The sequence below is a fragment of the Ambystoma mexicanum genome, chromosome 11 (assembly GCF_040938575.1).
Source record: "Ambystoma mexicanum isolate Mex_15411 chromosome 11, UKY_AmexF1_1, whole genome shotgun sequence".
NCBI classification, from domain to species: Eukaryota; Metazoa; Chordata; class Amphibia; order Caudata; family Ambystomatidae; genus Ambystoma; species Ambystoma mexicanum.
Window position 1 is genome coordinate 1,050,750,469 of NC_090934.1, and position 1,153,433 is coordinate 1,051,903,901.

General features: G+C 45.1%; 1 protein-coding gene and 1 long non-coding RNA gene across 7 annotated transcripts; one reads left to right on the forward strand and one right to left on the reverse strand.

Moving 5' to 3' along the window:
- Nucleotides 1-325,148: 325,148 nt before the first annotated feature.
- DET1 (DET1 partner of COP1 E3 ubiquitin ligase) lies at nt 325,149-780,762 on the reverse strand. Of its 2 annotated transcripts, XM_069624292.1 has the most exons (6): nt 780,644-780,688; nt 654,167-654,245; nt 648,709-649,816; nt 489,790-489,980; nt 421,253-421,444; nt 325,149-325,752 (listed from the first exon to the last, which is right to left on the reverse strand). In XM_069624292.1, exons 3-6 carry the CDS (start codon nt 649,792-649,794, stop codon nt 325,563-325,565), a joined length of 1,659 nt encoding a protein of 552 aa, XP_069480393.1. In that variant the 5' UTR covers nt 649,795-649,816; nt 654,167-654,245; nt 780,644-780,688; the 3' UTR covers nt 325,149-325,562. The 2 variants fall into 2 exon arrangements, with proteins under 2 accessions (XP_069480393.1, XP_069480392.1); XM_069624291.1 differs by lacking the exon at nt 654,167-654,245 and having other exon boundaries at nt 780,644-780,762.
- A 61-nt stretch (nt 780,763-780,823) lies between these two features.
- Nucleotides 780,824-802,999, forward strand: LOC138504082 (uncharacterized). 5 transcript variants are annotated; one of them, XR_011279768.1, is made up of 6 exons: nt 780,824-780,892; nt 783,693-783,791; nt 784,100-784,191; nt 790,381-790,553; nt 791,012-791,691; nt 802,577-802,999. It is a non-coding gene; the product is annotated as an uncharacterized lncRNA (long non-coding RNA). The 5 variants fall into 5 exon arrangements; XR_011279767.1 differs by lacking the exon at nt 791,012-791,691; XR_011279771.1 differs by lacking the exon at nt 791,012-791,691 and having other exon boundaries at nt 780,840-780,935; nt 784,103-784,191.
- Nucleotides 803,000-1,153,433: the final 350,434 nt, after the last annotated feature.

Here is a 1,153,433-nt window from a genome sequence, read left to right on the forward strand (position 1 = left end):
GACATGTGTGGGGGCCTTCTGGCAGATGCCCTGCACTGCTGGGGGTGGGGGTGCAAGGGGACATGAGTGGGACATGAGTGGGGGCCTTCTGGCATATGCCCTGCACTGCTGGGGGGTGGGGGTGGAGGGGGTCATGTGTTGGTGATCAGTAGTGCAAGCTGACATGTGGCTTGCCTGGGGGGCATGCCCATGGTGGATGGGCTGCCTGCGGGACATGACCAGGGGTGCGCAGTAGTTCCCTGTGGTGTGGGCTGCCTGCAGGGGCTGTGGAGGGTGTAAAGGGAACACCTGGGAGGACCCACACTGCCAATTCATGTGTAGGACTCCCCTGCACCCCAGATATACACGTACCCCACTCGCACAGGGCCTGTCGCATGTGAAACTTCCCGCGCACCCCCGAAATACACGTACCACGCTCGCCCAAGGCCAATCGCGTGTGAGACTTCCCGCGAACCCGAGATTTACACATACCCAGGCCAATCGTTTGTGCAACTTCACGCGAAGCCTAGGAATATACGCACCCCACTCGCACAGGGCCTATCGCGTGTGAAACTTCCCGCGAATCCCAGATTTACATGCACCCCGCTCGCCCAAGGACAATCGCGTGTGAAACTTCCTGCGCACCCCCGAAATACACGCACATGCTATTTTTGACACAGCAGGTGTTCGTGTTTGTCGCGTACCCCTTTGCATGTCATTTGTCCTAGAGGGCCACAGTATGGGACAACCATCAGAGCTGTATATACGTGCTTTTTGTTAGCGCACATTTTGGCACACATTTTTTTTCATGCGCAGGGACGCTACCGCCTGCCTTCCTGTGGCGGACGTGTTTAGGCCTGTGCGCGTCTTCGCCCGTGCGCTGGTTTGCCCTATTCCATTCCATGAATACGTGTTGTAGGCGAGCGTGTGGGCATTCCGCGCACTTGCCTCCTGTACTTCCCCCGTGACGCCCACATTTTCACGCGTTGTTCCCCATTCCGTGTGTCATGCCCCTTGTTACGCCTACTTTTGTTATGTGCGCAGCGCTATGTGCCCTTTCGCTGTGGCCATAGCGCATGCCGTTAGATGACCTGGGCGCCGGCGTGCGCCACACAGATTTTCAGCGCACATCCCAGATTTTACTTGCGTACAGACTTCCATGAATCGATGTGCACGGGTTTTGCAGCGATTTTCACACTTGCACTGCGATTTACGCACTTGCACTGCGATTCGCACGGTTTTGCACGCTTGCGCGGGAATTTTCAGCGCACATTAATTCCATGAATCGGCCTCATAGTTTTGAAAAGGTCATTTCACTGCTTTGCAAAAGCAGGTTTAAACAGGTTCCTTTGTTTTCTTCATGTTCATTTACCAACATGCGGTTTTCCTCGGATTTGCTTTCTGAAAGCTTTTTATAGCCCTAATCAGTTTCTATACACAGGGATGTGCTTGGAAAATGAGATCTTGGTAATTCACATATAGCAAGAGAGAGAGAGCTTCTTTTTAAGTACTTTGCCTGGGTTAATTTGTTTCCAAAAGTAAAATAAAGCTGTGTTTTAGTAGAAATGTGAATTCTTTGCCTTTCAAGTGATTTCCCAGTACATCAGCTGCTATGGGAATGTTTTTGCCTCACTTCTTGCTACTCAGCAGAAATAAAGCATGCCAGGATGGGTATGATGGAGGGCATAACTTTGTGAAAAATGAAATCAAGACTAAATTGCAAAGCTGTCTTAGGTGCCATGTGTGCAGCTTTAGTATTCAGCATGACAGAACGGAAAAGGTGATGCCATTCTTAGCATAGGTCATTTTCTGTTTGATTCAGATGAAAGAAGCTAAATTCAGCCATTCTTTGTGGTGGCAGTGTTTAAAGCTTGCCACCCCTGTGCCAGGGAAAGAAAGCACAGTCGCTTTTGGGTGACATGTGGAAATGTAGTTTTTGTTTAAGGGGGAGATTCTGTTGGGGCTGGCAAACGTACCCCACAAGATATAAAATAGTTCCACTCATTTGCCTTTGGCAATTCAGGATGGCTCAAGCAACTTTGGTGATTGGCAGCAACAGGGCAGTAAAATAACTCTGGTTCTGCCACATTGAGTCTGCTATACTAGAATCTTTTCTGCACTGGTTGGCTGATGAGACAATGTATCTTCCTGACAAATACAGTGTTATGGAACAGAGGGAGAGACAGTGCAAGAAAGACACAACCTGAAGGGCGACAGATAGTAGAGCACACAAATTGTTTCCGTAAAACCATTAAATGTGCTACATGTTTGCAATTAATTCACAGTGATATTTAATCATTTGCCCCAGATCACACACTTTGGTTAAGTAATAAAGCCACAATTGTAACCCATGCTGCCATTTTGGCACTTGACAACATACTTTCCAAGATTAGCTTGGTACAAATATTTAAGTTTTGTCATTCAAGGACAGCAAAAATACTGTTTTATAGGCATTACTTGCAAAATGCACAAATTATTTAAGCCTTCTGAAAATATGGTAATCCTTATTTATTATGTTATGTTATATTGATTTATACCATCACAAGGGCAGTCTCCAGGCACTCACGTGGCTCTGCAGGAGAGGAGGGCTGGTCGTGTTAGTGGGGATAGTGTGATAGGATAGGTTCAGAACCAGGATGAACTGGCATCTGTGAGTGTTGTCTTGGATGTGGGAGTTGGTTTGGGAGGACTGTGTGTTGTAACCGTATGGGAACGAGTCAGTTTCTTTGATGTGTTATGTGACGTTATGGTGGGGTTGGGGGTCTTATGCACTGGTTAGTTGTATTCTTAATGGGTCCAGAGTAGCAGATGGCTGTTAGGTCTATGAATAAATTGTGTTGGTGTGCATGTGTATAGTGTTGATGGATTTATGGACTATATGCAGGGGTGTTCCCTCTAGCGTTGTTTCCAGAATCTCAGAGAGTTGGTAGGGTGCGAGCATTAGATTAATTCTCAGTGTTTATGTCTAGTGTGGCTAGCCCCTAGTCATGTGTAGTGGGGTTGGTTATGTTGGAAAAGCAGAAAGGGGGGAAATGTGTTAGTAATTTGGTCGGTTTGGCGATGCGTCTATCGTGGGTCTTTGGTTGCTGCTCAATGGTATCTACCAACGTTCTTGGTTGTGGTTCGTCCGCCAATCTTGCCTCCTCTCCAGGTTTGGAGACTGACGTTAGAAAAAAGTTAAGCCAAAACAATACAAGTAAAAAAATATCCTATTTTACACAACTGTACCTTTTGCAATTTAAGACACACACTAAAAGAAACTGTGTAGTAGGTTCACCTGGGTATAAAAATGGTTTGTCAAAAGCTCCCAGCTTGCTGTTATGCATGATGTTAAGAACATTTGCCTATCCACATAAAAGCAATCACTTTTTTTTGTATAACAAGGAGATTTTGAATTATTCACTTTCATTTTGTTGGTAGCACACACTGATCTTGTTAATGATTGGAGGAGAGGAGGTGGTCTTTTTCATGTGGATATGTCCCACCACTTTGCCCGTAAAGTAAACACTCATATCTAAAAAAAAGGTCCTGCTAACTAAAAACAAGTTTGACATCTGTAATTGAGAAGCTGTTAAGGTGGCTTTTGTCTTCTGAATTTTCTCCTGCTCATGGTGCTCCTGAAGGTGAGCAGGTTCCTTCAACAAAGGCACACAATGGGAGGGAGTGGCTGCAGCCTTTGAGTTACAATGTTGTCATTTAACAGTGTGCTGCAAGACACAAGGAAGAGTAAAAACTGTGCTGACCAGGGTGGCAGTGAGTGCCCAGTCGGCACTCCTGACGAGGCAGCAGTTGGGGAGAAAGTCATGGTGCGCACTTCAATGTCCAGGGTTTTCTGCTCTTTGGAGCCACCTGTGGGTGGGGGGTGAACTGTCTCCTCTGTCCCGACAGTCGATAATCTTGTGATCCATGCATAATCACATGCATGTTTGGAACCCTTCGGATGGGTGTAAAAGGTGTCAACAGACTGGGAAGGCCATGGTATTGCAGCGCCAGGGAGATTGCTCAGGGGCAACGCACTTGTCTTGGACAAGGACATGCCATGGTATTGCAGTGCCAGGAGGATAGCTCAGGGGCAACGCACTTGTCTTGGACCAGGCCAGTCCATGGTATTGCAGTGCCAGGAGGATAGCTCAGGGGCAACACACTTGTCTTGGAGCAGGACAATGCCGAGCAGCACGGGTTTGATACCAAGTATGCACTTGCAGGATGGACTCTAGCAATTTTTTTTTACCTTTTCTTATTGAAATAGCAAACATTTAAAAAAATGTAATATACCTTTACAGAAAGAACGAGGCACTTACTGAACAAGGTGAATGCATTAACACAGTGCAAGACCTTGATTTAGCAATTGAGAGGAAATAACTCTGTGCTTTCAGTTGGCACTGCCATTCAAATGAGCTCGTGGTTTAGGAACAAGTGAGATGCTGGGAAAAATATAACGAAGTCAGATTGATGGCTCTGTGAACCCTGGTTCAGGGTTAACATAGAAAAAAACCAGACGCTTGCACAGAACTGCGAGAGTATCAACAAGTTCCTCTTTGATTTTTTGTGTGAAAGATTCGACTGGCAGTTATTTTTTTTTTAACCAGAGAGTGCAGTGACCCAGTGAAGGGCAGAGCAATCATATTTCGTTGCTTATTGACAGCCATTCAGAACCTCACATACACTCACGTTGTCATAGATACAGCGATTAACGAGAGCGAAAACACCAATACAGAAGCAAGAAGGGAGGGAAACAGCCTGTGTCACACCACATTGTATTCGAGGTCAGCGGGTACACATAATCCTTCATGTCTCCGGTCCACTATCGGAAACCAGGACAGAAGTCTAGATTCTCAGTCCAGCAGATGGTTGACATTGAGAACTACACCATTGTATAGTTCAGGTTACTCTACATCAACAGCGCATTCAACTCATTGTAAACAGAACAAATATATATTGGCCGTTCTCACTCTATAATGCTCACAATGTGCATTGCCGTACACTGTGGGGCCAAGATACGTGCATTGTCTCACAAGGAATGCAGGGGACACAAGTTTCGAGTTCAAGTATTCTGTATTTGGATGTTATGTGCCCTTTCTTCTCCTTTTCACCTTCTGTGCCTCCCATTTTCTGCTTTCTTTCATTTTTGTCACTTCCGAGATCCTGATGTCACTTCCTGTCCTTAATGACACAGATAGGACTTGACTGCTCCTTTAAACTTTAGAGCATGCATCTTTTTGATATTGATACTTTATTTGTATTGCGCTCATTCAAAGGTGTTTCAGAGCGGGACGAGGCAAGGGAGGGGAACAAGGGAGGACAAAACAACGATCTTGCTAGGCCCAGGGTCATTTAGAACGCGCAAGTGCAGGGGTGAGGAAAGTGGGAAAGTGCAGGAGGGAGGGAAGAATTGGAAAGTGCTAAGGAAGGCATAATACAGCAACAACTGGTAGCGCAGCCAGCAGGGTGCCAAGTGCAGGGTTTAACGCCAGACAAGCGGTGTCTGATAAGTGCATATAAGGGGATTGTAGGGTTATAGATACAGACCCAAGTGCCAGGGTTGCCAGGAGGCAGTGTGGGTGAGTGGATGGGTCGGCAGGGACCTAGGCCCGAAGTTAGAGGGTAACCAGGTGCAGTGTATCAAAGCAGACAGATCAGCAGGGGAGAGAAAGAGCTAAAACAGAAGCAAAGTGAAAGGTCTTGAGGTGCTCCCAGAACCGGAGATGGTTCGCCTCAAGTTTTAGAGTGGCAGTGAGGCTGTTCCAGAGCGAGGCCCCAGCCGAGGAAAGAGATCTTCCCCCAACTCATTGCTTGGGGAAGCGACAGTCCCTGAGGGAGTTGGAGGTGGAGGAGCAAATTGCTTGAGTGGGAAGGTATTTAAAGAGGGAGAGTTGAAGGTATTTTAGACCTAGGCCCCAGAAAACCTTGTGAACAAAGCAAAGGGTCTTGAATTTAATCCTTACAGCTACTGGGAGCCAATGAAGAGATTTCAGGGCTGGAGAGATAGGATCCCAAGTCTTGAGGCCAAGGACAATTCTCGCAGTCCTGTTCTGGATGATTTGCAGAGGGCAGACAGTAGAAGCAGGTAGATTTAGAAAGAGACTGTTGCAATAGTCAAGCCTAGAGACAACCAGAGCTTGAGAGACAGTAAGCTTCTGGGGTAAGGAGAGGAATGGAAGAATACCTCTGAGGAGGTGCAGTTGGTAGTTTAGCTTCTTGGAGATGTCAGAGATGTGAGGCACAAAGGAGAGTGTGGAGTCGAAGATGACCCAGAGGTTCTTAGCCTCACAGGTGGGAGCAGGAAGAGGGCCAAGGGGGGCCAGCCCAAGAGTGACAGAAAAGGAGGGTGCAGGTGTGCCGATGAAGATAATCTCTGTCTTGCTGGCACCTCTCTGCGATAGCGGAAAGACAGTTATTAATGAGAGAAAGAGAAGGGGAGGCAGAAGGAAGCCTGAAGATGAGCTTAGTGTCATCCACATAGCACTGACAGTTGGAGCAGAGAGCAGCAATGTGGTGGGCAAGGTGTGCCCGGTATTGGTTGAAAAGCCATGGAGAGAGGTTAGACCCCAGGGGAACACCACAGGCAGAGAGTAAGACAGAGGAAAGGAAGGACCTGAGTTGGACCTAGGAGGTTCAATCAGAGAGGAAAGAGGTCAGCCAGGCCAGGGCCTGATCACTCATGCCCAGGTTGTCACTGAGACAGTTGCCATGGTTGACTGTATCAAAGGCAGAAGAGAGATCGAGTAGGATGAGTACAGAAGGGATGTTAGAGTCAAGGTTGGAGAGCAGGTCTTCATTTATGTTCAGGAGAGCAGTGTCCATGCTTCTGGCAGCTTTAAAGCCAGACTGATAGTCATGGAGACAACCAACAGAATCGGTGTGAAGATTAAGCTGGGAGATTGCCATTTTTTCCAGGAGTTTGTGCAGGAAAGGAGTGATGGAGTTCAGGCGATAGTTAGCTGGGCATGAGGGGTCGGCTGTGGGTTTCTTGAGGAGAGGGTGGACAAGATAGTGCTTCAGTGGGGTGGGGAAGGCTCCAGATGTGAAGGAGAGGTTACAGAAGTCAGCCAGGGCAGGAGCAAGGGTGTCAATCTGGTCCTTGATGGCTTTAGACAAACGGACAAAACTGTTTTGACAAGACCTTCATAGATCAGACTTGTCTAGAAACTTCATCTGGGGAGAAAAGAGGAAAGGAAGAGAAAGTGGGAGGTGGGCCAGCTGGAGCGGAGGCAGAGGTAGAGGAGAGAGAAGGGGGAAGAGGAGGAGAGAACTGGAGGGTCCTGTTTTTTTAGGTGAAATGAGAGGCAAGGGCTGTGCAAAGGGCCTGGGAGGTGACAGAAGAGGTAGAGACAGCAGCAGGGTTGTCCAGCTTCTTGAAGATTTTAAAGAGTTGTTGGAGGTCGTACAGATGTAGGCTTGGATGTGGGCTCTCTTCTTCATTCGGACTAGGAGCCGGTAATGCCTTTGGAGCAGGCAGCAGGCCAGTTTGTCAGATGATGTACAAGAAGCCCACCATTTCCTCTCAGCCACCTTACACTCGTGTTTGAAGGTAGCTAGGTCAGAGTCGTACCAAGAGTTGCACTTGGATTTGGATTTCAAGCTGATTCTCATGACAGGGGCAAGAACATTCAGAGTATCAGAGAAATAAGAGTACAGCATGTAAAGGGCTGTGTCAGGATGTGCGTCAGCCAGAGGAGGAGGAGAGAAAGTGGAGGCGAGCCCCTCAACTGACTCATGTTTCATGGGTTGGATGACCGAGAAGGTAGGTGGCAGTGTTCTAGTTAGCTTGGCCTGAGGGGTAGAGAGGGAGAGATGGGAGGAATGGAGGGAGTGATCACTCCAGGACCAGGAGAGGGGAGTGGTGAAAGGGATGGAGAGGGGGAGGTCAGAGAAGATCAGAGCATCCAGAGTGTGCCCTGTGGAGTGAGTAGGGTCACAGGGGAGAATAGAAAGAGAGAGAGAATCGCAGAGGTTACGAAAGAGTACAGAGGAGGAACAGGGAGAATCCAGATGTATATTCACCAAGATGGAGGAGTTCAATGGTTGAGGCCAGGAGGGAGAGGGAGAGGCCCGCCCTCTCTGAGAGGAAGGACGTGATCTGACCAGGTGGCCGATAGATGGTTGCCACGGTAAGAGAGTGGCCAGGAGAGAGAGAAAGCCTGCAGATAAGGCATTTGAAAGAGGAGTGGGTCTTCATAGGAATGACAGAGGCAGGAATACACTCAGGGAAGATTAGGGCTCCACCCCCTCCGGACCGGGTGGATCTGGGTGCGTAGAGGATCGTGTAGCTGTCCGGGAGGTGAGTGTCAAAACTTGTGACAGAGCTGGCAGTGAACCATGTCTTGGTGAGACGGAGGACAACGAGGTCAAGTTCTTCCAGGAGGCGACAGATGTCAGAGGAGTGTTTGACTGCAGAACGAGAGCTGAGAGTGGCATTATGGAGAAGTTTGCCATCCTTGAAGGACTCCCGGGGAGGGGTACAGATCAGAGGTATGTCCTGCAGAGGAGTAGAAGGAGCTGTAGAAGGAGCCTGAGGGGGGCAGGAGAGGAAGGAGAGGGCAAGGTATCCAGGAGAAGGCAGACTGGGGAGGCAGGGAGGCAGAGGAATGGAGAGAGGGGACAGCAGGAGAAGAAAGGAAATTGCAGAGGCTTGGGAAGTATCTATCAAAGAGAAGGTGGTTGGCATGGGGGCCTTGAACCAAGAAGGTTCCATTCAGGTAGACATTAATGATAACCTTAGAGGCGTCAAAAGGGGTCATGAGGGCCTCCCAGCAGGTGCCACCATTAATGGGAGAAGAAGGGAAAAGAGAGAGCACAGAGATCAAATGAAGAGTCCATAGGTCTAGTGAGGGAACGACAAAGAGGATGTCAGTGAGGGTTTGTTTGGAGGAAGCTCTAGTATAAGTGTCAGAGATAGGGAGACCAGGGTAAGAGACCAAGATATACCTTTTGAAATTCTTCCTGACAGACTTAGTAAGAAGGGAAGGATAGACAATGGAGAAACAGGTGGAGAAGATTGGAGAAACATAGAGTGCCATGGGTGATGTAGAGAGGGGGGGGCAGAGCCGAGGATGAGGGTCAGGATAGGTCCAACGTAGCAGAGTAGCACAATGTAGTCACTGGCCCAACTAAGTAGAAGAGAGAAAGCATGCAATACAACCAAGAGTGCAAAACTAAATTCAAATTGGAACAGTCTGTCAAAACACAACTAAATTGAAATTGGAACAGTGGGAAGAAACACAACTAAATTGAAATTGGAACAGTGGGTGGAAACACAGTGACATCACAGGTTGTGAGCGTGGGGACAAGGTGAGGTGGAGAGTAGGATGGAGAGTCAAAGGGGTAGGAATGTGTCCAGATTGAAGGTGACTAACCCATTGCTATGGAGGTGAAACAATCATGGTAGTCCAGGTTCCACTGAGGAGTGTGGGAGCGCATCCGGAATGATCCAAGTAAAGGGGTGCAAGTAGTCCCCAGGCAGCGTACCAGCAAAGGACAAGGTGCAGACAGGGGCCTTAGCAGTGGGCCTTGGGTGGAGGGCAGGGCCAAGCCTGCCTGCTCTCCAATAGGCCAAGATGACCAAAGCCCCAGCCAATCGGGGGCCGCAGCAAAACCAAGGCTCCCAGCACTCAGGTGCACGCGGTGCAGGCAGCCATCATGGAGTTATCCTTCAATCCATTTCCTCAATCCACCTATGGGACACTAGAGGTTTGCTGTGATCTCTACTATGGGTGTACAGCGATTCGGCTTTGAGTAATTATTTGGCCAAATGCCAGCTGAAAATGAGATATTCGGCTTTGGCTGAATACTTAATTAATTATCACTCAAAGCCGAATAGTTTCCCATACAAAATACATTTAGTACTGCTTTGTCTGCATGCTTGGAATCATTCAGGCATGCCATTTATATCATTCAAAAGGATCATTAAATAAATTCTGCTTTCACTTTTTTGATTTGGTACAGGCAGAGAGGAGGTGTGAAAGTGCAAACAAAGTCCATGCCCTTCATGTCCTGGACAGACAAGATTTCATCTGGTGGTTTGCTTGAGGTGGTGAGCCGAAGCAAACTCTCAAAATGTTTAATGTATCTCTGGCCTCCAACTTGTCCATGTTGCCAAAATGATTCCCTTTGAGAGAGAGAGATGTTACTGAAGAACGTGGCTATATTTTGTTAACCAAAATGCCCCAGTCTGTGGCGGCAGAAATATTTGCCCCACCATTAGAGTGTTAACAATCAAGTCTGCCTTAACTATACATCTCCTGTTGTGCAGTGTATGATGTGAGGGGTTAGTAAGGTGAGGTGGACAACTGCTTGTGGTTTTTTCACAATTCAACATTTTATTAAAGAAAAGGGGTTGAAACCATTCCTCGCTAACCCTACTCTCTCAGGGAATTCCCTACCTAGTCTAAAGGCTAAGGGAATAACTCCTAAGGTATAAAGACTGGCCCTCACACTAAACAACAAAACATAGTAATTCATAAATAACATTAAAGAGTACTCAACAATTAACCAATATTTGAATGAACATCACCTGACCTGGGAAAATCCCTTCCGCAAGATTGTCCAACGTCAACCTCCCCAAATGTTCAAAGGAAAGAGTAAAGTCTTGAACCAGTTTTTATAAATTCCAAATAAAACAAAATTTCATCAAACAAAAATCCACTGGTAACCATTCTTCAGCTTTCATGCAAAAGGCTCCCCTGCCAATTCCAGCCAAGAAAATAGATCCAATGGTAATCCTGAATATGCTGTTTCCAAGATTGTTTTTCCACAGTTCAAAAAATAGATTAAAAATGTCTCCTTCTGCAACTTCATAAGTGGTTATTGCCTCTGCAATGTATTTGTCTACTACTGTTACCTGATAGACTCCTTTGTTTGACAGTATGCCACTGCTTCAACCAACTTCAATTTAACATCCACTAACAATATTATACAGATCCACAGTTCTGTTTTTTTTGTGTTTCTACTTTGTACTTCATGATTATTAGCCATGTAAAGACAAGACTCTTTGACCTCTACAGGTAAGCAAGGCACTCTTCTTTCCTATACTCCAAGAAAAAGGAAGCCTCTTTGCCTGTTTCTCTTTCTGCCACAAGTATAACCTGCTCCTGCTTCAAGACTAATTCTCTCTCAACTTCAGCAGTCTCAGCATTACAGATTAGTTGGTCAATCTTCTTAGAAGCACCCAGCTCCTTTCCACAGCTTTATTCACACCTTCTTGGTTCCATTAGATACTCTGAAGCTGTATTGCCTCCCTTCCAAGTTCGGGTAACAATGTCATACTTGTATCAGAGGACCATGGGCTTTTAACAACCTTGCAAATCAGGTGGATAGATTTAAACAGGGTTTGCTTCACTATAGAAAGGGTTCCCCTCTTGGCTTTGGTTATGCTTGTTCTTCCTGTTAGTAGAACAACTTCTAGATTTAAAGAATACTTGTTCTTAATGTTACAATGTTCAGTCTTCAAATTAGAAATAGATTTAGGCATACACAACCACTCTTTAAGGTAGATCTTTAACCTTAAATAAACACCAGTGCTCGTGTTCCACCATACTATCATGGAGTTGCTTTGTAACTCCTGTTGGGAATCATAATTGGCCACACACAACTTTCCTTTGATGCTGTAAGTACTTGTAACAATTGTGAAAGTCAATGTTAGAGTTTTTAAATGTTTTAGCAAGCATTCCCTCTTTAATTAGGCACCTTTGACCACTCTGGCAACGTTAATAGTTCAACAATGGGAAATTAGATGCTTTTCTTCTTATTCGAGCATTATGACTTTTACTAGAAGTGTGTGTGATACATTTCCAGTGTAGCATTATTTTTCACAATTATGAACAGTTTATACTCACTTCTACTCTCACATGAGCCATTTTAGATCTGGTAAGTTAGCAGCAAAGTTTTTGGAGTGAACCTGAATGCCAAGCTTCACTCACCGGCTAGAGGAACACTGCCTTTGCAGGGTTCTTCACCTTCCCAAATTCTTCCACATCTTCATACGGCTTTGGGCACACATAGGACTGGCCCCCTTCTGCAGCACGGGTGTCTCAGGCCAACTGGGAGTCTCCTTCACTCCTCTGTCCCTTAGCACGCTGTCTGCTACTGGCCTCAGTCTTCAGCACAGTCACAGCTCTGCAATTGCAGACACTGTATTTCATACTCTCTAAACAAGATATTATGTAACTGTATTTCCTTGATTTCTTGATTTGTATATATGCTATGTGTAACCTAAGCTGAGAGCCTTCTTGTAACCACTGCGCCCTGATACCTGTGGGTCTGGCACACAATATGAATAAATAAACAAACAAACAAACTAGGCGCACGTCTTTCTCAGTGCAGTCATGGCAAAGTAGGGGTTGTGAAAACAGGACCCTCTCAAAACTCGCAGGTGAAATCTGCTGTCTCCATGTGCCGGCATCCTTTAGGTGATCACACTTCCTCGTGAACTGCCAGCCTTGTGTTCTTTTACTTCTGCTACTATTTCCAGCTTTCCAGCTCCTGCTCCTTCCTTCTTCCTTCTCCTGCTGCCGCTTTTTATGCCTCAAAGGTGGGGCAATTGGTTTCAGGTGCAAAAGATGAATGTCAATTGCCTGACCCTTGCAAAGGCTAGTAGGACTAATTGCCTGTCTTCTACATCTATGCCCCTCTTCAACCCTCTTGTTCATCTCAGTCCCTATGGGATTCTGGGACATGTAGTTGACTTTCTCAAAGTCAAGTTTTTCCTTCTTGTGTATTTATAAGGGTAGATTTAATTATCTTAGTAATTTTAGCAGAGGGGCTGTAGGTTTTAACTACATTAGAGGAAGGTGGTGTAGAGAAGGTAAGACTGTCTCTATTCCTTGCAGTGTACCCCTGGTATTGAGGAAGACATTTGCTTTTGTGGGACCAAAATAATTCTTTCTTTTAGTATTATAGATTTGGGTGTTACAACCTTAGATTTAACAAGAGGTTGAGGGATATTAAAATGGCAATAAGCCATAACCTCTTCTGACATAGGGGTAAGAATCTCTCTGTCAGAGGAAAAATACTGTGTCTCATCTCACGGAATCGTTTCACTACCCTGGGTCCTGTCTCCACCCAGGTGATCCTCCCACAGAACACTCCCCGCCCCATGGTTGGGATCAGGAAGCATCTGCCCTGCACATGCCACCTGGGAGGGGACTTTAGGCAGGGTTTCAGTGTGCAATCCGTAGGATTCTTCACAATTACCATAATTATGACATCACATATGACAACACTGGTGACATCACTAATTACATCATACATGACATCATCGATGGTGTCAGTAATGACATCAACCATGAAATCACTGATGAGATCAATAATTACATCATATATGTATTGATTATAAAAGTTAGAATATCTTTGTTCACCTCTTTTGATACATATTATTCATTACACATAACAATAATAGAAATATGACATGAAACATGGAACAATACACTGATACACACGAATCATATGATTACATGTAGAGCATTAATTTGTAGTACTAATCAACATATACAGATACAAATATGTAACGTTATACAAATGGTTTGAATTTCAAGTATTAGTAAGCAATTATTCAGTGCAAAAACATTAGTGGATGTGACATTAAGGGGCCACTTCAGTGTCATAAAACCCCTGAAATTTGACAGGTGCTGGAGGCTACTCCAACTTAAATATGAAGCCCCCATTGCGTAGCCCTTAAGCACACTGATGACATCACAAATGGTATACCACATGTATGGGTATACTGCATGAGTAGCTTAGTATACTGGATAGAACTTCATAATAGAATGCTATTTATATCAATGCATTGCTTAATGCACTAATTAGCTCATGATACGTATTCCAATGATCCTTCAAACTTTTTTGTGAACATTATAATAAGAATCCCTTGTACAGACTTTTCATGAAAAGTAAATGCACATGTGATGTCATCAGTGATGTCATCAATGACATTTGTGATGTCATCTTTGATGTCCTGGGTGTTAGTCTTAGCAGTGCACAGTGGTGGCACGAGTTATGGTTGCTTAACTTACCATAACTGGCAAATTTCATGGGTTTTTCGGTTTTACTTGGAACCATAACGTCCCTTTAACAAAGTTGTTTTACCGAATTTCATAGGTTTTTAGTAGCGCAACTTAACCAAAACATCCCTTTAACAAAGTTTTTTACTGAATACACATATAAATAGTGTGAATTTGATAGATGTTTACTAGGAATCCCTTACTTGCTTTAATATACATGTAACATAGAACATACTGAATCACCTGCTAATGATTCATATGTCTGTGGACTGTGCGTATGTCTGGGAACGGACACGGACAACTTCAACACTACCCAAAAACTCAGGGGGTATCTTAAATTGTTCTATCATGCCATATAAACACTGCACAAGTTCAAAAAGCAGCACATAAGCACATTATATGTAATAATAAATAAGAAGTGGAACCTATATATGAAACACATCAACCATCCATTTAAATACCATATGTAATAAAATGGAATATACCAAAACAAAAAAGATATGCCTCCAACATAATTACCTCACAGAAACTGCACGGCTAGGAGCAACAGTAGACCTACACAACAGTAAGAATACAATTTACCACAAAATAGTAAGTAAACTTCATTTTTCTTATATATTTCTAAACATTTTGTATTGGGTACACTACAATTAATATATTTGTGTTTTTTACACAGAAATGTGCAGTACTTTGGAATTGGCTTGAGGAAAATTTTCCATGTGAGGAAATGTCTGAAGACAGTGATACTAATGGTAGACAGTTCTCTATATAAGTAAATTAATAATCATTACTTTATGTGTACTTAACATATATATATATATTTTTTAACAGACCATACAAAAATTGAAAATAATACACCAAAAGACACATTGGAAAATACTCTGCAGCACATGGAACAAAAAATGGACATGCTCATGGAAAATGTCAATCTTTTGAAACATTTTGTGGAGGACCAATGTTTGTGCCCTCCCCGACTTATATGTGCAAGAAAATAAAACAGACACACCCCGGGCGGGGAATAAGGCAAGGAGAGCAGGCTGCGAGAGTCCAAGGAAAAGTTTATCTAGGTCTCTGAGAGCGTTCTGCCAAAATTAATGTTACATTCCATTATATAGGTACAATGACACGTCTAACATATGATGGTACGTTGAACCCAGATTGGTCAGCCAGGGTGGTGTCTTAGGTGTGGGCATCATCGCGTCCTCCCGGTTGGTTGCTTGGTTGGCGGGAGGATAGATGTCAGACATCTGTGCTCTGGATGGGTGAAGGTCAGGTCGTTGTGAAACAGGGTGGTCACTATCTAAGCTAACATAACACATTCTCTACAATGCATGCACTAAATAAAAGTTGTTTCAAAGACTCTCAGTAGTTTATCATGTTTCTATGCAAATCACTCAAGTATCTATATCATCAATAACATTTGGATTATACAAGTAATAGGTTAGGGGTCTGGACCACTATACTACAATGACCAGAGTGTAGGTTTATGCTTAAAAGAATCTCAGGTATGTGGCATTTGTTAGTACTGGGCACGATATACTGCAGCAGGGGTCTAGTGTTAGTTGGGGGTCTGCTGGGTGGGCATCATGGCATGGTCAGTGGTCTGGCGCATGAAAGGAATATCTTACGGGGACACACGGTCAGAATGGCAGTAAGTTTCCACTGGCGAGCATGCAGCGGCAAGGACACGTTTGTGGAGATGGATGAGCTATGGGCTTAGTTTATGCCGGTTCACAAGCAGGACAGTGATCTCAGAGGAAGAGTGATGTGTTACATTTATTAGTTGTTTCCAATACCTCCGGCTTCAGCATGAGAATGGAGCCGCAGAGTTTTCCAGTCAGAGTGGGAACGAAGGTGGGGGCCATGTGCTCTGTGTGTCTATCCGCAGTGAGGAGAGGGAGAGAAGTGTTTCGCACTATCGCAGTGAGGCCTGGTCACCAAGATGGAGTCGAAAGGGGGTACACAAAATGGATGCCCTGTGTCCTGCTCAGTGGTCCCATCTACACGAAAGTCAATGAAAGTTAACATCGCATAAGGGCAAGGGGCAAACCCACTACTGGAGGCACTTGGTCCAAGTTTTGTAATGAAAAGTGAAGGCATAGAGGGGCCTGCTGGCCCCTCGCTCCCACACATTCCCCCCTTTCGTTACATCTAAAGTAACAAATATTTATTTTTTATCCTTTTCATTCTCCCTTCGGTAGTACTCAGCTTCCGCAACTGCTTCGTCCCACGCTGGGGTGCCCTTTATTGGCATCCATGCCCTGCATACACTTCTTAAGCTATTCCCTCTTCTTGCATATTCATCTGGTGTACACATCAAGTAGATCCCACCATCTCCATATAAGTCCACCCATACCTCTCTGTACCATTGTAGCTCCCTTGGTTCCTTTATTGTTTTGTGGTGCAAATTATCAACCCTGTCCCCTTATTGTCTGTAAATGGCCATCATCCTGTATTGTGGTGTGGTATATTCCCCTGTTTGTATTTGTGCATCTATCATAGTAGCTACCGTTGTCGGTCGGCCCATTGTTACCATCATCATAGTTGAGGTAGGCTTGCTCTTTTCACAACACCGGAGTCCCAGTTGGCACACACAGAAGAATAGGAGCACAAAGACGATGATGGGGACGCGTATTTTCATTGCCACATTTACCCATGATGGTATCCAGCTGAACAGATTGTCAAACCACGTGCTTTCCTCTGAGCCTCCTTCTGTTCTCTTCCTCTCTCCTAAATTATGTACTGCTGTTATCACATGTGAGAGTGTCCCGTTATCAGCATCTTCAGTTGGCACGAATGTGCAACAAGCCCCCCCTATTTTTTGGCAAACACCACCGTACATTGCCGTGAGGAGACCTAGGACATATCTGTTTTGCGTTGTCATTAGGCGCAGTGCATGGAGCTCTATTTTTATAACGTTGAACCCTTCTTCAGTGTCGTTAGCCAGTTGGATGAGCTCCCACCGCACTATCTGCAACCATTTGGCGTTTGCTCGTGCTTGGAGTCCCGGAGCAAGGAGTGATGCAAAAAATGTCTCTGCTGATGAAAAGAGCTTGTACTTCTATGGGACCTCAGCAAGGAGTTTTGATGATTCTGATGAGATGTAATTGGAGGACCTCTTACTTCGTGATAGTTTTTTCTTTAGTTCATATTCTGACAATAGTTCATAAACTGGGGCTTCTGTTATCATAAGTTGGGGCGCTGTCGATGGTTCAGCCGACTGCCCTGCTGCCGATATGCCAGCCTATTCTCCCGTTGCTCCTTGGATATGGCTTTCTGGTATTACTATCAGGGCCGTATGGAGTGTGGCTAGGGCACAAGTACCCTTCCAGGATGCAAGGAGGTGCAGGTAAGGTTTCTTGCCGCAATTCCAATACATGTCCATGATTGCTGCAACACCTTTCTTCAGGTCAGGTATGATCACTGTTTAGTTGCACCTTTTTACCTCCCCCATGTTAACTTTTCCTTCCCCATGGAAACATAGTTCGTGCAGTACTTCCTTTTGTATTTTTATAGGCTTTTCCAATGCTGTGACCCACGTTAGCTTTGTGACATGTTGCGACCAGATAGGGGCACATACTTCCTTTATCCATTGGAAGGTGTCATCTGATAGCCCTCGGAATGCTTCTGCTTTGCATTCGATAGTTTCCTCGTGCCATTTATTTTCTGCATACCTCGTCCCTTTGACAATAAGAAATGGCTCTTTAAGGCAAATTACTCCTTAACGTCTGCTTGTGCATGTTCTCTCGTTTTCCAGTTTTTCCATTGTGACAGTGTGTGCTTCTAAGGTGCTTTTTATCCTGCACAAAACCAAATGAATCAAACATTGGGCCTCCGACAAGGGTACTTCCTGTGGCACTAACATTTTTGGTGTTCCCGATGCGTGCGAGATGAGTGAACAGACGTAGCAGCTTTCATTCGTTGCTTGCTTCGCCGTGGCACTCATGTCCGAATACCATTTATTTGATTTATCACGGTGGCGAGGGTCTTCTATCTCATCTAACCCCAGGTCATGATAAATATCATATCTTCTCCCCTCCGCCCTCCTTTTCCTTCTCTTTTTCCCTCCCTCCTTATTGTTTCTCACTTTTTGGTAATGTATTGGAAACATTCCAGCCCAGGCAGTATCATTGCTGTTCAATATGGCATGTGTATACTCATCAGTAGCAGCAGCGTAATATGAGGTAGGGTCTATGGATGTTTGTGCACGCATACTTGTGTTGGCTACATCACTTGGCCAATAATAGTCACCCTCGTATACATTCAATTCATAATCATTACTCATATTTATACTCAGATGTAACAAGGAGACACCTGTTGGATCTGCAGTGGCATGTTCTGAGGGTTGCATTACACTTGTGCCATTAGCATCAATATCATATGTTTCTTTCCACATTGTCTTTACTCCAGTCCATATTAAGTGTTATCCTTCTCGTATCATGTTATCCCCGCTCCCCCCCTGTGCATGTCATTAACCAAAGATAAAAGTATATAGTACCATGCCATGAAAAATAACATCACTGAAAACAAAACTGCAGCACATTTTAAAATACATTCAACATTGCTAAACCTATTAGCCCTAATGGCCTCCCTATTGCTATCTATCATTAATTGGTTCTCTGCGATTATTGTTCGTTTGGCCATTTGTCACCTGGAGGGGCGATACAAATTTGTTAGTCATCACAATATATGTACATATAGTCACATTTAAATGTCATACTTAATCATTATTTTCATTCGCTTTTGCTTGTTTTATTACACATTCATTTTAGTTAAGTCCTTTGTGTACGAAAGAAAGAGGTAGAAAGGAAGGAAGGAAGAGAGAAGGAGAACGAGCGAAAGAAAGAGAAAGGAAGAACGAAACAAAGACGGTGTATTGCTCTCCCAGAGTGCACAGACAGTCATAAATCACCAGTGCAACCACACACTCTTAGAAAATAATGAGCACTTATACAGCTACTTATTCAAAGCTTAGAAGCAACCAGTGATAACATCGAAATAACATAGAAATAAATCTCAGCAAAATCAGTGCAGCTTTTCACTGCGGCATGAAGTAAATATCCATCATGGCTCAGAGTGCTCCCAGAATGCACTGCGCACCAGCGCCATGTTTTAGCTCAAGCATAACAATTCCACCCTTGGATATTTATCTTCCATAGCCCAGTGGCAGAGGAGCCAGTCTCTGAAACCGACGAAATATTAAAACTAAATTAGGAATGCATTGAACACAACAACAAGAAGCTATTATGATAGCTAATATAATGCAAATGCAAGCAAAACCATAACGTAGTGTACCCCCAACATCAGGAATCCATGAAAATAACCAATCCCACCAATTCCCAGTATGATCTTGGGACACTTGAGAAATTAGATTCCTCAAACCTCGAATATGACTTTCAATGGATCGTGAATGGTCACTTAAATTGAAACAACACATACCTTCAACTGCGTTACAACCTAAATTATGCTTTAGCAATAGATAATCAACAGCAGCTCTGTTTTGCAAAGTTGCTTTTCTAATGACTTTACTATCAAGGAGTAACTCTTCTAATGCCTTAGAAGTATTTTTAAGTCCTTTGACTACTAAACATGCTCATTTGATCAAAGATTTGTAACCCCCAGCAGCTAAACCCCAAACTCCCCCTAATGAAAGGGTTAATGCAAGAACCTCAGCTTCTGATAGCAAATGCACATGTGAATCACAATCGGGGGATAGACCCACAGACTATAAAGTGGACCTTTTGCCTCGAGTTATCGCTGGGTGTAAAGGAAACATCATTAGTCCTAATCGAGTTAAGGCACATGGACCTCCGGAAATGTTAGCTGGAATATAAGTGTATGTGATGTTGCCACATGAAAAGAGCCATCCTGTTGGAAGTTTCACATGATTGAAATGACTGGCAGCTATCACTGTATGATTACAAGACATAGTGTTATTCATGGTGGTACATGTGCGTGGCACTCGCGAACATAATCGTTGCTCAAATACCGTGTGATTTTGCTGTTTGGTTCAATCGAGCTGTTGGCATTTGCCAATTTCTTTTGCATTGCATGTCATAAGGTAGCACACATCGCCTTGGGTTATATTATAGGTTATAACATGTGTCAAATTTCTCCATTTGCAATCTGTTTCCTGGCAAAATCTGCAGTACTCATAGACGGAAAAAGATTGCCTAATATCGGAATCTTGAACCAAAGAATCATTATGTGTGATGCCGAAAATATGCTTTAAAACCGGAACTGGCATTGGCACTGCCACTAAGCACGTAGTCAATAAGGCTTCAGCATTGGGCACATCAGTAAGGCAAAAGTGCGTAATGTTGAGCACCTGTTGTGCCAGATATATCCACATATTCTCCGTTTGGGTAATCATGGGAGAATGTTTTCGCCGTCCTGAAGATGCCTCTCGCATCACTGGCATCAAGGTTGTTTTCACTTGCGCCTGACGTGTTTGCCGCATTTCACGAATCCATGTCTTCGGTCTGGCTGGCTTTTCGGCATCGGCATAAGGCTGCTTTTGGACATCATTACTCATCATTATCAGTTTCCCCTTGATCGCTGGCACAGATGTGACATTTTTCGTTGGTAGCAGCATGCTGTTTAACTCTCCCAAATGGAGTCCATTTAGTCCCACAATTACACCAGCCAGACAAAGGATCTATAAGGCAAACCCAGAAAAGAGATATCAGTGTTGTACATCATTCTCTCAGGTAACATTTGTCTGTGGGCACATATTGCCATTTCTTTCTACCGGGCTCCATTACTAAAAGTACTTGGTCTTTGCCTGATGCAATGACATCTGCGGGCACTGGTGTGCCACTTGGCCTTTCCACCCACACCTTCGCACCCAGTACCATACTGTCTGAAGAGCCAAAACCACGATCCCCACGGGTAGTTAACACTGTACGAGGCTCCCCCTTCTTAATCATGGACAACTTAACGGGAATGATAATCAATTGGGCCACCCGATCACTCTTGTGGATCGGTAACAATTGGTCCCCACTATTCATCAGGATGACTTTGATCTCCCCTTGGTAATCGGCATCAATTACCCCTCCCAACACTTGAACTCCCTTCAATGCTAGGCCAGATCTAGGGGCAATCCATCCCATATGCTCTGGGGGAATTTGTACTCCAATCCCTGTTTCAATTACAACAATCCCTCCTGGGTCTAATCTGATTTCTTCATGGGAATGCAAGTCTACCCCTGCTGACTCTGGAGTCGCCCGATAGGGAGCTAAAGAGCCTGGAGTCATTTCCCAGTACAATAGGATTTCTCTGACTGAATTGGGTTAAATCTGTAAAGTAGGAGTCATTAGCCACATCAAAGGAGTTTCATGCTCATTCACAGGCCTATTGTTTAGTACTTGCACCGCATCAAACACACGATCACGCCAGCCTGCCAAATTGCCATCTCCAGATTTGCGCAGCTGTTCTTTCAACAACCCATTCATTCGTTCAATCAGCCCTGAAGCAGCAGGGTAATAAGGCACATGGTAAAGCCACTCAATGCTCTTTTCCTGACAATACTCCTGTATTAGTTTGCCTTTGAAATGTGACCCAATGTCACTTTAAATCTTAAAGGCACTCTGTAATGTAATATGATCTGATCTAACAACCTGCTGGTGTTCAGTTGTGTTGCATGCTTGCAGGGCAAAACCATCATATATCCTGAGTATGTATCCACTATAGTGCATGCATACTGACAACCTTTACTGATTGGCAGGGGACCGATATAATCAATCTGCCAAATTTGACCTGGTAGTTTTCCTCTTCGCAATGTACCCCGAACAATCTGAGGGATAGGTCTATGCTGTTGGTGTTGGCACACTGGACATTGCAAAATGATCTTTTTCACTACCTCTAAAGGAATACTGATTTCTCAAGCTTGTGCCCACCTGATAGTAGCCTTTTATCAAGGTGCCCACATTTCTGGTGAGCCCACTTGGCCAAACCCTCAAAATATCGTCTTCCTGAGCCTCCGCATCCACAGATGAAATCTTGGTGTGTTTGTCTGCAACAGAATTAAACCAACGTTCTAATCAGTCTGTGGCACAATGCGCGTTCACATGATACACAGTGACTTCACTTTGTGATAACATTTCTGCAATATCTTTCCCCACAACTCTTTTGAATGAATCTTCCACCCATTCTTTTGCAAGGTTGGCAACCACACCGCCAATCCATTCACCACTGACCATGAATCCGTGTACACATGACATCGACAAGGGGTGTCTTGTTTCAATGCCTGGTAAATTGCGTAAAGCTCTGCAAACTGATTGCTCTTCCCTTTCCCTGACGTTGTCAAAATCTTTTTTGTCTTGGGATTGTACGACACTGCTTTCCAGTATCGCTCAGTTCCCACATATCGGGCTGAGCCATCTGTGAACCAGGCATGCTCTGTTTGCTCCACGGTCAAATCGCTGTAAGGTACTCCCCATTTCACAGGAGACTCACGTTTTTCAGGCACTTCGGGTGGTATATAATCTGAGGGCGGTATGTTGGCTACTTGCTCATGTAATTTCGCAACTCCACCCTTCCCTGATTTAGCTCTGTCTTGAATGTACCATTTCCATTTAATTATGCTGGCTTCTTGAGCATGTCCTATTCTATGTGTTTTAGGAGAGCTCAGAACCCATTGCACGATTGATATTTTTCTGGCCTCATCAATACATCATGGCCCACCGTCATTTGCTCGGTATCAACAAGGGCCCAATAACATGCCAGCAACTGCTTCCCAAATGGAGTGTATGAGTTACCAGCATCGGGCAACTAATGACTCCAGAACGCCAATGGCACACGTTTCCTGTCCTGTTTCTGCCACACACTCCAGTTAGCATAATTGTCTTGTACAGACACATTCAATTCCACTTTGCCTTCCTTCAATGGCCATAAATCAAGCACCTGCTGCACGGTGTCTTTCGCCAAATCAAATGCTTTCTGCTGCTCATCTCCCCACTGAAAGTCATATTTCTTGCATGTCACTTTGTAGAGGAGGGCCAATATCTGCCCTAAATGGGGAATGTGCTGTCTCCAAAACCCAAACAGCCTTATAAACTGCTGAGCTTGCTTTTTGTTCATTGGAGTGGTGAATTCAAGTATTTTCTGTCAGGCTTTTGGCACCATTTCTCGATGCCCATTATGCCATTGAATCCCTAGGAATATCACTGTTTCAGCTGGGCCTTGAATTTTATTTGGGTTAATCTCCCACCCTTCCTTCTTCAATCCTTCCATTATGACATTTAACTGGCTTTGCACACTGTGCTATCCTTGCCCTGAATCAAAATATCATCAATGTAGTGAGAGATTTGTATGTCAGGTTTACACAGTATCTTGTCTAAGTGCTCTTCCACCAGCCGGTGACAGATAGTCGGGCTCTGTATGTACCCCATAGGTAACCTTGTAAAGGTGTACTGACACCCGCTCCAAGAAAATGCAAACTGCTCTTGACACTCTTCAGCAATTGGCACAGAGAAAAATGCATTGGCTAAATCTACCACTGCATACCAAGTCCCCTCAAACTTTTGGACATTCCCAATCAAGGTAATGGCACCTGGGACCGCGGGCACTAAGGGAGGAGTGTTTTTTCAACTCACGGTAATCCACCGTCATCCTCCACGACCCATCCCCCTTTTTAATAGGCCAGAGAGGATTGTTCCATGCGGTGGTGATAGGGCGTAACACACCTGCCTCCACATACTCCTTGATGGCGTCTGAAATTTCCTTGTGCCCCCAGGAATGCAGTATTGCTTCATTGCTACCCGCTTGGTTGCCACAGGCACTTACACTGGGGGCATCTTCAATTTGCCTACGGTAATGGGTGTGCAGGTCAATGCACTCACCCCAAACTGGTACGTTTTACCTCCAAGTCCCAAAGTCAACCCTTCCAGAATGTCAAAGCCGATTATATATTCAGGTATCGGGACAATCAACACTTGGTATTTCTGCCTATTCAAATTGCCTATTTTCATCTCCACTTTCGTACTGCGGGGGTCTCCTTTCCCCCGAGACCTGTAATAGTAAATTAGCTGCCTTTGAATCGTGCTGGATTGCCATGAATCAGAGAGGCCTCCGCCCCGGTGTCTATCAATGCTCGTACCCCTTGCGTATTTCCTGGCCCCCAAAAAATCTTAACATCAACATGGGGCCGCCTATCAACTTTTATGCGAGCAGACACTGCCGGAGCTTGGCCGTAGCCCTAGTCAAATTTCAAATGAGTGTGACTTGACTCCGCCTCTATCATTGCACTCACCACCTTCCTCAAATCAGCGTATGTTGGCTGGTACGTGGAAGGTGTCCCCATAGACCCTTCTTCTTGTTCTTCCTCAGGAGGAGCGGAAGGTGAGGTGTCCCCCTGTGGCTTGGTTACTACCTGTTTCTTAACCTGTTTATAGCGCTCTTTGGCTGCAAGTCCTCTTTTTTTTGTATAATTCATACATTACTCTGGTTTCAATGCCATCAATTTCTTCTCGTGGCACACCATCTTTTAACAAAGCCAGAAACATGTCCTTTTGGGACACTCGGGAGTCTCTACTATCTTGCCACCTGCCTTCGGTTCTTCTCTCACTACGCCCCTCTCTCTCCCGTGGCTTGTCATCACTCTTGTCCCACTCCCCTAAATCTGCCAGTTGCCGAATGGCATCCACTACCTCATCAGTGGGTTTGCCCATCATACCTACGAGCAAAGTCATAATGACACTTTTGTATGCGGGTGGCACAGTTCTAATCACATGTTTCAAGTTGAAACTGAAAGCGGCACAGCCCCCATGTGTCCTGGAGCATCTACGTGAATTTCCTCTTTCATAGCATGCTCTCTGACCTTTTGAATTGCCTCTTTCAAAGTATACTACTTTGTTTCCTCACTAGGCCAATCTGTGGTAATGGGGTATTTACGGTTACATGCTTGGGCTGCTAGGTGCAACAAAGACACCTGTGAATCGTGACCATTCTCATCAGGGTGCGGCCCTGCCCTTAAGTCCTCCTGTACATTGGTGTCAGTTGACAAGGGTAGAAAACGCAGTGAGTCTGTGGAATCTACCAACAACCCTGCAGCGCCCCCATCTAGCAACCTCACCATCCATGTTAATAAAGGTTCCCTTGATTTTTGCCTCAAACGGGTAATGATTTCCCCAACCTCCTGCTGGGTGTAATCCTCCAGCGTGGTTAAATCAACCACTCCGCCCGCAGGATTCTGCGGGTGGGGTCCGGCTCGCCGTCTTCTAACGGGCTTAGCCGCCACTGTTTTCTGCTTAATTTCCATTTTGGGATTTGACTCATTTGCGGAACTACTCTCTGGACTGGTTGAGTCAAAAATATCACCATCCCACTTATCTGGGTCCGAGTCCACACCAGCAGTAGCGATTACAGCTGCCACCTTTCTTTTGTTGACCCCTCCCCGTCTTTTCCTATACTTATACCGGGCTACTGTGACTGCTGCCCTCTCGGCCACCTCCTGATATGTGTCAGCCTTTATCTTTAAAAAGTTTCATTTGAATCTGCTGCATTAACGCAGTCTGCCTTTCTGCAGCCAGCTCTCTTTCTAATCGCAAAACCTCATTTTTCATTTCCAAATTCTTTTGATGTATTTTCCTATAAGCATGCAAAAGAACCCAACCTCGCCTACCTAATGCAGCGCATTCTCTGCCATGTTCCACTGGAACATGTTGCAAGCACACCATCACATCAGACGGATCAGCATCTCCCAATCCCTGTTCCCATGTTTCACTTAGCCCTGCGCCGCATACCCACGCCTGGGTCAATTTATCATACGGACTCTTGGTCCAGCATGGAATGATAACATCAGAACATTCACCGCCAGTGGGAACGCCCTTTTTCCTGAACAAACTTCTCATTACTGCAAACGGTACAAAACCTCTTTATATCTATATTTTTTTTTCCTTCCACACTGCAATCACTCCCACAAGCACGCACACACCGGCAAAAGGAGAAGAAAAAAAAACAGCTTAACACAGTTCAACACTCACTGCCAAATTACTTTCGCTTGTAAGGCAACCAAAGCCTGTCTACGTTCAAACAGATTCTTGAATATTTGGAACAATTCATCACAAATATCCTGTTCATGATGCCAAAATGTATTGCTCTCCCAGAGTGCACGGACAGTCATAAATCACCAGTGCAATTACAGAGCCAATACTTTGAACGCAGGAAGACGCAATAACTTGCAACCACACACTCTTAGAAAATAATGAACACTTATACAGCTATTTATTCAAAGCTTAGAAGCAACCAGTGATAACATAGAAATAAATCACAGAAGAAACAGAAAATTCAAAAGAAAATACATCACCGTGAGCGTAACTGGATTCCTCATCTCGCCAGAAGCGGCTGGAAGACCCCGATAACAGCCAGGCGGAGAGCACAACAGCCCAGAGGTATGGCGGACGGAAGCGTCCCTCCTTCGGCTGAAGTCTCAACTGACCACTCAGGGGTTCCGCATATATGCACACTTCAAAAAGGGGTGGCAATTTCTCGAACCTTCTGGCAACCCACTTGCGCATTAATGAGCAGCAGTTGGTTGCCAGCTGGGTAAACTGACAGTAACCTAAAGGAGCAAAGTGCCTCCCTCCTCTAAAAACAAGCACCACGGAAAACAGTCCCATAGCTCATAACAAGACATAACAAAGTTAGCTTTCCCAGCAGAAATGTCCTTGACTGCATACAAGGTTTGGAAAGCATGTTTTCTTCAGCATCGTGAATCTAGCTCTCAGCAAAATGAGTGCAGCTTTTCACTGCGGCATGAAGTAAATATCCATCATGGCTCAGAGCGCTCCCAGAATGCACTGTGCACCAGCGCCATGTTTTAGCTCAAGCATAACAGACGGGAAGAAAGAAAGGAATGGGAAAAAAAAGAGAAAGAGAGAGAGAGAGAGAGAAATAAGTCATGAGAAAACAAGATGCACGTCATAACTTTTTTTTTTGTTTTTGCAGATTCTTTTTCATCAAATAATTTTGTCATTGTTTCTTATTCTCATTTGTAGTGTTACTGGCATGTTCCTGTTCGCTCTGGGGGATTGCACTATCGCGCACCCTCCTAACATCTGAGAGGTGCACCCAATATTTCAATCCCTTAACTTTCACTGTTACGTATGCTGAATCTGAATATATGGTCACTGTGCATCCTTTGGCCGTACGTAATGCTTCAATCAATGCAGTTAATTCCACCGCCTATGCGGAGTAATGCGATGGTAGGCGCTTTTGAACAATTATTTCATAGTTATCTTCTTCTATTCGTACTACTGCCATTCCCACCTGCTTCTCCCCTGTCTCTGGGTTTATCGATGCTGACCCATCTATTTCTCCCTCCTTCAGGCCATTTTCACTTGCTTTGGGAATGGCATCACCCTCTCCCTCATAGGTGGCACAGTCGTGTTCCTGTATGTCTACTGTTGTACATGGCTCTGCAATGAATGTTGCTGGGTTCACTGTTTTACATCTGACTACGTGTACATTGGGGCTTGAAATTATTATCTCATATGCAGTTTCTCTCTTGGTTGTCAATGTTGATTTTGATCGCTCAAGAATCGCATATAGCAAATGCTATGCGTATAATGTTACTGAACATCCCATCACAATTGTGGCACTTTTCTCAATTGCGAAGGCTGCAGCTGCGACGGCCTGTTCGCACGTGAAGTGACCTTGCATTACTGGATCTAATGTTCCACTATAATAGGCCAATGGTTTGTGGCCTAGTGATGTTTTCTGTGTCAGAGTTCCATTACAGTGTGAGAACAAGAAAAATTCCTTCTCATAATCTGGGTTCGCGAGAACTGGGGCATCGGCAATAAGGTCTTTTAGTTTGAAATACTGAGTCATCATATCATGTGTCCATTTTATTGCGGCTCTGCTCTTCTGTGCTACTTTTAATGCTTGTAGTAAAGGAACTGTGTATGCCGCGTAATCAAAGATCCATGCTCGGCAATAGTTACATATGCCAAGAAACTTTTGCATGTCCTTCACGGTTTTTGGTATGATTATGTTGCGTATGGCAGCTGCTCTGTCTGAGAGTATTCGTTTTCCATCTTTTGATATTAGCTGTCCGAGGTATACAACCTCGGCAAGACAGTATTGTAGTTTTCCTTTGTCCACCTTGTACCCTTTGGTGGCCAACACATTTAACAGTGTTATGGAGTCTTTTCTGCACTTTTCTTCTGTATGGCTGCAGACGAGTAAATCGTCTACGTATTGTATAATGGTGCTCTCAACATCTATGTTTCCAATGTCTTCATGTAGTGCTCTGTTGAAAATACTAGGGCTCTCGCAATACCCCTGTGGAGTCTGCGATGCTCATACCTGTTGTTTCCTAATGTGAATGCTGTCAGGTACTGTGATCCTGGGTCAAGTGGTATAGAGAAGAAAACATTCTTCAAATCAATCACAATAAAACATGTTGATTCTTTGGGTATGCTGCATAGTATTGATGCCGGGTTGGCACTAACGGGAACTCTTTTTGATTGACGTCATTGAGTGGGCGAAGATCTTGGATCATCCTCCACGCCCCTCCTTTTGCTTTTATGATCGGAAAGATAGCTGTATTACACGGAGAGTTTGATGGCACTATGATACCTTGTTTTAGGAGTGCATTTATTGTTACCCTAATCCCTTCCTCTGCTTCTCTGGATATGGGATATTGCTTCAATCATGGTGGTAAGGCTCTTGGTTTGAGCTTTATCTTTATCTTGTTACCTCATGGAGTAACCCTACATCGTGGGTGCCTTTAGTCCAAATTTCAGGCGCCACCTTTGCCAGGTCTTCCTCGAATATTGTCGGTGGGGCATTAACACTAGCCATGAGCGGGTTGTGTACCTCTCTGTACTGGATCATAATGTCACATGGTTTACTTATTTCCATTATTATTTCTCCATCATCTTCGTTGTCAGTGAATAATTCTTCGTCCGTTATGTCTCTGAGCATTATGTTTGTGTCTATGCATAACACAGTTCTCCACTCGCACCTATGCGCATCCAATTCTATGACCATCATACGTTTGCTTGATACCTGAACTGCCTCAATGTCTATGGGCATTATCATGCCTGGCACGACGTCTGTGTGTGCAATTGGGCGGAATATAAAATCTGATGGTGTTCTCCATTCCTTTCTCGTTATCTCTGGTACTACTCGGGCTAACACTTTGATGTCATAGATAAAGATGTCTATGTCAATGGGTATTCCTCGCACTACAACTTCATTCATCATTGTGCTAATCATCAACATTGCTCGTACTGGGCATACTCCTGGGGTGGAACACACTATTCCCCGCTCAGTAAACAAAATGGTCATGATCAATTTACTTAGTAAATCTCTGCCCAGTAAATTGATTGGTGCGTCTTTGTGGTACAGTAAGGGTGCACGCATGGTTTTTCCCCCCCACCTTTATATCAAGATTTTTAGTGTAAGGAACTTTTAACCCTTGCGTTTCCAAATTCCTGCCTGAGAGCGGAAACCGCCCTTCCATAAGACATGATTTTTCTGCTCCTGAGTCTACCATGAAGATAAACTCCTTGTTTCCTATCTCTGCCCCCACTAGTGGTTCCTCTTCTGCACGTAGGGTGGTGGATAGGACTGGACATGCAAGTGTTCCCTGTGGGCTGTCCTAATCTGCATACCTTTCTTGCCCCGGTACTGAAAAGACATTGGGCCTCATTACAACCCAGGCGGTCCGGAAATAACGGTGGCGGTAAACCCGCCGCCACCGTTGTTTCCGGACCGCCTGAGTCCGACCCCTGCAGGTGGGAGGTGATGTTCCCGCCAGGTCTGACCTGGCGGGTTTAACACCTCCAGTATGCAGGCGGACGAGGAAACACCGGCAGCATTACGAGATGCTGTCGGTGTTTCCATGATCCCCATTTCCATCGAGTCCTATAGGACTCAATGGGAATGGGGATTACACCATTCCGCCTCCGTGATTCCCGGAAAACAGGGGTTGTAATGCCCAGGTAATTCCGGGAATCATGGAGGCAGAATAGTAATACGAGTCCGGCGTTAACCAGGCGGTTTTACCGCCTCGGTTAACGCCGGACTCGTAATGAGGTCCATTATCTCCAACCACTGTTACGCCACAGAATGGTGTAGGTGTGCCATTTGCAGCTGTTGTGAAACAGTTATTGTTTGTGTTTCCTACAGCATTTTGTCTTGCCATGGGTTGTGATGCACTGTGATGCGGTTGTGGGGGTGGTTGTCTTTGCTGCATTTGGGGTTCGTTATAGCACTGGGCTTGTTGTCTTCCCCCTCCCATTGGTAATCCATAGGGGCTACCTGGGTGTGGGCATCCCCAATCTTGTTTGTTTTCCATGGGCTGCTGCCCTTGGAAATACCCTGAAGACTGCATTCTACAATCTCTTGAATAGTGTCCCCATCTTCCACAGTTCCAACAAGACCCTTGCAGTCCTCCTCTCATCCCTTGCCCACCAAATCCTCTATTCCCCATACCTCTGAACCCCCCTCTCTGGCCACGGTAACCACCTCTTCCTCTTGCCGGTCTTTCTTGCTACTGTGGTCCTCTGTATGGCTCCTCTCCATTCCATGGTCCTTGTTCTCCTGCTGCTCGCAGCACTGCTATTGTAACTGAGCGGTTTCCCTCTCCTTCATCCCCCTCATTTTCTCTATCTGCGGCTATGCTGGCGTTTATGGCGGCAACCTTCCCTAATTTGTTCTGCACCAGCTTTGCCTCGTCTGCCAACCTTTTTTGGGCTATCTCCTTTTCCCTCTCTTGGATCCTCCTGCAGTGATGCACAATTATGACCTGAACATATCGTCACAAACTTGTCAAATTCACTGTACATTGCAATCAGGCACAGCGCTCCACACCACCGCCACTCTTTTAACATCGAAATTGTTTGCCACATGCCTGCATTGAGCATACTGCTGTAAAGCATGCACAAACATATCTCCGAGCACCAAAACCCTGACCTTCTCAACCTCTGCCATCTTCACTACACACAGTCTCTTTCTACACAAATCCACCATGTCAACATCTGATTGGCTGATCCCTACAGTCCCCTTTCCATGCTGGATTTGCTGTAAAACCCCAGATGTGGCATGCCCTATCCGTGGACAGCCGCGGTGTCGGCGCGGTGTGTAACTCTTAGCCAGCCCTTCTACCCTTTCCACATCACTCTCGGTGCCATTCCCTCATTGGATACAGCTAAGCAGTCACACAACCATCCACCAATCACATCCAAGACCTATGCATCTAACTCCATCATCAGAGTTCCACACTTCAAATGTACTGTTGATCACTCTGAGTACACCTACTACAAAAACTACTCTACAAGTCTCCAAGATTTCTACTTACAGCTGCATGCATATCAACATGCATGAATACAAACTAAAGGTATGCATATTTTATTCACAGTACCGGTACAACTCTTATGAATCCATATAAACAGAGTAATGCCACTAAACCTGCATAACCTATACATACATGCCAACCCTCCCGATTTAGGTGCGAGACTCCCGATTTTTCATTGAAAAAACTCGCCATTTTTTACTGTCTCCCATCTAAATTAATGCTAATCCCAATGCAATCCTATCGGAAAAATAAATGTTCCCGATTGCTGTGGTGAAATCGCCTTCTTAGGGGCTCCCGATTGTTGGCATGTCTGCCTATAAAATGAACTTATTGAAATTTTTCCCATCTACTATAATCAACTGTCACTTCCAAACCTGTCTGCTATCTACAACACAGCTTTAAAAAATCAAGGAAATTTCATACACTTAAAATTGTACTCATTTGCAAAGCATGTTGAACTCACATATTGTAAGCTCACATATTTGCACATAGTCAAATGAAATGCATGCGTACACTATGTTCACATATCAAACAAGAATACTACTACAAAAACTTAAAAATCAACGTCTAAATTAACATCAGTGCTATAAGCTCACAAAATTACTAACTTCTTTCTTTTACAATTGCAGTGAAGACCACTCTCCTGAAAATCAGCAGCATCTGAACTACAAACATCATATCCGAAGAAACCTGCTCATTCCACAAAAACAAAAAAAGAGTAAGTACAATACTACCTTAATATTATTACTGTTACTCAAACACACTGTGTGGTTCATTCATGTAATTTGCGCACAAAAAAACCCTGGAGATTTCTGAACCGTTCTGCCCGCAAATCCTCATTTATTAAACAGGGATTAGCAGGCAGAATGGCACACAAATCTCCATTTTTTTTTAACACAAATAACATACTCAACCCCTAGAATGTTAGTATTACAAAACAAAGAGCTGTTTTAATTTTATACCATTAGGTTTACTATTAATGCTTCTCCTCACCACTAGCTCACTTTCTACTCTCATCTGAACCTCAGTTTAGTAACACACAAATAGAAGAATAGCCTTCCCAACTAATTGCAGCTGCCCAATGCACAATCACACACCACCACATACATCTTTCCCATCATACTCAGACACTCATGCACACGGCACACATACATTGCAAAATGGCCCAACCCATACCTTCTTTTTTTTCAACAGACCCAAAGAATGCCTACCAAAAAGCAAGTCCGTAGAAAGCAACGCAGAAATAGAGCAAATGAAAATAAAAGTGCCCAAAATAAGCATCCATTTCTACCAGAGTTTGTACAAAAAGTTCAAACAAAACAGCTAATACAGTCATTTTGTGAAACAAAACAAGCTTCCAGTACAGAAACTTTGCCTCCTCTATCAAAATGTAAAACGAAACAGAAAATGATCAACAAGAATTCGGCTACCACTACTGCTAAAACTGCTCCTATAAATCTTTATATACTAGCAAGTAACCTACCAAAAAAGGTATTTGGGCAAAAATGTTCCACCACAGAGTACTTCAGAATCTTATAAAAACAGGAGACAAGTCATGCACAACCCTTCAAACCTACTGTAGAAAATTAATCTTAGAAGCTTTGATAGACAAGCAATCTTTCTCAAAAGACAGTTATTCATTTTAGTGTTAAACAGAATGAAAGCACTAACAAAACTAACTACTAAGTTACAAATAAAACTTCTCAATAAACGTAATTTCAACAAAAATAACTTCTTAAATATCTGTGGAGGTGAATGGAGTCACACCACGAGCACACAACCATATTTTAATGAAGAAGCATACAAACAAAACCAAAAAAACACAATTGCCATACATAGCAGTGGACGAGGTTATGAAAAAATTAATAATACCATAATGGAACAAGAAATACAGCTTACAAAAATATCCCCAGAAAACTCAGAATTACCTCTCCATTCGACTGAACTAGAACGTCCAGTATACAAATGGCCATGTAAGTCAATGTGTAACATTACCAAAAAATCTTTCAAATCTTTACGCCAGTTCCTCAATCATATGTGAAAGGCAAAGACAAAATCAAAATGAAAGTGCTGCAAAATATGGATACCTGTCCAGTGCGCAAATACACAGGACTACAAGGACATTCATTAGCCTGCATTTCAGGACCTATTTGCAAAAGCACCTTCCATCATATCAAAATGATATCAAAACATCATTCAACTATAAGAAATCTAGTCTATAAACTGTACTATGCTAAAAGTCCTGCTTTAGCACTAGCCAATTTAAATACCAATCTTCTACATGGTACACCCAAAGACCTACTCGAAGAAATCGACCGTATCCAGGGAACATATTTTGGAAGTGAAAGCCACTTACAAAATGCAATAGCTTTACAACAGACTAGCAACAATTATACACATGGCAACCTTCTACTACAAACATACAAAAATGAAATATTAAAATTTAAAAGTACATCCGCTGAAGTACAAAACCATGGGTGTGTGTGTGTTGCCGCAGAACTTTTTATAAAAGTAACACAAAAACTATAGAGTTAACATACAAAATAGAAGACAATGAAGATTCAAAATAGTTTGAATTAGCTTGCTACCTTATAGCAGAAAACAAATACAAAATAACTGACCGCTTAATACTTTGCAGTTACTGCACTACAAAACTTGACAACAACCAAACTCCTTCACATGCTATCACAAATAACTTGGAATTATTCCCACTACGAAAACCCCTGCAACAACTCAATTTATATGAGAGCATCATAATTCAAACAGTGCACCTATTTCAAGCAATAATACGCCTTCAACCAAAAACAGCAAAATGACCTCCCTCTGAATTGGTGAAAGGCATTCGTGGCAAAGTAGTTTATTTACCATTAGATCTGAAAGAAAGTTAACACACACTCTGGGAGTGCAACGTCCAATAGAGCAATCTTTAATTGCCTTAGTAAAGGGTGTACCTACAAAAGACAAAAATATTTGGCAACAACTCGTAGACGTACATAAAGTTAGACAAGCCTTGCAATATCTAAAAGACAATAATGAATGCTACAAAGAAATAAATATTGAAGAAAACTTAAGGAAAACAACTGAAATAATTCAAGAGTCACCAGAAACAGGTCAATTCGAACTTTTAGATCCTGCTACAGTATCCAATCTTTTAGACCATTATACAATTCATCCATTACACTCTAAAGACACCAGAGATGATGCATTAGAAACGTACCAAATGCGACAAACCAAAGGATCACCAATCATCATATGGGAAAAAAGTATAGAAGCATGTGCTTTTCCTCTACTCTTTGCTACTGGCAAAGGAGGAAGGTACAATGATAGACCCACTCAGATAACAGCATCATAATACCGCTCATAACGAATGTATTCTGAAGATCTCAGATTAAGACAAAATGTGGAATATATATTCCACCTACTCTTTGAAAGTGAACTAGCAACTCTAGGTTACGGAGTTGCACACACATTAAAATCAGGAACCCACTTTCAAAATATGTCAGCTACGCAATTAATACAAAAAGTGCAAGAAAAAGATGAGGTTTTACAATCAAGCATTACAAATCTGTTAGCAAACATGCGTGGCACGAAAGAGTACTGGTTCCAACGTCAAGGAGATGTACATTGCATGATAAGAAACCTTGGCTCACCCACTTGGTTTGTTACATTAATTTGTGCAGAATATGCATGGGAAGATTTACATGATTTCCTATGCATATCAAACAAAAACAAAACAAACATAGATATACTAGCACCTGGACAACTTTGCTCTCTAGATCCTGTTAATGTTTCAAGATATTTCCATCATCATTTCATTGCTATGCTACACTTTATTTGTAATAAAACTTTTCCTCCCCTCTGAGAAGTGAAACACTTCTTTTGAAGAAAAGAATACCAAGCCAGAGGAGCACCATATATCCACATGCTTTTATGGATTATAGATGCTCCTAAATTTGGTCAAGACAGTGATGCCACTGTTTTACAGTTTATCGAAAAATATGTCACTTGCGAAATTCCATCGGAAGCAACAAATAGTGATCTTCATGCTCAAATTGTACAATTTCAAAGACACAAATGTGGCAAATATTGTGGTCACAAATATAAAAACAAAGGGAAATACTACACCAAATGCTGCGCTAGTTTCCCTAGACCAGTTACAGAAACAGGTGAAGTGAACAACTTCATGTATTCAGTTAGACATAGTGTTAAAGGTAAATCACCTAAGAACACGTATTATATAAAAAGAACAGAAGCAAAATATATCAATGATTACAATGCAATCATTGCCCTCTGGAATGCAAACATAGATGTGCAGTACATTGCAGACAATTCCACTGCAGTTGCACGATATGTTACAGCCTACTTAACAAAAGCAGAAAAAACTGAGCTTCAAGACCTCTGGAATGACCTATCATCGGACAAAACATTAGCTCAGAAATTATACAGTTTAGTCATAAAAATGCTCTCTCATAGAGAATGTGGCTCCTATAAAGCTGCAGATCGTTTAACCGGTATTGCTTTGTATGGAAAATCTGAAAATATAGTATGGCTAAGTCTTGGTCCTGCTAAATCTAGAAAAAGAGTTCTCAAATCATATGACGACATAGAAACAATAGCCAAAAATTATCCCAACAGCCAAGACATTTTGAAAAACAATTTACTGGACACATACTACCCAAACAGGAGTACCACTTTGCAAACCATGTGTCTATACCACATAGCCCTAAACTTCACATACAAAAATAATATAAAACCCGATGAAAAAAAAGGTAGATATAGAGTGACAGATTGTGAGGGCAGCTTAGTGAATCTTACCAAACAAAGCTTAATTAATCATATCAAATTGTCATTAAAAACTCCTCAACGTAAAGAACTATATTACATGTCAATGCTACAACTTTTTAAACCATGGAGAAAAGAAGAAGAGATAATAGAAAACTGTGACTCCTATGAAGATGCTTTCAAAGCAAATGAAAGCACAATCACCGATATGAACTTTACGCAGTACAAAACAATGTTGCACTATGAACAGCAACACGAAGAAGAACTCCAGGCCCAACTAGATAAAGACACTCCCGACAGTATCAACCTTCTGTAACAGGAAGTCAAGAACCACTGGGACAGCCACTAATAGCAAATGAGGCAGAATTAGCTATGACAGAAGTAGAGAACACCATGTGACACTATGAAGAAGATGCAGAAGACTTAACTGTACTACAATCAAAACTGAACAAAGAGCAGCGTACCATGTATCAAGAAGTAACAAAAGAAATTGCACATGGTGTACAACATGAAAATAAAGAATACAGAGAATTAACAGAAAACATGCGCCAATCTGCAGACCTCACTTACGCCAACATTTTAAAAAGTATTAGAGTTGGTGTACTATCTCAAGAAGCACAAGCAATATTAAAAACCCGGCACATCCATGCACTTTATGGCCATAACTCATGTGCTACTGATGTTATGGAACAATTAGCACACAAAAATGTCAATTGTATGTCCTTAATGCCAACTCTTGCAAGCTGTTCCAAATTCAATGAAACAATGTTGAAAGAGGAAATGCAACCAATAATTGAAATTTTCTCCACAGACTAAATGGTCGTACATGGTATGACACTACCCATGTGTCAACAAGCCACAACAAGACTAAATACCTTAGAAAATTCTATCTCCAACACAGCTGGTTTGGAGAAAATATTAAAATTATCCTTAAACTGCAGAGTAATGCTTAAACGTAACCTTGACGTGGCGCAAGGACTAGGTAATGGGGCACTGGGTACAGTTGTAGGCTTTCACACATACCCACGTGACAACAACATTCGGTTTGTCAATATTCTCTTTGACAAACTTTCAGAAGTAAAAAGGATAGGGCGCTCAACAGCTTGATTCCTTCTCTTCAAAGACATGTATGTACGTAGAGAGCAATTTTCTCTAACTCATGCATATGCAGTTACCATTCATAAATCCCAAGGTCTTACCCTAGACAAAGCATTGATAGCTATTGGGAACACAGTCTTTAAAGAAGGCATGAGCTACGTAGCACTATCAAGGTTACGTACACTTGACGGTCTATTTCGAATCAACTTTGATGCAAGTAACGTAAACGCTGATATTCCCTGCATTTTAGAATACAATAGACTACGTTCACTATACAACCCCCATCTAAAAACATATCCTGTTCCACAAAAAGGAAAACGTTGTAAAAGAAAACTAATTCAAACAGTAATACAACAGGATCTCACTGCAAATCCTCCAAAGAGAGTAAAAGAAGCTAATACTTCATCAATTACCACAACCAAAGAAGAACCTATTACTCAAAGTAACTCAGGTACCTCTTCAAAGAAGCAACACACACTCTGAAAAAATGACTTGGACACAGAACTAGCTGGTCCATTCAAATTTGAAAATATAACTGGTGTAAATTGCTATGCAAATCTAGCAATGAGTATTCTATTTCAATACCACCAATTGTTGACAACATTTACTTACACAGTACAGACCAATTGTGTTTTCAAATGTTAGTCCTTCATAGAAAGGCAACAAACAATCCTGACAACACATATAGTGTTCATGGAATAAGACAAGAATAGGACTACTGTGCTGCAATGGTGAAATTCACTATAAACTCACAAGAAGATACACAAGAATCTCTAATGTACTTACTACAAGTTTTGGAAAACAAAAACATACCTATAAATGAAATCTTCCAGATTTCATACATGTGGAAACATACATACACTCTCTGCAACAATGTGCACAGGAACAAATCCCTAATGAGCGCTTCGTGTATGTATCCATTCCTAATTGTGAATCTGTTCCATTTCAGCAACTTGTACAAAATGCAAACCATGGTAGATTATGTACTACCTGCAAATCAGATAATCGTTCCACCTTACTAATACAAACACATATTAAATACGTAATACTAATGCTTCTACGTTACAATGCAGATGGTACTGTTGGGTATTTTGTGTAGATTTGGGGCCTAGCGGTATTTTCTTACTGCCAAAAATAAAAATAATTTAGCAATAATCACTCCTTGCATTCAGATTGGGTTTGGTATTATAGTGGTATCGTGGCTATGCATTATTTCAGTACACAGATTTATTTGGTTGGTATACATTTCGTTGTGGTGTAGTGATGAGCATAATTTCTTTGTTTTATTTGTGGCCCCAACATACAAAACCCCTTTCTTTTGTTTAGACTGTTCTTGTGATCTCTAGAGGCCTCAGGCTTCTACATTATTCAATAACACCACATTTTCATATGGAGTGCCACTTATGGCTGTTATCACTGATTTATCTACACCAGTGAGCTATGCTTCCATAAAGTATTCAAAATAACATGTGGTATTATCACTAATTTATTTACATTAGTGAAACTACTTCCAGAGGCCTCTCTCTCTCTGCTGACTCATGTACGTCCAGCAGACTATCAGATTGTGTTCCACTCAGAAGTCACAAACACATATACACTGAGTTGAACCACGCACACAACTATTTATAATTACTCATAACATAACTTTTTCCACATGGGATGCTTGGCATATATTACCTAATAACCTCCCCTTTTATCATGTGATATGGGCTAACTGCACCAGAGAAAAACAGAAGCAAATAGAAGCCTTTACACAGATTGTGATTTACATCAGTTTCATTTAAAAAATCATACATTACCAGTTTTGCGAGGCAGTCTTTTCTAGAATAAACATAAGAGAAACAATTGCAAAATACATGGCATTTCATTAGATTCTTTGTAACAATAAAAAAACAGTGCATCAGTTGGCTTGCATTTCTGAATGGCAACATTATAATGCAGCTATCACTACGCTGCCTGACTGAAATAGATTTCATTCACACACCGCACTCTCACTTTGTGTAAGATAATTACCAGCAAATTGTAGCTGTTCAGCATGCAAACTCTCTGGGCTGGTCACTTTCTTTAAATGGCTCAGGGCTTCCTTTTAGAGCACCCGGCGAGAACATGCAGTTCCAATCTGCAATCTTTTGTCCTCCAGCTGGTGCTAATTGACTGGAATCTCCAGCCTGTGAAGGTCAGCAGTGCACTGCACGACACCTCTCAATCAGGCAACCCCACAGCAACTCCCGCCAAGTCCTCACCGAAGCTGTGCAAAATGTCCACTAACTTTCTGTCTCCCCGGGCTGCTTCAAGAGACCTCTGTTACAGCCCCTAACGTGATGCCTGCCCAATAACAATCCACTATGTCATACCCTCCTTCTTCAAACAATAGCTCACTTTTCAGTAAGAAACTGTATCCACTAATTTCCTGCTTATTCGAGTTTTGTTTCCTGAGCAAGGACCGTGAAAAGCACAGAGAAAGAGAAAGAAAAAAAAATTCTGAATGCCCATTTAAAATGAGTTTCAGCCTGCCTCATTTTGCACATGGAGAACACATTGTAATATTAAGAAGTTAGAATCATGTTAGTACTGTTAATTATATTAGTTCATTAATCCTCTAATGTGTCTCCTGCAACAGAGGCATTTCAGTTGAGAAAAAAATGGTGTTTTTTTTAAATGGGAAAAAAATGATGTGTCTTTGACTGAGTAGCCTGTCTTCATTTACATGTCCATATGTTACACTGGCAACACATGGCTTGCTGTACCGCATTATAGCAATACATTGATCCCATGCAGTGGCTCTGCACTCCAAAAACACGCTATACATTGATCCCGTGCAGTGGCGCTGCACTCCAAAACACACTGAATAATCCTACAGTACCAAAAACAACTGCAAGCTGACTGGATTCATACATGGTCAAGTATCACTTGGTAAGAAAACCATCACAACACTAGGTATAATCTACCAAGCAGGAGCCACAACCAATGCAGGTCACTACACTGCATATATAAAAAACAAATGTGGATGGTTCGAATGTAATGATAGTACAGTTACTCTAAAGCAGAGATTGCCAGCAAATCTTACAAACATTTATTTAATCTTCTTGAAACCAAAATGTAATAACTAATATGTACTTAAACATTAACAAAACTTCAATTAAAAAACTATAAACTGTTAGAAACGCCAACAGGTATCTAACTGCCCCAAGATTTTGCAACAACCAAACAGATAAATCAATACCACTAAATTATAACAAGAAATAAACAGTTAGAATACGCCAACAGGTATCTAACTGCCCCATGATTTTGGAATAACCAAACAGATAAATCAATACCACTAAATTATAACAAAAAATAGACAGTTACAATATGCCAACAGGTATCTAACTGCTCCAAAAAAAAGTTTCCCCACAGACCCAATGATTTGAAAAACAAACACAGAAACTGAGCAAATTGCACAGTACACTGGTTTGTAAACTACTAAATATGAGGGTAGAAAAAAAGCTGAAATGTCTATTATGCAATGTAATAAGTCTTTATAAAATACATACACTAACATGCTCTTTTCTTTTATCACAGAAATAGAAAAAGAATATGGGCTCCAGTTACCCAACTCATCAAAAAATATATCCAATCTCAAAAAATCAAACAGTAAGTATTTTCTAATAGAACACATAAATATTGCTCTACAATCTTAATGACATGATGTAGCCAAAACTTCACATACAAACTATACAAATCAAACAGTACACAAACTGTAGATTTGAAAATATTTGGTAGATATTCGATTCTATGGGTGTGATATATGGGTGTGATATGCTGCGGTGATTGTGGCCAGGGCCTAGAGTCTTGGGCGTATGGCCTACAGCCTACAGCCTGCAGCCATGCACCCAAGACTCTTTTTTGAACTCTCTTCTTTTTAAAACCTTTTTTCAATGGACTACAAATAACCCTGATAAAATGTCATCCTTTCTCCTCCTTCAAAGGGCATTTTTTTCAACTTTTCATTTCCGCATAACCCTGAATATTACCCAGAATATGTGCAAATATCTCTCACATCAAACAAAAGAAATTGCAGGTTTTTCATTTTAAAAAAGTCTCTCTGCTGCAAAGCACCATGGGAGATATCCTTATAATTTTGGAAGATGGTGCACCCCCTTCTCCTTCAAAGATTTAAAAAAACTACTGGATGCAATAACCCCACACCTGGTCCTTGGCTGCGTCACAAGCTGGGTCTAACGTCCTTGACTGCTGAATATCATTGGAGGCTGTGTGCTTTGTTTCGTAAATGCTTGACCTATACGAACACTGACAATATATTAGCAATGCTATCAGTTTATATGCTGACCTCCTGTCATGTATTTTTTAAATCATGGTCTTCTTGCATACTTAAGATTTTGGCATGGGCGGATATAAGTTTGGATATTCTCATCTTGAACCCGAACAGAGCAAAAGTTAAAATATTCAACCTGGACTGGATTGATTCTAGAACTGGTTGCCTCTTATACAAAGACTTTCAAGTTATAGCGTATGAGCATAAAAAACTCAAAGGACTAACTCCCTATTTAAATCAAGCGCTGTCGCCGCAACTGAGAACATCAATACTACGCTTGCGATTCAATCTAGTCCCAACATGAGATATATTGGCAAGAAGAAGGTAGATTGACGCAAAAGAGAATTATTGCAGATTCTGTGAGACCACTTCTATCAAAGAGACTCTTAAACACATTATAGTTGAATGTCCAGCGCTAATTGATTTAAGAACCAAGTATTTTTGGAAACATATGCCATATTTTAGCGCAATGCTCCCAGAAAATCGATGGCCAGTTATTCTGTCAACTAAATCCATAAGTATTCACATTGCCACTTATAATCTTTTAACTGCTTTGAAGTTAGGTGTTGCTCCTGTTCTAGCTGTTCTATAGGACACTATTGATAATATCCATGTACAGAGTTATTAATTGTATGATTGTATTAGTACTGTGTCAGGATGTTCTATTTGTTTGAACCATGCATAATCATGTGGCATAACAGTTGGTGATGATGCACCATGCACCGCGAATTTTTAGAAACTTACATTTATCAATTTTATTATGAATGAAATGACTATTGATTATGATTTATTGTCATAGTTGGAATTATAATATGTGTGTAAAACTTCAATTTATTCTAAGTTTAAGTTTATTTAATTTTGTTTTACATGTTTATAGCGGTGCTCCGAAATCATTGTGTTATTATTATTGATTTACAGTGTTTTAGCAATTTATAATTGAAATTGTTCATTTTTGAAAAAAGTTGAGTTTTCTCAGCTATATTGAATAAAAAAAAATAACCCCACACCACCCTGGGAAATCGAGTCAACGCTTCATGACAATGTTGTTTCATACATGATCCAATTCCATCCATTTGTTTGAGCTATGTGCTTGAGCAAAAACTTGACTTTTTCTTCTATCGGAAAATGAATGGGAACCAGGCCGAAACTGCATTTTTTTGTTTTTTTAATTACTTCTTTATTTTTTAATGATCTTTCCCAAAATGTCCATTCTGGGGGTTCCTGAAAGTATGATTTTATTTGCAAAATGTCAACAAAATCCATTGTATGAGTCAAAAGTTATTATCAAATCATTTTTCAGGTTTCCTATGGGACTTGATTCTCAACTACTATGCAGCGATCTCCGCACTATATTGTAAAAGAAAATAGCCCTAAAAGTTGAAAATGTTATTAATGTAATCAGTGCTTTTATGAGTCAAGTCATATATGGTGTTATGTCTGATGTTATCAGTGTTGTCATACAGGATGTAACTAGTGATGTCATCAGTGATGTCATTTCTGATGTTATCATTGTAGTCGTACACTATAAAGCACTCCATTGTTACTTGAAGCTATGTCAGCGTTTAATAATAATAATAACAATAACAATAACAGGGGGCGAGTAGTTAAGGTCGATTTGCCTGAATTGTCTGCTGAATCTCAAGGGTTTTGTTTCATTACATTTTCACCTTAACATCTCTTTAACTAAAGATGCCACCCCACAGTTAAGGTGATAGCCTTGAGTCATAGGAAATTAGAAAATTCTTTTGGATTTAGATGACATTTTCCAAACAAAAAGTTTGTCATGGGACGCCCCAAAATCGCAATTTGGGGAACATTTAAAAAAAGTTATTAAAAAGCAAAGAAACGCTGCTATCAGCCTAGTCCTATTAGTTTTCTCATAGAGAAAAAGTCAAAATTTGGTAAAGCCAAATAGCAAAAAATGCTGGGTGGATTTGACCCAAATAATAAACAACTTGGGCATGAAGCATTGACTTAATTTCTGCGACAAGTTTGGGGTAAATCCATCTAGTAGTTTTTGAAATATTTGACAGGGTAGGAGTGACCTCCTGCTCCCCCAAAACAGCCATATCTCCCATGGTGCTTTGCAGCAGAGCGGCTTTTCAGAAATGAAATCCGTCATTTTAGTTTTACTCAATGCAAGCGAGCAATTACATGGGTAACACCGGGGGAATTTGAAAAATTTGAAAACAAACATAGCTCAAAAATCAATTTGGAGGTGGAAAAAGGATGCAATTGCATCATGCTAGTGGTGGAGAGGGGGGTGGAAATTAAATTGGAGCGCTGGAGGTGGTGTGGGGAGCCAGTTACAGTTTGAACATTTTCAGATTATTGGGGGACTTCCTTGTAAATCTTGTTTTGGAAGACGCGCTCGGAATACAAAATGTGTCACTCAAAAAGGGGGTAATGGGAGAGAGCCAGGGAGGGAAAAAACAGCTATAAGGAGTTGGTGAACATTGAAAGAGGAGGGGGGCAATTGGTGAGTTTGACAGAGGAATTAAAAGCATTTTTGATTTTCAAGCAGGGAGAAAGTGAAATAAAAATTGTATTTTACACCTGCAGAGATTATGTATCCTAGGCCGAAGGTCATGGCTGGCAGGCCCCTAATAAATAGTATAACAAAACCCTTTAAATTTCATGAGAAACTTTAGTTAGGACAGTTAAGGTTATCACATTTAATGTGAAAAATACACAGCAACAAATCCTTTGAAATAAAGTGAAAAACCTTTGTTAAGGGGGAGATAAGGTGATGAGATTTAACTAAGCAAAACATCTGAAATTCAGTAATCACATTTCGAGTCTATCTTAAATATGCACCCATTGGTGCACAGCATATGTCCACAATGATGAAATCACAAATGACATCACTGGTGACATCACTAATTAAATCATACATGACATCACTGATAGCGTCACTAATTTCAACATGCATGACTTCACTGATGTGACTGGTATGATTACATTTTGAAATATGACAACTCTGTCTTTTAACATGTCATATGTGTACATATTTCATACTTATACAGTACAATGTTTTCTGCCCTTGTTTCTTTAAATGTAATGTGTGGTATACAAGTATGTATCATAAGTAACTGTTTTTTTTTCATATTAGCCAAACTTCAAATTCTTAGATTATATATTATAACAATGCACACAGGCACATGCTTTCTTTAGTATGTGATTATTATTTATACAACTTGTCATTTAGAAAGAATGTGCTCATGTAATGTTATTACAGGGAGGAGAATTGTAAATTTAAAGTGAACATTGACTATTTTCATAGCACTTACTTTTAAACATGTTTCTGCTTCTATCTATTCTTATTTTATTTACTACCACATATTCTTATTACATTATGTTTGAAATACCTGAAATACATTTACCAGAATCAGGTACTTTCAATGCAATGAAGTATTGTCACTTTTTACTAATATATGAAATTAAAACCATTTGTATAAAGTTACATATTTTTATTTTAAAGTTTATAAGTTGATATTTATTACAAATAAATGTGCCACACGTAAGCATACTTTTCCATGTCATGTTGTTATTATTGTTTTATGTAATAAAATTAAGTATGTCTCATGGGAGGTCAACAAAAATACTTATTTATCAATAATATCACAATTGATGCCATTATTGATCGTATCACTGAAGTCATGTATAATGTAATTAGTGATGTCATCATGTCATACGCTGTGCAAAAATTGGCACATAGTTAAGGTGGACTTGCTCGAAATGTGATTGCTAAATTTCGGAGGTTTTGTTGCATTAAATCTGTTCACCTTAACCTTCCATTAACCAAGGTTATTTTCAGTGAATATATTTATTACCATTGCACTAGCGCAATTGCACAGTTAAGGTTAAGAGAATTGTTTATAGAGCTTCCGAAAATAACTTTTCTTAATAACTTTTGAACCCTGAACTCTTCAATGGATAAATCCGAAATAATTTCACAGTGCAATTTCGAAGTAGCCGCCTCCGAATTGGACATTCCAGATTTTTTAATGGAAAGCTTCATATTTTAAAAGAAATATTACTTTTAAAATGTTTTGAACAGCTTTTAGCAAAGGGTTTTCCGACAGGGAAAGAAAGTATGTTTTCAGCCCAAATAGTTCAGAATTGTCCACTCAGATTTTTGGCATGCTCCAGATCTCATCAGGAATAGGTGCAGTTCAAAAATGATTTGTAAATATAGTTGGCCAATTTTAAGATACTAACCATCTAAGATTGATCTATATATGATACATGCATAATGAAAAACATTTTCTGTTAAATAAAATGTCATTACAACGATACCATACTTCAAAAGCATGAAAGCTGTATGCAAAAACATACACTATGTATTACTTATAAACAGAACACATACAGAAACACATGCTAGAACAACAACTGCATACTGTGTGGAACATAGAGAACATGCATGCTAAACCATAGTAACTGTGTACTTTTTGGAACACCCATGAAATTTTGCTAATTCACACACAACCAAGTTGCTGATTTTAAACAGAAACTTGTTTTACATTAAATAACATGGCATTACAATGATAACATAGGTAACAAACATACAAACAGTACACAGATACACATGAAACATACAGTCATACATGTTAGAACACCAACTACCTACCACATGCCACACCCAGCAATTGCCCATTTTACTGATTCAAACACAAAATATGCAATGATAGCAACCATGTACTGTTTGGAACAGACATAAAAACAGACACAAATGAATCCGTTAGTAACCCTGCCGCTGCTTCTTGCAGGTTGCCGCCGGACTCATAACATTTTACTGGCACCTATCTTCCTGCTGCCATCGGAACATTACAAATCCTGGCGGACTGGGAAGCTAGATGCTGGAAAATGTTGATCCCCTTTCCATGGAAATGAGTTCACAGATGCACCAGAACCATTGCTAATGGTTCCGGTGCTTCTGTGACAGTTCTGCCTACCATAGCCGCTGCGCCCGGCAGGTTCAGACCTGTCAAACGCAGCAGCCCCGGCAGGCAGACTCATAGTGTGGTGGTCTGGAAACAAGGATGTCGGTGTGCTCTACGGCACCCTTGTTTCCAGACCACCACACTTCTAATTAGGCCCAGAGTCCTTGCTTGTTGAACCGTCCATCTTACCACTGCATATGCTTGTAAAATACATATACACCAGTATGCAATGAAAACAAAAACATAAGTTGAAAGCACATGAAAACCTGGCTAATTGCATATTTGCATGTACATCATATTAAGAAACAATACTATCTGCGTACTGTGTTGGAGTCATGCCAATCACATTTTACAATGCCCAATACAGCACATAAGGTGAATTACAGTTGTACACTATATGTGGCATCATACCAACTGATTACTGCATTCACCACATAAAGTGCATTTACTAAGAAAATGAACTTTGTAAGTTAATCAGTCATAAATATTTCATATTGCATAAACGTGAATGTAAAACATTATGTATGAATTCCATTATATTAGATGAAAATAACCTCTGGCCTGCATCAGAGCTATATATCCCATCCTTGTTACTTCTTATGTTGTAATGAAATTGCAATGTGGAACATGTTGAAACAAAAATTGTGAGATACATTGATTAACAGTAATTTGAGCACAAATAACTTTATGATGATTTGCAGTTCCTTGTATCCAATGTTTTCATGCAGATAGGTATGACAATACAATTTTACTTCTTGCGAACAAATTGACTTAATGTACTAGGTCACTTTTGATACTTTTACACAGCTCGCTTCCTTAGTTGTAGCCCGGATTGCTGCCACTTGCATGCAACAATATTTCATCTGGTATTACACCACTTTCATGATAATAAAAAATATGTGCCATCCGTTCTTCCCATTTGCCACCAGGATTTCCATTCCACTGAACAGCCATCTTTTCCAAACGTATCGCTGTAAAACCTGGTCTCCAATAATAATCACTTTCTTTTGCTGATTTAAAAAATAAAAATACACGTTACTAATTACACAATATATGTTAACCCGTTTCATTACATGCGAAATGAACAAAAAAAAAATAATATTAAAAAATGGTATATGCTATAACGGAAAATATGCAGTGTTACATACAACCGTTTTACAACACTTACCTGTAGTTCTATTTTTCATTAACTGCAATGGTAACGTTTACAACTTCACTGCGCACCACACTCAATCTGTGTTTCTAAGTTCGTATCCAATTTCCTCTTCTTTTTAAATTATTAGGCTGTTATTTTCATCACAAGGTGTACTAGCACGTCATTAGATTTATTAAAATGTGTATGACGGTGAAAATAAACGCATGCACATGCAACAGTAATATGCCCACTTTCTTTTACAACACTCCCACTCACTGTTATTAATGACTACTTATTCACCAGTAAGCAGCACACCCATGCTGTGGTGCTCACGCCCAAGCTCGTGTCTTATGCCCTAATTTACATATATATATACTGTATGAAAAACACACTTGTACAAGAACAACAATTATTTTGTCTTGTTGCTTTATATACTAAAATGAAACTAAACAAAACCTTTCACCATCTTAAACAAATAATTACTCTGATGCACACACGCACACGCAAACAAAGGATAACTAAATGTGTGTATTGAAAACCATGCCTTATCTACTTAAGTGAAACTATGAAAGCATTGTCCATGTCAAACAAAAAATGACTCCCCTGCACTTCTTTTAAACATTTGCACATATACACAAGGGATAATTAAGCTTGCGTCCTGTAAACCACACCTATATTGTTAATTTAGTATCCATATACTTAGTTGATGTTACAGAAAAAATTACCCTGCAGCACTTGATTTTATGCATGCACATGAGAAAATGAGGGGCAACTGTTCCTGCGTCTACTACACCCATTCTGCTGGATCAACACATATATACTTTAGCCCAGTGCTTACACTGTTTAATCATAAAAAATAAGAAAAGCCCCTGCTGAAAATGCTTACCCAGGGCCGGTCTTTGGGTCAGGCAGTGCAGGTGGCTACCTGATGGGGCGCCACACCAGCAGTCCGAGAGTCCGTCCAGTATGTAATACTGTTTGTCACTTCTGTACCTGTTCATTTTAATTCATCTGACACACTGCGGCAGACCCAGTGACCCTTTGTCAGTTGGCGCGCTGAAATTGCTGGAGGAGGAATCGGCATCAAGGTAAGTGATTTATTTGCTGCACCTGTTGGCAGGTCCAGCAGTTGCTTTTCAAAGTTGCCAATTAAAGCTCTTAACTATATATATGCCCAGGAAAGCACAATTTCACACAGCCAAATTTGGGGCATTTTTTCTAGTGTAATTCTGCAACTGGTGTGGCCCCGTAGCATTGTACGCACTGTTATTTTTTAATGTTTTCCTGCTAATCATTTTGAACTGGAACCATGTGTCTGCTTGTGTTGAGGAAGGTGCCCCCTGTGGTATGGTAGGGCTTTTGCCCTGTGCTTCTCAAGCCAAATCTTTGGTTTCACTAAATGGAGCTTTCATTTTCTGAAGCTACAGCTAAAGTAAAGTATGAAAATGCGATAGTGTCAATGTGTTTACAAATACCATAGCAAATGTAAACAATATACATCATGCTACTTGCCTGATAGGCGGAAAACACGATTTCCCCCAAATCTCGTTGACATTTAAACGGTTTCTGAACATGAATTGGTGGTTTGCAGTAGTGTGATATAAATGTTGAGGGTAAGAGAAATCCTCAGTATTGGGATGATGAGGGTGGGTGGCTTGCCAGTGGAGAACCGTAGGTCTATCAGGTCTTGATCTAGGTTATAGGAGCATAGAGAATGAATGCCAAAAATTGGCATTGGAGTGTTCCCTCTGCATATTTGGAGAACCATATATCGCTCACTGTTCGAAGTACAGGCAAATAAGCCTTGTGCAAGAACATTCACAATCTGTATGAAAAGCTGCAAGGATATTTGAAGGACTGTATGTTCTGTATGGGTCAGAGTATCAGATGTTTTGTGTACATCATACTAATATGTATCAGTTAGTCTGAGGAGTAAAAGAGGAGAGTTCAGACTCCAAGCTCATCACTTTTTTTACCTCTATGCCTCGGGAGGATAGCTCAGGGGCAACGTGCTCGCCTTGGTAGCACGGCGACACGGAGCACCACAGGTTCGATCCCCGGGTCCGCACTTAGAAACTTCTGGGTATTAAGCGTGTTATAAATAACCTATCATATCATATCATATGCTCAGACTTCTAATAGCAAGACGGTGCTGTCTAATCAAAAGTATAGTAGTTCAGTTTATAAGGGTTGGCTCGGTCCCATCTTTGAAAAATGTTAATACCCGTCCCATAAAATGTAAAAATAGACCTCCAGCGAAGTGCTGGTTATGACTTATTAAATATATTGTAGCAGAAATACTGCGTTCATGTCATGAGAGCATTCTCGATTAATGGAAGACTCACCAACAGTTAGTTCTGCTCTAATTAAAAGATGCTATGCTTGTAAGTAGCAATAGGAAGAATGGATTTCGAAAAGTGCTCTAAATGGTTTCTGAATGTCACTTGTTTTTATTGTATGATATCTGTCTGCGCCATTAAGCCTCTGGTTCCCTGGTGCACATTGTACATGGATTAAAGTAAAGTAAAGGCAGCAGTGCAGGATGTAGACAGCAGGTGCCCAGCCAGGAGAAGCCCAGCCCCAGAGCCCAGAAGCCACCCTTGTGCCGGGGCGGCTGCCACTGCCAAGATTGGCATAATGTTGTCCGTCGGTGTCAAGTTGACCATTATAATTGGTAAATTACACGAATTGAGGATTTATACAGAATTATTTGCTCTCTGGAAAGGATGCACCCCTGTGTCATTCATGCCGGATAACACAATTCTCAGTCATTAATAAACACAACCCTGGGGAGCCACTTTAACCCTTTGGACAACGTGCTTCTCACTCACCGCAGGATGTGTGGCCTGTGGTATTTCGTGGGGGGGGGAAAGTTGAAGACGTGTGGTGTGTATTGCATGGATCCATGGCTGGTGGCTTTATTTCTGAGCTCTAACCACAGCTGGGCTGTCTTAATGGCTCATTCATTATAAGTGCTTTAACAGTTTTCTCATTCGACTTGCAGCCTGCAGCTTGAAGAGCTGTGTCTGCCATCTTGATTTTGGAGTCAGAGGGCACCTGCGCTGGATGTCTGTTTCCATGAGTGGAGCCGCGGTGGCTTTTCTCATGAGTGTATGTTTCTGAGCCACATTGAGTAAGTGAGAGCGATAAAGCAATGGCTCATTTTTGTGTGCGTGCATGTGCATGTGCGTGGGTGTGTAGGGGGACATCTGGCCTATGTCTAATGGAAAAGGCAACTTGAGCCTCTTTACCGCATTCATAAGCCCATTAGGGCAAAAAAGCCTTTTCTGTTTAAAATGACTATCCCCACCTTGCTAGAGGAAGCTAAGTATGGGAGACCTTTCCCATACTGCCACCAGTTCCATCATCCACTGCCTCAGGCAGGCCCCCTGAATCACTCTTTCCCCAAACAAGTCAGGGGACTCCACCACAAATGAATAGGAGGGTGGTACGCTACTAATGGAAGAACATCAAACATTATTTTCAGAAGGGCAAATATGTACACAAGCACGCGTCCAATGTAAAACGCAAATGAACCTGAGCAACGATTTTGAAAATGGCATTCAAATAATTGAGGATAGGTGGTGGCCAGTGTACCAGATGTCATTTAATGGACCTTTTGAAAAATCAATATGGTACATCGTATTTAGAATGGCTTGTTCAAAGATGATCTATTGATAATTGCAATTGTGCTGTGTACTTTGAAGTGGTTGCTGCTTTCAATGGAGCTGGGGATCCATTTTGTAATGAACTCAGAAAGATTGGCTTATCTATCGTACATTCCCATTGGTGTAATTTTAAGGGGGGGCAAAGGTGTTCATCCCCCCAACCTTCATGGCACATCATTGTGTCCCCCTCATTTGGCAAGGGCCCTTTCCATTGTACAGTGCCTTATTTTGACTGGCCCGCAAATCTTCCAGAGGGAAGGTCCATAATTTTGTTAGCCCCACAACTCTCCATACAAAATTATCAGGGGATTCCAAACGTGGACCATTCTGTGCCAAGAGAGACAGCCCCATCTGTCGTTCAGCACGGATGATGGGCAAGATGAGAGAACACTATTTATGATTCTCTGAGAATTTTAGCTGCTCTAGCACCTCCTGACAGGTATCCAGGCACTTGTTGGAAGCCATCATGGATTTGTTTACCATATTCTTGTAGAAATTATGGTCTTTAAAGTTTCTTTGTGTGTCCTCAAACCAAACCATAGCCATTTTGTATTTATTATCACCACAAAACTACCCCTTCTTCCAGTCATATTACTTAAAGGCAATTTCGGTGCACCGTTTGTGGCAGAGAACATGCAGTCAGACCTTTTTATTAACTTAGGCCTAGTACAATGTGCTAACCGTCATCACCTGCTCTTTCACCCAGGTTTGCGTTGCACCTTTAGTTTCAAGTCGCCTTGTCTGAACTCACTCATCCCCCTTACTTGACTCGCATATGGCCTAACTCAACAATTCAGACTTCAGGGGTCAATAGCAAGCCTAGCTAAATGTGTTATTCCACTGCTTGGCAGTCAGGAATCTGGCATGAAGCACTATACATGCATGGCTATTTATGTATAATTAAAATGAATAAAACAAAACAAAAGGGCTTATTGGGTATATCAATTCTCTCTAACACATCAGTCTTGCAATATATTAATTTCTCCATTTTCTTTCTGGGGCTTAAAATGTGCGCTTTGCAGTGCTTGCATTACGATCTGCATTCTCCCTTCCCACTGGATATAAAGAAGTGCCTTCTAACTCCTTGCCTTCTAACAATGGTTCCTCCACAACAGTCATTTGCTGACAAAGAAGGGCTTAGAGCTCTTCAGTGGGCATTTCGTGTTTAGGCTTCCCGGTGGCTGTCCGTCTTGTGATAATCAGTGGCTATTTACCTTATCTTTTTCACCACTGTCATGTATGTATTATGCATCCCACGTGTGCTTCAGACTGTTTTCACTTTAAGGAGGGAGCCGCCACACATCATGTTGAAATGGGCCCCCCACACATCTTCTGCCGGGCCTGCTTGATTAGAGCGATCACCAACAATCTACGTTGTGGATGCCTCTATTCTACAGTGGGGTGACTCAGCCTTGCACGAGAGCACAGTGTTTTGTATGGAAATTTTGCAAATGCAGTAATGATATGTTGTTTATATAGAGCAAATCCTTTATTGAGTGCCCTATTTACAACATTTGTAACATACAATTTTTGTTGTAATTTTTGTGGGCCGGGGAGCGCCAACGGTGCTTCCTGCCTAGGGTGCAATCTGGTGTAAGACCGGCCCTGTGCTTACCAATCTACATACAGAAACGCACCGCTGCCCTTCACGAACAAATACCACATACGTGTTGCGACGATCACAGGGTGCAGACATCAAATAAGTACACATTTTAAAAAGTGTTTTCAAATCTTTTAAAAATATATTAGAAACACATATTCACATGAACATACAACTATTTTTTTTACAAAAAGCAGTATTTTCATTTTTGATATTTAATAGCAGCATATGAAAAAATTTACCAACAAATGTTAGGGATTACAAATGGTGCAGGTACGTAAATGTATTGTTTTAATACTATATATTTACAAGTGAATGTGCTGCATATTTATGTGTACATTGTACTTTTTTGAAAAGTCTTTAACTTTAAAATGGTGTTAATTTTTTACTGCAATTTCAAAACACTTATAATTTAATGAAAAGTGAATACTTCCAGTATGGTTGTAACTGTCTATACGTATTTATTAAATGTCATACAAATACTCATACCATGTATGAATGCATAACTTACAATGCATACAAACTGAATGCGCAACATATTTAGGTGTAGCTTACACTGAAAGTAAAGCACTTTCCCCTTACAAGTGTATACATTTTTTACTGCAAGCACAGAATGCTTGATATTTAATAAAAAGTGCAGACTTGCAGAGTGCTTTTAAATGTATACAGGCAAAATGTAAAAATCGGACAAATACACCACAGTATGTACGCATAACTAAAAATGCATGCATACACAATATGCTTGTAATAGTATGCACCCATTGGGTAAAATACACAGTATTACTTATAGATAGCACATGTTAAACCTTGTTTTTAAACAGTAATAAATACACTTGTAACATATGCATTTAAACACAATATATTAAAAGTACTATAGCACAGAAACATTTCATAATGCCCATGACCAACCATGTAATATTTGACAGCATTCATTATGCTAATGATTGAAATAAACAGTTTGTGACCCTACCATTTTATGCTGGTAAACAATTTCATAAGTATGTAACAAAACAATTATCACAATTGCATACATTATGCATGCATTGTTAAATGCATATATTGTATAAACACTTTTGGCCTGATTCATGGATTGTTGTGTACAGTAAATAGGGACATTACGGGCCATTTTGCGTGCAAACCCTCCTCTGTCGACTCATGGAATCAACTTTGCAGGACTTTTCCAGGCCTTGCTGGGACTTCGCGCAGGTCTGGTATGCCTCGGCAAGCAGTCGAGTGCCTTGCGTAAGACTGCATGCAGAGTGTGGGTGGTGTTGTGGTGATCTCCCGGGGGCCGGCAGAGCCATCCGCGGACCTCCGGGGCTGGGGAGGCCCCAAGTCCTCCCGCGTCCCAAAAGGAGTATGAGACACACACAAGGAGCAAGGTCACTACTGCTGTTTATTAGAGTAACGGCAAGGATACGCTCAGACTGTATGCATCCGGAGAGGCTCTCGTCGTTAGTGGGGCTCGCAGGCCCTTTTTACAGCAGTATGACGCACTACTTGCATCACCTGGGAAAATCATCACAAAACCTATCGCCACTTCGGGTTGGTTCCCGGAATGGTAGAGTTAGTATGGATACCCTATGGGAAGAAATGTTAGTGGATGAGGACGGGTCAGGTGGTACACTTGGGCTGTCCCTAACAATTGTTACATTGGAATTGTTACAAGGGGACCTTTGGTGATTGGCTAAGAGTAATAGCGTCAGTGATGAGCCCCCGTGTATTCTGATTGGTTCTCCCGCGAGCCCCCAAGCCTGGGACATCGTCGTTCCCAGCTCGCGGTGTACCTGACATTAGCAACAATGTGCAACTATGTGTTTGTGCGGACAATGGACAGGTCTGCTTATGGGCTGGTGAGCAGGTCTTTCCCATCGTTGTAGGTGTCCAACTTGTCGCTTCGTTGTTGCTGATTGTGTCCCAGACGGTTCTCTGTCTCGTACGCTTGGCACCTTGTCAGTTCTCCTTAGTCACGTGTCGGGAGACCGTAGCTGTAGTAGAATTATGAGCATTAGATTTTGTATTTTGTCTCTGAGGTCTTGGCACCTGTAGGTATAACCTTGGCGCTGGGCACGCGGCATGCGGGTTGCAACATTGTGGCCTTGGCTGTGGGCTCTCGTTGGGGCTCGTTCTGCATGGTCAGCACTTCCATTTCGTTCTGGGAGGATTTTCGTTTGCGAGGCTCCTGCCTGGGGACTCTTGCTTGCGGCCTACTTGGGCCTAGTTCGTGGGTGGCAGTACATAATCCATACTATGGGGGTCGCAGGATGACAGAGTGTCCTACGCAGCATTAGATATACATGGTGGCATCTTGATAGTGATAGGTAGCAAGAAAGCATCGGCAAGCATATACACGAGCTCTTCAGGCATCTTGCGTTTCTGCGGTCCTGTAGAAGGCCTATGTGAAAAATAACAATGATGCATGTCTGTGGGTATGTCAGTCTGCTACGTCATAGCACTGAGTATATTCTTTGTGTTGGTTGGTGTGTGAGGGACCAGTGTGCATGGTGGCACGTGTGTTCTTGTCTGTTGGCTATGTCGTCATGGCATCTCTAACGATGTGAATACTTGCGGCTGTTGTTCTAGTCGAGATGATCCATGCCACAGGCGTCGGCTTGACCCGGGCGTACTAATGGTCATACTCTTCATATATGCATGTTTTTGAAGCAGGATACTTTGTAATCTGGTAAATAAGCAAACACCTCTCGTGGGGGGGTGCCTGAGCCGTGATCCCCTAGGCCATGGTCTGGATGAGATTGGGGCAGGGTGTTATCCCATTCTCCCACTTCAGTCCCCCCTCTGGTTGACTTGTCGACCACAAAATTATCCTTTTCCTTATCTCCGTTTACTCTCCATACTTTCGTTATTCCAGCCAGGTGTCCATAGTGGTTGAAATGATCTTCAAAAGACCAGTACATATAAACGCATCCACCGTCGGGTTTACAGTATACCTATCTTCCAACATAGCTCCTCGGGTTTCTTGGGTTCTCCACCTTCACAGATGCTGGGTCTAAGTGATTTTCAAGTATCTGTTTGCGTGACCTTTCTCTTTCTTGTATAATCATGTCTGTGTGCTTGTCATCTTCGGCTGGTAGCAGGGTGTGCATGCTAACCATTTCCATCATCTCATCCGTTGTACGTGCTTTTCTTTCTTTCCAAACCCTCATTCCAATTAACACGGCCATTCCCACAAATAAACAGCCAACTATCAATTTTAGTCCATATGACAGCCATGAGGGCATCCATGATCATAAAAAGGAGAACCAGCTACCATCTTTCTTTACTCCTTTACGTTCTTCAACCATTTTTGAGTGCATCAGGGCAAGTTGTGATACTGCTTCAGTAAGTGTTCCATTGTCTGCGTCATTAGCAGGGCTAAATGTGCAACATGATTGTCCAATTTTTGCACAGTCTCCTCCTTCCATTGCCGTGAGGAGGTCCAGCACATATCTGTTTTGTAGTGCTACCATACGTACCGCCCTCAGTTCTTCTTTTATTGCATTAAATCCATTGACGGTGGAACTAATTGTCATCATTAGCTCCCATTGGTTATCTGGAGCCATTTTGCATTTGCATATGCCTGCAATCCTGGGTGTATTATTGATGAGAAGAACATTGCTGCTCTGCTAAATAGTCTGTGTTCTGGTGGAATGGCAGTGAGAGCTGTTTCCGATCTTCCCCACAGGTAGTTTCCCGTCAGTGGTTCTCCTTGTCTTTTCACTCTCGACAGAATGTTTGCATCATTTTTCTCGTCACCTTCTTTAAACGTCACAGATCTTTTCCTCTTTTTGTTACCTTCATCCATCTTGGGGAAGTTGGTCATGTTGACATGTTTCTGAGGCACAACCAGAGATGGTACATTGATGTGTACCATAGTGCATATTCCATTCCATGATGGATGTAATGTGTGGTATCCCCTATTGCTGCAGGCCCAATAATGAACCATTAGAACTGCTGTGCCGGCACCCACTCTGGTATCAATATTGTACTTTTACAGTTGTTGTTATTTCCAACATCAACATCGCTGTTGTGTTGATAGCACATGGGGTGCAGTTAGCGGTAGTATAGTTATTGGGTCTTCATCTTTCTCCAGCCATGTTAACAGTGGTACACTTTTTACCCACTCCATCCAACACTTGTGGTTTGTTTCGTTTATTGAGTTCGCATTTTCGTTTGTTACCATTTTGCTCCCCACCACTCCCCTCTGTTCATCATTCATTTGTGTATATCTTCCCATATATTACAATGAGAGCTCTTTCCCAACAACCTTGTTCACCAGCAATTTCACTTGCATACCAATCACACGGCAGGTATTGTAACGTTACTTTCTTCATCTCTCCTTTTTCAGGGCCATCCGTTACGTATCTGAACCCTTGAGTGTGTAGGTGGTAGCTGTTGTACATCTTAAATGTTTTGATGAAGTTATTTCATATGGGTATGAGTCTTTTGTCTTCCATTGCAATGATACCACTGTCCCTTTAAATTGTCCTTTTGTTTTGAAAAGTGCCATATATGTCAGGCATTCTACTGTCCTTGCTGGTACTTCAGTAGCTACAAACGTCCTTGACGCACTCATGGTGTATGGGATCAACGAGCACACATAGCAGTTGTCCTTAGTTGTCTGCTTACCAATTTTGGACATGTGCTGATACCACATGTTGTTCGTGACGTGTGCTGAATCTGTGAGATATGTGTCAATTCCATTATTATCTCCATATGTTCTATGTTTAACCCTATTCCCTTTACCTCTTGTGTTACTTCTACCACCTGACACCGTACCTGTTGCAGCTGTGGGAGGGGGTGCATTAGTTTTAGGTGCAGCCACAATTCGAGAAGCATAGAGTGTCTGCCAGACAGAGGCAGCAAGTAGACCAGTGATTACCAACACTCAATTTTTATTACAATAGCTAATATCACTGGCATTTTGCTCTTACCTTTGCTGCGGTCCTGCAGCTTATTCTTTGTGATGTTAGAGACGCCCGCCTAAAAATGTCTAAAAAATATGCATTAAGGTGTTAGTTGTCAAGCTCTCCCTATCAGGTAGTCGTTTAATGCCCAGGCGAAAGCTTTTCTCACGCTAATCTCAGTGACCTATCTCTCAGACGTGGTAAGTGCTTGTGGAGATGTGGGAATGATTGTTCTATGGCCAAAATAAACGTGTTGTAATATTCACGTATCCTTCTCTTCTTTAGATATTTTGGTCTTTTTATAGCCTGTACAAATTGGTGTGACAAAGCTTCAGGGGTGTTATCGTCTGTGGGTAGCATTTACCCCTGGGCAAAATGCAATGTTAGTTTCTTCACTTTTCCTTATACAGAAACAGTTGTGCGCAGTACCTGCATGTGCGAAACAAAAAAGAGAAAGAGAACATGCACGTGTCTACAAGTGTGGTGCAACGTAACAATTTGTTAGGCAATGTCCTTTATTTGGATAGTGGCAGGGGCGGGCTGGCTGGGGCAGGGTTTTGTTTGACCTGGGATCTCTTGACCATGGGGTGGGCTGTGAGCGAATGTCCAAAGTTGTTATAGACTGTGGTTGGGGAGGGGTCAAGGGCAGTGTCGCAATTATCTTTTGTTGCAGCTGCTGCTGTGTTGTCCTTTGTTATTGTTGTTGCTGTGTTGGCCATGTCGTATATGCAAGGGCGGGTCTGGTCTTTGTAGGGCTTGATGTCATGTAAGTGGTTCCACACTTTTTTATCACGGAGCTTTACAGCTCGAGGAGCTACTTCTTCCACCTGGTGGGGCCCAGTGAACCTAGGGCTGTTCCACCAGTGGTTGAAGTTGCAGAGGAGAACGTGGTCTCCTTCCGCAATAGTCCAGTTAGCTTGTTGTCCTTGCTCCTCATTTGTTTCTTCTTGTCCAGTGGTTTTCGACCCGCCCCGCGTGCGCTCGAGCTGTTGAGAGATAAAGGCGACACTAGTAATCAAAGAAGACACATATTGATACATTTCATCACCAAAAACATTTGCAGAGCTGTCATAGTCGGTCAAGGCCCTTGATGGTGGCGTTAGTGGAAGGCGCATCTGACGTCCAGTCACCACCTTGTGGGGTGTGAGGTGGTGATCTGACCGTGGCCTATTCCTTAACTCAAATAGAGCCAAGGGGAGGCAGTACAACCAGCTTTTCTTAGTTGTCTGTTGGATCTTTGCAATTTATGTGTGTTTCTATTTTGTGTTGCGGTATGTGAAGCTTGTCAGGTCCTATGAGTTTGGGTGCAGAGGTTCGAGAAAAAAGCATTTTTGAGGTCAATCATGGTAAACCGCGATGCCTCTGCTGGTATCCCACATAGTATGGTAGCCGGGTTAGCTGTTATGGGGTACTCTGCCTCTACAATGTGGTTCAAGGGCCTTAGGTCCTGGATAAAATGCCAAGACCCTCCTTTCGCTTTGCATACAGGGTACACAGCAGTGTTGCAAGGAGATTCTGATGGTACTAGTATTCCATTGTTTATTAGGGCGGTTATTGTTTCATATATGCCCTCATCTGCCTCTTTTGATAGTGGGTATTGTTTCACTCTTGGTAGCATTGCTCCTTTTTTCAATTTTATTTTTACGCCACCAATGCTCTTGATGCAGCCAACATCATATGGACTGGTGGTCCACAGTGATGTTGGTACAGCTGCCATGTCTTCCTCGTAACGTGGCACTGGTGTAGGAGCAGGTGCTTCTAGTGTCATTGCCATTTTCTGTGCCACCTGCTTGTATGTTACCTTCAACCAAATGTTAATGCTCATCCCAAACACCATCTCTCCCTCTCCATTGTCGTCTGAGAAGAGCTCCTCATCAGACACATGTGTAAGCCTGCATCCCTCTGCCAGTGCTATTACAGCTCTCCAGGCTCTCCCCTCCCTGTCTTGGGCATGTACTGCGATGTAATCTGCAGTTGCCATAATGCTCTTGATGCTCACTGAAATCATTTTCCCCTCAATTTCACTTGCTGGTGTCTCTGGTCTGAATAAGTATGCTGCTGGCCTCCTCCAAATATTGCCCTCAATTCCAGGCAACCATGCAATTGGCATGTCTGTCCCATATTGGAAGATCTCTGCATCTACAGGCTCATCCCGGGCCACTGTTTGGCCACAGTATTTTTCGTGCTGTGAGCATGTTAATTCCTGGTGTAGATCAAATTATGCCCTTCTCCGTGAATGAGATGGTCATATTCAATCTGCTCATTATGTCCCTCCCAAGTATGTTTACTGGTGACTGCTTCGAGTACAGAAGTGGGTGAGACATGTCGTGATCTCCTATAGATAAAGGGATGTTATCAGTGAAGGGAACTGTAAGGATATTTGGCATGTTACAGCACAGAGTACAGCACTACTGCACATATTTGAAGGGAGGTATATGTAATGCTACTTGTGCAGTAGTGCTGTACTCTGTGCTGTAACATGCCAAATATCCTTACAGAACCAACCCTCGAGCCCCAGAAAATCCTTGAGTGTGCATGGCTTCGCCTCACATTTTAAATGTACCCTCCCTTATGAAGGACCTAGTGACCCGGTGGCCCGGTGGCAACTAGGAAGGAACATTTTTTGTCACCTATCGCTACCTGTATGCGTGGTTCCTCCGCAGTATTAGGTGTTACTGATAGGATGGGACACATCAAAGACATCTGTGGGCTGTCCTATTGTGGATATAGTGACTGACCGTTTCCTGTGTAAGGGTTGTGACCCAATATTGTCACCTTCCCCAGCTGTGTCTGCTGTAGCGGTTCATCAGTTGTTGATAATGCATTGTCCTGTATTTGTGTAAGCTGCTGTACTTGTTGTACTTGATGTTGTTGTGTTGCTATCGCCTGTTGCTGTGGTGCTGTGTATGTTTGTACCTGCTGCTGTGTTTGTTGCGGTGGCGCTTGTTGTTGTGGTAGGCATTGTTGTATTCCTTGTTGTCGTTGGTAAGCTTGTTGTTCTCCCATAGGCCCTTGCTGCCCTTGTTCCCCCCAGGCTGTAAAGGTGTGCCTCATCCTGCAAGTGCGTGACATGTGTCTCACCATCCCCGAAACCCAACATATTTGTGGTTCTCTGGCTTGCCATGGGAAACTCCCTGTGTTGTCCTGGTACCCTTGCTGTTTATTTGGGTAGTAGCCCCAGAACCCTCCCCCTTGCTGTTGTGCTGGTTTGCCATAGCCCCTCCCTCTTCTCATGCCACCGCTCCCCCTGTAGTTGTTATAGTATTCATTTCCCATTGGCATATATCCTCCTCCTGCGTGTGCTGTGTATGGTGGGGGCGGGGGCATCTGCTGTATTATAATTTGGGCTGGATGCTGTAATTGTGCTACCTGTTGTTGTGTTGTGTCTTGTGCAACAGTTACTTGTGTGGGGGTTGGTGTTGCTACCATGGGCGTTGTTATTAGTGCTCCTTCCATGGCATATTTAGATAGGTTTTTCTGCACCAATTTTGCCTCCTCTGCCTTCTATCTTCCTCTTTTTGTTTCATCTTTTCCTGCCACATCCTGCAGTGGTGTACTATAGTTAGTTGTATTTCCGGCCAGGCCTTAGCTTCCATCCCCACTGTTTTCTTCAGCTGTCTTTGTACTTGCTCCGGGAGCCCTTGTACTAATATATGGTAGAAAATTGCTAGTGTTTTATCCCACTGCTCCCGGGTTTCCATGCGCCACTTCTCCTGAATCTCCTGGATGTAATCAACAGGATCTTCATTCTCACGCATCTTGCGTGCCGTTATAGCTCCTATGTCTGATGTGTCTGGGTACTGGACCCTTAGAGCCTGCCACAGCGCATGTCTGCAGTTGGCAAATGGCGCTCCATCATGTGATGTGTCAGTTATAGTGACCCCTGGGAAGCCCGCCCTTTTCCAAATGTCATCTGCAGCATCCCCCAATATTGATATTAGGAGTTCCTTCATGTCCCCCACCGCTAATTTTTGCCCCGCAGTGTGTTTTTCCATCTCATATATCCACTTTCCTGCTCCTCCACTTAGTGATGGGAGTCTGCATTTAATATTCTCTTTATCGGCATGCTTCCAGGGGACATATTGTGGTCTGGCCCCTCCCCTTTCCAGAAGCGGCATTAAATTGTTCCCCCTCATTTCCCCCAGTGCCCGTGGGGTTATGTCGGTGTTTTCATCCTCTTGCTCTGTGTCGGGTAATTCTTCAATCATATCAATATTACAGTTAATTGCTCTATCGTCCCCTTCATTCTTCCTCCCTCTCCTTTTATCCTCTTCTCTCACTGTGGGTGTGCTTTCCCGTTCTTCCTGTCTGCGTCCTGGGAGGTCCCTAAGTCTGTCGACATATGGGGTGTGCGCAAGGGTTGGTGTCAGTGGGCGTGGTGCTAGAGGTCGTGTTGTTAGAGGGCATGGTGTTTGTACTGGTGTCGGTGTTAATGGTTGTGACGTTCTCCTTGCTACCTCCTCTACCTGCTCTTCACCTTTCTTATCTTCCTCCCTCCTTCCGCACGACCATGGTGACTCGCAGTTGGTGCGTGTAATGTACAGTTTGTCTAAACTTTCCCCAATGCCATCTCCTCCATTTTTTTCTAAACTTTCTTCCTCCTCGCTGCAAAATCCATCAAGAAAAGACAATCCCCACTTTGTGCGTTTTCCACCCACTGTCACTGTCCTTAAATCTATTAAGTCCACTTCCTTGTACTCTCCTCCTTTAACAGCTGCCCCTTGTGTTGACGTTGTAGCCACCTCTGAATCCTGGCATGCGTATGTTCTTACTCCGTGCTCCAACCTCCTATCTCCACTCTCCTCATCCTTTCTCCCTATTATTTCACCACCTATTTCCGCTCTCTTCCTTTTTAGTTCTTCCAACACCTCCGCACTTACCTTCACTAATATCCTCTCTTCCTCTTCTTTCCTTTCCCATTTGGCCCTTTCCCTTTTCAATATGCTCTCTATTACTTTACCTTCTTCATATTTCCGGGCGCTTTCAGATAGTATTTTCTTTTTCCACAGTTTCATTTCCCTTTCTTTCTCTTCCTCCCTCCGTTTCATTTCTCGTTGCTCCGCTTGTTACACCATCTCTGCTATTGACTTCATCCGCTCTGCTTCCTTCTTCCTCTCTTCCATCCGTTCCTTCATCCTCTCCTGCTCATCCCTATTCTCCTTTCTCTCCTTCTTCCTTCCTCGTGTTTCTTGCTTGAACTGTCTGATCAGTGCACTTTGTGCGTCTCTTAATTCAGCCAACCTTTCCTCCGGCATTTCTTCCTCTACCTGTGACAGTTGACCTTCTCTTGTCTTACTCACCTCGGTCCCTGTCTGTGTGATACCCATTTCATCCTTTGCCAGCCTCCTCACTGCGTCCTCTTCTTCCCCTGTTAGTGTCTGTCTGAGCTTTAGGAGCACCTGTGCTGCTACCCATTTGTCTGGTCCTATGGTTGCGATGTGTTTCCCACTTTTCTTCCCTCCCTTCGTGCCTGCCTGTGTGGAGTTTAAGTCTATCGTGCCTGTCACCTCCTCCCCCCCTCTGGTAGCTATCTGTAGGGGCATATGGTGGAGGGCTGTATGCGGGGTGCGAGTACCCCTCAGAGGCTGTCAGTTGTTGTCTGGCGGCTTCTCTTAATTCCGTTACTGGGTACAACCCTCCTTCTTCCTTCTTCACTACCTTCGCCAGGGGCATATCTTCTGCCCCTTCCTTTTCACCTTCTCTTCTGATACTGTACCCGATCCTTCTTTCTCCTTCTTGCTCTCTTCTGCGCATAGTGCATTGCTGCTCGCCGTGCCCATGACCCCTCCGTTCTCCTTCTCCTCTTTGCCTCCCTTCGTTTCTTTGCTCCCTTTCTCCTCTGCTGCCCCTTCCATAGTAAACATCCCCATTGCCCCTGGCCTGGCTCCCTGAAACATCTTCCATAAGTTAAACATCTCTATATGGTGAGCTAATTTCTTTCCCTTGTTGTTTATGTATGTCAATAGCGAGTGTTGGGTGAATGATTCAAAGCTGCCGTTAGGCGGCCATGGTGTCCGTATTTTGTTGTCTGTTCCTTTTGTCCAGTCAATACTGTACTTGATAGTTTTCTCCTTGTATGGTGATAGTGACGTGCTAATGTGTTGGAGGGGTGTAGTTAAAGCGTTTCGCTTCACTCCAGACCCCGACCCGTAGTATGTGGCCATGTTACAGTTTTGTTTTTCCCAATATCAACCTTCTTTTCCCGGCCCCATAAACTGGGGACTTCCGACCATCTGCTGAAAAGTAATACAATTGCAAATATACAGTTATTTTCGCTTTATTATTTGTCCCCTTTGATGTCACCAGTATGGCCCCCTACGGCCGTGGCGCATGAAGCCCCCTGTGGCTGCGTGCCCTGTGTGGTGTGCTTTTACAGCCGCCCCACCTTTCCTTCTTCTTCAAACCTCTCCCTCCCCTTTTCCAACCCCCTTGCTGAGCTTGACTGGCGTTCTCCGTGCTCAGCCACCGCTCCCCTTTTCGTCCCTCCCTTATCGAGAGTTGCTGGCGTTCTCTGTCCGCGGCCCCCCTCACCTCTTCTATCCCCCCCCTTTCCCATTATCTATCCCCCGGCCACCCCTTGATCAACCCGAGATGGTCGCAGTGTCCCATACAAGCCCTGCGGGTGACGTTACCACCTTCTGCAAACTATTACCGGTAAGAAATCTTTATAAGATAAAAAGAGCGTAATATGTTTTAACCCTTTTGTCCCCCGTAAACTCCACAGCTGTCCTCCTGCTTCAACCGGACCAAGGTAACCCACAATAAACTCTTACAATCGGACCGCACACTCTGCGTCACCTCGCGTGTGATCCGCCCCCTCTCTCGGGAGCTTAACCAGACAATCGTCTACCGCACTTGGGAACAAACTAGTTACCTCCTGCGGGGAAACTTCATCTACCTAACGAGCTTCAACACTCAATTAGTAGGGATCCTCATCTACTCATTGATCTCTAACGCCAATTCATAGGAAAGCCACACCCCTTCCCTACAGGTGCCCGCGATCTGAACACATCAGTGCCTTCTGACAACCACACGTGGTACCTTTCATCTCCACCCAATTCGCTCTGTGACGCAGTAGAAGACGGCCCTCGTGCCTGTCCAGCCACCGCTCACTCGTCTATCGTCACTTAAATCTTTTGCAGCACACTGTAAACACCTCCCGCCTCCCTTTTCACAATTCCCCCCCACCGCACATCATTACGTTGCTTGTTGGGTGTGTCATACTCACCAAGTCCCCTTGAGGCGGGGCCGCCCGACTCCGTGCACCCCTCCAAAGCAGCTCGACACCTCCCCTCATCTGGACCATGCCTGGACACTCGCCAACCGCAGGCGGGATACTTCTCAAGTCGGCTCCCGAGGGCCAATATCTGGTTTGCGCTGTCCGGTCTTCTCGCAGTTCTGCGATGGTCCTGTAGTCCTCAAAAGGGGGGCAACGGCAGAGGGGGCTGCGCTGCCGGGTCTCCCTGTTGCAAGAGGCCTTGGAATGGTGCTCTCAGGGTAATAGACCTCAAACAGATCTCAGCAGTGCCTCCAACTTGTCGGGGTGATCTCCCGGGGGCCGGCAGAGCTGTCTGCGGACCTCCAGGGCTGGGGAGGCCCCAACTCCTCCCGAGTCCCAAAAGGAGTATGAGACACACACAAGGAGCAAGGTAACTACTGCTGTTTATTAGAGTAACGGCAGGGATACGCTCAGACCGTATGCATCCGGAGAGGCTCTCGTCATTTGTGGGGCTCGCAGGCCCTTTTTACAGCAGAATGACGTGCTACTTGCATCTCCTGGGAAAATCATCACAAAACCTATCGCCACTTCGGGTTGGTTCCCCGAGTGGTAGGGTTAGTATGGATACCCTATGGGAAGTAATGTTAGTGGATGAGGACGGGTCAGGTGGTACACTTGGGCTGTCCCTAACAGTTGTTACATTGGAATTGTTACAAGGGGACCTTTGGTGATTGGCTAAGAGTAATAGCGTCAGTGATGAGCCCACCTGTATTCTGATTGGTTCTCCCGCGAGCCCCCAAGCCTGGGACCATCGTCGTTACCAGCTCGTGGTGTACCTGACATTAGCAACAATATGCAACTATGTGTTTGTGCGGGCAATGGACAGGTCTGCTTATGAGCTGGTGAGCAGGTCTTTCCCATCGCTGTAGGCGTCCAACTTGTCGCTTCGTTGTTGCAGATTGTGTCCCAGACGTGGGACCCTGGCGGTTCTCTGTCTCGTACGCTTGGCACCTTGTCAGTTCGGCTTAGTCACGTGTGGGGAGACCGTAGCTGGAGTACAATTATGAGCATTAGATTTTGTATTTTGTCTCTGAGGGCTTGACACCTGTAGGTATAACCTTGGCGCTGGGCGCGCGTCATGCGGGTTGCAACATCATGCCCTTGGCTGTGGGCTCTCGTTGGGGCTCGTTCTGCATGGTCAGCACTTGCATTTCGTTCTGGGAGGATTTTCGTTTGCGAGGCTCCTGCCTGGGGACTCTTGCTTGCGGCCTATTTGGGCCTAGTTCATGGGTGGCAGTACATAATCCATACTATATGGGTCGCAGGGTAACAGAGTGTCATATGCAGCATTAGATATACATGGTGGCATCTTCATAGTGATAGGTAGCAAGAAAGCATCGGCAAGCATATACACAAGCTCTTCAGGCGTCTTGCGTTTCAGCGGTGCTGTAGAAGGCCTATGTGAAAAATAACAATGATGCATGTCCGTGGGTATGTCAGTCCGCTACGTCATAGCACTGAGTATATTCTTCATGTTGGTTGGTATGTGAGTGACCAGTGTGCATGGTGGCACATGTGTTCTTGTCTGTTGGCTATGTCGTCATGGCATCTTTAACGATGTGAATACTTGCGGCTGTTGTTCTAGTCGAGCTGACCCACGTCGCAGGAGTCGGCTTGACCCGGGCGCACTAGTGGGCATACTCTTCGTATATGCATGTTTTTGAAGCAGGATACTTTGTCATCTGGTAAATAAGCGAACTCCCCACGTGGGGGTGCCTAGGCCGTGATCCCCTAGATCATGGTCTGGATGAGATTGGGAGGAGGGTGTTATCCCATTCTCCCACTTCAGTGGGCCCTGCAAAGAGATGTAAATAGGGCGCAGAACATGCATATTCCCCATTCTCCATGCAGAATGAGGAAGAACTAGGCATTACGTGTGCGTGTTGAGAGACGGCCTTCGTGAGGAAACGCACTCCCAGCACCACACAAGAACAAACGTATTCATGGATCTCACCATGCAACATCACATCAGGGGATACAGCACGCAAAGCTCCGGATCACACTGCCAGTTGAAAGCAGGCGTAAGGCCCCAATTGCATAGGAATCACAGTACAAAGGTAACGTCCAATCAGGAATTAACTGGTCTGTGCATGCAGTTGGGGTGCCATTCGCAGTTAGTGGTGCGTGTATGCAGAGTAGCATAGTGCAGCTGTGGTTTACGGGGGTTTATATGCAGACTGACCGGAGAATTACCTGAGTTATGAAAAATGGTATGCATGATGTCGGGGTGCTGTTAACAGTTACAGAGGACCACACAGGGTGTCACCGGGGTGCTGGCTTGATTGTGAGGGACCCAAAGATGCACGCTGATTGGATGGTCAAAAAAGTGAGATGTGTCATAATGTTTTTAATGTTCACCATATTGGATCCGAGGACCACCAACTTTGGTGCAGCTGAGTCCACTGTGAATTTTACTGTCCACAATCATCATTTGGATTGGGGAGGGGGTTCTGGGTGAGTCTTGTTATTTGAAGGTGCATTGTACGTACTTGTTACATAGTTTAATTCTATTGTGGGGGTTGTGGCCCCCAAGAATCTGGCCACTGGCCAAACACATTATAGTAATATGTGTATAGTAATTAAAGGTACTCTAGGGGGAGTATACAATATTTGTAAAGTGGTGGAACGATATAATTGAAGAGTATATGGTATTTATTATACTACAATTGAGGATAGTTCTTATGGAATATGTATTTGTTTCCTTTTGAAGTAAAACAATAGGATAATACTTGGTATGGTTACTTAGTTGCATATGTAATAAAGATGGTTTCTCTTGTTCGTTTTCTGTGAAAGAAAACAGTGTAATGTGTTAAACAGATAGTTAAACAACCTTTAATTGCATACAATTGTACATATAGATTTACTTTTTGACCTTCATAAAGACTACATTCTATGCACTATGTTTGGTACAACATTAGTTTGTGTGGTACACTGTTGTTGTATTAACATGAAATGCTCATTGGGAAAATAGTCCATAGTGGCTTAAAAAAGCCTACTGTATTTACATACAGATTTTGGCATTTACATAGATTTAAGGAATATACATGTTACAGAATACATGTGTGTAGTAGAATCAATATATTATGTAAGTGCAGGTGTGATAGGATGTTTGTTTGAAATGTGTTGTAATTAAGGGTATGTTTAAAGTAGGTGGATACCTGTTGGCGTATTCTAACTATATTGGACTTTACAGGACGTTTTGTAGTAATAATAACTGTGATCACATATTTGAAGTCTATTACAATTTAGGGTATTTTTTATGTAGTTGGATACCCGTTGTCATAGTCTAACTGTCTTAGATTTTAAAAGTATGATTGAAGTATTATGAATTTAGTTAGATACTCGGCATATTGTCTTTAATGTACTATTCTTTAGTGAGTACATTTAGGTTGAAGGAATATTAAGTAGGCATATTTTAGATTTGACTGGTAACCTATGTTTTAGAGTAACGGCAGTGTTGTTACTTTCAAACCAACCACTTCTTTTTTTGACAGATGCAGTATAGTGACCTGAAGTGGTTCTGGCACCAGTGTTTAAGATTATGCCCACTATTGTGAAGGTTTTCTTGCCAAGAGATACTTGACATATGTAAAGCTAGTAAGCTTACAGTTCTTTTTGGTACCATCTGCATTGTTCCTCAGAAGAATTAGTATCACATAGTGGCAATGTGAGTTTAATTGTTTGCTGGAACGATTGTCTGAATTGCAAAAATGGCATAATATGCCATGATTTGCATTTTGCAGAAGCTGGTGAAATGGAATTTGGTATGGATACATACACAAATCGTTCATTAGGGATGTGCTCTTGTGAAACATGGTTGCATGTATGTTTCCACATGTATGAAATCAGGAAGATTTAATTATTAGGGATGTTTTTGGTTTCTAGTATTTGAAGTAAGTACATTAGGAATTCTTGTGGATCTTCTTGTGTGTTTATGGTGAATTCGACCATTCGTGTACAGTAGCCCAATTCTTCCCTTATACCTGAGACACTGTAAGTGTTGTCAGGATTATTTGTGTCATTTCTATGAAGGATCAGAATTAGCAAACACAACTAGTCTGAGCCATTTAAGTAATGTGAACAATTGGTGGCAATTGTAAGAGAAGATTGATTGCTATATTTGTATAGCAATTTGCTCCAGTTGTGTTGCTGAATTTAAATGGACCAGAGAGTTGTGCCTCTGTATCCTTTAATGGGCCTGCAGTTGTTTTTGGAGAAGAGACATTTGTCTCTTTGTCTTCTGATGGTAGTGCAGTTGTTTTTTGACTAGAGACTTTTGTGGTTGTATTATTTGATCTAACAGCAGTTGTTTTTTGTTTTTTTAGAGGCTGCCCTTCCTTGCCATACACGAGAGAAGAGTGCTTTGCCAACCAACCTCTAGAGGTCTAAAGGTCAAAAAGTCTTGATGAAGTTGCCTAAAATACAAAGTCGCAGTAGCAGCAGTAGATTTGTGGTTGTCAATACTTTTGTCGGAACATTTAGCAGAAGCAGGAGCAGAAGCAGAAGCAAACTGTGCGGCAAGGGAACTTCTCTCACAGTATCAGTGGCAAGTAGGAGTTGCTAGAGAGAAAGCAAGCCCTAAGAAGAAGCATCCTGACAAACTGTATCCAAAGACACTGCAGAAGGTACAAGAAGAAGAGTTGTTGCTAAGTTGAAGTGATAACTTGGTTCTTCAACATTACCCCTTTGTTTCTGGAAGGAGGTTAACAAGGAATACCATGGGTGCTGTTGTTTTCTTTGTGGAACTTTCAAAGGAAGTTTTTACGTCAAGCGAAGAAGGAACTGTTTCCAGTGGATTTTTGTTTGTGTGAACTTTTGTTTCTTTGGAACTATTGAAGACATGATTTAAGACTTTCTTTTCCTTGGAGAAAATTGACTTTGGGACATTCTTGGGAGAGACATAACTGCCCAGGACAAGTAGAAGTCATCCAAAGCACTGGCCATTTAGTAAACTTGGATTTATGTTGTTTATATGTTACTTTGAATGTTTCTGTTGTTTAGACTGAGGGTTATTTTTGTGTATGCTAAGATGTTTTCCCTTAAATCCTACACTAGATAGGGAATCCCCTGGTAGAGTAGGTTTAGTTAGGGTTTATTTTCAATTTTTATGTAAAATAAAATGGCAAACCTTGAGAAACCTAAACATGGTCGTGCGTGTCAATCTATGACCCCTGACATGGCCCAATCTCATGTATCTGCGTGTGCAATGTGTACCTATGAGTCGTACCATTCAGTGTCAACTGACCTTAATAAGTGGCCTGCAGCATACATTGTCCACTGGTGTGGATGCAGGACCTGATTGCCTTCGCATCCACTCAGGGGGCTGACTGTTATTAGTCACTAGGTGTTTGGGCTCTGGCTCTGCTAATGTCATTTACATGATTCCCATTAGACACAGGCAGGATAATGAATGTTTGGAATCATAACATTTCCATTGAGAGACATGAAGTGTAAAAGGTTTTGCTGTGGCATGGACCGCTGGATGGCTCTGAGTCTAGTCTGCACACCTGCTGTCTTTGGCTTAGTCTTTTTGTCCTTCTGACACATGGCTGTGTGGACTTTGATGCTAAATGTGTTCCTTGTGTGTGATTTCTATATGGTAGGATTTGCATTTCCATGGATGCACACGTGTCATGGACCAGACACGTTTGAGTGGGTCACATGTGGAATGTGTTTGACGATTGCATGTTGTAGTACCTTGCATGTGGCATCATCCCCTGAAGTGAACATTCAACACTGTTTTGTCACTCCTGCTGTACATGGGGATTGGACTAGAATATTGTACAGCATTGTATGTCACACGATTAATGCGTGGGTGTGCAGAATGGATGCATGCCAACAGCAAAAACAACATGTATGTGCATGGCCCGTTGCGTTGGTGCAGGTCAATGTGTGTAGTGATGTTTAGTGAGAAATGAACGTGTGTCAATGTGGCAACTTGTTCACATGTTCACAATGTGTCTCGCTCCAGGACACGCCATCCCGCTTTTACAACTTCCCTTCACACACAGCTATTGCATGCCTTTGCAGAATGAAAGGCATGGCTGACAAGTAGTAGTGTAGTACAAAATAATGATTTGGAAAAGTGTGTGTCGTACTGTAGAAGAGGTATGTGCCGGAATGTGTGGGTTTCAGGATGTGGTGCTAGGTGGTGTAGGGGAGGGTGGCATGAGGAGGAGTGTGTATATGAGGAGAGGAATGAGGTAATTCTGAGGTGGGAGTCGGGGGCTGGTTTCTGGGCCACCCACATCACTGATCTGCCTGTGGCTCAGCCTGGGTGCCTGGGCTGCTGGAGTCCTCCCCAATGGCTTGGTTACCTCCAGGCTGAGTGGCACTGGTGAGTGGTTGGCCTGCAGGTAGGTTGTGGAACACGAGGCGGGGTATCAGTTGCCTGCACTGTCATGTCCACCTCCTCGGGTCTCCTCTCTGCAGCGTACCTCGCAATCAGAACATTAAGTCTGGTTGTCACTCCTTGATGTGCCTCAGTTGCGATCTTCCTGGTGGTGTTCAGCCTGAATGAGTCTTGGTGCTTGCCATTGTTAATTATGGAATCAGATGGGTGGACACACCAGCAAGTTCCTGCTGTATGGAGCGTCCTACCACGGCTACTGTCTGGACAAGCAGTCGCTGTTGCTCCAGAAAAATGGCAAGCAATTCTGACTGCTCCTTGATGGTCCCACAGGCTGCAGTGGTGGTTGTGAAAACTGAGCGGTGAAGCCAGCAGAAGCATCATCTCTGCTTGAGATCCTCATGCGCTCCATGAGTGAGGAACCCTGTTAGGGGTGCTGGTGCATGGACGTAAGGTGAGTGGGCTCTCCACTACTGGTAAAATCATAACATTTCTCTCCCTGTGCAAGGGACATGCTGTCCTCTGCAAGCACCTCTGGGCTTGCCTCCTCTGTAGGTGGGGCAATGCACAGGCCCACGCACCTGTGTCCCAACTATGAATCAGCACAGCGGTCCTCCTGTGTTGGGGAGATATGTTCTGTCCAGTCCTCTTCCTCCTGGGGCTCCTCTGTGGGTATTCTTCTCTGGACAGGCAGTTGCGGCAGGTGTTGTTGTCCATCATGATTGCTGTTGAAGAATTCTACAGGGGTCCCTTCCTCCATAGTCATGACTGGGAAGTGAAAAGAAAAGGAGACATGTCAGTCTGTCACATACTAACAATGTGTGCACATGAGTTACATTGCTGTTGAAAAATGTTGCAACATATTGGCATGCATCTTTCCCTCGCACATCTTCCCATCGCACTGTCAACCCACTGTTGACACACATTTATGATTAACTCCATAGATATGATATGATATGGCATTTGTAACGCGGCTATACACAAGTGTTTCAAGGCCCGACGAAGCAAGGAAGGGGGACAGAGGGAGGACAGAGAGAACGATCTTACTAGGCCAAGTGACATTGAGATCACGCAAGTGCAGGGGAGGGGGGAGGGAAAAAGTGCCAGGGGAAAGGGGAGGGTGCAGTGCTGTACATGGGATCAAAACAATAACAAGAAGTGTGGCCAGCAGGTGGCAGGTGCAAGGGCAAGTGCAGACAGCATGTGTCCAAAGGTGCGGGTAGGGGCACCATAGGTTTACAGATACAGACCCAGGTGCAAGGGATAGTAGGAGGCAATTCAGGTGTGCAACTGGGAGGGCAGGGACCTGGGCCCGAAATCAGAGAGTAGCCAGGTCACCAGTGCAGTATCAGACAGGAAATCAGCAGGGGAGAGGAAGAGAGAAGGCAAATGCAAAGAGGAAGGTCTTGAGGTGCTTCCGGAACCGGAGATGGTTCTCAAGTTTCAAAGAGGCAGGCAGGCTGTTCTGGAGGGTGGCCCCAGCCGAAGAAAGAGATCTACCACCAACTCGTTGCTTGGAGAAACGACTGACCGTGAGGGAGTTGGAGGTGGTGAAGTGAAGAGCTCGAGTAGGAAGGTATTTATGAAGAGAGAGTTGGAGGTATTGAGGACCCAGCACCCAGAAGGCCTTGTGGACAGTGCAGAGGGTTTTTTAATTTAATCCCTGCAGCCACTAGGAGCCAATGCAGAGATTTCAGTGCTGGAGAAATACGATCCCTGTTGCTTGAGGCCAAGGACAAGTCTTGCAGTCCTGTTCTGGATGAGTTGCAGAGGGCGGAGAATAGAAGCAGGCAGTTTTAGAAAGAGGCTGTTACAGTAGTCCAGCCTAGTGAGAACCAGAGCTCAAGAGACAGTGAGCTTCTGGAGGAAGGAGAGGAAATAATACCTCTGAGGAAGTGCACTTGGTAGTTTGACTTCTTAGAGACGTCAGAGATGATAGGAGAAAAGGAGAGTGTGGAGTCGAAGCCGAAGGGCCTGGGAGGGGACAGGCGAGGTAGAGACTGCAGCAGTATTGGCCAGCTCCTTGCTGATTTTAAAGTGATTAGCTGTGTTGTTAGATGCTGTAGAGATGCGAGATTGGATGTGGGCTCTCTTCTTAGTGCGGACAGAAAGCCGGTATTGCCTTTGGACCAGGCAGCAGGCCAGATTGTCAGAGGATGCACAAGAAGCTAGCCATTTCCTCTCAGCCACCCTGCACTTGCGTTTAAGTGTATGGAGGTCAGAATCATACCAGGAGTTGCACTTAGCTTTGGCCTTCAAGCGGACCCTCATGACAGGGGCAAGAACTTCAAGAGTATCAGAGACTGAAGAGTGGAGCATGGAAAGGGCTGTGCCAGGATATGAGTCAGCCAGAGGAGGAAGAGGGAGAGAGAAAGTGGCAGTGAAAGCCTCAACTGACACACACTTCATGGGTCGGATGACAGAGAAGGTAGCTGGTAGTGCGGGAGTTGGCTTGGCCTGAGGGGTAGAGAGGGAGAGATAGGAGGAAAGGAGGAAGTGATCACTCCAGGAGAGAGGAGTGGTAAGGGGGATACAGAGGGGGAGGTCTGAGGAGAACAGAATATCCAGAGTGTGCTTTGCAGAGTGAGTCAGGCCAAAGGGGAGAATAGAAAGAGAGAGAGAGAGTCGCAGAGGTCGCAAAAGGATGAGGGACAGGAAGCATCCAGGTGGATGTTAAAGTCTCGAAGAAGGAAGAGTTGAGTGGTCAAGGCCAGGAGGGAGGAGGAGAGGTCCGCCCACTCATAGAGGAAGGAGGGGATCTGATCAGGTGGCCAATAGATAGTAGCCACGGTAAGAGAGTTGCCGAGAGAGAGAGCCTGCAGACAAGGCATTCGAAAGAGGAGTAGATTGCATAGGAATGACAGAGGTAGGAATCCACTCCGCGAAGAACAAGGCTACATCCTCTCCGGAACGGTAAGATCTGGGTGCAGAGAGGATCTTTTAGCCATCAGGGAGGAGAGTGTCAAAGCTCATGACAGAACTGGCCATGAACCATATATCGGTGAGACCGAGGACATCGGGATCAAGTTCTTCCAGGAGTTGGCAGATGTCAGACAAGTATTTGACAGCTGAGCGAGAGTTGAGAGTGGCAATATGGAGAAGGTTGCCAACCTTGAAAGACTTCTGGGGAGGGGTACAAATCAGAGGTACACCTTCTTCAGAGGTATGGAAGGAACCTGAGGGGGCAGAAGAGGAAGGAGGAGAGGACAAGGTAGCCAAGGTTGAGGCAGAGGGGGGAGTCAAGGAAGCTGAAGAAGGGAGAGAAGGAACAGCAGGAGAAGAAAGGAAATTGTGCACGGAAGATGTTTTGGTGCTGTGATTGTATTTGTATTTGTATTTTATTAGGTTTATATAGCGCTTTACACCAAAGCGCTTTACCTTAAACAACAAGAATACAATAGAATAAAATGGAAGCTTAATTGTAAAATATGAAACAACCCATCAAAAACAGTACAAACAACAATTTGCATAGGAATGTGTGAGAGAAGTTAAACAGAGGAAGAGGAAGTGAGAAACAAGGTTAACAGGACGGGGAGTACAGAAGACTAGCTTTTAGGGAGGAACAGAATGAGGCGTAAGAGGAGATGGAGAGGATAGAGAGAGGTAAAGTGTTCCAGTGTAGAGGGGCAAGGAGCTGAAAGGAATGGAAACGAGAACAGGCACATGGGGAAGGAGGAACAGTGAGTAGGAAGAGATCTGCAGATCTGAGGGGGCGAAAGGGAGCGTAGAATGAAGGGAGAGAGGAGAGTTAGGGGGTAAGATCATGAAGAGATTTAAAGACAAGACAGAGGAAATTGAATTTAAGTTGATAATTAAAGGGAAGCCAGCCTAGGTAAGAAAGCAAAGAGGAAATGGAATCATGAGGAAAGAGAAGACAAAGGGTGCAGATAGCAGATTGATAGAGGGATTTGAGAGGCAGGGAGGCAAAAGAGGAGAGTGGAGCAATAGAAAAGACGAGAGAAAATGAGGGAAGAGATTAAGAGCTTAGTGGCATGAAAGGTGAGGGAGGAACAGATTTTACAAACATTGAAGAGGTGGAAGCGACAGGCGTGGGAGGTAAGCGAAAACTGGTGGGAAAAGGACAGGGAGGAGTCAAAGTGAAGGCCAAGATTGCGAGCAGAGATGGGGAGATTAGAAGGAGGAAAGAGAATGAATGGAGGGGGAGAGGGAAGGGGAAGGGGCAGAGTGTTGGAGAGAAAGAATAAAACTTCAGTCTTATCAGTGCTGAGGGAGAGAAATTGAGATGACATCCAGTTTCTGATAGCAGGGAGAAAGGAAGAAAGATTAAGGTGGATGTCGGGAGTGAAAGAAGAGAAAGAGAGAAAGAGCTGGGTGTCATCAGCATAAAAATGGTAAGTGATGCTGAAGGAAGAGATGATAGGGGCAAGAAGGGAAGTGTAGAGTGAGAAAAGGAAACGGCCAAGTATAGAGCCTTGGGGAACACCAAAGTCGAGGGGTAGAGTAGAGGAGGTATGACCACCCCAAGAGACAACAAAAGAATGGTTGGAGAGATAGCAGGAGAACCAGTTGAGAACAGGGCCTTTGAGACCAAAAGAGGAAAGAGTATTAAGGAGTAAGGGGTGATCAACGGTATCAAAGGCTACAGAGAGATCAAGGAGGACGAGGACAGAGGATTGCTTAGAATAGCGAGCAGTAAGGAGGGAATTGAGAACTGAGGTGAGGGCAGTTTCCGTGTTAGGGCAGAATCCATATTGAGAAGGGGGGAGAAGAGAGAGATTAGATACAAAAGCAGAAAGTTGAGTGTAGACTAAGCGTTCCAAAAGCTTAGAAAGAAATGGTAGAAGAGAGATTGGATGAAAGTTGGAAGTAGGGAGAGGGTTAGCAGTGGGTTTTTTTCAGGATAGGGATGATAGTAGCGTGTTTGAAGGAGGAAGGGAAGGTGGCAGTGGAGAGACACATGTTGAAGAATGAGGTGAGGTAAGAGATGAGGAGATGGTAGATTTTGGAAATAAGGGCGTTAGGGAGGGGATCAGAGGGGGCAGCAGTAGGGTGAGTTTTGAACAGGTGGAGGGAAACATCAAATGGAGTAATAGGGGAGAAGTTAGACAAGTAAGAGGAAGGGGCAGTAAGAGAGGGGGGAGGAGGAGAGTAGGAAGGGAAGCGTAGAATGTTTTGATGCAGAGTGAGTATTTTAGAAGAGAAAAAATCAGTGAAATCGGAGGGAGAGAGGGGAGAGGTAGTGGAAAGGTCAGGATTAGGTGGAGAGAGAAGACGAGAGAGGGTCTGAAATATACGACATAGATGGGAGTATTGTGATTGAGGAGGTTAGAGTAGTTAGAACGTTTAGCTGAGTGAAGACAGGAATCGTAAAGAGAGTGGTTTGAGAAATAGGAGGCTTGATTAGCAGGGGAACGGAGCTTGAGCCAACGTCGCTCAAGACGACAGAGGAGGCGGCGCATGGACAGAAGGTGAGGGGAAATCCAGGGTTGGGAGGATTTACGGGTAGGGCGGAAAGAGGAGAGGGGATGAAGTTGATCAAGGCTAGAGGAAATAGAAGAGTCAGAGAGGATAAAGCTTCATTAGCTGAAAGAGAGGAGAAATCGGAGAGAGGGGGGAGGGAGGCAGAGCAGGTATCGAGGAAAAGAGAAGGTCTAAAGTTACAGAGATCCTGTCAAAAGAAGGAAATAGGGGAAGAAGAGGGAGGAGAAGGATGGAGGGGGGAGTGAGGGCAAAGGAGAGTAAGGCATGGTCAGAAAGGAAGGTGGGAAGGGTAGGTACTGGGGAGGAGGAGAAGGTGGAGATAAAGATAATATCTAGAGTGGAACCCGAGGAGTGAGTAGGAGAAGTAGAGAGGGGAGTGAGGAAGTAGGAGTCGAGAATGGAAAGAAGAGGGGATGGTTGATGAGAAGAGGGGAGATGAAGGTTGAAGACCCCGAGTACAGTAAGGGGGAGAGGGGGAGGGTAAGGGGGTGGGGGAGATGAGGGGAAAGAAGGTGATCAAGGTCATCATAGAAGGAAGAAAGAGGGCCAGGCGGTCTGTAGATTATAAGAAAAGAGATAGCTTGAGGGGAAGTAAAGGATTTGTAATTATTCAGAGGTGGGGAAAATAGGAAGAGGAGTTAGAGAGGGGGTAACAGTTAGGATGGTAGTGGAGACCAAGGTCACTGCTGCGACCAGAGGGGCGGGAGACATGAGAGAAAGAGGAGGAGGAGGAGGTGGAAAGAGAGGCAGGTACAGTAGAGTTGTGAAGGGGGATTCAAGTTTCTGTTATGCAAAGTAATTGAAGGTTAAGTCGCATAAACATGTCCATAACAGCTGCAGTCTTATTGCAGAGGGATCTTGCGTTCCAGAGGGAAATGTTGATGAAACTGGAGGGTGCAAAGATAGGGGGATGGATGAGGTTGGGGTGTCGAGGAGGGGTAGAAGGGGGATGGAGGGATTTGGGGGAGGGGTTAAGCGAGGGGAAGGGCATGAAGATAAGGGAAAGGGATAGTAGAAGAGTGAGAAAATAGGGGTGAGGGAAGGGGGAAGGGAGTGAGAAATAAGGAGGAAGAGGAGAGTGGAGAAAGGGAACACGCATGCCAGGGGGGAGGAGGACGTGGATTGAGAAGAGTGGGGGAGTAACAAGTGAAAAGGAGGCAGAAGAGTGGGCAAGTTGGGAGAAGGAGCTCAGGGGGGAAGAGGGGAGAAGGGAATGGGGAAAGAGGGGTTAGGGGGTCTCAGGAGAAGGATACGCTGAGGAGCAGTAGAGTATGGGTGAAGAGGAGCTGCCTTTGTGGGGTAAGGAGTTGATAAAGATAGAAGGGGTAAGGAGGGCAAGCAAAGCAGTACTGGTAAGGACGTAGAAAGGGAGGAGAAATACAGCAGGTAGGGAGGGTAACTGGGTGTTGCACAGGTAGAGAAGGTCAAGGCAGATAATAAAAGTACCAGAAGTGACCAGCCAGGGGGATAAAGGGGAGGGGCCAGGGGTAGAGGGTCCAGAGTGAGCTGGGGAGAGTCACTGGGTGCTGGGAGAGGTTTAGGAGGCAGGCAAGGTGAGGGTATAAGGGTAGGCAGAGCAGAGAAAAGAGTCACAGGGTAGGGAAAGGTCTCAGGGGGGAGGCTGAGTTGTGGTGGGAGTAGAGCAGGGAGTGGGCTCTGGGTGGGGGGCACAAAGAAGGCAGGTCAAGGTTGAGGCGGCCACAGGATAGAGAGGGGTTGGTGGTTATTAGCCGCCAAAGGAGGCAGAGGCATGCCCAGAAACAGTGAAGGCAAGCAGTCAGGAGAACACAGATGGTAGTCCAGTAAGACCAGGTAGGTGTAGAGACAGGCCCTCGGAGACGGGCAGGTACAGGGTGGAGAGGGGCCAACAGTGATCTAGAGGCTGCAGGAGAAGTGAGCATGCCAATGGGGAGGGTGCTAGGGCCAGAGGGATGGCGGCACAACACAGGCCAACACAAGCACCGCACCTGCAGTAACCACGACAACAAGGCAGTTTGCAGTAGGCAGGTAGTCCGGTGATGGAGAGGGAGAGGGTTCGCAGAAAACAGTCCCAGCTGTAGGCAGGTAGTCCTGTGATAGTGAGGGAGAGAGTTTGCAGAAAACAGCACCAGCTAGATGAGCTAAAGAGTCAGAGTAGAGGAAGTCAGGAGCAGTAGCAGCGGCTCAGTAGTCTAGGCAGGTAAGCACCCGGCAGAAAAGGCTCACACTGGAGAGAGGCGGTGAGTAGGAGGTGAGGAGTTCCCAGGCAGCAGGAAAAACCAATGGAGGGAGTTAGAAGTAGCAGGAGAGGTGAAGCAGTCCCGGCGGGAAGCACCCAGTAGAGAAGTCTCACACCGGAGAGAAGGGTAAGTAGGACGGTGGTGATCCAAGGCAGGAGGAGCCAGCGGGTCACGGAGATTGAAGGCAGAAGCAGGAGGAGCAGCGTCGTAGTCCAGGCAGGCAAGCCCAGCCGCAGAAACCAGCCAAGGAGAGAGGCAGACTGTAGGAGGTGAAAGATCCAAGCAGAGAGGGCACTCAGGAGATCAATGCAGCAGGATAAGCCAGTGGGCCATGGTAGTGGAAGGCAGGAGCAGGAAAAGCAGCGCAGGAGACTGCAGGAGGTGGAAGATGCAAGCAGAGAGGGCACTCAGGAGATCCAAGGCAGCAGGATGAGCCAGTGGGCCACGGTGGTGGAAGGCAGGAGCAGGAAGAGCAGCGCAGGAGACTGCAGGAGGTGGAAGATGCAAGCAGAGAGGGCACTCAGGAGATACAAGGCAGCAGGATGAGCCAGTGGGCCACGGTGGTGGAAGGCAGGAGCAGGAAGAGCAGCGCAGGAGACTGCAGGAGGTGGAAGATCCAAGCAGAGAGGGCACTCAGGAGATCCAAGGCAGCAGGATGAGCCAGCGGGCCACGGTGGTGGAAGGTAGGAGCAGGAAGAGCAACGCAGGAGACTGCAGGAGGTGGAAGATGCATGCAGAGAGGGCACTCGGGAGATCCAAGGCAGCAGGATGAGCCAGCGGGCCACGGTGGTGGAAGGTAGGAGCAGGAAGAGCTGCACCGTATTCCAGGCAGGCAAGTGCCCAGCTGAGGATACCCGCCAAGGAGAGAGGCAAACTGCAGGAGGAGGAAGATCCCAGGAGAGGCCAGGAGCAAGAAGGAAGAGGCTCAGCACAGGTGATTACAGCGCCGCTCTGCCGGTGCAGAGGGGGCGCAGAGGCAGGCCACGAGAGGCGAGGTGGAGTGGGGCTGCACCGCGAGAGGGCCGAGACAGGGCCAAGCAGAGTCACCACGCAGGCCGACAGTAGCAGAGGCAGACTTCAGAGGAGGGGACCAGCAAAAGCCACCGCGCACTCACCAGAGAAGATAGGAGAAGCACGGCAACACAGAAAACAGGCCGTGCAGCTTCCCGCCAAGAGGATCAAGCGGGCAGGTAAAGGAGCAGATTCCGGGGGGAGAGGCAATCCACAGCCACCGCACATCCAAGGAGGCTGTAATAGAGGGAACAATGCAGCGCAGGCCCGGGAAGAGCTCCGAAGGTGGCAGGGAGTCTGCAGTCAGGACCAAGCAGGTTGGAAGAAGAGTTCCAGGCTGTAGGACGAGGTCCGGTGCACTCGTACCAGAGCTTGATCAGGTAAGAGGCTTAACTGGCACTGATGTAGCGAATAATTCCAGTCTGGGATCAGGCAAAAGGTGGATGCGAATTCCAGGAAAACTTGAGCCGGAGGTGCTCTAGGAGTATAGAAGCAGGACCAGGTGTGGGCTCAGCAAACAATTGTAGTTTATATTGATTTTGAAAGTTTCGTAACCTCCTGATGAAGGAAGACGCAGGATCAGGCAACCAAGCTTCAGCGCCCCCTGGTGTTCATTGGTGAAGAGTGGTGCATTAGAAGGCAACATGGGGATTTGTTAGGTGTTTTGGTGTGTTGGTATTGTGGCAGCACTATGACTCATTACTCATTGCATGGCTATGCGTGTGGGGCAAGGTGCATTGCATGTGTTTGTTGTGTGCCCTGTATCCAGGTAACTTGTTGTCAGGTGGCTATTGAGCATGTGAGGGCGTGGATCGCGTGTGTGTATTGCATTAACGGGTGTAGTATTGATGGGAATAATGTACGGGTGATGTGGGATATATCCATTGTGGCAGTGTACATACTTAGTGGTGCAATGTTCCCTTTTGGTGTGTCTGAGATGTCCATGTGACTGAGTTGTGTGTGGATTCGTGAAGTCAGTGTTGCCTGTGCTGGTGTTGTCTTCTGTGCGGAATGGCAACTTGTGTGTGGAATAGGAATGGGTGTGCTCTGGGCATCTGTATCTAGGTCTGTATGTGTTGTTTGTGGTGTAGCGTGTCCTTCACGCCATCAGACAATGTATTGGACTTGGAATGGGTATGGGCGGTGGCCTGTGTGTGTTTGTGCTGTGTTCCCTTTAAGACAGTTTTAATCATTGTTCAGGTGTTGAGTGGGCGCAGAGCCATGGATGTTAGTAGTTGCTTAAAGGTGATGTGCTTACCACAGATGTCTGTGCCTATTGCAGTGTCTAGTATGCCAGTTCAGGCCTACTTTGGCATCAGGCTCAGGGTTGTCTCTTCCCTGGGCATCAGTCACTCCCTGTGTCCTTGTGGGTTTCCTCCGAGAGCTTGGGTATTGGTGAATTTAGTTTCCTTGAGCTTCTTCTTGAGGTTCCCCAGTGTGCGTTGCTCGATGCCCAGGACATTGGTCTCCTTCATGAGTTTGACCCAGTGTGCCTACCACTGGCTCTGTGTGGTGCAGTGTCCAGGGCTCCGGATCATGGGTATGCAGTTGTGGCTGATTAACTCCACCATCATATCTACCTCTCCTTTAGTGAAGTACATTTTCCACTGGCCCTCCTTAGCATCTTCCAGCTTGCTGGAAACCATGATGTCCGCAGTGATTCTAGCCATTAAGGTGGTGGTTTATGATGATCATCAGTGGTGGAGGTGGAGGGGTTTGAGACTAATTCCTATAGGTACCTCATTCTGTCTGGTAGTTGCAATTAAATGTTCTGCGTTGCTTGATTGGCTACGCCGGTGTTGGGGCTACCATGTGGTCAAAGCACTTGCTTTTTTCCTAGTGTGTACATCATTTGCTCATTGGGCAGCCACAGACTATTGATGTGGATGCATGTGTGGTCAGGTCGTTTGGTGTACTCCATGTATTTGTGGCTTTGTATGTGTTGGATTATGTCTGTCTTACTGTGTGATGTGTATGTATTGTCAGTGCCGTGACTGTCTTGGCTTATGTTGTCCATCTTTCCATTTTTGGAGTAATCCTGGCATCTATGGGACATTTGGAGGATATTCCGCTATTCCATTGCATAATGTCCAAGTTGGAAAGTTCAAAATGTAAGATGCATGTGTCGGTGGCATGCTTTGCATGGCGTATCTGCATCTCTGCGCCATGTGATATGGGCGTTCCTGTCGGTGTGTCCTATGATTTGTGAGTGTGTGGCTGTTTTTGGTGTGCGTTTGTTGGTGGGTGTGTCTGTTGTTTTAAGGTGTGTCCATGGGTAGGTTCCGGTTTTGAAGGACGTGCCGGTGATATTGTGTGTCTCAGGGAGTGTGATGCACCCAGAGTGTAGGTTTGAGGGCATTTACTAAGCAAACCTGGATCTTAGCGGTGTGTGTGGAGTGTTGTGACCTAGTCCATGAAGTTGATGGTGTAAATGTTGGGCATGATGCATCACAGTTTGTGGATGTGTGGGTTGATGGCAAGGATGGAAGGTGAAAGTGTGTGGGTGTAGAAAAAAAACTGTTTCTCATTTTTGGCTGATTGTTTGCTTTACTTGCGCATGTTTTTCACCAACAGAAGTTGAAGCATTTATTGAGTGGTCGTTTTTCTTACTGAATCAGGTTTGATTACGTTGACATTTGTGCTGACATTAGTGCAAAGTATAACGTGTAACCAAGTGCAAAGTGTAACTTCTGCAAGTTTGCTGTATCTTACCTCATGTCTATTTATTTATTGGGTTTTTATAATGTGCCTATACGCAAGGTGTTTCAACATCTTGATGGAACTTACATTGTGTGTACGCCAAAATGGCTTTTAACGTAATCTACCCCCAAATTAAAAACACCTAGTTAGTAAATCAGAGCCATATATGTATTGGGTTATGTCGGCTGGGGCTATGTATTGCCACCCTATAGTTAAGGTGGAAGCCTTGAGTCATGGGAAATCCCAAAATTCTATTGCTGATAACATCTGACTTGCATGACAGATCTGGATGATATTTTCGAAACAAAATATTTGTCAGCCGCCCCCCCCGCCCCCCAGCATAGAAACATTGGAGAGATTTGTTAGAAAATTAAAACTTATTAAGAAAGCAACAAAAGGCTGTTTTGGGCCTACTCCCATTAATTTTGTCCAATTTGGTAAAGCCGAAGCGCAAAAACTGCAGATCAGATTTGGACCAAAAACAACTTGCGCACGATACGTTGACTTAATTTTGAGGAAAGGTTTGGGTAAAATCCACCCAGCAGTTTTTCAAATATTTGACTGGGAAGGGGTGCCCCTCTTTTCCCTAAAAAATAGCTATATCTCCCACCAGAGAGGCTGAGAGGTTTTTCAGAAATGAAAAGCTGTCATTTAGCCAACATTATATGGCTAATAACTTTTTACTTGCTGGATGAAAGTGGATTAAATTTACCAAAGGTTTGTCAAGGCCCTCCAAAATGAAAATTGTGGGAACAATACAATACAAATTGAAAAGGTTATTAAGAAAACAAATAAACCCATTTTGTTTTCATTTTCCCATAGAGAACAAGTGACATTTCTGAACAGCCGAGCACGAAATCCGTTAGGCAGATTCAGAACAAATGAGAAACAACTTGGGAACAAAGCATCGACTTAATTCCCTTGACTGGTTTGGGGTAAATACATTCAGTAGTCCCTCTTCTATAAACCTTTATATCGGCCTTCGTGCTGAGAGATGCTTCTAACTTTCGACTTGCTGGATGTATTTGGATGACATTTTCCTAACAAAATGTATCCCAAAGCCCCCCAAACTGGACATTTTGGGAGCAATTCTTTAAAAAATAAAAATGTTACTATGAACACATAAAAACACAGTTTTCAGACTACTAAAATTAATTTTCTCATGGAGAAAAGGTGCAGTATTTGAACAGCCATTGCATGTAAACCACTCGGCAGATTTGGACGAAATAAGAAACAACTTGGGCACAAAGTGTTGACTTAATTTCCTTGACTGGTTTGGGGTAAATCCGTCCAGTAGTTTTGTCAAGTTTGCGAAGATCCCAGCAATAGCCCGAACATCTGAGATGTTGGCAGACTTCTTAGAAGAAAATACTCAAGATTTGTGGTGTTTTATGGCCATATCACATCCCATCCTCATCACCACTCACCTTCTAAGTATTGTTTCATTCGTTTGACAAGTGTAATGCTGTGGTTTTACATATGTTTTTACTGCATTGTTCATGGACTATGGGTGCAGTTTGCAAATCCAAAATGGCATCCGTTTCAAAAGGTTTGACACACCTCACGTTTTTAATTGACCAATCAGTGTGTGTGTATACGATGACTACAAACTTTACACGATTTCCTGTTTGGCCCAGAGGAATCCGCAGATACCAAATCAGGAAGTGAGTCTGCAGACTGGACGCAGTCACTATTTTTTTACACCAAATTTGTAAAAGCAGGCCAATCCAGACCAATCTGCCGCTCCTCGTGCATATTTGGTGCAAATACGTCCGAGATTTGGGCTGCAGGTGAGAGCACATTTTTTCCCATTATGTCTATGAGGATTTCAAATGTTTTGGGACCCCCTATAACCTTGCCCCATTGATGAAACTGCACCAAGCTTCGCACAATCATTTGGAGGTGGCCATAGACCTTGTATGCAAAGTTTGGTGAGGATGCATCAAACTGTGCAAAGGTATAAACTGCCTGAAAACTGCTCTTCCTATGGGTTGAGCCACTTAACCATAACTACAGGGCTGCTACCACAGGCCCTCTAATGTAATTATGTAGCATTCATATTTTTTTAGAATGCCTATACTTAGAATTCTCATTCTAAATAACAATACATCATTGCAGGTATGTTGTTTAACGTGTTTTTTAACACCGTTCTTATTTATAAACCAATATATGTATTTACTATTTTTATAATAAGCACAATAGAAAATGTTAATCTCTATAGTGAGCATTTTCCTAACAATCAGGATTCAACATGTTCCTATTTCTATCTGTTCCTACTATAATTTTCATACTTCTGTTTATGCATATTATATTATCTTAAAAATATATATAGTATATTGGCACAATCAGGTACATTATTTGCAATTGACTATTGCAATTGGTTGCTAATAAACAAAATTAAAGATATTTCCAAAATAGTAAATATCTACATTTTAATGAGGTAATTCATAGAATTTAGTGCAGAAGTAGCACACGCAGGCAGCTCAGAGAGGGAGCGTGCGCCAGCGTGCGCCAACGGTGTGCGCCAAACAGCATTCTGGCACACCGCGTATTCATGGATTTACCAAGCCATTTCCAGCCATGGCGGAGCGAACATCCCACAGTGCCAGTTACGCCCCCAAGAACGCCCCTTACACAAAGAAAAGCCATAGAAAACCCCAATACGGCACGAAGGGCTGTGCTAACCCTGGACCACCTTACAGGTCCCCTGCACTGTAATCGTGTGAAAAACTAAACGTACCCCGCTCACGGCAGACAAAACGCGTGAAAATGTACTTGCACACCCCGTTGAATTCGCGTACCCCGCTCATGGCAGCCAAAACGCGTGAACATTTCCCTGTGCACCCCCTTCAATATGCATATCTTGCTTGCGGCAGCCAAAATGTGTGAAAAATCAACTTGCGCACCCCCTAGAATATGCGTACTATGCCTGCGCCAGGCAAATTGCGTGGAAAAAGACCCCCCTGTGGTGTGGGCTGCCTGTGGGTCATGGTCAGGGGTGATGGGCTCCCTGCAGTTCATGGTCAGGGTGGAGGGGCTGCCTGTGGGGCATGCCCAGGGGTGTAGGGTGCTCCTCTGTGGTGTGGGCTGCCTGCAGGGCATGGTCTGGGGTTATGGGCTGGCTGCAGGGGTGTAGGGGAGACCCTGTTGTGTGGGATGCCTGCAGGGCATAGCCGGGGTGTATGGTGCTCCCCTGTGGTGTGGGCTGCCTGCAGGGCATGGTCAGGGGTGTAGTGAGGGGGGCTTTGGTGTGGGATTCCTGCAGGGCATGGTCAGGGATGATGGCCTGGCTGCAGGGCATGGTCAGGGGTGTAGAGGGGACACCTGTGGTGTGGGCTGCCTGCGGGGCATGCCCAGGGGTGTAGGGTGGTCCCCTGTGGTGTGGGCTAGCTGCAGGGCATGGTTAGGGTGGATGAGCTGCCTGCGGGCATTGTCAGGGGCATAGTGGGGTGTCCTTTTGTGTGGGCTGCCTGCAGGGGGTGAATGTGGCTCCTCACCACACTGGTGCGTGAATCTGGGGGAACGCGAGAGAGCTGTCCATGCGATTTCACTGGCGCGAGCAGGGTATGTGTATTCCGGGGTACGCGAGTGAGCTGTCCACGCGATTTCACTGGCGGGAGTGGGGTACATATTTACCGGGGTACGTGAATGAGTTGTCCACGCGATTTCGCTGGCGGGAGTAGGGTACGTGTACTCCGGGGTGGTGAGTGAGCTGTACATGCGATTTCACAGGCGTGAGCAGGGTATGTGTATTCTGGGGTATGCGAGTGAGCTGTCCATGTGATTTTGCTAGCGGGAGTGGGGTACATGTATTACGAGGTATGCAAGTGAGCTGTCCACGTGATTTCACTGGCGGGAGCGGGGTACATGTATTCCGGGGTACGAGAGTGAGCTTTACACATGATTTCACTGGCGCGAGCGGGGTACGTGTATTCCGGGGTACGCAAGTGAGCTTTCAACATGATATCGCTGGCGCGAGCGGCATACATGTATTCCGGGGTACGCGAGTGAGAATTACACGCGATTTCGCTGGCGCGAGCGGAGTATGTGTATTCCGGGCTACACGAGTGTGCTTTACATGTGATTTCTCTGGCAGGAGCGGGGTACGTGTATTCCGGGGTACGTGAGTGCGCTTTATACGTGATTTCGCTGGCAGGAGCAGGGTATGTGCATTTCGGGGTACGCAAGTGCACATTACATACGATTTGGCAGTGTGTGCCCTCCTGGGTCTGCCCTCTACCCCTCCCCATGCCCCACAAGCAGCTCACACCACAGGGGACCACCCTGCACCCCTGACCATGCCCCGCAGGCAGCCCACACCACACAGGACCACCCTACACCCCTGACCATGACCCACAGGCAGCCCACACCACAGGGGAACACCCTACACCCCTGGGCATGCCCCGCAGGCAGCCCACACCACAGGGGACCACCCTACACCCCTGACCATGCCCCGCAGGCAGCGCACATGGCACCATTCACTTGTGAGCCCCAACTCGTGTCCCCCCCACCAGTGACAGGCACCTGCCAGCAGGCCCCGACTCATGTTCCCCCCACCAATGACAGGCACCTGCCAGCAGGCCCCGACTCATGTTCCCCCACCAATGACAGGCACCTGCCAGCAGGCCCTGACTCGTGTCCCCCCAACCCACCCACAATGACGGCAACCTGCCAGCAGGCCCCAACTCATGTCCCCCCCCACCAGTGACAGGCACCTACCAGCAGGCCCTGACTCACGTCCCCCAACCCCACCCCCAATGATGGCAACCTGCCAGCAGGACCCGACTCATGTCCCCCCACCCAACGTGCTGTCAGAATAGAGGCCCATGTCAGCAATGCAAACCCTAATCCCACCCCACCCTGCAGCACTCCAGTCCAAACACACAACCATATATTGTACCCACTCCCCACTATGAGTACCACACCTTGACATTCAAATAAGCACACACATGCACCCAAATACATGTCCAACAGAGCCACACAGTGGTGACAAATGACAGAGGCAATGGACAGTGACACATGCACAAAACTAATGAGAGTAGATCTCACCAATAATGAATATTTGTGAAATGTATCAATAAGAAAACAAAATGACAAAATAAAAAAACACACATGCAAATGAAGAAATTATGAATGCAATACCAAAAAGAAAGTCAAATCCAAGGAAAAATAAAAATCCAGGACATGAAAATTGAGAAGTGGTCCATCGCCACAGTCCATAATTGAAAAGCATAAAAAACCATTACTCCATGGGAGGACATAAAAAAAAGTATGTACATGTCCAGAACTATTAACAATGAAAGTCTGAAGGGTCCATGATCCCAAAGAAAAAGAAACCTACAAAAAACCCTATGTAAAACACAACTATATACAAAAAATGGAGCAAAGTCCATATACTCCAAATCATAAAAAAACAAAATGAAACCAAAACCTAAATAACTATATTCAAAGGCGGCGGGCTAGTCCAACGTCTCACCTTTTGATGTCCCGGGCCAGGGCATCACCGAACTCCATGTCTTTGTTCCAGAGGAGGGCCTGTTCCCTGACCTCAAGGTCTTGCAGCCATGGCATCCTCCAACTCCCTGCAAGTTGTCTCAAGGCACTCAGCCAGCCTCAAAGCCCGGTGCATGGAGTTCTCCACCCTGACCATTGTGAGCCGTGCCCTCTCTGCCCGCCGCCACTCTGCATCTATTTGTTGGCCCAACTGCTGCCACATGTGGTAGACACTCCCAATCCTGGGTCCTCCTGCCCGCCGGCCAATGCCTGCCCCCAGGATGTTGATGGCCCAAGCCATGATGACTTCCATGCTGAGCCTGCTGCCGCCCCCAATGCAACTGCCTCTGGCACCACAACGACATCCAGGCTGATGGAATCCCCTGGTGCCGTCATGCACGTACCCTGCTTGTTGATGCCTGCACGTCCTCCATTTGCTGGGGTCCAATTGGTGGGGTGGCTACCCCTGCTGGGCCTCCGACTCTCGACTGTGGCAGGGATGTGTCCTCTACCTGCCTGGCTGCTGGCTATGGGGCAACTTCACAGAGGGCCCAGGTGATACTTGGGGGGGAAGATGGCACGGAGGACGACTGGCGCATAGTGGGTCTATTTGAGGAGGGGGTCACAAGAAGATCCAGCACACGGAGGAACCCAATGTCAATGACCTGTCCTAGTAGTTCGACGTGCCCGAACAGGTATTCGAAATGATGTGCATTGTCCTGACGAGAACCCTGCATGTCATCCCGAATACCAAGTGCGTGCAGCGCCAAACCAGCTAGGACAGGCTCAATCCGGTCACAGATTGCCACGTCCGCAGGGAGGGGAAGGCCAGGTTTTTTTTGCGCATCCCCCCCCGAAAACGGGTCTGGACGAAGGCATCCCTGCTGGTGCCGGATGATGCAGTCACAGGATCGGGGACACGATTACACACAGGCACCACCCGGCGGCCTGTGCTGCCTCCTGTCCCTGCCCCTGGACGGCACCACTAGCACCAGTGGAATCTCCACTTCTAGGCCCCGTGCATGGGGCTGTCACAGCCTCCTTCTCAACCAAACCCCCCACCAACCTGCCAACCTGGACAAATTGGATGACTCTGTGCCGTCTTCCTCAATGGGGCCCTGTGGGGGCTCAGCTGCCCCTTCTGCTGACAAGGAGTCCACCTCTAACCTCTACCTCTTGGACCTTCCCTTGGCAGCTGCGGCTATGGATGCAGCACCAGACTCCTCACTCCCGGAAGATATCAGTACTTGGGAGGGGAGCTGGATCTTGCGTTTCCGGCTGACGGTGGTATCCCAGCCGCTGTGCTCCACAGCACCGTCTCCGCCTTCTTCATCAGTCGACGCTGTAGACAGGGAGAGCTAGAACACAGGCATCAGGGCACTGTACAATGGTCTGATACACACATGACAGTTGCACTTGAGTGGCAGTGTCAAGCTTCACAGATGCCATCACACCCCCCAACACTCATATCATTTGAACCCACACACATGCACAAATAAGCTGGAATCGTGCAACAGACATCAGCATCCATACACACTTGACTGCATAAATAACCAAAGGTTGGCATGACATCACAAACAACATGGGGAGTGCCCATCACATGCAAACAGGCCACCAGACAGACATGCATCTGTACATATGCACCGCCTATCACAGTGCAATCATCAGCAACTAAGTCACATCTGCTAATCAGGTACCCACATGTCCGGGTCACGTGCATCCATGATATGATATGGCATTTGTAACGCGCCTATACACAAGTGTTTCAAGGTGCGACGAGGCAGGGAGGGGGTAACACGGGGAGACAGACAACGATCCTACTAGGCCAGGTGTCATTCAGATCGCACAAGTGCAAAGGAGGAGGGGAAGGGAAAAGTGCAAGGGGGAAAGGAGGGGGGAAAGTGCATTACAGGGTTTGTAGAATACAAGAAAAATAATAAGGGCCCACTGGTGGCAAGTGCAAGGTAAGTGCATCCATGGCGTCTCACAGTCACACTCATGTAAAATACACACATGCACATGTACACCGTGCATGTACATGAAGGTGGAACCAGCATCCATTTGTCACACCCCAACCATGGCATAGTACATACACAGAAATGCAAAGATGTGTGCATCTCCACATGCAGTTGGGCATCATGCATTGGAACACATACACCATTGATATGCATCACACATGCCTGGACTCACATGCAGCACAGGCATGTCCCTGCACACACACACATCCATACATGGGCCATGTTAGACATATGTCCAAGCTGCACACTCCTGCCACATCTCAACATGCACTGTATGGAATGGGATAGCCCAGACACTCGCTGCTCGACTCCAGACGGGTCTGCCTCTCTAGGACCTGCTGGTGAAGCACTGGGTCGATGTGTTCCAGGACCCTCATCTGGTCGATGGAAAGTTGGACCTGGGGCCCCCCTGCATCCGCTGCACGTAAGAGGCGCCCTGCCATCATGAGGGTCCTGGATCTGAAGTCCTCACAGCGCTGCTGGACGTGTTTCAAGTCACGGGTTGCCACCCCCTGCGCGTTGATGGCAACCATGTTGTCCAACCAGGTCCTCTTCCGTCTATTCTTGTTGGGGCACGGTCATCTGAAGAGGGCATCATAATGCCCCAGGACTTGCTCCACCAGGATGCCAACTTCTGTGGCTGAGAAGCTGACAGCCCTCTGCCTCTCTGGTTGGGGGTTACCAGTTGTCTCAGATGGTGTTTGACCTGACATGGCAACCCCCGAGGCAGGTGTGGGTGCGCAACTGGGTCCTAGGGCTGGGCTGTGGAGCGATGGAACAGCAGTCGGTAGTCTTCTGTTCCAGCAGGGATGGCCGCAGCAACGGGACCCCTGCAGATGGCTGATGTGCAGGTACCAAATAGCAGGGCACGTGGCCAGAAGGCAGGCAGGCAGCAGCAGATGGCTCGTGGGAGGCTGCTCAGGGCTCCGGGGGGCAGGGAAATGGCCTTCTGGGCAGGAGTGTGGTCTTCCGTGTGTTGTCGCGTGGCCAGCTTGATGCAGAGTGAATCAGCACGTGAAAATCAGCACGTTTACGTGAAAATCGAGGAAAGACCCTTAGCACGTAAGCGTGTAAGTGACGTGGCACGTGTAGGCATTGCTGTGCACAGGGGTCCACATAGGACGCCATTTTCTTGTACGTGCTTTTTGCGAGAGCGAGCGTGTGATTCTTTTACTTCTTGTCGGTTCACACGCGATTACTACACAACGGTTGCAGTACGTACTTTGTTTACTGACGCAGAGCTCAATTCTTCATTTGGCGGGGGTGTTGCCAACACACACACACGCATCTTTTTTCCGTACATTTTCCAGGTAGACGGTGAGTCGCGCATGTATTTTTCCACTGTAGTTGCCCCCGTGTGCCGCGTACCCATTCAGAGGTCATTGTAGCCTGCGTGTACCGCGCGAATGCATTTTTTGTGTTTATGGGTACCACAGTGTACTGTGGGTCCTTCATTCCATGCACGTGGGCTACCGAGGGGTTGCGTGCACCTTTGTTTTTGTTTTTGGGGTGCCTGAGCATTGTGTGACCCGTCATTTTTCCCCAGGGGTCGCAGACAGCCGTGCAAGAGCACAGAGGTACGTATTCCATCTAGTACCCTGCCCCCTTCACCCCAATTGCCCAGAACAATTGTTTTCTGCACCTCCCATTCGCACAAGTACATCAGTGCCATGGTTAGGAGGCAACCAAGTAGTAAGGGAGGCAAAGGTGGTCGACCTCCAAGCGGTGGCCGCGGTAGGGGACATGGCCAGGATGAGCGTGGTGGCAGTGGTGGGCAATGTGGGCAGGGTGGCCCAAGAGGGCAGTGTGTCCAGGACCATTTAGGGACACCTATGCCCACCCCAGTGGGCCAGGGAGATGCAGCTGACACCATCCCAGCTCAGGCCCTGTTGCCCGGCCCGGATTGGTCACCGAAATGGCACGGGATGACTCACAGGCCGACTTCCGTGTCACTAAGTCCAAGTCACGTGTGGCGGTAAAAGTTGCTGTAACCAGGCCACATGGATCTGGTGCAGCAATGTCATCTGCTGCCCCGAGTAGCCTGGATGAGGAGGCTGCAAGGGCAGCTGCAGCTCACTCCACCCCACTCTGAGTCACCCAGCCGGGACAATGTTGGTCCTGGACCCTCACACCAAGGCAGTTGTGCCGCTTGGTCCTGGCAACAGCACCCAGCAGCCAATGCCTGCAGTGAGACCTTTGGCCAGTCCACCTGCGCATCAGCCCCTACAGACCAGAGTGGTGTAAGCCACTCAGGGTCCACACCACCTCTCAAGACGAAGAAGCGTGCTCTTGCGGAACAAGCTGGGACCCCAGACACGGCTCGTCCATGTGGCACGTCAAGGAAGCAGAGTTTCAATGATGTAGAACTAGACGCACTTGTGGGCTACGTGTCGGCACATGGCAGCGACATGCCGGTGATGGCAGGGTGTGAGACTATGACTGCTCAGCGTAGGGCCCATTGGCAGTGCATAGCAGACCAGATTAGTTCCCTTGTATTTGTGAAGCGCACAGCTGATGATTGCTCAAAGCGTTGGAATAACCTCAAACGCAGAGCAAAAAACAAGCTGGCTTCCAATTATGCCTCTACTCTGGTGATTGGCAGTGGGTCACCACCAGAGGAGGATGAACTCACAGAACATGAGGCAATTGCTGGAGGGTTCATCGCAGAGGATCAGATCCAAGGCGTGGGAGACCTACCAGATCTTGAGACAATGTCCGGTGAGTGCCCATGCGTGTGTATCCAGACCATGTGTATGTTGCTTGGGTGATGTGTTGTGATTGAGTGCTAGGTCAGGCTTTGTAGTCATAACTGCTATTTGTGACCCGTGGAGTGCCTCCAAGCCACCACCCGCCCTTGGGTTTGGGGTTAACTGTATCCCTACTGACCGCTGCAAACACTTTCCACATGATGACTGCACTTGACCTTAAACTGCCATTATGCCACAACATTGTTAATACAGTTTTTTCTCTTTATTCTGCCTGATTGATGGAGCATTTGCATGATAAACACAGATTTGTGTGCCATTCTGCCCCAAAATCACCATACTTCATACAGGGATTTTCCCCCATAAAGGCCCTCAAATGTGCAGTTTTTACGCAAATGATTTAATCAATCAAGCTGATTGACTGCTGTGCACCTACACATGCAATGCACCTGATCAGTTCCGAGCCCTGTTTGAATGTTCAACATGACAATTGACTTGTGTCATGTCCAAGTGACGTTCCATTGATGTATCCATGTGTCTCCCATCACTGTATTTCAACACACTGGTGTTGTTGCAGAGTGTGACACGTGTGTTTTGTCCCACTTTTTTGCATGTTCTGTTTGATGATATGCGTTTGACATGGATGGGGATAGTAGTGATGAACTCCCATCTGGGTGTCCTTGTCAGTTCTGGCATGGCTATGCTACATGCCATATCTGTGTTGGCATGTGTCATGGTTGTGGATGGTCCATGCTACTCACAGGCTAAAGTTTGATGATGGTGCTATGCACCATGCAGCACATGTGTTGCTTTTTCATTTTGGAGTCATCAGTGTCTGCTTTCAGGGTCCCCTTCCACTTCATTGCCACTGCATGCATGTCTGAGTTTGTGTCATGTGTGACATGTCTGATTAATGTATTGGATGTGTACATTGTAATGCCTATGTGTGTCAGCTATGCTGTTCATGCATGTCTTCATGACTTTTCTTATCATTTTGTGCAGGTGATGATGGCGCAGGGGCAGGAGTACTCAGAGCCACAACCAAGCACCACTGGAGGATGTGAGGTGGTGGCCCACGCAAATCCATTGGTCCTATAGACCATCCTTTCCACAGGTGTCTCTGGGTACACATCCAATGATCTCTATGGATCTGGTGCTGAATCAGAGACAAATGACAAATGTCCCGTCCAGGTGGATGTTTCTGGCAGGGATGCTGTTCGTCCAACGCACCTGCACTGGGGGTAGACCCCTCAATGACCCATTCAGTGTTAGAATGTCTGCCTGTGGCGGTTACGGATGCAGGGTCACACTCCCCAATATTTGCTCCTGTTCCTGGGGCAGCAGATCAAAGGAGGAATGCAGTCCTGCAGCCTCAGGCAGTGCCAGCACAGCAAGGTGCACATCACCTTGGGGCCAACAGGTGTCGTGTCCGGCAACGCAGTGGCCATGTGCCACTGGGCAATATTGTGTGGGAGAACTCCATTTATGCAATTGCAGCACACCAGGGGGCATCATGTGAGATGATGGCTCAGGCCGTGCATAGGGTGGCCACTTCCATTCTCCCCCCTGAAAGGCAGGTGGAGCTCCAGCAGCAGGCAACATGGTCCACATGCCACTCACACAGGCAGGACATGTTGGCTGCCAACAGGGGCCGAGGTGCTGAACTGGAGGCTCTGCGCACAGCCATATTTGCAGAGGCACGGACCCACAGGGATGCCCTGAGGGAAGAAAACAGCTCCCTCAGAGCTACTCTGGGTATACTTGAGGTGTTCCAGAGTACACAGTCAGAACAGCAGGTGGAGCAGCTAACACTCACAATCTCAGCTGAGCACCAGGCAACCCATGAGGAGATCAGTGCATCACATGAGGCCTTGCAGGCAGAACTCTGTGCTACCCGTGAGGTGCTGCATGGGGGCCTCCGGACCATCATCCTGCAGAACCAAACCTTTAAAACCTGCATGCTTGCTGCCATGGAGGAGCATGGCAGGGATTTGCTTGGTCTGCCCCCCATACCACGCACACCTTCTCATGTAGCACCAGAGGGTGACGACAGCAACAACAGTTCTCCCACAATCGGGTAACCGTGCGGGCCATGAGTCCATGGAGGGTATTTTTTTTTCTCAACATCCACGCGCCGTGAACCTCCTCACTCCTGGTTGCCCCCCCAACCCCGGTCAACCCATGGTCATTTTTGATTTTTTTTGTTTGATTTTTTAATTTTTTTTTCCTCTTTTCTTTGTCTGTTGTGCATTCATGTTAGAGTGTGTTGCTTTGTGTGGCACCCGTAGTCACCCACTGTGTGTACCAGCTGGGCCCATGCAGGCTTGTCTTGTGTTTGTGTTTGAAGCTTGGGGTGCAGACACATATGGCACTCCTGCTTCCCCTTTCCATGGGCTCACAAGGGTGGCACCGTGTGACAGTAACTTACACAGAGGCATTGGGCTTCCATCAGTTGTGTGGCCATTCTGTAGTCCAAACTGTGCATACACCCCTAGTGGGGATTACTGATGATTTCTCCACTGCATGGTTAATTTGTATATTGTATTCGATATTGCTCATTATCCATATTTGCATGTAGCTTCTTCATGTCTTACCTTCCAGCAACACACTGGAGATGATGTGCTGCCTTTGTCAGGTTGTCACACTTGCACTATTGTGATTGGTTACTATCAGACGTTGCCACTGTTGGGTCCTGTATTCATGGTTTGTCATGCTGGTAAGTATATGTTCATGTGTGCTGTTTCTTTTACATAGATGAGAGGGAATTTTCTGTGGCCTGTTTCTATTTGAGACTGTGCACTTTGTGACAGTTGTGTAATGTGTTGTGCATTCATTTGTGTTGCTTTCACATTGCATGCCATGCATTGGTGTCTCCGGCGGGTGAGATGGGGTTTGGGAGGGGTTGGGTGACATACCAGTATTTGGGTGTGCTGTTTTGCAAGGGGGTAGTCCTTCATGCAGCATGAATGTGTGCCTTTTACTGACACAGCATTGGGTCTGTTTAAGTAGCTTTGGATGCACACAATGAAGCACTTCCAGGGTGACAATCTCTTGGTGGTATGGTTGTGACAGGTGACTGTTCCTTTGTTATCATCAATTGTCAGCTCGTATGTGCCAGGCCTGTGTGCACTCCGCAGGGGTGGGATTTTAGGTGAAAAATGTTGCCACAAGCTGGGTACAGGCTGCCTCACCACATGCCCTAACCCCTCCCATGCGCAGCAGCCGTACATGTGGTTGGGGATGTGGGGGCACCACCATGTCCACCGGCATGTCCCGCCGGTTTGTAACGCTGTGCAAGACACATGCTGCCACTATAATCCTGCACACTACTGGGGCGCATATAGCAGCTGGCCGCCAGAGCAGTCAAGGGAGCGGAAACGTGACTTCAGCACTCCGAGTATGCACTCCATTATGCCCTGGATTGCAATATGGGCTAGGTTGTAACTTACCTTGGGTGGTGTGGTGGGGTTCCGTATTGGCGTCATCATATAGGTGCTCAGAGGGTAGGCACTGTCCCCTGGGGAGGTGATAATGGATGTCATTAGTTGGGTTTTGCGATTTCTCTGTGTGTGACATGCATGCATGTGCAGAGGCACTTGTACTCACCAATGAGCCATGTATCACCATGCTTCCCAGCTTCCAGGTCCCGGTTTAGGGGTGACATTCTGAATATGAAACTATCATGGCTGGACCCCAGATAGTTGGCATATACAGAGGTGATGATTCCCATGGCATCACGTACAACCTGCACGTTGATGGAATGCCAGTGCTTGCGGTTGCGATAGATGTGCTCAGTGGCCCTAGGAGGACGCAGAGCCACATGGGTGCAATCAATTGCACCTAGCACTTTGGGGAAGTGTGCCATCCTGTAAAAGTCCTGAACCACAGCCTGCCTTTCTGTGGGTGTTCTGGGCACGTATATGTGCCTGTGGACTGAGGGGCGTGCAGTCATGATCGGCAACACCTGGTGTAGGCAGCGTGACTGCATGGCCTGTGAGACGCCCCCAGAGGCCAAGAAATGCAGTATATTGAGCACCTTTTCCAAGGGGCTCAGTGCTTGGGAGCACAGGGAGGGTGATGTGAGGTCATCCTCCCACTCAGCAACCAGATCTAGGATGATATGGGGTGGAAACCTGTACCTGCCATAGATCTGGTCATCAGGCATCCCAAAAAGGCTGGTCCTGGGTAGAAAATGTGGGGCCTGGCTATCCTCCTCCTCCTGCAGTGTCCCAGGACCACTGCTGCTAGAAACGGTATATTCGTCGTACCGGTATGAGCTTGTTTGTTGTTTGCGTGCACTTTTATGCTGCGCGGGGGTGCTTACGCCAGCTTCTGCCTGGCGTACGTGTGTCTGGTCAGGGTTTCCCCTGTTCGATTCCATGAATACGTGTTGTTAGCACGCGTGTGGGCGTTGCAAGGATTCAGCAGCGATACTTCCCCCGTACCGCCCATATTTTCATGTGTAGTTCCCCATTCCGCATGTTCCGCCCCCTTTTTACGTGTGTGTGCTGCCCTGTGTGCACCTTCACTGGCCGTCTGATGCACAGCCTTCGGGATGTCGCAATGACGTGTGCACCACACGCGGATTCAGCGCAGATCTCAGGTAAGCCACGCACAGCGTCTTCCATGAATCGACAAATGGCTGCTTGCGATTTTCACGCTTGCGCCCCCATTTTCAGCACACAATAATTCCATGAATTACCCTGTAAATTTCATCCTTTAATACGTACTAAAAATGAATGTTCCACAAGTACTCATATCATACATGTGTACCCATCTATTGTTCTATGTTATGTTCCTATTGGTATTAAGTATACTGAAATAACATATGTACGAAGAGAGTGGCCTTAAAATATGTTAACATACATAATGAGTGATCTCATGTCTGATGTCATCAGTGATGCCATCAGTAATTGTAATTGTCATTGTTTATTTATACAGCGCTTATACACAGGTGGAGTGCTTCAAAGCACTTCAAGGTGGGAAGGGAACAAGTGAATACAGTAATCATTCTTAAGCCTTGAAGTTTCCGATTGATATGAACAGAAAAACTAGCATACTAGGCCAGAAGACATTTTTCCTAAGGCAAGTGCATGAAGTGTTACAGTTTTGATTCAGCTAGGGAGGGGGATAGACAAAGGTGGGGGGACAGCACAGAAAAACGTACTAGTCCTAGTACCTTTAGGTAATGCATATGTACAGGCAGAGGTGCGAGGAAGAGGAGGAGGGGGAACAAACACATCCAGTCCAACAGAGCCCTGGGTTAAGTGTAGAGAGTGTGCCTCGCTTATGGAGCGTAAGCTGAAAGTGCAGTAATGTTAAACATAGTGCAGTGACCTGGTGGCAAGTGCAAAGACTGGCGGAGGGGCGTGGGACCTCTAAGACTCTGGAGGTGAACCAGGCAACCAGCCACAAAAACTGAGCCGAGTTAGGAAGGGGAAAGGAGGGTGAAGAACAAGAACAGAGGTTAGAAGGGTAAAGGGAGAGAGAAGGAGGAAGAGAAGAGGAAGATCTTGGGGAGTTTCCGGAACTTAAGGTGCTCTGGCTGAAGACGAAGAGAGGCAGGGAGGCTGTTCCAGAGGGAGGCACCTAAAAAGGGTAAAGAGCTATCCCCAAATCTGTGTTTGAGAAAGCGGCTCACTCGCAGAGATTTGGAGGAGGACGACCAGAGGACTCTAGAGGTAGAGTAGGAAGAGAGCATTGTAGATAGTGTGGGCCCTGGCCCCAGAAAACCTTGTGTATTATGCTGAGGGTCTTGAACTTGATCCTTGCAGCCAGAGGGAGCAAGTGGAGGGATTTCAGCACTGGAAAGATGTGGTCCCTGGGCCTGAGGACAATGATAAGTCTTGCAGTTCTGTTGTGGATGAGTTGTAGAGGATGGAGAGTAGAAGTAGGAAGGTTGAGAAAGAGGCTATTTCAATAGCCCAGCCTAGAGAGAACTAGGGCTCTTGAGGTGGTGAGCCTCTGGGGGAAAGTGAGAAAAGGTAGAAAACCTATGAGGAGGTGCAGTTGCTAGTGGGACTTTTGGGGGATGTCTGAGATGTGTGAAGAGAAGGAGAGAGTGGAGTCGAAGATGACCCCAGGATTTTTTGACTCATTGGTAGGTGAGGGTGCAGGGCCAAGGGATGCCAGCCAGTGTGAAAGTAGGAAAGTGGGAGCAGGGGTCCCAATCAGGACAATCTCTGTCTTAATGGCATTCAGGCAGAGATCATAGGCAGCACACCACGACTGGATTGCAGATAGACAGTCAAGGATGATAAAGGAGGAGGAGCAGACTGAGGATAGCCTGAAAGAGTGCCGTGTGTTATCTGCATAACACTGAAAGTTAAAGGTAAAAGAAGAGATCCTGTGGGTCAAGGGGGCCATGTAGATATTGAAGAACCAGAGGGACAGGTTAGATCCCTGGGAGACACCACAAGTAGAGAGAGTGATAGAGGAGAGAAAGGACCCAAGTTCCACCTGGGAGGGCCGGTCAGAGGGAAAGGAGACGAGCAACCCCAAGCCCTGATCTGCGATGCCCAGTGTATTACAGAGATGGGTGATCAGGATGTTGTGGTTTACCATATCGAAAGCAGATGGGAGGTGAAGAAGAATGATGTCAAATATTATGTAATTAGTGATGTTATCAGAAATCTCATCAGTGATGTAATCTCTGATGTCATCATTGTGGTCATATACTGCACAGTAGGGGGCAAGAAGTAATGGTGGCTTTGCCTGAGTTGTCTGCCAAATTGCAAGGGTTTTGTTGTGTTACATTTTCACCTTAACGTCTCTTCAACTAAGGTTTTTTCACAGAATATATATATATATATATAATTATTATAAATGTATATGTATTTTATAAAACTTTAAAATATATATTAAAGTTGCAAAATGTTTTCATATCCTATTTTCTAACAGCAAAATTAAATTTTACATAACCACATATACATTTTTGTATGCATTTTAAAGCCAGAACATATTCAACCTTACTAATCCCACATATTTGCAATTGTCTTTAAAGCATACATTTTAAAACAAGTTCCTACTAAACATGGAAAATAGGCATTACATGTATGTTAATTCCAAAATGATCACCTTTAAATGATGATTATCCAAAAATGTGAAGCATGTGTAATAGGCAAGGTTTTGTTTTACACCTTTTCATCAACGCCAAAAAAAGACCCTACAAAGTTAAAATTCTATACACGCAATTCATATGTAAAAACAACCAAGACCATTCAATGTGACTTTTTTTTACAAAATATATAAAAACATGTAACACATATTAAAATGAAGCCTTCTCCTAAAATTAATTCAAATAGATTCATAATTACCTACAAAAAAAATAGTTTCCCAGTAGGTTCTGAAATAAACACCTAACGTGTACAATAGAAAAAAACAACACAGCAAAACTTGTTTAAATATAGTAACCATGTAGATTAAAAAACAACATTACAAACAACTGTGAATTAAAAATGCGTACATTTCAAAACATTTTAAAAAATAGAAATACAATTACAGACATATTGAAACACTACACATTAATATGTACAAATCACTTTGTTAGTGATTCGTTATGTGGGAAGGTAATAAACATACTACTTGTAAATACTAAAGTAAAGTATATATTATGTAATGCTGCTTTGTCAGTTGAAAGAACGTACACAAACATTCAAAAGTACCCTTTAAAATTTACAACAAACTTTTTACATTAAAATATGCAAATTTAAAAATATATACTTCACAAAACAGAAATTCAAACTTTGCTTACAGAAAAAGTTGATATTGAATGATGCAACAGTTTAACAGCATGGCCAAATATTATATTACATAAAAATAAATGCTTTAAACAACACAACAGGGAACTTGGGATTGGTCACCCTAAGTTACATGGGAGAACCTAGACTTGGACCCCTTGCTCACTGTGCTCAGAGAGGCACAGCTCCAACTCACTGATGAGGCCCAACAAGGCTGAAACACGTGTCTGGGGTTGCAGTTGGTACTCTTGTTCAAAAGAGTTTTGCCTGGCATTTCAGTGCTGGACTGCCTTTATAGGCGGGACAAAGACTGATATGTAAATAGATATTCCTCCTTTGTGAAAAGTACAGTGAGCAAAAGCGATGGCTGTGGACTCTCAAAGTGAAAAAAACACGGAACAGTTCATCATGCCATGTTCTTTCTAGAGAGGGGTGCCTGCGACCTTTTTTGTATTTTTGCAAGGAACTTGGGATTGGTCACCCTATGTTACCTGGGGGAACCTAGTCTTGGACCCCTTGCTCACTGTGCTCAGAGAGGCACAGCTCAAACTCACTGATGAGGCCCAACAAGGCTGAAACACGTGTCTGGGGTTGCAGTTGGTACTCTTGTTCAAAAGAGTTTTGCCTGGCATTTCAGTGCTGGACTGCCCTTATGGGCGGGACAAAGACTGATATGTAAATGGATATTCCTCCTTTGTAAAAAGTACAGTGAGCAAAAAGCGATGGCTGCGGACTCTCAAAGTGGATAAAAACACAGAACAGGTTATCATGTCATGTTCTTTCTAGAGAGGGGTGCCTGCTGCCTTTTTTGTATTAAAAAATACATAATGCCACTCATGTGTATGTGCTGTCCAGTAATTTAGTAACAAAATGAATGCATATTAACTGTTATATGTGCATATTGCGTACTGTATATCACAAAAATGGTACACAAAAACATTTGCACATCACTTCCGCCCACACACAATATAGCGGTAGCGGCCATATAGTTATGGTTAAGTTACTAAACCCATAGGAAGAACACTTTTTCGCCGTTTGCAAAGTTTGGTGATGTTTGGTCCAGGGCGGGGCAAAGTTATGGGGGGTCCCAAAATTTCTTTTTTCCCATAGACTGAATGGAGAAAATGTTTTCGTCATGCTTACATCCCAAACCGCTGGATGTATTTTCACCAAATTTGCAGCAAGAGTGGTGGCTTGGTCCCGAAAGCGTGGTTTTGTAAAGATGTTGGTTTTGGGTCGTTAGTAGAGCATTGGATGAGGAGGGTATGTATTGAAGAGGTTGTGCATTGGTTGTAATTATTTTTTGGAATGTTAATTGAAGTGAATAGGTTTTGAGGTGGATGTGTTATGTTTTTAGGTTGTGGTCATTTGGTAGGTGTTTGCTTCTATGGGTGTTATGAACAAACATTTTAAATGTGGTATTTGGGCTTCTTAGGGGATATGTTTTCAAAAATGTGTGTACTGATTGGCAGTAATGTAATAGTGTTTATAGGATAGTGAGATGATGTGTGTTAGTTTGTTTGTTGGATTGTGTTCAGAATGTTCGTATTGAAGACTCTAGGCATTTTGGGTTGTATTTATAGTTGAGGTGTTCGTTTGCATGGCTGTGTTATGTTGCGGTGTTTGTGAGTCTAATTATTATATACTTACTGTTTTCTTTGTTGAGGCTGTATGTAGAGTTTTGGCCAGGCCATGCAGTCAAGATTGTAGGGTTTGGCAATAAGCACTGCAGCATAAGATACCCATGTGTTTGCTTGAATGGGTGTGTTATGCTCCGGTGTTTGTGTGTCCAATCATTATATACTTACTGTTTGACTTTTTGTGGTTGTATGCAGTTGTTTCATGACATGGGTAATTGGAGCAGACATTCTTTTTCAATCTCTGTGATAAAAGAAAAGATCATATGTTAGTGTAGGTAGTTGATAATGAGTTATTGCATTGCTGTCATGATTCCTGCCCCTCATGTCCCCAGCCCTCCAAGATGTCAGGCTGGAGCCAGGCCACGATCACCTACATGGCCCCCAAGGGCCTCTCCATCCCTCCAAAGACCCACTTGGAGTCAGACTTGGCACTTGTGGCACCAGACTCACTTGCTCCCATAGGATAACATTGGGGATTGGACTTGTAGTGCTTTGATGGGGACAAGATGGATGCCCCCACATATTTCGGTTCCCAGAACTGCATGTGCGGTCTAGTCTTTTGGGTGTGGTTCAGCTCAGAGACACCTGGGATACCCAGAGACTATTTAAGCCACACCCAGGCTGAGAAACATGCTTTGCGTTTTCTGCACCTGCAGCGTGACACTCACCGTTTTCGGATCGGTCTCCAGTAGGCCTGCATCTTTCTTCTGCGCTCAGCTCCTGCAAGAACAAGAACACCATTAGGAACAGCCTTACCTTGCGGCGCTTCTGCCCATCATTCATCGCTCCTTCAGTTCTGCGGGCATCTTCGGCGGTGTCATCCCCATCCCGGCACGCTGCTTTCTAAGGAAAAGGGAAAAGAACAGAAAAAAGGCATTAGTAAGCATTCTGCAATTCTTCGCTTATTTTTTAAATACTGTACGAGCTTCAAAAGCTTACCTGAATCCCAGCCGCTCTGGGGAACTCTGTCTCCGGAAACTTCTCATCCATCTGCAAGAGGGAAAAGACACTCCAGGTTAGCGTGGAAACATCTAGAGGCACCGCATACCGCGCTTACCCACCGCATTTGTTCTTCATAACCGGCATCCACGCTGAAAACGTTGCGGCCCCTAAAAGACACAGTAAAAGAACTCAGTTCAATGCAAATACGAAAGGGGTGCATCGCGCTCTCACTCACCTTCAGCGCTACTCATCTCAGCAGCACACCGCCATATCCAGATGCTAGCCATCATCTAAGGAAGGAAAGGAACGAAGTTAGAGAACTGTTCAAAAGACTCAATATACTTACCTGTCGGACTCTTGCCAGTGAAGTAACTAGGCAGCAACGAGCCCGCATCAATCAACACGCCCCTGCGCTGAAAGCAGGACGGAGCGCACACTATCCAAGAAAACAAGGTGAGCTCTGGATCAAAGGGAAGGGTTGGACCCCGGGGAAGAAGGGGTTCAAGGACACAGAGACAATAGGGAGTTAAACTCTACCAATCCTGTGTTTCAGGCAAAGTCTCCAGTCGAATAGCCTCCAGGGAAGGGTTTGAGTTCGTAAGAGGTCAGAACAGGCTGAGTGACGTCCCCGTGGATACCAGGTGAGTGTTACAATTGCATAGTAGACATTTCTGTATTTTGTCGACCCTCATGTTAGTCCTTTAAAAGTACTATAGTTCAAACCAGTGTACTGTGCAATGTGCTCAGTTCCTGTGTTTGTTTATTAAATCATTGGGTCTGTGGGAAAGAAAATCCATGCTGGATTAAAAACAAACATTTCTATGTTGTGGTACAATATATTTCTTTCATTGTTTTCAGTAGGAGGAATTGAATAGGGCGTATAGTTTTTGATTTGGAAGTGGTGGTAGTATTGTTACAATTAGATAGCAGTTGATGTATTCTATTTGTTTATTTCTTTTTCCATTTTAGTGGTATTCATCTATCTGTTGGCTGGTTGCAGATTTTTGGGGCAGTTAGGTACTTGTTGGCATATTCTAACTGTGTATTTCTTGTTTCATTTTAGTGGTATTCATTTATCTGTTTGCTTGTTGCAGAATCTTGGGGCAGTTAGATACCTGTTAGCATATTCTCACTGTTCATAGTTTTGAAGTTGAAGTTTTGTTTATGTTCATACACAGATTAGTTATAACATTTTGATTTTAAAAATATTACTTAAGCGTTTACAAGATTTGCTGGTAATCTCTGTTTTAGAGTAGTGGTAGTATCATTACATTCGAACCATCCACAATTCTTTTTTATATATGCAGTGTAGAGAACTGCATTTGTTGTGGCTCCTGCATGGTAGATTATACCTATTATTGTCAAGGTCTTCTTACCAAGTGATACTTGACCATGTGTGAATCCAGTCAGCTTGCAGTTGTTTTTGGTACCATCTGCATTGTAACTTAAAAGAATTACTATTACGTATTTACTATGTGTCTGTATTTGTAAGGTAGAATAGTTATCGGAATTGCAGGTAATACATAATCTGCCATGGTTTGCATTTTGTACTTAAATTGCTGAAATGGAATGGATTCACAGTTGGGTATGGATACATACACGAAGCGTTCATTAGGAACTTCTTCTTGTGCGACATGGCTGCAAAGAGTGCATGTGTGTTTCCACATGTATGAGATCTGGAAGATTTCATTTATAGGTAAGTTTTTATTTTGTAGTACTTGTAGCAAATACATTAGAAATTCTTTTGGATCTTCTTGTGTGTTTATAGTGAATTTGACCATTCCAGCACAGTAGTCCAATTCCTGCCTTATTCCAGAAACACTGTAAGTGTTGTCAGGATATTTGGTTGCATTTCTGTGAAGGACTAACATTTTCAAACACAATTGGTCTGCCCCGTGTAAGTAAATGTTGTCAATAATTGGTGGCATTTGGAATATAATATTGATTGCTAAAGTTCTGTGTCCGAGTCATTTGTTCGGAGAGTGTGTTGTTTCTTTGAGAGGTAGTTGAGTTAGTTTGAGCAGTAGATTTTTCTTTGGTTGTGGTCCTTGATGAGGACTACGTTCTACGTTCTTTGGAGGAATTGCTGTGAGATCCTGCATAGTTTGAGTTTGAAGTAGTTTTCTTTTACAACGTTTTGCTTTTTGTGGAACATGATAGGCTTTTAGATGGGGGTGTAGAGTGAACGCAGTCTATTGTAGAATGCAAGGAATATCAGCATTTACTTTACTTGCATCAAAGTTGATTAGAAATCGTAAAGCAAGTGTACGTAAGCGTGATAGTGCTACATAGCTCATGCCTTCTTTAAAGACTGTGCTACCAATATCTATCAATGCTTTATCTAGGGTAAGACCATGTGATTTGTGAATGGTGACTGCGTATGCTAGAGTTAGAGAAAGATGTTCTCTGCGTACATACATGTCTTTGAAAGAAATTAAGCAGGCTGTTGAGCGTCCTATCCTTTTAACTTCTGATGGTTTGTCAAAGAGAATATTGACAAACTGAATGTTGTTGTCACGTGGGTATGTTTGAAAGCCAACAACTGTAACAAGTGCTCCATTAACTAGTACCTGGTTCACATCAAGGTTTAAAGATAATTTTAATATTTTCTCACCAGCTGTGATAGAGATAGAATTTTCCAAGGTGTTTAGCCTTGTTGTGGCTTGTTGACACATGGGTAGTGTCATACCATATATGTCCAGTTTGTCTGTGGAGCAAATTTGAACTATTGGTTGCATTTTTTTTAAACATTGTTTCATTAAATTTTGAACAGCTTGCAAGAGTTGGCATCAAGGACATACAATTGACATTTTGGTGTGATAATTGTTCTGTGACATCAGTAGCACATGAGTTATGGCCATAGAGTGCATGGATGTGCTGGTTTATAATATAGATTGTGCTTCTTGAGATAGTACACCAACCCTAATATTGTTAGGTGTATGTGAGGTCTGCACAGTTAATTCTTTGTATTGGAAATGTTGCCAAAGGTTGACATTTCCTATGCTGCCAGAGGTTTACGGCATAGTTTGTGCGCTAAGCTTTTAAAAATAGGTTCACCTTTAACTGGTGTTAATTGAAGAAGATCTCTGAAAACTATAATGTGTTTTCCTCCAAAGAGTTCTTCATAGTCTGTTTTCAGTACCTCTTGTAATCTGAGGTGAATAAAGGATAACATTAGATTGGAAACCATGATTACCTCATCTATTACCAGAATTGTGATTTGTTTGAAAACTCTGCGTAGTTCCATTGCAGCTTCTGGAGAAAGTTTGTAATAGTCTAATTTGTTTTGGTGTTCTACTGGAAGGAGTAGTAATCAGTGTAAAGTGACACCGCCTATGTTGTAGGCAGCTGAACCTGGAGGGTCAGTTACAACAGCTGACAGTTTGATGTTTGTTGATGATTTTGATTAAGAACGTTTTGCCTGAACCAGCTTGACCACTCACATATAGCAGTATAGGTTTATAGTCTTGGCACATTCAATTTTTACTTTCATGTTGCACACCATGTTCAATTTGTTTTGTTACTTCTTGGAAAATGGTATGCTGCTCACTGTTTAGTTGTGATTTTAGTACAGCAAAGTCTTCTGTAGATTGCTCATACTGACACATGGTGTTTTCGATTTCTGTCATGGCTAATTCTGCCTCATTTGCTATTAGTGGCTGTCCAAGCGGTTCTTGGCTTCCTGTTGCAGAAGGTTGACTACTGTCAGGAGTGTCCACATCTACAGGCCGATTCATGGAATTAATGTGCGCTGAAATTTTTGGCGCAAGTGTTCAAAAGCGTGCGGATCGCAGCGCAAGTGCGAAAATCGCAGCGAAACCCGCGCACATCGATTCATGGAAGTCGGTGCGTGTGTAAATCCCTGGATGTGCGCTAAAATTCTGCGTGGCGCACGCTGGCGCACACGTCTCCAAACAGCGTGCGCTAAGCGCACAGCGAAAGCGCACATAGCGCAGCGCACACAACAAAAGTAGGCGGAACAGGGGGCGTAACACGCGGAATGGGGAACAACGTGTGAAAATGTGGGCGTCACTGGGGAAGTACAGGAGGCAAATGCGCGGAACGCCCACATGCGCGTCTACAACACATATTCATGGAATCGAACAGGGCTAATGCGTGCACCAAAAAAGACGCGCTAATCCGGAAACACGTACGCCAGCAGGAAGCAGGCGTACGTGGACCCGCGCAGTATAAAAGTGCATGCAAACAACAAACAAGCTCAGATGCCAAGATGAATATACCGTTCCTAGCAGCAGTTGTCATGGGATACCACAGGAGGAGGAGGATAGTCGGGCCCAGAATTTTTACACCCAGAACCAGCCTTTTTGGGATGCCTGATGACTAGGTGTATGGGAGGTACAGGTTTCCACCTCACATAATACTCGACCTGGTGAGTGAGTGGGAGGATGACCTCACATCACCCACCCTGTGCTCCCAAGCACTCAGCCCCCTGGCGAAGGTCCTCAATGTACTGCACTTCTTGGCCACTGCATAATTTCAGCGGACAAGTGCTATAGTGGGGGGGGGTGTCACAGGCCACGCAGTCACGCTGCCTACACCAGGTGTTGGCCATCATGACTGCACGCCCATCAGTCCGCAGGCACATATACCTGCCCAGAACACCTGCAGAAAGGCAGGCTGCCGTCCAGGATTTCTACAGGGTGGCACAATTCCCCAAAGTGCTAGGTGCCATTGATTGCACCCATGTGGCTCTACGTCCCCCCAGGGCATCAGAGCACATCTATAGAAACCGCAAGCACTGGCATTCCATCAACGTGCAGGTAGTATGTGATGCCAAGGGAATCATCACCTCAGTATATGCCAACTATCCAGGGTCCACCCACAACAGTTTTATTTACAGGATGTCAACCCTAAACCGGGACCTAGAAGCTGGGCGGCATGGCGATACATGGCTGCTTGGTGAGTATAAATGCCACTGCACATGCATGCATGTCAGATACTGAGTAATGTCACAACCCCACTAATGATACCCATCACCACCTCCCCAGGGGACAGTGCCTACCCTCTGAGCACCCACATGATGATGCCAATTCGGAACCCCACCACGCCACCCGAGGTAAGATACAACACAGCCCATATCGCAACCCGGGGTATAGTGGAGTGCACATTCGGCTTGCTCAAGTCACACTTTCGCTCCCTTGGCCATTCTGGTGGGCAGCTGTTATACGCTCCCCCAGTAGTGTGCAGGATCATAGTGGCAGCATGTGTCCTGCACAATGTTGCAACACGCCGGGGCCTGCCGGTGGACATGGTGGTGCCCCCACATCCCCAACCACATGCACGCCCACTGCACATGGGAGGGGAAAGGGCACGTGGTGAGGCAGCCCGTACGCAGCTGGTGGCTAATTACTTCACATAAAATCACACCCCTGTGGAGTGCACACAGCCCTGGCACATACCAGCTGACAATCAATGATGATGACATAAGGGACAGTCAACTGCCACAACCATACCAGACTGAGATTGGTCACCTGGAAGTGTTACATTGTGTGCATCCCTACCTACCCAAACACCACCAATGCTGTGTCATAAAAAGACATACATCTATGCTGCTAAATTCATTACCCCCTTGCTAAATACAACATGAGAACAGTGCCATGTCACCCAACCCCTCCCCAGCTCCACCACAAAACACACCATGGCATGTCATGCAATGTGAAAGCAAACAAAGCACTGCACAAGAACTGACACAAGTGTCACAAAGTACACTGTCCCTAATGGAAACTGCCCACACACAATATGCTCCCAGTAATGTATAACTAACAGCACACATTACCAAATACTTACCACCAACACAATGCTGCAACACACCATGGAAAAATGCAAACACATGACAGTACTAAGTTCAAGTAGTGGTAGTCTTACAACCTGAATATCCCAGCACATCGACCCCTTCCAACTGTAGAGTGTTGCTGCCACGCAAATGTCTCAGTGTACTGCATACAACATGAACTGCATCTGCAAAGTAGACGGCCTTGTGAAGACATGAGAAAGGAACCTGCAAAGGAAAGACATGGATGCACAAGCACATATCAATACACCATGCAGTGTACAATACAACAACAATATCCACTAGGGATGTCTACACAGTATTGACTACAGACTGCCCACACAGCTCATGGGAGCCCAACGTCACTGTGTAATTCACTGTCACTTGTTCACACCCTTCGCAAGCCCATGGAAACATGAAGCAGGAGGGGTGTGTGTCTCACGAACCCAAGCATCTAACCCAAACTCAGGTCAAGCCTGCATGTGCCCAGCCGGAATACAGTGGATGCCCACGGGAGCCACACAAGGCAACACACTGTAAAAAAAAATCAAAAATCAAAAATGGCCATGTGGGGGCCTGGGTGGTTTGGGGGAGGCCACCCAGGAGGTTCGAGGACAGGGTGCATACCAACACCCACCTGCGTGGATGTTGCGAGAAAAAAAAACTCTGCGGGCTCATGGCCTGCACGGCTATGCCATTGTGGGAGAACTGCTGTCGCTCTGCTCATACTCTGCTGCTGCATCAGGAGGTGGTGGCACTATGGGAGGCAGCCCATGCAAAGTCCTGGTATGGTCCTCCATGGCAGCAAGCATGCGGGTCTGGAAGGTTTGATTCTGGAGAATTAAAGTGCGGAGATCCCCATGCAGCACATCACGGGTTGCCTGCATTTCTGCACGCATGGCCTCGCGTGATGCCTGGATCTCCTCACGTGTTGCATGCAGCTCAGCTGAGAGCGAACGTGTGAGCTGCTCCAGCTGTTGTTCTGCCCTTAAATTACTGGAAGCCTCAAGTTCAACCAGAGTCTGCCTGAGGTTATGTAGTTCAACCCTCAGGGCTTCCCTGTGGCCCTGGGACTCTATTGATATGGATTCGCGCAGAGTATCCAGTTCCGCCCATCGGTCCCTGTTGGACGCCAACATGTCTTCCCTTTGTGATTGGCAAATGGAGTCTGTTGCCTGCTGTTGTTGCTCATCTGCCTTTCAGGGGGGATAATGGAAGTGGCCACCCTCTCCATTGCCTGAGCCATAATTTCTACTGATGCTGCCTGTTGCCATACCGTACATGGAGTTTTCCCAAACAGTATTGCCTGGTGGCGCACGGCCACCGTGTCGACGGGCACCACACCTGTTTGGGGCCAGGGGATCTGCACCTTGCTGTGCTGGCACTGCCTGAGGCTGCAAGACTGCATTCCCCCTCTGATCTGCTGGCCCAGGAACAGGATCAGATGCTTCGGAGTGTGACCCTGCATCCGTAACCGCCAAAGGCGGACCTACCAACACTGACATCCCCATAGAGGGTTCTACCCCTGGTGCAGGTGGGTTGGACAGAACAGAATTCCTGGCAGAAACACTTACCTGCGACGGCACATAAGTCTCATCATCCGATTCAGCACCTGAATAAAGGTCTGGGGAGTTTCACCCAGAGACACCCCTGGACAGTATGGTCTGCAGTGACATTGGGTTTTCACCCACCACCACACCACGTCCCCCACTGGTGCCCGGTCGTGCCTGAGATTCCTCTTGGATCTGCACTCCATCTCCTCAACCTCAACAGCATCAAGTGCGTCATCACCTACAAAAACATGAAAGACAACAAATGGAAACAGGCATTAGCACCATAGCACACACATAGGCCGTGACAAGCCAGAGATCCAGTACATGATTTACACATGTCCCACGTGACTATAACCCTGCCATGCATGGACTGTCAAAGAGTTGGAAGTGGAGTCAAAAAGGCAGACATTGGGGAGAGCAAGATGGAAAAGCAACACATTTGCAGCATGTTGGGTAGCACTGGCATCACACATCAGGCTGTGAGTGGCATGTCCAACACACATACATGACACATGCCACCACACAGATGTCATGTAGCATAGCCACGGTAAATTACAAAACTACAGCAATATGTCAGTGAATGAGTACTGTCACACATCCATGTCACATCGACATGATGCGAAGATTAATGCTGAATAGTGTTGCTAAATATGCATGTGCCACACACTGAAACACATCCAGTGTCCAATAATACAGTCATTGTGGGCTGATCAATGGTTGGTCACTTTAACATTACAGGAAACATCTGTCATCTTCCACATGCAAACAGGCCCTAATAAAAAATATCTGCAGCCCAATACTCCATCGGCCTGAATGGTGTAATCATTAACATAACCAGGTAAAAATAGTGGCCCAGTTTGGGCTGTAAACAATGACCGAAGCATATCACATATGTTGCAATAGGGCAGAAAAATGCGTAGTAAAAATGGGAGAGTGGAAACAATCAGCCTGAATGAACACTTATAAAATGTGAACAATGTAGTTGCAAGATGACAGTTCAAGGTAAAGTGCACTAATGTGGGCCTAATTGGCAACTGTGGGCAGAAGGGATACAGTCATACCCAAATCCAAGGCACGTGAATGTATGGGAGGAAGCAAATGGGTGACCCATAACACTCAGGAGTACACACCCTCACCTGGCACTCAATCAGAGCCCATTACCCAAACAACATACACATGGATTACACACACACGCATGGGCACTCACCGGACAATGCGTCATAATCAGGTAGATCTCCCACACCTTGGATCTGTTCCTCTGTGACGAAGGTCCCAGCAACAGACTCATGTTCAGTGAGTTTGTTGTCCTCTTGTGGAGACCCACCACCAGTCACCAGAGTAGCGGCATGATTTGAGGCCAGCTTGTTCTTTGCTCTGTGTTTCAGGTCATTTCACCGCTTGTAGCAATCATCAGCTGTGCGCCTCACAAATCCAAGGGCACTTATGCGGTCCACGATGGTCTGCCAGTGTGCCCTACGTTGACCAGGTGTGGTCTTGCACCCTGCAGTCACCAACATGTTGCGGCTATGTGCCGACACATAGCTCACAAGTGCATCAAGTTCGGGGTCATTAAAGCTAGGCTTCCTTGATGTGCCGGACTCTGTAGCCGTGTCTGGGGTCTCAGCCTGTAGTGCCAGAGCACCCTTCTTCCTCTTCTTCAAAGGTGGAGCAGAGCCTGAGTGGCTTGCGCCGCTCTGGTCAGTAGGGGCAGAAGCGCAGGTGGACTGGGTACTGGGAGTGTGCGAATGCCATAGGTCTTGGTGCAGGCATTGGCGGAAGTGTGATGTTGGCAGGGGCAACATCAGTTTGATGGACCAGGACCGACACTGTCCCGGCTGGGAGACTCAGATTTGGGGTGGATAGAGCTGCAGCTGCCCCTGCAGCCTCCTCACCCTGCCTACTTGGGGCAGCAGATGACATCACTGCCCCAGATCCACGTGGCCTGGTGACACCAACTTGCACCGGCACACGTGGCTTAGACTTGCTGACCTGGTTGTAAGCCTGGGAGTCATCCTGTGCTGGCTCAGGTGCCACAATGGGCTGGTCCAACAAGGGCTGAGCTGGGATGGTGTCAGTCACGTTTCCCTCAACCATGGGGGGGGGGCATGGGTGTCCCTGATTGGTCCTCCACACATGGGGGTCTAGGGGCACCCTGCAAATCATGGCCACATCCCCTACCGCGCCCACCACGCCCACCTTTTGGAGGTCAGCCACCTTTGCCTCCCTTACCGCTTGGTCGCCTCCCAACCATGGCACTGATGTTGTTGTGCGTATGGGAGTTGCAGTAAACAATTGTCCTGGGCAATTGGGGGTGAAAGGGGTAGGTACTAGATGAAATTCGTAACTTAGTGCTCTAGCAAGGCTGTCTGTGACTCCTGGGGGAAGATGACGGGTCACGCAATGCACAGGCACCCCAAAAACAAAAAGTATCGTGCATGCAACCCCTTGTAGACCACGTGTGTGGAAAAATGAACCCGCACTATGCTGTGGCACCCAGAAACACAAAAACAAGCGTACGTGTGTTACACGCAGCCTACAATGAACTCTGAAGGGGTACGCGACACACGGGGCAAGCACAGTTGGTAAATGCATGCGCAACCCACCGTCTGCCTGGAGAAAGAACGTTAAAAAAACACGCGTGTGCGCGTAGGCAACACCCCCGCCAAAAGAAGAACTGTACGCTGTGTGAGGAGACAGGACAAAAGAAGAAGTGAATGTTGTTTGAGGAAACAGGCCCAAAAAAAATAAAGAACGCTGTCAGAGGTAACAGTGAGTACGAACTTGAAACGCTGTGAAGTAATCGCGTGTGAACCGACAAGAAGTACAGAATTCACCCACTCGCTCTCCACGAAAAGCACGTACAAGGGAATCGGGTCCTACATGTACATTTTAAAGCGGCCCACACGTACAGCGTCACTTACGCAAGTACGCGCTAAGGTCCTTTCCTCCAATTACACGAGCTGACACTCGGACGTGCAGTTTTTGGACGTGTACGATGAACATGCACCCATGTTGATGGAAACGCCCGCGCGCGTCACATCACTTACGCGCATATGCCCTTTCCTCAGATTACACGCATCCACACGCAGACGTTCAGTTTTTTCACGCGTGCTGAACCACTATGCCCATGTCACAAGGGAAACGCCTGCGCGAGTCACGTCACAGAAGTGCTTACGCGCTAAGGGCCTTGGGTCCAATGAAACCGCGTACCTGAGCTGAAGCGCTTACGCGCGAAGGGCCTTTCCTCAAATTACACGCTGACGTGCAAGATTTTCACGTGCCAAAGCACTCCGTATCAAGCTGGCCACGCAACAACACACGGAAGACCACGCTCCTGCCCAGAAGGCCGAATTACTGCCTCCCAGAGCCCCGAGCACGCTCCCACCTGCCATCTGCTGCTGCCTGACTGCCTACTGCCCACGTGCCCTGCTATTTGCTGCCTGCACGTCAGCCAGGGGTGCAGTTGTTGTGACCACCCCTGCTGGAACCAAAGACTCCCGACTGAGATACCATCGCTCCACACCCCAGCCCCAGGACCCAGTTGCCCACCCACTCCTGCCTCTGGGGTTGCCATATCGGGCACAACACCATCTGGCACCACTGGCAACCCCCAGCCAGAGAGGCAGAGGGCCACCAGCTTCAGTGCCAGGGAGGTTGGTGTCCTGGTAGAGCAAGTCCTGGGGCAGTATGATGCCCTCTTTGGAAGTTTGCGCGCCGACAATGAAGGACGGACCAGGATCTGGATGGACATCGTGACTGCCATCAACGCGGAGGGGGTGGCAGTCCGCGACTTACACATGTCAAGAAGCGCTGGGAGGACTTCAGGTCCAGGACCCTGAACAAGGCCTGCCGCCTCTTGAAGGCAGAGGATGCCAAGGGGCGCCGGGGCCACCTGTCCGACCACTAAATGAGGGTCCTGGAACACATATGCCCAGCGCTCCACGTCCAGGTCCTTGAGAGGCAGACCCATCTGGAGTCGAACGGTAAGTGTACATGCATACTGATTGGATGCTGTACGTGTGGTGGTGTGCCAGTAGTGTGCAGGTTGCACATGTGTTTTCACAGGGCCATGTAGGGATGTGTATGAACAGGGGCGTGGGGCTGCCACATGTGAGTCCTCTTATGTGTGAGACACATCGATGGTGTATGTGTTGGTAAGCATGCTGTGCAAATGCAGGTGTGGGAGCACACATGTTTGAACTTCTTTGTATGTACCTTGGCATGTTTGTGGTGTCACACATGGATGGTGGTTCCTGTGTACATGTGCATGTGTGTGTATTTGACAAGTGTGCAACTGTGATGCAACATGGATGCATGTGACACTGATATGTAGAAGGCTGAATGCCAGATGTGACATGTATGGCGATCGCATCACTGCAACAGTTGGAGGAGATGTAGACATGCATGTAAGTGTGGTGGTGTGTGTTCATGTCTAGTGCACGCCCTGTGTTTCATGTAATGTCAGGCTCACCTTCGGCTGTTCATGCTGTTGTATGTGTATGGATGTTGCTGCCTGGTGCAATATTGCTGTGGAAATGCTCATGTGTGTGAGTTGAAATGACATGTGTGTCGTGGAGTGTGATGCCATGTCTGAAGTTTGACACTGCCACTCATGTGTAACTGTCATGTGTGTATCAGTCCATTGTACAGTGCCCTGATGTCTGTGTTTTATCTCTCCCTGTCTGCAGCGTCAACTGATGAAGAGGGCGGAGAGAGTGCTGTGGAGCACAGCGGCAGGGATCGCACCACCAGCCGGAGACGCAAGGCCCGGCTCCCCTCCCAGATTGTCATCTCGTCAGGGAGTGAGGAATCTGGTTACGCGTCCCAAGCCGCAGCTGCCGAGGGTAGGTCCAAGAGGCAGAGGTCAGAGGTGGACTCCTCGGGGCAGCTGAGACCCCACAGGGTCCAACGGAGGAAGATGGCATGGAGTCATCCAGGTTGGTGGGGGGTTTGGTGGAGGAGGAGGCTGTGCAAGGGACAGACACGGGGTCTGGAGGTGGGGATTCCACTGGTGCTAGTGGTGCAGTGCAGGGGCAGGGACAGGAGGCAGCACAGGCAGCCGCGGAGGTGCCTGTGTGTAATCCTGTCCCTGATCCTGTCATTGCATCATCTGGCACCAGCAAGGATGCCTACGTCCAGACCCGTTTTCAGGGAGGGGATGAGCGCACAACAACTGGCCTTCCTGTCCCTGCGGACGTGGGTATCCGGGACCGTGTTGAGCCTGTCCTGAGTGGGATTGCGTTGCGTCAACGGGGCATGCAAGGTGACCTGCAGTCTTTTCGTGGAGAGACTGCACATCATCTCACATGCCTCTTTGACCACGTTGACCTACTGGGATGGGTCACCGGTGCTGGATTCCTCTGTGTGCTGGACCTTCTTGCGACCCCCTCCTCACCTGAACCCCCTATGCGCCAGTCGTCCTCCATGCCATCTTCCCACCCATGTATCACCTGGGTAACCTGTGGAGCTGCCCCTGACCCAGCGGCCAGGCTGGTGGAGGACACATCCCTGCCACAGTCGGGAGTCGGACGTCCAGCAGGGGTGGCCACCACGACAACTGCACCCCAGCCGGAGGAGGACGTGCAGGCAGCAAGAGCCAGGGCGCAGGCACAGGCACAGCAGCAGCAACATGGTGGGAGCAATGATGGCTCGGGGCCTTCAACATCAGAGGGGCAGGCATCGGCCATAGGGCAGGAGGACCCCGGATTTCAAGTGTCTTCTGTGTGGCAGCGGTTGGGCCACACAATAGATGCGGAGCGGCAGCGGGCGGAAGAGGCACGGCTCACAATGGTCAGGGCAAAGAACTCCATGCGGAGGGCCCTGAGGCGGGCCGAGTGTCTCGAGGCAATTCGCAGGGAGTTGGAGGTGAACATGTCATCGTCCCTGCGAACCCTCAGGGCCATGGAAGAGGACCGCCTCCAGGACATTGAGCGGGAGTTCGATGATGCCCTGGCCCGGACATCAAAAAGTGAGCCGTCGGACTAGCCCGCTGCCATTGTAAATAGTTAGATAGTGTTAGGTTTCCTTTCTGTTTTTGTTTATTTTTTATTTCTTTATTAGGTAGTGTTTTTTGTAGGTTTTATTTCATTTGTTGGGCTCTTGGACCCTGGATTGGTGATTTGTATATAGTTGAACAGTGGATGTTTCTCGTTTTTATTTTAATTTCACCATGGCGCAATGGATTTCATATATTTTTTTTCCCTTGGATTTGCTTTGTTGGACTGAGACTTTGGACACATTTTCATTTGGATTTCTTTGGATTCTGATTTCATATTTTTTATTCTTTTCTGGACATGCTGCATTTTATTTCTTATTCCTGTTATTGAGTGTTTTTTTTCATTACATTCATGTTGTGTTCAATACTTTTTTGTTTCATAATTCAATGTGTGGTATTCTCTCATTGGTTTCATGCATGTCATGATATGGGTTTTCACATTCACTTGCACCCATTGTGTGTGTGTGACGGACAAATGTTCATGTACATACTTGCCATTCAGGTTGTATCATGTAATGGCCATTTCTCTGTGGGTGGATGCACTACTTGGTTGTGTCTTTGGGCTGGGGTGGCATGGGGTGTGATGTGGGTGGCCATGAGGCCCATGATTGAGGATCGTCATGACGTGGGTGCTGGGGGACATGTGTGGGACATGAGTGGGGGCCTGCTGGCAGGTGCCCCTGACTGCTGGGGGCTGGGGCCCTGGGGGACATGTGTGGGACATGAGTGGGGGCCTGCTGGCAGGTGCCCCTGACTGCCTGGGGGGTGGGGGTGCTGGGGGACATGAGTGGGGGCCTGCTTGCAGGTGCCCCTCACTGCTGGGGGTGGGGATCCTGGGGGACATGAGTGGGGGCCTGCTGGCAGGTGCCCCTGACTGCTGAGGGGTGGGGGTCCTGGGGGACATGTGTGGGATATGAGTGAAGGCCTGCTGGCAGGTGCCCCTCACTGCTGGGGAGTGGGGGTGCTGGGGGACATGGGTTGGTGATCACTAGTGCAAGGTGACATGTGGCTTGGCTGGGGGGCATGCCCATGGTGGATGGGCTGCCTGCGGGACATGACCAGAGGTGCAGGGTAGTCCCCTGTGGTGTGGGCTGCCTGCAGGGGCCGTGGAGGGTGTAGAGGGAACACCTGGGAGGACCCACACTGCCAATTCACGTGTAGGACTCCCCGCGCACCCACGAAATTCACGTACCCCGCTCTGACAGCAAAATCACATGTGAAACTTCCCGCGAACCCCAGTTATACACGTACCCCACTCGCACAGGGCCAATCGCGTGTGAAACTTCCCGCGAAGCCCAGTTATTCACGTACCCCACTCGCACAGGGCGTATCGCATGTGAAACTTCCCGCGCACCCCAGTCATACACGTACCCCACTCGCACAGGGCCAATCGCATATGAAACTTCCCACGAAGCCCAGTTATTCACTTACCCCACTCGCACAGGGCATATCGCGTGTGAAACTTCCCGCACACCCCAGGAATACACGTACCCCACTCCCACAGGGCATTTCGTGTGTGAAACTTCCCGCGCACCCCAAGAATACACGTACCCCACTTGCAAAGGGCATTTCGCGTGTGAAACTTCCTGCGCACCTCCGAAATACACGTTCCCCTCTCCAATCGCGTGTGAAACTTCCCACGCACCCCAAGAATACACGTACCCCACATGCACAGGGCCTATCGCATGTGAAACTTCCCACACACCCCAGGAATACACATACCCCACTCGCACAGGGCTTTTCGCGTGTGAAACTTACTGCGCACCCCCGAAATACACGTTCCCCTCTCCAATAGCGTGTGAAACTTCCCGTGCACCCAGGGAATACACATACCCCACTCGCACAGGGCCTATCACGTGTGAAACTTCCAACGCACCCCAGGAATACACGTACCCCACTTGCACAGGGCATTTTGCATGTGAAACTTCCCGCGCACCCCCAAAATACACGTTCCCCTCTCCAATCACGTGTGAAACTTCCCGCGCACCCCAGGAATACATGTACCCCACTCGCACAGGGCATTTCGCGTGTGAAACTTCCCACAAACCCCTGTTGTACACGTATCCCGCTTCAATCGCGTGTTATATTCCCCAAGCAGCGGGGTACATGTATTCGGAGGGGTGCACAGTGAGTTTTACAGGCGTTTTCTTGGTTGGGGGCCTGTGCGCCATGTACGGGATTTGTGCGCTGTGCATGGCGCACAGGGAGGGGTTGGGGGCGTAACTGGCACTGCTGCAGGGTCGCTGCGCCACTCTGCACCACCACTGGTTTTGGAAGCTAAAATCCATGAATAAGCTGTGCGCGGAAATGGATTTTAGCGCACGCGGCAGGTGAAGAAATTCACACGCGCACAATGTGAGCCAGCCGCGTGTGCCACTTGTGCACTGAATTCTATGAATTACCCCCCTAGTTGGGCCTGGAGTTCTTCCTTGTGTTGCTGTTCATTGTGCAACATTGTTTTGTACTGTGTAAAGTTTATGTCTTTTATAGTGTTTTCATTTGCTTTGAAAGCATCTTCATAGGAGTAATAGGCATCTAGTAAATCTTCTTTTCTCCATGGTTTAAGAAGTTGTAGCTGGGACATGTAATACAGTTCTTTATGTTGAGGAGATTTTAATGACAATTTGGTATGATTAATTAAGCTTCGTTTGGTAAGTTTCACTAAGCTGCCTTCACAATTTTCCACTCTGTATATACCTTTCTTTTCATCTGGTTTAATATTATTTAAGGATGTGAAGTTTTGGGCTACATGGTATAGACACATGGTTTCCAAAGTGGTACTTCTGTTTGGGTAGTATGTGTCTAGTAAATTGTTTTTCAAAATGTCTTGACTGTTGGGATCAATTTGGCTATTGTCTCTATGTCTTCATATGCTTTGAAAACGCTTTTTCTAGATTTAGCTGGACCAAGACTTAGCCATACTATATTTTCAGATTTTCCATACAAGGCAGTACTGATTAAACGGTCTGCAGCTTCATAGCAGCCACATGCTCTATGGGAGAGCATTTTTATGTCTAAGCTATACAATTTCTGTGATAGTGTTTTGTCAGATGATATGTCATCCCAGAGGTCTTGAAGCTGTGTTTTTTCTGCTTTGGTTAAGTAGGCTGTGACATATCGTACAACTGCAGTGGAATTGTCTGCAATTTACTGCACATCTATATTTGTATTCCATAGGAGGGCAATGATTGCATTGTAATCATTGATGTATTTTGATTCTTCTGTTCTTTTTATGTAATATGTGTTCTTAGGTGATTTACTTTTGACACTATGTCTAACTGAAGACATGAAGTTGTTTACTTGACCTGTTGTTGAAACTGGTCTAGGGACACCAAAGCTGCATTTGGTGTAGTATTTCCCTTTGTTTTTATATTTGCGACAACAATACTTCCCACATTTGTGTCTTTGAAATTGTAAAATATGTGCATGAAGGTCACTATGTCTTGTTTTTGAAGGGATTTCACAAGTGACATATTTTTGGATGTACTGTAAAACAGTGGAATCACTGTCTTGACCAAATTTAGGAGCATCTTTAATCCACAAAAGCATGTGGATGTGTGGTGCTCCTCTGGCTTGGTATTCTTTTTTCCAAAAGAAGTGTTGCACTTCTCCGAGGGGAGGAACAGTTTTATTACAAATGACGTGTAGCATACCAATGAAGCGATGATGGAAATATCTTGATATATTTCACACAGATCCACTTTCGATCAAAAATCTGAAGCACCTCATCCTTAAATGCCCGACACTGGTGTCTAACATAAAGACTCATCTAGCTCTCCTATACTCACATTTCTGCACTGTGGATGAGGACTACTTGTGGGCTTATTTGATGGACGGTCCTAATCGAAAGCTGTTAATTGCCGTCGGAAACCTTTTGGAGAGCCTTGATTTGTAGACACTCTACTTGGAAATAAAATGCCATTAAATCAAGGGTTGGACATTCGGAACTAATCTAAAGAAAAAAAGAAATAAATATTTTAAGGAAACAAAAGGGAGCATTACGGAGCACAAACTTTGTAAAAACTGGTAAAACACATTTAAATAAAAAATAAAAAAATAAAATACATATATATATATATTAACAGGATCTAGAGAGAAGAGTTCTTCTGGTGTTTTTATATCTATGTTTGTTTTGGTTTTGTTTGCTATGCGTAGGAATTCATGTAAATAATCCCATGCATATCCTGCACAACTTAATGTCACAAACCAAGTGGGTGGGCCAAGGTTTCTTATCATACAGCGTACATCTCCATGACATCGGAACAAGTATTCTTTTGTACCATGCATGTTTGCTAAAAGATTTGTAATGCTTGACTGTAAAACCTCATCTTTTTATTGCACTTTTTGTAGTAATTGTGTAGCTGACATATTTTGAAAATGGGTACCTGATTTCAATGTATGTGCAACTCCGTAGCATAGAGTTGCAAGTTCACTATCAAAGAGAATGTGGAATATGTATTCCATGTTTTGTCTGAATCTGGGGTCTTCAGAATACATTTGTAAAGAGCAGTATTCTGATGCTGTTATTTGTGTTGGTCTATCATCGTACCTTCCTCCTTTTCCAGTAGGAAAGAATAGAGGAAAGGCACGTGCTTCTATACTTTTTTCCCATATTCTGATTGGAGATCCTTTGGCTTGTCGCATTTGGTACATTTCCAGTGCATCATCTATGGTGTCTTTAGAGTGTAATGGGTGAATTTTATAATGGTCTAAAATATTGGATTCTGTAGCGGGATCTAAAAGTTGAAATTGACCAATTTCTGATGAGTCTTGAATTATTTCAGTGGATTCCCTGAGGTTTTCTTCAATATAAATATCTTTGTAGTATTCATTGTTGTCTTTTAGATATTGCAGGGCTTGTCTAACTTTATCTAAGTCCACAAGTTATTGCCAAATTGTTTTGTCTTTCGTAGGTATGCCATTTACTAAGATAATTAAAGATTGGTCTGTTGGACGTTGCACACCCAAAGTGTGTACATTTTCTTTGAGATCTAATGGCAAAGGAACTACTTTGCCACAAATGCCTTTCATTACTTCAGAGGGTCGTCATTTTGCTGTTTTTTGGTTGTTGTCAAGTTTTGCAGCGCAGTAACTGCAAGGTATTAAGGGGTCAGTAATTTTGTATTTGTTTTCTGAAATGATTACAATAGTAAGTGCACAGAGCAGACTTGGCTTCTTGAAGCAATGTTATTGGATGTTAGGAGATAGAAGATGTATTTGCTTCAATACAACAAGATAACAAACAGATACTTTAGAAGAACTATTTGCTTAATTAAATATGCAACAAAAAGTGCTTCATGATTTTGTTGGTTGCATTGACCACAAGCTTTTACATGAAATTCATCTTTGCTATTGGGTAAACTTTAAACTGACACTCTTGCATATTAGTATGTAAGTCATATCCAAATGTGTGTGTGACACATTTAATAAACCTTTCATGCATACTCTGTCACCACCTTACTTCAGCAGCCAACGTCTCGCCAGAAGTAGTTGGAAGAACAATGAGAGTATTCTCAGACACAGCTAGCGCAGACCCTATCCCATCCCCATCCCCCGCGGGGTCCCCCAGGGTTCCTGCATCTCCCCTTCATTATACAATATTTTTACAAAATCACTATTTGACCTCCTGGATGAACTAGGCATCTCCTAGTGAGTTTCTCTGCAGTGGCGGCCAGCCACTGGAACACCCTCCCTACAGAATAGAGAGCACAGGAATCCTACTGGGCCTTCGGCAAAGCCCTAAAAACCTGGCTCTTCATCTAACCATGTCACAAACTCCCCATTGACTTCTTTCTGTCTGTACTGTCAAGCTATATAAGAATGTACCTGGTCTGCAACAGAGCCCTGATGTCTGAGGGCTTAGGCACCTTGCAAATGAATAAATAAATGTGTGCTTATAATATTGTTAGTATATCACATCATAGACTATTTGTTTTACCAGTAGGACGCAATACAAAAACTACATGCAAGACATTTTAAAATGTAATGAAATTGAAACATTGGTGGTAAACTTATATTTGGTGATATGTAAAGGTTAACACCAGTGAATGGAGAACCTGTGTTTTTTAAATTGTATTTATTAAGATTTTCATTGTTACTAGCATGTCATCTGGCTGCAAAAGCTAGGAATGTGTGTTCCTCTCCCCCAAAATCGCTTTAATAGCTATGGAAGTCTGGTTCTTACTTAAAAAAGGTTCCAAATACAAAGCAAAAAGTAAGGGAGAAAGTGGCCAGCCTTGCTTCGTGCCACGCATGAGACAAATTCAGCTAGACAACTTGCCCATTAATTAATAATCTCATGGAGGGAGACCTATAGTTTGGCCAAATCAAATGAAGAAATTTATAGCGAGATCCCATATGTTCAAGCGTTCTAAATAGAAAAGACCACTCTGCCCAGTCAAACGCTTTTTCAGCATTCAATGAAAACTAGATGGCCGATGTCTTGTCTTTGACACTTTTTTCTATTAAATTAAATACATTCATAATATTATCAAATGTTCACCTATCGGGGATAAACCTAGACTGATCTGTCACTATCAGTGTTGAGAGTAGCGAAGATAAGCAATTCACCAAAATGTTTGCATACAACTTGGCATCAGTATTAATTACGGCTATGGGTTTAAAAGACCCATGGCTTGTCAAATCTTTCAGAGGTTTCAGAAAAATAACTACCTTCGCCTCCTCTATTGATGAAGTAGTACCCCCTTCTTCCTTAAATAAGTTAAATAATGAAATAAGCCATGGGGTTAATCTAGTTTGTAATTTTATAAAATAGCCATCAGGACCAGGTGCCTTATTGAGTGGAAGTGAATCTATTGCCCTCTGTAATCTCTGTCTCAAGTTTCTATCTTTCTGCCACTGCTAATTTTGGCAAAGGAAGGCCACAAAGGTATTATGTCTGTAAAGGAGACGTCTGAACTTCTGATGAGTAAAGGGTTCTGTATAGTTCACGAAATAATTCGCTATGGGCTTGTCATCACTGACCAAAACCCGGCCCCTTTGTCTATTTTAAGTATTATATGGGCTTTCGTCTGCTCTCACAGCTGCCTTGCTAACAATCGATCTGCTTTGTTTGCACTAATGTGGAATCTTGGCTTCACGATCATCAAAGAGGTCCATGAACGGCATGTACAAACTAAATGCAATTGACTTTGTATCAACATAAGTGATTTTATTAGCGATTTCGAGTTTTTTTATTCAAGGCAATCATTATATCCTTGATTTGTTCTTTCAATTCATTTTTGATTGTACCCCACTGCTTATCCCTCCTTGCTTTACATGCAATTCTCCCTGAATGACCACCTTAAAAGAGTCCCATAATGTGTCCCTCCTAATCTCTAATGTATCATTGTCTCTAAAATATGTGTCTATCTTTTCACCAACATCCTTCATCAGTCACTGTGTCTCTCATTAACTCAAGGGAGAATTTCCATCTCCACCTCCTCCCCGGTGTCGCAATCCTTGCCCTAATAGGGGCATGGTCTGATAGGGAGAACAATTCTAGTTCTATGCTACCCACTCTGCCTATCAAGGTGGCCGAAAAGTAGATGTAATCTATTCTTGACATGGACTTGTGAACTTGCGAGAAATATGTATATCCACTATTGCTGCCCCTGAGGGCCCTCCACGTGTCCCAATGGGTTAAAAGATAACATTTCTGTTGCAAGCTGGCCTACGGACCAAACACCCCTGTCTGTGTCCCTGTGCTCCTATCTTCATGGGGGACCCAAGCTAAATTGGAATCCCCTGCCAACACAATTTCCCCCTTGGGAAAAAGTTCTAAATTAGTCAATAACTGCTGCATAAAACTACAATGTGGTATATAGGGAATGATATATGTGAACAATTACCATCACATACGGACCATGCAAAACAATGTACGGTTTCCCAATTTGGACCTGCAATGTGTTCTTGTGTTATCAAGTGCATTAGCCTGTACCATCTGAGAATATGATTTCAGCTTAATCAAATGTTTATCCTTCTTCTGATATGTGTTTCCTGTAAAAACAACATGTCAATGCTTTCCCGTTTCAAATATGCTCCAACTTCTTCCTTTTAATGGTGTAGTTCATCCCCCTTACATTATATGTTATACACTTGAATGATAAGTACATGTAGTGTCTATTGCAATTCAAACCCCCCCGCTTGAGCCCAAATGTCCTCTGAATGAATACACCCCCTAGAACAATCCCCAAATAGCCCCCTCTTGCCCAAGTCCCCCAAATGACCAAGTCGGATCATAGTTCCTAGTGATCGTCTGCAGCCATGACCCCGTTCTAACCCCGAACCTGTATAACCAAAGGGTGATCTACCACCCTCCCTTGCGATCCCACATGGCCAAATACAACAACCCCCGACCACAGCATCGGCTAACCAGGCCTTGTACCCAATAGACAACACCTACAACAATTTGAAATACCCCTTCCAACTGTCTCCTTTATTCCGAGGCGATATCATTGCAACTCAACCCCCTTTAACTTACAGCAACCATGACCCGATAGAACACCCCATAATTTGGAGATGTCCACCTTGACCCAGCAAAATCCTGAAGTATCATCTGTGTTTTTTTTTCTTCTGTGCGTATTTGGCTCTACTCCCAAGTCTTTTTGGTCCGACCCAAGGGATGTCGAACAAGGACTGATGTGTCCTCCTCCTCCTCTATCAGTAGCAAAGTTAGGCCCTCGTCCACTGAGTATTAAATAAAAAATGTCACCAATAAAAAATTGTATAAACATTATAATGAAACTTGTAATTATGTACATTTCAACTTACCTTTTTTTCTCCCCAGCGCTCCTTCTTCATTTATTCCTCATTTTTTGTTTACTTGCCCTCTTGAGTGCCCTTTGTTCATGGATTCTTCTTTTACATCCTTACGCATGCACCGTCTTCATGTCTTTTCCGTTAACACTGTATACTGCCAAATACTGACTGTTTATATTCTTGCACCTTCATTCACAATTGCACAGTTTAAATCAGTTTTATTTCTAAAATCCATTTCTTTTTCAATTTCCTAAATCTTTAATAACCATTTGTTTCAATTTATTTATATACTTGAACTTTTGAGAGCAGGCTGCTCTTTTTACCGATCTCGATTTGCAAAAAGTTTGTTTTCGTATATGTCAAAGATTCCAAAGATTTCAGTCTGGTAACGTTCGCTTTCTCTCACACACAGGAGTCTGCGCATTGCTGTGTACTACTTCCCGGTTTGTGTCATTTTAGCATTTCGTTAATATGATCTTGCGGGATTTTGCGTGTGATTGTTTTGTGCTTTTCCATCAAGGGAACGGTAAGTGTTTACACTCTATTTAATGGCAAGTTTCATGTTTTCCTAGTTTCACATAGAGAGAAAAATTGGCTGTCGAACAAAGGGCCTCAAAAATGTCGTCACACATGATTTTGCGAGGAACAGCATTCCACAACCTCTTTGATCAGAATGAAGCTGAGGAGGACAACCGCAAAATCAAAATGAGGGAAAACTATCAGGAGGGAGCAGTTATGATCTCAGACTCAGAGGTAATCTCCAAGAGGGAGATTGAAACTAAAAGTTTATTGAGCCCCGTAGGACTAAAAAGAAGGTCTATCCAGGGCTCAATACACGAATATGAGGATGGTCTTAATCACTTGTCAAAGGCCATGTAGCATAAGAAGAACATAGGAAGAGTAGCAAGGAAACCAAAGCTTAGGAATCAGGGGCACAGAGAAATGTTTGAAATCTTCAAACAACAGACTGATGCTCCCCATTCTGACGTACTGTCACCAGAAAGACACTGTCCCCAGAAGCAGAGAGCAACTGAGAGGATTGTGTCAGTCAAACTCTGATTTGGAGGGTTGTCTTTTCTACAATAAGGCCTCAGAAAGAGTTAATGGTCCATTCCCCTCAAACACATTGGAGGTTCATCTATGGAAACAAGCTCTATGGAAACCTCAAGTAAGGCTCCTAGTTTTTTCCAGGAACATGCCCCTCATATTCACAATAATAATGTTTTGTCTAGCCAAACGTCTGATACTCAGACTCTTGCACCCACACAACTTACTATAACTTTACTGAATACACGTTCTGCGGTGAAGCATGTATTGGATATACATGATTACATACAGGAACATAACTTAGACGTCATGTGTCTCACCGAGACATGGCTTACTGACTCACATGGGCCCACTATAGAACAGATGACACCACCAGGCTATGTCTTCCTTGGAAAACATTGAGAAAGGACTGTAGGGTATTTTGTGTAGATTTGGGGCCTAGCGGTATTTTCTTACCACCAAGAATAAAAGTAATTTAGCAACAATCACTCCTTGCATTCAGATTGGGTTTGGTATTATAGTGGTAGCGTGGCTATGCATTATTTCAGTACACAGATACATTTAGATGGTATGCATTTCGTTGTGGTATAGTGATGAGCATAATTTCTTTGTTTTATTTGTGGCCCCAACATACAAAACCCCTTTCTTTTGTTTAGACTGTTCTTGTGATCTCTAGAGGCCTCAGGCTTCTACATTATTCAAGAACACCACATTTTCATATGGAGTGCCACATATGGCTGTTATCACTGATTTATCTACACCAGTGAGCTATGCTTCCATAAAGTATTCACAATAACATGTGGTATAATCACTAATTTATTTACATTAGTGAAACTATTTCCTTAGGCCTCTTTCTCTGCTGACTCATGTACGTCCAACAGACTATCAGATTGTGTTCCACTCAGAAGTCACACACACATACACTGAGTGGAACCATGCACACAGCTATTTATAATTACTCATAACATAACTTTTTCCACATGGGATGCTTGACATATATTACCTAATAACCTCCCCTTTTATCAGGTGATATGGGCTAACTGTACCAGAGAAAAACAGAAGCAAATAGAAGCCTTTACACGGATTGTGATTTACATCAGTTTCATTTAAAAAATCATACATTACCAGTTTTGCGAGGCAGTCTTTTCTAAAATAAACATAAGAGAAGCAATTGCAAAATACATTGCATTTCATTAGATTCTTTGCAACAATAAAAAGAACAGTGCATCAGTTGACTTGCATTTCTGAATAGCAACATTAGAATGCAGCTATCGCTACGCTGCCTGACTGAAATAGCTTTCATTCACACACCGCATTCTCGCTTTGTGTAAGATAATTACCAGCAACATTGTAGCAGATCAGCACGCAAACTCTCTGGACAGGTCGCTTTCTTTAAATGGCTCGGGGCTTCCCTTTGGAGCACCCAGCGAGGACATGCAGTTCCAATCTGTACTCTTTGGTCCTCAAACCGGTGCCAATTGACTTGAATCTCCTGCCTGTGCAGGTCAGCAGTACACTGGAACGACGCCCCTCAATCAGGCAGCCCCACATCAACTCCCCTCAGGCTTCTCACCCAAGCTGTGTAAAAATGTCCACTGCCTTTCTCTCTCCCCGAGATTCTTCAGGAAACCTCAGTTACAGCCCCTAAAGTGACGTGTCACCAATCAAAATACACAATAATCTATCCTCCTCTTTCAACAATGTCTTGGCTCATATGGTTTAGAAACTGTACCTACTCATTTCCTGGCATGCAGATTTCGCATCCAGCTAACACAGTGAACATAGAAAAAAAATGAATCCAAGTGCATGTTTAAAATGACTTTCAGAGCCTGTCTTTTCCACCTCATTTTGCACTGGAGAACACATTATGATGTTATTTGATTAGAATCATGTTAGTACTGTTAATTTTATTAGTTCATTAATCCTCTAATGTGTCTCCTGCAACAGAGGCATTTCAGGTGAGAGAAAAAAAAATTGGTGCGTTTCTAACAGTGAAAAAATGTGTTTTTTGACTGAGTAGCCTGTCTTCATTTACATATCCACCGGCAACACATGGCTTGCTGTACCACATTATAGCAATACATTGATCTCATGCAGTGGTGCTGCACCCAAAAACACGCTATATATTGATCCCATGTAGTGGCGCTGCACTCCAAAAACACGCTAAATAATCTGTGGTGCTGCACTCCAAAAACACGCTATATATTGATCCCATGTAGTGGCGCTGCACTCCAAAAACACGCTAAATAATCCTGTAGGGGGAGGAGTTGCCATTGTATGTCAAAAGTCATTAGGTTTTTATGAGGTCAATATTGAATGCATTGGGAGTGATATTATTCACGTCAAGATGACTTCAAATCCGAACTTTACCTGAAATTTAGTTCTCCTCTTTAGACTTCCTGAAGTTTCCGACAGTTTTAATGAAGAAATTGTTAATATCATTACACCTATGATGACCACTAATACGGGATTGGTCATTTTGGGAGATTTTAACCGTTGGAAAGGTGACAAAAGCGATAAAAAAGCACTGGCCTTAGAAAAAATGCTAAGCAATCACCAAGTTATAATTAACAATGTGGACCCTACACATAATAAGGGCCACATACTGGATTGGATTGGTAGTAATAACACACAAGTTGGAGACATTGTGACTAGACCATGTATTTGGTCTGATCACTTCTTTGTCTCGTGTACATTGAGGCTTCCCGCCCTAGCACGCAGAGTACTTGTACCTACACACACAGTCAAAGCCCGAAATTTTAAAAACATCACCTCGTCTATCTTGGCCAAGTGCATGCAAACCTTAATTACTAAAACAATTGACTCCGACGATCCGGAGATGCTCATAAATAACTATAATCAGGAGATTACTGAAATGCTTGATAAATTTGCACCAATGAAAGATAAACTGGTTAGAGATTTACCAAATCGCCACAAATGGTTCTCCCCTTCCCTAGCAGAACTCAGAGCGAGCAAAAGGCAGGCCGAACACACCTGGCATAAAGATAGATCCACTACTAATTTGTTAGATTGGAAACAAAAAGAGAAACAGTATAAAGCAGAAATTGTTGAGGCTAAGAAAACCTTTTATAACAACCAAATTAGCTTAGCTGGAGATGAGACAAAGGAACTTTTTCGCCATTTTAGATCCTGGGAGAAACCCACTGCTTGTTGTCTTCCTATAAAACTGACAGATGATGACTGCGAACGGGTACAGAAGGCTTTCGTAGATAAACTTTTAAAAGCCCAAGATAAAATTAAACTAGAAGCACTAGCAGCCCCGTCGCCTACACTAATGCCTACTCCAGTACTTACCGAGACACATCATACTTGTATAAAATTGCCACAAACTCCTCCAGCTTCTATATCAAGCAGGGATACTCTATTAGGTTCTGCTGCAGGTTTTACCTTTAGAGAGTCTACTGCTGCTGATATTTTGAAAATCCTTAAGACTATGCACCCCACTAATTGTCCTGGTGAACTGCTTCCATCCTAACTCATATTTGAACATAAGGAACTTTTCGCGCCTTTTCTTTGTAGATTCGCAAATGCTTCCTTTCAAACAGGTGTCATTCCTCAATCTATAAAGAATGTAGCAGTTTCACCGCTGCTAAAAAAAGCGGGCCTTGATCCCACTGATGCAGCAAACTTAAGGCCAATCACCAACACCCTGTTCTTCCTTAAGCTTATAGATAAGATAGCAACTATCCAGCTACAGGCCCACGTCCAGATGGCTGGCATCTTACATGTTAAGCAGTCAGGGTTCAGAAGCCATCATGGCACAGAGAGTGCCCTTCTGGACCTACAGACATATATGCTCTCTAGACTGGAAGATAGCAAGTCAGGGCTGCTGATGTTGTTGGATTTATCAGCAGCCTTCAACTTGCTAGATCACAAAATCTTACTTGGAAGAATGCAGACTGTTGGTGGCCTTTCCGATAATGCCATAGCCTGGTAGAGAGCATTCCTCGAGGGTCGTCGGTCACAGGTGCATTAGGGGGTCAGTTCCTCCGGGTCAAAAATTATAACGTGTGGAGTACCCCAGGGGGCATGTCTTTCCCCACTGTTATTTAACATCTACATTTTTCCTCTCTGTTACGAATTTGATCTTTTCCAGACCTTTTTTTGTAACTATGCCGATGACTTCCAGCTGGTCCTCAACATTACTGGCGATTATGACACGGATCAACTTACAGTATGGCTGTGTCTGAACGCTCCAAAGACAGAGCTCATGATCTTTGGCCCACGTCAGGCACAAAACAAGTTGGGCCAGGAGTATACTGGTTTTAGGATAGATGGTAGTTTCATCAACATTGTGCAGAAAGTTAAAACCTTGGGCACATTCATGGAAAACAGTTTAGACTGTGAAGCCTATGTTGCAGCCATTACCACTAGCACTAACTATCATCTTAAAGTGCTCAGGCAAGTTGCACCACTAGTCTAGGTTGAAAACCATTTTAAACTTGTGTGGGCTGTCATCTTGCCACGTGTAGATTACTGCAATGCACTTCTAGGCGGTGCAGGTAAAGCAGAAATCCAGGAGCTACAAAAAATACAAAACAAAGTCATTCGCATCATTTTCCAAATGAAGCGCTCAGAACCCACTACTGCAGCCAGAAAATAATTGCATTGGCTTCCTGTGGAAAGCAGAATTAAATTTAAATTGATAACCATATGCCATAAATGCATCTTTGGTAGTGCTCCTGCTTACCTTAAGGATGTCATTAGCATTTACCAGCCTAAAAGAAACCTCAGGTCGGCTGAAGGCTATCTTTTGGTACAGCACCGGGTGAAACGCTCTCGAGGCTCTGGAAGGGCCTTTCACACCCAGGGAGCCAAGGCATGGAATGCATTGCCTGCATCCCTGCGCAAGACAACAGATCTTCTTACCTTCCGAAAACAATTAAAAACGTATCTTTTCAATTAGAGTAAACTTCTGCGGTAGTCTTTTTATTCACTGTACTCTGTTCTCTCGGCGCCTGGATGCCTATGAGCTTTGGCGCGGTACAAGCACAATAACAATAACAATCGGTGGTCCGCAAGTGATGGTGTTGGTTATATACCTCAGGGGGTGTCCTCCAGAGTGATGACAGAGGGTCCACTCTCTTCGCAATAAACATGGGTTTCTTCTGTCATCCATAAGGGATGGGGGCATCTTTCCAACCCTGATGGGGGTCTACCAAAGTGATGACAGAGCAAGAGGTGTGGTTGCTAGTGAACAATATACTTCTTCATGAAAAAGAATATTACCTCCCCGGACCCCTTGATGGATGATCCAAGTGGGAAAGAGGGTAACATAGCAAACCTGAATGTACACAGAAATAATCATGTATCTCCTAGATATGAGAAAACCTAAGGCAAAATCTTGGAGAAGCAGAGTGAGAGGTTTCAGGGATATACCAAGAGGTCTGAGGTGTGGGCTCAAGACGACTCAGATATAAGACTTTGTGATCCAGTTTTTCCGGAAGAACCCAGCCTTATCCTAAAATACCTATTCGAGGAAGGTGGCCACCTGTCCTTAAACAGAGCCTGTATATTTTCAATTTTTCAAAGATATCCCGGAATTAAGGTTGATCACTTCAGCAGATGTCAAGTTAATTTCATACATTCTTACAGATATGATTAGGTTAGACTCATTATACCCTCCCCATTGGTCCGCTCTACTCTACTTAAGGAGGTGGGAAGTTTGAAAAAGTGGGGTTATGACAGCACCAGTTTTAAAGAACCAACTTCGGAATACAAGGAGCAGTGAAATAATACCAATGCTCCCAAAGGCGGGACGTCAAATAAGGCGGGAGAAGGAAGACAGATGAATGATGTAGATGGTCCAACTGTGGAGGGCCCGAAATGGCAATGGTTGGGGCTCTCTTTAAGAGACTACATAGCTCAATTGAAAATGCTGAGGCAGCCACTTTTTTTTATCCTGGGGGATTTAGTGTGGTGTCCTGGAATTCAAGAGGCCATTCACACCTAATGTCCAATGAGAATCTGATAAGAGAATTGCAGTTCTTTAGATCTGATACTTTTGCAGGAGACTTGGGTGCAGGGTAATCTATGCTGGGATGGGTTTGAGGTTACCTGCCTTTTTGCTAAGCAGGGGGTGAAGGGACACCCGAAAGGTGATCTAGCCATTGCTTACAGGCAGGGCCTCAACATAACCAAATTGGGCAACGACTGGAGTATCATGGACGCTTTCCTGCTTATTTCAATTCATGTAGCGGATTCTGGGGGCATTAATGACATGTTGATCATTAATGTATCCTGGAATGGACTCAAGAAACATGAAGCTCAATTAGAAAGTGCCATAAACAACTTGAGCACTATGATTGACGGTTGGCTATATATGGCAGAGGGCGGTGTTATCATCCTGGCAGGAGATCTGAATGCAAATTGTAATGAGGTTGCCTCGGATATAGAGGAGTTCTTATCTTATATGGGAAATCTAACTCTTCCTATATGAGGAAATGAATTTGGGGGGCCCAATGGCTCAATTGTGCAGAGGAATGGGGATTGGAACTGGTTGAGAATGATACACCAATCTGGCAGGACAGGGGGGGCCTGTTCCTTAATAAACTACATATTTCTTTCAAAACAATTGTTTGGCTGGTTAGATCACTTTGGGATATGTCCTTCATTGCATAGTGATCTCCAGTGAAGTGAGCGGGAGCGGTCGGGAGCGGTGCTCCTCTACTTTCTAAATTACCTTCTACAGCTCCTATACTTTTTTTTAAAAAAAGAAACCGTTTCGGAAACTTGCACTTTCAGTGTACTGCATTGAACGTTCCCTTAAACAGCAGGTGCAAGTGTTTGGGTGTGTGTATTGTGTGTGGGAGGGGACATAGTGATGGGGTTTGTGGGGAATGGGTGCAGACCAGCAGGGAACATGGTTCCACTACTTCTTTTCGTACACTTTTACCACTGGTGATCTCTCAATGCTATGCATACATCTGAATTGGCTCCCAAGGGTTTTCCATTCTCGAGATGTATGCATGATTTTGGAAGTCAATGTAAGAGGAAATCGATTAAAATGGTCCATGACGAAGACCCTCAAATTGAATGCGACTATGCTGCATAACTTTAATTCTTATACTCTGGAAAAAGAAATAATGAATTACTCGATCTGCAATTTTCCTGCATAATTAGAGAATAAGATGACAAGGCTCTCTAGCTTCGGTCCGTCTATTGGGGCAGCAGCAGTGAAATATAAGCATGTTCCTGACCTGCTGGTGAAAGAACGTAAAGCACTTCTTCAAAAAGAAGTAAGACAAATCCAAAAAAAAGGGCTTGAAGTCCACTCTTAAATTACAAATAAGGAAAATCAGGCAAACATATAAGAAATGATTGAAATATTACACGTCGGTGCTATATCAAAGAGACAGTGAACAGATGCTGACTTCCCTTAGGGGCAATAATACCCATCATTTCTGGACATTACTAAATAGCACAGAGGTTCAACAAGTACAGTTAGTTATTAATCCCATTGCAGAGGATATATGGATAAAACATTTTGAGGGCTCTGCACTGGCGGTTGAAACCCCAAAGGTGGGGAGCTATGAATGGTCCTTGGATATTTCTTTTGAACATATCTGAAGAATTATTGTTAAATCTAAAGTCTCTAAAGAAGCAGGCCCCAACAACCTAACTTATGTGATTCTGAAGCAAGATGTAAACCTTTGGTCAAAATTACTAAATGTCTATTTTAGGGACATGATTTTGAGGAGGTCTGTTCGCCTTTCGTAGCAGGTATCATATGTTATACCGATCCTTAAAAAAGGGAGCAGGCTATGGCCTATGAATTATAGACCAATTGCTCTAATGGATGTGGAATCAAAGATTTGGCATCCATTTTATTTGAGCATATACAGAGTTGGAGTGACCACAATAACATATTAGATAGGAGACAAATGGGTTTCAGAAGAAACGTGGGAACGGATTACGGGGTCTCCTGCTAACAGGCTTACAGAGGAAGGCTTGGCGCCGTAATACGCCATCTGTTTTTGTTGCATCCATGGATTTATCCATGGCTTTTATCCTCATACCTCCTGTAGTGCACGCTCAGTGGTGTAAATTCGCTCCTCCAGTTTTCCAAGTTCCGAGTTCTCTCGTTGATTGTTTGATCTCTTCCTTGAGTTCCACAAATTAGCTTAAAAAGGAAGACTTTAAGCTCTCCTGCATGTCTTGCAAAGGCTGGATCAGATTTGTTTGTTTAATGCCATAGCATAGTTTGGCAAAATCTGGGTATCCTACTCCGTAGATTGGAAATGGTGGCCCCTCTCTTTTCCTCATGGGCCCTTGCCCCAGCATCCAGGCAGGTCTGCTTTGCTGGCCGATTTAATCAGGGAATGGATGAGCCGCCTATGAGCCCCTTCGTCACCTCAGTGTTATATATCACAGGGTTTTCAGGCTAATAATTGGGGCCCAACTTGCTGATCGGCCAGCTGATGTCCGCACCCTCAGAGTCACCGTCTTGGAATATGAGAACTTGTGTTTAAAACAATTAAAACAAATATTACTGTCAAAACCAAAGGAGATAAGGAGATATAGGGCCTCATTACACGGACGGCGGTAAGGGTTAACGGTCACCGTTAATGGCAACGGTGACCGTTAACCCTTACCGCCGTACTACGAGGTCCCTTTGCGGGTTGGAGGATTTAACGCCTGCTTCTTGCAGGCGTTAAAATCCAACCCGCTAAGGGACCTCGGAGCTAATTACGGCACCGCAAAATTGCGGTGCCGTAATTAGCGCCTTCCCCAGTCCCATAGAGCCCTATGGGGCAGAAATGGGAATGGGGAAGGGCAATGGCGGAAAGGGGATTTACCGCCCCTCCAACCTTGGAATGGGGCGGTAAATCCCCTTTCCGCCAAGGCGTTGCCGGTATTTTACCGGCATGAGCCATGGCGCTAATAGCGCCATGGCTCACCGCCTACCGTGTAATGAGGCCCATAGACAATGTAAATGTCTGGTATTATTTTGAATTAACTGAAAATATGAGACAAAGTGAAAATATAGACTATGGTACTATCCTAAAAGAAATAAGATTAGGAAATTGAACTTTCAAGTCTGTAAGTATGTTACAAGAATGACAAATTGAACATCTATTTGATTTATTTGAAAATAAAGTGATCACAGAGAAAATATATAGGGTATTAGCAAAAGAAGGGAAAACAGTATGTCTTAGGTCAATTTTAGGAGATTTTGATATATTTAATTGTGAAATGATTTGTAAAGAAATCATTAGACAACGATGAACAGTCTTTGTTAACCAAAAAGATACTAGAATATGCTAATCAAAGATTACAAGATTTACAATATTCTATTTCGAGACTAGTTTAAATATTTGTGTAAATGCAAGAGTAATTTTAAAAAGAAATGTTAGTGTAGAAGAAGGCTTAGTAAATGGAGCTATGGGCTACATAGTGGATTTTTATAAACTATGCCTGCAACCTATTTAATGAATATCTTGCAATAAAATGTGATAACATTAAACACGTTTAAAAGACATTTATGCAATAAATAATTTCTGATAACTCCAGCATATGCAGTAACAAAACATACATTTCAAGGGTTACGTGTAAATGCAGCATAGACGTTTCTACAGATGGAACGAGTTATGTAGCTTTGCCAAGAGTACAAACACATAATGGCGGAATTTTAATAAACATGGATGTAGCAAAAATCACTGCTCATATTCCATGCATAAAAGAATGTACCTGGCTATGTTTAATGTATGCAAGCCATTTACCAGAAATTGATATAGCAACAGAACTTAAAACAGTTACAACAAAAGGTAAAAGCACATTTTTAAAAGTAGAACACATTGGCACTAAAGTTACAACTAAAAGTAAAAACAGCTATGAAGTTCCAAATGCAAATATTTCAGTAAGTCTAGCCCTTATGAAAATAGCCCTCCACGGTTATGTTTTGTTGTGTTATTGAGATGTATACTGCGCACCGCTGCCATTTTCATGGGGACTCATTACAAGTTTGGTGTTAGCCTTGTCAGTAAAACCAGCAGGCTTCCGCCAAACTTGCACATTTTTACGGCTCCTGGCAATGGAGAAATACAGGGCCATTACCACCCTGGCGCACCCTGTATTTCCCCATTGTCAGGGGCCGGAAACTTGTACTCCTCATTCCCATTTGAGCCCCCTAGGACTCAATGGGAATGGGGAGGTCCGATGCACCGGCACCATTCAGAATGATGCCGGTTCATCCGACATGCTCTGCTCGCCGGTGCCGTTCCGCCTACCAGGTCCTACTTTACCGGTAGCATAGCTACCGGACCGTCAAACTTGTAATGAGGCCCATGGTCTCCAGGCACTAAAGTACCTGGAAAGAAAGGAGATTTGGGGAAGGTTAGCTAGTGGGACAGAGAGGGGGAGCACAGGAGACCTTTATGTATGCTGTTGGTAGTGTGCATTTGGAAAAATGTTGTCACTGTGTGTTGGGTGTGCTTCTGGATGGTGTGGTATTGGTGTTGTTTCGGTGTGTGTATATTGTGTTTGGAAGTTAAGAGGGGAGTTTGTAGAAAAACCGAACGTTTCTAGTGAGATTTAGTGGTGTGGTTTGTGGTGGATGGCACTGTTATAATGATAATGTGTCATTTATATGGCGCCTTAATCCAAAGCGTTTTATGACTCATTGGCTCTTTAATTCACAGAACTCGACCTTGTAAATAAGGTTTCCCTGTAGACTCAGTGTGTGTGTGACAGGCAGCTGTATTGTGATTTCACTGTGTCAGTTCTATACCTGGAACTCCAATGATGTCACAATAGCTTCGGTTTCACTTTCACCACGCTCTGAATGTAAGATTACTACTCGATCTTTAACTCTATTCTCAGCTCACTTTGGACTCACAGCGCTGGGTCCTTTACTTTACTACTTTGGGGTCCCACGGATCTCTTCAAGCGGCCCTTTCCATAGTTGATCCTCGCTAGTCTGTGCCCATCGCTTGTCTAAACCCTTGTTTTTGTTCAGGGGTGTCGGCGTTATTGTTCTGGGGTCTTGCGCATGCGCTGGTAAATTGTCAGACGATTCCTGCCTTCTTCATTTCGTTGAAAGCAGTCATGAGATGTCATTCCTGCTTCTCCCCCCAAAGTCTTCTCTTGTATGCACCCATACTTGCCAAATTTCTGTCACCAAAAATATGTAGCATTTTTCAAGTTTCAAAAATAATATTTCGCATAACAATTACATCACAGGAAAATACAAAACATACATTGTTGGCACCACTGGAGCATTCTAAAATACACAACCCATCAAGCAGCACAACATGGAAAGATGTTCAAATGTTTAAAATGTATAATTCTGAATGGTAAGTTAACATCGAACTCAATTACCTAACTTCAGAGAAGGTAATCACACAAAGCTGGTAGGCTACGGTTGCCACTGCTCTGTTGCAGCAGCCTGGGCAGTACATATGTATTCCTGCAGTGGGAGATGAATAACTGAACAACATGAAGACTGAGACCCTCCTCAGTCTGATAGGCAGATGCTGTGAGATGGGGTACGCTCTGCCACTCACCTTCACTGGTGGTTCACCTAAGGCCTGTCCAAGGCCAGAGTGCAGGGCAGGGTCGTTTAGCTGTCAGGTCACTGGATTGGTCTGAGGCATCACTCAAAGCAATCACTTACCCACCCACCGCGCAGAAAGACTAATGTGTTGCATGCTTTGTCCTCGACCGGTCTCGAGCAGCCTGCCTTAGAGTTACATAAATTACCTGCCCCTGTAAAAAGCAGTAGGATCTGTCACCCAAATCTGTAGGCAGGAGGACTGCTTAAAAAGCAGTAGCCCACTGCTAAAATCAGTAGGGTTGGCAAGTATGTGCACCTGTTTGTACGTTCCTGAATTCCTTGCACGTCACGGAGGAGCTCGGCAATGTTTGATGGTATTTTCTTTTGGAACACAATGCAGTCTAGTAGGGTCCTACAACGCAAGTTTGGTCATCACTATTTTGTGAAGTAATCACATCAAAATGGTAAGTGATTAATGTAATTATTGCTAGGTGCAAAATTTGCACATGCCGCTATGCTTCGCTAGTGATAATTGACCCTTTGTGAGTAAGAAATGGTGTGATGTGTGTATGTGTAGAATTGAGGTGGTGAGTGACTTTTAATCAAGTAGCTTACAGCTTGATATATTTACCAATATTTATTATAAGGACCCCACTGATGTGGTGTCTCTGAAGCAACTAACAAAACAACTGAAGTTACTTGCAATTAATAATATTTGGCCACCTCACGGATGTTGCTTCCAGAACTCCACACACAACTAGATACACATTTAAATGGGAATCTCGTAAGATATGCCAGCAGAAGCCAAACAAGAAGGATCATTATCTGCAAAAGGACAATAAAGTGATAAGAAAAGCATGAGTCAATTTGTACCTAAAAATCCACCACTCCAAGAGTTTTGCTTTTCTGTTGCGTCAAAAGTTTTGAAAGTACATTCACGGTGGGGGAAACAAAGGTACAAGTATACTCTTTGTTTGGCAAAATGATAAATGAGATTTGTGCATTTACCAAGTCATCGCTATGATATTGAACATTATTTTAACCTGTTAAAACAATACACTAAGAGACTCAAGATGGCCGCCGGAGTGATGAGTCGCAGCTAAACTGCGCTCCGCCCGGGCCGCCAAAAAATGAGCACGACCGAAGCCGTGACGGACCGTCACTCTACCCCTCCTGACTCCTCAGTTCCCCCGCGCATCCCTCCACCCTGAGAGGAAAGCGGCGCCGCTAAAAAGCGAACTACGGACGAGAAGCGAGGAGAAAGGAAGACCTGCCCCTCCCCCATCGGGGCCGAGCGAGACTCTCCCGCGCCTAAGAGGAGCACACAACGCGGCACAAGAAGACAAAGAGGCGGCGGCCAGCGTGGGAGCTGGACCGGAGGCTCCGCGGAACACCAAGGTGAAGGACCCCCCCCTGCAATGCACCGACGAGCACAGTCCAAGGTGGAGACGCTGCAGCAGCAGCTACGGCCAGGGAGAAGAGCGGCGCCGGGAGAAGGCGGTGAGTTCAGGGCGGACCGCTGGAGAGGAGAAGCGGGGGCCGCCCTGAAGCAAAGCGCTTGAAGTGGAAAAGGTGAGCCAACCCAGGGGGGGAGTAAATTAAGCACTTGCCAGCGCACATAAGGACAGATATATCCCCCGAGGGGGGACCTAAAAGGATGCGGTCAAGACAAATACAAAAACTATCATAACAAAATCCCCGCAAGGCGCAAATACTCCGGCATCAACTTGATCAGGGATCCCCCCAGTCCCAAAGGATACACTACACAAGACCCTCCCCACGTAGGCCCGACCCAAGGAGAGGCCTCTTCCCCCACGGGCCAGAGGGTGAAGAGCGGAGGGGAAAACTTTAAAGGAGAAACGAAACTGCCATTAACATTTAGGCACTGCGAGACGACGGGGGAGGGAGCGGAATCGTGGGCAACTCGCCCAGCTAAAGCAAGAACCCCCGCTCGCAAGCACATAACTGAGGAACGGAACTGGTGAAGGACCTACCGGAGGGCTACACCAGGGCGCAGAAGCGCTATAGACGCACTAACGAGACACTCTACCATGTCAAGAGCAAAAGGGAAGGGGAACCCCATCCAACAGACACCTCAATCAGCGAAACAAGGCGCAGACATACTACAAATGTGGCCAACAGAGGGGACATCACAATCGAGAGGGAGAACCCAGGGAGAGCCCATGGGAGAGGCAGAATCACTATCCCAGCAACAACAACCATTGACTAGAGAAGACATGCAAACCTGGTTCATGGACTTGCAAGAAAAATTCATGTCCACAGTTCAAGAACAATTTGCAACCATGAAGAATGAAATGAAACAAGCGGTACAAGACATGAGAATCGATCTAAACAATCTAGAAGAGAGAACTGACATAGTGGAAAAAACTGTGCAAAGCCTTGAAGAAGACACAAGACAAACAAGCGAAACGCAAGAACATTTGGTGACACTCACACACAACTTGTAAATACAATGTGAGGACTTGGAGAACCGCTCTAGACGCTCCAACATTCGAATCAAGAACATGGCGGAATCTGTGCTAGACAAAGATCTGAAAGAGGCGGTAAAGGAGGTGTTCAGAGACATACTGGGGACGCAAGACACTGATGATATCGGAGTTGGCAGAGTCCACAGGGTAGGACCAAAAAGATCTGGGGCCCCAGGGGAGAGACCATGCGATGTCCCAGTGGCTCTCTCCTCTTACCCGCAGAAAGAACAGATCCTCAGAAGAGCCAGGGAAATGGAGCATATTAAAATGAATGGGCAAGACATCCAATTGTATCAGGACCTAGCTCTAGTAACCCTTCAAAAAAGAAGAGCAATGGCCCCACTGGTGAAAGTGTTAATAGAAAAACAAATCCGCTACACATGGACCTTCCCATTTGGACTGCTATTTGCATGGGAAGAAAAACAGAGAAGAGTGACCACGGTGGAAGAAGGCCTCAGCACTATGGGACTTCAAGATGAAGAAATGGAACAGGGGGAGACCCCAAACAGGAGAGACCGAACGAGAAGACCAATGGGCTGGGAAACAAACACGCAAAAGAAGGCAAACGCAGGGAGGGAAACCTGGAGAAAAGTACCATGAAGAATCCAGGGAATCCACAGCTTGGGGAACTGACATGGAACGGCTGATTTTGAAACCCAGTCGGGGGGAGGGAGGAGAGCGGAGCTGAACGGACAACACACAGTTGGCGGTCGGATTAAGAACCCATGGTTTGGGACTCGGCGAAGACCAATGGGTCAATGGGGTTTAGGATTCCCCATAACATTACCCCCGAGGGTATGGAGGGCAGGGAGCGAAGGGCGCAACGCCGTAGCGTCAATAGGAACCCTCGCCCTACTCGGGGGACAGTTTGGTTTGTTTAAAGTTCAAAGTTGGGGGGGAAGGGAAGTTCAAGGGAGGGGACAGGATCGGAAGAATCTAAGAAATGAAACAAGTACAGAAGGGGACCCGATGCAACGGCATACGAACATAACAGAATGGGGATGATACGCATATTGACCTACAATATTAGGGCCATGAATCACCCAAAAAAAAGAGCGAAACTGGAGAAACAGTTAAAAAGGGGGAAGGCAGATATACTACTTCTCCAGGAAACCCATATTAGAACAAGGGATAAGCAGAAAATACAGATAAAAGGATACAAAATATGGGCACTGGCAATGGCAACTGAAAAAAAAGCTGGGGTGCTGATAGCGCTGAAAGAAGGAAAGGACACTAAACTCCTGGATACAACCATAGATAAAGAAGGGAGATATGCCTTCGCCAATGTGGAAATTGAGGGATATCGCATAACACTCACCTCAATATATGCACCCAATCAGGGACAGGATGGCTTTCTCAGAGACGTTTTATCGAAGTTGGAAGACTACGCTAAAGGGGAAGTGATTATGGGGAGGGATCTTAATATGGCGTGGAACCCACATCTAGATAGGAGTACGGGGAACACACATGGCCAGGTGGCGCCATCAAAGCGTCTAAGACAACAAATGGTCCATATGGCCCTGAATGATGTTTGGAGGGAGCTGAAGGGTGAGCAGACGGGGGAAAACACATCTCTCACATGTTCACAATTCTATGTCTAGGATAGACTATCTCTGGGTGTCGGTGGGACTTCTGGGAAAGATTCAAGGGCTAGATAAGGGCGCAATAGCCCTCTCGGACCATGTCCCACAGGGAGGAAGAATGGGCTCTGGAGATGGAAGCTACCACAGGAGTTGATCCAGGACCCAGTTACAGGGGAATCCATAAGGGAAATTATAGAGGAATACTTCCTACAAAACGACACCGGGGAGGTCGCAATGAGCGCAGTCTGGGATGCGTTTAAAGAAGGTCTGAGGGGAAAGATGATAGCGTTGAAAATCACGAGAGATAAACAAAGGTTTTTGTGGGAAAAAGAACTGGAAAAAACAATTGAAGATATTCAAGAGAAAATGCTGACACACCCCACTAAGATATTAAAAAAATCACTGAAACACACACAGGGCCAACAAGAGATGCTACGCACGAAGGGCGCAGAAAGGAACCTACTATATCTGAAACAGAGATATTATATAAGAGCGAACAAAGCAGACAGACTCCTGGCGAGACAACTTGGGGCAAAACAGAAAGAAACAACGATTAAGGCCATATGCGATGCGAAGGGTGACATCCAAACAAACACACACGACATGGGGGAAGCTCTGAGGCAATACTATCAAACTCTCTACTCCACAGAACACCCCAATACAAACGTCCAAGTTTCATACTTAGAAGCCCTAAAGATACCGAAAATTTCAGAAGAGGACAAACAGTCACTAGAGACCCCTATCAGTGAAGAGGAAGTCAGTAAAGCCATAAAAGGACTCCCAAGTAACAAAGCTCCAGGCCCAGATGGGTTCACGGCCCCATTTTATAAAAAATATGCAGACATATTGACCCAGATCCTAACAAGGATCTTGAACTCATTTAAGGATAGCGGTAATGTGACCCCCACAATGAATGAAGCGAAGGTGCTGGTGTTTCACAAACCGGGTAAAGATCCTATAAACCCCGCATCATATAGACCAATCTCCCTAATTAATCTAGATGCGAAAATATACACGAAGATTCTGGCAACAAGGCTGTCCCCGCTTCTCCCCAAACTGATTAGTGAAGATCAATCAGGCTTTATTCCCGGCAGGCAAACCCACGACAACACAAGGAGGCTCGCCCATCTAGTGGAAAAAATAGGTATAACTGACACCCCAGCGATACTACTGTCGATAGGCGCCGAGAAGGCTTTTGATCGGGTGGAGTGGTCAATATTATTTAAAGTTCTGGAGTGCATGGGGTTTGGGGAACAGTATATTGCGAGCATTAGAGCGAACTATAATTCCCCATCCAGTAGAATAGTCATTAATGGCGAGGTGACGGATAAGGTAATAATTTCGAGAGGAACGAAACAGGGATGTCCCCTTTCACCTTTGCTGTACGCTCTGTTCTTAGAACCCCTCCTAATAAAAATACGGGAATCATTACACATTAAAGGGATAGGAATGGCAGGTCAGCAACATAAAGTGACTGCGTATGCGGATGATATGTTAATAACCCTAGAAGACCCTGAATCTACACTGTCAACGGCGGTAAGAGAATTAGAAAACTATGGGGCCATCTCAGGCCTAAAGATTAATAGAAAAAAATCAGAGATCCTAATTCTGGCAGGGGACAGAGCAAACATAGAAAGGGAAGCAAAACTACTGGACCTTAAGATGGTAGAGAAAGGTATAAAATATCTGGGAATAATTGTACCTCCAAAAATCGAACTATTCTATGGGGAAAACTACCCGCCGCTAATTGCAAACATCCGTAGGGAACTAGGCAGATGGAACCCACTACAGATATCCTGGTGGGGTAGAATTCAATCAGTCAAGATGACCATCCTCCCAAGGGTACTATATTATATTCAGGCTCTCCCGGTGGGTGTCCCAGACACGTTCTTCAAAACCTTAAAAAAAATGGTATTGTCATTTGTATGGAAGGGGAAAACCCCTAGAATAGCGAGGATGGTCCTCACAGCCCCAACCAGAGAAGGGGGGATGACGCTCCCCCATTTTAAAAAATTCTATCAGGCAGCACAGCTTAAAGTCCTGAGGGAGTGGGTGGGGGAGAATCCGCAGCAAATATGGGCCAAACAAGACAGAGCAGTAGCGAGGACCCCACTGGTAGAACTTCTCTGGAAACAGAGGCAGCACAGACATGAAAATTTAGGGATAAGCGTGATAATGAAGACCACGTTGGATGCATGGGATTGCCAAACACGAAAAGGTATAATGACCACAGCAATGGGACCCTTTACACCCATCTGCAGAAATCCACAATTTCCACCGGGGATGGAACAAGGGGCGTACGAAAGCTGGGAGAAGGCAGGCATTACTAAAATAGGCGAGATGTTCGCAGACAAGGAAATAATATCACTAGAATCCTGCTTTGTAGGCAAGCATATCTCCAAAAGTGATAGATACAGATACGAACAGCTAAAACATTGGCTAAACTCCCCACAATCACTGAGGCAGCAACCAGGGACTTTACAGGGTTCGAGACATACATCATCTCCAACACGGGGGAAAAATTGGGTTTCAACTCTGTACAAATACATAAACACACAAGGGGAAGACATTAAATGGTCATACAGAGTAAAGTGGGGCAGAACGTTGGGGGAGGAACCAACGGATAAACAGTGCGAAGACCTATGGAAGCAGATCCCCAGGATGACCCGCTCGGCACAAACTAGGGAGATGTGGCTCAAAATTATGACACAGTGGCATTATACTCCAGAGAAGCTCCATTCGATGTACCCAAACACGCCAAACCACTGCTGGAGAGGATGTGACGAAGTGGGAACATATGGTGGGACTGTAAAGGCATTCAACCCTTTTGGGAAGAAGTTAAAAGGGAAATGGGCAACATATTCCCGAATGTGGGGTTGATCGGGGAGGTAAATCACAATGGAGAAGCTTTATGGGACTACTCATAGCGGCATGGACCGCCATAGCACAAAATTGGAAGAACAAGAATACCCCATTGACCTATACCTGGCTACAGAAAGTATGGGCCCATATAACAATGGAGAAAATCACCCACAAAATTCAAGGAACTGGAGACAAATTCGTAAAAAAATGGGAAGGGACCTTACAATACCTTCAGTCAGACTTTATGGAACAATGGTGCCCCCATAATATCAAAGTTTCAGACATTTTCAACGCATAATAGGAACCCGGGACAATATGATTCTATTTGATCCGAGGGGAGGGAGGAGGGAGGGTGAGGGGAATGTTATAAGATTTGATGTTATTTCTCTTGTTTTATTTATGTAAAACTAATAAATACAAGTTTTTAAAAAAAAAAACAATACACTAACAAATGGCTTAAAAAGATCTGTGATCTAGTCTCAAAAGCACAGACTGGACTCAAATTTCAGCTGATCATGGGTAAATCGTTTATGTCTCTCTAGTGTTATGTGCCAACATTCTAGTATGGGATTTGTCTTATGGAAGTGGAGCGGCAGGAGATCAACTATTGGTTGTGTGGGGTGAGGAGGCAAGATGGCAGGTATTTATTTCATGCCCGAGGTGTGGGAAGGTGCTACTTAAGGGTTTTTTCAAATTGGGAAGGCAGGGCGACAAGTATGGGTCTTTAGATGTTTCAATAATTTGAGCTCTTAGACCAAATCCATTGTCTCATGATTCGACCCTACCAATTTATTCTCTGCCTCCCCGACCTCTACTATGGTAGTTGATAATGGAACATGCAGAGATCTCACGTTTTCCCAATTCAATGTGTGTGAGAAAGGCACTAAGTTCTCCTTCTACGGGAATTCAGGGACCTGTAGTCTTGAATGACGCGCATGGACTGGACACAACAGAGAGAGAGACACACCAACTCAAGAATGGAGTGCCTTACTGTAAAGCGACTCTGCCAGTGGTGACAATTGTATCCATTTAATGTCATGTTCATTCATGAAACATGTCCTCTCTCTCTCTTTGACCATCTAGAATGAAATGGTGGTGACAAAGGCAGCTTCATTGTCATTACTAACTTACTGCCTTTTAGAATATTGATGCAAATTATGTGTCCGTAATCACTCCTCAAGATTGACAGCAAACCACATGATGCCAGCAGCTCCTCAATTCTCCATTGTAAACATATGAGAATATCTTGATCTTGACATTCAGACGTCTACAAAAATGTGCAGACTGCTAGAATTTGATAAGACCATAGATTGTAGGTCAACTGACAGATTTGGCAGAACCAGACAACACATGATTTTGCATGTGTGTTTTAGTGCAAGCTACAGTGCTGCTGAAAACAGTTTACACTATCATTTTGTCCATGGAGCTGAGCCACAGCCACCCTATTAGATCAGGAAGCAGAAAAGGCTTTGCTGAACTCTGTCTATGCTATGTTAATCAGATGGCTGATGCATGCCCTCACAGCTGTGTACTTTACCTGGGTATTATGCAGGGTCATAAATATCTTTGCACTCCGTCCTGACATCTCAGGACAGGAGGCCGACTGGGTCCTCCACAAGTTCAATACATTAGCCTCATGTTAGACTACGGAAACTTGCAATGGTTCTTTTCTGAGCATCTAATATCTGTTATTGGGTGTATAAAAATGCATCTCACTGTGACAAGGATTATTACATTATGAACATGTAAAAACTAACAACACCTGTAAATTAGTATGCTGGAATTGAGAACATTGTGTGATGTACCCTGTGGCGTCATCACTGATTCTCCATCAAGGATCTCATCCCACATGGCAAGTGGACAGCAGCCCCTACCTGATCCTGACCCTGGGAGTGGTACTATGAGGGAGGATCATGTGGTAGGAGAAGCTGCCGGGGGAAGGTGGTGACTCCATCAGGAGAGACAAAGTATTATTCCCTTCCAGAGAAGAAAACCTCATAATTCCTAGGTTCGTGATGGCTTGTTCTCACTATACAAACCCCTCGCATTGTAAAACCGGGAAACCCCTTACTAAACATCACTCTAGGCAAAATACCATTCATGCAACACCTACACATATAACATCCTCTGGCTCTAATGTTTTTTTCAAACAAAAACCCTAACCAATATCACTTTGGGAATCCTAGAAATCCTATGGACTCCAATTCCCATAAAGCCTCAAGTACTGAGATGACGAGGAGGAAGAAGGAGTCAATGAAGACTGAAAAAAACACAAAGTTAAGCATGCAAACTAGTTGTTATGATTCAGCATGAGTGTGCAGGACATTTTAAAACGGTGTCCACACTTGGGAAAGCCAGAGAGCCAACGAGGAAGGCAGAACCAGAGAAGGAAGCAGTGCGGAAAAGGACTGTGCTAGAGACCAGAAGCAATTCCAGGCAAACGTTTGCAACCACTTACCCATGTGTTGCAAGGTCAAGAGTGATGCAGTGGGTACCTTTGCCAGTTCGAGGACTGGCAGCAGAGCAACCAAAGCCACGGTCATGCCGAGAAGCAGCAGGCTTGCCGCCGGGTGAGTGCGGAGCAGTCAGAAGCACTGGAGGAAGGTTTGCAGTGCGAGGGAGGTCTTCTCAGAGAGGAAGCTTCATCGTAGCAAAGTGCCACAGGAACACTGCAAGACATTGTTAGTCTGTCCAGAACCATTGGTGGCCCGGGGCATTCCGACAGGCAGGTAAGCAATTAAGAACTTTAATGCAAATAAGAAAATTTCAATATCGACCAAGTAAAATAAAAAGGCAGAACTTGCATAAGCCCTCATCTATGCAATGTCAATGTGGGGAAAGTCGGAGCAAGTATTACGACAAGTAAATAAATACTAATGGACATATTCAAAGGCAGAATTTGAACAGGTACCCATGTATGAGATGTCAATGTGGGGAAAGTTGGAACAAGTATGACCTCAAGCCATTGAAGAAGCACAGTGAATTTATGCAACTGTGCTTTATTGAAGGACAGTAAAACCAAGAAGAAGACCTGATGAAAGAAGCACACCAGGCAGTGAGCATTTTGGGAAGAGATACCTGAAAGAGAAGTATGCTAGGGGGTTCTATATGATCCCAGAAAGGGATTCCTGGCAGGGGAGTATACCAGGCAATCCACTCAAAGCATACAGAAGAATAAGATATTGTGGCTAGATACCTGGCAGGGGGATTATATAAGGGGATCTAAGATGCTGATGAAAGAAAGCCCTGGCAAGCACAACAACAAAAACTTTGAAGATAATTAATAATGTTAAAACTGTCGGAAGACTGCCAGGGGATCTAAGATGCTGATGAAAAGAAGCCCTGGGAAGCAGAACACCAGGCACTTTGAATATAAATAAGAACTTTATAATAGTAGGAAGATACCTGGCAGGAGAGTAAACCAGGGGATCTAAAGAACCCATTAAGGGTTCCTGGCAGGGGACTATACCAGATGGTCTAATAAAGTTACAGAAAGAAGTTTACCTTGCAGAACAAATGGTAGAAAGGTATACCTGAGACTCCACAAATGCAAGCATTTGAAGTTGTGAAGTTGAAAAAAGACCTTTCTTTTATGTTTAGACCTGAACACCTGGCAATGGGTTATACTCTGAAACTCAATGAGCTCATAGGAGGATTTCTGATGGACAATTGAAAATGTAACTATGTTGGATTTCTCGGTGTTGACTTTAAAGCCACTGATCTGGGCATATGATTCCAGCATAGTGAGCTGTCTCTGTACACCCACAGGAGTCTGGTCCAAAAGGACCAGATCATCTGTATAAAGAAGCCATTGGATCAAAGACTAACCACGTCTTGGGGGAAAGAGCATGCGCTAGTCAGATGTGCCCCCAAATCCATGATAAACAAGTCAAACAAAGCAGGGGCCAAAATGCACCCACTTTAATCCTCGAAAGGTAGGGATTGCCTGTGACAGCTGGCCAGAGTATTTCAACTGAACCTTCATGGATGCCTCACAGTATACATCTTTAATTATTGATAATAAGAACAGCGGGCAACCCCATTGGTACAGTTTACTTCATAAAAGGTTATGATTGATACAATCAAATGCAAGTCAGAAGTCAATAAAAGCAAGATAAATCGGTTGCCCAGTAAGTAAAGCTCTTTTTTTGATGGGGTCCAAAGAGAATGTATTCAGAGTGGTACCCAATCCCATTATAAACCATGCTTAGGAATAATCAAAGCAACCCCCTTATCGGACCCAAACCAACAACCGTTCCAAAACACGGCTGACAAAGATTTTCCCCGGGGCATCAAGAAGGGTGATTAAACAGAGTCCCCAGTACTCAGTTCAAGCCATCAGATGGACCTTGGACATCATATTTGAGAGGCCATCTGGGCCAGGAGTTTGGGAATTACTTGATTTAGCGATAGAAAATGTGATGTCTTCCAGATCAAAATGAAGAGACCATTTGCTATCCAGAGTTACTAGGGGCCCATGTGTGCTATCAGAGGACTCCTTGAACACATCTCTGAAATACTTCACCCAAACCTCTCCAGATTTTGGATTAACATGCCATGCTGTTTGCTGCATGATGCCTTCTTTTAACAGAGACAAGACCTCTGAGGACTTTTTAGAGGCCAGAGCATCCAGCATCTGCTCTGCATCATTATGAGCCAGTATGCATCTATGGCCCCTGAATCAATTCTTGAACCTCTGTTTTAGATGTTTTTTGTTTTTGGATCTTATTAGGGGATTCTGAGCAAGCACAAATCTAATATCTGCGCATAATTATCTTTTCTTAGACTGAAAAGCTGGATCAAATACATGTTTATGGATAAAGCAAGGTTTCCTAGAGGTGCATTTTAGAATAAAGGAGCATCACTCAAATATTCATAATCAGATTCCGAAAGCACTGCTGGTATCTCATTTCTTAGAACTAGGACATGAGGCATCCAAGCTCAGGTGGTTTTGTATTGAGAAAGTTCAAAATGCAACAAATGCAAAAACTGAAAGCAATCTGAGTTATAAAGAACACATGTGGATTGTTCTGCTGAAGACGCTTGAAAGTGGGCTCAATTCTGCTGATGAATGGAATTGGGGAGGCAATTAGGTTCTGGTCTACAATAGCCTTCAATTTCTTCCTCCTCTTCTGTTCTCCCCCTTTTTCTTCAATTGAAAATAATCTGTATTATTTCTGGTACATTTTTATTTATTTTTTAAGTTTTTTATTGTGCACTCAGTAGGTACATAGAATTTGTATTTATCTTTTTCAATGGCAATTTTATCAAAATAGCCCTTCACATAATTTAAATGCAGTAATGCTTACTGCTGGTATATACTTCCGAGGGTAGGTTTCCACCCTCAATGCATCTCAGCAATATAGAATTATTAGTTTTACAAGCAGCTGTTTAGTGGCAAACTTCGGCAGGCACTTGCATGTGGGGCATACATTTACTGGCTGTATTTAGGTGGCACAGCACTCCTTCCTGACATCTCCAACTGATTATATCTGCTGGCTATTAACTTAAGAAAAACATCCGTTCTGCACTGCAGCAAGAATTTAGAATGGAGTCTGTCAGTTCCAACATGAATATCTGGGTATCAGAGTAGATCTTTTTCTATGTCCATGATTATTTGTGCGTCACGCTTATACCACTTGTGAATCCTCCATGCTTGCTTTCATTGAACTACGATGGATTCCAGTTTGTGTCATCTGTTTGTGGTTGGGACTAGGAGTATATCCTGTGGAAATAGTCAGTAAGCAGAGAGTGAGCATCGCCAGTCAGTTACGTGGACTCATGTACATTTGTTTTTGTTGTTGTTCTCCCTCTATGCAGTGTCCTGCTGCCCGTATCATCTCCAGCGCTAATGTGCTTTGGGGTTGAATAATTTACTGCCGATACGGTATGTGCTTGCCCGTGATTATAGTTCATTGGTCTCTTTCTTCTCCCTTGTGTGCAGTAAGCATGTTCGTTTTTTAGCTGGTTCTGGACGGATACGGCTGATATAAATTGGATTCAGTATTTTGGACAACTTACATGCACTAACTTTCTTTTTCAGTGAAGTCTAGATTTTTTTAGCCATAGGCCTTTGGACATACTGCTTTACTTATTTGGTTACAATTTCAACAGGTGCTTGATGTTCTGGAATGCCATTGGGTGGTCTGGCTTAGGTGTGTACAATCATTTCTGGGTTCCTTTTCTTTATGGATTTGACACTCCGCATGGTTGTTTGATGGTGTTCTGACCTCTGTGTCTCTTGGGTGACAGGTGTTCATGTGGAGGGTGTACTTGAAGTGAATGACCCAGTTCTTTCTGTGCAGGTTTCCAAATATATAGGTGCCATGTTCTGTTTTTTGGCCGTTTGTGAATTATATGGTCTGAATTGTAAGTAAAGTTTGAAATTTGGTTTTTCTGGTACTTCACATAGTTGGCTGTACATATTGTGAGTTAAAATATATTATATATATTCCTTTAGGTTTTCTGTTTTCCCTGATGAAGACATTTTCAAACAACTTATCAACGTCAAAACCGGTCTGTTGAACTATTCAGTCCTTCCCCGGGTACACATTAATTTACATTTCAATTTATAGTTGTTTTGGTTTTGTTGTTGTGAATTTCACAAAATTCCTTTTTCTGTTTTGTAATTGTCCATGTATACAGTAGCTTCTGTATGTGATGGTTGTGTATATTGTATGATTGAGCGTGTTGTATGAGTTGATTGATTTGGTTTTAAGTATGAGTAATTCTATTGTCCATTCTGTTGTTGAATGTACTACTGATGAGGTTTTTAACTGTCTGAATTGTAATAAATGTGCCTTAACATTTGAGTACACATTTCAATTGATTGTGAATTTATTGTTCAAGAGTTCAATTTTCTGGATTTTCCCCTAAAGTTAGGTTTGGCCAAGTTAGATTGTTTCACAACAAAAAGATTCAGAATGCTGATATGCACATCTGGTGAGCTAATGAAAAATGAATTGCTGATAATAAGGATCTCTCTGAGGTGTTCATAAACAATGGGGGCATAAATATCTATCTGATGTGAGGTTAACAGGATCTCCGAAGCTTTTCAAACCAAATCACGATCACTTTTTTTCAAATGTACAACTCTTAATTTGACTATAAGTGTAGACACATTGCTCATAACATAGAAATAATCAATAGTTACGGCTTGGGGAGCCCAGCTCCAGGTACAGCGAGGTGGAATGTCACCTATAAAACGACCATGAACCATTAAGCAGCCTCTTTCCTGCATAAGAGAGAGCCACTTTCTTGAGCTTGCATGAGATTTTAGGGAGGAGGGTAGTCTATATGAGGCTAACTCATGGGTGTTAAGAAGTGAGATATTCAAATCTCCTGCAATTTTTACAGCAGTGATGTTCGCATCCAGTGAGCAGGCATCTAATAACTCTGCAACTGAGTACAAAAAACATACCTGTGGCAATACCCATTGGATTCCAATAAAAATGTATTAACGCAAATACTCCCAGCCTCCTAGCACCCTACAGTCACATATTCATTTTGTTACTTGCACAAAAGGGTTCGGGAATGCCCAAGCCTGCAGGGAAAAAACACAGCCAATACGAACAGTGGTCGTTAGCCATCCTTAATTAGGGCGGCCCCTGAGACCCTTAAGTGCACAGGATAAGATGAGAGAAAATCCATCCATAAATGGGACGAGGGGTGGTAAAATACATTTCTTGTTACCAAATTATGTCCAGAGAACCCAATGGATTGCCCTGTTGCTACAAAAGATGTGTACGTCCTCGGGTACTCCAGGAGCCTATTTCTAGATGCCTGGTGTTAATCTAGTTAGTCATGTTTTGGCTTATTAATGAAGGTCTGCTGGGAGCCAATACCAATCTCCCTCTCTTTGCTCTCCATTGGCCCTTAAATGAATTCTATAGCTCTACACTGAACTTGGTCCACTTGGGAGCAGGTAGCTCTCAAAGGGAAAATTCGTAAAGCAGAAGAGCAGCTCTTTAAGCACTTTGGACAAACTTTGATATACTGGAGAATAGCCATTCTGTCTACTTCAAATATATCATACGCCAAGGGCCGAAGCAAGGGACCCGTGTCTAATATGGCCTTACGAACCAGCCTAGACACAAAATGTAGGATTACTCGATCAAAATACTTATCGTTAATGAACTCAATCTCGGTTATATCCCTAGACTGAATAGCACATATGCAAGGAATGGTGTAGAATAGGCCTAACACATTTGTGCAATGAAGCACTACAAAGTCAGTTGACCAAGCGCTCCAGCAGCAGACATCGTTCCCAGTAAATCCCGTCCAAACATCGAGGTATGGTCACCTAAATATGACCCGTGCTTTGCAGTCATTTCAGGAGATCCTTATCTTCCTAGTGAAACTTCTCCATGATGATTAGTGGGTTTAAATCCAATTGCTTGCAATCTCTCCGCCTGCTAGATACTGATATTACCCTTGGTAGGCTGTTGTTTTTGCGCCTGTAACAGTCTCTTCTGTTCCATTGTCAGAAAAACCACGGGTTGGTGGGCAATCTTAAGCGTCTATGAATAAAACATTTGCGTAGGTTTCTGGCCTTGATTCATTAGTCCTGATATATCATGTGGGGCTGTAGCAGATATTTCTTTTACTTTGCTGAAGTAGCTGTGGCTCACATGCCACTCCCAATACAGACTCTTCAGTCTCAAATGAGTGGGTAGTGATATCAAGTAGCTCTCTTGGCATGGATGATGCTGGGTCATCCTCAACCTGAGAGGACTCATCGATCAGGCTCAAGCTGACTTCAAGGGTTCCGGATCTGTGTTGGACTAGGGTGAGCTATCTTCTTCTTCGTCGGATCTGCGTTGGATTAGGGCAAGCCATCTTCTTCGTCGGATCTGCGTTGGATTAGGGGGAGCTTTCTTCTTCTTGGTCGGATCTCTGTTGGATTAGGGCGAGCTATCTTCTTCTTCGTTGGATCTGCGTTGGATTAGGAGGAGCTATCTTCTTCGTCGGATCTCTGTTGGATTAGAGCGAGCTATCTTCTTCGTCGGATCTCCGTTGGATTAGGGCGCGCTATTTTCTTCTTCGCCGTCTGCCTTCTTGTCTCTGTCAGAGGTTGTACGTAAAGTTAATTGTAAGCTGAAGAGGGTGGGAAAGAGGCTGCTTTGCATGTTAGATGGCATTTTGTAGCAGAGACTGTTGACAAGGCTGAACAGAATGTCGCAATTCTAAAGCAAAACACGTTACAACAATGTTTAACGTAACCCTACATGCTTATTCTTGTTTTCCATGATTCAATATGTCTGTCACAGTATGTTTTGTGGGATGTATTTACCCATGCATCCGAGCCGTACCTCAAAACTGTGCAGTACTGACATGGAAAACATCATGATGGCCAGAGCTTCCCAGAAAATGCACAGGGAAATGCATGAAGAATAGGCTGCCACCCATTTTTGCCGATGTTATGGGCACAGAAGGACACTGCCTAAAACCACCATTGGACTACCCGCACAGTAGTCTGAAACCATTGGGAATGGCAATGCTGATTGCCAAATGCAACCTAGAATTGGGGGGAATTCATTTTCTTAAATCCCAAAAATGGGTGCAGTACCAGTACTCACCACTATCCAAAAGCCGGCAGTTTAAAACCACCCTGTGTTTCTCTGAAGGCAAGCCAAAGTGCCTATTTCAAACATTGCAATATGTGCAAAATATTCACTGAACACCAGCAGACATTTGGTAGAGTGGAGTTTTGTGTGCCTACAAAATCTGGGAAATGAAGAGCCCAGAACAATGCTTATAACAAAACTGGCTGAGCTATGGAGTCAGCAGTTTAAGTTGCACTGGATTTAAGACACTAAAATCGAAAATGTTTAGATTAAATGAGTGACCTATGTTTGGTGTCACATGCCTTTGTAACTGTTGAAATGTCATAGTTTTGCACTTAGAATCAGCATTCTAGCTGCATATGTAAAAATGTTTAGTTTTATTTGAATGCAGAAACTGGGGAACAGAAATGACAGCTTAAAGAGATTCCAATTTGCCTGGCAACTACTCCCATCAGGAGTGAAACTTGAGTCACAGCTGTGTTCCCAGGCCTAGCTGCCCTTTTGCTGCTCACACTAAGGATATGCCATCTATCGGATAATTGAATTACCTGTGCTCTGCAGGAAAGTGAACAAAGCCCTGTCCTGGCTCAGGCAAAGGTTTTATTGGCAGGAGTCGTAAATGGTCGTAAAAAGTGGCTTCCTCCTGAGGAAAGGGGAGGGGCACTGCTTGTGAGAGCAAGCTGGCTTGGCAGAACTGGAACAACCAGAAATTCAACCTTGTGCTGGAGGAAAACCACACCCCTTTGGGGCCAGAACATAACTCTAAAAAGATGAATAACTCATAGAGCGGACATGTGAAAATTTTATAAATGATACCATAATTCTTGTGATTTTTCTGCCCACATTTTAAGAGGTTTTTCGACCCGGTGGCGTGTTCAGGGGGGTTTTAGCGGAAAAGAGGATATTACTCTAAATGTATGCATGTTAAAAATCTGAAACTTCATCAGTTAATGTCCATACTTCCTACGCACATGTATGTAAAGTTGGGTCAATGTCAGAAATTGAAAAATCAGTTAAAAAGTCAATTATCTGCCATTTCTGAATGCAAGCTCTTAGAAACAGCAGATTTGGACAGAGACATGGCTAAATTCAGCCACACCATGTATATGTAATTTCAAGCAACTGTGTAACTGTGAAATATGTCTTTTATTATCAAATATAGAATGTGTGCAATCTGACAGAGGAGTGTCCTATCTGCAAGCCATAAAATGACATCCCTCTGACTCACAGTTCATTCCCCAATCAAATGATAAATGGAAGTTTGACCAATTAGAAGCTGAGAGAGAGGTAGGGTCAGTGATGCTAGAACACACCCACATTCTAAACACATAAAAGCAGACAGACAGGACAGATAGGGACCTTCAATTCCATCTGCAGCGGGACGCTCTGCCGGAAAAATCCATACTTTACCTCCATCAAACCTCCAGAGAGCCAAACTAGAGATTTCAATCTATCCAGAACTAGAGACCCAGACCAGAGAACCAGAGAGAGCTGACCCAGATCACTGTGAAGTGCAGAGACCAGAGGCGAGTTTAAAACCTGACCAGATCCATGGCGAGGCCCATTTTACTCAAGAATATAGTGTGAGTACATAGTAAAACTGTGTAGAACCCATCTCTTAGTTAAAATAATATAATTCAATCCATTTTAACCTAAGTAGAACTGCAGCTTAGCAATTGTGTTATCCTGCCATCATTTTTAAAGCTGAAAAAGTGTGCGTTTAAAATTTCAAATCTGAAAAACGACCTTTATTCAATCGTTCATATCTCCGCAACCGTTTGTGCTAGAGACTTGCAGTAACTTTCATTTTGAAGCTGAGATCCTAGGCTTTCCTAGGACCCCAAAACGATAGAGATAGTCCTTGTGGTTCCTCTGTAATAGCGCTCGGCGCATCCGCGAATTTTACCGCGATTTGCAAATTTCTTCACATGTAAAAACTGCTGCTGCTTGCCTTCCATTTGCCAGAATTTCGTTTAACCTGCTAACTATCCCTGCATCATTGCTAGTGTGAGCCTGGACTAATATTAACTAGATACCACTCACCCTGAACCTCTGAAAGGGAATTAAAAGCAATTTAGCATATTTTTTAATTCATTGCCAGCACATATCAAAGCAATTTGGGCCTGTGTTTTTAAACTTCTGTTGTCTAAGCTTGCCGGGGTGAACTGAATCACATTTGATTGCATTTCTGAGAACTGTGTGTTTCCTTCCATTTCCTTGCCTTGCATCAAGGGGGAGAGGGGATTGCCAGAGAAAAGTGATTACATTGTTTTGTTGAAATCATATTGAGTATTTCTATACTGCATTTCATTCATTCAACCTTGCATCCATTTGAACTCTATAAAGCATTTTGTACCACCTTCTTCTTTTGTTCCTATTTACCAGTGTGCTACCTTATCCATTTCATGTCAACTCATTAGTGATTATAAGAAGTGTGCTAGTGCCAGATTCTCCGTTGTTGATCTTTATCATATCAGATTAAGTGTGCTATTCAATTATTAATTTATTATAAAGTGTGATATATATATATTTTAAATTATCAAATAAACCTTTTAAACTTGCAAAACAGAACTACTTCTTGGCTCAGTGGGGTCAGGGGGAGTCCAAGAGAGGGGTGTTATATAGGGGTAGTCATCCAGAATGCATGAACTGGACATAAAGATATATCAATAAGGGTTTCCATTCAGTATCCCAGACTAGGCATTGACTTAGCTGTAGTGTTGAATTGAATCCTCTTACAAATTGGGGGCTCGAGCCGAGACGTTGGGTTAGAATACCACTTGTGCAGCTTAATACAGTGTGCTAACTGACGGGATACATACATCCGGTCGGATCACCACGCTGCATTACGCTGTGAAGCATTCCTCAAAAGGGACACTCCAAGAAAAGTTCTGTTCTGCAAAAATAAAATACTAACTTCTGTAAGTCAGGACAGAGATCAATCTCTAGAATGACGACCTTAGTAGACATGAAAATAGCCAGAGAGCACCTCTTGCATACGCTATTTGTGAGAGGTGAATGGACTGAACAGGGCCAGGATGCGTGGTTGCAGGCCATCACACAACAGGTCACTGAAACAGGGTCAGATATATATAGAGATCAGGGTCCCTTACATGTGGCCCTGAGTGAACTATATATGGCTCCTAAAGCCAAAGAGGAACACAATAAGATTGCCAGGATAGCAGCATACCTGTACCTATATATGGGAGACATGCAGGATAGATGTGCTGAAAGCCAAAATCTGGCAAATAGGCAACAGATGGTGTTAGAGAAGGCCCAATCTGACCTGGTCTCTTCTGAGCAGAGGCTGCAGAGGAGCCAGGAGTCAGAAGATGATAGTAGGCAGCACATCATTAAAATAAAGAAGGATTTGGATGTGCTGCAACAGGAAAAGGTAGAACAGGATACTAGATTTCTGGCCCTGCAGAAGGAGCACCAAGACAGTTTGGACTCCTTACTGCAGAGCCAGAAAAAGCTGGAGCAACAATTAGACTTTAACAGGGCATGCACGGAGCAGGTAGCCACCCTGCAAAGTCATCTAGATAGAGTGAAGGTAGAGAGCAACAAGCTGATCTTGAAAGACCTGGATACCCAGGCAGAGTTTGATGAAGAACGCCAGAAAGCTGGTGCCTTTCAAAGGCAAAGGGACGACCTGGCGGCACAAATGCAGGCTCTTAGTCAGGAAAGAGACGCCTTAGGCCAGGAAGTCTGCCATTTAAAAAGGAAAACGGAAGAAAATCACCTGGCCCACCAGGGACTGGGTGACCTCCAAAAAGAACACCAGAACTTGTTAGAGCACACCAGGAGGGTGGAGGATGCTCTAGCAAGAAAGGAGCAGGCCAATAGGGACACAGCTCAGGAGGTAACCCTCCTGCAGCAAAGACTGGCCCAGTTCTCCAGGACCAACCAGGAAGCACAGAGGGAAAATGAGGCTCTCTGCCAGCACAATGAGAGGCTCCAGCAACAGGTAGCGATGCAGGAGAAACTGATAGAGTCGAGTAAGGCCTTAACAGAGGAACTGAAGGCACAAATGCAGGCTCTTGCATTGCAACAGGGAGCAGGGGCGGATAGAGATGAGGTTCGCTGGGAAATGGAAACTCCGGAGCATAACCTCAGGAGCCCTAGTACCAGAGGCCCTCATACCTCTCAGTCCCTGGACTCTGCCACCCCCATGTCCCCTGGTGCACATGAGCACAGGGCCACAGGGATGGCAGATTACTATCCAGCTAAAAGTATGGGGCTCATAGGACAGTACCACTCAGGAATGGAGGGGTGGGCATCCGGGTATGGGCACCCAAGTACAGTACAGTTCAGTGGGGAACCCCAGGAGAGTAGGCCCATTAAGGGCATCCTGAAAACCTCTGCCCAGTTAGGTCAGTGGAGGGGGTACCCATCAAATCCTGGCAGCAAGGAGGAATCTGAAGACTCCTCTGAACTGCGCAGGACACAGGAGACCAGGTCCCCACATTCTGCCAGCCATTCCCAGGCTCGCAGAATCCGGGAAAACCTGGAAGATCAGACGGGAACCTCTGGGAGCAGTGCCTCTGAGTCCGAGGATGAATGGACAAGGGTTACCCGAACCAAAAAGGCCAATAAGGCAAAAAGGGCCTTGCTTAAGGACCCCTTAAAGCAGATTAAGGCGATCAGGAGCGTCACCACGCCTTACCATAAGAACGCTAAGTATTCTGTTTGGGAGCACTTAGAATTGTTTGAACAAATGATGGAGACTTTCCATTTGAAGGACAGCCAAAGCTGTATTCAATATGTAAAGTGGACATTCTCCCCGGAATACTCCAGTTTCTTTGCGGGGCTGGAGGATCAAAATCATTTAAGATGGTCCACATATAAGGCGGCCATCCTGAAACATTTTTCTGTTCACAGAAATCCTCAAGAGGCTCGCAAGGCAGCCTACAATTTGCAATGTGGGGAGGATCAGGCCCCACAAGAATTTGTGCAGGAGTTAAAGCGTGCTTTTGCGCAGACCACCAGAAGGGTGCGCACAGACAGTCGAGAATTCGTTAATACATTTTTTCATGCCTTGCCCAAATACATCATGACCCAACTTGTGAGGGATTTTCACGAGAAAAGATCCTTAGACTGGGTCATTGAACAGGCTACCCGGATCTATGAGGTGCAGAAACCGGTAGATAGCAAAAGTAATGCCCAGAAAAACCCCAAAGCCAACAGCACTCTGCTGCTGCCAAGGTGGCAGAGGTAAAGGTCACCCCCGTTTTGGATTTGGAGATGGGGGGGCCTAAAAACCTACCTGCACCTAATAATGCTAGGCCCAGAAGGTCTTCGGGCCAGTCACAGACAGGGAGCCAAGGAGGCAGCCCCACAAATGGGGTCCCTCGCTCTCCTGATTATGTAAGTCCCCGTTACAAGGGAAATCGACCCATCCTGGGTTATGTGTGGACTCCTCCAGCCCAAGGGGGGGGATCCAGCCAAGCACCTAACCCAGGGAACTTCCCTCCAAACTTCCCACAGGAGGGCAGAAATTTACCAAACCCTGGGCAGAACTTTTTCCCCAGATATCCACCCGACTTTCAGCCCCAAAACCATCCATCCTTCTTTCCCCAATTCCCTGAGACCAGACCACTGAATCCGGGAGAGGGGAGGCCAAGGGTGGAGGGGTACCCAAATCTTCCCAACCCGGGGTATTACCAGAGGAGGGACAGCTACCCTTCCCGGGATCAGCCCAGGGGAGAAAACAGGGCCCCGTATCAGCCTGAGCGGGTTTCCCAGTTAGAGCGCCAGGTTCAAAACATGGCGCGGGACCTGGGTCACATACTGAGGGCTCAGCAGAACCCTCAGATGGGCGTGCCAGCGCAGAACGCACCCAACTCTGGACCTGGTGCTCCAGAACAATGACGGGGGCAGCACCCCGATAACTCACCGGTTCCCAGGGAGGAGGCACAAAGGGAAGGGGGGTGTAAAGCCTTGGAGGAAGCTTCCTTCCTCACTTGTAAACAGCCCCTGGAAACCCAGGAACCGGAAACAAAATCTCTTGCCCCTGAAAGTCTGCCTCCTAAGGAGCAGAGGGGGGGTAGGAGAAACAAAAGACCCAAACAGACTCAGTTTGAGGAGGAGGTACAGATCTTCCAATTTGAGGGAGAGGGATCCTCAGAGGATCCTGGGAAAAGGATCTTCTCCTTCAGAGAGGGGGGAACTCCTCCCAAAGAAAAATGGGTTCCTAGGGATGCAAATACAGACTGGGGAGATGTGGAGACTGAGCTACCGCCGCCCGCCATCTCATCCCAGAACCAACAGCAAGAAAACCCCCTGGTTCAAACCCATCCTGGTGACTGCCTCCAAAAAGGGGGGTGCGGCCCAGAACCGGAACCAGGGGAACCCACAATGGCTCTGATCTCCAGTTGCCAACTTTTTCTTTCAGATTCCCAAGGCTCTCCACAGAATTCTGCCCAAATCTCTTCTCTCGCCATGTCCAAAACCAGAAAATTAGCCCACCAGTTGTCCAAAAATGTACATTATCTGTGCCCCCTTGAGGAGAAGGAGGGAAGATATTATGCCCCGGTACAAGTACAGGGGCAGGGTACAATCTCGGCACTGGTGGACACTGGATCTCAAGCTACCCTTCTGTCCAGAAGGGCCTTTGACGAACTGAATGCAGGAAGGGGAGAGAATTACCAAATTCCTCTCACCTCTCTTCCGGGACAACTACAGAACTTTGACGGGAAGGAAATTCCCGTTGAGGGGACTGCAGACTTGGACATTAAAATTGGGCGACATAAGTTGAAACACCCGGTCATAGTTGTGACCCCGGAGGGCACCCCTTGTTTACTAGGGAATGACCTCCTGAGAAGGTTGTCACCCCTAATAGATTGTGTAAACAAGGTCCTCTGGACCCAGACTAGCCGACCAATAAAATTAAAACAGAGTGTCAACCATGTTAGTTTAAACGGCACATGCCACATGGTTGAACAAAAATCTGACCAAGTAGAATTTCACTTCCAGAACAACCAGATTCCAGACGTGACAGTAATAGCAGTAGGACAACAGACTAGTGATGGGGGGTCCTCTCTATTTCTGAAAATCAACCTTCCTTCCAGTTTAAGGTGGTATTCCACGCTGGAAGGAAACACTCTGAAATTCTATACCAATCCACAATCTGAAACTCCCACTCCTATAGTCCAGAAAGATGTGAAATCAGCTCAGAGCCTGGCTGATATTCAGCAAATTGGAGAGCAGTTGTTCATCCCTGTTCAGTTAAATGATGGGAAGGACTCTGTTCTCGCTCGAGTGTGTGTGAACAACGGTAAGAGCTTCATCAGCGAAGCCATGTTTCGCCAACTTCCAAAAGATCCAGCCATTCCCACCTTCAAACTGATAGACAAATGGGAAATGGACCTGGAAGCACCCAATTCAAAACATCTCCTGCCAAGCAGGTGTATGCTCAAAATCTCCATTGGCAACAAGAGCATAGTCCATAATTGTTGGGTCGTGCGAGACGTCACTGCCGCCTTTTACTTAGGCAGTGACATTCTCAATCGCTTTGCCATTAGTTTGGACCTAATAAACTTCAAAGCTTGGTCCCGTTTAGCGGATAATCCCATGGGCTTTGATGATCCAGAAAAAGCATTTAGGTCAGCTCAATTGCTACCTTATGCAGTTGAAATTCAGGTTAAAGAGGAAGTCACCATCCCAGAAAGGACCCGACAATTCTCCCTGGAAGTGAAAGTTAAAAGGGGACAAGAGTTGAAAAACCCTGATGCTTACATACATCTAAATGCTTCTCTCCAACAGCAAGGGTTGGGGGTAAACCCAACACCATTAGTCAACATAGAACATGACACCATTCCAATAGAGGTGGATAACAGCGACGTAAAGAGTATTACTCTAGCCGCAGGCACCATTATTGGAATGGCGGTTGATGACCGACATTTCTCCATTGATCTTAGAAATGAACTGTTAGGACCAATTCCCAAGGACTGTTTTGACAGTGACAGTGAGGACAATACAACACCAGACAGGATTTTTACCCGGCATGGGGGGAACTTCCTGGTGTACACTTCCTGCCCTTATGGTAAGGAAGATGTGACTTGTGAATTCAGGAGGGATGAGGTGATTTTCCAGGTTCATGAAGGCTGCCTTGCCCACCTGAAGCCTCCGGTCCAAATCAGCACTCTGACCAGGGACTTCTCCACCCAGCTGGAGGAGGCCGCGGAGATAGCCAAACCAGAAGTCTTTCCAGGCTTCAGGCAGATGGTGGAAGAGAGAGTCAACCTAGCTGATGCCTGTGTGACTCTGGAACAAAAGCAAAAGTTGAAACAAGTTTTCTTGGATTTCCAAGATCTCTTTGCGGTAGACTCATATGACTGTGGTCGCACCGACATCCACACCACAACAATCCCCACGGACCCTGGCATGACTCCTGTGTTTGTGAAGCAATATCGCTTGCCTCTCGCATCAATGGAGTCCCTTACTGAAATAATTAAGAACCTTGAGTCCCGGGGAATAATCCGTCCAGTCCACAGCACCTTCAATAATCCGGTGCTGGGAATATTGAAGCCAAACGGCCAGTGGAGACTCTGCGCCGACCTTAGGGAGCTCAACAAACGGGTCCATACTTCCCGATGGCCTCTGCCCTACATTGACCAAGGGCTGGCCCAGATCCAGGGGTCACAGGTATTCACTGCAATAGACCTGACCAATGGATACTGGACTGTGCCTGTCAGTAGGGAGGACCAATACAAGCTGGCTTTTACCTTTGGGGGCCAGCAGTACACATGGACCCGGACTCCCTTCGGATACCTCAACTCCGGCAATGAATTCAACATTTTTCTACACAAGGCCATGCCCGACTTGGGTGCAAGGGGTAACCTGGCTTATGTAGATGATGTCCTCATCAAAAGCTCAACTGTTGAGGAACACATAGCGGAGATCCGTTATGTTCTGACACAGTTGAGGGCCGCCGGAGCAAAACTTTCCTTTCAGAAAGCACAGTGGTGTAAAACCCGTGTTAACTTCTTGGGGCATGAGATTACTCCTCAGGGTCTTTGTCCCCAGGAAAAGAAAGTGGAAGCACTTCAGAAACTGAAAGACCCCACAACGCTGCGGGAACTAAGGAGCCTCCTTGGACTGACTAATTACAGCAGAAAGTTCATTGAGGGCTACGCAGAGATCACCAGACCCCTGATTCATCTCCTGAAGGGGGGGGTCAAGTGGGAATGGGGTCCAGAACAAGCCGAGGCAGTAAAACAACTCAAAAGAAGCCTCTCACAAGCGCCTTGCCTAGCTTACCCGGTCAGAAACAAGGAGTTCTTCCTGGAGACGGGGTTCTCTGATACGTGCTTGACGGCAGTATTATACCAAAAGCATGACAAGGTCAATAAAGTAATCTCCTATGCGAGCAAAACTTTATCCTCTGTGGAGGAAAAATTCAACGATTGTGAGAAGGCACTCCTGGCAACGGTGTGGGCATTGAAGAATTACCGCCCGTTTATCCAGGGGGAACACATCATAGTGGAGACTCCACACCAGCCTCTGCAATATCTCCAAAGTGACAGAATCCGGGCCGGAAATGTGAGTAATTCCCGAATTACTTCCTGGATTCTGTCAATGCAAGGCTTTCCTGTGGAGGTCAGATATGGCCAAAACAAGAAGAGTCCCCTCGCGCAAGGTCTGGCTGACTTGCATGATTGTGCCAGAGAAAACTGTCTCGAGGACGAAAGTCTGAAAATCAAGGACAACATGCAGGCATACCTTAATTCCCCACACAAAGTCTTTGAAGAGGACAAGTGTGAGGGAATGCCCACTGTCTATGTGGATGGATGCTCTTACCATGTTGACAACGACAGGGAGAAAGAACTGGTGGCTGGCGTAGGGAATGCATGGGTGAATGAGTCCCCAGAACCCTCCGCTGGATACAAAATTGGTCCCCGAAGTAGTCAGGTGGCAGAATTGATGGCTGTGCATCAGGCCATCCTCACTGCTGTCCAGCATCAACTCCACGAACTGGTCATAATCACAGATTCGGATTATGTACGGAACGGGTTCGTGGAGCACCTGGTTAATTGGAAAACCAGAGGCATGTTATGTGCTAACAACAAACCCTTGAAACATGGGAAGTTGATCCAAAACATTGATGATCTGGTCACATCGAATGGGATGACCATCTACTGGAAAAAGATCAAGGGTCATTCCAAAGTAGAGGGACCAGACAAAACTGGAAATGACTTAGCTGATCAGCTGGCCAAAACCGGGGCCATCCAAGGGGATCTAATTGAGATTGAGTCCCTGTTGGGGGAAATCCAGGTCACTGCCATCACTAGGTCCCAGACAAATGCTCACAACGACCTTTCAATTGCACAATGGAGTAAGGAGACCCCTGATGCTGATTTGATTACTGCTCAGAAGGGGGATCCAATTATTGGTAAATTTTACCAGCACCTTGAGGACCCTGAGAACTTTCCCCTGACGGATACCGATTACATTGGGAAAGAGGACCTAAGAGTGTTGATGAAATGTCCAAAAATGTTCCGAATCCAAGACGGTTTGTTGGTAAGGAAATCCAAAGCTGGCCACGATCAGTGGGTGGTTCCTACCTCATTCCGAAGCCTGATGTTAAGTCACGCCCATGATGCGGCCACCGCCGGTCATAGGGGGTTTCACACAACACTGGAAATCTTAAGAGAGGTTGCATACTGGCCACACATGGGCCAGGACCTCAACCAATATTTGAAGGGTTGTCTTGTGTGTGCACAATTTCAGCCATCATCCCTCACGCACCGGGCGCCTTTACAAAAGAGGGGGATGACACTGCCATGGTCAGATTTACAAATCGACTTTGTAGGCCCTGTGATTCGCTCGGCTAGGGGGAATAAGTACATGTTGACTGTGACATGCTTGTTTACCAAGTGGGTGGAATGTCTCCCAGCCCCAAATTGCAAGGCAGAAACTGCAGCTGCCTTGATGATTAACCACATCTTTTCCCGTTTTGGTCTACCTCAAAGGATTGAGTCAGACAGAGGTAGCCACTTCACCAGTGAAGTAATGACAAAGATGTGGGAGATACTGGGGGTCAAGAGAAAGCTGCATATTGCTTATAGACCAGCTTCTTCTGGGGCAGTAGAGAGATATAACCGGACAATTGTGAGCATATTAAAGAAGTTTGTGGCAGATTCTGGGCCAAGTTGGGATATCCGATTACCTCTGGTCCTAATGGCTATCAGATCTACCCCTTCATCTGCAACCAAAATGTCACCATTTGAGTTGATGACGGGGCGCAAGATGGTGCTTCCTCAGCATTTGCTCTATAGGACCCAAGAGCAGACACTGATAAATGCCTCCACTACTCATGAGTATGTAGAGAATTTAAGGAAACACCTCCAACATGCTTTTGCTTACGCTCAGCGGAATCTAGAAAGATCGGCTGATAGCATGAAGACCCATTATGACCTGAAAACTTCCAGGAAGGAATATCAGGTGGGAGACCGGGTCTATCTATACAACTTCCAAAGGAACCAGGCCAAGCAGCACAAATTTTTGCCTACATGGAAGGGACCCTTTGAGATCATCGACAAGATCTCCCCTGTGGCCTACAAGATCCGCATCCCCAAAGGCAGTTCGGCAGAGGGGGAAGACAAGTGGGTCCACATAAACCAGTTGAAATGTTGCCATCCCAGGCACGCTCTGCAACAACTGGAGGAATCCTCTGGAATCCTAGCGGGTACTGTCTCAGACTAATTCAGTTCCAATCATAAAACATACCACATCTAGTCTCTAAAATATTGTGATTTGCATGAAACTGTCTCTTAGTTATACTGTTTTTTTTTCAAAATAAGAATGTAATGTTTCGTTATGATGAAATGCATATGCTGCCCCACTATCTCAACAGTGGTGGAAAAACGTCTATGAGTAGGTATTGCTGCTCTTCCTTTGTCGTCCTAGGAGAAAGAAAACCTGGAGACAGGCCAAGGAGGGCGATCCGGAGACCGGGAACGAAGATCCAATGGGCCCAGTGGACCGCCCAATATTCCCATCAGGACCGGCGAGGAGAACCGATCGATCAGTACCGGATGGAGGAAAAGATGCTGAACTGTGCCATCTATTGGAAGAAGATGAGGAAACATCCCAGGTCTTGCGAGTCCCATTCGTGAAATAGAATGGCCATCGCAAGAGGGGGGCTTGTGGGATGTATTTACCCATGCATCCGAGCCGTACCTCAAAACTGTGCAGTACTGACATGGAAAACATCATGATGGCCAGAGCTTCCCAGAAAATGCACAGGGAAATGCATGAAGAATAGGCTGCCACCCATTTTTGCCGATGTTATGGGCACAGAAGGACACTGCCTAAAACCACCATTGGACTACCCGCACAGTAGTCTGAAACCATTGGGAATGGCAATGCTGATTGCCAAATGCAACCTAGAATTGGGGGGAATTCATTTTCTTAAATCCCAAAAATGGGTGCAGTACCAGTACTCACCACTATCCAAAAGCCGGCAGTTTAAAACCACCCTGTGTTTCTCTGAAGGCAAGCCAAAGTGCCTATTTCAAACATTGCAATATGTGCAAAATATTCACTGAACACCAGCAGACATTTGGTAGAATGGAGTTTTGTGTGCCTACAAAATCTGGGAAATGAAGAGCCCAGAACAATGCTTATAACAAAACTGGCTGAGCTATGGAGTCAGCAGTTTAAGTTGCACTGGATTTAAAGACACTAAAATCGAAAATGTTTAGATTAAATGAGTGACCTATGTTTGGTGTCACATGCCTTTGTAACTGTTGAAATGTCATAGTTTTGCACTTAGAATCAGCATTCTAGCTGCATATGTAAAAATGTTTAGTTTTATTTGAATGCAGAAACTGGGGAACAGAAATGACAGCTTAAAGAGATTCCAATTTGCCTGGCAACTACCCCCATCAGGAGTGAAACTTGAGTCACAGCTGTGTTCCCAGGCCTAGCTGCCCTTTTGCTGCTCACACTAAGGATATGCCATCTATCTGATAATTGAATTACCTGTGCTCTGCAGGAAAGTGAACAAAGCCCTGTCCTGGCTCAGGCAAAGGTTTTATTGGCAGGAGTCGTAAATGGTCGTAAAAAGTGGCTTACCGCGATTTGCAAATTTCTTCACATGTAAAAACTGCTGCTGCTTGCCTTCCATTTGCCAGAATTTCGTTTAACCTGCTAACTATCCCTGCATCATTGCTAGTGTGAGCCTGGACTAATATTAACTAGATACCACTCACCCTGAACCTCTGAAAGGGAATTAAAAGCAATTTAGCATATTTTCTAATTCATTGCCAGCACATATCAAAGCAATTTGGGCCTGTGTTTTTAAACTTCTGTTGTCTAAGCTTGCCGGGGTGAACTGAATCACATTTGATTGCATTTCTGAGAACTGTGTGTTTCCTTCCATTTCCTTGCCTTGCATCAAGGGGGGGAGGGGATTGCCAGAGAAAAGTGATTACATTGTTTTGTTGAAATCATATTGAGTATTTCTATACTGCATTTCATTCATTCAACCTTGCATCCATTTGAACTCTATAAAGCATTTTGTACCACCTTCTTCTTTTGTTCCTATTTACCAGTGTGCTACCTTATCCATTTCATGTCAACTCATTAGTGAATATAAGAAGTGTGCTAGTGCCAGATTCTCCGTTGTTGATCTTTATCATATCAGATTAAGTGTGCTATTCAATTATTAATTTATTATAAAGTGTGATATATATATATTTTAAATGATCAAATAAACCTTTTAAACTTGCAAAACAGAACTACTTCTTGGCTCAGTGGGGTCAGGGGGAGTCCAAGAGAGGGGTGTTATATAGGGGTAGTCATCCAGAACGCATGAACTGGACATAAAGATATATCAATAAGGGTTTCCATTCAGTATCCCAGACTAGGCATTGACTTAGCTGTAGTGTTGAATTGAATCCTCTTACAGTTTACTAGATCTATGCTGCACCTCCTTTGCCCTCCCTCCAAAAGGGAACTTGTAACTTTGGTATTTGGAGTATGTGAGAGTGTACAACATGTCAGTCACTGAGAAACATCTGTTCTGGATCCAAAGATGGCGAGGAAATTATTAGAATGTCTAAAGAATCGGGTATATTACCCCAACATGGTCATTGGCTTCTTGTAACCCTTCCTCAGTGTAAGTGGCATCCTTCTCTTAGGATTAATAAGTGTGCCATCTGCCTTCATTGCACACTTTACACTGCTGTCCTGTGCTCCAGCACCAAAACACTCCCACCGGTCTCCTTTCCCACTGAACCGGTCTGCCAAGAAAATAATTCTCAGGAGATATTTTTCACTGGCCTGGGCATTGAGCTTTACAATTTTAGAATGGTATGTCGTCTACAGTGCAAATGCCTCTCCTGTGCCCACACAATGCCCACAAACACATGAGTGTTCCTCATGTGTTTGTGGGCATTGAGTGTCACTCCTAGTGCTGCAGGTAGTGAATGACCTTCTCATATCTACCATTTAGTTTCGGTCCCATGTGATAATAACGAATCCAAAAATAACGGAACCCTTTTTAGTGAATTAAAAATAATGAACAAATATTGATTTTTGTTTTTTTCAATTTGTGGAGTTCCCCCCAAGCCTCCCATTTCCCTAGTGTTATTACCCCACCCCAACCCTATTTTTAACCCCTTACCCCACCCCATATATACTTTTACTCAAAAATTCGATATTTTGTCGCTATTAAAAATTTGTTCAAAAAGTGATTCGGTTTTCTGAGTTTGTTAATATAACTGTATACCTTAGTTTCCGTGTTCCACACCTTGGCGTAGTCTCCAGCCTATCTGCATGCCGAACATTGCCCGGTGAATGGAGAAGGGAGTGGGGGTTTACTGCTTCAGAGGTGATCCAAAAAGCATTGGGCTGGTCTATAATAATAATAATAATAATAATAATAATAATCATAATAATAATGTATTTCTTATATACCACTACACATCCATAGGTCTCAGAGAGCTGCAATAACAGAAGACATGACTTATCCTACAGAATTAATCGAACTCAGAAGGATGAAAGACTGAGTTGACCCTGCCAGGATTCGAACCTGCCAGGGAACTATACCATATGCTTGATATTTATACCATTTTTGGTACAGGTGTTAGAGCCAGTTCCTCTGTGTTATTATTCACCTCTTTGGCATGATAACCACTGCTACATTTTGATTGGTGATGGTATGATAGTGAATGATGATGGGCCTCTCTATTTATTTGCCATATTCTGTAGTATGGATTGAGATTGTACTTTTTGTTCTGCTACACTAAGACTTGACCTGCTAGCTATCACTATGAGATGGTTAGTAGAGATACACATCAATAAAATCACCATCTGATGTTAATAGTTTTCATGATACTGCTCCCTTGCTGGGATAGGTTGAAGTGGACAGGCCCATTCCTCTTATCTGGAGGATAAATCGGTATCCGTAGAATAGTTCAAAAATAAAAAAAACGAATGGTAGAAAGGTTCAATTTTCGGTTGTATGAAAATTACAAACAGCCGAAAATGATGAACACATCTACCATTCGGTGCATTACAGTGAACAAGGTGAGCAGAGGTTGCAGGGGGGTGCCCCGCAACATTGTTCACTGTAATCGCATCAGGGGGTGCGTGGATGTCCTCGCGACCCACATAATAATGTTTTTAAAAAGACCCTGCAGCGTCCGTTCCCTGCACGTAAGTGAAGGAAACTGGCGTCACAGAGGGATGGTGGAGGCAGCAGCGCACAGCGAAGCGTGCCGCCCAAAGGTAAGTAAGGGGTGGGGGCAGTGGGTTGTCAGAAATGTCCGCGGGAGAGAAAACCGAAAAGTATTTTCGTTCTAATAACTTTTGTTTGATTTTTCCTTCGGACATTTCGTGTTCAATCAATTCATGGACATCCAAACCAGTGGTTAACATCATGCCCGAATATGCAGATGGTCCAGCACAGGAGCATGGCAATGGCAGTAGAGTACTCTGGTTGTACAAGTCACACTTCCTCTTCCCCTTACTCCACACTAGTATTTCTTTTAGAGTCCCAGAAGCTTTGCTGCCTGTTCTCCACCTTTTGGTGGCATCAGCAGTCCCCATGACCCCCATGTATTCCCCTTGTCCCCTACTCCCTCCCCGCACCCATTTCCTGATTCCCGGCCCTCCCGCCTCCATTGATATATCCCCCCACCCACACGCCTCCCCCCTGTGATTGGTCCTGGCAAGGAGATTCCCCTCATTCCCAGTCCTCCCAAGGCAGCCGACAGATGCGCGGTGAGTAAGTTTGTAATTTAGGCCACTCCGGGCCTTCTCCATTTTGTTGGTTCCCCCCCACAGGCCCCTTGCAGCCCCTGCTAGCGTACTCTCCCTCCCCACACCCCCTTCTTGGTTGCATCCCTTCCCACCTCCCGACCCGCCTTCCCCCGCTCTGATTGGTCCCCTCGACCTTCATCACCAGTCTTCCCAGGGCAGCCCTCTGCCCGTGCAGCCCCTTGGCTAAGGGCCCCAAGGCCAAGGACAGAACCAACAGAGGCGGCTCCAGGAAGTGTCAGCAGGTGTCTGCAGGGGAAGCCAAGGAAGCCAGCAGACACCAACAAAACTGTGAGTGTGGCATGGGTGGGGTGTAGAGCAATTACTCTACTCCAGAAATCCCCTGTCACTCTACCTTACCTTCCATAGTGTAGACTGCCATAGACTTAAACAATACATACTTAGGAAGACTTATGACCACTGTAAATGGATTGTAAATGTTGCCTTGTGATGCATATGAACTCACTTGCCAATTTTAGCTAGTGCCACACATGTAGGGAACTGAACTTTAGCTTGCGCCGCATCCTGATAGAAATGTGACTGTCAGCATGTGCCACACTATTATGGAATTTTGAACTTTAGCTTGCGTCACATCTAGATAAAAATGTGACTGTTAGCATGTGCCACACTAGTATGTAATTCTGAACTTTAGCTTGTGTCGCATCTAGATAGAAATGTGACTGTCAGCATGGCCCACACTAGTATGGAATTCTGAACGTTAGCTTGTGTCGCATCTAGATAGAAATGTGACTGTTAGCATGTGCCTCACTCAGGATTCTTAACTTTAGCTTGCGCCGCATCTCGATAGAAATGTGACTGTTAGGATGTGCCTCACTCAGGATTCTTAACTTTAGCCTGCGCCGCATCCTGATAGAAATGTGACTGTCAGCATGTGCCACACTAGTATGGAATTCTGGACTTTGGCTTGTGTCGCATCTAGATAGAAATGTGACTGTCAGCATGTGCCACACTAGTATGGAATTCTGGACTTTGGCTTGTGTCGCATCTGGATAGAAATGTGACTGTCAGCATGTGCCACACTGGTATGGAATTCTGCACTTTGGCTCGCGTCGCATCTAGATAGAGATGTGACTGTTAGCATGTGCCACACTGGTATGTAATTCTGAACTTTAGCTTGTGTCGCATCTAGATAGAAATGTGACTGTCAGCATGTGCCTCACTCAGGATTCTTAACTTTAGCCTGCACCGCATCTAGATAGATATGTGACTGTTAGCATGTGCCACACTAGTATGGAATCCTGAACTTTAGCTTGCGTCGCATCTAGATCGAAATATTATTCTTAACATGCACCACACTTAGAATTCTGAACCCTAGCCGGCGCCGCATCTTAATAGAAATGTGACTGTTAGCATGTGTCACACTCGTATATAATTCTGAACTTTAGCTTGCACCGCTTCTAGATAAAAACGTGACTGATAGCATGTGCCACACTAGTATGGAATTCTGAACTTTAGCTTGCACCGCATCTAGATAGAAATTTCCCAGAATCCTCTTGTCCCCTACTCCCTCCCAGGACCCATTTCCCCGGTTGACTTTAGAAGTGTGCCTATTAACATGCTCTGGTTGACTTTAGGAGTGTGCCTAATAGCGTGCCCCGGTTGACTTCAGAATGTGTGCCTAATACCCTCTCTGTGCAAAGTGGAATTTAGAAATGTGCCTATTAACATGCCCTGGTTGACTTTAGAAGTGTGCCTATTAACATGCCCTGGTTGACTTTAGAAGTGCACCTAATATCCTCTCTGTGCAAAGTGGAAGTTAGAAGTGTGCCTATTAACATGCCTTGGTTGAATTTAGAAGTATGCATAATATCCTCTCTGTACAAAGTTGAATTAAGAAGTGTGCCTAATAACGTGCCTTGCCTGATTTTAGAAGTGTGCCAGATAACGCGCCCTGGTTGAATTTAGAAGTGTACCTGATATCTTCTCTGTGCAGAGTTGAATTGGGTTGCCTATTACCCTCTCTGTGCAAAGTCGAACTTAAGAGTGTACCTATTAGCACGCCTTGGTTGAATTTAGAAGTGCGCCTATTTCCTCTCTGTGCAAAGCTGAATTTTAGAAGGGTGCCTAATAGCGTGCCCTGGTTGAATTTAGAAGTGTGCCTGATAGCGTGCCCTGGTTGAATTTAGAAGTGTGCCTGATAGCGTGCCCTGGAACTAATGAAGTGGATGGAACGAGTGAAATGGGTGGAATTAGTTAAGTGAATGGAACGTGTGAAGATGACGTATGTGGATGGATGATGCATGGAGTAAGGATAACATGGGTAGAACGAATGAAAGGAGCAGTGTGAAGATGACGGATGTGTATGGATGAGGCATGGATAAAGGATAATGTGGGTAGAATGAATGAAAGGAGTAGTGCATAAAATGGTTGAAGTACATGGAATGGATGGGAGTGCGCGGAACAGATGGGAGTGCGCGGAACGGATGGGAGTGCGCGGAACGGATGGGAGTGCGCGGAACGGATGGGAGTGCACGGAATGGATGGGAGTGCACGGAACGGATGGGAGTGCACGGAACGGATGGGAGTGCACGGAACGGGTTGGAGTGCACAGAATGGGGGGATGTACATGCAATGGTTTGGAAGGCATGGAACGTCTGAAAGAGCATTGCAAGGAATGGTGTGAGCGCTTGAAACGGCTGTAATGCACGGAACAGTCAGAATAAATGGAACGGATGAAGTTCATGGAACTATTGGAATGGGCGTGATCTCAAGCACCTAAAGTAACCCACCATATTCACATTTCCACCCTTACTCTCTTCTTTACACCACCAATAAATAGAACACTGCGATACTATGACACCATACGATATAGCTGTTCTCATACCAACATCTGCCTCATACTCCCCATCACTCTAACTAAACACTGCTGGTTACACACCCCCCAGCCAGGCGTTCTCCTCAGGCCTAACGCAGCCACAATCGGTCTGGATAAATCCTGCCAGAACACATACTCTTGACCTCTCAACCACCACACCTACCGCTAAGAAGCAGCTATTACACGAATGCCACACCAGCTGCACACATATCCAGTGCTCACACGAACCTTTGACTCTCTCTACTGACTTGAACTTCGGTTCCCAAGGGCGTTCAAACTACCAGCGCTTTCAGACCATACCAATGGTACATAAGGTGCTATATAAATGCAAAGTAACATAACATAACATAACTTCTAGGATGCATGGAGTACATTCGCCTTTGCAATCCCAGAATATCTCCCTGTTCGGTAGATCGGGGATGCTAAAGCACATCCAATTATAATAATTTTGCATTTATATAGGTAACGAACCCTCAGGCATCTGAGCGCTGCTTATTATGACCCATGGTGTGTGGTGCTCATTTATCGACCTCGGAAGGAAGAAAGGCTTTGTTGGTCCCCGCCAGGATTCGAACCTGCGTCAAACGGATGTGAAAGCGAGCACACTGACCGGCCAATCCAACTGGGTTCCAAATTAAATTAGGCAGCTTGAGCACCTCTTGAGCCCATCACGCAAACATGTTAATTACCACAAAGTACATCTAAGTAGTAGTACCAGATCAGCCATTGAGATTACGACTCCAAACTTAATACCCTCTCAGCCCTGCACCACTGATTCATCTGCACTTCCTCTCTGAACATGCATGCAGGCTTAAACTCCTCCACCCCACCTCTCTGCCATGTTTGCCTACCTTAGACTGTGTGATTTCTGCCCTAAATACCTTTAATTGCCTCTCAAGCCACCCCCTCATCTTTCCACCACAGACCAAGGTCTTGAAAGCCAGTCCTTGGGAGGATACGTAACATCCATTTGGATATCCATTTGGACAAGCCTCTGCGCCAGTAGAACACTGCAGTGTTACAATACAGTATACATACCAATTGCATTACATTATGTCAGGGACATCCATTCTAGTGCTCACCTCGGTGTGAAGTGTACTCAGGCAGTGAAGGTCTTCCATTATTCCTTGCTTACTAAAGTGCTGTTTTGTCTACATAAACATAGTTTACTGGCTGCAGGGAAACGCCGTCAGGTTCTTGGAATTGCAGCGTATTGCTGTCTGCAAAATCAAATGCTGTTAATGGTTGTTCTTCAAAGCTCATCTGCTGTGAAAGGAGAAGGAGAAGTCCCTGAAAAATGGCGCCCAATCATTTGACACAAAGACAGAACATCATGGAGAACAATGTTACTCAGCTGAAGTCAAGTGATCCTTTTAAGAGATGTGTGGCTTCCGCAGGAGATTGTTACAAATAGCCAATAGGTGATGGAAACAAGTTATCCAAGCCTTGTACTATTGAAGCGTTTCATTCATACTAATTAAAACACTGTGAAATAGCCTAAAAAAACACTCTTAGTCTTTGAGACGGTTCAAGGGTTTTTATTATATTTGTGTGAGCCCTAGGGCCCGTCTCTCTCTCTCTCATCTCCTGGGGAATCTCCTGCTCCCTATCCCTGGCAATTATAACAATGGGTAGTGATATGGCTGGGTGATCCCCACTGTCTGTCTGTACGCGCCGTAGTCAGCAGACCTTCTCCCTAAAGTGATTCCTTCTGCCTCCATGCTTTGACGTTACCTCTCTTCCTTCTCTTCTCACTATATTACTCCTCCTCCTCTCACTACTACTCTCCTCCTCCCACTACTAACACGCCTCTTCACACTGTTACTCTCCTCCTCCCACTACTACCAGTCCTCTTCCCATGACCACACTCTATACGACTTCTCCCACTAACATCACTCCTCGCTTTACTACTATACGCCTCTTCCCAATACTACCACTTCCTACTACTACACTCCTCCTCCCTCTACTAACACTCCTTTTCACGCTGTTACTCTCCTCCTCCCAATACTATCAGTCCTCTTCCCATGACCACACTTTATACTCCTTCTCCCACTAATACCACTCCTCGCTTTACTATAACACACCCCTTCCCAATACTACCTTTCCTACTACTAAATTCCTCTTCCCAATACTAACTCTGCTCTTCCTACTACTCAAAGCACCCCTCATGTTTTTGGTACCATTTGCTTCACATTCATTCCCTACACTAATTTACTTTACTCAAATACTACACACACACCTACTCACGCTCAAACTGTGGAACCACGGTCACCCCTCCACCAAGATGTCCTCCAAACACCTATGCCACAATCGCTTGCACCTTCCTTCCTCCCACTGGTCTTTTGGTACTCCTCCAACTCCCTGTTCCATCTCACCCGACAAACCCACACTTGCTTCTTCTTGTTTCTAGCTTAAATATTCCTCCACCTGGCATGATTGGATTGCTGTTTGTGGCCAATCCAGATGTCTGACTCATCCCCGCAAAGTGTATGTGTAATCTCAAGATTTTAAAATGGGGCTAAACTGTGCCCACTCCCTCCGGTGGGGATCCCCATGTTAGCCCTAGGAGCGGCCACTACTTCTCTTGCCCAAGTTTAAAGGTATGGTCAGGTCTGGGTGATTGGATCTCTACTTGCACTCCTGATGATTTTGTTGTTATCGAAGCCATGTTTCCGCCAGAATTAATTAATGCTATGCAGTGGCTTGAACTGCGCAAAGCATCTATTTTGCCGGTTCGTTCCATTCTCCTTTTCTCCGGCCTAGGCTTCTGGTTGATGCGGTCCTGGGTATGTGGCTAGCTTGGACTCTCCTCAATGAAGGAGGGAGACATGTGAGTCTTCTGACCGCCAAAGTGTTATAGGTGACTGGTTCTAAAGACCGGAGGGGCGGTCTGCACTTCCACTCTCTATATGGTAGAGAGGAGGCACAGAGACCCCAGCCAAGATTCTCTATTATTGGTAGACATAGTCGAGCAACCAATGCCTAGCTTCTCAGGAGGTGATGCGAGCTGGTTCTTAAGTACAGTGTAGTCCCCAAGCACCCACGAAGGAATGTCCACACACTGTATCGGTTAAAACACAGTCTTTATATAATTAATATTCAAGGTTATATACACAATCACGATAACTCACTTTGTACTCCGAAAATCAACAATGGTAAATATATACAATTCTAAAGTGGTACCACTAATGTTATTAGATCTCCTTAAAGTGCATACGGTCAGAATGTCACACAGATCAAAATAAAGAGGAAACCAGCAGTAGAGAGAGGAAGGAAAGCAAGATGGTTGAGCAATAGACAGAATACTGGTAACTACCGTTAAACACAGCTCTGTGTGGAGATCCCCCCACCTGGGCAAACTGTAGAAGAAAGATACAAGCCCATTCCATATATTGTTCCCACTAGACTTTCCAATAGTTCTTTCAACCCCAAAGTACCTGGCGTTGTAGCGTTCCTCGTTGGGGAAATCGACAACCCTTCTTGAGTGTCCTCCCCTTCAGGCAGGAGTCATGGGTCGTCGAACGTCCGACGGAGAACAGGTCGAGCTACGACATTGAAGTGGCCGCGTCATTCTTAGCAGTGCTGCTGATGGGGAAGCATAAACGTCCTGCAAGGAAGAGGCGTGCGGGGCACCTCGGTGTCGATAGTTCTTGACCGCAAAGAGTTGAAGAACTGTGGCCCAGCAAGGGCGTCAATTCGTTGGCGTCTCTGTGGTCTTTGGGTGGTGGGAAACCCACAAGTGGATGCTCCTCGGCGTGTCAAGGGTCAGGCCTTCTCCAGCAGGATACGGCGGCGATTTGACCAAAGCAGTACACTTGGCGGCCCCTATCCTCCCAAGAAAGTCCAAACCAACATGCTACCTCAACCCTTATAATTGTAATTGTTTATTTGTACAGCGCTTATACACAAGTGGGGTGCTTCAAAGTGCTTCAAGGTGGGCAGGGAACAAGGGAATAGAGTAGTCATTCTTAGGCTTTGAAGTTTCTGAATGTTCTAACAAAAAACTAGAATACTAGGCCTGACAACATTTCTCAAGTGCATGAGGTGTTTCCGTTAGGACCAAGCTTGGGAGAGGAGACAAAAAGGGGAGGGGGAGGCAGGACAAATGGACTTACTAATCAGCATGCAAGCGTACGGACGGAAGTGCGAGGAAGGGGGCACAAGGAACAAGGGCGCCCAGTCCAGCAGGGCTCTGGGTTAGGTGCAGACAGGTAACCCCTATTCTGGGGCTTAGCTCAAGTGCTGTAATGCTGAACATAGTGCAGAGGTCTCGAGGCAAGTGTAAGACTGGCAGGGGAGCCTAGGACCTGTGAGTCTGAGGTGAACCAGGCAAACAGTTAGCAAGCAGATGAAAAGAGGTAGGGAAAAAGAGGAGGGAGGCAGGGGAGAAAAGGAAAGGAGGTCAGCAAGGGAGAGGTAGAAAGAAGGAGGAAGAGAAGAGGAAGGTCTTGAGGAATTTTTGAAACTTAAGGTGCTCCGGGTCAAGATGGAGAGAGGCAGGGAGGCTGTTCCAGAAGGAGTCCCTGACTCTGATAAAGATCTACCCCAAATCTCTGTTTTGATAAACGGTTCACCTGCAAGGAGTTGGAGGAAGATTGTTTGATTGATTGATATTTTATTTCTATCGCGCTAGTACACAAGTGTTTCAGAGCGCGACAAGGCAAGGGAGGGGAACAGGGGAGAACAAAACAGCGATCTTACTAGGCCCAGTGACATTGAGAACGCGCAAGTGCATGGGAGAGGGGGAGGGGAAAAGTGCATGGAAGGAGGGAGAAGTGGAAAGTGCGAAGCAGAGGAGAAACAGATAAATAAAAATAAATAAATAATAAAGGCAACAAACAGTGATAATGCAGCCAGTAATTTGCAAGTGCTCGGTTTAAGGCAGCAGACAGGGTAGGTCTGATAAGTGCAGGAAGAAAAAGCTGTATGGGTACAGATACAGACCCCAGTGCAAGGGGTGGCCCGGAGGCAGTGCGGGAGGGTGGCAGGGTGAGCAGGTACCTGTGCCCGGAGATGAGCAGAGTGCCCTAGAAGGAGAATATTTAGGAAGAGAGCATTGAAGATAGTGCGGCCCCGGTCCCAGAAAGCCTTGTGGATTATGCAGAGGGTCTTGCACTTCATCCTTGCAGCCATGGGGAGCCAGTGGAGGGATTTCAGAGCCGGAGAGATGCAGTCCCTGGGCTTGAGGCCAATGATTAGTCTTGCGGTTCTGTTCTGGATGAGTGTAGAGGATGGAGAGTAGCAGTAGGAAGATTGAGAAAGAAGCTGTTGCAGTAGTCCAGCCTAGATATAACCAGGGCACTGTAGATGGTGAACCTCTTGGGGAAGGTGAGAAAAGGTAGAGTACCTCTGAGGAGGTGCAGCTGGTAATAAGACTTGTTTGAGATGTCAGAGATGTGAAAGGAGAAGGAGAGAGTAGAGTCCAAGATGACCCCCCGATTTTTGTCGTCTTTAGAAGTGAGGGCACATGGCCAAGGGAGGCCGGCCAGAGTGAAAGGGGGAAGGCAGGTGCAGGGATCCCAATGAGGATGATCTTTGTCTTACTGGTATTAAAGCAGACATTATTTGCTGCACACCAAGACTCAATTGCAGACAGACAGTCGGGGATGAGCAAGGTTGAGGAGGAGACCAAGGGTAGCCTGAAGGAAAGCTGCATGTCATCTACATAACACTGAAAGGTAGGGGTAAAGGTAGAGATCCTGTGTGCCAAGGGGGCTAGTAGACATTGAAGAACCAGGGGGATAGGTTAGATGCCTGGGGAACACCACAAGTAGAGACACTGATAGAGGAGAGAAAGGACCCGAGTTCCAATTGGGAAGGATGGTCGGAGAGAAAGGAGGGGAGCCACGCCAGTGCCTGATCTGTGATGCCCAGGGTATCGCAGCGACGGGATATCAGGATGTTGTGCTTTACCATATCGAAAGCAGAAGACAGGTCAAGAAGAATGAGGACAGAGGGAGAGTTAGAGTCAAGGTTTGAGAGCAGGTCTTCATGGGTATTCCGAAGAGCAGTTTCTATGCCTCTGGATTCTCTGAAGCCAGACTTATGGTCATAGAGACAACCAACAGATTCAGTGTGGAGAGTAAGCTCAGAGATAGCCAACTTCTCCAGGAGTTTGCCCAGGAAAGGAGTGATGGAGATCAGGTGGTAGTTTGCCAGAATAGAAGGCTCGGCAAAGGTTTTATTTTAGTAGAGAGTGCTTGAAAGAAGTGGGGAAGACTCCAGTGGTGAAGGAGAGGTTGTAGAGGTCAGCCAAGGCTGGAGCGAAAGTGTCAATATTGTCATTGATGGTTTTTGAGGGGCAAGGGTCCACCTTTTTCGAAGAGGCTTTCATAGAATCGACTTGTTTAGAGACTTCATCTGGACTGACAGTGGAGAGGGAGGTGAAAGGGGAAGAGGTGGGAGTGGCCAAGTGGTTCCAAGAGATGTTAGTGAAGGAGGAAGTGCAGAAGAAAGAGAGCACAGGATGTCCTTTGTTTTGGCGGTGAAGTGTACCATGTGGGCCGAGCAAAAGGCCTGGGTGGGTGCAGTAGGAGATGCAGCTGCAGTGGGGTTGGACAGTTTCTTGCAGACTTTGAAAAGTTTGGCAGTGTTGTTAGATGCTGCAGTGATGCAGGCTTCAATATAGGCTCTTTTCTTGGAGCAGATGCAGGGTCTATATTGCCTTTGAAGAAGGCGCCAGGCCAGTTTGGTACCCTTGGTTCACTACAGACCTACAAGCCCTACATTCTAAGAGACAGGCAGAAGCCACCCGGAAAAAAGACCCCATTGATCTCCCTAAATGCCTTTTAATAAGATTGTGAAGGAATATAAACAGGCCATTTGGCAGCCAAAGCGGAAGTCTACAACTCTAGAATAGCAAATGTCAGCACCAACTCGCAATAATTATTTAGAATCCTGAGAGAGCTAGAGACCCCTGTCACAGCCCCAACCACCATCAACAAAGACGAAACATGGTGTACTAATATTCAGAATGCCATGCGTGTTAAAATATGCATGCTACAGCAACAAACTGCAAAAACACAAATCAAGATCAGCCCCCCAACACTCCGCCCAACGCTAAAATACACCCCACACCATCCTTCCACTTCAGAGAAATCTCACAACTAGAAACAGCCAAACTCCTCAGAAACCTCAAACTATCTAGATGCAAAGGAGACATCTGCACAGCAACCATCATTAAAGATTGCTCTGAAGCCCTAGTTCCCCTCATCACTAAATTAATTAACGCCTCTTTCTCAGCAAATCTGGTCCCAGCGAGCCTTAAAGAATCCTGCTCCCCCCCACCACTGAAAAAAACCCTCACTCGACCCTTTGGCACCAAGCAACTACAGCCTGATCACAACAGTACCCTTCCTGCTAAAGATCCTGGATAGAGCAGCCTACAACCATATCCAACTATATCTGGAATCGAATCACATTTTAGGCATGTGGCAATCAGGTTTCTGCCCATGACATAGCACCAAATTGGTAGTACTAACAAACTGCTCCCATGAAGCCACCTCATGGATAGCCTCTTTCCCTGAAGGCAGATCAATTAGAGTTTTCACAAACACTGTGAGTGCCCCGCCTATCCGGTTCCATGTGGCGTCCCCCAAGATTCATGTGTCTCTCCTTCCCCTTGCAACATATTCATCAAACCCTTATTCGACCTCCTGGATGACATTGGTATATTTTATACCATCTATGCCGATGACACCCAAATCCTCCTTCAATTGTCAGGCTACTATAATGAAGGCTCCCTCATGCTCAACAAAATTTACACTACAATCCACGCCTGGGTGGCTGTCAACTGTTTGTGGCTGAACAACGACAAGACAGAGATCTTATAGGTAAGCTCTTCCACTACACTGCAGTAACTCAGCCCCCTATTCACTTCCTTCCTTCACTTCCTTCATGATGGTATGGTATCCAGATCCCCGTCTCAGCTGCGGTAAAAACACTGGGCATCCATTTGGATGCCTCCCTATCACTCACCAAACAAGTTTGCACAGTGGCCTCCTTGGCAGCCAACACTGCCAAGCTCATCAACTCAGCAAGACAGTTCCTGACGCCAGAGAGTTGCCCGACTATTGCTAGAGCAATCGTAGGTGCGAGACTGGATTATTTGAATGTCCACTTTGCCGCGACATCCAAATGGAACATTAACAAATTACATATAATCCAAAAGAATTCCCTTAGAGCAGCTCTAAACATACCCAAAAGAGACCACATCTCAGCTGCAGGAAAAAGGCTCACCATTTCCCTATTTGGGAAAGGATTATCTTCAAAGCATTGTCTATTACACACAGATGCTTGAGCAACACTGCCCCGCAATACCTTTCCAAGAAAATTGAAAGGTCGAAGTGTTTCAGGGCGATAAGGTCTTTCCATGCACATAGTTTGGCCCTTCCAAAAGTGAAAAGAGCTAAAGGAGGTGGGGTAAGCTTCCCTAGGGTAGTGGTGAATCACTGGAATACCCTCCCCCTGAACTAAGAGCAGAGAGGATTCCTACTGGTCCTTTCGCAAGACCCTGAAAATGTGGCTCTTTGCCTTGTGATCCACCCCTGGAAACGTTTTGAAAAAAATATCTATTGCCGTAATAATCTGCATTTATGTCTTTTGCCTGTATTTCTATGGCAGGATAACACACTGCTGTTGGAAGCATATGTATCATGTAACTGGTTCACAACAGCGCCTTGGTGCCTCAGGGTTTAGGCGCTTTGCCAATGAAAAAAATTAATAAATAAATAAATAAAGGTGAAACAGGCACAGCCCTGCAGGTATACCACCTTCAACTCTTTTGGAAACGTGGGCCGAGGGCAGGTTATACCTTTCAAAAGGGTGTTAGTTGGTACAGATGCTGAGCAAATAAAAATAGTATAGAGGTACAAAAACAAAAAAATGTCCAACCAGAAAAAAATGGTATCTTTTATAAAAACTAGTAATGTACAAAACATGTTGTAAAAAAACAAAGACCCACCATATAAAGGAAACACAGAGGATGCAAACTTTGGAATAAAGGGGCACTCTAGGTGAAAAAAGGGGCGGAGGCAAATTATAAAGATGCCTTTGAAAAAAGGCAGTGAAGGGGGCTTAAAAGACATTAGGCTACTTTAAAGTGGATCATGGGGATAGAGCCTTCTCAACAGCATTGAGCCAGACTTTTCAGTGCCGGATCATGGTCAAGTTGAGGAGTGTCACTGATGGGTTCCAACGATGCAGTGCTTTTCGACAGTGGTGATGACTTACAGGTTGAAAATAATGAGCACAGCAGGAGATGTCACGTCGGCAGCGCTGGATGACTCAGTAACTTTGGGCACGGTGAAACCGAGACTGTCCTTCGGCAGCAAGGGGGTGTTGGCTGCCTCAACACAGCATGAGGGTACTGCAGTAATTGAAGCTCGAAGAAGCTGGTGATCAGGCAGTTGTGTCGAGGTGTGGATGTTAAAAGACTTGGTGGGTTTCAGATGTAGAGACTGTGGATCCTTGGCATCAGTGCTGATGAATTTCAGAGATGCATAGGTGGTCAAGCGTCGAGGTCAGGACTCTGGTAGGTGCGTTGGAGCAGCTTTCATAGTGTTGAAGGTTGCCAACCCAACATCAAAGCTGTTCAGAGATGCAGGATGTCACTTCCTTGATTCTGTGTTTGCTGGGAGACCACATCCAGTGTCTCAGGGGCAAGGTGAGTCCATTCTTCTGCCCTTCCCAACAAGAAGGTTTTTAGAGAGCATTTATTGGATTCTGTCACCTCAAGAGAGCAGGATCCTGGTACCAGTGTCATCATTGCAATAGACCTTATACAGCCAACTGATAATCCTACATAGGTCCTGGGGATGGTTAGGGACAAGAACCTGCCTATTTCTTGGTAGTATCTATCTTCATCTCTATGGCAGAGGACTTTGGAAAAGACTGCATCTCCAACAGAGACCCAGGAGAATCCTTCTTGTCGTGAAGGTCAAAGATGTATCAACTAAGGGAAGGGTTTCCCAAGATTATGAAGGCATAATGCCACAGGAGATTGGTCTGAAGCAAGCCTGTTGTCAGGGATCCAATCCAGGATGCTGTAACAAGTGTCCTTCGCCAGATGTCATACCCAGACTGCTCTGTATTGGGGGTTCTGGGGACAGAGGTTTAGTGAGCTATAACAAAATCCAAGATGGTGGAACCCCTCTCTTGGGATAAACCTCTGCTCTGGGCTAACTCTAACTGTCTGCCTATTTTTAAATGACTCCAGTTATCAGCAGAGTGGTATGAGATAACCATTCCTGTGTCAGGACTGACTTGGAATCTATGGTTCCAAGGGGACCTGCTGAAGGGAGTTCCTGTGTACTACCGGAAGGCATCAGACTTCTTCAGGGGGATCAAAGGGCCAGCCTCCAAGACAGGGGCTCACATGGTTATTGTTGGTACAGCCAGGCTAGACTCATACACACCCTAACATACTCTGTTTGAATTGCTTCAACAACCTGACAGTACTATGACCTCAAAATGCTGTGGCTGTGCAATTGTGTAATCTCAGAAGACACCATGCCATAACTAGACATGGCTTATATTTACATTTTCTTGTGCCACCAGGTGGCTGGAGTACACAATGATTATGTTTAGAACCGGATTTGCAGATGATTAAAGAGCCACCTGTTAGAGGTTTGTGTCCCAACAGCTGACGGGAATGCCTTGTTGCCACTGCGTCCCAGATGGTGTCGATGTCATGAGATGGTCACAGTAAATGCACATGATTTCATTGTGATTTTGGCATTTATCATTATTAAGGAGGGGCTGATTATCAGGCCTCCATTTTAGAAACAGAATTTCCTGCATCTTTGTATTGCTAAAAATCAAAACAGCTAGGGCTATTTAACCCTCGTAGATTTCATTCCATCACAAAACAGTGCTACTGCATATCCTAGGGGTGCCAGGGTAGTGGTCATCCTGGAGCATCTACATCAGAAATTGAGGCAGAGGCAGGACAAATGCCCTGAAAGGTATACTGCATAGCGTAAATCGAATTGAAAATAGCAAAGGTAACCTGTATAGATTAGAAAGAATGGCATTATTTTTTAGTCATGTAACAAAACAAAAAAAAAGCACTTGTGTGAACCAACTGTCAGCCAACCTCTATTTTTAGGTACATATGCAGGATTTATTTAGCATAATCCTAACTATCAAACCATAAAACAACATTGGAAATAAGTGGTTTTACTACACCTGATGAAACTGGACCCCAAATGTACATTTACACAACCAAATAGGTGGAAGCAGATTTTGGACAAAGAGATACAAGGAGAAGCCTGAAAAACATAGCTGTTTACCACTTGTCATTAAAACTAGGAAATTATTGAATTCCTTGCTGTTTTCTTGAATAATTTACATTTGTATTTATTTATTTTGTATTTATTTTATTTGTATCGCGCACCTGGCCCACAGGCTTCTGGGCGCATGCTTGCTCTTTGTCACTAAAAATGCTTTGACATTGCACTGCATGACATTTTAACAAAATTCTCCTACATGACCTCTGAAGACCTATATCGCCCTGTCACATGCCGTGGCCCACACTTGGGAGTTGGCTAGCCGTGTCCTCCCTCTTACCCAGTGCTATACCACAAGGAAAAGTCTAATGACTGTAGCTCCAGCCGCTGACCAGAAATAGCCAGAATTAGCTCTGCTTCACAGAGGCCGCTGGATAGCATCAGCAGGGAACTCATTAATGGGAAAAAACAGCTGTAAGTTCCAGGTTCTTCCCGTAAACATGCTGTACGTGCGCACATACAGACAGAATACAGGCAGACAGGAGATTCCAGTCCACCGTGGGAAGTCACCATACCAATAGTGCCCTGAGTTGTTTACCACCAGTCCCTCCTACAATAACAGATTAGCAAGGGAAGGCATTGATGCAGTGGAGTGAAGGCCTAAAGTCTCCTGACACACAGGGTCTCATCAGGCAGCGTATGTATTTAGAGTAGCAGTTGGCAGCAAGCGTTTGGAGGAGGTTGGAGGGTGAGGAAGTAATTTGGAGGAAGTTTGAGATTAAGGAACGAGTTTGAGGGAACTTGGAGAAAGGCAGAGAGTTATTTAAGTCATCTGGACGAGGTTGAGTTGAGACAGGAGGAGGTTGGATAAGACATTTGGAGGAGAGTAGGTTGAGACAGGAGGAGGCTGGATTTCATTCACTGGAGGACGTTGGGTTCAGACATCTGGATACGGCTGGTTGAGATGGGGAGGCAGAATTAAGTCTCCAGAAGGAAGATGGATTATGTCATCTGGAGGATGTTTGGTTAAGACAGGAGGAGGCTTTATTAAGTCACCTGTATGAAGTTGGTTTAAAAAGGAAGATGATGGATTCAAGTATCGAGAGAAGGTTGGATTAAGTCATTTGGAGAAGGTTCAGTTGAAACAGAAATAGGTTGTAAGAGGGCAAGATGTGGCAGCCCAAGAGGCTATCAGGGCTGCAGCTCCCAGGAAACCTTCTTTGCCTCATTTTCCACATATTGCACCACTCACAGTAAATGAGTTTCTTCGCACTCATGGACAGAATGGAAAATGGCAAGCAATGTGTGCAGTGCTTTTCCCAAATACCATAAAACCACAATACCTAGAAACCTCTGCTACTAACGCTTGATGCTCGCGCTACCCTTTAAAAGGCAGTTGGTATTGGCAGCGTTGCTCCTCAACAAACTTCTATTTGGAGATGTCACCAGCCCATCATTGCATTCTTTTTCTATTGCCTTACTGGTCATCAGCTTTGGTATTCATCTTCTTGTGGTTCGCTTGAGTTACTCCCGTGTATTTGTGCCTCCCTACCCTCCTTCTCATCCTGAATGGGGAAAGGCCATGGTGTGTTGAGGAATGAGCATATGTGTTGCCAGCAAAGCAGAGGACCAGGGTAGGAGTAAAGAGGTAGTGAAAATATAGGAGTCACGACCCTAAGGAACAGAGTTGACAGATTGCTTCTTGCAGCCTACCTCGGTGAAAACCCAAGCAGAGGAATACCCTATTGTCAAAAACAAAGGACCTGAATGTAAACCCCAGTGAGGGCTGCACTCTACCGTCTAGTAATTCTGCTACGTACATTTCATACAATGCAGAGTACAGTTTTGCAGAATAAATCCGTTTAACAAGTTGCTACTTCCATTTACAGATCATCATTTGATGGTAATTTATTAGAGTGCACAGGCAGATGCCAATTGCCAATGCATTTCGGACCTATGAGAGGTCCTCCTTCAGGGCGAAATCTAGCCTGTAAGAGATGAAAACAAAAGTACTATTAAAAACAACATATGACCTAAAGAATCGCAGAAACAATATGTACATCCAACACTCAGCAATCGAGTTGTAAAGATCACTGTTTCAGGCTGTCATTCTAAAACAAAATCATCCTACATAACACCTCTTGTTGCCAGCAGATACTCTGAAGGTGTATGTTAGTGCCATCCCGACTTAATACTGGTAAGTAGATCCGTACCCAATGCACTATTGTCTCCGTGGTGAATTGAGGGACCAAGGAGAATAGGCAGTGAGATGACCAGAGAAGAAGGCTGTGGTAGGCTTTAAACCGGAGACTGAGAAACAAGGCAGGAGAGGATCCACAAAGAAGGATGGTGAGGGGAAATCATGAAGCCTGAGTTGAGGCCACGGGGAGATCCCCCTTGAGAAGAAAGCAAATGAAGGGTGGAGGAACCCATTTAAGACTTGACTTGTCTTGCCTCGCAGGTGAACCCAGAAGTCCCTCAGGACATGAGAAAACACATTCAGTTTCTTTGTGTGCTTCAATAGTTTCCCATTCATTGTTTTGGCCACCTGGTAATATTTATTTATTTGTTTTTATTTTGCTTCTATAGTGCCTTTTACAAAGGCGCTTTACAGAAATTAATGAATTGGTACCATAATCAAAATGTTGATAGAAAATAACAGACAAAATAGAAAGAAACAGAGACAAACAAGAACAAAGAACACCAGTAAGAAAGACAATTTGATTTATGGGCCATAAATACAGAGACAGTGCAAATCAAGCAACAAAATGAAAATTGCAAGACACACAACAAGCCACACCCGACAAGAATAGTAACACTGGGAGGAAGCCAATATTAAAACTGGTAAAAACATACCAAAAATAGGAACATGCAGTGGCAGTCTGTAGAATCCAGATGGCAAATCATGATTACTAAAACAGGTTTATAGGCGCCCACAAACTAAGACTGCCTGGCAGGTCAGCCATATCTAGACTATTATACACAAGGAGCAGATTATTCCCAATCACAAACACGGGCAGCCAAACCCCATGATCCCCCACCCCCCTCGAACAATGCATCGAGCACTGTAATGAATCCTGTGGTGTCATCACTGAACCCCATCCTAAAGTCTCCTCCCAGGTGGCCAGGGAAAGGCAGATGCTTCCTCATCCTGACCCTGTGGGTGGTATTACCCGGGAGGATTACTTGGGCGGAGAAAGGGCACAGGGAAACAAGAGGACTGCGTTGGGTGCCATGTGGTACTTGTCTTCTTTAATGAAGGAAGTGTCAGGGATACCAGAGCTTCTATTTTCCCAAGCTAACTGTTTCAATGTGGGTGAGAACCATTATAACCAGTTATGTAGTGAGAGTAAGCAAACTCATTGTAATATCACTGACATTCATAAGGAGGAAAGCTTCTTTGATCCCCTGGCGAATATTAAAAATGAGTCTTTAAAAATTGCCAACTTAAACTCTGCAAAACATAATTCCCCTGTAAAAATGAAATACTTAATTAAATCCTTATAATACTCCTTTAGGGGATGTAAATAAGGAAAGAAATAAACGTGGTGTTGATCTTTCATTAGAAAAGCTAATTGTTGCATTGTGGACTCCAAGTCCTACAATTCGCAAAGTACTGGAACGAATAAGAGGGCTGCAGAGGTACGAGACTGCAAGTTGCAGCCTATTAGGGATAATGGGCCTCATCACGAGTTTGGGTGGTAACCCTTTAATGTGGCAGTAATGCTATTACCGCCACATTTAAGGGCTGGCCCTATTATGGCTTGGATCGGAAAGTTTGGAGTTTTACCTCTAGATTTTTTCCTGTAGGTAAAAATCCTGCTTTCCGCCCACTGTGGGCGGAATTAGCACGTTGCTAATAGTGCTATGAAACCCCCTATGGTCCCAATGGGGAATGGGCACTAATCACCCAACCGCTACTCATGACCCGGCGCAAATAGCGCCAGGCTGAGTAGCAGTAACGCTATTTGCCCTGGCGGTATTACAGTTGGGATATAGCCAGACTTATGACGAGGCCAATGACCCACACCTGGGGAGACTGGGAGGCATACATGGCCCCCTCAGGTTAAAGCCATAGAGAAGAGTAACAGCAGGAGGCGGAACATTTGTGGTCTCTCCATGCTGCAGCAGAAGCAGAGAAAGAATCTGTAGGGAAATAGAGACGTCGGTACCACAGTCGAATGTGGAGCAATTGCCGGGTCGGAGAGGGTCTCTTCATCCCTAAAACTTAATTGCAGAGATTGTGCAGCGGGTAGCATTGAAGTTGAAAGCTTTGCCCCTAGAGACCTGAATTGCAGAGGGTGCACGGCAGGAAGCGTAAGCTTTGTAAGCTTTACCCAAAGTGAGGCAGGCTCTGGTGGCAGGTCAGTACTGTAGAGCCTCTGTAGGCGGGAAGCTCCTTTTCCGAGTGGATGCAGGTGACCGAAGGAAGCAGGTTGCTGGGCCGTGCTAAGAAGCAGAAGACCTGAGGCAGCGGAACAAACAGACTTGAACACCAGACCCAATGAGTTCACTGTTTAGTTGTGGCCCCCCTGGAGCGCTCCGTAATCGCCTGCTGGCCAAGCCAGGGAATTCTAAGCAAAGAACCATTATAAAGAAACTGAACGAGACAATTAACCCTCATTTTGAATACCATAGTAATGTGAAACCAACTAACAATTCATGTGAAAACCGAGCTGATATAAAAAGGAGGTGGTGGCAAGCTAAGAACTTGACCAACAGCCCAAAGAGGTGTGGGTGTGGTTGTATGGGCCAGAATGAAGGCCAACAACAGGAAAGGGCAATAACCAGAGAAACCATCACAAACAACTATTGCCATAGCCAAAACAGAATGATACCAAGGCAAGTTAGAAAAAAAACATTGCCATAGTCAAAAGAGGGCAATTAAAAATGAAAGTGTTTGTAAAACATATTGCCCATATATAAAGAAGGTCATAAAGGAACTGACAATTAAACACACATTGCCAAAGCCAAAGAAGTGTGAGAGTGAAAGAGAATCATTGTCAGCAATTGGTTGACATTGAAATAGGAAACCAAGAGTGGTAGGAGGGTTATTCTCCCTATAAGAGGAATTCAGGAGGAGTGGAGCATAAGCTGCATTGTGTGTGGCAATCACAAGAGTGTAACAGCACCAACGTGTTTCTTGTTTTCCCCGAAGAAATACTTAAACTGAAGTTGTGAAGCAAAAGACGTTACTGACTTGTTGGAAGCTAATCCATATCAAATAAGTACTTATAATTAGTAGTTTTATTCTGTCCTGGCAGGGGAGTACACCATGTGGAAGTCATTGAAGTACTGTGGTGGGGTTACAAATCTTGAAATGGAAGTTGAAGAACCACAAACGTGTTTTTATGAACTGTTAAAGAATCATCCTGACAAAGTAATATTGCTGAAGCAAACGTGTATGGACTGCTGCAGGAGTTTCAATTATTACTAAAACAAGTGTTGTTAACTATAGCAGAATTATCAATAAGACCAATATATTTTTGCGAATCCTAATGATATAAGGAAGTATTCTTGGTTGATGAGAAGAAGTTACTTTGAAGTAGAAAGGGAAAAAACTTGGTTGAACAATTCGGAAATATTGGAACTTTTATTGTCTAGTTGGAATCAAAAGAACTCATTGCAACTTAGTTACAAAACAAGATTTCCTAATCTTTTTGGAACTCTTGAACAGATTCCTGCTTGAATCTGGAGAAGGGGAATTCACGCAGATTATAAGGAGTGACAGTTATCATGTTGTGAACTTAACTGTTTTATTAGATGCTTTTGAACTGCCATATATTACCTTGTGGAGTTGTTGTATGTACAAGTGTGAGGGACAGAAACCTTTTGTTAGAGTGTTTCCTTTCATTTATTTCAGGCAGGGAAATCCTCATCAGGGTAGGGATAGTGAAGAGTTTATCCAATCTTTTGAGTTAATAAAATTGCATCTTTTGAAAAATCTTCACAAAGTTGTCCACCTCACATTTCTGACAACCTCACACCATCCAGCTGTAACTTCCCAAGGAATGGCAGCAACCTTAGGGCACCATGAGTTATGCAATCCACAGCATCCAAGAGGGGCACAACGACCCTGCCAAGTGCCTTGTGCCATTCAGTACACAACTAGCGAGACTGCTGCTAGAACCCTCCTCCAGTCCCTCTATCCGCTGCTCTAGGGCGGCCGCACAACACCAGGCTGTGCCGCATACCGACACGTTCGCCCTCGCCTGGACCACAACCTCAATTTCAACTGAACCTAACACTACTTGTGCCATGGCTCGATGCCCAACGGGCCCCTGCAGGAGCTTGGACATGACCCGGCACTCTACCTGAAGGCAGCCTGCCATCTGCCGTCCAGGGGAGATCGCAGCAGTGCAGCAGCACAATGTTGGCATATTCTCAAAATTAAAACCGCATTTTCTTCACTGCTTGGACATTGATCTCTGCACCCTTTGTGACTGCATTTTAGGCAATATATGCCATACTGCAGCTACTTGTGTTCTATTTTGACTTTTAGCCTTGGTAAAGGGTAGGGCTCACCAGCAATTGGCGGGGCAGGTCTTTGTGTGTTTGCCACATTCAATAATTATGTGACATTTTATTTTTCTTGGCTTTTTTGGACTTAGTGTCGTGGCAAATGTGGCAGCTGAAGGGTTAATTGAGTGCGCCCTGTGAAGTCAAGTGTTGTATGTTTAATTAAATATTTTAGTGAGTGTTGCACATGTGGATGAGGAAACAAGATGCACCTGGGCTGTGGGGATTGCCTCTTTCAAAATGAATCAGGCATATGGAGCAAATGACTGATGTGGCTGTGTTTACATCCTCTGTGTATGGGACCTCAATATATGGCCATGCCCAAGAGTGCAAACTACCCATAGGTATGGCCTAGCTGTTACACTGCATTCATGTAGGCATATGTGTTGTGGTGATGGTGGAAGTATGTCTAATCTGAGTGTGTGTTAGGTGGCGGTCAGTGGGGCTGGTAAATTCCTGTGATGGAGGGGTAGAATTTAGTTTGGGCTATTTTCTCAGTCAGAGTCTGCTTGGGTGCACAGTATTAGATGTAGTGTTGGTAGTTGTACTCTATTTAATGTCAGAAGTCATAGTGTGTATAGTGTCAATACATGTATGCAGCATGGAGTCTGTGTTTTCTATGGACGTGGGTTTGGAGTGTGATTGAGAGGTTCCCCTTGGCCAAGTTCACTTGTGGGTATAGTTAAATCTGGAAGACATACGTTGGAGGAATGTTTTTTAGAGCGTTGTATATGTTATTGTTAGGGGTGCATTAATTAGCATGTACTTAATGTATTGGATTTAAAAAAGGCAATAATGTGGCAGCCACTGGAGTACACTGGCTGGCTGCAGTTTCCTCGATTTGCCTTTCTTGAGTGGTGCCAGAAATCTGAGGGACATCTAAAGGTGGATCTGGAACACAATGTGTACAGTTTTCTTTAACCTACGAAGTTTGCACAGTTTTAGGTAGTTATTTTTAGTTGTGTATGGCAACTATTGGTAACCATTAGATAGGACTTTCCATTCTGCATGATATATCCTCCTTGTGTGACATAAATGCAGACAGGTGTGTAATTCATAATCAACTGTTATGACATGGCTGCAAGGGTATACAGCCTTATCTCAGACAGTCATTTTTGGGTTGCTGTAGGGGAGGAGACACATACATAGTCATATTTTCCTTAAGGCCGACTAGGTCCAGGCCTAGGGCGGCAGATTGCCAGAACAGCAACATTTTATTGCAGTTTATTTTTTCATTTACTGGTTGTCATTTTTTAAATATAAAGTTTGGCTGATCCAAAACACTGCGAGGAATTGTGAGCTCTTAGTAGTCATTCCATTCTGACAGCTACGATTTTTGATGGTCAAACTTGTATATATGCCTGATATTTACAAAAGCTTTGTTAGGGCGACTATTTTAAAAAATAAAAATAAGGAAACACGTACCAATGCAGCGGGCTACATGAGAGCTATAAAGCTCTTTCATCATTCTTATCCTCCCAAAATACTCTTTAATATATGAAACTGCCAAAATCTCATTGGTTTAATTGGTGACAATGCACATTATATTTGGAGTTCTTTCTAATCAATACACACATACACTGTGTTAAGCAATCACTTTTATATTCAAATAAATTACATGCATTTTTTAAACCAATGCAAAAATAGGGTTTTCCCTTCAGAAAAGTAAAGTTTAAAAATTATGCATCATTTCACAGTATTAAACGCATGCTTATGCTTAACTCAAGCAAAGAGTTCCCAGAGGTGGCATTAAAATGATGTTCAGAAGCAAGCACTAATTTCCCGCCCTGGCCTCATATTTCCGAGTTCTGTGGCCGCCCAAAAGGTGAACGCATTAAATAGATCATAGAGAAGTTAATATGGTGAAGAGTAAATCAAGTACATCAAAAAACCTATGAAAGGATACCCAAAGCCATAGAAGGGTGAGAACAAAAACTGTGTGCCAAAGGTACACACTGTTTCACAGCTGTAAACGTGTCCTGTAAAGATATCCATTCAGCCATCTTTACAGAAGCTGCTCAGTGCTAAGCAGGCAAATGGCATCCCTGCTGGGTTTATCATGTGTCTTTGTCAGTACTACTAGGGGAACCAACTGAAAAGTATGTCACACAATGCATAACTGTGATGTGTATAAGTATTCTTTACATCAATTATATTTTAAATGCAAGGTAGGACGGTTTCTGTTAAACAATAATTCAAACAAAATCAGGATAGCTATATCTATACCCACAAGTCTCAAAATGTGCCTATGTATTGTACAGTCCAACTCTACAGAGTTAACAAACATTTTAAATTACTTTGAACGCAAGCTGGCAAGACCCATAGCCTAAACCACACCCACAAAGATCATTTTGTGCTGGAACGCCCGCTGCATTGCTCAATTTTACTCTTAGAGTGTTGGCTATTTTGAACAATTGCACAAAAAGCAATGATGTAAACAGTATGTACCGCTTCATTTGTTATAAAAGGTCCCTGCATTGTGCAGCTACGAGGAATGCTGTTCCTTCCCACACATGACTGTTCAGGGTCTCCCTTATCCATTACTCCACAGTGAGAATGCACAGCCAACGTTTCCAAGAACCTTCTCCCACTGTCTTTATTCTACTAGGTGTTTATGCCCAGGCAGACTTAACAAACTTCACTTATGATTTTGCCATATTTGAATGGTGTTTCAGCCCAAGGGATTGGAGGTACATCGGCTGCAGCAGGAAACTTGCCTTAATTCCATTTTGCCGCTGCTAACACAAGAGCTGTAACCATGAGAAAAGGGGTGAGTTTTTTAATGTAACCTTTTTATTAGATGTGCATGTACCACTTGGAAATATTTCATATGTATTTCATTTTGACAAGACAGTATGTAGAAATTGTTATGTTATATTAATATTACAGACCAGTCTAGGTGCTTCTCACAGAGGGACAACAGGCAATTTGTGAGACAAACCAGATATTGGCAATGAAACCAAAATTCCTTGTTCCAACTTTCTCTTTCTTGTGCATTTGGCAGACAGCTTATGTTCTAATCACTTCCTCTAAAAGATTTTTTTCAGACTCAACCAAAAGTTGACAATTAGCCGTAAAAATGACCTCTCGTGCGCTCAACTGTAGAACACACCACCTTCTCCAAATCCTGGGCAGCAGAGATCTGAAAACACACTTTCAACTCCCATAGACAATGGCTTGAATTAATAGAGAGGAAGCCGTATGTTTCTAATGCCTACAACCTTAAAAACGTCCGTATAATGTTGTGGAGCCAGAATGGGGGTCAGGGGGTGTAGGTTGGACAATGCAGACAGAGTTTGTTGAAGGGGCAGAATCTGGTGAGGGTGGAGTAAAGTTGTGGGAGTTGCATGCAGTTATTTGGGCGTAGGGCAGCAGAAAGCCTAACTACATCACTGAGGACATAGTCATATTTTATGTTTGAAATTGTTATTTTATGCTTCCCCTTTTTACCCCCTGCAATGATGGTCCATGATTATTCAGGGGTACCAAGCATAGGATGCTAAAAAACGGAGGAGGCCCATAAGACCATGAAAATTGGTAGCTCTCAACAAAAGTGTTTATTGCAACCTTAGAGTTCGGATCGACAACATAAACAAGTAAAGATTCTCTTTCATTGGTTTTGGTGCTTTTCGGTGGCATTAGCCGCCAAATATCGCCAAGACATTGGTACTGTAAAAGAGAAAGGAAAACGGGGAGCTCAGGAGCAGTGTATGGCATTGGCATGGCAACTTGCAGACACTTGGCGATGAAATGGCAGAAGCACCAGCTGGGTCTTGTTTTTTCATGTGCTTCCGCCATTCTACGTGCTTTAATGAAATCCTTTCAGTTCCAGTATGCTTGGCTCTGCCCATGCTTCATAATACGTGCCTGTTCATTCTTCCCTTCTGACAAGTGTTTGTTTATGCTGCCACTCTTGCTGATTTCATCCACTGTCTCTTTAAGCCTGTCACCTGAATGTAGCCGGAGGGGAAATGGCAGAGTCTGGCGACGGGGGCTTCGGCTTGGAGTAGTAGAGCCAGTAAGAGCTACCTGAGGGGAGGCTGCAGGATTGGGAAACTGTAGCGTTGCGTGTAAGCATGGACCAGGTAGGCATCACAGGTCCTAAGAACTGGATCCCGCAATCCCATGACTGCTATTCATAGGCTTAACACAGCACTGAAACACACATTATCTGTTTGGGCGGGGTGGAGTCTAGCCCAGGCTGGTAATCAGGAAACAACCAAGGTTTTGAGGGTAGAGGGGCCTCTGATGCAAAGCATTACAAATGCTTAGTGGCAGAGCACACTGCCGCATGGCCTCCTCTCCAGGGACTCTTGTCCCAACATCTTTAAATCTGATTCTCTGTACATATATGATATGATATGATAGGTTATTTATAACACGCTTAATACCCAGAGGTTTCAAAGCGCGGACCCGGGCATCGAACCTCTGTGCTCCGTGTCGTCTTGCTTCCAAGGCGAGCACGTTGCCGCTGAGCTATCCTCCCGAAACCAAATATCTGTCCACTTTTTATGCCAGGCACTATCTCAATCTTATGTGGTTACTTATGGTAACACTTTACAAATACGCCAGCTAGAGGCTATTAGATGTTTGTTGACAAGTACCAGTTAATGTATAAAGTTTGCAATTAATTCTTACTCTGCTTTGGGGTTACACGCCACAAAACATGCCTATTGTCTGAGGGAGAGGATAACTGTGGGGGCGTGATTTTTGGATAGGGCTCTAAATTGTTGAATTGTGGTGCTATGATGTCTCAAGTGTGTTTATTTGGTATTTCGAAGGCAACAACGCAGAGTCTGTGGGATCAAATGTTTTGGCTCGGCAAGTATCATGTTTCTGTCAGCAGTGCCTATAAATAACTACCTCCCCATATTGTGGGATGTTACAGGTTCAATGAAAGCCGGGTTTTGCCCTAAAGAGCCAATGGACTGGGCGTGTTATATTTGGATTGAGGTGGGGGCTCAGAGCTCCATTGTATTTTGGAATGTTAAGGTATGATGCTGCAAGTGTGAGTTTTTTGGTGCTTCGGTAAAGTGGCTAAAAACTGCTGATCTGATGTAATGTTAAGGATGTTAACTATAATTGCATGGTGTATTCTGATCCAATATATTAAGCTGCTATAATGTAATTCAGACAGTGGTGGTATGCAGGGATGTCATTTCGGGACGCAGCCGCGACTTCTCTAGTCTCCCTTGCTACCACCTGCTGTCTTCCTTGCTACCCCTGTATTTTAAAAAAAATGAAGGTCTTGGGCAAGGAGTAGTGGTGCCCGCCACAGCCCCTGCGTTGCAGAAGGCTCCACCACACCAGATCCCATCAGTGTAAAGGCTAGGCCGGGGCTTGCAGCGCGAGAAGGACGCGCTCAGTAGGGGTTGGAGCAGACAGTGACATGTGGCACTTGTCACATGCCATGTTCAATCTCAACCCATTCTCTTCTGGCTTCCTCGTGGCTCATACACTGCAACCCGGATGCTCTTCCTGGTTCCTGTTTGTGAGCAGCACGAAGGCGCTGAGGGTGGCCTGAAATGACAGACCGAAGCTGGAAAAACAACAGGCTTTTAAAAAAAAATGTGATGTGTATTTTGCATGTGTGAAGTGCGTGTCAGATGTATGTATGTGCTATGGGTCAGTGAGTAGTGGGTGAATGAGAAGAAATGTCATAGTGTGTGTTTGAATTTGCTGGGTTTGTGCGTGCCTGTGTGGAGAATGCAGTGAGAGTGGATGTAAGAGAAAGTGTATGAGTGAGTGACTGGTGGGTGAATGAGTAGGAATGTGATATTGTGTTTTTGAATGTTCTAGGTGGGCGGGTGTGAGCCTGTGTGGAGAATGCAGTAAGAGTAGATATAAGAGAAGGTGTATGAGTGAGTGACTGGCGGGTGAATGAGTAGGACTGTGATAATGTGTTTTGAAATGTTCTAGGTGGGTGGGTGGGTGTGAGCCTGTGTGGAGAATGCAGTGAGAGTGGATGTAAGAGAAGGTATATGGGTCAGTGACCAGTGGGTGAATGGGTATGAATGTGAAGACAAGTTAATGTGTGTCATTACCTGGCTAGATACAGCCAGTCTAGCCATTGCTTACTGTGGCATGACATTTATTACTCGGCATCTTTGATGAAGCAAGCATGATGAGTAGAATGACCTTGCTAATCTGAGGTTTTGATGTAATGGCCTGTATATATCATAGTGTAGCATGAACTTTTATCAACTGAGCATCTATGATGAAGCTTGGAACCAGTTTGGACATGTTTTCGTATTGTGACATGTCACTTTTAATGGCAAAAACTAAAGGGAGTATTTTCTTACATAGGAGTACTGGCACATATTGGCAAAGCCAGCATTGTGCCTAGTGCCAGTAATGATACTATAAAAAAAATCTTAACGCGAACATGAGTATGTTCTTGTATGGGAATACTGGGGGAATGTTGGTAGAGCCAGCATGGAAATGCAATGGTGCAGCCTGCATGAATATGTTTTTTATGCTGGCATTTATGGAAGGGACCGGCATGACAATGCATTTGTATCCTTATGCACTTTTGGTGACGTGCATCTATAGTACTTTTTTTCATGCGTAACCCTACACCCTACAAAACCGATTGCAAACTGCCTGGCCCTTTACCCAAGTTTTCACAAAAAGTGTGCTGTGTAATGCACTATTTTAACCCATTATTCAAAACATTTTGGGCCTAATTCACAGAATTGTTTTGTAATGACAAAACCCCATTGGAAAACGTTCCATGAATTAGGCCCTTTATATTTGGGAGCAGGGCACCTCCCCCTTCTTTCTACACTAGTTGAAACATTTAAGTTTTGATTAAAAAACATATTTACTTCTTTCACTTGGAGTAGTGCATGGCCCTGCAACGGCTTAATCTTCATGGACATTGCCCACATATGGTGGTCTGCACAGGCCTGGGTTGTGGCGTGCCATGTGCTTTGTTAAGGTGTTTGGGGGGTTGGGTGCTTCAGCATGGCTTGCAGGTTGTGCTATGTTGCTGATTGGGCTCTGCTCACCTTGAACGCATTCAAGTGTGATGTGAATGTTTGAGAGGAGCCGCAAACTCTACCAGTAGCCTGCTCTGGTGGAACACTGTTTAAGAAAATAAGCGCTGGACACAGAGTCTCAGAAAGTGAGAGAGCCACGGAGTGACCCACCCCTCCCCACTGAAGCTCCTTCTTGGAAAGGGCTTTGTGTCATTGAATAATTCACCTCGCACATAGATGTCTGAAAATCGTAGATGACTTGAGCCCACTCTTAAGGGACGTGCAGCCTCCCATACCACACCCCATTAAAAATATTGAAGAAGAGTCATGTCTCAAAGCCTAGGACATTAAGGTGTTATGTTCGGCTCTGGGTAGTGGAGGACAATGTGGTTGCTTGTCACATAACTTAAAGATAAATACACAAGGAGACAATAGGTTTCTTCTATCATAGTGGTAGCTGACTCATAGATACATTTATAACCAGGGAATGTTGTTGATACTAAATCCTGCGCAATGATTTAATCCCCTCTCATCCCTCCTCTCACCCTTAGCTTTATTTGTTACCCTCTCACTCTAGCCCCTCGCTCATAGTTCCTCTTACTCATTATCAACAGCAACCTCAATCAATGGCTTCCTCCCTTGCTCTATTCCCCTTTGCCATTCTATTTCACACCTAAACCCCTTATCACATTATCATTTGAAACTTGCACTCAGATGTCTCTAAATGGAAAATGCAACTGACAGCAGTAAACGCCAAAACTATTGGTGTTGCCAATGCTTGTTTTTCAGATGTCACTCAGAACTCCTTGGTGAAGTATATGTGCTAGTTCATAGCCATCTATCTATAATTATATTTTTAGTTCTTACCACTAACCCTACTTGACTAACCAATAATTTAGTTTTCATTTACTAAAGTGGTTGGCTTACTAACATTTGTACGTTTGTTAAAATGTTGTTTTGGGATATCAAATCCCATAGATGTACCTATAAAATGTAAAACATAAAATCCAGTAGCTAAAACAATATATTAATGCTACTATATTACTGCATTGAAGGGCAACTGATTAGTATGGTTGTAAAAAATTAGACCTGATGGACTTGCTTGCTAGACCATTAATCTCTTAACATCTTCTGTGTCAAGCTTGCTTTCTCATTGGACCAAACTATTTGTTTAATTGCAAGGGTTCCTACTTTTTCACTAGAGTCTCTTCGTTTGCGAAATGTACCTAAGAGCTTTATTTGTTACTGATCCCAGTTACCGGACCGTTGTTTTCATCCCTGAGTGGCCTTTCTTTCTTGGTGGTTTTGGTGCCTTGTCGAGTAGTACTTTGGCTGTGCAAACAATGTGAAGCTGTTCCTCTAAATGGCTGTAGATATATAGTTTATAATGAGTGTTCTAGAGAGTAGACCAACAAATGCCTGAAGCTAATTGGTATAATTAAACAAGGATTTAGAGAACAAAAATGAACTCAGAGAAGCAGAGTAAGATTGTAAGGAAGACAACATCCAAGGACTGTAGTTCCAAGTCTATCCTCTCCCTACTGAGTCCTCCCAGCAGTGGTGAAACATTTACCCACAGTGCAATTATTTGGAGTGCCCCTACACTTTTTTCTTGAAGCTTGTCCTTCCATTGCCATGAGGAATCTCGTCAAAGTCTTGACCTCAGTATTCCTCCATTTCTTATCCTTGATTAACTAGCCCTTCTTCAGCTTGGCGTCTTTACCAACAAAAAATTCCCAAGCGGTAGGAGATTATTCACAATACATCAGTGTTTACTACGGCAGGTCTATTAAACATATTTTACCTTATTACGAGTTGGACGGTAATTCAGCAGTAAATCCATAGATTTATTATCAAAACCATTTACCATTAATGCCACTCAATGGTGGCAAGACAGTGTAAATCATTAAAAAAAATGCCAGTCGCTGCCAACTGGTAATCCTGGAGCACTGTATTCAGGGATAACCCCTTACTTTACACTTATACTGAGATACTAAAGTCAGAAAAAAGTCTAAGAATTTCTTTAAAAAGTATTTAATGCTCAAATAAAATTCATACATCAGTAAATTTCAACATAAATAGGAGTTCAAATCTCAATTATTAGTCTAAAAGCACAGTTCCTTCTGGTTTTCAATTACATACATATAACTTTCTTTTATATATTCCACAACAGAAATTCAAAACAGCATAGTCTTTAATTCTTGACTCAATGTTTTTGCTGACGGGTTTCGAATATCGCCATGTATCCTTATTCAAAGGCTAAATTGCTGTAGTTTTCTATTCCATATTCGCTGTTGCTTACAAAACAAAACAATTACCTTTAGACCACAGTATTTATTCCAAATTGGCCCGTGTGTGAGCAGCGGCTGAAAAACCCTTTGCACTCACACCAGCTTTCACATTTTTACTCACTTGACCTGGGAGAGCTTCTGGCACGGACAGGGGGGCATCGGACCGGTGAAACCGGTGGGGTGCCACACATCCATTATTTTTTGCTACCGTTACCATGGCAACAGTCCGATCGAGGCAACACTGCAGCATACTCAGAGTGGCAACCATCTTAACACGGTATTGGCAGTGTTACTCTGCAATCAAAAAACACTTTGATTCCATTATTTAATTAAGCAGTAAGCCCCAACGAGGGGGGCATTACCACTTCAGGTAATGCCCCAGGGGCCCTTAGTTACAGGCATGAGCGAAACGAGGGGCTTATTGCTATTAGTACCCCGGCCCGTAAAACTGGGGTACTAAAATAATTATTTTTTCTGTTCTGAAATGCTCTGGGGTTTCGGAACAGAAAAAACAAAAAGTGTTGGGGAGGGGAAAACGAAGTCTGTTTTCCCTTTCCATGGTGGCCATTGAAAATAAGTGCAAAAAGTGAACAAACAAAATGGCCACCATGGAAAAGGAGAAGGGACTACACGTCGTCCCTTCTCCCTTTCCATGGTGGCCATTCAAAAAATAGGAAAAAAGTAAACAAACAAAATGGCCGCCATGGACAGGAGAGAATTCTTCCTTTCCATGATGTCCTGTTGCAGATCATGAGTAGGCGCGCCAGGGACAGAAGTGTTCCCACCATGTCTGCTCCCGAAATGGACAGAAAAGAAGGTAAGTAGGGGTCGGAGGATGGGGAGGGAATTCTGTGGATGGGGGAGGTGGGAGGGAAAGACTTACCTGATTCCCCAGCAAGGGGGTGGGTGGCCACCAACACTGAGGATGCTCAGGGTGGTGGTTTTACCATCTAGTAACGCTCATGCCCTGAGCCTCCCCATTGGCTGCGAGGCCGTCACACCCCCCTCGCCTGGTACTAATGCCTATTCAGGCCCTTCCTATCCTGGAGTGTATAATAACACATAAGTCAACCTCTCCTCCTGACATTTAACAAATGTTGAGCCACCGTAAAAAGTGTAATTCAATACCCATTTAAACACCATCAGCTCATAATAACTCCCAATAACATTTCTCGTTCACAATCTCTGCCCTATTCTTCACAATCTGCTCCTCCTTTGAGACTTGTGTTCCAATTGAACCATGTTGACTGTTGTTAGTATTTTATTTGGAGACACTTTTGCACACATATTAGCAAATATGTCACAACGTTCCAGCAGCTACAATCTTTTACAATCAACATATGACAGCATCTTCTACAAGTCCCTGCAACATTGTAGGTGATAAATCTCCTCTGACTTGCGACATTGTATTACACATTATGTAACTCATTCCTCGCAGAGCTCTATTCCATTCACAATCTAGTTAGATGATTTGTTCTACATGAACAATAACATCACATATCATGAACCACATGGAAAGTGTTTGACCAATTCACTTGCCAGTCTATCCAGAGTACCATACTATTTATAAAAAGCATGATGGGTCCAGCTCAGAATTGATAGCCCGAGGAGTCAGAGACACTAGAATGTCAATCCATGCTATTTCGCTCTGCAGAAGCTTTTTCTGTAGGTCACGGCTCTTTTGGATATGCTCACCCTCTCCAAAATGACACATTGTAATTGTGCAATATTATGCTTGGCTTCCATAAAATGAGTTGCCACCGGAGACTTCTGCTTTTTAAGCCTGATGTTAGACTTGTGCTCTGTCCACCATATCTTGCCTTTATGTTATGTTATCCCTATGTTTTAAAAGCCGCAACGGCATTTTAAGCCATAGACCACATTGGAGGAGTCACAAGTGCTTGAATGCCGTAAGAAGATATTTCTTGCTGTTTGTACTTCGCTTGCACCAGCATATTTTTCAATGCTGTGGTTTTCTTGTAAGCAAAGACTAGTGTAGTCGGTATTAACTTCTCTAAAGTGTGATCTAACTTCATAATCCCGCAGTATTTTTCACAATCTGCTTTATTTTGCATATCTGTACTGAATAGGTCGTACATAGACCTATGATGGATTCTCCTTGGTGGATTTGAACTTCAATAAATCCTTTCTATGAATCTACTCAACTTTCCTTGCTACATCTTCAATTAGTTCAGGATCATATTGTCTCTGTATACATTTATCTTTCAGATTGGTTGCCTGGATCTTGTACTCTTCCATTGATGATATGTTCCTGTGATACCTCATAAACTGACTTAATGGTGCACTATGTAGTGCCCATTTGGGGTAAAAGCGAGTAGAAAGCAATACACTATTTCCTTTATTCATGTTAATGAAGAAATGGAGATACACTGATGACAACAAGAGGTCTGTTATGGGGAGTCCAATTAATTTAAATATTAATCCTAATATGGGGCTCAATTTGGAATACATAGTGTGGTGTAAAGGTAATTGTTCTGTTTTATTGGCAACAGCCAATATTGATATGAAATAGAAAACAACAGCAATTTCACTTTTGAATAAGGATGCATGGTGATATCTGAAACACGTGGGCAACAACATTAAGTCAAGAACTACAGACAATGCTGTTTTGAATTTCTGTTTTGGGATATATAAAAGAGATTTATATGTATGTAATTGAAAACCAGAAGAAATTGTGGCAACAACAGGCGTTTGTGTGAATAGTCTTGATTTATGGCCCTTGGTAGGGGCTTCATCCTGGTGCAGCCAAAGTGGTGCATAATCATTTATTTAAATAAATAGAGTAGCATAGTGAGATTGTTGTGCACCTCCCTTTGTTTCTTCATTTAAGCCATTTTCTGGGTCCATAAGACTCCATGGGTATTTTGGTAGGATTACAGTGAATGGTGGTGTAGAAACTATGCACCAGTATTCTGTAGGCTAACATGAGTTAGTATTAATCCTCATGATAAGTGTGAACAGAAAGTAAATACAAACCAATATATTGCTGCTATGAAGCGAATAAGCCCAGTTGATGTATTGAAAACAGACGTGCTTAGTGAAAGCATTACCATGTATTCTGCACTGTTCCTGGCTTCATATGTGTTCCCTGTTTGTTTCAGTAAGCAAGGATTCATTTGTTCATTTTAATCACGCATAGTTGTGTCAAAATAATTAGTCTGAATTTATAACGCTATATCAGTATGTTTGTGACTTGAAGGTTTCTTATATGTAGTCAGAATTAGTTAAGGGTACTGCAATGATAGTTTCTAGCAAATGGGACACTGGGGGAATCCTTCTCACCCGAGAATTGACACCTTTATGAATGCCTCTTTGAAGTTATAACCAGACAGGCAGGGGGGGAACTGTGAACATCTCTCTAATGTGATAAGTTGAGAGCCCGCCCTCTCAATGGTAGCTAATGGGAAAAGTTCATGTATTGATTAGAGTGGGCGGCGGTGTACATTTGGATTTTTCCTGAAGTCCTGTCCTGTGATGTTGCTTTGCTGTATCTGCTGTTCACCATTCATTAAGCAATATGCCCCGAGCGGCGGGTGCATTACCGAGTCAGGTAATGCCCCGCTGCAAGGGGCATATTGCTATTAGTACCGCGGCCTGCAAGACCGATCTTTTAATGAGCCCTAACTCCAAATAAAAGGTGTATATTATTATTTTGTTTATAGTATTACAGTGACTTTGCGCAGGTGTATACATACGACAAAGTCCATTATTGATTATCACAGGAAACAAAGCTTTTACATATAAAAAAGAAAAAATGACACAGGAAGAACTCTAATTATGTCGTGACCTAATAAATATCACTTTTTCTCACATTTGTACAACTTCCCAGACTGCAAACATACATTTCAGCTGTTTTTTCAAATGTTATGCTAATTATTATTCAATGCATTTACATTCATTTTGGCCACATATTTATGTTTGTTTTCATTTCTAACCCATTATCTAGTCAATGTTTTTTAACAAAACCAAAATAGTTTCAAACATAGGGTCTTATATTGTCAGTCTTCCTCAGGGGGAAGTAACGATAAATGGGAGGAAAACAACTTTAGGGCAGGTGTTGTTGCTACTGCTACTAGGTTTCCGCACTTGATTAAAATATCAGAAAGTGAGACAATGAAGCATTATACCAAATGTGAGTGTGTCTTGTCGTGGTGTCATGAACTTGGCTAGACGCTCATATAAATGCAACGTAAGGTCAGATGTGAATCATTAAGAGACAATGATGGAAAAGTGCGATAGTATTCAGCTGATTGTCCTAGCAATCCCAACATCATTCCATACGTTTGTTTGGATGTTGCATTATACTGCCATCGTTTCAATGGAAAGGTTTGCAGTGAGGCCCTCTTCCACTGGAGCCTTACCGATCATTGTCTGGATACCTGGACCCTTCCTATGAACTGCTACGGCCTAGTATTATAGAGCTCTAATATTGGCTCACTCTGGTGGAGGTCTGACACAACTTTTCTCTACCAGCTCAGGAACCTCACTGGTAACATAGGCTTCAGGAGACTGTAATCCATATCTTCTCCTGGATGCTTACTCTTTTTTAATTAACTTACTTTTCTGATATTCTCCCTCCTCCTCAATTTCTCACTATGTTGTTCTCTCTTTTCTCATCTCTTTCCCCTCCTCAATGTTTTGCCACATTCTTCTTACTACTTCTCACACCAATGTTCCTTCCACCTGATCTCCTTCCTCTATGTCTCTCCTTACCTCCTAAGCCTTTCTCCTTCTCTTCACCGACTCTCCTCTTCTGTTTTGTCACTGTTTTCCTTCTTCCTATAATTTGTATATGCTACCCTCTCAACACCTCCTCCTCATCTCATCCTTTCTTTCCCACCTCCTGACTTCTAACTCATGGTCACAGTCCCCCCTCCCCTCTAAAGGCTCATCCTGTCGCCCTTCTTTATCTCCTACTCTCCGCTCCTTCAACTTTCTCTGTTTTTTTTTATAACTCCTCCTCTCCATCTCCAAGGCCTCCTAAGCACTGCTCCTCCACTCCTCCAACTTCTTTTTCCTTTTTATCCTCTCCTCTTTTACCTCCCACTCTACACTCCTCTTCTAATCTAAATCCATCTTTTAAATCTTACTCTCCTAGTCCCCCCTCATCCATTTTCTCTCTCTGCACTTGCACATTCTGGATGCCCACAAGACCTATTAGGACTGCCTTTATCTTTCAGTGTTATATTTGCATTTCATTCCCTTGTTCCCTCCCTTTTGCCCTGTAGCAGCGCTTTGAAACACAGTTTACTTGCTATATAATCACCTTACAAATGCACAATAAATAAATAGTCAATGTTCTTCTTTCCACCTCCAATTCCTTCTCTATGCTACTCATCTCCTCTGCACTCCTTAGTCTCTCCACCAATTGCTCTCTCGTCTCGACGTGGCTCTGCCGTGCATTGCCTATCACCACTCTCCTAGGCTGCCTAACTCTCATGCCTGCCAATGAATGGAGAGCCTTGTTATAGTTAGTCAGCCCAGACCTGAAGATTCCCACTGCTGAATCATGCTCAGTTATCTCTACTTCAAAAGTCTTTGTTGCTGCTCGTTCTCATGGTTTCGGCCAAAATGACTGCACCTAAAGTTCTGACCCTTAGAAAAAGCCCGAAAGTTCGAACCTTTTGTGGTAGGCATTTTAGGTAGGTAAAAAAAAAAGACTGCGGGGGATCCGGGGAAAACCCCCGCAGCTGCCCGGCAAAAATAAAAGAAAAAAGGGTGCAGGGGTGTCCCCCGTAACACCCCACTCACCATACTATTCAGTATAGTGAATGGGGGCTTGTGGGGGACACCACTGTAGCTGCCCGACAACAAAAAAAAAAGAAAAAAGGCTGTGGGTGCAGGAGGGGTATCCCCCACAACACCCCGCTCACATACTATACAGTATAATGAGTGGGGGTTCAGGGGATACCCCTGCAGCTCACCGGCCAAAAGTAAAAAAAATAAAAAACATTTTTTAAAAAGGACCCTGCAGCACCGGTTTCCGATCACGCAAGCGTTGCAGGGACACAGCTGGTCAGAAAGAAAGATAAGTAGGGGGGATGGGGATGTGTTGGGGTTTGAGTGGGGTTGTGTTGGGGGTGAGGGAGTGTGTTTGTATGTATGTGTTGTTTTTTTAATGGATGTCCGCATGGGAAATGTACGAATAATTTTGTAGTGCGTACATTTCCCATGCTGACCTTTTGCATGCAGTGATTTCCGTTGCGGGAAAATCACATAGATCCATTCTCATTATGTTCCATGGTAATCTGCAAATGCACAGACTGATCTCTGAAAAGTAATGTTCTTCATTTTGGATTTCGTTTGTACTTGGTATCAGTCATGTATAGGCTCTGTGGTCCTATGCTCAGTTGGCCTCATTATATGTTTGTTGGTTTCCCATCAGTAAATCCGGTCGGATACCACCAAACGGTATACTGTTTCTGGCACCTGGACTTCCGGAATTACCGGCACATGACAGGTGCCGGCAAGGGTAGGTTAATCCCCATTCCATAGAGTCCCATTGGACTTCATGGGGGGATTGTCGATATTACCGGCACCAGTATTACTGGTGCCATTAATGCAGGCTGTTTTATGCCAGTGCTGTGGCTGACTTACCTCCAGCTCTTGGCTGTAGTTTGCCGGTCCAGAAATGTGCCGGTATATGTTATTACCGGCTCATTAATTCTGGACCGGCAATCTCGTAATGAGACCCAGTGTTTGGTTGCTCCATGAAGTGCAAAGTTAAGCATCTGTGAGCAATGCAATTCCCAGCTCACAGACAAGGGTTAGTGAGGGTGCGTGAATCCAGCAGCTTACTACGGCAGCTTTTTTCCATTTACGAAGTTTTGACAGCGCTACTACCCAAAAAGGTTTTGCAGTGCGCAGATTAGGTTCTTGGAATCAATGCTGATTCCAAGGCTTCCTGACTCTTGTGTATTAAATGTGCAAGATGGACTAAAGTGTATTTTAAAATGTTCTATACAGCATGTATATATATGAATTAAGTGAAGTTACACAAAGAACACATAACCAGAAGCAGATGGGGTGCTTAGAGCACATGATGGATCTTATAAATATAGCAAATACAAAGAAATATGCCTAGTTTGCATTAAAAAAAACTCACTTTTGCAGTGTTTGACAGTTTTGTGACAAAGTCAGGTCGGAAGAAAGGGATGGATCTGTTTCTGGGAATGTGGCAGGTTAGAAGGAATCAGACACTTGAGGGACATTTCCACTGATTTTTATTAAAATAATAAGGACAAGGCCTTTCTTTCAATATTGCTAGAGGGGTATCTCTGCCTATCTAACTAAACTAAAGGTGCTTGTCAGCCGCCAGGAAGTCCCAAATGAATATGTCCATGGTCCAAAATAGTTCTAACTAACCCTACCGCTATTTTAACTGACTTAAAGTAGATCAGGAGAATGTCTCCTTTCTCCTGGTTGTCTTATTGTAATGTCTCTTCTTTACTGGAAAGTTCCCTTTAGTATGATATGGTTAGATATGCTCTTGCCACCTTCTCTCACCTTCTTGCAACTCTTTCACAATACACTTGGGTTTTATCTCTTCTTAAGGGCCTGACTTTCGACAGTCCTCCTTGACACCCTTTCTTATAGTCTGTTCCAATCCTGTGTGCCTTTCTGACTCTTGTATCCCAGACCGCCTTGGTTTGGGTGTAGTCTCTTGTAATTTGACTTTCCCCCCATCTCCTGGGGCTTCTTCCTTTTATGATATTGCCTCTTATCTGGTTCACTTCATTTCACTTCCCATTCACACTTATAGGATTCTCCCTTGGTTTGTTCCACTCTTTACATTTAAATCATGGGGTACTTTCCCCTCTTCGTAGGGCATTGTTGCACAGTCCTTAACGACTCCTCTTTCAGATGTATTCATTATTCTCTTTATCATTTTATCACAATTCCATTGAAATGGTTTTATATTCAGTATCTCATCAATTTTAATGAGATGAGTTTTTCCCACTTCATAACCATGCTCCAGTGGCCTCCCGGTTCTCCCTGTTACCTCCTTGTCTGAAGGGGAATGTTGTCAGGCTCTGCGTTTGGTCAGGATTCTCTTCCTCTGCTCTGGATCGCCTGTTTCTTTATAGTGATGGCTTCCCTTCCTTGATCTTCTTTCTCAATGCGACCTGCTATGATTGCGAGCGCCAGTGAGTCTTGTCCACTCCCCACCTGGATGGTTTATTCGTAGTTTGACAGGCACATGGCCCACACAAAGTCATCGTGGAAACGCCACCAGCTGGGTTATGATTCTCTTCTCTGCTGTTTCTCCGTCCACATACATGCAGGACCACAAGCGTTTTCTTCTGGCATTCAGGACTTCTCTGAAAGTCGTGGGCTTCATGGCTCTCTTTACCTCCACCTCTTCAAGGCATCATAATGTTAGGAGGCTTCCCCAGTTTACGATTCTCTCTCTCTTTCTCAGTCTACTCATCTCAGTTAAATGTGTGCCTCTCCTTAAGGAGACAGGTTCTTTTCCTTTTGCCTAGCATTGTATTTTGTTTTTATTTTCATCAAACATCAAGGTATAAACAGATATTCCCATTGTGTGGGAGGAGAGGGTCCTGGAACCCCCCCCCCCATTCTGAGAGAGCTCACTTCCTGGATAGGCCCTGGTGCGGCTGCTTTGGGTTCAGGGCCCCGGCCCTGGAGCACCCGGGTGGGAATACCCTAGGAACTGTAACCTCCCTTGCAGAAAGACTAAACTAGCATTGAACCAGACTCCTTTTTGTGTGCTACAGAATCAATTTTGTCTCCTCATAATGGCAGGCCAGCCATGAAATTAGGACACAGGCCTGCAGCTCTCCCTGCCAAGTGTGCACAGTGAACAAGCTACTCCCCCCACTTCCTCCCCCTTTGTCACTTCTGCGGCAATCCGGTTCTCATGGAACACTAGCCGCGTGAATGCAACAAATTTCACACTGCATCTTCTGCTTTCCGTCTTACCTCATTGACCCTGCCACAGCCCAGCTCAGGGCCGGCAACAGAAGTTGTTCATCTCCACAAACTTGCCCACACCTAACAGACCCAGGCCATAAAAATGCCAGCCCCATATCTTTTGAACATGGTCAAATAACTAAGAATGACCCCGAAGTATATGTTGTTCACTCGCGTCTTAATATGAGAAAAGTGAAGTTGCTTTCTGCACGCAATCAGAATGGGTTGCTCATGAACTGTTTCCATTGCATGCGGAATAACAAAATAACTGCAGTAGTACGTTGTATAATATATGTGTAACCAGAAGTACTAATATTAGATTCCAGTTATATAAGTGTGACGTGAATTAACGAATAGTATGAAGTTTTTATAGATATGGATTTGCATAACAGAACATAACACTGTACATGCCAGCACGAAACTACCTCGTTTCCGAGCCCAATGTAAATATACGCATGATATCATATAGAAGCAAATTAGCAATCAAAAGCCATAATCAGTCTGATTGTATTCTGATAATATGCATTAGGGCCTGCATGAATAGAATCTCATAATGAATTATTTAATGGAAGATAACTTGGGCACACACGAATTATCATTATGAGTTTTGTAACAATAAGAATATTCAGCTAAGTAGAAATGATGACATGCTTTAGACTATTATAATTAGAATGCAACAAGCTACATGTAAAAAGCTTTTATGTAAAAATCCACTTCAGGAGATCCTGTTTCCTCGTGCAATACAGAACTACACCACAAAGGTGTTTCGATTCGCCTCCACCCTTCATAGTGCAAAAGCAGATCAGCAGAGATGTAATGATGTTTAAACAACTGGTCTTGAACCCCCGCAATAAGACTTATGACCATTGTGGTATGTGCCTTTGTGAACCATTCGTTTAGTGCGTAATCTAAGGCTTAAATTTATAGCCCTCTTTATTGTACCAGATGAACATTCCAGACCACACAGTGACCTCAAAAATCTCACCCCCAGCATATCTTGTATTGTATTGTATTGACACATGGTTAAGCCTGCTTATCGATGGATCAAACACTGGATTTAATAGATGCATTTTGACCTATGCCCAATGATAATTAACCTGCATTTGAGAAATGTCTTTCCTTTGGTGTCCAGCTCACAGGTCTCAGAGTATGCTGAACAAGATAGATTATAGTATTGGATGAGTCGGAATGTGTGGCCACAAGGGCAAATGTCACTTGGTTTTTTAATATGTAACACTACAACAGTTGCCAACACCGCAAGCTAATTTGATGAGCCCAGCTGACCAAGTGACCCGAGAGGCATCATCGCAACACCACGTGCTCCTGAACCAACCACAGCCTTCTGACCCTATGGTACCTATAGGTGCTCACCTCCAGTGACCAATCCCACTTGTTCATGTGCCTCTTAGGCCTCCCCTCTGTCCGATGATGCTAAAGCTGTATAAAATGATTTGTAACATGTTTTCTGCAGAGCTCTCTCGGCTTGAGCAGAGTAGGTTTCCCTATTTTAGATAAATACTTTTTTAATATCACAAGCACTTGGTGTTGGTCTCATTCCCGCCTGGGAAGTGTCCTGTTTGATTTTTATTGGGAGAATTAAGTGCATTTTTGGGGACTTCTCACTTTCATTGGTGACCCCTATGCGATAGCGTCCTTTTTCGTCCTTTTGGCATGAGACGTCTCCCCGTCACGACCCAGAGCTCGCTCCCTCAAGAGCTACCCGCCAACGGCAACCGGTACACCTAGACGTGCGCATGCAATAGGGCAAAAGGTTACGGGATCCCCCTTTGTAAAACCCATCGTACCACTCGCCAGAGCCGGGAGTGGTCTTTGAGTGAGGGGCGGCGCCCAGACCGATCAGGCCCAGAGGGTCTCGGATCAGGACAGACACGTGAGTATCAAGTGCAGGTGATATTAAAAGGAGGGTGGGAGTCAGATTAGAAGGTTCGGGACTTAGAACACCAGCAAGCGCAAATACGAGGGGAGGTTATTAGCAGTAAGGGGGGAAACTGGGGCTTGTTCTATAATCCATTCTATTCTCCTTCTATCACATATGGCCATTAGAACTGTGAAGGACGACAAAGGTGAAAAGAGGATAAGGGGATCCTATCTCCTTGGGGGGGTAGAAGGCGGCGCCGCATAGTGCTATCCCAACTAGTACAGGATATATATATGGAGAAATAAGGTGAAAACGTATGGTTCTCAGAGGACTCGCAGTAGTATTTTAGAAACGCTTTTTTCCTACTTTTTCTTTCTCTTGCATCTTTGGGGAACCTGGGCAAGGATACGGTGTAGGAGGAGGACTCTTTAAGGTTTTCGGGAATGAATATGGGAGAGAAATAGACAGTGGATACGGGTGTCAGGGAGTACAAGGGAAAAAGGGGACGGGGAGTTTATGTCGTTTGTGCTGTCTGTTATATATGTTATGTATTATGTGTCAAGGTGTTGTTCATGTTTGTGAGTACTAACTAAAATGTGTAACCTGCTTTAAGAAACAAAGAAAAAGACAAAGGATTTGCACATTGATACAAGTTGCAAGAATTGTGGTTTGAAACAAAATTTTCCTTTTTAAGATTGCAGGCATTGATATAGCGGTGTGGTTTTCAAGGAGGTGTGAAGTTGGCACGGTTTTTATTTGGTTGAAAGAACTTGTGAATAAATACAATGGGTGTGAAGACACCCTTAGCTCATATTTGTAGGACGCTGCCAGGGTACGCAAAGAAAATTGTCAAATACCATGATCAGTGGGTAACAGAGTTGAAAGGAGAAGGTTTACCCCAGGTTTGGCCACAAGGGGGGTCATTCGATAAAGCTGTGTTAGACATGGTAGCGACGTGTCTGTTTATTAAATATAAGGGAAAGCAATTGCAGAACCGGAGGGAAATATTGGATTTGTGGAAGCTCTTTAAAGAAGTACCCCCAGGCAAAGGTAGCAAGTGTACTGTATCTCCCCTCGCAACAATTGGCAGTGAAGGACCAATAGAGCAAAATGAGAGCAAGACAGAGACTACATGTATATACCCTTTATAAACAAAGCCAGTACCCGCAGAGGGATATAGTACCCCTGTATACGTAGCCCAATCCACACTACAATCCACACATAAGCCATCTGCCACAGCACCACCCCCGTATGAGAGCCAAGGAGTAACAGGACAGGTGAGTACCCCCACGATAGATTTTGAGAAACTCACACAGGATCTAGATTCACGATTGACGATGGCTCGAACAGAACTGTCCCGCCTGAGGGCCCTGGGAGAACAAGGGGGGTCACTTACTCCCAGGGCAGAACGAGACACAACGCCTCATCCGAGCGAAGGGGCGGCGGAAGATGGATGGAAAAAAGGAGTGATACTATTTCGAATAAATGACACCCCCACACGAATAATAGAAATAAATACAGCTGGCAGTGAACGCGAGCTAGAAGAAGAAGGGATGGCATTGGACAAGGAGGAAGAATATTGGTGTGACATAGAGGAGCAGGAAGAAGAGGAAAGGAGGTTGGGACCTACTTCTGGTGGGGCCTTGCTTGGGGAGGGACTGTCCCCCTTGGAAGAGTGGAAGGCGAGGTTAAGGAATAGAACAGGACGGATGGCAGTGGTGGGGAAGAAAGGAAAAAAGGTGAGTACAGGAAAAGGAAGGAAAAACCTACAGCTGCCGTTAATCCACAGAGGGGCGGGAAGGCCAAACTATATACCATGGGCCCAAATGAACAAAGCTAACTTACTCAAGCAATTACCACCACTGTCCGAAGGTGCAAGCAAGTGGCTTTATGCTTTTGAAAAACACACGGCTGGAGTGCCCTTGGCAGTGGGGGATGTCAAAAGTTTGCTGTTATCTGCAGTGGGAGACCAGGCTAAAAGGGTCTGGACGAAGGCAGGGTTCCCCGGAATAACATTAGATTGGGACTGCCATGATGGGGCCTCATTCAACACAGTACGAGTGAGAGAGTGGGATGCCCTGAGGGAACCATTTCCAGACACACCAGATTTACAGTCAGTAATGCAGTGTACAATGGGAGATGAGGAAGATGCAATGTCCTTCATTCTCCGGGTGCAGGATATGTGGAGAGCAGAAACGGGCACGGCCTGGTACCAATCAACCTCCCTATTTTATTTCATTATAAAAAGAGGGCTCCCAAAGGAAGTACAGAAGGCCCTTGATAAAATAGCTCGGATAGAAGCCAAGGGATGGCCAGAAATTCAAAGCATAATAGTACACCACAGTAAAAGGATCAAAGAGAAAGAAAGGGAGATAGCTCAGTGGTGGTTGGCAGACGAGCGTTAGTACAAAGCAAATTATTGAAGCTCAGTGCAGTAGCAGCAACTAACACAGCAGGAAGAGAGCGAGAGGAGGATGAAGGACAGATGGGAATACCGGTGCAGATGGCAGAAAACTGGGCAGGTACTAGTCAAGACCCATGGCCAGGGGAAAATCAATATGAGGAATCACAATGGCCAGTAAGGGGTGGCCGGGGCAATAGAGGAGGATTCAGGGGACCAAGGGGAGGAGGTGTCGGGTATGGAGGACCCCGAGGAGGGCAAGGACAATGTTGGAATTGCAGGAGGTGGGGGCATTTCATGAAAGAGTGTCGGAGCAGGTCCTCTAATTCGTACCCAAATGAACAGCAGTATGGACACCCCCACCCGGGGAGCCCCTTTGGATTACCAATGGGTGGGAACAGAAGGGAGGGCAAGCCCAACACCAGGTACATGAACGAGTGCCGGATGCCCCCACAAAACACACCTCAACAGCCCCAGTGTCATGAGCGCACTGCCCCGCCTGCGAAGCGCCTATGCTACTATGGCAAATGGGGCACCTGCACTATGTAGAGGGACAGCAGTGGTAACAGGAAATGTTTTCAATACTGATGAGCACCCAAGGTATTCAGCATAGGACAGCCCACAGGGAACACTTGCGTGTCGAGTACTGTCGATGACCCTTAAGGCAGCAGAGGAACCAATGGTAGGGGCGGCGATAGGACACAAACAGTTCATCTTCATGGTGGATTCGTGAGTGGAAATATCCTGCCTCAAGGAAGGCAGGTTTCCGCTTTCTAATCAGACTTTGGAAATGCAAGGATTCTGGGGCAGTGGTCGAGGTTCCATATACTGAAGAGCTAGACATAACAGTGGGGGGAAAAACTGTACGGGCACCCCTGTTGTACTATGAAGAGTCGCCTATTAATTTGCTGGGAAGGGACCTTCTCAGCAAGCTTTACATGACCATATCCTTCACTGATAGAGGAATAGTGTGTTCCTCACCAGGAATTTGTGTGATCCGTGACATTTTAGTGATACACACACAAGTGAACTTCCCACAAACACATGACATACCAGTAGATCCAGATATGTTCATACAAGGGCTGAAGATACTGGCAAGAGTGGGGCCAGAATTTGAAAGTGAGAAATGGAGAGTGCCCTCAGAGTTTGTTTTTCACACAATCACAGACGCAGAGATAGTGCCAGGTTCAATAGTGTCTTTAGACATACATGCAGTACAGGTGTCATCACAAAGAATAGCAGTAATTGCAATGGACATGCAGGGATGCCAGTGGAGAACAGTGTTGTGCATCAACGCCAATATGGCCCTACGGGATTTAACAGATGAGGAACTTGTTAGTGACTCAGAGGATGATGGGGAAATCGTGATGGAGATTGCAATCCCTTGTGATGTGATTATTCAAAAAAGAGAAGTGCCATTACCCCTCGTAGCAGCCTTTTAAGCCCCAACAACATACTTTGAGGAAGACATGTCCCACCTACCACAACAGTTATGGACCACTAGCCCACATGATGTAGGGCTACTACATGAAGTAACACCTGTAAAGATAAAACTCAAACCCACAGCCATTCTACCCCAGGTAAAACAATGTCCCCATTTTAAAGAAGCGGAGGAAGGAATAAAGGACACAATATATGCATTGATGATACAGGGAATAGTAGTGCCGTCCAACTCGCACTGCAAAACTTGCATTTATGTGATTAAGAAAGCAAAGGGAGGGGCGTGGAGGATGATCTAGGACCTACGCCCCTAAATAATGTAGTACAGAAAGAGTTTCCGCTCGTTACAAATCCTGCTTCAATATTATGTCGCATCCCAACACAAGCCACATATTTTACGGTGGTGGATTTGAAAAATGCATTCTTTTCAATCCTGCTCGACCCAGGTTCTTGGTACCCAACAGCGTTCATACTGGGAGGGAAAAGGTATGAACATTTCAGATTGCCCCAATGGTACTGCGAGAGTCCCAGTATTTTTAATAGAATATTGCACGAAGATCTTGGAAACATACACACAACCAGTCCAATAATTCAGTACGTAGACGATTTGTTGGTCTGCAGTAAAGACAAAAAGGAGCGTAGTGAAGATTGCATCACCCTGTTAACACATTTAGCACAGAAAGGGTACACAATGGACAGACGAAAATTGCAATATTTCTCAACAGAAGGTCAGAAGATATCCAAAGATCTTAAGATAATAGTACCCAATAGAGCAGCAGCGATAAAATCGGTAAAAGAGCCTAAAACAGTTAAGGAGATGCAGAAGTTCCTTGGCTTGTGTATTTACTGCTGAGCCTAGATATTAGACTATGCAGCATACACAAAACCCCTATTACAGGCACTCAGGAAGCCCAACGAGAAAATATGCAATTACAGTGGACACCAGAAATGCACACAGCTTTTGACAGACTCAAAGAATTGATATCCACTGCTCCAGTTTTGGCAATCCCTAACTATGATCCTGAATTCTACCTGTTCTCACACTGCAATGGCACACTCATGACAGCTGTGTTCACACAGAAAACATCTCTAGAGCACAAGCCCCTTGCCTTCTACAGTGGAACACTGGACACGGTAATGCAAGGACATTTCGCTTGCGAACAGGCTCTTGCAGCCACCACGTTCGCGATCGAAAAGAGTTCCACAATTGTAATGGGGTGCTCCATCATGTTGTATGTAGAACACTCTCTTTTTGCTATCCTTGAAAGGTTAAAACGTACACTTACTACCCAAAGAGCAACAGCATTCTAGATAATAATATTGAGTGCAAACATACACATTGTGCGATGTAAAAGTGTAAACCCTGCCACATTTCTCACAGAAGCATGTACAGAAGAGGACATGCAGAAGCATGATTGTGCCACTTACAGAGGTGACGATGGTCACTCGCCTACAGCACATGAAAATGCGCTAGCAGAAGGAGAAATTTATTTTGTCGATGGGTCAGTTTCCATAAATTGTGAAACAGGAGAAAAGCACGTGGGAGCAGCAGTAGTCCGGGTGGAGGATGGGGAATTTGAAGTAATTGTACAAAACAATTACCGCCTCACTTCTCAGCACAAGCAGCAGAACTAGTAGCGCTCATAGAAGCATTGCATACGGCAAAAGGGTGCACAGTCACAATCTACACAGACTCTGCCTGCATCGCAACGACAGTACATGGAGGGTTGGCAAGATGAGGTAGGAGGGGATGTCGGAGGGCAGATGGGTCCCCAGTCCAGCACGCAGCACTATTAGGAGAATTGAGTGACGCGTTGAAAGAGCCCACACATTTTAGCAGTCGTGAAATGTCAGGCCCACACACAAGGTGATGACGTAATCTCATTGGGGAATGCGGCAGCAGACGCCGCCGCCAAGGAAACATCCTATTTAGCTAAGAGCTCAACAGGTGAGTACATACTACAGAAGGTAGGAGAGGAAGAGCACCCAGAAGGATTCAACGCATTGCCAATTTCTCAAATTATTGAGTTCAGCATGATGCATTAAGTGAAGAAAAGGAGATGTGGGTGAAAAGAGGGTGTAGCCAGTCATCCACTGACCTTTTATGGAGACAAAATAACACTGGAAAGGTAGTAATGCCTGCAAAATTACTGGAGGCAGCATTCCAGCAACTACACTTCCCTGGCCACAATGCAAAGCAACACATTATCGCAGACATACAGGAAGATTGCTTTGCTCTGGAACTACAGGAGCAAGTCACAAAGCTAATAACAGAAAGTATCACATGCCAAACATATAACTCTGGCATGACATTACGAACACTAAGAGGAACGTCCCCAAGCCTATGGGAGAACGGTGTAAAGGGTCCCAATATTTGATTGTTGTAGTCTGTCAGTTTTCCCGGTGGGTGGAAGCAAGCCCCTGCACTCATCCAGATGCACGGTGTGCTGCCAAATTCTTGGTCAGGGAAGTATTCCCCTGCTGGGGCATCTGTGGTGTCACACGTTCCGACAATGGGACACACTTTGTAAATGACATGGTCAGGCACATATCAGCGATGCTTGGCATAACTCACAAGCTTTGTACAATTTATCATCCGCAATCGAATGGACTTGTAGAAAAAATTAACGGATTGCTTAAAAGCAGGTTGTCAAAATTGTGTCACACACTAAAAAAGAACTGGGTATATTGTTTACCCTTAGCCCTCTTTGAAATGAGGAATCAACCCAGTAAGGATCACCACCTGTCACCCCATGAGATCGTGACAGGTAGAAGAATGCATACAGCCCACTCACCCTTGCGCAGACAGTCAGATGCACAGCAGAGTGCCACAGTACTAGGAGAAGAGTTCCATGAGTATCTTAGAAATCTCACAAGAGCAGCACGTGCCATAACAAAACAAATAGCACCCCCATTTACACAGAAATAGCTACAGACATGACCACTCCAGCCACAGATAGCCCAGACTGCCAGTTGATGACAGGTGACATGGTATACGTGAGAAGTTTTGTGTGTAGGTGGAATGGACCTAGGTTCCACGGTCCCTAGTAATATACTGCACACCCACGGCAGTCAAAGTGCAGAGTTTAAGGTATTGGGGCACTTGACATATGTCCACAAGGCTCATGGAAGCACGGACTGCACAGACTATGAGGATGGCAGAAATGAATGTAGTGCAGAAACGTAATAAATGAAAAAGCTGAAATGCAGAAATAAGTTGCAAGCCTAGAACAGAAATAAGCAAATGGTAGAAGAGCTTGTTGACAAAGATGCATGACCTTTATGGATAAAGATATTAGGTATAATATGCAAAATGAAAAGTCACTGTTAAAATGTGAACACATGTGCAAAAATGATGATGATGCTCTCTCTCTCTCTCTCTCTCTCTGTCTCTCTCTCTCTCTCTTTTGTTTCCCACTTCTCTCTCCCTGTTGGTTTTAGATTATTAGTAAATAGCCTCCCTCGATTCCACCACCTCATACTCAAGGTATGAGGAGGAAGAAAGGAAGGATGCACAATAAACATATGTATTAAGATATTGAAGTAAACACAAAAAGTGAAAGTGTTTATAATTAAGATGTGTAAATAACCAAACATAATGCGTATGCTTAACACATGCTTACATCTCATTTACTAGGAGCTACAATAGGCATGGAAGAGGCCCCAACGACAAACGACAATAGTGTAGATAGAAGTAGAAGAAGAACGAGTAGTTATGCTAGCTATTCGTATGAATGTGTGTGCAGTGATATTCTTTTCAACCTTGTTTGGCCTGGTATTGTATTGGGCCATAGAGTTTATTTCGATTGATATGAGCAAGGGGGTGGAGGAATAAAATCAATTAAACAAGGAACTCATTTAATTTGGGATGGCATTAAGTTGATATGGGCGCACGGGAATCACAGGAATGAAACCAATGATACTAATGCCAATGATACATTTGTGCAGGATACTCAAGAGCCCCGACATTTTAATGAATCAGATTTTAGTGTTTATTCAATGAATGACAGGACACCTTCAGAGCTCACGTGGGTACAAAATCACCCATACCCAACCACGATGTCTGTTGCAGAAATCACATTGTCAGGTAGCATAGTCACCAGAGAAGAGAACAGCGATAACAAACACATGGCCATCAGTTACTCCAATTTATACACAGAGAGGGAGGACAAATGGAATGACAAGGCCCCCCCGGGAAATGTGGGTGGTAGACACAGGAGGAAAAAGAGGGGAACACAACAAGAAAAATGGGAAGAGCATTATAAATTCGGCCTTGACACAGTTAATGATCCTCAGCACCCGCACCAAACAAACAAATGGTACGCTGACATGAGCAAGACAGCAAAACGGACAACAAATGAAAGTTGTTACATTTTCTCACTTATACCCCATGCCTCAGGCACCCCTAAGGTATTGCTGCCACAAGAAATTCCATTTGCAGAGGCACTGAGTCTCCTACATCTCGCGCTGTGTATAATCAAAAATACTTTTCAAGCACACAAGGTTTCATTCAAACTATTATAGAATGAGCGGACTTGTTACGCACGGCCGCAAGGAGTAATTTGTGTGAAGGAACCTTTTCTGGTGATAAAGGGAATATTATATGTAGACAATAAATGGCAGAATGAAGAAATATTATGCAAAGCGTATGCACTGAGGGGGCTGTCTGAAGAAAAACTCTCGTGGGTACAGAGAACATGCAATCCCACATGGACTGAACATATAATGAAACTCACTTGGATTACTGCCATCGGAAAACCCTTCAAACTGCAAAAGGATATTTCATACGAACTGTGCTTCCGTGGGGAAGGTAAAAAGAACATGGGGGGGAAACAAAAACTGCAGCAAAACTCTCATAATACCTGACATGAAGAAAGGAACAGCTGCAATGATGGATACATACTGGGTTTGCGGCAACATGGCGTACCTGCACCTCCCGCAATCATGGAGGGGCATGTGCTCCCTGGCAACGCTGCATTCTGCATGAATAGTGATCCCAGAAAACCATATCCAGGGGGAAAAGACACAAGTGGTAGCACCACACAAACTGTCCCCAACACCGCCCGATGAAGTTCCCATGTATGCCATAGCTGAGGAAGGATTACAGAGCACAATGCGGAGAAGGAAAAGATCATCACACTATATCTCCGCCAAATCAACAGAACTCCTGGCACAGATCCCCGACTGTTTCCGGTTGTTTAGTTCCATTGAGACTTTCTTCGTGTCTCTCATTCCCAGCATCCAGGCAAGAGCGAATGCAAAATTACTTCAGATCACCAGGTGGGAACTCATTCAGCTGGCCAACAACACTGAAGAAGGATTCAACGTGATCAAAGTGTAACTCAGGGCTTTACGATTATTGACTATGCAGAACAGGTATGTACTAGACCTGTTAACAGCAATTAATGGAGGTGTTTGCCGAAAAATCGGGGGCGTGTGTTGCACTTTTGTACATTCCGCAGACGCAGACAACAGCTCCCTTTTCCCATGTCATAGCAGCAGTGCACAACCTTGGAGAACACCTTGGAGCCCAGTACTTGGTTCGACAATCTTTTTTCTTGGGTACCATCGTGGCTCGGAATGACAGTGAAACTCCTCATACCACCCATTGTCTTTTTGCTCCTCATTTTTTGTGTGTGCCAATTAGGGCTCAGATGTTGTGCTAATGCAGTACCTGATGGTGGGCTAATGATGGTGACAATGGGCCGTGCAAATGGAGTGGCACAGATAAAGCACGAGGCAGAAGTCCCAACAGGAGAAAGCTTAGACACAAAATATAGAATGACCACAAAATACAGAACAGGGCACATAGTAGATAACTTATATCACACAACCATGAAGGAACCAAGAGAATTACAATGGTACAAGCAAGTATGGGTAGACCTGGAGGGCGAGGGAGAGTGTATTTATATGACCTGCACCCAGATGAATATGCTAGAAAGGGGGAAAGCCTCAAGGCAGTGTGTAGGGCCTAGATGTCAATAAAGTGAATACCTGCATAGGATGAAGAAGTAGCTGAGGAAGAAGAGCGCAAGAGACTGGGACAATTACAATATTCGTTACTTAAGTAACGAAAGGGGGGAATGTGTGGGAGGAGGGGGTCCTGGAACCCCCCCTCCATTCTGAGAGCGCACACTTCCTGGATAGGACCTGGTGCAGCTGCTTTGGGTTCAGGGCCCCGGAGCACCCGCGCGGGAATACCCTAGGAACTGTAACCCTCTCCCCTTGCAGACAGCCTAAACTAGCATTGAACTAGACTCCGTTTTGTGTGCTACTGACTCCATTTTGTCTCCTCATAATGGCAGGCCAGCAATGAAATTATAACACAGGCCTGCAGCTCTCCCTGCAAGGCACGCACAGCGAACAAGCTACTCCCCCCACCTGCTCCCCCTTTGTCACTTCTGCGGTAGTCCGGTTCTCATGGGAGACTAGCCGCGTGAATGCAACAAATTTGGCACTGTATCTTCCGTCTTCCCTCATTGACCCTGCCACAGCCCACCTCAGGGCCTGGCAACAGAAGTCGTTCATCTCCACAAACTTGACCACACCTAAGAGAGCCATGCCATAAAAATGCCAGCCCCATATCCTTTGAACATGGTCAAATAACTAAGAATGACCCAAGTATGTGTTGTTCGCTCGCGTCTTGATATGAGAAAAGTGAAGTGTCTTTCTGCACGCAATCAGAATGGGTTGCTCATTGCATGCAGAATCAGGAAATAACTGCAGTAGTACGTTGTACAATATATGTGTAACCAGAAGCACTAATGTTAGATTCCAGTAATATAAGTGTGACGTGAATTAACGAATAGTATGAAGTTTTTATAGATATGGATTTGCATAACACTGTACATGCCAGTACAAAGCTACCTCGTTTCCGTTTGTTCATTCTCACTATTATATTGTTATATATCTCCTTGTAGGCTCATGCGCAAGATTCCTAATGGAGCCTCGCTGCCTTGAGCCTCGCGCAGATGTAGCAACAGCTCACTGTGGATAACATTGAGCCCATGTAACCAACAAAGGGGCACAACCCTTGCTCACCGCGTCCCTGAAAGAAGACGAAAAAACAATATAATAGTGAGAATGAACAACCCATTGAGGTGGGATGTGGGGCCCCGCCACTACATGCGGATAGAAGATCAAATCAAACTATATAAGAAATTGGTCCTGAAGAAAATGATCCAAACTAGATATCATCGAAACTGGTCGACCTGACAATTGACGGATGTCCTCAGTAAAAAAGACACCTTACAATTACAATTCCTCTCACACCGTCCTGTGTCTACATGATACCAAGGAGGGCTTTTTTATATCCAAAAAGGTCTAAACTAACTTTGTAGTAGGTGCTAGATATACCATTTTAAGATGTTTTGTAATTGCAAGTAATTTATGCTTGATGCATGATTACAGACGGGTAGGGGAAGCACACACTACGCAGGGTGAATAAAGTCTGGAAAATCCCCCGCCGTGTGTCCTTTGTCCCACATTAACCTCTTTTTAACATTATTGGTGTGTTACGATGTTTAGGATATCCCATTTTTGATCTGGGCCTAATTGACCGACCACTCATTGTAGGGTATGGGTCAGTTTCCCTCTTTTACCTATCCTCTTTTAGATAGGCGATCCACCACAGGCACCCTAGGGACAGCCTTCCTGCAGGGTCAGTGTGTCCTTCCAGCCAGGGTCATATTAGGTAACACAATTCAAGTACCCCTTGCTTTAAGAACTTTTGGCAAATGTATATTTTTCTAGTCTTTACTCTGTCTTGTGTGATACCGTGATTGATAGTGACAGAAAGGTTCTTATATGCCTGGAGGATTAGCCACAAACTTTGTTTTCACGTCACCCGTATGTGTTTTGCTTAAAAATGATTTGTAACATGTTTTCTGCAGAGTGCTGTCGGCGAGAGCAGAGTAGATTCTGCTTACCCTATTTTAGATAAATACTTTTTTAATATCACAAGCACTTGGTCTTGGCCTCATTCCCGCCTGGGATGTGTCCTGTTTGATTTTTATTGGGAGAATTAAGTGCATTTTTGGGGACTTCTCACTTTCACAATATATGCTGCTATGGTGGATGGTCTAGGGAGTTCCTCACAGGAACGGGAGTCCATGGCCCCTACCAGGGTGAGTCTCTCCCAGTGAGGTCCTACTTGCCCAGACCTCTGGTTAAAGGTCTTGCAGAGTGGACTCACCTCCCTAGCCTCAAAGGGGGAAGCTGCCCCTTTGGGAGAAGTGACACATTTTGCTGACCCTACTGCTTATATAAGGGATCCTCACTGAGAGTTTAGTGCAGCAGACCAATATATGCATTTTGTGAAATTATATTTCACTATGAGATTTATTTTTCATTTAATTTCATTCCTCTAACCCTACTACTCATGACTAAGTAGGAGTGTGCATGTGTGTTGGGGGCTGAAGATGTGTGTTTTGTGGAATATTCTTCACTTTGCTGAAAATGTTTAATTTAATTTTGTCGATCTGATCTTAATCAACAAAACTCAATGGTGTATGTGTCTGAATACGTTTAATTTCTTTTTGTTCCTCTGAACTTACTGTGCATGACCGGTGGCACCACTGCATGGTCTGTGTGGAAGCTCGTCTTGTGAATTTTGCAGAATATATTTAATTTTGCTATATCTTTGTAATTTGGTTTTTACCCACTGACCCAACTGCACATGACTGATGATGTTGTGTTTGATTGTGTTGCTGCAGACGAATTTGGATGTTTTCCAGTATATTTGTCATTCTTTTTATGATCTACTGTGCATGTAAAGAAATATCAATACTAGGGGTGCGTGTGTGTGTGTGTGTGTGTGTGTCTGTGTGTACATATTGGGGCAGCAGTTGTTTTTGTGTGTTTTCTAGAATACTTTTCATTTCATTGAATAATTACATTGGAGCAGAATTATTTATTGCATTCATTCGAAGGACATGATTCACAGAGCGTTTTCAAATGAGATTGCGCCATTATAAATCTCTCTGAGAATAAGGCCCTACATTTTTAACAAGTCCCACCTGTGAAATGATAAAATGAATGCAAACCTTCCCCCTCAAACCATTCACTTAAAATGTGCTATCCATACTCTCTCTGCCTCTGAACCAGGCAACAGAAGAGGCATGGCTTCTGCCAGGGTTGAAGGCTCAACAAATTACTTGAAGCCAGGTTCTCAGTTTCAAGGGTTATCATTACAAAAACCGGAAGCTAAGGGAAGGGATTAAGGGTCACTTCAGTTATCTAATCACAATTCAACAGAACAAATTAAATTAGGCTTCTCTTGAGGACCATGGTCCTTATTCCTTCCATCTGTCACGTAGACCCTGCCTTCTTGGTGGGAAACAAAAATAAAAATCACTCAGTCTTTGGTGTTTTAGTACTTTTTTTATAGTTGTAGCTGCCCTCTTTTCTTTCTTAGCTGTCCTGATGTTACACTAAACAACTAACTGGAACCGCCATGGGAGCCACCATGGCACCCTCCTACGCTAACACATTCATGTTTGACTTCGAAACCAGATACATCATCAATAACCCCGATTGGAGCACATATCTGAAAAAATGGAACAGATATATTGATGACATATTTGGAATATGGTGAGGGAATCGAGAAGAATTGAACAACTTTCTTCTATATTTGAATAACATCGATAACAGGCTACAATTCACAATGGAAATTGGCAATCCGAACATTCACTATCTAGACGTTCAAACGTCTATTGAGGATACAAGAATCTTGACAAATCTTTACTCGAAGCCTACTGATAGAAACAACCTCCTTCATAGAATGAGTTTTCATCCACACAACATTTTACGCAACTTACCTTTCGGCAAATGCTAAGAATCAAAAGAATCGTAAGTGATCAAGCAGAATGTGACCTGGAACTCAACAAATTGCACATGAAATTAAAAGAAAGAGGATATCCAGATGAAGATCTTACAGAAGCCAGGATTAAAACAGATGCACAAGATCACACCCAACTGTTGACAAAAAAACAAGAATGACCAAAGCCAGAACTGGTCTTTGTCACTAAATATTCGATCTAAAGTCGACAAATTAGGGACAGTGTTCTAAAAAGATGGACCATCCTACAGAACGATAAAAGAACTAAAGAGCTCTTTGCACAACCACCGGTCTTCGCGTATCAGAAAAGCAACAATTTACGCAATTTATTGGTTGACACACAGAACAGAAAATTGAAACAAAAAACAGCTGACAAATTCCGTGGTACACATCCATGTATGAGTTGTGGCAATTGTAACAACATCATGAAGAGACCTTGTATATCACACCCAACACCAGGAGAAAAAATACAACTCAAACAACATGCAACGTGTTTATCAAAGAATGTTATCTACGCAATCAAATGCCCATGTGCCAAGTATTACGTGGGGGAAACCACGCGCAAGATACGCACATGCATTAACGAACACAAATCTTGCTTCAGAACAAACAATCAGACGTCAGCAGTAGCGAGGCATTTCCATCAGAACGGTCATACAGTGGCACAACTTCGGTTCACAGTACTTGAAGTGATACCTACTAAAGGACAAAATGTAAGCATGAAGAAGTTGAGAGCCCAAAGAGAAGCATCATGGATTGAGAGGATTGGTTCTCTAACACCCGAAGGGATGAATGAAGAACTAGATTTGAGTTGTTTTTTGTATGAATGATGCTCTTTCTTTTATATTTTGTGTTCTTTCCTTGATATTGTTTTTTGTATGAACAATTCATCTTGTTGCATTTTTATAACATAAGCATATTCTATCTCCACAAATGCATATCATAATGTAGTTTGCTTATTTTTGCTGTTTTACATTACATATATATAGCACATCCACTTACAAAAGTCACCATCTTTAAATAAACATGGACTACATCACACGTCTTACATTACACTAACAATTATGGGTTATCATTTCGAACCACATCCAAGTCCGTTTTATACCTTTCTCTCTTTCGATTTTTGTTATTACTTTTCTTTTTATTCCATACGTCTTTCATTGCTTTTATCATCTTCCTCCCGCATTTTATTTTTCATTATTCACCATTCCTTCTCTATGATAACGTAATACGTATTGGGATTACCATGTTAATCCACAACATTTCACCGTTCCTTACCTTGAAACGGGCTGGTAACATCTTTCCAAGATGTCAGCCCTATTCAACACATACGCTTCGCAGCGTATGCTGCCTCACATTGATATGTATGTCTCCATGGCAACCTGCTAACAACAGAGCCGACCCTAGTTGAGATGCGAGTCGCGCAGCGCTCGCACATTTCCATAGCGCACTAAGATTTGCCTTCACAGGTAATCGTAGCGATATGCAACTCTTATACTTTTCACTCAAGGACACAAGAGTTCATCCCTAATGCAACTATATTTCCCATTCAGCATAACAATCGTACGAAGGCGGCATCGCCCTTTAGACTTCTCCACCTCACGGATTTCACACGCACGCCATCAGAGCGTTCGATTTGGCAGTCCTGACAGAGACTTCACGCTGCAACGCTCCTATTTCAGGTAACAATGCGAACTGTGTCACACAGAATCTTTAAACACTTACATTTAGAGTTACATACAATTTAGTTTTATTGTTTCAGAGCTACAATCAAGCACCATTTTGGATTACTTTCTCTCTGTGACATTGCTTTGTGGATTTTCGTGCATGAGAGTAGCAGGTCAGTCTCTTGGCCGGTTTTCCAAGCACAGTTACATATATAACGAGTATCAATTGTGGCAATATGCTTATTTTTTCCTTTATTATTATTTATCTTTTCGGAAAACTTTCTGGCAACGTTATAACCCTTCACTAATGATAGACACCCTGGATGATGACAACTAATTACTCATTTTTTAACACAACATGGGTAATGTATGTGAATCTCACTATTGCAACCTGAATCTCCAATCATGCTTTTGCTCATTCTGATAATGATTATGCTGTCACTTGATGTATGATTTCTTGATACTCCAATTTTGGACATTGTGGTTGACTTGTTTATTGTTATAATCACCTAAGAGATTTAACCAGAAGGCAGATATTAAAATATATATATATATATATATATATATATATATATATATATATATATATATATATATATATATATATATATATATATATATGTTCACAGGCCCTGAAAAAGGGTTTTACACTCGAAATGCATAGGCCTTAATGTGACATTTCAGCCTCATAATTCTAATTCCCCCAAAGGAATTACAGCTTATGAAAACAATAAGCAAACTAAGACTTAATAAACCTATATTTTTTTTCAAAGTATACTTTTGTTGAACTTTAAATTACCGCATGAAACCACACTCAAGTGGTACATAGGAGTGCAGCCCGCACCGCTGGTTTCACAGCCAAGGTCTTTCTTTTGCTGATGTCACACTATGCCTTCAGGAAATACTTGCACAACCACTCCTGTTGGTTTGGGTCATGTAAGCAGGGACCAGGCGTCAATCTAAGATTCTTTTCAGGATTGTAGTAGGCCCTGGCTTGTTAAACCTAACCGCTTGACAGGCCTCCTTGGGTACTACTCCACCACCAAGCTTGGAGGCTCCTTAGGCACTTGGGCCTCAACCAGTCCATTCTTGCCAGTTCCCTCCCTTTGGTCACTCCCACCAACTGATCACTATCTCTGTTCTCCTGTCTGTCTTACTGCCCCTCCTCTAGCTCTCCATTTACATATTTTCTCATTGATGATCGGCATTGCAATGTTCTTCACCAACTCCCCTCTCCCGCCTCTTGAGCTGGTCTTTTGTTCCTCTTCTGTAGTGGTCTGTAGCTTCTCGAATCTTCACACATGGATGCTAATCCAGTTTCTCTTTCAACTTTTCTCCTCCTTCTTTTTCACCTATGTGTCGTTTGCTCCTCTTTCACATTCTACCGTTTCTCCCCCTCTAGCTCTTTAACCTCATCTCAGCCTCTTACCTCTAGTGTTCCCTTCACCTCTTAATGACTGCTCACCCTCACTTCTATCAATTCTTTTTTGTGATTTTTGGCTAATACTGGTCAACTTTACACAAATATTTAAAACCAGCACTACAATTAGCAATCGTTTAAAAACAGCAAAAAAATGCAATTTCACTAATCGACCAAACCATTTATACACAAATTTACATTAAACAATCAATTAATATACCCTTTTAAGACCAACAATAAAAAATTATTCCTTTTACATTCAAAGAACAAAAATTAATTCATAAGCAACACTTCCAATTAATCAGCACACTTCTTTCAGTAAAATAATACAAATAACGGCCATACTCCATAAAACATAGTCCCTGAGATCAGTGCACATATCCTAAATCACTTAATAAAATGGATCATACATTGCCAATTACTTCTATCACCAACTCTCCTCATCTTACTGATGCTCTCCGCTCCCCCTCCCGAATGTTCCTCTTCAACTCCTGGGCTCCTTTTTCTGATAGTTTTCCTTCATCCTCCCCTAACGTCTGCATCCCTCTGTCCTCTCCGATGGTCTCCCCTCCTCTTCCTTCTGACTGCTCCTCTTTACCTCTTTCACCTGCTGGCGTACTTCTCCTTGTGACTGTTCCCCATAGCTACTGTCACTTCCCCATATCCATTCTGCTCTTCTCCTTCCCATTCGTCTCTGCTTCCTCCATTCAACATCTTTCTTCCACCCAACGCTCCACATGCACTGTCCATCACCTTTAGCCTCCAACCCATGTCTCCCACATACCTCCTTTCTTTCTACACCCTTTGATCCACCCACATTATGCTTGGACGAGTCAGGACTGGATTTCAGATGTTTGACGCTTGTGGGTGGGTATTTGTATTTTATATTTGTTTAATATTTATATCGCGCACCAAACCCTGAGGTAACTGGGCGCTTTGTATTGTGATAGAGTCCCGCCTATAGGGACTAGAGTACTTTTTTGTTTTGGAAGCCTGCGATCAGAGCCTGTCATGGGTCCACTTGCTGAGGTTCCATTAAGGATGGGCATTGTCTTGGACTCGGCTTGCCAGAACCCAGCACGGATTAAATCATTGTTGCTTCACAGTTTGGTATACATGTCTGTCTCTTCTCCACGTGGTAGGTTTGCAAGCTCTGCTTGACAGAGCCCGCACAAGCAGTCAAGCAATGCCAACTGTTGATTTCTGGTGCTGTTTGAACCATGCTCTACATCAAAGTCCTGTGCTCTGCAAATGCCTCCAGGAGCTGCTCCATGGCTCACTGATGCAAAACTCACAATGTTATTGAACATTACAATGGCTGCCCTAAATACTATTCATGCAAATTAATTATCTTTGAAACCATAGTATTTCCTCTTATGAACTCTCTGGCATCCCTGATTTGAGGGGAACACTTAAACATTGATAGCATTATAAGGGCCACTTTCTTTAATCAACAAGTGCTTCTTCCAGGCCAGTTAAAGGGTGATTTTGAGTTCAGCCTTATCGTTGCCAAACAGGGTTTAGTTAACTAAGTTTAACCTTTCTGGGGTAACAAGGAGGATTATTTGAGGTTCTTTTAGCTCATGATAGGAATGTGCTGCATTGTCTTCTTTTTTTTCCAAGAGTCCCAGCTTTTCGGATAAATCTCCTATCGGGGAACCGCTCTTTACCTTCTGATGCATGGCATTATAGATCGACCCGGAGTTGTCAAGGTACTTGAAGGGAGTGATGGACATGAGTCTTGTTATGGACTGGGGGGGTTTGTGGATACTCTATGTGCCCCTGCGGTCATCCAAATCCCGTCACCAGCCTCTGGCATTGGACTTCATCACAATTCCCATTTGCCAGAGATTGCTATTCAGATCGCTGCCTCACACGATAGGACATTAGTCCATGAACCAGAAGTCTTGGGTGTGCATCTAGCAGCTCTTCTCCCTGAGTTTCCTCCAGTCTATCAGGCCTTGCACTTAAAGATCGTAGTGCACAGCATCCCAGGCAAGCCACAAGCTTGGCTACAAAAGAGGGAAAAGATTAATTTCAAATTCTAAGATCCTCATTTTATTAAATATACTGTTAAGCATTTTAAGTCATTGCTCATGCTTTTGTATCATTGTATGTTGTAGCTTCTGTTCCACAATGATAGTCATTGCTCTTAGTGCCTGATTTAGGCTTATTTTTATCCATCCAATGACACATGCATTGTGTCTTCTCTATCTTGCATTGTTCCAGACATTGTCCACGATTTTCTTTTCTTTTCTTTATCTGTGCTATTTAATAATTGTGGTCATCAAGCCGACTTTGGAGTTTTCTTTACTTTTTTAGTATGTTATTCCACGCCTTTCTTATGCTACATTTCCTAAGCTCTTTAAAGTGAACTGTTTTTTTCGGTTTGTTATTTAATTTGTGGGTCTGCTGTATTGCTTTACATGACTTAAATATTCCTATGTTTCTGGCTTTGCTAATTTGAGAGCTAACATGTGTTTCCCATCATTAGATGTTTTTCAGTGTGCCATTGGTACTGCTTGTTATTATTTTAATATTACTCTACGCATTCTCCTAGCCTTACTTTCATTCAAGCAAAATAGTTGTTATATCATTTACTGTTCTGATTCTGTCCTCAACCATATTTGAAATTATGTTAATTTGGTTTACTTCTAGTTTGTTGAGAAATTTTTAAAATAATAAAAATGATGGCATGAATGTTTCAGGCGAAATATCGGTGTTACGGATCTTGTGAGATAACAGATCATTAAGTTCCAGAGAACCAACTTCCCTTTCCAAGAATAGTGCGTAAACAGACTATTTATTTTATTCGGTTTTATGCAAACTTACATTGAAAGCTAAAAAAAGTTAACAATTTCATTCTCCAAATTACATCATAAGAGCTTCATCAATTTTCATCCTCACTAAAAACCCCAAAAATTTCCAAAGAATAATCAGTAAAAAGGGAAAAAGGAAGAAGAAAAAGAAAGAAAAAAAGAAAGAAATAAACAGAAAAAGAGAGGGGTCTCAGCATGTAATGCAGGAACAAAACACAAAAAGGAAAAAACACTACTCATTCCTGTTAGCCTTCAAGACGGATAACATCCACCTAGGTTTGGCATTCCAAGGGACTATGGTTTATCTCGAACTTCTAAGCCAATATGTTTATACTACATTTATAATCTGACAAAACACATATTGCAGAAAGTGAAAGGCAGCATAGCTCAGTTAGCTTTTGCGCAGGGTTTCAGACAAGCTCCTGTAGTACATTAGCATAGCAGTCCTATCTTTAGATGCTGCAAAAGGGTCTGTCATATTGTAAGGGTTTTTTTGCCAAACTTTACAGAGATCTGCCTAAAAGTAACATAATGATGGTAAGAAGATAAGTGCTAAAAAGGTATACACCTTGTTGATGTGCCCCGGTTTCTCATGTTCAACCATGTTTCTCCATGTTGTGATCGGAGAAGCGCAAAACATCACGTCTTGGTACACATGACAATCCTCCTATGTCAGCTAGCGTATAGGGGAGTATACATGTTTTGTGCATTAATAATAGTATCTGAAAGGAAATGTTAATGAATCCTTGACTTCTAGATAGATGTAAGAAACATATACATTCCCTAGGCCTGAATGTAAACTTTCTTGGGTGTAAGACTTAAGATTCTGTCATAGTTCTTAATGTTTATAAGGTAGTCTCAAGTAATGTCCTGTATTTAATCAGAGTGCCAATTGGCGTGGATGATGATTGTGTATCAGATGATTCAAAAAGGGGACGGGGGAATAACAGTACTACATTCTAGTAAAGTACCTAATAATGAGGCACTATGACACAATCATTAGAGGAGGGGGGTCAAAACAACCTTCCTATTACTTTGTATGCCCATTAAAGAGATGGGATGAACAACAGGACTTTACCATCAGAATGGATCCCTATGGCAGAGTTTACAGATATGAACAATCTTTGGCATGGCCAATGAATAATGCCTTGCCCACTTTATAAATGTCTTACCATCTTTGGCATAGGCCACTCACACCATGGAGTAGCGAGCAATGACAGAAAGTCCAACCCAAAAGTGGCTAGCTGAAATTAGGGACTCAATAGTCACTGCCCATTCAGCAGCTCATACATCTTTGTATATCAACCTTTCTGGATTACAGGTACCTGCCTCTAGAATGCACACACACATTGACACAAGCACAAAGACGCACACACATACCTGGTCGTGAAATTATTCTGATGTTTCAAAGTTGCCCCCCTTCACAGACTACTCAAAAGGGAATCCTGAAATGGCCTTTAACTTGTCTCTTGCTCACTGATCATCACTGTTAGCAACTGGTAAGGGTCCACACCACCAACCTGCTCACTCAATCACCACCACCTACACATTGTCTGTGGCCACAACCATCACTGCAACTCTCCATGACTGCTGACTCCTATTTTGTTCCGCTGAAGACACCAGGTGACCTTTAAGTTTAGGGACAAGAAGCATTACAAATCCAAGCATAACCAAAACATAAACAAGCAAATCATAAAAAAAGCAATCTTAAAAAAGTAAACGTTATGAATTTAAGATACAAACAACAGCTTATAAAATGCTAGAAAGCACATCAACTAAACCATGGTACTTATTCCACAAAAGATATACCAGGGTCTTTAAGCAACCATCAAATTCTATTTTTTTTTCCACATTCTTTCCCGATTTCTCCCCAATTCCTTTTTTCTCCAAGTATGGATTAGTCCTGATTCACAAACACTCAACATAAAACACAATCAGGCAATGTGAGTAGCTTATCTTTCCCAAATCCCCCATTGAGATGCGGGAGATTTGAACTGGGTCACAAGAGCTCTCAATCAAAATCCTGACTCAACGGAGGAGATCTGGGCAATGGTTCTCTTGATGCATGGATGAAATCCTGAGGGGATGTGTGGACACCCACAAATCAATGTTCTTCAGGTTAATTCAGGCATACATCCAACCAATGGCCAGTTGTTTGCTTTTTGCTGTGTGGTCCACAAGTACCACATCATTAGACAGGGAAAAATCTAGCAAGCTTTATGGACTTCAAAACCACCTTTAAAAAGTACTGCATACATTACCTCTGAAAAGCAATTCATGCGGTGTGTTGGCACAAGTTCCCTTTTAAGAACTTTCATAAATATGAGGCAAAGCTCAAGTGTCAATAGATAAAACCAATGCGTAAAGGTTCACCGATTGTGTATTAATACCATGAAAAGAAAAGAGGTCAATGCCGCGTTAGTCCAGTTGTCATAAAATCACATGAGAGGCAGGCTGGTATGCCTTTTATTGGACTGCACTGTGGCTTTCTCTCTACAAATCCGTTCACACTGCACCACCAGACAGAGAAGTCTCTTGGACTTTGTAAGCCAATGCATTGTTCCATTTTTTGATCGTATTTTAAGTTAGTCCAATAGAAAGTATCAAAACCTGCCTCTCAAATAAATACTGAAATGACAAGAGTTTGCACAGGTGCAGGTCAGTGAACATCTAGTATAGACGCTGATGCAAGCAGATTGTAGGTTGATGAATATTTGAGGTAATCAATCGCCTTCACATTATATTGGGCATACAATCTAGGGATCCACTACCTGCTTTCCACTTTCTGCATTCCTGGATTGGACAGGTTCAAATGAAACTGCTACTGGCTTTCAATAAAGCATTAATTAAAGAGTTATGACTGAAAGGTGATTAGTCAAATGTAAGGGTCCAGGTGTGAGATAGGGTGGGTTGAAAACATGGCAGTTCAGAGACATATGCAATTCAGTAATGTATTGTCTTGTATTGTACTGTATGCTAACTTATAAAGCACGGAAAAGACCCAAAGGCATCAAGGCGCTGAAGCAGAAAACAGCCAGAGAGGGAGGCACGAGAGCAGACTCTGAACAAACAAGATTTCAATTGCCTCCGAAAGGCAGATAGTGCCTGAGTGCTCCTGATATGCAACAGAAGTGCAGTCCACAACATGGGTGCCGGCACTGAAAAGGATCTGCCACCCATCCGGCTAAGCTGAAAATGGGGAACGGTCAGCAAGAACTGATCAGCCGAGCAAAGGTTTCTCTTAGGCTGGTAAAGAGTAAGCCTAAAAGTAATGGTAATCAGTGCTAGGTATAGCGCCAACTATCTCAACACCAGCTAAGCTAAATGCAGGACTTCACTGAACAATGATCGGGGGGGAAAAAAAACCTTTATAATATTTGGTTTAACCCTATGCAAAAAAAAAAGTAATAATACATTACCGAATTTTCATCCATTTCAAAGGACGTGAAAGAGTATTTGGAGAAGGGGGTGTTGTGAAGACTTTTGATGCAAGTTAATTTCCAGGTTTTAAGACCTAGTATGACAGGGTTTGATGAGGAAGCTTTGTTGGTTGCAAAGCAGGTGGATGTACTAATAGGATGTGTTTTGATAATTCAACAAGAGCATCAGTGTAACATTACATATTGAACTGTTGAAGCCTTGCTGCTAGAAGGGACTACCTAATGAACCGTTTCCTCAAATTTCCCATGTTATAAGTCTCAAGTGAAAGGTTAGAGGATGCAAAATTATTCACGAATATGCCCTCATGGAATGAACTCAGTCTGCACCTTAATAAACATTGACTAAATAATTATATTTTGTTAGGCGCATTACTGCAGAACTAACTGTCTTGAGACCCCAGAACAAATACTAGCATTGCCTTCCTAAACTGGGGCACGTGCCAGCCAGGAGCATGGACTCAATGAAGACATGTGCATCATTACAAGTTGCTAACGATGCCGGTGCTTCCGTGAAAACCCTGCAGTGAGTGCCATTACCTAATTGCATATGTCTCTAAACTGCAAAGTTTTCAACCCACCCTATCTCACAGCTGGACCCTTGTGACATTTGAATAATCACATTTCAGTCATAACTCTGTAATTAATGCTTTATTCAAAGCCAGTAGCAGTTTCATTTGAACTTGTGCAATGCAGACCTGCCGGGCGTAACGGCCCCTGCCTGCAGAGTCGGAGTGTGGCAGTCTGAAATTGGTGCTCGTAAGTTGCTACCGGCACCCTTATTTCCAGATTACCACACTCATAATGCGGCCATATCCTGCAATGACCCTTTCAAAAGGAGGACAGAGTGGAATCCAGACAAAAGGCAGGAGAGATACTGGGTGAGAGCGCAGAATACGCAGCCATTTAGGGTCCAACATGGCAATATAAAAACTAGACAGCCGTGTCGGAAGAGAGCATAGAGGAGTAGTGATGTTGTCTACCTTAATTTGACTAGGCACATCTTCATAAAGGCACCTATGAACCAGGAACCGAAATGTGATGTTTATCTAAGCTTTGACAGGGCCCCCAATGCAAAGAACTTCTGAAGGAGGAAACATGATCACATGTATCCACACCATCCTAGACTTGGCATTGTTCATGATCTACAATTATGGTAAAAGTCGACCAAACACTCCCACAAGGTGGGTATTAGAATACTATGCATGACAATGAATTGAAGTGCCCACAAAGAATGCTTTTGAGTTCCAGAAATAAAATGTAGAGTTGTAGGTGGCATGGTTATTAGACTTCTTTAACGATGGCTTGGACCGAAGAAGCCATTGTAATTTCCAATTTGAGGAAAAACACCCTGGTTCAACACTTTCTCTGTCATTTAGGTAGATGAGATGCAATCAAAAGAAAGAGAAAGAATCATTATTCTAAAAGATAGGTTCAATGACTAAAAGGTCCTGGACTATTTGTTTAGAATATTTAATCTGAAAATGGGGATTGTTGTATCTTGCTCCCCAGCAAGATGTGCCCAGATCAGAGATGACATGGAGCAGGAACCAGATTGACCCAGGTAAATACAAACAGAAGATGCTTTATTGTCTTAGTTACATAAATGCAGTTCATAAAGGAAGGAGAAAATGTGGTAAGCATCTGCTCTGGTTCCCTGCCATACTCCAAGTCACAACCCTCACTTTTCAGAACCCCCGGGCCTCCAGCACTCCAGGTTCCAGCCAGCATTCCATGAGGCCCAGCATCCACACACACACTCACTCTGGATCATCCACGTTACCACAGCGATCCCATAAACCGAGTGGGATTAAGGTCAGTATCTTTGGGTATTACTGAAAATAAAGTAGCTAAGTAAGTTACAGCCTGCCAAACCGAGTCTTAATAAGCCGGGGAGAAGCAAGACTTTGAGAGTTCAGCGCTGTTTCCACCAAAGATGGTCTGTCAAACAGGTACTTAAAACTATTAGAATACCGAGCCATTGTCTCGATTGTTAATAGTGTGTTTTTTTTTTTAATTGGGTTTACATGTAACATGTGTGCCCCAATTTACTTTTAAAAAAACCCTCTGAACTAAGGTGACAAACGGAGTAAAGATACCATTTTACATTTCCATCGGTAAGCCATGGGCAGGCCACCGGAGGCAGAGCGAACAGGTCACGCCACACAGTGCTGCCCTGCCGGCAGGTAGGTGGGGGAATTGAGGGGGAAGTAAAAGTTCTTGGAGGTAGGAGCTAGGAAATGTGGACCAGGGACTTGGCAGAACACAAGGGGGCTCAGAGGAGTGGCACAGGAGGCAGAAATGGAATATGGTGTTGTCGCGCTCTGAAACACCTGTGTATGGGCGCGATATAAATAAAATATCATATCATACCAGCAGCCCAAGGCTGGGTTCCTGTCCTCCTGATTTGCTGGTGCCAATCCCACAACTGGCAATACAAAATCAAGACTATGGAGATTGTATTACTGAACACCCTGCTTTTATGGAAGCATATTTGTTCACTAGAGAGAGTGGAATCTGTAAACTGAGCATATGCGCTGTGATAGCTCACATGTTAAGTGATTGCTTCTTACACTGGGCCAGCAAGTCTCTCGTATTGGCAGTTAGTCCCAGCACCTCTTCACTGCCCATTATCTATTGTATTACAACGGCACTTGCTGTAGGCTTTTGATTTATTTTTCACATAGGGCTCACCCCGGAACACAAATCGTATAACTCTATTTTTCATGGCCAAACTCCTCCACCTCCTGCTTACCACCATCATTTATTTTATTTATTTATTTTTTCATTTGTAAAGCGCCTAAGCACGGAGGCATCAAGGCGCTATTTCCAGACCAGTTACTCAGAAAGGAAGCTTCATAAGATGAGGGTGGAGGGAAAGGCACTGCAGACATTTGAGAGGTTTCACAATGTCACTTGCTGAGGCATGCAAGGGGCATGCCTTATCATGTCCACAGGTCCACAAGCATCCTCCTTTGTTCTTGGCCACTCTGGATTGAAGCGTGGCAGCGGCAGATTTAGGATTCTGGAATTTGACTTTGTCATGACATGGGGATATACCCAGGCAATTAAGCCACCACTAGCAGGATCTCTCACGCCCCCCAATCATCCAAGACCACACAGTGTACTAACCGCCAATGCATCCTCATTTGCCCCGGATACACATTCCAATGAATACAACTCATGACTTCATATCTCTCTCTCCGCCTCTCTCTTCCTGGTCCAACTACAGCAGATTTTCCTGCACTCATTCTGCCACAAAACACTTCCCTTCTGTACCCACCCGCTTTGTTTTATGTATTTATGTATTTAAATTTGTATAAAGCGTCACACACCTGTGGGCCTCAGAGCGCACAATAATTTTGTAATATCGCTTCCCCTTCCTTCCCATCCTCTAATCCTCCCCTGAATAGTCTATCACCCCCAGACCATGGTTTCGATACCCACGCATGGCGCAACAGGCCTAGGTGCTCGCACTAGTACTGCAGTAGTGCTTATGGGCAGTATGGACAGCATGGTGATATAATATTAGTCAGAAGGAGGGGCTAGAACGTGCACATAAATTGTGTGATTCCAAAAATATGCTTTTCATAACCTGTCCCTTGTGTAATTGTATGGCTTTGATGAACCAAAGACAATAAGGGCATTGGATGGATGGACTTCAGACTTTCAGACCTGAAGTCGCATTAGGTGGTAAAGTACAGACAAGAACAGATTTTTCCGCACTTAAAAACAGCAAATGAGAGGTTAACCTAAAACTCTTCTTTAGGAAAATTGATGTTTACAGCGAAGTACGCCCACACATCCATCCGGAAGAAAAAGCAAGTCAAGGACAAATGCGGATTACAGACCACATGCGCTCGCAAAAAAATGCGGCATTAAATCCAAGGACAGGTGAAGATTTTCCGTGCAAGCGAGTGTTGGAGCCATTCAAATGTCCTTTCCTTTGAAGATTGCCCTCTTTATATTGTGAGCATATTCCCTTGCACGTGACACACAACAGAAAAAGGGTACAAAGGTGAAAGGTAAATGTAATACTGCTTGCACTGCTCGACAGACCCATTACCAAGATGGTCTACTTTGGCCTGCATTATGAGGCTGCCGCGGCCTACCGGCAAACATGGCTTACTGTTTCTGCCGCCCGTTATGCCGGTGGTACCGGAATATTATGTGTGGCGGAGGAACGGCAAGTTTACATTCCCGTGGAGTCCGGGAATGGGAACACTGAAGCACCGGCACTGTTATTAACGGTGCCAGGGCGGCAGTGAAAAATCTGCTGGTAGGGGCTTGAACTATCGGCAGGTCAGGCCTGCCAGTAGTTCACTGTTCCTACCGGCAGACTTGTAGTTTGCCAGTCTGGAAAAGGTACCGGTAACGCTGGCACTGGCACCTTATTTCCAGACCGGCAAATTTATGAGGGCCATAGTCTTAACAATAATTCCGGTTAGATTATTCATTTATTTATGTATATACAGGGAGGAACAATGCTCTTTTAATCCCAAAGAAATCACATTTTCATTCATTTTCGATTTTCCCATTTAGAAAATGGCACATTTTTGCTCAAGTGCACAGTCCAAGCAACTGCACGGATTTGCGCCAAACAAGAAACACATTGTGCACAAACAACTCGAAGGAAATCCTTTGTTGGTTTGGCGTAAATCCGCCCATTATTTTTTTTTATTTGGGGTAGATTGGGGTGCCCCTGACCCAAAAAGTGAATTACATCTCCCATTATGCCAATGTTTATCATTTAAAAAATCTGCCATTACGCGAAAACGAGAATTGCGTTCTCCAATCGATTTTGGAAAGTGCCCTAAAATTATCTAAGGGGTGTCAGTAGTGCAGTTTTGAGTCCAGGGAGAATGTGGGCAGCCTAAGAAAGGATGATTTGGGAAGGGCTGGGCTTTAGGAATAGCATAGTTTTATTTTATTTTTTCAAGCGAGAGGCGACGCAAATGGCAAAAAAGAGTCAATAATTAAAAACTATTATATATTGACATGTGACAATCACTGCTAGTTAGGAGAAGAGGAGTTTTTCAATTTAATTTAGGAAGAAATCTGATTTTTAATATAAAATAAATTGCAGGGTTTGCTTCCTAAATTTAAAGTGTGTGGAAGGTTCTTAGGGGGCATTAGTCTCATGGAGTGTTAAATGTGTTAAATAGGTTTATATTTGCCTAATTTTTTTAAATAAAAGTGCACAACAACTGTGGAAAGCTAATGGTTGTTTACTATAGCCTTTGTTTTGATTGGACAAGCTTTTCATGTGATGTATGTGAGAGGTCAGCACTGCAAGGCGGATAACCATTTGATGATTGGTTAAAACATGCCATTTTTATTTAAATAGTACATTAAATAAAATGCCTCACTATCCCTACTCTGCTGTGGATTTCCCTGCCTAACCACAGCTCATCGGAAACACTAACATCGATGTCTGGCCCTCACACCAAACAACAAATACACACAAAAAAATATAGCAATCAAAATAACATGAACAACATTCACAATTTCTTGATAACCTCTTAATAGCTTGGGCAGATTCCCTTCCCCGGGTTAAAGTGAATTCTGCTTCAATGTTCAACCAAAGAAAGAAATAAGTAAATCATGGTAAGTAAGAGTCTCAAATCAGTCCTTGATGTTTCAATGTCAAAGTAAATTCTTGTTAACCAAAGTTCCGACAATAGCAGATATTTTCTCCTTGGTGAAATATGGACTTGCCACTTCCTCAGAACAGCACCAATGGTAATCCTAGCCAAAATGCTTTGTCACCACTTCTAGTATTCCAAGAAGACTTGCCACAGCTCACAAGAAATTCAACTTTTACCACTGTCAGTGAAACATAGTTCTTTGTAAGAGCTATAAAGTCATTTGTTACAGGATTGATATTCACAATAGGTATATTTGTCAGATTTACTTCACAGTACTGCTGCTTCCACCTCAACAACTTCACCTCTACTTGAATTTACCATGAGAATGGTCTTCTTTGCCTCATAGTACTCTACTTCATTTAGACTACTGCAATGTTGTATCTACTGACAACCAGATATACCACCATAGCTCCATTGCTTTGGAACACTACCACAGCTTCAGTGATTTGTAATTCAAGACAGATTTTGACAATATTCACTTTAGAGTACTTCAAGTAGGAAAGCCACTCTTCATTTGAATATCGCTCTTCAAAAGGGGCAGCCTCTTTGCCTTTCTTGTCTGTCTGACACAATAACAACCTACCACTTCTCTCTGTCTTCCACAGTCTTTGGTATTGTAGGTTGTGTCAACTTCAAATATTCTTTACAAGCAGCATGTTTCCCTTCCCCAACTTTGCCTTCAACTCTCTGCCAATTGTTAGCCCAAACAATTTTCCAGAAGCCTTGGTGCCACTATCGTGGCTTCATGTAATGCTTGCAGACTTGTATCTTAGGCAAGGTTGAACTGTTTTGGGGTTCACAATAATAGATGGCTTTTTGGCTCTGAGAAAGGTTTTCACTCTTAATATGGGGAGACTCTTGGAGTGAGCAATGCTTGCTCTTCTCTTCAATTGTAGATACACTGTTTAACTGCTTAACTACTTGTATAGGAAATGTACACTCGTGTGAAAAATAAAGCATTGAATTGAGTGTCTTTGGAAAGCACAATTAGACACACTCGACCACTTCCTGATGGGGTTTTGAAAGGTTAAAGGTTTAACAATAATCTTTGTATCGTTAAATGTTCAGGAATGGCCTTTGCAGCATTAACTCTTCATAATTAGGGAGACACGAGCACTTCTTCCTAAGATTCACAGTCTTCAAGGTTTTACCAATGGGCTTTACCAGCATTTGCTCTTCAAACGAGTAAAGGGGAATTACCGGATACAAGCGAGTGATACATTTCCATTGTTCCCTTGTTAATACTTTAGCCAACAACTTCAGCTCGCTTCTGACTATACGCAAGTGAAAAGGAGAGTGGATAATGTTGCTAGCAGTGCTCGTGCAAGGCGTTAGAATGCCAGGTTTCACTCGCCGGCTTCTGCATTCCTTGTTCTGTGGGTCGCACAGCTTCCATGACTTCTGCCACAACTTCTACTGCTTCTGGAGTCACAGGTACCCACACCCGTTCCTGCTGAAGGTGTCTCCGGTCCAGCTACTCATTAAAGGAACCGCTCTTGCTGCTGAGACCCACGGCTTGACAACAGCTCCTCGTTTCGGTCTCCAACAGGTTCTCTGCACAGCAGCTACCGCAATCAGGCTCACATGGGGGAAAGACAGCCTCTCTGCAGGCCTTCCGCTGTGCAGCCTCTGCACTTCAGAGTTTGAGGGAACAGGGTCCTGTCAGAACAGGCATGTGAAATCTGCTGTATCCACATTCCAGTATCCCCCTGGTTTACCCACTCCTGCTTGGTTTGCCAGCTTTGCGCCTTCTTCTTTCTGCTTCTGCTACTACAGCACCCGCTCCAGTCACAGTTCCAGCTCCTTCTGATTGGTTGCACATGAGGGGGCCTTTTATGCCCCTCAGGTTCCTTCACGTGTGGGCTGTTAGGCTTTATTGACGGACTACTGCTACTGCATGTTTCTTCAGCCCCCTTCCTCAAAGTTAGCTCTTTTAACTTCTGCTGTTTGGCAAACAGCCATCAAAAGAGTAGGATTTTGGGGGATGTTAAACAGGGGGGTTTCCCAGTCTTCCTGGACTGTCCGCCCCCACCACCCCATGTTATCCTCCCACAGTACACCACCCCCAGGGTCAGGAAGCCTCTGCCTTTCCTTGGCCACATGAGAAGGGTCCCAGATCAAGTTTCTGGGAGGAATCATCACGGATTCATCACACTCAACAGTGTAGTTCTCGATTCACTGCTGACATCAGCATGGAAGATATCACTATTATCGCACATCCCTCCTTTTCATCACAGTACATATTTGGGAAACCTACCTGAACCCCTACATCGCTCTTCCTCTTTCCCATACTGAATAGTTATCTTACGTATGTACCTGCAGCCCACTCTTCTCTGTCACAGTACCCCACTAAGCCAACCTCACCCTTCTTCATCACAGTACCTCACTATGACTACATCACTCTTCCTTGTCACAGTACATCACTACCACCACCTCACTCTTCCTCATCACAGTACCACATACAACCACCTCACTTTTTCCTCATCAGTACCCCACAACCACCACATAACTCTTCCTCTTCACAGTACCCCACTACTGCCACCTCACTCTTCCTCATCACAGTGCCCTACTACCACAACATAACTCTTCAGCATCACAGAACCCCACCACCAACTTACTGTTCCTCTTCACAGTTCTCACTACCACATCTCACTCTTCCACATCACAGCCCCCCACTGCCACCAACACACTCTTCCACATCACTGTCCCGCAATCTTACCACCTCACTCTTCCTCATCAGAATCCACTATGACCATCTCACTATTCCTTGTCACCGTCTCCCACTACCTCACTTTTCTTTGTCCCAGACTCCCACTACCACATCTCACTCTTCCTCATCACAGAACCCCACAACCACCAGGTCACTCTCCCTTATCACAGTACTCCAATACCACCATCTTGCACTTAGTCTTCACAGCACTGCACTACCACCACCTACTCATCCACATCACAGTCCCCTGCTAAACCCATCTCACTCTTCCTTCTCACCATTCTGCATTGCCACTGCCTCACTCTTTCTCCTCACAGTACCAACTACCACCAAATCACACTTCCTCATCACAGTACCACACTAGTGCCTGCTCAATCTTCCCTGTCATAGTACCACACTACTAACAAGTCACTCTTCCTCTTTAGAGCCCTCCAATACTACCACATCACTATTCCTCATCACAGTCTGGTACTACCACCAACTCAGTCTTCCTCATCACAGTTCCCCACTATCACCATCTCACTCTTCCCCAGCACAGTATCCCACTACCACTACACTATTCTATCTCATCACAGTACCCCAATACCACCACTTTACTCTTCCTAGTCACAGTACACCACTGCCACCAAGTCAATTTTCCTCATCACAGTACGACACTAATGTCAACTCAATCTTCCCCGTCATAGTACCCCACTACTACCAATTCACTCATGCTCTTCACATTCCTCCAATACAACCAAATCCCTATTCCTTGTTACAGTCCAGTACTACCACCAGCTTACTCCTCCTTATCACAGTCCTCCATGACCACCATCTCACTCTTCCTCATCACAGTACCCCACTAACATCAACTCACTCTGCCTCATCACAGTACCCCACTAACACCAACTCACTCTTCCTCTTGCCAGACGCCCACTATCACCATCTCTCTCTTGCTTGTCACAGGCCCTCACTACCACTAACTCATGCTTCCTCATCATAGTACCACACTACTACCAACTCACTCTTCCTCTTAACTGTCCTCCAATACTACCACATCACTATTCCTCATCACAGTCGGGTACTACCACCAACTCAGTCTTCCTCATCACTGTCCCCATACTACCACAATCTCACCCTTCCTCATCACAGTCCCGCATGATTGCCATGTCACACTTCCTCAACCCACTACCACCAATGCACTCCTCTTCTTTACAGTGCCCCACTACTACCACATCATTCTTCCTCATCACCAGTACTCAACTACCACTACGTCACTCTTCCTTATCACCATCCCACACTACCACTGTCTCTTTCTTACTTCTCACTGTACCCCACTACCACCAACTCACTCTCACTTGTCAAAGAACCCCACTACCACCACCTCACTCTTCCTCATCACAGTCCACGACTATCACCACATCACTCTTCATCATTACAGAACCACACCACCACCAACTAACTCTACCTCCCTCACTACCACCATATCACTCTTCCTCATCACAGTCCAACGCTGCCACAGCTCACTTTTCCACAGCAGAGTTCTTCACTACCAGCATCTCACTCTTCCTAGTCAGTGTCCCCCACTACCACCAACTCACCCTTCCTTGTCACAGTCCTGCAATCTCACCATCTCACTCTTCCTTGTCACTGTCCTGCAGTACCACCACCTTACTCTTGCTCGTCACAGTCACACAATACCACCACCTCACTCTTCCTCATCACAGTACCATACTACCACCAGGTCACTCTTTCTCATCACAGTATAGCACTGCCGCCTGCTCAATGATCCCTGTGATAGTTCCACACTACTACCAACTCACTCTTCCTCTTTAGAGCCCTCCAATACTACCACATCACTATTCCTCATCACAGTCTGGTTCTACCATCAACTAAGTATTCCTTGTCAATGTCCCCCACTACCACCAGCTCAATAGTCCTCATCACAGTACCCCCACTACCACCATCTCACACTTCCTCATCACAGTACCCCACTACCACTACACCATACTTCCTCATCACCATACCCCAATACCACCACTTCATTCTTCCAAGTCACAGTGCACCACTATCACCAAGCCACTTTTCCTCATCAAAGTAACACACTAATGTCAATTCAATCTCCCGTCATAGTACCCCACTACTACCAGTTCACTCATGCTCGTCACAGCCCTCCAATACAACAAAATCCCTATTCCTCATTACAGTCCAGTACTACCACCAGCTTACTCTTCCCATCACAGTCCTCCACTACCACCATCTCACTCTTCCTCATCACAGTACCCCACTAAAACCAACTCACTCTTCCGCATCACAGTACCCCACTAACACCAACTCACTATTCCTCTTGACAGACCACCCACTATCACCATCTAACTCTTTCCCTTCACAGCCCTCCAATACTACCACATCACTATTCTTCATCACAGTCTGGTACTACCACCAACTCAGTCTTCCTCATCACTGTCCCCCACTACCACCAATTCACCTTTCCTCATCACATACCCCACTAACACATGTCACATTTCGTCAACACAGTAACCCACTACCACCAATTCACACTTCTTCTTCACAGCTCCACACTACTACCACATCATTCTTCATCATCACAGTACCCAACTACCACTGCGTCACTGTTCCTCATCACCGTGCCACACTACCACTGTCTCTCTTACTTGTCACAGTACCCCAGCACCACCAACTCACTTATCCATGTCACAGTACCCCAATACCACTACCTCACTCTTACTCATCACAGTCCCCAACTACCACCACATCACTCTTCAGCATCACAGAACCCCAGTACCACCAACTAACTCTACCTCTTCAAAATCCTCACTACCCACATCACTCTTCCTCATCAGAGTCCCCCACTACCACAGCTCACTCTTCCTTGTCACAGTCCTGCAATCTCACCACCTCACTATTCCTCATCACAGTCCTACCACCACCTCACTTTTCTTCAGTACACCAATAACTCCCTCTTCATCAAAACAGTACCTTACTACCACCAACTCACCCTTCCTCATCACAGTACACCAATAACACCAATGCACTTTTACTTGTCACAAGGCCCCACTGCCACCACTTCACTGCTCCACATCCCAGTCCCCCGCTAAACCCCATCTCAATCTTCTGTCATCACTGTCCCACACTGCCACCACCTCAACTCTTCCTCGTCACAATACCCCACTGCCACCAAATGACTTTTCCTCAACACAGTACCACACTACGACCAGCTCAATCTTCCCTGTCATAGTACCCAACTACTACCAACTCACTCTTCCTCTTCACAGCCCTCCAATACTACCACATCACTATTCCTTATCACAGTCTGTTACTACCACCAACTCAGTCTTCCTCATCACTGTCCCCCACTACCACCAGCTCTCTCTTGCTGATCACTGAACCCCCACTACCACCATCTAACTCTTCCTCGTCACAGTACACCACCATCATAAACTCAGACTTCCTCTTATCAGCCCCCCTAGTGCCACGTCAATCTTGCTTGTCACAGTACCCCCACTACCACTATGTCACTCTTCCTTGACACAGTGCCCCACTACCACCAACTCACTCTTCCTTGTCACAGTACCCCACTAACACCATATCATATTTCCTCAACACAGTACCCCACTACCACCACATCATTCTTCCTCATCACAATACCCCATTACTACCAACTCACTGTTCCTCATCACAGTATCCAAGTACCACCACCTCACTCTTCCTCGTTGTAGACCCCCACCACCAACAACTCACTCTGCCTTATTAGAGCCTCGCTTATCCTTGGCACAGTGCCCCACAACCATCACCTCACTGTTACTCGTCACAGTACCCCACTACCGCCACCTCACTCTTCCTCATCAAAGTGCCATACTTTCACCATCTCAGTCGTCAATGTCACAGGAGCCCCACTACCACCACCCTACTCTTTCTCATCCAAGTCCCCCACTACCACCATCTCACTCATTCCCATCGCAGTGCCTACTACCACCAACTCACTCTTCAATGTTAGAGTACCCCCCACTACTTCCACCTTACTCTTCCTCATCAAAACACTATTATAAAGGGACTGTTGAAGTGAATATGTTCAGTGCAACAAAACCCTTGAACAACTTTAGTTGAAGTGACTTTAAGGTGCCACTATAATGCCACAAAACTCCTGAAATGTGGCAGGTGATGGAAGCTACACCGCCTTAACTATGAAGCCCTCATTGCGCAGCCCCAAGTACACAGATGACATAACATATCACATCACTTAAGGCATCATCAATGAGATCATCAATGAAATCTGTAAATATTCCAGAGTAATATTTTGAGGCAGATGCCTGTGCATCCAAATATTCATATTTGTACATTAACAGCTTTATAGTTTAATAATTGTTTTCTTTGATCGTGTTTTGAACAGCTTTTGGCATGGAGTTTTCCTAAAGGAAAAAAAGAAAATCACCCCAAATGTCTCAAAATAGGATGTTTCGATTTACCCAACTTTTTGCATGCACCTAGATTTTATCTGGAATTGGTGCAATGAAAAAACAATAAAAAAATCAACTAAGCCAATTTGGAGATATTAACAGTTGAAATGTAGCTATATATGCTGTATGCAGAGAATGCATGCACAGATTTCATTTGGACTGTACAAATGGTGCATATGAAACAACACACATACATCAGATGCACGCACCTACACTGCATACACAGTCCAGCATACACTCAATCAAGAAATATAGAATTCCCACACCACACACACAACATATGCACCCCCCCGCACCATGTTCACGTCCGAGCATGAGCAGAATGAATGTGCATATTTATAGTTTTTATATTACACAATTAACAGTTCATACATTACACAATTACTATTTCCTAAAAACCTGCATCCAAGGGACGTCTCAGTTGACCTCGATGTCAGTTTCAAGGTGATGTAACACATGTACACTTTTCATATGAACTGTACACAGAGCGTATGAGCGTATGAGTTTTACATTTCATTCATTACAGAATTAGCATCGAAAAACTCACATCAAAGGCAATTGACAGCTGACTTTGATGTCAGTTTTAAAATGGAGTAAATGTGCGCTTTTCATACCAAAATGTACACTTTAGGATGTATACAATCCATGAGCATAATAAAGGAAAGCCCGGCTGCCTCACTTGACCCAATCCTGCGTGTGTTGTGTGCTGGAGCCCCTCCTCCACTTTGAAATTGGGTACTGAGCCCCAAATTGGCAAAAGCCCGGCTGTTGAAAAGGGGGGCTATTTGCTGCTGTGGCTGTTTGCAGTAAGTGGCAGGCTCTCATCCTCTTCCTCTTCCTCTTTAGGCTGGTTTTGATCTGGGGATTGAATCTAGTGGCCCTGCATGGCTAATCCCACATCAACGAAGAGGGTTCACTGAGCCTAGCACTCTGCTTGTGAAATAATCAACACCACTGGAAACGGGTAGATCAACGTTTAAACGGCATACTCTGGAACTGCATAAGGGAAGCGGCAGAGAGGAGGGGGAGACAGACTAAGGTGGCCCCTTCAGCTGTTGGGCATGCCTTACTCCGCTACTCCCAGGGCGAAGCTTGGCTTACGATGCATTTGTCATACAGACTTGCTAACTGGGCATGGACATCCAACAAAGTGATTAGTATTAGTGGGGGAGCATGCATGGGCCATTGTAAAGGAGAGCCCTGACATCATTAGCAACAAGCTCTGAGCATCCACTGCAGCACTGTACACCACCATGTCAAAGAAGAAGGCCACCACTGAAATGTTCCCCGGTGAAGGGTCGAAAAGACTTTGAGGATTTGCTGTACGACATTGAGGATGGTCCTGTGGGTTTAAAGGTTAAATCTAACTGCTTAATTGGGGAGCAGGATAATTGTATCACAGAGATCGGCCAGATTCCTCTGTTTTGTGGTGTAACCAATCCGTATTGAGAACTGGTGTAAGGAAGATTCCCTCCCACCTGACAGAAACGCTTGATGAGTATGCAATAGAGAAGAAAAGGGGGGCAATAGGAGGGCAAAACATACAGGCTTGGGGGGGGGGGTTGGATGCTAGAAGTAGGGCTGCGCCATGTGTTATCAAGCCACCAATATCTACACTTTCTAAGGGGTACTGGAAGACAAAGTGGTAGTTGATTTGTCCACCCCCCCGGATGATGACCCCCCCATAGGACTAACCCCAAGAGATGGAGCTGGGGTGGTGACAGGGTGGCTGATAAGAGGCAGGGCCCAGAGGAGGAGCTGGTGGAAGTGTGTCCATCTGTATCCACTTCAAAAAAATTCCTGCCTTTAGTGGGGGAGGACAAAACTGTAGATTTGGGGCTGGAGTTAGGAGGGGCGAAGGGGACACTCAGACCTTGCGGAAAGGGAAGGCAGCACCAAAAACTCCCCCCCAGTCCCTCCCCAAAAAAAGAAAACCTGGACAAAGGAAAAATGCTATCTTCCCAGGCTAGGGCCACTAGGCCCGCAGTGTGCAAGGTGGGGGACACAGACATAAACTCCTCAAGGATTGCTGGGGTGGTTGATTTACTTAGGGAAGTGGTACCAGCCATGCAAACTGCTATGGCCGAAATGTCATCCGAAGTAATTAGACTTGCAAAACTCCTTGGCCTGGGGGCTGCGTATAGTTCTGACCCAATGTATTTATTTATTTGGATTTGTAGAGCGTGCAACAGCCCAGGGGCATCGTGGCACTTGTTACAGACAATTCTTAGCTACATATAAATGAACATTTGCAATTTACAATATGGTGGCTATTATTAGACAATTTATAGCTACAGTTAAAAATGAACAGTTGCAATTTAAAGTACAGATAGTGAGATTTTTAGTTTTCTTTGGAAGGCAAGGAGAACATTTTCTGCTCTTATATCTGTGGGTAGTGCCTTCCAGGATTTCGTGGCAATGTAGGGCAAGCCTAGCCCGCCAGCTTTGGCCCTATTGATTCTTGGGATGTGGAGTAGGTTGGTGTATTGTGTCCTGCTGCGTCGTGTAGAACAGCATTTGGTAAGTGTCTCTGATAGGTATGATGGTACAGAGAGGGAGAGGCATTTATGCATGAAGGTGAGGATTTTGAAAGTGATTCGCTCTTTGACCGGGAGCCATTGAGCTGATTGTCTGGCCTGGGAAATATGCTCCCTTTTTGGGATGCTTAAAGCTGCACGAAGAGCATTGTTTTGCATGACTTGTAACCTGTTTAGATTTTTTTCAGATATACCTGCTGGCAGGGCATTGCAATAATCGAGTTTAGCACCAATAGTTGCTCTGGCTATTGACAGACAATTAGATTTGGATAGGTAAGGTTTTATGGCGCTTATGAGCTTGGTGGTGTGTGCAGATGAGGATGTGATAGCGCTGATCTGTCTAGTCATGGAGAGTGTGGAGTCTATGTAGACCCCTAGGGTCTTATTAGATGTTGACACCGGGATGATAGTATTATCAATGGTGCAGTTGGAGTACAATTTATCAAGTTTGGCTAGAGTATTTTTTTGACCTAGTATAATTATTTCGGTCTTATCCCCATTGAGGCAAAGGTTGTTGACCGCCATCCAGACCTGGATGGTGGTGTATATTGTGTGAAGTGCCTCGGCGTCTTTAAGGTATGATCCAGAGAGAGGTAAGAGTACCTGAGTATCGTCAGCATAGTTCGTGTGTGCGATACCAAGAGCGTTGAGCTTGTCGAAGAGAGGCTTTGTGAAGAAGTTGTATAGTGTGGGTGCTGTGCAAGAGCCCTGTGGGACTCCGCAGTGGATGGTGGTGGGGGTAGCGTTAGCTATGTTAGAGAATACCTTCATTGCTCTGCCTTCAAGGAAGGAGGTCACCCAAAGAGCTGCTTCTTTAGCGAAGTTAGCTGAGTGTGTAAGGTGTGATGTGAGGGTCTTGTGGTCCAACAGATCGAAAGCGACAGAGGTCTATAACAATAGGACTGGCTTGCCTCTGTCCATGATTTGGGTGATCTGATTCTTTAAGTCCACCAGGGCTGTTTCCATGCTGTGCCCTTTTCGGAAACCAGATTGCCTAGTCCTGAGGATAGAGTGGGTTTCAAGGAAGTGTTGGATCTGGCTATGGGTGGCTTTGTCCAATATCTTAAAGAGGAAGGGCACAGTGGTTATGGGTCGGTAGTTATTTGGTTGTAGAGGGTCAAGTGTAGGCTTTTTTAGAAGGGGTCAGACCCAGGCCTCCTTGAGGCTGTCAGGGATAATGCCTGTTCCAAAGGAAAATTAATGAAGGCCGTCAGGAGCGGTGCAAGACTGTCTGCGCAGTCCTTGATGAGCTTGGGAGGACATATGACCCCTTTACACATAGAGGGTTTGAGGTTTTTGTGGAGGTTCATTACGTCTAATTCAGTGATGTCATTGAAGGTGAAGACGGGTTTCGTGGAGTTAGTTGGAACGGGAGTAGACTAGGTTTGTTTAGACCCAAGATGAAGAGGTAGTGCTTTACAGTGATTTTTTTTTTTTATGAGATTGATTTTGTTTAGCATGGCAGATTGAATAGTGGCACACCAGGCTTCATCTTTGATGATTTCGTCTGCGGTGTTGGGTGGCGAGATGAGCTCCTTGAAGATAGTAAAGATTTCCTTTGAGTGCGATTTGGCATTAGAAATGTGTGCATTAAATGCGTTGGCCTTGACTTTGGTGATGGCTGCTTTGTATTGGCAGGAGATTAAGTTAAAGCTGTTTTTGGCGCTGTCACTTGGGTTTGTTTGCCAGTTTTTTTGTGCCTCTCTTTTACTGGAGCGCAGGGCCTGTAGTTCTTGAGTGAACCAGGAATTGGAGTGTAAGGATTTTTTTCCTTTTTTGCATTCAAGTGGTGCTATTGCATTAATGGCTTTGGTGAGAGTATCCTTGTAGATGTCTGCTAGCGTATCAGGATCATTGGAGAAGGGGGGGGCTAGCTCAGGGATATTAAGGTATGGGCGCAGGTTATCTGTATTGAGTTTCTTAGTGCTTCTCATTTGAGCTGCAGGGGCATGGGTGAGAATTTTGTGGCTTTTGGTGATGGTTAGAGTGAATTCAATACAGTTGTGATCAGTCCATGGCAAGGCTGTATTGGAGGCAATCGTGGTGAGGCAATTATGGTCTGCGACCCAGTCTAGGGTGCAGCCTTTGGAATGCGTGGGATTCAAGACTTTTTGTATGAATCCTAAGTCAGTAAGTTCCTTTGTGAGGGTATCAGCAGCTTTATCTTTGGGATCATTGAATCCTAGGTTTAGGTCTCCAAGTAGAAGAGTCTTGGTGGAGCGTTTGATGTTATTGCTGAGTAGATGGATAAGGTGTCCTTTGAGGTCTAGAGGGAGACCTGGGGGGCGGTATAGCACTTGAATGTTGATGGTGCTATTGGGGGACATTGCATGCTTTGCAGACAGATGTCCGAGTTGCTAGTCGATGGGTGACTGATAAGTCAAAGATGGAGGCTCTCTTTGAAAATGAGGGCGACTCTGCCTCCCAAGTGGGCTGGTCTGTCTTGTTTGAAGATGGTAAAGCCTGGTGGGAGTGCTAGAGCAACGGCGGGGCCAGATGCTTCACGTAACCAAGTTCTGTGATGGCAAGTAGGTCAATGTTGTTGTTAGTTAAGTGATCATGAATTTCTAATGCATGAGCTGGGAGAGAGCGAACATTTAAGAGGGCACATTTGAAATGTGGTGTGGCTATGTTTTTGGTATTTGTGGGGGTGGGGGTGGGTGCTGGGTCTAGCATGGCAGGAGTGGTAGAGGGGAGGGGCCTACTGTGATTAGCGTGTGAATGTTTGAGTGTGATGGAAGGTTTGATGTGGTGGGTGTACTTCTAGATAGAGCGGAAGCCTAATCTAATATTTCTAGATGCCGTGGGAGTGGGATGAAGGCTGCATGCAAGCTCTGAGTCTGTCCACTGTGCTGAGGCATGGTGGTAGAGATGATGTGGCTGTGTGAGAGTGGTGGGATCGTTGCGATGTACTATAAGTGTGCATGGCAGTCAAAGGAAGGGGAGCCGAGAAGATTTTTAATGGGAGTTAGTTGCAATGAACAAAGTACAGGTGGACAACTCCCCAGACCCTGTAATTCCAGTACACCCCCTTTCAAATAATATGAGAACAAATAATCGGAATTGATTTTTACCATCAGAGGGTGATAGGGGACAAGCACCCATTCAGGGGAGAGCTCTAGCGGGTAGTTAAGCGAACCTCCTGTTAGAGGTCATTCGGACCCAAGAACATAAAAGGGGGTCTGTGCCCGGTGCCAGTTTGGTCTCCCAAAGAGCCTTCCTGCCTAGCCATTTAGCCATTCAGGGGAGAGCTCTAGCGGGTAGTTAAGCGAACCTCCTATTAGAGGTCATTCGGACCCAAGGACATAAAAGGGGGTCTGTGCCCGGTGCCAGTTTGGTCTCCCAAAGAGCCTTCCTGCCTAGCCATTTAGCGGTGGTGCAGCGTGTAGATAAGGGGGAAGATGCAGAAATGGGTCACCAGAGGGGCATCTAACCCAAAACGTGATGACTCACCTAAAAACAACTGCAGTGTGACTTTAGTCAATGTGCCAATAGTAAGAGAGGGAAAGTGAGTCGCAGGATGCACTTGCCAATATGTTAATCCATTGGATATTCCTTAAGAGGGTAATATGGGATGACATTACACACTGCAGAAGACTCAGTCCACCCTCCCAAGAAAATGATTGCATCCGGGTATTTCTGAAAGAGTACTGGTTAGTCCAGGGGTTACTAGCCCTCGAAACCCGAACTTATCTGCCACTGGGTTGTAGCATCGCAATAAAAGCATTGCTCCCCGTGGCCCAGTTACCGGCCAACCGTGGGAATGTTCAACCCGGGGTTGGTCATGCACCCAAAAGAGATATTTCCTGGGGGAATAGGGGATAAGGTACTGGCAGGGCCCATGGGCAATGAGGGGGGGCATCTGTATAAGGTTGTCAATCTGGAAGGTTTAGATTGACTGGCTCAGGGGGACACCCCACCCAATCCGCCAAGGATGGACTTTGTTAGGTTAATGTCTTGGAATATAGCAGGCCTAACTAAGAACCGTGTAGATGGGGAATGGGTGGGTTCTTTACAGTCTTATGACATCATTGCCTTCCAGGAAACTTGGGTCATGGAGGAAGTAGTGATTCAGGGCTATGAGGTCTTTCAGGTTAAGCCCATCCAGGGCCCAAGATGGAGACCTTCTGGGGTGCTAGCTGTTGGCATTAAGACATCATTAAACTGGGAAGCCAGGCAGCTAAGTGAAGGGACCCAAGACTTGCTTATACTGGAGCTTACACTACCTAACCGGGGAAGGGCACTGTTGTTTAATGTATACAACAGGTTGAGAGATAAATCAAGTAACAACAATGCACTCTACATGAATTTAACAGTCCATTGGAACTGCCCAGATCACTGCTAGGCCTATGGGACGGTCAGGACGAGGCCTGGGCAATTCCAAAGTTATGGCAACCTCAAGGGGAAAGCCCACACAGAGGCCTTGGAGCTGGTGAGGAGAATTCATAATGCTAGCATGAGGTGTTGCAATGGACGGTTTGCTAGTGACCAGCCGGCAAATCATAAATATTATGGCCCTAATGGTTCCTCCAGAATGGATTACACATTAGTCTTGGGATCAGACTGGCATGTAGCTGAGAGGTTTGAGGTCCTGGAGCATCTAGAAAGTGACCATATACTGATCACGCTTACCCTTAAGATCTTGGAACAATCGCCCTCCGTAAAATCAGATAGAGCAGTCGGCATGACAGCCCATGGCCATGCAAGATGGTCTGTCAAATGGGTGAATGTCAACCTAAAGCACCAAGGTCCACCCCTGGATGGTAAATTCTGTGTAGAATTGAGACAATTTATGATGCAATCACCCCATTGGAATGTATATGTAGGAACTTTGTCAACATGGAGAATGCTGTTGGGCACTTGTTATCAGTCCCAGTAAAGTGTAACAGAAAAGGGTCCCGAAAAATAAGCAGCTAATTTGACAAACATTGTAGAGCAGCCAAGTGGGCTTTGATTGCTTTTCTGAGATGGGGAAGCCTGATAGACAAGCTAAACCTCCAGTTTTTTAGGGGATCATGTAAGAATATATTGGCCACTAAAAAGGCCTTGTATATACAGGGTAGATGGGCAGCCATCCAGAACTGTGCCCAATTCAAGGATCATGTAGGCTTTTGGAGGCCAATCACTGATTCCAATTTAAGAGGGGAGGTAAGTGCCCCTGAAAGTATAACTTTGGCTAGGTGGCATAATTACTTTGAGACCTTATATAGTCTTTCACCCAGTGACATAGAGGTACCATCGATGGCAGAAACTGGACCCAGCACAATTGAGGTGTCTGGGGTATAAATCACTTAGTCCTAACGTTAGAAGAAGTGGCCAGTGCCATAATAGTACAGAAGGGGGAGAAGGCTGCAGGCCCGGATGAGGTCCTGCTTGATCTTCATATAAGAGAACTGTCAGTCTGGGCACCGGCCCTAACAAGGGCATTTAATTCCATCCTGCAACAGGAATGGTTACCAGAATCCTGGACATCGGCATTGATTATCCCTATATACAAGAAGAGAGATAGAGCAGACCCCGGCAAATACCGGCCCATCTCATTGTTGGACGCAACAGGCAAAACCTTTGCAAAGGTACTTCTACAGTGCCGAATGGCTTGGGTTGAGGAAACCAATCAATTAAGTAATCTACAGGTCAGCATTCAAGTGGGGAAAAAACACAGTTCACCAGGGTTTTAGGTTCCACCTAGTCATTCAAAAACATCTAAGGATTACTAAAACCAACTTGTATGGGGTCTTTGTGGCCAGAAAAGCCGCTTTTGATAGTGTTCCAAGAGACATTCTCTGGCCCGTTATACAGGCCAAAAAGATCCCAGAGGAATTGCTAGCCCCGATCCAACTGTTGTATGGAAACAATAGGGCAGTCGTTTGATGGGGATAGGGGGGGGAGAATCTACGGGTTAGTTTCTTGTGGCTAAGGGTGTGCGACAGGGTTGTGTTCTTGCCCCATTCTATTCTGCCCCTATATTAATTAAACAACAGTGAGGCTATTGGAGGCGAAAATAGACCCTCCAAAGATGAGGAGGTAGGCATCCTGGTTCTTTTTTCCACAGGTGATGCAGTCCTTTTGTCAGCATCAGCGATGTGTCTGCGGCAGGCCCTGGCTGTTTTTCAGAATGAATGTGCTGAGTTGGGTCTAGAAATATACGCTTCCAAAACAAAGTCCATTTTTGTTGCTCAAATAAGGCAAGGACAAAACCACTAAACTTGCAAGTGAAAGGTTGCACTATAGAGCATGTGGATTGGTACGATTACCTGGGGATCCGGTTTTCAAAAGGGGGTCTCTGGGTGATCCAGGTAAGCAAAGCCGACACAGTGCTATAGAAAGCAAGCAGCGCGTCAAAAGCTTTTCACGCAAGGCTGGAAGGGGGGCCGTAGTCCCTGCACTTAACCTCTATCGGGCTCAAGCAAAGGCATCAGCTATGTATGGGGCCGAAATATGGGCCTATGCAGACAAGTTACTACTGTGGACGTCTGAAAATACATTTTTGAAAGCACTTCTCCTGCTCCCCCAAAGTACACCAAGCAGTCCCACTCTTCCAGTTGATGAGGAGTTAGCAATAAGGCCTGTTTTTTTACTGGGTTGTGGGGAAACCAGGAGTTAAAGAAGTACCGCGAGGCCCTGCACCATGTCCTAGCTTTGGGGGGCTGGCAAAAGATTGTGTGACCGGTTCACTTAAAAGAATGGCTAGCCCAGTTGGGTCTCTCGGTATATTGCCAAACTCCTCGCCAAATTGAATGTCACGCTAAATCTATGATGAAAGAAGCCTTCTCTAGGTACAAGTTGTTCAGGCCATCGAGAGTCACTATGGCCTTGGTGAGGGGACCTAGTTATTTGGCCCTTAAATATTCACAGGGCTTTGAAAGCTAGTTGGATACACTAAGCCCAGCATATGCTTGTGCTTTGTATATGCATCTACAGTTTGATTCCCTTCCAGTGCGAAGTCACACAAAAAGCAGGGCTGGGACCGAAAACACAATGGGCCTCATTACAAGTATGGAGGCAGCCATGCCCTTAAATAAGGGTATGGCTGCCTCCATACCAGGTTCTAGTACCGGGTTCTGTGAATGAGGAATTACCAGATCATTCCCACCTTGGAGGACCCAGTAATTCCTCATGCACAAAACCATTCCCCATTCCCATTTGAGCCCCCATGGGGCTCCATAGGAATGGGGATGGAGCTAATAACGGGCTTGTTAATAACGGGCCCGTTATTAGCTCCTTGGTCCACTCGCGGGACCCGGAAAGGACGTCTGGTTTTACCAGACGTCTGCTCCGGGTCCCGCTAGGGGACCTCGTAATCAGGCATCCCGTAATCAATGGTGCTGGTCCCGTACCGGCACCCTTCATTACGGGAGCGCCTGCCTCGTAATGAGACCCAATGTGTCCCTTGTGTGACAAGGGAGTGGAAACAATGGCACATTTTCTATTCATGTGCGAAAAATTGAAAGATTTTAGAGCAACTTATTTGATACCCCTGTTACGTTTGCATGGTGTTTTAAGAGCCGGGGAAGCTATGCTGCTGTGCAAGCAGTCTACGAACTTGAATGTGGCATATTTTGTATGCAAATACACCCATAGAGCATGGCTAAGGAGAAATAAGGCTCTCTCTCAATAAATGGCTCAAGGCACCGATTAATTGGTAATATCCACCCGATGAATTGATTGACCTTTTAGAACAGTTCCTTAAAAAAAAAAAGGAAAAATGTTTACATTGATTTTAATATTTGAATGCAAATCCATGTAACCTATCTGCGTGGCTTTGTGATGTAGAAAATGTGTTTGCAATTTTACCTGAAATGGCTTACGCTGAATAAAGGTTAACAACAATAATGAAGGTACATTTTATAATAAAACCCTACTCGTATGTTTGTGATATTAACATTGTGTATATGATCGCTAATAACATGCTCCTACGACAAGCTCACCCAATACACACATGCTTATTATACATAACATGTAGACGTACAACAAGTATGCACCTAGGAGACGTGCTCCTACAACACATGCTCCTACAAAACATGCTCCTATCACACACGCCCCTACCACACATACTCCTACCAAGCACACTCTTGCAACACACCGTTACCGCATACTCTTATGACACTCACTCCTACAGAATGTGCTGCTTTAACATGTGCTTCTACAAATCACACTCCTATCATTTTGTTCCGATGACAAGCACACCTACTACATGCACACCTACATTGGTAAACAAATTATTGGCTCGTAACAATGGATGTTTCAGTGGTATATACTAGCATCCTCCATACTAAAGGACTTCGAACAATGGATTATTTCTTAAAGACAAGATCTACATCTTATCACAACCAGAACCGGATGATCTTGGAGATGTTATATTTCACTTTGAGCACCAACATATTTACGTACAATAAACAACTGTATAAACAAATCCAAGGAACCGCCATGGGTGCCAAGTATGCCCCCACATATGCTAACTTATATATGGGGCATTACGAACTAGAGCATGCATGGCGGCACCCATCATTCACGCACAACAATAATGTTATTTTTTGGGGACGTTATATTGACAACATTATTATGATTTGGAACGGCGTTCTATTGCAACTTCAGGCTTATTTGATCATCTCAGTGTTAACTCTTATAATTTGAAACTCGCCACACAGTACAGCCAATCACAGATCAACTTTCTGGACATCACCCTGTACATTCAAGACAACATGATCCATACTATTTTATACATTAAACCTACTGCTGCCAACAGCACACTCCATGCGACCAGCAACCATCCCATACATGTTGGTAACAATATTCCTTATGGAGAAATGCTAAGGGTCAAGAGAAATTGCACCTCCAATGAGGAATTTACAAAACATGTATCTCAGACAATGGACAACTTTAAGGCAAGAGGATAGTCAGAATCTCATCACTAGGAGTTATCAAACAACTCACAATAGGACCAAAGCACATCTTCTACAAGACAAAAGAGAGTCATCTGCAACTGACAGCTCACAACATAAAATATGTTTCATCACAAAGTATAGCACAAATAAACAAATTATCAAAAAAATTCTTGCTAAAAATTGGAACATTCTGAAAGCAGACCCAGACCTTCATACAATACTGGATGATCATCCCACTATTACTTTCCGTAAAGCCAAAAATGTAAAAGACAAACTCAGCCCATCTCATTTACAGATAAAAAAATCCAAAGAAAAAATACGAGCAACAATGTAGCTGCAACCACAATTAAGTGGAAACTACAAATGTGGCCAAAGCACAATCACCATCTCTAAACCCAACGGCACACAAGAAAACATCCAGCAACTGATCAACTGCAACAGCAGAAATGTAATTTATGGAATAAGATGCCCATGCAATCTCATTTACGTAAGAAGCACAATTAGATCACTCAAAACAAGAATTGGAGAACATTTTAAAGTGATTCAAAATCAAGACTTTAGAACACCTATAGCCATGCACTTTCAGAAAGTTCACACCAAAGAACATCTCAGCGAATTATAGTTCTTTGGTATTGAAAAGTTATGCCCCTGCCCCCAGAGCAGGCAACTCACAACAATCGTTAAGAAAGCGAGAAGCTAAATGGATTTGTGATCTGGATACTTGCCACTCAGGTCTTAATTCCGATTTGGAGCGGTTTCATTTTTTATGATGGTCAGCAAACAGCAGTACAATTATTTATATTTTGACCTGACTGTCCAATTCCAAAATGCAAAATTGCTTATGATATTGTTTGATTTTACTAACATTAATGCATATTGTTTTTGTGCCAATGATTTATGATTTAACATTTTAGAAGTTCAGAAGTTACACTGTTCAACTTAAATAAGTTTGGCAATTATGACCATTTGGGTGAACATTTAGGTAAATCTAACAACACAGAATCAGATCCACCTGGAACAAAGACAGAACAGATTTGAGGATCCTTATATACACATTATTTGAGTTGTAAATCCTGTAGAAATTCTTAGATTTAACAGAAAATATCTTAAACCCAAGTAGGGAAATTCCATTGGGGCAAATTTTCCCCAAATAAAATTGCTGCCGCACGTATGCGCATTACGTCATCACACATTACTTAAAGCAGCCATTTTTTCAAAAATCATGGCAATCAGACCAGGAGATAAGCGCTAGACAATAGAATCCTGCACAAGACCAGGTGAGCATTAAAAAGCTGGTAATTATGGACATATCCAGTAGATTCTTAGCAATTTATGCCCTATAGGGACACATGAAATTCAAGCATAACACTAATCCCACATGAACATATGTGCGTAATTTCTGGAATACCATATGCAACCTTCATTAAGGTTTACAGCATTCCACTATTGAATCCAAAAACACGACAAACAAACGCCAAGAGGCTCCCACTAGTAAGTACAATTTTGAATTTGGAAATTAAATTTAATTGCACAAATACATGGCCCACACTTCTGTTCTGCCTTTGCCTTTAGGGTGAAAGCCACACATGCTGCAACAAAGAAATCTATTATTTGAAATCGCATGCATGCAATTCACACATGCTGTAACAAGGGAATTTATCATTTGCAATTGAACGTACAAGTGTCACAACACCTCCTGAGGAACCGCTGATATTAAAAAGCGGAGAAACACGTGTCGAGGTTAGACACAACATTTCAAATACAATCAGTGAATTTAAACTGAACCTTAATTTTTCTATTTTTTCAATATATAATCGTTTACGAAGAGAACCTGTAAGATTCAAAAGTCCATTATAGCGAAACTAATCACAATAAACTACTTAATTGTGTTCACAATACGGAGTACATTGGGCCTCATTACGACCCTGGCGGAAAGTGACTGACCGGACCGCAACAGCGTAAATAGCGTTTCCGCCATTGCACGAAGGAGCAAAGTGCGGCCAATCACGGCCCATCGGGCACGAGCATTACGCCATGGCGGAATCCGAAAGGCTGCGATGGCGGAAATGACCCCAAAACGGCCCTTACCGCCGCCGTACGCTGCACCAGGTGCAATACCGCCACCCATCTTAGCGGTCACCGTAATGAGCGGTCACCGTAACGAGCGTGCACCGCAAATTACGGCCACCGTAAATATACGGAAACGGAAGTAAAAGCATGTGGCCGGAACGGGAAACAGCACGCCGCACAACTATAAAATCCGAATCCCAACACAACCATAAAAAATCCGACCCTGACACACATCCCAACCCGTTAGCAACCCCAGTTAAAAAAATAAATATGGGAAAGGTAGCCAAGAAAGCGTGTGACCGCAAGCGGCAGGTACACTTCTCCCGAGAGGAACTGACCGTGCTCACCGAGACCCTCCAGGAAAATTCCGGCGTCGTCTTCTCCAGTCAAATGACCAGGACGGCCCTTGCCAACAAGAAGGCCATATGGGCCCTGGTGGCACAGCGCGTAAGTGCGGTGGGGACAACACCCCGCACGCCACAGCAATGTCGCAAGCGGTGGGACGACCTGCGGATCCGCGTACGCAGCATACTTTCTGCGAACAGGAACATCGCCACAGCTACCGGGGGGGGTTCAGAGTCGCCCATCAAGTTGACCCCCTGGGAGGAAATCTGCGCCTCCACCATAGGAATGGAGAGCATAGAGGGAGTCGGAGGGATGGAGAAAGGAGTGCCGACATCCGGAGAATCAGGTAGGTTGGCCAAGAGAAACAATGCGAAATCCACAAACCACGAACATGTGCAGTACCATGTGACCCCATAGTGCAATACATACTTTGCCCTGACAGCGGCCTCTAAAAGTCAGAATGAACAAACAAATCAATCAAGAAGCCATAAACAACCCCTACATGTGCAGCATGCACCCCCTAACTGCAGGCAGCCAAATGAATGCATCCTCAATCCACACGAAAATGAGACCACCTCCAAGGCCCAGTCCCAAATCAGCCTCATGTACCACCCCAATGCATTTGATACGTTGCCATTCCAAATCCGACAGACCCATAACTAACGCTCGCCCCTCTTTACTCCACCACAGGGTCCGATACCAACGACGAGCTGCAGGACACCCCTACCAGCACGCCTGCAAAGAGGGCCAGGACCAACGTCCCAAGAGCCTCCACCTCAGGTGCAAGGATCAAGACACGGCAGCAGCAGGAATCAAGTGGCAGCACACTGGAGGGGACTGCAACAGGCACCCCAGCAGCCAGCAAGTCCACAACCCCAGCACCACAGGTCCCCCCAAAGAACGTATCTGATGGCACTGCCTCTGGTGGTAGCAGCACCATAGGTGACACAGCTGTCATGCCAGCATGCTCCGACACGGAAAACAGTGCTGGCGACGTAGGTACCATCCATGACCTTTCCCAATCCCCCTGCATGTTCCATCCCCTACACCATGACGAAACCACGCAGGGGCACCCTGAAGACGACGACTGGCCAACCCCCACAAGTCCTGTGCCAAGGCAACATGTGTTGAGCAGCCCCCCTGTCACACCACCGCAAATGTCCATGGCCCAGCAGAGGCAACAGTCCCTCGACCTGCTGATCGAGCAACAGCAGGAAGCGTCCACGCTACTCAAGGACCATGCAAATGAATGCGGGGGTTCCAGGGCAGCCATGGAAACATCCACCGAGACACTCAGGGCACAAATAGAGAAAAGTAGTGAGAGCCTCAGGGGAGAAATGGAGAGAAGCACCGAGAGCCTGAGAGCACAAATGGAGAAAAGCACCGAGAGCCTGAGGGGGGAACTGCATGCGACGTCCAAAGACGTTTGTGCTGAACTTGCTGCTGTGCGCCGTGTGCTCTCGGAGCTCTCACAAACCCTCAGAGACATGCATGGACGCGAGCAGGCAGAGACATCATCCGTGGCAAGTTCCGTCCAGGGCAGCCCCCAACGCAGATCTGGCAGGAACCTGCGCTCCACGGGCAGGGGTGCCCCTGATACCCGTAGAGGGGGCTTGCAATAGCGTCTACCCACGGACAGCATGCATATTTGGACACTGGTGTTGGGGGGGGAGGTAGTAGGGTGGAGGGGGTGTGTTGGGCTTCACTGGGTGGCGGGTCCATAGGGTGTATAAATCAAATCACATTAACAATACAGCACCTCATTATCATCCAATGACATGTGTGGACATTGATATTTGCGTACGAGGCCTTCATAGGCGTACAGTCCACAATGTGCCTGTACTACACACACACAGTGCCACAGGTCCCCTTTCCGTGTAATAGGCACCATGCGTGGTTGCTAGAAGCATGCATCTATGATGCTCTGTCGGATTGCACGTACATCCTGTGCCTCATGGACTCCTTGAGGTGCCTCCACATCCCCACCCTCATCATCCTCATCATCCTCAGGTGCATGCAGTACAGCGTCAGGGGGCATGGGCACATTCCTACGTATGCACATGTTGTGCAGCATGACACATGCCATGACCATCTTAGAAACCTTCTCATGGCTGTACATGAGTGCCCCGCCAGACCTGCTGAGGCTGCGGAAACGAGCCTTCAGTAGGCCGAATGCCTGTTCAATGACCACACGGGTACGTGAGTGGGCATGGTTGTAGTCCTCCTCATGCTCGTTCTGTGGGTTCCGGATTGGTGTAAGGAGCCATCTCTTCAGTGGATACCCGGCATCACCTGTATGAGACGAATAAAGGGTGTCAGTGGAATGATAGTGCTAAGTAGCCCCCCCCCCCCCTGCAAGGTCATTGACGCATCAAATGGGCCACGATGTCATGCATGGAATGAGACTCACCGAGTAGCCAGGATCTGTGCCCTGCGTGTCGCTCCATGTAGCGTGGTATTCTTGTGTTCCTCAGGACCATAGAATCATGGGTAGATCCTGGAAATCTGGCACAACAATGCGTAAATATCTTGTTGGAGTCACACACCATTTGCACATTGATTGAATGAAATTGTTTCCGGTTGCGGTACTGGACCTCCATGGCATGTGGGACAACCAATTCAACATGGGTGCAGTCGATGGCACCAATGCAACCCGGGATGCCGCCAAGTGCATGGAATCCCACTTTAGCGTTGGTAATCTCCTGGTACGTGCGTGGTAGTGTGATGTGGTCGTCGGCGTGCTCCAGGAGGGCATCGTGCACTTGGAAGAGTGTCCGTGAGAACAGTGGCTGTGAAATGCCATGCAACTGTCCCACTGTGTGCTGGTAGGTGCCTGTGGCCAGGAAGTGGAGTGCAGACACCACCTTCAGTAGGGGTGGGATGGCGGTTGGGCTATCTATCATGCTCACGAGGTCAGCATGTGTCATGTCCACAATGGCGATTATGGTGTCCCGGTCCAAACGGTAGAGGGTGTGGATCTGCTCAGCAGTGAGGTTGAACGGATCGGCTCGGAGGCGTGGGATTGCGGGCCGCCTGCGTGGTGGTAGTGGCAGTGCTTGTGGGCCTTGCTGACCCTGCCTTGCCCTCCTCCTCCTCCTTCTCCTCCGTCTCCCCTGTGCGCCCGGTTGTTGTACCTGTTGTTGTTCGTCGTCTTCTTGTAGTTGTAGCACTTGCAGTGCTATCTGGTACCCCAGGCCCAACATCGCTAGTCCTGCCGGTAGCATTTTGGAGTGGGAGTGGTTGTGGGAGGGGTTTGGGTCTGCAATATATGTGCTGTCGGCCTGTATGGCCTCCACCTGTGCTGATTGAATGAATCTGTGGCAGATGCAATCCCTTCTGGCCGAGCACGTCCCGCACGTAAGGCTGCATTTGGCCGCATGGCATCTTGGGATTTGAATCATGTATCAAATCCCGATGGCAGTGTGATGTACTTTGACTGATCTTCATGCTATGCTCCCATTGTTACACATGCTATGATTGCAGCCGCTTACATACCTGTGAAGAGTCAGTGGTATGTAGGGCTCGATCGATGGCCGACCCTCATGCAGCACAGTAACGTACTTCACCGACGGGCGTGGCGTGCCATTTGTGATTGCAGCCAGTTAGCATCATGACACACAGCCGCACTACATTGATGTAATTGTGAATGCAAGCGTTCACAGAAGCCTTTTCGACGTAATGTTGCAAGTGAGGAATTCGAAGGCCAGCATTTTGGGTTTTGAAGTAGCGGCGAGGATACGCCCACAGGTCTGGCTGGAAATGTAACGTTCTATTGTAGAATGTCCTTGGGACATGGCCCATAACGAGCAGGCAATGAATGATATGAATTGAATGGGATGCGCAACAGCGTAGTGGACGATAAGGCAGGACGTTCCCAAATCCATCTTGCTTCACAACACTACAGATCCGGCCAGGGGCACAGTGGTTTTTGCGGACTGCATTACGCACAGACGCGATGGAAGTTTCACATATTATGTGAGTGAATATTCATGCGTTTTCATTGCGGGATGAGGGAATGATGTGTGGATGCATGGACTGATGATTCCGTTTAGGGTCTGCCATGTACATGGGTTTTTTGATTCACTCCCCTTCCCCTGCGTTATGTGATGCAAGGCTGCCATAGTGGGACATACGTCTATCTGCCCTTGTCGGATCCTCCCTGTCTCGACGCGCCTTCATACACTTGTGTCTAGGCACGTTACTAATCCCATGTCATGGGTTCTATCTTGACGGACGCATGCACAGTAACCGACGTTGACAATGGTGTATTTAGCTCGATTGGTTTCGTTATGATTCGATACTGATTTAGGGGTGTGTATATTCCTTTGGAGTGGGCTAGCATGCATATGGGTGTGGATTTGGTGTGTTGAATGAAGATTGTAATGCATCATGAGTCCCGTAATGCAATCGGTTGATTTGTGTTTCTTTTGGGTGACAGGTATCTCCTGCCCTATTGCAGATGCCATCTCTACGCCACTCCTCCAGATGGTTTTTACTCTCGACTCCTGCAGCTTCGGGTGAATCAGTGGAGCACCATTTCGATCATATGGGACGATCGCCAATGGGCCACATGCCCTTACGCTGTACTGGTGGCTAGGTGCAACATTTCGGCCTTTCAGCTCGACTAGTGCCTGCCTCATGGGACGGACCTGCGGTTCTTGCCGCTTCCATGTTGCCTTTTGGAACGTTGATGTAGGCCCTGTGTGCCATGATGGTACAGGGCGTCACACAAGTGGAAGCCGGTCAATTATTGCAGATGCAGCCCTCGGTGATGATGGTTGTTTTGGTGGTATTTTGCAAATTGCTGTGGGGCCTTTGTCATTTGGATGTGCATTTAAATTGTATTCCGATATTTGTCGTGTTGCGTTGTTCTTTGCAGGTGATGTGGCGATTTTCGCTTTGTGGCGGTATGTATTGCGTGATGATCTGCATTGTGTTCCGCCTTCTGAGTTGAGTTGTGTGGTACAGTACTGGCCGCGTTTGCCTACGTAGCACAGTATGGTCACGGATAGGGGCTGCCATTGTGACTGTTTACATGATGTGCTGTTCAGGGGCGGGGGATTGGCTTTTGGCCGACTGGTGCCTGTCAGCCAGGTCGATTGGTGGAATGATGGGTTGTTCAGAATGTGGCTGGTCACAGGTGACTGTGTTTGCGTGCGTTTGTTGGAGGGGGACTGGGGTCATGTCCATTGGAATAGCTTCTGTATTGATGCCATCTGTGCCCTGCAGCTCCCATCGGCCCCTCTTGGGATGAGCCTGGCTGCTCAGTCACTCTGCCGACTTGTGTGGTACATGCTTCTGCTGATGGTTGGTTTGTTTACTGGCATGAGTACAGGGCTGGTGCAATCCCCCTCAGGATGCTGTTTTGGATGTTGCCTTGCGCTGGTGGCAAGCGATGGGGGACTACTGTTGTTTTGTGTCATGTGTTCTTGATTTTCATTTTGATGTATTGTACCTTCACATGCCTGTGCTGCGTCAGTACGGCTATGGTGACATGCCGTACATGGATGCCCACTCACGGGGCGCTTTGGCCCCTGCATGCTTTTCTACGTTGGCATGCATGGGTGAATTGTGGATTTCACTGGTTGCATAGTGTGAGTACATTGCGCCTGCCAGGAGTTGTGCAATGAGGCCAGGGAGTGGAGTACAGGCACTCAGTGGGCCATTTACGGTTGGTTCGCGTTGCCGTATTTCTCGCCATGGCGGAATGGTACTTTACGACGTGCTTGATGGCGTTCAGTACATGTCCGCTAGGGTCAGAATTCGCGTACCGTTGCGCCATGGCGGTGATTCCGGTTTTGCAAGGCGCGCGTGCGCGTACTTGGTGCAGTTAGCGTTGCCGTTCACTGCGGTGTCGCTAATGGCATCGTACTTTACGGTGACGGGTCATGATCGCAACGAGCGGTGTTCGATGGCGGTATTGCATTTCCGCCATCATTTTTCCATTTCCGCAAGGGTCGTAATGAGGCCCATTGTATTATTTAAGGAAAAGCGCAACTCAGGACCAACATCTATCAAGACACACCTACTACACAACATGCTGCTACAACATGCGCTCCTACGACATGCATTCCTACAACACATGGTCCTACTACACACATTGTTACAACACATAGGGCCTCATTACGAGGTTGGAGGTAGCCTTTTCGGTTTTACCAGCAAGGCTACCACCATAATGGCATGAAAATCCGGCACCCGCTAATGGCCAATTACTGCAGTATTTCTACCCCGCCGGACCTGGTAATTGCCCTTTCACGGGTGCCAGTGCCGGTATATCCCCATTCCCATTTCAGCCCCATAGGGCTCAATGGGAATGGGGATACCTGTAGCACTGGCACCGTTCATAACAGTGCCAGTGCTACAGGCTTGCTGTGCTCACGGGTGCTTTTCATTCCTCCAGGGCAGACCTGGTGGAATGAAAGGCACTCGCGAGCACAACTCGGTGTTTGCCGGTCCGGTAACAACGGTACCGGAAGCATACCGGTACCGTTGTTACCGGACCTGCAACCTCGTAAAGAGGCCCACAGTCCTACTGCAAAGGCGCCTACAACCTGCACTGCAATCACATACACAGAGTGTATAAGTCTTACAGTTGATACATTACAAGTGTACCATCTCCTGAAAAATCACATTAAAGACAAGTCATAGAATTGCACACAGAGCGTATGACTTTTACTGTTCATATATTACAAAATAAACATCTATAAACTCACATGAAAGGCAAGTTGCAGATGACGTCAGTTTTAAAGTGATGGAATAGAGGCATATAATGTATGAGCAGAATGGAGGTACATTATATTAAAATCCTAGATGTACATTTGTGATATTAACATTGCATATATGAATGCTAATAATGTGCTCCTATGACATTCGCATCTATTACACACGTTTACTATACATAACGTGTAGATGTATGACAAGTGCTCTTACATGCACTTAGGATACATGCACCTATGACACATGCATCTACAACACATACAACACATACTCCTTCCGCACACTAATACAACACACAATTACCGCACACTATAAAATGTGCTCCTACAAAACACACTCTTATAATACATGTTCCAATGGCAAGCACACCTACTACACACATGATCCTGCAATGTGCGATCCTCCAAAATGCGCACCAATGACATGCACTCCTACAACAGTAAGTCATATGACACACATTCTTACAATACATACTCCTACCACACAGGTGCCTACAACATGCCCTGCTATCACGTTTGCAGATCTTGGGAGATTTACAGTTGGTGAATTACAAAATTCGGATCTCCTGAAAACTCATATCAAAGGCAAGTCATACGAACTGTGCAAAGAGTGTATGAGTTTTACTGTCCGTACATTACACAATTACACAATTAACGTCTCCTAAAAACTCACATCAAAGGAAGATCACAGCTGACTTAGATGTCAGTTTTAAAGTGATGGCATAAATGTACACTTTTCATACAAACAGTACACAGAGCGCATGATGCAGCTTTTCATGTTCTTATACTCTTCTTAGCCATGGGTGGGCTCTGAGTGGTTCTGGCCTGGTTGGCTTTTTGATTTTGGCCACCCTGTCTTGGGTAATGTTCTCCCGTTGTCCCTTGTGGGTTATGGGCTTCACCAGCCCTCCTGCTGCTACTTATTTGTTCACCCCTTTCCTTGGGTAGGCGTAGGGTTTGTCTCTTTCAGAATATACACTACTCCAGCCCCTTTATTTGTTCTGTTTTAGTTGCCCAATGCTAGGGTATGCTCTCGGTAGGACCTTCTCGGGATACAAGCTCCACTGGCCCCTTTGTGTGTTGGGTTTCAGTCATCCCTTCCTGGGTTATGCTCTACATTGCCCTTCTCGGCCTCCAATGGCTCCTTCAGTGTCAAAGATCAAAGCAGTCTCATCCTGCTGGGGGTGCTGCAGTCCTCCCACAAGCACGCCCATACTTCTCACCTTTGTACCACTGTGTCTGCAGAGTACTCGCTCCTCAGCGAGGCTCCACAAGCCCACATTACTTACTCTCCTGCGACTGCTCTACCCATCACAGCTTCAACGTCAGTCTTTAGGTTCCTCCTTGGAATAGAAGAAGAAACTTGGTTGGTTCTGGTTCCCACAAGATGGTGATGGAAAATGCAGGTCAGAAAACAAGCCTTCCACATGAAAGGGCCCCTGCCTATAATTGCCCTGTTCACTTCCAATGTAACAAAGAAACATGTCAGACTTATGGGTAAGGGAAGGTTGGGTGCTATTCTTCTTTGGGCATTCCTTATCCCTAAACGGGGGTCAACCCCAGTGGCACCCTGTTTGCCCTGTCCCCCTCAGGAGGGTTTATGTAGCAGGATCATCTCAGTCCCAAAGGGGGTGGCTCCCCTTTGTGGAGAAGGGAGGAATTTTTTGGATTTGTCACAACATACACACTAAATAAAGTCTTTTATGTACACACCCTGGTGTCTGTGTCATTATTTGTAGGTTTCCCTTAGGGGACAAGCGTGTTATCCTCTCTAGATGGGCCTCATTTGTGCCACGGGCTACATATGGTGATAATCATCAGTTTTGGCAGTACAAAATCGGGAGTCCTTACTTTGAGCACCTCCACAAAAAATAGGGTATAGACTTCAGAGAAATAATCAAGAAGGAGTCGTCCCTGATTTAAATATGATATACATTTAATAAACCCCTCTGATATGCATTGTGGCAGTTTTCTAATAGCAGATGAATATTTAACAATGTTGTACTGCTGTAGGTTAGCATTAAGCAAATGGCCTTTCTTAACATTACCACACAGGTTGTTAATTTTATCAACACAAAGCGAGTACCATGATATTATACAAAATAGAATGTCTATTCAGAAAAAGTATATTAAAAGTAAAACATATATGTTGGAGTGAACCAAAGTTGTGTGTGTAATCAAATAGGTACACAGGATCCTATTTATATGTGCCACATCTTACTCCACCAATAGGAACATAGATTATATTATAAAAGAAGGATAAGATGGTAAACTTTCTCTACTTCCACCCCTCCTTCTCCCCCAACGATTAGACACCTCTGACAGATTCTCTGGCACTACAGGTCTTGACAACATAGACTGCGTGCAACATTCCAAATTTCAAAAAACATTTTTGTTTAATACAGAATATTGAAATTAAAACATAAGATACTACCGACACCTAACACAGTGTACAAAACTACCACTAAAACCTACAAAATCTAAAAAGCTAAATTTCAAATAAACCACTTTACAAATGGACACAGACGGAATCACATATCACAGTACATAGAAAAAACCTAAATGTGTCTCTAAAACAACATATAATCCCAACATGTTTCTGTTCTTTAAAGCCCCTTTCGGGCGAACATTCTTCAGGGGAACCTTTAAAACATCCACTATTCTTCTCAACACCGTGTTGAATGGGTAGTTTCAGGCAACCAGCCTGCAAAGAAGAGAAACAGAGGAAACTAATCAGATCCCCAGGGGAGGGGGTATCACCAAATGTAAAAGTGGAGTTGACTCAGTCAAGAGAACAATTCCACAAAAAGGTTTAGAAATTAAACCAATTAGATTTACCTTAATGTGGTGAATCTTCAACGCACGTCTGTAAATGACAGATAGGCTAATTTTTCTTCATTGAAAAACCAAGATACTTCAAAAGGCGTCTCAATCCGCTCAAAATATCGTCACACCTAGAAAGGACACATCACACTACCAATGAGCCACAGATCACTACAGGACAACAGTCATGAATTGTTCAGTATATATTAAATAAAAATTACCTTCACGCAAGTGAAGCCACCCACAACGTGGGGCAAGGGGAGGAAATCCCTTGTAATGACAACCAAGTCTGCAGATGATTACAAAAGAAGACGCAGAACCAATCTGTAATATAAGAAGGGCGGTCACCAACCATCTCAAAGAGCATTAAAATGCACCGATACACCACGGCTCCCAAATGTGTAAAAAAAGGGAAGAAAAGAAAACATTTCAAGCCCAGCCTAGGTCGTGCATTAGAGCTCATTCTTCCAAACAGTAGTGTCATACACCAGCGGTCTTCACAGCCATTAAATGTGTATAAACATGCTGAACGTGACCAAGTAGTGCGAGATAGTACACAACACCTCAACGTTCAGTAAGTAACAAACTGCGGAAAAGGGATAATAGCCACCAACATCACTAAAAGTAATGTAGCTACTAAAGTTCAAGAACAACATGCTCACCTCTAGATTAGGAGAAACAAACTCCTCGCTAATGACTCGCGGGGTTTGAAAGAAGACCGTGCAGCACCAGCATGTGTTTTCACCAAGTGCAGCAAAACACTCACCACTTCCTAGTAAACACTAAGAAAGGGTCAAAAGGTTGAAAAAAGACCTCACCAATTTTACACATGAAAAGGCCTTCCCTTATGTTGTAGAGGGCCATAACTTTGGTAACACATTTCAGATTCCTAAAAACAATAGACGTGTAAATTTTAGGGATACTTCATATAGCTCAGGTGAAGATAGCACAGGAGACAATGAACCTGTAGCTCAATCGAACCCGGGCAGAGGCAGAGGAAGGGGCCAGAGAGGGGGCAACAAAGACAAAGGATGCCTTTTTTTAGGGCAGGGTCCCAACCGAGGGGATTGGGACAACCAGGTCAGGACACAGAGCCGAACAAGGAATCAGTGGTGATTAACTTGTCCAACAATGTACTTTCAAGTGAAGAAGAGAATACTCTCAACAGGGGCCTCAGCTTTGTTATGACCAAAACCCATGATCCTTTTCAATTTCGTATTGAGTTTTTTGCATTTATGCGTAAAGTACGCCTTAATGAATATTTCAGTGAACACGAGGGTTACAACAGTAACAACTGCAGTGGTCTGCGTAATGCGTCGACCTTCTGTGCACCCAGCTACTCTCACACCGCCGAATCCACGGTATTTGAAAGACAAGTGTTGGCTGAAGTTCTAAAGTTAGAATCCTGTGAGAAATCTCATAATTCGAACTTTAGTAAACCCCAGAGAGATTCTGTTCTAAAACTTGCAAAAGATAAGAATCTCATTATCAGACAAGCAGATAAAGGGGGAGCTATTGTTTTGATGAATCGCAGTGATTATGTTAAAGAATGTGAGAGACTTCTTTCTGACAGTGTGAGCTATTTGAAACTTACTTGTGACCCTACTGCTCGGCTGATGAAGATCATAAAAGAAAAAGTTACTTTGGCATATGACTCAGAAATGATTAGCAAACAAGAATTTGAATTTCTAATAAGGGAACAAGGCAGGGTACCTGTGTTCTATATTTTGCCTATGGTGCTTAAGAGATTGGTAGACCCTCCCGGACGTCCCATAGTCTCTGGGGTCAACTCCATTTTAGAACCATTGTCTAAGTTCGCAGATTTTTATCTGCGTCCATTTGTGATGAAAATGCAGAGTTATTTGAGGGATACTACCGATACTATCAATAAAATAGAGAACATAGATTTTGTTCAAGGCAATTCTTTATTGATAGGTTTGGATATTCAATCCCTCTATACTATGATACCACAAAGGGCGACATTAGAGGTTGTTGAAGAAATTTTGCTGGGCAGAGAGGATGGACACCCTGTGAGCAGTGCCTTTATTTTGTGGTGTACTGAGTTTGCCCTTACCCAAAACTTTTTCCAGTTCCAAGGAACTTTTTTCCAACAGATAGAAGGCACTGCCATGGGTGCGGCCATGGCCCCTAATTTAGCCAACCTCTATGTTGAATATTTTGAAAAAATTGTGATATACCCAGCCACTAATCCTTATATCCATCAGTTGAGGAAGTGGCTGAGGTATATAGACGATATATTTATTGTATGGGATGGTACGAGAGAAGAAGCTGAGTGCTTTATGACCTGGTTGAACCAACAGAATCTTTTTCTGAAATTTACGGGATCCATATGTGACTTTGAGACTCATTTTCTGGATATTACCATCTTTCATGAGAATGGAGTGTTAAAAGTGAAGCCCTACACAAAGACTACTGACAAGAATTCTCTTTTGCACTTTAACAGCCATCATGCTAAGCATTTGAAAAACAACTTACATTTTGGGCAGTTTTTAAGGTTAAAAAGGAATAGTAGTAGAAAAGAGGATTTCCGTCTAAGTGCGGACGCACTTACTCAGAAACTGCGAAACAAAGGCTATCCACCTAGAGTGATTAAAACTGCTTCAAAAAGAGCATACAATAATAATCGGGACGCTCTTTTGGAGAAAAATGTGAAAATAAAGAGAAAGATTGGTACTGTTTTTGTTAATACTTTTTCAAATTTATCGTACAAAATTAAATCTATTGTGATGAAAACTTGGAAAAAGGTATACAGAGGAAAAGAAGCCTTGCCCCCTTTGGTGGCCTTTAGAAAAAGTCAAAACCTAAGGAACATTTTGATCAGGAATGATGTAACTGAAAAAAGTACACCACTGGTGAGACAAACCAGGTTATGGGGTTTACCGGAAATAAAAGGGCATTTTCCTTGTGGTAAATGTAGTATGTGTGCCCAAACTAAAGAGAATAGATATATACAAATTTTACCTAATCTGAAATGGGTGTGTAATGAAATGACCAACTATAACACATCCAATGTTGTGTATTTAATCACGTGCCCCTGTAGCCTATATTATGTAGGCAAGACTAACAGACAATGTAAAGTCTGTATGGTGGAACATCGGAGCTGCATCAGAAATCAAGTGATTGCATCTCCTTTAGTGAAACATTTTCTTGATATGAAACATGGCTGCAATGACTTTACGTGGTTTATTTTGAAAAAGGTGCATGGCCATAGGAAAGCCGAGACAGACCAGAAATTATTGAACCTGGAACAAAAAATTATTTTTAAATTGCAAAGTAATGTTCTGGGGCTCAATGAGAGTATTGATTGGCATCTGGTCAGCCAAACATAAATGTTTTCTGCTATCTAACTATTGCTTGCAATTTTGGTTGTGTTTTGAATTTTTTTGAATTTTCCTTATTTTGTGCCATCTATATTTGCAAAAATTTGACTATGTCTGTAGCTTGATTTTTGCAATGCTGTGTCGATTTCTTTTGAATGGTTTTGTGCCCCCCAGTGCACTTTCTTCTCAACACTTCTTCCCCTTGTTGTTGGGTGGTTTGATGCAAAGATGGCCGCTAGTTTTTTCTTACCGGCTAGTACCTAACTGAAGAGTGTAGTCCTTCCTTTGTGTTCACTAGGAAGATTGCATGTAAAAGATGGCCGCTGTATTTTCTTGCCGGGAAGTATTTAATCGAAAAGTATAGTCCTTTCTTAGTGTTTACTAGGAAGTGGTGAGTGTTTTTCTGCACTTGGTGAAAACACATGCTGGTGCTGCACGGTCTTCTTTCAAACCCTGCGAGTCATTAGCGAGGAGTTTGTTTCTCCTAATCTAGAGGTGAGCATGTTGTTCTTGAACTTTAGTAGCTACATTACTTTTAGTGATGTTGGTGGCCATTATCCCTTTTCCGCAGTTTTTTACTTACTGAACGTTGAGGTGTTGTGTACTATCTCGCACTACTTGGTCACGTTCAGCATGTTTTTACACATTTAATGGCTGTGAAGACCGCTGGTGTATGACACTACTGTGTTTGGAAGCATGAGCTCTAATGCACGACCTAGGCTGGGCTTGAAATGTTTTCTTTTCTTCCCTTTTTTTACACATTTGGGAGCCGTGGTGTATCGGTGCATTTTAATGCTCTTTGAGATGGTTGGTGACCGCCCTTCTTATATTACAGATTGGTTCTGCGTCCTCTTTTGTAATCATCTGCAGACTTGGTTGTCATTACAAGGGATTTCCTCCCCTTGCCCCACGTTGTGGGTGGCTTCACTTGCGTGAAGGTAATTTTTATTTAATATATCCTGAACAATTCATGACTGTTGTCCTGTAGTGATCTGTGGCTCATTGGTAGTGTGATGTGTCCTTTCTAGGTGTGACGATATTTTCGGCGGATTGAGACGCCTTTTGAAGTATCTTGGTTTTTCAATGAAGAAAAATTAGCCTGTCATTTACAGACGTGCGTTGAAGATTCACCACATTAAGGTAAATCTAATTGGTTTAATTTCTAAACCTTTTTGTGGAATTGTTCTCTTGACTGAGTCAACTCCACTTTTACATTTGGTAATACCCCCTCCCCTGGGGATCTGATTAGTTTCCTCTGTTTCTCTTCTTTGCAGGCTGGTTGCCTGAAACTACCCATTCAACACGGTGTTGAGAAGAATAGTGGATGTTTTAAAGGTTCCCCTGAAGAATGTTCGCCCGAAAGGGGCTTTAAAGAACAGAAACATGTTGGGATTATATGTTGTTTTAGAGACACATTTAGGTTTTTTCTATGTACTGTGATATGTGATTCCGTCTGTGTCCATTTGTAAAGTGGTTTATTTGAAATTTAGCTTTTTAGATTTTGTAGGTTTTAGTGGTAGTTTTGTACACTGTGTTAGGTGTGGGTAGTATCTTATGTTTTCATTTAAATATTCTGTATTAAACAAAAATGTTTTTTGAAATTTGGAATGTTGCACGCAGTCTATGTTATCAAGACCTGTTGTGCCGGAGAATCTGTCAGAGGTGTCTAATCGTTGGGGGAGAAGGAGGGGTGGAAGTAGAGAAAGTTTACCATCTTATCCTTCTTTTATAATATATATGGAGTGAACCAAAGTGACATGTGCACACCAATGAACTGACTTGTGCATTATTGGCATACTCAGTTGTACAGAAATGATAACAGATTTTACATGTATCACAATTTTATTCCTTTCTTGATACAGTTTATATTGTATAAAAACCACTACAATGTCATTTATATATGGTCTTAGGCCATTGATGTCAAGTGGTTATCCCAGTTTCGGGAGGATAGCTCAGCATGCAACATGCTCGCCTTGGAATCAAGACACCACAGAGAAACACAGATTCAATCCCTTGGGTCTGCACTTAGAAACCTCTGGGTATTAAGCGTGTAATAAATAACCTATCATATCATATGGCTTGTAGCGCATTACCAACATGTTTCGTTCCCGCTTGATTAGTTGGTTTTAATGTGGTAACTTCTTCAAGTGATTTTTATCATCTCAATAACGTTAATAATTTTAAAGAATTTTTTAACCACGGTTTTAGTAATAAACTTGTTCAGCAAGTACAAGTTATTGGTCAATAATCGCAATCAGTCCTAGGATTTTCCATCAATCTCTTATTACTAAAGTACTCGTGTGTCAAGATCCTGTCGATTAGGCCCACACTGGTTTTGCATCCAATTGTGCAAGATGTTATTATCCAGTAGTGGCCATTGAGTGTTTTTAATATTAAAGCTTTTTTTCTATTTTGGCCTGCTCATGGTGCCCCACATTGTAAATCTGGTAGTCTAATAGTCTAATCTCAAGTGTAACCCCAAGTGTGTCTCCAGACCTTCTCTTGTTAGTGATCTTGACAGGGTTCCGTGATTTGGTTTTGATGTTACGGTGGATGACTAGTTGCCCACCTCCCTCATGAGAACTGAAAAGGAGTTTGGCAAATTTTCACTTTGTGTAACCTTGCAAGCATGGGTTTTATGAGGCACAAACCTAATTGCAAAGTAACAGAGCACTATACATAATGGACACACCCATATGGTTACAAGAGGTGTGCGTGGGGGGGTAGAAAATGTGCTGTTTTGGGAATTAGGAGCAGGTGGGAGGTCCAGAGAGAAGTAGGGTTAAGTGGCACAACAAGGGATTATCAAGTTGCTCTGCGAAGATGGTTCTATGTAGTTTATTGACAAAGTGTGAAATTTTACTGTCAACAAAAAAAAAAGACTACTGCTGGTTACTTAACTTTCCTACTGTTAAACATTTACATTACAATTAGAATGTCCCGTAAACAATGTTTGATGGCTTTAGTTGTAATCTGTTAATTTAAAAAAAAAAACTACAACCCTTAGCTAAGTGGGTCTCGGAATGACAAATGGTTCATTAATACATTGAACATAAGTGGTTATGGTTTTAACAATAACTATCCTTAGTGTTTTAAATTGGACCCCACAAGACCCTCTCTCTCCCATCCACTATTCTCTCCTACCATGTACCCCTTTAACCTCTCAGTTATTCTGCCCACACAACTCCTCTAACTGCATGCAAGTGTCTACTAAATTAGCGTCTCTTTTTCCCCCACCAGAGGTAGATAACACAAAACACTCCTCTGTCACGCATCCTCTTGCATCATGCTTTCAACCAACACACTCTTTCTGTCATTCGGTACATCTACTTGTCCTCAGGCAGCCTCCCTGAGCCACCCACTTGTCCACGCCGATCTACTCCTTTTCAGGCTCTCACTTATCTCCGATCCACCCCTAATCCTCACCCACCCCACAGATAATCTCCCTGTCCATTCTCCTCTCATCCCCAATACAGAGCACTGTTCTCGCACTGCCCTTGCAACCCTGTCACCATTTTAGTTTCGGTGCAGCCCAGTCTTACAAGTAGGCTGGCATCATCCTTCCTCTCACCCGTGACTGTGCCCACTTGAATAAGCTACCCGGTAATGTCCTTGGCACCTTCAGTGACTGGGCTCACTCATGCTTGGATACTTGGGGAGTTTCCTCCCTGAAGTCGGAGTAGAGCTGAGTCGATGAGTCTACAGGTCACAGTGAACTATGCGCACAATATCGCAGTGAAAGGCACCCACAAGGAAGTTATGAGGATGATTCCTATCAATGTAATATTGGTCACAGTGTAACTACAGCAACCCTTTGAAGAGTATCATTTTCAGGTCCTTACTGAAGTGTAAATGGAAGGGACCAGCCTTATCAAGATAGCAGGGACCTGGAGAGCTGAAACTGGAGCCATAGAACCAGATCCCACACCATTCTCTGGACGAAAACTCTTGCAAGATTTTCATCAGATGAAGAGCTGCATTCCATTCGCCTATTTGTGTAATTTAGAGTAGTATTTTTGTTAAAGTAGTATTTTCTAACTAGTTCTAATTTGATCTTATTTGCTTATGTAATGTATCTCATTCGTCTCCTGACTCTGTAAACTTTCTGTTCACATCCATGTGCATGTCCGTTTTTGAGCAAGCGTTAAGTTGTTGATTTTAGCCTCTTTTGTTCAGCTTGGAATGTTTTGCTGAATATCAATGGATCATCAAACGGACCACTTTTTAATAGTTTAACAAACAATTGTCTGGGCCTCATTACAAGGGTGGCGCTCTCGTAATGACGGGTGCCGGTACGGGACCGGCACCCTTCATTACGGGAGCACCGATTAAAAGGTTCCCTTTGCAGGACCCGGACCAGACATCTGGTAAAACGAGACGTCTTTTCCGGGTCCCGCATGGGGAAGAGGGAGGTAATAACGGGCCACTTGTGAAGTGCCTGTTATTACCTCCCTCCCTATTCCCATTGAGCCCTATGGGGGCTCAAATGGGAATGGTTCCTGCAAGGAGGAATTACTGGGTCCTCATATGTCGGAATGACCCGGTAAGTCCCCATTGCAGGAACCCGGTAATGGAGCCCGGTTTGGAGGCAGCCATGGTGCCAATAGCACCATGGCTGCCTCCAAACTCATAATGAGGCCCTCTGTTTTAGGAATTGTGTTGTAAGCCTCTATGGGTTCGCAAATATATAATGTCTTTGTATTTTTCTAGCCATAATTCTTTCATATCTTTCAATGCTCCAAAACCTGTACATGCTTTCTGAACCTTGTAGACCAACTAATTAAACTCTGATGTTCAGTACATTCCATAATTCACTTTGCAAATAGACAATTTGAGTTGGTGCTCTTTCAGCACAGTTTATAATTGTTTGCTCTGAGTGATTTCTCGTTCAAAATAAATATGCATGATTGCAACCAATTCATTTCATGCATGTTTTATGACCACACGTTCATGTATTATACAACTTCGCAAAATATACCTACTATACAGATTTTAGATTCCATAAATCTGCCTGTCTTCATAAATTGCTTTGTCCCAAATAATCTATACCTACACATTCTGCAAGTGATCTTGCTCTCTACTTTGCATCTAAAATTTCGACCTTTCAATATAGTCTCACAATAGTCTCCTCCTGCTCACTTTTCTCCACCACTCCCACGCCCCCTCATGCTACTATGTCTTCTTTTGCTCCAACAAACCCTGATGAGATTACCCTACTCCTAAAGGCTAACCCTTCCTATGCCCCACTGACCCACTTTCCCTGCACATTATGAAGCACATAGCTTCCAGTGTTGCTCCACATTTTACTTCCCTTTTCAACTCCTCTCTTGACAATGTCCCTTTTCCCTCATTCTATAAAACAGCTACTGTCATCCCTCGCCTTAAGAAACCTGGTCTAGATCCTAACTGTCAGTGGAGCAACTTTGCTGAAAATGTTGGGGGGGGGGCAGGACTTCTGAAGAAAAGGTGCCCTAGTCAAATGAATGGGGACAACATGGTGTGCCATGAAAGTTGGGGGACAAACACCCCTGTCCCCCCCTAAAATTACACCCATGCTAAGTGTTCTATCAATATTCACCCAGTCTCTCCTCTACCACACTATTCCTAAATCCTGGAGTGAGTAGTATTCAATCGACTGAGTTCCTTGATACTCACAACCTCCGGGACCTCTCTTCAACTCAACATGCAAACCTTGCATCTATTCTTATTCTTCTCAACCTCTCTGCTGCCTTCGATACCGTCGACCATTCTAACCTTCTCTGTACATTTTCTCTCCTTGGCATCAGAGATAAGGCTCTCGCTTGAGTTGCTTCTTACCTTGCCCGTAGACACTTTAAGGTGTCCTGGAACAGCCTTACCTCCCATCTCACCCCGCTTGCTGTGGAGTTCCCCAAGGTTCTGTCGTGGGTCCACTTCTATTCACTCCTTATACTTCAGATCTTGGCACCCTGATCTCCTCTTATGGCTTCTCCTATGAACTCTTCCTGACACTAGGACAACAAAGGGATCTCCTACTCCTTATCCAACGAGCTGTTGTCAAAATGTTAAACTGTCTCTCAAATATTGTATGGCGTCTCACTCGCTCATGCTCAACTCCACCAAGACTGAAGTTCTCTAGTTCCCAGCCAAACAGGCCATCGCTTCCTCACCTCCTCTTCTCTCCTGATTACCGTCCTTACTCTGCTTCCGCTCGTAACGTTGGAGTCATTTTCGACCACTCGCACAACGTCTCACCCAACATCTCCAAATCTGCCACTGCAGCAGACTAAACCCACTCGATATCAGAAGAATCCATAAACATCTTCTGTGCCAGTCTCTTCTATGGCATGCCCAACTAGGCTTTTTCACCTCTGGACAAAGTCCTTGCATTACCTCTCCATCCTCTGCCAGCCGCCAGATTTGCTGGCTATCTATTAAACAAGAGGCTAAGTATAAACATCTTCTCATCATCTTTAAAACTATCCATGGATTCACCTCCACCCTACCTATCAAATCATCTCACTCCCTACTCGCCTTGTCGCTCATTAAGATCATCATCTGCTGACCTCTGTCAGAAACCCCAGGGTATTCTCACTCCCACTCCCCTTGGATCCTCTGCGCCGGTACCCAGAGAAAGGCCATCACTCTTGGATCCTGAAGTCTTCAACAACAGAATGGAAGTACTGAAAGCAAAGTATAGTGAATATCGAACTAGTGCACATTGAACACTGAATTAAAAGGAAGTGTAAAGGAAGGAAGTGCACATTGAATACAAAACTCAAAGAGAAGTTTGACATTAAAACATATCAGTAAAACGTTGAATGCTGAATGCATGCTGCACACCAAATGAACTCAGAAAAGAGTGTATATTAAATACCGAATGAGATGGCAAATTCAACAGTGAAACAAACCAGTAAAAAGCTGAATATTAACTGCATGCAGTACAATGAATGCACTCAAACATTGATGATAAACACAATTAAGCTACATAATACTGTATTGAACTTTGAACTACAATTAACCATCACTGAATGATTGTTGCACCATAAGGAACGTATAAACAGTGAACCACAAGAAGTGATGAAGTGTGAGAAGGCTGACATTGGAAAAGGGGTGTGTGAGGCATGGCGGCATAGTCACGAGCTAGCCAAGGAGACATCAGAGGAGCCCAAAGAGCAAACCCTACATCCGGAGAAGAATAAAGGGAAGACAGTGAAAGTAACTTGATGCACAGTAGCAAGTTCCAAGGTGCCTCTGTGAGACTTTGAAGTCTTGGGGAAGGGAACCCTGAGGTTTGGCAAGTGTCTTGGGAATGGCATCTGAAGACCCCCTTTTGTTGTTTAAATTGTTATATTTGAAACATGTGGACGGGATCCCCAGGACTGACTTTGAAGGAGAGACTTTGAAGTCATAGGGAAGGGACCCTGAGGCTTAGCAAGTGTCTTAGGATTGCGATCCCAAGATCCCCACTTTTGTTTGGATTGTTGTGTTAGAACCTTGAGCAAGGGAACCCCATGAGTGACTCTGAATTATATTGCTTTTGAACCGGAGAAAGGTAAACTTCAAGAGTTTTGTTCATGGAACTTTCTTGTGAATGGGGAGGGGGAGCGGAGAGGAAGCTGCGAGCTGGAAGAAGCTCAAAACTTTAAGTTGAACACTGTTTATTTTGACATCCCTACATTGACACAACTAGAACATTGGTTTGTTCTAGTTGTGAGGGCAAGAAAAGGTTTTGGACACAGATGGACTATTAAGTTTTTCTCTTTGACTCAGACTTTCCATAGTTTTGTTCAGGTAGGGAATCCCACCTTAGTATATGGCAAGTTAGGCCTTCGGCCATCCTGACATTTATGATAATAAATATCTTTTGTTTGAACTTTAAATCTGTTGTCTGTGTCTTGCTTCATGATGCCTTCACACCTCCTTGCCACCACTCGAGACCCTGTGCTCCCTCTCATTCCCTCTCCTCTCTCCCCTACTCTGCAATGCTCTACCTCGCCCTCTACGTACTACTCCAACTCTACCACCATTTAATTCCAACATCAAAACTCTCATTCCTTCTGGAGAAACTGTGCATCACCCGGTTTTCCTCTCGCCCTACCCTTCAGCGACAACCCTGCAGCATTTCCTTAAATCAGCACATACTCCACCATCCTGTACCTATGTCATTCTGCCCAGTCCTCGTCCCTGGTTTATGTTTTCACCTTCACCTGCCACATATCGTCTTCAAGTCACATTCTCTCACCCCATAGTAAAGGACCCATTTCCTCTGCTCGGTTATTAATTGTAAATTCCGTACACGTTTTTGTGCCAAAAAAGGCATTGCTTTGCCTGTGGTTATTAATAAATAAAAACATTCTATTGTTTAAATTCCCCTTCTCTAAAGTTACTATGGATAAATAACTTTGCATTCAATACCCTTTTCTCAGAGTTAGTTATTCCCCCATTCCAAGCCCGGTCCCCTCCAAGTTGGACTACAGCAATGTGCTCCTTACTGGAGTACCCTGCAGCACTGCCCCCCTGAAGGTCATACAAAGTGTAGCAGACAGACTCATCGTCCACCTAACAAATATCACCCCAGCATTGAACCAGCTCCCCTTGCTCCCAAAAGAATTGCCTCCAAAGGACTTTGCATTGTTTTTAAAGCCATCCTCCACAATCCCCCTTCTTACCTTCACGGCAAACTCAAACCAATCACCCATAGAAACACCAAACAAGCAAGCCAGAATCTCCCGGGCACCTGGCATGGAGCACTCTACCGCACTGCAACCTCCATCACAACTTTCAGAAAGACTTAAAACATATCTGTTTCCCCACACATACCTCTGACCCTCCATCTCCCTTGCTACCACTTGTCTATCGTAATCTTTATATCCATTTGTGAATACAGTTTCTAACATCTATTTCACCTCCAACTTTTTTAAACTTTGACCTTGTAAGGCGCTGCGAGACACTCTGGGTAGGGTCAGCACCGAACACAAATTTGAATAGAATAAATTTGAATAACTGTCCTCCTATACAGTAACATTTTCCTAAACATAAAAATCTATATTTCACAATTGAAATCAAAACACTACAGAGACCCGGGATGACTGCCCCATGAAGAATAAAGAGGGTTAGAGAGAAAGCATTATGCAGACAGAATTTCCACAGCCTTAATCAAAAAGGTTCTTAAACAATTGTAACTTGTGTTTTTCTAATAATTCCCTAACTAGGCAACCCCATTTTAAAATGGGGGGTCTCTCTGCTAATGAATCATCACACACAAACCCTGCTTACTGAACAAATGAAATGCCACACAATCCGGTTAATTGTAGGAGGGATTATTGGACTAAGATATTGATAAAAACCGGAATGCAAACATTCTACACATTGTTTATTTTGCACACATGTATTTATCTAAGCAATGAATAAAATGCACACTTATTACTCCAGAAAAACAATGCACAAACACTAAACATTTAAGCACAATACATCACCAGAATAGCATACTTAAAAGCTTACTGTTGTTACCTTGATTACCTGAGCAAATTACTTACCATGGGGCATTACCAAGCCACAAGTATAGTATTTATTGACTTATGAGTCTAATTAGTCAAAGAGCCTAAGTCTTCTGATAACTCTACCAAATTGACAACCTTACAGATTCACATCGACTGACTTCCAACAAGTGGTTTTTAATTTAAGAGGAAAAGATAGCCATAAGAATTTGGACCTTGTATTTTAAAAACCTCTTTAAGTATTTAAAATTCAAAGGAAGATGGAACCAGTATATTTGGGGTAAATTCTATTGTACAAATCATCCTTTAGAACAACTTAGTTCATATAGCCTTGAAATGTTCTTCTTCAAACAAACACCAGGCCCAGGTGGAGTCCCAGTAGATGTATATCAATTATGTCCTGCTCCAGGGGTTCCACTTATGGTAAATGTTTTTAATGTAGTATTAAAGACAGGCCCTTTCCCCCTACAAAGATGTCTGCAATCGTGCTTGCAAATGTTCAAAAGGAGAGATAGGGTGATAGTATATAGGGTCCATTCTCTCTCCCAGCGTGACTCTTCAGCTAAACAATGTCCAGTATTTCACAGCACAGGCTGTTACTATGGGCTAAAGATAACCATTTCCTCTCTGAGGCCCATTATGGATTTATGGAAGGAAATAGTACGGTTACGGAATGCATGAGCTAATCTTTTAGCTGTCAAATATGCCACAGGCAGGGATGGTCAGTTTGTATTACTTTTATGGAACTGCAGGCTGCCTTGAACTTTCAAGTGTTTGGCACTTCTTTAACCCATTGCCTTCTCTAAAGGCAAAAGACAGTGGTTGTCCCACATTTGTTTTATATATATATTGTAAGGGTGCAGAAGAACGAGTCTTGACACAGTACTGGTATGTTTGTTGGCAAAGACTTTTATTTATGAAGGAAAAGAAAAGGAAAACCCTATGTGCCCTATTTCTATGAGGGGTCGCCCGACCTCAACAAAACTAAGGACTCTGTCAGGATGTCTAGTAAAGTAAAATGTCCACTGTTCTGTGTCCAAACCTATTTCCGTCCCTTACACTCTAGACTAAGGAAAAACTGTGTGTCTTCATGACCCAGAAGAAGGCTACGCTTGGTCAGGTTATAGATGTTCAGTTCTTGATGAAAAAAACTAGGATTCTTTAACTTAAAAGTTCTTGGATGTTCCTCCACAAGTATACACAACACAACAGATTTAACGTGAAATTGTCTTACCTCTTCTTTCAGCAATGTAACATGAAGTCTGGTTTAGTGTCCTGCCAGACTTGACTGTAGGTCTTATGACAAAACACACACTCTATCTAACAAGCTCTTTGGTACATTCTGAACAGCAACAGAGCATCAACTTTTCCCATCCTTTTCTATGGCAGATCAAAGCGAATACGGAGTTAGACAAACTTAATGAACCTCAGTGTAACATAAGAAGAGCATTTACAGAGTGCTCGTTCACCTAAAGTAGCCTCTTGGCATTGACAACAGATGCTCAATTTAACCCAACTCAATTGTACTTATTTCATCAACCTCTGAAGTATGAAGGAATGGGTGGATTTGCTTGAGTTCGAAGCTTTGACCAAGAGATCAAACCCAGGTCCCTGCACTAGAGTCAAAAGTTTATGATTCACAGACCAAGTGTACACGGCCTTAGGTTCTGTACATTGTTAGAAATGTACCAAAAAAGTAGTGGAAATGGGACCGCGACAGGGGATAGAGTAGACTGGAAGGGCGTCAAGTGCAACATATTTTTCAAGTGTTGCAGCCATGCTGGTTGACGGCCAATTGAGTTGAAACTATTTCAATTTAGCTGTAACTGATATAATATGGTAAAATGGAGAAGTGTGCTTTAACTTCATAAAGAACAGTTCCGGAACGGTGGGAATGGTTGCAAAACGTAGTGGAACTGCTAACAGTAAAAAATAAAAGTAGTGGAAGGCAGCTGCCGACAGTTCCCGCCCACTTCACCCACTGGCTCTGTAAAAGAAAAATAAGTCACTGAGAGAGCAAAGTTGGCAGCCGTGGCATTTTGAAAGGCAAATGCATTTTAAATGGTTATCTGCTAGAGTCATCAATACTCCCAAGTAAATCTGGACTCAACCTCTCAATGAGTGAGTGTCTCCAGCAGTATAATATCTTTTAAGACTAACCACGTTGACATGTATGCTTTTGAATAATGACTCCCATCTAACTCAGGGTCTCCAAGGCAGCGACTAGCCCTGCATGCATAGAATATGTATCCCATTTCACATCCGCGAACAAGAGGATGAAGATAATGACTAAAGATAAATCAGAGAGATTTCATATAGCGCCAAGTGATGCACTGGTAACCGACGCTGGGGGCCAGCACGAGTTGGGTGGTATCCCGGTGGTAAATCTGCCGGTATACCACCCAATGCAAATAGCATTACCACAACTCAGTCCAGCGCTAATAGCGCAGGATCCAGGGGGCTTGCCAGGCTATATGTCCCAATGGGGCATTTTCAGAGCTAATTGCTCTGAAAAAAAAAAAGGCGCAAAGTGGGCAGATTTACCTCCAGCTAAAAGCTGGAGGTAAATCTGATGAGTTTCTGTCCAAACTCAGGATTTGGGGGGAGCGGTAATAGCATTACCGCCACATTTTTACCACTCCGACCAACAGGTACTCATTTTAATCTCGAAAGGTTGAAAGTCTGAGTCGGCCAAGCAGGAACTTGGTTCTCTGGCCCGTAGTTCGCATACAAACCTCTGGAGTAAACCCAGTGAGTCAAGGGCGAGTATTCGTAAAAACGCAACATATGAAATTAATGGTTTTTAACTCTGAACGACCACTGGACCCAAAAATGCACTTATAGCTGTGAAAATGGCCACACATAATCAGTCAAACGTATAGGCTAACAGCGTTATAGACATGTGGGTCAATCATTATAACGCGGAAAGCAGAACCTTAAGCTGTATCCTGCACAGTTCTGTTGGCTAACCACCAAGAACTGTCAACATTCGAGTCTCATGACATGGGGCCGTTTTTGCAGCGAGGAGCAGCTTGGACTATCCTTAAAAAAATCGACAATGCTTGCTGTTCGACAGGGTCAAACAGCGAAAAAAATCCAAGTAGCATTCAACTGCCTGCAGCAGCAGGGATTCTGGTGGGAAAATGGATTGCGGCGCCTGGATTTAGGTAGCCATTTGTGCGATACTTCAAGATATTTACAGCTAATGACATGGAGGAGCTACTTGCTATACAAATCAAGGTCTTTTCAAACCTGGCTCAGGTGGGGAGGCAAGGCAGTTCCTTGGAGCACTTGAAAGGTTGCCCAGCAACTGAAGCATGAAAAGCAGTCAAATGGGATTCGAGAAATGCTACGCTGACAGAATGAGCATCCAATCAAGGCTCGAGATAATGGATAATGAAAGTGCAGTATTTATCATGTTCATAGAGATTAGATTAAAAAACGTTCATATTTAGAAATAGGTACATTTTGATCATTCATATTGCATGTAAATATAAATAATAAACCTTGCTATAATATTATTTCAGTATTTGTTTCCTTTCATTCGTTCCTAAACATGTCACGTCTTTTACTCCCAACTGTATTCTTTCTGTCCGTGGCAATCATTGACCAATGTGCCTTTCCGCAGCTTTGAGCGAAGTCCTTACTTTAAATGCATGGGGTGAATGTCTGACCATGTGCACTTTCCCCATCTGTCTGGCTTTTGCCTTATGATGTTTGCCTCTTTCATAATGAAGTAAGCTCGCACCTCTGAGATGTTGTGAAATCCCCCAAACCTCCTTAGCTCCATGTGTCTGCCTTCTTTAGTTGCTTGGTGCTCTGTGCACTCTCTCTCATTGGTCAAGTCCTGTGCTTCTTCATGTCCGCTTGGCTTCTCATGTTCTGTGCTCAGTCATTAATTCCTCAATCGCAGCCCATGTGCTCATCCTCTCAAATATCCAATCATGTTCTTGCTTTTAGCACAGACTTTCCACTACAATGTACATTCGCTGTCCCGGATCGCTCGTCCTCCATTCTAACCATGATCCCGTGTTTAGCAGCCTTCTCACTCAATGATTTCTGCAATCAGGCACTCATCTTCATGTTCTCATTCTGTGCCATCCCAACCATCGTCTATACCTGTATCACTCTCTCTCGATCTACATGCTCATCCTTGGATCTCCCTTTCTTATCCTGTGTGCTCATTGTTGTGTTTGTTATGCCTCATTCTGTCTGCTCATTCCCTCATTTTACCCGCTCCATTCTTTGTAAACAATGGGCCTCATTATAAGTGTGCCGGTCCAGAATAAATGCTGTTAATTTCCGGGTCTGGCATTTTTTCTGGACCGGCACACTTCAAGTTTGCCGGTGGGGTCCAAGGGTCTCCCAGGAAGGTCAGGCCTCTAGCAGCAAACAAATGCCTGAATCACTAGCACCGTCCATGGGAATGGGAACTTACCAGCTCTCTGCTGCCCGTAACATACCAGTGATAACGGGTGGCGAAGACAGTAAGGCAGGTTTGCCGGTATCCCGCTAGAATTACCAGCTGGACACCGGCAAACCTATAATGATGGCCAATGTCTGTGTTTTGTCACTCCCTCAATCTCATGGACAATGCAAAAGAGGAAGATTGGCCCTCTGCATGACTGAGGGTGAGAGAGACTAAACTCATTGAATTAGGAGGATCAAGAACAGTATCTATTTCAAATGTGTTCGTATAAAAAAATACAAACACATCTCCCAGATTAGGAAGGATGCTCATTGGCTACCTATGAAAGCCAAAATCATCTTTAAAACCCTGCATTATGCACAAATGTCTCACCAAAAATGCCCTCATCTACCTTAATAGCGCAATACAGAAAAAAGAAGCCACCAGATCACTTAGATCCAACAACAATCAAGTCATAGTTATCCCCAGTTACAAAAACACCAGAGCAGAAAGCAGCAGCTTCCATGTCCTCGCCCCTGGACACTGGAACTCCCTCCCCATCAGCATAAAAAAAAAAGAGTCTTCCTTCAAAGGATTGAAAAAACGACTAAAAACCTGGCTATTTAACCAATACTAGCAAACATGTTCTTCGACGGAACCTGTCTGCACACAACTATAATGTATAATCCCTGCCTGTAAATAACCTTTGTATTTTGTTGATCTATGTACAATGTAAGACGAATTACTAAGCTGTCTGTAACCACGCCATGGTACCCAAGGGTCTGGGTGTGTAACAAATGAAAAGAAAAAGAAAAAAAAAACTCTGATCAAGCTCACTCATCTCCTCTGCAAACACGTCTCTCTGCATTTGTGCTCAGTACTTCTCTTTTCCAGTCCCAATCTCATTGACTGTTCACAGCCTCTTTTGCAGCATCAGTATTTATAGTCTCTGACCATTTGCACCCACTGTCTTTATTGGTCCTCAGTCTCCAATCAATATTCAAAGTGCAAACAATCCCGGTTTAATTATTTCAATCACAACAATCCCACCCCCACATACGGGGCGGGGCAGGGAAGTGGGGGGTAACTATTTTGTAACAATATTTATATTTAAAAACAGAAATGTTGTATCTAATATAGATTATGTAGATCTAACAACAAAAGGTTGGTTCATAAGTTTCCCTTTCGGCAAATCCAGGATTTGAATAGAAACACAAGTTGTAATGCAGTCTGTTTAACACTCTGAGGAAAAAAACAATCAGCCACATTTGATGAAAGCAAAACCAATTTTTAAAACAGATACATGCATTAAAATCAGCAAATATGAATAATTATGATAAATTATACTTTAGTCCAACATGCTTACAGCATTTAAATAAATTGTTGCAACATGCACAAAGGCATACAAAGGGTGTTTTTGTTTGGCACATTGACAAGCATGGACAATTCCTCCTGGCAAATCACTGAAATTATGTACTCTGATCAGAAAAGGTCACCATATAAAGTGCATGCATGTTTATAAACGTGCAGTTGGAGTTATTATTACATGTTGTTTAAAATGGCCTTAATTTAAAAGGTCAGTCCACTCTGAGAGGAAGAGGGCGACCTGGCCAGGTGGACTGTAGATGGTGGCCACAGTCAGAGAGAGGCCAGGAGAGATAGACAGCCTGCAGACCAGGCATTCAAAGGAGGAGTAGGCCTGTGTAGGAACTACAGAGGCAGGGACCGACTCGAAAAAAAGACCAGAGCTACTCCACCTCCAGGACAGTTGGTTCTAGGTTCGGAGAGGATCTTGTAGCCGTCAGGGAGGAGAGTGTCAAAACTCATGACAGAGCTAGCCGGGAAACTTGTCTCGGTGAGAGCAAGGACATCCAGCTCAAGTTCTTCAAGGAGGTGGCAAATGTCAGAGGAGTGTGACAGCAGAGCGAGAGTTGAGAGTAGCAAGGTTAAACAGGTTGCCACATTTGAAAGACTTCCCTGGAGGGGTACAGGCTTGAGGTATGCCCTGAGGAAGTGGTAGAGGGGCCTTGAGTTGGAAGAGGAGGTAGAAGGAGATGGCAAGGTAGCCGGAGAGGGTGAGGAGGGTGCCAGAGAGGTGGCAGAAGGAGGTGGGAAAGGAGTAGCAGTAGAAGTGAGGAAGGTTATGAGAAGCGGGAGATGCCCATCAGGAAGGAGGTGATTGGAATGAGTTTTAAGATGGATTTCTGAACTCTGACCTTGTGGGCAGAGGTTCAGAAGGCCAGCCAGGTTCTTGGAACAGGGTAACCTTTTGGACAAGCCAGACCAATCAAGGTAGCATTGGCGGCGGACAATACTAGGTCTCAGGAGGGGAGATGGTGACTGAAAGACCTCAATGAGCACACATAGTAAAGGACACTTCAAATCACTCCCAGTCAGGTGTAGCTATATTAAAAATACAAATACATTTATTCAAGGCCTTTGAGTTTCAACACACCATAATTATCAACAGTAATACTTTTAAACCAATACAATCCTACTAAAATACATGTATACAAGACCAAGTGGCCTAAAGGGTTACACACAAAGAATGGGTCCACAACCTGAAAGGAAGCAAATAGTGCAACTACACTTTAGGCAGTTCTGCAATGTTCAAATCCCAACTGAGAGGTAGTCCAGTCCCTACAAAGTGTGGAGCCTAGTGCTCAAATGTAATTTCAAATGCTGGTGCAAGCGATAGTGCAGAAGGGTCTTTTGTAGTTGCTGTAGCAGCTCAGGAAGGTGGGTGAGGTGATGCAGAATAAGTTCCCACTATTCGTGCAGGGTCTCCCCACGAGGGCAGAACAGGTTCCAGGAGTTGGGAATGGGACGGTAGGACAGGCTACCTGTGGAAAGGTGAGTGGCCCTCAGGGGACACTCATGCGTAAAAGTGGGTGGGTGCTCTAGAGGCCACCAGTAAGGGTTTAAAGTACTCAATGACCCCTGGCGCACTCCGGACCAAACTTCGGCAGTCGAGTCCACTTCGGTTCCAGGTTCAAATGCTGCAGTTGTGCGGCTCTGTGGCTTTTAGCAGCAAAGTTACAGCATTGATTCCCAAACGTGACAGTGGTGAATTCTCCGCTCCTGGTGGATCGGGCAGTTTCACTGTAGCAGGCTTCAGGGCACAGAGGGGCACAGAAGCAAGGCACCTGTGAAGTTCGTCACCACAGCTGGGCGACACCGTAACCACGTGTACTCCAGTTTGGGCGCTGTCTCTTTACTGCAGACCTCGGAATGTCAAGTGTACAAAATTAGGTGCGAGAGTGGCGTGAATACAGAGCTTGTGATCTACCAGGTTTCAAGGGTCTCCTCGATACAGCAGCGGTGTCAGAGGAAAGGTCTTGCACAAGCTGGTCAGCCCACTGGTTGGCCCAGGGACACTTCCGAGAAGGCTTACTTGCAGGGTTTGATGAAGGTGCCGAGAATAGTTGGTCCCACTATTCTAATAGGTCGAAGCGTCTTCGCAGACCTTGTAGTTCGATCAGATGCAGAGTAGGTCCAGCTGGACGACAGCGGTCTCAGGGTGCCAAACCTTCCAAGGGGTCACCAGCGGTTCCTCGACTCATCTACATAGTTTCAGGATACTTGGATCCTATCCTAGGTTCTGTGAGAACTCTGAGATCGACCTGGTGTGGGTGGCCTTCTCTTATCCAGAATCTCCTTTTTGCCAAAACGAAGAGGACCCAATGAGAGATCTACTTGCATAAAGGCACACCAGACATGGACCAATCACGGATCATGGTGGTCCCAGTCATTCACAGCACACCAGTCTCCCTGGCACACAGGATGCATATTGGAACTAGACAGTCCAGTCCACATCCTGGAAGCACACACACAAGGCATGCAGAAGCCTGCGAAAGCTTGGTATTTCGTGGGAGAATGCATGCCCAAATAAGGACTGCACCAATTCGGCTCGACCTCCCTTTTGGGGAAGGCAAAGGAGCAAGATGACCAAAGGCCAGGCCACCTTCCTGTGACAACCACAGTAAACACGGTTTGCATGGCAAGAACACAGAACAGTCAGACAGGTACACCCAACAGTACAAATGGTACCCCCAGTGGGGTGGGGTCCTAGAGAGAGGGAGAGAGCCTAAAAAGACACAGATCACAGTCAACAGTAACCACAATTAGGGAGGGTTCCCTAGAGAGTGGGGGAGCACGAAAAGATAGAACACAAAGTGCAGCTAAGCGCTTCAAGGGGAGAGCCTAGAATTGTGCAGGGAAAGAGTATGTTCCGTTAGAGGGTGAAGTGGAACTAGGTGCAAAGGCCGGGAAGTTTAGTAGATAGCATTAGTGGCTGCTCCCCCTCCCCGCACCTTTCGGATGCTGAAGATGGACGGCTGCACCTCGCGATCGCCATCTGCACCGCAGCCCCCTCGCGGGAACTCACCTGCGTCGCACAAAACCCTGGTCTTGTCCTGCCACGGCTTTTCCGCAGAGGGTCCAATCCTCGGTTCTTAAAGGCTTGGATGCGTGTATGTATGCGCAACTTATTTAGGTGTCGATGGGCAGCGTCTTCTGTGCAACTGCATTGGACAAGCCTGCGGCCTTGTCTTGAGAGGGCTTTGCCGCAGAGGGTCCGATCCTCGGTTCTTAAAGGTTTGGATGCATTTACGTAGGCACAAAGTATTAAGTGTCGATGGGCAGCATCTCCTGCACACCTGCACAACACTGCAGCCTTGTCCTGTGAGGGCTTGTCCCATCAGGTCCCATTCATGATAGCAACGCACAGGACCAATACAGATAACGTGCAAATTGCAAATCCGATCACAGGTCATGTTTCTAACAACTGGTTTGCGCCCGCTGTGTTTGTGGTGTATCTCAAGGGACAATGCATATATACCCTTGCACTACATAATGCTTCATTCAATTGCTGGGATGGAAAACCATGCTGTACAGAAATGCATCATTACTGCTTCAAGAGAGTGTCAACCAACATGCCATGTATGTAAAGATAAAGGAGGAAACCCAGTAGACACCGTATGTGCACCTGCTAATATTGTCTGTTCTATCTGTCTGGGATTAATTAAGTTTTCGATATAGGGAAATAGAACTTAAAAGGACAGGTCAGTGAAAAGTATTTTAACAATCAGTATTTTAATTATTCAAAACATTCATAAAACAAGTATTAAATCAAATGTCATCAAAATAAATGTATCTGACAAATAGCTGTCACCCAGCTTGCCACAAAGGTTGATGTTTTATCGTGAAATATTAGGTCTTCAACATTCGTGTGAGTCGTCTGCGGCGAGGTCTTGGAATTGCCAAAAAGGTAGAGCTAGAGGGGTCGCAGACTGACACTTGAGAGGGGAGTAGCAGGGGAGACATAGGATCTACTCGAGGGGGACCTCTATTAAGAAGTCCCGCACTGCGAGCCCTCTACCTCTACCTTTTTGGCAATTCCAAGACATCGACGCAGACGACTGTAGTACTAAACAGTACCGACACAGATGAATGTTGAAAACCTACTGCTTCAAGATAGAACATCGACCATTGTGGCAAGCTGGGTGATTTTTCACCTTCAACCACAACAAGGCCTGCTAGTTCCCACCACAGCCACAAAGTAGGGAAACTACTGTTTCCTACTACAATTCAACTGAAGGATTGTACGCCCCCACAAGAACCTCGCAGAGGTCATGTATTGTTCGCTTTACCTTCACTGATGCTGGATGCAGAATAGGAATTTGATGCACATTATTTCCTCCTGATGAAAGTTCTGTACACATGACATTCTGGAACTGAAACATGTCGAGAGACTAGATGTCTCTGTATAACAGAGCAATCATTTTTTACATCAATTGTTATGATACAAACAATCGCAAAATATGATTTATCATCTGTTGTCTTTTTTCTATGCTTCATTTTCAAGGTTAGCCTGTGAATGGCTATTTGTCAGAAAAATGTATTTTGATGAGATTTGATTTAATACTTGTTTTATGAATGTTTGGAATAATTAAAATACTGAATGTAACATGCCATGCCATCTCAATGCACTGTAAGTGACACCGGTGACCTTTGCACTAGCAGGTGACCCCGTTTACCCTCTTCTCCCATGGCTGATGGCACCTGTGCGCAATCCATGTACGTCACATGAGGTGGCCTATACGTCAGGACCAGGCTGTGCATTGAGCGGACCTTTGACCTGCTAAAGGAATATTTCTGGTGTCTCTACCAGACTGGAGAGGCCCTGATGTACTGGCCAGAAAAGGTTGTAAAAATATTTGTTGCCTGTTCCATTCTGCACAACAATTGCCTCAAGTAAAATGTCCCCCTGATGAAGACATGCCTCCCTCAGCGGACAATGAAGGACTATCTGTAGATGAAGCGCTGCCACACAGTGAGGAAGGCATGCACGGACATCTGGTGCAGCAAGAACTAATTGACAATTATTTCCGGACACATTTCTTTTGACCTGCTTCTACTTTTCCATATAGCCACGTTTCGAATACATCATCTTCACACAAAGAAAATTGGCCTTGCATTTGTTCAAGTGAACTTGTATTTTATTGTGAACTGTGAAAAACATGCATCCACAACACCCATACCCACTCACCTCCCCATCCCCAAAACCTAACACCCAAATACACCAACTTCCCCCGTCACCCATATTCCACCCACCTACCTTATGCCCAGTGAAATAGTGTCAAGATTATTTAAGGCATTTTTGCTTGGGCAGTGTATGGGTCACTTTGTGTAAGATGCAGCGCCATGGGCTCCCATCCAATGTGACCCCTCTGCGGGGGTGACGGAAGTGGAAGGGCCTGCATCTGTTGCACGGTACGGAGCATGTTGCAGTGCATAGATTCACTGTGACCACAAAAGTGATGGGTGGAAGGTCTTGAATGAATCTGTACCACTGGCATTGCTCTGGGCAACCTTCCACACCACCGTTTTTTAGCCCGTCTGCGCCATTGCAAAAGGGGTCCAGCCATATGCAAATCAGTCAGGTACTGCCACCAATGGTCGCAGCCCAGCCCAAACTGCTAGGCCAGGTCCCCTCTGCACGGAAACACAAGCAACCCCAGGCATGTTTCAGCCTTGTTGGGCCTCCTCAGTGAGGTGTAGCTTGGTTCCCTATTGCGCAGCGAGCAAGGGACCCACGTCTGGGCATACCCTCTCTCACATAGTGAGACAAACTGTGACCAGTGGTTAAGATTCATTCTAAACCATCCAGCCATCACCTCTTTGTTTTTGCTTTGTCACCCCGATTGGGACGGGTATGCCCAGACGTGGGTCCCGTGCCTGCTGGGCCTAGACACCCAAGCTACTCCTCAATGATGAGCCCCAACAAGGGCGAAACATGTTTGGGGATGCTTGTGGTCTCGTGCAGAACGGATGTGACCTAGCAGACTGGACTGCCCCTTTTGGGGTGGGGCCAAGCCTGATTTGCATATGGTCTTTCCCCTTCTGTAATGGCTTGGCAGGTGAAGAACAGTGGTCTGGAGGGTTGCCCAGAGCAATGCCAGTGGTTAAGATTCATTCTAAACCTTCCAGCCATCACCTCTTTGTTTTTGCTTAGTGCATAGATTCAGCAAATGCCAAAATGACCTCTGTGAGCTCCCTCAACAACTGGGCCACAGCTGTTTTTGCAGCAGTTAACATTGACAATTGGCAGCACCAGAGGTCCAATGGTCTAGCTATTCTCTGTGAGGAGCCCTGCAGATTGTGCACCTGCATCGCCACCATATTTAAATGTTTATCTGATGACACACTATGGCATCCAGCCTCCCCGAGATAGCATCTAGTGAATGATGCAGTACACATTGTGCGATATGGAGAGGGCCAGGGCTGAAGCAGTAGGTCCTAAAGCCAGTCTCATCTTCATCAGGTGGTCCACTGCCATCACTCCCTGTAGCAGGATCACCCTGGCGATGAGAATGGCAGACAGCCTCGGATGACGAGGGGGAATAACGGGGCAGACGGGTGGGTGAAGGCGTTGAGCCATGTATACCAGAGGTTGGTTGTTGCTCCTGAGGGAGCAACAAAGGAACCGGCTGTTGAGTGGCTGTTAGAGCTGCTGTGCGTCATGCACCTGTATTTGGTGTGCCTCCATCAGGTGCTGTGCCATCTGCACTACTGGTGGAGAGGCCACTAGGCACACTTATGGGGGACTGTGGCTCTCTCAACACTTGGATGCCATGGAACTGCTATGCTCTGGCCCTGGAGCATCGTTCTTGGTCTACCTCCAGCTTTTCCCATGGCTGGCCTGTGCAGTGGTGCAGTGTAATGTGCTTCCAGCAGTGGAGGTCCCCTGGGAAGTAGACAGCCTGACTCATTAGCCGGAGTTGACTGTAAACCTGTTGGGTGGACAATGACAAGCCGTCGGTCATCATGCATACTTACATATGGGCTAGCAACACACTAATGCAACATGATGCATGGTCATGCTATACACATTGTTTGATGGGCAGGGTCAGCTGTAGGCCAATGAGAATGGCTCATGCAAGGTGGGAGGAGAGCCTACTGAGGGTGTAAAAGGAACATGCATGGGCTGCCAATATGAATTGTACATGTGGCTGCAGTGGGTGTACACTTTGCCACTTGGCCATTCACAGCACGCATGGGTGCATTTCATGGTTGCATGTTCTTACAGTGCATGTGTATTTGTGCAGTATTCCACCTTCCCTTGCACACACATGTGGTTGCAGTGCATTTGTACACATGACCATGTGGTTAGCCATTCATCTGTCCATTGAGCCCATCTATGCAGGTTGGACACATGCATGGGATGAGCATATGGCCAGTGCATTCTCATGGGATAGGGAACATTAATACTCACCAGCATCTCCTTGGCTGCTTGCTTCCACTCCTACACTCCCAACACCCTATATCCTTTCCATGTGGAGGATGCTGCTGGTATTCTCATCCCATGGGGTCAGGACAAGGGGCTAAGTCTCAAACCTGTGTTTTTCAAGGAGACTGCGGTCCCTGGCCATCATGTCATTTGAGCCCTTGCAGCTGTTCTCATTGTCCTGTGGGACCCTTCCCAATGCTGCAACCTTGTCCCCAAAGCTGGCCAAGATGGCAGCTTTCCTCTGGCCAGAGGACTTCTAGTGTCTGGTGTCATGAAGCGCAAAAGCATGAGCCACCACCTCATATGCAAGCACCTGAAGCTCACCATCACTGAAGTTCAGCTTGTGCAGCCTGTTGTCCGGAGTCATACATTTGCCCTTTTGCAGTGTCATTTTCCCAGGTACTCAAAGATGGCTGACGCCAGATTTCCTATTTCCGCAATGTCGCCATTTCTGCCGAGGGTAATTCCGTCTTCGGAATTCAGGCCAAGTTGACCGGCAGGAACGGTAATTCTGCCCACCATCGGCAAACTTGATTTACAGTGGAAATTCTGCCAGCCAGACAGAATTACCGTTGACAATTTGTGCATGCTCCGAATCATACTGTAATGCAGCAGTTATTCCACCGGTCATCATGGTGGTTACACAGTAATTGGGTCTGGCAAAATTACCACGGTCATTACTGCCCAACTCATAATGGGGGTCAGTATTTTTTTAAAAAACAATTCAACAGCAAAATCTACAGATTGTCCCAAATCAAAACCAGCATTTGAAGTCTCCATGTCATAGGCTAAGGCTGCGGCCCTTTATGGTTCCGAAATCTAGGGGCACATCTCTATGACGCCCTAGACTACTGCTGAAAATACATTTTTGAAGGACACTTTGATGCTTCGCAAAGCGCTCCAAATGCGCCTCTACGTATGGAATGTGGTCTGATGCCAATTGGTGAGGTTGCAGTGTTTAGGCCGGTGTTCTATTGGCTACAAAACTGGAGGAACTCGCTGCTGACAAAATATAGTGATGCCATGGTCCACGTGATTTCATTAGAAAGCGGTCACTGTTTTCTTTGACTCGCCCACGTGAAGCAGTATTTAATTGTTTTGGGCTTGAGCCATTACTGGGAAGACCCATAGATGATTACAAGGGAAGCTAACACCAGGGTAAAAGTGCATATTAGCCATCTCAATAGAGCCAATTTGCTAAATTCTTGTCAGTCCTTAGCCCATTGCACTGACTATTTAGCACACAAGGATAATTTTGGGTATGAGGGATAGCTTAACTCCATCGTACGCGCGCGTTCTGTATTTAGAGTTCCGCTTGGGTTGCTTAAAACTTTGGAAATTCACGCAGCATTGGGCAGACAAACCGGGCAGCAAATGCCCCATTTGAGGCTTGAGGTGCCTGAGGGTTAGGTATCTCAAGCCATTGTTCATATCACATGGAATCTGCACACGGAATGAGGCTATGACCTTTTGCAAGTCAACACATAACTGGGATGTGGTATTACTGAAATCTAAAAAGTCGTTAACCTTTTTTTTTAGACTTTTTACTGGTTATCATAGACAGTACCTGCTTATATAAGTACAGGCTCCAAGCTGTAGAGTATTTTTTAGAACAGATTTGCCAGCTCTATTAAATCATAATGATTTAAGCCATGATAAACTCATTCTTGACAATAACTTGCTTCTGTTAATCAAGCAACTATTCAGAAAATCATGTGGTACAGCAATAGGTGTAAAATGCACCCCATCAATGCCAATCTCTTCATGGGCCATACGTAATTAAAACCCATCCAACAAAACAATCCACACAGGCCAAACATGCTGTTGTGGAAACACAATTGATATGGTGTGTTACTAAGGAATGGCAACTTTCTCTTTTTTAAACTAGCCAAATCGGAACCCCTTTGATATAAAATTCACTGTAAAGGTTAATTGACATGAGATACACTTTCTAGATATCTCCCAATTACAAATCACATGATATGTTGCATACTAAACTTTTCCCCGTAAAGAAAGAGCTGTGAACACTACCCTTCTTTACAAAAAACTGTCACCTTAGGGGATGTAATTTAGATAATTTAATTATAAGAATAATTAAGAGTAAGAAGAGATTTCTCCAACAATAACATTTTTGGAAAATGATGACAATGGCACTTGTTGAAATTAGACAAAGAAGTTACTAAATACATAAGCAACAACCCCAACATAAATTACTCCAAAAGGAAGAACCTGGGGCATAAGGCTTTGTTCCTACTTTTACTCGTCCAAATCTACTGACTTTGCCTTCAGGTTTGGATACATTTGGTACTTGTCCAGGCTACAACAGTGCGTTAGAGTGAGCATTTGAGTATGCATTTAATTTAAAAAATTCAAGAGAAAATCTCCATTAACTGTTTGCCAACTTTTTAAGACTACAAAACAGTTTGTACACTTAGAATTATATTGGACATGGTGGAAACTCAAGTTACTAATCTATGCACATCAAGTGGCATTATGCACAAAGCCCAGAATTCACCCGTGGTCTACATTGGTCAGAAAAACACCCGGAAGGACGTGTGAATTACTATTTTTTTGGCATTGATCAAATCTCACTATGATCAGAGAGAGGTGGTCGTATTGCTAAACCGAGACAACATGAAAGATGCAGCGATTAAGGCCTGCTGTTTTTGCTTACAACATCAGTAAGGGTATTTTCTATTTTCTTTGATCCATTCATGAATATCTCCAATTACAGAGTCATGTACCCAATTAGATTAACTGTTTTATGTACACAGTCTTGTTTACGCCACCTTTTCTTAAACATTTAAAAGTCATTTTCTGAGATTTGAAATTCGGTGCAATGATACTTTTGAGATCTGACACTTAAAAATTGAGCAAGAGCAGCATGATATGTTTATATACATAAAACAGGGATAACGGTTTCAAGTGGCACGTAAATTGCCAGGCATAAAAAGTCACTTGTTCCTCAATTCTCCACATACGCACTGCACTCCATTTCTTACTCGCAAAGAGTCAATTATCACTGGCCAATGGATAGTGACAAGTGGAAATTTTGAAGCCAATAGACTATATTATGACATTTGAACACTGGGCACCAATTACTCTTAATAATGCTTTTAAGTCATCTATATGTAAAGCAAGAATTGGATGAAATAATTAACCAAATGATCAGGTTTTATAATCTTACATTAGGTGCGCAGTAAGATGCTTGGGAAAGTATTCTTAGTCATGCCATGTGTTACTCAGCAAGCCTTGCAAATTCTATTAAAAAAATTTAAAAAACATTAGACCGAGTTCCTTAGTTTACATGTTGGACCCAAGAGAAATGCACTTGCCCCAAGATGACTGGTGACAAAGTATTTACCAGTACTGTTTGTGCATGTCGCTATTAGCAAACTTCATATGTGCAGTAATGCTGTCAAGCATGAACAGTGAAACTTGTCTTTGCCATTTACTGCAAACAAAGTGTGTTTGCAGTAAATGAAAAATACGTTTCTAAAATCCCCATACTCGCAAACTCTACTCGCCCCTTCAAAAAAACAACTCGCCAATGCTAGTGGGCTAGTAGATTTTGCGAAGCCTGCTCAGGTTTAATTTGTTGTCATTTATTTGAAATGGCAGCAATTGTACATTGCAATGCATTGTAAGGTGCACTGTACCTAATATGAATGGCCTTGAGGGAGATCACACTCTCACAACTAGGACACACTTACCTGAAATGGAAGCTAGGATGCACCAAGCACCTATGTGACATTCTGTTAGAGTGGAGTATTCCCTTTATTGTTAAATGTAGTCCAACATAATTGTAATTGTTTATTTGTAAAGCGCTTATACTAGTTATGCATCATATGCTGGGAATGACAACAACTTAACCATAGGTTGATGGAGGCGTGGCTTGCAGCGCTGTCGATGCAGATGCTCTGCTGATGGCCTCCACATGAAGCCCATGCCATAAGCAAAATCCTGACACGTTCTGCCTCCCGCCTCTATCCTTTTGGCCAGTACAATGCAGGGGAAGCTCGGAGGGACAGCTGCTGTGATGCTGAGACCGGGACTGCGGCAGTACTAGGAGATACGCTGGAGCTGCGGCGACACCCTGACTGCCGCAGAAAACACCCAAAATGGTACTGATGCGCACCTAACAGTCGCATTGGCCCTTAAACACTAATGAATACATTGGAGAAGATTTGGGTGTGCACTTCGCGGGTGGCATGGCTCGCGGAGAGCCCACTCCTCTTTTAATCTTCACGCTCCTCCTCTGGAGGGCACCGAGGCCCGTCAGACTCCCCGGGAGATAAGCCTTTGGATCTGAAGCATGGAATCTCTGGGGTAAGCACTGACTTCCCTTCAACTCACTCAACCACTACTGGAGTGGCTGGACCAGAGAGTCGTGGAGGTGGAGCAATGAGTGGGGAAAACGGAGGACCACGTCCTAGAGAATTCAACCACACTGACGACATGAAGCAAAAAAGGAGAATTTTTATAAAGGAGTGATATGCTAGAGTACAAGCAAGAAGACATGGAGAACCAGGCGTGAAGGAATAATCTGTGCATTAGAGGAGTGCCCACGTCGGTCCAGGATCAGGCTCTGGGTGACTTTTTTCATACTCTCCTGCTACATCTCGACAAATTGATGCTTCTACTTGACCGGACCCATAGATTGTGCACTCGCAGAGATGCAATTCCAGATTTTGTTCCTGAGGTCATCACCTGGATCCATTTCTATACTACTAAGCAAGAAATGTTGGCAGTGGGTCATGCCCGGGATGAACTAATGTTCCAGGGTTCTCCGCTAGAGATTTTTCAAGACCTAGCAACTGTCGCAATCCAAAAACAAAGAGCTCTGCGGCCACTGACTTTATTTCTGCGGAATCAGAACATCAAATACTGATGGTTATTTCCCACCTCTTTACAGTTTACGTTCAAGGGAACTCTCCACACCATCTCTAGCCTGGAAGGCACAGAGGGGATTTTGAGTTCCTCTTCACCAAAAAGAGGTGAGTGTTCCTTAATTGGGCCACTGAGGAGGTTGACGGCAATACGCCAAAAATGCAGTGGTCCACCTGGTCGAGGGTCCATAAAGGCCATAACCAAGGAAAACCCCTGCTACAGACCTGAACCATGGCTTTGATCCACAGGAATCTTCTGGGCACAAGATCAAATCCGCAAAGAATACTCAAGAAGCGTCAAGCACTTTTGAGTTAACATTGGGCAACATGCGGCACATGCCCAACCTCAACTGATAGGTCACCTAACGGTCGTAGGGACGATTCACCCTTTGTTTTTTAGTTCCTTTTTTGTGGTTCTATTTTTGTTTGAGTTGGTTTATTCAGTTAAAACATCAGTTGGAACATGTCTCGGATATTCTCTAACTCAGGATGGCAACTGAATTCATATAACCCTCATCCCCTCCCCCGCTATGGAGGATGACATTACAAGAGGTTCTTCATTATCTCATCAAAACATGGGCTTTGTGTCACTAAATGTGAAAGGTTTGAACTCAGAGAAACTAAAGTCTTTGTTGAGTTAGCTGAAACACTTGGAAGGATGAATGATCTTTTTTCAGGAGACACCTCATGCTTCCAGATTACATTCGCTTACGGAGCAGATACTTCCCTAAACAATTCCTGACTTCTAATAGCACTAAGGCGGTGGGACTGTGATCCTATTAGCGAAAGGCACCCAATTTCTAGGAACTGGACACCATACGAGACCCAGGGGGTCGATATGTTGGAGTAAAAGTATGTTCTTTGGGAAGTTGTACTCTTTAATCTCGATTTATGCCCCCAATGAAGGACAGGACTGATTCTTTGGAGAGCTACAGGTGACTCTCCTTCCCTTTTTGGAGGGCCAGGTCGCTATCGGGGGAGACCTGGACCCCATCAAAGATAAAACGCATGACCCCCATCTAAAGATTAAAAGATCGCTTTGAGTATCCTCCACTTTTTGAAATTGTTGGGGGAGGTGGACTCTTGGAGAGTGTTACATGCAGAAAAGCGAGACTATGTTTTTCTTTCATGTCCACAGCTCCTCTTGACGTATAGATCTAATCTTCGAGTCCCCCCAATTTATGCCATTTATTGACAGGGTCTCTATTGCTCCCAGGATTCTTTCCGACCATGCCGCGGTCCTCCTGCGGGTTAGAATTTGGCATCCAGCCCCCCCCAGACCTCTAAGGCGCCTGTATGACCCAATTTTAAATGATCTTGCCTTGAGGGATGGGATAGCGAAAGCAATACAGGAGTATTTCCGTGGGAACCCCACTGAGCTCACGTCCACGGCTACAACATGGATGCCATGAAGGCAGTAATTAGGGGAGTCCTAATAGCCCATACAGCAGCCTATCATAAGCGCAAAAAGCATACCTGAATCCAATTAGAACAAGAAATCTCTGAAATCTCTGAACAAGAAATCTCTGAAATGGAGTGAAAATATAAGAAAGGTTGGACCCCTAAACTTCATCTAGCCCTTTGTAAAGCCTGAAATAAACTAGAGGCGCTTTACGCTGAGGAGACAGCCTATTCCCTGTTAATGACAAAACAAGGTTATTATACCAAAGATAATAAGGTCAACCAATTCTTGGCCAGGAAATAAGCCCAGACTAAAAAATGCAACACTATCGTAGGTCTTCGGGATTAGCAAGGGGTAATGGAATATGGGGATCAGGCTAAACCCCAGCTAGCAAAGGCTCATTTAACGGAAACAATGACTGCACCGGCCCAGTCACCTCAGGTCCAAAAAAGGTATATTGAAGGAGCCGCTCTGCCACACCTTCCCTGGGAGAATATAGAAGCTCCAGAGGAAGTGGACGTGGCCATCAAACCCTTGAAGGCAAGTGCCCCGGGTCCCGATGGGTTCTCAACTAAATTTAATAAACTCTTTGGAGGCCAGCTGTTGTCCCCTCTGATGGCCCTCTTTAACTCCTTTAGAGAAGTGGGTGCTATAACCCCCTCTATGCAAACCTCCACCACTATCCTGCTATGAAGGCATGGGAAATATCCTAAGGATTGTGCATCTTATAGGCTAATCTCACTGTTAAAAATTGATGCAAATATCTATTCAAAAGTATTGGCTAATTGCTTGGCTCCACTTCTTTCAACTTTAATCGATGCGAACCAAACAGGCTGAATTTGATAGAGACAACTATAATGAACCAAGGAAAACTGGCCCTTTTGGCATTGGATGCCACTAAGGCATTTGATAAGGTGGAGTGGACCTTTATGCAATCAACCTTGGAGGCTTTTCATTTTGGGCCCTATTTCCGAAGAATGATTTCGGCCAACTACATTTCCTCGAATACATTACTCCGGGGAAATCTGGATCAAACATCCCCGGTCCGTCTCACGCGTGGGACGCGACAAGGATGTCCCCTTTCCCCTCTTTTATTTGCTGTGATTATGGAGCCTTTGGCTCAACGCATACGTAGTAATCTAGCGATTCAGGGGGTTATGATTCGGGCCTCTCAACACAAGGTATCGCTCTATGATGATATGTCACTCTCAATAACAAATATTCGGCCCTACCGCCAAGCGGCCATACAGGAGCTCCGGTCTTTTGGCCAAGTGGCGGGATTTGAAATAAACTACAGGAAATCAGTGGCATTGGGGGCGGGACAATCTCTGCAGGATATTAGCTCCTTCTAATCTCTGTCCAATCCGGTGGGAGACCAAATTCATTGAATACCTGGGGGTTCAGATCATGGCCTCATCTAAAGACCCATTTGCGGCTATTCCACCACCCCACCCCCACCTCCCTCGAAGACAATGGAAACAGATTTGGAAAAATCTGTGAAATCAGGAGATTTCCTTGATGGGCCATATTAAGGCAGTTAAAATTAATGTACTCCCTCACCTTCTTTATCTCTGTTCGTCCCTTCTGGTGTTCCAAATCTACATAAATATTCAGAGGCTGCTCAAATTTCACAACTCCTGACTTGGATGTCCCTTTCCCCTCTACCCAAATGGGTTGAGATTGAATTGTCCAAACTTTCATTTCCCATTAATTTCCTGCCCTTCGTCCCTCACACATTATGAAAACAATAGCAACATTTGCTCTCCTCTTCAAAAGTTACCTTGAAGTCATGGGATGAGGCTCCGAAACGAAAGAAGATTCCTAGAGGCATGGGCCTCTATGCCCGATTTTTCACAACCATGCCATTAGCCCAGCAATTTGAGGGGGATCAACCATGTACATTTGAAGACTGAAAAGTGACATTCCAACTCTGAGTCAGATTTTCATATGCTCAGCTTCGGCATTGGATCACACACCTAGAGACAAGACAGAATGCAACATGATCCTCGAGTCCAATTGAGCTGTTATGAGGGGACCAGGGCTTGGAGGGGTCACTAAACTCTATAAACTTCTGAGGGACGACATGCTAGCTGACCGCCCATCTTACATGAGCCGATGGGAGACCGACTTTGGCCACCATCTGGTGGACCAAGTGTTGCTAGATATTAGGGCTAGAAATCACTCTTCTTCCAGATGTGTGACCAACAACGAATGTGCCTTAAAACTTCGATTCCATTGGTATTATTCCCCAGTACAACTTCACCACTGCCAGTCATCAAAGGCTCCCGCTTGCTGGTGAATTTGCGGGGCTGAAGGCTCATACTTTTATATGTGGTGGGATTGTCCGCTTATTCACTCCTTTTGGGAAACCAGTCTCACTGTTATTGAATCCATCACCGGCACCAAGCTTCTGATGTGTTCTGCCCCGAGTGAAGGGGTATATCCTAAATCTGGGGAGCGGGTAAAACTAATTACTCAATTATTGCTGGCTGCACACATTACAGTTGCTCACTGCTGGAAATCCCCAGACAGGCCAGATTTCTCTTTGTGGTGGATTAAAGTATGGGATGTGTTGGTGGAGGAAAAGGTTACGGCTGCAAAGGAGGGTCAACTTCACCAATGTATGAACATGTGGGCTCCTTTATTGGACTATGATCAGAGCAACCCGGCTTTAAGATTCAAACCCAACTTGGCTGGACTATCTGCGGTCAGGGGTCACAAAATATGATTTCACTTTCTGGAGAGTGAGATTCATGCAGGGCTTGGTGGGGTGGGGATGTTGTCCATCCTGAATTATGCAGGTGATATTATTTATGCTGTATAATTTACCAGTAGCTGCCTTACTTACTGCAATCTTTACATGTTACCAAACGATTAATAAAAACAATTTTGAGAACCCATGGGATTATTCAGTAAATTGAGTGCTTTTTTTTTAATTCTGCGATATCCTGGTACAATGTAAATGTTTTCAATGTTAACATTGCATCATGCCCCAACTACATTGACTGTAAATATCAGTAAGGACGCCCAGCTGCAGTTACATGCTGACGTGTCACTTATCAAATAGTAAATAATTTCTAAATGCTAATGGTGGACACCACAAGGAAGAAACCATCAGAAGATGCATTTTAGGATTCCTAATATTTCCAAACATTGTGAGGCTGCCCAACTACGGGTGATAAGAGAATGGCTGTCGGGTGATCTGACTAAACCATGGGATATGATGGATAGGGCAGTGACAGGGTCTCCTCTTGAGGGTCCACTATCGCTGAATAAAAAGGGTAGACCCTGAAGTGCCAATATGAGTGGGGTATTATGGGGTTTTATCGGTAACCTGTGACTTTTGGGATAGTCTACTGAGGCAAGGACATCGATCTACACGGCCGTCCTCAATCACCCCTCTATTTAGGAATCCACAGTTTTTACCCGGGATGGCACTTCTCCCCTCCGTGCTCCCCTGCACTTGCGTGATCTGAATATCACCAGGCCTAGTAAGATTGTTGTTTTTGTCCTCCCTCATTTCCTCCCTTGCCTTGTCGCACCTTGAAATACTTATGTATAGGCACATTACAAATGACATATCATATCTTCTTCTGCCCACTTTTGATTTATTGTTCAATCTAGCCCATACGTGGAGTTTTTAAATGACTATGGGCATAATGAAAAGATTTGTGTTAAAAAATTCTGGTTTGCTGCGACATTTTGAATGCACTTTGCTACACTGGAAACATTCGGGTTTATGTTGCTTTTAGGTGCATTACGCTGGTGCATCCTCACACCCAAACACACAGCACTAAGTTCGGAAATGACAAAAGAAATGACCTCACAAGAGGAATGGAAATCCTATTTCTAATTTAAATGTTTACGTTAACATACCAAATACCCCATACCCTCACTTGCTTCATCATGTTGTAGAGGTAGCTCTGCCCAGTGTTTTCTGTTGTACAGGCATAGGGCCACATACAAAATGCTAAAAAAACATTCTCTGTTAAGCAGATTCTTAAATGCATGCTGCATGTTTTGACATTTAATATCAGTTCAAAGCTTCAAATTGTTTAGTTTATGAAATTTATAGAGTGCAGGGCACCTCCGCACAGAAATAACCAGAGAGATGGGTTCCATGTGTTAATATCCCTGTAAAAATATCGCCATACAGAACTATCGCCTTATTTTTGCAATGATATTAAGGCATGGAACCTGCAGGGACACCCCCAAAACCCTTGCATTATTTTTAAAGGAGCGGAGGACACCCCCCGCAACTCCCGCTCCCAAAACCCCCAAAAATGACCCCCCCCAAAAAATCACCTATGGCCATTCCAGACCAAATTTACAGTGATATTTTTGGTGGGGATACTATGTAGTGCTACCGAGAGACCACAAAAGTGATGGGTGGAAGGTTTTGAATGAATCTGTACCACTGGCGTTGCTCTGGGCAACCTTCCACACCACCGTTTTTTAGCCTGACTGTGCCATTGCAAAAGGGGTCCAGCCATATGCAAATCAGTCTGGTACTGCCACCAATGGTAGCAGCCCAGCCCGAACTGCTAGGCCAGGTCCACTCGGCACGGAAACACAAGCAACCCCAGACATGTTTCGGCCTTGTTGGGCCTCCTCAGTGAGGTGCAGATTGGTTCCCTATGACGCAGCGAGCAAGAGACCCACGTCTGGGCATACCCTCTCTCACACAGTGAGACAAAATGGGACCACAAAAGTGATGGGTGGAAGACCAACCTGCACGAGACCAACGCCAGTGGTACAGATTCATTCAAAACCTAGCAGTTCGGGCTGGACTAGCCCTTTGAGGGTGGGGCTAAGCCTAATTTGCATATGTCTTTACCCTTCTGTAATGGCATGGCAGGTGAAGAACGATGGTCTGGAGGGTTGCCCAGAGCAATGCCAGAGGTTAAGATTCATTCTAAACCATTCAGCCATCACCTCTTTTGTTTTGCTATTGTTACCCGAGTGGGACGGGTATGCCCAGACGTGGGTCCCTTGCCTGCTGTGCCTAGAGACCCAAGATACGCCTCACTGATGATGCCCAACAAGGCTGAAACATGTCTCGGGATGCTTGTGGTCTCGTGCAGAAGGGATGTGACCTAGCAGTTCGGGCTGGACTACCCCTGTGAGGGTGGGGCTAAGCCTGATTTGCATATGGTCTTTCCCCTTCTGTAATGGCTTGGCAGGTGAAGAACGATGGACTGGAGGGTTGCCCAGAGCAATGCCAGAGGTTAAGATTAATTCTAAACCTTCCAGCCATCACCTCTTGTTTTGCTAGCGATACCGAGAGATGCATGTTGCGTTTAGACTATTACTGGGAAGGAACATGTGTATTGTTTTGATATGCTGGTGGAGCGAATGCTGGGTTCAGCTAGAATTCTTCTGTTGACTGACCGGGTAAACCTGCTCTGTACATGTGTGATCAAAGTATCTCTTAATAACGTTGACCTGGGTCCTTGGCTTGCTCCATGCACCGGTTACAGTGCATACAACTTGATCATTTTGCTAACTAGGAGTTAATGAAATACATATCTCATAAAAGCTGGCTTTAGGATAGACCGACATACACCCAGTTACAAAAATCAATGTTAGACTATGTAGGCCTTTACTGTAGTAATGTTAAGCTGAAGTGGGAAGGTTAGCAATGGTTTACAAAATAAAACTGGTGACAGACAAGTATGAGAGGCAAGAGCCTGTGGTCTTTCAAAGAAAGTCTCTCACAATTCTACATCTGTTGTTGTTGGATTTAATTTTAGTTGGATTACATTCATCCAGTCCATGGTATTACTAATGGCACAAGTTAAATTTGGAGCAACTTTTAGGGGGACACCAGAGTGTTGGTAACATATGAAAAAAGGCTCATCTTGAAAGACAAGGGGGAATGCACAGATTTCAGATGACACTAAAAGGGGAAGTGGGACCAGATCAGATTCAATTAGTTTGCAAATTGTCGTCAAGAAAGGATACTATATATTCTAGCAAACTACTACACTACTGCATTATACTGAAGACTAACTAGCACAGCATGGATACCATTGCAGAACAATGCTACAGAGTCTAAAATATTCCAGCCACCAAACCCACTGAATATTCTATTGTACAAACATCCATCACAAGTCTAGCACTGAAGATTCTGGCTGGACACCCGCCCGATATACCTCCCTTCGATCATTTCACTAAGCTGGCAATATTAGCTCTTTTTAGTAAATAACTTCAGACAGGAAGTTGGAAGATCCAGATGGGAGCTGTAAACCAAACCTTTCAGAGAGCCAAAGATTGAGGACCCCTGCGTTATGTCATGAGAGAAGCACATTGAAATTCACAGGTTGAAGGCAATCTGTGTTCACATACAGCTTGAAAGGAGTATTAAAGTTTTCCAGCACGTCAGTGAGTGGCTTCATGGAACAGTTAAAGAGCAGAGTAGTGGTGCAAGAACTATGTCCTGGCGGGACACTGGTGGGAGTGCTTAATCCTTTCACAATAGACAGAGCCCAATTTTAAGCATGAAACTGTAGGAAAGGGAGGCTCCAAAGAGGGCCTACCTTTCCCACAAAACTATCTGTTGACCCCGGGATGGGGGATGTGTAGACGATCTAGACATTTGAGGGGTTGATAGAACATCATATGGAATAATATTGCCACCCCAATGACATTTCATGATGCAGAGACCTGGATCATCTCAATGTTTATTTACTTCGTGTGTGGTGCAGCTTTTTGAGCACCTACATCACAACAAAATGAGGATATATTGCTTAAGGAAAAGATGTTTTAAAATACCTTACCAGAATGTGTGATTCCTAAGCTCATACAGAGTCAATACATCATTAAAAAAAATATCATGGCAGATAAATCCTTGTCGATACATCCCATTTTAATTTATTTTTGTAGTAGATGACCTGGCCTCAAGACAAAAGGGCATCTCTGCTTTTCAGTGTCCTTAGGGATTCTCAAACATAGGCATACTGGATAGAGACTGCATCATCACCTGAATGGTATTATGGAATGTAGGAAATGTGTGAACCAAGGGAACTATTGGTAGGGATGAGTAGGTGTACATGAGGTAATCAGGTCAAAGACAAGTCATTCAATTGCAGAACTCATGCCGATTAGTAGCTTTCGAAAGGAAACGTAACGTAGAAAGATAATAGAGGAAAACAAATGGTTGAAATGCAGAACAATGTCTCAGACAGTTTCCTAGCCTACTGTGAGGGGTCAGCAATGTGAGGTGGACAACTTTTGTAGGATTGTTCAAAATGTTCCATTCTATTAAATCCTAAAAGTTATTAAATGCCTCACTATCCCCACTTGGATGAGGATTTCCCTGCATAACAAAACTAGGTATACACCCCAACATAGGATGCCTGGCCCTCACACTTAAACATCAAATTTACAACAAAAACATATGGCAATTCAAATGACATCACCAATGAAGATTACCCAAGCTTACAACTCAGCAAGTCTTGATTCTACTAAAGACATGGAGACAAACCTATTTAAACTCCTTTAATTACTGCTTCCAACAGCATTTTAAAACTTCTAAAATCTCTTATTTATTTTGTTTTAACATCCGCCACTGGCTGTATAACAAAAACATTCATTTTAAACAAAAAGAGAGAAGAAACTACAAATCCCCATGATCCTCTTTGGTAGTCCTGAGGCTCTGTCTGGGTCTCCTCCAATCAGGATACCATTCCTAGTACATATGTGTCCCACTAGGTCCTTTCCTCTTCTTTGGGATGCTCATAGGAGGGCTCTTGATGAACAGTCTATTGAATCAGACTGAACACTTCTTTTGGCGTCTTCTGAGATAGGTCATTCAATGAACTAACTTCTCATCTTCTGGTTAGTTATCCTCCCTGAGCCCACTGTACATTGGGTTCCATGTTATAATGTGCCCGCAAAAATGTCCCTTGACAAAAAAGTCGTTTTGTGGAGACATTATTACATTGAACATGCGGCGGAACCCCCCGCAACCCGTTTTTAAATTTCTTTCTTTTTTTTTTTTTAAATGGGAGCAGGGGACATCCCCGCAACCAGTCCCCATACATAGTCACCATATATAATGTTGCCAATGGCTTTTCCTGGCGACATTATTACCTGATACCATCTATAGTCACTCACAAGTGTTCTTCTGGTCATCTCATGCATTATTAGAGATACACACTGTTAGGGAGGGGAATACGCTATCCATTAATCAATTAAATACTGCATAACTACTGACATTGCGTATTCGCTGGGTGGGATAATACTTGCCTCAGTGTCTTTAGTAGAATCAAGACTTCCTGAGCTGTAAGCTTGGGCAATCTTTATTCTATGTCAAGACCGGAGGCGAGCATTATGTTTGTGCAAAGCGCTCTACCAGGGCAAAAGCAATATCTGAAATCGGCTTAAAGTAGAAAGTTCTGAACACCGAGTCACTAGACTAGTACGCTGCTTTAATGATCTCCTGCAGTGGGACGCCCGCTGCAAAAGCCCTGGAAGCCATAGCGCCTCTTGCGGAATGAGCTCCGAACAATGATATAGCAATCACTGCTCAGGTCATAATCTAACTCACCCATCTTCCTATGGTAGCTGTTGCTACGGTGTGATATGGATTTCTGCACGCTATTAATAATTGGACTACGCTCTGCGGTCACACTCCAGCTATTGTGGCTTTGTAATTTTTATTGCACTGGGCTACGCATAACTTGCTCTTATTTTGAAAATAGGGGTACGAGATGACTGATGAGCCTGTCTTTGTGCGCTGCGCAATGCTAACGCCACTCCCTCTGGATAAAAAAAGATTCTGTTGATCTCTAATGCTTTTACATCCGACACACGTCTACAGGATACTAGAGTAAGTAGGGTCGCTAGCTTCCCTGATAACTGTTTTGCTGACAGGAGGTCATTATCTGCGCAGTTTGCGTTTCCTAACATACATGCTGAACGTTAAGCCCAGCTCGCTAGAACTTGGGTGTCCACTGGTTCATCTGTGTCTTTTGCCCTCTCTGCGAGGCCCATAATTTTTGCTATGGGTCCAGCCAGGTCTAATATTTTGTCCTGGCATGATTTCCATGCTCAATCCATGCCTTTTCTGGTGTCTTTTCCTGTCTTCGTTCCGAAGGTGAGCATCTTTGGATCGAGCTCTGGCTGTTCCTGCCAGTTCTGGTCTAGGACACTCTGCTCTTAGGCATAATCTGGTCTCTTTTACTAATGGTTTGCACATCTTTTGTGCCATGTAAAGGGCTACCCTTGTTGAAGCGGCCAGTCTGTAGATCAGGGGTGCCTAAGCTTGTCTGGTTTGAACATGTCCGACATGTCTTCTTCATTGTGCGGTACCTCCACATTGCTGGCTTTAGGTTTGCAGGTACCTGCCTGTAGATGCTTACGCCATCATCTTGATCGTAATGATAGTCCTAATCTGTGAATGTGTGTTTCCCCTGTATTTTTTGCCCTGGGGGGGTTGGGGGGGGGTACGAGGCTGGGCATGGCTGATTTCAACAGAAAAGCATTTTTAAGTCTATTGAATGCGTCATCCGCATCCTGCGGCTTCTCTTTTATCCCCATGCCGGACTGTTTTGCTCCCCTCATCACCATCTTTTATGAGTCATTTTGTCACTTCTGTTGCCCAATAAATCTTCCAGGACCTGTAGCCCGTCCTGAATGCCTTTAACTCCTTGCGCGATTGCTTTTACTAAGGAGTCCCCAAGTACTCTTGAAACTTTGGGTGAGGTCTGCCTCCTCTTCTTCTAGGCTATGCTCACTGTCTTCTACCCATATGTAGTCCCCTCTGTTACTGGCCATGGCTGCTTTGGCAGGCAAAGGTGGGGTGGTTAAAGGTGTCCCACCTTTTCTGTGAGGGGCAGAGCTTTGGGACCTTCTTTTCCAGGCAAAACGTATACGATGTTATAAATATATTCTCCCCCTTTTTTTTAATGATGCTTGAGGGGGCGTGTGGCGAGTGTTTGAAGTTATGGATGTGTGGAACTGCAGAAAACGCTAGAGAAAGCTAACATTGCACGCGGAGCTCTTCTCCGGCTGCTTCGTCTGAAATATTGTTAATGCACATGCGGATTACAAACTGAGTTTGTCGCGCCGGCCTTCCACCCAGGTCGCTGAGCGCGCTATGTCGACCTGTGATGAGGCAAAGAGGTATGCGCACTAGAGAAGAGTGAGCCGACCGGAGCCCTGAGGAGAGCAAGTACGCTCGCGGGCCCAGTCTGCTGCACTGTAATGTTACGAGGTCCTTCGCGCACCATGAATGTGAGGGACATAATCACACACGAGTATTGAAATGAAAAGGAACCTATTACAGTGTGCAACAACTGATATCACTGATATTCATGCATCACGAAGTTAATGAACGGCAAATCATTATTAAACAGTGTACGTCATAGGTAATGAAGGAAAAAGTATTTAACTGTCAGAGAGCAGCCAAAAACAAGAGGAAAGGATCTAGTGGGGACAAGTTATGTACTAGGAAAGGTGTCCTGATTGGAGGATTGCAAGCCAGAGCCTCAGGACTACCAAAGAGAAGAGGATCATGGGGATTAGTAGTTTCTTCTCTCTTTTTGTTTAACATGAATGTTTTTGTTATACAGCCAGTTTTAAAAAGCTGTTGGAAGCAGTAATTAAAAGGAGTTTAAGCATAATGGTTGCCTGCGGTCTTGACAGCAAATTACATTTACAATTCCTTGATAAACTTTTTGTAGCCTGGGTGAACTCCGTGCCCCATGATTCCAGGAAATCTCAGTTTAGCTGTTCAACAAAAAGAAGGAACAAGTTACTTACCTGTAACTGTTGTTCTCCAGCATGGGTCTGGCATGGATTCACATGCTCATGAATATTCCCCGTCGTCAGGCTGGGAATCCTCGGTAAAGAAAAAACCAGTATCAGTTTCGTTTCTGATCTGTCTTTCGTAGTAGTAACCAATCACTGATCTCTGCGTCATACTGACCACAGCCAATGACTGCCCTCTACCTAAGCCCCGCCTCTGGCAGCCATCTTCAGATTTGGTAGCACTTGAAGTGGCAGTATGACCAAGTGAAGAGCCGCAGAGGGGTAGGCGGGAGGGTTTGCATGTGAATCCATGCCAGACCCATGCTGGAGAACAACAGTTACAGGTAAGTAACTTGTTCCTTCTCCAGCATGGGGTCTGGCATGGATTCACATGCTCATGAATAAAGAATACATAGCAGTACACACATGCACAACCACGGGAGGTGGCAAAGGCTCAACATTAAGCATTACATCAAACTCAACTTTAAGCAAATCTTACCTCCTCACCAGGCCATCCCGATCGACGCAGTAGAATCTCGTGAAGGTGTGCGTCGACCTCCACGTAGCAGCCCTGCAGATGTCCAGCAAGGGCACACCAGATAGGAACGCCGTGGTAGCTGCGATCGCTCTGGTGGAATGGGCTCTCGGACGGCCAGGCAGCGGTCGGTTTGCCAACCGATGACAGTACATGATACAGCCGGAGAGCCATCTGGAAATGGAAGTCTTCGAGAGAGCCTTCCCCTGATTGACAGGTCTAAAGTTCACAAAGAGTTGTGACGTCTTCCGAAAACACTTTGTGCGGTCCACGTAGAACTTCAGCGCTCTAGCCACATCCAGCGAGTGCAAAGTCCTTTCAGCCGGCGACGGGAAGAAAACAGGCAACACCAAGGGTTCGTTGAGGTGGAAGTCCGACGGCACCTTGGGCATGAAGGAGGGGTGCGTCCTGAGCACTACCCTCGTGTCGTGAAAAGTCAAGTACGGGGCCTTGCAGGAAAGGGCCTGGATCTCTCCCACCCGTCGTGCGGAGGTGATGGCCACAAGAAACGCTGTTTTCCACGTCAAGAACTTCAACGGAGCCGAGTGCAGAGGCTCGAACGGAGGTCCCATGAGCTTGGTCAGCACCACGTTGAGCTCCCACGCCGGGGCCGGAGCCTTCACCGGCGGCAACGATCTGAACAGTCCCTTCATGAACTCTTTCACCAGACGATGAGACCACAAAGACGTCCGCCCCGTGGTTCTGGTGTATCGGGAGATCGCAGCAAGATGAATCTTGATGGACGCGTGCGCCAGTCCATCCTTGGCCAGCGTCAGTAGGTACGGCAGTACTTGGGGAGCCGTAATCCGTAGAGGGTTAATCTTCTGTGCGTGGCACCAGACAGAGAACCTCTTCCATTTGTGTCCGTAGCATTTAAGAGTTGAGGACGCCCAGGCCTTTGCAAGAACCTCTCTGCAGTCGGCCGGTATGTCGTATCCTCCAAACTCTAACGCTGCAGGAGCCAGGCCTGCAAGTTCAGCGACTTCGGGTCGTGATGGAGGATGGCGCCTCCTTCCCTGGAGAGAAGATCCGCGTCCACTGGCAGCTTGATTGACGGGGACGCTGACAAGTCCAGAAGGTCCGGGAACCATATCTGCCTTGGCCACGCAGGTGCGACGAGGATCATCCTGCACCGTGACCTCTTGAGCTGGTTGATGAGCCAGATCAGCAATGGCAATGGAGGGAACGCATATAGAAACAGGCCCTCCCAGGGGAACGAGAAAGCATCGCCCATGCTCCTCGGCTGGGGAAACCTGCTGGCGAACCTCCGGCACTTGGAGTTCGTCGCCGTCGTGAACAGATCGATCTGGGGTGTGCCCCACCGTCCGAAGAGGCGGTCCACTAGATCCTGTCGTAGTTCCCACTCGTGGCACGAGCGCAGCTCCCTGCTGAGTGAGTCGGCGATAGTGTTTTTTATCCCTGCCAGATGAAACGGCACCAGAAACATCCCTTGGGCGACGGCCCAAAGCCACAGATCCTGCGCCTCCCTGGACAGGGCTGGGGACCTGGTTCCGCCCCGTTTCCTGATGTAGAACATGGTGGTGGTGTTGTCGGTGAAGATCCACACCACCTTGCCCTTGAGGGACGGAAGGAAGGACCTGAGGGCCCAAAACACTGCACGGAGCTCCAGGACGTTGATATGGAGGGACTTCTCCGTTGGGAGCCAAAGGCCTCTCGCGTGCAGATTTTCGGTGTGCGCTCCCCACCCTTCCAGGGAGGCATCTGTGGTCACTGTCTCCTGGTGGCCGGGGGTCTGGAAGTCCATGCCCGCCATCAGATGCGCGCGGGCGCCCCACCACCGGATCGCTCGTCGGAAACTCTCGTCGAGTGTGATCCTCTCCTCGAAGCTGCCCGTCGTCTGGATCCAGCGCGTGTCCAGGAACTCCTGCAATGGGCGCATCCGGAGCCTGCACAGGGGGATGAGGTAAATGCAAGAAGACATCATTCCGAGGAGGGACTTGATGGACCTCACTCTGGCCGCGTCCGCAACCAGCATCCGCTGCACCTTGCCCAAAATGGCCCTCGTCCTTTCCTCCGACGGATAGGCCAGAAGCGACACTGTGTCGAGCTTCGCTCCCAGAAACAGTGCGTCTTGCGCGGGCACCAGGTGGGACTTGGCGTAGTTTATGGAGAATCCCAGGTCCGTGAGAAGTTGGACGGTTCTTGCCGTGTGATCCACGGCGAGCTCCTTCGTCTTCGCTCGGATGAGCCAGTCGTCCAGGTAGGGGTAGACGTGGATCCCCTCTCGGCGCAGCTGCGATGCCACCGGCGCGAGGCACTTGGTGAACACCCTGGGTGCCGACCTCAGTCCGAAGGGAAGGGCTCTGAACTGATAGTGACGCCCTTGGACCACGAACCTGAGAAACTTTTGGTGTCCCTTTAGGATGGGAATATGGAAGTAGGCATCCTCCAAATCCAACGACGACAGGAAATCGCCCTCCTCCAGCTGACCCAGGACGTGTTGGAGGGTGACCATCCGGAACTTCTGTGCCTTGATGAATTTGTTCAGTCGTCGTAGGTCCAGGATGGGACGCCATCCTCCCGTCTTCTTCTTCACGAGGAAGTATCTTGAGTAAACTCCGGAGCCCCGAAGCCTCTTTGGGACGAGCTTGATGGCGCCCTTCTTGAGCATCGCCTTTACCTCCAAGAGAAGTTGAGGGACGTGATGTTCTTTCCTGGCCACATGGGGGACGCGCGGGCACCTCTTTAGAAACTCGAGCGCGTGACCCTGGGCTAAGGCGTCCAGCACCCAACGGTCGGTGGAGATGGACTCCCACACGCTGACGAAGCTCGCCAGCCGGCCTCCCACCGGGGTGCTTCGGTGGGGGCCCGACCCAACGGCCGGTTCAGTCCTGCTTCGACGAGGCTTTGCCGCCTTGACGACGACGGCAGGGTCCGCCCGACTTGCCTCGTCCCCTGTAAGCTTCCTGCGACGACAAACGGGCCGCTTGACGGTAGGTGAAAAATCTGCTGCCGGAACCTTTGGAGGCACCCTGTTTGCCTCCGCCGCTACGAAAGGGCGGCCGCCGTTGCTGGAGAACCCCAAGAGCCCGGGCCGTCTCCGTATCTGCCTTGATGGCTTGAAGGGAATCGTCCACTGTTTTCCCAAACAGGTTGTTTCCGTCGAACGCATGTCCAAGACTCTGGTCTGCACGTCCCGACGGAAGTCAGTAGCCTTGAGCCATCCACGCCGCCTAAGGCACACGCCGTTGCCCAACTCGCGAAATCCAGTGTCAGCGATGTCCCTCGCAATCGTAATGGCATGGTCCGACGCCACCTCTCCTTCCTGCAAGATCTCTAGGGCATCCGCCCGCTTGTCGTCCGGTAGGAAGTCCAGCAGGGGGGCCAGTTTGTACCACAACTCCCTGTCGTAGCGGGCTACGATAGCCAAGGCGTTGGCCGCCTTCATCGTCGTCGCTGCAGACGAGATGACCCTGCGTCCCATCGTATCCAATTTCTTTCCCTCGCCGTCCGGCGGGGAGGTCGACGTAGAGGCCGCACCCCCCCCCCGCTTTCTTCCTGGCCGCCGCGGAGACGACCGAGTCTGGGGTCGGCTATGCCCGAAGGCACAAGGGGGCCGCATCCGGGACCCGGTACTTCTTCTCGTACCGATCTCTTCTAGCCGGCGTCGTGGATGGGTTCTTGAGGAGGGCGAGGCCCTCTTGGCCTCGCGCCGTTGATAAAGGAAACCTTCCTTCTTCTCTTCCGGGCAGAGCTGGAAAAGCGTGGATGCCTTGGCGGTCATGGAGTGAAACGATCCAATCTCGTCGGGCGGGGAAGCCCGGGTGGGAGGTGACGACGGCAGATCCTCGTCGTAAACCTCGTCGTCCGTACCCGTCGCGGCCGTGTCAGTCCCCGTATCATCCCCACGAGTCGTGGACGGGGAGGAGGGCTGAACAGGGCCCAATGGCTGAAAAGGAGGTGAAGGATGAATCCTCCTTCTGTTAGGGGGAGGGCTCCCAGAAGGGCCTGGCTCCGGGTCCCCCGTCGGGAGCGGTTCCTCCGCTGGTGGTAACGGCAGTCTCGTCCTTATCTCCGAGCATAAGGACTGTATAGCCAACAAAATGGCCGCCGAGTTGTCTTGCGGCACTGGTTGAGGGGATTCCGACGGGCGGTCAGGGGCCCCGTCGGCACCCTCGACGTTATCGTCGTCTCCCACGTCGGGGTCCCTCCCGACGGGCTGGTCTTCTTCCACGCCAACGCCATGGCTTAAGACTTCGATCAGCTCTTCCTCAGAGGTTGAGGCCGAATCCACGACGACCTCCTGCCCCCCCCTTTTTCTTCTCCGTCGGAGGTTTCACGGGGGTCCTGTTGATGGGCATAAAAGAGGACTCCCTCCGCGGTGGCAGGGAGACTGAGCCCCGAGGTCGCCACCACTGGTGTAGCCTCCACAGGCTGAGCCAGGGCCGCAGCGACTGTCTCGATAGAGGCCTTGGCCGGATGGATTAAGGCTTTCACCACCTTAGGTGCGCTCACCGTCTTCTCCTTGGGGGGAGGGTCACTGCCTCGCTCTCTCTCCGATGGGGCCTTCGAGCTCGACCGGGGCCTTCGAGCTCGACCGGGGCCTCTCCAGGAGCTTTGCCGGGTGCTCGGCCTTCCTCTTACCCGAACCAGAGTGTTGGCTCGTGGTTGATGGTGCCGGGGAGGATGCGCCCTGCCTGGCGCCCGTAGAGCCCGACTGTTCGGTGCTCCCGGTGCCAGCGGACTCGCGGTGCTTGGCCTTGTGTTGGACCCCCGTCGCCGGGGCGTCCTCAAAGGTCTTAGAAGACCGCTCGGATTTCTTCTTCTTCTTCTCGCCTGACGGGCTCTTCCCTTCCAGCCAGTTGGCGAGACGTTGATGGCGGTCCTTCATGGTCCGCTCCGCCATATTGCCGCAAAACGCACAGTCCTTCTCCACGTGAGTCTTGTCCTCATGTAGGCAGTACAGACAAAAGGAGTGTTCGTCCTCCTTAAAGACATTCTGAAGCTGGCATCCAAGGCAGACCCTGAACAGCTTTCCGGGCGTCGAGCTTCCCTTCTCCTGGGCCATGTCCGAGATGGGCCTGAGAAACTTCTGGAGTCCTCCAAAAGCGTGGCTCGACGAAATCTTCATCCTTGAGGGGCGTAGACGAATCCGACACGGGTCCCCGTTGATCGGATGAAGAAACGGTGGAGCTTGAGGCTCTTTTGACCGAAAAATCGAAGTTTTTGAGAAAAAAAACGTGAAAAAATAGCACTAACGCTCGAGAGCAATAGCACGAGGATCCCAACACTTGAACGTGCGGTAAAAATCTGAAGATGGCTGCCAGAGGCGGGGCTTAGGTAGAGGGCAGTCATTGGCTGTGGTCAGTATGGCGCAGAGATCAGTGATTGGTTACTACTACGAAAGACAGATCAGAAACGAAACTGATACTGGTTTTTTCTTTACCGAGGATTCCCAGCCTGACGACGGGGAATATTCATGAGCATGTGAATCCATGCCAGACCCCACGCTGGAGAAATAAGGAAATCCATGTAAATAGCACAGTCTCAATTCAGTTCCTGATGGTTCAATGTCAAAGTAAAGTTGTGTTAACCCAATTGCCAACAACAGCAAGGCTTCTCCTCTAGGTGACAAGACTTTACAATTCAGCTCAATAGCTTCCAGGTTATTCCTAGAAACAATGTTTTTCCGCAACTTCCAGTTGTCCAAGAAGAATTATCACAATTCAAAGGAAAGATACCTCTGCAAATGTTAGTGAAACACAGTTCTTGATTTAACAGTTATGTCTCTCTTTACAGTAGGTATCTTTGTCAGGATGACTTCACAGCACTTCTACTTCAACAACTTCAAGTTCTACAATAGTTTACCATGACGGCATATTCCTTTGACTCATAGTATTGATTAGATATAATAGGTTATTTATAACCCGCTTAATACCCAGAGGTTTCTAAGCGTGGACCCGGGGATCAAACCTGTGGTGCTCCGTGTCGTCTTGCTTCCAAGGCGAGCAAGTTGCGCCTGAGGTATCCTCTCGAGACTATTCCACTTAATTTGTGCTACAGAAGTCTTGCACTTACTGAAAGCCAAAGACACCACCGCAGCTTCAGTACTTTGTGACACTACTACAGCTTCATGATTTTAAACAGGTTTTTGGTTCAGACAAGATTCAGTTTCAGGTACTTCAACACCTTCAAACGGGCAAGGCACTCTTCCACTGAATATACTTTCCCAAAGGGGAAGCCTCTTTGACTCTCTTGTCTATCTGCAACCAAAAGCAACATATAATTGCCTTTAGGAAACACATCTTTCTTTTCTTCTACAGTCTCTGGCAATGTAGGTTTAAACAACTTAAAAAAAATAAATAGCAAGTTTACCTTCCTCAACCTTGCCTTCATATCTCTGACAAATGTAGGCCAGAACAATTACCCAGAATGTTTGGTGCAACTCTTCTAGCTTCAGGTAATGGTTGCACACTTGTATCTTGAATAGTGCTAAAGTTCTTTGGCTTACAACAATGTTTAAAATGTTCTGTGGCTTTGGGAAAGGCTGCTTTCAGTCTCAATAGGGGAACGATATTGGCTTGGGCAATGCTTGGTCTCTCCAACTTCCAAATACAATGGTTTAAACACTTGACATCTCTTCAGATACAATTGTCTGCGTGAATAATAATTCAAAGTTCACTCTTCTGCTGAGAAACTTAATTAAGCACACACATCCATTTCTTCATAGATTTTACAAGCTTTAAAGTGAACAATTGCTTTTCCGTAGCTTTTTCTCTTCACGCGAGTTAAATGGAAATACTTCGGGTCACATGCAAGTGCAATATTTCAGGTGTTCCATGGTTACAGAATGAACTACCAACTTCGCCTTGATTCTACACTTACGCAAGTGAGTTTTAAGCTGGATACTGTTGCCAGCAGTGTTCGCACAAGGAATCAGAATGCCAGGTTTCATTCACTGGCTTCTGTTTTTCTTTCTCCACGTGTTGCAGCACTTCTGCTGCTTCTGGATTCACTTGGGAAACACACCCTTCCTCCATTAAGGGGTCTCCGATGCGGCCACTCAAATAAGGAGCCCCTCTCGCTCCCGAGAACCACAGCTTCATGACAGCTGTTCACCACGATCTCCGACACACTTCTTGCTGCACAATCTCTGCAATTAGGTTCACATGGGCAAAGGCAGTCTTCCTGCACACCCTCTGATGTGCAACCTCTGCACTTCAGAGTTTGGGGGAACAGGACCCTCACAGAATAAGCAGGTGAAATCTGCTTTATCAGAATCCCGGCATCCCTTTGATTCTCCCACTTCTGCCAGGATTGCCAACACTGTCCCTTCTTCCTTCTGCCTTTGCTACGACTGCACAAACTCCAGCCACAATTGACTGTACCTGAGTGGGCCTTTTATACCGTTGGGTTCCTTCAGGTGTGGGCTTCTAGGCTTAATTGCCCGACTACTACCACAGCATACATCTTCAGCCCTCTTCCTCGTCCCAGTACTTACATGATTAAGGGACTTGTCCTCAACAGCAAAGTTGGTTCTTTTAAATAACTTCTGTGTTTTAAGGCAATATTTCCTTTTCATAATACCTTTGGGAGTAGGGAGGATTTTTATCCTGAATTACCTTACATGGTGTTTCTGTTATTTAGGTCTGTTCAGGTTTAAAGGCATTTGCATTCAGAGTCCCAGATCTTAAATGTGGATCAGATTCATCATAATGACAATAGGCCATTACCTGTTCTGGCAACTTTAAAAAGCTTTCCATTTTAAAGCAAAAATACTGTGTCTCATCCCACGGGATCTCCTCACCACTCTGGGCCTCGTCTCCTCCCAGGCGATCCTCCCACAGTACACCACACCCCCAAGATCAGGATCAGGAAGCATCTGCCTTTTTTTTACGGGCCACCCGGGAGGAGTCTGTAGGCAGGGATTTAGTGAACGATCCATAGGATGATGCTTCACACTACCAATTAAAAGCCAGGTTGTCTATCTGTGTTGTTTCACAGCTTTGATATTTTGCGGCAAGCAGGTTTCTGATTTCAAATGTTCATAATTTTGTATTGGGGCAGAACCAAGACAATGCATCTGTTGATTTCTTTTGCCTTTTTCACAGTCATTTGTCCCCCGCCCCAACAGTGCTCTTTGTCTGATCACCAACATTCTAAAATATATGCACATTGCACCTCCCTTCCTGCCTGCTCCACATATTCTGTTATCTACCCTTGGGTGAATAGAGTGGGAGAAACCACCCCTGTAATATCCAAGCCTTCCCATACATTCTGTCTCTATAGCGGCACAATTTATTTTTACCTCCCGGGGCATGCAGCTCCCCTTTTCTACATTTGCTGTGCTCTACTTAATTTCTTTTTCCCCTTAAACTCCCTCATGGCCCACGCCTCATGTGGATTTAGGATTATATACCCAACATAATTTATTTTTATCCTGGCATGTTTCAGACATCTTTCCATTGTGTAGCCGGACAACAGTGTTTTTTTGCTTCTCTGATATATAGAATTAAGGTTTTCAGTAAGGCAAGATAACACGGGTTTGTGTTTTTCTTTTCAAATTCGTTTTTTTTATATATGTTAATGTGCGTCTCCTGATTTTATCCTTAATCATGTCTGTCATGGCTTTGATGTATGTAATCCAGTGTAAGGTATAAGCATCAACTTGCCTAATCACGAAATACTAGGAATTGACAGTCACGTGATAACCCCAGAGTAAAGCACTGTAGCAATAAAAGATACAATGGACACTGTTCATTCTTAAAAAGCCCGACTTTCAAGAGAACACACAATTTACCTCAAACTGATTTGCTTATCGTCCCTGCCATTTGACCATCTCCTCTTTCCACTGTATTCACATAATAAACTGTTGATGAGTTGTATGACATGATACGATAGGTTATTTATAATGCACTTAATACCCAGAGGTTTCTAAGCGCGGACCCGGGGAACAAACCTGTGCTTCTCTGTGTTGTCTTGCTTCCAAGGCGAGCACGTTGCCGCTGAGCTATCCTCCCGAGATGATTGTATACAAGTAAAGTTGTCGGTCTGAGCAGACCCAATGCATGTTCTCAATAGAACCAGCCCCATTCATCATCTGTATGCTTACCTGCTCAAGCATCACTTTGATCTTTTGTGAAGTACCCTAAAAGGGATTGCGCTGCTCTGTTTTTGTCTTTGTATACCGTATACCCCACTTCTTGTTTAATAGAATTGCACTACAAATGACATACTGACTAGCTTCAGGATGCATTATTCAATTACATTCGTTTGCACCCTTCAGGGAGGATTCCTTCCCAGTTAAGGCAATTACACTCCCTTGGCAGGATAAAGGCAGCAGATCACGTAGTCGATAACTAATGTAGACACCATCTAGATTAAAGGAATGGCCATTGGACCGGGGCATGCAAATTGGCTGTTGTCCACACAATTGGGAGACCCATGACAGCTCCCCATTGACTATATTGGCCTGGGCTGATGGGTGATGTATGAGAAAACATTGGCTGATCCAAAGGTTGCAGACCCCTGGAAAGAGGAACAAGATACAAATGATCTTTGTGGTTGATGCTTTACAAATGGGGTATGGTTAGGTTATCTGTTCTCGACATTTTGCCTTGATAAACATCTTTCGACACTTCAGGCAATGGCGCATTGCTATAGCACCTGAGAAGCCTCACTAAAGTGACAATATTATTTTACAATATTTGGGGACTATGAGTCAAAGCACAGACTGTGGTCTAGCGAGTACTTTGCTGAAAGTGAAATCTGCACTCAATAGTCGCAAGATTTGCTGCCATCATTTCCTTGAGCCCTAATCTAAAGGAATATTCCAGGCACTAACTCCTAACCACTAATAATTAGATTCTCATCAGAACGTCCCTGTATTTAGATTATGTTCCATATGGGTTTGATTTATTAGCGCACCCTTAAAATATGACTGGTACTTTCCAGGAGGAGGAAAACAGACGTCAAAGGCGTCCTTCAGACACGGACCACATTTCTTTATCTTGCTTACACCGGCAGGTTGGGTGGGGTCAAGCTACACCACATGATCTCCCTTTCATTGGTCACGCTATGCTACGTTTACTTAACAGTTGGGTAGGTGCTTTGTGTTAGTACCTGTGCTGCAACAGGAGACATCACATCAATAATACAATGAGCAATGAGAAGACTGCAGATATTAGGTGAATACAAACTGATACACACAGTGAACACACTGTGCTCTAAGGCGATGGGTGAAATCACTGCCAGTCTACTAAACACAAAGAGAAGTTAAGGTTGGCAACCCAGTTATTGAGACAAGTGGGCGAGTCCGCTGCCTTAAGGAGAAGGAGAAAGTGGAGCAGTTGTAACAGGAAACAAGCAAACCAGATGAACCAAAACAAAACGTAATCTTGGTTGTTTTTTCTGGTCACGTCTCTGGATATAAAAGTGTGCATTTCAAAAACATATACGTATAAACCAAAATCGATTAAGTATTACACCACAATCAGTCAAATGTTTTAGGCTTTCAGCTTTTGCATTCACACTTTAGTGCAAGGGTTGGATCATTTGGCAGATTTAACACACTTTCTTCACATCCCACACTTCTTTTTCGGGTCGTTTCAGGTGCAGGTCAAGTTCTCTCCTCTTCATTTATAGGTGAGCCATGTGCAAAAACATGGAACTTTTGCGACAGACCTATAGACCATCTAGTTCAATCAGACTTACCCACCGTGCATCGGATACAGAAAAGTACACCTTTTCAAGTCAAGGTCTGAAATGCTGCCGATATCCCCAGTGTCATGTTGGCCTCATTCACACTACGATGCCAATCGTAATGCTATTCTTCAATATTGGGCTTCATCTTCATATTGATGCATATCGATTTCATCTTCAAATTACTGATGCTCATGCAGAAATTCATGTTCTGTTAATCATCAGGCACTCAAAAAACTTCTGACAATAAGACAACAGCAAATTCATAAAGACAATGGAATGCAATCAGTGTGAAAAGAGCATATTACCCATATCTTTTTATTTTTAATTTCCAGATAATATGCATATGGAAACTTTCTGGTCGATATATAATTTCACCTATTAAAAAAATATTTATTTGAAAATACATGATCTTATTCTTTAATCTGGTCAGCAAAGCTGATGTTCCATATCTGAGGCTAATTTGTTCAGTCACTGTAAGGACAGCACATGTATTAGTATATCAGGACCTGCTAAAAAAGGAGCAGTATAAAAAGATTTAAAAATGCCAGGTCTAATAAATTGCGAGAATTCCTTGCAAAAAAGTCCATTCGGGAATACAAACACACGGTTTCCAATGCCTTCTCAAATCATGATTATTGTCTTTGAACATTTGAAAGCTTATATGTGCTTAACTAATGTAGTTGTTTTCCATTTTCTTTTCCTATGTACAGCTGTGCCTCATGTGAAAATTTACCACATACTCTGCATTAGTCCGTTGTACTGATATGGCAAATGGCTCAAACGGGTGGAATGTAAATGCCACTAGCCTCCGCACAGCATGGTTGATTGGTCGGCCCAAAAGACCTGCTTGGATCTTAAATTTGAGTAAACCAGCATCTCGGGCATAAAATCTATTAAAAAAAAGAGAACAATATTAAAAGTTGTTAACAGTGGGTTTATAAGTGTATGGAGCAGAGATCTGCCCATATGTTACATGATATATAATGCAATAAAGTCACTTCTTACATTTTTTACAGGATTTAACATAGAATATCTTTAAAGAAACTGATGATCTGTATGGTTTCAGTCTTTCTCAAGCCCCACTTCAGCCTACAACACCACCAGCACACATTTGCTGATTTGCTTTCTCCTTGCATGTCCCCGGTCTGTGTTTGTTTGCCTTTGCAATCAAAACAGCAAATCACCTTCCAAGGCATTGGCATCACCAATTCCCCACCCCAGAATAAGCCCATAACTGGCTCTGTCACAGCATTGCAGCCTTTAATTATTCAAGCTCAAAACATACTTTTATCTGTTTTTTTTTACCTTTCAAGTTCTAAAAATACAGTTCATACATAAAAGGTACATGTGTAAAAATATTAGCAGTAAACACTGGGATCCAGATTCGCACCATGCAGGGGGGTGCAGCAAAACATTGTGATTGACGGGAGGGTAAACGCTAAGCTTTGTCGTGGAATCCCTGCAGGAGAGATTCGGTATAGGGCTGTATTGCGAACAGAATATTGGTACAGTAATCGCTGGGCAGAGCAACGCTAGCAGCCACCGGCTCTTACTCAACTGTTTCCATGTTATCGGGCCATACTTGATGGTCCTGCCAACAGCCCTGCGTATAAAGCGTATAGTGCCAGATACCACACAAGAGAGCAGGCATTCTCTTAATAATCTTTAGGCAGGCATCAGATGGCGGATACCCGCATTATTCAATGTAGGTTGCAGAAATCTACGTTTTAGACGGTAAGTTTTTTTACACAACAATACAAAGTGCAACAAACTTTCTGTTCCAGACCCACATATTGGGCACAGGTCAGATTGAATCCCCTGCCATCTCTTAGTTAGACAGGCTACCGGTAGGAATCCAAACCTGAAACAGATATAAAAGGGATTTCTCAAAGGGCGAGAGAGAGTGGAATCTAGATAGGCCTTAAACCCTAGTTCTACTGTGGTCTCAAGGTATTCTACTCAATTTTGTGGCATCGGATCTGAGTTCATCGTACATGTGGTTTTTGACCTTGGTTCTTAGGGTATTCAAGTTCATACCAAAAAAGGTACCTGCGGTTTATTCCATTGCTCAGGCATACCCAGTTCAAAGAGACAGTCCTTCACATGTTCTATCCATTTTAGGCTTTCCCTCCCCTTTGAGGCTCATTACATGTGGCAAAGCCTTCCTGTATACCTCAAAGCCATCCCCATTCCAAATCCTGGCCCAGAACATTACAGGTCTATACGAGATCTGATCTGGCCCTATTGTTATCAAGTTCTAAATTGATTGGGGCTGACACAGGTAAAATTATTAATTTCTTCAGGAATTTATTTTCGCATTCACACAAATCATGGGTGTTGGCATATCCCCATAATTACGAGCCATACATGGCTGCTGGAACTGCTCGTTCCAGGTCAGGGGAAATAGCCCCTCTGGCATGTTTCATAAAGAAAGATGAGATTCCACAACAGTATTTATTAAGTTATAATAGTGATTTTTTTACCGCTGGCTCCCAGCTACCAGATTCCTCAAACCGCACTGCAAGGTAGTGATCTCCCTTTTCCATGCAGCGGTTTGAAGACCATCACTTTACATTTTGCCGTTTTTAATCATGGGTGTAGGTCAGAGCATTTATTTTCAATGATGGTCAAAGCACAATTCAGGCCCTGGGGTGTTGTAGCCAGAAGGACAGCGCCATCCACGTAACAGAGGGCAGGATATTTATCTGTATCCATCCTAGGGCTGTTCTCATACCCACTCATTAATTCGTCAATTATTTCTTGAATGTAACCATTGAATAGGATGAGGGCCAGGGTATCTATTTTGTGACAGACTCGAGGAAGAAATAGATGACCGACTCAAATTAAACCAGATTTATTCAGGAAAGCATGGCCAGAATTAGAGTATTTTGTTTTCCCATTGTCACTATTCTTCGATATTCAACAGTTCTTTGATGTATAGTTTTCTCAGCATGCTAGGAAATGGACGCTCTTTCCAAACAAGCAACACTTTCTTGATGGAAAAATTCTTTGATTCACTACCAGGCTGGTGCCTTAGTTTCCATCATGCAGTGTTTTAAAAAGCAGGGTTTAGTTCACTAAGGGACTTCTGACTCAGTTGCATAGCACGTAGTGCGTCTTAATATGGCTATAAGAGCCGATTCGGCCAGCCGTAGAGGCTCTTAAGGCTATTAGCACCCCGGGTTATCCAAGCAGTAATTCGGGGGTGCTAAATAAAAAAAAATAAAAAAGTATTTCATTCATTGAACGGGACTCCATGCGCGTCCCGTTCAATAAATGAAAATACGGTCTAAAGATGGCCAACATGGACATGGAAGGCAGGCTGAATACAGAGCCCCTCTTCGATGTCCACAGTGGCCACGGGCAACAGCAGAAGCACAGTTGCAGTGGTAGGGGGGCCGCGGCCGCCATTGAAAACATGCAAGTATGGCAGGGAATGGAGGGAAACATTAAAAAGAAATATGAACAGGTGGGGTTAAGATGGTGCTCTGGACAGGGGAAAGCAGCCAGTAGGCTTCTCGGAAGGCAGGCTGAGATTAGCAGTGTCAGCCCTCGTTTCGATCAACCTGATTGGTGGGTTCCCTAGCCCCGGGTGCCAATTAATACGATTCCCAAAAAGTCACCTGCCAAAGTGTTTCGGACAAGTCTTCCCTAGACGAAATGGTTAACTATACTCTTATTGTTTAATGTGCTCATGTGGACTACTGAAGGGCTGCTTTCTCTCAACAGATGAAAGTCACGTCGTTATTGCCTATAACACCTAATTAAAAAAGAAAATGAAGGAAACATCTTGTTAACCTGATTGTGTCACCTTGATCGATTAATCTCAACACAATTAATATTTTTTGACTTTTATCAAAGAAACAGAAAGGTATTTTCCCAGATAAGGGGTGTTCCATACTGCTTACCTCGACCTCCAACTGGACTCCCATGTCCACAGACCAGGTTTCCCTATTCCCCACAATGATTCTCCAATATCGGTAGACTATCACCCGGTGACCTCTAATGTCTGTATCTAGCCCTAACCCCATGGGGGCCTAGAGGCCATAGACCTATGTAACTCTCTTCCTCAGATACTTCCTAAAGAACCTTACATGTTTCCTGTTTATTTTACCCCTTTTCTTTCGATGGTTGATTCCTCAAATTCTTCTACCTTCCCTATCTCTCTCGCTCCACACTCCTAACAGTGATCTTACTGGTCGTCCTTCTCCAATGTCCACCATCCCAACTAGCGTTTCCCCCTATTCCGATGTTCGGCTTCTTGGTTTCACATGTCTCCCTCTATCTCTCTATACCATGTCCCCTGTTTGTAACACTAGTCTCTCTCACCACTCATCCGCCGTCAACTGGATCATGGTCTTCCCTCTCCCCTACCTTCCTCACTCCCACCACTACACCTGCCTGAATTCACCCTTACCCTCCTGACTCACCTTTATGCACCCCCGACACTGCCACCCTGTCTCACATCTACTCTTAACTATTCCCCTTTACTCTATCCTTCCTTCAGTCACACTCACTAACAACTCAGTTGTTACCATTCTCTTGACCAGATACCTTACATTGACTCTCTCACAGCACTCAAACAGTCTCCTTGCAGTCCTTGTCTACTTGTTATACCCTCTATGCTGGCCTCTTGGTTCACCTCCCCTGCTGCCACCTTAACCAAACACCCGTCACCCTCTTTTGCATCTGCTGGCTTTTGATATCCGAGACTACCCTCTTGTCGAGTCCCTCCCCGATCCCATTGGCCCTTTACAATAGCTGTTCTCCTTGGCCAATCATTATCTGAGCTAATCTGCTGGGGGCCGAGCCTTCACCAGGAAGTCTTTAGGTCCTTATGTGTTCTGAAAAGGAAGAAAGAGACCTGGCATTGAGGCAGGGAGAGTGGTACCAATATCCCTGCAAATATTTAAGCACTCAGGAAAGCCACGTACTGGGGTTCCTATCAAATCCTCCAAGCCACTCCTGGAGCACGACTGGCTCTGGCTGTACCGTTATTGGCCAACTACCACAGGATGAAAGGGGCCCCTGCAAGCCCCCGACAGGGTCATACATAACTGGCCTGTCAAACTACATGCAACTCTGCTTGGGAGATGATGTGGCCTAGTCCTTATTGGTTTCTTTGACCTTTGGCCTCCCTCTTAGGACCAGGTTTTGTGAGCCGGAGCAATCTCTTTCGCATCCTACTCACTAACTTGTCATGAGTGGAAAACATGGGCCAATTGAAAAAATGTATGGATTAAAATATATGATTGAAAGCAGCTGCCAGAACTAGGGCTGCTTCAAGTATGAATGTATTCATCTTTTATAACGTGCATAATACCGGAGACCTGTCTCTAAGCATGGGTGCCGGGGCTTAAACCTGTGTTGCACTGCATCATTTGGCTTCCAAGACAAACGGATTGCCCCTAGTCTATACTCCCAGCCCAGTATTCCATCAAGAGGTACACTTTGTTACCAAAGTTCATGTTCATCATTCTATATCTGTACGAAGAAGCCTGGTGCTAAGACTCAAGGAACATTCTTCCCACACACTGGCAGCGTAACAATGAATTTAGCAATTGTTGTCTTGAGTGGCCAGGGTTTGAATCCTAATTTCAACACATTACCTTTACCAGATCTATCAAAACTATGAGGGCTTAGAAACTGGATAACTTCGAGATGATGAATACAAGAAATAAATGAGCTGTAGTCAACAAAACCGCTGCTTATTTCCAAGTTAGATCAAGAGCAGTTTCATCTTCCAACACAACCTTTCAACACAACATAGGTTGTTCAAATGTTTGCAGTGATCCTGTCTCTCTGTCCCACTGCGTTCATGTGCCCGGAGTTCAAGAATTTGCTGTGTAGACAGCAGAGAGAGTGTTTGTGTCAGCTGGTGTAGGCCAGCGGACGAAGCAGCTCACCGGGGTCCCTGTTCCTCAATAAACATACCTGTCCCCAAAAAGTCTCCTTGTGCTCTCTTTACATGCATTATACTGGCAACATGGGGCCTCCTATGCACTCGCTTTCCCACCTTGGCAGGGGCACACGAGCTGCTCTGGATCCACATGATGGGTCACTGGTAACTCACCCCTGCTACTCTCCTCTGTGGTGTGTTACCTCCTCCTCCTGCTGCTCTTGCTGTTTCAGGCCCTGCCCAGGCTCACCAGTCCCAGAGGCTCTCGCACTACCTCTCAGGTCAGGGAGTGTAGAGTAAATTACTCTACAGCACATGCATGACGATGCCACTTCCATGATGTCACCATGCAGTGTGCTAATGCTTACCTACCAACAGATTGCACCATCATCTCAAACCCTGCACACCCATTGAACCGTCCCTGACAAAAGGACTATGGCACGGGAGGCAGAGGGTCCAAGGCAGCAGTCCTTATCGGAGGTCAGCCATCAAACAAGAATGAAGCTGGGAGGGGGCGTGGCCAACAGCCGAGCAATGAGGACGTGAGATCGCTTCGCTCCCGGGCCGCTAGCCGTATCCTGAAACAATCCTGCTTCCTGCACAACCAAAAAGCGTCTATTCGACGTGGGAACCTCTGCTGAATGTCCCGACTGGTTCCTGGAGGAAATCGGTGCCGCGGAACCCACTTAGTAAGATATTTCTGAAAGCGAGCGGACGCGTCGCGGAGCTCGCAAGATGGCCGCCGCGAACCGCGGATGAACAAAGGGTGCCGTGGTCACCAACAAGCACTACTGAATTCTGCCTGAACACCGGTGGCCGTCGGGGTCGAGGCCGGGCCGGACCGCACGGCAAACGAAGGATCCTAACTTCGAGGATAAATCGTGAAACGGAAGGGATACGCCCCTGGACACGTCGTCGACAGTCAGTGATAGTAGGCACACGGCCTTGCACCAATATTCCCGCACATGCGGCCGCGGCCTGCAGATGCCACCGGAGCGACCACTGAACTCCTGAGGGGACCCCTGCCCGTCACCGGACGACTACCACCTCTATCCTGCGGTACGGAGAAGGGGATAAAGGGAAAGCGGGAACCCGCCATTTTGGGGCACAGGGACCCCGTGGGACCGATCTACATCCTCGCCCATTCCCGCTGCCCGAGAACCGTCGACAACGGAATACGAGGTGAAACTACCTCACGGCACACCTACTCACGGCGAGACACCGATGAGTGGTGGCCGCGGCTTTGGACACCGTACAGACCCAACTGCGTATTGAACCCTACCACAGTGTCCAGCGGACCGCACCCGAACGACGCTGCCCAACGAAACATCTGCCCCGGACGGTACCGTTTAAACGCCACAAACCATGCCGGCCACTACGGGGAAGGACAAAACAAAAAGAGGGACCAGCCAAAGTAGGATAGATCAATTCACCACGGCCGCAGCAAACGCACAAACGGACCACGAACAGTCGAACCCCATGCTAGAAACAGAACAAGCCATATCCGTAAAGGAGATCATGACGGCGATAACTATCTCCAGAACCTCTATGGAACCAAAGATGGACAGCATCAGTACAGATGTCTCGCTTCTCCGTCATGGTCTCCAGAAATTGTCCTCCCGCACGGGAGAAGCGGAACAGCGGATCTCTGGAAATGAAGATGGGCTGCGCACCATGGAACAGAGGATGGCCGGAGTGGTGGCGCGTTTGAAAACACTGGAGGAGAAGGCCGAGGACAGTGAAGGCCGATCGAGACGAAACAACGTGCGCATCCTGGGCGTACCGGAGAAAACGGAGGGCCCTTCCATGGAACTGTTCCTAGAACAATGGATCACCGACATGTTTGAGCCCCAGACATTCTCGAAGTTCTTTTCAATCGAACGAGCGCATCGTGTCCCCTCTGGAAAACCGATACCCGGCGCCCCGCCGCGCACCATAGTCGCAAGACTGCTGAACTACAGAGATAGAGATGCGCTACTCCAGACGGCGCGAGCCAAAGGCACACTGACCTTCAATGGATCCAGAGTGACATTCTTCCCTGACTACACAAGGGAGATCCAGAGAGCCAGGCAATCTTTTGATCAGCTCAAAAGGCAACTCCAATCCTTACACGTTAAATACGGCCTGCTCTATCCGGCCCAGCTCAAAATTTACCACGGTGGGACAACAATACATTTCTCAGACCCGAAAGAAGCATGGAATTGGGCAAAGCAGCACATTGCAGGCGACTGGACACTCGCAAACAACAGAGGCAGAAACAGAAACCGCCGCCCACCACCGGACAGAGGACGCCCAGCTCCACAACCCCCGGTGCAGGAACCACCACAACAAGAGGAAATGGACTGAAACATTGATACTGATGAGGCATTTTGTTCGACCACGACACACCTAACGAACTATTAGATCACACCGTGCTATGTAAGGCACGCGGCCTGGGAAGCACGGGGACACTCACTGCATCGGCCAAAGCCACGCCCTCAGATCGAGACTTGTGACCTGGAACACCAGACTTGCACAAGAACAGTAAGTCGGGAGAAAGGTGTAAACAGCTCACATTAAGTTGAATCTGGCGATATAGTTGTTTGTAGCCAGTAGAGTTAGGGCGACAGATACTTCATGTTGGGGAGGAGTATAGGGAGGGGGGATGGGGATTTGTTTCAAGTTAGTTATGTTCCGAGATACCACGCCACCTGTATTGCCAAAGACTACATCACCCTTGACGTACCAATTGTCAATCCGTACTTGCTAGCACTCTACACATCACAAATGGAATCACGCCCGATAAAGCACCAGCCTGGTTTCAACCCTGACTGTTCTCATTATAACATGAAACGCCACAGTGCCATCGGGGGACTAGTGCACCCTATTATCGCTGAAACACATGACGAATAGCTGGAATCACTAACGTGACCAGAAACAGAACAATCCGAGTGTTGACTTGGAACGTCAATGGGCTCGGCAATTGCATTAAAAGACGCCTAGTGCTGCAAATGCTGAATAGACACTCCCCGGACGTAGTATTCCTGACGGAAACACACTTAGCCGGTACCAACTGCTTATTCTTTAGACGCACTAACTACAGGCTAGCATTCCACGCCGGTTTCACCATGGGGTCACGAGGGGTACTGATCCTCATACATAAAAGACTTCCCTTTGTCCCCAAATCCACCACGCAAGACACGGGAGGGAGGTTTGTACTCACGACAGGCACGATTGGAGAGCGTTCAGTGACCATGATGGCGGTGTATGCACCTCCTAACCTATTGACCCCCCTGACTAACGATATTACGCCTCTAATTATGAACAACCTTGCAGACCTTACGTTGATCGGGGGAGACTTTAATGAAGTAATGGACGTGGACCTTGACAGAACACACAGAAGATCTAGAAATCCGAATGCACGCACAAAACTCGCCACATTTGTGGGCGCAATGGGACTACAGGATGTGTGGAGAACGCTACACCCCGCCACAAGGGAATACTCATACCATTCCGGTGCACATGCCTCGCTCTCTAGGTTAGACTACCTCCTATTGCCACTGAACAACATGCACGAGGTCCGTGAGGCATACTTTCTCCCCAGAGGCATATCAGACCATTCCCCGCTTGTGACAACACTTAATACCAACAATTCGATCCCACCACCCAACTGGCGACTAAACAGTTACTATTTAGGATTCCCAGAGCTGGTTGAACACATCCAAAAGACCACTGAAGAATACTTTGAAAGGAACACCAACTCAGTGGATAGCCCGGTAATCTTGTGGGAGGCGTTCAAGACAGTACTTAGAGGGGAAATAATAGCCTGGATCACAGCCCATAAAAAGAAACAAACAGAGGCAATACACCATGCCGAAGCAAATGTGCAGAAAGCAGAGACCGAACACCTAGCCCATGACAACTTGGAAACGCACCGTGCACTACAACTGGCGCAGGCGCAACTCCAACACATAGCGTTAGATAACGCAAAGCAGGCGCATACCGCAATGCGTGCAAAGATATACGAAACGGGGGATAAAGCCGGGAAGATGCTGGCATGGCTAGAACGCAAAGACCTGGGATCCAGCCAGGTCAGGCAACTAGCAACAGGAGAATCAGACCCATTGGTGAAGGACGCAGACATAGCGGAGGGTTTCGCAAAATACTATGCTGAGCTATATAGGGCACCAGCCTCACCACCCGTGATGAATGTCCTAGAGGAGATTGCCCTCCCCACCTTAAGTGCAGAACAGTCTACCCTGTTAGAACAGACAATCACTGAAGGCGAACTGACCCAAGCCATGTCAGAAATCCAATCAGGTAAAACCCCGGGCCCGAACGGCTTCCCCATTGAAACATGGAAAAAAATAGGTGCACACATAATTTCCCCACACTTACTTCGCGCACTACAGCACTCTCACTCACAGGGCTGTCTCCCCCCTGATCTAAGGAAAGCCACAATTGTGGTCCTGCCCAAAGCAGACAAGCCACCCGACAAGTGCAGCTCCTACAGGCCCATCTCTCTCATAAACTGCGAAGCCAAGGTGCTGGCCAAGGTGCTAGCCAACCGCCTCCAACAGGTCATACACACACTCATACATCCCGACCAGTGTGGATTCATGCCACAGCGGTCTACTAGACAAAACATATACAGGCTGCATACTGCACTGGAGAGAACACCTGAGATTCAGGATCCTTTGGCTTTACTCGCTGTAGACTTCGAGAAGGCATTCGACTCAGTCTATTGGGAGGCAATATGGGCGATCATGCAACGCATGGGCTTTGGACCATACTTCATGAGCTGGGTCAAATTACTTTACAACCGCCCCGAAGCAGCCACGAAAGTGAATGGACACGTCTCCAACCCCTTCTGTTTAGGCAGAGGCACGAGACAAGGGTGTCCCCTGTCTTCCCTAATCTTTGCAATAGCAATTGAGCCCCTAGCAATTCTACTGCGATCTACGCAAACATGGAGTGGCTTTAGGTGGGCAGACAACTGGGAGGACAAGGTATCCCTCTACGCAGATGATCTGTTAGTATACCTGAAAGACCCACGTACATCCTGTCCCATAGTGACACGATTATTAATTAAATACGGCGCATTCAGCGGTCTTCGCGTCAACTGGAATAAATCCAGATTGTTTCCACTGCAACACATAGACAATGCGGTACCGGATGACTGTCCATATTATGTGGAGAAGGAGAAGTTCAGATACCTAGGCATACAAGTCACGAACAACCTGACAGACTATGTGCCCAATAACCTGTACCCAATAATGACGAAATTCAAAGAAGACGTCCAGCACTGGATGTCCCTACCACTGACACTACTAGGCAGAGCCGCACTGTTTAAGATGCTGGCACTCCCTCGCTTCCTTTACATACTTCAAAATGCACCGCTACCCATAGCTCCTAACGAATTTCGGAAAATAGACCAGTCGCTACGCAAACTGTTATGGAAGGGAGGTCGTCCGCGCTTAGCACTAACCACGCTACAAAGATCCGTATGGGAAGGTGGGATTGGATTGCCCCGAGTGCAAACTTATTACTGGGCCAGTCAAATGGCAATAGTGAACGACAAACTCCACGCAGACATGACACTACCACACAACAGAGAACCAGACCCTACCCAAAAAGAACGACCCATACTTCGATACCTCTATCGACGAAAAGATCGAGCCACTACCCCATCCATGCTTTCACACCTATCTCTAACATGGTCGAACGTCCACAGATACCTAGGTTGGGATAATAAGCTGACCCCAGCTCAACCTTTATGGAATAATAAACTGCTTCCGGAAGTGAACAAACTTCCAAAATGGCACTCCTGGACCCAAGCGGGTATCACCAAAATTGGCGATGTAATACAAGGTAACGAAATGGTACCTTTTGCGAATCTAATCGCCAACTCCGGTCTGACAACTAAAGAGCAGTATCGTTACACACAACTCAAACACGCCATACAAACTCATCTTCCTGAAATGTTTGACATGCCGGAATACACCCCTTTGGAACGTAACCTATTCCCAGACATGATTAAAAGTAAAGTCACATCTACCATGTATGGTGTCATAACGTCATTTGCCACCGAAGAACTGACGAACCTGAAAACGAAATGGGAGGGGGACATAGGTAGTGTGCTCCCTGAGGATTGGGTAACTGCCCTGATGTTCCCTAGAGAAATAGCGATCTCCTCCAGATTGAGATTGGTACAACTAAAGATACTGCATAGAATATATTATCCGAGGGTTGCCCTTTTCAAATGGGGTAGGGCTTCCTCTTCCACGTGTTTGAGATGCAAACGAGATGAGGGCACCTTCTTTCACATTCTATGGGACTGCACCATAATTCGACACTATTGGCAACAGTGCTGCGACGATCTCTCAAGGGTTTTGGGCAAAAAGGTTCACAGAAATGCAAAACTGCTATTATTGGGGATAGATGATGAGATTGAACTGTCACGGTACGAAAAAGTGCTATTGTTCACGGCCAGTGCATTAATCAAAAGAAACATAGCGCAACTCTGGGGCTCTGAATCAGCACCAAAATATGAACAATGGACCACGGACGTGAGCATTTGTGTCGCAATGGAGAAAAGAATCTACACGGCCAGGGGATGCCCTGAAAAAGGCCCGAAAATTTGGCAAAAGTGGGAAGACTTACACTGAAAGATGCCCCCTGCTCGGCAGGGAGGTAGCACCCAAGGACATGAACGGATACTACAGAGTTACACGTTACAGGCACGATAAAGACAGTTGACAACGCCTAGGAGCATTACAATAATGGATAGGTGAAAAGTGTTTGTTGGTGGGTGGGGGAGGAACGTAACTGTTTTCTCGCTGTGCGAGACGTGTGTTTTCTTTGTGTGAAAAAACAATAAAAATTGTTGTATTAAAAAAAAAAAAGAATGAAGCTGGGACGTCCCCTCAAGGAGAAGGAAAAAAGAATAGAAAACGGTATGTTGTGCACACTAAGGACACCAAATAAATGTGCTTGGGGTGCTAGCAGAAAAATGTTTAAAAATAAGACATTCATGGACCACAGGCCCTTCCAGAAAAACAAAAACAGCATAAAGGAAGTCATTAAGTTGTGCATAGTGACATTGCCTACTGGATTAATTGCAATAGTGCCACCGCGAGCAGGTCCGCATGACAAACATCATGCCAAAGACAACAGAATTACAGGACAGCTCAGCCTGAGCACTCAGAGGGTGCTTAAATCCGTGCTACAGCCACTTCTCAGAAAACACGGTCTATGCCCCTATAATGTCCACTAGACCAGAGTCCCAGGAAAGGGCCCACAGACTACTAGATCCAGGAAGGCAAGCAGATGGGTATAAACTCAATGCACCTAAAGTTCCCTCATGTTACAACAGGTGGTGCCGCCTCCAAAGTTTTTACAAGGCATGGCACTACATCCATCCTCTGGCAGCGGTGGAAGCAATAGTTTTTAGTTTACCTAGAAGCATCAGATAGCCACTTGATCGCTCTAATGAACGTCCAACTCTGAGGCCAGATAGTTTGCAGGCACTAACCCCCTATTGTGGTGGTACCAGGCATAGCTCTGTTGGTCTGATTCAAAGAGATTTTGGCAAATCTTAATACATGCAAATTAAACAAGGGTTGGGAGCCCCTCAGCGAAAATTGCTCAAATAACCTGTTCTATGGAATTCTCCAACTCAGGATGGTCTACAACCACGTTTTAGTTCCCAAGAGGGAACCTGCCTATAGAAGAACAAGTTACTTACCCGTGGTAACGTTCTTTCGATTGGATGTTCCTTCCATGTATTCCTCACCTTATGATAAATATCTTTCCAGCTTCAGCTGCTTCAGAATTTATTTTTGACAGGAGGCACTGTGTGCCGCCTCGTCGAGTCGATGTCCCTCGAGGGCCTCCGTTCAACGTCATCATTAGTATAAATAGCAGACGCAGCGCCCGTTGGCTTCAGTTCTGTTTTTCCCTGCCTGTAAAGGAATTAGCAGGCGTACCATAGACGTAGGCTCCAAGAGTGCAAAGTGTAAAGACATGTAAATTCTACGGTGGGTAGGCTGAAAGGGGCGATGAGGAATACGTGGGAGGAACATCGAATAGAAAGAATGTTGACATGGGTAAGTAACTTGTTCTTCAAATGGATTGTGACCACCGACCCACCTATTCCTAACCCTTTAATAGGCTCTCAACGCAGTAATAATTTGGCAGTGGGAGAATGAATTTTATTTCGTCCTTGACTGTTATCGTGGACTGAATGTAGCACCGCTTCCCAAATTGTCCTTCTTGATTGGAAGATGAATCCAAGCAGTAATGTTTTACAAATGTGTGAACAGACGACGAATGGCCACTGCACATAAGTCTTTTACTGGAACACCTCTCTAAAGAGCAGCAGAGGATGACAAGCCCCTTGTGGAATGTGCTCTCAAGCCTTCCGGTGGGTCTTTGCCCGCTAACCTGTAACATTCTCCTATAGCCAGGATGATCCATGTGGATAGGGTCTATTTTGTCACAGTTAAACACAATTTAGGACCTATATAGCCAATAAATAATTGGTCATTTTGATGAATGTTGGACATTCTTGATATTTAAAAGCCGATAGCTCTTTTTGGGTCCAGCCTCCTTTCCAGAATGATATGATATATTTTATTTGTATCGCGCTCGTACACACGTGTTTCAGAGCGCGACAAGGCAAGGGAGGGAAGGGGAAACAGGGAAGAAAAACAACAACAATCTTACAAGGCCCAGTGAAATTGAGAACATGCAAGTGCATGGGAAAGGGGAAAAAGTGCATGGAAAGGGGGAGAGTAGAAAGTGCTGAGCAGAGGAGAACAGAAATAAATAATAATAAATAAAAGAAAAATAAATAAATAAATAGATGGATAATGGAGGCAATAAACTGTCACGCCACTTACCTGGAGACCGGGGTCCTCTGCTCCGACTCGCTCTCCTCCCTCTTGGCGGATCTACCCGCGCTTCCGCTTGCGGGGATCCGCCCTGGGGAGAGCTTCTGGGGTTCCCGTCGGGAGTCCTCTGCGCATGCGCGGGAGACCACGGTCTCGATTCCGCGCATGCGCAGTTGATTGGGCTCTCTCCTCAGCAAGGGCTCGCGTTCCGAGCCTCGCTTTGGATGTGCCGGCACCCAGTAACGAGGCGGCTTGCGTTTCAAGCCTCTCTTGGGTGCCGGCCATCCTATAAAGCGAGCCTCGATCAGGAGCAAGTCGCGTCTCAACGCGGTTTGCCCTGATCGTGGTTACGCTCGTTACGCTACTTACCTATTCTGGCTCTGCTCAGTCTCCAGCTTCAGCCTGTATCCTTCCCTGGGTTCCTGCCCCTGCAGCTTTTCTGGTCCTTCTCCCTTTGGGGCCTTGGGGATCCTGTTGGGCTTCTGAGTTCTCCCTGGGGTTCTGTTTAGTTTTCCCTGGGTTCCCCTGCTCAGTCCTTTCCAGTCCTGTTCCTGGGGTTGTCTTCCAGTCCTGTTCTGTTCTTGGGTTGGTTTTCCAGTCCTGTTCTTGGGTTGGTTTTCCAGTCCTATTCTTGGGTTGGCTTTCCAGTCCTGTTCCTGGTTTGGTTTTCCAGTTCAGTTCCTGGGTTGGGTTCCCAGTCCTGTTCTGGGGGTCAGGTTCCCACACTCTGCCTGAGTCATCGCCTGTTTCCTTTGAAGCATTGAGTCTCCCAGCTGCTTTCAGTCGGATCTATCATCTGCCTGCGATCCCTGTTCCTCCAGTGTTTGCGGAAGTTCGACTCTACCACCAACTTCGGACTTCGCAGTCTTTGGACTTACTACATCTGCCTCTCCTGTCAGTGCTTGCACTGTCCTGACGCCACGCAAATCAGGAGAGTGCGTCCCGTGGCGTTGGGAGTCGGTCCATCTTCCACCCTGTTTAAACCTTGGGTGGCGGAGAGGCCGGTTCCTCGCGTCATACGCTCATCGTCAGTCTGGCTGCCATGTCAAGATCTTCTTCCAAGTCTTCAGGTACGCTTCACTCACGAGATACCCAGCTTAACATAAACAGTGGTAGAGAAGCCAGCAAGTGGCAAGTGCTGTGTTTACGGCAGCAGACTGGGTATGTCTGATAAGTGCAGAAAAAGAAGAAAATGTGGGTGGGTGACTTTAATGGTACTGATGCAGTCCCACGTGCAAGGGGTGGCCAGGAGGCAGTGCAGGAGGGTGGCAGGGTGAGCAGATACCTGGGCCCAAGGGACCGAGGGTGGCCAGGTGCACAGTGCCAAGAGAGAGATCAGCAGGGGAGAGGGGGAGTGAAGTCAGAAGAAAAGAGGAAGATCTTGAGGTGCTTCCGGAACCGTAGATGGTTCTCCTCAATTTTTAGAGTGGCAGGGAGGCTGTTCCAGGATCCAGCCGAAGACAGAGATCTACCCCCAGCTAGTTTCTTTGAAAAGCGACTGACCCTGAGGGAGTTAGAGGTAGAGTAGCGAAGAGCTTGAGAGGGGAGGTATTTGCGGAGGGATAGCTGAAGGTATTTTGGGCCCAGGCCACAGAAAGCCTTGGACAATGAAGAGGGTTTTGAATTCAATCCTTGCATCCACTGGGAGCCAATGAAGAGATTTTAGGGCTGGAGAGATACAATCCCAGGACTTGAGGCCAAGGACAAGTCTTGCAGTCCTGTTCTGGATTAGTTGCAGCAAGCAACAAGACAACAGGTCACCTGCACACATGATGCAGAATTGGTAATTAACAGGGCAAATTATCGAGCAAACAGACGAGCCATTATAAAGACACAACCAACACAAATGCAGCAAAGGCTAACGAGATTAAAGAATACATATAAAAACTGGGTGTGAGGTAGAAGGGCCAAATTATATCAGACTCAGAGTTTATGTTACGGGTCTTGAATTCTGGACTTGTATGGGGCCTACTAAATCAAGTACAAGGCGCTCACCTGATAAATATGCCGATTAATGCTGTACCTGAGGAAGTTTGGGTGACGGTCACTCTATGCAGAAATGAACATTGCCCTGGTGTGGGAGCAAGCTGAATTCAGTGGGCCAAATGATATCAACATTGATTTTTATGTTGTTTCACATAAGTAAGTTGAGCTTGTCGCGTGCCTCAGGCCCGGGCAGCCTGTCCAACCTCATGATGAAGACGCACCCAAATGCTTGGGCGTGGATTTTGATGCATATATTCAGACAAGCGTTACATTGCGGCAAAGTGCCGACCTCGTGGCAAAAGTCTATCATAGTCCCACTGTATAAAAAGGGAAATCGTCAAGCGCCAGAAAATTACAGACCTGTGACTCTTCTTGACGTTCCTGGGAAGCTATTTGCTAGGATAATTTAAAAAAAATCTTAGCATGGGTAAATACCTCAGCAACTCTAGACCTGTTTCAATTTGTTGCATCTGGGGACATCTGTAAATACAATGGTCTTGAATGCAATTAAACATCAAGGAAGCGAAAAGAAGCAGGCAGTATATATAGCCTTCATAGATTGCAAGGTTGCCTTTGATTCAATCTCAAGGATAAAGGGATAAACTGCGACAGGCCTTGTTTGCATCAGCGTTAAGGTATTGGATTGAACAACTACAAAACAATACATCAACACAAATTCGATTGACAATGATTGGTACCCTATCTGCCCCTGTTTCAACCCACAGGGGTTTGAAGCAGGACTGCATATTGGCTTCAGCCCTTTTTTTAATTTTTTCACTTCAGAAATGAGATATACCGTCACTGAAGTGGGGTCTAATCGTCCTAGGTTTGGCGGGCAGAGAATCCCCAGGTTGTTTTATGCCGATGACCTGGTGTTGTTGGCTAAAACACCCAGGGTATTGCAAGCCTTAAAGGAATGGTTCGGTCAACATTTTTTATTGCCCCTACGGGTCGGCCATGTGTTTTTAAGCCTAAGTCACTCGATTTTAGAAAAATTTCCTATGGACCTTACCCGAGTTTTCGTCCATTAAACACACGCGAAAACAGGCATCAGGGAGCTGCCAATTTGTGATAATCCCATCATTTCCCCCAACGCCCTAGCTGACCTGCTTTTGCGGCACTAAATCCTACCCCCCGCCCCTGAGCCTTACATTAGCAAAACATTCATATTCCCCGCCTCTCTCCGTGACATTTCTGTGCTGCGTAGGCAAACGCGCCCAGTCGTCTTCTACGCGACTTCACACAGAACCCGGAAACCAACACAGATCAACTCACAACACAGCGCGCCACAATTCGGAATATGAAACTGTACTTTAAAATCAAACAGCAACACGGTACATTTGGTAAAGTACATTTATTTGACATTAAATGTTAATAGAATATTCAGCAATTGCCATATGAACTCCGAATGCAATTTATTTTCTTTTATCTCTATCCGCAAATCCGTAAAAGTTTATCGTGAGTCACGCGCTGTTCCTTTATGGTACACAGGGTGTTGGTTTTTGTTAAAAGAAGCACTTTGGTCGCACATTGAACCGCAAGGTTGATATGTTGCTTCTAGCCACTAGTTCCGCGTAAGGGCATATGGGCCCTTGGCGATCGACCCATAAAATCATCAAAATGGTGCAGTGGTTTACATTAAGCTGCAGAAGGCGGTTGAAAAAACCATCTGCCTGTGTCTGAAACTGGTGGCAGTAGCAATAGGGAAGGATATACCTGTTTTGAAAACATAAAATTTATAATTAGTCTCGCCAGCCGATCTTTATTAATATTATTCATTTTATTTATTACGGCCGGCTTTCAAGGATAGAGCAATGGAGTATGTTCGGCTCTAAAATCAATGCGAAAAGTAACTAAATAAATCGAGGTTAGTACACAATGAGAAACGACTTTTTGTCTACATGCGTTTGGAATGTGGACCCGCATGCCCATGTGCCCGCTACAAGGACGATCCCACAAACGTTTTCCAAGCTCCTCATTCATTCATTTATTCATGCATCCATTCATGAATTCATCATTCCGGTATAAAAGCGTCTAAAGAGTTACTTACATTATATTTGCAATTTCCATTGTGTCTCTGCTTAATGCAGTCCGTAAATCCCACTGTGCTCTTGACAACGATTTTTCGTATACTGAACTAACATGAAACTCGATCTAGTTTCAGAATTTTCTGCCTTATCGTCTCTTACGTTATTGCACCCCCCCTTCCAATGAATTTCTTTTGGCATGGTCCCTGTCTCTCAAGGTCAAAAAAACAATAGAACCTTATACTGCCAGTGCGAGTTGTGGGCCTCTTCAGGGCTCGAGCTGAAAATCAAAGCCGCTGACCTTCACTAGAAATGAGCATACATTCTTTCTTTGCAACATCCCGAAGTAAAGCCATCTTTGAGAACTTGAAGTTTCGAATCCATCTATGTACTGCGCCTCAATGTGCAAATGCAAACTGGTTTCTCTCCCATCTGCAACGGCTCGCTTGGCGCGTTCTAAGGGCCCCAATTTTGTCCTCGTTGTCTGCGAGCTTTGAAGCCCCAAAGAACCCTAACTATTGAGACTTAATTTTTTGGGGAAGGTCAGGGAAAGTATAAAGTACCCGAGGAGTTGAGTTGAAAGTGAGATTTATTGTTTGTTTGTTTTATTATTTGCAATACGCAAGCCAACCCTCGGTTAACAGTGCGCAGCATTTACATGAGATTGCGAAAATTACTTACATCAACAAAAATATATACATACACATATAGACAAGGTCAGCAATATGAGGTGAATAGAGAGAGAATTCAAAGATGACACCCAGGATGGTGAAGGTAGGGGTTAGGGTTAGCGTACTTTGTATGCACACTGTACAATAACATTTATTTACAAAAAGACAATCGTATTACAATTATTTAAACCGGTGTTTGTACTTCACAACCGGCTCTCCTTTGGGTGGACATGGCACAGTGGCAATGTTGGGTGGCAATGGATCAGTGCTCTGCACAGAAACATTCAAAATTCCATATCTGTGCTTCTCTAATACAGCAACAATAAGGCTTTTGACAAAGTCGAACTCCATTTCCTCATAGACTGGTTTGATCACCCATTGCTTACTTCTTTTTTAAAAGGCCTTAGTGTAGCGAGGCATCCTTACATTACCCGTAGTCCTAGATTGTTCACGGCCGAGATTCTCTTAATGGGCCAAGACGGCAAGTAGAGTCCTATGTGTCATGCACTGTATGCTGAAATGAAAGCGCTTTGGCCTGTACTTTAGGCACATATTGTGGAACAACTTCAAACCTCCTGTGTGACAGAATTCTGTCAGTCCCCTCAAATCTCTTGATAGAGTTTTATCGAAAACAATCTTCTCAATGGCTTTGTGTGTCAGTGAAGATGGATTCAACCACTTCTTCTTCCGTGCCTCCACTGGGGAAAAAGGGCGATGTTCACATTGGTGGAAATGTAGGTTTTCTGACCAGCGGTGCACGTTGGTACAGTGGTGCATCAGTGACCGCCATTTTTCAAGTAGTATTTCCACTGACCTGAAGTTTTGGAGCTCCACCAAAGATGGTTGCTGATAGACTGGGACCACTCTGAAATACTTTCCAAACTTTTTCCCTGCAGCTGAGATTTTCTTATTGATTGATTTAGCAAGATGCCATACGTCAAATTGATGTTTAATATGTGGGAACTGCTCTCTCATTGTCTTGGCAATTGAAACGTGTCCGTTTCACTGAGGTCGATGTGCATTGCCCTCGATTGTAGATATTCCACTGATTTTATAAATCCTAGTTTCTCCATGGCCACTGAAGATGTACATTTTGTTACCTGCACGACCACCAAACTCACAATTTTCTTACTATCCATGTCCTGAAAGTCGTAGGTGCAGTACTTGGCAGGAAATCCAGGGCTGTCACACTGTCCATCGCCAGCTAGCCTGAATCGTTTGCCTTCGAATGTACTTGCTAGAGACAATTGTTCAATTTTCCAAGCATCACTAATGGCCGGAAACAGATAATCATGTTGGTATTTGCAGTACTGCGTTTTTTAAATGAAATGGAGTCCTACAAACTGAAAGAAAGACTCTAACTTTCTAAAACTGGAGCCACTAAAAAGTGATGCAGCTGCAAACAGTAGATTGCCTGCTGGCAGTTTCCCCAGCATCGGTTGTGCAGACCATGAGAACGTATGATGTAATCTACAGGCGGCATGTATTGTGACGTTACTGACTTGTTTTTGACGAGTCACATGAATCAATGGCTTCTCACATACTTTCCCTCTGACGGAATGCCCACATTTCAGCATACTTATAATATCCATCAAACAACTGTCGAATACTATGTATTTGCCCTCTTTCATTAGACTGTCATCCTGCGTCAAAGTTGTTTCGGCCTGTGACGTTGAGGATATATCACCACATTTGAAAGAAATATCGCTGCTATCAAGATCTGATGTGTCGGTGAATGCTGCTGCTGGTTCACTCTCTGTCATTTCAACATCTGCTACCTCAACATTGAGAACACAACAATGTCGACAGCTTTTTTGGTGGCAATTTTTTGGCGGGTGTAGATTGTGTGAATTGATCTGCGACTACTTCAGAGTTATCTTCAATACATCCAGTATCATGTTGTTGCGGTGGTGTGGTCGTACTGTAGCAATGGTCCAATACAACTTTGCTGGATTCCCCGGACACATTCATTTCATGTTCTGGCCATTGGACATGCCATTGGACATGAGCATCCCGAGTCTCAACATGCCGCGTCTGAATTAATAGTTCCTCATGGTGTAAATGGTCTGGCAAGCAACATCTCTCATTCGCTTCACTGTCTGTGTATGTATAGTTCGTAGACCCACGGGTAACTAGAGGACAGATTGGAAAAGGGATGTTCAGTTTAAACACAAGATAAAGTATAGTACAATTGACTGGAAAAAAAACATAAAATAGTCCCCAGCACAAAAACATTTCTAAAGTTATGAACTGTTTGTAACTAACCTTATTTTTGTTTCTTTTCTTTGCAACTTTTTTGACTCGACCTTCAACATCTGCATGCTGTTGCTCCGATTCGTATCCGCATGTCTCCCCTTCCTCTTGCGCTGCAACGACTATATTTTCTGTATCCGCATAGACAGCACGGAATGAGGCTCCATCGACTCCCTGAAACATAGTATTTTCATTACTGTGTATCAAAATATTGTTGACATAAAACACATGCGAGGACGAACACACAGGTACATCTCAATAGCCAAACACGATTTAAACATTGTGTGGAACAATCAAACGACAAATATTCGAGCTCTGATGACCTAGTTCGATGGAGCTTTCAGTATCCATACCTCTGGCTCTGCATGGACTGCCACGAATGATTGTATTGAACAGGAGGCATCAGCAACTCCCTGAAACACAGTACTTGCGTTAGTATGGTTTTCAATATTGTAAACATAACACACACTTGGGGTCGGCGGCACAGGTACATACAAAGAGATAACCACAAATGTTGCATTGTCTAAAAGAATCAAGGAATATTTAAATATGATCAGATTTAATCAACTTATTTCTCCGATTTCTTTACATCTGCATCATCTAAATGGGATCTTGTGATTGTAGTGGAAGCTCCATCGTCTCCCTGAAACAGTACATGCGTTCATAGGGAAGAAAGTATAGCAAATGGAATCACGTTATATGATCATGTTCGATGGAGCTTTCAGTATCCATACCTCGTGCTGCTGAAGAATATCTAGGGCTGTTGTCAATGTGGTGCGCACTTCCGAAAGCTGTTGCGCCGATTCGTCTCCGCCTGGTCCCGCTTCCCCTGGAATTACTTGAATGTCAGGCTCTGCATCAAGTGCGTGGGTTGACGCTTCAACAACTGCCTGAAACATAGTATTTGCATTAGTAAGGATTACAATATTGAAAACACAACACACACTTGGGGTCGACCGCACAGGTACATATCAATGGCTAACCACGAATGAAACATGGTGTAGAACAATCAAACGACAAGTGTTCCAGTCCTGATGATCACGGTCGATGGAGCTGTCAGTATCCATACCTCGTGCTGCTGAAGAACATCTAGGGCTGTTGTCATTGTGGTGGACGCTGCAGCATCTCCCTGAAAGACAGTCCTTGCATTAGTATGGATAACACTAATTATAACTGAAAACAAACACCAGGGGACGACAACTAAGGTGTATATCAATTGGAAAGCACTAACCAAACAATTGGTAAAATAATCACACGATACATAAAAACTATTACTTGACATGCATAAAACAAGTCTGTAGCGGAATAGCCAAGTATGATTACCTGATACGCGCTAGAAGTGGTTGATAACTGCGAGCACGCCACGGAAGTAGAATGTTCTTGCTTCAGATTCAAGGGATAGTCAAGAAGTTGTAAAGGTAAATTATTGTTTGATAATGAAATGCCAATATTTAAAATTGCCATGTAAGGAGACATAATACGAGAGTAATGCTATTAAAAATGCGCAATATAGCACAGTTACCTGTGACCATAAATAGATTTCCTTTGGGGGTTATAAAATCGAAAAATAATTTATTGATAAATGTCATTATTCAAAAAGCTATACACTCATATCAATATTGAAAGTATTACAAGGGAGTATTACAAGGGACACAACACCTAAAATATCAATTAATCCATTCGGCTACCTACACACTACCGCAAGGCCTAAAGCTAAAACTGGACACTTGACTCACCAGTGGCGGAATGTGGACGAATAGAGTTGGAATAGCGTTTGCGAGCAATTTTCATGTCGTTCGCCGTTTATTCTTCTTTGTTACCCAAGATGTGGCGTACATGTTCGAGGAAAAGTGCCGGCTGCAGATGCTGTATCGATCAACCCTCTTGTCCTCTAAGACTTGTTGGACTCTGCTTTCCAGCTCATCCTGTGGATATCCGAAATGTCTGACCCATTCTCTTATTCGATCAACAGTTTTCGGGAATACATGCATTGTAGTGCCTTCAGATTTAGCATGGGTCTTCGAAGGGCAACCGCTAATCGAACAGGCAGGCATTGTTGAAAATTCTGAAAAGTAAATATCAAGATTATTATAAAACCTTGATGAATAAAAATGTCATAAAAAAGTAAATGAACCATACCATGCTCAATGCAAGGTTTGTTTTGGTCGCCGGAACTACCAGTTCATCATGTGCGGCTTAGTATTTGCATAAATTACAGAAATGTTTTAAATTATGTGACTAAAGTCTGAACATGCGACTTGTCCCTTGGATGTTCTGTCTTGCACGAAAAGGAAACATGCTTACATTATAGACTGGACCCCCGAAGGATGCAATTCGATGACAATTGACACAGATGAAAATAAATAGATCTATTGATAGCATAACAATTGAAACTCAAGTCAATAGCAATGAGACCAATGACCATAGCTCTATTGGGTACTGTAATCGCAAATAGATAGAAATGTAAAAATGACCAAAATATGACTAGGATACATGGCCTTACCTTGACCAACAAACAGTTGGATTCAGCAGGCCGAGTAGTATGTTGCAGGAGAACAGGTAGATGGCCACAGGTAGCACACTGACGAGTTTGCTCGAAGCGGTCACAGATAGCACAACGACGAGTAGATTAGCATAGATCTCAGTGCTTCGCAGGTAGAAGGTTCAGGAGTTGACTTGCAAAGCACAAAGATGTTCTCATGAGACATATCAAGTGGTTTATAAAGTATTAGAAACAGGGGTGTGTTTGTGAATGAATGACGTGTGTATGTCGTGGTATTATGTGGTTTGCAAGGGGGGGCCTGCCTCAGGGGAGGCCTGCCTGGAGACACGGGGTCTGAGGAGGCCATGTGAGCGATGGCCCATGGGCGTGGGATACCTTTTGAAGTGTACATGCCGTTTGGCACCTTGGCCGTTTGCGCCCGTGACAGCCCCCCATGCCAGCGCTCATCCCCGGGTGCGAACCGCCTTTGATAGAGGGGGTGGGATGGATGGGCCCGGGGCGTGCAGATAAGGCACAGGAAGACTGCTGAATGGAGTCACACTTATGTGGATTGCAGGGGGGCGGCCTGCCTCAGGGGAGGCCTGCCTGGAGACACAGGGTCTGAGGAGGCCATGTGAGCGATGGCCCCTGGGCATGGGATACCTTTTGAAGTGTACATGCTGTTTGGCACCTTGGCCGTTTGCGCCCATGACAGCCCCCCATGCCAGCGCTCACCCCCAGGTGTGAACCGCCTTTGATAGAGGGGGGTGGGATGGATGGGCCTGGGGCGTGCAGGCAAGTGTGTGGGAGCGAGGGGCCATCAGGCCCCTCTCATCCTTTACTTCTCAGTAGAAACTCGGACCAAGTGCCTCTAGTAGTGGGTTCGCCCCTTGCCCTTATGTGATCTTAACTTTGGTTGACATTCGCGTAGATGGGACCACTGAGCAGGACACGGGCATCCATTTCTGTACCCCCTTTCCACTCCTTCTTGGTGACCAGGCCTCACTGCGCAGAGCACATGGCCCCCACCCTCGTTACCACTCTGACTGGAAAACTCCAGAGGTATTTGCAACAGCTAATAAATGTAACACATCACTCTTCCTCTGAGATCACTGTCCTGCATGTGAACCAGCCTGAACTAAGCACATAGCTCGTTCGTCTCCACAAACGTGTCCTTGCCCGCGCACCCTCGCCAGTGGAAACTTACTGCCATTCTGACTCTGTGTCGCTGCAAGGTATTCTCTTCATGTGCCAGACCACTGACCACGTCATGATGCCCACCTAGCAGATCCCCAACTAACATTAGACCCCTACTGCAGTATATTGTTGCCTATCAATAACAAAAGCCACATACCTGAGATTCTTGTGAGCACAGACAGGCTTCAAACAGTGTATTATAGTGGTCAAGACCCTTAACCTAAGGCTTGTATAATCCAATGTTAATTGATAGTATAGATATATGTGTGACTTTTATAGAGACATAACCGACTGAAAGACTTTGAACAAGTGTTATTTAGTGCATGCATTATTGAGAATATATTATGTTAGCTTAGATAGTGACCACCCTGCTTCACAGCAACCGGACCTTCACCCATTCGGAGCACAGATGTCCGACATGCATCCTTAAATGGAGATACACTTGATTAATTTAAAAAATCGAAACAACCGTTGTTAAAATATATGTGGTGTTTTATTTTGTATCTTATTTTGATGACACAAAAACACAAGACTTTAAACATTGTACAGGTCAGGTTGCAGCACAGCCAGAGAAAATCCCCTGTACTGACTGCTGTCACTCGGGAACGTTTCTCTTATGGCACGAACGGCACAGGGGGGTATCACTCTTCGAACGCGGTGTCCAAGCCTCCCGTGAAGCCACCATGTAAAGGAACGATAGGCCACCAGCCTGTACCACCTGTGAAAAGGAATGAAACAAACTGTTTTTAAATGACCAAGATAAGTTTAATAAACGTTTGTTGTCAATGACAATTCTTGTAACTAATGGCAGTCTGCTCGGACAAATGCTATCTAGACACTGCACACTATTGAACGACTTTCATGCGTTACAATGATATGTATATGTAATTTTGGATATAGTAGAAGACCATGAAATAGGAGTGGCATGACAAGCAGAGTATACTTACTCGTTACTCGGATTACGAGGACGAACAGTTGTGCGAAGTTCGTGCATAAGCACCATCATTATCCTCAACACGGACCGTGTGAGGCAGGCTGCCCTGAAGTCTGGCAGCTCGGTGATGCATTGGGGTCGTGGCTCGCCTTACGTAATGTAGGCCAGGCATCCCGAGTTTTCACAGCAGCAGCAGTTCTCGTCCTTGGTTGGCATTAGCTCGCACCGATTGCATGTGCACCAGGTGGAAACACCGTCCATGCAACTAGGTCCAGGCTCTTCAGCTGTTGAATCGTCCTCCCAACTGCCGTCCGAAGACCCATCGTTTTCGCGCGTTTCCCTTTCCAGTAGTTCCTCCTTGGTATACTCGGGCTCGTACATGTAGGGCATTATTGTAGCCATTGTGTGTTAAACAAACTAAAATAATTTATAGCGGTGGTACTGGTATCTGTTCACACGGGCTACAAGCAACGAAGGTAGCTGACCAGAGCACAGAAACGAGTCACAGAATACTCAAAGTAACACAGAGAGAGGAATGGAATTGAAAATCTGCTGCTGTGTGTTGTGAAACGGTCTGTTTATACTTATTGAGGAAAGAGGCGTCCTGCCATTTCCATGGCGACACGTCATTAGCTGAAGCGCAGCGAATGTTGACACGAGACGTGCTTTGGCGTGGTGAAATGGGCGGTACGCGTCTGCTGATGTCAGGCTCAGGGGCGGGGAATATGATTTAGTGCCGCAAAAGCAGGTCAGCCAGGGCGATGGGGGAAATGATAGGATTATCACAAAATGGCAGCTCCCTGATGCCTGTGTTCGCGTGCGTTTAATGGACGAAAACTCGGGTAAGGTCCATAGGAATTTTTTCTAAAATCGAGCGACTTAGGCTTAAAAACACATGGCCAACCGTAGGGGCAATAAACATTTTTGACTGAACCATTCCTTTAATGAATCAGTTGGGCAAAAATGCAAGACAAAAAACCTAAGACATCTATTGCCCAGACTCGAGTCATACAAAAAATGTTTTCCCTTGTATCCGTCTTAACCTTTTATAAGCAGAAGGTTGTCCCCACATTAATATATTGCGCCGAAACAAGAGCATGGAGAGGAGAATTATTTTGGTGCCGCCTTGAGGGTTACTTTTGGCGGAGTGTGATGAACTTACCACAGTGCCAGTATTCGCTATTAAGCATGAATTGGGACTGATTTCATTAAGTCGTAATATACGTGTGGAAGGTGCTTTCTTTTTATCGTAAATGCCTCTTAGCATCAAACAATAATACAGTCAAGAGCATTATTTCAAAATACATAACAGGCACCTCTAATAAAAGAATGCACAAATGGTTGGGAAATGCCCAGAAGTCCATGAAGGATGCTGATGTATCAGAAACTAAATAAGGCTAAACTCAAACTTTACCAGAGAGATTGGATTATTAACCGAGAAAAGTGTATGAAATTAGATCTATTTAATCAGCATGCTTTTCTATCCAAAAAGGTAAATATTGTGGAATCCTACTTAGTGCAATCCCCAAATTCTGGTTTGAGAAACCAATATCTGAGGTTCAGGTTGAATTTATGGAGCACTAATGAGGGGTTGGCCATGGGAAAAATGTGTGCTAAAGATGATAATTACTGCAGGTTTTTGCAAAAATTGTGAACCCCTAGAAACTTTGAAACACTTGTTGACAGGATGTTTTGCATTGAGAAATCCGAGAGTGAAATATTTGACAATTCATTCTTGATTACTGTTTAATAACTTCTGACTTGGAATGTTCTTTTTCATTGTCAACAGACATCATTGAAAGTGGCTATTGTGAAATATTTGGAATTGCTAAATCTCTCGGAATTAAAGGACCTCGGACATGACTGTTGAGATGAAAAAATTACACAGAAGATTGCTTTTATTATTTGTATACAAAGGAAGAAACTGAATTGTATACAAATTGCTCGGGTGATTGTTGCATGTTTGTATGATATCTGGTTTTAAATGAATGTATGATGTGATGTTCTTATGAAATGAATTGATATTGTTTATGAAATTAAACACATTGTATAAAGTGAAATGTTCATATTTAATTTGTACAAATTTTAAAAGGTTGACTTGTCAGCTAACTCAAAAAAATAAATAGATGAGACCCTTTTTTGTAGGGCAATATGAAAGGGCAAAATTGGATCTCTCTGGGACCCTGATCCGGTATATCGGTTAGGTCATGCTGCTCGAAAGAAGGTGCAGGCCTGCTCCAACCCAAACAATTCAACCACCTTGTTCATTAGTAGCGTGGTCAGAAGGATCTGGTTTCACAAATTCCAATTTTGGAGAGGTATCTATACCACTGGATGATTGTAGATTTTCAGACAAGTCTTTTATCCTAGACCCTTCAGAAATTAACTCCTCTGGCACATTTGGGGTACCAAATAGTATGCCAACATGTGGTGTATTGTCATCTCAGGGCTCACTGTCTTCATAAAAAATATTTTTTGGTAAGGGTTTGAAAATCTTTTCCTTTTCTTGCTTAAACCTGGGCTTTGACAATTTCAAAGAAATCGTCGATAACGACTTCGAAGTTGGTGTCGATTTTGTCAGCGTCTACTTTGACACTGTCGTGGTGGCTCCGACGCTGATGCTGTTACCGAGGCCGACCTTCGAAGGACTGAATTCCTGGCTTGTTGAAGCCTCGACGATTTCTCGTTGGATGGAGATTTCTCTTGATGTAGTTCCGGCTTATGCCTCGGACTCGAACATTTATAAGGTTTAGTCTTCCTTTCCATCTTGATGCAGATTGGCAGGGGTATGGACTTTCTGCTTCTCGTTCGAGTGGGGGGGGGGGAGCGAGGGTTGGTGGGACGGGCTGCATTCTCAAAGATTTTTAACATTTATTTTCAAAATGCATCCCATTCTGCTGGGGAATCCGACTTGATTGGACATTTGATTACCTCGACCGAGGAATCACTAGAGGTCGAAGGTGACAAGTGACACAGTTTCTTGGCCTTCTTGGAAGAAAAAGAACATTGCGATCGACTTCTCGATTGAGATTTTTCAAACCTTTTCCATCGAAGAGAATCTCTTGACTCTTCAAATTTTCTTTTTTTTTTTTACCTATTCAAAGGAGACTTCGAAGGTAACCTACCAACCCACACACTGCCAATTTACCTTTATGCTCCCTCAGAGCCTTTTCGGTCATCGCCTGACAGGAGTTCCACTCGGGAGGTACAGTGATGGTTCCAAGACACCACAGGCATATGCGGTGAGCGTTGGTGATGGAAATCTTCGAACCGCAGTCTTGAAATTTCTTAACGCCCGTCTTAGGCGTTGATGGAGCAGACGGCGAAGAGATTTGCATACAGAAGATGAGTGCCTAAGTTCAGTAAAGAACCGAAGCAAGCTGTAATTCTTCGAAACGATTGAAAAACAGAACTGAAGGCGCTGCATGCGCTATTTATACTAATGATGACATCAACAGTTGAACGTAGGCAGTTGAGGGACATCAACTCGATGAGACCGCACACTCTGTCGAAAAATAAATTCCAAAGCAGCCGAAGCTGGAAAGATATTTATCATAAAATGAGGAATACGTGGGAGGACACAGTCCATTCGAAAAAAGGTTATTTGGCTATTGTTCATTCTCAGTAGAGGGGCTCCCTGTATGAATGTTTAGGGACTATGGGTTTCACCCTAAATTAGCCAGAGTAATCCAGAAGTGGATCCTTTGCTCACTGTGATTAGAGAGGCACATCTTTACCTCACAGAGGAGACTCAACAAGGCTGAAACACGTGTCTGGGGTAGCTGTTGGTACTGTAAGGTTGCAGAAGGAGGAGACCTACAAACGGGTGGAATGCTTGTTGGTATAAACTTTTATTCAGTAAAAAAAAAAAAAAGAGGAAACCTATCTCTCCTTAACTCTAAGAGGGGTTTCCTGCCTCTACTAAGGAACTAAGGAATCAGTCAAAATCTCCAAGTAAATGAAGAGTCCACTGTCGTGTCAAAATGCCTACTTCTGTTGCTCACACTTGCAACTAATGTTAAAGAGTTAGTGGATCTTCCTGGTCCAGAAGAACGACTTCTTCTGGACAATGAGCCACAGTTCAAAATGTAGGTGGGAACTTTGCCTGAGAGAATGATTCCCTTCCCCCAGGTCTTAGTTCTTTTCCAACAAAACAAACAAAAGTTCCAACTTGTGATGCTGTGCATCATTCCTTATTGCCCATAATTTGCTTCACTATTGGTTCCTGGAGAATGCCTGCATTCTCCAGGTATTTTGTTCTCAATGCCTCCCCAGTGCCAGGGGAAAGACTCCCTTACCCGGGCCTTCTTCTGTTTGGCCTCACAATATCTAACATCGGGGGGATGGCTTCCTTCCCCAGATCTTTCTTGGCTTCACAGGGCACACCACCAGAAGGTATTGCTTCCTTCTCCTGATACATCTTGGCTTCACGGTTCACAAAGGCTGGGGGAATAACTCACTTCCCCCAAGCCCTTACCAGGCTTTTAGTATGCAGTTCACACTGCCAGCGGGAATGCCTCCCTTCCCCTGGCTTCTTTGTACTTCAAATGGCCCCAATCCACAGCTCAATATTACCAGAGGGAAAGCCTTTCTTCCCCAGGCTTGGATTGCATTTGAAAAGTTCACAATTCACATTAACTCCCAGTCTTATGGGTGAGGGTCCCAGACCCATGTATTTCCTTTTACGGTAGACCTAGTTCACTAACCTGTGAGGTACTGCGACTATGAAGATGACTTGGGTTATTCTTCATAAAAGGGTGCAGGTTCCTGACCTGTGTTCGGTTTCCTTTCAGCCCTTCTGCAGACCCACCAACTCTCCTGGCAACCCAGGTACCTGGAAACAGCTTGCTGGTGTTCGATCGGTTTGTTGCTCTTCTCTGTGTCTTTTCGGGCCACTTGCAGCTCCTGTTGCTTCCTTGTGTGCTGCAGCGGTTCAGCAGCATTTGGTTCCTCGCTGGCTGCACGGCTCCCGTCAACCGTGCGCTCTAGCAGCTTCCCATGTCTGGATGCCTGCTTCTCCTCGGCAGACCGGATAGGGCAGCTGCGCCTGCAAGGCAGCGTGACCAGAAACAACCTTATCTGTTCTCCGCTCCGGTCTGCTTCCCGTCTCGTAGTTCCTCCAGGGAGGGCTTCTCTCCTTACTGGTTTCCCTCTACAGTTTTGAATGGGTTCTACCCAATCATGTTTAGAGAAACACTAGACTGTTCATTCAAGTTCTCTTTATGCTTTGGCACTTCTTCATTGTACTAGTACTGATCTTGAGGTTTTCAATTGGTCTCTCCCTCATCTCAATACTTAAGGGATACATGTCCCTTCAGGTGTCCACACTCTTCCTTGTCCCAGTACGTCCTATCTTGATGGCATAGCAAAAACATAGTAACACTAGGGAAAGTGTTGGTGGGTTAGGTTTGTTAAGGTTAGGTGGGCTAAGGGGACACCAGGTTTTCGCGAGGTCGTCACTAATCCCATAGGGGGCTTTCCACATCACAAGATCCACTCAGTGAGTACCACCCACAGGGGGACAATTGGGTAGCAACCTCAACTCTCTGGCCACATGGGAAGAGGTTCACCCTATGGGGATTTGTAACGGTACTCCTGCTCAGAGAAGAATTGCCTAGAATTGTAGTGCTGTGCTGGCAGGGTGGGTCGGTGGGACCACCCCGATATGAGAAAGGATATTTCTTCTTTGTGAAAGGTACACTGAGCTAAAACATGGTTGTAGACATTTGTGAGTGGGAACCTACCCACAGACCAGGTTATCTGGCCGTGTTTGTTCTCGGTTGAGGAGCTCCCAGAACTTTGTGTGTTTTAAGAAATACTACTTCCCAAAGGTGAATAGGCCTATTGAGAGGTGTGTGTTTTAGACAAGGGACCAGCGTCCTGGAGACATCATTGAGCAATACGTGGCTGTCTTCTGCTCCGTGGCAGTCACCTGCACATTTGGTGCCTTTCAGGATGAGGTAATCAAGAATCGAGAACATACAAACGATCAGAACGTCAAATTGTCTTTGGCTAGTTAGAGAACGATCCCTTAACGAAGCCATTAGGCTAGCAAAATGCATCGATCAATCAACGGCTTGGAAAAATGGCTCTGGCAAAAAAAGCCATCTCCTCTGTCAAAGGCATCTAGCCCTCATCTGTGCTGCAAATGGATCCAAACGGCTGAGAACCGTGGCCCTCCAGCAACTTCGGCTCACAAGTGCAACAGTTCTGCAAGCACTCGAAAACGTCAGCTGGCTGCTGCCTCAGGTGGTTTGCACAATGCATACTACCAGGTACAGAAAATGCTTTGCACAGGGCAGCAAATGCACAGCCTACAGATGTCCTATTCATTTTTAATAAGCTTGTGTGCCTCCAAGGCTTCTATGATGAAAGTCACTACACCAGAGGACCTAGATTAACCACTTCCTGAGGACGAGGCCCTGGTCAATTATTACTCCAACATGGCCCTAGACGTCACTTGTCCTGAAGATGCAGAATGGCATTCCAGGCCCACCATAGAATTGGACGTGGCAGGACAATCTCACTTATGGCTGATTCAGCATCCTCATTTAACACTATTTACAGAACACCTCTACCACAACACCATGGCTCAATAAATCGGACATTAGGCATCCATCAATTTCTCACCAACAGCATACTCCAGTGATTGGGTATGTCTAGGGTGAGATGACTTACAAACAATGGTCCACTGTTGCCTAACATCTATGTAGTGTAAATGTCTCTGCCCTAGGTGATCAGTTGGTAACAACAAGCAGCTTACCTTCTGACCTTATTGCTAGGGAAACAACAACAAATGCTCATGCTGGCCAATGCTACATCCAAAAACCACCAATCCGCCGAACAAGGACAAACATCATCCAGCACCATTATAGCAGACACTTCTTCATCAGCTTGAACAACACTTTTCCACTGTTTCTATCACCTCTATTAGCAAGAACATGCACTATCACTAGCGCATTGTACTTAAGTGAGGAGCCGAGTCAGTCAAACACCAGCTGGAAGTACCCTTTCGCTTAAAAATTAACTGGCAAAGTGACTTCTGGAAATGACACAGTCAGTCTTGTATAGAGAGTAGAAGCTTCAGAATAGCTGGCTCTAAATGTGATAGCCTGCAACGCAGACAGCCACATCAGGATGTGTGTCAACCTCTGCAGCTTAAATTGTAACATTAAAGTGGAAACACATCATCTACTCAACATTTTATAAGTGATGAGCAGGAGAAGAGGCACACTCTTCTTTATCTCACTGGCTCTCTATTCTGCTTACCATCAAGTAGATTTGACAGACGATTCCAGGTTACTCATTGCCTTCATAACCCAGTATAGGTCCTACCAGTTTCTGCAGATGGTTATCGAAGGAGCACCAGAAGCAGCCGTTTTCCAACACCTCAAGGAACAGCTATTTAAGGGCATGAAAGGAGTAGTCATCTTCAAACATGATCTTATTTACACAGTGTGACAAATCTGACAACCTAGTCACTGATTCCCTGGAAGGAAGCCTCTCTTAGGTGGCCAGGGAAAGGCAGAAGATACCTGAATCTCTGTGGGTGACCATCTGCGGGAGGACCACGTGGGAAGAACAAGCTCCAGGGAGACAGAAAAAGAGTCAAGACAACACTTCAGTCATAACTTTTAATGACAACCATGTACCATTGCAATATTCCTACATAGCTTATAGTAAAATAGATACCAACTTTCTAGGTTTTTCTAGCACAGCACCTCATTTATCCGCCTCCACCTTTGTTGGTACTGAGATGAGGAAGAGGGATGGAGTAATGAGGATGACTAGACACAGTAAGCCAACGCAGCGTTCTAGTTATTGGAAACTGCAAAGAAAGACCGGGACATTTCAAAAGGACACAGGTGAACAGAGTACTGGAAAACGAGAGAGAAAGACACTGGAGAGGCACCAGACTTGTGCTGACACTGTGAAGGACACCAGAAGCGAGTAGACTGCAGAGGGCAGTGCAGAGTCCAACGGGCAGTGTATGCAAAGGAATCAGGCTGAGAAAAGTTCACTGCTTTTCTGTTACGGGCAGCCAGAGTTGCTGAACACAGAGGAAGGCAAAGCGGGAAGCAAATGACTCACAAGGCGCACTACCAGTCAGTGGACTGGAAAAGCAGAAGCCAGTGAAACATGAGGAACGCTGAAGATGCCATCCACAGCTGGTAAGCCTAGGGAGAAGGAGTGAGCTACCAGGGCACTTCTGGATGAATGTTGTACACTGCGTACTATGCGAAAGAACCCAAGTAAAGGCAGTGGAATTATACAAAACTTTCTTTTTATTTGTTTATTAATTTGTCATGTGATTTAGACTCTTACATACATCAGCACGTTCAAACTTTTCACATATTATGTATGGCTGTCTCCCCTCCCCCCACCCTTCTCCCCAAATCCCTTCCTAGCCCCAACTCAAACCGAAGTGGAAACACAGCTATATGCTCTCAAAGGTTTTGTTCCCCTTAGTTGACTGTTCCATAGGTATTTAGGGCTTCTGATGAGCTCTTGGTTTCCATTCCCCTTTTCAAGTGGTTTCCCTTCCTCAGGTTGGTGCACATGTCCAGTATACCTGCTTTCTCATGGGGGGATGATCATCAGCTGAGGTGAAAAGTGCATGCACTAGTGCATTTCAAGTCGTTATACCCTCAGAACGTTCTCTCCTTCCCTGTTGGGAGTGCTTCATACCACACCACCACCTCCGCCATGAACTATCTCTTCAGGTCTTCCCACCATCTATCTATATGTGGGTCCTGCCATGCCTTTGGCTTTCTCCTTTTTGCCAGTACCCAGGCCAAGTCTATCATCCTATTCATCGGCTTAGTCTTTTTTGGACCTTTGTTATACCCCAGGAGGCATGCTTCTGGTGACCAATTTTAGCCCGTCATACCCTCCTTCTTCAGTCTTGCTTCCATTTCTAGCCAGAACAATCAGATTACTGGGCAGGACCAGAACATATGTCACATATTTGCCTTCTCCACTCCACACCTTGGGCATTTTTTAACCTCAGCGTGTGGAAAATGCAATATTAGCTGTGGGGTCATATATGCTCTATGGAATGTGTAGTATTGGGTCAGTTTTAGTCTAGCATTTCTTGATACTTTATTGGGGAATAGCATCGCTTTCGACCATTCCTTTTCCTTGAGTTTCCTGCCCATCTCTATCTCCCATGCCCTTTCCCTATGAGCAGGTCCCTGTCTAACGCTTTTAGCAATCCCCGATATGGTCTGGATACTGCATGTCCACCTTCTGACACAACATATAGCAATCCAAGTACAGCATCCGCTTCGCCCTGAGTCGGGAAGTCTGGCCATTTATGTTTTAGCGTGTGTATCATTCTAGCATATGTTATGTACTGCCTTGTGTGTATCCCAGCTGCTTCCCTCAAATCTCGAAATGTTAGGAGCTTGTCTGCAGAGTAGATTTCTCCTATCGTCACTATTCCCTTTTCCTCTAAGTGCTTCCTGCTTTGAACTAGGTGTTACTCTGTATCTCCACTTATGGCCGCCAGGGAGATCTGAGGGGAGTAGGGTTCTCCCAGTTTCAGTATCACTTTGGTTCTGGACCATATCTGCCTACCCAACTGCAGGAGGATTGGAGGTTCTACAATCCTCTTCTTTCCTAGCCACAACACTTCTTTTAGGAGGAACAGGGCTATACCAGAGCTCATCAGGATATGTTTTCCTGTTTCTGAATCAGCTAACCATTCTGCCACATGTTGAAGCTGTTCTGCCAGATAGTAAAGTTCAAAGTGTGGGAGACACAATCCCCCCTCTGCGTATTCTCTGCATAGGACATAGGAAGGTTACTCATCTTCTTCCACATCCAATGGGAAGTTGCTTCATAGTGAGGTCAGGTCCCCTAAAGAAAAGGCTCTGGGTATAAGATATGAGATATTTACAAAGTGGTACAATTGGCGGGGCAGGGCAACCATCTTCAGGAGTGCTATTCTGCCGATCACAGATGGGCAGTTTCTCCCAAAATTTGATGGAAGCTTCCAGTCCAGACTTCGCTTTCAGTGGTACCTGAAGGTGTGGGCCTTCCATTGTAGTCCCAGTTGTGATGTGTTTCTCATCTACCCCTGCTCACCCTGCCAGTGGGAAGAGACAGGATTTTGTTTTTCTGATCGAGATTCTCGCAAAGTTCTCCAGGACCTCTAGATACAACTCCAGACTGTTCTCTGGATGTTTGATGTATAACATATCACCCGCGTATAGGGATATCACATGTTGTACTCCGTCAACCTGGAGTTCTGTGAATGTTTTCCTCATAATTATTGCTAGGGGTTCTAGTGCCAGAATATATAGCAAGGGGCAGCCCTGTTTTGTGCCTCTTTGGATAGGGAACTGTTCCGATATAGGTTTACCAGTGCATACTCTTGCCGTAGGGCTCGAGTAGAGTATATAAATCCACCTCAAAGTTGTCTCCCATGCCGAAGCTTCTTAGGGAAGCAAACAGCCATTCCCACCAGACTGAATCAAACACCTTGATGGTATTTAGTGCCACCCCTGTGCAGCCTTCTGGCCATGTCCGGGTACCGTCTATTATGGCGTGTAGTCTTCTAAGGTTTTGTGTTGTTGCTCTACCCGGGACAAAATGCATTTGGTCGGGGTGTATTAATGTTGAAATTACTCTTTTTAATCGGAATTGTACTTTGACCTGAAATAAAGGTCCGCAAGGATCTAAAGTTCTAAAAATGCTACCACCAAAGGTTCGAACACCAAAAGTTTGAATCTTAGGTGGTAGCATTACAGGAAAAAAGAAGACTGCGGGGGCTGCGGGGGTGTCCCCGGCAACACCCCGTTCACTATACTGTGTGGTATAGTAAGCGGGATGTTGCGGGGGACCCCCCTGCAGCACACCCGCAAAAAAAAAAAACTTTGTCTGTTGGGTTGTCACCCGCAACATACTATACTTCACAGTATAGTGAGCGGGGGGGCTCCCTGCAGCCCGAGTAGTATGTACGTGTGTTTGCATGAGAAAGGTGCAAACTTTTGGTAATTCGCACCTTTCTCATGCGAACGTTCCGACCACGGCAAAATCATCCGTGGTCGGATCACTTAGATCCTTTTAATCTCTCGGCTAGCGCAGTTGTGAGGATTTTGGTGTCTTGGTTAATTAATTATATCGGTCTATAGGATTCGCAATGTCTCTGCCGGACTTCAGAATCGGGAGTATGATAGATTCTTCCATACTATCGGGTAGTTCCCCTTTCTCAAGTGCCTCTTCGACGGTCAGGAGTAACTGTGGGGTCACTATGTCTGCAAATTCTCTATAGAACTCTGCTGGGAGGCCGTCTCTGCCTGGGATTTTGCCTTTAGGGAGCAGAGCTAGCACCTCTCTTAGTTCTTCTGCTGTGATCAGTGTATCCAGCATTTCTCTCTGCTCTGCAGTTGGTCTGGGCAGGCCAATATCTGTCAGGGTGTCGGTTATTTCCCTCTCCTTGGTGTCCCCGGAGTCCTCAGAGATTTTGGTAGAAGCCTCTAAAGGTCTTGTTTATTTCTTTTGTGAGCTCCAACTTTCTCTGCATTCGTCTATTATTTCTTCCCATCCTTCTCGGGTTACCGCGTCTTTAGTTAACCAGGCCTGCAGCCTACCTGGCTTGTCTCAATTCTTCGGTATATTTTTCATAGCTATATCTTCCCAATCTTTCCCAGTGTTGTAGGCATTTCGGCCTGAGTTCAATGAGTGTCCCTTCTGAGTCCCCCATCTTATTCCCAGATCCCTCTATCTTTTCAATCTTAGCCTCCGTGTTTGCCAGTTGCCGCTCCAATTCTTTCCTTACTCCCCCGGTCTTGGCTATGGCTGCGCCTCTTATCAGTACTTGAAGGCATCCCATACCGTTCACATTTCCTTAACACTGCCCACATTGAAGCCAAAGTATTCTTCTGTTTGACTGCCCAGTTCGTCTCTAAAGGAGCTGTCTCGTAGGGTTTCCACTCTTAACCTCCACATGGGTCCCGGGGCGGGATAATTTCTGAGTATCCATACCACCACTAGGCGTGAAAGATCTGAGAGCATCCTTCCCTCATAGGAGGCATCAACAACTTCTGCCAATTGGTCTTTACCCGTGAGGATATCATTAATTCTCATATATAGTTTATGCACAGTCGCGTAGAATGCAAATTCTCTACTTGGTCTGTGTACCCATCTCCAAATCGCATGCAGTTGTAGTTTTTTTTTTTTTTTAAAGTATTTTTATTGGCATTTTCAAATAAGACATTTTCCCCGCCTCCCCTTCCCATTAAACCCCGCACATGCAGAGTCGTGATACCTTTTTTCCACAGCACAGGTAAACAATTGTTCTTATTTACATAATATTCAATATTCTCAGGTTATGAGGACACCATTGCTGTACAAAGTCACCTTTTAGGAAGTCCAAGGCCACTGCTCACTTATGTTGGAATCTTACATATTCCCGTTGAAAATGATACGTCATCCACTCAATTGCCATGAACCCCCACTATTTAAACAACCAGTTCCGTATCATTGGTGGTCGCATCTGTTTCCAGCCACTCACTATCACCATTAACATGAAAGCTTTGTTATGTATCTTAGTGGGCAGACAAGTCTCTGGGTCAAACAAATCACACATCCATTCCCTAGGTGTCAAAATCAAATCAGGGGTTACCCATTCCATCCCCAATGTCTTTTCCCACTAATGCATATATACCTACACCTGTCCCAATTCCCCTTCCATCAATATCGAGTACAACTTTGACACCATTTGTCTATTACCCGTTTGTTTGGTGATTAATTTTTAAAAGGCTGTAAACTCTCTCCCTGCTGCTGCTTTACCCCCTGAACCAGCTATCCAATGTCTTAATTGATAAAACTCCAGCCTATCCTTCTCCGAGACATACAAACTGTATACATTCCTCAAATGTACAGATAAGCCCTCCTTTCATCATATCTCACATCTTTACACATCCCACTTTCTGTCATTGTCTGAACGCTCCCTGTGAAAAATTGCGGAATTCCCAAATTACAGGGGGAAACGGGGGGAGAAATGCGTAGATTGGTTTCCATTTTTAATAGAGTGTCCCATATATCACAAACCACTATCAGAAGAGCCTGGAACTTGTAAAGCAATCTCGGGAGAATCACTATCTTAATAGTAGCTACCCTTCCTAACCAGGAGATTCGGAGCGGGGTCCAATTCCCCAGATCTTCCTTTACCGTTTGTAGCACTTGCAGATAATTGCTATCAAACATCTGTGAAACCACCTTAGTTCTATTAATCGCCAAGTATTTGATACAACTGTCTGCCATAACAAACCGAGAATAGGAAGGTAAAACCTCCTTCTGTATTGTAGTGAGACCCAATTCTAGGAGCTACGTTTCCCCCATGTTAAACTTTAGGCCCGCCACCCGCTCTATATCTGTCAATTCCACCAGCAATGCCGGTATCGACAGTTCAGGGTGTATCAATGTTATTACCATGTGGTCCGCGAAGGCCACAAACGTATGTTCCTCCCCTCCAAAAGGGATGCCCTGTATCGCCAACCTTGATCTGATTTTGTGCAAGAAAGATTCCAAACATATTGCAAAAAGAAGTGGCGATAGTGGGCATCCCTACCGTGTTCCCAGTCCTATTTCTATATTACGGGACACCCATTTAATGGCCGACGGCCGTATCTTAGGGGCATGCTAATTCGCCCCTACCATCCGTATACATTTTGTCCCCATTCCCATCTGCTCGATAGAGGCAAAGAAAAAGGGCCACTCCACCCGATCAAATGCCTTTTCGGCATCCAGTGACACTAACACTGATGGAATCTATTTGTAACTAAATTGCTCTATTAAGTGGATCACCCTCCTAATGTTATCAGAGTTCTGTCTACCTATGATGAACCACGATTGATCAGCGTTTATCAAGTCCGGGAGAAGAGGCACTAATCTTGCTGCCAGAATGCACGTATAGAGTTTTGCGTCAATGTTCATCAATGCGATGGGTCTATATGAACTGCATTTTGTCAGGTCTTTACCTGGTTTACTAAACACCACCACTTTCGTCTCTGACGACATGGTCTGTGTTACCACCCTCCCAATCCCCTTGCCACTACTGCATTAAATAACTCGCCAACGTTGGAACCAATTGCCTAGCATATTTTATATAGAAAGTGGCCAGAAACCCATCCGGTCCCGGCGCTTTATTCAATTGTGATGCCCTTATTGCTGCCTCCACCTCCTCCTCCCTAATATCTGCATTCAGCTCTTCCTGTCCCACAGCCGTCATCTTTGGCCAAGATGTATCTAAAAAGTAACTGTATCTTCCGAGGATCAGGATGGTTTGACGCGTATAGTGATTCGTAAAATTGGGCCAAGGTCTCAGTTATGGCTACCGATTCAATTGTAATCGGATCGTTTTAGCCGACTCAGATCCCTTCAACTGCAGAGCCAACAGCTTATCTGCTTTGTTGGCTCGCACGTGATAATCTCTTTGGTTATCAACTGGGATCTCTCTGCCCTACGGGTCTTCAACAGATCTAATTGGCTATGTAGTTCCTTTAATCTTTTTATATAGGGCCCTCATTCTGTGTTTCACTAGAGCCTGTTGGGTATTTTGCAATTGAGCTTCAAGGTCCTCATCCATTCTCGCCCTCTGTACCGCTGAGCTCGCAATGCAATAAGCTCCCCCCGCATTACTGCCTTAAAGGCGCCCAAGGTCCTTTCTGGCGAGACAGTTTGGTTGCTATTAACAGAAAAATATCCCTCAATCTTATCTCTTATCACACCGTTTCATCATTCAGTTCAAATGGAAATGTCCAGGCCCACAATCATATGCAACCACTCATATCACTAATGGTCACTAATAGAGGGGCATGATCCGACAATGATATGCACCCCACATATATTTTCCTTACCTCCCCGTTAAGCTAGCTGTTACCAACGCATAATCAATTCTGGACAAGGATTGGTATATATGCAAAAACCACGTGTATACACTTTAGTTTCCTCTTAGTCCGCCAAACATCTTGCAATGTCAAGTTTTCAAAGCTTTCCTTTAACGCCCGTGTGGGGAGTGCTGTTCCCTTCCCTGTGCCCCCACTTCTATCTACAATAGGGCCAAATTAAAATCACCTGTGAATAATATTTCACCTGCTGCAAAGTCCTCCAACCTAGCTACTACCGCCCGTAAGAACCCAACCTGCTCTGTGTTAGGCGCATATACTGTTGCCAATGTGATTTGTCTATATTCCAATTGCACTAATAGAAAAATATATCTCCTATCCGTAGCCACCAGGTACCGCACAAGCTTAGCCCTGAGTGCATCTCTGAATCCTATTATGACCCCCAAGTTCTTCCCAGCTGCATTGGATTGATAAATTCGGGAGAAAAACTACAATTTCACCACAGGTTTATCTACCTTCTTAATATGTGTCTCCTGTAACATGATGACATCCGCATTCTCCTTTTTCATTAAAGGGTCTAACTTTTTATGCTTTACAGGGAAATTTAATCCCCTGACATTATAAGATACAACCCTGAATGCAAAACATAATTGTACTATCCAATGCTGTGATTAGATTGTTCCCCAGCCTTTAGCAGTAGCCATTTCCTCACTTCCTCTGCCTCCCAGTCCCCCAACCCCTCCAACCCCATCTTCCCCAAACCAACCCCCCCAACAAACCATCTCAGGAACAGGCCAAATATCATATGATACCCCCGGGGACCTTGTAAAAAGCTTTGGCCCAGAAAATTACCTGAGGTCACCCCCTCTAGGAAGTATCCCAACACCTCCCTTAGATTCCAAGACATCATCCACCAGCCCGCCACTCCCGGTGAAACCCATTAACCATGCCCCACTTGTCTATCCATCTCCCTTTTTGTTTTCATGCCACCTTTCACTCCTAGGAGACACTATCCACTTGCTCCTCGCCCTGGCCCCAGCGGACCTTTCAGTTTTACCCCTCTGCATCCCCTCTTCCCCTGCACCATAGACCAGTCCCATTGTCGCATCCCACGTTGGGAGAAGGGCCTCGTTCGTCTCTCTCCATGGCCTTCTTCGTCCTCCATATTCAACAGTGCCAGACCTTCCGCACATGATGTTATTCAATGCTGTACCCCTCCAGGGTAGAAAGCAAACCAAACGGAAATGTCCTCTTATATGGGATCTGTTTTGTCATCAAAGTACATGTCACCTAGCCCATAGCTCTTCGCTTTTGCAGAGTTACCAACGCCAAATCTTGATATAACTGGACGTGTGCCCCATTCACTGTGATATTTCCATATGTTCTTGCGGCACGCAATATGTTCTCTTTTAAACCATAAGGCAGCCATAACGTCCCTTGGTCTAACACCCGGTTCCCTTCTCCTTGGACCTACTCTATGGACTCAGTTAATTCCAGTGTCTTACGGCTGTACATCCGTCAATACATTTCCAAATTGTTGAATTGTACTCTTCAAGTCAGTGTCCAGTATTGACACGCGTAAACCCTTCACCCGGTTCTCCAAATCCTCCGCCTGTAGTTCTAGATTATGTGAGACTCTAGCCAGCTGATCCAACAGTCCCTATTCTGCCATACCTCAACTGACATCTCTGCAATGCCCTGCCCAGTAGCATTCACTCTCGCCCAGCCCTTCCACTTCTCCCATAACCTCCATCAGGGATGAAGTGAACTGTTCCTGAAAAATTGTTTGCGATTCTTCCTTCCATTTCGCTAAGGATTCCTTAAGGTCTTCCTTACTGAATGCCATTTCTCCACTTTTTCTTCCACTATGTCCTTTTTTGGGAACCGGTTGTACCCTCACCACTCTGTTTCCAACACTGCTCGATAAACCTTCCTGCGCTGCTTGGGTTTGCTTTCTTCTGGCCGGGGTGCACTTTTCTTTAGATTTTGCCATCAGGGAGGCATCTCCCCACTTATGTATTATGTACGTTCCTCTGCCTCTCTTGACAGGGGGCGTCCTCCCCGCTGCATGTGGGCCACTCCTCCACTTCTCAGTTTCTTATAGTTTTGCACACCTAAATTGTATGTGCACCAGTCTCTCGGTATTCCCTGTGCACCAATGATTCTTCTCCTTTTATCAACTTTTAGTCCCACCAGTTATCTCATTTGAGGGGCACACCCAAGTATCTTGCTATGTGGATCTGCCAAATTGTAGCCCCCCCTATGTGCTTCCACCGGGACGCTCACCATCCTGCCACCATCTCACGCTATAAAGGAATCGTTCTTATGTACCACAGGGTGTGTTTCCGGATCTGCTTTCTTTTTCCCAGTCACTTTCACCATATCAACAAGGCCTCCTGGCCGTCAACTCACCCCCGCCTCCACCAGCTGCTATTTGACTGTGAAGCACCAGCCTGGGGCAGCCCCAGTTATATACAGTCTCTGCAGTTGGTTTAATGCTTTGCTCGCTGGCCGCCTGCCTTACCGGTAACCTTGTTCTCTCCTACACACCAGTGCACCAGGGTTTCTTTTTCTCACTTCCGAGCCGCATCAGAGGTCGAGACCACCTACTTGTTCCACGTTCTGCCTCCCAGCCATCGCAACTCTTCACCGAAGTCCATCTTCATCGGCAGCTCCACGTGTCGCCAACACCCAGTTTCTGCTATCCCGTAGGATCTTTCTTATGCACTCTGGGGAAGGGGGGCAAATGCTGCTGTGGGTCTCCAGTTACTTCAACCCTTTATTTTTTGGTCTTTGTGCTGCCACCCAGCCCGCCTCCGATTTCGGATAGCAGGCTTGATTAATTCGCCGGGAGCGGAGACCAGTTTGCACCAGAACCTTTTTTTTTTTTACTTTATTCCGGGAGGTAACCTGCTGCTGAACTCTTGCGAGAAACACCCAAGCAGAGAGGCCCCAAATCTTGCATTGAAGATGGGGACAAGGAGGCATAGAAGCTGACTGGGACCCCATGGAAGAGCCAGAGGGGACTATCCTTGATTGACGCCCTTGCTGTCCCAGGGGTGCCCTGCTGTTCCCTGATGCCCGCTACAAGGCCTCTCTCCTGTAAGTAAGGCTATCCCAAAACCATACAGCAAGTAGGCCCTGCATTTTTCGCAAGTATCGTTCTAGTTATTTCCCCATAGCAAAATGCCCTGCTTTTCTGTATAGATCCTTAGAATATTTAAAGTAAATCAATTAATTCCCCTATAGAAATCACGAGATGTGTTTTGTTGGTATTCGAAAGCAACAAGCTGTCATGATCTCTGCTTCCAAAAGATCAGGACTTGCCCGACTCCCTTGGAAGCAGACCCATAACCCCGGTTCCGAGTGCCAGCCAGTCCCAATTGGGACCTTTTGGACCCTGTCCTGGCGCCAGTGGCACCAGGCTCATAAAGATGCCCAGTCCCAGCGCTGGAAGCGCCAGGCTCATAATGCATGGGTGGATTTACCTGCAGCAGACCATGCTGCTTACTTACCTGCCAGTTGAACCCCTGATCCTCTTCTGTTTGGGACTACTTTTCCTGTTAGGTGGGGCAGGAGCCACTCCCTAGGTTCAGAACACTGGAACTCTTCTGGAAAGCAGGAACTCTTTTCTTACCTAGGCGTGGCTGTGGAAGGAGACACCTAAGCACTACAGGAGGCTATTTAAACCACACCCGATGGATGAATCTTGCTTTGCGTTATTCTGCATTCTCTGCAGCAGAACGCTCATCGTGTCTTCTGCTCCTGATCCTGGGCCTAAGGGAACAAAGGCTTACCATCCTGGAATCCAGTCTTCAGCAGCACCTGTACAGACAAAGAAAGAACAGGTTAGCACTACGGTCTTCAGTGGCAGCGCATCTCTTACCTGGTCCATCGGCTGTCACCAATGCCTCGCGCTGCATTCCGGCATCTGAAAGACAAAGGCTTACCTACTCTTCGCATGCTCCGGAGGTCTTCGCACTGCATTCCGGCATCTGAAAGACAAAAGCTTACCAGCTCTTCGCACGCTCCGGAGGCCTTCGGTGCTGCATCCCGCATCTGAAAGACAAAAGAAGGTGCGTTTAAAGACATTGGGCAACTTTATTACTCACGTGCCATTACTCCTTCCCACGCCGAATCCAGTGGGTATTCCAGCACCCTTCAGCTTCTCTAATGCTCCGAACTTGTACCTGCAAGATAAAAGGGACAGTTAGTGCGCATCGTGAAGCAGGCTACAAGCGCTTACTTACGTGCTTCCAGGCGCTTCTATTCCTCACGCGGGTTCGATCCTCAACTCTCATCAGCCCGCCATCCGCCATCGCCGGAACCCTGCAAAACAAGAGATATCATTACAAAAGACTTTTAAGACATTTGAAGTGCCCAGAACTTACCGTTCGTGCAGTTAACGACGGACAGCAGTCCTCTGAGGTCAAGAGGCCTGCACCCTTATCCAGTGAAGAAACTGGTTACGGCACCCTGCCCCGAGGCAGATGGAGAGCTCGGCGTTCACTTACCTAAGGTGAGGGCGTTAACCTTTGGGGTTCTACAGGAGAAGAGAAAGGGAAGAGGAGAGAGGCACCCAATAACCCCAGTTCATTAATCCCATATTTTCTATCTGCAGACATCTTACTCTTCGAGTCAGACATACAGTGCACAGAGGTCCAGCCCAAAGAACCAACCGTGTGTTACACATCACCTTTGAAGATACGGCATTCACCCAGTCAAGACCGGCGCCTCTGCGGGAATCAGGTGAGCGTTACACAAGCTCCTCCCAGTGTGTTTTGAGCCGGTACAGACAAAGACTTGATTGACTATTTGTAAGAAAACCACTGACTTTGGTACAGAAAGGGGGCAGGGGGTCCTGCATTTAAAAGAATTAATCCCAAAACCATGTTTCCAAGTGAGTGTACAGGGTTCAAAACGAAATTTACCATTGACCCCCCCCCCTTCATTTTAAAATCAGAAGTGTGAAGCCTTGTATTTCCGTTGCATGCGTGGTGGAAAAACGAAATTGCTCCTTTGTTGAATTGTGCTCTGACCCAAACCACAAAGCCCTTCCTGTTCTTTTCGTGTGTGGCAAAACAATTTTTCCCATTGCTTTTCTTTGCCTCATATTGCATCTGTAGTCATAAGTGCAAAAGGATTTTTCCCATTGAATCCCTGTTCCAAAGAGTGCATTTTCCTATCAGAACCCAAAACGATGTTCCCATTGTGTTCTCACTTCCTGCCACTGGCCTTCAATTCAGAGGGGTCAAATCTAATTGATGTTTGGAGGGTAGGGGTTGCTTGGAGAAAAAGTAGTATAACCAAATAAGCAATCACTCTGTGCCTTGAATTGTTCTTATTCTGTATTGGTTACCGATTTGAAAAGAAAGCTGCAGGAAATTGGGACTGCATTTCTTAATATTATCTCTGTGTTGGTGACATTACGGAAGTCATTTTTGTTCTTGTGTTGCCACAGCATTGATGGCTGATGTTAGTCTGTTTGTCAAATCTAGATTCAATAAATTAATACAGAAATGTTTTAATACACACCGGGCTGGTTCCTAGTCCACTGGGTATTTGTTGGAGGTTGGGTGCGAGACGGGTTGGAGGCCTTACTAAACTGAACTAAAATAACAGTGGTTTGTTGTGCGCCACCTTGATTGGAGGGGAAAGGAACTCCGATTCGCGTGCGACAGCGTAATAAACGGCGATATAGTGAGATCGGTCTATAAGAGCACTGATTGCCTCTATCCCTCTTTATGAAAAGGGGTTGAATCAAAGCTTTCGTCCAAGAGAGGTATCCTCCTTGTAGCAATTATGGCATTGAATCCTATAGTTAAAAGTGGATGCTATAGTTCTATTTGGTCACAAAATATATCCACCGGAATACCGTCCGGGACAAGGGTTTAGGTTTTATATGCGGTTCACCTCTTTGATGGAAAATATGCAGGTGGTTGGGGCATCTCGATTTATTATGGCCTCTGCTAGCAATAGCCATAAAGTTAGGAATTGTAAGAGGTTAACTAGCACTGTCCTGATATTACTCCTTAAGAAGTTGTATTTTTTTAAAAGATTTGTTAGAGGGAAGTGGTGGAGTACCCTGTGTCTCTTGCCCTCTGCTGTCACACACCCGGGGTGCTAGAATCTGGAGTGCAGACAGCAGAGGGAGAGATTCTGTCTCAGTTGGGGTAGATCAGAATACGATTTTCACTGGTGTGACTGTTCCGACAGGTACGAGCCTCTTGTTGCTCTTTTATCACAGATTTAAATGTTGTGCATTAAGTGTGGGACACTTTGTATATTTAGTGTGGGAAAAGTGTAAGCATGCTTCTTTTTATCTTTCTGATCTAAGTGATTTGTCTACTGTTCAGCTGAACCAATGCCCAGGTCATGAGGAGCATGTGGAACTCTCACCTGAGACACAATGGGCTGGCCACCCCTCTGATAGCCAGGAAGGATGGCCTGGGCACAGAGCAACTACTAGTGGAGGATGGTTGAACACAATGAGGGAGAAGGCAGATTAAACTTGGCCTCTGGAGGGCAGTGGTCTTCCAGCAAATACACAGGCTACAAAGGGTAGTTTAGACACATTTTTCAATTTGTAAAAACACACATAGAACAAGTTACTGTAAAGTATTTGTCAGTGCTAATTGTAAGGGACTGATAGTAAGTCTCTTGGTCAAAGACTTATTAATGAAATAAAAAAAGGTTTGGGGAAATCCTACCTGTCCCAAACTCTAAAGGGGTCTCCCTGCCTCAACAATACCAAGGAATGTTTGTGTTAAGATATCTAAATCAAAAGGAGTTCCACGTCATGTGCCCAAAATCCTAAAATGACCCTCACACACTAAACTCAATATAACATGAAATAGAGATGCCTTTCAGCTGAACACCTGCAGCTTCCTTGCAAAGTTCCAAACAAACCTCTAAAGTGACACAAAGAAAACCAATACAGTTCCACGAGAGAAGGGTCCTTCCCTTCCCCTACAGTTTGTCTGTTTGTTTAAATGTCACTTTAACATGTTCCACAATCTCAAGGGGGGAGGGGGTGGGTGGGGGCGGCTCTTCCTTTAGTTTCCTCCAGTTACCCAGCACTTTCAGATACAGTTTTTTCCTCTGGACCTTTTTGCAAAGGGTTATGGTTCTTCTCTTTTCAGTCCACAATTCATGAAGGGTGCCTCTGCCCGTAAGCTTTGCCAGCTTTTCCACAGTTTTAGCTTAATTCTACAAGTCACATCCGGCCCCCCCTCTGCCTCCCCACCCCTTTCTCTGATTCACGGTTTACTCTCCTGACACTATTTGTATGACCTTGCTACTTGGGTGTGGGTCCCAGACTTGCTGTGTGCCTGGTTTACTCTCCTGCAACAGCCTTATTCAGTTCCTGCCACAGCTTTATTCAGTTCGCTCAATATTTGGGTGCAAACCCAGGTTTACACTTCTCATCAGAACTCACTCTCTTTAGATTCCAGGTAATTATATCCTTGATATATTCGGTCACAGATCATGTTCCAACAGTCTTAATCTCTGTAATAAATGCCCCAGCTCCTTTATTTAGGCTTACTCGCTTTGTTACCGGTATGCAGTATCTGTCCTGAAGCACCCAGGTGTCCCAATCTCTTACTCTGGGTTTACTGGTCTTCGTTGGCGGCTTTGCCGTCCCTCGTGTTTCACTGTTTCCTCTGCTGCCTGGTTCCTGACTGGGAACACGTCTCCATAGCTCCTCGGTTCACGCCTTGGCTTCTCCTTCGCTCTGCAGCTCTTGCTGTCTGTAGCAACACGCGGTGAACACTCCTATGTCTGACTTTCTTTGAGATCGCTCTCGGCAGCTTCCATGCTAGGGTCTGCAGCCTGCGTTCCTTCCGTGTCCCAACCAGCGTTGGGAGCAGTCAGTCTCTCATTCTGTTGAGGTGTGCAGAATTTGAATGTCCTGGCACTTGTTCACATTCTCTAATGACTAGAATGCAGCATTGGCTTACCACTGCTAGTGATCTTCATTACTCCATCCCCCTTCTTCATCTCAGTGCTAATAAAAAAGGCGAGGGGAATGTGAGTAAAGTTGGTGATCAGAATTCTTTTTAGATTTTGTATCCACACCGCAATATGCCAAGGTACATAGGCAAACGTCTGTTCTGACCCAGCGGGTTTCCTTCGCCTCCCCGAGGGTTGTCCTCCTCCATGTGATCCTCCCACAGATTGACCCTGGAGGTGTAGCTTCTGCCTTTCCCCAGCCACATGAGGGAAGATTTCCCCCCAGAGAAGTAGGGACAATCTTGCTAGATTTGTCACATAATTTTGATTTGGACCCTAAAAGAATGTAGCAGTTTTATACAGACACAATGTAAAAGAATGGCTGCTTCCGCATGCCTCCCTTGCAGAACAGCAACTACAAATCGCAGATTCCAAGCAGTTACTTGACTCTTGCTCATCACAACCATTGTGATGGATTCCCTACAGTAATATTCTTATTAACTTTTGGACCAAAAATAATTTGTGGTGTGTTTCTATGTAGTATAGTCATGCCTCCCCATCTGGCTTGCCAGTCTCCCATTTTTAACTGTAGCCATAACTTTGGGACCTGGTTATTTTGCAGGACATTACTGCTCCTGGCCACTGCACGTTTTACACCTGGAAAGCTAAGGCTGTCTGTATTCTCAGATTCTAACAGTAGAGATGAGTAACCTCAGCAAGGCTATGGGCGTTGGCACCCTTGCTCCTCGCTTTCTTTCAGTGGCACTGACTCTTAAGTCTGTGGCACACGTTCCAAAGGTCACTGACTTCATAACACTGCTTTCTCCCCTTCCCCTAGGAGTTGCACCTTTAGAAAACATATGTGGCTGCAGTAATGATCCCTCAATTGCTAAAAAGAGAACCTGGAAATATTTGGGGGTCAGAAAAAACCTCCTCATCCTGCGAGGCAATATTTAACCTGAAAAGGTCTTATTCCACTGGCGTGACTACATTCTGTATTGTCTACAGTTGACAATAAGTCAGCCAAATACCATTATGATAATGTGACCATATGTATATATAACCTGATTTACACAAGTTAAAGAAAAATTCTCAATGAGCAGAGTATTGTCAGAAAACTATTTCAGAATTATACCATATATATTGTTTTGATAACGTGAAAGTTGTACTCAAAATTGGCTTCATATTTAATTTAAAATCAAACTGGTCACTATAATTTGTAAGTCACATAAAACATGGAAAAAACGGCCTTACCTCTGTACAGCAGACATTTTTAGATTGCTTTTACTAAGGGCAGAATATAGTCAACTAAAGGCTATGCTAAACCTTGCCACTGAATTTTTACAATGGCTTTATTCTGCTCTACATATGCATTTGAAAATAAATTGGAACAAGCTCTATCTTTGGACTCTGTACCATTTGAATACTCCAACTTTTAGACACTCTGTGCAAATGCTAGACTTAATTAGAATGGGGGCAGGGGTGCACAGCTCTGGTCAATCAGGACTAATGGAGATGGTTCCCAGCATATCCAAAATCAATTTAGAAGATAAATGTGCATAAGTTAAACCAGTGCTTGCATTCCCTAATTATCAAAGAACCTCTACACTGTGGGCTTCTAAAGAGCCAAGCTGTTGCCTTATAGTCGACAAGCAGAGAAAGCATAGGTCATAGGTCTTTAAACAGTAAAAACAGGCTACATACAGGATGGGCTACTATGGAAATAGTGGTGTAGGTTTCATTCAGTTCCCACTTTCAGAACACTTTAATCTCTATTCAAGGCTATAACTTGAACTAAAGTGCAGTTAAGGTGACTAAACATAACGCAACAAAAGGAACAAGTTACTTACCTGTAACTCTTGTTCTCCAGTATAGGTCTTGCATGGATTCACATGCTCATGCTGGGAATTCTCAGTGGAAAGAAAGAAGTTTGCTTTAAACTTAAACTGCTCGTCTCCTCTATAGCCGATAAGTGTCCTTTGGTCATGCTGCCGCCAGTCTATGACACTCGTCTTCCTAAGCTCCATCCCTGGTGGCCATCTTCAGATTTGATAGCGCGTGTAAAGTGGCAAGAGCCACAGAGGACAAGGAGGGTGGGTTTGCAGGTGAATCCATGCAAGACCTATGCTGGCGATCAAGAGCTACAGGTAAGTAACTTGTCCTTCTCCAGCATGGGGTCTTGCATGGATTCACATGCTCATGAATAAGATTATACAGCAGTACATATACACAACCACGGGAGGTGGCAAGGCTCATAGAAGCAATACACTTATCCCTGGAACAAACTCGCTTCAAAACAATCAGGTTACGTAGCACCGCTTAACGAAATGGGACTGATCCCTAGGATCCCTGTCTATACAGCTGAATCTTGTGAAGGTGTGGGTAAACAGCAAAATAGCAGCCCTGCAGATATCGAGCAGGTGAACACCAAAGGGAAACGCTGTCATTACTGCAATGGCTCTGGTGCAGTGGGCTCTAGGCTGGCTTGGAGTCAGTGTGTTGGCCAGACGATGGCAATGCAGACTATAGCCGGACAGGTATCTGGAGATGGAAGCCTTAGACAAGACCATTCCATGTCCCAAAGGTCCAAAACTGACAAATAGCTTAGACGCCTTCCAAAAGTCTTTCTTGCGTGCCACATAGTACTTCAGGGCACAAGCAAAAATCAGCAAATGGAATGCCCCTTCAGCAGGAAAAGGGTTTGTGAGGAAAACTTGAAGAACCAAAGGCTTGTTTGTAGGAAAGTCTGATGGAACCCTCGGCACGAAGGTAGGATGAGTTCACAGAACCACTCTAGTGGCGTAGAAGGACAAATATGGCTGCTTAAAGGAGAGGGCCTGGCTGAGGTGATTACCACCAGGAAAGCGGTCTTCCACAACAGAAACATCAAAAGGACACAATGCATCGGTTCAAACAGAGGCCCCAAGAATCTAAACAGGACCACGTTCAGTTCCCAAGCCGGGGCAGGAGCCTTCACCAGAGGGGAAATCTTGAAGGCACCCTTGAAGAACTCCTTAACACGCCTGTGCGAACACAGGGCGAGCTTGCCCAGAGCCCTTGTGTACTGGGATTTGGCGGTCAGGTGGACCTTGATAGATGCATGGGTAAGACCAGCTTTGGCCAGTCAGTGCATTTACAGGAGGAGATGCAGAGTAGTTATATGCGTTAGGTGCAGCAGAGCTATCTTCCGCGCACGGCACCACACCGTGAAGTGCTTCCACTTGCGCCTGTAGCAAGACAATGAAGAGGGAGCCCTGGTCTTGGCCAGGATCTTCTTGCATTCCCAAGGCAGTGAATAGTGTCCAAAATCTAGGGTGGCAGGAGCAAGGCCATGAGGATCAGCGATGCTAGGTTGTGGGGCAGGATTGATTCTTCTTCTCTGGAGAGGAGGTCGTGAAGTGGAGGCAGTTGGAGGGCCAGAACCACCGACAGATGGAGAAGGTCTGAGTACCAGATCTGCCTCGGCAAGCCGGCACAATGAAGATCATCCTGCAGGGGCAATGTCTGAATGTGTTGATCAGACGTAGCAATATCTGAGGGAAGGCATACAGGAAGAGCATCCCCTAGACTCTTCAGCGGAGGATATCTGCAGGCAAACTTCTGACACTAGTTGGCAAATGCCACGAAGAGGTCGACTGAGGACGACCCCACTCGCTGAAAAGGCATGACACTTGTGCTTGCTGAAGCTGCCAATCGTGGCAGGACTTTTTCTCCCTGCTGAAAGAGTCTGATGGTGTTGTTGATGCATGCCAGGTGAAATGGGATGAGAAAAAGGCGTTGAAGAATGTCCCAGTGCCATAGAGACAGGTGTTACATGGCGAGAGCGCGGGAGCATGTCCCAGCCGGTTTCCTGATGTAAAACATGGTGGTGATGTTGTCCATGAATATCCGCACCACTTTTCCCTGTAGCTGAGGCTGGAACGATCTGAGGGTACAGAAGACTGCCCGAAGTTCCAGGACATTTATGTGCAACTCCTTTTCCTCTGGAGCCAGAGGCTTCTGGTGCGAGAATGTCCTGAGTGAGCTTCCCAACCCTTCAGAGAGGAGTTGGTCGTTACTGTAGCCTGGTACAGAGGTATCTGGAAGAAAACTCCTTGAGTAAGGTGTGGCTGAGCTGACCATCACCAGAGAGCTTGACAGTCACCAAACACAAGACTGTGTTCAGCCGGGCACCCAGAAACAGTGCGTTTGGAGACTTTGGATAGTTGATCGAGAATCCTAGCGAAGCCAAAAGTTGGATGGTCTCTGCTGTGTGTTGGATTGCCACTGCATGGCGGTGGGACCGGATGAGCCAATCGGCCAGGTAAGGGGAGGCGTAGATTATCTACCAGGGCCAAGCGTTTGGTGAACACTCTTGGAGCCGATTATAGGCCGAAGGAAAGCGTCTTCAATTGGTAATGCCGCCCCTGGAAGACAAAACACAGGAACTTCTGGTGTTTGCGATGAAAGGGGATTTGGAAGTATCTGTCCTCCAGGCCGAGAGCTGGTTGAGCACGTGCTGCAACGTGACCATCCTGAACTTTTGGGATTTTAGGAATTTGTTGAGGCATTGCAAGTCTAGGATTGGTTGCCAAACTCCTGACTTTTTCCTTACCAGAAAGTATCTGGAGTACACTCCAGAGCCCTGCAGGCGTGGAGGGACTGCTTCTATTGCCCCTTTGTGTAGCATGGCCTGAACTTCCTGCAGCAGCTGGTCAATGTTTAGTTCGCGCAATTAGAGGAATGCAGGGGCACTTGTCTTAAAATTCTAGAGCATGCTCCTGCTGAAGCACTAGCACCAATTTGTCTGTGCGGATCTTTCGCCAATGATCCACAAAGATTGATAGTCGGCCTTCCACTGGGATGCGAAAGTGGGGGCACAGGTCCTGGGCCAGTTCAGGTCTGCTTGGGCATCTGCATCATAGTTAGGGGGCGACAATGATGCTCGGTGCTGCTTCCGTAGGCCTGGGAATGACCCCTGTAAGCCTTTTGGTTGGTGGAGCGGGAGGGCTCACAATAAGGGGTGGGGAACCCCATGGACAACCTGTAAACTCTCCCTGGGGAACAGAAGGATGATCTCTGCTACAGTGTCCCCGGATCGCACGCCATCCCTGTGTCGGTCTTGATCACCTGGAGAGTGTCATCCACCACTTTCCCAAACAGGTTGTCCCCATTGAACGGCATGTCGATGACTTTGGTCTGCACCTCTGTGCTGAAATTTGTGGGCTTTAGCCAAACTTGGTGTCAGAGAGTCATACCATTGCCCATCTGGCGGAATCCTAAGTCTACAATGTCGAGTGCGACAGTGATGGCATGGTCCGAAGCTATTTCTCGCTCCTGGAATAGGGCCAAGGCTTCGGCCTTCTTGTCATCAGGGAGGAAGTGAAGCAAGGCGAGGTTTTTGGCGGCTTTCATGGTGGAGGCTGCAGTAGTAATGATGCGCTTGCCAGCCACATCGAGCGTCTCACCTTCCTGGTCCGGAGGGGTTTCAGGACCTCTTTCTGGCAGCGGCCAATACGACCAAGTCCACTGAAGGCTGAGACCTGAAACACCTGGGGGTCGAATCTGGAAACCAGTATTTGTTCTCTAGCCGGTCACGCTTAGCAGGGTTGGTATTTACAGACTTCAAGATTGCCAAGCCATCTTTCCATATGTCATCCAAGAAAGGGACCGATACGATGCTCTTCTTGAAAAAGGAAGCCTTCCTTCTTCTCTTCTGGCACCACGTTGAAGAGTTTGGCAGCTTTTGAGTTGGAGTGGATAGAGGCAATTTAGTCTGGGTGGTTTGGGGGAAATCTGGTGGGGTCGTCGCATCCGGTGATTCCGCATCCACGGGACCCTAGACATACTCAACTGTGCGAGTTCCGGTGGTGTATGTGCCAATATCTGTGTGAACTGGGGCAGGGCCCCTAGCACTGGCAGAGGGGTAACGGGTGCCTTATGAGGCAGTGCCGGCTGATGCTGAGGTGGCCTTGGAGGCCTCTTGGCTGGATTAGGTACAGGAGCTGCTGAATTTCCGACAACATATCCTGGATGGTTAGGATGTCCAGGGACAAGTCCCTTGGTGCAGGAGCCGGGCTTGAACCCCTTGGGCTAAACGGCTAGTAAGGCTCACAGGTTGACCCCATGATACATGGGCCCATGGACCGCTTCCTGATCCAAATAAAAGTCTTTAGCCAGAGTAAAGAGGGGGACTGCCTTGGTGGGCATGGGAAGGAAAGTCCAGAGATGTAGGCCTGTCTCTCACCGGATAAGAGCCCCTCGGAAAAGAGCCTATGACAGGAGTCTGTGGGGCAGGAATAGGTGCAGTCGCCAGGACCATTTCCGGGGGTCTAGGAGGCAGAGAGACCCTGAGCATGGTGACCGGTGTGGAGATAAAGATGACAGTCCTTGATGAACCTTTCATCGCTGAAGGAAGACTGTCTCCCCGAATTCGCAGACGGGGTCGCTAATAAACTCTTCTTGGAAGAATCGGCTGCGATTGTGTGGACTGTAGGGAAAAATAGGCTCCAAAACTTCAGCCAGGACAAAATCAAAAACTCAAGACTCTGACAGCAAGAGGTGTGAGACTCTGGTGTGAGACTCCAATGTCAATCTGGTGCGAGTCAGTACTGTGAATTCAACAGAGCAAAAGGAAATATGTGAGCCTAGCTTTGCACGCTAGGTCGCGCCTAGAAACACTTGTGTACAGGCGCGTTATAAATGCCACATCATATAATATATCATATCATGGTAGCCATACCATAGCATAGTGCACCACACCATGAAGCATAGAACTAAAAATTAACAACCCCTAACCTACTAATCGCTTGGTAAGATTTACAGCTCAGTCCATAGCTCTTTGGTGCAAAATATTGGTGCAGATCATTGGGTCAAATTGACCCAATTGAAAATAAAACTATTACAAACTTTGGACGCCTGTCCAGTGCGCAAATACCCAGGACTACTATGACATTCGATAGCCTGCATTTCTGGACCTATTTGCAAAAGCACCTTCCACCATATCAAAATGATAGCAACACACCATTCAACTGTAAGAAATCTCGTTCATAAACTGTACTATGCCAAAAGTCCTGCTTGACCACTGGCCAATTTAAATAACAATCTTCTACATGATACAGCCAAAGAACTACTCGAAGAAATAGAGCACATCCAGAGAAATTATTATTTTGGAAGAGAAAGCCACTTACAAAATCCAATAACTTAAGAACAGACTAGCAAAAACTGTACAGATGGCAACCTTCTATTACACACATACAAAAAAGAAATACTGAAGTTTAAAAGTACATCTGCTGAAGTACCAAACCATGTGTGTTTTGCCGCAGGACTTTTTATAAAAATAGCACAAAAACTGTAGACATAATGTACAAAATAAAAGACAATGAAGATTCCAAATGGATCCAATTGGCTCTCTATCTTATAGCAGAAAACACATATGAAATTACTAACCCCTCAATACTGTGCAAATACTGCACAGCAAAACTTCACACCAACTAAATTCCTTCACGTGCTATCACTAATAACTTGGAATTATTCCCACTACTAAACCACTGCAACAGCATAACATGTATGAGAGCATTATTATTCAAACAGTGCACCCTTTTCAAGCAATAATAAGCATTCAACCAAAAACAGAAAAAGTACCTCCATCTGAATTACTAAAATATATTTGTGAAAAAGTAGTTTATTTGCCATTAGATCTTAAAGAAAATGTACACACTCTGGGAGCGCAACGGCCAACAGAACAATCTTTGATTATCGTAGTAAATTGCGTACCTACAAAAGACAAAATAATTTGGCAGCAACTAGTGGACTTACATAAAGTTAGAAAAGTCCTGCAATATCTAAAAGACAACAATGAATACTACAAAGAAATAAACATTGAAGAGAACCTGAGGGAAACCACCAGAATAATTGAAGACTCATCAGAAACTGGCAAATTTCAACTTCTAGATCCAATGACAGAATACAATATTTTAGACCATTATACAATTCACCCATTGCACTCTAAAGACACCATAGATGATGCACTGCAAACTTACCAAATGCGGCAAGCCAAAGGATCGCCAATCAGCATATGGGAAAAAAGTGTAGAAGCATGAGCCTTCCCTCTATTCTCTGCGACTGGAAAAGGAGAAGGTACGATGAAAGACCCACATAAATAACAGCATCAGAATACCGCTCTTTACGAATGTATTCTGAAGACCCCAGATTCAGAAAAAACGTGGAATACATATTCCACCTTCTCTTTGAAAGTGAACTAGCAACTCTATGCTTCGGAGTTGCACACACATTGAAATCAGGTACCAATTTTCAAAATATGTCTGCTACACAATTGCTACAAAAAGTGCAAGACAAAGACAAAGTTTTACAGTCTAGCATTACAAACCTTTTAGTAAACATGCTTGGTACAAAAGAATACTGTTCTGACGACACGCAGAAGTACAGTGTATGATAAGAAACCTTGGCCCACCCACACGGTTTGTGACATTAAGTTGTGCAGAATATGCATGGGAACATTTATACAATTTCCTACGCAGAGCAAACAAAAACAAAACAAATATGGATTATGAAAACACCAGGAGAACTCTGCTCTCTAGATCCTGTAAACGTATCAAGATATTTCTATCATCACTTTATTGCCGTGCTACACTTCATTTGTAATACAACAGTACCTCCCCTGGGAGAAGTGCAACACTTCTTTTGGAGAAAAGAATACCAAGCTAGAGGAGCACCACACATTCATATGCTTTTGTGGATTAAATATGCTCCTAAATTTTGACAAGACAGTGATGCCACTGTTTTGCAGTTCATTCAGAAATGTCACTTGTGAAATCCCTTCACAAATTACACTTAGGGACATACATGCACAAATTATACAATTTCAAAGACACAATTGTAGGAAGTATTATCGGCGCAAATATAAAAACAAAGGCAAATACTACACCAAATGTCGCTTTGGTTTCCCTAGATCAATTTCAACAACAGGTCAAGTGCACAACTTCATGTCTCCAGTTAGAAATAGTGTCAAAGGTAAATCACCTAAGAACACTTACTGAATAAAAAGAACAGAAAGATTAAAGTACATCAACGATTACAATGCAATCATTGCCTTTCTATGGAATGCATATATAGATGTGCAATACATTGCAAACAATTCCACTGCAGTTGCACAATATGTCACAGCCTACTTAACCAAAGCAGAATAAACAGAGCTCAAAGACCCCTGGGACGACATATCATCTGACAAAGCACTGTCACAGAAATTGTACAGCTTAGGAATAAAAATGCTCTCCCATAGCGAATGTGGCTGCTATGAAGCCGCAGACTGTTTAACAGGTACTGCGTTGTATGGACAATCTGAAAACATAGTATGGCTAAGCCTTGGACCTGCCAAATCCAGAAAAAGAGTTCTCAAATCATATGAAGACATAGAAACAATAGCCAAAAATGATCCCAACAGCCAAGACATTTTGAAAAACAATTTACTGGACACATACTACCCAAACAGTAGTACCACTTTGGAAACTATGTGTCTATACCACATAGCCCAAAACTTCACATACAAAAATAATATTAAACCAGATGAGAAGAAAGTTAGATATAAAGACGAAAATTGTGAAAGCAGCCTAGTGAAACTTACCAAACTAAGCTTAATTAATCATATGAAATGGCCATTAAAAACCACTCAACATAAAGAACTGAGTTACATGTCTCTACTACAACTTTTTAAACCATGGAGAAAAGAAGATTTATTAGATACCCATGTGTCCTATGACGATGCTTTCAAAGCAAATGCAAGCACGATAACAGACAAACTTTTCGCAATACTAAACAATGTTAGACAATGAACAGCAACAAGAAGAAGAACTCCAAGCACAACTAAATATAGACACTCCAGACAGCAGTCAACCTTCTCTAACAGGAAGCCAAGAACCACTCGGACAGCCACTCATTGCAAATGAGGCTGAATTAGCCATGACCGAAGTAGAAAACACCATGTACCAGTATGAAGAGTCTACAAGGCTTTGCTATACTCAAATCACAATTAAACAATTAACAGTGTAGCATTTTCCCAGAAATAACAAAACAAATTGAACATGGGATGCATCACGAAACTAAAACTTGTACCTGCCAAGACTACAAACCTATAATACTGCTATATGCGAGTGGTCAAGCTGGTTCAGGGAAAACATTCTTAATAAAAATCATCAGCAAGTTCCTCTAACAGCTGAGAAACAACAAACTGTCAGCTGTTGTAACTGCCCCCACAGGTTTCCTGCCTAAAACATAGGCGGTCACTTTACACCGATTACATCTTCTTCCAGTAGAACACCAAAACAAATTGGACTACTACAAACTTTCTCCACAAGCTGCAATGGAACTATGCAGAGTTTTGAAACAAATGAAAATTCTACTAATAGATGAGGGGAGCATGGTCTCCAAAATCATGTTGGCTTTGATTCACCTGAGATTACAAGAGGTCCTCAAAACAGAATATGAAGAGCTCTTTGGAGGAAAACACATTGTTTTCGGAGATCTTCTTCAGTTAACACCAGTTGCAGGTGAATCTATTTTTAAAACCTTAGGGCACAAACTATGCCGTAAAACTCTTGGCAGCATAGGAAATGTCAATCTTTGGCAACATTTTCAATCCAAAGAGTTAATTGAAAACATGCTTCAGTCTGCAGACCTCACCTATGCCAACATTTTGAAAAATATTTGCATTGGTGTTCTATCTAAAGAAGTACAGAGTATCTTGAATACCAGACGCATCCATGACCCATACGGTCATTACTCACGTGCTACTGATGTCATGGAACAATTAGCACACAAAATGTAAACTGTATGTCCTTGATGCCAACTCTTGCAAGCTGTGCACAATTCAATGAAACAATATTGAAACAAGAAATGCAACCAATAGTTCAAATTTGCGCCACAGACAAACTGGGCATGCACGGTATGACACTACCCATGTGTGAACATGTCACAGCACGACTAAATACCTTAGAAAACTATCTCTAACACAGATGGTTTGGAGAAAATATTAAAATGATCTTTAAACTGTAGAGTAATGCTCAAACGTAACCTTGACATGGAGCAAGGACTAGTTAATCGAGCACTTGGTACAGTTGTTGGCTTTCTAACACACCCACCTGACAACAACATTCAGTTTGTCAATATTCACTTTGACAAACTATCAGTAGTTAAAAGGATAGGACGCTCAACAGCCCGATTCCTTCTTTTCAAAGACATGTATGTACGCAGAGAACACTTTTCTCTATCTCTAGCATACGCAGTCACAATTCATAAATCACAAGGTTTTACCCTAGATCAAGCATCAATAGATATTGGCAACACCGTGTTTAAAGAAGGCATGAGCTATGTAGCACTATCACGCCTACGTACACTTGAAAGACCGTTTCTAGTCAACTTTGATGCAAGTAAAGTAAACACTGATATTCCTTGCATTCTAGAATACAATAGACTACATGCACTCTACGCAACCCATCTCAAAACCTAACCTGTTCCTCAAAAATCAAGAGTTTCTTAAAGAAAACTACGTCGGACTCAAATTATACAGGATCTCACAGCAATACTTCCAAAGAAATTAAAAGAAGGGAATACTTCATCAATAACCAAAGAAGGATCTACCACAGAAACAAAACCAAGTACCTCTTCAAAGAAACAACGCGCACTCCCAACAAATAACTTAGATACAGAACTGTCTGGTCCATTCAAATTTTCAAATACAACTGGTGTAAATTGCTATACAAATGTAGCAATCAATATTTTATTCCAATTGCCACCAATTGTTCAAAACATTTACTTAAACGGGACAGACCATTTGTGTTTGCAAATGTTAGTCCTTCACAGAAATGCAACCAACAATCCTGACATCACACAGTGTTTCTGGAATAAAACAGGAATTGGACTACTGTGCTGGAATAGTCAGATTCACGATAAACACACAAGAAGATCCACAAGAATTTCTAATCTATTTACTACAAGTACTGGAAAACAAAAACATACCTATAAATTACATTTTCCAGATTTCATACATGTGGAAACATACATGCACTCTCTGCAGACATGTGGCACAGGAACAAGTCCCTAATGAATGCTTCATGTATGTATCTATACCCAACTATGAATCCATTCCATTTCAGCAACTTGTACAAAATGCAAACCATGGCAGATTATGTACTAATTGCAATTCCGATAATCGTTCCACCTTACAAATACAGTCGCATAGTGAACACGTAATAGTAATGCTTTTGCGTTACAATGGAGATGGTACCAAAAACAACTGCAAGCTGACTGGATTCACACAAGGACAAGTATCACTTGGTAAGAAAACCTTCACAACAGTAGGCATAATCTACCACGCAGGAGCCACAACCAATGCAGGTCACCACACTGCATACATAAATAAGAATTGTGCATGGTTCAAATGTAATAATACTTCCATTACTCTAAAGCAATGATAACCAGCAAACCTTGTTAACAATTAATTTTGTTTGTTTGTTTATTTATTTTGTAATGCGCGCCAAACCCTTAGGTAACTGGGTGCAACAGATGCAAGTATACTTTAAGCTTGGTTACAACATAAGAAATGAGTGGTACAATGGACATATTGCAATACAGTAGGATACATGATATACATCATCAGATACAATAAGTAAATAATAGTATACTTAGCATAGCATACATGGTCAAGTGCAGGATTGGTGAGGTAAAGGTAGTAGCTCATTAAGTATCATTCAATCGTATATGATTTAGCATGTGACGTCTGAAACTGGGATATGACTGTTCAGATCTGATGGCTTGAGGAAATGCATTCCAGGATAGAGCCGCTTTAACTGGGAAGCTAGCTCAGCCAGATTTGGTAAGTTTAAATCTAGGGATTTCTAAGCAGTGGATGTTAGAAGATCTGGTTGGGCGGGTTGAGATTTTTCTAACCATTCTTTCTGAAAGATATGGGAGTGCAGCATTGTTCAGGCATTCGAAGGTGAGTGGTACCATTTTGAGAAGGATCCTGTCGATAATTTTTAGCCAGTGATGATCTCCTCTAATGTTGGAAATGTGTTCTCTGCTAGGTATGTTCAGGGCTGCTCTTAAGGCGTTATTTTGAAGTATTTGCATTTTGTCTAAGATGTATTTGTTGGTTCCTATGTATAGGGTGTTGCAGTAGTCTAGTTTCTACATTATTAGTGAATCGGCTAATGTAATGCAGATGGCTTTGGATAGGAAGGGTCTGCAGGTCCTAATAAGTTTGCAGGTGTATGCAGTTGAAGATGATATGGTGTTAACTTGTTGTTTTCTTGTTAATGTAGAAACAAGGTAAAAACCAAGTGTGTTTACCTCGGGTACTGCTTTAATTGTGTTGCCGTCAATATTGAATGCAGCGTAGCTGGGGCTGAGTTTTTTAAAATAAACGTCAGAGCCCAGAATCAAGATCTCAGTTTTATCGACATTCAGGCAGAGGCCGTGTGATGCCATCAATGCCTGAATGAGGGGGTATATCTTTTTTACCAAGGCTGTGTCTTTGACAAAATTGCCCGAAAAGGGTATGGGGATCTGGGTATCCTCTGCATAATTAGTGTAGGTGACACCCAGTCTATCCAATTTGTCGAATAAGGGCTTGGTAAAGATGGTATACATTGTTGGTGAGAGCATGATCCCTGTGGCACACCACAGGTGGTTTGGATTGGGTCTGCAGCTGCAGAGGGGGAGAAGATTCATTGTGCGGTTAGCTAGGAAGGATTGGACCTAGGCTATAGCATGACTCGAGAAATGGGCAGCTGACGCCAGGTGTTCGCATAAGACTACGTTATCCACCAGGTCAAAGGCCGCTGATGAGTCGAGGAGGAGTAGCATAGCCGTTTTACCTTTATCCTTTAGCTCGTCTATTTGGGTCTTCAGATCTTAGTGCCATTTCCGTGCCATGTTGTGGACTGAATCCGAATTGGCGGGAGCCTAATAAGTGGTTTGCTTCAAGGTGGTTCTGAATTTGAAGGTTGGCTACTCTGTTGATGATTTTCAATAGGAAGGGGAGTGTGGTAATGGGTCTGTGGTTCGTCTGGATATCAGGGTCTAAGGTCTGTTTCTTTAGCGGCGGTAGAACCCAGGATTCCTTAAGGTTATTAGGGACAGTGTTAGTCTTGAAGGAGGGATTAATTAGACTAGATATGAACAGCACTAAGTCCCTAGCTGCGTCCTTGATTATTTGTGCCGGGCAACTGTCGCCCTGACAGTTTGAAGGTTTATGGTAAAGTATGACTTTCTCAGTTTCTAGATTGGAGATTTTGGTGAATCTGTAGGGAGTGTTAGTAGTTTCAGTAGGTAAGGTAGGGTGTAGTTCAGTGGTTTGCAGGGATGCTTTTCTATTGGCTATTTTAGTCTGGGGGTTGCTATTTTGTTGGAGAGGGCATTCTGTATGCTCGTGAACCATTGCTTGTCCTTGGGGACATTGTCAGTGGGTGCAATGGGGGTCTCCATTTCCCAGAGGATGGTGAATAGTTCCTTGGTGTTAGAGTTATCCTTGGATATTCTGTAGTTGAATGTGTTTCTTCTAGTAGTGATTATTTCTTTTTTATACATGCTGTCAAAGTTAGTTAACTGGATTTTGTTCATCCGTGGGGGAGTGTCGCCATAAAGCTTGTAGTTTTTGTTTTTGGAGTCTAAGATCTTTAAGATGGGGGTGAACCAGGCATTAAGGTGGGCCTTCTTTTACTTTTGTGTAGTTTAACTGGCACAATGGAGTCGAGGGCTTTGGTCATGGTATTGTTGAATGTCTCTACCATTAAATTAGGGTCAGAGTTACTGGGGAGAGAAATAAGGGACGGGAGGATGTAAGGGAGTAGTTTGTCAGCTGTTATGTCTTTTTTGCTTGTGGTAGGAAGGGGGGGAGGAGGTACCATATCTATGATTTTAAGCTTTTGAGGCTCTATAGTAGAGGAGAAGCCAATTAAATGGTGGTCCGTCCATATTTGTGGGGTTATTTTAGTAATGCTGATGGTACAGTTTAGGTTGGCGACCCAGTCTAATGTTCTCCCTTTGATGTGGGTCGGAGCAAGAACTTTTTGGATAAGACTGTGCTCGGCCAGGATAGTTGCTATAGTTTGTGCACGTTTGTCCTCATGGTCATTGAAGCCCAAGTTGACGTCTCCCAAAAGTAGAAGCTGTGAAGAGTCTAGCGAGAAGACTTCATAAGTCCTCCTCAAAGGTGCCCATAGGTCCTGGGGGTCTATATAACAAGTAAATGATTAGCGTATGGTTACTGGATATAGGTACTTTGACTGAGGGTATCTCACAGGATTTGAGTAGGGGTGGTGGTGTTAGCCTTATTGCCAGTTAGTTTTAGCTAGAATGGCTAAACCGCCTCCTCTGACATTGGGTCCGTCTACTCTGTGTATATGGTAGTTCTCTGGAATAGCTAACATAAGGGCAGGGCCTGCTGCATCATGGAGCCATGAGTCAGTTACTGCAAGGATGTCTAAAACATCGGAGGATAATATGTCTGCAATGTCGGTGGTGTGTGCCATAAGAGATCTTGCATTAATAAGAGCTCCAGATATCATTGTCGTGTTAATCGGCTCTTGGGAAGGGGCAAGTCTACATTTGGGTGGCTTGATACTCAAGTGAGAATGCAGGGACGGGGAGGGGGAGAGGGACACAGTTAAGTGTTTTATGCGGTTCCTGGGGCAAGGCTGTGGTGTTGTAATTGGGGTGAGTGTTTTGGGTCCTGTTATTGTTTGTCTTAGGCTCATGAAGGCGGGGGAGTCTTGCTTGTAGTCTTTTGTTTCTATTCTGTAATGGGCATGGTGCAACTTTCATGCAGGCCATTATGGTAAGAATGTAAAGAACAAGCGACAAGAGTACATGGTTCAACTGGGTCTTTCTGGTGTGCATAGTCTCGCCCTAGTCGCTGTATTTTATTTTGTCAGCAGGGTAGTAAATAGTGCAGTGCCAGTTGGGTAGGCTAGTCTCAAGTAGGCCTTGCAAGATAGGCTGGTTCCACATAGGCATGGTAGTTACAAGTCAAAAATGGGCTAGTTTCACATATGCAGGGTAGTTGCAAGTCGGCAATAAACTAGTCCCACATAGGCAAGGGATTTGCAAATCAGAGATAGGGTAGTCCCACATAGGCAGGGTAGTTACAAGTCAATATTCTTAAAACCAAAATCTATTCACTAATCTTAGTATAAACATCTATAAATGTCCTCAATAACCTTTAAATCCATAGACTAATAGAATAAGACAACAGCCATCTAACAGTGAAAAACTATAAATAGTTAGAATACGCCAACTAGTATCCAAATACAACCAGAAAACGGCAATGAACATTTTTCTAAGGAAACTCTGCAACACTTACTACGTATAAAAATACCCTCAACAACTTCAAAACTATCATCAGTTAGAATACGCCAACATGTATCGGATTGCACCAAGATTCTGCAACAACCAAACAGATACATGAATACTGCTTAAATGCAACAAGAAATTAATTAGAATACGCCAACTGGTATCGAATTGCAACAATACGACCACCACTTTCAAACCAAAAACCATACACCTATTCAATTCCTCCTATTGAAATGAACCACAGAAAGCTATTTTATCATAAAGTAGAAAGGTTTTTTTTTAATCCTGCATGGATTTTTTTTCCCACAAACCCAATGATTTTATGAACAAACACAGGAACTGAGCAAATTGCACAGTCCACTGGTTTGAACCATAGTATGTTTAAAGTACTAACTATGAGGGTCAACAAACTTCAGAAAGATCTACTATGCAAGGCAATAACTCATTACAAACTACGTACACTAACATGTGATCTTTTCTTTTATCACAGAGATGAAAAAACAATGTATAATCCAATTTCCCATGTCATGAAACAACTGCATACTGCCTTAACAAAGCAAACAGTAAGTATATAATGTTTGACCATACACCACATCCCAAAATGTCTGTTTACATGGGTATCTTATGCTGCAGTGGGTGTGGCCAAGGCCTACAGTCGTCACTGCATGACCTGTCCAAAACTCTACATACAGCCTCAACAAAGCAAACAAATATACAATGAAGTCACAACCACCGCAACATAACACACCCATGCAAACAAACACCTTACCACTAACTACAACCCCAAAATACCTAGAGTCTTAGGTGCCAACATTCAAAATACAATCCAACAAACCAACTACCACACATCATGTCCACTATCCTATAAACACTATTAGACTACTGTTATTCAGTACACACACACTTTTTAAAAAACATACCCCGTATGCAGCCCACATACCACACTCAAAATGTTTGCTTGCATGGGTGTGTTATGCTGCGGTGGTTGTGACCAGGGCCTAGTGTCTTGGGTGCATACCCTTCTGCCATGCACCCAAGACTCTAGGCCCCGGCCACAACCACCGCAGCATAACACACCCATGCAAGCAAACTCCTGCCAACTGACCACAAGCCAAACACATAACACGACCACCTCAAAACCTATCCACTTCAACTAACATTCTAAAACAGAAATTACAGCAAACGCACAAATTCTTCAAAACATACCCTCTTCACCCAATACTCTAATAAATACCCAAAACCAATACATCAGAGCATAGTAAAAGTCCCAGTAGTGCAACCAGTGTTTGGTATGTCCGCGGACAACCGCGGTGACCACGGACACTGTGATCACATCACAGCCTTCTCCCACCTAAACAAATACAGCATTTGACCCATCTCTCACTCCCCCACCCTCTCCAGCCACTCCTACACACCAACACACTCCCCAAAATTGAATTCCAGCTCTGTTGTAAGCCGCACTGTCCGCGTATGTCTGCGGATCCAACATGGCGGGTGCATCGAGAAAATGTGACGCACCTCATGCTTCACTCCAACCAATCGGTGAACACGTTGCCTATCCGCGGACATGACACACGTCCATTGTCCAATAAGTGTCCTGTCCGCAGAGCAAACAGGGAAGTGTGTCCGCAGAGAGGACCCAGATATCGAACATTTTTTTGCACCTACTTTTTTGTCATTTAAAATAAAAGTACTGGACGGATTGCCACCAAATTTACAAAAGCACGCTTTCGAGACCAGGCCCCCGCTCCTGCCGCAAATTTGGTGAAAATCCGTCTTGTGGTTTGGGCTGTAGGTGTGAGCAAAGTTTTTTCTCCATTCAGTCTATGGGAAAAAAATACATTTTAGGACCCCCTATACCTTTGCCCCCACCCCCCTTGACCAAACCTCACCACACTTTGCAGCAATATTCAGAGTGGGACATATACTTTCTTTTCAAAGTTTGGTGAGGATTCTTCCAAAGGGAGCAAAGTTATGAGCCACCCAAAAAGTGCTCTTCCTATGAGATGAGCAACTTAACCATAACTACGGGCCGCTACCACAGGCCCAGTTATATATTCAGTAAAAAAACTTTGTTAAAAGGGATGTTATGGTTAAGTTGCGCTACTAAAAAAACTACGAAATACAGTGAAAAAAAACGTTGTTACAGAGACGTTATGGTTCCAAGTAAAACCGAAAAACCCCTGAAATTCGCCAGTTATGGTAAGCTAAGCAACCATAAGTCGCGCCAACACCCTGCACTGCTAAGACTAATATCCAGGACATCAAAGAGGACATTAAACATTTTTGTACTGTTGGGAATCAAAATGAAGGTATCCGTAGGACACACAAGATGTCCGCCTGTCCGTAATTAACCAAAATGGGGGTGTCCTAAGGACACTATACCTGTTCAAATTGGCCGTAGTCAAAATGGGGGTGTCCGCAGAACACTAAAGACGTCCGCATGTTCGTAGCAATGCAAAATAAAGTGTCCTAAGAACATTCCCCCTGTTCGCATTGTCCGTAACCAGAATGAATATGTCCGTAGAACACATAGCCCGTCTGTCTGTCTGCAAAGTTGTGACGCACATTTATTTTGTTCGGGGACCTGAACACTGTCTGTAGAACACCCGTGCTCATGCGTAGCACACCCTTGCCCCTACGAACATCGTGCCTGTCCGCAACTGTCCACCGCAGATGTGTCGCACTTTTAATTACTTCAGGGACTGGAACACTGTCCGTAGAACACCCACACACATGCGTAGACCTGACCCCATGCATTTGGTGTCCTACGGACAGCCGTCCCATTAGTGAACATGTCCGCGATGTCATGATGTGACCGCACCCGCGCTAAGCGTAATGAACACTGTCCGGGCCCCGGGACGCCAAAAGTGTTTTTTTCAGCAATCCAAGGAATTTTCCAGGGAAACTTCACCCTTGCACATGTCCCACACTATGTCCCTGGCGATCTGCATACTTTTTGGAATTGCTTGAGCCCTTTCTCTGTGTTTGAAGTGTCCTGGGACAGCGCGGGTGTCCGCAAAGCGCGCCCCAGCACCCCCATAAAAGGCCACACCACAGAGCTGCGCCTTATTCTGTTTTTGGTCTTCCAGGACAGAGACTGCTCCTTGTTGCATTGGATTGCTCTTGCTCTTTGAAACAGCTGTCCTGATGGCATCCATGGCTGCTGCTGGTGCTACTGTTGTCTCAGCAGCACCCCCACCCCCATCCCCTCCACCACCTCCCCGAGGGCCTGCAGAGGGGAACCGGCATCAGGCTACAGAGGAGAGTGATTAAGAGGATGAGGGAGTGGAAGTCCCTACTACTAGTTCTCACCGTGAATCTTGGGTGTGGAGGTTATTTACCACTGATGGAGTACCAAAAGCATGTGCACAGAAGGTGACCTGCAATCAGTGCAAGATGGTGCTGAGTCGTGGGAAACCGTATTTGTACAGCTATGGTACTACCTCAATGAAGCGACACCTAAAATCGTTCCATGGTGGGCTATTCATAAGGTTGTACCTTGCAATAAACGTAGTAGGTTGAGTTCCCCTGCAGCATCCTCTGTTTCCGTTCCTGCCACCACAAGAGGCACTCCTGTGGGGGGGGCGCATCCCTCCAGCTGCCTCGCAGGCCATACATGATGCTGTTGATCCTTACCTTCGAAGTGCTTTCGAGACTGTGGTCAAGGAGCATGAGAAGAACTGCTACCTACCTAGATAAGGCCCACCCTACATCTTCCTCTCTCCACCTGACCTTTCTTATCCCACTGGTTGGTGTCCCTTTCCCTTCCTTTCCTTGTGTGTCGCGTTTAAAAAAGCAAAAAATATATAAAACAACAAAAACCAAAAAAACAGAAAAGTCTCTTTTCAGAGCCGCCTTTCACATTACAAACACAGAAGTGTCAATGAAATGCGCAGGGCCCTGTGCATTTTTAAAAGTCAGCGGACTATCCGCGGACGTCTAAAATCTGTGCAGTGCTGCCCTGTCACAACCATTGCACTTCTCTCTGGGAGGAAGTGGTGGCTCGGAAAAGAGCCCTTTTGTGGTGTTTTTTTGTGTTTCGAAAACTTCAAATGGTCAACACCTACTGCAAAATGATTGCTGTAATTCCAAAAAAGGTTGCAATGCATTTTGCATATTTAGCAGAATAATCTGATTGCCGGCATAAGTAAGATGTACTCCATCTCTGTGAAAAATGTGTGTACTACAAAACAACGTTTTCATTGTGAAAAGAGGACATACCAACATCTCTCAAAAAGGCAAAGACAGCCTTGTTAACATTGTGGACCAAATGAAGAAGAACGCAGCCACATTTGTCTCTACGGGAAAAAATTACTCCGGAGTTTGGATACATGTCCATGATTTTCCCAAGTCCTTCTTTCATTGCAATTTGCAAAGAGATTCCAGACACATGTCTTAAACTGTTCCCTCCACAATGAATAATAATAATGTCTGTATGACACTGTGTCACCAAAGTAGCACAAAGAGGTAGCAAATCCAGTCACTTCATTCCACGCACTCCATGCCAATGGACTTCCACATGAGGGAATCCAAGATGTACAGCCACTCTGCAGCGATCTGCATGCACCTCCAACCAATCCCAAAATCCAGACAATCCGCTACCTGAAACGCACAGCCATAGCTATCTCCTCTCAGGAAAAATACTTTCTGACAAACTCTCTGCTCACACATCACACCCAGTAAACCCAATTGACCAATCCCTTGCTGTGCTACGTCTCATTTGCACCCCTCTCAACCTCAAAAATCCTGTATGTAATACGCGCTCTCTGCGGACACATCGAAAAATCTGAGCGTGGGGAATGAAAATTTAAATAGTGTGCCACATTTCCACTTTGAGGTTGGCTCTGAAAATTGCCTTTTTTTGTTTTTTGCAGATGCTTCAGAAACACCTTTTATTTTGTATTTTTTGCTTTTTTTCTTATTATTTTCCTCCAAAAATCTTCACATTAGCTTCTCCAAAGCAACCCTTATGTTCCAAAACAGCATGGCATTTCCCATAAAAGATAACAACATGCCATCTTCTTTAAAGTAATCAACATTACCAGAGTCAACGTTCTCATTGTTGCAAAACAACATGCCAGCTCTAGTCATAAAAGCAAACATGCCTCGGTTGATTAGGCACCTACCAACATTTTGCTGAGGACAAAAAACAGAACTATTGTCCCATACTGCCCTAGATATCAAACCAGAAAAAATAACCTTGGCATTTGGAAGTACTTTCATGACTGCCTGAACCAAGTTTTCCAGATCATGCAACAAAGTAGGGGCACTGACATAACCCAAATGCAAAGCACCACAGTGTAGGACAACTACATGTGGACTATTACAACTAGCCATATCCTGACAAACTTCTACAACAATTGCCTACAAAACCAGGCACAGTGCTCCATACCACCTGCACTTCTTTTATGTCAAAATTGTTAGCCACATTCCTAGATTTAGCATACTGCTCCAAACCATTCACAAACATATCTCCAACCACCAACACCATGACTTTCTCCACCTCCGCCATCTTCACTACACACAGCCTCTCTCAATACTAAGCAGAACATCAACACCTGATTGGCTAATCCTCAAAATACACTCCTATTTCATGCTTGGAAGCCCCGGATGTGGCATGTCCTGTCTGCGAACAGCCACGCTGTCCGGGGAGCGCATAAGTAACACTAGGGCAGTCCTTCTACCCTTTCCATTTCACTCTCTGCACCATTCCCTCATTGGCTACTGTTAAGCCGTCACACAACCATCCACCAATCACATGCAAGACCTCTACATCTAACTCCATCATCACAATTCAGCACTTTAGATGTACTGTTGATCACTCTGAGTACAATTGTGCTGTGCCTGCAAAGCACCTACAACAACTACTAGTAAACTCTCCAACATTTCTACTTGCAGATTCATGCACATCCACATGCATAAACACAAAGTACAAGTATGAATATTTTTTGCACAGTATATCATACATGCCAACATTCCGACCCACCTGAGAGGGACATTTCCTCCGAAAAATCGGTAGACATTTGTGTCATAAGAATGCATTGGGCAAAGATGTATTTTCGGCAGGAGAACGTGAAAAAGAATAATTTCACTGAAAAATAGGGAGCCTCCCGCCATAAATCGGGAGGATTGGCATGTATGGTACATGTACATCTCTTGTATAAATGCATATAAATAGACTAACTGCCACTTACCCTGTGTAACCTGTAAAACAAGCTTACTGTCATTTCTCCCATCTACTATGATCAAGTGTCACTTGCAAAGTTGTCTGCTCTCCACATTTTTATTTACCCATATTATTAACTGCAATGTGCAAACTTATTTTCTTCATTCATTCTATCATTTCTGTAACCACTGCAATGTATTTACCCACATTTCAACCATGATAGCATTTAATGCAATATAGTGCATAAAATGTACATACAATTTCCTTTCTATACATTCTGCATATTTCACATACATTCTATCATTTCAACTTCTTTTACAAATGACTATATTAGTAATCAGACACAACACACACAGCTATCTAACAAAGTGTCATTTCATGTTAAAAGATGGGAGAAATAATAGTCTAATTATGGAAAAAGACTTTCTAGTGTGTTATAAAATGACACGCAGACGGGATGAGTACATACATCTTTATTTATGCACACAGATAACCAATATCATTTGAAAGGGTTCCAACTGAAACAACACCACTCCACTACCTCTACAACTGTTCTTCCAATCTGCACAGCTCTCTCATTCCAACTGGTTGCCCATTACCTTCTAGATTTCACAACAGCATTCAACTATGCACAGGCGCAGTCATATCTATCACATCTACAACTATGTACAGTGTTGTAAAGCAATACATACAACATCTCCCCCCTTGCTTCAGCCTGCAACACAAGCACCAGGTAATTCCTTGCAACCCTTACTTCATTTCAGACTCTCCATCTCCAAGCACAACAGAACCACACACTACTTAGTAATCACCTACTGAGTAATAAGCTGCTTACCCCATCAAATCCTTCTGATTTATTTCCCACACCTTAACAAATGCATACATTGCATACTTTTCCATAAAGTTCCTGCCATTTACCCTGTAAAAATAGCAAACAAAGCATATGATTTCTTCTATCTCCTAACATCCAATAACACCGCCTTACAAAGCCAAGTGTACTCTATGCACTTACTATTGTACTCATTTCTAAAGCACATTCAACTAACAGATTCTAAATAAAATATACAGAATGCACATAGGCAAAGAAAAGTGCATGTACATGCTATGCACAGTTATCAGAAAGCACTACTACTGTAAAAACAAAGAAATCCATGTCGACATTAACAACAGTGCTATTAATGCACATATTTACTAACTTCTTTCTTTCACAATTACATCACTCTCCTGAAAAGCAGCAGCGTCTGAAGTACGAACGAGAACTCAGAAGAAACCTACTCTTTCATCCAAAAAAGTAGGTGCAATACTGCCATATTGTTCTGTTACTCAAACACTGTAGAATTCTAGTATTCTAGAACAAACAATTGTATTAACCCTACAAAATTATATTCAGTGTTAGTGCTTCCCCTCACCAGCTCCTTACTTTCTATTGCAATCTGAAACCAGTATAGTAACACACAAATACAATAGCCTTCCCAACCTGATGTAGCAGACTATTGCACAATCACACACCTCTACATACATCCTTACCATCATACTCAGACACTTCTGCACAAAGCACACATACACTTCACAAGTACTCAACCGACACTTTTTTCTCACAGACCCCAAAGAATGCCTACCAAAAAGCAACTCCGTAGAAAGCAACGCAAAAGTAAACAAAATCAAACTAAAACTCTCCAAAATAAGCATCCACCTCTAGCAGAATTTGTACAAAAACTTCAAACAAAACAGCTAATACAGTCATTAAGCGAAACCAAAACAAGCTTCCGGTATAGAAACTTTGCCTCCTCTTTCAAAATGTAAAACGAAACAGAAAGTGATTAACAAGACTGCAGCTACCACTAGTGCTAACATTTCACCTATAAATCTTGATGTAGCGACAAGTAAGCATACCAAAAAATGTCTTTCAAAAAATGTACTACCACAGTTCTCGCTCGTACTACCACAGAGTTATTCAGAACCTCAAAAACAGGAGAGAAATCACGCACAACCCTTAAAACCTACCGTAGAAAATGAATCCTAGAAGCTCTCATAGACAGTGCAATCCTTCTCAAAAGGAAATTATTTATTTTAATTTTAAACAGAATGGAACCACTAACAAAACTAAGTACTAAACTACAAAAAAGACTTCTCAATAAACGGAATATCAACATAGATAAATTCACAAACATCTGTCGAGGTGAATGGAGTCGCACCACGAGCACATAACCATATTTCAATGAAGATGCATACAAACAAAAGCAAATAAACCCAAATGCCATACATAGCAGTGGACGAGGGTATGAAAAACTTAATAGAATTATGGAACAAGAAACGGTGCTCACACAAATATCCCCAGAAAACTCAGTATCACCTGTCCATTCCAAAATAAATCCTTCAAAATAATGCCTTAAGAACTGCACTAGGCATTAACAAAAGAGAACATATCTCCGCCACCAGAAGGCAATATAAATGGCTTTCAACCCACAATAAAATCTTGTTAAAAACGGTCTCCTTGACCAATAAAGCATTAAACAATGCTGCCCCAAGCTACCTCTCAAACAGATTAAATAGAAGAATGACCCATAGGCCGACAAGAGCGGTAATGCCAATTGCCTTGTGGTACCGAGATTCAAATTTACCAAGACTGGCGATAATAGCTTCCCTCTGAAGGCTGCTAAACTCTGGAATTTCCCTGCCAAATGAGCTCAGAGTAGACCAACCATTTTTATTAACCTGCTCAACTCCACTGACCACTAGTTCACTCCTCTTCCATTCACATAGGCCTACCTCTCCTTGTATATATACTGTTTTCTAGGACCTGAATTCGTATTTATGTACAACTGTTTTTATTTTCACATTTTATGCATACCTGTAATTATATTGTATACCTTGCTTTGATTGTAATAACATTACCTACCTGTAACACCACCTGCAACCTGTAAATTGTGCATCTCCTTATTGCTGCGCCCTGTTACCCGCGCACTAGATATAAACAAACATTCCACTGAACCAATACGTCCAGTCTACAAATGGCCGTGTACATCAAAGTTTAACATAGCCAAACAATCTTTCAAGTCTTTACGACAGTTCCTCAATAAGTATGTGAAAGGCAAAGACAAATTCAAAATTAAACTACTAAAAAATATGGACCCCTGTCGAGTGTACAAATGCACAGGACTACAAGGGCATTCATTAGCCTGCATTTCTGGACCTATTTGCAAAAGCACCTTCCACCATATCAAAATGATATCAACACACCATGCAACTATAAGAAATCTGGTCCATAAATTGTACTGTATCAAAAGTCCTGCTTTAGCACTAGACAACTTAAATAACAATCTACTACATGGTACAGATAAACAACTACTTAAATAAATAGAGCATATCCAGAGAAAATATTTTGGAATTGAAAGCCACTTACATAATGCAACAGACTACCAACAACTGCACAGATGGCAACCTTCTATTACACACATACAAAAAAGAAATACTAAAGTTTAAAAGTACATCTGCTGAAGTACCCAACCATTTGTGTGTATGTTGCCACAGGAATTTTTATAAAAATAGCACAAAAACTGTAGATATAACGTACAAAATAGAAGACAATGAAGATTCCAAATGGTTCCAATTAGCTCTCTATATAGTAGCAGAAAACAAATACGAAATGACTGACCCCTTAATACTTTGCAGTTACTGCACTGCAAAAATTGACAACCAAACACCTTCATGTGCTATCACAAAAAACTTGGAATTATCCCTATTACCAAAACCCCTGCAACAACTCAACTTACATGAGAGCATCATAATTCAAACAGTGCACCCATTTCAAGCACTAATACAACTCTAACCAAAAACAGCAAAACTAACGCCATCTGAATTAGTGAAAGGCATTTGTGGCAAAGTAGTTTATTTGCCATTAGATCTCAAAGAAAATGTATACACTCTGTGAGTACAACGTCCAATAGATCAATCTTTAATTATCTTAGTAAATGGCGTACCTACAAAAGACAAAAAAAAATTGGCAACAACTCGTGGACTTACATAAAGTTAGATAAGCCCTGCAATATCTAAAAGACAACAATGAATACTATAGAGAAATATTGAAGAAAACCTGAGGGAAACCACTGAAATAATTGCAAGAGTCATCAGAAAATGGTCAATTTCAACTTCTATATCCTGCTACAGAATCCAATATTTTAGACCATTATACAATGCACCCATTACACTCTAAAGACACCATAGATTATGCACTGGAAACATACTAAATGTGACAAGCCAAAGGATCTCCAATCAGCATATGGGAAAAAAAGTATAGAAGCACGTGCCTTTGCTCTACTCTTTCCTACTGGAAAAGGAAGAAGGTACAATGATAGACCCACACCAATAACAGCATCAGAATACCATTCTTTACAAATGTATTCGGAAGACCCCAGATTCTGACAAAACGTGCAACACATATTCCACCTTCTCTTTGAAAGTGAACTAGCAACTCTATGCTATTGATGTTGCACACACATTGAAATCAGGTACCCATTTTCAAAATATGTCAGCTACGCAATTACTACAAAAAGTGCAAGAAATGGGGGAGATTTTACAGTCATGCATTACAAATCTTTTAGCAAACATGCGTGTTACAAAAGAATACGGGTTCCGACGTCACGGAGTGTACACGGTATGATAAGAAATCTTGGCCCACCCACTTGGTTTGTGATATTAAGTTGTGCAGAATATGCAAGGGAAGATTTACACGATTTCCTACGCATAGCAAACAAAAACAGATATAAAAACACCAGGAGAACTCTGCTGTCTAGATCCTGTGAATGTATCCAGATATTTCCATCATTGCTTCATTGCTATGCTACACTTCATTTGTAATAAAACTGTTCCTCTCCTCAGAGAAGTGCAACACTTCTTTTGGAGAAAATAATACCAAGCCAGAGGACCATCACACATCTACATGCTTTTGTGGATTAAAGATGCTCCTAAATTTGGTCAGGATAGTGAATCTGCTGTTTTGCAGGTCAACCAAAAATATGTCACTTGTAAAATCCCTTCAGCAACAACACATAGTGACCTTCATACACACATTTTACAATTTCAAAGTCACAAATGTGGGAAATATTGTCATCGCAAATATAAAAACAAAGGGAAATACTACACCAAATGCTGCTTTGATTTCCCTAGACCAGTTTCAACAACAGGTCAAGTAAACAACTTCATGTCTTCAGTTAGACATAGTGTCAAAGGTAAATCAACTGAGAATACGTATTACATAAAAAGAACAGAATAATCAAAATACATCAATGATTATAATGCAATCATTGCCCTCCTATGGAATACAAACATAGATGTGCAGTACATTGCAGATAATTCTACTGCAGTTGCACAATATGTTACAGCCTACTTAACCAAAGCAGAGAAAACAGAGCTTCAGGACCTCTTGGATTACATATCATCTGACAAAACACTATCACAGAAATAGTACAGTTTAGGCATAAAAATGCTCTGTCATAGGGAATGTGGCTGCTATGAAGCTGCAGACCTTTTAACCGGTACTGCCTTGTATGGAAAATCTGACAATATGGCGAAGTCTTGGTCCTGCTAAATCTAGAACAAGAGTTCTCAAATCTTACGAGGACATAGAAACAATAGCCAAAAATGATCCTAACAGCCAAGACATTTTGAAAAACAATGTACTAGACACATACTACCCAAACAGCAGTACCACTTTGGAAACCATGCATCTCTCTACCACATAGCCCACAACTTCACATACAAAAATAATATTAAACTAGAAAAGAAAGGTAGATATAGAGTAGCAAATTGTGAAGGCAGCTTAATGAAACTTACCAAACGCAGCTTAATTAATCATATAAAATTGTCATTAAAAACCCCTCAACATAAAGAACTGTATTACATGTCCCTGCTACAACTTTTTAAACCATGGAGAAAAGAAGAAGAGTAACTGGATATGTATGACTCCTATGAAGACGCTTCCAAAGCAAATGAAAGCACTATAACAGACGTAAACTTTACACAGTACCAAACAATGTTGCACAATGAACAGCAACACGAAGGAGGACTCCAGGCCCAACTAGATGCAGACACTCCTGACAGTAGTCAACCTTCTGTAACAGGAAGCCAAGAACCACTTGGACAGCCACTAATAGCAAATGAGGCAGAATTAGCCACGACAGAAGTAGAAAACACCATGTGTCAGTATGAGCAACCTACAGAAGACTTTGCGGTACTGAAATCACAACTAAACACTGAGCAGCGTAGCATTTTCTAATAAGTAACAAAACAAATTGAACATGGTGTGCAACATGAAAATAAAAACTGTACCTGCCAAGATTACAAACCTATACTGCTATACGCAAGTGTTCAAGCTGGTTCAGGCAAAGCATTCTTATCAAAATCATCAGCAAGTTCCTCCAACAATTGACAAACAACAAACTGTCAGCTGTTGTAACTGCCCCCACAGGTTTAGCTGCCTACAACATAGGCGGTTTCACTTTACCCCGAGTAGTACTCCTTCCAGTGGAACACCAAAAAAAAATGTGACTATTACAAACTTTCTACAGAAGCTGTAATAGAACTACGCAGAATTTCCAAACAAATGAAAATGCTGCTAATAGATGAGGTAAGCATGGTAACCAACCTAATGGTGGCTTTAATTCACCTCAGACTACAAGAGGTCCTCAAAACAGACTACGAAAAGCTCTTTGGAGGTAAACACATTGTTTTCGGAGATCTTCTTCAATTAACACCAGTGAAAGCTGAACCTATTTTTCAAACCTTAGGGCACAAACTGTGCCGTAAAACTCTTGGCAGCATAGGAAATGTCAACCTTTGGCAACATTTCCAATGCAGAGAATTAACTGAAAATGTTTAGCAGTCTGCAGACCTGACATACGACAACATTTTAAAAAGTATTAGAGTTGGTGTAGTATCTCAAGAAGCACTAACTATATTAAAAACCAGGCACATCCATGCACTCTATGGCCATAACTCATGTGCTACTGATGTCATGGAACAATTAGCACACAAACATGTCAATTCTTGCAAGCTGTTCAAAATTGAATGAAAAAATGTTAGAAAAAGAAATGCAACCAATAGTTTAAATTGCCTCCACAGAAACTGGAGACTGGACGTACTATGACACTGCCCATGTGTGAACAAGCCACAGCATGACTAAATACCTTAGAAAACTACCTCTAACGCAGCTGGTTTGGAGAAAATATTAAAATTATCTTTAAACTGTAGAGTAATGCTCAAACGTAACCTTGACGTGGAGCAAGGACTAGTTAATGGAGCACTTGGTACAGTTGTTGGCTTTCTAACATACCCACGTGACAAGAACATTCAGTTTGTCAATATTCTCTATGACAAACTATCCGAAGTTAAAAGGATAGGACACTCAACAGCCCACTGCCTTCTTTTCAAAGCCATGTATGTACGCAGAGAACAAATTTCTCTAACTCTAGACTACGCAGTCACCATTCATAAATCACAAGATATTACCCTAGATAAAGCAGTGATAGATATTGGTAGCACAGTCTTTAAAGAAGGCATGAGCTATGTAGGACTATCATGCTTCGTACACTTGACAGACTATTTCTAATCAACTTTGATGCAAGTACAGCAAATGCTGATATTTCATGCATTCAAGAATACAATAGACTGTGTTCACTCAACACCCCATCTAAAAACCTATCCTGTTCCGCAAAAAGCAAACCGTTGTAAAAGAAAACTACTTCAGACTCAATCTATGCAGGATCTCACAGCAATTCCTCCAAAGAAAGTAAAAGAAGCTAATATTTCATCAAGGACCACATTCAAAGATGAATCTACTTCTCAAAGTAACTCAACTACCTCTTCAAAGAAGCAACGCACACTTCGAACAAATGATTTGGACACAGAACTGTCAGGTCCATTCACATTTTCAAATATAATTGGTGTAAATTGCTAGGCAAATTTAGCAATAAATATTCTATTCCAATTGCCACCAATTATTGACAACATTTACTTACACGGTACAGACCAATTGTGTTTGAAAATGTTAGTCCATCATAGAAATGCAACCAACAATCCTGACAACAATTACAGTGTTTCTGGAATAAGGCAGGAATTGGACTACTGTGCTGGAATGGTCAAATTCGCTATAAACTCACAAGAAGATCCACAAAAATTTCTAATGTACTTGCTACAAGTACTAGAAAACAAAAACCTACCTATAAATTAAATCTTCCAGATTTCATACATGTGGAAACATGCATGCACTCTTTGCAGGCTAGTAGTACAAGAAGACGTTCCTAATGAACGCTTCGTGTATGTATCCATACCCAACTGTGAATCCATTCCATTTCAGCAACTTGTGCAAACCATGGCAGATTATGTACTACCTGCAATTCCGATAATAGTTCCACTTTACAAATACAGACACATAGTAAATACGTAATAGTAATGCTTTTATGTTATAATGCAGATGGTACCAAAAACAACTGCAAGCTGACTGGCTTCACACATGGTCAAGTATCACTTGGTAAGAAAACCTTCACAACAATAGGTATAATCTACCACGCAGGAGCCACAACCAATGTAGGTCACTACACTACATATATAAAAAAGAACTGTGGATGGGTCAAATGTAATGATAGTACTATTACTCTAAAGCAGCGATTACCAGCAAATCTTGTAAACGCCTACTTAATATTCTTAAAACCAAAATGTAATAACTAATCTGTGTATGAACATAAACAAAACTTGAATAGGTATCTAACTGCCCCAAGAATCTTCAACAAAGAAACAGATAAATGAATACCACTAAAATTAAACAAGAAATAAACAAATAGAATTCACCAACTGCTATCGAATTGCAACAATACTACCACCACTTCCAAATGAAAAAACCATTACCGATTCAATTCCTCCTATTGAAATCAATGAAAGAAATATATTGTACCACAACGTCGAAAGTTTTTTTTTAAATCCAGCATGGATTTTTTTTTTCCACAGACCTAATGATTTAATCAACAAACACAGTAACTGAGCAAATTGCACAGTACATTGGTTTGAACTATAGTACTTCTAAAGTACTAACTATGAGGGTCGACAAAATACAGAAATGTCTACTATGCAATTCAATACTCATTATAAACTACCTACACTAACGTGATTTTTTTTCTTTTATCACAGTGATTGAAAAAAAGATGTGTGCTCCAACTACCCATGTCATGAAAAAACTGCATACAACCACAAAAAGTCGAACAGTAAGTATATAGTGATTCGACTCGCAAACACCACAGCATAACACGCCCATTCAAGCAAACACCTGTCCATAAACCACAATCTAAAATGTTTGCTTCCATGGGTATATTATGCTGCAGCGCTTGTTGCCAAACACTACAATCTTGACTGCATGGCCTGACCAAAACTCTTTATACAGCCTCAACAAAGGAAACAGTAAGTATATAATAATTAGACTCACAAACACCGCAACATAACACAGCCATGCAAACGAACACCTCACCAATAAATACAACCCAAAATGCCTAGAGTCTAATACCAACAATCTGAACACAATCCGACAAACAAACACACATCATCTCACTATCCTATAAACACTATTACACTACTACCAATCAGCACTCACATTTTTTAAAACATATCCCCTAAGCAGCCCACATACCACAATCAAAATGTTTGGACGCATTGTAGACTTATGCTGCGGTGGTTGTGGCCAGGGCCTAGAGTCTTGGGTGCATGGCCTATGGCCTACAGCCATGCACCCAAGATTCTTGGACCTGGCCACAACCACTGCAGCGTAACACACCCATAGAAACAAGCATCTACCAAATGACCACAACCCAAAAACATAATACATCCATCGCAAAACTATGCACTTCAATTAACATTCTAAAAAAAAATTACAACCAACGTACAAACTCTTCACTACATACCCTCTTCACCCAATGCTCTTCTAACGACCCAAAACTAACATCATACTAAACTAAAATAGCCAGTAGTGCGCCCAGTGTTTAGTATGTCCGCGGTCAACGCGGACACAGCGAACACATCACAGCCTTCTCCCACCTAAACAAATAAAGCATTTGACCCATCTCTTACTCCCCCACCCTCTCCAAGCACTCAAACACCAACAAAACAATTTGACACACCTCACGCCTCATCCCAGCCAATCAGAGAACACGTTGCATGTCCGCGGACATGACGAAAGCTGATTATCCAAATCGGTGTCCTTTCCGCAGAGCGAACAGGGAAGTGTGTCCGCGGAACGGACATAGATATCACTATTTTTTTTGCCTTTACATTTTGGTTGTTTAAATAAAAACTACTGATGGATTTACACCAAATTAACAAAAGCACGCTTTCGGGACCAAGCCGCAAATTTGGTGAAAATCCGTCCAGCGGTTTGGGCTGTAGAGGCGACAGAAATATTTTTCCATTAGGTCTATGGGAAAAAAGACATTTTGGGACCCCCCTATAACTTTGAACCCCCCCCGACCAAACCTCACCAAACTTTGCAAAATAATTCTGAGTGGGCCATATACTTATTTTTGCAAAGTTTGGTGAGTATTCGTCCAGGAGGAGCAAAGTTATAAGCCACCGAAAAAGTGCTCCTCCTATGGGTTTAGCAACTTAACCATAACTATATGGCCGCTTCCGCAGGCCATGTAATTATATATATATATATATATATATATATATATATATATATATATATATATAAAGAGAGAGAGAGAGAGAGAGATGAGATGCATTACTCACCGTAATCATATTTCTGATGCTTGTATCTGCCTTAGATTCACATGCTGTGCATAGGCCGACATCTAGTGGAAGCTGCAGAGTATTACAGTTTGTTTTTCAAAACTCGGAAATGGGCGTTGACACAGGGCGTGCCTGTAATACTATCCCTAGTGTGACGTCCACTGTACCCATGATCCCTCACACGTGTAGGACCCTCAGATTGTATTTTTTCTGACATGAGGTAGCATGAGGAGTAGCGCGAGTACAGGTTATCCAAGCAGACAGATAGATAAGACGACAGGCATCCATGCGCCTTCTCTCAGAGGGGAGGAAGGACGGGCGCATGTGAATCTAAGCAGATACAAGCATCAGAAATACGATTACGGTGAGTAATGTATCCCTTCTGAGGCTTGTGGAATCTGCTTAGAGCACATGCTGTGCATAGATTAGCAAGCAGTGTTAGAAGAATGAGGTCGGATGTGAGAAGGGTCACAAGCAAACAGGTGTCTTAGAACCGCTTGTCCCAGTTGAGTATCTGTCTTGGAATGAGTGTCAATGCAGTAGTGCTGAGTAAAAGTGTGAATAGAGCTCCATGTAGCTGCTTTGCAAATGGTGTCAAGAGGTACATTTGCAATGAAAGCCAGAGTGGTCCCAATGCCTCTTGTAGAGTGGGCTCTTGGCGTAAAAGGCAGAGTCTTTTCAGAAAGGGAGTAACATAGCTGGATACAATTGACTATCCACTTGGAGATGGCACCTTTTGCGACGCAATCTCCCTCTCTGCCTGTAGCTACGGAGACAAACAGTTGGACTGTTTTTCTTAGCGGCCTGGTCTGGTCTACATAGTAGAGGACCGCTCTTCGCACATCTAGAGTGTGTAGTTTTACCTCAGCAGAGCTCTTGGGTTCTTGGAAGAAGGCCGGAAGCTCAATGACTGGTTAACGTGGAATTTGGAAATGAACTTAGGTGAGAACCTAGGGTGTGTTCGTAGAACCAGTTTATCCTTATGGATAGTAAAGAAAGGATCATGCACTGAAAGAGCCTGAATTTCACTGACCCTTCTTATGGATGTAATGGCAACTAAGAAGGCATTTTTATAGGTCAGGTGTTTGAGACTGGCTTTATGCATGAGTTCAAAGGGTGGACCCATGAGCTTAGCAAGCACCACATTGAGGTCCCATCCATGTGGTGGGTTTGAAATTGGAGGGTGGAGTCTCTTTACCCCTTCCATGAAGGCTTTCACCACTGGTACTTTCCACCACAAAACTTTGTTATGGGAGGTGGTGTAGGCTGACAACGCCGCCAGGTGTACCTTGAGTGAATTGAATACCAACCCTGCATCCAGCAGGTGGAGCATCTAGGTGACCATATTGGACAGAGTGCAATCAACCGGTTTGATTTGCTTATTCTGGCACCAGATAACAAATCTCTTCCATTTATCAAAATAACAGTGCCTCGTGTTTGGTTTCCTAGATTCCTTTAGGATGTCCATGCACCTCTGTGGTAAATTGAGATATCCAAACTCTCATTGAGCCGTTTTGAGGATGCACTGTTTGACCTTGGTGCTGGGATAGTAGGTTGTGCCAGCACAGGAGTCTGATGGGTTCGCACACTGCTAGTTTGCGCAGGTGTGGGAACCACGGTTGTCTCGCCCACATGGGAGCAACTAAGATGAGAGTCATCGATTCCCTGTGCATCTTGTTGATGACTTTCTTCATGAGAGGAATTGGTGGAAAAGCGTAGGCAAACATCCCTGACCAGTTCATCCACAGGGCGTTCCCCTTGGAGTCTGGCTGGGGGAACCCGGATGCGAATCCTGGGCATTGTCTGTTTTCGCTTGTGGCTAATAGGTCTATAGTGGGGAAACCCCAGTGTGAGAAGAGATCTTCTACGATTTCTTTGTGCAGACACCATTCGTGTTCTTCTGGCAGGGGATCTCTGCTCAAAGCGTCTGCTAGTGAATTGAGATCCCCTGGAACATGTTGAGATGACAGGTAAAAGTTTCGTCTGAGTGCCCATGTCCAAATTTTCTGGGCAAGCCTGGACAGATTTGGCGAACGAGTCCCTCCCTGTTTGTTTATGTAAAACATCGCTGTTGTATTGTCTGTTAAGATCTGTACCGACAGGTTCAACAGGTGGGGTTTGAACGCTTGAAGCGCTCTGAAGACTGCCAGAAGCTCTAGCAGATTGATATGATTCTTGGCCACTGTGTGAGACCAGAGACCCTGAGCTGTGTGGTGAAGGAGGTGTGCTCCCCACCCCAACAGGGACGCGTCTGTAGTGACTACAGCTTGTATCTCCGGATCGTAAAAGGGATTCCCCTTTGACAGGTTCTCTCTTGTCCACCAGTGAAGACTCTGTACAAGTGTTGGCGAAACGACCACTAGATCGTCGCATTGACCACTTGCCTGAGACCACTGTTTTGCCAACCACTCTTGCATGGGTCGCATGCGCAGGCACGCGTGGGGGACCAGGTAAATACATGACGCCATCATGCCTAGCAAACACATCGCTTTGCGCACCCTTATCTGGCAGCCGGACTGATATTGAGGAATTTGCAGTAGTATTTTCCAAATTCTTTCCTCTGATGGAAAGGCCAACCCCTCTTGAGTGTTTAGTACAGCTCCTAGGAACTGTTTGGAGGTGCTTGGCACCAGGCTTGATGTTTTCTTGTTGATAGAGAAACCCAATTCGAAGAGGAGGTCGATAGTTCTTTGGATGTTGGATCTGCAAATTACTGGTGTTTCTCCCGTGATGAGCCAATTGTCCAGGTAAGGGTACACTGGGATTGCTTCCCTGCATAGGTGTCCCGCCGCCGCCACCGCCAGTACCTTGGTGAATACCCTTGGAGCTGAGGCTATACCGAAGGGCAGCACCTTGAACTGGTGACTGTCCACATTGAAGCGCAAGAATCTTCTGTGCGCTGGGAAAATGGAAATATGAAAATAGGCATCTTTTATGTCCAATGTTGCCAAGAAATCCCCTCTTTTTAGGAGTGGGATTACCTCTTGTAGAGCAGTCATGTAGAATTTCTGGGGCTTGACATACTTGTTTGCAGGGCATAAGTCTAATACTGGGTGCATTGTCAAATCTTTTTTTGGCACAAGGAAGTAAGTTGAATAGATACCCTTGTTTACCTGGTTGCCTGGGACGAGTTCTATGGCGTCCTTTGCGAGAAGATTGACGATTTCCCCGAGGAGGATCTTCTGGTGGTCCAGGGAATGTATTTTTTGTCGTGGAGGGTGGTTGTGGGGGCGCTCTAGCAGTTCGATGCAGTACCCTGAGGACACTGTGGACAGCACCCATCTGTCCGATGTGATCCCTTCCCATGCCTGGGTGAAGTTGGAAATGCGCCCCCCTACTGGGGATGCGTGGGAAGGGACCCTGATCGGAATGTCCCTGCTTTGCGGGAGGCATACCGCTTCTGCCGGGGCTGCCTCTACCTTTACCACGGCCCCTCTTGTTACCTCTGCCGTAACTCTGGGTAGCCTGCTGGTTGCCACCCCATGATGTACCCGGTCCCTGTGTATAATTGGAGCCCCGTTGTGAATTTTGGCCACGTGAGCGACGAAAATTACCATTCCCTCTTTGATTAGTGGACTTATTCGTCAATTGTCCCAGGGACTTAAGAGTATCATACTCGTCTTTGGTAGTTTTTAGAGCGTCATCTACCGCTTTGCCAAACAAGACATTCGGTTCGATCAGCATGTCAATGAGGGTCGCCTGTGTTTCGGGTTTAAACCCTGACTGTCTTAGCCAGGCTTGTCCCTTAATGACAGTGCTCTCTGCTATGAGCCGGCCTGCATAATCTGCAGCGTCAAAGGTTGTCTTGAGGATGCAACCTGACACAGCTCTACCCTCCAACGCAATCTGGGCCAACTGACCCTTCAGTGGTTCTGGTGCGGAGTCAATGAGAGCAGCTACCTGCTCCCACTGGTGGCAATTATAGCTTGCCAGCAGAGTGGTGGTGTTGGTGATTCTCGCTTGGTAAGCGGAAGTGGAGGCTACCTTCCTTCCTAACCCATAAATTCTCGTGCTCTCGTTGTCTGGGGAAGCCTCAGATGAGAATAGCAGTGTCCCCGCTCTGTTTCTGGTGTTAGTAATTACTAAGGAGTCGGGCTTCAGTTGACCCCTTATGTAAAGAGGGTCTGACTGGGCGGCCCTGAACATCTTCTCAATTCTGGGGTTTACAGCCCTGTTTAGATTTGGATTAAGAAGGGAAGGATCAATTCTAAATTGGATTGATTTGGGAATAGGAATGGCCTGAGTAATGGGTTTCTCGTCTCCCACTAGCTCTTCTGCAAAGTCCCTCTCCTCTTGTGCCCCTTGAGTGTCAATGCGGAACTGGTCTGCCGCTTTAGCCAACACCTCATTTAGCAGGGGCTGGTTATCTACTGGAGAGTCGGTAACCTGAGGTTCTTTGTGAACAAGAGAGTCTATATTGTAGACCTCTGCGACGTCTTCCTCCTCCCCCATCCTGGCCCTCGTCATCTCCATAATAATCTACCCCTGTTTGGTCGTCCAACAATTGGAAGTCTGGATCCTCAGTATATTGTTGTGGATCCTCACTATATTGTTGATAAGGGTCTGAAATTAGGCCCTGAGTTGGAGGCTGAAACCGGGTTTTTTTACTAGGGGGTCCCTGGATTCTGAAGGAGTAGCGCTGTCTGGAGTGTAAGAGGAAATGTTCTGGGTTTTTAGAGTAGAAATCAGCCAGGGAAGACATTCTACTCATTACCCTGTCTATATCTTCACTGCTCCATTCTCTGGCGCTGGGGATGACAACCTCTTGAGAAGGTTCCCCTCCTATTTCCCTAACGTGAGGAGTGGGAGGAACAGGTTTGGTCTTAGGGGCAGAGACAGGGGTCTTGGAACTTCCTTTATCTGAAGACTTAAGTGTCTGTGGTGCAGAAGTAAAGTGTACTGACTTTTTTTGCAGTTTACCCCCTTCGCCTTGAGTAGAAGAGTATTTTCCTGAAGTTTCCCCGTTTTCTAAGCTTTTCGAAGCCTGGCGTCGAGAATCGGGGGTACTCTCTCTCTCTCCTTCGAGTGTGCACGTCAGGACTCAGAAGCAGACGCCGAACGGGCTGCCGGAGCCGACTTCAGGTGTGCGGCCTGGGGGTGGAGGTCGGATTCGCCATCTGACGAACGTACCTCTGTGACTTGGGGAAGCGAGGTACTCTTGGCAACTGTGGACGGTTGCCTCGTGTCGTGCGGCGATCTTGACCTGGAACGCCCAGAGGACACTGACTCTGTGGACTGCTCTCTCCGTGCCTCTTTTTATCCGAGAACTCGACACGCGTCTCGAGTCGCGGTTGGACTTAGTAGTAGTGTGGGTAGCGCTTGTGTCGCCGGGTGTCTTCCCCATAACTGCCGTGCCGGACAATCCTCCGGAGTCAGGAACTAGCGCTTGGGCGTCTTTCGATACCTCTGTGCCCTCGCCGTCCGAAAGTACGGCGTCGTTGCCATCACTGAAGGCACCCACCGCTTCCATGGCCTTGAGTTGCATGGCGTGTTGGGCCCAACGTTTAGTTTAGTGGAGCGGTCCTTTCGTGTTTTTCGCCTTAAACAGGCTACACTGTAATTAGCCTTGGGGTGATCCCTCGGCAAGCAGAGGTTACAGGTGGCGTGTTTGTCAACCCATGGGTAATTGCCGCTGCACTTGGGGCAAAATTTAAATGGAGTACTCTCCATATGCACCTAGTGGCAGAGGGCTTGTGTGTGTAGGAAAATAATAAGAGTGTAGAGAATGTTACCACCCCCCACTCTCCCTACTTGAAGGGCCGAGGCCAGAGGCCTTCCAAGGCCCGGGCCGAGGCCAGAGGCCTTCCGAGGCCCAAAGTCCGTTGTGCAGCTCTCGACGTTTGTTTGTTCTTCGGACCGGCGTCGATCTTCGATGTCTCGACGTGGGAGTGAAAAAACGGGGAAATGAATATCGATTTTTTGCAAAATGGCTGAAAGCCAGGGAACTCCGCGCAATGCTTCCGACAAGTATGGTGGAAAAAAACAATCTGAGGGTCCTAACCGCGTGAGGGATCCTGGGTACAGTGGACATCACACTAGGGATAGTATTACTGGCACGCCCTGTGTCGACGCCCATTTTCGAGTTTCGAAAAACAAACTGTAATACTCTGCAGCTTCCACTAGATGTCGGCCTATGCACAGCATGTGATCTAAGCAGATTCCCTCAGCCACATTACCTCAAACGTTGAAGGAGGTATATCTCTTGAATATGTCTGTTTTACCTTCATGATTGTATTGGCTCTTTGTTTATAGAAGTGTAAGGTGTGGGCATTTTCACGCATACTCATCCTTGGACTCCTGTGGAGCAGAATCCAATTCGTCACTATATGCATTTACAAAACAAACTCCTGCTGCACTCACTAGAAGGGGTTATGTGGAAAAACATGAGCAAAATGTATTCAGCATGTGCACATAAAACAGTCCATATGGACTCCTGAACCTACCAAGTGAGCGCAGCAGAACCTTTTTCTGAATTTCAATTTTTGCTTGAAGGAAACACAAATGTGGTCGAGATAGGAGGTTGTTTTGTTGGTGTGTACCCACATTCCTTTGTTTCGTAAAATTAATAGGCATGGTTTTAAGCTTATTTAATGAGAAGATTAATGCAAAATGCTAAATTGTAATTAAAAAGCGGTACAAAGAGCACAGCATGGTGCAGTATATAAGAAAGGCAGCCCTTGGAGCAAGGTTACCACAAACGTCATTCCGATTATATTGACATACTCCCTTTCTCTTTCAGATCCGCGAGAGCGCTAGAAGACCATGATAATGGCAGCCGTGTGAGGTATACATGCGGGAAACGTTCAGTGGCCTCAAGTCTTGGAAGGTTGGCCATAGGGCTTTCAGATATGTAGCAGGCATGTACTTATTTTTAGGAGTGACATCGGAGGAACCGTTAGTGGCATTCGATGGCATGATAGTCTATTGGTATTTGGGCTCTGAGGTAATGTCCAGACTAAATATGTAAGTGAGAAAACGGTTTCACTTCATTAAGGCGGTTGTGTCCTAACTAATGCCGCTCACTAGAGCACAGAGCTCTGTGGGCAATCAACCATTTAACTTTTTACTAAACACCACGTTGTTCATGTTTAAGGTTTGGGTAAAGGTTATCCTGTCATCAAAGCAACACTGACACAAGTAAGCATGATAAAAAGCGTTGCCAGTATTCTAGCATTTGCTGTATGAAAAACACATCCCTGCAGTAACACATTATGATGCACGTGTAGTCTGAGCTCTAAAGTGTCCATTGTCCATGCATGAGAAGGCCATCCAGTCCGTTTTTTCCGGTGACATCTGGTTGTTGTACTTTTCCTACATTTCAAATGCAAGCGAAAAAACCAAAAGTGCCAGAATTGAAAAGGAAGAAAACGGGAGTGGATGGCCTTCTAACACATGGCCACGGGAAGAACATCCTTTCAGTTGCAGTCTTACCAATGACTGTGATCCATCTCTGCACTCGGCAAGATGGATCAGTGCTTTACTGAAAGCATGCAGTGAAAAGGAAGGAAACTGGGATCCACATATGTAATTTATACAAGCATGCACTGAATTCAGGTAGATCCATCTCAGCAATGTGTAAATGCTCCATGCAGTGAAAGGCAGATGCCATACCAAACATGGCAGCCATATTTGCTGAAACCAGGTGCATAGTACCAGGTTTCTGCTGGCGCATGGAATCCATACACAATCCGCGGAGGTGCGACGTGAAATGACACTATCCACCCCCTCCACCCCCCCAAGTCATTCAAACGTAGAACAGGAAACTCAGGTGCAGGTTTTCGACATGAGGTTTACATGCCACCAAGGGCCATAATTTGCAGATTCCTGTAAAAGGCACACATGTCCGATTCCTGCACCTTTTCCCACATCCGCACAAAGTAAAAAGGTATTCCTCTATCATAATTCTACTTGACCTTTCCGCAGCATTTTACACTGTCGATAACTCTGATCTCCTTAATACTTTTGATCTTCTTGGGATTCGCCATCAAGCACTTTGCCCCAAATCATACCTGCCACTTTTCAAATTCTCTCACTCCTGGAGCAAAAACACCTCTAAACTCACTCCTCCAACTGTCTGTGTTCCACAGGACTCTGTCTTGGGCCCTCTCATCCTTAAACTCTACAACCCTGCTCATGGTGCACTAATCGCCTCCTTTGGATTTGTGTGGATGGGCCTTTAATCACATTAACCCAAAGCCAGCCCACCACTTATGAAGCGAGTGCACGTTTGTACATAAAGCAAGTTCATTGTACAATCGTCTGGGAGGGGCTAGATGACGCTGTAGAACCAAACTGACCGGAGTCTACCTGAACCACACAAGTTGGCACATTATATAAATGTTTTCAACCAAAACACTCCCTCCCCCTTGTTTATTACAAGTCATGCCCCCCACACATGATTAGTCAAACCTATAAAAAATCCTATCTTCTCTAATTCCCATGCTCTCATTGGTCACATTGATTAACTACCATTAGATCATATTCCTAGGACATTCCTGGAGTCTTCCGTGGTAGGTCATGACATCACATAGTTACACATTTACATGCAAACATAATTCATTACAAGTCCTAGCTGGTCTGAGACCTCTTAACCTCAGACGTAATTGCACATTGTTTGCAAGAGTACTTCAAACAATATGGGGAGGGAAAGAATAAACAGGTTCCCTTTGAACTGGCGATAACCTGTGTCCACATTTATCTGTGTCCCATGCAGTGAACTGCCACAACAAAAACATGTCCCTCATGACACACACACACACAGTGGCTACCTACATCACTTCGAACATTCACAGAAAAGGAGTAAATGTCGCATACGTGGATAAGGCAAATGGTTGATGCGTGAATAAGGCAAGAGGGCTGGCATAAAAAAAGAGGGAGATAGTTTTGTCATTCACTTCTCTATGGCAACGTGACAAAGCGACAAGGCCTAGGGAACCCTGAGCTGCAAGAGATGGTGTGAGAGACAGTTTTCCTGTACCAGAATTGGATTTATCAGGCTTCTCTGCAACCCTACGACCTTGATGGGCATTGTGGAAAGAACAGCTAGAATTGTTCTTTGCTGCTGCTGGGGTGGTAGACGAGGACAAGAAAAAGTCCATGCTCCTTTTTATGCCGTAAGTGAGGTACATAAGCTGTCCAAAACTCTCCTGTAAGGCGATTGTTTCTACATTGCCATGGGTAAAACATTGATGACTTATGGTCTTCACCCCAATGATAATTGTGAATAATGAGAGGTTTCAGCTCCGCCAGGCAATCCAAGGACCTACGGAATCCCTGAAGCCTATACTAGACCCTGACATCTCGAAGAAACTATGTGCTTTCCCAGATGAGTAAGGTGAAATCAGGGGAAGATCATACAGAATGTTTTTGCTTCTATGAACACTGGAACTGTTGGGGGAGAATGACCTGGCTAAATTAAGAGCAGCCCATCTGGAAGAGACTATGACGGGCCTGAAGGTGGAGAAGTCACCAACTGTGACAACAGGCACTCCAAGAGGGAGCGCGAACCAGGGGACTTGCGGTGGCTCGTTATGCACAACAACGGCCAGGACAAGAGAAGTGCCCATGTGAGTTCGGTGGTGGTGCGATACTCGACTCAAAGGGGGTTACCGGTGGCAGGCAGGCAATGTGGCTGCTGTGGGAGTCTCAACCATTTCACAATATCTGTAGAGCCCCATAGCCTCCTCGCCCTTCCCAGAAAAACACCTTGGATGAAAAGGCATCCAGCCAAAGTGGCTGTAATTACGAAGTAGAGACCGGAAGAGACTATTGATACGGATGACACAGGATATATTATTCAAATCTGCACTCTGTCAATTGATCACAGAAAAGTGGCGCCAGCCTCGCTGAGCTGTCTCAATCCTGTTGGCGCAAGTACCAATGCCAATAGATATAGGAGCATCAAGTGAGTTAACAAATAGACCCCACCATACAACTGGTGGCCGTGAAGCATTGCCAAATCCCGTGCCAGGATGAGTTGGACAGACTTGAGGGTGCGGACATGATCAAGTAAGTGGGCCCATTCCATTGGTATCCCGATAGTGGGGGCTCCCAAACCAAAACAACCAGAAGTCCAGATACTGTGGTCATGTGGATTCCCAATAGGATGATTCGACATGAGCAACCCTCTACCCAAACACTGGATGACCTATGGGCTGACATCGCTCTGGCTTCTACCAGATACTGTTAAATAGGGTGTCCCACCCCATCACAGCGTTTTCAACGTATTTAGGCCTCTTCTGGTACAAGAGGGTCAGAGTTAGTGTTGTCGGAGGCAGAGGTTTTCAAACATACGATCAGGGGTGTTCTAGCTGGATTACAAGTGGCCATCCACGTAAGTGACTATGTCCTGATATACACCAAAATAGAAAAGGAACATTTAGCTTGTGTCGCAGCAGTATTTCAACAACTTATGCAGGGATGTCGATTCACCAAAATACCTGAGGTAGCGGAAGTGATGCCACCAACCTGATGATATCACAGGAAGTGATATCACTTGACCTTTGCCCCAGCTTGCATCAGTTCCTCTTTAACCATGGCGAAATTACCGGAAGTGGCTTGTGGGCATAAGAAAAAAGTAAACATTTTAAAATAACAAATACATACTGAAGCAGACAAGAATATTTTGGATACCAACCAGATTTTAACAAGGGTGCTGCTTTCATTTGCCATGAAAGGGGTCATGATACGATAGGGTTAGAGCCGAAAGTACAACATAGGCTGACGTAATATTGGTTCCACCATCGGGTTTGCCATTTGAAGATTTGAATATATCTTTAAGCAATAATTATGAAAAAACATTGAGCAATTTTGGGGAGTGTCATGACCCGATTCTTGTGGAAATTGACTCAGAAAAACCTACACTGATTGAAAGCCCGGTGAAGATGTACAAGAAAATGAAAAATCTAAAATGGTGAAAGCTATACAGAGAATGTCATTGTATAAACTACAAAGGGAGCTAACCACACACCTGAGGAAATATAAGCAGGTACAGTCCTCCGTGATGAGATTCCCAAGGCCGAAATATAATTACATTTATATGCGCTTTCTTCTTAACTTACTAGGCTCCCGACAAAGATGGGGTCCCATAAGAGGGCTCCCTTGGCAAGAAAGAAATTGTCGGCTCTGTAAAAAGCCAGGGGAGGCAGAAACACTGAAACATTGGCTGATTGGCTGTAGTGCAACAAAAGTGCCGAGGATAATGTGGTTAGAAAAGTTCATAAGGAGATTAGAGGATTTAAACGGTGAAGTCAAGTGGGCTAAACTCTTGTATGGATACTCAATTTCAATGACCATTGCTATAGTGAAAATTTTAATATTGATAATCAAAAAGTTGGGAGAACATGTTTTTCTCAATTAGTTCAACATAATGAAGTAGGGAAGCAAGTAATTTGTTGGATAGGTGGAAAATTTAATTTTGGGGGTTAGGAAGGGAGTCCCCGATAGGCATATAGTACATGGTATTTTATATTGTGTTGAATAAATTAATGTCTGTAATGTCTGTTTCAGAATGTTGTGTCTGAAGTAATTTATTGCCATTTGTAATGAACTAAGAGTTGTGAAATATACCATTTTTAATAAACTACAAACACACAAAAATAATAGGCAATGCCCTAGATATGTCACTTCGGCGTTGCATGGCCATTTACTTCCAGATTATGCCACTTTTAGCTGCATGTCGGTTATTGTCATTATATGAAAAGTAGATCCCCCAGTTGCTCCGATAATACAGTATTCAAAAATCCAATAGATGCAAGTCACTTTCAGTGCACAGGTGCATTAATGCTTTTATTAATGATTTGTTATTTTTATAGCTCTTTCGACCAAAACGCTGTACATAGCACATATTTACATACAATTATCATCCAAACCAAAGTTTGTACTCATTTATCAACCTCAAAAGAATGAAAGGTTGAGTTGGCCTGGCCAGAATTTGAAGCTGCGACCTGCAGATCACACACAAATTGCAGCAGCAAGCTCTCAACCCAGCTGCACAATCTACCGCTTTGCTATTAGAAATGCAATGCCAACATAAGAAAGCATGTCAAAGCTGGATGCACAATATAGGCCAGACACAGAAAGCTTATGTTTGCTGTAGCCTTGATGCACAGTAAAACATTCCTTCCCAAAGTAAGACATTCCTAGAACGGTAGCACCAAAAAGCCATGCTTACTTAATCATAACTGCTCAGAAAAATATACAATGCCACAGTAAGGACTGGCTGCACCCAAATACCAGCCTAGTCAGGCAACTACACTTACCATGATTGCTATATTAGAGATGCCCAGTACAAAACGCAAAGCCACAGTAAGAAATGGTTTGTCTAGTACAGCAAAATGTCAGTCTAGAGACATAATAAGACTTATGATGCTTACTTCATTATAGATGCCCAGAAAAATATGCCATGACGCAGTTAATACATTACTAGACTTGCTGCACCCAAATGCCAGTTAATAACAGTTATCATGCTTACTTTATCATGGATGCCCATTACGTGAAAGTGCACCCCCCTTTTGCCCCACCCTCGTGACACATCCCTCCTCCCTCCCACTCTTCTCCTCCGACACCAAAATCAGCTCTTTGGCCCAGCATTACCTCCACATCCATCGTCCCAGTACTTGCATGTAAGGCAAGGTGCTGCATGGGCAAGTACTGGGGCGAGGATGAGTATGACTAATGAAGATTACTGGCAAGTAATCTAGGTATTCAACACAAGCACACAATTCACATACTCATTTAAATTGTTCCCATCCACCATTCACTCACACACCTAGCCACCCATACAACATGCACATACTCACAACACAATACATAATATACAGATATGTAGACACTCATGTACACACGCCCATTTACACACAAAAACACTTTCTCACCTTTTTCAAAGTCCACTGATGCTCAGAGGAACTCCGCTCCGACTGCATGCTGGCCTCTCGCTCTATCATGCTCCACACACGGAAGGCCTGTCATGCTCCACACACGGGAGGCCCGTCATGCGCAGAGCTGGGGAGCCAGAACATTCCATATCCTGTGGGAGGCGGAGAGTTTTCTTTTTTTAAAGTAATTCCGATTTCAAACAGAAATTATTTTCATTACGTATAAAATTTCTTTTTGAAGTCATACTCACTTAAAAAAAGAAATTAATGCTTTCGTCTGACAGCCCCATTTCCTTTCAGTTTCTCTCTGCCTCTGCAACAGAGGGGTCGCAGAGGCAGAGCCAGGGGTCGCCCAGAAATTGCCATAGGTTACAATTGCAATCCCTGGCGACCCCCAAATGACGTCCCTGAAAGTAGGCAGCATGGACTCACCTTACATGAAAAGAAGTGTAGTTTCCTTCAACAAAAAGTTAATTTCTTTGGGTTCACATTTCAAGATAGGTGTGTCTGTGGATCACCAGAAGAGGGAAGCCATCAGAAATGTTGCTCCGCCCAAGACACAGTCGGGTGTACAGTACAGAAGTGCTATTGTTGCCACTGCAATCGTTCTTAAATCTATACGCAGTAAAGCTGTTGATTGCGATCTGAAAATTACAATATAATGTTTTGGCCACATACAGGTACAGTGGATTTTTAACCGTTGGTTGAATTAGTTAACACTGCATTAGGTAAGTTTGTCGGAAAAATTGACAGTATTAACTTAGTGTATTTTTGCTAATATAGGTCCCTGCAGGGGTTATACTTCATCGTCGGCAGACGCTTCATTGCTTATTTTGGAATAATTTATTAGCTTCACTATATTCCTGTAGCTGCTGACTGCATGATATGGATCCAACAAGGAAAAGTTGAACAAATAACGTGTGTAACTGGAAACTTTAGCAAAACCCCAGATGATAAACATGCTGAAAAACATGGGCATATATCTAAGCATTCCAAGTTTCTGAGTAAACACCGGTGGAATCAGCAATTAGACAAGAATGGATAGATTGAATGTGAACAGAGCAGAAAAAAGGACAGACAGTTGTAGCGTACTACATACCTTATAGGATGATCTCCACATGTTTTAGGTCTCTCCATTACAGAGACCCACTTGTCATCATAGCTGAACAGGGAAAGGTCGAGGTAGGGACTGCCACTGTAGGATTGAGCACTGATCGGTAGCTGGCCTAAAAGCCTTCGAACAGCCTCAGTGTGTCCGCCATACTTTGCATTGACGATGGTGTCCTTAAATCTGAACACAAATAGAAAAATTATGTCCAGGGACTAAGGAATAACCTAAAACCTTTATTTAATTGTACAGGGCACAACATACAACTATAAATACATGCTTTCAGTATTAGACATTTTACAAAATCAATGTTTTAGCGTTCCAGGTTAGAAAACGACTAAAAACAAGCCAGTAAGAGCTGCATTAGGCAACACAAAAAGCACCACCTCCCTGAGATTCACTGCTGATGATGATGGATAACAACCCAACACATACATTTCTTTGCTGTTGATCACACTGCACATGTCAGAGATAATCGTAAGATAGCTACCATCATTTGTTTAATTCTTGTTAGGATACAGACAAACTTTACAGACCAAGAAAGGTCAATATTGATCCCATCATTAACCAACCTTTTAGAAGACACCAAACTTCCACATCTAAAAGTAACATTGCAACTTCGTTGCACCCTAATGAATGTATGCCTCAACACACCATCATGTAAAGGATTCCATCCACGATGCTCTCTAAATATCAAAGTAAACCCTATGCTTCCATAGTCTCTTTGTGTGAAAAATGTTCTTCTCCACTGACCTCAATGAAAGCAGCATTCAAAATAGTTGCAATCAACCAACTAAACGAAATGCCATGGTTTTGCAAGATGCACATCTGTCATCCGCCATGCTGGGCTGCAGATCAGCTCAATCCACCACAATCCATCCTAGCTTCAGTACCTCTGCAAAGAGCTGCTCCAAGCAGCCCTATCTATATGTCTTGTGAAGAACCCAGGGAATTATATGTTCTCCTCAAGGGGGAGCCACCCCATTTTGGAGTAGGGAGGGGAGCCTACTGCGCAAGATACTCCCTAAGGGACAGAGCTAGTGGGATCTCACTGGGGGTTATACAGAATCCCCATTGTTTATAGGTTATTGAACCATGCTAAACTGTAGAGGACCCTTAAACTGGGAAAGGTTTGGCTCCTGGCCTCACTCTGTTAACCTCTGGTTAAGAAATGCTGAACCAATCCTGTTTCCTCTTGTTTCACAGAAGAACATAAAATGAAGCCAGATCGTACTTCGGGGGAGGAGTGAGTTTAAGCCAGCCTGCAGACAGTGGAAGCCTGCTCTGTCACACTGGGAGGGTCGATCATGCAGGCAAGGCCACCCCAGCTGCATGGTGGGTGAGTAACAACAGAGCCCGCCGAACACTGCTGAGCCCAGGAGGGCAGAGAACCGCCGACCGGAGGTCCCCTGAAGCGGGAGACCGAACCACCGGAGAAGCAACAAACTCACACCATGATGAGGATTCACTGAAACAGAGCAGAAAACATCAAAGGCGGCGCAACCGAGCCACCACATCCAACGACCAGCCCCACCAACACTCGGGTATGTGGGTTATATGGAGAAGGTGACAAGGGCTGTGAGACTACAAAGCACTCCACAAGGGGGGGAAATGCATGGCCAAACAGCCCAAGAGAGGTTGAGAGCCACAGTACCCCTGGAGGGGGTGAAAACATTGCATCAACTACACGACCAAAGGGTCCGACTCGCCCCCCCCCCCACCCTCCTTTGGCCTAAGTAAACCAGGACCGCTGAAAGGGGAGGGAGGCATTACAAACTGCACACAGCCAACAAGGCCAAACAGTTCACGATGGACTGAAGGAGCTAGGACCCCTGAAGGGGGTGAGGATACTAGTCTACACAAATGATCAGTTAGACTGGATAGCCCAGACAGGGCTAACGGAGAGACAAAATACAGTGCGATATCCTGAGGGAGAAGCAAGAGAGATCCCAGAGGTTTACCATTTGAATGAATTAAAGGAACACTTTTTGCAATTAAAGACCGAACTTTGTGAGCTACCTGCAGAATATTGCTGAGGAGGACAAGTGTCCCCTTCTACAGGGGGTCATAAGAAACATGGTTTTTATGAACTGTATATACAGGCTGAGGCCTCAACCAGGGCAGGCAACTGGATAGAATAGCCTTGGGATGGAGTATGCATGGTATTTTTAAATGACATCCTGGCGAGCACCATTTTTGTTATGTATTAGAATAGGGAACAAGTATCACTTGAAGTAGGGTTAGTATAGGCATTCATTTTTTCCCTTTAATAAACTTGAAATCATTTAAACAGTTGTGTCTGTCTCTTATGTCTGTCTCCAGATTCATCCTATAATGGTCAGCTGCTGCTTTATGCTTTTTCCTAAACAGAAAACAACCTATAAAATGACAATTGTCCATGCATACATGGAGGGTCTCCCATTGAGGGTCACTGGCAACGACTTGCTGAGAAGCCACAGTTGATGAGAACTACATTACATTTTTTTAAGTTACATGTTAAGTGGCAGGGCCATCCATGTCGACAGCCAAATCTTTCCCAGAGGGGAGAAGACTCTGAGCCTCATTACAAGTCCGGCGGTAGCCCTGCCGGTAAAACCAGCAGGCTGCCGCTGGACTTTCCAATTTTTCTCCAGCGCCTGGGTTGCCGGTAACAGCGGGGTATTCTAGCCCTGTGGGTCCGGAAAGTCAGGCGCTGGAAAAATGGAATGGGGAACATGGAAGTGCCAGCGCTTCCGTGTAGATCTGCTTACCGTGGCTGCTGTGCCCAAGGTCTGTCATGCCGGGCACAGCAACTTCGGCAAGCGGACCCACTGTTACCGGACCGGCACACTTGTAATGAGTGCCTGTCTCTCTTACTGCATTTATGAGATCAAATGAATCAACAACGATCACGAAACTGAGCAACAACCGAGTGGCTCCCAAATAAATTAAGGCAAGTTGTGCCATGTTCCTGGACTACACACACTTCACCACCAAATCTATCATCAGCATGAATTTCAGCACTAAGTGAGCTGTTGGTGGATTAACAGCCACGACATGTTATCCCTCTGCTGTACTCGTCCGCACTAGACAAGTCTTCCTCTCTACAAGATATCAACTTGGCTGACCCCAGTTGGCCACAGTTTCAAAACAATTTGAAACACTCAGCATCATATACAAAAATGGTATACAAAATATATTCAAAAGGGAAACTATATAGATGGCCACATCGAAGCACTTCATGCCAACACTTAATGCACCAAAACAAGCTCTAAAGTCACAGACGTGCTCTTTTGACACACAAAGAGGGCAGATGTAATAATTCTCTGATGAACGCATTCCGGATTTATTCCAAGTTAACATCTATGACAGACTGGGGAATACATCTGGAGTCTGCATAAACGTTAATGAAAACATTAAGGTTCAAACAAATGGAGAAAAAAAAGGAAAACACCATTTTAAAAAAATCTCTATAAAGATTTGAATCCAGTTTCGACTGTTTGCAGTATAATCATCATCAGGATGCAAGCGAATAGGTAAGGGAAAAAAAAAATTCACAAAGCAGAAGATTTACTAAAGTACTGAATATCCATTACCCAGAGTGCTACTACATGCACGTTCTCTGTTTTTTCCACAGGAGTAGGTTTTTGTTGGTGTTTTCCTAGTTAGTTATTTTAATTATTGATTTTTTGGATAGAATCTTGATTGGATATTCTTTTATTTTGGAATCTTTGTACTAATGCTGCAGTGCTACTGTTATTACACACTACCCCTGAAAATATAGCCTCTACTTGGCCCATGTTACAACAAATGGAGAAGGGGGTCGGGCTGTATATATTTCACTTTTATGATTGGGATCACTGCTAGTTTAGTAGCAGGAGTGTGTAGCGAAGTAGGCGGTTTAGCCATGTCCCATTTCTATGCTCCTGCAGAGCAGTAGTCATTTTGCGACATTTCTATTCAAAACTGCTTGCATCATCTACAAAGCAGTATTGAAAGGCACACCAACATATCTGGTGGCTAAACTTTAAAAAATAATGCATGTGTGAAGGCCTGTTTAATATATACAGCTTTAAAAATAAGTTTATTTGAATGAGGGTGAGGGAAGGTTAGTGAAAGAATGTATGCGGTGTACACACAGTGTGCGTGCGTGCGTGCGTGCGTGCGTGTGTGTGTGTGTGTGTGTGTGTTCGAGTGAGTTGGAGTGACAGTGAGAGGTTTCCATGGTGAGAGGCAAGCTCCCTCTTCCTGCATTTGCTTGTTGGAAGAGGTGGCTGCCGTGCACAGTGAAAATGCTTTGTATAAGGCAATAGTGGCATTATTTGACAACGCCAACATGTGGCAAATATTAGAACAGCCAGCATTAAAAAGTCCTCTTACAGGGATAAAACACTAGCATAGTGTGCTTTACAGGGACAATGCTGGCATATATTCTGGGCAAAGGCGTTCTGAAAATGTGTTGGAACATGATCTAGTGTACTGTTCACCACCTGGCACTACCTCGATTCTTGATGTGTCACCCTGCAGAAGCGATAGCAAATGGTATGCCTTTTAAGACTTTGTAACACAACTGTCACGTAAAATGCACCTTTCTAAACAATTATTTTAAAAAAGAAATTCTCTGGCGAGAACTCCCACAACTTACTTTGGTTGCAGCCTCACTATGCTCTATTGTGGGTGCACTTTACTGGGAAACATTTACACCCCAATAATGAATAAAATAATCAGATGCCACGGATGTGGACCGGATTATGAAACTTGTTCCACCTAGGGGCTTGCAATATGGATATGCGAACTAAAACAAATCCCGGTTTACTTTAAGTCTCAATAATATATTTGCTTTTAATGAGATCATCAGCCAAATCTACTTGGAATTTGTACAGGAGCAACCTGGAAGAAATACTTTTCTATGGCAAAGTTTAAGAGGTTGCTCCCAATTTAGAGTCATTCATTAATGCTTACAGTTATTTCACAAAAGGTAGCAGGCGCTCCTCTCCAGAGAGGACATTGCATGATAACCTGTTCTGGGGTGAGAGTTTGCAGCACACGCTTTTTGCTCACTGTACCTTTCACAGATGGGAAATATCCATTTGCATATCAGTCTTTGTCCCGCCCACATGGGCAGTCCGGCACCAAAATGCTATGGCAATTCCTCTCTGAACAAGAGTACCAACAGCAACCCCATGCACGAGTTTCAGCCTTGTAGGACATCATCAGTGAGGTGAAGCTGTGCCTCTCTGAGCACAGTGAGCAGGGAGACCACGTCTGGTTGCCCCCAGGTAACTTAGGGTGACCAACCCCAAGTTCCTTACACATATTTCACAAAAGGTAGCAGGCGCTCCTCTCCAGAGAGAACATTGCAAGATAACCTGTTTTGAGGTGAGAGTTTGCAGCACACGCCTTTTGCTCACTGTACCTTTCAAATTGTTGAATGCTTACAGTGTTTGCTTATAGTATTTTTTGCTATTTAGGGTTTGCACACTAACACTCGCATTGCTACACACATCAATTGTCAATCGCCTTCAGAACTGATTCTATACGTATGGGACCACACCCTATTTTGTGCCACACACCAGAAACACTCCTAATGTAATTCCAAACGTTAGAGTCTGATCTTGATGTTAGCCAGTTTTGGATTGTAGGCATTGCAAAAAAGAAACTTAATCTGAGAGTATGCATTTTAGGCTGGCACGCTGAAGCAATTCTGGCCAAGATGTTTAACATTAGAGTGCAGTACAGCTACTGATAGAAAATACAATTCCTGAAATGTTAAGGTAATAGAGTTGGAAGATGTGACCCAACATATACGAAATTGTTTGTGCAGAAATCACATTCAGTTCATTTATATGGAACATTCATGCTACGTAGCAGTAAGCAGCTCCACATCCTTATAGGTTCTGATCCATCCTCCAGTAAATAAAGCAACACTAGTTTGTACAATGCAACAGGGATGACCGTCATAATTAAATGTGGATACACATTTTGGATTGGGCTATCAATTTAATTAATGACGTTTAGGACTTTAGAGCTAAAAACAGACTTTTAAGGTTGTGAAAGCTATGGAGAATATTTAACTTAATATGTACAATTAACAAACTGATGTTCACTTTCAGACAAGGTTTACGCAGCAAATCTATAGTGTTGTATATTAATTTTACATTTAAATAGAACCGACAAAGCCCAGGTGGGAATAAGACGGAGAAGAGTGAAAACGTTTGCTTACGATAATAGAAGCAGTGCTATTCAATAATGTGAAAAGCTGTGTTTCAAAATACTAAAAGAAAATAGTAGCCTCACACCAGTTACTGTATCTCAATAGTTACTGCTAAAATTCTAGTTTTTTAGGATTATTTCTCTAAATGTCCATTGGAAACAGCCTCAGTTCATGTTCAACTACAGCTAAAATCTAAACTGCATCACTGTATACTAAAACTAAATGGTAAAAACAATTGACATGAAGGCAACTATTTTTAATGTACATTTTAAGATTTCTATCAAATTCAAAAAAGGGTTCTGGAGTACATCCTGTACGGATGCAGTAACAGCCCTTCTACAAGTGTCCATACACTAGTGCTTGCAAAAGGCTATGGGGGAAGACCACATCCCAAAGGACCTGCCTTTGAAAAGCCACCGCTGTGGCATTGTCTCTAATTGTGTACGCATGGAGTCCCTTTGGGAAAGGCTCGTGTTGCAGCAAGTGAGACTGCGACATGCACGTCAGTATCCAATGTATTATGGACACTTCAGAGGCTTTTAAGGCTATTTGTGTGCCTCTAAAGTAACAACAAAAATTCTGATACGCGAGATAACTCAAAGAACCAAGATCAAGTCCCAAACAGAATCTGGTGCATTAACTAGTGGCTACAACTTCAATTGGCCATCAAAATGACACCCAATGACAAGAATGGAAGTAGAAACAGATGTATGAGCAGCGCCTGTACTGTTCGCCAATAGCTGTAAGGTATCTTAATAGGAGTCAACCTGCAAACCCAAACATGCCAAGTCAGACATGAAAGAAAGAACCTGATCAAGAGTGCATTTTAATAGGTTCAGATTCCAGTCTATAGATCAATGGCAAGACCTCAGTCATTTGCTCCTGTACTGTGAACAAATTGATGGATTTCTGCCTGCCTGCCGGAATGATTTTCCTGCTGATTGGCTGAGACACCCAACTTGAATAAGAAGGTCCAATATGATGCCTAGTGCTGCCAATGCTGCTTCTGTCTTTTATGTTAAGATATTGGTAGATTTGGACACCCTCAGGCAGAAATGTGCCCTGATGACAGACATGAGATGCCAAAAGACACTGTGGGCTACATTCGGCCCAACGGGCAGGGCCCTGTGTTGGAAGTGCGCATTTTGCCAATGAGAGGAGTATAGATTTTCAATGAGGAGTCCAAGTGGGAACTCATTCAGGTTCACTGCAGATAACCAGTCTCCCTGAATCGAAGCAGAGCAGATGTCAATCGGAGTCGTCGTCCTCTTGAACATTTCCACTGGTGCCCTCTTCTTGGGAGCCAATCCAGCGCCGGCAGGCGAATAGCCGGCCCAGGAACCACAAGGCACAGGACACTAAGGCTGACTCCTGTCTTCAGCCTGTCCGCATCCTCCGTTGCTGTTTGCCAGAAACCCTGCCCAAACAAACGAAGTGAGCACCTCGCCTCTACCCTCTTCCCTGCATTTGAGATAGCAACAATGCGCACAGGTGGTGACAAACCAACGTGCCTCCAATCATCAGCCAGCTTAGAGCAAGCCTCTCGCTACTTGTAAACATTACTATCAGCTTTTAACTCTGCTTCTACCATCCTCGTCACTCATTACATATGTACGTGTATAATTATGTGCTTTACATTAACTGATTGACTGCCTCAATTTCCCATCGCTTGCACTAGTCACGCAAACTGTGTGTTCCTTTATATTGTTCCTTCGACCCTCCACATATTAACAAGGACTTTATCCGTGACACGGGGCCGCCTATGACAGCACGATAGTAAGCCTCTCTTGCTCCGCCTTGCCCTATTGCACGTGTGCTATGTATGTTGATTGTATAACGTTGGGAATTCTATGTTCGGCAGGTGACTCTCTCACTCCCCTCGTTACCATTCTGATATTATGAGGCATTACTTGCTTGCTGTCACGGCCGGATACAGTGATTGATCACCTATTGAATTGCAGCGCCTTGATTAATCACTTACTATGTTCCCACCAAATGTACTACTGCGTGCCCATGAAATAGTATTCTGCTGTTTATGCTAAAATGCTTCATATTTCCGGATGCCCAGCGCTCACTCTTAAGGATTTGTGGCCCCGCTTACCCCCTTCTTGCCTCATGTACTTTTGCACTTTGCCTACCATGCTGTATTACTAGGTTACTCTGTGCACCCATGTTTACTACTAACATTAGTTACCTGCACTCTGCTCCTTGACTCAGCATTGGTCACTGTTGGCTAGTACAGTCACTATGTATTATTTATGCACGCCTTCTCTGGCCAATAACCTTGCACTGCACCTACTTTTCGAATTATCAGTATTGACTGTGGCACTCTCATTCTACAGCAACACCACACTAGCAGAGTCACCACATTCCAGTCCTCGCATACATACACTGCTCCCCCGCGCTCCCCAACTAAGGTTCAGCACGTCTCCCACCCCATTCGGAAAAATCTTTAGGGTCACTCTGCATAATATCATGATACTAGAAGCCAAGAAAAACTATTATAACGACCAAATTACAGCTGTGGCTAATTCCACTGGTAAACTTTTTAACATCCTAAAATCAGTGGAAAAACATTGGCATTACTCCCCCGTTCTCACCCACACAAGAAGCATGTGATGCTACCCAGATCGCCTTCTTCAATAAAATGTCCAAAGCCAGGGATTCCATTCTCAACTCACTAACGAATAAAACACCTCCAATGACTATGCCCCCGGAGACTCCCCCGGCACTCTCGGAAACTTTCAAGTTTTCTGAAATCACGGTGGAAGACATGATTAAAATTCTTACCTCCATGAAACCCAGCACCTGTGCAGAGAACATTCTCCCTCCTAAAATAATCTTGGACAATGTGGACATCTTTGCACCAATGCTAACTACAATCATCAGTGCTTCCTTTAGAGATCAGGAAGTACCTAAGGCCATCAAGAAAGTTACAGTTACCCCATTGGTCAAAAAACCGAACCTCAACCAAAGAGACCCCAATAACCTGAGACCCATTACGAACTGCAACTTTATATTGAAAATCATGGATAAGATTGCCACCAGCCAGCTACAGGCATATGTAGAATCCACCAATTCCCTACACCCTCAACAATCAGATTTTCGCCCCGCTCACAGTACAGAGTCAGCCATGCTTGATTTACAGTCCAAGATGCTTAGCATCATTGACAAAGGAAAGGCAGGCCTCCTCATCCTCCTTGACCCAAGCGCTGCGTTCGACCTACTGGACCATAACTTACTCCAGTCTGCTCTGAAGAAAACCGCAAACTGTTCAGAGGAAGCCATCAGCTGGATTATGTCATTCCTAAAAAAACAGGATATCAAATGTCCACTGGGACGATAGGTTTTCTTTGGAAAAGGAAATTATATGCAGAGTTCCCCAAGGCGCCAGCATGTCTCTGCTACTATTTAACATCTACTTGAGATACCTATGCCTTGTCCTCGATAACATCAGCGTATTTTTTACCAACTACGCTGATGACACGCAGCTTGTGTTCGAGCTAAGTGAAGACTACCAGAAAGATAGTGATCAGCTCACCATGATTTACAACAATGTGGAACATTGGATGGACTCCAATTGGATGTGCCTCGATGGAGAAAAAACTGAGCTTATGATTTTTGGCTCCTCCTCAGTCAGAGCTAAACTATCTACTTTGTACAAATCCTTCAAAATAAAAAAGACACACAGATTTAGGTCCTAAGCAAAGTCAAAATACTAGGTATGATGCTTGAAGCATCCTTGGGGACCAACGCGCAGGCACAATATATTAAAAAAAAAAACTGTTCTTATCACCACAGATTATTAAAATCCATTCGGCCTTACATATCAGAGGACAACAGCGCCACCATTGCTAGAGCCATCATACTGTCTCACTTGGACTATGGCAATGCCTTGGTTTCAGGTGCCTATACAGCTACCAAGTTGTCCAGAATAACGCGGTAAGGATCGTGAAGCGTAAAACCAGATCACAACACATCAGTGTCTCCAGAAGGGAGCTAGACTGGTTGAAAATTGAGGATAGGGTACATTTCAAGGCCTTAACAATCGTGCATAAATGTATCCATGGAAAAGCCCCGGCATATTGGAAATCCAGGATTCAATCTTATGTTCCAGGTCGAACACCAAGATCTACCCATCTGGGCAAAATCACAGTTGCTTCGCATAAACTCAAACGCAGTTCTGGCAGATCCTTCCCCATACTGGCAGCGGGCCTGTGGAATAATCTTCCCACCCACATTAGACTGGAAACCAACTACATGAGTTTCCGCAAGCAAGTGAAAACATTTACCTTTAAATAACTTTTTGTGGTTACCCACTATTCAGGCCTACTGTTCAACTGTTTGTCTGTCCCGTTTCTTTGCAAAGCACCCGTCTATTTGTACTGTGTCCTTGTCTCTGCGCCCGAGGTCCGCAGGCTACTGGCGCAAGATAAATATAAAATAAATAATAATACACATTCTACTAAACCATACCTCAATTCACCAGCCCTTTGGCTTGAACACTTTGCCACCAAACCTACACCTAATCAACCATGCACTGCACCTTTGAGGAACCTCAGACTGGGCTCCAGACTCCCTTGCGCCTCCTACCACCACATGAATACTATCAGGCACTCTAACCCATCTCCACCTATGTTACCAACCTGCATGACCTCACCACCTTCACTAACTACGAACACCAATCTCGATACAAGCATGCCACCTGCTCCCAAGGCCCTGATCAAGGGGGCTTTGATCAATGCCAGGTCACTTACTGCACATGCACTTGATATGGCCGACTTTATCCTCACACATGATCTTGACTTCATTGCCATTACAGAAACTTGGCTTCACTCTGCTTCTGGACCACTCCTTTCACTAGCTATCCCTACAGGTTATACCATCATCAGAAGCGATCGCAATACCAGTCAGACCAGAGGAGGTGGCAGTGTCTTCATTCATAAAAATTCCATTAATCTCTGTATATTCACTGACCAACAAATCACGTCAGCGGAAATACTTAGTCAAATTAGCCTTAACCCCTAGTCAGACTATCACACTCCATCTAATCTATAGACCCCCCCCCGGTTCTATCTCCACATTTGCCAAAGACTCACATTCTTGCCGTTGATACTAAAACTAAATCTCAAATCAACGTGCTACGCGATTTTAATCTGGGTCTCCTAGATCCCAATGCTGCCTCAGCCCATAATATCAATAACTTGCTCTCTAACCTAGGTTTTACGCAACATATTGTTGAGCCAACACACTCTAAGGGCAAAATCCTTGACTGAATATCTGGCCTAAATTGTGATATTAATGTTAATTTCAATCAACCGTGCGTCTGTACAGACCACCATTTAATCACCTTTAGCATCCCTGCCAAAATTATCCGCACTAAACTGGATATCACACCTGCTATCTCCACTAGAAACAAGAGAGACATAACCTGCAAAAAACTACTTCCGCTTATCCTCCCAGCCCTCAATGAACACGCCTCTCTGCGCACTGATCCAACTGTCTTGGTAGACATGTTTAATCAGACTATATTGAAAGCTCTCAACCACATTGCACCTATTAAATTGAGAAAACCTAAACCACGGGCCCATCTCAACTCTTGGTTTACAACGCAACAGAGCCCTAATCAAAGAAAAACTGAATCTTGACGGGCGCTGAAAAAGCAACCCTACCGAAATGAACAAAGCGAGCTTAGCTCTAGCCACGCTAAACTACAAAGAGGCGATACTTCAGGCAAAAAAAGACACTTATAACATGCATATCGAACAAGCTAAATCAAACACTTAAGAATTATTCAAAATACTTAAAAGAACTGGAATCACCATTCACCCCTCCCAACACGTGTACCAAAGATAGCATCTGATGCGCCAATATTCAAAAGGCGCTCCTTGGTAAAATAGCTACTCTCCAAACCAAAATTAACACTACAAAAACGTGTCTGCAGATCGACCCACAAGACAAATCTCATTTGTTCAAAACTAATAAAACTAATACCAACTCCCACCCCCAGAAACCATTTAGCTTCTCGCCCTTTACCATCACTGAAGTAGAAAATATTATCAACAACCTTAAACCCTCCAATTGCCAAGGTGACCTATGCCCTGACCCTATTATCAAGGAGGCTTCCCAAAATCTAGCACCCTTCATTACCGCATTTATAAATTCCTCATTCAGTTCTTGGATTGTCCCCGACAAGCTGAAGGACGCCTGGGTCATCCCACTTCTTAAAAAACCTTCATTGGATGCTAACATACCAACTAATTACAGGCCCATCACAACAGTGCCATTCCTGCTAAAACTTCTTGATCGAGCCACCTACCTGCAGATCCAAGATTATTTGGAAACTAACAAACTCCTGGGACTTAGACAATCGGGGTTCCCTCCACGTCATGGAACTGAAACTGCCCTGATTGATCTTAAAACACAGATCTAGGACATTAAAGATAAGGGCAAACTTGCCCTCCTACTTTTACTTGATTTATATGCGGTGTTTGACCTAGTAAATCACCAAATCCTCTGCCGACACCTCAAACTAACGTCCCACTTCTCTGACAAAGGTACGGCCTGGATCAGCCTATTCTTGGACAACAGGTCCATGAGGGTCTTCTCCCCATCTGCCGCTGAATCCTCACCTGTCACATGTGGAGTTGTGGAGTACCACAAGGATCGTGCGTCTCCCCCACACTTTATAATGTGTTTACGAGACCACTCTTCGATATCCTGGATTATCTGGGTGTCACCTACACCAACTATGCTGATGACAGCCAGATACTCATACCCATCACTGGTAACCACATAGCTGACACACAATGGATGGCTCAACATGAACTCTGTCTAAATGATGAAAAGACAGAGCTTCTCATTTTAGGCACCCACCAAAGACTTAACAAACTTGACCCCGTATTTAAATCATTCGTCATTGATGGCAACATCATTAAAGTTACAAAGGACACTAAAACCCTATATCGACTCTCCCTATCCAGGCAAACCAACAACCAACGTAGTATCCTCCGCCGCAGCGTATACGTGCAAGCTCATCACAGCCTGCCGACCTTTATTATCACCAGCCAACTGTACCACTTTAGCCAGGACCTTGGTAATGTCTAAAATATACTATTGCAAGGCCCTCTATCTTGGTACTAACCAATGCAACCTCAAAAAGCTACAGATTATTCAAACCAATGTTATTAGAGCTGCATTAAACGGTATCCAGGCAAGCATCGAAAAAATGCATTTTTTTGCAGGTAAAGTTTTTTTTTACTATAATGGGAATTTTTTTTTAAATGCATTTTTTCAGTGCATTTTTTTAAGGTTTTGCATTCGAAGATTTTGCATTCGATGCAATCACTAGGAGCATCCCTAGGAATTGACACATTTCTGACACAAGACAAAGTCTCCGCTGGCTATCAGTAATAAAAACTTTAGCACTAACTCATAAATGCCTCGCCAACCATGCACCTAGCTATCTGGCCAATAGATTTACTATCCACACCTCTAACAGACCCCTGAGAAGCGCCCAGTCTAACTGCCTCTCTATGCCCCACTTCAACCTTCAGAGATCAGGGGGTTCCAGTTTCCCGGTCCTGGCAGCAAAACTTTGGAACTCACTACCAAACCCTCTCAGAGCGGAACCCTCCTTCCCAGCGTTCAAAAGACAGGCCAAAACTTGGCTGTCTGCCCAGACCAGCCCTTGAGTTAGACTGTTTGCTAGCCACCCATTTTCTGATGTCTATATTATGTGAAACTGTATTTTACCTGTTAATGATTCCTCCTTCTCTATTTTATCTGTAAATGCTTACCATGTGTTTACCCTAAATTATGCGCCCGGATGCCCTTGGGTCAGGTGCACTATATAAATAAATAAAATACATGATTTTTCGTAAGAGTAAAGAGTCTGGAATTGAAGCCCTGGCGCATTGGAGTAGAGAGGGGGGAGTTGGTGGGGGGGGGGGGGTTTGGTTATATCCCGGAGTCTACATATCCGGCAGTTTCTGCCCTTCTGAGAGAAGTATAGTGGAACCACCCTGTCGAATATGAGGTGAAGGAGGAAGGGGGAATGGCTTGCCTCTAGCCCCTGAATACTGTGGAAAGAACCATGGATCCTGCAAGATGACACTCCATCCTTCCAAAAAGTCCAAAATGCTGTTCCTAAACAGGGGATGAATATATATATATATAATGTTTAAGTCACATATGTGAGAAACCAGAGGGTGTCTCACCCGCTAGTCCCCGGGGATCACTCTCTCGGATAGCCAGGGCACAGCCACCACCTTTGGATCCAGACCCTTCGGATGGACCAGTGCGGGAGAATCACCTGGGTGAGGGGTCTTCGGGGAGTGGTGGGTGAGGCAGCCAATGGTGTCCCCCCTTTTTTGTACATTCAACCCCTCCCATTTTGTAGGATCTGATGTGCCACCTCCCCCCTGCGCCCTTTCGGCGCAAGCGCTGGGCCGAGGAAGAGAGCGACTGAGACTAACTCTTATACATCGTACTGGACATGCCCAGCTAATCGGGTCAGGCAAAGTCAGGCACTTGAGTTCAAGTGCATACACCGATTCCAATTAGATCTCCTCACACAGATAAAAGTGGAACCTAGAGACACACTCTGAGCAAGGTGTAACACGAGTACAGGCAGAACTTCCGGGGTGAAGGCAAACTTACTGGAGCAGAGCGACAGACCAAGGGACGAGAGCAGCGGGCCGAAAACCCCAAGAGTTCCCTAAAGGAGATAGTTGTCCCCACAAGGCCGCAAAAGTCATGTGGAGAAGAACAGGTCCCAATATCGAAGACTGCATTGTGTTTCAAGGACGCCAGTGACCCTCCCAGGTGAAGGGCAGAGTTGGGAAGGCAAGGCCAAGCCTGTAGTACCAACCTTGACTCGTGAATTGAAATCGAAAAAGCAAGAGAGAACCGCGCACCGCAGTTGGCAAGCGACCTGGGAGACCGGCGTGTGCCAAGAAAGATTGAAGTCTGCAACAAAACATTGTAAGTGTAGGATGCATAAGTATGTATGAGATGCGAGGAAAGCCAGAACTGTGAATGAAATTTAAAGCAAGAAAACCTGTGGTATCAGCGATACTGAGTAATGGAGTGGTCAGGCGAAAAGGAGTAGCCCTCTCGAAGGTCTCTGTGAAAGGTACATTTTTTGAGATGATAAAAGTACATGAGCTATACAAATGAAAGTGAACAAAGTCACCCCCCAATAGAAGGGGAGAGGAAAAGCTAAGCATAGAATACTGAGTCGAAGTGGTCCTGCAGTGGTCTGTAAAAGAAGCCCTGCACATTTGAAAGTCTTCAACATCTGAAAAGCGGCCGGAGACCGGCAAAGGTAGACCCGAAGTGTAAAAGGCTTGGGGGAAGGGATCCCCAGCAAGTGTTGTTGAGCTGTGAAAGGTCTGAGCCCGGAAGAGGGGGACCGGTGTGAACATTTTGTTTCATTATTTGGGGAAGACTGGAACAGGAGCCTTTAACGTGGAAGGCCAGATGGGCCTCAATCCATGTTCCGAACTGTTTCAGTGTTAAAGCCTGAGCGTGTCATCCTGCCTATAGAGACAGCCTTATTCCGTACTGTCTGAAAGCAGGGAGGAGAGCTGATTCAGTCACATTTATTCTTTATCGAACACTGACTTTCCTTTTAAATACATACTTCCTTTACACACTTTTTTGTACAAGAGATAGGGCAGGAATTAGGTTTTGAAAGCATAGGCCATTTTGATTTGACAGACACGACAATGACGGTTTTCGTTATTACTTGATGGTCGAGACTACTCCCATCTTAGTTATAGGGCAAAGTAAGAGTTTTTCCAAACCCCACAAAGTTAATAAAGGTTTTACAAATCTTTTGTGTTAGTGTCATACTTGTGATACCATGCCTCCCCCACACTTACCTGTAACTACTGTTCTCCAGCATGTGTCTGGCATAAATTCACATGCTCATGAATATTCCCAGTCATTATGTTGGGAATCCTCGGTAAAAGAAAAAACAGTTTCACTTCAAAACTGTATTTCTCCTACCACCAATCACTATCCTCTGGGTCATACTGCCGCCATCCAATGACAGTCCTCTACCTAAGCTCCACCACTGGTGGCCATCTTCAGATTTAGTAAGCATGTAAAGTGGCAGTATGAACCAAGAAGAGCCACAGAGGGGAAGGAGGGAGGGGTTGCATGTGAATCCATGCCAGACCCATGCTGGAGAACAATAGTTATAGGTAAGAAACTTAAACCTTCTCCAACATGGGGTCTACCATGGATTCACATGCTCATGAATAACGATACACAGCAGTAAATATACATATACACAACCACAGGAGGTGGCAAGACTCATCAGAAGCAACACACCTCTGAACAGACTCACCTCAAACAAACAGGTTGCGTAGCACCGCTTGGCCGACTTGGGACTCCTCCCTGGAATCCCTGCCGATGCAGTAGAACCTCGTTAAGGTGTGCATGGACCTCCACGTAGCAGCCCTGCAGATGTTGAGCAGGTGCACACCAGAGAGAAATGCCATCATAGCTGCGATGGCTCTGGTGGAGTAGGCTCTCAGACGGTCTGGCAGCAGCCTGCTAGCCAGTCGATGACAGTGCATGATCCTGCTGGAGAGCCACCTGGAGATGGAAGCCTTTCCCCGATTTACAGGTCCGGAGTTGACTAACAACTGAGGAGTCTTCAGAAAATCCTTCTTACATGGCATGTAAAATTTCAACGCACAAGCAACGTCCAGCGAATGCAAGGCCCTCCCTGCCGGTGACGACAGATTCAGAAAGAAGACCGATAACACCAAAGCTTCGTTGAGGAGGAATTCCGACTGTACCTTTGGCATAAAGGTGGGGTGTGTACGCAGTACCACCCTTGAAGCGTGGAAAGACAAGTCTTACTTGGAAAGACAAGTAAGGCTGCTTGCAAGACAGCGCCTGAATCTCCCTGACCCACCTGGCGGAGGTGATAGACACGAGGAAAGCAGTCTTCCACGAGAGTAACTTGAGCGGATCCTGATGCATATTTTCGAAGGGGGCTCCAATGAGCTTAGTTAGCACAACATTGAGCTCCCAAGCTGGGGCAGGAGTCTTCACTAGCGGGAAAGTCCTGAAGAGCCCCTTGAGGAACTCCTTGCTGAGCCTGTGAGACCACAGCGAAGATCAACCCAGTGACCTGGTGTACCTGAATATTGCGGCGAGATGCACCTTGATAGAGGCATGAGCCAATCCTGCTTATGCTAAGGAAAGCAAGTATGGTAGAAGTTACAGGGCCGTGACATGCAGAGGGGTACTCTTCTGAGTCCGGTACCACACAGAGAATTGTTTCCATTTATGTCCATAGCACTTCGACGATGACAGTGCTCTAGCCCTGTCCAGGATGCCCTTACATTCTGAGGGGAAAGCATAGCCCCCAAACTCTAGGGCTGCTGGTGATTTTGACTCCCGCCAGGTGAAACGGAATGAGGAACATGCCTTGACGAATGGCCTACTGCCACAAGTTCTGGGACTTTTTGGAGAGTGCTGGAAACCGGGTCCCTACCCTGTTTCCGGATGTAGAACATGGTGGTGGTGTTGTCCGTCAACACCCTCACCACCTTGTCCTTCAATGACGGCAGAAAAGACTTTAGGTCCCAGAACACGTCCCGAAGCTCCAGGACGTTGAGGGTTGCCAGAGGCCTGTGGCGTGCAACTGCCCGGTGTCGGCTTCCCACCCCTCTAGAGGTGTGTCCGTGGTGACCATCTCCTGGAAAGGAGGAACCTGAAACGGAGCTCCCTGGATAATGTGCTGCTGAATATCCCAACACTGTATCGCCCGTCGGAACCCTTTGTTGAGGTCGATCTTATCTGTAATGTTCCCCGACACCTGCACCCACCTCGCATCCAGGAACACTTGGAGGTCTCATGCACAGTCTGCAGAGGCGAACGAGGTTGATGCAGAAGGACAACATGCCCAGAAGTGACCTGATGGAACACACAGTTGCTGCCTGGGCCGACGGCAAACGCTGCACCTCGGGGGGGTGGCTAAGGGGCCATGAAGTAAGGACGCTTCTCCATCAGCTCCTGTGGATCGGTGATAATCCTCGGCTGAAACGCAGGCTATTGAGTGTGTTAGAGCCAGCCAACACATCACCAGAAGCCTGAAGTGAGCGGGTGCAGCATGGTATAAAGAGAAAGTGTTGGGAGTACGGATTGACGAGAACTGGATCCGTGGAAGATTCAGCTGTGGCTTGTGGCAGGGAATCCAAAATGGCCGCAGTGAGCCGGTAATCAGTTTATGCTGAGACATCACTGAATCGCGTGGCTTCAAAAAAAAGCAGACGTGTGCGGAGACCCGGTCGGAGCCTTCACAGGGTCCACATCAGGGACTTGGCTTGCCAGAATTGGGGGAGAACATGGGCAAGGCAAACGCTGTGGAAGAGGCAGAGGCACTGAGAATCAGGGGTGGAAAAGCCCAACGTGCAACATGAGGAGCTGTGGGCGTATGCAGGACTGTGGCGTACATCGCCGGGAATTAGGCGGCCGCTGCAGGGCTCCGAGAGGAGGTGGAGTGTGTAACGCTCACCTGACTCCCACGGAGGCGCTGGCCTGGTTTGGATTGCTGTGGCCTCTTCTAGGGTGATGCGCAGGACTCGGAAGATGGAATGGACCGGACCCCCCAAATCTGGCTTGTCTGGCTCGTAGAAATATCCTTCTGTGTGTGAAAAGGGAGTATTTACAATCTGCAGGATAATGCGTAGGCCTCCCACTCCCCTTCTCACCCTCCACGAAACCCTTCTGCGATTCCCCGTGAAGTCTGACCTTAGGGTCTGAAAGGACGAGCTCTCCATCCTGCTTCTGATGCAGGGGCGCGTAGTTATCCAGTTACTTCACTGGATCTCGGATTGGTGAGAGTTCAAGTTCGCTTGACTTTTCCGGTAAGGTATTGTAAGAATTCTGTTTCAAGTTCAAGCTTTAAATAACATTGTCTGTTTTCTCTATTTCAGGTGCTGAATGAAGATTCCGAGTTAGGGAATGGAACCGTCGAAGGAAAATTCTGGTGAGTTTTTGATGAGTGTTTCCTCTAGTGTTCTTGCATTAATGCACTAATGCTTGTGTCTTTTTCCCCTTAGGGGCCGGGGTTCGGAAATGCCGAAGATACGGCGCCGACCCGAAGTGAGAAGAGATGTCCCAATAAATATCAGGTAAGTCTTTGATGAGCGTTCTGCTAATGTCCTTGCATTCGCTCACTAATGCTAATGTCTTTTTCCCCTTAGGGGCCGGGGTTCGTAAATGCCGAAGAAACGGCGCTGACCCGAAGTGAAGAGGGATTGACCCAACAGGTAAGTCTTATGGTGGAAATTAAGCCTTTCTTATTCTCTTCCCTAGCTCACCTTTGTTCTTGTCTTTTTCTCCTTTAGGCGCTGAAATGCGGCGGAAGATCCAGATGGTCGCTGATGGGCAAGAAGGCGCCTAGTAAAGGTGAGTGGAATGCTGCGCTGCAGCGAGCTATGCGATGTGCTTTTAAAAATGAATGTCTTCCCTTTAGGATCGTCGGCGAGATGACTCGAATGCGGATTTAGGAGGTAATGTCTCTTCTTTCTCCTGTTCTCCTCTCTTCTCCCTTTACAGGTGTTCCATGATGCTGTCGGGCGTGGCTGGAGTCCGGATGCAGGAGCAGACACGGTGAGCGTCCAGCTGCTAGGTGCAGAACAACGCGAAGCATGAGTTGCTGCTTGGGCGTGGCTTAAATAGCCTTCAAAGTAGTTCCAGGTATGTATTCTTCCTCTAAGGTATGTATTCTTCCTCCGGACACCCCCGTGTGGTAAAGTAGTCCCATAGGTAAAATAGTCCCCATTCAGGCCTCTAGGTGGCCTGGATGTTGCAGCACGGTCTGCATCAGGTAAGTTCACCCAAGCACTTCTTAACACAAAGTCATCCTTTATGAGCCTGGCGCCTATGGCGCCTGGACTGAGTCCAAAGGGCCCCTACCTGGGGCCGCTGGGACTTCCCTCGGGAACATGATGTCTGCCTCTGGGGTTGCTGGGCCCGGTCTGGCTCCTTGAGGGTAGGCATCATGACAGAGTGGACCACTCCGATATGCTGCCGGTAACACAGCAGTGAGAGGTATTCTGTGCACGGATTGTGTGGCAGAGTGCAATTGGGAAGAAGCTGGGCCCACAACCACCCTCCCCGCCCCCCTGCTGCCTGGCCCCGCTCACCAGAATTGCCACACATGCCCAGGTAGGGCAAAGCTGCTTGCCGGGTGTGGGCTAAGACCAGTGCTGGTCTTGGACACAGCGGGCTTGGGGAGGGGAAGGCACGACACTGAACTGGTTGTCGGAGCTCTTCCTGCATTGGACAGCGTGGCCCCATATTTATGCAAATGCGGCCCAGACGGGACATCTTCTGAGACCTAGTCACTTTGGAACTCACAAAGTGTATGTTTATGGGATTCAGATACGCACATAAATCAGCGCTAACCGGTGCAGGCAAACCCTTGAACAGTTAGACATTGTGAATGAAGGAATCAACCCCAGCAAGACAAGGAGCTGGAGGGGTACTTTGTGCAGTAAAACAACGTGCAACGGGCACGTACACGCATACTGTAGGCAAGGTACATTGGAATGTACACAGGGTTGTGTAGCCCAAGAACGCAGCATTAAATGTGGCTGATACGAAGACCGTCAGTCTCGCCAACAGCGGGATGTCCCCGAAGGGAGGGTGTGGAAGGACAATCCGCACAGGCGCCAGGGGGTACATGGGCAGTGCCCGACTAGACCAAGTTGGAAGTCATTGGGCATTATAACGTGTATAACGCACGTGGGCGCAAGCACGACCACACACCACGACACTTGACATTACCCATTAAGGTGAAGTTTGGAGGAGTTGCTCACCTGCGGGGTATATTGGAGGATCCAGTGCATTGATCACACCAGTGAAACACAACTGCAGCCTCATCTTGTACCAGCTGTTGACCAGGAGAACAAAACCTGGTAAGTGATAGATCATTGGAAGACGTACAAAGTTGCACTATTATTTCCGGTAATGACGTCCTAGCCACACAAAAGCAAGGCCAAGCATCCCACAATGGACATGTTTGCCAAACCTATGAATTCAGCTGAGGGTGTGAGATTAGTGACCCCATCAACACCAGGGGAACAGGCCCACACAAAAGCAGACCAGCAGGTCCTGGAGGCCATAGCAGCCCTGAAGATTGCACTGGAATCTAAAATGGACACTATCAGTATAGACATGAACCTATTGAGGCAAGATGTGAGGTCGCTTGCAGAACGCACAGGAGCTCTTGAAAAGGAAGTTGCAGTGAATACGGGCAACTGAAAGGACACCTCAAAAGATGTAAAGGTACTGCAGCAGCAAATTCGGAACCTTGAGGGAAGGGTCGACGACGCAGATGGGCGAGCCAGAAGAAATAACATAAGGATCATCGGACTCCCGGAAGGAGAGGAAGGGGTAAACCCAACAACTTCATAGAGAACATGCTGCTGCAAGAAATCGCCCCGAGCACCCCTACTCAGGGTTTCACGGTTAAAAGGGCGCATAGGTCCTTGATGAGGAAACCACAACTAGGTGCCTCACTGCGGCCAATAATAGCCCGGACACTGAATTACAAAGACAGGGAGAAGATTCTGGAACACTTCCGTAAAGGTGGAACGATCAAATGAGCATCAGACTACATAAATGCATACCCGGATTACACTTTGCAGGTGCAAAAGCAGAGGATGCACTTTACCTCAGTCAAGAGGAGGCTGTGGATGGGGAACCTTAAATACATGCTGTTATATCCGGATAGACTGACCATCATTAGCAACGGACAAGCCATCTTTTTCGACACCCCTGAGGAAGCACATAAGTCGATGGACATGGAAAACCTGCCAACCGGGGCGGATGACAAAACGAGAGGCGAAGAGGAGGTGTGCTGAAGGATTTATGGGAAGCGGGGCGATATGGACGCCAGCATTCGTCTGACCACAAGATGTGGGACCACTTTGCAAGAACTCAGGCAACACCATTATGCAGATTACAGGAGACAGCAGCATAGCACCCACCTAGGGGCGCGCTGCACGGAAGTGACCTTCACCTAAGTTTGGATTGTTTTTTGGATACTAGCGGTTACGTATCCGGCTGCTGCACTCCGAGCACCAGTCTAGTAACTGGGGCATGAGCGAGTAGCAGGGATGCCTGAGCACAAGGTATTGAGCTGGACAATTGTTGGGGCCGGGGGTTGGGGTTGTTAGTGGGAAGTTAACCTATAGATCCACTCATGGTATATATAATATGTGCATCAGGCTGTTGAATGGCTGAAGGACTCTTTCTATGCGATGGGGGAACTTAAAATAGTGTCCTGCAATGTCAATGGACTAAACTGGCATAACAGACGTCAGAAAATAGATATAGCGCTTCTGCAAGAAACACACCTGACAGGGGGGAAAACAAGATGCTTTAGCCAAAAACTTGAGCGGTACGACCCTGGGTTCGCCATATTCGGCATACGGCAGGGGTGTTTTGATATGGGTCACCAGCCAGGTCACTCAGAGTCCTCAATATTTTTAAAGACAAAGAGGGTAGGATGATTGTGGTGCAGGGACTGGTGGAACGGAGGGAACTGTGTATCATCAACACCTACGCGCCGAACCAAGATACAGCAGCTTACTTACGCTTACTATACCTGCAGATTAGTTTATACAGAGATAGTACATTGGTGTGGGGAGGGGCTTTAACTCCACACCTGACCCAGCACTGAATAGATCAGATGATACATTTACACATCCAGCCCCCTTGGCTAAAGCCTTGAATACACTGCTGCAAGCATTTAACTTGGCTGACATATGGAGGACCTTACACCCACATGTCCGGGGTTACACACATTACACCGCCTCCAGCGACCTATACATCAGATTAGACTAGGTGAAGACAGGTGAGGAGGCCATTAGTGAATTCAAAATGGCAGAACATAAAGCACAGGTACTATCATATCATGCTCCCCTGGTTGTCACATGGCAGTACTCTCCCCCTAGAGCATGCATTCCAACGTGGAAGCTCAGATGCAAAGCCCGAACAGAAACAGTGTTCAGGGAACACTTGAGGGAAAGTGTAAAGGACTACTTTAAAAACAATACAGGGAGCGTAAAATCAGCGGGTACGTTGTGGGAAGCCTTCAAATTAGTAGTGAGGGGGACAGCGATAGCTAAGTAAAGGGGAATGCAAGCCATGATAGAAAGATACCTGCAGAGGGATGAAGCTAAATTAGAAGCCATAGATTGTTTGGGTAGCACGTCCAAGGAACAAGCCCAGGAAGCTACTCGCTTGCAGCAGGAGTGTTCAGAGCACTGGGAAAGGCTGGGTAAGCTCAGCTCTCAGTAATTTGTTGAAAGACAACATGCCGAAGGGGACAAGCCAGGACGCTTGCTGGCCTGGCAATACAAAAGCGAAACCAAGCGAGATATGAGAAGGGAGATGTGAAGGGTAACAGGGAGGTTTGCGGGACACAGGAAGGCATTCATAGATGTTTTCATGATTATTACAGGGAGTTATATGCTCAGACATCAGTGACTGAGTTATCTGAGATAGAAGAGGGCCCTAGCGGAGATAGACTTTCTGAAGCTGGGTGCGGTGGCAGTCAACCAACTAGAGGCCCCCATAACTATAGAGGAATTGGAATACACAATAAGAGGGTTGCTGACCAGTAAAACCCCAGGCACGGATGGATTCCCTAGCACAATTTATAAAGAAGTTATTGCAGATATCATAGCCCTGTTGCTAGCAATGCTTAACGAGGTGCTGGATACAGGTGTGTTACCTCTGTCGCTGAGAGAATCCATTATCATCCCATCATTGAAAACCAATAAACCGGACACTGAATGCAGAGCTTACAGACCTCGTTGATGCTCAACCAGAATGGGAAGATACTCACAGCCCTAATGGCTAACAGGTTTAAGCCAGCGATAGCCAACTGGTACACTCGGACAAGTCAGGGTTCCAGACAGAAATATCACAATTAACTTGAGGAGGTTATACCAAATTATAGACCACACATCTTATGGCGGTGGCCTCGCTTGACGCAGTCAAGGCATTTGACTTGGTCAGATGGTCATAGTTGCTGGCCGTGCTGAAGAGCTTTGGCATAGGGCCCACATGCATTAAATGGTTACGCTTGTTATATAGCAACCCAGTGATGAGAGTCAAGACCGGCACCCAAATCTAAGATTGCTGGCTGTTAAGTAAAGGCACACAGCGAGGCTGTCCCTGGTCACCCATGTTATTTATATTAGCCTTAGAACCACTGGCGGCGTACCTCCGGGAAGAATATGCAGATGCAGACATAGTGACGCAAGGCTACAGGAACCCAATCTCTCTATACGCGGATGACATGGTTCTATACCTACAGCATCCAGAGACTAATTTGCAGTAAATCTTAGATGTGTTTGAGCGCGTTATGCAGACCTATCTGGTATAACGATCAATGCACAGAAGTCGGTTTTGTTCCCCCTGGCCGGGCATAGAGGGAAACCCCTTGCCAAACACATTGCCAGTGCTACCGATCAAATGGGAGGTGAACACATTTAGATACTTGGGAGTAGACATTTTCCATGATCCTAAAATGGAACACACACAGAACACATAAAAAACAGTAGATAAAATTGAGAAATCTATGACATTTTGGGCCAAAATGCCGCTCTCGCTAATGGAGAGGGCTGCATTTTTGAAGATGGTGGTGCTCCCGTGGCTTTTTCATTGCTTCACTAACATTCCGAATGACATACATAAAGCCTTTTTTACGAGATGAGTACTTGGGAGTAGACATTTTCCATGATCCTAAAATGGAACACACACAGAACACATCAAAAACAGTAGATAAAATTTAGAAATCTATGACATTTTGGGCCAAAATGCCGCTCTCGCTAATGGAGAGGGCTGCATTTTTGAAGATGGTGGTGCTCCCGTGGCTTCTTCATTGCTTCACTAACATTCCGAATGACATACATAAAGCCTTTTTTACGAGATTAGATACTATTTGTTGCAGCTTTTTGTGGCACAACTCTAGATGCATGTTGTCGCTAAAGAAGTTGCAGTGGCCATATGATCAAGGAGGTATAAAAGTCCCCAACTTTGAAGCATATTTTGTGGCGTGCTAATTATAATTTGTTACAAACTGGCATCAGATGAGCGGACTCAGGATACCTTGTGGCTACAGCACTACATGCACCCGTTCCTTTTGAGGGCGATGATCTTGATCTCAGCAGCACAGGACCCAAAACCCCTGCTGCTGCTGCTGATATTGGGAAGGTCAATATGGAGTAGGGTTTGTCGTCTTTTAGGCAACAATCACCCTACTCCCCCCAGATCCCACTGGCGACACTAAATGGGGAGGACCCACAACTCAGGCTTAATGTGAGGAAGTATTGGGAACTGGTGGGGGTGGTGATGGTGGGAGACGTATTGCGAAGGGGAGACCGATAAATTTCAGTGCGCTCACCTTAGAAACAGGCGTACATAAGGGACAACACGTAGTTTATGCCTCGCTCCTCACTAGATTAAGGCAAAGATGGCCAGGTGAGGACACGGTGCTGCAGGAGTATGATCCAATAGAAACATTGTAAGAGATTTCAGAAAGAGGGCATGCGGTCTCGAGAATATACAAGTTATTAATATCAAGTCTAGGGGATATGCTGGTGCAGACCAGGCGTAGCTGGGAAGCAGATTTACAAGAACAATTGTTGGATGAGGTCTGGGGCAGAGAGGTAGTTTACCATTAAAAAAAGTGTCCTGGAATTCAAAGTTTCAGCTGATAATGTTATATGTTACTCACAGGGCATACCTAACCCAGGGAAAATAGCCGAATTTAGCAGGGTTCTGGAACAGTCTTGCCCGAAATGCCGATTGATTAATGCGTACCTGGTACATATGTTCTGGGCTTGTGTGGAAATAAGACAATACTGGGAAGGGATAGCCCAGGCCCTAGCTAACGCAGATATAACATTGGATTCTAGCTCCCCACAGCTTGCCTTCTTGGTAATTTTGTAAGACCAAAGCAGGCAAGACATATTAGTAGTTTGAAAGACCTAGTATGTATTCTGGCAAAGCGTAGAATGGAAAGCGCATAGGGGGCCTGAAATACATCTGTGGTGGAGGGACCTCCGAAAATGGTTGATAGCTGAGACCTCTGTATGGCAGGAATCTGCCCGCCCGGGACAGGTAGAACAAAATGTGGGTTTGGAGGCCTGGAAGCATATAGTGCAGGAGTTGATGGCCTCTGGGCATGATGGGAGCCAGGGGCACTAAATGCACAGGTGTAATTGGCAGACCACAGACAAGGTATACATGTGATACAGTCAGATGCATAGAGTTATTGAACAATGTAGGTGGAATAGGCTTGAGAGTGGGCAGGCGGAGTTGGGGGGTGTGAGCATGCACAGATCTAAAAGCTGTATACCATCATGGGACTGTATTTAGGAGTCTGTAAATGCACACTGTTGTGAATAAAACAATAAAACGGCTTTAAAAGAAAAGAGCTGCACCTTGCCTTGTATGGCTTTCATCCTCTCCTCCGAGGGGACGCCAAGCACGTCACTGTGTTGAGCCGGACGACCAGAAATAGAGCGTCCTGAGATGGCTTCAAGCAAGACTTCCATAGTTTATGGAGAACCCCAGCTCCATCAGCACACGTACCTTTTTGGCTGTGTGTTCGCTTGCCAGAGACTGAACGGGAACACACCAGCCAGTCGTCCAGGTAGGGGTATACGTGGATGCCTTGCAGACAAAGATGAGCCGCAATCGGGGTCAGGCACTTCGTAAAACACCCTTGGGCCGACTTCAGGGCAAAAGGCAGAGCCTTAAACTGGTAGTTCTGACCCTGAACTACGAATCACAGGAACGTGCAGTACTTTATGAACAGGGATGTGGAGTAGGTGTCCTCCAGATCCAACAACGTCAGTAAATCTCCCCGTTCCAGCTGGCCGAGCACGTGCTGCAACGTGACCATCCAGAACTTTTGGGACTTTAATTACTTGTTGGGACAACGTAGATGCAGAATCGGCATTCAAACCCCTGTCTTTTTTATTTACTAGAAAGTATTTGTAATATACTGCAGAGTCCCAGAGCTGCTGGGGGACGGCTCCATCGCCCCTTTCCGTAACATGGACTGCACCTCCTGCGGAAGCTGTGGCCCGTGTAGTTCTTGCTTCTGAATCGGAGGGATACAAGGACACCTGCGTTGGAACTGAAGGCTGTGCCCTGTCCGAGAGTGTACAGCACCCATCTGTCTTTGGTGATATTTTCCCAGGCACAGACGAACTTCGGCAGCCAGCCTCCCACTGGTGCGCATAAGTGGGGGCCCGGAGCCACGGCCGGGTCAGGCCAGCTTAGGGGGGGGGGGGTTTGCGGGCGACCCTGCCACTGACCTCCACTGCCTTGAGAGTGCCCCCTGTACACTTCCTGAGTGGAAGAGCGTGATGGCTGCCTGTAAGGTGTACTATAACCCTTTGAAGATCTTCCTGGCTTTGCTCTGGAGGAGGGAAAGGATGAGGATCAACGCTGTTGCAAAGTTCTGAGGGAACGTGCCATCCCTGTGTCAGTCTTTATTGCCTGCAAAGACTCGTCGGCCGCCTTTCGGAAAAGGTTCTCCCAGTTGAACGGCATATCCAGCACCTTAGTCTGAATGTCCCGGTGGAAATCTGCGGCCATTTAACCAACCTTGATGGCACAGAGACACCTTGTTCCCCATCTGGCAAAAACCTGTGTCCGCAGGGGAGTTTACCCTCTGAGGTTCTGAAGGTGCAGGTACCGATGGTGGCATCCTTTGGTGGATTTCCATGACCAGTGTGTGTAGGATTGATAGAATGTCCAGAGATACATCCCTAGGTCTAGGGGTAAACAGAGGAAGCAGAGTAGGATCCAGGCTAATGCGTCTCTTCTTCCGCACAGGGAACTGAGGTCCTCCCCCAAGACCTCCCCCTCTGTGGTCTGAGCAGCACCTATCGTGCAGATTATTGTCTTCGTCAGTAATCAAGGAGATCTGCTCCGGTCTATCCAAAGTAGCCTGCTGGTCCACATATCGGAGCTCCACAGGTTGGACCGTTTCCCTCTCTCTCTCAGGAAGCTGTTGAGTCAGTGTGTCTGCCTTGTCTTTCCCTGGCCCCCGGTTCCTTGCATCTGCTTCCTCAGGAGTATTTAGCCTTGGGGGCATGGACAAACGTGGGGTGGCTGCCACTTCTTTTCTGGATCCAATCTCTTTCATAGCTGCGTTGAACATTATTGACGACGACAAAGTGCTTGTGGCTGCATTCGTCAATGGTGCCGTTGTCGACCCAGTTGACTTGGCCTGGTGTGAAGCCTTAGCTGGCTTCGATGAGTCCTCCCCGGACTTTTCCCTCACCGGACTATCCGTGGACACAGAGTTTGTACGGGGTTAGTAACTTTCTCTTTGAAGACGCTCCTTTCGTTGGCAGGCTCACCGTGGAGGATGATGGTGATGGCGAACACCTTTTGTCCAAATCGGTACCCGGATCAGCAGTGAACCCAGCAGAGCTAGCGTTACAGAGCTCGGCATCCTCAAAGGATCTCGACCTGCTCCCACAGGTAGAACGGTCCTTGGACCGGCTGGTCCTGGATGAGGCTTGACTCTTCCCCAGAGGCTGTGTCAGTGGCCTTGCTCGACTTGAGCCACGGCCACAGTCTGCTTTATCAGTCTTTTTTGGTTTTGGCACACCTCATCCATCCACATCGTGGGCCGGATACAGGCAGTATAAGCATTTATGGTGTGGCTCTTCCTCGAACACGTTTCTTAATCCACACTTTGCGTAGAGTTTGAAGAGGCTGCAACCTTCCTTATTCTCCTCAGCCATGCTGAAAGGGCGGGAAGTAGGCCCCATGGCCGGGCCTTCTCGAAACTTCGATGATCCGACGGTGGATGAAGATCTTCGCCGCTAGCAGAGCTCCCGCTGCTGGTCTCTATCCTTCCTCATATATAAAAGCAAAAATCAGTCAAATTCGAACTATTGCAACATAAATTTATGAAAAAACACGAAATTTGCTCAGAGAACAACTTCAGGACTCCCAACACTGAAGCGTGCGGTAAAAATCTGAAGATGGCCACCAGCGGTGGAGCCTAGGGTGAGGACGGTCATTGGGTGGGGGCAGTATGACCCAGAGGACTGATTGGTTTAGAGGAGTGTTAACAGTGTTAAAGTGAAAGTATAACTGTTTTTTCATTTACCAAGGATTCCTAGCCTGACAACGGGGAAAATTCATGAGCATATGAATCCATGCCAGACCCCATTGCTGGAGAATGTTTGCATCTCTTCATTCTGGGAAGTCTTGGCACTGGTATGAAGGTAGGACCGTTTAGTAGCAGTGCTCTACGTCTTCCTGGGTACGCTGGTCAATCTGTCTAGCTGCCTCCAATGCCTCTCTAGAAACTCTCTGAACTCTTGTAGCGATACTAGACCTAAATGCCTGCCTCAAAGACTAAGCAGTTTGGAAGGCGTTTGATGTTGGGCTTGCACTGCTAATGATTAGGTACTCATGGCAGAGGTATTTTTCATAAACGCCTCACTTTTTGAGCTGTGAAAGAGCTCAGACCCTTTCTAAGTCTAAAGCAAAAATTAGCCATGCCGGTTTCCCTATATCCACTTGTATTCACATTTCTCTAACTGTGGTATCAACATGATGTGCCATGATCCTCAGCACATCTTGACCAACCGGCCTGGCATCAGGCAGCCTAGCAAAAATTGCCGTCTACTTGTCAATTGAAAGGTTGTTCGGAAATCAGGCAATTCCTTCATGAGCTGATGATTAGCAGTCACCAGCAGAGCATCAATATTTGCCTGCCTCAGAGTGTAGAGTTGGCAATAATACTTTTTACTACAGGAATTCAACAGTCTCTCCTTCTTACAAGGCAGTTTAGAGGACGATGTAGAGGACATTAAAGAGGCAGCATTAGTCGGCCCCATGAAACAAGGATGCCGCAGCAACGGCTGATGAAGAAGATGGAGGGTGCACAGAGATGCTTATTGAGCCTGAAGACAGCTGCTTGTACTTTACATTAGGTCCAATTTGTTGTTGGTTAGGGGTAGCCGAAATGATGCTAGTTCCAAACCCTTGCTGCCTAAGCCAATGCATATTTTTAAAGGGGAATCCCCAAACGATCTGCTGCTTTGAGCCCTCTGAAGCTAGATAAGGACCTGGGAGCTGAAGAAGGTTACACCAGAATGGGAAGGCCTACAAAGTTGGCCACACCTCCAAGAATTTCATGAAAAGTTTTGACAGAAGCAGAATGTTCTGCTCCGTTACCTCCTGAGCAGTCATAGCACCTGCATTCAGTACTGCTGTGCCCAGATCTGCAACATGGGATGGGGTTGGGCTTCAGTTGATAGTTCCACTGAAGGCACAGAAGCTGGAACCAGCTCAGCACCAGAAGGTGCAGGTTGCGGGGGCTCCCGAGCCGAGGCAGTCAGTTCCCATCCAAGGAGCTGGTTGTGGTGATGTCCGGGAAGGATGAGGAGGTAAAACTGGAGACAGAGGAGAGTACAGTTCCTAAATGATGCCCTAAAGTATTGGGACATGGCCTGCCATAGCATTAATGATAAAAAGCAGTAGAAAAAGCAATCCTGGCAAGCTGCTTGGGACTGGGTGGATGCGGATGTTGGAGTAGAGGTAGCCGAAGAGGCAGGAGTCCAGTTTAAGGTATGACTTGGGTATCAGTACAGAGGACATGGCTAGTTAGGCGAAGGATCTGAAAAGGCAAAGTCATTGGCCAGTAATCAACCCGTAGTGGGCAACATAAGCAGGAGTTTCATAGGACACTGGTGTGTTCTACAAGTCTCATGCACAGAATCTTTGGGTGAGTCACCCGAGTTCAGATGAGGGAAAACCATTAACAATGAATCTATTGAGGTCAGGTTGGCATCAGACTTGATCATGCTGTGCCACCATTTTGTGAATGGAGGCTTTTGGCACAGCAGAGTTTTCTGTCTGCTTCGGCTCTCCCTTGTTCCTCAATTAAGTCTCAGCCGAAGATTCAGACTTGCCCTGGTTGCAGAGGTGCTGATCTTCGAACAAGCTCATGTAGAAGGCTGTTGGACCTCCAAGTGTATTACTGCCGTAGGAGTCCGAGCGAGACTGGTGACAAGTCCCATAGGGCTCCCAGTTACGACACCAGTGCAATACATTTTGTGATCCTTTGCGTGAGTCCTTGCCCCATTATGATGGGCCAGGTTGCCCCCTCCTGGATGCGGCAAGCCACAGAAAGGATTTGTTGATTAGCTTGAGTAAAGTTTTGTGGCTGGTTATGATTTCCTGGTGATTATTAGTCACAGATATGGGGCAAACTACATGAACTAATGTGTTTGCAGTTTATGAGCAGGGACTTTGTAATGGTGGGAAGGCAGGTGTCAAATGAATTTAACTCTGTGGGAAATTGCTAGAAAATGTACTTTCCTGGCTGGAAATGTACTTTGAATAGCGACACCTCCGCTTCTTCTTCCTAGGTGAAGGTATGCTCTATTGAGTAAGTAGTAACTGGTGTAGAGTTACAGAAGTTTTAATCCAGACTCAAACGTGACCACATTATCTAATCTTCTGAGAAAACTATTTAACGTAATGGCTTCCTCATCTAGCAAAATTGAGCATTTAGAAACTAAAGCCATGGCAGTGTAGATGTATTTGAAACAAACTAAAATGAGTAGAGCTGTTTTATGGTGGAACACAGCAGTTTCATGTATTCATTTATGAATATATCCCACGTTCTTACGTTTGCAAAGATATTAACCAGCCTGGTTCTGCATGCTAGTACCATTTAACATTACTCTGATTCAAATTCTAGGATTTCCACTTGACCACACTGTCCCATCCTGGGTACATCATTCTGCTGCCAAGTTATATGCCATACTATAGAGTGCTTAGATATGAACTAAATGGCACAAACACCAATATTTAAAAAGACACAAGGTGGTGTTCTGTGGGTATGGAAGCTTGTTTTTCTGCTATTGTGAAAGTACGTGGCTGTGTTGTGCCATAGTGTCGTTCAGAAGGAGGTGGAGCTGAAAAGCACAAAACTCAGGCGCTTGCGAAGTACTGGAGGAAGAGGAGGAAGGAACAAGTTACTTACCTGTAACTGTTGTTCTCCAGCATGGGTCTGGCATGAATTCACATGCTGATGAATATTCCCAGTCGTCAGGCTGGGAATCCTCGGTAAAGAAAAAATCAGATTCAGTTTCATTTCTGGACTGTCTTTCTCCTAACAACCAATCACTGAGCTCTGGGTCACACTGCCCCAGCCAATGACTGCCCTCTACCTAAGTTCCTCCTCTGGCAGCCATCTTCAGATTTGGTAGCACGTAAAATAGCAGTAGGACCAAGAGTACAGCGCAGAGGGGTAGGCAGGAGGGTTTGCATGTGAATCCATGTCAGATCCATACTGGAGAACAGTTACAGGTAAGTAACTTGTTCCTTCACCAGCATGGGGTCCGGCATGGATTCACATGCTCATGAATAAAGAATACATAGCCGTACACACATGCACAACTATGGGAGGTGACAAAATCTCAACATAAGCATCTCTTACCTCCTCACCAGGCTCACCTTCAAGCAAACAGGTTGCGCAGCACTGCTTGGCCGACTCTGGACTTCTCCCTGGAATCCCTGTCGACACAGTAGAAACTCGTGAAGGTGTGCGTGGACCTCCAGGCAGCAGCCCTGCAGATGTCCAGCAGGGGCACACCAGACAAGAACGCCGTAGTTGCAGCAATCACTCTTGTCGAATGGACTTTCGGACGGCCAGGCAACGGTCGGTTCGCCAACCAGTGACAATGGGTGATGCAGCCGGAGAGCCACCCGAAATTGGAAGCCTTGGAGAGGGCCTTCCCATGGTTCACAGGGCCAAAGTTCACGAAAAGTTGTGACGTCTTCTGGGAAACTCTCTGTGCGGTCCATGTACAACTTCAGCACTCTAGCCACATCCAGCGAGTGTAAAGTCCTCTCGGCCGGAAAAAAACACAGGCAACACCAACGGCTTGTTTAGATGAAAGTCCAACGGCACCTTGGGCATGAAGGAGGGGTGCGTCCGCAGCACCACCCCTGTGTCATGAAAAGTCAAATAAGGTGGCTTACAGGACAGGGCCTGAGTCTTACCCTCTCGCTGTGCAGAAGTGATGGCCACAATGAAAGCGGTCTTCCACGACAAGAACTTCACTGGAACTGTCTGCATATTTTCGACTGGAGGGCCCATGAGCCTAGTCAGCACCAAATTGAGTTCCCACGCCGGGGCTGGAACCTTCACTGGCAGGAACGAACAAAACACTCCCTTGACAAACTCCTTAACCAGACGGTGTGACCACAATGACAACTGTCCCGGAGATCTGGTGTAGCGGGAGATAGCCGCCAGATCAACTTTGATGGAAGCATGGGCCAGTCCTGCTTTGGTCAACAATAGCAAATACGGCAGCACCTGTGGAGCCGTGACTCGCAGAGGGTCGATCTTCTGTGCATGGCACCAAACGGTGAACCTCTTCCATTTATGTCCGCAGCATTTAAGAGTAGATGATGCCCTGGCCTTGGCAAGCACCTCCTTGCAATCCGCTGGGAGGTCGTAACCCCCGAACTCTAAAGCTGCAGGAGCCAGGCCTTCAAGTTCAGCGATCCTGGGTCGTGGTGCAGAATTGCTCCTCCTTTGGTTAGAAGATCTGTGACCACCGAAGATCTTGACTGGTGGGGACGCGGACATGTCGAGAAGGTCCGGGTACCAGATCTGCCTCGGCCACGCTGGTGTGACGAGGATCATCCTGCACAGGGACCATCTGAGTTGATTGACTAGTCAAAGAAGCAACAGGGGGAACACATACAGAAACAGGCCATCCCAGGGGAATGAGAATGCATCACCCATGCTGCTCCCCAGCTGGGGAAACCTGCTGGCGAACCTCTGACACTTAGTGTTCATCGCTGTTGCAAATAGATTGATCTGGGGATTGTCCCATCTGCGGAACAGGTGGTCCAGCGACAGTGTTCTTCACTCCTGCCAGATGAAACGGAATGAACATCCCCTGGCCGACGGTAGGCCATAGGTCCTGCGCTTCCTTGGAGAGTGCCAAGGATCTGGTGCCTCCTTGCTTCCTGATGTAAAACGTTGTGGTGGTATTGTCCGTGAAGACGTGCACCACTTTGCCCTTGAGGGATGGAAGGAAAGTCTTCAGGGCCCAAAACACTGCCTGTAGCTCCAACACGTTGATGTGAACTGGTTTCTCTTCCAGTAGCCACAGGCCTCTTGCGTGAAGACTTCCGGTGTGTGCTCCCCATCCTTCCAGGGAGGCGTCCATTGTGACCGTCTCCTAGTGCAGTGAGGTCTGTAAATCCGCGCCTCTGGACAGATGAGCGCGAACTCCCCACTACCGTATCACTCAACGGAAACTCTTGTCGAGTGTGATCTTGTCCTCGGAGCTTCCCAAGACTTGTATCCAACAGGCGTCAAGTAACTCCTGTAGGGGATGGATCCGTAGCCTGCACACCCAAATGAGGTTGATTCATGACAACATCATTTCGAGCAGAGACTTGATGGACCTCACCTTGGCGATCTTCAGGGCCAACAGCTGCTGTACCTTGGCCAAGATGACGGCTATCCTCTCCTCCAATGGCAACGCCAGGCACGACACTGTGTTGAGTCGGCATCCCAGAAACGGCGTTTCCTGCGATGGAGTCAAGCAGCACTTTGCAAAGTTCACCGAGAACTCCAGATCCTTCGGTTAGCGAGCGGTCATCGCCGCGTGGTCAACAGCGATCTCCTTCGAGCTGGCCCAGATGATCCAGTCGTCCAGATCAGGGTAGGCGTGAATCCCTCTTAGTCGCAGCTGCGCCGCCACTGGCGCCATGCACTTGGTGAAAACCCTTGGCGCCGAATTCAATCCGAAGGGAAGGACCTTGAATTGGTAGGGCCTTCCTTGAACCACTAAACGCAGGAACTTGCAGTGCCCCTTGTGAATGGGAATGTGGAAGGCATCCTCCAAGTCCAGTGATGACAGGAAGTCCCCCTCTTCCAGGTGTCTGAGCATGTGCTGAAGAGTGACCATTTAGGACCTGATGTATATGTTTAGTTGACAAAGGTCGAGAATGGGCCTCCAACGCCCGGTCTTTTTTGATGAGGAAGTGCCTGGAGTATGCCCCGGAGCCTCTTTGGGACGAGTTCTATCGTGCCTTTCCTTAACATGGCCCGAACCTCCAGGAGCAGCTGAAGGACGTGCTTCTCTTGCCGGGCCACCGGTGGTATTTGGGGATACTTCTGTTGAAATTCCAGAGTGTATCCGTGGGCAAGAGCGTCCAGCACCCAACGGCCGGTGGAGATGGTTTTCACACACTGATGAAGTTCGCCAGCCGGCCTCCCACAAGGGTGCCCGGGTAGGGGCCTGACGCCATGGCCAGTTCAATCCTTTTTGGACATCGAAGGGCCGCTTTGGGGACCTTGGTGACGTCCTCCTCCGAAGGCCTTGGAGAGGCCCCTATTGGTCTCCTGGGTCAAAGAGCGAGAATGTTGGCGGTAAGAAGAGCAGCCCCCGCCAAACCCCTTGCAGGATCCTGGGGACTTGCCGCCTGACGGCTTCCGTTGTTTAAGAGTGCCCAAAGCACACGCTGTTTCCATGTCATCTTTATGGCTTGGAGAGACTCATCCACAGCCTTCCCGAACAAATTGTCCCAGTGGAAGGGCATGTCCAACACCTTCGACTGAAGGTCCTGCTGAAAGTTGGTGGCCTTAAGCCAGCCATGACGACGAAGGCAAACACTGTTGCCTATTTGGCAGAATCGCGCATCAGCAATGTCTGTGGCCACCGTGATGGCATGGTCCGACTCCACCTTGCCTCCCTGCAGAATTTCCAGCGCTTCCGACCGCTTGTCATCGGGAAGGATGTCCAGGATGGGAGCAATCTTGGACCAAAGCTCCTGGTCGTAACGAGCCACGATGGCGAGGGCATTGGAGGCCTTGATGGTAGTCGCTGCAGAATAGATTACCCGTCGTCCCATGGCATCAAACTTCTTTCCATTGCTGCCCATAAGCACTTGGCTGCGGAATCAGGCACCCAGTACTTCTTCTCAAGGCGATCCCCCGTGAGGGATGAGGCGGACTCAGACACGGCGACGACAGGTTAGGGGACCTCCCATCTCGTCTGCCCAGATCTTCACCGCCGGACGAGATTGGCTCGTTCCATTCGATGATCTCCAAAGAGTCAGAACTTTTTCAGCTCACTCCGGAGAAGGAGGGGGGGGGGTTTATATCAGCGCAGAGAGCCGAAGAGGAAGAACATCCTCTCGGTCCCACTCCTGGATGACATTTGGGACGAAGGTTTGTCTGTAATGAAGAACACTTCCATAGGAGGGGGGGCGGAACTTATCAATACCTTGGAAACACTTCCTGTTTATTCTCTGACTTGCACTCAGGTTCTTTTTTCTAACAAGACCTGGTTTGCTTGTTGCTAGGAAACGACACAAAAGGAGGACGAGAAAAACAGCTGTTACGAGTGGGCATACTATGCTGAAGCCCGTCATACCAGTGAATAAGTTAATAAAAGTTGCACCGTTGCGCTGTGTGAGAGGTCCGTTCCAGGCCGTAAGAAGTTATAGAAGTTTGTGTTTTCATCGATGACAGAAGAGAAGAATCGCTCCGAGTCAGGGAGGAGCTGATGCCGATAGAGCACTGTGAACTTTACCGGAGCCTGTCAGGTGTTCGCTCCAGAGTGGAAGGTAATAGCGCTTCTTCAGCTGAGAGGAACCGAAGCGTTGCGAGAGGCCTCTGACGCGCAGAGGTGGAAAGGCATGCAGCGATCGCATACGCTGAGGGGGAGGAGACAGGAGTCGAGCCCCTGAGAAGACAAGAGGTTGGGTTTACCAGCCGCAAGTAAATCCATACGCGTCACCCTCGCCTCAGCTGCCGGTCATACGGCGCTGACACTCTCGTCACAGCTGCTTGTCCCAAGGCCCTGAGCGGCCAAGATAAAGGAGAGGGGAGGAGCCACCAGGAAAACAGAAAGGTAACAAATTCTGTGGGGAGAGGAAACATTGTTGTGGATAAAAATAGGAACTATGGAGAATCTGCACACAAGATTGCCCAGCAGCTAATTGTAATACCTAGTAAAAGCCCATACAGCACAGAAGTTATGAAAACGTTGAACACAGATGCTAATTAAAGACTGGCTTTTGGCCAAGATAAAAAGAACAACTAATCCTAGACCAATCAGCCACTCTGAGACTTTATAATATCTGTCAATCCATTTCAACCCTCTATATTAGCACAAGAGACATAACAGAAGAGCAGGAGACGTACAGCTTACGAAAGCTGGTTAGGAAAAAGGGCATCCAAGCCAAAGTACACAAGTGAAAGAGAAAAGACCTCAGATGAAGAACTAAGCTCTTGTACACTTGAAAATACCTTCCCATGGGTCTACAACCATAACACCCTCCAGACCCTGAAGAGATCTTCACTACAAATATCCTTTTTTTCTGCAAATCTAAAGTTACTCTCTTTTAAAATAAAGAGATCTGCTTCTAAGATTCCCGTGTGTGTGAACTCTTATTCCCACCAGAGGTAACACCCACAAATCCAACTGTGTGTAGTTTTGTACTCTATTGCTCCGTTAGGCCTCTCTCCCACTATACAGGACTCTCAAATCTAGCTGTGTTTAGTTCTGTACTCTATTGCTGTTAGGGGTGGCCCTCTCTTCCACTGTGCAGGACTCTCAAATCTAGCTGTGTTTGGTATCATACTCTACGGTTTCAACTGACCCTCAAATCCAACTGTGTTTGGGATTGTACTCTATTGCTCTGTTAGGTGTAGGCCTCTCTCCCACTATACAGGACTCTCAAATCTAGGTTTATTTGGGACTCTACTAAACCGGTCAATCATTTCCCAAATCTAGCTGTTTGGACCCTAGGCTCAATTATACAATTGTCTCTCAAACCTAGCTGTGCTCAGTGTCTTACTCTAGTGCTTCAATTGACACAAATCTAGCTGCATTTCCAGTAGCGCTGGGCCCCAATCGAAGAGTTAAGCACGACCGGGTGAACCAAGCCTACATCCAGCCAGCACCTGAAACCCATCACTACCTACCCTAATTGAGTCCTATAGCATCCGACCACTGAACGCCCACAACCCAACCCCAACAGTGCACCCTTAGGAAACACACGCTATCCAGAGACAGAAACAACAGATTGAGCCTGAGAGCATCCAATCGTATCTAGAAAAAAAATAAAACACAATACTGTGCCTACACAATACAGCACAGAGGACCACCTACCCTACTACGTCTGCACCGTGAACCGAAAAGGCCCGACCCAAAAAGGGACACGGAGAAAGAGAACAAGATTGTGCAACAAGGGACATGAACACACAACACCAACAGAACCCAGCAGAAGCAGCCTTTTATGCAGGAAACAACACCCCTAACACGGTCATCACCAGAGCCAACTATGTAAGAGAAGAACAAGTTACATTCTTACCTGGTAACGTTCTTTCGATGGGATGTTCCTCCAACGTATTGCACATCTTTGACATTGATTACCACAGCTGTGCTGCTTCGGAAAACCTTTGCGGCGCAGGCGTCCTGCGTCGATGACGTCGATACGCCCCTTCGAGGACTTTATCCGATGGTCGACGTCACCGGATGTTATATGTTGGACGCACGACGCCCGTAGCCTCAGTTGTAGTTTTCTCCCCCAGAAGGTGTGCAACCAATCTTCTGCCAGTATTACTGCAGAAAGAAAGCTGCAATCGCATAAGAAATTCTGTAGCAGGGCAGGTAGGGAGGGTACGATGTGGAATACGTCAGAGGAACATCCCATTGAAAGAACGTTACCAGGTAAGAAAGTAACTTGTTCTTCGAGGGGATTGTGTCCTCTGACGTATTCCACATCTTTGACAGACTCCCAAAGCAGTACCAACGTAAGGAGGTGGGAAAATAATTTAGAATTTTTTAAAATGCCTAATCAAATTGCAGAATAGAGGACTGCCTTGCCAAAGGCCAAATCTTGGCCATGGATAGAGTCCAGGGAATAATGATTCAGAAAAGTATGGACAGAGGCCCACATGGCTGCTTCACAAATAGTGAATCAGAACACCCCTCTGTAGTGCCGTGGAGGCAGCCATACCCCCAGTAGAACGAGCCTGTAAGCCTACTGGAGGGTCCTTTCCCGGCAAACTATAACACTCAGAGATCGTCAAAATGATCCATCTAGACAAGGTCTGCTTGGAAACAGCCTGACCTGAACGCCTTCCAGCGTAACCAATAAAGAGCTGATCGTCCACTCTGACCCGGGACATCCGTGAGAGATAGAAACTCAAAGCTCTCCTAGGGTCCAACCTATGAAGCCTCTCCTCTTCCTTACCAGGATGTGTTGGCGGATAGAATGCTGGAAGAATGACCTTCTGGCTCAGATGGAATTTCGACACATCCTTCGGAAGAAAGGAAGGCCATACCCTAAGGACAACCCTGTCCTTATGGAACACAGTGAAGGGTGGTTTGGCGGAAAGTGCCTCCAACTCACTCACTCTGCGGGTGGAAGTAACCGCAACTAAAAATACAGTTTTCAAGGACAATAGTCTCAATGTACAAGAATGCAAGGGCTCAAACGGAGCTCCCATTAGGAACTTTAAAACCAAATTAAAATCCCATCCCGGCACCTGGAAAGGCGACAGTGGAAACACATGAGTTAACCCTTTTAGGAACTGAGAAATCAAAGGGATTTTAAAATAAGAACATTCCTCAGACGAGTGCTTAAATATGGACAGCGCCGCCAGGTAACCCTAAATGGTAGCTAGTTGCAGGCCCTTGTGGGCTAAAGAAGGCAAAAAAGACAAAACCAAAGGAATGGAACATTGGAAAGGATCCACATTCTGTACCGTGCACCAGTTGCAGGATCCACATTCTGTACCCTGCACCAGTTGCAGAACTTCTTCCAACGGCAACGGTACAGGGATTTCGTTGCAGGCCTTCTGGCTGAAAGCAACACCTCCATCACGTCTTCAGAGAGGTCCCAATCCTTATATCTCAGCCTTTCAGATACCAAGCATGAAGGCTGAGAGACTTGACCTCTGGATGGAGAACTCGACCCCCCTCCCGTGAGAGCAGATTGTCGGTAGGGAAGACGACGTGGAGGGCAGATGGACATGTCTAGAAGGTCCGGGTACTACGCTCTCCTGGCCCATGCCGGAGCAATGAGGATCATCCGGGAACTGAACCTCCGCAACACCTGCAGAATGACGGGGACTGGAGGGAACACATACAGCAGTGGGAAGGACCACTCCACCACAAACACGTTCCCTAGGGCTCCTCGTGGAGGAAGTTCCCGTGAGCAGAATCTCGCGCACTTCCGGTTGACACTGGTGGCAAAGAGATCCACTTGTGAGTTCCCCAAAGGGCGAAGATCTCCAAAAGAACTTCCCGAGCCAGCTCCCACTCGTGAGAGACCGTGCTCTGCCTGCTCAGAGCATCCGCCGCCGCGTTTTCGTCTCCGGCCAGATGAACTGCAGACATCATAATTTCCTGCTCAATGGCCCAGAACCAGAGCTGCATCGCCTCTCTGCACAGTGGGAGTGACCCTGCACCCCCCTTTTTGTGTGAATTAGTGAATGGCCACTGTATTGTCGATCATTATCAGGACAATCTTCCCCCGCACAGACGGCTGAAAAACCCTCAGGGCTAGCCTGACAGCCCGCAGCTCTAACAGATTGATGTGGCGTCTGGACTCCGACAGAGACCACTGACCACTGGCTGTCAGCTCGTTGGCATGAGCTCCCCAACCCGTGAGGGATGCGTCGGTCACAATCGTCACCTCCGGCCATGGTTGGCAAATCGGAGCCCCTTTGAACAGATTTCCTTCGACGGCCCACCACAGAAGGTCCTGGGCGACCGAGGGCAGAATCTGAACTGAGTCCGACATCCTGCCGAGAACTACGACCACTGGATCTTGAGTGCCCACTGCAGACATCTCATCCACAGCCTGGCCTCTGGCACCAGTAAAATGCAGGATGCCAGGAGGCCAAGCAATCTCAAGAACTCGAATGCTGGGAGACTGTGGGCACGTAGAAATGTGTCCACCATCTGCAGAATGTGGTCAGCCCTCACCTGGGGAGGCGAACACTGCCCCAGGGATGTGTCTAGCACTGCCCCGATGTTCTGGAGCCGCTGGGTAGGTGCCACATGAGACTTCTTTAAGTTGAGGGAGAAGCCCAGCTTGTGAAGGGAGTGGCAGGTGACGTAAAGATGATCCAGGACTTGCTCAGGAGAGCGCGCCCTAATCAACCAATCGTCCAGGTAGGGGTAGACGTGAATCCCCCTTTCCTGAGATGCGCTGCCACCACCACCATCAGCTTGGTGAAGACCCTCGGGGCGGAGGTCAATCCGAACGGCAGGACCCGAAACTGAAAATGCGAGACGCCAACCGCGAACCTCAGGTACTTCCTGTGCTTGGGATGAATCGGCACATGAAAGTAAGCATTCTTGAGGTCGAGAGACACCAACCAACCCTGAAGTTGAAGGGCCTGGAGGACTTGAGAAAGAGTAACCATGTTGAACTTGTCCTTCCTGAGGAGCTTGTTCAAACCACGCAAGTCCATGATGGGTCTCAATACTCCGTCTTTTTTCGGGATCAAAAAACATTGGGAATACCATCCTTTGTTCCGTCCCGCTACAGGTACCAGTTCTATGGCACCTTTCTCCAGCATGGATATGATTTCCTGTGCAAGGAGCGGATCCGGACGCTTCAAAGAGAGCTTCCCCGGTGGACTGTCGTGAGGCCTCTGCTGGAAAGGAAGACAGTAGCCGTGGGCTATGATCTCTAGAACCCACACATCTGAAGAAATGGCACACCATTAAACAAGATGCTGCACCAGCCTTCCCCCAACCGGCGAACCATGGGACATGGCCTCATGACTGAGCTGACACGGCTGCGGCAGTGCCTGAGGGCAAAGAGGCAACTGCCCGAGCAGCTTTGGCACCTCGAGTACCTTGCTTTCCACCTGGTACCCCTACGGTGGCGCCTTTGACTGGCAGCTCCCCTCGGTCTACCAAAGGAAGAGTACTATTGAAAGGAGCCACCCCTCCATTGCTGTCCCCTAGGCCGAAAAGGCGATGGCTGACGCACTGCAGCGCTCAAGGACTTCGCTGCAGCTTTGGAGGTCTGCAACCTCTCAAGGCTCTCGTCAGCCTTGCTGCCAAAGAGATGGACACCATCAAAGGGCATGTTGAGAAGCCGGGTCTGTATATCAGGAGCAAATCCCGACTTCCGCAACCACGCAAATCTGCGCATCACGGTGCTCGCCGCCATGGAACGGCTGACACAGTCTGCCACGTCCAGACACGACTGAACGGTTTCACACATGGCATCCTTGCCATCCTGAACTAGGGCAAGAAAACCATTCCGTTCCTCCCCTTCGGGAATATGTTCAGCCGCCAACGACACACAATTCCACAGACGGTGCGTGAATCTTGCAAGGGCACAAACAGAGTTGGCTGCCTTTAAAGCCATACCCCCAGAAGAAAATACCTTCTTCGGTCAACCATCAAAGCATTTGTTGTCCCTATCAGGAGGGATTGTAGGGTACGCAGCCTGCTTTGCTGGGGCGGTAGCCGCCTGCACCATCAAAAACTCTCCGGAGTAGAGTGAGTAGACAAGTAGCAGGGGTCACCACTGGGCGGTATTTTTTAGGCAATGACTTATTCTATGAACATAGCCGCGGTTATAACACTTAATGGCATGCTTTTACGCCGGTCGTTTAAATATGGCCCTATATGTAATATTATTGGCTTATTCCAAGTATGCTACATTTGTTAGCACATACTCGTTGGTTCTTTCCTTTGTGAAGCCGTACTTAGTCCTTTTTTAGTTTCAATGGGACAAAGGGCTCACATGTAGTCCTATTACTGTTTTTAGTCCCGTGAGTACTTATAAACACAGCCGCGGATGTTACACCGGACGGCGTGCATTCCAGTCGGCTGCTTTTCGAGACGAGAGAGAAGGCTTGTTCCGGGTGAGAACTTTGTTATTTCTTCATACACTCGTTGACTTTCCCTTTCGCGAGCCGAACTTAGTCCTCCTTGCAGTTTCGATGGGACATAGGGCATACATGCAGTTCTATTAACGTCCCTAGTTCCGCGTGTATTAATATACTTAGCCGCGGAGGCTATATCGGACGGCGTGAATCTACGCCGGCTGTTTTAAAATCAAGAGAGCAAGCTGCTCTAGGTTAGAACTTCGACATTACTATACTGGTTGGAAATGGGCGCATGAGAGGTCAGGAATTGTCGGTTGCAGTATGACAAATAAGGACAGGCTTGTGTAAGTGGCATTTGCCTGACTCAAGCAGCAGTCCATCTCCTCCGATGAATTTGAAATTAATCTTAACATTCTAATTCTATTATTCTAGTTTCTTAGAGGCTCGGAGGCTACTCATCTGTCAGAATCTACTTAATTCTGATGCAGCTTGTTTTTCATCCCAAAATGCTCATGTAATCGATGCACTTAATGATTTGCAACTATTAAAATGCAAATTTGTTCTATACCTTTCCTTTAGGGTTCTTCACCCACGGTCCTGCAACTGTTGGTCTCTCCTTCCGGCTTGACCCTACACCGTCTAAGATCCACAGATTTGGAATATTTTCTATCTTTATCTACAATTTAGTCCAATGCTGTTTTGATCCGAGTTTGAAACATTCAACATTTTAAGGTTGGTAATAGAAGGGGCAATATAGCAATCTACTCCCTGTGGAGACAGGGGATACTGGGGTTTAGCATTTGAAGTTTGAGATAATCTTGTGATATCTCACTAAGCTTCATATTTTTGTCTTTTTAGATGTAAATTTACTTTCATCTTCAGTCCTGTTCGGGTGGCAGATCGAAACAAATACAATTTTCGGCACCATATTTGGACCAACTTAGGTGAATATATATATATCCCCAGGTTTCATTTCTATGGTTGGAGGCGTGGAATATTAGGAGGCTCACTCATTATATTCTGTATTTTTAACTTAAAGTTTCTTTGTTTTTTCTTTTTTGTCTGTTTTAATGTGTTTCATTAAGGGCTAACGTCTCGAACAGACCTTCAGATCTACAATCAAGCCCTCTTGAATTGTACAAAGTTTTACCTATGAGAACTACTGAGTGAAAAAAATTCAAGCATTAGTATGTTCCAGGTTTATATTTGCAATATTTAGTGCGCCCTGAAGAAGGCGACTACTGGCTCGTTTAATTGAGCCAGATAGGTTGATTTCGCCGAAACTGTTATGATATTTGAAGATCATGTATGCACAGTAGGCACCTAGCACTTTTTTGCATTTAGCACTTTATTCCATTGTTAACAATTTGGCACTTAGCACTTGGTTGCATTTGGCACTTTTTTCTATTGTCAACCATTCATTTGTTCTATAGCATCTCCACTATTCGAATGAAATTTGAAAATGAGACAGTGATGCTTTACCTTGAGTAATACGAGGTTATGAATTGTGGTAATCAAATTGCGATTGAATGTTTTAAGGCATTAGATTTGACAAGTATTTTACATTAAAATTAATTCATCTATTTTATTGTTGTTTTGATGTTTGTATATTATGCAATTTTATAATGGTAATAAACTAAAAAAGAAAATGTGAATTTATCATGATTGGGCTCCCTTCACTTCCTCGCCTCTATTTCCATTATTGGGTACTCAAATTAATATAGTACTCTTCCATGTGAACTTTTTTCCCCTTTGGGGTTTTTTTGTGTTACAATGACTTATTCATTGACAGGAGACTCTCCGGAGCAGTCCAAGCCGTTGCCACCCTTCTTTGCAAGGCCATATGAAATGGCAACACTGGGTAAGTGGGTGGACCTTGGTCCAAGATATCTGTCAGGTCATCCTGCAGAAAATCCACAGGTGGAGCAGACCACCCCAGATACTCCGTCACCCTCGACATGAGGCGCCTGTACGAGGTGTTAGCATGTGTACTAGGCTCAGGCCTTACAATGGCACTCCAATCAAATTACCTTTTTGGTTTTTATCAGAGAAGGTGCATCACATGGATAACACAAAATATCCCATGTTTTTAATCATGCAGAAAGAGAAAACACAATAAACACGAACCAAAGTTGATTCAGTAATTAGTGCATCAACGAGAGATGAATCCTTCACTGTCATTCTCTAGCAGACAGTGTCATACAATGAAAACAAACATACAGTGGCAACACAACAAGTAACAATACTCTTTCAAAAGACAGTGACAATATACTGTGGTTAAAAATATGTCTACACTGTGGTGTTTCAGCCGTGTATAAAGGATAAATGTGCCTCATATCTGACACGGCCTTCTTCAGGACGGGGGGCTGTATGATATAAAGTTTCTTAGAGTGCTATGGAAGTAAATAACTAGAGGCACCTTTGAAGGGACACAAGGCCTGCCTCATTGGAAAAATGAGGTCCTTTTTTCCATTCGCTTCCAGGTCTGCGAGCGGCCGGAGTGACTCAGCAACTTACACTGAGTTCTACAACGCTGAGCCTGTCAAACGCGGCCCGCGAGCGCCGTGCAGCAACGAATGAAAAAAAGGACGTAATTTTTCCAATGAAGCTGGCACAGAAGTACGCTCTGGTGCAAGATCAAAGCCCAATTTAGAGGATCCTTTGGGACCTCCACAGATGATATTGTGTCCCTCAAAGGTGCCGGTGGTTATTTACTTGTTTGTTTATTTTATTTATATAGCGCTCCAGACCCAGGAGTAAACGGGCGCTTAAGGAAAGGTTACAAATATACAATATACATAGCGTATGCAGTTATACAGTTAATATACAATATATACAGTCAGAGGTAGTTAGCGCGTACAATTAAACATTAGAATGGTATGTACAGTATATACAGTAGTTAGGGTCTTAGACCCGCTTGGGATTGGTTTTATCCAATAGGCAACCAATGGCTAGTTTCCTGAACTGTTGGAATGATTCAGTAGATTTGATATTCAATGGTAAGGTATTCCAGAGTTGAGGGGCGAGGAGAATGAAGCTTGAGCCGCCGGCTCTTTTAAAGGAGAATCCGGGCACCATGAGGCAGAGAGTGTTGGAGGATCTAGTGATTCTAGTATTTGGTTTCAGAGTGAGTTTATTAGTGAGATAGGGTGGGGGTGTAGGTGGCTTATGGCTTTGAAGGTGAGGCAGATAATTTTTAAGTCAATTTTTTGTTGAATGGAGAGCCATTTACAAGAGATTCTGAGGGGGAGATGTGCTCTCTCCTAGGAATGTTTAGTGCTGCTCGCAGCGCAGTGTTTTGGAGAACCTGAAGTTCATTGAGTATACCTTGGTTGGCGCCTAGGTACAGGCTATTGCAATAGTCAAGCTTGGATGTATAAGAGCCCTAGCCAGTGTGAGGCAGCTGTTAGTGGATAGAAATGGTCTGCAGGCTCCAATTAGTTTCCCAGTGTAGGCGGTTGTTGAGGCAGTCATGTTGACTTGTTTAGCAAGGTTAGTGTTGGCATCAAGGTAGAATCCTAGAGTTTTCACATGTTTGACGATGGGGATGGTGTTACCATCGATGATGATGTTGGTGTAGTCAGGGCTGAGTTTCTGTAGGTTGTTGGGTGATCCGACTAGGAGGAGCTCTGTCTTCTCATCATTCAGACAGAGGCCGTGTGTGGCCATCCATGCCTGAAAGATGGAGAAGATTTCGTTGACCCTGGTGACGTCAACCGTGTAGTTGCCAGAGATGGTGAGGAGTATCTGGGTGTCATCTGCGTAGTTGGTGTAGGTGACACCCAGATGGTCCAGCTTGTCAAAGAGAGGTTTTGTAAAGATATTGTAAAGGGTGGGGGAGACACAAGATCCTTGTGGGACACCACAAGTGATGGGAATGGGGTCTGCTGCAGCCGCAAGTGAGAAGACCCTCGTGGTTCGGTTGGCTAAGAAGGATTGTATCCACATGACGGCTGAAGAGGAGAAGTGGGCCGCAGATGATAGGTGATTGCAGAGTATTTTATGGTCGACTAGGTCGAAGGCTGCTGAGAGGTCTAGAAGGAGCAGGATGGCTGCTTTACCTTTGTCTTTGATGTCATCGATCTGACTTTTGAGGACAACAAGGGCAGTTTCTGTTCCATGTTGCGGTTGAAAGCCAGACTGACGCAGCACTAACAATTGATTGGACTCGAAGTAATCATGAATTTGCAAGTAGACGACTATCAAGGATTTTTAGCAGGAAGGGGACCGTAGTGATAGGCCTGTAATTAGTGGGAATGGCTGGGTCTAAGGATTGTTTTTTTAGGAGAGGGAGAACCCATGACTGTTTCAGATTGGTAGGTATAGAGTTAGTAGAGAAGGATAGGTTTATAAGTTTGGAGATGAAGGGGGATAGGTCCCTCGCTGCATCTTTGATGATCTGGGCAGAGCAGCTGTCCCTTTTGCAATTAGAAGGTTTGAGGGAAGCTATAATTTTTTGGACTTCCGGTATAGTAACCTTTTTGAAAGTGAAGCCTGCGGTGATATTGGTGGGGGTGGATATGCTAGGGGTGGAGGAGTTACTGTTGGAAAGTTGTAGTCGTTTGGCCTCAATTTTAGTTTATAGGTCCGTGATTTTGTTGGCGAGGGCATTTTGGATGCTAGTGCACCAATGTTTGTCTATCACACAGGTGTCTGTGGGTGGGTTGGGGTTTTCTAATTCCCACAGAATGGTGAAGAGTTCTTTAGCAGAGGAGGCTGCCTTGTCTATTCTCATGTTGTAAGCTTTCTTCTTGGTGCGGATCATCTCTTTTTTGTAATGGGAGGATATGGTCATGAGATTGGTTTTATTTTCAGATGATGGGGTTGTTTTCCATATGGTTTCCATTTTGGCTCTCTCTTTTCTGAGAGTTTTGGGTGCAGGAGTGTACCAAGAATTCAGGCGCGCTCTAGGTTTGCCTTTGCGTAGTTTTAGTGGGGCCACGGCATCAATGGCGTTAGTCATAGCGTCATTGTAGGTGCTGACTAGGAGGTTAAGGTCAGCAGTTGCTGGAAGCGAATTTAGGATGGGAAGAACCAGAGGTATGAGGGTGTCTGCCGTAATGTTGCGCTTGTTTCTGGTAATGCCTGCTGGCGCGTGGGTGCTCTGTTTGGGATTGGGGTTATTAGTGCTGATATCAAATGGTATGAGGAGATGGTCTGTCCATACAAGAGGTTGGGGGGGCTTTGTAGGTGATGTTGCAATTGTGGGCTACGACCCAGTCAATGGTTCTGCCTTTCCGGTGGGTGGGTAGTGTGTTGAATTGAGTATAGTCGTGCTCCGATAGGGCATTAGCGAGAGAAGAGGCAGGAGTATCTTTGGGGTCGTTGTAACCTAGATTGAAGTCTCCTAGAATAATGTTTTGTGAAAGAGGTTTGGAGTTTTCGGCTATTAGAGAGGTGATGTCTTCCTCGAAGGTGCCTGTGGGTCTATATATTGATGGTAAGATGTTCGCATGATTCTAATGGAAGGGAGGTGATAGATCTGATGTTGAGCGAGGATTTGAAGATGAATGCAACGCCTCCTCCTCCTCGAGCGTTGGGTCTATCCGCTCTAAGGATAGAGTAGTTATTGGGAACAGCAAGGGTTAGGTAGGGACCTGCTACCTCATGTAACCATGTTTCAGTGGTGGCAAGGAGGTCAAAGTCTGCTGAGAGGATAATATCAGCGATTTCAGTGGGATGAGCCACACAGGATCTGACATTGAGTAGGGCTCCTTTTACAGATGCAGTGTTAGTGCTATTTTTATTAATAACCTTAGACAAGGGTATTACAGGCGTCTTAGTAGGTATGGTGATGGTGTGCAGTCTAGAGGCAAGTCTGTTATTGCGGGTAGAGAGATCAGGGTTGGCTGTGGGCCTGTGTTCTAGTGGTTTGGGCCGTTTGGTGTTGGAATCAGTGTAGTTATTAGCAAAGGTGTTGGGAATGTTGGGTGGGTTGTTAGCTGGAATGTTAACTGATGTGGCGCTGAGTTTTGCAGTGTGATGTCTGTGGGCAGAAGGGGGGAAAGGTGGTAGGGTAGGCAGGAAAGGTGTGGGAAAGGGGATAGGGTGGTGTCTTGGGCAGCCGAGTTTGGCAAGTCTGTTGCTAAATGATATGTAGCTGTTTCCGCTGCATGGTGTATTGTTGTTCAGGACAAAAAAAGGGAACATGATGAAGATGAGCCAGGGGAGCATAATTGTGAGTACAAGGTGGTCTGGGCTGTTGAGCTAAGGAAGGTTAGGGCGCTGTGGACTAGGTGCTGGCAGGTAGGCACAGTGGGACCCATAGGTTGAGTCAATTTAGCTATCACAATGCAAGATTAGGCTAGTTCAACTTTGTTAACTAGGTGCTGGCAGGTAGGCACAGTGGGACCCATAGGTTGAGTCAATTTAGCTATCACAATGCAAGATTAGGCTAGTTCAACTTTGTTAACACAATGCAGGAATAGGCTAAATCAACTTTGTTACCTCAGTGCAAGAATAGGCTAAATCAGCTTTGTAATCACAATGCAGGAATAGGCTAGTTCAACTTTGTTACCTCAGTGCAAGAATAGGCTAAATCAGCTCTGTAATCACAATGCAGGAATAGGCTAGTTCAACTTTGTTACCTCAGTGCAAGAATAGGCTAAATCAGCTTTGTTTATTTATTTATTTATTTATTTGCATTTGTTAAGCACACTTGCAGCCCATAAGGCATCAAGGCGCTGTTACAGAGAATACATAGATTTAAGATTACAGACAGGTGCCAGGAAGGCTCTTAGTTGCAGATTGACAGGCATATAAGCAGTGGAGGATACAGATTTAATTTACGCAAAAAGTCTGGTTTTGATAGCCTTACGAAAGGCTAGGTGGGACTCAATGAGTCTTAGGTGAGGTGGCAAGGAGTTCCAGTGCGTGGCTGCTAGGGTGGGGAAGCTGGAGCCACCAGCGCGCACTTTCCGTGTGGTAGGCGTAACAATAGAGTTGGCATAAATGGATCTGAGAGGTCTCGTGGCGGTGTGCCTGGTAATTCTATTAGTCAGGGGGGGCAAGTTCATGCAGGCATTTATGGGTGAGGGCAAGAGTTTTAAAGACAATTCTCTCTTTGACAGGGAGCCAGTGTACTTGCCTTCTGATTTCAGAGATATGGTTTCTCCTTGCGGTGCCGGTGGCTGCCCTCAGTGCATTGTTTTGGGCGAGCTGGAGTTTGGCCAGGTTTTTGTTGGATGTCCCCACGAGAAGGGCATTACAGTAGTCTAGTCTTGACCCGATTATTGCCCTGGCAATTGTGAGGCAACTTTGACGGGCCAAGAAGGGCCTGGCTGCGTTGAGGACTTTGGAGTAGTAAGCTGAAGAAGTAGCGATAGCATTGACCTGTCTGTCCATCGACAGGTCGGAGTCAAGGTAGACTCCGAGTGTCTTAACATGGTTTGAGACCTTAATTAGAATGTTATCAATAGTGAAGGAGGCGTACTGTTCTCCGAGGTTTCCAAGAGTGAAGGGTGAGCCAATAAGGAGGAGTTCGGTCTTTTGCTATTGAGGCAAAGCCAATTCTCCGCCATCCAGGATTGGATGGTACAGTAGATAGCGGAGAGGGTGTTGGCGTCTGCTAGGTAGTCTCCCGTGAGTGGGATAAGTACCTGTGTATCGTCCGCAGAGTTGGTATATGAGATACCAAGGGAGTCCAGCATGCTAAACAGGGGCCTCGTAAGGGGTTGTAGAGTGTGGGTGCGATACAGGATCCCTGAGGGACACCGCAGGTGAGGAGGCTGGAGGTGGCAGCGGCAACTTCAGAAAAGACTTTCATGGCCCTTTCTTGGAGAAAGGAAGTGATCCACTGGCAGGCTTTAGGGGAGAAGTTGGCTTAGGTGGCTAGGTGGTGACACAGGGTATTGTGGTCAACCAGATCGAACTCTGCGGAAAGGTCAAGGAGCAGTAGGAGGGCAGGTTTGCCTGCATCTCCGAGATCATCTATTTGGTTCTTAAGGTCTAGGAGGGCCATTTCAGTGCCATGTCGGGGGCGGAACCCAGATTGCTGCAGGCCGAGGAGACGGTTGTCCTCTAGGAACTTTTGGACTTGCAGGTAGGCTGCTTTGTCCAAGATTTTGAGCAGGAAAGGTACAGTCGTGATGGGCCTGTAATTCCCCCAGGACGGTTGGTTCGAGTTTAGGTTTCTTGAGGAGTGGGCGTACCCATGCTTCCTTAAGTCCTGACGGGACATGGTCTGATTGGAAGGATGAGTTGATAAAGGCTGTAAGGAAGGGGGCTAGGCTAGGTGTGGAATCTTTGATGAGGCTGGTAGGGCAGGCATCACCTTTGCAGTTGGAAGGTTTAATAGAATTGAGCAGGGTGATGACCTTTTGCTCAGTAATTTTTTGAATTCGAACAGCGGGGATGACGTGGTCTAGGTGAGTGGCTTGGCGTACATGTTGGCTATAATGTGGGCAAGGGCTTTTTGGTGGCCACTAATTTTAGTTTGGAGGGTGTTGAGCTTCTCTAGCATGGCAGATTGAATGCTGTTACACCACTTGACAACTTTGATGACTGAGGAGGGGGGGGCAGATGGTTTTTCAAGTTCCCTAAAGATGGTGTATAGTTCCTTAAATTTCTGGCGTTAAAGGAAGCAGCCTTTGCCAGAGTGATGTTAGTCTTGCATGATTTGGAGATGGTTTTGAGCTTCTGTTTAATGGCTTCAGAGGGGTTTGCTTTCAAGGAGGATAGTGCAATCCTCTTTTGCGCACGTTGGTCAAGGAGTTCTTTGGAGAACCAGTAGTTGGCATGTTTGGCTTTCTTAGCTTTTTTGAGAGTCAGGGGAGAAATGGCATCCACAGCTGATGTGATGACATCCTTGAAGGTGTCAGCTAAGGTATCGGGGTTATTTGAAGAGGGGACTTGAAGGGCTGGGTTAAGGAGGTAAGGTGCTAGGTTCTCGACAGTGAGAAGGCGTGAGCTCCTGGCGTAGGTGGCGGGGCACAGTGATGGGGGAAGAGAGAGACACTTTTTTGGTTCCGAGGTTGAATTGGATGTAGTGATGGTCGGACCAGGGAATAAGGACGTTGGCCGTGATGAGAAGGGAGCAGTTGTGATGGCTGATCCAGTCAAGGGTGCGTCCTTTGATGTGTGTGGGATGGGAAATGGAGTGCGCGAAGCCTAGGTTGGAGAGTGCCTTCTCGAACTGTTTCGCAGGGGAGTCTTTGGGGTCGTTCAGCCCTAGGTTAAGGTCACCGAGGAGTAGAACCTGTGAGGTCTTTTTGATGTTGTGAGATAGTGCAGTGATAAGGGCGTCATGGAAGTCAATGCACGGACCTGGGGGTCTGTAGACAATGTGCATGGATATGGTGCAGTTGGGTGAGACATTGATTTTTAAAGGGAGGTAGTCGCTGTTGCTGTCAAGGATGCCTTCAGCTTCTCTGATGGAGAGGGTGTCCCTGGCGATGAGGGCAACGCCTCCACCTCTCTGAGAGGTGCGGTCTTTCCTAAAGATGGAGTATCCAGGTGGGATGGCCAGTGATGGGGCCGGGCCTGAGCTTTCATTCAGCCAAGTTTCAGTAAGGATGAGGAGGTCGAGCTCATAGTTTATGAGCAGGTCGTTGATGTCGAGGGCGTGAGCTGGTAAGGAGCGGGCATTGAGCAGGGCGCAGTTAAGCGTGTGGGTAGAGGGAGGCAAGGGGACGGGTGGGCTGGAGTGTGGTGGAGGGTCGGAAGCTAAGTGGTGTGGTCAAGGGAGCGGCAATGATAGGATCAAAGGGCACAGAAACATCAATGAACTGCACACAATCAATGGGGGCGCCAGCAGTAGGACCAATAGGCATAGATACATCAGTGAGCTGCACACAACCAATGGGGGCGGCAGCAGTAGGACCAATAGGCATAGATACATCAGTAAATTGCACACAATCAATGGGGGCGCCAGCAATAGGACCAATAGGCATAGGAACATCAGTGAGCTGCACACAATCCAGTGTGGCAGTGGGGGCGCTAGCGGTGGGTAAAGTGGGACAGAGGGGCGAGGGTTGAAGTACAAAGTTGTTATTGGTAGGGTTGTTGATCGAGAGGGAGTGTTTGTTGGTACGATCCTTGATGACCTGTCGTGTCGTGGCAGAGGAGTGCGGGGAAACCCTGGGGCTCAAGGCGCATTTGGTGGCAACGCACCTGTGCACTGTCGGCTGGCTTCTTATGGCCAACCTGGCATTGCGGTAACCCAAGGTAGGGGTAAGGCTGATGGGGTTGGTGGGCTGGGTGCAAGACCGTAGTTGCACATTCCTGCTGTTGTACAACGGAGGGCATGCAGATGCTAGCAGGGTGGGCGCACATGAGAGGTAAATCATGGGGGCATTGAGGCTGTTGGCCTTACCTTGAGTAGGTTTAGAAGAGCGTAGGGGCGCCATCTGCACCCTTGAGCAGCGGAGAGCTGCAGAGAGGGTTGGAGGCCTTGTCCATGGGCCTTTTCCTAGTGGCGGCTTTGCCTGGCGGCGGTCCTTCTCTCCCTTTAAAGCGGGAGAGGGGCTGCAGGCTGCAACGGCTGTGATGAGCATATCAGCTGACTCCGCTTCCTCGATGTTGCGGCCGGTTGCCATGGAAGCGAGACACGGCTCCCATATTAGGTTGATTGCGGCTGAGGGCGATGGCTGCAGGGGCTGTGCTGGAATCCTCCGTTTGGTCCTGGGGTCATCCCTCGCAGCAGAGCTGCAGAGAGGGTTGGAGGCCTTGTCCGTGGGCCTTTGCCTAGTGGAGGCTTTAATCACAATGCAGGAATAGGCTAGTTCAACTTTGTTACCTCAGTGCAAGAATAGGCTAAATCAACTCTAATCACAATGCAGGAGTAGGCTGATCCAATTGGTAGGGGCACATCAAGAATCAGAAGTTTTTACTGGTACTGTGCAGAAGCCAGAGCCATTGAGTGTGATAGCACACTTCCATAGCACTCTATGAAACTTCATATCATACAGCTCCCCCGTCCTGAAGAAGGCCGCGTCAGATATGAGGCACATTTAGCCCTTAAGACGACTGAAACACCACAGTGTAGACGTATTTTTAACCACAGTATATTGTCACTGTCTTTTGAAAGAGTATTGTTACTTGTTGTGTTGCCACTGTATATGTTTATGTTTTCATTGTATGACACTGTCTGCTAGAGAATGACAGTGAAGGAGTCATCTCTCGTTTTGATGCACTAATTACTGAATCAACTTTGGTTCATGTTTATTGTGTTTTCTCTTTCTGTATGATTAAAAACATGGGATATTTTGTGTTATCCATGTGATGCACCTTCTCTGATAAAAACCAAAAAGGTAATATGATTGGAGTGTCATTGTAATTGTTATGGTGATAGAAAAAGGAGAGTAAAATAGTGAATTCCCCGACCTATTCAACTGTGTTTTTTGTTTTAAGATTAGCCTTCCTGGGCAGAATAGGTTCCTCACCAGGAGCCCTGGTTTATACAACTAGGCTCAGGCCTGGCAACTCAACCTCCGGGGAGGTATCAAGACCACCTGCGTCATGTAAAGATAGACAAAGGTCTTCCAGACCAGACAACAGGTCATCGGGAACCTCAGGAGGTACAACCCCCTCTTCATCAGACCCTTCCTCTACCTCTGAAATGTACTCCAAGGGTTGGAACAAGTCCACCCTGGGAGGAGGAACAGACTTGCTGAGCGCCTTTCTCAGAGCTTCCACAACTCTCCTAGGGACCTCCGGCACATTTTCCTCAAAAGGCTTTGAGGGCGCCTATGGGAGTGGCGTTGATGTCGATTGAGGCGCCAATGACTTCGACAACGGCTTCGAGGCCGGAGCCCTGAGCATGTCCTTCATCGGCCTCGGCGCCTACAACTTTCTCGGAGCCGGAGCCTCAAGCCAGTCACTCGACGGACATGGCGCCAACGGCGTCGATGCCTTCTTCGAAGACCTCACAGACTCCAACGGCCTTGACGGCTTTCGAGGACCGGGATCTGAAGCGGGCACGGTGGCGATCATCCTTGTCCGATCGGGACCTCGACAGTTCCCAAGGACCGTGCCGACCGCTCGAGCCCGAAGGCGTAAGAGGGTTGGCTCTAGCTCGTTCCCTGCTGGCTTCACTCGAAGGCCAGAATTCATCCCATTCAGCCGGAGATGAGTGTTTCATGGGACAAGCCACCCGCTGTCTGGCGAGGACGGGGAAGGTGACTGGTGAGGCCGAGGAATGGGGGGACCCACTCCTAGAATGAGACCCCCTGGACTTTCGCCGACACAGAGAGTCACCCCTCGAATCGTCGGTCGAAAGTTGAGCGTATTTCGACTTACGGGGTTTGGAAACCCTACCTACTGACGGCTTCTTCTTCCGCTCTCACAAGGCCTTTGACGTCAAAGACTGGCATTCGTCGCAGTTATCGGTGGCGTGGCTCTCGCCGAGGCACAAGAGGCAGACGTCGTGCGGGTCCGTAAGCGACATCTTGTAACCGCAGTCCCGACACTTCTTGAAGCTAGACTTCGGGGTAGCAGAAGACATCTTTCTCGTAATAAAAATAGAAGAACCGATTCAACAAAAGAGAACCGAGGCGTGCCGAGATTTCGAAGCGAACACATTCGCAGAAAAAAACAGAACTGAGGCTGCAGGTGCCGTGCGTCCTACATATAACATACAGTGACGTTGACCATCCGAGGAGGTCCTCGAAGGGGCGTATCGACGTCATCGAGCAGGACGCCTATGCCGAAAAAGTTTTCCGAAGCAGCACAGCTGTGGTAATCAATGACAAAGATGTGGAATACGTCGGAGGAGACAATCCCCTCGAAAAATCCTTATATCGTACACCCTACCTCGCGACAACCACGGAACATTGATACCTCAACATGGAAACCCCGAGACATGCAAAGAATCCCCCGAAACACCCAGAAAAAAGACGGGAACACTCAACAAGAGAGTGGGATGATTCCAACCCCATTACCCCATATATCACAGGAACAGAGTGGCAGCATCGATTTCCACAACATTCCACACAAAACGACAAAGCCCCGACAACAAACAATCCTACCTCTAACCTAACAATCCGACTCAATGAAGAAGAAGCCATCACTGATCCTCAACCAATCGTCATCACAGCAGAAGCACCACGATTGAATAGCCCTGCTATCAACCTACAGGACTGCTTCAATGAAGAAGCAGCTGTCGCTGTTCTATATCCAACCAACATCAATACAGAAACACCACGACAAGACAACTACAAGCCTGAACAACGAATAACCATTAAACAAAATCACATCTGGAGAATCCACTGTAACTTAATAAATGCAAGGTCAATGTCCAAACATTCAACCGAAATATACGACCTATCAGACTGAGGCATCAACATCCTATTTGTAACCGAAACATGGCTAGACGACAATTACAATATCACCCTCAACAACTGCCTGCCTGAAAACTTCAAATGCATCCAAGCAAACAGGAAAACCAAAAGAGGGGGGGGGGGCTAGCGATCATCCACAAGGAGCAACTGGCTATCAAAATGGAAGATCCAAACATTACCGTCTGGACACCCACCCCAGAGCACGGAGGGATCTGTTAGGAAGATAGGAAGAGAGACGCTGCTCCTACATGTTGGACCTTACGTTCTGTGCGCCCCCTTTTTTAGAACTACCTTATGCTCGCAATGTGTTTTAAGATCATGTGTTGGACCCTGCTGTTATTATCATCCAATGAACCATGGTGTGGGAGAGGGAGAGTGGGAGGGAGCGGGAGGAGGGATGGAAAAGTTGTGATTATATTTCCATCTATCTTATTGGTTGTATCATTGTTTTATTTATGTCATAACCTTAAAAACGTTAATAAAAACCGAATAAAAAAAAATGGAAGATCCACTAAACATCGATAAATGCGAATCCTTAATACTACGGCTATCAGTAAACCCCAAAACAAACCTCAAATTCATACTGCTATACAGACCACCATCCTACGATGCAACCTTCGTAGACGCCTTCACGGAAGCAATCACCATCCTACCCATCAAACACAATCATCTGATCATCCTCGGAGATTTCAACATCTGGTTCAACGAAGAAACCACAACTACACAAAAATCTTTAACTGCCCAACTAGCAGCTATGTATCGACAACAACTAGTCAAAGGAGCAACACACTCGGCAGGGCATACACTTGAGGCAATCCTCGCCAACAAGGATCTCATCACGATGGCACCCCCAATTCAAATATTCTGGAGCAACCACCTCATTATTCCATTCATAATTGCAATGGCTGCTCCAACAAAGAAGCGACAAGAAAAACCACTGATCATGATGAAAAGAAATTGGAGAACCATAAAAAACTCCAACCTAACTGAGCTCCTGCAGCTCAGAAAACCACAAGCAACAACTATGGAACAAGCTGACCTAGACAAAAAAGTTACCTTGCTCCACACCTAGATCGTAACAACCCTAGACGATATCGCCAAAGAAAAACCTTTCACTCTCCCCCACCCCCCAAGTAAGAAAATAACGGCAAAATGGTTCACCCCACTACACAGCGCCATGAAAAGAAAAAAACAAAAACTAGAATCTGAATTGAGGAGCAACAGCACTGCAAACAAATTGAAATGTCTGCAACAGATCCGCTTATACAAAAAGGAAATACAAAAAGCGGAGAGGAAACACGACGACAACCTAAGCACCAAACACCCAAAAAGAGCTCTTCAAAATCAAACGAAATAAAAAAAACACCAGGTTGCAACAACACGCCAATCCCATTGATGAAACTATGTGATGTCCTAGGAGACCACTTCAAAAATAAAATCACTTCCTTCCAAAACACCATACAAAGCAGACCACGCGATCACACTTCAGATCCCACCTACACCCATGAGGAACATCCGAACAAACTATGAAGCTTCCCCGAAATATCAGTAGAGACTTTCGTGAAAGTGGTAAAACAAAGCAACAAATCGGGCTCTCCAGATGACCCCTACCCCCCCGAACATATACAAATCAATTCTCAAACAAGGAACCCCCATGGAATACCACAGGAATCTCCTCAACCACTCAATCCCAACAGGTAAAGTACCACAGGCCTTCAAATTGACATACATCAGGCCACTACTGAAAGACACAATAGGAAACGTAGAGGACTTCAACTACAGACCCGTTTACAACATCCCTTACATAACCAAACTACTAGAAACGTACGTCTACAAAATAGCCCAAGAATTTGTAGAAGTGTACTGCATACTAGACCAGACAAGTCGGATTCAGACCTCTGAGAGGAACGGAATGAGCTCTCCTCTCAATCTGGGACGCCCTAAAAAAAATGCAGACTCGGACAACAGCACTGCCCCGATTCTCCTTCAATCACGACTTCTTCATAAAGAGATTAGAAGGACTAGGAGTAACAGATGGCACCCTACTATGGATCAAATCCTTCCTAACAAACACAACCGAAACCGTATGGATGAAACCTTTTAAGTCCAAACCAAGACTCCACGTGCAGAGTACCACAAGGATCATCTTTCTCCCTGCTTCTTTTCAACATACCTATTAATCAAAATCATCAAAAGACACGGTCTCACATGCTACAACTACGCCGACGACACTCAAATAATCTTCAACATACAAGATACCTGAGAAGGAAACACCACATTAGAGAATTGCCTTCGTGATATATTCAACTGGATGAACTGCAACCACCTCAAAATCAACCCAGGTAAAACAGAGATAATGATTGTTACAAAAAACGGAGGAGACCTCAACTACATCACCTGGCCAAGCGAGCTTGGCACCACTACAGCGCCATCATCAATTGTAAAAAACCTAGGGGTCCTGATGGACAACAACCTCACTCTAGAGCCACAAGTAAAAGCTCTACTCAAGAAATGTTTCTTTCTCCTGGGAGCGGCAAAAAGGATCCTACAGTTCCTGTCATTCGCCAACAAAATACTTACATCATCGCTCTGATCATGTCCAGAGTAGATTACGCCAATAGCCTATACCTGGGCATGCCTGAACGACTTCTAAAAAACTACAATGCATACAAAATGCAGCAGCCAGACTCCTCCTCATGCTACCCAGAAGAGAACACATCACACCCCTGCTAACAATACTACATTGGCTACCAATAAAACAGTGAATATAGTTCAAATCAATGTGCATCACGCACAGAGCAGTACACAAACAAGGCGCAGAATTGCTGAGAGATAGACTAGGCCTACACCAGCCGACAAGAACGCAGATCAAGCACCGACATCTGCCTGGAATGAAAACCCTACAACAGAAGAAAACTCTGAGGATCCTCTTTCTCTCTCCAGGCACGAAAACCTGGAATGACCTACCAAAGAATATACGGAACACAACAAACTACCTAGTATTCAGGAAACTCCTCAAATCCTGGCTTTTCACAGCATAACTACAACACCAACGCACACGAATGCCCACTCCGCTGAACAACGATGAATAGAAACCGACCTCGGTCACTCCCAAAAACGAACATGCACAGAACCCAAAGAACGGACCCCACGACAAACCATAAGACATTATGAGACAAAGCCACAAAAGGAGGACACTAAAGACTGATCACATACTCAGACCGAGACGAAAGCACTTAAACGACTCATCCACAGCCTTCAGGCGTGTACCATTTCCAAACTTCCAGCAGACACATTCAGATAGACAGTATTGTAAGAGGAGACCACAACACCTGCTCCAACACCCATAGAGGAGAGTAGACACCCAACCCCACAATACTTACTCCATCAGAATTAAAACACTATACAGAGCTTGCTAGATTAGAACAGCGAGCGCGTCATACCAAAACCTAAACCTCTGCCAGGCGTAGCCCCTTCTCCCATACAGGACGGACCCACTAATCTAGCTGTGCTTTAGGACTGCACTTACTAATGGGATTCACATACCTAGCTGTTTCTCACCAAGCAGGACCCTGAAATCAAGGCATCCAGACACACTATGATGATCAGCTGCATAACATACAACCCACTAACCAAAAAGCTCACTTTTCTAAATACTTAAATCACTCACAAACTAACACAACCACCTCTTGCACCTCAAGCTGCATTCACTTCACCATACTGCACCAACAGCACACGAGATCTGACATCGCTCCAATACTCGCACCAAAGCTCAGCACCCTGTGTATACCGAGTTGAAGCTGCCAACAGAACACCACTCCTCTCACTATCCTACTCCCTCTTCACCCTACTAAATCATCCCGCCTTCTCCCTTGCAGATCCGCCAGAGCGCCTGGGGCTCAGTGGACTAATGCATCCACTAAAGGGGCCTGTGTTTGATCTCCTGGTCAAAGGTTCGAACCCCGGCAGGTCCATTCATCCCTTTATCCTTCCGAGGTCGATAAAATGAGTACCATTAAGTTGGATAAAAATAAACATCTGTTAACGCCAAGATGCCCCTTCAGAGGTGAACGTGTGCTTTACAAATATATGATATTTTATTTGTATTGCACTCATACACAAGTGTTTCAGAGTGTGAAACACTGAAGTACGCCTGTTATGTTATGTGTTAAGTTGCAAGCAACTGTTAAGTGACTGGCAGAGATCACTAGGTAAGAATGGTCAACTGCCAATAAATAAGTGCAGGCCTAGGATAGCCCGGCCAGTGGGTGCCCAAAGGCAAGTGCTGGGAGTGGGCAGCGGCTCAAGGTTATTGGGGTGGGAGGCGAGGACCCAGGTGGACACAAGGGCTTTGGTCACCAATCTCAGCAACTGTGGTGTTTAGCACGGTATGGGGAGGGGGCAGGAGGAGGTGAAAAGTAAAGTCTTGAGGAGCTTCCGGAAATTTGAGGATATCGGGCTCAAGAGGAAGGGGGTGGCTGTTCCATAGGAGGGAGCCAGCCGGGGAAACTGACCGGCTACCAGCTTGTTGTTTAACAGATCGCTTGGCACACAGAGAGTTGGTGCCTGAGGAACGTAAAGATCTGGAGGGAGTGTATTTAGTGAGAGCCAGTTGTAGATTGTGTGGTCCCCGGCCCCAGACAGTCTTATGGATCATGCAGAGGGATTTCAATGTTATCCTTGCACCAACCAGGAGCCAGTGTAGAGTTTTTAGAGCTGGAGAGATGCAGACCCAGCGCTGAGGCCAAGGATAAGTCTTGCAGCCTATTCCGGATTAGCTGGAGGGGACGTAGAGAGAAAGTGGGTAGATTAAGGAAAAGGTTATTGCAGTAATCAAGCCGAGAGTGTACCAAACCTCTAGAGACATTGAGCTTCTGGGAAAGGAAGGATTCCTTTGAAGAGGTGGATTTGAAAGTGGGCCTTCTTGGCAAGGTCCTGGATGTGAAGGAGGAAGGAAAGAGAGGAGTCGAAGATGACTCCAAGGTTTTTGTCTTCAGATGAAGGAGAAGTGGGAGAACCCATAGAGGGGCCCAGAGTAAGGGGAAGAAAGAGGGAGCAGGAGTCCCAATGGGAAGAATATCAGTTTTTCTGGCATTGAGGCAGAGATCTTTGAGGCACACGAGGACTGGATAGCAGATAGGCAGTCAGGAATGATAGAGGAAGTAAGAAGAGGGTCAGAGGGAAGTTTGAAGAAGAGTCAAGTGTCATCTGCATAACACTGGAAGTAATGGAAGTAGGTGGAAATTTTGTAGGCGAGCGGAGCAAGATAGATGTTAAGGAGCCAGAGAGAAAGGTTTGAGCCCTGGGGGATGCCACAGGCAGGGCTAGAGGTGGGAGAGGATGAAGAGCCCAGGATAACCTGGGAAGGACGACATTAAGGAAGGAGGTCAGCCAGTCCAGTGCCCGCTCCAAGATACCTGGGGTATTGTGGAGCCGTTTTAGGAGGATGGAGTAGTTGACTGTCAAATGCAGAGGAGAGATCAAGTAGAATGAGAATGGCAGGAGAGTTAGAAACAAGAGATGCGAGCAGTTCTTCACGGGTGTTTAGAAGAGCAGTTTCCATGCCTCTGGATGCTCAGAATTTAGATTGATGGTTGTGTAGCTAACCAACAAGCTCAGTATGCTGGGTCAGTTGGGGGAAGACCAGCTTATCCAAGAGTTTTCCAAGGAAGGGGCTGGTAGATATGGGGCGGGAGTTAGTCGGACAAGACAGGTTTGCAGAATGTGTTTTCAAGGGGGGAAGGGAGGATGCACACGAGAGGGCTTGAGGGAAGAGGGGAAAGACCCAGTAGCAAAAGAGTGATTGCAGAAATCAGCAAGTGCAGGGGTGTTAGGCAGAATCATATGCAGTACCCTTTGGGGACACTACACACAATTAAGACTACAAGTGTCAGTACAATTTCACCTTTGGTACAAGCCTGTACTACACAGTAATGTGGTAGCAGTGGCTGAGCAGCCAGGTTTATCTCAAGAGTAAAGTGAGCAGTAAAATATGTTACACAAAGGACTAGCAATCACAGTGATCCAAACAAACACTTGCTCAAGGTTTCTTGGTAAAAGAATATACAATTATTTACACAGTCATTTGGAAAACAGTGCACTAGTAAGAGCAGCTCAATATCACAATCTAATACACTATAATACTCAACCAATCAGTTTCTGACCAGGTCCAGCTCCCCTGAAAAGGGAGAAAAATGGCACTTCAGTTACTTTAAAAAGGGGTAAAAGGACAAGGTTATGAGAATCAACAGCACAAATACTTTCATAGGCAGGGCAAACGGTTTCAGTTCACTACAACCAGCAATTCAATAGGCCTGGACCAAAGTCAATGGTTCAGCGTCTTGAATAGGATAGCACAGTTCTGGTAGTAAATGGTTAAGTCTTTGCCACGGATCTTAGAAGAATTTGGTCAGATGAAAAGTTAGATGTTTGTTTAGGGAAGGACAAGCCTTCAAAGTCGGGAAAGTTTCACAAACTTTCACCGCGGCCGAACAGAGTTCTGCACCACACTTGCACAGTACCTTGTAAGTGAAGATAAGCTGTAGCCGAGGCAGTTGTCCCTGCATATCTCGCTGTTCCTGAGCTTCAGTCATGGGGACAAGGAGGAGGCCACCGGGAGCTTCCTGCACTGCCCAGGGAAGAGGCCACAAGCTTGGCAAAACGTCAGTTTAAGGTGCGAGTGCCTTAGAGACCACAAACTGGTATCCTTCCCACTGGCTATCTGGTTTTCAACAGCACTCTGGAGAAAATTCGACCAGTATGGGGACGGTGTCCAGGCGGTTTACAAGTTGGTTGTTCCCACCAAACTCAAGGGAAGAAGTTAACATTGAAGGGCTTCTCTGTTGATGGAGTTTCAGCAAATTCGGACCTGCAGCAGGTCTTCACCGGTGAACCAGGAATTGCAGCAGGTCTTCCTTAAGCTTGTCTTCGTTTCTTTCGTTCCAGTGGTTGACTCTGCTTTCCAAGTCCCAGAGACCTGCTTTTAAACAGTTTTCCCCCATGCATTCCAGCCTGGTTGTCACTCACACAGCAGGGTGACTGTCCTTGCTGGACAGCCAGCCGGCCAATCACGCCAGAGTGCATTCAGGTCTCCTAGGAGACTAAGCACAGGGAGTTTCGGGCACCTCCCTCACATCCTGTCCACCCCAGACACTCAGGCGCCAGAGGAGGGCTTCAGCACTGAAGCCTGCCAAAGGCCAACGAACAAAGGCACCAAACCTGGTTTGGCGCGCAGAGACAAACACAAGAAGGACCTTTCCAGTCTGTTTTTACAGATAGGTCTGCGGTGCCATATTGGAAAACATGGCTGACCCGTTTTTTAGGTACCGGTGTTCGCTGTCGGGAAACATCATGGTAGTTTGTTAAAACCACTGCCACCAGCCATTTCAAGTGGGAAAGGGTAACATTTGACTGTTACATGAGTGTTTAGACTCAGGGGACGCTAGGCAACCCCTCCAGCACTCTATAGGAAGACAGTATGTACTGGGTCTGTACATTTCAAAAGACTAGTAAAGGTCCCAGAGAAGGTATTTAAACCTTGGGGAGTCTGAAAGACACCCCTGTGTCACTGCACTGAGGGTGCTGTGTGACACAGAAAAAGATGCCGCCTATGGAGCTGTTTAAAACTCCATATCCAAAGAACACAAAAGTAAAACACAGATCAAAATATATGAAAGAGTGGGGAAAAAAGGCTCATACTCTTTCAAGGTAAAACATCAAATCCTAGAAATCCAGCAAAGTTGCTGGGGGTCTCAAAGGGTAAGGGAAATTAGCACATTCTTGAGAATTCTGTCTAACAAGGGGCAAGAGAGACAATGCTGTCCTTAATATTTCTGGAAGAACAGGGTGAGACCCGTTTGTCAGAGATCTTCACAGAGCGGACTACTCTAGCAACCTTGTTGGATGCGATAGGAGAGAAGGAGGAGAGAAAGTCAGAGGGGAGATGGGACGCCATAGGTGGCAGGAGGGAGGGGCAAGGGAAGCGAGGGTGCTTAGGATGTCCTGAGTTTTTGCAGTTAAGTGTGTGGTCAGTGCAATGCAGAGTGCCTAGAAGGGAAGAGGTGAGGTGGATACTGCTGAAGGGTAGGCTAGTTCCTTGCAGATTTTAAAGAGTTGTGCCATGTTGTTGGATGCACCAGAAACGCAAGCCTGGATGTGGGCCCTTTCTTGGAGCAGACAGAGTGTGGGTATTGCCTGTGGAGCAGGCGACAGGCCAGTTTGTCAGAGGGTGAGTGCAAGGTCCTGCCACTTCCGTTCCGCAGCTCTGCACTTGCGCTTAAGGGATGCAAATTCAGAGTCGTACCAGGTGTTGCACTTAGAGGTATCTTCCATGACTTGTGCAAGAATGTCAAGAGTGTCAGTGATGGCAAGATGGAGGTTGGTGAGAGTGCAGTCAGAGGTAGAGTCTGCAGTGAAGAAGGGGGGGGTGAAGTTAGATTGGACGGCCGCAGCTGACACTTGTTTCATCGGATGGATGTTCGTGAATGAAGTTGAGATGTTAGGAAAACAGACATTGATCTTAGCAGTGGTAAAGATGTGGGAAAGAATTTCGATACATTATGACCGAAATACAATAAGAATGGATATCGATTAAAGTTTAGGAACAACTGCTATGGTTTCATGCTTCCACGGTTTTATTTTTCTATTGGTTTGTTGTCTTATAAAAGTATCAATTAGGAATGAATGTGTTGTCTTATTACTTAACTATGGATGTATATGGATATTTACAAAAGATCTAAAAAATTAAATCCAGATACTACCATGCCCTGTGGTTAAAATAAAAAAAAAAGTTTTATAGGATTGTCTCCACACAAATCAACACCACTCTCAAAAACCACTGTTACAACAGATATTGATAATCACATAAATTCCATCAAAAATGTATAACTAGTAAAAAAGACCCTCATATTAGCTAAAAAATCTGAAACACTTCAACTAAGATTGATCCCTAATCACAAAACTTCACAAAAACCAACATTAACTCATTAGCAAGATCGTGCTAATGTTTTGCCCATTTTAGGGCTTTCTCCAGGTAGGGTTCTTTAACAATAATTCTTGAACAATATTTCATAATCAATTCCAATTACGATTCTCAACACTGTTTTGTTCCTGTACATATACTATCAAGCAAGTTTTAACATCCTAGTTACAAACATTTTTAAATGTTCTTCCCTATTCATTCATGTTCTTTAGAAATATATTCTGAAAAAAAGAGATATGGCAATAAGAGACATCCAACAGAGACCTGCCTGAACACATTTACCTAGTCCCTTTTTGCAAATTCATTCTTAAATTTCAAAAACTATATCCCATCACATTTGTCCATATCATATTACATTCCTGCATACGCATTGCTCCTATCCTCGAGCCTTGTTGGATTGCGGGTCCCACACCACTGGTCCACAACTCCAATAGCCACTCTCAAAAGATATTTCATTTTTATTTTCAGAACATTATTACCCCTTCTTCCCTTTTGATGCTAACTCAGCTGGTAAACCAAGTCGATGGTTGATTTTATTTACCCTTCTTATTTCACTAATTGTATTCGTAAATAACACGTGTATCCCAGCCAATCCACTGACATCCGGACAGTCAATTAAAGTCCTTTGACCACTGCTATATCAAAGATGGTGGCGATTACCACTTACTAAAGAAATGAAATACTACAGGTATAGAAACTCTAAATGAATAGCATTGTGGCAAATGAACACCATTAGATAATGATTCTTTGTTATATCACAGGTCAATGGACTTTAACTGTCGGATGTCAGTGGATTGACCGGGATACATGTGTTATTTACGAATACAAGTAGTGAGGTAAGAAGGGTAAATAATATCAACCATCGGCTTGGTTTACCAGCTGAGCTAGAATCAAAAGGGAATAAGTGGTAATAATGTTCCTAAAATAAAAACAAAATATGTTTTGACAGTGGCCATTGGAGTTGTGGACCAGTGGTGTGGGATCCGAATCCTAAGTAAACAACAAGGCTTGAGGATAGGAGCAATGCTTATGCAGGAATGTAATCTGATATGGACAAATGTGATGGGATATTTGAAATTTAAGAATGACTTTTCAAAAAGGGACTAGGTACATGTGTTCAGGCACGTCTCTGTTGGATGTCTCTTATAACTACTCATTGCCATATCTCTCTCTCTTTTTCAGAATATATTTCTAAAGAATATGAATAGGGCAGACAATTTAGAAGTGTGTGTAACTAGGATGTTACAACTTGCTTGATAGTGTATGTGTAGAAACAAAATAACAGTGTTTAGAATCGTAATTGGAATGGATTATGAATTATTGGTATAGAACTATTGTTAAAGAACCCTGCTTGGAGAAAGCCGTAAAACGGGCGAAACATTAGCACAAGCTTGCTAATGAGTTAATTTAGGTTTCTGTGAAGTTTTGTGATTAGAGATCTGTCTTTGGTGAAGTGTTTCAATTTTTTAAGCTAATAGTAGGGTCTTTTTTACTAGTGATTAATTTCATATGGAATTTATGTGATTATTATCAATATCTGTTGAAACAACAGTTTTTGAGAGTGCTGTAGATTTGTGCGGAGACAATCATATAAAACCTTTTTTTGAACCACAGCGCGTGATCTGGATTTCATTTTTTAGCTCTTAATAGTGGTTGCTTTTTTGTGTTACAACCACCAGACGACCCATGCAGCAGAGGTGTCCTATTAGAAGTAGCTAGAGCTCATATTGAAACAAAACAAATTAGAATTGTACTCCGCATTAGGGGAGCACTGCATCATGTTACTAAACACTTATGGTAGTTTCTCAATCATATTTACAGAAGATGTTAGTGAAATGTTTATTACAAACAAACACAGTAAAAAATATAGAAAATTAAATGCCACAAATTTGCATTGCACCTCAGCATTCCATAATAATGCCTTACAAAGAGTACTTATTGACCAAAACTCAAATCCTAAAATAAAACTTAAAATCTGGGAGGGGGGGTGCCATTAAAAGAACTGCAAAAAATAAAAAACAATATATATTTTTTTAATGCATATGTCTAAAATGTGATAAATACATAATCTCTTTCTAAAAATGAAGCAGAATTTTCTTTACAGTTATCTGTAGACACAGACAGCAACAGTAACTCATTCTAGAGTTTATTTTAATGCATTTAGGTCACAAAAGCTTAGAAGTGGCATGCATCTTTTCATGTACTGAGCTACCATGGTTGACAATCAATGCAAATTTATTTTGGATTAAATACACATTAAAATAATGTAACACACAGTTGTTTACATATAAGAAATTACACCTTTAATCCAGAACATATGATCACTGAGCTGGCTGTAATGTATAAACAAAGAACTATATAATCAAACTTAACTAAAATTAGTTTATTATATAATAATATCCCTCTCATAAGGAGGCAAGTCAATTAAAAGTGCATGTTAATTAGGCTCAATGAAGTACATGTAAACTTTTAGAACATTGAAATGATAAAATCTGTATAAAACCCCACCTGGCATGCCATTACAGCCATTACATTTAGTTCTCCTTGACCATGTTCTCCTCATTTAGCTTGCAAAGGTGAAAATCACCCTCACCTCTGTTGAATTCAGTAGATCATCAACACAGGTCGAAAGTGCCTTAGACCACTTTCTGTTAGAATTCCTAATACAAGAGGTTTCCTAATATTTGCATATCCATTGCAGAATAAGACAACATTGGACCCCAGAGATAACTTTTATTAATTTCCTCTATGTGATCCTTCACCCATTTATATGCCACTGCCTTCAAAGGAAAGATGTTAAGCCTGGCCTTGCTAAGAAACATCCTCTGTTGATTGTTGGTCACTAGCGAAAGATACAGCGCTGGCCCCTCAGTGCTGTGTGGTGTATTGTTTGGCAAGTGGCAGGACACACACTGCAAAATGTCACTACCCTTTCGCTTTAGGCACGGACAATCTCAGGACCCAATAATACATTTCTTCACCAAGGTACCAGTGAAAAGCCTGTAGTGCATTTCTAATTATGTAACAACCACGCAAAATAAGCATAGTGTTTTAGCACTCAACTTCTGCACCCATTTGTATGTGATCTCCTACTAACGTTCACTTTAAATAAAACAAAATAATTATGGAATTACTCACCGTCGCTGAATTTGCCTAGCGAAATTGTTACTTGAAGCGGAGCATGGGAATTGTACAGCCTCACTGTGCAGAGTGGCATTCCTAAAGAGGTCACAAAAGTTCTCAAAAAGTTCAAGCAACTCATCAGATGTGTTTTCAAACACAGCAATAACCTCTGTTGTCACCATGTTGTACACAACGAAGAAGGACGGCTACAAAAGAAAACAAAAATCATGAGTTATTTCCCCTTGAGGACAAGTTGGCCAATGCAAAAAAATGGCATTCATGCCAACTGGTAAAATACAAAATCGTAACCAAGACGGTCACTACGTTTTTCAAGGTTCGGATTTGAAAGATAGAGCTCCGAGCTATCATAAAATACCCTCTAAATACTGTCTAGAGTTGAACTTGATCCTCAGTTGCAAACATACAGCTTACACAAGGAAAAATCATTTCAACTTGGTTACATTAAATAGTTTGATAAAAGGAAAGCAGGCATTCAATACAGTTTCTTATTCTAAAAGTTCACTATTGCATTTCAAACCACATATCAAATTATTAGCTGGCAACTGTCTTTTTTTGCCAGAGGCATATTTAAAGAAAGACAAATGTTATAGGACCACCTAGTTAGTGCCATTTTTACTGTTAACTGCATTGCAAGGTGAGCAGCTTCAGTATCTATGCCTAGAGCCTCTCGCATAAGGTTTTCCAAATTTCCTTGCCTTTTTGTCTTTGTAAATTCTCTGCTCGATTGAATCCCATTTATGCACCTTTCTTCTCAAACTGTATGTTCATGTGTCTCCAAAACCTCTACCGTCTTACTGTGATCGCCAAACTTGCCAGCGTACTTCTCACTGAAGAAGTATGCTTGCAAGGTTTAGGCAGCTAACACAATTTCTGCTGGACCCAAAATCTTTACACTCGGCACACTGCAGATACGAAGATATGGTGTTCGCTGACACGTGGACACTGAAATCACCTAGCCAAGTTCTCTGTGTTTCCATACCAACAACAAAAAATGAAAAGGTGAAAATGACCTGAACCCCATACACTGGTATGCCACATAAATGCAAAGGGAATTCTAATAACATTAGTACGAACGTTTTGGTACGCACTTTGCATTCTGACTACACTACTCAATATAAATGAAAATCTAAATTGTGTTTGAACTTTCCCATTCAATTTTGCATAATCCTTGTCTGCATACCATGTATTGAAGTGGGGTAGGGTGAGTCTGAGTCATGTTCTAACCCATTATTTGCTCAGTCAAGGGAAGAAACATTAGAGCATTAACTGCAAAACGGGTGGCCTAAAAGAGTCCATTTGCAGAACTGCAACACACAATTTTGGCCTTGAACCAGTGTTCCTGACTTAAGAGTGCAATTATCTAATAATAAGTATGGGGATGTGCTTTTGTTGTACCCTGTGAGGGAAAGGTTCGCTATCAACAGTTCATTTACTAAGATACACTGCATAACTCAGCAAATCCCTTAAGAATAGGGTTATGTGAAAAATGTTAGCAGCAGACTCTGGTTTGGGATGATTTTAAATAGTCAATATATTCAAAAATACCACTTTATTGTATTGCACTTACACGATTGACTAGTAACACAAACCTGGAGTACTGCAACAATCGGAACCGAAGGTACAAGTTTTGGGGAAAACAGCTGCAAAATAACCAACTTTCATCTTCTTGGGATCACAGGACCCCTTTTGCCAAGCAACAAATGAATGCCCAGAATCCTCATCTAAACTAAGATGATTAGGAATACCAGAAAAGCTTCTTCTGAGATGGGAAACTGTACCATCTTAGGCCATTTACATCATTGTTGTTTCCTGGTTCCAGTATTTCTGCTGAAGTGGACATCTTGTTAGGTCCCACGCCTCTCTGAAGGGTTGAGGATTGCACCAAAGCAACGTGCAAGTCATCTAAGACAAACTATTGGGCAGGGTTGTGAATGTGCAGACCCCCCTAACTCCCACCCTAGTAGTTATAACAAACAGAGTATGTCATGGTGGGATGCGATCAGATGTTGATGACAATAACGGGAACTGTATCACATTTCTATTAATAGAAAACGGTATACTGTTTTGCAGATAGTAATTACTTCATGGTAATTAACCACAAGTAATTACCTCGACAATTCATTGACAAATGTAGGTATTTGTGGGTAGGTGGTCAAAAAGGGGTGGGGAGGATTTGGGGTGAGGGCAGTAATGAAGGAGAAGGTGGGCATGGGGGGGGGCCTACCATGCCGCAAAATGTAATAAAAAAAAATAGAAAAAAGAAAACAATTACAAAGTAATTACTTTGTGGTAAAGTACCACAGAGTAATTTCTGTTGGCCAAGTGACATGCAACCTATAAAACGTTCTTTACCCATCAAATAGAAAAAAGACTGATTTAGAAAGACCGGTCTATGACCGCGCTGAGCGGTCTTTCTAAATCTAACTGTCATGCCCCTGCTGCACACGAGTGCGCGCAGGGGTTGACTGGTGCGGCCCGAAGAGGGAAGACGTGGGCACAAGGTAAGTGTATTTAGGGTGTGTCTGTATGTGTCTGTGTGTATGGATGTGTGTTTGCGAGAATATGTTGGAGTGGAGGAATGTGTTGGGCTGGGAGGGGTGTGGGGTGATGAAAGGGTGGTTTTGGGGATAAACCCCTCCTATTTTCAATAAATCCAGAAGGAGAGAGTGGGGGGGGGGATCGTCTTCCCGGGAGGTGGGGGGTGATCAGAATCTCATATTTCCACATTTTAAAGGCCAGCCAAAATCGGCAAAAAAAACAACAAAAAAAGCTATTTTTTGTGTTTGGCCTTTAAAATGCATAAATATCACATATAACCCTTCACCACGCCCACATGTCACTAGCCTCGGTGTTTCCCATTCAGTTTGCTGAAGGTAAAGTTTGTGTGTGATAATAAGAACTAGACAAGTGCGCCCCAGAAGCCAATGAGCTCTGGACTTTGACAAGCATGGGTTTGCTGGGTGAAGGCCATCGGCCTGCCATGATGTGGATTTTACCAGTTTAAACTAGAAAAGACGATGAACTCCACGTAGGGGACATGATGCGAGTTATGGGGTGGGGGACCTTAGCCCCTCATCTAAGGAGGATGAAAACAGAAGGCTCAAACTCATCATCATGACTCGGAACTCGATGGCCACGTGATACTGGAGAGCCATGGAAATAGAGGATGGACACTTGTGACAATACAGTGAGCTATATTTGTTATACATTAGGCGGATACTGCAAGCCAGAAGGGGTCAATTACCTTAAGTGCTATAAGGGGAGCAGAGCTGGGGCGGTGGAGGAGGTTGGTTGGGTTTCGGAGTGAGGATGGGACCAGATCTGATTTCTTGCAAGAAACATCTACCAATAGACTTTGTCCTGTTCATCTGCTGAGAATTAAACTGCTGTTTTGTGTTGACACATTGGGCCTCATTACGACCCAGGCGTAAGGAGTTAACGGCACCGTAAAAGGTGTTGGCGCCTTTAAACCCTTACCGCCTAATTACGAGGTCCCTTTGCGGGTCCCGACCTTAACGTCTGGTTTTACCAGTAATTACCTCGAAAGGGACTTTCGAGGTAATTACGGTACCGCAATTTGCGGTACCGTAATTACCGCCTTCCCTATTCCCATTGAGCCCTATGGGGGCAAAAATGGGAATGGGGAAGGGCCAATGATGAATGGGGAATTACCGCCCCACCAACCTTGGAATGGGGCGGTAATTCCGCCATTCACCATGGCGGAGTTGGTAAAATACCGGCGTCAACCATGGCGCTAATAGCACCATGGTTAACCCCAGGGTCGTAATGAGGCCCATTAACAGTTCTCGTGGTCTACCAGCTTGAAACAGTGACTAGGAAGGATCAGTTGGCATATCAGCCTTCCTTGCAGCAGCTGGTTGAGCCATCATCCAATACTCAATCATCCATCGGAAGTTTTGACTGTGCAGCCTGCCCAGTCTCCTATGGTACCATCACATCCTTCCTTCAGTTCGACAGACCTCGTTAAATGCCAGTTACCTCCCGAGAGCCACTGGGCTGAGCAGCCAGGTGGCCGCTTCCCTCCAGCACGTTGGGGTGACTTTCTCCATGAGGGTCACTTAGTTTGCCGAAACTCTGTTCGGGATGATTGTCTATTAGCACCATGATGTCCATACCCATCCAATCACAGAACAAGGAATGAAGGCTAAAACTAACAATCTAAGCCTGTGTTTTGTAGGCTGGCAACGCACAAGATGAAATCAGTTAGAGGCTGCAGCACAACTGAAAGAAAAACACCTTTCAAATACAATGAAATGGGGCTTCTACAGCCATGAACAATATGGTATTTACCTGCGGGTCAGCTACTACTTCCGAACCCCAAAGGACATTTTCCTAGACAGAACCTTAAAATGTCCCAGACTAGCAGCAGGCCCTATCGATCTTCCTGTGGAAATAACACAGCCAAGATCCAAGAACATCACATCACCATGTGAAAACGAAAGCATTGCTATTTCTTTCAATAGCTCGATTCCTCCTCTCTCAAGGACTAGTGTAAGGAGAGTCACCAGACCGATAACTTAAGTCTCCAGTAGATTGCCCATTAATACAAAAACAAAAAGAGATTGTACATACTATGACACATAATGCTGAAGGAGGCCCCAACATGGCACCAGATCTTTATTCGGGTAAGCTCACTTACATATCACAAACATTTTCAGGAAACAAAAATAGTAACTTCGATTGCAACGTCATGAGGTTGAGACATACGCTACCCTTCCCGACGCCAACTAGAAAACATAACATTTTACTGTATTAAACCATACGGCTACACATAATTTCCCCTGACCCCACCCCTCTCCTGACAGGTCTAATCAATATATCTCATCACATCCACACTATCCTGATTACCTCCTTAACCTCCTCCTCTGGTATCATATCAAACTGTTTTAGTCTTTTAGGGATGTATAATCGGTTTGGCCTTTTAAGGGCATAGTATAAGAAGGGTGAACAAGTTTTTCTGAATCGTTTTGTGTCTCCATGTAATACTACTGTTATCTTATCCATATTGAGGGTCTCCCGGACTGATAATACAACTGTATATCTGAGGGAGCTACTTGCTTTCGCCAGACCTTGCAATGCAACGTTTGGCACATAGCATCTGATTGGCACATAGTATGCCTGGCCTCCCCATGAGTTGGGAGCAATGAGGTTGAATAAGTATAATAAAATGAAATAAACTCCACCTGAAATCTGGGTCTAAGGACAAAATATATATTCTTTTTAATTTCAGTATACACTTGTAGGATCTAAAACAACCATAGAAACTATATTTGTCCAACCGGTTCGGCCCACACCTTTCATAACCACCTTTCATACACTTTCATACCATCTCATATTCCCATGTTATCCACATTTTGATAGTACATATCACCAGTGTACTACACACTAATAGTTTTGTTCACAACAAATGTTGATTTTGGCCCTATATTTTCTTTTGCAATTAGGTGCACTTTCCTCAGGCCACCTTTCTATACTGGTGGCCCCTGTCTACATATGTTTCGGTCCTCCGGTGGCACAATTATTGCCCCTAGTTATCCGGACCTTCTTCAGGACAAAATGGAATATACAGAACAGTAGTGAAATCTTTCTGTTTTTGCCAAACCGTAGGTGATAGGTGTTTTTCACAGGTTATATAGTTCTCGGTCACCTAAAAGCAATTAAACAAACAAACTGATTACCAACCAACCTCTATTTCTTGTTTATGGCATATACACATTTATGCAGCACAACCGTAGCTCAATCTGTTGTGTACTTTCACACTCAACTCCGGCTATTATTTGCAGGGGGCTTGTGTGTGTCGAGCAAAACTGTCCCTCTGGTTCTCACAGACCCTGTAGTGGTCTTGGAACCACATGAGACCTTCACAGTAGGATCTCAGAAACGACTTACAAAAACATGCCTGGACAAAAAGCCTCTTTTTGCCTTCAAAAGGAACTGTATTTTGCGACAAAAGCTGGTAGATACCTACCTGGAGACACATCATGATAAGCCTTCAGTACTGAACCAATGGGGGCTCCCCCCTGTGACAGGCCACTCTAAGTGTGGCCTTTGTGCAGCATGTCCCGATACAGAAACACAGATATTTTTGAATATGTAAGAATTAAATGGACCCTAAGGGACCACACTAACTGTCTCACTAAAAAAGCAGTGTATCTCATACTATGCCCATGTGACTCGATTTACGTCGGCAAGACAATGCACCAGATGCGCATGAGGTTTTCCAAACACAGGTCATGTGTAAGAAATCAGGGGAAGGACAAACCATTCGTTGAGCACTCTGTATAGCTATCATATTAAAAAAAAAAAAACAGGTTGTGCTGGCCTAGACAGATCCATACATAAGCCATAAAACTTGATCTGGCTATCTTTCACACATCACCAATCCTCAACTGCGATGACCCAGAAACCCTCCAACATAAGGTCTGGTTTGACTTAAAACTACATTTTGCATGCAGAGGACAAGAATGACTCCAAAACCTGCACTCAATGCTTTCAAAATGACAAGGCAATAAAACAAATTGAATTCAATATACAACAATAGCTTTTAAAGAATATATCAAAAACCACTCCTCCCACATGAGCATTGCATGATGTACAAGGAAATTCTTCATACCCATTCTATTCCCTTTAATTGTACCTCTCCAAATTAAACAAAAAACCAAGGTGCATTAGGTGTTATCCTGTAAAACATACAAATGCCAAATACCAACATTAATAAGAATGTGGGAGCTCCTGAGAACGAACGTGGTTCAAATAGTCTGATCTATGGAATTTCTTCCACTCAGAGGAGTCTCGACAACCACATGTTATTAAAGAAAGCAAACTCTACAATTTTGTACACATTTAAAACCATTGGAAAAAATATTTGTGGTGTACTGATGAAAACCATTTAAAAAAAGCCAAACTGTCAAATGTTTACACAAACCTCTATTCGTGGAACTGAATTACAGTTCTTGGCAAATGCTGGGCTACAAACTTGTAAAATAATGACAGTAACAGAACCGCAATCTGAGGCATCCGGTAAAAGTTACTGGTAACCCATCGCTGTCGAACTTTGCAAGTTCTGTACCATCTTAACGTACATTGGCACTACCTACTCAACTCTCCCATCAATACCATTAATTATCATCCACTCATTATCTCCATCAACTTTCCCTACATGTACGCACATTTCTTCATCATCCTATCCGTCTCTTCCCATTCCTAATTTTCCCCACTTTTCTAAATGTTCAATCTCACTCTATGACAATATACAACTTAATAGCAAATACAAAGAACATTTCTCTTCATACCCTCAATAATATACCTCTTTTCCTATACACTCTTTCCCAGATAGATATATTTCCCAAAGGTTCCAACCTTCAACCTGACAGACACACACACACACACACACACACACACACACACCTTGCATAATATCATTTTTTACTGCTGTAAAATTTAGGATTTTCAAACTTCAAAAACACATACCTAAAAGATTAACCAATCCATGCCTTTCTCTTGCCTACTACTTTGGAATGAATAGTGCATTTTCTTTCATCATAGTAACAAAAGAAAGTGACGTCCCTCAAATGTGAGCCATCTATACATACGTTTATACATTGCCTTGACTAACCCAAACAGGCAAGATACACCTGCTCCTGAATTCAACTTTTTCAGGTACATACATACTCCCTATTTAAACCCTCCTACCCTCACCCAATATGGCCATCTACCAGCGGTTTTCCACTTTTGAAAGCAGCACTGTAGTAAATCTAATGCCACCATTTTGTTTTTTTCACCCTGCTTCCCATAGCCTCAGTGCTCTGGTCTGCCCCTGCAGAATGATTTCCCACTGCTGCTGCCGCCCAGCACGTACTGATATTTCACCCTCCTCTTCAATACCACAACGCTGAAGTCTCCCATATGCTGTTCTGCCGCAGTCATCCGACTGCTACCAATGCTCCAGAGTAAGCGATTGGGTTTCTTCAAGTAGCAGCCATTAGGCTTAATTATGGCATATGTGATTATGTGATAACCCCTGCTAATAGCCACAATCCCACATTCTGGGTGCTGGTACAGCCCTTGGCACACATGATTATGGCTTTACAAGGCTCCTTTACAATCTTCCACGCCAGAGCACTGAGGTCCTTTTTCCACCCTCCTTGCCCACCCTCATCGACCCTGTCTGGGAGGTAGCATATGATCCCAGGCCTTGTCCAGGCTTCACTTTCCCCCCAGCTGCCAGTAACCTTCCAAGTCTGGTCCATGTTTATCTGTCTGCGTGGATCTCTGGCAGAAGAATCGTCACTATAACACAGGAACCACTGTCTGAAGCAGCAGCTAGGTGGCCTTCTTGGATGTGCTCAGTCTCCTAATTGGCATTGGATTGGATTCTGCTCACAACTGCCATTATTTTTCCAGATCATCTCCATGTGAAATTCATTGATTTTAACGTTTCACTCTATATCTATCAGTCTGGATGGCAGCCTCAATAATGTATGACTTAATCTATGTCTGCTATTTATTTTACACAGTAAGCACTTGCTATGAATCTACAAGTCACTACCTAAAGCCAATAGTCTGAACTAGAGCTTCAACTGAAGATCTGCTGGTTTCTCCACCAAATCATCTGCATATTTAAGTAACTTTGGGTCTCACCCTAAATTACTAGGGGAATCCAGACGTGGAGCCTTTGCTCACTATTCTTAGAGAGTCACAGCTTCACCCTACTGATGCCGCTCAACCAGACCGAAACACGTCTGGGGTTGCTGTTGGTACTCTTGTTCAGAAAAAAAAATTGCCTAGCTTTTCGGTGCTGGACTGCCCCAGGGCAGGACAACGACTGATATGTTTAGGATATTTTTTCTCTGTGAAAGATAGTGAGCTAAAGACTGTGGGTAAGTCTCTCGTAACCAGGGCTAATGTCTGGCAGAGGGACACCCAGGACCCCCCTTGTTCATCTGCAAGTCATTACCTGAGCTGCTCTGATCTGATCAATCTGAAATGCTTCTTCCTCCGAAGCACTACACAGTTAAGCAGTTGCTCAGCATGGACCATGGCTTAATCTGCCCCTAACATTCTGATTGTCTATAGGTCACTGATAGCATTTCCTTTTTCCTCAATCTCTGCACTCTTGTCTTCATCACTGTACTGCTTTACTCCTATTTTAATAAGGCCAACTCAATACAACTTCATCCTGCTAACATTCAGATCACTCCCTCAAACTACAATAAACTCCCCAATTCGATTAACTAGATACCCACTCAACCATTAAGCAATCAACATGCTCAAACCAGATTGCCTCCTAAAACTTCCACTACCCTTCACTATCCGATCATAAAAATTCCAGCTTTGCGCAAGTGTGCGTTATGTCAATTATCCTTCACTTAAATGTGGTAGCTTTAACGCCAGATCCTCCCGTCATCATGTTAATGACCTACCCATTATCACCCAAGATTCTTTTTACAAATACTGATGATACTGGGAACCTAGTTCACAGACGTTTCACCTCCATGCTTCCCCATCGCACCCCAAAATCCATCTCCCTCTTATGCCAGAAAAGACAAGAAAGAAGAGGCAGCATTTTAGCAATGGTCTACAAATCCAACCTACAGTTTTCTGCCTGGACTGAGAACCATATTTCAAATTGCTGGGCATCGAACAGCCAATTAATCCTTGACTCGACTCCCAGCTCCTCAGAGGCCATCACCCACTTAGTACCTATTGGATTTTTATAGACTCCTTTTCCAACATTCTCACCGAGATGTCCTGATCTCGGACAATCTCCCGATAGCTGGCTAATTCAAAATTTGTTTGAAGAATACCACTATCTCTGCAACCAAGAAGTCTGACATATGAAACAGCACCAATCTTAAGATCTTATCCAGGAATCATTCACATAAACAAAGTCACTATCTGATTACCACCTTTCAAAACTGGTTGAACGAATCACTCAAATACCAAAGTTAAAAAAAGCTTAAAAAGAACTGTTGGAACATGGAAATTGTTTGGTAGAAACAAGAGCCATCCACAAAAAAAGCACTGGCTGATGCTTGCATGACATTCCATAAAGCCATATTTGCTGAAAAAAAGAAATGTCACTCCTAAAAATAAGCAAAGCAATCGGAAACATTATTTTAATCAATCAAACTTTATTTCAGACTAATATTAAATCCATAAAAGTTAATCAGCATAAACAAGATAAGTTAAAATAAGCAGTAGCTATGTATAATTTTGTTTACTAAATATTTGATAAAATAATACTTTTTCAATCACTTGCTGAAGTCAGATATCATTCCAGGTGATTTATACATCTCCTATGTATAGTAAGAACTTAGGATAAGAAACCTCTGTGGTAAGTCAGACATAGATGGACACAGAGACACATTTTCAACGAGTAAGTTTATGTTAAAAGGAAATAAATGCCCATCCCATACCTACGTCGAATGATGGTGGTTACCTATTCTCAAAGCATTAAATGGCACTTGTTAAGATGTCTTATAAATAACATGAATCCTCTGCCCGAAATCTGTTCTGTCCTATTGCCTGCTCCTACCAACACCAACACAGAAAAAGTATTCTACTCCCCTCCTGGCTTGGGGTGGCCGACGCTTGAACCCCACCCTCTGGTATTTTCAGTTCTTTCCCCTTCTTGGCTCAGACCTCAGCTTGTGCATACAGTTCAAAATAAGTTAAAAAATAAATGTTTCTCACAACACTCCGTAGAAGGGGAATCTTGACCCCCTCTGCAAGATTCTTCTAAGCTCGCAAAGTTGTGTCATTAGTTGGAAAAGGTGGTCCTGTAATTGGTCACTCAGGTGTTGAACCTCTAGGGTCTTTCTTGCGCCTCACTCCAGAGTATCTCACTCTGTATTGTCTCTCTATTCCCCCCTACTGGTGCTATCTAATATGTTGTAGGCATGATACAAGGTCTTCATCTACTTCAGAGCTCCTAGCTCCCTTAGTCTCTCGTGGACTGTTCAGCTTCGATGGCCATGTGCGTTTTGCAAATCTCTCACTCCCTCCAGGGGTCCGGTTTTTATCAACCTCCATAGACCAGTTAGCCTTGTTGGAAGTGTGCCTGATGCAATGTTCTTAGCCCTTCTAGGAGTCCTGGGTCGCTTACCCTTCGTGGGTTATTCAGCCTAGTTGGCCACGTGTCTTCTGCACTGGTCTTATCCCCTCCAGGGTATCTCACTCTTACAGCCTCTTGAGCGCTGCTCAGCCTCATTGCCGTGTGTCTGAGGCAATGTTCTCACCCCCTCCGGGGCCCTGGGTCTCTCAGCCTCTCTTGGGCTATTTGGCTTTGTTGGCTTGTTGGATGTGTGTTTCATGCATTGTCCTCAACCCCTTGTGAAGTACTTCAGAGTTCCACCACTCTTTTACCCTTTATCCTTCGTGGCCATATGCCTTTGTTTTGGCGGCTTTGTTTGCTGAAGGAGGCGGGGTCTCTGGTGGCTGCAGAGCCAGACCTTCGAGGTTGGCTCTCTTGCAGCGAGTCCTTGCTTAGGCGTCTTGGCTCAGAAGCACGAGTGCATGGTGTCCCTGGTTTCGGTCTCCAGCTTCAGGGGACCTCGGGTCATTGGCCACTCTTCCCTCCTTGGCTCAGCAGCGTTCTGCAGGCTATGGGATTCCTCCTCCCACCACACATCTGACAGGTCCTGCCTCCATGGACAACGCTTCCACTGTCCGCGGGCGACCTACGTGAAGGAGTAAGCCTAAGCCATTAGGCTCACTCCTCCACGTTGGTACGACAGCACAACCTTTTAGGTTCTCATGTGGAACAAGAAAGGAGACAGAATTGGTTCCGAGTCTCCAACAGAGGTATTCCGAATGGGGTCACCGGCCAAATCATTCCCATTTAAATGGTTCTCTACCTTATAACATGATTAAATTTGCATGCAACCCATAAACAGGAATTCTGCATAATGGGGCGGTGTAGACATAGGCTGACTTGGATCTTTGTTGTTCCCGAAGGGTGGGGGGTGACCCCCAGTGAGATTAAACGTGTCTTGTCCCCTCAGGAGTATCTTGATTAGCAGGTTACCTCCCTACTCCCAAAGAAGGTATCTTCCCCTTAAAGAGAAGGGACAGATTCCCTGGTGTTGCCACATATCTCTTCCGTTTCACTGCAGCTCCCCTCTACCAGAACTGCCACCTGGGTAAAACCCCTTTTCTCCCAAACCCATGAGGGTTCACCTGTTTTCTCAGGGAAGTCCTTGCAGGATGATAAAGGGGAGTACTTTCCCTAAGTTTTTTTCTCCTGGGCCTTGCTGCTGGAGGTTAGGAAATGATAGTAAGTCTGTCACTACAATTACCTCTGCGGTTGGATCTCCCCTGACCTCTACATTGAGGATGGCCTTGGGGTATACTTCTGCATCGCCATGGATGTCGGTTATTGTTACAGCCCCATGTCTAGATTGCCTTGAAAAAACAGGTTCAAACGGATAGTAGTCTGTCAGCTGTCAGCTGCCAGAGTCAATAAGGGCTTTAGCCCAGATCTTATTTACTCGGACTGGTTCCAGAGCCTGGTAGGGGTGGGTGATCCAACAGAAACCATCAGATTCCTCTGTGGTTTCCTCCCTGGTTTCTTCACCTTCTTGACTACTGTGGTGCACCAGAAGAAGGACTTGGCGCATGGTAGACATGATGAAGCTTTTCATTTAAATAAGAGAAAATGCCTATCTTGCCCTATTACTATAGGGAATAGTCCCTGCCTAACAGACCTAAATAAGCTTGTCTGTCAGTAAGATACCAAAATGAAATGTACACAGTCCAAAACCTTCCATCAAACATGCCCCATCACTAAAAGTAAAAATTAAAAACTGGCAGAATGCATTCTCTTTGGCACATTCCCTTTTGGCCTCCTGGGTTGTGAGGCCCTTAATCCAGGATTTTCTCCACAAGAAATGTTTGTTACCTTTATGTTTTCAAAATCAGTCAATAAGTAATATTAGTCCGAACTCTCACAAGGCTTTGCATGAGATAGATCTTAGTACACATTCCTGTTACTAGTTCTGGGTATTTGCCAGACTTCTTGAGGATCTTATGGTCTGTCTTACTAACCCTTCTGAATATAGTTTTGAATGACTCTTCCTCTTGTTTTCAGTTCTGTGCTGTCCTTGTACTGAGGTCTGCCTCTGTTAGGACTTGGTTTCTCTTGCTACTCCTTTTCCCTTTAGTGATTCCACCACTCCTGGTGATTTTACACTGGTTTACCCACTCTTGTTCTCTTCTAATGCTGGGCTTTGTACTTAAACTTAATATCTAATGGCTTCCAAAGCCTTTTCCTAGTATATTCCAATGTTCTGAGAACTGTAACACTTGGCACTTGGTTCCTCCCAGTACACACACTCGTGGTTTCTCAGGGTTTCACATTCATTCTTGCATTTTATTGCATATTTAGCTTGTAGTCTCCGTCACCTCCACATCTCTCGTTCTGTTGTGGTATCTTCATTCCCTGAGTTTAGACTCCTGGGGTCTGGCGTCAAGAGTAGAGGATTTAGTCTGGTTCTGTTGCCGCCTTCCTGACTCCGCCTGAGAGTCGCTCCAAGCGACTTGTCAACTCAGGCTGTTTGTCTTCGCTAGACCAGTGGGAGATTTTGTTCTCCCCATTACTGTTGGTTTCTGTGTCGTTCGTCGGGCCCCAGGCCCACCACCCATCTTCCGTTGTCACACCACCACAATGGACGATCTCCTGGACTCATCATGCAGGCAGATTCACTGCCTGCTTGCAACAACAGTCTTATGGCGTTCTCGGCTGGCGTTCCTCTCCTTCGCTGACAACCGCTGACTCTGCAGTTCCTCACTGCTCTGCCCCTTGAAGGTGTAACTACGTCAGAGGGCTTACCCAGCGCATGGCTCTCTTCTCCATCTCGATTGACTCGTCTCACTTACATATACTTAAATATAAAAGAAGACGTTTAACTTGGTATAGAAGATAATTCTAACGCTCACCTTGTTGGTCTACGGGGGCGCCTCTCGAATAGCTGGGATGCTCTCGGGAACCCTTCGCCTGTCCTGGAATCTGGATAATCGAGGGGCAATTCTAGAAGATAGGAGGGGGAGATAAGCTTTGGTTCTTTTCTTGCAACCCACCACCCGAGTTCCCCTTGTAGTTCCCCAGAGAATGTCTCTCACATGTTTTTCTTTAAAAGTGCGCTCTCTGTCCTGCCGTGGTGGGCAGGGGCGCGTCGAAAGGTGGCACCGTTCGGCCAAGTTTCTTCACGGGCGAGGGCCGGAGTTCAGGCCAGCTGCAACTCCTTCTTTCAGGTAAGTCTTTCAGGCGAAAGCAATGTCTTTTAGATGCAAGCAAAGTCTTTAGTTGAATTTGCAATAAAGTCTTTCTCGCTTCTTGTTGCAGGTGGTGAGTACTGCGGTAGAAGCCGAAGAAGAATGCCAAGCAGCGCTGGGAGCATCCTAGCAAGAATTTAACCTGTGGTTTTGTTTTGTTCTGTAGGTCGCGACAACCAGGAGAAGAATGTTCCCCGGGAATCCGATGGGATGAAAGATGTCGAAGATGTTGGCCTTCCAGGCGACCAGTGGAGCTGGTAAGGACGGCAATGATTCTGGTCTTGGATGAGTTCGAAGCCGATGGATGCTGCAGAGCAGGTAAGGGTGGCGATGGTTCTTGCCTTGAATGAGTTTGAAGCCGATGGATGCTGCAGAGCAGGTAAGGATGGCTGGCGATGGTTCTTGCCTTGGATGAGTTTGAAGCCGATGGATGCTGCAGAACAGATAAGACACGGCAGGATCTGATGAGCGTCACGTTGCAAGGCAGAATAACGCGAAGCGCGTGCCCTTAGTCGGCGTGGTTTAAATAGCAAGGCGTATCCCAGGTGTCTTTGGGGCGGGCCCCACACTGAAGGCTAGACCGCAGAATGCAGTTCCCCAGTATTCCGCATAGGGGCGGCCATGCTTGTCCTCTGTCCATAGAAACCCCATCCCAGCAAGCGTCTCCTATGCCAACAGCGCCAGGACTGGCTCCAAGGCATCCGAGGGGACCCGAATAAGGTCCTTAGTGCCCCGTGAGCCCTTGGTGGGTATAAGGTCGTGACAGCACTCCCCCTAAGGCCCCTCTCAAGGTGGTTCTCCGGCCAGGTCCTGGCTTGGAGGGAAACGTCTGATGGAAACACCGGAGCAAGCGAGGGGCATGAACAAACTCACTCCGTTCCCACGTCCTATCCTGAGGTCCATATCCTTTCCAATCTACTAGGTAGTAGAGTCTAGGTAGTAGAGTCTCGATCTCACCCATTTGGAGTCCAGAATGTCTTTTACCTCGTACTCAGGTTCCCCCTGAATGACAATTTGCTTAGGAGGAGCAGTTACACGGGTCCCCGGCCTAAACGGTTTCAGGAGAGATACATGGAACACTGGGTGTATTCTCATATTGTCTGATGGTGTCATTTTCACAGCTGCTGGATTAACGATGGCCTCCACCGGGTACGGTCCCAAGAACCGGGGATGAAATGTCCGTGTTCCTTTAATTGGTACATGCTTGGAAGCAAGCCACACTAAATCTCCCACCTGGTAAGTAGGGGCTTCGGAGCGACGCTGGTCCGCGCATCTTTTCTGGCGTGCCTTAGCATGTCGTAGGTGCTCCCGAGCTTTCGCAAAGGCTTCAGTGATGGTGGTGTGCAGAGTCTCGACTTTCCAGGGTTGTAGGGATGTCAGGTTCAGAAGTGTGTCGGTGTTGTCCATAGATCGTAAAGAATGGCGATTGTCCTGTGCTGCTATGTAGCGAATTAGTATATGCGTACTCGGCGATCCATAGAAGTTCCTTCCTATCCACTTCACATTGGTGTAGCATGCAGCGTAAGTATTTTGTATTTGTATTTTATTGATTTATAAAGCGCCTTACGCCAAAGTGCTGCACAAAGAACAACATGATACATAAAACATGAACGATAAACTGTTAAAGCATAACAATATGAATCAATCAGACAACAAAACAATGGAAAGAGCAATTAACTGAAAGGGGAGGGGGGAAGGGAGAAGGGACAGGTTGGGGGTGGAGTGAAGGAAGAGGAGGGCAAGAGGGGGAAAGGGAGGGAGGAAAAGGGGGGTAAGGAGGGGAGGGAGAAAGTCAGGGAAAGAGAGAAGAAGGGGGAAGTAGGAGGGGGTAGAGGGTTCAAGGAGGAGGATGGAGAAGTAGAGATTTCAGGCCGTCGGTCTGTGGGTGGTGGCAAGTGGACAGCCGGATGTCTATCTGGGCCAAAGAGCAGCATTTCTTCCACAAGCTAGACACAAATTGGGACCCACGATCGGATATTAGGACTGACGGGAATCCGTGTAGGCGTAAAATATGTTCCAGGAAGACTTTGGCAAGGCCAGAAGCAGTCAGAAGACCCTTGAAGGGGAAGAAATCGGCCATTTTAGAGAATAAGTCCACAATCGCCAGGATGGTATTGAAGCCTTGACACGGAGGGAGGTTGGTGATAAAAATCGAGTGACAACGTGTTCCATGGGGCTGGAGGAATGTCCAACGGCTGAAGGAGCCCGGCAGGGCTTTGGTTGCTAGACTTGTTTTGGGCACAGACACCACATGAAGACACAAACTCGGTTACATCCTTGCGCCAAGTTGGCCACCAGTAGTTTCTTTGTATCTTAGCTAAGGTTTTGGCGATTCCTGAATGGCCCTCCATGAAGGAGTCATGGTGCTCAGAGATGACCTGTCCTTGTAATCCCTTCACTGGAACGAATAGCCGATGTCGGTAGTATGGCAGTTGATTCTTGACACTCTAGTGCTCTCCCCTAGAGGCCCACTCTTGTAGCTGCTCCTGGTTGAAGACCTGTTGAATTTCGTATAGTAGTTCACTCTGGGTCATGGTGGTAGTAATACCTAGTACTCTATTCTCCGATATGATGGCCACTGGGTCCGGCGGCATGTGTGCCATGTCATCTGTACCCATGCGGGAGAGAGCCTCAGCTTTGCCGTTTTTGACCCCAGGTCGGTACGTGATCACAAAGTCATATTCTGTCCCGTCTGATGCTTTCCGCCAACTCCCGTTCCTCCCCACTCTCCTCACCTGATTCCAAGTCCACCGGTTGCAGTAGCCTGTGAGAGAGATAGTCCTTCTCCTTTTTGTGTAGAACGCATCTGTCTCAAGAGGAAGCCACAGTAAGCGCTAAAGTGTAGCAAACCTGGGACCTCCTTCCCGCGATTAGACAGTAAAGAAGGGAAAAAGCCTGTTCAGGCAGAAAAAACCCTCCAATGAGAGAAGCAGCTTGAGATGGTCTGGAGCAAGCAGCTGAAGTGGCGGCCTTGAGGTAGGTAGCTGATGGGTGCAGGCGAAGCCGGATATCCAAAGTGGAGAAGTATATCGGAGAGAGGGAGAGCCACCGGAATGCAGAAACAGCGGAAATAAACTTCTCCGGAGCAACAGAGAACCGAAGCGGCTGGGAGAGAACGCAGCCGAAGGTAAGGCAAAGAAGGTGGATGCGGAGGGGCCGCGCACCGCAGGAGAAAACAAGCTGAGAGGAAAGGAGAGAGCGGGAAGGAGAGGCAAGGCAGCGATCGCTGGGAGAGAAGGAAAGAAATACCTCCCAGCGGCGCCATGTTGGAAAACCACTAGACCGTAGGGTGCGCTGAGGAGAAATCACGTAGCGGAACCTCCGCTCGCCCTTCCAGCACGTAGCTGCCAACGCGGATACAAACGCCAAACAGGACGGCGGATGACATATTCTGCAAAGAAAAGGGCCCAGCGTAGCTTCCGTGATGATTGAGCCTTCGCTCCTTTTAGGTACTGGAGATTCCTGTGGTCAGTTATTACATTGACGGTGTGCCTGACCTCCAAGCAGGTAGTGTCGCCAGGCCTTATAGGCTGCTTTGATGGCCAATAACTCCTTATCGGTGATGGCGTATTTGAGCTCCGCAGGCGTCAACTTCCGTGACCAAAAGGCCACTGAGTGCAATTGCCCTGTCAAAGGGTCTTTTTGGGACAAAACCGCTCCCATGGCCAGACTGGTTCGCATCGGTTTCCACAATTTAGGGAAGATCTGGACGCAGATGTCGCAAAATGGGGGCGGAGGTGAACCTGGTCTTGAGTTCTTGAAAGGCCTTTCCCGCTTCTTCAGTCCAATTAAATGTCTTGTTGCATTTTCTGAGCAATGAAGTAATTGGGTGCACAACTTGGGAAAAACCCGGGATAAAGCGGCGATAGAAATTTGCAAACCACAACATGCTTTGGACTCCCTTAATTGAAGTGGGGGCTGGCCAATTGAGGACTGCGTCCACCTAATGTGCATCTATTCGTATGCCTTGGGGGAAAGGACAAAACACAGGAATTCTACCTCTGTAACATGGAACAAGCACTTTTCCAGTTTTGCGCAGAGACGGTGTTCGCAAGGTTTAGCCAGGACCGCCCGCACATGCTCAATGTGTTCTTGTTCAGACGTTGAGTACACCAGAATGCCGTTGATGTATACAAGAGCACAGATGTCGATGAGTTCTTGGAGGACGTCGTTCATAAAGTACTGGAACGCAGGCGTTGCATAGGCCGAACGGCATTACTTGATACTCAAAGAGGCCGTATTTGGTACGGAAGGCCGTCTTTCACTCGTCCTCTTCTTTGATGTGCACCAGGTGGTACGCCCCTCTCAGGTCCAGTTTGGTGTAGATTTTGGCCTCCTTGAACTGGTCCAGTAACTCCGGAATCAAGGGTAGTGGATAGCGTTTTTTGATGGTCACCTGGTTTAATGCACGATAGTCTATGCACGTTCTTAAGTCGCCTTCCTTTTTTGGAACGAAGAATAACGGCACCGCGGCCGATGACTTTGACGGGCGGATGAACTAATTGGCCAGGTACTGCTTCAGGTACATCTTCAGGTGCTGATTTTCGGGCTCAGTGAGCGCGTAAATGCGTCCACATGGAATCTGGGCTCCTGGTAGCAGGTCGATTTGACAGTCGTAAGGTCTGTGGGGGGGCAACGTGTTGGCCTGCTCCTTCTGGAAAACGTCTTGGAAATCTTGGTAGTGAACTGGCAGGGTTGCGACCCCTCCGAGGGCATGAGCCAATCCCACCCGCACCGGGGAACTTGCAAGTTTTGTTTTCCGTCCTTTTGGGAATCAAGCATGCGTACAGCTGTGGGCAAAAACCAGTTTGCGCGCTCGCCAGTTGATTCGGGGGTTATGAGCAACCAGCCATGGCATTCCCAGGATCAGCCGGAACTGGGGAGCTTTGATCAGGTCAAATACTATAATTTCGCAATGCTTATCTTCGCACAGGAGGGTAAGTTCAGTGGTGCACTCTGACACAGGACCCGAAGCGATTTCGGTGCCATCAACTGTGATTACTGTTTCTGCGGTTGGCTTGGGGCACAGGACTAGGCCCATCTTTGCTGCAAGGTCTCAATCGATATAGTTCCCCACCGCTCCGCTGTCAAGGTAGGCTTCCAACGAATGCATCTCTGACGACTGTTGGTGTGGAATTAAAATCACTGGTAGTGCAAAATGAGACGTCTGAAGCTGGATTTCTTCGCTCGACAATTGGACCCCTGCAATTGCCGGGCTTGGTCGTTTCCCCCGATTCCTCTTCGGGGTTTTCCTTATCCGTGGCACCGACGGTTCGTCTGGGGGGCTTGACTGGGCATTCTTTTAAGAAATGGCCTGCTTTCCCACAATACAGGCACATTTGCATCTCTCTTCTTTTCTCCCTTTCGACTTTGGTTAACAGGGGCCTGACCCCTCCTATCTGCATGGGTTCACTGGTTCCGTCAGAGCCCCGTGGAGCATGATCCTTGGGACGTACGAATAAGGGGCGTGAATCCGATTTCCCTCGGTCACTCTTCCTATCTTGTAGTCGACGATCCAACTGGACTACCAAACCAATGAACTCGGCACAATCCCAGTGTGGGTCCACCACTTGGGCCAAGATGTCCTTTAACTCCCCACAAAGACCCCGGTGGAATAATGTAGTCCGTTTATCCTGAGGCCAATCTGCCTCAACCACCAGTCGATTGAACGTCGCAATGTAGGTCAGCAGGTCCTGGCTCCCTTGACGAAGAGACAAGAGTTTGTTATCTAGGGCCTGTCCATAGTGGGGTCAGGCGAAAAGTTTTTCCAGCTCCTGTTGAAATCCATCAAAGTCTTGAAGCAGAGGGTCATTTTGGCTAATAAATGGAACTGACCAATCAGCTGCCCTCCCGCTAAGGTACGATAAAACAAAAGCCAACATGCCTGATCCGTAGGGAAATCCCCAGGCCTGCACAGAAAGTGGAGGCAACATTGGTTCATGAAGGTGGTGTATCGCCGGGGATCTCCCGCAAACCGTTCCGGAGGAGCCAGTGGCACAGCCCGAGGGAGGTTAATCTGAACCGGATTGCTTGTGGTAGCCGAGGTGGATTGACCAACTCCAGGCAACGGGGCTTGTCCTGCTTGTGACTGAAGAAGTTGCCTCCCGAGGTCATCCGTCCTCTCCTTGGCAACAATCAATTCCCTTCGTAACGAGTTGGTTTCCTGCCATGCAGAATGAACCTCTGCGCGCAACTGCCCCAACAACTGGGCTAACTGGTCTATTTCTGAAGTTTCCACGGTAGACACCCAGGTGGATGATTTAGTTAGGGCTTTGCGTTCTGTAACGCTCACCTTGTTGGTCCACGGGGGGCGCCTTTCGAATAGCTGGGATGCTCTCCGGAACCCTTCGCCTGTCCTGGAATCTGGATAATCGAGGGGCAATTCTAGAAGATAGGAGGGGGAGATAAGCTTTGGTTCTTTCTTTGTAACCCACCTCCCGAGTTCCCCTTGCAGTTCCCCAGAGAATGTCTCTCACCTTGTTTTCTATAAAGGTGTGCTCTCCGTCCTGCCGCGCTGGGCAGGGGCGCGTCGAAAGGTGGCACCGTTCCGCCGAGTTTCTTCACTGGCGAGGGCCGGAGTTCAGGCCGGCTGCAACTCCTTTCAGGTAAGTCTTTCAGGCGAAAGCAATGTCTTTTAGATGCAAGCAAAGTCTTTAGTTGAATTTGCAATAATGTCTTTCTCGCTTCTTGTTGCAGGTGGTGAGTGTTGCGGTAGAAGCCGAAGCCTGGTTTGGACAGGCAAGAAGAATGCCAAGCGGCACTGGGAGCATCCTAGCAAGAAGCTAACCTGTGGTTTTGTTTTGTTCTGTAGGTCGCGACAACCAGGAGAAGAATGTTCCCCGGGAATCCAACGGGATGAAAAATGTCTTGAAGATGTTGGCCTTCAGGGCGACCGGTGGAGCTGGTAAGGATGGCGATGATTCTTGTCTTGGATGAGTTTGAAGCCGATAGATGCTGCAGAGCAGGTAAGGGTGGCAATGGTTCTTGTTGCCTTAGATGAGTTTGAAGCCGATGGATGCTGCAGAGCAGGTAAGGATGGCGATGGTTCTTGCCTTGGATGAGTTCGAAGCCGATGGATGCTGCAGAACAGGTAAGGCAGGGCAGGATCTGATGAGCGTCACGCTGCAAGGCAGAATAACGCGAAGCGCGTGCCCTTAGTCGGCGTGGTTTAAATAGCAAGGCGTATCCCAGGTGTCTTTGGGGCGGGCCCCACACTGAAGGCTAGACCGCAGAATGCAGTTCCCCAGTATTCCGGATGGGGGCGGCCATGCTTGTCCTCTGTCCATAGAAACCCCGTCCCAGCAAGCGCCTCCTATGCCAACAGCGCCAGGACTGGCTCCAAGGCATCCGAGGGGACCCGAATAAGGTCCTTAGGGCCCTGTGAGCCCTTGGTGGGGATAAGGTTGTGACAATAATACCATATAAGCAGATATTGTTGCTGGTATAAGGAGTACCTCATGGGAATGAGAGTCTCTGTCCCCTAGAGGGGAGTCACTCGCAGTGAGGTCCCCCTTGCCCATACTCTAAGGAGGTTCTTGCGGAGCAGGCTCACCACCCTCGCGTCAAAGGGGGTGACCCTCGATTAGTCATGCCTCCTAACCTATTTCCATGGATTCCTGGGGTAGGTTCTTTGGAAATGTACTGGCAAAACGGCCCTTTCTTCCACATAAGAAAAAGGTAAGGAGCACAGGAGGAATCAAATTTGCTCTACTACTTGCTTCGTCTGTTACCCGACAAGGATTTGGGAGGGGAAAGGCTACTGCTCTCCTAGTGACCGCTTCTTTCTGTTTTGGGGAATGGGGGTTGGGAACCTCCAGACCCTTGGCTGTGGAGGGATGATCATCCCTGACAACAGGTTTTGGATCTTTCCTGAGTACGGGAAGGTTCCCATGATGTTGCCTGAAAAATTTGAAAGCCTCACAGTGGGCCCGTGCAATTTATATGACAGTTTCCAGGGACAGTTGATGATGTTGCAACACAGCCCTCTGGTGATTGGAGGGGGTGAGATGTTAATAAATTGCTCCAGAGTCATCTGAGTTCCTAGGACTCTTTCTCACAAGCCACTGATTTACAAGATTTTGAATTCTCCCAGCTAGTTCCATCAATGTTTTACTTAGGAGCAATTTGTTATTTCAGATATGTCTCTGAAATAACGAGTTGTCTGTGCGACCTGCCCAGAAGGGCTGTCTTTATTTCATCAAAAGGGGTGGTCCCACTAGAGTCGATTATCTGGTATGAGAACTCCATTTAGTAAAAGGGGCCAATAAATAAAAAAATATCAATTCAAAGTAGCATGTTCTTTGAGAGACGTTCTAGCAGAATTTGGTCACCAACCTCTCAAAATTCACAAAGAATGTGCTCAAGTCTTCACCTTCTTGGTATAGAAGTAACACTCTAAGGGAGGCCCTGGCTAGCTGGAATAGCCCCTAACCAGTCTGCCCTTGCCTGGTTTTCAATGATTCTCTTCAACAAAGTTTCGAGGGATGGGGGAAGATGTCATGCTGAAACCTGAGACATCTGGAGCAATGTTCCCAGTATCACCATCTTTATTAAAACAAGAATTAACAAATTTAACTCGGGGACTCATATTCCCCTTAATGCTTGGAACCACTGGGAAGTTCACTAGTAAGAGGGGTGGCTATAGGGGTTGTCAGTCCACTTTCCTCTAACGGGCATGGTTTCTGGACTGCACCTAGGAAGGGTTTAATACCAAACAGGCGTACAAGAGAGTACTTGTCTACAGGGTTAGAATAATAGAGGTCTGCCGGGGTCTGAATATGCCAGGTTCTTTGTCCCCTAGGAGTATCTTGCATAGCAGGCTCAGCTACGTAGTCCCAAAGGGGGTGGCTCCCCCGTGAGGAGAAGGGACCAATTCCCTGGATTCGTTACACTTACCAACCTCAAATATACATGGATCTTGCACACGCAATAAGTACAGAAAAGGAACTTCATATTGCATGAACGCTATGTTTTGGTTTAAAAAAAGGCTTAGTGAATATATGGGAGAGAACATAAGTACATGTAGTGCCACAGTAAAATCTAATTTCTTTCCCCTCCCATTTTCCAGTTACTGGTAAATGTGGTAATATGCAAATGCAAAAGCGAGTTAAAAACAGTTCCATCATGGACCTTTATAAAAGAGCCCAACGGACCTTCTATAGGGTCAATCGGTAAATACAATATTTCTGCAGGTATATTCAATACTGGCGCATCCCTCACTTCATTATTGTGTCTTAAATACCAAGAAGATATGATGCAACCTTTGTTACAAGTTACTCAACTTGGTGTATAATACCACTTCGAATAGCTTAGCATTTCCACTTTGGAGCAAATGTATATGAATAACAACATGTTTGCCCTACAATTCGATGTCATTAAGTCTTCCAATGTCAATTGAGTGAGATTTGCTTTACTATTCTTCCACAAATCAGCCCATAATACCAGAGGTTGTGCTGCTAATATATGGCACAGCTATCGTTACCCAACTTCTTTTTGTATAATATATGTAAATATACTGTGTTAGGAATACCAAACAATCTGCAAAAGGAGGCTAGTTTGTACCTGTTGCAGTGCTACTGCTTTTTTATACCCCCACAAACCTTCTCCACATGTTTCTATCCCAATCGTTTTCAATGTATTATCTTTAGCATTTCCTACACCAGAGTTGTGAAAGGCTCTGAGCTAATGCATGAAGCACCCCAATACTTTTTTTTAAATTTTTTGCATCACCTTTGCCTCGTGATCTTCACAAACCAATTTTCTGTTTAAACTTAGGCCCAAATAATCAAACGTGGGGCATTGTTCCAATGGCATTCCTTTTACCAAAGGGTCTCGGTGTTTGCCATTCGATCTCAAGATCATCATAGTGTGTGTGTTATTTACATTTGTCACCAGATCACGATCTGTCACATTGAGTATAAGCATTCACCAATTTTTGCCCACAGGGGAGAGTGCAGGTGAACAGGGCCGCATTATCTGCATATATAAGTCAGGCATTCGTCTTTCGAACTCTTGAAACCTTCATTGTGATAGAATCAAGTATATGCTGGTGTGAATTGGTGTATGCATTGATGGATGCCCTCAGCATTACTAACTGGTTTTCAGAGTTGGCTTAGTCTCCCATGTCAAGTTAGCTTTTTTTCAGAATACAAGTACTTAATAGGGGGGGTGGAAGCCCATGTCTTCAGAATTATCTGTAAGTTTGACCGTTTAACAAAGTCAAAGGCTGTAGTGAGGTCTATGAATGCTAGATGCATTTTCCCCCTTAATTTTGAACATATTTGATCCAAGACCTGTTCATTAAAAAGGTACTGAAGTGTCATACCAACCCTTTCTTTAATTTTCAACTGACATCTGAAAGTGTATTATTTGTCTCAGCCCAAACTGTAAGCCAGGCACACATTGTTTTCTCAAACAACTTACAGGAGGCACGCAGCAAAGAAATTGGGCACAATGTAGGGCTTTTCATAACAGATCTACACAATTATTCCCTTCTTCCAAGAGACCTGAACTGAAGCAGTCCTTCACACATAATTAAACAGTACCACAGGTAGTGTGCCCCACATTTCGACATCTCAGCTGAAAGCCATCCAGTCCCAGGCTCTTTAATCCTGATGACTGAAAGCCAGGATCACTTTGTTCAATTCAATTGGGTAGATTGCAAAATGCTACCATCTTACTGTGCAGTCCTTCCATCTCCCCCGTCTGTAATGCTTCCATGATTACGCAGATTCAAGCTCTGACAACTTCCCCTGCTTCTAAAGATGAAGAAAATGTAAGGGTCAACTAATTCATCCCTCCCCTCTAACAGCCCCATTAGCCTGTCTCCTACTATACTTACATTTGTAGCCTGCCTGCTCCAAAATGTGACTTCCAACAGGTCTTTGTCGATTACATCTACAAGTTGCTAAAAGCTGTACGGCCAGCTCATAACACCGGTGAACCATGTCCCACTTCAAGAGTGCGGCAGTCCATGCAGACCATCTCATTCTTCCAGTTTCTGCCATCGTGGAAACAAAAAAGAATTTCTATAATGAGCAGATTGGTGGGGAGGGCAAACTCGAAAAAACTGTTTTGATCTTAAAACTCACAGAGAAACCTACAGCTCAGTCTGTATCATTCATTCCAATGGCTCAGGATTGGACGCAAGCCCAGCTGGCCTTTTCCGTTAAGGTGGCGAAGGCTCAGAATAATATTTAAAAAAAGATCTGGCTGACAATTCAGGTCAGGCATCAGACCATCAGAAAGACCTTTTCCCTGCGCAGTCCCAATCTCTCAGATTGGGAAGGTCTTCCAGAATCATGGGATTTAGACTCCTCCTTTTGCCTGTGCCGCCCCAAGCTCTCAAGGTCACTTTCCCTGTCATCACCTTTAGTCTCTTCTTCAGACTATTACCAATGTGCACCATCCCCCCTTCCAGGTAGTCTGGGGGCATCCCCCCATTCACCTGAATGTGTGGAGGTTTTTAAAATGCCCTTTTCCTAGGCTGAAGATTCTGCTTTTCTCTTACAGTGAAGAGGGCTAGGTGGTCTCTCTGCAATATCATTTTCTGAAATTCTAACTCTCCGATTCCTCACCATATGCGTTTTCAGGATTTGAATTGCTCCAGGACTATTTTTGATCTCCCATGACACAATGGTACGGCCACCTTCCCTTTTTCTTTGGTAGAGGTGAATATTCATCAATGTTACAAACAGACTGGCCTTCCTGATCAGGTTGGCTAGGAATAGGCAGGTTCAGCTGCCACATGTTTATATGTGGTATGCTTCAGGTCAATTCCAGTCTATCTGGGAGTGTGTAGGTAAATAGCATGAAGTCCTTGATGGGAGGGGCATCTCTCCTGGTCATGGGGCCCATTCCCATACCCTGGTTGGTCGGGTTGTCTTAATTCCTGTTTATATTTTTGGATTTCATTATTTAATTTCTCACTCTTATTTCTGTCCACCAGGATTTCCTGCTTAGGTTCAGAGAGTTGAAATTTTAACTCTGACACAGTGGTTTGGCTGGCTTCAAGCGTCCTAGTCTGAGCCAACATTCGATCTCTCATTGTCCGAATCTCTTCCTGAAGGATTTCCAATTCCCTCTGCGATTCATTTGTTATGTGCGCACTCTCTCTGTGCTTTTCATTTAAAATAAGTGCTCTCTCCTGAGCGTCCCTGCTATGCGCTGCCTGTACTAGGGCAGCCTCTGCTTGTCTCAAACGCACTGTCAGATATAGATTTTCTTCCCCGATTCTGGTGTGCTCCGGAAATCCAGGACAACCCTTTTCTACATCCGTTATCTGATTCACTTTTTGTAACAGGACACTGTCATCCTGGTGTAAGATGTTGTTTTTCTTAATCAGTAGCATTTGCTGTTTTAGAATATTTACCTCCTGGTGCATCGAATCAAAATCGTTTAGGGAGTCAATCCCTTTTATAATTAACTGGCTGCTTTCATGTTTAAGCACCTTCATAGACTGTATGGAGGACAGAATCTAATTCAACAATACTCTACAGTGAACAGTGTAGTCATTCAATTGGTGTTGAAGGCAGCATATGGTTTTTACACTCTCTTTATGGGTGCCTTTCAGTGCAGCAAACTCCATTTCTATCTTTATGCTGGCCTGTATGTAGGCTCTTGATATATATCCTCTAGCTGCAGGAGTGGTTGTTGGGCTTAATTGCAATATAACTGAGACATGCGCAGAGCCATTTGAATTTGTTCCTCACGGATACTTTGGGTCATGTAGAACTCCTCTATATCTTTACGTAAAATCCCACCTTAAAGCCAAATATCAGTTCCTACTGATGTAATTTATTTTACCATTCTGGCCTGCCAGAACCCAACCTCCACCTCTGGCTACTCACCATGAATAAATAACTTGGCTAGGAGATGTTTTCTGCCCTCCTCTACTTCAATGACATTTTAAAAGTGGCTTTTTGCAACCTTATAAACTATCTCTACACAGGAACAAAAACATTGCACTTTATTTCTGCTAGATTCAACAGTCAATACCAAATCAGGTTACTTTTGCATTACTCTGCACAATCGTATTCCTTTGTTCTCCTCCCTGACCCCCAGTGGTCAAATCAACAGTTTTACCAATGCACCACAACCTGCCATACACCTTACCAGCACTGCACTAAAATAACTAGCCTGTTAACAATACACTTGTCAGGAACCATAAAGAGAAAGCTAGATCCAGGCCCGAGCTCCCATTTGTGTTGGATATATTTATGAACAACCATTTATAACGGTGGTTAAGTTCCCCCCACCCCCTCCCCACCACTAATCAAAAGCACCACACCAGTACCTGTGATGTAATTCAATCTAGCCCTGTCTGCGTCTCATATAGAACCATGTAGATCTTGTCACCCCTGTACCATAGATAAACCAAGAATCAGGCTGGTGCGTGGAAAGAATACATATATATTCATGAATAGGAAAATAAATATTTGTACAAAATCACAAATAATACCACCTCACTCTATGGCCCAAATGCTTTCCTTGCCTAGCAATTCTCTTTAATCACAAATTGACATTGAATTTGCATGGTACTTACTTCATAACATGTAGCACTTACATTTTATGTGAAATTTAATTTAAATAACATGCAATACTTTCCTATTGATATAATATGGTAGGTTATTTATAACACGCTTAATACCCAGAGGTTTCTAAGCATGGACCCGGGGATCGAACCTGTGGTGCTCCGTGTCATCTTGCTTTCAAGGCGAGCATGTTGCCCCTGAGCTATCCTCCCATGACAAAGTAAAAGCAGTTTCACACATGCAGCACTCTGTATTTTCAATCTCCCTGCACACATGCATATGCTAGCTGGGTTGGAGCACAACAGATTTTAAAAAAACGAACCTTTATTATTTATATAGAACCCTATCTTCTACCAGGAGTCACTTTCATACTCTTAGTAGAGCGTACACCTTTCTACCAGGGACTTCACTGTATTTAAATTGGCAACACTTTTCTGCCGCAGCACAAAACCCCGGATATCCAGTTAACATTCAGCACCCCTCTGCTTTAAGGCAGGGTCTGAGGAATGGTGAACAATTAAGAATTTCATTTTGACAAGTACAGCCCTTCCCCTATATGGAATTTTAAGCCAATTATTTCTAAGTAAAAATGCTAGGAAATATTTGGTCTACTTACCCGATCAATAATGGAAAGGTATTAAATCAACCAGATCCCTACAAGACTTTCTTTGGTTGGACAACTATACTTGCTTAGAAGTTCACTGGGTTTGGAGTCCAGAAAAAGTCATCATGACTTCTGAGTCATCTAATGGAGAAAGAACAGGGATCAGGTCAGGCTCCAACTTCAGTCATGGATATCCTCCAGCCTCACTCCCTCTATTATTTCTTACCTGGTATGGGCCCCAGCCTCTGACGCTGTTCCTGGTTATCTCAACCTTCCAGGCAATCATGATCTTTCAACAAGCACTTCTGTTGGGCAGTTCCACCCCAGATGATTTCAGACAGTCCTCTCTATTTTCATTGTGCATCTCCTTATGAAGCTTTCACCACACCCACACAAATGTCTAAATTATGAGATGCCAGATCATTGGCTCTTACTGGGTTTGGAAAACTATTTTCCATATCTTTAACCCAGGCCTAGCCCCTTTTCTTTGATTGTTCCCTTCAGTTACCAAGCTCAAATTCTGGGAGGGATCAGTCCACCCCCTTGAATTCACATTTCCACACATTTCAGTTTTGCACTAAAAACTACAATGTGCAAAATGTCTCAGCCTTTACATATAAAGTTGAATGTATGTATGTGTGTGTGTGCGTATGTTTGTCCGGCTATACAAATCCACACTGTTGAACCCACGTATACCAAATTTTGCATGGATTCCTCTTTTGTCTGGGGCAAGATCGTAGTCTATGTTTGGATGCAAACAATTCACTCTGTAGACACCCTCATTTACTGATGCTCACTCTGATTCACTACAGTAGATACTAGAAGGAAGCAAAATGTGGAAAAGTGTCTGAAGCAAAATGTTCAATGTGTTAGTTATTCCTTTGAAATGTATCACTGCTGTATACCGTTCGAAAGTGTTTATTAAAGCACTTTGAAAGGAAACTTAAAAAAAATTAATTGGATCACGCCACTCCAAATATGAGAAATGGCAAGTTTACAGTTTACTTAAGTTCATTCACAAAAAAGAGCACAATCAATCAATCTTTCTTGGACATTTTCTCAAATGTGCTGAAGCCACTGAGTGACAAACATGCCGCACAACAAATGAAATTCCCTTGTAAAAGCTCCATCTCATGCAAAGCGAAAATCAATATCAATAGCTTCTGAAACAACAAACAGCACCACGGACTGATTATTTTTTTCAAACATCGAAAAGGGACGTCTTCTGGGTGTGCCTGTAACACTATCCCTATTGGGACGTGTAGTGAACCCATGAGCCCAGACACATTGAGGTTGTTTTAGTTCTTCCATAAGGGAGCTTTCAGAGAATGCGTGAGTGAGTACAGAACAAAAGAAGGTGTAAGATGTCTACGTTCCTTCAACTTCAAGAGAGGAGGAACGGTGGGGGAATGTGAATCTAAGCAGATACAGGCATCAGAAATAAGACCACAGGGAGTAATGTAGGTCTTCTGATGTTTGTGAATCTTTTTAGAATCACATACTTAGCATATACTAGCAAGCACTACCAGGAGATGGTGGAGGAACGTGAGAAGGAAAAGCAGCGAACATATGTCTTTACACCGCTTGACCCACCTGAGAATCAGTCTTAGAATGTGCATCTAATGTGAAGATCATGAAGCAAGACACAGACAACAGATTCAAAGTTGGAAACTAAATGGCTTATTAAATCAAATGTCTTGGGGGGCGTGGCCAGCGCCGATGGTGTAAAGACGTGTCTGTGAGGAGCTCCCGTCTCGATCCTGGCCTAGATCCTTAATTCGATCGAAAATTTTGACCTGAACAAGTTCCAAGCCCATACTCCGGTGGGGGAAGCGATTCTGGCCCTGCCCGGCGCAGGAACGAAGAGAAACGGAGCCGGCGTCCCTGAAAACGCAGCATCCGAACTGATACCCCCGGGAGAAACAAGATGGCGGACGGCGCCGAGGCCTGACGGAAGAGCAGTTTAAGCCGGCAGCGAGGCAGCAGGGAGAAGGTCGCGTCGAAGGAGTCCCTGTGAGTAGAGCGGAAAGACCCCAGTGGAAACCAGGCGCAGGACCGGCCGCCCTTAGATCTCCCTCCCCCCCAGAAGCCCCTGAGCGCACAGGAGAGCCTCCGCATTACCCAGGGGAGCGAACGGAACTACATCCGAGGCCCTGGGACCGCTGCAGAGGAGACACAGGGGGTAAGCGGACCGCTGCCATTTCGAGGGAGACCCGTCGGTGAACTGCCAGCCGCGAGTGCGGTGGGGCTCCGTGGGCCAGAGAGGCAGCAGAGTAAACGAACCCTTGCCGCTGTCGTTACAGCGTACTGCACGGGGCCCTCCTCCCTCCCTGAACAGGCAACTGCGCGGTTGAAGAGGGAACGGTCCACGCTCAGATGAACCGGAAGACTTGCAGACCCTAACCCAACACCGGGGAGCAGGAACTCGCCCGTGCCGCAGACAGCAGGGCCTAGCAGGGTTACAGGACAGCGGCAGAGCACTCCATTGCCCAACCGGGAGAATACCCTGCGCAGGAGCGTATACTTAATTGCACCACCCCTGTGTTCTCCGGTGCCATCACGGACTAACACTGTGCATCACTGCATAACGCTCGCCTTGTTACTCACCGTCTAAGGGCTCGTATCTGCCTCCACAACATTAAGAGGGACTAATGTCTACCTCACGAAACAAAAACAGGGGTGCAACAATCATGGACTCGTTCTCAGGGGCTAAACCTAAACAGTCCAGCCAATATGAGATCCCCACACAGACGGAACCCCCTGCAACAGTTGACGACCCCAGCAACGCCCAAGTGCTGCAGGCCATTGCTACACTCCAAACGTGCATGGAGACCAGGATAGATGAACTTAAGGTAGACATGCAGCTCATCCGCCAAGATGCCCGCAACCTAGCGGAAAGAATAAACACGGTGGAAATAAAACTGCAGGACACCACAGACACTGCCAAGGACTTAAAGCACAAAGTTATCGCACTTGAGAAACAAGTGGCTCATCTCGAGGCGAGGTCTGAGGAAGCAGAGGGAAGGGCCCGCCGCAGTAACATCCGAGTCCTTGGCGTTCCGGAAGGGATGGAAGGTACCGACCCCACGGAATTCATTGAATCCCTATTAATACAAGAGGTGGGAGCTGGCAAGCTTACACAGGGATTCTCCGTCGAGAGAGCCCACCGCTCCCTACAAAAACGACCCCCACCGGGATCACACCCACGCCCGATGATAGCCAAGATTTTAAACTTTCGCGATAGAGAGACGATCCTCAAATTCTCGAGGGACGGAGGCGAGATCAGACGCAATGACTCCAAGATCGTTATCTACCCAGATTATACCCCACAAGTGCAGCGTGCCAGGAACTCATTTATACCTGTCAAAGCCCAACTGCGGAAGCTGGATCTCAAATACATGCTCCTGTACCCCTCGCGCCTTAAGATACTATACAAAGGCAAAGCTGTCTTCATGGAGACTCCGGCAGCAGCCACTATGTGGATGGAGCACAATAATTTGGCTGAGGGAGAGGATCACGCCCTGACGCCCAACGGCTGATCACGAACAGATCTCTTTGCTGTAATGATCAATTGGTTCTTTCAAGGACGGGAGCTATAAGGACTACCCATGGACATTGTCACAACCCACCCCACCCCTAGCATGGCTGGCCTATGGCCAACACCACATCCGCACCTCACGGCCCGGATCGGCCTATGGGTAGCGGAAGCCCCCGAGCGTTGTCCTCCCAGAACGACTGCTGGGGGCAACACACAGTTATCTTTCATATTCGATCCACCTGTTCGAGTGGAAGTTAAATTTGTTCATAAGTCTCCGTTTAATATATCAACACAACAATCATGGGCAACAGGAAGATTACAATGCGCATTGCTGACGGCCGACCCAGGGGGCATTTGTTCAGCACACGAAGCTGGCTTGAAGACGGTTGAGACCACCATGAGTTCAGCGCTCCAACTCCTCTGCCACCATCATGTCTACACGCCTTAAGATCGCCACTTGGAATGTGAGAGGTTTGGGTACCTACTTACGCCGCAACAGAGTTAAATCCTTTCTACACAGGAAGAAGATAGGGCTGGCCCTATTACAAGAAACCCACTTAACCAAGGAATCCACCGCGACGCTCCAATCATACTGGGGTGGACAGGGGTTCGGGTCCGCCTATTCTAAATTCGCAAGAGGGGTGTTCACTTGGATCAGCCCTCACATCCCCTTCCAGCTCAAAAAAGCCGAACAGGACCCGGAAGGAAGGTACGTGATACTCTGGGGCCACATCGAACAAACTGAGGTATGCATTGTCAATTCATACCTCCCCAACAACAATATCCCCGCGCACCTTGCTATGTTGTACACAAAGATTACACTGTATAGAGACACATTCTTTATCTGGGGAGGCGATTTTAATTGCGTCAGTGACTCAGTGCTTGACAGATCTGCTCCTCCCTTGGGGGGCCCGTCGACCGCTACCACCGCCATGAATGTCATGCTGAACCGCCTAGACCTGGTAGACATCTGGCGGGAGCAACACCCAGGGGATCGAGGCTATTCCTTCTACTCCTCGCCACATAATCTTCACACCAGAATTGACTACCTCTTTACTGGCAGAGAAAGCTTTCCCCAGATTGCTTCTTCCAATTATTTGGGCCGTACCATCTCTGATCACTCCCCCCTGGTAATTGAATGGAACATTACGGGCCCCAGACCTCCTATACCTACATGGAGGATGCCCACCGAGGCACTTAAAGATTCGGAGTTCAGGGAAGATCTCAGGGAATCCCTAGAGGACTACATTCGTGAGAATAAAGACAGCGTTGACCACCTAAGCACAGTCTGGGATGCTCTCAAAGTGGTTGTAAGGGGAGAGGTCATAGCAAAGGCTGGAGGAATGAGAAAACGCCTAAGATCTGAACTTGAATTACTAGAGACTGAAATAGAACAGCTAGAATCCAACACCCTGGACCCCCAACCGCAGGAAGACAGGCTTGCCAGTACAAGGGCCACCTGCAAGGAAGCCTGGGACAGACTGGCCAAATTTGATTATATCACCAGAACCAATAAAGCACACGCCCACGCTGATAAACCTGGTAGACTGCTCGCCTGGCTGTGTAGGAAAGAACACCCTAAACATCCGACTACAGCCTTAAGAGATGCTGATGGCACATTACATCGGACCCAACATGGGATTAACGACACTTTCGGGCAGTTTTATGCCCAACTATACTCCCATAATGACGTGGTGCCCCCTGAGGAAATTTCAAACACCTTGGATGAAATTGGCCTGCCCCTACTCCCGCCGTCACATAAGGAGGCTTTGGATGCTGATATCACCATAGATGACATAACCGATGCCATCAAGTCTCTGGCCACTTGTAAGGCCCCGGGCAGTGATGGGCTACCTGCCGAATTTTACAAAACCTACGAGCCGGAATTGACTCCGCTGCTGCACGAGGTGTTCCTAGAGGCCTACGAGACGGGTATCCTGCCTGGGAGCATGCGTGAGACTTTGGTGGTTCCGCTCCTCAAGCCAGGTAAACCTGCAGATGACTGTGACTCCTATCGCCCTCTCGCGATGCTCAATTATGATGTCAAAATTCTTACAACCATTCTGGCTAAGCGGCTGTCCAGGGTGATCGGAGGAGTGGTGCACCCCGACCAGAGCGGCTTTGTGCCGGGCCGCAACACCACTGCCAACCTTCGTAGGCTACAACATGTATTATCACATTCCACTCATGTGGGGGAATCTTATGCCTTGCTCTCTTTGGACGCCATCAAGGCGTTCGATTCTATTTTCTGGGAATGGCTAATTGCGGTGCTCCGGGAGTTCGGCTTTGGAGAACGATTCGTTAGATGGATCACAGTTCTCTACACTAAACCACGAGCACGAGTAAAATCTGGCCGGCTCATCTCCACGGCATGGGACATACAAAGGGGCACGAGGCAGGGCTGCCCGCTCTCCCCTATGTTATATATACTTGGGCTCGAACCCATCGCCATCTTTTTTAGGAAACAGTTCTTCGATGCTGGTATAAGGCTAGACGGGGTGGACCACATAATTTCCCTGTATGCAGATGATGTCCTCCTTTGTGTGAGGGACCCGCAGTTGAATGTCCCGACCATGCTGGAGGTCCTCGGCAACTTTGCCAAGGTATCAGGCATACACTTCAGCAGACATAAGTCTTGTCTGTTTCCGTTAGGCGCCCTCCAAAACACACACGTCGATGACCTCCCCTTGCTGGGTATAAGTTGGCGCCCCATCACGTTCCGCTATCTGGGCATTAATATTTATCACACGCCTGAACTTATGCACGTCAACAACACGGCAGCGGCGCTGCCTCCCTTGCGCAGGTCGATTAAGTTTTGGGCTCGCCTCCCCCTATCCATGATGGGCAGGGCTTCCATCATCAAGATGATTGTTCTCCCCAGATTTCTTTATGGTTTCCAAAACATTTTTTATTATATTAGGACACCCTTCTTTCGCCTTTTGGGGAAGATACTTAAAGACTTCCTGTGGGGAATTAGTAGGCACAAATTTGCATTATCCACGCTGACCCTACCCTATGAGCAGGGAGGCATTCGGCTCCCTGATCTGGAGCGATACTACCTGGCTGCCCAACTAAGCTTCGTGGCTAAATGGCTAGCTGATGATGACACCCCCGAAACAGCGCTTTTACAACGCTCAATTGCTCCGATCCGGCTAAACGAACTCATCTGGGCCCCTCAATGTCTTGTGGATGGGATCCCATATTTAGCTACCCTGGGTCGTCAGATATGGCAAAGGGTTAAAATTCTTCTCCACTTGAAACATAGATATACTCCGGACACACCGCTCCTGGCCGACCTGTGTCAGAACTCTGTAGACCTTGCTTCCATTAGATACTGGGAAAGGCTGGGAGTGTACACTTGGGGGGATCTATATAACGAGGGCTCCTTCCGGGATTTCTCCTCCTTGCAGTCAGTAGATGGCGTCCCGGCTGGCCAATTCCTTTGGTACTTAAAGATCCGTAAATTTGCTCGGACCAAATGGGACGCGTGGCCAGAAGAACCTGAAACTGACCCCTTCATAACACTCCTATATAGTTTGGGAGATGGATGGAGGCCTGTGTCCCGTATATACAGCCACCTAATCGATAGGCCCAATCCCCGCAGTCAGGATCTCAAACTCAAATGGGAAGGAGACTTGGGGCATGAATTGTCTGAAGCAGAATGGGGTAGAGCACTAGCGTTTCCCAACGTGGTATCTAGAAACTCTAGATTTAAATTGATTCAGCTTAATATGTTATATCGCTCGTACCTGACACCACTTAGAATAGCCAAAATATATGGGCTACCCCAACATAACTGCCCTTGGTGCGGCAGAGATGAAGCAAATCTTTTACACATGTTCTGGGGATGTGTCCAGGTCCGGCAACTCTGGGCGAAGGTGGAACTCCTCTGTAGCGAGGCAGGCATGACCAGATATGAGTGGACCCCAAAGGAGTGCCTTCTCGGAACGTATCCCAGACTGGCCAAGTTCAAACACTCAGTTAAGCTCATGGACCTAGTATGCATTCTGGTCAAAAGGACCATTGCTATGGCCTGGAAGCGACCTGGAGGCCCACGATACCAGGTATGGCGTAAGGAACTGGAGCGCTGGATAGGGGCAGAAACCTCTGCTTGGGAGGATGGGGTCACCACATCCCCCGAAGACACGAGCTTGGCACTTTCTGCCTGGAAAACTCTCACCTGGGCCTTACTTAACCCCCCCAATGACGATAAACCCCCTTGAGTAACTTGCCACTATCGAAACATGCTATCTGACACAGAATATTTGCGCAGTCCATAACTTGAACTTATTTGTTGCCTGATCTTCCTACGTTGCTTACGCCACTGACCATACGGAGACTTGTTAATGTTGTTTACGTTTTGTTGTTTCTGTTTAATTGTTAATTTCTATTTGGCCTATCTTGATTAATCCTGACTTATACCAATGTGATCGCACAATGTTACGATGCAACTGTCTCTTATATAAATGCCAATAAAGAAATTTGAAAATAAAAAAAATAAAAATTAAATCAAATGTCAGGATGGATCAACTTGCCCTATGATAAGGCTGGATTTCCATACCTGAACTAAACCAATGAAGATCTGAGTCAAAGAGTTCAACTTAAAAGTGTGTGTCCAAAACCTATCCTTGCCATCACAACCAAAGCTAAACAACGTGTAGGGATGTCAAAATCAAAGATATGGTGTTCAATATAAAGTTTGAGCTCCTTCCAGCCAGCTCTTGGCTTCTTTTTTAACTCCTCTTCCCCAACTTAAAGAAAGTTCCATAACAATCTCAAGAATACCTTTCCCAAGTTCAATGCAACACAGTTCCACAAAATTCTCTGGGTGCCTTTCCCCAAGTTCAATGCAACACAGTTAAAATGAAAAGGGTTTTGAGGTTCTGTTCTCAAGACAACATTTGCAGTGCCTCAAGTCTCAGGGTTCCCTTCCCCAAGACTTTAATTCAGTCACTTGTTCTTGTTTTAGTCTTTTCAAAAGGTTCAACGCAACTCTAGGTCAACCTGACCATTTTTCTGGATTGCATCACCAGTTCGTTCACAGTGCTTCTCCTTGGCTTGTTTTACAATGTCTTTGGTTTTCATAATTTAGGGCTCAATGGTCTAGGAGCAGTTATCAGACCACACAGTGCATCCATCACAGCTCACGCAACCAGGATACAGTCGAGCACCCACTTGTCTGAAGTGATCCCCTCCCATGCGTGGGTGAAGTATGTAATCCAACCTCCTACTGGAGTTTCTTAGGAGGGACCCGAATCAGTAATTTGCTGGGAGGGGCAGGGGAGCCTCTGGCGGCTGTATTCCTACCACATTTTGTCACGCCGAAACACCCGCTGTGGAAGTGTTTGATAAGTGCAGGACGTTTCTTGGCCACAGTACCAAGGGTGGGTGGTATTAAAAACCCTGCGCTGTACATACGGCCTGCTAGAGATTTGTTTGTGAGATTTTATTTAGTGTCTCATGTTCCTTTTTTGCTGTCTCAAGGGCATTGTCCACTGCTTTGTCAAAAAGAGCCAACTCCTCAATGGATTTGTTGATGAGTGAGGACTGCATCTCCGGTTTTTTAGGCAAGCATAGCGTGTAAAAAGAGTTCCCTCTGCTAATACTGTGCCAGTCGTCTCTGCAGCGTCAAGCGTGTTTAAGATATTTTTGCGTGACTTGACACCCTTCTTGTGCAATCGCAAGTAATTGCGACTTTGTGTGTTCAGCAACATTTTGAAACCCATCTTGTACCAGGCTCCATTGAACATCATTGAAGTTGGCAAGCAGAGTGGTATTATTGGCCATCCGGGTACTGTATGTCGCAGAAGTAATTTTTGTTGCCCAAGACTTAGAGTTTCTTGCAGTCTTCATCAGGGGGAGACTCGGACAAATACAGGCGATCGCCTGCAAGTTTACTAGTTGTAGTGATCAGAATGGGATGCCTGCGAATATAAGAGGACCAGAGGACGCGCGTGGAAACATTTTTTCAACACATGTATTTACTGCCCTATTAAGGGAGGACACAAGTAAAGAGGGGGCAATGCCCTTCTTAATGGAGTTAGAAGGGGGATAGCCTTGCTTACCAGAATGATTTCTTTGCGATTGTCTTAAACAAAGTCAAAGTTGGGCACTGCATTCAGAGTGACCATTTTAAAATGCTCAGCTGCCTTTGGAAGATTATTATTGAAAGGCAATTGGACCTCTATAGGGGAGGCATCCCTGGGTTGGGTTACAGGAGTGGCGTCCAAAACAATTATTGGGATCCGCCTCGTGAGCAGGGGTAGTGGGCCAGTTTCCCTGGTCATCCATATTAACCCATGCACTAGTTTGTCAGAAACAGGGTCCTGAGATCCATCATTATGATCAGGAACATAGAAGACGTCATCACCCTGGTCATACTGATCGTCCTGAAAAACCTACCCCATTCACTCATACACACAAACACACACCCACATTATTTTAGCAGACCCTTTCCTCAGCTGCCTGGCCCGATACTTTTTTTTTTTAGTTTTACCTATTTGGTGCACCTCAACATATAAGCCAAAACTATTGCATTGGGGTACAGCCAGGGGGAAATGGCATATGAAGAGGTACACAATGCTTGTAGGTTTTGCTTGGTTATTTACCCACCCACTTGAAATAAATAAATGTGCCTGCTATGAACATGTGACTCACTAATGTCATTTCCACCCACTCCATGCCCCTCTCCACCCAAAACCCACCCTCCTGGGATGTGTCTAAGGGTGCTTTAGAAAGCCTTTACTTTGCACTCGAAGTGCTTGCCCGTGTTTTTTCAAAGCAGTCATCTGCGACTTAATGGTTCAATTGCAGCTGTAAAGACTCTACTGGTGTAATAAAAATGTCTTAACGAGGTTTGCCTTCAGTCACTTGATTTATAAGCTTTATAGTCAGCATGCTGTCCTACAACAAAGTCCTGTTAAAACAAGCATTGGCAAAGCCAACAGCTTTGGCTTGTTTAAAGGTTAGTACCCCTACAGCAGTGCTGGCAAATTATTTTCCCATGTTTCCAGAAAATGTATGTCACAGAACCTCTAGGTGACTTGCAATACCCTTAACATATATTGTAAGGGGGCTTTATCTAATCTATTATGGACATTGTGAAGTATTGCAAAGACAACAGATTTGGATATATGATGAAGTTACCTTGACTTGAATGAAGCACAGGGCAACAATATCTTTAATGCTGAAATGTAATGTACATAGCATGAAGCGGCTTCATGTTATGATGTGAGTTAGTCTTGTTCTGTCCCACTGGCCATGAGTGCATGCTGATACAATGTTGGTGAATGTATGATGGCCAGCTCAGAGGAATGTTGACCGAGTGTGGTGTGGGAGTGTTCCATAAATGTCAGTTAGGGGCCTGAGCTGGATGTGAGAGGATGGTCGGTGGGTGTGTCTTGTGCCACTTGATATATGTTGATATCTACCGGTCCATGTATCCTGTAAATACCTGTCATTAACCTGAAACTTACAAATGAACATATATACAATAAAGCAACCTGGAATTACTCCTATGGCTCCACAGCTGGTCTGTGTGTGGACATTGAGCATCACATCATTGCATTTACAACACTTCAGAACCTAACCATTGAGGACATTGTGTGGGGGGGGTGGCGGGTTATGTGAAGAAAACGTTTATGCGCATACCAAGTGATCTGATATTTATTCACAACGACTGTACCTATATTCAAAATGTCATCACTTCGTTTTTAAGCAGGAAGGCGAAAGAGACAATTCCATGGACAATTTACAAAGACAGTGGTGCTAGGAGCAGTCAATTCTGCTAAAAAGACGCCCAAAAACATCACAACATGTTATTTTTATAGTGAGAAGAGATCGTCACAGATCAAACCTTACAAGCACAAACACGTGAATCTTTGTTCAAAATACGTATTCCAACTGTAGGAGACTGGGTGAGTGCACGTGGGCCAATTTGTCCGAACATGTGCTCATTCCCATTGGATTCTCCCAATAGCCTAGCAAGACGTCATAATACAAGAGTTACTGTGTTCCAACTCGCCGATATCCTGCAGATTCAGCACACCTCAAGATATTGGAAGTTAAACCACAAAACATCTAGAGTTCTAGCACGCCGCCCATACCGATTATGGGACGTATGGTTCCAGGAGTTCAGGTTAACAGGCGGGGGCGGGCGGGTGGCATAAGTCATGGCTACTATTATATTGTAGTCTTGTCACTGGCCTGGAGTGCTTTCTATCAGAATGTTGATGTATGAATGAGCAGCGCAGTGGAATGTTGTTGTGGATCTGTGATTGAATGTTCTAGGAGTGTCAGTTGGGGCCTGAGCTGGGCATGGTAGGATGGCCGGTGGGTCTGCTCCTTTGTATGTAGTGTATTTACCCATCCCTAGTCCCTGTGCAGTCATCAATGTCACTGTATATACATGAGTAAGAGGATTATGTACATACTGTATAATAAAGCTCTACCTGGACCAATCTGAGACTCCACAACTGGTTTGAGTGCTGAGCTGAGGGACACCAAAGAGACTTCATAACAGCTACTTGCGTTCAGTGCAAAGGACAAGATAAAAACAAAAAACAATCAGCTCACTGGTTCCTTCCCAGTTACGTGAGATACCACAGCTGCCACCGACACACGATATGCCTTGGGATTATGCCATGGGAAAAGGGCAGCCAAAAATAAACAGGTAGATGAACATTCATTTTGTTAAAAAGTATTAAATACCGGGGCAGCATCTGAATCAGGACGTTTATCTAAAAATACATGACTTACGGAGCATTAACCATTTTCTGCAGCCAGATCAAGCCGAGGCCCAGCACCTATACAAGTAAAGCTTCTGTGTGAGTGCTTTACGTTGCCATGGCGGATAACACGGTAAATCTCGCATGTAATCCGTTCTGAGCGCAACTGCCAGAGAGAGATCATTTATTCTCCAGAAACCTGGTGTACCTGTTTGAGAGATGTAGTGTTCGGTTACACCTCCACATTTCTGCTCGTTTAACATATTCTATGTGTTCCTTTCTAAGAGCTATTCTGGCAGGTACATATTGGTTTTTAGGATTATCACTGCGCACAGCATCGCCAGCCTCATACCGTTTTTTTACCTGCAGTTTGAAAGAGCAGAACAGTCCGTTTGGGTGCTTGAAAAACATTTGGCAGCTGTAATTCGGTTACACGGGCATATGTGAACCCTGCATTTATACTAAGTCACACACTGGTAATACTTAAACCAGTAAAGGAAAGTTCGCCGCTGACCAAGATTTGTTTACATGAAACTGGGTTTGAAAAGTATTAATAACTCAGGTGCCACTGACCTAGAAAGATAGTATTGTTTCTAGGTCTATTGATTATTAATATTAAAATACAATTGACGGCCCTGCTGTGGAAGACAGGTACCAGCAGTGCTGCATTACTGTCCATATTTGCAGGGCCAGTTAGTATTTGTAGTTTTTCAATTTCTAAGGTGAAAGAGATGGAAGGAGGGAAAGTGGTTGTAAAGGAAAAGAGGTGTTGGGAGATGGTAAACAGTGGAGTTCGTAGGGCACGGGTCTGCAGTTGCCCGACAGGGCGAGGGTCGATAGGGAACTGCACAGGGAGAGACATTACCAATGAAGCCATCTTTATAGTGGTTTAAGAGATGTACAAAAACTCACGTCAAAACAAATTTGGAAATGATAGGTTGGAATTTCCATGAGAACACCCAGTCTTTAATTAAAAAATTAAATCAAATAAACACCTAAGAAAGCAGAGGCTAGTTACCACAGGCATGGGTTATCATGAGTGGCTCCCTGTCAGCTCTGAGTATCCCGCTACTCGAACTCCCTGAGGGAATCCAAGACATGTTTTTTACTTGATCGAATGTCTCATAGGCAACACTCGTCTAAATATTGCACATACACGGTCCAATTGTTTACCGGTGTATCAGGCGTTCAGATGGGAATCTTGAGAGGAGGATCTGATGCCAATAAGGTGGGATATTGCAAGTGCCTCAATGCCAGCTTTGGCATATAGAGACACTGGATGATACATATCTCATACAAAACTCTAGGGCAGAATTTTCCATCCAGATTGGGCCAACGTAGAGGCTCTACCCATATCCAGCCTTTTGCATATGTTGACAAACTCCACACAGCCATTCAAAAGAAACAGGGAAATCATGGGGGACACTTAGCCCCCATAAATGGGGTGAAATGGACATGGGAGATGGGTAGAGCCCTGAAATGGACATGGGAGATGGGTAGAGCCCTTACGTTGGCAAAAAGAGATCGTCATATGGATGAAGATCCAATTAATCTCTCGATTTGTGTATGTATGATTTGTATTATGTGAGGTTTTCAAATGTGTTAAAAGTACATTTGTACTAAGAGACAAATAAATAAAAAGTATGTATGAGTTTGACACGGCACAGCTGTTTTTATGTATGTGTATCTCACACGCACAAAAAGCGGTGCCACTTGACAAACGAGCAACAGACATCTGTATACCCATCAGGATACCCAAATGAACCTGAACTCCTTCATGTACGTGGTTGCAGCAGAGAAGAACCTCTAAGCCACTGGCTTGCCTAATAAACACTAAGACAGATATACACTAATGGCAATTTATAAGTGAATTTGAAAGCAGCATCACAAATACAAATGACCATAAGAGTGACAACTGGCTAAATTGCATAATCCAGGGGTAACTTTTTCAGGTTGCTGGCTACTAGACAAGCATAAAAAGTCACTCCGCACCTCAACTCTCCAGATACACCAGCACACCATTTCTTACTTGCCAAGTGCCAATTATCACTAGCGAATGGCAAGTGTCAACCCAACGTGTGTGCCCTGGTATAACCCATAAAACTGTTAGAAAGGGTGGTCAAGCTAGGAATTCATAAAGCATCAATGCAAAAGCTTGTGAATTACATTTCTCCATGAAGCAGCATAGTTAAGGTGTACTGCTTCTGTAAAACACTAGCTTCGCAGGAATCAATTTAAGGTGGGAATGACATGAGACAGTAACTCTCACCACAAAGCTTCCTTCAATAGCTTGTGCTTGCAAAATCGGTTTTACAGCAAGAGGCAAATGCAGAGGCTGTCCATATCCTATTGTGACATGGGCAACAAAGGTGTCTGCACAGCTGGACTGTATAGAGGGTGAGAATATGCATTGGCTGCGGAGACCACCCCACCCCGCCCCCCCTGTTCATACTTAAACCTTTTCAATCTGGCTACACTTGGTTTCGCTCTTGACACCTATGAACAAAAATCAAGAAAAACAAAGCACAAAACCCTGTGGGGAACAGTTCTTCTCACTCAGGTAATTAATTTCCAAGTTGTATAACCTTTGTAAAGAACACAAGGAAATGTCCCAACACTCTTCCCATCTATCAGCATGACTCCACCCTCACACACTACTCTAAAATTGTAAACCGTAGTACTTAACTGGAGACCAACAGACTTTGGAACTCCTTACAATCTTGGTTCTGCAGCAAACAAGCAAGGTAATGACATTCACATCTTCAACACTCATGGCCTTCTCAACACTACGCTTAATTGTCTCTGCTAGCTTCAAACATATTTGATCGAACCTCACTCCTACTAACCGTTTCTCACAGGTAGGCATCCACAACTCTGTCTTGACTGGATGACTTCCTACCCAACGGACCAGTCCTTCTCATGGAACACTAATACCTCTACTCCCACCCCTCCTCTGGTAAGGGGTCTCTTCCTGTCCAACTTCCCTTCATATTAAACACATCCTCTCAGGAGACTTCTCTTTATTTGGAATTTTGTACCGCTTTATTGCTCATAACTCTTAAATCATTATCTAAATCCTATCCTTGACACCAGAGACATCTTCCATTATATCCATCATCTCTCCTCCATCTGTGATTGGTTGGCACTTCAATGCCTAATGATTAACTCCACAAAGACCAAAGCCATGTTCCTCCAAACACCCCACCCACTCTCCGCTCCAATTTAGCCTTTCCTCCTCACCCAAAGCCTACAACCAGGAGGTCCTCTGACAGCAAACTAAAGTTTCAACAATAATGCAACGCTTGCCAGGATAATCCTACTGATTGTACACAATATCCGTCCCCACTCACTGCCAATACTCAAATCTAGATTACCATTCTTGTTCTCTAGCGATATGATTACTGCTCTGGTCTCCTCTTGTGCGTTCCAGTCTACTCTTTTGCCCTTTTACCTGCAGACAGAATACTACACTTCGCAACTCAAAGTCTTTACAACCACCCATGTTCTTCTCACACCTCTGCAGACCACAGTTACAAAGGGAGGCTAACCATGCAACATTGGTCCCTCTTCAAGTTCCTCCTCTTTGTATTCAAAAGCTTTCCTAGGTTGCAGCCTCCAAAAATGGCAAATTCGACCTCCATTACATAAATCTTTAACACTGTGATCCCAAACTCCACTATTGCACTATGCTGCCTCGTCTCAATGTCAGGTACTATAAACATAGGCACTGCCCAAGCTTTCAAGACAGTACTAAAATATATCTCTACCCAGTGATGGGCACCTCAGACATTTGGTGGCATCACTTCTCACTCAATCCTGCCTTCCTTGGCACAAGGGTGCCATGATATATGATATGGCATTTATAACGCGCCTATACACAAGTGTTTCAAGGCGAGACAATCCATTTTTTAATGCAACTATTCGGAATGATCAGTTTGCTCTCACCAGTATATTTCCCCCACTTGTATTTTCCCACCCCACCGGGGGTCGGGTATGCTCCTATTTGCAGATGATGCCATAGTGAACACAAAAGCCCTAAGCAGACTGAAAAACAACTTAATTTGTGTGCAGACATACATGGACTAAAGGGACAGGAAATCAACTATAGTAGGAACAAATATATGGTCCGCAATGGGAAGTCGATTGGATGCCCAAATTAATTGCCATGTGCTGGATGAAGAAAATGTGCATAATTACCTATGGTCAGGCTTTACGGCCAAAGGAACCTGGAATATGGAAGTGCAAAAGAGCAAAACTACCCAAAAAATAATTTCAAGCAGTTTACAGGCTCACTATAAACTGTGCGTGAATCGTTCCGTTGCTGCAGCATTAAGGGTATTTAGGATAAAAGCTCCACTATAAAGAGATAAAATATGATGCTATCAGAATGTTAAGTTACTTAGCACAGGGCTAAAAATGTGCACTCGCCACTAGTCATTGGCTAGTGATAATTGGCTAGTGTTGCGCCTTGAAACACTTGTGTATAGGCACGTGATAAATGCCGGATCATTAGAAATGGTGCATTTATGTATGTGTAGAATTGAGGTGGTGAGTGACTTTTTAAGGCATGCTAGCAGCTTGCAACTTGAAACTTTTCCTTTTGGCTTTTTATATAAAAATTCATTTCTAAAACAGTTAATGGGTCTTCCTTGAATGGTCCCAACATGTGGAGGTTGCTACAATTTTAAATGGATTTAGTAGAGGATATGGCTTCTCTAAAGCCAAACAAAATATTGGATAAAGCTACGGCTGGCCCCACAGTGGTCCAGATACAAGGAAGCCATGTAGGATGTTTTAGGTAGGAAATACAGTAGTACTCTGCCCTGGTTTGCCCATGTGCAATCTGTTTTTCGGAAAGTAGGACATTTTGATTTTTGGAGTAACCCAAAGTATATTAAGCAAGGTGTGCTTGTCCTGGCCAAGCAAAGTTATGGTGTGTGGTCACATGAATTCTGCGAGACCAAGAACTCAGTTAATGAGAATAAGCATTTGCTTTATTCAATAAAAGCATCACAACAGTTATACTTCTATTAAAACAATACATTTTGTGAACATTAAATACATGCACACAGGAAATTAGCATTACAAAATAAATCACCACTAAGTCCATGTGGCCAACAGTTGATGTCTGTTCATCTGTTAATAAAGTACTACATAAAACATTATTGATTCAACTTAATTTGTAGTGGATATTTAGCATACTTAAGTCTACATTTCCATGCCGATACTAAAGATCCAGTGAATGCTACAATCGCGTCTAACGCACCTCTTACAGTAACGTAATGTACTGTTTAAACAAAGGTGAACTCTTTTGTCGTCTCATAAGGGCTAATGAGGGGCACCAAAAAAATGCATCAGATACTCAGTGGGGTGTTAACACAATGGGCAAGATAATGTGTACAGAGGATTCAATTTTTTTGTAAACTTTGCAGTCGAAAAATGCCTAAATGGAGTTTCAGATATAAAAGAATCTGGAGTAGTAATGTTCGAAACAAAAGCCATGTTCTCCCACATACATCTGTTTCTTAGGAAGATGGCAAATCATGGTTTTAGTTTTTCTACAGTTCATTGAAAATCCCATTTCCACAGATAGTTGAACAAATTAAGAAGGATTTCCTTAATCCCATGGTGTTCTAGAGATTACAGCAACATTGTCAGCATTTAACACAAGCGGTAGCATCTCAGTTAGGGGCATTCAAAGAACAAGGGCGTTCACAGAACAAGGGATAAGCTTTGTGGTTAGATCATTCAAGAACAATGAAAAGAGGACTGGTGAAATCATGCAACCTTTCGCACTCTGTGATTAACCTGAAAAGGTACTGTGTTTTCTCCTTTGGGTCCCATCTAACATATGCAGTATTATTTTGATACAAGGTAACAATGGCTCCTAATAGCTCCAAAGGAAAATTAAGTTCTCTCAAAGTCGACAATTTCCTTCTGTTAATATAACCAAAGGCTGATTTTAGGCCTACAAAAATAATATACAAGAATTCCCCATTCAAGATCATATTTGGCAAATAACAGAAATTCAAAATGCCTGATGGATGATCCCCACACGCTTCCTAAAACCCACTTTAGCATGATTTAATATATGATTTTCTTCTTGCCATATGATCATTCATTAGGATAGAACTTTTCAGAAAACCTTACACAAAGAATCAATTGAAGAATTAGGTATATAATTCCCAAGCTTATTATAGTCTCTTTTTTAAAGATATGGCGTTAGCACCCTGTTCCAAAGGTTGGAATTGGGGGCTGGGGGATGGAGGGGAGGGTAACGGCACGCCAGCCCGAGTTATAAGCACGAGCAAAGTAAGGGCCTATAACGAGGGCAACGGGCTCTTAGCACCTTGTTTCAAGGGCTGGAACAGGGGGTAACGTCATTAGCACCCCGGGTTACCAAAGCAGTAAACCAAGGTGCTTAAAAAAAGAAAGGGACGCCATGCGTGTCCCATTTAATGTAATCCTTTGGTAAAATGGCTGCCATGATTGTGGAAGGCAGAGCGCCATACGGAGCCCATATTCCATTACCATGGTGGCCTGGACCAGCGAGCGGCAGGGTACCTGCGGCCACAACAATCAGGTAAGTGGGGCAGGGGAGTGAGGCAGGGGATTAAAAAATAAATAAAGAGGAGGGTGGGAGGAGATGGTGGCACACGGCTGGGGAGGCAGCCTACAGATTCTGTGGAACGTGGGCAGAGATCAGAGATTTCAGCCCACGATCCGCGAAACCCGATTGGCTGCGCCCCCGCCCTGGGTGCTAATGGAAACTATTCTAGCCGCAGTAACGTGGAACTATATGTTGGGCATTGATACAATTATTATTTTTGTTAAAATCGGTGCACATATCTCAAGTTCATCTTAAAAAATAAAAACAATTAAGAGGCCATCTGGTCCAGGTACTTTTCCAACTTTCTGTGCCTAAAGTGCTATTTCAACTTCTGTGTCAGTAGACAAACAATCCGAACTATCACATAAAAAAATAACTCATCCACCTTATTATCCTCTCTATCACTGCAATAGTAAACATCCTTAAAATGGTTGTACCAAGCAAGGTCTTTTATGGGTGCTACCTCGCAGCTATTTGTTGGCTCTCTTCCATTGGTTACCATTTTACAAAACTCTTTTTAATTTCTTAATACTAAAGGCATAAATAAGCTTTTTCCACAGCAAATCCATTGCTTCCTTTATCTTTTGGCATATCATTAATTTGTATTATTTGTATTCTTTTCTAAAAATACTCAACACATTCTTATTGTTTTCCTTGTACGCTGTTCTTTGGTTATCCCTTGCCCTTTTACAATCCGAATCATAGAATGGGCAAGATGAGCCTTTCTTGTTCTTATTAATTGTTAAGAATTTTCAAATTTGGGCTTATGTTGTGCACCAAATTATCGTAAAACACAAGTCCCCGCCTCTCATGCTAATCGCTAAAAGTTAATAAAAGAAAAATGGAAGAATTTCACTGTAAATCTGGGGTAGAAGTACATTCATATCCAACTTACCCCATTCCTGGACAACCCTACCTACATGTTCTACAATATGAACTATAAAAGTAGATGGACGACAGCTTACTCGCTAAGGTAAAAATGGACCATGGTTATGAGATACATTTCATGTGGGCACTATTTATGAAGTGCCACCTAGACATTCTTCTGTTGGCTTTCATAAGTAAAAGATGGAAACAAACTTCATCAGATTTATGACTTGCAGTGAGCCTGCACAGCAATTTCATCTCATGCACTCAGTAGAAGCACATTCGTAGACAGAACAAAAGACCTGCTCGAACAGTCATCAGATAAGAAACCTAACTCATGTATAAGTGTTTTTAAAATCCACATCTAGACAAAGCCCTACAGATAAGGGTGTATCAGCCACTTCTTCTCCCTATGAATAGGCACATGTTACAAAAAACGATAGTAGGAAGTAAAAAAACTCCCAATAAAAACAGGAAACAGAATCATAGCCAAACATCCTGCTTTCATCAACATAGCCTTTGGTTACAAGTTTGGAAGAATAGTAGGATCTCGCTTATTAAAAACTGTCATTGGGACTGGGACTTCCTTTTTTACTCCCTAAAAAAGAACAAGTTACTCTCTTACCTGGTAACGTTCTTTCGATGGGATGGTCCGACGACGTATTCCATATCTATGACATGTAATCACCACAGCTGTGCTGCTTCGGAAAATCTTCGGCATCTGCGTCCTGCATCAATGACGTCGATACGCCGCCCTCCGACAGCCGACGTCACTGGATGTTATAAGTAGGACGCACAACGCCCGTAGCCTCAGTTGTAGTTTTTTCCCCATAACATGTGGCACCAGTCTTCTGCCAGTCAGACGCACAAAGCCTTGCGGAAACGTAAGCTGCAATCGCATAAGAAATTCTGTAGCTGGGAAGGCAGGGAGGGAGCGATATGGAATACGTCGTCGGACCATCCCATCGAAAGAACGTTACCAGGTAAGAGAGTAACTTGTTCTTCGAGGGGATGGGGTCCTCCGACGTATTCCATATATATGACAGACTCCCAAAGCAGTACCAATGCAAGGAGGTGGGAAAAGAATTTAGAAAACTGAAATTTAGAATGCCCAATCAAATTGCGGAGTAAAGGACCACCTTGCCAAAGGCCACATCCTGCCCACGGATGGAATCGAGGGAGTAGTGACGTACAAAAGTATGTACCGAAGCCCAGGTGGCTGCATCACAGATGTTACGATTCGGAACACCCCTCCGTAGGGCAGTAGAGGCAGCCATACCCCTGGTATAATGGGTCCACAAGCCGACCGGTGGGTCCTTACCCGCCAAGCGGTAACACTCAGAAATAGCCAGAATAATCCAGCGAGACAAAGTCTGTTTCGTCACAGCTTGTCCCAAACGCTTTCCAGCGTAACCAATGAATATTTGATCGTCCAATCTGACCCGGGACATGCGTGAAATATAAAAGCTTAACGCTCTCCTAGGATCAAGCATATGGAGCCTCTCCTCTTCCTTACCAGGATGTGGAGGAGGATAAAACGCCAGAAGAACAACCTTCTGGCCTAAATGAAATTCTGACACCACCCTCGGAAGAAAGGAAGGACGAACTCTTAGGACAACCCTGTCCTTATGAAACACAGTGAAGGGTGGCTTAACTGAAAGTGCCTGTAACTCACTCACTCTGCGAGCAGAAGTGACCGCAACCAAAAATACAGTTTTAAGTGTTAACAGTCTCAAAGGGCATGAATGCAAAGGCTCAAAAGGAGCACCCATCAGAAAATTGAGAACAAGGTTCAAATCCCAATCGGGCACCTGGAAAGGTGACGGAGGGAACACATTAGTGAGCCCTTTCAGAAACTGAGAAATTAAAGGAATTTTAAAATAGGAACACTCTCAGACGAGCGCTTAAATATGGACAGCGCCGCCAGGTTACCTTTAACGGTACCCACTTGCAAGCCCCTGTGGGCTAAAGAAAGCAAAAAAGACAGAACCATGGTAATGTCACATGCAAAAGAATCCATATTCTTAACCCTGCACCAGTCGCAGAACTTGCGCCAACGGCAACGGTACAGGGACTTTGTTGCTGGCCGTCTGGCCGAGAGCAACACCTCCATCACTTCTTCAGGGAGGTCCCAATCCTTATACCTCAACCTTTCAGAAACCAAGCGTGAAGGTTGAGGGATCTGACCTCTGGATGGAGAACCTGACCCCCCCTCTCCCGTGAGAGCAGATCGTCTCGGTAGGGAAGACGACATGGAGGGCAGATGGACAAGTCGAGAAGGTCCGGGTACCACGTCCTCCGGGCCCACGCCGGAGCAATGAGGATTATCTGGGAACCGAACCTCCGTAACCTCTGCAGTACTTGCGGGATGATGGGGACTGGAGGAAACGCGTACAGCAGTGGGAATGACCACTCCACCATGAATGCGTCTCCTAAGGCTCCATTTGGAGGAAATTCCCGCGAGCAGAACCTCTCGCACTTCCGGTTGACACTGGAGGTGAAGAGATCCACTTGAGAGGTCCCCCAAAGGGCGAAGATCTCCAGGAGAATCTCCTGAGCCAACCCCCACTCGTGAGAGATCGCGCTCTGCCTGCTCAGAGCGTCCGCCGTCTCTTTTTCATCTCCGGCCAGATAAACTGCTGAGATCGAAACTTCCCGCTGGATTGCCCAGAACCAGAGCTGCATCGCCTCCCTGCACAGAGGAAGTGACCCTGCACCCCCCTTTTTTTTGAGGTAGTGCATGGCCACCGTGTTGTCCATCAGGATCAGGACATTCTTCCCTCGCACAGTCGGCAGAAAAGCCTTCAGGGCTAGCCTGACGGCACTCAGCTCCAACAGATTGATATGGAGTCTGGACTCCGACGGAGACCAACGACTGCGGACTGTCAACTCGTTGGCATGAGCTCCCCATCCCGTGAGGGATGCGTCTGTCACAATCGTCACATCCGGCCAGGGTAGCCAAAATGGAGCCCCCTTCATCAGATTGTCTTCGACGGCCCACCACAGAAGGTCCTGGGCGACCGGGACCGCACTTGAACAGGGTCCGACAACCTGCCGGAGGACTGAGACCACTGGAGCTTGAGTGCCCATTGCAAAGATCTCATCCGCAACCTGGCCTCTGGCACCAGAAGAATGCAGAATGCCATGAGGCCGAGCAATCTCAAGAACTGGAACGCTGGGAGACTCTGGGCAAGCTGAAACTTGTGCACCATCTGCTGACTGTGATGAGCCCTCACCTGGGGAGGAAAACACTGCCGCAGGGGCGTGTCGAGCACAGCTCCGATGTACTGGAGCCTCTGTGTTGGTGTCAAATGGGACTTCCTTAAGATGAGGGAGAAGCCCAGCGTGTGGAGGGTGTGGCAGGTGAAAGACAGATGATCCAGGACTTACTCGGGAGAGCGCACCCTGATCAACCAATCGTCCAGGTAGGGGTAGACGTGAATCCCCCCTTTCCTGAGGTGCGCTGCCACCACTACCATGAGCTTGGTGAAGAAAGACCCTCGGGGTGGAGGTCAATCCGAACGGCCGGAACCCGAAACTGAAAGTGCGAGTCGCCAACCACGAACCTCAGGTACTTCTTGTGTTTTGGATGTATCGGCACTTGAAAATAAGCGTCCTCGAGGTCGAGAGACACCAACAAGTCCTGAAGTTGAAGGGCCTGGAGGACGAGAGAGAGTAACCATCTTGAACTTGTCCTTCCTGAGGAGTTTGTTCAAACGGCGCAAGTCCATGATGGGTCCCAATCCCCAGTCTTTCTTGGAAATCAAAAAATAAGGGGAATACCATCCCTTGTTCCTCTCCGCTACAGACACATGTTCTATGGCGCCTGTCTCCAGCAGGGATTGAATTTCCTGTGCAAGGAGCGGATCCAGACTCTTCAAAGAGAGATTCTCCGGTGGATTGTCTAGAGGAAAGGAAGACAGTAGCTGTGGGTTATGATCTCCAGAACCCACACATCTGAAGTAACGGCGCGCCACTCTGCAAGATGCTGCGCCAGCCTTCCCCCAACCGGCAAACCATGGGACATGGCCTCAGGATTGAGCTGAAGCGGCTGCGGCGTTGCCTGAGGGCAAAGAGGCAACAGCCTGAGTGGCCTTGCACCTCGAGTACCTTGTTTTCCATCTCTGGCACTCCTACGGTGGCCCCTTTGACTGGCAGCTCCTCTCGCTTTACCAAAGGATGAGTAATAGCGAAAGGAACCTCCCCTCCATTGCTGTTCCCTAGGACGAAAAGGCGGAGGTTGGCGAACTGCAGACGGATGTTCCCCGTCAAAGGGCATGTTGAGGAGCCGGGCCTGCACATCAGGAGCAAACCCCGACTTCCGAACCCACGCAAACCTGCCTATCACGGTGCTCGCCGCCATGGACCGGCTGACGCAATCTGCCATGTCCAAACCCGACTGAACGGCCTCACACATGGCATCCTTGCCATCCTGAACCATGGCAAGGAAACCATCCCGTTCATCCCCTTCGGGAATATGTTCAGCCGCTAAGGAAACACAGTTCCACAGAGTGTGCGTGAAACGTGACAATGCACATACAGAGTTGGCCGCCTGAAGCGCCATACCCCCTAAAGAAAACACTTTCTTCGCCCAGCCGTCAAAACGCTGGTCGTCCCTATCAGGAGGGATGGTAGGATATGATGCCTGCTTTGCCGGGGCTGTAGCCGCCTGTACCACCAAACTCTTCGGAGTGGGGTGCTTGGTCAAGTAGCAGGGGTCGCTACTGGCTGGGCGGTATTTTCACGGCAAAGACTTGCCCACTGCCGGGAGACTCTCCGGAGCAGACAAGCCGCCGCCACCCTCCTCTATAGAGCCATGTAGAGCCATGTGGAATGGCAGTACCGGGTCCGTTGGTGGACCTTGGTCGAGGATATCCGTAAGGTCATCCTGAAGAAAATCCCCTGGGGAAGCAGACCATCCCAAGTACTCGGTGACCCTGGACATAAGGCGCCGGTACGAGGAGTCGGTATGAGTGCCAGGCTCATGCCTGTCCAACCCACTGGCATCGTGCAGGGACTGCCGCAGGTCCTCAATTTGGCTATGGCCTAAGAGAATCTCATCTGGACCGTATCCAGAACCATGCCATCATCAGAGCCCTCATCCACCTCTGAAATAAACTCAAGATGGCGGTAAGAAGTCACAGAATGTGGAACAAAGCCATGCTTGACCTTGGCCAGAGCCTTTCTATGGGGTTCCACCGAGCCCTGGAGTACCCCCGTCGAAACAGCCTCGAAAGGCGTCGAGTGAATCGGCGTCGACGCCGAACGCGGCACCGACAGCATCGATGGCATCAACACAGTCCTCGAGGCTGGAGCCCCGGGCGTATCCCTCGACAGCCTGGGCGCCAATGGCGTCGACGACTTCTTCTGAGGTGGGGCCTCGAAAGAGTCCATCGACGACCTCCGCATCGACGACTTCCTCGAAGACACCACAGGTGCACACAGTTTCGAGCGTGTCGAGGAACGGGACCTGGACCGGGCAGGACGAGAACGATTCCCCTTGCCCGAGCAGGACCTCTCCCGCGAATCGTGCCGACCACCCAAGCCCGAAGGCGTGCGAGCGGTGTCTCTCGACCGATCACGACCGACCTCACTCGGAGGTGCGGACGGACCAGTGCCCTGCGATTTGAGAATCGCTAACATTTTCTTCCTGAAGGACGCCCATTCCTCTGGCATCGCATGCTTGGTGGGATAAGCGACCCACCGACCGGCGGAGTCCTCGGATGAGGATGGGGAAGGCGACCGATGACGGCGCTTCCGGGAGTGCCTCGAAGAGGCAGAGGAGTGGCAGGACCAACTCTGGGACCGAGACCCACTGGACTTCCGACGACGATCTGGAGAGTCGCCCCTCGAATCGTCCATCGAAAGACCCGCAGACCGCGACTTCCGTGGCTTGGACACCTTACCTACCGATGACTACTTCTTGCGCTCCCACAAGGCTTTGGACGTGAGCGACTGGCAGTCGACACAGTCAACCGTGTCATGGGCCTCCCCGAGGCACCAGAGGCAGGCGTCGTGCGAGTCCGCCACCGACATCTTGGACCCGCAGTCCCCGCACTTCTTAAAGACCGGACGCGGGGTGGAAGACGAGGTAGACATCTTCACGAAGAATATACTTCACAATACGAACAGGTTCGAAGAACCGAGAAAGAACAAACTCCAAAGAGTCGAGGCGAGCCGAGATCTCTGAAGCGAACACGTTCGCGGAACTGAGGCTACGGGCGTTGTAAGTCCTACTTATAACATCCAGTGACGCCGGCCGTCGGAGGAGATCCTCGAGGGCGGCGTATCGACGTCATCGATGCAGACGCCGAAGATTTTCCGAAGCAGCACAGCTGTGGTGATAACATGTCATAGATATGGAATACGTCGGAGGACCCAATTCCCTCGAAATCAGTTTACTCCCAACTTTAAAAACAGGGAGGAAAATATTCCCACTTCAAAACCTTATGTAGAGCACTGACTAGACCAGGTGTCTAAACCGTAAATAATGAACTTGAAAAAAGGAGTGGTGGGTTAAGGCCTCCCTGATAAAAACGGATGAACCAATGGGAAGGTGGTTTTCTATTTTATGGTTTGATTTAGGCATATATGCTGCATTTGTATCTTGGTATAACAATGTTATATTAATTCTAGATAACGTGCGTTCACCAGATTGAAGGCGCTTCTAGAGACTCGAAAGGTTTGATTCATTCATTTAAATTTTAAATGATTGTAGGAAAACATGACAAGGGTTTTGTTAGTATCATGCTCAAGTTCCATGTATATGCCCCAATAGCCTAAGTAATAATTATATATTATTTTGATGATTTTATTCATCAATTATTGTACTGAAAGTAATATTTGTTTACAATTTGATTGCTTATGGACTTTTTAGGTGATTTTAGTGCGTAAACTGGCACGTTTTTGCATGTTATTTTGAACTTTGTCAAGCTTCATTTTTCGGTTTTACATTTTCGTACTTCAACAACAGCAATAAATCATACACAATCAATATGATCAGTTACCTACAACACAATAAACAAATAATGAGACAAAACGACGGGCAACACCATGAGGCTAATCATTCAATGAAATTCCAAGCTCTCCGCAGAGATCACAGGGGCGAACGTGTGAATTTACAGTCATTATAGGCTCAAACCTCCTCAGGATGGCCCTCCATAAAAGGTCTGGATTACAATTTGCATTTAAGTGCAACAGTGGGCCCTCAGAGAAGTGAAGAATTGTGCAAAATGTGAGGCGTGTGGTACATCTGTTCCCTGTCCTGCACATATGTTATGAAGGGCACCCACATGTCGAAATATGTGTCAGATGTGTCGGATAGTATTGCCAAGATATTTTCCGTGGCCCTGGCGTGCTAATTCTTTATCTACCAACACGCTATAGTGGAGGCACATGGGCGTTTTCCAAAACTGAGCTGTCGGCACGCGAGCTGCATTCAGCAGCTGAATACCCCGATTCTGGATATATATTGACCGAAGTCCTCCCATTGATCCAGACTGCCCATCCAATATGTCTGAATTATCAGGCACTTCAACCACAGATGCCCCATATTGCCACTTCCCAACACCCTCTCCAGCAAGCATCCAGTGTCTCAGGATACATCTTATGCAGCCATTTCGGGTGGGGCACCACCTGTAGCACACTCTGTATGACTTGTCCCCCATTGGAATTTTTCTGTACCTGTCCCCATATTCGAGGTCCCAATCTCTTGAACGAGATTGGGACCTCCAGCTCCTGCTCCCATCTTGTCATGTATGGATAAACAGCCGATGCGTCCTCCTAGTGCAGTATTTTATAGGATTGAAAGACTTTTACTGCCTGTCCTTTCAGCCACTGAAAGTTCGAAACCTCTAGGCTTTCTAGCGGCTGCAACTCTCACCTCCCAGTTTCTGATCCAATGTCTTAGTTGCATTTATCTAACACACTCCTTCGAAGCTAGCCAAAACCTTTCTTTGCATCGATTTAATGTGAGGGGACCTTCATTATTGTAATATAGTTTCTCCAGGATTAGGGTTTGCGTGCTACCCAATTGGCATAACTGGCTGTAGCGAGGCCTGGAATAAAGGCTGGGTTCAGAGAGATCTGCATAATTAGACTGAGTTACATCCGAGTTTTAAGCCATTTACACCCTTTATTCTGGTACTGAATCGTACAGCGGGTTGTAGGCAGGAGATTCCCTTAGCTCAATCTACAACTAGTGGGCATGAATGGTAAATGCGACAGAGGTATAGTAAACTCTTCATGTTCCAGCTCCTGCCATATCTTGGACTCCTGCAACTCCGGCCAGACCAGCATCTGACCAATTTGTGCAGCTAACAGATACCGGTGAAGAGGGAGACCCAAGTGTGGCCCTCATGACCCCCACCCGACTTGGAGACTAAAGGCAGAGAAATGAGAGATGCACATCACTCCTGGGCCCTTCCTCGCCACCATTAATTTATCGCTGATGTGAGAAACGCTATTCGCTCAGACAGCCATTCAAACAGTACCCAACTGATAATATGGAGGAGATACAGTTGTCATTGATTGAGCAAGTTAACCGACTATAACCTTGAAGAAGCTGAGGACGTCACCACTAACATCATGACATATATGTGTTAGACATGAAACATATAGGCATCCATTCACGAAGCTACGCAGACACTCGGGCCACATTTCTCTTACACACAAAGCACATCCTTAGGACTCATACAGGTAGAGGACCAACAAATTTACACCAGTATATTTTCAGCTATCCGGAACCAGCAAGAAGCCAAGAATACAAACAACTAGCTTGCTCATGCTTATTTAGACTAACATGGCCGAACATAAAGCAAAGATGGAAGCCATAGTTGCACTTAAGTGAATCGGGAAGGCAAGACGAACTTCAGAAAGCAGGGAGAAGCTGACAGCCTAATTCAGTTAAGAGCAGACGGACAGAGCTACCAGCGGAGGCAAGGTACACAGCCTCGCCCAGGGCAAGCAGAGATGGAAAGTTTCCAGTTCACCCGGCGATAAGACACTTGCAAGGAATATAGCCTAAAAAACTCATAATGACAAGCAGAAGAGCTTCATTTTGTGGTCTTCCTTAATGAACCAATCCCTTTCCCCGATAGAGTTTTTATGATGCAATTTGTTTTTGTGATGTTACTAGCAGTTAAAATGGTGTGACACACGTTTGGCGGATGAGACCTCTTGGAGCGTTAAGCTGTTCTGGTGCGATACCTATCATTTTGAATGATAATAAAGACAGTAAACTTTGCCCTATGGTTGAGTCTTCCGTTATTGTGGCAGGGATTGTGTTGGGGCCCAAGTACCCTCTTGCTGGTAATCGGAATAGCTGCTAAGAGTGCACCTGCCACACCTTTACAAGTAGAAGCAGAGGGATGGTCGCTAAGACCTTTCGACATTAAAACCGCCTCATGGGGCCACATGCTTAAAGGGCTGCGCAGCGACCCGTGAGGATCAGACTCCAAGACAACGCATGGGAATAATTGAAGAGGACGTTAAGAGCCGCCTTAGAGAAATTTCTGCCCACTTCGCTTGGGACTCCAAGCAGCCAAGATGGCAGAGTGGCAGATTCTGGGAGAGTCTGTGTGTTCAAGGGGCTTCAGCGGATCACAGAGTGCTAGTATTGACTCAACTATACAGCAAATATAGGGAACGGGAAAGTCTTGGTTAGGGTTGTGTTTTTGTGAAGATTACGCAATTTTTAGGCGGTCAGCTTAGAGGGTCTGCTTGGTTTATGGATGAAAAATATATTTTCTTAAAACCAAAAAAGAGCATACCTATGCTCTAGGCAGGTCAGCTTAGTTCATGGAAAATGTTATGAATGCTTCCGTGTGTCTAGGTATTAGCAGACTGCGCTAACTTAGTTCACGGAAGGTGGTTTCTTAATTTATCTCATTGAGATGTATTCCTATATGCGGTGGTATAGAAGAGGAACAACAATTTTGGTGTTCCCGGTGTCTTGGTGAGGCCGGAAGACAGCTGTACATTATGTTATGTTTGTTATTGTGTCTAGGTTGTCAAAAGTGGGGGTATATCTTGAAGCATTAGGGGTTTTTCCTTTGGAGAGTTTGACATCACATGTGAGGTTGTTGAATAGGACTTGAGGTGCATAGAAGGTGATGGATCTCATTTTTTGTTGAGCTGCTGCTTGAATTGGTTAAAAGTGTTACGCTATTTGGGCAGAGCTCGGGGAGCACATGAGGGAAGTTACGGTTTTGGTCTTAAACGCAGTGTGGGCGGTGTGCGCACCACACTCTCGATGGTGGTGAGCCAGGGAGGCTGTTGGAATGATTTTTTGGATTGCTATGTTTTTTGTGAATTCGATCGAAAGGTTGATGTTAATTATGTGCACTGTGAATTAAAGTTATTTAAATGTGTTGAAATCCCGATTTGAGGTCAAGTAAGTATTGCCGATTACAAAGTAACATGTCACCATGAGGAATACGCTGATTAAACATTTATGCAAGTCCCTCCTGTAATATCAAGACAAAATACACAAGTATTGCACAGAATGGACTTGCGATACAGAAGGCAAAGTGGCAAAGCCGTGGCCCAGGGATGGCAGCTTTTTCAAATGTGTGCAGCAACATATGAGCATGTATTTACATGCCTCCTAAAAGGGGAAGAATGAAGTAATCGATATTAGACCTATGCAAAATGTTTCAAGACAAAACCAGTAAATGTTGAGCTAATGCAATGCAGGAGGCGAATCACCCACGGCTCCCCCTCCTCAAACTGCATACGCAGACCTGGCAGTAGAAAGCCAGGGATTTTACCCATTAATGGAAATTAAAGCAGCGCCTGGATACACCAACCCCATTCTCTCACCACCCGCTGTTACAATGGATTTCTACACTCTGCTCTGGTGAACAGATGTTTAGGAAGCCAGCCTGGTTAGTGAAACAGGGATCACTTCAACGAAGTTAGCCAGGACAATTCAAGGAAGCTTGGAGAGGAGTCAAGGCTTAGTCTAAGGAGTAGTGGGTGTGATCTGAGGTCTTGTATGAGCCCAGACACAGTAGGACAACACGAATTACTTAGGCAGTAGTATATCATAAATACGCAAATTATTACGCCCCGAACACACACAAGTGAATAATGGAAAAACTTAAACACACACTGTGTAAAATATATGTACAGTCTCTTTTCGGTCAATGCAGTAAAGTATGGTTTCCTGACAAAACCTGTCAGAAGGGAAAGCAAGCAAACTATAATACATTGGCCAGCTCCAGAGGTGGATAACCCTAATTTATTAAGTCCAGCCCAAAGAAGATTGGAGCCTTGTGCTCAGTGTCAGGTTTGTGCGTAAAAGCACTTCTTGTCAATGGGAAGGAAAAGTTAGGAGGATTCTGGAGTGTGGAAATGTGATTCCGAGAGTCAGAGGAGAGACTGCTGCGGAGAACAAAGCTGTCCCCAACTTTTGGCAGCAGGAGCCACCAAAGCCAAGGCAAGGACCACAATGGTTCCTTTGTGCGTAAAAACTGGTTGGATGAACAAGCTGCAACCAATAAGTGATATGATTACTCACCGCTCTTAGCTCTCTCTGGGTCCAAACTTGTCATACTTGGAGATTGTCGCCTGAAGTACAAAATCACCTCCTTGGTTAAGCTTCAGAGAGCAGAGGTGCTGCAGGTCCGGTTTACAACTGGAGCTGGTTCTCGCGTCACAAATGCAGGACAAAGAAAGCACTGATGCAGCTGGTCTCAGGACACTTGAAGAAAGGCGGGAAAGTCACCAGTAGCGACCGCCACTGTCGCACAGTGACGCAGGGGCACACAAGTCCTGCAGTCTGATGCATGCAGCTCTTTCGCGACCCAATGCTGCTGGGTCAAAGAAATGTGGCAAGGAGATGCTTTGCAGTGCGAACTAAGATTTCCCCGAAGCTCGAGACAATTCTAGATAAAGCAACGCTCCAACGCAGGTGCCAAGGTTCAAGCTGTTCAGTCCACTGTAGGGCCCAGGGACACTTCCGAGGAGTTGAGAGTGATTGGGCCCACCACTCCAAGGGGTTGAAGCACCTTTGTGCAGGTCTTTGGAGACCGAGCACAAAGCAGGGGTCTACCGGGACAACGGCGGGCTCAGAGTGCGAAACCTTCTCTGCTTGGTTACGGACAGTCCTTGGAACTGCTTCACTTCTCTGGATACTTGGCTCTGTTTATGGGTCGATTCAGACCTATTGGTGATATGCAGGTCTGCACTCAGGCCCCCTCCTCATATCTCAAAGTCCAGTGAGTGCTTGCACACAGCTGGCCAATGAGATCTGCCCCACTCATGCACGCCAGCAGTGGTCCAATCAGGGACCACTGCAGCTCTCATGCACACCAGACATCCTGGCATCAGTAGTGTGGATTGGGCACAGACCGTCCCAGCACACTTCCTGGTTACCTACACACGTGACATGCAATAGCCCACGAAACTAGCTTTCCCAGGTGAATGCATGCCCAATTAAGGACTCCCCCGGGTCACAAGGCCCAGGATGAAGGCCAACAGACAAAATGGCCAAAGGAGAAGCCTTCTGCTGCCACCAGTCTACTCCTAGGCACATTGTCCAGTTACCCAGAAAATCCTTAAGGGATGTGTAAAGCCGGAAAATGCAAGGTCCCCAGTGTGCGGTACAGTAATTTACTTTGCGCACTGAAATACAGTTGACAAAAGTGGCAACAAAGTCATAAGACTAAGAGAAACAAAGTTTCTCACCATTGACTGCCAGAAGGCAGTCCCCATAACGATGAGCGAAAGCCCAGTGGAGTGCAGCTGGAGGCTGTGCTCTACTGGCAGAAAGTCAGATCAGGAGTCTGAAATAAAAGCAAAAAGTTTAGGGGGTGTGCACAAATAGAAAAAATGTACCCAACACCCACGTTTAGCAGCGAACATATACTTAGCGGCGTCAAGCAAGTGACTAAATAAGCACAGGTTATCAGCGGTGAACATAAGGAGTGCAGCGACTTGCAAGCGAAACTGAGGGAAGGCGATGTGGGCAAGACAGGACATAGTTTGGATAATGAGGCGATAGTCCCGACAAATGAATGGAGTGGTGGACAGACATTGCTTATATTAGATGCAAGCTAGGACATATGGGAGAGGAAGCTCCGAACCGTAAAAATGCAGACGAAGAAGCTAAAGAATGGGCAGAGATAATGGAGGAAGTACAGAGAAGAGAAAGGGAAGAGAAGGAGGAACACAACAGGTTGAGAAGGGAACGAGAATGAATAGAAGAGAGGGAAAGGGAAGAGAGAAGAAAAGGAAGAGCGGGGCTGGAGGAGAAAGCACTGAGAAAGGCCTACGCAGAGAAGTAGACAGTTGCAAATAAATAGGAAAAAGAGAACGTTCGAAATCAAGAGACTCATTAAAAAGCGCCTACACAGAGAAGAGGAGGATAGGAGACATGATCAGGAGAGAGACGAAAGTAAAGAGAACATTCTAAGAAAGCACCGGACACTAAGACAGAATCAACGCATCAGAATGACTATGAGGGAGAGGGGATGCGAAAAAGAATAGGGGAACTTTATAGGAGCAGAAGAGACAGTGTAGTCGCTGCAAAGGCAAGGAGTAGTACAGGACAGTCTCTGTTGAAGAGGGAATGCAATTTTTTAGATAACACGAAGGAGAAATTATGGGTGAAACTGAAATTAAGGAGGCTGTCATTAATATACCACTCAAGAACTGGTCCCTTTGGTCTAAGTGGAGACTGACATATAGTTACACAGCCAAAAGACTCAAACAACATTGCGCACTGCTGCTTGCGTGGAGCATGATCGCGTTGTCGCAACATATATCAGCTGTGTCCGGAGCCGGCTCGGAGCGTCTCAAGGCTAAGATAACTTAGCTCAGCACGCCAGAATTCTTTCCTTGCCCGTGTTTATTCCGCTCCCAACACTTGCTTATTCTTCCCCTGTGCTTCCTGTTGCTCTCTATTCTTTCTACCTTCTTAAAACCTTCCCGCTTTGGCCGTGCTGTGTTACTTGTGCTTACCTAGATCTTCCTTCTGTCCTTAGCTGTACTAGTGAATGTTTTCTTCTGGTATTTGTGGCTTCCCGACTAGTCCTTGTTCAGCACGCATTGGATTTACTATTACAGCTATTCAGGAAGGGAATTACCATCGCTTGCTGTGCACTCCTGGGAATTACAACAATTGGCTGTTTGGAAATTAAACATCAATAGCTTACCAATCGCTTCAACACTCATCAAGTTTTTCCCCCCCTTTGGGTTTTTTCCTGATAGGCGATTGGCTCTGGCTATTGCCATGATCAGTGTTCATAATTTCCTCGGCCAGAGGGGCGCCCAGAGACAGTTCCAACATGAATCCCGGATTACACAGAGAAAACGCCAGAACAAGAAAACCACTTTGGACTCCAAGACACAGGTGAGACGTAAAACCCATTCCTCTGAAGGCTATAGGCGCCCTTCTGATTCAGAACCCGACAGCTCAGCTTTGTGGACAATAGAGAAGGAGACAGCACAACAGTATTGGGGCTACAGGGTCTGATGAAGATTGACAGGAAAGTGACGAGGGGGGGAGAGGCCTTGCCGACACTCCAGGGAAGTAAGCCCCGACAGAGACTCTCCCCTCTGTCCTCATTCTTCTCGATCTCTCCTCTGCTTTCGACACGGTAAATCACAACATTCTGATCTCCAGTCTCTGGGATACCCTGGGCATCACAGATCTGGCCCTGGCGTGGCTTGCCTCCTTTCTCTCAGACCGTCCTTCCCAGATGGAACTTGAGTCCTTTATCTCCTCTATCACTCACTCTACTTGTGGCATCCCCCCACGGATCAAATCTTTTCCCTTGGCTCTTCAATGTCTACATGGCCCCTCTGGCGCAAAGGATCTCTACCTTCACATCTAACTTTCAGTGTTAGGCGGATGACACGCAGCTCTCCTTCAGGCTACCCTTGGCCTCTTCCTCCTCCTCGCTCATTCCTGACGGTCTGTGAGCAATTCAGTTTTGGTGTGCTGCTAAGAGTCTCTGCCTCAATGCCAGCAAGACTGAGATCGTCCTCATTGGGACCCCTACCCCTGCTTTCCCAATTTCCCACTGGCCGGCCTCCCTTGCCCCGGCGCCCTCATCTGTTAGTGAGGCAAAAAATAGCGGTCATTCTTTCGACTCTACTCTCTCCTTCTCGTCTCACATCTCAGTCATCTCTAAAAAGTCCCACTACCAGCTGCACCTCCTCAGAGGTATGCTACCTTTTCTCACCTTCCCCAAAGGCTCACTGTCTCAAGAGTCCTGGATCTCGCCAAGCTGGACTACTGTAACAGCCCCTTTCTCAATCTGCCTACTTCTACTATCCGTCCTCTACAACTCATCCAGAACAGAAACGTGAGACTAAACGTGAGCCTTATCCTTGGCCTCAAGCCCAGGGACTGCATCTCTCCGGTGCCAAAATCCCTCCACTGGCTCTCCATGGCTGCTAGAATCAAGTTCAAGACCCTCTGCATAGTCCACAAGGCTTTCAAGGGTCAGGCCAGAACTATCTACAACGATCTGTTCATAAATATTCTTCTTCTAGAAACCTCTGCTCTGCCTCCTCCAACTCTTTGCAGGTGAGCCGCTTTTCCAAGCGAAGATTTGGCGGTAGATCTTTATCCTCTGCAGGTGCCTCGCTTTGGAGGAACATCCTCCCTGCCTCTCTCCGCCTTGAGCTGGAGATCCTTAAATTGCGGAAACTCCTCAAGACCGTCCTCTTCTCTTCCTCGCTCCCTCGCTAACCTCCTCTCTCTTTCTCTCCAAACTCACTCCCCATCTCTCCGCTAACTCTGTTCAGCTTTTACCGACTAGTCGCCTGGCTCACTTCCAGAGCCACACAGGTCCCAGGCTTCCCCGCCAATCTTTGCACTTGCCTCCAGACCTCTACACTATGCTCTGCCCCATTGCACTTTCAGCATACGTTCCAGGAGAAGCGTAACTTCTCTACACTTAACCCAGGGCCTGCTGGACTGGGCACACTTGGATCCCCCCCACCCCTGTCTCCCTTGCATGACCTGAATTTACTACGCCCAGTAGCCTAGTACGCTAGTTAATTTTTTGTTAGATCATTCGGGAACTTCAAGGCCTAAGAAAGACTACTGTATTCCCTTGCTCCCTTCCCGCCTTGAAGAGCTTTGAAACGCTTCACTTGTGTATAGTGTATAAACGCTGGATAAACAATTACAGTGTGGGGAGAAGGGGAAGACACAGGAAGAGATGAGGGCAAACCCGAAGGACGACTGGAGCATCCTAGGGACAGGTTGCATAGTGCAGATGAAGTTAAACAGCAGTGCATTCTGCCTATTGTATTTTCGCCTGCAGTGATCTGCTGAGCAATTGTCCTGTAATTCGCATAGCGGTGCTTTCCGCCTATTGTATTTCGCCCAGCCCAGCGTGCTTTGCCCAGGATCTCAACCCATCCCACAAAGTGCCATCCTGAAGCACACAGCATAGTACCAAATACCCCATTGCACCTCCAACTGTGTTTCATCTTCTGAACCTGAACTACCACCCTGGTTCCCTGCCGCACCTAGATGGCCACCCTACAGAGAATCACGCTCACCAAGGCCACCCTCTTACCTCTCTTTCTTACCATTGCCCCCACTAAATTCCTACCAGCCCTTCAGCCTTATACACACCTGGCCGGTCTGAATGTACTACTAACCACTAGGGCGGACTATCCCATCTCACCCATCGAATGGATCCACCTCTACGCCTCTCCTCCTACCCCACTGTCCCCATGTCCCAGGAGGATAGCTCAGCGGCAGCGTGCTCGACTTGTAAACAAGATGACACGGAGCAACACAGGTTCGATTCCTGGGTCCGCGCTTAGAAACCTCTGGGTATTAAGCGCGTTATAAATAACCTATCATATCATTTCATGTCCACTCAGCCCGAGGAAGGGGAGACTCGTCTCCCACCTCCCACGTATCAAAAAGACAAATGGATTAACAACTCCACTAGACATTGTCACAAGACACACTCAAAAACTACAACCCCTCCTATTGCATCCACTCAAGCCGGCAAAAATGTTTGCTCTCCCACACACCCCACTCCTCCACCTGGAACATCAGATTTAGACATAACTACATGAAATGAGCTCTCATCAATGCACGCTCCCTGGTAGCCCACACCCTGGACATTGCCAACCTTATTATTACTAACCAACTAGACTGCCTTGCTGTAACAGAGACCTTGCTACACCTAGCGGCAGGGCCCACCCTATCACTAGCTATTCCAGATAACTTTACAATCATCCGAAACAGACCGAGGCACAGACAAAGATGGCGGAGTGGGCTTTATAGCCAAATCACACCTGAGCCTCAGGGAATGCTCATCTGCATACTTCCCTTCAGCAGAACTCATTTCAGTTGAACTCCCGCTCACAGTTAATCGAACCATTCTACTCCACCTCATCTACTGACCCCCAAGGGCCATCTCCTCCTTTGAGGAAGACATCACCCACCTCCTGACTCACAACACCAAACCCAATTCACAAATCTTTTTGTTGGGAGACCTTAACCTTGGTCTGCAGGACCCAAACGAACCCAATGCCTCCAATATAGACAACGCCATTACACAGCTTGCCTTCAAACAACGCATCAACAAACCTACCCACATCAAAGGCAGAACACTATATTGGCTAGCCGACCTAAACTGTGTTCGTACTATCCTTAACAATACACAATGTGCTTGGTCTAATCATCACTGCATCACCTTCTCCATACAGGGATGCCCATGCCAACACTAACACGGCCCTGGCCCCTCAATCCCTGCCCAGAAACAATCGCAATATTAACTTAGACAATTTACTACCTTTGCTACGGCCTATTACTGACTCAAGCCACAATCTTGACATGGACTCTTCTTCTCTGGTAGACCTGTACAACGGCACCATTGAACAAGCTCTCAATAAAATTGCCCCGCTCAAAATTAGAAAGGCCAAACCGGTAGCCCACCTAAACAAGTGGTTCACAGCCGAATTAAAAGCACTCTGCAATGCTAAAAGATCCTCCGAAGCCAAATGGAGAAAGACCCCTTCAAGGCCTAACATGCAAAAGTTCTCCACCGCCGCCACAACATAGAAGGCTGCCATTATCAATACCAAAAAAAGGGATCTATAACAACAGAATCCAAAATGCCAAATCCGTCACCACAGAGCTCTTTTCCATTCTAAGGGAACTTGAGTCCCCAGATCCTCCTACTGAAGTCTGCGTTAAGGATAACGCCTGGTGTGCTAATATCCAGAAAGCCTCTTCAGACAAAATAGCGCTACTACAAGCAAAAATAGAGACCAAAAAGAATAGCCTAGATCCAAGTGCTTACTCACGCAAACCATCTGCCCCTCAACCATCCCAATGCCAGCCATTCCTCTTCTCATCAGTCACTACAATAGAAGAGGAAAACGTCATCTTGGGGCTTAAACCTTCACGATGCCAGGGAGAGATCTGCCCAGCGACAGTCATCAAGGATGGAGCTAAAGAATCAGCACCATTCATCACTGTGGTGATCAATTCATCCATTAATAGCTGCTCTGTCCCCAACAACCTCAAAGAGGCCTGGGTTATGGCTCTCATCAAAAAACCCAACCTTGACCCTAATGTATCCACTAATTTTTTTTTTTAATTTTTTTTTATTTATTGTTGTTTTGATCAGTAAAACCTGACCTTTCAACAAGAGAAGATAATCATCACATTACAAACTTTTAAAATAAAAATTATACATCCATATTTCCAAATATACAATTGTTAAACTCACTATTAAGATGTTACATATTGATTATTACTCACTCAGAACAAGGCTCAGTCTCCAGTGTAAGATACATATAATCATCACAACTACGCTGTGTTAATAGCATCTATTTCTGGTAACTTAATTTCTAAAGCATTTAGAAAATTTACAAGGGCGTACCTCAGTTGTTTTGAATGGCCTTGAAATAATATTGACCACAATTCATTGTGCATCACTATTGGCTTGTTGATCAAATGCTTAAAGTACATTATTCTAGATGGTAAAAGGGCGACGCATTCAATCACTAGATGTTTCAATGTTTCCACTCCTTGATGGCAAAATCGACAATTTTGAACTGATATCTTCTTCCATCTAAACAAAATTTCTCTAGTAGGCCAGATATTCAATCTAAAACGCAAAAAGTCAGTGCGATGTTGAGGGTGTGGTGATTGGTTAAGATATTTTTCAATATGTCCCTGATGTTTTAAAGCAAAAGGGTTTGACTCAAATTTAATTATTTTCAAGCACGCTTCACGGGTTTTAATCCAATCAGATTCCCATAGTTTCTTTTTCGCTTTATTGGGATTTTCAATGAGTAGGGCTTCGGAGATGTCAGCGCCTGTCAATATTTTTGTGACATTAGCCCGCCATTTCGTTGGGAAGTGCTCCTCTGCTGCTAATAGGTAATTAGATATAATATCGAGTAATCCATTAGTGCTCTCTTTCATGATGCACTTTCTATACAAAAGACATAATTTCCATTTAAATGCAGCATAGAGTGATATAAGACCTAATTCATATCGAATGATCGTAATAGACTCAGATTTAGGGAGCATAGGCGCTCTTTTCCAATAATTGCTTTCGAAATTAGCCCAGTATTTATATGTTAGACATATCTCCACTTCAGATCCATATAAGATGGAGGGCACACATTTTTGCTTATAATATATAACCAATGGTTTAATAGTAAATTTGCAATATTTAGCCCAAATTAGTTGGAGTTGAGATAAAGCATTCTGAAGCTTCGAAAAAAGATGATCTTGTGTTTTATCCGAAAATCTACTGAAGACACAAATTCCCAAGTAGATATGCTTGGATAAGATAAGCTGCAGCTTAGTGCCCTGTAGTTGCCAGCAACACCGGCTCCGACCCTTATTACAGCCGAATTGCATTACCTGAGTTTTATTGGTGTTGATACTAATGCAATTTCGTTCCACATATATATCCAAGGCACTTAGCATATTACATAGGCCAGAGGGTGTCTTGGATACTAATACCATGTCGTCGGCGTATAAGAGCCAAGGAATTGCTACACCTTGTAGTTTGGGAGAATCAACAATCAGACCTTCAATACATAAACCAAAATCTAATAGAAAAAAGTTAAACAATGCTGACGCCAATAAACATCCTTGTTTCAATCCCCTCGTAGTTTGTATGGGCTCAGACAACAGGCCCTCGTTATTCAGGCGAATTGAAATGGATGTATTGGAATGTAACTGGATGATCCATTTAAGTATATTCCATGGGCACCCTGCATCCATTAATTTCTTGAATAATAGTTCCCTCAGGACTAAATCGAAAGCTGCCTTGAAATCAACGAAGGCCATGTAAATCGCTTGGTTGCATTGCATATTCAAATGGATAATGGCTTTCAAAGTTATCAAATTAACAGCAGTACCCAGTCCACGGACAAATCCTGTTTGAAAGGAATCTTGCAGGCACAGTTGATCTAACCAGCGGTTAAATTCACCCAGGATTAATCGGGCAAAAATTTTTCCAGGGCAGTCCAGCAACGCAATTGGTCTATACGAGGCTGGATCCCTTCGATCACCTTTCTTAAAAATTGGGAGAATAATCGATGTTTGCCAATTCGGCGGCACCAGGCCAGTAAGCATAATGTGATTAAACATGTCAAACAAAATATCTGCCGAAAGATGTTTGATCATTACATTGTGTAATCCATCCGGTCCAGCTGCTCTAGACTCGCTCAATTTGGATATAAGAAATAATATATCCTTACGATCAAAGTTGACAAAATGATTGGCCACACTGCCGTCCCATGTTAAACCAAGATCAGTAAAGGGTGAAGTGTATATAGTGCCATAAAAATAATTCCAAGATTCATGTGAGATGGAGTTAACTTGTAGTGAATGTTGAGTTTTCAACCCAGTATTATTTAATAATGCCCAAATACTTGCTGTTGACTTAAGGATAATTTGCTTTAACATGACCTCCCCATCATATTGATATTGGGTCGCACGCCGATTTCTAATCCAGTTTTTATACGTCCATTTTAATTGTTTAATCTGATCTTGGTTAGCTCCTGGGACGTCAGCGTGCCTATTTAACAGATCTTTGATATCCCTTCTTAGTTCACATTTCTTACGTTTTACTTCTAGATCAAAGGCATGTTGATGTAACTGAGTAGAACCTTTATATCGAGACCTCTGATTAGCAAAACGTTGGATGGCATGAACGTAGCAACCGCTAAGACAGTCAGCGTCATCAGCATATTGTGCCGACAAGGTGTCTCTAAGTTGATGCAGTTTCCACTTGGACCAATGTACACGATTACCAACATTATTGAGCCGTAAGTTTGCCGCATTCATATTTAAAGGAAGTGATTTTGTTTTAGGCCATTCATATGCTAGTTGTAACCAACTATGATCACTCAAGTGGGTCTGCTTAATAGAAAATTTAGATATGTTGTTCAGAAAGTTGGCATTAACAAAGATATAATCCAACGTTGCAAAGCAGTGAAAATTGTGCCAAGTAGATTTAGGGGGAACATCTCCAGATATTGATCCATTGACCATTAGAAAATTACGGTCAGCCATTAAGGTTAGCCAACAACATTCATCGGATAAGGGGCACCATTGTTTTGGAGCAAAAAGATGCAAATTTAAATCCCCCATTATGAGTGTGTTGGTAATGGTCACGTCCAATGAAAGTTGGTCAAGGATCTTTCTGATAGTATCGAAGAATTCATTCGAAGAAATATGTTTTTTCTCCCAATAGATATTTATCAAGGCACAAAAATTGTCGGCAACGCAAATTTTTACATATTGAAAACATGGAGGAAACGTCTTGTGCCAGATAACTTCGATATTCTTATCCTTGCGGAAGGCCATAAAGAGCCCTGCCATCGGGCGACCTTTAACTGCCTCCACCGCTGGAACCATCAAGATGTTATATATGTCCCAGGTTGGAACATTACGGAGCCATGTTTCCTGAAACACCAGGATATCAAATTGTGAGAGATCCTTATTTTCATTATTAAGAAAATGTTTATACCCTCTTGTGTTCCAGGAAAGTAGACTAACTAAATCGAGCTTCTGAACTAGTTACGAGCCCACATGATCCCTACTGCGGGACCAAGCATTATGCATAGGTCCCATCTCTGATGTATTAGAGGCCATCTTTTCACCATATATGCGATTTTTAGAATGATCATCAATGAATTGTGTCTGATCCTCATGGGATACATCTTGTGTCACTATAAAGCCTAAGTTGTAAAAGGCAGTACGAGCCAGCCATATTGTGTTTAGTACCACTCTTGACTGCACAAATATACGTGCTTCTGTGAGGTCGCGATCGTTGGTAAACTCGACCAAACTAATGTCAGCTGATGTAATGTCTTCAAGAGCAGCAATATTGGCACAGATATTCAATATGCTTGCTCGATTGAGATCATATGTAGAAAAGGGGTGGCCACGACATCTTATCAAAAGACGGTAATGATTTTTAAAATGGACATTACCAGTGTGCCTGGATGATCTAGAACTGAACTCGCTCTGTTGTCTCGTGCTGGGGGCTATAGAGCGCCTAGAACCTTCCTCCATGGGTTTGCGCAAGGGTATGTTCTGTGCTTTCATCGGACCCTTTATTAGAGGATCAATGTTAGGTAGACCCTTTTGAGAATTCTGAGTGTTAGGATCAAATGTGTATAATGAACCTTGTTTTGATAACTTACTATATTCATTTTCACTAGTATACCTTTAAAACGATGCACGAATCTCCTCTCGTAGATCCTGTAAAAGATCAACAGAGTGCTGTATCTGGTTTTTCCCCTCACCTCTTGTAGGTCAATAGAAATAGTTTGTTCAATCTTGCTCTTGTTAGCTGAGGCACTGAAACGCTGTACAAGAGCCTCACTAGCTTTAATCTGCTTGTGAAAGGAGGCTCTTAATTCTGCTCGCACTTCTTGAATAATGTCAATGGGTGTTCTTGACAAGTTTACAGCCACTGTAGAGTCAAGTATACAGGCAGTACCTGTGTCTAAGGCCTGTATCCCTTGTGAGATGGCTAGTGGATGGAAACTTTCATTGGAAACAGATTGCATCAAGGACTCCACTCTTGGAGACCGAGTGCTATGATGTATTTGGTTAGTAGTTGAAGAATCTACTACTTCCACCAAATCATCTAATGGTTGATATATTAAAGTTTCCTGTCTAGGGGACTGAATTTCCATATCATCATATAATTTTCGCTTTTTTCTGGCCGATACAGCCAACTTAGTAACTTTCTTCGCTTTTGTTTTTGTGGTATAAGAAGATTGGAACTTTTTAGGTGCTGGTTCACCTAGGGTGCAACCCAAGGTTGCTACAGATGGATTTTTAGAGTTACCAAACAAGGGGGCGAATGAGACACCCAAAACTTTTGGGGTTATCCCATTTTTCATTACAGAAATTGGAAGCGAAGAAGGTTCTTGTACAATGGGCAATGTGATTTGGCCCTCCAATATGGACACGGACGAAATGCCCGCGGGAAGGTGTGATCTAACATCAGAAGTGGTATTAGAGAATGGTTGTTCAGATGTCAAATTTGATGACAACACACCAGATTCTATGCATGGATTTGTCTGTATAGATTGATTAATCATTTTATAAATACTAGGCCTGGGTAACAAACTACATGCCTTTTGTTCTTCCTTCAAGAACATGTGTAACATATGCAGTTCACTATTTTGCGAACGCATCTTTTCATCAAGGGATTCATATAATTTAGCCAAGGATAAGAGAGCGGTATTCATGGCACTCAAAGTATTATTTAGTGCCGGAGCCTCAGGAAAGGAGAATCTGTTTTCCTTGTATGGCATCTGGCTATCGCGAATAAAGTATGGATGACTATGGTCGGGTTCTGAAAATCTGGTGCGCCTAGGTGTAGGAGCTACAAAGGAGGTATTAGATATTGGAGATGGCGACTTATCAAATAACACCAGTGATTTATATAGATCAGGATTTTTAGACTCTGTTGGTGGAAGAGAGTTTGACTTATAAGCCTGATCGTTACACCCGCTTGTTTGAGACTGTGAGATTTCAGTGAGTTGGATCAAATCACCCGTATTTGAACAAATGTAAAGAACATCATGGGACTTGAGTTCTTGAGGGCTAGACGCCAGGATGGAGGCCAATGTATCATTACCAAACTCCCCCACCGTTGTTAATTTGGCAGACTCAGCATGTAATATGCGCTGTGCTTCGACAGAGCATAGAGGCACCTGGGGGGGAACAATTAAAGATTGAACATTCGGATTAACCGCAAATCGCATAGTTTGAGTAATACCAATTTCACCTGTTGAATAACCCATAGAGATTGTGGCGTCGGCCACCTCGAATCTTAAGTGGGGTTGCTGCCCAATTGCGGGACCAGCAAGATGGTCCGGCACATCCTGTTTGGAGCAAATTGTAACTAAGTTGCTCTCAGGATTTTTTTAAAGCCACATCTGCGGGTAGATAAACTTCAGCCACAGTTATAGGGACAGCTGTCGCCTCCCCCATGTTAGCACAATTAACATGAGGATCCGGGATCAGGTTAGATTCTGGGACAGAAAGAGTCGGCGGCTGAATGTCACGCTGGATGCTTAGCGTTTGCTTCCCTGAACCAACTCTTGTTGTATAAAATGATCGAATATCCACATTAAGTGAGCTCGCTCGGAGTCTCTCTTTTTGTTCTTTAGCCCGTGTACTTAAGAGGACCTTGTCTGGACGAGAGGGCAATGGATTATAAATATTAACAAACGATTCCGGCATGCCAGATGTCAATAAATTAGTCCGGCATGCGATAAATATAATAATGGAAACTAAATTAAGTAAAAAGGAGAAAGACGAAAACCTACAACAAATAAAATTAAAATTAAATAAATAAAGAAAGAAAACTTACAAAGCCACCCACACCCGCTTTCCCGCTAGACAGCGAGACAGCAATTCACTTTAGCAATTCACTTTGCTATTTGCGCGCGCATTCGCGCATGCGCAAGCTTTTTAAGCAAAACTTGTGGGATAGGTGGGATCGGTGAACTAGACAGGAAACAACAAAAAAGGAAAAAACACAAAAGAAAAATGTCACTAACAGTCCGCCAATCAGGGCCTCAGAATGTAGCCCAAAGTCCAAAGTCCAGTGTTGCTCCTACCCAATGGGAGCAATCCAACGGCACCAAAAGGGCGGGGTCAGCACAGTACAGCGGGACAGAGGATTCGTCCGGCGAAAACGTCTGGCAACCCGGCAAGCTCCAGCGAGACAGCAATTCACTTTAGCAATTCACTTTGCTATTCGCGCGCGCATTCGCGCATGCACAAGCTTTTTAAGCAAAACTTGTGGGATAGGTGGGATCGGTGAACCAATGGGAGCAATCCAACGGCACCAACAGGGTGGGGTCAGCACAGTACAGCGGGACAGAGGATTCGTCCAGCGAAAACGACTGGCAACCCGGCAAGCTCCAGCTCCAGCGAGACAGCAATTGACTTTAGCAATTCACTTTGCTATTCGCGCCACTAATTACAGACCCATAACAACAGTGCCGTTTCTCCTAAAAATACTTGATAGGGCAGCCTTTCTTCAAATTCAAAAACATCTGGAAGATAATAATCTTCTAGGCCTACGGCAGTCTGGTTTCAGACCGAGGCACGGCACAGACTCTGCCTTACTGGATCTTAGGATCCAAATGGATGAAGCCAAAGACAAGGGTAACCTGGCTATCTTATTGCTGGACCTATCAGCAGCGTTTGATCTAGTCGACCATCAGATCTTGACCAAACATCTATTGCTGCTGCTTTCTCTCCCAACGCCGCCAACTAGATCCAATCCTTCTTGTATAACAGATCAACTAGGGTTTTTTCTCCCAAAGCGTCGGCTGAACCAGTACCCATCTACTGCGGAGTCCCGCAGGGGTCCTGCGTGTCACCCACGCTTTATAATATCTTCACTAAGCTCCTCTTTGATAGTTTTGATAACATGGGTTTCACTTACAGAAAGTACACAGATGACACCAAGGTCCTCATTACACGCACTGGGAACTACAACAAAAACTCCAAAATATTAAATGAGATTTACCTGGAAATACTGGCCTGGATGGCAGCCCACAGCCTCTGTTTAAACAAAAACAAGAAGGAACTTCTTACCGTTGGCTCTCTAGCACGTCTGAATAGACTTGATCCTCGATACAAAACTTTCAACATTGATGGGAAAATCATCAAAGTCGCTAAGGAAGTAAAATCCCTAGGTGTTTATTTAGACTCCACCCTCTCCCTCAACCAACAAGTTAATACTACAAAATCTACTACAACATATACCAACAAACTCACCAACGCGTGCAAACCCTTTTTGTCCACGCTTAGCTGCCTTACGCTGGCCAGAGCCTTGATCCTATCCTTATTGTAGCACCTTATTCTTTGGTACTACTGAGCGTAATCTGAACAGATTACAAGGTCTGCAGAATAATGCCCTTACATCTGCCCTTAATATCCCCTGTTCTAATCATATTTCTGCCATCAGGCGGGACACACATTGGCTTCCGGTACGATATAGAATCCTGGTGCGCATACTAGTCATCACACATAAATGCCCAGCGAACAATGCCCCTAAATACCTGACCGACAAATTCCCAAGGAATCTACCTATGAGACCTACTAGATCCTCATACCTTCACTGCCTCAAAATCAATCAAAATCCCCAAATACAAACTGAAAACTGCAGGGGGGTCTAGCTTCCCGGTGCTAGCAGCCATGTATTGGAATGCGCTCCCTCATACCATCAGAGCCGAGTCTTCTTTCTGGACATTCAGATCCAAAGTGAACGAATGGCTTTTTGCCCAGCAACACCAACCTTTTTCCGCTGGTCCATTCTTCTATTATTTATGACCGTTGAGAAACCAATTAGCTTGTCCTGTTAGTGAGGATTGTTCCTCAGCTTCATGTATCTAATACCATTGTTGTCATTTCGACCAACCTGTAACATGGACCTTATGCACCTGCCGTTTCTCCTTGTAACTGTACCTGTAACAATTCAATTATGCTCAAGCGCCCAGGTACCTCAGGGTTAGGTGCGATCTAGAAATAAACTAATCTACACTATTGTCAGTTAATGCAGGAGAAGGCTAGAAAGAAGTGTGAGGAGAGAAAGCAGGAAGAGGTGAAGTAAGTGCCAAAGAAGCTATCGAAGTATACAATGGAAGGGGCGATCGACTGCAGACAGTAGGAGGAGGTTTGAGTGATGCAAACCACTGGCCAAGGGGATGATTAGTGCCGGGGGAAGAGGGTCAGATACCTGATGCAACAGGGTGGAGATGGATTTAATGGGGGGCAGCCGAGACCAGGGGGGGGTCCAATACAATGCTGGCTATGCGGAAGGATAGGTCACACATCACAAATGTGCAGGGACGGAATACAACAGAATGGGGGAATGGCACACCAGCCAAAATGCCAGACAGAACAGGCCGACTATTATGGCCAAGATGAAACGCATGAGCAGGCAAACGCGCCATAACCGATGCAAGCACAAAGCACGCCAATGCAGCCATACCAACCCATGACACATGCAACACAAGCACTGGAAAAATGTGCAGCCATCTCAACCAGCACAGCACGCACCGCTGCAACAGAACAGTGTAGCCATGACACACAGACTCGACGATGCAGACTCCTGTACGAATGTGGGGGGTGGGGGGGAGTTGTCTCTAGTGGGGGGCAACCCTGTTACCAGGACAGGGTTGACATAGTCACAATAGGAAAACCCACATACAAACCTGATGTGTTCGATCCCATCTGTTACACCCTACCGGAACAAGGTACCACGTATAGGGGTGACAAGAATTGCTCTTTTCTCAAGGATACAGGGCCAATTCAATCCTGTATTAGGGAAGGGAGATACCCGATGGCAGACATTGGCATGAATGTGCAGGGATTCTCTGGGGCTACAGAATTGGTTCCTTTTACTGATGAAGTTCCGATTTCCATAAGAGAACATGACCCGACTATGCCATTGTTCTATTCCTGACAGACGCCATAAACATAATGGGTAGGGACATGATGAGCCGACTTAACATGACTATCTCATTCACCGATCAGGGGATAGTATGTTCAACTCCAGGGATTCACTACATGAATTTGAGGGAACTTATTCAGGCATATTGCGGAAAAACTGTGCAGAAGGGGGTGCTAGCGAACCCTGAGCTTTTCCAGAATGGAGTGGAAGTGCTGGTAGCATGGCTTCTGGGGATAGAAGGCAAACTGCTATTTAAACCCAACAAGTTTTTGTTCAGACCAAAGATTCCCCTAGGTGAGAGGGAAGGAGAGATGTTATCAAAAGAACTGGAGCCAATTATAGTAAGGGACGAAAGAGTAGCATTGCATGGGGCTGACAATGGACGAGCATGGCGGACAATAATTGCGGTAGTAGAAGGGCACGGACTGACTTGACAGATGAGGAACTGTTTTGAGATGACCATTCAGATGTCGAGACAGTGTTTTCCATAAGCATTACCTATTGGGTAAGAATACACAGAAGTGCCATAGAAAATGGTTTTGCTGAAAAAGGCACCACCACCATTTGTCGAGGAAGACCTAGTGTGAGTACCCAGTGTTCAAGCTACCCATTTCACAGATTTGAAGAACATTTTCTTCTCTGTACCACTCCACGAAGAGTCACAGCACTTGACCTCCTATCTATATAGAAACCGGAAGAGGAGACACTTGTTGACAGTAATGGCAGAAAAGGGTTACAGAGTAGACAAGACAAAACTACAATATTGCCAGGAGGAAGTGTTGTACATTGGACAGTTGATATCACAGGAAGGCCGAAAGGTAACTCCAGAAGAGTTGAGGCGGTCTTTAGAACGCTGCTGCACTGACAGTGAGATAGATGCAGCAATTCTTGGGCCTCTGTAATTATTGCAGCCTGGGTATTCAACTACAGTACATACACAAGACCCCTATTAAACAAGCTTTGTGTCATGATGCATACCCCCGGGCATCCAGACCACGTCCATCAGCCCCGGGAGCAGGCATCATGTTGCCTTGAGAAAACCCAGCAACCCCTGCTAGGGGCTGTCTGGGTTCAGTCCTGGCGCCATAGGCGCCAGGCACATAAGTGCACACTTACCTGATGCAGACCATGCTGCAAGAAGATCCAAGCCCATGTGAGGCCTGGAAGGGACTACTTTACCGTAGGGACTATTTTGTTACTCGGGTGTGGTCGGGGAGGAATACCTACCTGGGACTAGTTTGAAGGCTATTTAAACCACGCCCGAAGAGCAGCCAGCACACGCTTCGCGTTATTCTGCATCCAGCAGCGTAACGTCCACCGTGCCAGCAGCGGCTTCTGCCACGCCCGCCTCGAAACTGGAGCACCTAGAAAGAAGGAAAGAAGCAAAGGTTAGAACAAGAGTATTACCCAATTTCTTACCCGATTCCGGATTCATCGCATCTTCAAACGAGAGGAAAGACTTTGTTTTAAAAGCGTTGCATCGCCAGCAGCAGCACCGCGCCATACTCACCGTTCCACGCAGCATCTCTTCGATCCGGCGCAGTCTCCATCTTTACATCGCCGAATCCCGGCACCTAAGGGGGACAAGAAACAACAAGGTGAGCAGAGAGAACAGACAGAGACAATCTCTTTAACCGCCATATGCTTACCTGATTTTACCGCCGGAGGTATAATTCATCAGCACGCCACATCTTCTTATGCCGCACCTGTAAGATAAGGAGAAAGCAGCAAGTTTAACCCTTGGCATTATTTACCGGACAGTGTTGGGTAACACAGACTTTTACCGGAGGGCTTTCAGCTGTCAATCTTCCGATTGGGTCAAAGCTGCAAGATAAAAGAGGAATTGGACAGGAGTGAACTCCAGACATTTTGAACTCTTACGAACTATATACTTCCGGCTCTTTGCCAAGACCTTTTGGAGTCCGGATTCGTCTACAACTCTTCCAATATCCTCAGGCCAGTGAAGTAACTGGTCATCAACGCGCCCCTGCGTGCTTCGCAGGATGGAGGGCTCATCCTTCAAGAATATAAGGTGAGATTGCTGCGAGGGCGCTTCAGAGGTGATTAGTGGGGAGGACAGTGGGGGTGCTATCACTTGAATCCACAAGTGGCTAAATCTATCTCTCTACTTGTAGGAGAATATTTCTACGGGTCAAGCTGACAAGATTAGGAGGGCAGATCCAGTCAGTCATCGCTGCACTACGCATCACGTGGGTGGAGGCCGCAGCAGTCCGGGTCCGACCGACGCCCCTGTGGGAGCTAGGTGAGCGTAACAGAATTCAAAGCCTATCTACAAATACCCAACCGGGCGTTATGGAAACCTCAGAAACCGACCAACTGGCCCAACTATTGGGGGAACTTAGGGCGGAAGTGCAGTCCGCTCGCCAAGAGACTAATGCCCTCAGAAGAGAACTAATTGTATCGAAGGAGCGCACAGATCTCGCTAGACAACTTCTGCAAAATCAAGCTGGACAAGCACCCCTACCTGGTTCCGGGGGAAATCCAGCTCCTGTGTTATTGAGTAAACCTGTGCAAATAAACCTACCAGGAAATATTCCATTAGCTTCACCTGAACGCTTTGCCGGAGATCCCAAGAGGTTCGCCGTGTTTATGAACCAATGCCGCGTGCATTTTTTATGCAGAAAAGGAGCCTTCCCAAACGATCAAGCCAAGGTAGCCTTTGTATTATCATATCTCAGCGGCAGTGCAGCTGATTGGTCAATTCCACTTGTCACTCAGGATGACCCAATTCTTCAGGATTTTCAGGGCTTTCAAACGAGCATGGAAAGACTATTTGCCCGGCACTCCCAAGGACAGGCCCTGGATAACGAACTTTTGTCCCTACGACAGGGTAACCAGGATCTGCTAAGCTATATCGCAACCTTCAATAGATTGATAGTGGAAACAGGATGGCCTGAGGAAAAACGAATTACATTGTTTCATCGTGGACTTCGGCGAGAACTTAAAGACGTCTTGGCTCAAGTTGTGAACCCACCTCAGGATTGCGCAGAGTTTATAGACTTCGTGGTCCAGCTGGATCATCGACTCCAGAATAGAAAGGCTGATCGAGCTATGTTCGAAAATCGGTTATTGGTTAAATCCAACGTTTCCCCCAAAGGAATGCATCAGAACCTATGCAAATTGAGGGGGGTCAAAGGACCCTTAACTCAAAAGGAAAGGGAAAGAAGAAGACAGATGCAATTGTGTCTGTACTGTGGAACCTCAGGACATTTTCTACGGGATTGCCCTATAAAACCACCCAAGAAGGTGGTAGGAGTTGCTGATAAAAGCCCAAAAGAGCCTGATTCGGAAAACGACCACGCCCGACAAGCGTAGAGGTCCGCTTGCCGAGCTTAAAGAAGGACACTCAGACCTTGCATCTGATCATACCAATGGTCCTAATTGATCCTAGACAACCCTCACGTATGCACGCAGTAAGGGCATACATTGATAGCGGGCCATAGGGAACTATATGGACCACGCATTGGCTTCAAGGATGAATCTACCTCTTTGCAAAAAGACCACTTTGGATGTCAACACCACAGTCGATGGAACTGAAATTGCCTCTGGGCCTGCAACTCATTCCACTACAGAGATGACACTGTTGGGTCAAGATGGGCATCGAGAGACTATTGTGTTTGATTTAATCAAAGCCCCACAGTTTCAAATAATACTGGGGATGCCGTGGTTGGAAACACATAATCCTTGTATTGAATGGCGAGAGAAGAGAATAACCTTCCCGGATTGTGCACACACCTGTTACCTGGAGAAAACCCCGAACAAAGGCTTGGCCACAGTCATCAACCCAATCGTGCAGTTACCTCAGGAGTATCAAAAATTTCAGGATGTTTTTCAAAAAGAACAGGCCAATTACCACTTCACAGATCGTACGATTGTCAGATTCACCTTCTACCCGGTGCACAACCCCCATGCAATAGAATCTACGCCCCCACGGAACCTGAAAATCTTCACCTACGGCAATACTCGGACCTATACCTGGCTAATGGCTTTATTCGCCCTTCCAAGTCTCCTGTATCCTCAGCTTTGTTCTTCGTGCCAAAAAAGGAAGGTGACCTTAGAATGTGCATAGACTACCACGCACTAAATCAGATTACAGTAAAAAAACGGTACCCATTGCCTCTGATCCCCGAATTACTAGACCAAGTAAAGGATGCTTGTATCTTCACTAAGTTAGATCTCCGAGGGGCATATCATCTGGTACGTGTAAAGAAAGGCGACGAATGGAAGACACACTTTCGCACCAAGTACGGATTATTCGAATATCAGGTGATGCCCTTTGGGTTGTGCAATGCACCAGCAGCCTTCTAGTATTTTATGAACAATGTCTTTCGTGAACTCATTGACGTCTGTGTTGTCGTATACATAGACGATATCCTTGTGTACGCCTCCTCAGAATCAGACCATGTTAAGCATGTACGTGCAGTCCTTGAGAAACTACGCCAGCAAAAGTTATATGCAAAATTGGAAAAATGTGTTTTTCATGTTACAGAAGTTGAATTCCTTGGATTTATCTTGACTCCAAAAGGAGTCCGAATGAACTCACGAAAGGTGGACGCAATTCTCAAGTGGCCATCACCTAGTTCAGTTAAAGGCGTACAAAGCATGCTCGGATGTGCCAATTTCTACCGCAGGTTCATTCCGGACTTCCCACATGTTGTACATCCCATCACAGCACTTTTGCGAAAGAACAAACGTTTCTTGTGGACCGAAGAGGCAGAAAAGGCCTTCCAAGAGCTGAAAGCAAACTTCACGTCTGCGCCTGTCTTAAAGCATCCACGCCCAGAGCTTCCATACATAGTGGAAACTGATGCATCCAGTTTAGCCATGGGAGCTGTCCTGTCCCAGAAGGATCCTGAAACTGGTCAACTTCACCCAGTGGCATTTCTGTCCAGAAAGTTCTCGGCACCCGAGTTAAACTATGCGGTTACCGATAAAGAGTTATTAGCCATCAAATCCGCCTTTAAGGCTTGGCGACACTTTCTTCTCGGTGCCAGGCATACCATTACTGTAATCACCGATCACCAGAACTTGCAGTATCTAAAAACAGCCAAAGCCCAATCATCGCGCCAACTTCAATGGGCATTGTTCTCCGCCGAATTCGATTTTGTGATCACTTATCGACCAGGCTGTAAAAATGGCAAGGCAGATGCCTTATCCCGAATAGGAATGGAAGAAGCATATGCGAACCCGGAGCCGGTGCCTATAATTTCTGAACAAAGAATTCTTGGCATAACTACTTTACAGACACTAGAAGAAATTCATTTAAAAATCCAACAACTCTTCAATCCAGCAGCCCTGCAGGACAGGGTTAAGAAGGGCCCAAATTACTCCGTCATCAATGACCTACCCTACTATCAAGGACGACTATTTCTACCACACAAGGAATTACAGGAACTTGTTATCTCCAATTATCATGATACCCTAATGGAAGGTCACCCAGGTATCGCAAAAACCGAAGCTAAAATTCAGAGACAATTCTGGTGGCCCACCTGGCGAATAGATATAAAGTCATTTGTGATGTCTTGCGGCATTTGTGCCCAAAACAAGAGTCAGAAGAAAAAAACCAGCTGGCCTTTTACAACCTTTGGATATTCCACCTACACCATGGCACACCTTATCTTTAGACTTTATTACTGATCTACCTCCATGTAATGGATTTAACACCATTCTAGTTATCATGGATCTTTTTTTTTTCCAAGATGGCCCACTTTATTCCTTTGAAGGGGTTACCTTCTGCTTCAATTCTGGCCGAGGAGTTCCTCGAAAACATCGTTCGAATACACAGGTTTCCTTCTGTATTGGTCTCTGACCGAGGTAGTCAATTCATTTCACATTTGGAAGAAATGTTGCCAATTGGCGCAAATCGACGTAAGGTTATCAACCAGTCACCATCCCCAGACCGATGGTCAGACGGAAAGGACCAACCAGACCCTTGAACAGTACCTTCGTTTCATGCTTCACCAGACCGAAAGTAATTGGAAAGATATTTTATGGATTTTCGAATATGCATACAATAACTAAGTACATTCAGGAACCGGACAAAGCCCCTTTTATACCATATATGGACACCACCCTCGAACCTCAGAACTCGATTCGCCTCAGCACTTAGAAATGCCTGCAGTTAGTCATTTACATTCTACTATTACACAAGCCTTCAAGGAAGCTACAGAACATTTGAAGCAAGCAAAAGAGAAATACAAGAAAAATGCTGATCTACATAGAAGTGAAACGCCACAGTATCAAATTAGAGATCAGGTTTGGCTAGCTACAAAACACATACCTCTGAAAGGAACTCAAGACTTTTAATCCTAGATATTTGGGACCTTACACCATTAAGGCCATTATCAACCCGGTGGCCATCAAACTGGAATTACCCTCCAATATGTGAATTCATCCTGTCTTTCATGTTTCACTTTTAAAACCAGTTCAACCAGGAACAAGATTAACCAAACCACCAGATCCTATCTTGATAGATGGAGAACCTGAATTCGAGGTGAAAAACATCCTGGACTCCAAGGTGGTTAAATCAAAACTTTTTTACTTAATCGATTGGAAAGGTTACGGGCTACAGGAAAGCTCATGGGAGCCTAGTAACCACGTTCATGCACCACGATTGGTGAAGAGATTGCATCGGGACTTCCCAGACAAACCAGGACCAAGGGGAGGAACGACCTTAGGAGGGGCCTTCAGGGGGAGTGCTGTCATGATGCATACCCCCGGGCATTCAGACCACGCCCATCAGTCTCTGGAGCAGGCATCATGTTGCCTTGAGAAAACCCAGCAACCCCTGCTAGGGGCTGTCTGGGTTCAGTCCTGGCGCCTATGGCGCCAGGCGCATATGGGACATCAGTTCTGGTGCCATAGGCGCCAGGCTCATAAGTGCACACTTACCTGATGCAGACCATGCTGCAAGAAGATCCAAGCCCATGTGAGGCCTGGAAGGGACTACTTTACCTTAGGGACTATTTTGTTACTCGGGTGTGGTCGGGGAGGAATACCTACCTGGGTCTACTTTGAAGGCTATTTAAACCACGCCCGAAGAGCAGCACACGCTTCGCGTTATTCTGCATCCAGCAGCCTAACATTCACCGTACCAGCAGCAGCATCCAGCCTTCTGCCACGCCCGCCTCGAACCTGGAGCACCTAGAAAGAAGGAAAGAAGCAAAGGTTAGAACAAGAGTATTACCCGATTTCTTACCCGATTTCGGATTCATCGCATCTTCAAACCAGAGGAAAGAATTTGTTTTAAAAGCGTTGCATCGCCAGCAGCAGCGCCGCGCCATACTCACTGTTCCAAGCAGCATCTCTTCGATCCGGCGCTGTCTCCATCTTTACATCGCCGAATCCCAGCACCTAAGGGGGACAAGAAACAACAAGGTGAGCAGAGAGAACAGACAGAGACAATCTCTTTAACCGCCATATGCTTACCTGATTTTACCGCCGGAGGTATAATTCATCAGCACGCCACATCTTCTTATGCCGCACCTGTTAGATAAGGCGAAAGCAGCAAGTTTAACCCTTGGCATTATTTACCGGACAGTGTTGGGTAACACAGACTTTTAGCTGTCAATCTTCCTATTGGGTCAAAGCTGCAAGATAAAAGAGGAATTGGACAGGAGTGAACTCCAGACATTTTGAACTCTTACGAACTATATACTTACGGCTCTTTGCCAGGACCTTTTGGAGTCAGGATTTGTCTACAACTCTTCCAATATCCTCAGGCCAGTGAAGTAACTGGTCATCAACGCGCCCCTGCGTGCTTTGCAGGATAGAGGGCTCATCCTTCAAGAATATAAGGTGAGATTGCTGAGAGGGCGCTTCAGAGGTGATTAGTGGGGAGGACAGTGGGCGTGCCATCACTTGAATCCACAAGTGGCTAAATCCATCTCTCCACTTGTAGGAGAATATTTCTATGGGTCAAGCTGACAAGATTAGGAGGGCAGATCCAATCAGTCATCACTGCACTACGCATCACGTGGGTGGAGGCCCCAGCAGTCCGGGTCCGACCGACGCCCCTGTGGTAGCCAGGTGAGCGTAACACTTTGTGAGGCACAGAGGGTGGACGGTAACCTATCATGGACACACAAAATGACTGAAGTATTTGACCCGCTGAAGAAGGCAACACGCACAGCTCCAGTGCAAGAGATTTCCAATTACAATGACGAATTCTACTTGTTCTCACACCACAACAGAGTAGCGATGAAAGATGTACTCACACAGAAGACAACCTTAGGATACAAACCAATGGCTTACTATGGCAGGCATTTAGACCTAGTGATGAGAGGACACTACCCTTGCAGTAGAACAGTTGGCGAGTATCATAATGGGGTGCAGCACCACACTTCACGTTGAGCATACCCTCTTTCAGAGCCTCAAAAAGCCCAAAAGCACATTTGCATCCCAGAGAGAATCCGGATACGAGGTGTTCATCTTGAATAAGGCGATAAAAGTAGCGAGATGCAGAATTGTAAACCCAGCAACATTCATAGCTGAACCAGTGCAGGAAGGAGACTATGTGCATGACTGCACTACGTACACTATGACAACATCCCTAAGGTGAGGGAGAATGCCCTCGAAGGAGGGGGGGAACTACTTTTCATTGATGGTTCATCAACGATAGAGCAGGCGACGGGACGAAGGCATGCTGAGACAGCAGTAGGAACAACAAATATGGACAGGACAGTTGCGGTTGTAGCACACGTTAGATTGCCATCACATTTTTCAGCGCAAGCAGCAGTTTAGTTGCTCCTATAATGACATTAGAAGCGCGCAAAGACAAGGAGGTTACAGTGTATTCCGATTCAGCCTATGTGACGTCTTCAGCGCATGCAGGGCTGTCACAATGGCAGAGGAGGGGCTTTTGATGTTCTGATAACACACCAGTTCAGTACTCATACACACTACAACTCCCATCAGTCATAGCAGTCGTGAAGTGCTAAGTACACATGAAGGGGGGGACTTGGTCTTCCGTGGCAAGGAAGGTGCGGAAGCGAAGCGTGCAGCATATTTTATAGAATTGAGTGAGTTTGACACCCCATCTAACACCCGCATACGCGTGCACAATATAATATTGAAAGAAGGGTATAGCTCATTGCCCGCCACAAAGATAATGGAATTCATGGGGAGGGCACCATTAGAGGAAAAGGAGCCATGGGTAAGGAGAGGGTGTTCTTTATCCCCTACAGACGCATTATGGCGAAAGGAGAGCACAGGCAAGCTAGTGATTCCAGTAGCATAGTTGCAAAGTACACTCACTCAACGGCATCATCCCGCCCACAAGTAGGGACTTTTATTCCCTGCACCCATTGGGGAAGAGTGGTTCTGTCCAAAAATGGCGGAAGATTGTACTGTATGCAAAAAAAATACAAAGCGTGCCATTCGTTGCGAGCAGTGGAAGCTGCAATAGCCCGCCCAATTGGGCCTTTCCAACACCTCCATGTGGATTACATAAACACGATTCCAGGTCTGCCAAGGCTATCGCTATTGTAATTGTAAATTTATAAAGCGCATCTACACAAGTGAAGTGCTCCAAAGCGCTTCAAGGCTGGAAGGGAACAAGGGAATACAGTTGTCATTTTTAGGCCTTGAAGATTCTGAATGATGGTATGGTATTGGTATGGTATTGTTTATTTATAAAGCGCCTATACACAGGCAAGTGTTTCAAGGCACTCATGGAGGGTGGGAACACGGGGAGAAAACAGTCGCTCAGATCCCTTGAATTTCTGAAGCGATAACGGTCTGCACAGACAGATTAAGTGAATACAGTGCATTTAACAGTTAAGATACAACAAATAGGCCTGACAGCGATTCTGCTGTTTTTTTCAAGTGCACATTAAGGGGTGAGACAAGGAAGGACAGAACGATCTACAGGCAGAGCTGTAGTGCAAGTGCAGGCAGGACAAGGGAGGGGCAGGGGACCAAGTGCACCCAGTCGGTCGAGATTGGGGAAGTTCGGAGAGAGAAGCTCTCAGGATTTATTGCAAGTGCAGTGAGTGGGTGGGGTGCAGGGCCCGGAGGCAAGTGCAGAAGGACTGGCAGGACCTGTGATCTTAACAAAAATAACTACCATACTAAGCCAGAGGCATTTCTACTGGGGCAGATGCATTACAGGAGGAATCAGAGAAAGGAAAGGGAGGGAGGCAGGAGGAGAAGGGCATCCAATCAATAAACTACCGTACTGTGGCTAACAACTTGTCAGATAGTGCAAGTGCATGACAGAGTGGGAAGAGAGGGGAGATTGAAAAGGACATACAGAACAATAAACTATCATGCTAGGCCTGGTGACAAATTGATTGGTGGTTGGTCGACACTAATTCGCCTATGCTTGAGTATTTCAGGTACAACCAAGCAAGAGAGGGGAGTCAGAGGGAGGGCAGGACAGACAGACTTGCAAGGCCTAGTACGTTCAAGTTTGTGCAAGTGCCCAGACAGGAAGTACAAGGGGGTGTGGGGAGGGACAAGTGGGCCCGGTCCAGCAAGGGCCTAGGTTAAGTGCAGAGTGGCTGCCCCTGATATGGAGTGAATTCCGAGTACAGTAATGCCAAGCAGAGTGCAGCGGCCCGGAGGCAAGTGCACGACTGGAGGGGAAGCCTGTAACCTGTGAGGCTATGGAGGTGCACCAGGTGATCAATCAGCGAACTGAGCAGGTTGGGAAGAGAAAGAAGGAGGGGAGAGGAGAAAGGAGGTTAGCAGGGGAGAGAGAGTCAGAAAGAGGAAGGTCTTGAAAAGTTTCCGGAACTTAAGGAGGTCTGGCTCAAGACAGAGGCAGGGAGGCTGTTACAGAGGGAGGCACCTGCAGCGGATAAGGATCTACCCACAAATCTCGGTTTGGAAAACAGGCTCACCCCCAGAGAGTCGGAGGAGGCCGAGCAAAGGGCTCTAGAAGGAGAGTATTTAGAAAGAGCGTTGTAGGGAGTACGGGCCCAAGCCCCAGAAAGCCTTGTGGATTATGCAGATGGTCTTGAACTTGATTCTTGCAGCCACAGTGAGCCAGTGGAGAGATTTCAGCGCCAGAGAGATGCAGTCCCTGGGCTTGAGGCCAAGGATAATTCTTGCGGTTCTGTTCTGGATAAGTTGAAGAGGTCAGAGAGTAGCAGTAGGCAGATTGGGAAAGAGACTGTTGCAGTAGTCCAGTATGGAGAGTACCAGGGCTCTGGAGACAGTGAGCCTTTGGGGGCGGGGGGGGGGGGTGTGAAAAGGTAGAATGGGCCTCATTACAAGTTTGTCAGTCGGGTAACTACGGTACCGGTAATCTTGCCAGTACCATAGTAACCAGACCGGCAAACTACGAGTTCTGCTCGCGGGTGCCTTTATGCCCACCAGGTCGGAACTGGCAGGCAGACGGGCACCCGCGAGCAAAGCATATCAGATGCACCACCACCATCCTGAATGGTGCCGGTGCATCCGGCCTCCCCATTCCCATTGAGCTCTATAGGGCTCAATGGGAATGGGGAGCATTTTTTACTGGCGCCCAGGAATGGGCTAATACTGGGTTCCAGCTGGGCTGTAATGACCCGGTAATTGCAGATTCCCGGGCGCTGGTAGAATTCGCAAGTTTGGCGGCAGCCTGCCGGTTTTACTGCCTAACTTGTAAATAGGCCTTTGAGGAGGTGCAGCTGATCGCGAGACTTCTTGGAGATGTCTGAGATGTGAGAAGAGCAGAGTCGAAGAAGACCCCCAGTTCTTTTGCCTCACTGGTGGGTGCAGGTGCCGTCCAGAGTGAAAGGTCAAGGAGAATGAGGGCAGAGGGAGAGTTAGAGTCTAGGTTTAAGAGCAGGTCTTCACAGATGTTCAGAAGAGCAGTTTTTATGCCTTTTGCCGGTGGATCGAAGCTGGTCATGTTCACACCAATTCCTTGCTAGGGAGGTGTTCCCACGATGGGTGGTGTTTGAGGTCCTGCGGTCAGACAATGGGCCTCATACTGTAAATTAAACTCTTCAATGCATAACAGTCCTACTGGGGATTAAACTTAAGTTCTCCTGTACTTGTCACCCACAAGCAAATGGAATATGCAAGCACCTAAATGGCCTACTAAAAGGAGAAAATAGCTAAAATTAAAGCCACATTCAAAAAGGGTTGGCTTCACTGAATGGCCTTAGGCCCTGTTCGCATTGCGCAATCAACCTGGATCCGACCACCATTTAACACCCAATGAAGTGGTGACAAGACGGCGCATGCTCCCACTTGTTCCTCCTACTGGAGTGCTGACAGACGGCCATAGTACTGCAGTCATTTTAGGTGATGAAATTCAGGATTACCTTGCTTCGATGATGGCTAGTGGCTCTTATTTCTGGACAGCTGCAATCCCGGCAGGAGAGGTCAAAGAAAGTTGAGGAAGACAACACACCAGAAACGAACTCCGAGTTACTCGAGCAACCACCACTTTATCCACTGGACACTGTATATATGCGATCATTTGTTAGGCCTTCGTTCAAACCTAAGTTCAAGGGACCTTTTTCTGTAGAGAAGGCAGTGAAACTAATCAGCAAGCAGGACTGGAACTTTTTAATTTATTTTTATTGTATTATTATTATATTCTAGCCGCAAGCAGCTTTTTACAATCAAATAGCACATCATGTAATATACCGCTAACACAAATTTTAAAGATCAAATGAAAAAAAAAAGTAATTTGTTATTAAAAATGAATTACATTATTATTTAAGGTCAGTTAATTCTTTTGTTTAGCAGACCATTATTGTCCATGTCTGAATTTTAAGTTAACAATTTGAGTAGAGTGTGAGCAAGCAGCATGCCAACCCATTTACCTTCATGGGGCATTTATTTTCTACTCTTCTCCTCTTTGTGTCTTTCCAGGAATAGGTTCAGGTCTCCGAGAATCTTCACAACTTTGAAACCCGGCTCCTGTCCCGACACTAGTCTTTCCCAGAAGGAGTGGGTTGTCAGCGATCAACTGCTTTGCATGAATCTGGTCAACCTTGTGGTTCCGAGTTTCTCTGTTCCTGAGCACTCCATCAATATATGTTCCACATTTTGGACTCCTTGTGTGGTGTATCAAGGGCAGATGCTATCTGAATGGTCAGCCTTATGTCTTATGTGTATTATCTCTCTCGTTGGTAGGAGGTTAAGACGGAATCTTAAAAAGTTCATCATTCTCCATTGTGGATTGGAGAATTGTCTCAAGTACATAGCACGCCAGCCTCTGGGTTTATCTTGCGAAGATAAAGGTTGGTATAAATCCAAGCCCCTCACCATGTCAATAGTTTTAATCCAGTCATATATTTTTAAAGCTTCTTTAACGTTCAGGGGGTTTTGTATCAAATCCAGGACATCTCGTTCACATTTTAGGAGGATTGAGGAGACTTGCAGCTTTTATCTAGAAACGGGTTGTCACAATTTGGTAGCATTTCATTAATGTTCTCAAATAGGGAGTTTTTTCACGGGTCTACTATCTGTTTGAAGAGGGCCAACCCTTTTCAATCGATCTTAGCGCTCAGTGACTCCAGACCCAACTCGATTGGTAATGATTGGGGCAGGTTGAGGACTTCTTTCCATAGTCTATCCTCTGATCTATTCCAGTTAATATTCTTATTGGGTTTATGTAGATTCCATAGGAAATAGACGGTATGATCTTTACTATATAGAATTTAACCAATAGAGTCAAGTAAAATGTACAGTAGGAGTTGAGGATGCTTTTTATTTGTGCTCCCAAATTCAATAATTTCTATTCCAGATCTTGCATCAAGAGCCCCAAGGTGGGAAAGCTTCTTAGTGTGTAACCAAAGTATAGCACATTCATTAAAACTGGAATTGGGTGTAGGTCCAGGTACCAGTTGAAGTTTGCTTCCCGTTTTCTTGGATCTTTGAATTTAACAATGCTGGATTTAGTGGGGTTAATCTGCAGATCGTTTTGCTTAGCATATGTCCTCAAAGCTGCTAAGAGGCATATCGGCATATGGTCTAGCAAGACAATATCGTCTGCATAGGCGATCCATGATAGTCTTTTTTTCGCCAGACCCATACCATCCAAGCTTCTCGATAGAACTGCTAAGTAAAAATTAAAGCAACATGACGCAAGCCCACAACCTTGCTGGACTGCTCTTGCAGTTGTAATGTTTTGGTTCAATCTTCCTGCTTTAGCCAGTCTGATTTGTAGTTTAGTGTATTTGTTGAATCAATCATTATTGCTAGGAGAGCGCTTGGTATTCCCAAACATTTTAGCTTGTTCCATAGCAAGTCTCTATTGACGGTATTGAAAGCTTGAGGGAAGTCAATCCATGCCACATAGAACGTGTTGCCTCCTTTTTGAAAAAACTTTCTGTTATTAGACCCATTAGGGCACCGATAGTGTCATCGACAGACCATTGCAAAAACCAATTTGTTGTTTTAGCAGGATCCCCTTATTGTCTGCCCAGATTTCAAGTTCTTTCAGCACTAGTCTTGTGCAGATTTTGGCCTGGAACTACATTGGAGACTGTGAGGAAATGAGATGTCAGGAATATCAGGAAACACTACGTACAGGCTGGGAGGCTCAAAGGACTTCCAGTCCCAAGATCCTTACGGGCGTTGAGTGTGCGCATGCGCACACTGCTGATGCCTATAAAACTCCTCCACAGCCCATGCTACGTGTTGGTGATTTAGGCATCTGCAGGCATGGGCCGGAGGAGAGCAGGAGATGACTACAGACACTGGAGGGGGTGAGAGGCTGTGCGGGTTGAGTGATGAATGATATCACAGATTTCTGTCCCTTGCAGCATGAGAGGCAAGTGTCCTTGAGACAACGGGTTTGCCCGCTTCAACACAGATTCATCATTGCCTGGGGAAGTGCCATCCGGCGCCCTCAGGCCTCAGTTAAGTGCCTCATTAGTGGTGTTCAAATGCGGTGAGCGGGGGAGAGAAACTAGTTGGAGAGAGAAGCACAGCGCCGTTGGTGAAGAACGTTATTACAGTGTATGAATGCTAATTAGTGAAGGCTGTGCTGAAAGCGTATGAACGCTACTAAGGATCCGTTGTGCAAGAACATTTGTCTCGAAGGCACGCTCTGTTTGTTGCTGCTTGCTCAGAAAGGCATATGTGGAAGCATGCTGTGTTTTCTGTGGCGAATTGAACTGTGGACATAACTCTTTTGAGGAACGCATTTAAGAGCTCAAGGGGGTTATATGTTCAGCCTGGCTAAAATGTTATGTTGATGTTGTTTTTGTTTTTTGCTTGTCCTAGTGCTTGTCCAGGAGTCTCTTGGAAGCTATGTGCTTATGTTAGTCACTTCCAATAAGGGTATGAATCTTTGAAGGTACAAGTACTATGAGAGCATACTCCTAATCAAGAAGGATTGTGGTCTGCTGAGTAGGGGAGAGGCCAGGAGGAAAGGAACCCAAGGAACAAGAGGGTTAATACTGTTTTCGTATGGTCAATGTTGTATGTGCCTTCCCTTATAAACACCACTACCCATCCATTACACCACTACCCATCCATTACACAAACCCTAACCCTCTATCCAGTTACCCTAAACACCCCCTTCCCTATCCACAACTTCTGCCTAACCCTCTTCCCCCACCCCCATTGGCTGCTCGTGGTTACCTGTTAGCAAGAATCAGGAGCCTGTGCCAACCGGGGTGGGAGGGTTCAATAACATTTGGCTTCCGTGGTCAGGAAGGAGTTGCGAGATACTCGAGGGGTGTGACATAGACGTCAAGCCCTGCCGCGGTGAGACCTCTTCCTACCAGCACGAAGACGATTTGATGTAAGAACAAGTAGAAGGAGAAGCACCACAACGAAGATTGACTAGATCTATCACCAGAGTTAGGCAAGAACAAAACAGAGATAGATTAGGCACACTATCCTTTCCTCACACTACCTGTTCAAAGTGAAAGTGAAAGAGACTGGTTCAGAATACATGATTCCGTAACTGTGCACACCCTTTGAGAAGCACTTGCTTGATTTCCAACTAAAACCAAACAGATAACACCACCTAGGTTGTTCTTTCTGAAACGTACCCACATATGACCCACAGAGATCCATCCGTTATCATGTTATTGAAGAATGCCAGAACTTGCACAGTGCGGGAATTACTGTTCTTTGTAGTACTTGCCCAATACTATAGAAGTAGAGCTTAACTAACACACAAACAATAATAATGTGTTTTATGGCTTGTAAGGTGACTTTACAGACTTGCTGAACAATACAGAGGACATTCAGTACTACAAAAAATGGCAACTGTAATTCGAACTGCAGTGTTGATGTTTTGTGCCTTCTTCTGTCGGTACCGATTTACCCTCTTTGTACTACGCAGGCATCTATTTTCGCATGCACATTCTTCGATTCCTACTAACGCAACCCCTATCCATGCGCTCTTACTGAAGCCATATCTTGGAAGATGACTAATGCTGCCCGAGAGGTAAAAAGATTCAAAAGCAATACAGATGCAGACCTTGAACAGGTAAATTCATATAGAACAGATTCAGCCCATGTATTAAATTATTCAATAACATGTGATATAAACACATGACCAAGGTGGGGAAAGAAACTACGAAGGAGAGCTGTGTGTGCTCTCTCATTCCCTACGACATGAGTACACCCAGAACATCTGTAGTGACTGAAATTCCAACCGCCAGAGCACAGTGCCTCATGCACTTTTCCCTATGCACCACCAGAGACAGATTTCAGGGGAGACAGGCCACATTAAGATGGATGTCGCGGAGACGTTCCTGTATTAAGACAGTAATATCAAGAAACAAGAGACTATAGAGGAGTACTGGAGCTCTGACAAGAAAATAGAGTACATCCCTGATGGCCCACACAAAGGAGAAGCCAGAATAGTGACACAAAGGGAATTACAATGCCCCAAGACAGAAGGAGATGGGAGGAAATGTCAGGATGCTGGTTGAGACCACAATTACTAGTATATGGGCAAATATGCACAGCTGAAGGGTGGAAAGAGGGATTGGTTGGGAGCAAAGCACATGCGCTCCAAGCAGTTTCAGTAGAAGTGGTACAAAAGGAAACCAATGATTACCTCAAGGAATGGGAAGCAAGTGCAAAACTGCTCACCTGGGTAGATAATTAAGCAGGTCATATGCCAATTATCTCATCGAGAGTGCTTAATTGTCTTTCTAGAGTGATGGTCCTGTGAAGGTTGGAGAGAAAAAAGGATTCACGTGAATATCGAAAGTACCAGGCATGAAGGTCGGTACTGCAGTGCTAATGGACCAATACTGGGCCAGCGGGTCCAAGGCATACATGCAACTGCCGCTGAATTGGGTTGGAATATGCTCTCTAGTACAGCTGAATACATCACCATTTGTAGTACCTCAGAAGGACAAACAAGTAGATGAGTTCCTTAAGATGGATGCTCATGAGAGGAAGAAGAGCAGCTGCCAAGAGTAAAGAGGAAGCTAAGTGTCATCAAAGATGGAAGATGGACTGAACGCAATAGCAACCGAACATAGGCTGTTCAGCAGGACTGAGTATTTATTTGCATTCATCGTTCCAGCCGTTCAAGCTAATGAGAACACCAAGTGGCTCCAGATCATGTGATGGGAGCTGATGCAGACGATAAACTAAACCTTTAAGGGGTTCAAAGCCATCATAGAAGAACTGAGAGCTGTCAGATTAATGGCCCTACAGAACCAAAACGTTCAAGACCTCCTCACATCTATGGACAGAGGCGTTTCTGCCACAATCAGTCCTTCCTGCTGTACAAATACACCCACCCATGATGAAGAAAATGGGACCCTAACAGAAGCCATCGCTCAACTATCAGACCTGCATACTAGAATGGAGGCAGAGACAAATGCTATAGGACGACGACTGGTTGTTGTAAATCATTTCCTGGATACCATCATGGATGGCCAACGGACTAAAAGTACTGATATCAGCATTGATACTAGTGTTATTTGCCTTTTGTGTCATCAGAGTAACAATATCACAATGCAGGAAGACTACTGAAAAGACTATGGGATGAAGGTATTACTGGACTTCGAGACGGAAGAGGACGAGGAAACAAAGGCACGTAATGCGCCGAAGTAAAAGCTGATGCAGTGTCCTCTGCTGTGTTTCCTTCCAACTCAAGCAACTATTGGGGGAAATGGGTATTGTGCACCCTGATAGAGATTGCAGCTATATGACCTGGAGTTTGGATGACCATGCAAAGTCTCAAAGACATCTAGTATGAGTAACAAAGGTCTGGGTCCTGAAACCGAAGAAGAGAGACTCAAGTGTGGCCCTTGTGACCCCCCCGCCCGACTCGCAGAACGAAGGCACAGAAATGAGAGATGCACATCACTCCTGGGACCTGGCTCACCATTGTTGTTGCATTGCCGCTGTGAGAAGCACTATTCGCTCAGACAGCCATTCAAACCGTACCCGACTGACAATATGGAGGAGAAACAGTTGTCATTGATCAAACAGTTTACTTGCTATAACCTTGAAGAAGCTAAGGACGTCACCACTGGCATCATGACATAGATGTGTTAGACATGAAGCATATAGGCATCCATGCACAAAGCTACGTGAAGACTTAGGCACATTTATTTTAAACACAAAGCAGATGCGCATAACTCATACAGGTAGAGGACCAACACATTTGGAGGAGTATATTTTCAGCTATGCAGAAACAGCAAGATGCCAAGAATACATACAACTAGCTTGCTTATGGACGGCCATGAAGCAAAGATGCAAGCCATAGGTGCACTGAAGTGAATGGGGAAGGAAAGATGACCTTCAGAATACAGTGAGAGGCTGGCAGCCTGATGCAGTTAAGAGAAGACAGACAGAACTTCCAGCACAGACACAGTGCCAATTGAGTATCCAGATGCCTTTTTTTTTCAGACACAGTGCACAGCCTCGCCAAGGACGAGCAGAGACGGAAAGTTTCCAGTTCACCAAGGCGATGACACCTGCAAGCAATATAGCCTAATATTGTCATAATTACAAGCAGGAGAGCTTAATTTCATGGTCAATACACACGTAATCTGGAAGAACAGGACAGTGCCTAGTCATGCAAGCAGATGCGGGAAAGCGGTTCCCATCGAACCAAAGGTGGCAAGATACAATTAATAGGGGTAGGCAATCAGAGATGGCATTTTGTCGGGAACACAGCACCTTTGTATCATTCCCACTGTCTTGAGCAGGTTCACGTGGCATGGTATCTGTCTAAGGTCCCATGGTAGAGAAGATCTGTTCTGCCCAATCCTTAGCTACCTTTCACGTTAAGGCACACTAAGTTGCACAAGCCAATTACTCTCAAGCTTACCTGCAACTTTTTGTTACACTTCAAGGTGGTCCAAGAAGGAGCCATCAGATATGGCTATCCAATGATTATACTCAGACCTATGTATTACATACATGGTTTTTCTAAATTAACCAATACCCTTCCCTGATAGGTTATTTGGGATGCAACTTGTTTGTGCGACATCACTAGCAGTTAAAATGGTGTGTATAACGTTTGGAGGATGAGAACTCTTGGAACATTAAACTGTTCTGGTGTGATCCCTGTCATTTCAATTGATAAAGACTTTGAACTTTGCCCTATGGTTAAATCTTCCATTCTTGCAGCAGGGATTTTTTTGGGGCTGAAGTACCCTCTTGCTGGTAATCAGGGTAGCTGCTAAGAGCGACCCTGCCGCGCCTTTACACCAGTATATGTCTGAGAGACCTAGGCCCGCCTGAAAAGTCGCTCTTAGCAGTATCTTTTGCGGCACTCAGGGAAACTTTGTGGCCCATATATACTTAAATATGGCCCCATGTATCAGTCTCACCTCTTTGGGCGCCATCAGTCCTGCCAGTGCCTGGACCATGTACAACAGCTTCGGGACCAACGCCTCTATTCTCCCTAGCCACAATGTCTCTTGAAGGGACGAAGCCTCCAGTAATCTCTGAGCTTTTGTCCACACTGCTGGGCTATTTCCCTGATACAGCTCACCATAGGTGCACGTTATTCGATCCCCCCCCCCCAGTATTCTACTGAGGAATCCTGAACCCTCTTAAAACTTTCCAGCAACCAGAGATATTTATTGCCATTGATTTGGCCATGTTAATTTGAAGCCTGAGAGACTCTAAAAGCACGCAAGTGGTGCAATCAAGGCAGGGATCGAGAACTCCACTTCTTCCAAAAATACCATCACGTCATCAGCGTATAATTCCAGCTTATGAACTTTATCAAGTTTGTTGACCCCTTTGATCTCAACCTCTGAGCGAATGGACACTGCTAGTGGCTCCATGATGAGGGTACAAACCATGGGTGAGAGCGGCCATCCCTGACGAGTGCCCCTATGTATTGGTATTGTAGAGTTACATGTCGGGACCTTGAGTGGTGAATTTGCTTCCATATGGGAAATAGGAACGTGTACAACTAAGCAGCCGGGCATAAAGATTGGTTTCACTGCTTGGGGTTATGTGAGGGAAGAAGGTGAACACTGCTTGCAGCACAGGCTGCTCGAAGGCAGGAGGTGAATACTGCCCTCTGAAAAACGTGAAACTGTAGAGCTGAACATTCTTGATTATTGTGGGACAGCTATTGCAAGAGAAAAGTGGAAGTCACAAATGAGAAGTAAGCGCCGGAAGAGCCGGAAACTAGATTCAACTAGTTGAGGGGCTAAACACAGGAGATACTAGAAAAACACAAGAACACATTTGGTAGTCTTTGAAGTATTGGCTCTGTCCTGATGAAGGCCTAATGTAATCGGAGTATTATCATTTCTCATAGAACAGCCGTAACACAATGTGTTGACAGACTATTTGAAGAAATCAAGACACTGCAAACTAAGGGCAGGTCATATGAAGGACTAACATTATCTAGGGGTCTCCCAATGTGTCAGGGATTTTGTTCATATTTATATTATGTATGTTCTTTGCTTTCCCTTTTTGGATTGATGTAATGCCTTTCTTGTTTTTTGTACGAACTGATGTCGATATTTTGATTTATGTCGATTTGTACACTCGTGCTTGTATGTTTTCTTCTTTGTGTGTACACCTGTTGACAAGATTTTTAAACTTTGATACATGAATAAAATTGAAATTGTATAGAATTGAGTTGTTAAGCAAAATCTGGTCAATGGTGTGTGAAATGGAGGTCTTGGTCACTTTTTGTTGATGAGTATACAATAGCCTGGAAGAAAAAGGCCTACCAGGTACCCTTTTTGTGTAGATATTGGAATTGAATACAACTGTAGACCATTAAAGCTCAATCTTGTGCAAAGGGTCTGATAATTCGCCATAACCATCTGCACAAAGGTAGACCAAGCACAAAGGATTCCAGAGTATGAGCCAGATAACTCCAGTTTACACTGTCAAATGCATTATGTGCATCCAGTGCCAAACCCGTAAAGCTTCTTCCGAGTTAAGATCCCACTTCGATCACATTTATCACACTTCTAATGTTATCATGTGTGTGCCACCCAACTATAAAATCGGTTTGATCGGTATTTAGCAAACCCAGAAGCACGGATATCAGTCTGTATTCCAATATTTTTGCATATATTTTAGCGTCACCATTGAAGTGGGGAAATAGGTCGGTGGGACACACACTTCTCTGGTCTTTATCCAGCTTCCCTAGGAGTATGCTGTCTGATTCTGCCATGGAAGGGGTTACCAAACCTGCTGCCCTGATTTAAACAGCTTGATGAGGTGAGCTGCTAAAAGCGGACAAAACCTTTTATGCCTTTTAAGCCATTTCTAAAATAGAATGGACAAACCATGTGGACACAGGAATTTCCACATTAGCAGTGATTTAATAGCCTGTTGCACTTCCTCCAGCATTATCGGGTGCTCTAATTCCTCATTATCAATCGCAGACACCGTAGGAAAGTGAGTGGCTGCCAAAAATCCCTTATCTCCAGGATGTCTGCTTGTACCTCCACAACCAGAGTTTGGTAGAATTTACTCATGATAGACAGTTTGCCTTCCTCTGCTAATATTTTGTGGCCTTGTGCATCCATCAAATCTAAGATGGGGGTGTGTGCAGAAATATTTCTAAGTTGTGCAGCTAGGTTCTTGTTTGTCTTATTCCCTTTGGAATAATACATTTCTTTAGCATAAAGCAAAGTCGTAGCGGCACAATCTATCAAATGACCCTCCAGTTGAGTCCTTGCTAACTTGAGAGCTCTCAGGCTCTTCAGTGACTTGCAACAATCGTGTTCTGTTTCCCTTAACGTCACTTCAGTGGCCAATATTATCCTTTGTGCTTGTTTGGCTTTCATAAATGCCACAGTTTTTACAATGAATTCACCCCCAATGACAGCTTTCGCTGCATCCTATAAAGTCCCCTCTCCCACCTCCCCATTACCATTTTCCTGAAAATATTTCCACACAGTTTCTTTAATATGTAGTGTTACCGCCACATACTGCAGAATCAAGTCGTTAAGGCGCCAGAGCCGCTTCAGCAGACAGAGTGTCGAGAGGTCCAGATGGATTACCACTGGAAAATGGTCAGACAGTACCCGGTGGCCAAATTCTATGGAGACTGTCTTAGATAACAGCATGCCAGAGATCAGAATTATAACTATTCTGGAAAACCCAAGTGAACCGCTGAGTAATGAGTGTAGTCCTTTCTCCCTGGTGGAAAAATCTCTATATTTCGATTAGGGAAAAGTCTCCAAGTACCTATTACTAGGAAATGACCTTTATCGTCCCCCGATGGAGCCATGGTCTTGCCATGAGAGGGTTGCAGACACAGTTGGAGTCCCTTCCCACAACTATTTCCCCTTCATAGAAGATACCCAAATCTGCAAAAAAAGGCATCTGGATACTCAATTGGCACATAAAGGGAAACCAATGTGCAAGTGCAACCCCATAGAGAGCCTCAGACCATCAAATCCCTATCTTTCGGGTCGCTCATGGTCACCACCTTATGGAAGGGTATTCCCCTCGCTAATAGAATAGCTACCCCCATTTTCTTCAGCCCTCTTGTAGCAAAGAATTGTACAGGGAAACATCCTAAGAAAAAGCCTTTCCTCATCCAGCAGAAGCACGAGTGTTTCTTGGAGAAAGATGATTGACACTTTTAATGTTTGCAATCTCGCTAGGAGCGCTTTAGGCTTAATAGGCTATCGAATGGCCTCGGGACTCATCACACCATGGAAGTGATAAGCCAACAGCCCCAAACCCACAGATTTAACAGAACATATAAAAACACAACTAGTCCAAATTAAAACACCGAAAATAATTTGGCAGCAAGGACCACATGAATCCACTGGCTTTGCCCCAACCTCTCCTGCATTTTCCATTCGTGAACGTAATCCCAGGTGGGCCAGCCCCCACCAATCTTACTCTGAAAACATTCTACATGCCCAGCAATCCATAGACAAGCACCCTGGGGATACAAAATAGGCACCTATTCAACTATAAACGTCAATAAAAGGCAGCAATGCTATGGTCAGACAACCTCTGCATGATGACCCCTGTAAAGTGTTATTAGACGTAGCTGTCTAAAAATGTATCTTCGGGCCCCTTGGCCTTAGGTAGATCTCCAGTCTACTGCCCTGCTTCCCCATTGCGCTGTGGACTACAGGCCGTTTGCTCTTTTACCATTTCTCATTAGGTCTGCAGCATTACCTTCCAAAGCTATACTATGATGTTGTCCCTTGAACAGGAGCTTGAAGGGATGTGCCCATCTGTACCTGATCTGTCTTTCTTGTAGCACACAGTGACCACATTCAACATCTTCTCCTGACCAGTGTCCGCTACGAGAGAACATGGAATAAGCGGACCTCGGCACCCCCCCACCCCCCGAACGATATTGAACTAGACATCCTTACTGCCTTCATGATGGCTTCCTTCATTTGGAAGAAGTGAACCCTCGTCAAGACCTCAGGGATCAACAACCTCCTTTGTTGATATGCATGGTCTACCCCATGTGTTATGTCCAGTATCATATCCCTGTCTGGCAAGGTTTTCAGGACCTGGTGAAAAAGGCATTGTACATATTCCTCTAGATGCTGATTTTGGATTGTCGTCGAAATTCCCCTCAAACTAACATTGTTTCGATGGGAACAATTCTCTAGCTCTTCCTGTCTTGCGATGAGGTGCTCCACCTGTTCTTCCGATTCTTCCACTTGCTTTGCAAGGACCTCTTGTTCATTCGAAACTCACACAGAGTTGTCTTGATGTCATCAGAGTACTGCTCCACAGCTAGAAATGCTTGTCCAGCTCCATTAAAGATTTAGCCAGACCCTCTGCGTTACTCATCTTCTTTGACATCATCTTTTCTTCTTCGACAATCCCTCCGGATGTTCCAGCAAGGGGGGTGAGTGCATCTGCGATGCTACACTGTGCACAAGTGCATTTATGTCAAGGTGCTTAGCCCTTCTGGAGGACTTTGACATCACTCAGCGGCTTCCGCCTGGGGAAACTCATAGGTAAATGGCTGCTTCTCAACTTTGCCCTTATTCCACAAGCCCAGCTGGCCTCCTCCTCTGACCACACACAGCTCCTCCAAGAATCTCCACTGAGCAGAGTGTAGTAGTCTCGTGGGTAAGTAACAACGATGCCAGACATGTAGTTAACGTTAGTTTACTTGGTTGTAATACGGTTCACATATATAATGCGTAGTTCTTACAGAGGTGAACACTGGGCATCCCACCCGGCAGGTATCAGCTCTCTCACCTGTCTCTCCTGGAATCTTCCCACACACACGTCACACAGCCACCAGCCCACGCGCTCACACACACACGCGCAATGGCTCAATCACGCACTAGAGCTTAATCACTACAGTTCTCCTCCCGTACAATTGCAGAAAGGGCCTTAATCACTACACAGAGCCAGGCCCTCCTCTCCTTGGTGGGTCTTCTCCCACACTAGAAATTACAGTGGAACTCGCCACAGAGGGCTTTGTTGTACCACCTCCTGGTAAACTGCCTTATTCATCCACGCTGATCAGGAGGTCACATTACTCCCCCTCAGAACCTGTGGCCTATATTCCCACTGACAGGCCCATGAATGCATGCAATGATGGCGCCTCCCACCCGGGAGGCTGCAAACATCGCCAGGTGTGATCCATGCCTCTGAGGGAGACGCAGGCCCTCCTGCGGCAATCCAGCTCTTTCAGCCTGATGCAGCGCTGCTCTTCGTCAGGATACACCTCCCGTAGCCAATCAGCTTTTCTCGCTTCCCCAGCAGTCGCTGCGGCTCACTTAAGTCCTATGGCTCACACTCCTGTGCTCAGACTACGTACATCAGAGATCGCCAATCCTTAATGCTGGGCCACTCCTGACTCTCGACCTGGGTGCACAGTTGCAAACTGCATCCTCTGCTGCTTTATCGACCAGGACACCAGCACATTAGCAAGCGCTGGAGTTAATCCTTGCACTGTCGTCAGTCTGCGTGCCCGACCCAGCTTTCGACAGGGCTCCGGGGGGGGGGGGGGGTCCCAGGTTGCCAAAGCTCACAGCAAACATGTCCACATTCGCAGTTCTGCCACGACCCCCCCCCCCCCGTTATTTTGAATTTTTTTATATATCTGTGGATCTCAGTTGTAATTCATTGGCTAGTTGGCATATGAGATTTAGGATGATTTTTTGTATTTAACATTTTTTTTTTATAGGCATGTTTTTTACTAACATAAAAAAAAGATATGTTCGTGTGTGTGTAAATTAGGGTGCAATTAACTTTTTAGGCATGGCGTGTGGCTTGCAAATCCAAATTTCCAGCCCCAATTTCTTTATTGCATATTCTCTCTCACCTATTGTTCTGGGTGGAGAAGGTGTGTCTGACAGTCAAAGAGTAAGTGTGCAGATTACTATATATGACTCCTACTGGAATCTAACAAACTACATATCATGCCTTTGCACTTGAGTTCTCATCTCTACATAAAGGCCTTTATGGTTCAAAACAGGTTTACTTTGATTGCATTTAGAACAGCTTTTAACATGGGGTTTTCCTACTGAGGAAAACATAAATCAGCCCAAATAAAATTGGCCACTTCGATTTTCCTAATTTTTTGCAGAAGGCTAGATTTTAGCTTCAATTGGTGCACAAATCGAAGCAGCCAATATTGAGATATTAAGGATTGAAAATGCATTTATACATGATGCATGCTCACGAACAACCAACTTTTCCAGCAAAGAAAATATGAAATAAGCGAAAAACGCACACCAACCGCATGCTCTGCAACCACGTCGCCCATTCACACAGCTGCTATAACCACATCCAGCATACGCACTCACCCCCCACTGCGTACACATTGCAAACATAATACGCAAAAAAAGAAATTCAAGTACCAATTAAAGCAGTCACTTGAGCAAGGAAATACAGGATTAAAAACAAACAGAACCTACAAACCAACTGTGTACACATTCCAGCATACATGCAAGCATTATAACGACACACAAAATATGCCCTCACCTCCACTATGTACATAGCACACATACACTAAAGCAATTAAATACACAATTAATTTACAAAAAACAATAACTATGCTCTATACACCAACAAAAGTAAAGCAGCCCGCTGCTGCAAAATATTAGTAAGCTCTTCAATAATACTGGCTAAATATAAACTTTTCCCATCAGTACGCCATCAACTCAAACTACTTACTTTCATTTTGACTTTTGATGTTGCAGTGAAAAATATAATGTAAGCCAGGTTCGACTGCAAATGTACATATGCATCTATTGACATTAACATTAATACAAGCATGTTTTTTTATTTCCACTTCATCGCATCCAAGTACGACGTGCTGGCAAGCATGAAAATACAATTTTAGTTCATGGAAACAATCCTGATAGCTGGACCAAGTAATTTTTCATTTCAACATAATTCAGTTGCTCTTTGGAATCCAAAGATTATTGCCTCCAGCAAGAATCACAATTACACATGGGGTTTTGCCACTTTTGTGATACACAAGGTTCTCCATGATCTCTTTCCATTGTCCACTGCGATAGGCGTGCCATTCCAAATTTACTTTTTAAAAATTGTGAAAATGTTAGCAGTCAGCAGATGTAATGCTCCAGTCAAAAAAAGCTACAAATCTCCCATTATCAAGATGTACTTTCTCTATAATAAAAGAAATAAGTAACGTAAAATCTTCAACGTATTTCAACTGTGAAAAAAGATCCAAGAAATAAAAAAAAGTTTCTCCATTATTAACACAGCATTTCTCTACATTAAAACGTACAAAATGTAGTTCTTCCATTTTATGTATAAACCCCAACAGAAACTTTTGTAACTTTAGCACTTCAAATAACTATCCTCCTCTGGAAATTAAAAAAAAAACATACGTACTGCAAAACATGTACATTATATGCATCGGCAACTTTGGTCGAATGAGCACTGTGCATGCAAAAAGTAAATCAAAATACATTACCTACACAAGCGCATGCGCAATGTTACCTTACAGAAACTAAAACGTTACCACTTCAAAATCAGCATATGCATCTGAACATAAAAACATGCTTACTGGAAAATATGTAGTTTCAAACAACAAGCGCATGCGTAACTTTACAAAAACGTTGTGTGCATGCTCACCATCATTAAGTTAATAGAAACTACCTGCACATAGACAATGCTCATTCGACCAAAGTTGCCGATGCATATAATTTTTATTTTTTTTAAACGGTTTTTATTATTTTTCAAAACAAACAATACAAACCAAACTGGCAGCGCTTTTTGCCCCCCCCCCCTCAAGAGCTTGTTTGTCCTTCTCATTCCGTATCTGCTGCGTTTGGCAGGGTATCACCTCCTTCTGAGACTGCAGAGTCCGTTACTGTTCCAAACAGTCCTGCTATTAATACTCTCCATGCCAGCAGGGTACTCACTACTTCTTCCCCACACATGCTACATGCCTCCTGCCATACCACCGTTTCAGCCTCCGCCCATTTCTGCGTTTCCCGCCACCATACCTCCACCCGTGGCTTATGGCACTGCTTCCATCCCATGGCAATCCTTCGTTTTGCGAGCACATATGCCAAGTCCTTCAATTTCCCAACATGTTTAAGTTTCCGTGGTCTGGGAAACCCTCCCAATAGGCAGGCCCAGGCCGTATCTATAATGAGCGTGACTGACCCCTTTGTTTGCTAGTTTTTGCGCCACTTCTCCCCAGAAACTCTCAATCACTGGGCAAGACCAAAACATGTGTGTCATATCAACCTTTTCCTTATTGCATTTTGGGCACGCTTGTCGTCCCGCATTTAGAAACTTCGATATTCTCACCCGGGTCATGTAAGCTCTGTGCGTTATATACAACTGTATTTGTTGTAATCTAGCATTTCTTGACACCTTCTTGTGGTATCCCATAGCACGCTCCCACATCCCATCTTCCATCTGTGCTCCCACCTCTGTTTCCCAATCCAACCTCAAATGCGTCAATTCCTTCCCAACCCGGGACATCACCATCTCATACAATCTAGAGATCTCATGCCCCCCTTCTGATATGTCGTATATTGTCCCCATAGTGGCGTCTGGTTCCTCCTCCAATACAGTCTCAAGCCACATTTTACGAATATTCTGCACCAGCCTTAGGTATGTGACATACTGGCCTCTATGCAAGCCCGCCTCTTCCCCTAGTCCTTCAAAATCCCTAATGGCCCCCTCTTGCCAGACATCCCCCAATGTAACCAGCCCGACCAACTCCCAGCAGGTCCTGATTATCATCCTTAGTTGTTTGTCTTCCCCTGCCAAAGCAACCAGCGGCATCTGCGGGGGAACACGGGTACGGGTCCTCCATCATTCGACATACTCTACGCCACATCTTCCACCCAGCAACATCATTCCCGGGCGCTCCTTCATTTCTGACCTAGGCAACCAAATAATTTCCTTCAGGTAGAACGGAGTGCAGTCCTGTCCAAACAGCCTAAATTCGGCAGTTACCTCATCAGAGAGCCATTTGACCATATATTGCAACTGACCAGATACATAATAGGCCTCAAAATTAGGCAGCTTAATACCCCCCCTTTCATAGAAATTCTGCAACTTCCATAGCGCCACTCTATTCCGGGTGCCATGCCATAGGAAGTCTCTGCACATACTATTCAGCTTGGCAAAAAACTTCTTATGTATCATATACGGAATATTGCTGAAAAAATGTAAGAGCCTAGGCAGGACCACCATTTTGAGCATCGCCCCCCCGTCCCATCATCACCAACGGCAACTTCTCCCAAAACCTCATGCTTATACAGATTTTTCCCACAACCACCTCAGTGTTATGCAAATGTTCCTCCTCTACCGTGTGATACACATCTATTCCGAGGTAGCGGAAGGAACCAACCGCCCATGGTATCGGCAACACTGGCAACCGCTCCGGAAGGGTTCCTCTGTAGCTACCCAATGGGAATATGCTCGATTTTTGGGGGTTCACCGCTATGCCAGACAGTTCTGCATACCTTTCTATTACCTCCAGAATATATTGAAGATTTTCCTCCGGATATTTGAAATATAATAGCAAATAGTCAGCATACCGGGATATTAGGTGTTTCTCTCCCCCTACGTCAATGCCTATCATGTCATATTGTTGCCGAAGGTACACTGCCAGAGGCTCCAGGGCCAGAATATATAACATCGGGGACAGGGGCACCCTTGTCTGGTGCCTCTGCTAAGTTGCCACCTCTCGGATATCACCGCTCCTGTACGTACCCTAGCTAGCGGCTCATTGTACAGCAACTTCGCCCACCTAAGATAGCCCGGCCCCATCCCGTATTCCCTCAGGGCCTCTAGCATCCATGACCACCTGACTGAGTCGAAAGCTTTGACTGCATCTAAGGACACAACCGCCATTTCACCCTCGCTCTTGCTCCCCCATTCAATCACCCGGTGGAGTCGCCTATGGTTGCGGGTTATATTCCTGTTGGGGACATAACCTGTTTGGTCCGGATGTATCAATTTACTAATAACTCTCCGCAATTTATTAGCCAGGACCGCCGTCAATATCTTGCCGTCCTGGTTCAGCATTGACAAGGGCCTATAGAAGCCGCAGCTATGCCCTGGTTTGTTGGGCTTAGGGAGCGGTATTATTATCGCTTCTCTAAGCGATTCCGGCAACCGGCCCACCTCAAACGATTCATTAAGCATTTCTAGCATGGGGGGGGAGGGGGAGGTAGTACCTCCTCTCTATATGCTTTATAAAATTTGCTAGGAAGTCCGTCCGCACCCGGGGTCTTACTGGTGGGCAGCTGCCTCACCACCTCCTCCAATTCCTCCAAAGTAATCGGTGCATTCAGCTCCTCTCTTTCTTCGGCACTAATCTTTAGGTAATCCCATATCTCTTAAAGTTTCCCTCATCTCCTCTCGGCTGCCCCCCACCTTTGTCCTCATATAGTGCTCTGTAATAATCTAAGAATGCCTCATTGACTCCTCCTTGGGTGTTCGCTACCTCTCCATCTCTCTGGTTATCGTCCTAATCGGGGGCCTAGAGGTTTCACTCTTGTATAGCCACGCCAAGAGAGGGCCCGTTTTATCCCCACCTGCATGCTGCCTCTCAACATACTTCTTATAGTTAAGGTTGCAGAGCCTTTCCCAAAGTTCTGCACACCGCTGCTGTAGTTTAAGTACTGGCTCCGCATCCCCCCATCCCCTATTGAGTTCCCGTTCCAGTTCATCCTCAGCTTCTCCTAACTCCATTAGGACCCCACCCTGCAGGCCCTTTGATTTAGCAATGGCAGCACCCCGCAATACCACCTTAAAGGCTTCCCAGAGCGTGCCCGCCGAATCTCGTCCCTGATATCCTCTCTGAAGACCGGATCCTTGAGCGCCTCAGCCCGGAGACGCCACGTCGGTATCCGTGCTCTGGGGCGGCACTACTGCCATCACAGGACCCTCGCTTTGTATTCTATTTGGGTGGTCTCTACCACCACATCTGGCGTGGCAAAAAAATAATCAAGTCTCGTATGCAGTTGTTGCGGGGCTGAGTAATGCGAATACTGTTCCTCATTAGGATGTTTCAGCCTCCAAACATCTGCCAGCCCGAAGTCGTCGAGCAGTGTCTGCAATGCCCTGGCCGCTGGGGTGGGCCTATCAATCTTATCATCAGATGTGTCCACCCTGGGGTTCAGCGCACAATTAAACCCCCCCCCCCAAATAACCGCCCCACCCACACACGTACCCAGGTTGGTACACAGAGTCCTAAAATATGCCGCCGTGTTTTGATTGGGGGCATACGTATTTACAATGCACACCTCTTTATTCTCCACCAGTGCCTTCAATATGACCATCCTCCCCTCTGTATCCACCACCTCTTGTGTAAGTTGGAGCGGAACGTGCGGTTCCACCCAGACTAACACTCCCCTAGCGTAGGCAGAATACAGAGAACCCACTACAATACTTCTCCACTTCTTCCCCACCAGTTCCAACTTTTCCCGAGTCAGATGCGTCTCCTGCAACAGTGCAATATCAATCTTCTGTCTTTTCAAATACATCATGACCTTGTTCCTCTTTAACTATTGAGTCCCCTGACATTCCACGTTACGATCTTAAGATCCCCCATAGCTCATAAGTATCCTCCCCCCTTCCGTGCAGCAAATCCCACCTGCCCACGTGATACAGATACAGCCTTCTGGCTTTTTCTTGTAGCCTCATGTACAAACTCGAACTCTCCATAACTATGTACACCCCAAACTCCCCACTTCCCTCCCCACCCTCTGCCCATCCCTTCCCCAACACCACACTCCCCAACTGCTGCCCAGCTCCATCCATGGAACTCAGGCACCAACCAATGCCCAGAGCTCAGTAGGGTGAAGTCGCCCTAATGGCCACTTAACTAAGGTTACTAAGTGGGGTAAAGAGATCCGCTCTGCAAGGCTCCCCTAAATACAACAATAGTCACAGTGCTCATAATATATTGTGCAACAGTCTGACATTCTCTGCCATAAGGCCGTTCAAATGACTATAATCAAGTCCCAGAGACCTATTCCGCGCCATCTTGTAGCGCCCTCCTCGTGCACTACTTATCTCCTCCATCTTCTCTTCCTGTTCGAACGTCAGGCTCTGCGCGTCGAGCCAATCCATGGCATCCTCCGGAGTCTCAAAAAAAAAGTCTTGTGTTTGTGAAAAACTTTCAATTTCGCCGGGTACAGCAACATGTATTTATGGCCCGCCTCTCTTAATCTCCGCTTTACCGTCCCAAAGTTCATACGGCTACCCTGCACAGTCAGGGTATAGTCCGGGTAGGCCGTTATGTTTGCCGCTCCTCGTGTAATCGTTCCTCCCTTGCGGAAGTGTTCTAGTATCCTCTCCCGGTCCCGGTAATTAAGGATTTTGACAATTACTGGCCTAGGTGGGTTTCCCGGCGGCGGCCTCCTTGTTAGAGCTCTATACACACGTTCCAACGCGAATTCTTGAGATAAGGCTCCTCCGGGTATCTCCTGCAACAGCATAGATTCGATGAACTCCGTGGGATCGTGGCCCTCCGATCCTTCTGGCAGGCCCACGATGCAAATGTTATTCCGTAGGGCGCGTCCTTCCGCCTCCTCCGCCCTGTTCTCCAAGTTGCCCACTCTCTGCACCAGGGCATGCAATTCGGCCTTATGGGAGGCACAATCCGCAGTGTTCGGGCTCTTTCTTGAGGGTCTCAGTGCGCTCCGCCAGGGACCTGACGTCCTGCTGGAGTAAATTCACCTCCTCCTGCACCTCACCGTCCTTAAGGTCCAATGACGTTTTCAGCTCAGTTACGGCCAGTTCAAGCTTAGCCTCCCAGGCCGCCTTCAAGTCCGCAATCGCAGCCAGGACCTCTTGGTTAGTACCTGTCACAGGCATGCCACCTGCAGGCGACTTATCCTTGCTCTTGGAACTTTCCGGACCAGGGGACGTCTTGGCGAAGTCGTCCAACGTGGGCTGCTTCGCCTTCGGTCTCACTGTTCTATTAGACATGACCCAGGGGACCTGCGTTCCGCGCAAGTTACAAATGCGCACACGGTCCGCTCCTATCGCCCGACTACCATGCGGCCTGCTCCTTCCTTTGTTCCGGTCGTTGATCGGCCATTTTGTTTCGTCTTCTGTCTCCGGCGCTCCTTATCTTTTTCACACAAAACTCCACCACCGTTTCTCCCATGCCTTCCAAAAGTTCACCAAGCGCAGTCAGACCGTTCACACACCGACATGTGTGTTTTCAGCAGTCATAGGCACGTTGTTATGCACTATTTCGCCAGGATCATTTCAGGATCTCGGGAACTCCTCCAGATCGCGTCCTCCTACATGGCCCTCGTAGCCACGCCCCACCGATGCATATAATTAATAACTATATTAAAGGTTAAAAACACAAGCTTAATAAAAGCAAAACAATAAGCCACTACTATTGATACGTTCACTGCATATTTAATGTTATATTACACATACCACTTTCCATACTTACAAAAGTAAAATCACTGCAAAGAACTTTTAAATTTAGATATGCGGGTGCTAACAATGTGTGTATGCGTTCTGTAAACTTCATCAATGTTGCTAGAGTAATCTCCAAAGAAATTCAATAAAATCCAGCAAAGCATGTTTTACAACAGATTTGCATGCAGTAAATGCTTTTAACCCACGTCTAAACATGCCACCTCTCCAACCACCCCTATAAACAATAGTAAACATTACGTTTCAACACGCTGATCATAGCGGATGTGAAGTAAGTATCCTTGGCAAACTTTTTAAATAATTGTACAAATACACCCACTATAAAATTAATACAATTGTAAAAGTAAACAAATGTAGGTTTCTTTTTAAACAATTTAATGTAGGCTTCTTTTTTTGAGCATATTGAAAAGATGTCAACACCTGGAAACGAGTCCTCGAAGGAGAAAGGTAAATACAAATGTATTTTTAATTGTAGACTTGTGCATACACATACAAAATTCTATAATAAATATAAATTGAACAGACAAATGTATGTGCATAATTACAACAGGAAAAACATCTTGTAACAAAATAACCCTCGTTATCAATATTAAAGGAGCATACAAATGTGTCATCCTGCGTGGCATCTGTACATTAAAAAATAAATAGCCATCTCCATTAATATAGAATCACCATACGAGGTGAATTACAGTGTAGTACATTCATTTGACTTTCATCTGTGTATCATTTATTTGAAAAACTCTTATACTATTGCATGTTTGGACATAGTAGTCATATTAAATTGTAGACATATTAAAAAAAAAACACTCTTGTCATCAAAATAAAGGGAGCATTGTCATCCTGAGTAGCATCTCTACATTTAAAAACAAATATCTGACTCAATTAATATAAAGTCATCACACAAGTCATATCACAACATGGTTGGAAATTGAGGGGAGCTATTTAGCTCTTGGTTGGTGCCTAGAAGAGCCTGGTAAGCGGGATATCAACAGCTACCAGGAGCTACATTTGTATCTACAGGCCAACTGATGCTGAACACACACCTATGTTGATTTAATTCGTTTGTGCGTTTTGGACAATCTATAAACATTAGGACACATTTGTGCCACAGTGCCCTATATAATGAAAAAAGGATATGTTTGCATCTTATTTGTAACTTAGATTTGCGGAATGCTATTTAGCTCCTCCTTCCCCTGTAGTAGCTCCTGGTCACTGGTTAATGCTGGATACCCAGGAGCCGAATTTAGCTCCTGTTTATCCAATCTTAATGTAGCACCTTCATTGTACTTTAATCCGTGCATAATTTATTGGAAAAATTCCACTTATTAACTTTATATACTATTGTGTGTCTGGACGGATTAGTCACATTAAAAAAAAAAGAATAACCCATCTCATCATTATTAAGGGAGCATATGCCTTTATTATCATGTGTACCATTTGTAAATCGAAAAACAAATAATCTCCATTGATATAAAATCACCATACAAATTTATATTAAAATGAAATACATTCCATGCACTTTCATCCATGCATAATGTATGTAATAAAACTAATTATTAAGTTTACATACTATTTTGTATGCAATAGTTATATATTAAAAACAACTTTGTGAGTGCGTGGAGGTAGGAGACTGACACAGGGATGCTACGTTTGTTTTAACAGACATATTAAATTAAAAAATTAAAAGAAAACCCTAGCTCGCCCTAGTTCTAAGAGGGGTTTCATTGCCTCAACTAATACTAAGGGAACTGTCAAAATTACTTGTAAGAAACAAAATAGTCCACTGCCCTGTCTAAAAAAACAAAACGATTTCCCACCCTTACACTATTAACTTAAATAAATAAAAAGGAAATGTTATCCTTCTTGCTAATCCAGAAGAAAAGTTCTCTTCTTCCGTGTGATGAACCAAACTTTTGTTTGTGGATCAGGAAAAAAACAAAGTTCCAACGTAAAACAAAATTTCAAAGTATTCAAAGTGCCAAATCACTTCTCAACAAGAGAATGGTCTTCTGAACTTCGTCCTACTCGAGTCTTTTATTGCAGCAAGGAGGACTGGGTATTGGTGACATTCATTACTTGCAAGGGTACTTCCTTATTCCCCTCGCTTGTCTATCCACAACCTTGTTTTAAAAAATATTCTTAACTCTCCGGTTGGTGCGATTAACCTGTGTGCAAGTGACAAAAGTGAGCGTTACTGGATATAACGCTTTTAAGTAGGCTGGGTTTACTCTCCTGCCCAGCTCTACCAGTTACAACCATGGCAACCTTTTTCGCATTGTTGTTAGCGCCTCTCTGGCATCTAACTCAACCCACTCATTTGGCCACCAATTGTCCTGGTTCCCGGAACCCTCTGTCCAAGGCAAGTACCTTTTTAGCAACTTTCTCTAGTTTCTTGCATGGTTTCTTGCCATTTGCCTACGTGCCTGCAAGACTTGTGCAATGTTCCATTTCTTCCTTTCAGTGGCGGCACCACCCAGCAAAGTCATCCTCTGAAACGCCTTTCCTCTTGTACAGTTTTTCCACTTTCCTTCAAAGCGGCAGACTGGTCTGCAACTTCTCGTTTAATTCTCTGGCGTCCTCCCTTATACGCCTCGTTGAGCATTTCTCGCGGACGCCCATGGGACGAGGCCACTCTGTAATTGGAAGCAAGTCTTCACATTTTCAGGTTGCATGAAACCATTATACCTATAATAAAGGTTGATCCCATGCTGAAAGAGCACAAGCAAGTACACGTTATTCAGGTGTAATGACTTCAACGAGTGGGTGATTGGCAAGCTCTAAAATAACATTAATAGCAGCCAGCCCAACCTTGATAAAGACCAAGGGAAGGTCGTAATGCATTGGCACACGGGCACTTAGACCATGTGACGATCATGAATCAGCATTAAAAACGTCATTCTATGACAAACCCAATGAACACTCAAGTCAGCTTTTTCTCATGAGGATTGATGCCATTCTTGACTACTCAACAGACAACAGAACCTACATTGAGGAGTTCTATATCCTACAGACTATGCACACGTGAAATGGAGCAATAACGTATATGCATTAATAGCCTAGGTATGTTTGTAGCACTACTTATTATACATTGCAACCACCAACAAAGCATATGAATGTACTTCTATGCGTACAATTTACACCTCCCAAAACCCCACTCATTATCAGAAGAACAAATTACTTGCCCCTGGTAATGTTCTTTCTACTGGATATTCTTCCTACAGATTCCTCATCTTTGATATACCGATATCCTGCTTGCAGTCTTCATAAAATTTGAACAGCAGAGGGTGCTGTGCGGTGTCGAGTAAACGTCCCTCTGCGGCTTCCATTCCCATGCTCGGACGCAACGTTGACAATGGTATAAATAGCACACACCGCACCCGTTGCCTCAGTTCCAGTTTTTTCCCCCCTTTCTGCCCAGCCGATTTGAGAATTAACAACAAGCATGGGCATTTAAATTGAGAAAAATATCAAAAATTCACCCACAATCAGATGGGTAGGCTGGGAGGCCAACGAGGAATCTGTGGGAGGAACATACAGTAGAAAGAACATTACCAGTAATTTGTAAATAATTTGTTCTTCTGATAGATTTTGTCCTCCCACGGATTCCTCATCTTTGATAGTCTCTCATAGCAGTTTTATAAGAGCAGGTGGTACCAGTGGATTTGTGTTACTAGTTAATATTGTGAACAACAGCTTTCCCAAGCCTAGCGTCCTGACACGACAAGGTGTCCAGACAGTAGTGTTTTGAAAAGGTGTGAATCGAAGACAGAGTTGCAATATTACAGATGCCCTGCACTGGTACACCTCCTTGCAGAGCCGAAGAGGTTGCCACTCCTCTGGTGGAATGCGCCCTCAGATTTTCAGGGACACCCTTCCCATCTAAAGAACAACATTCCAAAATACACAGAATGATCCAGCGTGACAAAGTTTTTTTCATTACGGCCTGACCTAGTCTGTATCCTGTATAACCCACAAAGAGTTAATTATCTTGCCTGACATTTCTGAATCAGGAAATATAAAAAGTTAAGAGTCCTTTTTGAGTCAAGTCCATGTAAGCTCTCTTCCTCCTTGGAGAGAAGAGGAGTTGGGTTAAATGCTGGCAAGGTATTTTTTTGTGTCAAATGGAATTCAGACACCACCTTGGGAAGGAAGGAGGGGCGAATGCTCAAAACGACTTTCTCCCTGGAAAACGCAGTGAAAGGAGGTTTACATAATAATGTTTACAAGTGACTCACTCTCAGAGCAGAAGTGATGGCTACCAGAAAGATTGTCTCAAAGGTTAATAGCCCGAGTCGACAGAAGTGCAGAGTTTCAAATAGAGCGCTCATGAAAAAAGTTAGTACCAGGTTCAGATCACAAGCCAGGACCATGAAAGCGACCGGTGGGAACATATTTGTCAGTTTCTTGAGGAATTGAATGGCAATGGGTATTTTAAAATCAGAGCCTTATTCTGGCGCAAGTATAAAGATGGATAATGCCGCCAGGTAACCTTTGGCAGTAGCCACCTTCAGATCCTGGTGGGCCAAGAGCAGCAAAAAAGAAAGCACTGTCGGAGTGTCGCAAGTGAAATGATCAGTATATTTAGCTCTACACCAGTTGCAAAACTTGTTCCTTTTCCCCCATTCTGGGAAAGTCGAATCTGGGGGTTTTCGCATTCCAGTAACTAGCATTTTTGCTGTTTCTCTCTAGGCTCCCACCTACATGCCCCCCGCGAGGCGTGCTATTCATTGTTGTAAGTTACTTGATCCCCTCCAGTGTCTTCCTTTGTTGTGTACCTGGCCCCCCCTCATCGTCCTCTCCCCGAGCATTCCGAGTTGTGTGCCAGAGGGCTATGCATCTCTCTCCCTCTCTTCTCTCACCCAGTTCTCCTCCACCTACTCCTTCGCACCCCCTATGGTGATCTTTGTCTCACCCATCTTCTCTAACTGCTACTCCATCTCTTACCCTATCCCTCTCACTAAGGCTGAAAGGAAGAAGTCCAAGAGGGACATCCTGGTCTCCAACCCAGGCCTCCCTATCATAGATACCTACACCAGTGCTTCCTCCATCCCTGTCTTCAGACCTATGGACCCTTCATATGGTCTCTGGTCCCTCTCCTTTCCCCTCCTCTCCTATTAACGGTGGCAATAGGTGGGAGCTCCTCTTTGCCCCCTTCCACTCCTCCAAGACCATCATTAATGTCTATATGAACGGCACCGTTTTGGTTCAGGGACCTCAGCCCAATCTCCTTTTTGATTGGCGTTTCCCACGTCTTATCAACTTCGAGAGGAAGAGATTCTCCTGCTACTCGTTCAGCCACCTCTATGGCACCCTCATCTTCCTCCTCTGCACACCATCAGGCCCCTCTACCACCTCTGCAGGGTGTACCTCACGAATGGACCCCTCCACGGAAGTCTTTCAAATGTGGCAACCAGCTCCACGTCGATACTCTCAACTCTCGTTATGATGTCAATCACTCCTCTGACATCTGTCACCTCCTCGAAGAACTCAACCTAGATGTCCTTGCGCTCACCGATACATGTTTTTTACGGCCAGTTCTGGCACACGTTTTGACACTCCTCCCTGTGGGCTACAATATCTTCTCCCAACCTCAAACCAACCGTCCTGGAGGTGGAATAGCCCTTATCTTTCCGTAGTGGGTCCGGCCTCTGTCATCCCTATGCAGGGCTACTCCTCCTTTGAATACCTGGTCTGTAGGCTCTCTCTCTCTCCTAGCCCCTCTCCAACTGTGGCCACCATCTACAAGCCACCTGGCCAGGTCGTCCTCTTCCTCTCTGAATGGGCCAACCTCTCCTCTTCTCTCCTTGCCTTTACTTCTCAACCTCTCCTCCTCGAAGATCACAACATCCACCTGGATGCTTCTAATCCCTTGTCTGGGCGTATCCACAACCTCAGCGGCAGTCTCTCTCTTTCCATTCTGCCCTCTTGCCTAAGACACTCTGCCAGACATACTTTTGATGTTCTCATCACCTCATACATCCCCCTCTCTAACCCTCTCACCACTCCTCTCTCTTGAACTGACCACTTTCTACTCTTCTCTCATCAGAAACTCTCTATCCCTCAGGCAAAGCCCCACCCAGCTATGCCACCTAGCCCAGTACTGCCACCTACCTTCTCTGTCATTCGGCCCATGAAACGTTTGTCAGTGGATGCATTTGCCTCTATTTTCTCTGCTCCTCCTACTCATGCGGATGACTCACACCCTGGCACATAGCCCTTTGTAATCTGCATCTTTCCATTTCCAACACCCTGGACATCCCATTCCCTCGTCGCGAGAATCCAGATGAAGCCTACTTCCAAGTGCAACTCTTGGTATGATTCCGACCTCGCCATCCTGAAACACAAGTGCAGGGTGGCTGATAGGAAGTGGAGGGCTTCAGGTGCATCCTCTGACAAACTGGGATGCCGCCAGCTCCAAAGGCAATACGTACTCTGACCTGTCCAAGACGAGAGCACGCATTCAAGCTTGCGTCTCTGCAGCCTCTAACAACACGGCTGAATTCTTTCAAATCTGCAAGTAATTGCCCAATCCTGTTGCAGTCTACCTCTCCTGTGCCGCTCTGTATGGCTCTGGCCTCTCACTTCTCTGCTAAACCTGTCAGGACATTCTGTCCTCTATCTTCTCTCCCCCCCCTTACTCTTTCGACCCCCTTTGGCCATCTCTCCCTGTCAACCTCCTTTCTCCTCATTCTATCTGACAACACCTGACAAGGTTCTCGACAAGTCCGATCTATGAAAGTGTCGTCGAAACAGGTGCTCCTTTGCTCCTCCAGAACCATCAATGCTTTCCCTAGCTCGAGGGCGAGCGGGATTTCATACGGGACCTATCCTTACCAGCTTGCTCTGAAGGCTCGGTAGGAGCAGGACTTTGCTTTTCGAAGATTTACATTTCCTTTCGGAAAGCCTCCCATTCAGCTGGGGTAGATTTTTTTGTGGGACAAAGAACCCTTTTGGGTGAGATGTTGGACGAAGAAGTCGACGAAGGCGACCGATCATGCTTCTCTTCGACTTCTTCGAAGATGACGAAGGTGCGATCCACTCCTGGACCTAGAGCGCTTTGTCTTCTTCCTCTGAGCAGTGTCTCCTCCCGACTCATCGGTCGAGGCATAGCGGGTCGAGGCTTAGGGGATTTGGCCTACCTGGAGTTTCCCCTTCCGCTCCCTCAAGGCCTTTCCAGTCAGACTGGCATTTGGACAACTGGACGTATCATGGTCCTCCCAAGGCACCACAAGCAGTCTCAGCATTTTTTGAAGCCGGTCTTCAGTGTCGATGGTGTGGAAGATGAAGACATATTGAAAGAAATATCGTAACAACCATCACAAAATGAAGTGTGCCGAATCTTGTTAACAAAGTTAATGCTGTCGCGGAAAAACGGAATTGAGGCAAACGGGCACCGCGCGTGCTGCATAGACTCTCCAGTGACGTCAGCCTCGACGGATGCCCTTGAGGGATATCGACTTGACACCATCGCCGCAAAATGCCCTCTGCCAAAAAAGTTGAGGAATACATTCAATCCATTTGAAAAATAAATACTCTATATGAAAAAGTTGTAACTGCCTAACAGGTATACAGCGCCTTAATAAACAAGCCAAAAAAAAAACAATATGTCTCATGTTGACCTTAGCAGATTGTGAAATATGTAATTGCAAAATGATTTCTAAAGCAGATATACAAGTTATTTCACTCGAAGCAGTAGATAAAGTGGAACAGTCAGCTTTAACTAAAAGGAAATGCAAATGAAAGGTAAACAAATAACATAACGTTTCTAGAACTGCAGACTTTGGTAGTACTTTAAATACTTCTTTAACTGCTTAAGTAATTTTCTATCGTGAGTGCAGAGAGAGAAAGGAGTAAGGTGTCTATGTTCCTTCTACTCCAAGAGGGGAGAAAGGATGGGCGCATGTGACTCTAAGCCGATACAATCATCAGAAATGCTATTACGTTAAGTAATGCAAGTCTTCTGAGGCTTGTGAATCTGCTTAGAATCACATGCTATTCATAGACTAGGGAGCAGTACCCAGAGATGGCTGTGGGGTGCGTGAAGGAAGAGAAGTAAAGAGATGTCTTAGTACCACTTGTCCCACCTGAGAATCAGACCTATAGTGAGTATCCAGGCAGTAGTGTTTTGTAAAGGTGTGTACAGAACTCCAGGTTGCTGTTTTACAAATGGACTCAAGAGGAACAATTGCAAGGAATTCTATGGAAGCCCCAGTGCCCCAAGCAGAGTGTGCTCTAGTCTTCAAGGGCAGATCTCTCTTGGCAAGAGTGTAGCACAGTGTGATGCAGTTTACAATCCACTTTGAGATGGCAGATTTAGAGACAGTGTCACCTTCTCTACCAGCTGCCACTGAAACGAAAAACGGTTTGTTTTTCTTAGTGGCTTCGTTTTTTCCAGATATTATATGACTGCTCTCCTCACATCAAGTGTTTGGAGGCTTCTTTCTACCACGTTAGTGGGGTTCTGGAAGAAGGTGGGAAGTTCTATTGATTGGTTTAAATGGAACTTTGAAATGAATTTAGGCGCAAACGGTGGGCGAGTGCGCAGAACCACCTTATCTTTGTGAATTGTGACAAATGGGTTTTGAACTGAAAGGGCCTGTAGTTCACTAACTCTTCTTATTGAAGTGACTGCCACCAGGAAGGTGGTGTTTTAAGTGAATGCTTTAAGGCTAGCCTTATGCATAGGTTGAAAGGGAGATCCCATTAGTCTGGTTAGAACCACATTCATGTCCGATCCGGGAGCTGGGTTAGACATAGGGGGATGAAGACTTGTAACCCCTTCCATAAAAGCCTTGATTACTGGGATTTTCCATCACAAAACCTTTTTCTATGACGTAGTGTAAGCTGAAAATGCAGCTAAGTGGACCTTCAGGGAATTAAAAACCAGACCGGAGTCTAGTAGGTGAGTCAGGACAGGACAATATGTGTCAGAGAGCAATCTATGGGATCGATCCTCTTCGAATTGCACCAGATAATGGAGTAGCAATGTCTGCTGTTAGGCTTTCTTGCTTCTCTAAGTATGTCCGTGCATTTGAGGAAGTTGGGGGTGTCCGAACTCTATGACATCAGGAGCCAGGTCGCTAGGTTGAGAGTTTGCAGGCATGGATGGAGTGTCTCCCCCCCTGTCCTGTGACAGCATGTAGTATGGGGTAGCTTCCTCGGAGGGGAGACTGACATTGCCATCAGATGAGAACCAGGGTTGGCGGACCCACATCGAGGCCACCAGAATTATCGTGACTGGTTCCTGATGCATCTTGTGCACTATCTTGTTGAGTAGGAGAGTCGGGGAAAAGCGTGAACAAATTTAATTGACCATGTTATACAGAGACTGTTCCCCTTGGAGCGGTTCTGTGGGTACCTGGAAGCGTAATCGGGGCATTGTGCGTTTTCCAGAGTTGCAAACAAGTCGATCTCTGGGAAGCCCCAGTCTGCAAAGACGTTGTGAACAAGGTCTTCGTACAATCACCACTCGTACTCTACGGGTAGTGGGAAGTCTCTGCTGAGCATTTCCGCCACAAGTTGGAGTTCCCCTGGAATGTGTTGTGACAGGAGGACATCTTGTGTTTGAGAGCCCATTTCCATATGTTCTGAGACAGTTGGATAGCCCTGGACAGCGAGTGCCCCTTTGCTTGTTCAGGTAATACATGGTAGTGGTGCTGTCCGTGAGGACTAGGACTGTCTTTCCCTGCAGGTGTGTTTGAAAGGCCTTCTGTCATGGTCCTTGCCCCTAACCCTCATAGGCAAGTCACTGGAGCCAGGCTACGATTCTCCATTATGGCCTTAAAGGCCTTGCCATCTCATCAAAGACTCTCCTGGAGTTAGTCCTGGCGCCTTTGGCGCCAGGCTCATACTCAATGTGAGGATGACATGGGACCTGGACTTGTTAATGAGCTTTTGTGCATCATGGAGGAGCCCACATAGCTCAGTTCTACTGTGCTATGCGGTCTAGTGTTTTGGGTGTGGTCAGGCCTTGGAATACCTGGGGGCTATATAAGCCACGCCCAGGCAGATGAACACGCTTCGCGTTATTCTGCGGTTAGTAGCGTGATGCTCACTGTGTTCAGCCCGCTTCCTTATCATCCTTCCTGGAGCCGCGTACCTGAAAGAACAACAAGAACATCTTTAGTATGACACTTACCTGTGAGTAGTATCCTGTTCGCAGTCCATCGCTCACCCGGTCCAGCGAACACAGCATGTAGGCGCTGCATCCATCTCCGGAATGCCGCAACCTGGAAAGAAGGGAACAAAAAACAGCATTAGTAAGCTTTTTCATATTTCAATTCAGAAAGCAGCAAGAACCATCAGATGCTTACCTGAATTCGAGCTGCTCTTGGTCAACACCCGTTCCGGAACCTCACAACGACCTACAAAAGAGAGGAAACACAGGTTAGCACATGAAATGACAAGAAGGCGCCGCGCATCGCGCATTCACTCACTGCTTAGTGCTCTCTCAGTCAGCATCCATTCTGGGACATTACAGCGGCCTACAAGAAAGAGGGGAGACACAAGTCAGCACAAGAAAAGACAAATAGCGCTGCGCATCGCGCATTCACTCACCGCCTCGTGCTCAACCCCATCAGCACGACAATAACCTCTTCCTGCACCTAGAGGAAGAAGCAGAGACATTATCAAGGGACAAGAGAAAGAGAGAAGGACAGAGTATCAAGACTTTAAAAAAAGCACACTTACCTTAACAAACTAGAGTCACAGCAGGTCTGGACTCGGACAGGGCCCGCACCATTGAAGCATCTAGGTCGCTACGCGCCCAGACCAGCTACGCAACCCTGCACGGAGAAGCAGGATGGAGAGCACATCATACAAAAAAGCAAGGTGAGGAGAAGGCTTAAGGGGAAGGTTTGGTCCTCAAGGGAGGTGGGAGCCACGCAACAAGAGACAATAGGGTTTTAAATCCGATATTCCTGTACTGCAGGCCCAATCCTCCGCTGAACAAATTCCAAGGGAGGGGTTCGAGAGTGCAAGTGGTCCAACCAGGGATGAGTGGCATTCCCGTGGATATCAGGTGAGCGCTACACTTTCAGGGCTTTGTATATTGCTAGCAATTCCAACAGATTTATGTGGTTGGATACTACCGCTTGGGACCAAACGCTGTGCATCGTCTGATGAAGGAGGTGAGCCCCCGCCCCGTCAGAGATGCATCCGTTGTGAGAGTGGCTTCTACTGCAGGGGTGGTGAAGGTCTTCACCTGCAAGAGGTTTTCCCTTGACCACCACTGCAGAGCGAGAACTAGGGCTGCCGAGACAACCACTAGATCGTCCCATTGTCCGCTGGACTGATACCGCTGGCTTGAGAGCCACTTTTGCATGGGGCGCATGCGCAAACGTGCGTGTGGGACTAGATGAATGCAGGAGGCCATTATCCCTAACAGTCGCATGGCTTTGCGTATGGTCACCTCACAATTGGCTACATAGTGTGGGATCTGGAACAGCATGTTTTGCACCCTCTCGTTGGAGGGGAAGACGAGCCTGTCTTTGGTCCGAATTAGGGCCCCCAGAAATTGCTCAACTTGGCTGGGGTCCAGGCTGGACGACTTCTCGTTGATTGAGAATCCCAGACTGAAGAGGAGATCTTCTGTCTTCTGGGTATTGAATTGGCTAATAACAGAGGACTCGTACGTAACATGCCCGACATCGAGGTAAGGATAGACCGGAATTGACTGCCTGCATAGATGAGCCGCTACTACCACCAGTACTTTAGTAAACACCCTTGGTGCCGAGGCAATGCCGAAGGGAAGGACCTTGAACTGACAGTGCTTCTCCTCGATCAATCCGACCTTCCGTATTTTCTGAGCGCTGGCAACATTGAAATATGAAAGTATGCATCTTTCATGTCCAATGTTGCCATGTAATCCCCTGTACTAGCAGTGGGATTACTTCCGACAATGTGGTCATTCTGAACTTTTGTGACTTGATAAACTTCTTCGATGGGTGTCTAACACAGGGCGCATGGTGAGATCCTTTTTGGGTACAAGGAAGTACACTGAATAAATACCCTTGTTTACCTGTAGAATGGATACGACTTCTATAGCGCCCTTTACTTGGAAGGATCTCCACCTCTTGCAGCAGAATTTTCAGGTGTTCTGGCGACAGGCGCCTGGTTCTTGGTGGACGTTCTCGAGGTGGCCGGCTGAACTCGATAGAATAACCATGGGCGACGGTCTTGAACACCCACTGGTCTGAAGGGACCCCCTCCGAAACATGAAGGAAAGAGGTTATTCGTCCCCGACCGGAGAGGCATGGGAGAGGACCGGACTGGCGAGGAGCCTCTTGGGGTAGAGTTCCTACCCCTGCCGTTGCCTCTCCGCTGACCCCTTTGTTGCTATTGGCCTGTGGCAGTTGCGCTGTGTCCGGAGGACCATGGTGCACCCCCTGTCCCATACTGGTTGTGGGGGGAACGTGAGAAGGATTGCACCCCGAAAAGAACAGCGAAAGTTGCCTCCTCGCTGTCAATAGGGTCCTGCTGTCATTTGATTCAGAGACTTAAGAGTCTCATGCTCCCTCTTTGCTGTTTCTAAGGCATTGTCTACTGCTTTCCCAAACTAGTGTCCTCCACTGGTCTGCTTATAAGGGATGCATGTGCATCAGGCTTAAAGCCTACATTCTTGAGCCAGGCATGTCTTTTGAGAAAGGTTCCATGTGCCAGGGCCCGGCCCACTGTTTCAGCTGTGTCTAAGGTGTTCTTCATGTATATTTTGGTTCACCAGTCTCCCTTCCTATATAACCGCAAGCAGGAGTGATCATACCTGTTCCTGGACATCTTGTAGGCCATCCTGAAGTAAGTTCCGTTGAACGTTATTATAACTTGCCAGCAGTGCAGTGTTGGCAATTCTGGTGGAATATGCGGCTGACGTAGTGATGCGCTTCCCAAGGGTGGATAACTTTTTACAGTCCTTGACTGGTGGTGCCTCTGCCGTGGACAACAGTAATCCGGCCCTCTTTCTGGTAGTAGTGACTACAAGGGTGTCTGGATTGGCATGGCCCCGGATGTATAGTAGGACTGAAGGGGAGGGCCGAAAAAGTTTTTCCACTAGAGAGTTGACCCTCCTTGTAAGGGACGGAGACAACAATGAGGGTGTGAGGCGCTTCTTGATAGAGTTAAACAATGGTATCGCCTGACAAAAGGCATCTGGAGTTGTACTGGGGGAAAGCCATGGTGCTTCCCCTGCCCAATGTTCCTGACCCCAGTCTGGGCACTGGTCTGGGGTCTCCTCCAAAGGATTTTCTTCCTGACCATAAGGGTCCTCCGAGTTCTTCAGGTGCTGAGAATTCTATAACCTCTTCCTGGGGGAATGTACCTTTGAAAGAGTAGGGCAGGAATCCTACTCCCTTGGGTCTTTATGGGGTACTACTTATTCTGCGAAGTCAACAAGCTTTGAAAGTTTGTCCATATAAAACCTTTAAACCCAACTCTGGTCCATAGAGATGAACTAGAAGGGTCTTGGGGGGGGGAGGTCTTCTGGGGGACAGGGGTCAGTAAGGGGTCAATATTTGTCAGTCATAGCCTTAGAGAGGGGGAGTGACCCTTCCGAATACTCCTCTCGACGTTTGGACGTGTCTTTAGGCTTGCTTGTTTACCATCAAAAACAATTTCCGCGAGAATCTCTCGTAACTTCCGCGGATCAGGAGAGTTTTCGACGTGCTTGTCGGCTTTGACGAGGTTTGCAGCACTGCTAAAACCCATCACACTGACGCACTCTTATGAGGTGCCTCAGTGCTCTGTTGTTTAAGAATTCCATCCAATCAGGGACCGGCAGGCTTCAGCCGGCCCTCTCAACAAAGGCCCACTTCCAAGGCCCCTGTCTGCTCCCTGTCTGCTTCCAGAACGCTAATTGGGGTTCTTCCTGCACCTTAACCACAATGATGCGGCCACCTCTCTCCTCTAAGAAATCCGGACTGCCTTAACTTTGCCACCGCCAGAACTATGGGTTAGTTCCCTACTTATGGACTCACTTCTACTGCCTTTGACTATCACTGTTCTTTCTGCTTATTGCTCCCATGTTGTCATCTTGCTGCGCAGTGCTTCCTAAACCTTTTGCCAACATCCGATTCCAAGATTGAAAAAGTCAAATCTTGCGGTTTCTGATTTGTGCTAAAAAGTCAAATCTTGCTGTTTTTGCTTTGTGCTAAAAAGTCAAATCCTGCTGTTTTTGTTTTGTGCTAAAAAGTCATATCTTGCTGCCCAGTGCGAAAGTCTCTGTATTTTGCTTGTATACTGTTTCTTCTCTGCAACTTGCCAGCCCAGTGACTTCACCACTCTTGTCACACACCTACCTGCCTTGGCCCCCCAGTATCTCCATCCTCTCCTTACTTCCACCCCAATGGCGCTTTCTGTTTCTCCCATCTTCTCCAACTGCTTCTCCATCGACTATCCTTCCCCTCTCACTAAGTCTAGTAGGAAGAAGTTCAAAAAGGATATCTTGGCCTCTAATCCTGGTCTTCCTATCGCCGACAACTACTCCAATGCTTTTGCCAGACAGACCCTTACCGACATCCTCTTTGTCGTTCCTTCGCCAGATCTATGGACTCCGCATATGGTCTCTGTGCTCTGCCCTATCTCCTCCTCTCCCATTAATGGTGGCACTCGCTGGGAAGTTCTCATGGCTTCCTTCGACTCCTCTAAAGTCATCATTAATGTCCACCTAAATGGCACTGTCATGGTCCAAGGCCCTCAGGCCAATCTCCTCCTCTTTGATAGGCGCTTCCCTCGCCTCATCAATTTCCTCTCATCTCCTGCTGTCCCCTCCTCTCCCCCCTTGGCTACCTTGCCCTCTCTCTCCACCTCCTCCTCCTCCTCTGCCCCTCCTAGGGCTCTTTCTGCCCCGCAGGGAGTAGCTCTGATCTGTACCCCTCCCCGGAAGGTCTTTAAGGCTGGCAACCTTCTTCATATTGCCACTCCCAACTCTCGCTCTGCTGTCAAACACTCCTCTGACATCTGCCACCTCCTTGAAGAACTAGACCTTGATGTCCTTGGTCTTACTGAGACATGGTTCACGGCCAGCTCTGTTACGAGCTTTGACACTCTCCTCCCTGATGGCTACAAGATCCTCTCAGCACCCATATCCTCCCAGTCCGGTGGGGGGGTACCCCTGATCTTTCTTGAGTTGATTCCTGCCTCTATCATTCCCACTCAGACCTACTTCTCTTTTGAATGCCTTGTCTGTAGGCTTTCTCTCTCGCCTACCCATTCTCTTACTGTGGTTACCATCTACCGGCCTCCTGGTCAAATCACCTCATTTCTCTCTGAGTGGGCAGACCTCTCCTCCTCCCTCCTGGCCTCTACCACTCAACTCCTCCTCCTCGGTGACCTAAATATACATTTAGACTCTCCTTGCTCCTCCTCTGTACTCTTCCGTGACCTCTGCGACTCCCTCTCCCTGTCCATCGTCCCCTCTGGCCCGACTCACTCTGCAGGGCACACAATCGATGTCTTGATCTCCTCTGACCTCACCCTCTCCATGCCTCTGACCACTCCTCTCTCCTGGAGCGATCACTCCCTCCTCTCATCACATCTCTCCCTCTCTTCCCCCCAAGCCAAGCCTACCTCAACACTGCCACCTACCTTTTCGGACATCCGGCCCATGAAGCGTGTGTCAGTTGAGGATTTTGCTGCCACTTTCTCTCCCCCCCTCCACCTTTGGCGGTCTCTCATCCTGATACAGCCCCGTCTCTGCTCTACTCTTCAATTTTTGATATGCTTGATGTTCTTGCCCCTGTCATGAGGATCCGTTTGAAGTCCAAAGCCAAGTGCATTTCCTGGTATGACTCTGACCTAGCTACACTTAAACGCAAGTGTAGGGCAGCTGAGAGGAAATGGAGGACTTCCTGTTCATCCTCTGGCAAACTGGCCCGTCGCCTGCTACAAAGGCAATACCGACTCTCTGTCCTCACCAAGAAGAGAGTCCATATTCAAGCTCGTGTCTCTGCGGCATCTAACAACTCGGCCAAACTCTTTATAATCTGCAAGGAGTTGGCCAACCCTGCTACAGTCTCTACCCCTCCTGTTGCCTCCCAGGCTCTTTGCAATGCCCTTGCCTCTCACTTCATTTAAAAAAAAACAGGACATCCTGTTCACCCTCTCCACCCACACTCCTCCTCTTCCCTCTCCATCTGTGCTTGCTGACCCTCCTTTAGCCACCCTCCTTCTCGTCCTTTCCTCTTTTCACCCCTGATGAGGTTGCTAGACAAGTCCAATTTATGAAAGCCTCTTCAAAACAGGTTCATCCCTGTTCCTCTAAAACCATCAAGGACCACATTGACACCCTCGCTCCGGCCCTTGCTGATTTTTGCAACCACTCCTTTGCCTCTGGATCCTTCCCCCTCCCCTCTGAAGCACTCCTTTGTGCATCCTCTTCTCAAGAAACCCACAGCTGATCCTTCTTGTCCAGCTAACTATCGTCCAATTTCCATTACTCCCTTTCTTGGCAAACTGCTGGAAAAGTTGGCCATCTCTCAGCTTAACCTTCATTCCAATTCTGTTGGCTGTCTCCATGACCACCAGTCTGGCTTCAGAGCTGCCAGAAGCACGGAAACTGCTCTCCTAAACATCCGTGAAGATCTGCTCACCAACCTTGACTCTAACATTCCCTCTGCCTCATCCTCCTCGATCTCTCTTCTGCCTTCGACACGGTCAACCATACCATCCTGCTCAACCGTCTCTGTGAAAACCTGGGTATCACTGATCAGGCTCTGGTCTGGCTGACCTCTTTCCTCTCAGATCGACCGTCCCAGGTCCAACTTGGGTCCTTCCTTTCATCTATCTTCCTCTCTACCTGTGGTGTTCCCCAGGGGTCTAATCTCTCGCCCTGGCTTTTCAACCAATACCTGGCAACTCTCGCCCACTGCATTGCCATTTTCTGCTCAAATTTCCAGTGCTACGCTGACGACACAACTCATTTTCAGGCTGCCCTCTGCCACCTCCTCTCTCGCTCTCATCTCTGATTGCCTAACTGCCATTCAAGATTGGTGTGCCGCCAATGATCTTTGTCTGAATGCCAGCAAGACGGAGATCCTCCTCATCGGCAAACCTTCACCATCCTTTCCCCTCACTCTCTGGCCGGCCTCCCTTGGCCCTCCTCCTACCCCCACCTGCAAGGCTAAGAACCTCGGGTCATCTTTGACTCCACCCTTTCCTTCTCCGCCCACATCTCTGAGGTCCCTAAAAAGTCAAATTTCCAACTGCACCTCCTCAGAGGTACTCTGCCTTTCCTCTCCTTCCCCCAGAAGCTCATGGTATCTCAAGCTCTGGTTCTCTCTAGCTTGGACTATTGTTAACAGCCTCTTTCTAAATCTACCTGCCTCTACTCTCCGCCCTCTGCAACTAACCCAGAACAGGACTGCGAGACTTCGTCCTTGGCCTTAAGCCCTGGGATCGTATCTCTCCAGCTCTGAAATCTCTTCACTGGCTCCCAGTGGATGCAAGGATTAAATTCAAAACCCTCTGCATTGTCCACAAGGCTTTCTGGGGCCTGGGTCCAAAATACCTTCAGCTATCCCTCCGCAAATACCTCCCCTCTCGAGCTCTTCGCTCCTCTACCTCCAACTCACTCAGGGTCAGTCGTTTTTCGAAGAAACAAGCTCGGGGTAGATCTCTGTCTTCGGCTGGGGCCTCCCTCTCGAACAGCCTCCCTGCCACTCTAAAACTTGAGGAGAACCATCTCCGGTTCCGGAAGCACCTCAAGACCTTCCTCTTTTATTCTGCCTTTCGTTCGCTCCCCCTATCCCCAGCAGATCTGTTCTCTTTTGGCACCGTGCACCTGGCCATGTCTTTTGGGCCTAGGTACCTGCTCATCCGGTCACCCTCCCGCACTGCCTCCGGGCCATCCCTTGCACTGGGGTCTGTATCTGATCCCATACAGCCCCCCCTTTCTCTTCCTGCACTTATCGGACCTACCCCGTCTGCTGCCTTAAACCTAGCACTTGCAAATTGCTGGCTGCATTACCACTGTTTGTTGCCTTTATCATTTATTTATTGTTATTTATCTGTTTCTCCTCTGCTTCGCACTTTCGACCTCTCCCCCCTTCCATGCACTTTTCCCCTCCCCCCTCTCCCATGCACTTACGCGTTCTCAATGTCACTGGGCCTAGTAAGATCGCTGTTTTGTTCTCCCCTGTTCCCCTCCCTTGCCTTGTCGCGCTCTGAAACACTTGTGTACGAGCGCAATAGAAATAAAATATCAATCAATGACGCCCTTATGGGTTGAATGCCTAGACACATGCTGTATCAACTTGCAGGGAGGGCGGCCGATCATGAGGATCGGTGGGTGCCGTCAAAATTTTATACATAAATCGAAACTAAAAATATACATTTTACATTTTGTTTAATTGGGCTATTTTTCAGAGGTTCATCTTAACATTGGAGGTAATTGATGGCTGTAAAGAGCAATGGGGAAGCCGTCACACAATTAAAAAAATGTCAATGTAATCATTTGCAAATGACCATAAATGAAAACTGTACCTAAAATGTAAAAGATGCCTACATCATTGAATTAAAACATATCATTATGTAATAAGAAAAAGATAAATTCAATATACACAATATATAAAATTATATTTTTACATAGTTCCTCAATTTCTGCCGATTTTCTTAATGATACCCAGAAAAACTCTGAACAATTACATAAAAGTATACATGTTATAAGGTGTATGAAAAAAAACTTCAATTGGTATTTTTCAAATAGTTGTTAAACATCAAAGCAATAGAATTGAAATCTTTAAAATGTTAATTTGGATTTTTAAATTGGACTATTTTTAAAAGGTTCTTCTTAACATTGGAGTTCATGGTTGGCTGTAAGGGGCGATGTGGAGGCCGTCATACACATGCTAGTGATCATAGGCTGAAAGAAGACCAGACGTCACTGCAGAGTTTTGTTGGCAAAGCAGCTGATAAAAAAAGGGAGTCTGTCCGAAGCACATTAGCCTAAGGCAGGACATCATTCTTTTAGATCCAAATATTCATAAGTCAGAGTGACTCGCAAGTTTCTCTGAAGCACAGTTCATCTTAAAGCCAGGCATCTGTCTTTTAGATAAAAATTACACTGTCAGGGTGACTCATTAGGCCTTTCATCTTTTCTCCTTCTAATAGGTCGTCATGTGATGGACGCTGATGGGAAGAGAGACTATATCTTATGTAAACGTGTACAAATAGGGCTGTGAAAATCAACACATGGCAAACTTACCCTTGTGATCCGTGCATGGTGGTCGTTATTACTAAATGAGTGTGTAGCAGCTTCTCTTAAGAAATGCCCCTGAATGTATGCCACAGAGAATTGGAACCAGGCAGTGTGCTTACAAGACAACCAGAACTTTTTTCAGTCAACCATTTTAGTCATATCCAATTGGAAGCCGGTCAACTGTCCAGGATGAAACCAAGCCAAAATTGAACTAATGTTGATTCCTCCATCCGCTATGTGTTAGAAGGAAATCGTAATGCCTGAGGAAATTAAAAATTGTCCCACTACTCTTTTCAATTACTGGACAAGGTCAAGTCGTTGGGCACGTATGTGGATTCCTGTCAGTTCAAGCCATCCCAAATCACCAGCACCATAAGTGCCACAAATTACCATCTCATGGTTCTTGGGAATATAAGACCTTTGCTGGCGGAATGTCACTGTAACACCTAGGCTAAAGCTGAGATATACTCTAAACTTGATTATTTTAATAGCCTCTATGCAGCTTCCTCAAAACAAGATATTCATCCTCTGCAAATATTGCAAAGCATGGCAGACCACAGTTACAAAGAGTTCTCAGAGAGATCATCACCCAGCCTTAAGGAGACTACACTGGCTTCCTGTCTGTATCAGAATCAAATTTGGACTATAATTGCACAAAAATATGTAAGACTATGAGAACATTCAAATTGGACATGGACTTATAGTTCACTCAGCCGAAGATTATTCATTGCGTACATTGGTCACCACGGAGAATGAAAAATTTAGACTTCTGCAATCTGAGTTTTGCTGGGCTTGCAAGGAGGAGATTGGAACAAATACACATGTGCCATGGAACTTTGACAAGATCAGTCAATATTGGGATGAAGTTCTCAGTCGAATAGAGATGGTTACTCAATCTACACTACCACATCATTTATCTGCATATTGGGACCTCAGCCAACACTCAAACTATAATTTGGTATTAAAGCATAGATATATAAAGCATTGCTGGTAGCGAAAAAGCAGGTCTTGCAGAAATGCAGAAGTAAGGCCTAAGAATGAGGACCGGTTACAAAATATGATAATATGGTCAGCCAGGGAGAAAGTGTATTACTTGAAGACGGGTGTTAGATGGATATCATTCAATCTGGGAGTCTTTCAATGTTTTATATGCCTGAATGTGTTATTTGTAGATTGTTTTGCTGCCATATTATATTTATTTTCAAACTTGTTGGCTTGAAACTTTCTGTCCCTTACCTACTACCCTACTGCTACTAGTTAGCATTTTGTTTGTCTTGCTCCCTGTTTTAGATCTGCTGATCAACACTAACGGATTGCTGTCCAACATGAATCTGGATATTAGGAAAATGTCAGGTTATATTTGGAGGGAAATTGATATTTTAGTTTATCCTTTAGCTATTTTTAATATTCTCCTATTACTGTTCTTGTTTAGTTTCATCTTCAAAATTAATATGTTGGAAATATGCATCAATGCATTAATGGATTGACAGAAATCAATAAATATAAATAAAAACTTTTGGTAGTAATGTAAAAGGCTCTCTATGGTACCTCGCATTTGTCTGGCATAGCTCAGCTAGACCCCAAGAAAATCATTGCAGGCTGTTTTTGTTGTTCTAAGATTTAAGCGAAATAATGTTTTTGGCAAGTAAAGCATGGTCATTGGACCAAAACTTGGGACTAGTCTTCCTCGGAGCATATGGGAAATCTACGTTTTGCAATTCAGAAAGAGTTAAACCCCTTCTGTTTGCATAGCATTTGTAGAATGTTTCCATCTTTCTTTTACAGTTGGCTCAAGGCATATCGAAATCATGGGGTAGCATTGTCTAACAACTGTCAAAATTAAACTGAAGCAAAGTTTAAGTGCCACTATAAGGCGGTCAGGAAACTTCAACTTTAGCACAAACTAGGAGGATTTGAGGAACAATAAGCCCATTGGTTCCCCATGGAAATGTTAAATATTCATAGAAGCCTGGTGACTTCTAGGTCCTGGGATACTGTGAATATGAATCTGGTCCTTTGGGACATGGGAGAGTGCCATCTTAGCTTCAGCACCGGTCCTCTGAGTAGGGGCCCAAGCACAGCTATAAGATTTATACATGCCAACAATAATCCATTCCATTCCGAAGTTGCTGTCCAGTCCTGGGATTTCACCCCTTACTAAACCGACAACTACAAGTCCCGGAATACAAAGTTAAAACCAGGACATGACCAGTCTCTTGCAAATCGAATGGATAATGTTCGTACGTTGGGGAATGTTAATGTTAAAGGATATTTGTACCGCGCACTATCACCACCGGAGTGGTCCCCTGGCGCTCTGGTGCTCTTAAAAAGGAATGGAAGGGGGGTTAGTGGGAGGAAGCTGGAAAAGTGAAAGAGAGCAGTGATGTGCTGTTGGCGGCCTCAGCCCAGTGGGTCCGTTGCCTGGGCCCGGGGTGTTTGCGGCCAGTAGTCATTGTGTGCTGTTGTGCAAGTCTATGTGTGTTTTTGTTTTGTTGTTGCCATGTAGTGAAGTTTGTGCGGTTTGTTGTGCTGTAGGTTTGTGGATATGTTTGGTTAGAGTTTGAGAGGTGTATGCAGAGGGGGAAATTGTTAGGGCAAATGTTTTTTGGCATCTCTATCCTGGATTGAGGCGCTGGGTTTGTGTAATCTACCCAGATGGGGTTCGGGAGCACCCGTACACCTCTGTCCTACTCTGGGCCCATCCGGCCTTCAAGGTCCCTTTCACATCTTGCCCCTCCTTCACCAGCCTCCATCGCCGCCTTACCTGTCTTCCTTTCCCACTCATTCGGCCAATGCACGTGCCAATGTCCACAACTCAGCTAGAGTGGCGATTGCCAATATCCTGACAATTCCACACTGCTGTGGCACCAGGTGGCAACTAAGGGGCGAGTGCGGGTGTTGGGTGGGATTAGGGCCGTTGTTGACTCTGTCTCCATGGGTATCGCCTGTGTTCCGCTCTACTCAGCTTCACCAGTCTGTTCTGGGAGTTGTCTGTGGTCGCTCCAGTTCATCGATTTTCCTTTCTGTTGTTTCGGTTTTCAGTTTGAGTCTGTGGTGTTGAAGAGCCAGGTTTTTATTTTTAGTTTAAGCATGGCAATGTAAAAAACGAATTTAATAAAAGTACTAAATCATGGACAGGGCCAACTTCCCAGCACTCCTAATTTCGGCAAGAAAAAGAAATGTCGCTAAAAAGGTACCACACCAGTTTCCCTGAAAAAGGACAATTTTGTCAGGTGTTGCGGTCTCAACAGAATGCTCAGCCCACTAAACCTGTAAGAGCATGCAGCTTAATAATGTGCTTAGTATCTCTCAGGGTGCACAATGATGCCATTTGAGCAAATTTGGCATATACAATGCCCCATGGCAATATTCTCCCACCTGCAAGTTGGCGCGAGCAACACCCTTCGTACCCACAAAAAAAGAGAACCTCTCAGATGAAACAACCCTATTTCGAATTTCTTTTGCATAAATTTAAATCACAATTGAATAATCAATTCCTCCATTTGGTAAAGGAGGGTAACTAGAACGTATTCCAGGAGGCAGCTCATTGTGCGAAACATATTGTCTTTTTCAAATTCATAGCACACATGTAAAACTACTTGTTAAAACGTTTGAAACACCGAGACATACACTTCATGATATATGTATTTTTTTAAATACCTATTCACTGCTCCGAGACATGCACACATTGGGTACTTGAGAAAAACAAATCCCTCTCAACTAATGCAATACAAATACACAAAAAATAAAAAAAGACCTCAATACTTGGGTAATTGCTCCGCTTTCATCTGCAGCTCTGTTGTCGGCCCCATTATGTCAAAAGCGAAGTACCTAAACATTACCTTCCGCAGCTGCTAAGGTTTTAGCTTAGCGTAAAATGTTTTCAAATGCAAATGCTAGATATTTGGCACTGCTAAAAGTTCCAACACTGCTTCCACAACTGGCCAAGAAATGGGAGAGGGGGGTTTCTGTTCATCTGTGAGACAATCAATGGCTTTCATTTAAGTGCGGTCATGGCGGCTGGTGTGGTTACCTTTATTGAGCTGTAATTTTGACGTTCAGCTTTGGGGCTTTACATGGTTCCATATTTCTTCTTGCAAAGAAACAGTGGGGTATTGCATTTTTCCCTTTTCGTAATCAAAATTACTTCACAGTTGTCAATGCCTGTGGTTTCGAAACAGTAAAAGGTTAGCAACAGTGCTTAACTGTCGCCATCTCCATAAATGCTCAAAATGTTAGCCATTTAAGGCACCATTCTACAGAGAAATGTCAGTGAAATAGCAAAGATGTGATTATGAATACGTGCATGCAACAGCATTCGTGCAACGTGAAGCAAAGGAAGAGATGGGTGATCGAAATAGTAACATTGTGTCTTTGTGATAATGGATTTATTGAATTTGGTATTAAATATGAACATTAACAAAACAGCGAAAGGTTTAAGGAGAGACTATAGCTGTTCACTGTTCACTGGCTGTGCTTTATTTTACACCGTAGATGGAGATCTTTGGAAAAGAGTCGGATTGTGGTATACAGCCATTGCTTTAAAAAAAAAATAACCAGCGGTTTGCTGGACAAAGAGCAGGAATGGAGATTAAAGATTGAAAACTTCATTCTATTTTGACTGTGGGAGTTGACAGTTTATGGGATTATAGTGCATTCAGAGTGTATGGTACATAGACTCAGGGAGTGCTTAGATCCACTATAAATGTAAGAAGTCACGATTGTTGGGCTCATTACAGGAGCTCGACATCTGATGGGTCTATTATGCAAAGTTCTGGCTGAAGTGGAGAAAGGCTATCTTTAATCTCCTAGTGATTGAAAGAAAGGGGGCGGGGAATATCCCTTCTTTTCCCCTCTGTCAAAGCAAATTAAAGAAAAGGGTGCACACAACCGTGCTGTTACCCAAATAAAAAACCAACTCTGCAATGAATGGCCACTCTGAAGTGGGAAGTTGAGTACCAAGGGTCCACACACATACATACCCGATGACACAAGGGCGACAAACTGTAGGACCACACAATAGACTAGCAGTCTAGAAATGCCAGGCTGATATGAGAGGCGGTCAGCTCCATCCTTATACTCTACAGGTCACGGCTGCCGACACACGTAACAGGTGTTGTGGCAATTAAGACACAGCATCATCATGCCAAGAAATTAGGAGTTGCTGATCTTGCATCAAGGCAAGTCGAAGACCAAAGTCAGCTTCTTAAATTGACGACATCCACAAGTCTTTCAGCGTCTTGGTTATAAGGTAACGTACAATGTACCCTTTTCCACTCAAGAGCGGCACTCATCGACAAGGCCCAGGAGATGCCACACATGCACATCATCACTGATGCCCTTGCTGATGTAGTCAGGGAAGACTTCAGCAAAGAGTGACATTTAAACCACAAGAAAGCAAGAACACCTCTGAAGCTGTCAAGGGGGGGGCACAATGGCGCTACTTGAACTGTTCTTTGTTGGTCCAACCCGTTTTGTGGTTTGTCCTTTGCAGAGTACCCCGCGAGCATGCTGCTCAAGTCTTTCAGAGTTTTGGAGAGCAAGGGGTTTGGTGACTTGTGCTGGGATCAGCACCAGTCAGCTGTGATACCCGCTTTCATCACATGTCCCTACCACAGTGCTACTAGTGAAAAGAAAGCTAGTTACTCTACATCTCTAGCGAGCCTCACGCTGCGAGCATGTGGGCGCTGATTAGTCCATTGCTATGCCTGTGTGTGCAAACCGCATCTGGATTCATAAGCATCATTTCATGTGCTTTGGTCAAGACGTGCTAGTTCCAAAATATTGATCCATTTAGTATAGCAGTGTCAAGTGGCGACAGGGGCATTCGGTGGGGGCTGAAGACGCAGCACAAGGAGAGTTACGAATGCCAGAGAACCGGGTGAGGAGTTAGGTGTTCAGTGGCATTTGGGAGGGATGATGTGGAGATGAGGCAACTGCACAGAGGCAGGCCATCTTGGAGTCAGACCCACGAGTCATATTTGGTGCGTGTATCCACTGTTAGCAGTTTTGAGGGAAGGGTTGTTAGAGATCACAAAAAAGGGTAGTGAACTTTAAAAAGAAGATACAGGGAGCATTTCCCATCCAAATCAACAGACACATTTGTCGAAGTGCAACTTCAAAGAGTCATAGATTGCGTACGCGTTTAAGTATATAAAGGGGATCAGGAGACACCCCATGCCCTGGTATATAAAATGTTTAGACCACTAAAGCTCATTGAGTAAGTCTATTGATCTGTTGATGATCCACTGGTTTAGAGGCAGGGAGGTGTAGAGGTTGGAGTTACCAGCCTCCAGTAAACCCATCCATTTCACTGCCACACAACTTGCCCTTGAAATGAAAACTCCAAAGGCAACCAGGGAGGGATGCAATATAAACACCTGGATAAGAGGGTTAGCAAAAGAAAATGTGGTAATGTACATCTGTGAATGGTATCCACAAGATAACATTGAACCCAAAAGTGAGATATCTAGCTAGGTTAAGCTCATATCTGGTGGGTATATGAGAAGGTTAGAAGCATGTGATATTAAAATAGGTTCATTTGTGCCATGTTCATTTCTAATGCCCACAGAGTTGAGGCAGAATACGTCAGAGGTTGGCAAAATTGCAACAGAGTGCACCTGCTACGAAAGCATTTGGAAAGATCACACAGGTTCGGATATGGTCAGCCTCAATCCAAGCATTGGGTCTTTTGAGGTTGCTTCTGTGGGGTACAACCAATATTGCCAATGCGACAGCAAGGAGGGTTTCGTGGTATGCATTTGCCTGCTATGCTTGTGTGAAGTCAGTTAAATGTCATAAATGTATGCAGGGGTATTAAAGCTCCCATTTGTAACGCAGGAGCCTGGTTAGCTTGATACCAACAGCTACCAAGAAAGATGTTTTACTCCCCAGGCTAAATAGGACCATACAAATATACCCATGCGACAGTGTGTCTGTGAGAGAGTGTACAAGGAACCTTTACAAGCATCCAGAAGACTATAAAAACAAAATGAGTCACACGTATAGTTTGCCTCTCATATGCAACCAAGATTTTGTTGCAGGCTATGCATTAGTTCCTCGTTCCCTCGAGGCAACTTCTGCTTAATTGATCATGCGGGATAGAAGGAGCTGCTTTTACCTTGCGCTCATCATATCTTAATTTTTATCTCTATGCACGATGCATCAATTAGCCTCACATTTCGCAAATTAAATGAAATTAAATTAATTGGATGGGTACCACTGCAATGCTAAAAATTCGTGGTGCCATACTCCAATGAAATTCCCTTATAACAGTGGACTGCAGTTCAGGTTGATTTTGATGTAGCTTTCTCTGGCAGACATCCACACAGGGTGTATGTAATTAGCACTGCAAGTACCCTGGTTATCTTACAACTATTAGTAGAAAATGTTATAGCATTTTCAATACACTGCTTGAAAACATCAGCAGTATCTTGCTGTCAAGAACCTACTAGTTCTGTCTTATTAGCATGTGAAATTCAGGTATTTCAAACCAGTGGAAATAATTGGGTCTACTGTTAAATGCCCTTAAATTGCAAATTTGTGGCTTCCAATAAAATGTAGATGTTGTCAGGATATACATACCTGCTTAGATCCAATGACGCAATGCAATTTCTAGAGTGGAGTTTGGAAGCTCAATCTCACCTGAATAGAATTTGTGCAATGTAATAAAGCGTGAATTCTATTGGCCACGACCATCAATGTAGCGACCGTTCTTTTTATGCCTGAAGCATTACCTCCACAAAGACTTAATCATCATCAACACTGCAATGTTTGGCCTGTTAAAGAGTGCTATGCAAGACTTCAATTACATTATGGTGGGTGATGAATGTGGACAATTCGCCCCTTAATTCCAGAGACAGCCCCCGTGAGACTATGGAGGCGAGCTTGCTCCGCTAGGCACCACCCTATGGGTCTGGGCAAGTAAAACCTCCTTGGGAGTAACTCCCATCTTGGGACAAAGACTCCCTGTCCAATGAGGACCTCCCTGAATGGACGAACTGGGACTTCAAAAGATGGTTTGTTCTCAGATTTCAACTACAAATAGCTGCAAATCCTTGTTCCATGCTGTTGGCTTCAGGGAATGCTGACTTTCATCTGAAGGCCACCACAAAGGAAAGGGGACACATTTTTGGATTGTGATGACGTGGTACAGACAATAAGAACTGTGAATGTAGAAAGGTGCCAGAAACCGTGCGCGACTCCTATAGAGGAAGGAGAATCCACGATATGAAGAGGCGAGCGTCTGAATGCTTCCTGGAGGGGCGGAGCTGCGTGCAGCCGCCGAGCCAGCAGTGGTGTTGTGAGAGCGAGACACACTAGCTGGAGGCTACGAAGCGGGCTGTTAGGGAGAATTCTCTTATAAGGCTAATTTCCCCAACCTAGTGAGTCCCCCAGCAGCTCTGCTGGATTTTTTGGGGTTTGTTTTTTTCTCCTGCTAAGAGTGAGACTCTTTTCCTCCCACTCTTAGGCATGATTTGAGTATCTTTGACTCTTTGTGTGCTTATGGGTTATGGGGTTTTCTTTCTACTCCATAGGGTATCATCTATTTTTTGTGTGTGTGTGTTACACAGCATCCTCAGTGCAGTAACACAGGGGTGTCATAGTGACCCGCAAACAAACTCCATACCCTGGGACTGACTACTGTCTCCAAGGGCATGTAAAGTCACCATTGACTTTAATAGTCCGAAATTGTGAACAGAACCAGTACAAACCATCATATTGTGGAAGTACTGAAGGGGTTAATTATATTCTCCTGGGTCTGTTTTCAAGGGGGCACTGTCCAGTCCCCCCTTGTCGAGTTTCTGGCTGGTGGCAGTGGTTACCACGCAAAATATTCCACCAGAATATTCTCTATGGGATTTTCCCATTGATTTTAAACGCACCACTTTTTGGTGCAATGTTAAAGATACCGCCGGTTTATTCATTTAATATTAAATCCCCGGTTGGGACTTTTTGCCAGAACTCTTTTCTAAAATGGCGTTTGTGTCCGTCTCTGTAACTCTGACCAAGGTCAAGCCCTTTGTTCCACTATTTTGGCGGGCTTCTCTACAGAAGCCCTCCATATGGTGCCACTCTGTCTGGGTTCCACAGGAAGGGTGGAGGGGGGAATCGACACCCTGGACTGCGTTGCCTCGGCAACCCAGGTCGCACTCTACTCTGATTGACCCAGTGGTGAGCCGCCCGACTCACCACTTAGCATGTGTGATAGCTAGGCTGATGAATGGGGTTTTTTCTGCATAAAAGCAGGGCCTTTGGGACTGGAACTTCAGAAGTCGCCACAGGACCTATGAAGGGAAGAAGCTGAGCCATCTGCAACGACGACACCACCGGTGGAGCCCTGCTGCAACGACCTCACTACTTTCCCAACGACAAGAGAAGATCTTCTGCTGGACGAGTCTTCTTCCTCCGACCAACCAGTTCACCCTTTTTGCCTTCCAAAGACGTCTCTTGGTCGAATCGCCTGTGCCAAGCACCCCGGTGGCCGGATAGCCAAGCTTCACCACTTTGACTGCGAATAAAAGGAACGCACCTTTTATTGACGAACTCCGCGGCTGGTTCCATTCCTGTGCAGTGCAACAACTCCACGTTTCCTCCTCGACGAGATCCTCTCCTCCCCTGGTCGAAACAATGAACTGCAACCACTGCCAGGAACAAATGCCACTGCTGGAGCTTCCTCTCTACTTAAGGTACTGTGTCCTGCCTGGCCTCCCTTTCTTTGTTTTGCCCAAGGTGACCCTTAAATCCTTGGCTTGCCAACTGGGTTGGCCCCAGACCTTCTAACTTTACCTTCTTGAATCGCCCCAACCTCTTTTGAACATTTTGAAAAGACTTTTAGTGCATTTTAAACTGTGTGATCCTGGGCACATTTCGCTTTGTTCCCTTTTAAGTGGGCCTGGCCTATGAACTTTGGCTCTAAAGTCTATACTGTCTTTATTCCCTTGCTGAGAACTCCTAAAAGTGTTGGGACCTGTTTTATTTCTAGGCTCTGCCTTTTTCTCTCCCTTTAACTGAACTATTGGAGTGCCATCAGGTTATGCGCTCACATCTGTTAACAAATCATGGTGTTTTAATTCGGACTGGTTTAATAGTTATTAAGGGAGGTGTGTATACCTTACCTGACTGTGTTTTAACTTGCGTTTTATTTAGAGTGCTAGTATATTGCCTAAAGTGTGTTTTAAATAAATAATTATATAGTTTTTATACAAAGCTCTGGTCAGTGTTTGTTTGCTCTACTGTGTTTTTGGCCCTATTGTGTATACTCTATATACTGCCCTACTCTTCTTGAGAGAAGGCTGACTGCTCAGCCACAGCTACCAGGTAAATCTGGGTGGTGCAGACTGCTACCAATTGGGTTTACTGCTTGCTTATGTAGTCTTAATCTTTTTGCAGTGTTCCCTAGGGGAACTGCACAGGATTCTGCCTAACACTCGTGTACAGCGGTGGGATTTGTATTGAGTATACATTTTAGAGTGCTTCTGATACTTTAGTGCAACTAACCACAAAGCTTAGCACTGTAAAAGCTATTTTTTTAACAAGTCAACTATGGAAAGTTACAGCCAGGAACCCCTTTCTGCAAAAACTGCTGATTGCTTAAGAGTTCTGTGTCGACATAAGGATCTCCCTGTAAAAGGCAAGAAAATAGAACTGATAGAAAGATTGTTAGAAAACCAAAGTCTGGGTAGTGGTTCAGGGGAACCTACCTCCCCAGCAAATGTAGACAACAGTAATGATGGTAATATGGATCAAAGTATTGATAATATTGTTGTAGATTCAGAAGAGGAAAGTGAGACTGATGTAACTGTCCCTACTGGCCCTCTGCCTGCTCTAGCACCTCAAGCTATGTCTACTGGACCTTTGTCAGGTCCCACATTAAGTCCTGAATTCATTGAACTGGAGAAAATGAGACTTGAATTAGAGTTCAAAAGAATTAGTGCCCAATCTGAACAAAAGCAGCAAGAACTAAGGCTCAGAGAAATAGAGTTCAAGCATGCGCTAGAGATGAAGAAAGTGTCTGTTGAAAATACTTCTCTCCCCAGATACTCTAGGAGTTCCAGTCTCAAAAGACCCCGGATGCCTAAAGAGATTGTAGGTATGTATGAACCTAAGTTGGATGTGTTGGATTGGTTGGCTATGGTTGAGTATAATCATGGGCTCCAGGACATCACAGGGAATCAGTTGCTTCCTTGGTTGTTCTCTAGGCTCCCCCCTGTTGCATCTGATGTGGTAATGGAGGTGGATAGGATGGACTATGAATGTGTGAAGCTAGCTTTAATAGCTAGATTTGGGAAGACCCCTTCACAGTACCTTAAGAGGTTTAGGACCCTCAAAAAGCATGACGGTACCCCTTGGTCACATGGGTGAATGAAAGTTTGATGAACTTACAGGGATGGATTAAGGGTTACAGAGTGAACACTTATGAGGGAATGAGAAATCATGTGATGTTGGCGTCAATTTATGATGCCTGCTCTCCTGTGCTCAGACAGCCCTTGGCTGATTCAAAGGAAATAGATTCCAGGAAGCTAGCTAACGCTGCTGACTTGTGGGTTTCCAACAGGGATACTCACAAGGATTCAGGGGTCACACAGAAAAAGGATGAGGGAAAGCAGCCACCAAAAGAGAATCCAGAGAATTCTAATACCTCCCATACCAAGGAGGGCCACAAACAACAAAATAACCAGGGTAAGCCACCAGGGAAACTGTCCAGTCCCCCCTTGTCGAGTTTCTGGCTGGTGGGCAGTGGTTACCACGCAAAATATTCCACCAGAATATTCTCTATGGGATTTTCCCATTGATTTTAAACGCACCACTTTTTGGTGCAATGTTAAAGATACCACGGTTTATTTAATATTAAATCCCCGGTTGGGTCTTTTTGCCAGAACTCTTTTCTAAAAGGGCGTTTGTGTCCGTCTCTGTAACTCTGACCAAGGTCGAGCCCTTTGTTCCACTATTTTGGTGGGCTTCTCCACAGAAGCCCTCCAAACGGTGCCACTCTCTCTGGGTTCCACAGGAGGTGTGGAGGGGGGAATTGGCACCCTGGACTGCGTTGCCTCGGCAACCCAAAATCACACTGTACTCTGATTGGCCCAGTGGTGAGCCGCCCAGCTCACCACTTAGCATGTCTGATTGACAGCTAGGCTGATGAATGGGGGTTTTTCTGCATAAAAGCAGGGCCTTTGGGACTGGAACTTCAGAGGTCGCCACAGGACCTAAGAATCCGAAGAGGGAAGAAGCTGAGCCATCTGCAACGACGACACCACCGGTGGAGCCCTGCTGAAACGACCTCACCACTTTCCCCGACGACAAGAGAAGATCTTCTGCTGGACGAGTCTTCTTCCTCTGAGCTGGTGGGACCAACCAGTTCGCTCTTTTTTGCCTTCCAAAGACGTCTCTTGGTCGAATCGCCCGTGCCAAGCACCCCGGCAGCCGGATAGCCAAGCTTCACCACTTTGACCGCAAATAAAAGGAACGCTCCTTTTATTGACGAACTCCACGGCTGGTTTCATCCCTGAACAGTACGACTCCACGTTTCCTCCTCGGCGAGATCCTCTCTTCCCCTGGTCGAAACAATGAACTGCAAGCACTGCCAGGAACAACTGCCACCGCTGGAGCTTCCTCTCCATTTAATGTACTGTGTCCTGCCTGGCCTCCCTTTCTTCGGTTTGCCCAAGGTGACCCTTAAATCCTTGGCTTGCCAACTGTTTTGGCCCCAGAACTAACTTTACCTTCTTGAATCGCCCCAACCTCTATTGAACATCCTGCAAAGACTTTTAGTGCATTTTAAACCATGTGATCCTAGGCACATTTCGCTTTGCTCCCTTTTCAGTGGCCTGAACTATGAACTTTGGCTCTACAGTCTATACTGACTTTTTTCCCTTGCTGAGAACTCCTAAAAGTGTTGGGACCTGTTTTATTTCTATGCTCTGCCTTTTTCTCTCCCTTTAACTGAACTATTGGAGTGCCATCAGGTTATGCGCTCACATCTGTTTTAACAAACCGTGGTGTTTTAATTCCGACTTGTCTAATAGTTATTAAGGGAGGTGTGTATACTTTACCGGACTGTGTTTTAACTTGCTTTTTATTTAGAGTGCGTGTATATTGCCTAAAGTGTGATACTTTTTATACAAAGCTCTGGTCAGTGTCTGTTTGCTCTACTGTGTTTTTGGCCCTATTGTTTACACTCTGGGTGGTGCAGACTGCTACCAAATGGGTTTACTGCTTGCTCCTGTAGTCTTAATCTTTTTGCAGTGTTCCCTAAGGGAACTGCACAGGATTCTGCCTAACACGGGCGCGCTGATCAAGCAACAGGATCTGATCAGTAAAGAAGCCTAGACCAGAAGCAAACCGTCTTTGCTAGTGGTGCAAATACAGAGGTTGGCTGGACGCCCAGCAACTGACGCCGAGACCAGGAGAAAGTCAGGTGCCCGAGTCCTCAAGCACCCCAAAGCAAGTGCTGCTTCAAACAACACTAGCAAGAATAGAGAAGCGAACACTCTCACTGCGAAGACGCCAGTGAGGTCTGTAAACTGGGGTCAAAGACTGCCAGAGTCGTTCATGGTATGAGAAGCTGGGAAACCAGTGGAGGCACAAGACCCAGGTAATAGGGAATAAGAGAGATGTGAATATTGTATACCAAGGCTGAGAAGTCGCAGTGAGCGTGAAAGCCTCAAAGAGTGGAATTGGTACGAGAGATAATACAAGGAGAGTGAAAGAAATACGAACACCAAGGCTGCGTAAGCTGTTTACAGTATAACAAAGTGAGAGAATGATATGGACACATGACCTGTGATCCAGGGGGTGGAAGGGATACGTGTGCTGTGTATCAAGGCAGGGTAGCCAACAAAGGTATGGGACTGAATTGGACTGAGAACCAATAATCCTACCAAAGAGCCACAGGACTTTGGGGAGTCCCTGTGACACAAAGGTGGGATGTAGAAAAGTAAAGTGTAAAGAGAGTGAAAGAAATACGAACACTGCTATGCAGGCTGGCAAAGGGGTTTACAATATCAGAAAGGGAGAGAATGATATGGACACACTGCCTGTGACCCAGGGAATGAAAAGTATACATGTGCCTCTAATCAAAGCCGTGGAAGCCAACAAGTGTATGAGAATAATTGGACTGTAAACCAATATTCCTACCAAAAAGCCATAGGACTTTGGGGAGTGGGAGAGAGAAAAGTACTAAGTAATCCTGGAGGGATTTCACTACTCGTAAAAAGCTCAAGTAATCCTGGAGGGATGCAACCAGTGGTAAATAGTGGAACACCAGAAAGGAAGAAGAATTTGTATCCAGAAAACATTTATCATTTTAATTGACTAACTACACACACGGACTGGACACCGTGTATGGATATTCTAATGGAACTTTGAGACTGATAATAAATCCTCCAAGAACCGGGCTACGCAGAAGCCCATTAGGGGGATGTGGTGCAAGCCTCTACTTTTTAGTTAGGTTTTCTCAAGTAGTAGGGCAGTTAGTAACTAGGAATTTGGACTCTTTATTTTTAGACTACTACAAGCACACTTTTTTTTTTATTTTATTTTTTAAATAACCCATCCAGGCCATTAACCATTGTTGTCCTGAGTCCTCCGTCTGGTTCGCCCCAGGGTACCACCCATTTTGCGAACCAAAACGAGCCAAGCAAAGTTTCTCATGCCACTGCGCAAACCTAGCACGAATCCAACAAAAAGCTGCTTGAAGTTTCTCGTGACACAATACAAAACTAGTACGGATCTAAAATAAGCCGGCAAAGTTTCTTGTGTCGCTGCACGAAACTAGTGCGGATTGAGAAAAGAAAACCTGTATGAAGTTTCTCGTGTCACGAACCTAGTAGAAATCGATGCAGCACTCTTGAGTTCCTCGTGTCAATGCATGAAACTAGCATGGTTCGGAAAAAGCCACACAAAGTTTCTCGTGTCTGCACGAAGCTAGCATGAAGCGAAAACAAAAACAAAAACAAAAAAAAAACACGTTCTGCACAAAACCAGACGAAATTTCAGTGGCAGTAGAACCATAATGCTGACAAGAGCTGAGGTGCAAATGGCTATTTGCGACTCAGATTGTTTCACAACTTAAGGACACACATGAAGTTAAGTTGTGATTCCATGGATGCAACACTCGGCTTGCATTCAAGAAGTGCCAAGTTCCTTGAAAAATTCTATCCATTAATGTCACAGCTGGTATATATATATATATATATATATATGAGGAGACTCCCCGTAACCCCCCCAGACATATGTGGTAAAATAATGGTCTCGAATTTTGGCATTTTGGGCTTCGAAATGTTTGCATACTTTCTTTTTGGTATGATCCCCATCTACACCAGAGAAACTAGAGAGGGGAAAGTCAGCCAAGACGGTGTGCAAGATAATAACCATCCCTTGGGATGTGCTCAAATCTTAAAGGAGTGCAATGATCATTTGCACAAGGCACAGATGTTGAAGGATGCGTTTTCCCCTATTTATGTGCTAACTTCTTTAAAGATGGTTTCAATACTGATGTACATAATAACAATATGCCTTATCACTATGCTAGTTAACACCTGTAAGTCTTAATAAACTGCTTGCTTTAGTCACTCTTTCAGTAATTTTGTCTAAGCCCCAAACAGTTCAAATGAATTCAGGAACAAACATTATAATGTGGGGAGACTGACATTGTGGCGCTAGGATGGGTAGGCAAGTGTGAGAAGTGCAACCAGTTATTCCTATGCAGATTCACAAAAGAAACAATACATGAGGTTTGCAGGGTCCTATTGGAAACGCCCTAGCAGCTAGACACACGAGGAGTTGGGGTTTCCAGAGAGTCAGTCTCTGCAAAGCCAAGTGGGTAAACTCAGGTCACCACTTTAAAGATGCATCAAACAAAATGAAGAAAACATGGCACCTTTTTTCTTGGGAAGGGTCAGGACCATATGTACTATGCAGGTTCTCCTATTATGCGATATGTATTAGAAGACCTTCCCCACCAATTGCTCTACACAGGGATTCTGGAACTTCAGCCAGAAGCATTGATAAGATAATCAAAGGCCTTGAAAACAAATCTATTTCTACTGACATTAACCCCACCCACAATATAGAAGGATTAAGCTATCTGAGCAATTTTCATTCTACCCTTTTTGAAGAGGATGGTAGCTAACCTCAGAGTCAGTAGTCCCTAAGAACCCTCAACACTCCCCCACCACAACCCTCCACCGAAGTAATCTATCTTGCCAGTTGCATATGTTCAGCTTCATTCTTCCCAAAATTCCCCAATTTCTCCCAGAGTCCTGGGATGGTCACCTCTTCCAACTATTCCTGTGATGCCATGTCTCCCTTTCATCCTGTACACCCTGCCCCACCCTTCTGCTCTTCATCTTGTGTTTCTTAGACAGTTCTCTGCCGTCTTTAGCCATACAATCTGCTAGATAGTATCCAGTCAGCTCCATCTGCCTTCCCATAACATATCGGTTTCAATTAGAGGCATCTAGATTTCATTTCTATTACTATTACCACCTGGAGTTCTGCTTTCAGTGAGTCTCCCTATTCTCTCACCCTTCCTCTACATCAATCCCTACCTTCTCACCAGGTTCTTCAATATCGTTCCTCAACCCCCTTCTCTCTAATGACCCATGGCTTCTTAAAGGTAGACCTAACTCTTATTTACAGAGCTTAAAGTCTTACCACACATTAGCCAGTCGCCCATTTCCTGAAGTAGCTCCTAATACCTTTCTGTAGTTCATCTAGCCACCCCTTATCCACCAAAACATTGGTACAAATCCAACTACTGTTGGACTTATCCCGTTGGCTCGGCTTCTCAGGTCATATGAATCATATCTTGGTGTATGATGCATTACAGCCTCATTCCTTTGTTGCAGAGATTTTGCAACGACAAAGACATGGTTATTTTTTTATTTTTGTAAACTTTGATTAACCACAGTGTAACTTACAGACTCAAATACACATTTGCATGACAATATACTACCAATTGTGTCTGTGTGTTCCCCCACCTCAGCAACTCCCCACGCCTGCACCACTTGCCTTGTTCTACCACATTACATCGAACTATATTATGCATATATAGACTCTAATCTGCTAATTGCGACAGAACTTAGTTGCCTTTTGTTGCTCAGTTTGCGTCAAGGGCATCAATTCCTGCACCATATGCTTCCATGAATCTAAAATCTATGTTTTGTTCATCATGGCCCCAATGGGCCACCTCTTGCCACACTGAGGTTTCTGCCAGCGTCCATTTTTGGAGGACTCTCCACCACTGGTGCACATCAGACCTTTGTGCGCTTTCCAACCTATTGCTATCCTACGTTTCGCTAGGATGTATGATAGGTGTTTCAGCTTACTACCATGTCTTGCCTGCTTTGGGCGCACAAGAATGCCAAGCATACAGGCTGTGGGAGATCCTGTGTCCAACATTATGCCTGCCTTGGCTAAGGCCTGAGCTATCTCATCCCAATATTGTTGCATCTCCCACAAGCCCAGAATATGTGTACCAGGTCGGCATTCATCAATACGCAATTTTGGGCAGGTCTGTTCCGTGGCATTGCTGAATCTGGCCATCTTTTCAGGGATAGATACGCCCTATGTGTTACATACAACTATCTCCTGGGGATCGCATTTCTAGACACCTTTTTGTGATAAGCTAATGGTCTACACCATGCTGCGTCTGTCAATTGCTCCTGCAGGTCTGTTTCCCAGCAAGGACTATTCTGCTCAAGCATATTTCCCAGCTGTGACATTAATAGATTGAATATTCGACACTGCATGCCCACCTTCCAAAATATCATATGTTCCTATCCTTTTATCTTCCTGTAGCACCCCATCTGTTCCCGGCCATTTCTGCTTTAGCTTGGTGATGAGCGAGGCACATATTATATGTTGTCCCTCGTGTATGACTGTCTCCGAAGTCCATCGGTCTACCTTCTAATAGTAAATTCCCCACCGTCACTACCCCCATGGGTTCCCAATACTTACATTTAATCGGAGTTGTGGATCCTCCTCTTTTAGTGTCACCAGTGGGATATGGGGGGAATAGTGCGATTCCTTCTTCAGAAAGCGTCCAGCCCTATGCCACATCATCTTACCTAGCATAAACAGCAGGGGTTTCGGGATCACCTCCTTCAAGTAGAATGGGGTACATGCTGGCTGCAGCAACCAAGTGTCCTTGGTCTGCTCATCCGACAGCCAGTTTGTAACAAATTGCAGCTGGCGCGCCACAAAATATGCCTCAAAGTTGAACACTTTAATACCTCCTTGATTGTACAACCTCTGTAATTTCGTTAGTGCCATCGGCGCCTTGAGTTATGCCATAGAAAGCTACCACATATTGTGTCAAGTCTCTTAAATAAACCTCTAGGTATCATGTACGGGATGTTCGTGAAGAAGTGTAAGAGCCTCGGAAGCACCATCTTTAACAGCGCTGCCCTTCCCATCAGTGAGAGCAGCAATCTGGCCCAGAAAGTCATAGACGGTCTACCGCCTTCAGTGTGTTCTGTAAGTGTTCTGTCTTGGGGTCATGGAAGATGTCCACTCCCAGGTAGCTAAAGGAGTTCACTTCCCACTTAATCGGCAGCGCTGGTAATGTGTTCAGAGGTTTCAATTTATACCCAGCTAAAGGGAAAAAGAACGATTTCTGTGCATTAATCGTGTTAACAGATAGTTCTGCATAGCACTTGAGCACATCTAAAATATACTGTAGGTTGGTTTCAGGGTGCTGCAAGTATAACAGCATACCATTGGCATATAGAGGAGGAACAAGTTACTTACCTGTAACTGTTGCTCTCCAGCATGGGTCTGGCATGGATTAACATGCTCATGAATATTCCCTGTCGACAGGCTGGGAATCCTCGGTAAAGAAAAAAATCAGTTTCAGTTTCGTTTTTGAACTGGCTTTTTTACTAGTAACCAATCACTGGTCTCTGGGTCATACTGCCCCTAGCCAATGACTGCCCTCTACCTAAGCCCCTCCTCTGGCAGCCATCTTCAGATTTGGTAGCACGTAAAGTGGCAGTAGGACCAAGAGAAGAGCAGCAGAGGGGTTGGAGGGAGGGTTTGCATGTGAATCCATGCCAGACCCATGCTGAAGAACAACCGTTACAGGTAAGTAACTTGTTCCTTCTCCAGCACGGGGTCTGGCATGGATTCACATGCTCACGAATACAAGAATATATAGCAGTACACACATGCACAACCATGGGAGGTGGCAAGGCTCAACATTAAGCATTTCAACAACTCAACATTAAGAATCTCTTACCTCCTCACCAGGCTCACCTTCAGGCCAACAGGTTGTGCAGCACTGCCTGGCCGACTCTGGACTCCTCCCTGGAATCCTGGTCGACGCAGTAGAATCTTGTGAAGGTGTGCGTCGATCTCCACGTAGCAGCCCTGCAGATGTCCAGCAGGGGCACACCAGACGGGAACGCCGTGATAGCAGTGATCGCTCTGGTTGAATGGGCTCTCGGACGGCCGGGCACGGGTTGGTTTGCCAACCGGTGACAGTGCATGATGCAGCCGGCGAGCCATCTGGAAGTGGAAGCGTTCGAGAGGGCCTTCCCTTGGTTCACAGGTCCAAAGTTCACAAACAGCTGTGATGTCTTCCGAAGACTCTTCGTGCAGTCCACATAGAACTTCAGCGCTCTAGCCACATTCAGCGAGTGCAAAGTCCTCTCAGCCGGCGACGAAGACGACAGGAAGAAAACAGGTAACACCAAGGGCTCGTGGAGATGGAAGTCCGACGGCACCTTGGGCAAGGAGGGGTGCGTCCTCAGCACTACCCTCGTCTCGTGGAATGTCAGGTATGGAGGTTTACAGGAGATGGCCTGGATCTCTCCCACTTGTTGTGCGGAGGTGATGGCCACAAGAAACGCTGTCTTCCACAACAGGAACTTCAACGGTGCCGAATGCAGCGGCTCGAATGGAGGCCCCTTGAGCCTGGTCAGCACCACATTGAGCTCCGACGCCGAGGCCAGAGCCTTCACCGGCGGGAACGATCAGAACAGTCGTTTCATCAACTCCTTCACCAGGCGATGAGACCACAGGGATGACCACCCCGGAGTTCTGGTGTAGCGGGAGATAGCCGTCAGATGGATCTTGATGGAGGCATGTGCCAGCCTCGCCTTGGCCAGCGATAGCAAGTACGGCGGCACTTGAGGGGCAGTAATCCGCAGAGGGTTAATCTTCTGTGCACGGCACCAGACAGAGAACCTCTTCCATTTGTGTCCATAGCACTTGAGAGTCGAGGACGCCCTGGTCTTTGCAAGCACCTCCTTGCAGTCTGCCGGGATATCATACCCTCCAAACTCTAGTGCTGCAAGAGCCAGGACTGCAGGTTCAGCGATCCTGGGTCGTGATGAGGATGGCACCTCCTTCCCTGGCGAGAAGATCTGCGTCCGTCGGTATTTTGTCCGTGGGGGACGCTGACATGTCCAGAAGGTCCGGGAACCAGATCTGCCTCAGCCACACCAGTGCAAAGAGGATCATCCTGCACCGGGACCGTCTGAATTGAATGATGAGTCGCAGCAGCAACGGCAACGGTGGGAACGCATACAGGAATAGGCCACACCAGGGGAATGAGAAGGCATCACCCATGCTCCCCGGCTGGGGATACCTGCTGGCGAACCTCCGGCACTTGGCATTCGTCGCCATAGTGAATAGGTCGATCTGGGGATTGCCCCCTCGTTGGAATAGGAGATCCACTTGATCCTGCCGCAGCTCCCACTCGTGGCACGAGCGCAGCTCCCTGCTGAGTGAGTCGGCGATGGTGTTCTTTATTCCTGCCAGATGGAAGGGTACCAGGAACATCCCTTGCGCAACGGCCAGTGCCACAGATCCTGCGCTTCTTTGGATAGGGCTGGGGATCTGGTGCCCCCCTGCTTCCTGATGTAGAACATCATGGTGGTGTTGTCGGTGAAGCCCCTTACCACCTTGCCCTTGGAGGAACGGAAGGAACGACCTGAGGGGCCAGAACACGGCTCGGAGCTCCAGGACATTGATGTGTAGTGACCTCTCCTCCGGGAGCCAAAGGCCTCTTGCGTGGAGATCTCCGGTGTGCGCTCCCCATCCTTCCAGGAAGGCGTCGGTCGTCACCTTTTCCTGATGTGATGGGGTCTGGAAGTCCGTGTCCGCCGTAGATGCGCGCGGGTGCCCCACCACCGGATCGCTTGGCAGAAGGTCTCGTTGAGTGAGATCTGGTTTTCGAAGCTGCCCGCCACTTGCATCCAATGGGCGTTGAGGAACTCCTGCAATGGTCGCATTCGCAACCTGCATAGGCGCATGAGGTAGATGCACAATGACATCATGCCGAGTAGGGACTTGATGGACCTCACCCTGGCCACGTCCATGGTCAACAGCCATTGTACCTTGCCCAGAATGGCCTTCGTCCTTTCCTCCGATGGCAAAGCCAATCGCGCCACTGTGTCGAGTCTGGCTCCCAGGAACAGGACGTCTTTCAACGGTACCAACTGGGATTTTGTGAAGTTCATCGAGAATCCCAGATCCGTAAGCAGTTGGGCGTTCTTCAATGTGTGATCGACGGCGAGTTTCCTTGACTTTGCTCGGATGAGCCAATCGTCCAGGTAGGGTTAAACATAGATCCTCTGCAGGTGCAGCCGCGCTGCCACCGGTGCCACGCACTTGGTGAAGACCCTGGGCACCGACTTCAATCCGAAGGGAAGGGCCTTGAACTGATAAGTGTCACCCTTGGACCATGAATCGTAGTAACTTTCGATGTCCCTTGAGAATGGGGATGTGGAAGTAGGCATCCTCCAAGTCCAGCGACAATAGGAAGTCTCCTTCCTCCAGCTGCCCCAGCACGTGCTGAAGGGTGATCATCCGGAATTTCTGGGACTTGATGTATTTGTTTAGATGACGAAGGTCCAGGATGGGTCACAAACCGCTGGTCTTCTTTCGGATGAGGAAGTACCGCAAGCACACTCGGGAGCCCCGGAGCCTTTTCGGGACGAGTTCTATCGCACCCTTTTTCAGGATTGCTCGTACCTCCAGAAGTAGCTGTGGCATGTGGTTTTCCTTCCTGGCCACAGGCGGTAGACGGGGGCTCTTCCTTTGGAATTCCAGAGTGTGCCCGTGGGCCAGCGCGACTCCCACACACTGACGAATTTGGCAGGCCGGCCTCCCTCCGGGGTGCTTGGGTGGGGGCCCGATGCCGCGGCCGGTTCAATCTTGCTTCGCCGAGGCCTTGGTGCCTTGGCCTCCTTGGCGACAACGTCCTCTGGCCTTGCTGCAGCCTCTGTAGGCCTCCTGCAACAAACGGGCCACTTGGCGCTACGATGAGGAACCACCACCAAATCCTTTGGAGGCACCTTGAAACTTGCCTTTCGGGGTCCGAAAGGGCAGCCGTCGTTGATGGAGAACCAAAAGGCCCAAGCCGTCTCGTTGTCCGCCTTGATGGCCTGCAGTGACTCGTCCACTGTCTTGCCGAACAGGTTGTTCCTGTCGAAGGGCATGTCCAGTACCGTGGTCTGCACTCCTGACAGAAATCGGTGGCCTTGAGCCAGCCGCGCCGGCGAAGGCAAACCCTGTTGCCCATCTGGCGAAAGCTGGTGTCGGCGATGTCCGTGGCCACCATGATGGCATGGTCCGAAGCCACCTCACCTTCCTGCAGGATTTCAATGGTTCCGCCCTCTGGAAGTCCAGGAGGGGAGCGATCTTGAACCACAGCTCCTTGTAGCGCTTCACGATCGCGAGGGCGTTGGCTGCTTTGATGGTCGGCGCGGCCGACGAGATGAGTCGTCGCACCTTGGCGTCCAGCTTCTTCCCCTCGCCATCCGGTGGGGAAGTGGAAGTTGATCCCGTCGCCCCTGCCGATTTCTTCTTAGCCGCTGCGGAGACCACCAAATTCCACATCGGGGTGGAATCTGGGACACAGTACTTCTTCTCATACCGGTCCCTCTTCGCAGGAGCCTTGGACGGGTTCTTGAGTAGCGACAGTCCTTTGTCCCAGATGTCCAGTAACGGTACTGAGAGGACGGTCTTCCTCTTGGCCTCCCGTCGTTGGTAGAGGAAACCCTCCTTCTGTTCTTAGGGACAAAGTTGGAAGAGCTTCGAAGCCCTGGCGATCATGGCGTGAAAGGATCCAATTTCGTCGGGAGGGGAGGCCCGGGCAGGAGGTGATGGGAGATCGGTCCCGTCGTCACCACCTTCGTCGTCCGTCCCCGTTGTCACCATCTCCATTCCCGTCTCATCCCTCGGTGGAGGGGAAGGAAGTGAAGGCTGGAAAGGAGGGGAGGTTGGATTTGCCTCCGCTTGTTCAGTGGGCTTCCTGACGGACCAGGCGTCGCTGGATCGTTCGCTGGGGGTAAGGGCAACCTTGTCCTTATCTCCGTACACAGGGCCTGGATAGCCATCAAGATTGCTCCCGAGTTGTCCTGTGGCATAGGCGTCGGTTGCGACGGGAGCGACGGCGGGGGAGTAGGGTCCTCCACGTCAGCTCCACCGTCGCTTTCTACACCTGCCTTGTCGGGATCCCTCCCGTAGGACCGGACTTCCTCGAACCTCTTGTCCAGGATCTTTGCGACGCCAGCCAGCTCATCTTCAGAGGTGGTATCTGTGTCCGTTATGGCTACCGTGCCCCCCACCCCCTCTTTCGCCACCCAGGGTTTCATGGAGGTCTTCTCGATAGGCTGCAAAGAGGATTCCCTCCGGGGTGGCAGGGAAACTCTAGGCCCGGAAGTTGTCTCTACTTTAGCCTGGTGAATCAGGGCCTTAGCAACTTTGGCACCCCGGAGGCCTTCACCTTGGGGGGAGGGTTGCTGCCTCGCTCCCCCTCGGTTGTCGCGTCGGGATCGACCAGGTCTTCTCCCGAAGCTTACCCAGGTTCTCCGACTTTCTCTTCACCGAGCCAGAGCGTTGGCTCATGGTTGATGGCGTCGGTGACATCGCGCCCTGCCTGGCAGCCAAGGAGCCCGACCATCGGCGCTCCCGGTGCCCGCGGACTCGCAGTGCTTTGCCTTTTGTTCGGCCCTCCGTGGCCAGAGCGCCCTCAAAGGTCTTAGAAGACCGCTCAGACTACTTCTTCTCACCTGCTGCTGGGCTCTTGCCCTCCAGCCAGTTGGTGAGCCGAACGTGACGATCCTTCATTGTCCGTTCGGACATATTCTTACAAAACGCACAGTCCTTCTCCACGTGCAATTTGTCGTCGTGAAGGCAGCAGAGGCACCGAGAGTGCTCATCTTCCTTGAAGACATTCTGTAATCCGCATCCAGGGCAGTTCCTGAACAGCATGGATCCAGGCGTTCTGTTTCCTTTCTCGTGGGCCATATCCACGCGGGGTAGGCCTCAAAGATCTTCCGGAATCCTCAAATAAGCGAAAACTCAATGAAAAATCACCCTTGAGGGGCGTAGACAATTCTGAAACGGGTCCCTGTTGATCAGAAGTAGAATCGGTGGAGCTTGAGGCTCGATTGACAGAAAAAAAGTAAGAGTAAACTCTTCGAAAAATCAAAAAATGCAATAAAAGCTTGAGAGCTATAGCACGACTACTCCCAACACTTGAATGTGCGGTAAAAATCTGAGGATAGCTGCCAGAGGAGGGGCTTATGTAGAGGGCAGTCATTGGCTGGGGGCAGTATGACCCAGAAACCAGTGATTGGTTACTAGTAGAAAGACAGTTCAGAAACAAAAACTGATTTTTTCTTTACGGAGGATTCCCAGCGTGACGATGGGGAATATTCATGAGCATGTGAATCCATGCCAGACCCCATGCTGGGGAAATCAAATTATACATGCCCCTTACAACTATGCCTGCCTCTTGGTATTTCTTCCTCAGATATACTGCTAATCGCTAAAGGTTCCAAGGCCAGTATAAATAACATAGGGGACCACAGGCAGCCCTGCCTCGTGCCTTTCCGCAGCAGCCATTGATCTGAGATGTGGGCTCCTGTCTTGACCCTCGCTATTGGGCTGCTGTACAGCAGCTGTACCCATTGTATGTATGTGGGTCCCATACTGAAAGTATTCAGAACCACCAGAAGCCACACTGCGTAAAGATCAGCCGCACTGCGTAAAGATCTGAACTGTTCTGGGTATGATGGATAATATGGTGTAACCACCTCAAGTTACATGTGATATTCCTGTCTGGGACATATCCCGACTGGTCTGGGTGTACAAGCTTAGATAAAGCTGGCTTAAGCCTGTTGGCCATTAGGGCTGTAAGTATTTTCCCGTCCTGGTTAAGCAGCGACAAAGGTCTGTATGATTCACAGTCGGTGGCTGGCTTGTTGGGTTTCAATAGTGGGACAATAACTGACGGTTGCAACGACTTCGGTAGCGTGCCTGTATCTAGCGCCTCATTCAGCATCGCTAGCATCGGGGGTACTACATCTGCCATAAACTCTTTATAAAATTCACTAGGTAATCCACCTGTCCCTGGGGCCTTACCAGTCGGCAAACCTCCAATAGTAGATTCTAGCTCCTCTTTAGTTATGGGAGCTTCCAGCTGACTTGCTGCTTCTGCATCTAACTGTGGGAGATCTATCTGTGCAAGGGCTTTATCTATGTCTGATGACTGTGTTACTAATGTCTCTGCATATAACACCTTGTAATACTCATGAAATATATTGTTTATACTTTCTTGCGTCCTGCAGTCCTCCCAGTTTTCCCCAGTGATCTAGTGCATCATGTCCCGTTTAAGTTCACTTTTACATAGCCAGGCCAGAAGACGTCCCAGCTTATCCCCTTCAGCGTGTTGCCTTTCTACGTATTTCTTATAGCTCAGCTTGCCCATCCTTTCCCAATGCTCTAAACATTTCTGCTGTAGTCTGGTAACTTCTTGGGCCCGATCCTTCGATGTCAAGCCTGCACCCTCTAAAACCTCCAATAAAGGATTCCCATAGCGTGCCTGTAGATTTTACACTCCCTGTATTGTTTTTGAAGTAATCCAACACCCGAAATAATCCTTCACCCCCTCTCTAAGTGTTCCCAGAACATCGGATCTCTTAGGCATTCACTTCTAAGCCTCCAGGTCGGGATACATGCCCTAGGAGGGGAGTTCTGCCATGTGACCACTAGGGGAGCATGGTCTGATAATACCTGTGCTTTGTATTCACTGTTTTGAACTCACATAGAGTTGCGTCTCCCGTGAAGACAGTCTCGTCTGGTGTATAGATCATTGGGGGCCGTTTAATGGGATTAACCCCAGGTTTGCGGGTGCAGGGTCCTCCATATGTCAGACAACGTAAATGCTCGCAGCAATGTAGTCAAGGCTTTGGCTGAAGGGCCGGGATGTACTGATTTATCGTCTGATCTATCAATTTCCGGGTGCAGCGTACAATTAAAGTCTCCTCCCCATACTAATGTGTCATCTCTATATGTGCCAATATAGGGATATAACAAACAGAAGTAGGCTGCTGCATCGTGGTTTGGTGCATACGTGTTGACAATGCAGATTCCTCTTTGTTCCATAAGTCCCTGCACTGCAAATGTCTTAAAGACTTTAAATGGCACAGCCGGCACCACCCATATAAGGACCCCTATTGCATATGCAGAATATGATGAGCCCAGAGTCACTTCAGAGCTAGGATGGATAGTTTCTCCCCTGTGAAGTGTTTCTCCTGCAGGAGTGCTATATCAATTGTCTAGTGCCGTAGATGTCACTACCTTAATTCGTTTAACATAGCTGTTTAGCTCCCTGACGTTCCCCCATCATGGATTGGCGTTTGTGCTTGTCTCGACAGTTCGATGTGCATATATTCAAAATTTCTTGTGTGGATCTATAGGCTAACTCCCACTAACGAGCCCAACTCTCCTACGCCCACCAAGAATTGGCCAGCTCAATACCTTGTACTCAGGCATCCCTGCTTCTCACCCCCATCCCAGTTGCATGTTCTGGTGCCTGGTGTGCAGCAGGCAGATCCTTAACAACTAGTATCTGTGAACAAATCCTGTCTTAGTTGAAGAACACTTCCTGCAGTGCGTTCCTGGATGGAGACTACACAGCCGACTCCTGCATTCCGCAAACGTATTAGTGCCCGAGTTGTCGTAGAAAAGGTTGCTGCGCGCTGCAAACAGTCGGCCGAATCCAGCCTCCCCATTAATCATCTGGAGGCTTTTCAGCATGTGTCCCCCACATCTGTCGTCTGATTGAACACTTCAGTAGGCAAGTTTTCTGTGTCCATCCATTTCTGGGCCTCCTCATGGTTATCAAAGAAAATGGATGTCCCTTTGCTTATTATTTATAGCCGTGCTGGATACAGCAGCAAATACTTAAGAGTCGCTTCACGCAGCATCCCCTTGACGGATGTAAAGTGCATCCTCTGTTTTTGCACCTGCACAGTGTAGTCCGGGTATGCAGTAACAGTGGCCGACGCTCGCTGTATCGTGCCGCCTTTCAGAAAATGTTCCAGAATCTTTTCCAGCTACAGGCTATAATGGGCCATAACGGGGCTCCGGTTGGTGGTTTTGTCATCAAGGACCTATGAGCCCTTTCTACCGTGAAGACCTTGGTGAGGGTGACTAGGCCAATTGCTTGTAGCAGCATATTCTCTATAAAATTGGTGGGGTTCGCACCCTCTTTTCCTGCCGGGAGTCCGATAATTCTGATGTTATTGTGTGTGGGACACCCTTCTGCATCTTCCACTCTGCCCTCAAGATTCCGCAATTGTTGCTTAAGTATTGACACATATCTTGATGTGTCCTTAAGACTGGCAGTGTTCACTGAGACTTAAAAGCTCCTGTGCGCTCTGCGAGTGACCAAACATCTTGCCTCAGGAGGTTCACATCAAGGCTCATGGTATCCATTTTGGACTCTATGCTATTTTCAGGTCTGCTATGGTGTCTAGTACTTGCAGATCCCCTTTCATCTGGGTCTGCCCTTCCGGTGGATCTATAGGCTAGGACTCTGGTGTGACGTTCCCAGATGAGTTTGTGGGTTTAGTGAAAATGTCCAACGTGGGCTGCTTAGATTTGCTTTTTTGTGACGTAGACGCCATTGTTGGTTCCATCCATGCCGGTTCTTCTGCCTACCTTTGTTTCCCCACTTGCCTCTAGTTTACACCTCTGATCGCCAGCTGATATTGGATGGAGGCTACTTCCTGTGTTCCAGGGCTGCAATGTTGTCTTCCAGATGCCCACTGTGTATTGTGCCCATGGACGGCGCTTGCAACCTTGCTATGCTGTCTAGCTTTGGTGTGCTGCTTTGGGAAGTGGCTTCTTGCACAGTGTGTTGCACACATGATGATGCCTGATATAGTCTGTCCCAGGCAGGTTGGTACTTGCCAGCATGCCCCCCCACATGTGTTTATGCCTCTTGAGCTTGTTTCGGGTACAGTCCCTCCTTCAGGCCGAAGGTGACTGTCAGGAGCTGGCTGTTGGTGCATAAACCACTTCTGGTGCTGCAGTATGGACTCCACCCACTGATGGAGTCTTTAAATTTCGTGCCACGGCCGTATGTATGTGTCCATGCACCTTGCTAGTGGCCCTCCACACCCAACCGAGCCTCCTGCGTTGCTAATGTTGCCAGGTCTAGTTGCCACGTACCCCTGCTTCTTGGGGTGTGTTGTTTTGTGTGTCACCACTCTGTGACCGCGCTTGTCAGTGTATGTCTGTTGGGCTGTGCTTATGTTTTGGTGTGTGCTATTCATGGACCCGGCTCCTAGGTCATGTCAGCATGGATGGTGCAATGCACTGAAGTGCAGTGCGCCCCGCCAGCTTCCCCCACACTGCCTCCCCCCCAACTATCGCGTCCGGCAATATCCGCTTTGGACAGGAGACTGCTGCTGCCCCTATCCGTCATAGTCCTCCGCCGTTGCCGGCTTCTGTCCGATGCGCCCGTCTCCGGTACGAATCTGGCGACGTGTTGTAGGGAGGGGTGGGGGGCGGGAGTTGGAGGGGAACGGGAGCTGCACCAAGCACTGGGCATGCCCTGACTTCAGAGCGCCCAGGAGTTAGGTCTGCGCATATGGCTGTTAGCGCCTACACTGCCACGCATGAAGGGAGCGCCACCTACTGCCTTGTCTGCGGTGTCACTGGTGAGCCACCGGCAGCCGTCGACACCCTCACTGGTTTCCTCCCCATTCCAGGGCACTTCAGTCCTTCTCGCCACGGTGCGACTGCTTTCGTCGTGGCAATTACTTCCTCCTCTCCACTCCCTAGTCTGGCAGGACAAGAACCCGGACCAACAGTGGGGACCAGCTGGGCCACTGGGATCCCTGCCTGCCGTGCTGTATCCGTTTCGTACCATGTTGTCTTTATGCATACGCAGGCTCCTGCCTCGCGTCCATCATTTTCATTTCACCGCTGCTGGACGGGTTTTGTTCTTCGTGGGCCCATGCTTTGCAATTCACCTTCCACAAACCTATTTACGGACAGGAGTGCTAGCCCACTTCATTGACCCCAATGTAGTGTTGACAGGATTCCTCACACGCTGGTGCCGGTGTTACAGGCAAGGATCCTTTCGGATCTGCAGGACCCATGAGAAACGTGTCCTTATAGCATGGCTGCCTGGCTGCGCCCACAAAGACACAGTTAATTATGGAATAGTGCAGGTAATATTGTCAATTGCTAATACTGAAGACTGCAGGCAGCCAGGATACATCCCAGGTGTCCTACGACACTAGTTAAAAGGAGAGTATGACAGCAGTTTCCTCATTTTACCTACCATCGTAACCAGCATCTTTGATAGGTGATTCTTTCCTTTCATACAGTGGCTGCCTACTACTATATGGCATGTCAATGCCCATCAATAAGGCACCATTATTGACTGCTTTGAAATCACAACCAACTTATGTCCACAAAGCTTTGCGGCACAGACAAATGAAATGCACCCTTTCAAGCGATTCTTCTGGCATCTCCATCCTTTTGGTCTACTTCCACTACTTACTGACATGTCTACTCAGTGAATCACCTCCCTGCAGATATTCAAGGTCAAGTGTCATTAATACCAATTGTCTTAGTTTAAGCCAACTATGGATTCTAGAAAAGTATATGTGTGCATACTTCCATTTTCTAGAAATCCAGTAAGCAGGTAAAACTTGTGAAGAAAAGAGTAAGGCTCTTCCTTTCAATTAAGTTTGGCAGCGGTATGAATACACATCTAAAGCAGTGGTGCTTCAACTTTTAACCTCTAAGTGTATTGTCGTTTAGTCAACTATACCTATGACTACACATACAAATCATAAAACATTTTTAATAGTTTCCTAAATGACAGGACACTTGTGATTTAGATCATGCAACATATGTCAGGAGATCTGCAACTTGGATGCAAACTAAAGGGTATCAGTGTTCTCCAGACACAGCAAATAAAGTCAAATAGCATTTCCATAACATTTCACTTTGATTCAAAGCTCATAGAACTAGAATTCAACATTTCAAAAGAAGCAAACCTGCCTAATATTCTTTTCACAAATGTGACCAAAAGTGCACTTTACCTGTGAAGGGTCAGTCACTCTCAGAGTCACCACATCTTCACTTGTATACTTGATAAACAGATGACTTTCATCCAGAAGTTGCATCTTCCACATGCGAAGCTGCCTGAGCTGGTCAAAAAACTGGAAGAACCTCCTCTTTGCTATGGCGCTGCCATCCTGTTCTGCCCTCTTCCAGAGGTAGACAAGAAGTCTGTGCTTCAAGGAATTTATAAAGGGTTCTTTATAAGAATTAGCCATCCCAGTCTGACTATCCCGCTGTACCTCCGGATACACAGCTGACAATGTTAGCAAATCATCTTCATAACAAAATCTGCCTATGGTCCGGACATCAATAAAAGTGCCTTCAGAGGTAACTTGGAAAACATGAATAGTCTGCTGTTGGACTGAAAGAATGGCCAATATATTTTTATAAAGGTAAAGACCTTGATTGTGAGAGAGGATAACTTTGTCACACTTGAACGTCCTTGTATCACAAAGCTTGCCTGTGTGGAGATCTATAATGTGAAGAGAGTAATCTTCCAAGGGCGATCTGGGATTTGGAGTCACAGACTCACTGTTGCGATAGACCTCAAAGAAAGGAGGATGGGGCTCCTCAGGAAGATAAGCAGCCGAGCCTACAATTACATAGCGACAGTCATCTGTAAACAAGCTGCACTCTCGGTTTAGATGTTCACCATTGGATGCTACGTTGGTAATGTGGAGCAACACAAAAAACCTCTCGAACAGCCGTCCACGAATGTTGACTGATCGCTGATCATTTCCATTGGCCAAAATGTCACCATCATATCCATATAAAAGATCCTCAGCTGCCTGGCAACCCTGATACTCATAGATTTCCAAGGAGGTCTGATCCGATGAAAACGCAATGAAGTAGCGTCCGTCTGGTGAAAATTTGCGCAAAAAACATGGAGGTTTCTCCACATTGACAACAGTAAAGTTGGGAAACACATTTTGGTGAAACACACGGACCAGATGCCAGTGTGTGCCAGGTTTACCAGAACTGATTCTTCTGCGCTCGAGGCGGTGGATCACATTTTGGTTCTGGATTCTTCGGGGTCTGAGAGTAAGAGCATCATGATCCATCATAAAATGTCACTTCATTTTAGCACTAAAAGAAAGAAAACTATTGTTAGTAACAGGAAACTGTCAATAACAAAATAATTAATTATATGGACAGATTAGCAAATAAGCTGGAGAATGGAACACATTCTGTCCCTAAGGCAGGAATTAAAAAGGAGTGAAACGTAGGAGAGGATTTATATAAAAGATACACAAGTAAAACAAGTATGGTCAAATCGCTTACCACTCCACTAACAAGTGCCTTGGTCAAGTAGCTACTTAAACGCACATTACATTTGTATTCCTGTAAAAATTATGGCATGGCTTGTGCTACTGTTGGGCAGCAGGCAGCAAAGGAGGTGTTTTCGAGGAAGGGCATGTGTAAAAGGCATGGAGCTGTTGCTTCAAAGAATTGCTAAAAAGAGAGTTGCGAAAAAGATTATGGCAAATTGTGATGTAGGGAAAGTTCAAGACATTTGAATATGGGCACATCAAGAAAATGCATATTTATTTATATTTTTATAACGCGCCACTCACCCATAGGCCTCAGGGAGCAAACAAAAGAGACAAACAAAAGAATTGGTCAGAAGATCAGATGGGGGAGATTCCTCTATGCCATGCTAAAGAGGTGCGTCATGATTTTTTTCTTAAAATCTGTTAGGGAAGTTATCTTTCTCAGATCAGGAGTGAGTGCATTCCATGCCAGGGGGGCCTGAACATGACAAAGTACCACCAAACGCTTTCAGTTTGAACTTTGGTTGCTGGAGGCTGGCCTTATCGGCCGATAGACGTGAGCGGCCGGGTTGGTATACCTTGGTGCATTTGCAGAGATATGCAGGGGCTTAGAGGTTCAGGCATTTATGGCCTAGCGTGGGTAACCCGATGTTTCACTGGGATCCAATGAATCTCCAATGAATCTCCCTCCTTGCTTGGTTGAAGTGATCTCATCTGGCTAGATGTTTAGTAGCCCAGACTGCTACATTTTGAATCACCTGGATTGCTGCTAAATTTGCCGGGAGGTGCCCAGAAACAGACTGTTACAATAGTTAAACTCATTTAACTTTAGCTTAATGCTAAGGTATCGAATTATACAATCTCTAGTAATGCCAAATGGAAAGTAAATGGCATAATCATGGCAGAGACAATAATTGTTCCAACAGACTGCCCGCTGATAAAAGTGGTTAAAGGAACAATTTCAAAATCCCCAAAAAAATGCATAAAACCTGAGCCGGACCTTAGTGCTGATCTGGGAACTTATAAGCTACTGCCAACTATAAAGTAAACCCGACGGTAGGGAGCTGCGCTTATTTCTGTTAAGCTCTAGGGGTCTTGACAAAGGTCAAGTATTGGTGATGGTTAGTGTGCAGTCATAAAAAGAAAACACAGGTAAAGTTAAATACTGAAGTCCAAAAAAAACTGTGACCTTTACTGGGGATTCAACATAAAAAGCTAACACAGGGGGGTAAAGGAAACACCACAAGTGCAAGAGACTTGAAAAGTTTCATACATTGAATTATTCCCCCATACAGAAGTACCCAAGCCAAGCAAGTAAAATGAGAGAAAATACTGCCAAGGAATAGAGGTTCTCTAGACAGATAACATAGTAAAACACATTGAATGAAAAAGACTAATCCAACTGGATGAAGAGAACAGTTTTCTATTGGAGAGATCTCTTGTTAGAAACCAAGATACTCACCAATGAAGCCTCAATATCATGCCCAGGATAAAAGTCAGACATGTTATGAAGAAAACTACTGAAGCACATGTAGGTTCTTAACAGAGCTTAGAGGAACTGTTGAGGGATTTTAACACACTACAACATCATTAAGGAAAAGATTGCTTGAAAGTGTGTTGAATGCAAAGTAGATTCATCTACCAGGTGTTGGGATGCATGTGCAGATTGTGGCCCCTACCAGACGATTTAGATTGAGAAAACTATATTAAAATATGAGGAATAGGTGCAGGATGGTGTAGGTGGGAGGGCGGCGCATCATGGGTGGGAATAACTGGCGGGAGCAGAGAATCACATAGGGGGGAACTAACCAGTAGCTTTTATAATAGAATTAGGCAAGAAATATAACGTACATATAAACATTGTAATCACAATATAAAAGAGCGTTGCATTTAGGAGTAGGCCTGAATCCTCGCAGGCTGTGCTGAAAACACAGAACACAAGGCCTCATTCTTTGTCTGACCATTCCGATTCCCAGGTATGGCAAAAAACATGCACGTACACCGATACCAGCTAGGCCTTCAAACAATTAGGCATTAATGTGTGTAGCTGATCAGGCAATGGGGTGCAGCCTAGCACAATGTCATATTCTTTGCAAGCGAGGCAGAGGTCCTGGAATGCCAAAACATGAACTAGCGCCCCTCGGAATGATCGACATTCTATTTGAAATATCAGATGTGAAGGAAAAGGGGTCCTAAATCTTTCGGGAACCGTACTGATTGGTGGCATATTAAGTTTAATTGTGGGGACGGGAACTGATAAAGTGGAAAGATGTGAACAACATGGTCTGTGCTTCGTGTCAGGGGGGCCCAAGAATGATGCCCATACAGTGGGGAGGGCACGATGGGGACGCAACGTGTCTGGGATGAGAAAAGGGCTGCTTTGTTTGCCGGGACCAGACTGATCTCGAAGCCGACTGCTGAGTTCATGTTGATAACCAGGTGTATTTCACGTGATAAGGATTGAAGTTAGGGTGGTGCAAGTTGAATGCAACCAATTGCCTTGCAGTGTTTCAAGATGGACAAGGATGCTACCCTTGTGTGGTGAAGATGGGCGAAAATTGGAAAATGTGCTATTTGTAATTATTCACATGTATATACGCAGTAGCCAATGCGGGTGGGGGATTACCACTATATCGAGTGCGTCATATGTAACGATTTTTGTTTTTATAATCTGAGTCTTGTACAGAGGACGATAGAGCTCTGTGGCAGTGGACTTGCAATACCATTGTCGCCATTTTTCTTTTGTATATAAAAAAAAGAACTCTTTTCTTTCTCAAAAAAGGGTGCGACAAACCTTTTTACCTAGTGGGTTGTATTTTTTTGGTCTGATCACTGGGGTGTTAACCTACATTATTGGTGACCTCAACGTGATCCCAGTATCCTCCGCGAGGATTCCTGGCCACACATATGGATGAGCCGAGCCCACTGAGGTTTACAGGAGCTACATTATCAGAATTCCTGTCTGTTCTGTGGACCCGGGCGCTGTCCCCGGATTGTGCAGGCCGTTAACATGTGATGGAGCACTTCGGGTGAACAAGCAGACGTAAGTGCACCCTCTTCAGAGAAAAACAAGTGAGGTATGAGTGGAGAGTATGGGCGTTGTAGAGTGTGGGGGAGAGTGGATATATATGTGTGTGTGTGGTGAGAGAAGACTGGATTGACGGTTTAGGAAAATACATGGTATTGTATATATTTCTTTTCTTTTTTTAAATGAGTTTTGTAAATGGGACCCTTTCCTGAGTTAAGGGAACATTGCTATGTATTGAAGGAAAAGAGGCTATGGATAGAAGCTCAGTATATTTAGTGAGTCTAGGATCTCTCCGTCCAGTGTAAAAGTGGCATGGGAACGAGAAGTAGTTGTTGTAGAGGGCCTTGTTGGTCTGGGATCTCCTCACCCGATGTAAAGGGAGTGTTGGACAAAAAAGTAGAATTTATTGTGTTTATAGTTTTTCTATTTTTATGGTGGTTGGTGGTGGCCGGAGCAAGGCCAATTGTGGTGCAACATAGGAGGCGCAAGAGAGAAGTGTTGTTTGTGCATGTGTGGGTGAGGGGGATTGTAAATAAGGGTAAGTGGGGGACATAGCACATAGGTATTAGGGAGGGGGACTGTCTGTTTGGGCAGGGTAGGGGGTGTTGAAACATACTACAAAGTACTGATCGGAAGGGGCGGCTACAACGGAACCAATAACCATGTTGGATTACATGAGATAAGATTCTTTTATTAAGTACCATACGGAATGGGGAAACAAAAGGGGGGATGTTTAAGTCATGGCTAGAGCAGGGTGCAAATAATAGGGAGTTATTGGGGGTCATTACAACCCAGGCATTAACCATGGCGCTAGTAGCGCCATGGTTGACGCCAGTACATTACCGATTCCGCCATGGTGAATGGCGGAATTACCGCCCCATTCCAAGGTTGGCGGGGCGGTAATTCCCCATTCACCATTGGCCCTTCCCTATTCCCATTTTTGCCCCCATAGGGCTCAATGGAAATGGGGAAGGCGGTAATTACGGTACTGCAAATTGCGGTACCGTAATTACCTCCAAGGTCCCTTTGCGGGTCCCTTCCTGAACGGCTGGTTAAACCAGCCATTATGGTAGGGACCCGCAAAGCGACCTCATAATTGGGCGGTAAGGGATTACCGGTATGGAACAAGTAACTTACCTGTAACTATTGTTCTCCAGCATGGGTCTGGCATGGATTCACATGCTCATGAATATTCCCCGTCGTCAGGCCAGGAATCCTAGGTAAAAGAAAAACTGGTTCACTTTCACTTACAAATTGTATTTCTCCTCTAAACCAATCACTGTACTCTGAATCATACTGCCCCCAGACAATGACAGTGTGGGATATATTTACCCACTCAGCTGTACTCCCTTCCATAACCAAGCTGCACTTCAGTAGAAGCAGAAAAATGGCTGTGCTGGCTCCTGGGAGCACCACTGCCTCACGGCAAAACTGTGTTTTCAGCTACGAAAAGATGGCGGCACCATCTTTCCAAGCATATATTGGGCAGGATGGAACAAGGGGGCACACTGAGAAAGCTTGCCAGTATGTTCTTACATGTAGAAAGGAAGGGGAGTGAAAAGCAGCACTGCTTTGCTGCAAGCTCAAAGTTCCCAAAAAAAGGGAAATATTTACATTTTAAAACGATGCTGCTTTGATGCTCTTTTACCTCTGTTCCTCATCACAATACTTTTATTAATGATACTTTGCCATGCCCCTCCACATTCACATTGTCCTCTAAGCAGACAAGAGCAGTATTCCTGAATGACAGGCTGTTGTTCAGGTCTTAAGAAATCAAAAGAAGCTTTACTTCAGCTACACAGGGAAACGCTTTACTTTTTGGCTACAAAATGTCAAGGATCAATGCATCAAAAATGCCCGGGCTTTCTGGGTTTATGTCAATTTCAGTGCATCTGTGTTTCAACCCATTGCTGCATACCAGAAGCTAACTATGCCTACAAAACAATGTGGGAATTCAGATGGAAGAGAAAAATCAAACCTGCAAGGAAAATGTAGTCACCACAACATTTAAAATGTACTTTTACAAACCAAGAAAAATACTTTTTTAAAAGTGTATGTTGGATAAGGCCCTGCCCTAATCTAGCAATGTGAAGGGGTTTTGTGCTGTGAAACGTACATGGGAGATTGTATTCAACAGGCTTTATTCTGATTTACAATAAAAATAAATAAAATAAGGAATTAAAATGCATTGGTTGCAGTTGGGGAAATCAGCCCAAACAGGTTTCTGCTTCTGGGATGCCAGCAACAGAAGGCCCATCACAGTAGATGCTAGTACACACTAGAGCTACTTTGGCAGACTTTCGTCTGAGCTGAGGACTCTTACAATAGAAGCTCCAGGACACAACCCAGTTAAGTGGAAGCAGCCATAAACCTTCAAGCAAACTGGGAAAACCCCTCCCCACACTGGGCTCAAGTGACATTTGAAGGTAGCTGAAGAGAAAAAAAAATGTTCCCAGTGAAAGACAAAGGATGCCCATTTGTTTCAAAAGACTATTTTATTAAGAAACTTTGATGACTTATTTTTGCAACAGAAATATGCAGGAATGTAAAAAGCTCAGTTTTAATGTAATTTTGTGGGTTTTCATTGAAGATGTTATAGCCTTCACTGCCATATAGGGAACAGAAATAGTAGAGAATGGGGTATTCCAAGGAAAGTGTACATGATGCCAATGTAAAATGTAATACTTCCATGCCTGATGATAATCCATCCACCCACATGTAAAGTTATAGAATTTTAGGCCAAATATTTCACACTAAAAATGACAGAAAATGATTATAAGGGCAAAACAATGTCTTACGAATTGTAGAGTTAGACTGGCATGTTCTGCATAAAATATGTAACCTGCTTATGTAATTTGTTAGAAGGCCCCAACTGTACAAATGTGCCATGTATGACAAAACCGAATTGTAGCTAAAGTAACTGTGGGAGGTTCTGGACATGGTAAAACTTGCAAATAAATCTGACATCATGCTCTTGTAACCCAACCAGCTGGGAGGAAGGAGGTAACTATCTCCCCTGACCAATCCAGTTGTTTAGAGGCGTGCTTAGCTAAGCCTCCCCTGCTGTATAATACTAGGATGTCACCATGCTCTATAAAAAAGGGTGGCTGACAAAACTCTAGACAGACTCTTTCCTGAATTTTCTGTGCCTGCGTTCCTGATCTTCTACATTCATCTTGCCAGATTCCAGATCCCACTGCAAAGCCAAAGCATAGCTTATTCCAGACTCCACTGCACGGCCAAAGCATTGCTGACCATCCCAGCAAGGCCTCAACCCAGAGATCCCACTAAAAAAATCCCAACAACCGAAGGGAAAAGCTGTGGTGTTCTTTTGGGAAGCATCCTGAAACCAGACTGGATTTTTGCCCACTAACTGCATGCCCGCTGCAACCCTGCCATCCAGCTGTCTTGATTATCCAGTGACCAGACAGGCCCAGCTGTTGTTCTGCTACCTGGTGACCCGAGCCCTGGAGTCCAGAACCCGATTGACTGTTCCTAATACCAAATTTAAGAGCAGACTGGGAGTATCCCCCATCCCATAACACATAGTGTAGCCCATCTTGACTTTTGTCTTTGTTCTACTCGCTAAGCAACCTTATCTATACCCTGAAAACAAACTTGTATAGACTGTTTTAATTTTCTGTGCACCCTGTTCTTGTTTCCTAGTGTTAGCGCAACTCTTTCCTTCCTCTCATCTTATAACTCATTAGTAATATTTGGAGTAATTTAAATTAATTCCCACATAGATTAGCACATGGCGGGAAAAGGTTGACGTTGCAAATCAATCTTTGAACGTACCGTGGCTTTCTTTAAAAATATAATTTAAATAATTTAGTTTAAGTAAAATGTGCCTTTCATTTTTAAAACCGATTCTCTTTTTCACTGCTCCATTTTCCTAAAAACAAACCTTATTCTATCTCAATTCACCAGCTATAGCCCTCCTTTCACTTTTAGATTTTACCTGTGCCGTGCATCTATCGCCCTGCCCAAAAACCGCATTCCGATCAGTGTTTTTCACCCGTTTTTTGAAAAAAATAACGTTTTTTGCATTTAAAATTGCAATCTAGGAAAAATGCAACTTTTCCATGTGTGAATTCGGCCGCACAAGGTTTTCAATTTCAATCCGTTTTATGAACTGTCTGCTTTTGTGATGCCTTGCCAGATGGTTGATAGCGAGATAACATCCCTAATACTGTGATAAAGCATATGTATACCATTCTTTAAACGCACATATAAATTAATTATTTTACAAAATCCGAGTGTTATTTTAGGCCTTTGCAAAAGGGTTTAAAATCTGTTTTTGCCTCTTATTTTGCTATCCACTCAGAATTCAATCATTGGTGGGTTGAGGCAGCATTGCAGGCGGAAACCTTAACTTGGGTGCTATCTATCCTAATTCAAAAAGTGCTCCTATTCACTTGTGGTTTGGATATGTTCTACTAGAAGGTTAACCAAGTGCATTGCTTCCATTTCCATTGACCTTATCACCCCATTAGTGATTGATGCCCAATATTAAAATGTGTGATTTTTGTGAATTTTAAAAATAAATAAATATTGTATTTTCACCAACCGGCCTGGTTTATGGTCCATTGTGACCCGGTGTATTTGTAAAGGGGTGTGAGACGGGTCGGGTACCGGCTCATTTTGAATTCATTGAAATTAAAGAAAAAGCATTCCTATTAAGCACCACATCCCAGGCTAAGACCAAGTGTCCTGGTCCAGTGTGTGACGCCCGATTGGAATCCACAACAGTCCTCCCCCTAAGCCCCTCATCTGGAAGCCATCTTCAGATTTGGTAAGCACATAAAGTGGCAGTATGACCAAGAAGAGCCGCAGAAGGGCAGGTGGAAGGGTTTAATGTAAATCCATGCCAGTCCCATGCTGGAGAACAACAGTTACAGGTAAGTAACTTGTTCCTACTCCAAGTTGGGGTCTGACATTGATTCACATGCTCATGAGTAAAGAATACATAGCAATACAATATTTCACAACCACAGGAGGTGGCAAGGCTCAACAGAAGCAATCATCCTTACCTCTGGAAGCGGCTTACCTCAAGCGAACAGGTTGCGCAGCACCGCTTGGCCGACTCAGAACTCCTCCCTGGAATCCCTGTCGACGCAGTAGTATCTTGAGAAGGTGTGTGTGGACCTCCACGTAGCAGCCCGGAAAATGTCTGGCAGGGGCACATCAGACAGGAACTCTGTCGTAGCAGCAATCGCTCTGGTGGTGTGGGCTCTCGGGAACGCCAGGCAGCGTTAGGTTCGCCAACCTATGACAGTGCATGATGCATCCGGAGAGCCACCTTGAGATGAAAGCCTTGCATAAGGCCTTCCCATGGTTGTCACGTCTTCCGAAAACTCTTTGTGCGTGCCACGTAGAAATTGCGTCCAGCAAGTGCAAGGCCCTTTCAGCCGGCGACGAAGGCTTCGGAAAAAACACTGGTAACACTAAAGGTTCATTGAGGTGGAATTCTGACGGAACCTTTGGCATAAACAAGGGGTGTATACACAGCACTACCCTTGACTCGGGTAAGGCTAAGGCTGTTTGCAGGATAGGGCCTGGATCTCACCTACCCTCCTAGCAGAGGTGATGGCCACAACGAAAGCCGTCTTCCACGAGAGGAACTTGAGAGGGGCCTGATGCATATGTTTGAACGGAGCCCCCATGAGCCTCGTCAGCACCACGTCGAGTTCCCACACCGGGGCAGAAGCCTTCACCGACGGGAAAGACTGAAACGGTCCTTTGAGGAACTCCTTGATGAGATGGTGGAACCAAAGAGAAGATCTTCCTGGAGAGCTGGTGTAGCGGGAGATAGCCGCCAGATGCACCTTGATAGAGGCGTGTACCTGTTCCACCTTGGCCAAGGACAACAAGTAGAGAAGAATCTGAAGGGCCATGACCCTCAGAGAGGGTGGTGGGGATCTTCTGCGACCGGCGCCATGTAGTGAAACACTTCCATTTATGACAGTAGAAATAGAGTTTACGACAACGCTCTGGACTTGGCCACTACCGAATCACTCGTCGGAACTCCCCGTCAAGAGGGATATTGTCCGTGAAGCTTCCGGACACCTGAACCCAGCAAGTGTCGAGAAACTCCTGAAGATGACATCATGCCGAGCAGTGACTTAATGGTCCGCACTGTGGCGGTCTTCAGTGACAACAGTCGCTGCACTTTCCCCAGAATGGCTGCTACCCTCTCCTCCGAGGGCGACTCGAGGCAGGAGACTGTGGAGTATGGCGGCTAGGGAAAAGCATGTTGTGCAATGGTGTCAACCAGGACTTTGTATAATTGATGGAGAACCCCCAAATCTGTCAGCAGCTGGATGGTCGTCTCTGTGTATCTGACGGACAACTCTCGCGAACTGGCCCGGATGAGCTAGTCGTTGAGGTATGGGTGCATGTGTATCCCCCGTAGATGCAGATGGCCTGCCAATGGGGTCAGGCACTTTGTGAACACCCTCAGGGCCGATTTCAGGCTGATGGGGAGGATATTGACTTGGTAGTGCTGTCCCTGCCCTACGAACCGTAGGAACTTCATTGCTTCCTGTGAATAAGGAGGTGGAAATAGGCATCCTCCATGTCCAGCGACGTCAAGAAGTCTCCTCCTTCCAATTGGCGGAACGCGTGCTGCAACGCAACCATCCTGAATTTCTGGTACTTGTTGAAACATTGCAGGTCTATAATGGGCCGCCCAAATGACTAAAAAGTATCTGGAGTAGACACCGGACCCCCTGAGTCGTCGTGCAACCAGCTCTATCACCCCTTTTCGCAGCATGGCCTGTACCTCCTTTAAAAGTTGAGGGATGTGCTGCTCCTGCCGGGCCTCCACAGGGATCCGTACACACTTGTGCTGAAACTCCAGGGTTTGTCCGTGTGTGACAGCGTACAGCACCCATCTGTTGGGGGGGGGGAGATTGTTTCCCACTCGCTGATGAATCCCGCCAGCCGCCTCCAATCGGGGTTCATGGGTGGGGGCCTGACGTCTTGGCCGGGTCAGTCCTGCTTCTGTGCCGGCGTTCCGCCTTAAAGGCGATGACAGCGCTGACCGCCGCTGCCGTAGGCCTTGGAACGGTCCCTGTAGGCCTCCTTGCACGTGGACTGGGACGGCCGACAGTACGACGAGAAGAATCCTTTCATCGATCTGTCTGACTTTCCTCTGTAGGGGCGAAAGGAAGAGCAGTGTTGTTGAGCCTCTCTGTATCTGCCTTGATGACTTGCAGGGACTCGTCGACAGCCTTCCCAAAGAAGTTATCTCTGTCGAAGGGCATGTCCAGTACCCTCATCTGGACTTCCTAGCGGAAATTCGTGGCCTTCAGCCAGCCTCGACGACGGAGGCCGACACTGTTCCCCATCTGCTGGAAACCTGTGTCGGCGATGTCCAGCGCAATTGTGATGGCATGGTCTGAAGCCACCTCTCCCTCCTGGAAGAGGGTGAGCGCCTCTGTCTTCTTGTCGTTGGGCAGGAATTCTAGAATCTGGCCCAGCTTGTACCAAAGCTCCCCGTCGTACCTGGCCAGTATGGACAGTGAGTTGGAAGCCTTGATGGTTGACGCTGCGGTGTAAATAACCTTCCTCCCCATGGCATCCAATTTCTCCCCCTCGCTGTCCGGAGGGAACAGGATGGCGAGGAAAGGTTCGACAAGCTCTTCCTTGCAGTCGCTGAAACCACCGAGTCCGGCGATGGTTACGACCGCAGACACATGGGAGCAGACTCCGGCACCCAGTACTTTTTCTCCAGCCTATCCAGTTTGGCCAGGACCATGCAATAATTCTTCAAGAGGTCCAGGTCTTCCTCCCACATGTTTTCTAGGAGGGGCACTGCCATGATGGTCTTACTCTTGGCCTTGCGCCGCTGGTACAGGAAACCCTCCTTCTTGGTTTCCTTGGGCATAAGCTGGAAAAGTTCAGAGGCTTTGACGACCATGGAATGAAATGCCCATCTGGTGGGGACGATCTTGGTGGCGGAGATCCGCCCGCCGTGACAATATCGTCATCGTCTGTTATCGCCATACCGTGTTTATCCCAGTGTCCACCAGGGGGGAGGGCACCTGGCGCAGGTCTGGACGCTTCATCTATTTAGCTGGAGGCTGATGCGTGGTCGCCGGGAACGGGGCCTACGGCATCCTTTTCTGGATTTCTGACACCAACATGTGTAGTCGAAAGGATGTCCAGGGATACATCTCTCGGCTGAGCTGGCGTGTTCGCAATGCTAGTCCTCGCGCTGTTGCCGCCGCCCTCCTCCTCCATGTCCTTGTGAACCATGTGCAGGGGGGCCTGGTCCTCGTCCGAGAACTAAACTTCTATGGCCTGGGGTATGGCCTGTTGTAGGCCCAGCACTTCATTGCCCCTCCCCCCCCTTTTTGCACACTGAAGGGCCCGGGCCAGGCTCAGAGAGGCATCCTTTTCTCTGGTGTGCCAGCAGGCTCCTCCACCATCCCAACTGAGGCCTCCTGCCTCGGAGGCAGGGACACCCTATAGGCGAAGTAGGGGCTACCTTGACGGGGTCAGACCCTTAGGCCTTTGAGAGAGCAGCCACTACCAGCTCAATTGTTCATGAAGATTTCTCCTGCGCCGCTTGGGCATTCTTCGGCAAGTCGGCTGCCTTTTTTTCCGTCCTGGGCTGCTCTGTTACGCTCACCTGGCTCCCACAGAGGCGTCGATCTGAACTGGACAGCTGCGGTCTCCACCAATGTGACACGTAGGGAAGAGATGACGGACTGGACTGGCTCACCTAGCTTCGTTTGCATGGCCCGGGATAAGGCATCTGCTTTACCATTCTTACAACCTGGTCGATAGGTTATCACGAAATCAAACTTGGCGAAGAACAATGCCCATCGGAGTTGACGTGACGATTGGGCCTTGGCTGTCTTTAAATACTGTAAGTTCCGGTGATCACAGTAATGGTATGCCTGGCACCGAGAAGATAGTGCCGCCAAGCCTTGAAGGCGGATTTAATGGCTAATAAGTCCTTATCGGTAACCGCATAGTTTAACTCGGGTGCCGAGAACTTTCTGGACCAAAATGCTACTGGGTGAAGTTGGCAGTTTCAGGGTCCTTTTGAGACAGGACAGATCCCATGGCTAGACTGGATGCATCAGTTTCCACTATGTATGGAAGTTCAGGGCGTGGGTGCTTTAATACAGCTGCAGACGTGAATTTCGCTTTCAGCTCTTGGAAGGCATTTTCAGCTTCTTCAGTCCACATAAAGCGTTTAATTTTTCACAAGAGTACTGTGATGGGATGTACAACATGTGAAAAATCCGGGATGAATCTGCGGTAGAAATTGGCAAAGCCGAGCATACTTTGTACTCCTTTAACTGAACTTGGTGATGGCCACTTAAGGATTGCGTCCACCTTTCGTGAGTCCATTCGGACTCCCTTTGGGGTCAGGATAAACCCAAGGAATTCAACTTCTGTGGCATGAAAAACGCATTTTTCCAGTTTTGCATATAGTTTGTGCTGGCCCAATTTCTCAAGGACTGCTCGGACGTGCTTCACATGGTCAGATTCTGAAGAGGAGTATACTAGAATATCATCGATATATACGACAACACAAACGTCAATGAGTTCATGAAGGACATCGTTCATGAAGTATTGGAAGGCTGCTGTGCATTGCACAACCCAAAAGGCATCACCTGGTATTCAAATAATCCATACTTAGTGCGGAAAGCAGTCTTCCATTTGTCGCCCTCTTTTACACGTACCAGATGGTATGCCCCCCGGAGATCTAATTTAGTGTATATGCAAGCGTCATTCACTTGGTCTAGTAGTTCAGGGATCAGAGGCAATGGGTATCGGTTCTTAACAGTTATCTGGTTCAATGCGCGGTAGTCTATGCAAGTTCTGAGGTCACCTTCCTTTTTGGGCACGAAGAACAAAGCTGAAGATGCAGGGGACTTAGATGGGCGAATAAAGCATTGGCATGGTACTGGTCTAAGTATTGTCGTAGGTGAAGGTTCTTTGGTTCCAGAAGGGCATAGATCCTGCTACAAGGGGGTTGTGCACCGGGTATGAGATCGATTTAGCAATCGTGCTATCTGTGAGGAGGTAAGGTGTTTGCCTGTTCTTTTTGGAAGACATCGTGGAATTCTTGGTATTCAGGAGGTAGTTGCAGGACTGCTGTGGTTACTGTGGCCAGGCCTGCATTCAGATTTTTCTTTGGGTAACAGGTTTGTGCACAATCCCGGAAGGTTATTCTCTTCTCTCGCCAATCAATACAAGGATTATGTGTTTCCAACCAAGGTATCCCCAGTATTATTTGGAACTGTGGGGCCTTGATTAGATCAAACACAATAGTCTCTCGATGCCCATCCTGACCCAATAGTGTCATCTCTGCGGTGGAATGAGTTACAGGCCCAGAGGCAATTTCAGTTCCATCGACTGTGGTGATGACATCTGAGGTGGTTTTTCGGCAGAGGCGCAGATTCATCCTGGAAGCCAATTCATAGTCCACATAGTTTCCTATGGCCCCGCTATCAATGTATGCCCTTACTGCATGCATACGCGATGGTTGCCCTGGATCTACGAGGACCATTGGTATGATGAAATGCGAGGTCGGAGTATCCTCCTTCAAGCTCGGCAAGCGGACCTCTACGCTTGTCGGGCGTGGTCATTTCCAGAGTCTGACTCCATATGGCTTTTATCAGCAGCTCTTACCACCTTCTTGGGTGGTTTTACTGGGCAATCCCGTAGAAAATGCCCAGAAGTTCCACAATATAGACACAATTGCATTTGCCGTCTCCTTTCTCTTTCCTTCTGGGTTAAGGGTCCTTTGACCCCTCCGATTTGCATGGGTTCTGAAGCATCTGCTCCTTTGGGGTTAGCGTGGGTTTTGACCAACACCCTATTCTCAAACTTGGCTCGATCAGCCTTTCTGTTCTGAAGTCTGTGATCTAACTGGACCACTTATTCAGCGCAGTCTTGAGGTGGGTTCACAACTTGAGCCAAGAAATCCTTGAGTTCTCCTCGGAGCCCTCGATGAAATAACGTGATTCGTTTTACCTCAGGCCATCCAGTTTCCACTATCAACCTATTAAAGGTCGCGATGTAAGATAGAAGGTCCTGGATACCCTGTTGTAGGGGCAAAAGTTTTGTTATCCAGGCCCTGTCCTTGGGAGTGCTGGGCAAATAGTCTTTCCATGCTAGTTTGAAAGCCCTGAAAATCCAGAAGAATTGGGTCATCCTGAGTAACTAGTGGAATTGACCAATCAGCTGCACTGCCACTGAGATATGACAATACAAAGGCTACCTTGGCTTGATCGTTTGGGAAGGCTCCAGGTCTGCATAAAAAGTGCAAGCGGCATTGGTTCATAAACACGGCGAACCTTTTGGGATTTCCAGCAAAGCGTTCGGGTGGAGCTAATGGAATATTTCCTGGCAGGTTTATTTGCACAGGGTTACTCGATAACACATGAGCTGGATTTCCCCCGGAACCAGGTAGGGGTGCTTGTCCAGCCTGGCTTTGCAATAGTTGCCAAGCAAGGTCATCAGTTCGCTCCTTTGACAAAATCAGTTCTCTCCTAAGGGCATTGGTTTCTTGACGGGCGGAATGCACTTCAGCCCTCAGTTCCCCTAGTAATTGGGCCAATTGGTCAGTTTGAGGTATCCATAACGCCTGAGTGGGAATTTGTAGGTAGGCTTCGCGTTCTGTTACGCTCACCTGGCTCCCACAGAGGCGTCGATCTGAACTGGACAGCTGCGGTCTCCACCAAGTTGACGCGTAGGTCCGAGATGACGGACTGGACTGGCCCACCTAGCTTCGTTTGCTTGGCCCGTAGAAATATTCTTCTGATGGTTTGAAAAGATGAGCTCTCCATCCTGCATTGAGCGGAGGGGTGCGTAGATAACCAGTTGCTTCACTGGCTTGAAGGAATTGGTGAGTTACAGAACAATATGGACTCCGATATTCCCGGCAAGACGCCGTAAGTATGTAGTTCGTAAGAGTTCAAATGCCTGACTTTCTCTCTTGTCCGATTCCTTGCAGGTTGCAGCTTGACCCTACTGAAGAGTTCCTCGTGGCAACCGGTAATATTCTGATAAGGATTTGTATTATCCAACACAGTTCGATAAAATAATGTCAATATGTATGTAACCTGTTGCTTTCTCCCTTATTCAGGCGCTGAGAGAAAGTATGAAGTCTCAGGGAATAATGCCTCAGGCGGTAAAATCAGGTAAGTCTATTGTGGTGAGGAGGGTTCCCCTTGTTAGTCCCTTTGTTTCACCTTGCTGTCCTTTTGTTTCCCCTTAGGGGCCGGGGTTCGGCTGAGATGCAGTAGAAGCTGCACCGACCTGTGAAGAGGAATAGTACCCCGGTGGTAAAATCAGGTAAGTCGATGGGGGGTATTCCTCTGTGTATTCCCTTGGCTCACCTTGCTGTCCTTGTCTTCTCCTTAGGTGCCGGAGTGCGGCGGGAACATGCAGGAGGATGCAGTGGAATGTGAAGATGCTGCGAAGGCCGGTGAGTTCAGCGCAGCCCTGCAGCAGGCGAGGCGACGCGCATAAAATAACTTCTTTCTTCCAGCTCGAAGGCACGATGAATCGGGAATTCATGTAAGGATCAAAAAGGTATTGCTCTTGTTCTAACCTTTTCTCCTTCTTTCTCCCTTTTTCTAGGAGCTCAAAACTCGAGGCGGGCGTTGCAGAAGACTGGATGCAGACTTGCAGGCACGGTGAGCGTTACGCTGCTGGATGCAGAATAACGCGAAGCGTGTGCTGCTCTTCGGGCGTGGTTTAAATGGCCTCTAAAGTAGTCCCAGGTAAGTATTCCTCCCCAGCCCCACACGAGTAAAAAATAGTCCCTAGGTAAAATAGTCCCTTCCAAGCCTCTTTTGGCTTGGGGCTCTTGCAGCATGGTCTGCATCAGAAAGTTTGCAACATGGTCTGCATCAGGTAAGTTTTAATCTATGAACCTGGCTCTCCATATGAGCCTGGTGCCATAGGCGCCAGGACGGCACCCAAATAGCCCCTTGCAGTGGTTGTTGAGCTTGCTTGGGGTAACTTGATGCCTGCTTCCGGGGTTGCTGGACTTGGTCTGGGTCCCCGGGGGTAGGCATCATGACATTCTCAGGTTTCTCCTGCAGCTGGACACTTTCTTCTTCAAGGAGGAGTTTGCTTGTTGGCTTGCGAATGAGGCGGAAGGTGACATTAATCACGCCCTGCCCATTGTGGGACACGCTTGCGCAGCAACACCGATGGACCCAGACTCGCATTACTTGGCCTTTTCTTGGGTCCCCACGGATGGGGCACCATCAAAGGACTTCGAAGCCTGTTCCTCAGACAGGCCAGTCCTGGGTGAGGCTTGACCCTGCTTGGGGCACGGGGCAAAGGCCTTGGCGTTTAGCCATGATCCAGTTTACTGTGTCGCTCCTTCATCGTTTTCTTGGAGAAGTCGAGGAAGATCTTGCACTCTCCTCCTTTGTGGTCCGGATGAAGACAAAAAAGAGTCACTCAAGTGGTTTATCCTCCACAAACTCGTTCCATAGTCCGCATCTGGTGCAGATCTTGAAAAGGGATCTTCTTTCCTTCTTCTCCTGCGTCATGGCCGGAGGTGGGGGGTAAGCCTGATGGCCTTCTGGACACTACGAAGAAACATCGACGATCTTTGCCCTGAGGAGTGCTGAAATTCACTGACAAACTGATCCCCGCTGTCGGCAGATGGTGAGAAGAGCACACAGGCTCTTTTTTGACAAAAATAGAAACTTTTTCCGTCGAAATGACAAAACTGTAGAAGTCGCTCACGGAGCAAAAAACGAGGACTCCCAACACTTGAACATGCGGTAGAAAATTGAACATGGCTGCCAGAGGAGGGGCTTCGTGAGAGGACTGTAATTGGCTGGGGCACTATGATCCAGAGAACAGCGATTCGTTAAGAGGAGAAATACAGTTTGTAAGTGAAAGTGAAACAGTTTTTTCTTCTACCGAGGATTCCCGGCCTGACAGGGAATATTCATGAGCATGTGAATCCATGCCAGACCCCATGCTGGAGAAGTATACGTTTTTGACAGCTAAATATAATGCAAGAAAACTAAAAAATAGAAAGGAAGTGTTGTTAGAATTATGGAAAATGGTGGAAGATTTGGACGATAGGATTGTGGATGCTTTGAAGGCGACATGTGAAGTGATCACACAGTGTAGCACGACTACTGCTGTGGCTGTCATCCCGAGTGCCCCGGCAGCCCCTACAGAGACAGATTGGTGCCCTCCCGTTAAGGTGTTACCCCACACGTGCTGTGTCAGGATACATGAATCCTATGTATGTCCCTTTGCCCATCACAGCTCTCCCGCCACCCACACCGGCACAATATCAGAATCCCCCTAACCCCACTGCGTAAACCGCTACGAGAGGTAAGGACCGGAGGGAAATGAGACAAAAAAGAAATTGGTAGATGCAGTGAGGAAGGTGGAGGTGCAATTAAAAATAGAGAGGAGGAGCGGACAGCAGACATCCAGAGGGGTGGATGAATGGAGGGCAGGAGATATTTTATTTCAGATGGATAGCACAGCTCTCAAGGATGTGTATATATAGAAAGAAAGGGTAGACAGGAGAGGCGAGAGGAAAGCATAGATTATGACGTGACCAGGTTGGTGGAGGAAGATGATTATACACACGAAGGAGAAGAGGACTTGCATTTCTATGCAATCCGAATCCTGGTGTGCTTTTAACATCTCTGCACCCCATTTTTGCATTGCATTTCTGTGCCTCTATGCACTTCTAATCCTGGTGTGCTTTTAACAATTCTGCACCCCATTTTCGCTAATAGTGTCTCCATTGCATCTGTTTTCTTGCTTCTCTTGGGTACTAGACCGCCTGGTGAGTTTGTGTTCGTAATGAGCCGTGCAGTCCCTCCTCCATCTTCCATCATCCTCTGCCACCCTATGGCACTCCCCATATACCGATCTTTTCTAACTTCTATGATATCACCTATCCTCCCTCTCTCAGAAAAGTCTGGAAGAAAAAAGCTTTAAAAATAAAATAAAAAAAAAAGACACCCCGACCACTAACCCTGGCCAACTCATTGCAGACACCTATGTAAGCGCAACATCCAGACAGATCTTCACTGATAACCTCTTTTCTGTCCCCTCTCCAGACCAATGGACTCCTCATCTTATCTCTACTCTCTCTCCTCTCACATTCTCACCTATTTATGTGGCACTAGATGGGAAGTCCTTTTGGCAGGCTTCTGATAATCCAAGTGCATCATTAATGTCTAGCACAATGGCACTGTCTTGTCATGGACCTTGCCCCCTAGCCCTCACTGGCAAGTCAGCCTTCCAGTTAGGGCCAGGTCAAAGGCCTTAAAACCTCATTCAAGACTCTCCTGGAGTCAGTCCTGGCCCCTTTGGCGCCAGGCTCATAACCATCATGAAGACCAACATTAGAATGGGACTATTTACTTGGGACTATTTAACTTGGGGGGCGTTCAGCCAACATGGAGGCACACACATAGCTCAGTTACAAGGAACTGAGCTATGCGGTCTAGTCTTTTGGTTGTGGCAGGCCTGGGACTACTTTACCTGGACTACTTTGGGTGTGGCAGGCATGGGACTATTTTACCTGGACTACTTGACCTGAGACTATTTAAACCACAGCCAAACAGCAGAACATGCTTTGCATTATTCTGCTGTGGGCAGCGCAACGCTTGCCGTGTCCAGTTCTTTGATGCCAGTTTACCTGAAACCAAGGACCTGCAGAGAGAGAAAGAACACTACGAAACTTACCTGGAACAGTAGCCTGTCTTCAATCCACCGCTGACTTCAGTTCCACTCACCTGAAGGTACAAACTCCATCATCCGGCACTGCATGCATCCTGGAATACCATAACCTGGAAATAGGAGAAAGACAGCATTAGTAAGCGTTTACTCACGTTTCCTCCCGAATGAAGAAAGACACACAATTCTTACCAGGGTAGTCATCTCCTGGTCAGTATGATTACTGACACATTACCGCGCTCGGCAACGAACATTGCAACCTGCAAGGAGAGAAAAGACACAGGTTAGCAATATAAAAGGCGAAACAGCGCCGTGCATCGCGCATTACTCACCGGACAGTATCATGCACACCGCGCGTTCGCCTACCGGCCCATGCTCATCTTCAAACTGCATGACAACACCAAAATACCTTTCCATACCTAAAAGGAAAGAAGCAAGACATTATTATTCAAACTAAGGGGAACATAAGAACTGCATGTAAAGACTGTAAAGCAGCAAACCTACGGAGTCGCAGCAGGCCTGGATTCCCACAGGGGGCTTTCACCAGTGAAGTAACTTGCTCGCTGCTCGCCCCCACATCTACGCGCCCCTGCCACAAGGAGCAGGACAGAGAATTCACCTCTTACAATATTAGGGTGAGGAGAAGGCCCAAGGGGGAGGAAGGAGTTGAGGCCAAGGCAGGTGGGAAAACAAAGACAATCTGGTATTGAATCCAGCTCTCCTATATTGCAGATCCATCTTTAACCAGAGGCCTTACCAAGGGACCGGGAGAGGGTTCGAGAGTGCAAATCATCCAACCAGGGCTGGGTGGCGTCCCCGTGGATACCAGGTGAGCGTAACAGTCTTGGCTCAGGGTCCTCAACCCAACCTCCTCCTCCTTCTCCTCTTAGACCAGTACATGCCGTCCCTCATCAACTTCCTTCCCACACCTACTGCTCCTTCTTACTCTTACTCTCTCTCTGTCCTCACTCCTCCGACTGGTGTGCCACGCCCCTGTAACCATCCTCAGAAAACATTCAAAGGCAGTAACCTCTTGCATGTAGCAACGCGTAGTACTCGTTCTGCTATCAAACACACTTCCAACATCGGCCTCCTCCTTGAAGACCTTGACCTTGATATCCTGGCTCTTACGGAGACGTGGTTCAATGCCAGTTGACATTGTAACAGCTCAAGATCCATTTAGGATCTCGATTGTGTTGGTTTACATAAACGCTTGAGGCAATTGATTGTATTAGAACAATGACATCATATATGCCAGAATTATTAAAATATCGATGCATTTATGAAAAAACTAATATTACTTTGCATTGAAGGTCTAATTGTTTGACCTACTGTTTTTTGACAAACTGTTCTTATTGCATGGTTTGCACAAGTTGGACTGGTTTTTTGAATGTGCATGAATGAAATCGATATGGATGAGTTAGAGTGTGAGATCACAGTATTGTGTGTAGTGTTAAGACAATGAAATTCTCTCACTATAGAATTAGTTGCACTGTTTCATTAATGTTTTAAAATGATTGTTTTTTCAATGTACACTGTCAATACATGATGATGGTTTCTAGAAAATAAAATAACAATAAAATATGAAAAATGTGTAAAAGTCAATTAACTCGGAACTTGCCGTTATGAGAAGGGATTAAATTTGAACTTTTACAAATAATTGAAATGCAATGAGAGTCTGTACACGCCTGTGGCTATGGTACTTTTTGTGATGTCAGCTCAGTCACTGCTTTTGACTCCCTTCTCCCTGGTGGCAATAAAATCATCTCTATGCCATGCCCCAACCGTGCTGGCGGTGAGGTTGCCCTGATCTTTCCTGAGAAGGTCCCTTATTCCCTCATACCAACCCAGCCTTACTCTTCCTTTGAAAGCCTGGTTTCCTCCCTAAACTTTGCAGCAGTCTACAGGCCACCTGGCTCTACCACCCTGTTCCTCTCTAATGGGCTTATTTCTCCTTCACTCTCCTCTCATCCCCCTCTAAACTCCCTCTCCTGGGTGACTTCAACATCCACCTTGATTCCTCAAACAGGGCATCCACTCTCTTCCGGGACCTCTGCACCTCGCTCTCCCTCTCCCTCTCCATTCACCCCTCTGGTCCTACCCACTCAGGTGGACACACTCTCAATGCTATCATCCATACTGATCTTTTGCTCTCCTACCCACTCACCACCACACTCTCCTGGTCAGACCATTCTCTCCTCTCACCTGGGTCCGCCGTCTGACTGCAGCTCCCCCAGGCCTGACTACCTCATTCACGAACTTCTGTCCGATGAAACGAGTGTCAGCTGCAGCCTTTGCATCGCCCTTCATCCTCCTAGCCCCCCACCGCAGACTCTATCTGGCTCCGCTCTCAGCAACCGCCATCTTGCTATCACTAATACTCTTGACGTTCTTGGCCCAGTCATGGGGAGCCACCTGAAACATGCCTCCAAGTGTAACACCTGGTAAGACTGAACCTGCCGCCCTGATACACAAGTGCAGAGCTGCATAACGGAAATGGCAGACCTCAGGCTCACCCTCTGACAACCTGGCCTGTCACCTGCTCCACATCCAGGCTCACGTCTATGATGCATCTAACAACAACGCTGGACTCTTAAACTGAACTAGCCAACCCTTACGGAGTATCCACCTCATCGCTTCCCTCCAAGTCCATCTGCAATGCACTGGCCACACACTGCAAAAACTCAGGACATCCCGAGCACCCCGCTTCCCTTCCCCCACCCTCCTGCCACCTACGGCGTCCCATCCCTCTCCCCCTTCCCCTCCCCCTCTGCCTTTCTCTCCTCTCCCTCCTCCTCCTCCTCCTCTCCCATCACATCTGACGAGGTCACTAGAGTCGTCCGCTCTATGAACGTCTCCTCCAAACAGGTATCCCCTTGTTCTTCAGGAACTATTAAAGGACAATATAGACTCTCTTGCCCCTGCACTTTGCAGATTTCTGCAATCACTCTTTTGCTACTGCGTCTTTCTCCACCTCCCTTAAGTACTCTCTTGTGCGCCCCCTTCTGAATAAACCCTCTGCAGACAAGTCTTGCCCGGCTAACTACTGCCTTATCTCCAACACCCCTTCCTTGGGAAACACTTGGAGAAGCTGGTCTTCCCCCAACTGACCCAGCATACTGGGCTTGTTGGTTGCCGACGACCATCAATCAGGATTCCGAGCATCCTGAGGCACGGAAACTGCTCTCCTGAACACATGTGAAGAAGTGCTTGCATCTCTTGATTCTAACTCTGCTGCCGTTTTCATTCTGCTTGATCTCTCTGCATTGAACACAGTCAACCACTCCATCCTCATAAAATGGCTCCACAATACCCTAGGTAACTCGGAGCGGGCCCTGGACTGGCTGATCTCCTTCCTTTATGATCGTACCTCCCAGGTTATCCTCAGATCTTTCTCCTCTCCCACCTCTATCTCCACCTATTCCCCTTACTTGCAGTGTTATGCAGACGACACACAACTGTTCTTCAAACTTCCCTCTGATCCTCTCTTTACTTCCTCCATCATTCCTGACTGCCTATCTGCCCTTCAGTCATGGTGTGCCTCCAATGATTTCTGCCTCAATGCCAGCAAGACGGAGATCCTTCCCATTGGGACTACTGCTGCCTCTTTCTTCCCCTTACTCTGGTCAGCCTCTATGGCTTCTCCTTCTCCTCATCTGAAGCCAAAAACCTTGGAGTCATCCTCAACTCTCGCTTTCATTCCTTCCTCACATCCAGGACCTTGCCAAGAAGACCCACTTTCGACTTCACCTCCTCAAAGGAATCCTTCCTTTCTGCACTTTTCCCCAGAAGCTCAATGTCTCTAAAGATCTGGTGCTCTCTAGGTTTGATTACTGTAATAGCCTCTTTTTTAATATACCCTCTTCCGCTCTACATCCCCTCCCGATAATCCAGAATAGGGCTGCAAGACTTATTCTTGGGCTCAAGCCCAGGGGCTGCATCTCTCCAGCCCTAAAAACTCTCCACTGGCTCCCAGTTGCTGCAAGGATCAAATTCAAATCCCTCTGCATCATCCATAAGGTTGTCTGGAGCCGGGGACCACACTATATACAACTGACTGCCTGAATACACTCCATCCAGATCTTTACGTTCCTCCGGCACAAACTCTCTGCGTGTCAAGTGCTTTGCTTAATAGTGAGCTGGTGGCCAATCTCTTTCCTTGGCTGTCTCCCTCCTATGGACAACCTCACCCTCCCTCTTTGTCTTGAGCTTGATCTCCTCAAATTCCGGAAGCTCCTCAAGACTTTCCTATTCACCTCCTCATTCCCCTCTTCCGTCCTTTGCTAAACCCTCACAGTCGCTGAGATTGGTGACCAGGGCTCTTATGTTTCCCCCATGGCCCTTGCCTCCCACTCAAATCGCCTTCAGCCTCTGCCCACTCCCAGCACTTGACTCAGTACCCACTGGCCTGTGATATCTCAGGCCTGCATTTATTTACTGGCAGTTGAACACTCTAACCATGTGATCTCTCTCTCTCTCTCTCTCTCTCTCTCTCTCTCTCTCTCTCTCTTTTTCATTGTTATATTTTTCTCTCATTCCCATGCTCCCTCCCCGTATCCCTGTGGGCGCTTTGAAACACCTTTTATTTGATGTATAAGCACCTTACAAATGCACAATAAATAAATACAGTATACTAGTTGGAAGGGGAAGAGCAGCCACCCGTGAGTTCTCCGCGAGAAGAGCGCTTGTGGGGACCTAGGCAGCGGAATAGGTTTGCACAAATGGCAGTAGCCAACAGGTTGGTGATGGGAAAGAAGACAGTTCGGAAGACAGAAGGAGCAAAGTTCCCATTACTACATAAGGGACCAAGAGGAGCACAGTATATACCATGGGCACATATGGATAAAACCACCTTATAAAAAGGCACTCCCGCCCCTTACAGCTGGGGCAGGGAAGTAGATATATGCATTTGAGAAACATACAGATGGTACTACCTTGGCTGTAGGGGATTTCAAAAGCTGGTTTGTATCGATTTTTGGGAGATAAGGCTGACAACATAATGGCCAAAGCAGGGTACCCGCCTGTGAAGTTGGGCAACAATAGCCATGATGGAGCACATTATAATGAGGTCAGGCCTCAAGTTGGTGCTGCATTACGGCGTGCATAGCCAGATACGCCTGATCTCCTGTCGATTATGCAAAGCTTGATGTTCAATGATGAGGATGCTGCCCAATATATTTTGCATGTGTAAGAAATGTGGCGCGCAGAGATGGGAGATTCATGGGTCCGAACAATTCAATTTTTCTATTTTGTGGTCAAAAGAGGTACAAAAAAAAGCGCTCGACAAGATAATGGGGAATGAGGCGAGGGGTTGGGCAGAATTTCTGTCTATTATTATCCATCATTGTAAACGGTTGAATGGAAAGGAAAAGAAAACTGAGCAGCGAGTGCAACCAGAGGAAGGGAAACTGATTGAAAAGAAGTTAGCAAAGGTTGAGTTGGAAGGGGCTGTAGAGACCGTGCAGACAGAAGGGTCGGCTGATTTCAGGGTAATGCAGGCTGATGTAGCAGGTATCTAACACTGCTACACGCCTCACCCACCCTCTGTTTTTCTACAAAATTGATTCAGGCTGATGTGCATGCAGCACCTGTACCCTACTTGAGGAGGGGAAAACGAGTGGGCAGGCGGGCAGCAACGAGGATTTCAGCAGGGAAGACGGGATGTTTTTCGCGTGCACGAGAGCCGAGGGAGATTTGGAGGGATGGGGCCGCGAAGAGGTGGAGCGGATCAATGTTGGACGTGTGGGCAAATGGGTCATTGTTCAAGGGAAAGCAGGCGTAGACAAGCAGATGCTTATTGTGAGATTCCATGGACAGAGATAATGGACACAAGGTAAATGCTTCAAAGTTTCTTTATTTAAATCCCAAAATGGTTGGAGAAATGCCCAATTTGCCCGATTTCTAAATGGGAGTAGTCTCAACCAGTACACACAACAATAATTTAGTCGTTGTCATGATGTCAAAACAATAAAGTGTCCACAGCCCTATGTCCAAAAACTTGCTGACCCTCACACTTAATACACCACAAAACTAGTATTCAGGAAAATAAATAATAATGGGCTGCTTTTCTGCATCCGTTTAATGGCTCTTATGCATTCTTAATATTATTTGCTTGGACGACACTCCCCTTCCCTGGTCTTTTCCCACGTGGTAGAACTAGGGTTACTCTGTATTTTCTTCTCATCAAATGCCCCGAGCAATTGTCTTCAGACAAGTGGTGTCTTGGATAGTTCACAGTCTTACTGTACATAAACAATTGAGCCCCTCCTGTATCCCCTGTCTCTGTTCAAAAGGTCTCACTGGAACGAGGAAATAATGAGAATAACAAGGCCTCACTAAGTAGGGCTCCTGTTCCCCTTTGTAATACTAATATTCTCCAAGTATCAAACGAGGAGGGGTTAGGATATCCTATGTCCCCACATGCGAGTTCTTCAAATGGTTTCACAAAGCACTATGCCAGAGTAAAGTTCCACAATGCTTTTCTTTCTTTACGCATTGATTTCACAACAGAATACTGTGAGAAACCAGAGGGTGTCTTGTCTGCTAGCCCCCAGGGATAGGGATATATGGATATATACATATAACCAGGGCATGAGGATTGCCTGGCTGGGGGGGTCTTTCGGGAGTGGGGGTGAGGCAGTCGATGGTGAGATGCGGTATTCTCCCCACCCCCTTTTTTGTTCATCCAACTCCTCCTATTTTTTAGGATTCTCCATTCTTCCAAGGTCCCAAACCCCCCATCCCCTTTTCACTAATACACTGGGCAGAGGAAGAGGGTGGCGGAGTAACAAGACTAACTCTCATAATTCATACTGGACATGTCCCACTAATCCGGTCAGGCAAAGTCAGGCACTTGCTTTACGGTGCATACACCTGATACCAATTAGCGCTCCTCACACAGATAAAAGGCAGAACCTAGCACACACTCCGAGCACGGCGGAACACGAGTACGAGCAGAACTTCTGGGGCGAAGGCAAACCTACTGGAGCAGAGCGACAGATGAAGGGACGAGAGCAGCGAGTCCAAAACCCCAAGAGCTCCCTACAGGAGGTTGTTGCCTCCGACAGGCCGTGAAAGACGCATGGAGAAGGCCAGATCCGACATCAAAGGCTTCATTGTGTTTCAAGGATGCCAGAGACCCTGCCGGGTGAACGGCAGAGTTGGGGAGGCAAGGCCAAGCCTGTGGTACTAACCTTGACTCGTGAATTGAAAAATGTAAAACCAAGAAAGAAACCCACAATGCCTGTGAATTGACAAGTGACCACAGAGACCGGTGTGTGTTAAAGAAAGATTGGAGTGGCAACATTCTATCTCAAGTGTAGGCTGCACGCGTGTGGATGAGATGCGAAGAAAAGCAGACCTGTGAATGAACTTTGAAGCAAGGACAGCTATGAAATCAGTGATGCTGAGTAACAGAGTGGTCCGGCGAAAAGGAAGTAGCCCACTCGAAAGTCTCTGTGAAAGGTTCATTGGTTGAAACAATAAAGCGAATGAACTATAAAAGTGAAGTAAGCAAAATTAACTCCTAGAGAAGGGGAAAAGTGAAAGTTGAACTTTGAACTTTTAGTAAAAGTCGTCCTGCGGTGGTCTGTAAAGTAAGCCACGAATATTCGAAAGTCTTCGACATCCGAAAGCAGTCTGATCCTTACTGAGGGAGACCTGAAGTGTAATAAGCTTGGGGAAGGGAGCCCCATTGCTAATTTTGTTGAACTTTTTTTGTGGGAGGTCTGAGTCTTACAGAGGGGGAGCCACGCGAACTGTGGTTTGAAGAGGTCTGAGCCCGACTGAGGGTGGGCATACGTGAATATTTTGTTGAAACATTATTTGGAAGTCTGGAAAGAGAGATGTGGAAGGCCAGGCAGGCCTCGATCCACGTTTTGGAACTGTTTATAGTGTTGAAAACCCGAGCCAGAGTGTGTCATCCTGCCTACAGAGAGCACCTTCCTCTGTGTGGTCTAACGTGGGAAGGAGAGCTGATTCAGCCACATTTATTCTTTTGAACACCGATTTTTCCTTTACAGACATTTCTCCTTTTTACACTTTTTGTACAAGACATAGGGCAGGCATTACGTTTTGTTAGCATAGGCCATTTTCATTTGACAGTCTCCACTAAGACCGTTTTGTTTATCGTTTGATGGTTGAAAATACTCCCATCTTAGTTATAGGGCAAATTCGAGTTTGTCCAACCCCAGAAACTTCAATAAACGTTTTACAAATTGTACCCACTGTGTCAGTGCCATACTTGTGATACCATGCCCCCCCTACAATACCTTCTTGCCATTTTTGTTTCTGTAATAAGTAACTGTGCTTTTAAATCACTTTGTTTCGGTACAGAATATCTTCCTGCTACTTTTGCTTCCATACACGATCATTCTACACGATGTGAGACAGAGAGTAACTTTCCTGTTTCGTTTGAATACAGAGAGCTTATCCATTTTATTTTCCCAACACACAGAGCCTCACTTTATCCTCGCTCACTCTGGTTACCTTTAGTTAGCTTGCGGTCAAGATCGACAAAAGGGTCCCACTTAGCAACACTCACTGGCTTCCTTCTTACCGCATTTTGTCTAAAAGTGTATGCTGGGCTTCAAACCCAACCCTCCTAGGTTTTTCCGCTCTACCGGAGAACAAATACTTGATGGAAGGGGCAAGGCAGGCTCCTCGCACTGCTCCATCTCTCGCTTAGTCTCACGTCCTTAGGGTTCCTGTTCTCTCGCCATACCTGCCACGACTGTCTCCTCTCAGTCTTTCAGAGTCTCAGCGTTTCCCCGATGATTTACAGCTCTCCAGCAATTCCCTTCTGCTTTTCTCCAACTTCCACTGCTTTGCTCTCGTCTTCTGCTGCTTTCTCTAGGCTTCGCTGGTCTGCCTGGACACTCCATAGCACTACTTCCATCACTGCTACTGCCTCTGCCACACTCTCTACCTCCACTTCTACTGCTACTGCTACTACCTGCTTCTGGCCCAGTTGTCTGTCCTTCTCTTTTGTTGCCAGCTTTTCCAATGGACATACTAAAAGAATTGCACTGTTGGTACTTAGGTTTTACTCCTTGCCTCTCCAGATGCAGCTTCCTCGTCCCAGTGACCTGAGGCGGGGTATTGCTTTACAGATATACATATACTCATATGGTATATCTGGATTCACCTTGTACAAAGAGGTAGAATTGGGCATACATTTTCAGGGTGTTGGTGTTGGAACGCTGGTTTTTCTCATTCATTCTGGGGGAAAAATTATTTAGGTTTTCACAGTATACTCAACAACAAATGTATCCATACCCTCAGAGAGGCCTGGTCTCATACCCCCATCTGTACGGACAGTTACCTCCGGCCACCCTCTACGGTGCACCAGTGCCTGCCATCTTTCCCAAAGCTACCAGCCCCTGGTTCTAGTAATGTACCATTCTATGCAGTACATCAAGGGCAACAACAGGTCCCCGATATTCTGAACCATACTACCTGGGTGTTACATGGACACATTATCAGGGGGCCACATTGGTCAGAGTGAACCCATTCGTCTTTCCAGGGACGAATACGTATCCCGACTAGGACAGCCCACACAGAGCCTTAGCGAGTCCAGTCCAATCAGTCATTGCCAACCCAGAAGAGCAACCCGTGGCGAGTGGGGAGATAGGAAATAAACCATCCATTTACATGGTAGACACAGGTGCGACCAAATAGTGTATCAGTGAGGAACGATTCCCTCCATTAGTCCAGGTTAGGGTCCAATCTGTTCCTTTCACAAATAAATTACCTATCAAGATAGGTGGTAGAGAGGTCTGGGCCCCCTTGTCGTACTCCACTGCAACTCAGATTAACTTGTTGGGGAAGAGACATTTTGAGTATGCTCAACATGACCATCTTGTTTACGGAAAGGGGTGTGGCCTGTTCAACACCAGACATGTGTGCCGTGGGGGTAACGTTGACCTTGCATGCATTGGGCATCGAATCTGCTGTGAAAAGGAATACCAGTGGGACCAGATTTGTTGTTCTTTGGCATTACCATATTGCTTAGTGCAATACCGCAAGTAGCAAACAAATATTGGTTGGTGACATCAGAGTTTCTGTTCAGACCCGCCCAGCCCCAGGAGGTTGTTGCAGGAACCATCACTGAATTGGACATAGAGGAAGTTCTAGTGGAAGAAGACAGAATTGTGTTGATAGAAGTTGATTCAAATAAAGAGGAGTGGCATACAGTTTTGTGTATTGACCCAACTATCCCAATTAAAAATGTCTCAGATGAGGACTTATTTGAGAACAGAGAAAATATAGGAGAAATAACACAGGTGTGTGTCCTCTGTGAGATCATGATACAGTATCGACAAGTCACTTGTCCCATGCTAATGGTAGGGAATGTTGCCTCTTTTGCTTCCAGAAACACAGTACCCTTTATCAAAGGCAGCAGAGGAGGGCATTTATGACACCATCATGGCCCTTTTGCATCAAGGCAGAATAGTACCATCTAACTCGCTCTGTAATACAGCTATTTACCTGGTGAACAATGCGAATGGGGCTAGTTGGAGAATGATTCGGGATTTACGCCCCCTCAACAACATTGTACAGGCCGAATTTCAAATGGTTCCAAATTATGTAACCTTGCACCCCGATTCACAGTATCTTACAGGATTTACATTTGCTAGGAGACGATTTCAACATACTAGTCTTCTTCAAGCGTACTGCGAGCTCCCAAGCATCTTCAATAGGGGTTTACATGAGGATTTGCAGGACATAAACTCCTGGTCTATTACAGTGGAATGTTGGATTCTGTTATGCAAAAACAGTTACCAGGCGAAAAGCGTTGGCTGTTGCAGTCTGCACTATTGAGAAATCTGCAACTATTGTCATGGGGTTTTCCTTAACGTTATACGTCAAGCATGATGTTTTTGCAATATTAGAGAGGTCCAAATCCATGCTGGATACTCAAAGGGCTTTGGCATATGAAGTGATTCTATCACGCCCATCCATTCATATTGTTTGTTGTAGAACAGTGAATCCATTCACCTGTCTGACTGAGCCTATCACTGACGATGATGAGGTGTACTACCTACGAGGCTCCAGAGGATGGTATTCCTAAGGTACCTGATTATGTCTTGGATGATGAAGAGTTTTTCGGCAATGGGTTATCAACTATTGATCAAGAGACTAGTCAGAGACATACAGGGGCAGCAGTGGTGCGGTTGGTGGATGGTGAATATGACGTTTTTCTGACTCTGAGGCTCATTACTCTGCACAAGCAGCAGAATTAATTGTTCTAATTGAAGCACTTGAGGTAGCGCAAGAGTGGCGAGTGACAATTTATTCTGACTCTGCAAGCGTCACAACCACTGTTCATTCGGGATGTCAAGGTGGATGCGGAGGGACTCCCATAGGCTGGGTGGGTCTCCAGTGCAGCATGCATCATTATTAGTTTGATTAATTGCATCTTGCTCCAAGCCTTTGCTCGCTGCAGTGGTTAAATGCACCTGCCATACAAAGCTTTTGTTTCTCTCAGCAACCAAACAGCAGACACAGCAGCCAAACAGGCTGTGTATTTGCCGCTCCAAGACAATCCTGAACATCCTGTTTTTGTGAACATGCAGCTGCAGTCTCAATTTCCATACATGGCCTTCAGTGTGGCTGAAATTGAGATCCAAGGTCAGGGGCCACAAACTGAGACGTTGGTGTGGCAAAGGAGGGAGTATGCACAATCTCCCACTGATTTGGTATGGAGAAAACAAGTACAAGGAAGGTAGTGATATCCCACTAGTGATGTCCCAAGCATTGGAGATGGTGGCATTTGATCAACTTCTGTGAAAGGATGGTGAGCTAAGGACTCTGGTTGTGACTTAAACCCAGGATATAGGCTGGTAGAGAGAAACTCCCAGAACCCACCTTACTGAAGCATACTAAGTAGCTTTGGATTTTCACCCTAAGTTACTAGGGTAATACAGATGTGGAACCCTTGCTCACCATTCTTAGGGAGGCACAGCTCCACCTCACTGACAAGGCCCAAACAGGCCAAAACACGTGTCTGGGGTTGCTGTTGGTAATCTTGTTCAGAAGAGAATTGCCTGGCATTTCGGTGCTGAACTGCCCTTGGGCAGGACAAAGACTGATTATTAGTGGACATTTCTCTTCTGTAAAAGGATGGTGAGCTGAAGACTCTGGTTCAGACTCAAACCCAGGAAATAGGCCGGTAAAGAGAAACTCCCAGAACCCCCTTACTTAGGCATTTGATCAACTTCACTACCCCTCCCTTTTGCCAAACAGCATACTGCAGCAGATCTCCAAGAGGATTGGCATGTACCCAACGTTCAGGAATTGCTACCCGTAGTTACATCCAATTGTGTAGTATGCCAAACATACAGTATTGGGCATAAACTAAAAACCTTGCGGGGTACCCTGGCATGCCCAATTGGTCCATTCTATGATTTGCACATAGACTTTTCCGATATGGGACAAAGATATAACTCTTTTTGAGTTCTGATAGTGGTAGTTTGTCCTTTCTCCCGTTGGATTGAGGCTGGTCCATGTAGTTCGTATTTATTTATAATTTTAAGTAGTGCCTTAAGCCAAGGCGCTGCACAGAGAATCAATACAGTACAAAAGATGAGTAATAACAATAATACAATAAAATAAAAGCAATCTATCATATTAACCAGGATATAAAATGTGGGACTTCAACGACTTTCGGAAGAGGGTGTAAGAAGAGACAGAACAAAGAGTAAAGCAAGGCATTCTAGTGTAATGGTGCCAAAAGAGAAAAAGACTGAAAGCGACTGGGCACAAGGAGGACATGGGAGAACTCCAAGAAATTGGACTGTAGAAAAAAAGAGATCGGGAAGGAGTATAGAATGAAACGAGAGTGGAAAGATAGTCGGGTACAAGACCATAAAGAGATTTAAAAACAAGACTTGGACATTTTATTTAAGTTAGGAATGGAACGATAGCCAACCCAGAGTAGAAAGGGAAGAGGAAATAGAGAGTCACAGAAAAAGAGAGAAGACAAAGTGGATGGATAGAAGCATTAAAGACTGATTTAAGGAGAGGAACAAGAGTAACTGGAAGACCAAAGAACAGTCTAGAAAAGTTCAGAAGATATCAGCAATTTTGTAGCTTAAAAAGTAAAAAAGTGGTGGGCTTTGCATATTTTATATAGGTGGAAGCGACAGTCACAAGAGGACAGCGAGATAGGAGTGAAAGACAGGGCAGAGTGAAGGTGGAGCCCCAAATTGCGAGCAGTGAGAGCAATTGAAAGCTGGGATGGGGAAATGAAACAAAAGAGGGAGTTATAGGGGAGGAAGGTTGTGGTCCCAAGACGGAGCCTTGTGGCACACCATAAGCAAGTGAAAAAGTGCTGGATGGTTTGCCGGCCCAAGAGACAGAGAAAGTATGTTGGGACAGGTATAATTGAAAACAAGAAATAACAGAACAAGAAAAACCAAAAGGATGAGAGAGAAGCCAAGAGAAGAGTGATCAACAGTGTCAGAAGCAGTAGAAGGATCCAACAAAATAAGAAGAGAGGAGAGGAGTGTTTAGAATAGAGTTCAGTAAGCAAAAAGTTCAACACGGAAAGAAGAGCAGTGTCAGTGGAGTAGTAGAGCTGAAAGCCCGACTGAAAGCGTGGAAGAATAGAAGAGCTAGAAACAAAGGTGGAAACTTGAGAATACACCAAGCGTTCGAGTAGTTTAGACAGATAAGGCAATAGAGAAATGAGATGGAAATTTGAGACAAGCAGAGGATCAGCCATGGGTTGCTTTATGATTGGAATGATGGAAGCATGTTTAAAGGATGAGGGAAACGTTGACGTTGAAAGACAGATATTAAAGAAAGAGGTGAAACTTTGGGAATGAGTGCAAATGGGATAGGATCAGTGGGGAATGCAGTTGGATGAGGTTTAGCCAATAAGAGTGAAGTCTCAGTGATAGGTGTGAAGCAAGAGATAGTAGCTGTCATGGTCATGAAGTCAGGGGCACAGGCATGCAGGGGTCGCATGCACAGGAGACCGGAGTGGACACTGTCCTGGCGCCTTTCACCAGGCTGATAAATGGATGTTCTTCTTTACTTTTGTTTAACACCAAAAAGCTTTTATGATGGACATAGCACTTCAGATGCATTAACCCTGAACATTCCATCCATTAAGCAGGATGCATTAACCTTGAACATTCCATCCATAAAGCATCCCGAAGTGTATTCTTGGGTGTGGTTGCTAATGGATTGCCTTCGCACATGCTCACTCTCTAGGAGTGGCAGGGTGTGGCTGGTAAACCGGCCCTAATGGGCGTGCCCACGATCTCAGCTATATAAGCTGCCCTGATCCTCAAGAACAGATGCGTTGCGTTATTCTGCACTTGAAAGCAGCGCAACGCTCACCGTCACCTGAGGTCAGACTTACCTTTGAAGATCCTGCTTCCTGGACATCCTGCTTCCTGCCAGCATACTTACCAACTCGGGGAAGCTGTTCTTACCTGTATATCTCTTCGGCGAACCAAGTATTCATCTTTACACTTTCCGGAACGCCGGAACGCCGAAGCTTCAGCTTGGCACCGCAGCATGACATGCTTCGTCGTCGACAGCAGCGCCTGCAGAAGACAAGGTTAGACATCGAAAGAACAGTCCGTTTAAGGTTGTGCTTCGCCATATTTCGCGCTTTCCTTAAACCATGACTTACCTGCTGTCAATCATTGCGGTAGCATCCATCTTCCATCCGCCCGCTTCTCGCGTCTCACAGCTGCATTGAGGCCGCATTTCCATCTAAGGGAAGAAAACAGAAGAGAGACATTATTGCGGGCATAAATAGGAGCAACATATAAAGACATTAAACAGAACGAATAGCATAAAGAGAGCTCAAGAAAGACTTACTAATCATAAGGAGAAGCATAGTCGCAGCTGGACTGGACTAATCCTCATCAGGGATCGGTGAAGGAACTAGATCCCATTAGACGCGCCCCTGCCAGAAGTAGCAGGACGGAGAGCTTATCTTGCATAATTCACAGGTGAGCTTTATGGGCCGGCGTATGCTCACAGAAACCGTACCTTGGGGTGAAGGGTTCCAGAGGTACAACAATCACAGATTGGAGCACTCACACACTCTTTTCTCCACACAGGAGTAGTATCACCACGTACCACAGCTCACAGATTTTCTACTGAGCGAGAGGCCTGAAGGGGGTGATTCAAGTTCAGGGAGGGCTGTAACCGTGTCCCAACGCCTCTGCAGAGACCAGGTGAGCGTAACAGTAATCGAGGGAACTAGAGTAGGAAAGACAGGCAGAAAAGGAGGAGTGGAGGCTTCAATGTCAGAGCGGAGGGAGGCGACTTTTAAAGAAAAGATGTACACATCCCAATGCTAAAAAGGCTGCCAGATATTTGGTGAAGTGTTTCCCCGATGGGCGTGTGCGATACTCTTAAAAGTGATAGTGGCACACACTTCTTCAGTTAGCCGTTTAAGGAGATTGAAGCTCTTTTGGGAATAAAGCATAAACTGTGTTCTATTTACCACCCTCAGGCCAACAGAGTTGTAGAAAGGATGAATGGTTTTCTTAGGACCAAGTTATCAAATCTCTGTCCCAGACTGAAAAGGAACTAGGTGCATTGCCTCCCTTTGAGGATTCAGCCCTTTAAGGACCATCACCTCTCCCCTCATGAAATAGTGACGGGGAGACGTATGCATACGCCACCATCCCCTGTGCGTAGTGCTTCTGATGCTCACAGGGCTGCATCGATTCTGGGGGATTAATTTATTTATATTTAACTCAGTTAAAGTGTATTAAATACCTTTCTCAAGAGATTGCTCCATGACGATCGGAGGAAATTGATAAAAGCGTTGAACCAGAATCTGCGAGCTCACCACCATTGCAATTGTTTCCCATTGATAAATATGTAAAAAATGTTGTTAGAAGGTGAGGTGAACCCTGTTACAATGGCCCGTACACTGTGGTGTATGCTACTCCCCTCGCTGTGAAAGTAAAAGAATTGAGGTATTGGGTACATTTGTCTGATGTTAGCAAAGCACCCCCAAAGTTACCACCAGCTTTAAGCATTCGGAGTGCTTTTAATTCAGGCAAATTCTTTTGTAGCCTGGGCTTAAGTGATTTCAGTAAGTATTGCATTTTAGTGGTCATTGAGTGGTGTATTGTTTTTTTTTCTCCTTTTTTCTTTTAAAGTAACTGTTTGTGAGAAATATTTGGACCTTGTGTATATACAAAGGAGTATATTTTTTAATGGTTTTAAAAGTATGTGTTCACAACAAAGTTTTACTACAATATTGCTTCTGCTAATGTGTGGTTTTGTATTTGGTCTATGTCTAGTGCAGTTATATGGGTAGGCCATATAAAGGGGGGTGTAGTTCTTTAAAGGGATGCACACAGGCCACACATGCCCACCTCGTGGCCGCCTTGCCCGTGCCAAGCACCCCGGCAACCGGAATACCACGGTTTACCACTACCGCGAAGAAAAGGGTGGTACCTTGTAACCGAGAAACTCTGCGGCTGGTTTCTTCCCTGGCAGCGCAACGACCTCCAGCTTTCCTCCACGTCGAGAACTCCTCTTCCTCTGGACAAAACACCGACTTGCACCCGCTGCCAGGAACAACTGCCCCCGCTGGAGCGTTCTTCCCATTTTCAGGTACTGTGTCCCTCCTGGCTTCCCTTGCGACAGATCGTTCGGGGTGACAGTAAATCCTCGACTTTCTAACCTGGGTTAGCCTGGGACCTGTTAACTAACTTTTCCTGACTTGATCTCAATCTTTTGTGACCTATCTACAAAGACTCTTTGGGCATAACCCCACTGTGTGATCCTGGACACATTTCGCTTGCTTTCTCTAAGAGTGGGCCTGGCATTTGAACTTCATTGCTCTCCAGTTGACTTTGCCTAACCTGCCTCCCTGTGGTTCTTTGAAAAGTATTGAAATGTGTGTGCTTTCATAACTCTGCCTTTTTCCCTCCCTTTTTAAATAACTTATTAGAGTGCCATCTTATGTTAAGCGCTCACCTCTGTCTGAAAATAAGTGGTGTTTCTCACTAAGACTTGTCTAATAAGTAATTAGGGTTGTATATATATAATAGTGACTGTGTGTTGAAATTACTTGCCTCTTTTTGTGCTAGTGTAATTTACAAGTGTGTCTTTAAATAAATAATTATATACTTTTACACCAAGGCTCTGGTCAGTGTTTGCTTGTGCTACTGTGTCTCTGTACCTATTGTGTATACTCTATATACTGCCTAACTCATCTTGAGAGGAGTCTGACTGCTCAGCCACAGCTACCAGGTAAATCTGGGTGGTACAGACTGCTACAAATTGGGTTTACTGCCAACCACCTGTAGTCCTAAATCTTTTGCAGTGGTCCCTAAGGGAACTGCACAGGTTTCTGCCTAACACTTGTTACCACCAAAACACATCTTGGAACACGTATTTAGTCAATGCCTCCTTCAGGGAAAACCATGAACCAGATGTCATCAAGAAAGTCACTATCACCCATAATCCGAAAAAATCTAACATCAATTCTAGAGAACCCAGCAACTTGAGACCCATTACTGTCAATTCCTCCTAATAATTCTCCACAAATTTGCCACCAGTCAGCTTCAATCCTTTGTGGAGCATAACGGAATTCTACATAACCGACAAACCGGCTTCCTCCCGGCTTCAGTACTGAGATGGCTCTCATTAACCTTGAGACCCACATGCCGAAGATTATGGATAGAGAAAAGCCGGGATATTGATTTTATTAGATCGCTCTGCAGCTTTCGATCTCATCGATCATGACCATCTCCTTTGCTGCCTAAAAGGCACACGCCGTTGTTCCAAAGAGTCTGCAAATTGGCTCCAATCCTTCCTCTCTAACCGAAAATCTAGAATTCAGTGTGAGGTCGACTTTCTCCCCTTTGGCGTCCATCCGCTTTGGTGTGCCTCAAGGACATCCATCTGCTATTCAATCTTTACATTAGTTCCCTTTGTGCCCTCCTCAACAAGTTGGGTGTCATCTTTACAAATTACGCCAACGACACCCAGATTGTTCTGGAACTCACAGGGAACTATGCCACAGATGCAACAACTCTATCCAACATTTACGATCACATTGATAGTTGGATGTCGGAGAACTGGTTGTGCCTGAATGGAACTAAAACAGAGCTTATATTCTTTGGTTCCAAACAGGCTGGGGACAAATTGAGCACAGTCTACAGCAGCTTCTCTCCAAAAGACACCAAAATTAAGATCCATCAGAAAGTCAAAACCTTCGGGGTTCAGTTGGAAGCCTCTCTAAATGCAGATGCTCACACAACTTATTTGAAACATCCATGCAATTATCACCTACGCCTCCTAAAAAACATCTGCCCCAACATATCCAAGAGTAATTGCGCTACAATCGCAAGAGCTAACATCTTGACTAGACTACTGCACCTCCCTTCTCATTGGCGCTTCCTCCTCTAATCTTGCACTGGTTGCCTATCAAGGAACGGAGTGCTTTTAAAGTGGTCTCCTTGGTTCACCGCTGCCTCTTGGCTCCATTCCCGATTATCTCAAATCCTTGACCGCTCCATATCGGCCCGCCAGATCCCTTCGCTCTTCAGGCTTAGGGTTGATTAAGGGTCCCACAATGAAATGCACAAGGGGTCCAAGTACATCCTTTCCAGCTAGAGCAGCAAGTCTCTGGAATGCCCTGCCCCTTGCTCTCAGCTATCCTTTAGGAGGGCATTAAAACCCCTTCTTTTCAACTGAACGACTTTTGTCTGACTTATACCTCTGGCTCTGCTTGTCACGTTTTTTATTGTTCGTTCCTAATCGTGTTTATGTTTGCACTGCGATGCCCGTGGGCTGCCGGCACACTACAAATACATAAATAAAATAAATGTGCACCACCCAGAATTGAAAAACATGTGTTATAGTTACATTGTATAGTTACATGGACTCAGTAGGGAAACAGAGGTACAACGGAAGTTATGTCCGATCCCTCATCCCCCACGCATCTGGGGCACCCAAAATGCTAGTACCCCAAGAAATATTGCCCTTCGAGGCCCAGTGCTTGGTGCACTTAGCGCTGTGTCGGGTTTGCAGTGTATTCCAAGAGCACAAGGTACAAGTGATGTTAATGGACAGAGATGGAGAGAAATGTGCCAAGGAGGACATTGCCCCTCAAAGCAAGCCACGGACCATGTTAAAACTGGAAGGAGTGTTGGTGTCAAATAGATGGCAGAAAGCTATGGTGAGCTGTGCACCAGGGAGTTGGCAGGGTTTGGAGAAGAAGTTTTATGGGACATCAATAAGAACTGTGTTGCTATATGGACTGCATTTATACTTAAACTAGCATGGATTGAAGTATGTGAAACTGTAGTAAAAGTGCAACAAGCAGATGTATATCTGTTCTGTTTTCAAGGGCATGGAATGGATCCATTAGGCACCCAACATTATGGGCAACAAGACACATTTTATTCCAGATCTTGCAAAAGGAACAGCGCATTAATGGACATGTAGCGGGTGTATGGTCAACAAGCATGCCCGCATCTTCCATCTTCTTGGCAAGGAACGCATGCACTCACAACCTTGCACTCGGCTATCTTAGTGGTGCCGGAAGTACACTTGACATTAGCTTCCAAGCATGAGGTATCGCAATCCGTTCCACCCTCCAGCCAACCATCCCAGGTGAAGAGGAGGAAGCGGTTGGTGAAGTTAAGTAGATCGAACTATTTGTCGGAAGAATCGTCCAAGTTGCTTAAAGCAATTCTAGACAAATATTGGCTGTACATTAAACCTGAAGTCTTCTTTGTGTTACTTTTGACACCAGGAATCCAGGCTTCTGGGAATGCCAAGTGGTTGCAGATTATTTGGTGGGAAGTTATCCAGTTGTCGAATGATACCGAACAAGGCCTCAACGCTATCAAGAGTGAGCTGAGGGCAATCCGGTTAATTACGCTTCAGAACAGGTACGTCTTGGATCTCCTGATGACGATGGAAGGCGGCATGTGCAAAAAGATTGGGCTGTCTTGCTGCACGTAAAGCCCCAAAATGATGCGGAGAATGGATCGTCTACCCACATCATAGGAGTCTTGTAAAAGTTAAAGAATAATATGGAGCATGAAGCATGTGCGCAGGCCGAAGATTGGTTTGATACATTGTTTTCTTGGGCGCCGTCCTGGCTTGGGGCACTGGTGAAGATATTGGTCCTGATCGTGGTGTTCTTGTTGGTATTCTGCATGTGCCAGAAGATGCTTCGATGTTGTGCCAAGAGTATTCCGAACATTGCAACAATGATGGTTACTATTGGGGCAGGAATGGCCCTCTCTGGTACAAAGTACAAAGGATGGGCAGGCTCAAACTGAGGATCCAAACAAGCCATGTATGTTTAGAATAGAGCGATCTATCTATCCCCCCAGGGATACTAACATCGCCCCCACCAGATCGTGAGAATTACACAGAGCCGAAGGTAGATTTAGCAGGCGAAGGAGATTGTATATACCTTATGTGTACTCCAGAGAAATATGCACAGGATGGAAGTAGTTTGCACCACGTGTGTAGGACATGGGTGCCGAAGGAAGACGCGGATAGAGAAAAGTTATTTAATGGATCATTAACTAAAAAAGGGAATGTTGGGAAGCATGTGCAGATTGTCGCCCCTCCCAGACAATTTAGATTGCAAAAACTATATTAACACATGAAGAATATGTGCAGAATGGTGCAGGGGGGCGCATCATGGGTGCAACCAACTGGCGGCAGTGGGGAATCACAAATGGGGGATCTAACCAGTCATTTTTATAATCGAATTATGTAAGAAACATAACATACATATATAAACATGGTAATCACAATATAAAGTATTGTTGCATTTAGGAGTAAACCTGAACTAAGATTTAAGACATTAGCGCTCCCCCAGAAAGAAAGCATTTGAACTACCAGATATGAAGGAAAACGGGTCCTAAATTTTTCGGGAACAGGATGGATTAGTGAGATACTAAGTTTACTCTTGGGGAGGGGAACTGATAAAGGGGAAAGCGGAAAACAACATGATCTATGCCAAGGAGAGCCAAGAATGATGCCCATACAGTGGGGAGGGAATGATGGGGGCGCCAATGTGTCTGGAACGAGAAAAGAGCTGCTTTGTTTGCCGGGACCAGACAGAACTTAGTTAACTGCTGAGTTCAGATTGATAACCAGGTGTATATCACGTCATTAGGAATGAAGGTAGGCTGGTGCCAATTGAATGTACCAATTGCCTTGCAGTGTTTCAAGATGGACAAGGGTGCTACCCACGTGTGGTGAAGATGAGCGAGATGACAGCTGAACCAATTGGAAATCAGCTATATCTCATTATTAGCATTTATATAGACGGTAGACCAAGTGGGTAGGGGATAACACTGTATGTCGAGTGTGTCATATGCAATGATTTTTGTGTTTATATTCTGAGTCGCGTACGGAGGACGAGAGAGCTCTGTGGCAATGGACTTATAATACCATTGGCGCCATTTTTATTTTGAATACAAAACAAAAAAGGGTGCACATAGCCTTTTTTCCCTAGTGGGTTGTATATTCTTGGTCCGATTGCTGAGGAGTTAGCCTTCACATGTCGGTAGAATTAGCCCTCGGAGAATCAGAATACACGGATGTATCGATAACTGAAAAGAATACTGTTTACCAAAGGGATCTGTAGTTACTACCCACCAAAATGTAGAGTCTACAAATGTTGGAAATGGCAACATTAAGATACAACCACTCATTTGAAAAACTATTTTATGAATATCAAAGACCATCCAACTACAAATTAAACTTTACCTCATACTACAGCAAAATCTACAGCACTGATGTAATTAACCCAATATTGATCTTGAGTGGTGTGAAGATTTAGTATAGCATAAGATTAGGGTTCATTTGCAAATCAGATGGACCCGATTTATATTTTATGAGTGGTTATTTTAAGAAAGTGCTCGGACCTTCACCTTTTAGCTACGGCAGGAATTCTGCCAACAAGTTAACTGGATTGATCATTAAATGTGGAAAAGGTGTTGCAGGAATGTGATACAACAGGCACACACAGCGGTCAAAAAATATGGTGGTAAGAAGAGAAAGTTAATTAGAACATTTCAAATGTATGGTCTTCCTACCACAGAAACAGTGCTCACTTCTCTAGAATCAGCCCAACTGCCCCTAATAAGCACTCTAAGGACAAGACCCATGGACCATTCCAAAAATAACAGGCTTAGGGCTAGGAAGGCTTCCATTGAAAGGATGCAACAGATGTATGCGTCACAGCCTTATGCCTGGGAACTTACTGCCAAGGACTTGCAATTGCTCTGATCAGCCATCAATTGCATAATTTTTCAGCCCACTGCACCAATCCAAGAGACCACAAGCAACCCCAAAATGCTAGTCCATCACTCTTTCTTGTTGCAAAGACACCCTGTGTGGCACATATATGCCCAGACATGGGGGTTATAAGTTTGCTGTTCCAACAGGTTTCCTGTCCCAAGGTGCACCTCACAGATTATGCCCAATAAGGATGAAGCATATGTGTTGTTGCTTATTGTCTTGGGCAGAAGGCATGTGACCCAGCAGTTTTGGCTAGACTGCACCATTTGGGCAGGGAAGGGAGGGTGGAACCAAATCCGATACACCACTTACCCCTTCTGTAATGGTACAATAGGCTGAAAAACAATGAACGGAAAACGCCCCACAGCAACTGCCAGAGGTTAGGATACATTTCAAACATTTCAACCAATCACTTCACATTCTTGAAACCAATTTTGTGAAAGTATCATGGAGCAAGACACAGACAACAGATTGAAAGTTCAAAATAAAATGGGTTATTAAATCAAATGTCATTATGGTTGAAGGCATAACGTGCACTATGCTAAGGGGGGATTTCTCTACCTGAACAAAACTAAGGAAAGTCTGAGTCAGAGTACAACTGAAAAGTCTGTGTGTCCAAAACCTATCCTTGCCCTCACAACTAAAGCTAAACAATGTGTAGGGATGTCAAGAATGATAGAAATGGTGATCAACATAAAGTTCTGAGCTTCGTCCAGTTCTTAGCTTCCTTTACAGCTTCCCTCCGGCAAGTTCAAAAAAATTTGCAAAAAGTCTTAAGATTACCTTTCCAGAGTGATTCCAAGATGGCCGCCGAGCAGGGAGCACCATGAACGATGCTCCCCTGTACCTCGGGACTGAAACGAACATAAAATAATGCAGCATCGCCCTCCCCAGGTGTGATATACACAGAACAGGAGCCTGTGCAGGAGGGGGCTGGAAGGTCGCAGTCCGAGGCCCCGACGAAAAGAATTGGACTCCGTTGGTGCCGGGGAAGCTAGAACCTGTGGAAGTCGGCCTAGCACTGGCTCAGACGGGATGAGGAAAAGCGGTTCGGCATCGGGAAGAACAGCCCAGGCCGCCAGCGAAGAAGCCGTTTCAAGACAGGAGCGAGGGAGGCCATACACCATCGCAGTCGTTGGAGGACCAAAGGAGACGGTGGAAGGCCAGAGCAGCACCATCCAGACCATTGCACTGAGTGAGAGGCTAACGGAGCGGAATGCAACACGGCAGACCGAAGAGGGTCACTGCGCTGTGACGAAACGGGTAGGAGGAAGCCTGCGCCCAGCATGCAAGGAAACCACTGCTAAGGGAAAGTTAAGCAGCAGGGAGACTCCCCGGAAGAACAAACGCGCCTGGGCCCAGAGGGATCCGATCCGGTAAGGGGGCCTTGGATACATTAATACCCTGGCGTTGCGCTGCACCCCTCCGGATCGTTACAGTGTGAAGAGAGGCTGACGGAACGGAAACCAAGAAGGCAGACCGGAGAGTGTCAATGCTCTGCAGCGGAACGGGTAGGTGGCATCCCCACATCCGGCATGCAAGGAAAGGTCTTCTATGGGGAAATTAAGGAGAAGAGAGATCCCCCGGAGGGACAAACGCTTCCGGACCCAGTGGGGTATGGTCCAGGAAGGGGGCTTGGGCTAAATCATTACTCCAGTTTCACAGGCAAGACATCCCTCGGGAGAATCAAAGAAAGCAAGAGCCCCCTGCAACCGGGGGCACACAAGGCAATTTGGAGGCTTCGCACCCTCCCTACAACAGGGATGCGTGAGGAAACTGAAACAGGTCTGGTGAAAGGGCTGGAACCAAAAAAGCCCCCCCACCCTGTCCCTCAACCAAGCGTAGTGGAAAGCATACCCACCCAGTAAAAAGTCAAAAGGACTCCCGCTGGGAGAAGAGGGACAGGACCAGGAAGGAGGCTCATTGGGCATACTGCCCATCAGGCGGGGGTGTCCCACCGTGTTTAACACGAGAGGGAAAGAACCTTTCTTGCTTATAATTGGGGCCAAGAAGCCCCAGGACAGAAATCTACAGTGGATGTGGTGTTGTGATGCGAGCTCCCGCCGCAGATGGGAGCAGATCAAGATCAGGGGGACAAAGGCAACCCTCACCACAGGATACCCGAGACCAGGCGGTCACCACCATGGTCCTCAAGCAATACTTAAAGCAATAAAAAAGCTGACACTGTCCAGAGGCATATGGATAAGATGTGGGAGGATCTCGGGGAGGCTCTACAAGACATCAAGAGGGATGTGAACAAAATAGAAGAAAGGGTGGATACTAATGAGAGGGTGATCCAAGACTTGGCCGACGACCCAAGGAACGTGGATATACTCATGGAACAATTAGCAACAGCCACCCATAATCTGGAACTTCAGGCAGAGGACCTGGAAAATAGATCTAGAAGATTATTTGTGATGTCATCTTGGATGTCCTGGGTGTTAGTCTTAGCAGTGCACGGTGGTGGCGCGAGTTATGGTTGCTTAGCTTACAATAACTGGCGAATTTCAGGTTATTTTTTCGATTTTACTTGTAACCATAACGTCCTTTCAACAACGTTCTTTTACTGAATTTCATAGGTTTTTATTAGTGCAACTTAACCATAACGTCCCTTTAACAAAGTTTTTTCATGGAATTTCATAGGTTATTATTCCAACTTAACCATACCTGCATTTAACAACATTTTTTCAGTGAATTTCATGGGTTTTTACCAGTGCTTGCTATTTTCCTACAACTTACTAATATCATACTTACCAAATATAACAAGATTTGTGTCGAATTTACAAAGCGTCACCTTAAAACTCTGCCATTTCCCACCTTCTAGAATCATTTTTAACACGTCCATACACTTTTTGCAACTAGTTTTGCATCCGTAGATATCTACGAACATCTGACTTAATTGCAAACCTTCCGGACAGTGCCACATGACCATACGCTGGCGCGCGGCATGATGACGTGTCCGAGAACCCGAGAACCCGTCAGTACTCATTATCCATTACCAATCTAGTACACAGCACATACTTGGAAGAATTGTATCAAAACTGCTATTTATCTTAAAAAATGGCATCAGTTATTGCCATCCCTCATCCCCAAGAGCCACCACCACCAGCTGGAGGACCTTCGCAACAAAAAAAAGCACACTACTTTCAAAGACAATGAAGAGGACCAAGAAGATGAGGTAGAGGAAGGGCCTACTTCTAGCACCAAGATCGAATCATGGGTGTACCAGTTCTTTGCTACTGTTGGGAGTGTACCAAAGGCTAAAGCTACCAAAGTGAAATGCACTGAGTGTACTCAGTCGCAGACTACCTGGACAGTACTCCTACGGGACCACCTCCATGCGCTGCCACACCAAATCCAAGGACCGCAATGCTCTCAGAAAGGTTATTCCTTTCTCAGCAAGTAGTAAGCCATCTTCCTCCACCTCATCTTCCTCAGCAAATACTGTAACCACACAGCCTGATGTCTGCGGGCAATGATGCGTTATAAATAAATAAATAAATAAATAAATAAATAAGGAGGGCTACGGACCATTATCGTCCATTGCAGCCCCTGAAATGGGGGATAAAGGCCATTAGCACCCCTGTTTCACAAAGTGGGAACCCAGGATGCTAAAACATAGATGTTTCTTCCTATAGCAGGACGCCTGTGGCGTCCCGCTGTAAGAAGGAAGGATTATTATCAATGTCTTGGAATAATCAATGACATTTGTGGTGTCATCTTTGATGTCCTGGGTGTTAGTCTGAGCAATGCACGTAGGTGGCGCAAGTTATGGTGCCTTGCTTACCATAACTAGCGAATGTGAAGTGTTTTTCGGTTTTACTTTGAACCATAACGTCCCTTTAACAAAGTTTTTTACTGAAATAGTGAACAAAAACAAAAGGGGCTACACATGTGATATCATCAGTGATGTCATCAATGACATTTGTGATGCCATCTTTCATGTCCTGGGTGTTAGTGTTAGCAGTGCACGGTGGTGGCGCAAGTATGAATGCTTAGTTTACCATAACTGGCGATTTTCAGGGGTTTTTCGATTTTACCTAGAACCATAATGTCGCCTTAAAGTTTTTTTTAACTGAATTTCATAGGTTTATAGTAGAGCAACTGACCCATATCGTGCCTTGTACAAACACTTTCTAGTGAATTCAATAGGTTTCTAGTTGTGACACGTAACCATACCAGTTACGAACATTTCCCTTCACTGCAGACATGATCATATGCTGGCGCACAGCATGGTGACGTGTCCGAAAACCTATACATAATTCAGAATAAGATCTGTGCCTAGTGGACATTGCGGAAGTACATTTTGTGCTGCTGTGTGAACTTGCATCCGCAACATTTTCCGTGCAGAACTCATACACAGCTTAGAACAATGTAGCACACAGCACATACTTTTAACAAAACTGCTATTCATCTTAAAACGACATTAGCTAAAGCCATCCCTCCTCCCCGAGAAACACCACTAGTGCTCTAAAGAAACAGCTGGAGAAACACTGCCCCTAGCTCACAAATAACACACCCACTACATTTTCCTCCTTCCACCTACCCCTCCATATTACTGTTTGCTGCCTCTTTACTCAGTTCCGTCCGCAACTTTCGGTCTTAGGTATCCTGCCAAACAAAAGCCATACATACACAAAAGAAATGTTTCTTTGTGACCCACCATTCAGTCACAAAAAAAAAACCCATACAGTGCATCTGCTTTATATTTCGTAGTAAAGTACATAGACGCAATAAGATTTTCAAACAGTTCCATTTATATTTTCTTTTATGGTAATGGGAATATTGTAGTGTTCATCCTCCGTTCCAGGGACTGGAACGGTGGAGAAAGGGCCAGCAGGGCAAGTTATGAGGGAAATGGAACCGAGAGTGCATAACGAGGTCTCTGGATCATTAATCCCCCCCTTCCACTCCTAAAATGGGGGATGCAAGCCACTGGCAATGTACATTTCGAAAGCAGTAACCCGTGGTATTAAAACAGATTATTTTGTCTTGAAGCGGGCTGCCTCTGGCGTCCCGCTTTAAGAAATAAAATCCACTTCCAAGATGGCCACCATAGAAAGGGAAGCCGGATGTTGCATACATAGCCCTTCTTCGCTGTCCATTGCAGTCTCCAAAAAAAATAAATAGTGTGTGATCATATTGCCATTAGCAAATGTTTTTGTTTTACCCATTCAAATGTATGGTTATATGCAACAGGGTTACCACAAAGCCAGTTCCAGGTGGACATGGCCACTGTAATGCCATCTTTTCTCCATTCTGGTCATGGCCAGTAGCCACATTGCGCGCATCATGACCTTATACCATGACCCCAACGCTGTGGCCACTATCCATAGGTACAGGCTACCCCTCAGCCATTCAAGTTGTAGTCGTGTTTTTTATCTAAAGAGCGACACTTGTCAAACACCAAAACACTGCAACATCTCCAACACCAGGCTTTTCCGGCTTTGCCAATCTCCCATAGACACATTTTCAGTGAATGCACCAAGTTTTTTCCCCCAAAACTGTTAAATGACTGCCCAAATGAATTGTCATATTAAGTGTGGAAAAAACCCTAACAAACTCTGTGGCCGCACTCGCAATCATGGCAGATGTATTGAAACCATGAGCATTAGCACTCACCTTCGTACACATATTTTCATAAGGTGCACAGGTGTAAAGGTCAGAAGATATGATTGTACCGAGGATCCAACCATGTATGTTTTAACAAACATTGATGGATCACAAACATTTGCAGTGTACCTTACCTCATTTCTCCTCTTTGACAAACAAACTAAATCTGACAGCAGAGCGTGTTCATTCTGTGCTAATCTTCGCCATTGCTGCAGCTGGCTAACATAAATTGCCCTGACGTCAATAAAGCATATGGGCTGCCCTTGACCCTCACATAACCACCCCTAGTGATATGCAGTACCTTTCTCATTGAGGTTCCTCTCCAGCATAGCCAAATGCGCTCATAAGCACACGTACCGTGACGCAGCACATGAAAGTTAACAAACAGGAACGTACAACGTAGCACGTGACATTAGTTTTTAAAAGAAACAGTAACAGTTTTGAATTTGTAAATTACTTTTATTTCACAATAAACTGTGCAATAACATCGCAGTACTCCCATTTTCAATCGCATAATAAATGTGTTTTTTCAGTCGTGAGCGAAAATGTTAATGGTGAAGCACACGTTCTTCTTTTCCCAGAACACAAAGTATGCGTTGTCGATAAAGCAACCCCTTTGTTTGCGCAATGATTGTCAAAACGTCGCCATGACCTTTCGGCTACACCATCGTAAAACAGGGTATGTGTTACTCCTATTGGACACTTCAGTGTACGGACAAAGTGGCCCGGCGCGATCATCCCACCGAATTATTATTGGCAGGCAACCGGTCACAAGCAGCTGCATTTGGCGGCTGAAGAAGCCATCACTCGGCATGTGGAAACCATGACATGCACAGTATGGAAGGATGTAGCTGGTCGGGAAAGATCAAACAAAACACGCATCAATAACCAACCTTTACCAAACAATTTAAAAAAAGACAAAAAGAACGTGGGAACTAAGGCACAAATGGAAATTGCCATACATACAATTTTAAGTAAATAGAAGGTTTCAACATGAGTAAAGCTAGCGACAGCCTACAAAGACCAACAATTTGCACTCTCCATAAGTTTAAAAAAATGACAACTACACACAAAGAGACTTCTGCAGGTACTAAGGCAAAACTAATGGGCAAGCAATTGAAGATGCCACCTCGTGATTTCAGAGAAGACCAACAGTACGTGCAAAGTGATACAGCAACTGATATGGCCAAACAGGACATTGTAAAAGGAAAATATTAGCGTTCAACAAGGGTGAATGAACGCATAGCATAACAACGCAGAGAATCTGTACTCTCGGTAAGGGGGTAAAAATAACAACTGCATAGAAAGATAGTACTGCAGTAATATTGTTAAAAAGTAATGTTCTGGTAATATAAAAATTCAAACTCCGTGCGGGGTGCAGTCGTCAGAATTAAACTTACATGATATGTACCACCTCCATTGGTTTAGGTAAAGTCAGACAGCAATGTTTTCGTCCCAAAGAAACTTCGTGAAGTGATATTTCATGTGCCTTACAAACGTTTTTGAAACATAACCTTATCAAATGGTATGTGTGGCAAACTCTTACTCCCTGCATCCTTACTGATTTTTCCTTGTAGCTCAAGGTCAAAAAACAATCGACCCTTAAGGGTTCAGTTGGATGTGCGGCCCCACTGAGCTAAAACCAAAAAAGCAGAGCAAGTGACCTTCACTCAGAATGCAAATACATTCTCACTTTGCAACAACACATCAGAATCCATTAATGAGAACTGCTATTCCCATACACGTGCTGAACCACTGCTGTCAGCAAATAGTGCAGGTGGCTGTCTCATATTGTAAACTGTAGGACGCCAGTCGCACAGCAATAGTATTGATAAAGCATAGCAAGACAGACGCAGTGATTCTTCACCGTATATTGAGCATCTACTGCCACTTTACCGCCAGTGTGTCATAAGCGTAACAAGTGCAATGGTGGCTGCGTTTGTATGCGTTAGGGGCGATGTCCGCGTACACCAAAACACGAACGAAAGATGGCGGCCGCAGCGAAAGAATCTCACGCACTTCACGCTGTTCCACAACCAATCAGTAAATGGGCCACATTTCTGCAGACATGGCACTATGGATTAGCCAATCAATTTATTTTCAGGGAAGTGTACCCAATTTTAATGTTCGCTGACACCACGCGTGTCCTTAGAATACTTTGAAGTTGCCTGCGCACAGGACAGACTGAAGTACTATCCTTATGCGACCCCTCATTTTCAGTACTTCCAAACATTCCGGACAAGGCGAGCATAGGGAATACATCATGAACACAGTTTCGGAAACAGTATTTCGTCTCTGGTCGCTGCCGCGCTGTCGGCGGATCCAAGATGTCGGGCGCATCCAAACAACCTGACGCACATCATGGCTCACTGCAGCCAATTGGCGGAGACGTCGCGTGTCCACGGTCATGACGTCATCCCCTTAGCCAATCGGTATCAAGTCCGCGAAGCGAACATCGAAGTGTGACCCTGAAGCAGACAGATATCACTAATTTTTAGAGACATACTTTTCGATAGTTTTAAAGGAAAGTACTGGACAGATTGTCACCAAATGTACAAAAGCACGCTTTCGGGACCAAGCGCCTGCCCCTGCCCCAAATTTGGTGAAAATCCATCCAGCGGTTTGGCCTGTAGACATGTGCAAAGATTTTCCCCCATTCAGTCTATGAGGAAAAAAAACGTTTTGGGACTCCCCCCTGTAACTTTTCTCCCCCTGGACTAAACATCACCAGACTTTGCAAGATAATTCAGAGTGGCCCATATACTTTTCTTGCAAAGTTTGGTGAGGATTCGTCCAGGGGGAGTGGAGTTATAGGCCACCCAAAAAGTGTTCTTCCTATGGAAACAGCAACTTAACCATTATATATATATATATATATATTCTCACTACAAAAAAAACTTTGTTGAGGGAACATTATGGTTAAGTTGCCCTAACAAAAACCTGTACACTTCAAAAACAAAAACTTTACACCTCCCCTTTATGCTTTAAATTAAAACCGAAAAACCCCTGAAATTCAACAGTTATGGTAAACTAAGCTCCCAACCCTGCCACCACCCCTGTGCACTGCTAACACTAACACCCAGACCATGAAAGATGTCATCTCAAATGTCAATGATGACATCAATGACAACATAACTTGAGGTGGAGGGCAGCTGAGAATGTACTATTGTCTTACACAAAAAGTGTGCAACGTAGAAGAAGGACATAAAGATATTATAAGTAGTAATAAGTAAATATGGAAACCTGAAGCTGGGAAAAGAAAACAACAAATGTAATAAGCATGTAGAATGAAGTGGATGGTACCATAAAAAAAAAAAATAATTAAAAAAGAAAAGTGGATGCCTCCAGCTAATCACTACATATCTACACATAAACTCGGCAGCCTGGAACTACGGTGGATGGACGCAGTAGGACGAAGGGAGATTACAGCAAAAGAGTGAGTGCAAATCATTTTTTTATATGCGTGAGGTTTTTTTTGGTATGTGGTGCATAAATAATAATTTCTTTCTGTTGTTTTGACTCAGAAATGGCTAATACTTTGGAGGGGCTGGAGGAGTATTTCCCGCATGGGGAAATGTCTGAAGACAGCGACAATATGGTACACATTGCTCTGCATATGCAAAATAGTGACCAGCATTTTAGAGGCATTAGACCAGGAAAAAAAAGAAGAAAGGGCAACAAACGAGACAGAAGAAGACAGGATAAAGAGGATAGAGGAGAAAATGGACATATTGAACGCCAATTTTCAAAGGTTATGGGAGTTTGTGGAGGATTGTGTGAGAGGAAAAGATCGTTATCATTGCCCTACCTGCACCTGCCCTGCTTCTCCATTCCCTAGTGAACCATACCCAAACCATGAACAGGAAAATAGACGTTTTGACGAAATATCCATCCCTTCTTCCTAATTGAATCCTAATTCCGCAGAACAGGCACGGTTGGCGGCAAGTTCGTAGGCAAACAAAATGGAGTTGTCCCAAGGACACAGGAACTGTCCGTACAGTGAACGTAGCATGCGTGCACATGCGCAGTAGAAACGTAAGTATTGCGAACATCGCGCCTGTTCCTAACTGTCCGTCTCACTTGTGTCGCACTTTGAAGTAGTTTGGGAACCCGAACACTGTCCCTAGGACACTTGTGCGCATGCGCACGTTTGATTCTTTGCATTTGCTGTCCAGGAGACTATCATTACTGGGGCGGATGCGTTGAGGACGTCATCATGTGACCGCACCTATGCTGAGCGTGGGGACTAATTTCCGCAGTTGGTGTGCTTCTGCAACAATACAAATGAACTTGTAGACACAAGGAAAAGTATTGTAGAGTGTAAAAATGTAATTTCACCCATCTCAAACAATAGGCCACCTCAGGACTTGCTGTGTAAAATGTGTGTACCGCTTTGTAGGGATGAAAACGGTCACAAGGCACACCCCTGCACCCCTACACCCCCGAGCGCATCTTCATTGTCCTTATAGCTGTACCAGATTGAGGTGTGTTGACTTTACTGTTGTAGTGACCAAAAGGAAACAAATCGATATGGCTTCCATGGCTGCTGTTGGGTCATTAGCCTCTGCACCACCCCCAAACCTGCCACCACCACCACCACCTCACCAAGGGCCTGCAGAGAGATATATGGGTGAGGATGTAGAGATCGAGGAAGAAGAGGAGGAAGAGAATGAGGTGGAGGAACTCTGCACTAGGAGCCCTCGGCGGAAGTCGTGGGTGTGGAGGTTGTTTTCCGTTTATGGGAATGTATCAAAAGCAGGTGCAAACCTGGTGAAGTGTAACCAGTGCAAGGTGGTGTTGAGTCGCGGGAGATTTGGAGCTACAGATTTGGTACGACAACCATGAAGCGACACCTCACTTTGTTCCACACTGCGGACATCCGCAAGGTGGTGCCATGTGAAGAGTGTAGTCGTTTGAGTTCCTCCAGAGCATCCTCGGTATCCAATCCTCCCACCACAAGAGACACTCCTGTGGGGGAGGGCCTCCCTCCAGCTGCCTCACAAGCCATTTGCAATACTTTTGACCCTTACCTTTCAAAGGTGACAGTAGTGTGCACGTATGGTGATGCAGTTCTCTGCAGGGGTGAGAGTTTTCGAAGTGCTTTTGAGGCTGCAGTCACCGAGCACCAGAAGATCTGCTCCTTACCTAAATAAAGCTCACCCTAAATCTTTCTCTGTTCAGTTGCCCTTTTTTATCCCCGTGGCTGGTGTCCCTTCCTTAGCCTCCTTTCGCCTCTTCTCCTAGTGTGTCGTGTGCTGTTAAGCAATGAACGTAAAAACAACAAAAGTTACAGAAAAGGCTCTTTTCAGAGCTGCCTTTCTCAGTATAACAATAGAACTATGAAGTGATGGCCGTAGACCCCTGCGGAATTCTGAAAAAGTTTGCGGACAGTCGTAGAGGAAAAAAGGGAGGGTGCAAGCGGAGCAAACGCTAAAGTGTATGTTTAGAGTAAGTGGCGGCTCTGAAAAGAGCCTTTCGTTGGTGTGTTGTGTGGGTCAAAAACAGTGGATTGGGGAAAACAGATTGTTAGATAGGTTAGTGTGATTGCAAAAGAGGTTGCAATGCATTTTGTACATTGCGAAGAAAAATCTGGTTGCCAGCATCTGTGAGGTGGATTCCATCTCTGCGGAAAATGAAAGTGCTGCAAAACAAAAGGTTTTCATTGTGGAAAGAGGACATGCCAACATCTCTTAAAAATGCACACACAGCCTTATTCACATTGTGTCTCGCTTTCTCCATTTGTGGAACAAATGCAGAAGAACGCAGCCATATTTGTCTTTGGGCAATACGGGAAAAAAGTATTTGACAATTTGGAAACATGTCCATGAGATTCGCGAGTCCTTCCTTCATTGCAAATTGCAAAGAAATTCCAGATACATGGCCTAAACTGTTTCCTCCACAATGACTCCTCCACAATAACTGATCAGTATATCTGCAGGATGTTCTGTCAGTAAAGTAACACAAAGATGTACCAATTTCCAGCCATCTCATGCCACGCACGCCATGCCAGTGCACTTCTGCATGTGGAAATCCGAGATTTGTAGATAAACTGCAGCTTTCTGCATGCACCTTCAACCAATGTATCAATGAGTCTCCCAAAATCCAGATAATCTGTTTTCGAGCATGGAAAGCCATGGCTGTGTGGTCTCCTGTGCGGGAGAAGACGGATTTACTAAAGTACGTCGGTCAGAACACACCTACTGAACTTTATGGACCAATCCCTAGCACCGCTCATTCTCATTTACATGCGGCTCCACCCTTGAATCCCCGGTGGTGATATGTGCTGGCTGCTAACTACCGCCGTGTTCGCGGACATGTACAGGATCAGAGCATGACGACGGTACATTAAAGTACTATTCCCCTTTTTCCCCTTTAAGGTAGGCTCTGAAAAGAGACTTATTTTATTTTTGGCCAGATACCGTACAGACATATGGTATTTTATGTATTTTTTGCATTTTTTGTCCTTGCTTTACTCTTGCAAACATTACAGAACCTTCTCTAAAGCAAGCCTTACGTTCCAAAAGAACATCGCATTTCCCAAAGAAGATAGCGAAACACCATCTCCTTCAAAGTAATGCGCATTGCTTGGAGCAATGTTTTCGTGGCTTCAAAAAAACGTACCAACTCGTAGCATCAATGCACGCATGCCGCGATTGATGATTCACCTCCCGATGCTTTGATCTGGATAGAAAACAGAAGTGTTTTTCCCATTGTACTCTCAGGAGTAAAGCAGAAAAAATGACTTTCGTTGTTGGGAAGATGGTCATGAGTGCTTCAACCAACTGTGCCAAATCTGCCAACAAAGTATGTGAAGTCAGGTATCCCGAATGGCAAGCACCATAGTGCAAAATTACCACATGAGGAGTGGTTATTCTACGCATGTTTCTACAAACTTGCAGAATTGCCGCAGCATTGGCATCAGTGTCAGCGCTCCACTCCACACCACCTACACTCCTCGCACATCGAAATGGTGTGCCACATGCCTACTCTCGGTATAGTGTTGTAAGCCTTGCACAAAAATGTCTCTGACACTCTCCACCTCTGCCATCTTCAGTGTGCCCACCGTCTTTCCACACAAAAGAGTAATGTGAACATCTGATTGGCTGATGCCTATAGTCGCCTGTCCATGCAGGATTTGGTGTTGAAACCCCTATGTGACACACCCTACCAGCGAACAAGCGTTGCCTACTTGCGGCACATAACTCTTAGCCAGTCCTTCCACACTTTCTACAGCTGTACCAAAGCGAGTCCCTTATTGGACACAACTGAGCGGTCCCACAATCATTCCACCGATCACATAGAACATTGCTAATTTTAACTCCGTCATCTACATTGCACACTTCAAAATTACTGTTGATGATTCTGAATGGAAGTCGCATACCATTGCAAAGCACCTATTCACAAGCTACTGTGCAAGGATTGCGAATTTCTATGTACAGCTCAATACATGTCCACATGCATCTGTATAGAGTACAGGTATGTATATTTTAATCAGAGAACATGTGGATGCCTTTTGATTTAAATTAGACAAAATAATGCCGCTAAATATCCATAGGAAACACATAACAATGCTCCCCCTTTAAAGTGCAAGATTGCCGATTTGTCATTCACAAATCGCACGACTGCTTACTGTCTTCCGCATAACCTGTACATACGTTGCAAGCATGCCTATTTAGGGCAGACCTCAATTTTGTATGTGAACATGTTGGAGTTCTGTACTCTGTAGGGCCTACAGTAATGCTACTTGCAATGTGATTGTATGAGAATAGTAAGCGCTCCCGATTGTAGTGCTGACATTTCCTTCCGAGGGTCTCCCGATTTTTCGACATTGTGCTTTTCATTAACAAGTACAAAATGTTTCCCCATCTAGTACTTTGCCCTATCGCTTACAAACCTCTCTCCTATGCATAGTACACTTTGTAAAGAACAAGGCATTTCCATACCCTTAAAAGATTTAGTTATTTTGAAGGATTTACAAGTACCATGTTGTAAGTACTATGCAAAGGCTGCACAGAGTGAAGTGAAATGTGCACGTGCACTGGCTTGAAATATGAAAGTTCAATCCTCTGACGAAAGAAGCACAAGTAATGTCTGCAGTATCATCACTGCTGCAAACACACAAAGTAATTGATTTTGTTTTTTTAATTCGCAGTGAAGACTACTCTCCTGAGAATCAACAGCATCTACACTGCAGATGACATATCCGAAGAAACCTGGTCATCTTGCACAAAAAAGTAAGTACAGTACAACCTTTATATTGTAACTACTCGTTAGAGAGGCTGCATGGGTTATTTGTTTATTTTGGGCACCAAAGCAAGCATTGATTTGTAAACCGTTCTACCTACAAATATTCATTTATTGAACAAAGAATAACATGCAGAATGGCTGACAAATCCCTGTGTGTTCGGTACTGAAATAACACAGGTAATCCTTAGAAGGTTAGATTATGATAAGAAGCTGCTGTAGCAAGTTTATGGCATTTCGGTTAATAATGGTTCTCGTCACAAGTAGGCCACTTTGTACTCTCATCTGAAGCACATTTTAGTAGTATACAAACAGTAAAGTAGCCTTACCAAATTATTGTTGGAGTTCACTGTACGTTGACACACCATGACAAAGAGCTTCCCCATCAGACTTCTGCACACATGCACACTGCACACATACATTGGACAACAGACCAAAGTATATATTTTTTCTCAACAGACACCAAAGAATGCCTACCAAAAAGCAACTCCGTAGAAAGGAACGCAGAATTAGAGCAAAGAAAAATAAAAGGTGCCCAATGTAAGCATCCACCCGTTGTAGAATGTGTAGAGAATCTTGGTACAAACTAGCTAATGCGGTTGGGTAACATAATAAAGGAATTCTCAACTACCAAAACTGTACCTCCTCCATCAAAAAGTGTCACAAAACACAGAAATGTTGTCAAAAAAATGGCTGCCAGTACAGCTAACAATGTCCCTAATAATCCTGATAGTGTAAGAAGAACCCATAGTAAAAAAAGTATTTTAGCAAAAATGTTTCGTCACAGAGGCCTTCAGAATCTACTGAGAAGAGGACCAAAATCATCCTCACCCCTTAAACGTACGGTAGAAAGTTACTTCTACAAGCACTCGTACCAAACTACAAAAGAAACTCAGCATTAAACGGAATGTGAACAAAAATCATTTCTTACATGTTTGTGGTGGTGAATGGAGTCGCACAACAACCACAGAGCCATATTTTAATGAAGAAGCATACAAACAAAATCAAACAAACACAATTGCCATCCATAGCAGTGGACGAGGGTATGAGAAAATCAATACTACCATCATGGAACAAGAAACACTGCTTACAAAACTATCTCCTGAAAACTCAGAATTACCTCTCGATTCAGCACAACCACACCGTCCAGTATACAAATGGTTCATGCACATCAATTTGTGCCATTGCAAACAAAGCTTTCATATCTTTATGTCAGTTCCTCAATCAATATGTAAAAGGTAAAGACAAAAGTAAAATGAAAGTGCTTCAAAATATGGATATTTGTGCAGTGCGGATAGACACAGGACTAAAAGGACATTCATTAGCCGGCATTTCTGGGCCTATTTGCCAAAGTACCTTCCATGATATCAAAAGAATATCAGTACATCATTCCAATGTAAGAAATTTAGTGTATAAAATATACTATGCAAAAAGTCCAGTTTAAGAATTAGGCAATTTAAATACCACTCTTCTGCATGGTACACCCAAATACTTACAAGAAGAAATGGACCGTATTCAGAAAAAGTATTTTGGAAGTGAGAGCCACGTAGAAAATGCAAGAGTTTTAGAACATAGTAGCAACAATTCTGCACATAGCAACCTTCTACTACACACATACAGAAAAGAAATAGTAAAATTTAAAAGGTCATCGGCTGAAGTACCAAACCATGTGTGTGTGTGTGTTGCCACAGAACGTTTTACAAAAGGAACACAAAAAATGTGGACATAGCATACAGAATAGAAAACAATGAAGACTCTAAATGGTTTGAATTAGGTTTGTACGTTTTAGCTGAAAACAAATATGAAATAACTTAACGACAACAACCACACTCCTTCACGTGCTATTACAAATAATTTGGAATTGTTTCCATTACCAAATATCCTGCAACAGCTCAATTTGTATGAGAGCATAATAATTCTAACAGTTCACCCATTTCAAGCAATTATACGCCTTCATCCAAAAAACAACAAAATTACCTTCCTCTGAATTGGTGAAAGGCATTTGGGGTGAAAGGCATTTGTGGCAAAGTAGTTTACTTGCCATTAGATCTAACGGAAAATGTACACACTGTAGGAGTGGAACGTTCAATAGAGCATTCTTTAATAGTCTTAGTAAATGGAGTACCAACAAAGGACAAAAAAAATTGGCAACAATTAGTGGACTGGCACAAAGTTAGATAAACATTGCAATATCTAAAAGTAAATAAGGAGTACTACAAGGAAATAAATATTGATGAAAGCTTAAGGCAAACAACTGAAATAATTCAAGAGCCATCAGAAACTGGACAATTCGAACTTCTGGATTCAGCTATAGTATCCACTCTTTTGGACCATTACACAATTCATCCATTGCATTCCAATGAAAGCATAGATGATGCACTATAAACTTACCAAATGCGACAAACCAAAGGGTCACCAATGAGTATTTGGGAAAAAAGTATAGAAGCATGTGCTTTTCCACATTTCCTACTGGCAAAGGTGGGAGATACGATGACAGACCCACTCAGATTGGGGCATCAGAATACCGCTCATTACGAATGTATTTACAAGATCCACATTTTGTCTAAATCTGGGAATACATATTCCACCTACTCTATGAAAGTGAATTAGCAATACTATGGTATGGAGTTGCACACATTCTTAAATCTGGAACGCACTTTCAAAATACGTCAGCTACGCAGTTAATACAAAAAGTACAAGAAAAAGATGAGGTTTTACAATCAAGTAAAACAAATTTGTTTGCAAACATGCGTGATACAAAGGAATACTGGTTCAGACAGCACGGAGATGTGCGCTGCATGATCAGCAACCTTGGACCACAAACTATTTTTGTTACGCTAAGTTGTGCAGAATAGGCATGGGAAGATTTACATGAGTTGCTACGCATAGCAAACAGCAACAAAAACAACATAGATATATTAACACCTGGAGAACTTTGCTCTCTAGATCCAGTTAATGTCTCAAGATATTTCCATCATCGTTTCATTGCAATGCTACACTTTAGTTGCAATAAAACTGTTCCTCCCCTTGGAGAAGTGCAACACTTCTTTTGGAGAAAAGAATATCAAGCAAGAGGAGCACCACATAATCACATGCTGTTATGGATCAAAAGGTGCATCGAAATGTGGGCACAACAGTGATAGTACTGTTTTGCAGTTTATCCAAAAATATGTCACATGTGAAATCCCTTCACAACAGACACATAGTGAGCTGCATGGGCAGATTTTACAATTCCAAAAGACACAAATGTGGCAAATATTGTCGCCGTAAATACAAAAACAAATATACATACTACAAAAAATGCCACTTTGGTTTCCCTAGACCAGTTACAGAAACAGGTGAAGTAAACAACTTCATGTCTTCAGTTCGACATAGTGTTAAAGGTAAATCACCTAAAAACACATATTACATAAAAAGAAGGGAAGAATCAAAATATACCAATGATTACAATGCAATCATTGCCCTATTATGGAATGCAAACATAGATGTGCAGTACATTGCAGACAATTCAACTGTTGTTGCACTATATGTTACGGCCTACTTAACAAAAGCAGAAAAACAGAGCTTCAAGACCTCTGGGATGACCTAGCATCAGACAAAACATTATCACAGAAATTGTACAGCCTAGGCATAAAAATGCTCTCTCAGAGAATGTGGGGCCTATGATGCAGCAGATCGTTTAACCGGCACTGCTTTGTATGGAAAATCAGACAACGTAGTATGGCTCAGTCTTGGTCCTGCAAAATCTAGAAAAATAGTGCTAAAAATCATATGAGGACATAGAAACAATTGCCAGAAATTATCCCAACAGCCAAGACATTATAAAAAACAATTTACTGTACACATACAGGAGAACCACTCTGGAAAGCATGTGTCTATAGCACATAGCTCAAAACTCTGCATACAAAAATAATGTAAAACCCGATGAAGGCAAACGTAGATATAGAGTGACCGATTGTGAAGGGAGCTTAGTGAAACTTAAACGAGGAATAGTTAATCATGTGAAATTGTCATTAAAAACACCTCAACAGAAAGAACTATATTACATGTCTCTGTTACAACTTTTCAAACCATGGAGAAAAGAGGAAGACACACTAGATAATTATGAGTGCTATGAAGATGCTTTCAAAGCAAAGGAAAGCACTATCACTGATGTGAACTTCACGCAGTACAAAACAATGTTACACAATGAGCAGCAACAGGAAGAAGAACTTCAGGCCCAACTAGATAAAGACTCTTCCGACAGTAGTCAACCTTCTGTAACAGGAAGTCAAGAACCATTAGGACAACCACTAATAGCAAATGAGGCTGAAGTAGCTATGGCAGAAGTATAAAACACCATGTATCAGTATCAAGAAGATACAGAAGACTTAACTGTACAACAAGCAAAACTTAACAACGATCAGCGCACCATTTTTGAAGACGTAACAAAACAAATTATACATGGTGTACAACACGAAAATAAAGAATGTGCCTGCCAAAATTACAAGCCTATACTGCTGTACGTCAGTGGTGAAGCTGGATCAGGGAAAACATTTTTAATCAAAATTATCAGCAAGTTCCTTCAACAATTGACAAACAACAAACTGTCAGCTGTTGTAACAGCCCCCACAGGTTTAGCTGCCTACAACATAGGCAGTGTGACTTTACACTGATTACTACTGCTTCAGTAGAGCATAAAAATAAATTAAGACTAATGCAAACTTTCTGCAGAAGCTGCAATGTGATTACATAGAGTATTGAAACATATGAAAATGCTACTAATAGATGAAGTGAGCATGGTCTCCAACCTAATGTTGGCTTTGATTCATCTCAGATTGCAAGAAGTACTTAAAAGTAATAACGAAGAACTCTTTGCAGGGAAACACATTATCGTTTTCGGAGCTCTTCTACAATTGACACCAGTAAAAGGTGAACCGATTTTTAAAACCTTAGGCCACAAACTCTGCCGGAAAACTGTTGGTAGCATAGGTAATGTTAACCTTTGGCAACATTTCCAATACAGAGAATTAACTGAGAACATGCGGCAATCTGCAGATCTCACTTATGCCAACATCTTAAAAAGTATTAGAGTTGGTGCATTATCGCAAGCACAAGCTGTATTGAAAAACGGGCATATACATGCACTTTATGGAGATAATGCATGTGCAACTGATGTTATGGAACAAATAGTGCACGAAAATGTCAATTGTATGGCCTTAATGCCAACTCTTGCAAGCTGTTTCAAATTCAATGAAACGATGTTAAAGAAAGAAATGCATGCAATAATAGAAATTAGCGCCACAGACAAACTAGACGTACATGGTATGACAGTACCCATGTGTGAGCAAGCCACAACATGACTAAATAATTTAGAAAATTCAATCTCCAACACAGCTGGGTTGGAAAAAAATACTTAAATTATCATTACATTGTAGAGTAATGCTTAAACTTAACCTTGACGTAGAGCAAGGGCTAGTTAATGGAGCACTGGGCACAGTTGTTGGCTTTCAATCATACCCACGTGATAGCGACATTCAGGTTTGTAAATATTCGCTTTGATAAAGTTTCAGAAGTGAAAAGGATAGGGCGCTCAATTGCTCGATTTCTTCTCTTCAAAGACATGTATGTACGTAGAGAGCAATTTTCTCTAACTCTTGCATATGAAGTTACCATTCATAAATCCCAAGGTCTTACCCTAGAGAAAGCATTGATAGATATAGGAAATACAGTGCTTAAGGATGGAATGAGCTACGTAGCATTATCACGCTTAAGTACACTTGACAGTCCATTGCTAATAAACTTTGATTCAAGTAAAGTCAAAGCTGATATTCCTTACATTCTAGAATACAATAGATTGTGTTCACTGTACACCCCTCATCTGAAACAATACCCTGTTCCAGATAAAGTGAAATGTGGTAAAAGAAAAGTAAATGAAACAGAAATGCAACAGAATGCAACAGCAAATTCCGCAAAGAAAAGAAGCTAAAGTTTCATTAATTGCCGCAAACATAGAAGAACCTATTAGGGAATGTAAACCAGGCACGTCGGCAAGAAGCAACAGAAAAACCGAAAAATGCACTCAGATACAGAACTTGCTGGCCCATTCAAATTTACAAATGAAAGTGGGTTAAGTTGCTATGCAAATGTAGCAATGAATATTCTATTTCAATTGCCACCAATTGTTAACAATATTTACCTGCACATCACAAACCAATTGTGTTTGAAAATGTTAGTGCTCCATAGAAATGCAACAAGCATTCCTGACAACACATACAGTGTTCATGGAGTAAGGCAACAATTGGACGACTGTGCTGGAATGGTGAGATTCACTATGAACTCACAAGAAGATCCACAAGAATTTCTAATGTACATACTATTAGTATTGGAAAACAAAAGCATACCTGTAAATGAAATCTTCCAAATTTCGTACATGTGGAAACATACATGCACTCTCTGTAGCAAAGTGATACAGGAAGAAATCCCAAATGAGCGATTTGTGTATGTTTCCATACCAAATAGTGAAATCATTCCATTGTACAACATGCAAACCATGGCAGATTATGTAGTATTTGCAATTCAGACTATCGCTCCATCTTACTGATACAATCACATAGTGCCTACATAATACTTATGCTTCTATGTTTTAATGCAGATGGCACCAAAACAACTGCAAACTGACTGGATTCACACACGGTCAAGTGTCACTTGGAAAGAAAACCTTTACAACAGTAGGAATAATCTACCATGCAGGAGCTACAACCAATGCAGGTCACTACACTGCATACATTAAAAAGAAATGTGGATGGTTCGAATGTAATGATAGCCCCATTACTGTAAAGCAGAGGTTGCCAGCTAACCTAACAAAAGCGTATTTAATGTTCTTGAAGCCAAAATGTACGAAATAATGTGTACTTCAAAATTGTCAACAAAGTATGTGAAAGGCTACAAACAGTTAGAATACACCCACAGGTATCTAACTACCCAACAGGATGGAAGAATGACACAAATAAATGATTATCACAGATTGTTGGAAACAAATGCACATGTAGAATACGCCTATAAGTATCTAACTGTTGTTAAAAATCGGCAGGAAGGCAACAAAGAAAACATTAATTGGAAAGATAAAGGAAACAGGATATGACAATGACACAAATGAATGAGTATCACAAATCTGTGGGAACAAATGCACAGTTAGAATACGCCTACAGGGATCAACTGTTGTTAAAAATCGGCAGGAAGGCAACAAAGAAAACATTAATGGGAAAGATAAAGGAAACAGGATATGACAACGACACAAATGAATGAGTATCACAAATCTGTAGGAACAAATGCACAGTTAGAATACGCCTACAGGTTTAACTGTTAAAAATGGTCAGGAAGGCAACAAACATAACATTGATCAGAAAGATGAAGAAAACACTGAAAGGAAAAAAAGAAGTTAGTACCATAGGAAATGAGGGTTTTTTAATCCGACAAGGATTTTTTGCCCAGACCCAAGGATTAGAAAAGCAAACACAGAAACTGAGCGCAATGCACAGTACACTGGTTTGTAAACTAAATATGAGGGTAAAAAAAAAAGGTTCTGTCTATTATGCAATGTAGTAAATTTTTAAAAAATGCAAACACTATCACATCTTTTTCTTTCATCTAAGAAATGGAAAAAGTGATACTTCCGCCAAGTACGATAGCCAATTAAAAAAAAAGTATGTGGATTCTGAACAAAGTAAGGAGTAAGTATATTGGCAGGCATTTCCTACACGTCTAATCTATGGTGCTAATATGCTGCAGTGCCTGTAGGCTGCCCTTCCATCTTCGGTGAGTAACCTACCACCTACGCCTTACAACCAAGGTACAAGGAGTATAGTTCCCATCCACAACCATCGCTGCATATGGAAATCATGGTCCTTGTAAATTAGCTGCTTATAAATTTACTTTTCAGACCATCGTCTACAGCCATGAAGTTAAGACACTAGGGCATCAACACAACTAGCACATTCCACACACCCATATTGACTTCTAACTCCACTGCTTATGACTTCATTCTTGCGTGCATGGGCTTTAGCCATGCACCCAGGAGTGCATGGTCTCCCCACAACCGCCTCAGTGATGTGTGGTAGTGGGGGTTATTCTATAGGTGTGTTATCCTTCAGCACCTCTGCCCAGAGGCTTCCCTCCTAGCTGTATGTCTGTAGATCTTACATGGGATGGGTGTGCAGTGTCTTCCAAGTTTAGTACTTACCACTTGGTTCTTGGTTGCATGGCCTTTGGCCATGCACCCAAGACTGCACGCACTCCCCACAACTTGCCAATCAAAACGCAACACTATGGGTGTATGCATGGGTGGCACATGCGGCGGTGGTTGTGGCCAGGGCCTACACTCTTGGAAGTAAGGACTTCAGCCTTCGGCCGATGGCCATGCATCCAAGACTCTAGCCCCTGGCCACAACCACCGTAGCATGTGCCACCCATGGCGGCGTACGGTTGTCAATTTCAATGTTGCCTACCAATAAGAGTGTGCTTTCAACAGTTACAAATTTCCTGCCCACTACATGGACTGAAATGCTATCATTATTACACCCCACATTTACTGTGCGTACAAGGTGTCCATAGAAATTACATCATGACGACCGAAGAACAAATGCATTGATCACCCATGTCTTACTGTCTGAACCTTTCCCAATGCTCTGTGACGCAGCAAAATAGTTTCATGAAAAAAGCATGTGTACGCTGGTTGATGCTCTGCTTTCCACAGATCCAAGATGTCGGGCGCATCCAAACCATCCAACGCAGAACACGTCTCGCAGCCAATGGGCAGAGACGTCACATGTCCGCGGTCATGACGCCAGCCCCTTAGCCAATCGGTATCTTGTTCATCGACCGAACAGGAAAGTGTGACCGCGGAGCGAACATAGATATCACCAATTATTTCAGACCTACTTTTTGATAATTATAAAGAAACATACTGCACGGATGGTGACCAAATTTACAAAAGCACGTTTTCTGGACCAAACCCCTGTACCTGCCCCAGATTTCGTCAAAATCCATCCAGTGGGTTGGCCACTAGGGGGCGCACGGATGAGTCGCCTCTCCGTGTGAGCGCTCAACACAGGGTCCGGAAAGTGCCAGTGAGCCCCCACTTCGAGACCCCCTCCAGAGTTGGTTTTTGAGCGAGAGACGTGGGAAGGTGTCCCCCCCGGATGAGAGAAAACCCGGAGAAAATCGGAGGCGGCATCGTGGTGAAATCAATACCGGCGCTCTGAGGCCTTCGGCGCGGCGTGCGTCCTGCGGAACTTCCAGTCCAGGCCTGCGTATACGCGAGAAGAGTCGCCTTCTGTGACTGACCCCGCGCTTTTCTTGGAGCTCCGTGAGGAACCTGCTGTGCGCTACTGCTCAGTGTGGCTGGGAGCCCCCTCTTGGGGCTCGCTGACACCCCCGCCACGGCACGGTAAGCGGATCCTTCGTCCCCCCCTGCATCGCAGGGCAGCTGTCCACTGCTGATCTTTGCCGGCCTGCCCTCGGCTCATCCTCCCCCCTACCTACCCTCCAGGGGGCCCCTCTCCGGTGCTGCGGAAACAAAACTCGAGAGGCCCTGGTGGCATAGTGTCCGTATCAAGAGCTGGCCCTTCGCGCTGTCCCGCGACCGCGGGTGCTAACGTTACGATAGGAGACCGCCAGGACATTTTTCACCCGCTTTTGGGTGCCGCCCTTCATGGACCCTAAAACCAAGTTGGCGAAATACACGTTTTCACCAATTGCCAGATCCCCAGGGCCCTCCTCGACTCCTACAATGTCGACAGCAGGATCCGAGGCTGCCGCGACCAAGGCGGATGTAGCTGATTTGCTTGCCGAACTGAGGGGTATGCGAGCAGATATTGGTAACAGGATAGATAAGATCACGCAGAGGATGGACAAAATGGACGACAGGCTCGAGCAGGTTGAGCACAACCAAACATCTCTGAACGTACTGGAAGCACAGATGGACCACCGCATTGCAGACATATCGAACAGAGAAGACGAATTGCGCCTTAAGGTCGACGACCTCGAAAATAGGGAGCGTCGTAACAATATTCGAGTCTTTGGCCTTCCTGAGAAAGAGGGTGAAACCGAACTAGACCTGAAGCAATCGTTACACACTATCCTGAAGCTCCTCTACAACGATGACTCAGTTGACGCACCTAAAATTGACCGAATCCATAGGGCTGGAGGTAGACCGGGGGCCCCAAGATCGGTCCTGGCTCGATTCCACAACTACGCGGACAGAGCACGAATCTTGGAAAAGGCCAGAACCGCCCTACAATTGTCCTTGGAGAACTCCGCCATTTCTCTCTACCAGGACTTGTCATCTCTCACACTAGCAATGAGAAAAAAGTGCTCTCCGATCACGAAAATGTTGAAAGACAAGGGCGTCAGGTACCGATGGGGGTACCCATTCTCCCTCACCTTCGAATGGGAAGGCTCGACATTGAGACTTGTCACGGAGAAGGACATTGCTGATTGTGCTTCGGACCTGATAGGCTCGCCGGAAGGTGCCCCCTCTCACGAGGATCAAGGAACATCTGGTGGTGAGTGGAAAATCAAGGCTTCACGGCGGAGGAAGATCCCAGGTTCCAGGAAATTCAGAAAGATGAACACCTCCCAGGACATGGAACACTGACAAGGTGCCTGAAGCGCTTTGGCATGCCCTTGGGTAAAAAGTAAACTGGGCAAATTACTCTGCCGAGGGGGTCACGAACTCATGCATAAGAATCAACCTCCTGCTATGAGACTTCCATAGATGGCCTGCAGGCCAAACTGTGTAAGGTCACTTTTCTCCAAGTGTGAGGTATCTTTAGCTCTGTGTGTCTCAGACGCTCGGTATGTGATATGGCGTAATATTCACTGTGCCAGCTCCTGGGGGATGGTTGATGACTCTGTTATTGGATTAATGTTATTGTTAGGTGCACACAAAAGTTGGGGGCTCACTGATATATGTGACTTTATTATGGTAGGACCGCCTGTTCTGCGGTCTCCACTGGTGGTCCGAGTTCGGCTGGGTGATGTTAACCTGGGCGAATCGGGCGCCAAATGTGTTGGGGAGGGGGTGGTGGGTGGGGGAGGGGGATGTTGAGGAACACACACTTTGCAACAATCTTGATCCAAAAGATATGCAGACGCACCTTGGCCACACTGAGGTCTATGGTAGGCACTGGACGATTTGGTCGTCGGCCTCCGTGGGATTTTTTGGGATCTACTCTTATAATGACGACCCATGCATAACGATGGCCGGCAGGACATGTGCCGTGGCACAGATGGAATGGCCGCCCTCGATCACTAATTACACCTACGATGGCACTCGCACCCCGTAGGGACACATTACGCATTTGCACACTCAACGTCAAAGGCTTGAACTCTCCCACAAAACGATCAATGGTGGCCAGGGAATTCAGAAGATCGAACGTAGACATCTTGTTCCTTCAAGAAACAAGATACCGGAGGGGTGAGGAGAGAACCATCCCGTCACGGGAGATTGGCCTCGCCTACTGGAGCTCGGGTATATTGAAAAAGGCAGGGGTGGGTATTCTGGTTCGCAAATCCCTCCGAATGACAATTCTTGACATATGGACGGACACTGAGGGTAGGGCGATCACGGTCGTGGGTAATATAGGGGGCATAACAATCACTCTGGCCACGCTTTACGCACCCAATCAAGGACAGAATCGTTTTCTTCACAAAATCTCTGAAAAGGTCTTTAACATGGCTAAGGGTCACACGGTCCTGGGCGGGGACTTTAACACATGGATGGACAGCTCTATTGACAGGCAGACCAGGGCCGACGCATTAGACCCGCCCAACACCCGAACTGAGGCTGAAATCAAGTCTACCCTTCATCTTTATGGCCTTGTAGATAGCTGGCGACATCTACACCCGTTGGACAGAGGTTTTACCTTTCACTCCCTCCCCCACGACACACTCACACGCATCGACTATATCTTTCTCTCCAACGATCTTCTACGTGTACTGCAAGCTGCCACTATATACCCCTCCGCATGGTCAGACCATGACATGGTTGCAATTGATATATCTTGGGATGAGCTGTCACCCCGCAACACCAAATGGAGGTGTAACAAATCCCTCTGGGCTGACCCGGTCTTTAAGGAGACCTTTGAAAATGAGATCGAGCAATTCTTTCCCACTAATGATACAGGGGAAGTAGGGAAGGTAGCTGTGTGGGAAGCAGCCAAGGCCACCTGGAGGGGAATCCTTATAAGGGAAGGGGCCCGAAGGAAAAGGGAACGTGCCCTGATAGAAAGGGGCATTAGGGAGAAGCTTGCTGTGGCTCAGAACTTGGCGCAGACCACCCCGTCTGACAGACCAAGGTATTTAACTGAAGCTAAACAACTCAGAGAAGAATTGAGGATTCTTATCGCTGGCAAAACAGCCCAGACCTTACAGTGCCTTAAGCAAAAATATTACGAGAAGGGGGACAAAGCAGATGCTCTGTTAGCAGCTCGCCTCCGTGCGCAGAGAGCGGAGAGATGGGTCGATCGAATTGAGAGGACTGACGGCACTCTAATAGATACGACGGTCACGTCCCCGAAGGACATACAGGAGGCATTTGCCTACTTCTACGAAGATCTATATATGTGTGACCCCCCTCCCTCTGTAGGAAGTGTAGACGAATATCTTGAGGGAGCGCGTCTTCCCACCCTCACAGGTGCAGAGGCCGAATCCCTAGATACTCCGGTCACTGAGGAAGAAGTGGAGAGTGCCATTAAGAGGCTAAAAATAGGGGGAGCCCCAGGGGATGATGGATTTACACCGGGTTTCTATAAAGCATTTTCTACCCTCCTTGCCCCCTTCCTAGCATCCTTGTTCAACCATATTTTCAATACGGGTCAGGCCCCCCCATCCTTCTCTCAAGCCCTCCTGGTTGTAATTCCTAAGGAAGGTCGAGACCCCAAATACTGTAGTTCTTATCGACCCATCTCGCTTCTTAATAGCGACGCTAAGGTGTATGCTAGAGTCATTGCGGCTCGACTCGAAACATATCTTCCTAGATTGGTACACTCTGACCAAGTTGGCTTTGTTCTTGGCAGGCAGGGGGCAGATACCATGCGGAAAACACTCCACTTACTACACGAGGCACAGGGAATGAAGGGGGACCCATCTCTTTTATCGTTGGATGCTGAGAAGGCTTTTGATAGAGTGTCTTGGGACTTTTTAGAAAGAGTGTTGGTATCATATGGGTTGGGACCGAAACTCTGCCGCGCCATTAAAGCATTGTACACCTCCCCCACGACATCGGTGGCGGTGAATGGAGGATATTCACGCTGGTTTCCCCTTGAAAGAGGTACGAGACAGGGTTGCCCATTGTCAGCAATATTGTTTGTGATGTCCCTTGAACCATTGGCGCAGAAACTAAGAAGTGACGGTAGAGTTAAGGACATCACGGTGGGAGACAGGGAGTACAAACTAGGGCTATACGCGGATGATATTTTGCTTCACCTGACCGACCCCTTAGACTCGATCCCAGCTGCGCTTGATATAATTGAGGAATACGGTGCACTGGCTGGCCTAAAGATCAACACAAGGAAGTCAGTCCTCCTCCCGATTGACAAGAGTAGGGATTCCGAAATCGTACGCTTTACCCCGCTAGGAGTCCAAGTCAGCCTTACTACCCTTCGCTACTTGGGCATTAATGTCACCCGCGACCTTGACTCCTTATATGAAGCTAACTTCCCACCACTGTCACATGCTTTACAGAAAGATAGCCAACGGTGGTCCAAGCTCACAATCTCCTGGATGGGCCGTTTAAATGCCATAAAGATGGTCTTTCTCCCTAAGATATATTTGTTCCAGATGCTCCCCATTAGGATGCCCCCGGAATTCTTCATCGATGTGCGAAAAATGTTTTTGTCCTTCCTGTGGCAGGGCCAGAGACCTAGAATTCCAAGACCCTTACTCCAGCTCCGCAAAGACAACGCGGGAGTGGGCCTCCCGGACATGGAAACGTATTACAGGGCGGCGCAACTTAGAGTTCTTGTCCCACACTTTAGGCAACGTTCGGAACCCCAGTGGATAGCGCTGGATAATTATCACCTTCGTCCCTTTATTGTGCCCGAATGGTTATGGGTCCCCAGACCCCAGTTGCGTGAAAAAGTCAGATCCCACCCCATCTTGGGTACGTTATGGGCAATTTGGAAACCAGGCAGGAAAATGATGGGAGTCACGACGTGGCCAGCTCCCCTGGGTCACCTTTGGTCACCAGGGATCCGAGACGCAATCCCAGAACCAGGAAGCTATGAAACGTGGTACCAAGCGGGGCTGGAAAGAGCGGGCCAATTATGGCGCGACGGGACCTTTGTGACCGTACAGGAGCTCCAAGAGGCGCTTGGCATAGGCACGCTTTCAGTCTTCCTGTATCTGAGGCTCAAAGGGGTAATGACAAGGTCAATCTGGAAGGACCAGCTGCAGAGGGATCTTACCCCATTTGAAATGATCCTTGACCGATGTACGGGCTCCAGTGGTCTGATAAGCGCTATGTATTCGGCCCTGATTGAAACTGATATCTCCCCCTCATTGGTGCTTAAGGGCAGATGGGAAGCAGATATGGGCAGACAAATCTCCGGAAAGCTGTGGCTAAACATCTGCAGACGCACTGCGAAATCCTCAATATCCTGCCAGTACAAACTGCATGCCATAAAACTTTTGTATAGATGGCAGTACGACCCGATCAGGCTTGCCAAAATGTATCAGGGGGTTAGCCCATATTGTTGGAGGGGCTGTGGGAAGCGGGCGGGTTACTGGCATATGTGGTGGGGGTGTACCATGGTCCAGACCTACTGGTCAGAGGTTCTTAGCTGGATCAGGGATCTGGACGATGAAGAAAGGGTGCAGCAGCCAATGTTTATCTTGTTTGGTCTGATCGAAACAGGGGACAAAGTTGTAAAAGCACCTAGGATGGTACAAGGTCTGTTGATGGCTGCACGAGCCTGCCTCACTATGGTGTGGAAGAGGGCCAAGCTCCCTACTAAAACTGAATGGCTTGCGGTTGCCCAGACTCTCTATAGGATGGACTACCTAACCGCCGCTTTACGCGGAGATCTTACTGTTGTCGAAGGTGCCTGGTCCGAGTTCAGAGCCAAACATGCCTTGTAAAGACAATGTGTGCAGTATATTGTTGCGATTCGTGTCAATAACGATAACAAACGAAGACTTTTGCTGTGGCGGACCCTTGGATCATGCTATGTGTCCTGGTCGGATATCATATTTATATTAGAAGCTTTCTGGTGTTGTCTCATTGTTTAATGGTGTTTCTCGATCACGTATTTGGAGATAATAAAGAGAGGGGGGGAGGGGGGGTGAAACTGGGTTTTGTTGATCTTATTCATTATAATGTTTAATGTTCAGGAACTACTCCACATGATATGTGAAGATGGTACTTGCCTTATATGCTCCCTTTACTTATTTACTGGAGATTTTGGATGTAAGTGACTGTTGAACTTGTACAAAATCAATAAATCTTGAATTTAAAAAAAAAAATCCATCCAGTGGTATGCTCTGTGGGAAGAAGTGCTAGACAAGGACCTACGAGCAGCAATCACTAACATGTTCACATACCTCTTAGACCCGGAGAATCAGGGAGAAATTCAACTAGACAGAGTACATAAAGTCGGACTGCGAAGAACAGAACCAGGAGCCAGGCCAAGGGATGTTTTAGCAGTACTTCATGATTATTCAATGAAGGAAAGGATTCTACAAGCGGCAAAGAAAGCGACTCAAACAACATAGAACGAGTCAGAGATTCTCTTATTCCAGGATCTTGCTCAAATTACGCTGATTAATAGGAGGCACACAGCCCCGATCCTTTGGGCTTTGAAGGACAAAGACATCAAATACAGATGAGGGAGAGGGGGATTCAGACAGAATTAGCCATGAGAAATTAGTAGCACAGGCCATACACGGGAGGATGGATAAAGGTAGAGGCCTGAAGATTATCTCTATGAACATTAATGCCATCAATTCCCCTGTGAAGAGAAGAAAATTGGAGAGATACCTACGGAGGGAGAGTCCAGATATAGTCACCGTACAGGAGACATGTTCAACTCCGAGACAGAGATAGGATCCGAATACAAGGGTTTCAGCTGATATACCAAGCTAACGACAAAACTTAAAAAGAAGGATGCCTTAATCCTTTAAAACTTAATCATTGATGTCCTGACCAGCCTCCTACTAGGAGCAAATTTTCACATTTTGGCTGCTTTTGGCTAAAACCGACATCTAAATCCGCCATTCTAAAATGGCCCCTGCTTTCTAACACCTCTGCTTGGTGTTATCTGACCATCTGCCTGCGCCCCGATTGGCCAGCCTCCCCTACAACAGCCAATTGCAGTGGCAGGTAGGCGGAAGCCGGCACAACTTCCCAAAGGCACATTTCTTCAAGGCACTGCTCTGTCTGCCGCCAATGCCCCGGGCCCAGTTATGCTGCCAGTCTTCACCCCTGCCGCCGTGCCGCCCAACCCCCAGGACAATACTGCAGACCCTGGACAGACTCGCCCTGTAAGTAAGATTCTTCATACGCAGCTCCTTTTGCACCCCTACTAAGAATCTCCACTCATCTGCCACTGCCGAGTACGCCGTGTGACATTAACAAGAGAATGCACTTCACCCCTCCTAGTGCTGCTTACTGTCATAATATCCTACTAAATGCTCGCCCACTGCCCCGGACCTAGAGTGTACCAGTATTCTGCTAGCTCCATCAAAACGACCCTGAGCGTGTGCGCCCACTCGCGGCTGCAATTCCATCATCGTGTCTACTTATCATGCCTATTTACTTGCTGATGATTAGCTGCTGAATATCTACTTTGTGCTTACTATCTGAATAACTACTTTGTGCTTATTTGCCAGGATTATCTACCTGCTGTGGAATCTCTATCATAGCGACTGTCTGCAATGCCCTATAATGTTTTTACAATGTTAATCTCACAGTGTTGCCTGGCCTAAACGCATACCCGAATAACATCTAGGGCAGCATTTGAGTTTAACACCACGTTAAAGTGCCCAGACTACACTGCTGCTCATTACCTGCTGCCACTTTTTGTCGTCTGCACTATTATCTGTGAATCCTAAACACTTACCACTATAGCTAGCTCGCTCACCACTGCACACTTCTGTGCCTTTCCTATCAACCTCCTTACAGAGACCATATCCTCCACTCACAGCCACTACCCATAACCAGTCAGGTACGAAAAGGACATTTAATGTCCTCTGGCATCTCACATCTTTCCTCAGCTTATCTCACCCCCACCCACCTGACCACACAACACTAATTTAATCTCCACCCATAACAATAGCAAAGGACGACACACCATCTCAAGTACCATGATCCCAAGCCCTACGCTTTCAGATAACATAGCTCCAACATGGTTCCTACCTACACTCACCCCTTTCAGCATAGGCCAACGAGTTCCTAGCACCAAGTTGCCAAGTACCACACTTTCTGACAACATAGCCGCAACGTGGTTCCTACCGCCCTGCCTTCCCACTCAATGCAACATGTCAATAAACTCTCCTTACATTCACACACACAACGCAGCACCCACTCATATATTACCCAAGATATATGCTATCAAGCATCCCACCTTCCTACCTTGCACAACGATGATCAGAAACCTTAGATTAGGATCCAGGACACCCCTAACACCCACCACCATCAATAAGCAACCCAAATCTGCTATTCCTATCACCCACATCACAGCACCTCCTGAAAACTTGCACACTCCCTCTCCTAATGCCTCCACCCCTCCTCTGCTCAACAAAAAGTCGCTGACTAACACCGAGACGATCAAAGGAGCGCTTATTATTATTATCATCATCATCAATGCAAGATCCTTAGTCGCACACGGCCTTGACATAGCGGACATCACCTTAAACGATCCTGACTTCCTGGCCATCACGAGACCTGGCTCCACGCATCATCAGGACCCAAACTAGCACTAGCCATCCCAAACGGTTACTCCATACACCAATTGGACAGACAAACAGCCAAAGGCGGGGGCGTCGCCTTCATAGCAAAGATCTCCCTAAATATAAGACACATAGTTAACCAAACACTCCCATCCCTGAACTAAAAATCCTTTGCAAAAATAAGAGACACGCCGAATCAGTATGGAAACACGACCCATCAATCATCAACAAGATATCCTACACCTTAGCCTCCAACAACTACAAGACAGCAATCATCCAAAAAAAAAAAAAAACATGTACAATGAGAAAATCAGCAAAGTCAAATCCAACACAAAAGAGCCGTTTAACATCTCAAGAGACCTCGAATCCCCATCCCCTATACCTGACACATGTACCAAAGATACCTCTTGGTGCACTAACATCCAAGAAGCTCTCCTCGGCAAAATTGCTATGCTTCAGTCAAAAATAGAGCCCAAGACAAAAAACCTCACCATCGCCGACAACTCCACCTCACCCCCCATACCATACAAACGGACATCATCACCCTATTTGAATTCTCAACCATTACCACCAAAGAGGTCGAAGACATAATAACCACCCTGAAACCGACCAAATGCCAAGGAGACACCTGCCCGGCCCCAATTATCAAAGAGGCGGCCAAATATCTACCTCAATTTATCACCTCACTCATAAACTCATCGTTCACATAAAGCATAGTACCTAACAACCTTAAGGACTCTTGGGTCTTACCCCTGCTCAAGAAACCTACTCTGGACCCGAACGTCCCCACCAACTTCAGACCCATCACAACAGTGCCTTTCCTTCTAAAAATCCTGGATAGAGCAGCCTACCTGCAGATCCAGAAACACTTGGAGAAAAACAACATATGCTAGGAATAAGACAATCAGGCTTCTGCCCTAAACATGGCACTGAGAACGCACTGATCGATCTTAGGACTCAAATGGACAACCTTAAAGAGAACGGTAAACTGGCTATTCTACTCCTCCTTGACCTCTCTACCGCTTTCGACCTGGTAAACCACGAGATTCTCTGCAAACATCTAGCATCTACAGCCAATTTTTCTGATAAGGCTAATGCCTGGATACAGTCTTTTCTGAACAATAGATCCATGAGGGTCTTTCCACCTACCACTTCCGCCGAACCAGCCCCCATCACTTGCGGCATCCCACAGGGATCCTGCGTCTCGCCTACACTATAAAATGTGTTTCCTAAACCCCTATTTGACATTCTGGATCATTTGGGTGTCACCTACACGAATTACCCAGAAGACACTCAAATACCCATTCCACTAACAGGCGACTACACCACTGACAACAAAGTCCTCAACATTTATTCCATCATCCAAGAACGGATGGCCAAATACGAACTTTGCTTCAACGACGACAAGCTGGAGCTTCTTCTCCTAGGTTCAAAATCCAGACTGAACCACCTTCACAAACTTTACCAAACTTTCACTATCGACACGGTAACAACATGTCTGTATCCAACCACGTCAAGGACCTAGGGATTTATCTTGACTCCGCCGTACCTTAACTAGACAAATCAATGCCATCTCCTCCTCCACCGCTTACACCTGCAAGCTCATCAACGCCTGCAGACCTTTCCTATCGACTTCTCACTGAAAAACCCTAGCCAGAGCACTAGTACTCTCAAAAGTCGACGACTACTGTAATGCACTCCATCTGGGCACTAGCCAAAAGAACATCAAAAAGCTACAAGTAGTCCAAAACAATGCTCTAAGAGCAGCCTTGAATACACATACATCCGAGCACATATCAGACGTGAGACGATCCACCCAATGGTTATCTGTACCTCAAAGAATTGAGTACAAAACAAACTCTCACCCACAAATGCGTGTCCAACCAAGCCCAAAATCCAGATAATCTGTTTTCAAACACACAGCCATAGCTTCCTGTTCTTCTCTCAGGAAAAAGACTTTGTGACAAACTCTCCTTACACAACAAACCCAGTAAACTTTACTGAAAAATCCCTTGCTCTGCTCATTCTCATTTGCATGCCTCACCACCCCAAAATCCCTGTATGTAACACGCGCTGTTCACAGACTACCGCCATGTCCGCGGACATATCGAAAATCTGAGCGTGGTGAATGTAAATTTAAATAGTGTGCCCCCTTTGAGGTTGGCTCTGAAAAGAGCTGTTTTCTTTTGGTTTTTTTGCAGATGCTTGACAGACACCTGTTATTTAGTATTTTCTTCCCATTTTTATTCTTACTTTACTCCTAAAATCTTCACATAACCTTCTCCAAAGCAACCCTTAAATCCAAAACAGAATGGCATTTCCCATAAAAGATAAGGAAATGCCATCTTCTTTAAAATAAACAGCCTTACTGGAATCAATTTCTCATTATTACAGAAAAACATACCAGCTCTAAGCATGAAAGCACACATGCTTCGGTTGATTGCACACCTAGCAATGTTTTGCTGAGGACAAAAAACAGAACCATTGTCCCATATTGCCCTAGGTAGTAATCCAGAAAAAATTACTTTGGCATTTGGAAGGATGTTCATTACTGCTTGAACCAAGTGTTCCAAATCTGCCAACAAAGTAGGGGCACTGACATAGCCCAAATGGAAAGCACCATAGTGCAAAACTACCACATGGGGACTGTTCATCCTGCCCATATCTTCACAAACCTGTACAATTCCCTGTACATTGCAATCAGGCACAGTGCTCCACACCACCTCCACTCTAACATCAAAATTGTTTGCCACATGCCTGCATTGAGCATTCTGCTGTAAACCATGCACAAACATATCTCCAAGCACCAACACCCTGACTTTCTCCACCTGTGCAATCTTCACTACGCACAGTCTTTTTCAACACAAATCCACAACCTCAACATTTGATTGGATGATCCCTACAATCCCCTTTCCATGCTGGATTTGCTGGAAAACCCCGGATGTGGCACACCGTGTCCGCTGACAGCCACCTTGTCCACAGAGCACGTATCTCTTAGACAGCCCTTCTACCCTTTCCACTTCACTCTCTCTGCCATTGCCTCATTGGATACAGCTACGCAGTCACACAACCATCCAGCAATCACATCCAAGACCTCTACATCTAACTCCATCATCAGAGTTCAGCACTTATGTACTGTTGAACACTCTGAGTACAAGTCTCATATCATTCGAAAGCACCTACTACAAAAACTACTCTACAAGTCACCAAGATTTCTACTTGCAGCGGCATGCATATCCACATGCATGAATACAAACTACAGGTATGCATAATTTCTGCACAGTACATGTACAACTCTTATGAATGCATATAAACAGAGTAACTGCCACTTAACCGGTATAACCTATAAAATGAACGTATTGTCTTTTCCCATCTGCTATAATCAACTGTCACTTCCAAACCTGTCTGTGATCGAAAAAAATGTTTACACACAGCTGTCTAAAGAATTATAATATTAGAAGATGGGAGAAATAAGAGTATAATTGTATAAAAAACACTTAGTAGTGTATTATAAAATTACACACAGCCAGGATAAGGTCATGCATCTTCATACACTCACACAGATAGACACTATCATTGAAAAGCTCCCAGCTGCAATAACATAAATCACATCCTTCTGATGTATTACCCACACCTTCACAAATGCATACATGCCATGCATTTCTATACAGTATCTGCCATTTACCTTATAAAAATTGCAAAATAAGTATATCATTATTTCTGCTTTCTCCTAACATTCAATAACACAGCCTTAAAAAACCAAGTGAGTTTCATACACTTAGTATTCTACTCATTTGCAAAGCATGTTGAACTAACATATTGTAAGTAAAATATAAAGGCTGCACAGTCAAAGGAAACTGCATGCACACATTATGTTCAGATATCAAACAAGAATACTACTACAAAAACATAAACATCAACGTGTAAATTAACATCACTGTTATAAACGGACAAAATTACTAATTTATTTCTTTTACAATTGCAGTGAAGACCACTCTCCTGAAAAGCAGCAGCATCTGAAGTACAAACAACCACTCAGAAGAAACTATACAATACTACCATAATATTCTTACTGTTACCGTTACTCAAACAAACTGTGGGTTGATTCATGGCCCACGAATCCCCATTTGTTAAACAGGGATTAGCAGGCAGAATAGCGCACAAATCCCTGTTTTCCGGCGCACAAATGACATAACTAAGCCCCGAGAATGTTAGAATTACAGAAGAACTGTTTTAATTCTATACCATTAGATTTAGTATTAGTGCTTCTCCTCACCACTAGCTTACTTTCTACTGTCGTCTGAACCCCAGTATAGTAACACACAAATAGAAGCATTGCCTTCCCAACTAGTTGTAGCTGCCCAATGCACAATCACACACCACCACATACATCCTTACCATCATACTCAGACACTCATGCACACAGCACACATATATTGCAGAACAGCCCAACCCATACCTTCTTTTTTTTTCAACAGACCCCAAAAAATGGCTACCAAAAAGCAAGTCCGTAGAAAGCAACGCAGAAGTAGAGCAAATGAAAATAAAAGCGTCCAAAATAAGCATCCATCTCTAGCAGAATATGCACACAATTTTAAAAAACAGCTAATACAGTCATTAAACGAAACAAAACAAGCTTCCAGTACAGAAACTTTGCCTCCTCTATCAAAATGTAAAACGAAACAAAAAGCGATTAACAAGAATTCAGCTACCATTACTGCTAACACTGCTCCTATAAATCTTGATGTAGTGGCAAGTAACCATACCAAAAAATGTATTTTAGCAAAAATGTTCCACCACAGAGTCCTTCAGAATCTTATAAAAACAGGAGTCAAGTCATGCACAACCCTTAAAACCTACCGTAGAAAATTAATCTTAGAAGCTTTGATAGACAGAGCAATCCTTCTCAAAAGGAAGTTATTTTAGTGTTAAACAGAATGAAAGCACTAACAAAACTAACTACTAAATTACAAAAAAGACTTCTCAATAAACAGAATGTAAACAAAAATAACTTCTTAAATATCTGTGGAGGTGAATGGAGTCACACCACGAGCACAGAACCATATTTCAATGAAGAAGCATACAAACAAAAGCAAACAAACACAATTGCCATAAATAGCAATAGACGCGGGTATGAAAAACTTAATCATATCATAATGCAACAAGAAATACTGCTTACAAAAATATCCCCAGATAACTCAGTATCACTTCTCCATTCGACTGAACCAGAACGTCCAGTATATAAATGGCCATGCACGTCAATGTGTAACATTGCCAAAAATCTTTCAAATCTTTATGCCAGTTCCTCAATCAGTATGTGAAAGGCAAAGACAAAATCAAAATAAAACTGCTACAAAACATGGATACCTGTCCAGTGCGCAAATACACAGGACTAAAAGGACATTCATTAGCCTGCACTTCAGGACCTATTTGCAAAAGCACCTTCCATCATATCAAAATGATATCAAAATGATATCAACACATGATTCAACAATAAGAAATCTAGTCTATAAAAACGGTACTATGCTAAAAGTCCTGCTTTAGCACCAACCAATTTAAATAACAATCTTTTACATGGTACAGCCAAAGACCTACTCGAAGAAATCGAGCATATCCAGAGAAAATATTTTGGAACTGAAAGCCACTTACAAAATGCAATAGCTTTACAACAGACTAGCAACAATTGTAGAGATGGCAACCTTCTACTACACACATACAAAAAAGAAATACTAAAATTTAAAAGTACATCCGCTGAAGTACCAAACCACGTGTGTGTGTTGCCGCATAAGTTTTTATAAAAGTAATACAAAAATTATAGACGTAACATACAAATTAGAAGACAACGAAGATTCCAAATGGTTTGAATTAGCCCTCTACCTTATAGCAGAAAACAAGTATGAAATAACAGGACCCCCTTAATACTTTGCAGTTACTGCACTACAAAACTTGACAACAACCAAACTCCTTCACGTGCTATCACAAATAACTTAGAATTATTCCCAATACCAAAACCCGTGCAACAACTCAATTTATATGAGAGCATCATAATTCAAACAGGGCACCCAGTTCAAGCAATAATATGCTTTCAATCAAAAACAGCAAAATTACCTCCCTCTGAATTAGTGCAAGGCATTTGTGGCAAAGTAGTTCATTTACCATTAGATCTGAAAGAAAATGTGCACACTCTGGGAATGCAACGTCCAATAGAGCAATCTTTAATTGTCTTAGTAAATGGTGTACCTACAAAAGACAAAAATATTTGGCAACAACTCGTAGACTTACATAAAGTTAGACAAGCCAATATCTAAAAGACAATAATGAATACTACAAAGAAATGAATATTGAAGAAAACTTAAGGGAAACAACTGAAATAATTCAAGAGTCACCAGAAACAGGTCAATTTGAACATCTAGATCCTGCTACAGTATCCAATATTTTAGACCATTATACAATTCATCCATTACACTATAATGACACCATAGATGATACACTAGAAACGTACCAAATGCGACAAACCAAAGGATCACCAATCAGCATATGGGAAAAAAGTATAGAAGGACGTGCTTTTCCTCTACTCTTTCCTACTGGGAAAGGAGGAAGGTATGCTGATAGACCAATTCAGATAACAGCATCAGAATACAGCTCGTTACGAATGCATTCTGAAGATCCACATTTTGTCTAAATCTGGGAATACATATTCCACATACTCTTTGAAAGTGAACTAGCAACTCTATATACGAAGTTGCACACACATTGAAATCAGGTACCCACTTTCAAAATATGTCAACTACGCAATTACTACAAAAAGTGCAAGAAAAAGATGAGGTTTTACAATCAAGCATTACAAATCCGTTAGCAAACATGCGTAGTACTAAAGAGTACTGGTTCCGACGTCACAGAGATGTACGTTGTATGATAAGAAACCTTGGCCCACCCACTTGGTTTGTTACATTAAGTTGTGCAGAATATGCATGGGAAGATTTTCATGATTTCCTAAGCATTTCAAACAAAACCAAAACAAACATAGATATACTAACACCTGGAAAACTTTGCTCTCTAGATCCTGTTAATGTTTCAAGATATTTCCATCATCGCTTCATTGCTATGCTCCATTTTATTTGTAATAAAACTGTTCCTGCCCTCTGAGAAGTCCAACACTTCTTTTGGAGAAAAGAATACCAAGCGAGAGGAGCACCAAATATCCACATGTTTTTTGGATTAAAGATGCTTCTAAATTTGGTCAAGACAGTGTTGCTACTGTTTTACAGTTTATCGAACAATATGTCACTTGTGAAATTCCATCACAAGCAACAAATAGTGATCTTCATGCACAAATTGTACAATTTCAAAGACACAAATCTGGGAAATATTGTTGTCGCAAATACAAAAACAAAGGGAAATACTACACCAAATGCCGCTTTGGTTTCCCTAGACCAGTTACAGAAACAGGTAAAGTGAACAACTTCATGTCTTCAGTTAGACATACTGTAAAAGGTAAACCACCCAAGAACACATATTACATAAAAAGAACAGAAGAAGCAAAATATATCAATGATTACAATGCAATCATTGCCCTCTTATGGAATGCAAACATAGATGTGGAGTACATTGCAGACAATTGCACTGCAGTTGCACGATATGTTACAGCCTACTTAAACAAAGCAGAAAAAAATAGAGCTTCAAGACCTCTGGAATGACCCATCATCAGACAAAACACTGCCTCACAAATTATACAGTTTAGGCATACAAATGCTCTCTCATAGAGAATGTGGCCGCTATGAAGCGGCAGATCGTTTAACCGGTACTGCTTTGTATGGAAAATCTGAAAATATAGTATGGCTAAGTCTTGGTCCTGCTAAATCTAGAAAAAGAGTTCTCAAATCATACGACGACATAGAAACAATAGCCAAAAATGATCCCAACAGCCAAGACATTTTGAAAAACAATTTACTAGACACATACTACCCAAACCGGAGTACCACTTTGGAAACCATGTGTCAATACCACATAGCCCAAAACTTCACATACAAAAATATAAAACCTGATGAAAAAAAGGTAGATAAAGAGTGACAAATTGTGAAGGCAGCTTAGTGAAACTTACCAAATGAAGCTTAATTAATCATATCAAATTGTCATTAAAAACTACTCAACATAAAGAACTATATTGCATGTCCCTGCTACAACTTTTTAAACCATGGAGAAAAAAAGGAGATACTAGGTATCCATGACACCTATAGAAATGCTTTCAAAGCAAATTAAAGCACTATAACCAATGTAAACTTTATACAGTACAAAACAATGTTGCAAATTGAACAGCAACACGAAGAAGAACTCCAGGCCCAACTAGACAAGGACACTCCTGACAGTAGTCAACCTTCGGTAACAGGAAGCCAAGAACCACTGGGACAGCCACTAATAGCAAATGAGGCAGAATTAGTTATGACGGAAGTAGAAAACACCATGTGTCACTATGAAGAAGATACAGAAGACTTAACTGTACTACAATCAAAACTGAACAAAGAGCAGAGTACCATTTTTCAAGAAGTAACATGGTGTACAACATGAAAATAAAGAATGTACCTGCCAAAATTACAAACCTATACTACTATACGTCAGTGGTGAAGCTGGTTCAGGCAAAACATTCTTAATCAAAATCATCAGCAAGTTCCTTCAACAAATGACAAAGAACAAACTGTCAGCTGTTGCAACTGCCCCCACAGGTTTAGCTGCCTACAACATAGGCAGTGTCACTTTACACTGATTACTACTCCTTCCAGTAGAACACCAAAACAAACTACAATATTGCAAACAAACTAGAATATTGCAAACTTTCTAAAGAAGCTACAATGGAACTATGCGGAGTGTTAAAACAAATGAATATGCAACTAATAGATGAAGTGAGCTAGGTCTCCAACCTAATGTTGGCTTAGATTCACCTCAGATTACAAGAAGTACTCACACAAACTACAAAGAGCTATTTGGGGGAAAACCCATTATTGTTTCCGGGGATCTTCTTCAATTGACACCAGTGAAAGGTGAACCTATTTTTAAAACCTTAGGCAACAAACTCTGCCGTAAAACAGTTGGCAGCATAGGAAACGTTAACCTTTGGCAACATTTCCAATACAGAGAATTAACAGAAAACATACGCCAGTCTGCAGACCTCACCTACGCCAACATTTTAAAAAGTATTAGAGTTGGTGTACTACCTCAAAAAGTACAAGGAATATTAAAAACCTGGCAAATCCATGCACTCTATGGCCATAACTCATGTGCTACTGATGTCATGGAACAATTAGCACATAAAAATGTCAATTGTATGTCCTTGATGCCAACTCTTGCAAGCTGTTCCAAATTCAATGAAACAATGTTGAAAAAAGAAATGCAACCAATAATTGAAATGATCTCCACAGACAAACTGGGCGTACATGTTATGACACTACCCATGTGTCAACAAGCCACAACAAGACTAAATACCTTAGAAAACTATCTCCAACACAGCTGGTTTGGAGAAAATATTAAAATTATTTCTAAACTGTAGAGTACTGCTTAAACTTAACCTTGATGTGGAGCAAGGACTAGTTAATGGAGCACTTGGTACAGGTGTTGGTTTTCAAACATACCCACGTGACAACAACATTCAGTTTGTCAATGTTCTCTTTGACAAACTATCAGAAGTAAAAAGGATAGGACACTCAACAGCTCGGTTCATTCTTTTCAAAGACATGCATGTACGCAGAGAATAATTTTCTCTAGCCTACATAACTGTCTGTACTATGGCATGTAACCATTAATGTCCTACTAGCACCCAATTACCTCCGGGTCAGGTGTGCGATATAAATAAAATAAAAAACAAACAAATCACAAGGTCTTACCCTAGACAAAGCATTGATAGATATTGGAAACACAGACTTTAAAGAAGGCATGAGCTACGTAGCGCTATCACACTTACGCACACTTGATGGTCTATTTCTAATCAACTTTGATGCAAGTAAAGTAGACGCCGATATTCCTCGCATTTTAGAATACAATAGACTATGTACACTATACACCCCCCATCTAAAAACCTATCCTGTTCCACAAAAAGCAAAAGGTTGTAAAAGAAAACTACTTCAAACAGCAATGCAACAAGATCCCACTGCAAATCCTCCAAAGAGAATAAAAGAAGCTAATACTGCATCAATTACTACAACCAAAGAAGAATTTACTACTCAAAGTAACTCAGGTACTTCTTCAAAGAAGCAACACACACTCCGACTTGACACAGAACTATCTTGTCCATTCAAATTTTCAAATATAACTGGTGTTAATTGCGACGCAAATGTAGCAATAAATATTCTATTTCAATTGCCACCAATTGTTGACAACATTTACTTACACAATACAGACCAATTGTGTTTGCAAATGGTAGTCCTTCATAGGAATCCTGACACCACATATAGTGTTCATGGAATAAGACAAGAATTTGACTACTGTGCTAGAATGGTGAAATTCACCATAAACTCACAAGAAGATCCACAAGAATTTCTGATGTACTTACTACAAGTACTGGAAAATAAAAACATACCTATAAATGAAATCTTCCAGATTTCATACACGTGGAAACATGCATGCACTCTGTGCAACAATATGGCACAGGAACAAATCCCTAATTAACGTTTTGTGTATGTATCCATACCGAACTGAGAATCCGTTCAATTTCAGCAACTCCATGGCAGATTATGTACTACCTGCAATTCAGATAATCGCTCCACGTTACAAATACAAACACATAGTATATACGTAATACTAATGCTTTTACGTAACATTGCAGATGGTACCAAAAACAACTGCAAGCTGACAGGATTCACACATGGTCAAGTATCACTTGGTAAGAAAACCTTCACAACAATAGGTATAATCTACCATGCAGGAGCCACAACCAATGCAGGTCACTACACTGCATATATAAAAAAGAATTGTGGATGGTTCGAATGTAATGATAGTACCATTACTCTAAAGCAAATATTACCAGCAAATCTTATAAACGCTTATTTAATATACTTAAAACCAGAATTTAATAACTAATCTGTGCATAAACATTAATAAAACTTCAATTAGAAAACTATAAACAGCTACAATACGCCAACAGGTATCTAACTACCCCAAATTTCTGCAACAACCAAGCAGATAAATCAATACCACTAAATTATAAAAAGAAATAAACAGTTAGAATACACCAACATGTATCTAACTGTCCCAAGAATCTGCAACAACCCAACAGATAGATTAGCAACTTGAGAATACAAATGAAAAACTATAACCAGTTACAATTCGACAACAGGTATCTAACAATCTGCAACAAGCCAACAGATAGAACATTAGCCAGAAACAACAAGTAAACACTGAAAACAAAGAAACAAATGTTCTGTACCATAACAAAAAAAAGTTTTTTTTTTTTTAATCCAACATGGATTTTTTTTCCCCACAGACCCAATGATTTAAACAACAAACACAGAAACTGAGCAAATTGCACAGTACACTGGTTTGTAAACTACTAAATATGAGGGTCGAAATAAAGCAGAAATGTCTATTATGAAATGTAATAAGTCTTTATAAACTACCTTCTAGAACATAATCTTTTCTTTTATCACAGAAATTGACAAAGAATATATTTACTCCAGTTACACACGTCATGAAAAAAATATATCCAATAACAAAAAATCAAATAATAAGTATATTATAATAAATACAACTCAAATACTGCTCCATAACGCAACCATTGAAGCAAACATATAACCATACACCACAATACAAAATGTTTACTTCCATGGATATGTTATACTGCAGTGCTCGTTACCAAACTCTACAATCAAATGACATGACGTAGCCAAAACTTCACATACTAACTATACAAATCAAACAGTACAACTGTAGATTTGTGGATATTTGATAGATGTTTGATTCTATGGGTGTGTTATGCTGCGGTGGTTGTGGCCATGCACCCAAGACTCTAGGCCCTGGCCACAACCACCGCAGCATAACACACCCATAGAATCAAACATTTTAACTGTGCTATATGGGCTACTGCAATGCATTTTTTATGTCCGCGGACAGCTGCGGTTACCGCAGACATGAGGAACACATCAGGGGTGCCTGCCACCTAAACAAACACAGCATTTGACCCATCTCTTACTCCCCTACCCTTCGCAAGCACTCTTACACACCAACACACTTGCCAAACTTGTATTTCTCCCCGTTCGTCACCGCGGTTGTCCGCGGATCCAAGATGGCGGGTGCATCGAAACACGACGCACCTCACGCTTCATTCCAGCCAATCAGCTGACACGTTGCATGTCCACGGACATGACGCAAGCCGATTAGCCAATCAGTGTCCTGTCCGCGGAGCGGACATAGATATCACTAATTTTTTGTGACCTAATTTTTGATCGTTTAAAAAAAAACCGACTGGATGGATTTTCACCAAATTTACAAAAGCACGCTTTCGGGGCCAAACCGCTGCCTCTGCTGCAAATTTGGTGAAAATCCGTCCAGCGGTTTGGGCTGTAGGCGTGAGCAAAGTTTTTTCCCCATTCAGTCTATGGGAAAAAAAGAAATGTTGGGACCCCCCCCTATAACTTTGCCCCCCCTGGACCAAACCTCACCAGACTTTGCAAAAAATTCAGAGTGGGTCATATACTTTTTCTGCCAAGTTTGGTGTGAATTCGTCTAGGGGGAGCGAAGTTATAAGCCGCCCAAAAAGTGCTCTTCTTATGGGATTAGCAACTTAACCATAACTGCACAGCCACTAGTGTGGCTATGTAATATCCTAACTACCTCGCTCTACAAATGTTTTTGTACATATGCAAATGTCATTCAATGTCTATAATAACCATGTAAACGTTCATATTCTGCCTGTAACCTTGCTACCACGCCAAGCGCCCAGATGCCCCAGGACCAGGCTGCGCTATACAAATAAATAAAGTGCTGATTGCTCTTAGGAAAAACATTGACCTTTCAATGGAAGGGATGGAGAGAGATTCCCAGGGAAGGTATTTAGCATTAAACCTTAAAAGGCAGGCGAGAGGGGTACACCATCACCACGGTAAATGCCCCAATATAGGCCAAGACCATTTCCTCCGAGCCTCCCTGGGTAAGCTAGAGAGGTTTGTGAAGGCCCCCAAAATACTCACTGGAGATTTTAACTTGGCGTTGGACCCGGGGAAAGATAGAAGCAGTAGGACAGTAGGGGCACAGGGTAAGCCATCAGAGGAATTGGTAGCGAAATTGGATGGGTTAGGGGTGGTGGACATTTGGCAGGAGAGGGAGGGTTTTAGCTTTTTCTCTCACGTTCACCGATCATCCTCCAGAATAGACTATGCCTGGGCGTCTATATCACTACTCACAAGGGTCACTGGGATGGAGGTAGGGACCATGACTCTCTCGGACCATGCGCCTATCACATTGCAGCTCAGGAGGTAAGGGGGACCACTGGGAGTGCGGAAATCGTGCTACCCCACTCACCTACTGAAAGACAATTTGCTGAGGGAAGAAATGAGGGGATTCGGGAATATTTTAGAGACAACAGAGAAGGGGATACCCAACAACAGACAAGACGGGATGCTTTCAAAGCCGCAATAAGGGGAAAGATCATAGCACTTAAAGCACGCAGAGACAGGGAACTACGGCTAGTGGAACAAGAACTAGAGGAGAAATTGAAGCAGGTGATGGCCCGAATGGGAGCTGGGGCAAGAAGTGGAGAAATTAGGAGGGAATACAGGGCAGTGAGGGGACAACTAGATATGTTACAGGAGCGAGTAGCAGAGCGCTCCCTCTTATACCTAAAACATAAATACTATGCTGCTGGTTCGAATCCCGGCAGGGCCGAACTCAGCTTTTCATCCTTCCCAGGTCGATAAATGAGCACCACACACTGTAGGTAATAATAAGCAGTGCAACATTATTATTAATTATTAAAGCAAATGAGGCCGATGTTGAAAAGGGAGGAAAAATCAAAACTATTTTGAAAATCAAAACAGAAGGGGGGATGTGCACATAATCAGAAGATATTTCCAGTGAATTTGGTAAGTTCGACTACCAGTTGTACAGTTCAGAAGGGGCACCTGAGGAGGAGCAGAAAAGGTACCTGGCTAGCATGAGGTTCTCATATTTCCGAACAGGAGAAATTAGCACTAGACCAAGAGATTACTATCGAGGAGGTGAGGAAAGCCATTTCTTCCCTACCTCTTAAAAAGTCCCCACGAACGGACGGATTCACCACAGAATTCTATAGGGTCATCAGAGAAATGTTGCTCCCGTATATGGTTGCCGTTTTTAACAAACTCTGAACGTCGGTTTAAAAATCACTCCAACTATGGAGGAGTCGAAAGCGGTTTTACTGCCCAAAGAAGGCAAAGATCCTTCCTCCTGCGGATCGTATAGACCAATTGCCAAAATGTACACAAAGGTCTTGGCGAATCTCTCGGGATCAATCCGGCTTTATTAAGGCAAGACAAACAAGCAACAACACTATGAGGATAGCCCACCTCATAGATGAAGTTAATAAAAAAGGGCGGGCCCTCCGCCCTTCTCATCACCCTGGGCACCGAAAAGGCTTTCAATAGTGTGGAATGGCAGTTCCTGTTCCTAGCAATGCAGAGGATGGGATTTGGGGCAAAGTTTATATCAAAAGTCAAGGCCAACTACCAGAACTGTTCAATCCACTTGGCAATCAAAGGCCAGTTTTCACCCACCATTAGAGTTCAAAGAGGTACGAAGCAAGGATGCCCCTGATCTCCCCTACTGTATGCGATTCATTCGGAGCCTCTGCTGGAAGCATTCTGGGCAAATAGTGAGATAAAAGGGATCCCTTTCAGCAGCGTAGAACAAAATTGCTGCTTTTGCGGATGACATGTTAGTAACACTAAAAGACCCAGCTAAGTCCCTTAAAGCAATGGAATGTGAGCTGCAGGAGTTCAGAAGAGTAGCAGGACTTGGAATGAACACCCATAAGTCTGGAATATTGAATCCCCTATAAATGGGTGGAGAAGTGCATCAAATACCTAGAGATTTGTCTCACAAAATCCATGGAAAAGATATTGGAGGCTAATTACCCACCGCTCCTAGAGATGATCAAAAACAAACTAGTAGACTGGGGTCCACTAAACGTCACATGGATGGGTAGAATAAATATTTTAAAAATGGTAGTCCTGCCTCAACTATATCACTTTATGACCCTCGCAATACAGATCCCCCAATCTTTCTTTCGGGCACTATGGAAATACACAGGGAGGTTCATATGGAATCAAAAGAAGCCGAGAGTGGCGAGACAAGTGATGATGTTGCATAGAAATAAGGGGAGGGCGAATGGGACAACCGTACTTTTGCATCCATTATCTGGCGGAACTGACGAGGGTCATTAGGGACTGGCTGAGAGAAGATCAGGGAAAATCATGGATGGCAATGGATGAGGCAGCGGTGGGAGGGAATTTAGCTGAGGTACTGTGGAAACAGAAAGGGGATAGACCGACTAACATGTATCAGAGTGGAATAGTGGCGGTGGTGGGGACACTAGGGACGAACAGTTAAAAGAGCTCGATTTACAATATTTGCATCCCCATGTACTCCAATATTTGGTAACCCACAATTCCCATCCGGGGTAGGGAGAAAGGGGTTCCATGCATGGATGTGGGTGGGGGCAAACAAATCCAGGACATGTTTGACGGACAGAAATTAAAACCTTTAACCAATGTAAGGAGGATTTTGGGCTGGGCGAGGGGGAGCAGTATAGATGCACTCAGATAAGGCACTTGGTAATGCGGGGCCCGATGAAGGAAGGGGCGACACGTGCCCTAACCCAGTTTGAGAAATAGTAACAGAAACATGCAACAATCACATAGTGGGGGGCAATATATTTAAGGGCTAAACAGGGGGAGGAGGTAGGGGCAAGGCTATAAATGGCTACATGGAAAGAGTCAACAGGCCAGGCAATAGAAGAGCACTGGCAACAACTCTGGAGGCGCATCCACAAACTAGGTCCATCCAAATTCAAGAGGTGTGGGTGAAACTGATGGTACAATGACACCTAACTCCAGCTAAACTACACAAGAGCAACAGTTCAGTATGAAAAAAGTGCTGGAGGGAATGTGGCATTGAGGGGATATGGAGCCACATATGGTGGGAATGTACACATACCCAGAAGTTGAGGAATAATCTAAGAAGCACTTGCGATAACATTGGGGTCAACGATGAGGGGAAATAAAGGTCTGGTGCTGTTGGGTATTGGGCACACGTAAATAACCTATCCACTAACGCAGAACGAAAGGTTCTTGTCATATTGCTGATGGCAGGGGTGCTCACCTTGGCGCAGAAGTGGAAATCAAAGGACCCTCCCCAAGATGATGTAGGGAACATGTGGAACTTTGCAGCGTTGGAATGTGTGACCTACTCCCTACAGGGGGATCATCAGGGCTTCCTCGCAGATTGGTCTCTCGTGCTGGGACACCTCCAAAGGGGGGCAAAAGCGGCTTGGTGCCCGAGGAGGATGAGACTATTGGGTTTTACGTAGACGTGCATAAGCACGGCAGGACCTGGAGTGAGGACTGCATGGACAATTGGACTTTAAAAGAACCCAGGAGAATGAAAAGTCTTAGGAAATCAACAACATACAATTTGGTCATATCGATGGCTCAAGACCAAGCACGGGCGGGGATGGGAGGCAGTGTTTAATGTTGTATCATTTTGAAAATGTTAATAAAAATGTATTGGAAAAAAAAAGAAGATTACCTTTCCTAAGCTCGATTCAATACAGTTCCACACAATCATCGGGGTTCCCTTCCCCAAGTCACAAGCAACACAGTTCACAGGAAAAAGGGGTCAGACCATACTGTCCACCCATCACAAGTCTCGCAACCAGGAACCCCTCAAGCTCTCCAGCTCACACAGGTTAATCTGTACTTGATCCTATGCACAGACTCACCTTCATTTGCCAAGTCTCAGACTGTTGACTTTAGGGGCAGCTTCACCCTTTCCTGGTTTCTTTTAGTTAGCCTCTTGGCTTTGGCCCCAACGTGTCACATCTTTATCCAGGCTTTGCCCTTGTTGCACTTTCTCCAGTCATAAAGGTCACTTTGTGGTGGTCCGGTTCATACCCACACCTTTTCTTATACTTCTTCAGACTTGTGCCTATTTCAAAACATCATGCAGAAAACAGCGCTTTTCTTTTGGCTTCTGTTCCGTTTTCTTTTTAGCTTTGCCCATAAAACAAATGTCTGTATGCAATATGCCAATGGGCTTAGTTTCCAAGTTTCATTCAGTTCGGCATTCAATATATATGGGATACATTACAGTTGTTGTTTTCGAAACTCAAAAAGGGACGTCAACAGGGCGTGCCAGTAATACTATCCCTAGTGTGACGTCTACTGTACCTATGGTGCTTCACCCGTTGAGGTACCTCAGATTGTTTGTTTCTGACATGGGTTTGCATGAAGTGTAGCGCGAGTACAGGTGTAGTAAAGCCCAGTAAACATCTATGCACCTTCTACTCCAAGGGGAGGCATGGGGGCGCATGTGAATCTAAACGTATACAAGCATCAGAAATTCGATTACGGTGAGTAATGTATCCCTTCTGAGACTTGTGGAATCTGCTTAGATCACATGCTATGCATAGATTAGCAAGCAGTGTTTGGAGAAGGTGGTGGGTTGTGAGAAGGTACAGCAGCAAATAAATGTTTTAGCACCGCTTGTCCCACCTCAGAATCTGCTTTAGAGTGAGTGTTAATGCAGTAGTGCCGAGTAAAGGTATGTATCGAGCTCCATGTAGGTGCTTTGCAAATGGGGTCCAGCGGGATGTTTGTGATAAAAGCCAAAGTAGCTCCTTATCCCTAGTGGAGTGAGCTCTTGGTGTAAAAGTCAGAGTTTTGCTTGATAGGGAGTAGTAGAGCTGTATGCATCAGACTATCCATCTGGAGATGGCGTTTTTGGAAATGTGGTCTCGTTCCCTGCCTGGAGCTATGAAGACAAAACAGTTGGTCTGTTTTCCTTAGCGGTCTGGTTTTGTTTACATAGTAAAGGACCGCCCTCCTTACATCTAGTGTATGGAGTTTTTTCTCAAGTAAGCTTGTTTGGTTTTGAAAGAAAGCCGGTAGTTTGATGGCCTTATTGACATGGAACTTGGAAATGATCTTGGGTGAAAACCTAGTGTGTGTTCTTAATACCAATTTGTGTTTGTGGATCACAAAGAAAGGGTTTTGCACTGACAAAGCTTGCAGTTAACTGACTCTCCTTGTGGAGGCGATAGCCACCAAGAAAGCCGTCTTATACGTGAGGTGTTTAAGGCTTGATTTATGCATAGGCTCAAAGGGGGGGTCCCATGAGCTTTGCAAGTACCACATTGAGGCCCCAGCCCGGCAACAGGTTTGAAATAGGAGGATGGAGTCTCTTTACTCCCTCCATGAATGCCTCAAGGACAGGGATTTTCCACCATGACAGCTTACTCTGGGAGGTGGTATATGCAGATAGAGTTGCTAGGTGAACTTTAATAGAGTTAAATACTAGCCCTGAGTCTAGCAAGTGAAGCATGTAATGTAGAATGTGTGAAGGAGTATATTCTATTGGGTTAATGGCACCAAATTACAAATGTTCTCCACGTGTGGAAATAACAGTGTCTGGTGTTTGGTTTCCGTGCCCGTTTGAGGATTTCCATACACCTTTGAGGTAGATTCAGATGTCCAAACTCTAGGACTTCAGGAGCCAAGCTGCCAAGTTCATAAGAGTGAGGTTGACGGTGTAATGTTGTCCCCCGTATTGAGTGAGCATATTGAACGGGTACAGGAGTTTGATCGGGTCGCACATCACCAGATGTGGGTACCAAGGTTGTATCACCCACATAGGCGCAACTAGGATTAATGGCATCTGTTCCCTGTCAATCTTGTCCAACACTTTGCTCATTAGTGGAATTGGGGGGAAAAGCGTAAGCAAATTTCAACGACCAACTCATCCACAGGGCGTTCCCTTTGGAGTCGTGTTGGGGAAACCTGGATGCGAAGTCTGGGCATTGTTTGTTTTCTCTTGTTGCAAACAAGTCCATCAAGGGGGAGCCCCCTTCTGTAAAAATATGGTCTACGATATTTCTGTCGAACTGCCACTCATGCTCTTCTGGTAGAAGATCTCTGCTTAGTGAGCCCACCAGAGTATTGAGCTCCCATGGAATATATTGAGATGTTAGCAAAATGCCCCCTTTGAGTGCCTACTTCCATATTATCTGTGCTAGATTGGACAGATTTGGAGAATGTGTGCCCCCCTGCTTGTTTATATAAAACATAGAATTGGTGCTGTCTGTGAAGACTTGGACTGACTGATTTGTCACTTGAGTTTCAAAGGTTTGGAGCACTGCTAGAAGTTCTAGCCGGTTGATGAGGTTCGGCGCTGTGATTGGAGTCCACAGACCATGCGCTGTGAGATGAAGGTGATGGGCCCTCCACCCGGTGAGAGATGCGCCTGTTGTAATTACCACTTGCACTGCCGGGTCATGGAATGGGTTTGCCTTCAACAGATTCTTCTTCGTCCACCAGCGTAGAGCTTGTACTAGGGTTGGCGAAATGACCACTACATCGTCTCACTGACCGCTTGCCTGAGACCACAGTTTCGCCAAAGGACTCTTGCATCGGGCGCATGCGCAAACGTGCGTGTGGGACCAGGTAAATGCATTATGCCATCATTCCGAGCAAGCGCATTGCTTTGTGTACAGTTATCTGGCGACCGGCTAGATCCTAAGGCAATTGCAGCAGTATGTTTTATACTCTTTCCTTTGATGGAAAGTCTAGACCCTCTTATGTTTTTATGACAGCTCCTAAGAACTGTTTGGTCTTGTTTGGTACAAGGCTTGACTTTTTCTCGTTGATTGAGAAACCCAATTGGAAAAATTGATGGATTGTTCTTTGGGTATTTTGCTTGCAAATTAGGGGGGGTTTCACCTGTCATCATTCCAGTTGTCCAGGTAAGGCTACACTGGGATTGACTCCCTGTGTAGGTGCGCCACCACCACCGCCAGCACCTTGGTGAATACCCATGGAGAGGACGCTATGCCGAAGGGTAGCACCTTCAATTGGTAGTGCTGGTTTACCATCTTGAAACATAGGAAATCTTCTGTGCGCTGGGAACATTGAAATATGAAAGTATGCATCTTTCATATCCACGTTGCCATATAGTGCCTCCGCTTTAGCAGCAGAATTACTTCCTGTAGCATTGTCATGCAGATATAGGAGTTTGCAGAGCGCATGTCTAAAACAGGGCGCATCGTGAGATCTTTTTTCCGCCCAAGGAAGTACATTGAATAGATACCCTTGTTTACCTGGTTTGCCGGGACGACTTCTACGGCGTTCTTTAATAGCAGCATTGCCACCTCTTCTAATAGGATGTGCTGTTCTTCTTTGGAGGTGGACCTGTGTCTTGGGGGATGGTTGGCAGGTTGCTCCTGTAGTTCTATGCAATAACCGACGGCCACGTTTGAAAGTACCCGCTTGTCTGAGGTGATTCCCTCCCATATGTGGATAAAGTATGATATGCGTCCTCCTACTGGAGGGGCATGGGATGGAACCTGTAGCGTGTGGTCATTGTTTGGGGGGTGTTAAACTGCCTCTGGAGGAGGAGGAAGAGGAGGAGGAGGAGGAGGATCTACCCCTTCCGGGAGAACTTTTGTGGCCCTCTTTGAAATCCTTGCGAGGGATGTGCCTGTGGTGACCCCAGGAAGAGCTCTGACCCTGGTTGTACCCTGACCCTCCGTTGTGAGTTTTGCCCCCTAAAGCAGCAAACATTATATCCCCCACTTTGATAGGAGTGTTTATTGGCAAGTTGGCCCAGTGACTTTAAAGTGTCATACTCTTCTTTTGCACTTTTGGGGGCATCTTCCACTGCCTTGCCAAACAGGACGTTAGGTTCCATTGGCATTTTAAGAAGAATAGCTTGTGTTTCGAGTTTATACCCTAACTGGCGCAGCCATGCATGACGTTTGATAAGCGTGCCCTCAGCTATTACCCTCCACGCATTGTCTGCTGCATCTAGATTATTCTTGAGAATGCAGTTTGCAACAGGTTTTCCTTCTGCAATGGCGTGAGAGAGTTGTGTTTTAAAGGGCTGTGGGGCTGAAGCCATCTGTTCAGCCACTTCGTTCCACTTATGGCAGTTGCAGCTGGCCAGTAAAGTGGTGTTATTGGCAATCCTCGACTGGTAGGCTGCCGAGGTGGCGACTTTCCTACCAGAAGTATGTATCTTTTTACTTTCTTTTTCTGGGCGTGCTTCTGAAGAGGCTAGAGATGTTCCGATCTTTTCTCTTTTCCTCGCGGTTGTAACAACCAAATAATCTGGTTTTAATTGACCCCTGATGTAAAGGGGGTCTGTGGGAGCTGGTCGGTTAGGGAAAATTCTCAGAAATGTGCTAATTCCCCTCTAACTTAGAGACACCCAGCTCTTTTTGCTGTACTTTAGGACTTTCTAACCTGGAGAGAGTGGAACGTTTTCCCCACTCTCATGTATTTTTCAGTGATTTGGTCTCTGTGTTTCTTTTGACTTTGGAGTCTGACAAACTCCATAGGCATCATCTTTACATTGTGTCACACAGCACCTTCAGTGCAGTGGCACAGGGAAGTCTCTTAGATTTCACAAAGGTTTAAAATACCTTCTCTTGGTGAAACTACTGTTTCCAAGAGCAGTGAAGTGAAATTGACTTTACTTACATTTTTAACTTTCTAGACCCAGCACACACTATTTTACCATATGGTGCTGGAGGGGTTACTTAGTATCCCCTTTGTCTAGTTTCTCATGTAACATTTTTATGTTACCTTTCTACAATTAATGGCTGATGTCAGTGGTTTACTTTTTACTACCATTGTGTGTGTTTGCCGCAGGCTGCAACTGAAGCAAGACACCCATGGGTGCCCATTTTGTTGAAATGGCCCAGTCTTTTTTCACCATACCTTGTTGGAAAGGTACTTCTTGAGATGTACTGTGCATGCCAAACCAGGTTTGCTCCCTTTGTTCGTTCTGTCTTCGGCAGGATTCACGAGTGAAGCCTGCCTCTGGCTCCAGTGTGTCAGACAGGGGCAGGAAGTGAAGGAGGTGCCCGAAACTCCCTGTGCTTAATAACCTTGGTTACAGGATTGCACCCAAAGGTGATTGGCCGGCTAGCTGGCTGTCCTTGGAGGACAGCCACCCTGCTGTGTGATCGACAGCTAGGCTGGAATGAATGACCTGCATAAAAGGCAAGGCTTTTTGGCTTGGAAGGCAGAGTTGACCACTGGACGAAGAAATCCGAAGAAGAACTTTGAAGAGATGCCTGCTGCAACTCCTGGACCGTTGGTTTTCCTGATGAAGCCCTGCTGCTGTGCTGAAGCTACGAATTCACCTCGACTAGAGAAGCCCTGGAAGGACGACTTCTCCCCTTGGACATCCTCTCGGAGCTGGCTGTAATGCCACTGCTGCTAGAACCAAAGTGTTGGGGAGAGGAACACCAGATCGAGTGGATCGCTTTTAAGTCGGACCCGAGCACCAAGAAGATCCTCCGGACTTCCCTGAAGCAGGACTGACCAAGCCTGAGCCACCTCAACAGAGCTCTGGACCCCAGATGCGAGGAAAGTCTGAAGTGGTATCCGAGAACCGCAGTGTTGCTATTTGCTATAAACGTGAGGAGCTGAAACCGCAAAGTGAGGCTGAATTGAAATTTTCCCATTGCAGTGCAGGAATCCCCAGACGTCCTCCCTCTTGTCCCCACGACTGAGGCCCAGGAACACCAGGATCTGCAGAGCTGAGGAACAGAAGCTAGCTGGAACTATTTTTTCTAACCAAAGGTACTGTAAACCTAAGAGGATGTACCTCTTGTTGCGTAGCCTTACTAGTTCTCAGTTGATATTTAGAAAAAAGAAGGGGTGAGGCGCGCACTCTAGTTCCCCGCTTTGTGTACTTTCTGCAGTTCAGTTGCTCTTCTCTTCCAAGTGCTTTCATGCCTCTTGCAATCTTCAGGAGGCAGTCTGTTCAGGTGTTGCTGATTAGTGCCAATTTTGGCCTCAGGGAATTCTGGTAGCTGTAGTCAATGCTAGTATCCAGGAACCAACTCCCCTCCTAGTTCGCAGCTGAGACTTGTCTTGGTTGCCCTTGCAGAGTTGCTTGCAGCTTTACCCCTCACAAGCCTCCCAGCTTGGGGCCCTTCAAGTGATTTTATCTCTTCGAACTTCTCTAAAAACATTGTGCAAGACTTTTATTTACATGCAAAGAAGATCTTCAGCTGCCCTAGACTTTGCTCAACTAACATTGGCTGTCCTGGCTTCCTGAGAGACTCTTCTTACCTCTGTCTTTGTGTCTTTACCTTTGCCCCAGTAGTGGGTTAATTTACTTTGCCTTGGAGGGTTCAAAAAGTACTTACCAGTTCATGAATTATTTGTTAACCTTTGTTTTATTCCCTAATCTAACCTCTGCACCAAACTCAGTATTGCTCTAAATGTACCAGTGATAAATCTATGTCCATGGTGTCCTAGCTATTTAAGTCACCTGATGGTGTAGGAAGGTCTGTGTGCCATCCCCAAAGGGTATCAACTGATTAGAGAAACTAAGAATGTTTTGAAGTATATTTTGAAGTGTTACATGTTTTGCTCCCGTCTGAAGACGACTTATATAAGTGACTAAACAATTACTTATTTATTTAACAATCAAGAAACCTTGAGTGTAAGAGTTTATGTGAATAATTGTCATTGTGAATCTCAGTGTAAAAGCCCTACTGCTCACACGGACCCCTCTTGAGATAGGCCTGCCTGCTCGGCCACACTACCAACCTGTGTAGCACAGACTCATACCAAAGGTTGGATTTCTATTGCCAGGAGGACAAGGTTGCTGTAGTCTACCAATGGGTACTGCAAATAATCTTGCCTATCATGGTCAGAAGACTTTTTCAATGCACAGGTTTACAGCCCGTGTTAAGCTTTGAGTTACTAAAGAGGGTTGGATCCGCCTCTGTACAGATTGGAGAAATTGGGTAGCAGACATTTTGTCTCGCAAGATATTTTCAACAAACTCCTTGTCTACCTGGGTCTCCTGTGTATCTATTTGGAAATGTACATCTGCCTTTAGGAGCATATCATTATATTGGATTTGGTTGTCGACCAGTGAGTCTGCCACTAGTGGGTCTGTATGATCCGGCGACTGTATGATGGAGCTGTCTCCATAGTTGTCGTCATAAAACTGGTCTACATCCCCCATGTCCCCTTGGTCCTCAGTGTCAGTGAATGCTCCAGTGTCCTGGAAGCTTTGAGTGGATTCATAGAAAAGAAAGCTGCCCTGGGCACTGCTGAGGGGTGGCTGCTTGTAAAGTATCTGTACAGGCTCTCTTGGTGGGGGGTTGTGTAAGTGTGGCCCCATTAGCTGGTGTCGTGCCCTGGAGATTTTGTGAAACCTCTGGGTGGTTGTCAAAGAAATTGGCTAATGAGGACATGCGTCTCATGACTATTTATTCTGCAGACCACTGGAATGAACTTGGGATAATAGGAGATGGAACAACAGGTGGGATATGAGGGGAGGGTGTTGGCTCAGGTGCAGGGTGTTGCTTGTGCTTCATAGCCCTTGAAATGGTCCCCTACCCCTGGGTCATAGTCAAACTACAGCCCTCCTTTTGCTTAGATGACTTGTGATTTTTTGATTTGTGGTTTTCTCATGTCCGACCCTTTAGTAATGTGTCCGGAACATGTTTTTGGATGAGCTCAGATTATTTAGAGTCCTGAGAGGACTTTGCAGGGGCCTTTGACGTGTCCTTCGACTGTCGTTTATCAGCATGCTGGGCCGTCGACTTTTCTTTCGACGTTCGGTCGTTGGCGTGTGTGGACTTGGATGTTTTGGACACAGAGTCCGAACTGGACCGTTCTGCCGATTTCGGGAGCCTGTCGCGAGGCGAAAGAGAGCGCGGTGGCCCAGAGGACAGTGAAGTGTCATACCTCCCCTGGACGCCGTGTGTGGCCTTTAGGTCGGCGTTGAGGTCGACCTTAGGCTGTGGGATGTGTGCTTTGTGTAATGCTGTTTGTTTGTGCCAGTGCTGCCTGGTGTCATCCCCGTAGCAGAGCCGCCTGCCTGATGGGTTCGGGGGGCTTGCACATGGGCATCCAACGGATTCTGTTTGCCTTCGTCTTCACTAAAGACGCTGATGCTGCCGTCACTGGAGGCACCCCCTTCAACATCCATGGCACCCTCGGCCTGCATGGCGTGGTGGGCCCAGTGCTTTGTTTTGCGGTCCTTTAGGGTCTTGGGCTGGAAGAGCTTGCAAGATTTGCAGTGGCCTTTGTTATGGTCCCTTTGAAGACAAAGAGTGCACACCTGTTGCAAGTCTTTTCAGGGAAATTGCAAGATGGGCAACATTTAAAGGGTGTATTCTCCATTTTGTGGGGGGGGGGGCAGCCTGGCGAATAAAGCGGGTAGAAGGGGAAATATGTATTCTCTTACGGTACCTAAGAAATGAACCACCCCACACTCTCCCTACTGTGAGGGCCGAGGACCGGAGCAGCCTTCCAAGGCCATCTGAAGAGTTTGTCGAGGCAAATTCAGTAGTCGCCGACGAAAGTAGTCCTCGAAGCCGTCGCCGAAGGTCTTGTAGGGGAACGGCTAAGAAAGTACAATAAGAGTAAACTAGATTTCATTTTAATTTGTAAATAATGGCGATAGCCAGAAGGAACTCCGCCCTCAGCGACCGACAATTATGGAGGAAAAAAAACAATCCAAGGGACCTCGATGCGTGAAGCACCATGGGTACAGTAGAAGTCACACTAAGGATAGTATTACTGGCATGCCCGGTCGACGTCCCTTTTCAAGTTTCCAAAACAACAACTGTAATACTCTGCAGCTTCCACTAGATGTCGGCCTATGCATAGCATGTGAACTAAGCAGATTTCACAGGCCTCAGAAATATATATATTTTAACATTGTTTCAAGTTTGCATTCAGTTCGGTATTCACCAGGTGTGTTAACTTTGTTTTGAGGTTTCATTCCGTTCAGCATTCAATAAGTCTTATACGGCACTGCGTTACTCAAACACAGTGCTCTAGAGGGCCCCCAGCTCAGACTGACTTCCTGACACTCACCGGTCTGCTGAGTCCTCTCTGGCAGCTTTGCCAGGCGACGGACCGGCCCCTGCGAGCCCCGCTTGCACTCCAGGTGCTCTGCAGCCCACGTCGGCGTCTCTGCCTCCTCCACACAGATGCAGACGCCGTCCCTTTCTTCCTGCTCACTCACAGGTACTGCTACACGAAGGCCAGCACAGAGGCTCCCACTCCTGTGGCAATCCACCGGCCCACCTGGCATGCGTCATAGCGTCCTGGCTTTCTCGCAGGCCCAAACACGGCTGCTTCTTTGGAACACAGGTCCCCTGCTGGCAGCTTCAACACATGTCTCCCCAGTTTCCCTCCATGTTGTTTCACTGGCATCTCTTTAAACACCTGGAACCCTTCAACAGGATGCAGGTGTGGACTCACCATCCGGTTTGCTTGACCACAGTTAAAGGAACATGACTGAGTCTCACAATACTCTGCAGGCATCTTCCTCATCCCAGTAACAAAGTGGTGAAATAAAATGTGAGTGTTCTTAGTCGCCTCTTCCTCGTATCAGTACCGTCAGAGGTTAACTGTGAGGAAATGAGGGGCCCTGTTCGACAGTAGCCTATAAAGGACGGGTGAGGGTTAGGTTGTTCCTCAACAGGGAAAGGGGGATACCATGTCTCGCCCGAGGGCACCCCACTCTCGGTCTCCATGGACTCTCCACCCAGGTGATCCTCCCTCGCTTCTCCACCCCCAGGGTCAGGATCCAAAAGTGATGGCGTTTCGCTGGCCACCTGAGAAGAGGATCCATGGGTAGTAGGTCAGGTTACCCTCAGGTTTCTCACAATAGTTAGTCATTTTAATTCTAGTAATTCTTTAGCCTTCCAGTGAAATGCAGACAGATGGATGGCCTTTTTAAAGTGTCACAGAAAGTCACAGGCTATTTTGAGTCTAAAAGTGAGCTTAAAATAAATATTGGACACTCCTCCTCTGCTATTCCTCAGCCCCAATTAGAAACATTTGAGAGCTATGCTGTACTGTACCGAGGCACACTACTGGCAGCTGACTTTGAGATGGGCATTCAGGATAGAGAATGGCGGTCTCCGTACCTACCCCCGTTGCAAGCAGAGCAATATTCTATCCTCCCTCTGTACTGACGGTTCTGTGTGAGCACACTTGACTGTAAAGCCCTAACTTAATGGATACAGTAACTGATATTGACATTCACATGTATCCAGCTGGGGCCCCGCTTCCAGCATCGGGTACCCAAAGACCTAAAAGAAGGGACCTGGAATTCTCTCTGTACCATAATGCACACTTCACTTCACACAGAAACCTCAGGAGGGAGCCTGGGGCCAGCCAAAACAAAGAACTGCTTGAAGTAACAGAATCAAACAGTAGTGTTAACACATGAAACTTGGAGAGTAATCTAAACCTACACAAGAGATCAATTAACCACAAATAAGATACTAGCCAATTGAATTGGCCAAAAAAGGCATGATCGGTAACCATGAACAAATACATAAAAACGAGAGACTGACTCCTAATTATGAAGAATTGATAACCGGCATAATTTGTACTTATTACAGATTGGGGAGTAGTGCTCCTGCAAGAAACACTTCATAACAGTAACCACGTAGAGCTTAGCAAGTAGATTGGGATAAATGTTGCTTGGTCAAGAGAACCAGATGAATAAGAAGGTAGACTGGTATTTAGAAATTGGATGATACGGGTCAGCAAGTAAGTGGTGGAGCGTACATTTACGGCAATCCACATTATTTACAGAGATGTACAAGGAAAGCAGGAAGGAGACTGATTAATGGTAATCATCACATTTTTTTATTCGACTAAAAATCATGCAGCAGTTGCACACACACAAAAGAAATATAACAATTTCGTGATAAAAGAATTCCATGAACAAAACAAAAAAACAATAAAACAGTTACAGAACGTGTTTAAATGTAATGTTAAAAATATTACATAGCCAAAGTAGTGCAAATCAGAAAACATAGTACCAGTAATAAATTATTAATTTTATCATTGTAGTTCAGGGTTCGAAATGGGGGGTGTTATAGATGGAGGGCGCGAGAACAGAACACATTAGACAATTCAAAACAGGAATTCGAGCAACAGGAAGAGAGAGACCAATGAGCTACATAAGAGGGAAACAAAGAAAGTGAGAAAGGAAACAGAGTTAAATAATAGGACACACACAAGATACGAGTGAGGGATAGAAGCAGAGCAAAAGAGACATAAAGAGACAGTAAAATAAGAAAACGCAGATCAACAGCAGACAGGGAGATCTAGAAATAGAAAATCCAGACTAGAGAAAGGCAGGCCAATAACATAAGAGGCAGTGCAAGAAAGATAATCAAAAGGTCTAGCAACCACAACAGAGAAAATGAAAAAAACAGATATAGCCAGAGTAATGACATGAGAGAGGAAGAGAAATGATATTAACCCATGCAGCACAATATAGGAGGGAAACAGCAATAATTGAATCCTGAGATGGAAGAGGCAGTGTGACGGAGCAACAGACCTCAAAACGTGGCATAGCAACACTTAAGGGTGAGAGGCAGCGCATCAGAAATTGAGAGACAGGGGAAACAGAGTAGCAAAGAGAAGGAGAGATGGAGCAAAAACATGGAGTGGCTGTCAAGCAGGTAGTGCCAGGCAGAAACAGTAGGCACAAGAGGCAGAGAGGTAATTATAATTGGTTATTTATAACAGGCTTAATGCCCAGAGGTTTCTAAGCGCGGACCCTGGGATCAAACCTGTGTTGCTCCGCTTGGTCTTGCTTCCAAGCCAAGCACGTTGCCCCAGAGCTATTGTAAGCGAAGAAAGGTCTTTTCAGACCCTGCTGACATTCCCACATGAAATGGATCTCGTGTTTATCCAAATGGAGGGAGACGTCCCCACGTTTGTTTGTCGATTCTAATCATTTGGCCTCAGTGTAATCACAAAAAAAGACAGTAAACAAAGCCATTCGGTGAGACGTACAGACTCCATTTTGTGCCACCCTAAAACGCCATCTTTTTCTAGGCCCCGTCATGATTTCTCCAAAGCCATCTCTCCCTTTGTCCAGCACCGCGCACAGCAAGCCCAGCCAAACCCCTCCTCCTCCTGGCAGCTCCGCACAGACCCATTTCTCACAGAAGTGCTTGGCCGTGTATTGTTGCAAATACTCAGTATCCTTCTTTCTTCCTCTGAGCTCACTGCCCTGCGTGTGACCAGAGCAAACCCTAGCCTGCATGCTCATCCGTCTCCACAAACCTGCCTGTGCCACCTCAACCCCTACCTTTGGAAGTTACAGCTCACAAAGCCTTTGCCCGCATTCCCCACTCTTTCACTTTGAAGTAACTGCTAGACGACCCTTCCCGCGGACCAGCCTCAATTGCCCACCATATACCTAATCCGGTGTGATCATGTATCCTCCTCTAAAACTAACATCCATCCATCCATTCGTTTGAATCATTGTGACGCGTCAGGGAAAATAAATCACAGATAAGACCCTGTAGATAAGGCACCTGGGAGAAGGGCCAAAGGTACCCTTGACCCAATAAAAGCATGGGTTAGAATGTACATATATTGATCCAACTTTTATAGCCTCTTCCGTCTAAATCATGATTTCATGTCTAACATCATTCTTTGCATGCCAATGGCCATTGTGTAGTTTAGATTAGTTAGGAGTGTGACATCTTGTGATCCATGACTGACCCTCACTCTGAAGATGGGTCCAGCTGACCCACGTGCCAACTGAACCGCCCCAGCCACTGCAACCAATTGGAGAGCGACTTCCCCTACACTCCATATGGGACCGTGTGGGTTGACCAACTAAAATGATCGTATTTTACTGTATGTCATGACGTCACTCATGACGATTCTTTGGTTCAAAATGTGCTGCCTGTGTAACTGTTGGCAGAGCGGTCTCGGGCAGCAGAGTTCTCTGCGTGCACATCTTTATTGATATAAACTTTGTTCAACTTGCAATCTATCTCCTGGTCTCATTCCCTACTGGGGTGCATCCTTTATTTGGTTTTATTTTGTATCATGTTGGGACCAGTTGCCTTCACTATCCTCCGGAGACAATACGGACAAAAGGTGATGCTGGTAGAGGGACACGGTTTATGATGCAACTAACTGGCATCTGTAGTCGTTAACAGAGTTTTAGAGTCCAAGTATAATGAAGATGAAGCTGGGTAGTGTGCATCGACCAGCTCTCTGTCACTAATGTTTTCAAACAGTTTAAATTTTACGCACAAATTGGATAGTTGTCATACTGTTTTTTACTCTCTTGCGAAGGAGGAAACTTAATTTTTACTCTCTTGAAATTGGATTTACTCTCGAAATAAAGAAATTGGGAGTAAAATACTCTCATGCCAAAATCCTATCTGGAGCACTGGTGGCGCACACAGATATACAGTACACACGGCCATAGGCATTGAAAAATATAGAGTAGGGACAGACACAAGGCCATGGACAGTGTCGCTGAAAAATATACAGTGGGCATGGCGAAAGGCCATGGACAGTGTCGCTGAAAAATATACAGTGGGCAAGGCCAAAGGCCATTCCCACTGGCCATGGTCAAAGGCGCCAAAAGAAATACAGTGGCCACAGCCGAAGGACATGGTCGGTGGCACTGATACTGTGAGCATGGCCGAAGACTGACCACTGAGCATGCCCAGAGGCCACGGACAGTGGTGCTGAAAAATATACTTTGGACACAGCTGAAGGCCGTGGCCACTGGCCATGGACGGTGGTGCTGAAAATGATACAGTGGGCATGAAAAATAAATATGGTATAAGAAAACCTTTGAAATTCAAGAAAAATGCAGTTAAGGTGAGTAAACTTAACTCAACGCAACAAAACCCTTGAAATTAAGCACATTGTGAAACCCAGCACTGGCTTTAACTCAGCACGTTCCAGTTGCAAAGCCCAAGAGCACATGTATATTATAGGAGACTGAGTTTACAATGCCATCACAAAATTGCATTATGGGGGAAATGGCATTATGGGGGAGACCAACAGGAGTTAAACTGGTCCTGAGTTTCCCAAAGTGCTGAATTTCAAGGGTTTTGTTGCATTAAATTTACTCACCTTAACTGCACTTCAAGTATATATACACACACAGAAAAACATAGGAAGGAATTCTGGTAACATCAAACACTTTGGGGCTTAAGGAATGACCCAACAATAGTTTATCAGGAAACATTGTGATTATGAATCAAGAGGACTATATCAAGGTAGGCAAACAACAAATCAATGATAGTGCACACTATACCGTATTGGCAGATAGCCCCACTGGTCAATATAAAACAGCATATGACCAGAAACTCAATGAGATGAGATCTCCTTGAATGGGAAGAAGACAAGAAAAAAAAAGAAGGGAAAAAAAAAAAAGGGAGTAGGGAGTACCCCGTGGCCAGCCATCCTATCACACCTACGATCTACTTTGTCGCCAAAGGGCACAAAACACTGGCCAAACCTCTGTGTAGGCCTGCTGTGGCCTCAATATTTGACTCTTGGAAAACACCTCAGGCTTTCTTGATCATATCCTCTTTCCCTTTGTGGAGACACTCCCATCCTACATCCAGGATACAACAGATGTCCTGCGAAAAATAGTGGACATCCCTTGGGAAGACACATATCTATAACTACACTAGATGTAGTTTCTTTATATATGAGCAGCATCAAATACAAATTTGCGATTCAAGCTGCAAAATATGTCTTTTCAGGAGGAAAATCTGCGAGATATAGAGAACACTCTAAAATGCTCATTCGTGCTGATTTTTTCTCTCGAGCAGAAAGCTTTTATTTTTGATAATACATTTTTCTTGCAGTCATGCGGTAGAGCTATGGGCACCACATTTGGCACATCATATGCAAACCTGATGATGGAAATGTGGGAGCAAGAAATGCTACATGAAGAAACAATTGAAGGACATACACAGAAAATAGTACTGTGGATATGCTACATAGAAGACCTGTTCATTGTGTAGAATGGATCTATACGGCAGTGGTTAGATTTTGTTCAGATGATTAATTGAAATCCAGACACCTCATGTTTATTTATTTAATTTTTAAAGCGCTCACACAGCCTGCGGGCATCGAGGTACTGTTACAGGAATTGTTTGATTTTTCAGTTGCAGATTTTTTTTTTTCTTCTTAGTTGCGTATTTATAATGAGCTTAAATACCCAGAGGTTTCTAAGCGCGGACCCGGGGAATCGAACCTGTGTTGCTTCTATCGTTTTGCTTCCAAGGCGAGCACGTTGCCGCTGAGCTATCCTCCCGGGACAATGTCACAGAACATCATGACAAACAAAACAAATTGTATATATTTGGATGTCCAGGTATATGTGGGAGACGCATCAAACAGCAATACACAGAAAAATGACAACTACAAACTCATTGCATGCTATGAGCTGCCACCCTAAATCCTTGATTTGAAGCATCCGCTACGGAGAAAAGATAAGAAATTGTAGAAATTGTTCAAACAAGCTGTGTTTACCAAACATGCAAACATCACAGCACAGAGATTTCAGGAGTGGGGATAGCCAATAGAAAGCGTGGAGAAGGCATTCTACAAAGTCCAAGCACGAAATAGAGAAGATCTCCTTATAAGAAAACCATCTATGCAAGAGGAACAGAACCATTTGAGATTTACCACTACATTCAATGCACAATCCGCGGATATAAGAAACATTCTTGACTCGCACTGGAAGATTTTGAAAGCCGATCCAGACATAAAACCACCTTTAGAAAAGGGTGTTCAACTGACTTTTTGTAAACCATCTACAATAAGGCCACAAGTGGCACCATCCTCCTTTCAAAGGAAAACTGATAACACCCTACCAACTTGGCTTCTTGGTCCCATTAAAGTCTTCTAAAAATGTACAAAGTGCACAGCATGTAGATATGGGATGAACAGTACACAAATCCAAGGACACAAGAGGCAATACTAATTAGTAAACATTGGACATGTGAAAGCACATTTGCTATCTATGTAATCCAATGTGGGTGCAAAAAAATGGTATACTGGCAGTACTAAACTAATGGTAAAGTTGCGTATTCTACAGCATATCACGGGAGTAAGAAACACAGACCCAGTGTACCCCATTGGGAAACATTTTCATGAAACAAGGAGATTTAACCTCCTTTCAATACTTTGTAATTGATAAGATCGAAGAACATCAACGAGGAGGAAAGGAGAAAATGCTGCGCCAGGCAGAATCCTGTTGTATTGTGGACATGGACACAAAAACGGCAAGACGACAGAATGTGGACGAGGAAATGCTTATATTCTTGGGTGAATTAAATCTCACAAGAGACTAAGTAGGAATTTAAGAGGAGGCTCAAGCTATAGAGGAGAGTAAACTACCATCCTCAGTAAATCCATAATTATAAGAACTCTGGAGGCAAACAGCATATGATGAATGTGACAATACTGTGTTTTGGGTAGACATTTTTAATTATTAGGAGAAGTATTTTAAGTAAATTAACACATGTTGTCTTTGGTATAATCACACGTTTTGTGAGAGTACCATGTTAGTTACCAAAACTTAGATCTATATGTGGCAGATAGAAGGGTAAAAACAAAACAAAAAATCACCATCATGGGAATCGCACTATATTATGAATGAGATTGGAAAAAATGTGATTTGTGGCAGTAATAGCATGCATGAAATAGATTGCTATGTGCCACATATCGAATACCCGATAGTGCACAATTATAAACGTCATGATGACAGTATGGAGTTCTTTTTATCACTGCGTTGTTTTTTCTGCAATTATTTAAAAGAGAAGCCAAATGTAACAGTCACCAAATTGACTTGCATTAGTATAGGCATGATGCACTTTATAAATGACACATTCGATTCCTTTTAAAAAGGGTATGGTTGAACAGCAGGTTTAAGATCGGAAGGGATATGATATAAATGGCATGCAACAAAATGCTGCATTAAGCAGGATAATCAGTACATATAGTACACTATGTACACTAGGTTTTCTAATTGACATTTGTCACAGGACAGATCGTGTCAAACTGGTATACGCATTATGCACATATGCATGAAGATCTATGCTATTGAAACATGTACAACGATAATATGGGTGTTTATAAAAAATTTTTTAGCATTTTAAAGTACGAAATATAGACTGATCAACTATATAGAACATGCTGTAGAGGGACATGTATATATTTAATAAAACATTTAGCATTATAAGCACATGGAGATTTTAAGACCGGTCGGGTCGTGACAACACCAGTGATATACAGCAATTTGCTGTAATATGCATGCCATGCACAAGCTACAGTGTCAAAAAGGAAACTACAGTGACACCGAACAGACCATAAAGCACGATGCAATTTGGATTGCATGTGGCATTTTAACATATTCAGCATACTTATCCATACTGTGATAGGCACTATGCACTTTATAGATGATGTTTATATATCACGGTATGAAATTGAGGATAGCTGGGACCTATTTAGCTCACACTTCTAGCTTAGCAGAGCCTGATTAGCTTAAAACAAACAGCTACAAGGAGCCACTTTTGGCTCCCCAGGAGAGTTGGCATTGACAACATGACATTAACTTTGAGTATTTAAGAACACTTACAAAGAAGAATTAGGGCACATCTAGTACACATTTAAACATAATATGATATGATATAATATGGCATTTATAACGCGCCTATACACAAGTGTATGAATCAAACAAAACGGACAAAAGGTTAGTGTGTGCATCTCATGTGGAAGCGAGATTTGCGGTGCGCTGGCTACTTAATCCCGGTTCCCCAAAGGTAGCTCCTGCCTACTGGGTGATGCCCGACACCCAAGAGCTGGTTTTAGCTCCTACTCATTGAATCTTAATTTTGATCCCTGTATATACCTATATCAATTAAAGTCCAAAATGTGTGTGTGGGTTTGTGGCATGGCGAAGCATTGTTCCCTATACAATTCCACACTGGTTCACCAACCTGTACCAAATTTTGCATACTTACCCGTTAGGACCCTCAGGACATCACTGCCTACATGACATTTGGACACCTCACCCCTTCCCCAGATTTCAGCACCTTCACACGAGATGGTTGCCATTAATCAGCGAAACATCAATGTGGCTGCAGACAGACCGGTCTCGACACAAGGAATAAATCTCGAGGTCCCTATGGGATCTCGAACACCATGTTTCAAGGCCCTAGGATGCACGGTTTCTGAGATATTAGCACTGCAACTAACTGCGCCACGTCAGCGTGAGGCGACAGGTGGGGAGAGAGCACAAAAGGTCCCAGTATGCAGCAACCCCAATGTCTGCTTCGGGGTATGTCAGCCAGCCACACGCACCCATTCTCAGTGCAGTTTACTTTCACAGAGAGCGATAAGCAAATCGGAACAGTGACCTACAGGATCATTGCTTTTCAACAATTGATGAGAGTGTTAACATGTCAATCTATAGTCACAGGGGTAAGCACACAAATGTAACCTCAAACAGAAACATAACAATAGTAATCTCAGACACAAGCATGGACAACCTGAACACCAGACAGAAACTTTGTCAAAGGACAATTCTTGGAACCTTTCAGGACATAGCTTGGATACCAAATTCCAGTGACTGTTCACCCTCCCAAGTTAGAATCACACTAAAAAGAAGTGGGGGTAAACGGATAGGGCAGAAATCAACAATGAGCAAGGCTTGCTACGAGATGAAACTAGAGAGTCAAATCAGGAAAGCTGGTCTCAACAAAGTGTACAAATATCACGACCACCAAGGAAGACATGAAAGGATTGTAAAGAACTCTGCAGAAATCACATGATTGAGACTCCTAGGCAGTGCCATCAAAAGCAGATCCAAGAATATAGCAGGAGTCAACCCACTCCTGACACCACAGCAAAAATGTGAATTTTAAGGGGATGTAACTCTTATTAAATTGTATACATTGAAAGGTGAAACATGTTGGTGGGTTTAAAGTACTAGTCCCAAAGTAGAAAATGATAGAGTAAGAGAATTAGGCAAGATCTAAAGTTACATTATTATAATAAATATTTTTTTGCGTAATATGGTCTTAAAAAGACATTCTGTCACTGGGTAAATCAAACTGTATCAAAGAGTGAAGTGGTTCCGGAAAGTAAGTCTGTGTTCAGTTTCTTTGATAAAGAGTAAAGCAACTTTACTAGGCCACTAGAGGATGACTGGCAAGACTAAATGGAATACTATACAGGAGACCACTGGCGTCAGGTCTAAGCTAAGATCATCAGTGCTAAGTGTGATGAATCCTGCAGAGTCATCACCGATTCCCTGGTGGTGGTTTCCTCCCACATGGCCAGGGAAAGTCAGCCGCTACCTCATCATGACCCTGGGGGTTGTGTCAGGAGGGAGGATCATCAGGGAAGGAAGAGTACCAGGAGAAATGGTGGTTCCGACAGGAGAGACATGGTATTCTCCCCCTTTCTGTGAGGCGGAAACCCTAATTCCAGAGTCTTTGGTGGCATATTGTGTAACATCTGACGTTTATGCCGATTGTATTTTAAATGCAAAAGTTCAGCAACGTGACTTAAAATGTGACTCACTTTGAACTGCTGTGTTGAAGAGAGACTTGGTCATATTAAGTTGTTGCTTCAATTGAACATTTTGTCAACTGGAAATTTTGAAAAGACTTGCCATCGCTATCGGAGAAAAGACATTTGTTTAGCCTTCCTGAAAAGTAGGAACGACTTTCCTTTGCCATAATACAGCCAGTGTTGTGGAACAGACATTTTGTTTTGCCATTCTGAAATGCTAGGAGATTTTTCCTCTTTGCCATATTCCACCCAGTGATGTGTAAGGAACATTTGCTTTGCTATCCAGAGGAAAGCATTAGATAAAAGAGACATTTGTGTTGCCTTCAAGAGGATGGTCTTGACAAAGAACATTGTGAACAGTTTTCCTGAAACAAACCAGGGGAAGGGAACCAACCCCTGGACACAAGGATTGTTTTGACTGAAGCTATAAGTTTGAGTTTTTGCACATTTCTATGGAGTTGAACTTTAAAACATTTACCTTGCACTTATTTCTTGTATATGTTAGTGTGAGGGTCAGATTTAGTTTGGGCACAAGGTCAGCATGCTTTAATTTTAGTTTCATACGAAAGAACATTCTCGTTAGAATAGTAAAAGTTAGGCCTTCATCCAAACCCCTTGTCTGTTAATAAAATGGCTAATGTTGAGAACATCACCACTTTCTGTCCACCTCCCATTTCTGACCCCACACATAAGGGATGAAGTACAGATGGATTCGCCTCTCAAAGAGACTTGCGGCTCTGAAGCAAGGTTTATGGTAAGAGAACAAAGGTTTGTGGAGGAAATGATTGAGCTAACCCTTCCTATCCATGGATCATACTTCAGAGCAGGGCTTTCATCATTTTGTAGCCAGGCGCACCCCTGTCTTCATAAAAAAAATGAACAACATAATGCACTGCATCTCACTCCACAGGATGAAGTAGGTCCTGATGTCAAGTCCCTGTCAGAGAACCCAGGCTCATGCATCAATTTCCATCCAACCATATTCATTCACCAAAGCAACAATTTTCACCCACTCATCCACCCACTTAGACATATTTACCCACTACTCCAACCATATGAATCCACTCATCCACTGAAAGATGGCTATTCACCCACTCATCTATCTATATATAATAACTGTTCACCGTTGTTTACCCACTCATCCATCCACCCACTCATCTAGCCATATACTACTCACTCTTCCATTATGGTATTTATTGAGCGTTTCACAGAGGTATACAACAGAGCGCTTATCAGAGTTATGAATAGAACAGATATACAGCAGGAGTAGGATACAGAAGAGGGGTATAGCTGTAGAGAGTGTCAGGGAGGAGAGGGGTGGATGGCGCCTAGTGAGTCAGTGTGTGGGAGCATCGTGATGGCCTAGGAGTTGACGAGGAGAGACTCCTTGAAGCAATGGGTCTGGAGTCCTTTTCTGTAGGAGCGTGGGGGCAAGTCTGATGCTGACAGGGAGGAGGTTCCATAGTCTTGGGACATAGGCAGAGAAGGCTCGTTTTCTGGTCCATTCCTTTTGGCAGCAGAGGATCTCAATTCTGCATGTGTCCTGGCTTCTTACGGTGGTGAGCTGTCCAGCAGAGAAACTGAGTTTCTCCACAAGGTAGCTGGGTGAGTTGAGGACGGCTGCCTTATAGAAGATGCAGCAAGACTTGGTGATTTGTGCATGCAGTGGGAGCCAGTCAAGGTCGATGAGTGCAGGGGTGATGTGGTCATATCTGTGTAGACCCTTGATGAGATGTGAAACCCGAGGCGTACTCAGTGAAATCCTCAGGGTTCATGGTTGATAGCCGGTTCTGTATGTCTGGGTCTATGGTGTTGCTGGTGAGGAGTAGAAACATGGTCTTTGGAGGGGTCGAGCTTCAAGTATGCACTGGACATCCAAGGCTGGATCAGCGAGAGACAGGTTTTGAGCCTGTGGATGTCCTTGATGGAGTCAATCTTGAGGTATAGCTTTGTGTTGTCAGCGTATAAGTGGTTGTGGATGTTGTGTGTGGCTAGGAGTGGATTTTTCAATAGAGCGTGGTATGGCAGGGTCAGGTAGCCGATTGACGCAGTGGTTGATTGCTTTTAAGAGGGCTCTGCTTTTGTTGTAGGCTTCTGCTATGGTTTTCTGATAGTAGCAGGCATTGGTTGTAGTTGTCGGTGTTCATATGTCCACCGACCCAGCCATATTAATCCATTCTCATAACAATCCTTATTCTAATAATCATTAAGCCAACCATCCATGTTAATCAATTCATCCGGCCAACCAAACATACTCATCCCCTCATCCATCCATATTCACCTGCTGATCCAAACATTTTCATCCACCCATATCCACACAGTCATTCCTCACACCCTAGGTTATCCAACCATATTTATTAAATCACCCATCCAACCTACATTTGTCTACCCAGCCAAATATATTCACCCTGTCATCCACCTTTCCACAATGCCTTTTTCACACACTCATCCATTCACCAAAAACATTATCTTCAACCATTACTCATACTTATAAAAAGCCATAATTATTGGATTTTCAAATTATTGTTTTAAGTGTGCACACCCTGGTCTAAAAGGATGACTTTAGAGACCATCCTGGGATCATCTGATGATCATCGAACTACACTAGAATTCATTCCCACATCACGCTGTTGAAGTCATCAGCAAATGTCTCAGAATGGTGGGTGATGATTTGGGGATGAGCTTAGGATGACTTAACGAATATGTTAACATCAGCCCGATTTTAGAAAACTCTTTGTTCCCGATGCTTTTAGGATGACTTGCTGATCACTTCAAGAGATTGCACGTTTGTCCCGGATGATTAGGGGATGATTCTGGGATGACCTGCTGATTACTCCAAGAGCATTGCCATTAAACATGTTTGTTCTTGAGGATTTGGGGAATGAGTTACTGATTACTTCAGAACATCAGAGTTTGTAGGATGATATGGGGACCAATACAGAGTGTCATTCCGCTTTTGCTTAATTGCACTTATGCTGAATGACCCCCCCCCACTGTGGCAAGGGTAAATCTTGATACTATGTTGGCCCAAAGTCGAAGCCAGAGGTCTAAACAGAGCATGCACCCCCAGGGTGAGTATCCATTGCCATCCCAGTCAAAAGCAGGAACCCAGCACCCTCAAAATCAATACATGTCCATGCTGACTGCACCAATATATGCCAGTATTCACAAGTACTCCTTCACACAGTATTCATGTTTGCTTTGCACATAATCCAATATTCAACAACCATAACCAAAGGGACCTCCAGGATAAAAATACCAAAAGAAAAACATAGGATTCAAAAAAAGAAAGAAGCAATAAACAACCAGATCCACAAAGTACCATCAACCGAGGTCTCAACTACCCACAACCTACCAAATGCAAGCAACAACAAACCACAAACAGCAAAGACTAAACCCAAAAGACCAGGAAAAAAAAACAATTGAAAGAGGACGCCCACTCAAAGGAACATAACCGACACATCATGCCTCGCCACAAGAAAGACAAAGAAGCCAGAACAGACAACAGAAATAATAAGAAAACGCAAACCACTCAGGAAGGCACCGAGCAGCATGATGGCACAACCCCGAAAAACTTGACAAACATCTGAGATGGCCCAAGGAGACATACAAATAACAGAGCAAAGACAGACTACATTGCTCGCAACCTGTCCATATACGACAATGTGGTAAACAACAATGGCGCAGCGACAACTAACGACAGCCAACAAGCATCACAAATACAGACCCACCCAGGACAGCAAACGGAACGCGACAACTAATAAACCATCCCAACCTGGTCTCCACTATGGACAACACCCCGACCAGAACAAGGACACATTGGAATCCATCACACTCTACACCCCCTATATCACCAAGCCTGGAACAACAGAGGGGTAGCTACCCTATTTAGCCTCCAGAATGAACCAACCCCGCCATATACCTTATACGTCTATTCGACAAAGGGACTGACCAACAAAGAACCACCCCACCCAAAAGACTCAACCGGGAAAAACCCACTTGGAACAGAAACCCAATCAACAACAAACTGGTCAGAACAAACAATACTAACAACAACACGAAAGGGAAATCAAGCAAACTACAATGCAGTCTTCTCACCGTTAAATCCATGGCAAAACACTCAACAGAAATAAATGACCTCCTAAGCGAAGGAGGCACAGACATGCTCTTCCTTACAGAAACCTGGCTCTCAGACAACTATAAAGCCATTGCGAACAAAGCAATACCCGACAATTATAAAATACACAGCAACAGATAAAACCGAAGAGGAGGTGGAAAATCACAATTATACACTAAAAACACACCCGAGCATCTCGAATCATCACAACCAACGCGGAAGACTATGAATCCCTCCTAATCAAGATAGAACTCAATGACCAATTCAACATAGTATTCCTCCTGATCTACAGACAACCTTCATACAACCCCAATTTTGCAACAAAACTAGTGAAAGAGGCTGACATGCTATCAGCCCACCACAACAACCTAGTCATACTGGGAGATTTCAACATATGGTTCGAAAAAGAAAATGTGTACATAGCAAACTCACTCTGTGCACTCCTGGAAACCTTGCAGTTCAAGCAAACAGTAAATGGATCCACCCACAACGCCGGACAAACCCTGGATGCAATTTTCTGCAGAGAAGAACTATGCACATCAGCGGGTGTGGAGTGATCACTACTGGATACCATTCTACATCACACCCCAAACCCGCCTACTGGGCGGGAAGAAAATACTCCACACCAGCAAGAAAAGAAAATGTAAGAAGAACTGAAAAACCAACTGCAAAATGGAAAGAAAATGGAGAACAATACACCAGACATGACAAAATAAAATACCAAAGACAACTCAAACGGTACAAAGCAATAGTACTCAAAAGCAAAAATAAAAAAAAAAAAAAGAAAAAAGAAAAAAGAAAACTACTACGCCACAAGAATAGAAACAGTAAACAATCCACAGAAAGAACTCTTTAAAATGTCATCACCCCTACACAAACACATTGTGACAAAATCACCAACCATCTGAGAGCAAAAATAGGCAATACATGAGACCATAAACCTGCCTAGAAGCAATCACAGAGTTCGCCACACTGATCAAGGACTGCAACCTTGCAGATTCTCCACGGGACCTCTGCACCCCCAGATGTCTTCAAAAGGAATCCTCACCACAGAACCCCAGCAACACAATTCCGGAACCTAATGAATCTACCACTCAAAAGAGGAATAGTACCGTCCTCTTTCAAATCAGCATACATCAAACAACTGATAAAAAAAAAAGGTCTGAAAGCGCAGAAGACCCAGGGAACTAAAGACCGATATCAAACCTGCCCTACCCAGCGAAGATCCTGGAGAACCACGACTACAAAATCCATCAAACACGTTTAAACAAGCGGAATACTCGACCAATCACAAGTTGACTTCAGACCGATGAAAGGAACAGAATCAGCACTTCTATCGATATAGAACGACCTGAGAATAAACACAGACAAAACTTAATCGGCCCTCCTTCTATTGGACAATTCAGCGACTTTTGACACAATCAGCCACGCAACACGAATGAAAAGATGGAATGAGGCAGGAATCTTCCCTAAAGTGGCTTAGCTTATTCCCAATCAACCGAACCTAAAGAACCTACCTACGACTGTTCACCTCAAACACCAAAAATAGATCATGCAGAGTCCCACAGGGATCCAGCCTCTCCCCTCTAGTTTTCAACATCTACATGTGCCCACTGATGAACTTACCGCCTACAACTATGCAGATGACACAACTGATTGTGAAAACAAACGGAACACAGGAAAAAAATAACAACCCTCAACAACTGCCTCACAAACATCTACAACTGCATGACAATAAACAACCAAAAACTTAACCCGGCAAAAACAGAAATAAGGCCCTCACCCACAGGGTTCGACAGAGGGAACCCACAATTGGACTGGCACTCAGCATGGGAACACAACCAGAGGCTACCAATGTAGTAAAGAACCTACTAATACTCATGGACAACAGACTATCACTGGAACCGCAAGTAAACACAATCGCCAAAAAATGCTTCTTCCTGCTACAACTATTCAGAGGATTACTCACTACCTCATCTTCTCCAACAGAACCCTCACAATCATATCCCTGATACTCACAAGAACTGCCTACACAAACAGCCTCTACCTAGGAATGCCCGAAAGACTCATCATGAAACCCCAAAGGCGTAAAATACAGCATCAAGGATCGTACTAAGACGAAACAGAAGAGACCACATCACTCAGCACTGGAAATCCTACACTAGTTAAAAAAGCGCCAGTTCCTCCTGGTTCTGAACCCATCCTCTGTCATGCGGCACCTCTGGAGGCTTTGGCAAAGGTGGAGATTCCAGCCGCGTGTGAGCAGTACTTGCAGCTAGAGGACTCGGTCTAGTCCTCACCCAACATGGCCGCCTTTTTGTAGGTCCACGCACTGTTCCCTAGGAACGGTGTGTTGTATCCGTCACTTCTTTCCCAGACTTCGCTGCTGTGTTTTTGTTTTCGCAATTGCATCAAGCTCTCAATGCGATCTCGTCCAGCCTTCTTTTGCGCGTTTTTCCGCGCTCTCTACTGTCCATTCTGCCTGGTTTCCGATTTTTCTATTTCGCTACTTTTCTCTGAGCCTCTCAGCTCGTTCTCCCATTCCGCTCATCGCAGTGTCTTTCTTTCTTTGCCTTATTTGCTTGCACCTTTACACTTCTCTCGTATCCACTTTCACCCAGGCTTCTTACCGTGGGGTTCTTACTTTCCTTATCTGCCCTGTCTTTCTCTATCCGCCAAGTCTGCGGACCTACCTCTCCCTCTTAACTATCACTTAGCTCCAACTGTTCTGTCCTTCAAATCTGCCCGTTCCGAATACGCTTTTCATCGGAACGACTTTCTCTTTCTATCCTGGGTCTCCGTCCATCACGGTCTACTCTCGCCTTATTCCTCAGAGATTTTCTCCCATATGGGCGATTCCATACCAGGGGACTTACGTGGTAGGACTTCAAGTTCTTACCCTTTGGGGTTTCTCACCTTCCAGAAATACCCGTAACATTGCAAGTTACTCCCTCCATTGGCAGACCTGAACATCTTTCTTCAGTCGACAACCAGTTTGTGCCTACTGAATTCCGGACCATCGCCAGAGCCCGTCTTCTGAACTTTCCTCAGACTATTGCCTGGAAATGACATATCTGGACGTCAGAAGAGGATTCAGCCACCCAGAGCTTTTCTACGTGTTTCTTAAGACTATACTGCTTACTCCTCTGGAGGGTCCTTGGTGCATATTCAGTAACATCCTCCAGGGTTTTCTGGTGCCCACTTGCTTTTTCCTAGGATTAAGGGCTGGCTCCTTGGGGTTCCCCTTGGCATGGAGTATACACCATTCAAGGTGGCCTCAGAGGGAGCTCGACCCTACTTGCACGACAAGAAGGAGAAAAAACCAAAGGAGAAGACGACCAAGGAACCCAGACCGACAAGAAAGAAGAAATAGTCTGAGACCTGGAACAGCTCTTCTGACGGACAAGATGAGGAGGAGGCTCGGGAGGGTTCACCTGTGTCTGACATCCTCTTACCCTTTTCCCCATTAACACCCCAAGAACAGTCTAAACAAAAGAAAGTGGTTTTGTATGTTGGGGGCCACAAATAAAACAAAGAAATTATGCTCATCACTATACCACAACAAAATGCATACCAACTAAATGTATCTGTGTACTGAAATAATGCATAGCCACGATACCACTATAATACCAAACTCAATCTGAATGCAAGGAGTGATTGTTGCTAAATTACTTTTATTCTTGGTGGTAAGAAAATACTGCTAGGCCCTAAATCTACACAAAATACCCTACAAATCCTGGATACCCATTGAAAAGTGCATCGTGATTGGGATTCCAGATGGCCACCGAGGGGAGAGCAGCGTGATCGTGGACCTCTCACCCCACGGGGCCAAAGACAATAAAGATAGATTAAAAGAGCCTTGCCCAGGCGCGGATTTATCAATGTAGGCTGCAGGGGTGGAGTGCAACAGCTCGGATCGCTGAGGGACTTCGGCAGAGGCGGGTGTGCGGCCTTCGTCTCCCTGGTGTCGAGGTGCAGGGCGAGGCCACTGCACTGAAGTGGGTAACCTAGTAGATTCAAGGGGATCATCAAAGGTTTCTCTCAGACTGGGACATTGTCCTTCATCACCTGCAGTGGGACTCGCAGGCTGCATGGTGCCCGAGGAAAATTAGTTTGCTGGGGCTGGTGTGAGTACTCGGTCCACTTGGGGAGGGCGCCTTAACAGGAAGCTGGGAGGAGATCTGGCTGAAGTTTCTAGGGGAGACGAGGACTATGGGAGGGGGGGGGGTTCTCAAACGGCACAAGGGCCCATACAACGTCAGGCGAGAGAGCTGGCCACTCACAGAAACTTGGGACCGGGAGCCATCTACATAGTTTATGGACTCAGCCGTGTGGGCGTTGGGCAGGGCGGGGACAGGACTGGGTGCGCTGTTGGTTAGATGTGTTTGGATCAAGGGGGGGGGGAAGAGGGTGAGAAGGGGAGGAGGGTTACATGTGTTCTTCCTGTTGAAAAACCAAAAAAAAAAACACATTTTTTTTAAAGTGCATGGTTGCTGTGCTGCCCTCACCAGCCAACGTCAGCTCCCTGGCCAGCACGAACACACCTACATTATTTGACTCAACATTCACCTGCTCATTCACACACAGCATTCACTCACTCATTGCATGAGAGGATCATAAGTGACCTACCCATACATTTTATATCCCCCTGCACCTGTTCCAAAAAGGCACAGGGACATTTTCTTCCCCCCTATGCTTTGAAAAATGCACATCTTTTGAAAATCGGGATTTACTTGAAAATGCCCAAAACCCCTTTCGACCCTCTGCCTTGCGCAGTTGTGCATTTGGTGGAAAAAGAGCACCTCAATATGCAGAAGTACATTTAAATGTCCATTGTGCGCTCATCACCTTTTTGACGCAAGTGAAGTGAATGCGCATCCCATCAGATGCACCAAACAGGTTTTGAAAATCATGGCACTATAATCACTTCTTTAGGTTGTACGTAAGGAAGGGGCCAGAGGTGCTATGCAGGCCCCACATTAAGTGTAATAACGGAGACCCACAGGTCTTCGGGTCTCACAGCAGTGCCCGTCACAGGCTTTCTCGCTCCCATTTATTGCCTCCCTCACGTGGTGCTCCACAGCCACATCCCCTATGGTCAAACGACTATCACATCCCTCTTCAACTTGGATACCAAACACAAACATTTGAAACATTTTAACACTTGGCCTCATGATACGTGAACTGAGGCTAACTTTGTAGCTGTCTGTTAGTTTTTAGTTTTAGCTGGTTCTGGTCCTCTGGTATATGCCATTCAGGATGAATCCACTCAGTCGCGTTGGCAGAGTGATTATCGTCCCTCGGCTTCCCTCCTCGGGTGGCGGGCACAGTGGTGTACTCCAGTGTGTCCTCTTGTTGCAGGCACCTTCTGACGGTGCTCCTATCAGTTCCTCTGGGCCCTCAGCTCTGGGCGGTCTCTCCAGGGGCCTGGGCTCGGTCCCCCTGGGTGCTCCTCCTTCGTGAGCTTCCTGCCTTGTGGTGCTTGGTATGCGTCCGAAATAGGACACATTCCGCATGACTGTCTCGGTCACTAACCCGTGGTCTCGGTGCACGACAGTCTAGGGTATGGACTCGATGGGAGTATCATTTTCTTGGGTTGGCTTGGCTCTTACTAGCACTGTGTCTCCCACTTGTAGTTCACTTGGTGTTGCTCTTCTCGTTCAATCTTCTCTCGCATTGTGCTTCCGTCTCCTCTGTTCTACTCAGTCCAGGACCGCTTGAGGGGGTGGGGGGGAGGCAACATGAGTGGTTTGGGGAAGTCCTACTTGGATGGGTACCCCGAACATGAGTGCTAGTGGGCTTACTTGGCCGCCCTCGGTCATTGTCGATTCATACACATTTGTTAATGGAGGCCATGAATCTCTCAGCGTCTCCATTGGCTTGAGGCAAATATGGCGTGATGTGGTGGTGCCGAACTCCTATGTTGTCGAGGAATCGCTGAAACTCCTTGCTTCAAAATGGTAGGCCATTGTCGCTCTTGAGCGATGACAGGATGCCATGTAGGCAAACATTTTCTCCAGTGCTGTTGTTACAGAGGCCGCATCAGTGGATTTGACTGGTTCCACATATGGGTACCAAGTGTATTCGTCCACCACCACCAGGAGGTATGCCTTGTTGGCAATTGTGCAGTAGTCCACGCTCACTGCGTCCCACCTGTGCTCCCTTCTCTGCGAGCAGGCCATGGGCTCGGGTGGACCTGTCAGGCTTGGCATGATGCGCATCTCTCCACTAGGGGCATGACCTTTTGTTGTATCCGAGGCATCCACACTTGAGATTTTAGGAACGCCTGCGTCTTCACGATCCCTTGGTGCCCTTTGTGCACAAGGTAGAGTGCCCGTTCTTGCAGGCTGGTGGGTACTACAATGTGGTGTCCCTTGAGGATCAGCCCCTCTGGCAAGGTCGACAGCCCATGTCTGATCCTAAATATTGCCTGCATCAGCTCTTGTGCTTCTGGCGTCCGGTGGGCGACCAATGTAAGGGCCGTTTTGCATTTGCCTGTTAGAATGGCTTCTTTGGCGATGTGGAAGCAGGTTTCTTTGTTTCTGATATTTCGTCTAGCCTCATTGCTTTGGGCCTGGCGTATTCGATAATGTGATGCACATGCTTGTCCGTTTCCTTGGCTGCCTCGCATTCGGTTATCGTGTCGGGCCTTGGGTGTCGCGACAGGAAGTCTGCTGGGTTGTATGCTCCTACTCAGTACTGTACCTACAGGTCGAACTATTGCAATTGGAGCATCCATCTCTCTATCCAGACCAGGGGATGCAGTGCTGATCCTTTAAATATTGGGACTAGGGGGTTTGTCATCCGTTAGTACTTCACTGGAAATCCCACAATGTATACGTGAAAATGTCAACATCCCCATATAATGGCGAGTGCTTCTTTCTCTATATGTGCGCAACTTCTTTCTGTCAGGGTGAGAGCGCGGCTTGCAAATGCAATGGGGACCACTGTTACATCTCGGTCAGTTTGAGTCAATACTGCTCCCAGGCCAACTGGGCTGGCGTTGACCAGTAGTTCGATCCTTTGTGATGTGTCAAAAAATGCCATGGTGGCATCGCTGCACAGGGAGTCCTTTACCTTCTGGAATGCTGCTTCCTGTGTCTCCCCTCATTCCCACGTCGACTTGGTCCTGTGAGGTCCCGTAGTGGGGTGGCTAGGTCAGGGAAGAATCGTCCTCAGTATGTTGCCATCCCTAGGAAGCTGCAGACCTGTCGGGTTGGTGGGAGCGCTGGCGTTTTTTGATGTCAGCGACTTTGCCGGGATCCTGGGACACTCCCTTTTCGTTAAATACATATCCGAAAAAGCTTAGAGTGGACTGTCCAAACTCACATTTTTCTTTGTTTAGGGTCTTTCCGAACTCTTCCAATCTCTGGAGTGTTGCTGCGAGTCGCCTGTTGTGCTCCTCTTCTTTCTTGTCGTATACCAGTATGTCGTCGCTGACATTTGTGACCACGGGTTAGTCCTGTAGCACTTTTCTTATTTCATGCTGAAACACTTCTGCTGAATTTCAGCATATCCTCAACGGCTGAAGGTACTGTCTCAGCCTCAGGTGTGACGAGAAGGTTGTGATGTATCTTGACTCTTTTGCAAGACGGATCTGGTGATACCCTGACCTGAGGTCCAGCTTGCTGAACATGGTGGCACCTGTTTGGTCTATCGGCTCATCCACTGTCGGCTGATATGCCTCTATCGACTGATGGCAAGGTTGGGGAGGAGCATGTCAATGCAAATTCGCACAGCTTGTGGTTGTTTAGGTTTCGCTGTTACAACCATGTGGGATACCTATGTGGTGGGGCTTGTGGTTTTTTCAATTGTCTTAAGGTCTTCCAATTTACTGAATTCCACCTCTACTGCTGCTCACGTGTGGAACTGGACCCATCGGTGGCGTACTGCCCTTGGTTCTACTGTGGGGTCTATGTGGAGTTTCACTGTTCTTCCTTGTAGGCACCCGATGCCTTGGAACAGTTTCTTGTGTCTGGACAGCCCGATTTCTTCTGAGTGTATCGCAAATGTGAACAGGATCAGTTGGAGTTTTTCCAGCAGAGGGACAGCTGAGTAGTGTCTCGATTCCGGCGTCCACTACATAGCAGCTTCTTTCATCGTAGGAGAGGCAAGTTTTGAAGTACCTCATGGCTGGTAGGGGCTTCCTGCACCTGTAGGTGAATAACTGAATGGGTTTGCGCTGTAGGGTTGGCCTGAGGTGGAGCTTGTCGAATTTTGTCGTTGGCATGACGTTTACAGTGGCACGGGTGTCGATCATCATCGTCACCGGGATGTCTTCCACTGTTACCACGCACGCTTGGTGCGATTTGTTGTTGTCCGCTTTCTACTGGCTGGTTTAACGGATATCATGTGCGTTTCTCTTTTCTCAACCTTCAGTTAATGTGTTGTGCGATCCAGGGAGTGTTCTGGGTTGGTCCTCGTCTTCACTGCTGCGGTCAGCATCGTCTCCTTTGACTACACGAGCTCGGCCTCTGGGCCTGTTGCGGACTCTGGTGGGTTGTCGCTGTGGTCGTTGCTATGGTTGCCCTGGGCGGAAAGGTTTTGCGTTCCTGTGCCTTAGGTCACTTTTCCATCCTCGTGAATGTTCATGAGGTGGATGTTCTCTCGGGCTCCTAGAGCTGAGAAATACAGAGGCGGAGTGATTTTTTTTATTTTTATTGATTTGGTTGAAATAATTCAACCTATCAATTTAAATACACAATTAAAAATATACAATTCATGCCATTTTTTACAACTCTTGCAATTCTTACAATTTATAATTTACATTGAGTGTACATAAAATGTTATCGGATTAAAATAAATCAAATTATCTGATTTAAACAGATAATATATATCAAGGACGAGTTAAAATAGAACAAGCAGATAGTAAGTTGAGATATGCAAACATTAAATACAATGTAAATCTGCCAGTAAGTTGATTGTTGCAATTCTGACAGACATAAAGTTAGTAGAAAACATATATTGCCAAAGATTCTCTGTAGTGAGAGTTTGATAGTATTTGAAAAACTTTTGTAAAAGTAATAGCGACTCAATCTGTTTTGGTTTATTGCAAAAACGACAATCAGTTTTCTCAATGACTTTACGTCTTGCTAAAACTTCTTGTTGGCCACAAGTTGAATCAGAGTCTCAGAAAAGCATTTCTCAGATGAGGCAAAGGACATCTGATTAGGTAAGTCTCCACCAGTCGATATTTATGACTGTAGGGATCATTCCTAAACTTGAAGCATGCTCTGGTCCATGAAAACTTGCCATATTTGGCATCAATCCCACTTGCTTGGCAAATAGCAGTTTGGATATTTGTTTCAATTTCTTTTAGATCTGGAAGGTCTTGAGCTTGATCATTTACATTAATAACCAAGTAACAGTATTACATGTATTAACAAGTTTAATATTTCGTAGAGTCCAAGTGTAGGATTTGCCATGATTGCGTGGCTTGCCACAAGGCACTACTTTTGTTTTGTCCAGATTGATTAATAATTCATTTTCTTCAGCATAGATGTTTAAAGCACTGAGTAGATTCTGTATACCTCTCTGTGTTTTAGATATTAAGATTAAATCATCTGCATATAGCAGCCACGGGATTGCATGGGATCCTAGTTTGGGCACATCAGACACAATATTTGTGAATTGGTTTTTAAAATCTGAAATACAAAAATTGAAAAGAGCCGATACGAGAATACACCCGTTTTAAGTCTCTGTACGTGGGAATGGGAGCAGTAAGCAGGCCATCTAATGTCAAACCTGAATTGTGGTATCAGTGTGCAGTGCTCCAATTAACGCACTGATGGTCGTTGGACAATCAGCCTTATGGAGTTTATTCAATATTAGTTGTCTGGAAACTGAATCAAAAGCTGAACGAAAATCAATGAAAGCTAGATAAATGTGTTGCTTCAGGGACTGATGCCCAAACCTGCCATGAAACCTGTCTGAAACGGGTCTCGGCACTGAGATTTCATGGTCCAATTATTGAGGTCTGGAAGAACGAAACAAGTGAATATTTTACCAGGGGCATAAAGGAGGGCTGATGGGCTTGTAATTGGCATGGTTTTGGCAGTCACCTTTCTTGAAAATAGGTACAACAATTGATTTACGCCCAGACATTGGTATTACTTTAGTTTGAAGTACATGATTAAATATGTTGTGAAGGATGTTTGCCCAGGCATTGGGAGGTCTTTAAATATGGCATTATGGAGCCCATCAGTACCTGGAGCTCTCGAATGACTAGATTTTTATATATAGTACAATATGACATCTTTGGTTTCATCGAGCTGATGGTTTTTAGCTGAAGATTTATTATGAACAGAAGCAATTGCACTAGGTAAGGCATAAACAGTTGTAAAGTGATTTACCCATTTTTGTTCTGAGACTCCATTGATCAGAATGGGAGTTTGTGTCATGTGATTCGAACGGTTTAATAAATTCCAAATCTGTGCTGAACCTTTGGAGGCGATAGCATGAAGCATTTGGTCTCCATCTTTCTGACAAATCAGAGCTCCATGTGCCCATGTCCAATTTCTGAATTTGGTCTTTAAGTGCTAGGGTACTTTTCATTGGAGTAAGCGAGTTCACAAAGGTTTTTTCGCGACAAAACATGTTTTTTCTGATCTACACTTCTGGATCATAAATATGTTTGTTTTTAGGATTTCTTTTACCTGATATGGAAGGTTGTTGGGTAAACAGTAACAGCGCTGGAACATAGTGCTCGCCTGAGTTTATCAAGTCGCCGTGAGCGGTTCAGTGTTTTTTTGTGATGCAGTCCTTTAAGATATCGCTCAGACCATCGGAAGCGGTTTCTTCCACCAGTTATTAATTGTCCTCCATATTTGATGTCAGAGATCTTAGTCACTGCAGAAGTCCATGACCATCTCAGAGATAGCATCCCATGCTCACTGTGCTTTTGCGATATTATTTCAAGGTTTTTCGCTTGTGCAAAGAGATCTTTGTCTAGGTAGATGTAGTCAATAATTGTATCTTGGGGGCACCTTTTCCACATACTTTGCGGAGGGATGTCTCTTGGAAGCGCTCCATTAGTCATAATTAGCTGCCTCTCATCCATTAGGGAGAACCATCTTCTCTGCAAGGCCGCTTCATGTACGGTACATTTGGAGAAGAAGTGGAGGTTTAAAACCCCAACTAGGATAGTATGTCCAATGGAAGGATCCTGAATGATAAGGTCAAAAACCCCTTCAAGGTCTTGGAAGAATTTGTTGGAGTCAATACCTGAATGATTCCAATAAATGTTAACTGGTGAAATGTTGCTACCAGTTGACGTAATCTTTGCTAATTGAATATATTGATTGGGAGCCGCCCATGACCGCACCGAGAACCCAGAGGTAATTTTGGCTGCAATAAGACCACCAGATGTAGGTCTATCTTTATAAGTTGATTTGGCTACATGCAGGATGACGTAATGGCCGTCCCACGTTGGAGGGTCAGTAAACCATGTTTGTTGTAGGGCCACCATATCATCATTCAACTGATTGTTACTGGCATCCTAGTTTGTAAACCCCTGGGTGTTCCAGCTGGCAAGTTGTACGACATGGGTGTCTTAAGACCTGCATTGTTATGCGTGCAGTGGTGCCCAGTTGTTTTGTTGATTCTGGTTATCAAAGTCTACGTATTGAGCAATCTGCCATGATTTAGAAGAACATGTCACTTTGAGGGACAATGCTTTATTTGAGAAAACTAATGGTTTATCATTTTGTCTGAAATTATTGGAGTGGTCTACTAATGAATCTTGCGTAATTATAAAACCTAAGCCATATAGATCCATTCTGGCTTTCCAGATTGCCTTTAGAACGACTCCTGACTCAATCCACAGTTTTGCCTGTGAAAGATCCCTTTCGTCAAAAAACTCCACCTGTTGTATGTCTGCGTATGTGATATCCTCCAAACTCGGGATGTTTTTAAATATGTTGATACTTGATCTGTTAAGATCATAGACATCATAGGTGGTAGATCAAAACTTTATTAAGTGATGGGGACAGGATTGTCGAGCTCTCTATCTTTTTGATAGCTGCTTGGTTAATGCGTGACGACGAGCTGTCCTACTTGAGGGCTCACATATTTCTGTGATATCGAGTTTGGACAGATGGAAGTAGAAAGTGTATGGTCTCTAAGGTTCTCTTTTAGGCGTCCACTTGATGGATTTAAACTATTTCCAATTGTTTGGTATTTTGATGCAAAGTAGAGATGAAGAGATTTTTGAATTTCATCTCTTCTTTGTTCTAATGTAAGGAATTCTTTATCTACGGCTACAAGAGGCTTGCAGTGAGGTAAACTAGAACCTGAATTCTGCAGAGAGAGACATGGGTTTTTAGGATTTTGTTCCGTTTTCTGCAGCTCTGCAACGTCTGAAACAAGGTCATCTAGTGGTTCATAAACTAGATTTGAGGCATTAACAGTGCTTTCGTTCACTTTCTGTTTTTTAGTCATTTTTGCATATTTCCTTAATATTGTTGTGCTTGCGATCTCACTTTGTTGGGAAGGGGAAGGGAAACGTATAAAAAGTTTGGAGCTAGAGCAAGATTGTGGGCGCTCTGCTTTCAGGTTCGTTGTTTTGTTCATGTTTAATGGTTTTTGGAGGTAAGTGTTCGATTATTATTGGAATTCAAGATCTTGAAAGACTGTTTGGTATTCTTGGGTTCTACAAATGGTATGTCATTTGCAGAGAGCACAAGGGTTAGAGTTGAGTCTGCTTGAGTTGTTTCTTCAATATTGGTTTTGAATTGGACAAATTATTTGCTGATAGGATGGTAATACGCTAACAATCGATTTTGACTTTAACTGCAGTGTTCACGTTAGGCACAAATAAATGGATGGGAACTTCCTTTGAAATTGCCCCAATCTGAGGCATGTTCAACGAGACCTCTGCCACTGAATCTGAGGGGGCGCTCCTCACGTTGGAGAAGCTGCGTTATGAGTAGCGTTTGGTGATTGATTTTAGCATCTAATGTTTTAAATATGATGAAATAAGCACCATATTCATGGCGGTTAAAGTAATGTCCAATAATGGGGGGTCAGGCTGCTTCATTCGGATTTAGCGATTGTGGGTGCAGAGCACTTTCCATTTTACACAGCGTGGGGTGAGTAAATATTGATAGGGCGGAGGAATGTGTGGATTGAGTGAACATAATTGGCGATTCAGAGAGATTGGGATTATCACTTGGTGGGAGCGAAGGAAATGGTCTCCGCTCCTCATAATAGCCAGTCATTAATGGTGGTATGGGGATAGCAGCAGCCGAGTGATTTGCAAATTGCTCCTGTTCTGCATTGGGTTGGGCTAATGTTGTAGACTGGGGAGACAGTTCCACATTTGCCGTGAGGTTAAAGAACGGTATGGTTGCATCTTTTAAATGGTGCAGACTTTTGTTCCCGTTAGATGTGTGTAGGGGAGTTGTTTGCAATGGCATGGTGGATGGTGTCCTAGTCACCACGTTTATGGTAGTTGGGGGAGCTACCTTGGATATGGTAAGAGGGAGTTTTGTAACAGAAAGCATACCTGAAGGGGAAGTCGGCGGCGTTGCAGTGAATCCTGCTGCCAATATCGAATAGGGCAGAGTAATCGGGCTTCTGCAATTGGAGCCTGTTTTAGGCTAAGGTGACGGCAGGGCCGCCAGGCTCATTTCAATAATATGGTTTGTGGCAGGGTAGGTGAAATATATGTGTCCGCTTCTAGGAGGGTAAAAGTGTTGAATATCACTTGTATGTGTTTTTTGTGTGAAGTGGCTTCTGTTATAGATGATTTATTTTGCCAGGGTCACAGTTGTAGTTCTATTGGGCGTGCGTCTTAATTGCAGCATTACTTTATTTCTGCGGCAGCATAGCGGACTTAAGAGTGTAAAGACTCTTAGACATGGTTTTGTGTAGCGTTTGCACTGTTAGATGAGTATCTAATGATAGTAATGATAGTCAAGCCTTATCTGCCTTGTAAACGGCGGCTGCTGGAGAAAATGGTTGAGGTTGCTGTTCGAAGCAGAGCAATGGCTGCACTTCCTAAGGTTCACAAGGACTGTGATGTGTTAAGTATCAAGATGGTTATGCAATTGTTCAGAAGTGACAGGAGCAGCCTGACCACTACGTTTTAACACTATACAAAGCAGAACTTGTTAATAATTCATGCAAGGTTGGTGAAAAGAAAAAGGAAACGAGAGTGTTTAATCAGAGTAGTAAACGTTTAGAACTTGTCTGGAAAAAAAAAAAGGCATAAGAAAAGTCAATACAAATTACAGATTATAATAACATTTTTGTGTCTGTGTGCGACCTGTGCTTTAGGTAGTGTGGTCACAGGAGGTGGGGCTGGCAGCCAGAATCAATAGAGCAGGAACAAATTCTCCACGTTGGAAGTTCAATTAAGAGCTTGTCAAATGGCAAAAATCCACAGATAAAATCCTTAATATCCAATTTGTAGTTCACAATGCCAAGTATATGTCCAAGCACTGCAAGGTAAAAATGGTAGTGTGAGCAGTAGTGTCTGGAATTAGTTATAAGGACACGTGCTCCAACATATCGGGTAATCCACACAGCCTCTCCTGCTGCCAACTGCACTCACCAAGCACATGCGCAAATGCGCGCGACCTGTGCTTTATGTAATGAGGTCACAGGAGGTGGGGCTGGCAGCCGGAATCAATAGAGAAAAAAGACATACTCCAGGGTGGAAGTTCAATTAAGAGCTTGGCAAATGGTAAAAATCTACAGATACAATACTTCATAATATCCACTTTGTAGTTGACGATGTCAAGTATATGTCCAAGCAAGGGTAATCTACAGAGCCTCTCCTACTGCCAACTGCACTCAGCAAGCAATCGACCAAAAGGGCGCATTTGTAGCATGTGGTGCCATATGCTGGCCATGGTTCTTCTTTATGTTGTCGGCTGCCACACCATAGGCGGTCTTGGGCTTGTTCAGTGGTGGGGGCCAGTGATGGGGTTTGCTGTGCCGCACTACATTGATAGACGTCATGTTGCTCTTTAGGGTTACCGCGTAGAGTGTGAGGAGGCTGATCATCTGCGCCATTTCCGCCATGTGCTCATCCATTCTCTTGTGCTGTCGACCCATGGTGAGGATGGTCTCCAGTGGGAGGTTTGTTTCTGACAGCATGGACCTCCGGAGGAGAGGCCTTGTATAACTTGTTGTCTGACAGCAAATTCCTCATCTGGAAAATCACAGGCAATGGCCATTTCTCGTAATCGGATGTGGAAATCGTAGATATTTTCTTGGGGTCGCTGCCGCCTTTGGCTCATTTTAAGACGTTCCAAGTCTGGGTTTAGCTGGCGTTTGAATTTCCTGGCTAGGACTTTATTCACCGTATCATAGTCATTTTCAGTGCCTCTGTTTGGGAGGGCATTGAATAGTCACAGCACCATGGTGCCAAGTTGAGCATGAGCAGTGTCCTCTTCTCCTCATCGACCGTGATTTTTCTCAATTTAAGGCTTAATTCAATTGTTGCACCCATGGATCCCAGAGGAGGGCCGCTCTGGGGCCAATCAGCTCGAAAGGCTTCATAAACTTGCCCTGCATCGTGTCCAGCCATGTGCTGGTGTCTGGGTTTTGGGCTTGTGATGTGGCATGGTCAGTTGCCATTCTGATGGCTTAAGTGGGACTTGCCAATGGTGTGAACAGCTGGGCTCTGGTGGTGGCACTGACTGAGAATTCCAGTGGCTGGAGGGTTTTCTCTGCCTGGATGCCTTTGATGGTACTCTGGAATGTGCAGAGGCTGGGCCCCGGCCTTCTGCGTAGTGTGGGTGCTCTGGCAACCCGTGGAGGGTGCCTGTGAGTCTTATTATTTCCCCTATGTGATGTGTATAGTGGTGTGCATCTTGAAGCGGGGGCGAGTGTGCGGTTATTCCTGTAACTTCCATTGGTTGCTTGAGGGAATTGCAGGTTGCTGCGTGGGTCGTGGGTTCCTGAAGGCTCCTATTATGTGGGAGCCTGAACACCAGCTGCAGCGCGGGCTGTGGGCATATTGTGATCCTTCACTGTGGGTGCTGCTGGGGTTAACGTGGTGGGCTGGGGCCGTGCCAGCACTTTGCTGGCACTCACGGTAGGCGTTGTTGTTGGATCCCCCGATACTTGTGATAGATTCCCCATTTGGACGCGACTCCGCAAGTGAGTCTGCGGGCCCTTTTATGATTGGGGCGAATCTGCAGCGTTGTGCAGCACTGTCTGCAGTTGTAGCAACGTGGGCTGTGGTGGAGCCATTTCCACCTCGTCGTCAGTGTGATGTAAGGCAGGGGCCAACGGTGCTATGCAATCCCTGCATTAAGTGTAATAACTGAGGGACAGACACACAGACAGACACACACAGACAGTCAGACACACAGACAGGCACACACAGACAGACAGTCAGACACACAGACACACACGTCTTCGGGTCTCGGAGAAGTGCCTTTCGCAGGCTTTTTCGCTCCCATTTATTGCCTCCCTCACGTGGTGCTCAGCAGCCACGTCCCCTATGGTCACATGACCATCACAATACGCACCAGAGCAGGTAGCGTGTCTGCACTCATTCGCTCCAGCCAGAGGATGTGATGGACCATTAGAGCTAGAAAAGGTAGTGTCTGCCGATATTCATTGGGGTGTTGTTTCTGTGTCTGCAGCCATTGGACCTAGAACAGACACTGTGCCTGCAGTAATTATCCACAGAAGGGTCATTAGACCCAGAGAAAGTACCTGATCTGCAGGCATTAGCCCTGGACCATCATTACTTTTAGAGTAGGCACTGGAACTGCAGACAGTACACATGTGCAATCATTAGCCTGCGCAGGTATTGTTATATATGTAGTCACACCAGAGTAGGGTCTGAGTAGTAGCTGCACAGCAGTTACTGCGTCTGCAAGCATTGCAGAGCCTGAACTGCACCGTAAAGGAGCTCGGGGCAGCTACTGTGTCTACTGTACCAACTCCAAAAGGCTGCCCTGAGTAACTTCAAAACCGGATGTTTAGAAAGTCATGTACTTACAATGTTTAATTTCAACATGTGATGAGTAGAACACAACGAATTAAAGCTTCAACCTACATTCCCAGAGGATGCAAAAGGGCTACCAATACAACAACAAAGGGGTGAGGACCCCTACGGATGGTTAAGGAAATGCATATAAAATTTACTAGAAGAGCTGGACCGCATTCACTCACCTGATGCTGCCTGGAATCAGTAAGCCAGCGTTTCGTAAACTGAGGTCTTACATTGCTTTCACGATCAGCCACACATTTAAAATCCCTGTGATACCAGATAGCGTTGTGCTCGTTTAAATGTTTGCCGACACTTTTTGAAATGCCTTTAAGGCGTCAAGTCGTTTTTCAGTTAAGTCGTCATGACGTTTTCACATTAGAAGTTTACGTGCTTAGGGAGAGAATCTCGGAGGAAGGAATATTCTGTGCCGTGTACGGGCAGACAGTTGTCTTGTATTTTATTGCATTGTATTGTGTATGTATATGGCGCTTATACATCTCGAAAGTGTGTCTAAGCGACAGCTATTTTTGGGTGCCACTGGGTCTGTTTTTCCTATTTGGAATTGGGGGGTTCTGATTTGAGTTTTGCAGGGAAACGTGCCTAACTTTACGGCTCAGTGCTGCCAAGCAGTGCATTGAACTGGCCAGTCTATCTGTACCACAAGAATTCTTTATTGAACCCCTCCCTGAACTTCTTCCACTGTCTGTATAGGACAGAGTTCCTAGGTGCCTGCATTTATTTATTAACATTTATAAAGCGTTCAGCAGCCCTGGGGCATCGTGGCGCTGTTACAGACCCTTGCTGGTTACAGGAAATCCAAGGAGCTTAGTGGTTACAGAGAATGCAACAAACTTAGTTACAAGACTACATTCATACTTCGTAAGTACATGTGAAGTGGACAGTAATATACATAGGGTACAGGGATCACGCTAGGAAAGCAAAGAAATGTGAAGCAAAAGGGTTAGTTGAACAGTGTGGTTTTGAGGGATTTGCTCATGCATACTATGCTAGTATACAGTGAAAATGCAAACTCCTATGTAGTCTTGCCAGCAAGATAACAACAATTGAGTATTTTGCCTTAAAAGTAGCCATACTGTAGACAGAGGTCTTCAATCTGAGGGGCGCGTGATCCAGGATGGTGAGAGAAGAGAAAATACTTTTTTTGGCTCACTTAACTGTGCATGGCGAGCTACTGCCCCCCTCCCACCATGCACAAGCTCAGTTAGTGCAATGTGATGGGGGCGTGGCCAGGAAATAACCGAAGCCTGGGTGTGAGCTTTCCTGCATTTGGATTGCCCTTCCAGGTTGTGTTGTTCCTTTCTCCTGGTGCCGCCAGCGACTTCTTGCCTGGTAGGGGGTGTCGCTTATCACCTCAGCCCCCCCTCACACACCACAGTTGGAGGAGGTGCCAGGAAGCAAGCGTGTCAGTCCTTTCCCAGTCCCTCTGCTTCCCTCTCCCCCTGTGGACCCACAAAGGGAATCGCGAGGGGGCGGGGGGCGGATCACTGCAATGCTGGTCCCCCACACCTCTCTCCCTCTATGCCCCCACCTTGGAGGCCACGGGGGAGAGCAGGGAAGCGGGAATGGAAGCATACATTGCTGGTGTTCTATGATATCCCGCTCTCTCCAGCAATTTGCTGTGGGGGAGCCGGATATCATACTATACTGCCCCCTCCCTGCTTTGGCTGCCACTCTGCCTCATCACCCCTCTGGTCTGGTCTGAGATCCGGCATCAGATGTCTGGCTGGATCTCAGGTCCCTGACTGCCTCAGCCATGACCAGGCTTTAACAAGCCCCCAGCTTCGCAGAGGGAAGCTGGGGGCTCGGTGATCTAATCTTTGCAGTGCTCCTTTCCCCAGCCGTCACTCACACATTTCCTCCCTATGTTTGCTTATCTCATTTGTTTTCTTCTGGCCTGAAAGGAACACCACAGGAATCGATGGGCCATGAGCATCACTTTGGCATGGGGGTAAAAGGGTTCACTGTTGAAAGCAGGCATTCTACATCCTGAACACATTATTTTTTTGAAATGTGCATTTTACACGTTCATAGGAAAAGTGTCATTTCCAAACTCAAAAAAGGCTGTTGAAACTCATGTTCACTATTTTCCTATGAGAATTTTTTTTTGTCATAGCACCACACCAATATTCTGTAATTTGGGTGCCCCTTGCTTTGTGTTTTATCACAGGTTATATTTATAAAGATGTTATGTTTATCAAACTGGTTAATCACAAAAATAATGTTTCGGTTGTGCTGGCATCAGTTAATAGGAAATTAAACTGGGTTCATGGTTGCCAACTTTTGGTTTTCACTAAAGAGGCAGAAATAGCCCAACCCATCCCTTGGCCAAACACATTTTATAGCACTTCCTTTTTTATAAGTAATTGCAATAAGTCATTTGATTAACAAGTTTTGCATATGTTTTTTGGTTTTATTCTTTTGTTTTGGTTAAATTCAATGTTAAACACATTAAAAGAAACAACAATATATCAATGCACATATTATATTTTGCATATATAACGTCTCAACAACGGTCTGTCAACCTGCTGGGCTACCCTTGTAGCGATCTACTATGTAGCGACTCTATGCATTCCTTAATGGACGAAAATCACTGCATTACCAACAGTACTTTGGATGCACCACTGCCATTAAAGTGATTTAAAGTGTATTAATGTATATCTGCCTGTTGTGGGTGCCAGGCCTTCACCTGCATGGGGCACCATATGTTGCAGAGAAGCCAGGGGCCCTCGTGTCTGGCATGGCAGCCGTCGCAGAGTCTGCTGCTACTTTAGCGCTTTCACCAAACTGCAGTAAAAGCTAAATGGGTATTACTCAATGTGTCTGAAAGTTAGCTTGGTGGGTTAAGCACTACTGTGTCGGATTCTATATAAGATATGTAGATGAATGATTGGAATGCCAGCATGCTGGACTTCTCAACTATTCTAGGCAGGGAATATAAAGGGTCAAATAAAACAAGCTGAGGCTCTGTCATTTTTTGTCTCTGTAACTGAGTACGTCACGTTTTCAGGTATGTGCTCTGATTGCTTGCTCGCTGTTCTGTCTGCCAGCTGTGGTGTACTGACCTATAAGGAACTTTGGAGATTTTTCCGGTTGGACCCTGCACCCAATGTCCCTTTTGTGTGCGGGGGAAGGATGTGCGCTGACTGGCATATTGGTTTGGTCAATCTGGTACGTCTATAATATTTTGTTGTTGCACCTTTTCAATTGCAGGAACACAAATTGGCTCTATCATCCCATCTAGGACAGCAAAGTTCCCAGCAGCAGTAGCACCATAAAAAATCCTGACATCTGTAGTAGGACTTGTCGACGGTAAGAATGCCTTTTTTTAAAACGACTGTTTTTGCTGTGGCTGTTGGTGGGACAATTTTAAAGGTATAGTTAGGAGTCGCAAACAGGGATTTCAAACCTGTTTTTGAGGCTGTTCCTTTCTAATGTCCGTGTTTGGGGTAGTACTGAAAGTTCACGTCTTGTGGGAGTTGCTTTTGCAGTGCACTGTGTATTCCGTCATGGTTTCTGCCTAACATCCAAGAGGTGGTTTTAACCCATGTTCATCTAATCTTAAATTTGAAGTCTCAGGTAGACCCATGTATCCTTGACTAACTTTGTTTTCATTGCAGCAGCATTTCTCCAAGCATCAGTGTGTCAACCTCACCACCTGTGTCCCAGCAAAAAAAATCCAGTGAAGCTCTTGACCCAGTCACTCAGGCAGGTAAGGATTTCTTTTCCCTACGTACCATTGGTTGAGTAGAAGTGTTGAAAGTTTACATCAGCCCTGTGCAATGTGCTTCCAGTTGTGGTTTTCGCTGCCATTCTGTCACCTAGTCCAGGTCCACACTTCCAAAAAAAATATGTGTGCTAGAACTTCACAACTTGAACAGGGAGTCTTCTGAGACTTGTGGTGTTTTTTTTAATCCAACCAGTATTTTTGACTCATTTTTGGGGAAGTTTTTTCCCAAAGCTGTTCACGTTGTTCCTTTTGAGTCGTTGCTTGTCGTCTTTGCCATTGGTTCAATCTTTTGGGGACTTTTATTTAAATAATTTTTTCCCCAGCCTTTTCATATGGTTTGTTTTAAATCTTTGCGTGTGGTGTTTGACATTTTAGTTCTTTTGAGGCATTTTGAATTTTTGAAAACTTGAAAAGGTTTTTAAAAACTAACGTGGCATACACTCAAGTGGGGGTTTGCAATGTTTCACAGATTCATGCTCCTTTTTTAGGTGGATCTTTGGTACTAAGTGAAAAGATCTTTTTCACTGTACCAATGGGGGGAAAAGGTTTATTTAGAAAGACTGCTCCGTGACCGCACAGAGCGGTCTTTCTAAATCAAACTATCATACTTGTGCACGCAAGGGGCTGATAGGTGCTGTGATCCCCAGTGGAGTCGTCACAGGAGGCAGAGGTGTGTTTTGGACTGTGTGAGTGTATGTGGGGAGGATGTGTGTGTTGATGCAGGATTGAGGTGGTGGATGGGTAAATTATGGGGGGGCATTATATGATACTGCCCACTCCTTGTGATACTGCCCACTCCTGCTTAACAAGTGAATGAACGGGCAGGGAAGGGGGGAGGCAGTATGGGATATTTCAGAATTTTAAGGCCAATACAAAAACGGCTGGGAAAAAAGTCTTTTTTTTGTGTTCTGGCTTTAAAATGCAGAAATATCACATAAACCCAGATAGTTTCCTAGTGCCCACAGATTGTAGACATCTCAAACGAAAAGCAGAAGGAGAGGTGGAAACAGAAAAGAGAAATGCAAAAACACGGAAATCTGATGTCACTTTTTTGGACTTTGCGTTCACATGGGTCGCAGTTGCTGGAGAAGTTAAACTGCAGTGTATGGTTTGTGGTGCTACATTAGCAAGCCTGAAGCCAACACAATCAAGGCAGCATTTGGAAACAAAACCTGGCGATTTAGCAACAATGACGAGGGATTTCTTTGTACGGCAGCTGCAAGGCATACAAAAGCAAAAAGACAATGTTTAAAATGTGGCCTCAGTACCTGCAAATGCTTTGAAAGCTTCATACCACATTATCTGGGCAAAAAACAAAAAACCTTTACAGATGCTGAGAAAATAATTCTGCCAACTATTCTTGCTGTCAACTAGGTAATGCTTGGTGACGGTCCAGTAGAGAAATGCAAAAGTATCCCTATGTCTGACACCACAATTTTCTGCTGCATCGCTGACCTGTCCTCTGATATCAGTATAGAATTGATATCGCGCTTGAAACAGTCCGTTTGCCCTACAGTTGGATGAGGCCACTGACATTTCAAAAGAATCACATTTGATTGCTTATGTGAGGTACTGCCATGGAAAAGAAATATTCTAGGTTTTCTTATTTTGTAAACCAATTCAGGCTGAGCAACTGCATCTTTGACATTGTTAACTACTTCCTAACTTCCCACTGCATAAAGTAGGAGGTGTATGTTGGTTTTTGCATGGATGGTGCTCCTTCAATGTGTGGTGCTAGAGCTGGGTTAAAAGCAAAAGTGTTGGCAGTAGCTCCATATATATTTTGGACACCCTGCGTGATGCACCAGAAAGCTTTGCCTGTGCACAATATGGGGAATGGACTCTTAGAGGTGCCGACTTCTGTTGTAAAGATTTTACATTTTATTAAGATGTACCACACAAGAGCTGCCTGTTTGCTACATTATGTGCAGAAATGGGAGCTGTACTTGATGCTTTGTTGTTTCACACGGAGGTCAGGTTGGCTCTCCAGGGGAAAGGTTTTAAATCGTGTTTAGGAACTCTGGAACAAAGTGAGACACTTTCTCCTGGGTTTAGACCAGACAAAAGAAGAGCTTGTGTGATTCACACTGGCTTGTAATGTTAGTTTACTATGGCGACCTCTTTGAAAAACTACATTTTCTAAACCTCTCCCTGCAAGGCACAAAGACCACATAATTGGCTATGTGAACGCCAAGCTGGAGTTGCTGAGGAGGAGGGTTGATATCTGCATGCCGATGTGTTTCCATTATTAGCAGATGCTCTTGAGGAGACAGGGTATGATCGTTCATGTGTTGCTGAACTAATTGGAAACCATCTCAGAACCAGTCTCAAAGTACTTTCCAGAGGACAATTGTAACATCAATGACTGAGTGGTTCCGCCTTTCCTAGCAGACGTAGGGGCCCACCCCTCAATACACCTGCAGGGGGAACTAATGGAGCTTCAAAGTGACCACCTACTGGAGAGCCAATTCAAAATATTGTCTTTAGCTGGATTTTGGCAAAATGCAGAGTTTCCAACATTATCCAAATGTGCAGTCAATGTACTGTTGCCTTTTAGCACCTCGTACCTTTGCCAGATTGGATTCTCAGCACTTGCAGCCCTAAAGACTAAATGTCAGTCAGAGCTGGAAGAAAGCCTGTGTTTGGCTTTTGCAAAATTTGAACCCAATAGTGACAGGCTGGCTGCTGAAAGGCAGGGCCACCCTTCACACTAGTTCTGTGTCCAACTTGCAAGTGACTGCATTGATAATAATCTCAAAGTTGTACTTAAACAAATTGTTACATGTCAAACGTTACTACTGTTGGAAATAAATATCGAACACTACATTTAGTCAAGTCCTCTGTAGCAAAACCTTCTGAATGCTGTTTTTACAAATATGTGCCCTCTAAACTAATTTGAGTTATTGCAAGCACTGATTTTGAAAGAATTTGGTATTTGGCACCCACTCCTCCATTTGGGGCACCATTCTACACCAGCGGGGGGATAACCGTTCGCAACCAATACATTTTGGAATCTATGTGTACAGGGCGGCCCAAGCCAGGTACATTTTTTTAGGGGGGCTCGGGGTCAGAAAAGTTTGAAGACCACTGCTCTAGAGTGATTATCTTGTTATCAAGGTTTTTTATTTTTTAAAGGCAAAAACCTAATTGCTATCTTGCTGGCACCGCTATATGTTAACTTATATTTTGGTTGCTAGTTTGGAAGAGCACTGGACCCTCCCTGGTCCCTAGGGGACAGTGCACGTGTGGGCTTGAATGGCGGAAGCAACAAACCTTTGCAAAATCCCTGGTTGCTCTTTTACTTTTTAAAAATGGTCCATTATACACCTGCGTGTGGTGCCCTTGTGTACGACGTTGCTATGTGTATGGTACAGTGCATATACAACTTGTACACATGACCGCACCTTCAGCGGGTACGAGCAAAATCTTCTAGTGCTTTACTGTGAAGGAAAGAGTTGCACAGGCCCAGCGATACTCAAGATTTACTCGTTTGTCTGCTTAAGAACATTGCAGAGTGATGTAGCCCCTGTGAGAATGTGTCTGTTGTATATAAAGGGCACAGTGCTTGTAACTTTCAATAAGTTGCCCAGACAGCTGCATGCCGGTGCACAAACGCCCACTGGCATAGATTTCCCTTGTGTGGGGATTGTTGATGTGTCCCTTGTGGGAAGCGTGTAACTTTTGCAGCATCTTTAATATTGCTTAATTCTGAAGCAGGGTGCCAAGTGGCAAAGTTTTGTTTGGCTGGCATGAAGGCTGGCCAAGTTTGGAAGTGTTTGGCTTAATGAGACGCTGTGTATTACAGGGTGTGCTGCACACACGGCCAGGTGTAGTCTCAGGCTGGGGATGGTTGAAATGCCCTGATGAATGCGCTTTTTGATCCTGCCTTCCTGCTTCTGGTGGCACAGGGCGCTTTGGGCTTTACTTTACAAATTATGAAGGGAGAGAAACAGGCTTCTCTAACCAACTGTGGACAGATGCCCCCCATCTATTTATTTCTCTTAACTTTGCCCACGACCGGAGCGTTGCTTTCACTTAAGCCATTGAACACCAGCCAACAAAAAAAAGTGGCATCCAGCAACTGAATTTGCATTAAAGGGGAGTCTTGACTCCTCTCCTCCCCTATTCCCCTCCCACCCCGTTCCACCTCGTTAAAGCTGGGGAAGCTTGTGCATGTGCATTGGTTTGAGATTTGCGTAATGTGAAAAGTGTACAGGACAGGTACTCTGTTCTCAAGTTAAGTTCAAGGTCGAAGCAGCCCTATAAAGAGGTTCTGTAAAGATGCCTCCCATAAAAAGCATACTGTCTGTAATTCAAAGACTTTTCATTTTGTATTGTAATGCTTTTGAATATTTTTTTTCACTGATGGAAGTTACGGATGCTATACCGGTGAGGCAGAGCTGTTGTATTGCTTTTATGCCATTTATTTTAAAGAACATATAGAGGGCTTGTTTACCCCGTTTTCCATTGCCTTTCAGTTCACAGTAGGGCTAGTTGTGCCGGCCTTTATGCGTGGGGGACAGTGTTCTAATTGCCTCCATGACTCGTGCTCTCCTCCATCTACGTTTAGTTTATGTTCAACACTTTGGGTAAATCGCTACATGATTTAAAATATACTAATTTATGCTTCATGGACTCGGGATTACTGCATCTTATAGTTATACTTGCGTCACATTCTCTATATAGGTCGTTGAGTTTTTCTGAGGGTTTTTATTGCCCTTCAATGCGGTTTGTTTTTTCCAACCATTCCCCTCAGCAGTTAATTGAAGGCAATTTGCCTGTAAAGAATTTTTTTGATCATTGTTTATGATGATCTGGGGGGAATGCTTTTTATGGCAGTGGTTGTTTTTTTTTATTTTTATTTTTTGTCTCTAATGATGGGACCAGTTCATTCTCGTTAAATGTTGTGGAGCTTGGAGCTATTTTCTTGCTTTTCTGGATTTCTCAGCAGCCTTGTGTATCGGAGGACTGGCGCGGTATTGAGAGTTTTCTGACCTGGACGTGGAAGGAGTGCTGTTAATTACTTTGCTATTTGAAAGTGGGAGTTCACTTTATTCCCTTAAGGCAGTGGTCTTTAATCCTTTTTGTGCTGAGCAACCCCCACCCAATGCTTATATTTTCTATTGAAAACAGTCACCATAATCCTTCAAGCCCCCACCTGCCGGGCATCCTTCGGGCCCCCCAGTTTGAAGGCCACTGCCTTAAGGCAGCCTAGCTGTTCAGCATACAGAGGCCCTCTTTTCGTGGGTGGGGCAATTCCTTCCCCTTTCTAGTGCCACACAATAACTGTTCTACTGATCATTCTGATCGCTTTCAAACCGTCGCCAGGTAGGGGATAAATGCTCCTACTGGCTGCCCCTCTCTGGCTTTAACGCTGTTGCAGCTCTAATGCCCCAACGTTCCATATGAATAGGTCCATGCCTTCCTTTGACAGGTACACCCGACCCTCTAAGTAATAAGCTGTCTACATGTATCGGGCTGTGGCGCAAGTGTGGGAAACCATGCATCTGCAAAATGTACCCATGGCTTTGACTTTTTTGCAGGATTTTTCGACTGCTCATGAGCGATGCACCAGTTCAACCGTAGTGTATAATTTATGGCACAGTAGCAATGCTTATGGGAGCGGGCATTAACTTCTGACTCTTCTGGAGGATAGTCCCTGGCTCATATTAGCAAAGACCTGCCTGCTAAGGTGTAATATTTACTTTTTGTTCCCCCCAGTAAAGATCACTTTGGTCATGGGCCCTGTCCCTGCATGCCCTCCTATTTCCAGTCCCTATCATTTCCTGTACGTGTTGCTGTCTGCAAGATGGGTCTCTCTATGGTTGATATTTACATTTAAGAAACCAAAACCGGTACTTGTCTTTTAAACGACGCACACAAAATGACTCTGCAACATTTTAGGTACAAGAGCTCTGCCAGTTAAGAACGTATTGTTCCTCCAGAACACCCATCTCATTTTATTAGCGAGCAGATGCAACTAGTTGAAGCCACAATGGATGAAAGTCTTGGAGGAAGTTACCAAGCACCAAGAGGCGCTTCACTCGCAAATTGGGACACATCGGGCATGAACATTCGCAACAAGCCCACTATAAATTAATGGTTTTGTGTTCAGACACAGTTCACAAATACTCGGAGCATACTAAATTTACTTTTTTTTTCTTCTTTTAGGCAATAACTCAAATCATGGCACTCGGTAATGTGCTTTTCTTTGATTCTGAATTTGAGCCTTTGGCAATTCCTGGTGAAGTTAATTGTAAATGGCTGATAGATGGTATTGATGAAAGTAGAAGAGATATGTGAAGAAAAGGATTTCAAGGCAGTAGTGCTTTTCTAGTCGGCAGGTAAGCAATGTATTTTTTTGTTCATGAATTTGATGTTTGGGGAGGAGGGTACATGTGTGATGTCCCTGCACAGTGGCATTTCCCTTTTTTCACACATACAGATGAGTGCTGCACAATGCCCACCTCTCTTTAACAGGATCTCTTGCCTCTAGACTAACTCTAAAAGTATAGATGGTCTGCATGATTTCTCTTATGTTATTGGCAAAGCGCTATGGGTTTAACGCCCTTGGGGACCGTAGTCCAGTTCAGAGCATATGTGCAGCTAGACTGAGTTGTGGGTAGCTGCATGGGGAGGGATGGAACGTGACGAGGAGCGCAAGAATAAGCAAAAATCTAAGGGGACGGATAGGATCGCGCTTAAGGGGAGTCACTTACCCCAGTGTACAGCTCAAGCAAAAAGTTTGTTGCACTGATAGTCACATTTTGAAGTTTCACCTTGCCTTTTTGCTTACCCACAGCCAAGAAACAGTGTATTAAGACACAGAAAACATTTGAACAAACAATGAAAACCTATTGTGATGCAGAGGGACTAATTAAAGCTTTAAAAAGAAAGGCAGAGGAGAAAAGGCAGCTACTGGTGGAATCTGGGAAGTGTTGAAAAAAAAGAGTGTTGCGTGAACTACAAGAAGAAGATGCAAACAAGAGAATTAGATTGTAAAAGCTGATGGGTGAAAACCGACTATTCCCTAACGTGGCTGTTTACAAAAGCAGGAAGACCTAGGTCTTTTGGCAGGGATGGCTAATGTTCTTTATTCCTCCTACATTCCTGCCTCAGAACCCACCTCTGTTACTTCACATGGACAATTGAAAGACACAGCAGTAAATTGTTGCAGTTCCCAAAGATGTAGCTGCACAACAACTACAAAATATTGGACTATAAAGTAACGGTCAATTGTCTGCTACAAATGTTTTGTCGGACAGATCTAATTTGACAAGCTCAACTCTATCACCACGTCTTCTCAACATTGTTTTTTGGTTACATTATGACTGTCATGCCTGTTTGGACAGTGAAGTGACACCTTCACCTTCTCACGCACCTGCTCGATCATTCAGATTACGGTCTTTAAATACAATGGAATTGGAACATCCCCACAAACGAATTTGGTTTCTATGTCAGGCCCTGCTACTAATGAACAATGTAATTGTAGCTCATACGCTGCTGTGTGAAACTGAAGATTTAAGTGCTTTTGTGTGTAAAACTATATAGTTGATCTGGTGAATTTGTAGGTAGTTACCAACTTGTAAATGGTAAATATTGGGGGTCAGCTGGTGTTTTCTTGGGTGTGGTGAATGGTCTAACTAATTCCTAGCTGCTCATAGTGATATTGGGTGAAATGATCGGCAGTCTGTCATGCAGGTAGACCCTTAACGGATTCCGCTTAGGTCACTGAAAGTGTGTATTTTAGTGCAGTGATTTGTAACTCTGGGAGTTTATTGGGTGTGAAGCCATGGTAGCCAGAGGTGAGAACTGAAATGAGGGAGTGTACAGGTTGGTTCGTGACATTGTGGAGGTAGATTTGTAGTTTTGTATACTAAATCCGCAAACTTAGTTAGTGACATTTGAGTGCTCTAGCAAAGAAGGCAAAAGTGGAAAGTGACGGCTGCAAATTCCCATGAGGTATTCCCGTGCACTATCTATAGGTCTAACCCTATAGTAATACCACCTGTCTTACACACAAGGAATCAAAACTCTTTCCTAAATTGCTTGGAAGCAATATGAAATAACGCCTCCTGAAGTTGTCTGCAATAATTGTTCACAATTCCAAACCCATCCTGAAGTTGTCTTGTGGGCCCCCTAGAGTAATCCCCCCCCCCCCCACCAACCCTGAAATCATGGGGGCATCCTGGAGTAATCTTCCCCACCCATCCTGAAGTTGTTATGGAGTCATCTTGGAGTAATACAAGATCATTATTGGAAGTAATCAGAACTCATCCTGGAGTAGTTTCTGTGATAGCTTGTGTGTCATCTCATTTAAATATTTCGGCCTATAGACATACTTCAGGATGGTTTCGGGTGATCTCCCTGAACTAGCCATGGATGACCCTAGGATGGAGTCACCAGATGACTCATGAATGATTCCAGGAACATCTTCCTTTTTGGCTTGGGCATAGACATGTTTGTGCTCTGGACATAAAAGGAACCAGAAGAGAGGAATACAGAGAACAGCACAAATCAGGAAGGAGGACTCCTCACGCCTACCGAGTCAGCATTTATGTACAGGAACAAACTATGTACATGAAAGGTTTGTTGAACAGTTGTCTGTGCATACAGAATGGTTACTTGCCAAAGCTTTGGTAAGGAGGATAGATTTATATTTCAATGCAGATCCGATTTATATTTTTATTTGAATTGAACTGGAACCAAGGATTTGAATAGTCAAAATATAAAACGCGCTTTGCAAGTTTGCTTTGGAAAGGTTGCTGTTACTGCTGAGAGACGCTGTGAGACGCTTCGCCTCGCGATTGGATTTATTGCACCCGATGACGAAGTAACGAAGTGACGTGCTGCGGTGAAATCCCGCCCCTAGCTGACAGGAAACTATTTACATGAAACGCACGCGCTTTGCGCGCGCGCTTTGCAAGTTTGCTTTGGAAAGGTTGCTGTTACTGCTGAGAGACGCTTCGCCTCGCGATTGGATTTATTGCACCCGACGACGAAGTAACGAAGTGTGAGTGAGAACCCTCGTGAACTCCTGTGACTGTTACTAGCTAAGGTTGCTTAAGACAACTGTCTAAGCAACTGCTTAAGCAACTGCTTAGGCGAACTCTATCAGCGCACTCACGGTAGCTTGTCTTCTCCCCACCCATAGGACGTGCTGCGGTGAAATCCCGCCCCCAGCTTACAGGAAACTATTTACATGAAACGCACGCGCTTTGCGCGCGCGCTTTGCAAGTTTTCTTTGGAAAGGTTGCTGTTACTGCTGTTAGAGCGGTTATAGCGGATTGTGGACTGTGGAGTAAGACTTTTTCACTTATATCCAATTTGTTGCATTTTTAACCATTTGGTTGCTAAACGTGCCGAATGAAAGGTATTACATACACGCTGACGTCTGGGATGCCAGCAAATATTGTAATTACAAGAGCCTCTGTGAATCTTAAGCCTGCAACCCCTAAAGCCTCCCCCGGTACTATTCTTAAAAAAAATTAGGAGGTGCAACTATTGTGACTCCCGTGAGAAAGAACTCTACTAGTGACATACGAGGATTTTGCACGCTAAGGGGTGACTCAGATTTAACCTTTCTCACGTGTGTTGAAAAACAACCTTCGAGTTCGGTAAATATGGGAGGAGGGAAAATTGCACTGCATGTGGGTTCTGCGAATTCAAATGTGTCGATTTCGGACACTATTATTGTAAATGAGATATGCTCAACTCAACGCGACCTCGAGAGAACTGAGGAGTGCCCTTTAATCGATTTAACTACACAAAATTCTGTAGTTGCATGTAAAAACAAACTAAATTATATTAATGAGGAAGTCACTAATGAGGGTGAGAATAAAGATATGCAGGAGGAGATAGAAAATATAACTGCTATAAACAAATCTAATCTGGATGATTCTATTAATGAGATTGTGGTAGATGACCCTGCCTTGTTGGAATCCCCAATTCTCAATGATAGAACGAAGGGTAATGATGGCAGTTTATATGGATCTCCAAGCCTTTTTGATCACCACACACAATGCCCTAGAGACTTGACATCTTCTTTTGTCTATCCTACACCACGTGCACCACATAAAAAGACTGCTCTGAGTGTGGGAATCACAGATGGTAATGGTGGTCAAACTGTACATGGCTCACTGGTGGAAATAACGCTGAATGCCATAAATATCTCGATTATGTCCCTTTTTAAATTGTTTGAGACCTTAGATGCCAAGATAAGCCGACAAGCTGTGCAGATTGAACTGATCACCCAGAACTTAGACAAAATGTTTCGGTACATTGGCATGGATGATAATAAGCCACCAAAGTCAATGAAAGATATTAAAAATAGAGACTCTGTGCAAATGTCATCCGATGTAAAGGGGAAGAACGAGGTTGAGAATGTGGTACCGTCTTTACCTGTTTTTGAGTCTATTATATGCCCTGTCACATCCAGTGACGATGAAGTGCACTGTAGCCCTTCTAGTAGCGGGATAGTGACAGTGGGAAGTTGTCCCTCTGTCAACGCGAACGCAGATAAAACTGTTGTAGATAACCGAGGGAATGACTTTGGTGTGTATAATATGTTTGACTCAAGAACCAATGTAAGATCCAAAGCTAACACAATAACTAAAAAAGAAAACTAAAAACCAGAAGCAGGCCTTGCGACCATCAAAGGCCGCTACTAATCAATTCCTAAAACGATTACAAATTACTTCCAAAAGTAAAGAGGCGGGGGGAGGAGGACTAAAAGTGAATTATACTAACTTAAGACAGGCTAGAGAACCGGTAGCTAGCCAATCTGTGAATGCTGTACCCCATAATGACTATGTTCCACTAGATGATCTAGTGGCTCTGCTTACAAAAAAGGGTTCTGAGGATCAATTGCGGCTGCAACAAGCTGCTGTTAACATCACAACCCATGAAACGCCTTGTATACCACTGGCTAGTACCATAGTGATAGGCCACCCAAAGAATGATGTTATAACAAATCCTACAAGCGCGAACCCTCCTTTAGGGAGAGAACCTTCACCGGACATACTAAAAGACATTAGAGAGACCATACAGAACTCGGTTGATGAGTATCTAAGATGGAAACAAGATCAGACCCCTGCGACTGCAGTGGAGAGACGCAAAGTGTCATTTAACAGTAAAACTACAGTGTATTCACCTGATACAATACAAAATATTGAGAGAAATTCGGAACCAAATCAACGATTTGAAATGGAACGGCTGAGTGGGGGAACAGGAAAGAGATTAAAACATGCCTTAGACCCGAAACTTTATCACAGATTTATTCTGAAATGCCGCCCTGCTCCCCATATACCCTATGACTTAAACAGAACAAGTGTGTTGATGATATTTGAAGACATTGAAGAGTTAAGAGATATCTCTTCAACTGATATTCAACAAGTTGAATTCTTAAATGAGGAGAGGCTTGACGTCGTCCGATTGTGGATTTCATCCAACCTTGTCAGAAATATTATATGGCAAGCTAGGATGGAATTGTTCACAATGGGTTTTTTGCTAGCAGTTGACCCTACAATCTCATCAACTAATATGAACTACGAACAACTACAGGACCCAAATGATAACATGGCTGTTAGATCCCTAAATATATACCGCAATCAAAACTTACCAGATCAAAATGAGATGGTAGGAGATCTGAGGAAAAATGAATACAGACCGAGTAATAAAAGATCATAATACAAGGAGTGGCGAGATGACATACTGACCCTGGTGAGTTGGAATACCTGTGGTCATGGCCATCTCTCTGCCAAAGATAGCAATGATCTTAATAACTATGATGTAGTGGCCCTACAAGAGACGTGGCTGGTGGATTGCCCGGTATGGAACAATCATGAAATAGCATTTCTGGCAGCCAGATCAAATAAGAAAGGAAGTCCATCCTCTGGGTTACTAATTGCTATCAAAATGGGGAGGGGCTTGTCGATTAGGCCTTGGGCAACCCCGAATATATTCATGCAATTAGTTAAAATCCTCTACCCTGGAGGATGTTTGGCTCTAATTAATATCTATCGTAACCCGATGGGTATTTCAGATAAAATCTTCATCAAAGAACTGGAGAATTTTTTCAACTTGATTCTTATGACCTCCGAAATAACGAATGTCATTCTTGTGGGAGATCTGAATATGCAATGTCTGATAGATAAAAAATCACAAAAGCGCCGCATAAATGAAATATGGGCGGATCTGATGTGTGATCGTAATATGCTGATGCTTAACGGTGCGATACCTGGTGACACACCCGCTAGTGAGACGTGGCGTAGAGGACTCAGTAGCTCCACAATTGATTATATTTATACGGATAAAGCAATGTTCCAAAACATTGCTTCATTTAAAGTGATAACACAGACTGTGAGCGATCATCATATGTTAACCTTGAAATGGAACTGCTACAAAGAACCATACAATCTAGAAAAAGAGCGGTACGCCACCAATTTGATAACAAATAACTCAAGAATAAGGTTTAGGTGGAACGAATCTACCCTGAATGAGTTGAATGAGGCGTTGCTGGGTGAACAGATGGGGAACGGCGGGGTAGAAGAATCGTACAACGTCACACTCCAAATGTTCAAACTGCACTCTTCAACACGAACTCATGTGTACTTTGCACCTAGACACAGTGCTGACGATCAGGTTCGAAAACGTAAAACCTTACTGAGACGAGAAAAGAGAATGGCATTATCACTGCCGGTGAACATCAGGTTTGAGGTCATTCGTTCTCTTCAACGTGCATATACGCCTTGGATTCGTACTCGTCGATGTATTCTATACCAGTCTGATGGTGAAGAAATGCTCAAGGTGATTATGTCAAAAAATGCAGCCCAAATTTGGTCCTTGCTTAATGCTGCTAACCATTTGGAACAGGGCCCGGTTCAGATAAACGGTGTAACCGAAACACTATGGATCGACTACTACACGGAATTATATGCTGACCCTGAAGTCAGACAAAACAGCTCTGTGATACCATGTAATAGCATGGAATTATTACAAATATCTAGAGAAGATATACTAGGATTTATCCTTATAGCGTCCAACTCAAGGGCCCCAAGACCTGATGGGTTAACCAACTATATGATGAAGCAGTATCCGGAACAATGGGCTCTGATCCTGTACAACATCTTTACTTATGCCCTACAATCTAACAGTATCCCAAAGTCTTGGAAATCCTCTGTGGTAGTGCCCATCTTTAAAAAAGGTGACGGTCTAAACTGGCGAATTATAGACCGATCGCACTATTGGATATACCTGGGAAAATCTTTTGCAGGTTTATTTTACGGGACTTTAACAATTGGATAAGGACTTGTGACAAGCAAGATCCGCATCAAACAGGGTTTATATGTGGCATGGGAACTTCTATAAATCTGTTAACAATAACAGCTTTAATACAGCATCATAACCTCCTGAAACAACCATTATTTTTTGTGTTCGTCGACTTCAGAGCGGCGTTTGACTCGGTGGTTAGATCAATATTATTTGACAAATTAGCCCGAGAAAAGTGCCCTACATACTTAATTAGTTTGATAAGTATGTTACACTCAGAGACCAGTATACGAGTGAGGCTAAATCTACAAGGCCTACTATCCATTGATATTCCAACTTATAGAGGTCTCAGACAAGGCTGCATACTTGCGGCCACTTTGTTTAATTTTTTCATCGCTGATAAATGCAAAGCTTTCAAAGAGGTTATTTCTGATGCGCCGAAATTAGCAGGCAAAGCACTTGCAGCTCTGCTATATGCTGATGATTTGGTTTTGATTTCGAAAACCTCCCGTGGCCTCCAAAACCTGCTCGATGCACTTGGCAGATATGTCACTGAGAATAAGTTAACTGTGAACATGAACAAAACAAAGATAATGTCTGTAACCCGAATTCAAGTGGTACCCTAAACAAGAAACAAAAAGCATTAAGGTGGTGTTTACAAGACCATACACTAGAGATAGTTCCACAATATACTTATTTAGGAGTTATTATTGATGGAGCAAGTAATAAAGCATATTTACTAAGTCTCAATCAGAAGTTAAACATGATGATCTCACAAGCCTTAATTATTCAAGCCAAATATGGTAAATTCACTATTACACCTGCCATAACATACTTCAAACAGAAAGTGGTTCCGGTATTACTCTACGGAGTGGAAACAAAACCGTGTATAATGAGAAATACATGGTTACGCTTCGAGAGTAAATTTTGGAAACGCATCCTGGGTCTACCAAAATGTGTACCTATGTCTTGGGTCAGGTATGAATTGGGGTTAATATCATTGCATGCACGTTACATCTGGCAAATGATATCACTGTACAGAAAATGTATTTTGGTGTCCGGTAGGCATAAATTGATTAATACCCTTGCTGATTACGTGTTCACGACTAATGATCAATATATGGTGAAATGGCGGCACACTATAATTGAAGCTTTGGCCGAAGCGGATCTTTCCCTTGATGACCTCCTTACAAATCCAGACAGGGCCAAAACTAAGATATTTCAGTATGATTGGTTACGCACGAGGGAGATTTGCCTGAAGTATCACGATTTCCACAAAAATGCGTACTTGCTTAAAAGGCATAGTATTGTGGAACCATATTTATTTAGATCACCTTCAACTGATCATAGAAGACAATTTTTAAGAATACGCTTTAATCTATGTGGAACGAGGGATCTGAAAGCAAAAAGGAAAATGATAATGAAGGAAGATAATCTATGCCGTTTCTGTAAGATAAATGATCAACCTGAAACTTTACGGCATCTCCTCACAGAATGTCAAATCCTTAAACAGAAACAGGAGCTCTACTTTAAACCACTGCTATATGAAAACACCCAAATTAGAACAGAATCTCTTTGGTGGTTGATTTACTGCGGGCATACCACCTCTCTAAGGCTCGCTACCATTGCTCTTGTGAAGGATTTGAGATTGGATATTGATCAAGAACTGACAGAACTCAAGACATAACCATTATGGTAACCATCAGTGAGGGATATTGAGAGAAGAGTAACATTAGATGAGTTTCGGTTCATATAGTAAAACATGGATAAGCAAATATGTGTAAAACATGGATAAGCAAATATGTATAAATACTGAGATAAAAGAGTGCACTTAGTAACACTGATGAATGCTTAGTCAGTTTTTATATATAGCTGGAATGCTAAGTACATATATACATACTTGTGTTATGAGTAAATTAAAATTCCCTGAGCAGAACATTAGGAATGATACTACATGGATATTGAAGAGCAAACCTTTAAGACGTGCATCGATGGTTAGAAGGAGCTAGTAGAGTTGATGTTGGTTGTTTAAGTGATAGAAGACACTGATGCTCTGTTTTATTCTAATGATTGAAATCCGTGCTGTTTAATTTGTTGCTTTGTTTATTTTGCTATTTTGTTGATTTTTGTTTATTTTTGTTTATTTTTGCTGTTAAGCCCAGTGGGTTTGTCTTTTTCTCCTTTTATGTTTAGCTTATTGGGGGATACATATGTGTGTATATATATATATATATATATATATGTATAGATACGTATGTATATGTGTACTTTTTTTATGTGCATTTTATGTGTGTATTTTATATGTATCCCTTGTGTGCACTTTTTTTATGTGTACCTTTTATATATAATGCTACAATTTTATACATATGAATGAAGATGAAATATTAATGAGCTATTGTAAAGTTGATTCAGTTCAGCTATAACAATAAAAAAAAAATATATATATATATATATAAAACTCAAATGAAACGTGGAGGTAAAACAAGCCTTCTACTTCTCAAAGAGACTGTTCACCTCTTTGCGTTATTTACCGAAAACAGCGACATTGTCGGGTAGTGTTTCGGGTTGCAAAAGATTGACTCAATATCACCTGTGACATAAATGCCCAGCACTTGGTTTACATGAAACATACTGCATTATGGGACTTGTATGATTTGATCACTTCAACCGAAGGACTACAATGCTTTTTAAATAAGAAACATCAGTAAGGTCTTCGGCAGAACGTACACGTCAATTCCGAGCAACTGTAAACCTGGCCCCCAAACAGACTCTTGTGCTCCATTGAAATCCGATGTAAACAACACAAACGCTTGGACCCGTGTCAATTCTGGTAAAAGTAACGCACCTGAACTTTTGTTTCAGTTGCTCCAACGGGCCGTAAAAGCAATTTGCAGATTTAATGAGCAACGCAAGAGCCACCCCTACCTACCCCGAATTGTACCGTATACTTCCCATTCCGAGAAACTGACCTGTCAATGCTCCGCCTCCTCATCACGTGAGATCCACGTTCCGTTCAAGCCATAGACATTTGTGGTCTACGCTAGACGGTGATGCTCACTAAGCTTCACTCCTTCAGCAGCTTGTAATCATAGCGCAAGTGAGAATGCGAGGTAGCTGAGTGGCTCTGGAGGCAGATTAACATGGACACTCCTCAGAGATTGAATAAGAGAGAATTTTATAATAATGGTTATGCAGACAGTTTCCAGTGAATTTGGGACTCAGAGTCCTGTGCGTATTGGGGCATTTGCATACATGCCAGCATTCTGTAGTACCTGGGATCGAGATTTCGTCAGAGAAAGCAGACAAAATGAATTTCTCCATTGGAACGCATAGGTATTTTAGCCTGGAGAAAGTGAAAAATAGAAATTTTTTAATGGAAAAATTGGGCATCTCTCGATAAATCGGGAGTGTTGGCATGAATGCATTTGGCGGTATTAGGGCATTTGTCAATTGCAGCACATTGTTGGGAGAAGTTGATACTGCCCATGCTGAGCGGCAGATGTTAGCATTTATCTTGTGCAGATAAGGCACCGAAGTGTAAACTGATTTGCCCAGCATCCTAAAGTGGTGAAGCCAGCATTCTATGCATGCCAACAGCTTTTTCCTCCTACCCTCTGGCCACCCTCTCTGGGCCATCTACCCCCACCATCCTGTGAGGCCAAAACCTTTGGGTCATCTTCGATTCCATTCTCTCCTTCACCCCTCACATCATGGACCTTACCAAGAAGTCCCAGTTCCACCTCCTGAGAGGCATTCTTCCTTTCCTCACCTTACCCCAGAAGCTCGATGTCTCCAAAGCTGTGGTCCTCTCCAGGCTCGACTGCTACAACAGCCTCTTTCTCAATCTCCCTCTTTCCTCCCTACGCCCCCTCCAGCTAATTCAGAATAGGGTTACAAGTCTTAATCTTGGCCTCAAGCCCAGGGACCTTATCTCTCCAGCCCTAAAATCTCTTCACTGGCTCCCGGTGGCTGCAAGGATCAAATTTAAGACCCTCTGCATCATCCACAAGGCCTTCTGGGACCACGCTATCTCCAACTTTCCTTCCATAAGTACTCCCCTGCTAGAGCCCTACGCTCCTCTAACTCCAACTCTTTGACTGTCAATGTTTCTCCAAGCAGAGTGTGGGGGGCAGTACTCTACTCCACTGGTGCCTCCCTTTGGAACAGCCTCCCTGCCCCTCATACTTGAGCTGGACCTCCTTAAGTTCCGAAAACTGCAAAAATCTCTGATTTTCAATACCTCTTTCCCTTCCCCGATTCCAGGCCCTGCTTCCTGGTCAATACCAGAACCTCTCCTCTCACCCCCACACCCCACTGCACTGCCCCTCTGGGCCTGCTTGGGCGCTCTGCATCCCACGCTTGGGAGTCGCTTGCACTAGCACTTAGCCGAAGGTCTCCTCCTTGGCTCCCATTGGCACTTCCCTCCTGTGCCCTGCACCAGCACTTGTCCACTCCTCTGCCCCTCCCCTTTCCATCCCTTTCTCCTGCACTTCTCACTGCACTTGTACATCCGAATGTCACAAGGCCTAGTAGGACCATGACTGTATATTTACTGTTTTGTCAGTGTTATTTCCCCTGTTCCATTTCCATTTAGTCTTGTGGTGCTATGAAACACAATTCTGTTGTACAGGCGCCTAACAAATGCTCAATAAAATAAATAAAAAATCCCCTGGGAGGGAGATTAGATAACGGGAAGTGGGAGAATACAATTTCCCCATTGAACTGCATTGGGTTTTGGCATATTTTAGGTGGGAGACAGTTAAAAATAGCAACAGTTTTGGCATACAAATTGGTAGTCTCCTGCCTAAATCGAAATGGGATTGCATGGGATTCTCAACTAGCCTGCTACATACTCCCATATTTTTTCAGGTCAAGTTAATAGACATTTTGTTTCAAAGTGTGAATTTCAAGATTGTGGTTAGCTGCATGGGGAAGGAGGGAACGTGCCAATGAGCGCAAGAATAAGCAAACATCCACGGGGACGGATAGGATCGCGCTTAAGGGGAGTCACTTACCCCAGCGTACAGCTCAAGCAAAATGTTCGTTGTGCTGATCGTCACGTTTTGAAGTTTCACCTTGCCTTTTTTCTTACCCACAGCCAAGAAACAGCGTATTAAGACGCAGAAAACATTTGAAGAAACAATGAAAACCTATTGTATTGCAGAGGGACTAATTGAGGCCTTGATAAGAAAGGCAGAAGAGAAAAAGCAGCTACTGGTGGAATCTGGAAATCGCTGGAAAAAGAGCCTTGCGTGAACTACAAGAAGAAGATGCAAACAAGAGAATTATATTGTAAGAGCCAATGGGTGGAAACCGACTATTCCCAAACATATTAATGGCTGTTCACAAAAGCAGGAAAAAAAGTATTTTGGCAGGGATGGATAATGTTCTTCATTCCTCCTACATTTACCTCAGAACCCACCTCTGTTACTTCACCTGGACAATTGAAAGAGACAGCAGTAAATCGGCAGATGTCTATATGTAATGTTTAGAGAAAAGAAATAAAACGCTCAAAGCCTCAGTGCTCGAGTCCTGATTCTGACCTGACATACTTGGTCTCTTACCTCTGACTCCAGTTTTCTGCTTTCATGCTTGAACTATGTCTGCTTCCACATGTGCTTCCCTCCACCTCGAGGTGGGAGGACACCTTTGGGATTTCTGTGTTTGATCCAGTTGTAGGATTTCTGGCATGCCCTCTTACATGCCTCTGTCTCTCTCTCTCTCTCGCCCTCTCTCTCTCTCTCTCTCTCTCCTTGCTTCTCAGGGAAAGCCAGGATGCTGTGCAATACTTGTCTATCACAGTTCATATGTTGGTCTCCTCTTTCACACCCACTAACTTCAGCTTTCACCTTGACTTTTTTCTCCCAGCAGGGTTGTTCTTCTCACCCCTTGAACTGCTAATAGGCTCTGTGTCTGACATCCAGCAAATCCTATGTTACCCCTCTTCTCTATGCCAAATAGGCGGACATGATCACCTGGACCCTCCTGCTGATCTCTGTCAATACACAAAGTGCCTCCACCCTTTTGCGCATATATTCTCCTCAGCAGGCTGGAGACTGCTCTGTTCTCATAGCAGGGTTATTTAATCAGTTGCAGTGTTGGGGGTTGCATCACCTGACCTCAGACAAGGAAGAAAGACTTTAAAGGGCTAATTTCTCTGATCATATTCAATAGTGGTTCATTATTATATTATTAGTTTTATTATTCCCTTATCAGCAAAGAGCCCCAGTGGGTGGTCAGGGGTCATCATTTGAAGGCCAATTGTGTATTTCCCTGGGTAAGTTGTATATTGGGACAAATGGTGAGATTGTGGGCCTATTTTCCATCTTGTTATTTTGTCATTTGAATTTGAATATATATTTCATGTTCTAGTCTCAGATTGCTACTGTGACGAGGTCAGTCATGACCCCGGGCTTTTCTTTTTCAGAACCGCATCTACCGCAATCCCTTTCAAAGCCACCACGAAAACCTGAAATGGAGTCCACCAAAAAACAGCAACACAAGCCCCAATTCAACCCTGGAGCCTTCCCCACATCCCAACAGCGACCAGCACCAAACGAAACTACTGGATCCGAACCTATATATCCTAGAAATCCCCCACACTTTCTAGCCCACTGCAGGCATCATTCAATTTTGCATTGCAAACCTTGTTCCGACACAGCTCTAGGATTTTGATACTATGGTGGAGATTATCTATATATTTAACTGCCCAAATTTAGGTTTGGCCTACAAATGCGATTTGAGAGAAATCAGCGAGAGGGTTCAGCATGAGAAAAAAGGAAGGGTTTCTACACCATGCTTTCCAGGAACTTCTCCAACACCCTCAATTATTTTCTTTCATTTAAACCAGTTATGATATTTAAGGCACTTTGGGCCTCATCACGAATTAGGTGGTAACCCTTAAATGCGGCCTTAATGATATTAGCACCTGGAATACCGCTCCGCCCGATCACCAAAATTAGCACCAGACCCAAAAGGGACCGGTGTTAATACAGCCACCGTTATTACAGCCGGCGGTAATACCGCCATCAACACAGCGTTACTACACACCTGTCGCAACTCCATTTCCAGCGGTATTACTGCCCGAAAACAGGCGATAAAATCTAGAATTACCTCTAGCCTCCAGCTGGAGGTAAATTAACCCAGGTGCCAGGAATAAAGCCACAGGTGCACATAATGCACACCGGAGGGCTACATAAGATCCACGCAGGCCCCAAACACGCTTTCCGACACCATGCTGCCATTCTCTGCTGGGAGTGTTGACATGCAGTTTCACATGCTGCACCTGGAGATACAGATGCTGGACAACCAGGGCAGGGTATGGGGGGGGGGCGGATTGAGGATGAGGAGACCAGCCTCAGCAAGGCGTGCACCCATCCCCAGGGTCAGGCCATCTCCCTGAGCCCTCAGTGACATCCAGTTAGTAACAGAGTACCGGCTGGTTTGGGGGACCATCACTGAGCTGCTGGCCACAATAGAAAACAACATTCGCACAGCCGTGCCCCCACTGGTCAGGCTGGTGGCAGTCCTGCAGTTCATGGGGACAGGCACCATCCAGCACTTGGTGTCCATGATGCATGTCATGGCCCAGTAGATATTCGGTGCAGTCCTGTTCCAGGTGCTGGATGTCCTGCTGCACCATGTCAACCTGCACATGGCACTGCCCACCACCCAGGCCCAGATGAATGACCTCAAGGCACGTTTTTATGCCATCACACAAGGGCCCAATGTCATTGCAGCCATCGACTGCACCCATGTTGCATTGGTCGTGCCCCAGGTCCATGAGGCAGTATTCCGGAACCGCAAGCACTATCACTCAATGAATGTGCAGATGACCTGTGGGCCTGATCTAATCATCAGCCACTGCTGTGACCGCTACCCTGGATCCACCCATGACTCCATGGTGCTACACATCAGCACACTGCCAGCCTACATGGAGAGGCGGATAGGCACAACAGACCTGGATAGTGGGTGAGTGCAACCCCTGCTATAAATAATGTTTAAGCGCAAGTAAAAAAAGGGGGACTATAGCCGCAGGAGGTATTGCATGCCAATAGGGGGCACCTACAGCACCTCTGCAGCACTTGCACCATTTACGGGGGGGCATCCTTGGGTGCATGCACACAACTAGACCTGGACACACACACTGCTGCAAACACAACACATCAGACCACAATGATCAAAATTCACTGTGTATGTGCTACAGTGCAGATCCACACCCCATCACCCAACAGTGAATCCACCAAAGGCCCCAGAAGAATCTGAAGTGCGAGGATCCCACTCCTTATTCCCTAAAGTTCTGTGTGAAATGAATACCGAGGAGTAAACATGTACATCAACATCACAGAGAGAGTATCCCATTAGTGCATTAAAACATGTATCAACTGTTAAACTAAATTGTTGGTGTAATGAACATTTTCATTGTCTAGTGATACAGGCACATCAAAAGACAAATGCCTTCTTCCCGTGATCAGCCAGTCATAACAGTAACCCAATCCTGTGGGACTCCATGCACCACTGGCCCAACCATATCCAAGGAGTTGCGCAAGTGCAACCCAAGGGACAAGGCTCCCGGTGTCCCTTGTACAATTATTGAAGGGACTATTACTTCACCCTATTACAAGTAAAAAATGTGAGTTCATGCCTATTCATAATGAGTAAAAGTGGCCCATGCACACCCTTACCTGTAGTGCTGTGTCCACCATGCCACAGCAGCCATCCCATGTGCAGTCAACAGTCAGCCGCCACAGGACAGCCAAGTCAACAACACAGGGTGCATGTACAGGACAAATAATGCATTGCATGAACTAGGAAGGATGTACACCTATCACACAAACACATTTCATGGCCCTGTTGCTCACAGAAATGCCCGATGGTGCATAATGGCTAAATATTCTGATTCTACAGACCCATCCATGATACACATATCTGATGTTGTCAACCAATGCAGTTGACACAGGATACCCGCAGCTCACCTGGCTGATGACCCCTGTGCGTGACCCAAGAACACCACATCACCATGCATACAATCATGCCCAGAGCCGGGCATGCATCTGAATCGAACGTGCTTTTGGACTTTTGAAGGCACAATTCAGGTGCCTAGATTTCACTGGAGGTGCCCTCATGTATGCCCCAGACAAAGTTGGGAAAATTGCACAAAAGTTGCCTCAAGCGAAATGTGTCACTACCCCCTGACGCAGACGGGCAACCCCCAGGGGAAGATGATGACGACCATGTGGCCGCAGCCAGGGCAAATACACACAGGGATGGGGTGGGGGAGGGGAGTCTATCCCGACAGGCACTGATCGATAATTTATTTTAGCAGAGTGACAGACCCAGAACACGACCTGCACATTTTAAATAAAGAGCACTAGTACATAATCACGATTGTCCTTGCATTTTCTCAGATTTGAACAGGCTTTAATGTATGTGAAGCTAACCCCATTCCCCCTGCCACCACCAGCACACAGTCCCGGACCACCAACTCCCCAGCACACAATCCCCCTCCCCACCCACCACCAACTCCTGAGCACACAGTCCCCCCTCCCGCCACTCACAACCTACTGCCCAGCACACAGTACCCCCTCCCAACCATGTGTCCATGTGATGGCCCCTCAGGCCGACAGTAAACAGCACATTCACTGGGTATGTGGCCGCTTCCCATGTGCATCGGATTCAGGAGAGCGCTGTGGCAGCCAGCGCTATGACCTCTGCCATGGGGTTCCCTGTTGGGACTACTTGGTGGGGGTGGTGGAGGTAGATGGGATGGAGGTAGGCATTTGGATTTGCTGCCAGAGGAGGTTGTTTGTTTCCCTAATTTTTTCTGCACATGCAAAAAGCCCCTCACATAGCTCTCTTACCCTCTACCTGAGTCCCGTGAGGGATGCTGTGCACACCTCCACCACCATCCTTGTGCGGGCATTGTCCCTAGCCATCGTCTTCAGTGCACCCCTGATGGCATGGCTGATAGCCTTCATGTGGCTATTGTGTCCTCTGGCAAGGCCCTCAATTCTTAGCTGACGTGCCTCTATAACGTCCAGTCTACCCATCACAGCAGCCACAGAACCACTAGGGGGTTTTAGGGGGGGGCTGTACTGCCTGGAGGGGCTGTACAACCTAGGGGGGATGTCCTGCCTGGTGGGGCTGCCTAATGATGAAGCATATGAGGGTGTGTCCTCAGCCACCGGGGTGTGGGCACGATAGTGGCGTGACCAGTATTGTGGCCTTGTCCTGTGTGCCTCCACACAGTCATGTCCCCCTGGTAGTGTGCTCATTTCCAGCACATGCATGTCTTTGGGTGTGGAGGCCGCAGCAGCCTCCTTGCCATCGCTGCTTGTCCCTCCCTCCTCCTGGGTGGTTGATATTGGGGCCGCTTCAATGGCCTCCTGCTAGTTGGCTCTGGAGGGTTTGGGCCATTGGTGTTGGCGTAGCCCCGGAGGGTTGGGCCATTGGTGTTGGCTTGGCCATGCTGCAGTGTGATGGGGTGGGCCTTCCGCCATGGTGTGCCCTGTCGGTCCCTTTGCGGGGTGCTGATGTTGATGGAGGCATGGGATTGGCGCTCAATGGGATGGCCCCACCACCCCATCCTCCCTGGACACCTCAGGTGATGCCTGCGTGACTGTAGGGGACATAGGAGATGCCATTAGGTCACATTCGATCATGTGTTTCGGCATGCATACCAGTATTTACAGGGGGGCTGCACGGGGCGTTTGTACTCCAGCACGAGCCTGCTTATATTTTGCAGTGGGTTGGTATATATGGGGCCTGGTGCAGGAGGGGGGACACACTTGGGAATGTGGCTTCCCGGGGGTGGCATGGCAGGGGTAAATTGTGTAGGCATTTATTGTCTGACAAGCATTTGGTTTACACAGCCAGCTGGCAATGATGCACTGCTGTGCCCACCCCATGGCTGTGTGTTGCATGGCACTTGGATGTTTCCCTTGGCTCCCCTCCCCACAGCTCAGGCTCACAGGGGTGGCCTAGGTGCACTGGCACATGGGGTGCTGCTGTGGGTGCCTGTGGTGGCTCACACACACTGCACCCTGTCAGAACGCCCGGCTCATGGATAGTCACACTGGGGGATGGTGTGGTGGGATGTTCACATTACATCTGGGGGGGGGTGTTTAACTTACCTTTGGCCTCCTGATGGCAGCGCCTGCTTCCGCTCCTCCGACTTTCTCTATCCCTGCCATGTCTATGATGATGCTGCAGCACTCTTCCCATGGCGTGAGCTCCGGTGGTGGTGGTGGTGGTGATCCCCCTCCGGTTGCCATGCAGTCTGTCCGGTGCTGGGCTAGGATGCCCGCGACCCACAGGTTGTTGAAGTACTTCCTGCAGTCATCCCCATCCCTGGGGACACAGCCGACTGCAGACACCTTCTGGCTGATGGTGCCCCAGACGTGGTTGTGGCACCTTGAGCTATTTTTATTATGGTGGGCCCCATACAGCTCTTCATAGTGCCCTAACACCTCGTCCACAAGGACGTTGTGCCCGGACTCCATACGTTTTGGTTTACGGAGACGATCCTGGGCTGACTTGGCCTTTGCACACTCCTGTGACATTTCTAGTGTTCAGTTCCTCTGGATGGCTGCCAGGGTGTCATGATCCAGTGGAGGTTGACTGTTAGTATCCGCACTAGCAGACTGTTCACCCGTGCAATAACGTGTCAGCTGAACAGTAGACCGTAGACAGTAAACCTTTTCCCCAAGACCGTGGCTTGCAGAATAATAAAATACCTGACAGGCCAGGGGCTTGAGTAAAAAGTCAGGAGCAGCAACAGAGCTAAGGAAGGAAACAAACAAAGATCACAGGTTCACTGCATATATAACACAACAGCAAGCAACCCAGCTTCACCGCCCTCTTTCAATTCCACTCTTACCTGCGGTGTATGGTGATAAAGCAATAGACCTACTGGAGTGCTGGAAACAGGTGTTGGTGTCCAGTGAACAAGTCCCAATGTTCCAAGAAGAAATGTCCCGTTCAGCTAACCCGAACGGAACGAGGGCACAATTACTGTCCAGAGAATTGTGCAATCCACACCAGATGAGTCCCCAGGAAATCCTCCTGCAAGCAGCAGAGCGTCCCAAGAAAGAGCAATCCACCTAAATATGTCCAAAAGAAATCCCCCTATGCGGCATAGCGTCCCAATAGAAATCCTTTGTTGTTGTGATGAGAAGTGACCAGCAACAGAACGTCCTGAAGTCCCCTGACCAGATGGCGCTGCTACTTTGGAAGTTTGGCCTCACTCTACACATTGAATGCTTGGGTTGCTTCCTGCATCTACAAATGTTACATTTTCTGGCTAGTTTAACTACATATTGACTCTGGAGCCCTTTGCAAACTAAGAGGCAGTTGGGAGAAGGTCCGCAAATGGTAGTTTTTGCTAAATTTGATATTTCCTTGAGACCCACGAAGCTGCATCTGCAGGGATTGAGTTACATCATCCCATTGCTTTCGACTGAGCTTCTCTGAATTGTTTTTTACCCAGGAATGGACAGAACTCTGTGCAGTTTATATTTCTCATGTGGAGTGGATTAAGTGATCAACCGAGGACTTTGATTGGTGGGATTGTCTGGTTGGTGTGGCAGTATCAATGGTGAAGGGGCCAAAAAACAAGCGCAGCGCTCCTTCACAAATGTGGAAGCGCCAAGAAAAAATAGATCCACGGCTCCATTGAGTGTTCCCGCTCCACGGGATGATGATAGGATTGTGGCGGCTGGGTTGAAGGAGTCTACCTCGCACAGTGTTGCTTCGCAGGTTCATGTTGACATGACTGTCCTCTTAGAATAGATGAAGTTGGGGTTTGTGTCGGTACTGAGAAGCTGGACAACCTGGTTTTCAATGTGGATCAGATGCAGCAGAGGATTTAGAAGGAGAGTGCAAGGATCTCCAAGGCAGAACATAGGATTGGGACACCAGAGGACACAAGCTCGGAGATGTGCCTGGCAATTCGCTCCTTGCAGCAAGAGGTGGCCAGAGTGAAGGCCATGAATGAGGATTTAGAAGCGTGGTCCTGTCATAACAATGTACGAGTATTGGGAATTCTGGAATCCATCAAGCTACAAAATATGGAGGTGTATGTTGAAATTCTTATTAGGGAGGCTCTGGCAGACCTGCCCCCCTCTCAGCAATTTCTGGCTGAAAGGCTGCATAGAGTGTGTCGACAAGTCCGGAAGCCGGGTAGGAATCTCAGACCTGTGATTGTCCACCTCCTTAATGATAGGGATAGAGATATTATTTTAGGAAAAGCAAGAGAGTTTGGGGACCTGCACTACCAAGCGTCTAGAATTTCCATTTACCCGGATTTCACACCAGCTGAGCAGAGAGAGCCTGTGTTAATTTTGTGGCAGTAAAACTACAGTTACGTGAACGGGGGCTGAAATATACCATGCTGTATCCCTCCAAGCTGCCAGTTGTGCATTACCAGATCCGGCGTAGGTGCGGCCCTTCCTGGAAGCTCTTCCTAAATGATGAACAGCTGCAGAGGAGTACTTAATATTCTCTGGCTGTGGGGAGGGGATTTGCGGGATCCTTGTTGGTGGGGTTTGTACCGGTTGTTTTCCTTTGTATTTGGATCCTATTCTCATGCTCAACCATTGATATGTGGGTAGGAGGTTACGTAGTGTACAAATGTAACAAATTTGTAAAATCCATATGTTTCAGTTACTTAGAAGTGGGCCAGCCGCCCCCCTCTTTTGCACAGTTTGGGTGGGTGGAGTGTAGGCCCTGGCGTCCCTGAGATGCTTCCCAACTTTGTTGGTTTGGGGTGGCTTTGGGTTGCAGGTTGGGATTTTCACTGCAAGGTTGGAGATGGCAGTTGGGGAGTGGGGCGGTGGAAGTGGAAATGCAGCGATGGGGGGTTTAATTGTTAAAATCAGTTTGCATTGATTGAGATACTTGAGGAGAGTGTCAAATCGAATGGGTTACATTTGGGTGACAATCGTTTTGATCTTGACATACTGGGGTACAAGATGCAAGCAGGGGATGAAGACTTGCATAATAATTAGCTGAAATGGATGGGGGTTGAATAACCTTGCTAAGATGTGGAGAGTGGTTACATACTGTGAACGTCACAGGGCGAATGTTCTCATGCTCCAGGAGACTCACCTTGTTGGGGCACCAAATTAGGCACTGGCGAGATCTTGGGGGAATATGCAGGCCTATATATCCTATTTCATATTCTCTAAGGGGGGTGTCCATTCTTGTTCATCAGTCACTTGCATTTAATGTGCTGAAGCAGGAGACTGACCAGGAGGGGTGCTATGTAATTGTCTCTGGGGTATTAGGCACAGGCTTTTGAACTTTATTGATTTTTATGGTCTGAATGTGGACAATCCAGAGTTTTACCTGATCGTTATCGGTAAGTGTCACCAGTAGTCCCATACTCAGTTGATACTGGCTGGAGACCTGAATATGGTCTTGGGCCCAGTGTTGGATCAAACTGGGCATAGTGTAAAACCACACTCCCTTGCTGCATGTAAAATATTGGGTGACATGTCTCAGTTGGACTGCACAATGTTTGGCGTACATTTCATCTAGACACGCTAGAGTACGCTTTTTATTTCTCTGTGCATGATGGTAAATTGTGAATAGACTATATTTTGTCTGCCTCCTCTTTGGGGTATGAACAGTGGATAGTCACTCGTTGCTGAGGAGGACCTTTTTGGATAATTCTCAGGTGGTGTGGCAGTGGTCTTTGCAGGGTGAGACTTTGCAGCAGTCATTCTGGCGTTTCAAGGTACAGACATTGAAGGATGTGTTTAAGGGTGCAGTCTTAGATATGATTAAATAATTTTTTGAGACAAATGTGGGATCTGTCTATTCCCTACGTACCGTTTGGGAGACTTTCAAGGTATATTTGCGGGGCAGGTGCATGGCCTCAAAAATGGGATGCTCAAGGCAATCAGGGGAAGGATAGATGCGCGTGAAAGGGAGTTGAAAGACTTGCAAATTAATTTGGCTGGCATAATCCTTATAAACCAAAAAAAGTGTCCTGTCAGGAAATAAGTTTTGGGGGTGTTTCGCAACGTTTATGAATCGCTGTATAGTGAGCTGGGCGAGAAGGATCTTGCAATGCTTCATTTTTTTGTTTGCGAGACCCATTAGGGGTGTTGGATGAGGAGGCTCATATGAGTCTTGAGGCACCAATTACACTTGAGGATAGTATGGCTGCTATGAAGGACTTGCCTTCTTTCAAAGCTCCCTGTTCAGATGGGAATCTGGCTGAATTCTATAAGGAATTCGGCAAACTATTTGCTACTGGTGTGGCAGTAATCAATGCGGATGGGAGGTTCCCTGCTACCATGAGAGAGGGTATTATATCTTTAATCTTAAAGACGGATAAAGACTCCTCGGAATGCGCATCGTACAGGCCCATTTTATATACACATTTGGATATCGAGATCTTTTCTAGAATTATTGCGGATAGGCTTCTTCCCTTTCTGTCACCACTGGTTCATCTGGATCAATCTGGCTTTATTCCGGGGTGGTCAACTCTGCTTAAATTGTGATATTTCTTTGCTACCCTGGCACAAATGCTGGATATAGAGAAGGCCTTCGACTCGTTATCATGGGACTACTTGGTTGTTGTATTGAAAATACTGGGACTCCCGCTGTTTACTATATGCGTATGTTACGGCTCGAATTGACTTGTTAGGCTGTCTATCGGCAGATTTTCGATTAGGATGGGGTACGAGACTGGGGTGCCCTCTGTCGCCATTGCTTTTTACGCTTGCAATGGAACTACTTGCGTTTTAGTTGGGGTTATTGCATCGACAGAGGGGTATTGTATTGGGGGCGCGTGAGCTCCTTGTATGCTGACAATTATTCTTTATTTATTTATTTTACATTTATAAAGCGCTCACACAGCCCGCAGGCATCGAGGCGCTGTTAGTTGCATAATTGTGTTTTTTTGTCTTAGTTACGTATTTATAACGCGCTTAAACACCCAGAGGTTTCTAAGCGCGGACCCGGGGATCGAACCTGTTGTTGCTTCGTGTCGTCTTGATTCCAAGACGCGCACGCTGCCGCTGAGCTATCCTCCTGTGCCAAGAGGCTATGTTAAGGACCCAACAGTTAATTTACCTCCCCTCGCGAAAGAGATTGAACGTTTTGGGAAGGTTTCCAGGCTGAGAATAAATTGGACAAAATCTGTATTATTCCTGTTGACAGAGAGTACCTGCAAGCCTCATGATGGTCTGGAAGAATATAGATGGGAGAAATCGACGGTTAGATATCTGGGGGTGATGGTTAGTAGAGACCGTTTGTCGCTTTTGAAGAATAAATATATAGCATACTTGAACATTCTGGCCCATAAGGTTGATCGTTGGGTTACCCTCCCACTTAGATTACTGGATCGGATAGCTATAATGAAAATGATTATTGTTCCCAAACTCCTTTATTTTGTTCTAAATATCGCAGTTTAACCTGGGGTGTCATTCTTTAAGATGACCAGATCACTACTGATAAAACTCAACTTGTACCCGAAACAGCCCAGAATTAAGTGGGAAACTTTGATGAGGACGTTTGAGCACGGGGCCTGAATACGCCTGATATGGAATTGTTTTTCTGTCTGCTAAGGTATAGTTTGAGTCGTATGGATGCTGGGCACTCAGCTCTACTCTCATGTGAGAGTGGAAATAAGAGCAGCCCATTAATTTTCTCTGCAGGCAGCGTTGGTGTGGATTAAAGTAAATGAGAGCTGCCGGTTTGATCCAGTGTCCTGCACTGTCAGGGCTTGGGGCGTCTGATGAAACAGTTTCAGGTCCAGTTACCATATACGCCAAGATGCAGGTTTCGGATTTCCAAGCTATGGCCCTGCTCTCCGATGCTATTATTAAGTCTTCCTGGTCTGGGAAGGGTGTGAATTATTTGTATGACTTTTACCCAGAGGGTCAGTTTGTGTCTTGGGACCTGGTCCAGGAGAAGATGGGCAATGACTTTGGAATCACTTTTCAGTATTTTTGTGTGAGGGCTGCGTTTTGGAGGTGGTCCCTGATTTCCCACTGGAACCTATTACTACTTCACTCATGAAATATGTTGAGAACCTCGGCTGGGCCGAGTTGCATTGTGTCCAGTTTATATCATCGGGTGCAGGAAGCTGTACCAAGCAAGGGTCTTTCTTGCAGACAAAAATGGCCAGATGAAGTAGGCATGGAGATAGACGATAAGATGTGGACGTATATGTGCAGACACACCCGCAAAGTTGCCTTGATTGCTCATTTTAAATTGATCTAGTACAAGGTTTTCATCGGATATATTTAGCCCCGTCTCGCAAGAGCAGGTTTGGGGTCGCCGCGTAGAACTCACCAAAAAATTACAAAAGTAGTCAAAAAGAGGTATACGCTGGTGGAAGAAGTAACACAGTTTTATTCACAGCCCCAGACGCAGCTTGGCCAGCAAATTCAAACAGATCATGGAACAGAACTGCATGAAAAGGCGCTGTCACTGAAACACCCCTAAGGTTAGAACATTTATACAATGCAAGTAATTAGTTATTCGTAATCCTGCAATATATGACAAAATCTCCCCACACACATCTGATTGGACTTCACACTTTGCACCTTTTTGAAAAATACATTGTGATCGATGATTGGGTCCACAGACATTCCCACATGCCCTCATTTACACCCTGGGACATCACAGTCCATTCCCAATTTCCACAACACAATGTTAAGTCATTAAAACATTTGAGACAACTAGTAGAACTTTATTCAATTGCCCTGGTTGCCTCATCCTGATTCCCTTGAGAATGGCCCTTCACCATGACATCATCAGAGCCTTGAACCACAGACATACTACCATACAATTGTTGTATATCGGGAACCTTCTAGCCCGTTTCCCAGAGAAAATTTCCTACGGGGCAATCTGAAACAACTGTGGTTCTTTTCGACTCCATTCCAAAATTGTATTTCATAAATGATTTTGAATTATAAAATGGTCATGTTTTACATATTCGTTGGCAAAACCTGTGAGCTTTAATCTTCGACCTCGAAAAATAACAACCACTTTATACTTCTCCCAGCACTGGGCTGGGATTACAGACTCTGCACTAAATCACCAGCCACAGCGGCCTTTGCTGCGCACGAAATGCTAACACACGTTTAAAGTAAAAACAAGCTTTAAGGCCTGTTTACTGTGTTTCGTTCTACCACTAAGTTTGATCATACTTACCTGTGCCCCAGTATTTATGGATTAGTTTTATTAAGCATTTAATTTCAATAAAATCAGAAATAGCCCCCTCCCCTTTTACAGCACTACTCTTGCAGCCGATAAGTGCGTTCCTTCGTACCGCGTAGAACTTGCATCTTTATTACATTAATCCCCCCCTTTTATTAATTTATTAATAACTACATCTTTTGGCCCTCTCGTTCCTTTTTAGCAACTTCATCTTTTTGTATCCAAATGTTTTCTAATTGCGTCATGTTTCCCCCATTCTCCTCCCAATCCTTCAGATCTTCCTCCACCCATACACACCCCGTCCCGTCCTTCAGACATTGTTTCCAAAATTCCTTGTAATTCTCAACATCCGCAGGCTGTGTAAAAACCCATCCATTAGGATCCTTTCCCTCACATCCCCCCCCATTATTTTCTTCCTGCTTTTAATTTCAAAACTATTTATGTCAATACTCAAGGGTAACATCAAATGTGCTTTTAGCTTGTTAAAATATACTTTAAGAATGATCCTAATAACGCAGAAGGTGATGAGAATGAGCATCAACACGGAGACAGTCACTCAAATCAATCCGTAAAGCCAGGTGGGTACCCATGTGAATACTCTGTCCAGCCAATCTTTTGGTTGCACTCCATTAACCTCACTTGTCATCTTTCCCTGGAGTGTCTGTACCTCTTATATAGCTGCACTTAGAGTTCCATTAGAGGCATCACTGCCATTAGTCGCGGTGCAGCAGTTTGTTCCCAGCATGGCACAAACACCTCCTTCCTTGGCTGTCAGGAGGTCAAAAATAAATCTATTTTGAAGGGTCACCACGGGCAAAGCCCTCATCTCTTCCTTGATTGCATTCAGCCCTTTTGCTGTTGAGTTAGCCAGCTGCAAAAGTTCGTAATGGGTTAGCTGCAACCATTTTGAATTTTCCGCAGCCTGTAATCCTGTAAGCAACAACAAAGTGAAAACCCTAGCAGCAATAGAAAACAAGCTGTACTCATCCGGGATAGCAGCCAGGCTATCTGCACTCTCCTAGGAGAAGTCATTATTTCCTCTTTTCCTTCTCATTATTTTTTGATGCTCATTTTGATGGGCCATAATCCCCTGCAATGCAATCTTCATGGCAGTGCTATTTCAAGGCACCACTAGTGCAGGGCTGTTCAAATTGTTAGGAAAGATTTTCCTTAGGTGCAATTTTCCCTCCAATTATGGACCCCCTCAAACATTTTGCTTTTGTTTGGCTTACCTAACTTAACCTTTTCCAGTGGAGCACAGCCTTCAGCTGCACTCCTCTAGGCTTTTTCTCATGTGTAATGGGGAAACTGACAAGTCCTTCAGGCTGTCAGTACTGGGAAACTATGTTTCCCTTAGTTTTTGAATGTGTCGCCATTTCTTGGTAACTTTTTATCTATATACCAAGTATTTTACAGTACCGTGCATAGGGGTCCTTTTGTTTTATGGCCGTAGCCATGGCCTAGCCACCCTCTAAGAATGTTTTGGTGTTTGTACAAGTGTGCCTAGGATGAACTGGTGGCAGCAGTATACTCTTAAAATATTTTTACTTTATTTTTATGGACCATAGCGCATTTACGACGTTTGGCCCAAGACTGTGGCCAGTGCTGAAATTGGCTGTGCCACAAAGTCTTTTGGTCTGTCCTTTGGCCATTTTGTCCCTTTGCCTTCCCCCAAGCCGAGAGACCCGGGTATTCCTTATTTGGGCCTGCAGCATCCCGCGAAAACCGCATCTTTCGCGGGCTCCTGCATGTCATGTGTGCTAGTGCCAAGGAAGAGGGTTGGGACTGTCTGGTCCCGGTCCACACTGCTGGTGCCAGTATGTATGGTATGTCTGAATGAATGGAACTACTATGGGCCATGACTGGGCCACGCCTGGCGTGCATGCAAGAGAGCAGATTTTCGATTTGCTATCCCAGATTTTAGCACAAAACAAATCTTGGATAAGAGAAGGGGCTCTGCATCCATTCCAGGTTGATCACCTAAAGTTCACACCGAACTACAGAAGGAGCCAAGTATCCTGAAATGAAAGAGCAGACCCGTGGAACCACCAGAGACATGCTGGAATGTTTGGCACCCTGACCTTCTGTTGTTCTGTCGGACCCCTGGTTTTCTATCGTTCCAAGAAGGCCTTCAAGGGCACTTCGGCCCTTTGGAGTAGTGGGACCAACTACTCTCGGCATCTCCTGCTTATCCTCGCAAAGAGCCTCTTCGGAAGTGTTTCTGGGCCATCCAGCAAACTGACTGGCTCAAACCCGGGATATTGTATAGGAGCGCTGCCATCCCGAGTTTAGTCTTGAGACTTTTGGAATCACTTACTTATGGCCCTAGGCCCTCTACTGCCAACACCTGTTGTCCTAGCTCCACTGGGTCATGATTTATAAGAGTGCACCATGCCATGAGCATTTACTGTCCCTGTGTCACCGTGCTGCTATGACTGTCGCTGCAAGTGCCTGTAGACCTGCCCCCACATGTCCTGAGATGTGCTGCATTGGACATGTCTTCCTTTCTTCTTCGAGAGCAGAGAAAAGGCTACTGTCCCACCATGCACGATTGTCCCATCCAGCAGCCGCTGAGAGCTGGAGTGACCTGTAACTGCAGGGGTTAAACCTACAAGCGAACTGGACTAGACTGGCAAAATTTGGCCCAGACTGTGTTGAGGCTCAGTGAGTACTTGCATCACTTACCAGTGGCCCGCTCGGCACATCAACTTGTTTTTACGCATGGGAATCCCTGAAAAGATACTCACCTTAGCTAGTCTAGCCTGTGCTCCCCAGCTATTCCCAAATTTTGAAAGTTGCTCTATCTGCAAGGGTAGACCCTACTCAAAGATTAGAGCTTTATTCTTCATCACCTCTCCCCCCCCCCTTCCTGAACTGCTACAGCTCCTTGAAGAGGACCGGCTTTCGCTCTTAGGCATGACTGTGCATTATTAACACACTGCTGTACTTTTTTGAGCACAAGGCTCCCACTTCGTAGGGCTGGACCGCATAAGCTAGGGATCGATTTGAAGACCTGCCTAATGTGATCATTGTATTTTACTCACCTTCTGTTGCAGGTTGTGGTTGTGTTCTGCCCCCTTTATCTGCATTAGGCTAAATGCATTTTGTATATATGTTACATAGTGAAAAGCATGTGTGGTAACTTTTATTATTACTGTGGTTTATTTGTGTTTAGTTATAAAGGCCTAGAATAAATGTAATTTTGATATACACTTGTCTTAGAGTATTCTGTGGAGTTTTACTGTGTGTGCTCATTGTGTGCTTCTGATCACTCTTGCCTCTTGCCCCTCCTGAGACTTAGTCTTGACCGCCTGCCAAGCTACCATAGATTGGCCTTGTTTGTCCAGAAGGTTCCCCTGTTCCACTAAACTAGGGTGACCTCCTAAAGTTCTGCCCACCAGGTCAGAGTTTAGAAATCCATCTTAACACAAAGTGACGAGAGCGCAGACACCTCTCCAGTCAGGTGGAAGCTTGGCATGTGCTTTGGATCCACAGGCCCACCAATAATCCATTAGCGTCGCTGTTCCCCGCATCAGCGCCACATTATTCACCACCTTGTTGCAGCCCAAATTAGTCCCCAGGGAAATTGACCCACTTGACCTGAAACGTAAAGGGAATTGTGTAAAACTCCTTATGTCGACTGGTTCATGTTTTTCATGTAACCAAGATAAAGTATGTACATGTTTTCCCCAAGTTGCTCGGCAGCTGTCCTTAACCTTAGCTGCCACGTTTTCTTCAAAGCCCACCAGTCCTTCAACACAACACTGCATTATTCACCCTCCCATTTGTCCCCATACCATACTGCTCCTTCTATTCTCATCAGTGGGCTTGTGTGACACCAGGGGACACTTTGCCCTTCTTTAGTTGGGCATTGCAATATTTTATGGTCTTATTTGTAATTACCCTTGTTTAGGACCTTGCCGGGTTTCCTCATTTCGAAGCATTTTGTTAATTTTACAAAGAGGTCTTGCTATACATTTTCCCCTTCATCCACCCAGTGAGCGGCTACATTTTTTCCCATGGAATAGACTTTGAGTTCTACAAAGAGACAGATGCATTAGGCATCCCGCCTCCTCATAGGGCACAGCTTATGGCAGGAAAAGCTTGGACACTCCAACTATGTGTGGAATGAGAGAGCACATGTAGGAGGGGCATAGTCTCAGTCCCACTCCACCACCTTTCCTATTCCCTTCAGTTAATTGCTCTTCTTGCTGTTTTGTTGATGGATTCATATTGTAACTTTGCTTCGACTGTTATATTGTTTACGTTTATGTTTTATGTATTAAGTTGTTCACATGTACAGCGCTTTGGTGTAAAGCGCTTTATAAACCAATAAATACAAATACAAATATACTCTCTCTCTTCCCACGTGCATCATTTCATCATACCAAATATTGCCTGTTAATGAATTATGCTCTTCCTCAGTGCCATGGTGGATGCCTTCCCCATTCATCACATTTCTCTTTCCCATTTATCTTTTTTAATTAAATTGTTTTTCACCTTTATCTTTAAAAATCAAGTAAAAGAAAAGCATTTAAACTACACTAAAACATTAACATCATTACGCTCCAGAAACCTGAAAATATTGTTTTCTTTGTCATATATTTTGCATTATAACCTTCTTCAACACCCTCTTTTGCTGGCTTTGTTTAAATTATATGGGCTGTTAGAAAATGAAAAGATATTTAATTTATACTCACCATTATGTTGTGCTTCGGGAGGTGGTGCTCTTGCCTTTGTGAACGTTGTATGGGAGCGAGGGGTCCTCAGGCCCCCTTGCGTCGCACGCTCCTCAGTACAAGGCTTGGACTGTGTGCCTCCGGTAGTGGTATTGCCCCTTCCCCTTATGTAAAGTTAACCACGGTTGACTGCTGCATAGCTGGGACTACTGAGCAGGACACGGGGCATCCATCTTTTGTGCCCCCTTTCAACTCCATCGTAGGTAAACAGGCCTCACTGCGAGAGTAAAGCAATGCTCAATCCCCCTTTCCACCGCAGCAGCCAAGGACAGAGACACACAAGGCGCGCAGGCAGCTGGCTGGCCCCCACCCTTGCACTCCCCCTGCGAAGGAAAGCTCTGCGCTTCCATTCTCACCGCCAACTTTCTCACGCTGAAGCTGGAGGAAGTTGCAACAATCAATATGCTACAGTTTTCTTCCTCTGAGATCACTGTTTGCCTGAAAACAGGCATGTGAACCAAGATGAGCTAAGCACTTTCTGTTCGATTCGTCCTCATAAACGTGCAAGCCACCCACCCCCATTAAAACAATTTATTGCCATCCTGACCCTGCACCCCCTGTAAGGTATTTCTTTCAAGTGCCAGACCCTCGCCTGTGCTGCGAAACCCACCCAACACACCCACTACTAACCTTAAGCATTTTTATTATTATATATGCTTTTACTTGCACTAATGAATTTGAAACCTAGAAAGAGATGCGAAACATAGCCTGATTCTTTTACATGCACAATAAAGGTCAAGGCCTTCAATTAAAGCCACAAATGACCCAATTGTACTGACAATAATCGTTGTGTGTAACTTATGTAGAAATGTGACAAGTAGCATAAAATGTTTTAAATAATTTGTCATTTAGTATGCAACAATACTAGCTTAGTGACCACAGTGACCGGACCCTGACCTGCATGGAGCACAAGATGTTTGACGTCCGTCAGCTACTCAGCCAACCAGGAGGAAGAGATGCTACCCACACCTACAGCACCACACCGTCTGGCCAATCAGGTCCATTTAGTATTTTTTGTTAGAGTTACTTTAACTAATATAAATGTTGGCACTGATGTAATGAGGGAGAGTTTTTTGGGTTATTTCCTAGCTGGAGAAATAAACCATCCTTTGAACTCTTGCAGCCGGGTCTCAGTGCCTCTTTCCCCGACAAGGGGTTTTGCCTGTTATTTTATTTTTTCTCTCACACGTCGTAAGACGGGGAAAGGCACCTACATTTTTGGTGACCCCGACGTGATTTAGAGAGGTGCCTTGAGGCCTGCGCCGCCCGGCAGCGAGATCCAGGGCACCCCCCCCAGCAGAACCATCGCCTCTGCGGTTGACCAGACTGTGCACACCAAGAAGAAAGGGTCAAGGGTTCCCGGTTGATGAATACCCGATCGAAAGCTGCTCGCCAAGGCAGGCCACGGCTTGGTTGGGGGATGGACCTCAGCGAGGTCCGGCCGTGAGCGGCGACCCTCGGAGTACCTGACTGAACACGTGGAGTCCCGGTTACAAAGACCCCAAAGGAAGGTAAGGGGAAAATACGGGAAGAAGGGAATTAGCAACAAAGGGAAGGTAGCCAAGAATAGGGTCTGCGTGAGTGACGGTGAGGCTTTTCTGATCTATCCTTCATATGGACATTAGGTGTTGTAAAAAGTGAGAAGAAGAAGAGAAGTGGTATCCTAGCCCGTAGGGGGTAGAAGGCGGTGCCGCGTAGCATTTGTCCCGACCAAGTGCAGAATAGAGATAAAGAGAAAAATAGTAGGGGTCTCGTGTAGGCTCGGAGTAGTTTTTAGAATATTCTTTTTCCGTGGAAGTAAGAAATCTTGAGACATAATAAAGGTGAAAGAGGTGGGGAGTGAATGCGAAATAGTAGGTAGTATAGGGAAGAAGAAAAAACAGGGACAGTAACGGGAATAGGGAAAGAACAAACGCGCGCAGGCAGTGCATGTGTATGTTGCATGATTATGTTTGTTGGTCTGCTTTTATGTATATGTCTTGTTGAACACGCTAAAGTATTTTAACACAAGTAATTTGTGATTGATATAAGGTAAAGCAGAAGAAATAAACTGTGAGGGGTGATCAGGTAACACCTCTCAGAAAACTAATGTGACATATGGTAATTGTGAGCATTGATAAAGAACGTATTATTTCTACATATTGTAACTAGTATACCAAGTAAGAGGTGGGAAGAGATTCAAAGGTACTAGAATAACACAAGAAAGGAAAAGAAACATTGCCATGGGGGGAGTAACACCACTGGCACATATTTGCCAGCACCTTCCATTTTATAGCGACAGGATACAGAAGTATCACGATCAGTGGATCGCTGAGATAAAGGGAGACGGGGTACACCAATTTGGCCAGAAGGAGGATCATTTGACAAAAGAGTGTTGGACCTAGTATTAACACATTTGCTAGCGCGATACAAAGGGAAACAGTTACAGAACCAGAGAGAAGTGTTAGATTTATGGCGAATGTTTGAGGAAGTTTCCCCCACGGCAGAGGTAGGTACAAGCCGAATGACAGAAAAGCAGAAAAACCCTGAAGAAGTGGATGCGACACCAAAAGGGGAATGCTCAAAAACTACAACCGAAAACGAAGTAACAAAAATCTATCCCTTAATGACTAGGCCAGCGGTAGGGTTTAGTGAACCCCTGTATATACCACCCACCACCACTGCCCAGAGCGGGGCAACAGCCCCCGAACCTCTACCATATGATAAAGGAGGCCTGTATGGCCCCATGAGTGCGCCTCCTGTGGATATAGCACGTTTAACAGGTGATTTGAACCGTCAGCTAGCACACGCACAAATGGAAATAACACGGTTAAGAGCTTTATGTGACAAAGGGCAAATGCTGCCAGGGGGAGGGGAGGTACCCCCGCTGTCACTGGCAGATCTCACACCTCCGATAGGGACAGCAAGCAATGCAACCCCTGCAGCCTCGGTATCAGGGCAGTCTATAGTATCACAAGGGACATCATCGCAGCAGAGGCAAGAACAAGAGTGGCAGTCAGGACAGTTCCTGTTCCAATTGAATAACAAGCCTGTGAGACTTATACGCCCAGATACACCAGAGAGTCAACAAAGTGGAGACCAGAGTGGAAGACAAGGAAGTAAACCCAAGGAAAATTGGGAAGATAATAACGAGCTAGAGTCAGAAATTGAAGAAATATGGGACGATTTAGATGAGTATGAAGAGGCAGCTGTCGCGGAGGGTTCCCCACTTGCAAACTACCGTTACCCAGACACACTATCGCCACCATTATGGCAAGGTAGATTAAGACAACGAACAGGGAGGCTAGGAAACAAATTAAGTAAGTAAAGCGAAAAAAGGGAAGACAAGCAGAACGGGAAAGAAACAAAAACTACAAATGCCACTGATACATAAAGGAGCAGGTAGGCCAAATTACATTCCGTGGGCCCAAATGGACAAAACCAGCCTGTTAAAACTCCTCCCCCCTCTGACGGAAGGGGCAGGTAAGTGGATACATGTATTTGAGAAGAACACGGCAGGCGTGCCGTTAGCTATAGGTGATGTAAAAAGTCTATTAGTTTCAGCAATCGGGGACCAAGCAGACACTATCTGGGAAAGGGCAGGGTTCCCGGGAGTAACGATGAGCTGTGACCGTCACGATGGATCACCATTTAACAATGTTCGAGCACAAGTATGGGATGCATTGCGGCGTGCATTTCCAGATGTTCCAGATTTACATGCAGTGATGCAGTGTACGATGGAGGAGAACGGGGATCCTGCGCAATTCATTTTGCGAGTGCAAGATTTATGGAGAAGCAAAACTGGTACGGCATGGAATCAATCAACAGCTTTATTCTATTTTATCATTAAAAAGAGGTTGCCGAAAGAGGCGCAGAAGGCCTTGGACAAAATAGCTGGGATCGAAGCCAAAGGGTGGCCTGAAATTCAGAGCATAATTGTACACCACTGGAGGAGGATCAAAGAGAAGGAAAAGGAGGTCACGCAAAAGAGGCCTGCTGACAAAGCAAAATTAGTGCAGACGAAATTAGTGAAGGTCGCCGCCATTACTGCCAGTGCAACAGCAGACAGAGGAAACAAAGGAGAGGAAAACGCGGAAGGAAGGCCCGTCGGGATAGCAGCGCAGTGGGTTGGGGAGGACCAAGGACAGTGGAACGGAGAAGAACAGCCATGCCAAGGATCGCAGTGGCAGAACAGGCCGGCCCAAGGAAGAGGTGGGTACCGCGGGCAAAGGGGAGGATACGGAGGAATGGGAAACAGAGGGTATGGTGGGCAAGGACCAAGGGGAGGACAACAAGGGTCATGTTGGAATTGTGGAAGATGGGGACATTATTCACGAGATTGTAGAATGCGACCATCAGGGTATTTTCAACAGCAACAACAGCCCATGAACAATGAACAAGGGTGGGGCTGCCCACACCCAGGTAGCCCTTGTGGAGCTCCAATGGGGATGGGGGGGACAACAGGATCAATACTGCTATGACCCCAAATGCAACAGAGACAGCCAGCCCCATCACAGCAGCAGCAGTCACAACAGGAAAACGCACTACAGCCCATGGTGAGACAAAACCCAGTAGGGAACATAAACAATAACCCTTTTGCAGTGGCCGCAAACGGTGCCCCTGCACCATACCGTGGCGTAACGGTCGTGGGCGACAACGTTTTTTCAATGCCAGGTCAGCAAAGATACCAAGACTAGGACAGCCCACAGGGAGCACTTGCGTGTCCAGTCCTATTCACCACACAAAGTGCAAATGAGGAATCACTAGTGGCGGCAGAGATAGGAAACAAGCAGTTTATCTTTATGGTAGACTCTGGAGCAGAAAAATCATGCCTCACAGAAGGGCGGTTTCAGCTCTCGGGAAGAAATTTGGAGACGCAGGGGTTCTCTGGGGTTATTTTAAAAGTTCCTTATACAAAAGATCTTGATGTAACAGTGGGGGGAAAAACGGTGTGTGCACCCTTATTGTACTACGAAGACGCGCCAATCAATTTGATGGGACGAGACCTACTCAGTAAGTTAAACATGACCATAGCCTTTACTGAAAGAGGAATAGTGTGCTCGACGCCAGGGGTATGCCCCGTACGGGCACTCTTGCTAATAAATACGATTACAAAGGAAGTTGCAGTAAGAGGGATTCCCATTGACATGGACATGTTCGTCTATGAAATACAGGTATTAGCCCGAGTAGTGCCTGAAATAACACAAAAAGAGTGGAGAATACCATCCGACTTCATATTCCGCCCAATCACACCAACAAATGTAGTGCCAGGCACAATCATGTCTATAGACATTGAGGCAGTTCAAGTTTCCAACAAACGCATTGTGGTCATAGGCCTGGACACGCAAGGACGCGAGTGGAGAAGTGTGCTATGCAGAGAGCCAAACATAATGCTAAAAGATATTACTGATGAAGAATTGTTTACTGACTACGAAGGGGATGGAGAAATAATAATGGAAATAAGCATACCATGTGACATTATGATTCAATACAGAGAAATACACAACCCACTCATGGCTAACATAAAGGCCCCACTGACAATATTTGAAGAAGACATGGCCAGGGTAGCACCTGAAATTTGGACTACAGGACCACACGATGTAGGATTGTTGCATGAGGTAACTCCCATAAAAATAAAACTGAAACCAGGTGCCCTCCCACCCAGAGTGAAACAATCCCCAATATCCAAAGAAGCAGAGGAAGGTATTAGAGAAACAGTGAATGCGCTCCTAAGCCAAGGTATCTTAGTGCCATCAACTTCCCCATGCAACACAGTGATTTTTCTGATTAAGAAAGCAAAAGGAGGGGCGTGGAGAATGGTCCAGGACCTCCGCCCACTCGATGACGTCATCCAAAAAGAGTTCCCTTTAGTGCCTAACCCGTCATCAATATTGTGCAGTATACCAAAAGAGGCAACTTGCTTCACTGTCATTGATCTGAAAAATGCCTTTTTCTCTGTGCCACTCGCACCAGAGTCACAGTACCTTACAGCTTTTACATTAGGAAACAACAGATATGAACATTGCAGACTCCAACAGGGGTATTGCGAAAGCCGGAGCATTTTTAACAGAATACTACGAGAAGACATTGGCAACATAGATGTAGGGAGCACCATTATACAGTAAGTAGACGATTTACTCGTCTGCAGCAAAACAGAAGAAGAGTGTAGAGAAGACTCAATAACACTGCTTAACGTATTGGCTGCCAAGGGATACAAGGTGGACAAAGGAAAATTACAATACTGCCTTGCTGACGTTGTGCATCTTGGCCAGCAAATATCTAAAGATGGAAAAAGAATATTACCAGACAGAGCAGCAGCCATTCGACACATTATCATACCAAAAACAGTGAAGGACATGCAGAAATTTCTTGGCATATGTAACTATTGCCGAGCGTGGATCATCGATTGCGCAGTATACACACGGCCAATGCTACAAGCACTAAAAGAAGCACAAAAGAACGGAGCCCAAATAAAATGGACACAGGAGACAATTGCTCAATTCTCTCAATTAAAAGATCTTATTTCAGACGCCCCAGTCCTTGCAAATCCAGATTATGAAAGGGAATTTTTCCTGTTGTCGACAATGTGGACCCATCTGCGCCGTCCCTCAAGATTAATAGCTGTTGTTGTTGAATGGGTGACGGTATGTGGACCAGTGAAGCACTCTTCTTTCCACTTGTGATCGTAGTTCCACACAAAGACCTGGTCACCTGGAAAAATATGTATTGCTTGTGGGAAATGTTCATTTGGATCATCTGATTGTCCAGATTGGTTTTTAGTCCTCAAGTGCAAGGAGATACAGTTTAGGGACTTGATGAGTTCTTTAAGATATGTGTCAAATTCCCCCCAGAATAGCAGAGGAAGAGTGAGCATCAGAGATTGTACGCAACGACTGAATTGGTGCATGCATTCTCCTCCCTGTAACAATCTCATGAGGAGTCAAGTGATGCTCTCCTCCAGACGTATTGCTTAGTGCAAACAAAGCAAGAGGCAAGCAGTGCACCCATGATTTTTCAAGCGTTTGCATTAGCTTAGCCAATCACATTTTAAGCAGTCCATTCATCTTCTCTACTAAATCGTTGGCTTGAGGATGGTAAACCGTACATAGTTTATGCTTTATCTCCAGGAATTACTTCCTTAATCAAGTCGTTGGTAAAGTGCTGCTATTATCAGAACAAATTGAATCTGGAATCCCCCGCCTTGGGAACACCTCCCTCAACAGAAATATAGCCACAGAGCAGGCATCGTTGTGGACACATGGACCTGCCTCAAGCCAATGTGAGAATGGACACAAAATTAAAAGCAGGTACTTGTAAGAAGTACAACTTTCTTGCATATCAACATAATCGATATGCAAGTGCTGGAAGGGACCTTCCATTTGCGGCAATGTTCCTTGTACAACTCTCAATGTGTGACCTGGTAAAAAAAATCTGGGTCATGCAGTTACTTACATATTCAGAAACGCATTCATACAGATTTGGCACAAACCAGTATTTACTTATCCCTGCAGCCGCATGCTCTTTCGATACATGGGTAGGATAGTGAACCTTTTCCAATGCCAATTTTAACAATTTCTTTGGCATGACAACCTTTTGTCATTGGGGCTCAGGGAACATCCTCTCTTTTTCCACAGCTCTTTTTCAGCATCTGATGCTTCACCATGAAATTCAATTATCTGCAATATTGGGATTGCATTGACATTTTCTGGCAATGCATCTTTCTCTTTGCTCACTTTCAGTACTGCTATTAGGGGTATTTGTTCTTCTTCGCCAGGGAACAGCACATGTGATCCCTGTGGCATATATGATGCTTCTTTTGCTGCTCTGTCTGACCTTTCGTTTCCTAGTAAGATTAAATATGTCTCTCCTGTATGGGCTTTGCACTTTCTTAATGCCCACTGTGAGAAACCTGAAGGTGTCTCACCCACTAGTCCCTGGGGATCTGTCATCCATGTGGCCAGGACACAGCCATCGATATTGTATCCAGTTCCTGGGGATGGACCAGTGCGGGAGGATCACCTGGATGAGGGGTCCTTGAGGAGTGAAAGTGGGACACCAACGGGGGAGATGCGGTACCCCCTTTCCTATAACACCTTTTCCCCATCCTACCCCGTAGGATATTCAGAAGTTCTACCTCTACTTTTCCAACACGAACACTTTCCTACACCGTGCCAAACAATGGACTAACACCTGATCCATTTACCTGGCATGTCCCAACACAAAGGTCAGACAGAGTCAGGCAATTGACAATAACTACGTACACCTGACAGCCCTTTCCCTCCCCCACAGGGATAAAAGGCAGAGCACGAAAGCACACTTGGAGCAAGGCTGAACGCATGAGGAAGCAGCTATTCCGGACCAGCAGTTGAAATGTTGGAGAAAGTTGGAGAGACGTGGAGGGACAACGAGGAGGGAATGGCCCTTGCCCTTTTCACCTCAGATCCTCAAAGCTTCCTAATGGGAAATCACAAGACCAGGAAGTCCAGCTGGCCTGTGGTGTGACAGGTGTCAACGGCACATGGGGCCCTCCTGTGATGATAGTCAAAGTGGGGAGAAGCCCTTTCCACTGTGGTACCATCCTTGACTCCCAAGACAAGAGACTCCAACTGTTCAGCACAGCTGGTGAGTCGGGGAAGACAGATAGTGAAGCCAAACTGTGCTGGGCCCATGGTTGCAGGTGGCAACCTTGTTGAACAAAGAACTTGTGTAATTGAACTTTAAAGAAACCCTAGTGAAAGGTTCAGAAGCAGAGTGGTCAGGCATCATTCAAAGGACTCTGACTGAAGCCTTATTGGGGTTGTGTTGTTTTGTTGAATCTACGAGGACCAAGAGACCTTAGGAGAGTCTAGTGTAAAGTGTCAAAGTGGTCCAACGAGGGTCGCGCAACACCCCATGTACACTCATAAATCTTTGACACATGGGAGAAAACTGATTCACCTGTGAAACTGGCAAATGTGGATCTGACAGAGGGATGCCTGTGAATTGAGGGTAAATAGTGATACACCCGTGAACATTGTGACGACAAGTGTGAACCCGGCTGAGGGTTTACCAAAATGGATAGTTGTTGAAAAGGACATTTATATTATTAAGTGATACGTTTTTGAGTGAAAAGCTGTAGTGAACCCGATTGACGGAGGCTAACGTTGCAAGAAGGATCAGAGCCCAGCTGAGGGTGATCCAAGAGGTGAAGAGCAGTCGCCCAATGTGAAAACATTGCCAAAGGAACTTTTGTTTGTTTATTGTTTTTGGTACAGCCGGCTTAATTTTGCAGGAAAGAGACTTGGCCCTGGAAGGTCCTGGCATCGTTGAAAGGAACTGTAATGTTGTGCTGGCGAGGCCCAGGAGTGTGCTGTGAATGATGGTCCAGCTTTGTCCCGTGCTAAACTTGTGGGGAAGGGAGACCCAGCCATACCATCCTGATTTATCATTTGGTGAACACATCTTTCTTTTCTTGAGAACATTATCCCACACTATTTTGTAACTTAATTGTAAGGGTTGGCAATAGTTTTTTTTAGTATAGGCCCCTTTTATTTGACAAGATGCCACTAGGACTGATTTATTATTATTTGACTAGCTGTCCCCGGCCACGCGTTGCTGTGGCTCAGTCTGGTTAAATGGAAAAGAAAGAAAAGAGAAAGCGCACGTTTGTAATATATTTAATTTCACAATGCATGTCGGTAGTTTTTAATGGCTCTGGCGGTTCTCCAACTTGAGGCAGTTAAATTTTCACGGCGGCACAACACATTTCTTAAGTTCATCCTTCAAATTTCAGAGCCTTGCAATAAGGACACACTTCAGCCATGGTGCCAATGAGAACATGCCGGCTCAAACTATAAACATCAGCTGGGTTGTACCGGAATGCAAGTCGATTGTGATTGCATGATTGCTGAGCACGGAGTCGTGTTTGATGCACAATGCTTATGGGTAGTTTTTAATGCCCTGCCAGTTTTCCAATTTGAGGGAGTTTAATTTTCCCGGTGGCACAACACATTCCTTTTGTTTCTCCATCAAAATTCAGAGCCTTCCAATAATGACACACTTCAGTCATGGTGCCGATGAGAACATGCCGGCTCAAACTATAATCATCAGCTGGGTTGTACCGGAATGCAAGGCGATTGTAATCTCGTGATTGCTGAGCACGGAGTCGTGTTTGACACTAATCTGCTCAGCCACTCTCAGCCTATCGCGTTCGAAGCAGATCTGAAGCTGCAGAACGCGATCGCTGTGCTCGCAACCGTGCATCCTAAGGTCTGATTGCACGTCGCTCTGCTGCTTCACCGGCACGTATTTGAGCCAGCGGGTGTTGCTTTTACGTCCAATAGATGGCGTTGGTTTGCAGTAAAATATTTAGTATAGCGTGTGTTGCTTCAACGTCCAACAGATGGAGCTGTTTTTCAGAAAAAGCATGTTTTTACCTGTCACAGGTGTGACATCTATGTATAGTTGGTATATAAAAATGTGCCCCTATTCGAATGCAACGTTGTGTCAAAATTTCAAAGCAATCGGTGAAGAACTTTCGGAGATTTAAGGTTTTAAACAAACGAATAGTTACATTTTTATTTATATAGATTGTCGTAGCTTGCTCCCATCTTAGATTTAGGTTTAGATTATGAGTTTTTCTCTCCCATTATACAGTTTAATAAACACCCTTGAAATGTGAACACTTCTGTCTGTCTTTACTGTTGCCTCCATGAGTTCCTTACATAACGCTGCTGGGAGCGGTAACATTTCTAGTAGTTCATTCGGTAATGCTGCATGCTGAACGGGAGTGCAATCACTTCTTTTAAACTCTCTCCTTGCCCATTTTGCTAATCCTGAGTGCACTGTAGAGGTGACATTGGCTTAATCTGAGAAGATGTTCACTGCTTGGCCTTCTGACATGTTTACTGCTTCAATCAAGGCCAATAGCTCTGTTGCTTATGCAGAGTAATGGTTTGGTAGTCGTGTATGTGAGTACACTATCAACTCCTCTCCTTTGTGTACTCCTTGTCAATACCCCACCACTTTGCCCCGAGGTCTGGTCAATGCTGGAACTCCTGTCAATGGAAAGCATGTCCCCCTTCGATCACTTCTTCCTTAACTAGGGGTTTACCTTAGCTCCTGTCGATGCATGCTACACAGTCATGCACAGAATCCCCTTCTTCTACTTTCTTTGCAATTAACTCTGCTGGGTGTATTGTCCTGCACCTCACCACTTCTATTGCTGGTTTGATTAGTATTACCTCGTACCCTGAAGACCTGTGAGTTGTCAGTGTTGATTTTGTTTTCTCCAGCATGGCAAAGAATGCATGTTTGACGTACAAAACTACTGGACATCCCATAGTTATTGTGGAAGCCTTCTCAATAGTAAATGTAGCAACAGCAGCAAGTGCCTGCTCACATGGGAAATGTCCCTGCATCGATGCATTCAGTGACACACTGTAATATGCAAGTGGCTTGTGTCCCTGTCCCTTTTTCTGTGTCAGTAGTGCTGTCATTACTTTTCCATCTGAATGTGAAAATAAGTGAAACTTTTCTTTGTAATTGGGAGTTACTAACACCAGTGGATGCGCTAGCTCGTGTTTTACCTCGTCAAAACTTTCGCCCATATCAGCTGTCCATTTTCTGTGTGTTTTGTTATTCTGTGCTTCTTTTAGTGCTTCCAACAATGGCCTGGTAAATGTGGAATAACCGAAAACCCATGCTCTGCAATAGTTGCACAAGCCCAAAAATTGCTGCATCTCTTTCACTGTTTTTGGTTGTGGAGTCTTGTTTATGACCTCTACTCTTTCTCGTGTTATTTTTCTCCCATCTGCTGACACAATCGGACCCAAGTTTACCACCTCGTTTTGACAGTATTGCAATTTCTCCCCGTCCACCTTGTATCCTTTGTCTGCTAGCAGAGTCAGTAGTGTCACTGAGTCCCTTATACACTCCTCTTCTGTTGTGCTGGACAACCAATAAGTCATCAATGTACTGTATCACTGTGCTCTGTATCACTGTGCTAGCAACCTGCAAATTGCTCAAGTCCATTTGTATTACTCTGTTGGAGATGCTAGGCGCTTTGCAGTACCCCTGAGGCATTCTAGTATGTTCGAACTGCATCCTGCGATATGTAAGGCAGTGAGATACCTGGAGTCTGGGTGTAGCTCAATAGAGAAAAAGGCGTTCTTTAAGTCAACTACTGTAAAATAGTGCACCTCTGCGGGAACGCTGCAACAAATCATCGCAAGTTTGGAAACCAATGGATACTCTGCCTCAATAATGTCATTCAGAAGGCGTAAATCCTGTATAAAATGCCACGCCCTCCCTTTGCCCTAATTAGCTCACCTGTATTATACCTGACTGCCATAGGGCATGTAGTGTCTCGCATGTACCCTCATTTGCTTCTCGAAAAAGTGGGTACTGCTTTACACGTGGCAATAGTACTCCCTCTTTTAACTTGATGCCCCTTTAAGTATTCCTACATCATGGGGTCCTGTTGTGCACAGGTTCTTGGGCACCTTTTCCAAATCTTCCAGCAAATATTGTTCCTTTTGTTTTGTTATCTGTGTTATCTGGGGTACTGCCCTTTCTTTTATGTGTACTGGGCAATGTAGGCTCAGTTTGAACACTACCTCTCCTTATTCATTGTCTTTTGTTGCAAACAACTCTATGTCACTTACTCCTGTCAATGACAGTGTGGGGTCAATGCATAATATTGAGCATCATTCCATGTTGTTCCCATCAGTGGCAACTAGTATAATCATGTATTTTCGAACCACTACTTCCTCCACCTACAGCAGAGTGTGTATGCCTTAGCTAACTGAGGAGGGACACTGAGGTCTGAATAAAATTGTAGTGGACAGCTGGAACACCTTCCCTTTGATCCCTGGTAGCCATCCCAACAACATGTGTACCCCATACACAATCACCTTTATGTGTGTGGGTATACCTCTCATTGTGCTGTGTGCATAGTATGACTGAATCAGTACTGCCACCTGAGCTGGATACATCCCGGGTGTGGTGCACACCATCCCCTTCTCTGAAAATGAAATCATGGTGTTCAGTTTTCTGCGTAAATCCCTCCCTAAAATGCTGATGGGAGTGAATACAGCAAAGGTGCTACAATATGCTGCATTCCTATTGTCAATAGTAAATCTTTTGACAGAGAAACTTTCAAATGTTTCCCCAAAAAACCATTGTGTGTCCAAACTTTTATTAAATAATGGAAATCCTTCTTCCTTGATGCATGATCTAGTTGCTTCACTATCTATAAGAAAGGAAAACCCCTCTGTCCTATCTGAACTGCTACCTCTGGTTCCTCCTCTGTGTCTTCAATTACTGCTAGAACAGGACACACTCTCTGTGGGCAGCCCTATTGAGAAAATGTGTTTGTGGATGACATAAATGGGGTACCGCCCACCACGGTCGGTCCTGTGTCTTGGGGCATGGTATTCTGTCCCAATATTGTTACCCCTCTGGGATTTGTGTCTGTACTGGGGCCTGAAGTACGCTCACTGTACCTTGAGTTCCTGCCATTTCCCCACTTTGTACCTGCACTTGTCCTTGGGTAATAATACCCTGTGTTTGTGCGGGCTGTATCTGTTATTGCTGTTGCTGCGGCATTACCTGCACCTGCTGTAGATTTTGATGCATGTATGTCTGTTGTTGCTGTGGATGACCTGCACCTGTTGTTGCATGTGTGTCTGCTGTGTTTGCCCTGCCTTTGCAATGAGTGGGCATGTTCATGCAAAACATCAAAAATTCCCACATGTGAAGCACTGTACTCCAAAACGGGGAGTCATTCACCTGTTTCCCCTTCCCCTTCCACGTGCATAATATCCTCTCCCATTCTGATGCTGTCCCATGTACCAATTTCCCCCTCCTGTCTGCATGACCCCTGGCTGCTGCTGCTGCACGTTTATGAATGCTGCTTGCTGCTGCGTCTGTACCGTTCCCCATTGCTGTCTGGGTGGTACCTGAGTGTAACCTCCTGGATGTATTACCGTGGCAACTGGCCATGTGAGTACTGCTCCCTCCATATGTATTTTCGCATTTTCTTCTGAACCAATTTGTTTTCTGCTTTGGTTGCATTATTGACAGTCTCCTTATCCTTCTCCTGCTTCCTTTCACAATAGTGTACAATTGTCACATGCATCTCAGGCCACTGCTTTGCCTCAATTCCCACTATCTTTTCTAAAGAGACCTGCACATCTACGGGGCGCCCCCTCACTAAGATATGGTAAAACAAGGGTATTTTCCTGTGGCCATATTTCTTGTATGGAATGTATGTATTCTGCGGGATCCTCAACATGCTTCATTTTGCGAGACAAGATAGAACCCATGTCTGACTTGTCTGGATACAGCTCCCTTAGAACCTTCCAAACATGTGCTCGATAGTTGTAAAAGGGTGCTTCATCATGTATATTAGAGCTTAATTTTGCCCCAGAGTATCCGGCCTGTTGCCATTTTTTGTCACTTCTCTCCCTGACCAATACTGTAAACAAACGTTTTATGTTTCCTACGGCCAATGGATTCCCGCTGTCTTTTTTTTCAAAAACATAAATCCATTTGTTCGTCCCCACCATCAATCAATGTAAACTGTAAACCAAATTGTCCCTGCCATGGTATGCAATTGACCTCGCCCCTCACTTTCTGTAAAAGGGGTATTTGTGTACGAGCTCTGTGTTTATTGCCACGTTGTGGTCTCTTGGTACCGCTATTCTGGTTTTCCTGCTCATGCCTATTTCCCCAGTCACCCAGTGATACTTCTCTTTCCTCCTCTTCGCTCTCATCTCTACTCCTTTCCCTTCTCCTGTCTGTCAGACTGTGTGTGTCTATGTCGTCATTCTCGTGATCGCTGTCACCGCTGTCTTCCCAGTCCAATATGGTGTGCCCTTGGTCTGCCATATCAGTTTCACTATGGTCAGAGTCCTGTTCCCACTTGTCTATTTTAAACTTCATGCATCCTGCCGTCCACCACTGTTCCTTGGCTCACTGCTCATGTTCCCTTACTTTCTCCTCTATTTCCCTTTCCGTTGCTTTTTCTGCCTCCTTGAACACACTGTCAATGTGCTGCTGTATGCTCTTTTTTATGTCATTTAAATATTTCCTCTTCCCCTTCTCATCCTTGCTGATAATGATTGTGTCACCCTCTTCTTTCTTTTAATGTGTTCCTTCCTTGTCTTGAAACACTTGTTTGGGATTCGTATACCCTGCGGCTGGCTTTAATAATGGGTATATTGTATAGGAAGGTGGGCGATGCACTTCCCTGCTCCTCCTCCTCTTTCCCTTTCTCTGTCATTTTTTCCTTCTCTTCGTACAATTTAAAAAGCCCCAGAATGCCCTATATCTTTTTATGCTTTGCTCCTTTGTTTGTAGCTGCCAAGTAAGAGTACATACTTTCTATAATGTCTTTATCGAACGTCCCCTCTCTGGGGCATTCTTTACAACACTTGCCCACTGTGTCATGTACACACTGAAAATGATACTTTTGCTTCTTGAAAAACAGTAACCTGCATGCTGGGAGGCTGTTGGAAGCGGCCCTGGATGGGTGCGGCTTGATAGCCTGGCGTTTGCAGAGCCCTTCCTCTAACCGCTTGTTCACCTGCCTGCCTGCTTGCTCCTCTCCAGGGAGCGTTGCGTCTCCCTTGCTTGAGCTACAGCACAGAGCCGGGCGGTGCAGCGGCTGAGGGTAGGAGATTATGCAGTGTTGACAAGCGCATTGTGGCCTTGCTCATGGGAACTTACTGACCACGGTGAGGTGAGGTGTGAGGCGAACAGGGAGGTGTGTTTGCAAGAGCCTGGAGAACCTGGCTGAGCGTGTTGTGTGCAGGCTTTTGTACCAGCCTCCTTTTCTGAACTTTAAACCCCCATAACCTCCCTGTCAATCAGGCATTCTGCCTTCCTATTCCATCCCATTCTTTTTCGTCTTGCCACCATAACTCTGATCTGATCTAGGCTAGGCCTATAGAGGCTCCCTTTAGAGCCTATCCATGGCCCGCTAGTGGTGTGGATTGTTCTTTATTCCTCTGGTCCACTGGTGGTCCACCTTGAGGTGCTTGTGAGGTGAGAGTTTTCTAAGTTGGGTTGGGGGTTGGGGGTCTGCTGTGGCTGGCATCTGGGTCCCTGTAATCAGAACTCCATTCCCCTGAAACACCTAAACCCACTGAACCACAGGCTTCTACCCACTTCCCCTTACCCTCCACTACTTGTTTGTATACAGCTTGTTTCCCAGTCCACCATGCAAGAGCACCCCAAATCTAAGCCTGGTGCAAGATTCTAGCCGTAAGGAGGAAAAGAGGGTCCTGTCCTTCAAGGTTTGGCAGGGAATGTGGCAGGGAATGTGCTTCTTGAATTGGTCTCGTCCATGGGGGAAAGCCCAGCAGCATTTTTAATTTCACGGGGAGGCCAATTTTTTGGTAAAATTGATCAATCATTTCATGGGGTTTAGCCATGATGCCCTGGGAGGGGTAATAACTCTAAGAGGTGAACATCATGGGGGAGAAATACCCAGCAGTTTGACCGCTCTGACTATTGAAGTTAGCCACTCAGTCGAAAGATGGGAAGAAATGGCCACAAATGAAAGCTTGTCCATTACTATAGGGAAACCTCTTTGCATGGATACTGACAAAGCCAAAGCCTCTATCGATGGCAATAACCCTTTGCTCTCAATTTCAGCTGAAATCTCCTCAGTCCTTGTTCCTCTCCTCCCTTCTCCAGCCGTCATCGTGTCCACCAATTATTGTTCATCTGCTCCGACAATTACTGGGCCGGAGAAACAATCATTGGTGGTGGAGGATGAGAATCATGCCACATCACCTCCCCCCCCATGCTCCAGCCCCACCTGCTGGTGGGTCCCTCCATAGATCCCAGGTGTCTGTTATCCAAGTTTACCCCTGGGAAAAACTGCTTGGTCCTCTGTCTGTGCTTGGTCCCATCAAAGTCTATTCCTTGCCTACTCCCATTCTTATTCCCAATACTGCACCATGCCTCCTGGATCTAATGGACACAGAGATGGGCAATTGAACTGAAGATACGTCATCACCCAGTCTCACTTGCAGCACTTGGAGTGAGAACATGCCGTCCACGTGCTTAGGGTCCAGCTCCTTCCTTCGATTAACTCCATTCAGGGCTCCTAAGCAAATCAAACAAGGCATCCAACCTATCTCTGACCTTCTTTCCAAGGATGATCATACTGTTCAGGGATGTAACTGCGAATGGGTCCTTGCAGAATTGGCAATCATCAAAAAACTGTTATTAGTCCTGATAGAAGCTCAGGGGACGGGCTGAGGGGGGTCCCCAGTGGGAGCCTTCCAGTGTTTTATCTGCTGCTACGGAGCCCCGTAGTTTGGATGCCCTACAAAGCTAGCCATACCTGGTCCGTCGACCCTTGCAGAGAAGACTGATAGTCACAATGGAGACTATGCGCGACCTCCTTCGGCTATTGACCCATGTGAGCCCAACAACTATATCCATATAATGCAGCCCCATCCTGAGCAGGTATTGCAGCATATTATGCCTAGTAAGGTCCCCAATCCTTATCTCAAGCATACTGTTCTGAAGGTCCATGAGACATGCGTAATGGGAATCCAAGGCCCTAGTATGAAGGACTATAGAGCCTGTAGTCACTGGCCTAGGGAGAGTAGAACCAAGGGTTACGATCATGCGGGGCAAAGAAGTGACACAGTATTTCTACACGGGGTACCCAAATTGACCACTAACAAACGAGAACCAAGGAATGCTTTATCAAACAAATGCCTGCAGTGGCTTTGTACTGTTATGGGTTTCGCTTTTGTTTCCAGCGAAGCCCTGGTGGGCTGCTATAGAATGTTTGGCGAGGGTGATAACCCCTATGACTCTATAAAACTGGTATTTCAAATCTGAGTGGCCAAAGTGTCCTGGGAAGATCCGGGTGACATGGTCGGACTGCCAACAGTGGGATTGTAATTAGTCTGTATCCTCATCCTGGAATCGGTGCACCTCAATTAACTATGCTTTATCTGGTGTGAACCTCACATCCCTGGGGACAAGACTTACAGGGAACTAATTTGGTCTTGGGGTCGTGAAATAGTGAACCGTGTCCTGACTGCTATAAAGGTACTCACAATATCCTTGAGCTATATATGATGTTTTATGGAAATCTAGAAATGTTTTGCATCAGGATGTACTTTGATGGCCTGATGGCCGAATAAAGTTATTTGATGATGACTTTGATGTTTTATCGCAGTATTAGGGCAATTTCCTAAACGTGATTAAATGGAGCATCCATTCAATAGGACGTCATTGTCTCTGCTTTATTAATTTCTATTGTAATATTCTTCTCTCCCTACTTCTTCCTTCCCCTTATTACTTCAAACCTTTTACACACACTCCCCTTCCAAACAATCCCACTCACTCAATTTTTATAATTACCACTTTGCTCGATCGCCCAACTTTCCCTCGCTCTGGCCTTCTCCCCAGGCTTTCACACCTCGCACTTAATGCTTGTACACAATGCCCTTCTCCACAGGCCCGCCTTGTTATATCGTATTAGTACAGAAATGGCCCTCTCCCCTTTTCTCCTCACATCTCTGACGTCTGTAAGAAGTCAAACTACCAACTGCACCTTCTCAGAGGTGTTCTTCCTTTTCTCTCCTTCCCCCAGAAGCTCACTGTCTATAGAGTTCTGGTTCTCTCTAGGCTGGACTACTGAAACAGCCTCTTCCTAAATCTGCCTGCTTCTACGCTCTGCCCTCTGCAACTCATCCAGAACAGGACTGCAAGGCTCGTCCTTGGCCTTAAGCCCTGGGATCGTATCTCTCCAGCCCTGAAATCTCTTCATTGGCTCCCAGTGGCTGCAAGGATTAAATTTAAGACCCTTTCACTTGTCCACAAGGCTTTCTGGGGCCTGGGTCCGCAATACCTTCAACTCTTCCTCCGTAAATAACTTCCTACTAGAGCTCTTCGCTCCTCCAACTCCCTCAGGGTCAGTCGCTTCTCCAAACAATGAGTTGCGGGTAATTCTCTTTCCTCGAATAGGGCCTCCCTCTGGAACAGCCTCCCTGCTTCTCTGAAACTTGAGGAGAACCATCTTTGGTTCCAGAAGCACCTCAAGACCTTCCTCTTTGCTTCTGCCTTTGCTCTTCCTCTCCCCTGCTGATCTGTCTGCTTTGGCACCAGGCACCAAGTTACTCTCTGATTTTCGGGCCCAGGTCCCTGCCCACCCAGCCACACACACGCACTGCATCCTGACAACCCTTGCACTTGGGTCTGTATCTGCAACTCTACAGTCCCCTTAGCTGCACTTATTAGATACCCCTTTTCTGCGCTTTAACCTTGCACTTGCCACCATGCTAGCTGCAGTATCAGTTGTTGTGTTATCCTTTGTTCAGCACTTTCCACTCCTCCCCTCCCCCTTGCAGTTGCCCCCTCCATCTCCCCTGCACTTGCGCGTTCTCAATGTCACTGGGCCTAGGTAGATTGTTGTTTTTGTCCTCCCTTGTACCCCTTCCTTGCCTCGGCGCGGTCTAAAACACTTGTGTATGAGCGCGATACAAATAAAATATCATATCATATATCACCCTCTTCACCACGGGTGCGTCCTATACACCATAAAAAGAGTCCCTCCCACCCCAAGCGCTTTTCATGCACGAGTACACTCACATATCCTTTTAGGAGATTATTCACTTCTCTCGACCTCAGAGTCTCCCTTTAAAGACCTGCAATTCAGTTGGAGTGAAGGCAGCACCGGACCAGGCAGATCTTTGGGAAGTGGCGTCCACGGCCCTTTCCTGTCCCAATTTCCTAGTACAGGTCAATGGACACTGTCCCGCACTCCTCTGGGAGTACGGCTGGACTACCCATGCCTTGGTCGAACGGCAGAGATATCTCGCTGGGGCCTCCAAAAATTTCTTCCTTAACGCCTCGTAGAATTTATCATAAAAATGTCAAAGGTATTCAAAAAGGAGTGTACTCTGGTGCAAGAAGTAACTCAGTTTTATTGAGGGCCCAGATGAAGCTGGGACAGGAAATTCAAACAGATTGTGGAACAGAGCTGCATGAAAAGGTGCTGTCAAAGAACCACCCCTAAGATTAGAACTTTTATACAATGCAAATAATTAGTTATTCGTAATTGTGCTACATGAAAACATCTCCCCACACAAATCTGATTAGACTTCACACTTTGAACCCTTATAGAAAAGCATACATTGTGATAGGTGATTGGGTCCAAAGACCTTCCCACACCACGGTCATTTACACCCTGTGACATCACAGCCCACCGCCGATTCCCACAACCCAAAGTTAAGTCTTTGAAACATTTGAGACGACCAGTAGAACTTTGTGCAACTGCCTTGGTCACCTCTTGCTGATTCCCATGAGAATGGCCATTCGCCATGCCACCATCACAGCCTTGGACCACGGACATACAGGGCAATTTGAAACCGCAGTGGTTCTTTTTCGACTCCATTAGAAAATTGTATTTCATAAATGATTTTGAATTATAAAATGGTCATGTATTACTTAATCGTTGGCAAAATGGCGGCAAAGGCCAGTCTTGCAGTAGACCTTGAGCTGAGAGGAAGAGGAGGGGCCTTACTGCTTCTCACCCCCACCACCTTAAAAACATCCTGGGATGGTGAAGCCTGGCGAAGGGCGGTGTAGAGGAGGTCCCAACTAAAGCCTGCACTCCAGTCGCCCATTTTGAAGTACCAGGAACATTCACAGCAAAATATGTGACGTGTGATGAGCAAATAAACCAGCAGTGAGCCGCAGTAGGGCTCTGCCCAGTGCCTATCAGAAGAGCAGCACCTAGTGAAGTACCTACCGATACTGAGAAAACCATGGACAGTAAGGTATCCATTAAGAAAACCCTACCAACAAATAAAACGAAATGAAGATTGCCTAAGTATAGTCCCGGAGGAAACCAAAAAGGTTGTAATGGAAGATGAATGGTGACTTAACGAAAACCCGGACAGACTCACAGATAGAAGAAATGATGACCCGAGAATGACACAAAGAGACGAAACGCCATGAATATTGTGAACTTAAAGTGGAAGAACAATGTCAAACTGTAAGAAAATTAAGCTGTAAGCAAAATGAAGATAGTCGACCAGTTTGCACCTGTAATTATGCTTGGAACTGCAAGAAAGCTAAGAAAACAATGCAGCTTGCTATGCGTGATAGAAGAGTAGTGCTGCAAGCGCCATTATACATAATCTACCTCAAACGAAGCACATTATAAGTATATTTCTACTTTGCACAAGAAGCAGAATCAACCCAGGTTACTAAAGGCCAAAAGAGAAAAGATTCATATTTAACAAAACGAGAAGAGATGGCTGAAACGAAACTCAGCAGAGGCAACTCGTGCCAATAAAGCCAAGGTCATACCAATAGAAGAGGCGAACAGTAGCTACATCTAATTGAAACTAAGAACAGAATATCCTGCCTCTGAAAGGTCGAGATAAGAAGGCGAAGGCAGTTGGTGGGTGAAACGAGAATCAAATACACAAATTGAGGGAAAAGAGACAAATTCTTGGTGTAGGAATCATGTGACCAGCTGAGCAAGAAGAAGTGAGGGCTCACACCTACGCTTGGCACCCGACCAGGCGGAGATATCAGAACCTTTTACAGACAGAAGATGCAGTCTCGAGGCCAACCACAGTGAAATAATTGACACATGGCTACTGTAGTGATGATTGATTGTAACCATAATCAGAGGAAGGACGGGTAACTAAGGGGCACCCCGCACCTCGCCAACCATTCTGCGTGCTGCTAAGCGAAGTGGAACAGTATACATGGGCTTGGTGCCAACCCAATCACAATGGACCAAATAATCTAGGGTCCTATAGTTAGTAGAACCAATGAGACGTTGTACTTTTAGTGACGTCTACAGCAGTCATTTTTGAAGGAAGGGCTTAGATGCCTACCTGACAGTGTTCACCCAATCCCCTCACTCCGATACCATATACAGATATAGTACTTATAGTAAAGTTACCTTTTTCCTAACCAATTGAATCGCACGTTAACTTTTGAGTGTTACACATCAATTATGACGAGTTTTGAGTATAAATGTTACAACTTGTATGAAGTTCGTTGGAGTTTGAAGCGAGATGGATGATCGCATCACTGCTGATATCCATAACTCCCCGTTTTGTGTACTTGTCATTAAATTGACTCCCTTTGCCAAACCATTGAGTTGTCCTTATTGATTGGTGTTGGAGTAATAAATCTGCACCCCCATCCATCTCAAGGGTGCAGCTATCTTGTCTTAAAGTACTTCTGAGCAAACCTCAGCTCTATGGGCCGGCCGGGGGTCTCGGAGTACACTTGGTAGCAGAGATTGATGTTATCGATTAGAATAAGACACCCATTGACCGTCGACATAAAGTAACTCTAGGTCCTCGGCAATATCACAAGTCCTTTGCAATTTGGCTGAGTAGACCGTGAAGCTCCCCGTAAACAGTGGCAGAGTAAAAATAAAATCTGCAGAACGAGGTCTGAAGGAACCTGTGTTTCCCCACATAACCCCTTCCCATTCCTACGGGAAGCTGAGCGAGTGAAAAGCCGAAGAAGGCGGTGAAGAAGGCAGTGATCCCGAGGGTCCAGAGAGGAAACATGCGAACGGTGAGTGAAAAAGACTCAGTGTTTTGGCAAAAGTGCATGCTTTAGAACAAGTGAAGGGAAAAGGTAACGGAGGGAGGTGGGAAAACAAAATATAGCTAGAAGTAGAGAAGAATGTATATATATATATATATATATATATATATATATATATATATATATATATATATATATATATATGGGGAAGGGAAAAATGACTCAAGAATAATTAAGTAAATTGAGGAAAGATACTGGGGAGGACACCAGAGAAGAGAGTGGTTACCGGTGAGGACACCTGAGAAGTGAGAGGATTTGCCTTAATCCTATGCTTTAATATAGCGGCTAGAAGAAACTTGTATCCACAGTCCCAAACAAAGGGGAACAAATAGACTACCTCAGCGATTAAAGGCGCCGTGAAAGGGATAAGTTTAAATTCCATGTCGGGGTAATTTTTAGAGGCAGAGATACATGTGACCAGCTGGTGTTCGTCTAGTCTGTTAAACATTTGTTTTACATGGTGTTTGTTGTGAGTCATAAGTCGAACATTTTCTTTAAAAGAACTGACGTAAATTTTATTCGATGGAATAGCTGAGATAGTATAGTATACGAATGGATGTTTTTTGAGTAAAATAGAAGATATCAAATTTTGTGAAAAAATCAGGATTGGAGCTTGCAGTGATTGGTGTGCGCTCATATTGTTGGAATTGTTTAAATCACGTGAAGCTTTGACAAGTGTTATATAAGGGGAAAGGGAACAGATTTAAGCATGGAGGACATAACTCCATTAGCACACCTGTGCAAACAGTTGCCGAAACATGCACCTAAACTGAAAAAATACAGTACAGAGTGGGTTAAAGGAACCACCCACAAAATGTTCATGCCGTGGCCACAAGGCGGATCCTTATCTAAAGCTGTCCTGCAACACATGATGACATATTTGCACGCCACATATACGGGCAAAAAGTTAGACAAACGCCTAGCTATTCTAGAGCTTTGGAAGATGTATGAACAAGAGAAGGGAGAGGAGCTGCCAATAGATTGGATACTTAATATATGCACAGAGGAGGGTGAGACACCAACCGCGCCCCGTCTGAGACGAAGATTGAAGAAAATAAGGACGAGAGGTTAAACCCACTGAAAGAACTTAAAGCAGCCACGGGGTAAAGCAACCCGGCATATGAGTCACCTATGCAAAGTAGTGACAAAAATCAAGCTAAAGATAAAGATAAGGATATCAGGAACAGACAAATACATCTCTCAACAAGGAGAGAGAAGGAAAAAGATGGAAGGGAAACGAAGATAGAACTGATGAGATAGCATTCGCAAAAAACGAGTGGATGGGAGGGCATATTTTATTGAAACTCAATGGCAAAAGCATTGATGATGCAAAACAAAAGGAGAGGCTAGATGATGTACAGAGAAAGGAGAAAGAGAATGAAGTGAGAGAAGAAAGAATAGGAAAGAAAGATAGACAAAGACGAGAACAGTTATATCATGAAGAACAAGAAAGACAGTTTGATCACAAACAAAGAGCAGCCAATGATCAAGACAGACAGAAACAGCAAAGGTCAGAAGAAGAGCAAAGAATACGAGAGAAGAGAATAAAGAGAAGAAGGGATGAGGAAATCCGAAGGGCAGATGAATGTAGAAATTAAAAGAAAAAGGAAGAAGATAGGGTCAAAGAAGAGCCAAGGAAGCACAGAGAATTCGATGATGATGCAGAACATAAGCGAAGACAGAGAGCACGCGATCTTGAATGTCTGGAGAGAGAGGTTAAAAAACCCGCTCCATTAGTAGATTGGGAGGACATAGAAGAATTCTTTACTGAGTACGATTCAGTACAAGGTACGTCTAGGGCGGATATTGAAGATGACTTTGACACCAGAAGCATCGGAGAGACGATCGATAGAATATATGATGAAATGGTGTTAGAACAAATACCGCAAGGGGAGTGAGAAGACGAGCGCCTGGAGAGCACTCAGCTTTACGACACTGAGGATGTCTCCCGAAGTAGTGGAAATAGGGAATTATCTCTGGATAGATTATAAATAAGTAGGAACAAAGAAGACACAAGAAGTTGCACGAGTTGGGGATAGACACTGTCCGACACAGAAAGGGAGGAGAACATGGAAAAGGAGGAAGAGAGAAGGTGCGAAAGACGACTCCCAAGGGAAAAAGGGATAAGATGGTCAGACACTAGTGAGTCTGCATTGAGGCATCAGAATTAGCCACACAGTCAGACCGACATGAAGAAGTATCTCACGGTCAGAGGGTGGTGTCTCCACCGCCCTATGTGAGCAAGTTTAGGTCATTGCCAGGCAGGCAGCGATGCAGGAACATCACCCCTGCAATAGACAGGAGAACCATGAGAGAAGAGAGAGAGGGCTATACATCCCAATTTCCGTTACTTGAGAAAGGGGGAGCAAGACCACAATATATTCCATTGCCATACATGGATCGGGAAAATTTGAAAAACAAGCTTCCAATGCTGACATCGGGAGCCGGAAAATGGATACACGAGTTAGAAAAAAGGACAGGTGGAAACACAAAAGCGATAGGGGATAGCAAGGGTCTCCTAATCACCATACTTGGTGAGAGAGCAGACGATGTGTGGACACGGGCAGATTACCCCGGTGTGACCACAATTAATACTGCAAATGACGGAGCTCCATTTAACAATTGCAGAGCCACGGTATGGAAAGTGCTACGAGTGGTTTACCCAGACACTTCCGATATGGGAACTATAATGACACGAAAAATGAAAGAGTCTGAGTATTCATTGATTTACATACAGAATTTCCAAGACTCATGAATCTTGGAGGCAATCTATCCCTGTGTTCTACCATATATTGTGCCAAGGGCTGCCAGAGCCGGTACAGAAACAGCTCAAGAAATTGGTAGGAATCGAAGTCAAACCTTGGTCAGAAATACAGCTGACCATAGTACACTACTGCAGACTGCTGCAAAAAAAAATCGCAAAATGGAAGCTGCACGAAAGGGTGAGGAAGCGAAATCAGTGCAGAGGAGATTGTCGAAATATGCTCTTGAAGGAGCAATGATAACTAACACAGCTGAATCGAGCATGCAACGGGTGACTAATCCACAGCAGAATAATCACTGAAATACTGGGTTTTACCCCAGGGGAAGAGGATTTAGAGGAAGAGTATGGCAGAACAATCAGGGAGGATTCCAGAATAACCAAGGAGGCTTACAAAATATGCAAGATATGTCAAATGGGCAAATGATCCAACCACCGCCAGTATGTTGGTTATGTGGAATGACAGGGCATTTAGCGCGCACATGCCAAAACCAATGCATGATGCAGAACGGCCAAGGGACAGGAGCAGGTACGGTGAGTAAACCTGCATTCTTACAGCAGGGTGTTGCACAAAATCACACAACAAGGCTTGCAACCTCAGAATATGGTGAGTTTTCCACAAGGAAAATCCCAACAGGGACCAATGCAACTGTCACAGACAGTGAGCACAGGACAGACCGTGAACCCCGGAATGGGAAATAACAATGGGAATGGGGGCAATCCACCAGCACACGGTGGGCCAAAATTGTATATGGACTAGGACAGCTCACTGGGAACCCTGATGTGTTCTATTCTATCAGTGACACCAGACCCTCACCGGGAACCTAGGGTGGATGTAGTAATAGGGGATAAAGAAGATTCCTTCTTAGTTAGCACGGGTGCAACACGTTCATGTATACGTGAAGGCAAGTTTTCCTTGTCCGGCGAGGCCATAAATACTCAGAGTTTCACAGGAGCTACAAGTCGTGTTCCCTTCACAAAAACACTTCCAGTCTCTATAGGAGAATGCGAAATGAATGAGCCTTTATTATATTCACGGTAAACTCCAGTAAACATTTTGGGTCGAGATTTAATGACAAAGTTAAATATGACAATCTCATTCACGGAGGAGGGCATAATATGTTCAACTCCAGGAATGCACTATTCAAACGTATGAGAAATGATTAGAGCATACGCAGGACAAACAGCTATGAGGGCTGTACCATTGGAGCCTGAAATATTTGAGTATGGAGTCCGTGTGCTAATGGCAGGGCTGCCAAGCCTTGCAGGTAAAATCATGAGAACCCCAGATGAGTTTCTATTTAGACAAAGAATACTGATGCACGAGGAAAAAGGACAAGTATTTCCCTTGACGATACACACAGCTGCAGTACGAGGGAGAATGGCCTTGATTGATGGTTATGATGATGAAGGCCGACAATGATGCGCAGTAATCACCATTGAAGAAGGATACCGATTGACTGACGTCACTGATGACAATCTGTTTGAAGAGCAAACGGATGTGGGAGAGACAATAGTGGAGGTGAGTCTCACCTTTTGGGTGAGAATGATCAAAAGGGAAGTGCCTCAGAGAATGATGTTTGCACAAAACCGTCCTGAATATTTTGTTGACGACATGGCCCAGGTGCCTGACTCAGTGTGGACCAGAGGACCCTATGACGTAGGCCTCTTGAAAGGGGTTGGAGAAGTGAAAATTAAACTGAAACCAGGAGCAATTCTACCAAGAGCTCGACAATATCCCATGTCCAGAGAGGCAGATGAAGGGATCTTTAAGATAATTTCGGCTATGATGGAGCAAGGCATCTTGGTGACGTCAGAATCGTCATGCAATACTGCGGTTTATCCGATCAAGAAATCAAAGGCTGGGTCTTGGAGGCCAATTCAGGATTTACGCCCAACAAATGATATTGTTGAGGCCGAGTTCCCTTTAGTCCCAAACCCGGCTACAATTTTATGTAATATACCTGTTGAGGCAAAATATTTCACAGTGATTGACGTGAAAAATGCATTTCTCTCAATCCCGTTGCAACGTGACTCACAAGATCTGACGACATTCACATTCAGACAGATGCATCTGAAAAGCACGAGGCTACCCTAGGGGTACTTTGAGTCTCCTTCTATTTTTAACAGAGTCCTGCAAATGGACCTAAATAATATTGCATTGAAAAGCATTGTCCTGCAATATGTGGATGGGATCTTAATTTGCAGCATGACAGAGGAGCAATGCAGGCACGATTCTGTTCAGCTATTGACTATACTGGCTGAGAAAGGATATAAGGTTGACAAGGAAAAGCTACAAGATTGTCAAAAAGAAGTGCTGTACATAGGCCAGCTGATCTCGCATGAGGGAAAAAGAGTGACCCCAGAAAGGGCTGAAGCCATACTGAACACGTCTAAGCCATACACAATAAAACAGATGCAGAGCTTTTTAGGCCTGTGCAACTATGTCAGGACATGGGTCTTCGACTATAGCTCCTAAACCAAGCCTCTGCTTCAGGCCTTAAAGAAGGCCCAAGTGACGAAAGAAAAGATTGAATGGTCTGAGACCATGGAGGAAGGATTTTCTGAACTTAAAAGAGCTATTTGCACAGCACCGGTTTTAGGTATTCCCAATTATGCAGAGGAATTTGACCTGTTTTCACACATGAATGGCAGCGTAATGACGGCAGTGCTCACCCAGAGAACCACATTGGGGTACAAGCCCCTGGCGTACTATAGTGGAAATTTAGACCCAGTAATGAGAGGCCATTTCCAGTGCAAACAAAGTTTAGCTGCCGCAGCGTTCGCCATAGAGAAGGCTACAACCATTGTAATGGGTTGCTCAATGACGTTGTATGTCAAGCACTCAATATTTGCTATTTTAGAGAAACCGAAGGGCACATTGACATCTCAGAGAGCTTCTGCTAATGAAGTGATCATATCGAATCCATTGATTAAAATAGTCCGATGTAAAATAGTGAACCGAGCTATGTTTATAGCGGAGCCAGTCACTGAAGGAGAGCCAATACATGACTGTACGAACTATGAAGAATTCTATGATGAAATCCCCATGGTGAAAGAAAACGCTCTGGCAGAAGGAGAAAGTGTCTTTATTGACGGTTCTTCGAGGATCGATCAAAACGATGGGCAAAGATATACAGGCGTTGCTGTAATGAAACACCGCAAATGGAGAATTTTGAGTACTTATTAGTGTGCGAATACCATCTCACTCATCTCAGCACAGGCTGCAGAATTATTGGCATTGATACTCTCCATTGAGAATCACACAGACCAGGAAGTAATGGTGTACAGTGACTTTGCCTATGTGACATCGACAGTTCATGCAGGCTTAGCGCGCTGGAAAAGGAAGGGCTACCTCCGAGCAGCCGGCATGCCAGTGCAGCACGCAGCCTTATTGGACAGGCTGATCAAGGCACTGCAGCTCCCAGTGGACATAGCGGTCGTGAAATATGCCGCCCACACGAAAGAGACCGATTTTATCTCACATGAAAATCAAGCAGCAGACATGGAAGCCAAACGTATGGCATCCAAAAATGAGACGATTAAGGAAGTAGAAGTTACCTGTCAAAACTACTAATGGGATAACAGGGGATTCGACCCCCTCTCCCGAACCACAGAAGCCGAATAGATCGACCCTCCCACCATGGTTGACACGGGCGCCTGAATCTATAATCACAGGTGTCAGCCAATGGGGGGAAGACGGAGTTAGGGAAAGGGGGTGGATTGACAAGGGTAAGAGGGGGAGAAACATACATGCATATACATAAGCATAATTACAATTCCTACCTAGTCACCTGAACTTATATCCAGCCTTCAAATAAAGACACATGTACACGTATGTCATTGCAAATAAACAGACATGAAAGGTTTTTCCCCTGACAAACATGACTTGCAATTGCACATTGTATGGCCCAAACGAAGGGGGCACCCCTTAGATGAAAGGACAAGACTCATGGCCCTTTGGGCACATTGAATGCAACAAACAAAACATGGCTGGTTATAAGACTGCACCATAGAAACCAAAACCAATGAGTGTGGCAGTAGAGCAAGTTTTGCCTCAAACCCAAAGTTCCATAATATCGTGCTTCAGAGAAACGTAACAGATAAATGTCTGAATGCCACCAGAGAAACAAATATGCTTGTGATAGTAACGAGATGCATTGAACAGGAGAAAGAAAATGTAGAACACTTATCTGCTGGTCCGGGCGCCTCAAGAGGACACCCGGACCCAGATGAATGATGCCATAACGAGATATGCTTTTCTCATCAGATCACTGACGCAGTCTAGCTCTCAAATGCTGCTGCTTATCTTCACCGCCGCGGCCCGGCTTCTTAAAGCTGTTCATCTTCACCGCCGCGGCCCGGGATTCCTCAAAGTGCGTTGGTCTGCATACTGCTTGCTGCTTCCTACTCCTCACGCCTGCCGTCGCCGCCCGTGCTGATAACATCAATTATCTGCACCAGAGCACGGACGCGTCGGGCTTTAGTCCGCCACTAATTGTTCAGCTGGCGAAGCGCATGGAGCAAAGGAACTACACCCAGACCCAAGGCATGCTGGGAATTGTAGTTTTACCTCAATGAACACCGTTTCCAGTGCACTGCACGCCTTCCCTGGCCCCAAACCCTATTTCTGACATACCCATATGAATGAGAGAATGATGGTTACACGAATTATACCTGAAAGTTATAACAATCTAGGGCAAACACAGTTGATGGAACTCCAAGGGGAGGCACCACAGGAAGAGAAAAATCTTTGGAAACGACAAGGGTGTTCTTTAAACCCCTCTGACAGTTTGTGGTGACAAGACAGCACTGGTAAACCAGTATTCCCTATTGCCCTGTTAAAATTAGCGCTGGAGCAGCTACATTATCCGGCACACATGACAAAAGAGAATCTAGCAGAAGACTGGTTCATACCAAACTTAACTGAGCATGTTTCATTTTTTATAGTGAACTGTATAATCTGCCAGCAATTCACAGCTGGGCACACATTGAAAGTATGATTACGTCGACATGATTCAAGTATGCTACGGGTACAGATACCTAATTGTTGTGGTGTGGCCATTCTCTAGATGCATAGAAGCAGGTCCAAGTACACACCCAGACTCTACCTGTGTGGCCACATTTTTAGTGAGAGAAGTGTTCCCCAGGTGGGGAGAGTGTGAAGTCATGAGATCAGATAATGGAGCTCACTTTGGCAACAAGATTTTTGAACAGATTAGCTTGCTGCTTGGTATAAAGCACAAGTTCTCGTCGGCATATCACCTGCAAGGTAGCGGAAGCAGTGAGAAGCTCAACGGCTTATTAAAGGACAGGGTAGCCAAAATGAAGCTTACTCTAAGAAAGGGATGGTTGTACTGCCTTCCTTTGGCACGGTATGCACTCAGGAACCAACCCGGTTCCGACCATCATCTTGCGCCACACGAGATAGCCACAGGAAGAAGAATGCATACTCCCCTGACACCCCGAGATGTGATGCCCAGTCAACAGGAGAAATCTTAGGGTCTGAAGTGCAAAATTACATAAATTGCATGACATCTTGCCTTAATGTAATTTCAGACCAGCTGCAGCGACGACGAAAAGGGTGCAGGGCAGCAGTGAACACAGAAGGAGATACTACTACAGGCACAGCTCAAGGACTTTGTGTACCATCCGTTTTCCCTGGAGATACCGTCCTTGTAAAGAACCATAGGAGGAAAAGGTGGGACGAGCCAAGATTTAACGGTCCCTCTACAGTGGAAGACTGCACTCCTTCCGCAGTGAAACTACAACGCAGGAGAGCTTGGATTTTTCTGGCCGATATCTGTCATGATCTCTGCTTCCAAAAGGTCAGGGTTTTCCCAACTCCCTTGGAAGCAGATCCATAACCCAGGTTCCGAGTGCCAACCAGTCCCAATTGGGACCTTTTGGACCCAGTCCTGGTGCCAGTGGCACCAGGCTCATAAATATGCCCAGTCCCAGCGCTGGAAGCGCCGGGCTCATAATGCTTGGGTGGACTTACCTGCAGCAGACCATGCTGCTTACTTGCCTGCCAGTTGAGCCTCTGATCCTCTTCTGTTTGGAACTACTTTTCCTGTTGGGTGGAGCAGGAGCCACTCCCTAGGTTCAGAACACTGGAACTCTTCTGGAAAGCAGGAACTCTTTTCTTACCTAGGCGTGGCTGTGGAAGGAGACACCTAAGTACTACAGGAGGCTATTTAAACCACACCCGATGGATGAATCTTGCTTTGCGTTATTCTGCATCCTCTGCAGCAGAACGCTCATCGTGTCTTCTGCATCTGATCCTGGGCCTAAGGAAAAAGGCTTACCATCCTGAATCCAGTCTTCAGCAACACCTATAAAGACAAGAAAGAACAGGTTAGCATTACGGTCTTCAGTGACAGCGCTTCACTTATCTGGTCCATCGGCTGTCACCAACGCCTCGCGCTGCATTCCGGCATCTGAAAGACAAAGGGTTACCTACTCTTCGTGCGCTCCGGAGGTCTTCGCACTGCATTCCGGCATCTGAAAGACAAAAGCTTACCAACTCTTCGCACGCTCCGGAGGCCTTCGGCGCTGCATCACGCATCTGAAAGACAAAACAAGGTGCATTTAAAGACATTGGGGAACTTTAAAACTCACGTGCCATTACTCCTTTCCACATCTAACCCAGTGGGTATTCCGGCACCCTGCAGCCGCTCCGAACTTGTACCTGCAAAATAAAAAGACAGTTAGAGCGCATCGTGAAGCAGGCAACAAGCGCTTACTTACGTGCTTCCAGGCGCTTCTATTCATCACACGGGCTCCATCTTCAACTCACTTCAGCCCGTCATCCGCCATCGCCGGAACCCTGCAAAACAAGAGACATCATTACTAAAGACTTTTAAAGACATTAGAATTACTCGAAACTTACCGTTCGTGCAGTAAACTACGGACAGCAGTCCTCTGAAGTCAAGAGGCCTGCTCCCCTTATCCAGTGAAGAAACTGGTTACAGCACCCTGCCCCGAGGCAGATGGAGAGCACGGCGTTCACTTACCTAAGGTGAGAGCGTTAACCTTTGGGGTTCTACAGGAGAAGAGAAAGGGAAGAAGAGAGAGACATTCAATAACCCAGTCCATTAATCCCATATTTTCTATCTGCAGAAATCTTACCCTTCGAGTCAGACATACAGTGCACAGAGGTCCAGCCCAAAGAGCCAGCCGTGTGTTACACATCACCTTTGAAGATACGGTATACGCCCAGTCAAGACCGGCGCCTCTACGGGAATCAGGTGAGCGTTACAGATCAAACCCTACATCGGAGATGGCCCCCTTTCTGCACCCCAACACGAGGAGACTACAAGCGACGGGGAAGAACCACAGCACGTGCAGCAGAGATCCATGACGAGGAAGAAGGACGCATGAACAGCCAGACAAAGACAGAGAACCCTTTGCAAATTGTAGCTTAAATTGGACACTTCCTCTGAGCAAAAATGGGGATAAGGACATAAATGAAGGATACTCTGTGCATCCTAGTTGCAGGGTGAAGAAGAAAAATTGCACGTATAAGCCCTAACATAGTCTGTTGACTTTGAACTTTGGACTGAGGCACACTGAAGCCTTGATAAGAAAAGGATATGCCAAATTGTGATCGAGGACACACAAATTGGAAGAAAATACAGTATCCAGATTCCTTCCACACCAAGACTTTACTCAGAATCACTTATGGTGTCCCACAGTTGCGACATCACCAAAGATGTGGTGACATACTTTAATCTAGTGCTAAGATCATACCCGTCATTGGTGGGGAGGCACACCAGTGTCACTGGCTTTCTTCAAGATCCTGAAAACGAAAAGAAAATAAGAAGATTACTTACTGTAATTACGAACAATTTCTCTTACTTCCTGAGTACACTGAGGAGAAACCAAATGTCCCAAACAAAGAGAGAAGTAAATGAGCTTGTCAACGTATTGTTCTTTCGCATAATCGAAGACTGTCCAAATATTGTCGGCAGAACGACAGACACACTCACGTTTCTTCGAGATCCAGCAAATACAGAACATCTGAGCACACTCCTAAATAACATTGCGATCTTAGTTGCACTCCACGCAAAGGAACGTGCAGACATTGTTTACATTGAAGTAAAAGCATACAGTCCTGAACATTGGCAAAACGGGACACATCTCCCTGTCACCCGAAGACAGTAGGTTGGCCACTAATGTGTTCTTCCGGCCAATCACAGACTTTCCCGAGCTTGTGGGGAGACCAATCGATGTTGACGTCCTCACATTCATCAGCAATTCAGCTAATTCTACACAGATGGGCATACTCTTGCATGGCATTTTGATGCAACTGGAACTTTCTAACCATCAGCAGAACTATTTGAGAAGATTTTAAACTTTCCGCCGAGGGACAGATCGAGAGAGTATTGCCAGAGATTTCCTTTCTTATTTTCTACTGACATTTCAATATATCTTCAGGACTGAAGCAGATAAGAGGCATACACTGGGAGCTGACATACTTTGAACACGCACAGTAAAAAGACTTGCTAAATTGTTGCTTGATTTGATTTTTCCCATATTTTAGTAAAGGGAACTATATCCCGAGATAAGAGACAATTCACTGTTCACAAGAGGGGGGGCAATTGTGAAACACCTGTAACTCTTAACATAGAATTCGAAAGACGATATTGTTTAAAGGAGTATAGTAAAAGTTAACATTTGGCGAATGATCAAGATGGGAATACAGAGTAGCAACCTCGTCCTGCCGCAGGAGGAAAGATGTTCATATTTCTCTGCAAGTAAATGCTGCCGCATGACCTACAGGGGCATAATGTATTTGTGTATTATATTCATCATTGTTTTACTGTCATTAACTATCAGAACTGCATTTTTTATTGGTGCACAAAGCGTTCCAAGTCCAGTGCACCCACCTAATGATGTGTGCATGAAACCCTCGAAAGTACCCAGACCTCACATAGTCATTCCAGTCCCTAGAAGATCTGATGGTGGAATGAATAAACTTGAAATGGATCTGGTTAGCAATGACACACACACACTCTTGTGGTAACAAACAAAAAGAAAAGCCAGAGACAGGGTCGGCAAAGAGTGAATGAAAAAAGGTTATTGACAACCACACGCATGCAAACACGGAATGCACACGCAACAAGCCTAGTGTCAATGACTGCAGAACCACAATCCAAAGCATTAGAGAAAAAGAGACTGCCTACTTTGAGAACCTCCACAACAGACGAAGTGAAGAGACAAATGGAAAAAGCTGAATTCCTGAAGAAACAAGAGGAATTGAAGTATAGAACAACAGAGACAACATTGCCTAGCATATATGTTCCAGTGAAAGGGACAAGTACAAGTTCCGCAGTACAGCCATATACTGGACCGATGACAGAGAGGATATGGACATTTATAACCAAGAAAAAGAGAATGCAAGAAGAGAAGGAGAGAGTTGCAAGACTTTCACCTACCTCATTGGTACAGATGAAGAGGCCTGCACCATGCATGGAAGTGCCTGCAAATCTCCCAGAGGGGAAAGCTACATGGACATTGTTAGGGATGTGATAGTAGCAAACTACATGAAAACCTTAAGGATCAAGAGGAGCCTGCACGGAGATGACGGCGAACTAAACGATTACTTGGATAGCACAGCACATTTGGGAAACAACATATGGTACCAGCACATGAAGGAAGTTGGAAGACGAAGTTCAGAAGGGGAATGCTTTGTTTGTGCACTCCTACCATACAGCATGGGGAAGTTCAAGATCTTTGTAGCTGTAGAAATTGATGTCCATAAAGCACACTGTCTTTCACACATAGCCATGTGCAAAACTAGAGGCCAGTTCATGGGAAGTGATGCCTCACTGAAATGGGCAACTGAAGCAACCGACCCAAATGAAGACGATTATGTCCAAGAAATAAAGACAAGAAACAATGGGAAGACAAAACACATTGTGATCAGATACGAGAAGCCTGGAGCTAAAGGTGCAGGAATCAGAAGGGAAGTGAATCAAAAGCTAAATGTCCAAGGAAAAACTCCATAAGAGGCTCGAAGTTGGAAGAACAGAGGCCAAATGCAGATTTGGGGAACAGTGCTTTCACCAGATGGATGGGAGAAAGGAGTAGCGATATGCAGAGCATGCATGGTCATAGGTCAATGTGAGCCTACCATCAACATAGTGCGAGAAGGATGCAAGCCATTGTGGCCGAACCTTGCAAAATTGCTGACATGGGTCAAAGACAGAGGAGGACCCTTGCAGATAGTGCCACTGGAAAGCCCAAAATTCTGCTTCAGGAATATTGGCACTAGAAAAATGGGAGAAAATCAGAACTGTGGATGAGTTTTTAATGCCCCAGGAATGGTGCATGGGACTGCAGTGATTATGGATAATTATTGGGCATGTGGATCCAAAACATACATCAGACTGCCCAAAAACTGGAGAGATATATGCACAATAGTGAACGTCCACGTTCCAGCTTTGGTGATCCCGAAAAGTGACCTGAATATTGACAGTTTCCTGAAAGCAGATGCTCACCTGAGGAAGAGGAGATCTGTGGAACTGCTAACTGGGATGAAGAGAGAGAATTACTTCTCTGCTAAATCAGAAGAATACTTTCATGCAATCCGATATGAACACAGGCTGTTCAGCCTCACATCATCACTGTTCACAACAATTTTCATGCCAAGATTCCAAGTTGGAGGTAACACTAAATGGTTGCAGATAACCAGATGGGAGTTACTGCAGAACATCACCACGACAATAAAAGGATTCAATACGATCAAGGAAGAGTTAAGAGCCATCCGACTGATGACTCTCCAGAACAGATATGTGCTTGACATGATCACAGGACAATCATGTACATTTATACCTTCTCACGACAAGGGAAATGGAACTCTAACAGAAGCCATAGGTATGCTGATGAAGCTGCAGAATCAGATGATCGATGAAACTGACGAAGTTGACGACAGCTGGTTTGGATTACTGTTTTCTGCGAAAAAAGCCATATGGATGAAGATCATGATTGATGTCAAGCCAGGATGGAAGCCCAAAGACCTGACTGATGAAGAAATAAGAGACTTTGTGAAAGCCACGATTCACGCACCAGAAGGAACAAAGTTTCTCTATCCCAGGAAGCACAGAATGTATGTGGGAAGATGGGTTTACTGCAGCCCAAATGGTCAATGTCAATTGATGACATGGAATAAAGACGAACATGTAAGGACAGCAGGAAGCCTGAAAGGAGTAATAAAAATATGGACTCCAAAGAGACAATTCTTCAGACCTTCATGTATAGATCCAGAAGATGAAGAAGGAAGGAACCCAGGCGATGGAATGAAAATGAATACAGAAGAACTGAGTAAGATGAATCCAAAGGCAGAAGTGAAAGTGGTCGATGAATTGCCCAGAGGGGGGAGTGTAGAGGAGGTCCCAAATAAGGCGTGCAATCCAGTCGCCCATTTTGAAGTACCAGGAACGTTCACACCAAAATATGTGACGTATGATGAGCAAATAAACCAGCAGCGAGCCGCAGTAGGGCTCTGCCCAGTGCCTATCAGAAGAGCAGCACCTAGTGAAGTACCGATACTGTTACACCTTTTCAGCGATGGCAATTGAGACGACAATGGTCTTTATGCAGTTCCGCCTTTCGTGGATATTTCAAGATGGCGACGTGCTTCGGACACAGGAGAAGTGATGGTCGAGTCTTTGCACGTCCTCTTGGTACGCGATCAGCGGATCACATGACTGAAGTTAAGGACCGAAACTCCTCTCTCTTGTGAGTCGCTTCTGTTTTCCAAGACGCTTCGTAAGTTCGCTACTTCAATCTCTGCCTCCTCAGACTTTGTTCGAATACCTTGAACTCCACTTTAATCCTTCTTGCTGTCTTCCTTCCTACTTAGCAATCCTTCAGAAATGTCCCCTCGAGCAGCGGTTTTTCTACCGGGCTCAGCGGTCTTCAGGTCTCTGCCTTTGCGGTTGCCCCTTCTCCGACCCAAGTCCCTCTTTGAGCCAACCATCCTTTTTGACCGAGTAAGTCCTGTTTCTTGTACCAATCTTCCCTATTCCTCTTTAGCCTTCTCTCTCTCATCCTTGTGATATCCTTGTACTTATTTAGGAATCTTTCTCGAATGCATTGGGTGAATCCTCCTTGTCGGCTAACAAGACCGGCATTCCCTAAAAACAGATTCCCGTAGGGACAGGAAGAATTGTAAGTGTAATTCTTCTGCAACTGAATTCTTTCTCTGAGTCAGTCTATCTCTTCCTTACCTGTCCATTCCTTGTTATATAGGCACAGTGAATCCTGCAACACCAGCCATCCAGAGATGAGCCAATCCTCCAGAAGCACTCTCGAGAACTCCCAGGGTTTTCTTCCCCCCGAGGGTTTCCCTGGGGTTCCTGTCTCTCTCTCTTCGGTTTTTCTACAATCTTCGGAGTAGGGGGAGCAGGGGTCTCAGGGAGATCCTTACAGTCATCCATTTCTGCTCCGGAGGATCGCCATCAATTCAGGTTAGTGACAGAAATTCGAATTTTTCCTTTACCAATCATCAACATTATAATAGATACTCATAAAACCATGGACAGTAAGGTATCCATTAAGAAAACCCTACCAACAAATAAAACAAAATGAAGATTGCCTAAGTAGAGTCCCGGAAGAAACCCAAAAGGACTTAATGGAAGACGAATGGTGATGTCACGAGGACCCGGACAGACTCACAGATAGAAGAAATGATGACCCGAGAATGACACAAAGAGACGAAACGCCATGAGTAAGTATATCGTGAACTTAAAGTTGAAGAACGATGTCAAACTGTAAGAAAATTAAGCTGTAAGCAAAATGAATATAGTCGACCATTGTGCACCTGTAAATATGCTTGGAACTGCAAGAAAGCTAAGAAAACAATGCAGCTTGCTATGCGTGATAGAAGAGTAGTGCGGCAAGCGCCATTATACATAATCTACCTCAAACGAAGCACATTATTAAAAGTATATTTCTACTTTGCACAAGAGGCAGAATCAACCCAGGTTACTAAAGGTCAAACGAGAAAAGATTAATATTTAACAAAACGAGAAGAGACGGCTGAAATGAAACTCAGCAGGGGCAACTCGTGCCAGGAAAGCCAAGGTCATACCAATAGAAGAGGCGAACAGTAGCTACATCTAATTGAAACTAAGTACAGAATATCCTGCCTCTGAAAGGTCGAGATAAGAAGACGAAGGCAGGTGGCGAACGCAGCCCGCGGTAAAGGCACACCACAGTAGTTAAAACGAAACCACTGCCACCAGCCATTCAGTGAGAACATACATTTTTTTTTTACATGGGAAGCTAGACAAAGCGGATACTAGGTAACCCCTCCAGCACCCTATTGTAAGATAGTGTGTGCTGGGTCTAGAAAGTGACAAATGTAAGTAAAGTCAATTTCACTTAACTGCTCTTGAAAACAGTAGTTTATCCAAGAGAAGGCATTTAAACCTTAGGGAAATCTGAAAGACTTCCCTGTGCCACTGCACTGAAGGTGCTGTGTGACACAATGTAAAAGATGATGCCTATGGAGTTTGTCAGACTGCACAACCAAAAGAAAAACAGTGTACAAAATCACATTAAAATACATGAGAGAGTGGGAAAAAGTGTCTCACTCTCTCCAGGTAAAAAAATCAAGTCCTCAAAATCCAGCAAAGTTGCTGGGGTCTCTAAGGTGGAGGGAATTAGCACATTTCTGAGAATTCTCCCTAACAGAACTTTCACCCTTCATTACTACTTTTGAACTTGACTGGAAAAGGCGTGGTCTGAGTGTTGTAGGAAGTCAGCCAATTCCCTTAATTCCCACGAGCCAGTCCCAGGTTTTAGTCGATGTTTGGGTCATCTGGTTGGGCACACTTATCTGATCCACTGCATGGGAGCGAGAGTGGGGGGTCAGACTCACGCAGCCCCTTGAGCCGTTGGGCGTGCCTCGCTCCATGTTGTGTGTATTCTTAACCTCCATTTTAATTTCAAATTTCGAATGTTGGATTTCTATTTTTTTTTTTATTCTTTATTTACATTTTACCAAACAAGAATACATAAATCATTTAAAAGAGAACAATCATACAACATTGCATATAAAGTTTACCAATACTAACAGCATGAGAAAAGTAGAAGAAAAAAAAAGAACTAGTACATATTCAAAAATACATCCCAGACCTTAGCATGTAAGTGCAATTTTCCCAACCTTCTGTAAATCATTTTTTCAATAGCCGCCAAAGAAATTATCTCATCAACCCAATCATCTGAGTTAGGCGGGATCCGGGATTTCCACCACCTCAAGATCATTTTCTTGGATATTGACGCTCCCCTGAACACATTTTATTCTCAGACATGGATAAATCCTGAAGTAAGCCACCACAGCCCAAAACCCTCGTCTTAAAATCGAAATCGATACTGCAATTCAGGACCCGCAGACACATAGTACAAACCTCCTGCCAAAAACCCCTGACCCTGATACAATCCCAAAGTAAATGTTCGAGAGTGCCCACTTCCACATCATAACACCAACACACATCAGAATCTGACATGCCCCTGCTCTTGAGTCTCTCAGTTTTGCACCTGAGTGACATCCTTGTATTATTATTGATTTACACAGCATTTATAATTCATATTCTTCGATTTCTGCAGATGGTTAGTGATATTGACTCAAAGTTTGCCATGAATTTAGTCCGAAATATTAGTCATTCTTGGAGGACATTAGTAGGATTTTGTATACCCTTTACTCCATTCGCCCAATATTGTATATTGATCCATAGGCGATTGGGAAAGTTTAAGCTAATGAAAGAGTCTGGAAATTCAACCTGCAGGGCATGCTTGACCTCAGTGACTGCTTTCCTTTCTATTTAGGAGCCATGTCTAAACGCAAGGCAGTTTGCCCCTGCTATGCGGTTCAGCAAGAAAGCGCACAACAAAGTTTGTCAATCGCATTGATGAGGCCAATGCGATGATAAACGAGATAGCTGGTTGGCTGGAAGAAATTGCCCCTGCCAGTAAAGGGGGACATTAAGGGGGCGTTAAGGGGGCGCCAGTGGGCTTAAAGAACCGTGTGGTAAAAACATGGCAAAAGGGGCAGGAAAGGGGAGGGTGGGGGTACGTAAGGGGGATCACGTGGCCCAGAAAGTTCAAACACATTGTAGCATTCTAACTGGGGAGGAAAGTACCTGTCTTGCCAGCAAGGAGATGATCCCTCTACCTAGAGGGGGGAGGGTAGCCCCTAAGCAGAAATGGAATATCGAGGAGATGCGCAAGCTGGCCAATGATGCAATGAGCTCTGGCAAAGTGAGCCTTCCTGCGCTTGTGGACGTGGGGAAAATACTGCCGGGCTACCAAGTTCATAACTGCCCTATTAGAAATGACAGACAGTTATTTCATATAGCAGTGGAAGTTAATTTGCCCCCTGTTGGGCTGACAGTGAGGGAATCTCCAAGCAGCGCAGGGGAAGGTCTTGGCAGAACGGCTCAGGGGGCTGTTGCCGAAATGCGGTCCAATGTCACTTATCCGCCGCAATTGATAATCTGGAACAGCTATGATGCCCTGGCTATGCCCCATGATACTGCATCCCCCCAACCCCTGAGGAATCCCAATTGGAGCCAATCCCGGTTGACTTAACACCAGGTTGCACAATGGTAGATCTCACCTAGAGCCCTGGTAGGGATGAGCATGCCTGTGGCTTTGAGGGCAGTCAATGTGCTTTTGAATTCATAGCGCTCCTGCTGCGGAGGGAAAATTAAGAGTTCAAAACTGCTCTTTGCAGGCTGTCTATAATGGTCAAGGAGCTAGCATTATGTATACCCCCACCAGTGACAAATGTCCCAAGGGCCACACTATCAGCGCCAAGCCCGGTGGACCAGGGAAGGGGATATTATTCCAGCACCCTGCATATTGCCACTATAGGGCAAGCATGTGAGACACAGCCAGCTCTAGGCCTCTCATTGGGTATTCCATCTCACAGCCGCCAAGGGGCTAGCATTAATTCCTCTAGAATGCCTTTAATGACACCATGGAATAACCCTGTGCACAGGGATGGGGGTAGGGTCAGTCATGCTGGTCAGGCTCGCTTCTTCTTAATGAATGTCCCAAAACCCGAGGAACCCAGATGGGAGCACTGTGAGAGTCTTACCAACAAAGTTATGCTCTGTCTGAGAGCTGAAAGAGGTTGCCTCTCATTAATTTGAAATGATATAGTGGGGTGTGAAAGTAAAGCGGACCCTTGCTTGGTGGATGCAATCTCAGTTTTGCTGAGAAATGCCACACTGATTCAAGGACTGCTGGAAATTGAGCAGAGGTCACTACCTCCGAGTGGATGGGCAATCTGCATTAAAATGTCCCTGCCTCAGTGGGAAAACTTCAACGGAAGCACACGTCTGGCCTGTCGGCAGGCTGTAGGGGGTCCACTCAATCGAATGCCTATGGCTTTAGCCATCTATTTCGGGAACCTTCTCAATGGCAGTCTTGGGTCCCCCAGAGGATCCCAGATGCCATATGGGAGGTACGTGGTAGGGCTGGGCCATTGCAGAATGCCGGAATCCAACAAAGAGTATTGCAATTGAGCCAAGGGCCTCCTCAGCACCTTTGGAGATGATGGGCCGGGCACCCTAGGGAATATCTGAACAAGCCTATCTATCATTGGCCTTGGACCAGGACGGTGGGGGGGGATTTGGTGACCAAGCAGAGCCCAAAGCTTGACCAGCTAGACTTAGGACGGGAACAGAACTCTGGGGACTCTAGCATTGTGCCAATCCTACCTCCTGATATAAGTACTGTGCAGGTCGAGCCTGGGGTGTGGGTCCTCTCATGGAACATCACTGGGGTAACCAAATATATGTCTGATGATGATTGGCTTGACTTTGTCTGGGGCTTTGTGGTTGTCTGCCTGCAGGAGACATGGGCAGCTGAAGCACAACATCTCCAGGGGTATGCCACTTTTTTTATCCCTGCACTTGTAGGGGGGAAAGGCTGCTCAAGTGGGACTCACCCTGAGGGATAACTCTGAATTAGTATTGCTCAATTTTTACAACAGTATTCTTCCTGGTAAGGGTCCAGAGATGATCAGCATGATGGTGCAATGGATCTGTGCCTGGAGGTTAGCTGCGACTGGTATATTGAAGTCCATGGTCCTGGGCCATCCTAACCTCCAGTTTGAGCCCCTCCATGCCCTGATTGATATAATGGAGGAGGAGGATACCCTCGGGGAAATACCACCGTAGGAAATACGTATCCACTCATACAAAATAGGAACTCGGAAGAGGTAGCAATTTTGCTCTTGGCAGCGAACCTAAGGGCGTGTAATGGTCGATCTCCTGGGGATGCTCCCGCTGCAGTCACTTTTGAAAATGCACAAGGGAGGATTAAGATAGACTACATCCTTGTGAACCTAGAGGTTTGGGAGAGTGTTAAGGCTTCCCAAGTAATTAATAGGAATGCGAGTAAACCATCACCCCCTGGCTATGGTGTCCAGTGAGGAACTATGGGCGCTCCTGTGGAAGGGGTTGGGTAATCCCGAGCTGGGAGCAGTCCCCCTGGAATTTACACGGTCATGCGAGATGCAACATAAGGTGGGGGAAGTTGGACCTGGAGCAGATTCTATCCGAAGGTCTATTGTGATATCGTTAGACTTTTGGAGACAGTGGCAAGACTGGATCCTAAGGATGCCAGCTCCCTGATATAGTCTCATGATAATATAGTGACTCTTGTTGGGTCCAGATTTTTGAAGCCACGTAGAGTCATTCGCAAGCAAATTGAATCCGTCACCCCGTGGTATGACAAAGAGTGCAAATTGATCAAGGGACGCCGGATTGCCACAGCCTGATGCAAGGAAGGGGGGAAAACATTGAGCTGAGCACAGTTAGGCTTATCTACCGCAGGTTATTGTGGGAGAAAAAGGCCTGGCACGAGGATACCTGGGGTGCATTGCTCAGCTCTATTAAAAAGGGATTTCTGGACGCTGATCAGGACTGGGCTAAAGGCAGGCAGACATTCCTTGCAGTGTAGCATCCCTGAACAAGTATGGGTGGAATATTTTGCTAGCCTTTATAGTGATGGAGGGACATTGGAAAGTATGGTAACATCCCAGAGTAGAACTGGGTGTGGGGAGGGGGTTGGTCCCAATGTCCCATCCCTGACGCTAACCCATGAGGTGGTTGGCAGAGCATTGAGATGCTAAAAGATGGGCAAGGCGCCGGGCCAAGAAAGGGTCCCAATCAACTTTTATGCTAGTCAACCTGATGTTTAGGTGCCATATTTAACAAAACTATTCAATTTTGCCCTGAACCAGAACAAGGTCCCGGGCTCAGGATCAAAAGCCCAGTTGGTCCCTATTTTTAAGAAAGGTTGTAGAGATCAGCCATGCAATTATACGCCTTTGGCCCTGTTGGATTCGGGAGGTGAAACCTTTGCCAGGGCCTCATTGTACCACCTAGAGACTTGGGAAAGTAATAACCAAATAATTGACCATTGGCAAGCTGGGTTCTGCAAAGGTTTGAGTACTGTGGACCAGTTATGCGGCTGCGATTAATCAAAGAGAAATATGCTGTTCTAAGGAAAGTCAATGTCTACGCAATCTTCGTTGATCTGAGAACTGTGTTTGATGTGGTGCCTAGGCAGCTGCTCTGGCAGGTGCTTAGGGGGCTTGGAATCCCAGAGGCCCTTCTGAGGTCCATTCAGAGCCTGTATAAAGGCAATATGGCAGCAGTACGATGGGGAATCAATGGCAGGACCACAAGCTGAATACATGTGGAAAAGGGTGTGCACCAGAGGTGTTTTCTAGCCCCCAACCTATTTTGCATATTTATCAACGCTGTAATCAGAGAGTTTCTGGCCTCCCAGACCAATGAACCAGTCCTAGCGGCAGACAAAATACCGGTTTTGATGTTTGCAGATGACGGAGTTTTGCTTTCGCTAACACCTGCAGGCGCTGGAGGCAATTGGATATATTTGTTAATTTTTGTAGAAACAATGGCCTGGCACTGAACGCATCCAAAACGAAATCGATGGTATTATAAACCAATGTCAGGGGGAAACACAAGGGCCTCAAGCTCTCTCTTAAAGAGGGTGCTATCGAGCAGGTGGCCTTCTATGATTATGTGGGGGTCAGGGTGATGGCCTCCTGCAGCTGGTCCATGCAGGTTGACATGGCTAGGGCTACCCTGTGTAGATGTTAATGGATATTTGTACCGTGCACTATCACCACCGGAGTGGTCCCCTGGTGCTCTCCATATGGTGGGGCCTTGGCCAGGTTCACAGCCGAGTATGGAAATGGGGCGGTGCCTGACACTAGAAGCCTATAAGGCCAAGGCGAGACAGGTTGCTCTCTATGGGGCTGAACTGTGGGGGCAGCTTGATTTACATAGACTGGCTATCGTGGAAAATAGGTACCTGATGAATCGATTGGGTTCAGCTACCAGTAGACCCAATTTGTTAGTACTCCTGGAAACGGGCATGCAGTGGATCGAGTCCATCTGCTGGCTACGCCCAGTGCTGTTCTGGGTGCGCCTATGGTCCACTGCGAATCTGGCTAAATAATGGGACACATTGATCGTTGTTCTCTCGGAGCAGGGGGGCTCGTTCCTGAAATCGGTGGCCCATGTCAAAGCGCCCCTGGAGGCTCTTGGCCTCGGGGCCTATTGGAGCAATCATAGCTTGATTATCAAAAAAACGAAAAAAGTAGTTAAAGGAACTGCTTTTGAGAAACTGAAACAATATTCTGCTATAAAGGCCCCTGGTACGTCACATTTGGCGTGCTATTTAACCATTAAAACACAGGCAGGTTTGGAAGATTACCTCGATTATGTTAACCCAAAGTGTGAAAGAGCAATTTATGTAAAGTTTCAATTTGGCATATTGCTGTTAGCAATTGTTTCATGTAATTGGCACACTGAGGGCTCAGCTGTATGCCCCTATGTATATGCGCGGTTGAGGATCTTGACATTTTTCTTTCACTGTGCCCAGCCACACTACTCCTGAGAAAAAGCCATTTAAGGCCAATCTGGCTCCTGCATGGGTGCAGGACCATCGTTGATGCCATGGAAATGTGCACTAATTCTGCTGAAGTCCCGACAGTTTTTGCAACCTGCAGGTATCTTCGATGGACGTGTAGTGCAAGAATTAAAACTCTTGGTCCGAACTGTGCATGAATGGATTTAGGGAAGCGCTGGGATGCTTGAGCTCCTCCATCTGATGATTGTTTTTATGTACCCTAGGGAACAAGGCTGGTTTGGAACCCGAGACGCTTTGTGGTACAAACAAGGTCCGGATGTATTTAATTGGCACAGTGAAGTAAGGGGGCTGAAAATTACGTAAAAAAGTATGGCCAGCTACAGGTAATAAGGGAGGCTGCGAGCTTGCTCTCCTCTAAGCCGTTGTAATCCTCCGGTACCAAACTCAAATTTGTTTCAATGATCTCTAACAAAATACGGTTTGTGTTCATCTAACACTCTCTTTTTAGCTATTTGCCACCCTGAAATTTATCTAAGATCTGTTCAAACAAAAATGCACAACTGTTGTATCATCATAGTTTTTACCTTATTTCTGTTTTACTCAGGACGCTCATTTATATGTTGTGAATATTAACTGATTGTATTATGGAAGTTTATATGAATTTGTATGGCTTTTATGACTTCGGTTGAAATAAAGTTTTTTTTGCTAATGTTGGCGAAATCTGTGAGCGCTGTGGGCAGCTCTCAGCGCTGGCCTGGTATTGCAGACTCTGCACTAAATCACCATCCACAGCGGCCTTGCCGTGTACGAAATGCTAACACACGTTTAAAGTAAAAGCAAGCTTTTAAGGCCTATTTACCACGCTTCGTTCTACCACTGTTTGATCATACTTACCTTTGCCCCAGTATTTATGGATTCGTTTTATTAAGCATTTAATTTCAATAACATCAGAAGGAGCCCCCTCCCCTTTTACAGCACTACTCTTGCAGCTGATCAGTGCGCGTCTTCATACCGTCTTCATACCGCAGTGAACTTGCATCCTTGTTACAAGTTCAGATGTCCCAGGTGCAGGGAACTGGGGGCAGGTTTTTCGCGTATGATCTGGATGTGTACTGGACTGGTAGAGTTTTGGAATCTAGTACTGGATATGACAGGACAGATGTTGCAAGTGGAAATCACTAGGGAGATAGAGTGCTGTATGTTCGTATGGTTGCCGGGACTGGGTAAGAGTTCTAGGAAACTCCTATTAGCCAGTTGTTGGCCAAAAGGTGCATTCTAATGTCCTTGAAAAGGAGTGAACAGCCTGCAGTACATAAGTGGCTATCAGATATGACCTTGTTTAATGATGTACAAACTGAATTATGTCGGCTCGTCACGGCTTGCTCCACACCTGTGGATATGTGGGAGCCATTCAGAGACTTTCAGGCATGTAGACGGCCACTGTAAGGGGATGCAGTGGGGATAGATTGAGCTGGAGGGAGAAGATATGTGGTCTTTAGCTGTATGGCAAGGAGATGAGTGTTAAGTTATGTATGTAATTGTTACTTTTTAGGATATGATTTTGCAAGAGGGTGGTAAAGTGGTGATTGAGAAATGCAGATGTTATTGTTGCTGTTCCAATGTTACCTCGTATTATCCCAATGTTATTGTATGTATATGCCCCTGCTGGAAAAGATAGCAGAAGCAATCCATGCGGGCTACAAGTATGACAACGCTTCAATCAATCTTTGTGGTGACTTCAATATGTCATATTCTACCATGCTTACTAAAGAAAAAGAGGAAGGATATAAAACGGCTGCTCTAAAAGGAAAGGTCCACTTACCGCATGATTTTCCGAAATCTGTGATCTGCATATGACTAACGGTTACTTTGAACAGGACGCCTTCTGCCACCCAACCTGAAAAAGTGGTGTCGTGTCCTCAACCATCCATTACATCTTTGTATCCACAGATATGAATTTGCTTGTCATGTCCTTGAAAGTAACATCAACAGATGAAAGCGACCATAACTGGCTAAAATTAACTTGGACAGCCCCCTCTTCAGATACCGACTGAACTTTAACACCTCAATAGAAGTACTCGGTCAGGGAATTCTCCTAAGACTGAATGCTATTAAGGTTGATCAGGTTACCCGAAATCTAACTAAAGCCACAGCAAAATTGAATAATGACAATTTGACAGTAACAGTAGACTAAACAATCCTCTTGGCTCTTTACCGTACTAAGAAGATTCAAAAGTATGCTCCTCATATGCCAACATATCAGCATAGATACGATCATACCTAATACCTGAAACGCAAAGAGATGAGAAAAGCCTTGAGATATACAAAGTACCTTCTGACAATTCCTAGGGTAAGGCAAGTCAAACTCATAAAACTGCACTATATGTAGAGCTTGGTGCAGAAATCATAGAAATAAGCTTCTACAAAAAGATGCATAAGTTATGCTGGCCGCTCTTAAAGGGAAATCCACTGCTCACATGTGGTCACTTATAAGAGCGCTAAACCAACCCCAACACTATCTTCAATCAATGGGAGTGACAGAAGCACCCTGGATATCTTTCTATTCTAAGCTGTTCGAAGATCTCAAGCAGATGAAAACACCTGAGAAGAAGGTTTCGAACCAATGGTTCCTGTCGTATGACCAAGAAGATCTGATTGCCATAATAAAATAACGCAAGGCCTTCCAGAGAGCCAGGACCGGAAGGGATTTCAAACCAAATGATGAAAGATAACCCTGAACACTGGGCCAAGCTGTTGGACACAGTAATCCAAGAAATGCTGAACAAAAAGCAAACCCTGTTGTCCTGGAAGACTGCCTGCGTAATATCCATATTTAAAAATGGCTTAAGATTGGAGCCTTCAAACTATAGGCCCATCCTGATGTTATGGGTAAACTCTATGCAGGATTATTAGTGAACAGGCTGACCCGGTGACTGGAAAGGAACGCCCTTCAGGAAAATTTCAAGATGGATTTGTAAAAGGCCTAGGAACGGCCCCTTCGGCTTTTATCATCACTCTGCTGAAAGCCAAAATGTTGACCTCAAAAAACAAATTACACCTGGCTTTTGTGGATTTCTCTAAGGCTTTTGACAGCCTTCACAGAAACCAACTTTTTTCGCAAACTGGAGGAGAAAGACTGTCCCATTGACTTACTAGTACAAATTCAGGGCTACTACTCGAACACCTCCATCAGAGTTCGACTCAACACAGCTGGCCAACTGAGCGACGAAATTCAAACTTATAGAGGAGTAAAGCAGGGTTGTGCCCTGTCCCCGGCCCTCTACAACTTTTACATCTCAGATCTTGATGAGAACATGGCCACAAAATGTTGTTTCCCACCGAGATTGGGAACAATGAAAATATCCCACCTACTTTATGCGAATGATCTTGTCCTTTTGGATTTTACAGAAATCGTCCTGCAACGCCAACTAGAGGGACTTCAAAGATATGCAGAGATAAACAATTTAGAAATTAATACCAAAAAAAATAACATCTTGGTTCTGAAAAAGGGCAGTGCTGGAACATAGAGAGAATTTAAATGGTACCTGAACAAAGAAGATCTAGCAAAGGTATCTTCCTTTAAGTACTTGGGAATAACTATCTCCAGTAGCACAGTGGAAACAACAGCAGTTGACCTATTGACACTAAAAGTCAGGACACTGACAAGCCAAGTGCTGATCCTAAAAAGGATCAAAATATTGAAAATTATCTCTGACCCCGATTATAGAGTTAAGAACAAAGGTTATTACAGCCTTAACCTATGGATCAGAGGTATACCTTAACATGCCGACAAAATGGTGGCCCCTGGCAGAAGGCAGTTTTTGGAAGAGAGTGTTGGGGCTGCCTCGATCAACACCCATTCAGCTGATAAGGAAAGAACTTGCTCTGAGCTCCTATGTCTATGTCTATGTCTATGAATTGATAAACCGCCAAAGCCCTCAGGCATCCAGGCACTGCACAAAGAGACAAAGCTGACAAAATCAAAAACAGCAGATTACATTATTGAATAGAGATGGTACTATCTAGGCAAATAGTCTGGTTTTAAGGAGCTTCCTGAAGGTAAGGTGATTAATCTCCTTCCTTAATGACCCAGGGAGCTCTTTCCAGGCCTGTGCCACTCGAATAGGAAAGGAGCGACCATTCCCCCAGTATCTTTTAAACCAGTTGATCTTAAGTGTGCAAGTCTCTGTTGAGCGCAGGCTCCTGCACCGTTTGTAGATCTCCAATTTCTCCCTCAGGTATTGAGGGGCAATCCGAAAAAGGCATTTGTGACCCAACATCAATATCTTAAAGATAATTCTGTCTGCCACTGGGAGCCAGTGAAGCTCCCTAGGAGCCGTAGTTACCAAGTCTCTATGCGCAATGTTGAGAATTATACGCACTGCTTCATTTTGTAGCTTCTGCAGTTTGTAAATGCATTCCTTACTGGCTCCCCCTAATAGGGAGTTACAGTAATCAAGTCGCGGTAAGATAATGGCTTGCACTAACTTCTCACGGTTATCCCTCATGATCAGCGGCCAGATCTGTCTCAGGACTCTGAGATAAAGATTGCAATTCCTAACTGTGTAATTCACATGAGCATCTGCATTAAGCGATGCCTCCATGTAAGTGCCAAGTGTTTTAACCTTACTGGCCACTGAGACAGGGCCTCCATGAAACTTAAATACTCCTGTCCTAGCTTTACTCGGGTGCACTTAGATCCGTACACCACGAGCTCCGTTTTACTGGCATTTAGACACAGCCGGTTCACAGACATGCAGTTTTTAATAAACATGTAGATTTTGTTTCATTTCCCCTGGTAGTTAACATGAACTCCACTAAGCTCCATGGAGAGCTGAAAATCATCTGCATAATTAGTGAAGAACACCGCCTATCTCTCTATTTTCTCACATAGAGGCTGACTGTAAATATTAAAAAGAGAGGGGGAAAAACATGCACCCTGTGGGACACGACAAACAATGGATTCAGCTTCAGATACAGAATCTCTCCAACGAATCCTGGACTTTCGCCCACCAAGAAAAGATTCCATCTAGAGAAGCCCTCAATGTCAGCCAGGTATCCAGGCATTGCATCGAATACATAGTATCGAATGCAAAAGCATCGAAAAAAATGCATTGAAAAAATCCTTTTTTTGTAGGTAAAGTTTTTTTTTACTATAATGGCCTTTAAGGGGTAAAAACACGGGGGTTGGGGGGAGCCCCCCATTAAAAATTTCTTTTAAAAAAATGCATTTTTTCGATGCATTTTTTTTCAATGGTTTTGCATTCAATGCTTTTGCATTTGATGCAATCACTACAAACCGTCAGCCAACCTACCCAGCAGATTTGTATGGTCCAGGAGGTTGAAGGCTGCGGATAAGTCAAGCAAGATCAGCAGCCCAGATCCACTCCATTCTAAGGCTGATGGCACATGGGTTTGGAGATGTAGGAGGGCACTTTCTGTCCCATCGGCACCCCGGAAACTAGACTGTTTCCTGTGCAGGAGACCCAAAGCTTCCATATGCAATTGAATGTGCATGGTAGACACCTTATCATTAGTTTTAAGGAGAAACTGTCACGATCCCTCATCATGCGGTCCCCAGGGCACTCCCTCATCCCAAGTCCCGCCCTTCTCTCACTTCCCCCCTTCCCCGGGACTCACGTGGACTCACACACGTCTTGCGGGCACACCCGCGCCTGGTCCGTAATAGGACGGCTGTCAGACTACGGCCGTTCCTACATTGGCAATTGCCTTGGCGCATAGGATCGCGAAGGGCTAACCCTGAGCTTCCGCATCGCGGGACTGTGAGGTCACGTGATGCTCTTGCCCGATCACGTGACCATGCCACGCATCACATGACCAGAAGCGCGAGTACATAAACCCGGAAACCTGGGTATTCGTTGCTTCTCAGCTGTGCTCTGCATTCTGTTTGGCGCTACGGACTTTGAATCATCTTTGGATCACTCACGGAATCGACCTGGCCTGCTTTACTGGACTCCTCTTGGATTTACCCCTTCGGATTTCTTTGCACAGTGATACACGGCTCTCGACCACGGACTGTTATTGGACTGCCTCCTGGATCACCCTTTTGCACCCTGGTTCTTTGAACTCCTTGCCTCACAGTTTCACAGCTCCACAGCTCCTGCTGACAGGCGAACAACTGAGCCTACTCCTCTTGGGGTACTGCCGTCCACGTGGGTCCCGGACCTCTCCACTAGGTTCCTCATCCCCTCCTTGACCCTGACTGGTAAGACCTTTCCAGTTATTCTAATACTGTAGGTACTGTTTCTTGCTTGGTACTTAATCCGCATTTTCTTGCAGCAGTGTGGGGTCCCCGAGGTTCGCGTTCCCGGACTTGGACATTCGAACATCTTCGCCTGTGACCTCAACGGCTGCACAGAGAGTTGCGTTAAGTTCTCCCTGTGCGGCATTTGGGGACGGAGGCCTCTACTGCCTACACGACACTCAAGTCTCAACAGACTGAGAAGCCTATAGTCGTGTAGGCAATGGAGGGGAACGCTGAAGACCCCATGTCTGCTATAGTCCAAGCCATTACAGTGCTACGAGCCGATATGGCGGCAGCCAACACGGCTATCCATCAACGTCTCGACCACATACAAAGTACCAGACACCCTTTACCCCCAGATGTAGAATTCGGAGACACACCCTCTGTTTCTCGACCTGTTCCACCTCCGATTGTTCCCCAGAATCCCGTTCCCATGATGCTACCTACTCCATTCCCATTGGCGGCCCCTGAGAGATACCACGGGGATCCCAAGAAATTTAGGACCTTCCTAAACCAATGCAAGTTGCATTTCCTGTGCCGGCCTCAGGCTTTTCCAGATTCCACCACGAAAGCGGCATTTACCCTTTCCCATTTGGCTGGGATTGCCGCTGCATGGGCCAACCCCTTATTGGAGAACGATAACCCGGCATTATATGATTTCGATCTCCTCGTCACCGAGATGTCCAGGGTTTTTGATACTAGACACAAGGCCCAATCTCGAGATCTGGAACTTCTGGATTTGTGCCAGGGTAGGGGTTCTCTCATTGAATACATAACCCGTTTTAACCAGCTATCCGCTGAAACCTCTTGGCCAGAGGGCAAGAAAGCAGTCGTCTTCTATAGGGGCCTCAACAACCCTATGAAGGACGCCTTATCAGTAGTACCCTCATTACCCACTGCATTCCAAGATCTGGTTGACTTGTCACTCCAGGTGGACGCACGTAGGTCCGAAAGAAGAGCGGAAGCAGGTTTCACTCACTCCTCCCCTTCTCCCATGACAGTTCCTTCTTCTGACTCCTCCCAAGAACCCATGCAGATCGGGGGGGTCAGGAGTCCGATATCTCCTTTGGAAAGGGAACGCAGGAGGGCGGATAACGCTTGCTACTACTGCGGCACCCTAGGTCATTTTGTTAAGGAATGCCCACGTCGTCCCAAAAACAAGCCACAGGGTTTTCGGATAGCTCGATCATAGTACCGGGGACGGGATCGAGCTATACCACAGACACCCCGAACCCTACACCCTCTTTCGGGCGTATCCGGCCCATTCATGTACAAGCCACTCTACAGCCCACAGCGTCCGTTTCACATCCTGTTACTCTGATAATTGACTCTGGGGCCACGGGAAACTTTATCGACATTTCCTTGGCCCGTTTGTTAAACCTGCCCCTTTTGACCAAGACCAGGCCTGAACCGGTACAGGCTGTAGATGGCTCGTCCTTGATTTCGGGCCCAGTCAAACAACAAACAGCCCCTTTGCTATTAACAATACAATCCAGACATAGGGAGACCATTAGTTTTGACCTTATCACCACGCCACAGTTTGGGCTCATCCTGGGAATCCCTTGGCTTCAGGAACATAATCCCCTCATTGATTGGAAATTGGGTTTGGTTCATTTTGAGTCGGCTGTCTGCCAGCATTTCTGTCTTCCCACAGACGCACACAGCGACAATCCCGCCCAGGCTATAGCTCATCTTACAGTACAGGATCCGCAAGATACACCATCAGAACACGTAGTTGGGTTAGTGGCACTAGACGTTCCCCAGGTCTATCAAGATTTCGCAGCTGTCTTTGATCGTGGCTCCTCTGAAACACTGCCTCCACATCGCCCGTACGATTGCCCTATCGATCTACTCCCTGATACAGTGGTTCCCACGGGGCGGATCTATTCCCTCTCGCCATCCGAGGAAATGACTCTCAAGGAGTACATTAGAAAGTCCTTGAGCTTAGGGCACATACGACCATCCACCTCGCCTGCAGCCAGCCCTATCTTTTTTGTGCCGAAAAAGGAAGGCGATCTACGCCCATGTGTTGACTATAGACGCCTGAATGCTATCACGAGGAAAGATCGGTACCCTATTCCCCTCATCACGCCCTTGCTGGACCGACTCACACACGCTACCATTTTTACAAAACTGGACCTCCGCGGAGCCTACAACCTGGTCCGCGTCCGTTCCGGGGACGAATGGAAAACCGCTTTCTGTACCCGGTACGGCCTATACGAATATACAGTCATGCCCTTTGGGCTGTGTAATGCCCCGGCGACCTTCCAGAGGTTTATGAATGATATCCTGAGCGATATCTTAGATGTTTACGTCGTGGTTTACCTCGATGACATCTTAATTTTTTCTCAATCCCTGGAAGAGCATGTGCGACACGTTCGTGAGGTATTAACACGCTTACAGAAACACTCACTATATGCCAAACCGGAAAAGTGCCTGTTCCACGTTGGTAATGTTGATTTCCTCGGGTTCTGTATCACTCCCGGGGGGTTGTCCATGAACCACTCCAAGGTTAAAGCGGTTTTGGACTGGCCTATTCCTGCGAACCTGAAAGCCCTTCAGTCCTTTTTGGGTTTTGCGAATTTCTACAGGAGATTCATCTCTGGGTTTTCTTCTATCGTGTCTCCCCTCACTGCATTAACCAGTCCTAGAGTTCCCTTCCTTTGGTCTGATACACAACAGAAGGCCTTTGATTCACTGAAGACTGCTTTCACCACAGCCCCTGTTCTTCAGCATCCCGACTCTGAACTCCCTTTTGTCGTGGAAGCTGACGCCTCCTCCTTCGCTCTTGGTGCTGTCTTATCCCAAGCATGTCAGGCCACGGGTCGTCTGCACCCTGTTGCATTTCATTCCCGCAAGTTTACCACCCCCGAGTCACACTACACCGTGACCGAGAAGGAGTTGTTGGCGGTTATGGACGCTTTCCGCGTGTGGCGACACCATCTCTTGGGCGCCAAGTATCGAGTCACGGTGTTTACTGATCACCAGAACCTGCAGGACTTGGCTTCCCTGAAGTGCCTTAACAGCCGTCAGGTGAGGTGGCACCTTTTCTTCGCAGCATTCGATTTCCAAATTCGGCATCGGGCTGGTTCCGCGCACGGCAAGGCCGATGCGCTGTCCCGCTCTCCCGGGGGGGTCTCTCTTCCCGTATACCCTAACACAATGTTGGACGACACTAAGGTCGTTTGTCTATGTACTCCCTCGATGCCCTTAGTGGACGCAGTACGCAAGTGGGTGTCCTTACATCCCGACCAGCTATCTGAGTGGGATCCGGTGTTCCAGGATGGCTTCCCGTTTGTGCTGAACCGCCTATTCTTGCCCACTGCCGACACACGCAACATGGCAATGGAATGGTCGCACGATGCCCCTGTGAATGGTCATCCTGGCCAACGCCGTACGTTATCCCTCCTGAAGCGTTGGTGTTGGTGGCCGGGCATGAAGAGGGACGTGGATTGTTACGTCAATACATGCACCATTTGTACACAATGCAAAACCCGTAGGGGTCGCCCGTTAGGCCTGCTTCTCCCTTTACCAGTGCCCCCGAAACCATGGCATACGGTAACCATGGACTTTGTCACGGAACTCCCTCGGGTACAGGGTTACGACACTATTTGGGTGGTGGTGGATTCCTTCTCAAAGATGGCACGCTTCATCCCCTGCAAGGGTATCCCCTCTGCTTCCATCCTGGCCACCCTGTTCTTTGATACCGTCTTTTGTCTTTTTGGGTTACCCTCTGTCCTTATATCAGACCGGGGATCGCAATTCACTTCTCGCTTCTGGCGCGCTCTAACTAGGTTGTTGGGTATCGATGTCCGGTTCTCTTCGGCCTACCACCCGGAGACGGATGGTCAGACCGAAAGGACTAATCAAACAATGGAACAATATCTCCGCTGTCTGATCCTGCAACAACAGTGCTCTTGGTTGCGTGCCCTCCGACACGCTGAATTCGCTTATAACAATGCAGTTCATGCATCCACTGGGTTCTCCCCCTTCTATGTTCTCTATGGCCAACATCCCCGCACATTACCGATCCCTGACCTTGCGGCCTCCACCAATCCGGCCGCCAGCGCCTGTCTTAGGGATTTGTCCTCTATCCACGACCAGACTGCTTTACATCTCCGTGAGGCTCAGTCTTCCATGAAGGTCCAGGCAGATAAGAAACGGCTGTTGGCTCCGTCTTTCTCGGTGGGTTCCCGGGTGTGGCTTTCCACTCGTCACTTGAGGCTAGTGGGTTGTAGGAAGTTGTTGCCCCGTTTTGTGGGTCCCTATGTGGTTTCCCGGGTTATCAACCCTGTCACATACCGACTGGTTCTCCCGGGTTCTTGGAGGGTACACCCTGTATTTCATGTCTCCCTTCTCAAACCGTGTCCGGCCCCGTCCCGCTTGCGCGCCTCTGCTGCCCCGGTGTCCTTGGCTTCCCCAGACGAGTATGAGGTTTCCTCCATTCTGGGCTCCCGGGTCTGCAGGGGGCGCTTGCAATACCTGGTTGATTGGGTCGGTTATGGTCCGGAGGAGCGCTCTTGGGTTCCTGCTATTGATGTCCACGCTCCCCGGTTGGTGGCTCGCTTCCACCGGGATCACCCTTCCTGCCCACGGGGTCGTGGGCCTTTGGGGGGGGGGTTCTGTCACGATCCCTCATCATGCGGTCCCCAGGGCACTCCCTCATCCCCAGTCCCGCCCTTCTCTCACTTCCCCCCTTCCCCGGGACTCACGTGGACTCACACACGTCTTGCGGGCACACCCGCGCCTGGTCCGTAATAGGACGGCTGTCAGACTACGGCCGTTCCTACATTGGCAATTGCCTTGGCGCATAGGATCGCGAAGGGCTAACCCTGAGCTTCCGCATCGCGGGACTGTGAGGTCACGTGATGCTCTTGCCCGATCACGTGACCATGCCACGCATCACGTGACCAGAAGCGCGAGTACATAAACCCGGAAACCTGGGTATTCGTTGCTTCTCAGCTGTGCTCTGCATTCTGTTTGGCGCTACGGACTTTGAATCATCTTTGGATCACTCACGGAATCGACCTGGCCTGCTTTACTGGACTCCTCTTGGATTTACCCCTTCGGATTTCTTTGCACAGTGATACACGGCTCTCGACCACGGACTGTTATTGGACTGCCTCCTGGATCACCCTTTTGCACCCTGGTTCTTTGAACTCCTTGCCTCACAGTTTCACAGCTCCACAGCTCCTGCTGACAGGCGAACAACTGAGCCTACTCCTCTTGGGGTACTGCCGTCCACGTGGGTCCCGGACCTCTCCACTAGGTTCCTCATCCCCTCCTTGACCCTGACTGGTAAGACCTTTCCAGTTATTCTAATACTGTAGGTACTGTTTCTTGCTTGGTACTTAATCCGCATTTTCTTGCAGCAGTGTGGGGTCCCCGAGGTTCGCGTTCCCGGACTTGGACATTCGAACATCTTCGCCTGTGACCTCAACGGCTGCACAGAGAGTTGCGTTAAGTTCTCCCTGTGCGGCATTTGGGGACGGAGGCCTCTACTGCCTACACGACACTCAAGTCTCAACAGAAACAGGGTATTACTTTGCACATTATCTTTACAGCCCCATTTGTTGCTCTCTTGGTCCATTTGGGGGTGATATTTACCAACTACGCGGACGATATGCAGTGCGTCATCCCCATCTCTGGACTTCATGATATTGATGATGCACAACTAAATAGGATATATGCCATAATTGACAACTGGATGGTGATAAACAACTTGGCTTTAAATAGTACTACGACTGATGTGCTAATAGTTGGCGCTCCCAATATAATTAAACAACTTGGCCCTGTATATGAAAGTTTTCATATTGTTGACATTAAAATTATTCCATTAAAGAAGGTCATGAGTTTAGGTGTTATTTTCGATCAACATCTTACCACGAAGGATCACATTGGAATTGTACTATCATCATCGGCCTAATAATTCAAGCTTCTCTCTCATCTCAGACCTTTTATCACCAAATCTAATGCAGAAACTATTGTGAGGGCAATTTGTTGGTGCCACACTGGACTATTGTAGCAGCCTCCTTGTGGGCATTAACACAACTGATTGCAATAGGCAACAGGTTGTCCAGAACTGGGCACTTCGTGTGGTTGTGGGACTCGGGAGAAGAGTCCATATGTCAGCTGAGACACACGCTCTGCATTGGCTCCTGGTTGAGTCAAGGATGCCATTTTGGCTGTTAACAATCACACACAAATGTAGGCCAGGTGTCATACCGGCCTACCTTCAGGAACTCTTAACTGAAATAACCCAAAGGAGAGTTCTGAGATCCAACAACCAGGAGCAATTGACCATTCCCAGATGAGGAACGGTGAAGGCCTCTAAGGGAGCCTTTCATCTCGCAGCCCCTAAGGCTTGGAACAAATTACCATTGGAGCTTAGATGCTTGAAATCTACAGAGATCTTTAAGGGGAAACTCAAGACCCTCCTGTTCACCTGAAGTTCTCTCTACCGTTACCTGACCTGAGTAATGGTCCTAGCTCTTGGTTTTTGTGTGTCTTTATGTTTGTTGCGCCCTTAAGCCCACAGCTCCATGGCCGCACATTACAAATATTGAAAGGAAAGTAAAGTAGTTATCGGCCTCAGGTTGGAAGGGTCATTGGGATCTAACTCTTGCTTCTTTAAGAGTGGCATATCCACAACATCTTTAATAGATGCAGGTACCTGCCAATTGGAAAAAGAGGAATTAATACACCTTTTGAAGAATGGGGTAAAAAATACCATGGTGTTCCAGGATATTCTTCAACAGTAACAAATCTTCGAAACAGCTAGTAGGATGCATGTCCCTTAAGATATCTTCCACCTTTATGTCTGAAATAGCAGAGAAGTGAAACTGAGAAGAAGGGTCCACAATTCCCTGCTCCTCTGTTCCCAAATGGGGTAGGAGATCTGTTACTTTGTATTCCTTCCCTTCCGTGATATTAGTAGTATTTAAATCCTCAGAATTGTTCAGACCTTGACGTATTTTAGCTTGAGCTAATGCGATTGTATCCGCAAAATCCTTTTGAACCCTGATACAATCATCTTTATTCGGGTAAATATTTTGGTTCCGGGCATTGGGTTTTTCCCAGATCTTAAACAATTTGAAGAGCTCTTTAATTTCATTACCAACTTTATTAATTTGCTCATTGTAGAAATGTTGTTTGGCTTCTAGTATCTTACATTTATATTCTTTCTCACTAAATTTCCATTCCTCCTTATTCTTTTGGTTTTTATCCTTCAGCCAATTGTGTTCTGCCTGCCCTTTCCTTTGTTTAAGCTGGTTAAGTTCCTGAGTAAACCACTTCTGAATGGTTAAGATATTCTCTCACACTCCTTAGTTTAATTGGGGCGATCCTGTCCAATAAATATTTAAGATGCATACTGTAACTCTCTGCTAGGAGATCAGGAGGGTCTAAATCAGTAGTATGCAGCCTCAAACTACTCATATAATCGGCCAAATCGGCCGATTTGATAGTTTGATAATTTCTCCCCAGAACCTTCTGAGGTATCTCATGTTTATAACCAAGAGGTTCTGGTAGCTGCAACAGACTGGTAAGAATGTAGTGATCAGACCACACACAAGGGGTAGTAATTACATCTGTTAATGTTATATTCTCACTGGCAGGCCAATCTAAAATATTACCTTTAATATGGTTGGCATCGAAATGATGTACCACTCTATTGATATTGTTTAACGATAATTCTAAATCAAGGGTTCTCTTGTCTCTTGAATCTCCTTTCCATGGGTTTATATCACCCAAAAAGATTGCTAATGTCAGTGCAATGGAAGAAACTGATGCTATTCGCAAGCGAAATGTATGAGTAATCCACCAGTTCCAATGGTTGAGGGGATCCAACAGGAACTGCTAAATGGAACCAACTCCGTAATAATTTTCTGGGAAAAGGAATGTGTAACATTATTGAAGGTCTTGGAAAGTAAAGCGAGCGACTTGCTGCTTACTCCGGCTACAATCAAGAAAAAACTCCTACTAAAAGACTGGATAACGACAACAGAAGAAGTAGGTCAGCTAAAACTCCACCAGGACCTTGCAGCAGAAACGAGGAAAAGGGGCTTCACACAGCCTTACCTACTAAAATGCCCAGACCCAGGTATCCGAGCATTTTTTTTGAGAATCTGTTTCAATCTATACAAAACTGGAGAAATAATAGCAGCACGTGATTCATCCCACTCCAAAAATCTGTCATGCAGATTCTGTTCAAAGGAGGACACGAAAGAAACGCTCAAACATCTTTTCACATTTTGCCCATTTCTCTGAGCAAAGGACATGTTTTTTCAGTCACCTTTTATCCAAGTACAGGACTATTACAGCAGACACATGGTGAATATATGTACTAAGTAGATCTAAAATATCAATAACTTTAGCTACGGTTGCCTTTCTAAGTTCAGTTCCGGTAAAGGCCCTTGACAAAAGATCCATAGAGGATGAGAATTGAAACCTTGAAATTCACAATAAACTACTTACAACATTACGAATGCAGTACCTCATTAGAGAACCAAGAGGATAAAATGAATGTGAAAATGTATGTGGTGAACCTGTGTGGATGCGTTATTGCATTGCTAAAAGTTTTAATGTAAACTGTAAAGAAACAACAATAAAAATAAAATTAAAAAAATAACAATTGATGAGAGCGTTGTCATGCCTGTCCACAGAACCCATTCGGAGAAAAGGTACTGTTTGCTAGTTTTCAATAATCTTTAAACAGAAACGTGGCTAACTTGTGTCCGATTTTCATTCCTGACTTCTCACAGCCCCCATGGAGATATGCCCAACCGTTGTGTCATCATGCCTCCACCAACACTAGCAGTGCAACCCTTAGCTGACAGTACTGCAGGATACACAAGCAACATCCGTCCTGCCCTAAATGCGCACACGTGACCCTGTATGTCAGTGATTCACATGACTGCACATTCCAAGCAAGGCACGACACCCACACTGACCATATACACGCACATCAATCAACACAGTAAACTGCCATATTGTCAGTCACATGAAGTATGCCCCCATGGAGGCCTAGCAACCTGTGACCCCATAGTACACGTGACATTACATGACAATACATCTAGCACATTTCCATGAAGTCATTTACACACACTTTCATGTCTCCCAACAGGCACACAAGACAACCAGGAACCCTCTAAAGGTTACAGTGCCTTGGGCACACCGGTACCAGCAAGTGCTACAAAGGACACAGGCCACGGCTCGGCTAGCAGTGGGAGTGTCACTCAAAAAATAAAATCCAAGTTGACCGTGCCATCCACCTCCATGGGCACTAGCACACTGACCACAATTCAACCGCATACTCAGGCCATTACGGAGGTTACAGCTCCACCCACAGGGGAGCCTCCCACTACTGCTGGGGCTCAGGAATACTACACACCGGCCTGAGTGCTGACAACATCCAGGCATGTGCGCAGCCCACTGCACCCACAGCCACTGTGCAGTCCGAGTCTTCCTCATCCAACTCCAGTCCTGCATGTTCACCTGTGTGACACTTCTCACCAGTATCATCCGCCTTGCGCAACCTCTAGCCCATGCTTTTCTCCCTTATTGTCATCTCACCATGCCCTTCACTTTGAGCAGTACGAGGACATGGATGGGCATGCAGGCCGGGCAACCCACAATGAGGGTGTGGGCCCCCAACTATCTCCTGTGCCAGTAAAGGGTCCCACATTGCCGGCCATTGGAAGTGGCTGGACAGAATCGAGGAACTGCAGGCAGAAATGCAGGCCATCACACAGGCAATGGTCTCATGTGAGGATGAGATTTATTCAGGAGCAAATGTGCCATTCACAGGCCATTCGCGACCTGATCCTGGGGGCCTCCAGGCGGGTGGCCACATCCATTGACTGGCTATGCTGGAATGCAGTGCACACAAATGCAAGTAACACCATAATCAGTCAGAGGGTGAGGGGGCTTGCTGAATAAATCTCAGCCTCACATGAGACCATTGCCAGAGGAATCAACATGGCCGTGCAACACCTCCGGGGCAGTTAGCCAGTCAGGCAGTTCCATATCAGCCACCCCTACTGAGTGGTCGGTGGCCAGCACACTGCCCAGGCGCTCCCAGCAATGCATGGTTCCTGCTCCCCTGTCTGCGCGAAAAAAGGGACAAAAGGAAGCGCTAGTGGTTCAGCATATGGGACAGACTGAGGGTGTGGGGTGGGTGATTTAGTTGGGGACCAGGGTGTGGGATGAGTGATGGAGTTGGGGATAAGCGTTTGTTGATATGAAAATAAGTCACTGTTGAGTCTACACAATTTGTACAGTATTTATTCTATGGTGGTGATACATGTGCATTCAGTGAATCATTAGTCACGTCAGAGGTGCATATGTGCTAAGTCAAAGAAAACTGTCCATGAGGTCCTAGCTGACCATTCATCCTCCCCAAGTATGTCCTGAGGTGCCCTGTCCCACAAACTCTTCCTCATAAGAGCGAGGAGGGGAATGGTCCTCATCTGGAGGCTTTTGTATGTTCCTTGATATACACATGTTGTGCAGCATTGCACATGTGACTTTGATTTTACCCACTTTCTCAGGGCTGTACACAAGTGCACCGCCTGTGTGGTGGAGGCACTTGAATCTAGCCTTCAGCAGTCCAATGGTGCGCTCAATGCATATCCTGGTCTTCCTGTTGGCCTCATTATAGGCAGCCTCCTGTGATGACCAGGGTTCCTCACAGGTGTCATCAACCATGGTAACTGGGGATAGCCTGAGTCACCTACAAGACATTGAATGTACACTGTTAGACATAGTTGTTTGTGTGTCGAGGTACATGTATATGGGCCTATTGTGCCGTTGGCGTATGTGCGCTCATCTGTGCATATGGCTGAAGCACCTTGCATCAATTGTGGTTGAGGGGCATTGGCCTACAAAGTGCCCTTTCAGTCATTCACAGTGTATGCAACATCATTCATCATGTGCTTGGCTGTGCGCTTACGTTGCCTATGCAGTTACCACTATGAGATGGCGGTAGACCATGTACAGCCACATGACCCTTGAAGCACTCCCTTGTGCACCCTCTCCTTAAGAAACCCTCTGCCGACCCCTCTTGCCCTTCTAATTATCGTCCAATCTCCATTGCTCCTTTCCATGGCCAACTCCTGGAAAAGCTGGCCATCTCCCAGCTTATTCTTCACTCTGAATCTGTTGGCTGTCTCCATGACCACCAGTCTGGCTTCAGAGCTGCCAGAAGCACGGAAACTGCTCTTTTGAACATCCGATAAGACCTGCTCACCAACCTTGATTCCAACACCCCCTGTGTCCTCATCTTACTTGACCTCTCTTCTGCCTTTGACACGGTCAACCATGCCATCCTGCTCCACGTCTCTGTGATAACCAGGGCATCACCGACCTCCTTTCTCTCTGATCGACCTTCCCAGGTCCATCTTGGGTCCTTCGTCTCCTCTATCCTTACCTCTACCTGTGGTGTTCCCCAGCGGTCTAACCTCTCCCCCTGGTTGTTCAACCAATATCTGGCACTTCTTGCCCACTGCACTGCCGCTCTCTGACCCAACTTTCAGTGCTATGCGGGTGACACTCAACTCATTTTCAGACTCCTTTCTGCCACCTCTTTTACTTCTCTCATCTCTGACTGTCTGGCCGCCATCCTGGAGTTGTGTGCCGCCAATGATCTCTGCCTTAATGCCAGTAAGACCGGGATTCTCCTCATCGGCACACCTGCTCCCTCCTTTCCTGTCTCTCGCTGGCCAGCCTCACTTGGCCTTCTTCCTTTTCCCACCTGTGAAGCTAAAAATCTCGGGGTCACTCCATGCTTTCCTTCTCTCCTCATATCTCTGACGTCTCTAAGAAGTCACACTACCAGCTGCACCTCCTCAGAGGTATTCTTCCTTTCCTCTCCTTCCCCCAGAAGCTCAATGTCTCCAGAGCTCTGATTCTCTCTAGGCTGTGGACTACTGCAACAGCCTCTTTCTAAATCTGCCTGCCTATACTCTCCCCCCTCTGCAACTCATCCAAAACAGGACTGCGAGACTTGTCCTTGGCCTTAAGCCCAGGGATCGTATCTCTCCAGGACAGAAATATCTCCACTGGCTCCCTGTGGTGGCGAGGATTAAGTTCAAAACCCTCTGCATCGTCCACAAGGCCTTCTGGGGCCTGGGGCCTCAATACCTTCAACTCTCTCTTCCTAAATATCCTTCTCAAGCTCTTCGCTGATCCACCTCCAACTCCCTCAGGGTTAGCCGCTTCTCCAAGCAGTGAGTTGGCAGTAGATCTCTTTCTTCTGCTGGGGCCTCACTCTGGAACAGCCTCTCTGCCTCACTGAAACTTGAGGAGAACCATCCCCCGTTCCGGTAGCACCTCAAGACCTTCCTCTTTGCTTCTGCATTCTCTCCTCCTCTCCCCTGCTGATCTCCTGGCTGAATCAGATACTGCACTGGTTACCTGGCTACCCTCTTATCTCAGGACCAGGTCCCCTCTCTGCCAGTCGCAAACCGCACTGCCTCCTTGGCAACCTTTGCACTTGGGGACTGTTTCTGTATCCCTACAGCCCCTACTAGCACTTGACACCTGTTGTCTGCACTGATCCTTGCACTTTCCACCAACTAGCTGCACTTCTATTTATTCTATTTATTTTCTATATTTATTTCAATGTCATCCTATGTACTGTACTGCCCCCTCCCCTTCCCCCTACACTTTCTCCTCCCCTGCACTTGCGCAATCTCAATGTCACCTGGCCTAGTAGGATCTCTGTCTTTGTCTTCCCTCTGTTTTCCCTCCTTTGCCTCGTCGCGCCTTGAAACACTTGTGTATAGGCGCGTTATAAATGCCATATCATATCATATCATTGTAAGGGAATCGCTTTGACAGGTGCCTTGCTTGGTGTCACTGAGTGTTCTGTTAACTTGCATGCCACAATGTCCTGTGGAGTTACCTGAGGTCAGTATGTGTCCTGGGGTAAGTCAGTCATGGCTCCTCGCCTGTTCATTGCTTTCTTGGTGAGGGATTATGGGACTATATAGTTTGCTCACATTACTTCACATTCCGTTCTCAGTGTGTGTCACAGTGCTATGTCTTTGTGAAATTGGCTACTACTACTTACCCACAAGCCAGGTATGTTGTCCTCTGTGTGTTTCCATGTACGCTGGTGGGGCGCCGTTCCTCAGTATCATGGCATCATGTGTGGCACCAAGGTATCTGTCACAGCAGTGGCTCATTGTGAGCGCAGAATCACATGTAATTTGGGCATTCATGGAATGGAACTGTTTCTTGTCCCGGTATGCCTGCTCCATTGCCGGGGGTGGCACTAAGGCAACATGTGTGCAATCACTGCCTCTATGGTTTTGGGGAACTGGGCAATGGCATAGAAACGTGTCTTTACTTCACGTACCTGAGCCTGGCTGGTGGGCATGGAGATGTGCTGATGGGCAGGCCTCATGAGCTCATCCAGAACTTGTTCCACCACCTTTGAGAAAGTTGTCTGGGACATCCCATGCAGCGTCTCAACAGTGTGCTGGAATCGGCCCCTGGCGCAGAAGTGTAGGACATACACAAGCTTTACAGGGGGGATAAAAGGGGTGGTGGTAGTTCTGATTGCGATCCTAAACTGGAGATCAGATCGATTAGGGTGAGCAGGTCTGTGATGGTGGGATGGTTCAAGCAATATAGTGTCACTTATTGGTTGCTCGTCTGTTAGACCAGAAACGACCCTATAGTATGTATAGAATGTTGGCCAGAAACCAATCGCATCCTGTGACAACATCGCAATCCTAGAATCGTCAATGTAACCAGAGGGCGTCCATTTTGTGAAATGTCGGCCATTTGTTTTTTTCCCTTTCTGTCAAAATGCTTTGCAAATGTATTTTATGCTTCAAGCTAACACACGGTGCGAGGCCACGGCCTGAATGCTGAAATACTGACACAGACAGGAATGTCAAACTATGCAGAAATACATTGTTTTTCCCTCTCACTAAGTCCTAGAAGCCGAGCAGAAGCCGCATCTAATCAGTAGTCCGGGTGCTGGCCTGTCTTGCAAACGCTGTAGTAAAAGGCAGTTAAAACATGAATTATATTCTCCTAGCGGTGCTCCTTCGCAGAGAGTGGTATTTTCTGCTTCAGAACTATCTGACCCTTATCTCATGAAACGAGACACACAGATAACGTACTAAGGAATGTTTCTCTGCTAAGAACATGATATCTTTGCCGAGCTAAGAGCTCTATGTTCCCCATAACAAAAAGCTGTCTCTGCTGACATTGCTAGAATAACTATGTTTAGACTGAATGAAGACTAGTCATAACGTGTCATAATTGTCATGTTTGTCAATCACCGAACCCTAGCCTGAATGACATGTTTGTGGGCGGATCGAATTGCCTTCGTAATGATTATATATAATGTATATATATATTGCTGCTTGAGCCTTGCTCACTCTCTTGCATCTCACTAGGTTTGGGAACACACGTTGCGAGACCCATTCGGCCGACTGAGATACTTTGAAATAAACCAGACTTGTTTGGAAATCGAACCTTGTGTCTGACATGTCACTATAGTATATGGTTATTGTGCCTTAGTTTCCATATGCAGTCTTTATGGCCTAGCAAATATGGCGCCCGAACAGGGACCCTCCCACTTATGCTCCATCATATACCTTGAAGTTGAAGTAGGCAAAAACGAGTCGAGGACGAAGCTGTCGAGCTGGGATCAGAAGGTGTTCTGGGCGCCCCTGTAGAAGTGATGAGAGACTCCTCCGCAGATCTGTACACAGCCAATCCCTGATCGACGAGTACCACCCAGAGAGCATCAAGGCAAGGGTCCTGGAACGAGGCAGATTGAACCAGACACGCAGTGACGACAATTCTTGGTTGCGTCTGTATATGGACGAATTGCGTCCTGAGTGACAAATTGGTTGATCAAGTGAGTCGTGCCCCGATTCTTAAATGTCCTAATATTGGTTGAGAGTTGCTCTTGCAAGATCAAACGCCCAGGGTAAGAAAAGGGTAAGAATTAACGATGCTTGGGAAATTGTCTTCCTGTCTAGTGAGATTTTTTCTCTGCGGTAGTCAATCTTTGTAAACTGGCCAGGTCACGCCACCCAAGGGGTCGCCAGCACATGAAATGTACATGAAATATGGTATAGGGGCAATATTGTTTAATGGGATTTGGCATAGGCAGACCAGACGTGTATCAGACCTTCAGTGGCCTAATAATGGGAGCTTTGAATTAGCATGTATAGAACACCTAGAATCAGTATTGCTACGCAAAAAGGCCCGACCAGTAGAGTTTGACGTTGTGAGAGACTGGAGGAAGGAAGCCAATCTCTGTCTGAGAAGTAGAGAGAAACACGCACGCAGACATAAAACGAATGTAGAGAAAGCGCTAGAGCATGATCAGCATCAGCAGACAGAAGCCATTAGGAACATGGACAGGGCTTTCCAATTAGATGTACAGAAAATATATCCTCAGCAAGATTTGCATACATCAGATGAACTAATAAACAAAATATTGAATGAGCGAAGAAATGGACATCAAAGTACTGACCCAGTTGCACCTCCTCCTTATGTACCTCCCATTCATATTATTCCATCTGCACCAGCAGTAAGTTCCTCTCCCCCTGTGCCTGTTACATCATTTCCTCCACTGCCGCTAGAGCATGAGATAGCTGCTTTAGCAGGCAGTTCTACAAAGATGGGGCCTGCGCAAGGAAGCAGCAGGCACACTCGTAGTACGGTTAGCAAAGTAAGGAAAGAAGAACTCAGAGATTGGGCCGAAACATATGTTGATTCTGATGATGAAGCAGCTGTGCACATTCCATATCTGATCATAGAGGCATTGGTGAACAGCAGGTATTATTAGAATGCATGGGGAATTATCTTGTGAAAATTTGGAGTGATTTGGCCGATAGAGTGGTACCGCAAGAGTTGTGTGATTTGGTTGTCCTTTCAACTTTGAGAGATAATGCGACAAAAGTCTGTGAACACGTAGGCCGAATATTTGCATTTAAGTGAGAACTTGATCAATTGCATAAAGAATTATTAAAAAAAGATAAACCGCATATGTTGTATGTCCAGCAACGATTTTTTCCGCCATTGAAACCTGTTGGTGAAGAGATGAGAATTTGTACGTGTGATGCGCTTAGATGGATTACAGATGCCGCCATTTCCCCAATGGAAGTGCATGATACGTTTAGTCAGTATACACCAGAAATGCAGAGAAAGGTATTACAGCTCATAGTAGAGTACTTACAGGATAAATGTATGAAGAATAAGATATGTTGTCCCGCTGATTTAATGACAATTTACAAAAGAGCATTTTCGCCTGAAACTGGAACGACTGCTTTTTCTCTTGATTTGGCTTTGTTGCTTAATAGACGAACAAATGTAGAATCGCCTAGTTTGCAATTACCCATGAGGGAAGTGCCTCCCACGTTTGTCCCGAAGGTAGAAGTTGCTGCCTCTGGAGCAACTCCAGCGTGAACGATAGAAGCCCATTACATTGCACAGTTTTTACCTGTCCCTTTTTCGAGGCAAGTGGTAAATACTATCAAGCAGACGATCACTGATATTAGTCAGGATTTTATAAAGAAATTGAATCTGTTTTGAATTCATCTGTTTTTACAATGAGTGACATTGATTTATTTTTTCTGTGATTCTTCCTGTAGACATATGGAAACAGGTTACAAATATAAATGATGCACCGATATTAGGTGCTACATGGGAGAATTTTACTAGAATTGATAGTGAGATAAAGGCTGGAGAGAAGCCACCGCAAGTTATGTTGGCATTTCCATCGCGAATAATAGAGAAATTGAAAACTTTGGTACCCGATAAGAGAATAGTTTGGGATAAATTGACTACTTGTTTGCAGGGCAAAGAAGAAGGAGCGACTGATTATTTTAATCGGCTGAAGAAGTATTTGCAGATTTTAGTGGTCAAGATTTAAGTAAAGAACCCAGGAAAATATTGTTTGTTGATAAGTTTGTGCGAGGGTTGCTACTGAAAATTCAAAGTTTAATAATGACATCTGAAAGTGCTTGGCAAGCAAAAACACAAATTGAAGTATTACATATGGCCCAGTATTATGAGAATAGAGTAAATTCAGAGAAGGACAAGGAACTAAGGGATAAAGGGAACTTGAAAACAAGAGTATTGTTGCAACAAGTAGCAAACAATAATATAGGTTGTGGGAACGCACCATCCAGAGTCCAATTTTCATTGGCGTCCAACATGCAAGGTGGTCCAATAGGGATTAATCAATGTGCATATTGTAGACAAGAAGGCCATTAGCGAGCACAGTGCCCGCATTTACAGAATCGAAATGGAACTTTGCTGAGAAGACAGAATAGAGGTTGCCCGGGAATACAAGGACAGAATAGAAACCAAAGCGTGCCCCAATTTCAGGATAACCAGGGTAATCAGAATCAGAACCAGAACCAGAATCAACAGAGAAATAATACAAATTGTGGGAATATTTTTGACAATCAGTCCAATGTATATTACTCTGGTGACTTTACATCTGACGATGTACTGTTCTACTAGGACAGCCCGAGACAAGGGTTGGACCAGTATCTATTCCCGTAGACCAGAAAGGGCCCTACGTAGAAATGAAGGTTGGGAATAGGGAGCACATTTTTTTAGTGGACACGGGCACACAAAAATGTTCAATTGACCATCAGCGGGTTCCAAAAATACCACTGCGAGGGCATAAAAATGTCTCAGTAGGTTTCTCAGGTACACCAGTAATTTGTCCAGTGTCACAACCAGTACCTATAACAATACGTCCATTCACTGAATCTTGGCCATTTCTTTTGACAAGAAATTGCGGCGAAAATGTGTTGGGATTAAATTTGTTGAAGAAATTGAATGCTGCTATTTATTGTTCTCCTGATCGAGTGTATTTGACGATTTCACCACAAAAGACTCCTGTATCGCAATTTTTATCTAAGCCATTACCGACTGAATTCAGTAAAGTACTGTTAGGCGGAAACCTGTGCAGTTCCCTCTGGGACCACTGCAAAAGATTTAGGACTACAGGTGTTTGGCAGTAAACCCACTTGGTAGCCGTCTGTACCACACAGATTCACTTGGTAGCTGTGGCTGAGCAGTCAGACTTCCCTCAAGAAGAGGTAAGCAGTATGTGGAGTATACAAGATAGGGCAATTCTTCACAGTAAGACAAGCAAACACGCAACGAGACTCAGTGTAAAGATATTAAGGTATTTATTTATAATGGAACATCTATGGAAAACACTATGGCACTATCATGGCAAACACTTCAATCACAATTACTCTACGAAGAAGAAACGATCAATCACCCTAACAATATTTCGTCAAGTCTAGGTTCTACCGGCATCACTTATTTGCAGACAGAGGTGTATGCCTCAACCTAGATGGCACTCTAATATTAGTTAGGACGGGAGAGAAAAATAAGCAGGTTACGAAATCAACACAGTTCAATACTTCACGGGAAAAATGCAAGGCATGATGGCAAGAACCACAATAGATCCTAAAGTTCAGAGGCCAGGCCTACTCGGAGAGAGGCAAGGCGGTATGTCCCAAAAAGTCTCTAGTGGAAATGCGTTCGAGTCTTTGTAGCAAATTGTTATCGGCAGATTGAACCAGTTCAGAACAATACGTGAGAAAGCTTGGAGGCGACCCAACGGAAAGGCGAGGATTAAGACACCTCACTCGAACCGATCGAAAAGGAAGCCAGGCGGACACGGTACCTTGTTTGTGGAGAGACAGCTCCGGCGGGGGCAGTTGTTCCTGGTGGTGGATGCACGTCGGGTCTTTGCCAAGAGTAGAGATGATCTCGTCGTAGAAGAAAAGTGAAGTCCGGTGCACCACCAGGGAAGAGACCAGCCGCGGAGTGCTCCATCACAAGGCACCACCTTTTGGTCGCAGTACAGGGGTAGTGGCTATCCGGTTGCCGAGGTGCTCTGCACGGGCAATTCGACCACTGCGTCCTGAGGCGAAGAAAAAGCAAAGGGGACTGGTTGTTCCCACCAGTCAGGGGAAGAGACTCTCCGGCAGGGAGATCTCCTCTGTCATCGGGAAGTGGTGAGTCGGTTCCGCAGGGCTCCACCAGAGGTGTCGTCGTGCAGGTCGGCTCAGCGTTACCCTCGTCGGATTCTTAGGTCCTGTGGCGACTTCTGAAGATCCAGTCCCAAAAGCCCTGCTTTTATGCAGAAAACCCCCATTCATTCAGCCTAGCTGTCAATCAACACACGCTAAGTGGTGAGCGGGGAGGCTCACCACTTGGGCTAATCACACCAGAGTGCGACCGGAGTTGGCAAGGCAACTCGGTCCAGGGTGCCTAAACCTCCTCCCACACCCCTGTGGTAACCCAGACAGAATGGCACCACTTTGGAGGGTCTCTGTACAGAGGCCTGCCAAAAGTGGAACAAAGGGCTCAACCTTTGGTTTAGGAGTCACAGAGACGAACACAGACGCCATTTTAAAAACCGAGTTCTGGCAGAAAATACCATCCGATAAACTTATTTAAGATAAGTAGACCGGTGGTACGTTAGAGATTAACGAGGAAAAGTATCAATCTTCAACAATGGGACGAATCCCATAGGGTTATGTTCGGGGTCGAACATAACAAGTAGTTTCCACTGCCACCAGCCAAAACTCGACGAGGGGGGACGGGACAGTGCCCCCTCGAATAACAGACCTAGGAGTAATCGAATTACCCCTACTAGCACGTCCACAATAAGATGGTTGGTACTAGTTCTGTTAGTAAATTTAGGTCTAGTAAAGCCAATGGTGACTTTACATGCCCGGGGAGACAGTAGTCAGTCCCCGGGTATGGAGTCTATGGTGGAGGTCCGCTAGGACGCCCCAGTGTTACGGCACGTAGGGTGCAGTGTAAATCACATAGAAAAACATATGAGACCCTATGGAGTAAAAGACCCCATAGCCCATAGAACACATTGACATTCAAACGAATTACACACATTCATGTCCAAGAGTGGGAGGAAAAGAGTCTCACTCTTGGCAGGATGGAAAAAAAACAAACTCCAGAAATCCAGCAAAGCTGCTGGGGGACTCACTAGGTTAGGAAATTCCGCCTAAACAGAGAATTCTCCCTAACACTCGCCCCCCCAGACTAAGGGACAGGAGGATTTAATCCACTCCTGGATGAATCTCATACCTCTAGCCGATGAAATACATCCTAGAGAGACCATCAGCATTTTGGTGGTGACACCTTGACCTATGTTCTATGGTCAAATCAAAGGTTTTCCTTTGTAAGCTATATGACCTACAAACCCTTTGAGAGACATCCGTCTTTTTAAAGTTATAGGGGATCTGGTTGACCAGTCCCTCAGAAGTTGTTACAACTTTTGAACCTGTGTTAGGCTTTTTCAAGGGGTCCTTATATAGGATTCCCTTAGATCTAGAGGGGCCTCCAGAGGTCCTCATCACTTCTCGGTTGGGAGAAGGTTGGGTTTTAGGCCTCGTGGTTGGAGGGGATGGAGATAAGCAAGGTACATGCTCCTCCTTCCTCTTAGATCCACCTTTACCTACTTTAGGAGTTTCCCCCTTAAGTCTAGGAATTGGGTTGGAGTCTTCTGTGGAAGGTCCAACAGTCTGAAGGTTTTTGGCCTTAGACTTTTCTTCTCTGGTTTTCCACCAGCACCGAGAATTACCAGTTCTCTTAGGCCTAGTTAGGGTTCCAGTGGGTCTATCCACCTCTTCCTCAGAAGCAGGGGGAGTCACAGACTCTATAACTGGGGGAACAATGATGGAGCTTGGTTGGTGCTCCCATTTCCCTAACATGTTAGCCTGAAATTTGCCTGGGTCAGAGGTCAACTTACCAACACCAGGGCTTGTAGCGGGGTTCTCAGTAGAGGTTCCCACAGGCTTAGAGTGGTTCCTTAAGGTGGCCTCTCTAGCCAATTTGGTTTGGTTCTGGGTCTCCATACTGGGAGGCCTGGGGGTACTGGATACTACTCCTAGAGTTTTTAGATCATTCCCCAACAGGACTCTCCCAGGCACCTCAGTCTGAACACTGACAGGAATCAACACTGTCATGTCATTACACTGAATGAGGGCTGGTAGAATTGGAACCATTTGGACAGGGCCTCCAGACATCTTAGTGGGACCTTTGGGTGCCTTAGCAACATCCTCAGGCCTGAAAAAGCTTTCGTCCACTACTGTTCTGCTGGCCCCAGAGTCTCGCCTGGCAGGAGTACCCTGGCCGTTGACAAGAACACTGTCCACATAGTAACATTTAGAGTTTTCTGGTATAGAGTCATACACACTCCTATTCTGATTACTAACCAGATCCATTGACTCTACTGATACACTTGCTTGAAGAGCCCAAGGTTCGTCAGCAAATACTTCAAAGTGAGCACTAGTCATTTGGACTTCCTCCTCAGGAGTGAAGGCTAAGGAGACTGTGCTGATCCCGGTAGGTTTACCCTTACATTTTGGATCTCCTTTGATATGGTCAGTTGCCCCACAGAGGTATCATGTTCCAAATGCTCTCTGGAATGGTCGCTTGTTCTGACCTCCTTCTGGTTTGTGGCCAGACGGTACACTATTCGGTTGTGGTTTTCCCGGTGGCTTACCCTTCTGGTTTTGTTTGGGGCCCTCTTTGGAATTCGAGTTATTCGAATTCTCTTCTGAGTCTTTTTTAGGCTGTTTTCCCTCATACTTTTTCTGAGTTGCCCCAGAATCCTTATAAGTAGCCCTGTTGGCAACCCACAAGTCAGCAGCCTTAGCTAGCTTCCGGGAATACAATTCCTTCGAATCAGCCAAGTGCTGTCTGAGCTCAGAAGAACAGGCATCATAAATCGACTCCAACATAAAAAGATTCTTCATACCCTCATAAGTGTTCACTTTGTAACCCTTAATCCATCCCTCTAAGTTTTTCAACCCTTCACTCACCCAGGTAACCCAAGCGGTACCATCATGCTTTTTTAGGGTTCTAAACCTCTTAAGATACTGGGAAGGGGTCTTCCCGAATCTAGCTATCAAAGCTAGTTTCACACTTTCGTAATCCATCTTATCCGCCTCCCCCAACTCCATTACCACATCAGTCGCAACCGGAGGGAGCCTAGAGAACAACCAGGGAAGTAAATCATTCCCGGTGATGTCCTGGAGCCCATGATTGTACTCAAACAGTTTTAACCAATCCAACACATCCAATCTCGGTTCATACATACCCACTAATTCCTTCGGCATCCGGGGTCTTTTGGGACTGGAGCTCCTAGAGGAACCAGAGGAGAGAGAAGCCTTTTCTATAGACAACTTTTTCATCTCTAACTCGTGATTAAGTTCTATTTCCCTGAGTCTTAACTCAGCTTGCTTCTGCTCAGCCTGGGCATTCATCCGTCTGAACTCGAGCTCTTGGTTTCGTTCCGATTGAGCCAAGAACCGTTTGTATTCTAATTCGAGCTTCATTTTTTCAAGTTCAAAATAAGCAGGGTTACATGTGGGACCTGGTATGGGCCCCGTAGGCACAGCTGGTAAGGCAGGTAGAGGAGCAGGGGAGACAGTTTCGTTAGCCTCTCCGTCCTCGTCAGCCTCTTCATCGCTATCATCAGAATTACGATTCAGATCAACACCATCACTGTTATTTACATTTGCTGGAGAAATTGGTTCCTCTGAACCAGTTCCCAGACTTTGGTTCGCCAGCAATATCTCTATTAATTCTAACTTCTTTCCTCTTACAGAAAGATTCTCTTGCCTACAGAGAGCTCGCAAACTCTCAGTATTTTCACCTGACAAGGATTCTTGACTGTAAGTTTCCATCGTAGACATGTTTTTTGAAAGTTGCTTTTTAGTGCTAAGCTTTGTGGTTAGTTATCCTAAAGTGTCGAAAAGCACTCTAAAGTGTATACTCGATACAAATCCCACCGCTGTACACCAGTGTTAGGCGGAAACCTGTGCAGTTCCCTCTGGGACCACTGCAAAAGATTTAGGACTACAGGTGTTTGGCAGTAAACCCACTTGGTAGCAGTCTGTACCACACAGATTCACTTGGTAGCTGTGGCTGAGCAGTCAGACTTCCCTCAAGAAAGCAGTATGTGGAGTATACAAGATAGGGCAATTCTTCACAGTAAGACGAGCAAACATGCAACGAGACTCAGTGTAAAGATATTAAGGTATTTATTTATAACGGAACATCTATGGAAAACACTATGGCACTATCACGGCAAACACTTCAATCACAATTACTCTACGAAGAAGAAACGATCAATCCCCCTAACAATATTTCGACAAGTCTAGGTTCTACCGGCATCACTTATTTGCAGACAGAGGTGTATGCCTCAACCTAGATGGCACTCTAATATTAGTTAGGACGGGAGAGGAAAATAAGCAGGTTACGAAATCAACACAGTTCAATACTTCACGGGAAAAATGCAAGGCAAGATGGCAAGAACCACAATAGATCCTAAAGTTCAGAGGCCAGGCCCACTCGGAGAGAGGCAAGGCGGTATGTCCCAAAAAGTCTCTAGTGGAAATGCGTTCGAGTCTTTGTAGCAAATTGTTATCGGCAGATTGAACCAGTTCAGAACAATACGTGAGAAAGCTTGGAGGCGACCCAACGGAAAGGCGAGGATTAAGACACCTCACTCGAACCGATCGAAAGGGAAGCCAGGCGGACACGGTACCTTGTTTGTGGAGAGACAGCTCCGGCGGGGGCAGTTGTTCCTGGTGGTGGATGCACGTCGGGTCTTTGCCAAGAGTAGAGATGATCTCGTCGTCGAAGAAAAGGGAAGTCCGGTGCACCACCAGGGAAGAGACCAGCCGCGGAGTGCTCCGTCACAAGGCACCACCTTTTGGTCACGGTACAGGGTTAGTGGCTATCCGGTTGCCGAGGTGCTCTGCACGGGCAATTCGACCACTGCGTCCTGAGGCGAAGAAAAAGCAAAGGGGACTGGTTGTTCCCACCAGTCAGGGGAAGAGACTCTCCGGCAGGGAGATCTCCTCTGTCGTCAGGAAGTGGTTAGTCTGTTCCGCAGGGCTCCACCGGAGGTGTCGTCGTGCAGGTCGGCTCAGCGTTACCCTCGTCGGATTCTTAGGTCCTGTGGCGACTTCTGAAGATACAGTCCCAAAAGCCCTGCTTTTATGCAAAAAACCCCCATTCATTCAGCCTAGCTCTCAATCAACACACGCTAAGTGGTAAGCGGGGAGGCTCACCACTTGGGCCAATCACACCAGAGTGCGACCGGAGTTGGCAAGGCAACTCGGTCCAGGGTGCCTAAACCCCCTCCCACACCCCTGTGATAACCCAGACAGAATGGAACCACTTTGGAGGGTCTCTGTACAGAGGCCCGCCAAAAGTGGAACAAAGGGCTCAACCTTTGGTTTAGGAGTCACAGAGACGAACACAGACGCCATTTTAAAAACCGAGTTCTGGCAGAAAATACCATCCGATAAACTTATTTAAGATAAGTAGACCGGTGGTACGTTAGAGATTAACGAGGAAAAGTATCAATCTCCAACAATGGGACGAATCCCATAGGGTTATGTTCGGGGTCGAACATAACAAGTAATTTCCACTGCCACCAGCCAAAACTCGACGAGGGGGGACGGGACAGTGCCCCCTCGAATAACAGACCTAGGAGTAATCGAATTACCCCTACTGGCACGTCCACAATAAGATGGTTGGTACTAGTTCTGTTGGTAAATTTAGGTCTAGTAAAGCCAATGGTGACTTTACATGCCCGGGGAGACAGTAGTCAGTCCCCGGGTATGGAGTCTATGGTGGAGGTCCGCTAGGACGCCCCAGTGTTACGGCACGTAGGGTGCTGTGTAACACACATAGAAAAACATATGAGACCCTATGGAGTAAAAGACCCCATAGCCCATAGAACACATTGACATTCAAAGGAATTACACACATTCATGTCCAAGAGTGGGAGGAAAAGAGTCTCACTCTTGGCAGGATGGAAAAAAACAAACTCCAGAAATCCAGCAAAGCTGCTGGGGGACTCACTAGGTTAGGAAATTCAGCCTAAACAGAGAATTCTCCTTAACAAGCACCAGCTTGTATATGGGCAGTGAACGATAATGATGTTGGTTGTTTGAAAGTAGAGCCAGTGAAGATTATTTTGAAAGAAGGAATTACATTGATGCGTATTCCGCAATATATAATTTCTGCCGAAGGACAGAAAGCATTGAAATGCATTTCATCAGATTTGATTAAAAGAAACGTAATTGAAGAAACTTCTGGTAGTACTTACAATAGTCCGATTCTTCCGGTTTACAAGAAAGGAGGTAATGACATACCGTACCGTTTTATAATTGATTTGCGTGGAGTAAATAAAGTTGTGAATCCGCAATTTCCATTAGTCCCGGATGTGACTACGATTTTGACTATGATTCCAGCATCTGCATCGTATTTTAGTGTTGTCCATTTGAAGAATGTATTTTTCAGTATCCCAGTGCATCCAAATAGCAGATATTTATTTGCTTTTACTTTAGGAGGACGTTCATTTACATTCACACAAATTCCACAGGGCTACACTGAGAGTCAGAGTATTTACAGTAGAGCTTTAAAAGAACAACTTGATATGCTAGAATTACCAGCAGGCTGTGTTTTATTCCAGTATATAGACGATTTATTGATAGCAGCAGACACCGAAGAAATTTGTAAAGAAAGTACTGTTGCACTCCTGACACATTTAGCAGCACATGGACATGAAGCTTTTCTAAAGAAATTCCAGTATTGTCGAAAGGAAGTGGCCTACTTGGGCTCCTTCCTTTCGAAGGAGGGAAGAAGATTGACACCAAAAAGAATAGAAAGCATCTCTGATATGCCTATTCCAAATACACAGAAAGAAGTCAGGGCTTTAATTGGCATTGCTTCATATTGTAGTCAGTGGATTGCTAATTTTTCTATTATCGTGAAAACAATAATGGCATTGACAAGGAAGGATGTTACCTTACCTTTGCCATGGAAAATGGAATGTCAGGAAGCATTTGACCTGCTCAAAGCTGCATTGTGTTCAGCTCCAGTTTTGGGCACGCCAAATTACGACAAGGGTTTAATTTATTTGTGCATGAAAATAATGGATGTGCTTTGTCCGTTTTGACCCAGGAACACGGGGGGAGAAATAGACCATGCGGTTACTTCTCTTCCACTTTGGATCCTGTTGCATGTGCTTTGCCGTGCTGCTTGTGAGCTGTTGCTGCAGCTGCCGTGTCAGTAAAACAAACCGAGGGAATGGTTTTAGGTCACACTTTAACCGTTATGGTACCTCACTCAGTGGACGTTCTTTTAAATAGAATGCATTCCAACATCTTACATCAGCCAGATTAGCAAGGTATGAAATAGTTCTATTTGCACCACATATGTAAATTTTGAGGTGTTGCGCTTTAAATCCGGCTGAGTTAATGCCCCCTCCCAATGACAAATGGGGAAAAAAACAATTCCCCCATGATTGTTTAATGGTTACTGAACAAGAGACAAAAGGAAGAATTGATCTAACTGATACCTCACAGAAAGAGCCAGATGGAGAACTGTTTTGTGACGGTTCTTGTTTTAAATTACCCGATGGCACATCAACTGCTGCATATGCCATCACTACACTGAAAACTATTGTAGAAAGCAAAATAATCCAATATAACTCAGCACAAGCTGCAGAGATAATAGTGTTAACAAGAGCATGTGAAATTTATGCAAACCTCAATGTAAACATATACACTGACAGTCAGTATGCCTTTGGGGTGGTACACAATTCTGGTCGATTATGGGCTGAAAGAGGTTTTCTGACATCACACAGAACCAAAATCCAACATGGCACTTTGATAATGAGACTGTTGTCAGCACTCGCGCTTCTCAAACGATTAGCAATAATGAAATGTGAAGCACATAAAAAAGTAACATGTAACATTGGAAAGGGAAACGCATTTGCCTCCGCCCATAATCTCAACACAGCCGTGAATTTATACGCTTCCCTAAAGACCTCTTCACTTTGCGCCTATGTGATCTCGCTCGCACTGCGCCCTACAAACCCGGCTGGGGCCCTTTCACCAAACAAATCAGGTCTGCACCTGTACTTTAGTCCTATCGCTTGAGTCTTGATTTCAGGTGATTACTGCCCGGGACATGTATATAGCCTTACTGTGTGATTTTAAGGTAAACACTGCTATACCCATGCACTCAGCCTTACTGCCTGACTCTTTAATTGAGGTGAACACTGCCATAGTCATGTATTTAGCTTCATTGTTTGACTTTTTGAACTTAGGTGAACACAGCCTTACTGCCCGACTCTCTAATCTAGGTGAACACTGCCATATTCATGTGTTCAGCCTCACTGTTTGACTCTCCAATTTAGGTGATTACTGCCTGCACCTGCACTTAGTTTTATTGTCTGATTCTCCTACTTAGCATAGCACTCCCAGCCTATGTGCCCGGTCATACCTGCAGTGTTTAAGTTGTACCTCCTAAGTGCCTTTAAGTGCTGTGTATTCCTAGTCACATTAATCACTGTCACATGTGCGCCATAGCTTCTACTCTAATGCCTTCATTGCGCTAATCCTGACCTCTTGTTAGCTGTGGAGCCACATTACAGCCAGCACTTCGCCTATGCCTTATCAATGCCTATGTAGTATCACTGTACTGTCATTAGCTTGCTTTATGTTATGCCTCACCTAATGTTGTTGACTGTATCATGCTAGTCACATCCTAGTCCCACCTACTAATCTGATCTATTTAGCAGTAATTGAATCCCCTATCTCTAATGCCACACCATCTTGGTACTGGAATTGGAAGGATGCTAAACTTAGCAATACTGCTCTGTACTATTGCTGTTGCCATGCATGTGGACTTCAGAAGCCAAGAACACATTGATCAGTCACTGGTACCTATCCTAGACTCTAGCTTTCTAACCCCTACAAATATTGCGCCATACACCGCAGGGCCCCAGAGACAATATCATATGCCTCTTTACCATGCGCCACGTCCAGTAGAAATGGTAGACTCTGTGCTAGACTTGCCAAATTACATGAACCGTTGAGAAGAGCCCTTCCAGCCACTAACCTCAAAACTAACTATAAACTCAACTTGAGACCTAGCCACCTAAAGTTGTCTCCACCACTGTCCACCTTGAACGTTAATACCCCTCAGTTCAATAACCATAAGCCTAAAGCTTGTACTAACTCTGACAAACCTATCTGAGTCAACAAAGCATCTGAGGCCCCCTCCCTCAAAGGAGCGCTTCTCAATGCAAGATCACTAGTCGCACACGCTACCGATATTGCCGACTTAATCTCTGAAGGGAACTTGGATTTCCTCGCAATTACGGAAACATGGCTCCATAATGCAGCAGGACCTGCTCTTATGCTAGCTACCCCTGATAGCTACACCATAGTCAGACACGACCGAGATAATGCCCGAGGTGGCGGCATTGCTATTATCTCTAAAACTACTCTTGGCCTTAGACAAGTCCCCACCCACTTGTCACAATCATGTGAAGTTCTCACTGCCAAATTTCAGATAAATAACTCGCAATCCCTTACTATGCACCTCATTTATAGACCACCTGGCCCTCTTGGTACCTTTGAGGAAGATTTGCATAATATAATTATGAATAACCTTAAACCCACCACGCAACTACTCCTACTAGGAGACTTTAACTTAGGTTTTAATGACCAAACGGATAAAAACGCAACTGATATAGCCAACACTATCAACGCATTAGGCCTCACCCAAAAAGTCAATAAACCTACCCACCTTAAAGGGAGAATACTGGACTGGATAGTGGACCTTAACTGTTCAGTTACTATTTCATCAATTTTGCCATTATCGTGGACAGACCACTTTCTGGTCTCCTTCCACTTATCCACTATAAAACCCACTCCACTGGCTCAACCACTAGCGCCACCATGTTCAACTAGAAGTAAAAAAAGTATCACTGCAGAGAAAGTTATCCCTGCCATTCTGCCCACACTCAACACACTCCCAGAAAATCTTGATCCTAGCCCCCTAGTTCAGGAATTTAACAACATTATGCTCACCACACTGGATAAAATTGCCCATGTCAAACTTAGACCTAGTAAACCAATAGCCCATTTAAACAAATAGTTCACTCCACAACTTAAAGACCTCTGCACCTTAAAGAATAAAAGTGAAACTAATTGGAGACTTTGCCCTTCTAGTGAGAACAAAAAAGCTAAATTAACCTCACTCTCCTCACACTACAAGAAAGAAATTTGCCGGGCAAAACGTAATTCCTATGACGAGCGTATTGCCAACTCTAACTCGAGTATGAAAGAACTCTTTTCTACACTCAAAGAACTAGAGTCCCCAATTGCTATACCTGATGTCTGCACCAAGGACAAATCCTGGTGCACAGACATCCAACATGCCTAAGCTAATAAAATTGATACACTTCAGAATAAAATTCAACATAAAAAAGAAGTACTGAACTTACAGCACTCACCCCACCCTCTTGCCTAATGTTTCACTATCGGCACACAATACTACTTTCCACTTTTCTAAAATGTCTATCTTAGAGGTAGAAAAAATTATCCTATCACTGAAGCCCTTGAACTGTAAAGGCGAGATTTGCCCTGCACAACAAATAAAAGACGCTGCCAGAGAACTCTCCCCATTCATAACTAAACTGATAAATGACTCATTTGCCACAGGCACTATACCTGCTAACCTCAAACAATCTTGGATGCTACCCCTCCTCAAGAAACAGACAATAGATCGTCTTATTCCCACCAACTAACGGCCATTACTACGGTCCCATTTCTACAAAAAATATTGGACAAAGCCGCATACATCCAAATCCAAAAACACCTGGAACTGCATAAACTTTTAGGCAACAGACAATCTGGTTTCCGCCTACTACACGGAACAGAGACACCCTTAATTGACCTAAAGTCCCAAATAGACGAGCAGAGGGACAAAGGAAGGACAGTACTCCAGCTCCTACTTGATCTCTCTGCCGCATTTGATCTGGTCAATCATAAGGTCTTATGCCGGCACCTTGACTATGCAGCCCACTTCTCCACGGGTGCCATCAAATGGATCGAGTCATTCCTGAGTGAGCGAACCATGAGAGTCTTCTCCCCCTCAGCAGCCGCCGTCCCAATATCTATCCCATGCGGCGTTCCCCAAGGGTCTTGCGTCTCGCCCACCCTCTACAAAATCTTCACTAAGCCACTGTTCGATGATCTGGACCAGCTGGGTATCACCTACACTAACTATGCAGATGATACTCAGATTCTCCTCCCACTTTCAGGGGATTACAGTACGGACATGGGTTTAGTGAACAAAGTTTACCTTATCATCCAAGCATGGATGGCTACTCATGGCCTGTGCTTGAACGATGATAAGACTGAAATCATAATTCTGGGTTTGCAGGCTAATATTAAAAAACTAGGCCATGAATTCTCCTCATTTAATATTGACGGGAACATTATCAAAGTTTCCAAGGTAGTAAAAACCCTTGGATTCTATTTGGACTCTACATTATCCTTCGATAAACAGGTCAAATCCCTCACCTCTGCTACGGCTTACACCTGCAAATTACTCAGAGCTGGTAAGCCGTCCCTCTCTGACAATAGTTGCCTGATCCTGGCTAGAGCACTAATACTCTCCAGAATTGACTACTGTAATGCCCGATACAGTGGTGCCAACAAATCCACCATCCTAAAGCTTCAAACACTACAGAAAAATGCCCTAAGAGCAGCCCTAGGCATAAATAAGAAAACTCACATCTCTTCCTTGAGACGCCAACATAAATGGTTATCCACATCTAACAAAATACAACTAAAAACACTCTCCTTGACTTACAAAGCCCTTAATAATGCAGCCCCTAGCTACCTTATAGATAAATTCCAGAGAAGAACCTCTCTCAGACCCACCAGAATTGGGAATGCTGACTGTCTGACCATACATAAATATAAGCTCACCACTATTGGGGGTAATAGCTTTACTGTAAAGGCATCCAAATTCTGGAACTCACTGCCTCAGGAATTGAGAGCAGACCAACCCTACCTACATTTCAGGAAACACGTAATAAAACACATTACTGCCACTGACCTTTAGTCTCCCATTACCCATTGGGGACCTGCCCACTCCCGAAGAGACTTGGTCAGCCTGCATTAACAGTGCACTACTGCGTTAACTCTGAAGACCTTGTATAATGTGATCTATTCTGGAGCCTAAGTGCTTTATGAAGGGCCCCATTCTTTTTACTTTTGGCACATATTTCTTTTGTACCTTTGCCCATTGCTTATTTATATAACTACATTGGCTATTCTCCGTCTTCGCCCTATTTTGTACATTGTATATATCCTGTAATCGTGTAAAAACTGTATATTTGGCAACCTTGTAAATGTTGTATCCTGTGTATATTCAGAACCCTTGTAAGCTTTGCATTTCCTTACTGTTGCGCCCTTTTACTCACAAGTCTGGTGCACCTAACAAATGAATAAACAAACAAACAAACAAGCGTTTGCAGACAGAATTGGGAAACAAACTTCCACTGATTTACACATGAAAATGTATGTCGAAAAAATAAAAGAAGTACCCTGCATGATAGAGAATGGGATTGCCACAGTTAAGGAAATGCAAGCAGAAGCTACTGTAGACGAAATAAAAAACTGGTCTGAGGGTCCTGCAGAATTAGATTCCAAAGGTTGTTGGGTGGACAAACAGAACAACAGATGGATGCTGCCAAATGCCTATGTGATGGCAATGGTCACCATGGACCACAGTCCAACACACATATGTGCTAGAAAATGATTCAACATCTGGATTCTGTATGGCAGAATCCACACATTAGAAAAACTGCTGAAATATTGGTTCAAAATTGTATGACTTGTTTACAACATAACATTGCGACGCCAGTAGGAAGTTTTGGCCCACCATCTATGCCATTTGAAGTCATCCATTTTGATTTCATAGAAATGGAAAGGTGCCAAAACTATAAATATGTCCTTGTGGTGGTATGCACATTGAGTAAATGGGTAGAGGCCTATCCCTGAAAGATTGTACAGCTATGTCCACAGCTAAAGTCATGCTAAAAGAATACTTTTCCCGTTTTGGCCTACCCTGAGTCATATGGTCAGACAACGGCCCACACTTTATTGCAGCCATGATATTGCAAATTTGTGAGGGCCTCCAGATTGACCAACGATTCCATTCGGCCAGACACCCGATGAGTGCCGGTTTGGTGGAACTTCAGAACGGTATTTTGAAAAATAAACTGAGCAAAATCTGTGCTGGGAGCAATTTGAAATAGCCTGATGCATTACCGCTAGCTTTGTTATGCATGAGGACAGCTGTACAGGCGAGGAATGGTCTCTCCCCTTACGAAACCATGATGGGGAGACCAGCAAATGTTTGGAATGCTCCTCAGGCGAAACGGCTGAGGGATATAGAATACCCGTTGCTTATTAATTATTGCAAACAGTTGACTCAAAATTGCGTTTAATTCATCAGCAGGTGCAGGAGGCTCTTCCTGTCAGATATACCGGCCCAGGACATTGTCTGCAGCCTGGTGACTGTACGTTAATTAAGAATTTTGAAAGTAAGTCTTCACTCACACCACGATGCAAGGGGCCTTTTCAGGTATTACTGGCTACTTAGACTGCAGTCCGAGTGGATGGCTGCAGACACTGGATCCACACAACACACACAAAGAGTTCTGTTTTCTTTGCCACATGAGAAAGAGCTTGATCCTGACATCGAAAGAAATACAGCTGCACTTTGTCACAAAGATATCATCGCCAGTACTCTGCCAAAAGTGCTTCCTAAACTCGAGAAAGGGCCTGGGGAGATTGCAACGAAGATCGAAAGGCCAAAGGTGCCTCAACCTTGTTTGGCCACTGCCTCATCATCACTCATTGCATCGCAAGCTGGCACTGATCCTGCATCTGGAAATGAGAGTGCATTGTTCATCGATCATACTGTACCTGGAGCTATAAGGTACAATCTACGTTCACAAAATCGGAAGTGATCACCGTTTTGTTTTGCCTTTGATCCCAGCATGGATGAAGTGGGAACGGAGGCCTAGGGAAAAGGAGTGTACGAGCTGTATCAAGCTGCATCAAATTGAAAGCTCTGACGCGCAGTTTCCTGATGCTACCTTTGAAAAGTGAAGGACTGTTGCAACCTGTTGTTCCCATTTACCCCAACACAGTGAAAGAGGAAGGGGTTGGTGTGTACATCCTTTGTCACTTAATACCGCCTGTTATGCATCATTAAGAGCGTTATTTTATAGAAAATGGAATTATAGTGTTACTGGTCAGTTTAAAACAAACATAAATGAATTTGAAAGATTAGTATTGGAACCATTGGGTTGTTCCGTATTTACAAGAAGAAGCAAAATAAACACGGTAACAATGAATCCAGTAGACAGGCTCTCTAGGCCTTATAAGTCCCTAATCACTTTTAAAATGGCTCTAGTAGGAAACAAAGATGCTCTTCCTCCTTCCTATACTATTAATCACAGTCCACGTTCTGTCCCATTTTGCTTACGGAAAAAGGGTTCCTATCCAGTGGAAACGTTTACTAGATGCATGAAAATTGCTGTACTTGAGCAAGAAGAGAAACCATTATATATAGGAGGTTCTGTCTATTTTGTATGTGGAAATCAGGCCTATCCATGGTTACCTAGAACTTGGGAAGGGACCTGTTATTTAGGTATACTTTTACCTTGTTTATTTCTTTCCAAAACTTCTTAAATATCAAACCTATCTAGATCTCGGCCACGACAAGATAATACCGCAGGACAGATCGTTGGGGATGTAGCAAAATCATTCATACCATTTTGGGGACAAGCAATAAGTTCATGGAATATAAGGAAACTGTCCAGGGTGTTAGAAAAAACGATAAATGGAACTACAGATATACTCTATAATATGACACTGGAACAAAATGCAATAAGATTGGTTGTACTTTAAAATAGAATGCTACCACCATCCAGGAAGGCGCCAACGATCTGGCCCTGGTCATTACAACCCTAATCAACGCCTCCTTCAAATCTAGCTCAGACCCGAAGAGCCTCAAGGAGGCGTGGGTCATGCCTCTCCTAAAAAAAACATCTCTAGATCCTAACATCTCCACCAATTTTAGGCCCATCACCACAGTACCTTATATCCTGAAAATCCTAGACAGATTGGTTTATCTGCAAATCCAGAAGCACTTAGAAGAAAACTACCTCCTTGGTCTGAGACAATCTGGTTTTAGGCCAAGGCATGGAACAGAGCCAGCCCTTCTGGACCTAAAAATCCAGATGACGAGGCAAAGGACAAGGGAAATCTAGCAATACTCCTTCTGCTCGACCTTTCGGCAGCCTTTGACCTCGTAGACCACCAGATCCTCACGAAACATCTGGCGGCCTCAACTGCTTTTTCCAGTCAAGCGACCGCATGTGTCCAATCGTTCCTGGCAGACCGAACCACACAAGTCTTCTCGCCTGGGGCTGCAGCCCTCCCCATCCCCATCCTTTGCGGTGTCCCACAAGGCTCGTGCGTCTCGCCCACCTTATACAATATCTTCACAAAGCTACTGTTTGACCGCCTGGACAACCTGGGTATCACATATACCAATTATGCTGACGACACCAAGGTTCTCATCCCGCTCTCAGGATGCTATGTTGAGGATTCCGCATGGATAAACAACCTCTATTTGGAAATCCAAGCTTGGATGGCAGAACATGGCCTTTGCCTTAACGACGAGAAAACTGAGCACCTGCTCGTCGGCTCCCAACCCCGGCTAAACAAACTGGACCCCCGTTACACCTCCTTCAACATAGTCGGCAATACAATCTCAGTGGCCTCAGAAATCAAAACCCTAGGGGTCTACTTGGACTCCACCCTCTCGCTCAAAAAACAAGTTAACGCGACAGCCTCCTCTACGGCCTACACCAACAAGCTCATTAATGCATGCAAAGCCTTCCTCTCACCGGCCAGCTGCATCATTCTAGCTAGAGCACTTGTGCTCTCGAAAATTGACTACTGTAACACTCTCTTCCTTGGCACCTCAGAGCGTAACCTTAATAAACTACAAGTGCTTCAGAACAACGCCTTGAGAGTGGCCTTGAGCATCCCGCGGCACTCTCACATATCCAGCCACAGGAAAGATGCCCACTGACTCCCGATTAGAGACCGAATCACCTTAAGATCTCTTGTGATAGTCCACAAATGCCTATCCAATGATGCCCCCAAGTACCTGGCAGTCAAGTTCAACAAGCGCACATCAACCAGACCTACAAGAACGCCATACTCTCACTGCCTCTCCACCCTCTCATTCTCTCTAAAAAAAGCGGGTGGCACCAGCTTCCCAGTCCTGGCGGCCAAACTATGGAATGCCTTACCTTTGAACCTTAGAGCTGAACCTTCCTTCTGGATGTTCAGAGCAAAAATGAAGTCCTGGCTTGCGTGCTCCCACTAACTAATGCTGTTACGTCATCTGTGCATGCCTAGACCACTCTGTAACCCGGTCTCTTGCCAATTATGTTATATGTAATGTTATTCTGTATGTGTATTTTCCTGCTGTAACGTGCTCTAAGTCTCTGAAGCCCAGTTACCTCAGGGTTCGGCGCACGGTATAAATAAATAAACTAAACTTGATATAATGTGGGCTGATCATGGAGGGGTATGCAAATTGGTGGGGTCAGTGTGCTGTGTATTCGTAAGTGACTCCTCCCCACGATATTTGAAGCGATCAAGAAATTGCATGTCCTAAATTCTGAAATTCATGTTCCTATAGATGGTTTGAATCTGAGTATAAGTTCATGGTTTTGGGAACTGCTGCGATCATGGGGATGGAAACTAATTGCAATTTTGGTTATGATAATTGGAATCCTCATGTTCTGCTGTTGTTGCATAAAACGCCTGCCAGTCTTCAGCTCCCAAATTACAAATGAGTGTGTACATGCGATAAAAACGAAGCCTCCTTGCATGCTAAGTGAAGGTGCACAACATGAAAATGAAATAATTAAAGAATTTATGGCAATTAATATTTCTGATGACGATTACAGTAGTATGGGTAGTTCGGAATCGAACACATGGTCCGATGAAGACGCGATGTATGGATGATGCTCTTGGTTTACGGCGAAAAGGAGGGTTTGTTAGACCAGAAACAACTCTATAGTATGTATAGTAGGTTGGTCAGAAACCAATCGCATCATGTGAAAAGCATCGCAATCCTAGAATCGTCAATGTAACCAGAGGGTGTCCATTTTGTGAAATGACGGCCATTTGCTTTTTTCCTTTCTGTCAAAACGCTTTGCAAATGTATTTTATGCTTCGAGCTCACACACGGTGCGAGGTCACGGCCTGAATGCTGAAATACTGACACAGACAGGAATGTCAAACTATGCAGAAATACATTGTTTTTCCCTTTCACTAAGTCCTTGAAGCCAAGCAGAAGCCGCATCTAATCAATAGTCCAGGTGCTGTAGTAAAAGGCAGTTAAAGCATGAATTATATTCTCCTAGCGGTGCTCCTTCACAGACAGTTGTATTTTCTGCTTCAGAACTATCTGGCCATTAGCTCATGAACCGAGACACACAGATAACGTACTAACGAATGTTTCTCTGCTAAGAACATGATATCTTTGCTGAGCTAAGAGCTCTATGTTCCTCATAACACAAGCTGTCTCTGCTGCCATTGTTAGAATAACTATGTTTAAACTGAATGAAGACTTGGCATAACGTGTCATAATTGTCATGATTGTCAATCACCGAAACCTAGCCTGAATGACATGTTTGTGGGCGGATCAAATTGCCTTTGTAAAGTTTATATGCAATGTACATATGTTGCTGCTTGAGCATTGCTCGCTCTCTTGCGTCTCACGAGGTCTGGGAACACAGGTTGCGAGACCTTGAGACCCAGTGGCCGACTGAGATACTTTGAAATAAACCAGACTTGTTTGGAAATCGAACCTCGTTTCTGACGTGTCACTATAGCATATGGTTATTGTGCCTTAGTTTCCATATGCGGTCTTTATGGCCTAGCACGTCAGTGTCCAAAGGGATGGGTGGACACATGGTATGGGTGACCTCTGTAGCAGGACCTTTGTGGTGCCTGTCTCCTTTCCTGCTGGGGTCTTTATTTATTTATTTATTGGACATTTGTATGATACCTATACACAGGTGTTTCTTGCATGTTGCTTTAGCTGGATGAATAGTAGCAGGTTGTGGATACCATAATCAACGTCTGCTTGTGGCTGCATGTGCTTGCATGTGTGTTTGGGTAAGGTGTGGGCCTTACATACTCCTCCTGAGAGGATTGGGTGTACCTGTGACTTGATTTATATCACCTGTGTGCATTTACCGCCACCTTTTTAGTGGAAGTAACTGCAATGTGTTCTTGGATGAATTAACACCGATTTTGAGTGGTAATTCAGCTGTTTTTCAACTTTTAAGGCGGGGGAAATACCATTTTGGTTTCTGGCGGTATTTCCACCGGCTGAATTAGCCCTGGTGCTAATTCCTCTGGATCTCGATGGTAATTACCCTGGCAGTGATTCTGCTAGTGGTAATTCCGCCAGTGGAATTATGGTGGAGTCTGTCATTCAAGCATTGTGGTAAAAGTGGCAGTAATTCCGTTACCACCACTTACCGCCAAACTCGTAATGAGCCCCAATGGCATAGTTTCCATTTTCCAAAATTCTGACTGTTTTCCAGTGGAAGGACACGATTGTCGTGAAATGTCCTCATGATTCTTTGGAAAGCATGTACTTTTCATCCCTTTGCAGGATCCTGCGCTCCCAATATCTTCCACCCCACCGTCCATCAAACATGTGCTCTTCGTAATGGACGTTTTTTGTCCATAAATTCCAAATATTGTAACAGAGTGCGACTGACTGTGGTCTCGATTTGCATCCAGTGTCATGTCTGTGTTGATCCAATGGTGAAGCGTGCGTAGATAATATGGTGTGTGGCACATATCGTGGGGTATGTGTTAAGACGGATTTCTGAACTCTGTCCTGGTGGCGCAGAAGTTCAGAAGGCCAACCTAATTACTTGGAACAGGGTAACCTCTGGACAAGCCAGACCAATCAAGGTAGCGATCGCGGCGGTCAAGACTAGGTCTCAAGAGGGGTGAGGGTGACTGAAAGCCCGCAATGAGCACACAAAGCAAGAGCGCTTACAAACTACACCAAACAGTTGTTATATCAAAAATAGATACACATTTATTTTAAGGCCTTTAAAATAATGACCGTAGCGAGAAAATCACAATATCACAATATTAAACCAACACATACCATATCAACACAATATATATACAAATACACAGTCGCAAGCGTTTAAAGCACGAAATATGTAGTCCACCTGAAAGGAAAGGAAAACAGGCAGTGCGATAACGCTTTAGACTCAGTTCGCCTTCAGAGGCACCTAACTAGATGGAAGTCCGAGCCCTGCGAAGAGTGGAGCCTTGTGCTCAAAGTACCTGCCACGCCGGTGCCAACGGGCAAAAGGGGAAGCTCTTCGGAGGAAGTCAGGCAGTTCGGGTTAGTGCACAGCAGAAGGAGAATAGGTTCCGCAACTCAAGCGCAGCCTCCACAGCGGGCAGAAGCAGAGCGCGAGTACGGCCAAAAGGGTGCTGTTTTTACACAGCAGGGAAAAGCAATGGGATACTGCAGGAGGGCGACCAGATCCTAGCTAAACTACTCACCGGTCCCCGAAGCAAGCAGACCCAGGCTTCTCCACGTTAGTTTCAGCAGCTGGCAGGTGCAGAAGAGCCGGGAACGCCTCGTAGTCGTGTAGAGCAAAAAGACGTCCCAATCGACGAAACCAGCACAGTTTGTTGCCGCAGCAGGACAACGGAGCGGCCGTGTGTATTCGAGCCAAATGTACACTCCTCCCTTCAGACTTGGGAACGCCAAGTGTACGAAGCGTGGGAGAGTGACAAGGACTCGAAATACAACACAACCTGGCGGCGGTTACAGAGCAGGACTCCCTTGTAAGCTGGTCAGTCAACTGGATGGCCCAGAGACACTTCCGAAGGCTTACTTGGCAGGAGATGATGAAGTCGCCGGGAATAGCTGTTCCTGCTATTCCAAAGGTCGAAGCACCAGTACAGGCCTTCTGGTTCGATCCAAGGAGGAAAGGGTTTCACAGGATGACAGCAGTGCAAAGGAGGATTCCTTCAGCGGGTCACCAGCGATTCCTCGGTCCAGCCTCTTGGTTGCAGGATACTTGGCTCCTGTATTCCTTCGTTCGTGAGAACTCAGGAGATCGACATGGTAGTGGTGTTTCCAGCTCCCTCTTATCCACGGTTCCCTTCGCGCCAAAACGGAGGGGAGCCAATGGGAGATCCGCTCATCAACACACATACCATACGCGGACCAATCACGGACCACGGTGGTCCCAGGCATTCACACTACCCTAGACTCTCTGGCACCCAGGATGTGTATTGGGACCAGACATCCCAGCCCACACCCTGGAGGCACACAAACGACATGTAGAAGCCCGCGAAAGCAACCACGTTTCGCGGGAAAGTACATGCCCAAATAAGGAAGGCCCCGGGTCTCTCGACCTGGGGAAGGTGAAGGGAGCAAGACGGTCAGTGGACAAGACAAAGGAGCCTCGTGGTCTGGCCATTTTGGGAGCCAGGCCACCATTTTGGGTTCAGTGCGAAAAACGTGCTCAGAACGCCAAAAGCAGCTCAAAATAAACAAAATGATCGCTGCCACCATTCGAGTCCCTGAATGACTTGCACCGATCAAATACCATCCTAAAAGAGTATCTAGGGCCTGTAGAAGGCTAGAGACCCAAGAGAGCTGTAACTTAGCTTACAGTGCCCTCTTGTGTCATGTTGCACTAAAGCCGCAACATGATAAAAGAAACTACGGGAAACAGCGTTCCCCGGTACTGACTGTCTTAAGGGCATGTCAGTTTCCCCGTAAGAAAAGAGCGAAAGCCCAGAGGAGTGTGGCAGAAGGCTGCACTTCTCTGGCAAAGTCAAGAACAAGGTGAAAAACCACAGCAAAAAGTTTAGGGGTTGCCACATGGAAGGAAAATTCCCTACAATTATGAAATCTTTCCTAACACTCGCCCCTCCCAGACTATGGACAGGGGGAACTAATCCACCCCTGGATGAGTCTCTTGTTCAGGTCGGTTAAACATTCTGGACAACCCATCAGCATTGCTATGTTGGACACCTGGCCTATGCTCAATAGTGAAGTCGAAGCCTTGTAGACTTATGGACCACCTAAGCAACTTTGGATTCTCCCCCTTCATGTTCATTAGCCACTTTAACGGCTTATGGTCAGTCTGCACAGTGAAGTGGGTCCCATAGAGGTAGGGCCTCAGCTTCCTTAGGGCCCACACAACAGAGAAACATTCTTTCTCTACCGTGGACCATCTGAGCTCTCTGTCCTTAAGCTGGCGACTAATAAAACCGATAGGGTGTTCCTTACCCTTCTCATCTACTTGTGATAGTACAGCTCCTATCCCAGTGTCAGAGGCGTCCGTCTGCACGATAAAAGGTCTTTGATAATCCGGGGCCCTGAGGACAGGGGCCTGGCACAAGGAGTCTTTTAAGCCATTGAAGGCCTTCTCACACTCGTCGGTCCAAGTTACCTTCTTGGGTTTCTTCGGAGTTGTGAGGGCAGTCAGAGGAGCAGCTATGGTGCCATAGTCTGCCACAAAATTGCGGTAATACCCCGTGAGTCCTAAAAAGGCTCTCACTTGGGTTTGCGTTGTGGGGGTAGGCCAGTCTTGTACTGCTTGTACTTTACTGGGTAGAGGCTGTATCCTCCCTCCACCTACTTCATGTCCAAGGTAAACCACTGAGCCTTGTCCAATCTGGCATTTACTAGCCTTTATGGTCAAGTGGGCTTTCTGAAGAGCCTGGAGCACAATCCCGAGGTGTTTCACATGGTCTTCCCAGGTGGCACTGAAAACTGCTATATCGTCCAGATATGCAAGACAGAATTCGTCCAACCCATTCAACACATGATTCACAAGCCTCTGGAAAGTGGCAGGTGCATTCTTCAACCCGAACGGCATTACCCGGAAATTGGTAAAGGCCGTCTGGAGTAGAAAATGCTGTCTTCTCCTTGGCATGTTCTGCTAAAGCTATTTGCCAATAGCCAGCAGTGAGGTCAAACGTGCTGAGGTACTTGGAGGCACCCAAAGTATCCACCAGCTCATCTGTTCGAGGCAAGGGGTGTGCATCTGTCTTGGTGACAGCATTCAGAGCCCTGTAATCCACGCAGAACCTCAATTCAGAAGTGCCTGCTTTTGGAACCAACACCACTGGACTGGACCAAGGACTACTAGAGGGTTCAATCACCCCAAGGTCTAACATCTTGTTGACCTCGGTCTTAATATAAGACCGTACTTTGTCTGACATCCTGTATCCCCTACTTTAGGTAGGTACACTGTCTCCTGTGTCAATGTTATGTTTGCACCAAGGTGTCAAACCAGGCGACTGTGAGAACAGGGGGGAAAACTGCCTAAGCAAACTTTTCACCTCAGCCTGTTGATCAGAAGTCAGGTGAGGGGCCACTCGGACACCCTCAATGGAGCTATCTGAAGGACCGCTGTGGAACAGGTCGGGGAGAGGTTCAGACTCCTCTTCCTCAACGTCTGACGCCAGTAGCAGTGCTGCGATTTCGACTCTTGGGACGAAAGCCTTCAGCCTATTCACGTGAAACACTTTTGGAGCCTGTCCAGGCCTTCCAAGGTCCACTAAATAGTTCACCTCACCCAGGGGCTCCACCACTGTGTAAGGGCCTGACCATTTGTCCTGTAAAGCTCGAGGCCTTATGGGATTCATGATCAGGACTTGCTGACCAGGTGTAAAGTTGATGAGGGAAGCTTTCTGGTCGTACCAATGTTTCACCAGCGCTTGCCCTGCCTTCAATTTATCACTAGCCAAGCCCATCAGAAGTACCATCCGTTTTCTGAGCCCTAGCACATAATCAACTACGTTGGTAGTAACAGGGGGAGTGGGCATCTCCCATCCCTCTTTGACGATGGCTAAGGGTCCCCGTACGGGATGACCGAACAGAAGTTCGAAGGGGCTGAAGCCAACACCCTCCTGTGGTACCTCTCGGTAGGCAAACAGCAAGCATGGTAAAAGAAGATCCCATTTTCTTCTCTGAGGCTCCTCCAGAGCCCCAATCATGCTTTTTAACGTTCTGTTGAAACGTTCCACCAGACCATTGGTCTGGGGGTGGTATACAGAAGAGAACTTGTAGGTGACCCCACATTCTTTCCACATAGCCTGCATATACTTCGACATAAAGTTGCTGCCACGATCTGACACAACTTCTTTAGGGAAGCCAACCCTAGTAAATATGCCGAGTAAAGCTTTTGCAACTGACTTGGCAGTTACAGTCTTCAATGGGATGGCCTCAGGATACCTGGTTGCATGGTCGACCAGCACCAGGATAAACCTATTGCCCGAGGATGTTTGCGGGTCAAGGGGACCAACGATGTCGATCCCTACCCTTTCAAATGGTACCCCCACAACTGGGAGCGGTACCAACGGAGCTTGGATTGTCGCGCCAACCTTACCAGACAACTGGCAGGAGGCACAACTCCTGCAGTGACTTTCTACTTGCACCCCCATCTTGGGCCAGTAGAAGTGCATGGATAACCTTTGCTTGGTCCTCTTCATACCAAGGTGACCAGCAAGGGGAACTTCATGCGCCAACTGCAGGAGGAAGGGCCTAACAGCAAGGGGAACCACCAACCTCCTATGGTCTCCTTCTGTAGACTCTGTGGGCTCACTATACAGGAGTCCACCTTCCCAATAAATCCTATGCTTCCCAGGAGGTTCACCCTCAAGCTGGGAGCAGGCCTGTCTCCTTAGGCCTTCCAGAGATGGGCACTCACGTTGGCCTTTACTGAATTCGTCCCTATCAGGACCTCCTTCAACTAACAAGTCTTTTAGTTCAGGATGATCGTTGGGGTCGAATACTTCAGGCATCGCCACCTCCTCGTCAGGGCCGGGCGATTGACCAACTTCCTCCACCGCAGTGGTAGGCGAGCTCGGGGGAATATTCTCTTTCCCTCGTTTTGACTTGTAGACTCCTTTCGCCTTGGGTTTCCCCTTCGGCTGGGGCGGCGTATTGTACTTGGCCAATGCTGCCCGTGCTTGAGACCGTGTGTAGGGTCTTTCGGCAGTGTCTCCTACGAGCCCTAAAGCTCTGAGATCATTACCCAACAAGACCTTTCCCGGGACGTTTCTCTGAATGCTCACTGGAATCCTGACTGCTGTACCATTTAAAGTAAGATTTACAGGTATTACTGGAAACATACGGAGGGGTCCGTCGGCCAACTTAGTGGGCATCAGAGTAGCTCTGGCAACTTCCTCTGAGTCTACCAAGGTAGAATCCACTACAGTGCGACTGCACCCACTATCCCTAAGAGCTGGAGTATCCACTCCATTGATCAGCACACTGTCTTTAAAGTAGTGCTTGGTATTATCCGGAATCCTAGCATAAGCCTCTGCGACTTTAGGCTCCCAGGAACCCAGGGACACTAAAACTACCTCAGCCTCTATTCCGCTGGGAAATGAGTCTGAGGAGAAGGATGCTCCTGTAATCTCTTCTTCCTCGTAGGAGGAGAAGGCCAGATTAGCGGAGTGGACCCCCAAAGGTCTAACCTTACAACGGGGATCCCCCTTCACGTGGTCAGTTGCTCCACAAGAAAAACAAGCCCCAGTGGGTCTGTTTACGTAGGGAGGCTTATTGTAACCAGAGTTCTGTTTCGGAGGCGGACCTCCACTGCCCTGTGAGTTCTCTTGTGTCTTACCCTTGTTTTTCTTTTTGTGGCCCTTATGGGAAGAAGATTTAGCAGATTCCCCACCCTCCATATCTTTGGACTTTTTCCCTTCCTCCTGCTTACCAGGATGAGTTTTGTCCTTATGGGACACTCGATGTGACACCCATAAGTCTGCTGCAATGGCCAGCTTCTTAGGATCTATCTCCTTCGAATCGGCCAAATGCTGCTTAAGCTCCGGGGAAGAAGAAGCAAAAATATGTTCCAGCATGACAAGATTTATCATGCCTTCGAAGGTAGAAACCTTATAACCTTCGACCCAGCCAGTTAAGTTTTTCAAAGATTCAGCGACATAAGATACCCAAGTACCACCTTCCTTTTTCTTATACTCTCGAAAACGCTTTAAATATTGGGCCGGAGTCTTCCCAAACTTTAAAATGAGAGTTTGCTTTAACATTGCGAAATCAGCTCGCTCAGCCTTCGACATTTCCATAATGGCACTACAGGCAGAATGGGGCAGTCTACTGAGCAACCACGCAATCTTATCAGCATTGTCAACTTCTTGAACTTCGCATGCATACTCAAACGCATTCAGCCAGTCCATAATGTCATTCCTTTCTTCATACACACTGAGCAGATCTTTCGGAAACCGTGGATGAGAGGAAGCCCCAGACCCATGTCCAGGACCCTTGGACCCATTTGCAACCTGAAGCTTGGCCAGTTCCAACTGGTGATCCCTGTCTTTCTGTTTTTCTGCCTGTTCGATTTTTAGTTTGGCTATGCTGAATTCAAGCTCCTGCTGCCTAAACCGCAGCTCTTGCTTCTTGAATTCAAGCATAGCCTCCCCATCAACACTGGCAGAGGAAACATTAGACATCACATCCTCCCTGTCCTCGTGGTCGCGATGGATCAGTGCAGCGGCAGAACCGTCGGTTCTACCAGTGAGAGCAGCCCCACCACCTTCTGCACTGTCCTCAGAAGTTATAGCGTCAAGCTGCGCTTCTTGCCACGCCACGATTCTTTGGATCATTTCCAATTTCGTGCCTTGAGAGGAAACACCTCTCTCCGCACACATCTTCTTCAATGTTTCTGATTTGGAAGCATTTAAAGTTAACAAGGTATTTGTTTCCATACTGTTTGATAGGACTATGGCCTTTTTAAAGTTATACTACAACAATTCACTACGTGTACTGGTTGGAATAACCTGAAATGCCTTAGTTCGAGCGCAACACTGGATACCTTCAGTCGTATCCCACCGCTGTACACCAATTTGTTAAGACGGATTTCTGAACTCTGTCCTGGTGGCGCAGAAGTTCAGAAGGCCAACCTAATTACTTGGAACAGGGTAACCTCTGGACAAGCCAGACCAATCAAGGTAGCGATCGCGGCGGTCAAGACTAGGTCTCAAGAGGGGTGAGGGTGACTGAAAGCCCGCAATGAGCACACAAAGCAAGAGCGCTTACAAACTACTCCAAACAGTTGTTATATCAAAAATAGATACATATTTATTTTAAGGCCTTTAAAATAATGACCGTAGCGAGAAAATCACAATATCACAATATTAAACCAACACATACCATATCAACACAATATATATACAAATACACAGTCGCAAGCGTTTAAAGCACGAAATATGTAGTCCACCTGAAAGGAAAGGAAAACAGGCAGTGCGATAACGCTTTAGACTCAGTTCGCCTTCAGAGGCACCTAACTAGATGGAAGTCCGAGCCCTGCGAAGAGTGGAGCCTTGTGCTCAAAGTACCTGCCACGCCGGTGCCAACGGGCAAAAGGGGAAGCTCTTCGGAGGAAGTCAGGCAGTTCGGGTTAGTGCACAGCAGAAGGAGAATAGGTTCCGCAACTCAAGCGCAGCCTCCACAGCGGGCAGAAGCAGAGCGCGAGTACGGCCAAAAGGGTGCTGTTTTTACACAGCAGGGAAAAGCAATGGGATACTGCAGGAGGGCGACCAGATCCTAGCTAAACTACTCACCGGTCCCCGAAGCAAGCAGACCCAGGCTTCTCCACGTTAGTTTCAGCAGCTGGCAGGTTCAGAAGAGCCGGGAACGCCTCGTAGTCGTGTAGAGCAAAAAGACGTCCCAATCGACGAAACCAGCACAGTTTGTTGCCGCAGCAGGACAACGGAGCGGCCGTGTGTATTCGAGCCAAATGTACACTCCTCCCTTCAGACTTGGGAACGCCAAGTGTACGAAGCGTGGGAGAGTGACAAGGACTCGAAATACAACACAACCTGGCGGCGGTTACAGAGCAGGACTCCCTTGTAAGCTGGTCAGTCAACTGGATGGCCCAGAGACACATCCGAAGGCTTACTTGGCAGGAGATGATGAAGTCGCCGGGAATAGCTGTTCCTGCTATTCCAAAGGTCGAAGCACCAGTACAGGCCTTCTGGTTCGATCCAAGGAGGAAAGGGTTTCACAGGACGACAGCAGTGCAAAGGAGGATTCCTTCAGTGGGTCACCAGCGATTCCTCGGTCCAGCCTCTTGGTTGCAGGATACTTGGCTCCTGTATTCCTTCGTTCGTGAGAACTCAGGAGATCGACATGGTAGTGGTGTTTCCAGCTCCCTCTTATCCACGATTCCCTTCGCGCCAAAACGGAGGGGAGCCAATGGGAGATCCGCTCATCAACACACATACCATACGCGGACCAATCACGGACCACGGTGGTCCCAGGCATTCACACTACCCTAGACTCTCTGGCACCCAGGATGTGTATTGGGACCAGACATCCCAGCCCACACCCTGGAGGCACACAAACGACATGTAGAAGCCCGCGAAAGCAACCACGTTTCGCGGGAAAGTACATGCCCAAATAAGGAAGGCCCCGGGTCTCTCGACCTGGGGAAGGTGAAGGGAGCAAGACGGTCAGTGGACAAGACAAAGGAGCCTCGTGGTCTGGCCATTTTGGGAGCCAGGCCACCATTTTGGGTTCAGTGCGAAAAACGTGCTCAGAACGCCAAAAGGAGCTCAAAATAAACAAAACGATCGCTGCCACCATTCGAGTCCCTGAATGACTTGCACCGATCAAATGCCATCCTAAAAGAGTATCTAGGGCCTGTAGAAGGCTAGAGACCCAAGAGAGCTGTAACTTAGCTTACAGTGCCCTCTTGTGTCATGTTGCACTAAAGCCGCAACATGATAAAAGAAACTACGGGAAACAGCGTTCCCCGGTACTGACTGTCTTAAGGGCATGTCAGTTTCCCCGTAAGAAAAGAGCGAAAGCCCAGAGGAGTGTGGCAGAAGGCTGCACTTCTCTGGCAAAGTCAAGAACAAGGTGAAAAACCACAGCAAAAAGTTTAGGGGTTGCCACATGGAAGGAAAATTCCCTACAATTATGAAATCTTTCCTAACAGTATGCAAGGCCCCACTGGTGGACAGGGCTCTGTGGTCCATATAGTATTTGCCCTATTTCCCCTAACGCCCTCTGCGCACAACAAGACATGAAAGGCTTTGTATCTGTGTGTGAGATGCACTTTGGGTCCGCAGCAGTGAGAACACGTTGAATAGGTCAAGTAACTTGGGAAACAACTCTTCACCCATAAAATCAAATTCAATCTGGCTCATTTCCTATGCAAAATCCTATTTTCAACCATTTTTAAGTATATGTTTTGTGCTAAGATTTGGTGTTTGTTTTGTAATCTGGACCCAAAGGTACATAAACCGCAACTTTGCCCAGACGAGGTGCCACAATGGGAAGGGGCTTGGATGGCAAGTGAGCGCAGTGCGCAAGTCCTCTAACTTGGAAGTGTTTAGCATAAAATGGAACCATTTTACCAGGAAGTCCTCTGCATACAACAGTACTTTAGAGAAATGGCTCCCACATTTAACCTCTTTCCTCCTAGGATCTTGTCTGATCAGGACAGCCTAGATATATAAAAAAGGAATGGCAATGCCTGGGTGCCTTGTGCTCCTCTCTCAAACGGAAATTTACTGGACTTCAACTCATTAAATGTTACCTGGCCCCTGGCTTTGCCGTAAAGGGCATCAAGTAAACCCAGATACCTGAGGCCACAAATCAACCTGTGCAGAATCACTCTAAGGTAGCTCCAGTTTGCTCAATCAAAAGCCTTTTCCCTGTCAATACTTATGATGCACAGGCGTGCATGCAACCCGTGTGTAGGTGGATGGCAAGTATTCATTTCCTCAGATTATTATAGCTACTTGAACCAGTTGGGAGTCCAGGCAGGGTATCTCATTTACCAGAGTGCTGTAAGGAACCTGCCTGCAAATGATGGTGGGGGTGGGGTTGACTCCTCTGGGCAATGCTGGCCAGTATTCTATGATTGCCCTAAGGTGCCCTGCTTCTGGTTTATTATATGGAAGGACATCTGTCAGATCATCAAGTGGGCGGATGTGCCACTTACCTGAAGTCATACGGAAGGAGGACTGGGACACAGGTCAAACTTCCTGGTACTGACATCTAGCAGTACCGTTCAAAGTTGTTTTTATGCAGAATGCTAAAACTTACTTTGGTGGAAACTTAGACTGGAGGGGGCTGTTGTAAGATTGCAGTGATTATAAACATTTGTCTTCCTTTCACGGACATTTGAGAGCTACATCTCTGAAATGGTTATGATTGCCAAAGTTACCAAACCACATTTAAGGTCCACCACAAAGATCTTTTGAAGAGACATTAGAAAGGGCACATCTGGTTGGTCAGCTATCGGGCCCCATCCGCACGCTTCACACACTTGTTCTTTTCATTTCCTTGTTTCAGTTTTTACTGAACTCCCTTTTATTTATTTTCTTGTATTCTTTTCCTTGAGCTTGTTGAAATGGTGGTTCTTGGAGGGCTGTTTACACTTTTCTTTACCACCGGATGGTTGAAACTTTAGGACTGCAAGGTTGTGTGACTACATTAACCACTGTGGTTTAATGGTGATGTAGGTCCTACCTGGATATGTGTGCCTGCTCTTGTTAATTCACTCTGTGGCCCCATCATACCACAAACCAGTGTTACAGAGTATTGTTCTGTAACACTGGTTTATGCGTAGAACAATACTCAGTAACACTGGTTCATGCGTAGAACAATACTCTGTAACACTGGTTTATGCGTAGAACAATACTCAGTAACACTGGTTCATGCGTAGAACAATACTCTGTAACACTGGTTCATGCGTAGAACAATACTCTGTAACACTGGTTCATGCGTAGAACAATACTGTGTAACACTGGTGTATGCGTAGAACAATACTCAGTAACACTGGTTTATGCGTAAACCAGTGTTACAGAGTATTGTTCTACGCATGAACCAGTGTTACTGAGTATTGTTCTACGCATGAACCAGTGTTACTGAGTATTGTTCTACGCATGAACCAGTGTTACAGAGTATTGTTCTACGCATGAACCAGTGTTACTGAGTATTGTTCTACGCATGAACCAGTGTTACTGAGTATTGTTCTACGCATAAACCAGTGTTACTGAGTATTGTTCTACGCATGAACCAGTGTTACAGAGTATTGTTCTACGCATGAACCAGTGTTACTGAGTATTGTTCTACGCATGAACCAGTGTTACTGAGTATTGTTCTACGCATGAACCAGTGTTACAGAGTATTGTTCTACGCATGAACCAGTGTTACTGAGTATTGTTCTACGCATGAACCAGTGCTACTGAGTATTGTTCTACGCATAAACCAGTGTTACAGAGTATTGTTCTACGCATGAACCAGTGTTACAGAGTATTGTTCTACGCATTTCCTTGTGTTATAAGGACATTTTACAAATGTTTAAAGTAAATGACCTCAAATGTAAATTGTAGCTCTTAAAATGTACGTTTACTTGTGAATCTAAAACGATTCTGCCTCAGTGAAATGCAGATATGCTATTTCAGACTGCACTGAAATCTGAACTGGCTCCCAATCAGTCTGCGCTTTTTTGCCAATTCTTACTCATGTGTCATGAGGCTGGTTCTTTTCCCATTGTCAAGTTCCCTCTGGCTGCAATGATGACATGGCGTTTGCAAAAATACACAGATAATCTATTGGATGTAAAATTATTATTTTGTTGTGCATCTCCGTATTTTGATGCTAGTAGAATGATTTTACTCGCCTAGCTTATTTAAAAGAAGAAATAGCTGATTATTTTAATAATAATTATTAATCGGAGTAGAATGGGAAAGGGAACTGTTTTGCATGAAGTGGTTGGTGCGTACCCCACGCACAGCTGCAGCAATTCAAAATAGCTTCTATTCTGTTGGCGGTTGCCAAGCAACCACTGTTGCCAGGGAAGCTCTGCATTGGCGTTGTACTTTTGCACAGGAGTTTCCCGAATCGTGGCCATATACACAGCACATTCGACGGAAATAAACATGTGTTTCGATTGGAAAGAAGACTGAAGCTTCAACAACGTATGTAGTGGTTTATGTTATTTATTAAGTTCTGGCAGAGCAAGCCACCAGCTGACAACCTCCTGGGGACCCTCCGTAACCGCATATCCAGAAATTAAAACAAATGGTGAACATAGTCTTGCATGTACTCTGGTCTCCGGTGCAGTCTGAGAATTCCTGTGTCCCTCTACTGGTGGGAACTCTCTCTCTCTCTCTCTCTCTCTCTCTCTCTCTCTGCCTCTCTCTTGGCAGGATTGCTACCCTTTCCAGGTTCCATACTATGCCATCACTTGTGAGGACAACATTATGCAAGACCTTCTCTACACTAACTGGCTGGGTTACACAATGACACGCCCCAACTATCTGGAACTCCATCCTGGTAGAGGCTCGAGATGCCCACACCATCCTCCAGTTCTGCAAAGCACTAAAAACATGGCTCTTTCAACACAGCTTCCTCTATGTCTCCACCAACAGTACTGCTTTACTGTATAAAACGCCAAGCTGAATTCTGGCACAATCCGGCTGTAAAGCGCCGCGCTGCACTTGAGCTAGGTTCGTGCTACAGGAAATAAAACAAAAGTGACACCGCCTGATTCATCACAGGGAGCAAGGTGAACTCTGCATTGGCTAGAGAGACTCAGACACACACTGCTTAAGAGTATTTGTCATATTGGCATTATGGCAGAATCAACAGAGAAGAAAGGTGCCCGCTACCCTTATCAAGTAGTTGTGCCTATGGTGAAGGTGTAATGCTGTTTTAGATGCTGATAGGTTTTGTTTAGTTCATCAGGGCGCAGAATGATTTATCTGGGTATATATGGTTTAATATGACATGGAAAGGGGGATAGCCTAAATTGGAGATAGACACCTGGCAACGCACTCGCCATTGTACCAATTAAAATCAGATTCCAGTTACGTTTTGTCACTATATTTAAGATGCTTTCTTTGTCAATGGCTCCATGCTAAATTTTGGAGACACTGTAGCAAAGCGCCGCCCCCTATTTTAAACCCTGTAGCAAACCGACCTGAACCTGAAACTGGCATGCCGCAAAGGCTACAACGAACAGGTTAAAACAGCCTACCAATGATAGCTGAACACTACAAAGAGGCCATCTAAGGGCAAATCATTGCTAATTTGCAGAAAGTATCACAGCAGCAAACCATCTGCAGAAAGAGATGTTCGGAACTGTCAACGAAATTGGAAGTCCAAAGTCATGCAACAAAAGTCCATTCCATTTCACAAAGGCTGAGACAACATCACTAGCAAAGTAGGAAAAAGAATAATCTTTCCAAGATTCCACATCATGCCCACAGGTGCCCAACCACTTTAAACCAATCACTGAATGAGAACTCTTTAAATTGGATAAGGAAAGCAACAAGGCAGGATTGTTCACTGAAATCTGCATCCAACAATCTACAAAGACATCCTTAGCAATGAAACATCTGACAACCTCTGGCTGGAACGCATTAACTCACCACTGGCGATAAGACTCATACCACCATACTTGAAGAAAGCCAACATCAAAATGCACCTCAAAAACAAAATAGGCAAAGGTAACAAAAGCAGACTTATGCAAGAAAGAGGATGCCAACATCATTTCAGCCCTCATGCTCCCAGACATTGCCACACATTTCAGTCAGTGATCTACTCATCTACTCATGAAACACTGAGACACCGAGAGGAGAAAAGGAAATCCGAGTGAGAGGAAGCTGACGGAGACAAGCAGACAGCAGATAGAAACTAGAGAGGCTGTCCCCGAGGTACCAGGCTTCCAAGGACGTTCCCATTCATGTGCAAAAGTAACAGTGAGAACGTAAATAATGGGAGGCCCAAGTGAATCATTATGCCCCACAAGCCATTTGTCTCAGTGGAAACAATGAGTTAGACCTGAAACTGATGACAATACCCTGGGGAAAGGGGAAAGAAACTTTACATTCGGTGGAAGATGCACCTAATAGAGTAGAGAAGGAAGATTATGAACCAAACTTCAAATGAATTAATCAATGAAATCAAACACAGAATCAAGCAGACCAGACAAGTTCAACATAAATCCCCAAGAGGGAGAGCCTACCAGAGGAGTACTATTTCCCAAGGATATGCTGAAACAAGCAGCCCGGAAATTATATATTATTACAGATACCCAAAAGGTAGTGCCAAAGAGAAGGAAAAAGTTAGGAATCCATTTGAAGAGTTACAGAACTTGATCCAAGAAATCATGTGAGACTATTTAAGGATTTTTGTATTAATCAAGAAACCAACAGAGTGATACTAGAAGTATCCCCAGGAAAAGGGAGCCATTCTCCTGGTTTAAGTTAGTTTTTTATAGTGGTAAGATCAGTTAGGTTAGCTTTGGACAGTGGACTCATATCTTTGGATATTCAAGCATGACTGACGAGCACCTTAGTTAGTAACATAGGCAGAGACCACCCTAGTGATCAGGAAACATAGGCTTTATAGTTTTACCTAAATAAAACATCTTGCAAAATGGCCTCAGAGAGTCTGCATCTGTCCTTTTGCTCGCCACACTGACCAGAATCGAACTGAAACTCAACCCAGAGAAGATGGAATTGTGACTTGCCATGCTAGCACTATAGCTTATACAACGGTGGTATGACTACAGAGATGTGCTCTTGCTCAAGACATTGAAAGTTATCAAGAACATAGAAATTCTGATGGACAGAAGCCTTCACAGGGAACCCAAATCTACACCATGGTTAAATGTGTTTTTCACCTATCTCAATCAGATGGATAACCTTGTAACCTTGTAACATAGAACCCTTGTAGTCGTATCACAGGTTCTACCGAGAATCAATTCTGGCAACAACATATACCATATCATATACTAAAGAAACTACAGAGAATAAAAAACACAGACATAGGACCGCTACTAAGACTCGACTAGAGAGATTATATCACACCAGCAGTAAGAACACGTCACTGGTTACTGGTAAAGAAAATAATGCACTTAAAATTGATCTACATCACTCCCAGCACTCTTTAGGGCCATGGAGGTGAATTCATTTTAGGGGAAATTATCCCATAACACATGGTATGGCGCAGCCTTCTCCAACATTACAGACAAACTTCTGACTTCACTTTCAAGGGGAATTCACACAAGCCAGAATTACCTAACCTTACTAGAATAGCCTAAAGACTTGACTGTTCAATAAACCCCCACATCCTAATCCAACAACCCCCACACGAGAGCTGCACTGAACCAGGTTAAATCTTCTGACATATAGACATAAGTCACACCAAACAAGGTAAAGCTAAGGATGGCTAAAAGCATGAAAAGGGAGTGCGTCAACCACCAAAAAACCACCAAAGAACCACCCTTTCACTCAAATCTCACACCACATTTTCACCTTCGGACAGCACTACTTGTTGTCATGCACTAACACACTCAAATTCTGCTTTCCATCTTATAAAATAATGTGTCAATTAAACTACATGCAAATGAACACCACGTCCCAACACATATCAAAACATATCAACCCTCCATTACTCCTTCCATCTTTTGTAACATAGTCTCAAATAAGGCACAGTCACATCATGGGCATACAGGGCTCCCCTTTGACTACAGAGTCCTACATTGCTACTAACACCAACCACATAGAACCACATCTTCTTGAAGTACCGGGCTACCACCAAACCACACACAACGAGCACAACAGCAAAGCATTTTCCCTCTATCCCCACTTACCAAACTCACAATTCCTTTTGTCTGATCCCATAACTCCAAGATACCATGTAAATGGGAGCGTAGTGTGATTTAAAACCCAACAGAATAGCATGACTGATACCATGTTTGCATGTAGGATTTGGAAAGGTAAGTCTCTCAGCATCCTTGGCTTGCTCTTGGTGTGATAGAAGCTACTAGTAGAGAGGCTTTTATAAAGGCTAACTATGGCGAGTGTTCCCATAAAATCCTATATCCCTGTAAGTGATGCATACCCAGCTAGCATGGTTAATAAAAGGTGAATAAAAGAGTGCCCAGCCATCTTGTCGTCACTTGTGTCCTGGCAGTGAATGTTTGCAAAAATGAAAATAAGGTGAATCCACCCTATTAAAACTGGTGCTCTCAGTTGGCCACTGTCAGGGCTGCGCAAGTAAATGGTCCAATACTTGTATGGTTTCCAAAATCATTTACTTGCAAATAAGCTGTTTAAATTTAACATAGGAATTGTTTATTCAAATTCCTCTATATGTGTTTCATTAAGTACTTCTATTTTATATTTCATGAGGCCAGGCAAACATAATGGTTAGCTTTTCCATGTACATGTGCCAATGCATTTCGGTTAAAAACCATCTTCAGGGCTGTACATTATGTATGAATTGTTAATTTTGCTTTGCCCAACCTACGCTTTCATTGCCAAACATAATTTCAAGTAAACAACAAGGTTAAATTTAGTACAATTCATGAGCAGAAATAATGTAAATTACACACCCATGGTATTTGTGTCCATAAATGTGTCCCAATGTGTTGATTTAGGAAAAAAGAGGAAACTTTGTGTAAGCAAGATTATTTTTTGAATAAAATAGCTTGGTATACAGGCTAAATCGGATAAGTAGAAAGACATGTACCTCTTGTGTCATATAAATGTTCTAGAAACGTGTGCATCACACGTGTGATCGCTGCTCCTGCCGGAAAGATAGGAGCGTGTGAGAAAACAGTAGGATCTATATTGGTTTTTAATTATCTGATAAACTTGAGCGCTTACCTCTCTCCTTTGTGCTGAAGCTCCAGAGTCAGACGCATATGCGACAACGCGATTGCGAATGACTCTAAGAGCATTTACACGTTGCCATGGAGACGGGGGCGAGGCGATGCACTGCAGCCGGAGGCCGCTGCACGTATGCCTCGGGCCCCCCCCCTCCGTGTGAACACGGACAGGTGGGTCTGTCTCCATGGCTGCCACAGTAATAATGTGGATTGCTATGTATCGTGCACCGCTCAAAATGCAAATGTCGTTCTTTCTTAGAAATAAGTATCAACATGGTGCTGTAGATTCCATGGGGCATTTCAACAAGAAGACGCTCCATGGTAATTGATCATTGCTACTCGTAAATAGTGAATCGCTTGAAAGTTGGACATATATTGTGCTTTCTCCAGGGAAGGGGGAGCCTGTGCTGAGTAGGATACTCAGAACGCCTAACTATGTGGACACAACACCAATTGTTGTACAACATTAAATTCAATCTGTTATCTTAACTGTCCATATTGAAATACATGTGATCGAGGTATACCGTACCAAATGGAATGCCTAAAGCAGTGGAAGGAAAGATTTGCAAATCAATTTAGACGAAATGCCAAATTCATAATATACTCAAAAAAATGAAAATGAAAATCAAAAATAAAAAGGTGATTTATGTGCTAATGGTTATTCAGGTAGAATCAATGTTACTGTTGTTTATGCATCAGTTCTCAGAAAGAATCAACATTCGATGTTATCTACACTTCCTGTAAAGCATACTGTATCGTCTCTTAATTACAGTAAACACATGTAGTTAATTTCTTAATTGATCCCTTTTGGTGCCAAAGAGTTCAGCCGATCGATCCAGAATGTTTCTCGTTGGTCCAATCTTTTCTGTAGGTTTTCATGTTTATCTCTCCTCTGGACCACTTCTAAAATCACAAACTTAATATGCTCCAAATTATGTTGTTTTTCCTGCCAATGTCTGGCTACTGCTGAGTTGGCAGTATGGTTCCTTATGCAGGATCTTTGTTCCACCGTACCTTAGCTGTGCGTTGTGTCTGGCCTACATAGGATTGGCCGCATGGCCATTTAATCCCATAAATGATGCTGTGTGTGTCGCATGTGGCATAGCTCTTAAGTTTGATTTTTTCTCCAGAGTATGGATGATTGACTGTGTCACCTTTCATGAAATAGTTACAGTTACTGCAATTTAAGCATGGAAATGTCCCAATGCATTCTGTGATATTCTTTTTTCGTGGAGGTTTGGTGTTGACCAATTTGTCTTTAAGGTTTTGACTGCATTGGTAGGCAAAGGTAGGAAATTCTCTGAATAGGTATTCAACTCTCTGGTCACATGTCACTGTGTTCCAGTTCTTCTTAATTATGGTTTTGATGTGACTACTCTGTCTGGAGTACTTGGATACAAAGAGTAGGGGTGGTGTTTAATCTTTCTTCGCTTTGGGTTTCAACAGGTCTTCTCTATTCTGTGTGGCTGCCCGTGTCTCTGCTGCCTCCACTTCCTCCTGTGAATATCCACGCTCGAAAAATTTCTTACCCATCTCTTAGACCACAGTTTGATAGTCTATGGGGTTGCTGACTATCTTTTTGACCCGTAGCATCTGGCTATAAGGCAAGTTTTTATTCAGACTAGGTTGGTGGAAGTTTAGTCTTTGTAATAGGTTGTTACGATCTGTGCTCTTTCGGAATATTGTCGTTTGGTATTCGCAGTCTGTTATTTTGATCTCAACGTCCAGGAAAAGTATGGTTTTGCGTGAATATTCATGCTTGAATTGAATTCTTGGATCTATGTTATTCAGGAAATTAAAGAATTATAAAAGTTTGGATCCTGTACTTGTCCAAACACCAAAAATGTCATTGATGTATCTGATCCAGATGGCTAGATCTTGATGCCACAAGTGATTTTGGAGTACATATTTAGTCTCAAACTTGTGCATGAAAGCATTTGCATATGGGGGGCCATTGTAGCTCCCATTGCTGTGCCTGCAACTTGTAGGTAGTATGCATTTTTTATTGAAAATATGAGTTGTTGCCAATGAATTCCAGGAGTGCCATGATAAATTCCTTCTGTGCAGGTATGTCTTCTTCTTGTAAAAAAGTAACCATTCTACTGCCTCTCTGCCCAAGTCGTGAGGAATTGAAGTGTAGAGACTCTTGACGTCTATAGTAAAACAGATGTTGTAAGAGTTGAATGGTATTGCCTTCAAGTATTGTAAGAAATGTGTTGAATCTATGATGTAGGTGCTGGTTTTTTGGATGAGAGGTTGCAGGAAATAGTCAATATATTTCCCTAATGGTTCCAAGATGCTATTTATTCCTGCCACGATTGGTCTTCCTGGTGGTTTATGGAGGTCTTTATGTACTTTAGGAAGAGTATAAAAGTGTGGTATCCGTGGATGTAAATTTATTAAGAATTTCTTGGTATTGTGATTGATCCATTTCAGTTCATCAGCTCTCTCTAGCAGTTTCTTTAGATTGCATTTGAATTCCTCTGTTGGATCCATGCCAAGTAGAGCATAGGTGTTAGTGTCACTGAGTTGTCTAACACACTCTTGATCTTAAGCACTGGTGTTTAGTAGCACCAGGCCTCCTCCTTTGTCTGCAGATCTTATGGTTATGGATTCATCTCCATATAGATTTTTGATCAGCTTAAGTTCATGGGGTTTCATGTTGCGGTTTTTCGGGTGTTTGAATCTAATTTTCTTAAGATCTCTTGTTACCTGTTTTTGAAATATCTCTACTGATGGTACCGAGATTGGTGGGAAAAAGTTACTCTTCCCCCTAAATTCCTTAGGATCTAGAGTGTCCATATCTCCAGGATGTTCTTGTTCAAGTTCACTGAAAAACAACTTTAATTTAATTTTTTGAATAAGTTTATATAGTTCAATTTTAGAGTCAAATAAAGTGCTCTTGTAGGTAGGGACAAACCTGAGGCCCTTTTGTAAAGTATGTATCTCTTTGGTTGTTAAGACTCTTGATGCCAAATTAATTACTATGTTCTCTTCTGTTATAGCCTCGTTGTTGTTTTTACCTTTTGTTTTTCTTTTCCCCCTTCTTGTTCTCTTCTTCTTTTCTCTAAAAAAGAAACTCTGCTCCTGTTTGGTGTTTCTGTCAAACCACCTGTTGCTCCTGAGGTGCCTGGAGTAGATTCTTCCTCTTGATTGGTGGCTTCTCTCTCTGTATCAGTCCCTGAGCTTGATGTTTCACTGGTGTAATTTGTCTTTGGTTTTCTTAAGGGAGGTCCGTATTTGTCCATCCAACAGTACATTTCGTGTTTCAAATAGTCATATGTATCCCGTTTAAATTTGCAAATCTTCTTTGTTTCTAATTCTGTGTTGTATCCAGATAGTTTGTTATTGATGTCTTCTAAGATGGCGTCTACTTCTTCCCTGTTCAGAGTAGCCACTAGTTCTTTTTCTATCTCTTGATTTTCTTGTCCCAGGTCTTTTAAATTGTTTGCCAGTTCTTGTATTGTGAGTAGCATCAGATCTAAAGAGCACTTATTTAGTATTGCCTCCCATCTCTTTACAAACTCATTGCTTTCGTTGCACAAGGTAGGATGTAATTGAATCCGTAGACCTCTTGGAATTCTTTGGCTTTTATGGTATCTACCAAGCATGATCACATGTAGTTTGCGATTAATTTCCTTCCGAATTAGGTATTCCAGTTGTTTAATCTGACATGTTGGATCTGCTTTGTTGGTGCTAGTCGCACTAAATCCGGTGTCTTTAATAAGACCAAGTATTTTGTCTGCCTCTTCGGCTGTAAAGCCTAATATTTCAGCTCTATTGGTTGTTAAGCCTTCTATGTCGGCAAATCACATTCTTTCCTTTGTTGTTTTTTCAAAGTTAAGAATCGTGTGCCTCCACCTTGGTTATGCCGAGACAAAGTTCAAGGAATGCAGGATCTAGGTGGGCACCACGTGATTAGCTCAAATTCATTATAATCACACACTAAGTGCAATGTGTTTCAAATTTCTATGATTGTTTTAGCCTGGAGCTGCCAGTCAAGAAAGGTCCTATGGCATCAGGACCAAAAATATATGCAAAAATGAAAATAAGGTGAATCCACCCTATTAAAACTAGTGCTCTCAGTTAGCCCCTCTCAGGGCTGCAAATGTTCAAGTTTGCTTCCCTTCCTCTAAGTCCATCCCCACATTACAGCACACACAAAGACAAATTCCACGGGCACACACAAAGACAAATTCCACGGCACAGGTGCAGCAAAAATAAGAATCACATATTTGTTATTTTCCTATCAAGTAAGTAATATCTTTATTTCAGATTATAAAAAATATCCATAAAAGATTAATCATACAGAAACATTATACACAACATTAATCAAACTATTTCCCTAGCTTAAATGCACTGTAGTATTAGGAAAGTTAACAGCAACAGGAAAAAAAAACCTTGTTACTGAAATATCAAGTACAAAAACATTGGAAAGAATGATATAGAAGAATGATTGAAGTGTCTACGAATATTGAATGACAAACAAAAGGGCTTGTGTTCTGCTACAGATATTCTGCTTTGTTTTACCTTAAGGAATAGTGCACTCAAAAATTTTGTTGGCTCAAAAGATGGGCCATGATCAAAAATATTCATTAAGAAAGTTCCTATGTAAACGTTTGAGCAAATGAGGCTCAAAGTCAGATGTGCACAGCACTAGGAGGCATCCATTTTGTGAAATGGATGAGCTTCCTCTGTTTGTGTTAATCTCTGCCCTTGCGGCACTAATGAAGCAAAAGCCAGCCAGCTATAATCAACAAAGGCTATAAGAAGGTGGCTTTTGCTTCATTATTGCCGGAGAGCACAGATTAACACAAGCTGCTGCTGGTAAGTGCTTTAAATGTCATTCTTTTTTAAAAATACTGAAAAATAAATGCTGCGGTTTTCTTTCTAACATAGAAAGAAAACCGCAGCATTTATAATGTTGTATTTATGTTTGCTGTGGCTTCAGCTTTGAGTCTCCTGGGCTCCCCTGACACGGGGAGCCCAGGAGACTCAAAGCTGAAGCCACCGCAAACATAAATACAATGTTGTTGTATTTAAATATGCTGCAGATATCTTTCTATGTTTCCCGGGCTCATCCGAGCCGGAGGAGACCGAGAAACATAGAAAGAAAACCGCAGCATTTGCGAATACAACAACATTGTATTTCGGACTGTGCCGGCTTTCATTTTGCGTCTCCTGGGCTGCCCCAGGAGACACAAAGCGAAAGCCGGCAGAGTCAGAAATGCAACGTTGTTGTATTTATGATTTCCGTGGTTTTCCAACCACAGCAATGATAAATACAACAACGTTGTATATATAATTGCTGCGCCTTTGCTTTTTGCCTTTCATTTAACATTTTCTGTGCTTCCCTGGGCTTGTGGAGCACCGAAAACGTAAAGTGAAAGTGAATGCAGCATCCTCAGCTCATGTACAGCTCTGCTCTGGCTGCAGTAAGCAAAAGCTCCCATTATGGGGCTTTGGCTGCTTGTTTAGTGCCACCATGGCAGAGCTTAACATGAGCTGAGGAGGCTGCTTGAAATGGCAAAATGGATGCTCTCATGTAAACGCTTTGAGCCTTGTTTGCTCAAAAGTTTACATAGGAACTATCTTTGAAATTATGTTTAATGCATGTTTTTGATTATTGCCCATCTTTTGGGACAATAATATTTTTGAGCACACTATTCCTTTAAATCTGATTTTCCGACCCTTTTGCCAGCCTTTAAAAAAGGCCTTTGTGTCCTTCGGGAGTTATTTTGCTTAGTTTTACCATAAATCTAATGTTCCCTCCGTTTTGAAAGTGTTTAAAAAAGGTATTTGGGCCCTTTTATAAGTGAGTTGGTACTGAAATAAAGGTGGCACCCTTTCCGGCACAGCTCACTTCGAGTCTTCTGGTAGGGGCTGTGAACTACCGGCAGGCCTGACCCACCGGTAGTTCAGGCCCCTACCGGCAGGATTTTCACTGAAGTACCAGCATTGTTACTACCAATGCCAGTGCTTCATGGTTTGCATGGCAGGTGGCGGAAACGGTAAGGCGAGGTTGCCGGAAGTACCGGCGGCCTACCTGCAACCTCATAATGATGCCCTTGAATCCAGTTATCCCTCCCTTTTTCTAGCTTTTAAACGGAATGCCCTAATGTAATACGGAGCTATTGAAGGAAACCATTGAAGCCTAACACCATTAGTGAATGACAAGAAATTGTTATATTTATTGATTTCTACAATTGGAAAAACCCTTTACATAACAGTCCATCTTAACCACTTGGTGAATGTTCTGAACAAAAGAATCTGTTTATTTGAAAACTTCTCCTGATGAGCCATTCAAGATTTAGAATGGTGAAACATGTGTAGAGAGTGGATATTATTTTGCTGAAGAGAGTGGAAAATAAATTACCCCTATTTTGAACCAACATCAGGTTTTATATATTATTCTCCCCAGTCTATACTGGCAACACAATTTGATATTATATTTGTTGGTGCAAAGAGACAACTGTCCCCACTTTAAGAAAAACTGTCCTGCTGGAGTTAATTTACTTAGTTTTACTTAAATCCGATTTGTTTCTTAGTGTGCTTTCAGCTGGATTGGTGTTTTGTTCCCTCGGTTTGGCCTGGTTTTTGCAATAAAAGAGTTAACTTTTCAAGGAGCCACTTTGCCCTACCTTTCGCACAATCCCCTGAAGAAATCAAGGCTTTCAATGGGCCCAGGAATTCACCTGAGCACTGCCTCCAGTCCTATTTCTACTGTTAGCCTAGACCAGCCTCACCTGGCAGCTGGCGAAGAGCAGTGGACAAAGGCATTTCTCACTGTGAGATTTTCTTCACTTTGATTCTGGCCACTGTGTTACATTGTGACTTCAAATTATGCCACTGCGACATTCTCTCACTTTGAACTTTACTGCTGTAAGGTTTTAACATTTCTTTTTTGCTACTGTGAGACTTTCTTAACTTTGATTCTGGCCACTGTGTTACTCTGCTACTTTGAATTTTGCCACTGTGATATTTGGTCACTTTGAGCTTTGCTGCTGTGAGTTTTTAACATTGAATTTTGCCACCGCTGTGTAGGGGAGGAGCTAATTGCCTCTACAGGAAGTCCCGCCCCACTACTTTCTATATGCTGTAAACCTGAGATTGTGTCATGCTTTAAACAAACATTTTTGCCAATTCGACGTATATTTGAAAGAATGTATCCACTAAAGAATCCCTATCTAATGTATCCCCGAAGAGATGACAATCTGAGGGAGGAATATCCGGAAGGAATATGAAAATGAGAGAAAGAGGAGCTGGTGACGTCACAAAAGACGAACGTGACGCCCGGAGAAGACTGGCTGAAGAAAATGTATGGACCATATAGAAACTGATGACGAAGTTGAGAATCGAGTAAACTTTCATATGCGAAGAGATTACATGTGTGAAGAGCACTGCAGAGAATATAAACTGTTCAATAAATGTACAGATGCTGTAACACAAGTAGATCAAGTAATCTTAGTAGCTGGCTATAGGTAGTGAATAGACTGCAGGCAAACCCGGCATTACATAGAAGCTGCAGATCAGTGTCACAAATTTAGTAAGCTCAGAACCATGGAGAGAAGAGCCAAAAGCTGTGTCGCAGCATGAATTAGCTGAGATTGTGGAAGACTCTGTAAGGTCTGTCTGGCCTGGTGTCAAAGCTAAAGCAGCCAAGACTGGTTATCTATTCTTGAAGGCAGTAACTGTGAGAAGCTGAATCATCGCTTGTTAAGGCGCAAAGAAAGAACACCATGCATGCCAAGTTTTATTAGTTTAAGACAATTAGATACTGCAAAATGGACCAAATCGTGTTCTCCTGTCACTTGAGCAAGGGATAAAAATAGAGTTCGAGCTTGGAAGGCCAGGACAACGATAGTGCATGCCCGCACTCCCTTATATTTTCAGACACAAGGATACTTTCCAAGGCCAAGTTCAAAGACAATCTTCATGCCAGAAGGCATGTATGATGAGAGATGATGGGCTAATTGGGTGGGGAGGTAACGTCATGTCCACCTCCTGGCACCTGGGGATGAGCGTATGTGACGCTAGAGAGCCAAATGTTCCAGAAGGGCACAAGCCTGCCAACCAATTATCGAGGGCCATATAACAGAGGGCCTTATAGTTTGAGAACCAATGATATACCACATACTTAATAAATGTTGACAATGACTTGCACTAGGGGTGGGAATAAATTGTCCACCTGACATTAGAGACCCAATCACAACCCATCCCCTTATAGAAAGTATAAAGATGTTCCCCATGAACATATCACAATTCCTCATAGGTTTTGCCACATAGTATGACGTCACCTATGACAAATTGTCAGTATAAAATCTAAGTTTTTTATGAAATGCGTTGAGTTGAGTTGAATCCAGCTGAGTGAGTTGATGAGAACTTGAGCGAACGTCCGTTGATGACCGTTGTAACTCCCTGTCTTAGACAATTGATATTAAAACAGAAATCTTTGCCATCTTCCTGAGTTGGTTCGATTATTTGATGTAAGAGTTGCTCTGCCCCCATTGACTACATACCTGCTACCCAAAGGGCCTTAAGTTCACGTGGTAGCAGAGGATGGTTTCGGACCAATCGACCAGTTAGCTCCAGAGTTTCAGATGATTGGGCATCCTCTGCCATTAGCCGGAAGATCGCAGTATTTCCTGTGCAGAGCAGGCAAATAAAAATCTTGCAAGAAGAACCGAGATGGTGGGCAGGTCCCCCTTTGATGAAATCTCTGCCCAGGCGCTCTGCGGACGGAAAGCGAAAGTGGGCGGATTGCAGGAGGAGACGATACCGAAGGCCTCGAGTTGGTTAACGAACGAACGGTGAGTAGACTAAGGGGAATGGCAAACTAAGAGGATGGGGTTGTGATAATTTTTGAAGTAACAAGAAATGTTGTGTGAAGAGATAGTAACACCTAGAAAGAAACCTGGCTCAAGGGAGCTCAGAAGGAGATGTCTCAAACTCCAGTTGGAGAAGAGTTTGTTTGTTTTGTTTGTTTATTTATTTGTATAGCGCTCCAGACCCAGGGGTATATGAGCGCTCAAGGATATGGTTACAGGCAATACATTGGGGCAATTGTGCAATATATATACAATTACAGAAATAATGTACAGGAATTTTTTACAGTTTACAAGAATACAATTAGTGCAGATAGCAAGCAAACAGTATGATAAAGGCGTTGAGCAAATAAAATAACAAGTACACAGAAATGCAGGAGCTGTGTTAGCTAGTAGCGGCAAATACAAGTTGCTGGTGAGTGAGTGCTAGTGTATGATCCCTAGATTATTTATTTAGTAGCCAGGTGATGACCTGGGTTCTGAAAGGTTGAAAGGTGGGGATCGATTTAATGTTCAGTGGAATAGTGTTCCAGAGTTGGGCGACTGAAACCGGGACGCTTGTTCTGCCGGCTCTTTTAAGGGTGTATTTGGGTACCATCAAGTGTAGTGTATTGGTGGATTGGTGATTTTGGTAGCAGGTTTTAAGGTACATTTATTGGTTAGATAAGGAGGGGCAAGGTGATTAAGGGCTTTGTAAGTGAGGCAGATGGTTTTTAGATCAATTTTTTGTTGGATAGAAAGCCATTTACATGATATTCTAGTGGCCGAGATATGTTCTCTCCTAGGAATATTAAGAGCAGCTCGGAGTGCATTGTTTTGGAGGACCTGCAGTTTGTTGATTTCAGATTTATTTGCGCCTACATATAAGCCGTTGCAATAGTCTAGTTTAGACTGTATGAGTGCTCTGGCTAATGTGAGGCAACTGCTGGAGGATAGCAGGGGTCTACAGGCCCTGATCAGCTTACCTATGTAAGCAGTGGCTGAGGCGGTCATGTTGACTTGTTTGGAAAGGTTGGTGTTGGTATCTAGATAGAAACCAAGGGTTTTTACAGTTTTTGCGATAGGAATAGTGTTTCCATCAATAGTGAAACTGGTGTAGCTGGGGCTAAGCTTCAGGATAGTGTTAGGGGAGCCGACAAGGAGCAATTCAGTCTTGTCATCATTCAGGCAGATGCCATGTGTGGCCATCCATGCCTGAATGATGGAGAAGACTTCATTGATCCGGCTGACGTCCGAATTGTAGTTACCGGATAGAGTTAGGAGTATCTGGGTGTCATCTGCGTAATTGGTGTAGGTGACACCCAGATGGTCCAACTTGTCGAATAAAGGTTTTGTGAATATATTATACAAACTAGGCGAAACACAGGAGCCTTGTGGGACACCGCAGGTGATGGGAATCGGGTCTGCCGCTGCTAACGGTGAGAAGACGCGCATGGTCCCGTTATCAAGGAAGGGCTGGATCCATGTGACCGCTGAGTGGGAGAAATGTGCTGCCGATGACAGGTGGTTGCATAGGATTTTATGGTCCACCAAGTCAAAGGCAGTGGAAAGCTCTAGGAGAAGAAGGATGGCAGCCTTACCTTTGTCTTTGAGTTCGTCGATCTGGCTTTTGAGATCAACAAGGGTCGTTTCTGTTCCATGTTGAGGACGAAAACCAGACTGACCAATTCCCAATAGTTGGTTTGTCTCAAGGTAATCTTGAATTTGCATGTAGGCCACTCTGTCAAGAATTTTTAGTAAGAATGGTACGGTGGTGATAGGTCTATAATTGGTAGGTATAGACGGGTCGAGTGTTTGTTTTTTAACAATGGTAGAACCCAGGATTGCTCCAAATTACTTGGGACTGAATTGCTAGCGAATGATAAGTTTATTAGTTTGGTAATGAAAGAAGGTCCCTAGCTGCGTCTTTTATGACCTGAGCAGGGCAGCTGTCCCCCTCACAGTTCGATGGTTTCAAGGAGGCTATGATTCTTTGTACTTCTGGTATAGTTACCCTTTTGAAAGTGAAGCCTGAGTTGTTGGCAATGGGCGAGTGTAAGGTTGGACTAGAAGGTATGCCATGGGTGAGTTGTTGTTTATTTTAGTTTGGAGTCCCGTAATTTTGTTGGTGAGGGCATTCTGGATACCTGTGCACCAGGGTTTATCCTTAGTACAGGTATCTGTGGGAAGGTTAGCGTTTTCTAATTCCTTTAAAATGTTAAATAGTTCTCTCGTGCTAGAGCCTGCCTGAGTATCCTGGTGTTGAAAGATTTGTTTTTAGCATGTATAATCTCATTTTTGTAGAGAGTGGTAATATTAGTGAGATTGGTTCTGTTTTCTAATGAGGGAGCTTTTTTCCACAGTGTTTCAAGTTTACTTTTTTGTTGTCTGAGTAGTTTGAGCTCAGGGGTGTACCATGAGTTCATGTGAGCTTTCGGTTTCCCTTTGCGCATTTTTAGTGGGGCAATACTGTCAATAGCTTTAGTCATGGATTTGTTGTAGGTATTGACCAACTGGTTCAAGTCAGCTGTGGCTGGTAGTGCATTCAGAGTGGGGACTACCAAGGGTATCAATGCTTCAGCTGTGATATTACTCTTGTTCCTAGTTGGGCAAGCCGGTGCAGTAGAATGCTTTTTAGGGAATAAATTGCTGATACTAATATCTAAAGGGAGGAAGTGGTGATCCGTCCAGACAAGAGGTAGGGGGTCCTTAAGGGTGATGTTGCAGTTAAGAGCAGCTACTCAGTCGAGAGTCCTACCTTTCGAATGGGCAGGTTGGGAGCAGAGTTGTGGGAGGCCGTGTTCAGCTAGTGCAGTAGCCAGGGTAGTAGCTGAAGTGTCATGAGGGTCGTTAAACCCAAGATTGAAATCCCCAAGTATGATGATTTCAGCTGAAGGTTTCGAATTTTCGGCTACTAGGGATGTAATATCTTCCTCAAATGAACCAGGCAGACCCGGGGGCCTGTATATTAGATGCATCGTAATTGTACTCTTAGGGGAAGTTTGCAGTTTGACTGTGAGATGCTCACATGAATTTAGTGTAGAGGAGGTGGCTAGTCTAATGTCAAGAGATGATTTAAAGATGATAGCTACACTACCTCCTCGGGCATTAGGTCTGTCTACTCTGAGGATGGCATAATTATCAGGGATAGCTAAGGTGAGAGAAGGTCCCGCAGCATCATGCAGACATGTTTCAGTCACAGCAAGGAAGTCCAGGTTGTTAGTATGTGAAAATACATCACAACCAAACAGGTTTGCATAAGGTGACATCTCAAACCCTGTGACAGGGTATTTAAATCAGAGGTGAGAGAGACAAAAAAAGTTATCACAGGGTGTTTATTAATGTATAGAGTCGACTAGTCTGTCTGTATATTGTGTATTGAGTAAAGGTGTTGAAGAGCAATAAAAGTTTGAAAGTAATTGAGAAACGTTGAAGAGCTATAGTGACTATCTAATGAAGTGTTTGGTACCAATCCAAAGGTAGAAGTAGCCGATTGAGACATTAAAGGCTTGAGCGGCGATTGATGGTTCGCGTGCATATTTGTTGTGTCGAAAAACTGGTGAGAGTATTTTATAAAGTCTGGTAAGTTTTGACAGTCAATTGAGACTTGTCACTATGGGAGATCCTCCTCTGATGCACTTATGCAAGACACTGCCAAAACACATGCCCAAGCTCAAACACTATAGTGCAGAATGGGTGAAAGGCATGGCAGATAAAATGTTCATGCCATGGCCAAAAGGGGGATCACTGTCAAAAGTGGTATTGCAACACATGACCACATACTTGCACGCTGCGTACACGGGAAAGAAATTAGACAATAGATTAGCGAACCTAGAGATCTGGAAAATGTACCAGGAAAAAAGGGAAGATCCGCCACCTGAGGAGTGGATGCTTAGCCAGTGTAAGGAGGAAGGTGTTGAGCCCTCAGCTCTCCTTACCTCACCTGAAGTGAAAGGCGCTAGTGCGAAAGAAATAGGGTTGTATCCTTTAAACGAACTGAAAGCAGCGACAAGGTATAGTAATCCGATATATGAACCCCCCGCTTATAGCAGCGATGATAGCACAGAGGAGAAAGAGAAAAGAAGAGATCTATAAGATCATACAAGACAAAAAAGTGGAGAATGAGTGGTCATATTCATCAGCAGACATAGACAGAGAGAGTAAGAGATGGAACAGAAAAAAGGAGAAGCCGGACGAAGTAGCAAGTATGCAGAATGAATGGATGGATGATGGATGGATGAATGGATGGGTGAACAAATATTTCTCAAATTAGATGGGAAAAACATTGAGGAAGTTAGGATAAGAACGAACAGGATAGACAAGACAGGAAACGAGAGAAGAGATTGAAGGAAGATGAGCATAAAAGAAAGAGCAGGAAGCGACAAGAACAGATGTATCAAGAGGAGCAAGAGAGGAAAGAGGAACAGGCAGAAGAGCAAAGAAAATATGACAACAGACAGAGAGCGATAGAAGACAGGGATAAAAGAAAGGCAGCGAGAAGAGGAGGAAGCGCAAACATTAAGGGACAAAAGGATACAGAGACAAAGGGAAGAAGAGGAAAGAAGGGAAGGAATGAGGAGAGGACAGAGGAACAAAGGCAAGAAGAGGACAGAATTAGAAGGGAGGTGAGGAAACAAAGAGAATTAGATGAAGAAATAGAATGAAGGAAGAGACAGCAGGGTCTCGCTGTCCATCTCATTTGCAAAGAACCAATAGGGCTGAGCCCCGAAATACGATGTGACAGAACAGAGGAGTTCCTTCCATTAAAGGTAGCAATGTCAAGGGCATTCAGAATAGCATTGGAAGAAGAAAATTTTGATGCAGTGATCATTAGGGAAAGGATCAATAAGGTTTATCAAGAATGAAAGTAAGGTAGCAAATATGGATGTAGAGGGAAGAGGGATCCATCCCTAGCATTGCAAGCACGTAACGAAGAAGAAAATCCATTCAGCCTCAGACATAGAGCATTGTCTTTAAGCACACTCAACCTCGATAAGGGTGAAGTGGATGAAAGAAACACTAGTTGGGGACAAGACATATCACTCGAGAATAGAGAATCCTTCATTGGAGAAGAATGGGGAAGCGTGTGCGCCCCCGAAGGAAGCCTGCAGATAGACAAAGAAGTAAAATGGTCTAATCTGGAACAAACTAAGGATAGGACGCCACATCCCATAGCATACCCGGAGCATCCCCGAGGACACTCGTATAGTGAGAAGGGAGATTCACTGCCATATGTGAGCAGGTTAAGGTTGCTACCGACAAGAAGACAGACAGGGATGATTGTCCCTGTCATGGATAGGCTAACAATGGGAGCCGACTGCGGGTTGGGGTTTAGTATATTCCATGGCCGCAGATGGAAAAGGATAATTTAAGGTGTAAGCTCCTGAGTTTGACTTTGGGCGCTGGGAAATGGATATATAAGTTAGAGAAAATAACAAGAGGAAACACGCTGGCCATAGGGGACATAAAAGGTCCCTTGTCAGCTATTCTTGGGGAAAGGGCTAACGACATATGTAGGAGAGCAGGGTATTCAAGTGTGACCGGACAGAACACAGCACACAATGAAATGGCATTTAATCTTTGCAGAGCAGATGTTTGGAGGGCTCTATGGGTGCAGTACCCCGATACATGTGATATCGGTGCAATGATGACACTTAAGATGAAAGAAGATGAAGACCCTATTGCTTACATTCATGATATTCAAGAGCAATGGCAACTTGAAACACATGAGCCATGGGAAAAAACAGTGGAATTATTTTACCACATTTTATGTCAGGGGTTGCCTGAACCAGTACAGAGACAAATGAAGAAATTAGTTGGTATGGAAGTAAAACCGTGGGCTGAGATATAGCTGATAATAATGCATCACTGTCGGTTGTTACAAGAGAAGAATAAGAAGAAAGATGAGGCAAGGAAAGTCGAGTAAGCCAAGTTGGTTCAGAAATAATTTTCATCATTTGCAATAGAAGGGCCAGTATCGACAAGCGAAGAAGAACTGGGAATGCAAGAAGCAGTGGGTACATTGCAGGCGTGTAATCAGCTCCCGATGGATCAATGTGCTTATAGGTTTGTGCCACAAGGCAGGGGATGGGCTATAGAGGTGGAAGAGATGGATTCCAAAATAATCAAGGTGGGCTTCAGAATACACAGTATGAAAATCAGAGTACCCAGGGGGGTATAACCAAGAGGGACTAGTTAGGCGGGCTCCCCCTGTATGTTGGATTTGTGTGATGACAGGACACATTGCATGCGTATGTGGGAGCCTAGGGAATGTACAAAATGGGCAATTTTCAAGAGGGGGACAGCTTATCCACCACCATATAGCACACAGACGAAGGAGGGGTTTGCCCAAGATCAGACAATGTATCAGACACAAGCTCCGCGAGTACAGCAGGTACAGCAGCAAGAGCAAGTGCAAATGAATCCACGACAAGGGCAGTCAACAATGTCGGGAATTGGCATGAATGCTAAAGGGTTCTCTGGAGCTACAAGTCGAGTTCCTTTTACTGATGAATTACCAGTCGCTATAGGGGAGTGTGACATGTCTGTTCCTTTGTTGTATTCACGACAGACACCAGTGAACATTTTGGGACGTGATTTGATGACAACACTTAAAATGACGATTTCATTTACTGATCAAAGGATAGTGTGTTCCACACCAGGCATACACTATTTAAATGTGGGCAAATTTATGCTGGCGCTCACAGTGCAAGTGGCTCTGCGAAGCGTTCCTGTAGATTCAGAGGTTTTTCTATATGGGGAGCATTCTGCTGACATGGATACCTGGCTTAGTGGGAATGATTGTGAGAATACCTGATGAGTTTTTGTTTAGACCACAAATAACGATGGACGAAGAGGGGGGGCAGACTATCCCTATAGAATCAGAAGCAGCCATAGTATGAAGGCAAATGTCAATGCTCCAAGGAACAGATGATGAGGGTAGACCATGGAGAACAGTAATAGCTCTTGCAGAAGTGTATAGATTGACTGATTGATGATGACATTAGGAAATATCGAGACGCCGTTGAAGTGGTGTTCTTTATCAGCATCACATACTGGATGAGAAAAGAAAAGAGGGAAGTTCCTATCAAAAAATCAAAGGGAAGGTCGTGGAGATTTATACAAGATATGAGCCTGATTAACCAGATTGGAGAAGCAGAGTTTCCTTTAGTTCCTAATCCGGCAATGATATTATGTAGTATCCCAGTGAAAGCTCAATATTTCACAGTGACCGATTCGAAACATTTGTTTTTCTCGATCCCATTGCACAAAGACTCACAAGACTTGACTTCCTTTATGTTTTGCCAAATTCAACTGAAACATACTTGTTTGCCCCAGGGGTACTGTGAATCCCCATCGATCTTTAACAGAGTCCTACAGATGGATTTAGGCAATATGGATTTGAAAAGTGCGGTGAAACAATACGTAGATGACATTTTAATTTGTAGCACCACAGAAGATGAGTGTGGACAAGATTCTATTCAGTTGATGACTATCCTAGCAGACAAGCGATATAAGGTGGACAAAGATAAGCTGCAATATTGTCAAGAAGAGGTGTTATATGTAGGTTAGTTGATTTCACATGAAGGAAAGAAGGTGACACCTAACAGGGCTATGGCAATTATGAAAACCGCAAAGCCAAACACAGTGAAACAGATGCAACAGTTTTTGGGGCTATGCAACTATATTACAGCCTGGGTGTTTGATTACAGTACATACACAAGACCTTTTTGGACAAAGAAAAAATAGAATGGACTGAGGAAATGGAGGAAGGGTTTGAGGAACTGAAAAAAAGCTATTTGTTCGGCTGCTGTTTTGGGAATTCCCAATTATGTCGAGGAATTTTACTTATTTTCGCACACAAATGGACAATGGACAGTCATGACAGCACTGCTTACACAGAGAGCTACATTGGGGTACAAACCTCTAGCATATTACAGTGGGATTTTGGACCCAGTCATGAGAGGACACTTTCCTTGTGAACAGTCATTGGCAACTGCTCATTCGCAATTGAGAAATCTACTAGTATTTTCATGGCCTGCTCTCTGATGCTTTTCGTGGAGCATTCTTTGTTTGCTATTCTCGAGAAAACCAAGGGTACATTGACATCTCAAAGAGCCTCAGCCTACAAAGTAATCATTTCAAACCCAACTGTAGAGGAGGTCCCAAAAAAAGCCTGCAGTCCCATCGCCCATTTTGAAGTACCAGGAACATTCACACCAAAATATGCGACGTATGATGAGCAAATAAACCAGCAGAGAACCGCAGTAGGATTCTGCCCAGTACCCATCAGAATAGCAACACCTATTGAAGTACCAATAACCAGACAACCATGGACAGTAAGGTATGCATTGAGAAAACCCTACCAACAAATGAGACAAAATCGAGATAGCCTAAGGACCGTCCAGAAAGAAACCAAAAAGGTCTTAATGGAAGACGAATGGTGACGTCAAGAGAGGCCGGACGGACTCACAGATAGAACCATCATTTGAAATGACGAACCAAGAATGACACAAGGAGACAAAACGCCATGAGAAAAGAGATTTTGAGCTTAAAATGATAGGAAGCTATCAAAGCGTAAGAGAGTTAAGCTGTAGCAGGATGAAGATATTCAACCAGCTAACACCTGTACATATGCTTGCAACCATAAGAAAGCTAAGAAAACAGTACGGTTTGCTATGCTAAGTAGAAGAATAATGCGGCATGCGCCGTTGTACTTAATCTACCTCAAAACAAAGCACAGTATTATAAATGTGATTCCACTTTACACAAAAAGCAGAATCAACTCAGGTTATTAGAGGCCAAACAAGACAAGATTTATATTCTAGCAAAATGAGAAGAGACGGCTGAATTGAAACTCAGCTGATGCAACTCATGCCAAGAGAGCCAAGGTCATACCAATAGAAGGAATGAACAGTAGCTACATCTAATTGAAATTTAAGAACAGAATATCCTGTCTCTAAAAGGTCAAGATAAGGAAGCGTTGGCAGATGGCAAGCCGAATAAGAATCAAATGCACAAATCGAGAGAAACTAGGAAAATTCACGGTGTCTGCATCACGTGACCATCCGAGCAAAGAGTAGCATGAGTTCACACCAGCGCGTGGCATCCACCCAGGAGAAGACATCAGAACTTTCCCAGACAAAAGATGCAGTTTCGAGGCCAACCACAGTAACATAATTGACACATTGTGGTTGAAGTGATGATTGATTGTAACTTTAATTGGAGGAAGGCCGTGTAGCTGAGGGGGCACCCTGCACCTGGCTGACCATTCTACGTGCTGCCTAGCAAAGTGGAAATTTATGCATGGGGTTGGTGCCAACCCAGTCACAATGGACCAAATAATCTAGGGTCCTATAGTAGTAGAACCAATGGGACGTCGTACTGAAGGAAGGGCTTAGAAACCCACCTGACATTATTTACCTAATCCCTTCACTCTGTTACCATATACAGATATATCACCTATATTAATGTTACCTTTTTCCGAACCAATAAAATGCTTATTAACTTTTGAGTGTTACACGTCACTTACGATGAATTTTTGGTATAAATTATGTGTTTTTATGAAGTTCATTGCAGTTGAAGCGAGACAGACTATCGCATCACTGCTGATTGCCATTACTCCCCGTTTTTTGTACTTGTCATTAAACGTACTCCCTTTGCCAAACCATTGAGATGTCCTTATTGATTGGTGTTGGAGTAATAAATCTGCACCCCCATCCATCTCAAGGTGCAGCTTTCTCATCTTGAAGTACTCTCGGTTCAAACCTCGGCTATATGTGCCAGCCGGGGATCTCCTGAGTACACTTGGTAGCAGAGATTATCGATTATTGATTTGAATAAGACACCTATTGACCATCAACATAAAGTAACTCTGGGTCTTCAGCAATATCACAAGTCCTTTGCCATTTGGCTGAGTAGACCCTGAAGCTCCCCGTAGACAATGGTAGCATAAAGAGACTGCAGTCAGAGCCTGAAGGTACCCGTGTTCCCACGCATCCCTTCCCATTCCTACGGGACGTTGGACGGGATGAAAAACCAAAGAATGCGGTAACAAAGGTGGTGATCCCGAGGGTCCAGGGTACAACCATGCGAACTGTGAGTGAAAAAGATTAATGTTCTGGCAAAAGTGCATGCTATAGAACAAGTAAGGGGAAAAGGTAACAGAGGGAGGCGGGAGAAAAAACTAAATATAGTTAGAAGTAGAGAAGACTGTATATATAAGGGGATAATGACTCGAGAATAATAAAAGTAAACAAAAGGTTACCGTGGCAGACACCTGAGAAGGCAGAGTTTACCGGGGCAGACACCCGAGAAGTGAGAGGATTCCCTTTATACCTATGCTTTAATATAGCAGCTAGAAGAAACGTGTACCCAGAGTCCCACATAATGGGGAACAAATAGACTACCACAATATTTAAAGACGTCTTGAAAGGGGTAGGTTTACACTCCATGAAGGGGTAATGATTAGAGGCAGAGAAATTTGTGTCCAGCTGGTGTCTGTCTAGTCTGTCAAGCGTCTGTCCTACATGTTTTTGTTGTGACGTCATATGTACAAAATAATTCTTAGAGAGAATTGATTCAAATTTTATGCGATTTAGTAGCTGAGATAAAATCGCATATGAATGGATGTTTTTTGAATAAATCAGAAGGTATACAATTTTGGGAAAATTTGGATTGGAGCTTGCAGTGTTTGGTGCTCGCTCATATGTTAGAAGTTGTTTAAGCCACACGGAAACGTTGACAAGTGTTATATGAGAGAAAAGGGAACAGATTTAAGCATGGAAGACATGACTCCATTGGCACACTTATGCAAGCCATTGCCAAAACACGCCCCCAAGCTAAAGAAATATAGTACTGAGTGGGTCAAAGGTACCACCCACAAGATGTTTATACCATGGCTACAAAATGGGTCTTTATCTAAAGCCGACTTACAACATATGACGACATATTTGCATGCCACATATACAGGCAAGAAGTTAGAAAAACGCCTTGCTGTTCTCGAGTTGTGGAAAATGCATGAACAGGGAAAGGAGGAAGAGCCGCCAACAGATTGGATACTTAATGTATGCACAGAGGTGGTTGAGACGCCTAACGCACCACCTGCCCCACCCGAAACGAAAATTGAAGAAAGTAAGGACGAGGGATTATACCCACTGAGAGAACTCAAAGCGGCCATGGGGTATAGCAACCCCGCATATGAGTCACCTACACATAGTAGTGACGAAAATCAAAGGAAAGATAAGGACAAGAATATTACCTCTGCAGTCACAAGGGACAGGGAGAGGCGTGATGACGAAAGAAGAGATCAGGCACAGACAAGTGCATCTCTTGACAAAGAAACAGAAGGGAAAAGATCGAAGGGAAGCGAAGATAGAACTGATGAGATAGCATTCGCAAAAGACGAATGGATGGGAGAACACATTTTATTGAAACTCAATGGCAAAGGCATTGATGACACAAATCAAAAGGAGAGGTTAGATGAGACACGAAGAAAGGGGAACAAGAAGGAGTTAAGAGACAAAAGGATAAGAAAGAAAGACATACAAAGGCGAGAACAGCTATATCGCGAAGAGCAAGAGAGACACCTTCATCGCAACCCAAGAGCAGCCAATGACCAAGACAAACAGAAACAGCAAAGGTTAGAGGAGGGAAAACGATTCGTGAGAAAAGAATAAAAAGACGAAGAGATGAAGAAATTCCAAGGGCAGCTGAACGTAGAAATTAAATGAGAAAGGAAGAAGATAGGGTCAGAGAAGAGACGAGGAAACGTAAAGAATTTGATGATGACGTAGAACGTAAGCAAAGACATAGAGCATGCGATCTTGAATATCTGGGGAAAGAGGTTAAAAAACCTGCTCCAATTGTAGGAAGACATCAAAGAATTTGTTCCTGAGTACGATTCAGTACCATGCACGTCTAGGACAAATATTGATGAAAACTTAGACACCAGAAGCATTGGAGAAACGATCGATAGAATATATGATGAAATGGGGCTAGAACAAATACCCCAAGAGAAGGGGGAAGACGAGCGACTGGAGAGAACTCAGCTGTATGACACTGAGGATGTCTGCCGAACTAGTGGGAATAGAGAGCTATCCCTGGATAAATTAGAAATAAGTAGGAACAAAGAGGATACGAGAAGTTGCACTAGTTGGGGACAGACAATGTCCGACTCCGAAAGGGAGGAGCATGAGGAAAATGAGGAAGAGGGAAGGAACAAAAGACTACTCACAAGGGAAAAAGGAATAAGGTGGTCAGACAATAGCAAATCCGCACCGAGAGCATCAGAGTCCACCACGCAGCCTGACAGATATGAAGAAGTATCTCACGGTCAGAGGGGTGTGTCTTCACCGCCCTATGTGGACAAACTAAGGGCATTACCAGGTAGACACAGATGCAGGAATATTACCCCTGCAATAGACAGGAGAACAATGAGAGAAGAGAGAGAAGGCTACACATTCCAATTTCCGTTGCTCGAGAAGGGGGAGTAAGACTTCAGTATATTCTATGGCCACACATAGATTGAGCAAATTTGAAAAGCAAGCTTCCAATGTTGACATTGGGAGCCGGAAAATGTATACACGAGTTAGAAAAAATGACAGGAGGGAACACATTAGCTATTGGGGATATCAAGGGTCTCTTAATCGCCATACTTGGTGAGAGAGCATACAATGTGTGGCATTGACAGGCTACCCTGGCGTAACCACAATTAATACCGCGCACAACGGAGCCCCATTCAACAATTGTAGAGCCGCAGTATGGAAAGTGCTACAAGTGCTTTCCCCAGACACTTCTGATATGCGAGCTATAAAGAAGCGAAAGATGAAGGAGTCTGAAGATCCGTTAATTTACATACAGAATTTTCAAGACGCATGGGTGCTCGAGACTCATGAATCTTGGATGAAATCTATACCTGTGTTTTACCATATATTATGCCAAGGGCTGTCCGAGCCGATACAGAAACAACTCAAGAAATTGGTGGGAATTGAAGCCAAGCCTTGGGCTGAAATACAGTTGACCATCGCACATTATTGTAGATTGCTGCAGGAAAGGAATCGCTAAAAGGAAGCAACTCGAAAGGGTAGGAAGCGAAACTGGTGCAAAAGAAATTGTCAATATATGCTCTTGAGGGAGCCATGATAACTAGCATAGCTGAATCAAGCATGCAGCAGGTGGCTAGTACACAGCAAAATACAGGGTTTTATCCCAGGGGAAGAGGATTTAGGGGAAGAGGATGGCAGAGCAATCAGGGAGGCTTCCAAAATAATCAAGGAGGTTTTCAAATATGCAAAATGGTAACCAACGTATGTCAAATGGGCAAATGATCCGACCACTGCCAGTATGTTGGCTGTGTGGAATGACAGGGCTTTTGGCGCGCACATGCAGAAATCAAGGCATGATGCAGAATGGCCAAGGAACAGGAGCAGGCATGGCAAATCCACTTGTAGTTTTACAGCAGGGTGGTGCACAGAATCACACGGTGCAACAACAAGCTCCAGGAGCGCAACAAGGGGTGCAACCGCAAAGCATGGGGAATTTTCCACAAGGACAATCCCAACAGGCAAGGCTGCAACTATCACAGACGATGAGCACAGGGCAGACCACGAACCCAGGAATGGGGAGTAACAATGGGAATGGGGGAAATCCTCCAGCACATGGTGGGCCAAATGTGTATATAAACTAGGACAGCTCACTGGGAACCCTGATGTGTTCTATCCTATCAGTGACACAAGACCCTCACAGGGAACCTAGGGTGGATGTCGTTATAGGTGATAAAGAATATTCCTTCTTAGTTGACACAGGTGTAACACGCTCATGCATACGTGAACGCAAGTTTTGCTTGTCCGGCGAGGCCATAGATACTCAGAGTTTTACAGGAGCTACCAGTCGTGTTCCCTTCACAAATGCACTTCCAGTCTCCATAGGAGAATGTGAAATTAATGTACCTTTATTATTTATCGGCAGACCCCAGAAAATATTTTGGGTTGAGATTTAATGACAAAGTTAAACATGACAATCTAGTTCATGGAGAAGGGCATAGTATGTTCCACTCCAGGAATGCACTACTCAAATGCATGCAAAATGATTAGAGCATACTCAGGACACATAGCCATGAGGGCCATACCATTAGAGCCAGAGATGTTCACATATGGTATGCGTGTGCTTATGGCAGGATTGCCTGGCTTTGCAGACAAAATCATGAGAACCCCTGATGAGTTCTTATTCAGACCTAGAATACCTATGCATGAAGAGAAGGGAAAGTATTTCCCTGATGATACACACGGTTGCAGTGAAAGGGAGAGTGGCCTTGATTGATGGTTATGATGACGAGGGCTGACAATGGTGCGCAGTAATCGCCATTGAAGAAGGATATCGATTGACTGACATCACCGATGACGATCTCTTTGAAGAACAAACAGATATAGGAGAGACAATGGTGGAAGTGAGTCTCACCTTTTGGGTAAAGATGATTAAAAGAGAAGTACCTCTGAGAATGATGTTGGCACTAAATCATCTTGAATATTTTGATGATGACATAGCCTAGGTGCCTGTCTCAGTATGGACTACAGGACCCTATGACGTAGGCCTCTTGAAGGGGGTTGGAGAAGTGAAGATTAAGCTGAAACCAGGAGCCCGACAATATCCCATGTCCAGAGAGGCAGATGAGGGTATTTTTAAGACAGTGGGCCTCATTACACGGTATGCGGTAACCATGGTGCTATTAGCGCCATGGTTGCCGCCGGTATTTTACCATGTCCGCCTTGGTGGATGGTGGAATTACCGGCCTACTCCTAGGTGAGGGTGACCGGTAATTCCCCATTCACCAAGGCACTTCCCCATTCCCATTTTTGCCCCCATAGGGCTCAATGGGAATGGGGAAGGAGGTAATTACAGTACAGCAAATTGCGGTACCGTAATTAGCACCAAGGTCCCTTTGCGGGCCTGTTCCTTAACGGCTGGTAAAACCAGCCGTTGAGGTTGGGTCCGGCAAAGGGACCTCGTAGTAAGGCGGTAAGAGTTTACTGGTATCGGTGCCCTTACCGGTACTGGTAAACCCTTACGGCATTCCGTGTAATGAGGCCCAGTTTCTGCTATGATAGAGCAAGGCATCTTAGTGACGTCAAAGTCATCATGTAATACGTCAGTGTACCCTGTGAAAAAAAGTAAAGGGGGGTCGTGGAGGTTAATTCAAGATCTGAGGCCAATAAACAATATTGTTGAGGCCGAGTTCCCTCTAGTCCCGAACCCATCTACAATTCTATGTAACATACCCATTGAGGCAAAATATTTCACGTTGATTGACTTAAAAAATGCATTTTTCTCAATCCGGTTGCACCGTGACTCACAAGATCTGACGTCATTCGCATTCAGACAAATGCGTCTGAAAAGCACGAGGCTGCCACAGGGGTAGTGTGAGTCTCCTTCTATTTTCAACCGGGTCCTGCAGATGGACTTGAGCAATATTGCACTAGAAAGTGTCGTCCTGCAATATGTGGATGACATCTTAATTTGCAGCACCACAGAAGAGCAATGCAGGCACGAGTCTGTTCAGCTATTGACTATATTGGCTGAGAAGGGATACAAAGTTAACAAAGAAAAGTTACAATATTGTCAACATAGGCCAGCTGATCTCACATGAGGAAAGAAGGTGACCCCTGAAAGGGCTTCAGCAATATTTAACATGGCTAAGCCACATACGATAAAGCAGATGCAGAGCTTTTTAGGCCTATGCAACTATGTCAGGGCCTGGGTCTTCGACTAGAGCTCTTACACCCAGCCTTTGCTTCAGGCCCTAAAGAAGGCCCAACTGACGAAGGAAAAGATCGAATGGTCTGAGACCATGGAGAAAGGGTTTGCTGAACTCAAAAGATCCATCTGCACAGCACCAGTTTTAGGGATTCACAATTATGCAGAGGAATTTTACCTGTTTTCACACACAAATGGCAGCGTTATGATGACAGTACTCACACAGAGAACCACGTTGGGGTACAAGCCCCTGGCGTACTATAGTGGGAACTTGGACCCAGTTATGAGGGGTCATTTCTCGTGCGAACAAAGTTTAGCTGCTGCAGCGTTCACGATAGAAAAGGCTACAACCATTGTAATGGGATGCTCAATGACGTTGTACGTTGAGCACTTGCTATTTGTCATTCTAGAGAAACCAAAGGGCACATTGACATCGCAGAGAGCTTCTGCTTATGAAGTGATCATGTCAAATCCATCGATTAAAATAGTCCAATCTAAGATAGTGAACCAAGCCATGTTTGTAGCAGAGCCAGTCACTGAAGGAGAGCCAATACATGACTCTGCAAATTATGAAGAATTCAATGATGCAATCCCCAGGGTGAAAGAAAATGCCTTGACAGAGGGAGAGATCGTCTTTATTGACGGGTCTTCGAGGAATCGACTAAAATGATGGGCAAAGATACACAGGCGTTGCTGTGATGAAACACACAGCGAATGGAGAGTTTTGAGTGCTTCTTAGTGCACGAATACCATCTCATTATTCAGCACAGGCTGCAGAATTATTGGCATTAATACTGGCCATTGAGAATCACGCAGACCAGGAAGTAACAGTGTACAGTGACTCCACCTATGTGATGTCAACTGTGCATGCAGGCTTAGCGCGACGGAAAAGGAGGGGCTACCTCCGAGCAGACGGCACGCCAGTGCAGCACACAGCCTTATTGTACAGGCTGATCAAAGCACTACAGCTCCCAGTGGGAATCAAGCAGCAGACACGGAAGCCAAGCGTATGGCATCCAAAAGCGAAACAATCATGGAAGTTGGAGTTAGCCATACCAATGAGCAAATGATGGTTACACAAACTGTACCTGAAAGTTACAGTGATTTGGGGCAAATAGAGATAATGGAACTCCAAGGGGAGGCGCCACAGGAAGAGAAGAACCTGTGGAAACGTCGAGGGTGTTCTTTAAACCCCTCTGACAGCCTGTGGCGACAAGACAGCACTAGTAAACCAGTAATGCCTGTAGCCTTATTAAAAATAGTGCTGGAGCAGTTACATTACCCGGTGCATATGACAAAAGATAACCTAGCAGCAACACTCGCAGAAGACTGGTTCATACCGAATTTAGCAGAGCACATTGCATTCTTTATGGTAAACTATATAATTTGTCAGCAAACGGCTGTCAGGAAATCACCTATTTGTAAGATTTCTGGTGTACCATCTCGCGGATTATTATCTCCCTTCTCCACAGGTGGTGCATCTGGTCGCTCTGTTACACGCAGACCAAACGTACACAACACCCATTGTTGTGTTCCCACACATCACCAGACGTTTCGGGGGCTTTGGGGGTTGCCCTGGAAACGCTGGCGCTCTGTTTTCTGCGCTCTTCCCGCTAGTCATGTGATTTCATTAATTCATAAGCCCCGCCTGCAAGATCACTCGCTGCTTCTGAATTTGCGTTCTGAAGCATTCCATTCTTGTGCTTGAATTTCTGTTTATTGGACTTGGCTATGTTTTTCGACCCTGTTTGTGTCTTTCCCTTTGGTACTGTCATTGTCTGAACTGGTAAAACTGACCTCGGCTTGTTTTTCTGACCTGCTATTGCCTACGGAAACAACCTTGCCTGTTGCTCGCACGTTGATGAATCCGGACTGCATCTGACCTGTTGGCTTATGGAGTGTGTTTTGTCTTGGCCCTCATGTGGCTGAATTCGGATCGTTCTGGACTTTGTTTTTTCACCGCATTTTGGATTTCTTTCTTTGTCATCATAACTACTCATCAAATCCGACTCTCCCCTATCTGAATCATCTGGGAATTCTCCTCTTCATTTATCTCAGCCCTACATCCCGAGTTGCACCGTTCTTCAGTATTCCAGACTAAAGACTGCCTATTGGAATACACTTAGGCGTCCTCGTGCCGGCGGGTGATAGTTTTGCACCTTCTTGGACTAGAGACTCTCTGGGGATATCTCGAGGATAGAAGGACTTTCACCGGAGCTGTTCCCTGATCCTGTTTGTCACACTTTTCTCCTTACTAGTTCTGTGGTAAGTCTTGTGTCATAATTGCACCTGTTTAATACTTACCTGATCGTAGTTCCTGGTATACTCACATAGGCTTTTTGTTGTCCTTATTGCAGAATAACATCGCTCTTATTAGGAAATACTAACTGCTGATATCTTGTCCACAACTTGCTTACTAAGGTACAAGTTACTATTTTTTTGTTCATTGTTCTCTTTGACATTACTGAACTGCCTGTTTGTCTAACTGTGCCTTCCTTTGCAGGTCAGCGGTTTCCTGTGGCGTTTTCCATCTTTGGGTCAATAGACCTCTCAGTTAGTCCTTATGTACTACTGAGAGGTACATTGGCAGAAAGAATCCCTCGGCTACACGACAGGTTCAACTGCCTGAAAAGAACTACTGGGTAATTCCTGATCAGTTCTTGAAACGGCGGGGCACACATTAAAAGTAATGAGAGGAATCCTCCCAAGGCCATATGGGCCTTTTCAACACTTGCATGTCGATTACATCGACATGATTCAAGTATGTAACGGGTACAGATACTTAATTGTTGTGTTGTGTCCATTCTCTAGATGGATTGAGGCAGGTCCATGTACACACCCAGACTCTACCTGTGCTGCCAAATTTTAGTGAGAGAAGTGTTTCCCAGGTGGGGGGTGTGCGAGGTCATGAGGTCAGATAATGGCCCTCATTTGGTCAATGAAATGTTCGAGCAGATTAGCTTGCTGCTTGGTATAAAGCACAAGTTCTCGTCAGCGTATCATCCACAAGGTAATGGGATCTGTGAGAAGCTCAATGGCTTGTTAAGGGAAAGGATAGCCAAGTTGATGCTTACTCTAAAGAAGGGATGTTTGCACTGCCTTCCACTGGCACTATATGCACTTTGGAACCAACCCGGGTCCGACCATCATTTTCCGCCACATGAGATAGCCACAGGAAGAAGAATGAGAACTCCTCTGACACCCCAAGATAGAACTAGATGTGATGCCCAGTCAACAGGAGCAGTTTTAGGGTCTGAAATGCAAATCTATCTGAACTGCATGACATCTTGCCTTACTTTAATTTCAGACCAGCTGCAGCGATGACGAAAAGGGTGCAGAACAGCACAGAACACAGAAGGAGACGCTACAACAGACCAAGTTCAAGGTCTACGTGTTCCACCCGTCTTCCCTGGAGACGCCGTCCTTGTGAAAAATCATACAAGGAAAAAGTGGGATGAGGTTCAAAGGTCCTTTTACAGTAGAGGACTGCACTCCGTCCGCAATGAAACTACAAGGCAGGAGAGATTGGATTTTTAAAACCCTACATCGGAGGAGGCCCCCTGCCTGCACCCCAACGAGAGGAATCGATGAGCAATAGGGAAGAACCACAGCATGTGCAGATGAGATCCATGACGCGGAAGAAGGACGCATGACCAGCCAAACAAAGAAAAATAATTTTTTGCAAATTGTGGCTTAAATTGGACACTTCCTCTAAGCAAAAAAGGGGATAAGGACATAAAAACAGACACTCTGTGCATCCTAGTTGCAGGGTGAAGAAGAGAATTGCACGCACAAGCCACAACACAGTCTGATGACTTTGAACTTTGGACTGAGGCACACTTAAGCCTTGAGAAAACAATATGCCAAATTTTGACCAAGGACACTTACATTGGAAGCAATTACAGTATCCGTTTAATACTGACACACTATTCGGAAACACTTATGGTGTCCCACAGTAGAGACATCACAAAGGACATAATAACCTATTTTGATCTAGTGCTAAGATCATACCCATCAGTGGTAGGGAGGCTCACCACTGTCACTAACTTTCTACAAGATCCTGAAAACGAAAAGACAATAAGACAACTCCTCACTGTCATTGCCAAACAATTTATCCTACTCTCTGAGTACAGTGAGAAAGAATCCAATGATCCCAACACGGGTGGAAATAGATGAGCTCATCAACACACTGTTCTTTCGCATAATCGAAGACTGTCCAACTCTTATTGGAAGAACAACAGATACACTCACATTCCTCAGAGACCCAGCAAATGCAGAACATTTAAGCCATCTTTTAAATAAAATCATAATTCTAGTTGCACTCCACGTGACCGGACAGTGCAGACATTGTTCACATTTAGGAGAAAATATATAATCCTGAACCTCAGCAAGGCAGGACGTATGTCCCTGTCACCAGAAGACACCAGATTGGCCCATAATGTTCTCTTTCACCTAGTCACTGACTTTCCAGAGCTAGTGGGGAGACTAATCGATGTTGACGTCCTCACTTTCATCAGAGACCCAGCTAATATTGCACAGATGGGAATGCTCTTACACAGAATCATACTCCAAATAGAACCTTCTAACCATTAAAGGAGCTATTTGAGGAGATTCTAAGAGCCTTCCACCGAGGGACGGATCAATGAAGCGGAGCCAAGAACTGTATGTGTCATATTTGTTGTTATTTTTGTCCCTAATCCTTCATACTGATCAACGTACACTATGTCCTCAGTACTGAAGCGAATCCGAGGAGTGGATTGGGAGCTTACCTATTTTGAACATGCACAGTAAAGGGACTCAATAAAATGTTATTTTATTTCTGTTTTTTCGCATAGTCTAGCAAAGGAACTGTATCCTAACAAAAGAGACAATTTGAAACTCGCGAGAGGAGGGGACAGTTGTGGAGTACCGGACACTCTTAAAACACAGAAACAATTAACACTTACATTTGTGAATGATCGAGATGGGGGTCCAGAACAGCAATATGGTCCTCCCACAAGAAGAGAGGCAACCCTGCTTCTCTGGAAGAAAATGCTGTCGCCTGACGTACAGGGGCATAATGTACCTATGCATCATATTCATTATTGTTTTACTGTCATTAACGATCAGAACTGCATTCTTTATTGGTGAAAAAAGCGTCCCAATTTCAGTGCACCCACCTAATGATGCACGCATAAAACCCACAAAAGCACCCAGACCTTATATAGTCATTCCAGTCCCTAGAAGATCTGACGGTGGAGTGAATGAACTTGAAATGGATGTAACTAGCAACGAAACACCCACACTTATGGTAACAAACGAAAAGAAAAGCCAGAGACACGGTCGGCAAGGAATGAATTAAGTAACATCACTGACAACTACACACATGCAAACGCTGAATGCACACAAACAGGCCTAGTGTCAATGACTGCAGAACCACAAACCAAAGCAGCAGAGAAGAAGAGACTGCTTGCCATAAGAAACTCTACAGCAGACGTTGTGAGAAAACAAGAATTAAAGCAAAAGCCAACAGAAGCAGTTATATCAGAAACTCTTAAGAAAACAAGAACTAACACTGCGAAACTCTCTGCAGAGACACAATTGATGGTAGACTCATTAGTTCTGCACATAGCCCGAGCTAGGGAACTACAAGTGAAACTGAAGAACAAAATCGCAGATACTGTCTTACCAAGCATATACATTCCAACGCAAGGAACAAATACCAGTTCTACAATACAACCATACATCGGTCAGGCTGGTTGGCATGGGCATTTGTAACCAGCAGGAGATAGATGTATGAGGAGAGGGAAAGAGCTACCAGGCTCTTGTCCACTCAATTGGTGCAGATGAGGAGGCCGGCACCATGGGCCAGGATACCTGAGAATCCTCCAGCAAGTAAAAGCCATACCGATGCATTCAGGGATGTAGTCATAGCCAACCACAGGAGCACATTAAGAATCAAGAGAAGTATGCATGGAGATGACAATGAACTAAACGACTACCTGGACAGCACAACACATCTGGGAAACAACATTTGGTACCAGCACATGAAAGAAGTTGGAAGACGGAGATCAGAAGGGGAATGATTTGTTTGCACACTCCTACCATACAGCATGGGGAAGTCCGAGATCTTCGTAGCTGTAGAAATCAATGTCCAGACAGCACACTGTATGTCACATGTAACAATGTGCAAGACCAGAGGCTAGTTCATGGGTAGTGATGCCTCTCTGAAGTGGGCAACTGAAGCAACTGATCCAAATGAAGACGATTATGTCCAGGATATAAAGACAAGAAACATTAGAAGGATGAAACACATTGTGATCAGATATGAGAAGCCTGGAGTCAAAGGAGCAGAGAACAGAAGAGAAGCAAACCAGAAGCTAAATGTCCAGGGAAAAACTCCAGAAGAAGCTCAGAGATGGAAGAATAGAGGCCAAATGCAAATTTGGGGAACAGTGCTTTCACCAGATGGATGGGAGAAAGGAGTAGTGATATGCCGAGCATGTATGCTTTTCGGTCACTACGAGCCAACCATCAACATAGTGCGAAACGGATGCAAGCCATTATGGCCAAAACTTGCAAAACTACTCACATGGGTCGAAGACAGAGGAGGACCCTTGCAGATAGTGCCACTAGAAAGCCCAAACTTCTGTTTCAGGAACAATGGCACAAGGAAGATGGGAGAAAATCAGAACTGTGGATGAGTTTTTGACGCTCCAGGAATGGTACATGGAACCGCTATGTTTATGGACCATTATTGGGCATGTGGACTGAAAGCATACATCAAACTGCCAAGAGACTGGGGAGGCACATGCACGATAGTGAACGTCCACGTTCCAGCATTCGTAATCCCGAAAAGTGACCTGAATATTGACAGTTTCCCAAAAGCAGATGCTCACCTGAGGAAGAAGAGATCTGTGGAACTGATAACTCGGATGAAGAGAGAGAATTACTTCTCCTCTAAATCAGAAGAAACTTTTCATGCAATCCCATATGAACACAGGCTGTTCAGCCTCACCTCATCAGTGTATGCAACAATTTTCATGCCAAGATTCCAATTTGGCGCAAATACTAAATGGTTAGAGATAACCAGATGGGTGTTACTGCAGGCCATCAACATGACAATAAAAGGATTCAATGCAATAATGGAAGAGTTAAGAGCCATCCGACTGATGATTCTCCAGAACAGATATGTGCTTGACATGATCACAGCCATGGATGGAGGAGTTTGTGCAAAAATAGGAGAATCATGTTGCCCATTTATACCTACTCACGACGAGGAAAATGGAACATTAACAGAAGCCATAGGTATGCTGTCGAAGCTACAAAACCAGATGATCGACAGAACTGACGAAGTTGATGATGACAGTTGGTTTAGATCACTATTCTGTTGGATCCCACAATGGATAGCAGACATATTCAAGTTTCTAGGCACCCTGCTAGTGATGATATTACTAGGATTTTGTGTTATCAAGATAATAATCTTGCAATGCCTGAAAACTGCAAAGAAAGCCATAGGGATGAAGATCATGATTGGTGTCAAGCCAGAATGGAAGCCCAAAGACCTGACTGATGAAGAAATAAGAGACTTTGTGAAGGCCAGCAGGCACGCGGCAGAAGGTACAAAGTTTCTCCATCCCAGGAAGCACAGAAACTATGTGGGAAGATGGGTTTACTGTAGCCCAAATGGTCAATGTCAGCTAATGACATGGAATAAAGATGAACATGTAAGGACAGCAGGAATCCTGAAAGGAGTAATAAAAATATGGACTCCAAAGAGACACTTCTTCAAACCATCATGTTTAGATCCAGAAGATGAAGAAGGAAAGAACCCAGGTGATGGAGTGAAGATAAATGTAGAAGAATTGATTGAATTGCATCCAAAGGAGGAGGTGAAAGCAGTCAATGAATCGCCCAGAGGGGTGAGTGTAGAGGAGGTCCCAAATAAAGCCTGCACTCCCATCGTCCATTTTGAAGTACCAGGAACATTCACACCAAAATATGTGACGTATGATGAGCAAATAAACCAGCAGAGAACCGCAGTAGGGCTCTGCCCAGTACCCATCAGCAGAGTAACACCTATTGAAGGGTTCATAGACATAATTTCGAATACAAAATATTCGAAAGTCAAAAAGTCGAAAAAAAACCGTCGAAAAAAAAAATGTCGAATTTTTTTTTAATGACGTTTTTTTTTCGAAATGGGGGGGTTCCCCCCAACCCCCCTTTTTTTTATTGTTACCTTTTTTTCACAGAAACTAGAGCCCAAAAAAAAATATCGAAAAAAAAAACAATTCGACATTTTTTTTTTCGACATTTTTGATTCGACTTTTTTGATTTTCGAAATTTTGTTTTCGAAATTATGACTGGACACCCTATTGAAGTACCAATAACCAGACAAACATGGACAGTAAGGTATCCATTGAGAAAACCCTACCAACAAATGAGACGAAATGAAGATTGCCTAAGGACCGTCCTGGAAGAAACCAAAAAGGTCTTAATGGAAGACGAATGGTGACGTCAAGAGAGCCCGAACAGACTCACAGATAGAACCATCATTTGAAATGAAGAACCAAGAATGACACAAGGAGACGAAACACCATGAGAAAAGAGATTGTGAGCTTAAAGTGATAGTAAGCTATCAAAGCGTAAGAGAGTTAAGCTTTAAACAGGATGAAGATATTCAACCAGCTAACACCTGTACATATGCTTGAAATCGTAAGAAAGCTAAGAAAACAGTACGGCTTGCTATGCTAATTAGAAGAATAGCGCGACAAGCGATATTGTACACAATCTACCTCAAAACGAAGCACAGTATTATAAGTGTGATTCCACTTTACACGAAAAGCAGAATCAACTCAGGTTACTAAAGGCCAAACAAGACAAGATTCATATTCTAGCAAAATGAGAAGAGACGGCTGAATCGAAATTCAGCAGATGCAACTTATGCCAAGAGAGCCAAGGTCATACCAATAGGAGGAACGAACTGTAGCTACATCTCATTGAAACTAAAGAACAGAATATCCTGTCTCTGAAAGGTCAAGATAAGGAAGCATGGGCAGGTGGCAAGCCGAATAAGAATTAAATGCACAAATTGAGAGAAACTAGGAAAATTCACGGTGTCTGCATCAGGTGACCATCCGAGTGAGGAGAAGCACGAGTTCACAACTACGTGTGGCATCCGCCCTGGAGAAGATATCCGAACTTTCCCAGACAGAAGATGCAGTTTCAAGGCCAACCACAGTAACATAATTGACACATTGTTGTTCAAGTGATGATTGATTGTAACCTTAATTGGAGGAAGGGCGGGTAGCTGAGGGGGCACCCTGCACCTGGCTGACTATTCTGCGTGCTGCTAACCAAAGTGGACATTTATGCATGGGGTTGGTGCCAACCCAGTCACAATGGACCAAATAATCTAGGGTCCTATAGTAGTAGAACCAATGGGATGTCGTACTTTTAGTGACGTCTACAGTAGTCATTTTGAAGGAAGGGCTTAGACGCCCAACTGACAGTATTTACCCAATCCCTTCACTCCGTTACCATATACAGATATAGCACCTATATTAAAGTTACCTTTTCCGAACCAATAGAAATGCTTATTACCTTTTGAGAGTTACACGTCACTTATGACGAATTTTCAGTATAAATGATGTGTTTTTTATGAAGGTCGTTGGAGTTGAAGCAAGACAGAGTATCGCATCACTGCTGATTTTCATGACTCTCCATTTTGTGTACTTGTCATTAAACGGACTCCCTTTGCCAAACCATTGAGTTGTCCTAATTGATTGGTGTTGGAGTAATAAATCTGCACCCCCATCCATCTCAAGGTGCAGCTATCTCATCTTTAAGTACTTTCAGAGCAAACCTCGACTATATGGGTCGGCCGGGGGTCTCCTGAGTACAATGAAAAATAGTAAATAGTTTGTAGCTGAGCCAGTAGCAGAAGGCGATCATGTGCATGACTATGCTAATTATGTTGAGTTTTATGATGATATATCCTGTGTGAAAGAAAACGCTTTGTCAGGAGACGGAAATTCTCTTTATTGATTGTTCCTCGAAAATGTATCAGAATAGTGAGGAAAGGCATTCAGGTGCAGTGGTAATAAGACACAGGTTAAATGGAGAATTTTAAGTTGTAGCAAGTGTAAGCATACCGTCTCACTTTTCAGCACAAGCAGCAGAAGTAGTGGTGCTTATTGTCGTGCTCGAAAATCATGAAGGGCAGGAAGTGACGTGTACAGTGACTCTGCCTATGTGATGCCAACCATACATGCAGGGCAAACACGTTGGAAAAGGAGGGCCTACCTCCGAGCGGATGGCACCCAAGTGCAGCACGCATCCTTATTGGCCAGGCTTATTATGGCACTACAGCTCCCAGTGGCCATAGCGGTCGTTAAATGCACAGCACATACTAAGCAAACAGACTTTATCTCTTGAGGGAACAAAGCTGCAGATGTAGAAGCCAAAAGAGTTGCATATTCTCCAGATATTTCAAGTTTTGATACTCCAAGTCTAAAAGAGAAAGTAGTCATAGCTGCGCAAATGCAAGAAGTGTTTAATAAATTATTGATAACTCATCTAGTGGAGATGCAAGGAAGTGCACCGCAGGAAGAGCAGGAATTATGCAAACAAAGGTGGTATTCTTTATCCCCCATAGAAGCATTATGTTGATTATGGTGACAGGATAGCACTGGAATGCCGGTGATGCCAGTGGCATTATTAAAGGTCACGCTTGAGCAGCTGCATTTCCCTGCGCATGTAACTAGGTAAAGTCTTGCAGCAACTATTGCGGAAGATTGGTTCATCCCGAATTTGTTGGAGCATGTTGCACTATTTATAGTGAACTGCATCATGTGTGAAAAGGTTACTGCTGGGCATACACTGAGAACAATTAGAGGAGTAATACCTCGACTGAATGGTTTGTTTCAGCATTTACATATTGACTATGTCAATATGCTCCCTGTATGTAATGGATATAGGTATCTATTAGTAAGGGTGAGTCCCTTCTCCAAGTATGTTATGTTATGTTACTTTGCATTTATATAGCGCCTTATGTACCATTGGTATAGTCTCAAGGTGCTGGTAGGTTGAATGCCCTCAGGAACCGAAGTTCAAGTCAGTAGAGAGAGTAGAGAGAGCCAAAAAGGTGCATGTGAGCACTGGATATGTGTGCAGCTGGTGTGGCATTTGTGTGATAGCTGCTTCTTAGCAGTAGGTGTGGTGGTTGAGAGATCAGGAGTATGTGTTTGTTCTGGCAGGTTGTAATCCAGACCAATTCTGGCTGCATTAGGCCTGAGGAGAACACCTAGGCTGGGGGTGTGTTACCAGCAGTGTTTAGTTAGGGTGATGGGGAGCATGAGGCAGATGATGGTATGAGAACAGCTATACTGAATGTGTCATAGTATCGCTGTGTTCTCTTTGAGTGGTGGTGTAAAGAAGAGAGTAAGCGTGGAGATGTGAATATGGTGGTTTACCTTAGGTGCTTGAGATCAAGCCCACTCCAATAGTTCCATGTACTCCATCCGTTCTATGTACTCCGACTGTTCTGTGCATTACGACCATATGAAGCAATCAGACGGTTCTTTTCAATGCTCCTTCAGACGTTCCATGCCCTCCAAACCATTGTCACGTCATTCTATGCACTCCAATCCGTTCGATGCACTCCTATCCGTTCGATGCACCCCAATCCGTTCCTTGCACTCCAATCCGTTCCATGCACTCCAACCATTTTATGCACTCCAACCATTCTATGCACTGCTTGTTTCATACGTTCTACCCATGTTATCCTTACTCCATGCATCTTCCATCCACATACGTCATCTTCACACTGCTCCTTTCATTCGTTCTACCCACATTATCCTTTCAACATGCATCTCCCATTCACATACATCATCTTCATATGATTCATTCACTTAACTGTTTCCATTTCACACGTTCCATCTACTTCACCCGTTCCACCCACTTCACTAGTTCCACCCACTTCACCGGTTCCAAACACATCACCCGTTCATTCGCCTACTTCATGCGTTCTACCATTTCACCCGTTTTACCCACTTCGCCCATTCTACATCAGTTGATCCGTTCCATCCACATACTTCACCAGTTCCATCGACACACTTCACCCAATCCTTCCACCTATTTCACTTGGTCCTTCCACCTATTTCATCCAGTCCTTCCACCTATTTCACCCGGTCCTTTCACCTATTTCACCCGTTTCTTCCACAGACTTCACCCACTCCATCCACATACTTCACCCATTCCATCCACATACTTCATCCGTTCAATCCACATACTTCCCCGTTCCATCCACATACTTCACCCGATCCATCCACATGCTTCACCCATTCCATCCACTTACTTCACCTTTTCCATCTACGTACTACACCCTTTCCGTCCACATATTTCACCCGTTCCCCCCTGTTCGCCCATTCCACCTTGTTCTTTTTTTTTTTTTTTTTAAACTTTAGTTTTTATTTGCATTTTTTATGTAACAACAAACAAAGAAAGAACTAAATGACCCCTCCCCCCCCTCCCTTAGTAGCTCCCCCCCGATCCCCTCCCCCCCCGTGTCCATTCCGGTTGTTTGTCTTTGGGAGACTCCCTGTGTGGCTCCGTCTCGTGAGCCTCGAGGTCGATGCGAGTTGTGACCGCTTCTCTGGTTGGCTTAACGCCTCCGTACCCCCGGAGCGGGGACCCAGTCCGTATTTTTCTGTCTTGCTGGATTAGACCCGATCCCATCCGGGGAAGTATCTTCCCTTAAGTTCAGTGGACATCCCATCCCCAGGACTGCTGCACCCCGTACCAGTCTGTAAGGAATGAGCTGGAGTCATTATTCACCATGGCGGTTAATTTGTCCATCAAGAACATGTTTTTTACTTTTTTCAGCCAGTCCTCCTTGGATGGGGGTTCGGGACTCTTCCATTTTTGGGCCAGGGCTACCCTGCCTGCTCTCAGCATGGTTTCCCACATCCTTGGGTATCGGTGGAGCTCTGTGTCCTCCGGGGGAGGCCCAGCAACATCGTTAAAGGGTTTAGCGGCAGACTATCCTCCGTTACTTTCTTTATCCATCCCCTCACCGACTCCCAGTAGGACTGTACTTTCGGGCAGTGCCACCACATGTGGCTTCTAGATCCTGTCTGACCGCAACCTCTCGGACACCTCGGGGACACCCCGGAGAACATTTTGGACAGTTTTACCGGGTCTCTGTGCCACCCCTGTATTATCTTAAAGTTATGCTCCATGTCCGAGGTGAATAGGTTTCCATGGAATGCTATCTTGAATATTTTGGCCCAGGCGTCCTCGGAGATCTCCTCGCCCGCCAGGTCGTCCCAGAACCGGCGGAAGCCCCTTCTTCCTTTGAGGGTGTTGGTATTCAGTAGTTTATACACACTGGACACTGCCCCCTTCCTAGACGTCGCAGAGTCTAGCAGCTTCTCAAAAGGGGTCAGCTGCCTACTCAGGTTTGTCCCCATGCTTTGGCGCAAAGGATGCCCTTCAGGCGGAGGTACTCGAAGATTGAGAGTGATCCCTGTCCGAGGGCAGCTTTCAAGTCCTCGTAAGGCAGAAATTCGCCTTCTCTGAACATCTGCCCTGCCCACTCCAGGCCCCTATCTGACCAAGTCTGAGAGTTCCTGAACCCCCGCCCTCCTAAGTTGATAGGGTGACCCCATAGAGAGGACATTGGAGAGGGCCATGTGGTAAGATGAGCGGTGTTGGGGCCCTCCCTCCAGATGTCCCAGAGGACTCCCAGGGTCGGGTGTGATTTTAAGTGTTTCGGGATTGTTTTGCGTGGGGCCCATAGGAGGTCCCTGACCTTTAGGGGGTGAGCATCCATGTCTTCCAGGTAGGACCAGTACGTTCCCAGCACTTCCTTCATGTGCTCCAGGAGGACGCGCAGTTGGGCCGCGCAGAAGTATAGGTGGAAATCCGGTAGCCCAAATCCCCCCTCCTCCCTTGGCAGGGTCAGCGTTGCCCTTCCGGTTCTTGGGGTTTTCCCTTGCCATACAAAGTCTCGTACCCCGTTCTGCAAGTCTCTGAAACTCTGTGCTGGGACCCCAGTCGGGAGTGCCGTGAAGAGGTACAGGAGCCGAGGGAGTACGTTCATTTTGATTGCGGTCATTCGGCCGTACCAAGAGAGGATCATCTTCCCCCATCTCCTTAAATCTGAAGTGATCACCGCAATCATGGGGTTGTAATTAGCTGCTCCTAAATTCGCTAGGTCCCTGGTGAGAAGTACCCCCAGATATTTTATGGCAACCTTACCCACCTTAATCCCGTGAAACCTAACCAAGGGGTCTAGCATTGGGTCTATTGTCCTCATTGGTAGCATGACGGATTTCCCCATGTTAATTTTTAGGCCTGAAAAGCGACCAAACGCGGAGACTAGGGCTAGGAAGGGGGGGAGAGAGGAAACCGGGTCCACCAGGTAGGCCAGGACATCGTCCGCAAATAGGGAGAGCTTAAATTCTACCTCACCCCTTTTGATACCTCTAATATCTGGGCTGGCTCTGACCGCTATTGCCAACGCCTCCATCGTGAGGACGTATATCAGGGGAGAGAGTGGGCATCCCTGCCTTGTCCCGCGGGAGAGGGGGAATGATTCAGACAGTGTCCCATTCACCTGTACCCTTGCCGTTGGGGCCCGATAGAGGGCGGATATCCAAAGCATAATGTGAGTACCAAAACCCATCCTCCGGAGGAGGAGCTCCATGTAGCGCCACTCCACCCTATCAAAGGCCTTCTCGGAGTCCAGGGAAAGGACGCATGCGTCCAAGTCCGATGATTGGGCGAAGTGAAGGAGGTCTATTGTTTTGCGGATGTTATCAGACCCCTGCCTTCCTCTAATGAAGCCCACCTGGTCCCCGTGTACTAGTTTCGGCATGATACCTTCCATTCTCCTCCCCACCACCTTGGCCAAGATCTTGACGTCAATGTTTAATAGTGATATGGGGCGATAGGAAGAGCAATCCGCTGGGTCCCTTCCCTCTTTGGGTAAGACCGCTATTATAGCTCCCATCATAGATTCTGGGAGGATGTCACCCTCCAGCACCGCATTGAAGACCCTTGCAAGGTAAGGGGCTAGGGTGGAGCGAAATCGCTTGTAGAAGAGGACGGAAAAGCCGTCCTCCCCCAGAGTAGTGCCCACCTTCATCCCACTAATCACCTTGTCCACTTCCTCCTCAGTTATCGGGCCCTCCAAACCCTCGGATATCTCCCCGGAAAGGGACGGGATCCGTATGGAGTCCAGGAAGTTTTCTATCTGGGTGTCGTCCCCTTCGTATTCGGATGAATAGAGGGTTCTATAGTATTGCCGGAAAGCCTCTCCTATGTGGGAAGAGTCACATCCCAAGAGTCCCCGGGTGTCCCTCACTTCCTTTACCCTCCTGCTTTTCTGCACCTCCCTTAACTTCCAGGCCAGGATCCTGTCCGCCTTGTCCCCTTTCTCATAATATTTTTGCTTAACCATTTGAAGACTCCTCTCCGTTTTGTGTAGGAGAAGGTTTTTAAGCTGGAGCCTATAGTCTGCCAGTGCTGCCACCCGGTCGCGGGTTAGAGGTTGGGTCGGGGATCCCTCCGGCTGGAGCCTGGCTATCTTTTCTCGCAGGGCTTTCTCCTGGGCCAATCTCTCCCTCTTCTTTAGGGCACCTATCTTTATGAGGACTCCTCTTAGGGTTGCCTTGAAGGCGTCCCAGAGCGTGTGCGTGGTCACCTCTCCGTTGTCATTAAGCTCAAAGAATTCCGTTATGGAGTCCAAGCCCTCCTGGGCAATGACCTCATCCTTTAACAGGGCGTCATTACATTTCCAGCGCCCTTTGCTTTCCCTGTTCCAGCCTATCGTGATGTTGATGCGGACCATGTCGTGGTCCGACCAGGGGACTGAGTCTATCCTGAAGCCTGATACAAACGGGCAAAGACTGTCGTCTGTTAGGATGTAATCTATCCTGGAGAATGAATTATGTATAGCAGAGTGGTAAGTGAAGGAGGGGATCCCTGTCCTCGGGGTCGGGATAGTATCTATCAGGCCCAGGTCCTCATTTACTCTCCGGAAGCTCTGTGCCATGGCCTCTTCTACGGGCCTGGGGTCGAGAGGAACCATCCGCTTCCTATCCAAGGTGGGATCCAGGACCATGTTAAAGTCACCTCCCACCACTAGTGGGCCCTTCATGAATAGCCTGAGCTTGTCCCTAGTTTCCTCCCAGAATTGGGCCTGGTTTTCGTTCGGGCCGTACACCCCCGCAAGGGTGATGGAGGCCCCCTGTAGGGTGCCCCGTATCAGCAGGTAACGGCCTTCGGGATCTTTCAAGATCGCCTCCTTCTCAAACCCTACGCTCCTTCCTATTAATATGGCCACCCCCCTTTTTTTAGATCTGTGGGAAGCGTGATAAACCTCCTCAATTCCCCCCCCCTGCAGCCTGGGCTCCTTCCCCCTAGCCCAGTGTGTCTCTTGGACAAACAGTATGTCTAGTTTCGCCCGCTTAAACTCTCTACAAATCAGAGATCTTTTTGTGGGGGTATTCAGTCCCCTCACGTTCAGGGTGCCCACTCCCAGGGCCGGATGGCTGTCAGCCATAGTCAATGTTTCCTGCCATACTGGTCAACAATTTCGCATCGGTTCTCCCTTTTCGCTCCCTTTGATTTACCGGTTGGACACTATTGAAATGAACCCCCCACAGCCCCTCTAACCCTATCCCCAACAAACAAACCCCAACTTGGTCATAAACCCCCACCCCCTCCCCCGGCGTCCAGCCAGATAGTTCCGCCATTACTGGCTTTTTGGCCGGACCACCAGCCTGCCCCTTTCGGCCAGGCAATCTTTGCGGAATCTCTTTCGTGTGAGCCCCCCCCCGATTTCTTTCCCGTAATTGCCCCCTTTTGTACTTGCTGTTCAGCATGATTCTGGGATCGTTCTTGCCTTTCGGCGGTCCCCGTGTTACTGCCTTGTAGTTAGTCTGCTAACTCCGGACGTTCCGGGGGACCGGTCTTTCACGCCAGTGCTGGCTGGGACCCCCTTGGTAGTCATCCCTCCGAGTCATTTCGCTCTGCTTCTTTCGCTGGAGAGGGTGTGTTCATTTTTCTAAATTTCCGTGTCCCAGATTTCTTTCTCCTTTCGCTCGCCGGGCCCGGGCCGCCCGCTCCGCCCGTCGCCGGTCCTGATGGCTCCCTTCGGGGGGGCGGGTCCACCACATAGTCCTGGATGGCTCCTTTAATGTCCTCCTCAGTGATCAGCGTCGTCCGTTGGCCCTGATATTCGAAAGTCAGGGAGAAGGGAAAGCCCCATCTATATCGTACTCCCTTGTCCTTCAGCAGCTGTGTGAGGGGGCGGCACATCCTGCGTTTGGAAAGAGTATATGCAGAGAGGTCTTGAAAAATGGAGACCTGCGAATTATTATACGTTATCTCTTGAGTCTTCCTGGCTGCTTCCAGTACCCGTGTTTTCTCTAGGTAGTAGTGGAACCGGACCAGGATCGAGCGAGGGCCCCCTGCTCGACCTCCCGCCCTGTGTACTCGGTCAAATGTGAGCTCAGCGGTCATCTCCTCGTCGAAGAGGAGGGCTATTATGCTCCGCACCATTCTGGTAAGCTCTCTCTCCGTTTCCCCCTCTGCCTCCGGAACTCCAAAAAACCTGAGGTTGTTTCTTCGTTCCCTATTCTCGAAATCATCCATTTGTCTGGACCTCTCCTCTTCCTTCTTCTCCAGAGCTGCTAACCTCATGTTAGTCTCTATCTCCAGGGTTGTTGAGGAGGATTGGTTGGATTCAACCTGCAGGAGTCTGTCCTCCACTTTGTCAACCCGTCGGTCCATCTTCTCCAGTTTCTGGGCTATGTCGGAGCGCATGTCTCTAATTTCTTGCAATATGGATGCAAAGCCCTTCTCCATTGCCTCCGTTGCGTGCGTAGTGGCCTCTGAGTGGGCCATCTCCCGGGCACAGTCCGGGTCTCTTCCGTGTGTGCTTGGGTCTCGGTAACGGTATTTCTGTAGACTCTTTTGCCAGTCCATTCAGTCTCCCCCTGGACGCTCCGTTGGTTGTACTTGGGCTGGGGGGGGCTCCTGGAGGGTCACCTTGCGAGATCACCTGAGCTCGTGGAAGGGCGGGCACACGCCCCGCCTGTCTCGGGCGGGGGCCTCACACCCGGTGACCGCCGGGCCTTCTGTGCCCTCTGTGTCTTCCTTGGGGGGGGCTTGATTGCCCTTGTGTCGTGCTGCTTGGGCCCAGAGCCCTCTCCGGTGCCGGGGCTGGGGGGCCGAGGGGATCCGTCCCTTCTTTCTCCTCCCGCCTGCTCCTGCTGTACCTGGGGGACCTCTCAGGGTGGGCACTCGCCCCGCCGTTCCCCGGCGGGGGCCTCACACCCGGCGTCTTCCGGGCCTTCCTTGCCCATTGTGTCTTCCTTGCCGCGGGTGGGGTGCGGCCCGCTCGCGATGTTGGCCGTGTGGGCGCTTCCCCCCGCTGACTGTGTGGGTGGGGGTGTGGGGAGGCTGCTGACCGCCCCGTAGACAGTCCGCCACCCCCCCCTGGGGTCCCTGAGTCCGCCCCGGGACTCTCACCTCTTCGTGGCCTGTTCGGGCCTATGCTCCTCTCCTACTCCACTCCCCGGGTCGGGCGCGTCTCCCACCCCCGGGTGGGTCCCACCGGTTCTCACTCTGTGTTGGCGCCGCGGGGGATGGGCGTTCGCCGCCGCGTCGGAGGTCGGCTCTTCCTTGCCTGTCTCCAGTGCGGTGGTCCTCGGCTCCTACTTTCGGCTGCACGCCGCCCTGGCCCTCTGACGCACCTCCGCTGCTGGTCCCGCGGCCTTGGATCCGCGGCCCTGGATCTCCGCTTTCCCTGGGTCCCTCGACCTCGCTGTTTCGCTCCGCGGGGGCGCTAGGGGTTCACCCCGCTCTACCACCCGTTCTTTCGCCTCGGGGGGGTGTATGGGGGGGCTCAATCCCGATTCAGACCCGGCCGGTGGCGGAGCGCGGAAATCAGGCAGCCATTGCCTGTGCGCCCCCTGGTGGCCTCCATTCCACCTTGTTCACCCGTTCCACCCAGTTCATCCGTTCCACTCAGTTCATCCGGTCCACCCATTTCATCCGTTCCACCCAGTTCATCCGCTCCACCCAGTACATCCGTTCGACCCAGTTCATCCGTTCCACCCAGTTCATCCGTTCCACCCAGTTCATCCATTCCACCCAATTCATCTGTTCCACCCAGTTCATCTGTACCACCCAGTTAATCTGTTCCACCCAGTCCATCCACACTCTACACCCGTTCCGCACCCATACCTTACTCTGCAACCGCTCATCACTCTACATTGGCTCAACATCACCGCACCCTACATCCGCTCAACACCCTATATCTGCTCAACATCATCACGCTCCGCATCCTCGCCACATCCTAAAGCTGCTCATCGCCCTACATCCGCTCCACTCTATTATCCACTCACACAGCCTACATCCACATCACAACCTACATCTGCACCATGGTCTTATCTGTTCCACGCTCTCATATCCTCCATGGAATCAATTCGTTTTGCGCTCACATCTGCTCCACGCACTCGTCCGCTCCACGCACCTTCCGCTCCAACGCACTCATCCGCTTCTATGTACTCATCCGCTCTTACATACTCACCCGCTCTACACACTCACCCGCTCTACACACTCACCCACTCTATACACTCACCCGCTCTGCGCATTCATCCGCTTTGTGCATTTATCCGCTCTACACACTCCTCCGTTCTATGCAGCCATCCGGACTTATACACTCATCCGCTTTGCACAACCCGCTCTGTACACTCAACCGCTCTACACATTCACCTGCTCTACACACGCACCCGCTCTGCGCATTCATCTGCTCTACGCGCTTCAGGTTTTTTACGTGCTTCATCCACTCTACTGACTTGAACCGCTCCACTCACTTCGTTCATTCATCCTGCATGATCTGTTCAGCCCATGTCACACTCACCTGCTCTGTGCATTCATCTGCTCAGCGCATTCATCCGCTCTACGCGCTTCATCCGCTCTATGCGCTTCATCCGCTCTGCACGCTTCATCCTATCTACCGACTTCAACCGCTCCACTCACTTCGTTCATTCATCCTGCATTATCGATTTCAGCCCATGTCTCACGCACTCGATCCGTTCTGTGTTCGCCATCTGTCCCATGCACTACCCGTCTCGTTTACTCGAATCGTCTATTCTGTACTTTCCATTTATATCATGCACACATACATTTGATGCCATCTGTCTGTGTACTCATCCGTCTCTTGTATTCATCGTTCCACCTCTTCATTTTATTCATTTTACCCATTTTGTTCCTTTAGTCCATTGCGATCATTTCATCCATTTAATTAATTTAATCCGCTTTACTTTTTTCGTACCATTTATTATTTTTATCCACATCAGTGCTTTGATCTACTTTAATCATTCTATTCTGATTGTCTTTTTGGTTTACATTAAAGGTTATTTGTCAATTTCTCACTTGGATCTTGATGTTGTATAGTTATTTGTTTTATTGCTATTTAAGATCTTTGGGTTAGTTGAATTGTTGTTATCCACTTTAGTCTTCACGTCCACATTGATCCTCTTGTCATTACATTTACTTTCTCCATTTCCTTAATTTCACCCACTTTACCGCTCTCGTACAACATATTCTTTATATCTACTTCGCAATCTATTTTGTTTGTCCTTTTTAGCTAACAAATAGTGGTTACTTAGTTTTCGACTTCTCGCTTTGATCATGATGCTGCCTTGCTATTTATGATCTAGTATTTGGTAATGTCATTGAGATGCTGTTATCCAGTTTGGGTTAGCTTGAGTTCGGGTCGGTTTTAGGGGAAGAGCCAAGTTTTCCGTAATTTTGCATAACAACACAAGGTCTTCAGTGCAGGAGGGAAAGAGCTCCTTTAGGGGAAGAGCCAAGTTTTCAGTAATTTGAGGAAAGACATGAGGTCTTCAGTGAGTCGGATGTGAGGTGGGAGTGCGTTCCACAGCGTGGGGGCCACGGCTGAGAATGATGATCCACCTAACCTGACTGAGTTTGTTTTAGGTATGACTAGGAGGCCGGCTGAGCTTGATCTTAGAGTACGTGGCGGGTGATAGGGTTTCAGTTTGTCTCGAAGATATTGAGGACCAGTTTTATGCAGTGTTCGGTGAGAAATGCATAAGGTTTTGAAGGTCACCCTTTGGGCAACCAGGAGCCAGTGCAAAGTTTTGAGGGCAGGAGAGATGTGTGCTCTCAGGCCGAGAGCTAGTAGCAGTTTGGTTGCGGCATTTTGTGCTCTTTGTAGTTTAGTCAGTTGGTATGCGTAGACACCGAGGTAGAGGGGGTTAGCGTAGTCCAGTGTTGATATAACAATTGATTGGACTGCGTAGAGTCTGTTGGGAAAGGAGAGTTATGGAAATTGCAACTAAGTGTTTTAAGGTGGTAGTGGCAGGACTTTGAGACATTGTTGACTTGCCGCAAGAGTGTTAGGTCAGAGTCTAGGGTGCATCCAAGGTTTTTAACTGAATTAGAGGGAGTCGGTGAGTTGCCCATGGCAGATGGCTAGGGTAGTGGGTGTGGAAGAAGTTTGGAGTTGCCACATACCATGATTTCGGTTTTGGAGGGGTTTAGCAGGAGGTGATTTGTGGTCATCCAGAGCTCTATGTTGAGGAGGCAGGAAGTGAGGTCAGGTCTACCGTTGGGTTTTTTTAAATTTATTTTTTTATTAATTTCTTTATTGCCATTTTCATAGAAACAACAACAAACTAGACCGAGATTCCCCACCCTTCCCTCCCCCCCAATATGACACGAGATATTCCACAAACCCAGAGTCAGGGCAAAGTGCATAGGAGTAAACCACTGAACGCGACCATACAGAGTTCATATACCCTTCCGCGTCAGGTTTCTAAACGCATGCATAGCAAGGCCGGGGGATCAAGACAGCATGATCCCTCACTCCCCCGTAGTGGGCCAGCAGTTCAAAGTCACAATCCTGTCCCATGTTGCCCACAACAGGCGGTCCTCTCAGTGCGTTAACGGCAAAGCCTTAAGTGTCCATGACGTAGTGGAGTCCAAACACCCATCACCCCCCTGAAGGAGATATGACGTATATGAATCCCACATCCCAGCATCTCCCCAAGTGTTCCCCCTCATCACACCCCACCTCAACTCCATATTGTTGCAATACAAAATGTCCCGAGACCATTGGGCAATCGTCGGAGCCGCAGCACTACCCCAGCCCATAGCGACCCTTCACTTGGCCAGGATCAGCAGAAGAGTAACCAACTTCCTAAGACCCTTTGGTACTTGGGCAGTATATCCCAACAAACCCATCATCGGATCCGGAGGGTATCGCTGGCCCGCAACCTGCCCAATCACATCGAACACCCCCCCCCCCAGAACTGGCTCAGCAATGCACAGTCCCACGCCACGTGGAAAAACCCCGCTGGTTCATACCCACACCTCATGCACGCCGCTGATCTGTGAGGAAAATAACAATGCAAACACCTCGGAGAATAATAGTATTGATTTAAAAAAGTGTAATGTACAAGCTTAAAATTGGTGTTGACTGCCCCCTTCCTCGTGCCTTCACAGCAGTATAACAACGCTTCCTCCGAGATCTCTCTTCCCAGCAACCGTTCCCACTCTACTCGTGAAGCTGATACTGACCGCGATCTACCCTCTAACCCGGCCGCATAAAGCTGTCTGACCAACCCTCAATCCAAATCTCCCTTGATCACGCTATCTAGCAACTGCGCCACCTGGTGCTGCCTGGGAAAGTTCGGAAAAAGCTGCTTCAACGTCACCCGGAGCCTGTAATACGTGAAAACATCTAGCGCGGACAGAACGCTGCTGGCTCGCAGCTGATCCACAGTGAGAAACGTGCCGCCCGGGAACAAATCTGCAAACCTAACTAGACTGAGTCGTCTAGTCATGGCAACATAACTTGCCTCGCCAGTCACAGGTATACCAGGGATAAATATAACCGGGAGTTCCGGCGAGTAAAGTATACCGTTCACGGTCACACGCTCCAACCGAGACCAGGCCTTACATGTTAACTCCACCATGGTGCGCGCTGCCCCGGAACGTCTCGGAGACAGTAGGATAACCGACCGGAGTAAAGCCGGGGACGCAATGGACCGTTCCAACTCCACGTGTCTATGCTCTTCCGCCAATCCGTACCAATATCGCAAGTAACTGGCCTGAGCCACCCAATAATATAATTCAAATTCAGGCAACGCTAGGCCCTCACAACACACAGGTGCCGTGAGCGTGTCCCATGCCACCCGCGCCCGCTTGCTGGCCCAAAGAAAGCGAGTCACCACCGATTTGAGGGCTTGAAAGAAACTCTTGGGCACCGGTATCGGAACATTAAGAAACACATACAAAAACCGAGGCAGAATGGCCATCTTGACTACAGAAACCCTCCCATATAAATTAAGCGGAAGGGAAGCCCACCTCTGCATCGCTTCCTTAGATTGCTGAAGCACCGCCTCATAGTTATTACGGAACACCACCTCCCTGGATCGAGCCAACATGACACCGAGATATCCCACTGAAACCCCCACTCATCCTGAAAGCGAACCTGCCTGTCCGTTAAAGGGAATATCACCGATTTACCTGGATTTACCTTTAACCCTGAGAGCTCCCCAAATTGCTGGATATCTAACATGATCAGGTTTAAATTAACCTTGGGGTGGCGAAGAAACAAGACCATGTCAGCCGCGTATAGCGAAATAACCACTTTATGGGAAAACAACTGAATCCTGTGATGAAGATGAAGCTCCCTGACCCTCTCAGCCCAGGGTTTTATGGCCAGCGCGAACAACAGAGGGGACAAAGGGCACCCCTGGCGCGTCCCCCTTTCGAGCGGAATTCGTGCAGTAACTTGCCCATTGACACTCACCTTTGCCACCGGCTTATCATATAAAAGGGACACCATGGACAAAAAGGAGCTCCCAAGACCGGATCTGCACAGGACCGTAAATAAAAAGGGCCATTCAATAGAATCAAAGGCCTAAGTAGCATCCAATAGGACAGCCACAGCCGGATCAGCCCTCGGGAGGGCATCCATCAGCCCGAACATCCGTCTCAAGCCAAACGAAGTCGCCTGATCCGCCCTGACCAACGTGGACATCAGCGGTGACAAACGGGCCGCCAAGATCTTAGCCAAGATTTTATTATCCGAATTTATCAAAGAGATCGGGCGATAAGAGGAACAATCCCCCTCAGGCTTCCCCGGTTTCAAAAGCACTACCACCAGGGCCTCTGTCAAGGACTCCGGTAGCTGACCTGTAAGTACGGCCTCTTGGTACATCCGTAGCAAATAGGGAGCTAATTTGTCCGCAAAACATTTATAAAACTTGGATGTGAACCCATCCGGGCCCGGGGACTTCCCATTGGGCAGCGACCGTATAGCCTCCAGCACCTCCTCCCCCGAGCACCAATACAAACCAATCTGGTCAAGAAACGCATCGATATCCGCCTGCGAGGCTCGGGACTGAGAGGCATACAGGCGGGTGTAAAACGTGTGGAACTCCTCGAGGATCGCCTCATCCTCAAAGTGGCTCACCCCATCCTCGTCCCTGATGACCGCCACCCTGCCCCCCGGGGTATGCAGCCGCATAACCCTAGCTAACAGCCTACCCGGGGCTTGACCCTCACCGTATTTTCGAGGGGCCGACCTATCCCATAGGTACTGGACTTCCCGCTGGGCAAGGGCACGGAATTCCTGAAGACATCTCATTATCTCCCCCTGCTGGGCTCTGGAAGGGACAGGGGCAGCCTCCTGCAGCGCTCGTATCTCCTCCTCCTTCTTCTCCAAATCCTTACGGATCCTTTTTAATATACCAGCTTCCTTGGTGATACACTCCCCCCGTGTCACGCACTTAAACCCCTCCCACAGAGTACCGGCAGAGGACACCGACCCCTCGTTCACCTCAAAATAGTCAATAGCTTTCCCCAGCTCCGCCCGAAATACCACATCCTGAAGCTCGGTTCCCTTAAACCTCCACAGCAATCTCCCCCCGACCCAACCCCTCAGTCTAATGTCCATGGAAACCGGGGCATGATCAGATAGAGTACGAGCTAGGGCCCAAACCTCTGACACCTTCCCCAAAAGTGTGTGGTGCAGAATAATGGGTGTACTGGCACATTCCAGGGTTACGCACCCTCCAAACATCCGCCAAACCCCAGACCTGTTGCATACCCTGAATCTTGACCGATGACCGACTGCGCTCTAAAGAGGGGTCCAGTACCGCATTAAAATCCCCGGCCCATAATACCTCCCCCCTGGGCTGATCCGCCAAGTGCCGCTCAATCCACTGCAGTGACTCAATCATATCCTGGTTAGGGCCATAATAACTTATAAGCGTGAACAGCTTCCCTTGAATAAGCCCCTGAAGTATAAGCGCCCGTCCCTCCCGATCTCTCAGTACCTTGACGAATCTAAATCCCACCGACCTATGCACCAGGATAGCCACCCCTGAGAAAAGGAGGAGTACGACGAAAAAGTAGCTGTAGCACCCCAGCATTTACCAAATTTCGCTTCTGAGTCCACCGTCAGGTGGGTCTCCTGGAGAAAGGCCACCTCTACCCGATGACGCCGCAGATACTGCAAAACCGTACGGCATTTCGGCGGGCTGTTGAGACCTTTCACATTCCAGGATAAAAGGCTAAGCGACTCCATCAGCGAACAACCAAAAGCCCATCATACCAACGGCCATCGACCCCGAACAATATTGTTTATCCCGTGTCATCTCCCTTTTAACCAACAGCTCAACACCCACCCAGCCCCCCACACCTACAGACAACCCCTCAACCTGTCGGTGCCACCCTTGCACCCCATCCCCCCAAATGCCCCTCCAGCCTCCTCCCCCAGCGTGCCTGATACCCCAACCTTTAGGCACTCCCCACCTCCCTAACATACAACCAGCTTTCGCGCAGAGGGGATTTGCCAGCCCGACAATCAACAACCCCTTCCACATCAACCAGCCTCAAAGATCATGTCAGCGATAACATAGCAGGCCCAACATATCTCACCCCCCAAACCAGCCTCACCGGCCAGGCCCCTCCGGTAACATATCTAAGAAGGAAGCCGCCTCACCAGGGGACTGAAAGAACAAGGCCTTGCCCTCATTCTCCACCCGAAGTTTCGCCGGGAACAACATAGCATACTTAATATTTCTAGCTCTCGGCCGCCTTTTCACGTCAAAAAAGGTTTTCCGAACAGCCTGAACCTTATCCGAAAAATCCGGAAAGAATCTGATAATATCCCCCTTATAAGACACAGTACCTTTCTCCCTTGCCTTCCGAAGAATAGTATCCCTGTCCCGATAGTTCAGGAGGCAGGCTATCAGCGGCCCCTTGGCAGGGCTCCCGGAACCGGCCTCCTCCCACTAGATATCCTATGAGCCCTCTCCACCACACACACTGGAGATAGGCCCTCCGAGCCCAGCGCCTCCCTCAAAATGTCTTCCACCAGGCACTCCATATGCCTCCGGTCCACCGACTCCGCCAGGCCAACAATCCTCATGTTATGCCTCCTCGACTCAAAGTCCTCCTGCTTCTCCCGAAGTTCCTTCAGGGCTTTCCGCACCTCCGCCATTGCTCCGGACACTGAGTTCGCAGTATCTTCCACCCCAGAAATCCGTTCCTCCGCCTCATCCAGCCTCTCCCCATGCTTATCCAATCGAACCTGCATATGATCAACCTTGCAGGTCAGGGTGTCCAACTTCCCATCGAGAGACTGAATCCCGGATTGCAGTTGCTGAAACATAGCCTTGATATCCTGAAGCGCAGAGGAGGGTTCCGTCCCAGCTGTCAGGGCATCCTGCTCCGAGGGGTCTATCCTCACCCCCACCGCTTTAGTCTGAATAGGCGTTTCAAACTGCAGCTTGGCCTGATGTTTTCCGCTCTTCCCCGGTTTTGACATGGCAGACCATGGGGGGGGTAGGAAGTAAAGGCAGAGGTCCCGCAAACAGGAGTATGCCCAGAGCAGAGCACCCCCCCTCCACACCAACAGGCCTCTCCCAGGACCACCAGCGCGCCGGCTGGTCCCCTCCACCACCGGGCCTCCAGCCACCAAATAAGAGGAGGTGGCTTCAGCACCACCAACAAGTGTCTAGCAGCTTACAGACACCTACTGCAGTTCAAGCACACAGCGCACCCAGGACCACAGGGGAGTGCAGGACCTCCAGGTGCAGGGAAGTTCCCAGGCCCCCCCAGCCCTGGGGGCCACCACGGCAGTCTGCTCCACGAATTTGCACGGAGCACCCACCGTTCATCCGTGGAGAGGGATGCGTGGCCTCCTTCACACCGGCATCTCTCCAAGCTCCTCCAAAACAATGCTCCCAGCCTCGGGGCTCCGACGATAACCCCAATCAAGGGCACTCCAGCAGCGCTGCGTCATTACTCCTCCACCGCGGTCAGGAGGGACTGCCCCGCCAACAGCGCCACCCGGCAGGATGTCCCCCGGGCCGCTTCCACCGGCGCCTCCACACTTCACCGCGTTCGCGGCGCACCCGCTCGGGTGCTCAGGTGCTCCCCCGAGGCTCCTCACTGCTGCACCAGGGCTCGGCGACCTCCCGCCAGCACAGGCCGAGGCCCCCCGGCCACCGCCGGCGGTCCTCCCGTGCGGCAGTTCCACTACTCTCAGGCCGCTCCGCCTCCACGCCGCGCCAACGTCCTAGGCTTCGATCCAAGGCTGTACTCCTTCTCACGGGCTAATTATGTGCCTAGGGGGCCTAAACTAATTTAAACGCTGACACGCCGGATTGAGCAGCGAAAGGACTCGCTAATCCGCAGGATATCGTTCCGGATAGCCGGGGGTGCCGAGGAGCTTCACAGACCTACGGCCATCTTGGTCGGGCTCTCGAGCGCCCCCCGACCGTTGGGTTTTGAGTTCAAGAGTTTTAGTATTAGTTGTGTGTCATTAGCGTAGTTGTAACACAGGATGTTGTGTGAGCGAATTATTCGGGGTGGCCATGTAGAGATTGAACAGGAGGGCTGATAGGCATGCTCCTTGTGGAACTCCCGTGTCGACTGGCCAGGCTTGGGAGGAATAGGAGGAGATTAGGGTTATTTGGTTCCTATTTTTGAGGAAGGATGCTATCCATTTGAGAGCGGTTCCATGAATTCCTAGGGAGTGGAGGCGGTCAAGGAGGATTAAGTGATTGATTGTGTCGAAGGCGGCAGATAGGTCAAGAAGGATTAATGTGGCGCATCCCGCAGAGTCTGCTGTGTTTTTAAGGTCATCCCAGATTGAGGTTGGGTGGTTTCAGTTCTGTGTCAGCCTCTGAAACCTGATTGCGTGGGGTCTAGGAGATTGTTGGCTTTGACAAAGGCATTTAGCTGGGAGTAGGCGGTTTGGTTGATGAGTTTGGCAAGGAACCTGGTGTTTGAGATGGGGCGGTAGTTTTTTTATTAGAGGTTTGACATGAACCGTTTTGAAAAATTCCTGAGGAAATGGAGTCATTTATGATGGATCTTGCGTGTTCTCCCGTACAGGTAATAGCAAACATTTCTTTGAGGGTTGTGGCTGGGCAAGGGTCCAGCGGAGAGCCAGATGGTTTGCGGGCAGAGAGCAGTTTGAGGAATTGGTCAGGTGATATTGGACTAAAGGTGTCGAACGTCGGTTGGGTAGTGGTCACAGGCGGTGGGTTGGCCAGTATGGGGGGTGGGTTGCCTTGTGGATGTAGGAGAGCTAGCTTGCTGGTTAGGGCTTTGTTCTTTCAAGAGCTGTGGTGTAAAAGTGGAGAATGAGTCGCACAGCGATTGTGAGGGGGTCGGGATGGTGGTGGTGCATGATGGTTTGGTGAATTCAGTGATGATTTTGTGAAGTTCTTTGCTGGGGTTGTTACAGTTTGGGATTCGGGAGTTGTAATGGGCTTTTTTAGCTTTCCGGATTTCGGCTTTGTACTGATGAAGGTGCCGTGCCAAGGTGGATCTGTTCAGGGGAGTTTTGTCTTTCCGCCATTTGCGTTCCAGGTGTTTATATAGTTGTTTACTGGTCTTCAATTCAGGTGTGAACCATCTAGGAAAAAGGCAGCGGTGGGCTGATGGTTTGCAAGAGGGTGTAAGAGGCATTAGTGAGGCGTTGAGCCATGAGTCAAAGGCGTCGGGGAATAGTTGATGATTGAGTAGGCAGGTAGGCGGAGGAGACTGGAGGAGTGCGTTGGCTAGGTCAGGTAGAATTATTAGTTTCTTCCAGCATTTGCGTAGATTTGGAGGTTGGGGTTCGGGTTACGTGAAGCAGATCGAGTGAGAGAATGGTGAAAGAAACCATGAAGTGATCAGACCAGATGATGGGGAAGGGGGTTTAGATGTATCCCGTTGTGGATTTCCGAATGCTATTCCTCCTCCTCTAGATCGACGGTTCAGTGGGATGAGGGAGTAGTCAGGGGGGGAAGGCTTCATTGGCGATAGGGGCGAAGTCGTCAGAGAACCAGGTTTCGGTGATGAAGACCAGGTCTGGTTTGTCAGAGGCAAGGAGGTCAAAGATGCTGTGTCTGTTTTTGCTACGGATCAGGCATTGAATACGATGCAATTCAGTTCGGTAGATGAGGTTGGCGTTCGAGCTGCAGAGATGGGGGGTGGGGGTAGGGAGGGCAGAACCTGGAGAGCGAGGGGGGTGGGTTATGGTTGATGGGAAGAGTGGTCGAGCAGAAAAGTTGGTGGGTTTCGGGTGGGAGTGGCTGGACGCGTGTGTTAGGGTGATTGGGTTTGGCACGGGGGATTCGAAGGAGGAGTGTGGGGTTTGGAGTTTCAGTTGTGGTCGGTGAGAAATCGAGGGAGAGGGGCTTCAGGCAGGGTGATGCGTGGGGGCAGGGTGGTGATTGGGGGGATGAGGTGGTGGGTCGAGACAGGGGAGGCGATGAGTGCTGAGCAATTGAGGGGGACCATGTACGTTTCCTCTTTAGTGTCTGGTGTATGCGAGAGGGTAGGCAGGGTCAGAGGGAGAGAGGGATGAGGGATGAGGCTTCTGTTCTTGCTAGGGCTAGGCGTGCAGTTTTTAGGGCGGGGAAGGGCTGTGGTTAGGGGGATGATGGTGGGGGTTGATGGGAAAAACGGGGGGTGCATAATTGCTGTGCAGGGTGTGCCTGGTAGGCTAGTGAGGGGAGCGTGTATGATCATAGTAGGCTGAGCAGTGGAGTGGTTCGGAGGAGCAGTGGTCTTAGGGTGGTTGGCTCGCCATCGTGCCCCTTTGGCTTGGTGTTTGAAAAGGGGATGGGTAGGGGATGTGGTGGAGGGTGGGGTGATTTGGGGCGGGGGGACAGGAGGCAGGGCTGGCTGAGGGCGGGGCGGTACACAGGGGTAATTTCTGGCAGACCTTGACAGATTGGGTGCATTCATGGTTAGTTACTGTGATATAGATAGGTTGGAAAGTTTAGTTCACACCGACCCACTTTAGCTATAACCGGATGTTAATTGTTCACTCTTTCTGTGATTGACAGTACCACGGCAGTACTTGCTATTAGGTACAGTTTCAGATGCAAATTACACTGTATATTTGGACTTTATAAGTTCAGCTATACCACTGGGTAGGGTTATATTATTCAATTATCCTAAGATTTAATGTACTAGTTGCACTAATTGCAACTAGTCCGCAGATGTGCCTTTTAGGCAGTTTTGAAGTGTGGCTAGACCTTAGAATAAGCTATCAGGAGGGCTATCCAGTTGCTACTACAGCCCAGTTATGCTGTTGGGTAGACTTTCATCTAGCAAGCTGGGATACAAGTATGCTATTAGGGAGTGAAAACAGCGCCACCGATATTCTTTGAGGTGGATTTTTAAGTGCAATTTAGGAGGACTTTATAAATGCAATTATGCCACAGCTAAGCTATATGGCAGCCATTCTAGAGGACAGACTTCTAGATTCAACCAGGGCACGCTATTAGGCACACTTCTAAATTCAATTTTGCTTAGAGCGGATATTAGGGCGGTTCTAAATTCAACTATGGCACGTTGTTAGGCAGACTTTCAGATTCAACTTTGCACAGAGAGGATATTAAGGACTAGAGAGGATATTAGGGACACTTCTAAATGCAGCTTTGCCCAGAGAGGGAATTAGGCACACTTCTAAATTCAACCAGGGAATGCTACTAGAGAGGATATTAGGGACATTTCTAAATGCAACGTTGCCCAGAGAGGGAATTAGGGACACTTCTATATTCAACCAGGGCACGCTATTAGTCACACCTCTCATTCAACTTTACACAGAGAGGATATTAGACACACTTCTAAATTCAACCAGGGCACGCTATTAGGCACACTTCTAAATTCAACTTTGCACAGAGAGGATATTAGGCACACTTCTAAATTCAACCAGGGCACGCTATTAGGCACACTTCTAAATTCAACTTTGCGCAGAGAGGATAATAGGCACACTTCTAAATTCAATCAAGGCACGCTATTAGGCACACTTCTAAATTCAACTTTATGCAGAGAGGATAATAGGCACACTTCTAAATTCAACCAGGGCACGCTATTAGGCACACTTCTAAATTCAACCAGGGCACGCTATTAGGCACACTTCTAAATTCAACTTTGCGCAGAGAGGATATTAGGCACACTTCTAAATGCAACCAGGGCATGCTATTAGGTACACTTCTAAATTCAACCAGGGCACGCTTTTAGGCACACTTATAAATTCAACTCTGCGCATAGAGGATATTGGGCACACTTCTTAATTCAACCAGGGCACGCTATTAGGCACACTTCTAAATAATTAGGCCCACATTAGGCACAGTTCTGAATTCAACTTTGCACAGAGAGGATATTAAGCACGCTTCTAAATTCAACTTTACACAGAGAGGATATTGGGTACACTTCTAAATTCAACCAAGGCATGCTATTAGGCACACTACTAAATTCAACCAGGGCACGCTATTAGGCCCACTTCTAAATTCAACTTTGCATAGAGGGGAATAATAGGCACACATCTAAATTCAACTTTGCACAGAGAGGATATTGGGTACACTTCTAAATTCAACCAGGGCACGCTATTAGGCACACTTCTAAATTCAACTTTGCACAGAGGGGAATAATAGGCACACTTCTAAATTCAATCAAGGCACAAAGAGGATATTAAGCACGCTTCTAAATTCAACTTTGCACAGAGCGGATATTAGGCACACATCTAAATTCAACTTTGCACAAAGAGGATATTGGGTACACTTCTAAATTCAACCAGGGCATGCTATTAGGCACACTGCTAAATTCAACCTGGGCATGCTATTAGGCAAACTTCTAAATTCAGCTTTGCGCCGAGAGGATATTAGACACAGTTCTAAAATAAACCAGTGTACGCTATTAGGCAAACTTCTAAATTCAGCTTTGTGCAGAGAGGATATTAGGCACAGTTCTAAAATAAATCAGGCCATGCTATTGGTCACATTTCCAAATAATGAGGCACACATTAGGCACAGTTCTGAATTCAACTTTGCACAGAGGGGATAATAGGTACACTTCTAAATTCAACTTTGCACAGAGCGGATATTAGGCACACATCTAAATTCAACGTTGCACAGAGAGGATATTGGGCACACTTCTAAATTCAACCAGGGCATGCTATTAGGCACACTTCTAAATTCAAATGTGCGCAGAGAGGATATTGGGCACACTTCTAAATTCAAACAGGGCATGCTATTAGGCACACTTCTAAATTCAACTTTGCGCAGAGAGGATATTGGGCACAATTCTAAATTCAACTATGAATTCCCCCTGTCCAAGTGCCACTATAACACGGATATGCTGTTCGGCACACTTTCTCAATGCAACAGCAATGCTGTTAGGTGGGCTTTCTAGATGCAATGCCACCACAGTATGAGGATTTTTACAGTAGTTTAGCTTCTAGGGTTGAGTGGTAGGGTAGTAAGTCGTGAAGTAATTTCTTCTGTCCCTGCCCTTGCCACACTTACTTATTGTCGGCTTCTTGCTTCTCCTGCTGATACCTGCAGATACTGCCTGGAGCCGTCACTGAAGGAGCCGTCCTTCGCCTTGGGTCCTTAGCCGATGGGCTGTCGGGCAGAGGGCTGCCCTGGGAGGACTGGCTATGAATGGGAGTCCTCCTGTCAGGACCAATCAGAGTGGGTGGGCGGGGAGGTGGGCGGGCTGGGAACCAGGAAGTGGGGAGCAGTGGCAAGGGCCTGCGCGTGGAGGAGTGAAGGAAAGAGGATGTTTGGAATGGGGATGGGGGCCCAAACGAGCACTTCCAGGTGCTAGAAAATTATAGCAAGGTTAAAAACTCACCGGCAGTAATCAAAGGCAAAAGTGAGCTTCAGAGCATTTGCGGCCTGTTACACCTCGGAGCACAAGGCCTATGGGCCAATTAGGACATGGTGGGCAGGGAGGGAGGCGGGCTGGGGAACCAGTATGTGGGGAGCAGTGGCGAGGGCTGTTCGTGGAGGAGTGGAGGAAAGAGGATGGATGGAATGGGGATGGTGGCCAAAAAGAGCACTTCCAGGTGCTAGAAAATTATAGCAAGGTTAAAAACTCACCGGCAGGAATCAAAGGCAAAAGTGAGCTTTAGGGTATTCGCGGCCTACTACACCTCGGAGCACAGGGCCTATGGGCCAATTAGGACACTGTGGGCAGGGAGGGAGGCGGGCTGGGGAACCAGGAAGCGGGGAGCGGTGGCGAGGGCTGCGCGTGGAGGAGTGGAGGAAAGATGACGGATGGAATGGGAATGGGGGCCCAAACGAGCACTTTGAGGTGCTAGAAAATTGTAGCAAGGTTAAAAACTCACTGGCAGGAATCACAGGTAAAAGTGAGCTTCAGGGCATTCGCGGCCCGCTACATCTCGGAGCACAAGGCCTATGGGCCAATTAGGACACGGTGGGCGGGGAGGGAGGTGGGCTGGTGAATCAGGAAGTGGGGAGCGGTGGCGAGGGCTGCGCATGGAGGAGTCGAGGAAAGAGGACGGATGGAATGGGGATGGGGGCCCAAACGAGCACTTCCAGGTGCAAGAAAATTATAGCAAGGCTAAAAACTCACCGGCAGGAATCAAAGGCAAAAGTGAGCTTCAGGGCATTCGCAGCCCGCTACACCTCGGAGCACAAGACCTATGGGCCAATTAGGACACGGTGGGCAGGGAGGGAGGTGGGCTGGGGAACCAGGAAGCGGGGAGTGGTGGCGAGGGCTGCGCATGGAGGAGTGGAGGAAAGAGGACGGATGGAATGGGGATGGGGGCCCAAACGAGCACTTCCAGGTGCTAGAAAATTATAGAAAGGTTAAAAACTCACCGGCAGGAATCAAAAGCAAAAGCGAGCTTCAGGGCATTTGCGGCCCACTACACCTCTGAGCACATGGCCTATGGGCTAATTAGGACACGGTGGTCATGGAAGGAGGCGGGCTGTGGAACCAGGAAGTGGGGAGCGGTGGCGAAGGCTGCGCATGGAGGAGTGGAGGAAAGAGGACAGATGGAATAGGGATGGGGGCCCAAACGAGCACTTCCAGGTGCTAGAAAATTATAGCAAGGTTAAAAACTCACCGGCAGGAATCAAAGGCAAAAGTGAGCTTTAGGGTATTCGCGGCCTGCTACACCTCGGAGCACAGGGCCTATGGGCCAATTAGGACACTGTGGGCGGGGAGGGAGGCGGGCTGGGGAACCAGGAAGCGGGGAGCGGTGGCGAGGGCTGCGCGTGGAGGAGTGGAGGAAAGATGACGGATGGAATGGGGATGGGGGCCCAAACGAGCACTTCCAGGTGCTAGAAAATTATAGCAAGGTTAAAAACTCACCGACAGGAAACAAAAGCAAAAGCGAGCTTCAGGGCATTTGCGGCCCACTACATCTCTGAGCACATGGCCTATGGGCCAATTAGGACACGGTGGTCACGGAGGGAGGCGGGTTGTGGAACCAGGAAGTGGGGAGCGGTGGCGAAGGCTGCGCATGGAGGAGTGGATGAAAGAGGACGGATGGAATGGGGATGGGGGCCCAAACGAGCACTTCCCGGTGCTATAAAATTATAGCAGGGTTAAAAACTCACCGGCAGGAATCAAAGGCAAAAGTGAGCTTCAGGGCATTCATGGCCCACTACACCTCGGAGCACAAAGCCTATGGGCTAATTAGGACACGGTTGGGAGGGGAGGAAGGGGCGCTGGGGAACCAGGAAGCAGGGAGCGGTGGTGAGGGCTGCGCGTGGAGGAGTGGAGGAAAGAGGACAGATGGAATGGGATGGGGGCCCAAACGAGCACTTCCAGGTGCTAGAAAATTATAGCAAGGTTAAAAACTCACCAGCAGGAATCAATGGCAAAAGTGAGCTTCAGGGCATTCGCGGCCCGCTACACCTCGGAGCACATGGCCTATGGGCCAATTAGGACACGGTGGGCAGGCGGGCTGGGAAACCAGGAAGCTGGGAGCGGTGGCAAGGGCTGCGCGTGTAGGAGTGCATGAAAGAGGACGGATGGAATGGGGATGGGGGCCCAAACGAGCACTTCCCGGTGCTATAAAATGATAGCAGGGTTAAAAACTCACCGGCAGGAATCAAAGGCAAAAGTGAGCTTCAGGGCATTCGTGGCCCACTACACCTCGGAGCACAAGGCCTATGGGCCAATTAGGACACGGTTGGGAGGGGAGGGAGGGGTGCTGGGGAACCAGGAAGCAGGGAGCGGTGGTGAGGGCTGCGCGTGGAGGAGTGGAGGAAAGAGGACGGATGGAATGGGGATGGGGGCCCAAACAAGCTCTTCCAGGTGCTAGAAAATTATAGCAAGGTTAAAAACTCACCGGCAGGAATCAAAGGCAAAAGTGAGCTTCAGGGCATTTGCGGTCCGCTACACCTCGGAGCACAAGGCCTATGGGCCAATTAGGACACGGTGGGCGTGGAAGGAGGCAGGCTGGGGAACCAAGAAGCAGGGAGCGGTGGCGTGGGCTGCGTGCGGAGGAGTGAAAGAAAGAGGACGGATGGAATGGGGATGGGGGCCCAAACAAGCACTTCCAGGTGCTAGAAAATTATAGCAAGGTGAAAAACTCACTGGCAGGAATCAAAGGCAAAAGTGAGCTTCAGGGCATTTGCGGCCTGCTACACCTCGGAGCACAAGGCCTATGGGCCAATTAGGACATGGTGGGCAGGGAGGGAGGCAGGCTGGGGAACCAGGAAGCAGGGAGCTGTGGTGAGGGCTGCACGTGGAGGAGTGGAGGAAAGAGGACAGATGGAATGGGGATGGGGGCCCAAACAAGGCAGGTCCGTCTACACACCCTGATGCCACTTGCCAAAGCAAAGCTTTTAGTATGCGAAGTCTTCCCAAGATGGGGTGTGTGTGAGGTGCTGGGATACGATAATGGGCCACATTTTTTAATGAGGTGTTCGAACAGGTAGGGCTCCCAACATTAAGCACAAGTTTTCTTCTGCTTATAACCCACAAGCAAACGGAATATGTGAGAGACTCAACGGCCTCCTTAAAGAAAGGATAACCACAATGAAATTCACATTAAAGAAGGGATGGGTATATTGCCTGACTTTAGCTTTATATGCCCTTCGGAACAAGCCTGGTTCAGATCATCACCTTACCCCTCACTAACTAGTGACAGGGAGGTGAATGAGAATACCTCTCACACCTCCGTCTAGAAGTAGAAGTGATTCCCACAGTGTAGCCAAAATGTTAGGTGATGAATTGCATGAATATTTGACATGTATGACCTCTAGCAACCCGTCTCATTTCTTGTCAGAAGAGACGTTGATATTTGCACTTTTTACAGGATCCTAATAATGGCCCTGTGATTAGAAGCCTCCTTATCATGATAATAGAACAGATCCTGCATGTGCAAGAGTAAAATAATTTTCTTATGATCATAGTAGAAATGAGGAATGTAGAAGCTAGCATGACTTTAGGGAATGAACAAGCACAGGCAGTAACAGGATGCCACAAAAGGTGGAGGTTAATATTTTGGTGCATTATATATGCCTGTACGATTACTCTTTTTTGTCTCTCTGTTCCTCATCATTCAGTCTCTATCATGTTGGTACTCCTATTAAGGTAGAGACCACTATGGTTCCCCTACTACGGGAACTGCCTTTGATTTGCTTACTTCCACTGAGATAGAGGCTCCTATGGCTCTCCCCACAATGAGAACTCTTCTTGATTTTCTTTATGAGTATTATACAATCACTGATCTAGTGTAAAGACATACGAGAAATACAGAGGAAATAGTGGTGGGATAAAGAATGATTAAGACAATGCAGCTCAATTGGGTAATAATATGTGGTATCAGCACACAAGAAAGGTGGGAGACAGAACATTTAAGGGGAGTTGCTACGTCTGTGCTCTCATACCCTATGCCATGAATACAATGCAAACTTTCATTTCAAGAGAAATTCCAGAACACAATTCCAGATGCTTCGTTGATCTTGCAGCATGCATGACCATAGGACAGTTCCATGGAAGTTCGACTACCTTGCGGTCGTTTCCAAACCCGGATGACTATATTAAGACTACACAGATGGAATAGGAACATGGATGGAAGAGCAAGATGCCTGTGTATCCTACAGACGGACAGGAAGAGGTGGTCATTGCAGAGATGAAATGTCAGGGTAGCCTGGTGACTTGCCCATGAAGTGTAGATGAAGAATTCTACCCAACAATGTACCCCTGTGTATGGATTCTAAATACCATACCAATGGATCTATTATTTGGAAGAATGGACCCAAACACGAACAGCAGACCTAGAGCCGGAAAGGAAAAGGCACATTTACAACAGCCTTTTTCTCCTATAAGCAAGTAACAGTGTATCTAAACTGGACTAACCTTAATTGGGCTTGTTACTAGAAAAGTCTAACACAAACGTGGGTGGTTGAATGGGTGGAATCAACCGGATAGCAATGAGGTGTGCAAATCTGGAGAGGAACAAGGAAGAAACATGCAAAAGTAAGATTTGGTACAACAGATCAAAGGGGAAGGACCAGGAAGTCAAGAGGAATTGGATGGGGCCCTTACCGTGTTCCTGTTGATAATCAGCTTCTGACGTGCAGAATTGATGAAGGATCACTAATTAGGTAGGTCCGGAAGCAACACCATGGGACAGGACTATTCCTGCAGAAAACGGAATGCCTAGAGGCCAGGAAGTTCCTTGAAGAACTCGACGGAACACAGACGCTTCCAAAACACCCTCCAACTACCAGGAAGTCTCTAGTCCGTACCGGGATGAAAGGGAGTGAAGAGCTTCCGGACTACCAGGTAACGATCACAGGTAAGGATCCAATCCAAAGTGCAGTTCAATGGAAATCCGGGTCGGCAATGATGAGCAGGTAAGATTTGGAGTCGGAAGGCAAAGGAAGGCAAAAGCAGTCCATTTAACAATCCAAGTCAACAACGTGGAAACAATCCAAAATCGAGAGGAGACAGAAGTCTGTTGAGCAGTCCAGGTCGGCAACGTGGAAGGCAGTGTCAATCCAAAATCAAGAGGAAACAGGAGTCCGTTGAGCAGTCCGGGTCGGCAACTTGAGTGAACAGGGAGACAGCAGATCAAAGCAGGAAAGAAGACTCAGAAGAAACATGGCAACAAGGGTATGAGTCACGTAGAGCAGATACTGGAATTTCAGAAACGAAGCCTGCGGTGGGGCAAGGGCGCGGTGTTTGGCGCCGCTTGGTGGACTCCGGGACTTCCTGGTTCTTTGGCCCCGCCCCCCTGGGCTTATCCGCGCCTTCCTAGCCCCGCAGCGGTGAAGCCCGCAGCGGGGCAAGGGCGCGGTGTTTGGCGCCGCTTGGTGGACTCCGGGACTTCCTGGTTCTTTGGCCCCACCCCCCTGGGCTTATCCGCTCCTTCCTAGCCCCGCAGCGGTGAAGCCCGCGGCGGGGCAAGGGCGCGGTGTTTGGCGCCGCTTGGTGGACTCCGGGACTTCCTGGTTCTTTGGCCCCGCCCCCCTGGGCTTATCTGCGCCTTCCTAGCCCCGCAGCGGTGAAGCCCGCGGCAGGGCAAGGGCGCGGTGTTTGGCGCCGCTTGGTGTTCGGCGCTGCTGGAGCCCAGCCGGACTGGACATTGAAAACAGAGGTGAGCTTGGGAGGCGGACCAAGTTGGAGGTGTGTGGCGTGCCCCTCCATAAGTATCTGGACACTGAAACCTCACAAGAATCGGCTATGGCGCAGATGACTACTGACCCCTTATCCCCGCTTCCCCCACTCCTTTTCTGCCCCCCACTCACTGACCATGACCCCCCCTGCAAAAATTCCAGCGTAAGACTGTGGTATTGAGGAGACAGCGACCACAGGGGGGGGTACCCTCAGTAACTACCATGGGCACTACTTTGGGGGCCACTGGGACATGTGCCGGCTTGTTTGCCACTAAGCCCATTGTAAATCAGTCCCTGCCTATGTCTGGCACCCTAGCAGTGACACTTAATCCATCTCCAGTAATGGTCCAGCAGCACTTGGGGAGCCAAGACACCCTGTATAGTAATCAGGGTGGACTGTTCAAGCTGTTTCCGGCTGCCAGCGGAGATGCTGGTGGCAAGCCGGAACCAAGTCTTCCCCTGTCTCAAAGCACGGCTTCGGCCCAGACCACAGCCACAACCATCGAACCCCTCTCCCATGGAACCCTCTCAGCACTTGCGTCATCCCTCCTGGCTGTAGGGGACAGTCTGGAACAAATTGTCCAAAGGGGCAAACCCTCCTCCAACTCCCATAACAGTTCGTGGAGTGATGTTCTCTCATCTACGAGCTCTGGGGCTAGTCCCTCCCCCCGTTTGACCCTACCCCGGATGGTCGAGACCATCAACCAACCAACTGCCGCCAGTAATCATGAGTGTAACATGTCCATTGACCGATTCCCAGAGGAGGCTCTGTTACATAGGGGGTATGGGTGTAATCAAGTTCTGGCGGAATTGGCCATCATCAAGGCTCTCTTGCTATCTGTACTAGGGGCCCAATTGAAGGGTGGTGGAATTGTCCAGGAGGAGCCCATGGTGACCGCTTCAGCTGCCGTGGGGCATAAGGCCTTATCCCTGGAAAGTCCCTTGGAAAGTTTACTTGTTCAGGTCCCCCCAGTCCTGACCACCCCCAAAGGGACTGCCGTCCCCCTTAACCTGGCATTAGGGGAATTACTCTCTAACAACGGGCCGTGTGTTCCCCATGCCATTACCAGGGAGAGCAGCAGGGTCTCCAACTTTAGTTTAACGTCTTTGCCTTCGGTGGGCCAGTCCTCTGCTATCTTGGGCTCTGTGTGTACTGAGTCCAAAGACCAGGGCTTGTGGAAGTCTGGGGGTCAGCATAAACCCTCAGAACAAGGAAAGCCCAAACGCCCTATTGTCTTCCTACAGGGGGTTCCCAAACTGGCAGTAAACAAGTCTGAACCAAAGGACGCCCTACTTAACAAATGTTTATTTTGCCTGTACACTTCTGGAGGTTGCCCATTTGTACGCAGAGAAGCTTTGGTGGGCTGTTGCAGAATTCCAAGTATGGGCAAGAACACCATGGATAGCATCAAACTTTCTTTTTGGGACCATAGTACAGCTAACCGGGTTTTGGAAGGTTGGGGGCGGGCAGGCCAACTAGCTATGAGTGGGATTTCAATCAGCATGCGCCCTTTTCTAAACTCTGCTGCCCCTCCCAGATCTGCCAGAGTAAACACTGGGGTTTTTCTTAACAACAGCCCCCTCTCAGGGGCTAATCTGACCACCTTGGGCCAGAGGCGCCATGGGAAATGGTTGAAGTAAGGGGATGGTGGGTTTAGACCATTGGGCCTCATTCTGACCCAGGCGGTAAGGGGTTTACGGCAGCGTAAACAGCGCCGACCCTTACCGCCTGATTCCGATGTCCCTTAGCGCCATGGAGGTTTTAACACCTGCTTTTAGCAGGTGTTAAAATCCATGGCACTAAGGGACCTTGTTGTTATTTACGCCACCGTAATTTACGGTGGCGTAATTAACGCCTTCCCCACTCCCATTATGCCCTATGGGGCAAAAATGGGAATGGGGAAGGGTAAATGGGGATTGGGGACTTACCGCCCCGCCAACCTCGGAATGGGGCGGTAAGTCCGCCAACCACCATGGCGTAAACGTAGTTTACACCATGGTGGTAAAGGTACGACCCAGGCGGTAACTTACCGCCTGGGTCGGAATGAGGCCCATTGTCTCAAAGAACTGTTCAGGGTCTCCTTTGGAGGGGGTGGTATGTTCGTACTGCCCTGTTGTTTTCCTTAATGTTGTTTCCCTGTAACTCTGTTTCCGATTTGCATCTTTATTTCTAGAATTGTTTCTGCAGGATGTACTTTGATGGTCTTTTTTTGGCCGAATAAAGGTGTTTGACTGACTGAGAAACGAAGTCCAAGGACAAAACAAAAGATCAGGAAACCAATAAACCAAACGTAGTTAAACACACAATACGTAGCGTACTTCAGCCAAAATCAGAAGCACTGATTCAAAGTCAATGAGGAATTTAAGTAGTCATGAAGTCACATGACAGAACGTGCGCGTGATGACGTACGCCTCATTGTTTATATCCTAGTTTCCACAGCAACCGCCATCGGGCTGCAAACGGCGCAAGTTTCTTTAATGCAGTGAATCCTCAGAGATGAGCGCCGCATCTCGTAGCATAACGATTTCCCCAAATAGCAAAAGGCAATACTTGGTATTGTTTGAACACTTTAGAAGCATTATTAGACAAACTCCTGGAAGAAAGTGACGGAAGGGTAGGTGAGTCACTAAGGTTCCTGACATGAAGAGACTGAACTGCCCTAATAAGACAGAAGTAGTTGGATGGCCTGGATGTTGGGAACAAACTCAAGTCTTGGTCTATGGACAAGTACAATCTAAGAAGGGAGGGAAGATGGACTGATGTCCTGCACAGCTCATCTACTGAAGTCAAAATATATACATGAGGTGCAGAGAGTAAACGGTGGATGTTTGAAGTCGTGGGCTACACCGCCAAGCTACTGACTTGGGTAGAAGATTAATCAGGTCCAATGATTGTGTGTCCATTGGCAAATGCAACATTATGCTTCCGAAGAAACGAAAACAATAGTGTGGGAGATAACAAAAACTGCAAAACTACAGTTGACGTTACCAGAATCGGAGCAGGGACAGTTGTCCTAATGGATCGATATTGGGCCTGTGGTCCTATGGCTTACATGAAGTTGCCCAAGGACTGGGGAGGGACATGTTCCTTAATGCTTATTCATGTTCCAGCGTTGGTGATTTCACAGAGTGATTTGAGCATTGGAGAATTTACGAAGATAGATGCCCATTTAAAAAGGAGAAGATTGATTGGATTTCTCCATCGAACCAAGAGAGAGAATTACTTCTCAGCTAAGTCAATATACTTGCAGTCACTGGGATAGTCACTTCATTACTTAGCCTGCTTGTTACTAATTAAATTCATAGGTACTGGGTTTAATTCTGAGGGGGTAATTGCTTGAGGGTTCAATTGTTAGTGGTGCTCAATGAGGAAAGCACATCTCTGGTTATAGTCAGGAAAACTGATGAAGGGAAATATGCTATATATATGGTTAATAAATGTTGGTTGGTTAACATGTAGTTGTGTAGGATTTTGTAAGGGATATGAGGGGTGTTGGGGTGTTCTGAGGCTATGCATAGCTTAAAGGTGAATTATATTACAAATGGACACCGGTTAGGGGACAATAAAGAGGTGGTAGGCATTTTTATATTGATACTATGACATAGTTAAATACCATTGGTAATAATTAGAGGAAGAATTGTACAAAGATAAGGGGGCGTAGGTTTCTGGGAGTATAGTTGGGAATAGTATTCGCTGTGTATATAATAGGCTAATAGTTGAGTCCAATATTAGTTGGATTCCATTCATACAATACAACTATTTATGTTTTTGTGGTGTCTTTGTGTTTGTCTTTAGGGGGGAGGATGCAATATGTCACACTCTGTTCCACTATCATGATGTGAGGTCCAGAATTGATGATGGAACTATCAAAATGTTGAGAAAGCGAGTGCGATATTGATGAATATATGTTAAGGTTATACTGGGATAGCAGTACAGTGTGGAAAGGCACACTGAAAATATCAGGATGTAATTTGAAATGGGGCTACTGTCCCTGAGTACTTGGAACGTGAAATGTCTAAATTGTCCAAGGAAAAGGAGGAAAGTGTTATCTAAACTATTGAGGGATAAGGTCGATATAGTTTTTGTGCAAGAGACGCACTTGATGGAGGGTTCTGGGGATCTGCTCAACTCAAAATAAACAAAAATACTATTAAACTGTCAATCTTCGAAATCAAGGGATGTGGGGATCTTGTTCCAAAGGGGTTTGAATATGTGTGTAGCTAGAGTAAGCATGAACAAGGACGGTCGCATTATACTGGCTGATTTAGAATATGAGGGAAAATTGATCACAATTGGTTCTATATACGGTCCGTGTGTTGCAGGTGGCACATTTTTTGAGTCCTTAGAAATGATGTTGCGTGACATGGGAGGCAAGTTTATCATCTTGGGAGGTGACTTTAACTGTGTATTGGATTACAAAATGGATAGATCTTCAACATGTAATTTCACAGGACAAAAATTGAGTAAAGAGTTTAAAGAATTTATGGATGTGTTAGACTTTGTGGATATTTGGAGGAATTTGCACTTAGGGGACAGGGATTTCTCATTTTACTCTCTGGTGCATGTTCATATTCCAGACTGGATTATATTTTGGTATTGGATAATTTGGTTGAAGCAGTGATGGAGGCAAACATGGGGGAATGCAATCTTTCTTACCATTCAATGGTAGGGATTAAGTTGAACTTTAACACTGATAGGCAAGGAATGTACACATGGTGGCTTAAACCCTTTATTCTAAAAGAGGTAAGCGCTTCAAAACCTTTGAGTAATTTCATAACAAATTACTTTAAGGAAAATAAATAATAATAATGCTTTAATGTGATATAGATTGAAACATTCAAACTTTACACATATTGCTTATACATAATCAGAAAAAGAAAATTAAAAAAAAAAAATATGCAATTTATACAATTGTGTAAGTATAAAAGGAAAAGAAGAAAAAAAAAATCAAGTATATCTAAATACATATAACTTTACAATATCCAAAAGCTTCATAATTAAAAACTTCATAGTAAAACATCACTTCACCCATTTATTTAAATCCGGATGCCCATCGCTTTTTCAATCTGGAGCCATACATTATATAATGCAATATAAAGATGCATGTTTACTGTATTAGTGCAGTATAACCAAAATTGATTTTCCGGTATAGATTCCAGATTATGGGCAAATTCTCCTAGATATTTAACAATTGTGGGTCTCATTGTGAAGCATTCAGTTAATAGATGCTTGGCTGTCTCCAAATTGTCAGGTAGGTTACATATACGACATATTCGTTCTACAGTTGCAATCTTTTCCCTAGGTCCCACATTACACAAGGTCGGTAGTTGCTCCAGACGGAAAAGAATAATAAACCTTCTTAGCCTTGTGGAAGGGCATAGGTATAGATATGCCTGAGGTTTCATAAAGTTGTAGAGTCGATACTTTACAAAGGCACATGACTTTAGACACCCTAGATGGGAAAAGTTCTCTAACCAATCCCATCGATCAACCTTTTTCCCCAATGCTGTCATAACCTCCTGGGAAATGGTTATCCCTCTGTCAGTCCAGCCAATGTCTCTCAAAAATTGGGTCATACTTCTCTGGAGAGGACAGGCAGTACCTTTTTTACTTACTTCTATATGCATGGTAACCAGCAAAGGGTTAGAAGAACTATTCTTCATCTTAAGATAAAAGCCCGCCCTCTTTTTCAGTACCATTGCTTTAAGTGAGGGAAGACCGAGCTCCAGCCTTATGAGGGCCATAGGAACACTAGGGGGTAACCCCAGTATGCGTCGCCGCAATTTTCCCTCAACCACTTGCAGCCAGGCTAGATCAGAAGAGGTTAGTGCTTCCAGGCCATACGTAATCATTGGCGCAAACACCTGTATGTAAAGGTGTCTCGTCCTTCATAGTGTGAAACCGGCCTGCCTCCTGGTAAATGACGCAATTAAAGCTGTAACTTGCTGCGCCCTAATTCTCCTATTTTGTCTACATAGAGAGTAATCACCCCAAGGTTCAATTTCAACTCTTAAATACCGATAGGAAGGGGAATAAAGTATATTATCATTCTGCACCCATAACTCAACACGAGAGACTTTTTTCTTCGTGAATCTAATCACTTTGGTCTTATCAAGGTTAATAGCTAACCCATTGATCTTTGCGTATTCCCATAGTGCTACCGCTGAGCGCCTAATACCAGCAATAGTGTTGTCAAAAATGACCAAATCGTCCGCATAAGGAAAATAAAGGATCGTCTGATAGTTTGGTGGTCTGGGACTCTTTTAATGCTTCAATTGGGAGGAGTTGATGAACTGGACTGCTAGGGTGAGGAAAACAGGAGAGGCAAGGTTGAAAGAGCTTGAAATGGACATTGGAGATCTGCAAAGGTAGTATGCTCTGTCCAGAGATAAGGATGATAGAGTTAAAATGGATATGGTAAAAGAAGCCTTGAAACTCAAGATTGATTTACAGTTGGAAAAGGGTATGTTTTACATGAAGCAAACATATTGGGAAGATGGAGATCAAGGAGGTAGGTTATTGGCAAACATATTGAAAGGTTTCTCAGAAAGGTCATATGTGCGTAAGATTGATAATGGGTTGGGAGGTGTCGTGGTTAAGAGGAAAGAGATAGGGGAGTGTTTTTGTTCCTTCTACGATGACTTATATATTGAAGAACTTACTCTGCAGATGCAGGAATTAGATGATTTCCATGGGAAAATGTGCATTCCTTCTTTATCCGAGGGAGGCAGGAATTCCACAGATGCCCCAATTGTTGTTTCCAAGTTTTAGTAGCAATAAGTGATTTATAAGTTGGGAAATCTCCAGGTATGGATGGTCTGCCAGTTGAACTTTATAGATCGTTTGATGTACAACAGGCGCCAGAATTGTGTGAGCTATATAATCGTTTTCTGATGGAGGGGACTTTGTGTACCTCAATGAAGAAGACTATCATTAATGTAATCCCCAAGTCAGGGAAGGACACAACTAAGTGTTGTAATTACTGCCCTATATCATTATTAAATGTAGATATAAAGATTTTTATCAAGATATTGACTAACAGATTTGGCACGTATATGGGAGAACTGATTGACAGATTGCAGGCAGGTTTTATGAGGCAGCAATATGGATATGATAATATTAGAACGCTTTTTGATATGTTGGGCCTTCCGGATTCATAGATTAGAGACATTTTGTAAAAAAATTTAGATTCCGAGAAGGCTGTTGATATGGTGAACTGGGCATTTCTTAATTATACGTTATTGAAAATGGGATTTGGACCACTGTTTATCAATGCTATAGGGGCATTACAATCAGATATATCCGCTAGGGTTTGGGTAAATGAGGGATTTTTGGAATCATTTCAATTGCATAGAGGTACGAGACGAGGTTGCCCATTATCCCCTTTTCTTTTTAATATGGTTCTGGAACCCCTGTTAGCATATATTCGACAGAATGTAAATATAAGAGGTCTATGTGTGGGAGGTGGGGAAGTTAAGGTATTGGCTTACGCAGACGATGTTGTGGTTATCTTGAATAACCCAAAGGAAGGAGGCCCTCTTTTGAAAAACATGATTGATGCAGTGGGAAGGTTGTCAGGTTATTAGATCAATTGGGGGAAGACAGTCGTATTTCAGGTTAAAAACACCCCGGCCCATAATCAACTGCTAGGTTGGAACTGTAAGTGGGAAAGTGTATGTGTGAAATACAAGGGAGTTTATCTGATTTGGGATGTCAAGAAAATTGTTGAATATAATGTAGATAAAATAATTGAGGTTCTTCTGAGGGATGTCAGAAAGTGGCAACGTATTACTTTGAATATCTGGGTTAAAATGAATGCAATTGAAAAGATGCTATTACCAAAGGTCTTATACATTATACAATCACTTCCTTTACAATTCACAAAGAAAGTCCTTGGGCGTATTGATAAGGTATTGCAAGGATTTTTGTGGGGAGTGGGGAAAAGAGCTAGAATAATAATAATAATAATTAGGCTTTTATATAGCGCTACAAACCCTCAGGTATCTGAGCGCTGCTTATTATTACCCACGGTGTGTGGTGCTCATTTATCGACCTCGGAAGGATGAAAGGCTGAGTTTGGCTGAGTTTGGCCCCGTCGGGATTCGAACCTGCGTTAACAGGCTCTGCACGGGCGCTCTACTCGCTGTGCCACTTGACCGGCTACATTGCTATATTAGGTTTGAAGTGTTCATGATGGAGGATTCAAATATCCCATACTTGGGAATGATTGTAAAGGATTTTTATTAAAAAAGCTGTTTAAATTTTCTGATGACGGACGGGGCACGATGCCGTGGTGGGTACAAATAGAAAAAAAGATGCTAGTGCCACATTATGCAAAGAGTCTGTACTCCTTTGGGAAATTACCAAGACAAGTTATGAACCAAAAGCCTTTTATTGTCTCTAAGGGCTGTACATGTATAAGGATGCGTCGCTTTGGCATAACCCAGGATTACAGGTGAATAGTAAGATGTCGTATTGCAGGAGTTGGATTATTAAAGGTATCCTAGTGATTGGTGACATTGGAGTGATGGGGGAGTGGTTTCCTTCGAGAACCTGATGGAGAATTATTGGCTAAATAGGCGGGAATTGAGAAGATATAGAGTTTTGGAAGTTTTGATTTCTGAAAGGCAACAGATGTTGGACGCACCATTTATGCAGAAACCAGAGATTTGTAACCTGTTTTCTGCAATGTTGCAGAAAGTGTCTAATTTCTTGAAACGTATGCCGTTAGAGAGTCATTGGCTGTCCTCATGGGAGAAGCTGAGATTGACCTGGCCTGAATAGTTGAGCAGGAACATCCCGGTAAAGAAATGGGAGAATCTCTGGAACGTTCCAGTTAAGGCAAATATTGACTTCATCCGATGCTAAATTTATCAAAGGGTGTTGGGAAGGATTTATTGGACTCCTGTGCATATGTGTGTCTTAGTGTTGTTGGAGAGTGAATGCTGCTGGGGATGTCAGAAAGAGAAAGGTACTCTGTTGCACATGCTATGAGATTGTGACAGGGTGATGGACTATTGGAAGGATGTGCTGGACAGAATTGATGCAATCTGGAACATTACTTTCCCACGAAATTCTTTGGCTGTGATTTTACAGTCTCCAAGAAGTGGGCGAAATATTGATTGTGTAACAAGGTGTTGGATTGGCTCCATGATGTGAGGATTCTTTCAAAATATGAGAACATTTTGTTTTGTAAGCAGCACAAAGAGACAATATATGAGGAACTTTGGAGACCTTTTAATGAATTATATGGGAGTTGTTAGACTGAAGTGTGGAGTGTGAACTGTAGTCATTTTGATTGGGGGCCGGGTTAGGGCTACGGGTGGGGGTTCTGTCTCTCATCTTGTTATATTTATGTCTTATGTGTGGTATGGCTAGTGCTTATGATTATACTTAGGGTTTGGATTTTGGTTGCTGGATAATTTGTTGAGCTCTGCTTGATATATCATTTGGACCTGTTTTGCTATTTTGAAATTGTTGATATTCCAAACCCGGTATATCGGTTCCTGTTATGTTTTGATGATTTGTTGTGAAACTAGAAATAAAGAGTAAAAAAAAATAGATGCATATGGGGCCATTCTGTATGAACATAGGTTGTTCAGCAAGACTGCGTCTTTCTTCACGACTATCTTTATGCGTGGGATCCAAACAATGGCCAATGCTAAATGGTTGCAGATTACAAAATGGGAGCTTCTGCAGATCAACACCACCATAAAGGGATTCAATGCTATCAAGGAAAAATTGAGAGTCATATGATGAATGACTATGCGAAATAGATATGTTCTTGACATGATCACAGTGATGGAAGGAGGAGTTTGCATCAAAATTGGGCCATTATGTTGCACGGTCATACCTTCTCATGATGCTGAGAATGGGACCTTGACAGAAGCCATAACGTTGCTAATGAACCTGAAAAGCCAGATAGAAGACAAGACAGAGGACACTGCCCATGATAGTTGGTTTGGGTCCACATTTCCACAGTGGATGGCGAACATCTTCTTGTTTCTTGGATCAGTATTAGTGATGGTGATGTTTGGATTCTGTGTGATCAGGATAATAATTGCACAGTGTAAGAAGACAGCCAAGAAGGCATTAGGAATATAAATCATGATCAATGTCGAGTCGGGGTTTGGACCAAAGGAGCTGACAGATGAAGATGTCAGAAAATACATAGAGGCCAGCATTGTAGCACCTGAGGGAACGAAGTTCATGTATCCAAAGAATCACAAAAGGTATGTAGGATAATGGGTCTATTGTAATCTGAATGGACAGTGCAACTGCATGACCTCGAGCGTGGATGACCATGTTAAATCAACTGGCACCCTGATGGGGGTGATGAAGATCTGGACTTTGAAGAAGCACTTCTTCAAGAAGAGATATCAAAATGTGGAGACAGGTGAATGTGTGGTCGATGATTCAACCAGAGGGGGGAATGTAGAGGAGGAGCTAATTGCCTCTACAGTAAGTCCCGCCCCCCTACCGTCTATATGCTATAAACCTGAGATTGTGTCATGCTTAAAACCAACCGTTTTGCCAATTCCGCAACATATATTTGAAAGAAGGTATCCACAAGCAAACCCTATCTAATGTATCACTGAAGAGATGACAATCTGATGGAGGAACTTCCCAAAGGAATATGAAAACGAGAGAAAGAGGAGCTGGTGACGTCACAAAAGACGAATGTGACGCCCGGAGAAGACTGGCTGAAGAAAATGTATGGACCATATAGAAACTGATGACGTAGTTGAGAATCGAGTAAGCTTTCATATGCGAAGAGAAGAGTGCATGCCTCAGGAGCACTGAAGAGAATATAAACTGTTCAATAAATGTACAGATGCTGTAACGCAAGTAGATCAAATAATCTTAGGAGCTGACTATAAGTAGTACATAGACTGCAAGCAAAGCCGCCATTATATAGAATCTGGACATCAGTGTCACAAATTTAGTAAGCTCAAACCCATGGAGAGAAGAGCCGAAAGATGTATTGCAGCATGAATAAGCTGAGATCGTGGAAGAGTCTGAAAGGGCTGTCTGGCCTGGTGTCAAAGCTAAAGCAGCCAAGACTGGTTATCTATTCTTGAAGGCAGTAACCGTGGGAAGCTGAATAATCCCTTGTTAAGGTTCAAAGAAAGAACACCATGCATGCCAAGTTTTATTCGTTTAATACAATTAAATACTGCAAAATGGACCAAACCATGGTCTCCTGACACATGAGCCAGGGATGAAAATAGAGTTCGAGCTCAAAGGGCCAGAACAACGACAGTGCATGCCCGCACTCCCTTATATTCTCAGACACAAGGATACTTTGCAAGGGCAATCTTTATGGCAGAAGGCATGGGTGATGAGAGATGATGGGCTAATTGGGTGGGGAGGTAACGTCATGTCCACCTCCTGGTACATGGGGTTAAGCTTACGTGCTGCTAGAGAGCCGAATGTTCCAGAAGGACACAAGCTTGCTAACCAATTATCGAGGGCCATATAACAGAGGGCCTTAGGTTTGAGAACCAATGATATACCGTATACTTAAATGTTGAAGATGACTTGCACAAGGGGTGGGCATAAGTTGTCCACCTGACAGTAAAGACCCAATCACAACCCAACCCCTTATAGAAAGTATACTTAGATGTTCCTCTTAAACGTATCAAAATCCTTCATAGGTTTTTCTTATTTGCCACGTAGTATAACGTCACCTATGATGAATTTTCGGTATAAAATCTATGTTTTTTATGAAATGCATTGAGTTGAGTTGAATCCAGCTGAGTGAGTTGATGAGAACACGAGCGAACGTCCATTGATGTCCGTTGTAACTTCCTGTTTTAGACAATTGATATTAAATCAGAAATCTTTGCCATCTTCCTGAGTTGGTTTGATTATTTGGAGTAAGAGTTACTCTGCCCCCATCTACTGCATAACTGCTACCCAAAAGGCCTTAAGAACAACTGTGAGACTTTCTTAACTTTGATTTTTACCACTCTGTGACTGTTATTTTGAACGTAGCCACTGCAAGTTTTTAACTTTGAATTCTGCCACTGTATGATTTTCTTAACTTTGAATTTTGCCACTGTGAGATTCTGTCATTTTGAACTTTGCTGCTGTAAGGTTTTAACTTTGAATTGTCCCTTTGTGGCACTCTATTAACACTGAATTTGACCACTGTGGGATTCTGTCACCTTGAACTTTGCTGTTGTGACGTCTTTAATGTTTAATTTTCCCATTATGGGACTCTCTTAGCACAGAATTTTGCCACTGTGTGACTTTTTCTCAGCCACTGCAAGTTTTTAACTTTGATTGTTAATTTTGAATTTACCAGAGCAGGACTTATCCATGGTGAAATTCTGTCACTTTGAACTTTGCGGTTGTCAGTTGTCAACATCGCATTTTACCACTGGGAACCTTCCTAATTTTGAATTTTACGACTGTGTGATTTCTCCCTTTGAATTTTGCCTTAAGAAGTTTTTGCAAAGTTTGCACCTTGCCCTGTTTAAATTCTGCTACTGTGATCCTCTTGTTAAGGGCCTCATAACAAGGTAATTCAGTTACCTCAATTTTTCCTGCACTGATAAACTTTGGCGGTATTTCCACCAGTGGTAATTCCACTGATTTCTGGAGGTAAAGTGGAGGATCTACCTGAAACTGGAGGTAGATCCTCCACTTTACCTCCACAAATCAACAGAATTACTGCCTGGTAATTCCACCAGTTGAAATACCACCAACAATCCCCCAATGGGGATGTACACCACCTACCACCAATTGTAATCCCATGGTAAAACCACAGGACCAAGTGGCGGTAATAATAACACCATTTGGCATTAATTTGGTGGATTTACAGCTGGAACACTGCCAAAATCATAATGAGGCCTCTGTGCCATGGTGGGCTCTGTCCCTCTGGATTCTGCTGCTTTGAGGCTTAAAACACTTTTAATTGTACCACTGTGGGGCCCTGCCATTCGGATGTTGGCCATTGTGAGATGTTGCCACTTTTTTTAACATGCCCCCTTGAGTTCGCCACCTCTGAACGTCAACACTTTGCCACCCGGCCATTTTGAATTCGAACACTCTGAACCTCCCACTATTAATTCTGGCAGCTTTGAACTTCTCTCTTAAAATTCTACCACTGTGAAACTGTGTTTCCCACACCACAAGACTTTGCCAGTGAGAGACAACCACCAGAGAGAGGTTTCGCAACTAGGAGCCCACTACCAATGCAAGGCCCTAACAAAGTGGGTCCCAACCATCATGAAGCTAACGCCACATTGAGCCACTCACCATTGCAAGGCACCACTGCTATGGTGTCTTAAAACTGTGAGTACTCACCACTCAGAGAATCTGCATTAGAAGACCTTGCCATCACAAGCTTCTAGCAGTACAAGGCTTCTGCCACAGGGAAAAAAAACACCAGCAGACAAACTCCTGGGTTAAAGGGACACATTTTCCCCTAGGATAGTTTTGCCCCTAAGATAGTTTTGTCCATGCAATACAGATGCCCCGGTGATAGCCTGCCACTGGGATGGTTCCGCGTTTGGGATACTTCTTGCATCTGGGAGTAATCTTGCCCCTGGGATAATTCTTGCCTCTGGGATAGGTCTTGCTCCTCAGATATGTCTTGCCCCTAGGATCGGTCAGCTCCTAGGAGAAGTCCGGCCCTACGATATCTCTGCCCCTGGGATAAGTCTGCTCCTAGGATAGTATGTCCCATGGAACAGTTTGACCCCTGGAATAGTTAAACCCCTGGGATAATTTGCCCCTGAGATATTCTTTCCTTCAATATCATCCTACACACTACAGCTCGGCTCTATGCTGAATTAGCACAAACAAATACAGGTCAAGCAAATATTGGCTGCTGAAATGCCACAAACAAGAAACATTGACCAAGGAAAAGTAGCCATCAACTGTAAAATCTGTGTGAATGGACATCAAGGAGGAAAAAGAAAAACCTTGTCGACAGCCAGGCAACCCACCAGGAAAAGACCCTAATTACCAACCTAACTAGAAAAACAGATCCAGAATCAAATAACAAACCTAGCCCCTACCCAACAAGCCTACACTGCAAAAATGCATCGTACCAGGAAAGTCAGATGGACAAAAAGTAGCCAAAATAGAACAAACCAACCACACCTGAGAGCAACGAACCAGCAAGTCAAACTGCCCACTGGAAGGGAGCCCCTTTGCTGTGTGGGAAATCTGAAGGTGTCTCAACCGCTAGTCCCGGGGATCTGTCATCCAGGTGGCCAGTAAACGGCCATCGCTGTTGGATCCATTTCCTGCAATGGACCAGTGTGGGAGAATCACCTAGATGAGGGATCCTCGGGGAGTGGATGTGGGACACTGACGGGTGCAACGTGGTACCCCCTCCCATATGACACCTTTTCCTCATCATAGCCCGTCTGATATTCAGCGGTTCTACCCCCAGTTTTCCAACACAAAAACTTTCCTACACTGTGACAGACAACAGACTAACACTCGAGGCGTTTAGCTGACATGTCCCAACACAAAGGTCAGGCAGAGTCAGGCAATTGACAATATTTACGCACACCTGATGGCCCTTTCCCTTCCCCACAGGGATAAAAGGCAGAGCACAAGAGCACACTTTGAGCAAGGCCGAATGCACAAGGAAGCAGCCATTCTGGTCTGGCCATTCAAACGGAAGAAAATGGCACAGGGACCTGGAGGGACGATGAGGGGGACACACAGGGACCTCCCACGCTGATAATCAAAGCTGCGAGAAGTGCTTGCCACCGTTGTGTCACCATTGAATCCCAAGACAAGAGACTCCAACAGTTCATCACAGCCGGTGAGTCAGAGAAGACAGATAGTGAAAATGATCTGTGCCGAGCCCAAGGTTGTAGGCGGTAACTTTGTTTGAACAAAGAACTTGTGGAATTAAACTTTCAAGAAACCCTAAGAAAAGGTTCAGAAGCAGAGTAGTCAGGCGTCGCGCGGGGCACTCATTCGAAGGACTCTGACTAAACCCTTTTTGGGGTTCTGTTTTTGGTGAAACTACAAATTCCTAGAGGCCTTAGGAGAGGCTAATGTAAAGTGTCAAAGTGGTCCTACGAGGGTTGAGCAAAACCCCTCGTACACTCAAAAGTCTTTGACACATGAGAGAAATCTGATTGACTTCTGAAACTGGTAAATGTGAACCCCACAGAGGGATTCCTGCGAATTGAGAATTGTGAATTGACAAGTGTGAACCCGGCTGAGGGTTGTCCAGAAATGGATAGTTGCTACAAAGTACACTGAGATTGTTAAGACATACGTTTTGATTGAAAGTCTGTAGAGAACCCAATTGAAGGAGGCTGATGTTACAAGACGGATCAGAGCCTGTCTGTGGGGGATTCAGGGGGTGAGTAGCAGGCTACTAAAACAATGTTGAACTTTCCCCTGCCTTCCAGAGCATGCCATTTTAATATTAACAAGACAGCGATGTTAGGACTAGTCCCCAAACCCTTGGCAAAGCCTGATTGGAATCTATTGAAGTGGTTTTCCCTGCAGGCCCACTCAGACAGGATATGACTTCCTTTTCGTATAGACATATTCCCCTGAAACATACTTATTTGCCCCAGGAGTACTGTGAGTCCACTTCAATCTTCAGTCGAGTCCTTCAGATGGACATAGGTAATGTTCAGCTCGAAAATGCAATCGTCCAATATGTGGATGACAGTTTGGTGTGCTGTGAGACAGAAGAAACATGCATGGAAGATTCAGTTAAGCTCATGACTATACTCTCAGAAAAAGGATATAAAGTGGGCAAAGAGATGCTCCAATACTGTCAGGAAGAGGTCTTGTATATAGGACAGTTGATTTCTCATGAGGGGAGGAAAGTGACACTTCAGAGAGCAGAAGCAATTATGAAGACCTCAGAACCCAAAACAGTGAGGGAAATGCAACAATTATTAGGCCTATGTAACTTTTGCAGGGCATGGGTTTTCGATTACAGTACATATATTCAACCACTTTTTAAAAGACTTAAAGAAGCACAGGTGGGCAAGAGCAAAATAATATAGACAGATGAAATGATTGAATGATTTGAAGAATTAAAGAAGGCGATCAGTACAGCCCCTGTGTTGGGAATTCCAGATTATCATGACACATTTTACTTATTTTCCCATTCAGATGGAGAAGTCATGACAGCAGTCCTTACAGTCAGTCAGTAATTGCTTTATTCGTCAAACTTGCCTTTAGCCCACACAATAAAACATAATTATAAGATACATGGATTTCATACAAAAATGTGTAATTCACATAGACGATAGAATTTTCAATTCATACAATTGCATCACTAAATAGCCATAAAAAAGGCACATGAACTCAGTCAAGTAACAAATAAAAGCTTTCTCCGAAACCAAGCACGAGAAATATATTTTGCAACTAAGTATGTATCATTTATCACCACAGTAGATCGACATAGCGCAACAGCCTGTATGATGGTTCTAACTCGTGCTTTCCTAAACAATGGGACCAAATACATGTTTCTAAAATCGTGGTAGCACTCCCAAAAAGTAAAACATGTTTAATAGACTCAGGGACCAACCCACAAACCGGGCATATGTCAGAGTTGCCATCCCTCCAGCTGCGAGTAAAGGTTTCAACCTGGAGAGTAACAATCCTGAACTCCAGGTACAATGTGCACACATAAGTTGGAGTTTCTAGATCCAGATATCTTTCCCACCTTTGCCTGGTTTTGAGGAGAGCTAATCTATCTCCAGTTTCAAATTCAGGCACAAGCTTATAAGCCGTTCCTGAATATCACGTTTGGCAACGAGCTTAACATCTCTTTTTGAACTAGCGGGCGAGCTTAGAGGATTCCACAACATTTTCTACAAACACACTGGCTTCAGTCCCGGATAATTCAGCAAGTTTGTGAATGCTTCATGGTACTTTCCAAGCTCTGGACACCCCCATAGTCTAACCCAGTAGAAGACTGGTTTTCAGACCAATTGATAAATAATAGGTTCTACCCCACATTCTATTAATAGTGGGGCACTTGGAGAGCTGCTCGGTAATCTCTATAACTTTAAAACAAATGTATTCTCAGCCACTCCCAGGTTTCAACAGTTTCTGTGGCCCCATACCTCGTCTCCATAGAGTCCTGCTAATATGGTCTTGATTGAATAAACATGAATGGTAGGTGTAACCACTTGCTCTCCATGGGAGACAAATCATTTCTTTACTCCACATTTCTCTCTAGGATAGTCTGTGCCCTACTAGACTGGGGTGCCCATGATCCTGTATCAGTGAACCTCACTCCTAAGTAGTCATAATAGCTAACATGTTCAAGAGCAGTGCTGCCCACCTCCAAACAAAGCGTTGTGACCCCTACCCTCTTTGGTCGAAACACCATACCTTTTTCTTACTCTTACTCCAAGGTGATAATGATATTTATTTATTTTTGCATTTATTAAGCTCACAAAACCCAGAGGCATTAAAGTGCTGTTGCAACCAGTTACCATTAAATAAGGCAGGTTGGAAGAAAGATTCAGTTAGACAAGACATCAGAGAAACAAGCAGAATCTTCCATTGTTAGACCTTAGCTAAAGAGACAGGTTGTCAAGGCTTTTCTGAGCACCCAGTAGGATTGCTCCTCTCTCAGATGCCGTGGGAGAGCGTTCCAATGACAGGCCGCTACGGTGGGGAAGCTGGCGCCACCACTTTTGGCTCACTTGGATTTGGGCAAAACAAGTCTGTGTGCGTAAACCCTCCGGTCAGTCTGGATGACTGAACTTTCACAAAGCTTTTGGACAGGTGGGTGGGTGCAGTGTTGGGGAGACATTGGCGAGTGATCGACAGTGTTTTGAAGATGATCCTTTCCTTGATCGGTAGCCTGTGGGCATTTATTATGGTTATGTACTCTCTTTTGGAAATGTTGAGAGCCACCCGGATGGCATTGCTTTGGAGCACTTGCAGTTTGTGAATGTTGTCGGCAGAGATCCCTGCAAATAGGGCGTTGCAGTAATCCAATCTTGCTATGATGTTGGCTCTTGCAATTGTGAGAAAGTTGGCCGGGGCCAAGAAGGGCCTGATACGCATTGATCAACTTAGTTGTGTAGGCAGCTGATGTCACAATGGCGTTTACATGGTGTGTCATAGTGAGCGAGGAGTAGAGGGAGATACCTAACGTCTTCACCGAAGTGGAGATCGGTATCTGATTGTCTATGTCAAAGTTCTGATATTGGGTACTGAGGTGTTTTATCACTAAGGGGGGTCCTACCAAAGGATCTCTGTTTTTTAATCATTTAGGCGCAGGCCATTGGCTTTCATCCATGTTCGGATGATGGAGTAGGTGGTGTTTAGAACTTGGGAGTCTTTCACGTGGTTGCCGGTGAGGGGTAGCAGTATTTGCGTGTCATCAGCATCATTTGTGTAAGAAATGCCGATGGAGTCCAGCAGGTCGAAGAGGGGCTTGGTAAAGATATTATACAGTGTGGGTGAGACGCAGGAGCCTTGGGGTACCCTGCATGAGATGGGGGAAGGTGGGGCAGCTGCAGCTTCTGAGAAGACTCAGATCGACATATCGGCTAGGAATGAGGCCACCCAGGCGGTGGCTTCTGCTGAAAAGTTGGCTGCTGAGGTCAGGTGTCTGCAGAGGATTTTATAGTCCACCAGGTCAAAAGCAGCAGAGAGATCTAGAAGGAGTAGCAGGACTGGCCTACCTTCATCTCTAAGGGAGTCCAATTGGCTTTTAGGCCGAGAAGGGCGGATTCCATACTGATTGATGCAGGCCTAGGATTTGGTTACATTATAGGAAGTGCTGGATTTGAATATACGCAGCCCTGTCTGGAATCTTAAGCAGAAAGGGAACTGTTGTGATTGTGCGATAGTTGGTGGGTGTACTAGGGTCTAACAAAGGGTTTTTTAGGAGGGGGAGGATCCAAGATTCCTTCAGAGCAACCAGGACCGTACTCGCGAGGAAGGAGGCATTAATGAAGCTGGTGATGAAGGGAATGATGGCTTCTGCCCACTCTTTGATCACAGGGACAGGTCATATGTTACCCTTGCACCTGGATGTTTTGAGCATAGCAAGGATACATCTCACTTCCAATTCTGTGACTTGATGAAAGTTAAAGGTGGTTTGAACTTGGTAGGCTCAGTGGTGTAGGTGGAGGGATTTTGGTGGTGGATTGCTTGGTGATAATTTTGTTTTACGATATGTCAATTGTCTTTACCAAGGCATCGTGTATGTTTCAGAAATGGAAGAAGTCCTACCACTTACAAGTTAGACATACTATATATCATGTATGTAATAGTTCTTCATAAGCTTTGCTGTAGTTAGTTAACCCACTAATAACCCCACAACAATGTTTGTTGGAAACCAGTTATCCAAGTGTAGGTGTATAAATTGCACATAATTATCATGCAATTGAACCTTTTCAAAGTTGGTCAAGACACTTTTATTGGTGTTTCCCATGTAGTACTCCATTGGTAAAAAACAAAATATTGCATTAGTCTCAAGCCTTGTATGTTTACAAATAGGTGAATTTCCAAAGATGAGTGAACACCAGAGAAGAAAGAGATTGCATATTCTTCACTGGCTGAAAAGGGAGAACTACTTTCCATCAAAATCAATAAAGGCTTATGAAGACATTCCAGGTGAACACAAACTGTTCAGCAAAACAGCAATGATAGCGACATCTATATTTATGCCAGGACTCTAGACTGCAGTGAACGCTAAGTGGCTGCAGATCACCAGATGGGAGCTGCTGCAGATGATTAATGCAACAATGAAAGGATTCAATGTAATCAGAGAAGAATTGAGAGGCATCCGGCTGATGACTCTCCAGAACAGGCATATCCCGGACTTAATTACAGCAATGGAAAGAGGCTTGTGTGCCAAGGTCGGGCCGTCTTGCTGTACATTCAAACCATACCATGATGAAGAAAATGGAACCCTGACAGAAGCAATAACTATGCTGGCAACTCTGCATACAAAGATTGAAGATGAAGCTGATGAGACAGCAGCAGATGACAGATTCTCAATCCTATTATCATGGTTTACAACAAGGTTGGACAATGCTTTTAAAATACTTGGAGCAATACTCATGCTGTTATTGCTGGGATTCTCTCTTATAAGGATCATCTTGGGACAGTGCCAGAAGACAGCCAAGAAAGCAAAGGAGACTGCTGCCACATGACCTGGAGTGTGGATGAACATATAAAGAATGCAGGTCACCTGAGGGGGCGTGGCAAAGATATGGGTCTCAATGTAATGACAGTACCTGATAAAGGAGAATGAAGAGAATAATTCTGTCGAGCACTCAACCAGAAGGGCAATATAGAGGTTCAGGTCAATGCATTATACCTAACTCCCACCCCCTCACCACCGGCATACTGGAACAGCAGGTGAAGGGCTCTATATGGGACTCCATGTGTTATGCCTATACCGCATTGAGTGTATGAGAGGCAATATGCACTCAGACAACCGTATTAAATGTAAACACACACTGAAGGAGTGGACGGATGCTGTGTGGAGGGATGTCAGCATACACCACTGGATATCATGTAGTGCTGAGTGAAATCTGACATGGGCAAAGTGATGTCATAAATAAGCTATACGAGGACATACTGAAACAATATGAAAATAGTGAAGAGTAACAATGTAACTGAAGTGATAAGAGAACATGTACAACACAATAAAGTAATCATATATAGAAAGAAGAATGAAGCCACTTGTTGACAAATAAGTGTAAGTATGCAGCAATGCAAGGTAGATGTGACATATAGAAGCTTGCTATAGAGGAAAATATAAAGTGGCAAGGATGCAATGATAGGAAAATGGATGCTGGCTCATGCAAAGATTTAATTCAGCTACCTCAGAAACAGACCCTGGCTGCAGTGTCAGGAGACGTTGGAGAGTTAGCTTTGTGTGCAAAACATAGAGGAGTCTATGTTGCCCTGGGATCAAGGATGCTATTTCAAGGAATAGCTGCAAAGCACAAAGGGAGGGAGACGGATAAGCCATGGACATGAGACATATTTCTCTTAGAATAAAGAAGAAGAAAACATTTGCAAAAGCCAAAGTATTGGACAATTAACAATGAATAAGGCTCCTACAAGATGGAGTGAGAACGTGTCTAGAGGCCAAGAGGAGCAATGACACCCAGCATAATTAAATCAAATAGCAATAAATATGAGGTTGAAATGGACAAATTTGCAATCTCCTCACATGTGATCCAGAAGTCCAAAACAAGGGCTATTCATTAAGCTGTGGATGAAGGTAGGGATGTGCTTACACTCCCTTGAATGTCCCAGAACAGAGTGCAGGCTACAAGGTCAACTACAAACGGAAAACTTTGACTCTTGGTGGGATTGATGAGAGATGATGGACTAATGGGGAAAGTGGAGAGTAATTTAGCGTGACTCAAGCACCTGGGTTTCGTTTTGCTGTACAATGTTGCTTAGACCAGTCCGCTGCCATTTTGTCCGCTATAATCAGTATCATGCGTATTTATATGTAGTTTGTGGTATGCCTCACAGATAACAGACAGCCAATGAAGTACTAACCCCTATGTATTTTATAAGTAGATATGTTCCCCTAACCAATCCCTCCCGTTCATAGGTTTTACAGATTGCCACATAGGATGATGTCATAGATGACACATATTGGGGTATAAAACCTCTGTGTAATCACGTTTGTGTGTGAGTGTGCATGCATAAGTCTGATGTCTGTCAGTTGATCCTGCTTTATTAAATTCAGAATAAAGTAGTACTTTGCCATATTCTTTGATTCTGTGCGGTTATTTGTTCTGAGATCCTTATTGGTAATCCCATCTAGCACAAGAGATGCTTCAAGGTGCTAGAGCACAGAAGCAAAAATGTGTAATTTCTATGCATCTCTAAATTTGGCAGTTGCCAATGGTGAGTTGTAACTAGTGAAAATGCGTGTAACGTTGTTAGGCAAATGCTCTAACAGATATGCATGGTTCTGAGCCTTTTGCAGGAGTGGAATGAAGTGACCATGATCTCAGGTATATATATATATATATGTATATATATATATATATATTTATATATATATATATATATATATATATATATATATATATATATATACATATATATATATGTATATATGTATATATATATAGTAGCAGCCGTGTAGTTATGGTTAAGTTGCTAAACTCGTAAGAAGACCACTTTTTCAGCGTGTTATAACTGCGCTCCCCCTGGAGGAATCTTCATCAGACTATGCAAGAAAAGTATATGGCCGGCTCTGAATGTGTTTGCCAAGTTGGGTGAGGTTTTGTGCAGGGGGGGGCAAAGTTATAGGGGGTCCCACTTTTTTTCCATAGACTGAATGGGGAAAAACTACAGGCTGAATGGCTGGACGGATTTTCACCAAACTTGCGGCAGGAGCGGGGGCTTTGGTTCAGAAAACGTGCTTTTGTGTGTTTGGTGGAAATCCAACCAGTACTTTTGTTGCAATGAACTGAAATATACGTCCCAAAAAATTAGTGATTTGTTGGTCCGCTCCGCGGACCCGTTTCCCTGTTCGCTCGGTGGACCAAAGTTTCATTGGCCTGCAGTACGCCCTGGTGTCGGCAAACATTGGACGCAGCCGGTGACTGGCTAGAGGGAAGCGTGCTGTGCATCAAAGTTTTTGGGAAACACTGCCATGTTGTATCGGAGGATAGTGTTGTGGTGTGTTTGGCAAGGCTATTTTCACAGAGTATAGGATGGTATACTAAGAATCTCAGAAAATAAGAGAAAGAGCCCCAGTGTGAAGAATCACACAGAGTTGTCATATATACTAGAGAAAGTAGACCCACATATATATATATATATCCCTTGTGTTTTTAAATATGTGTTTTATATGTTGTTTTTTATCGAGTTTTATGATCATTTTATGACTGTGGAAAATATTTAGATGTGTTTAAATGGTATGATTATAAATGTTCGCAAACAAGATACTAGATATGTAATTTGTTGTTTTTTGGTTACCCATTGGTTTAAACACTATTTCTTACATCTTCTTTTTGTAAAATATATATTATATTCACGTGGTAAGAAGAGTGTGATCCCCAAAACGTGTTTGAGACTAGTGCAAGGCTCTAAGCCATTGTGTGCATGACTGGGCCTCTTGTACATAGCAGTGTGTGCACTAAATTTAGTCATATCTGGCTCCGCTCCGGTGTCCCATTTCTCTGTTCGATGCACAGTCAAAATTCTGATTGCACTGCAGTGTGCAGTGACGGGATGTGTGGCAAACGTGTTCCATGATGGCGGCATGTTGTATCGGAGGACAATGCGGCGGCAAAAGGGCCTGAAAAACATAGTGTACGGCATCTGGTGGTGGGAAGAAGGGATGGAAAGGGTGCAGGAGTGAGAAGTGCTTCATGTGATATATCTCATTAGACTAAGATGGTGGTGTGCCAGCGCTATCAGTGCATGCTCCGCCAATGAGCGGATACCTCAACAGGCAACAATCTTGTGTGGTCATTGCAGGCAGCCTTTGTTATGGCATGCCGGCTGCAGCAGCAATGTCTTTCTGTGATGAGTGGTGGCAGGCACATTTGCAGAAGGGGAGTCCATTCCACGAGACATGAGGATTTAAACATAGCGTGTACTATGGTGTGCTGTGTGAAGTACATAGCCTCTTTGATGCATGGATGCAGCCCTAGCACAGAAAAGTATGTCTACTGGTTAAAAAGGTATGTCCACTGGTTGAAAGTAGGTGCCACATTGTTGCTTTTTGTGTGTGGTTTGGCTGCAGTGCACACAATGTTGGTTGCAGCGGTGTGGTAATTGGTAGAACAACATACAGTTGTCAGTGTATGGGTGGACATGCTGCAGTGACCAGTCGTGCAGTGTGTCCACTGGGTGCACTAACGGAATAATGTACATATGGAAGTGGTCACGGTGCAACTGGTTCTCATATGTGATTGAGTAGTGTGCATTGTGCAGATTAGTAAGTGTTGCAGTGCACTACGCACCATTGGTTCTATGCACATACACGAGTGTTGGGAGGAGGCCCAATGTTGTGAAGATTGTCTTGTTTGGTTGGCATCCTTATAATGCTTTGTGATTGGAAGTGGGTAGCGGTGCCACACACACCATCATATGTTTCTGCATTACGGTAAGTGGAACTTAGAACAGCACAAGTGACCTGATATGTGCTCAGTACCATATGGTGTAGATTATGCCACCACCGTGGACATTAGGGAGACACATAGCGCTATTTGAGTCTGGCTGAGTTACCCTTTGCACCACCCATCCTATGTTACGTTTGTGGATTGTGGTATGTGGCAAATGTTCCCCTTCATGAGGCCATTATATTGTGCTGGGTTTGGGTAAGGCCTAGAATATTGGGTACATAGACAAAGGCCGTAGGCCACTGCCATGCATCCAAGAGCCTATCGCTTGACGACAGCCAGCACACCATAATACAGCCATGCAGAGTTGCCTCTGCATCTCTCTGAGGATGGTGACCTTTGAATAATGGGTGCAGAGTGAATTTTAACCTTGGTGGAACAACCAAAGTGAGGTGCTATGCGTTCACGAGCACATGGTGTAGGTCATTGCACCTGTTGCACATTAGGGAGCCATATTTAGCATTTCTGTTCGCTATGGGATGCCCTTCTCAAGACCCCTGCTTGAGGAAGTGTTTTAACACATTGTGCCATGAAAGGAAGTCATCAGCATCAGAAAGTTGCAATGTGGACAATGTACAGAGCCACTCACATACCGTTCAGCACAGCCAACACAACGCCCTGGAGCCATGAATGCAAAGATGTGGCCAGGCTGAAAGGTGGCAGGTGCAATTACAGATGGGGAATGCATTACACATGACATGAGGAGTAAACCATGGGGTGCACTAGGGTGTGCTGTGTGTGGTGAGACCCTAGTGTCTTGGATGCATGGCTGGAAGCCTTACTATGCCTCAGATTTTTGCGTTTCCTGTGGTTTATGAGTTGTACATGCATTGTTGATTCCATGGGTGTGCTCATTGTTCACACATGGTACATTTTCTAGTGCATGGCAGGATCTTATGGAGTGAACAGTTCTACAGTGTGCCCACTGAGTGCTGGGGTCAGAATGTGTGTGTGTACCAGTGCATAGGGTTCAACTGCATAGTGTATGTGCTTGAGTAGTGTGCATTGCACAGATTACTAACTACTGTACTGCACTTTGAAGTATTCTATCATTGGAGTTGGTGGAGTGCTGGGAGGAAAACAACAATGGCTACCTGCAGTTTGTGGTGCTGGGTGCCCCTCTGGGTGAATGTGGACCCTGAAAGCGTGGATCAGTTTGGAGAGCTGTTACCTGGAGATGCTTTCACATGACACGAGACCTGTACTGTGAGTATGTAAAGGTAGTCTGTAGTTTAGTGCAGAAATGATAGTGTTTGATGCTGAGGTCTTGGATGTAAATGCTACATGCATGTGTGACTATTGAATACTACCTAGTGCGGGAGTGTTGCATACACAATAGTGGAAATGGAAGAAGGAGTGCCTCTGCTTTACCTGGTTGTGGCCCTCGCTGAAGCTGGGAAGGCGCACGTGCTACAATCTTCCCTTCTGAGCATGGTGCCTTTGCAAATGAAACTGTGGGGATTATCCAATCAGTTGTCGGGGGTGTGGTTCACAGGAAGAGGCAGTGATATATTTCCCCAAACCTCGATTCAGTGAGGTTGACAGAGATTGACAGACGCAGAGTACTCATTGTGGGTGATACCTTTGTGCAAGATCTGCACAGGTATGCCATGAAAAGAGACTTCGATGCTAACTTTCAGTTGGAAGGTGTGGAGGCGTTTTGAGGCACAGTCTATGAGTCGGGTTTTGGTGCCATGGTTCTCCTTTGTACATGTGTGCATGTGTGGCCTCTATCGGTACTGTAGATGTTGTGGTTGTGAATTATGGAGCACTACATTTGGGGTACATGTTGTGCTCATGTTGGCTCTGTCACCTCAAGAAATTGCTGACAGCAGTGATGCAGATTTTTCCCACTGCCAAGGCGATTTTCTCCTCCATACCACCAAGAGGTGCATGGGACAATGCCAGTGTAATTTGCCCACAGCCAGAGGTCGGGAGGTGTTTCATAAACAGAAGCATTTGGGACTTTATGTGCAGTGCTGGGATGTTCTGCACCGACTAATACAGCATTAACAAGCAAGATTTGCAGTGATTCCAAGGAAATGGCATTTTTCTTACCTCCATTGGCAATGCTGTTTTGTGTTGCAGACAATCCTGTAGAACTGTAAGAGAAGTGTTGATGTTCAGTCCGTGCAAATATTAGGAGGAGAAGCAAACAGAAACTCATCGAAAGAGATAAAAAAATAAAAAGATTGTATGCAAGCACGTACATAACAAAAAAAGGACAACATTTTTTTTAAAACCTTCTGTTTTCTGAGACAGTAATACATACCCAAACCCCTACCCTGTTTTACACTTACACCCCCAAACTCCCAAGCTAGTATGAAAACTAAGCAGATTACACTGTACTTTCACGCTTCCACGTGCCACATCCAGCCATTTTCTGGATGGGAGTCATGGAAATGAAACTGTGGAGTGAAAGACACTGCTCTATAAGGTTGGTGGGTCTGGTGTGTACGCAAACACTGTACCAGAAGGTCTCTTTGCACAAAGAAGTGCAGAAGGCTATGGTGGAAGTGTGCAAGGTAAGGGGCAGGAATCCTGGGTGTATGCATGGATTGTATGTATTTGTTTGCAGTTAGTAACATGCAAGCTGTGCTGCGTTTGCGCAATATTTTTTGAAAAGTGTGCAGTAAGTGGGGTACTGCGGAAAACAAAAAACAACTTTGAAAAGTACACAGTAAGTGGCAGGCATCCTACTGTTGTGCATGCATTGTGTGCATGATATCATATGATGTGCAATTGTATGCTATGGCATTCGGAATGCGCCAACACACACAACTAGCAAAGCACAACAAGGCAAGGGAGGGGAAACAGAGGGGAGACAGAGACAACGACCCTACTAGGCCAGGTGTGACTCAGATCGCCCAAGTGTATGGGTGGAGGGAGGGGAAGGTACAGTACATGGGAAGAAGAATAAATGACAATAAATAAAAATATGGGGCAATTGTGCCAAGCGCACGGATAAGTGCACAGAACAGGTGTTGAATGCACTGTTAGGCATACAGAAAACAGTCCTCAAGTGTGGAGTGTGCTAGAAAGCCAGTGCAGGGGTTTGCCTGGTGGGGGGAGCTGACATAGGCCCGACATCACAGAGTCGCCAGGTAACCAGTGCAGTATCAGTTTACGTCAGGCATTTAGCCAGGGAGAGGAGCAGAAACAGCAGACCCTAAGAGAAAGGCTTTGAGGTGCTTCCAGAACTGGCAATGGTTCCCCTCAAGTGTCAGGGAGGCAGGGAGGCTGTTGCAGAGGGAGGCCCCAGGCGAAAAAACATATCTACTAGCAACAGTTTTTTTGCAGAAGCGTCTGACCCTGAGGGAGTTAGAGGCGGATAAGAGAAGATCTTGCGCACGCAGATATATAGGGAGTTAGAGTTGAAGGTATTGAGGTCCCAGGGCCCAGAAGGCCTTCTGCATAATGCAGAGTATTCTCACTTTATCTCTCGCAGCCACTGGGAGCTATTGAAGATACTTCAGTGCAGGAGAGACACCATCCCAAGTCGCACACTCCTCTTCTGGATGCTTTCCAGAGGGCAGAGAGTAGAAAGGGGCAGGTTTAAAAAGAGCCTGTTGCAATAGTGCAGCCTAGACAGAAGTACAGCTGTGCAGACAGTGATCTTTTGGAAAGTTGCTTTTGCTTGGTATGATACATTCAATGCTGCTGTTGGTGTCATTTTTTAAAGATTTATGTAGGAGGTGGGTTAGTGGGGAAAACATTTCGTAGCATTTTCGATAGGAAAGCAGAAAGTTCCTGTTTCGATATTACACTGTATGATATGGGTAAATGTGTTACGCTCACGTTGTCTCCGCAGGGACTTCGGGAGCTGGTGCATGGCGTGTCTGATTCCCTGGTTTGAGGTGCTGCATGTCCTTTGTTCCCTGGACCGGCCTTGGGGCAGCTTCTACAAAAGGGGAAAGGGTGGTGAGTGAGACTGTCTGTGCCTGCCACCTGTGACCCCCACTCAGTTCCTTCCACATGATTTCCCCACTTCGAGGTGTTCTCACCTTTTGTATTTGGTTGGTGGCCTTTCCTTCCTGCTTAGTCTCAGCAGGGGCACAATGTCCTGTAGGATCCAGTTACTTCACTGACCCTTGATCGTGTTGCTTCTGTTGCTATGCTTGTTATTGTCTATGTAATCCGTTGTATTGTATATTGTCTGTGTCCTGTTATCTGTGTTGTCCTTTGCTGCGTGCCGCAGTCTGTGCTCTTTTCACTGTTGTGGTTCGTGTCGCTGTTGTGGCACTAAGCCCACCTTTGTGTGCATTGGTTTGGTGCAACGCGTGTGAACGGCTGAGCCAGTGGGCCAGGGTGGTCTGGCTTGTGTCCAAGGGCCAGCGCGAGCTCAGGTGCGGTTTGCGTGATCTAACCTGTTCTTTCTTTCTCTTTTCCAGGTACCTGTGAGCCAGGGTGATGAATGAATCCGATCGATGGCGACAGAAGCAATGAGTAATGCACGGCGCTGACAGAGCACGATGAATGAGCTCAGCGATTCACCTTGTTTTCCTTCTCTTGCTTCTGTAGGTGCCAGTGACCGATGAAAGCTGGAGTCCTCGTCGAACAACTGGGACGTTGCTGGAGGCACAGCTAAGTCAGAGTAGGTAAGTATGCAAGGCCTGATTGTCTCTGGCTTTTCTTTGCAGGTTTGTGGAAGATTGCTGGCAGGAGTTCCTCGGAGAGCGTTACGCTAACTGCAGAATAACGCGAAGCATGCCTTAGGGCTTGGGTGGAGCTTATATAGCCAACCATGCCCTGCCACTCCCAAGGTGTAACGAGTTCCAGAGGTTCTCTGCCACGCCCATGATTGCAGACTAATGCAAAAGCTAATGGCCCAGAGCTACGCCCTTAACTGCAATTAGCACAGAAGTCAATCATTCAGTGGCAGACCGATTACACCTGCGTTTTCCTTGGGGTTAGCTACATGAGCCTGGTGCCAAAGGAGCCATGACTGGGCCTAGGTGGCCCTCCTTTGAGGCTTGATACAGTCAGGGCCCTTAATGTGCCCCAATGTTCCCACTGCTGTTGGACTCTGGTGATCTGGTCTGCTCATCATGAAAGTACTCCCCCTAGAGCCCCTCTCAAGGGCGTTTTTTTCCCTGGTCCTGGTTTGGTCAGGTGATTGAGATGAAAGCGATTCACCAACCGTGGAGCATTCCCATGTTCTATCTTGGGGTCTGTATCCTTTCCAGTACATGAGGTAGTACAATGAGGACTTTGTTACCTTGGAATCCAGGATGTCAACCTCGAATTCAGGTTCACCATCCACAACCACTGGAGCTGGCGATGATGTAATCTTTGTCTCTTGTGGCACTGGCTTTAGAATTGAAAAGTGGAACACCGGATGGATGTGCATGTTGGAGGGTAGGGATAGTTTCATAGCAACAGGATTGATGATGGCCTCAATGGTATATGGTCCTGTGTACCGTGAATGAAATTTCTTTGGTCCCTTCAGGGGTAGGTGCTTGGATGCCAACCATACCGCATCCCCAACCTTGTAAGCTGGAGCTTCCTTTCGGTGTTGGGCAGAAAACTTCTTTTGTCTTTCCTTGGCCTTGACAAGGTGGTCACATGCTTCCTTGAAACATGAGTGATTGTGGAGTGCAAGGTTGTTACTGCTGGCATCTTCAGTGTATCAGGTGGATCAAAAACAGATGTCTGCGGGTGTCACCCATACACGGTGTAGAAAGGGGTCTGTTCGGTGCTGATATGGATCGAATTGTTGTATGTGTATTCTGCTATCCACAGCACGTCTTTCCAGGTGTCTTCCGTTTGGTGCAGCATGCACCTCAGGTATTGCTCCAGTGTCTGGTTTGTCCGTTCGGTTTGGTCATCGGTCTGGGGGTGATGGCTTGTAGATAGATGAACGTCGATTTGTGCGAGTTCGCAGCTTTTTCTCGAGAACTTGGAAACGAACTGGCTGCCTCGGTCTGATATCAGAATCAATGAGAATCTGTATAGGAGAACAACTTGCTATGTGCTCAATAATTTTTTGTTCTCATGGTCAGGGATGGTTGTGGCATACTATTACCAATCTATGCACTATTGACATTGTTTTGCATAAATAGGCACACTTCCGAGCGTCACCTCCAACAGTGACACTATCCTTTGATACATGCACACTCCCCGCGCTTAGATTTAGCCTCGTTCTGAATAAATACTTGGTCCCTCAGGCACACATGCGCTCATCAGCCTGCAGTGACACAGCTTCTTCCTTTCCTCGGTTCGGCACAGGTAAGATTCTGGCCGTCTAATAGCTCACTTTCGTTTTGCAGCCACTCGCTTTGACCAGCGCTTTTTAACCACACCACTGGGCTCTCCCATTCGATTAACTCTGTTCGATGTGTTTCACTCGAACATCATCCGCTCCTCTCTGGTCTCCCACCGTAGCACCATGACAGCCTACATGGCTCTCCCAACCCAGCCACTGGTTCTTTACACACGGGGCACCTCTAATTTTAGCAGCATAAGGCCTGCGACCCTCTTGCACTAATTGCATAGGCACCAATTTATGCACAATGATAGCCTACGCGGCCAACCTAACCATTTTATTTGGCTACTACCAGACTCACAAGGCACCTCCATTTCTTTGAAATAGAATGCCCGCGGTTCTCTTGCACTAATCGCATAGGCGCGGCATACTTTCTACTCCTCTTTTAGTACCATTGCATATTACCTTTGTACCATAATAGTCATTTTTGACTCTTTTTCAACAAGATCCGGGCATCTGACCTTCGCAGACTGCCCCCCAGCCGCAGTAATCAGCAGCTGGTAAAGCAAGACTACAGCCATGGCGTCAACTTACTTGCACATGGTAGGTCCACACCTTGCAGCTCTCTTTTCATTTTCTGGCATTTCCTTGCATCACCGTAATTTTAATGCGTCTCCATTCTTAAACTTTAGGATGACTCCCATCTCACTTAACCAAGTCTGACCACGACCTAATGTCCTGAAGACAGTTCGGTACAATTTTGCAGCGCTGCTCCACTTCATCCAGCCACTGCCCTTTGCCAACAACCTACCGAACCAGAAACACCAACCAATGTGTCAACAATGTTAATGTATTGTGATTGTGAACAATACATGGAATAGATTGGCACTACTTGTACTAACCCACCAATATGCAGACTATAAATGAACTTCAGTATGCATATGCCATGTGCTACGGCACATAAATTACTTCTGTAAATACGTCTTGTTGAAATAAATCTTCTTTTTTTGTACTTTACAGTGATCTCTTTTCAAGCTAGTAGCAACCTAGCTCCCCTGCAAGGTCTCGTTGACCCCCTGTCATGCCTTTGGCCAGGGAAGCATTTCACTATACTCCCTTCTACTACAGAGAACAACTTGCTCCAGAAACACCCTTGCCAGGGTGGACGCAGTCGGCAGGCCTTTTAGTGGGATGAAGTGGGCCATCTTTGAGAACAGGTCTACCACTACTAGGATGGTGTTGTAGCCCTTGTGGGGAGGCAGGTCCGTGATAAAATCGAGTGATAGCATGTGCCAGGGTATAGGAGGTATAGCCAGGGGACGAAGCAGACCCGCAGGTCTTTGTTTTTGTGATTTGTTCTGTGCACAGATCCCACAAGTTAACACGTATTGGGCCACATCCCTCTGCCAAGTTGGCCACCAGTAGTTCCTCTTGATTTTTGCCATCGTCTTGGTGATTCCCTGATGTCCCTCTATTAGTGATAGCTACCGATGACTTGGTGTTGCAGTCTTTTGCTTGGGATGTAGAGACGTCCCTGGTAATAAGGTAGCCCTTCCGTGGTCGTATTGTTTTGTCCTTTCATCACCGAGGCTTGTTGGGCTTCCTGGTTCATAAGGCGTTGAACTTCGGCTTGCAGGTCATCCGGAGGTGAAGCAGTGACAAGAGCGCCCAGAATCCTTTCTTCCAGGATGATAGCTACGGAGGCTGGTATTGCGTATGCATCTTCACCTTCACCCATGTGGGACAGTGCATCTGCTTTTCCATTGTGCACCCCTGGCCGGAACGTGATCACATAGTCGTATTCCGCTAAAAAGAGGGCACAGCAGAGCTGACGAGAAGACTGCGCTTTGGCTGATTTCAAGTATTGCAGATTGCGATGGTCTGTAATCACTGTGACCGTGTGCCTGGCTCCCAGAAGGTAGTGTCTCCATGCCTTGACCACTGCTTTGATGGCCAGGAGTTCCTTGTCGGTGACTGCATAGTTTAGTCCTGGTGCTGAGATCTTCCGTGACCAGAGTGCTACCTGGTGTAACTGCCCGTTATCTGGGTTTCTCTGGGAGAGAATTGCCCCCATGGTGACGCTGGAGGCGTCAGTTCTACCAAATACGGGAGATCGGGCCAAGGGTGTGGCAGAACTGGGGGTGTGGTAAACAGCCGCTTCAGCTCCTGGAAGGCCTCTTCTGCCTCTGTGCAACAACTAAAGTGTTTGTTCTTCTGAAGTAGCGAAGTAATAGGATGGACGATCTGGGAGAACCCTGGAATAAACCGGCGGTAGTAGTTCGCGAAACCGAGGATGCTCTGAATGCCTTCCACAAATGTTGGTGACGGCCAGTTTAGAATGGCGTCCACTTTACGGGTGTCCATTTAAATGCCACACGGGGTGAGTATGAAACCCAAAAACTCGACTTCGTAACGTGGAAGGAGCATTTTTCTAGCTTGGCGTACAGATGGTGCTGCTTGAGTTTTTGGAGGACTGCTCGGACGTGGGCGATATGATCTTGCCTGGAAGTTGAGTAGATCAGGATTTCGTCGATGTATACTAAAGCGCAGACATCAAGCGACTCCCGGAGCACATCGTTCATAAAGAACTGAAACGTTGCTGAGGCGTTGCATAGCCCAAACGGCATGACCTGGTACTCGTACAGACCATACTTTGTGTGGAAGGCAGTCTTCCATTCGTCTCCCTTTTTAACTCTTACCAGGTGGTAGGCCCCTCTAAGGTCTAGCTTGGTGTAGATCTGGGCATCCTTGACCTGGTCTAAGAGTTCTGGGATGAGTGGCAAGGGGTATCGGTTCTTTACCGTGATCTGGTTCAGGGATCTGTGGTTTATGCAGGTCCTCAGGTCTCCTTCCTTTTTGGGCACAGAAAAAGGGGGGAGGCTACGGGTGACTTGGACAGGCGGATGAAGCCGTTTACCAGGTACTGGTTGAGGTAGGTCTTTAGGTGGTTGTTTTCTTTTTCCATTAGTGCATAAATTCGGCTTCAAGGAATCTGGACCCCAGGTATAAGGTCGATTTGGCAGTCGTAGGGCCGGTGTGGAGGAAGCGTGTTTGCTTGTTCCTTCTGGAAGGCATTTTGATAGTCTTGATATTCTGGTGGCAGTGTTCCTATCATACCAATCGTTGCTCTTCCCTTTAGGAGGGGCTTCACCTGTCCAACCAAGGGGGCCTTTTCTTCATTGCAAGTTTCTGCACGGTCATAAGAGAAGGTTAACACTCTTAAGCGCCAGTCAATTCGAGGATTGTGAGCCTCCAGCCAGGGTATTCCCAGGATCATCTGTAATTGCGGAGCATTGATGAGATCAAAGATTATGTTCTCCCGGTGACCATCCTGGCAAAGAAGGGTCACTTCTTCCATGCAGCGTGTTACCGGACCCGAGGACAATTGGGTGCTGTTGACTGCTGTGAGGTTTTCTTTTGCCAATTTCTTCCAGAGGGGTAGACCCATCCTTTCTGCCAAGTTTTGATCCAGGTAATTGCCAATTGTGCCACTGTCCACCTACGCTTCCAAGGCATGCATTTTGGACGACTGGTCATGGCTTATCAGGATGACTGGTAAGACCAGGTGCGAGGTCTGAGGTCATTCCTTCTCCTTGCTCAACAAGCGGACCCCTGCGCTTGCCAGGCATTGGAGTTTCCCAAATCGGGTTCTGTGTCTTCTTCTGTGGCTCCCACTGTCTTTCTCTGTGGTTTTACTGGGCACTCAGAAAGAAAATGGCCTGGTTTGCCGCACTACTGGCATAGCTGCTGTTGCCTTCTCTTTATTGTTCAGCTGTGGTAAGAGGGCTCTGCAAGCCTCCAATTTGCATGGGTTCAGGATGGGTCTTGGGTTGCCGAGGTTGAGCTTCTTTGGGTCGCACATACACTGTTCGTCCTTCAGACCGGGCTCAATCGTTCTTCTAGTCTTGTATCCTGTGGTCTAGTTGCACTGCCAAGTCAATGTATTCCGCACACCCTTCGGTGGGGGTTCACTACCTGAGCCAACACGTTCTTTAACTCTCATTGCAAGCCCCGGTAGAAGAGCATGGTCCTTTTTTCTTCTGGCCAATTAGTTTAAGCCACTAGCCTGTTGAAGGTGGCAATGTATGTTTATAGATCATGGTTACCTTGTCGGAGGGACAGCAGTTAGTTATCCAAGGCTTGACCTCTGGTGTGCCGGGCAGATAGCTTCTCGAGCTCGTGTTGGAAACCCCTGAAATCACAAAGCAATGGGTCATCACGATTGACCAAGGGAATCGGCCAATCTGCAGCACTGCCTCCCAGATAAGAGAGCACGAACACGACTCTTGACTGGTCGTTTGGGAAAGCCTCTGGTCTGCACAGGAAGTGCAAGTGGCACTGGTTCATGAATATTGCATATTTGTTGGTATCACCTGTAAAGCTTTCGGGCAGGGCTTAGGGCACAACTTCAGGGAGGACAACCTGCATGGAGGGGACTGCAAAGGTGCGGTAGACGGAGCAGATCCAGGCAGTGGGGCTTGCCCGGCCTGCTTTTGTAATAACTGCCAGGCTAGTTCTTCTGTGCGATCATGGTTTACAATGAGTTCTCTTCTCAGGGCATTGGTTTCCTGTCAGGTAGCATGCACCTCGGCATGCAACTCTCCCAGTAACTGGGCTAATTAGTCGGTGGAGTCTGAGGCTTCGATGACGCCCAGGCAGAGGTTCGGGGACAGGCTTTGCGTTCTATTATGCTCACCTTGTCTCCGCAGGGACGTCGGGCGCTGGTGCGTGGCGTGTCTGCTTCCCTGGTTTGAGGCATTGCACATCCTTTGTCCCCTGAACTCGCCTTGGGTCAGCTGCTATGATAGGGGAAAGGGTGGTGAGTGAGACTGTCTGTGCCTGCCACCTGTGGCCCTCACCCTGTTCCTTCTACACGTGTTCCCCACTCCGGGGTGCTCTCACCTTGTGTATTTGGTTGGTGGGCTCTCCTTCCTTCTTAATCTCAGCAGGGGCAAAATGTCCTGTAGATTCCAGTTACTTCACTGACCCTTGATCATGTTGCTTGTGTTGCTCTGCTTGTTATTGTCCATGTAATCCATTGTAATGTATGTTGTCTGTGTCCTGTTATCTGTGTTGTCCTTTGCTGCATGCCACAGTCCGTGCTCTTTTCACTGTTTTGGCTTGTGTCGCTGTTGTTGCACTAAAACCACCTTGGTGTGCGTTGGTTTGGTGCAATGCTTCTGAGCGGCTGAGCCAGTGGGCCAGGGTGGCCTGCCTTGTGTCCAAGGGCCAGCGCAAGCTCAGGTGCGGTTTGCGTGATCTAACCTGGTCTTTCTTTCTCTTCTCCAGGTACCTGTAGGCCGGCGTGATGAATGAATCTGATTGAGGGGACAGAAGCGGTGAGTTGTGCTCGGCGGTGACAGAGCGCAATGAATGAGCTCAGCAATTCACCTTGTTTTCCTTCTCTTGCTTCTGCAGTTGCCAGTGACCGATGAAAGCTGGAGTCCTTGTCGAACAACTGGGACGTTGCTGGAGGGACAGGTAAGTCAGATCAGGTGAGTATGCGAGGCCCGATGGTCTCCGGCTTTTCTTTACAGGTTTGTGGACGATTGCTGGCAGGAGTTCCTCAGAGAGCGTTATGCTGCTAACTGCTGAATAACGCAAAGCATACCTTAGGGCTTGGGTGGTGCTTATATAGCCAACCACGCCCTGTCACTCCCAAGGTGTAATGAGTTCTCTGCCACACCCATGATTGCAGACTAATGCAAAAGCTAATGTCTGCTGCTGGGATGTTCTTCTTCAACAATTACCTCATTAGTTGTGGAAATGCTGAATTTTTCAAAGCAAATGGCATTTCTTTGCCGCCCATTGGTAATGCTGTTTTGTTTGCCCGTCTACAAGATGCAGTGAAGATTTTACTGTAACAATGTCAGCACAAGAAAAAACAAAATCAAATAAAAAGTGAAAAAGGTGTTTATCCAGAAGCATATACAAAAAGATAAATAAAGAAAAGGCTCTTTTCAGAGCCGCCCCTTACAACGAACTCCCCTGCCCTGGTTGCAAGTTATTCTCCCAAGCTTGCATGTAGCACTAAAGCCACATCTGGGGATTTTCATGAGGGTGGCCATGGAAATGGGACTGTGGAGCCACAGGGATTGCGCAACAATGTTTCTGGGCGTGGTGTGTATGCAGAGGGCTGTTGTACAGAACTGATACTGTTACATGGAGAGCTCTTCAATGGAACTTTTTAACAATATGCAATGAAGGCGTGCTGCAAAGAAGAAACTGGAAAGGGAAGAACAAATGTTTCTGCTTCATTGGGACACGGCCCTTGCTGTCCTTGGGGAAACGCACGTGCTCACACTCCCGTTTTCCGCTAGCTACCCATGAGATTGGGACAATGGGGACTATCGCTGCTGTGTGTGTGGGTCACAGCAAGGCACATTCATAATTTTCTCCATTACTGTGCGTACTAAGCCAGACAGACATGGTTGCTATTAGTTGCAGACGCACTGTAGCACAGCAGATTTGGTGCACCATTACTTACAGGACAAACCTATGTGGCCTGCTACTCTGTTCTGATAAGCTGCAAACATATTGCACAGCACCTCTGGGGTGTGCCCTTTTGTAGGGTTGCTGTGAACAACTTTCACCCGGAAAGCAGGCCTACATTGTTCCAAGACATACATACAGGTGCAAAGGCGCATTGTGGTGTGTTTGTCAGTGTGTACCTCTGTGCAACCTCTGTACATTGCTCAACCCTGCACTTTGCCGCTGTTTGAGGGTCCGGCTCCAGTCCCTGAAATAAGGGCCCATGCGCGCCGTGGGTGCAGTCTCATGGTGACATCGCCATTGTTCTCCTTTGGGACGGCTGGACATTTTTTGGGCAGAATACATTGTGCGCATGTGCATGGGTGTCCTAATCGTGTGCTGACCATTTTGGGAGAAGCTGGCTATGTATAGGGTACAGCAGTTGGGATGTTTATCTGTATAACTATCTGTAGGACGTGGGTGGATGCCCCAACCTAATTAACGTTCCTTCACATATGCTTCACAGTGGCGATGTTACCAGGACAAAGAGGAACAGATACACATGCGTGTACTTGAACTACGCACAAACGTCCGCTCCCACACGCATTGATAGGTGGTGGACAACATGCCGACATGCGGAGCATGATGTAGGTGTACGGATGCCTCCATTGTTATTGTGGATAGGCCGATCAGCTCCGATGTCAGTAGGACAACTAACTTTTTCTTAATTGCGGTCATTGCAACAAGGACTGTGTGCCGCTAAGTCAGAACCCCATTTCACGAAAAAAAAGAATACCACACAAACACTCAGCAACATTCTCATTATTACCGTTTACTTGTACACATGCATACGCCCCATTAGGAAAGGGAAGGGGTAGCAGAAGTGGATACTTATTGTGGGGAAATGGGGATTTTCACAACTTGGTTGTGAGGGGAGGAATAGATTGATGTATCACTGTAACATCTCCCATGAAATGGTTTTTGAGGGGATGGCGGGCTCCAACATGGGGAAGAAGTACACGTGCAGGTGTGCCAGTTCTGTTTCATTTTGTCCAAAATATATCCTTGTATGCCATCTTTAAAGCGGCACAATTGTTTGCCAATGTTTCCACTTTGACTTCCACACTGTCCATTTCCCTATGCACAGAGTTTCTTTCCTTTCCTATGCCTGTATGCTGTTGTGGAAGGTTGCCGCTTATACTGCCTTGCTTTCCTTTCCAATATATTCTCTTACCAAAAAGAGAATGTGTTTGGTGTACATGCAGCAAAATATATTACATAATTTATGGTTCACACTACTGTGCGTACCAATGGGGTTACTATAGAAATTCATTGCGTCATGAGGGAAATTTTCTTCCTGCCACAATAAATTGCTTGCCATTGCTGTGTTACAAAAAGACACATTATGCTTCTGTACTATTGTATACTGCAGCACCTGTGCAATTATCAGACAAAGTTTAGTGTCCTTACTACATTGTAGTGACTTTCAGGTCTTAGCACTTTCCAGTCATTACTCTGGCCGTTCGTTCTTTGTTCCCCTTTACAGTAGCAGTGTGGTAAGATTGTTGAAGGCAGACGTCACTTCTGTTGAAGCATTCTGTTATGGTGTACTCCCTATGCCTTTGGCCTGTTTGCTTCATAAGTACACAATTTGCAAACCTACTCTATTTTCCCTTGCAATTCTTGCACATGGTGCTGTTTGTCTATGTTCTTTGCGTTTGGTTATTGGTAGCACTATGTAAGAGAGCTCCTGCCTTCCTCAGCAGGTTGGATGCAACCCGACCTCCGCAAACAGACGCATAGCCCTTGCAGTGCACAGGGGTAACGCGAGTTATGGTTGCTTAGCTTACCATAACTGGCGAATTTCTGGTGTTTTTCAGTTTTACCTGTAACCACAATGTCGCTTTAACAATGTTATATATATATATATATATATATATATATATATATATAATGATGGGAGATACAAATGCGGTTCCACCTGCACCAGGGTAGCCGGCACTGCAAACACTCAACTGGTGTCCTTTCTGAAAGACAAAACACCTCAGTTAAATGACAAATCAGTGATTGGATTTGGAGGAGCCAGAACAAAAAGTAAAGAAAAATATATAATTAATTTTGTTAAGAAAACAAAGCTGCTAATTCATTCAGAAGAATTGCAACATGTTTATTATATGACCACATTATATCTTTGAAAGAAAGAACTGTCAAACCGACAAAACGATTTCATAAAGGAGGATTAACACGTAACAGCGAGTGTATGCAGCTCATGCTTGCTTTGTGCTGCTTGCTTTGTGAAAAAGCGCCGAGTGCGGCAGTGCACGTCTGATAATTACATTCGAATTAAATAAAAAAGCCTGCTTCAAATTCCTTTTTATAAAGAAAAATATTTGAAACAATAGCTTCTTTGTGTACGTGACAACTTACAAATGCAGTGCTGAAAGTAGGCATATTATGGACTCTGCAATTTTTGTAATGGCGAGATTGCTTCAACAGCAGCCACGGGAAGAAAACAGCAATTTATGTACTGGACGCTGAAAATATCTTACAACTGATGATTTCTGTTCCCCATTGAAATATGGCACCCCCATTGAGTCTCCCATTAGCCAACGACCTATGCTGTAAAACCGCTGTGTGTGAATGAGTCAACCCCTCCCGCCAAAACACGCTAACCTCTGTCCTGCTTGAGTAAAGGTAAACTATTCTTTCTGGAACATTCTAAGGCGAGTGACTGTGTATAGGCAGCCATCCAGCAGCAGCACACGCTGCATGGGCACCAGGCAGCTTTTGGGAAGCCCCATCAGCTGCCACATTTATTTTTAGATTTTGTCTCTATGCTTCACTGGCATGGCTCCCAGGAGGTCACCTGGGCAATTTCTAAGTATAATGCCACTTGAGCAGGAGCCAGATCTGCCATTAGGGAGCAGGACTTCATATTGTTCAAGGTTTCACAGAACGCTGACTGGGGCCACCTTTTTTGTGTGCCCCTCTTCCCTCCTTCAGGAGGATAGTTGAAGTGGGTCTAGTCCCTACTTAGGTCAAACTGCAGAGGCAAATGTTATGTCACTAACAAGCATCATTCTTCTGGTCATGAACCCGTCTATGGTAGATATTTCTACTTGGAACTGCCCTTTCATGGTCATACCCTATACATGGTCAGATGCTACTATTAAAGTAACGTCCAACCTTGATATTGTTTATTAAGCCTATCAACTAACAACAGGAGCATTTATGTTATGTGTAGCCTTCCAGTTGTTGCCCATATCATAGTGTACACATTTCTAAACTGCCCACATGCAGAAATCCACACATTTCATCACATGACCCTTATAGTGTCAAATTCATAAAGAAAAGTACTCTAATTCTAGCTATTGTTGGTAATTGTGGAACTGAGTGCCATTCCCCTGGAGTAATCTGAGAACATGGAGACTGCTTCGATATAGAGTGAGAGACACATTCTTCAAACGAGTCTGTGTTGTGTAGGGGATATCTGCTTCTTACTCACTGCCAGGATAAAAGTTTGAACCTGCGAAATGTGATGTTATCTGTGCATGAAAGAGACATTTCTCAACAAAGTAAAAGATAATTCCACAAACTGTAACCATTTCTAAGGCCTTTAATTACCATTTTCCAGAGACTGGGTTCTTAATACCAAGGGCATGCAGAGAACTATCCCTATGGAACTTGGAACTTTGCCACATCCACAAGTATAAGGACCAGACATTTGAGTGTGATTATGAGCTTAAAAAAAAACAAATCAGGTCCCAGAACCTTTATTGGAGCTTTAGAACATAAATGAAAAACATTGTTTCCAGAAGTTGCATGTAAGGATAATAGCATAATATAATTCATTTTCAACCAATGCGTCTTGCCATGCATTTCGTTTACTGTAGGTGAAATGATGTGTTCTATTCAACTTGAAATGGGGCATGCATGCACACGTAGCTGGATTTGGATTGGAGCAGTAGCCCTAAACTCAGCAATTTCATTCATAAGACTGAGATTTGAGGAAAGACCTTGTTTACCACAAAGGAGAATCACATGCTGAGCAAGGTCTGTGCAAACTGTTTTTTTCTGGTCTCTGCTCACAAGACACTGGGCCTCATTACGAGTTTGGCGGTAGCCATGGAGCTAATAGCTCCATGGCTACCGCCAAACTGGCCTCCTTTACCGGGTTCCCAGAATGGCGAATTACCGGGCCATTCCGAGTACGGAGGGCCCTGTAATTCCTCCCTCTGGGAACCCGGGCGCGGACCTTCCCCATTCCCATCTGAGCCCCCATAGGGCTCAATGGGAATGGGAGAGGGAGCTAACAACATGCCGATTACGACTGGCCCTTTGTTTGCTCCCTCCTCCCCTCGCGGGACCCGGTAACGACGCCTGGTTTTACCAGGCATCCTTGCCGGGTCCCGCGAGGGGACCTCGTAATTTCGCGGGACGGGTTTAACGGGTCCGTCTCCATTAGCGGAGCCCGTTAACCCGTTCTGCGAATCTCGTAATGAGGCCCACTGTTTAAATTGAATTAAATTTTGATCTTCCTGTTAGCCTTAAGGAAAAGAGTTCTTTTGTAATGCACAACCAGTGGCTGGAATCAGCATCATTTAGCATACAATTGTTGTCAAGTGAACAGAAATGTTCCATGTGGCATTATAAAGCAGAAATATAATTGAGTAAAATGTATGACTTTATAGTGCAACATCATAGAAACTTGAAATAAGTTGCAATTTGTAGATAGAAAAGTATATCTCTCGGCCAACACAACATCCACTTAGTGTATAGTGATAAAAAGTGTAAAAGAAAATATGAAAATCGTGGACTCGATGCACTGCCCCGGGCCATCCTTTTCACTGGGGCCTGTATCTGTACCCATAACGTCCACCCCCTTTTTCTTCCTGCACTTATCAGACCTACCCTGTCTGCTGCCGTAAGCCCACCACTTGCCACTTGCTGGCTGCACTACCACGGTTTGTTGCCTTTATTATTTATTTATTTATTATTATTTATCTGTTTTTCCTTTGCTCCGCACTTTCCACTTCTCCCCCCTTCCATGCATTTCCCCCCCTCTCCCATGCACTTGCGCGTTCTCAATGTCACTGGGCCTAGTAAGATCGTTGTTTTGTTCTCCCCTGTTCCCCTCCCTTGCCTGGTCGCGCTCTGAAACACTTGTGTACGAGCGCGATATAAATAAAATATCAATATCAGTATCAATGGGGTTCTGTAAAAAAAGGGGGTCATTAGTGGGACAGTGAGAGAGATGTGAAACATGTTAATGAGTGCAGGTCTGCTCATATAGGTTTGGCGGTAAGACTTGGGAGTATGCTCTCCTTTGGGAAGAGCCCAAGATCTGATCGACGACAGTACTTTAGGTTTGGTTAGTTGCTGATGTGAGAGTGTGATGGGGCTAAAGAGGAGAGTTTAGTCATGGCTTGATTAGTGTTGATGTGCTAACGACTACCCCTGTTTTCCGGATGTCTGTGTTTCATGTGTGTGTAGTGTAAGATATTAGGAGACCTTGGAAGGGAGTTTGTTAGTCTATGATTTTGGATGTAGACCCTCCAAAGCAAAACAACTTGCAACACTTTACTCCTACCACTGGCATCTTGCAAACAGGTACCATTTTACTAGCCCACTTTGCCACTGTCTCTCTCTCTCTCTCTCTCTCTCTCTGTTTTTCTCTCACAAATAGATACATTGTAGCCCATGTGCAACAAATCAAGCACCTGTGAGTTGGCAGACAAGGAAATGGTGCCATCTGGAAACATCACTAATAACCATATGCTACATATGGGAGGTAAAACATTCGGTTCAGAGAAAGGGTTACTTGGAATTTGAGGACCACAGGAACCCATTTCACCCTTCCTTGGTATGTTGGATAGCAGGCTGAGATACACATTGAACCTCACTCTAATATACTCAGGTGTTGTGCGGAGCGGACTGCTGGTACCTTTGCCCATCACAGGCAGTGCAGGGCATTTGGCAGGCATTTATCGAGCAAGGGCCAGAAACACTCCTCCTTTCTCCCAGGCATTTTTTTATAGCCTCCACAAGCCTCAAACTCATCTCACACAGGGCATGCAGCCACAGGACAAAATTAAGTTACTCCCGCCCCCAAAAGCCACAACTCACTAAGTGTTGAGGGTGCACCAGGACTTTGGTTTCAAAGTGATGCTGAAACCCTGCAAGTTTATTTTAGAACAGTGGTGTACAAACTGTGGGGCGCACCCCAGCATGGGGTCACAGGTGCATCCCTGGGGGGCCGTGAGTAACCAGCATGAAATGTAAAAAAAAAATAATAATAATTTTTTATTTTGTTTTAGATTGGAAGAAATGGGCAGGGGCGGCTCACATGGTTATGTTGAAGCATGTGTGCGTGTGAGTCTTTAGTGTACCTGTGTTGTGAGGTACCAATGTATGGGGCACTGTTTTCAGAAAATATGATCTCTGTAAGAGTGTCAATCTGCTGGGAGGAACCTAAAAGAAATAAGGGTCAATTTTCTAGTTGCATTACATTGTGAACTTTTGGGGCCATATAAACGTGTGATGGGGAATCTGTAAGTAACATGTAACAATGTACCTGGGGCAATAAAACACTGGCATAAAAAATGTGAAATTGCTGGGGGAAATATCTTTAAAGCAAAGTAAGAGTGGCATGGGGTAATGTACTGGGGCTGTGTGAAAGTGGCATGTGACAATGTTAAAATGTCGCAAGGCAGTGTTCTGGACAAGGTACAAGTGGCATGATAATGGAGCAACAATCTGGGGGCAATGTCAATGTGGGGAAGGGTGTTCATTTGGAAATAATATCAAAGTGGCATGCAGCAGGTTTCTGAGGCATGCAAAATTGACAGTGGACAATGGTCTGAAGGCAATGTGAACGTGGCGAGTGTTGATGATCTGGAGGTAAATCAAATGTGCCATTGCACAAGTGAAAGTGGAATCAAGTTAGATGGAAATGGCATTGGGCAATGAAGACACTGCATGTAGTATGGAACATTTTATGGGGCAATATGGATGTGGCATGGGTCAATATTCTGGGGGAAAAAAAATGTGTCATTGAGCAGATTTCTGGGGGAAATGTGAAAGGGGCATGGTGCACAGGATAGTGTTTAGCAGCATGTGAACGTGAAATGTGATGCTATCCTGTGGCAATATACAAGTAGAATGGGGCAATGTACTTGGGCCAAAGTGTTATTGGGCAGTGTTGATGAACAGTGTGGAAGTGGCCCGGGGAATGTTCAGAAACAATATCATAGATGTCCAGTAAATATTGTCAAGCCTGACCCCTGGTCCCCCCACCACCAATTGCAAACTGTTTGGCTATTTACCCATTTTTTTTTAAGTATGCTCTACAATGCAACATTTTAACCCATTATTTTCTTTTAATTCACGGGGCGAACCCCCTAAACCTCCCTTTGATTATTCGGCTCCCTCACTGCGCTTGGTCGCTATAGCATTTTTGGGGGAAATAGTTATGCCCCTCCACTTAAAAAATTAACCAGCCGCCACTGGTCCTCGGACTGTGTTGGGAACGGCATGGGAGAGCCCAGGGACTGTGGTGGGAGCAGGATGGACGGGATCCATGGGATAGTGGTGGGCGCAGGGTGGGGAGAGCCCAGGGAGTGTGATGGGCTGGGGAGAGCCCAGGGACTGGGTAGGAGTGGGATGATGGAGCCCAGCGACTGTGATGGGAGCAGGTGCCAGCATGCAATGCATACTGTCCATTTGGCATTTTTGGGGGGGCCCAGCCTGCCCAAATTTGGCTCAGGGGGCCCAGTCAAAAAAGTTTGTAGACCACTGGTTTAGGATGAAACAATAAGATAAGGTAGGAGGTGGAGTGTGGATTGCCCCTCGATGTGCCCCACAGAGCTAAGTGTGCCATCCCTTGACCTAAAACGTCTGCGGCAGCTGCATGAAGGGGAAGAGATGCTTGCTGGCAGTGAAAGAAAGGCCACTTGGGTAGGGGAAATTGGACGGAGAGTCTAATACCACTACAAACTCGAATTTGAAGTCTATAGGGCCCCTTGTTAGTCAAGGGTCACTGCCCAAATGTCCTTACAAAGCTTTGTGCAACAGAAAAATCACGAGGCCAAAAGAGGGAATACTTTATTCATTCATAGGGCCTCATCACGAGTCTGGTGGTAACCCTTAAATGCAGCGGTAGCGCTATTACTGCCGCATTTAAGGGTCCGCCAGATCATGGCTTTGGCGGATTTCCCCCCAGCTCTGAGCTGGGGGGAAATCCGCTGCAAAATTGCTGATTTTTGGTGCTATTACCGCCGGCAGGAAATCCGCCGGCGGTAATAGCGCACATTTTCCCCATTGGGCCCAATGGGGAATGAGGAATTCCCGAATGGGCCCAATGGGGAATGGGCAATAACCCTTCTGCCAAACCCGTGATCCGGCATTAATAGCGCAGGGGTGTTTGGCAGTACGGCTATTAGCGCTGGCGCTAATAGCGCCGGCGTTAGCGCCCAACTCGTGATCAGGCCCATAGTCTAAGGGCTGTCGTCTCGAGAGTAAGGTGGGGTTGCCAGGGATTAGCATATGCACGAGATATGAGCTTTTCCGACAGGAAATCCCATGTAGCCACGAATGGACTGCCTCATCCATTAGCACACTAGAATGCTGTGAAATCTGGCCAGCATAAAACAGAAAGGCAGCGTTGCAAAGTAAAGAACACTGCTAGCACGCAGCTTTATGTAAGGATGGAGAGGCTACCCTTGTACCTGATATCATTCACCAGGAAAAAATCTATTCCACCATTCTTTTGCCTCCCTATGACCATGGTCTTGAAACAATTGGAGAAGTGTGCAGGTGAGGGCGTTTGCCTCATTTTTCTGTTGGGTATGCATTATTTATATAAAGATGAGAAAGGAAAAAATGTAACCAATATTGTAACCAAATGTAACCCTCAACTACTGGACCCCTGACTTGTGGCCCACTACTCTCGGCCCATTACCCTTGCCCTCCCATAGAGTGAGAAATCTGGGGGTTAAGTTTTCATCTTCTCTGACTACACTGAGCAGGTCAGTGGTGTCTGCAAAGCCGGTCATTTTAAATTACGCACTCTGAGGAAGGTTCTCCCCTTCATTCCTGGTCATCTTCATGCTCCCATGGTAGGAGCGTTGGTTCTTAGTACAGTCAATTATTGCACTCGCTGTACTACGGCCAGCCACACTATCTGGTAAATCGCATTCAAATGCTACAGAATGCAGCAGCTAGAGCAGTACTGCACCCTCCGGCCTGCACTCACATGGCACTACTCCTGAAACAACTGCACTGGCTTCCAATTGAACAACAGATTTTGTTTAAATCTATGTGCCTGGTACACTGAGCCTTCTATAAGGTGGGAGCGGAATATCTTCAGGAGAAATGTGTTCACTATGTCCCTACTCGTCCCCTTCTCTCACAGGCTGCCCTTCTACTCTCGGTGCCCTGTGTTAGATGGACTGAAACCGGCGCCCGTGCTTTTTCTGTGGCAGCCGCTAAAGCATGCAACCAACTTCCATGGTCTCTTCGTGCAACTACTAACCACCAGACCTTTCGGCGTGCATTGAAGACTCGTCTCTTTTAGATTGGGTTTACCTCACCTGCTCCTTCTAGCGCCAAGATGCCTTTGGCCGTACGTGCGCTTTATAAGATCATATAACATAACAATATTCAAGGTGACTATTTCCTTTAAGGTCCCAAAATCAAGTCCTGAAAAAGAATTGACCCAATAACATAAACATAAAAACACGGTATTACTTTTTATTACAAATTCATATCTGAAGCAAACAGGATACACATTTAAAACACATTTTATACAAATATTACAAAGAAAAGGTTTTTATAAAACATACCAATTCAAAACAAAAAACTCAATACACATCAAACACAACCCTAATTAAACAAAACACATACAATCAAGTTCCATCACAATCAGACAAAAAACAGATTTGTAATGGTCCAATTTGTGTACAAACAATTGTCAGCCCAACATGTTTCTGTCTCTATCACCATTTCAGTGGGACATTCATCATGGGCTATCAATGAAGCTTTAGTTGGATTTTTGATGAGTGGGTGTGATGATCTCAATGATGTTAGAATAAAGGAGCATTTTTTCTAATTCTAAAAAAATAAAAAAGGGTACATAGTCACCAATCGCAAAATCAGATATTAGTTCATCCATGCACACCAGTAAACAATCGTAATATGATTAAATCTGGGAAAAGCTTGATAACACCAAGCCAAAACTAATTAGTTAGGAGTACCTCCTCACTATGAATGGTAACCTTGTAACCCTCAAGAGAGAAATATGCGACTCAGAGCGAGATTACCACGGCTGTACGACCTAAAAAACAAAAGAACTAGACCACCTGGGTCCAGACTAACTCTAACTGCCTCTGACTCCAACCATCCTTCCCTAGCTACAGAAAGTCGCCCAACAACACATACTAACTTCCTCCACAACCAGAAGAGACCCAATCTCCCTAGTCTCAGACCCACCCAAAAAATAATCACAACTCCTACCCTATCAGGAGCCCTCATCAATGCAAGGTCCCTCATAGCCCACAAAACGGAAATTGCCGATACACTAGCCATGGACAATTTAGATCTACTAGCCATTACTGAGACCTGGCTCCATGATGCTGCGGGCCCTGCACTTATGATTGCCATACTAGACGGCTACGATATACTAAGAGTCGATCGACCTAACTCTAGGGGAGGTGGCCTGGCCATTATTGCCAAAACGAAACTAGCTGTAAGGCGTACCCCACACCCAGCCATCACATCCTGTGAACTTCTTTATGGTAAAATACCTATCTCTAACAACAGCACATTAACTGTCCTTCTGGTGTATAGACCACCAGGCCCATTAGGTAACTTTGAGGAAGACTTATCTAGCCTCCTCTCAAATATCATCAAAGATTCCACTCAGCTCCTGTTACTAGGTGACTTTAACCTGGGATTTAATGACGACACAGACAAACAGGCCCACTCCATCCAATCAATCCTATTCGATCACGGCCTTACCCAACAAGTTCTAGCCCCTACACACACAAAAGGACGGACTTTAGATTGGATAGCTAACCGAAACTGCGCCATGACCATATCTAACATTTTACCACAAACGTGGACTGACCACCACCTTATTTGCTTCTCATCTACCATAGAGCCTCCCAAACTAGACAAGCTTACTTCAGCTCCACCTTTGCCTACTAGAAGCAAAAAAGAAATCACAGCTGATAAACTACTTCCTCTCCTCCTACCTGCCCTCTCCGCTAGCGCCATCAATTCTGACCCTAACATGCTAGTTGAGACATTCAACAACACTATGTCTAAAGCCCTGGATACCATTGCCCCTATTAAACTGCCAAAAGCAAACTAGAATCTCATCTTAACACCTGGTTCACCCCCCACCTCAAGGAATTACGGATCCAAAAACGCAAACTCCAAGCTATTTGGAGGAATACACCCTCAGTTGAGAATAAAACCTCACTTGACAATTTGGCCAAAAAATATAAGAAGGAAATAATCCAAACCAAAAAAAATACATTCAATGAAAGAATTAGCAAAGCTAACTCTAACTCCAAAGAACTCTTCTCCATCCTCCGAGAAATGATAAACCCAATCACACCCATAGATAATGCCCCCAAGGACAAACAATGGTGCACTAGCATCCAAAATGCCCTAGCTAATGAAATCACAACTCTTCAAACGAAAATTGCTAAAAAGAAAGCATCCCTGAATGACACTGGAACTCATACCTCCCACACGGCAGATATACCTAGAATAGTCACTCAAAACAACGGCAAACCATTCAGATTCTCTAACATATCTATATTGGAAACCGAAAAGGTGATATTATCCTTGAAACCATCCAACTGCCAAGGTGACAGCTGCCCAGCACAAGTCATTAAGGATGCAGCCAGAGACCTAGCGCCTTTCATCTCTAAATTAATAAATTCCTCCTTCAGATCTAGCACTGTACCCACTAGCCTTAAAGAATCCTGGGTGCTGCTTCTCCTGAAAAAACAGACACTTGACCCAGCCATCCCAACTAATTATAGGCCCATTACTACAGTCCCATTTCGCCTTAAAATCATTGACAGAGTAGCTTACCTCCAGATCCAAAACTACCTGGAGACAAACCAACTACTAGGATCTCGCCAATCTGGCTTCAGACCACTACATGGTACTGAAACGGCCCTAATCGAACTTAAGACACAAATCGACGAGTTGAAGGATAAAGGTAAAACAGCTATGCTCATCCTCCTTGACGTATCGGCGGCCTTCGACCTAGTGGACCACGCAGTGTTATGCAACCATCTAGCATCTGCCGCCCATTTCTCAAGTGAAACTATAGCATGGGTACTATCCTTCCTAGCTAACCGTACGATGAGAGTGTTCTCCCCATTAGCCTCAGCGGACCAAATACATATCACCTGTGGCGTCCCACAAGGTTCATGTGTCTCCCCCACAATGTACAATATATTTACTAAGCCACTCTTTGACAAACTTGACAGATTGGGGGTAACTTACACCAACTACGCGGACGATACGCAGATCCTCATACCACTATCTGGCAACTTTGTTGAAGACACAGCTCTTGTAAATAAGATTTACCTCATCATTCAGGCATGGATGGCCTCACATGGCCTCTGCCTGAATGACGATAAAACAGAGATACTGATACTGGGTACCGACTCCAACCTTAAAAAACTTAGCCCTAACTACAGTGCCTTCAATATAGACGGTAATATAATCAAAGTGGAGGTAAAAACACAAGGCTTCTACCTTGACTCCACTTTATCTTTCAAAAAACAAGTTAATGCTTTGGCTTCCTGCACCGCCTACACTTGCAAGTTAATCAGGGCCTGCAGACCTTACCTGTCTACAACCAATTGTATCACACTAGCCAATGCCCTAGTAATGTCCAAACTGGATTACTGAAATGCCCTTTATGTGGGCGCCAATAAAACCGTCACTAACAAATTGCAAATATTGCAGAATAATGCTCTTAGAGCAGCCCTTGACACACCCCGCAGAGCACATATATCTAATATTAGGAAAGACAACCACTGGCTAAAAATCAATGACAGAGTTCTCCTTAAAACACTATCTCTCACACATAAAGGACTGAACAACACTGTGCCCCCTTACATCTCGGCTAGACTGACTAGAAAATCCTCTACTCACCATACCAGAGCCTCTATCCACTCCCTACTTGATCTCCCAGATTTAGACTAACTAAAGCAGGCGGAGCTAGCTTCCCTGTTAGGGCGGCCTGCGCTTGGAATTCCCTCCCCATGGCATTGAGAGCTAATCTACCATACTCTAGTTTCAGGAGTAAGGTGAAAAGTTGGCTCTGGAGTAACAACTAACCCACTGAACCTGGCCCTATCATTGCGCATAACCACCTTTGACTCCCCCCGATACCAGACCTATGAGAGGGATTCACATTCCTGTATTTCTTGTATATTTGTATATTGGTCTTGTATATATGTTAAATAACTCATATAATGCAGATTCTGTATGTATCCTTTTGTATGTACGCAACCTTAAGCCTAAGTATTCTTGTAACTGCTGCGCCAGGCTACCCCTGGGTTTTGGAGCGCATTATCAAATAATAAACTAAACTAATAAAACTAAACTAAACCAATGTCCATCAGGTCGATAACCAATTTCCAGTCCTACTTCATAGAACTCATCAGATTTATAGCAACCTCCACTGGCCAGCGTTGAACACTGCAAATACACAAAACACATCACATACTGTTTACCGATTGGAAGCAAGGTAGAGATATGTCCCTCCCCTTACTTCTTCCTTTGCTTTACATGAATTAATGAGCCACTGATTCCATAAGGGCCCTACCTGCCATGTAGAAAGCATCCCCCGCACACTCCAATTGTGCTGCCGCATAAACTTGCTTCTTCCACGTAGCCCAAATGCAATGGGAGGGACACAACAGCTTGTCCCTATAGAAAAAAAACAGACAGGGTATTGTTCCTTTACATATTAGAAGGACTCAGGAGTCCACCACCGTTTAACCAGGCCTAATGATTCCTTATAGGTACCCACAAAACATACAGGAGTCCAGAGAGAATGCAAACTGAAGGAAAAAACGTGTATCACAGGGCTGATGTCATCCTGTTGGGAGTGCGCCATTTTTTGCATGGACAACAAGTGGGCTCTTTTCACAAGAGCAGAGGATGCAATGGCCACCAAGAAACTCCGCAAAGCAAACAAGGGGTCTGGGCACAGAGCGTGTTTAGGAAAAGGCGTGTTGGACTTTACAGGATGGGGACATACTGAACAAAGTGGGAACAGCGAGTAGGAGATAAAGAGAACGGCTGTGTGGAGTGGGGCCATTTGGAGCAACTCTATGCAAGGTGCATGGGAGCAGAGCAGGGCGAGTAGTGCTGAGAGAAATTCATCAGGATGTACCAGGCTAAGGAGTATCATACCATATCATATCATATAATATATCATATGATATCATACCTGTCCAGAAGACTTCAAGTGGAACTGCACGCTCTAGGGAAGGTACTTACAGCCTCTTTTATGGCCTGAGTGCCCAAATTGGAGCTGGCGGAAGCATACTGAACTGCAAAGCAGACAGTATTGACGTTGAAGGTACTTTGACTGCAGCAGAGCAATCTTTCTGACACAGAGTTGGATGTAGCCTTTGGCAAATGCCGCACAAGTACAGGTGTGACATGAAGCCAGAAAAGGGAGCATGCCAGCGGGGGGAAAACTGCCAGAGAAGCGGGCAAGTAGGAGAGTGACCTATGAGCGCGAAGGGAGCTAAGGGAGGTGGGAGGTCTGAAAATTATTAATAGGCACCCCCCACAGCAGATAACAGAAAACTTAGTCCTTAAACAAACATGCAATATAAATATAAATTCCACTATGTGTCCAAATAAATGTGTAGCCACTGGCGGAGACTGGGCGAACTATGATAGCAGCCACCTGAGTAGGTCTACGGTTTAACGTTTTTTAATATATATTTGCAGGTTGATGACAATCATTACATTTCTCCAAGGCTGTGCGGGTGTCCCTTAGAGCACCAGGTGAATACAAAGTGCAACAATAATGAACATGCTTATGACAAAAAAAGACAAATACCTCCGCAGCAGTGTGGTCGAATTGGATCTGGTCGGTAATGATAAAGGATGAGGTGAATATAATGCATTTGTACTTCCTACAGATGAAGAACTGACATCACTGGAGAAAACTATTGTGAAAGAAAATGTCATTATGGAGGTCAACCATATATATATAAGCAAAACACAGCTTTAGGAGCTTTCAATGAAACCAATTGGAAACTTGCATTGTGGGGATCAAGAGGAATAAGGGAGCAGCCTGCTCCAGTACCCAGTCACTGGTTCAGATATGCACATAACAAAACCACCTAGTTATGTCTTTAATGAAACAATATATGCACCACAACAGGTACAACCATTCAGATTATAACAGGGACAATCACACGAAGGATGATTGTTTTAAGGTGACATGATGTTGTGCCTTTAAAATGTACATAATTACTCAGTCCCTGAGATGAAATAGGTTCTGGTGGACCAGCAAAAAGGACCACCCACACACAGATTGCAGATACCTGATCACTGAGGGACTAAGGGTATGGCAAGAGGCCCATACAAATAGAAGGAACCAAGCACCACCTTCAACCCCATGATGCAAGTATAGGAATCCATGGTGACTTTAAGTCACTAAATGAAGTTTTAGGGAGGATAGCTCAGGGGCAACGTGCTCGCCTTGGAAGCAAGACGACACGGAGCAACACAGATTCGATCCCCTGGCGCTTAGAAATCCCTGGATATTAAGCGTGTTATAAATAACCTATCATATCACATCTAGTTGGACCACTATGACTTGGTACTGGAGGTTCATGGATCACAATACTCATCGCAGTGATAATGAACAAAGCGGAAGACTCAAGAAATCTGCGCGATGATAATATCTGAAATATGTACAGATAAGATTACAGACAAACCCTTAGACAGTCATAGGTGAAGAGCTTTCTTGAAATGTGCTGGTCTGCCTGAAGATTGAGGGCATAATAATCAAACAGGTGGTTTTGAAGCTGAGTGCAGAGCACAGTCAGAAGGACTGCTACGATTCATGGATATGGCAAAACTTGAATGGTGAATTCCTTTAAAAAAAGCTTTGAAACGAATTAGGAGCCACGAGCAGTTTTGGTTAATTATGAACTCTTAAAATGAAGGAAAACAATATATAAAGTGCAAAGGAAAAAAGGTCCTTAGGCATTTATTTTATTTATTTAAGATGTTCAGTGAGCGGCGCTTTAAGCTTTCTCACTGCTGTAGCGGATTCCATTATTTGGTTGAACATTTTGAGAAGATAGATGGGTACAAACCATTCTGATAATCCTGAAAAATACAAAGATCTATATTATGTTTCTCTTCTAACTCCGCCGCAGAGAGTTTCTTTGCAAGAGGTCGTGCTGGAATGGTTTTAAAATGTGAAAGGGAAAAGTTCAAAAGGAAAACAATTAAATGTAGAAACAGCAGACAAACAGATGAATAAACAAAAGAATAAAAGATGGCATTATTAGTAGTGGACCTAAAACAGAATGAAATGCACGAAGCAAAATATGCATAAATGTTTTAGATAATGTTAATGTGAAACATGAGAAAGCTATTGTTGAAATTGTTTATTGAGGATAATGGCAATAATGATTTTGGTTTCCATTAGAGCATATAGAGCTCATAAACCATTACATTGTGATGAAGAAGGCAGAGGAGGAAGAGAAAAACAGAACAAATAAAAGAACTCAAATTTGATTTTTTTGCTACCTTCTTTCTCCGAAATGTGCAGGGGCCAAAATCCTTCTGGTGCTGTCATGTCAGTGAATGGATGCCATAGCACTTGCGAGTGAAGCAGTTCCTGAAATTTAAAGGTAAGGAGGGGTCGAAGGAGCTGAGAGGGATGTCAAAGGTCCCCTGATTTTAGAACATATGCAATGAAGTAATCAAAAATATAATAATTAAGGTGTAAACACCAATAATGACTGTAGAAAACATTATATGGTCACAAATAATCTGTACCAAAAATGGGCCCAGATATTTTTTCAAGGCATGATATGATATGATCTGGCATTTATAATGCGCCTGTACACAGTTGTTTCTAGGCGCGACAAGACAAGGAGGGGGAAATAAGGGAGGACAAAATAACGATCTTACTAGGCCTTGCGTCAACCAGATCATGCAAGTGCAGGGAACAGGGAAGGGGAGAAGTGCCAGGGGGAGGGTAAGGGAGAAGTGCCGTTAACTCACAAGTACAGCCAGCGGGTGGCTCATAAGTGCAGAGAGAACGGATGTAAGGTTGCAGATACACACCCTTAAGTTTTGGGGAGCCTGGAGGCAGTGTAAGGGCAACTGAACATGCAGGAGCCTGTGCCTGAGTACAGAGGGTGACCAGGTGACCAGTGCGCGGAGCAGTCAGGAGCACCAGCAGTGCAGAGGAAGAGAGAAAGCAGAAGCAAAAAGGAAGGTTTTGAGCTGCTTCCGGAACGAGAGCTGGTTCTGCTCAAGTTTGATAGAGGAGGGAGGCTGTTCCAGAGGGAGACCCCAGCCGAGGAGATAGATCTGCCCCCAAATCTCTGCTTGGAGAAGCGCCTGACCCTCAGACAGTTGGAGGTGGATGAGCAGAGAGCCCGAGAAGGAAGATGTTTTGGAAGAGAAAGTTGGAGGTAGAGCAGTCCCAGGCCCCAGAAAGACTTGTGGACAATGTAGTGTCTTGAAATTGATCCAGGGAGCCAGTGAATAGATTTCAGAGCTGGATAGATACAATCCCTGGGCTTGAGGCTAAGGACAAGTCTCACAGTGATGTTCTTGATAAGTTGTAAAGGTAGAAGAGTAGCGGCAGGACGATTTAGAAAGAGGCTGTTGCAGTAGTCCAGCCTAGAGAGGACCAGAGTTCTGTAGACAGTGAGCTTCTGGGGGAAGGTGAGAAAAGGAAGAATACCTCTGAGGAGGTGCAGCTGATAGTGTGACTTCTTAGAGATGTCAAAGATGTGAGGCGAGAAGGAGAGGGTGGAGTCTAAAATGACACCAAGGTTCTTAGCCTCACAGAAAGGAGCAGGAAGAGAGCCCAGAGTGGGCAGCCAGAGAGAAAGAGAGGAATGGAGGGATAGGGGGGTGCAAGAAGTTGCAATATTAGATCGAGGAGCAGCTCAACAGGGAGTGGCTACTAGCATTACTATGCTGTATTTAAATACATTAGGTGTAATTAATAATACATTACTTAATTCCCTATTGCACCCTCCTAGGAGGCATTCAGATCAGTGGAGGAGATAAATATGATAGCCTGCAAATGGTTAATGAATAAACAAAATAAATCAAGAATTGGATTCTCTCATTAAAACAAGAAACACACTTCTCATATATAGCAAAGGATTGGCAGAGTGCTATTATAAACCAAGGGCATAGTTATGTTAAGTGCTCTTCTTTTTCATTCTATAAGACCAGGGGCCTGATTTATGTCTGCTCTACCACCTCTTTACTCTTTTCTGAATATTGGCAGTCAATGTGCTGGCAATACCGGTTCCTGCATTTTTACAGCCCCGGCACACTCCAAGTTTGCCAGTAGGGACAGTGAACTGCCGGCTGGCCTGAACTGCCAGGGTTTTCGGCCCCTACCGGAAAATAATTACTGCAATCACCGACACTGGTACTACTGGTGCCGGTGAGTGCGGCAAACCCATTCCATGGAGTCCAATGGGAATGGAAACTTACAGCTGTTGCAGGCACCCGTAATATCCCGGTAACATTGTGATAGAGAGTACTGGTAACGGTAAGGCAGGTTTGCCAGTAACTCACCTGTAGCCCAGGCAGGTTACCAGCACATCTGTAATGTCCCTCAATGTCTTTCCATGTCTTTCACAATTCTCAGTCCTTCCGAGTTTCTTGTACCTTCATTTTTCGGAGAACCCATCTAAGGCTCTACATGCTTTCTAAAGCCTCCCAAAGCTCATTGTAGGCTCTAGGTATAAAGAAAAGACCACAAACCATTCTCTTCCACCGGCTGCTATTAAGGTAGATGAGGTGAAAAGTGCTCATCAACCGGACCTAGAGAAAGGGGAGCAAACATGTATTCTTCTGTTAAGTATGCTAAAAAGCAGACAAGACAGGCTGTTCAATGCCAGCTGACTAGCCCTCCAACTGGTTTACAAAATATTGACCTGACACACATGGAGCCTTTAGTAAGTCCCCTGTGCTTAGGTTCTATACCTAACCTGGGCTATACATATACTACCCTACGAATGGGGATAAAGAAAACCCAGTCCTAGAGTCCCAAGAGAAACCAAAGCAGAGACTTTGCAAGAAAGAAAAAACAATAATTACTCCTATAACCAACTTCTCTCCCCTCATTCTAGCTTCTATGATACTAGGTCTTGGTACCAGGGAGGGTGGAGACCATTGCATATTTACAGCATCAGTGATCAGGTTTACCACAACTACTCCTCCATAAGAGATAATTGTAATCCTTGATGCCAGTGAAGCGCTCCCTGTAATTATGAATTTGGGGAAAGGTTTTCTTAACTGAACTGACAGGTCAAACAATTGCCAGAAATCATGAGTACCCAACACGCGAACACTACTACTAGTGTTCCTCCTAGCACTGCCCAAAATGTATCAATAATTGAAACTGGACAATGACAGGAGGAACATTTCACAAATTAAAATATGCAAGGTGAAGAGGAAAAGAGGAGTATGGTACATAGGGCATGCAAAGCCCTACAGGACACTATATTATGCCCAATAAAAACACCAAGAAAACAGCAGCAGCTCCTCTTTATCCCGTGATTGAAAAGTATTGTGAGGATCAGAAAGTGAGGTTTAATGGAACAAAGTATATGGCAATAACCTTTGAGAAGGAGGAGAATCCGGCTGAGAAATTGCCGTGTGTTTTCTCTTTAAAAAGAGGATTTAAACCTCCAAAAGGAAAAGTGGACAAGGCTTACAGATTAGGAATCTCCAAAGCACAGAATACCATCTCAATGCTTCACCTATTAGCTCTAGATGACGACTCACTCCACTCTCCTTCCACATTCCTGCTCTTTTGATACATCTTTTCATGGGAACATTTCACAATCATGCTCTAATTTCTGACTCCTGTCACATGGCCAGGTAAAGTCAGGTGATATACACCCAATTCACCCTCTCGGATTTCGTCATTCCGTCTGTGTGCTTAGTGGATTCACCATGTAAAGCATTTAGTTTGTGGGTTGAAAGGTTGCTGAAATGCTTTTTTTGTTAGCTAACACATCATTTGATCTTCTGGAATTATGGGCACTCTGTCAAAAATGGTCAACTTTTGCTTCAATAGCCCCACTGAGTTTTCCAATGGAATGGCATAGCCTTATATGGCACACACAGGTCTCCTTTGTAGTTTTTTAATGCTCTTGTCTGGAATTAATCTCACATAAATTAGTCTGCATCGTGTCCAGCCATTATTTCAACCACTCTGATTTAGCGTTCTCATCTTCACCCTTCTTAGGTATCCTCATCTCTCGATCAATTAAAGTCTTTGTTTATTTGGAACAAAAAATTCCATCAAACACATATAACATACATTCATCCTTCATATAAATAGTATTCTTCTAAAATACCATTCCAATTAACTGGTCATATTCACATAATCCATATGAAATGCACTTATTTCTTTTTTTTATTTCTTTTTTAAAACACTGGCCTAGCTGTACAACGTTTGGATAGCCATCATTTGGCTGGCATCATTTAACAGTAGCACAGTACTGTGAGTTGCGTTCGGTGCAGGCATTGGGATTAGTCCATGTTTGAATTGTGGGGGCATTCCGAGTCGATACTAGAGTCGAGTTCCAGAGGATGGGTGCATGACAAGAGAAGGTATGTTTGTGGCTCCTTTTTGCAGACTAGTTGTGATTCGAGTCAGTTGGTCGACTTGCTGCGCAAGGAGCAACTGATATGTGGAGCTTAGCTCCCAGGTACGCTGGTGTGCTACCCGTGACTGCTTTGAAGATGCTACATGCAGTCTTGAACTGTATCCTGCCCTGTAAAGGAAGCCAATGTAGTTCACATAGGACGGTGGTGATTTGGTGAATCATCTGCGCAGCCATTACAAGATGTGCTGCAGTCGAGTGGACTGCTTTTAGGGCAGAGGGGCAAGTGAGCAGCTGGGATCCCGGTCTGATGGGCATTCTCCCCATCAATGGGGAAGACCACTAGGGCCTGCACTATGGTCTGGAAATCCTGCGGTGGGATGAAGGGTTTGATTTTGGGAAGGATGGAGATTTAGAACCAGGCTGTTTGGGCCTTCTTGGCTATGTGTTTCTGGAAGGCCAGGATGCTGTCAATGGTAAAGCCTAAAGATTCTGCTGAATCCTAGAGTTGCAGATGAAATCCTTCGAGGCACATATCATGGAGCCATTGTTGGACAAGTATTTGTTTAGCTGGGGGACCCAAGAGGATGAATTTGGTATTGGCTGGGTTAAGTTTGAGGTAGGCAGCCGAAATCCAGGAGTGGATAATGGCTAGGCAATGGCGGGGACGACTGATGTACTGTTTTTTTCCTCATGTACAACTGAGTATTGTCCCTATATTGGTAGATGGCTATATCAGGGTCTTTGAGGAGTGTACCCAGAGCCTCCAAGTAAAGGTTCAAAAAGAACGGTGAGAGGACGGGTCTTGGGGGTCTCTGCAGGAGACTGGGAGACTGGAAGTCAGGGAGAAAGCAAGGTGTTCTACTGGACTCACTGGTGTCTGCCTAAAGGGTAGAAGATAAGCCAATTAAGGACAGTGGCAGAGAAGTGCCATTCTGTTGGCGAGGAGGGAGAGGAGGATATTGTGGTCGACAGTGTGAAATGCAGCCAATAGGTCGAACAGGACGATTATGCACGTGTCAATAAAATAAATCATTTAATAATTACACAGTTTGAAAATATCATGCAATCCATTATCTAACATTAATATACAATTAGAAAATGCATGCTATAATCAATATTACATTCTTATCTGATACATTTCAGATTCTGAGCCATGAATTTTCTGTAACTATTGCTAAAAAACTTGAAGCCAAATCTGTAAAGTAGTAGGGAACTATGTCGCTAGTGCTCAACATAAACCTATGGTTTTAGCCAGCATAAAATAAAAATATGCCGATTGACTTTCTCTGAAGCCCAACGCATGTAATAGGGAAATTTCAATGTTTTCCTTAAGTCTTTATACCATGTGCAAACAAATATAAAAATGAATGTTTGCCTCTTGTGAGTTTTGCATAGTCACTCCAAGTGGGACCGGTATGCCCCAATGTAGGTCCCATGCCTGCTGGGCCTAGAAACCCAAGTTACTCCTCACCGATGAGGCCATACGAGGCTGAAACATGTCTGGAGATGCTTGTGGATTCGTGCAGAAGGGATGAGACCAAGCAGTTCAGTCTGGACGGCCCCTTTTAGGTGGGACCAAGCCTGATTTGCATATGGTCTTTCCCCTTTTGTAATAGCTTGGCAGGCAAAGAACAATGGTCTTGATGGTTTCCCAGACCAATGCCAGAGATTACGAATAATGCTAAACCTTCTAGTCACCACCCTTTTTTTTGTTTTGCTTAGTTACCACGAGTGGGACAGGTATGCCCAGACGTGGGACCTTTGCCTGCTGAGTTTAGAGACCTAAACTACTCCTCACTGATGAGGCCCAACGAGGCCGAAACATGTCTGGGGATGCATATGGTCTCATGCAGAAGGGGCAGGGCCAGGCTAGGCTGCCCCTTTTGGGGTCGGGCAAAGCCTGATTTGCATATGGTCTTTCCCTTTTTGTATTGGCTTGGCAGGTATAGAATAATGGTCTGGAGGGTTGCCCAGAGCAATCCCATAGGTTAAAATGAATTCTAAACCTTCCAACCATCACCTCTTTTGTTTTGAATCTTGTGAGAGGTCTTCACAACCCCATGCCTTATTTGGCCAGCCACCCAACTTACTCTGTTTTCCACCAGGGGCAACTGATACAATCTCAGTTCAGTATTGTTATTAGAGTTCTGTCATGATATTACCACAGACAAATAAAACTCAGTTTTTACAAACAAAAGCAAAGCTGATTTAACAGTGACTTTTTCTTGTCTGTTATCATAGAAAATATCTTTGAGGTCATTTATAGCCGTTCATTTGAATCCATCTCTAACACCACAATTAATTTAATCCGTACCAAAAAATAAGCAGTGTAAATAATAATTATCCAATATGATGTGTGATGGGGCGGCCCACCAGAAAAACCATACTGACTGCTAAAATCAAGTTAAAGGGTGTTTATTAAACTTAATTATCAGAATGGCTGGTTTCTTTTCCTTTTCGGGTTGCTCAGGGCATAATGAGTTGGGAACTTTGGTGCTAGGGCCGGCCCTTTCCTTTCTCAAATTCCCGGGCTTGTGTCCCACCTCCCAGCCCCAGATGTCCCTACTGGGCTGTTAGTCACTACCGATCGGTAACACCTATCAGTTCTTCTAACTATGACTATAGGTGTTTTCCCTAAGATGCTGGTTATTTGTCTCCTCCCCGGGGAACATCTAACTTTCCCTTTCCTATCATTGGTTAGTCTCTGTCACGACCCTTGCCCAAAACCCCCTCTGGCAAACCCATTGGCCAGGTGGAGTCAGAACTCGGGCTTCTAGAGCCTGGCATCCTCTTCAAAAGCCCTCATGGGGCATGGCGCCAGGCTCATACACCATGAAAAACAATGTGCTTGGGAACTACATTATTGTATTGTCATCCAACATGGAGGCATCCACACAGCTTGGTTCCTAAGAACCAAGCTATGCGGTTTAGTGTTTTGGGTGTGGTAGCCTAGGGACTACTTTACCTGGACTATTTTGTTGGGGCTATTTAAACCACACCCGAGCAAGACAACACGCTTCGCGATACTTTGCAGCTTGCAACATGACGCTCACCGTGTCCAGCTATTCCCTCGAACCTCAGAGAAGCAGAACCTGCAAGGAGACAAAAGGAATATCATTAACAGCCGCATCTTACCTGCAGTCTTCATCTTTAAACACTCGCAGCTATTGAGAACAGCTTGCTCGAATCTGCACGCCTCCCGGACAGAACGACCTGAAAGAGGAAGATAGAGGCAACATTAAAGAAAGCAGTAGAGACATTTACAAATTACGAACTGCTCAAAAGGCTTACCTGGCTGGTCGCCTCTCGGCTGGCACCACTCCGAACATTCCACTCATGCTGAAGAACACTGCGACCTACAAGGAAGGAAAACACAGGTTAGCAAAGGCAAGACTTTGCAGCTCTGCGCATACTGCTTACTTACCGCATTATAGCGCTCGTAATGCGCCATCATTTACCAGCGGGGCTCAACCAAGCCAGTTCGCCACGCTGAAGCTCCGCATACCTAAGGGAGAAAAAGAGACATCTTGAACAAAGAAAGGCATGCAGGATAGCAGCAAAACTAAAGAACAGCAATAAGACGTACCTGAACAATATCAAACGGGCCGGCATCAGTGAAGTAACTGGACCGCACTCGCCCATGGAAGACAACGCGCCCCTGCAAAGAAGGCAGGACGGAGAGCACGCCTAATTCTACCACAAGGTGAGGAGTTGGCCCAGAGGGACTGACATCATACGGGGGTGGAGGGAGGACACTTACCCCAGTCGGTCACTCTTGAACACAGTCCTCCTGTATTTTCAGGCAGAACCTTCCCCGCAGACCACATTAGGGCAAAGCTGAGAAGCATACCAGCGAGTAACCCGGCTGGGTGGCGTCCCTGTGGATACCAGGTGAGTGTAACAGTCTCTCCAGAAATATGGAATGTGCCTTCTTTCACCCAGCGCCACACTCACACCTTTCACAGCTTCTCATTTCTGACCCTTTTACTATACTAAACCTTCTAACTGTTCTCCTCCCAACATGTCACCATCTCTCCAATCTCACACTCCACCTTCCCACCTTCACCCTTTGATCTTACTTAATTTTCCCACTCCTGTTCTTACTACCACTCATACCTCCAACTACTCCTCTACCTCTGTTCCTTCTCCCCACTCCTTCCTCTCATGTTACTTCTCCGCCTCCTACTGTTCCTCGAATACTGACTCCTGTTTTACTCTATACCAATATCTACCCTTATTCTCTCACTCACTTTTGTTCCTCTCGCTACTAACACAACTACTGTTTCCACTCCACTACTACGACTACCTTTCTTTATTACCTACCAAGTTACTCAGGGAAATGGTGCCCTGTTCACCCTTCTACTACTAACTCCCACTCTACCACTGATGTCCCACGCTGGCTACTCCCAACACCTACCACCTGTACTACCAACCATTACAACCTCTGCCACTACTACCCCACCCCACACTCCTACTCTTCCTCTACTGCTTGCACTCCTCTCCCTCTCACACAGACACTCTACAGACCTCCTCCTTAACAATAGCCCAATAGCCTCCACACTACAGTCACTCTCGCCTCCTCTGGTCTCTTAGACCTCCTCCTCTGCTGCCGGTCCTCACCCAACTTCAGCTCACACCAAACAACTCCCAAGCTCCTTATATATCCTTCCCCCTCTCTAGATTGACCACTTACCCTACCAATGGCTTGCCATGCTTTCAAGGAGTGTGACAGGGGAGGGCTTGGGAGGCTACCAACTCTTCATGAGAGGTACATGAACGGTCTTAGTTATTAATAACTTTGTTAGGCACTTTACATATATATTAAACTGGGAAAATGTGCGTTCTTCGAACGGGTTCTATAGACCGACATAATAACACTCTCATCAATTGTTGAAAATGAATGTTCCTGCAGGTCGCTGTTCCAACTCACCCTATAAAGGTGCAGTTAGTTGCGGTGCATTGCGGTGCAAGTATCTCAGAAAATGTGCACCTTAGGGCCTTGAGACATGGTTTTCAAGGTCCCATAGGGACCTCCAATTTTGTTCCTTGTGTTAGGAACGGTTGAGAGCATGCCTAATTCTACCACAAGGTGAGGAGAGGGCCCCAGAGGGACTGAAATCATACGGGGGTGGAGGGAGGATACTTACCCCAGTTGGTCAGTCTTGAACACAGTCCTCCTGTATTTTCAGGCAGAACCTTCCCCGCAGACCACATCAGGGCAAAGCTGAGGAGCATACCAGTGAGTAACCCGGCTGGGTGGCATCCCTGTGGATACCAGGTGAGCGTAACAGAACGCGAAGCCTACCATAACAAATCCAGCTGGGCACCATGGAGACATCAGAAATGGACCAATTGGCCCAATTACTGGGAGAGCTTTGTGCTGAGGTTCATTCTGCCCGACAAGAGACTAATGCCCTCCGGAAAGACCTAATAGCGACCAAAGAACGCGCTGAAGAGATTAGCAGGCAATACTTGCAATCACAGGCAGGACAGACGCCTCTACCTGGAAGCAATCCAACGATGCAAAACCCTGCCATACCACCCACTCCAGTACAGATCACGTTACCTGGAACAGTGCCCCTGGCACCACCAGAAAGGTTCTCAGGTGACCCACGGAAGTATGCGGCATTCATCAATCAGTGCCGCCTTCATTTTCTTTGTAGGCCTGGAGCATTTCCAAACGACCAAGCTCGGGTAGCTTTTGTCTTATCATAAATGAGTGGTAGTGCAGCAGATTGGTCGGTGCTGTTGGTAACCCATGACGATCCTCTATTACATGACTTTGGGGGGTTCCAGAGAGAAATGTAAAAACTTTTTGCTCGCCATACCCAGGAACAAGCAGTAGACAATGAACTCTTGTCCCTCCGACAGGGGAATCAGGACTTGTTAACGTACATTGCTACCTTCAACAGACTGGTTGCCAAAGCTAGGTGGCCAGAAAACAAAAGAACCACGTTATTCCATCGAGGCTTACGAGGCGAATTAAAGGACGTCTTAGCCCAGGTGGTTGATCCACACAGAGACTGTGCAGAATTCATAAATCTGGTGGTGCAGCTAGACCACCGGTTGCAGGACCGAAAGGCAGACCGGTCTAAGACGGACCCTCGGACTGTGTATGTTCGACCAAGGGAAAACACACCCTGTGTACCTGGACAAGGTAACCACCGTAGATGGGACAGAAATCATTTCCGGACCAGTAACCCAGTGCACATCCAGGGTAACCTTGCTGTGCCAGGACGGACATCGGGAGTCTATTTCATTTGACCTCATCAAGGCACCTCAGTTCAGGCTAATACTAGGGTTGCCATGGTTGGTTGCTCACAACCCTTTGATAGACTGGCGGGCACGAAAATTAACGTTCCCCGGTGACTGCTCCCCTGCCTGCTATTACCAAGAGGAGAAACCCAACGTCTGTATCCCCATGACTCCCGGAGCGACAGTATCAACCCTGGGGGCAACTAATACCTTGCCAAGTGAATACCATGATTTCCAGGATGTTTTCCAAAAGGACCAAGCCAATACATTGCCGCCGCACAGGCCCTATGACTGTCAGATTAACCTTGTTCCTGGTGCACAAATCCCTTGCGGCAGGATCTACGCTCTCACAGAACCAGAAAAACTTCATTTGAAATCCTATTTAGACCAGTACCTTGCAAACGCATTTATCCGTCCTTCGAAGTCCCCCGCAGCCAGTCCTTTGTTCTTCATACCGAAAAAGGAAGGAGACTTGAGAACCTGTATTGACTACCGCGCATTGATCCAGATCACCCCGAAGAACTGCTACCCCTTGCCACTTATCCCTGAGATGCTAGACCAAGTTAAAGATGCCCAGATTTATACCAAACTGGACCTTCGAGGAGCGTACCAACTGGTCCTAGTCAGAAAAGGAGATGAATGGAAAACCACCTTCCGTACTAAGTATGGCTTGTTTGAATATCAAGTCATGCCCTTCTGGTTATGCAACGCTCCTGCGGCATTCCAGTATTTCATGAATGACGTCTTAAGGGAGTTAATTAATGTGTGCGCCTTAGTGTACATAGACGACATCTTAGTATACTCCGCCTCGGAACAAGATCATGACAGGCACGTTTGTTCAGTCCTCACAAGCTCCGTCAACATCGCTTGTTTACAAAGCTTGAAAAATGTTTTTTCGCGTCACCGAAGTGGAATTTCTTGGTTTTATCCTCACTCTAGGAGGCATAAGAATGGACGTGCACAAGGTATATGCCATTCTGAAATGGCCTTCACCAAAGTCTCTGAAAGGGGTACAAAGCATGCTGGGCTTTGCGAACCTCTACCGCCGGTTCATCCCAGACTTCTCTCAGGTTGTGCACCCAATCACAGTACTATTACGAAAAAACAACAAAAAGTTTGCTTAGACCGAAGAAGCAGAAGAAGCCTTTCAGGAACTTAAACAGAGGTTTACCTCCACTCCAATCCTGCGACATCCTCGTCCAGACCTCCCTTATGTTGTTGAAACTGATGCGTCCAGTCTCGCAATGGGGGCTGTCCTTTCACAGAGAGACCCGGAAACCGGCAAGCTTCATCGTGTGGCCTTCTGGTCGAAAAAGTTCTTACCTCCAGAGATTAATTATGCCATCACGGACAAGGAACTCCTGGCTTTCAAATCCGCCTTTAAAGCCTGGAGGCACTACCTTCTGGGGGCCAGACACACCATTACAGTCATCACAGACCACCAAAACCTGCAAAATCTCAAAACAGCCAAGGCCCAGTCCTCACACCAATTACGGTGTGCCCTTTTCCTCGACGAATATGATTATGTAATCACATTTCGACGAGGAGTCAGAAACGGAAAGGCGGATGCTTTATCTTGCATGGGCATAGATGAAATAGTATATACAACTCCAGACCCAGTACCTATTATACGTGAAGACAAACTCTTGGGTATCATGACAGCCTTAACACAAGCAGAACTATGAAAAGAAATCCAACCGACAATGAATCCTGATGCCTACCTCGCATGGCAAACTCAAGGAGAACAATATACCATCAAGGACCATCTACCCTTTTTTAGGGATCACCTATATGTACCCAAGAAGGAATTACAACAGCATATTATTTCAAACTATCATGATTCACTGATCGAAGGGCATCCTGGGATCGCCAGAACCCTAGCTAAGGTGAAAGAGAACATTTGGTGGCCTACGTGGCTTAACAACATCATTCAGTATATTCAGTCCTGCGGTGTCTGCACACAAAATAAATCACCGAAACAAAAACCATCTGGTCTCCTACAACCATTGGACATTCCTCCAGTTCCACCGCACACTATTTCCCTTGACTTCATCACTGATCTACCTCCAAGCCACGGGTTCAACACCATCCTTGTAGTTGTGGACTTATTCTCGAAGATGGCCCATTTTATTCCTCTCAAAGGCCTCCCAGACGCAGCCACTTTAGCAAAAGTGTTCGTGGAGGGTGTGGTTAAGTTACATGGCTTCCCTTCGGTTCTGGTCTCTGATCGAGGAAGCCAGTTTGTTTCCAACTTCTGGAAAAAATGTTGTGCAATGGCACTGATCGACGTTTGGCTATCTACCAGTCACCATCCCCAAACGGACGGCCAAACCGAGAGAACCAATCAGACACTCGAGCAATATTTACGGTGCATGCTGCACCACCAACAAAGGAATTGGAAAGACCTACTATGGATAGCCGAATATGCATATAACAATTCTTTGCATTCAAGCACGGGACAAACGCCCTTCTATACCCTTTATGGCAGACATCCACTTACCTCTGAACTAGACCTTCCAGCCAGCTTGGAAATGCCAGCGGTAAAGACTCTACACACAACCATTACTCAGGCTTTCAAAAGGGCAAAGGAACACCTTATTCATGCCAAAGAAAAACAAAAGAGATTCGCCAACCAACACCGGAAAAAGGTCCCTGATTATCAAGTAGGAGAAAAAGTTTGGTTAGCCGCTAAATTTCCCGTACCCATCAAGGGAACCCGGACCTTTTATCCCAGATTCTTAGGACCCTATACCATTAAGGCAATTATCAACCCAGCAGCAGTGAAATTATCAACCTAGCAGTAGTGAAACTGGTTTACCACCTAATCTACACATCCACCCGGTATTCCATGTGTGCCTCCTGAAACCAATGCAACCCGGCACACGGATTGGGACACCACCTAAGCCCATACTTGTTGACGTAGAACCAGAATTCAAAGTCAAAGATATCTTGGACTCTAAATACTCTAGTACCAAGCTATACTATCTCGTCGATTGGAAAGGATTTGGACCACAAGATAGATCCTTAGAGCCCAGTGAGAATATCCACGTACCACGTCTAATCAGGAAATTCCATCAGAACTTCCCAACCAAACCTGGGCCAGACAGAGGAACACCATGGGAGGGGGCCTTAGGGGGGAGTGCTGTCACAACCCTCGCCCAAAACCCCCTCTGGCAAACACATTGGCCAGGTGGAGTCAGGACTCGGGCCTCTAGAGCCTGGCATCCTCTTCAAAAGCCCTCATGGGGCCAGTTTTGCTGCCTATGGAGCCAGGCTCATACACCATGAAAAACAATGTGCTTGGGAACTACTTTATTGTATTGTCAGCCAACATGGAGGCATCCACATAGCTTGGTTCCTAAGAACCAAGCTATGCAGTCTAGTGTTTTGGGTGTGGTAGCCTAGGGACTACTTTACCTGGACTATTTTGTTATGGCTATTTAAACCGCACCCGAGCAAGACAACACGCTTCGCGTTACTTTGCAGCTTGCAACGTGACGCTCACCGTGTCCAGCTATTCCCACGAACCTCAGAGAAGCAGAACCTGTAAGGAGACAAAAGGAACATCATTAGCAGCAGCATCTTACCTGCAGTCTTCATCTTTAAACACTCGCAGCTACTGAGAACAGCTTCCTCGAATCTGCACGCCTTACAACAGAACGACCTGAAAGAGGAAGATAGAGGCAACATTAAAGAAAGCAGTAGAGACATTTACAAATTACGAACTGCTGAAAAGGCTTCCCTGGCTGGTCGCCTCTCGGCTGGCAAAACTCCGGACATTCCACTCGCGCTGAAGAACACCGCGACCTACAAGGAAGGAAAACACAGGTTAGCAAAGGCACTTTGCAGCGCTGCGCATAGTGCTTACTTATCGCATCATAGCGCCTTTAATGTGCCATCATTTACTAGCGGGGCTCAACCAAGCCAGTTCTCCGCGCTGAAGCTCTGCATACCTAAGGGAGAAAAAAGAGACATTTTAAACAAAGAAAGGCATGCAGCATAGCAACAAAACTAAAGAACAGCAATAAGACCTCCCTGAACAATATCAAACAGGCTGGCGTCAGTGAAGTAACTGGACCGCACTCGCCCATGGAAGACAACGCACCCCTGCAAAGAAGGCAGGAAGGAGAGCATGCCTAATTCTACCACAGGTTGAGGAGGGGGCCCAGAGGGACTGACATCATACGGGGTGGAGGGAGGACACTTACCCCAGTCGGTCAGTCTTGAACACAGTCCTCCTGTATTTTCAGGCAGAACCTTCCGCGCAGACCACATCAGGGCAAAGCTGAGAAGCATACCAGTGAGTAACCGGCTGGGTGGCGTCCCTGTGGATACCAGGTGAGCGTAACAGTCTCTCCAGAAATATGGAATGGTGCCTTCTTTCACCCGGCGCCACACTCACACCTTTCCCAGCTTCTCATTCCTGACCTTTTTACTATACTAAACCTTCTAACTGTTCTCCTCCCAACATGTCACCATCCCTCGAATCTCACACTCCACCTTCCCACCTTCACCCTTTGATCTTACTTCCTTTTCCCACTCCTGGTCTTACTACCACTCATATCTCCAACTACTCCTCTACCTCTGTTCCTTCCCCCCCCTCCTTCCTCTCATGTTACTTCTCCGCCTCCTACTGTTCCTCGAATACTGACTCCTGTTTTACTCTATACCAATATCTACCCCTATTCCCTCACTCACTTTTGTTCCTCTCACTACTAACACAACTACTGTTTTCACTCCACTACTACGACTACCTTTCTTTATTACCTTCCAAGTTACTCAGGGATATGGTGCCCTGTTCACCCTTCTAATACTAACTCTCACTCTGCCACTGATGTCCCACGCTGGCTACTCCCAACACCTACCATCTCTACTCCCAACCATTAGAACCTCTGTCACTACTACTACCCCACCCCACACTCCTACTCTACCTCTACTGCTTGCACTCCTCTCTCTCTCACACAGACACTGCACAGACCTCCTCCTTAACAACAGCCTCCACACTACATTTGCTCTCGCCTGCTCTGGTCTCTTAGACCTCCTCCTCTGCCACTGGTCCTCACCCAATTTCAGCTCATACCAAACAACTCCCAAGCTCCTTATATATCCTTCTCCCTCTCTGGATTGACCACTTACCCTACCAATGGCTTGCCATGCTTTCAAGGAGTGTGACCGGGAAGGGTTTGGGAGGCTACCAACTCTTCATGAGAGGTACATGAATGGTCTTAGTTATTAATAACTTTGTAAGGCTGTTTACATATATATTAAACTGGGAAATGTATGCGTTCTTCGAACGGGTTCTATAGACCGACATAATAACACTCTCATCAACTGTTGAAAATGAATGATCCTGCAGGTCGCTGTTCCGCTCCACCCTATCATGGTGCAGTTCTTTGGGGTGCATTGTGGTGCAAGTATCTCAGAAACTGTGCACCTTAGGGCCTGGAGACATGGTTTTCAAGGTCCCATAGGAACCTCCAATTTTGTTCCTCATGTTAGGAATGGTTGAGGAAAAAAAGGGTTTCCCTTCCCGGTGAACATTGTTTACGGCTTCATCGGCGGGCACCATCTTGCAAACATTCTCTGGAAAAGTTATTTCACCTGATGCGGTAAAAATTTCGAAACTTCTGGAATGCTCCCTGCCTTCACCTTCAGTCTCTCAAATCCATTTGCATCTCATTCATTTTTCGTTTCCCTTCCCGGTGAACATGGTTTACGACTTTGTTGGCAGGCCACAAAGCCACACATTTTTTTTTACGTTTGTTGAAATCTTGGGGAAGGGGTGTGGTGTCCAAATGTCATGTAGCCAATAATGTCCCGAGTTTCCTAACAGGTAAGTATGCAATATTTGGTGCAGATTGGTGAAACAGTGTGGAATTGTATAGGGAACATCTCTTCATCAAGCCACAAACCCACAAACAAATTTGGACTTTTGCTGAAATCCGGGAAAAGGGATGGGGTGTACAAATGTAATGTAGCCAGTAATGTCCCAAGGCTCCTAATAGGTAATATGCAATATTTGGTGCAGATTGGTGAAACGGTGTGAAATTGTATAAGGAACAATGCATCGCCAAGCCACAAACCCAAAAACACATTTTGACTTTTGCCAAAATCCAGGGAAAGCAGTGGGGTCATGTAGCCAGTAATGTTCTGAGGGTCCCAACAGGTATCTATGCAACATTTGGTGCAGATTGGTGAAACGGTGTGGAATTGTGTAAAGAACAACGCTTCACACCACAAACCCAGAAACCTGCCCACAATTTTTGACTTTTATATATATAGATATGATGGTGCAAGGACACAGTCTTGTTTAACTCTGGGTGCACATTAACGGAGCAGGTGCTTCACCATTTGAACCTAACATAACAACAGAAGCAGTGTAGCAGTGTAACCATAATGTTGGACTATCAAGTTGAGCAAATAAGAGTCTAAACCTAGATCTATTGAGATGTTCTATCATTTTGGCATGCTTACTCTATTAAAAGCCATGGAAATACCTATGAATTCAGGGTAAACAACCTCACCTTTGGTCCTACAGTATTCATCTATTATCAGGGCTAGATTAAGACACTATTCAGTAGTACCCTTATCAGGGGAAACATTTCAAGTTGCAAGCTACTAGCCAGCCATAAAAAGTAATTTGCCACCTCAGTACTATACATACAGACAGCACACCATGTGTTACTCGCCAAGAGTACATTATCTCTAGCCAATGGCTAGTGTGGAGTCCCAAATGTGCACCCTGCCCCACATGCCATCTGAAAGACACTGGGCCTCATCCGGGTTTAGCTGAAGTTTTGCAGTAAATCCACTGAATTACTGCCAAGATCGGACACTGTTACCACTGTTGGGTCCCTTGGGCTTACCACGAGATTTCAAGTGGTGGTAAGGGGGTGTAATTCCCCATTTTTGGAGTCCATAGGGCTCCATGGAGATTTGTGATGGATTTACTGCTGGCATAAGTATCAATTTTGCAATATGAGATTGATGAAATCTTGGATATCTTACAAGGAACTATGTGGAAAAAGGTTTTAGGCTTATCCTCCGCAATTCCCAATGACATCATATGCAATTAACTAGGCCTGCTTCCTTTGTCAGTTAAGTGGCACTGGCGCCTTCTCAACAATTATGCTAAGATGCTATTTCCACCTAGCAATTCACTATATGAGGATCTTAAATCCATGACTTTGGCAGGATCCCTGGATTTGCTGTCTAAATTCAGGTTAAAATGAATACAATTTTGGATGTGATTATGGTATCAAATGAGGAATTAATTGCCGGTCTTCCTAGTAGTAAATGGAAGTTTCAAAGGTTCTATTGGTGTATGCAGTCAGACAGAATTGGTGGTTATAAAACATATTATGAATTTGCAAAATTTACAAGAAAATGGGGCGATTGCCCGAGGTATACACTGCAATTTCCATGTATGTTTGCATGGAATTTATATCTATGTTACAAACTAAACCAATTCCCAACAAATGAACGTGTACAATATTGGGAGAGGCAAGATGGGTTCACTCAGTCAGGTGGTTGTTGCTTCTCTAAGATTGAAAATGAGGTTGAAACCCTTAAACACTTAGTGATGTTTTGCGAGCATCTTGAGGTCTTGAGGGTTAATACTTTTGAACATTACCTGCAGGCAGGATTTGAATTATGTAGAGAATCGTTATGGAATCAGTGTATGTGGGGAAATAGTATTAAACTGACAAGAATTTTAGTAATAGTTGATAAAGAGTTGCGTGAAAAACTATTCCAAACATATTGAATGGAATTACATTTTTAGGTTACGACTACTAGTAGTACTATGAATGTCAGTATGTTATAATGGGTGATTCATATTTTTAACGTGGGATAATTAGTGTTATTTTGCTATCTTGCATATTTACATGTGTTAAGTGCGTTAAGACGTGTTATTTTTATTTAATTTAATTTTTGTTTATCTATTTTTATTATTATTTTTTTGTTATGTAAGTCAAATGTTGTGAAGTTCATCTAATTTTCTTTCCATGAAGGTATTGTTGTACTTAGAATCTTTTATCTGAGGATGATGTATTGTTGGTACTGAGTTTTAGATGTGATTTATTGAAATTGTATGTCAATCATTGTAAAGGTTTATTTTAACCAAACACAATAAAAAAAATATATCAATTTGTAGAGGTCAAGTGGAACATTTACCTCCAGTAACAAGCTTTAAGGGAATACACCACCTTTCCTACAGTAATCAGTGTATTTACCATGCAATCATTCACTGGCAGTAAATCTGCCAAAAACAATGGTGGTTATTCCATTATTGCCAAAAAAAGTGGTGGTAACAGAATTACCACCACTTTTTTCCTGCACCTCCAATCTTGGAATAAGGCTGATTGTTCAGTAGTTCCCATGTGCCACCACTCGAACAGATTTCCCAGTGTTCTTCCATTTCTACTCTTTCTTAATATTTTGTTCCCGTTGTGTTGGTACCACTCCATTCCATCCTGATGTTGGCAAAGCTTTGCTCTTGTCTGCATTCTTGTAAGCCTCAATAGATCACTATCTTTTTCTGTGCACATATTTGGCTGTCAAGAAAGGAATAGTTTGTTGAACAAGTTGATTGCTTCTTGCCGGGTCTCTGTTTTTAGTCCCACTCTCATCTTTCTCTGTTGTTTCCTTGGAGTTGGGGTACAGAGATCTTGTTTCTTATCGCCACTGGATCTGTACTACATTCCTTATTTCTGCTCATCAGTCTGACCTCATGTGCTAACCCCACAGCCTGTCAATATTTATTGATACTCTCCAGAACAAAATATACACAATAGAAGTGTCCAATTCTTCCAAAGAATGTTTTAAATTCTCAAAACAGCCAACACGTGTTTTGACCTTACAAGGGTCTTCCTCAGCGAATGTGCTGCTCTTAGCTCAGCTCAGTAATCAAATGTACATCAAATTTTCAATTTGGTTCTTCATTACTATATAAATCTCTCAATCATTTATTTGCCAGCCTCCAAATGTACTCGACAAATCTTCTTGGGAGGATTCTTTTTTTGTTGAGTATTTAATCAAAAATTTGATTTTTACAACATCGTTATTTTTCTCTTTCTTTTACTCGAGTATAGTCATCATTTGACTCTTTGGTTTGGGATTTGTGTTCGTATTTCCGGTCGCTTTAAGAAGAGAGTCTTAGTTTTCATTTCGTTTCACAGTGAGTTTTTCTGTTAAGGCGTGAAGGATGTTAAATGTCGCTAGTTGCCACGATGTGCGATCACCACTTATCATCCTTTTCCACCATGTTTCTTCATCAGTTACCGCAGAATGTTGGCAGATATATTTCATATAGGGGTGACGGATGTCTGTCAAACTTGGGCAAGACAGTATAAGGTGTCAAATGGTCTCTTTCTCGTTGCCACAAAATCTGCAGATGTTAGTCAGCGATTGGTTCCTTATGTGGCGGATTTCATTGGTGTCCACAAGATTCAGTCTTGCTCTCACTATGAGATTACGTGCCGCTCGTCTGGGAAATTTTTTGATGTAGTTCTGTAGATCATCTCGTTTTTTCCATAGCGAGGGTAAGTGAGAGACAAGCTTGTATTCTGAGGCTGCATCTAAAGTGCGGATCCAGTCCATATCTTTTGTTTTTTTTGTTATTCTTGTAGGGTTGTTAATCAGATCATCCTCTGTGCATTTGATGGTTTTTAGTAGAGCTTGGTTTTCATTTTTCCATTGGATTAGCATAGTGCAGCTTCCCCCTAAGATTTCTTTGGACACCAGGTCGTGGAGGAAGGTGCAATTTGGAAGAATACATTTCCTGTATAGCATCAGAGTGTTGCAATCTACAGTGCCTTGGAGGGAAATCAGACTGAGTTCTCGACGAATCAGTGTAATTGGAGTTGAATCCGGTAGAGCGAGGGTCGTCCTCCAGAAGTAGGCTTCCAGTTTAGGCCAGAGAGTCTTTGGTAAGCACGGCATAGCTTCTGATCCATATGTTACAATGGGAACCACCTTTTGTTTGTAAAAGTTCAGTAGTGGAATGGTGGAGAATTTACCAAATTTTCTGTCTATTGCTTTGCCTTTTGTTGCCAGGCTTCGAATTTTGTTGAGTAGGGATTTTCGCAAAGATGTTTCTTTTGCTGAATTGTCCAGAATTACACCAAGGTATTTGAAGCTCTTTACTCTTTCAATTTTCGTTTTTTCTAGGAACCAGTTAGATTTGTCCCGTATTCTGGTTTTGTGCTCCATCACCATGATTTTGGTTTTTATCGATGTTGATTTCCAGATTGTTCTCGTTACAGAATAACTGTAGATTGGTGAGTTGGCGTTGGAGGCCTATGGAATTTAAATCCAGCAAGATGAGGTCGTCCGCGTATAGCAGTCTACTGATGCACGTTTGTGCTATTTTTGGTGGGAAGGATCTGATTAAAGTTTTGGAGTGTTGATAATCTCCCATGTAAGCGATAAAGAGGGCCGGGGCCAAAGGGCAGCCCTGTTTGACTCCCCTTTGTTTGTCGATTTGAATGGATAAGTTGCCTTGCTGGTTTAATCTCACTTTAATGTTGGTATCCGTGTGAAGTGCCTTAATCGGATTTAGGATGTCGTTTGGGCAGCCCCAGAAAGATAGTTTCTGCCAGAGTCTGGTGCGATCGACTCTATCAAAGGCTTTGGAGAAGTCTATGAAGGCTGTGTACACTTTTGGATGGCCGTCTTTTATCTTGCTTTTCAAGATGGTTAGGAGAAAGATGTTGATTGTGGTTCCCAGTGTTTTTTTGAATCCGGCTTGGAAGTTGTAATTGCACGGGGCACATGAGGCCCAGGATTGGAATTTTTTTAGGAGAAGAGACCTGAAAACTTTCCCTATAGGGTCCAGTAGTGCGATAGGACGGTAGTTTGTGGGGTCTTGCTTATCACCTTTCTTATAAATCGGGACCACTATTGCAGACAGCCATGTTGGAGGTATCGATTGAGTAGCTACGCATCGTGTGAACACAGTTCCTATAACTTTAGCCCATTCGAAAGGATGTGATTTTAGATTGAAATTGGTGATTCCGTCAGGTCCAGGGGCTCGAGATTTATTCAGTTTTTTGATGATATCGTAGATGTCGTCTAAGTCATCCAACTTTGTCCAGGTGTTAGTTTGGCTCAGGGGATTCCTATCAGTCAACAATGGTTTTGGAGGCTCATATTTAGATAGCGTGTTTGGCAGCTCGAAGAGTGATCTAAAATGGGCGGCCCAAGTAGCTTCGTCAATTGAGTTCGTAATTTCTGGGCCGGTAAGTGAAGATGTTTTGTTAAGAAGTGACCAGAATTCTTTTGAGTTGTTGGTGCAGATGGCTTTTAGCATAGTTTCGGCATTTTGTTGGTGTAATTTCCATCTGTGTCTTCTCACCCAGGATTTGTATTCTCTCGTTAGTTCTTTAATTGTTGTTTCTTTTTTGTACAAGGGGAATACTGCTGCGGATCTTTTTGCTTTCCTGAAGGCACGGCGTCTAAGAACTAGGAGTTTGTCATACGTATGGATAGGTATTTGAGAGATTTTGTTTGGATTGGCTCGTTGTGTCTTGTATGAAATAAGCAGAGGGGCGTAGTCCGTAGTTTCATGTTCTGGTGTATCGCTGGATTTTGAGTATCGGTTTGTGAGATCTCTTATGCTTTGGGCTGAGAGGCGCAGTCTATTTCTTTGGTTATTTTGCTCAAGTCCACTCTCCATTTTATCCCGGTTAATATGTGGTGATTTCCATGTAGTTACCAGGATGTTGTGATCACTAGATGTAGTTAGCTGGACATCAAAGGAGGTTGCTAAAGGTAGCATGGGTTCAGATACAAAAGTGTAGTCAAATGTGTAGACAAATCTTCTTGGGAGGATTCCATCAACAAGATAATTCCCAAATATGAATTCCTTAAAATATATTCCTTAAAATTAAATTGTGTGGTTTAGGCGAGATCCCACATTGGGTGTAAAAAACAGCATTTTGCGTGTTCAGTCATGTTCCCTATTTCTGCCTGTGGACAACTGTTGGAATGTGACGTTCCTATATGACATAATATTGCATTGTTCTTTTAAGTGGCCCTCTAAATTTATTCAAGATTATTTTCTGTTCAGTGGTTGCAATTTAAGCCGGTCCAACCTAGCTTTAAACTATGAGCTGGTGGGTGGCACCTGTCACTGTCTTTTTTGGCTTCACGTTGCCTCTTAGCTCTACTTGTTCAATATCTTTTTTTCATTCAAGAAACATAGGTTATAACAACAGGTCTTCATCACCCTGGATAAGTGAAATTACCAGCAGGTCTTCCTATGACACCAAACAGGTAGTGTTTCCCCATTTAGAGGTCAGTTTCACTCAACCAATCATTAGGCCATACATATGGGATTCTTATGCCTTCAGTTTGTTTCACTTACAGGTCCATGCACACTGCAGTGCTTTCAGATGTTTCCTGATTGTTAAGCTAATGTCAGAGAATAGGCATTAGTGCATGTGCAGGTAGTTCATGGTGGTTTATTGAAGCAGAGATATTTCAAATACATTTCTTTAGAGAGACCTAGACATAGGATTGCTTACCCTGTGTCTGGCTAGTAGGTAGTTCCATAGTATCATGGATGGACTAGTCAACCATCTACTCTGTAGAGTCTTGATGTGCTGTTTCTCTGCAGGACATTTGTTTGAATGTGTTTGTTGTCCAGTGAGTGGCTTTTCTGTCATCTTTCTTTTATGTGTTCTTAGTGAGAAGTGGGTGTGGCCATGTTGGTTTTGGCTTGGTTGTGTTTGGGTTTTGAGTGTTTGGTTGTTTTGGTTTCCCAGGATGTATGCGTGTGGTAGGGACATGCCAGGTTACAGTTTGTGTTGTTGGTTGCTCCAGGTTGTGGAGTTAGGTTTTCTCAGATATGGCAGATCTGAGGCTGGAATATGGCAGGTTCTGATGGAGGGAGATTTGTTTTCTTTGAGGGTTGCATGTGTGTGGGTACATTTACTGCTTTTTGTAGGCAGGTTATTGCTCATTTTGGAGAAAGCTGTGCTAAGGTGTGGCAGTCTGAGGCCCTGAGGTGGCAGCCGAGTGCGGGAGGATTCATAGTTTATTTGTCTGCAAGTAACCAGTGTCATATGTATGGTTGTGCTGTTTGGTCCAGAGTGGTGGTGTGTACTGTATGGTAAGGGCTGTTCTTTGGTTGCATTACAAAGGGAGGTGTGTAGTGTCTAGCATGTTTGTCTGGCGTGTTGTATGATGAATGAATGCATATCTGATTATGTGAGTGTCAGCTATCGAAGGAATCCCTGATTGAATGTAGAAGGTGGCAGTGCTGGGGATTCCAGGGTTGACTGTTGGGGACTTGGAAATGGGAACCTGAGCTGAAAAGATGTCTTACCCTATCCCACCCCCATAACTGCGTTCTGGCTGGCTGTCCAGGGGTTGCCAGATACTACACATAGCATACATCAGTTTTAGGAATAGCACACCTACATCATCTCCTGAAGGTTCAGAGACCCGACCTGTTGCACACTGTAGTTAGTTGCAGCTAGATTGAATTGTTAGTCTGTTTAGGGACATTTTATATTTGATCTAATTTCCATAGTTAACTACCATTATTTATAGACATTTTCTTCTTTTGTAATTGGGATGCCATTAGTAATGCATTTAACACCAGAGGTTATGTATTCTGTGTGATGGTAATCTATTTACTACTGCCTATAATTTACCCACAGTGGTAATTCTATTGTTGACTGTAATTAATTTTGTCTTTCTGTAATGGGCGTTTGTGTACTGCTGCTGATAAATATCACCTAGTGCTGGTGGCAATGATTGCACCCTTTTTCATTGGGTGACAACAGAAGGACCCAGTAACTTTGTTTCAAATTGCCGCTCTTTGGTATAGAGTTATAGTTCTCTTCACTCTATCATGATTACTTTGTCTCTCAGTTTGCTTAGAGTTGTGTACTCCTTTGGTGGATTTCTCAGTTTCTTTCCAAGTTTTTCAAAATGCTCGGGTCTTGTCATGTTCAAATACTGTCAGTTTCTAGGATCCCTTTTCAGGCTCTATGTTCAATCTAAAATGTAGGCTCTAGGTATGTTTTCAAATCATCGGTGCCCCTCTTATGATCTAGACGCTGTCTAAAATCTCTCAATGCCCCACTAATGTCCTGTGCATTTTTCAGACTTCTCAGACCCCTTGCAGGTTCTAAATCACTCTACAACTTCTCAACACCTCTCTCAAGCTATAGGTATCGTTCAGGCTTCTCAGCACTAGTCTCATGTGCTAGGGATTTTCTCAAACATTTCAATACCCCTTTTTGGCTCTAAGCTATTTCAGGCTTCTCAACTCTACTCTTAATCTCTAAACTCTTTCTCAGGGATCTCCGGATCTTTTTCTGTATCGCTCCACACATGGCAGCCAGGTGTAAGGAGCCTCATGCATTCTCGATCAGTCTCTCAGTAGAGCAGGCTGGCATTTCCTCAAATTCTCGACTTCTGGTATCCTATATATAAACCGGGTTAACCATTTACGAATTTGTCAGATATTCGCTCTGTGTCTTTGCTGAAGCCACAATTTGGAATTGCTGCACTGTGGGGGTGAAAGGGTTAATGAAATACTGTGTCTAGGTAACTCAATAGTCATTTTACCCTATTGCTGCTTCTTCATGTTGGGCTATTGAGGGAATTAAGCTACAGTATCAGATGCAGGGCAATTTAAATAGATATTATAAACAGGTGGGTCAGTTAGGTTAGCAGAAAGGTATGTCTGGAATTTGACTAGAGTGTATTCACATGCCAGGGGTGGCGCAGATAAATCCTCTATCTGTCAATGATGTGGTCATGTTTAGTTTACTGAGTAGGTCCCTTCCCACGGGAGCTCTTGTAGTAGAGCAGTGGCGCCTGCACGACCTTCGCCCCAATTTTGACATCTAAATGTTCTGTGTGTGGAACCGTCACTACAGCCCTAGAGAATCCCACTTGTCGAGAGATTTTCCAGATAGCGGAAAGTCACCTTCGCTTATGCATGACTTTTCCACCCCTGAGTCCAGCATGAATATGAATTGCTTATTTACTATCTCTGCCCTCACCAATGGGTTATCTTCTGGGTGCAATGTCATTGATAGTACTGGACACACAAGTGCTCCCTGTGGACTGTCCTAGTCGGGATAGGTGCCTGTCCCAGGAAACAAGAAGGGGTTCCCTCCTACTATGGTGGCTCCTTGATAGGGGGCCACGGCACTGTTGGGTGCAGTGGTAAAAGGGTGTCTGCTTCCCTCAACCTGTGGATTAGGATGTTTTTGGTATTGCTGCATGGCCTGATGTTGTGGCGGCTGGGGATATGGCCTGGGGATCCGGGGAGGTAACTGGGTATATGCCTGGTGTATCGCTTGTGGGATCATGGTCGACCCTTGAACGGGCCCCTGTGGGCTCCTGGGGTGGCAGGTTCCAAAGGGTTGTGGATTGTAGTTGTAGTTCCCTCCTTGCCTGTTACGACATTCTCTAGAAAAGTGACCCCACCTCCCGCATGTCCAGCATTGCCCCTGCCCACCACCTCTCAGTCCTTGTCCCCCGAATCCTCCTCCTCTTTGCCCTTGGAACTCATCTCATAATCTTTGTGGCCCTCCTTGCCATTGGGGTCCTGTATAATGTTGATTTCCTCCCCACTGTCCTTGCCCATTGTCTGCCCATACAGCTGCCACACTCGCCTGTGTGGCGACAGAGGAACACCTGTCTTCTCCCATCTGTTCTGGAGGCAGTGCTACTGATACTGCTGCTACTTTCACTAGTTTGCTTTGAACTAGTTTTGCTTCCTCTGTCTGTCTTCTTTGAATAGTTTTCTTTTCACCTTCTTTGATCCTCCTACAATGGTGAACTGTGATACTTTGAATTTCAGGCCAACCTTTTGCTTCCACCCCCGCTATTTTATCTAGGGCCTTTTGCACTTCCGTTGGGAGCTCCTGGTTCACAATAAAGTAAAACAAGGACATTGATTGGTCCCAAATGCTACCCGTCTCTGCTCTCCACATCTCCTGAACCCGAATAATGTACTGCAAAGCTTCTTCTTCATCTGCCATAGTGCATTACATTATCAATTGTAAATCAGGAGTATCTGGGAAGGCCCTCTGCAGTGCATTCCAGACACGTGCCCTAATATTGTTGAACAAAGCACCATCTTGGGAGTCATTGCTCAATGTTACTCCCAGATACCCTGCCTTCACCCACACAGATTCTGCCTGATCCCTCACTGATGTCTCCTATAGGGAGGGGCACCCCTGCTGTGTGTTTATCAAAAGCGTAAATCCATTTCCCTGCGCCTGCCGTCAGCAACTTGAGGGATTTAAGGTGTTTTTTTGTCCATCTGAGCCCAAGGGACACAATGAGGGCACACTGCACCTTTGTGGATTAGGGGCATTTGCAACTTCCTTTTTTCTTTGCTAATGATATTCTTCCAAATGGTTCTCTTAACATCCCATCCCACAAAGGCTCTACTCTCGGTGTTGTTGGGGGCACTATCTCAGCCCCTCCCACTGCCCCTTCCTCTATATCATGGAAATCCCTCCAATATTCCTTGTCCCCCCTTGCAGACCCTAAGTTCTCGTACCCCAAGCTATCCATCCCCCACTCCCTTTCTACATTTACAGCTCTTATGGGTGCACTGTCAATTCTGAACAGGAAGTCCCCTGATTTCCACTCGTACCCTGGTGGTGAAGGTGGGGCGCCCGGGGGTACCTGAACTTCTGTTGCCTAGGTTATCTCACAAGCTGCTTGTAATCTAGCTGATTCTGTGTGTGTGGTGGATAATGGCACTTCAAGATCTCTCGCGTGCACCCCCTATGGGTGGACACTGTGGGGGGTGCAACATACGAAAGGGGCAGGGCTGTACCATGGCCTGCTAATACTGATCCCCCAGACACATAGGTCAGATTTGTGTACTCTTCTGCTGGTTTGGTTAATAATGGGTAAAGTTTCTTTGTTTGTTCCCCCCTTGTCACTTTTCCCCGTGTGGGTCACCGTCCCATTTTCAGGTGCTATTCCCCCCTTCTCCGGGCCCTCTGTTTCTTCGAACGTTCTCCATAAATCCAATATTTCTCATTGGTTCTGTAGTTGCCTCCACTTGTATTTGGCAGTCAAGTATGTAGACATATGGTCTAAGGCACTCTTCTCGAAGGATCCCCCCTCTGGCCAGGAGTGGGGCATTCCTTCTTCTTCTCCTTTAGTTTCTGTTAACCATTCATTGTGGCATTTCCTGATCTTTTCACAGTGTAGGGGTAAGGTCTTACATATGTGGTCCAGGGGTGTGTCTGTCCCCATGTTGGTACTCGTTCTGTTTTGTGTCACTAGTGTCCTTGCTCACATGTTTCATCCTTTAAAATAAAACAATGGAGTCTGCTCTCATTTCTCCCTGTCCCGTCACCCTTTAGAACGTCCTTATCATAATTATAACTAGTTGGTCAGTCAGGGCAGCCAAAAAAATATTCACCACCAAAAAATAAACAGTTACTTCAATCCTTTTCCCACTTACAACACCTTCTTTTGTTCTCAAAACACTTTCATTTCCAAGGGTACGCAGCAAGAATGAGGTTCTATGCAGGACACTCTTCCTGGTGCAGGAGGGGGCCTCTACCTTTTAATGCAGCAACTCAGCAGGGCATGTTCATGGCAACACTTCCTGGTACCAAGTGACACATAGAGTTTAGGACCGAGCTACATATGTGCTTATTTAATTTCAGTTCCCCATAGTCGAACGTTTTATGAAAAATAGTCAACAAGGACCAGATTGCAGAAACTTTGCACCAGTGAAAGTGCAAAGATGCACAGTATTAGCACTAGGGCAAAGTTTGCCCTATTTTTTTAAACACTGGGAAATATTAGAAAACTATTGCACCATGACAAGTGCAATTTGGCATGGTATAGGCACACGAGCAAAAATTGCTCTTGGGCAAAAAAGATACATTTTCCCTGCATAATTGCATCAGGGCAAAGTTTGCCTTAGTGCTAATACTGAATGGTATCAGCACTAGGGCAAACTTTGCACTGGTGAAAAAAACGGATTCAAAATGTATCTTTCTTGCACTGGGGCAATTTTTGACCAGGTGCTTATACAATGCCAAGGTGCAGTTGCCATGGTGCAATCGTTTTTGAATATGTCTTAATGTTTTTAAAAATTGGGCAAACTTTGCACTAGTGCTAATACTGTGCAACTTTGCCCTTGCACCGGTGCAAAGTTTCTGTAATCTGGCCCCAGGTGCGGATCAATCACACAATTTCAATTTTAAATATTTTTGGTCTAGTACTTTGAAATACTGACTGCTTGGGATTAATTACATAAGTATTTGAGGATATGAAAACATGATCCAAAGACACAGGTCTCTTGCTCGACTGCTATTTGATAGAAAAGTTTTCTGTTCACAAAAATCTGCTTGACATTGCCTTATAATAGAATTTGAAAACTGCAGTCAACATCGACTGCTCAACCAACATCAGAAATGTTCACTTCAACTTTGTATTTGGCCATTAGACATTTTCAACACAAGAAATACAGTTTAAAACACATGTACCAACGATATCATGCATTTTTGATGATGCATGTGCATGCTAATCACATAGAGCCCACTTGTGATAGGAAAACGGCAACACTACTCAACGGTGATGGTAGTACGTGATGCCATTTTCTTATTCAGGTGGTTTTGATGTCCTCTCCAGACCACAGTAAGCCCATTTACAGGTTTGTATACACACATTTCAAGATGGCGTTTATTATATACTGGCTTGGATTGCAAAACGGCAAATTCCCCCAACAGTCACTGTTTAAAGTGGTATGCACTTGTCTGTCTGGCGCCAGGGCAGTGCACCATAGTGAGGTGATCACCAGGCAGTGATCAGTCGCATCATTTCATTGTTAAATAGCCGTGGTCAAGCACGTTGAAAGGCCAACCTTTTGGAAACAAAACGATTAGTATTGTAGCAATAACACCCGAGCTGGCTGGTAACGGCCAAAGCCCAAGATATAGGCCCGAGCACAGCGAGGGCCTTAACAATGGGCCCGGCGCCGTTACCATCCAATCCGGCCGGCCGGATCGGGTGCTATTGCTATTAGCACCCCAGGTTTTAAATCTGGAAATCCGGGGTGCTAAGAGCAATATATTTTGTTTCAATGAACAGGACACTTCTTGGCTTCCACTTTATGAAACAAAATGCTTACATAAGACCTCCATGGAACTGGAAGGCGGGGCTCCGCACGGAGAACCTCTTCGATTTACATGGCTGCCAGCAGGGACACAGAGCTGCAGCAGAGGCGGGGCTGCCACCACCAAACAAATCAGGTAAGTGGGTCTGGCGGGTCGGGAGGAACGCGACATCCAAGGGCAAAGGAGGGAAGACTGGGGAAGATGGCAGGGTGGGAAAAGCAGCCATCAGGAACGCGGGCTGCAATCATGTGATTCAGACCGCGATCCGAGCAACCTGATTGGATGCCCTTCCCACCCTGGGTGCTAGTAGAGCATACAAAAATGACCAACAGACACCCAATCAACACAGCACGGTTCCACCACTGTCTCCAACCCTGTGAGCAGTCTCTCGCTCCCTGTGGTGTCATCTAGTCAAATCCATCCCATTTTCTCTAGCTACATTTTCTGGCCACAACCATACTGCCTCCTCTCTCTTGAAAATGTTCTTGAGATGGGCTCTGCCTGCTCACCCTCTTGTTACAAGAAACATCTAAAAATCTCGTTTTGATACCTTGTTGCGATTGTGATCTGCAATAACTTAGTACTTGAAGTAACACCAGGACCAGCAGGTAAGTTATCTGTAGGTTTATTTGTTAAGTTAGTTGCCAGGAGGACACCGGCACGTCCCTTTCTGACAGCTTAGATCTCAAACTGTAAATCATAGAACCTGTATTCAGAACATAACATGCCAATACTCCATACACACTGACATCACCACATTCCACCATCAGTCATGTCACCCACACTCAGAGACACATTACTACATGACCCTCATACCATTGTTCTTTTAACGTGTGATTTGGGGCTCTTTCAAAAGGAATTCAGGTTTGTTTTTAGCAGGCAAGCCAAATTCCCTTAGGAAAAGAACCAAAAGAAGTGTAAACACACACACATGAAGCTGGTCGGGAGGCAAACACACATGAGCAAGCACGATTCTGTTTGTTTTTTTCAGTCTCCAGACCACATTCAGGGATATTCTTCTGTGGGTGTAGGCAGGCACTGTGCCATTAAGGATATTCTTATATCGGGACGGAGTCCACCACCATTCCTCTGCACACCTCCACACAACTTCACAGCACTACCACCACCATCATCACCACCACCACACATCTTCACCTCTACACATCCACCCCAACCACAACACCACTCCACACAACCACCACTACAACCATGCCACTCCACAACTCAATACCGCTATCACTCTTAACCACCCTATGCTACCACTCTACATCCCCACTCTCCTCACGCTCCTACACCTCCACACTAGTACACACCCAATCCACCACCACACCACCAACAACCCCACACCAGTACACCATAACTCTAGACGACCGCACAACACCCCATACCACGCTACACCATGCCACATATTACCACTCTACACTGTCACTCTACACCAATACTCCACGCCAGCATTCCCCTAAACTTCCACAGCCCAGCATGTAAGCTCCACTTCACCACCACCACACCTCCTCTGCATCGCTCCACTCCCACACTGCTACACCATACACCAACCTACAACACCCCACTTCACACCACCACACAACCACTCCACACCATCTCCACTCCACCACTTCACAGCACCATTCCTAAATAAAAAATTCAACGAACTGCAAATGCCAAAAATACTTGCTTTGCCGGTGCTTGTTTGTCGTGACCCGCAAGATTCCACAATGTGCACACCGCCATTTCCAGTGGCAACTGTAAATGGCAATGTCCTTTCCGAACATTGAATTAGCTACTTTCATTAGCACTGAATCTCCAGATGCAAAGTCCATTCTGACATCAGGCCCACAAGTCCAGTATTCTTGAGCCTGCTTTTCTTGCAGCCCTTAGCAACCGCTTCACTGCCTTTATTAAAATTATAGCCATGCCTTTGGAGTGGAGAAATCATCCACCCTCCACAATTTAGTGCATTCATAACCCTTTCAGGGAACCTGGAAGCAGACTGGGGAGATTTCCGAACAGTTCTAACCTTTTCAGGGAACTTGAATGCCGACTGGGCTAAGTGCGTTTTTACCTGTCTCTGGGACATGGAAATAACCCGTCCTGATCTGTTTGTCAGTAACGGCTTGGAGCCAGGGCCGCACAATGGCTGTGTAATGACACAGAGGCAGCTGGCAGCATTTTCTCTTCGCATCTTGTTCTTAAGGGTTTGAAAGCCTCCCTGAGATGCGAACCCGTATTCGCGTGCGCCTGCGCTTTTAGTAACATCCCCTCCGTGATCCTTTTCTACATTAGACAGCCGTGCGCCAAAGCAACAAGATGGAGGGGGAAGAGAGAGAGATAGAGAGAGAGAGACCAAACAGAGACGCGCAGACATATTTCCTTTTAGAAAAGAATGCCAGTTTTTTCAGCTCGTACTGCGTCCTTCCCCTTCTGAGTGGGTTATTGGTCTTGCAGCTCAGGATGGGTAGGGGGCACGGGTGGCCACTGCACACACATTAGGAAATCTATGTACACAGCTGAAGGGAGAGAAGCGACATATGCGCCTTTAGAGATAGGGAGTGTGGTGTAATTAGGTGAGACTCCGTGAACAAGAGGACGCTGGGAATGCATGTGTAAGAGCTGAAATGGAGTGCACCCATCTGACAAGGAGGAGGAATAATGCAAGATATACATATAAATACATGGCAGCCTGCAATATCCGTACAGAAGCCTGAAAATAGTGTTCTTATTACAGGCTAGTTGTGACTTCGCAACTGACCTGTAATATGAGCATGACGTAACAAATGTTCTTTAATCAGTTATTACCATTCGGCTGTGACATCACAGTACATGAGCCGGCAGAGAGCAGGATTTCAGCTGTCAATGCAGCACTTTATTAAAGCTGTGACCAGCTTTTCAAATTTCGGGCTTGTAAAAAAGGGTTTCTATGACACATTGCAAACCATATCGGACAAGGAACTGTTTGTGGTAGAATGTTTAGTTTGTGCACTGCTAGAGTTTAGGATGTGAGCAGAAATATGCACGTTTTTGTATTTATTTATTTATTTGCATTTTTAAAGCGCTCACGCAGCCCGCAGTCATCGAGGCGCTGTTACAGGAATTGTTGTTTTTTTTTGTTGTGTAATTGTTTTTTTTAAATTTTAGTTGCATATTTATAATGCACTTAAAGGGTTCTAAGCGCGGACCCGGGGATCCCTATGTTGCTTCGTGTCGTCTTGCTTCCAAAGCGAGCACGTTGTCGCTGAGCTATCATCCCGGAATTTTTGCTCATTTTAAAGCCAAGATGAATGTATTTTATTAAACTGCTTGCACTAGTTTTCTGCAACACATACAGAGCTGCATGTAAGCTTTTTAACTTCAAACAGATCTTACATTGATTAAATGGATTAGCAAATAAAAGGTCACTAACATAAGATTAAGTGAGAGGCTAGGAATGGTAAGGAATGGCAGTGTGTGGCCATGTGTTATAATGAAATGAAATGCCATTATTGTACATAGAAAAGACATTGCATGTCACCTCTGGAGCTCTAGTGCCTTATAAAGGAACTTGGTTTTCTCGTGTTCCTCTATTTTAATTGGTTATTTATTACGTGCTTAATACCCAGAGGTTTCTAAGGCAGACCCAGGGATCGAACCTGTGTTGCTCTGCATCATCTTGCTTGGAAGGCGAGCTTGTTGCCCCTGAGTTATCCTCCTGACCACAGATCTCTATTTGTTCACAGATCTCCTTGGTGACTTGCAATGTCCTTATAACACACGTTAGGGGGTTCTTTATCCCGTATGAGAAGCAGGGACGTCATTTCACCAAAATGGCAGGGGTAGCTGGAGTGACATCATGCGACCCTTGACCTCTGCTGACATCACAGGAAGTGATGTAATTTGACCCCACAGCAAAGTAATATCACAGGAAGCAATGGAACACGACCTTTCATCCATGACAAAACAGGAAGTGACATCATAGCATTGTTCCTAAGTATACTACAAAAAATATGTTTACAATATCACTATAATGTGATATACATTTCATACAAGAATGGATTGCCATATGTATCACTAAGATCAGTGCGTATAGGCCCATATCACTAAATTACTGTGAATGCAAGAAGACGTCCATGACCAAATGATAATGATGTGATATTTTATATAGAACAAATATACATACAATATCACCCAACCTGTGTTGGTACTCATTTATCAACCTCGGAAGGATGAAAGGCTGAGTTGAGGTGTTTAAGAACAGACTAAATCAGTGACTCCCCCCCTGAACTAGACCTGAAATAAACACTTAATGAGTGTAGCAATTATTGTATAGAATTCCAGAAAGACAAATTATTTGGTATTCCCATTCTTTCTTACTTAGGGTCACTGCTGAAAGTGTTCGACTTGTGGAACCCATGCTCTTTTTTTTTTTAAGAGGCCTGAACAAGAGAGCCCGTCACTCCAGAATCAAAGAGCCACAGTGTGCTGGCCACAGCCCAGGAGCTTGCATTTAAAAAAAGTTTTTTGTTTTAATAGGGTTAACAAGGGAGACCACAAAGGTAGCAAGGGAGACCACACGAGTAGCAAGGGAGACCTCAGGGCTCGCAATTGCGGCCCCTGGCGGCCCCTAAATGAAGTCCCCGATAAGGAGGAGAGCAGAATAGAGAGGCACAGTAGAGACTAGAGGGCCGCTGATAAGAGTCGGCAAAAGGAGAGAACATTATTATTGTCAAGGATCTGGAAAAGAGTGGTCTTGAGAGGCAACCGCAAACAAATAAGTTGAGAAAAAAAAAGAATAAAAACCACTAGAGAACAGACGCAGTCATCAAATTATACAATTAACTACTCTGAAAACAATTAAAGTGACACCTCGGTAACAATGGATGCCTCGCAGGAACAGCGCGCATCCATCTGTCTTCAAACAAAGGGATCTGTGCTACACTCCCCGGCTGCAACCCATTCATTACACAACAGTCTTGCAGTTAAATGCTGTGCATTCTCTTTACCTATAGGGAGGGTCGATGGGGCCAGTTCTCAAAACGATGTTGGCGCAAGGGAAGGGATGCGCTTCCGCATGGCCTCACTTGTGTTAAAAAATGTTGTCCTATCCAAAAAAAAAACGATGAGAATGTCCGCAGAGGTGCCCTGCTAGACACCCTTGGGAGTGGTTCTGTGCATTTTGAAGCACATCTCAAATTCACATTTGGGATGAGTGTTAAAATGTACAGCAAACACATTCTCCTGCCTGAGACAAGTGCAGGGGGGGCGCAATGCATTTCAGCATAAATTCTAACCCAGTCATGTATTTCTTAAATATAAAAGCAGCGGTATGTGCCAGTGCCTAGCCACTTGTATTTCTATCCCCCAAAGATAGAGATGCCTTTTGTAACATTTTTAAATGTCACAATCACTGGCTCTTGAAGAACCTGTCAATGTGCAGTGCACTCCCAGCAGACATTAGTGATGGGACAGCACATCTGACAATTAGGTTTGCCTGGGGAGCAGCCAGCTTTGCTGAAATGCACAGGTCACCTTTGAGAAAAAAAGGGAATCTTTGCATTTTTCATACTAATGCACAATTTAAAAAATGCACATCTTCTGTGTTACTTTTAAATTTGAATCGACTTTTGCGAATTTGGCCTCATGAGTTTTCTTTTTTTAGCATATCGCATGACGCCGTTTTGTTTCTAAGCTTTTTTCCATAGGAATTGCCCAATTTGCTCGGGTCCAAAACGAAACGAGCATTAGCAAAGTTAAAATCAAATGCAGCCTCAAACGTCTCAGTAAACTTCATGCCAAGACTAAATGATAGGAATCAAGTTCACACCATTACGACTGATGAAAATCATTGAGGTTCTTAACAGATCAAATGCACACGCTTCAAAACATTCATAATTGTTTTACATTCAAACTGTTTTATTTTACATTTTTTCAATAAATCGCGCGAATAAAATGAACATCAAAAGTAGTCCTTACATTTTTATTATTGAACAACAACACAATATTACCTTACTACAAGCGTTTTCCTATTCTACACAAAGAAAAATACTAAACAAGTTAAGTACTTTCATTCAGAGTTGTGTGGCTGGGTGCTGCATTGATTGGAAATAAAGTGGCTGAAAGCATGCTTGGCAAAGACGTTTTTCTTATTCCATAAGCTATTTCATAGCAGCAATTAACCTATTACTTTTCAGATAGCTGTTTTGCAGGTGTAAATGGAGTTTTAAATTGACTTAATATGTCAATCATTGAATGTACGTGTGTAAATATGGGAGTTATAAAGCACACACCTGGCTGGGATGCAACTGAACACTGTGCAGTATGGAAACACCCCGGGAGCCACAGATAATAGGTTATTTATTTATTTATGATAGGTTATTTATAACGCGCTTAACACACAGAGGTTTCTAAGCGCGGACCCGGGGATCAAACCTGTGGTGCTCTGTGTAATCTTACTTCCAAAGCGAGCACGTTGCCCCTGAGCTATCCTCTCGAGACTGATATGGTTCATGGGTAGCAGAGGAGCTGGAATGAATAGGGAGAGCAGGGAGGTTGGAGCACCAGAGGGGGAAAGGTAGGGTTGAGTGGAGCCTCAGTCTTTCCTGAAGGGTAGGATGGAGTTGGCGTCTACATCATCTATGCTGATAAATTGCTCTAGAGACAGGGTGCATAACAGGAAAAGGTCACCTGGTCCCTATGTTTCCCTCTTGCAGCTTGTTGTTTCCAGCCTGGTGATGTCATGCCTTCTGGTGATGCTTTGGCCTCTGGTCCTATTGCATTGTCAGGTAAAGTGGTGCTTTAGATGCAATTGTTTTGTAGGTGATGCAGGCTGTCTTGAACATGATGTGTGCTTGAAGTGGTAGTTAGTGGATCTCCCAAAGGGGTTCTATGTGATATTTCAGCTTTTTGAAGGCTGAACACAAAAAAGACGTATTTATTTTTACCAAATTTGTGCAGACGTCAAAATGCCTTAAGAATTACCCTTCTACCTCCGACCATATTCCCACAGATACAGAGGTCCTCATAACAAGGTTGCCGGTAGAAAGCCGGGTAGCATTGGCGGCCAACCGGCAACCTGGGCTTACCGTTTCTGCCACCCGATATCCCGATTATACCGGGATATTACAGGCGGCGGCAGAGCGGTACGTTCCTTTTCCTGTAGAGTCGTCCCCTAGGACTCCACAGGAACGGGAACACTGAGGCATCACCAACGCTTTGAACGGTGCCGGTGCTTCACTGATTTACCTTCTGGTAGGGGCCTGAACGACTGGCAGGTCAGGCCTGCTGGGAGTACGCAGCCCCTAGCGGCAGCCTCGGATTGAGCCGGTCTGGAAACGGTGCGAGTTGTTACCGGCACCTTATTTTCAGACTGGCTCACTCCTATTGAAGCCCACAAACACGCAAACACTCTCACATTCACCCGCCCTCTCTGCCTCACCCGCCACACAAATTTCCCCCCTCTCCCACACACAGGCACACGTACACAAGCACACACTACTTGCCCGAGCAATCCCCGACTTCCATCTTACAGAACCGACTGCGCCTGTCAACCCCTGTGTGCACTTGTGTGCATCCAGGGGAATGACAGTTCAATTTAGAAAGACTGCTCCGAGCGGTCTCCAAATGGTCGTTATAAAAGTTTGTTTTAATCAATACAAAATATTTACTTAGCACCCCGTCAGGATGGGGGGGTTGCAGTAGAATATTCTAAGTCTTTTCATGAGGTGTGCTGAACAGCTTTCTGAGGGGCAAAACTGGCATTTGGGGTTCCAGAGAGTAGAATTTAGATAAGTAGCAGCTTTGTAGCTGCATTTGAATCATGTTTCAGCCTGCTGATCAGTTTGTTCAGGGATGAGGGGTTGTTTTAAATAAGATTATTTCATACAGGTAGATTTTTCCCATTCAAGTAGCTAGGACCAACTTTGTGATCTAAACTAACGATTTTCCCAAATTAAATACTTTTCAGTGATGTCACGATTAATCAGGCGGTCACTCTCAACTCAGGGAGTTCTTCCCCCCCTCAAGCAAGGTGGCACATACCCAAAGCTCTTATACAGTTTCAACTTAAGTGAGGCCTCCAAGAAGTTTTGCACCACCCCAGAAAATACCCTCTGTACTACCAATGAGCTAGGAACCAGACCGTTGCATAGTTAGAATATATATCTATTTAAGGTTTAACAAAGAAGACTAGCAACCAAAACATCAACCAACAATGCTGTGGCACTACACAATATCACACATTCAAATTTCTTGCATCAGTTGTCTAACTTATATTTCTAATGAACTGACAGATACAGATACTACAACACCCAGGTAAAATTCTGAAGTTTACAGTCACAAGTTACATCAACAGGAAACATACAAAACACACAGTGATTGCTTAGTTTGGCACACTACTCATTTCTCCCAGCAACCCCCACCCTCCAGGCATCAATTACATATGACACCTCTGATCTGAAGGCACGGGACAGGGAGTGGGAATGCAGTAGCAAAATCATTTTGGGTTTTCTATTTGCATAAAAGACAAAGTCAAGAAAGGAACTCAATGGCAGAATCGTTTTGGGCTTTTTATTTGGATGAAAGGCAAAGACAGGAAAGGAACTCAATGGGAAATTTGTTTTGGGCTTTTTATTTGCATGAAAGACAAAGTCAGGAAAGGAACTCAATTGGATACAATTCAGGGCTTTGGAAAAATCTTTTTGGGATGCAAGGAAATAAATGGGAAATTTTGTTTTGCACCCTCTACATTCACTTGAATGGCAGTGTTGTAGGGTTCCTGATTTTGGGATTATGGACACCCCCCTTCTGTACAGAAGACAGGTGTTTCATAAAGGTAGAATCACCCAAGTACTTTATTGTCCATACCGGCTCTAACACACTGGGTATGAACTTTGTTCGTTTTGAGCTCTAACAACACTCAACCCGTGATTTTCTGAATGGGAATTAATTGATTTAACTTCAATTCAATGCGCTAAAGATCTACACAGTTTCCTCCCTCCCCACAATTTAATGGAAAGGATTAAGGCAGGCAGTTCCCAATACAATTCGATTTGAATGCATAGGGCGATTTTCTATAGTGGAATTCATTTGGATTGGATTTAATACAATGTGCCAAGGGTCTCCCCAGTACTACCCCCCCTATGCAAGATGGAGATTAAGGCTGACAGATCCCCCCACACTTTTGATAGCGTTAAAATATTTCTACTTACATGGTAGGCCATAGTTATGGGGCATCCAGGGACACAGGAGGGCTCCTCTGAGCACAGCACATATCTGGTCAAAGGCTTCAGTGAAGGGGTCCCCAGCACACAGACTTCCACTGGCTCCTCAAATGGCAGGCCCAACTAGCTAGCTTCCAGATTTCCCAGTCCCTGTCTCTCGCACAATGTTTAAGGCCTTGCGAGTTCTCTGAAAGAGTCCAGAAGCATACTGCCTCCTGCGATAGAGTGGGAAAGTCAAGGGAAAAATCAAAAGTCCAAAGAAAGGTCCCAAGAGTCGAAAAGTCAAAGAAAGATCAGCAAGTCAGTCCCTCTTAGATAGAAAACTGATCTCTTATAGGGCTAGTGATACTCCATTATTATCATATTTCCCATGCTATGGATTGGCCAGTTCTCTCCATTCACCTCTCACCAAGATGCCTACTGGCTGCTGATAGGACCAGAAGTTGGGAGGTATGGGTTATAGAAGCTGAGGGAGGAGGAAAAAGACATCATTTTAAAGGGACAGGTAGTTTTACACTTTTGGGTTCTGAAAATCTAACAACATGGCAGCTACTCTAATTCTTCAGATGATTGCAGGCACATACATATTTTTGAGTTCTATGTTTTATGGCAAGTGAGAAAATACAAATGATACACCTATCATCACAACAACTTTCTGTTCCCTTAGACTTATGAGAAGGCCGAAATCATAATTCTTCTCAGAACTCAAGTTGTAGCCATCACACAAAATGTGTCTGTACATGGTCCCGATGGGCTTTTTTATCCCCTTTACTATGAATCTGGGGTGAGCTCACTGGGACATGCAATTCTCTTTTAATTATAGTAAAGGTGGCCCAAAGTTAATCAATGGGAAGGCATCACATGGGTCCCTCAGTTTCAGAGAGCCATCAACAAATATTAGGTTTATTTTCCCTCTATGACCTGATCAGGACATCTGGCTAGCCCATGTTACCATACCCTCCCCTTCTGAGCTTCAAATGTTTTTGCTCGAAGCTAATGTACAATTAATGGGGAGATTGACTTTAAAGATAATTTCTGCTGGGTATGTCATGTGTATCACCGCAGTTCACATCTCTCTCTTGCAACATTTCTTTATATTTTTAACTGAAGCTCCAGGCCTGTTTCCTTGATAAACCCAGCCCAAAGGTCTGGGGGCCAGAGTTCCAGATACAACCAGTTCAGTTACAAGACAATTCTGAGAAATAGCATTTAAATGTAAGAAACATATTTACACATGCTATTTTGTATTGCATCTAGGCTTGCTGGCAAAAAATAAACTCTTTCTTTACAGAACAGATGTAAGTTCACTCTTGGTATTATTTAAACGGATAGGTCATAATTACTTAAGGACCAGTGTTCAAATTAACACCAAAAGAAATAGGGCTTTCTCTTTACTTGCTGTGATTTAATATGTTGAAAATTAAGTCTCTTTATTCCTGGTAAACGCAGTCTGTCACTTGACTTTATTTCTTAAATGTCAGGCATCATTCCTCCTTTGTATTTTTCACATGCCTATCAGTTCAAAGTATATTTTCACATGTGTAGTGTGGCAGTTTTGAATATGCAAAAAGGTGTGTTTTCTCAGTTTACACAAAGTCATCATCTGAAGCACCTATGTCTTATTTTATGCCTCCATTGGACACAGTTACAGTCAGAGTTTTATGGCATAATCTCCTTCAACTCGGTGTCTTTGTATTTGACTGAAGTTGCAATAGGCCCAGTTTTGTTCATTCACTAGGCCTTATATTGGAAAACAATGTTGTGTACTGGCTTTTATATTTCAATGGCACTCCACATTAGCCAGCTTCATTCCCACAACAGCAGTCTAGCATGGCCTCTCCATCTCTGCCACTCAGAGGCTATCTTTTTACCCCACAAGCCCTGCACTCCCCACAGTATTTGACTCAGTTGACCCGTAGAAAAGAGCAAGGGAGAGTGGGGTTTTTGTTTTCTTTTTGCCTTGGCTCATTCCATGAATTTCCTCATTGGAGCATGTCCGTTCTTTTCCTGAGGGAGTGGTGTGCTGGTCTACACTCCATTCATTTCCGATTTTGGGTTTTGGTCCCCAAATCCCTTCCTTTTTGGGAACCGTCTACCCCCAGGCTGTGAAAGTAAGGAGTTATTGAATCTGCAGAGAGTAAAAGAGAGGTTAAGTATTTTCTACAGTACTTCTTTCCCCAGTAATTAGGCATACAATTCTAACAACCAAACAACATCACATAACACATAAACATTGATTTCCCTTACATGAAGATTTCTACACATAATATTTATTTATTTTTTCTGATTTTTATACATTCTTTGGGAGTATACATATATTTACTCACTGTTAATGTGCAATATTCTCCATTCCGGGTTTCCATCCCTTTCATTCATTCATCAGATGGTTCTGGGGCTCTACCTTCACTGGGCTCTTCAGTCAGTCCTAAAGTCGGTCTGGGGTGCCAGCTTTTCAACTGATTGATATGGACCAATTTCTCTTCCGTATGTTCTTCTTTAGGGATGCATATTTTGTGGGTGACAGGCGAGATGTTATTGAAAATTTCAAAGGCACCATGCCAAGAGGGGAGAAACCTCTGCCCCTTGGTCTGGTTCCTTTGGAAATTGTACAGGCAGACCATGTATCCTACTTTGTAGTTTTTAAGTCATACTAGGCTTTCATTCCATTTGCTGACTTTTCTAAGCTGCGCTGAGGGTAAGTAAAAGCGTGCTAAAGCTAAAGGGGTTTCTGTAAATTCTCAATGTACTCATGGGTAGTGGATGCTTTGATCAGGATCTGCTCTTGAGTTCTATAGAGCAGATTCTGAAGTAGAACTATTTATTATCCAGTCTCGAATGGAGACATATTGGTTGCAGAAGACAGTGTGGACCATTAGGACAAACAGTAATTGGATGTCCCAACTTGGTCCAGAGTCCACCACAAACTTCTGCAAGATGCCCGCAATTGTTTTATTGTACCCCTCAACTCTCACATTCGAGGCTAGGCGTTAGGCAATGTGGAGTTTTCTGTTTACCCCTAGTATCTCCCACATCTTGGTCATCACCTAGCTGGTAAAATGACTTCCTGGGTCCAACTCAATCCCTTGGGGAAGGCCTAAACAAGTGAAGATATGGTTTATCATTAGTGTGGCAGCCGTCTCCGCCTTCCAATTCACACCCGACAGACAGTCTACCCACTTGGTAAACAAGCATGTGACGGTCAACATGTACTTGTTTCCTCTAGAGGAGCGAATCACTTGCCTGATGAAATCGATGTGCAAATCCAACCAAGGCAACGCCATTCCCCTTTTCTGTAGGGGAGCTGTGTTTGTGAGAGAACTTGGTTGAAACTGAGCACACACAAGACACCCCTTAAAGTAGATGTCGAGGTCCTGGCCAACGTGTGACCAATATGCGACCTTGTGCAAGATTTCTAATGTATGAAACTCCCTATGACCATCTGTGGCCGCGTCATGGGCGTGACTTAACATCAGGCTCTGAAATGAAGTAGACCACCCACTGGTCATATCTGGATATGGATCTCTGTACCAACAAACTGTCTTGGATTTGGAACATTTTGGAAAACTTCATTAACACCCGAGATCCTCCTTTCCAATATAATTGTATTCTATCAGAGGAAAATTTCCGGGGTCTACAATATGTTGATAACTTTTTCCAATAATTGGGTTCTCTTTTTGTGCCGTAATCAGATCTGCATCTGGAGTTTGTTTACTTCACTGGGTAGTTGAGAGTTCATAATTGCCATGGGTTTGGGACCCGGTGACAGCAGCAACCTGGATTTCCCCCAACAGGGTTTCAGTTTCTATGATATCCATGCGAATGGCTCCAGTTTTGACCAACTGGTTAGCCAAGTCATTTCCAGTTTTGTCTGGTCCCTCTATTTTGGTGTGACATCTGACCTTTTCCAATAGATGGTCATCTCATTCGAGGTTACCAGATCATCAATTGGCTGAATTAATTTCCCATGCTTTAGCTGTTTATTGTTTGCACACAGCATGCCTCGATTTTTCCATTTAATCAGGTGTTCCACAAACCCATTCCGAACATAATCAGAGTCAGTGATTATGACCAGTTCTTTGAGTTGGTGGTGTGCTGCAGTGAAAGATGGCTTCATGTGCCACCATCAACTCTGCCACCTGACTACTTTGGGGGCCTATCTTGTAACCAGCAGAAGCCACTGGGGTATCATTCACCCAGGCATTCCCTTCCCAATGCCAGTCACTAGTGCTTTTTCCCTGTGATTTTCAACAAGGTAGGAACACCCATCCACATAAACTGTGGGTATCCCCTGACACGTGTGTTCCTTATAGACTTTGTGCGGGGAAGTAAGGTACGCCTCCATATTGTCATTGATCCTTAGACCTTCGTCCTTGAGACAGTTTCCTTGAGCCCAGTTATGCAAGTCAGTCAATCCTTGCGCTAGAGGACTTTTCTTGTTTGGCCATATCTGACCTCCACAGGAAAGCCTTGCATGAACAGAATCCAGGAAGTCATTCTGCAATTAATCATGTTCTCTGTTTGGATTTGGTCTCTTTAGAGATATTAATGAACCATTTGCTACCATGCACACAAACGCATAGATCCCATAGATGTTCCGGAGGCTTGGGCATAGAATTTGCCTTTAAATCTGAAATAATTGTTCATCAAAATAATAATCACCAGCCCTGAAATGAAGACCGTGTTGGCTCTCACACTCTCAGTGTTCAATAGCATCCACTCTATGGCTTCTATGCCTTCATTATGGGGGATTGAAGTGTATAAACTACTTACATCCAAAAAGAACAGGATACAGTCTTGGGTTACATTTTCTATTTGTCCGATGGTATTCAGAAAATCAGTGGTGTATATCAGCACACTGTGACAACAACATATTTCAGTTACTTGGGTCGGGACCAGTGGCGGCTGGTGAGTTTGAAAGCTGGTGGGGCGTAAATTTCCCAGGGCGAATTTAGTAGCGAGCACGCGCAGCGCGCGAGCCCACCCCCCCAAGGGTGGTGCGGGGGTTTCTCCCCCCGCAACATTTTTGGAAAAATGGCCTACAAAATGTGCAATTTACTGTCCAAAAAACCCACCGAAATATGACAAAAGCATTCGGTTTTACATATTCATGGTGGTACTATGGTGTATGCATAAAGAAATTAATTATATAGCCAGTAATGATGGAAACATATGTTTGTCATGCTGTTACTGGCATTCACATGCGTTCATCCTTTTACTAGGATGGTGGGATTTTGGGCATTTTCTGAAAGGGGGAAACTAAGCTAAAATATTACTTTAGTTTTTAACCACCTAATTAATGCAACATTTGTCCTACCTCTAATGGATGGCTGCCTCGCTGAGTTGCCATTGCTTCAGTTGCTCAAAGTTGCAACACGTGGAATGCACAGGTCTCAGAAATAGCACATACATATTGCATGGAGAAAAATGCAACAGAAATAGTTTACTAGGTTTATTATGTTGAGTGCTTTATTATCAACCAACAACCATAACATAAAAAACATACTTCACATTTCTCACTGTTCTGTCAAATAGATCACTGCAACCTTACACAAAATCCTAACACATATAAGGCCATTGAAACAAAGAATTCAAGGTAACTCACAAAATACCTGCAAATAACTTGTTTGTAACAGAACATTCACTGGTCAATCATTTTGAAAGTTTGTACACAAATTGTGCACGTCTATTTTTCAGAGAGGCAAATTTATCAATAGTCCATGTATTGAAGTCAGGGATCTCTTGAATTAGTTGTTTTTCCATGGACAGCATGGCCAAAGCATTCAGACGATCCTCAGTCATTGTGTATCTCAAGAATGTTTTAATTCGCTTCAGGGTGGAGAAACAGCGCTCAGACTCAGCTGTTATCATGGGTGTAGTAATCAGCATTTTTAATAACTGCATTGTCTCACTAAATGCTTCCTCGAGATTGTTTTCAACGAACAATTTTATTAAAGAAATTGCCCCACTGGAATTACAGAATTCTGGTCTCTCATAAACAATTGAAAGCTCAGTGTGCAGTCTTTCCTTGTTCAACATGGGGTACACTTGAACAGTTGCATTCAGTGCATCATTGGGAAAAGACTGTCCGTGTGTTTGAAATAGGTCACTCTGCAACAATTTGGCCCCCTCCAAGTGGTTAGTAAATGAAAAGTGTTGTGGGGCTTGTGTAACTATAATATCACATACTTCTTTAGCCAAACGATTCAAAGTGTTCATATTTGCATTGCGACCTGAAAAAGTTTCCTCTGATGGAAGTTTAGCTTCCAGATTGTCAGTGCTTCCACGTACTCTGCCAATGCACTTTATAAAAGTTTCAGTAGCTTTCGGCACATACACAGAGTCAATGTGTCGCTTCCAAAGCTGGTTATATAGAATGTCGACATGGGGCATTGTGTCATTGAACAAAAAAAGGAAGAAAATGAACTCCTTCTCTTTCAGAGTTCGAATGAATCCCTGGGCCTCATGCACAGTAACCCCCTCAAAATCAGTCCGTCTTTCAATAATGAGCTCAAAGCATGTACGGAGTGCTTCCCTGTGCTGATATATGGCTTCCACTACCCGAATATGGTAGCTCCAGCGAGTGCGAGATGGTTTTGGAAGTCTTTGATCTGATACCTCATCTAGAACTGCGGTTCATTTTGGAGAACGATAAAAAAATGTACAGAAGCCAGAAATATCACAAAAGCAAACTCAAACTTCTGAGATTTTTGAAACAGCCTGTTCAATGATGAGGTTAAGCTGGTGTGCATAGCAATGTACATAATGTGCATTTGGATACACTTCAGCTACTTTCTTTTGGACACCACCAGACACCCCCCTCATTACACCCGCACCATCATATGTTTGCGCAATTACTTTTTTTTGTGGCAATCTTCAGGGAATACTTTGTCCAATTTTTCCATTATGGCAGTAGCAATGGTCTGTGCACTAGAGTCTTTCAGATGAGAGATCCATAAAACCTTTCAACAATTCTGTATCGTTCATCAAAGTAGCGATAGACTAGCACAGACTGAGTCTTAGTGGAAACATCAGTTGTATCGTCTGCCAGAATAGCCACATAATCAGTGCATTTTAACTGCTCTACAATGATCTCAGGTGACCGTGAGCATGCAGTCCAGCAGTTCATTCTGAATTGTTTTTGAAGTGCCCTTGAATACTGTTGCATTTTTTAAGTGTAGTTCCATTGCACTGTCTATGCTGGATACAAAATCCACCAAGCCTCTAAATACACCAGGATTTAAAGAGTCTTCAGTTTCATCGTGGCCACGTAAAGCCAATTCAAACGCACCACAAAAACGCACACAGTCTATTAACTTTGACAAGATGTATCGGTTTTTATCCACATCCTCATTATGCCTCATCACGCTCCAGCGATAGGCATCATCCAACTGTGTTGCAATGTTTACACTTCCCAACATGCGCAGCTGTAATATATTCTCAATATGAGATTTGCACGATTCATGTCTCTTGCTTTTTTCTGACAAATGCTTTAAGTCAGTGACTCCTGTTTTTTTCCAGACCGTTTCACCTCCAAACAGCAGGCAAGGGAAGCAGAACAAAGACCGCTTAGCAATGCTACCAGTGAGCCATGTCTTCTTTTCATACCACACCATGGAAAATGTGCGTGTGTAAGCCTTTCCCCTATCTTTTGCGGATTGTTTACATTTTTACATCTGGCCGATCAGGACCTAGTCTTTTTACCTCCAGTTTTTCACTGTGTGCGAGTCCGGAAAATGGTTTTGCGAGTAATTGGTCCTCTGAATTCATTTTCGTCAACAGTGACACCTGTTAATAAGCAAAATGATTATGTACATGTATATGTAGATGGGATAATGTAGTCATTGTTAGGTATGCTCTTCAATAACACATAAGTATAATTAGTCAGTACTAGACACAGATAGCGTTTGCAATTATACACAACTCTGCTGTACTTATCATCGACTAGTACAGTTGAGTATAATTGCTGATGTTATCTATGCATGCGTTAACACACATGCCCATTAGCAAATGTGACAGCAGCCACACAGTACGTATTGCAGCTTGTTTGGCAAATGAGTACTTATGGAAGAAATGAGGCAAGTTTGTTCTGTTAATACTGTTCTAAAAAAACATTGTTTAGAATGTAGGGAGAATTTTCTGACTGCATGACACAACCCCAACCCCTCCCAAGCACTGTGGGAGCAATGGTGAAGATTAGAAAGAAGGTATTCTGATGTTTGAAAGACTGTGGGATTTTGTATACCATTCAACTGGAAGGTACCAGGACATCATGAGATAAGTGGGAACCACCACCCAATCCTATCCTTTGAAAAACAGTTTCCAAATGGACAGGTTTGCTTCCGTTGAACCATAAGCAGGCCTTTTTGCATTATATGTATGACTTTCCATTTTCACATGCCAACCTCTCAGCTAGTCATAGATGCCATTCTGTAGTCTGTACTGTTCATCAGGTTTTCCCCCACCTCATTGAGCCCCACAAACATGGCTTCCTTTAAAAAAAAATGTAAACAAGATAGCTGTGTGCCTTCTTTACTACAGATGAACACAAACAGAGTTGGAGTGCTCTGAGCACCAAACCCTACAAAAGACTCATGCTAGCTCACCTCGTTCTGGAGATTGGTCACTGCAATTAACTCCTTCGCAGGCTATGGGAAATCCAAATCCCTGAAGGTGCACTGTGGAGGTTGAAGTCCGATGTTTTTAGTTGCACAATTGCCCTGGACTGGTTGGATTTGTTCATGTATGGTGTTGCTGATGGCCTGTAAAGAGAAAGCGAGAGACTGATCTGAGAAAGGGCAACACTGGCTCAGAACAGTATTAAAATGGTTTTCACACATGAAGGATAGAGAGTTAACTGCTTGTAACATTGAAGCTGCACCAGAATAATCATTAGTACAATGTGTAAAGAAAGTACCAGCAACTACCACCATGTGCCAGTCATCATTTGTATAACGCTGCAATACATACATTTTTGTAATGTTTTCGTTCTGGGGCTTTAAAAGTGAGCTTTGCGGAGCTCACATTACAAAATTAATTTGCTGCAGCCCTTCAGGCACCCAATTTATAAGCACTCTGCGTGTCCTTCGCTGAAGTCCTGTTAAAAACAGCATTGGCAAAGCCACTGAAATCCTGTTCAAACACAAGCATTGGCAAAGCCACGCTATGTAATGAGGGAAGATTGTAGCACGACGACCCTTCCCCATCCCAAAAATACATCCCAGGGGCAAACCAGGCTGATCTGAGGTGCTGGGATCTCCTGAGGCTTGAGTTCAGCCCTTTCTACCCAGGCCATGTGTCCAATGGCTGCCTAGGCTAGCACTGGTGGCTAAGCCAGGGTACACCTCCTAGGAGAGGAGTCCCACAGCAGACGACGTGCAGTGCAGCCAGGCCCGCCTACTTTTAGAAATAAAAAATCCCTGAGCTGTATGCCCCGCCCATATGCACACAAGACTCCGCCCAGTCACACGAGGCTCTGCCAAAGTATCAAAAGGATAAACTGTGTAGAAAACTGCATCAAATGAAACCACCCTCAAAAAAACTCATTTACCATTTCGACAGGGCCCTTTGGCACCTGGAAACCTTGCACTACTCCAGATAGAGGCATTTTTGCTCACATGTGCAGGCAGGTCTTCTCAGCTGCAGGGAAAGGGACCTCCAAACATCATTTTGAAATTTGCGCCCAGACACCATTCCATTCAGAGACAGCCTTCCAGCCTCTTTCTGGGAATATACCCTAGTTTCCCTGTTATAACTACAAGACTACGGGTCCCAGAATGCAGTTCTGTCATTTATGATTTCACACTGGCATGCATCTTGTTATGCAGGACGTAAAAAAATATGCAATGCCTCATAAAGGGTAAAAACATTGTTTTCAAGTCAACCATGCAGACAAGGCACAAACTAGTATGGATTGTTAGTCTGGTATTTACTTTAGCATAGATGCAGATTATGGGGCTTTTAAATGCTAAGCAGCCCATCCCAATGAGCTGTGGCTTCACAGAGAAATTGGCCATTCCCATTCACTTGTCTGCTAATGCCTTTAATAAGAAGTGCCAAGTGGGTTACTTAAAAGAAACAGAATGAGGGGAAAATGCCCGCAGCCTGGATAGTCCTGCTGAGACATCTAACATTTTATCAAGCCCTTGATCAGCGCTTCCCTGGCAGGAACAAATACAGGTAACCCTTAATTAGAAAATGATTGACAATTTTAAAAACACCCTTTTTTAGGGTTGCAGGTGCGGCAAGTGCCGCCATAACCGCTTCAATGTTGACTGCGCCAGCCCATCTGAATCCGACCCCGAGCCGCAGCAATTCTGAGCCTCGTGTGAAAAACCAGAGACTCCACACTCTTCCCAGAGAAGAGCGTGAAAACCCTGAGTCTGCAGGCTAAACTCCGAGGTTAGGCAGGTATGAGTGCAACTGTATGCAGGCTTAAAGTACTGCCAAGTTAATTTCATCCTTACATTTCATTTTGAATGTAACAAAGGGGTGTTAATGGCACTTAGGAGGTAAGTACATCTCCCCCAAAGTCACTTGCAAGGAATGGAAAGGTATTTTGGGGTCTTCAGGGGGCCCCTGCAGCAATTAGCCAAGCATTGTTATGTGGTTTACCGTTTGGCATTGACATCTAACGGAAACATTGTGACACCAGTATCCCCATAGTGCAATATTTCTGCCTAACTAATGTCTCTATTGAGCCACGATATTGAAAAGATTGTCTGTCTTGCTATAAGTGATGTTTGGGGCCATCAGTACTGTGGGCACTGGAAATCCGCTGAAACTGGCATGTATTGGTCAATCACACTAATAGCCAGTGGCAGGTCAGTAAAATCCAATATTCTGTGCCTTTTCTCCATATCTGAAGTGGCATATTTTTGAAATTAAAATGCTATGCTTTTTGTTGTAAGCGAAAAAATGCAATACTGGATGGTCTGAATGGGGATTTCCTGTGTTAAATATTGGTCTGATGATTTCCTATGGGCCAATGTTTAGTTTGTTTATTGTCCTATGTAAGCCAACTGCAAACACAGTCAGTGCATAGCACCCCAAGTGGAATAAGTAGGTCTGATTATGCTCAACTTTGGACGTATCGCTTAGTGTGCCTCAGAGTTTGCACTCACAGCTAGCCATTGGCATGTACTAATTGAGCTTGTATTTAATTAAGGGAGTGAGTGGCTTCCTATGCCTGCCTCCTAGATTGCAACTTGAATGTTTTACCCTTGGGTTAAGGGCCGAGGGAGTGGGAAAGGGATGTACAACCATAACGGAAAACCACAATAAGCGCAACAACTGCATGCAAGGGAAGTCGGAAAAATCAGCGAGTTCCCAGAGACTCAGTTACAGGTTATCACAAATCAAACAGTTCCTTCAACAAGTGTCTTTCAATGGATCTCAAATTAGAGAGGTACTATATGAAGGATGAGCAATGTTCAGTGATGTTGACCAAGATGAGGGAAAAAGTGCCCGCAGATCTCAGGTTTCTAGTAGGGTGTATTTAAAGAGTTTCCGTTGGTTGTAGCCCAAAACGGGCCCCAGTAGGCATGGGATATGATGCACATGATTTTATAAATGACCCGATTTTGCAGAATGGAAACCACACCATCCACTTCCCCATGCACCCGGGAGGTTTGCGACTATGCCCTTAGTCTCTGGTTCACTGCTGGTACCACAGTGTCACCAGGTAGGCAGACGGGCTGCCTCGATGCGCAAACATTATTTTCTTTGGGGTTTGTCTTTCTTTTGGTTTCCATTGCCATAACTCTACATCTGATTGTCTGTTAACCAGTCCAGCCGCGACCACTCCGGGCCCCGGCGCATCTGCTAATTGTGCGTTTTATATTTTTGGCATTTTCCGACAAAAGATTCGGAAAATATAAAATGGCACAAGTCACCAGGGAGAGCCCTGGCAGAGATCTGCCAGGGCTCTCCCTGGTGACTTGTGCCGTTTTATATTTTCAGCATTTTTTGTTGAAACATGCCAAAAATATAAAACGGCACAATTAGCAGATGCGGAGTGGTCGCGGGCCGCTGTATGGGCAGCTGCAGCAGCAGTGCATGCCTGCCTGCCCTGGGCCTTGCGTCCCGGTCTGGCGTGGCCCAAGGCAAGGCCCTTGGGCCATGCACGGACCAGGGGTAAGTAGTCTAGGCCCAGGCCGTAGGCGGCCCCCGCCGAGCTGACTGCCGTCAACTGGGGGCGAGCCTTGGTGGTAGCGGGCGGCAAGCTTCTAGTACCGTCTCGCCCCAAGCTGACAGCAGTCAGCTCGGCAGCAACACTGAACGACGTGTAGGCCCTGGCCTACACATCGTTCAGTGTTGACTGGGCCCTGGCCCTGGGCTGGCCGTGTGGTGGACCACATAGTTTGGGCTCGGGGACGGGAGTGTAAGTAACACTTCCAGTCCCCGGGCCCAGAGAGGAAAGGAGGTACTTACCAGTCCGCGGCGGTGCCTGGTCACTGGGGCAGCAGCACACTCATCGTGTTGTTGTTGTCAGTACGGCTGGAAAGAAAGAAGTCAACAAACAGGGTGTGAAGGCGCGCAGGCGCACGCACACACCCTGCATAGATACAGTAATGTCATTGGCTGTTTGTCAGCCAATGACATTACTGTATCTATGGCAGGGGAGGGGAACTGCACTGTTTGCGCACATTTCATACTGGTGGGGCCACCCCTGAAGCGCCCCGCCAGGCTTCTAATTAAAGGGGCTACGTAGAGTGCGTGGAGCTACGAACTCCACGCACTCTACTATAGAAAAAAAATATACTAAATTGCGACGCGCCCCGCGGCCCCACTCTGAAAGCCGGGCCGGCCTATTTCCTTACCACAGCGCCCCCACGCTGTTGGCAAAGGAAATGCAGCAGCACTAAAGCTAAAAGAGATTCAATCAGAGAAGTTGATAGGTATGTAGACGGATGATTTTTACACACTGCATGAGACACGGTTCTAGATACCACCTCCAGATAAATGCAACCATGTATAGCCTGGTAGATCTTGGATGTCAGTCACCTACAAAACCCTTGTACGGTGGGGGCTATGATCACAGTTTAGCAATAATAGATGGCAACATGGAATTCCTTTAATTTGAAGACTGGTTAAGGACACACTGGCTGGTGCCTCTGACTCTATATAAAGAATAATGTGAATCCTTGACAAACAATTGGTTATCACTCACAGAGTATGGTGATGGTTTCTAAAGTTACTTTCTAAAGACACAACATTTAAGTAAATCATGTTATTGTTTTACATTAAATATAGCTCCTGAAGAAGGGCAGAGTTTCCCCGAAATGTGTTGAGCAAGACAAAAAAGAATAAAGTAGAGACTGATGAGATGCGCGTGGATACCTTTTTGAATATCACATCTGATTTGAAACTTGTTGCATACTTTTAACATTCTTGTTTGAAGAATCTCATAAAGCCAGTTAGTTTTCTATCGGAATGGTGTGCAGGGGACGAGAGGACCCTTAGATTGGGTTCTGATTCTCACTTTGGAGATATTGCAAGGGTTGGTGAGGAGTCTCCACTATGATGTGCTCCCTCTGGACGAATGAGCAGTACTTCTTCAACACTCAAACCGTTGCCAGGAGTGCTTTTTTGCAATTGTTGAATTTTTCATCCACAGAGGACAAAGTCTTACTCGCGTAAAAGATTACTTTGTTGACCTTGTCGTGCTTTTGGTACAATGCCGCTGTTAAGTAAGTATCTGAGAACCCTGTCTTCAAAAATAACTCCTTGTTCTTTTTTGGGGTAAGCCAAACAAGGGGTTTGGGAAAGGCTTCTCTTTAATTGTTTTACTACATTGTATTGTTCTGGACCCCATTCCCACTTGACCCCGACCTTTAATAAATGGACCATGGGTTGTGCCACGTCTGCGCAGTTTTCAGTGAACTTTCTACTATAATTAGTGAGTCCAAGAAGGCTTCTTAGTTCTTGCAGCGTATTAGGGTCTTTCAATTTAATAAATGCTTCCACCTTTTTAGTCTGGGGACTGAGACCCTCAGGGGTGATTTCGTTACCTAAGATTTTCACATGGGTCTTACGACACAGTGCCTTCTCAAAGGACAGTTTTGCTCTGGCTTTCTGCAACTGGGTCAGAACATAGCGTAATTTCAATATATGTTCCTCCACAGTCAAGCTCTTGATTAAGACATCATCTACATAGGCCAGGTTTCCCCTTTCACCCTAATTGGGCAATGGCCTTATGCAGAAAGATGTTAATTCATTGCCAGAGTTTATGTATCCAAATGGGCTTTGGGTCCATGTGTGTTGCTGCTGCCTGAAGATATAGGCAAGCTTATACTGGTCTTCCCTACTCACGGGTACTGACCAGTAACCGTTGGTCAAGTTGAACTGGATAGCCCAGCCCCTTTGATGAGTAGCAATTACCCTGGTGATGGATGGGGATGCAGATTTTTATTCATATGTAAATAAACGAAATGACTCAGGTAGTTGGCAAAAGGAAGACTGTTTTAATATCAATTATCTAAAACAGGTAGCATAACGAACATCAACAAACTTGCTCGATCCTCTTACTCAATGCATTTAAGAAAAAAATGAAGATCTTATACACAAAACACATCATCAATGACGTTGACCTGCATCACTACCAACGTCATCCTACGTGGCAAACTGGAAAAAACTATGAGTATGGGTGATTGGCTCTGAGTGAACATCTAAGTATACGACCCATACTAGTCTAAAAAGTGTGAATATGTGATTGGTTACTTAACATCAGGTGGGGCAACTAAGCCCTCTCCTAAAATTGACCACTATGAACGTCACTAAATACACAATGTCCCATTGCTTTACACAACTTTAAGACCCCTAAATACGCAGTCCTGTACAATTGGTTGACACTCTAACCGCCGTCAGTACTTTTCCATCTACGTCTAGCAGCATGCAGGCTGGCCATCCAAGTGCTGGTGAGCTTGCCTTAACCATTGCTTCCCACCAATTAGCATATCAATCCATCATCACCTCAGTGGTCTACTGTCAATTAGGCTTTGAAGCCCGACCTTGAGAGTGTTCTTAGCTCTGAGAAATTCAGGGAGTGAAAGCACGCTCTGCCCTTGTGCGTAGGTGTGACCATCTCGTTCGTCCAACTTCATCCTTCCATGTGACTAGAGACCATGGAATCAAGCTTCTAGTACATTTTAATACTATTTTTTAATAGAGATCTGACATCTTCCTTGTTATGTTCATGCCTTCTGAACAGGAATTCTGTTCTTTCACACAATTTTTATCCAATGTCAGTTTAATCAAGTTTGATAATACCTTGGCTTCTTGGCTCATCCAGCCTTGTTTCCTGGGATTCTATTTGGAATTCAATTTGGTTTTTAACTGCGACACTAGAAATTAGGCCTTTTTGCTAATGTCCAGCACTGCTAAAATGCATAGTGGAAACATCCATCCTTTACTTGTCCATAGATATATATGTATTTATTGGTGCTTGCCGCAATCTATTCACTATAAAGGTAGCCTCAAGATTACTTTGTCTGCTTGCGTTTCATTTGCATGACTAAATGTTTTCATCTGTGTATGTGGCATACGTTTCTTCACCTTTATCCCAAGATGTCACTTAGCCTTGGTACTCTATTAATGCCTTATAGAATATCTTCATTCTCTGGGTTCTGCATCTCTTCTATGTACGTCACATCACCTCTGAGTCACGTATACTGGCGATTGTTGGTGACGTTACCATTCTTCCTTTCCATTTATTTGCTCTGCTTCTTCATGAATCTTATTTAAACAACTGTCATATTTCCTTGTATATAGATATGGTTTCCTTAATGGGAACCTTACCCCATTGGTTCCCTTTGGCTTTTGTCGTTCCAACTGCTCTGTGTATGTCACTTACTCTGGTTTCCAACATGCAGTCCTCCTCTACACTCCCCCCTCTGGGCAATTTATCGACCACTCTCTCAGCATCCTTCACATCCAGGCATTTAGGACTGAAGTAAAGCTTCTTTGGGATCCATATCTTTATGACTCCCTTCAGGCATCCTGCTGATTTCACATGCTCATCCTTGTTCCATGTCATGAGCATACCCTGTCGTTTTGGACTGCAGTAGATCCATCTTCCACATATTTCTTATGATTCTTTGAATACAGTAATTTCGTCCCCTCAGGTGCCTGGATACTGGCCTTCACAAAGTCTCTGATTTCTTCATCTGTTATGTCTCTGGCCTTCCATCCTGATTTAACATCGATCATGATCTTCATCTCTAGGGCTTTCTTTGCTGTCTTCTTGCATTGTGAGATTATTATCTTGATCACACAGAATCCAAGCAACACCAACACGATCAGGGCTCCAAGGAACTTTTCTTAGATTCCACAATGGATGGCAGACATCTGCCATCCATTGTGGAATCTAAGAAAAGAGTGATCCAAACCAGCTGTCATCAGCAATGTCTTCTACTGCATCTATCATCTGATCGTGGAGCTTTGTCAGCATGTCTATGGCGTCTGACAAGGTCCCATTCTCGTCATCATGAGAAGGTATACATGTGCAACATGATTCTCCAATTTTTTGCACAAACACCTCCTTCCATAGCTGTAATCATATTCAAAACATATCTGTTCTGGAGAGTCATCAGCCGTATGGCTCTCATCTCTTCTCTGATTGCATTGAATCCCTATATTGTCTTGTTGATCGTCTGTAGCAAGTCCCATCTGGTGATCTGCAGCCACTTGGTATTTTCTCCAACCTGTATTCTCGGCATGAAAATTAAGGTAATCACTGATTCGCTCTGCCTGACAGCCTGTGCTCATATGGAATAGAGTCAAAAGCTTCTATTGACTTAGCTGAGAAATAATTCTCCCTCTTCATTCTCTTTATCAGCTCCACAGATCTCTTCTTCCTCAGGTATGCCCTGGATCCACGAGCCCAATAATTTTCCATGATTACTGCTGTTCCATGTATCATTCCTGGTACATCAAAGATTCAACCACAGTTCTGATTCTCTCCAACTTTTCTTGTGCCATTATTTCTGAAGCACAGCTTTGAACTTTCCAAGGGCACTGTCTGCTAGGGTCCTCCTCTGTCTTTGACCCAAGTCAGTAGTTTAGCAAGTCTTGGCCATAATGGCTTACAGCCATTCTGCACATTGACAATAGCAGGTTTGCAACAACCAATGACCACCCAGGCTCTGCAGATTAGCACTCCTTCTTCCCATGTGCCTGGTGATAACACTGATCCCCAGATCTGCATATGTCCTCGAATGCCTTCTGCAGATTTTCCTAGACGCTCCAGTTTTCTGTTTACCTCCTATCTGATTCCAGCTCCTTTCACTCCAGGCTTCTTGTATCTGACCACGATTCTTAGTAAGGGCTCTGTGTATTGTCTTTGTATCCTGGATATATTCATCTTCATCTTCATCTGGATCTGTCCATTCAGTTGCCCATTTGAGGTAGGCATCTCGACCCATGAACTGGCCTCTGGTTTTACAAAGTGCTATGTGCGAAAGACAATTTAGACATCCTCATACTGTAAGGCAGGAGTGCACACACAAAGCATTCCTCGTTTGAGGTTCTTCTTCCCACGTCTTTCCTATGCTGATCCCATATGTTATTTCCCAAGTGAGCTGTACTATCCAGGTAATCATTCAATACGAAATCATCTTCTTGGGTGCTTCTTTTAGTCCTCATTCTCCTCATGTGACCTTCTATGATCATATCATGAAGTGTGCCAACATAACTCCTTCTGACTGGATAAATCATAGGTACATCTAGCAGTAGACTGGGTACACCTACATGTACTGCCTCAGTAGGAGAAAGTTCAGAAAGTTTCATCCTCTCAACATACCATTTGGGAATGAAAATGTCTTACAAAAATCTCTATGTGTGTGACTGTCTTTTAGGAATCATCCTTGGGTCATTATCACAGAAGGAGATGTATTTGCATACTCAAGTTTAAGTAACGCATTCCTGGTGTTGAACACACTATGACTTCATCGGTAAATGAGATTGTCATGTTCAATTTTGTCATTAAATCTCGACCCAATATATTGACAGGTGTCTGCCTTGAATATAGCAATGGCACTGTCATGTCACACTTTCCTATATGGACTGGTAATTCTTCAGTGAAAGGAACGCTACTTGTAGCTCCTGTGAAACCTTGAGTATTCATGGCATTGCCAGATAATGAAAACAAAATCCTCTCATATACATGAGCGCGTTGCACCCGTGTCTACTAAAAACAAAAAACTTTTGCCTCCTATATTGACATCTACCCTCAGTTCCTCAAGAGGATTCAGCATCACAGATAGTACTGAACACATCAAGTCTCCCAGTGAGCTGTCCTATTGTGGGTACAGCCTCATTCCGTTACCTGTAAAAGGATTCCCTCCATCGACAGTGACACCCCCTACTCTAGGAGTCACTAGCTGCCCTGTACTGTCCTGTACTTGTACTCTGCTGAATCTGCATGGGCGAATGCTGTGACTGCCCTTGTGGCAGATTAACTGGCACTTGCTGTGTTTGCAAGTCTTGCTGCACTCTTGGCGCTTGCTGCTGCTGAATCGTTTGATTCTGAGCAAACCCTTCCCCATTCTGCTGTGAACACGCAGGTGGGTTTGAACTCCCCCCTCTTAAAAATTGTCTGTTTCGCATTAACCCTTGACTTCTACACATACGAGCAAAATGCCTTGTCATCCCGCATGTCCAACATATAGGAGGCCTCCTGATCAGACCATCCTGCATATTTTGGCTGTCATTCTGCATATTTTTAAAACCCACCTTGATTATTTTGGAAGCTTCCCAGAGTATTTTGCCAATTCCCTTGATTATTCTGAAAACCTCTTGCTCGAAAGGCTCCCCTTCCATGCTGAGTGAATCCATTATTATCCTGATGAAACTGCCTTAGGTTATTCACCTGTGGCATTTGGTCTGCTGTGAATTAGATCCATCTACACTAGTGAAATTGCCCCTTCAATGGAATATTCGGACAATTTCTTCTGCACTAACTTTGCCTCCTGCCTTTTCCTAGCATCATCTTTCTTGCAATTCTTTTCCTGCAAGAGTCTACAATAATGCGCAATGGTCAGCTGAATATCCGACCACGGTTCGGCTTCCATAACCACTAACTTCTTAAGCTGCTTCTGTATAGGGTCTGGCAGCCCTTGGCACAATATATGATAGAACACAGGTATAGATTTTCCCTAATATGCGCGTCTCCAAGCTCCACTGCTCTTGAACATTCTGAATGTAAACAAGCAGATCATCTCCATCCTGCATCTTTTTTTCATAATTATAGCTCCCATATCGGATGTGTCCAGATACAGTACTCTAAGCGCTTTCAAGACTGCTGCCCTGCAGTTATTGAACGGTGCTCCATCGTGAGCAGTGTTAACTATAGTAACACCTGCATATCCTGCCCATGTCCCCTATAGCCAATGTATTTCCTCCCGTATTTGTTTCTTACTCATGTACCCATTTCCCAGCATCAGAAGTTAAACTCAGAAGATTACACCTTAAATGATCATTGTCCATATGGGGCAGCGGTATATACTGTGGACTGGCCCCCCTTTTTCTAGCAAGGGAAACTGTGAAGCCCCAAACTCATTCTCATCTCTCATCATTTGTCTATCCACCGCAGGGACAATATTCTCACATCGCCTTTTTCCTGGTAGCAATCTTAATCTACTCACATAAGGCATTTATTCCCCCCCTCTCACCATGGAGTTGCCCTTTAGGTTGGTCTGACTGTGTCAATGGTTCTGATGCCCTAGGTATAGGTGTGTTTAAATCTGTCCATCTTCGCTCATCACCCATACGTTATGCCAACTCTCTGTTTTTACTCACCACTCTCATTTTCATCTTCCGACTCTCGGGATGGTATGCCTTTTTTACCGCCTCTTCAACCTTTTGTCCAATCAGCTTCTCGTAGATGCATGAGGGGATTCTGCCTGAAACCAGGGGACCCGTCACACCTTGCTTGCAAGCTTTTTCATATTACACTAACCACTATCTACGGGGAGCTTCACGTCCTTTCAGCCTAATGGCAAAGGTCATTCGATATTGCAGGGACTCTAAAGTTTACTTATGTCAATGGCTCTGAACTATCCTCTCTGCTACCGAGTGAACTGGATAGCCCGGCCCCTTTGATGAGTAGCAATTACCCTGGAGATGGATTGGGATGCACATTTTTATTCATACATCAATAAACAAAATGACTCAGGTAGTTGGCAAAAGGAAGACTATTTTAATATTGATTATCTAAAACAGAGAGCATAACAAACATCAACAAACTTGCTCGATTCTCTTACTCAATGCATTTAAGAAAGAACTGAGATCTGATACACAAAACTCGTTATCAATGACGTCGACCTGCACCACTACCAACGACATCCTACGTGGCACACTACAAAAACCTATGAGTATGGGTGATTGGCTCTGAGTGAACATCTATGTATACAATCCATGCTAGTCTAAAAAAGTGTGATTATGTGATTGGTTATTTAACATCAGGTGGGGCAAGTAAACCCTCCCCTAAAAATGACCACTATGAATGTCACTAAATACACAACGTCCCATTGGTTTATACAACTATAGGACCCCTAAATACGCAGTCTCTACAATTGGTTTGCACTCTAACCACCATCAGTACGTTTCCATCTATGTCTAACAGCATGCAGGCTGGCCATCCAGGTGCTAGTGAGCTTACCTTAACCATTGCTTCCCACCAATTAGCATATCAAGCCAGAATCACCTCAGTGTTCTACTGTCAATTAGGCTTTGAAACCCGGCCTTGAGAGTGTTCTTAGCTCTGAGAAATTCAGGGAGTGAAAGCATGCTCTGCCCTTGTGCGTAGGTGTGACCATCTTGTTTGTCCAACTTCATCCTTCCATGTGACTAGAGACCATGGAATTGAGCTTCTAGTGTATTTTAATACTATTTTTTAATAGACCTCTGAAGTTGTTATGTTCATGCCTTCTGAGCACTAGTTCTGTTCTTTCACACGATTTGTATCCAATGTCAGTTTACTCCAGTTTGATAAGACCTTGGCTTCTTGGCTCATCCAGCCTTGTTTCCTGAGATTCTATTTGTAATTCAATTTGCTTTTTAACTGCGACACTAGAAATTAGGCCTTTTGCTAATGTCCAGCACTGCTATAATGCGTACGTTTGGGGGTAGGGTTTTCGCTCCCCCTTGGGATTTATTTGGTTCTTCCTTTTTCTTTTGGCACAACGTAGGTTTTAAATAGTTTTATGGCAGAATATCCTGTTTTCATGACAGGTATTTCTTTTTTATTCACAACTATCATAAACTTTTCAGTAAATTTGTGTATCACATCCACAAAGCTCCAACTTCCTTTGGGGTCCTGATGAAGGCGGTGGAATATAACATCTGCCGTAATGTCATGTTCCCACACACGGTATTCCGCGCACTTCTGTTGTAATTTGAAGACTACCTCTGTATCAGCCCCGCCACCTTCCAACTCTCCTTCCAGCTCGATCTCAGCTCTATGTAGATCAGCTAGAACTCCACCCAACAATCCCTTTGACTTCGCAATGGCGATCCCCCGCATCACAACCTTAAACGCCTCCCATAAAGTACCAGCCGACTTTACACTACCAGTATTCACCTCGAAGTAAGCAATAATCTCGTCCCTTATGTCTTCTCTGAAGACTAGGTCTTTGAGCGTCTACGCCTGGAGGCGCCATGTTGGTATGCGTGCCCTTGGGGGGCAATACTGCCACCTCAGGACCAGGGGTGAGTGATCAGAGAGAACTCTTGCTTTGTAATCTATATGATTACTCTCCGCAACTACGTCCAGAGTGGCAAAGATATAATCAAGCCTCGTATGTAGTTGATGCAGAGCCGAATAGTGCGAGTATTGCCTCTCGTCAGGGTGTTTCACTCTCCACACATCTACCAAGCCAAAGTCCGCCAGCAGCGTCTGCAATACTATAGCCGCTGGGTTGGGCTTGGCCGTCTTATCATCCGACCTGTCTACCCTAGGATTCAATACACAATTAAAATCCCCACCCCAAATCACTGCACCCCCCACACACACACTGAGCTTGGTACACAGCGTCCTAAGGTATGCCGCAGTGTTTTGGTTGGGGGCGTATGTATTTACAATGCATACTTCTTTGTTCTCTATCAGCCCCCTCACTATAACCAACCTCCCATCCGCCTCCACAACTTCTTCAGTCAACTTAAATGGGACATGTGGCGCCACCCAGACAAGTACTCCTCTTGCATAAGCAGAGTACGACGAACCCACCGCTGTCCCTTTCCATTTCCTCCCCACCAACTCCATTTTCTCTTGCGTCACATGCGTCTCCTGTAGCAAGGCGACGTCTATCTTCTGTCGCTTCAGATATAGCATAACCTTGTTCCGCTTCAAATAACTGTTGAGCCCTCTAACATTCCACGTTAATATCCTAAGGTCCCCCATGGTTCATCAATAGCTCCCTTTCCCCCTTCCAAGCAGCCCTCCCCCCCACACCAAACAGATTCCTGATTTTAGTTCTTCCCCCAAGGCTCATTTTTAAACTTAAACACCCCAAAACCCCAACCCAACCAACTGCCCAGCTCCATCCCTGGATCTCAGGCATCCCAGCGTTTGGTTCTCCCTTGGAAGCCCAATTTGAGAACCCGACAGGGTGTCACCTCACTATCAGTGACCAAACTAAACTCTAAATGGCGATATAAAGATAGGCCCCAGGAGGCTCCTTCCTCTCGCAGCAGTCTCCGTGCTCACGGATCATGTTTCCTACCAACTAGCGCGAACCTGCTCTCCAACTGCATCAATGACTATAATCAAGTCCCACAGTCCATAGCCCAACCAGGCCCGCAGCTTTACTTATCTCGTCCTGCTCCGTCTTCCTTCTGAATATCTGGCTCTTGAGGGCAGCTTTGCACATCCAGCCACCCCATAGCATCTTCCGGAGTGTCCAAGAACAGCATCTTGTTCTTATAAAAAACCTTTAGCTTGGCCGGGTAGAGCAGCATCTATTTGTACCCAGCTTCCCGCAATCTCCTCTTGACCGATCCAAAGTTCATACGGCTTCGCTGTACCTGCAGGGTATAATCAGGGTAGGCAGTTACGCTCGCCGCCCCTCGTTGTATTGTTCCCCCTTTGCGGAAGTGTTCAAGGATTCTTTCCCGGTCCCGGTAGTTGAGGATCTTGGCGATCATTGGCCTGGGCGGATTTCCCGGCGGCGGCTTTCTCGTTAAGGCCCTGTGCGCTCTTTCCACTGCAAATCCCTGAGACATGGTTCCCCCAGTGATCTCCTGCGGCAGCATATTTTCCACGAACTCCGTAGGGTTGTGACCCTCAGCTCCCTCTGGCAGTCCAACAATGCGAATGTTGTTCCTCCGGGCGCGTCCTTCCGGCTCCTCCGCCCTACTCTCCAAGTTGCCCACACGTTGCACCAGGGCATGGAGCTCTCGCTTGTGCGTAGCGCAGTCTGCCGCAGTAGGGCCCATCTCTTTCTCCAGAGTCTCTGTGCGCTCTGCCAGAGTCCTCACGTCCTGCCTGAGGAGGTTCACGTCTTCCTGCACCGCCCCGACCTGGAGTTCCATTGCGTCTTCAATTCCGTCACAGCCAATTGGAGCTTGATCTCCCAGGCCACCTTCAGATCCGTGATCGCCGCAAGGACCTCCTGATTCGTGTCCCCCGTGGCCATTTCCCCTGCTGGGGGTTTGTCTTTACTTCTGGCTCCATCCGGGCCAGTCGGTGTCCTGGCGTATTCGTCCAGCGTCGGCTGTTTACCCTTCGCTCTCAGGGGCTTATTAGACATTTCTCCCGTCAGGGGCAGCCTCCTGTCCACGCTTGGATTTGCAGCAGGGTGTCCCAGTGCACTTTTTTGCTTTCCCTTCGCTACCGTTGCATTTCTGTCACAAAGCAACCAAGCTCCTTTGTTCCCTGGCCCCTCCGGCCATTCTATCTTCTTTCTCCGACTCTCACAGTCCAATAATGGGTGGAACTGTGCTTCTCCTTCTTCAAAGGATTTGAAAAGTTCTGAGGGCACTCCCAGCACTTTCAGAAGTGCGCATGTGTGTTTTCAGCAACCTCTGCGATCTTTAACTGCACTTTTTACCCTCGCCTGCCAACAGTTCCACAATCCAATATTGTATTGCAGGCTCTCACCTCCTGTCAAGCCCTGCCTTCACCTCCTTCGGCCTCAGCTGTACGCTTATTGAAAGCCCCGGCGCTTGGGCTACAAAATGTCAGGGGCCTCACTCCGTGTTGGGAGCGCTCGCTACATTTGTAGCCTTCCAGGAAGACATCCGCGTTAATGTCAGGGCTCAATGCCCCAGCCATCCACTGGCCGCACTGCTGCTCCCGCGGCCGATCCTCCGTAACACGAGATACAACGTATCTCTAACCAGGCCCGGCTTCCCTTCAGTTACGTGATGTTCCTCGCAGCAGTGAATCGGGCTTTGAAGCCGCCGCGCCCGGAGCCGCTCGCTCGTGCAGGCTGCACACCTCCCGATCCTGATGCTCCTGCACCAGGCTGCTTCAGCGACTCCCGACCTCGGGGCCGCGTCGCACGGAGCCGCTTCACTACAGAGGCTGCACACCTCGCGGGCCTCGGACTGGGTGTCGGGTGCCCTTAATGTTTGTAGCACACCCGATCCATGCTCCTCCAATGCCGCGCATCTCCGCTGCAATCGCGCGGGCAGACAAGTCGCCAGACGCCCAGGCCAGCCTCTCCTTTGTTCCTTGATTATGCGGCGGTGGCCATCTTCTTCTTCGTTACGCTCTCACCTCGAGATTTTCCCCCAGCTTCTGGCAGCGCTCTTACAGTACGGGTCCATGCCAAAATGTATCCACACGTGCACCCAAGCTTCATATACACGATCCTCCTTGTCCCAGCATAATTGCATCTGTCCTTGCACGGTTTTCAGTCGGATAATGTGCGGATCTGCAGGAGCCCCCGTATGGACACATCTTCTCACATGGCTTCCTGGCCACGCCCCCGTGCTTTGTCCTGTCTACCAGTGACTTCTAATTATGGTTAACTGCAAAAATAAAATATATATGTTAATTTTCTGTCCATTGTGTATGGCATAGTGTTAAATGTGCTGTTTCATTTCCCAGTATATTCAGCTAATAACATTCAGGGTTGTTATAATTCTTCATTGAGTCTTTTTTCAGTGGGAGGTTGATGCCCCACTTGTGACAACACACTGTTCTCTAAACCTGTTATATATTATATTTAGGTTCACCTAAGTCAGGGGGCTAGTTTGGTTAAGCAGTATAAATATTTTTCCCCCTTCCTCCTTGTTTTTTGAAATGCACTTCCTTGAATCTCCTTTAATTGGGTCATCAGCAATTTATTAAACCCTTCTAGCATCAACACAGCTGTGACAACTTTCTTTTTAATGCTTGGAGTATCGAAACTCAATATATCTGGAGAATATGCAACCCTTTTGGCTTCTATATCTGCGGCTTCGTTTCCACAAGAGATAAAATCTGTTTACTTAGTGTGAGCTGCACATTTAATGACTGTTATGGCCACTGGGAGCTGTAGTGCCTTAATAAGCCTGTCCAATAATTGTGTGTGTTATACTGGAGTGCCGTCCCCACAGAGGTAGCCCATCCTTTTCCAATGTGCTAGCCCTCCGTGTATGGTTGCAGTCACGCTGGCGGAGTCACTGTAGATGTCACTTTCTGTCCTTCGTGTTTCTCAAGTTCAACAATAAGCGCCACTAATTCTGCTGCTTGTGCTGAAAAGTGAGACATTAGCCTTGCACTTACTACAACTTCAAATTCCCCATTTAACTTGTGCCTTACTACCGCTGTGCCTGAATGCCTCTCTCCATTATTTGATCAATTTTCAAAGCACCATCAATAAAGAGAATGTTCCCTCCTGACTAAGCATTTTCTTTCACATGGGCTATATCATCATAGAATTCAACATAATTTGCACAGTCATGCACATAATCACCGTCAGCTATTGGCTCAGCTACAAACATGACAGGATTCACTATTTTGCATCTGACAATTTTAATCGTGAGTTTGAAATGATTACTTCATACGCAGAAGCTCTCTGGGATGTCAATGTACCTTTGCACTTCAAATGGCAAACAGAGCATGTGCCACGAAGAGAGTGTTAGAGCAACCCATAACAATACTTGTAGACTCCTCAATTGCGAACCCGGCGGCTGCAATCACTGGTCACACAGAAAGTGTCCTTTCATAACTGGGTCTAAAATCACATTGTAATATGCTAAAGGCTTGTACCCTGATGTTGACCTCTGTGTAAATACTGCTATCATCAGTGTCCCATTTGCGTGTGAAAATGAATAAAGTTCATCAGCATAATTGGTCATTCCTAAAACGGGAGCTGTACAAATTGCTTTTTTCAATTCCTTGAACCCTTCCTCCATTTCTTCAGTCCACTCTATTTTCACTTTATTCACTTGTGCTTTCTTTAAAGCTTGCAATAAAAGGGTTCTTGTATATGAACTATAATCAGACACCGAGGCTCTAACAAACTTACAGTGTCCCAGGAACTGCTGAATTTGTCTCACTGTATCCGTCTTTGATGTTTTCATAATTGCCTCAGCTCTTTCGGGTGTCATCTTTTTTTCCTTCACGTGAAATCAACTGCCCTATGTATAACACCTCTTCTTGAAAGTACTGTAAGTTTGCTTTGTCCACCTTGTACCCTTTCTCTGCTATAATAGTTGTCAGCTGAATCGAACCTTGTCTGCACTAATCTTCTGTTGTGCTACTAATTAAAATATCATCTAGGTATTGTATCACCGCAGTCTTAAGATCAATATTGCCTAAATCCATCTGTAAGACTCATAAGACTTTACCCCTGGGGCAAACGAGTGTGTTTCAGATGAAATAGTATGGTTAACGTTACACCCCTTGTGTTCATGCGCCACAGTTTCTAAAAAATATATAAAATCTCCACTGAGTAGGATTATGATTGTAAAGTGCTATATTTATGTGAACAGGTGCCCTTTTACGATAACACGTGTTTCAACGGACTCAGCCGTCTTTTTCAAATCAGGGCTAAATGTTAAAACATCATCATTAACACATAATAACAATCAAACACAATTATATCACCATTTTGATAAGTAGATTGCATATGAACACAGAAAACAAGGAGGGGGATAGGGAGGGATTGGTTAGGATGAACACATACCACATGTTGAAAAATACAGATGAAAAGGTGGGAAAGAAATCAACAAAAAGAGAGTATAATGATTATAATGTTCTATTGATTCATGTCATATATATTGAAGTATTCATAAAAACGTTCTTACCCAATGGTAGTGTTTTGTAAATTTGGAACACTGCCTTTCAGCAAGTTTGAATATGTCATCCCAGAGAGCTTCTGTTATTATGTGTTAATGATGATGTTTTAACATTTAGCCCTGATTTGAAAAATGCGGCTGAGTCCATTCAAACGTGTTATCGTAAAAGGGCACCTGTTCACATAAATATAGCACTTTACAATCATAATCCTACTTAGTGGAGATCTTATATATTTTTTTGAAACTGTGGCGCATGAATACAAGAGGTGTAATTTAACCATACTATTTTTTCTTTGAAAACGGAGTAGAGGAGCCAACATTTCTCTGTTGTTACCCTGCACATGCGACAAATCTATTGCTTTAATGAGGGCGTTGAGGTCTAATCCCATAAGTGTCCACTGAAAAGGTTCCTCATTCCAATTTACTGTGTTTCAGATGAGTTTGGCAAAATGTAAAGCAAGTCATGTCTTGTGAATCTTTGTGCAACGGGATCGAGAAAAATGCATTCTTCAAATTAATCACGGTGAAATATTGAGCTTCCGCTGGAATACTGCATAGTATTGTCGCCGGAATAGGAACTAGAAGAAACTCAGCTTCTGCAATCTGGTTAATCGGTCTCATGTCTTGTATAAATCTCCATGACCCTCCATGTTGATTTTTTTATAGTGTAGACTCCAGTATTGCACAATGATTGCGATGGCACCAGAAAACCTTGTTTCATCAATGCTAAAATGGTTTTAAATATACCCTCATTAGCCTCTCGAGACATTGGGTACTGTCTTGCTCGAGGTGAAAATGCTCCTGGATTCAGTTTAATTTTGACTTCCCCTAACCCATTTAACAACACTACATCACAAGGGTCTGTAGTCCATAGCCTGCTGGGCTCTTTCTCCAAGTCTTCCTGAAAATTGTTTGGACGCTGCTGCATTATTGCCATTCGCTGTCGGACTTCCCTCTTCTCTATTCTTATCCAGTATGTCATGCTCATAAAGAACACCACTTCATCATCTGTTCGGTCTTCCCTGAACATGTCATCATCAGTTATATCAGTCAATCTATACCCTTCTTCGAGAGTTATTACTGTCCTCCATGGTCTACCCTCATCGTACATTCCTTCGGGCATCACCATTTCCCTTCGTACTATGGTTGATTCCAACTCTATAGGGAGAGTCTGTCCCCCGACTCGGTCACAGATATCTGTGGCCTAAACAGGAACTCAGCAGGTATTCTCACAATTGTTTCCACTAGGCCAGGTTGCCATGTCAATAGAATGCTCACCCCATTTGGAAAAACCTCTGGCTCTACTGGAACACCTCGCAGGGACACTTGCCTTGTGAACACCATTAAACAGTCTCCCACGTTTAAATAGTATATTCCTGGAGTTGAAGACACTATCCCTTGATCGGTAAACAAAATCGTCATGTTTAGTTTTGTAATCAAATCTCTTCCCAAAATGTTAACTGGTGTCTGCCGTGAATACAACAAAGGAAAAGACATGTTACATTTTCCGATAGAGAGTGGCAATTCATCAGTAAAAGGAACTCGACTTGTAGCTCCAGAGAACTCTTGAGGATTCATGGCAATTCCTGGCATTGGATATTTTCCCTCTCGTATACATGAACGAGTAGCCCCAGTGTATTCCAAAAAAGAGAAAGATTTGCCTCCTATTTTCACATCGACCCTTGGTTCCTCTTGGGGGTCTGGTGTCACTGGTAGAACTGAACACATCAAGCCACCCTGTGAGCTGTCCTATTGTGGGTGCAGGCTTATCTCTGTTCCTGTGAAAGGATTTCCTCCTACCACAGTGACACCTCCTATTCTGGGTGTCAGCACTTGTCGTGTGTTTGTATACTGTTGTTTCTGCATGGGGGCCTACTGTGACTGCCCTTGTGGTGGATTCATTTGCACCTGCTCTGGTTGCTGTGTCTGCTGCACTCGCAGTGCTTGTGTCTGATACACTGTTTGATCTTGTGCAGACCCTTTCCTAGTGGGTGTGCTTTATGGTGGAAGATAGGCTGTCCCCACTCTTGTGAATTGACCATATTGCACATTTCCTTGGCTCCCACATACGCGAGCAATGTGTCCTGTCATCCCACATGTCCACATGCCTGCCTAACCAGTCCCCCTTGGTTAAATCCTCCCTGTGTATTCCGATTCTCATTCTGTGCATTTTGAAACCCACCTTGATTATTTTGGAATCCACCCCTTCCTCTATAGCCCATACCTCTAGCTTGTGGCATGAACCCATAACCACCTTGGTCCATAAGGTGCTGATTATTTGCCTGCGATGTACCCACAGCTTCCTGCATTCCCATCCCTTATCCGCTTGTCAATACCGCCCCTTCCATGACAAACGTTGACATTTTTTCTGAACTAACTTGGCTTCCCCACGATCTTCCTATTCTCCTCTTTCTTCTTATTTTTCTCCTGCAACAATTGTCATTTCAATCGTAGCCCATGGTTTTGCTTCCATTCCCACTTGTTTTTTCATCTGCCTTTTAACTGGCTCATGCAACCCCTCAAATAAAACGTGCTAAAATAATGCCACCATTTTTTCCCACAGCTCACGCATTTCAAGTTGCTATCGCTCTTGAATATCCTGAATGTAAGTAATAGGGTCTTCTTCTTACGTGTCATGATTGCACCCATATATGATGTACCGGGATACTGTACTCTACAAGCCCTGCACACATCTGCTCTGCAATTATTAAATGGCGCTTCATTATGCACTGTGTTTTGTGCTGTCACACATGAATAGCCCACTCTCCTCCATATCTCATCAGCCCTTTCCCCATGAATAGTTGCAGGGGACCCTTAATGTCCTCTATGGCCAATGTGTTCCCGCCTGTCATTTTCTCTAACTTGTATATCCATTTCCCAGAGCCCAAAGTCAAGCTCGGGAGCTTGCACCTTAAATTGGCCTTATCCATCTGTAGCCATGTAATAAATTGTGGTCTTGCTCCCTCATTTTTCCAATAAGGGAAACTGTGTAAACCCTAAGTTGCAGTCGGCTCCCGTCGTCAGCCTATCCAAGTTAACTAAGTTCAGTCTGTTTATCGTTCCTGTCCTCGATGCTTCCTGTATAAAAGTTTTCTTCTTCCAATACTATTCTATATGCCCTTGACATTGCTTTCTTTAACAGAAGGAACTCTTCTTTTCTATCCCATCGTATTGCTGGGCTTGACCCTACTGGCTTCTTATAAGAAGAGAGTTAGAGGTTAGTCACCCCGCAGTATAGGGCTGGGAAGGAAAAGAGAAACTAGATTTCTATCATCATCCAAACCACATATTTTGTTTCCGTGTGTTTCCGTGTGTCAGATTGAAATAAGTACTAATTAGCCTATCTAGGACGAATTTACCTATACTTTACTTTGTTCATCTGAATTTGTGTGAATTGTGTTTTTTCTCACATTGTGCATTTAAATTGCATCTGCTGAGTTTGGGACACATTGAGCAACGAGCAAGCACTCGTATTTAGATTGCTGTGTGAGAGCTGTGTGCGAGTTACCTAACGGGAACTACAGTTCCCAGAAGCACTTTCTGCCTATTTCCAGAAACGTCAGGCGCTTCTGCGCCGGCGCTTCTGGGGCAAGCCGGTCTGCGCCGAGTCCGTCGCCCTCGGCCAGAAACTCTGCATCCACTAGGGTTCGGGACATCAAGCCCTAAACCACGGTAAGAATGGGTTTTGCTAAAATAAATGCACTTCTTTCTAAACTACAAGAACTGCAAAAATCAGAAACTATACATGCACACCTGCTAGAGATCCTTGATAGCAAGTTAGCTAGCACTGATAAGGACTCCAGTAATGATCCCAATCCGACCTCACCGAATACCCGGACCTCTACTGTTAATGTTCACACTAAACATTTCACAAAAATAAAGACCAAAGCGCAAAATATACACAATCTTAATGCAAAAACTCTGACTGCCCCCAATCCGAATTAACTTAAAGTATGCCTATTGAATACACGTTCTCTTAACAACCATGCTCAATGTGTCCATGATCTGATACTTTCAGACAACATAGACATTATGTGCATTACTGAGACATGGCTACAGGACCCCATAGGTCCCACATGTTCCATAGCAGTCCCCACAGGTTATAAAATCCACTATACTAACAGAGAGAGTGGGAAAGGGGGCGGGGTAGCCATAATATCACGAGACTCGATACCTGTGTTCCCCACGACATTAACATGTTTGGGCTGTGAAACTATACACCTTAAACATAGTCCCACAGATAATAATTGTATCAACTTCCTACTTATTTACAGACCTCCCTCACTCGACTCGGAGTTCAATGATGAACTCATACACCACGCCAACTCATTAATAGGACAGAATAAATCCACAATTATTCTTGGAGACTTGAATCGATGGCGCGGCGATGCCAAAGACAAAGAAGCACTACATCTTGAATAAAATCTTCAAAAAATCAATTTCAATGTATTGAATCACGACCCTACCATGGCCAATGGCCATCAATTGGATTGGGTCATTACCAATAATATTGAAATAAATAATGTCATCACTACCCCATGCATATGGACTGATCACTACAAGGTATTTTTCAACCTCCTAATTCTGCAGTTAGCAAAAAAACCTGCTAACGATGCTAAGAAAGTACACTCAAGAAATTTCAAAAATATCGAAAGTGCAGACCTACAATCCTGCGTCAACAGTATTCTGGCTGACATCAAGGAAACGGACTCCTGTGACACCATTATAAGCAAATATGACCATCAGATACTAAATCTGATAAATCTTAAAGCACCCAATCGCGCAAAGACAGTCAGGCCTAATTCAAACCATCAAAAATGTTATACTGCAGTACTAAGCAACCTAAAAAAGGAGAAACAACTTAGAGAAACACAATGGCAAAAAAACCAACTAACGACAACAAGATCAGTTGGAAGGCACTAGAAAAATCATATAAGAACAGCATTATCGAAGCTAAAAAGAACTACTTCAATAATCAAATCGAAGCATCATCGAGTTCTACCAGCAAACTCTTTGACATATTAAAATCTATTGACAAACCTCAGGCTCTGGCTCCCAATTTCAACCCTTCCCAACAGGAATGTGAAAGCACCCAGATAGCTTTTGCCAATAAAATCATCAAGGCTAGAGAACGAATCGCATCTGCCCTCGAGACTAAGCCCCAACCTAACCCCTCAGTAAAACCAACAACTGACAAGGGGAAAGAGAAATTCCAATTCCAGCAAATATCTATCGATACCATGAAGAAAACACTGGCTTCAATGAAACCATCGTCATGTGCGGAAAGTAAGCTTCCTCCCAAAATAATACTTGAACACTCGGACATTTTTGCTCCTTTATTCACGAAAATTGTAAACTCATCTTTCCGAGATAAAATAGTGCCTGAAAATATAAAAAAAGTCACCATTACTCCTTTAGTAAAAAAAAACAACTTAGACCAACGCGACCCTAATAATTTGAGGCCTATTACGAATTGCAATTTCACCCTTAAAATCATGGACAAAGTCGCTACAGCACAATTACAGGAATTCGTTGATAAAAACGAGTTACTACACACACAACAATCCGGTTTTAGAGCTGCACACAGCACTGAGACAGCAATGCTAGACCTCCAAACAAAAATGCTGGAAATCATAGACAAGGGCAAAACTGGCTTACTAGTGCTTTTAGACCTATGTGCCGCGTTCGATCTGTTAGACCACCGACTTTTACAACAAGCACTAGCCAAAACTGCAAACTGTTCCAATTAAGCCATAAGCTGGCTCACCTCATTTCTTGAGAATAGAAGATCACATGTTCATTGGGGAGACAAATTCTCAACCGAACATAACATCTCATGCGGAGTTCCTCAGGGAGCTAGCCTGTCACCATTGCTATTTAATATCTACATTTGCCTTTTGTGTGAATTATTAGAACAACTCCAAGTGTTTTTCACTAACTATGGTGACCATACTCAGCTAGTTGTGGAACTGAGCGGTGATTATGCCAAGGACAGTATCACACTGAACATCCTCTACAAGAACATCGAAGTGTGGATGAACAACAACTGGATGTGCCTGAATAGCAATAAAACTGAGTTGATGGTATTTGGATCCTCTCAGGCGCACGCCAAACTGACATCCGACTACAAGGCATTTCAAATCAAGGAATCCCACATCGAAGTGGCTGATAAGGTCAAAACACTTGGTATGACTCTCGAAGCTTCACTCAACGCTGATGCTCAAGCTTTGTACGTCACCAAGACCTGCAATTACTAAATTAGACTACTCAAGGCAATTAGACCTCTTCTTAATGAAAAGAATTGTGCCACCATTGCCAGAGCTACCATCCTATCACGTTTGGACTATGGTAACGCACTCCTTGCTGGTACCAGCAAGCAAAACCTACATAAGTACCAACTGATTCAAAATCAGGCGATAAGAATCATCAAACAAAAATCCAGGAGAGATCACAGTAGCGATTTCAGACGTGACCTGCACTGGTTAAAAATGGAAGACCGTGTACAATTCAAGTCCCTGTGTCTAACCCACAAATGCCTTTATGGAAAAGCACCCGCCTACCTTAAGACTAAACTTACACCCTATATCCCGACCAGAACATTAAGATCCGAAGCTAAGGGCTTGATAACAACTACTAAATTCAAAAAAGAACTAGGTCTAGGAAGAGCTTTCCCTACCCGCGCGGCAACCCTCTGGAACAATCTTCCGAGATGTCTCAGACTAGAAACTAATCTCCATGTTTTCCGCAAAAAACTTAAAACTCTGCTCTTCAAGTAATTCCCAGATTAGAACCCTCGCCACCTACTGCTAACTTCCTTATGTGTCAACCTGTCACGTCCAATGTACTATCCTCTTTTGTATCTCTGTCTCCTCGTATGCGCCCCAATGCTTGCGAGCGGTCGGCACTCTACAAATAAACAAATAAAATAAATAATAAATAAAATAAAATATAAATAATGCTAACATCAAGATCCTGCTGTACCCTTCTTCATTCTAGCTCTTCATCTAATTCTCTTTGTTTTCTTGCCTGCCTTCAAATTCTGTCTTCCTCTTGTCTTGATTCTTCTCTTCTTACTCTAGCTCTCCTTTCCTCCTCCTCTCTTTGCCTCTGTATTCCTTTGTTCCTTAATTTCTGTGCTTCCTCCTCCTCTCTCTTCCTTTCTCTTTTGTCTCTATCTTCCATTGCCCTTTGTCCATTGTCATACTTCCTTTGCTCTTCTGCCCATTCCTCCTTTTTCTCTTTGTCCTCCTGATACATCTGTATTCCTCGCTCCCTGCTCTTTCCTTTATGTTCATCTTCCTTCAATCTCTTTTCTCACTCCCAATCTTTCCTATCCTGTTCATCCTTGTCTTCTCTTTGCCTAATGTCCTCAATGCTTTTTCCATCTAGCTTGAGTAATATCTGTCCTCCCATCCATTCGTTCTGCACAAGCGTTACCTCGTCAGCTTTATCCTTCTCTCCTTTCCAACTCCTAATCTCTCTTTCTATTTATGTTGATACATTTGATTGCTCACTCTTCTCTTCTTGGTCTTGTATGATCTTAAAGATCTCCGATATTCTCGTCTTCTCCTCCAGGCTATCATCACTGCTATAAGCGGTTGGTTCGTATATTGGATTACTATACCCTATCCCCGCTTTCAGTTCCTTTAAAGGATATAACCCGACATTTTCTGCACTAGCGCCTTTCACTTCAAGTGAGGTAATGAAAGCTGAAGGCTCAACACCTTCCTTGTCATACTGGCTATGCATCCACTCCTCAGTTGGCGGGTCTTCCCTTTCTTCCTGGTACATCTTACAGAGCTCTAGGATCGCTAATCTTTTCTCTAATTTTTTCCCTGTGTATGCAGGGTGCAGTATGTGGTCATGTGTTGCAATACCACTTTGGACAGGGATCCCTTGTGGCCACGGCATGAACATCTTATCTGGCATGCCTTTTGCCACTTCCCACTATACTGCCTGAGCCTGGGCATATGTTTTGGCAGTGTCTTGCACAGGTGCATCAAAGGAGTGCCTCCCATTGTGACAAGTCTCAATCGACTTTCAATACTTATCAGACTTTATAAAATTCTCTCACCACTTTTTCAATACTTTTTAAAACAACAAATTTGAGTGTGCACCAATAATCGCTGCTCACTTAACTTTTTCACTCTGCTATTTCTACCTCTGGATTGGTACCAACCATTTCACTAGGTAGTAACTTATCGCTCCTTAATTCTTTTCTAATTTTTCAATATCTCTACTTAACGAACAACACAAAGACTAGTCACTTTACACATTTAAATAAAGACTGTGATCACACTTTCTTTTCGCTCCCCTTAAACCTTGTACAGGGTTTGAGACATCACCTTATGCAAACCTGTTTGCCCGTAATATATTTCACTCTACTCCAACTGGAGTTTGAAATGTCTCCTTCTCAAGCTCCCTTGAGCCAAGTCTCTCTGGTGGTAGCTCTATCTTCACACAATAGTTCCTTTTACTCATAATTTATCACAACCATATCCCCTTCATTTGACATTCCCCTTAGTCTACTCACGATTTGTCCATTAATCGACTCAAGGCCTTCAGTATCGTCTCCACCCCCAACCGACCACTTCGCCGTCTGTCCGCAGAGTGCCTATGGAAACCGGGCAGATATTTCATCAAAGGGGGGGGCCTGACCACCATCTTGGTTCTTCTTGCAAGATTTCTATTTGGCCGCTCTCCACAGGAAACCCTGCGATCTTCCGGCTAGATGGTTGAGGATGTCCGATTGTACGAAATATTGGAGCTGAACTAGTTTGGATCTTTAAACCATCCGACACTGCTACCATGTGATCGTAAGGCCCTTTGGGTAGTATGTCATGCAGTGGATGGGAAGCAGAGTAACTTTTACTCCAAATAATGGAACCAACTCAGGAAGATGGCAAAGGTCTTCAGTTTTATTATCAATTGTCTAAAACAGGGAGTTACAACAGACATCAACGGACATCGCACAAGCTCTCTCCGTGCATCATACAAAGAATTACATTTATATAGCAAAAATTTGTCACATGTGACGTCATACTACGTGGCAAATAAGGGAAACCTACGGGGGTCTGTGATACATTCAAGGGGAACATCTAATTATACTTTCTATAAGGGGTTGGGTTGTGACTGGGTCTCTATTGTGCCCACCTATTGTACAAGTCATCTTCATCATTATTAAGTAGACAGTATATTATTGGCTCTCAAACTATAAGGCCCTTCGTTATGTGGCCCTCTACAATTGGTTGGAACCCTTTTGCCAGTCTGCAACATTCTGCTCACTAGAAGCACATAGCTCATACCCCAGGTGCCAGGACGTGCACTTGACTGTACCTCCCCACCCAATTAGCCCAACATCTCTCATCACTAATGCCTTCTGCCATGAAGATTGCCTTTGAACTTGACCTTGCAAAGTATCCTTGCCTCTTGTAATATAAGGGAGTGCGGGCATGCACTATCGTTGTTCTCAAATTCTTTGCCCGGTTCTAATTCCATACTTGGCTCACATGACAGGAGACCACGATCTGGTCCATTTTTCTGCATTTAATTGTTTTTAATGAATAAAACTTGGCACTCATGGTGTTCTTTCTTTGCACCTTAAGAAGGGATGATTCAACATCTCACGTTTGACTGGCTTCATAAGTAGATAACCAGTCTTGGCTGCTTCAGCCTTGACACCAGGCCAGGCAGCCCTTCCAGCCATGATCTTGGTTAATTATTTGCTGCAACACAGCTCTCGGCTCTTCTCTTCATGGCTTTAAGCTTTAAGTTGTGACACCGATGTCCAGTTTCTATACAATGGCGTCTTCGCCTGCAGTCTATTTATTACATATAGCCAGCCTCTAAGATTACTTAATCTTCGTGAGTTGCTGCATCTGTACAATTATAACATGTCTTGCATTTTCTACAGTGATCTTCACACATGCAACCTTCTTTTTGCATATGAAAGTTTACTCAATTATTTATTTCATCATTAGTTTCTATAAGGGTCATGTAGTAAATCTAACCTATTTTATAATAGGTGGTATAAGAACAGAAAGGAGAAGTATCAGAATGTACTGCTTAATCAAAATGATTGTATACAGCAAACAGGATCCTGTATTAAAAGGATGATTTTGTAGGCGGCTCTAATGTCGCAAAATACAATCACAATGATACAAGTCTGAAATCTGCAGCGGAGTGCCTCAAACTGCTACTACTGAAAAACAGGTCACTATGAAAGCATGCAGTAGAAGTAGAGTCATATATCAGTAGTCAAGATGTTGATATATGCGCAGTCACTGAGACATTCAGTTATGAAGCAGCTTGACCCACACTAACATTGGCTATTCCAGCGGGATATAGCATGGTACAGCAATATAGAGCTACAGGAAAAGGAGGAGGGGTTGCATTTATTTTTAAATCCAGCCTTAATGTCTGGGAGTGAGAGCCACTTATTGGTGACGCAATTGAGATCAAACATATCAAGATCCAGACAAATGCTGAAACTACCATAAATATGATATTAATTTATAGACCTCCTACCCCTATGCCGGACTTTGCTAACCAGCTGAGCAGTATTTTACTACCCTTACTGAAAAGTAATACCATGGGGAATGGTTCTTCGAGACCTAAATCTGTGGTTGGGCAAGAAGAATGACCTCATGGCCAAGAGGCTGTAGGATTATCTAGACAACCTGTGCTTTAAACAACATGTTTCCATACTAACCCATGAAAAAGGTAATATCCTGGACTGGATAGCCACACACAACATGAAAATAAAGGATTTACAAATCCTCCCATGTCCCTGGTCGGACCATTTTTTTTATACATTGCATGGTAAACACAGAGAAACACATTAAACAATAATCAGAAGGAAAGGCATCTATAATGGCTAGAGATTTTAAAAAAGCTTACAGCTAAGGCACTAGAACCATGGCTAACTTCTTTGTCACAAAAATTAAGAATCTTACAACCTCCGATGAGATGACAGGGATGTATAAACAGATGGCTCAGGAAGCTACAAACTCACTCGCTCCTCTGAAAACTAGGCAAGTAATTGAGAGGAAAAGTAATCCGTGGTTCTCGGCAGATTTACAAAAGCTGAAAGCCAGTAAAATGAAACATTTCTATGCATGGAAATTAACACAGTGTATTCACGAGAAGGAGGGCTATCAGATTGCAGCTAAAGAGTACAGACAAGCTGTGATTGCTGCTAAAAGTAATTTTTATGATGACAGGATCACAAAGGCACAGTCAAACTCAAAAGAACCTTTTAAAGTTTTAAAGGATTTGGAAAAACCGTGCGGTCAATACAGATACCATTGAAAAGAATGCTGTATGGTGCAATAATATTCAGGATGCGTTGATGGGAAAACACATTTTGTTGAAGATTTTGGACCGTTTGGCCTACATACAACTCTCTGTGTTCTTGAATGAGCACAATATTTTGAATATGTGGAAATTGGGCTTCAGACAGGGACATAGTACGGAGACGGCACTACTGGATTTAAAATCACAGCTGCTACAGAAAATGGATAAGGGGCAGATGGTAGCACTGATGCTGCTGTACTTGTCTGCTGCCTTTGACCTGGTGTACCATGGTAAATTGGACACTAGGCTAAAGGAGGTAGCGAGATTCTCAGACAGTGCAGCTTGCTGGATTACGTCATTCCTGAGCAAACTAAGTTGTAGAGTATGGAGTGCGGAGGCAGAGACTACTCCTGTAATCCTAGAGTGTGGGGTTCCGAAGGGAGCGTTTCTGTCGCCATCGCTGTATAACATATTTACAGTTCCTTTCTTCGACCTAATGGAAAAAAATAACATAGGGTTCACTAACTATGCAGATGACACTCAATGTGTCATTCCCATGTCGGGTCAATATAAGGGGGATGAAAAAAGGATAAGTGAGACTTATGGGATCATCCAATTATGGATGACGGAAAATGGCCTGACTCCCAACAAAGAAAAAACGGAGCTGATGATAATTGGCACAAACAATAAAAGTGGATCAAAACTATAAACACTTTTTAATAGTTGGCTGTGATATGGAAACAAAAAAGAAGGTGAAGACCTTAGGTGTTATCCTTGACCAGAATTTAAATATGAAAGCATACATAGGCAGCCTGATGTTTTCTACAGCAATTCATATTAAATTGCTGGCCCAACTTAGACCCTTCATCTCCCAAACCAACTTCTAGGGCTATTGTTGGGTCTACGATTGACTATTGTAGTAGTCCTTTAGCTGGAGTAGCCACGATTGATATCTCTCGACTCCAAACACCACAAAACACCATGGTCAGAGCTATTGTTGACCTAAAAAAGAGAGACCATGTGTCGGAGGCCAGGCAAGGATTGCATTGGCTTCCCGTTACTTCTCGGATTCAGTTATGGCTCTTGACTATCACTCACAAATGCTTAAAGGAGCTAGGCTGGCATTATTTAACAGACGCATTGATGAAGAAATCCAATACTAGAACTCTGAGGTCAAATAACTCAAACCAGCTACAGATCTCCAAATGCAATCTTACCAACATTATTAAATGTGCTTTCTTTATGGCAGCCCCTAAAGCATGGAATGATATTCCACCCGGCCTCAAAGAGATTGACTCAATAACATTATTTAGGAAAAGGATCAAGACACTGCTTTTCAAATAAAAGTGCATACCGCTAGCTGCCTCCGTCCTGCGTTTGATCAGGTCTGTTTGTCGCGCCCTCACACCTCTGGTTTTTATGGTGCGCTATACAAGTAAATAAAGTAAAGTCATACATCTTCGTCAGCCAGCCTTTCTGTGCGTCACGCTCGCTTATTGTGACATCACCAGCTCCTTTTCTTGCCCTCTTTCATATTCTTTCTGGGATTTCCTCCATGAGATTGTCATCTCTTCGGGAGTACATCTGATAGGGTTTCCAAAGTGGATACCTTTTCTGGAATATTCGCCATGGAATGGTCACAATTGCTTGTGTCAAGCATGGCACAATCTCAGGCTTCCAACATATAAGTGGGAGGGGTGTAGGACTTCCTGCAGAGGCATTGGGTCGCTCCTCCACACCCTGGCTGTCCCGGCTGTTCAGACCTGCTGGGTGAAATGGCCCCTGCAGGCATACTTTTAGTGTGGCGGTCCAGATAGGGTGCTGGTACACTGCACCGGCACCCTTATTTACAGACAGCCAGGCTTGTAATGAGGCCTAATATAAGTAGAAGGAGAATAAAGATGAAACAGGCTTTTGGTAGCCTATTTAGGTTTACCAAAAGCTTACGTGCTTCTTCGGTTACCCATATTTTCACTCCCTATAATTTTAAGGGGGTGAGATCATGGGTTATGCTAGTGAAATATGGGGCACAGGCAATTTGGGGTGGCTACAAAGTGAGGAGAATCTTTTTCTCTATTGTCTATTATGTGTAGACCCATCAATATTAGCTTTTATCACACATTCTGAGACCGGTCCAGCTTTTATCTCTGATATCCTGTTGCTTAAACCTGTACTGTCCTGGCACTCATTGCGGCTTTGCTACGATGATAATCTCACAAAATGTTTCCTTAGACATATACTGTACTTGGGTAATTATAAAGGGATTGAGGATCTGGCCTATATTAAAAAAGTCTCTGGAAACGGTGGGCTTGGGATATATATACATTTTGCAAGATGCGTTATTGTGTTGTAGAGGAGCAGCTGAATGCCTTGGCAGGAAGTCCCACCCCATCCTGCCTATATGTTGGAAGGCAGAGTTTGCGACATGCACAACCCCAGTGATGGTGCCTATTCCACAAAGAGCCTTCAAGAAAAGGTATCCATTGAGAAATCCCTATATGATGTACCCTCGTAGAGATGACAATCTCCTGGAGGAGCTCCCCAAAGGTATATGAAGCTGAGTGAAAGAGAAGTTGGTCACTTCACAAGAAGCAAGCATGATGCAATGAGAACAGAACCTGAAGAAGAGGATGAATGGATGGTATGGAATCTGATGAGGGAAAAAAGAATCAAGTAAACGTTCATATGCAAAATGAAGGTTGCACATGTGAAGAGCACTGCAGAAAATGCAAGCCATTTTATAACTGTACAGATGCAGCAACGCAGGTAGACTAAATGATCTTAAAGGCTAGCTATACGTAGTGAATAGACTGCAGGTGGTGCCGCCCTTATATAGAATTCTGGATATCGATGTCACATATTTAGTAAGCTCAGAACCATGGAGAAAGAAGGATTGGAGAGCTGTGTCGCAGCAAACATGAAGCCAAGAGTATGGAAAGGCCTAGAAGAACTGTCAGGCCTGGTGTCTACGGATGGAGCGGCCAAGAACTGGTTATCTATCCTTGAAGAACAGTGAACTTGAGACACTAAATCAGCCCTTGTTTAGGTGCAAAGAAAGAACACTAGGAGTGCCAAGTTTATTAATTCAAGACAATCAAATGCTGCAAAAAAAGGCCAAAATATGGTCTCCTAGCACCTGAGCCAAGGATGGAAATAGAAACTGGGTGTACAGACCAAAACTGTGATAAGAGTGAGCCCATAGTCCATTATATTCCCAGTAGCAAGGATAATTTACAAGGCCGAGTTCAAAGACAATCTGAATGGCAGAAGGCATGAGCCATAAGAGATGTTGGGCTAATTGGGGAGGAGACACAGTCAAGACCACCCACTGACACCTGTGATACCAGCTTACCTGCTGCTAGTGAGATGAATGTTCCAGAAGGGCAAGAGTGTGCCAACCAATTGTAGAAGGCCAAATAACGAAGGGCCTTATTTTTTGAGAGCCAATGATATACTGTGTACTTAATAACTGTTGAAGATGACTTGCACTCAGGGTGGGCATAAGTTGTCCACCTGACTGTAGAGACCCAATCACAACCCAACCCTGTATAGAAAGTATATTTAGATATTCCCTTTGAACCAATCACAACTCCCCTACGTTTTTTTTGTTTGCCACGTAGTTTGACATCACGTATGAAAAGTTTTTACTATAAAAGTACTGTTTTTTATAAAATGTTTCAAGTTAATTCTGTGCCACGTCCGTTGATGTCTGTTGTAACTCCCTGTTTTAGACAATTGTTAATAAAACAGTCAGGAGAGATTTTTTGCCAACTTCGTGAGTCAATATTATTATTTGGTGTAAGAGATATTCTACATCCCATCCATGAATGATGTGTTACTGATTTAAGGACCCCCCGGGTCCACATGGTAGCAATGTCAGATGGTTGATTAAAGAACCATCGACTTGTTGACTCCAGAGCTTCGGACGATCGGATATCCTCCACCATCTAGCCGGAAGATCTCATGAGAGTGGCCAAATAGAAGTCTTGCAAGAAAATCGAGACAGTGGGCAGGGTCCCTCTTTGATGAAATCCCTAACTGGTTTACACAGGTGCTTTGCATGTGGAAGGCCAAAGTGGTCAATTAGAGGAGGATATGATACCGAAGGCTTCAAGCTGAATGAGCCAATGGTGAGTAGACTAAGGGGAGTGGCAAACTAAGGGGCTGGGATTCTGGTAATTTTAAAAGTAATGAAAGTAATAAAAGTAACAAAAGTAACGGGAGTAACAGGAGATTTCTGTAACGAGAGACAGATATGAGCCCAAGATGCCTAACCCAATGGGGTTTTAGAAGAGGTTGTCTCACGCTCCATTCAGAATAAATCAGGCTATGTGCAGGACAGGTCCACATAAAGTGACAATCTAAACTCTGTGATCAGAGTATTAACTAGGGGCAGAGAGTAAGGATGATCACCGAGGATGTTATGTAAAGCGTCGACTAGTCTGTCTGTTTATGTATTTGTGTTGCATTAAGGTGTCGAGGAGTGACGCGAACAGTTGTGTGGGAATTGAGAAAAAGTCAAGATGTTATTTATTTATATTTGTAAAGCGCACTAGCAGCCCAAGGGCATGGAAGTGCTGTTGCATGAATTTGTCTTAGTTACAAGAGGGTTACACTAGGTTGCTTAGCTCATGGTCACAGTGAGCTTGGGATACAAAATATGAACACAAACAAATGGGGTTACAGTTTAGGTTTGTGATATAGTTATAGCGATAGGGCAGTGAACATAGGTGATAGCACCCAATGCTATCTACACAAACAACAACATTTTTATTCCTTTCCTAAAGGCAAGATGTGACTCAATATTCCTAATGTAAGGTGGTAAGGGGTTCCATTGGTTTGCTGCCAAGACCGTGAAGCTAGAGCCTCCTGCCTGGACTCTCTGGGTCTTGGGAGTGGAGATCCTGTTGGTATAACAATTCTAATGGGTCTTGAAGAGGATAGCATAAGTATTCTTTGAGCAAGGTAAAGCGGGCCCGGTTATGGAAACATTTATGCGTCAGGGCAACATTTTTGAAGACTATCCTCTCTTTAATGGGGAGCCAATTAACATGCTTTCTGTTTTCCGATATGTGCTCGCTTTTGGAAATGCTGGTGTTCGCCCTGAGGTCATTATTCTGGACAATTTGAAGTTTGGTTATTTTTTTCAGACGTTCCTGCAAAGAGGGCATTGCAGTAGTCCAACCTAGATCCAATAATTGCTTTAGCAATAGTGAGGCAGTTCTGTTTGGATAGGAAAGATCTGGCTGCGTTTATCAATTTGGAATGGTACAGTGAGGTAGATGCAATGCGATTAACCTGCTTGTTCGTGGATAGGTCAGAATCCAGGTAGACCCCCCCAAGGTCTTGACAACTTCCGATACTTGGATGGGAATGTTGTCAATCGTGACAGAACTGTATTTTTTGTCCAGTTTTCTGAGGGTGACTGGAGATCCAATAAGCAGAAGTACGTTTTTTTTCACTGTTAAGGCACAACCAGTTTTCTTCCATCCAGGTTTGGATGGTGGAGTATATGAACTTAAGGGTATCCATGTCAGCCTCATAGTCACCGGTCAGGGGGATGAGGACCTGCGTGTCATCAGCATAATTAGTATATGTGATCCCCAAGGCATCCACAATGTGGAAATGGCCTTGTAAACATGTTGTACAGGGTGGGTGAGATACAGGATTCCTGAGGGACACCACATTTTATGTTTCTTGGATGGGCAGAGGCAGAGTCAGAAAAGAATTTCATAACCCTTTCTTGAAGAAATTAGTTGATCCAGGCAATGGCTTTCGGGGAGAAGTTGGCAGCGGCAGAGAGATGGTGACAAAGGGTATTATGGTCCACCAGGTCAAATGCTGCGGACAAATCAAGTAGGAGAAGGAGAGCAGATTTGTCTGAATCTCAGAAATCGTCCATTTAGTTTTTTAGGTCCAATAGTACCATTTCGGTTCCATGCCCCGGTTGGAATCCCGACTGCCGGAGGCCGAGCAGATAGTTAGCTTCGAGGAATTTCTGGACTTGCAGATACGCTGCCTTGTCAAGCATGTTTAATAGGAAAGGAGCTGTAGTTTTGGGTGTATAATTCTCTGGGACTGAAGGGTTCAGTGCTGATTTCTTGAGGGGGGGCATACCCATGCTTCCTTGAGACCAGTAGGGAGATGGCCTGACTGGAAGGAAGCATTAATGAAAGCTGTAAGGAACGGGGCCATGGTAAGGGCGTAATATTTAATAAATTGTGCCGGACAAGCGTCCCCTTTGCAAAAGGAGGGTTTGATATATTTGAGGAGGGTGATAAGATAACTTCTGTTTGACTCATTTCCTTAAAGTTAAATGAGGGGCTGTCACCATTAGTGATCCCTTGTGATTCAGAAATTAGGTGGCTGAGTGCCTGTTGATAAACCTTGATTTTATTTTGTACTAGGTTCAGTTTGTCGATCATGGCAGATTGGATGTTATTACACCAGTTTTCATCTTTGAGTATGGTCGGTGGGAGGGGGTAGGTATTTCTAATTCCCTGAAGATAGCAAATATTTCTTTAGTTCCCGATTTAGCATTTGGTATTCTTGTGTTAAATGAAGAGGCTTTAGCTTTAATTATGGCAACTTTGTACTCTTTAGATACAATCTTGAGAGCCACTTTAGAGGCATTGTTAGGGTTAGCTCTCCAACGAGAAAGCACTGTCCTTTTCCTTGAACGTAGCTCTAGGAGCTCTTGGGAAAACCAGGAGTTGGAGTGCTTGATGGGCTTAGCTTTCCTTTCGGTCAATGGGGCGATGGCATCAACTGCTAGAGTGATGACAGATTTGTAGGCATTAGCCAAGATTTCTGGGTTAGCCGAAAAGGGGGCCTGAAGGGCCGGCACTAAGAGGTAAGGTAAAAGCTTTTCCTTGGTGAGCTGGCGAGAGCTTCTGGTGAGTGCTGGGGAAGGGGAATCTGATTTTGACAAAAGCCTTTTAAGGTATTAAGTTCAAATTAAATGGCATAATGCTCAGACTAAGGGATAGTGGAGATGTCCATGACAGTGATGGAACAGTTATGGTGGGTGACCCAGTCCAGTGTATGGCCTTTAAAATCGGTAGGTTCCGTGGTGGCCTGGATGAACCCCAGAGTGAAGAGAGCTTTCTTCAGAGAGGCAGCTTGCGATTCGCTCGGATCATTCAGTCCTAGGTTAAGATCTCCAAGAAGAATTAATTGGGTGGTTTTCTTCAGGTTATCCGATAGGGAGTGAATTAGGTAGTCTTGGAAGTCTGAGACTGGCCTTGGTGGTCGTTATACGATATGTAGGGCTATAATGCAGTTAGGTGAAAGGTTGACTTTAAGAGGAAAATAGTCACAGTTGTGGCCAGGTTCCCATTCCACCCTTCTGACAGAGATGGTGTCTTTAGTAATAAGAGCAACCCCTCCTCCTTTCTGAAGCGGCTGATCTTGCCTAAAAAAAGGATAACCTGGTGGTAAAGCAAGGGCCAGTGCTGGGCCGCACGCTGCAGTAATTAATCAGGGTGCAATTTAAAGGACCATTTGGTAGAGTCCTACGGGTGAGACTAGGTTCAGAACTATCAGTGTTGGGCCCAGACAGATCAGAGATCACAACGTTGGGCATCTGCAGTTCAGGCGCTGCAGTCTTAGTGACAGGCAAGTCATTGACAGTGTTAGGCCTAGATCAATCAGTCTTAATGGTATCAGGTACAGGGGGTTGAACATTAACATTGTTAGAACAGGTAGATCAGGTTCTGTGACAATCAACAGATCAACAACAGGCAAGTCAATGTTCCTAGTGATTGTCACAGGTAAACCACGAATCATAATGTTGGTCCAGGTAGATCAGTAATTACAGTATTAGATGCAAACAGTTCAGGTGCTACCGTATTGGGTACCCGCAAATCTGGTAGGTCAGCAATTACAGTATTAGATGCATACAGTTCAGGTGCTACCATATTAGGTATAAGCAAATTAACAGTGTAATGGCAAGGTAAATCAGCCATGAGTGGCTTTGTGCTAAACAATGAATGGTGAGCAACCATTTTGTTATGTAACATAATGGGTGCCAGTGGCACCTTCTGTGATATACTATCTTTCTAGGGAAGTGATTGGTACCAATCCAGAGGTGGATAGAGAACATTGGAAAAATAGAGGTTTTGAGCGGCGATTGTTGGAACACGCTCATATTTGTTTGTTTTAGGTGAAGGTACTTTATAAACTCTGGTAAGTATTGCCAGTCAATTGAGACTCGTCACAATGGGAGATATTACTCTTCTGATGCGTTTATGTAAGACATTTCCAAAACACATGCCCAAGCTCAAACAGTATAGTGCGGAAATGGGGGAAAGGCACGGCAGATAAGATGTTCATGACATGGCCACAAGTGGGATCACTGTCAAAGGCGGTATTGCAACACACAAGCATATACTTGCACTCTGTGTACACAGGAAAGAAGTTAGAGAAGAGGTTAGCTATTTTAGAGCTCTGGAAAATGTACCAGGAAGAGAGGGAAGATCCACCACCCGAAGAGTGGATGCTTAACCAGTATAAGGAGGAAGGTGTTGAGCCCTCAGCTCCCCTTATCTCACCGGAAGAAAAAGGTGATAGTTCGGAAGAAATAGGATTGTATCCTTTAAAGGAACTGAAAGCGGTGACCGGGTATAGTAATCCGATATATACGAACCGCCTGCTTATAGCAGTGACGATAGTCCAGAGGTGAGTAAGAGAAAAGAGGATATCTTTAAGATCTTGCAGGATAAGGATGAGAAAAGTGACTGATCGAATATATTGACAGTGATAGAACAAGAGATTAAGAGATGGAAAAGAGAAAAGGAGAAAGCTGATGAGGTAACACTCGTACAGAAGGAATGGATGGGAGGACAGATATTACTCAAGCTAGATGGGAAAAACATTGAGGAAGTAAGTCAAAGAGAAGATCAGGACAAACAGGATAGAAAGACGGGGAACAAGAAAATAGACTAAAGGAATGTTAATGTTAAAGGACATTTGTACTGCACACTATCACCATGGTCCCCTGGTGCTATGGCAGCTCTGAAAAAGGGAGGGGTGGGGGTTAGTGGGAATAAGCTGGAAAAGTGCAAGAGAGAGGTGATGTGCTGTTGGCGGCCACGGCCCGGAAAGTCCATTGGTGTTTTACGGTCGGTAGCTTTGTGTGCTGTTGTGCGGGTCTATGTGTGGTTTGTTTGTTGTTGCAGTCTAGTGAAGTTTGTGTGGCTTGCTGTGTTGTAGGTTTGTGGCTGTGTTTGGTTAGAGTTTGAGAGGTGTATGCAGAGGGGTGAAATTGTTAGTGGGTTGGTTAATTAGCCTGGAAGCGAGGCGCTAAAACTTCCATATTTTCTTTTTGGTGGGGTGCGTTAGCATCTCCACGTCTCTGTCAAAATGTGGGGCTGTCCAACACTCACATGTCATTTCCCACATGGCATCTACTCACATTTGTAACCATGGCAAAGTTTGGCACCGGTCGCTTGCGTGGCATCAGTTTGTATGTCAGCAGGCAACTGTTTGTGCATCCCGGCAAGTCTGGCCTGGAGAGCATTCCTGATCTAGTCGGTGTGCAGTATCCATTAGCCAGGGTTACTCCCTACATATTTGAAGGGTGCTCAGCATTTATCATCTTATTCAGTTACTCATGCATGCTACCGTTCCCAGCCCCTTCGTAACTTGGCAAATGCCTAATCTTGCAGTTATGTCTAGGAGCGGCATCTGCTTTTATTCACAACTACCTTCGGTCAATGCCCCTACCAGTATCAGCAACTTAGTTTGAGTGCTGACGTTCATGCACCTCTATACAGTTAAGATCTCTAGTAGTAGTCATGGAGCAGGTGAGGTTGTTTGCTCGAAGTTGGCTAGGGATGCTGATTGTGTCTTTATGACTGTCGCTTGTGTCCTATTGTTGTCTCTCTTGTTGTAGTAAGAGTTTCTTTATTCGGTTCTAGGTCTTGTCACTGTCGTCCTAGATTTGTCATCCTTTTCTAAGTGTTACTCATTCGGTAGTTTAGTTTTTCAGCTTCAGTCTGTGATTTTGAAGAGCCAAGTTTTTAGTCATTGCCGGAATTGTAGGTGGTCTTTGGTGTTTCTTATTTCTTTTGGGATGCCTTCAAGTTTTTTCGGTATAGTTTTTGTTCTAGACGGATTTCGTTGCTTGATCTGAGGAGTCTTGTTGGTTTGTAGATTGTTAATTTCCTTTGTAGGAACTCAGTTCCGTGTCCGCTGATTGCCCTGTGTGTTATGCACATTGTTTGAAGGTGATGCGATGTTTAACTGGGAGCCAATGCAGTTTTTTAGGGCAGGAGTGATGTGGTCTCTTCTAGACAGTTTGAGGAGCTGTCTTGCTGCTGTATTTTGAATCTGTTGTAGTTTCTTCAGGAGGTATTCTGGTATTCCAAGATAGAGGCTGTTTGCATAGTCGATTCTTGACATGATGAGGGTGACACTCATAAGTGTTTTGTGAGTGAAGGAGATGAAAGGTAAGATTCTTCTTGCCGTGTGAAGGAGGAAGAAGCATTTTTTGATGATTGCATTTATTTGTTTTTCTAAGCTTAGGGTGTTGTCCATCAGGACTCCCAGATTTTTACTACCTTAGATGGTGATGGTGCGGTTCTGATTTCCATTGGCCATGGGATATAGGTGTTGTTCTCTTGGTTTTTGGATATTATCATGATTTCTGTCTGGAAGATGAGCATAAAAGAAAGAGCAGACAGCAGAGAGAACCGATGTATCAGGAGGAGCAACAAAAGAATGAAGAAAGGGCAGAGGAGCAAAGGAACTATGACAACAGGCAGAGAGCAATGGAAGAACGGGATAGGCAAGAAAGGAAAAGAGAAGAGGAGGAAGCACAAAAATTAAAGGACAAGAGAATACAGAGACACAGAGAAGAGGAAGAGGGGAGAGCAGGAGTACAGAGAGAAGAGATAAGACAAGAAAAACAGAGAGTTAGATGGGAGGCTAAAAAGCAAAGAGTATTAGATAAAGAATTGGAACGAAAGAGAAGGCAGTGGAAACGTGATATTGACCTCATTCAAAAGGAGCTAATGAAGCAAACTCCTACAATTCGATGGGACAGAGTTGAAGAGTTTCTCCTGATTTAGGGAGCCACACCAGGGACATCTAGAGTGGCCTTAGAAGAAAACTTTGATATAGGAAGTATTGGAGACAGGATCAATGAAGACTATCAAGAGTTAAGGTAGCAAATCGGGAAGCCGAATGAAGGGAGATCAAACGCTAGTCTTCCAAACATGAAGTGAAGAGGAAAATCCATTTAGTCTTGAGCATAGAGCCTTATCCTTAAGCAGACTGACTTTAGATAAAGGTGAAAGGGACAAGATATGTCAGACGAGGAGAGGGAATTCCTCCATGGGGAAGAGGGAGGAGGTGCATGTGCCCCGAGGGAAGCCTGCAGACAGACAAGGAGCTAATATGGTCTGATCTAGAGCAACATAAGGATAGGACACCAGATCCCATAGCATATCCAGAGCATCCCAAAGGATAATCATATAGTGAGAAGAGAGAATCACCGCCATACGTGAGCATGTTAAGATTGTTGCCAGAAAGGAGGCGTCAGGAACCATTATCCCCACCATGGATAGGCAGATGATGGGAGCCGAATGCGGGTTAGGGTTTATGCAGTTTCCCTTATTGAAAAAAGGGGGAGCAAGACCACAGTATATTCCATGGCCACAGATGGACAATGATAATTTAAGATGCAAACTCCTGAGTTTGACATCTGCCGCGGGAAAATCGATTTATGAATTGGAAAAAATTACAAGAGGAAATACACTAGCCATCGGGGACATTAAGGGTCTCTTAGCAGCTATTCTTGGGGAAAGAGCTGATGACATATGGAAGAGAGCAGGCTATTTGAGTGTGACAGAACAGAACACAGCGCACAATGGAGCACCGTTTAATAATTGCAGAGCAGCTGTCTGCAGGGCTTTCAGGGTGTATTGCTCTGACACGCCAGACATGGGTGCAATCATGACATGTAAGATGAAAGAAGATGAAGACCTTCTTGCTTGTATTCAGGATATTCAACAGCATTGGACTCTTGAAACGAGGGAACCGTGGGAAAAAACGGTGGTATTAATTACCACATTTTATGTCAGGGATTGCCCGAGCAAGTACAGAGGCAGATGAAAAAATAAGTGGGAATGGAAGCAAAGTCATAGGCTGAAATATAGTTGACAATAGTACATCACTGTCGGCTGTTGCAGCAGAAAAATAAGAAGAGAGATGAGGCCAGTGGCGGCTGGTGAGTTTGAAAGCTGGTGGGGCGTAAAGATCCATGGGTGAATTTTGGGAGCAAACGTGCAAGCCCACACCACCCAAAGGGGGTGTGGGAGGGGTTCTGCCCCCGGACTTTTTATTTAAAAAAGGCCTCCAAATGCTATTTACTGTCCAAACCCACCAAAATATGACATTAAAAGCATTAGATTTTACATACTAATTGTGGTACTTTATTCTTACCTGTGCAAGTGTGGTGGTACATTATTCTTATGTGTGCAAGTGTGGTGGTGTATTTTACAGTAGCTTGTATTGAGAATAGCTGGCATTATGGTGCATATACAAAGAAATTCATCATTATATCGACAGTATAGTAATGAGGGAAAAATAACATTTTGTCCTGTTGTTACTGGCATTCATATGTGTTTATCCTCATACTAAGGTGGGATTCTAGGTATTTTCTGAAAGAGGAGAAACTAAGCAAAAATATTACTTTTTAACCACTTAATTAGTGTAACATTTGTCCTACCTCTAATGGCTGTCGGCCTCACCAAGTCGTCATTGCTTCAGTTGCTCAAATTTAAAAACATGTAGAATGTACAGGTCACAGAAATAGCACATACATATTGCATGGAGAAAAATGCAACAGAAATAGTTTACTAAGTTTATTATTTTCAGTGTTTTATTATCGCAACCAACATTCATAATATCATAATCTGATCAACGGCTAAACAAACATCATATTTCTCACTGTTCTGTCAAATATATCACTGCAACTTTACACAAAATCCAACATGTAGGATGTTGAAACAATTAAATAATTCAATTAAGGTATAACCTACAAAATAACTGCAAATAGTGTGTAACAGAAAAGTCACCTGTCAATCATTTTGAAAGTTTGTACACAAATTGTTCATGTCTATTTTTCAGAGAGACAAATCCATCAATAGTCTGTGTATTGAAGTCAGGGATCTCTTGAATGAGTTCTTTTTCCATAGACAACATGGCCAAAGCATTCAGACGATCCTCAGTCATTGTGTTTCTCAAGAATGTTTTAACTTGTTTCAGGGTGGAGAAACAGCGCTCAGACTCAGCGGTTGTCATGGGTATAGTAATCAGTATTTTTAATAACTGCATTGTCTAACAAAATGCTTCTTCGAGATTGTTTTCAATGAACCATTTTAATAAAGATATTGGCCCACTTGCATTACAGAATTCCGGTCTCTCATGAACAATTGAAAGCTCAGTGCACAGTCTTTCCTTGTTTAAAATGGGGTATGCTTGGACTGGTGCTGTCAGTGCATCATTGGGAAAAGACTGTCCATGTATTTGAAATAGGTCACTCTGCAACAATTTGGCCTCCTTCGTGTGTTTAGTAAATGCAAAGCGTTCTTGCGCTTGTGTAACTATGATATCACATACTTCTTTTGCCAAACGATTTAAAGTGGTCATATTTATATTGCGACTTGCAAAAGTTGCCTCTGGTGGAAGTTTAGCTTCCAAATTGTCAGTGCTTTCACATACTCTGCCAATGCACTCAATAAAAGTTGCAGTAGCTTTCTACACATACACTTTCTGCACAGCTTCAGAAGCAATATTTTGCTTCTGAAGCTGGTTATATAAAATGTCAACATGGGGCATTATGTCATTGAACAAAAAAAGAAAGAAAAGGAACTCCTTCTCTTTCAGAGTTTGGATGAATCCCCAGGCCTCGTGCACAGTAACACCCTCAAAATCATCCTGTTTTTCAATGACCTCAAAGCATCTACGTAGTTTGTCTCTATGCTGATATTTGGCTTCTACTACCCAAATATGGTAGCTCCAGAGAGTGCGAGATGGTCTTGGAAGTCTTTTATCTGATACCTCATCTAGAACTTCAGTTCTTTTTGGAGAACGAGAAAAAAATGTACAGAAGCCTGAGATATCAGTAAAGAAAATTCAAGCTTCTGATATTTTGTAAACAGCTTGTTCCATGATGAGGTTAACCTGGTGTGCATAACAATGTACGTAATGGGCATTCGTATACACTTCAGCTTCTTTCTTTTGGACCCCACCAGACACCCCCCTCATTACACTTGCACCGTCATATGTTTGCGCAATTAATTTTTTTGTGGCAATCTTCAGGGAATACTTTGTCCAATTTTTCCATTAGGGCAGTAGCAATGGTCTGCTCACTAGAGTCTTTCAGATGAGTAAAACCATAACACCATTCAACAATTCTGTATCGTTCATCAATGTAGCGATAGACTAGCAGAGACTGAGTCTCAGTGGAAACCTTGGTTGTATCGTCTGCCTGAATAGCCACATAATCTGTGCGTTTTAACTGCTCTACAATGATCTCTCTGGTGACTGTGAGCATGCAGTCCAGCAGCTCATTCTGAATTGTTTTTGAAGTGCCCTTGAATACTGTTGCATTCTTTAAATGAAGCTCCATTGCACTGTCTATGCTCGATACAAAATCCACCAGGCCTCTAAATACACCAGGATTCAAAGAATCTTCAATTTCATCATGGCCATGTAGAGCCAATTCAAACGCACAACTAAAACGCACACAGTCGATTCACTTTGAAAACATGTATGGATTCTTATCCACATCCTCATTATGTTTTATCATCCTTCGGCGATAGGCATCGTCCAACTGTGTTGCAATGTTTACACTTCCCAACATGCACAGCTGTAATATATTCTCAATATGAGATTTGCACGATTCATGTCTCTTGCTTTTTTCTGACAAATGCTTTAAGTTAGTGACTCCTGTTTTCATCCAGGCCATTTCACCTACAAACAGCAGGCAGGGGAAGCAGAACAAAGACTGCTTAGCGACGCTACCAGTGAGCCATGACTTCTTTTCATACGAAACCATGGAAAATGTGGGTTTGTAAGCCTTTCCCCTATCTTTTGCAGACTGTTAAATTTTTAAATTTGGCCGATCAGGCCCTAGTGTTTTCACCTCCAGTTTTTCACCTTGTGTGAGTCCGGAAAATGGTCTTGAGAGCAATTGATCCACTGAATTCATTTTCGGCAAGAGTGACACCTGTTAATAAGCAAAATTATTATGTACAAATGTATATGGGATCATGTAGTAATTGTTAGGTATGCTCTTTAATAACACATAAGTATAATTTGTTGGTACTAGGCACAGATAACTTCTGAAATTATACACAACTCAGCTTTACTCATTGATCAGTACAGTTGAGTATAATTGCTGATGTTATCTATGCATGAGTTAACATACATGCCCATTAGTAAATGTGACACCAGCCACACAGTCTGTATTGCAGCTTGTTTGGCAAATGAGTTCTTATTGAAGAAATGAGGCAGGTGTGTTCTGTTAATACTGTTCTCGAAAACAAAATACATTGTTTACAATGTGGGAAGATTTTTCCGACTGCATCACACGACCCCCGACTCTTCCCAAGCACTGTGGGGGCAATAGTGAAGATTAGAAAGAAGGCATTCTGATGTTACAAAGACTGTGGGATTTTTCAGTGGTAAAACTGAAATCACTGTATACCATTCAACTGGAAGATACCAGGACATCATGAGGTAAGTGGGAACCACGACCCAATCCTATCCTTCAAAAAACAGTTTCCAAATAGACAACCAAGTTTGCTTCCATTGAACCATAAGCAGGCCTTTTAGCATTATATGTCTTATGACTTTCCATTTTCACATGCCACCCTCCCGGCTAGCCATAGATACCATTCTGTAGTCTCTGCATCTCATCAGATTTTCCCCACCTCATTGATCCCCACAAACATGGACTTCTTTTAAAAAATAATTAAACAAGATAGCTTTGTACCTTCTTTACTAAAAATGAACCCAAACAGAGTTGGAGTGCCCTGAGCACCCAACCCTACAAAAGACTCATGCTAGCTCACCTGCCAGTTTCCAAATGGACAACCAAGTTTGCTTCCATTGAACCATAAGCAGGCATTTTAGCATTATATGTCTTATGACTTTCCATGTTCACATGCCACACTCCCAGCTAGCCATAGATACCATTCTGTAGTCTCTGCATCTCATCAGATTTTCCCCACCTCATTGATCCCCACAAACATGGACTTCTTTTAAAAAATAATTAAACAAGATAGCTGTGTACCTTCTTTACTAAAGATGAACCCAAACAGAGTTGGAGTGCCCTGAGCACCCAACCCTACAAAAGACTCATGCTAGCTCACCTGCCAGTTTCCAAATGGACAACCAAGTTTGCTTCCATTGAACCATAAGCAGGCATTTTAGCATTATATGTCTTATGACTTTCCATGTTCACATGCCACCCTCCCAGCTAGCCATAGATACCATTCTGTAGTCTGTGCATCTCATCAGATTTTCCCCACCTCATTGATCCCCACAAACATGGACTTCTTTTAAAAAAATAATTAAACAAGATAGCTGTGTACCTTCTTTACTAAAGATGAACCCAAACAGAGTTGGCGTGCCCTGAGCACCCAACCCTACAAAAGACTCATGCTAGCTCACCTGCCTTGTCGTTCTGGAGAATTGGCACTGAAATGAACTCCTTCGCAGGCTATGGGAAATCCAAATCCCAGAAGGTGCACTGTGGAGGTTGAAGTCCGATGTTTTTAGTTTCACAATTTCCCTGGACTAGTTGGATTTGTTCATGTAAGGTGTTGCCGATGATCTGTAAAGAGAAACCGAGAGACTGATCTGAGAAAGGGCAACATAGGCTCAGAGCATTATTAAAATAGTTTTCAGACATGAAGAAGAGGGTTAACTGCTTGTAACTTTGAAGCTGCACCAGAATACTCATTGCAATGTGAAAAGAAAGTACCAGCAACTACCACCATGTGCCAGTCATCAGTTGTATAACGCTGCAATATATTAATTTCTATAATGTTTTCATTCTGGGGCTTTAAATGTGCACTTTGCAGAGTTCACATTACAAAATTAATTTGCTGCAGCCCTCCAGGCACCCGATTTATAAGCAATCTGTGCGTCCTTCGCTGAAGTCCTGTTAAAAACCGCATTGGCAATGGCAAAGCCACTGAGGTGCTGTTTAAACACAAGCATTGACAAAGCCAACATTTTTGGCTTGTGCATACTTTTTAAGCTTTTGCCAGGCACTGCTATTAGATGCCCAGGTACTCACACCATGTTTCTGCTTCTTCCACAGCGGGTAGTTAATTCTTCCGCAGCTGCGCCTGGCAAGTGCCTTTCCGATGCTTACACAAAGTCCAAACTGTTGGCAGTGCCATTGCTTGTTCCTCATAGCAGCGGACGCGCACCAGTGTGCATGTGCATTGCTCACTGTAGTCAGGAATTCATTGGTAATGCCTCCTTTTTCTTCGTGATGCATATACGTTTCTTGCATTGCAAATGTGTGTTGCTAGATCATGATAGGTTTCTTAGCAAGATACCAAAATATCCCTAAATGTCAGAGAAAGGCTAAAAGTGAAAGGGAACTGGGAGATTGACATAGGCAGAGCCTTCTCAGACACTGAATGGGGAAAGGTACGGCAGTAATCCAAACAGGTATCGAGAAACGCCAGATTTAAACTAACCCAATTGTATGTTGTACATAGAGCTTATATGACGCTACACAGGAAATCCTGTATAGCGGGAGGAAGAACGCTGTTCGCCAGAGATGCGCGCAGGAGAGAGCAGATATGATGCACATGTTTTGGGCATGTCCAGTGATTAGGTAATTCTGGGGAGGTAGTCGGAAGAGTGGTAAGAGGAGGTATCCAGATGCAGTCATGGTCATCAGAGTTTTGCCTGCTGGGACTATTCCCAAGGAGTGGGAGACAGTTTGCTCATCTCTCTAAAATGAAGGACTTAATCTGCATACTGGCGAAGCGCAGAATTGCAATGTCGTGGAAACAACCTGAAGGTTCCGCACTGGAGGCTTGGTGGGCAGACCGAAAAAGATGGTCCTTGGCAGAATCTGCAGTATGGTACGAAGCGCTGCAGGGAGGGATGCAGGAAAGGAGTGCGGGAATAGAGGCTTGGAATACATTGATGCAGGACATGTTTGGCTCTGAAGCAGGGGTCCAGGAATGATCATGCGCGATAGGTAGTAGGCCCGTCAGGGTGGCAACAGAGATTCATAACGGACTGTGTGGTCAAAAGTGACAAAGCACAATGTTGTAATGCATGGTTAAGTTGGACGGGTGTTTGGGTTTGGAGGGAATGGTAATGACCAGTGGGGAGATTTATTAGTCATGGGATGGTTCAAATGTAATGACATGAGGGAAACTCGTTTTTGTATTGTGTTTGTCTGTATGTTTGTAAGACAAAAACATGTTCCTACCATTACTGAGGTTTTTTTTCCTTTTGTGTCCCCTCTGTCACCCACCCCCCGTGGGCACTTCAAACTTCCCAGCAATCGCTTTATGTCCATCCTGCACCCTCTACCTGCACTACATTCTCTAGGCATAAATCTCCTCCACCAAATCCTTGTACCATTGTCCACCACCGCCACCCCGAGCACCCTTCAGAGCTCCTTACTTTAGTCTCCTGTACAGTTAGGACTACTGGTCTCCATTTACCCTCCGACGCTACTCTTCACTGTACCCTCTCCTCCCTAAAAAAACATGCCATCTCACTGTATGCCCTCCTCTCACACTTTTATGCATTTCATTTATTGTACCCCTCCCGTTGCAGCTGCAGCACAACCTATTTTCCTCTTCATGCCCCCTGTCGACCGTACCTCCTTTGATATTCCTCCTCTCCCACTAACTTGCTCTCACTGCTTCTTCTTATTAAGGTACCACATTGAACGTTTTGGGACATTTGCTACAAATTTACTTTGATCAGATCTGTTTTACACTGCACTGCCAACTTTGACCCGCTGCTCATCCATGGGGTGTAACTTGCACTCTCTGAGGCAAAGCCCCCAAGACACTTGTCTGCAAGGTAAGGGGCTGATCACGCCAATAACAAAGCATTCTTTATGGGGACGCCTAAGGGCTGAGGTTGGTCTGATCCATTGGTTCTTTGTGTTAGGACCTAAGATTGAACATGGCCTCCCACAGCTCATCTTTGTAGCTTCACAAGCACATGTACATGTGTCTGCTTTTATCTTTGCTACTTCTAAAGCTAAACCTGCTGCTCGCTTTGTCTGAGGCTCAACCGTCCCATCTTCCCCTGAAATCTGGCCCTTAAGAACGTTGTTCTCTTTGGCATGCTCTTGCATCCGCTCTCCTGCAGCACCCTCGATCACTTATATATGTACAACCAAGGAGCTCTGTTGCTAGTATTCACCGATACTCTGACATGGGTCAGTCCTTCCAAAGCACGACACAATTCTACAAAAGTGGACTCGTCCCCCCATCCCTTCCCTTTCATTCCAGATATACTAGTAACACGTTCGATCACACACTCATCTCACTTGCACAACATTCCTTTTTTTATTGGAATGCCCTTATTTAGGGAGGGACTGGGGGGGGGGTCAGGCATACAGCCCGATCCACGTGTGAGTTTGACATACATGGTTGCGATTGTAGCCGGTCAGCTAGCACAGTGAGTAGAGCTCTAGCCTTGACATCTGCAGAATCTGCCAACGCAGGTTTGAATCTCTAAATGACCACCATGCTCCATGCGTAATAATAAGTAGTGCTCAGATGCCTGAGGGTTCATAGCGCTATATATAAAAAATGCAAATGACCATGCATTACGACTGAAAGAAACTGAGGATTGCAGAATAACGTTCCACTACGCAACTGCAAGGCTTTGACCAGTTTTTCATAAACTCTCATTCCGTTGTTGTAAGCCCTACTACATCATGCAACAAATGCAAATGTGAAAAATAAAAACCGTATGAATCCCTCAGTTCAGTTTATCTCATCGCTGCAAGGTCTCCCAAGGCTGCACAACCCAGATTATTCTGTCATGGGCTAAGGCATCTTTTGACACCATGCCTGCTTACAGACGCACTTTTTTGGTGGTCTGACTCACTCGCATTCATTCACACCAGAAGAGTACCAGTGGTACCCAAGGAGTCCTTGCCAATTTCGTCATAGTTTGTGCCTCCCCCACGTGTGGATAACATGGTGCAAGGACCAAGGTAGCAGGGGGCTTATAGTCAGCGGTGCACGCCTGGACCTTCTTTTACGGTCCATGGCCCAAGCCCCTCGATAGGCAGATGAGGGTATTTCACTGATGGAACAAGGTATTCTGGTACTCTCAGAATCATTGTGTAACACTGCTGTGTACCCTGTGAAAAAATCAAAGGGAGGGTCATGGAGATCTATAGAAGATATGAGACCGATTAACCAGATTGTAGATGCAGAGTTTCATTTAGTTCCTAACCCGGGAATGCAGTATCCCAGTGGAAGCACAAGATTTCATGGGGATTGATTTGAAAAATGCGTTTTTCTCAATCCCATTGCACGAGGACTCACAAGACTTGACTTAATTTACGTTTTACCAGACTTGTCTGAAACACAGTTGTTTGCCTCAAGGGTACTGTGAGTCCCCATCACTCTTTAATAGAGTCTGACAGATGAACCTAGGCAATATTGAAATACCGAGAATTGTGATACAGTACGTAGATGATATTTTAATTTGTAGCACCATATCAGATGAGTGCAGGCAGGACTCAATTCAGTTGATGACTATTTTAGCAGACAAGAGATACAAGGTGGACAAGGAAAAGTTGCCGTACTGTCTAGAAGAGGTGTAGTACATAGGACAGTTGATCTCACATGAAGGAAAGAAGGTGACACCTGAGAGAGCTGTGGCGATTATGTAAATGGCAAAACCGCACACAGTAAAGCAGATGCAACCGTTTTTGGGATTATGTAATTACGTTAGAGTATGGGTGTTTGACTATAGTTCAGACATAAGACCCCTTTTGCAAGCTTTGAAGAAGGCAAAAGGAAACAAGGAGACAATAGAATGGACTGAGGAAATGGAGGAAGGGTTTGAACAGTTGAAAAAAGAGATTTGTACAGCTCTTGTTTTAGGAATGCCTAATTATGCTGAGGAGTTTTTCTCATTTTCGCACACAAATGTGACAGTCATGACTGCAGTGTTTACACAAAGAACTATATTGGGGCACACACCTCTAGCATATTACAGTGGCATTCTAGACCGAGTTATGAAGGGACCCTTTCCTTGCGACCAGTCATTGGCAGCCACCACGTTCGCAATTGAGACGTCTACAAGCATTGTAATGGGTTGTTCTATGATTCTTTTTGTGAAGCATGCTATGTTTACCATTTTAGAGAAACCCAAAGGTACATTGACATGACAGAGAACTTCTGTTTATGAAGTGAGAATTTCGAACCCAGCGATTAAAATTGTTAGTTGTAAAATAGTGAATCGGTCACGTTTATAGCTGAGTCAGTGACAGAAAGTGACCATGTGCATGATTGTGCAAACTATATAGAATTCTATGTGATACACCATCCATGAAAGAACATGCATTGCCAGGAGGGAAAGTTCTCTTTATTGATGGTTCTTCAAAAATTGATCAAATAAGTGGAGAAAGGCTTTCTAGCGAGTAAGTGCAAGACTACGTCTCACTTTTCGGCGCAAGCAGCAGTATTAGTAGCACTTATTGTCACGCTCGAGAATCATGAAGGGCAGGAAGTGATGGTGTACAGTGACTCCGCTTATGTGACGTCAACCGTGTACGCAGGGCTAGCATGTTGGTCAAGCGGACGGCACTCTAGAGCAGCATCCATCCTTTTTGGACAGGCTTATTAAGGCACTACAGCTCCCATAGCCATAGCGGTTATGAAATGCACCGGTCACACTAAGTGTACAGACTTTATTTCTTGCAGGAACAAAGCTGCAGACACAGAAGCCAAAAGGGTTGCATATTCAACAGATATTTCAAGTTTTGATGCACCAGATGTTAAGGAGAAGTGGTCACAATTATGGTAGTGAAAGAAGGATTTAATCATTTTCTGAGAACTCAATTAATGGAGATTCAAGGAAGTACACCACAGGAAGAGCAGGAATTATGGAAGATATGGGGGTGTTCTTTATCCCCCACTGAAGCATTATGGTGACAGGATAGCACTGGAAAGCCGGTGATGCCAGTAGCATTGTTAAAGGTAGTGTGGAGCAGCTGCACCACCCAGCGCATGTAAATAAGGAAAGTCTTGCTGCAAGAATTGCGGAAGACTGGTTTACTTCAAATTTGTTAGAACACGTTGCTTTTTATTTAGTAAACTGCATTGTATGTCTAAGGTTTACCGCTGGGTATATACTGTGAATGATTAGAGCAGTAATTCCTTGACCAAATGATCCTTTTCACCATTTACATATTGACTATGTTGATATGCTGCAAGTACACAGTGGATACAGGTATCTGATAGTGGTGGTGTGTCCCTACGCTAGGTAGATTCAAGCAGGTCCATGTACACACCCTGACACCACCTGTGCAGTGAATTTTTTAGTACACAAAGTCTTTCCAAGATGGGGAGTGTGTGAAGTGCTGAGATTCAATAATGGGCCACATTTTGTCAATGATGTGTTTGAACAGATAGGACTATTGTTGAGTATTAAGCACAAGTTTCCTTCTGCTTATCACCCGCAAGCAAACGGCATATGTGAGAGACTCAATGGCCGCCTTACGGAAAGGATTGCCAAGCTCAAGCAAACATTGAAAAAGGCATGGCTATATTGCCTGCCCTTAGCTTTATATGCCCTAAGGAATTAGCCTGGTTCAGACTATCACCTCATACCCCATGAACTAATGACAGGAGGATGAATGAAAATGTCTTTAACTCCTCTATCGAGGAGTAGAAGTGATGCTCAGAGTACAGCAAAAATGTTAGGAGATGAGTTATATGAATATTTGACATGTATGACCTCTAGCATCTCTCTAATTTCAGATCAATTCAAGTGCCAGGGAATCGGTCTCAGAACACAGAAGAAAACCATTCAGCAACCAGATGAAGTGAACTTTTATCAGCACCTAGACTATTTGCTGGTGACAGCGTGATAATTAAAAACTTCACTAGGAAGAGGCACGAGCCAAGATTTGACAGCCCTTTCATTGTTGAAAATGTTATTACCTCAGCAGTAAAAGTCCAAGGTAGATGAGCGTGGATACACCTGAATGACATCAAGCTATATGCCAGCGAGAATGCAGCACCCCCAGCCATCGATTTAGAAGCAAGATAAGAAGAAGAATTTCAGCGTGTGCAGACTCGATCAATGACAAAGAAGAAGGACGATAAAGCTAACTGATTAATAAATGCAGATTTGCATTTGGACTGTTGCTTCCCCTGTACACTCCTTATAGATATTATAGCTGGCGTGCAACTCCTTGCTTGAGTCACATGAACCTTTGAAAATGAACTTTAAAGAAATGCTGATGTATAAAAGACAACACTTGATTAAGAACTGGAAACGTGAACACTACCCCGACTAGTTTCACAGTGAGTATTTATTTGATTAACTCTCTGGTCCTCCCAGAAAGTGATGTTCATCGTCTTGTGCCTGCTGTTTTTGTGTTTATCCTTCAATCTTATCCGGCTCTTGGCCGGCGAGATGTTGAAATCCCCACTTTTTTTTACAGGATCCTAATAATGTCCCTGTAATCAGAAGGCTGCTTGTAGCAAGAGTAGAAGAATAACTGCAGTTATCAAATTCATTACAGTTGCCGGAGTAAAGTGTTTTTCCTTCCTTAAATTAAAGTAAAAATGAGGAATGTTGAAGCTGGTCTGATTTCAGAGAATGAGCAAGCTCAAGAAACTCCAGAGTGGCACAAGTGGTGGGGATTAATATGTTGGTTCATGATATACATATGCACCATTATGCTTTGCGTTTTTCTGTTTACTGTGATTCGCCTTTTCTGTCTCATTGATCCAAACAAGGCAGAAGTCCCTTTAATCCTCCCCACTCTAGGAACTCTTGTGTTGTCTCCCCAGCATAAGGCTGCTTTAGTGTTGTTTCCATGGTCTGCAAATATCCTGTTAGGGAGACACAGGAAGAGTGCAGAGGAAGACAGTGATGGGATAAACACTTATCTAGATAGTACAGCACATTTGGGTAATAACATGTGGTACCAGCACATGAAAAAGGTAGGAGAGAAAACATCCAAGGAGAGCTGCTATGTTTGCGCTCTCATACCTTATGCCATGGGAACTTCGAATAGCTACAGAAGTACCAGTGAAAAAAGCTCATTGCCTGACGCATCTCGAACTCTTCCAAGGTCGAACAGCATCCTTAGTGTGGAAGAATAAAGCGACAAAAGAAAGAGCAGATAATTATGTGGAAGATTTGAAGACAATAGAGAGGCCTGAAACAAAGAATATAGTAATAAGATATGAACAGCCTGGAATGCACAGAGCAGGAATCAGGATGGAAGAAAACAAGGTGTTAAATTGCCAAGGCACCGATAAAGGGGCGACACAGAGATAAATTAAAGGAACAGTGCTTACCCGCGAAGGGTGGGCTGAAGGACTGTTTGTGTGCAAAGCAGCAGCAATAACTGGACAGTACAAACCAGTTATAGAAACTACAGAAAAAGAATGTAAGGATCAATGGTAAAAGATCACGGAATTGCGACATGGGACGACGATAAAGGAGGACCATTGCAGATAGTACCCCTGGAAGGTGCGTCTTTGAGTTTCAGAAATAATGGTACGAGGAAAGTTGGGGAAAATCACCAGTGTGGCCGAATCTTTGATGTACCAGGAATGAAGGATGGAACAGTTGTCTTAATGGATCACTATTGGGCTTGTCGGTCTTGTTGGGAAGGAGCCTAGTGCTTTCCTTCTTTCCCAAGTTTCCCCAGCACTTTAGAATTAGGCAAGACTTCTGGTAACTGTTTTCTAAGCACAATAAGAGTCCAGGGGGGAGGAGGGTCACTAAATAAAGATAGTTAGGATTTAAATATAAGGTGCACATAACTATTTAGATGGATATATTTGTAAAACTGTTAAATTGTAGTTAGCTTTGCTCAAAGCACACAGTGATTGCAGCCTGTGCTAAAAATAGACTACAGGCAGGCGGCTGGCAGAGCACACAGTGGCTGAGCAGCTGTCCCTGTTCATCACAAGCCAATAGAGACTAAAAAAGATTCAATGCACGACATAGAGAGTACTAGTAAAAAAAGTAATTTTTTGGAGAATTACGGGACCTGATCAAATATAACAATATTGAGTGAAGTGTTGAGAGAATGGTGGGAAAGTGTGTTTATGTATGAATGTTTATATCATAGCAAATGATGCTAAGTAAGACCTACAATGTATTCCTGCAGAGGCATCAGTATGTTAATCAGAATTGGTCTAAATGTAAACCTGGCCATGAAACACTGGAGACTACAGCGTCCCTTGTAATGCAAGAAGAACAGTTTTGGATTAGCTCTGCCAGTATCCAGTGACCAAGTGGAAGAGTATATAAAGGTGCCTGTTTGCCCTCAGTCTGGAGGAGCCAGCCAAGGAAGACAGAATGCTGGACAGAATGGCAGAGTTCTCTGCCATTCCCCCCAATCCTCATCTTTGTAAAGATTAAAGTTTGTTATCCCTTGCAAGATAGACTCATGGCCTTAATTCCCTAGAGGGGTTTATTTACTCTGGTGTGAGTGTGATCAGGGAGTACCCCAAATATATTTAAGGGGTACAAGTATGGCCTACCTTTCAGTCTAGAGCCTACATGAAGCTGGCCAAAGATTGGGGAGGGATGTGCTCCATAGTGCTTATCCATGTTCCAGCATTAGTGATTCCTAAGAGTGACCTGAATATTGGAGAGTTTCCGAGAGCAGGAGAAGATCACTTGGATTGTTCAATAGAAAAAAGAGGGAGAATTACTTTTCAACTAAATCGATAGAAGCTTTTGATGCTATTCTGTATGAGCACAGGCTGTTCAGCCAGACCAGCAATATTCACGACTATCTTTATGCCAGGAATTGAGATTATGGCCAATGTGACTTGGCTGCAAATCACTCGCTGGGAGCTCCTACAGATAATCCACAATATCCTAAAGGGATTCAATGCTATCAAAGAAGAATTGAGGGCCATAAGATTGATGACCATCCAGAAGAAATATATCCTTGATATGATTACAGCGATGGATGGAGGAGTTTGTGCCAAAATTGGGGAATCATGTTGCACATTCACACCTTCTCATGATGACGAGAATGGGACCTTGACAGAGGCTGTAACTTGCTGATGAAATTGCACGATCAGATGGAATATGAGACAGAAGACATTGCAGAGGACAGTTAGTTTGCATCTATCTTCTCATGGGTTCCACAATGGATGACAAATATCTTCAAGTTCTTAGGAGCAGTATTAGTAATTGTGATGTTTGGATTCTGTGTGATCAGGATAATAATTACACAGTGCAAAAAGATAGCAAAGAAGGCAGTTGGAATGAAGATCATGATCAATGTCGAATCAGGGATTGGATCCAAGGAGTTGACAGGTGAAGAGATCAGAAAATATATAAAAGCCAGCATCTTAGCACCTGAGGCAACAAAGTTCCTGCATCCAAGAAAGTACAAGAAGTATGTGGGATGATGGGTCTATTGTAGTCTGAATGGACAGTGCAGCTACATGACTTGGAGCGTTGATGAACATGTAAAATCAGCAGGATCCCTGAAAGGAATAGTAAAGATCTGCACTTCAAAGAAGCACTTCTTCAAGAGAGGATACCAAGCTGTGAAGCTGATGAATCAAACAGAGGGGGGAGTACAGGAGCAGACGAATGCCTCTGCAGGTAATCCCGCCCCATCCTACCTATATGCTGGAAGCACGAGAACGCGACATCCACAACACAAGTGATGGTGCCTATTCCACAGAGAGCCTTTGAGAAAAGGTATCCATTGCGAAAACCCTATCTGATGTATCCCCATAGAGATGACAATCTTTTGGAGGAGATCCCTGAAGGAATATGAAGATGAGAGAAAGAGAAGTTGATGATGTCACAAGAACCAAGCCTGACGCACTGAGAAGAGGATTCAGAGAAGAGGATATACGGATTGTATGGAATCTGATGATGGAATAAAGAATCAAGAAAACGTTAATATACGCAATGAAGATTGCATGTGTGAAGAGCACTGCAGAAAATTCAAGCCGTTTTATAACTGTACAGATGCAGCAGTGCAAGTAGATTAAGTGATCTTAAAGGCAAGCTATACGTAGAGAATAGACTGCAGGCAGTGCCGCCATTATATAGAATTCTGGGCATCAGTGTCACATATTTAGTAAACTCAGACCCACGGAGAAAGAAAGATCAGAATGCAGTGTTGCAGCAAACATGAAGCCAAGAGCATGGACAGGCCTGCAAGAACTGTCTAGCCTGGTGTCAATTGATGGAGCGGCCAAGAACTGGTATTTATCCTTGAAGAACAGTGAACGTGAGACGCTGAATCAGCCCTTGTTAAGGTGCAAAGAAAGAACACTACAAGTGCCAAGTTTATTGATTCAAGACAATTAAATGCTGCAAAACAGGCTGAAATATGGTCTCCTGTCAAGTGAGCCAATGATGGAAATAGAACATTGGATGTACAGACCAGAACTCTGTGTGCCCATACTCCCTTATATTCCCAGGTGCAAGGATACTTTACAAGGCCGAGTTCAAAGACAATCTGAATGGCAGAAGGCATGAGCAATCAGAGATGTTGGGCTAATTGGGTGGGGAGACATGGTCAAGTCCACCCACTAACACCTGGGGTACCAGCTTATGTGCTGCTAGTGAGACAAATGTTCCAGAAGGGCACAAGCATGGCAACCAATTGGAGAAGGCCATACAATCAAGGGCTTTATAGTATGAGAGCCAATTATGTACTGTGTACTTAATTATTTGTGAAGATGACTTGCACTAAGGGTGGGCATACGTTGTCCACCTGACTGTAGAGATCCAATCACAACCCACCCCTATATCGAAAGTATACTTAGATGTTCCCTTTGAGCCAATCAGAACCCCCTGTAGGTTTTTCTTGTTTACCACGTAGTATTGTGAGATATATTTACCCACTTAGCAGTGCTTCCCCATCCATGACCAAGCTGCACTTCAGCAGTAAACAGCAAAATAGCTGTACTGGCTCCTTGAAGCATCATTGCTGCACATCAAAACTCTGTTTTGCAGCTACAAAAAAGATGTTTGCACCATCTTGCCAAACAACTATTGGGTGAGTTGAAACAGTGAGCACACTGAGAAAGGCCGCCAGTATCTGTTCTTGTGTGCACCAAAAGAAGTGAATTGAAAAGCAGCACTGCTCTGCTGCTTGCAAAAATTTCCCATTGAAAAGGGAATATTTTACATTGAAAAGGATACTGCCCTGATGCTATTTTCATCTATTCAACATCACACTGCTTTTATCAATGAGGCCCTGCCATGCCCATCCATATCCAGATTGTGCTCCAGAAAAATAGAACATTAGCCCTGAATGAAAGGCTGTGTCAGCCAAATCTGAGAAATCTAAAGAAGCTTTACTTTCAGTTGACTTTTGAGTTACAAAATGTCAAAAATCAATGCTGCAAAAGAGACCCTGGCTCTCTGGGCCTATGTTAATTTCAATGGATCCGTGTCTTAAACAGATTGTTGTATAAGTGAAACTCACTAGGGCTCCAAAACAATGTGGAAAATTCAGAGAGAAAGCCTTTTGAAACGGTCAGTCCAGCAGACTTCACCATGTGTTAAAATATGCTTTTGCAAATAAGGAAAAATGCCTAATTTAAAAGTGTAATCTTGAAAGAAGGCCCTGTTTTGGCCTAGCATTTTAAAGGGGGTTTTTGCTGGGAAACATATATGGGATTTTTTATTCAACATGCTTGCTTTTGATTTAAAACAAAATAAAATAAAATAAGAAATAAAGACATGGGCTGCCTACAGAAAAGTAGCCAAATAGGTTTCTGGTAACCCCCGAAAGAAGGAGCCACCATAGATTCTAGGCCACATGAGTGATAATTGCTACCTTGGAAAACTTTGAATGGGCCCGAAGGCTGCATATCACAGCCTCATCAGACTTTTGTCTGGGCTGAGGCCTCTTACAATAGAGATTCTGGGACACAGAATGTGAAATAGGAAATCACACATCCCCGCAAATTCTACTGGGAGCATCAAAGCCAGCTCAAGAGCAGGCTTGGAACTATGCCCTTATATGGTGAATAATGCTGACCATTTTGGCTCTAAAGACTATTTTATTAATAAACTTTTAAGACTTTTATCTGTGCAATAGGACTCGCAGGAATGTAAAAAGTTAACAGTTTAAATCTAATTTTGTGGTTTTTAGTTTAAGAGGTGGTAGCCTTCACTGCCATATTGGAAACAGAAATGGCAGAGAATTAGACAGTTTGAGGAAAGTGTACATGATGCCACTGTGAAATTCAATACTTACATGCCTTATGATAATCTATACCCATGTATAAAGTTCTAGAATTATAGGTCAAATATTTATCACTGAAAATCGCAAAAAACTATTAGACGGGCGAAACAAAGTCCTACAGACATGAGGATGGGACTGCCATGCTCTGCATAAAATATGTAATTTGCCTATGTAATTTGTTAAGATGCCACAACTGCAAAAATGTGCCATTTATGTCAAAACTGGATTTTAGCTAAAGTAACTGTGGGATGATCCTAGGCATTGTAAAGCCACATCATAAATCTGATGTCATGTCTCTAAAAATCCAACCAGCTGACAGCAAGGAGGTAACAATCACCCGTGGCCAATCCAGTTGTTAGAGGCATGGCTGGCCTAACCCAGCCCCACTATATAATTCTATGGTGTCACCATGCCTTATAAATAAGGGAGCCTGACAGAATTCTAGACAAACTCTCTTCTGAATTTTCTAGCGCCTGCATATCCAGATATTCCACCTTCACTCAGCAAGATTCCAGACCCCACTGCCAGAAAAGGGATAGTTTACCCAGTCCTTCCTATCCAGGCAGAACCATCCTTCAACACAAATACCCCATAACAAATCCCACTAACTTCAGGAAGAAAGGGGAAAGGCGGCTGAGCCCACTTTGGATTTTCCAGTGCCATCTGCTTGCCCTGCTTACCTGCTCCATCCAGCCGAGGCATTGCTGTGCCATGACCAGATGTTTGCCCAGCTGTCTTTTGCCAGGAAAGCCCGCTATCTGGTGACCAGAACCTTTTGAGCCCAGATCCCGGTTGGCTGTCCCAAATTTCAAAATCAAGTGCTGATTGTGAGTATTTCCCCTTCCCATAGTAACACATAGCATACCCATCTCAACCCCTTTGTCATTTCCCTATTTCCTATCCATACCCTGACAACTTGTCTAAACTGTTCTAATTTTCTGTGCACCCTGTCCTTGTTTTGCTAGTGTTAGCACAATTCTTTCATCCACCTCAATTTGTAACTCCTTAGCAATATTTTGAATAATTTAAATTAATTCCCACATAGATCTGAATGCTGGGTGAAAGGGTTAAGTTGTAAATTAACCCGGGATTGTACTGTGCCTTTCTTTAACAATTGAGTTTGAATAATATAGTTTAAATAAAACCTGTCCTTTTTCTTTCCAAACCGATTTCCTCACTTTGACAGCTTTCTTCTACCAAAACCGTCCCTCCTTTTAGCTTGCAAATCTCATCCAGTTCTTCAGCGATATCCCTCCTTTCACTTCCATATTGTCCCTGTGAGGTGCATCTATCCCCAGCCCAAGAACCGCATTGCAATTCAGAGTATTTCACCAGTCTTTCTGAAAAAACGTTTTTGACATTTAAAACTGCCAACTAGAAAAAATTCAACTTTTCCATGTGTGATTTGACTGCACTGTGTTTTCAATTTCAACTTGCTTTGTGAACTGTATGCCTTTTGTGATACCTTACCTTATAGTTGCTAGTGATATGACATCCCTGAGACTGTGATAAAACATATATACATCATTATTTAATTACACATATAATTAATTATTTGTTAAAATCTGAGTGTCATTTTAGGCCATTGCAAAGTGTTTCAAATCTTATTTTGTGAGGGAAGATCGGATTTTGATTCTGTTTGTTGCTTAATATCCATGACTAGATGCTACTTTTTATCCACTCAGAATTAGATTAATTGTGGGTTGAGGGAACATTGCAGAGGGAAATCTTATCTCTGGTGCTATCTATCCTAATAGAAAAAGTGTTCCTATTCAATTGTCCTTTGGAGATGTTCTTGTGGAAAGTTACCAAAGAGTATTTCAGTAGTTTTTATTGTAATCATCACCCTGTGGTGATTACTGCCCAATAGAAAAAGTGTGTGATTTTCTTTGAAATTAAGATAAATAAATATTGTGTTACCACCCACCGGCCTGTTTCATAGTCCATTGTGAGCCGGGGTATTTGTAAAAGGTGGTGTGTGTTGGGTCAGTATCGGCTCAATTTGAATTCGTTGAAAATAAAGAAAAAGCATTCTAATCGCTCGCTACATCTACGGCTGGGGGAGAAGGTCCAGTGTGTGACGCCCGATTGGAATCCACAGTGTGACATCATGTATGACGAGTTTTTACTATAGAAGTACTGTTTTTTATCAAATGCTTCGAGATAATGATGTGTGACATCTGTTGATGTCCGTTGTAACTCCCTGTTTTAGACAATTGATAATAAAACAGTCAGGAGAGACTTTTTGTGAACTTCCTGAGTCGGTCTTCTTATTTGGTGTAAGAGTTATTCTGCATCCCATCCAGGCATGATGTGTTACTGATTTAAGGACCCCCGGGTTATACCCCAATTTAAGCATCTGGAACCCAGCTTTTAGTACCCTGTACTTAGTGTCCAGTGCTGCTGCTGAGCCCCTCCTGACTGTTGCCACTTAATAAAGCCCAGTGTTGCTGTTTTGGGCTGTTTGGGAGGCTGTGCATGGCGATGGGTTGATTAGGTGCAGGTGCAGGTGCTAACAGCGATGAGGTAGCGCCACCACGTAGTGAGTCATAACACACTTTTCTGTAGCTCATGGTGGTTACCCCTTGCAGCGGGCAACTGGAAGTGTGTGAGTCGGGTGAGCAAGGAGTCTGTAATCCAGGTACTATTTGCGGGAAAAATAATCTGATCCCGCTGAAACATCTAATTGTCCAACTGCTTACCTGCTTATCTGTGCACAGTGACGCGACTTATTCTTGAAAATTGCAACCCCCAACTTGTTAAAAGGGGCTCAGTCATTGCTAGCAGACTTTACTATCTGACACAGCACTGCTCGGAGCTGTGTAATTACACATGAACAGTCATCCCAGTTTAGCGGGATAGTACTTGTGTTTTGCTCTTGTAGTTTGGTGCCTTGTGAGCAGCAGAAGGGGGCTGGACTACGGATGCCCCTCAAGCGGTTGAACGTTGCCGCTCTCCTCGGTCTTTACACATTTTTATAATTTTGTTAAAAGTGGCACATTGCATATTGGATACTGCATTTGTAATTTTAACTTACCAGGGTTCCTTTTTTGCTGTTCCTTGTGGAAAATGTGACTGTAGCCTTCATTGTTATCCCGTAGCAGTATTGTCTGCTATTAC

Excerpts from the sequence above, each read along its gene's own strand:
- DET1 (XM_069624291.1), bottom strand. The coding sequence starts at position 649,794 with ATGATGGATCATGATGCTCTTACTCTCAGACCCCGAAGAATCCAGAAC. Across the intron at positions 421,445-489,789 it reads GCTAGGCAAATTCAGCGACG|ATTTAAGGACACCATCGTCA; the intron begins GTGAGTAATTCC and ends ATTTGTGTTCAG. Across the intron at positions 325,753-421,252 it reads TGTGGAGATCATCCTATAAG|ATTTTATGCCCGAGATGCTG; the intron begins GTATGTAGTACG and ends TTTTTTTAATAG.